The sequence below is a fragment of the Pongo abelii genome, chromosome 16 (genome assembly GCF_028885655.2).
Source record: "Pongo abelii isolate AG06213 chromosome 16, NHGRI_mPonAbe1-v2.0_pri, whole genome shotgun sequence".
Taxonomy (NCBI): Eukaryota; Metazoa; Chordata; class Mammalia; order Primates; family Hominidae; genus Pongo; species Pongo abelii.
This window is the reverse complement of record NC_072001.2, coordinates 89,102,328-90,255,760: the sequence shown is the minus strand read 5'-3', so window position 1 is coordinate 90,255,760 and position 1,153,433 is coordinate 89,102,328. Positions and strand designations below refer to the sequence as shown.

The following is a 1,153,433-nucleotide window of genomic DNA, read 5'->3' as shown; positions in this document are numbered from 1 at the left end:
TTCAACTCAACTCTATTTCACAAACTATTTGAGCACTTAATATGTGCAAAGGGCTGTTTGTTTTCAAGCTTGGTCCTAGTGAAGGGATTATTAGAAGTTGCAGAGACTCTGTCATCTGGAAATGGGAGGCAGTGGAAAGCTACAGGAAACAGGAAGTGGGAAAAAGCCTTACACCTCACAAGAGGAGCAAGACAACCCAAGTTGTGTGCCCACAACCACAGCAAATTCAGCACTCAAGCCTGAGGGTAGTTGTCAGTATTTCAAAGTCAGGCAAAGGTAGGGTGAGCATGGAAGAAGACCAAATCCCTGTGAATTATGAGCTAACAGGCACCTCTGCAAAGAGTTGGTGTTTCAGGCAAAATTCCCTCATAAAAAGTAATGTTTTGTATGGACACATAGACAGTAAGAAGCCCCCAAGGAGAAGAGGAGCTGATAACAGCTTGGGTACAACCAGTAGATATTAAAGAAGAGCTGCTTGTCACAAATGATCAAACCAGTGCCTATCACAACCTGTGAGATCTTTCACTACTTGGTCTAAACACCTCTGAGACTTGAGAAAGGGACTTTTGTTATATTTCCTGACAATTTATTTTCCTACTGTTTTCAGGAAAAGAGCTGAGTAGACTGCAATCACCTGGCTATTCAAGAATTGTTAGGGGCTAGGGCAGGAGGTGGGAGAACTGGAGAGAGGCAGGGTCTCTGCCTTGAAGGAGTCGGCAGACGATTAGAGATGAGATACCATTGTGCAAATAACTACCTACGTATAGACTAGTTGAAGAGAGGACTTGTGCAGAAGTTTGAGAAACCTTCCCCTGAAGGCTGAAGATGAATGTAACAGAGAGAGCTGAAAGAAAGGGCACAAAGATGGGGGAATAACATGAGCAAAGGTATTAGAAAAAAAAAAAAAAGCAGACCCTTCAAAGCTTCAATGTGAGGTTTATGAAATTAGGTAGGAAAGGTGGCAAGTAGGTGGGGGTGTTCCAGCTCCTGCTTCCCTATGATCTCCTCCTCATGCCAACATGACCCTTACTTCTTACCAAAGCCATGTGTGGGTAGAAAGCCCACCAAACTAAAAAGAAGGAAGTGCAATCAAAATGAGCCTCAGAGACTGTGAGCTCACAGGTGGCCCCAAACTGCAAGAGTGGTCTGACCAAAAACACTTTTCCTCCACACTTATCCTTATAGGCAGTCCCTTACTTTTGAGGCTCCAGACTCAGACAAGGTTTCATTTTTTATTAGAATTTCATTACAGGAAGTAAGGAGGGGAGTGCATGCTAACCCAGTACCAGGAACCACCCACAATTTTTTAGCACATTATTATTACAGATTTTCTGTTTGTTTGTTTTAATACATGCACATGACCTACACACCATTTCAAGAAGTGCTTGTGGTCATCAAGAGAGGAGGTGGCTTGTGCCACATCAGGTACGTAGAGAAAAATGACCTGTAACACTCAGATCACAGCAAATAAGGAGACTGAGGAGAAGATAAACCTTCTCATTGGACATTTCAGAGCCTCTCTAAAATGGATGCTTCTGACATATCTTTTATTGAATGTTAAGTGAAACATTTAGAATATAGAAGTGGGTAACAGTGTTAGGAGTCAACTTTTAGAAAGTGAAGTTTTGTTGATGATAGAAGTGTTGCTTTCTTCATTAGTAGTAGTCCTATCACCCCGCTCAGCTAAGTGGAAAACCCTTCCTTCTTTCCCTGACTTCTTATGCCACCAACATGAGGCTGCATCTTTATATCCACTCTTTAGCCCTATGATGGAAACTAAAGGCTAATAGTAGTTTGAGGCTAGACTTTAGAGGACCTCAAATGTTATGGTAAGGGCATTCAGTGTTATTTGGTGAGCCCTTAGAAACCATCACAGAATGAAGAGTTAAATAACCAAAGATGTCCTTAAGGAAGATAGTTGCAACAGTTAAAGAGAATGAACTGGATGGTAAACTGGAAGCCCTTGCAAGTAGAGGCCATGCTAGGGGCTGTGATCTGATCCAGGTGAGACAATAAAAAATTAGCTGTACTGGGGGCATTGCAATGAAAAGAGAGCATAGATGCTGCCATTCTCTAGATTTACAGCAACCTTGACACGCAATACTAGAAATAGATGCCAGGTTCCCTGCACTGCTGCTGACATTATCAATAAAATATAAATAGTAATAAAAATAATAGCTAGTAATTACTGAGTACTATGTGTCTGGCATCATACTGAATTCTTTATATTTCTTAACTTACAGAATGAATAAACTTCTCAACAACTCTCCCAAGCAGGCCTATTATTATCCTGCTTTATGGATTTTGATGCTTCATGATGCTGAGAAACTTGCTCAAGTATTAGCATCAGGTAAGCAGAAGAACTGGGCACTAAACATAGGTCTGTAGGACTTTATAGTTCATGCCCTTCATAAAAGATTGCCCCTCTTCTCTACTGCATAAAGCAGTTGCCTGCCACACCCAAAGAGAATGATAAGAAATGTGCCTCTCTTGCAATGCTGTGATTCATTTCCACTTTGGATAACAGGGAATAGAAAGGAGATTCTAGGAGAAGGCTTTGGCTTAGAATCAGGGGTAGAGAAAAAGTCATTTGTTAAATTAAAATTTTAAAATATAATCTTAATATCTGAATTGAGAAAATGGAAAAGAAAAGGGGCAATGCCAGCTGTGCACAAGAAGGAATATTTTAGGGCAATATACCTGTGTGTGCCAAAGAAAGGTAAATTGAAGGGAGGAACAGAAGAACTCCATAATTAGGTTTCCAATTCACTGAGTTTGCATCACACATCCTTGAGTGTGTCTTTACTGAAGGGATTGTAAAAGACAGACAAGGTGGTTGAGCTTTTGAAGCCTGTAATTTGGGATATCTTTGTTACTGGATAAGAGACTGATGTTAGACAAAAGTGACATGTTAATAATGGGGAAGGGGAGTGGGTGGAAATTGATGCCTCATGGTAAACCCTGATGTTTTGAAACTCTTGGATTAGATTACTGGCTCCATTTACTGATTTTAATAGTGAGTAGAAGGAATTGGTGTGAAATTTACAAGAGAAATTTACAATTGAGGGTTGCTTTGGAAGCACCCAAGTAACAGGTTTTGTTTTGTTTTTGAGACAGGGTCTCATACTGTCACCCAAGCTGGAGTGTGCTGGTGCAAACTACAACACTCACTACAGCATTGACCTCTCAGGTTCAAGCAATCCTCCCACCTCTGCCTCCTTAGTAGCTGGGACCACAAGCTCACCCAACTATGTCTGTCTGGCTATTTATTTTTTATTTTTTTGCAGAGACAGGGCCTTCCATGTTGCCCAGGCTGGTCTCAAACTCCTGGACTCAAGCAATCCTTCCACCCTGGCCTCCCAAAGTGGTGAGATTACAGGTGTGAGACACTATGCCCAACCTGAGTAACACGATCTTATGCAAACAAATCAGTAACCAACTGGGGTCAGTTCAGGTTGATGGCTTTAGCAGATTCTGTTATGTGGACCTTGGAAGTTATTAGAAGATGGAAATGTGGCATCCTCAGAGTGTTTTCCAAGGGACCATCTCATGTTAAATGCACTATTTAAAGCTTCACATTTCCCTGGAAGATATTTAGTGGTGCATTTGACTTCCATTTAGGAATAAATAATTATTTACGAAAGGTTTTCCCCTAATAAGAGCTTTGATTATTTAGAGAAGGTTTGTCCTTTTTATGATAAAAATGCTTATTGCAGTGCTTTAAATTAGATGCAAAGCATCCTCATTAACATAGCCAATCTGGTAAATAACGTGTCTTAGGGAAATTGTCTTATTAAATAATAATTAGAGCCCTTGCTCAACAGAACATTAGAATCCTACTTTCATAAGTGAGACCCCCTATGCCATTCATTCTTTTATTTTTTGTCTGTATACCTATAAAACTAGTAATGTAAGAGAATAACAAAAATAAATCCCACGAGTGAAGTGAATTCTTCTTGGTTCTAAGCTTTGCTCTGGTAGTTATCTTTGCAGTTTGAGTTCCTCTTTGATGTAATGGCAGAACAAAGCAAAAACTTCTTCAGATATTTTTATTTTTATTACTTTTAGAGAAGAGGTCTCTCTCTGGGATCTATGCTGGAATGCAATGGCAGCATCATACCACACTGTAATCTTGACCTCCTGGGCTCAGGCAATACTGCCACCTCAGCCTCCCAAGTAGCTGGGACTACAGGTGTGCACTACCACTCCTAGATAATTAAAAAAATTTTTTTTTTGAAGTGGCAGGGTCTCACTATGTTGCCTAGGCTGTTCTGAAACTCCTGGCCTCAAATGATTCTGCCTTCTTAGCCTCCCAAAATGTTACGATTATAGGCAGGAGCCACCATGCCCAGCCTGGATCTTTATTGGTACTTACTGTATTAGTTTATCTTCATACTGCTATGAAGAACTACCTGAGACTGGGTAATTTTATAAAGAAAAAGAGATTTAATGGACTCGCAATTCCACATGGCTAGGGAGCCCTCACCATCATGGTGGAAGGCGAAGGAGGAGCAAAGTCACGTCTTACATGGCAGCAGGCAAGAGAGTGTGTGCAGGGGAACTGGCCTTTATAAAATCATCAGATCTCATGAGATATATTCATTATCATGAGAATAGCATGGGATAAAACCACCCCCATGATACAATTCCCTCCTAGTGGGTGCCTCCCATGACACATGGGGATTATGGAAGCTACAATTCAAGATGAGATTTCAGTGGAGACAAAACCAAACCACATCGTTCTGCCCCAGCCCCTCCCAAATCTAATGTTCTCACAGTTCAAAACACAACTGTGCCCTTCCAACAGTCCCCCAAAGTCTTAACTCATTCCAGCCTTAACTCAAAAGTCCAAGTCCAAAGTCTCATCTGAGACAAGGCAAGTCTCTTCTACCTAGGAGCCTGTAAAATCAAAAGCAAGTTAGTTATTTCCTAGATACAATGGGGGTACAGGCATTGGGTAAATACACCTTTTCAAAATGGGAGAAACTGGCAAAAACAAAAGGGCCACAGTCTCCATGCAAGTCCAAAGTCCAGTAGGGCAGTCATTCAACCTTAAAGTTCCAAAATGATCTCCTTTGACTCCATGTCTCATATCCAGGGCACGTTAATGCAAGAAGTAGGCTCCCATGGCCTTGGGCAGCTCCACCTCTATGGCTTTGCAGGGTATAGCACCCCTCCCAACTGCTTTCACAGCTAGCATCGAGTGCCTGTAGCTTTTCCAGGTGCACAGTCCAAGCTGTCAGTGGATCTGCCATTCGGGGGTCTGGAGAACAGTGTCCCTTTTCTCACAGTTCCACTAGGCAGTGTCCCAGTGGGGACTGTGTGGGGGCTCCAGCTCCACATTTCCCTTCTGCACTGCCCTAGCAGAGGTTCTCCATGAGGGCCACACTCCTGAAGCAAACTTCTGCCTGGATATCCAGGCATTTCTGTACATCCTCTGAAATCTAGATGGAGGTTCCCAGACCTCAATTCTTGACTTGCGTGCACCTGCAGGCTCAACACCACATGGAAGCTGCCAAGGCTTGGGGCTGGCACCCTCTGAAGCCACTGCCTGAGTTGTACTTTGGCCCATTTCAGCCATGGCTGGAGCAGCTGGGAAGCAGGGCACCAAGTCCCTAGGCTGCACACAGCAGGGGAGCCCTAGACCCTGTACCGTGAAGCCATTTTTTTCCTCCTAGGCCTCCGGGTCTGTGATGGGAGAGGCTATTGTGAAGGTCTCTGACATGCCCTGGAGACATTTTCCCCATTTTCTTGGTGATTAACATTCAGCTCCTTGTTACTTATGTAAATTTTTGCAGCCAGGTTGAATTTCTCCCCAGAAATGTGGTTAACTTTTCTATCACATTGTCAGGCTGCAGATTTTCCAAACTTTTATGCTCTGCTTCCTCTTGGATACTTTGCCACTTAGAAATTCCTTCTGCCAGACACTCTAAATCATCTCTCTCAAGTTCAAAGTTTCACAGATCTGTAGGGCAGGGGCAAAATGCCCCCAGTCTTTACTTTACTCCAGTTCCCAATAAGTTCTTCATCTCTATCTGAGACCATCTCAGCCTGGACTTTATTGTCCATGTCACTATAAGCATTTTGGCCAAAGCCATTCAGCAACTCCCTAGGAAGTTCCAAACTTTCTCACATTTTCCTGTCTTCTGAACCCTCCAAACTGTTCCAATCTCTGCCTGTTACAAAGTTGCTTCCACATTTTTGAGTATCCTTATAGTGGTACCACACTCCCAGTAACAATTTACTGTATTAGTCCATTTTCACACTGCTATGAAGAAATACCCAAGATTGGGTAATTCATAAAGAAAAAAAGGTTCAATGGACTCACAGTTCCATGTGGACTCACAATCATGGCAGAAGGCGAAGGAGGAGAAAAGGCACATCTTACCTGGAGGCAGGCAAGAGAGTGTGTGCAGGGGAACCATGCTTTATAAAACTATCATATCTCATGATACGTATTCACTATCATGATAACAGCCTGGGAAAAACCCAGCCCCCTATTCAATTACCTCCCACTAGGTCCATCCCATGACACATGGGGATTATGGGACCTACAATTCAACAAGAGATTTGGGTGGAGATACATCTAAACCATATTAGGTACTATGCATGGAGAGGTTCTTCAGGTGTAGATGACTTTAGACTTTATTTGGTTCAGCTTTCTATTTATAAATGCTGTGTTGTATAATTTCTCCAATTCACAATTATGCATTTTCTGGTTATTTGCATTCAGTACAACTCCATTACGACTTTGTGCTATTTGTACTATTGTCAGACCGGCCAAATTAGCAAAAAGCTCCTGCTTATTTTGAGCCAAAATGAGACTCCTTAAATTCCACTTGCTAATCCTAAGTGTAAGGATTACTCTTACCTCTGGAGTAAGTCTTATACCACAGTTCCCTTGATGTGTTCCAGAATGGTTCTTCACACATCTGTAGGAAACTCTGCTATAGCCCTTTAGTCCACTGTAAACGTAGCAGCTTCCTTCATTCATTCTTTACATGATTCATTTTCAAACAATTTTTTTTTAGTGCTTCTATGGGGTAGCATGGGAGAGGCAAGAGAACCAAAACCCTGCTCTCATCCTTCAATTTTTAGCGGAAATTAGAAATTCTTCCACTTCTAATACCTAAACAAATAGGTAAATAAGATAATTTCAGAGAGAGAAATGTAAAATGAAGACCAGCCTAAACAATGTGGTGAAACCCCATCTCTACTAAAAATACAAAAAAATCAGCCTGGCATGATGGCATGCACCTGTAATTCCAGCTACTCAGGAGGCTGAGGCAGGAGGATCTCTTGAACCCGGGAGGCAGAGGTTGCAGTAGGCCGAGATTGTGCCATTGCACTCCAGCCTAGGTGACAGAGCGAGACTCTGTCTCGCAAACAAACAAAACAAACAAACAAACAAAAACAAAGAAAAACAAAGCAAAACTGGAAGGAAGTAAAATAGAGTAAGATAATAGGGGTAATAGAGGGTGATGGGGAATGGGAAGTCAGGTGGTTAATTTTGATAATGTTGTTAGAAGAGTGCTCTGAGGAAGTCTCATTTATGATTAAATCTAAATTCCAAAAGGAATCCACCCAAAAGGGTAGATTCCAAAACTACCAAATGTGTAAGGCAGAACCTTAAAATTAAAAGGAATAGAGATAAAAATGCCCTAAGCAGAAATAGCATAAACATAATTGGATGGCTGGGGGCACACCAACCTTCTTCTGGACCAATTCTACTTTTTCCATATTGCTCTTAAATGTTGGGGCTCAGAACTGGAAAAAATGGAGTAGGTGGGCTCTGACCAGTGCACATCACAGATGTCTCCATAGTGTCAACTGTCAAGGCTGCATTTAGTAACCTATGACACTGCAGACTTATTTAAGCTTCTGACAATTTTGATATTGAGAACTCACATGAACTGCCTACGCTTTGGGACCATCTCCTCACACCTGTATTTATAAAATCTATAATATTTTAATGTAAATGTAGAATTCTTATATTTTTCATTTTATTTCATTCTATTTTGGTTTATATAGAGTGCAACAACCTTAAGGCATTTTCAATTCTGTTTTGGTCACCACTGTAATCTAGCCATCCAACAGTAATTTGTTAAACATATTGTATGTGCTTCTATTAAACTCTTACATGAAGATGTTCACCAAAACAGGACTGAAGGTTGAGCCCCCACAGCTGTCCTCCAGAAAAGGTTTTCTCCATGTTCAGAACCACCAATACATCATAGGATGGATATAGAACCAATTTTATTTTCACTTAAATAATATAATATCTTAGTCTTAATTCAGCATGTTTTTGTATGTCATGAGAGATTATGTCCAATCCATTCATGAGGTTGAGATAAAATAGCTTTAGCACTATTTTATTAACTAAGTAACTAAACTGAAAGAAAGGAAAAATAAACAAAAAGAAAAGAAAGAAAGAGAGTGGAGGAAGGAAGGGATGGAAGGAAGAAAGAGAGATGGAGGGAAAAAGAAAGAGAAGGAAAGGAAATGAAAGGAGAGGAAGGAAAGGAAAGCAAAGGAAGAAGGAAAAAAGGAAGAAAGGAAGGAAGGAAGAAAGGAAAACTTGACTAAATTTGACGCAACGATCTACCTAGTCACGTGTGTTGTTTTATGTAATCTTGTTTTCAATGTCCCCAAGCTACCTGCATCATAACAGGCCGTAGAATTGTGACATGGTGGACATTGCCTTACCTGTTTTTGCTGAGGAAGTAGAATGTTCGTGTTCTTCTCCCTGATCATTGCAGGACTGATTCATTTTCATCCTTCGGCTTTCAGCATTGATCTCACCTCCTCGAAGATGGCACATCTGATCCCTCTGTCTAAAGTAAGCCCCATTTACAATATCTTTTCATTCTTTCTCCAAACATCCTACTGGTTTCCTTTATAGGATATACCATAACTAATAATGACATATATTTGTTTATTCGATTTTGGCCGTCTCTTCTACCAAACAGTAAGCTTCAATAGGGTTGGCTGGTGCCTACTTAGGTTGCTGCTGGAACCCCATTTCCTGGCATAGTCGAATGAATGAATGAATGAATAAATGAAGGAGCATGTAAATGTAAGAATAAGATATTAATTAAAACTTGAGTTTTATAAGTAGGCAGACCTGAGTTAAAATTCTAGCATAACCATTTACTAGCTATATTCCTTTTGGAAAATCACTTAGCCTCAGAAATTCCTCCTCCTATAAAAAGGATTGTTCTGAGATCAAGAATGTGGAAATGCCTGCTATGTGGTAAGTTCTTACTGAATGCTAGTTTTCTTCTCTCTCTCTCTCTTTCTCTCTCTCTGGACACAGCCTTGCTCTGTCATCCAGGCTGGTGTGTAGTAGTGCAATCTCAGCTCACTGCAACCTCCACCTCCCAGATTCAAGTGATTCTTCTGCCTCAGCCTCTGTAGTAGCTGGGATTACATGTGCCCACCATCACGCCCGGCTAATTTTTTTTTTTTTTTTTTTTTGTATTTTTAGTAGAGATGAGGTTTCTCCATGTGGGCCAAGCTAGTCTCAAACCCCTGACCTCAGGTGATCCACCCTCCTCAGCCTCCCAAAATGCTGGGATTACAGGCATGAGCCACCAAGCTGGACCCTTGTTACCCATTTCTTTAGTCTTTTAGCATTTCTCACATTCTTCCTGCATTCTCAAAGATTACCTACATTGTCTCTAACTTATCTGAAGGTTTTTATCAGTAGCACTAAATGCAACTTGGGTGTTTTTCATTTTAAGTTTTCAACTTCCTCACATGATTCTTTCACTTACATATCCTTATAGGATGTTTTTTAATTTTCCAGTTGGAGCCCCATTTCTTCTCCAGAAGCAATCTTTACCTCCTCTACTTTATCAAGCATCACAATTTTCTCGGTAAGTAATTTAGATACTCAGGTCATATTTACATAGTAGATATCAAAGATATATTTGTTGATGAGTAAACTGGCTAATCAGGGCCTTACTTTTGGCAACTCTGTCTTCCACAGAGTAGAATTCTTCTATAACATGGAGGATTCTTTGGTTTTGAGGAACTCTTAAACTCAGAATTAAGAAAGGATCTTAGTAGACAAATCAAAAAGAAAAAGGCTAAGAAACCTTAGTGAAAAAAGTCAAGAGTATATCCCATACATCCAGATCTGAGGCCAGTTCTCTCTCCCGTAAGATTAAGAACTAGCATTTGATGAGTGATACTACCATGTGCTGAGTAACTAATTCATTTAATTTTCACAATAACCCTAGGCAGAAAGCAAACAACATTATCATCTCCATATAGAAACAGGCTAATCATGATTGGTTAACTCATCCAGTTTCTCACTGCAGAGAGCTTGTCTGACCCTGTGGTGACTAAACATGAAATTGTGTTGCTTCCTTTAGTTCACCTTAATGGCAGAGAAAAGATGAGGTCAAGAAAATATAGTCTGCATTTAGTCACTTTCCCCTTACTGGGTTCTAAAGAACAGGAATTAGTAATAGATTCCAAGAATACTTGAAGAAAAATTCAGCAGCCAAGAAGAATCTACACTACTCTGTTTCCAGAATACTATAAATGGGGCATAATTGAAAGATTATCATGAAATCCTTGCCTAAGCCAATGTCTAGAAGGGTTTTTCCAATTTTGTCTTTAGAATTTTTATAGGTTCAGATCTGAGGTTTAAGTCTTTAATCCATCTTGAGTTGATTTTTATATAAGGTGAGAGATGAGGATCCAATTACTACATGTGGCTAGCCAATTAACCCAGCACCATTTGTTGAAAAGGGTGTCCTTTCCCCACTTTACATTTTTGTTTGTTTTGTCAAAGATCAGCCAACTGTAAGTATTTAGGTTTATTTCTGGGTTCTTTATTCCATTCCACCAGTCTGGATTTCATGACCAAGAACCCAAAAGAAAATGCAATAAAAACAAAGATAAATAGCTGGGACCAAATTAAACTAAAGAACTTTTGCATGGCAAAAGGAACAGTCAGCAGAGTAAACAGACAACCCACAGAGTGGGAGAAAATCCTCACAATCTATACATCTGACAAGGGACTGATATCCAGACTCTACAACGAACTCAAACAAATCAGTAAGAAAAAAGCAAACAATCCCATGAGAAAGTGAGCTAAGGATTTCATGACGCTCAATCTTTCAATTATGCCCCATTTATAGTATTCTGGAAACAAAGTAGTGTAGAAAACTGAATAAACAATTTTCATAGGAAGATATACAAGCGGCCAATAAATATATGAAAAAATGCTCAGCATCACTAATGATCAGGGAAATGCAAATCAAAACCACAATGCAATACCACCTTACTCCTGCAAGAATGGCCATAATAAAAAAAATCAAAAAACAGTAGATGTTGGTGTGGATGCAGTGAACAGGGAACACTTCTACACTGCTATTGGGAATGTAAACTAGTACAGCCACTATGGAAAACAGCGTGGATAATTAAAAGTAGAACTACCATTTGATCCAGCAATCCCACTGCTGGGTATCTACCCAGAGGAAAAGAAGTCATTATTTGAAAAATATACTTGCACATGCACATTTATAGCAGCACAATTCACAATTGCAGAATTGTGGAACTAACCCAAATGCCCATCAATCAATGAGTGGATGAAGAAACTGTGGTATGCATATATGATGGACTGCTACTCAGCCATAAAAAGGAATGAATTGACAGCATTTGTACTGACCTAGATGAGATTGGAGACTATTATTCTAAGTGAAATAACTCAGGAATGGAAAACCAAACATTGTATGTTCTCACTGATACATGGGAGCTAAGCTATGAGGATGCAAAGGCATGAGAATGATACAATGGAGTCTGGGGACTTGAGAGGAAGAATGGGAGGGGAGTGAGGGATAAAAGACTACAAATATGATACGGTGTATAATACTGGGGTGATGGATGCACCAAAATCTCACAGATCACCACAAAAGAACTTACTCACGTAACCAAATACCACCTGTATCCCAGTAACTTATGGAAAAATAAAATAAAATAAAAAGAAAGATCAAGGGGAATCACAGAGGTAAGAGGTACATGTGAAATTGATTTCCATAGTCATATTTTCCATGGGAGCTTTTGGTAAAGCTGTCTGATGACAATCTGGTATTTATGAGTTTCCTCCCCTAAAAAAAAACCCCAAAACTAAGGTGTTCTTAAGGTTAAGGGGTCTGTTGGTACGCCCCCAGCCCCCATGAAATGATTTTACTATACTGTTGTAAAACTATGATTGGGAAGTTTCACGATTTCCTCTAACATAAAAGTACCACGGAAAGGTTAAGACGAACCATCTGCACAAGTTGATATTTCTTAATTGTAATCAGTTGAGGTCTGTGAGTCAATCATTATGGATATCATTTTTTAAACACATGCTATATACCAGGCATGATGTTAAATATGTCATGTATACTAACTTTATTACATGAAGCATTCTACAAGGGGTTTATTATTCACATTTTACAAATGATGAAATTGGCTCTAAAGGCTGGGCATGGTGGCTCACGCCTGTAACCCCAGCACTTTGGGAGGTTGAGGTGGGAGGACTGCTTGAACCCAGAAGAACTGCTTGGGCCTGGGAGGTCAAGGCTGCAGTGAGCAGTAGGTGAAGTGGTGATTGTGCCGCTGTACTTCAGCCTGGGCAACAGAGCAAGACCCTGTTTCGAAAATGAAAAAAAAAAAAAAAAAAGAAAGAAAAGAAAGTGGCTCAGAAAAACCTATTGGATTTGCCACGACCAGATTGCAAAGCCAAGACCCAGGATGCCTGCCTCCACAGTTTCTTCCACTATACTTCTTATAGCTGGTATCGGTGTCAATATTGTTAGCAAAGTCCTGTTAGCAGAAAAGTAATTAGGTTCCTGAGAGGGAATTGAACAATGGAGAGAGCTGTAATTGGGGGCTCAAGGGAACCATGAGGAAGTAGTGCATAAAATTTTAGAGGAGAGGGCATGAGGAAGTGGAAAGGTAGGAAAATGGAAGACTTCTAAGACCAATTTCTGTCTTCTATTATTGGCTTTCTCTTTCTGTGCAGTGTCTCCTGTGAAGCTTAAGGTAGTAGCACACTGCAACCAGGAATCTCTATGAACATGAAAAAGAATAATATTGCTTCTTCTGAGCACAGTGGCTGAAACAGAATTACTGACTAAAACTCAAAGTGATAAGTGAGCCTATCTTGGCAATGCTTTTGAGATTTCCCTTTCATCTTTCAACACTAGAGCTGGGCGTTATCAACTTCCAGTTGTTTTCCAGCTGTTTTCCTTGAATCTTAGGGGACCACAAAAGACAAAATTGGAGGCCGAAGGGCAATGCTTAGGCCATAATGCCATCTAAGCATCAACCAAAACAGACCTTAATTTATATTTTATTAGGAAATCATTTGGAAAAAAGTAGTTATTCTATTTAGAAAATAAAAAATAAAGAAAAAAAGTTACTTTTGTATTTTATGGGAGAACAGTCTTAGGCTCAAAGAAGCTGTAAATAGTTAAAAAAAATTAGGTTGCCTTGAATATGAGAGTGAAATTTAGGCAATAGATCTTCGTACGCCCACATCAGTGCTAATTCCACATATTAAAAAGGTTTATTTTTCACTATTTAAAATACTTCTTAAAATTTAACATAATATTTTTCAGTATTGCATCAAATATTAAAATCAGCTTTCTACAGCATCCTTAAACAATGACACTTCATGTCATACTGCAAATCTACAGAGACTGTCTTTGACCAGTTGAAGCTGGCTTCTTGGAAAAGACCTGAACTCATACAGTATTTCATCATACAGTATTGATTGAGACCCATCCTGCTGCTGAATGAATTTGTTCAATCCTCTCATTTTCAGAGGAACTGCTACAAAAATCATTTTTTCTCTTGGTCATTGTTTTTCACATTGTGTATGCTTCTTTGATTTATTCTATTTCAGGCAAAGGGACAGACTGATGCTTCTGCCTAGGCTGTTCTGATTGGTTGCTTTGGGATATCATAGAGAAAGCCCTAAGGACAAATTCTGATCATGCATGTTTGAACTAATTTAAAATGCCACTGTTATTACATTTAGTTATTATTTTTATTGAGGTATAATATGCAAACACAAAGTTCACAGATTTTAGCATACAGCTCAATAAATGTTTACATATAAATGTAATTATGTAACCAACAACCCAGATAAAAATAAGATCATCCCCAGCACCCAGGTTTTCAGTGCTGCTTCAGAGTCAATAACTGCCCTCTGCTATGAAGTAACCAATTTTTTATTTCTATCATCACACATTTATTTACCTGTTATTAGATTAATAGAATCATGCAATATGTACTCTGTTGTGTCTGTCTTTTTTCATTCATCACTATCTCTGTGAAATGTATCTATGTTATTGCATGTATCAATAAACTGTCTCTTTCTATTATCGCTGAATAGGTAATATTCCACTGAATGATTACAACATAATTTGTTTTTCCATCTTCCTGTTGACGGGCATGTAAGTTGTTTCTAGTTTTGGGCTATTATAAATAAAGTTGTTATGCATTCTTAAATGTACGTTTTGGCGGGCTTATGCACTCATTGGTTCTTGGGAATATACCTAAAAGTAAAATTAATGAATCATAGTTTAAGCTACCGTTTGACCTGAGTAGATACTGCCTAATAGTTTTCCAAAGTATTTTAACCATTTTACATTTAACCACATCTTTTTCAATATGTATTTTCATTTTGCATTGTAGGTTTTTTATTTTTATTTTTTATTTTTACTTTTCTAGAGACTGGGTCTCATTATATTACCCAGGCTGGAGTGCAGGGGTTATTCACAGGCATGATCATTGTGCTCATAATGCACTGACACGCTGGAACTCCTGGGCTCAAGCAATCCTCCTGCCTCAGCCTCCAGAGTGGCTGGAACTACAGGTACACACCATGGTGCCCAGCTTTCTGCATTATAGTTTTGTTTTTATTTTTATTTTTTTTGAGACAGTGTCTCACTCTGTCACCCAGATGGAGTGCAGTGGTGCAAGCATAGCTCACTGCAGCCTTGACCACCTGGGCCCAAGTGATCCTCCCATCTCAGCCTCCTGAGTAGCCGGGAGTACAAGTATGCATCAATATACCCAGCTAATTTTTTTTTTTTTTTTAAATACAGAGATGAGGTCTCACTTATGTTTCCCAGGCTGGTCTGGTTTTGAACTCCTGGGCTCAAGCAATCCTCCTGCCATAGCCTCTCAAAGTGCTGGGATTAGAGGTGTGAGCCACCAAACCTGTCTTGCAATGTAGTTTTGATTTGCATTTCCTTAAAGCCTGATGGTTTGAACTCCTCTATATATGCTTATTGACCATTTGAATACTTTCTTTTGTTAATTGCCCATTAAATTATTTTGCCCATTTTTTTAAATGGGCATTTTATCTTGTTATTATATTCTTTATTCTAATCTTTTGTGGAATATATGTACTGGAAATATCTTCACCCAGTTTACGGCTTGCCTTTTAAAATTTTTAATGGTGTTTTTGGATAATTTGAAGTTTTTAATATTATTGAAGTGCAATTAATCAAATATTGGCTTAAGGTTAGTGCTTTTTCTGCTGTATTTAAGAAAATTTCTCTACTTAACACACAAAGAATCTCCTATGTTTTCTTCAATATTTAGGCCTATAATTTATCTTGAACAGTTGATTATAAAATTTCTCTATTGTATAATGTAGTGGTCAAGTTTCATTATTTTTTTGTATTAGTATCCAATTGTTCCATATTATTTATTGAAAAGACCACCATTTATTCACAAAATTGCAATGTACATCTACTGCAAAGCAGGTGACTGAATATGTGTGAGTCTGTTTCTAGACTTTCTGTTCCATTGGGAGATTTGTCTTTACTTGCACTAATACATCACTGTGTTAATAGTTACAGTATTTCAGTAGTATTTGACAGTCTCAGTCCACAAGCTTTGTTTTCTTCTTTACAATTGTCCATTTCTCCTACGTCGTTTACATTTTTATATACCTTTAGAATTACCTTGTCAATTTATACACCTCCATGCATATATGGTCTGAGATATTGATTGGAATTATATTAATTTTAGAGATCTATTTGGGAAAAATAGAAATCTTAACAATATTAAGGCTTCCAATCCATAAAAACAATTTATCTCTTTGCCTTTTTAATTTATCACAGCAATATTTTTAAACGTTAATTTAAATATCTTGCCCACATTTTGTTGGATTTACTTCTAGATATTTAAAATTTGATGCCATAGTAAATGGTATTAAAATATATCCTACAGAAAACCAAACACCTCTCATGTTCTCACTCATAAGTGGGAGTTGAACAATGAGAACACATGGACACAGGGAGGGGAACATCACACACCGGGGCCTCTCAGGGGTGGGAGGAAAGGGGAGGGAGAGCATTAGGACAAATACCTAATGCATGCGGGTGCAGGGCTTAAAACCTAGATGATGGGTTGCTAGGTGCAGCAAACCACCATGGCACATGGATACCTATGTAACAAACCTACACGTTCTGCACGTGTATCCCAGAACTTAAAGTAAAACTAAAAATATGCATACATTCTAACTAGTTCATTGCTAACGTACACAAAGGCACTTTCTCTTTGCCTTTGGTGTTCAGCAGTTTGACAATAAAATTATTTGGTATGATGTTCTTTACCTTTATTCTGCTTGATATTTGTTGATTTTTTTTGAGAATAAGTATAACTTTCATAATTAAAAAAGTTATTAGTAATTGTCTTCTTAAATATTATTCTGCTCTCTTTCTTCCCCTTCTGGGACTCTAAAATACACATAGTCAGACCTTTTCAGTGTGTTCCACATATGTCTTCTACTCTGTTCTTTTTTTTAATCATTTTTTTCTGTACCGCACTTTATTTTTCTTTTCATATTATTTTGATATATTATGTTTGCTCCTTATATCAATCTTGAAGGGTGAAGAGGTAGATGTCACTATTCCTTTTTTACAGGTGAGGACACTGAGGAGTGAGAAATGTAACCAGTATGCCGATCACCATACATCAAATTGATTATTGAGCTAGGAACTTTTAACTTAATATGCTGTCCAATAGACCAAAACTCATTAGGATAAATTCTAAACTCCTAAGCAAAAAAATATCAGAAGGTTCTTAATTAAGAAGTGATTCCCTTCAAGATGTAATTATTTGAGCAGTATTTATCCCATGATAAAATCTGAAAATTTCATATCAATAGAAATGCAAAGTAGCTCTTCTATATACCACATCAATGCCAGGAGATTCGGAGACTATAATCACAGTAACTAATTTTATACTACAAATAGAGAAATTAGGTTATGGTTCACTACATAGTAGTGCATACCTCAGGTGATAGCTTTTTTCGTAATTAAGTCTTGGGTTTGAACAAGTCTCTCCCTATCCCTCCCTTCCCCCTACCCTTCCCAGCCTCTACTATCCTCTGTTCTACTTTTTACTTTTATGAAATCAACCATTTTTTAGCTTCCACATATGAATGAGAACATGTGGTGTTCAACTTTCTGTCCCTTGTTTATCTCACTTAATGTCCTGCAGTTCCATTCATGTTGCTGCAAATGACAGGGCTTCTATCCTTATTATGGCTGAATAGTCTTCCACCATATGTATATAAACACAATTTAAAATCCATTCATCTGTTGTACACTTAGGTTGATTCCAAATCATGACGATTATGAATAATGCTGCATTAAACACAGGGGTGCAGTTGTCTCTTTGATATACTGATTTCCTTTCCTCTGGATAAATTCTTAGTAATGGGATTACTGGATCATGCAGTAGTTTTATTAATACTTTATTGAGGAACTTCTATCATGTTCTTCATAGTAGCTGTACTGGTTTTAGTTTACATCCCTACCAATGTAAATAAGAGTTTCCTTTTCCCTGCATCCTTGCCAGCATTTGTTATTTTTTTGTCTTTCTAATAGTAGCCATCCTTACTGGGATGAGATGATACTTCGTTTTGGTTTTAATTTGCATTTCTCTGGTGATTAGTAATGTTAAGAATTTTTTCATATATTTGTTGGCCATTTATATGTCTTCTTTTGGGAAATGTCTGTTCAGATCATTTGCCTATATTTAAATCAGATTCTTTGTTTTCTTGCTGTTTTGATGTTTTAGCTCCTTGTACATTCTGCATATTAATTCTCAGTCAGATGAGTAGTTTGCAAATATTTTCTGTGACTCTGTAGGTTAGCTTTTCACTCTGTTGATAGTCTCCATTACTGTGTAGAAGCTTTGTAGTTTAACATAATCCCTTTTGTTTATTTTTGCTTTTGTTGCCTGTGCTTTTGAGGTTTTAGTTATAAAATATTTTTCCAGACCAGTGTCCTGAAGCATTTCACCTATGTTTTCTTCTATCCCTACTACACTTTTAATATTTTCAATTGATCTGCCTTCATGTTCACTGATGCTGTCTTCTATTGTATCCAGTAGATGTTAAACTGATCTGTGGTAGACTGAATGCAAACATGGTCTCAAGTTTCCACTCTTCCATGCATTTATATCCTTTGCAACTCAAATCTGAAGTTTCTTTTTTCAAGAAATTGAGTCTGTTTTCCTACACTTTCATCTGGATTGGCATCTCACAGTTGTTAAATTAGCAAACATCTTAAGGGGGAGACCATGTGTTTGTGTAACTTACCTAGGCAGCCACAATCTTATGATGTCTTCTTCATCTTAGAAGACATAATATTGTAAGCCTTTTTGATTATGTGGGTGATTTCATTCTGTCTTTTAGAAGACAGATGATATTTCCAGTATCCCTTCACACCAAAATTCAATGACTTACCCATGAGAAAAACTGACCATGTTTTGGGACCCTTCTGGCTTTCAATCCATTAAACCAGTGCCGTATAACCACCATGATTCCCACTAGTTCCTTTCCTCCCAGTAGCATCTGTTTATCCTGATCTGGCTTATACCCAGAATCAGAAAATGACCCTGGGGAGGTAAGCATTTGGTGATCTGCTCACCAAAATAGAACTCTTCCTTTTCTTGAATTTTAGTTGATCTAATTTCTGTTGCTTCAATAGCTCTCCAGTGCATTTTAAAATATGTCTTGCGATTTATCTTTTTTCCCCTTAGTCATTGCAGTAGAAACATTGGTCTGTTGTGACCTATTGCATGTTACCTGAAATGAGCTAAAAATGCAATTTTTAGACAGAAATGTCAAAGCTTTGGCGGGGCAATCTTAGGAAGAACATAAAGAATAATTCTTACAGTATGCTTATGATATGACCATGTATACTTCAGGGAATTGGGAGAATGCATTTTTCAAACAGAGCAAGTAAGGATTAGCTTAGCTCTAACACTACTTTCATTTAATGGTGGGTGCTGCTACACATTTTTGGTGAGCTAGTCTCATCCCCATTAAGCGTTTCAGATTCCATCTCCCTGTCAGTCCTGCCTTTTGCACTATCCACTTTGCCTCCAAAACCATTCCTTTCTGAGCTTTGTGGAGATGCAGCCCTATGAGTCATATATTTAGATTTTCTCAATTCAGAGAGAGTTCCAGTTTAATTTATAGTTGGTTTTCAACTTTGTTCATATGGCTGGTTCATTTCACCTGTTTGACACTCTTTGTCTACATAAATAATAGCTTGAAACATGGCTAATTTCTCAGTTTTAAAAACCACCTGGCGAAGACAATCACTATCCTTTGTGTGGGTATACCTTCTTAGGGCATAGCACAGGCTTGTGTTCTAACAGGTGGTTCTGTGGAGTAGGAAAGTGACTTCTCCTTTCAGGTAGGATATGGAAGGTCATAGTCAACCACTGTTCCCTCTTTTACAGATTAGAAAATTGAGACACAGTGAAAGTCCTCAAATAATATTCCATTGGAATCTAATTTTTTTAAAGAAATATTTCTATGTGGAAATTATAACTTTATTTTTAAGTATAGAAAATTGTCTCAGAGATAGGAAATTTATCTTAGTTAGTAAGCACCAGTACTATTTAAAACCAGAACTATAGGACCCCAATCCTTGCTCTTTCTATTATGCTAGGAGAGGTTTTTAAGCTAACAAGAGACAAAATCAGGTTGCAATAGCACATTTTGTGACTCTAAGGCCAGTATACTTTATTCCATCTTGCACCGGCTCCTAAGAATGCATCTCACTATTCTTAGATGACAAATTTTCCAGGTGTCAACAGAGGTAAAAGACTGAAAAAAAAGTGAAGAAGATGGTTGTTGATAGCATCTATTTCTGATGCCTGTGAATTATCTGTTCTAAGAAAAAAAAAAAAAAAGAAGCAGGATTTGCAACACCAGGGCTTTCTGATTAGCACTCTAGCCAAAAGGCAGTACCATCTGACATTGTGCAAACATACTCCATCTGTCCAATGTTCAGATAGGCATGGAGTGGGAGAGGAAGCAGAGGAAGTTATCTCAGATGTAAGTAATGGCTGAGTTGTCTGGCACAGTCATCCCTGAACTACAGCCACTGCTGCTGGGCCAGCCTGACTGATTGATTTCAAAGTTTGCTCTGCACAAGGCTTTTTCTAAGCCATGCTATTTCATTTTCAAAGCCTATATAAGAAAAGACGATGAGAAAGTGGAGGAAAAAAAGAGATGTCCTAAAGGCCCCAAGAAAATTAGAAATAGTCATACCTTCTGGACAGCACAAAATAAGCATCATAATCAACCTCTAAAGAAGGAAATGCTAGGGCTGAAGATGTCAGCCAGGGACCTCCCTGAAGCCTGAGAAGGCTTGAGCTTCCATAAGGAAATGGACAAAATTGCTCTGCAATGTGCATCCCCGATCAATATTTCATTATCAATCTGTTATTGTTTGTAAGAATTTCCACTTCAAACTCCTAACAGCAGTCAGTAAATCTTGCTGATCAGTGCAGTCTTCTGAATGAGGGCAATTTTTCACCAATCATCTTTCTCAGATTTGGTAAAATGGGCAGCGATTCATGTTCCTTCTCTGGTTCCCAGCCTACAAGTAAGCAAGCTCCTTTTGATTATCACAGGCCACTGCCTTTTGGCTTTCACATAAAGTCCATAAATGTTGATGTCCACACACTGTGACATTTTTAAGTAGAAAAGTCAAATGGTAGTACCTGGTACACTAGGTTGTCAAGAAATCTAAAAGTAGAAAGAGATATTTAAGTCATCTAATGTATATTTTAAATTATTCATTCATTCATTGATTTGTTAAATAATTATTGTTTTCTGCTATTTGTCATGTACTGTGCCAGGGACTGGGAATTTAGCAATAAATGAAAGAGGTGACTTATATGAATAATTTACATTAACAATACAGATTTGGGAAATGATTGGGCTATAAATTGGGTGGATGCCTGATTAAATAGTTACTTTCTGGGAAGACATTACAATTGAGTAGAGACTTGCATGAGCTGCAGGAGCCAACCACATTAATAAAAAAGGGACATATTCCAAATGGAAAGAAATATAAAGGTAAGTCTCAAAGTCAAGAAAGAGCTTGGTTTTGTCAAGAACAGATAGAACAACGTGCCTGGAAATGTTTATTCCATGATGATTCTAGTTTTTATTTATCATTTAAAAATATAAAGAATTTATTTTTACCAAGACACTAAAAACCAGGAGTATCTAAAACAAAAGGCCACTGTGAAAAGAGAATGTATTATTCCAAATATTTATTAGGGCCTTGGTCAAGGAGAGTGAGATATTAAAAAAATCTTTGCTTTTTTGAGGGCAGCTGCTTTCCCTGGTGAGCTCCTTGTGTCAACATGGAAAGTACCACCAATGTGATGGACTGCACAAAGCAGTGGATGGGGCACTTTTAAAAGTCTGTGCTAATCAGGAAAAAGTATGCCTACATCTTATCATTACTCATTCTTTTTTTATTTTTTTATTTTTGTTTTTTTTTGAGACGGAGTCTCACCTGTCGCCAGGCTGGAATGCAGTGGCATGATCTCGGCTCACTGCAACCTCAGCCTCCCAGGTTCAAGCGGTTCTCCTGCCTCAGACTCCCAAGTAGCTGGAACTACAGGTGTGTGCCACCAGGCCCAGCTAATTTTTGTATTTTTGGTACAGGTAGGTTTTCACCATGTTGGCCAGGATGGTCTCGATCTCTTGACCTCATGATCTGCCCACCTTGGCCTCCCAAAGTGTTGGGATTACAGGCGTGAGCCACCGTGCCTGACCCTCATTACTCATTCTTAAAACACTGATTATGTATCTACCATGTGCCAGATCTCATTAAGCCTTGAACATATTATGATGAATAAAAATGGTCAGGGCCATCATGAAGCTCACTCTAGCCACAACTCTCCAAACTGCACCATGGATCATTTTTGAAAGGTAGGAAAACTCCTTTATTTTTGTAAATATTCCTAGAGTTCTTGGGCCATAGCAAAGATCTAACAAGGGAGTAAAATTATTCAAAAGTTGTTACCCACTAAAACAGTAAGTAGGAGAGAACTGTGGCCATACCAGCCCTACCCCTCACAGAAAGAAAAATCTCCGTGGCTGGAGATGCTCCTGCTGCTCAATTTCCAAGGCCAACAATTGACAACCTAATTTCTAACACAGAAAAATGAGGCCAAGTCATTTATATGACCATGCCCAAACTGAGTAAGTCAAAGGGATATGGCACCTTTCACCATCTGTGAGTCATGATGTCCTGATATTCAGAGTCATCATAATAAACAAACCTGTATTAGGTATTTTTATGACATTTACCAAAAAAGAGGACTCAGAAAATTTTAATGGTCTGTCCTGGGAAAAACATAGAAGAAAAAAAAAAAGAAAAAAGCTCATTAAAAAAATTATTTACTGCAGATGGTGAAACATTCCTTATAAAATTAATAAAAAGAAACTGCTAGGTTTTTATCAAAAGCATGAGCTTTGAGTAGAACCATAGCTAAGCATTATCTAGCTTGCCCTATGAACCCACTTTTTAAAATAGCTGCTTACTGCTTAAAAGTCATATAGTCCCTGTCACAAAGTCTTAACTTCCCTTAATTGCTTTTACAGATAACATCTTTACATTAAGAAATCTCAAGTTTTCCATTTGAGAAATCTTCTGGATTCTGCATTCCAGTGGTTCCACTGAAGCCAGTAGGGCTGAATACCCCATGTAGGAACTGACTCAGCACAAGAATGTAGGTTCTACATTCTTATAATTTCATTCCCCATGCCATAACCAATCAGTGATCCCACTCAGCCTGCTATTCTCCAAAATTTCCTTAAATATCCCCATCCAAAACCGCTCAGGGAAGCAGATTTGAGGTTCCCTTCAGTTCCCTTCTTTGGTTGCCCTATGATTATTAAACTATTTCTCTACTGCAACCCTTGCTGTTTCAGCGTATTGGTCTGTTATCATGCTATAAGCCATCAAACCTGGTGGTCCTATAACAGTTGAAGGCCATTTTTGATAAAATACACAAAAATTGGCATTGCAAATATATAGCTAAGGTGCTAATGGTAGTTTGTAATATGCTTGACATTTTTATGTTGTTTGATTTTTATTATGTTTTTCACAAGTGACAGGAGTCAAAGCTGTTTGTCCTTCTGGAAGTTCCTATATTAGAGTTAATTATAAATGGGTCAGTCTTTTCCTTGAATTTGACATTTTGGGGAACAAGAATCATACTGTTTGTAGTCTTGAATCATTAATAACTAGCATAGTGATGACAACGAAAAATAGATGGCTACTGCATGAATGAATGAATGATTGGATGCATGAATACATGTGGTGACCCAAGCCTTGAAGTTTATTGGTTACTGCTATAGATCTAGCCTCAATGGAAGTTCTGTGTCTTGTATCCCTGCTTTAAATTTTTAGTAAGGTCTTCAAAGATTCTTAGCAAAGGTTAAAAAAAATTAGAAAAAGGAGATGAAAGGTTAAAATACATGCTATCCTATTTCTCTCAGGTTACACTATGTTTTCAAGATCCATGCCTCTTTTTCGAAGCACTGAGCATGTTTCAACTTTCCAAGTCGTTAGAAATAGGAAAGAGGCAGGAGAAAATGCAAATTAGCTCTTGGCTTTCTAAAGGAAAGAGGTCTTTGATTTGCACATTGTTTCAATTCTTTGATTATTAAATTCTAAATAATGCCTGAAATAGCAGCTCAGAACTAAGCTTGATTCTCACCAGCAGCCCAGACAAGGTGGTCATTGAACCAGACACCACTGCAACCATGCACGGAACCATTTGGAATGAAGGTAGGTTTAGCCAAGCCTGTAATCACCTAGCTTTACAAAGAGGAAGCTTCATTTGAAACACACATTGCTTCCTGTGTGCCAGCTATTTATTCCTTTTGTTTTCAACCAGCCAGCAAATCAGAAGAATTAAAGGGATTAAAAAGCAGAGGAACTCATGACTTTATGCATCAAAACGGGGGTAGTGTTGAATGAAACCATTTCTGGGCAATGCCACTGCATAAAAATGGACTGTGGAAAGCAGCCCAAGGGGAAGAAATACCTCAAGTTTGTCCCCTCCTTTCACTCTTGCTCAACACACAAGGCAAGACCAGATCCATTTCAGGATGAAAGCCCAGAAGAGATGCTAGTCAAGTCCACTTAGGTTTAGCAATCTGCAGGGTCTCTGCTGCAGAGGGTGTGGAGAGGTGCATTGCTGGCAGTCATGCAACTTGGTACGACATTTTTGGAAAGCATTTTGGCAATATTATCAAGAGCCTTAAAACTCCTTTGATCCATTAAATCCACTTTGGAAAGCAATCCTGAAGAATTAGCTCACAATTCACATAAAATCTTGTGTGCATGAATGTAGATCAAAGCTTATCCATAATACAAAAATATAGGAAATAAATATTTGCCAAGTAGAGAATATTTATAAATTTTGTTGAAATAATATTTAACCCTTAAGATTATGTTTGCATAAAAATGGATAGTGATCCATGCAAAATTGAAAAAATACATGGAATTCAAAGATGAGCTAGTAAAATTTGATTTGTTTATTAGATTATGGGGACACTATAATCTATGTAATAGAAAACATCAAGTACCTTAATGTTAAACACCTTATTATTTGCATGAATTACTGAATGCCTCTTTGTTAATGTTAAAATCAAGGTAGCTAAGCAATCGAGTTATTTGGTGTTTGCACTTTTTCCTAAATTGTGTCCAGAAAATGTGCAAGGGAAAATTTTTGATATTGGGCATAGATTAAGTAGAAAGAGGACATGGAATTTATGTCATCTTCCAGTATATGTGTGTGTGTGTGTGTGTGTGTGTGTGTGTGTATCTGGTGTGGTGTGTGTGTCTGTGTTTTATCTGATTGTGTTAAATGAAATTGTGCACATTTGATTAAAAAAAGAGCTTGGAGAATCCTAAGCTGTGACTGTTTTCTTTTGCTTTTTGCTAATGTGTAAGCATGGGCAGCCTGAAATAGTAAACTGCTGGGGCATGGTACCGATCACTAGAGGACTTGGCTGTTCCACTTTCAGAAGGTGTTGAGGTATGATATTTAATATTTTTTAAGTTTCCTTTTGTCTTTAGAAAAATAAAGGCTGGGCCGGGTGCAGTGGCTCATGGCTGTAATCCCAGTGCTTTGGGAGGCGGAGGCAGATGGATCACCTGAGGTCAGGAGTTTGAGACCAGCCTGACCAACATGGTGAAACCCCGTCTCTACTAAAAATACAAAAAATCAGCTGGGCGTGGTGGTGTGTACCTGTAATCCCAGCTACCCGGGAGGCTGAAGTAGGAGAATCGCTTGATCCCAGGAGGCGGAGGTTACGGTGAGCCGAGATTGCACCACTACACTCCAGCCTGGGTGACAGAGCGAGACTCTGTCAAAAAAAAAAAAAAAAGAAAGAAAGAAAAGAAAAGAAAGGAAGGAAGGAAGGAAGAGAAAAAAGAAAATGAAAGAAAGGAAGGAAGGAAAGAAAAGAAAAGAAAGGAAGAAAGGAAAGGAAAAGGAGAAAAGAAAAGAAAAATAAGGGCTAATAATACCTTCCCTGCATAACCCATTAGTTTTGGGAATCCAAGGAATATGTGGAAGAATTTCACAAACGTAATAATTCTAAGGCTGCATTTCTAAAAGCCATTTCACATTCAAGTGACAGAGATGAAGAAACTTTTAAAAGTTAATCAGAATACCTGTATTCAACTTAAAAATAAATCATTTATGTCAACACTGAAAATATATAGTGTAAAATTATATCAATTGTGCCATCGATTACTTCACTTGGTTTGTAAATCAGTATCTACATGATGTCCACATACTACATTTGACTGCTAAGTCTCTTGAGTGTCTTTTAACCTATAAGATTCCCCCTCTCAGTCTCTGTCTCTCTCTTTTATTCTTTTATTTTCTCTCTCTCACTCCTTTCCCCACTACCCTCGAACATTTATTTGTTGAAAAAACTAAGTCCTTTTTCCTGTCACGTTTCTCACATTCTGAATTTGGCCATATGGTGTCATATAGCACGTTCTATCCTCTGTAAACACTGGGGCTTGATGGAGACTTAATGAGATTCATGTTTGATTTTTTTTCTCAAAAATACTTGCCTACACTTCATTGTTTTAATAGTCACGTATTATCTTGTTGCCTCTCTTTTATGATGTTAATATTTATAAATAGGTTCGGGAGTTGTCAATTCAATTCGTCCATTTTTAAGTTCTCCATTAGCCTTTCATCTACTACTTTTAGTAGCCACTAAGGATTATTGTCTAGATTTATAATTATATTAACGGATGGCAAAATGATGATATCCTTCCATTATTTCTGCTCTTGTCAGCTGTGGAATTTTTCTGTGAAGAAAAGCTTGTATTTCTCTACTATTAAATTACTCTGAAACCTAATTGGAATGGGAAAGGTAGGATAAATGCATGTGTTCCCCTTCCCCCATTTTTTTGCTACCAGTTTTTTAAATACTGAATTTGTGCCTTAAAAATGTCCTCAAATGATCAGTGAGATGTATTTTTGTGTCATTATGAACTCAAAAATGATGAGCTTGAATCTTTTATAATCAAACTTCTTTTTGATGCTCAAATTGTTTATTCTTTTCCAGTGGAGGTCTTTCAGAATGATGCCTATGTCCTTTTACAGCACAACCCCAATATGCATTAAAACTTTCTTATTTTCTGGTAAATATGATCTTTTATGATTCTTTTTGTAAAGATGTCCATGATGTGGACATCATGTAGACATTGATTTACAAATCAAGTAAAGCTCATTTCCTGTCCTGGATCTGGAATAAATCATTTCACCAAAAATTATTGGTTCCTTTTAGTGAAAAATAGTATTCTGAAATTAATTTTCAATTTTGAAATCTTATTATTATTGCTATTGGATATTGTTATCATTGTAGACTATTTCACCGGACAAAGGTAGTAAAAAGTAATTTATTTTTGTAAAGCCAAAATACATTATATGTTCATAAGAAAATTTCCTATTTGAATTTAAGATAGTATTAACTTATTTGATTTTATAGTTTCTCCTCTTTCTTTGCATTAGAAATATTAAGTTGAAATATTTTTAAGTAATTACACAATTCTTTTATCTTAAAATTATGTATCTATATGTATCTAGCTATAGAAACAATAACATTGTTACAAAAAATACTAGAGTTCTATAGTTAGTATTTAATATTACTAAATACTTCTTACTCATAAAGCTTGGATAATCAAATAATATTTTTAGGCCAGCAAATTTATATAAAGTTAGAATCATTTGCTTTATTTTGTTTTTGACTTTTAGGCATCACTTTTATTTTATTTTGATTTAAGTTTATTTTATAATTTTGGAATCATTTACGTATTTCCAAAGAAAAACCTGTCACACAAGGTAGAGTGAGGTAACTCCAGCTTTTATTCCATCCTCTTTACTCTTTTCCATCCCTTCTCTCATATATAATAATTTTTATTAAATTATCTTCATCTGTATCTATCTATATCTTATACACTGCAAGCAGTTGAAGAAAATATTACTGAATTAAAAAAGAAATATGAGGAAGTTATCCAAACATACCATATGGATGGTAGATATAATAAAAGAGCATTTACATCCTTAAATTTTTATTTTAGAAAGCAAGAAAAAATGAGAAATAGTGAGCTAAAACTTCTATTGGGGAAGCTAGAAAATAAAACCAGAGTAAACACAAAGAAAATTATAAAAGGAAAGCTATAATAAAGTTAAAAAACAGGCATTTGCAAAGCAAAACACAGAGAAACCATAGAGATAATTAAGAAACCCAAAATTGTTTACAAAAAAACTACAACAAAGCAACAGAAAAACAATACTTCCTGGAAAACAAGGAAAGGTCTAGAAATGTTTACAGAGCAGAGGGGACCAAGGAGATGAGACGATTAAACCCAATATATCCTGGATAGAATCCTGAAACAGAAAAAGAGCATTGTGGGAAAACTAATTACTGTAAATCCAAATAAAGTGTGAAGTTTTAGTTGAGCAATGTATCAAAGTTTGTTCATTAGTTGTGACTAATGTACCATGATAAGGTAAGATATTATCAATATGGGAAAGTGGGTGAAGTGTCTGTGAGATCTCTCTGTACTATATTTGAATCTTTTACGTAAATCTAAAACTATCCTAAAATTAAAATTATATTTTAGTAAATAATTATTGTGTGTATGTGTGTGTGTATATATATATATATATGTATTCTCTATCTGTAGGATAGGTATGTTGGAGGCCCTCAAGACAACCTCCATGTTCAGAGAGCCTGTAGAAGAACAAAGTGTACTCAACATATAATTGTACTCACAGCTAAGATTTATTGCAGTGATAAAGTAATAATATACCTGGATCATGAAGGAAAAAGACACAAGTGGAGTCTGGAGGAGTCCAGGGGCAGACTTCCTCGTGCTTTCTCTCTTCCACATAAAGCGTTCTTTTGTCCCACAGAGCTTTCTTTTGTGTTGCTGCACAAAAGTGCATCAACATGTGTTTTATGGCTGTGTCTGGAGTAGCTTACTCAGTGCCCAAGGTGTTTTCTGGGGATTGCTTATGCAGTTACCCTCTGCCTAGCATGTACCAACATTTCAGATACCCGTAAGGAAAGCAAGTATTCATCATAAACCATATTGTCTGTACAGTCTATAAACAGTGAACCACTTTTATCAGTTAGGGAAGATTTCATTTCAGTATAAAGAACTATTTACCAGCCAGGTTCTCAGACACCAGCCAAGGGCGAAACTTGGATGGCAGCATTTCTAAAGATTGCATTCTCAGGTTTGCTATATTAATTCTTTTCTGCACAGTAGGGCACAAATTTTTATTTTTGTTTTGTTGTTACAAATATATCTCTACATATACTAAGCTGAGTTTCTTACCTTAGTACTTTATATTTGTGATGGTTAATTTCATATTTCAAATGCCTAGGCTATGGTACCCAACTGTCTGGTCAAACACCAGTTTAGATGTTGCTGTGAAGGTATTTTTTTTAAAGATGTGATTAACATTTAAACAAATAGACTTTGAGTAAAGCTCATTACCTACCATAATGCTGGTTGTTATCATCCAATCAGTTCAGTGCCTTCAGAGAAAAGACTGAGCTCCACACACCCACACTACAAAGAGGAAGGAATTCTGCCTCCAGATTGCCTTCAACTCAAGGCTATAACACATACTTTTGCCTGTGTCTCCAGCCTGCCAGCCTGCCCTGCAGACTTCAAACTTGCCAGACCCCACAATCACATGATCCAATTGCAATTTTTTTAATCTCTTTCTCTCTGTGTGTATGTATATATACATATATATACACACTATATATATAGAACGTATATATATATAGAAAGAGAGAGAGATATATATATGCATACATATATATGCATATTCTTTTTGTTGTTGGTTAGTTGCTTACAATTCCATTTGGTGAAGATATCATAGTTTACTTCACCAGTTTCCATAATCGAAATCTGGGTAGTTTTCAATTCAATCATTTGATATATCACAGTGTTTCAATGAATAGTCCTATCTTATGTTATTTAATATTCTTATCTATCAGTAGGTTTGAAGTAGATTCCTAGACGTGAGATTACTGCATCATATGATTTCCCTTGGCATTTGGCAAGCACATTAAAAATTACTATAATGAATGACCTCACTTACCCTTGGGCATTATTTATTCTTTAGGTCATCCTTTGAAACCAGACCATAAATCATTTTGTATATTTCAAATGCACCATTGTATATTTTAAAGGTTCATATGTGGAAATAAGAAAACATTAAATAAAAGATAAGTTGTATCTCAAAATGTATGGGTTAATTAAGGTATGTAGGGTGTGGAAAGATATTGGCTTGAAATGGAAGGTGTGTGCATGGAGAAGCAATAAAATCAGAATCTAGTTTGACTGGAGGTAGAAGTATGGATCTGTGAAGAGAAACCATACTTCTTGGGAAAATGAGGTCAAAGAAAGTTAAGCTGAGAGACAGTTTAAAACAACCACTCGAAAAATGATAAACAAAATGCATCTTCTGTTTCCAATTAATGTGTGTATACAAAATAATTGTCTCTATCCAGAGTAACTAAAATATAATTGGATTTTAGATATCCTATATTTTTATGTTAATTTATTCAACAAGAAAATAATTGAAGCAGGAACTGCAGAAATGAGTACTTTGTCCCCCAGGTGCCCTGATGACTTCAGGCTGGTGGAACGTATGTGAAGAACATGAGTCTTTGGGAAAGAGAAGGTTTGGAGGGCAGAAGAGAAATTAGGGAATGAAGACCATGCAGACGGATTTTTCTCAGACCCATGTCCTGGGGGTATATTCAGGAAATGTGACCTATTTCAGAGATATTTTATAGATACTATTCAGGAGAGTTACTGGCCTAAGACTACACTGAACAGTGTCTTAAGCAGCAACATTGAAATAGATCCACAGATCCCATGGAAAAAAATAACCTCTTAAGAAATCAAAAGAGTGGGCCAGGCGTGGTGGCTCACACCTGTAATGCTAGCACTTTGGGAGGCTGAGGCATGCAGACTCCCTAAGGTCAGAAGTTCGAGACCAGCCTGGTCAAAAGGGCGAAACCGCATCTCTACTAAAAATACAAAAAAATTAGCTGGGTGTGGTGGCAGATGCCTGTAAGCCCAGCTACTTGGGAGGTTGAGGCAGGAGAATCACTTGAACCCAGGAAGTGGAGTTTGCAGTGAGCCAAGATGGCGCCACTGCTCCAGCATGGGTGACAGAGTGAGACTCTCTCTCAAAAGAAAAAAAAAAGAAAGAAAGAAAGAAAAGAAATAAAAAGAATAGTAAAATGTCACCAAGCTAAGTCATAAAGTTAAGGACCATGTCTGCTTTTGTTCATGGTTATATTCTCAATGCCTAACACAAAACAGATATTCAGGACAACTGGGTGAAAAGAATGAAGAAATTAATTAATTTAAAATATGCCAGAAAATAGAACTATAGTTTTTTATAAGAGGCTGATCCTTAGGCTAACATCTTGCTGAGTAACTCATAGACTTGGTACACATTAGCATCTTCATAAGCATTCTATGAGTGAATATTCACCTCTATCTCCATTTTCTTCCTAGGAGCTGATCATTCTGGTGTAAGTCTATGGGCTCATTTCCTGAGTCTGGTTGACTTTCTGTTTTATAAGGGCCACCTTGCTATATCCTTTCAAAGCATTTTGAGGCACAGCTTTCCCCTTCTCAGCAACCACCTTCTTCAGCTACATTCAAGAACACCCACAGAAAAGCCTTTGGCTGTGGGGAGTCATTTGTTAATCAGCATGGGAATCAGAGGAACAGAGTAACAAACACATGTAGAGGGAAATGGTGTTCATCTTCTCAGTGTTTTCCAGTCTTGGTCCCTGCAGTCTTTGTACTCCCTTTCTCAGATGGGATCTCAATATTCCAGTGGCTTCCAGTCACCCTTGTATCTCAGATGGCTTTTGCCAAACCTCTCTTCTCCTTGAGACCCTGCACTGTCCTCTACAGCTTGGAGTCAAGCTTATATAGTATATCTCTTTTTATCAAGTGTCCTCTTTCTAGCATAGTCCCCAAAGTACAATTAGAATGAAGCAGCAGGTGAGCACTGTCATTCACTTACCTGGCCTGACTTGTATTTTACATTTGTGGAGACCTCCAGGCTGAACGACCCCCATCTCCTGACTCACCACCCAACTTCCCATGTCTTCAGAAGTGAATGTTTTGTGCCATTTTAAGAATCCCTCTGACAAGTTAGAATTAACAATAAAACTATTTTAAAATAACCTGCCTAAAAGCTAGTGCCTGAGTTTCCCTACGTTATAACGTCAGTTTAATGTGCTATGTAGCTGACTTGGAATTCAAGCATTCAAGTCAAAAAACCCCATATTTAAGAGTAAGATAGAACCGAGTATTCCATTCATAAATTAATCCTCCTCCTGTTCCAAAACCCTTTTAGTGATCATGCTAGTTTCCCTTCAACTTTGCTTCTTTTACACTTTAATTCTTGTTCCAGGCTCTCTACCTTTCTCATTCCACACCAGCTCTTTTGAAATTTTATCCACATCATTCTTTTATGGCCAGTTACATGCCAATGACAGTTAGAGGTACCCTCCCAAGCTTGGACTGCTTCTAAAAGTTCCTGGCCTACAAGTACATGTATCTAAATGCCACAAGAGTTCCAGTACTGAACACAAAATATCCACCCGGCAACCATGGCCCTCCTCTAGGATTCCTTATCTTGGTAAATGACAACAACAGTTTTGTAAGTCAGATATCTTGGGCTCATCCTTGTAAATGTATTTTCCCTTCCTCCCCACCCATATCCCATCTACAAGGAAGTCCTGTCAGTTTTGCCATCTAAATGCTTCTTGAACCCATCTGTTTGTCACCATCTCTTTCTTAGCATCCTACACAAAGCTGTGATTGTCTCCCACCTAGACCATGGCAATAAGCTCCTAACTCCTCCATCCATGGCCATTCTACTCTCCCCTTCAGTGTATCCTCTGTGCTATAGTAAAAGGGATCTTTTTTTTTTTAATTAGATTCATGGGGTACATGTGCAGGTTTGTCACAGGGATATATCGTGTGAATGTGTCACCCAAATAGTGGACATAGTACCCAATAGGTAGCTTTTTGACCTTTGTGCACTTTCTTCTCTCCCCTCTTTTGGGGCCCCTGGTGTTCTATTGTTCCTATCTTTATGTCCATGTGTACCCAATGTTTAGTTCCCGCTTACAAGTGAGAGCATGCAGTATTTGGTTTTCTGTTGGTTTTCACTTAGGATAATGGCCTCCAGCTGCATCCATGTTGCTGCAAAGGACATCACTTCAGGGTTTTTTATGGCCGTGTAGTACTCCATGGTGTGTATGTACCACATTTTCTTTATCCAGCCCACTGTTGATGGGCACTTGGGTTGATTCCGTGTTTTTGCTATTATAAATAGTGCTGCAATAAACATGCAAATGCAGGTGTCTCTTTGGTAGGCCAAAGGGATCCTCTTAAACACAAATTTTTAGGCACAAATTGCTTTATGCCTCGTCTCTCAACTCTGCTTTAAAAATAAAACTTCAGAAACTCCAAACCCTCCTTAAAAAAATTTTTTTTTTGCTTTTAAAATAAAGACCAAAGCATATTCTACTCCCTGCCTCTGTCTCCAGTTTCCCTTTATTATTTGCCCTCCCCCCATCCCTTGTACTCTTTACATTATGTTTTGTTTCATTGTTTGATTGTTCGGGTTTCTTTTTCCTGTTGTTGTGTTCTTTTCAGCCACAGGATCTTTGTACATGCTATTCCTTTTTATGTTTAAATTTTTTCTATGTTCTCTTATCTTAGCTAACTGAAGACCGACCTTACTTCCTCGCTTCTTGTAGATGATAAGTGATTTAATATACATCATAATGTTATGTATATTATGAACAATGATGATCATCACAGCACTATTTTACATAGTAAAAAATAGAAAACATAAATATGTACTCATATTGGAATAATTAAAGAAGTTATAGTATAACCTATTTTGGAGTATCATGCATCAATTCAAACATGCTTTTAAAATTTCAATAAACTTGTTTTTCTAAATAAAGTTTATTGTGTATATTTGAGATTTACATCATGATGTCATGGGATATATATAGACAGTAAAATGGTTACTACAATGAAGCAAATTAACATAGCTACCATCTTACATATTTACTTTTCTAGAGACAAGAGCATTTAAAATCTGCTTACTTAACACAAATCCGTAATACAATATTATTTTATTAACAGTAGTAATCATCTTGCACATTAGATCTCTAGACTGGATCCTATATACCTGCCTCTTAGTATTCTCTGACCTACAACCCATCCTGCCCCAGCCTCTGCCCCTACTACCCATTTTTATTCTCTATCTGCATATATTTGACCATTTTTTAAGATTCCAAATATAAGTGAGATCATTATGCATATTTTTCTTTCTGTGTCTGGCTTATTTCACTTAACACAAAATATGCTTATAAAGTAAGAAGGAAAAATAATAGTATATAATTATGTTTTCTATGAAACTTTAATTTTCTTAAAATCAAACAAATATGTATGTTTTTATATGTGTTTGTGCATTTATACACACAGATAAAAAGCCTAGACATATATTCACAAGTATATAAATAGAAATGTCTTGGAGGTGAAATCATAGTGGATATTTCTCTTCTTCACATTTTTGTTCTCTATATTTTGTACATTACATATGGTATTGCTTTAGCTGTTCTAAGCATTAATGTTGAAACTGTAAAATGTAAAACAATGTTTTAAGAGATCAGTGACACACACGTTAGATCTGGAAAGAATGGTGACAGAAAGTCCCTCTGACTTATTCACACTAGGGTAAGAAGGACGGTGGGATCTCATGGCAGGCTGGGCAAGTGCAAATGCTGTGTCAGGAGTGTGGTTGTTGTTCTGATCTCTCCATCCAGCACACATTTTCATAATGACACCAGGAAACCTTCTCTAGGGCCATCCTGAGCATGTAAAAATGACTGGCCATTAAAAACATGACAACTAAAAAGAAAGCTGGAGACTACCACTTGGTTCTTTTCTGCTTTGGGCCAAACTCTGCATTTGCTTCTCTTAGCCCTATGATCCAATAAACCATGACCCTATCAGACGTGAAACCTCGTCTCCTCTGAAACTAGATTTAAAAAAATCAGGATTATGTGTTATGTTTTTCCGGGGTCTTGGACAGGCTTTGTAAAATTAGAGGAAAGGGAGATGGAGGGAGGGAGGGAGAGAGAGACTGAGAAAGAGAGAATCTCCTTTTGTAATCGTTGCTCCAGTTTAAGACCAAAATAAGTCATAGAGGTTTTGGAAGACTGTACAAATATTTTAACAAACAATACTAGTTTTTTAAAGATCCAGAGGTGTAATAAGCACTTGTCAGGAAGTGAGCCAAGGTGGATCCTCAGCGTGGCCCACGGAGCAGCCAGTGTACATCTTATTGACTTACACAGTCAGAGAAACATGAGTTTGAAATCTGACCCCCTTAGATACTTTGTGACTTTGGACAAGTTACTTAAATTCATTTAAGCCTCAGTTTCTACATCATACTTACTCTGAGGGGTTGTTATAAATAATAAAAATGCTGTATGCAACATACCCAACAGACAGAGTACTTAATCATAATTATTTTTATCAAAGGACTTTTAATGCGAACCTGAATGTTTTGTGCTTTGGACTGGATTTTGCTGGAAATAGGAAATAGTGATATTCTGGTAGTCATGAGGTATTATAATCTCAAACCTATGAAACATCAACAATTATCAAAACTTTTGTTGGACTTATGAGAGAGTTTAGGTCTCTTATTTTATGGAAAGTTATCTGAAAGATGTGCAGTTTATGCATCTAGTTTTTGAAAATTCATCCTTTTGTTAAGCTGGACAACAGAGAAGCATTTTGTCTCTTCCTCTCCCTCACCCTTTTGATTCCCCGCCATCCATCTTTACCACATAGAATGCTTTTATTTTTCTTTTTATGAGCCAGCTTAGTCTTATTCTGTCGCCCAGGCTGGAGTGCAGTGGCGTTATCATAGCTTACTACCACCTTGAACTCCTGAGCTCAAGTGACCCTCCCTCCTAAGCCTCACAAAGAGAGTAGTTAGGACTACGGGCATGCACAACCATGCCTGGCTAATTTTTCTCCTTTTTTTTTTTTTTTTTTTTTTGAGACAGGATCTCCCTATCTCGCCCAGCTTGTCTCAAACTCCTGGCTTTAAGAGATCCTTATGCCTTGGACGCCTAAAGCCTTAAGATTACAGGTGTGAGGCACTGTGCCTGGCCAAAATGCCTTTAAATGAAGCACTATTTGGCATTATGACAAATGCTCATGTGGAGGAATATTAAAAGAAGCATTCTTATAAAAGTTGTGTTTTTTGCAAAAGTTTGTTGAAAACCGTGTCTACAACAATCCGTGATGTTCTCTTTATTTGTCTCCGGCCCCAAGACCAGTAGGAGTCATGCTCCTCCTGATCAGTAGGTTTCTTTTTAGCTTGTAGAAATGCTGAGGCATATAATTCCTTATTTTTCCTCTTTCTCTTTCTATTATGAAACACACTGCAACATTCTAGAAAGAGTGTTAGGCATTTGCTAAGCATTTTGTGTATTTACCTCCATCCTGTATTCCTCATATCCTTTATGAATATACTCTATCACTTTATATATCCTATATCCTCATATTCCTCATATCATCTAGGCGTAGACTCCATTGTGTATTTATCCTAGGATCATCTCACTTTTCCTTTTGCCATAACCTCTTTATTTAAATTACACTTTTTTTCTGTGCCTTTATGTAAAACATCTGAAAGCATTTTCAGAAGAAATATTGTGAAGAAAGAAGAAAGAAAGAGAGGGCAGAAATATGGAAGGAATGAAGCAAGACAAGAAAGAAAAGCATGGAATATGTTAATAAACAGACAAAAGCCAATAAATAAATAATAAACAAATAAACCCTTCAAGGTAAGTATCATGTAGAAACTGTGTCTACTAAAGTCATATATGTGGCAGAGCTGTAATAAAAATATTTTGATTATAATCGATCAAGAATTAGGAAATAGATATTCAAGAAAGACATGATTTGTGGAATGTAAGGGTCATTATCATGGAAAATGGATTTTCAGCAAGGCTATGCATCTTTCCTAAGTGAGTGAATAGCAAAGCTTCAGAGCTTAGACCTTTCAATAGTTAGTTAAGACTTTTCAGGCTCAGCAAAAGGAATTCTTAGTATTGTACTCTGCTGTGGTATCAGAGCTTGTGAATGTCCCATCCTTTCCCTCAACCTTGAGTAAGTATGGAGAGCAGGGAGTAAGGGTGCTGTGACTGTCTGCAGGGCCCTTCACCATCCTGAAAGCCTGCCAACCAGTTTGATGCTCTAACAGAGGGTAAAAAAGCCAGCTTGTAAGCAAGCAAATAAAACATACTAGATCAAAAAGATATTTTTAAAGACAGTACATACACCAGCCCCAGGGTATTTCAAATATTTATAATTCTCTACATATTTAATCTTTAAGAGCTCTTGAGATGCTGTGTTCAGAATCTGATGCTAACATACCCAGCTCAGTGCTGATACTATCAAAGTCATTGAAGGAACATAGGAGAGAGATGAAGAAAATATACGAAAAAGACAAAATAATAAAAACTCCTAAGGCAGTCCACAGGACTAGAGTCATAGAATGACAAAATTGAAAGAGACCTCGGAAATCTCATCCCTCCTTTTCACAAAAGGAACACTAAGGCATAGAGAGATTTCCCAGCATGTCCGTATTACTCAGAACTGGATAGCTTTGGGGGAAAGAACGTTGGTGCTTTCAAATGAGATGAGCAAACAGCGATTCACAAGAAATGCAGAATATTATTGCTAATTCCACAGGTCAGAAATGTGACAATTATGACATAAGTTAGGCTGGCCCATACTTTAGCCAATGGGGTAAAATATTAGCTACATAAGTTAACAATTCCAGCTATCAGTCAGTTCATATTTATTAAGGGTTTTTCTCTGAACCACACTAGAAGGAAGAGAAGGAAGTTAGGAGAAGCCCAGGATAAGGACATGGTCTCTGGCTTCAGAGAACTTTCACTTTAATTGGGAAGATGAGGAAATCACAGAAAAATACAATGATTCAGGATTATCCAGCAGTATGTAGACTGTATGGCATTCATATCTATGCTACAGTTTCTCTTGTCCAGCCCTGATTTTTTGAAGGTATTAATCTCTTCTATAAAGCTCTAGAGGTACTCATCCAATATCTGTTAAATTTGTTGGCTGCCAACTCATTTTCCCAATGAAGTTCATTCCATTTAAGAACATTCCAATCATTCCACAAAGTGTGCATAATTCAAAACATCATATTGTACATGATAAATGTATACAAGTTTTTCTGTCAATTATAGAAATGTAAAAACATACTAAATGATAAAAATGTCCCATTTATATTTACCCTGGACTCCTTTCCATTTTCTTTCTTTCTTTCTTTTCTTTTTTTTTTTTTTGAGACAGTGTCTTTGTCTCCCAGGCTAGGGTGCAGCGGCATAATCACAGCTCACTGCAGCCTTGACCTCTCAGGACTCAGGTGATCTTCCCACCTCAGCCTCCCAAGTGGCTGGGAATACAGGTGTGCACCACCACACCCAGCTAATTTTTCTATTTTTTTGGAGAGACAGGGTTTTGCCATGTTGCCCAGGCTGGCCTCGAACTCCTGGGCTCAAGCCATCTACCCACCTCAGCTTCCCAAAGTGCTGAGATTATAGGCTTGAGGATAGGAGAACTCTGATTCTCCTTCTATTCCAAAATTGTTGGATATTTTAAGATACTAATTGTGGCTTTCTTCTACCAGACACTGAGTTTCTTCAATCACTTCTCACATAACATGGATCCAGGCCCCCTGACTACCTTAGTGCTCTCCAGATCCCAACCCAACGTTCCAGGTGTGATTTCACTGGCTCAGAATGAGTGGGATGACTGTCTGTTGTTCTGAAAAGTCTATGCTATTTCTATTCTTTTTGCCTAAGATTACATTAATATTTTGGCATCTACATCACATAGTTGACTCATACTGAGCTTAAAGTCAATTAAAACCCCTGCATCTTTTTCACATGTGTTATTGATAAATTCCCTCCCCCCCAATTATTCACGTCTGCAATTGTCAGTGGTTTTCATTTTTAAATCTACATTTGTGCCTATTAAATTTCATCATGTTACGTTTAGTCCATTGTTGCAGCTTTTGGAACATTTTTTTGGACTCATTTTTAGCTCTTTTTCCCAGCTCTCTGTCACGCACAGGTTGATTTGGCCATATGCACCATCCAAGTTAAGAACAAAAAAGGTTGATTAACCTTAGGCCAAAGCCAGGATTCAGGAGTGAAATTCTTTTAAGGTAGAACCTATTCATTAGTTATAAGTCTTTGGGTCTTGTCAGTAAAAGTGGATTTGAACGTGAGGCATCCTGAGATTGGATAGCAGTGATCATAAATGACAATTCCCTTGGAACCACTGATAACATGAAACAAAGCAAATCTATGTCATGCGTTTAAGATATATTGTTGTTGTTTGTTTGTTTAAGAGAGGGTCCTCTAATGATAATTCGTAATATAGGTCAGGTTTCAGCTTTTTGAGGAATGGTAACTGGCAAGAATAAGGATTCAGTGTAGCAGATTAAAGTGGGAGAGGAACTACAGTTATTGATGGAGATTGGTTAAAATAAATATAAAAATTATAAAGAAAGAGGGATAGATAAAGCCCATATGGGCAATCCTGAAGAGTCTATATAATACTCAGGATTAATCTTTGGCACTGTGGCTCCTGAATCCAGAAGACAGTACAGTGTCAATTACCACCAGATGATGTGGCTGAATATATCTCTTGTCCCTAGGGATAAAGTTGCAGTTGGACCTATAGTTGGGATCCATTAGATCCAGATGTGAACAGCTGGGGCAGCCACCAGAAGGACAGCTCAATCAGAAACAAATACTCTATACTTAATTAACATATAATCCCACATTTTCTATATGTTTTAATAGAAAAAAATTAAAAGGAACCTAGTGAAACCTATATATATAAACATATATAAATGTATATTTACATGTTTATATATAATATATAAACCTATATATATATATAAAAAACTTACTTATCATAGCTCTGATCTACAAACTTAGCAATTTTATTAAGGAGGGGTGGAAGAAGGTGGCATAATATTAGTTTTACTTTATTTATTTTTTTCAATGAACTTTGTGACCCAAAATAAGCCATTGAATTTCTATGAACTTTAGTTTTCTTATCTGCCAAGGGGACCTAAAATGATCTACTTTGCAGTGTTTAGTAAAGATCAAAACTACAAATAATAGTCAGCTGGCACATCATGGTCACTCAACTAATGATAGCTCTTACAAAAGAAAAATTGGGGAGGGGGGAATCATGAAAATGGAAAAATCAAAGATCAGTATGATTTCAAGCCTGAATGACTAAAAGAATGAATTAAAAATTGTGCAAGAGAATTGTTTTCAAAAGCCCTCCTGAAGCCAAATTTTTACCAGCCATTGATGTAACAAGAAGCTTCTAAAAAACGATGTTCAATCCAATCCCCCCTTAGGGTTCCTTTTTGGTAACACTTAACTATAATTATATGTTACTCTATATACTTGAAAGAGATAAGTGTAGATTTCTTTAAGAATATTCTGAATTTGAGCTTTCCACACATCTACACTGACCTTCACTCCTTCATTTCAAATCAGTGGGGCTTCACTGTGTTCAAAGCATCCCACGTCCTCTTTTTTCAGTCGCATGCTAGAGCTAGGGAGAGCTTGAGCACAGCCCCTGCTGGTCCCAGGGCAGAAAGCCGGCAAGGGAAAGGCATCTTCGGGGTCTCCAACAATTCTTCATCGGCTCTTTTAGTATTCTGGGATCTGTGTGGTGAAAGATGGCGCCTGTGAGGGCCGTACCCCTTGCTGCCTTCCTAATGATGAATAACCTGGCTCAGATTAATCATTAAAAGTGCACCAGGGAGTCATTCGTGGGATGAGACGAGGTTTGCTTTGTTCCTACCCCTTTCGAAGAGTTGTGCAGAGCTCAACTGTGCGGGAGAAGAAAAAGAAGACAGAAGGACAGAAAGTGTGCTTTGGTGATTAATGCGGAGCTGGTGTGTCCAGGCGAGGCGCTTTCCTGCCACGGTGATTTCCTCTGCAGTCTTGCTATGTCAGGCGGGCTCAAGGCCACACCCTCTCCACTCTGGCTCCACCCTATTCTTTCTCATCGTCCAGGCTCCCTTGAGTTTAAAATGAAATTACGAATCTCTGCAACGTAGCCCCACTGCTGCATTTTAAGCACTTGGCACTCCTTATACTGTTGCTGAGATGCCCATGCTAATGTGTTACAAAAGCCCATAAATTAGTGACGACTTGCAGGTTCCTCAAAGTCGTGTAGTCCTCCAGAGTCCCCTTGCTGCTCGGCTCTCCAGTCTGGCGAGTCTAAATCCGCTACAGCCTTCCTGACTCAGAATCCTTCTTCCAGCCTAGAATATGATTGGCAGGGCAGGAGTTACTGGCTGATAAACGCAACTGAGAGTCTGGATTGCAGGGCAGCACAGAACTATGGGAAAGACCACACTCACACGAAAATATGTCAGAAAGGAATCGGCTTGGGTGGGGTGGGAGGGAGTCAGCACCGGGTAAGCCGAGTCCTTTTTCGGACTAGAAGGATTAGGCTGTGACTTTTCTGTGGTGTTCGGGAAGGTACAGCTTTGGCAAAAGGGGCACAGCTTGGGAACCGAGATGGGGCCATAACTCCTCCTTCCTCCAGATGGTTTTCTGTGCCATCCCTGCAAGCAACAACCAAGGAAGGGAAACCCTGTTAGCAGGACTCCCTTGGCGTGCCGGGGCAGCTGCAGCTCTATTACAGTATTTCCCATTCACTCCAAGCCAGCGGCTCAGTGAGGCAGCCAAGTGGAGCTGCCCACTTTGCTGCACCCACTCATTTGACTTATTAGCAAGGTGGTAATTATGTTGGGAAAAGATGAAGAGCAACGAAGGGAAGGCAAAGGAAGCAATTTTTTGGTGATGGGATGACAGCCCCCAACCACCTCGACGTAGGTGACTAGGAGAGAGGGGAGGAGGAGAGGGAGGAAGGTGGACGGTAATTAGCAAATCTGCAATTGTGCCTGAACATCTTGTGTTCCTTTTTGGAAACTTGCTTACAGAGAATGACCTCTATAATCAGGCCATCCACCCACTCATCCTTATGAAACAGTTACCCAAGCAAGGCCCAAAGGGGCCCCTTTTAATAAGGAGAGTGTACTTGCTTCTTATGGGTGTTTTTGGGGACAGTTATAGCTGCCTATTGCTTTTAACTAACGTAATGGTGTCTCTTTCAAGAGAGTTAAAGATAAGTGTGTGCTCAATTTAAGAAAGCCTGTGTAGTCTTGTCCACCAGCCAGGGCAAGTTATTCAAAATGAGAAACGTCCTTCACAAGGTCATTCAAAAATATTTGCTGAAGACCTATTATGCCCTGGGCACTGTCCTAGATGCTGGGACACAGCAGTCAAGCAAGCAGATACTCCTGGGTCATTTACATTCTTGTATGAATGTAGAAAATAAATAAGTGAATAAATATTTTAGATAGTAAAAAACAATGTGAGTGATTGAGGGGTGTGGGGGTGTTTTCAATTGTGTGGTAAGTAAACAACTCTGTGAGTAGGTGGTGTTTTTGCCAAGAGCCAGTTGATAAATATGAAATAGCTCAAGAATGAAGCTAAACACCAACACTGGGGGAAAGTGGTATTCCTGGCAGAAGGCAAAGCCATGGAAAGACCCTAAGGTGGAAATGAACTTGGCATTCTGAGGAACAGCAACAAGACAAGAAGGGCTGAGCAAAAGGTGTGGAGGACCGAGGTGAGGCAATAGGAGCAGGCAGGAGGGCAAATCACAGGCCATGTGGACTTGCTTACATTTTATTCCAAGAAAATGGGAAACTATTGAAGGGTCCTAATCAAAAAGGTGGCATGATCAGGCTCATGTTTTCAACACATACCTCTAAATGCTGAATGGATAATACATCAAATAGGGACAAGAGAGAATGTATAGAAAATGGGGGAGTGGGACTGGCTATTGAGCCAGGCAACAGATATGTAAAGTCTGGCACTCAAAACTAAACAGGTGGATTGCAAAGGAGGTGTCTCCACAGCCTAGAGGTGCTAGGACTAAACAGCTACTGTACATGCTTATTTCATATTGGCCATTGTGTACTCTAACAATGCTGCTTTACTTGTTGCCTACTAGGCTCTGTGAGGTTGGGACCCCCATTTTATAGATGGGAACTCAAAGAAATAAAGTGACTTGTTTTTCATCCCATGTAATAATAGGGAGTAGAAACAGGATTTGAACCTAGGAGTCACATCTGAAGTTCATGTTTTTCCCGTTATATCTCACTATCTCTAGCCTGGGGAGCTTAGATGCTCTTGTTATCAGGCACCAGAATGGGTCGTAAGCACAGGACTCTAGTCTCGGCTACTGTTCTATCTCCTAATCCTAGAATAGTTCTTGGCAAATAACAGGCATCTAAAACTGTGTCTGAGTACACAAATGGCTGAATAAACAAATGAAGTTCTCAAGTATTAAATTCAATGGTTTAAACACAACAACAAACATCTTTTTCTGCATGCAGGAAATATTGGTCCCCATAACCAGGCTGAGTCTGAAATGCAAGTCAAGTATTACCAGATCTTTAAGAGGTGAGATGCAGAGATGGGAAAGAGGGCAGAGACTGTATCATTCAAGGATAACTTGCCTAAGATCACATCATAGAGTAAATAAATGACGAGTGGTTACAGAACTCTCACCCCCTCACCGTCAACCCAAGGAAAGGGAGTCAGTCCTGGGAAAAAAATCAAAGGGCCTGAGCTTAAATCCCAGAGATTATTATCAGTTGTCTTCAGTGTCCTCATCAGCAAAAGGGAATGATATCCATTTCTGGGTGATGTAGTACAGATGAAATAATGAATTGTGAAATAGCTAAGAACAAGCACTGGGTAAACACAAATTTTGATGAGTTTGTTAGATATCAGTTTTATTGATGATATTATTTCATCATATAACCTTCAATTTGTTCAAATATTACTAGTCTATTCATGCAGAACAGAAGTATATAATTTACTCAGAATTCTGAATCTTCTAAAAACATATATACCCTTGAGAAATGTAGCTTGGACGTTTCCTTGGAAAATCTATTCATTAATCCATATAAGTTCATTCATACATTTATTAATTCAATAAGTATTTTTAAACATTATACAAATACAACATAATTGATATTTTGACTAACTCATGAGGACACAGGTCAGAGCAATGAGGAGCCAAAGGGACACATATTCACAGGGGTCTTTGATGTCTTGGAGTATAGTGTGAGATAGAAAAAAAATGTATGGGTAGAAAGAGGATTGTCTAAAAGTAGTCCAGAATGATAGAAATTCCTCATCTGTTGATGGTTATTTTTAGCTTGCAGAGATCATTGCCCAAAGTCTAAGGGTCAGTGCTTTCTTTTGTGCTTTCCAGATGGTTCTCAGGGTGTCAGAGAGAAAATGGTCAGATGGCCCTCCTAAGGATGAATGTGCTGACTATTCAGAGTTTCCTCACTACTCTTAGATGTATGAACTTCTTCCCAAGTCCACCATAAAACCTTTAGTAAAAGCACCAGATCTTCATGTGTTTATTACTGATCATGTTTATACAGTTAAATCTTTACTGACACAAACTAAATGTCAACTAGGATGCCTCCTTATGCCTAAAAGTTTAGTGAGATTGGCTTGAAACCCCATTTACACATCCTCTTGAGGTTCAAAGCCCATCCATCTCGTTATTTTATTATTTTAATTCCTGGAAAGCTTAAATTAAATCCTGCTTGTTTGCTTGCTTGTGATCCCTTCAGTAAGCCATATTGTTTCAGACAAGAAACCCATATCTTTACTAATTTTCCCAAAAGAAGATCTACCCTCCCATATAAATACACAAGACTGCAGAAGACTTTTTGAAGGAGCTGAAAAGAGAGTTTAGAGAGGAGTAGGGGGCATGGGGAGAAATACTTGCCCAGGCAAAGCAATCAAAACAGTAGAATTTTAGGTCGTCTTTTTCTCCAAAAGTCCTTTTTGTTTTCTCTGTCATTTGGAGTTCCTCTCTTAGCCCTTTGCCCTCAAGGTCCACTATCCTACCACCGACTGATCACTTACTCTTCTTCCTCTCTATCCTCTACTCTTCTACACCCTTCCAGGGTAACAAACGAACTTACTTTCTGCATCTTACTTAAAGTAGCTTGCCTGCTTCTCTGTGACTCTTGTCACATCCTACATACAGGCTTTTGCAATCTGTTTCTATACCAAGTGTTCATCAAGATATTGTTTCAATCAAGGCCATTATCTTGTCCTCGTAGGAAATCAGGTGTTATCTATCAAAGTACTTGTCGGATTTCCATAGAGGTAGGCTCTTTGGGAGTGGCTCGAACCATCCCCTCTACCTCCGTCTCTTGTGTTTCTGTCCCTTTATGTTCCAGCCATAATGAATTATCTGCAGTCGGTGCTCATTGGCACTTCCACATCATTGCATGTTCTTGTTCCAAAGCCTGGGAACATCAGCATCTACTTTGTATAGCTAAATCCTGCTTAATTTTTAAATCAGCTTAAAAGTGGCCTGCTTTAAAAAGATTTTTCCATCACTGAGAAATGTCATAGCCCCTTTCCCCTCAAAAATTGGGGTATTTCTGTCACATCTGTGTTAACTTCTACGATCGGCCTTATTGTTTATATTTTAACAGTTTGACCATTGTGTTCTCATCTCTACACCCCATATCCACACACTGTATGTGTAATTCATACGATGCCTTAACTAGTTGCTGAATGAATAAAAGAATAAATGAATGAACTGACAAATAAATCAATGATGTCATCAATGACTATCTCTTTCATTGTTTCTATAATAACAATATCTATATTTTTAAAAGAAATAAAAATGAGAACACAACACATATAACATTTTGTTTTTCTTGGTTTTTAAATTTTTTTGAATTGCCACAGCTTTAACAGCAACTGGATCAGTTGATTGCAAACACTATGATGTGTTTTGGCCCTTGAATCCTATACATTATGGCATATGCAAAAAAGTCATAATTTCAAGATGATAATTTGAATGGAAACAGATGGTATTTCAGTAGTGGCACACATAGATTCTTGTATCTTGCAGGTCATGTTCCCCACCCCCCCTTAGGAAAATATTACATTTGCCATATTTCTTTCCCCACCTCCCTGTCTCCACCCCTCTGGCCATATGTTTCATAATGAGGGCACTTAAAATATCATAGAATTGGCCTGTCCTCATGATATTTAAAATGTGAAATGTGACAATATCTTAAACACATTTCAAACACATGGCTGCAAAGAAGGAGGAAAAAGAAGCAATGAAAAAAGTTCACAACAAGTTATTTTGAGGGAAGGTCGGCTAGGAGGGAAGGGGTATCATGTTAGGGATTTCAGATAGAAAAACTGGCTGCTCTGCCATAATGCATGAAAGATGGTATTTGATGAATGTGTGATCGATGCTTCTGAGAAACAGACCATCAGTCAGAAAATATATATTTTAATTTATAGAAGCAAAGGGCCTGGGCCACCCAAAGAGTTTGGCTATCTGTTCTCTAGTCTGGAGAGCAGGCGAGAGAAAGGTCACCCATCTGCTTCCCTGGGTGTAATTCTGCTTTGCTGGGATCATCTGCCTGCAGGCCAACCACGGACGAAACTTGGCTGGGCTTAGCTGTGTTGGCAGCAGGTGAAATATCAGATGGGAAGACCATAAATAATAAATGGGCCCATTTTTCATATTTGGATAGAGAGAAATGTTAATCAAGTTAGGGAAAATTTAGATCCCTTGTTTTAAACAGCTAGGCTTTGATTAGTTCAAGATTGACCATTCAATCTCCAAAAGCCTTGGTATTTCTCTCCGCCAGAACATATATGTGTTCACTGCAGATCACTGTGCATTCCTGAAGGGAAAAGCTGACGATATTGAAGGGTCTGTATTTCTCAGTTCCGTTTAGAGGTTCAGCATGTACAGGTCCAGCTGGTCTTTTAATTTTCATTTGTCCTTAGAGTGAGCATGGTAGATGTGAGATCTGCTGTCTTTCACACTGCCTGCTTCTGAAAAACAAAAACAAAAAAATTATACTACCCATGCTTCCACAGGGGTGTGAGCACTTCAGGAATGCACAGTGATCTGCAGTGAACACATATATTAAAAAGAAGACCAAAATTCACAATAATTCTGGAAATCAAACATAAAACTTTAAAGAAATATCAAGGCTTTCAGTAGGCCTCTTTACACCTCCAGATCCCTGGGAATATTTTTTCAGTCTCTTCTGTCATTATTCCACTTGGGAAATTGTGGCAGACAGATACAGGAGGAGCATCCTTCTATAAAAGCACTGGCTGGTCTATCAGGCTTAGGAAAGCAAATAACTTCTCACTTCATCTCATTGCTTTCCCTTTAAGTATCTGTAGTACAAAAGTCATGTGATGCTTCCTGTCTTCAAGGAATGGCATTCATTCAGAATTGGAATTTTGTCATGGATAGATAAAATCCCAAGTAGAATCAGAGGAATATCTCTTGGACATTCAACAAACTCATGGTTCATGGAACCAGTGCTGGCTACTGTGCTCAGAGGAATGAATTCCTTTGGTGGCAACGGAATATTTAGTGAAGTGTGCTGCAGTTGATCATGAGCACTGATTGCAAATGTCGAGCCTGAAAAAAATCTGCACATGTACCTCTTTCCATGTGTCCTTTACATTGATGCCAGAATGATTCCAATCTGATCATGGCACTTTTATGATCACAAATGGCTTCCTTCAGTGGCTTTTCATTGCCTATCAAATAAAACTTTAACTCTTTTGCTTTGCTTTCACCATCTCAGTAATGCGTTCTTATCTTCGTCACTCTACTCAACACAGCGTTCTCCAAATTCTATCCTCCAAAGTGCTTGCCCTACTTTACCACCTGCCTTTTCCATTTATTCCTCCCAGAGGACCCTCTAATACTGATTTTACTTATTACCATCCTAGAGGCCTCCAAAGACCACTTCAAAGAAGGCTTTTCTGATCTTCCCCTCCTGCAATGCCTTGATCTTCTCAGAAAGTTTTCAGTGCTATAGGAATGACCACCGTATAATGCCTTGAGTTAGAAACATTTGGTCAGTTCTTTGATCTCCCCAGGTATATTGAAAACCCTAGGAAGGCAGAGATCTTTCATTTTGAAATGTCCCAGTGCTTAGTGGAGTGTATGTGTTTCTTTGTTCTTTTGTTTTATTATTTTATTTAGAGTCAGGGTCTCATTCTGTGGCCCAGGCTGAAATGAAATGGCAGAATCACAGATCACTGAAACCTGGAACTTCTGGGCTCAAGCAGTTCTCCAGCCTCAACCTCCCAAGTAGCTAGGGCTACAGGCGCTCACCACCACACCTGGCTAAATTTTATTTTTTATTTTTATACTTTTATTTTTTGTAGAGATGTATTGCCTAGGCTATTGAAGTGTTTTGAATATAGTAGATGCTTAATAAATATTTGTTAAGTGAATTAGTGGATTTTAATTTTGTAAAGAAGATGATATAACAAACTTCTATGATGTTTACTAATATTCTAAGCAACATGCTATCAACTGCAGAATGAATTGTTTGCTTTTAAATGCTTTCTGGAAAAGAGATTAATTGCTCTGGTTAAATTAACTTGCATAGCTGGTAGGTAAGATTCCAGATGCAGGAAAGAAAACTAGTATAAGCTCATAAATTTAACATTCTGAATAACAAATGTTGCTTTTTGGAAGAGATATACCAGATTACAGCCAGGTTCAAGCCCTGTATCACAGATATCTATCAGGAACAATATAGTTTCACCATGACAACTGCAGAAGGCAGTTCTGGCCTCCATTCCTAGGTTGGATTGAGGACTAGTTTCCAAGAGGCATCAAATTGAATTTCATGTGTAGAATTCAACTGGCAGGTTAAAAGGGCTTGTAGATCTAATTTGATGTGTAGAATTCAACTGGCAGGTTAAAAGGGCTTGGTTTTCCTGTGAGGTAACTAGTGTTAGTTAAAGGCACTGAAAACAAAGTACAGACAATCTCTTTTCCAGTATTCAAAGGCAGCAGAAGTGGTGTGGGCTGAGGTTAATTCACAGCTGATGATGCAACTAAATAAAAATAAACAGGTGTGATGAGTGATTGTTGATCGAAAGCAACTTTTAAAAATTAAAGTTCATATATTTATTCAGATTAGCTTTGACCTAATGCCCTATTTCTATCCACCCAGGACACCACAAGACACTTCATCATGTCTTCATAGTCCTCTCTTGCCTGTGACAGTTTCTCAGATGTTTTTGATGACCTTGACAGTTTTGACAATTAATGGTCAGGTATTTGGTAAAGTGTCCCTCATTTGGGATTTGTCTAATGTTTTGTAGGCTGAGGTTATGTGTTTGGGGAAGAAGACCCACAGAGGTAAAGTACCATTTTCCTCCCATTACACCAAGGGTATATACTATCTGCATGGCTTAACATTGTTGATGCTAACCGTAATCACCTGGCTGGGACAGTGTTTGCCAGGTTTCTCCACTGTGAAGTTACTGTGTTGTATCACTTTCCACACAGTACTCTTTGGAAGAAAATTACTATGCACAACCCTCATGTAAAGTGTGAGGAGTTATGATTCACCTCCTTGAAGGTGGAGTATCTACATAAATTATTTGGAATTCTTCTACAGGAGAGATTTGTCTGTTCTCCACTATTTATCTAATCATTTATGTATTTGTTCAATCATTTATTTATGTCAGTATTAACTCATCTATAATTACTTTATACTTTAGATTATCCAATACTACTTTATTTTCTTACTCAAATTGTTCTAGCTTTGGGCATTGGTAGCTCTTTCCATTCTTCTCTATATACCTTTGATATCTCCCTCCATTGCATATGCATATTTAATTACTTTTTTAGCCGTTTCTTACTTTCTGGTACTACAAAATGGTCCAGGTTCATTTTGTATATTTCCAGTCTTGGCCCTAGAACTGAGATGGGATTGTTCCCTTGACCCCATTCAAGGATGGGAACTGGAGTGGCTCATTTCATTCCGCCCATGACTGGCCACTTCTCATAGGAGGGACTGTGTGAGCGAGCTAATGTGGGAACCAGAATGAACAAACGCTGGGACTGACTTGTTGCTCATCTCTGGCAGGAGCAGGCTTTGTGTGGGCCCCACAGCAGCATCACTCAGTGGCAACAAGGATACTTACCATCCAGAGATCTTGGTTTCTATGCCATTCTCCAATCAAAGGAATGGGAGCTCCTTGGAGAAATTGGCTAATTCTGATACAGAAGGGCTGGGCTCCCAGCTAAACCCCACCCTTAAGCCTGGAACCATGGCCCTAAGCGAAAACAGTTGACCCCGTTTTTCTGTCCAAATGTTGCCTTTTTGGCTCGCCCCTATCCTGTGCCCATAAAAGATTTCAGGTGGTGGAGCAACACGAGCAGCTGAGCATCAGGGCTACAAATGGCTCAGTGGTGAGCAGAGAAGCTCTGAGCAGCATCCAAATGTGTTACAACCAATGCTCTTTCACCTCTGCCATCTGGGGACAGCCAAGTGCCAACCAGCTCAGTGGAGGGTCAGAGTGGCAGCCCCTGCCCTCTCGGCACCCGGGTTCTTGTCTAGCGTCCAGGAAGAATCAAGTCACAAGAACCATTTGAAAGGTAAAGAATTTGGAAGATTTTATTGAGCAGTGGGTGGCTCTCAGCAGAAAGGGAGGCTGGAAAGGGGATGGGAAGGTGATCGTTCCCTGAAGCCTGGCAGTCTCCGGCTGGGCCCCTCCCAGAAGCTGTACCATCTGAAGTTAGCAGTGTCTATCCGTAATCTCTGATGCTTCTCTGCTCACCACTCAGCCACCTGTAGCCTTGATGTTCAGCTGCTTGTGTTGCTCTGCCACCTGAAGTCTTTTATGGGCACAGGATAGGAGCGAGCCAAAAAGGCAACATTTGGACAGAAAAACGGGGTCAACTGTTTTCACTTAGGGCCACGGTTCCAGGCTTAAGGGTGGGGTTTAGCTGGGAGCCCAGCCCTTCTGTATCAGAACTAGGCAATTTCTCCAAGTGGCTCCCATTCATTTGATTGGAGAATGGCCTAGAAACCAAGATCTCTGGATGGTAAGTATCCTTGTTGCCACTGAGTGAGGCCCTCTCAGTAGGCAAAACAAGGAAACATAGATGTGTATGCTAACTTGTGTATATATATAAATATCTATAAATGTTTCAATGCATAACCTTCTCTATTATGCTAAGCTAATTATGAACTCATACTGAGGTGTCCAACTCAAATATATTACCATCTGGGTCATTCTAGTCTTATCCCCTTGTTTGTCTGTAACTGCCATTCCGATTGTGAGATACCTGCCTTACATCATCTGCCATCTATTTATGTGATTGTTCAATGGCAGTGTTTTGTATAGTGGTTTCAGAATTATTAACCCATATTGCCATGAGAAACAGCTTTATTAATTAGATTACATTGCTGTATAAAAGTTATTTTGGCTTTAGTTTTACAGACTCTGCACATTTCCAAAATTACTTAGATTAACATCTTTTCCTGAACCTCATTTGGTGAGGTTGTTTCACATATCTGTAATACAATTCGATTATTTTATCAGAGTCTGCCTTACATTCTAGAATCCTCCAAGATCCTAAATGACTTTATATATATGCCTAAATGCCTTTATGTATATATACACAAATATATATATAATTTATTTTGCATACTTTAAGAATCACTCATTGCTATATCTCTTGCAAATATTGATCAATTACCATCTTTATTGATTTGCCTTTTGCATGTCATATAATTGAAATTATATCATATGTAGTTCAGACTGGCTTTTTTTCACTTAGCAACATGCATTTGAAGTTCAGTCTTTTTTTGTGGTTTTGATAGCTCACGTCACTATATTATTGACTAGTATTACAGTCTATAAATGTACCACAATTTAGTTATCCATTCACCTATTGAAGAATGTCTTTTTTCAGTTTTTTTTTTTTTTGTCATTATGAGTACAGCTTTTATACCCATTCATGTGCAGGTATTGTATAAATATATGTTTTCTTATATTTATAGAAACTAGGTAAATATCTAGGTGTACAATTGCTGGATAATATGGTAAGGCTATGTTTAACTTTGAAAGAAACTGCTAAACTGTCTTCCAAAGTAGCAGTACCATTTTGCATTTGGATCAACAATGGTCCCTGCTGCTCTGCATCCTCTCTAGTATTTGGTACCGCATTTTTTAAGCCATTCTGCTAGGTATGCAATGGTATCTTATTGTTCTTTTAATCTGTGTTTCCCAAAGGACAAATTATGTTGAGCAGTTTTTCATCTGTTTATTTGCCATATGTGTATTTTCTGTGGTGAGGCATTAATTCAGATCTTTAGCTTATTTCCTAAAATGAGAATTACTTTTCTTGTTATTAAGTTTTGATAGTTTTTATGTCTTTGTATATTTTGGATACAAGTCATTTATCAGATGTGTGTTATGTAAATATTTCTCCTAGTTTATACCTTGTCTTTTTACTCTTTCAACAGTGTCTTTCCTAGAGCAACAGTTTTCAATTTTACTAAAGTACAACTTACCAATTTTTTCATGAATCATACTATTTGTATCGTATTTGAACACTTGTCACCAAACCCAACATAATTTAGGTTTTCTCTTATGTTTCCTTAAATAAATTTTACAATTTTGTATCTCACATTTAGGTCTATCATCCCTTTAGAATTCACGTTTTGGTAAGGTGTAAGGTTCTTTCTTTTTTCATTTGCTTTTTTCTCTCTTTTTCTTTTTTTTCTTTCTTTTTGCATGGGGATATCCAATTGTCCTACCATCGTTTGTTGTAAATATTATACTTTCTTCATTGAATTTACTTTGTTACATCATCAAAGATCAGTTTACTATATTCACATGGATCTATTTTGGGCCTCTCTGTTCTGTTCAACCAAACTACCTGGCAATTTTTTTTTCCCAATAGTACACTATCTTAATTACTGTAGTTTAATAGTAAGTCTTGAAAAACTGGTTCATACAAGTTTTACACCTTTCTTCTTCAGTATTTGGTTATTCTATGTCTTTTGCTTCCTCCATATAAACTTTAGAACCAGGTTGTTGATACCTACAAAATAACTTGCTGAGATTTTGACTAGGGTTGCATTGAAGATATCAATAAAAAATACGGACTATGTATTTTAATATTGGGTCTTTCAATCCACGCATATGGACTCTCTATTTATTTAGATACTCTCTGATTGTTTTCATCTGTATTTTGTCATTTTTCTGCATATAGATTCTGTACATGTGTTAGATTTATATGTAAGTGTTTATTTTGGGAGGAGGAGTTTATTGTAAATGGTACTTACGAAAAAATTAACATTTTAGGTTAACCTCGAGGCCTGCAGTCTTGTTATTCCCACCTATTGGTTTCAAAAGTATTAATGTAGATTCTTAGAGATTTTCTAGAGTGACAGTGTTGCCATTGGTAAATAAGGCATTTTTATTTCTTCCTTTTCAATTGGTATACCTTTTATAATTATTATTCCTATCATTGCACTAACTAGAATTTCCACAAATATTTTGGACAATATTGGTAAGAGACGACCTCTTTGCTTTGTTCTCAATTTTAGGTCAAAAACTTTTAGTGTCTTACTAAGTATGAGGTTAGCAATTGGTTTTTGATTTGTCCATCAAGTTAGTTTCCCTTTATTTCTAGTTCGCTGAGAATTTTTATGATGAATGAGTATTGAATTTTCTAAAATGCTTTTTCAATGTCAACTGATAGAATCCTATGATGTTTCTTCCTTAGCCTGTTGATATGGTAGATTACATTGCTGTATTTTCTAATGTTGAATCAGTTTTACATATCTGGAAAAAATTTCATCTCACCATGGTGCATAACTCTTTTCAGGCATTGTTGAATTTGATTTGCTAATTTTTTAAAAGGTTTTTGTGTTTATGTTTATGATAGATATTGTAGCTTCTCTTCCTCCTCCTCCTCCTTCTGGTTTCAGTTTAAGGGTGATGCTAGCCTCATAGAATGGGTTAGAAAAATTTTTCTCTGCTTTTATTTTCTGCAAAGGATTGTGGAGAACTAGAATTATTTTTCCCACATGTTGACAGAACTCTCCAGTGAAACAAGATGGATGTAGCGCTTTCATTTTTGTGCAGGTTTTTATAAATCTCATTGTTCAAGGAATTGATTTATTTCATCTGTGTTATCAAAATTTTTGCTAATAGATTTATTTATGGTATTTCTATAGTATCCTTTCAGTGTCAGTGAGCTCAGTTTGTATAACCTCTCTTTACTTTTTGATATTAGTAATTTGTGTCTTCTCTTTCTTCATTGGTTAGCCCAGCCTGATGTTTACCAATTTTATTTATCTTCTCAAAAATTAGCTGTTAGGTTTTTAAAATTTTCACAATTCTTTTACTGTTTTCAATTTAATTGGTTACTGTTCTATTTTTTTTCTCTGCTTGCTTTATGCTTAAATTTTCTTCTCTAAGTGGCAGCTTAGAGGTATTGATTTTAGAGCTCCCATATGTTCTAATACAGGCATTTAATGCTATAAATGTCCTTGTTAGCAATATTTTTCCTGGATCACATAATCTTTGATAATTCCAATTTTAATTTTTTGATTGATACATACTATTTGCACTTACTTATAGCATACATGTGATATTTTGTTACATGCATAGAATGGGTAATAATCACGTCAGGATATTTAGGTTGTCCATCACTTCAGGTATTTACCATTTCTGTGTTGGCAATATCTCAAGTCCTCTCTTCTAGGTATTTTGAAATATATAATACATTGTTAATTATAGTCACAATGCTCTGCTATCAAACATTAGAACTCATTACTTCTATCTAACTGTATATTTGTACCCATTAACAAACTTCTCTTTATAACCACACCAATCCACACATCCCCCCAGCCTCTGACACCTATCATTCTACTTTCTACCTTTATGAGATCAAATATTTTAGCTCCCACAGATGAATAAGAACATGCAGTATTTGTCTTTCAGTGTCTGATTTATTTCACTTAACGTAATGCCGCCAATTTTGTCCATGTTGCTGCAAATGACATAATTTCATTCTTTACTGTGACCAAATAGTATTCCATTGTGTATATATGCCATGTTTTCTTTGTCCATTCGTCCATTGATGAACACTTAGACTGATTTTATATCTTTCCTATTGAGAATAGTGCTACAATAAACATGGCGGTGGAGATGTCACTTTGATATACTGATTTCCTTTTCTTTGAATAAATACCCAGTAGTGGGATTGCTGGATTATGTGGTAGTTTTATTTTTACTTTTTTGAGAAATCTTCAAGCTTTTTTCTATAGTGGCTGTACTAATTTACATTCCCACCAAAAGTATACAAGAGTTGCCTTTTCTCTACATCCTCTCCAGCATCTGTTATTTTTTGTCATTTTAGCAATAGCAATTCTGAGGTAAGATTGTATCTTATCGTGGTTTTGATTTGAATTTTCCTAATAATTAGATATGTTGAGCATTTTTTATATACTTTTTTGCCATTTGTATTTCTTATTTTCTGACATTATCTATTCATGCGTGTTGCCCACCTTTTAATGAGATTGGTTTTTGTTTGTTTGCTTTGTTTTGTTTTTTACTGTTAGGTTGTTTGAGTTCCTTGTTTACTGTGAATATTATTCTCTTGTCAGATGAATAACTTACAAATAGTTTCTGTCGTTCAAAAGGTTGTCTCTTTGTCTCTTCACTCTATTGATTGTTTCCTTTGCTGTGTGGTGTTCCAAGCACCATTTATTTTTATTTTTATTTTTTTATTATGATTATTATTATACTTTAGGTTTTATGGTACATGTGCACAATGTGCAGGTAAGTTACATATGTATACATGTGCCATGCCGGTGCAGTGCACCCACTAACTCGTCATCCAGCATTAGGTATATCTCCCAATGCTATCCCTCCCCGCTACCCCCACCCCACAGCAGTCCCCAAAGTGTGATGTTCCCCTTCCTGTGTCCATGTGTTCTCATTGTTCAATTCCCATCTATGAGTGAGAATATGTGGTGTTTGGTTTTTTGTTCTTGCGATAGTTTACTGAGAATGATGATTTCCAATTTCATCCATGTTCCTACAAAGGACATTAACTCATCATTTTTTATGGCTGCATAGTATTCCATGGTGTATATGTGCCACATTTTCTTAATCCAGTCTATCATTGTTGGACATTTGGGTTGGTTCCAAGTCTTTGCTATTGTGAATAATGCCGCAATAAACATACGTGTGCATGTGTCTTTATAGCAGCATGATTTATAGTCCTTTGGGTATATACCCAGTAATGGGATGGCTGGGTCGAATGGAATTTCTAGTTCTAGATCCCTGAGGAATCGCCACACTGACTTCCACAAGGGTTGAACTAGTTTACAGTCCCACCAACAGTGTAAAAATGTTCCTATTTTTCCACATCCTCTCCAGCACGTGTTGTTTCCTGACTTTTTAATGATTGCCATTCTAACTGGTGTGAGATGGTATCTCATTGTGGTTTTGATTTGCATTTCTCTGATGGCCAGTGATGGTGAGCATTTTTTCATGTGTTTTTTGGCTGCATAAATGTCTCCTTTTGAGAAGTGTCTGTTCATGTCCTTCACCCACTTTTTGATGGGGTTGTTTGTTTTTTTCTTGTAAATTTGTTTGAGTTCATTGTAGATTCTGGATATTAGCCCTTTGTCAGATGAGTAGGTTGCAAAAATTTTCTCCCATTTTGTAGGTTGCCTGTTCACTCTGATGGTAGTTTCTTTTGCTGCCAAGCACCATTTATTAAAGAAGCTGTCGTTTCCCCAATGTATGTTCCTGGGGCTTTTGTTGAAAATCACTTGGCTATAAATATGTGAATTTATTTTTGGGTTTTCTATTTAGTTCCAATGTTTTATGTGACTGTTTTTATACTAATACCAAGCATTTTTTGGTTACTATAGCCTTGTAACATATATTAAGAAGGGTGGGAGGTCTTGCTCTATCACTCTGGCAAGAGTGCAGTGGTGCAATCATACATAGCTCACTGCAGTGTCAAATTCCTGAACTCAAGCAATCCTTCAGCCTCAGCCCCCTGAGTAGCTGGGACTACAGGCATGTACCACCATGGCCAAATATATTTACTTTTGGTAGAAACAGAGTCTTACTATGTTACTCAGGCTGGTCTTGAACTCCTGGGCTCAAGCAACCCCCCACACTGGCCTCTCAAAGTGCTGGGATTACAGGCATGAGCCGCCACACCAAACCCTTGTAATATATTTTGAAGTCAGATACTGTGATGACTCCAGCTTTGCTCTTTTTACTTAGGATTGTTTTGGTTCTTTGGGCTCTTGTTTTATTCCATACACATTTCAGAATTGTTTTTTTGTATTTCTGGGAAAAATGACATTGGTATTTTGATGAGATTGCATTGAAACTCTAGATTGCTTTGGGTACTATGGTTATTTTAGCAATATTAGTTCTTCCAATCCATCAGCATGGGATATCTTTTTGTTTGTGTCCTCTTTCATTTCTTTCATCAGTGTTTTGCATTTCTGTTTGTGGAAATCTTTCACCTCCTTGGTTAAATGTATTTTAAGGTATTTTATATTTGTAGCTATTATAAATGGTATTGTTTTCTTGATTTGTTTTTCTCTGCTAGTTTATTATTGGTGTGTAGAAATGAAAAATTAATTCAGTAAAGTTGCAAAATATAAAACCATATGAAAAATAAAAATTTCTGTTAATAAATTTTTCATATGATTTTATATTTTGCAACTTTACTGAATTTATAAGATCTATGTTTTATTTTTCTGGTGGAGCTTTTTCTAGATATAAGATCATGTTATCTATAAAGAGGGACAATTTGACTTCCTTTTTTCCAATTTAAATGCCTCTTATTTCTTTATCTTGCCTTATTTCTCTAACTAGGACTTCTAGTGCTATTTTGAATAGAAGTGGTGAAAGTTAGCATCCTTGTCTTCTTCCAGTTCTTTCAGCTTTTTCCCATTCAGTATGATGTTAGTTGTGGATTTGTCATATATGGCCTATATTATGTTGAGGTATGTTTCTTCCATGCCTAGTTTAAGAGTTTTTATCATGAAAGAATTCTAAATTTTATCAAATGCTTTTTCTGGATCTTTTGAGATGATTACATTTTTTGTTCTTCATTCTGTTGAGGTAATGTGTCACATTTATTGATTTGTGTACATTAGACCACCCTTCCATCCCATGTATAAAACCCACTTGATTATGGTGTATAATCTTTTGGATGTACTGTTGAGTTCTGTTTGCTAGTGTTTTGTTAAGCTCATTTGCATTTATATTGGCCTATATTTTTCTTTATTTGTTGCATTCTTGTCTGCTTTTTGTATCAGAATGATGATGACCTCATCTCATAGATTTAGTTAGGGAGAATTCCCTTTTTTTTTTTTTTTTTTTTTTTTGGTGGGGGAATAGTTTGAGAAGAATTGATATTAGTTCTTTTCTGTAAATTTAGTAGAATTTAGCAATGAAGCCATCCAGTCATTGGCTTTTCTTTGTTGGGATTTATTTTTTATTAGTGATTCAGTATCATTACTTGTTTTGTGTCTCTTTGGATTTTCTGTTGCCTCCTGATTCAATCTTAGTAGGTTGAATGTGTCCAGGAATATGTTTAGTTCCTCCAGGTTTTCCAGTTAGTTAGCATATAGTTGTTGCTAATAGTCTCTGATCTTTTGTATTTCTATGGTATCAGTTGAAATGTCTCCTTTTTTATTTCTGATTTTATTTGGTTTTCTTCTCGTTTTTCCTTGGTTAGTCTAGCTAGCAGTTTATCACATTATACCAACTTCTCATTTCACTGATCCTTTATATTTTTAGTCTCTATTATGTTTAGGTCTTCTTTGATCTTTATTATTTCTTTTCTTCTACTAATTTGAATTTGGTGTATCATTGCTTTTCTCATTTTTTGAGGTAGATCATGAGATTGTTTACTTGAAATCTTTCCACTTTTTGTTGTAGGCATTTATTGCTCTAAACTTCCCTCTTAATGTTTTTGCTGTATCCCATAGATTTTGGAATGTTGTGTTTTAATTTTTGTTTCAAATTTTTTTTTATTTGCTTCATTGACCCGCTGGTCACTTCGTAGCATGTTGTTTACTTTCCATGAATTTGTACAGTTTTCTATGGTCTTACTGTTATTTATTTCTACTTTTATTCCATTGTAGTCTGAGAAGATACTTGATATAATTTTGATTTATTAAAAAAATTGTTGAGACCTATTTTATAATCTGACATATAGTCTATTGTAGATAATTTTCTATGTGCTGATGAGAAGAATGTGTATTCTGTAGCTGTTTAATAAAATGTTCTTTAAATGTCTGTTAAATCTATTTGATCTAAAGTGCAGTTTACATCCAATGATTCTTTGCTAATTTTCTTTCAAAATGTTCTGTCTAATGCTGAGAGTGCAATGCTAAAGACTCCAATTGTATTGCATTGGAGTCTGTCTCTCCCTTTAGAAATAGTAATATTTGCTTTATATATCTAGGTGCTCCTGTACTAGATGCATATATTAGAATTGTTATACTTTCTTGCTGAATTGGTCCCTTTATCATTATATAATGACATTCTTTGTTTCTTTTCACTTTTTGATTTTAAATATGTTTTATCTATTATAAGTATAGTGGCTTTTGGTCACTTTTGGGTTCCATTTGCATGGAATATCTTTCTCAGTCCTTTTTACCTTCAGTCTTTATTAGTGAGATCAGTTTCTTGTGAACAGCATATAGTGGGGTCACACTTTTTATATTCATTCATCCATTCTATATCTTTTAAGTGAGAAGTTTAATCCATTCATATTTGAGATTATTATTGATATGTTAAGGCTTATTCCTGTCATTTCATTAATTGTTTTATTATTGTTTGGTATATCTTTTGTTCCTTTTTTCTATCTTATTGTCATTGTGGTTTGGTGGCTTTCTGTAGTGGTAATATTTGAATCCTTTCTCTTTTTTATTTGTGTGGTTGCTCAACCAGTCAGTTTTATGCTTGTGTGTGTTTTCATGATACAATGCATGATAGATACTGGTTTTTTTCTTTGTGGTATAGGACCCTCTTAAGCATTTTTTGTAGGTCTGGTATAGTGGTAATGGATTTCCTCAGCTATTGCTTATCTGAGAAATATTTTATTTTCCCTTCTTTTATAAAGGTTAACCTTGCTGGGTATAGTATTTTTGGTTGGCATTGTTTTGTTTGTTTCAGCATTTTGAATGTATCAACCCATTCTTTCCTAGCCTGTGAGGTTTCTGTTGAGAAATTTATTGTTTGTCATTTGGGATTTATCTTACAAGTGACTAGATACCTTTTTTTTCTTGCTGTTTTAGAATTTTGTCTTTGTCTTTGATTTTTGACTGTTTGACCACTCCGTGCAGTGAGGAAGACCTTTCCAGGTTGTATCATTTTGAGGATTTCTGGTCTCCCTGTATCTGTATGCCTAAATCTCTGGGTATGCTTGGGAAATTTTCAGCTATTATTTTCTTAAATAGATTTTCTACCCCTTTGGTCTTTTCTGCACTTTCTAGAACACTAAGAATTGAAATATTTGGGCACTTTGTGGTGTCCTATATGTCATGTTGGTTTTGTTCATTTTTTAAATTATTTTTCTTTATTTTTGTCCGACTGTTATTTCAAAAGACTTATCTTAAAGTTCTGAAATTTTTTCTCCTAATTGATCTAGTTTATTGTCAAAGCTCTTGAATGTATATTTTATTTCATTCATTGAATTCTTTAATTCCAGGATTTCTGTTTGGTTCTTCTTTATGGTATCCTATCTCTTTGGTAAGTTTCTCATTTATATTGTGAATTACTTTTCTGATTTCTCTTTATTGTATATCTATGTTTTTATCTAAATGAGCTTTTAAAATATTATTTTGAATTTTTGTGGGATTTTATAAACTGCTTTTACATTAGAATCTGTTGCTGCAGAATTATTGCATTTTCTTGCAGGTGTCATATTTCCTGGCCTTTTCATGTTCCCTGTATCCTTACATTGACATCTGTGCATCTAATGTAGCAGTCATGTCTAAGTTTTTGGATCTACTTTCATAGGGGAAAACATTTTCCTGAAGATATATCTATGGTGTTGGTTGATTAGGGCACTTTGGCTTTGGTTCTGGGTGCAAGCAGTAACATTGTCTTCATATATTTTCTTCAGCTGTAAACAGTGTCAGTGATATATGTGATTTCCCCAGTAGCTTAGGGTGCAGTTATCAGTGGAGATTGTGGTGAAGTTTTGCTGAGGATTGGGAAGCTAGGTAAGCCAGTACTCAGGCCCCAATGGTGGCAGTGGCAGGCTAAGCATGCTTGTCTTTTGGTCTGAGGGTGGCATATGCTGGTATCAGTGTTAGTGGTTGTAGGTTGGCCAGTTCTTGGACCTCCAGGTACCTTGCTTGAGTGTCAGCTGTGACATCAGTAGGTCAGATTGGTGGACAGATTCTCTCCCTAGGGAATAGGCTTGGTGTGGTTGATGGCAGCAGCAATGGTAGGGCAACCATTTGGCTTCCAAGCTGTCTGCACTTGTGTTGGTGATGGTTTCAACAGGCTGAGTGGGTTAGTATAGTACCTGTGGGCAACCCAGCAACCCCAGTGATATGTATGGGTATTGGTTGTGGTGGGCAGGAATGAGGTGATCTTCAGGTTCCCCCTTGGATGGAGGCAACAGTGGTGGTGGTAGATGGGGGAGCCTCTCCTCAGGGCACATGCAAGTGCACTGTGCATCTGCTACTCTGGAAGGTAAGGTTTCTGTTGGTGGCAGCAGTGTCACCAGGGCTGGTGTCACTGCCAGTAGCTTGCACTTTATCTATAGCAGCAGCATCCAGCAGCAGTGGTGGCTGCAGGCAAAGGATGTCAGTTGGGCTTCAGGAATGTAAAGATGCAGGGGCTGATGGACCCAGGGCAGGATATAGTCTGGTGTGGGCTGGGCTCTCAAAAAGGCCCTGCTATGTAGCTGCTTAGGTCTCACCAGGTGTTTTAAGACTCAATATGAGCTTCCTCTCTGAAGCAATGTTTCCAGGCAACTGCCTGTGTTAGTCGCAGGGCCTGCGAGGGTCAAGGGGCTCTCCTATGGCTAGAATGGCAGGAGTCCATGGTGGGAATTTAGACTAATGGGAGTCTCTCACTTCACTTTCCCCACATTGAGGAGCCTCTCCAGGCTTCCGGCTGATCTTGGCTGAGCAGACTGCCTAGCTTCTCTCTCCTTCCTTGCCTTAGGTGTTTCCTGTCACTTTTCTGTTGAATTTCAGTATTCTCTCTTAAATGATCCATTCAAAGTGTGATTATCTACTCACTGTTTTGATTCTTCTTCATGGAGGATGCAAGTGTCAAATGTCCCTGGTCAGCCATCTTGAAATCCCTTCTGAATTTTTATTTTCATTCTGTTCAAAATATATTTTAATTTTTCTTGAGAAATATATTGTTTGATCTGTGTGTTAAGAAGTATATTGTTTCATTCTTGAATATTTGGTAATTTTTCAGCTTTCTTTTTGTTATTAATTTTTAGTTTTATTCTATTACGGTCTGAGAACATATTTTGCATGATTTCAATTACTTTATATGTTAGTTGTATCTTATGGCCAAGAATGTGGTCTATTTTGGTAAGTGTTTCATATGAGCTTGTGAAAAACGTGTATTCTGGTGTTGTTAGATGGAGTGAATTCTTTAAATGTCAATTGGATCAAGTTGATTGATTGTGCTGTTTAGGTCATCTACGTCTATATCTTTACTGATTTTTCTACATCTAAGTCATCTACATCTACATCTTTACTGATTTTTCTGCCTGGTTGATATATCAGTTACTAATAAACTGTGTTGAAGTGGATTTGCCTACTATTAAGTTTTTTCAGTTTTTGCTTAATGTATTTTGTTTAGGGTATACACTTTCAGCATTGTTATTCTTCTTAAAGAACTGACACATTTATCATTATACAGCATTTCTTCTTTATTCCTGACAATCATCCTGGCTTTGAAGTCTGCTTTGTCTGAAATTGTCAAAGCTCCTTCAGCTTTCTTCTAATTAGTGTTAGCATGGTATATCTTTCTCCATTTCTTTATTTTTAATTTATAGGATTATTTTATTATGTTAGTTTTCTGTAGATTACATAGAGTTTGGTTTTAATTTTCTTCATTCTGATAATTCTTTGTCTTTAAATTTGTAAAATTATACTATTTACATTTAAAGATATTATTAATATTCTTGGTTTTTATTCATTGAATTTTTCTTTGTTTCTTATTTTTCTTCATTTTTCTGCTTTTCTGGTTTTAATGGAGCATTTTATATTTCCTCCCTTAACATATCAGTTATATTTATGTTTTAAAATACTGGGTGCCTAGAGTTTTCTGTATGCAGTTATAATTAATATAATTCCACTTCAAATAATACTATATTGCTTTCATATGTAGTGCCTTAGAACATATTCTTCCCAAATTCTCCCTTCCATACCTTGTGACATTGTTTATATTTACCTCATTTATTCATGTGCTATATTCACCCAATATATTGATTCTATTATTACTTTGTATAATAATCATTTAGATAAACTAAGAATAAAAAATGTTAATTTTCTTTTAATTTCATTTATTCCTCCTTTTATGCTTTTTTCCTTTACAGATATCTAAATTTTTTACTTATAACATTTTTTCTCTGACTGAAAAATGTCTTTTAAGAATTTCACTGCATATAATTCTAGGTTGATTTTTTTCTTTCAACTGTTCAAATATTTTACCAACTCTCTTCTTGCTTACATGGTTTCTGATAAGGAATCTGTCATTACTCTCATTCTATTCTTATTTCTCTATAAGTAAAGTCTCTTACTCTCTCTCTCCCCTTCTCTCTTTCTCAAAATATTCTTATTGTCTCTGGTTCCTAAAATTTAAATATGGTATGTCTGTGTGTGTGTGTGTGTGTGTGTGTGTGTGCATGTTTTCATAATTTACCTGCTTGTTATTCTCCGAGATTTTCTTTAGTCTATCTCATTAATTCTGGAGAGTTGTCAGCCATTATTATTTCAAATATTTCTCTTATTCTTCTCTTATTCTTTTTATCCTTTTATCCTAATTACATACATGTTATATTTTTTAAAATTGGTCCAGAGTTCTCAAAATTCTGTCTCCCCCCACCCGCAACATACATTCATTTTCTTTGTATTTAAGTTTGGGAAATTTTTATTCACCAGTCTTCCAGCCCTGATTCTTTCCTCAGTCATTTATAGTCAATGGATGACCCCCATCAAAGACATTGTTTATATTTGTTATTGCATCTTCTTATTTCCAGCATTTGTTTTTTATTATTTTTTAGTTTTTCCATTTATCTCTCTGTATTACCTATTTGTTATTGCATATTATCTACTTTTATGTCTGGTATAGCCCTTAACAATTCAATTGTAGTCATTTTAAATTCCCTGGCTGCTATTTATCATTCTGTCGTATCCAAATCTGGTTCTGATTATTGCTTTGTTTCTTCAAATGGTGTTCATTCTTGCCTTTACTCATGCCTTGTAATTTCATTAGAGGCTAGACATATTGTATCAGGTAATAGGAACTAAAATAAATAGAACTATAATGTGAGGATATTTGTTTATCTGATTAGGATGTGGCCTCTGTTTGATGTTTGCTATAGCTACAGGTATCAGAGGCTTCAAGTTGCTATAGCATCCTTGTTTTAATTCCCTTGGGTGTCCCTAAGTAGTTCTAGTTAAAGTTTATGTCTTGTATTTGTTTTAGGCATAATCAATTATATTTATAAGGTAGTCTTTTTTCAGTCATGTCTGTGGGATGGGGAGTGTTCTATAATCTTCCTATTAAATCACAGTCTTTTAGTGGGCTTGCATATTGTAGCTGTGTTCTCCAAAGTTGTTTCTCCAGTGGTATAGCTTGTTCTCAATAGTCTCTAATTCTTTCCTTAACTGGAAAGTTCTCCATCCTTTTCCTTGATACTCTGACTTCTATTGGATATCCTGTCCCTTTAGGTGAATTGGGAAGACTGAATGATACTGAATGGAAGAAACTTTCTTTCTGGTAGAAGTTTCTGGCAAAGACTTTCCCTTGGAGAGTAGGATTTGCTTATACAGAAGGTTATAAGTATATTTCACAATGATTATTCTTCCCCTTTCTCCATTAATAAAAAGTAAGGATATTTATCAAATCTTCACCGTAAAAACTGGTCGGAGTTTCTGGGGGAAAAGCCCATGAAAATTTGGAACCCCCCCCAAAAAAACACAATGATCTTCAATAGTTCCTGTCACTTTGTCTATACTTGGTCTCCTGCAATTCATCAAATGTGATACGTATTTCTATGGGAGGTCAAGACCACCCCCAGTTTTAATGATTTAGTAAGAGGACACACAGAACTCAGCCCATAATCATACAGTTATAATTTTCTATAGTAAAATGATACAAAGCAAAAGTATCAAGGGCAAAAGATGTATAGGATGAAGTCTGGTGGAAAACAGGCTCAAGCTCTCAAGAGTCTTCTCCCAGAGGAAGCACACAGCCTGCTGTTAATTCCTACAGCAATGAGTTGTGACAATGCATCTTAAATGTTACCTACCAGGAAAGCTTATTAAAGACTCAGTGCCTAAAATTTTTATTGAGGTCATCCTCTGCATAGCACATACCAAAATTCCAGACTCCCAGAAGAAAAATGGTGTTTAGAATAAACTGCCTGGTTTGTACAAACAGTTTAGGCAAAGTGAGCCCTGTTATTAGGTCTGGGAATGGTAGTAACTCCCCTGAAATCCAAGTTTCCAAACATCAGCCAAGAGCCAACCTTTCAGCAGATCTTTTTTTTATTTTTATTTTTTACTTTAAGTTCTGGGATACATGTGCAGAATGTGCAGGTTTGTTACATAGGTATACATGTACCATGGTGGTTTGCTACACCTATCAACCTGTCATCGAAGCCCACATACATTAGGTATTTGTCCTAATATTCTCCCTCCCCTAGCCCCCGACCCCTGAACAGGCCCCGGTGTGTGATGTTTCCCTCCCTGAGTCCATGTGTTCTCATTGTTCAACTCCCACTTACAAGTGAGAACATGCGATGTTTGATTTTCTGTTCCTATGTTAGTTTGTGGAGAATGATGGCCTTCCAGCTTCATCCATGTCCCTCTGGCAAGTCCTTCTAAGGACAGCACGTACAGACCTGCTGTGTTGAGTCATGCGCATCATGTTTCTCCCAGGTTATGGCTCCAGAGTCTTCTGCTTCAGATTTCAGTAGCTATATCTTTCCAGATGTGCCTGTCTCACCTGATTTCAGAGTAGTAACTTATCCTGCAACCTCAGTTCTTTAAAAGGTCCAAGAGAAGTCATTGCCTTTTCTTTATTCTAGGAATTTCTTTTGAAATAATGATAGTGATGAATTCTATGCTTTTTTTATGTCAGAATTGAAATAAGAAAGCCCAAGGGGCAATTTTAATACCACAAATTCCTTTGGGAAAGTTTTTACCTAAGTCTAGTGTTGCTTTGGTAACAACAAACAAGCCTTTCTCTTCTTCCTGGAGGAAAAAGAAACAAAAAGAAAAATAAAGAAAACAATGTCCAGAGGGTAGGTGTATCTGTGTGTGGGTTACGAAATGGGGAGGATGGCTGGGAGGGTGAGTGGTTGGGTGCAGCCAAATAGCAATACCCATCAACTCTCAGCAAAATTTCGAGGGTTTGGAGCAATAACTCTTAACTGTATACATACTAAAATACTAGGGGTGAATTTTGGTAGGATACCATTGTTTGAGTGCCATCCAAGACCAATTAAATAAAAATCTTTGTGACAAAACTCAGGCAATGGTATTTTTAAAACATGAACTAAAAACACTGCTAAAAGAAATAAAAGATGACACAAACAAATGGAAAAAAATTCCATACTCATGGATTGAAAGAATCAATGTTATTAAAATGTCCATACTACCCAAAACAATCTGCAGATTCAACAGTATTTCTATCAAACTACCAATGTCATTTTCCACAGAATTAGGAAAAAACTGTTCTAAAATTCATATGAAACCAAAAAAGACTGAACAGCGAAAAAAAATTCTAAGCAATAAGAACAAAGCCATAGGCATCACATTACCTGACCATATTAGATCATAGTAATCAAACTAGGATGGTACTGATACAAAAACAGACACATAGACCAATAGAACAGAATAGAGGATACAGAAATAAAGCCAAATGCCTACAGTCATCTGATCTTTGACAAAGTTGACAAAAATAAGCAATGAGGAATATTTAATAAATGGTGGTGGGATAGCTGGCAAGCCATATGCAGACGGATTTAAGATTTAAATATGGCCAGGCGCAGTGGCTCCCACCTGTAATCCCAGCACTTTGGGAGGCCAAGGCAGGTGCATCACAAGGTCAGGTATTTGAGACCAGCCTGGACAACATAGTGAAATCCCATCTCTACTAAAAATACCAAAAATTAGCTGGGTGTGGTGGCAGACACCTGTAAACCCAGCTACTAGGGAGGTTGAGGCAGGAGAATCGCTTGAACCTGGGAGGTGGAGGTTGCAGTGAGCCGAGATCACACCACTGCATTCCAGCCCAGGTCACAGTGTGAGACTCCATCTCAAAAAAAAAAAAAAAAAAAAAAAAGATTTAAATATAAGACCCCAAACCATAAAAATCCTGGAAGAAAACCTAGGAAATAGCATTCTGACACAGGCCTTGAGAAAGAATTTACGGCTAAGTCCTCAAAAGCAATTGCAAGAAAAACAAAAATAGATAAATGGGACTTAATTAAACTAAAGAGCTTCTGCACAGCAAAATAAACTATCAATAGAGTAAACAGACAACCTACAGAATGGGGAAAATATTCACAAACTATGCTTCTGACAAAGGTCTATATCCAGAATCTATACAAAACTTGAACAATTCAACAAGCAAAAAGAAACAAACCCCATTAAAAAGTGGGTAAAAGACATGAACAGACACTTCCAAAAGAAGATATACCAGCAGCCAACAAACATGAAAAAGTGCTCAACATCACTAATCATTAGAGAAATGAAAATCAAAACCACAATGAGATACCATCTTACACCAATCAATATGGCTATTATAAAAGAGTCAAAATATAACTGATGCTGGCAAGGCTGCAGAGAAAAGGAAACACTTATACACTGTACATGGGAATGAAAATCAGTTTAGCCACTGTGAAAAGCAGTTTGAAGATTTCTCAAATAACTTAAAAAAGAACTACCATTTGATCCAGCAATCTCATTACTGCAAATATACCCAAAGGAAAAGAAATCATTCTACCAAAAAGATACATGCACTAGTATGTTCATTGCAGCACTATACACAATAGCAAGGGCATGGAATCAATCTAGGTGCCCATGAGTGGTAGATTAGATAAAGAGAATGTGATACATATATACTATGGAATACTATGCAGCCATAGAAAAGAATGAATTTGTGTCCTTTGCAGCAGCAACAGGGATGCAGCAGGAGGCCATTATCCTAAGTGAATTAATGCAGGAACAGAAAACCACATAACACATTGATCTCACTTATAAATGGGAGCTAAGCATTGGGTACACATGGATATCAGTGCAGGAACAGAAAACCAAATAACACATTGTTCTCACTTGTAAATGGGAGCTAAGCATTGAGTACACGTGGATATCAAGATAAGAACAGCAGGCAGGGCACAGTGGCTCATGCCTGTAATCCTAGCACTTTGAGAGGCCAAGATGGGTGGATCACCTGAGGTCAGGAGTTTGAGGCCAGCCTGGCCAACATGGCAAAACCCCATGTCTAAGAAAAATACAAAATGGTGGTGCATACCTGTAATCCCAGCTACTTGGGAGGCTGAGGTAGGAGAATCCACTGAACCTGGGAGGAGGAGGTTGCAGTGAGCTGAGATTGGCCACTGCACTCCAGCCTGGGTGACAGAGCAAGATTCTGTCTCAAAAAATAAAAAAAGTAAGAACAACAAACAACAGACACTGGGGACTAGTAGAGGTGGGAGGGAAAAAGAGGGGAAAGGGCTGCGAAATTACCTGCTGGGTACTATGCTGACTACCTTGGTGACAGGATCATTCATATCCCAAACCTCAGTCACACAACATACCCATGTAAAAACCTGCACATGTACCCCTTGAACCTAAAATAAAAGTTGAAATTTAAGAAACAAAAGAATCTTGGAAATAAAGGGAGTATCAGCAAGCTTGAGAAGGCTGGATTAAATCCATAGAGTGGAGCTTAAGTACATAGCAGATTTCTATACCTGAGAGCATGTGATCTGGGAAGATTAGTTACATGTATATATGCTAGTGAAAGCATATTGTCCAACCCAGCTTTTAGGAAGTAATCCTAAAGAAACAACATTTAAAAAGAGACATGTGTTAAGTGATATATACAAAAATGTTTACTGTAATTGTGATAGACACACTCTTGTCCCAAATTCTTCATCCCTCTCAGTATCCATGCTTTTTACTATGTCCTCTCGGGGTTTTTCTTTACAAAAGTTGGAGTACACTTTGAGCTTGGTTATGATTTGCTTTGGACAATTTTTTATGGGCTGCTGTAATGTCACCAAGGATTCAGAATGTGCTTGCAAAGTCAAGTTTGTTCCTGCTGTTGCCATAAAATAGCATACCCCAGAGAGCCTAATGTTTCCTGGAAGAAGAAAGCCACATGGAGAAGATCCTGAATTGCCAATCTATACAGGGAACCACAGCTGCAATGGCTGAGCAGTAGATCCACAAATATAAAGATTATTATTTTAAGACACTGAGTTTTGTAGTGGTTTGTTACTGAACATTATTTTAACAATAGCTGACTGATACCATAGTATAATTTACAATATCAAAAATTCAGAAACAACTTAAATATTCCATAATAGGATTGACTAAGTGAAATATGGCATGTGCATGCCATGGATATGTAGTTCCTAAAAACAATGTTATAGAAGAATATTCACTGACCTGGAAAATCACATTAGATACTTGATAAATGAATATATAGCTATCAAATACTATGTATAGTATGCTTTTCTGGTAGAAAATATATATAGATTTCTACATATATCTATACATTTATATATAAATTTAATTTTTGCATAAAAATTAAAAAACTACAGACTAAAATATTAAAAGTGGTTATTTCAGAATGTTGAAATAATAGGTTTTTTTCTACTTTTATACTCTTCTGTTTTCCAAATTTTAGAGATGTAAATTAGGAGAGATTTAACATTACTAAATATTCCAGACAGCTGCAGATTTCCCTTCCATATTACAAATTTCAAGCTGGTCTCTCTGCATGCTAACATGATTGGAAACATCTGACAGAGTGTCTGCACATCTCGGTATTTGTAAAATCTGAATGAATGAGAATCTGAATGAGGATACATAGTTTATTGGTGTCAATAAATGTTTTCATTATCACAGTATATCATTTGTAATTTGCATCAACTCTTCCTTCTTGATTCAGGGTGAAACTTTCTGCAAAACAGTATTGCTGATACAATAGGCATTTAGTGTCTATTTGGTGAGTGTATGAATGGGTGGTTGAAAGCTTGAGTCAATGATGGAATGAATGTCAGATGGCTGAGAGACTGTAAAGCAAAACAACAAAAAACTCTTGTCCACTTCCACTTGTTTGGCAAGGAGACTAGGTGGGAGGCAAGACCAACTGCAACTGGGGTTGAATCTATTTTTTAGTGTATAAGAGATGACTCTATACACTGTATCTATGTGAGTGTCACCATGGTTTTGTTCTTGTTCATAACCCAGTAGTCTTTTTTCTAAATTTGTTAACCTCTGTGCTTCGAAAATACATTTAACATGGGTAAAGGACTTCAATAATACATTGGCAAGATTCTCTAAATCTTTGTGCCACCAAAGAACAAGGGCTTTCAGAATAGTGGCTGTCTTCTTTAAATGGATGCATGAATATGAATAGGTTTGGTATAAAGCTTTGGGATTAGATCAATATTATATGTCATATAAAATAAATCAAATAACCCAGGAACTGACAACAAAATATTTCCATATCCAGAAATTTGCCCACATTGTTACTAGGAGTAATCTGAGTTTGAGTTGCACCATAATCTTCATTCAGGACCTCAAGCAATCATAATCATATATTCTTCCCTTAATAATGAAAATATTAGCTAATGCTGACAAAAGAAACCACCTCATTTCAGAGTGATATGTATGTAGTAAATAGTGCATTTAGATATATTTGTATAAATTTCAGTTTTAATCCACATTTCAGCTCTTCCTTACTGTATGATTCAGGAAGGCTGTCTTAGTGCATTTGCACTATTATGACAAAAAATATCCTGGTCTTGGTAAGTTTTAAGAACAGGCCAGGTGCAGTGCCTCACACCTGTAATCCCAGCACTTTAGGAGGCTCAAGCAGGAGGATCACTTGAGCCCAAAAGTTTGAGACTAGCCTGGACAAAATAGTGAGACTTTGCCTCTGCAAAAATTTAAAAACTAGCCAAGTGTGGTGGTGTGTGCCCATAGCCTCAGCTACTTGGGAGGCTGAGGTGGGAGGATTACTTGAGTCTAGTAGGTTGAGGCTGCAGTGAGCCGGGATTGCACCACTGCACTTCAGCCTGGGCAAAGGAGTGAGCTCCTGTCTCAAAAAATAAAAATAAATAAATGTATTTTTCACAGTATTAGATGTTGGTAAAACTAGAGGCACAGTACTAGAGGCTGGCTTGTCTAAGATCAGGACACCAGTAAGTTTAGTGTCTGGTGAGAGCCTGGTTTCTGCTTTCAAGATGGCACCTTGTTGCTACATCCTCTGGAGGGGACTAATGCTGTGTCCTCACATGGTGGAAGGGATGGACGGGCAAAAAGGGTCTCACAATAGTTCCTTCCAGTTTTTTTATAAGACAGTAATCCCTCATGAATGACAGAGCCCTCAGGAATTCATCACTTCCCCAAAGGCCCCAACTCTTAATATCACCACAATGAGTATTAAATTTCAACAAGGATTTTGGAGGGGACACATTGAAACCATAGTACTCTCTGACATTTCCGAGGTTACCTGTACACAGAACTATGGAAAGCTCTGAATGAGACAGAGATGAAGAAGCCTGGTCATGTTCCACAAGGCAGACAATGCACTCATCAGTTTGGACAACTCAATTTATGTAAATTCTTCTTTACACATTGCACTAACAGTACCTAGTTACTGTGAGAATAAGTAATGTTAGTCATACACAGTGCCTGGCATGGGTGTTTGCTACATATTAAGCACTAAAGAATTATTAGAGTCCTCCCTGCTTTTTTCTCTTTTAATGTTATTTTCCTCTGTCTTCTTTCTGTCTATGTTCTCCTTATTTTTCCATCTCGTGTACTAGGAATTGCTGATTCAGTGCAGATGTTTGTGACAGGATATACCCCACTGCATTAGACCCAGTTTCTCTCTTGCCCCGGCATACATCTACTTCCTTTGAGTGAACGTGTTCTAAATTTGAAAGATAATGGTGGCAGTTCTTGACATCAAATTCTTCCAGATTCAAGTCAGATGGAAATAGAGAGATTTTAAGGTCTCAGCAAAAATTTAATTGTATCTCACATTCTTTGATTGAATCAGAATTTTATCTTGTCAGGGAGAATGTTCTGCAATTGATTGGCTTAAGTCTGGGTCATGCACTCCAATCCTGGAGTCATGTGTCAGGGCTCCACTTAAATCACAACTTGCAAGTGGGTTGAATAGATGCTGAGAGGCTTAAATGAACACATTTAACTTACACAGTATTTTATTTTATGACCAGCCTTAGAATCTTCCCATTCATATTGCAACAGCTCCTCAGGTAATACATAGGAGGCATGGACTGGTTTATATAGAAAGGATTAGGAGAATTTTTAGCCTCAGGATACCAATCCATAGGCTTTTATTTTTTAGAAAAAAAATGTCATGAAGACTTATATAAGGAACTCTATCCAATATTGCAATATCTTCGCCAGTCTTTTCCCAATTTGACTCTTTCCTATTGTTTAAATTACCCAATTATTCTATAATTAAAGAAGGAGACCAGGAAAGAGCTTCTTCTGTTTTACTTTCTGTGTCTAATCTTCTTCTTTGACATTCCATCATCTATAGCATCACCAACCTGAGCCTGAGTCTCCAACTATTGAAGAATATTTGGTGCCAATATTCTTGTGCCATACTTTTTGCGTGTTTGGATGTACTCCCAAATGCCCAATGGTACCCATTAAACTTCAAATTACAAAGATTTTTTGAGGCAAGAGGCATACAATCCTGTAAATAAGTAATGTAGAAGGAGAAATACACACACACACAAACACACACACACACACACAAATTGCCGTGTGTGCCAAGAGACATGAAATCTAGGGATAGGATGATAGTTTGTACATATTCATGATTAGCACCAAAGAGAAAAAGAGAGGAAAAACAGATTATAAAGCTTTCTTTTTAGCACTTTGCTTCAGTTCCATTAGAGTTTTAATATCAACAAAGTATTTCACGAAACACCATTATGAATTAGGCCCACCTATCCCTGCTGTTCAGATATAGGAACTGAGGCTTAGAGAAATTTGGTGTCTTTCTCACTTATTCACTGAGGACTCAGTAGACCTGGCCTCCATTTGCAGTATTTACAAGACACACACTCACACAACTACAAACAACATTACTTGGATGAAATTGTAATTTTTAATGAAACAGTTCCTATATGTAATTGATTCTATTAATTCAGTTTACGAATCAATTCATTTTGTTAAAAAGAAGCCATGAAATTGACCGAACCTCTCACTTTTCCTCTGGTGTGATGACTGCATATACAATATAAGCACAAACACCTCCACGTGTGGTTTCAGAGATAAGAGACTAACAAGAAACAGGAACGAAAATAAGAAAAAAAATTAAAAAGTAAAGGAAGAACAATGCCAAGGAGTGAGTATAAAGGGGAACAGAGAGGAATGCCAGTCTACAAAGGACACAGCCTGTTGAGCAACCAGAATTGAGATGCATTGAGAGAAGCTGTCAGAGTAAGCCGATGGGAAGACTGACACTCTGGGAGCTCTTATTATGATCTAAGAACTGTTATAAAGTTATTACATGACCTTATGAATTTATTTAACTCTCCCCCGACCTGAGGAGGCAGGTACTGTTATTATTATCACATTTGCAAAGATGAGAAAGCTGAGGGACAAACGGGTTAAGTAGCTTGCCCAAAGTCATAAAATGGTAAGTGATGAGAAGAGTTTGTGACTCCAGGCAGCCCATGGTGTGGTCCTGAGCACTGCTTGTCACAGTGACTGGGAATGAACCTAGAGGGGTGCGCAGAAGCCATGGGGCAGTGAGGGGCTGTGAACAGGGACAGTGTTTAGTGCAAGACATGCCCAGTATATGTCGTATGGGCATGGAGGGGATTCAGGTGATTGACAGTGGTAGAGTAAAATGTGCAGGTAGATGAAAAATCGGCCCAGCTTAAAATGCACAAAGGGCAGAAAGAATGGGGAAGTCAGGAGAGAAGAAAGAAAAATAAATGAGTAATTAAGGTAGCCAAAGCCTTGAGCTGGACTGAAATACCAGCCAGTTGCACAGGGGCCAAAGCCAGCCCACCGCAGGCCCATCCTCAGAAGTGGCCACTGTCTTTATAGCCGGGACCACATGGAAATGTGGTTAGGTTCTAGGAGTTGATAACGTCTGCAGAGCTGAGCACCATATACAACAAAGAGTAGACCCTCAATCAATGTTAGCCCTTTATTCCCAGTACTACTCTCAATACCTACTATGTACTAAGTACCTACTACAGGTTAGGTAGTGGTGATACTAAAGAGGGCCTTATAAACTAGGGTTTGGAGTCAGGCAGTTTTGAGTTTGAATCCCGCTTCTGTCACTTAATGTTCATTGGACCTTTGACAAATGTTCTTAGTTGCATTTCTCTTTTCTCTGAATTGTGCCTAATAGTAATTAGCACATGGCATTGTGATGGCTCAGAAGTGGTTAGGTGTTGAAGATATTTTGACATTATTACCAAAGTCTTAATGCGCATCCCATGCAGATGATTGAGCTCACAGTTTAACAGGAATGAGAAACACGTAAACAATGGATGCTCTGGTGAACACAGGCATGATCTTGAGAAAAGAATGCACTCCACCGCCCCCCCCACCGTAGATTTAGAGACTGCCTCTTCATTTTCAGGAAACTGCCCTTGGGGGTATCAACAAGGTCAAGGTGACAATTCAGCTGTCTCAGTAAAGCCTGAATAATAGAAAGATTCCACTGCCGCGTTTAAAATTGACTTGTAAAAGTATGCAGGAAAATGGCAAGGTTGCATTGTATGTTTAAATATAAATTTCATCAGAAGCCTGGGAAATATTTCTGAGGTTTAGAATTCAGGCCACACACCTGAAAGCAAACCTTTGTCAAACCAAGAATTCCCTTACAAAGCAGTTCTTCACATTATTTGGCATTCGTTTGTCACATAGTAATTATCCTATTAATCCAAATTAAACCCTTATCTTAGGCTCTTTACCCAAAGTGTGAATATAACAATTAGTGGTGGGGGGGGGCCTAAAAAGGAGGAGGATTTTAGAATCATGCCTTTTCATGAGAGCAGACATTGTGTTTTTCTGGCAGCAAGAAAGAAATACATTTTTAACATATACAGTGTAAGAACTAAGACGTGTGAACATAGTTAAGAAATACGATAAATTACAGGTTTTTAAAGGTCTTCAAAGTTCATATAGTGATCTTCAGGGAGATTATAAAATCGCAAGCAGTCTCAGTTAGTGGGCACACCAGATCCTTCTGGCACTTTATATTCCGGAGACTTCTGTTTATGTAACCAAAGAGCCCTATAAAAGACTGTCACTTAGTACAGGATCCCATCCCACAGATCCAACGGGCAGCAGCAGTGAAATCCTAGGGTAGGACTTCCCAAATGCCATTGAGGAGCCCTGTGCAGCTGCTTTGTAAGAACACTCTCAAAACCTAGATGACGGGTTGATAGGTGCAGCAAACCACCATGGCACATGTATACCCATGTAAGAAAACTACACATTCTGCACATGTATCCCAGAACTTAAAGTAAAAAAATAAAAAATAAAAAGAACACGCTGGAGAGCCTGCTAAGAGACATATTCTTCTGCCCCACTTTGGAAGATTCTATTCAACAGATCTGGAGTATGGTTTCAGGATCTGTAGGTTTTATCAAGCTCTCCACGTGATTCCGATAGCTAAGAGTGGAAAATTAGTGTCAAATGCAAAGTGCAAATCACACCTGATAGTGAGCATCTTCTAGGCTGTTACATAAAATACAGACCTCCAGGCCACACTCCAGACTCACTGTGTCTGAATCTCTCAGTTCTGAGCCCAAATGATGTTTCAACTGCCCACAGATGAGTCTCAGCCTCTGGCCTAGTATGAGCATATGCATCAGTGCTCAATGTCTGTAAATCCATTTTCTAACAATATCAGTCAGTTCAGAACTGGAGTCAGCTTTGAGTTTTAATTCACCTGTTTTATCTACTAGACCTGTGACTCTGGATCAGTTCCATAACCAAGAAAAGTCTCTGGTGACTCATCTGTGAAATAAGCACAGGTTATTGTGAGGATTAAAAAGTAGTGAGTATAAAATCTCTAGTAAACTGTCTGGCAGGTAGTGGGTATTGAATATTTATTTCTCACCACCATGACTTTATTTATATCTTAACTTCAATATAAATTCACACATTTGAGTAAATCTAAAATAGAACATTTTAGTGGAGGAATTATGATCAGAACAAAAATAAGGTCACATTTTGCTTTTGCTAAAAAAAGAAAAATGGAAAAAAACACACTAATTTCTGATGAGGTTGAAATGAAACTAGTACATTTACACTGCCATAGGCAAAGTGAGTTGACAAGTCTTTTGGAAATTTGATGTGTTTTTAAAATTATAAAAATGCTCAGATATTCTGACTTAATCATTTTCCTCCTGGAAAATTTTCTAATGAAATTGTCCCGAAAGATGGAAAACACTATTTTGATCAAGATATTTGCTTCAGTAGTGAAGAATTTTAAAATGGCTTGAATGTCCAACAAGACATTTAAGACCAGGTACATTTATTTAGATGTAATATTATGAAGCTTCTAAAAGCAATAGTATATATTATACAGCATAAATAAAAGTACTCACACTGTAATGAGAGAAAATCAGAGCATAAAACTGTATCTATTCTACTATTATAACTTTAAAGTATTTATGTATAGAAGACATGAAAAACGAATAAATGACTCCAAGTCTGAGATATGATTTTTTAAATTTAATACTATTATTATTACAATACTGCTGCATGTTTAATGACTACTTGAAAATATTGCTCATCCTTTTTATTATTTAGCAGAAAAAGACAGCATCCACAGAGGGTTCTGACATAAAGCCACCTTGAATATCTCTGACAATTAAAGAAGAATCTCATTTGTATTATAGGCCCCCCTGGTTAATCACCAAGCCCCAAACAGAAGGAAATCAGATTCAGTGATAGGAAAGCAAAAAGGGTAACCCAACAAGGGTATGCCAAGCTGGACACAGGAATATGAGCTAAACCCAGAACAGATGTCCAAATTCAGGACTGGATGGGAGTGTTGGTCCACAGGAGAGCTGCACCTGGAGGGCATCAGAGGTATGGACGCCTCTGCGGGTTTGTTAGGTCCTGAGGCATGGGAAAAGCAGTTGAAGTACATTTTCACATATACTGAGTAGAGTCTGAGACAAGAGCTGAGCTGAGCATTAGCTGGAATGCCCTAGAGAAGGGATTGGTTCTCTTTTCCTATGCTCATTCTCTTCTCCATATCCCTATGTGCTCCAAGGCCATGCCTGATTGTATGGGTGCGGTTTTGACCCTGTTAGGTTGTTGGTGTATTCGTTTGCTAGGGCTACACTTTGCATAAGAAACAGAATTTTGTTTTCACACAATTCTGGTAGCTATACATCCAAGATCAAGATTTCAACAGGGTTGGCTTCCTCTGAGGCCTCTCTCCCTGGCTTGTAGATAATTGTCTTCCCCTCCCTATGTCCTCATATGGTCTTTTCTCTTTACTTGTCTGTGTCCAAATCTCCTTCTCTGTTAAGGATGCCAGGCAGATTGGATCAGGGACCACCCTAATGATCTCATTATAACTTGTGTGCTACCTTTAAAGACTCTCTCCAAATACAGTCACATCCTGAGGTACTGGGGCCTAGGCTTCAACATATGGATTTTGCAGAGAGCACAATTCACCCCACACCAGTTGCTGTGCTTTAGCTCAGAACATGAAAAGGGTCCCTGGAGAACCAGGTAACCAGTTACCTGTGCAATACAAGGTGTGCATGGGCAGAGAGACTCTGGGTGTTGGGAAGAATCTTGGAGATTAAACTTGACCTAATCTTAGAAATTACTTCACCTTCATTTTGTAGAATAGGGGGAGACTTGGGTGGGTTAGGTGGGCTGCCTGGGGCTATAGCAGTCAAATTCACCTCCATCTTTGGAGCATCCTGGTCTTTTTGAGACACCATGCAAGTTATCACTTTTTTTTTTTCCTCTTTCTCATCCCTGGACTTCCCCTTCTTCCCTTGAAGTAATCCCAGCTAATTGTGTCCGAAGCCTGAGTCCACAGAGACACTAGTCTTGACAGAGGGGGATTCTGAGTAAGGGTCAGAGGCTACATGAGTCCCTCTTCCCCATCCTTAGATGTAGTTCTGTTGGATCCAATTGCAGGACAAGAATAAAAAGGCTCCATCCTATTCCAGTTGAGGCCTTTTAACTGCAGGCTTCTGGAACAAGTAGAGTAGGAAAAATGGTTCTCATCAGAGGACTCTACTTCCCCACCAAGGAAGAGGAAAACCCCAGCCAAGATGATTCCTCACGCTGAAAAACAGTTGGGCTTTCAGTCTATTTCTCTGTGCCTCCCCCTCTTTCTGACCTCTTCCCCTTCAACAATGGTCTCCTTCCCATTCCTCAGACATGCCAGCCACCATGTTCTGTCCGTGGACCTTTGCAGTGGCCACTCCCTGTTTGTTCTGATCTTCAGATCTTCAAGTATTCATATGGCAGCTTCCTTCAAGTTCTCTCACTGAAGCCTACCCTGATCATCCTATTTAAAATTGCAAGCCACTACACCCCCCAGTCCTACACCTATTACCACCTATGCCTTTTCTGTTTTTCTATAGTAATTATCACTTTCTAATATATTCTATAATTTTTTTACTTTTTAGGTTTTTGTTTATTGTCTTTCACCCTCCACTAAAACACACACAAGTCAATATTTTTTTAAGAATAACGAATTCCAAGAACTAAGAAGGCACTCAAGAAATAGCTATTGAATGAATGAATGAATGAATGATTTTCTTCTACCCACAGTTTGGGGTGACTAAGCATTCTTTTCTCCAGCCAACTTAAGTCCCCCAGTAAGGAGATTAAGAGATAGGGTGAAGGAGGGAAAATGATGTTGGCTATCCCTCTGTGTACTGCTTCGGAGAAGCATAAAGATGTCAATTCTAATTATATAATAATAATAATAGTGGAAGGATCTTACAGTTGTTGAAAATCTATTTGGCTGAAGTCAATTCAATCGTTGTATCATATAGCAATTCCACTTTACAGATCCAAAAATTCAAGTTCAGAAAAAAAAATAGATTACTGTTTTAAGATCACACAGGAAGTAAAAGAAATCAAATTAACAATAAAATCCAGATCGGCCTGGATCCCACATTCATTGCTTTTGGTACACCATCACTACAGTCCTTTATTTAGTGACACACCAGGACATGTTCATTTCCCTCTATTTTCTTAGAGGGGATATTTGTCATGAGAGAAAATTAGCTCCCTAAAGATTCTGAGTGAGATATCACCTGACCTCAACTTTATGGCTGCCTGAGTATCAAACCAAGGCCCCCTCTTACCTAGTGGATTCCCATTTCAGTGTTTTAATACATGTGGGTGTTGACTAACTTGGGGGTGTGTCCTCTAGCATTTGTTACCTGCATTAAAGTACTATCTTATATGACTGATGGAATTTTATAAAGAAATAACAATTCAATGTTTTCTTTACAATAGCATCACTACAACTTCTTTGTTTTTCTATGTTCTTTCTTAAGTGGAATAAAAATGGATAGAGTCACAATTAGCTTGCCCAGAATTGCCGGATACACCAAGGGAATGAGCCACCCTTGTGCATGTTCATGATGGGTGGGTCTGCTCAGCCAGTGGGCTGCTCACATGAGATCTGTACATATGGGCTGGGACCGATCCTCTTCTTGAGCCACACATGTCTGCAGCAGGTATTAATGTTCACATCACAAATGTAGAGTGATAGAATATCTCTGTTTTTCCTAAAGTATAAATAAAGATATGCTATAAGCCCCCATTTTGAAAAGTACAAACCTTTAACCTCAATAGATTTAGGGAGACTTAGTCAGCTGGCCTATGTCTTAGATATTATGGGGGAGCAGTAATGAGACACCAAGGTTTGCTGGATATGAAGGTGAAATAGATGTTCAATTATCTATCTGTGCGCATCATGGGTCCTCATTCTGAAAGCAGGCATCAAGGCCCCTTCATGTTCAGTGCTGTCCTCATCTGTGATGCTCAATTGTATATGTCAGTTTGACTGGACTAAGGAATGCCCAGATAGCTGGTAAAATGTTACTTCTGGGTGTGTCTGTGGGAATCTCTAGAGAGATTAGCATTGGAATCAATAGACTGAATAAAGACAATGCCCTCCACCATGTGGACCGGCATCATCCATTCTGGGGTCAGAATAGAACAAAAGACCAAGGAAGGACAAATATGCTCTTTCCTTGAACTGGGACATCTAAATTTTCCTACCCTCAGACATCAAAGCTCCTAATTCTTGGGTCTGTAAACTTGGACTGAGAATTCTCTCTCATATATATATGAGAGGGAGAGAAGACAGTTAGATAGATAGATAGATAGATAGATAGATAGATAGATAGATAGATAGATGGATAGATGAGAGAGAGAAGATGGATGGATGGATAGATGAGAGAGAGAAGATGGATGGATGGATGGATAGATAGATGAGAGAAGACGGATGGATAGATAGATAGATAGATAGATATCTATTCTATTGGTTCTATTTCTCTAGAGAACTCTGACTAATACATCATCCATTTTGTCATTTTTCTCTTTTTGGAATTTCAGAGCATCCTACTGCCCTTGTGTACCCGGGGACACCAAGAACTCTCCTTTCCTATTAAGAGCTCATGGAAACCTGAAGCAACCCAGGAGATAAGGGTCAGGGCTTCTCTCACAAATCTATGGAGTGCTAAGCCTCAGTCTAGAATCCAGGATATAGGGTATCTTATCCAGGACTCACAATCATCCAAGTCCTCCCTTTGGTCTCCTGACTCTCTTCTCCATACCACCCATGGACTTTTTACCTAATCTAGAAACAAGGTTGCTTGACTTTTTATCTCTTCGTCCCAACCTACCACTGATAGCCTGAGGTTTGTGCCTCCAATTCTTTGTGGCTCAGAATTTTGAAGATTAAAGTTTATGTTCCTTAACTCCCAAAGCATATTCCATCTTGATACTCAAAAGACTAGAACTGACTTGTTTTCTGGGCTCTGTGGTAAATAATCTAACCTGAGGCAGTAGATCCTTCATTGTCTCTTTTGAATGGAGAAGAACGATGGGTTAAAAAAATTACGAAGATTAAAAACTTACTGTCAAAATAGTATCTTACTAGACGCCCTAACTCATGAGGGAAACATGCGGTCAAACTCATCAAAAACCAGTGTTGCTAACTGAGAATTATGAGCTGATAGGCATCATCTCTATTGCACAGGACAGATAAATAAGAATTCTCAGAATTCTCAGGATCTTCAGCTGCAGTTGCCTCCTGGCAAGTTTTTGTGTGTCAGGGACTGGAAGCTTTTTAAAAATTTTTCATCATTTTCCAACTAATATGTCAGATATTGGGTGCCCTAGTCCGGTGCTTCTCAAACTCTAACATACATGCAAATCACCTAGGATATGGTCAAAATGCAGATTCAGATTCAGCAGGTCTGCAGGGAAGCCTGAGACTATGCATTCCCAAAGAAATCCCAGGGGCTGTTGATGGTGCAGGTTCATGGACCAAACTTTGAGTACAAAGTAGTAGGTTGATTTCATCTGCACCTTACTCATATGAACCCTATACTCCAAGCCTGCCAAATACCCATAATTTTAAAATTATGTTTTGTCTGTGTTGTTTGTCCTCTGTCTAAAAGAGCTACCCAGATTAGCTGTTTGTTTCTGTCTTTGTGGTTGTCAATGCTCAGGCCATGCTCTCCTGATCCCTTACTTCATCCATGTCCTAAACAGGTGGGTTTGATACAGTTGCCATGTCAATGCATCACACTGCTCTCTAGCCCTTTTTTTCTTATGCAACATATTATGAGTTCATTAAATACAGGGATTATATGTGTCCTTTCTCATTACCTAATATACTGTGTGGCTTAAACCAGATATTAGTGATTGCTTGAATGAATGGATGACTAAATGAATGAAGCTTAATGTTTGACAGGTGAGCAATGGCACAAATTATATCAACCACGTATAGCTATATGCAAAGGGGGAAAAAATCCTCCCAACCTCATATTCTGACAAGAACAGATGATCAAGGCTGTGTGTAGATTGCTAGGCCTGTTTCAGAAGAGGGGCCAAAGACATTGAGATTTTATTCTGTCACTAATGAGATGAATTAATCTCTAGGGCTATCTGTGTAAAGCGATTCATTCACCTTATACCTCCAGCACTCTGGGGTGGGAGCGGGCCAACCAGGAAGAGGGGAAGAAAAAGATTTCTCCTGCTCCTCAAGGCTCCAGGAGAAACCTCATTGCACAGCGGAGATCACAAGGGGAGGCCCGTGGTGATTATTACCTTTTGAAGATGGTAGATTCATTTCTGCAAAAGCCAATTCCAGGTTTGTTCCCATTAATCCCCTGCTTGATGAGAACGGCGGGGTGTACTGCTAATGGTTTCCGGTTGCTTTTGGGCTGATGTGAAATGTATGTGATAATTAGCTAACTAAATTAGTTCTGTTCTGTTCTCATTATTTTTTATATAAAATGGTTTTGTAGGGATGGATTTTTATAACAATGTCTGGTCTAATTTCTCATTATCACCATTGGTTAAAAAAACCTGATAACAATTTTCTCCCCATTTTCAAGGATATCTCTTGTACTCACCCCTCTTGGTGATTTTCAAACATGCTCATGTATGTATGGCCTATTACATATGAAAAACACTAAAATCCTGGAATTGTCTTCGTACTCTGTCTTTCCTTTGGGTTCATAGGACTGTCATCACTATTGGATTTCCTCTTGAATATTCACAGGTCAGTGGTGATTTTCCTCATGGCTCTAAATGCAGAGAGAAGCACAGGATTTTCTGCTACTGCAAGCACAAGGACTTTCCACCCCAACATGTTAACATCCCAGATGTATGACATGAGCCACTCTCTGGGACTTGCCCAACTGTTCTAAGTCTCAATCACCTGGTGATTATGCAGAAAGAACAGAATGCATGCGGCTTTTTGTCCTGGCATGGCCATTAGGTTTTAGGGCCTTACAAATCCCTGCATATACAACCTGCTCTGGAGAGCTCCCTGTAGGATTTTTGATAGTGCATTATACTGAGTTGCTTGAAATTAGTTGAATTTGCACCTCCTTCTTAGAGGTAGTTCCTTATTTTTGAACAAATCAACTCTGGACAGTCTTATATGTAGAAAAATTCCCAGACAATATTGTGAATTGAATTACATGACTTTGTCTATTTGGGACTCAGCTACTGCATCAGCAACATAAGATGTGATCCAGGGTTAATTTTCCTAAATGTGATATGGATGTTGTTAAATGATATACCAAGACTTAGTTCTCATACTCATTGGGTTACTATGGTGTAACTTTTTAAAAGATGGCCGTAGATCCTGTGACACTCCTCCCAGGGACTGATGGAGTCTAATTGATCTTCCTGTGCCGGGCTGGCCTGAGTGAACTGCTTTACCAAGAGGAGTGAGTGGCATACTGACACTTTTTTTTTTTTTTGAGACATTGTCTCACTCTGTCACCCAGGCTTGAGTGCAGTGGTGCCATCTCAGTTCACTGCAACTTCTGTCTCCCAGGTTCAAGTGATTCTCCTGCCTCAGCCTCCCGAGTAGTTGGGATTACGGGCCTGAGCCGCCACGCCCAGCTAATTCTTTTGTAGTTTTAGTAGAGACAGGGTTTCACTAGGTTGGTAAGGCTGGTTTCGAACTTCTGACCTCAAGTTATCTGCCTGCCTCAGCCTCCCAAAGTCCTGAGATTACAGGCATGAGCCACCGTGCCTGGCCCACATACTGAGACTTCTGAGGGCAGGACATAAGAAACCTTACAGCTCAGTCTGGAGGATAACAGTCACCATATAAAGAGTCTGACAAGCCTGCCATCACCATGCTGTAAGGAATCTCAGGTTTCATGTGGACGGGCCACATGGAAGGAGAGAGAGAGAGAGAGAGAGAGAGAGAGAGGATTTGGATGATTTGTTTAGCAACAACACAGAATGTACAAACAAATAACTCAATATTCTCATCTATAAAATAGAGATACTAATGCCTATCTCCTGTGAATACTGAAACTTAAGTATAAATAGGTAAATCCCTTAGCACATTACCTGCAGGAAGAGATTCTTAATAATTCTCACTTCTCTTTCCTTTCCAGTTCTAATCATTTATAAATTTGTGATCAATTTTTGAGGGTCTGTATTTGCCTTCCAAATTTTACTTGTCTGAAATATCCTCAGAAAGAGAAAGTACTTACAACCATCCATTTATTTCATCAGTCACTACTTTCAATAATAGCTAAATCTTAGCCATCCAGAAACACCAAAGAAATAATAATCTGGATAGTTAAGTTTTATGGAGAGTTCAGCATACATTTTTCATAATTTTCAAAAATTTATTTTAAAAATCCTAATTTAGATGTAAATCTTGTTAACATCTATTATACTTTTTTATACTATTAAAATACCAATATACTCAACATGATGTTAATGTTCACTGATCGCTTAGTCACTGGGATAAACACTAGTTATTATATTTTATTGCCATCTAATTATTACATAACCGTTTGTGTGTACATCACAGATTCCTGGTTGCTATCATTTTTTTTTTTCTTGTTTAGTGAGTTCTTACCCATGCCTTTCTGCTAACAGGTTAGTGGTCACATCCTGGAACTGACATTATAATTGTTTCCTGGAAACCTCTCAGAGACTACCTGGGCCACTGGCCAGACTATAGATGTGTGCCTTTAGGTCAGGTGTCCACTCGTGGTCTGTCAGCTGTTGCATGTTTGGGTGATGAGACAGAAAACATAATGACCACGGGGGGGGCGGGGAAATGCTACAGAAATACAAGACAATCACCTGAAGGCCTTGGGAGGCACATCCTAATATCTAGGCCACCTGAGGGTTCAGGTGAGGAAGTCTACCTAATATCTAATAAGCTGTAGCAGTAAGGCATTGCTCTTACTGCTCCCGTATTAACCCAGTCTGTAGAATTTAATTTCCTGATTTGCTGTCTGCTTTTCCTGAAGAGATGGTGGCTCTTCTTGTAACTTCAAATCATCTGTTTGCTGCCTTGACAATTTTTCAGGTCCTTACCAATCCCAGTCCCTTCTTTTTGGGGTTTGGACTCCATCCAACTGGCTGCTGTTTGGGGCCTAAATTCACATTAAGAAATAGTGCCTGGATCCAAAATGCCACCATCATAGAGTATTATTCCCTAGAGATTAATAAGAAGAAATAAAATCAAGCCTTGAATAACAGTGCAGTTCAGAATGAGACAAAGGTCATCTCCCACTGGACAGTACTCCACATTTATTAGCATTACCCCAACAACCATAATGATGATTGCTAATATTCTGAGAGCAACTTAGCATGTCCCATGCATCATACTAAACGTAATCTTATGAGCTGGATTCTACTATTATGCATGCTCCATAAAGAGGAAATAAAAGGCCGAGCAGTTGAGAGAATTCCCCAAAACTACAGAGTGAGCAAGAAGGAGAGGCAGAATCCAAACCCAGGCTGGGAGTGTGCTCCCTTACCCATTGCACCCCAGTGCCTCTCACAGTGCTAACCCAAGCCTGGCCTTGGCAGCCTTACTTTTCTTACTTTTGCAGCTCAGTGAAGACTGTCTGGAATGCATCGTGGCACAGGCTGTGTGTGTTTTCACATTGTCTAGTGACCATTTTGGAGCTATCCTCAGATCGTGCATCAGTGTAATTAGAGAAACAGTGATGAATTACTGAAAAAATTAGCAACTCTGGCTGCCCAGTGAGATCCATTACAATTTTCCTGTCCAACGCTGGCTGGTTTACATGATTTTAATTTCTCATATTCCTTAAAGAATTGCATATTGGGAACATATCTCAAAAATTCCATATTCCTTGACTATATTGTTCTTGTTCTACCGTACTTTGAAATTTAATTCCTGATGGGAAAGAGCATAAATTTTTGTCACTGCTACCTAGAAACATAATATTGTTTCTTCATCATAACCATAAATCTTTCTCATCTTTCATTCTCCTTAAATTTAAGTGGAAATTATTTGATAGATCAGAAAAGTCCCTAAATGGCATTCAGACATACTGCTTTTTTATAATTAATTTCTATTTAATTTTTTTAGCCTATGTTTTTAACAACAGCTCTTTGTCAAGGTCTTCATTAAGCTTTAACTGTTTCAATGTCTATTTTTTTCCTTATCAATAGGGAATTTAAAATTTTTCCTAGCCATGTCATTTTTAGCTGTGATCTATCCTTTACTAAAGTAATAAACAGACAAACTAGCCTGTATTTCTAGTTTTCATTTATTGAAGCAGTTAGTAACTCAGCTTCTCAGAGGATCCAAATGTAACCCTAGGGGAATTCAGTTTGCCTTTTGTTGTACATATGACATTCGTAGAAACCCTGGTCTAATAACTTTATTATACAAATAAAAATAAAACGATCAAAATGTTGGTGGCCTTAACAGTGTGACTTTAGAGCCAAGGATCCTCTAATTTTTTCTCCTGTGGTTACTAAAAAATAACAAACAATAAGATTATTGTTGGTTTTGAACTTCAGACACCCTAATTAAGATGGTGGAAAAACTTCCCTTGGAACATTCAATTCTAACCCCAAAGCTACTAAAGAGATCACAGACAAAAGGAGCGTAAAGGCCTTTTTAAAATGTTTATTTCTTTCCTTATACTCCATTACCCAGAGAAAAACAATAAATAGCAACTACAATGAGAAACAGGGAGGTGGGAAGACAGGACAAATGATGTACAGTCATGCACCATGTAACAACGTGTGGGTGAATAACGGAGCACAGATATGATAATGATAAATTGGATCATAATGAAACATATCTAACAACTTGATATATGGCACTCGATATTGGCATTTCAGATCAAATAGGATACATAACTAATATTCAGTATAAATAAAAATGTATACATCATCTGCGTTTCTGTAACTGTACTCTATAATGTTTGGACAACAACAAATTGCCTAATGACACATTTCTTAAAATGTATCTCCATCCTTAAGTGATGTGTGACTGTATATATTTTAAAAGTCTTAACTCTAAAAATAAGAGGCACAGTTGAAAATGTGGCAAATAAAAAGTCACTTTCTAGAACCCTAAGACAGGTAAGGAAATTTCTCATTGAATTTTCAAGTTGAAGGAATCAGCCTAAATTCCCATTAATGAGAGACTGGCTAAAGAAAATGTGGTACATATACACCATGGAATACTATGCAGCTATAAAAGGTAATGAGGTCATGTCCTTTGCAGGGACATGGATGGAGTTGGAAGCCATTATCCTCAGCAACCTGAAGAACAGAATACCAAACAGCACATGTTCTCACTTACAAGTGAATGATGAGAACTTATAAGTGAAAGCTGAATGATGAGAACACATGGACACATAAGGGGGATTAACACACACTGAGCATCTGTTGTGGGAAGGAGAGCATCAGGAAGAATAGCTAATGGATACTGGGCTCAATACCTGGGTTATGGGATGATCTGTGCAGTAAACCACCATGGCACACATTTACCTATGTAACAAACCTGCACATCCTGCACATGTACCCCTGAACTTAAAAGTTGAAGAAAAAAAGAAAAAGTCAGAAAAGCAATCCATTTCGAAGTGGGTGTGTTCAGGATTCTTAACCCCTCATTTGGTATAGTCTGATGGGCCAAAACCTGAACCATTAATCTCAGCTTACCAGATGAGAGCCTTATGCTTGCCCATAGGTCTATGTGTTTTTTCTGTACTTTCGTACCAATGACTGGAGATGGTTTTACTTAGCATTACAGGTAGCCACTTAAGGCCAAACCATACTTGTCTTAACCCACTCCATCCTAACTAACCACTACCTTGGAAGTGGGGTCAATGAGATTCTTCAGCACTGACTGATAATCTTTTCTCTAGTTCCTCTGCTGGAGAGGTATAGCCTAGTTCTTTCCATTTCCTCCATAGCATCCATACACTATTGTACCTTTCAATATTTTGCTAGGCTAATTACATCTGACTATTCCGTAAGTCATGACAACAAAAAGGTAATTCTTCAATCTTTACTGTTTCCTATGTTCTCACTGTTTAGTCTGGATCTGCTGGTCAGCTTGAGTTAAAAGGGTTGGAGGAATTCAGAACAATCTTTTTCCTTGGCCAGCCTTCCCAGCGACATTTAGAATACATTTCCATACGATGTTGTGGGAGTGATAAGTGACAGGGCTGGTGAAGGAATATTGTAGGAAATCATCAAGAGGGCAGAAAATATCTACAGACCAAAGCAGCAGTCCCAGAGAAGCATCAATAGATAGAGATCATCCTGAACTAGGACCATGATGAATCACATATATGTACTTGAAGCACCATAGGATTCCATTCTAAGAGAGGGAAATAGGGCTCATGTGACTATTTGCTGAGAAGATGTGCTAGGCAAAATAGGACTTGCTCCCAACTCATACTATAAGGCCAGTATTAGACTGATGTCAAAACCAGAGAAAGATGTCACAAGAAAACAATAGTAAATATCCCTTATGAATATGGACCCAAAACCCTCAACAAAATACCAGCAAAATGAATTCAGAAACAGATTAAAAGGATTATGCACTGTGACCAAGAAGGATTTATCCTAGGATTACAAGACTGGCTTAATACCCAAAAATCAATACTATGTTTATAGCATGAAGAGCAAAAACTACATCATCATCTCAATAGATGGTGAAAGATTTTTTCACAAATTCAATACCCTTTCATGATAGAAAAAAAGAGTCAACAAACTAGAAATAGAGGAAAACATTATACTTAATGGTGAGAAATTGGATACTTTTCCCTTAAGCTTGAAAATGAGGCAGAGACATCTTCTCTACCTACTCCTATTAAACATGGTACTGGAGGTTCTCACCAGAGTAATTAGACAAGCCAAATAATAATAATAATAATAATAGTAATAGGCATCCCGATTGAAAACAAGGAAGTAAAACTATTCACTATTTGCAGATAAAAAATCTCGTACATAATTTTGTTAAGCTAAAGAAAGACTATTAACAGTAATAAGTGAGTTTAGCAGGGTTATAGCATAAGCTAACAATATTCAGTATTTTTATACCTTAGCCATCAAGAATCTGAAAATAAAACTAAGATGCAATTCCACTTACGTTTAAATTTCCCCTAAATTAAAATGCAAAATAAAATACTTAAGGACAAATTTAACCAAAGACATGTAATAATTAATTGTATACTGAAAACTACAAAGCAATTGTTACAATTTCAAGGAGACAGAAATAAATGAAAAGTTACTCCTTGCCATGGATCAGAAGATTTAATGTTGTTAAAATAGCGATAACACCTAAATTGATCTACAAATTCAATGCAATGCCTATCAAAATCCCAGCAGCCTTATTTTCTTCTAGAATTGACAAGATGATCATACAAGTTATATGGAAATGCAAGGGACTCAAAATACCCAAATCGATATTGAAAACAAAGAACATAATTGAAAGACTCCAATACTTGATTTTAAATATGCCCCCCACACATACACATACAGTGTAATATTTCTATGCCACAAAAAGAATGGAATCATATCTTTTGCAGCAACGTGGGTGGAACTGAGGCCGTTATCTTAAGTGAAATAACTCAGAAACAGAAAGTCAAATTCTGCATGTTCTCATTTATAAGTGGGAGCTAAATAATGTGTATATGTGCATGGACAGAGTGTAGTACTGGACATTGAAGACAGAAAAGTGGGATAGTGGTAAGAGGGTGAGAGATGAGAAATTACTTAATGGATACAATGTCCATTATTTGTGTGATGGTTATACTAAAAGCCCACACTTCAGAGCTAAGTAATATATCCATGTAACCAAACTGCACTTGTACCCCTTAAATTTATAAGATTTTTTTAAAAAATAGGTATTTCTAGTCTTACCAAGGATTTCTGCATTGCTAAATCCAGTGAGCAACATTAAGGAGAGTGTCTTTCCTGCTATTTCAGCAGCACTTAACCCCAGTTGATCCCTCTTCCTTCTTGTGTAAACTCTCCTGCCTCGATTTCTGTGACAGTCCAGAGTTCGCACTGCTCCTTTCCCTTCCCGTTTGCATGCTTAGCCTCCTCTACTGAGGAATTAAGTGTTGATGTCCCTCAAGATTTGACCTTAGGTTTGCTTCTCTTCATGCTCTATCCTTTATAAAAGTTGGTAAAGATGTGGCTTGCCTATTGGTCCAAACACTAAATACATAATCATTTCATACCCACAATAGCCGTGTGAGGTAGAGGGTTCAGGCAAAACCTACATATGTCCAGGGCCATGTGCTATATTTATAATTCAGGCAGTCCAAAGGCTGGTAAAACCACTGTCTTACCTCTGGATGATTTTACCTACTTCCCTTACTTCACTTCATATCTGTAGGCTGACAACCCAATGTCTTATCTTCATCCCTTCTCTTTCACTCAGTTAACTTCTAGTCAGTCACCGGGTCTTATCTCAAATGTTACTTCTTTTCCATAACTCCCAAACTAGGGGATCTCCTATTATGTTTTCTCATTTCCTTAACGATGCTTAGAAGGATTGTTATTTTACAGGTATAGGTTTACATATTTAATTAATAACCCTCCCTCCCCTCCACAAGAGAATAAATTCTGTAAGGGTCGAGTCCAAGCTACTTTTGATGTCTTCTGTTTACAGCAGTATCCAGGACAAAGTAAGCATGGAATAATAATTTAGTAAGTGAAGGAATGCATGTGTGAATAACTAGTTAAACAGAGCTTTGTTGATACCCTACTTCTTCACTGCTGCTGATGGGACTTTAAGTAGACAATTGACTCTCCTACTCCAGTATTCCTTGTCTGTAAAAAGAGGATCACAATACTCCCAGCCATTCGGGTTTTCTGTAAGGATTAAGTAAGATAATAGATTTTAAAAGCTTCCAGCAAAGTTCCTGAAATATCATAAATGTTCAGTGTTCTGACAACCTATACTACAAGAGCTTCATCTTAGAACAACATCTAGAGAAGGACAGGATTTGCCCAACATCCCAGAGCTTGTGGCAGAGGCTGGATTGCATTTTACCACCTTCAAGCCTTTGTTAACTCATTGTTCATCTGTGTAACATACTCAAATTTCCATTTTGGCAAGATTACTCTGGCTGCTCTGTGTGTGTGTATGTGTGTAGTGTGTGTGTGTGTGTGTGTGTGTGTGTGTGTGTGTTGGGCAACAGCCACCTTTCCTGTCTCAGACCATAGCTTTAACAGCACTTTCTTATGATAGTGGAGTCTGACACACTCACAACCCCATAACCCCTAAATCCCCTGGTAGGAAGAATTACAGGATTCAAATGCCTTCATTTGTAAAGTGGGGGATCATTACAATTCTAAACTCACTGTGCTGCTCCTTAAATCCAGTCAGATGATTTCCATTGAATTGCTGCTGTATGAGATGAAACATTATCTTTGTGTTATATTATTATTATTCTACCAAGACATTCAAGCCTCTGAAATGCACTTTGGAAATGCCTTAGGGTGCATGCTGTTTGGTAAAAGGCATTGCTTCTGCACTGACACCTGTGTGCAGTGGTTTAGTCAACTGCTTGTTTTCTCGCCCCTCACAACAAGGGCTTCTGAACTCAGGGATGTTTAACAGGAACCTGAAATAATCAGAAAACAACGACAGAGGTCCACGGGGGAGCAGCTTTGGCAGGGAAGAAAGGAGTCTGTAATTCACAATTGCTAGTTCCTGTGACAAAAGCAGCCACCTGACTGACAGCCTGGGAAGAGAGCCTTTTCCAGCCTTGTTCCCTGGGCTTCATGCCTTGCCTCTCCATTTGCTCCTGTTCTCTAACCACAAAAAGAAGGGAGAAGAATATCTGCTCTGAGTTGCAGAAAGGGGTTTTAGGAAGCTTTTCCACCAGTTTGAAAGCTGCTCACAATTACAATTATCCATCATGAAACCTGCTTAACTGAGCGAAGCCAGATAACCAATTCTCATTTCTTTGCACAAGTAGGATTTTTCAGGCCCAGGTCAGGCTTTTTCTCTCTTATTCTGTCTTTAAAGGGAAAAGAGCATTGTGCTCAATTCATTCAAGGGTGAGCATTTTGGACTGAATGGTTGTACTCCCCTTCGTGCCCTGCAAATTCATGTACAGAAACACTAACCCCCAATGTGACGGTCTTTGGAGATGCGGCCTGTAAGAAGTAAGTAGACACATGATGGGATTAATGCCCTATAAGGAGAGATGTCAGAGAGAGAGAGAGAGAGAGATCTCCATGATCATGAACCCGGGAAAAGCTACTTGAGGAAACAGCCATAAAGCAGATGTCTGCAAACCAAAAGAGAGCCCTCAACAACAACTGAATCAACGGGCATTTTGACCTTGGACCACAGAACCGTACAAAATAAATTGTTGCTTAAATCACCTAGTCTATGGTATTTTCTTTTTTCTTTTTTTTTGGATGGAGTCTCACTCTGTCAGGCTGGAGTGCAGTGACACAGTCTCGGCTCACTGCAACCTCCGCCTCCAGGGTTCAAGCGATTCTCCTGCCTCAGCCTCCCAAGTAGCTGGGATTACAGGCCCTGCCACTATTCTCAGCTAATTTTCATATTTTTAGTAGAGGCAGGGTTTTGCCACGTTGGCCAGGCTGGCCTTGAACTCCTGACCTCAGGTGATCTGCCTGCCTCGGGCTCCCAAAGTGCTGGGATTACAGGCGTGAGCCACCGTGCCCAGTCATCTATGGCATTTTCTTATGGCAACCTGGGATAATGAAAGACAGTCAGGGGCTACCATGTAATGAAACACATATAAAAAGATGTCACTTTTGTGACTTCTAGGAAGCTATGGCTACTTGGTATATCAGGTTCAAATGTCCTTTTTTTTTGTCACCTACAGTGTGTGGCTTGGGCCAGAGGAGCAGTTTTTCTTTAGTTAGCACTTCTCTTGGTGGGATTCTGCTTTGCTTTCCAAGCACTCTTGATTCAAAGCCCCCCTGGCCTTGTTAATAGCATCAGACTGCAACAGGGGCTGGCACAATTCAACATTGATTTTGCCCTTTCTAACCCACTGCAGGGGGTAGCTTTTGTTATTATTAATTCTGGCCTCCATGTCATTCAGGTCACCCTGGGAACAGAAGCTTGGAGCACAAGGACAAATGGACTGAATATTCTCTTAGTTGCTTGTGGTTAACTCCTGAGTCCATCCTTAGACTCAGCTCTCTAAGGCTGTCAGGCCAGTTGGAGCTTAAAATCCCCTCAGTATATACTTAGGGGTTTTATGGGTTTTTTTTGTTTTTCAAAAATGATTAGATAATTCTTTTCTTAAACCTGGGACCTTGAGGAAACCTCAGCAGCTAAAATTTGTCAGCAATGAGAATTAAAGATCCATATCCAAAGTCAGAATAGCCAGATAACTCAGCCCTCATTTACCCACTCCAGAACTCAAGGCTTACTGTCTTTAAAATGAAATGATTAAATAGTCTTATACCTAGTATATGAATGCTTTCTCTGAAATAAGTGTGACTCTACACTTATTTTCCAGGCTCTCTATGCTGTATGACTTGGAAAGGGATTTTTGTATAGATGTTTCTCTACGCCAGGGGCTTCCAAAGCATAGAACCAGCAGCATCAACATCACCTAGGAATCTGTTAGAAATATACAACCTGAGATCTCATTCAGGACCTAAAAGACTGAAAACTCTGAAAGAGGAACCCAGCAATCTGTGTCTTAACAAGCCCTGCTGGATTATGATGCATTCTTTTTTTTTTTTTTTTTTTTTTGAGACAGAGTCTCGCTCTGTCGCCCAGGCTGGAGTGCAGTGGTGCAATCTCAGCTCACTGCAAGCTCCGCCTTCCGGGTTCATGCCATTCTCCTGCCTCAGCCTCCCAAGTAGCTGGGACTACAGGCGCACGCCACCACACCGGGCTAATTTTTTGTATTTTTTTTTAGTAGAGATGGGGTTTCACCATGTTAGCCAGGATGGCCTCGATCTCCTGACCTTGTGATCCGCCAGCCTCGGCCTCCCAAAGTGCTGGGATTACAGGCCTGAGCCACGGCGCCTGGCAATTATGATGCATTCTTAACTCTGAGGACCACTGTTCCATCTTAGCCATACTTTTTTCACTAATCCTATTTTTAAGTACCTTTACCAATACCAAAAGTATGAAGCCAGATAGTGAAACCTCATCCCTCTTACTGAAGTGACTGGCACAGGTTGGTTCAAATTGTCTGAGAGCTTGTGACTTTTGATCTCTAATTGGTGAACAAGATACCTATGTATCCATAAGAAATGTGCCTTTTCCTTTTTTCAATTTCTTCATTTATACCTCAGTAGAGTTTCATCATTTGCTTCCAACAGACACTGAACATTTTTCCAGTTTATTCCTAGACAATTTATCTCCTTTGTTGCTGTTGTAAATGAGATCTTTCCTGCATTTGATTTTCTAACTTTACTGTTTGTGTCTAGGAAGCCATTTAATTTTATATATTAATTTTTTAACTAGCCGATCTATAAAACTCTTACCATTAAAACAGTTCTTTAGCTGATTCTCTTTCCATGTATACAATCTTATCATGTGCAAATAATAATAAATTTGCCTCCATTTGTATATACTTGATACTTCTTTTCTTACTGCATTGATTTGTACTTTCAAAACAATTTCAGTAAAAGTAAGTTTGTTCCTGATTTTTAATGGTAACACTTCTTTTTATTTTACTAATCATGGATCTTTGCCATTCATTTTACGTGTATTTATCAGATTAAAAATTTACAAATATATTTCTAATTCAAATTTTATTGGCAAAATTAAATAGAAAATCCAGAAATGCATATATTTAATATACCAAAATGTATTTGTCAAATTTGTGGAAAATGTTGGATTATTTAATAAATGTTCCTAGTGAAATCTATTATCTAGCAGAAGAAAACCTATCTGGGCTTCCATTTTATACCATTTCCCAAAGGAATTCCCAGGGAACTAAACATTCCAATTAAAAAAAAAATACAATATTGATGATAAAATATGACATTAACAAGGTCAAATGGATGATAAAAATAGATTTTTACTAACTTTTTCTCCAATGCAGATAACACATAAAAGGTTAGTGTCTCTAATGTCCAAAGAAAATTTACAAATTCCCTAGGAAAATATATATATTCAGATAGAAAATACCAGGCAAAAGCCACAAACAAGTCACAAAAGAACGTACTCAGACTGTCATCAAACATGAGAGACTCCAATTAATAACAAGAGAGAAATGTGAATTTAAATTGTAAGATGTCTATTTATAACTATCAGACTGACAAAATTTAAGAGGAATAGCAGCATTGTGTCTTGTGTAGGATGTGGGTAATAGGCTTTGCTATGTTCACTGTAGGGAGGTGGATTGCTACTGTTTTTGAGGAAAGCAATCTGGCAGCATCCATCAAATTTAAAACACATGTATTCTTCATTCTAGCCATTTTAATCCTGGAAATCACTTTCATTAAAATAAAGCACTAGTACTATAGTTGGATGCTGTGGTGTACCACCTAGATCTCCCCTCAGGACTGAGTCACTAATGCCCCAGGTGTCAGGAGTGTTGTATTGTATCTTCAATTAGAGTAGCAGACCTGCTATGGTTGATATAAAATAAAGAATATATGATAGAGACAAGATGTGACACAGTGATGGGAAGTAGTGCAGATGTCTGACCCTACATCTGGTGTTGGGCCTGAAGTCACTGTAGGTCAGCCAGACCATCAGTCAGAAAGGAAAGCTGGGCGTGGACAAAGGAAGAACACACTGAAACTGGGACAGTGATCTGCAGTGCATGAAGACAAACTGGAGTCCAAGTCTCTCACCACCTCCAACCTCAATGCCACGGGAGACTTTCAGGAGCAGCTGGTACCATTCATCACAGATGTGCATACTCACTTGCACAGGGTCAGAGAAGCCAAAAGAGTAGATGTGGTGGGAGTTGGGGAAAGTATAGGTCCATCCATTAATCAATCAGGTGAGCTAATAGATTAGCAAAAAGGTGCACAAGCTGTCTGTGTCTGGCATCCTGTACCGACTTTTATTTTTTATTTTTATTTATCTATTTATTTTTGAGACAAAGTCTCGCTCTGTCACCCAGGCTGGAGCACAATGGCACGATCTCGGCTCACTGCAACCTCCGCTTCCTGGGTTCAATCTCTCAGCCTTTTGTGTAGCTGGGATTACAGGTGTGCACCACCACACCCAGCTATTTTTTTATTTTCTTTTATTTATTTATTTTTTTTTAGTAGAGATGGGGTTTCACCATGTTGGCCAGGCTGGTCTTGAACTCCTGACCTCAAGTGATCCACCCACCTCGGCCTCCCAAAGTGCTGGGATTACAGGCATGAGCCATGCCGCCTGGCCTGTAACAACTTCTAGATATAGCAAAACAGCAGCACCTTTACCTCTGCCTTTGGTTATCTCCCAGCACTTTGTTTTGTCCAAAAGGAACCTAGAGCAATACAGGGAAGGGGATTCTGGGAAATGTAGTTCCAGCCTAGCTAAGATGATAAGGAAGAAAGCTCTGCAATCACTCAGCCAAGTTGCTCTCCAGTAATTGCCTTCAGTCAAAGTAAGCTGCCCCATCCAGGCTGTGCCCCCTTCTCTGGGGACAGCAACCACTATGGAGGTACAGAGGCTTAGCCTCCTTGCATCAACTGGACCAACTGCGAGCACCTGATTTCAGAGCCACCGAAACTCCTCAAGCCCTCTGATACAACTGTATTGCAATTCAGTGGCTCCTTCTGCCCTATGCTGGTCCTCTCACCCCTCACAGATGTTCTTCCTGGGAATGTCTCCCCAAAAGCCTCCTGCAGCAACTCTCAGAAACTCAAAATTCGTTTCCCAACAAACCCAACTTACTACAAGTATATATAGATATTTTATGATGCATTGTTTGTGGTAACAAAATGAGGAGACAATGTGAATTTCAATTATTGGTTGAATATATTAGGTATCTACATCATAGACTATATGCCAGCAAGAATATATAGTAGTTGCTCACTCAGGTCTCCCTTTTGAAGTGCTTACAGGGAAATGCACTTCCTCAGATCTGGGTGACAGCCCGCAGTGCCCACAGGCAGGGGCCTCGCGTCATCTCCCAGTCTCATTGGCATGGCTGTGACTTGGAGCAAAAACTCCCCAGGTCTCATCTGGGGTTGTTTCCTCATTTTCATTTCTAATTTGAGGTATTTGTGATACTTAGGCTTTCTCCTCCCGCCTTTTTTTTTTTTTTTTTTTTTTTTTTTTGAGACAGAGTCTCGCTCTGTTGCCCAAGCTGGAGTGCTGCGGTGCGATCTCAGCTCACTTCAACCTCCAAAGCTCTGTCTCCAGGGTGCAAGCGACTCTCATGTCTTAGCCTCCCAAGTACCTGAGATTACAGGCATGTGCCACCTATGCCCGTCTATTTTTTGTAATTTTAGTGAAACAGGGTTTCTCCTTGTTGCCCAGGCTGGACTTGAACTCCTGACCTCGGCCTTCCAAAGTGCTGGGATTACAGGCGTGAGCCACCGCATCCAGCCTCCCTTTTTTACTTTTTAGTTAAAATGTGGTTTTTAGAGTTTCCACTATTTTTTCTAATTTTTAATTCACTAATTTCTGCTTTTATTTAAATTCTCCCTACTCACCTTCAATTTATTTTGTTTTCCTTGAAACCATAATTTTCATTTTTTCTAGTTTAGTAAACACGAATAATTTTTTTTAGTTTAATTTTAAATACAATCTATTGATTTCCTGGGAGTTATTTCATAATTCCTGATTAATGTCGTAAAATGTTGGTTTTGATTTTTTTTTAACACAATAGAGGGATTTTTAAAGTTTCTAGATTGGAGGCTTTTTAATTTTTCATGTCTATGTTGGGAATTATTTAATAGTTTTTATACAAATTATTTTAAAAATATGATCCATATTACTTTCATTTGAGAATTCTTGGAAGATTTCTATTGCCTAATATATGACCAATGTTTCCAAATGCCCCATAGGTATTTAAAAACAAGTTACCTTCCGGGTATACAGTAGGGAAAAGTTCAAGAACACATTATTGAGTGTACTTTTTAAATTGCATTTAAAAATCTCTATTATAACTTGGATTAGTCATGCAATGCAAGAGAAGTTAAACTCTGCTAGTTACCATGTTTCTATATTTTCTTCTTTTATTACCCACAATTCTTGGTTATGCATTTTAATGTTTTGTTATTTGATGCATGAAGACCACATGAACACTTAGACGTGTATGTGTCTCTAAATTTTATTATTATATAGATCCTTTAGTCATTTAAATTTTTGTCTTGGATTTAACTTAAATATCAACGTTGTGGGCTGTGATTTATTTTTTGTTTGTGTTTGTCTGATGTGATTTTATTCCATCTTCACTTTCAAACTTCCGAGTCAATTTCAGATATGTCTCATATATATATGGCATATAGTTAGGTTTTATTATTTGATATAATCTGAGTCTTTTTCTTTTAATAGGTTAGTTTATCCCACTGACATTTGTTGCTGTAACAGATATTTTTGTTCTGAATTCTGTCATTTGCGTTATTCCATTTGTTTTTAATGTTTCCTATAGCATCTGTCATTAGCTCGATGGTTTGTATTTTCTTTTGCTTTGCATGTATGATTTGGGTTTTAGTTTTGATAGTCTGTAATGTTTATGGACTCTGTTTCTTATATCATTGGCTTTACTGCTACCTTTATTACTAACATTGCCCTTAAAATATATAAGGTCTAATAAATCTATCAATTTCAAATCGTATCAAATAAAAAAAAGGAAAGCAATATTTTTACATGTTCTTTCAATATCTCCTTACATATGCCACCACATTTTTGTAAGTTATGATATAATCTTTAAATTATCAAGATTAAAAACATTTATATTTTGCTGTTAAAATGGTCACACTTGTCCAGTTACACATTTAAACAAAATTAACACTTGCCACCAACTTTCACCTCACAGCTTCTCTGACCCTAAGCTTCTTATTTTGTTTAATGATTTGTTTGATGGAGTGTTAAACTCACTCCTCATTCTGAACCAATTCTCTCCACTCCTGAGCCTTCCATGTTTCCCATTTTCTGCAGGTCAGAAGCCAAAATTCTTAGTATTATATTCAAGTCCCTCCAGGTACTTGTTTCTGTCTGCTTTTCTAGCTTCCTCCCTCATCAATTCCTGCCTCCAAGTTTTCGTTTTATTTGTGGAGCTGCTTATAGTTTATACATATATCAGATAATTTTATGTTCCTGGACCTATAGCCACATTGCCAAACACTTAACTCTTCCTGCCCTATTTTATGCTAATTCTAATTTATTCATAAACACTCAGGTCAGAATTTATATTTCAAGTAAAAATTTGTGACTGTATAACTTGAACATAGAAAGTTAGAAATCCTGAATGTGCGGCTTGGTGAATTTTTACACATAGACACACAAAATCACACCTCCCTATCCAGATGAAGGAACAGGAATTAATCTGCAGGCCAGAAGCGCTGTTTATACACCCATAGTCACTGCCTCCCTCCACAAGGAACCACTCTGCTGATTTGTTGCCATTAGTTATTTTTGCATGTAAGTTTACATGCATGGAAAAATATTGTACGAGTAATTTCGTGTTTGATTTCACAGGCCCTGCAGTTTTTGGTCACTTCCTTGATCCAGTCTTTGGTCACCTCTGTAGCCCCAACCTCTCAAGTCTTACCAGACCCATCTGTCCCTTCAGCCCTGTCTGCCTTTTTTGTTCTGGATGCCCCCAGCCTGGCCAGTCCAGGCCATCTCTGAAGAAGCCTTGATGGCCTCCTCAGTCAGGATCCACTGGACCTGATCACTTAGGGAAGAGAAGAAAAGCCATAGCAATAGAAGACCAAGAAAGGGAAGACCAAAAAAGAATCATTTTTTTTATGAAGCCAAAAAATAAAAAATAAAAGGAAGGGAGAAAAAAGGAAGAACACGTCTAGGGCATTCCTATTTTTAGGTATTGAGATTTTCAAAAAATAGACACACAACTAAATACATATTTGTCAAAGAAAATATGTGTGTTCTAGTAAACTTTTCTATGTTGCTATTTTTAGACAAAGTATACATTATTATTAGTATTATTATTTGAGATGGAGTTTTTTGTTCTCGTCACCCAGGCTGGAGTGCGATGGCGCGAACTTGGCTCACTGCAACCTCTGCCTCCTGGGTTCAAGTGATTCTCCTGCCTCAGCCTCTCTAGTAGCTGGGATGACAAGCACCCGCCACCATGCCTGGCTAATTTTTGTGTTTTTTGTTTGTTTTTGGTAGAGATGGGGTTTCACCATGTCGGCCATGCTGGTCTCAAACTCTTGACCTTAGGTGATCTGCCAGCCTTGGCCTCTCAAAGTTCTGGGATTGCTGGCAAATTATATATTATTTGAAGTCCATGTCTGATGACTTAAATATATGCATCATCTGTAGATAGGTTTATTTTGTTTATTTCTTATCTTGGTCCTTTTTCTTGGAATTCCCGATAATTTTTAAAAGAATGTCACGTGCCGAGTATGCAAAGATGCCATGCCCTCTGCAATATAAAGTCTCTGGATGACATTTGCTTATTTTAGAGAATATTTCCTTCAGGTTATTATTTGTAGTCAGATTAGTAGTAGACCACCAGTCTTGTATTGCGACAACTCAAGGCTGATTTTAGGCTTGGTAAGACATAGGCCATGTCCAGTTGACTCCCCTAGTCTGCCAGGAGTCCCTACATAAAATTATGGGATGTTTATCAGGGTCTCTTCACCTTCGTACTCTGAATTATAATGTTTATCTCTTTCATACCATAAGGTGGCTGATAGCTCAGCTCCACTTAGCCCCTTATTGACCTACTTTCTACTTGGCTTCTCCACCTCTCTGACAGCACAAAATACACATCAGAGAATTTATCCAGAGGAAAAGTTGGTCTCACTTCTCTTCCCTTCTATTTGGGATCTTGGGCACACAAGAAATAAGGTCTATGCACACCAATTTCTTCTTTTTTTTCCCTGTGAGACTGCCAAAAGCTCTGCCTTGTTTTTAACTTTGTTATCAGCTAGAGCAGCTATTTCTAACTAGGTTCTTAGACTCTCCACAAATCTTGTTAACGATTCAGTAAGTTAACGATTCAGTAAGTACAGTGAAAAAGTAGAGTAGAATATCATACTCGCCTCAATACCTTTCCTTGGGGACTTTGGCATTTTATATCCTGCCTGCCCTGGTAGATATTTAAGGTCTTTACACAGATTTTTTTCTGAAATATATGTTATCCAGTTTTGTAGTTGTTCTCATGGGGAGGATTGGTCGGCTATGTGCTAGTATATCATAGGCATAAGCAGAATTCAGGAAGTAGCTTTAAAGCAAGACAACTACTAACTCTCTCCACACCTCTCCCAGATTCATTTTGAAATGACCAAATATGAAAATAAGAGTCATTTGCAATAGTGTTGAACACTATACATGTCTATTGTTCCCATACCTGAGATCTTGACATTGATACAGTAGATACCTGTCTACTGGACGGAAAGAAGGGCTCATCCAGAGTGTCCTTTCATGCAAAGACAGATTTCCTAAATCTGAAATAAGGAGCTGCAGATGATATAATCACAAGTCTCCAATAAAATCCATCAATTTAGGAAAGGGTAAGAGCTTGATTTGAAGGTGTTCTGTGGTGAAAATATGCAACACATTTAAATCCTAACAATGCTCTAGGACAACAAAATCATATTGTTGCATGTCTGACTCCATCACTAGAGGGTAAGCTTCCTGAGGGCAAAAAAAAGACATCATTTTTCTTCTCCAAAGCCAATTTTTCAGGAAATGTTAGTTAAATTCTGTACCATAATGACTTCCTTAATGCTTAATTTAGAATTTGCTTTGTTCACTCATTTATTCATTTATTATTTTTTTTCTAGCAACTCAATGCATATTGGGAATGAGCACCCTTCCTTAGGGACACGGCAAGGAACACAGAAGCTAGGGCCTAGGCTTTGTGGGACTTATTATCTAATCCCATTTCCACTCAAACACTGATTGTTTGGGGATTGTGATCTCTTACTCCTATGATAAAGACCATAAGCCTAAATTATGGAAAAAATAGGAAACTACAGAGAAAGAAAATGGAGATGAAAGTCATTTCTTATTTTTTTTCATCTGAATTGAACCAAGGTAATGCCTCCTGCTATATTCCTTCATGCATTCTCTTATAGTTCCAAACACTTATTCATAGATATTTTTACATATGTAAATAGTTTTATACCATATATACTGGCTTTAAAAAATCCTATCAGAATATCTTGAATAACTTTCTACTTGTTTCCCTTATATTTTGAACTATTATAGACATATATAGTAGTCCATGGAGTGACAACATAAGCCACCTGCCGCAAAGTTTAAGAAAAAAATTAAAATATTTGCCTTTTACTTTGTATATTTCTCTCCACTGTATTCTTGTGCCTACCTTTCCCTTCCTGCACTGTGAGGCATTCCCAAAGGTAACCATTATCCTGATTTTTCTGTTCATCATTATTTGAATTTTCTTTACTTACTAAATACTTAACGCATCTGTCCATGTTGTATAATTAAGTGTATTTGTAAATTTTATAGAAAATCACATTTCTGAGACACTTTTTTTCTTCTCAAAATTATAGTTGTGGGATTTATCTCTAGAGAATTATGTAAATCTAGTTTTTTAAAAACTTTAATATAGTATATCACTATTAGTATTGGTTTTATCCCTGTCTTCTTAAACATTTAGGGTTATTTTCTATAATTTTTCACATTTCACCCAAATGGGTGAAATGAACATTCTAATTCATGCTTTCTCAGGTACCTATGTAAGAGTTATAGCCTGAAAGTAAAATTGCTAGTTAAAGGTTTAATGCAATTTCAGCTAAAATAAATATTGCCAAACTTTTTTCTAGTTACACCAATTAAAATTCTTAATTTCAATTTACAAGTGTATATGTTGCTACATATCTTTGTCAATACGTAGCATTATCAGGCTTTACACTTTTTAGCAATTCTATGGCTATGGAATCTGAAATTTCATCATGGCCTAAATGTGCAAATCTTTCCTGACAAGTGAGGGTGAATATTTTTATATATATTAATTGGTCATTTTGGTTTACTCTTCTAAACTGTTTATTTCTTTGGTCTATATTTGCATTGAATTATTTCTGTTGAACTTATTTTAGGGATAATTTTGTACAATTTGCACACTAATTCTTTGTTATCTAAATGCAATACAACTGTGACATATTTGCAGGTTTTATATAATTTTTTTTACTATTTTCATTATCTGAAGTTTTAATTTCTTCATAATAATACTGATTAAATTTTTCCCTTATGGTTTATGAAAATTTTGATTAAAAGGTGCCTGTCTAGATCTTCTTTTTGAAGTTAAAGTTTGGCTGTTCACTTTGAGGTCAATATTTCATCTGAAAATAGTTTTTTTTATAGCATAGAAGTAGAGTGTTTTCCCTATAGAGATAATTGCCACAACATTGTTAATTACAAGTGTGTGATTTCTTTTGCAATATCTGTCATGTATCAATTTTCTATAGATATTTTACATTTGTATCTAAGATCTTATTCTGCTTGTTCATTCTATTTTTCTATCCTTGCATCAAGACTATGTTGTCTTAGTTACCCTAGCTTCTAATAGTTCTTGGTGTTTGTTATGATATATCTTTATTCTCAATTAACTAGGTCATTTAAGACTTTTGCTCTTTGAGGCATATTTTAGAATACACTTTCTAATTCCATTATAAAATTTGTTTGAGGTTTTGAGCTGAAATGCTTTAAGTTTTTATATTAATTTTTAAAAATTCAATATTTTATATCATTTCTGTATCCATAGAATGACCATATGAATTATCATTAAGTATATATGAGATATGTATAAATGTGAAATGTTTATGTATTGATTAAGAAATATTATTATATTGGTGAAATTATAAAATAAATCTCTTCAAAAACTAGTTTCAAAAATTAAGCTCTTCCAAAGAAAAAAAGTAACATGTAACTGTGTAAAAAAAGACAAAATGAAAAATTATCTCGTGGACTTGATTATTAAAATACAACATAAGCAGAATAATTATTCTTAAGACATTTACATATTTTAACAATTTTTAGCTCTGTCTCTAATAGAGAAGATCTGATATTTTTCTAAATAATTTTTGATATGTCTTTATTATTTTCAATTTTTCATAAATTGGCCTCAAGTGCATTTTATAATAAACTTGAAACTGCTGACACCTTAAACCTACTCTATTCTGTATATTTTCCCTTCCTTTGAAAAGATCTTCATAAACTCATCCAGTAAGTTGCTATATGATTATTTTCAATTTTTTTTACCAATTTTAAAAACCACAAAATCATACATTTTTAATGTTATTTCATTTTAGTGTAGGATAAATGTATCTGCTTAAAAATAGAAATTCCACCAAAATATTTTTCATGCAAGTCAAGATGTTTGAAAACACAATTATAGAAATTTGACATTTAATCTGGTATGTCATTTTAACTCTTTTTATTTAATTTATTTAAGACCTTTTTGGCTTTGCGGTGCATGAAGTTTATTTATGTAAGGCACACATACAGAGGAGTTTAAAAATCACAATTGTGTAGTTACAGTAACTAGCGTCATATTAAAAAGGAAAAAATCGCTCTGCCATAAAAGCTGCCCACCATCGTGCCCTCTTCCAGTGTCTACACTTATCCTCCACAAAAGACACCACTGCCCTCATTGCTGACATCATGAATTAGTTTGGCCTGCTTGTGTACTTTATATTAATGGTATTATATGGAATGTAGTTTTTCATGTCTGGCTTCTTTTATTTGATACTGTTTGTAAAATTCAATCATGTTTTGGAGAATAGTTATAGTTCATTTATTTTCATGGCTAAACATTTTATTTTGTATATATAGATTATATTTTATTCTGCATTATAGTGATTCTCAATTTCAAGCAATTGTAAACAGTGGTGCTATATACCTTCTCTTATGCATCTTTTTTTTTTTTTTTTTTTGAAATGGGGTCTTTCTACTTTGCCCTGGCTGGTCTTGAACTCCTGAGCTCAAGCGATTCTTCTGCCTCAGCCTCCTGAGTAGCTGGGATTAATTACAGGTATATTCCACCGCACCAGGCTACACATCTTTTGATGAACTTATAAAAACATTTCTATTGGATATACAGGTAGGATTGGTACTTCTATTCCACAGAGTGTGCATATGTTCTCTTTTATGAGAATCCCAATTGGTCCACATTTTTACGAACCCTTGCTGTTTTCAGTCATTTTTACCTTTAGCCTTTCCAGTGGTGAGTAGTGGTATTGTGTTGTATTTTTAACTTGAACACCACTCATAACTACTGAAGTCAAGCACCTCTTTATACATTTGTTAACATGTTGGTGATATTCATTCATGAAATATTTGTTCATAATTTTTGTTGTTGGTTTGGTTGTTTGCAAGGTTTTTTTTTTGGCCAATTCTTCTGCTGGTGGTCTGCCTTTTGGTTAGTGATTTGTAGGAATTATTTTGTTGTATTAAATACAAATCTTTGTCAGAATTTTTTTCCCAGATGTGTGACATGCCTTTTTCCTCTGTTACTAGTGACTTTTAATGAACAAAAGTTTTAAGTTTTACTCATAAGTAGAAAAAAACTTAGTATTTTAATTGAGAGAACATTTGCTCTGTAGATACTGGTATTTCTATTGAGCTCAGAAAATAATGTTCTGGAATGAAGATACTAACTTCTATATTTTTCATGTTTATAGATATAAATATTTCAGCCTAACTATATAAACTTGTAAAATAATTTACCTGATTCTGTGGCATATCTTGGATTCTAAGATGATATTATGTGCAAAGTTAGAATTTTCATTGTCCTGTTGTGGCTGCTATTGTCACGCTCACCCATTGCTTTTGTGGGCATGAATTTCCGTATCCCCTTTTGTGTTCAAATTTTGTTTTCAATAACTACATTTAATTAAGAGCATCAGCTACTGAATATTTTGACATTCCATTTGTTAATTACTTTAAATAAAGATTTCCAACTAAATTTGCACAAGATACAACTAAATTGAGAAGAACATTTTATTTTAAAAAATGTTCAATAACATCGTAAGCCATGGTGTTTCATTTCCCAAATAGTTTTTCAAAAGCTCAAGTATTTGTAAACTTTGGTGATAAGTAGCAAAGAAAGAGTATTACTTGCATGGGCCCGGTAACCTCCTTGTTGTGCCAATTTCTTCCCTTTGGAATGGCTGCATTTACCGAATACCTGTACTCCCATTGTAACTAGGAAGTAACTTGCTTTTGATTTTTTCAGGCTCATAGGCAGAAGGGGCTTGCCTTTTCTCAGATGAGACTTTGGAAAGTGGACTTTTGGGCTATTTTTGAAATGAATTTAGACTTTGGGGGACTGTTAGGAAGGCACGATTGGTTTTGAAATGTAAGGACATAAGATTTGGAGGGTCTGGGGAGGAATCATGTGGTTTGGCTCTGTGTCCCCACCCAAATCTTGTCTTGAATTGTACTCCCATAATTCCCACATGTTGTGGGAGGGACCTGGTGGGAGATAATTTGAATCATGGGGGCCATTTCCCCCATACTGTTCTTATGGTAGTAAGTCTCACGAGATCTGATAGCTTTATCAGGGGTTTCACTTTTGTCTCCTTCTCATTTTCTTTTGCCATTGCCATGTAAGAAGCGCCTTTCACCTCCCACCATGATTCTGAGGCCTCCCCAGCAATGTGTAACTGTAAGACCAATTAAACCTCTTTTTCTTCCCAGTCTTGGGTGTGTCTTAATCAGCAGCATGAAAATGGACTAATACATTAACTAAGACAAAAAGAGAGAAGACAATAATTACAAATATCAGCTGGGCACGGTGGCTCATGCCTATAATCCCAGCACTTTGGGAGCGTGAGATGGGTGGATCACGAGGTTAGGAGATGGAGACCATCCTGGTTAACAAGGTGAAACCCCGTCTCTACTAAAAATACAAAAAAATTAGCCAGACGTGGTGGCAGATGCCTGTAGTCCTAGCTACTTGGGAGGCTGAGGCAGGAGAATGGCATCAACCCAGGAGGGAGAGCTTGCAGTGAGCTGAGATCATGCCACTGCACTCCAGCCTGGGCGACAGAGCGAGACTCCATCTCAAAAAATAATAATTAAAAAAAATAATTACAAATATCAGGAATGAAATAAGTAACATTGCTATAAATACTACAGACATTAAATGGATAATAAGGAAAAACTAACTTTATATATGCCCATAAATTGACAACTGATATGAAATGAACCAGTTCCTTCAAGTACATAAACTTTCTAGCTCACTAAGAACAGATAAACAGAACAGATCTATTTCTGCTAAATAAGTTGAACTTGAAAATGAAAAAGTTTAACAAAAAAAGGTTTTTTTCCAGATAGCTTCATTGGCAAACTGTATCAAATATTTAATTAAGAAGTAATAACCGTTGTACACCAATACTTCAAGAAAACGGAAAAGGTTAAAAAAAAGTCCCAACTCACGTTATTATGCCAGTACTACCATAAGGCCAAAACAGTACAAATACAGTCTAAGAAAAGAAAGTAACAAGCAGTATTCTTCATGAACATAGATGTCAAAGTCTTCCACAAAATATTAGTAAATAAAGTCCAAAAATATATGATGAAGTAGGGTTTATCCTGGGAATGTAAGCCTGATTGAACATACAAAAATGAATCAGTTATAGCTTTTTTCTTATTTGTGCATGTAAAGTATGTTTCTTCTGTTATTTTTGAGATCAAGAAAGGGTTATATAAATTGAGAGACTTTCCAGAGTCTTGAGAGGTAAAGAGGAATGTTTTCTCTAAACTTCTCACCCAATTAATATAGTATTATTCTGCAAACTTACTACAAAGGGCAAATGATATTTTTAGAAGACATTTAAAAACAATTATAGTAAGAACTAGAAGTAATACATGCACAGAAAAAAGAGAGCTAGAGTAACATTAATGAAAATATGTACTACTAGCTTTTTAAAAAATATTTTTCAATAATAATATTCAATTTGAAACTGGTACATTAGTAGACTTCTGTAGTTAAGGAAGTCCATCAATTCTTCAAAGCTGTTCCACATCTCAGTTTTTTTTGCAATTGATTCATGGTATTCACAGATAGTTTTTTCTCTCTAGATATATTTTGGTTTTTGTTGTGGTGGTGGTGGTGGTGGTGGTGCTAGTGGTGAATAGATAAAATGTGTTGTCTTTATTGTAGCATTTTGACAGCATCTTCAAACTGCCTTTAAAATAAATCCAATCTCTTACAACAAACACTATTTTTAGGGCCGTTTCATTTCCTCTTTTATGTTGGGCTAATTTTTATGTTTTAAAGCTGCTGTATATTTGAAGTCCGATGATTTATTTTCATTTCACTTATGGTATAAGTGCATTGTGCTTTGATTCTAAGTCTGCTTCTTTTTCTTTCTTTCTTGAATTCCTTTTTCCTTTGATAATGCGTTACCTCAAGATATTTTTCTCAAAAAATAAGTACATGGAAATTTTTTTAAAGTTCTAGTACATTTGAACGTATTTTAAATTTTTATTTACATTTGATTTATATTTTTAATAGATGTAGCACCCTAACTTCAAAATTATTTTCCCTCAAAATCTATTTCCTTCAAAATATTAGTAATATTAATTTATTGTCATTTGACATAGAGTGTTGCTGAAGAGAAGACTAAGTTCTTTGCCATTTTTTCCTTTGTCAGGAATACTATTTTGTTTTGTTTTGCTTCCTGTTTCTTTTTCTTTCCAACTTTTATTTTAGCTTCAAGGGGTACATGTGCAGGTTTGTTACACAGGTAAATTTCATGTCACAGGGGTTTGGTGTACAGATAATTTTGTTACCCAGGTAATCAGCATAATACTAAATAGGTAGTTTTTTTATCCTTACTCTCCCCCAACCCTCTACCGCAAGTAAGCCTTGGTTTATATTGTTTCCTTCTTTATGTCCATGTATATTCAATGTTTAGCTTCTGCTTATAAATGAGAACACACACTACTTGGTTTTCTCTTCCTGCATTAATTCACTTAGGATAATGGCATCCAGCTCCAACCATATTGCTGCAAAGGACCCAATATTTTTTATGGCTGTGTATTGTTCCGTGGTGCACATGTACCATATTTTCTTTATCCAATCAACCATTGATGGGAATCTAGGTAGATTCCCTGTCTTTGTGACTATAAACAGAGCTACAATGAACATACGTGTGCATATGTCTTTATGGTGGAATGAGTTATATTATTTTTAGTATATACTCAGTAATGGGATTGCTGGGTGGAATGCTAGTTCTATTTTGGGTCCTTTGAGAAATCTCCAAACTGCTTTCCACAGTGGCCGGGCTAATTTACATTCCCACTAGCAGTGTATAAGTGTTCCCTTTTCTCTGCAACCTCACCAACATCTATTTTTTTTTCTTAATAATAGACATTCTGACTGGTGTGAGAGGGTAACTCGTGGTTTTGAGTTGCATTTCCTTAATTATTAGTGATATTGAACATGTTTTCATATGCTTGTTGGCCACACGTATGTGTTCTTTTGAGAAATGTCTGTCATGTCTTTTGCCATTTTTAAAATGGGGTTTTTTTTGCTTGTTGGTTTGAGCTCCTTATAGATTCTGGATATTAGATCTTTGTTGAATGCATAGTCCATTCCGTAGGTTGTCTGTTTACCGATAGTTTCCTTCGCTGTGCAGATGCTCTTTACCTTAATTAGGTGCTACTTGTCAATTTTTGTTTAGTCTTTGTCATGAAGTCTTTGCTGGGGCCAATGTCTAGAATGGAATTTCCTAGGTTTTCTTCCAGAGTTGTTATAGTTTTAGGTTTTACATTGAAGTCATTAATCTGTCTTGAGTTGGTTTTTTATATGGTGAAAGGTAGAGGTTTAGTTTCAATCTTCTGCAAATGGCTAGCCAGTTATCCCAGCACCATTTATTGAATAGGGAACCCTTTCTTCATTGCTTGTTATTGTTGGCTTTCATGAAGATTAGATGGCTGTAGGTGTGCCGCTTTACTTATGGGTTCTGTAAACTGTTCAGTTGATCTATGGGTCTGTTTTTGTACCAGTACCATGCTATTTTAGTTACTGTAATCTTACAGTATAGTTTGAAGTCAGGTAGTGTGATGCCTCCAGCCTTATTCTTTTTGCTTAGGATTTCTTTGACTATTCAGGCTCTGTTTCAGTTCCAAATGAATTTTACAATAGTTTTTTTCTTTCAAATTCCATGAAAAATGATGTTAGTAGTTTGATAGGAGTAGCATTGAATCTGTAAATTGCTTTGGGCAGTATAGCTATTTTAACAATACTGATTCTTTCTATTCATGAGCATGGAATATTTTTCCATTTGTTTGTGTCATCTCTGATTTCTTTCAGCAATGTTTTGTAATTCTCATTGCAGAGATCATTTACCTGCTTGGTTGGCTGTATTCCTTGGTATTTTCTTCTTATTGTGGCTATTGTGAGTGGGATTGCATTCTTGATTTGGCTCTCAGCTTGGATGTTGTTGGTGTACAGAAATTCCGTGGAGTTTTGTACATTAATTTTGTATCCTGAAATTTTGCTGACGCTGTTGATCAGATCTAGGAGCCTCTGGCCAAATAATATGGTGTTTTCTAGGTATAGAATTATATAGTCTGCAAAGAGAGATAGTTTGGCTTCCTGTCTTTCTATTTGGATGCCTTTCATTTCTTTCTCTTGCCTGATTGCTCTGGCCAGGACCTCCAGTACTATGTTGAATAGGAGTAGTGAGAGTGGGCATCCTTATCTTGTTCCAGTTCTCAAGGGAAATGCTTCCAGCTTTTGCCTGTTCAGTATGATGTCGCCTGTGGGCTTGTCATAGACAGCTCTTGTTATTTTGATGTATGTTCCTTCAATGCCTAGTTTGTTGAGGGCTTTTAACATGAAGGTTGTTGAATTTTATTACAAGCCTTCTCTTTATCTATAGAGACGATCATGTGGTTTTTGTTTTTAGTTCTGTTTATGTGATGAATCACATTTATTAATTTGCATATGTTGAATCAGTCTTGTATCCCAGGAATAAAGCTTACTTGATCAAGGTCAATTAGCTTTTTGATGTGCTGCTAGATTTGGTTTGACAATATTGTGTTGATAATTTTTACATCTAGGTTTACCTTAGATAATGACATTTTAATTTTTCTCTGATTATTACTTTCCATAACACGATGTTAAATCATTTGGTTTTTTTTGGGGGGGGGATGGAGTCTCACTCTGTCGTCCAGGCTGGAGTGCAGTAGCACGATCTTGGCTCACTGCAAGCTCTGCCTCCTGGGATCACGCCATTCTCCTGCCTCAGCGTCACGAGTAGCTGGGATTACAGGCGCCTGCCACCACGCCCAGCTAATTTTTTGTATTTTTAGTAGAGACAGGGTTTCATCGTATTAGCCAGGATGGTCTCGATCTCCTGACCCCGTGATCTGCCCGCCTCGGCCTCCCAAAGTGCTGGAATTACATAAATCATATTTTTAAATAATTAGCTCTTTGATCTTTCTGATTAAAAATTTTATTTAAAGGTCTTTTCTGTTACCTGAATAATTTATTTACTTGCAGGTTCAGATGTTCTGCTGACTTCTAATGGTCTTGTGTGTGTGTGTGTGTGTGTGTGTGTGTGTGTGTGTGTTTATGCACATGCGTGCTGTTGCTTTTCTTTAAGTGCCAAATGATCTGACTTGTTATTGTTGCTATACAGAAAAACTAGTTACTTTTAAATATTTACTATGTATGTAACCCAATTATAAAATTATCACTATTTATAATAGATTTTCTTTCAGTTTTCTCCTTTTGATTTAGGTAAATTTGCCATTATCTGTGAAGAATTATCTTTTAAAATATTCCCTATTTTAATTAGTATTATTATTTTTATTCTTTTTTATTGTATTGGTTGTAACTACCAGAAAAAATTTAAGTATAGTATTGTAATATGTTTAACAATGCTTATTATATAGATAATACATAAAGTTTCATATTATGTCATAGCATATATAGTTCTTCTAGAATGTAATCATATTGACATCAGCTAATGGTTTTGAAATCATCATGTAAAGTTAGTATACTTCACTTGACAGTTTGCTCAAAGCTTACATTTTATGTTCTTAAATGTAAAAAATTACTATAAATTTTTTTGAAATTATTTTTAGTATCTATTAATATTTTTTCTTCTTTGCTTATTAAAATGACAAATTATGTTAATATATCCTTTTGCTGAAATAGCCTCACATTCCTTTATATACTTTATGCACTTGTATGTTATTATTTTACATGCTGGTTTCATTTATTAAAACATTTTGCATTTCTGTTCTTGAAAAATGAGTCGATTTTCTTAAGCTATCTTTGTGATTCATTATGAAAATTATACTTGATTTATAAATTTAATTGAGAAGAAATATACTGCTTTCCACAATGCAGAAAAATGTAGAGAGCATGAGTGTTACCTGTTTCTTACTGATTTTATAGAATTTTCAGCTCTCTGGACCCACAGTTTTAGTGGAAATCCTTAACAGCATGCTCAATTTATTTCCCCGTTTAATACATTTATTAAATTATCTCTTCTATTTTAAGACAAAGCATAGAAAATAACCCTTTTCATATAGATTTTCCAATGTTATTTGTAGAAATGTATAGGAGTATTCTTTTAAATCTGTCCTATATTTGTGCCCTCTTGTTTATGTATGGATTTTTGTAGTTTTAGTTTTCTGAATTCTGAATTTTGCTTGATTACCTTTAAAAAAACTTTGACTATTTTTAGAGTTTACCCCAAAAATTAGTTCCTGCATAAATTTATCATTTTTTCAATTCTCTAATATATTAATTTCTAGTGTTATCTTTGTGATTTATCATACATACATCAAATCTTTGCAGGAAAGGAGGCAGTTTGTTTTTGAAAAATTTATTTTCTTTTTTATACTTCAATAATTAGCATATTAGAGACCATGAGTTTGCTTCTAAAGACATGTTTTTCTGCCTTAAGTTTTCACGTTTTTATTCCCAATTGGCATTAATATCTAAGACTGTAACTAGACATATTACTTTGATTCTGGAACTATTTAGTATACTGTTTTTATCTTCTTTCTTTTCAATTTAAAAATAAGTCTATATTTTGTAAGTATTTTATTATCACTTGTTTTTTATTATAGAGTTACGTCAGTCCCATCTTCTCTAATATATCTGTCTTCTCGTTTGCCAATATTATGCCATATTCCTTTTACTTAGCTGCTGTTATGTTTATTAGTAAAATCATATCCTGAGTTTTCAGAGTTATTTCTCGTGTGATATAATCTGAGAAGAGAGATATCCAGCTTATGATATTAGTATCTAAATAAAGATACTCAAGAGAAAATTTAGGATTTTTAAACAGCTTCTGAATTTAGAGGCCAAACTCTAAATAAGATCCCATAAGGTTCCATTTGTTTAAAAAGAAATCTTTTGCTCTCCTTACTGCAAAAGTAAACCATAATTCAATTAACTTTTCAAATATCAAGCCATTTGGACTAGAATTAATAATGTGGTATCATAAGGATAAATAAGTTCTGACAAGAGTTCTGTTCTTTAATCCTGCAAAACAAGTAAACAATCAGAAGGGGGAAATGAAGCTTAGCAGAGGCTGATAGGAATTTTTGAACATATCACAAATACAAGGAAAGTCTATAGTGTTTCAAGTTACTCTCTATTGATTTCTCTTTTGTCCTTTCCATCAGAGAAGGCTCATGTTCATCACGATGTGCTCTAGACTTGGAATAGGATGTCCCTGACAGCTGCTAGCAGGGTTCCTGGGATGTGTCAGAAGATATCCAGTTTCCTTTGAAACTGGACATTCTGAAGAGAAGCTGCTGTTGTTTTTGATATTAAAAACACAAATGCAAAAATGGTCCAAATTTCTTAAGGTCTTACTAGTGTGGGAGGATATATCTGTGAGATGAGTCTCAAAACATGAATGGCTTCGGCCATAGAGCATGACTTTAGCCTTCACCAGATTAATATGTGAAAAGCCAGGCCCTCAATTCTTTTCTCTGGATTGCCAAAAATCCTATATTATTTTATATTTGTTTCCAAGTAGTCACAACTGACCTTTCTTCTCACCTTTTAGCATCCAGTTTCCACTCTATTTCCCATTACTATATTTGTACTTGTATTTATATTTAGGCACTTGGTCCATATGTGAACATTCCTTTTATGATTTATGAATGCATCTCCTCATACCTGGATAATGTCAGTTCTTGCTCTAATACTCATTACCATTTTCAGGAGCCTCCATGTCTTTGTTCTGTAGCAGCAGGGAATATGCTTAACTATTCAGAATCACAGTAAAACTCCATTCAAATAGAACCAAGAGACCATGATTTTGTCCATCATCTTCCAGGTACAACGTCAGTGCATGACATTCATAAGTTCACGCACAGTTTGTCTGTAAAAGATATAGGACTGGAATCTAAGTTTCCTGAATTTAGTTCTGTGTCCTTTCATCTACAACAGTCATTTTCTAACTTTTTAAAGGCTCAGAACACTTTACATGATATATGCCCTTAAGTCAAATAATATAAAAGAGGAGCTAATTTAAAATAAATGCTGGGGATCTAGACCCTATCTGTTCCACTGCCCCACCTCTTCCCCTTCAGCAGGTCGTGAAGCAACCCTGCAAACACATAATTTGAGAATGACTGCTATGAAAAAGAAAAAAAAATAGAGAACAGAAAAGACAACCAGGAGTGTCAGAGCCCCAGGGAGGCAACCAATTGTATAGGATAATAATTTATATTTTAAATAAAATGGTCAAGGTAAACCACAAAGAGATGGTGACAGTTGAGCAATGACTTAAAGGAAATAAGGGAGCAATGTATGTGGACATCAGGGTAAAGAACATTCCTGGTAGAAGGAACAGCCATTGCAAACTCCTGGGCATGTCCAAGTCCCAGTGAGAAGGTGCATTTGGAAATACAAGAGAGGAAGGTTTCATCTGTTAGCCAGCTAGGTTAAATCAGAGAGCCCTGAGGAGACTTCTGGTAACACGTGTTTCAGCTAGACCATCTTTTGTATCATTAATATAACAAGCACTCTCAACCTTCTTATAGGACAAAAACTTCTAATTTGAACCTTCTTAAGTGTGGGTTTGTGTGTGTGTGTAAGTCATTCACATATATTTTTATATATACACACACATACACATATATTGGAAGCTTGCCAAGGAGGTTGTTCTAGAAGATATCACTAAGTGTTACTATTTGTAGACACTTATTACACCTATTTGATACAGCATCTATCAAGCTGAGAACATGGAGCTACCTGGGCAAAAGCATTACATGCATATGGGTATAACATAACCACATCTAAGCAAATGCTTCTGTAGAAGATTCCAGCATAGTTAAGTGAGTTGTCTTGTAGTCTGAGAAGGCATGTGGTTTCTTTGACCAGAGATTCAGAGAGACCTTTCCCAATAACTAAGCTTTATCAAGTTATTCAATATGCCATAAAACATTGTGTTCTAGTCAAAGTGCCCAGTGTCCCTCGACCATCTCATTTCCTTTCCCATGAGATCTACTCTGCCCAGAATGCTTTTCCTCTGGCTTTTCTTTCATCATTGCACAGACTACCTGGCAAGTATCTATTCATCCTCCAAGAAGAAGTTCATTTATCATCTATTCTGCAGCAAGCAGAGCACGTGGCTTCTTTCTCTTTGCTCCTTCAGCATTCTGCTCCTGGCCTCCTTTGAAGCACAGTTGCATTCCATCATTGCTGTGTATATTTGCACAGGTCTTTGCCTTGTATCACATTGTGAGCTCCTTAAGGACACATAATGACAATTGATTTATTTCTGCATCTACAGACTGAACCCAGAGTCTAACACACAGTAGACTCTAATAAATGTATATTTAACACATGTGTGAATGAGTTTTACGAGTTCAAACCTATTATGTCGGTACACATGCGAACTAACATTTAGAACACCTATGGAGAAAATTTCCACGTTGAAAATCAAGAAGCTGAACTCCGATATCAGTAACACTTTATATAAAGTTTTTCATTGGGATTAAAAACATATATCATTTTATTGTGCTTCACTTTATTGTTCTTCACAGATATTGCTTTTTTTATTTTTACCAACTGAAGGTTTGTGGCAACCCCACATCAAGCAACTCTGTTGGCACCATTTTTCCAACAGCATGAGCTCACTTCTTGTCTGTGTCATATTTTGATAATTCTTGCAATATTTCAAATTTATTATTATTACTATTATAACTGTTATGGTGGTCGTGATCAGTGATCTCCGCTGTTATTATGGTTTGGGGCACCATCAATCATGCCCATATAAGATGGCAGACTTAATTGATTAATGTTGAATGTGTTCTGACGGCTCCACCAACCAGCCATTTCCCCTTCTCTCTCCCTCCACCAGCAAAAAGATTACAACTTGCTGAAGGCTTAGATAATCTTTAGCACTTTTTAGCAATAGAGTATTTTTAATTAAGAAATGTACATTATTTAGGCATAATGCTATTGCACACTTAATAGGCTACATTTATATGTACTGGGAAACCAAAAAATTCCTGTGACTTGCTTCATTACCATATTCACTTTATTGCATTGGTGTGGAAACAAACCCACAACATCTCAAAAGTATGCCTGTATATATAAAGCAAACCTCCTTGGGTCTCACCCAACATGAACTGGACTTGCCCTGAGCCATTTTTGATTATGCAGGTAACAGGTCCTGGAAACAAAAATAATCATTCCCATTCAGAAGAGAGATTTCTATATCAGTGAAATGAAGTGCCTTAACAAAGATGCACCCATTCCTTTATTTATTCCACACATGTTTACTGAGCTTCAGGCACTGTGTTAGATACTTCAGTGAAATAAAATACCAAACCTCTGTCCTTACAGAGCTTGCATTCCACTAGTAGTTAACAAAATATAATTCATTAATTTAGCAATACAGCAGAAATAGGAGGATCAGTAATACAAGGGGTTCTGGAGCAGGTTTGAGTATGAATAGGGTTGTCTGGGTGGCCCTAATTAAGAGAGGTAAGCTTTGAACAAAGATTTAAAGGGATAGAGACCTCATAAGAGACCTCAACCCAGCAGGATCGCCTCTAAACTGGAATCTCCTATAGCAAGGACCCCAGGAAACCAACCTGAATAGCTGAGCAAACCCAGCAAACATTCCTGGCACCGTTTGTTAAGTTCTCCTACTACCAGTAGCCTGCAGAAATGGCATCCATAAAATATTCTAATAGGATAGCCATCTCCAAGATGAATCTGGTCTATGCATTTTAAAGATAACAAAATGTTTCCATCACCATGGTCGTTGAAATTATTTTTAAAGATCAAGGAAATTGGCCAATTTGGATGTGTTTAAAATGGAGAATGTTTACATCACCTTATATATTACCCATGCTTTAACAATGCATTCTGTGCCTATACCAGGGGTACAATTGTGTCCCCACCACCTTGTGGAATAAACGGGCTGAATAAATGCTGCTGGTAAAAGGCTCAGTGATGATAGATTCATGGCAAGTTCCCTGGAGGTCACCGTGCTTAAGATCGGCTGATGTTTCCTTACTTTGCCAGCGCCTATCAGACTGCCATTTGTAGAAAATTGACTTGGGCAGGGCTATCATTATTATTAATATTATTTTATTCTTGCCAGAAACTACCATTTCAAAGTGTGTTCTTTTCTGGACTGAAAAATAAAATAATGAGCCTGTATTTTTATTTCCTGGGAGGCCACATTCATTTGTATTCATTTACAGTTTAGACTCTCCAGGTCCTGTAATTTGCACAATGCTTCTAGAGCCAGGCATATAATCACAGCAGGGGAGAAGTGAGTCCCCAAAGCTTAGATATTGCAAGATGCCTAGGTTGTGCTTATGCTGGCTCAGGGGTCCTAGTGCTTTCAGCACCATATCCATGTATGTATAGGCTGAGACATTTTATAGAGAGAGATTTGCATCCTAGCTATTGTGCTAAATCTCTGATGGGTCTGAGCCTGTCTGCTGATAAGTCTGTTTGCACAGGCCAAGCACCATAAATGCTCTCTGTTGAAGAATCAATCAGGTCCCTGACCTGTCATTTTTTTTTTCTTTTGTGGTTGTAACACCAACGTGCATGTATACAGCACTATTAGATAAGTGGTCCCCAGGACAAACCTGATTAGCGATAAAGAGTAACTTTGTGACAAGACAGTATTTCTAGTCTTTGACCCCATCTACTCTTAAGCATCCAGATCTCTAGCCCACCTAACTCTAGGAACCTACAAGGAAATCTCACAGATATTTCCAGGCTTCCTGCTGTTGTGTTTTGTGTTATTCCCTTCTCTGCTATTTCTTGTCATGATTTATATCAGCTGCTTAAACCATCAGAGCATCCGCCACAGACAGGGCTGGTTTCTGTTCTGGTTTCCTAATGCTACCTAACAAACACACTAAAACTTAGTGGCTTAAAACAACAACCATTTTATTTGCCCACGATTCTAGTTTGTGAGCTGGGCTCAGCTGGTCTTGCCAGTGATCACTCCTATAACTGCATTCAGCTGGCAGGTCGTTTGGGAGCTGGGATGCCAGTAAGGCTGGGCATCTTCCTCTGCTCCTCTAGTCTCAGAGCTTCTCCTATTCCACATGAAGTGTCCACTTTGTATCTCCATGTGCTTTCAACAGTAGTATGACTGGATTTCTTAGAAGACTCAACATTCCCAAGAGCACAAAATAGTGGCTTCTAGGCATTCATAAGACTTAGACCCAGAACAAGCACAGCGTCACTTCCAATACATTCTATTTGTTAAAACAAATCGCAGGCTGAGAACAGATTCCAGAGAAGGGTCAGGATTAGGGTGAGGCAAATAAGGTGCCTTGGACACATCTCTGAATAAGTGGATCCGTGTACATGGATCTCACTTATATTCTGTGCCATAGGCACCTACCTGGTCTCACTCTAGTCCAGGTCCTGCTGAAGAAAAAGGGACAAAGGCATGAATCTCAGCAGCCAGGATTTATTGGGGACCATCAAGGTGACAATGTAACATAATCTGGTTTATAATGATTCACATTCTTCCCAGATGAAAAATATTCTCACTCCCTACCCCACAAAAGCCAAAAAGTATGACCCCATTTTAACATTATGCTTGGGCTTGAGGTCTAGGATATTGTCTTCTAAATCAGACCCAACGTGGATGAGGTTCATTGTCTGTTTTTCCTCAGGGTCAACCGAATGAGTATACATCTTCTCAACCTAAAGGCCTGTAAAGTGATCTTACACACCCCAGGGTATAACACAGACGTAGACGTAGAAGTAGAATAACTGCAATGGACATGGCCATGCACAAAGTAATTTAAAAAATAAAAAAAGATGCATTTCAGTCACTGGCTTGCAGAAATTCTGTCATCTACCAGGACACATATCATCAATTTTCTTAGTCCAGGGTCAAAAAATATTCCTTGATTAAGGCTCAGTTTTAGTCGTTGGAAAGTGTGTGTGTGTGTGTGTGTGTGTGTGTGTGTGTGTGTGTGTGTGTGTTGGCTCTGCTCTTTGCATCTTCCTTTTAAAATCAAATTGGCATGTGTTTTGTACCTAAGTGGTTTTTTCATCCTACTGCCTGTCTGTAGGTGTCCAGAAGCCTGTTATTATTTTGAACTGTCCTTGGTCCTTTTAGTTCAAACTGCTAGTGCCTCCATCAATATAATTATATTTACAAACTTTGTTTCTATGAGTCATATTGGTGTTTACTTCATCAGACAAAAACCACACCTTCACATATCTTCAAGAGAAATCACACTCTACTTTGGGCTGCTGTGATGTAATGCCCTGCAGATTCTTAGAAGTCTTTTGGCCTGAGTTCATAAGGCACCCCATTAAACTCTTCTGAGGTCCTATCACAGGATTTACAGTTGCATTTCTCATTTGATTTTGACCTGACCCTGAGGCCATCTTTTACTGACAGAACCCTAGATTTGGTCCTTGCCCTGAGGCCAATTCTTATTTTGAGAATCTTTATTTTCTGGAGAAGCTGGGTGTGAAAAGCGTTTAATTTTCCATACTATCAAATTCAAATTTGGGTTTTCTTTTCTCTAGCTTCTATTAATACTTGAAAACTGAACAGCTTATCTCTTAGTTCATCTCTATCTGTATATTATGAAACGGACAAACATAACTGGCGCTCATACCATTCAACCTAGACATCTCCTTAGCTAGAGGTACAAACTCACTGAGTAAATTTTCCTTTTTTTTTTTTTTTGTTTTTTGAGAAACAAGGCTGTTTATTTCACCTGGGTGCAGGTGGGCTGAGTCCGAAAAGAGAGTCAGCGAAGGGGAGATAGGGGTGGGGCCGTTTTATAAGATTAGGGTAGGTAAAGGAAAAAGGGGGGTTGTTCTCTGGCAGGCAGGAGTGGGGGTCACAAGGTGCTCAGTGGGAGAGTTTTTGAGCCAGGATGAGCCAGAAAAAGGAATTTCACAAGGTAATGTCATCAGTTAAGGCAAGTACTGGTCATTTTCACTTCTTTTGTGGTGGAATGTCATCAGTGAAGGCAGGAACAAGCCATTTAAATATCACTTCTTTTGTGATTCTTCAGTTACTTCAGGACATCTGGATGTATAGGTGCAGGTCACAGGGGATATGATGGCTTAGCTTGGGTTCAGAGGCCTGACATTCCTGTCTTTTTATATTAATAAGAAAAATAAAACATAATAGTGTTGAAGTGTTGGGGTGGCGAAAATTTTGGGGATGGTATGGAGAGATAATGGGCGATATTTCTCAGGGCTGCTACGAGCGAGATTAGCGGCAGTGTGGGAACCTAGAGTGGGAGAGATTAAGCTGAAGGAAGATTTTGTGGTAAGGGGTGATATTGTGGGATTGTTAGAAGAAACATTTGTCGCATAGAATTATTGGTGATGGCCTGGATACGGTTTTGTATGAATTGAAAAAAGAACGGAATAAGACAAGGAGAAAAACAGATATAAAGGACTAAGAATTGGGAGGACCTAGGACATCAAATTAGAGAGTGCCTAAGGAGATTCAGCATAGCCCTGCCAGCAAAGATTATTTATTTATTTTAAGAGTGAGTGAAGAGTGGCAGTTTGGGGATAGCACCAGGAGATATCAGTTGTGATGGCTTGGAGAAACAGTGTAAACCGGCAGTGTAAACAAGAGCAGGGCATTTATGAGTAGTTGAGAACGGTGAATAGGAGTATGACTAGACAGAAGATAGTAGGGATGACAAGTCTTTTTTTGGGGGGGGCAGGGGTGCAGTCCAAGTTGGTTTGGCATCTAGAATGAGACTGGGACTTAATAAAAAGGAGCATCCGTACAGGAGCTCAAATGGGCTAGACCTTGTAGCATTTCGATGACAGGCCCGAATTCTGAGAAGGACAAGTGGTAAAAGTATTGTCCAGTCCTTTTTATGTTGGTGGCTGAGCTTGGTGAGGTGTGTTTTTAAAAGACCATTAGTTCACTGAATACTAAGAGCCTGAGTAATTGCTTAGGTGATTTGACTAATAAAGTCCTTGTAGGACTGTATAGAGGTGGGAAGTCCAAACCGAGGAATTACGTGTGACAGAGGGAAGAAATGACCGTGGTGGCCTTCTTAGACCCTGTGGGAAAGGCCTCTACCTATCCAGCGAAAGTGTCTACCCAGACCAAGAGGTATTTTAGTTGAGTAAAGCCAATTTGCCAGTCTTGGGCAGGGGCAAATCGCCGAGCTTGATGTGTAGGAAAGGGAGGAGGCCTGAATAATCTCTGAGAAGTGGCAGAATACCAGATGGAATACTGAGAAGTTATTTCCTTGAGGATAGATTTCCACAATGGAAAGGAAATGAGAGGTTCTAAGAGGCGGGCTAGTGGCTTGTACTTTAGCATAGCCTGCCTTTGCTGGTGTGTGGTGATTAGGCCTGGTGGAACTGCCATCAATAAACCAAGTGTGATCAGGGTGAGGAACAGGAAAGAAGGAAATATGGGGAAATGGGGTGAATGTCAGGTGGATCAGAGAGATACAGTCATGGGGGTCAGGTGTGGTATCTGGAATAATGTGGGAGGCCAGATTGAAGTCTAGGCCAAGAACAATGGTAATTGTGGGAGATTCAACAAAGAGTGAATACAGCTGAAGGAGCCAGAGAGCAGAAAGTATATGCATCAGGTGTGATGAAGAAAATAGATTTTGGAAGTTATGAGAACTGTAGAGAGTGAGTTGAGCATAGTTCGTGATTTTAAGGGCCTCTAAAAGTATCAGGGTGGTGGTGGCCACCGCATGCCAACTTGAGCCTAGGCAAAACGGTAAGGTCAAATTTTTTGGATAAAAAGGCTACAGGGCATGGTCCCCGTTCTTGTGTAAGAGTTCTGACTGCACAGGCCTGCACTTCAGCTGTGGGTAATGAAAAGAGTTGGGATGAGTCAGGGAGAGGCTAGGGTGGGGGCAGTCTCTAAAGCTGTCTTCAAGGAACACAAAGAGGAGTGGGGAAAGGATTTAGGATCTCTGGGGTCAGCTAGGTTTCCTTTTGTGAGTTTATATAATGGTTTTGTTAGGATGGCAAAACCAGGTATCTAAAGTCAAAAGTATCCAACCATGCTTAGGAAGCAAAGGAGTTGTTGTTTTGTAGAAGGTGCTGGGGTTTGAGAGATCAGTTGGACGTGATCGGCAGGGAGAGCACGTGTGTTTTATGAGAATTATGCCGAGATAGGTAACAGATGAGGAAGAAATTTGGGCTTGACTGAAGTAATGGGGGCTGTCCGTGAAGCCTTGCGGCAGTACAGCCCAGGTAATTTGCTGAGCCTGATGGGTGTCAGGGTCAGTCCAAGTGAAAGGAAGAGAGGCTGGGATGAAGGGTGCAAAGGAGTAGTAAAGAAAGCTTGTTTGAGATCCAGAACAGAATAACGGGTTGTGGAGGGAGGTATTGAGGATAGGAGAGTATATGGGCTTGGCACCACCAGGTGGATAGGCAAAACAATTTGGTTGAAAGGTGCAGATCCTGAACTAAGCTGTAAGCCTAGTCTGGTTTTAGGACAGGTAAAATGGGGGAATTGTAAGGGGAGTTTATAGGCTTTAAAAGGCCATGCTGTAGCAGGCGAGTGATAACAGACTTTAATCCTTTTAAACCATGCTGTGGAATGGGATATTGGCGTTGAGCAAGGTAAGGGTGATTAGGTTTTAATGGGATGGTAAGGGGTGCATGATCGATCGCTAAGGAGGGAGTAGAGGTGTCCTATACTTGTGGGTTAAGGTGGGGAGATACAAAGGGAGGATGTGAAGGAGGCTTTGAACTGGGGGAAAAGGTGGCAATGAGGTGTGGCTGTAGCCCAGGAATAGTCAGGGAAGCAGATAATTCAGTTAAAGTGTCTCAGCCTAATAAGGGAACTGGGAAGATGGGGATAACTAAAAAGGAGTGCTTAAAAGAGTATTGTCTAAGCTGGCACCAAAGTTGGGGAGTTTTAAGAGGTTTAGAAGCCTGGCCGTCAATACCCACAACAGTTATGGAGGCAAGGGAAACAAGCCCTTGAAAAGAAGGTAATGTGGAGTGGGTAGGCTCCGTATTCATTAAGACAGGGACGGACTTATCCTCCACTGTGAGAGTTACCCAGAGGGTCTGTGATGGTCCTGCAGGCTTCCGAGGCGATCGGGCAGTGTCAGTCTTCAGCTGCTAAGCCTAGAAGATCTGGGAAAGTGTCAATCAGAGAGCCTTGGGCCAGAGTTCCAGGGGCTCTGGAAGTGGCTGCCAGGCGAGTTGAACAGTCCGATTTTCAGTGGGGTCCTGCACAGGTGGGACACGGCTTAGGAGGAATCCCGGGTAAGTTTTCTGTCTTCTAAGTCCGTGGTCCCCAACCTTTCTGGCACCAGGGACTGATTTCATGAAAGACAATTTTTCCATGGATGGGGTGGTGGTGGGACATAGTTTTTTGGTGAAACTGTTCCACCTCAGATTCTTAGGCATTAGATTCTCATAAGGAGCTTGCAACCTGGATCCATCGCATGTGCAGTTCACAATAGGCTTTGTGCTCCTATGAGAATCTAATGCCCTGGCTGATTTGACAGGAGGCAGAGCTCAAGCAGGAACGCTTGCTTGCCCTCTTCTCACCTCCTGCTGTGTGGCCCAGTTCCTAACAGGCTGCAGACCAGTACCAGTCCACAGCCTGGGGGTCAGGGATCCCTGTTCTAAGTCACCTAAGATGACAGTGTTTGCAAATATTCTGCCATTACATAACACGAACCATCTTTCCTCCAACCTTTATTTACAATTTTGTACTAGTTCATTTTCTGTTGCTCATAACCAAATACCTGACACTGGGTAATATGTAAAGAAAACAAGTATATTTTTTATAGTTACAGAGGCTGAGAATTCTGAGATTGAGGGACTGCATCTAGTGAGAGTCTTCTTGTTGATTGGGACTTTCTGAAGAACCCAAAGGCAGCACAGGATGTCACATGATGGGGGGCTGAGTGTACTATCTCAGGTCTCTCTCTTCTTATGAAGCTACCAGTTTGTCTCCCATGATAACCCATTAATCCATAAGTGGATTAATCTATTCATGAGGTCAGGACCCTCATGATACAATCACCTCTTAAAAGATTCCACCTTTCAATACAGCCACATTGGGGATTAAGCTTCCAACACATGAAAACTGGGAGACACATTCAAACCATAGCAAATTTACTCATGCCTTTCTAGCACTGAGTAGCAGGCTTCTTATTGCCCTTTAAGTACCTATTCTACACTAAATCCCAATGGCAATGTCACATATATTCAATATTTGTTATGGCAGCACCTCATGTATAGGTACCAATTTAAATTTTAGATATCTATTACTGCATAGCAGAGAACTCCAAAACATAGTGACTTAAAACACTAGTTTATTTTCTCATACCCTGTGCATCAGAAATTTGCACAGAGTTCAGTTTGGCAATTCTATTATTTTATAAGGTTTTGGCTTGGGTCATTCACTTGACTACATTCAGCTAGTGTCTAGGCTAGTGTAAAGATACAAGAAGTCATTTGGATAGCTAATTTCTCCAGCACCATGTTTGATTCTATTCTCTACCTAATTGCATTGGCACCTTTGTCACACTCAATAAACTATATTGTTTTATTGATCTGTTTATATTTTACCAATACCATACTGTTAAAGTTGGTTTCTTATAGAGAGCACTATAGCAGTGACTTTTTCATATCCAGTCTGATAATCTCAATATTTTGATTAAAGTATTTAAACTCTTTATATTTAATGTAAATATTAATATGACTAGATTTCAATTGATTATCATGCTATTTCTTTTTTATTCTCTCATCATTTATAATATAGTCCTTTTCTCCTCTTTTACTGAATAATTTTGTGTTACCTGAATATATTTTTCTATTCCAACTTACATCCACTCTTGGCTTACTAGATATATCTGATTTTTAATTTAATTTTACAGTGATTGCTCTATGATTTGAAATATCCATTTTTAACTTATTACTTGCTACCTGTAAAAATATTATACAACATCCTACAGCATGTAAAAAACATACAACAGTATGCTTCTGTATTTCCCACCTGACCTTTGTGCTATTGTTAGCATACCTTTCATTTCTATAGGTTAGGAACCTCACGATACATAGTTATTATTTTTACTTTATATGTTAAAATATTAAATAAATTTTTTAAACATGAAATAGACTTTTATATCGACCCACATATTACCATTTCTAATACTCTATTGTTTTCTATATGTCCAAGTTTTCATGTGGTATAATTTTTCTTTGGTATGAAGAACAGCTCTAAGCATTTCTTGACTACAGGCCTGCTGGCAATGCTTTTGTCAGAAAACGTCATCATTTCATGTTCATTTTTGAAGAATATTTTCATTATCTACAGAATTTTGTCTATGCAATTATTCTTCCTTCCAATACATAAAGGTTGCTGGTCCTTTATCATCTGGCTTGCTTTGTTTCTGACAAGATGCCTACATTCATTTTTATTTTTGTTTTCCTATACAAAATATGGCTTTTCCCCACTCTGGCTGTTTTTATTTTCTTTTTATTACTGACTTAAGAAATTTGGTAATGATTTACTTTGGTGTCACATTTTTTCATTTTTCTTCCTCAGGATATGTCAGGCTTCTTGAATAAAGAAATACAGAATTTTCACAAATTTGAAATTTTTAAATAATTTCTCTAATATTTTCCTGTCCATTCTTCTTCTTTTCTAAGAATCCAATGAAGCATGTTAGACCTCAATAATGTCTGCAGTTCACTGCTGTTGTGGTCAGTTTTTCAGTGTTTCTTCCCTCTGTGCGCTTCAGTTTCCTCTGCTCTGTTTTCAAGTTGACTGGTCTTTTTCTCTGCAGTGTTTATTTTTTGCTAATTCCATCTCTTGCTGAACTTTTAATTTCAGATAACGTATTTTTAAGCTCTGGAGTTTTAACAAAAATGTTCTTCACTTGTTTACTCATAATTTCCTTCTTATTCTTCTCTTAATTTTTGAACATGTAACAGCATTTTGAAAGTGCTTACATGCTATTTCAATCATCAGTTGTGTTTAAATCTGTTTCTGTTGACTGATTTTTCTTCTGGTAACAATAGTTCACTCATGGCTCTTCACTCATCTAATATTTTTTATTGGATGTCTAGTATTATGAATGTTACATTGTTGAGTATTTGGATTTTGTTGTCTACCTTTGAAGAGCACTGCAGTTTGTTTTGACAGCTCAATTTCTTTTGGATCAGCTTGTCATTTCTAAGGCTTGTGTTTAACTTTTATTAATGTGGATTTAGATTAGCCTTTGTTCCAAGGCTAGTTTAGCCTCACTGCTTCAGTAACCTACTTGGATCTCTACTGAATGTGCTCAGAATTCAATGTCTCTCACTGTATTCATCCGTTTTCAAACTGCTATAAAGAAATATCCAAGAATGGGTACTTTATAAAGGAAAGAGGTTTTAATTGACTCACAGTTTTGCATGGCTGGGGAGGTCTCAGGAAACTTACAATCATGGCAGAAGGTAAAAAGGAAGCAGGCACCTTCTTTACAAGGCAGCAGGAAAAGAGAGTGCAAGCAAAGGAGGAACTGCCAAACACTCATACACCCAACAGATCTCGTGAGAACTCACTGGCTATCACAAGAACAGCATGAAGGAATCCACCCCCATGATCCAATCACCCCTCCCTCCCCTATCAGGTCCTTCCTCAACACAGTTTGAGAAGAGAGTTAGGTGGGGACACAGGGCCAATGCATCTAACTCGCTGTGGCTATTAGGAACTTGAATGTCTCCCAGCCCTGTAAGAAATCTGGAAGTTGTTAGCACATAGTTTCCCGGCAATTGTTCTTTTTAGGTTTCATAGAAGATTACTGTTTCCCTGTAGGGAGTAATATTTAGCCCGAGACTCAAAAGGGCCCCTGCAGATTTCTGTGGCTCTCCCTATGAGTAATCCTTTACTCTCTGGTGCTCTTCTTTCACCTATTCTAGTTACCCCCGACTTTCCAAGATTTTTTTTCTGTCTTCTCTTATCAGCAAAACCTTCAGGCTCTGATTAAATTTCTTCTTCCTTTGCTAATGGACTCTAGGCAGAAAATTGGGATAGTGATTTAGACCAGTTCTTTAATCTCCATTTTCTTAGGGATCACAGTCTTATCCTACCTGTTGTCCAATGTCTGAAAAATAGTGTATATGTATGTATGTATGTATGTATGTATGTATATGTATGCAGTGTGCCACTTTAATTTTTTTCTCATTGCCATCTGTGTGTATCTTAAAAGATATTTTCTGAGTGGTTGCACTCAGAAATTAGTCTGAATGATATGAATATAGATTCAAAGTTTCCATAAAAACTATAATTTAATACAGCTCCTCCCTCCCCCCAATTTATGTTATTTTTGTGGCAAGTTGCATCTTTATATAGGATGTATCCATTAACATAGATTTATATTGTTTTATGCATTTAAATCATATAAAAAATAAAGTTAACAAAAACTAAAAATACAATAATATCAGCTTTTATCCTTATGTAATTATCTTTACCAGGATTTATCATTTATGCATATAGCTTGATTTTCTATCTGATATTCTTTAATTTGAGCCAAAGGATTGTACTTAGGATTTCTTGTAGGGCAGTTCTACCAGCAATGAACTCTTTCAGCTCTTGTTTATCTGAGAATGAGATTCTTGAATGTGTAGATATGTCTTTTATCAAATTTTAGAGTTTTTTCAAATATTATTTTCTCTCCTATTTCCCTTTCATCTCCTTCTGGGATTCTCATTATGTGTATGTTTTTATGCTTAATGGGGGTCCCACAAAACCTTTCGGCTCTGTTCCTTTTTCTTCATTTCTATTTTTCTTCTGTTCCTTAGACTGAATATTTTAAATGGTTCTACCTACATTTTCTCTGATTATCTTTTCTGTTTGCTCAAATCTGCTATTGGTATCCTTTAGTGAGTTTTTTACTTCAGTTATTATATATTCAGCTTTAAAATTTCTGTTTTTTATAGTTTCTCTTCATTTATATTTTTTATTTATTCATATGTAATTATTCTGGTTTCCTGTAGCTCTTTAAGGTAGTTGAATTACAGTTACTTGTCTAGTAAATTAATGTCCGCTTTCTCAGGAATCATTCCTATAAAGTTCTTCTGTGAATAGACCACACTTTCTTGTTTTGTTTCATGCTTCATAATTTTGAAAGCAGACATTTTTAATACTAGAGTGTGATAACTCTGGAAATCAGACTTTTCCCTATCCTCTGCAATTGTATTAGTTGCTTGTTATAGGCTGTAGCCATTTGTTTAGTAATTTTGCTGAACTAATTTTGTATTGTATATTCTTCTTCATGTGTGATCTTCAAAGTCTCTGTTCATTTAGTTTGTATTCAGCAAGTATTTTGGCAGACACTTCCTTACATGCCAGGAACATCAACCTCCAAAATAAGAAAATTGACAAAAAAAGAGGAGGAAACATAAATATTAATAATAATAATAATCTATTTATCCTGGCCTTTGCAAGATAGGCTGAGTAACAGCTCAGCCTTCCAACATCAGATTAATTTCACTTTATTCTGCAAAAAGAATGTACTATTCTCCCACCTCTGTCTTCCATGTTTTGAAGCTTATGTTTGAAGCTATTACTTTGTGTTAATGATTCTTAGTTCACAATCTTAAAAAGAAAACAAACCGCAAATCTGTGTCTTTTACAGCCAAGAAAGAAACAAGTGGTGTTATATTACCCCTTCAAAAGGAATAGTCCCTGTGTTATTTGCAGATTGGCTCTGTGCTGGGTCACTCCTTCGATGTTTAGCCTTAGCTTTCACTTCCTGCTTGTTCCAAGCCTAGAGATTAGCCCTAAGTGAAAGCTTAGGGCTTTCCCAGGTCTTTTCTGAGCATGTATCATGTGGGCATATGTGTACATTTCTAAATCTTTCAGTATACACAGGTGTCTTTGAGTAGCCTGCTTTCCCAAAGAATCTCTCTTCTTATGTTTTCACCCATGCTTTGGGTATTCTCCTATATGCTTCAGCCATAATCTTTTGCCCCAGGTGACTTTGGCTTGTTCAGTTGATTTACAAGGTTCTCAAGGATTGCATGCTGTTTTTCCACCCTGTGTGAGTTCCAGATTAGACAAAACAAAGACAAGCAACTGTGTCAGTTCTTCCAGAAGCTCCCAGTCAGATTAGAACAAACATAATTTTTTGCAAATGAGGTGTGTAATACTCCCTCCAGAATCAGGAAATGAAGTTCTAGGAAAGTGGGCTGCTGTCTTCAAAATTACTGCCAAACTGGAGAAAGGGTAGAGCAAGGGCAAGTAAAAATGCTACATAACTTTTCTACCATTTTTAAATGGTCTTTTTCTTGATTCAGCATTTGCTTGGTTATTGTAATTCTTTTATTGATTTTCAGGGTTCTGACAGTTGATTTTGACAACTTTGCTTGATTTTTCTGTTTCTGTTTGAAGAATGAATTGTTAGAGTTGCCTACTCTCCTACTTTTGCTGACATCATCTCTATTTTTACTTATTTGTTTTCTGGACATTACTAGTAGATAACAAAAGAGAAATAGAGATGAAATATGGAACAAAACCCCTGCAACTCTTTCCTGCTCCTGGACTGCACTTTGCAATGGGCAACAACATGAACTTTTACAAATTCACAGGTGAAATCCAGGTGAAGGTGTCCTGAAGGGATTTGTGGGCATGCTGTTGCTAGACTTGAATACTTTCGGTTCCTTTTATGTATCTCCATTCTAATGAGAAGACCCTACGTTTTCATAATTAGTGTGCCAATCTTAGCAGCAGAAAGAAAACTAAAAATAATTTTGTCCCTGCAGTGTAGCAATGTGCCCAACAAATGTATTTGTTTGGATCCTCAGATAATTGATTTTGGCAGTAGGTGTTCATTATTCATCCATTGATTAATTTACTCAATATATAAACTCTCTCTCTATGTATATATATATACGTATATATGTGTATATATATATATATATATACATGTGGCTAGGGGCTATTGCATTGGACAGCACACAGATCCAGCTGGTTTCTTGAGCTGTTATTTGGGCATTTACCAAGTGGTACAGTCAGAAAAATTAATGTTTTATACTTAAAATAAGTTGTTTCTACACTATACCATATATGGTATAATCTATAGTATAAACTGCACAGTTCTTGAACACATATATATGTGTTGTGATTTAAGTATATATCATTTTATTCATTAGTGGTATACATAAATGGAAAAAAAAATCCCTGACCTCATGGAGCTTATATTTTAGTGGTGGAAGAAGTTTTAAAGTATGTAAATAAAGAGACTTAATAAATGCACATTACAAATACATATTATATAATATGCAAATATAGGCTATATGAGATATTAATTTTTAAACCATATAGTAAGGTTAGAAGATTTTGGTTGTGATGCCAATGAGAAAGGGTTATAACTTTAAGAGAATGATGAGGGTAGTCTTTATGGAGAGGTGACATTTAAGAAATATATCAAATATGGTGAAGGAAGTAAGAAAGAGTGGTTCAGATAAAGGTTCAGTCAATGCAAAGGCTTCAAAGTGGGTCTTGACATATATGAACCACAAGAAAGGGACTGTGTGGAGTGAGCAAGGAGAGGCATAGTAAGAAATAGTCAGAGGGATTTTTAGAAGCCAGATGCTGTTGGCCACTATGAGTCATTTTAAGGACTTTAGCTATCTCACACTTTGGCTGAGTGATCTCTCACTCAGGAATCATTAGAATATTTTGAAAAGGAGAGTGACATGATTTGACTTAGATTTTAAAAGAATCATTATGGCTACTGTGTCAATAATCATCTCTAGGGTAAAAAGGACATAAACATGAATTTTCTGTATCTCCTTCCCACTGGATTATCCTGTTTCCTTGTCCTGCTGCACTTTTCCAGAGTTTCCAAAGAGGAATTACATGCCGTAATTCCTCTTTGTATCCAATTCGCCTAAATTCTGATCAAGTTCTACTGGTCTAGGTTTCAAGACAGTGAACATCAATGTCATTTTAGAGCCTATTGTCTTCCCAGTCCAGCATGGGCAAGATTCATTGTCCTTTTCCTTGATACAGTCAGATTCACAGTTACTCTGAACTTCCAGTACCTATTTTCATTATTAGTTATGATTCTTTCACTTGCAAGCAACTTAATAAAAATAAAGAATTGTTTTATTTTTACAGTCATATTTCACCAAAACCAAGGGCAGAAATGAAGCCAAGCTTCAGAGAGCGCTGGAATCAGAATCTGTAAAGCCACTGGAAGTGCACCCAATCCTTTAAGAAAGTGAATATGATTGGCCCAGCTTGGTTCAGGTCTATCTTGATTAATCAGTTGTGTCCAACTGGACAGTCACATTGTACAAGGGTAGCCATAAGGGGCCCCCTTGTGGAAGGAGGTAAGATATTTTCAGAAAACATAAAATGGTTCAAGAACTGTGCAGTTGATACTATAGATTATATCATATATAGTATAGTATAGAAACAACTTATTTTAAGTATAAAATATTAATTTTCTGACTGTACCACTTGGTAAATGCCCAAAATAACAGCTCAAGAAACCAGCTAGATCTGTGCTGTCCAATGCAATAGCCCCTAGCCACATGTAGCTATTGAACACACTTGAGATGAGACTAGTCCAAATCAAGATGTACAATAAGTACAAAATACACATTTGATTATGAAGACCAAGTACAAAAACAGAACATAAAATGTCTCAATATTTTTTATTAACTACATGTCCGGATATACTGCATAAAATAAAATGTATCATTGAAATATATACTTTTTTTACATTTTTAATGTGGCTACTAGAACATTTAAAATTACAAATTCGACTCACATTATATTTCTATTGGACAACACTGAGCTAGATTCATAGTACATTTTAACACTGAATGACAGCATACAAAATATATGTAAATATGTTGACATGTAGACATGGTGTAGAAGTCAATGCTCTTTTAAGTTTCCCTTCGAATCTGTTAATCATATTCATGCATTTGTCTCCAGCTTCTGCGAACTTTGCTTCTAATGACCTGTATCTGCAATGCTCTTCGCATAACTATCTCTTGGCTAGGAGAGCCACCTTTTCCTGCATGCCTTAGAGCTCATACCCCTCCAGGGCAGATTGTAGCCAGTGGCTGACTCATCGATCAAGAATGCCCAGCTCTTGTGCTTTCAGTTTTGACAAACTGTGAGGTGCAAACTATACTCCAGAGTTCCCCACAGAATCAGCTAGAGATTCGACTTTGCCTGAAATCATACCCTTATTAACTTCTTCCCTTCCCCTTACTTTCTCCATTTTTTTTACCATTTTATCCTGGGAGTGCTGCCTTAAACTATTTAGGTTGGTGCAGAAATAATTGCAATTTTTGCCACTAAAAGTGAAGGCAAAACTGCATTTACTTTTGCACCAACCTAATACTTGCACATGAATCTTTATCTCGGGCTTTGCTTCTGGAGAACTAAAAAAGGCACATGGTAATTTTCTTTAAGTGGCAACTTGGACAGATTTTTGTAATAAGGCTATGATTCCTGATGAGCCATATTCTCTCCCATGATGCAAAGAGTGTTTCCTTACAGGCACAGAGTCCACAGAAATCTACAACTGCAGAGTTTTAATCAATATCCCAGTTTGCAAACGAAGGAAAAATAATAAATGGATACGGCACTGAAGGACAGTGTGTAATTGTGAAAGTCTTTTCTTTGGTTACTGATAAAAGTAATTTTATTCCAGAGAAGACCAAATTTATCTGAAAAATCTCCTTTGGCTCAGAGGAGAGTATCTTTGGATTGTTCCTTAAAAGTCATGCGGAGACATGTACAAGGCATGAATGGTGTGCGATGGTACATCTTTGAGCCATTAGCTAAGTACCGTAGAACTTGCCAGGACTGTCTGTCAGATTAAATATGGAACAATGCCCAGCTTCAACTCTGGCAAAAATAAAACAAAGCAAAAAAACAACAGCAAATGAAGTCAAAACAATGTAATAAACGATGCTAAACTAAGTACAATAAAAATGGAAAGTATTGAAAAAGAATAAAGCTTTAGTAAGGAGCCTGAAGGGCAAAAAAAAAAAAAAAAAAAAAAAAACAACAAATAAATATTAAAAGTCCATTTCTTGTCTCATGTTAAAGAAAAAGTCATCTGACATGAAGTTACATTTTTTATTTGCACTTAAGGCTGGTCTGTGTTATCTTAATACAATAAGGGAGCCACATATTTATTCCTATTTGCTGTAAATATATATTTTTCCATGAGAAATAGCTATTTCTATTAATATGTCTCCTTTTTCCAATTTTGTTATTGATTAATCTTCCATTTTGTAATTATGGTTACATCAGGGTATCACAGATGTTGGTTTAAAAAAATTAAGAGGAAAAATGAGACAAAATATCAGTGATTTCAGGATGTTTGAAAAGTTGCCTTCTTCTATACACAAAGCTGACACATAAAAAGATAAGGGAAGGTTGAATTTTTTCTGGCTTACAGAAAGCCCAAGGTATTGTAGTAGGAATTGAAGAAGTAGGCAAATATGTTTGCCTAAAAATGAAAATGCTTTTTTTAAATAACAGCAAATATTTGCCTTCAGTTCAGAGCAAATCGATGTCACTCTTCTCTAAAGTAGTGTTGGTTGTATCGGAAATATCAGGACCTATGATACCACCTCTGTCATTCCTCAGCTCAGCAGCAACATCCTACCGGAGTATAGACTTGTATGGACTGGGTGAGAGGCTGTGGCTTGGTGCGAGTAGAGTAATAGAGTTCAAATACACTGATAATTGGGAAAAATAGACCCAGTGAAGGAACTGGGATAGCTTTCCAATGGAGAAAAAGTGTATTTTATTCATAAGGAAGTAGTAAATTGGTAAATTTGCTCAATATAGTTAGCAAGGCAATATCACAAAGACATTTATTTAGAAAAAGTGGGGAAAAAGTGCGCAAGGAAGCTTAATGTGTGTCCTCAAACCACCAGGAATAATTTTGCTGGGCTTACTTGCAATGACATCATTTTCTCTACTCTTTCCTTAGTTATTTGCCATGATGGCAAAACTCGCTTTGATTATTCTTATATGTTAAACACCAATGATTTTGTTAGTGATGTAATCTATGGCCAAGCACAGAGTTGTAAATAGAATGAGAGACTAGAATAATAAAACCTGCTTTTATTACTACTGTTCAATAAGAAATACCTGTTCAAGCTGCCCCAGTAGAAATAAAAATTATATCGAAGAATTTGGTTCTTAAAACGATTGGGTATTTAAATATTGATATTTAAAGTTGAGTTTCACTCAGTCTTAAGGATAGAATCAGCTGCTATTTATTATTTTTAATCTCTTCTCTTAATTAACCTTGTATACATATGTCCACCATAAGATTTCTGAATCCTTGCATATTGTGCTAAAATGTCATGGGTGTACAGTAGACACATAAAGTAATAGTGGTAATAGTGACTTCAACTACAGCCACGAATGAGCTGTTCAGTATAAGCAGTTTTTCCAGATACCTTAAGTTTAGTTTAAGTATCCAACTTTTTAATTGTAATAATCTTGCTTAGATGTATTTCAAAAATACAGATATTTCTTTCATTTATCCTTAGGCAAAAAGAATCAATGCAATTTCACTTTTACTTCATTATTCAGAATTTTCTTTATATATCTTAATTAATATCCTAGGAGCCATCAAGGGATGAAGCGTTGTTTGCCTCTACAACAAAATACCCAGAACTGCTATGCATTTTTGTTTTGTGGCTTTTGTGTGTGCATGTGTTGGCATGTATACATGTGTGTGTGCATGGGCATCTTATTCTATGTCTCCATCCATTTATTAGCTATTGTGAGTTACAAAATCAGATATTTGAAGGCAAAGATTATATTCTAGAGAAATACAAACATAGAAAAACATTAAAATTCTTGTTTCTCTACAGATTATCTTTTTGACTTTAAAAAATAAATGTTCTCTAAACCTTAGTTTCCTCATTATAAAATGGACATATAACTATAGTCATCTCATAGGGTTTGTAGGAGGACAAAATAAGAAATTATACGTAAGTACCAATGAAGGGGTAGTGGCCATTACTATTCTTGATGTTGCTGTCATTGTTGTTGTTATTATAAATAGAGTGCTGGTCCTTTGAAAGAGGATCTAAGAACAATGCAAAGAATAAAGTATTAGCACATCAAAGCATGCATGAACTAGGGACATTGTGCTTGGTGGTTAGATTCACTTTCTTCTTGATGACTAGTTTTGGTCTATGTTTAAATTGATGGATGCTCCAGAAAATGATCCCTGGATAAATGAGTTGTTTCGGTATTACGTAAAGGATATTGAGCCCCTGATGATACAAAACCACTCATGGCTCTTTGAACCAAAAAAAGAGGCACTATTTCATATATGGAAGCTGCCTTGGTAAGAGACATTTTAATGCTTGGGTAGAAAACTACCTATGTGAAGTACCTTTGCGATTCCTTCTTTCATTTAGTTAATGTATATTTGTTATATTTATTGAGTGTTAGTTCTGTCCTGTTCTAGGTTCAGAGAACTATGAACCAAATAGGTGGAGTCTATTTTTATGAAGATTGCCTGTCCTTATGTTTTCTTATGGAGGGAGATATACTAGATAAGGGAGTGCAGGGATGATGGAGCAACATTTTCCATAAGACATGCACAACATCTTAAAGGTTTCAGATATTTCCTCACAGATCCAGGAGGAGCTGGGCACATGGCATGAACTTCAATACTTGCTCATTTGAAGGGAGCCTCATCAAGTGTCACAAACTCTGAGAAGGAATAAGAAATATATTAATTACTATGCTTGAAGCCGTGTAACTTCTGGTTTGTGCCACAAGTTTGGCAAATTCACCTTTTAGAGATATGAAATTCATTTTCCTCATCTATGGATTATAAACAATTTTACTTACATTTAGATTAGAGATGTAAGAGATAGTCCTACTCTTCAACCAGAATGTGAGAATGTGAGGGCATGAATTCTTATTTACTACTGTATTCCCATTGCACTGAATAGGACCTGATACCTAGAAAATTCTCAATAATTTTTTTTTAATGAATGGATGATTTAAAAATATAAAGTCGTTAGGTAAATTCCAAGTATTAATATTATTGATATTATCATCCCTACACTTAAAGTATTATTGTTTACACATGAAATTAATCTTTAAAAGTTCTATATGAAATTGGCCACTGGAATAAATTTAATTCAACTGACTTCGTAACCACGTTTGAGTTTATACAGATCAGATATCCTATTTTGATACAGACACAAAAGCAAACAGGAACTACAATGCCTCTGCCTGCATGATAGTTGTATTATAATACAGCTTACAAAATATTTCCATTATTTTTCCAATAGAAAGACATTCTCAGAGAAATCTCACAACTTACTGCATTGAATATTATGAGGTTGATCAATAAGCAAAGGGCACTGAGATTTCTCACTTTCCAGTTAATACTGAAACAGAAGGTATTAGAGGAAATGGAGACTTTCCTTTTTTTTTCTTTTGACCATACAGTTATATATTTTTATTTTTTAATTTTTTTCTTCAACTTTTATTTTAAGTTCAGTGTATGTGCGCAGGATGTGCAGGTTTGTTACATAGGTAAACGTATGCCATGGTGGTTTGCTGCACAGATCATCCTATCACCTAGGGATTAAGCCCAGCAGCCATTAGTTATTCCTCCTGGGGCTTGCCCTCCCCTCACCCACACCCCTCGAGAGGCCCCAGTGTGTGTTGTTCCCCCTGATGTGTCCATGCGTTCTCAAAGTTCAGCTCCCACTTGTAAGTGAGAACACGTGGTGTTTGGCTTTCTGTTCCCGCATTAGTTTGCTGAGGATAATGGCTTCCAATTCCATTCGTGTCTCTGCAAATGACATAATCTCCTTCCTTTTTATGGCTGCATAGTATTCCATGGCGTATATGTACCACATTTTCTTTCTCCAGTCTATCATTGATGGGCGTTTAGGTTGATTCCATGTCTTTGCTATTGTGAATAGTGCTGCCATAAACATAAACATGCATGTATCTTTATAATAGAATGATTTATGTAATAAATATACATCTATACAATACGTATCTATATAATGTATTATATAATGCATAATACATCTATATAATAGAATTATTTATATCCCTCTGGGTAATGGGATTGCTCGGTCAAATGGTATTTCTGCCTCCTGTCTTTGAGGAATCACCATGATGTCTTCCACAATGGTTTAACTAATTTACACTCCACCAACAGTGTAAAAGCATTTCTTTTTCTCTGCAATCTTGCCAGCATCTGTTGTTTTTTAACTTTTTAATAATACCCATTCTAACTGGTGTGAGATGATATCTCATTGTGGTTTTGATTTCTATTTCTCTAATGATCAGTGATGTTGAACTATTTTTCATGTGTTAGCCACATGTATATCTTTTTATTTATCTATTTTTATATGTTATTGAGGAACAGGTGGTGTTTGGTGACATGAGTAAGTTCTTTGGTGGTGATTTGTGAGATTTTGGTGCACCCATCACCCAAGCAGTATGCACTGCATGCTATTTGTAGTCTTTTATCTCTCACCCCCTTCCCACCCTTTCCCTGGGTCCCCAAAGTCCATTGTGTCATTCTTATGTTTTTGCATCCTCATAGCTTAGCTCCCACTTATGAATGTGAACATATGATGTTTGGTTTTCCATTCCTGAGTTACTTCACTTCGAATCATAGTCCCCAGTCTCCTCCAGGTTGCTGTGAATGCCATTAATTCATTCCTTTTTATGACTGAGTAGTATTCCACTATGTATATATACCACAGTTTCTTTATCCACTTATCAATTGATGGGCATTTGAGTTGGGTCCATATTTTTGCAATTGCAAATTGTGCTGCTATAAACATGCGTGTGCAAGTATCTTTTTTGTATAATGACTTCTGTTCCTCTGGGTAGGTATCAGTAGTGGGATTGCTAGATCAAATGGCAGCTCTACTTTTAGTTCTTTAAGGAATTTCCACACTGTTGTTCATAGTCATTGTACTAGTTTATGTTCCCACCAGCAGTGTAGAAGTGTTCCCTGTTCACCACAGCCACGCCAACATCTATTTTTTTGATTTTTTGATCATGGCCATTCTTGCAGTAGTAAAGTGGCTGTGTATTGTGGTTTTGATTTGTATTTCCCTGATCATTTGTGATCTTTAGCATTTTTTCATATTTGTTGGCCATTTGTATATCTTCTTTTGAGAATTGTCTATTCACATCTTTAGCCCACTTTTTGATGGGATTGTTTGTTTCTCGTTGATTTGTTTGAGTTCATTGTAGAGTCTGGATATTAGTCCTTTGTTAGATGTATAGATTGTGAGGATTTTTTCCCACTCTGTGGGTTGTCTGTTTACTCTGCTAACTGTTCCTTTTGCTATGCAAAAACTCTTTAGTTTAAGTCCCAAAAATTTATCTTTGTTATTATTGTATTTGTGTTTGGGTTCTTGGTCATGAAATCCTTCCCTAAACCAGTGTCTATAAGGGTTTTTCCAATGTTATCTTCTAGAATTTTAATTTTCAGGTCTTCGATTTAAGTCCTTAATCAATCTTGAGTTGATTTTTGTGTAAGGTGACAGATGAGGATCCAGTTTCATTTTCCTACATGTGGCTAGCCAATTATCCCAGCACCATTTGTTGAAAAGGGTGTCCTTTCCCCACTTTATGTTTTTGTTTGCTTTGTTGAAGATCAGTTAGTTGTAAGTATTTGGGTTCATTCCTGGGTTCTCTACTCTGTTCCATTAGTCTATGTGCCCATTTTTATGCCAGTACTGTGCTGTTTTGGTGACTATGGCCTTATAGTATAGTTTGAAATCTATGCTATACTACCTACTATAGTATAGTAGGTAGTGGGATGCCTCCAGATTTGTTCTTTTTGCTTAGTCTTGCTTTGCTTGCTTTGGCTATTTGGACTCTTTTTTGGTTCCATATGAATTTTAGAATTGTTTTTTCTAATTGTGTGAAGAATGATGGTGGTATTTTGATGGGTATTGCACTGAATTTGTAGATTGCTTTTGGTAGTAAGGTTATTTTCACAATATTGATTTACCCATCCGTGAGCATGGGATGTGTTTCCATTTGTTTGTGTCATCTATGGTTTATTTCAGCAATATTTTGTAGTTTTCCTTGCAGAGGTCTTTCACTTCCTTGGTTAGGCATATTCCTAAGTTTTTTTCATTTTGTTTTTGTTTTTGTTTTGCAGCTATGGTAAAAGGGGTTGAGTTCTTGATTTAATTCTTAGCTTGATAACTGTTGGTGTATAGAAGAGCTACTGATTTGTGTACATTAACTTTGTATCTGGAAACTTTGCTGAATTCTTTTATCAGTTCTAGGAGCTTTCTGGAGGAGTCTTTAGGGTTTTCTAGGTAAACAATCATATCATCAGCAAACAGCAGCAGTTTGACTCCCTCTTTACCAATTTGGATGCCCTTTATTTCTTTCTCTTATCTAATTTCTCTGGCTAGGTTGTCCAGTACTGTGTTGAAAAGGAGTGGTGAGAGTGGCCATCATTGACTTGTTCCAGTTCTCAGAGGGAATTCTTTCAACTTTTCCCCATTCAGCATTGGCTGTGGGTTTGTCATAAATGGCTTTTATTATATTGAGGTATGTCCCTTGTATGTCGATTTTGCTGAGAGTTTTAATCATAAAGGGATGCTGGATTTTGTCAAATGCTTTTTCTGCATCTATTGAGATCATCATGTGCTTTTTGTTTTCATTTCTGTTTATGTGGTGTATCACATTTATTGACTTGCCTATGTTAAACCATCCCTGCATCCTTGGAATGAAACCCACTTGATCATGGTGAATTTTCTTTTTGATATATTGTTGGATTCAGTTAACTAGTATTTTGTTGAGGATTTTAGCATCTATGTTCATCAGGGATATTGGTCTGTAGTTTTCTTTTTTGGTTAGGTCCTGGTTTTGGTATTAGGGTGATACTGGCTTCATAGAATGATTTAGGGAAGGTTATCTCTTTCTCCATCTTGTGAAATAGTGTCAATCGGATTGGTACCAATTCTTCTTTGAATGTCTGGTAGCATTCTGCTGTGAATACGTCTGGGAATCTGTCTGGTCCTGAACTTTTTTTGTTTGTAATTTTTACATTACCATTTCAATCTTGCTGCTTGTTATTGGTCTGTTCAGGGTATCTAATTTTTCCTGAGTTATGCTAGGAGGGTTGTATCTTTCCAAGAATTTATCCATGTCTTCTAGGTTTTCTAATGTATGCATGTAAAGATATTCATAGTAGCCTTGAATGATCTTTTGTATTTCTGTGGTGTTAGTTGTAATATCTCCTGTTTTGTTTCTTATTGAACTTATTTGGATTTTCTCTTGTCTTTTCTTGCTTAATCTTGCTAATGGTCTATCAATTTTATTTATCTTTTCAAAGAACCATATTTTTGTTTCATTTATCTTTTATTTTTTGTTGTTGTTTCAGTTTCATTCAGTTCTGCTCTGATATTGGTTATTTCCTTTCTTCTTCTGGGTTTGGGTTTGGTTTGTTCTTGTTTCAGTAGTTACTTGAGGTGTGAACTTAGATTGTCTGTTTGTGCTCTTTTAGACTTTTTGATGTAGGCATTTAGGGCTATGAACCTTCCTCTTAGCACTGCCTTTGCTGTGTCCCAGAGGTTTTGATAGGTTGTGTCACTACTGTCATTCAGTTCAAAGAATTTTTTAATTTTAATTTTGATTTCATTTTTGACCCAATGATCATTCAGGAGCAGGTTATTTAATATCCATGTATTTGCATGGCTTTGAAAGTTCCTTTTGGAGTTGATTTCCAGTTTTATTCCATTGTGGTCTGAGAGAGTGCTTGATATAACTTCAATTTTCTTAAATTTATTGAAGCTCATTTTGTGGTCTATCATATGGTCTTTCTTGAAGAAAGTTCCATGTGCTGTTTAATAGAAAGTATATTCTGCAGTTGTTGGATGGAATGTTCTGTATATATCTGTTAAGTCCATTTGTTGTAGGGTATAGATTAAATCCATTGTTTCTTTGTTGACTTTCTGTCTTGATGACATGTCTAGTGATGTCAGTGTAGTATTAAAGTCCCCCACTATTATTATGTTGCTGTCTATCTCATTTCTTAGGTCTGTTAGTAATTGTTTTATAAATTTGGGAGCTCCAGTGTTTGGTGCATATACATTTAGGACTGAGATATTTCTCTGTTGGACAAGGCCTTTTATCATTATATAATGTCTTTGTCTTTTTCAACTACTGTTGCATTAAAGTTTGTTTTTTCTTATATAACTATAGCTACTCCTGCTCACTTTTGCTGTCCATTTGCATGTTGTCTCTTTTTTCACCCCTTTAACTTAAGTTTGTGTGAGTCCTTATGTGTTAAATGAGTCTCTTGAGGGCAGCAGATAGTTGATTGGTGAATTCTTATTCATTCTGCAAATCTGTATCTTTAAGTAGAACATTTAGGTAATTTACATTCAATGTTAATATTGAAATGTGAGGTACCATTCCATTCATCATGCTATTTGTTGCCTGTGTACCTTGGTTTTTTGACTTCGTTTTTTAAATTGTATTTTTGTTTTATAGGTCCTGTGAGATTTATGCTTTAAAGTGGTTTTGTTTTGATGTTGTTTCCAGGATTTGTTTCAAAATTTAGAGCACTTTTTGAAAAGCAGTTCTTGTAGTGGTGTCACGGTAGGGGTAAATTCTCTCAGCATTTGTTTGTCTGAAAAAGACTGTATCTTTCCTTCATATATGAAGCCTAGTTTCACTGGATACAAAATTCTTGGCTGATAGTTGTTTTGCTTGAGGAAGCTGAAAATAGGGCCCCAATCCCTTCTAGCTTCTAGGATTTCTGCTGAGAAATCTGCTGTTAATCTGATAGGTTTCTTTATTTTAATAGGTTACCTGGTGCTTTTGTCTCACAGCTCTTAAGATTCTTTCTTCCATCTTAACTTATATAACCCGATGACAATGTGCCTAGGTGATGATCTTTTTGTGATGAATTTCCCAGGTGTTCCTTGCGCTTCTTGTATTTGGATGTCTAGGTCTCTAGCAAGGCCATGGAAGTTTTCTTCAATTATTCCCCCAAATATATTTTCCAAACTTTTAGATATCTCTTCCTCCTCCAGAACACCAATTATTCTTAAGTTTGGTCATTTAATATAATCTCAGACTTCTTGAAGGCTTTGTTCATATTTTCTTATTCCTTTTTCTTTGTCTTCGTTGGATTGGGTTAATTCAAAGATCTCTCTGATCAGCTTAATAACTAATGTCCTGAATTCTTTTTTAGGTAAATCAGGGAGTTCTTCTTGGTTTGGGTCCATTGCTGGTGAGCTAGTGTGATTTTTGGGGGGTGTTAAATAACCTTGTTTTGTCATATTACCAGAGTTGGTTTTCTGGTTCCTTCTCATTTGGGTAGACTCTGTCAGAGGGAAGGTCTAGGGCTGAAGGCTGTTGTTCAGATTCTTTTTGTCCCGTTCAGATTCTTTTGTCCCACAGGGTGTTCCCTTGAGGCAGTACTCTCCCGCTTTTCCTATGGATGTGGCTTCCTGAGAGCCTAGCTGTAGTGATTGTTATCTTTCTTCTGGATCTAGCCACTCAGAAAGTCTACCAGGCTCTGGGCCAGTACTGGGGGTTTTCTGCACAGAGTCCTGTGATGTGAAACATCCATGGGTCTCTCAGCTGTGGATACCAGCACAGTATTTGGCATGTCTCCAGGGTCCTGCAGGAGCAATCCGCTTCCTTCAGGGATCTGTGGGTCCTCTCAGGTTTCCTGATTTATTCCTGCAGTTGTTCTGGAGCAGAAATTCATAATGCAAGCGTCCTCATGCTGCTCTGTCTGTCCGAGTTAGAGCTGCAATCTAGTCCTGCCACCCATCTGCCATGATTCCCTAGGAGTTGAAAACACATGTCTTCTTTTGAGAAGTGTCTGTTCATGTGCTTTGCTCACATTTTAATGGGCTTGTATGTTTTTTTCTGGTAAATTTGCTTAAGTTCCTTATAGATTCTGGATATTAGGCCTTTGTCACATGGATAGATTGCAAAAATTTTCTCCTATTTTGTAGGTTGTCTGTTCACTCTGATGAGAGTTTCTTTTGCTGTGCAGAAGCTCTTTAGTTTAACTAGATTCCATATGTCAATTTTTGCTTCTGTTGCAATTGCTTTTGCGCTTTTGTCATGAAATATTTGCCCATGCCTATGTCCTGAATGGTATTGCCTGGATTTTCTTTTAGGGTTTTTATAATTTTGGGTTTTACATTTAAGTCTTTAAACCATCTTGAGTTAATGTTTGTATATGGTGTAAGGTAGAAATCCAGTCTCAATTTTTTGCATATGGCTAACCAGTTCTTCCACCACCACTTATTAAATAGGGAATCCTTCCCCATTGCTTGGTTTGTCAGGTTTGTCAAAGATCAGATGGTTGTAGGTCTTATTTCTAAGTTCTGTATTCCGTTCCATTGGTCTATGTGTCTGTTCCTTTACCAGTACCACGCTGTTTTGGTTACTGTTTGGTTTGTAGTATAGTTTGAAGCCAGGTAGTGTGATGCCTCCAGCTTTGTTCTTTTTGCTTAGGATTGTCTTGGCTATATGGGCTCTTTTTTGGTTTCATATGAATTTTTAAATAGTTTTTTTTTCTAATTCTGTGAAGAATGTCAATGGTAGTTTAATGGGAATAACATTGAATCTATAATTACTTTGGATAATATGGCCATTTTCACAATATTGAGTCTTCTTATCCATGAGCATGGAATGTTTTTCTGTTTATTTATGTCCTTTCTGATTTCTTCAAGCAGTGGTTTGTAGTTCTCCTTAAAGAAGTCCTGTACATCCCTTGTTAGCTGTATTCCTCAGTATTTTATCCCTTTTGTAGCAATTGTGAATGAGCATTCATGATTTGACTCTCTGCTTGCCTGTTTTTAGTGCATAGGAATGCTAGCAATTTTTGCACATTTATTTTGTATCCTGAGACTTTGCTGAACTTGCTTATTAGCTTAAGAAGCTTTTGGGCGGAGACAATGGAGTTTTCTAGGTATAGGATCACGATATGTGCAAAGATAATTTGACTTCCTCTCTTCTTATTTAAATACCCTTTATTTCTTTCTCTTGCCTGATTGCCCTGGCCAGAACATCCAATACTGTGTTGAATAGGAGTGGTAAGAGAGGACACCCTTTTCTTGTGCTGAGTTTCAAAGGGAATGCTTTCAGCTTTTGCCTATTCAGTGTGATATTGGCTGTGGGTTTGCTATATATGGCTCTTATTATTTTAAGGTATGTTCCTTCAATTCCTAGTTTATTGAGAGTTTTTAACATGATGGGATGTTGAATTTTATTGAAGGCCTTGTCTGCATCTAATGAGATAATCATGTGGTTTTTGTCTTTAGTTCTGTTTATGTGATCAATGACATTCAGTATAAATTGTACTAGCTCTTGTTTGTACCTCTGGTAGAATTCAGCTGTAAATTCTTCTGGTCCTGGGCTTTTTTTGATTGGTAGGCTATCTATTACTGCCTCAATATCAGAACTTATTATTGGTCTCTTCAGGGATTCAATTTTTTCCTGGTTCAGTCTTGGGTGGGTGCATATGTCCAGGAATTTGTTCATTTTATCTAGATTTTCTAGTTTATGTGCATAGAGGAGTTTATAGTATTCTGTGATTGTTGTTTATATTTCTGTGGGGTCAGTGGTGATATCTTCCTTATCATTTCTGATTTGTTTCTTTGATTCTTCTTTCTTCTTTATTAGTCTAACTAGTGGTATATTCTATTTTATTATTTTTTTCAAAAAACAGGCTCCTGGATTTGTTGATTTTTGAATTTTGAGGGGTTTCTATCTCCTTCAGTTCAGTTCTAATCTTGGTTATTTATTGTCTTTTGCAATGTTTTGGATTTGTTTGCTCTTGGTCCTCTTGTTCTTTTAGTTGTGATGTTAGGTTGTTAACTTGAGACCTTTCTAGTTTTTTAATATGGGCATTTAGTGCTATAAATTTCCCTCTTAGCATTGCTTTAGCTGCATCCCAGAGATTCTGGTACATTGGCTCTTTGTTCTCATTAGTTTCAAAGAACTTCTTGATTTCTGTCTTAAGCTGATTGTTTACCCAAGAGTCATTCAGGAGCAGGTTGTTCAGTTTCCATGTAGTTATATAGTTTTAAGTGAATTTCTTAATCTTTCATTCTAATTTGATTGCACTGTGGTCTAACACACTGTTCGTTATAACTTCAGTTCTTTTGCATTTGCTGAGGAGTGTTTTACTTCCAATTATTTATAAATTTTAGAGTAAGTGCTGTGTGGTGATGAGAAGAATATATATTCTGTTGTTTTGAGTGGAGAGTTCTGTAGATATCTGTCAGGTCCACTTGATTCAGAGCCAAGTTCAGGTTCTGAGTATCTTTGTTAATTTTCTTCCTTGATGATCTGTCTAATAATGTCCATGGAGTGTTAAAGTCATCCACTATTTTTGTGTGATAGTCTAAGTCTTTTTGTAGGTCTCTAAAAACTTGCTTTATGAACTTGGGTGCTCATGTATTGGGTGCATATATATTTAGGATAGCTACTTCTTGTTGAATTGAACCCTTTACCATTATGTAATGCCCTTCTTTGTCTTTTTTTTATCTTTGTTGGTTTAAAGTCTCTTTCGTCAGAAACAAGGATTGCAATCCCTGCTTTTCTCTGTTTTCCATTTGGTAAATTTTCCTCCATTCCTTTATTTTGAGCCTATGTGTTTCTTTGCATGTGAGATGAGTCTCTTGAAGACAGCATACCAATGGGTCTTGGCTCATTATCCAACTTGGGATTCTGTGCCTTTTCTATGGGGCATTTTGCCTATTTACATTTAAGCTTTGTATTATTATATGTGAATTTGATCCTGTCATCATGATGCTAGCTAGTTATTTTGCAGACTTGTTTATGTGGTTGCTTCATAGTGTCACTGTTCTGTGTACTTCGGTGTGCTTTTGTAAAAAAATACTTTTGGTAACAGTTTTTCCTTTCCATATTTAGTGCTTCCTTCAGGAGCTCTTGCAAGGCAGGCCCGGTGGTGATGAATTCCTCCAGCATTTGCTTGTCCAAAGAAGATCTTATATCTCCTTTTCTTATGAAGCTTAGTTTGGCCAGACATAAAATTCTGGGTTGCAAATTTTTTTTAAGAATGTTGAATATTGGCCCCCAATATCTTCTAGCTTGTAGGATTTCTTCTGAGATGTCCACTGTTAGTCTGATGGGCTTCCCTTTGTAGGTGACCTGGCCTTCTCTGGCTACCCTTAATAATTTTTCTTTCATTTTGATCTTAGAGAATCTGATGATTATGTGTCTTGGGGTTGATCTTCTTGGGGAGTATCTTACTGGGGTTCTCTGAGGGTCCAGAATTTGAATGTTGGCCTGTCTTACTAGGTTGAAGAAGTTCTGAATGATATCCTGAAGTACGTTTTCCAACTTCGTTCCATTCTCATCTCTTTCAGGTACCCCAATTCATTGTAGGCACAGTGTCTTTACATAATCCCATATTTCTTGGAGGTTTTGTTCATTCCTTTTCATTCTTTTTCTGTATTCTAATCTGCCTGACTTATTTTAGAAAGATATTCTTCAAGCTCTGAGATTCTGCTATCGATACTTGTGATTGCATTGTAAATTTCTTGTGTTATGTTTTTCAGCTCCATTAGGTTGGTTATGTTCATCTCAAAACTGGCTGTCCTGGCTATCAGCTTTTGTATTGTTTTACGATGATTCATAGCTTCTCTGCATTGAAGCTCAGCAAAGTTTATTATTACCCACCTTCTGAAGCCTACTTCTGTCAATTTAGCCATCTCAGCCTCAGCCCTGTTCTGTGCCCTTCCTGGAGAGATGTTGCAGTAATTTGGAGCAGATAAGGCACTCTGGCTTTTTGGGTTTTCATGGTTTTTGTGTTGATTCTTTCTCATCTTTGTGGGGTTAACTACCTTCCATCTTTGAGGCTGCTGACCCTGGAATGGAGTTTTTGTGGAATCTTTTTGCTGATGTTGTTTTTGTTGTTTTCTGTTTGTCTGTTTTTCTTTTAACAGTCAAGCTATTCTTCTGTAGGACTGCTGCAATTTTCTAGGGGCCCACAATGGACCCTAGTTGCCTTATGTACCTCGAAGTATCATCAGTGAAGGCTGCAAAACAGCAAAGATTGCAGCCTGCTTCTTCCTCAAGAGCTCAGTCCCAGGGAAGTACTGACATGTTGCCAGCCCAAATTGTACCTAAAGGACGTAGCTGGAGACCTCTGTTGAGAAGTCTCATCCAATCTGGAGGAATGGTATCAGGGACCTGCTTCAAGAAGCAGTCCGGTTGTTTTTTGGTAGCAGAACTGTGCTGTGTTGAGGGGGACCCTTCCTCATCCGGACTGTCTGGACTCTCCAGAGTTGGCAGGCTGGAACAGCTGAGTCCGCCAGACCACAGAATGGAAGCCACCCCTCTGCCCAGGAACTTGGTCCCTCTCAGGCAGACTCCAGCCTGTTGCCATTGGCTGGCTGGAATTCCAAGCCAGTGGGTCTTAACTTGTGAGGTGTTGTGGAAGTGGGGACTGCAGAATGATGCTGCTCAGCTCCCTGGATTTAGCTCCCCTCTTACGGGTATGTAGGAACGGATCTCTTACATTGCCAGAAATCCTGGGGCCAGAGTATGCAAAACTCCTGGGTCTCCATGTGTGCCCCAGTGGCTGCTCTGCAGGGACTTCACACAGCTCTCTCTATCAGACCCAAGGCCCTGGTGGTATGGGCTTAGAAGGGGATCTCTGATCTGCTGGTTGCAAAGATCTGTGGGAGAAGAGTGATTTCCCAGGTGGGATCACACAATCACTCACCACTTCCCTTGGCTGGGGGTGGTGATTGCTTTGGCTCTATGCCACTCCTAGGTGGGCCATCACCCCATCCTGCTTTTCTTCATTCTCTGTGGGTCGAGATGTTTGCCTAGTCAGTCTCAATGTGAGACCCTGGATATTTCAGTTGAAGGTGCTGAATTCACTTGCCATTTTCATTTCTCTCCATGAGTGTTGCAGACTGTAGCTGCTTTTAATTGGCCATCTTGGCCCAGTCCCAGGCTTTCTTTTATAATGTCCTCAGTTTATAGATGAGAAAATAAAGGCTTGAGGGATAAGTATTTTGTTGAGACTTCCTTTGTTGGGAACACCTTTCCACCTCTTCTCAGCCTAGCAAGCCCCCACTCATTCTTCAAGGCACAGCTCAAATGTCCCTTTGTCTGAGAAGACCATCCCTAACTCCTCCGGGCTGAGTCCATTGCTAAGCCTGCACTTAATTCTTGTCTCTATTATAGCAGTCAGAACAATGATCTGAAATATGGCTGAACATAGAAATCACCTGGGACAATTATTAAAAATCCCGATTCCTGGGCCTTATATCATTCCTAGTGGGTCAGTGGGTCAGATTCTCCTTAAGGGTTACTTGAGAGTTTGTGTTTTAAACAAGAATTGGAGGGGACTCTCATGATCATGTGATATGGAAAGCACTAAATTAAACTAGCATTCAGCTAGGATGGTTCTGGCTGCAAGTAAGTAAAAATTTATTTCAGACTTGGTTAAGCAATAAAGTCATTTGTTAGCTCAGATAACAAATTTAAAAAAGTCATTTGTTAGCTCAGATTTAAGTCTTCAGATTGCTTAAATCAGCTGCTTATGTGTGTCACCTAGGACACAGTATCCTTCCCATGCTATACTATGCAGTTGGAAAATTTAACATCATTCTAAGGTAGTGTACCTTAAGGACATTAGATGACCTCTTCAGCCCAAGAGGGCATTTTTCCCATAAGTGTCTAAAAATTACTCCTAATGTTTTAGTTTTCAAGTTAGCTTAGACTTAAAGCTCTATCCCTGAATTCATCAATAGCAGAGGTGTGGGGTGGGGGGATGAAGGATGAAATTACTATAATTGGCTAAGAATAATCAACTATGGGAAATAAGCCATAAAATGCTTTAGGAGATAAATAGATTTATTTATGCACATCTGTTTCCCTCCACTAAACCATTTTCAACTGAAGTCAAGAATCATGTTGTATATATAACTCCTAGCACAGAAGGCACTCACTGTTTACAGAATGAATATTGTAATGAATCACATAGCTTGGTAGGGCTGAACTGGTTTGACTCCCATATCATTGCCCTTACCTATACACATAGTATATTAGGTCAGGGTTTTCCAGAGAAGGAGACAATAGGATAGATAGAAAAATAGGTAGATAGATAGATAGTCAGAAAGATAAGGGATTTATTAGGGGAATTGGCTCCCATGATTATGGAGGCTGATAAGTATTATCACACACTGTCTGCAAGCTGGAGAACCAGAGAAGCCAGTAGCAGGGCTTAGAATAAGTCCAAAGGCCTGAGAACTAAAGAAGCTGGTGGTGTAATTCTCAGTCCAAGACCAAAGAGTTGAGAGGCCTGGGAGGCTAAGGGTACAGGTTTCAGAGTTCAAAGCTTGAAGAACCTGGATTTCTGATGTCCAAGGGCAGGAGAAGAAGAGTGTCCCTTTCCTGAAGAAAGAGAGAATTGATGATTTTTCCACCTGTTTGTTCCATCAGGGCCCCAAGCTGATTGAATCATGTCCATTCACATTGAGCACAATCTTCTCCACTCAGTTCACCAATTCACATAACAATCTTCTCTTAAAACACCCTCAGAGAGACGCCCAGAAACAATGCTTCACTGGCCATCTAGGCAGCCCTCTATTCAGTGAAGTCGACACCTAACATTAATCATTAAGCATGGCTACAGAGAGCAGTTTCTTTAAGCAAGCTTCTAATAGAGGGCAAGTAGGGAGATAGAAATAGTATTCAGAGCAGGCCTCCTTGTTCAGGTATTCCCTCACTAAGCCTGGCAGTACAAGTGATAAAAGAACTTCTCCATTTAAAATGTTCAGGAATAAAATGCATTGAAATATCAGGGTACCCTTCCATACCTCTTCCTTCTGATTCTGCCTTTGTAAGGGACTTTATAATCACATATCCATTAATCTGAACACTTCTTAAGAGGTAATCATAATAACTCGCCTAGATCTAATGTTGTAGAGAAACATTTTATGGCCCTAGGATACATTTTCATCCAAGTTATTAAAGCCCAATTACATCATGTTTTCTTCCAAGGAATGCCAAGTACTTGAGGGACAATATTGCAGTCACTCTCACTCGTGTCTTGGAAATAATTACACAGATATAGCAGATAAAGTCCTCTGCCCTTCCTCTCAATGAAATGGAAAATTGTACTTACTTGCCTAAGATCACGCAATAGAATTAAGAGGGAAAATTGGGATAAGAATGCAATTTTTCTCTTTTGCATTAGCTAATACACACAGCCGCCTTTGTGAAAACATTAGACATATATATTGTGATTTGATGAAGAAACTATCATGTTGGATGGTCAAGGGAGGGAATAAAACTTAAGACTTTCTAAATAACATTTCTGGGCTATATCATCATTCATATCACAATTGTCAGCCTTAAACCAAGCAATGTGTTGGAATTAATACAAGAAATAATAATAGTGTTTATCATTTATTATTATTGATTATAGTTTGGGTACTTTAAAGGTATTTTTTGATAATTCATATCAACCCTATAAGTTGGACTCTATTTATTTTGCTTTTTAGAGATCGGACACTCAGAGATCACTAAGATGTAGAAGGATGTACAGCTAGGAAAGGGTAGCTCCCGGAATCAAATTAAGTGTGTCTATATTCAAAGCCCATGACCTCCTTCCTACCCCATGCTGCTCTGGAATAGTTGAGCTGGGAATTCAGCATTACTCCATTTTGTTAAATGTAAACAAGTCATTAATGTCTCATTGAGTGAACTTCTTTAAATGAGGACAATATTCTCCCCTCCAAATTCTGCAGTCGGGTAACCTCATGTAACTCTTCTAGAAGAAGGCATGCCTAAAATGAGGGGCAAGCCCTTGTAACCAACTGGACCCAGATCAAGTGTCTAATAATTGCCACAAGATCACCTGCATGGGTTTTGGAACTCTTCCTACTTATTTATTCAACCAAAATAAATCTTTAGGAGTCTTGTAAAAAAAAAACAAACAAACAAAAAACCTCTTCATAAACAAAAGAAAAAATAGTTTATTCTTTTGCTCTAATGAGGTTAGGTATTTTTAACATTGTTAAAAATGTTTGAGCCACCTCTAAACAGCAGCAATTTCAGCTTTAGTTGCTGAAAATAAACCAGGACCCCAGTGAGCACACAACTTTAAAGCTCCTTAAAGCCACAGACTTGGGATGCACTCAATGCCAATGGAAAATTCACTGAAAAATAACAAAGGGACCAGGGCTGGCTTTGTTTCATCCAGCCTTCCTGTCTTGCCAGACCTTTCAGATAACAGAGCAGGCATATTTAAATTTGAAAGTTTTTTATGATTATTTAATAAAATGAGGATGAAGTAAGCAAATAACTGTTGAGAAGTAACATTTAATTTCCAAGAGTTCCCTGAGAGACATATCATGGAGTGAAGCCACTGCATTTACTTGGAAATTCATTGTCAGAAATGTTAAACTAATTCAGGCTACAGGAAAATACTTAACAGTATTATGAAGTGTAGATATCAGTAGCCCTGGTCAGAAAATAAGCATTGTTGCAACCGCATCCAGGACAAGGTTGAAGATTTGAAATTCCAAGTCAAAGAAAGACAAAATATTCAGCCAATTATCTCTCAACTCAGAAACTTATAGCATCAAAGTGCAGAGCTGGAAAGAGGTTTTTGAGATGCCCTCAAGGGCAATCATCTCCCTCTAGGTAAGGATATATCAGCCATACGGAACTGATGGATTTTGATGGGTATTTAATTTCAGGTTTCACTTTTTATTTAGCTTCTAGCTCCCTACCTAGTCTGCTGTACTGCTCCAAATGCCAAAAATAATTTTTTTTGTATTGACTACACTGGACATATTTAGGATGGGATTTAAAAGTGGCTCCTCCTCCATTTAACACCAATACTATAATAGAGGAAAGGGCAGGATACAGCCCAGATCACACTCAGTATTCCTTTCCTTACCACTCAATTCCCCATCATTCTGTTTGCATCAGTGGTACATAAGTTCCTCTCACCAGGTGACTGTGAACAATTTCCTTCTAGTAAAATGATTATGTCTTAACATTGTATCTTCATCCTTTTCCCCACTGAACCATATATTCACTAATTGAGGTTAAATACATTTTCTTAAACATTTACAAGTATAATCCTTTGTATTTAACCTCCATTGTAGGAAAGTACCCCCAAAAAAATATGTAAATGAGAAAAATCAAGGAATTAGCTTTATGTTACTACATTCTTGTTGGATTTTTTTTTAACCTTGCTTGGGCTGAATAATGAGCAGATATGCAAGCGTGTGTGTGTGTGTATAAATTTGTGTATACACACAAAAGTACTATAAGAAACTAACATGAAGGGTCACCTTGATTTAGCAGAGCATACCTGAGCCTATTCTCCTTCTCAGCATTTATATTTCTAAATAGTTATCTCTATTAAAAATTAGAGATAGTAGCCTCTGTTGGGCCTTTTATAAACCTCAACAGAAGAAAATTAAATTGGCTATTTTTTTTTCTTAGGTTTCATGTTGAGATAGCTCTATGGAAAGTAAATGGAATATGTACCAGCTTATTCTCATCTTCAAAACTTTGATGACACTTTTATAGATTTTCTGCAAAGTAATTAAAGTCCAATTAATTGGAAAAATATACACAATGGGCATTCTGAATATAATATCTCCAATGGATGCAACTTTTATTATCTTAAACAAGTGGCTAAGCCAGTGTTGCAAGTTTAAATTTTGAGCTCCTAAGCAAATATCTCAGAAAATACACTCTTGCACTTTGTTGACTACAAAATAAACTCCTCTCCAGTGGAGAGCTATCTCACCTCCTTTGGGAATCCATTACAGTGTAGTCAGTTTGGGTAGCATGCTGGTGGATCCCTTTTTCCTATAATGACTGTACCCACAAACATACTGAAAATGCAATATTTTTAAATGGACAGTAGAAGCTGACCACTGAAAGGAATCCAAGGGGAATATTTTAGTGACATACAGAGTTACCAAGTAATTTATCTCTTATTTAAATCTGGACATTCACTTCCTAAGTATACACAAATTTAGCTGTTGTTACATAATGTTCCCCCTTTTCCCCCATTTATGTTCTACTTGTAAATAATGCTGGCTTCTACTACAATTTCATATTCTCAGTGGATCAACACAATGAAGGTTTCTTTTCTATTCACTCCCTAGTTCAAATTTAGATAGTGTGGGAGTGGGCCTCTTCTCCATGCAACCATTCAGGGACTCAGGCTCCTCCCATGTGGTAGTCTCCTTCAATATACAGTTGGGGGTTGTCCTGACATCATCTAGCTGGCAGATGGGAAGAAGAGAGTGCAAAGACAAGGCAGGTTCTTATGTAACTTCTGTCACTGAACTGTAAGTGACAAATCACTTTCATTCACTATCTATGACAAGAACTGCTGACATGGTCTTGCTCATATATGAGAGAAGTTCACAAAGTTTAGTTTATCTGCACTTACAAGAAGAGAAAAATGGGTTTGGTGAGCATTTAGCCAGACTCTGCTACATTTTCTAGGCTTTGTCTCTGTTTGATCTTTTTATCTTTTGATAGATGTATTAGTCAGGATTTTCCAGAGATGGAATCAATAGGATGGGTGGATAGATAGATGAACAGATAGGTAAGTGGGTAGGTAAGTAGGTAGGCAGACAGATAGATAGATTGATAGATAGGAGATTTATTAGGGGATTGGCTCTTGTCATTATGAAAGTTGAGGAGTCCCATGATCAGCTATTTTCAAGCTAGAGAACGAGGGCAGCTGTAACATAGCTTAGTCCAAGTCTAAATGCCTCAGAGCCAGGGAAGGCAATGGTGTAATTCTCAGTCTGAGACTGGAGGCCTGAGAACCCAGGATGGGGAGCAGGGGAATGGTGCAAGTTGTGAAGTTCAAAGGCCAGAGAACATGTAGTTGTATGGTCCAAGGGCAGGAGAAGAAGAGTGTCCCAGCTCCAGCAGAAAGAGTGAATTCACCTTTCCTTCACCTTTTTTTCTACATCAGCCCTTAGTTGATTGGATGCACTCATCCATGTTGGGTGGTGTATTAGTCCATTTTCACGCTGCTGATAAAGATATACCTGAGGCTGGGCCATTCACAAAGAGAGAGGTTTAATGGATTTACAGTTCCACATGGCTGGGGTGGCCTGATAATCATGGCAGAAGGCAAGGAGGAGCAAGTCAATTTTACATGGAGGGCAGCAGGTGAAGAAAGTTTGTGCAGGGAAACTCCCTATAAAACCATCAGGTCTCATGAGACTTATTCACTATTATGAGACCAGCATGGGAAATACCTGCCCCCATGATTCAGTTGTCTCCCACTGGGTTCCTCCCACAACACATACGAATTCATGATGAGATTTGGGTGGTGAGACAGCCAAACCATATCATTCCACCCCTGGCCCCTCCCAAATCTCATGTCCTCACATTTCAAAACTAATCATGCCTTCCCAACAGTCCCCCAAAATCTTAACTCATTTCAGCATTAACTCAATAGTCCACAGTCCAAAGTCTCATCCAAGACAAGGCAAGTCCCTTCTGCATATGAGCCTGTAAAATCAAAAGCAAGTTAGTTACTTCCTAGATAAAATAGGGGTGTAGGCATTGGGTAAATACAGCCATTTCAAATGAGAGAAATTGGCCAAAATGAAGGGGCTACAGGCCCCATGCAAGTCCAAAATCCAGTGGGGCAGTCAAATCTTAAAGCTCCAAAATGATCTCCTTTGACACCATGTCTCATATCTAGGTCGCTCTGATGCAAGTGGACTCCCATGGCCTTGGGGAGCTCTGCCCCTGTGGCTTCACAGGGTAGAGCCTCCCTCCCAGCTGCTTTTGTGGGCTGGCATTGAGTGTCTGTGGCTTTTCCAGGTGCACGGTGCAAGCTGTCAGTGGATTTATCATTCTGGGGGCTGGAGGCCAGTGGGCCTCTTCTCACAGTTCCACTAGGCAGTGCCCCAGTGGGGACTCTGTGTGGGGGCTCCGATCCAACATTTCTCTTCCACACTGCCCTAGCAGAGGTTCTCCATGAGGCCCTGCCCCTGCAGAAAACTTCTGCCTGGGCATCCAGGCATTTCTGTACATTATTTGAAATCTAGGCAGAGGATCCCAAACCTCAATTCTTGACTTCTGTGTACCCACAGGCTCAACACCATGTGAAAGCTGCCAAGGCTTGGGGCTTCCACCCTCTGAAGAAATAGCCTGAACTGTACACTGGCCCCTTTTAGTCATGGCTGGAGTAGGTGGAATGCAGGGCACCAAGTCCCAAGACTGCACATAGCACAGGGACCCTGTACTGAGCCCATGAAACCATTTTTTCCTCCTAAACTACCTCTGCACCTGTGATGGGAGGGGCTGCTGCAGAGGTCTCTGACATGCCCTAGAGACATTTTCCCCCATTGTCTTGGTGATTAATATTCAGCTCCTTGTTACTTATGCAAATTTCTATAGCCAGCTTGAATTTTTTCTCAGAAAATAGGATTTTATTTTCTATCGCATTGTCAGGCTGCAAATTTTCCAAACTTTTATGCTCTGTTTCCCTTCTAAAACTGAAGGCTTTTAACAGCACCCGAGTACTCTCTTGAATGCTTTGCTGCTTAGAAATTTCTTCTGCCAGATACCCTAAATCATCTCTCTGAAGTTCAATGTTCCACAAATCTCTAGGACAGGGGCAAAGTGCCATCAATCTTTTAGCTAAAACATAACAAGAGTCACTTTTGCTCCAGTTCCCAACAAGTTCCTCCTCTCCATCTGAGATTACTTCAGCCTGGATTTCAGTGTCCATATCATTTTGGCCAAAGCCATTCAACAAGTCTCCAGGAGGTTTCAAACTTTTCCACATTTTCCTGTCCTCTTCTGAGCCCTTCAAACTTTCCAACCCCTGCCTGTTACCAAGTTCCAAATTTGCTTCCAAACGTCGGGTATCTACAGCAGTGCCCCACTCTACTGGTACCAATTTACTGTATTAGTCCCTTTTCATACTGCTGATAAAGTCATACCTGAGACTGGAAAGAAAAAGAGGTTTAATGGACTTACAGTTCCACATGGCTGGGGAGGCCTCACAATCATGGCGGAAGGCAAGGAGGAGCAAGTCATGTCTTACATGGATGGTGACAGTCAAAGAGAGCTTGTGCAGGGAAACTCCTTCTTATAAAACCATCAGGTCTCATAAGACATATTCACTATCATGAGAACAGCGTGGGAAAGACCTGCCCCCATGATTCAATCACCTCCCACTGGGTCCCTCCCACAACACATGGGAATTCTAGATGAGATCTGGGTGGGGACAGAGCCAATCAATATCAGGTGGAAGCAGATCTTCCTCACGCAGTCTACTAATTCAAATGCCAATCTCTTCTGGAAGCACTCTCACAGACATGCTTAGAAATAATGCCTTACCAGCTATCTGCATATTCCTTAATCCAGTCAAGTTGACACCTAAAACTAACCATCACACCTTCCTTCCTTCACTCACCAGAAAAATCTATCTTGAGCAATGAATAATCCAAATTTTCTTCTTTATGACTTCCATTATTTCTCCTTATAAAGGCTGCAGAGATTCAGTTTCAGATTCAACAAATATCATTTGGAGTCCACTATCGTGGCAGGTTATTAGAAGGAATTGCCATATACATTAGGCTATTTAATATAGAAACAAGCATTGTAGTGCCAGCTTTAAGATGAGAAATCTGAGGCCCAGGAATTGACTAAGCATACACAGAGGTAATCTGTAGAGTCAGCATTCCCATTTGCTCCTGTGATGGATTCACTTACATATCTAACTGAGCTGATTCTTCCACCAGCAAACACTTTATGTCTTCTTGTTGTCCAGTTATTTTCTTAATTCCTTTCTTCTTTATATTTTCCCTCCCAACTTGTTATCTCTCAGCTAAAACACCTCATCCTCTGTTCTTATCCATGTCTATTATGAACAAGACTCATGCTAGCAGTATATTTGTATCAAGAAAAAGTATGTTGCTTTGTAAAGAAATCAGAAATACCAATATTGAACTGGTGATATCAATTTTAAAGTTCATACCAAAGTCCAGAGTACCCACAAATTTTCTATTAAAATTGATTTTCTTGAGGGAATAGTTTAGCTAAAAGCAATGTATTTTTCTACCTTAGTGGGGTTTATTTTGCTGCTATATCTAATATGGATCATTTTAAGAGTCCAGTATTCTGTTAGTTTCATTACAAACCTGTAGTATTTCAGCTGCATTATGGTTTTATATATATATATATATAGCTAGCATAAGAACCTGGTCTTGATGCAAAACATTTCTTTCCTGGAAAAAATGTACTATATATTTCAAATGAATAGCAAACAATTTTTCTTCAGTGGCTTTTTTAAAAAGGCATAATTTCTGTGATTCTTTATTGAATGCTTTCTATAACTTCACTTGATTTTTACCCAATACAAGAGAATTTAAACTAATTTTCTACCTTCTCTGGAGTATTATTCAGATAGAGCATGACATAGTTTTTCCCTGCTTTGTTTTACTTTCTGCTACATTTTGGGGATAGCAAAACCCATCCTACTTAAAGCTCAACCCCCTGTCTCACTCCTCACCCATGAAACAGGACCCATGTCAGATCCTTTCCTTTTCTCTCATTCCATGCTTCTCAGGCTGTAGTCCAGGTTTAAAATCTTGGCTCTGAGGGGTTCCAAGATGGCCGAATAGCAACAGCTCCAGTCTACAGCTCCCAGGTGAGTGACGCAGAAGATGGGTGATTTCTGCATTTCCAACTGAGGTACTGGGTTCATCTCACTGGGGCTTATCAGACAGTGGGTGCAGTGCACTGAGCATGAGCTGAAGTAGAGCGAGACATTGCCTCACCCAGGAAGTGCAAGGGGTCAGGGAACTCCCTTTCATAGCCAAGCAAAGCTGTGACAGATGACACCTGGGAAATCGGATGACTCCCACCCTAATACTGCGCTTTTCCAATAATCTTAGCAAACAGCACACCAGGAGATTATATCCCGTGCCTGGCTCAGAGGGTCCCACGCCCACGGAGCCTCACTCTTTTCTAGCACAGCAGTCTGAGATCAAACTGCAAGGCAGCAGTGAGGCTGGGGGAGGGGCACCCACCATTGCTGTGGCTTGAGTAGGTAAACAAAGCAGCAGGGAAGCTTGAACTGGGTGGAGCCCACCAGAGCTCAAGAAGACCTGCCTGCCTCTGTAGACTCCACCTCTAGGGGCAGGGCATAGCCAAACAAAAGGCAGCAGAAACCTCTGCAGACTTAAATGTCCCTGTCCAACAGCTTTGAAGAGAGTAGTGGTTCTCCCAGCATGCAGCTGGAGATCTAAGAACAGACAGACTGCCTCCTCAAGTGGGTCCCTGACCCCTGAGTAGCCTAACTGGGAGGCACCCAACAGTAGGGACAGACTGACACCTCACATGGCTGGATACCCTTCTGAGACAAAACTTCCAGAGGAATGATCAGACAACAACATTTGCTGTTCTGCAGCCTCTGCTGCTAATACCCAGGCCAACAGGGTCTGGAGTGGACCTCCAGCAAACTCCAACAGACCTGCAGTTGAGGGTCCTGACTGTTAAAAGGAAAACTAACAAACAGAAAGGATATCCACACCAAAACTCCATCTGTACATCACTATCATCAAAGACCAAAGTTAGATAAAACCACAAAGATGGGGAAAAAACAGAGCAGAAAAACTGAAAATTCTAAAAATCAGAGCGCCTCTCCTCCTACAAAGGAATGCAGCTCCTCACCAGCAACGGAACAAAGCTGGACAGAGAATGACTTTGACAAGTTGAGAAAAGAAGGCTTCAGACGATCAAACTTCTCTGAGCTAGAGGAGGGAGTTCGAACCCATCGCAAAGAAGTTAAAAACCTTGAAAAAAGATTAGACAAATGGCTAATTAGAATAACTAATGCAGAGAAGTCCTTAAAGGACGTGATGGAGCTGAAAGCCATGACACGAGAACTATGTGACGAATGCACAAGCTTCAGTAGCCAATTCGATCAACTGGAAGAAAGGGTATCAGTGACTGAAGATCAAATGAATGAAATGAAGTGAGAAGTTTAGAGAAAAAAAAGAAATAAAGCCTCCAAGAAATATGGGACTATGTGAAAAGACCAAATCTATATCTGATTGGTGTACCTGAAAGTGATGGGGAGAATGGAACCAAGTTGGAAAATACTCTGCAGGATATTATCCAGGAGAACCTCCCCAACCTAGCAAGGCAGGCCAACATTCAAATTCAGGAAATACAGAGAATGCCACAAAGATACTCCTTGAGAAGAGCAACTCCAAGACACATAATTGACAGATTAACCAAAGTTGAAATGAAGGAAAAAATGTTAAGGGCAACCAGAGAGAAAGGTCGGGTTACCCACAAAGGGAAGCCCATCAGATTAACAGCTGGTCTCTCGGCAGAAACTCTACAAGCCATAAGAGAGTGGGGGCCAATATTCAAGATTCATAAAGAAAATAATTTTCAACCCAGAATTTCATATCCAGCCAAACTAAGCTTCATAAGTGAAGGAGAAATAAAATACTTTACAGACAAGCAAATGCTGAGAGATTTTGTCACCCACCAGTCCTACAAGAGCTCCTGAAGGAAGCACTAAACATGGAAAGGAACAACCAGTACCAGCCACTGCAAAAACATGCCAAACTGTAAAGACTGCATCAACTAACGAGCAAAATAATCAGCTAACATCATAACGACAGGATCAAATTCACACATAACAATATTAACCTTAAATGTAAATGGGCTAAATGCTCCAATTAGAAGTCACAGACTGGCAAATTGGATAAAGAGTCAAGATCCATCAGTGTGCTGTATTCAGGAGACCCATCTCATGGGCAGACACGTACATAGGCTCAAAATAAAGGGATGGAGGAAGATCTACCAAGCAAATGGAAAACAAAAAAAGGCAGGGGTTACAATCTTAGTCTCTGATAAAACAGACTTTAAACCAATAAAGATCAAAAGAGACAAAGAAGGCCATTACATAATGGTAAAGGGATCAATTCAACAAGAAGAGCTAACTATCCTAAATATATATGCACCCACTACAGGAGAACCCAGATTCCTAAAGCAAGTCCTTAGAGACCTACAAAGAGACTTAGACTCCCACAAAATTATACTGGGAGACTTTATCACCCCACTGTCAAAACCACTCAACTACATGGAAACTGAACAACCTGCTCCTGAATGACTACTGGGTATATAACAAAATGAAGGCAGAAATAAAGATGTTCTTTGAAACCAATGAGAACAAAGACACAACATACCAGAATCTCTGGGACATATTTAAAGCAGTGTGTAGAGGGAAATTTATGGCACTAAATGCCCACAAGAGAAAGCAGGAAAGAACTAAAATTGACACCCTAACATCACAATTGAAAGAACTAGAGAATCAAGAGCAAACACATTCAAAAGCTAGCAGAAGGCAAGAAATAACTAAGATCAGAGCAGAACTGAAGGAGATAGAGACACAAAAAAACCTTCAAAAAAAATCAATGAATCCAGGAGCTGGTTTTTTGAAAAGATCAACAAATTGATAGACCACTAGCAAGACTAATAAAGAAGAAAAGAGAGAAGAATCAAATAGATGCAATAAAAAATGATAAAGGGGATATCACCACTGATCCCACAGAAATACAAACTACCATCAGAGAATACTATAAACACCTCTACACAAATAAACTATAAAACCTAGAAGAAATGGATAAATTCCTCGACACGTACACCCTTCCAAGACTAAACCAGGAAGAAGTTGAATCTCTGAATAGACCAATAACAGGTTCTGAAATTGAGGCAATAATTAATAGCTTACCAACCAAAAAATGTCCAGGATCAGATGGATTCACAGCTGAATTCTACTAGAGGTACAGGGAGGAGCTAGTACCATTCCTTCTGAAACTATTCCAACCAATAGAAAAAGAGGGAATCCTCCCTAACTCATTTTGTGAGGCCAGCATCATCCTGATACCAAAGCCTGGCAGAGACACAACAAAAAAAGAGAATTTAGACCAATATCCTGATGAACATTGATGCAAAAAGCCTCAATAAAATACTGGCAAACCGAATCCAGCAGCACATCAAAAAGCTTATCCACCATGATCAAGTAGGCTTCATCCCTGGGATGCAAGGCTGGTTCAACATATGCAAATCAAGAAACATAATCCAGCATATAAACAGAACCAAAGACAAAAACCACATGATTATCTCAATAGATGCAGAAAAGGCCTTTGGCAAAATTCAACAGCCCTTCATGCTAAAATCTCTCAATAAATTAGGTATTGAAGGGACGTATCTCAAAATAATAAGAGCTATTTATGACAAACCCACAGCCAATATCATACTGAATGGGCAAAAACTGGAAGCATTCCCTTTGAAAACTGGTACAAGACAGGGATGCCCTCTCTCATCACTCCAATTCAACGTAGTGTTGGAAGTTCTGGCCAGGACAATCAGGCAGGAGAAAGAAATAAAGGGTATTCAATTAGGAAAAGAGGAAGTCAAATTGTCCCTGTTTGCAGATGACATGATTGTATATCTAGAAAACCCCATCGTCTCAGCCCAAAATCTCCTTAAGCTGATAAGCAACTTCAGCAAAGTCTCAGGATACAAAATCAATGTGCAAAAATCACAAGCATTCTTATACACCAATAACAGACAAGCAGAGGGCCAAATCATGAGCGAACTCCCATTCGTAATTGCTTCAAAGAGAATAAAATACCTAGGAATCCAACTTACAAGGGATGTGAAGGACCTCTTCAAGGAGAATTACAAACCACTGCTCAATGAAATAAAGGAGGACACAAACAAATGGAAGAACATTCCATGCTCATGGATAGGAAGAATCAATATCTTGAAAATGGCCACGCTGCCCAATTTAATTTATAGATTCAGTGCCATCCCCATCAAGCAACCAATGACTTTCTTCACAGAATTGGAAAAAACTACTTTAAAGTTCATATGGAACCAAAAAAGAGCCCACATTGCCAAGTTAATCCTAAGCCAAAAGAACAAAGCTGGAGGCATCATGCTACCTGACTTCAAACTATACTACAAAGCTACAGTAACCAAAACATCATGGTACTGGTACCAAAACAGAGATATAGACCAATGGAACAGAACAGAGGTCTCAGAAATAATACCACACATCTACAACTATCTGATCTTTGACAAACCTGAGATAAACAAGCAATGGGGAAAGGATTCCCTATTTAATAAATGGTGCTTGGAAAACTGGCTAGCCATATGTAGAAAGCTGAAACTGGATCCCTTCCTTACACCTTATACAAAAATTAATTCAAGATGGATTAAAGACTTAAATGTTAGACCTAAAACCATAAAAACTCTAGAAGAAAACCTAGGCAATACCATTCAGGACATAGGCATGGGCAAGGACTTCATGTCTAAAACACCAAAAGCAATGGCAACAAAAGCCAAAATTGACAAATGGGATCTAATTAAACTAAAGAGCTTCAGCACAGCAAAAGAAACTACCACCAGAGTGAACAGGCAACCTACAGAATGGGAGAAAATTTTTGCAATCTACTCATCTGACAAATGGCTAATACATCCACAATCTACAAAGAACTCAAACAAATTTACAAGAAAAAAACCACCCCATCAAAAAGTGGGCGAAGGATATGAACAACACTTCTCAAAAGAAGACATTTATGCCGCCAACAGACACATGAAAAATGCTTATCATCACTGGCCATCAGAGAAATGCAAACCAAAACCACAATGAGATACCATCTCCCACCAGTTAGAATGGTGATCTTTAAAAAGTCAGGAAACAACAGGTGCTGGAGAGGATGTGGAGAAATAGGAACACTTTTACGCTCTTGGTGCCACTGTAAACTAGTTCAACCATTGTGGAAGTCAGTGTGGTGATTCCTCAAAGATCTAGAACTAGAAATACCATTTGTCCCAGCTATCACATTACTGGTTATATACCCAAAGGAATATAAATCATGCTGCTATAAAGACACAAGAACACATATGTTTATTGAGGCAGTACTCACAATAGCAAAGACTTGGATCCAAGCCAAATGTCCAACAATGATAGACTGGATTAAGAAAATGTGGCACATATACACCATGCAATACTATGCAGCCATGAAAAATATGAGTTCATGTCCTTTGTAGGGACATGGATGAAGCTTGAAACCATCATTCTCAGCAAACTATCGAAGGACAAAAAAACCAAACACTGCATGTTCTCACTTATAAGTGGGAATTGAACAATGAGCACACTTGGACACAGGAAGGGGAACATCACACACCAGGGCCTGTTGTGGGGTGGGGGAAGGGATAGCATTAGGATATACACCTAATGTAAATGAGGAGTTAATGGGTGCAGCACACCAACATGGCACATATATACATATGTAACAAACCTGCACGTTGTGCACGCGTAACCTAGAACTTAAAGTATAATAATAAAATATATATATATATATAAAAAAATAAGAAAAAATAAAATCTTGGCTCCATGTCACCTTGGGCAGGTTGAGCTAACTAACTTGTCAGAAGTGTTTTCTCTGCATCCGTGCAATTTAGAGTCATGCCTATATCTCAACCAAAGCCTTACTTTGCAGAATGATTGTTACAACCAAATAAGACTGTATATCAGCTGCCCATTCCCTTGTTGAGTACTGAGCATGCACTCCACAAATGTGGCCTTTATTGCCATATAACAAATTAACAAACTTATTGGAGAAAATAAGATGGGATTATTATTTTCAATTTCTCTAAGTCAGAGTCTAGGCATGACTTATCTGGGGTCTCTATATCAGAATCTTTAAGAGGCTACAATTGAGGTGTTAGCCAGGGCTGCAGTCTCATGTAAGTCTCAGCTGGGAAAGTATCCACTCCCAATTGATGTGTCTGCTGGCAAAATTCAGTTCTTCAAGGGCTGGTTGGATTGAAGGCCTCAGTTTCTAGATAGCTGCTGGCCAGCAGCTGCCCTCAATTTCTTGCTCCTTGAGTCTCTCAAGATGGTAACTTGCCTTACTAAAGCCATGAAAGGAGACAGTCAATTGAGAGAATCTACTTGAAATACAAACGTTACAGTCTTTTGTATCCAATCACTGAAGTGGTATCCTATCACCTTTGCTATATTTTATTACATAACAGCAAGTCACTAGACTAGATCATACTCAAGGGGAGGGAATTACACAAAGCAAATATATCAGGAGGTGGAAATTCTTAGGAGGTCATCTCAGAAGCTGCCTGTCACAATCCCCAATCCTATGTGTTCCTAAGACATCATAGACATTCAATCTACTATATACACATAGCTCAATGTATTACATATCTAGCTCATTTACACAGAATGTATAAAGTATAAGAAAGTAAATATATTAAATACAAAAATAGGCAAGGTCTGTGTGTGTGTGTGTGTGTGTGTGTGTGTATGTGTGGCTTCCACATGTTTGGCCAATATATTGTGTTTTTCGTATATGAGGAGTTATGAAATATGTCTTCCTCTCATGAAAGAATGCACAGTTCAGGTGTTTCTATTAGGTTTTCCATCAAATCTCTTTTAAAAAAAAAAGGAGCAGAGATATTAAGAATATGGGCTATACAAACATGCTTAATGGCTCTCTCTGTGTAATTTAATAATCAGATGTTGGGAACCCATGAGGAAAAAACAAAAAGAAACCTAGCAAGTCAATCAATCATAAAATCATAGACTCTAGGCCTAGAGGATAGTCTATGAAGTGATCTGTCAGTATCTATTGTGCTTTTTTCTGTTTTCAAAGGCTGTCCTAGTTGCCAAAGTCCAAAGTCTGAAGAGGTAAAAAGCCACAATTGAAAAGGAGCTTGATAAACTGAAGCTGAGAATTAATTTAGTCTTCAATTATTTTGACATGTAAACAAATGTTGAAGCAGTCTCCTTAGGGCCAGGGTAAATTTGAAGGAGAGGATACTTCAGGGAGAGCGATGGAAAAAATGAAAACACAAAAGTGAAAGGATGCAGGGAAGAGAGAGCACTGCAGGAGGCTGCCAGGACCTGGCGACTGTAATTAGGGAAGTTGGCCATGCATTTGGTTATCTCTGAGATACAATGTATGGAAATAAGAGACCGGCATGCACAGTTAGACTCTAGAGTGCCATGGGACCAGGAAATATGATTAGACCACATACAAATCATTTAAGTTCAGAAGAAGGTTAGTGCATGAGGGACTAGGTTTATTCAGAGATGTATAATTGGACAAATACAGATCAAAACAACAGGAAAGAAAAAAGGCTATTCATGTCTCTTTTTTTTTCTTTCCTCTTATTTTTTGTTGTCAACTGCAGTTTTATAAAGATGGTTAAGATTCTAGAAAAATAAGTTTTATAATGGATATTTTCTGTGGTGGTCTCTTAAGAAATTTTTAAATCAAAATATACATTGGAGTGTTAAAAGGGGGCAAAACAAAATCCACAAGTTTTGGCATTGTTTTTAACGGTGACGAACTCCAAAGTTTTCTCATTTTGGTTTAAATAAAAATTTTTAAAGTACGAGCAATAGCGTTGCTATTGAATTGTAAATGATTGTTATCAGTCAAAACCATGCTTTAAGCTTTCAGGTAAAAGAGGGCAAACAGATCTAATGTGTTTATATTTTGTTCATTCCAAAGCCTATTGAAATGACAGAAATATGTAATAATAAAATAAATCAAAGCCAGCAATTCTACTCCTAGGTATATGCTAGGTATACGCTTTGAGACAAGGTCTTATTCTGTTGCCCAGGCTGGAGCACAGTGGCACCTTCCTGGCTCACTACAGCTTTGACCTTCCAGGCTCAAGGCGATCTCCCCACCTCATGAGAACAAATAAAGGATGGCTACATGCAAGAACATGGGTGAATCTCCAAACACAGATTAAAGAAGCAGTGCACAAAGTGTATATACTGTAGAATCCTGCTTACATAAAGTGCAAAACAGGCAAATTTAATATTGTGCTAGAGGTCAGGATAGTTGACTTCCTTGGGAGGGGAGCTTAGTATCTGGTAAGGTGCAGGAGGTGGGTTTCTGGAATTCCTGGGAAGAATCTGCTGCTTGATCTGGGAGATAGTTACACAAGCATACTCTTCAAAAATTAATCAAGTTATAGCCTCACAATATGTTCACCTTTCTGTATGTATAGACTTCAGTAAAAAGTTGGATATATTAACAAATGAGTAAATGAATAAAATCTCCATAGCGGGGCTAGGAGGCTGGGAGGAGTGTCATCAGCCCACATGATCGTTACAGGGTTTGTAAAAAATGCAAAGCTGATGGGAACAGGGTAAAAAATTATAAAATACAGTGAAGCTGAGAAAATTGCAAACTCATCCAAGTGAAGAAGAGTATCTCTAAAAAGTGATTTTTTCCATTAGTGTTTCAAATAATTTCAGAATGATAGGCAGTGGTGTCATAAAATTAGAACCCGGAGGCTGGGGAAAATGTACTCCTGCTGCAAAGACTGATCAATGCAGCTTCTTATTTACAAATATGAAAAGATGACTAAAAATTCCCAAACATTTGAGGCGATCCACCCTTGTGAGAAAAAGCATCAAACCAAACACAGAAAATTCAAATCCAGGAGGAAAAATTGTTAAAAACTAAAATCTTAATGTAGCAGAGAATAATTAATGTATCAGAGACATTGGTGGCAAAATGCTGCCCCTCAGGTCAGGTGAATTTTCTACCACTGTATTTTCAAATATTTTCTTTTTTCTCCTCTGTGCCTTCCTTCTGGAAATAATCTTCAGGGCTTTTTGAACTTTTAACACATTTCTATGTCTCCTAAAAGGATTTCACCCCAGAAGTTTCACTGGCATAGAATTGTTATCTGTTTGATTGAGAGCTGTGGGCTCTGTAACTTGGACAGGTTGGTTAACTTCTATGTACCTTAGTGCCCCTATGTTTGTTTGTTTGTTTATTTATTTTTGAGACAGGGTCTCGCTCTGTCTCCCACCCTGGAGTACAGTAGCGCCAACCTGGCTCACTACAGCCTTGACCTCCTGGGCTCAGGTGATCCTTCCACCTCAGCCTCCTGATAGTTGGGATTACAAGCACGCACCATCATGCTCGGCTAATTTTTACATTTTTTGTAGAGATGGAGTCTCTCTAAGTTGTCCAGGCTGGTCTCAAACTCCTGGGCTCAAGCGATCTTCCCACCTTGACGTCCCAAAATTCTGGGATTACAGGTGTGAGCCACTGTGCCCAGCCCAGTACCCTTATTTTAAAAGCACGATTTACTATCTACCACATAGGATTAGAGTATGGATTAAAGGAAATAATGTAACATGGTCTCCATCATAGTGCCTGGCCAAAGAAACATAAAGCCAGCTCAGCACCAACATAGCTCTATGCTTGGTAAATACCAGATTTAAAGAAGTAGTTCATTACAGCCTCATATTTTACTGTATGGGTCAAAGATTTTACTTCACCCCACAGTATCTGTTTCTTTCGACCATTATAAGGCTGAGAAATCAAATGAAATTAAATCTTACACATACTTTATGTTCTAAAGTCAGCTTGTAAGATGACTAATTGGAATGTTTAAATTTGCCCTTGGAAAGCCTTTTAACGGCTTATAAAATATAGAAGGGTATATGTGGTTTTTAAATACAACTTTGAAAGCAACATTTCTTTAAGCATTCTTTTTCCCTCTGATCCTCACTGAATTCTTCAAGCTCTTTTATGATAAAGAAGTAAACTGATCTACTTGCCTAGAAGTAAATGTATCATTTTTTCATTGTCTGGGAAAGTTGTAAAATCATTAACCTATTTTCCATGACCACCAACCATTTCAGAATTGCCTCTTTCCATGGCTTGAGGGAGAGTGGTATGGTAGAGAGTCTTTTAGTTATTTTCTCTTTTCTCTCTTTTTTCTAACTATTCATAATTGAATAGCTACCCATTTGGTGTCTAACACTCTGGACAGTCCGTGCCCGGCTGTGCCCATCCGACCCCATCCTGGGATGTAGAGAGAGCAAAGGCCAGGATATATATATATAGATAGATAGATATTCCCTTGTTGTTTAGGCTTTTCAAAGTTGTTCAAGTGAAATTCAGTGCTCTGATTTCTGAGGGCCGTCTCAATTCCAAGGCTGGGCTATCCCTATCATTCCAATCTACTGCTTTGAATTTGAAAGACAAATTTCCCATCAAAACTCACTTCTTTGTTACTTTCTTTGCTGTGGGGAGCTTCCTCTTTCGATGGTCTCCATGGGACTGAAGTTGAGTTCTTCTTCAGAACCTGTGTCACTGAATGAATGTAACATTGAATGAAGCGTCGTGACGTCAAATGAAAACGTCACGTTGGGGTTTGGCAGGATGGATGGGAAAGGATCTCCTGTAGAACTCAGGTTTGGATCAATATCTCTAATTCCTCTTACCCCTACCCTTCGAGAGGAGTCCTGGTTTCTGCCAAGAGCTCTCAGTAAAGAAGGGTCTAAAGAGCTATCCTTGCAAAGCAGGCCAGTGCTAATAAAATGACAAAAAGCATACTGAGAAGGGGATCTGACATTTGAAGTGGAGATTCATTGAAATCTGGCTTCAGGCAAAGGAAACTGTTGGATTTAGATAGATTTGCTTCTCTCCCTGCCTTTGGAGTGAGTTTTTATTGAAGAACAACACACATAAAGAAAAGTTCACATAGTACAAATCATAAGTGTGAAACTCACTGAACTTCAACAAACGGAGCATACTCATATAACCACCCACGTGAGAAGAACACCAACCCTGCCCCTCAGAAACCTCCCTCAGACTCCCTGCCAGTGACTACCCCATCCATAACTGCTCTCATGTATATTTGCTTTTGAAACTTTGTTCAGCTGCCTATTCATCATACAACTTAGGAAAACTGGGTTAACTTGTTGGCTTCCATATCAGCCATGTGGGAGATATTCTTATATCATTGCCTATCACAGTGTCCAGTATGTAGTTGGTATTCAATAGAAGTTTTGAATAAAGGGCTAAGAGGAAAACAAGAGTTGATGTACAAAATGCCTTGGTAATAAACTGGGATTCCAAGGAGAAAAATAAGGATCCAGCTGCTTAGGACAGTACATGTTAAGTGAACTGTGTCTATCAGTCACAAATTTAATTTGTAGGAGTTTATTATACTTTCCTTTTATATTACAGTTAGAGCACAATGTTGATACCCTGAAATTATGTCAAATATTATATCACTTTTCTTTTTTAGGATAATAAAAAAATGACAAATATTGGTCATCAAATGGGAAGTGTTTATTCCAGTTAGATTGAGGACCTCTGCTTAATTCAAATTTCTCTTCCACACACTCACCACACTGGAGACATGAGCTATGCTCATGTCTCTTTGCATAGCTCAAGTCAATCCTGCCATTTAAAACAGTCACCCATAAGGAAACTATGACTAGATAACAATGGCTTTGAAAAGCCAAGCTAGGAACTGAAGTTATCTTTTAGTATGCACCAGATAGCCATTGTGTAATATTTAGCCGTTTAGGCATTGTTGATATTGAGCAGGCTTAGCCTTAGGCATAGAAGTGAAAATCATTACAAAAAAAAAAAAAAAAATCCAGACTTCCTTGCAATCCTGGTTGGTAAGAAACACTCAGACCCAGGGAAACAGCAGCCCTGAACCCATGGCCATCTGTCCATTTATGGCAGTGCACCCTGATGAGAGACATGACACTTAGGCTAAGTGCAGTGCCAATAACTAGCCAATAAGACTGCGATTAGGAAGGGATTCTGGTTCCAGCAAATAGCTGGTCACTGAGAAATAAATTTAGTGTAATATATCTAGTACTGTATTCAGTGCAATAGATCAAAGTATGTGGCTTACTAGAGATGAAGAGTGCAATTCTAAAGATTTCAAGTTAAATGGGAATGTATTTTTGCATTAACTAAACATTTGCTAAGTATCTTACATAGTTCCGATGTTTCCCTCCAAACCTCATGTTGAAATGTAATCCCCATTTTGGAGCTGAGGCATGGTGGGAAGTGTTTTTGTCATGGGGGCAGATTCCTCATGAATGGCTTGGTGTCCTCCTGGCAGTAATGAGTGAGTTCTCACTCTGAGAGCACATGAGAGCTGGTTGTTTAAAAGAGTGTGGCACGTGCTACATCCCCTTGTTCAGTCTTCCCATGTGACATGCCTTCTCCCACTCCCCCTTCTGCCATGAGTAGAAGCTCCTTGAGGCCTCACCAGAAGCCAAGCAGATGCCAGCACCGTGCCTCCTGTACAGCCTGTAGAACTAGCAGCCAATTAAACCTCTTTTCCTTATAAACTACCCAGCCTCAGGTATTCCTTTACAGCAGCACAAAAACAGACCAACGGTATCTACTATGTACCTGGTATAGGGAAGATACAGAGAAAGACAAAGTTGACAGCCTTAGTCTATCCCCAACTAATACAACTTTTTCAGGAAAAGCTTGATTCCAAGTCCTTGGAAGAAGTAAAGCTGAGACTGAGATTTTTGGGTGTCCTTGGTGATTACTGAGGGAATTTCTATTGACCAGAATGTGTGAGGAAACCATACGCAGTGCTGCAGGCTAAAGGCAGAGAGAATTGACACAAGTGCTCATGGGCAGGCATCCCTGTCCCTCTCTACCTGTATAAGACAGACAGACAGTATTCACATCCAGGCTCAAATCTTAGTTCCTCCTCCGCACCCTCCCTGGTCCCTCAGTCAAGAGTCATTCTCCCTTCCTCTGAAATTATCTTATTGCCTAGATAATCGTTACGGATTTTTGTCCTGCATTGCTTTGGTTTGTAATGACATGTAGGTATCTTATCACTCTATCTTTAATGTGAACTCCTGCAGAGCAGGGGCCATTTGTTATAACACTGTTTACTCCCCCACAGCACAGCACCTGACATTGTTCTGTACCCATGACGGGTGTTTTGTAAGTATTTGTATGTTGATTAATTTGAATCACCAATGCTTGGATTTGTCTGTTTTATGTTCTGACCCAGTCGTTGTCTGTTTTACATGCTGACCTAGTCCTTTCTGAACAGTTAGACTTGATTTTTCAGCCTACCAACCAGGTCTCTCTGGGTACCAAAAATCATAATTATAACCAAGATCCAGGGATCTGGCTCTCCAATATATGCTCTCTATGATGTTGAAAAATTTTTAACTTTTGTATACAGTATATATTGCATCATATATTAGAATACATCAAATCACATCAAATATATGATATTGTATGCAATTATATGCATTAGAAATAGTAATAACAATATAAATATATGCATGTGTACACACATGTGCGTACACATATATGACATGAACATATTTGTATGCATACATATGTGTAAATATGTATGTATGAAGTTTTGTAAATGTACAAACACAATATTTTCTTTTGTACTTTCTGCTTTCACTTGATCTGTCATGCCTTGGTTTCCTAAAGCATTTTGCAAACCAAAAAAAAAAAAACTAAATATAAATCTGAAATGAACAAAAAGTACGTAAGGGGCCTGGAGAACTTCACTTCCGGGGAAATGATGGAAATGGGCAAACATGTGTAAGCAGTTCAGATGCTGAGGGAATTTCAGAGACATATGATTGACAGTTTCATGCAAGAAAAAAATAAGTTGGTGTTCTGTGCCATCACACTAAGAATGCACAGAGCTTCATTTCAACAAACAAATGAACAAAAAATAAGAAAAAGACTTTTGTACTATTTAGCCGGAGAAAATTCAGATCCAGTATTAAGGACTGATCATGGGCGAAGACAGCGAGAATCCTAGACACTCTACTTCTTTCTCTCTTTTGTCTATTATAAAAAACTACATTGCAGCTCTCAGGATCAGAGAGCCTAGGTACTCTTTTAAAATGTAATGCTAACAAACAGCAACAAATAAATAAATTATGTAATCCTACCCCTCCTTCACTATTATCAATAACAGAATCCTCTTGTATCCACAGCCAGGGTGGAGATTTCTATCCTAAGAAACATACCCTAGAATCATAGCCAGATAAAGCATTCATGCCATTCTAAAGTGAGGCCCCAGACAGCCTCTAAACCTCCCCCTCCTGAGTTTCCATATGCCAAGGACTCTCCCTCCCTGTCTTTGCTCCTGGTGGCCTTGAACCACCTTCGGAGGTAGACCTTGTTTGATGTTCCCCAACCTCCAAGCTAACTCCCTGAGACTCTTTAAACATGTGCAGGTATTTTACCTCTCTGTACCTCAGTTTCTCCATATAAAATGGTGGTCATAATAGTATCTACCTATTGAAGCTGTGAAATGGGTACATATTTATAAAACTTTTAGAAGAGTGCCTGGCAGATAGTAAGTGCTATAAAAGTATTTGCTGTCAGTATGGATATTCCCCATGTACCCAGAACCCAAACCTTTCTCTTCTTTTTTCGGAGATGGAGTCTCGCTTCGTTGCCCAGGCTGGAGTGCAGTGGCATGATCTTGGCTCACTGCAACCTCCGCTCCCTGGGTTCAAGCAATTCTCCTGTCTCAGCCTCCCAGGTAGCTGGGACTACAGGCACCTGCCACCACGCGTGGCTAATTTTTGTGTTTTTAGTAGAGACAGGGTTTCACCTTGTTGGTCAGGCTGGTCTCGAACTACTGACCTCAGGTGATCCACCTGCCTCAGCCTCCCAAAGTGCTGGGATTACAGACGTGAACCACGGTGCCTGGCCCCAAACCTTTCTTACTTGACCAAGCCCCTATCCTCTCTCTTCTGGAATTACACAAGAGCCCTCTAACCATTAGTTTGCTTGTAATTTTGCTCTCTTATACTCTATCTTCCACAAATAAGCCAGATGATCCTATTAAAAAATAAGTCATGCTCTCCAGAGTTTTATCTGCTTCAGAATAAAACTCCAAAGTTCTGGCCATGGCCCCCAAGACCCTGAAATGAAGCATCTGATATGTAGAACCCATCTGGTCAGATATGCTGCTGTGTCTTTGACTTTATAGAGCCCCACTCACACTGTTACTTGCCACCCCTTTGCCATCCTGACCAACTTGTTTCTGCCACAGGGCCTTTGCACTTGCCAATTCCATTGCCTGGAAAGTGCTTCCTGCATGTGTCCATATAGCTCATTTTCTCACTTCCTTCTGATCCCTGCCTAAATGTCATTTTGATCAGATAGAAAATTCTTAAACATCTTTAAAATAGTACCTACCAATCTCTATCTTGTTCCGTTTTTATTGGAAACATTGTCATATGTCATATTATTTGCTTACTTTTAACAAAATAATAAAAACTTTATCACCATTCTTCCTTTAATCATTGCTATATACTTCTCAGATGCTAACAGAACACCCAGCACTAAGTGGGCAATTAATAAACAAATTTAATGTTGGCCTAATTTTAGAAAATATTTTAATAATTTCCCATCTTAGCAGATTAAAAGGGGGAATCCTTATGATCTCTTCAAAAGAAGGGGAAAAAAGCAGTTGAAAAAATTTAGCAATTATTTAATAATAATAAAGCCCTTATCATACATAGACTAGAAGGAAACTCTACTAACCTAATAAAGATGATCTACCAAAAATCCATCAGACTTTACAGTAAAAGCTTAGAAGCATTGATTTAAAAATCACAAATGAGGGCTGGGTGTGGTGGCTCATGCCTGTAATCCCAGCATTTTGGGAAGCCAAGGTAAGATGATAACTTGAGGTCCAAAGCCGGAGACCAGCCCAGGCAACATAGTGAGACCCTATCTCTACAAGAAATAAAAAATTAGCCAGACTTGGCAGCAAACACCTGTAGTCCCAGCTACTTGAGAGGCTGAAGCAGGAGGATCAAAGCTGCAGTTAGCTATGATCACACCATTGCACTCCAGCCTGGGCAATAGAGCAAGACTCTGACTCTTAAAAAAGAAAAGCAGGGGGAAAAAATCAGAGATGAATAAGTATACTGGCAATCATCATTTTCACTCAATATTTTATTCAAAGTCCTAGCCATTCAAGTAAGAAAAATAAAATGAATAAATACTTGTCATAAATGGGACAGAAAACCCTGTCAATTCTGGGGTGATATTAATATTCATGTAAAAGAAGTATGGGAATCCATAATCAAATTACTAATATTTATCAAAATGTATAACTTGGTTTCTAAACATAAGACCAAAATTTGAAATAAAGTGAGTTGTTATATGCTAGCAATATACAGTTACAAAGTATAATTCGAACATACTATTTGCATTGCCAAAATATTAAGAACTGAATAACTTTGAGATAAATCTGACAACAGAAATACAAAGAGAAAGTGATAAATCCTTATGTAATAGCATTAAGAAAGGTAAAAGTAAATTGTTTTTTAATAGGTCTCCACGCAATTATAGAAATATACTTCTCAAATTAATCTATAAAGTTTAATATCATTGCAGTGGACCTCAAAATGATATGAATAGATATTTTAAAGAAAAGAAACAAGAATAAACAGCAAGCAAGACATTTACCAATGAAACCTTGGTGTATATTTACCAACAAAACCACAAAGGGATCCACCAAATTGAGATCAACATCTACTGGCAGATAGTAATTACTGAGTTGTATGCATACAGAACAACAAGTAATCGTATTCATTTGTGTGAATGTAAATTGCTGCCACCACTTTGGAAAAGAAGTTGGCATTGTCTTGCAAAGCTGAAGGGGTATGTTGTTTTTTTGTTGCTGGCCCACCCATTTACTTTCTCTTTGTCCAGTCCCAATGTAGTCACATGCAGGGTATTTCATCCGGCAATCCCCGCCCCAAGCAATGTACAATCAGGAAACTAACATACTCACTGGGAGACATGCAGAAGAAGGTTCATCTTGAAAAAGTTTATAATGGCAAAAAAGTGGTAAGCAAACCAAATATGCTTTGACAGGAAATTGGGTGATTTTAATCTGTAATGTTCAGATAAATGAATGGTACAGATCAGTGAAAATAAACCATAGTGTCACATATTATTATAGATGGATTTTAAAAACATATTGTTGAGTGGGAAAAACAAACTTTAATAGGATATATATAGTAGGATACCAGCAACATAAGGCCAGAAACATACAAATATTTATAATATATTTCTTATTAAAATATACATGATGTATGGTAAAATATACGGTGGTGTAAGAATCTGATAAAAAATTAAGAGTGATTATCATTGTCAGGAATGTATGGTACCGTAGTTATGAATAAAGGAAAGGAAACATGATTATATCATTAGATGCAGAGAAATCTTTTGATAAATTCTAATACCTATTAATGATAGAAACTATTAACAAAATAGTAAAAGAAATGGAAGGGAAACTTTCTCAACCTGAAAAAACTATTTAAAAACAGCCAAATTTCACCACTTTTGTTTAATAATGTAAAAGAAGGACTTGGCCTGTGCAGTAAGTCAAGCAAAGAAATAAAAGGTATACAATTTGGAAATAAACTGTCCTATTTGTAGTTGATAAATCATGAATACAGAAAATTCTAAAACATCTACCTAAAAGGTTTTTAGAAGTTTTTAGAACTACTAGATACACTTATATATGCAAAACAATATATAAATATCAATTGTCTTTTTATATACTAGCAATGGCAATTGTAAATGTAATGCAATACCATTGACAATGATGTCAGCTGTCAGGCCTCTGAGCCCAAGCTAAGCCATCATATCCCCTGTGACCTGCACCTATACATCCAGATGGCCTGAAGTAACTGAAGAGTCACAAAAGAAGGGATATTTAAATGGCCTGTTCCTGCCTTAACTGATGACATTCCACAACAAAACAAGTGAAAATGGCCAGTCCTTGCCTTAACTGATGACATTACCTTGTGAAATTTCTTCTCCTGGCTCATCCTGGCTCAAAAAGCTCCCCCACTGAGCACCTTGTGACCCCCCACTCCTGCCCACCAGAGAACAACTCCCCCCTTTGACTGTAATTTTTCCTTTACCCAAATTTTATAAAAGGCCCCACCAGTATCTCCCTTGGCTGACCCTCTTTTTGAACTCAGCCCGCCTGCACCGAGGTGAAATAAACAGCCTTGTTGCTCACACAAAGCCTTTTTGGTGGTCTCTTCACACGGACGCGAGTGAAATTTGGTGCCATTACTCGGATCGGGGGACCTCCCTTGGGAGATCAATCCCCTGTCCTCCTGCTCTTTGCTCCATGAGAAAGATCCACTATGACCTCAGGTCCTCAGACCGACCAGCCCAAGGAACATCTCACCAATTTTAAATCAGGTAAGCAGCCTCTTTTCACTCTTCTCCAACCTCTCTCACTATCCCTCAACCTCTTTCTCCTTTCAATCTTGGTGCCACACTTCAATCTCTCCCTTCTCTTAATTTCAGTTCCTTTCCTTTTCTGGTAGAGACAAAGGAGATGCGTTTTATCCATGAACCCAAAACTCTGGCACCGGTTATGGACTCGGGAAGACAGTCTTCCCTTGGCGTTTAATCACGCGGGGACGCCTGCTTGATTATTCACCCACGTTTCAGAGGTTTCTGACCACGCAGGGATGCCTGCCTTGGTCCTTCACCCTTAGCAGTAAGTGCCGCTTTTCTGAGGGGCAAGAAACCCCTGACCCCTTCTCTCCGTGTCTCTACCCCTTCTCCATTTTCCTGGGGGTCAAGCAACGCCCACCCCTTCTCTCTGTGTGTCTACTCTTTTCTCTGGGCTTGCCTCCTTCACTATGGGCAGCCTTCCACCCTCCAGCCTTCTACTCCTCCTCCTTCTCCCTTAGCCTGTGTTCTCAAGAACTTAAAACCTCTTCAATTCACACCTGACCTAAACCTAAATGCCTTATTTTCTTCTACAACGCCTCTTGACCCCAATACGAACTCGACAGTGGTTCCAAATAGCCAGAAAACGGCACTTTCAATTTTTCCATCCTACAAGATCTAAATAATTCTTGTTGTAAAATGGGCAAACGGTCTGAGGTGCCTGACGTCCAGGCATTCTTTTACACATCAGTCCCTCCGTAGTCTCTGTTCCCAATGCAACTCATCCCAAATCTTTCTTCTTTCCCTCCCGCCTGTCCCCTCAGTCCCAACCCCAAGCGTCGCTGAGTCTTTCTAATCTTCCTCTTCTACAGAGCCATCTGACCTCTCCCCTCCTTGCCAGGCTGAGCTAGGTCCCAATTCTTCCTCAGCCTCCGCTCCTCCACCCTATAGTCCTTTTATCACCTCCCCTCCTCACACCTGGTCCAGCTTACAGTTTCGTTCTGTGACTAGCCCTCCCCAACCTGCCCAGCAATTTCCTCTTAAAAAGGTGGCTGGAGCTAAAGGAATAGTCAAGGTTAATGCTCCTTTTTCTTTATCTGACCTCTCCCAAATCAGTTAGCATTTAGGCTCTTTTTCATCAAATATGAAAAACCCAGTCCAGTTCATGGCTCCTTTGGCAGCAACCCTGAGACGCTTTACAGCCCTAGACCCTAAAAGGTCAAAAGGCCGTCTTATTCTCAATATACATTTTATTACCCAATCTGCTCCCAACTTTAAATAAAGCTCCAAAATTAAATTCTGGTCCTCAAACCCAACAACAGGACTTAATTAACCTCACCTTCAAGGTGTACAATAATAGAAAAAAGTTGTAATTCCTTGCCTCCAGTGTGAGACAAACCCCAGCCACATCTCCAGCACATGAGAACTTCCAAACGCCTGAACTGCAGTGGCCAGGCGTTCCTCCAGAACCTCCTGCCCCAGGAGCTTGCTACACATGCCAGAAATCTGGCCACCAGGCCAAGGAATGCATGCAGCCTGGGATTCCTCCTAAGCTGCGTCCCATCTGTGCGGGACCGCACTGAAAATCTGACTGTTCAACTCACCTGGCAGCCACTCCCAGAGCCCCTGGAACGCTGGCCCAAGGCTCTCTGACTGACTCCTTCCCAGATCTTCTCAGCTTAGCGGCTGAAGACTGACACTGCCTGATCGCCTTGGAAGCCCCCAAACCATCATGGATGCCAAGCTTCGGGTAACTCTCACAGTAGAAGGTAAGTCTGCCCCCTTCTTAATCAATACGGAGGCCACCCACTCCACATTACCTTCTTTTCAAGGGCCTGTTTCCTTTGCCTCTATAACTGTCATAGGCATTGACGGCCAGGCTTCTAAACCTCTTAAAACTCCCCAACTCTGGTGCCAACTTAGACAATACTCTTTCAAGCACTCCTTTTTAGTTATCCCCACCTGCCTAGGTCCCTTATTAGGCCGAGACACTTTAACTAAATTATCTGCTTCCCTGACTATTCCTAGGCTACAGCCATACCTCACTGCCACCTTTTCCCTCAGTTCAAAGCTTCCTTCACATCCTCCCCTTGTATCTCCCCATCTTAACCCACAAATATAAGACAGCTCTACTCCCTCCTTAGCGACCGATCATGCACCCCTTACCATCCCATTAAAACCTAATCACCCTTACCCCACTCAGCGCCAATATCCCATCCCACAGCATGCTTTAAAAGGATTCAAGTCTGTTATCACTCACCTGCTACAGCATGGCCTTTTAAAGCCTATAAACTCCCCTTACAATTCCCCCATTTTACCTGTCCTAAAACCAGACAATGCTTACAGGTTAGTTCAGGATCTGAGCCTTATCGACCAAATTGTTTTGCCTATCCACCCGGTGGTGCCAAACCCATATACTCTCCTATCCTCAATACCTCCCTCCACAACCCATTATTCTGTTCTGGATCTCAAACATGCTTTCTTTACTATTCCTTTGCACCCTTCATCCCAGCCTTTCTTCGCTTTCACTGGGACTGACCCTGACACCCATCAGGCTCAGCAAATTACCTGGGCTGTACTGCCGCAAGGCTTCACGGACAGCCCCCATTACTTCAGTCAAGCCCAAATTTCTTCCTCATCTGTTACCTATCTTGGCATAATTCTCATAAAACACACGTGCTCTCCCTGCTGATCGTGTCCAACTGATCTCTCAAACCCCAGCACCTTCTACAAAACAACAACTCCTTTGCTTCCTAGGCATGGTTGGCTACTTTCGACTTCAGATACCTGGTTTTGCCATCCTAACTAAACCATTATATAAACTCACAAAAGGAAACCTAGCTGATCCCATAGATCCTAAGTCATTTCCCCACTCCTCTTTGTGTTCCTTGAAGACAGCTTTAGAGACTGCCCCCACCCTAGCCTCTCCCTGACTCATCCCAATCCTTTTCATTACCCACAGCCAAAGTGCAGGGCTGTGCAGTTGGAATTCTTACACAAGAACCTGGACTGCGCCCTGTAGCCTGTTTATCCAAACAACTTGACCTTACTGTTTTGCCTAGCCCTCAAGTCTGCGTGTGGCAGCCGCTGCCGCCCTAATACTTTTAAAGGCCCTTAAAATCACAAACTATGCTCAACTCACTCTCTACAGTTCTCATAACTTCCAAAATCTATTTTCTTCCTCACACCTGAAACATATACTCTCTGCTCCCTGGCTCCTTCAGCTGTACTCACTCTTTGTTGAGTCTCCCACAATTACCATTGTTTCTGGCCCGGACTTCAATCCAGCCTCCCACATTATTCCTGATACCACACCTGACGCCTATGACTGTATCTTTCTGATCTACCTGATATTCACCCCATTTCCCCATATTTCCTTCTTTCCTTTCCACACTTGGTTTATTGATGGCAGTTCCACCAGGCCTAATTGCCACACACCAGCAAAGGCAGGCTATGCTATAGTACAAGCCACTAGCCCGCCTCTGAGAACCTCTCATTTTCTTTCCATTGTGGAAATCTATCCTCAAGGAAATAACTTCTCAGTGTTCCATCTGCTATTCTACTACTTCTCAGGGATTGCTCAGGCCCCCTCCCTTTCCTACACATCAAGCTTGGGGATTTGCCCCCACCCAGGACTGGCAAATTGACTTTATTCACTTGCCTTGAGTCAAGAAACTAAAATACCTCTTAGTCTGAGTAGACACTTTCACTGGATAGGTGGAGGCCTTTCCCACAGGGTCTGAGAAGGCCACCACAGTCATTTCTTCCCTTCTGTCAGACATAATTTCTCGGTTTGGCCTTCCCACCTCTATACAGTCTGATAGCGGACTGGCCTTTATTAGTCAAATCACCCAACCAGTTTTTTAGGCTCTTGGTATTCAGTGAAACCTTTATATCCCTTACCGTCCTCAATCTTCAGGAAAAGTAGAACAGAGTAATGGTCTTTTAAAAACACACCTCACCTAGCTCAGCCACCAACTTAAAAAGGACTGGACAATACTTTTACCACTTGCCCTTCTCAGAATTCGGGCCTGTCCTCGGAATGCTACAAGGTACAGCCCATTTAAGCTCCTGTATAGACGCTCCTTTTTATTAGGCCCCAGTCTCATTCCAGACACCAGACCAACTTGGACTGTGCTCCCCGACCAAAAACAAACAAACAAAAAAAATACTTGTCATCCCTGCTATCTTCTGTCTAGTCATACTCCTATTCACCGCTCTCAACTACTCATACATGCCCTGCTCTTGTTTACAGTGCTGGTTTACACTGTTTCTCCAAGCCATTACAGCTGATATCTCCTGGTGCTATCCCCAAACTGCCACTCTTAACTCTTAAAGTAAATAAATAATCTTTGCTGGCAGGACTATGCTGAATCTCCTTAGGCACTCTCTAGTTAGATGTCCTAGGTCCTCCCCATTCTTAGTCCTTTAATACCTGTTTTTCTCCTTCTCTTATTCCGTTTAGTTTTTCAATTCATGCAAAACTGTATGAAGGCCATCACCAATAATTCTATATGACAAATGTTTCTTCTAACAACCCCATAATATCACCCCTTACCACAAAATCTTCCTTCAGCTTAATCTCTCCCACTGTATGTTCCCACGCTGCCCCTAACCCCACTCGAAGGAGCCCTGAGAAACATCGCCCATTATCTCTCCATACTAATCCCCAAAATTTTTGCTGCCCCAACACTTTACCACTATTTCATTTCATTTTTCTTATTAATATAAGAAGACAGGAATGTCAGGCCTCTGAGCCCAAGCTAAGCCATCATATCCCCTGTGACCTGCACCTATACATCCAGATGGCCTGAAGTAACTGAAGAGTCACAAAAGAAGGGATATTTAAATGGCCTGTTCCTGCCTTAACTGATGACATTCCACAACAAAACAAGTGAAAATGGCCAGTCCTTGCCTTAACTGATGACATTACCTTGTGAAATTTCTTCTCCTGGCTCATCCTGGCTCAAAAAGCTCCCCCACTGAGCACCTTGTGACCCCCTACTCCTGCCCACCAGAGAACAACCCCCCGCTTTAACTGTAATTTTCCTTTACCTACCCAAATCCTATAAAACGGCCCCACCGGTATCTCCCTTGGCTGACTCTCTTTTCAGACTCAGCCCGCCTGCACCCAGGTGAAATAAACAGCCTTGCTCACACAAAGCCTGTTTGGTGGTCTCTTCACATGGACGCTAGTGAAATCAACAAAACAGAAAACACTTAAATATAAATTTAACAAAACAGGTACAAGATTTGGACACTGCAAACTACCAGTATTAATAAAATAAATTAAACACAAATAAATGAAGAGACGTACAATGTTCATCTATTGAACATTCAATATTAGTAAGGTTCTCTCAAACTGATCTATAGATTCGACACAAGCCGAGCCTAAAGCACACCAGATATACTGCTCCTCTACATCTTCCTCCTCTTTTTCCTCCTCCTCCTTCTTTTTGCTGTTATTTTTGTAGAAATGGATAAGCTGATTATAAGATGTATATTACATGAAAAGGCTATACAATGACTACAAGTTTGAAAAAGAAATAACTTGAAAGACTATCTGATTTCAAAATGTATTATAAAGTAATTAAGAAAGTACGGTAGTGTGTGTGTATATGTGTGTGTAAATATATATGTATATAGTTGTAACAAGCTAGGAGTCCAGAAATAAATACCCACAAGTCAATTGATTTTTATAAAATTTACCTAGGCAATAGAAGAGATAAACTTTTTAAAATTTAATTCTTTACAGATAGTACTCTAACAATTGATATCCTGGCCAGGCGCGGTGGCTCACGCCTGTAATCCTAGCACTTTGGGAGGCCGAGGCAGGTGGATCACCTGAGGCCAGGAGTTCGAGACCAGCCTGGCCAACGTGGCGAAACCCTGTCTCTACTAAAAATAAAAAATTAGCCGGGCATGGTGGCGGGCATCTATAATCCCAGCTACTTGGGAGTCTGAGACAGGAGAATGGCTTGAAACCGGGGGACAGAGGTTGCAGTGAGCCAGGATCCCGCCACTTCACTCCAGCCTAGGAGAAATAGGGAAACTCTGTCTCAAAAAAAAAAAAAAAAAAAAAAAAAGATTGATATCCATATAAAAAAATAAACTGACAATTCACATTGCATACAAAAGCAAACTCAAAATGGAACATGAGACTAAATGTAAAAACTAAAACTATAAAACTCTTAGAAATAAATATGGAAATACTTATAGTTTAGATACAACAGCAACAATATAAACGGTAAAAGAAAATGTTGATACCTTGGACTTCGTTAAAATTAAAACCATTTTTCCTTTGAATACCACCACTGGGACAATGAGAAGGTGAGCCATAGAGTGGAAGAAAATATTGGCACAACACATATCTGATAAAAAAAAAAAATTGGAAAAAAATTTTTTTACAAATCCTAAATGAGAACACAAACAACCCAATATAAAATGGGTAAAATCTTGAATTGACACATCACCAAAGAAGTTTTAAGGATGGCAAATAAGCATATGAAAAGCTGCTTAGCAGCATTAGTCATCAGGGGAAAGCAAATTAAAACCATAATACGATGTCACTGCATACACATTACTGTGCTAAAATTAAAAAGGCTGATGATGCCAAATGCTGATGAGATATAAAGCAACTGAAATTCTCATACATTGCTGGTAGGGGCGTAAAATGATACAAATATGAGGAAATCATTAGGAAGTTCCTGATTAAGTTAAACATAACCTACCATATGAACCAGACATTTCATTAACAGATACTTACCCAAGAGTAATGAAAATAGATGCCTACACAAAGCATTGTACATGAACGTCCATAGAGGTTTTATTCACAATAAGCAATATAATCCAAATTCCCATCATTAAGAGAATGGAAAAACACAATATAGCATACCTACACAATGTAATACTATTTTGCAATAAATTAGGATACTACTAAAACATGCAACCACATAGATGGATCTCCATGAATGAATCATTATGCTGAGTAAAAGAAGTCAAAAATAAAAACTGAATGTTTCAATTTATGAATTGAAAAACCTAGAAAATGCAAACTAACCTATTTTGACAGAAGGCGGATCATGGTTTGTCTGTGACCAGCCAGGATTGGAGGCAGGGATGGATGTATTTTGTATATATTGTGGTGGTGGTTTAACAAGTGTATGTGTCTGTCAAAACTCATTGCGCTGTGAACTGTAAATGGATTTTTTTTAATGACACCGTTAAAATTAAAAAGCAAGCCACTAACTGGGAAAAATATTGCACCTATATGTATATGAGAGAGGTCTTGTCTCCCAACTATATGAAGGATACTTTAAACTCAATCATAAAAAGAAAACAGGCCAGGTGCGGTGGCTCACGCCTGTAATCCCAGCACTTTGGGAGGCTGAGGCGGGTGGATCACAAGGTCAGGTGTTCAAGACCAGCCTGGCCAAGATGGTGAAACCCTGTCTCTACTAAAAATACAAAAATTATACAAAAATTAGCCGGATACGGTGGGAGGTGCCTGCAATCCCAGCTACTTGGGAGGCTGAGGCAGGAGAATTGCTCAAACCCGGGGGCGTGGAGGTTGCAGTGAGCCGAGATCACGCCACTGCACTCCAGCCTAGGCGACAGAGTGAAACTCTGTCTCCAGGAAAAAAGAAAAAAAGAAAAGAAGAAAGAAAAAAAATGGAAAACAATCTACTTTGAAAAAATTGACAAAATATGTCAATAGACACATTTCCAAGAAGATATATGATGAATGATCAATAAATACATAAAAAGATATTCAACATCATTAGTCCTCAAGAAATGTCCATTTAAATAATAGTAGCTAAAATTAAAACAAAACTTTGAAGTAAACCCCCCTAATGAATATGGATTATCTGAAACATCCCTACATTTCTGGTGGGAATGTAACATGAGTACTAACACGTTGGGAATGTTTTAAAGTTAAACATAGGACTTACCATACAACCCCAAAATTTCTCCCCTGGGTACTTATCCAAAAGAAATAAAATGATATGCCCACATAAAGCATATGCCTATATTTGTATATAAATATTTTAGGATCCAAATTAATAAGAAACAACTCAATTGTCCAGCAACAGAAGAGTGGGTATGCAAACTGTTGCATACAGTAGAATACTACTCAGAACTCAAAAAGAACTACCTATGTACACAACAACATGGATAAATCTCAAAGCACTATATTGCACAAAACAAGCCAGAGACACCAAGTACTTTTGTATAATGGACGATTATATTTATATAAAATTCTAGAACACTGAAGACTAACCTATATTGACAGCTGATACTGGTTGTTTGAGGCTGGGGATTAGGAAAGGGACTACTTGCAAAAGAACGCATGGGAACATTTTGGAGGTAACAAGCCTGTGTTCTCTATCTTGATTATGGGTATATATACTTGTCAAAAGATATCAAACTATATACTTAAAATGTATGCACTTATTGCATGTAATTACATCTGAATAAAGCTGAGTTTTTAAAAATTCAAAAGAGGGGTTAACATAGTCAGGAAAGACAAAAGAACATCCAAAGACCTTCAGGGATACTGGTGATATTTCATCACCGGGTAATAAGGTAGGTGTTTGGCACAAGGATTTTTGTTTTATTATATTTCAAGCCTTATATACTCATCATATATATTCTTTGTGTGAATGAAATATTTCATAATAAAAAATAGATTAGCCATGGTCTGGGAGACGATGGTAGCCATGCATATAAGTGACAAAGATTAATATACTGATTATAATAGAAGATCCTGCAAATCAATAAGAAAAGATAAACACCACAGTAAATATTAGGCAAGATATATTAGTAAGCAATTTGAAGAAGAGGAAATGTGAAGATCAATATACATACAAAAAGAAGGTCAACTCAATAGTAATCATGGAAATACTAATTAAAACCATAATAAGACACCAATTACCACAAAAAAAAAAACAAAAACAAAACAAAAAAAGGTGTGATAATAGTAAATTCTGATGAAAAATGGAAATTTCAATTTGTAGAACCACCCTGAAAAGCAAATTCCAGTCAACTAAAAAATGGCATATTCTGATCTAGACAAACTCACAGGTTCTCAAGAATATACAGCTGATCCTTGAACAGCATGAAGATGAGGGGTGCTGCTTTTCTCATTTGGTTAAAAATCCTTGTATAACTTTTGACTCCTCAGAAACTGAACTACTCATAGCCTACTTTGACCAGAAGCCTTACCAATAGCAAAAACAGTTAACACTTATTTCGTATTATATACTGTATTCTTACAATAAAGTAAGCTAGAGAAAGGAAAATGTTATTAAGAAAATCATCAGAAAGAGAAAATATGTTTGCTGTTTACTAAGTGGAAGTGAATCATCATAAAGGTCTTCATTTTCATTTTCTTCACATTGAGTAGGCTCAGGAGGAAGAAGAGGAGGGGTTGGTCTTGCTCTCTCAGGGATGACAGAGGCAGGCGAGGTGGAGGAGGTAGAAGAAAAGGCAGACACACTCAGTTTCACCTTTATTGAAAAGGATCCATGTATAAGTAAACGACATCAAACTCATATTGTTCACAAGTCAACTGTATACAAATATTCCTATCAGCTATGTTTATAATAGCAAAAAAAAAAAGATAAAAGAAAATAAGAATATACCACAAGCTAAATGTCCATCAACATTATACGATGTAATAGAATAAAAGAGTAAAATAGGTATCAACATGAGTGAGTTTCAAAACATAATTATGGGTGAAAATATATTTTCTCTGCTTAATGAAATTTGAAATGTGCATATTTGACAATTTTAAAACCATTCTGCCTATTGTTTAGGATGATATAACTACATAATTAAATATAAAGAAATTCTTAGGGATAAGAAACTCTTTCTGAGGGCAGTAACTTTTTCTAGTTTGGGAGCACATTAAGAAGAATGTGATCAGCGTGAGGTACCTAGGGCCTTCATCGTTTTGATGATCATTTCTTAAGCAGAATATTCATAACATGAGTGTTCATCATATCCTTACTTGTATTTGGTCAGTTGAAAATATTTTACATTATAATTTTTAAAGTAATTATAGGAAGCAAAACAAAGAAAATTAAGAATGAGAGGAATTTTCTGGTCCCAGAAGGAATCATTCTGCTGGACGAAGATCCACTTACTCTCTGTGCTTCTTATGACATAATCATCTCAGATGGCTTCACAAAGCTGATGGTTTAGAATGATGATGGATCCTGTTTTCCTGTTTTGTCCCAAGGCAACTTTCATTTTTCTGGGCCTAGAAGCTGGCTTAACAGGGAGATACTTTGGTCATAGGCATTCAAAGAAAAAACAATTTAAATCAAGCAAGGACCATCATTTCAAACTCAACAAAAGGTGCAACTGTATTAAAAGTTTCAAAAGTATTCTGCATTTCTGTGACGAAAAACAATCAAAATCTATGTCAAAGGTTTACACTAGAACTATGTAAAGAACACTTACAAGTCAAGGAGAGAAACCAAGGAGATACATGGACAAAGATCATGAACAAAATACTCATACAATAGTGACGAAGAGCTGAGAAACACATAAAGACATTTCTTATAAGTAATTAATGAAATTCAAATTAAACAAAAATTAGCTTTTCTGTCCATTAAACAGGCAAAGTTTGAAAAACAATGACCATGGTGTTGCACAGACTGCAGTAAGATTGAGACTCTACGATGCAACTAATGAGAATGAAAATTGATAAATTCTTTCTGAAAGCACATTATTAAAATATACTAATAAATTAAAAATATTCATACATTCTGGTTAAATAATTAATATTGCGGGATATTCACTAAGGAGATACTAAGAGATGTGAACAGGGGTATACTTATAAGAATGTTTTTGCAAACCCAGTACTTTGGGAGGCCGAGGTGGGTGGATCACCTGAGGTCAGGAATTTGAGACGAGTCTGACCAATATGGTGAAACCCTGTCTCTACTGAAAATACAAAAGTTAGCCAGCGGTGGTGGTGTGCGCCTGTAGTCCCAGCCACTCAGGAGTCTGAGACAGGAGAATTGCTTGAACCTGGGAGGTGAAGACAGTTGTGAGCTGAGATCACACCACTGCACTCCAGGCTGGGTGAAAGAGCAAGACTCTGTCTCAAAAAAAAAAAAAAAAAAGGATGTTTTTGAAGCACTATTTATATTTAGTAGATAGTAGATAAAGCTTCAATGATCATGAAATTAATTATATTCTTATAATCATAAGTGGTTTTAAAATAATATATAATTTGAGTTTTTAAAATAATAGCAAGAGAAATGAATGGGAACTCAATATTTAATGAAAAAACATGATGCAAGACTCTATTTAGTATGATGTCAATATTGTATTGTGTGTGACTGGTGGAATCTACGTTTTTGTCCATTTATGAGACAAATGAAGGAGGCATATTTTCTCAAAAAATCTCTCTAATATCTCTGCTGCAGCCCACAACCTAGGAGAGAAGTTTACGATTTTCTTAGAGGAGGAATGGAAGTTACTTTTTAAGTATCATTGACAGAGGATTAGACTTCCCAGGGAAGATGCTTTCACAGAATTTGCTGAGCCATTTTCCACTGATGAATTTTGCAGCCCCTTTGCAGTATGAATCTGACTCTGACATTCATATACACAGCAGCCAATGCTATTTTTTGGAATGCTCCCCCAGGTGGCAAAATCTCCCATTCAAATAGAACATTAAATATAGTTTAAAATCACAATAACACACAAAAAAGCAATCAGCAGGCAGCTCTAACTTCTGGCCACCGTCTATAAACAGGTGGTGAAATTCTTGTACCAACCAATTATTCAGAGAATATTGGATAAAATCAATGGCTTCAACTACACTTCTGATTTAAAACTAGGATCTGATTACTGAGTTGAGTTGCTCTAGGAGAGTGAAGAATTCAGGATTGAGGTTAAAATCAAATAAGATGACAAAGGTTTTTTCTTTTTAAGAAGCTCCTTCCTAGATTTCAATCCCAACATTTCTCAGGCTATATTTGGAGATAAGGGCATTAGGGGAGAGGAAGGGAAAAGAAAGTGAGAAATTGCTCTCACCTGTTAAAAAGTCTCTTAGTGGATCCCAGTAAAAATCACTTGGTAGATTTCTCTCTGTTGTTATGGGATGGGAAAGGGAAACAGTGAGATGTGTATGAGATGGGGCCAAGAGGGGTCCTTCACTCTAATATTGTTTCAAGTTCTTCAAGAAAGTGCCTCCGGCCGGGCAAGGTGGCTCACGCCTGTAATCCCAGCACTTCGGGAGGCCAAGGCGGGCAGATCACGAGGTCAGGATATCAAGACCATCCTGGCTAACACATTGAAACCCCGTCTCTACTAAAAATACAAAAAACAAACAAACAAAAGATTAGCCGGGCGTGGTGGCGGGCGCCTGTAGTCGCAGCTACTCCGGAGGGTGAGGCAGGAGAATGGCGTGAACCCGGGAGGCGGAGCTTGCAGTGAGCCGAGATCGCGCAACTGCACTCCAGCCTGGGCGACAGAGGGAGACACCGTCCCCCCCCAAAAAAAGAAAGAAAAAAAGAAAGTGCCTCTACATTGCTTTTAATTATTGGCTCACTTACCTGTGTGTTTTCAAATAATCTACTCTTAAATTGTATCATGTATTAGATATAGTAAGATAACTGTGATTTTAGGACATTGGGGGAAACAAATATGCATTATAATTGTGGATAGTTATTGTATTTGAAATAAGGTACACCAGAATTTTTGTTTGCATTTTCAATATTGCACTGCACTTCCCAAATTGTCATAATGGATTTTTCTTAAAGAACGGCTTATTCTTCATGATTTATATTTTAATTGCTCAGATAGACACATTTTTAGCATTTTAATAATTTAAGGACAAGTGACCAAAATGTGTAGAAATAGTTCAGTTTTAATGACAGGTTAGATGAACGCATCACCAAGCATTACAAGTAGGATTTACCTCCTCACACTGTGTCATGCCAATGAATAGGATAAAGGTTTTCTGAAGCCTGGGCCTGCACCAGTTCCAGAATGCTCAATACAGACATGTGAATATCCTTCAGTTTGAGTGTGAATTTGAAAAGCAAGAACTCATTAAATGATTCCTGTCAGCTTTCTGCCTCAACTCTCCACCTCTTATGGGTCCCCCTGACTGGGTCCACTGGACTATGTAAGTTCAGATTTAGTTCCAAGGAGAAAACAGGCTGATGACAAGACATAGTAAGAGGCTCCATATCTTGCCAGTCTGAGAGGTCTTAATATTATTTGTTCTTTTAGATGAACTGCAGTGACCTCGAGCTTATCTCTAAGTTCTTTCCTCCTGCCCAGCTCACAGCCTGACCCCAGTGGTGCTAATGTGATCTGATTCTGAGGTCTTCAGTAACCACATGTTCACTCCTTCACCTAGGATCCTTTGGTGGGGCTAGGTTTCTGAGCTGGTTTATATTTTGGTCCTACATCAGTAACTTTTCTGAATCATTCATTTTCCGTTAAGGAGCACTACTTGTTTTACCTTGCTGTAGGGTTGCGCGAGTGCTTAAACCCCCAGCTTTGTAAGTCAGGCTCTGCAGCTCATAGACATTTCCCAGAAGCTATTTGTCTAAATCTTCGTTGCTAAATTTGATCTGCCTCCTACTTTTAGAACTTGTGAATATTTATGACCATCACTAACATGTGTGCCCTAACTGAAACTTACAATCGCTTTGTGCTATCTGGTCAATTCCATTGACCCTATTCCCCTAACCTAGGAAGAAGATCTACTTTCATTCTCTGAACTTTAGTGGATTCTTTTTTTAGTCTTGTTCCAAGTCTGTATGTGGCATTTCAGATATGAAAATTTCAACCTAAGTGTGTGTTGACTTACTTGTAAGGTAAACAGACAATAGCGGTTAGGTAATAGTCTGTGAATTTGGCTGATGGAATTACTTATAGACAGTTTTAACTGAATTAGAAAAGTTAGCATTAGTTTAAAATAATACTGCTTTTATCTAAAAAATTATTTATAAAAGACTACATGATAGTCTTAGAAACATGATGGCTTAGAAGATAATTTTGATAAAATTTAACATTTCTTATTTTAAATATCCTTAGTAACTCAGGAGTAGAATGATTCTTCTAGGGCTCCAAAATCAACTTAATAAATAAGCTAAAGAGGCATTCCCCTTAAATTTGAAAATTAAGACATATTTGCTTATTCAGTAGTCAATATCAATCTAAAAGTTTTTAAGTAAGCAATAAGAAGAGAAAATAACATCAGAAATAATCATACAAAAGTAGGTGCAAATTCATAATCATTTGCAAGAAAATGAAATCTAGTAGACTTAAGTAATTAATTACATACTAAATTCATAAAACCCAATAATTTTCCTATCATTATAATAACAACTCAGAAAAATGTAACGACAAGAAATAAATCTCATCTATAATTGCAATAGCAGAAATGTAATGCTTAGGAATAAACTTGACAAATATTATATTGCAGATAAGGAAAATAAACAGCTTTTTTTACAATATAAAAAAAGATTTGAATAATGGCATAATTTAATCTCTTTAATGTGCAATGACTATCCAATGATATTTGATGAGTTCTTTTTATCTATAAAAACAAATGTATCACAATAGCAAAAAAAAGTTTTAATAAAGAAAAAGGAACAATAAGGAACTTGCCATACATTACAATGTATTATAAAATTAATAAAGTAGTTTTCTATTAGCTTAGTAGACCATTAAAACTGCATACAAAATCCAATGCCAAAGTCAAATATCTATAAGAATTGCTATGTGTTATGAGTGGCATATGAAAAAAATGAATTTTTATATAAGTGATATTTGATGGAACAACTGAAAATTTATTTGGAGAAAAAAATGGAAAATGTTACCTCATAACTTATAGCAACAGAAATATGAAATCTTTATATAAGATGTAAAACACACACACACAGAGCATAAAATACCTGAAGAGAACAATAAAAGATGTAACTTTCACTATATTAAAATGTGTCACTCTACAGCAAAACAATGAGTCAAAATTAAAAGACATCAACAAATTCAGAAAATATAACATGCGGCAAATGCAGTATAAGTATCTTTGAAATATATATGAAGACATTTATAAATCACTAAGAAGACAAACATCTTGAGTGAGGACAGCAACAGATCCATACACGATATAAACAAAGTTGTTTCTGAAATGGTGAATATGTGTATATACGAATAAATATATGAGCATATCTATCTGTGTTTATGTACAAATTCCACTCTATTTGTAATAAAAAAGATACAAATTTTAAAAAATCTACAAATTTTGTCTATCAACTTTGAAGAGTTTAAAAGGAGTATAGGAATAATATTGTTAAGCTGAGTATTACATCTCAATAGTGTAAGAGAGCTTTAGAATTACTTTCCTTTTAAAGACAATTTGGCAGTATGAATCAAAATATTAGACTCAGTAATGCCACATTTAGAAATATATCCTAAGAAAAAGGCATGCAAAATTTAGCAAAACCGTTGTTTATTCTAGCATGTTTATAATAAAATATTTAAAATCATCCAAATGCCAACAATAAGATTTAGTTAAATAAACTGGGGTACTTGAGAAAGAAACAAACAAATGCAATGCTATTTACCAATTAGAAATGATTTTGGTAAAGAACATCTAATGACTTGAAAAATTTTTTATGATATATTTCTAAGTTGTAATAAAAAATTTATGAACAATATATGCCCTACCATCCAAAATTACACATGGATACATATTCACATATACATACATATATACTACAGATATATAAGCATATATATTACTAGAATAAATTATAATGTCTTAAATAATATAATTTATTAATACATAAGTAAAATCATAAATAAAAATATAATAAATGATTTTTCCTGTGTGATAGATCTAAAATTTTTTATCCTATTCATACTTTTATAATTTTAAAACTTTCTACAATGAATATGTGTAACTAACATAATAATTTTAAAGTACATTTTTTTGGCTTATTTACTCAGTTATTCATTCACATACTCAGCTATCATTACTGAGCAGCTGCAGACAGTTTATTAGGTATGAAGTTAAACTGCCTCTGCTGTCATGGGGCTTGCAGCCTAATGGGATAGCCAGGCCAAACAATCGTGCAGAAATTCCATGATTTCAAACATTTTGGCTATCTAGGAAAAGAACTGACCAGGTGTTCTTGAGAATTTATAACTGCGATCATATTTAGTCTGAAGACCCAGAGGATGCTTTCCTGCAAAATTGACATTTAAGCTGAAAGACAGGTTGAGTGTGGGATGGTTAAGCAAAAATAAGGAAAGAGGTTCTCAGACAGAAGGAGCATCATTTGCAAAAGTCCATTGTGTCAGGAGGGAGCCTGGAAATACTGTGCTTTAGAAACATTGCAAATATTTGCTGATGAGGTTAGAGCATGGAGAGCAATGGGAATTTTTGGAGAGGGAGTCTTTAGTTGTAAAATAAGGGAAATACTTTGTATCTGATATGGCTTGGCTGTGTCCCCACCCAGTTCTCATCTTGAATTGCAGCTGCCATAATTCCCATGTGTCGTGGGAGGGGCACTGTGAGAGGTAATTGAATCATGGGGATGGGTCTTTCTCGTGCTCTTCTGGTGATAGTGAATAAGTCTCATGAGGTCTGATGGTTTTATAACGGGGAGTTCCCCTGCACATGCTCTCTTACCTGCCACCATGTAAGATGTGACTTTGCTCCTCCTTCACCTTCTGCCATGGTTGTGACACCTCCCCAGCCATGTGGAACAGTGAGTCAATTAAACCTCAGTCCTTTATTAATTACCTAGTCTCTGGTATGTCATTATTAGCAGCTTGAGAACAGACTAAAACAGTATCCTTAGAGCAATGGGAAACCACTGTGGGACTTTTTATCTTATTGCTCCTCTCAAAAAAGCTCCAGAAAGTTGAAGGGAGGATTACTTGGTCCTGTCTCCAGAACCTCAGAGCTAATGAGAAATGAATACCAGGAGTCCTCCAAAACCACTTCTTTTAGAGACCTCTTAGACCCTTGCCTAAAGTCCCTAACACCAAGAAAAAAGCTCCAATAATCCCCCTGCAACATTATTCTGCTTTATATCTCCACTCAGGAACTTCAAAATAATCACCCAGAAGTGTGGTTTCTCCGCTGTCAATTTAATACATTGTTACCTCTAGCCAACATACAGTAAATTCCACCATGTCCCCAACTAACTTGCTTGAGATTCTGTTTTTGATCTGGCCCAGAGTGGAAATTCAAAAACTGATAGTCATAATTAGCTAGTATTGCTCATGTCCTCTCTGTTCTGATCACTATTTTTTTACTAGCTATTATTCCTTTTGATATTTCTTCTCATCTTTTTTTGCAGAAAAGTTAAATATATATATATGTACATATTCATGGCACATTGCAAACATTTTTAAAGGATTAAGAACACTGGGGGTAAGCAGATTTTATAATTCTGCTTTTCAATGAAGAAATGTATTCAGAAATGTAAAATGCATTGCTGAAGGACAAACCTGGGGAAGCCTGATCTCTTAACACAAGAGAATGCTCCTTTCACCACAGCATCCCACTTTTTATTAAGCACAAAGATCCTTTCTCTTTCTGCCTGGAGAATAGAAGTTGCTAGATTACTATGGCTATGTCTGTGTAACGTACTTCGCACGTAGTTAGCATAGCATTATGCCCTTTTAGGTGCTGAAGAGATGCTTTTGGATGATTGACAGCCAACTTGTGATTTTTTTCTGATCATGCTAGGCCAACCTGACATGAGAAGTCTTGGGAGGAACTAGTTCCCTGAAGAGGAGGTAGGCTGACACTGAGTGACTTGGAAATGACAGGAAGTCAGTTGAAATTGCTACTATAGTTAAAATGTCCTTTTAAGTAATTCTACATAAAATAGATTTCTCACCATCAAGAAGCTTCAACTGTTGATGGTGCAGTAATTTTAAGTCGCAAAAGTAAGTTTAGGTCTCATGAGCATAAAATCATTAGGAACATGATACTGTTCATGTGTCACCATGCTCTTCATGTGGCAATTTAATGTCAGTGGAGTTTTAAACAAGGAATTATAACAACTAATATATACCAACTGCTAACGAACAAGACTACTGACCATATCTATTCATCATTTCATACCATCTTCACAACAAACTTATAGCATCACAAATACATACCAATACTACTGTTACACAAATGCCAAAACTGAGGCTTAAAGAGGTTTTGAGATTCACCAAAGGTCACACAACCAGAAAGTTGCAAAAATCCAATTTGTCTGATCCAAATTCTTTGTTCTTAACCACCGAGCTATATTGCTTATACCAAGATTATAATGAAAGAAGCAGATGGCTACTCCAGAAATTTGACTCTGGGTGAAGTTTATTGAGACTCTGGATCTACCATTGTCAGAAAAAAAATCAGAAAAATTACTTGTCAGATTGTAAAAAACTAAGTTTTAAGGGAATGAAAATTATCAGACTTGCAATAGATTAGCATACTATGAAAGAGAAAATAAAGCTTTTGTAAAGCAGAATGGCCACATTAGCATGATCAGTGCATTCTCCCCCTGTAAGGAAAGGGGAGCAAACAAATATGCAAATATTTGGTGATCAGGAAATCAGAAATGCAGGTGAGTTTCAGAAGTCAAACATTTAATGGTATCTGGCCAAAAGCTCAGTGCATCTTTGTAACATAAAGATAGCCTTGACAATAATGCCCATATGATAAAAGTGTGATGGATAAGATTCCTATTTTCAAATCAGAAGTTATAAATTTAATAATTTCAGTAAATAAAAAATGCTTTGTTTGAAATACATATCTTTATCTGCAATAGACCATTTATCATCCAAGCCTGGATGAAGTCTATGTCTTGGTCTGGAATGGCACCAAAAGGTGCCACTATTTTCTCAGACCTACTAGAATTTCACCTCTTAGTTATATGTTGGGCAAATAGCAAGGCCTATTTCAGGAATGCCAAATATTGTATCTGTGAAACTTCTTTCTCCTTCTCTCCTCAGATCAATAATCTATGACAGAGTTGGCAACTAGGGCTCACAGAGTGGTAATCATCTATTTGGCATGGCTTTCTGACACACTGTGTTAAGATGGATTCTGAGGTCTTATCCAGGGTAAATGGAAAACTATATTGATCAGTGTATTAGTTCGTTTTTGTACTGCTACAAAGAACTGCCTGAGAGGATAATTTATAAAGGAAAGAGGTTTAATTGACTCACAGTTCAGCATGACTAGGGAAGCCTCAGGAAACTTAGAATCATGGCAGAAGGTAAAGGGGAAGCAGGCCCCTTCTTCACAAGGCAGCAGGAAGGGGAAGTGCCAAGCAAATTGGGAAAAGCCCCTTATAAAACCATTAGATCTCCTGAGAACTCACTATCATGAGAACATCATAGGTGAAACTGCCTCCGTGATTCAATTACATCCACTTGGTCTCTCCGTTGACACAGGGGGATTATGGGGATTATGGGGATTACAATTCAAGATGAGATTTTGGTGGGGACACAAAGCCTAACCATATCAATTAGTTAATTCAACTGGCCAAAGAATGAAAAGAGAGGGAGCTGCAATGTTTCCAGATACCAAATTACCTAAGTTATTTAAGTTACACAAATAAGAGGAGAAATAATGTATTTTACTGACTTAGTAACATATTAGATGCTAGAATAGCAGCCATTCCTATTTTTTCTTTTACCTTTCTCATAGAGCTCAGTGTTTTCTGTTTTTGACTATTTAATTAAAAAGCACATCCTCTCTCCCCATATCCACATACTTGGGTTAGTAGGAACAGTATAAATGAGGCAATATTTAGCATTAATATCAACCGGTGACCTTTATGAACAAGCCATCCCTTACTATAGTGTGCTGTTTAGAGCAAGGTGCTAAGGAAACACGTAGTAGATGGCAATTAATGTCTCACCACATGTCACAAAATACAGCTCTTAATGGAAACATACTCAAAAAAGGGCATAAGAAATATACTTCTCTCTGGTTTGAAGATTCCCAGCATCTCTAGGTTTCATCTACATCCAAGTATGACAGTACAGTTTTCCCAATTCATGCAAACAGGAAGAGCTAATAGGTAAAGTGAGCCATGCTCATCTTGGGCACTTGATCTTCTAATTTTGTTCGAACTGTCCTGAATTCGAGTTGTCCTTCAATATCCCTGCAGGATTTGTTCCAGAACCGCTGCAGATGCCAAAATTCACGAATGCACAAATCTCTTATATAAAATGGTGTACTATTTGCATATTATCATCTACACACATTCTCCTGTATACTTTAAATTATCTATAGATTACTTGAAATAACTAATGCAGTGGAAGTGACATGCAAATAGTGGTTAAATGTATTGATCTTGTTTGTATATTGTTATATTTTATTATGTTTTTTCCGAACATTTTAAAACCTCAGTTGGTTGAATCTGTAGATGGAGGACCCATAGATATGGAGGGCCAATTGTACAGTGTCCTGCAGTTCAGATATCTAGGGGAAAGTTTCAGCTAACTGCCATCCAATATGCATATGGAAACTGAATGTGGTAGGAACATACTGAATTTTGTAAATTGCTTTGTAATGTTTTCCTTTGCTAGGATAAAGAGAAAAATTAGCTATCACATATTGCTTTTGCATTATCAAATCAGACCTAAGTACCATGATTGTAGTTTAGAAAATTAACTCTGAAAATAAAGACAATTTGTAATAGGCCTGCATTCAAATCATGGCTCCACCACTGCGACTTGGAGCACATAGCTTAATGTCATTGAGCCTGAATTTCTGCCTTAGTAAAATTGACTTATTAATATAGACTTCAACCAGTTGTTATGAAAATAAATGTAAATGGAATCATATCTTTAATGCACATAGTAAAGTGCCTGATATACAATTGGCAATCCATAAATGACAACAATAAGCAATAATGACTTCTAAAACTCTTTAAATGGTGCTTGCTCATAGTAAGTACCATATAAGTGTTTGCTACTATTATTAATTTTCCTGTATTGAAATTGGGGTTTATTTCTTTTTCCTGCCTCCCAGTATGTTGGGATCTCATTCAGGGGTTGTTCTGAAGGCTGGAAGGAAGGGATTAACCCAATATTTCCAATGCTGCCTTGGCCTGGGCTCCACTTCCTCCACAATTCAAAGACAGAATAAGCTACTAGAGTTATTGGGTAGACTTTTGGGTTCCCCATGCCTTTACCTTTTACTCTTATTTTGCTTATTATGGATACAACTCTTCCCCATAAAGCAGCTACGACCTACCACCCAACTTCCTTATAGGTATAAGGAAGCCCCATGTAGCTGGAGAAAATTCAACATGAAATCCAGAGTCCAAATAACTCTATTTTTGCTGATGTTTAAAGATAATTTCAACTGTGTTCTTCCCACATTCCTCAGTGAGGTGACTGTAGACCAGCTCCTGATTTGGTTAATAGCATGCTGTTTCCTTAAATTCCCACTGTAGGTTCAATGAGAGAGAATTTCATTCTATTTCCATTTTCTCCTTCTTCCCACTTCCACCCTGATGACATATTCAGAAATCTGTGCAAATTCAACCAACTAACAAATATCTGCAGATATATATGTACATGTATCCTTATATCCATACCCACATATACCAACACATGAATACACAAACTAAAATGCACATATGCCCACATACACATTCCCATGCAGATAGTCACATGCATGCATATGCTTGTGCAGAAACACCCACATGCAGACTGATGAATACACTTGGCTATGCCTATGCGCATACATAAATGTGAATATTCACATACATATGCATGTATCCTCACTGACTCTGGTCTGGGACATGGCAGAGACTTATGGTTTTCCACTTCCTGCACTTTGTTTTCTTGTATCCCATCATTACTAGTTTCTAAAGGAGAGCAGTTAGTATCTTGCAACAACTCAGGTTGGAGGGAAAACATGTCTGTTTTTTGAGTTAAGTTGGTCCAGTCTTGAGGTCTGAATGATTGTGCAATGTGTTGCGGAAAGCACATAACTTGTTTGATTTCACAGGCCCACAGCTGGAGCAGAATTTGCTCTCAGAATGAGTTGTACCTTGAGTCTCACTCACACCTGATTTAGATGAGACTTTGGACTTTAAATTTTGAGTCAATGCTAGAACAAGTGAATACTTTTGATGCTATTGGGATGGAATTAATATAGTTTGCATATGAGAAGGACATAAATTTTGGGAGGCCAGGGGCAGAATACTATGATTTAAATGTTTCTCCTCGAAATTCATTTGTTGAAATCTAACCCTAAAGTGATGGTATTAAAAGGTGGGGCCTTTGTGTGGTGACAAGGTCATAAGGGATCTGCCTCATGAGTAGCATTAGTGCCTTTATAAAGAAGGCCTGTGGGAGCTTGCTTGCCTCTTCTACGATGTGAGAAAGCTACAAGTGGTCTCCATCTGTGAGTAACAAGCCCTCACAAGACACCGAATCTCCTGGCATCCTGATCTTGGACTTTCCAGCCTCTAGAACTGTGAGCAATAAACAGTTTTGTGTATAAATTACCTAGTCTAAGCTATTTTGTTATAGCAGCCTGAAGAGACTAAGGCACAGAGATATTTAACCCATTATCATGGTGTGGGATAAGGGAGGTGGCTGGAGAGTTGATTGAGTCTGCTTTCCCTCATTTTTATGCCAGGGTTAGATGAAAATCAGACTAAATTTAGTTACATAGTGTAGGCATGGGGCCTAAGATCATTTTGCTTTCAAGAGTCTTAATTTGATAGAAAATTTTGAAAGAGCATTGTGCTATTTTCCTATGGGATAATCCCCCTGGCCATTTCTATCCATTGCAAAATGCCATGTAAGCAATTACATGTAAGTTTTGGAGCAATCAAAGCTTAATGTTTGAAGCAATATTTGTGCTTAGAAGTCTTTCTTTTTCCATTGAACATTCCATCTAATCATTACCTTAGCTGTATGAGATAGAGACTATTATTGCAATTACACAAATATGAGGCTCAAATATGAAACCCAGAGACTATTGGCCCCTGGAAGGTCAAAGAGATGGTAATCATTTGAGGAGGTAATCTAGGCCTTCTTTCTGACTCCAAATCCAATGTCACTGTCACTATTCCAGATGATTTTGGGTAACCCTCTTTCTGCATGTCCAGGAAGAGACTCTCCTCACCTTCGAAGTTGGGCAATATTACCAAGCCCCATTCTGCAACATAAAAGGGAATCTGATATTTTGTTTCAAATGGTTCAATCCTGGACCTCTTCAAGGAGAACTACAAACCACTGCTCAATGAAATAAAAGAGGATACAAACAAATGGAAGAACATTCCATGCTCATGGGTGGGAAGAATCAATATCGTGAAAATGGCCATACTGTCCAAGGTAATTTACACATTCAACGCCATCCCCATCAAGCTACCGATGACTTTCTTCACAGAATTGGAAAAAACTACTTTAAAGTTCATATGGAACCAAAAAGGAGCCCACATTGCCAAGTCAATCCTAAGCCAAAAGAACAAAGCTGGAGGCATCACGGTACCTAACTTCAAACTATACTACAAGGCTACAGTAACCAAAACAGCATGGTACTGGTACCAAAACAGAGATATAGAACAATGGAACAGAACAGAGCCCTCAGAAATAACACCACACATCTACAGCCATCTGATCTTTGACAAACCTGACAAAAATAAGAAATGGGGAAAGGATTCCCTATTTAATAAATGGTGCTGGGAAAACTGGCTAGCCATAAGTAGAAAGCTGAAACTGAATCCCTTCCTTACACCTTATACAAAAATTAACCAAGATGGATTAAGGACTTAAATGTTAGACCTAAAACCATAAAAACCCTAGAAGAAAACCTAGGCAATACCATTCAGGACATAGGCATGGGCAAGGACTTCATGTCTAAAACACCAAAAGCAATGGCAACAAAAGCCAAAATTGACAAATGGGATCTAATTAAACTAAAGAGCTTCTGCACAGCAAAAGAAACTACCGTCAGAGTGAACAGGCAACCTACAGAATGGGAGAAAATTTTTTCAATCTACTCATCTGACAAAGGGCTAATATCCAGAATCTACAATGAACTCCAACAAATTTACAAGAAAAAAAGCAAACAACCCCATCAACAAGTGGGTGAAGGATATGAACAGACACTGCTCAAAAGAAGACACTTATGCAGCCAAAAGACACGTGAAAAAATGCTCATCATCACTGGCCATCATAGAAATGCAAATCAAAACCACAATGAGATACCATCTCCCACCAGTTAGAATGGTGATCATTAAAAAGCCAGGAAACAACAGGTACTGGAGAGGATGTGGAGAAATAGGAACACTTTTACACTGTTGGTGGGACTGTAAACTAGTTCAACCATTGTGGAAGACAGTGTGGCGATTCCTCAGGGGTCTAGAACTAGAAATACCATTTGGCCCAGCCATCCCATTACTGGGTATATACCCAAAGGATTATAAAACATGCTGCCATGAAGACACATGCACACGTATGTTTATTGCGGCACTATTCACAATAGCAAAGACTTGGAACCAAGCCAAATGTCCAACAATGATAGACTGGATTAAGAAAATGTGGCACATATACACCATGCAATACTATGCAGCCATGAAAAAAGATGAGTTCATGTCCTTTGTAGGGACATGGATGAAGCTGGAAACCATCATTCTCAGCAAACTATTACAAGGACAAAAAACCAAACCCCGCATGTTCTCACTCATAGGTGGGAATTGAACAATGAAAATACATGGACACAGGAAGGGGAACATCATACACCAGGGCCTGTTGTGGGGTGGCGGGACTGGGGAGGGATAGCATTTAGAGATATACCTAATGCTAAATGATGAGTTACTGGGTGCAGCACACCAGCATGGCACATGTATACATATGTAACTAACCTGCACGTTGTGCACATGTACCCTAAAACTTAAAGTACAATTAAAAAAAAAAAAAAAGATATGGGCTAAAGAATGAGGATTTCTGTTTAACAACAAAAAAAAAGAAATGGTTCAATCCCGCACCTAAATTCAGACTGGACCTTAAGCTCTGTTACAGCTATTTTCACGTTTTTGTTTTGTTTTGTTTTATATTAAAAACTACTGCAGAGTCCCTGATATCTTAGCCTTTATTGCTATTTTGAAATGGCATTTTCAGTAATGTTTGTGAAACATGGTCCAGATGGGCAGAATTAAAGGCCTTCACTTATTGCCAGTGACCTCAAAAACAATTTACCAAAGAAACACTGCCTATTATTTCTTTTATTATTATTATTATTATTATTATACTTTAAGTTCTGGGGTACATGTGCAGAACGTACAGGTTTGTTACATAGGTATACACATGCCATGGTAGTTTGCTGCACCAATCAACCCATCATCTACATTAGGTATTTCTCCTAATGCTATCCCTCCCCTAGGCCCTCACCCCCTGACAGGCCCTGGTGTGTGATGTTCCCTGCCTGTGTCCATGTGTTCTCATTGTTCAACTCCCACTTATGAGTGACAATATGCAGTGTTTGGTTTTCTGTTGTTATGTTAGTTTGCTGAGAATGATGTTTTTCCAGCTTCATCCATGTCCCTGCAAAGGACATGAACTCATCCTTTTTTATGGCTGCATAGTATTCCATGGTGTATATGTGCCGCATTTTCTTTATCCAGTCTATCATTGATGGAAAGAAACCATCATCAGAGTGAACAGGCAATCTACAGAATGGGAGAAAATTTTTGCAATCTATCCATCTGACAAAGGGCTAATATCCAGAATCTATAAAGAACTTAAACAAATTTACAAGAAAAAAACAAACCCATCAAAAAGTGGGCAAAGGATATGAACAGATACTTCTCAAAAGAAGACATTTATGCGGCCAATAAACATATGAAAAAAAAGCTCATCATCACTGGCCATTAGAGAAAGGCAAACCAAAACCACAATGAGATACCGTCTCACACCAGTTAGAATTACAATCATTAAAAAGTCAGGAAACAGCAGATGCTGGAGAGGATGTGGAGAAATAGAAACGCTTTTACACTGTTGGTGGGAGTATAAACTAGTTCAACCATTGTGGAAGAAAGTGTGGCGATTCCTCAAGGATCTAGAACCAGAAATATCATTTGACCCAGCAATCCCATTACTGGGTATATACCCAAAGGATTATAAGTCATTCTACTATAAAAATACATGCACATCTATGTTTATTGCAGCACTGTTCACAATAGCAAAGACTTGGAAACAACCCAAATGCCCAACAGTGATAGACTGGATAAAGAAAATGTGGCACATATACACCATGGAATACTATGCAGCCATAAAAAAGGATGAGTTCATTTCCTTTGCAGGGACATGGATGAAGCTGGAAGCCATCATTCTCAGCAAACTGTCACAGGAACAGAAAACCAAACACTACATGTTGTCACTCATAAGTGGGAGTTGAAAATGAGAACACATGGACACAGGGAGGGCAACATCACACACCGGGGCCTGTCAGGGGTTGGGGGCTAGGGGAGGGATAGCATTAGCAGAAATATCTAATGTAGATGATGGGTTGATGGGTGCAGCAAAACACCATTGCACGTGTATACCTACGTAACAAACCTGCACATTCTGCACATGTATCCCAGAACTTAAAGTATTTAAAAAAAAAAAAAAAGATTTCTATTTCTTTTAGAAGTAGAAGTGACTACAGGCAAGCCCACTAAGCTGTCTGCATTAATAAGGTTGTGTCAGTGGTTCATGTTCAGGAGGTGATTTAGTGTAACATGCTCACCTTAAGGATCCTACGGACCTGCTATTAATAGATCAGTAGTTTCCAATCAGGGATGATTTTCTCCCAGGAGACATTTGGCCATGTCTGGACACATTTTTTGTTATCACAATGGGGGTAGTGGTGGGTAATGTGCTTCTGACATCTAGTGCGTAGCAATCAGGGATGCTTCTAAACATTTTACAATACATAGCATAACACTCCACAACAAAGAATTATCCTACAATACATAGCATGACCCTCTGCAACAAAGAATTATTCTACAATACATAGCATGACCCTCCACAACAAAGAATTATCCTGCACTAAATGCCAATAGTACTGAGGTTAAGAAACCCTGGAAGAGAGTGATTGAAGAGTCCTAGTTTTACAGTCAGGCAGAACCAGGTTTGGTCCCTAATTCCAGCACTGACTAGCTGTGAACTTAACCTCTCTGGGTATAACTTTCCTCAACTGTAAAATTAGTATAATAACACCGAGTCTTCCAAATTGTTTGAAGACACACACACACACACACACACACACACAGAGAGAGAGAGAGAGAGAGAGAGAGAGAGAGAGAGTTTCCTGGCTCAGATCTTCCATTAGTCTGATTGCTTGCAGAGCTGGCTTTCTATTCTTAAATTATGCCAATGTATTACCCTTGAATTGCTCATAATTCTTTCTTCAAGATCTCTTATCTCTGGCTTTACAAGTATGAACTCTGAGCCCAGCTCTGTACTAGGTAGTGCTGGGAAAAATCAGACACTCGTCCACTAGGAAGCTACTGCCTTCAGAGGACCATTGTTCAGAAAAATCATTGAACAGTGGTTCAATGAGAAAGGCAGTAACTCAAAAAGGACTAACACAGAGACTTTGGAAGAGAGGGAGTCTCTTACTCCACCCTCTAACCTACAGACTACACTAACTCCGAGTGATGTGATGTGAGGATACACAGATAAATAATGAGACAGAGCTTTTTCCAGATCCTTAATCATATTCTGGCACCCAATATTTGTCATGTATGTTTCCTGAAACTTCTTGCTATAACTTTGTAATATGTGCGCTTTCAACGTGGTAGATTGTTTATAATCCATCCAATATACTAGATGATGTGCCCTTTGATTGTAAAGTTTATGTCTAACTGATCTGAGGACAGCACTAATCCAAAGAAAGCATTTTTGAAATGATATAATTAACCAGTGATAAATAAATGTTAAATAGATCTTTTCAAACTATTAGAATATTTCTAAACTTGACATTTGGCACTATTAGAAGAGTGTGAGTAAATTGAGGATTCCGTATACTACGTGTCAATGTAGCCGTGGCACATTCATGCCATTAAATGTCTTTCTCTACTCACTAGCAAATTGTTGTGTGTTAATCAAGCTAGAGTTGTGGTTTTATGCCAGGTTGTCTATGGCTTTTGTCATTCTCCTTATTTCCTAATATATTCTTATCCAGTTATTTAGATCCAGATCGGATGCTGATATATATGAATTCAAACTGGTCACCTATTCAAGGCTTACATGATATTTTAATATCATTGTTTATGCTTTGCAATTGGTTAATGCTCACATTTTAATCATCACATTTTAAAAGATAAGTGCAATTAACCTTAATTATATGTTTCTAGTTTGTGTTTTCTAATTTACATGCAGAAATGTGTGAAATTCATAACTTTAGAAGTATGAGTCTTCTACAATAGACTTTCTCAAACTTTTTGTGCACAGGAATCAACTGGGGATGTTGCAGATAATGCAAGATTCTCATTCAATAGCTCTGTGGTGGGACCAGAGTTTCCACATTTCTGACAAGATCCACAGTGATGCTAACCTTCCTTTTCCAAGAACCATATTTTGAATAGCAAGGTCCTAAATAGACCTGCCTCAAAATATGTTTTATAAATGTTTGTGGCTTTTCATGGAAAGAAAATATCTCATGGTGTAAGTCTTATATTCAATGGTATGTCCTGCGTAACCTGAAATTTATTTACTCTGCAACATTGTCTCCCTAGGAGAGCTTTATGAAGCAAAATTTCCAAGAAGTATTATTAATAAGAGTTCTTTAAAAAAGTGTTTTATGGTGAAACGAATATGTGGCATGATAGTAAACAAAGTAAAGAGATTTATTTATTTTTCTTCTAAAGACATATGATTTTAAAAAAGATGTTTCTTTAAGAATTTTTGGAATCTTAGACACGTTAATGCCTTGTGAATGGTAATAAAAAATGTGTCCTTCCTGGAGAATCATTTGGAAATGCTATTCCAGAAAACACACAGATCCAGGAGTCTCTATGTCTCTCCACCAAAAATTCTCTCTCCCACTTCTGGCCCAATCTGTATCTAGAAACTGCCCATTTTCAATTTTGCTGAGGCTTACATTTAACACTTTTGTGTCTACATGTGTATTTATAAAACCGGGTGCAACTTGTCTTTCTTTTCAAACACTGCTAAACTTATTGGTTGGCTGTCTCCAGGATAATTGAATTTGAGAATTGAATTTGCAATTTGTAATAGAAAATAGTAACATCATATGACTGCAAATAAGAACTCGCCAATATATCACAAGAGATTTGTTTAGTGTTTTGTGGGGAGAAATGATTATTTATCCTCACATCCAGGCTTTTCGGACATTACTCTACAAAGTCAGTTTCAGGCTCTTCTATTTAGTAGTCCTGGCTGTTCTGCTGCCTTCACTGCCCTCTTCAGGAATGCTGAACCAAGATTATCTTAGGTGATGGTAAATGCACCTGAAAGGCTATAACTTAGGCATACCCTAAGAATGGCCCTGTATGGCAGATGCACCTGAATGTGTGTTCTGAGCTAGGGAATCCAGGAGTGGCTAAACTAGAGATTCATTCCTGTCTATGAGAAACATCTGAGCCCCCAGCCTGACCCACAGAACATGGGCGATACAGAGGATCGAGGTCCTGAGTTTTGGATTGAATGAATGTTGCCAAATGGAGGTGGTCAGGGAAAGGGTTCTAAGTAAAAATACTGTATAAATTGCATGACTTTCCAAGTGGTGGCAGTTCTCCTGTCCATCCCACCACCACTGGACCTTCTCCCCTGTGTGTAAGCCTCAGTGAAGCCCCAGGTCTCGTTTGCTGGCTCTGGGTCTCTTCTTCAGACCCTTGAATCTGGTGCCCTCTCCATTGAAGTCGATAGAAGTTTAGCATAGCAGTTAGTCTCCACAGTGATAGGGTTGTCATTATACTGACCAATTTTTCAGAAATCATACAGTAGAGCTGCAGAGTGGACCCTCATTGGCTTTTTCTTTTCTTTTCTAAAGACTGGGTAGATTTATAAGTACTCCTAACAGAGGTTGCAGCAATGACTCCCTTTTTTGAGCTTTATTAAATATTAGTGACAAAAATTGTAAATATTTAAATGTACATGATGATTTGATAACATATGTATTGCGAAATGATTACCACATCGAGCTAATTAACATGTCTATTATGTCACATAGTTACCATTTGTCTGTGGGAGTGTGGGGGTAAGGATACTTGAAATCTACTTTTTTAGCAAATTTCAAGTATACAATAGAGTATTATTAACTCCAGTCATCATGCTTTACATTAAGTCTCTAGAATTTAGTCCTCTTATAACTGAAAGTTTGGACCCCTTAACCAACCACTCCCCATCTCCCCCAACCTCCAGTACCTGGCAATAACCATTCTATTCCATGTTCCTATGAGTTTGACTATTTTAGGTTCTACATATAAGTGAGATTATGCGGGTGTTTGTTTTTCTGTCTGGCTTATTTCACTTAGCATAATGTTGTTCAGGTTCATCCATGTTTTCACACATGGTAGATTCCTTTTTTATGGCTGGGTAATGGCTAAGTGTCCACTGATGGATGCTTAGATTGTTTTCATATCTTGGCTATTTTGAATAATGCTGCAGTGTACATGGGGGTGCAGATATCTCTTGAGGATGGTCATTTTCTTTTTTGGGGGGATATATAGCCAGTATTAGGATTTCTGGATGATTTTGTAGTTCTATTTTTAATTTTTTGTTGAATCTCTATACTTTACTAATTTACATCCTTACCAAATATATAAGGGTCCTGTTTTCTTTACATCTTTGACAACACTAATGTTTTGACTTTTTGATTATGACTTTCTCTTGTGTCAAGCTCTACTTGAATCTGGTCCTTACCCTATGAAAATAAAACAAGAGTGGTGGATTTGGCTCATTTCAACCAGATAATTTATATTTCTTAATAATATGGAATTACCTGTAGTTTACAGATATGAGCATAAGTTGTACAAGGAAAGAAAAGCTATAAAATAGAGTGATAAGAGCTTGAATGGGTATAAGATCTAGAAGTATTTCCCTAATAGAATACAAACTAAGAGCCATCAACTATCAACTCCAATCCTGCATCTGCATCTTTTTAATGACTAAGAAAATGTTGAGTCAGACTGTGCGGAAAGCAAGTTAAATAGTACATTTTCTTTTGTTTTCAAGTCAACAAAGAAAGCTTAAAGAAGCAAAAGGCCTTCAACTGAATTATTTTAAAAATATTTTGAAATATTATGCACTGCACATTTCCCCTAAACCGTAAAATAGTTGGTGGGCATCTTTACAGATGACACAATTAAAGAAGAGCTAATCCCATTTCCCCTGAACAAGACAAATGAACAGAGCAATAAAGATCCAATGTGGCTGTGTAAACATCCAATCAATGATCCACTTGTTAACCTAAATCTGACCTGGAAATAGAGAAGTGGAGAGAAATTCAGATAAGAATAATGTGCATCATTATTTTGGCTTTAGAAGAAAAAGATAAGGCTGGTGAAAGGGTATTAAAGCAAATGAGCACAGAGATGAATGTGTTGAGGAGAGAAAAAGAAGGAAATAGTAAGAAAGGAGAGAAAAAGAGAGAGAAGCTCATTAACAACCAGGAAAGAAAAACAGAGTTGATTTACCAGTTATCTGAAATAGGGAGCTTAAATTTTAATTCATCCCTGCTGACAAATAACAAAGCAAAGAAAAAAAGAAGATTTTGAGTGTTTTTGTGTGTTGTAATGATGATCTCATAAGCAAACACTCTTCAAAGTAAGAAACAGAAAATGGAAAGTGCATATTGCAAGTCAATCCATACTAGAAATGTGAAACCACTTCTGGTCAAACTAGAGAACACCCATTTCCAGGCAGGGACATTTTTTAGAAGAAGCATGGAAATGTAAGGCATGCATTTGGGTTCTTAGGTACAGAACTGGATGTTGAACTACTCATTTTATTGTGTTTGTATAAGTAGGTTTAACTTTTTTACTGAATATTAAAATACCTTTAATCAATCGGACAAGCATAATACCTTTTTTATGAACACACTTCCACACATAAAAACAGACAGCAATAAGAAGATTATTATGTTTGATGAACAAAGATTAATAAATACTAAACTATTGCTACATTAGCTTCAGAACTCTTTTTTGTTGTTATTACCGACTTAAGTACATCTGTAATTGAAATCTCACATCATCCTTCTCTGTCCCTCCATTTCCAGAAAGGGAATATTTTCTCTCAGGATTCTGTGTACTTACTACATTTGTAGGCAACTATAAACAGTATATATTATTGTTTTTGAGCGTTTTAACATTTTAAATATATGGTACCTTACCATAAGTATACTTTGCAATATTTGCTTCCTTCCTGTGGTATTATATTTTTGAGGCTTATTCATATTGATATTTTTAAATCTATCATTCATTTTAACAGACACATAGTGTCCCATTAAATTAAACATAAAGTTTATTTATCTTAATAATGGATAGTAAAATTGTTTTCATGCTTTTGCTATTACAATCTGTGCCAAAATGAATATCTTCTGAACTACCCCTTTGAATACATTTGTGAAATTAATAAGATCGATTTATAGAAAGTGCTGATAAAAAATTATATACTGCTTTAGCTTTTCAACTGGGTCTTTACATTTAGCTTTTTAATCAATAGATTTATTTATGTGTATAGCACAGAAATCTATTTCATTAATAGTTTTCTATAAACAGCTAATTGTTGCAGAAACTTATACTAAATTTTTTCCTGTTAAATTTACTACCATTGCATATATGCCAGATTTCTATGAATGTAGGTCTGGTTCATGTTTCTTTTTCTTTATAATTATTTTTCTTGCCTATACTTATGCTAAAATGAAATGGTTTTGATTAATTTAACTCTGTGGTTCTCAATGGAGGACAATTTTACCCTCCAGAGGGCATTTGGCAATGTCTGGAGGGGCATCGATCATCACACCTGTAGGGGCAGAGGCCGGGGACACTGCTGAATATTCCATTAATACAATGCAAAGGAGAGTCCCATTCTACCACCTTTTTTTTTTTTTTTTTTTTAAGAAACAAGATCTTGCTCTGTCACCCAGGCTGGAGTGCAGTGGCACAATCATAGTTTACTGCAGCCTCCAATTCTTTGGCTCCAACAATTCTCCTTTCTCAGCTTCCCAAGTAGCTGGGACTACAGGCGTATGACACACATTCGGCTAATTTTTTATTTTTATTTTTCAGTTGCAAGGGTCTTGCCATGTGGCTCAGGCTGGTCTCGAACTCCTGGCCACAAGTGATCCTTCTGCCTTGGCCTCTAAAGGTGCAGGGATTATAGGTGTTAGCCACCGTGCCCGGCCTCAAACGTGTTTTTATTCAGAATTATATTGACTCTACTAGGTTTTTTATTATTCCATATGAATTTTAGAGTTAAGCTCTTAAATTCCAAGAAAAAAAACCTTTCAACATTTTAATTGAATTAACATTTAACTTATAGATTAATATGGCAAGAATTGACAATTCATTATATTGATTCTTCTCATTTATTAAGGGATAAATCTACATTTGTTTTGAAATTGGAAAAGGTTCTTCAATTAAATTTGATATTTTAACTCTGAAAGATCATTCAAATTTTTGTTAAATATATTACAGGATGATTACCTGATTTCTTTCTTCTGTTTTATATGTAATTGATTAAATTGTTTTTCTCATTGTTTGCTACTGCTATATAGTAACATGATTAATTTTTATATATTGATATTTTCTATTATATCATATATTAATCTAACATTTTTTCCCAAATTCTCACAGTATACCTAAATATTTTTTATGGATTCCCTTAGATTTTACTTTGTTGACATGCCTCTATCTGAGAAAAATGAGAAGATTTTAACTTTTTCCCAGATGTTACATATTGTATTGAAATTTTTTCTTCTGCATTAGTGCCTAGGCCCCTCACTACAATGCGATGATAGAGGAAATGGCTGAACTCAGCATTAAAGAGTAAAATTTTCTGTAGGATTTTAGTAGATATATTTACCACATTCACTGAATGTCCTTTAATTTCAAGGTATTAAAATATTGAATAAAATATATAAAAATAGATTATTTTTTAATGTGTCAAATTCAGATTTTAGACTTGATTTCAGATCCCACACGTGCAGAACTGAGACAATCATACTTCTTAGTTCCTAATTACTAGATTGATTGCCCTTATCATCAGACCATGTATAACACCTCTAATTTTTCATGTCATGTTTTTTCTTTTTGTGCCCAATTGCCTTTGTATCGTTCCTTCTAGACATGTACTTTATTTTCAACAATCTATACCGTTTTAATTAATTCCGTATACACACATATGAGCATATATGTGTTCAGTGTTATATGCTGCATGTGTTTAACTTATATAAATATGATTTGTTATTCCATTCAATTTCTTAATTATTTCACTAACATTTTTGAAATACTGCTACATTGCTCTATGAAAATGTAGCTCTTTACTTCTGATTGCTAAATAGTAATCTTTGGCATATGTGATGGTTAATTTCATGTGTCAACTTGGTTAAACAATGGTGACCAACTGTTTGGTCAAATACTAGACTTGATGTTGCTGCAAAACTGTTTTTTAATGTGTGACTAACATTCACATCACTTGGCTTTAAGTAAAACAGGTTACTCTCCATGACATGGATGGACCGCATCTGATCTGTTGAAGAGCAAAGACAGACGTTTCCCAAAGAAGGAATTCTGTCTCACGTCTACAATAGAAATTTTGCTTGAATCTAGTTTTTACACTCAAGTATGCAAGATCAGCTCTTACTTGAATCTCCAGCTTGCTGCCTTGTCCTGTGGAATTTGGACTTGCCAGCTTCCACAACTGTATGAGCCAGTGTCTTAGAATTTATCTCTTTCATTTTATCTGCCTCACTCTCTTTTCATCTATTATCTATCTATCTATCTATCTATCTATCTATCTATCATCTATCTATATCTATATCTATATCATCTATCTATCATCTATCTATATCTATCTATATTATCATCTCTATCCTCTATCTAATCTATCTATCTATCTATCTATCTATCTATCCTCTATCTACCTATCTATATCTAAATCCTACCGGTTCTGTTTCTCTAGAGAACGCTAATACAGATTTTATAACTTTTTCCTTATATATTTTCCTAGTTAATGGACCCATTAATAGTCTATAATTTCTTGCTACTACCAACAATGTTGCTTGGGATAGTTTTGTAACTTGTTTCTTATAAACTGTATAACTCTATTTACCCAGATTTGATACAGCATTCACAGGTATACTTAATTTCATTCCAAAATGCTAGACTATTTTGTAAAACGATGGCTTCAGGTCTCACTCCCACCAGCAGGAGTTTCTCCATGGCCACAATAACATATATATTATTGAATTTTTCATTTTTACATGTTTGATATAAAGTCGTATCTCCTAAATCCTTTCTTCTATGGGGGGAAAGCCTTGGAATCCTATTTAAGTATACTAAAAATCTAGTCTGATTGATTTTAATTTTTCTTCTTCATAATCCGGTTGTTAATTTATTTTCAGAAATTAATTCATGTCATATGCATTCAATCATGTATATTTCACAGTACCTTTCCAAGACTTTAAAAACTTCTGTTGATTTTATCATTATAGCTACTCTAATCTTTCTTTTCTCTTAATCACACTTGTCAGAAGTTTCTCTATCTTGTCTTTGTAAACCAAGCTGTAGTTTTATTTTTACATTTTTTTATTTCTCTTTCTGTTCTGTTCATTTTTGATTATGTGTTCATCATTTGTGTCTGGTTCTTTTTTTAAAATTTACTCATTTCTATTTCTTCCATCTTGAATTGAATTCTTGGCTCCTTTGTTTCAGAATTGATTTGTTTTCTGATAAGGGTAGCTAGGGCCGTTGATTTCCTTCAAGTACTATTTTGTTAGCAACCCACTCATTTTAACCTGTAGGGTTTTCATTGTGATTCTATGATTCAATTTTAAGTATTTGCTAATTGTGCTTAGGAATTTTTAAAAAATGTCATTACAATGAATATTTAATAACATTTATTTTAACTTTAGATATATATTAAAATTTTTATTTTTAGTAAATTTGTACTGGAGTAAACATACATATAAATTTGCGCAAATCTTAAATCCAAAATGATAATGAAATTGCAGGGTTTCTAAAATATGCAATAGTGAAATGTACGACAGCCACAGAACAAAGTTCTGGAGGGGAGAAATGGAAGTATATTTTTGTAGGATTCTTATACTGTATGTGAAGTTATGCAGTACCACTTGAACTTACACTCTTACAAGTTAAAGATATATAAGTAAAGATACGTGAACTCTAAAGCAACCACTAATGTAATAACACAAGTTATCATGACTAATAAGTCAAAAAAGATATAATATAACCATAAACTAATATTCAATTCAATTAAAATTCAGAAAGAGAGAAGTAGAATAACAGATGGAACATTTTTTAAAATTTCAATGTTTATGTTAGATACAGAGGGTTCATGGGCATGATTGTTACATGGGTGTATTGCATGATGATGAGGTTGTGGAATGGATCTCGTCACCCAGGGGGTGAGCATAGGACCCAACAGGTAGTTTTTCTAACCATGCTCTCCTCTTCTTTCCCCTCTTCTAGTAGTCCACAGTGTCTATGTTCCCATGTTTATGTCCAGGTATGCTCAATATTTAGCTCCCACTTAAAAGTGAGAACAGGTGGTATTTGGTCTTTTGTTCCTGTATTAATTCACTTAGGATTATGGCATCCAGTTGCATCTATGCTGCTGCAAAGGACATGATTTCAATCTTTCTATAGCTGCACAGTGTTCCATGGTGTATATGTATCATATTTTCCTCATCCAGTCAATCACTGATGGACACCTAGGTTGATTCCATGTCATTGCTATTGTGAATAGCGCAGTGATGAACATACAAGTGTGAGTGTCCTTTTGGTAGAATAAGATAATTTATTTTCCTGTGGATATATACACAGTAATGGGATTGCCAAGTCGAACGGTAGCTCCATTTTAAGCTCTTTGAGAAATCTCCCAACTACTTTCTATAGTGGTTGAACTAATTTCCATCCTCACCAACAGTTTATAAGTGTCCCCTTTTCTCTGCAGCCTCACCAGATTCTGTTGTTTTTTGATGTTTTAATAATAGCTATTCTGATTATTATTGTTTTGACTTTTTAATAGAAGCCATTCTGAATTTTATTAATAGCCAGACTGGTGTGAGATGGTAACTCATTGTGGTTTTTGATTGATTGGCATTTTCCTGATAATTAGTGATAAGGAGCATTTTTTCAAATGTTTGTTGGCTGCTTGTCCGTCTTCTTTTTTTAGCCTGAGTTGATCCAGCAAGAAAGAGAAATAAAAGGCATCCAAATAGGAGGAGAAGAAATCAAACTATTTCTTTTTGCTGATTATGTAATTCTATACCCAGAAAACCCTAAAGACTCTTCCAAAAGGCTCCTAGAACTAATAAACGACTTCAGTAAAGTTTCCAGATACAAAATCAATGTACAAAAATCAGTAGCATTTCTAAACACCAATAATGTGTAGGCTGAAAGTCAAATCAAGAACACAACCCCTGTCCAGCCACAGTGGCTCACGCCTGTAATCCCAGTTCTTTGGGAGGCCGAGGTGGGTGGATTGCTTGAGCTCAGGAGTTTGAGACCAGCCTGGCCAACATGGTGAAACCTTGTCTCTACAAAAGATACAAAAATGAGCTGGGCATAGTGGCATGTACCTGTAGTCCCAGCTACTTGGGAGGCTGAGGTGGGAGGATTGCTTCAGTCCAGGAGGCAGAGGTTGCCGTGAGCCAATATCACACCACTGCACTCCAGCCTGGCGTGAGATGCTGTCAAAAAAAAAAAAAAAAAATCCAAATACAGCTTACCAAGAAGGTGAAAGATTTCAACAAGAACTACAAAACACTACTAAAAGAAATCAGAGACTATACAAATAAAAGGAAAAAATATACCTTGCTTGTGGATAGGAAGAATCAATTTAGTTAAAATGGCCCATACTGCCCAAAGCAATTTATAGACTTAACACTATTCCTATCAAACTACCAATGTCATTTTTCATAGAATTGGAAAAATATCTAAAACTTACATGCAACCAAAAAAGAGCCAAAATAGCCAAAGCAATCGTAAACAAAAAGAACAAAGCTGGAGGCATCATACTACCCCACTTCAAATGATAAAACTATAGTAACCAAAACATCATGGTATAGCACAAAAACAGGCACATAGACCAATGGAACACAAAAGAACAATCAGAAATAAAGCTGCACACCTATAACAATCTGATCTTCAAAAAGGCCAGCAAAAACACACAATGGGGAGAGAACTCCTTATTCAATGAATTATGCTTGCATAATTGACTAACTATATGCAGAATGAAACTGGACCCTTACCTTTCACTATATACAAAAATCAACTGAAGACAGATTGAAGATTTAAATGGGAGACCTCCAACTCTAAAAATTCTAAAAGAAAATCTAGGAAATATTCTTTTAACATGGATCTTGGCAAAGAATTTTTGGCTGAGTCCCCAAAAGCAATTGCAACAATACAAAAAATTAACAAGTTGGACCTAATTAAATTAAATAACTCAGCAGATGAAACTATCAATAGGGTAAACAGACAACCTACACGATGGGAGAAAATATTTGCAAAAACTATGCATCTGACAAAGTTCGAATATCCAGAATCTATAAGGAACTTAAACAAATCAACAAGAAAGAAACAACCTCATTAAAAAAATGGGCAAAGGATACACATTTTTTACAAGTAGCAAGATACCAGTTTTAATTACAGTTATATCAATAATCACATTAAGTGTCAATTATCTAAGCACTTAATTAAAAAGTAGAGATTGTTAGATTGGATAAGATATCATGACCCTACTAGATATTGCCAATAAGAAGCATGTTTCAAATATAAATAAGCAGATAGATGAAAAGTAATCAAATAATGAAATAATTTATATGGTACTAACACTGACTAAAAGAAAATAGGAGTGACAAAAAATTTTTTTTTTTTTTTTTTTTTTTTTGAGACAGAGTTTCGCTCTCATCCAGGCTGGAGTGCAGCAGTGTGATCTTGGCTCACTGCAACCTGTCTGCTGCTTTCAAGTGATTCTCTTGCCTCAGCCTCTGGAGTAGCTGGGATTACAGGTACCTGCCACCACACACAACTAATTTTTGTATTTTTAGTAGAGATGGGGTTTCACCATGTTGACCAGGCTGGTCTCGAACTCCTGATCTTGTGATCCACCCGCCTCAGCCTCCCAAAGTGCTGGGATTATAAGTGTGAGCCACCACGCCCAGCCAGGAGTGACTATATTAATAGCAGACAAAGTTGATTTCATGGAAACAATGTTACCATATATACAGTCATTTCATAATGATAAAATGGTTATGAAGAAGACGTAGCAGTCCTAAACATGTGTACACTTAACAACAGAGCTTCAAAATATATAAGAAGCAAAATTTGGTAGACTTATAAAAAGCAATAAATAAAAATTGCTCAAATCATAAGTGTGGAGCTCAATACATTTTTACAATTTTCAGATCAATAAATATGATATTATTGGCATTCCAAAAGTTTCCCTTTGTGTCTCATGTTGGTGATTGTTTTTCTCAAATAACCTCTCTCCTGACTTCTAATCCCACAGACAAATGCCTTTGTTAAAATTAATATAAATCAGTTAATATGATCTTTTGCATCTCCTTTCACTCAACATTATATTTATGAGATTAACCATGATGTCATGTACAGTTGCACTTTGTTACTATATACAATTTTCTGAATTATTTTACTAAAATGTCTTTACATATTTTTTGGATCAACATTTGAATTGTTTTCTTGTGAGTGCTACTAGGAATTGGGCGGTCGTGAGCATTCTTACATTTGACTTTTGATGAACATAAGTATTTATTTGTCTTGAGTATAATAGCAAAGAGTAGAACAGCTGAAAACTTAGGGTATGTGGGTACACATTTAGTAGAATATGCCAACATATTTATCAGGTGGTTGTACCAGTTAATACTTCCACTAGCTTCTTATCCTCACCAACACTTAACATTAGGTCCAGGAGTACAATGAGGCAGGTGAGGCAATGAAGGTAGAAAAATGTAAAAGGTGCACACCCTCATTGACTTTTGAACCTAGCATAACTTGCATGAACCTAAGGGGTGTCTCTCTAAAAATTAGATGCCTCGGACACAAAATTTAAGAAGACACCCAGTTTGAGGTTTTCATAGAACTCTGCATTTGAGCAAACTTGAGAGTAAGTGCCTTCTTAAATTCTATACCATAGACACACTTCATTTATCTCACTCTGCTCTCAGCCTTGCTTGATATAGTGTTTTTATTTCTTTCTTTATCTAAGGGGAGTGTAGTGTTTTTGCATTGTTATTTTTACTTACATTTCATTGATGATTAATGATGTTGAGAACATTTTAATGTATTGATTAACCATTTCGACATCCTCTTTTGTGAGCTGCCTTTTCAAATCTTTTGTCCAATTTTAATTGGATTAGCTGTGGTTCTTATTATTATTTGACATTCTTTTTATATATTCTTCATGAATCCTTTATTGGATTTTTGTATTGCAAATACATTTCACTCTGACTTTCCATTCCATCCTCCAGTGGTTTCTAATAGTAAATAAAATATCTTAATTTTAATAGAGTTTAACTTATAAATAAATATACACACACATATATGTGTGTGTGTATATATATATATACATATATATATTTTTTTCTTTTTGGTTACTGCTTTTCTGTCCTACTTATGAAATCTTCTTATCTTCTTTTTGTATACATAAAATCTATGATTATGTCTCTTTTACTACTCCTGATATGAGTATTTTTTTAACTCTTGGTTGAATTCTATGAATCTAATTAGTCTTTCCCAAATGTGAATTTGATTTTATTTATGTTATTTATTTTACATTTGTTTTTTATTCCATTAGTCTATCTTTATATTATTTTCTTGTTTTAACTTTATTTGGGTTTAACTGATTATTCTTTCCTTAGCCTCTTGAGACAGTTACATAAGTTACTGTGTTTTGAGAATTTATTTTTCAAGTTATATTTCTTTAAAATTATCTTTCCTTTAGGTAATTTCTTCTCTAAACAGGCTTAACAGATATATTTTGATAGGGCATTTTTTTTGTCATTTCGTTCAAAATATTTTCTAATTTCCAGGTTGATTTATTTGACCCCTGTCTTATTTACAAGTATATCTTAGTTTCCAAACAGCTGATAATTTACTTTTTGTTATTGATTTATAGCTTGATTCCACTGTAATCAGAGAATGTACTCTACATACTATCATTCCTTAGAAATTTGTTGAGCTCACTTAAAGGCCTAGTATATAATTATTAATGGTAAGTGTCCTATGTTCAATGAAAAAATATGCTATTTTGCTATCATTGGGTATAGTGAGGTTCTACATGTGTTCATATACAAAGGCTCATAAATTACTGTAATTGCGAGTTTGTCTATTTCTCATTTTAATTTTTTAATTTTTACTTTACATATTTCAAAACCATTTCTACTCTTTTCTTCCAGGTTCTAGAACGGAGAAGGATCAAAGCATTATTGTACATATAAAACATTGGCAGTTTTATATGATCTTTGTGGATTGACCCTTTTGTTATTATGTAACCCCTTTTTCTTTAGCAGTATTTTTTGTCTCAGAGTCTACTTTATTATTAATATATTTAAGTCAACTTTCTTTTGATTATTTGACAGCCTGAAATATCTATGTTATCCTCTCTATTCTAGGAGCTTTGATTTTTTTCGTCTAGTTTATTTATGTCTTAACAGTGGCCTTCTTCCTGAATTGGCTCCAAAAGTTTGAAAATTCCCTGAAGGGTGGAGCAGTTACAGGACATGGGCTACCTCTCTACGGTTTCTTCTTTCTGGGATCTTAGTTACTTCATTCTAGGAAAACTCCTGACTGTTTCTGATGTCTTTGAACAGATTTTAAATTTCATCTTGATTTTGTAAGTTTTTCCTAATAGGAACATTGGTCTGCTGCAATCTGTTCTATCAAAAAGAGAAATAAAAATCTTAATGGGTCATTAATTTTTTATTTTTTTCATTTAAGAAAATTATCTGCCATTATTCTCTACAGTATTTATTTTTTTCTTCTAAATTATCTCCTGTTGGAACTTTTACATGACTTTTTCTGCCGTTTTTATTCTCTCCATTTCTTCATTACGGGAGACATTTTATGTAGGCTGTATGGACCACACAGTTCCTGTCACTACTATTCAGTTCTACTATTGTAGCACAAGAGCAGTTATAGATGTTACATAAATGAATGTCTGTGGCTGTATTCCAGGATACTTTATTTACAAAAAGTGGTATCCAGGGCCTACAGGCCTTAGTTTACCAATTCCTGGGCTAGGTTATGCTAGTGTATTAAACATTCTTGAAAACTCACTGGTCCAAGATATCAAATAGTTATTTTATTTTTCCCTTCCTCATGCTACATGTTTATTTTAGATATATCAATGGCACTCTGCTCATTGCAGTTTTTCAGGGATACTAGCTAAGAGATCTTGTTGGCATTCAAACAGAAAAGAATGTTCTGGCAATTAAATATTTACTTTGGAAGAGATACTCATCACACGCATTCAATCACTCATTGGCTAGAAATATGATGGACCATGCATAAACCTATAAGTGTATAAAATGACCAGGAAGGGTAATCTTATGGCAGTCAAAAAACAGACAAACCAAATGAGTGGCTCTAGTGTCCACTTAGGTGAGTTTTAACCTTTTTTAAACAGTTTCATTTCTTTTTCCTTCGATATTAATATTCTTATATTTATCTTCTAATTTACCAATTCTTGTTCCAGATGTGTCTACGTTTTTATTTTAAATGTCCATTTACATTTTAATTCTAATGACTACTTTTTATTTTAAAAATGCTATATGTTCTTTTTTAAATCTGTCATTTACACATATTGTTTTGTATTTGCTTTGGTGTTTTCTAGGTGCTCATTGGTGTATTTCATTCATCTCTTTATCAGTCTGGAGCTTATTGCCTGGGTGTCTATCTGGTGGTGTTTGGTCTAAATCCACCTCCTCCCCCGAAGTCAGGGAGCCTCAGTGTCATTGCACATGCTAACTCACGGGGCTCTTGGTTCCATTTTTGCTTCTGTCATGCCGTAAAATGTTAAACCAGTATAGCCAGAGAATTGCAGAATTGAAAGGCCCTCTTTCATCTTTTGAGGTAGATAACAACCTTAACAATCATGTTAATGGGGGAAAATTATTTGGATGATGTAGAGAAAAACTTCAGCTAAAGCAGATAATTACATGTTTCTCCTAATGTCCATTATCATCAGTATAGCAGATTCAATACTATATTTTTAATGTAAAATCTAAAGGAAAAAACAATGTCAGATAATCTGTATGAATTATTCTATATACTAATCACAACAACTTCACAAATTTGGTATTTTTAAAATGAGTAATAAAATAAGAAATATAAGGCTAACTTGCCCTCAGTCATTCAGCTGATACACGGTGAAGCTAGGATTTGAACCCTGGATCTCACTCAATGCCTATACCTTTTGACTCTTTTGTGCACATTTTCTTCCTTCAGTGTTGTAAAGCAATCATGTGACTTACAATTTGGTAACAAAATTACAACAAAGTTTGACATTTTCAAAATAAATTAATAAAAAAAATTCACTGGAATTAGCTCAGCAATCCTTTCTGTTTTCACCCTGAAGGCATGACCAGGCAAATATTTCAAAGTTCCATAATTTATCTGCAAATGATTGAGTCATAGAACAACATAAAATATGAAATATCTGACATAAAATCTACCTAAAGCAATTTATGAAATACTTGAAGGAATACTAAATTTTAAAAACCAACAATATAAATTTAGGTCAGGTCAATAAGACAAGCTTGCCAGGTTTCAGGACTAGAAATTATGCTCATGTGAGTAACTGTCCCTCAATTCTGGTATCATTCAAAACAATTACTAAAATATGAAATTAAATGGCTAATCAAATCCAAGCATATACTTAGTCAACAGGAGCTGGGCAGCTTTCATTATTCATTATTCATTAAGACAAGCAAAGAATTCCCACCACCCTTCTCAAATTTAGCATTTAATTTTCAGAGAAGCAGCAGAGATGATCTTCGTGTTTCTAGCTGATTAAGTCGGTAGTCCCTGGATAGGTCTGTGTGCTTGCAGGGAGTATTGCCACATCCTTAAAAGGTTCCCTGAAGAACTTAAAGCCCAAATGAAAAGATGCCACACAGATTTCTGAGTAATGGGCAGGGGACATGCGAAGGGATGAATCAATTCTCGGCTCCCATCTCATCTCCCCGTAGGATTTCTTTTTCTTTCTTTCTTTTCTTTTTTTTTTCAACCTGAGTTTCACTCTTGTTGCCCAGGCTAGAGTACAATGGCACGATCTTGGCTCACTGCAACCTCCCTCTCCCGGGTTCAAGCAATTCTCCTGCCTCAGCCTCCCGAATAGCTGGGATTACAGGCATGTGCCACCACACCTGGCTAATTTTGTATTTTTAGTAGAGACGGGGTTTCTCCATGTTGGTCAGGCTGGTCTCGAACTCCCAACCTCAGGTGATCCACCCGCCTCGGCCTCCCAAAGTGTTGGGATTACAGGCTTGAGCCCCTGTGCCCAACCTCCTCATGGTATTTCTTAGCATCCCCCATTAGACACCTCAACAGAAATAATCATAGTGAGTCTATTAATAAATGAATAAAAGGTTTATGGACTCATGTGTTCATGTATGGAAAGGATAAATTAAGTAGATTATATATACTATATAAACTAGCACTGGAATAAATTCCACTACAAAAAAAGAATCCTAAATGTTATATCCTTAAGCTCAGTGAAGTATTCAAATAGCAGAATGGGAGTTTGAATTTTTATTAATTTCAGTGTGTTGTTTTAATTTTCTGGCCATCAGGCAAGATCCAGTCTGCTCACCACATCACTCATGCACACGACTCTTCAACAACTTTTCCAAAGGCTTCTTCCAACCAAATAGTAGCCCCCTAACACTGCCTGTAATAAAATATTGCATCATAATTAGTGACCCAGGATGAACCTAGGATGCTGTCTTTGAAAGAAATTTGAACTTAGAGTTGGGAGATGTGAGTTATAATTCTCACCCCACCTTAAAATATCTGTTGGACTTTGGGCAATTAAGTTAATCTTTCAGAAATTCTGATTCTGAAACTGTAAAATGAGAATTATAATACCTGTCTTCTGTTGAGTAGATGAAATCAGATAACGCACATGAAGGCACTTTGATGTGAAAGAGCTATACATTTGGGAAGAATTATTATTCTTTGACTCTGAGCTGTCCTTCAGCTGAATCTACTTGTAAAAACTTTGGTGAGGTCTAAAAGTATCTTTTTAAAGTGCTGTATCCCCAGACTGCTAATAACAATGAATCAAAATAGAAAACATACATACACGCACACACATATGCACACACATATCATTCTACTATGCAATGAGTCAACCAATTTTAATAAGTTGTAAAACAGTTTTTTACTTTTCTTTTTTGAGATGGGGTCTCACTCTGTTGTCCACACTGAAGTGCAGTGGCACAATCTCAGCTCACTGCAACCTCTGCCTTCCAGGCTCAAGTGATCTTCCCACCTCAGCTTCCCAAGTAGCTGGGACCACAGGTGCGTGCCACCACAACCGGCTAATTTTTTTTGTATTTTTTGTAGAGATGGGGTTTCACCAGTTTGCCCAGGCTGGTCTCAAACCCCTCTGCTCAAGCCATCTACCTGCCTCGGCCCCGCAAAGTGCTGGGATTTACAGATGTGAGCCACTGTGCCTGGCCAGTTTTTCACTATCTTTTCCACCACCACCCATTGAATGGAAATAAATCTGTAAACTTTTTTTCTCTATCTTTACATATTGTGAACTCTTTTCATAATATCAAATATTTCCTTTATACCTTTTTTTTTTTTTTTTTAAGTGATGGGGTCTTGCTCTGTTGCCCAGACTTGGGTGTAGTGGTAAGATCATAACTCACTGCAACCTCGAACTCCTGGTTCAGGCAATCCTCCTGCCTCAGCCTCCCGAGTAGCTAAGACTACAGTGTGCACCACCACACCCAGGCATAACATTGTTTTATCAGCTGCTTACTAGGTCATCATTTTACATGATAATTATAATTCCTATTACTATAATTTATTAATTTACTATGACATTGTAAACAATGATGTGACAAATTTCATAATACTTATATACACAATGACCATACATTCCCGTTTGCTCAGGAAAGAGCCAGTTTACAGCTGTTGTCCTACTGTAAGTATTTAGAGAAAACCCTTTTCCCTGCAAAAATCTCCTAGTTCGGTCAATAAATAGTATTGTCACTCTATCTTAAAGATTCTTACTTATTGCCCTTAAGAAAATTGAAAATGGAATTGCTGAGTAAAAGATAATAATTAATTCTACTTGTTAAAAGATAATAATTAATTCTACTTGTTTTTTAATGTGAAATACATATTCATTTCTGAAAATGAATTGAAGGCATTAAAAATGTGCAGATTACATGAATGAAGGCATTAAAAATATGCAGATTACTTATATAGGTACTACATATTCTTGGACTATTTTAAACACTGTTATTTTTGTCCCTTCCTCTTTCAGTTCTACTGTGCGTCCCTTATGACTTCAACATTGCTAAAGTTCTGAGCAAAGGGATGTCCAGTCCAATGTTCTGTCTCTCTGTCATCAGGACTAACTTTGAATTGGTCCCCTAACTCAGCTCACTATGTTCCCCGAATGGTGCCATGCTTTCCCTGAACATGCTGGTCGGCCATCTTGAAACATGCCTGCTCTCATTATTATTATTATTATTATTTTTATTTAGACAGAGTTTCACTTATTGCCCAGGCTGGAGTGCAGTGGCACAATCTCAGCTCCCTGTAACCTCCACCTCCCGGGTTCAAGCGATTTTCCTGCCTCAGCCTCCCAAGTAGCTGAAGTAGCTGGGACTACAGGCATGTGCCACCGTGCCCGGCTAATTTTGTATTTTTAATAGAGACAGAGTTTCTCTATGTTGGTCAGGCTGGTCTTGAACTCCCGACCTCAGGTGATCCGCCCGCCTCAGCCTCCCAAAGTGCTGGGATTACAGGCATGAGTCACCACGCCCCACCCTTCATTCTTCACCTGACTCTTACTCTTCCTTCAGGTCTTATCTTAGATTTCATTTTATCTTAGGCATACTTTTTTGACACAGTATATGTTATACTATGGCAGAGAAAGTTCGCGGTCCACAAGTACTCCATGTGCTGGCTACATTCTCCAATCTTCCTTGAAGTTAGGTTTGGGCTATTTGGCTGCTCCTGGCCAATGGGCTGGTGATACAGGAGCTAGAAAGAAATGATTTAGGCAGACAGTGAGGGTAAGAGAGTCCTTGGTAAGGCTTCCCTTTAATAAAAAGCAGCCTGAAAAATCAAGCTGCAAGCATAGATAAGCAAGCTAAAACTTGCATAGGGAAATGACAGCAGCTGTGCCAATAGAAAAGGGATACCTGGAAGCCAGGTATATTCAACATGGAGGTTCCCTCTTCCTTTGTCTTCATCACCACATGTGCAGTAAAAAAGCAGGCAACATGGTGCTGGCCGGGTAGAGACCCCATCTGCATAATAAAAGATTAGGGTGGAGTGGCCAGCTTCTTCACACACTATGTGAATGGCACACCTGGTTCAACCAATCTCTCGTGCCCTATGTAAATCAGACACCACGTCCTCAAAGTCGTCTATAAAACCCTATGTATTTTGTCACAGAACCAGAAGACCTACTCGGGAGCTCCTCTCTCTCTGCAAGAGAGAGATATCATAGATTCCAAAATTAATAGAAATTTTGAATACTGTTTTGTGAATTTATTTTCCACATCTGGATATGTTGTAACCTCTTTCCATCTTTTCTATGTCAGGGTATAAAGTCCACACAAAGTTTCCCAGTAGAATTGCCATTTTTCTTCCTCCTTATCATGCTAATCTTAAAAGTGATGCGTTCCAGATAGGTAGTTTCAAGATAGAATAGGACTCTTCAATTTGTATGTGACTTAGGTTAACTGAGAAATAATCATTAAATTATTTTAAGTACCTGAGATTTTAGAGCTTTTATACTGTAACCACATGTGTTAACTATCCTGACTTACAGGAATCTTGGTTCCAAAAGTAGGGTAATGACATTACAAAAACCTAATTTATGTGGCATTGAGTAAGGAGTTGAGCAGTAAACAGTGAGGCTAAGAAGATGGTGATCCATTTTTTACAGTGAAAAGTGAGAACAGGTACAATGTGCCTGCAATGCTAGAAGGAAATAATACAAAATTTAAAAGGCAGTTGTTACTGAGATATTAGCAACTACTGGTGGATTGAGAAGGTATTACAAGAAAGACAGGAACTCAGTAATTCATTAGCCTCCTTATAAGTAGAAATAAACTGGAATGAAATAGAGTCCAGAAAATTGGGTCCTTGCAGGGTTGGAAAAGCCGACTGTTTCTAAAGCCCAAACTGTAAGAGAAGGGATTAGAAAAGACTTTGAATAACAAATGCTCAGTAAGATAAAGTGCTTCCAGGCAAAGATCAGATTGAGTTTTAAGGTATTTTAATTAAGTTGAGAGAGAGGTGTAAGGGAAAAAATGAAAAGTAATAAAGTGGCTCTAAAATCTATGTCTCTTCAGATGTCTAGGTGTGGTTGCTGGTACCTGGAACTGAGTGAGAGTCCATGAATCAGAATCTGACTAACTTTTTGAGACAATGAATAACCTAAGAAGCCACAAGTTCAGAATGTAAAAATATCTTTTACTGAAACGATTCTAAAACCCTCAGAAGAAACTTCCAGACAGTAGAGTCAGGGAATCTAGAAGAAACGTCAAATGAGCCCTTCCAGGAGTAGAATCATGACTTCCTCGTGAGTCCTCCTCCACCTTAGAGGATGAAAACTTCACAGTCCTTCCAGCACAATTGCTATGGCTGGTGACTGTTGTTGTCTCCATCACGTTCCCTTTTTAAAATGGGAGTGTTTACTACAGTTATCCTATTCTGGTTACACCACTGTGTACTGAATGTTTTGCGTATGTGTGTGTTTGTGTGTGTAGGTTTACAGGGGAGGCAGTTAAGGAGAAAAGGAACATCTTAGTTCCCAACTCTCTGGATCAAGAGTTGACTCTTCTGTCCTAATGGAGAGAATACTGCATATTGCCTGGTTCGAGTTGGATGCCTGTGCTATTCATCCATTGCCTCTCAGTTCCAATATTACCCTTTTTACTGCCTTGTTGAAATAAATCTGCAATCTTAACTCCTTTTCTTCCACCAGCTAGCACTAATTCAGTACAAGGCACTGGAGAGAGATTCCTGCAGGAAAGAATTTTGCCTCCTGCTTCTGGCATGTTCCCTAGGCCTGCTCCTGCAGTGTGCATGGTTTTCCTGCATCAGGCTCTGCATTGCATGGTGGTCAGCAGCTCCCAGTGGCTGGCACCTTGCCTGGCAGCTCTTCTTTGAGCACTTTGTAGTAGAGTGACTCCAGTAAGAAAGATGCCTCCTGGTGAACAGCTTTCCCGGAGGGCAGTTTTCCAGCAAACTCCAAAGGGCCTATTTCCAGCAAGATCTGCCAGGATGGCTTCTCTACATATATTATCTCTATATACAGTGACTTCTCTGCCATCAATGAGCCACAGAGTGCCCTCTCCAGCCAGGTTGGATCTCAACTTTGGGTGGGGAATCGCCACTGCAGGGGGCTCTTCCTTGGGTGTAATGCCTCGGCTCCATAGCTGTGACTGTTCCTCATGTTTGCTATTTCAATGTTCTTTAGAGTTCTCTTGACTTCCAGTGACCTAATCTCTGATTACTTCAATTCCCTATTAGAATAGTTATTTATATTACCATAACTCTGTTAAAGTACTGTGTAGTTTTTCTCCTGACTGAATCGGACATTACAATGTCCTGACAGGGTTGAGCTTTAGCTTTTCCTCCTGGGGAAGTGTGAATACATTTCAAATGTGGAGGAAAAGAGTCTCAGAATATTTAACCAAAAGCCAAAGAGTTTGTGCTCTTCAAATATATCCATTCATCTTGTAAATGTCATAGTCTCCTTTGCAAGCAGATCCCATGTTACTTAGCACCATGTTTTTTACTTCATATCACAGCACGCATAAGACCAAAGAGTATGGTTTATCTACTGATTTCTTTTGCCAAAAGACAAAGTTACAAGAATTACATTTAAAGATCTAAGGTGGCTTTATTTGAGGTCCTAGAATTGGGCAACCCTTCATTTCATAAAATGGAAAAAGTTCCAGTGAGCTGAGCAGCGGACATTGGTTTTATAGGCAGAGCAGGGCTGAAGAAAGCAGAAACAAAGAACAGGAAGTGACTGGTCCTTTCAAATTTATATTTCTTGTAAGGTAGGAAAACGTAAACAAAACAATAGAAAACTGATTGGCTAACATCAAGTTACTTCAGGTTACTTTTTGTTTAAGAGTTAAAGGCAGAGGGAACTTCATTACCAAGCCAATTGAAACTGGCCTGTTTGGGAAATTTGCCTATCTCTCCCTCCAGATTTCTCAAGTTGGATAACTCAGTTTTGGTTTGGTGACGTGCAGCGTCAGCGTAAGTGACTCCATTTTGACTTTTAGTTTGGTCTGTTGGGCCCTTGCGCGTGCACTTAGTTTGTAACAATTTCCTTCTATAATTTTTATTCAACACTCTTATAAGCTCCCTGAAGATAGGGACCATGGCTTAGTAGTCAGCATTATATGCCAGGTATTCAGCATATACCCAGTACTTAATGAGTATTTGTGATAAAATGAGTGAGCGCCTGATCACTCGGAGGGTTTAAGTTCCTTGAACACTTACCATGTGCTGGCGATCTTCTAAATAGTTTGATAAATCTTCTCAGCTGAAACAGCAACTCTATGAGGTCTATATTATTATTATCTCCATTTTACAGATCAACAAATTAAGAGGTTAAGTTTTTCTAAAAGAAAGTGTATTTCAAACAAGACATACCAAATCAAAGGGCTCCATTAGAAACAGTGCACTTGGCCAGGCACAGGCTCATGTCTGTAAGCACTTTGAGAGGCCAAGGCAGGTGGAGCTCTTGAGCACAGAAGTTCAAGCCCAGCCTGGGCAACATAGAGAAACCCCATCTCTACCAAAAAAAAAAAAAAAAAAAAACCTACAAAAATTAGCTGAGAGTGTTGGCACATGCCTGTAGTCCCAGCTACTAGGGAGGCTGAGGTGGGAGGATTGCTTAAGCCCAGGAGGTCAAGGCTGTGGTGAATCAATAATGGTGCCACCCTGGGCCAGAGTAAGACCCTGTCTGGAAACACACACACACACACATACACACACACACACTCATACATATATATATATATATATATTAAAAGAAACTGTGTACTCTATTCTCTCCCATGGTTATCAAGATTCTGCCCAAATTACTGGTGCATTTGCTTTCTTCCTTATTCCAGTCTTCTGCTTGTTTGCCACTCAGGTGATCAGCAAAAGCTCAGGAATAGTGGTACTGATGGAGAGGATAAATGCTTACCCAAAGTCACATAAGTTGGCATATCTGCAGGGAAACATCACGTTAGCCTTTGAGGAGAGAGGTAAGTTCTTAGGCTGAATTAGGATTCTCTAGAGGGACAGAACTAATAGGATAGATGTATATATGAAGGGGAGTTTATTAAGGGGTATTGACCCACACGATCACAAGGTGAAGTCCCACAATAGGCCATTGGCAAGCTGAGAAGCAAGGAAGCCAGTCAGTCCCAAAACCTCAAGAGTAGGGAAGCCGACAGTGCAGCCTTCAGTTTGTGACGGAAGGCCTGAGGGCCCCTGGGAAATCACTGGTGTAGGTCCAAGACTCCAAAAGCTGAAGAACTTGGAGTCTGATGTTCGAGGGCAGGAAGCATGCAGCACAGGAGAAAGATGAGGGTCAGAAGACTCAGCGAGTCTGCTCTTTCTATCTTCTTCTGCCTGCTTTATTCTAGCTGAGCTGGCAGCTGATTAGATGGTGCCCATCCAGATTGAGAGTGGGTCTACCTCTCCCAGTCCATTGACTCAAATGTTAATCTCCTTTGGCAATACCCTCACAGACACACCCAGGAACAATACTTTGCACCTTCAATCCAATCAAGTTGACACTCAATATTAACCATCACACAGGCTATGCAGGGATCCAAACAAGAAAATGTGTAACAATTTCAGAAGTGGCAAAAAGCAACAACAAGATGGAAAAAAATGTGAAGGATGTGACAGTGAACGTGGATTACCCCTAAGGCTCTTTGTAGCAAGACAACGCTGGAGCTCCTCTTTTGCATGAAACTGATTTATGCTGCAAGGTCCTGAAGGAAGACAGATGTTTTTTGTTTTATTTTGTTTTAGCGCAGTTCTCCAGTGAAAACAAAACCCAGGCGGTGAATAAATTCAGTCTTCTCCTTTGGGAGAAGTTCACTTCTACTGGGGCCAGAATCTGCTTTTACATACCCTGAACTAGAGGGTCAGAGTATCCTCAAAAGGCTTTCTTGGTACTTCAACTCTGATATCCACCCGTCCTTAGAACTATGGCTGCTGCTCCAAAACCTCATACCTTGCTTTCTCCAACCCCTGAGAGAGAGATATTGGCTTGGGTTAGTCTCAATTTTGTTATGTATCCTGGACTAGGTGCTTGGAATGGCTGGGTGTCCCTCGAAGCAGATGGAACACCCATTCTTCCATGCCATTCTTCCATATTAGTTAGAAATACATTCAGGGGCCTGAATTAGAAAATCCCATAACAGAGGCATTAGGGAACAACACTTTGTTTTTCTCCAAAACAAGAGCAGGGAGGTAGGCAATTATTATGATTATTTTAGTGGCTCTACCATATTAGGTCCAAAGTCTCTTCCATTTTTGTGGCCTTCCTCTCCTGGTCACAGTGAGGTTGCTGCCACTCAAGCCATCATATCTGTGTCCTGTACAAGATGGGAAGACTATAAAAGGGGAAAGGGCTCTTGGAGGCCATTCTATTTTCTATAATCAGGAAAGCAAATATTTTCATAGCTCATCTCTTCACACCCACTTCCTAGCAGACTTCCATGGGCAACAAGTCTTCCCACAGAAGCAAGGGAAGCTGGAAAATTAGGGACCACATTTATCAGAAGTGTCTCTGCACCATCATGCCTTGGAATGGATATGTTGCTGCACCCCAAAAAAGTAGTGTGTCTCAAAACAAGGAACAATAAGGGACTAAACACTTGATGGGCAACCAACTGTATTGGCCATTTCTTCTATTTAATTTAATACATCAGACCTTACTCTGCTTCCCTTAGCTGTATGGTCTCACCTCTTGCAATTTTACTTTGAGGTCCCTGCATGCTTTATGTTTATATCCAGCTGTAGAAGGTATGAGCCTGCTGAGGCTGTGCAACAGGGTAGTACATAGCATGTGATATTTTACAGGTTGAAAGAAACTTTTTTTTTTAACTTTTATTTTAGTTTTGGAGGTACATGTGAAAGTTTGCCACATAGGTAAACTCATGTCACGGGGGTTTGTTTTACAGATTATTTCATCACGCAGGTATTAAGCCCAGTATCCAATAGTTATCTTTTCTGCTCCTCTCCCTCCTTCCATCCTCCATCCTCAAGTAGAACTCAGTGTCTATTGTTTTCTTCTTTGTGTTCATAAGTTCTTATCATTTAGCTCCCAATTATAAGTGAGAACATGTGATATTTGGTTTTCTGTTCCTATTTTAATTTGCTGAGGATAATGGCCTCTAGCTCTATCCATATTCCTGCAAAGGACATTATTTCATTCTTTTTCATGGCTGCATAGTATTCCACAGGGGTATATGTATTACATTTACCCAGTCCACCACTGATGGGCATTTAGGTCGATTCTATGTCTTTGCTATTGTGACTAGTGCTGCAATGAACATTTGTGTGCTTGAGTCTTTACAGTAAAATGATTTATATTCCTCTGGGTATATGCCCAGTAATGAGATTGCTGGGTTTAATGGTAGTTCTCCTTTTAGCTCTTTGAGGAATCACCATACTGCTTTCCACAATGGTTGAACTAATTTAAACTCCCACTAACAGTGAATAAGTGTTCCCGTTTCTCCACAACCTCACTAGCATCTGTTACTTTTAGACTTTTTCATAATAGCATTCTTACAGGTGTGAGATGATATCTCAATGTGGTTTCCATTTGCGTTTCTCTAATGATCAGTGATATTGAGCTTTTCTTCATATGCTTGTTAGCTGCATGTATGTCTTCTTTTGAAAGGTGGCTGTTCATATCCTTTGTCCACTTTTTAATGGGGTTGTATGTTTCCTTTCATAAATTGATATAAGTTCCTTAAGGATGCTGGATATGAGACCTTTGTCAGATGCATAGTTGGCAAATATTTTCTCCCATTTTGTAGGTTGTCTGTTTACTGTGTTAATACTTTCTTTTTCTGTGCAGAAGCTCTTAAGTTGAATTATATCCCACTTGTCAATTTTTGCTTTTACTGCGATTGCTTTTGGTATCTTTGTTATGAAATCTTTGTCTGTTCCTATGTCTAGCGTGGTATCGCCTAGGTTGTCTTCCAGGATTTTTTACAGTTTTGGGTTTCACAATTAAGTCTTTAATTCATCTTGAGTTGATTTTTGTTTATGGTATAAGGAAGAGGTCCAGCTTCAGTCTTCTGCATATGGCTAGCCAGTTATCCAAGCACCATTTATTGACTAGGGAGGGTTTTCCTCATTACTTGTTTTTGTCAGAAAAGAAACATTTTAATAGTCCTGATAACATTCCCCTATCTTGAATGTCCCGCTAACATTCCCCTGTCTACAAAGCATAGCACCTGGGGTGGTGTTGAGTCTGGATTCCTTGGACGTGTCAATATACACCAGATAATGGCCAGTTTTCCACAAGAATATAGATGACTAGCACTTCCTGTCACAATACCTGGCACAGTGAGTAATTTACTTTTGTTTTTTCTCTTGCTTGTTTATCTGTTGTTCTCTCTCTCTCTCTTTCTCTGTCTGTCACACACACACTCACACACACACACACACTGCTGTTTACGATTTGGCAATGCATTTGTTGTCCATTCAAAAGCACTCATTGACAAAGCTGGGCTCCCTCGAGTGTGGCTGAGATGCTGTGCACTTAGTAGCACTGCAGAACCCCAGGGCCTGGGCACCAGGGCTGCACCTGCCGAGCAGCCCACCTGTGAGACCCATCCTCACCCGCTCTGCTGCTCAGTGGCGGCCTCTGCCTCGCCTGCTGGATCAGAGCTCTTCAGCTGAGGACAGGACAAGTCGCTCCTTTATTCAAGTCTTTCACTGAGCTCCCAGAGCTGCAGTTGCGAATCTTTAGTTTATATTTGTAAACTAAGTGAATTTGACATGAAAGTCACCAAAGGGGAATACATTTGGAACATTGAAATGCCATTTTTACAGGCACATTTCTAATCATAGCTGCCCTTTAAAACCCACATAAAATTGTCGCCTTGAGTTCCCCTGCTTTCCAGCCTCAGTGCGGCTCTCTTTGCAAATCCCACAGCATGAGAACAACAAGATTTCGTTTTTAGTCAGACTTGACACTGGCTAAACACTAACGTGGGCTCTTTATGTTTCCATAAACTCTCTTCTCACAGAGCCACCAGTAGAGCATGGGAAACTGAAAAATAAGTTCCAATTAGAGACTGTGTTGGTCCACTCAGGGTGATATGGCTCCCAGTGTTTTTAGAGAGGGAAAGAGCATAAAAGAAGAAGGCTGTGTGCCCCAGCTTGCCCCTGAAGGAGCTGTGCCCACTATGGTGGCATGGGGAAATGTCACTCATTAGCTGGCTTGCCTCCTAGCCTAGAATTTGTTCTCACCTTCTCTGCCTTCTCCTAAGCCATCCCTTTCACTGAGCAAATCCAATGCCTTATAGCACCGCCAGTGTATTCAAGTGTACAATTAATTTTAATGTCACATGTACAACCATACCTCCGTGTGGTGACTCACAGTGCCCGCATTATCCTCTTTGCCAAGTAAATGGTAAAACACTGAACGACCCTCTAATTGATCTCTGGGGTCACACAAGACCTGACAACGGGACTCACCAGGCACAAGAACATGTTGGAGAAGTCTGAAAAGAGAAAATGGAGAGGAATCGGGGAGAAAACCAGCTGAGTTCATTTTCACTCCCATAATGAAAAGAAATCTGGTTCAGCCTGGAGGATTACAAAATAGGACAAGACCAAGGTGACCCCAGCTGCAGTGTAAATTTATTTTATGCTTTTTACATTTTAACTTAAATGCTACATTTGTCCCATTTATTATGGCACAAGGTTGGAAAATTTGATGTGATATCAAGAGGAGAATGGATCCAGAATATCTGGAGTATATCTTATCGTCCTACCCACAATTTCCCCAAAATCAGTGTTTAAAAAATATTTATCAATATATGTAGAGTTTATTTTGGCAGCCCATGGAAAAAGGGAACTTGCTATTTTCCTCACCATGTATCTGGTACCCAGAAGTAACCACAATAATAAATAACTACACTATTAAAAGACAACATTTATTGTGTGCTTACTCTGAGCCAGATACTGCTTGAAGTACTGTATTAACCAGCTCCAGGGGCTATAATCTTAATCATGACATTCTATTGACCCCCAACTTATAAATATAACATAGTATGCAGTTAATAAATATTTATTTTAGCCATCTCCAAGAACTTTGGGAGATAGTTTTGTTTTGCTATTTACTTTTTTTTTTTTTTTAACCTACATAAGGTTTGAAATGGAGAAATAAGATAATAGCAAGGAGGAAGTCTGTAAGCACAGAACACACTGGCTAGTTTATTCTGCCTCCTTTTGGTTCAGATGCGGGAATATAGTTGAAGATTAACACATTCTGGTCTATTGTTCTAAATGGATGATCCCAAAGACTTATTCTTGGCCAATAGGGAGCTGTTAGACCTTTTTCTTGCTTTAACAGCTTTCTGGACACTTAAAGAGATAAAATAAGGAATAAATCATTTGATGCCCCTACTTTGCCACTGGAAACATTTGGTTAACAGCACTCACAAGCTGTAGAACAAGTCTCCTTGGAGAGGTGAATTCACTTACTCCTCTCCCCAGCTCACAGCAGCTTTTAGCTGTTTATCATAATTCTGACCTCTGAGCATAAATTTGAAGAGATAATGGATGAAAAAACACTCTATTAAAAATATAGTGCAGGAAGCCAGTGCTCTCTGATGATTTTATTATTTTGTTTCTATAACTGAGATTCATCATAGAATCCACAGATGGAGAACATTAGAGATGATCTTGCCCAACTTGTTCAATTTTTAGATGGAAGAATTGAAGATGGAGAAACTTAATAAGGCCACAGAGCTTGTACTGGGCAGTGTTAGAACCTCAACCAAGATCTCCTGACATCCAAACTAGAGTTGTTTTTCCCAAAGTGGCAATTCCTCCGGCAAAGGAGCCTACATTATGTGCATTGCATAAGACACTGGGGAATACAAAGAGATGGGTGTAAGAGAAGACTTAGTGGTTAGAACAGAGCTATTCTTTGAAGGAACCGGATACACAGAAAGTGGGTAGAGTGAAATAAAACACAGGCAGGCAGATAAAGCGTGATCATTGAGGAGGGGATGTAATCACCTAGCAGGTTCTTCCTGCCTGCTGCACAGACAAATCCAATTCCCTGAGACTGTGGTATTGCAGTCAAGAAATGAGTTTAACTGATGCAAGGCCAGACACACAGGATAACTGGAGTTGATCTCAAAAGATCAATCTTAGGTTCTACAATAGAGATGAGATCTATGGGAGCAATTGGGGAAGTCACAAATCTTTTGACCTCTGGCCACATGACTCCTGAGCTGTAATGAGTTATAGAAATTATGCCTACATTTGAGCAGAATTCAGACCCCTCCTATATCCCTTATTCTGTGGCCTTTCAGTTTCATCCCCCAAACAAGGAGGGGATCAGTTGTAGGGAGGGACTATTATCATCTTTGCTTCAAAGTTAAACTAAAAACTAAATTCCTACCATGGTTATCTTGGCCTCTGCCCAGGAATGAACAAGGACAGCCAGCCTGTAAGTCTAGAATAGCAGGATGGAGTCAGCCATGTTAGATTTCTCTCACCTTCATAATCTTTGCAACGGTGGTTTCAGAGAAACTGTTAAGGTCATGTTTAGAGACCAGTTTGAAGACTAGTTACAGACCAGACTAGTGCGTGAAAAGTCTCAAACTCCAGAATTAAAGGCAGTCTATCTTGTTTATAATTCTATTATTGTTTATTCAACTGCATATTCACAAATTATGCCTCAATATTTAGAAGACTGACTTACACTGAGCCTTAAAAAATCACCATGGAGATGACAGCTGACTCACAATTCTGTTTCCACCAGGAAGGCTCTCATAGGCAGTCAAGACCAGAACATTTTTTCAAGCACTTAAAACATTGGCTAGAAGTCTTCTCATCAGAAAGAAAATCAGTCCAGATTCATGTAAGTAGACTTAATGGGACAAAACTTCCATAAAAGGTTAATTTCTGCCTTCAGCAAAACATTCATAATGGGCCATTATATGGTAAGCAGTGAAGCAGGAGAATGGGGAGTGAGCCATAGTTGATGTCATTGCAAAGCGATTTTGGAAAAAAATACAAGACTCAGGACCAACCCCTGTCCTTGCTTCACGGAGATGACTAAATGTGACCTAACTGATTGTCTCTGAAGACTGGTGATTTGATTTATTCTCAGTGATTCTCTTTCCAAACAATTCTCTGGCTTCAACACCCATGCAAATCTATTATACATAGCAAGAAAGGAAGGAGAGTTTCCACGCACCCTTTGAAACAGGTCCTATACACTATCAAATCAGCTGATCCACACAGCAATCCATTTTAGAACCTGAAAGATCTGAACTGTTGGCATTAATCAAATGACTTGAGTAATGCCTGAACACCCCTTCTCCACTTTTAAATGTGTTGACAGAGCCTAAAGTTAATGTTCAGGTCTATCCTTGCAGTAATATCATGTTTAGAAATTACTTCGTTGTTTATGTGCACTTAGGGAATTTTACATTATACATTAACAATAGTTGATATAACAGGGCTCTTCAAGTGGAGGGTTTTGGAAGGAGTCTTGTGTTAGGTCTTGGGAAACCTGGGTTTGAGTCCTGTCTTTCCTACCTGAATGACCTCAGGAACTAATTATTTTTTAGCCTCATTTCCTCCATGAGTAAACTGTACAAGCTAGATAAGATAAATTTAAAATCCCTTCCAGCTTTATAACTCTATGATTCCACAATTACATTCATTTTGTCCTTCAGAATACCAAACAGAACCACAAGTAGGCATTTAATAAACATTGCTAGATAGCATCACGCTTGATTTTTTTTACTGCTTGCATGTCTTCCCCTAAACCATCCAAGAATTTTCAAATATTCAAATAAAGATTCTGCAAATTGTACATTTCGTTTTGCTTATATATTTAGGCAACCATGATGCCTTCAGGGTTATGGTTATAAATGATGGCATTGGCTTGTTTTAAGAAGCAAATAACGCTAGGAAAATGTATCCCAATAGAATTCAGAGTATTTCTACCCAAGGTCCCCCCTCCACCTCACATCACACACATACCTTAAAATTTCAGAAGCGTATCAAATGAAAAAGACTTCTTAGCATGGAATTGATCAATACAACAACCACCACCAGCAGCAGCAGCAGCAGCAAAAGCACCACTATTCATTTTGTTGCTGTAATTTCTCAGTGAAATAATGTAATTTTTTTAATGTAGATTCCTATTGTTACCAAACTGAACTGGGGTCCACTTGCCCAGCATGGTAAGGCCAAACATTCCTACCCAGGTTTTGCAGCACGAGAAAGGTGGGTGTTTATCTGCAAGGTGCCAAGCAAGGAGAATCGGGTACCTCACTCTGAAGACCTGACCTCTCTGATAGCTTACAAACAAGGGTTGTTAAACGTAGGGGTAAATTTCAGGGAAGCAGAAGTTACAGGCAAAATTGTAAATCAATACATGGAGGTTATCCTTTGGTTTGGCCTATAAAGGCGAAATATCTTGAAGCAAAGGGTAACATGTCATAAGTAGATTCAAAGATTTTCTGATTTGCAATTGGTTAAGGAAAGGAAGCATTGTCTAAAGACTTGGGGTCAACAGAAAAGGATGCTAGCTTTGGCTTATGAGGATAACTCCTTCCAGGCCTCCGAGGAAGAAATTTGGAGTAAAAGACAGTAGGCAGTCAGAGTCCAGTCCTCAGCTCCTCCTGATGTCTACATGCCAGCAGATCTGTTTGGTGGGGGTCTGGGTTTCTGAAAAACAACTAAGGGACTTATGTTAAGATGTTATCTTTAGTTTCTATAGGGAATCAGACATCTCGCAACTCTAACTTCCTTGACTATTGTTTTAAGCCACTATTACCTTTTTGCTTATCAAGTTGCTCATTTACTTCTATGTGCCTGGAACTCCCCTTGAAGAAACTCAAGATTTTCCTTTATATCCATGGTTCAGGGGCTGGCAAGCCCCTAAGAGGGATCCCTGATCTATCTCACTATGAAAATAATTGTTGAATGATTCTGAGTATTTTCTTTTTTATCGTTTTTTCATGGACCCTTAAATCCTATAATGAACAGCTAGCACATGGCAGATAAATGTATTTTCTTTCGCTCATATGCTGAAAATAATTGTTTATTTTTAAGGGAGCTATCTACAACCAGAGAAAATATTTATTAAATAGCAGTCAAATTGAAATGATGACCTCTAAGTAAGCATCTCAGAGGTCTCCCTTGCTTATTGTTAATTACAGAATAAACAGTCTCCTGAAGCAGTGCCCCCAACACAATGGACCTCCTCTTATCACTGGCAACTGCTATCCCTCCCCTGTCCCTCCCTGCCTCATGCTGACCCCTTATATTTATATAGTAGCGATAAATATATTGTCATATGCATCACTTCATCCTGTTCATAGTTGCCCTAAGTGGAAAGTAGGACAGGATTTTTATTTTCACTCTGGAGGGTTTTTCAGAGTGGTGACTTGCCTGAAGTCACCCTATCAGCAGTTAACTGGAACAAGGATATAGGTCTCCTAACTCCCATTCCAGTGATATTCGTTATATTTTGTGGCACGGGAAGGAGTGAGCCATTTACGACAATATTCATCATTTATTTGGGCCCTTTTAAGTAGTATCTGGGGGAAGACAAATACCATGATTTATGGCATGTTTCCTTGGGCAAGCAAGCATGGATTGTTGGAATGCATGATAGCCAATTTACACATACCTATCTATCTGCTTACCAAAATATTAGCCAGCCAAAGGGCATTTATAAATGAGAATTGGAATAAAATTGAGGAAAGGCAGGTAGGTGATCTCCATGGAGTGGCATCTTCTAGTTTACCCAGTTTAGAAATCATGCCCTGTTCATCTGTGAATATGATATATAGGACTTCAGTTGGATGTCAGTGCTGAATGTCAATGATCATAAAGAAAGCTATTACTGGAAGTTTTTCAGTTATAGTCAAAGCTGAAACACTCCGGCTCTCTGGAAAGCCCGGATTCCTCTGAAGATCACCAGGCTGATGGATAGTGCCATGCAGTCCTGATATTTTGAGAACTAGATGTTAAATTGTGTACCTGAAAGGAACCTCTGGGCACTGCTCTGTCATAATTTTGTGACTTGTTAGACTGGGAATCTCTTCATTCCAGAGCATTAGTATTACTTGGATGCCATTCCCTAAGATGCATCTACCTGGCCATGTAAGCAAAGGTGGTGAAAATTCACAGGTAGATTCAGGCCTCTGAGTTGATATTGGAGGGGAATGTGATCAGTTGCTGGGATTGTGAGGCTTAGCTATTCCATTTTGTGTATTGTCAAGAGGTTGAGGAAAGAGTATTAAAAAACTGTTTCCTTGATAATCATGTTGATAGTCTTTTTGTTCACAGCCACAAAGGGCAGACCTTGAAAAGGTATCTCAATCTTCAATCTTTCCCCATTTAAAAAAGCTAGACCAGGTGTCACTACTATTGCTATTTACATCAGATTCTTTCTTATTAAGAGAATGTTTCAAGACCTGACCTGAGGAGACTGAATAGTGGTAAATGAAAACCAAATAGGAAAGAACATAAATGAATGGTGGACTGAGGAGGAGGACGTGGCAGACAATGGAAGAAACTGCAAATAAATACTACACTCCAGCCTGTCGACAGAACAAGACTCTGTCTCAGAGAGACAGAGAGTCTGAAAGAAAGAGTTTCAGTATGGAATGATAAAAAAAAGTTCTGGAGATAATAGTTGCAAAACAATGTGTATGACACTAAATTGTACATTTTAAACGGTTCAATGGTAAATTTAATGTTATGCATATTTTACCACAATAAAAATAAAGTTAAATTATTAAAATGTGAAAAAAATTATAAGCTAACACATCTTAAATTAACATTCAGAAACCTCACATGTAAAATAAACAGGTAAAATATGAGAGACAACTTTATTACTTTCATTCATTCAAATGAAATGCTTTATTGCCAGAAACGTTGTGGTTAGAAGAGATTGGGATAGAAGAGGCAGAGGGGCACATTCAAAATGATCAAAAGGCTATAATTCACACACATACAGAAAACATGCACGGTACTTGGAGAAAAAGATAGATACGAGTGATAGAGTATCGTTGTTGTTAAGACTCATACATTCTTCCACATTTATAGAAGCTCTGCAGCACGTGATAGTGCAGTGGAAAAAGCAAACCAGCCCTAGACTCAAATAACTGCTCCAGTCTGTATTAGCTCACCAGTATCAGGAAAGGGGCTTTACATCACTGAGCCTCAAGGAAAAACAGGTTCATTGTCAGGATTGATTTGGACTCAGACGGGACCTGAAAATCTTTCTGCAGATAGGGCCTCCCTTAGGCCAGGTCCTCCCTGGTCCCTTCCGCCGTGAGTTGTGCGTTCTCTGCCTTTGCTTCTCTCTGTGCCTCTGCCCTGGTTGGTCCATTCTGTTCCTCTGCCCTCTCTTTACTCTGCATCATAGATTCTGAAAGCCCAGGGACTCAGCATCCTTACTTGAGTTTGCATATTGTTCTTCATGCCATCAACTGCCTTATGACTTTTCAAAACCTTTCAATGAGCTAATTAAGTCATTATCTTGATATTCTTAGTTTAAATGGCCCATACAGGGATCTGATTGGCCTAGCTTATCCTTCCTTTTTTGTTTTATACATTTATTTCTATTTCCTCGGACATTCTTTATATAAAGTACATTTTAAGTGCAAGACTCAAACATATATACACACGTGCTCACAATATACATACACACACATTTTATATATATATGCATATATAAAACTATGAATTTGCTGTCCTTGAAGTAGCTGCTCACCTTTGGTCTAAATATTTAAAGGGAAGGGTGAGGTCATGTAATACACAATATTGCAACCTAGGTTTGTCCTTCCATCAGTGGTTTTGAGAGGAACAATTGCCCTAGAGGTCTGTGTAGGCAAACAGACACAATGACTGACATTTCTAGTATGCTGGCACATGGTAATTTTTTTTCGATAACTACTACTGGTCATGATTATCAATATTGGATTATATTACTGCTACTTCCTCTATTCATTATAGCCTTCTGCCTAGATCTTAGCCTAAAGTAACTTTTTAAAAAAATTTTATTTATTTATTTCAAAGATGGGGTCTTGCTCTGTCACCCAGGTTGGAGTGCAGTAGTATGATCATAGCTCACTGCAGCCTGGAACTCCTGGGTCCAGCGATCCTCCTGCCTCAGCCTCTCAAGTAGCTAGGACTTATAGGCATGTGCCACCACATCTGGCCAATTTTTTTTTTTTTTTTTGTAAAGATGGGGTCTCCCTTTATTGCCCAGGCTGGTGTCAAACTCCTGGCTTCAAGTGATCCTCCCACCTCAGCCTCCCAAAGTGCTGGGATTCCAGGAACAAGCCACCACACCTGGCCTAAAATAACTTTCCTTATTATTTGTAAGTTGAGCTTCTTTGAGGCATAAGGAACAGAGATACTCAGTTTATCCTAAATAGCATTTTACAATTATACTAAGCAGGATTCCTAGAGTGGAGATTTTATTTTATTATTTATTTATTTATTTATTTATTTTTAAGATGGAGTCTCACACTGTTGCCTGGGGTGGAGTGCAATGGCATGATCTCGGCTCACTGCAACCTCTGCCTTCTGGGTTCAAGCGATTCTCCTGCCTCAGCCTCCTGAGTAGCTAGGATTACAGGCGCCCACCACCACACCTGGCTAATGTTTTGTATTTTTAGTAGAGATGGGTTCACTATGTTGACAAGGCTAGTCTCAAACTCCTGACCATGTGATACACCCGCCTTGGCCTCCCAAAGTGCTGGGATTACAGGCATGAGCCACTGCGCCTGGCCTGAGTGGAGATTTTATTGAGGTCAATGCAATAGTTCTAAAAGTACAACTCCTGCTCTGAAGATGCATAGAAATTCTGGTGATTGCCCTGTGGTATCCAATCCTCCAGACTCTGGCTTGCATGACTTGGCAATTTTTTACCTCTATTTCTATTATTAGCACTGCTTTTGTAAAATTATTCTACATGTGTCTCAAATTCAAACTCTTCAACAAAGAAAAATCTAATTGGCTTGCAAAGTCTCCATCCAGTCTATGGCATTCCTATTAGAGCTTTCACACCAAGTCACTTCATAGATCTAAGGAATCCCTACAAATTGACTTGCTTCTTTTGGGTTGGGGGTCAAATCCATCATGTTCAAGGACATGATATCACTGAACACAAATAAAATAACCTATTTGTATGGAGTCTCTTAAAAGGAGGTTGTTTACATGGCAGGTATACTAAGCTATTCAAAAGTCATTGTGACTGGCTAGCACCTTGCCTGGCCTGAATGGTTCAAAGTCTCAATAAATTTCTAGGACCAGAATGAATGGCATTCATTTTGTTCAGAAAAGATTTATGTAGTGAAGATAATGTCAGACGAAGTAAAGTCATGGAGATGGAAGTTGGCAATGCTCCACAATAACTTCTTTTCATCTGCAGCGGATAGAAAGGAGAGGATAGACAGAGGCTTACAGACCTAAAGAGAAGAAAATGACAGGGGCAAAAGGAATAGGGGAGAAACATGAAAGGAACATGGAGGGAAAAGGTAATGGAAGGAAAGGAGAGGAGATGAAGCAGATATTGACGTTTTCCTTCTCCTATAGGTTAATGTTCTCCTGCTTTCCCTGATGCAGACTCTCCTTTTCGCGCCTATAATCCCAGCACTTTGGGAGGCTAAGGAGGGCGGATCACAAGGTCAGGAGATCGAGACCATCCTAGCTAACACAGTGAAACCCCGTCTCTACTAAGAATACAAAAAATTAGTCTGGCATGGTGGCGGGCGCCTGTAGTCCCAGCTACTTGGGAGGCTAAGACAGGAGAATGGCTTGAACCTGGGAGGTGGAGGTTGCAGTGAGCCCAGATGGCGCTACCGCACTCCAGCATGGGTGACAGAGCGAGACTCTGTCTCAAAAAGAAAAAAAAAGAAAAAAAAAGAAAAGAAAAGAAAAAGAAAAAGAAAAAGGAAAAAAAGAAAAGAAGAAAAACTCCCATCAATGAGAGGAAGCCTGTCAGCACCTATTTGGTGGACAGCTACTTTGCTTACATAAGAACAAGGCTTGAGATAGTAATATGAGCATCTGTGTAATGTGTAGAAGCTCTGTACATTCTCTGAGATACAAAGGAGAGCACTGACATTGGAACAGAAGAAAAATACTTAGGACTGGTGTTATTAATAGAAAAAGCTTCCTGATTATCAGTATCATAATATATTTTCTTGAAGGAACCTAATGCTTCTTCTATGCCCTATAATTGCACACCATGTCTGTTAGGACAGTGGTTCTCAAAGGGTGTTCCTTGGACCAGCAGTATCAGCATGATTTATGAACTTCTAAGAGATGCAAATTATTAGACTCTACCATATACCTCCCCAATCAATCGCCAGGAGTGGGGCTTAGCTCTCTGTTTTAACAAGCCACCCAGGTTGTTATTATTATTATTATTATTATTATTATTATTATTATTATTAGAAACAGAGTCTCGCTCTGTCACCCAGGCTGGAGTGCAGTGGTGTGATCTCGGCTCACTGCAACCTCCGCCTCCCGGGTTCAAGCAATTCTCCTTTCTCAGCCTCCCGATTAGCTGGGACTACAGGTACCCACCACCATGCCCAGCTAAGTTTATTTTTATTTTTTAATTTTTTGATTTAATTTAATTTTTTGTATTTTTAGTAGAGACAGGGTTTCGCCGTGTTAGCCAGGATGGTCTCAATCTCCTGACTTTGTGATCCACCCTCCTCGGCCTCCCAAAGTGCTGGGATTACAGGTGTGAGCCACCGCGCCTGATCACCCAGGTGATTTTTATGTGGCCAAGGTTTGAGAGACACAGAGTAGCAAAATGTAATGATTCTTATCATGCACATGGAAACCATCTACTGCCAAAAAGTGATGTCCAAGTTATCAAGGGAACCTATGAACAATCTTGTTGTGGTACTTCCCCACCACAATTCCCTCTCTGCTTCCCACTTCTGAAAGATTATAGGTTTCAGAGCTGTCATGCCTTTCTCTCCCAAACAAAGAATAAGCTGAGAACCTGGACAAACAATATGCCTGCTGAGCACCCTCCACATTCATTATACTTTCCAGGTCATGATTAACAGAGGAATTGACATAGAGCTTTTCAATAGCTAATATTACAACTAACACGGCTGTACTTCAAAGTAATTTGCTGACTATAAACCAAATCAATGAGGTCTGGGCATCCTTGCAATAAAATTGAGCCTTGAAGCATTCTGCTAAGATTACACACCTTTCTACCCTAAATGGGATTAAAAATTCTCTCTGTCCTTGCCAATGAGACCATTCATTGTGCCATTAGGATAGCAATGTCCTTTCAGGCAGAACTGTGTGTGGCACTTACTAGCCAATCTATCGTGATGCAAACATTTGTGTGTATGAACATGTGTGTATGCATCCCTGTGTGTGTGCACATGTATGTGTGCATGCATACATGTGCATCTGTGAATATGCATGAATAGACATTTTATCTAGGCTTTCCATTTAAAGATTCCTTCATAACTTAAAACTTGTGGGCAAATGAAGTAAAATAATTGACACGTATTTATGGAGATTGCTTTTGTATGAATATATACTATGAATATTTTATTTTGATGTATTATCTAGAGTAATGGCTCTAGGAAGGTGTAATGATATCATGGCCTCATGGGAAAAGTAGAGGATTTTTGTCCAAATCACGTGGCTTTAAATCTTGATTCTGTCACTTATTAGCTGTATGACATAGGGTGGGTTTTTAAACTTGGTTAAGCCTCAATTAGGTAGTTCATATAATGAGGAAAATAATATTTAACATGGGGTTTCATAGGGAGCATTTTGTCAGATAATATCCATAAACAAACTGAAATTGGAAGATGCTAAATGATGAATGATATAAAAAAGACATAACCTTGCTTTCAGGGAATAAATAGTGTACTTACAGAGATAATACAGTCACATGTGAAGTACTGAACCACAACAAAAGAGATATACAGCCAAATAGCCAAGCATGAAAGGATATGGTTAATTGCATAATAAATGCTTTAAGTGTTCATGGATGGAAGCACAGAGACAGTAGGACTTACAAAAGATACTCAGATCAGGGGTAAGCTGAGATTTTAATTGGTCCTTGAAGGGAGGGAGGAACAGCAGGAAAAGGTGAGGAGGTGGTAACAGGCAGGATAAACTTAGGAGATGGGAATAGGCCACTCTGGCTGAAAAGCTGGTCCTGGGCCCTGTGTATTGAAGACAAGCCTGGCAAGGCAGGCAGAGGTGAGCTAAATTGTAGAGGCTTTTGAATGTCAAGCTAATGCATCATATGGACAACTGAAGGAGACTGTCTTTTCAATTCACTTTAATCTGCCCTAAGCCCACATAATTCAACAGACCTGTTTACCCCTTCTGCCTATTTATCATGTGTTCAAAGTTATCTGGTGTAAGAGAGAGAGACAAGGGATGAGATTGCAGATAGACACATCACCACATTAGTGATATCCAGCTTCAGCGATTGCATCCCTGCCACCACCATCCCTCGGGCCGGATACCTGGGCTCCTTCTTGCTGCAGTGCCCTGGGTGGGATCATTGTGCTTTTTTTTGTCTCCTTATTTTTCACATGCTCTCACAGTCAGATTGAACGTCTCCTCCTGGTCATCATGACCTTCTACCACAGCTGTGATAATAAGCTGATTCATATTTCTTCTAGTTTCCTAAACCAGTCCCGTTATCTAAACAGTTGCTTCAGAACTTGAGCTTGCACTTGTAATTCTTCTCACTGGTAACTGATCCCTAGAAATCGCTTCATTGCCTCTTTTCCACCTGGATTGTTTCATTATGAATCTTTTTATTTTGTTATGTATAATGAATGAAAAATAGTATTATGTTTATTTCTTGATCATACTTGATATTCTGTGTCATTTACTGGTATAATTTATAGCATTTAAATTATAGCTATAATTATGAAATGCCAGTTTTCTGCCTTCTGTTTAGTTTTTTAAAATGTTTCTGGGCCGGGCATGGTGGCTCACCCCTGTAATTCCAATGCTTGGGAGGCCAAGGCAGGTGGATCACCTGAGGTCAGGGGTTCAAGACCAGCTTGGCCAACAGGGTGAAACCCTGTCTCTACTAAAAATACACAAAATTAGTTGGGCATGGTGGCACATGCCTGTAATCCCACCTACTTGGGAGGCTGAGACAGGAGAATTGCTTGAACCCAGGAAGCGGAGGTTGCAGTGAGCCAAGATTGTGCCATTGCACTCCAGCCTGGGTGACAGAGCGAGACTTCATCTCAGAAAAATAATAATAATAACATGTTTCTGGATTTTGTTTTTTGTTATGCCTTTTGCTATATGCAACAATGTAATTTTATTGGCGAACTTGCTTTGTTAATACTATTACTAATAATATTAAGGCACTGCAAAATACTATTTTTGAAATCAACTTTGTTTCATATTTATTAGTCTTTTTTCTTCTAATTTATGATTATAAACTAGTTATATCTTTAAGGATATATCTTCGTCCTCCTACATGAGCCAAAATAATGCAACCCAATCAATGAAAGACTGAAAAATTATGACTAAGTCCGTACAGAGTAACCATTGGTTTGTTAGGTCCCTTTTTTATATAGACCTGAGCACCTGCACAGCACAGACTTCAACTCAAGCAGGAAGCAGAGTCCCAGGGACATGGAGGTGGGATATCTGTTTCATGAAGACCTCACTTTATACCTTGAACATCTCAAATATCATTACTAGATCAGCTGCTCCTGATGGATATATGGGAGAGGGGACAGTCTGGGGAAATGTGTGCTCTTTATAACTAAGTAAGACTCTGAGTACAAGATGGTGAAATTAGAAGAGGTGGACACGCCACAGGTGCCTTAACATTACAGCCTTGGCCACAAACAGTCTGATCCATGCATGCTGTGCTGCCTTCTACTGCATCCTATTCCTGTCCCACTAGACAACTCCAAACCTCATCGAGAGGGAGCAGGGACTCCTCTTAGGGGCCTTCTCCTCATTCTCCCTCCCCAAGCATGGAAATAAAAGAAAATATTGAGTTCCTTCAAGGGAAATTGCAGATACCTAGCTAGCCTTGAGAAGTAAATGAGCAACTTGATAAGCAAGGAGGTAATAGTAGCTTAAAACAATAACCAAGGAAGTTAGAGTCATGAGATGTTTGGTTCCCTATAGAAACTAAAAATTACATCTTAACATCTGTCCCTGAGTTGTTTTTTCAAAAACCTGGACCCCCACCAAATGGATACATTGGCACGTAGACCTCAGACAAGAGGAGACTGAGGACTGAACTCTGACTGCCATTTTCTGTTCTAAATTTCTTCTTGAGGAGCCTGGAGGAAGTCCCATCCACAGGCTGGAGCTCACCATTCCTTTCTGTTGACCCCCAAATAATTAGACAGAGCTTTGCCTCCTTAACCAATCACAAATGAGAAAAATCTTTGAATCCACTTACGACCTGCTTCAAAATGTCCCAACTTTTTTAGTCAAACCAATGTATAACCACCATATATTGATTGATGACTTTGCCTATAACCTCTGCCTCCCTTCCTTTAAAGACCTGTACCTACAAGCTGCTGGGGAGGTCAGGTCTAAGTGTGAGCTGCCCAGTTCTCCTTGCTTGGCACTCTGAAAATGAATGCCCTCTTTTCTCCAATTGCAAAACCTCAAAGTGGATGTTTTGCCTTAATGCACAGGTGAGCAGCTCCTTAGTTTGTTTTGGTAACATCATGTTCACATCCCAGCTCAGGCAAAATGAAGGAAAAAAACTATGTCTAAGAGAGTATATTTTTAGATACAGCCAAGAAATCTGGCATAAACCTGGAGCTGTAACTGTCGAGTTCAAATCACAACTCAATCCCAGGCTAGCTGTGTATACTACATCAATACTTTGGCCTCACATGTAAAATCAGAATACTGGGATGAATATACCTATATTATAGGATTGTCATGAAGATTCATGTTATTAATGTATATAAAATGCTTAAACTGTTCCTAGCACTTGGAGAGAACATTACATAACCCTTGATAATATTACTGTTTGTGGTAAGCAAAATTATAAAAATAAGCCCAATGAAATCTGCCCTATGTCTTACCCTTCTCCACTTTTGATCATGGATAGAGGCCCTGACTATGATGAGATTTCACTCCTGTGATTATACTAGGTTTTAAGGCAAAGAATAGATGACCAGGGTGGGTCTAACCTAATCACACGAGCCCATTAAAAGAAGAGGGTTTTTCTGGCTAGTAGAAGTAAAAGAGATTCAAAGCATCAGGGAGGGGTGGTAGTTAAACCCACTTTGTTGGCTTTGAGATGTCACAGGCCAAGGAATGGAGGCAGACTGTAGGAGCTGAGAACAGCCCCTCTGACAGCTGGCTAGGAAATGGCGAGCTCAGTGCCTACTACCTACCACAAGGAACTGAATTCAGACAACAGTTTGAGCTTGGAAGCAGATTCTTTCCCTGAGCTTCCAGATAGGAGTCCAGGCTGACTGACGCTTGGGTTTCAGTTTCGAGGCCTCTTGAACAGAGAACCCAACGAGGTTCCCTGTGCTTCTGACTTACTCACCCTAAGACAGTAAATGGATGTTGTTTGACAGCACTAAATTGGTGGTAATTTGTTTTCCAGCAATGTAAAACTGAGGCACAGGTACTGATATCCCTCCCCCATGAGCCTGCCCTTTACTCCTGAGGCCCATGGAAGAGTGGGCCAGGCAGCCCCTGCCTACTCCTTCTCCCTTGTCCTATTTCAGCCCCACTGGGACTCCAGACACTGTGGGTGCTTTACAGGCTGGACACATCCTGCCACACCATCTTTCTCATATCAACTGGCACAAGGTATTACAACACCAATTATAAAACATCGTGAGAGAGCTTGCCGCAGTCACTTCTATTTATAATCTTCCTCTTACCACAAAACCTGCTCTCTGCAACAGGCACCAAATTAGTGTCCTTGAAAGCTCTGGTTTTTTCTTCATTCATATAAGAGTTTTTCCTTAAGTAGTAGGGTGTGTGTGTGTGTGTGTGTGTGTGTGTGTGTGTGGCAACAGGGAGTGGGCAGCTAAGCAGCTAGTCATTGACAAGCCCTAGAGATTTCAGTGTTAATTCATTCTCCCTTGCTGGGCTCTGTTTTTCCTTACCTTAATTAATGTCATGTGTTTCTGGTCTTTTCATCTTGTAGCCACTTCAGATGAGAAAAAAGCAAAACAAAACAAAACAAAAAACAACAAAAAAACTATTCAGAGAAAGGGAAGCATGGCTCAGGTAAGGCTGTCTTTCGGGAATATCACTGACTTACGTCAAACTACAGGAAAATCTATTTCAACAGAGACAGGAAAATGTAGAGGACCAAGATCTGTTTCTCCTGTTGCTCTTTGCTGAGTGGCCTTGTTGAAGTGGCCACTCACTTATAGCATTAATTTTTAGGTTGAAGTCAAGTGAAGTTGAGGAGCAGTAACAGTTTAGGATTTAGAGAGTATAGATCCTTTCCTAATAAAGTAAACTGAGTATCACTTGAAACTAGCTGATGTTGATGTGGCACATTATAGATCTCTGAGCATAAGTCTGCAAGGTATCCCTAGCATTACCATGCCACAGCCTTCAGAGTAGTACTCTGAAAAAAATAGAGTCACCAGGGGAACATGTGACATTGTTCAGAACACGCATGGACATGACAGACAGAGACCCAGAAGAATCATTTCCTGAACCAGAGCAGACACCTTAAGGGAAATCTTGCTGACCCCAATCCAGACCGGATTTTGTTGGGGACATATTTCTCTATGATGTTTACTTAACCTCTGTTTGAAATTCATGTTGTTCATCTTTAAGAATGTTGCTCTGAGCATTTGCTAGGGGAAGCTTATAGTGTGCTTCACGTATTTCCCGTACACATCATCAACTACCACCATCGGCCCATTGTAAGATTTCTGTGAAAGGTCACACAGCATTTTTGTCTGGAAATGTGGAAAAGGAAGCTGAGCAAAATTTAGATTAATAGGTACGTGGGGGAGAAAACAGGCCTTGACTAAGTCTGAAAATAAGACTCTGAAAATTAAAGATCCATTTCCTTTTTTTTTTTTATTTTTTGAGACTGGGTCTCCATATGTGGCCCAGCCTGGAGTGCAGTGGCGTGATACAGATCCATTTCTAATTGAATTTGAAGAAGAAAGTATGAAGGCAAGTTTGCCTCAAGGGAAAAATGAAGGGAGGAGATGTCCACTGCCACTAGGAGCATTTCCTTTTCAGAGGTGTTACACCATGGGGAGAATGGGAAGAGGATGCAAGCTCAGTTCAAACCCAAATGCAGCCTCTCCACTAACCACTTGCTTTGCACAAGCTGCTAACTATCTCCCAGACTTTGTTTTTTTGTCTGTAAAATGGGTATCATAATAATTATTTACCTCAAAGGGGTTTTGTGAATAGTAAACATTCAGCCCAAGGACTGGTTCATGTTTATGGTAAGTTGTGCCCAAATAAATGGAATCTGTAATTTCCTAGAAATGAATTTTGTAAATTTCCTGCTTCTGCTGAATTCTCTTTGGTGGCTTCTCCCCATGTTTTTATCCAAAATGAACAATTGAACCTTTCATTTACTCAAAATATGAGAACCCAGCTACTTGGGAGTAGTGGACTTTTACTAGAGATTTGAGGGACTAGGGATGGAGTGAAATGAGATCCCACAGAACAGAAAACAACTTAAAATTCAATCCTAGACATCACTTTTTTTATGAGTCAGGACTTCTCAGAGACCCTCTTTGCTCCCCTGCCTTGAGCCATGCTGAGAAGTCCTCATCCTCTCTCTTCTTCTCTCTCCTTCTCTCCCAGTGCACACCCCTGGCCCCACTCCCCGAATCTTTGGTACCATCTAATGCACAGCAGAGCAGCTTTTCATCCCTCACCCCAACATTTGCATATCCCCAAATTCAAGAAACCGCCTCACTAAAGGAAGGTTCCATCTGCTTTGAATCTCTACGCTTCACAATGACAAGGCCTGCAACAAGGTTGTAGAGGTGATCCGTGTGTGTTTACTTGCCCTGTGGCTGCTGCTAGGTCACTGCTCTCTGTCTCCTTGCATGTTGCATGTAACTGTACAGTGGCCGGAACATTCAATGTGCTCAGTAATAATGAGCTCCCTTCCCCTAACCCTCTTGCACACATCCTCCCCTAAATGACCAGATTTGAAAGTCATTTTGATTGAAATCCTGAGTGTGTGCAAAGAGGCCAAGAGGAAGCTGGGCCCCAAATGCTGAGAGACAAGGTCGATGAGGGCAGCTGGCCCAGGCTCAGGCAGAGGCCAGGGACAGGAGAGGGACTGTGAAAGAACTCTCTCTGAACAACCAACAAAGAGTCAGTGAGGAGTGGGTGGACCAACTGCACAGCGGGGAGGAAACGGGCCTGAGAGAACAGCCACACCTCTGCCCCATCTTCTGCAACTTCTCCCAGGGTGGCATCAAAATCCCCCTTCCAAGAGCACTTTAAACACCGGTGCAGCACCTAGCAGGCCAAACCATGTGGATGAAAACAAATTAGATTCTTCCCTGCCCCACCCCAGTCCCAAGTTTGCTGACTCAATTCATTTCCCCTCCTTTAGGTCTTCCTGTTTATGTTGTCACTTTGTTTTATTATTTATTTTTAGCCCTGATTTCGGAAGCTTTTATTCTGCTGGGCATTGGCAGAGTATCAACGGCACTGCTCCTCTCTCTGCTCTGAAAAGATCATTGTGCAGGCCTGGCCTCAGTCCCTGCAGAGACAGAACGCTAGTGTGAGTCACCTCACGCTGCCTCTTCACCCGCCTGGCCAGCCCTGGGCCTGCTGGTGTTCTCTGCAGGCCCCGCCAGCACAGCATTCATGTTCATGAATATTAGAAATAGAAGTGAGGTTAGATTTCGTGTGCTCCAGCCCTTCACCCTCCAATGGAGAAACTGAGACCCAGAGGAAAGGGTCAGCCCAAAGCCATATATTGAAGTAACAGAGCCAGAGCCTAAATCTTGGACTCTCAACTTCCGTTATAATGTTCTATTCCATGTGCTAGGGAATCACTTAAAGAACAAAACCATCATTTCCTAAATTAGACAATAGGTGAAGACCAGAGTGCCTGATCCATTTTTATTATTTACATATTTTTTCTGGACTCTGAATATACTTATATTCACACACACACACACACACACACACACACACACAAAATCCAGGACATCAATAGGAGCTCCTCTCATCGTTCCCACAGGTTCTTCTTTGTTATTTTTTCTTATTTAAAAAATTAAAAAAAAATTGCTGTGAGCCAGTAGCAGCAACCTGGTGTGGCTTGCCTCCTTGGACAGGCTGCAGTAGCAATGAAGCAAGGGACACGCTTCAGTTCCCAGGACAATGGTCTCTTTGACTGGGAATATACCAAACCAGAATTACAAGTGTGCAAGAATAAACAAGGCTGGAGTCAATCTAAAGTTGTTTTACACTCTGTTTTATTAAAGTCAATGCATTTCCGTTCCTATGTGCCCAGCTTAGGCTTGCTTAATTATAGACACCCAGGGTGAATGCTAATGTAGAGAGGACAGTTGCTGATTGGAAAACAAGGCCCTTTTCTGACCTCTACAGGCCAATTGGAGGAAACAAGAAACTGCTTCTGGAAAATTACCGACCAGGAGGCACCGCAAACGGGGCTGAGGGAGGTTTCTCCTGGACGCCTCCTTGAAGCTCTGAGTTGGCTGGACTCACGTGTGTCTTGCTTTCCTGCAGCTCTACTCTCCATGTGTAAGAGGTTACTGAGGCAACGGGTAGGAGGTCATTCTCAGGACACCTTTGTAACGGAAATTAAGATCTCAACCATTCAACACATATTTACGGAAGTCCCACCACATCTTGGGCACGATGCTAGGCCCTCAGGATGTAGCAGTGAACAAAATTGTCTTTGTTCTCCAAAACATTACAGTCTTGGTGCAGTGGGGTGGTCGGGGGGAGGTGAAGAGGGGAGAGCAAAGTCCACAGGCAACGCCATACAACAAAAGCTGTGACTGGGTTTCTCCAAGATGACTGTAGGAACTCAGAATCAGATCATGGGAGACTTCTTGGAGGAGACTACATTTAAGCACATAATGGATAGAATTAGGCACATGGATGGAAGCAGAGGGAACAGAAGAGTAAGGTGCTTTCTGAGAATTGAAAGTAAGTTTTTATGACTTGAACAGGGGCTGGTGTCAAGAGAAGAGACCAGAAAATTACATAGTGGCTGGATCTGAAAGGGCTCAAGCGCTAGGTCCTGTTTGCATTTTAGCCTCAAGACCATGGGAGGTCACTGACAGATTATAAGCAGTGAAAGTAGAAGCCGGTTTTCCTTCTCAATACCCTCAGGCTGCACAGGGATGAAAGGGTTGGAAAGGAGGCACAACCAAAGGTGAGAAGAGTAGTAAGAAAACCTGAAGTCCAGGTGAGAACAGTGTTATCGAGTCTGATTCTTAGCTTTGGACTCCAGCCAAAGCTAAGATTCACACTCGACAGCATTGCAGATTCATCCATTTAGTGAAGATCTGAGTGCCTGCCTTGGCCAGACAGTGGGCTATGCATCTGGCACACAAATAAATCAAACAACGCCGGTTTACTATCGGCATAATCAAGTTTAGGAATCTGGAGGTAGAGATTTTGTTGGGAGGAGATTTTGACTTTGAACCTGTTGAGTTTGAAGAGGAGCAGGAAGTTATGCAGAAATGTCCAGTAGGAGTTATATTTGAGTCAAGGATCTACAAGAACAACACACTTTCCTAGAGATGGAGAGTTGCTCCATAACCTCTCAGAGGGCCCTTAGGGGTCTTTGAAGAAAGATGCTTTTCCTTGGAGAGCAAGTTTAAGACTCCAACTACCTGAGTTAAGGTTGTGATCTGGTACTTACTACCTGTATCATCTTAGGCTAGCCCTTAAATTCTTAATGCCCTCACTTATAAAGTGAGCATAACAACAGAGTTTAGCTCATTGGGCTGAAGTTTTAGGCTTAAACATGATGACACCTGCGACAGTCTTAGACTATTATAGATACTAAGTGTTGCTAATTACCACGTTAGCTGTAACTGTGTTATGGTTCATATTCACCTCCTCTGGGGAAGTGGAGGGAGCATGAATTGGGAAGTCAGATTTCTCCGGGAACAGATTCCAGCTCTATCATTTGCTAAACATGTCTCTTTAAGTATGGGTGCACTTCATTTTTAAAATGGCAATCATAATGTCCATTTATCCCATGGAGCTGGTACTGAGAGTGAAATGAGTCACTATGTGATTGTCTGAGCAGGGCAGAAACATAGGCAGATTTTTCCTCCTCTAATACCTCCCAAAATAACTTCCTCTTCAGAATGAAGTGTAGTTGGGGTCTAGTTGATAGTCTTCTACCCCAGGACATTCACTCATTTAATCCCATACCCTGGACGCTTGGATGGCAGACTTGTCGGCCTCTCTGCTTCCTCTCCCGTCCCACAGCCAGTAGAGACAATGGAACTCAATGCCATGTCTTGCCCCACCCTTCAAGACCAGGGCCACACTCAGACACTTTAACTGAATAGCTCCAAATAATTGTGCTTAAGTGTTACTTATTTTGCCAGGAGCTGGTCATAATACTTGTCTGATACCAAGAAATCATTTTAACCCCATAAGAGCCTAGAGACTATAAAAGATCATTGAAATCACCCTCATGTAGAATCATCTTTGCTTCATCCTTTTTATTTATTTTTAGACAGAGTACAGGGTCTCACTCTGTCACCTAGGCAGGAGTGCAGTGGTGCGATCACGAATCACCGTAGCCTCAACCTTCCAGGCTCAGGTGATCCTCCTGCCTCAGCCTCCCTAGTAGCTGGGACTAGAGGCATGCACCTGGCTATTTTTTTCTTTATTTTTTTTCATCATGCCTGACTATATTTTTTTCTTTATTTTTTGTAGATTCAGGGTCTAACTATGTTGCCTAGGCTGGTCTCAAACTCCTGGGCTCAAAGGATCCTCCCAGCTTGGCCTCCTATAGTTCTGGGATTACAGCTGTTAGCCACCACGCCTTGCCTGCTTCAGCCTTGTAAACAGTCAGTGCTCTCCTCTGTTTAGCTACTTGTCATAAGACCTTAATGTGGCTCATTCAGTAATTCTCTCATAGACTGTGTTCTCTACCAATGATACTGAACCCATTTTACTTTGCGCTGGAACTGGCCCAGAATATATACACACTTCAAGTCCAGTTTATGTCACGTGCTAATGAGATGAGTCCCGTCTTCTACCCAAAAGGCCTTCATCTCGACATGTGTGTGACAGTAGAGCCTAAAATCATCAACTAGCTGCCCCTCACCCGTATGAACACGTGTCATGTGTCTGATGATCAACCTTCCCTCACTCATTGTTATGCTTAAAGCCCTGTGCCGTGTGTGTGCGTGTGTGCGTGTGTGTGTGCGTGTGTGTGTGTGTGTGGTGGGGAACTCAAACTCAGTTTCAGCTCCATTATGTTGAATTGTGTGTGTGTAATAGAATGATTTTAAGTTATATGCAACTGTATCTTTTTATTATTAGGCACTGAAAGGTTATAATATAATCCATTTTTATCTCAAAATTCCCTTTTACCACTCTTTTTTTTTTTTTAAAGAACACTTTTTATCAAGCATTGGTAGCATGAACCAAATTGCAACACAAACAAAAGAGGACATCTGTTGGGAAGACAGCAGCAGGCTCCAGACCTGATGAATTATTTTTGCTCAGAAAAGCCCTCCTGGTGAGCACCAGGCTACTATGCATGTCTTTCCAAGACTAGAGAGTTTGGGGAGCTGGGGTGAGCTGTATCAGCAAGGCAAAACAAATCCATCATTTTAATGCGAATCCAAATGCTGAGATCCACCATGCGAGTCATTCTTCTGAGGCCCTAACAAGGATGACTTACGTCAGGCATTTCCTGGGAGCCCCTTCTCTTGGCATAGGGCAGAGGCTGCCCTTGGAATATGAAATAGACTCTACAGTGCCATTTTCCAGGCTGATAAATGAAATGGTGTAATATGACCTTCCTTGTGTTGGCAACCCTCAAGGTGAGCTTGTAACTCAGGGAGCAGGTTAATTTCAAATGTTCTTGGTGGCTCTGAATCCTCTTTCTGGAAGGAAACTGAAGCCAATGTATGGAATTCTTGGATGCTGATTCTTATTGATGGGATTGCAAGGAGGGCCCAGGCAGCCAAGTTGGCATGATATCCATGGAGCTGCACAGCCAGTTCTCACCAAAGGGAGCATAGGAGGCAGAGCACCTGGGTAAATGTGGCAGCTCCTGGGAACCCTTGGAAATGCCACCCCTCCATTATCACCACTCTAAACATTTGCACAATACAGGTCAGGACAAGGACACCCTTCCCCTTGTTAAGCTCGCCTCACACTGGGAAGTCTTCCATGGCAACCACCAGCTTGAGAGGCCAGGCTGCACTTGTGCTAGACATCCTTTTAGTGAAACCAGTTTCCCTTTCTATAACACAAACTCTTCTTTGAGATGGAAAATGGAGGGATTTAAGGAAAATAAGTGAGATTTTATTGAGACATTGGATGTCTAGGTTTGAAGCTGAGGGGAAGACACATTTTTGAATGCCTGCAATGTGTTAAGAAGTAAGATAGGTACAGGGACAGATGCCAACATAATAGCAGGTTTGTGCACTTTAGAGCTCACTATTCAATGCCGAATGGGGGTGTGGGTATAAAAGCCATATATATCAAGTTAAAAATAAGCATAGTATAAAAGATATGTATAAACAGTGCAACAGGGGCATGGAAGAGAGATTATATACAACTTGGCATTGGGCGATGAGGACAAGTTTTACAGAAGAAAGATGATATTTGAACTGGGTTTTGATATTCCCAAATGAAGGAATGGGAGATTCTTATCAGAGGCAGAGGAAAAATGTGAAAATGTTAGAAAAATCAAAAAGGACATTTAGGGAGCTGTGTGGCTTAAGAAGTGCCTTTCCATGCCCCTATTGCACTGTGCATGTGCATATGTGTGTAGATACACACATGCATAAGTGCGATGAGAAAAAGTGGGTATGTTCTGTGGCAAATCAAAGAGAATAAAGAATGGCAGAACCTAAGGCTGTCAAGGAGATTGGGGCCAGACTATAAAGGGATCTGTTGAGACATTTAGGCTTCCTTCTGAAGGAAATGTGGAGCGACAAAGCCTCTTGCCAGAGGGAAGTGTTATGAATGGTCAGTAGTTTCCACCCTTGGGGGCTCATGGGTGGCAAGTTTTGGGCTTCTATTCTAACAATGGGACTACCCTAAAGGTGAAATCAGAGAGCTCCCAACCTTTGTCCATCAGAGAAGTTTCACCAGGCTGTCCCAGGAAGCTGCAGGCCCCCACAGTCCCTCAGCCCCAGTTCCAGTCCTGCATGCAGAGCACCGGATGACAGCTGGTACAGGACAGCATGCACTTGGCCTGCCCCAACATCGCCTCTCTGGACTCTCCTCTCCTCTGCACATTTTAGACCACATTTGCTTCCCATTATGGCCTACAACTCCTTGGAATTCTTGGGTCATCTTAGTTTGGCTCTGAATTTGGTAGAACATGTGTCTTCCGAACAATTCACTGAAGCGGTCTGGCCAGCAAGAGAAAGTCCTGGCCTGACTGGAAGAACAGCTCTTATAACTATCGAGAATTAACTCTCAAGTAAGTACCCTCTAACTCTGGATGGAAGACTGGTGAGATGTGACACAAAATAGCCTTCAGTCCTAGCAGGAAAGGAGAGAGGTCTGCTCCCAGGTCTCCTCTTCCCTCCAGTCAATTGCCTTCCCAACTCACTGACACCTTAGTTAATGTCCTGGGCTTAGGTGCTCAGGACATTCACCTGTGTCCCCAAAATCACTAGGTGTTAGGTACACCTCCCTTTGTTCTCCTTCTGCTTCCTGATGTACCTCTGATTTCTAGGAAACCTTTCGAACGGGCTATCATGTAGGCCACCAACATTCAACATGTCCCCAAACTGCACTTATTATCTTTGACCTGAATGCAAACGTTCTGCTCTTCAAATATAGTAGTATCATCCCTGGGGCACTCCTTAAACTACTGAACAACCAGCATAGCAGGAGCACCAAACCCTCAACCATAAACAAGGGAACAATGGTGCTGATATAGACATGCTGGTATCAGTCACGGGCATGTCTCTGCTGAAAGCTCTTTAAGCCTCCCCCATTACATTCAGAATTAAGTTCAGCCTCTTCATCAAAGAATGCCAAATGCAGCTTTATCTGACTGCTGTCTAGTTTTTCCATTTCATCTCTTGTCACTCTCCTCCTTTCCTCACATACAAACATGTCTTTTAAACCAGTCACACTGAACATTTTATTTCAAGCTCTAACTCTACCACAGGGCCTTTGCACAAAATATTTCCACTCCTTCGCATGTCTTTTCTCCCTTTGTACCTGAAAACTCCTGCATATTCTTCAAGAATCACCCAAATTATGACCTTCTTTTGGTAGACTTTTACCACAACTGCCACCCCCATTAGATTAGGCGTTTTTGTAATATTCTTTGCATAGTTCCATAATGGCATGGGCCACACTGCATTAACTTAGAATGTTTATTGTTCTTCTTTGTCTGGTTACTGAGGGCACAAAATGGGTCTTTCTTATCTGCATCCACAGAGCTTAGTAAAGTGCATGACCCATAGTTAGGGGTTAAATATACATTTGCTACATAGATGTTTCAACAAATACTTCATGTTCCTGGTTTTTTCTGAACATGCCACATAAAAACTTATCTGTCACAGTCACGTTTTTTTCAGAAACATCCTCATGACCAGAAACTAACCCCAAAACTAATTTGGGCTGAAATAATAATTAATGATAAGCTAGCATCATTCCCACCTCTCTCAGCAATTACATTTCAGTATTATCTTCTTGAATTCTCAAAGCAAAGAAAAATCAGCATCATTATGCTAGCCTTTATTTAAGAGTGGAAAGATTAAATATGGGAGGAGTTAAGAGCTATATAGTGTTTGGGTTTCACTTTCAGTATCTGTGCTAATAGTCTTCAAATTTCTTGCATATGTTACATAAACATACATGTCTTAATATGAAGAATGGACGTACAATTTCTGAACTACAGCATGGAAATTTGGAAAATAGTTAAAAAAATAAGAGACTATTAATAATGCTATCAACTCCCAAAATCACAACACAGATGCCTTTCTTCTATGCCTTGGAGCTAATCCTGTTTTCTTCTGTGGCTTACTGCGGGTCAAGAGGTGTGTGCTATGAGTTTCATCTGAGATTATTCTGATATATCCAAAACTCCCTTGGTGGTGTTTGGAACATCAGGAGAAGTCTTTTGGCAGATATGTAATCCCCCAATATGTATTATTATCTTTTCCCTTAGTATTCAGACTTTTACTTCAAACTTCAAATTTTAGCTGGGCCCACCTCAAATAAAGACTATGTTTTCTAACCTCTCTTGCAGCTTCCTGTGGCTATAGGCCCATTTTTTTTCAGCTGATGGAATTAAGAAGAAATATTATGTATAGCTTTTGGAAAGATAGAAAACAGGCGTTTCTTTTTGTGTTCTTCTTGCTACTGCCTGGGATGCAGATGCAATGACTGATGCTTCAGCAGCCATTCTAGACCAAGAGTAGAAGCAACACACAGTAGAGCCAGAAAACTGCAGAAGCCAGGTCTCTGACACCAGGCAGCCATGATACTAGGACTGGTCTTCCAGTGTGTAAAATTTCACAGGAAAGAGAAATAGACTTATGCCTTATGAAAGCTACTACTATGATAAGTTGTCCATCTCTTGCAGCTAAACCTAATCCTAACGAAATACACATGACATCTAAAAATGCCTAAGTTTGGCCTAGCATATTCTATCTCTCACTCTACCACTGCCTTTGTTGTCCCTTCTCATCCTTTCTTCGCAGGTCTCATACACTTCATTATTCAAATAACTAAGCTGCTTCCTTCCGAATGCTGAAAGGCCTTGCTCCATTTTTCACCTGTTTTAAGTCATTCCAGCCTCCTAGATTCTGCTCCTGTGTAATCTCCTTCCCAGCTCCCTTCCAGTAAGAGGGCCTATTTCCTACCATGTGATTCCAGAGAATTCTGGATTCTGGGTTTTTTGTTGTTGTTGTTTGAGACAGTCTTGCTCTGTTGCTGGGCTGGAATGCAGTGGTGCGATCTCGGCTCACAGCAACCTCCAACTCCCAAGTTCAAGAGATTCTCCTTTCTCAGCCTCCCAAGTAGCTGAGATTACAGGTGTGCGCTACCACACCTGGCTAATTTTTGTAGAGATGGGGTTTAGTAGAGACAGGGTTCATCATGTTGTCCAGGCTGGTGAGAATTTTTTCTTAACTGTCAGAATTCTTATATAGAATTTTCTTTTGCGTTATGAAGAAAAATAAGCCAATGTTGTTGTGTACCAAATGCTAAGCTATATACTTTTATATATCATCTCATTTCATCCTACAATAACTTTATGATACAGATATACTTATCCACATTTTATATATAAGAAAACTGAAGTTTAGGAAAATTTAATTACTTGCCTAAGTTGTCATAACAAGCAACTGCCAGATCTAGCATATGAACCATATCTATCTGATTCTGAAATGAATAAATTTTCCAGTAGGTCTTGCTACTTCTTAGCATTATGTTTGGTGGTCTGAATACACAGGATCTTAAAATCTGTGAAGATCAGTGACCATGTCTTATTTCTTAGAGTCTAGTGCAGCTTCTGGCCTGTACCACATATGTAAAATATATGCTGCTTGAGAAGATCACAGATGAAACCTGCAATTACTTGGAAGCACAGTTTTTCATGTTCAAGCCCCAGCACCTGAAGACCCTGCCAGGATTCCCAGAGTCTCAGTGGTTTGTTCTGGGGAGCTCAAATGCTATGGTGGGGAGATAACAGTGGAAGATAACACTTGTATATGGAACAACTTAAATAACCACTTAGAATTCTGGCTGAGAATCCAAGAAGAAGCCCAACTCCTCTACTTCCAGCTTGCTCCAGTTCAAGCACAGGAATGGAGAACAACTCAGAACAATCTTGAAAGGATCCATGGTAATCTTGAAGCTACCCATTGGGTCCCATTCTAAGTACAATGGCAGCTTGCATAGGCCCCAAGGGCTACCTAACTCTACATATAAAATGTTATAAAGTGGCTAGCTTCTATGCATAGGGAAACTAGAACAAAATCTGGAAATGGGGTTGCTGAGCTCACATAGGCTGGCTTTTTGCACTGATGTATACATTGCACGTGTCTGATGATGAAGCAGCAGCAGCATAGCTGCTAGTCCAATCCAATGGTTGGAGACACAGAACTTGCTGTGAACCTCGGGGCTATGGGATGGCTTCTCCTCCCTGCCCTGGTGCCTCCTCTTCTTCTTCTCCCTCATCCTTATTGAAGGCACACTCCTGGATCCTCCGGTCCAGCTCAGACAAGCTCCCTTCCTGGTCTGAGCTGCTGTCTGTACTGTAATCAATCTCCTCCATGCAGGCAGGTTCATCCTCCAGTTCCGAAGGGACGCTTCCACTGCTGCTGCTGCACCTGCCATTGGGTCCCGGGAAATATGGAGAAGAAAGGAAGAAGAGGAAGGCAGACAGGGAAAATGTACAAAGGGGAAGGGAAGTAGAAGAAGGAAGATGGGGAAGAGGAGAGAGAAATGAAAAGAGAAATTAGCCAAAAAAGGGAACACATTCAATTGGTTGGAACAAGAGAGTGGAAGTTTCCTGCCCTGAGTTTTAATCTCAGGTCACTGCTCCTTTAAATGTGTCATATGCACACTCCCCTGTGTCCTCAACCTTGAGGCTGGGGATGGGGGGAAGTTGTATACAATTTGCAGGCTTCTTTCTTCCTTTGCCAGCAGAGTATACATTTCTTAGCCCTATTTTCAATCAGAAGATCTGCACAGCCTCACATATTTAGAATTTTTCAAAGTAGTTTAGGCTTTAAGTGAACAATCAGAGAAGGTCATCACTGAGTGTCTGAGAATGCCATGTCATTTTCTTCCAGGAAAGAGTGGGATCGGAATGCAGGTAGACAGAACTCAAAGCCCTCGTGTTTCCCACTCCAATAAACAGCACTATGAGTCATATTGCACGGTTCTCCTTCATCATGATGAATGGTTTATAGGAGCTGGAAAATTAATCCAGGTTGAAATTAACAAATGAGAGAGTACGTGGGCAAACAGCATTCTGCTTCTACAGTGTTTGTGTTTTCCCACGTACGCCCTCTCCAGTTTATTAACAAATGGAAGATCAACAGGGGTTGACCAGCAAGAGATAGAAGAGGGCAGTAGGAATGAACATTAACAAAAACTTTACTGCATATTGTGAGCAGGGGGAGTTTCCTCCCAAGGAGCTGTATGTCTCCCTCATTTGCATGAGGCACCTTCATTCCTGAAGACTTTCTAATCACTCCCTACTTAGGACTTAACCAATTAGGATTAGCAGCGTGCTGGGTTTCTGCTCTGTGATTTATAGAAGGCAAGCACTTCATAAATCAGGCAGAGCTGTTCATCCACCTGCCTCGCCATAAACAATGAAAATGGGTAATCAGCGGCATGGTTACATGTTAGCTCGGGAAATGAATCAAAGGCCAGTGTCTTAATTGTCTGCTGACTGATGTGAGCTGCTTCTGTGCTCTCCAGGCTGCAGTACCCTAAACTGACGGTCTGGTGGGATATTGCCTGATTGGAGAGGAAGGGGAAGAAATATGAAACTTGTTTCTACAGCACCACGACATTAAATTGTTATCATATTTTACAGGCTGACTCGTGGGTAATAAAGTAGCTGAGTAAAGGAAGGCAAGAGCTGCCCCAGCTGCAACACAGGCTCAAGTTATCAAGAACCCTGGGAGCCTGTGCCTCACCTGCCATCATGCTAGGTATGGAGGTGTCAGTGTCATGCAATGTCAAGAGCCTGTGTTTAAATATTGGCTGTGGGACTTTGGAAAAACTGCTTAATCTCATAGAATGTCAATAATAATACCTCAATAGTTGCATTGAATACTAATGAGAAAACACATGGATATTGTCTAGCAGAGTATTCTGTGAAATAAAAGCAATCACCACATTTTAATTCCATTGCTCTGCTGTCGATTCTGAAGAACATGGTGAAACATGGTGTGGAAGAAGAGCATACATGTAGATTTGTTGCTTCATATCTGGGTGACTGCAATAACTATTGCAAAAGCAGCCAAATCGGTACTCCTAATAATTTCTCTAAAACATCATTTTTATTATGCCACTTTCAAATTGTGGAACTTGCAATGATGCTCCCTTGCCTATTAGTGCAATGTGAGTATTGACGAACAGGGCTTTCCTACAGGGTCCACTGGGACACAACAAGGTCAATCTTGTTTAAATAATGTCCTGCCTTGCATCCTGCACAGTTGACTCTAGTCACTCACGAACTTGCAGTTTCCGCTCATCAAGTTGTCAAGTCGTACTTGTTGTGATCATTTAGACATACCAGATGTAATGTTTTCCCAAGCCTTCACAATTTCCTAAAACGGTCTGCCAACCCCTCAACATGCAACCAAATGCAGCTTTTTTAAAAAGCTCACTTTAATTTCTATGAAATGACTATTTTGATAACTCCATCTCTTAATGAAATTTCCATTTTCTAAATATGAGTCGTTACAAATTAATTTATTTTTATCATTAACATGGTTATAGTGTTATTGTAAATAAGGCCCATGCCTCTGTCAGATTTATGTTTATTTTATGCTATAGAACACCTAGAATGTAATGAGATCATACTAGACATGCAATAGAGTTGCTGAATTGAACATATAACAGGGGTATATATAGAAAAACCCATATTTGAATCATCTTTTGTGGAATTACTTTTTTATTTTTAAAAGATTTTTGTATACAGATTATACCACAATTATCATGTCTGTGAATTTTAGTGACTTATAACAAATATGGTTTTCTTTGTCATTTTATATAATAAAACACATGTAATATGTTTATATATAATATACATTTATTATATATAATAAATATAATAGATACCACAAATAGAATATATAATACTTATATATGATATGATAATACATTATGTAACATGTTATAAACATATATATAAATTTAGGAGTCTCAAAATCATTTAATTTTATCTCTCACTTATTTGTCCAAATGTAACATAAGCATTCTAATAAGTTAAGGAATTAAGATACATATTCAAGGACTTTCACTTCTGAAAAGATGGAGAAGTATTTCTACCTTTTCCTCTTCCAAATTTCCTTCAATACTATATATTAAAATATTATATATTAAAAAAATAAGAAGACACTGAAACGCGGATGGAGTGGGGAGAGAAAAAGGCAGGGCCTCAGGACTAGCAGGTGGAGTTGGCAATGATCTCTCTGGGTTTCCTTTGGGCCTCACATACTCTAGACTTGGAGCTGGAACAGCTGAGAGCTGGAAATGCCAACAGGTAGCAGATGACTAAAAGCCCCAACAAGAGCTTGTTTCCTCTAGCCACACGATGAGGAAGGGGGCAGCTTATCAAGAAAGAAAAGTTTGTTCTACTCCAGGCAAACACCACAGAAAAACCAGCAGTCCCACCACCATCCCCACCAACAAAAGCACGGAGCCTAGGCTTCTACTCTCACCAGACTGTTACAACGTGCCCCAAACCCCCATCTCCCTCATACTGAGGAGGAGGAGCAGGGAGAGAAGGCAGGGGCGGGAGCCAAGACTTTTATCCCCACTGGGTAATAATGTGGCTTCCTCCCCTTCAATATCAGTGGAGGTTGTGTGGGGAACCTGGACCTCTACAGGCAATTGTTGGTAACAAGACTGTCCCCTACCATTGGACAGCAGTGAGGAGAAACTTCTGCTTCTTCTGGCCAGAGTGGGATCAGCAAAGTCCTGGTTGGGAGCTGGAATTCCCACCATGGCCCAGCAGTAGCAAGGAGCCCCTCCCCACACTGGGTGCCCCTGGAGGCCTAGTGGGGAACCTAGACTTCCACCCAACACCTGACAGTAACAAGCTCCCTTTTTCTGTTGTCTGAATGGTGTCAGAGAAGATCAGCTCAAACAGAAGATTTAAATAAGATCCATAGCCTCATAGAATAATACTCAAAATGCCCAAGTTTCAACAGAAAATCACTCATCATACCAAGAATCAGGATGATCAAGACATGACAACAGCAAGATGATACAGCTGTAAGAATTATCTGACAAGGATTTTAAAGCATGTAAGTGTTCCCATGAGTAATTATGGACACAGATGAAACAAATGAAAAAAATAAAATGTCTCAGGAAATAAATAGAAAATCCCAGAAAAAAAGGTAGGGAAAATATAGAAGAATAAATGGAAACTGGAGAGGTGAGAAATCCAAAAACAGAATTATAGAACTCAGTGCACATGTACCCTAAAACTTAAAGTATAATAATAAAAAAAAAACATAAATTCTCAGCAAAGAGATGGAAGCTATAAAGAAAAATGAAATGAAAATTTTAGAATGAAAAAATATCAAAAGCTAGATAAAGGAAACTCAATAGAGGGACTCAAGAGCAGAAAGGAGAAGGCAGAGGAAAGAATCAGTGAACCTGAAAGTAGAAAAATAGAAAAAACCCACTCTGAACAAAAGCGTGAAAATAGACTTTAAAAAAAAATAAAGAGAACATTAAGACCCTGTAGGACTATAACAAAAGATCTAACCTTCATTTCACCATTGTCCCAAAAGAAGAGAGGCTGTGAAGGTATCCAAAGAAATAATGTCTGAAAGTGTCCTAAACTTTGCAAAAGACATAAACCTACAGATACAAGAAACTTAGAAAACCCCCAAACAGATAAAGCCAAAGAAATCAAGGCAAAGACAGATGATAGCTAATCTTCTTCAATCAAAGGCAAACTTAAAATCTTGAAAGCTTTGGGAGAAACTTTGGGGGAACAATGCTATAGGGAAAAACAATTAGAATGGCAGCAAAGTTCTCATCAAAACCATAGAGGCCAGAAGAAAATGGTGCACCATTTTTCAAGTGTTGAAAGCAGAGAACTGACAACCTAATACTCTAAAACTAGCAAAGATATCCTTCCAGAATGACAGGAAACTTAAAACATTCTCATGGGAAGTAAACTTTTGATAATTTTTTGGCAACAGCTCTACCCTAAAAGAATGGTTAAAGGAAACCCTCTAAACATAAATAAAATAATAAAAAGAAATTTTTAACACAAGCAGGCAGAAAAAAGCAACAAAAGAGTAAAAATATGAGCAAATACATAGATTTTTCTTTTCCTAAGTTATTAAGATGTTGTTTAACAGTTGAATTAAAATTTATAAAATTGTGTGGTGTTTTTTACTACATTATATAAATATTTAAGATGTTCAACAACACTAACTGTGAGGGAAATGCAAATTAAGACTATAATGAGATATCACTGCCCACCTATGAAAAGAAATACAATTTTAAAATAGTCATTATATCAAATGCTGGAGAGGAGACAGATGAGCCAGATCTTTAATACATTCCTGGTATGAGTGTACAGCTGTTCTGGAATATAGTTTGTTAGTTTCTTTAGAAACTCAAAGCATACTTTGCAAAATGATGGCACAATTACACTCTTGGACATTACACCCAGGTATATAAAAACTTATGTCCACACTGAAACCTGTACATGATAGTTCACAGCAGCTTGATTTGTAATAGCCCAAACCTGGAAACATCAAAATGTCCAAAAATAGGTGAATGGTTAATGAACTGTAGGAACTGCATATCAGGAAAAATTACTCAGCCACAAGAATAAATGTATTATTATTAATATTGATATTAATAGTTTTGCTGTTTGAACATTAACCAGTTAAAACTTTAATGTAACAATTAAAAAAAATTCATCCACAACAGAACAAAGATATATAAAATGCTTAGTCATACAAGCAATAAAAACTATGTAGGTTTACATGAAAAAAGTACCAAATTTCAGTGTGGGTCATAAAGTGACACCTAAATGCATACAAAGAAAATTATAAACTATTTTGAAGTAAATATTTTATTCAATTATTAAATTTTTTTAAAATTGTTTGAAATGTAACTAGAAGACCAAATCACCAACAAAAACATGGAATTGGGTTAAAAGAAAAAATTATTTAAAGAAAGGGTAATGAGGGGTTACTTGCTCTATTCGTCTTAGGACTCTTTATAAGTTGGTCTAACAAAATATAGTAAAGCTGTGGAAATAAAAATATAGTGCAATAGAAAAGAAAGTTGGAAATGAAGACACAATTATATATACAAACTATTACACTATAAGAGGGTTTTTTTCAAATACAGCGCCTGCAACAATTTTGGCATGAAATCAAGTTATAACCCTATCTCACACCATGATAAAAATGTAATTCTAAATGGCTTGAAAATATTAAGAAAATACATTATGAAAATATCAAAAGAAAACACAATTAATGTTTTCTAAAACTTACGATGGAATTCTTTCTAAACTTGACACCAAAGGCAATTGAACTCTTTAAAAAACTCTTTTAGAAATGAAACAGAAATCTAAAACCTAGTCAACATATTTGAAAGCCATAGAAAAAACCAGAAAAGTCTTGCAATGTGGAAAACCATCGAATAGTCATTATCTGGAGTATTTAAAGAATTCTTATAACCTGGACTCAAACAAAATCCTCACCAGTGAAAAATGATCAGGGGTATGAACAGAAAACTTATAAATGAAGAATATGGGGATTAAAAAATGAGGAAAAAATTAAAAAGTGAGGTTTACACTAAGTAAAATAAGAATACCTAATGTAATAGGATGTCACTGTTCATGTATAAAATTGACACTAAATATGTGAGAAGATTGTTAAGTGTTGCATTAGAGAGGTTCCAGGTAAACTGATCCCTTTGCAAGTACTGAAGGGTGGCACAGTCTTTCCAGAAAGTAATCTGCAAGAAGTATCAAAAGCTTTAAAAAAGACACAATCTTTCACCCAGATATTCAACATCTTATCAGTAAAAAGGTTGGGCAGAGATATTTATTTTGTATAGCAGGAAGTTCATTCTAGCATTGTTTATAGAAGGAAGAATACACAAGCAAAAAAAAAATTCTGATATAAGATAGTTGATATAAGATACTCGATTGTCTTTTCTGAACTGAAAAAATAAAAGTCCAAAAAAAATCAATTACACTGAAATTAGAAATTGGCCTTAACCTCAAACTATAGACTATGAAAAATATGTGCTAAATATACTTAAGTTTGGAAAATTTAAAGAAAGATCTAAGAATGGATAAATTATTTTCCCATTTGTCAAGCAGGCTGAGGAGTCTTCTGAAAATTACTAAGCATTCTCATAAGATCAAACAAAAATCTCTCTGAGGAATCTCAGATTCCTGGGATGAAACTAGGAAAAGTAAGAAACATACGTGTATTAGTCAGGGTTCTCTAAAGGGACAGAACTAATAGGATAGATGAATATATGAAGGGGAGTTTATTTGGAGAATTGACTCACACGATCACAAGGTGAAGTCCCACAATAGGCCATCCACAAGCTGAGGAGCCAGAAAGCCAGTCTGAGTCCCCAAAACCTCAAAAGTAGGGAAGCCGACAGTGCCGCCTTCAGTCTGTGGCTGAAGGCCCGAGAGCTCCTGGCAAATCACTGCTGTAAGCTCAAGAGTCCAAAAGTTGAAGAACTTAGAGTCCGATGTTCAAGGGCAGGAAGCATCCAGCACGGGAGAAAGATGAAGGCCATAAGACTCAGCCAGTCTAGTCCTTCCATGTTCTTCTGCCTGCTTTATTCTAGCTGTGCAGGCAGCTGATTAGATGGTGCCCACCCAGATTGAGGATGGGTCTGCCTCTCCCAGTCCACTGACTCAAATGTTAATCTCCTTTGGCAACAGCCTCACAGACACATCCAGGAATAATACGTTGCATCCTTCAATCCAATCAATTTAACACTCGGTATTAACCATCACAATATGCATCAGGCTGCAATGTATCACCAAAGCACAGTGTGCATGGCTAGGACTGAAGGGAGGTCAGGCCAGGATCATTTTTCCATGATACACACAACTAATTCAGATGAATTGTCTTCATGTGAGGTAAAATGAAGAACAAATCAAGACTTGACATACCCAATAAATATATACAAGTATTATCAAATATAAATTTTAAAGAATTTAAAGATTTTGAAATAAAGAATTTCAAGCTACTTTTTTAACATTTATTTTAGGTTCAGGGGTACATGTGAAGTCTTGTTATATAGGTAAACTTGTGTCATAGGAGTTCATTGTACAAATTATTTCATCACTCAGCTATTAAGCCAGTACCCAATAGTTCTCTTTTCTGCTCCTCTCCTTCCTCCCCATCTCTACCCTCAAGTAGATTCTAGTGTCTGTTGTTTCATTTTGGGTTTAAAAGTTCTCATCATTTAGCTCCCACTTATAAGTGACAACATGTGGTATTTGGTTTTCTGCTCTTGCTTTAGTTTGCTGAGGATAATGGCCTTCAGCTCCATCCATGTTCCCACAAAAGACATGATCTCATTCTTTTTTATGGCTGCATTGTATTCCATGGTGTATATGTACATTTTCTTTACCCAGTCTATCATCGATGGGCATTTAAATTGATTCCATGTCTTTGCTATTGTGTATCATGCTGCAATAAACATTCGTGTGCATGTGTCTTTGTGGTAGAATGATTTATATTCCTCTGGGTATATACCCAGGAATGGAATTGCTGGGTTGAATGGTAGCTCTGCTTTTAGCTCTTTGAGGAATCACCACTGTATTTTCCTCAATGGTTGAACTAATTTACACTCCCACCAACAGTATATGTGTTCACTTTTCTCCACCACCATGCTAGCATATGTTATTTTTTGACTTTCTAATGATACCCATTCTGACTGGTGCAAGATGGTATCTCATTGTGGTTTTGATTTGCATTTCTTCAATGATCAGTGATGTTGAGCTTTTTTTTCATATTCTTACTTGCCACATATTTGTCTTCTTTTGAAAAGTGTCTGTTCATGTCCTTTGCCCATTTTTTAATGGGGTTGTTTATTTTCCTCTTTAAGTTCCTTATAGATGCTGGATATTAGACTGTTGTCAAATATATAGTTTGCAAATATTTTCTCTCATTCTGTAGGCTTTCTGTTTACTGTGTTGATAGTTTCTTTTGCTCTGCAGAAGCTGTTAAGTTTAATCAGATCCCAGTTGTCAATTTTTGATTTTGTTTCATCTAAGACCTTCATCTAGGATCTTTGACAAAGTGGGCAAAAACAAGCAATGGGAAAAAGACTACCTATTCAATAAATGGTGCTGAGATAACTGGCTAGTCATATGCAGCAGATTGAAGCTGAACCCCTTCTTTACACTATATTCAAAAATTAACTCAAGATAGATTAAAACCTTAAATGTAAAACCCAAAACTGTAAAAACTCTGGAAGACAACCTAGGCAATAATACCATCCTGGACATAGGAATCAGAAAAGATTTCATGACAAAGACAGCAAACACAGTCAAGCTACTTTTTAGACAGCAGAGCAGAGTTGAAGAATAAAATACTAAATCTCCAAAAAATGTGTATCTATTCTGGTGCTTTAATAAAACTCTGGAGAAGTTTTTTCCTGCTATTTAGTGCATCTTCCTTCATTCATTTAATAATTTATTTATCAAATATTTATTCAGGGCCAGGTGCAGTGGCTCATGCCTGTAGTCCCAGCACTTGGTAGGTGTAGGTGGGCAGATCACTTGGGCCTAGGAGTTCAAGACCAGCCTGGGCAATGAGGCAAAACCCCACATCTACAGAAAATGCAAAAATTAGCTAGTCATGGTGGCATGTGCCTGTAATTCAGCTAGCTACTCAGGAGGCTCAGGTGGGAGGATCACCTGAGCCCAGGAGGTTGAAGCTGCAGTGAGCTGAGTTTGTACCACTGCACTCCAGCCTGGGTGACACAGTGATTCCCTGTCTCAAAAAAAAAAAAAAAAAAGATAAAAGATGAAAAGAGTAAATTATCATAGTTCAAGAGAAAAGGGTGATTAAAATTTATGGAAACCATAATCACATTTGAAGCAACAAGAATTAGGGTGGAAACCACTTGGGGGGAAAATCAGTGACAAGAAAATCAGAGTTGCGAAGTTTACATAAAACATACTGGACATATCCAAGGAATAAGAAAAACATAATAATAAATATGAAAGAAACATTGAAAAACCAATGTAGGGGAGAAAGTTACAATTCAAATATATAATATATAAGAAATAAGTTAATAGGAGAGAAGATAATAGATGTGAAAGGAAAACAATAAAGGATCAATGTAATGGGAAAATATATAGTTTAAAGATATAATAGAAAAAAATCTCAAATACAGAAAAACTAACTTGTAGCTCAAAATGGTGCATCATATACTAGAAACAAGAATAGACTGAATGATCCACAGCAACATATAATCTTACTTATTCAATCATCCATTCAATCCTGCAACATTGAATACTGTCTCAATGTCAAAGAGGGTGCTTGGAGCTGAGAAACATGGAAGGCACTATAGCAGTTTCAAATTCAAAGATAAAGGAAAAAAGTATATAAGCATGTAAGTAGAAAAATAAGTCTTCTAAAGTGAGAAACATAGACTGATTTTAATGTTCTCTACTATGGGGTAAGTGTCCCCAGTGACAGAAAAGGCCAAAAGAAAATTAAAGTCTGACCAAATAATTTTCTAAAAAGCCAAATTGTTTTGCAAAAGAAACACACTGTCTAACATGCAAGACCTCAAGAAATATAAAAGCTACTCGCTTTCCTTAGGAATGTGCATGTAGAGGGTAGAGGGAGACACTACTTGAGAAAGTCTAGGAAATCCAGAGATTGATAAAGTGAAGATCTCACAAATGGGGAGTGCATGGTCAGAAAAGTGTTGATGAGCACAGAACTATGTTATAATAAATATATAACTAAGGATAATCTGGAAATGATGTTTACAAAACAGAATATAAATACTATCAATCTTGTCAATGGAAAGGTGATGCTATAACTAATAAAAATAAGAAGGTATGCATGAGAAAGAAAATGCATATTGGAATAATTTCTCTTTTACAGCAGAAGTCAATAGACAATATGTTAATTTTAAAAAAGAAATAAAAAATAGAGATTTAAATATGGGAAACTAATGTTAGCAATGCAACAAAGTTAGAAAACCTAACTACCAGAAGGGGGAAAAAGTTGACAAAATATAGAAATCACAGATTATACAGATCTAGAGTTCACAATTACATTGTGAATCATAAACCGTGTAATTCTTGTTGGTGAAAACTTGAGGCCCCCATCAGAAACAAATACAAAATTACCATGCAGGTATTTTTTTTTTTTTTAAGCCCAGGGTATATGGAACTCTCCTGAGAGGGAGTGAAGTCTATAGCCTGCAATAACAATAACAAATCATAAGTCAAATGAGGAAATAATCCACCTTGAACAAGACTCAGCAGATACAAAAAGCGGCAAAAGCAGACACTCACGAACTTGAAATATTATGACCCATTTGGAAAAGACTATAGAATGGTTATATTTGAAATAATTAATAAATTAGAATAAATTCTTGAAACATAGTGAAAGAACAAGATTTTCTTGGGAAAAAAGGTAGATTTGAATATTAAACAGACTTTTCTCTAAACAAAAAAACATTTTAACAAAAAGCTTAATAGAATGGTTAAATGTCACAGACACAGTTCAGCAAAGATAAGAAACAAGAAGGAATTTTTAAAAGTCATGTTTAGGGTAAATTGGTAAGAGATAATATTTAAAAAGATAATAGTTGAAAGATGATCATCTTCAAGAAATACTCTAGAAACCAGAAAAAAATAGGAAATATATGAAGTTCATAATGAAATACATCATAATAAACATCAATAAAGAAGGGCAAATCTTAGAAAACTTGAGAAATAAAGACAGATTATCTTTAAATAAGTAACATTTAGATCAACAATAAATTTTCCATAAAGACAAATTAAATAATAGAAACTAGGTGAAAGGAACTTTCTGTGGTATCTTTGCAGTGTTTCTAGAAATACAAAATTATTCGAAATTTAAAGCTTAATTTGCAAAAGCAAAAACAAACAAATAAACAAAAATATTAAAGCCAGGCAGAAAAAAGAAATTAATTAATGTCTTGACAATGCTGAGGGAAAATGAACCCCAAACTGCAACTCTATACTCAAAAAATCCCTTTATTTCTTTTGCATGAGTAAATACATCTTCCCATGGAGGAACCACTGCTAAAAAGAACTACTATAGTATTATAGCTCAGTAAGAAGAAAATGGAGCTCAAGAAATACACGCAAATGCAAAGATAATAAAAATAAAAACTAAACATGTCAGATAAAGAAGTGGAAAGTATACTCTTGTAGGCTGACAGTGGTTATACTTAGATAATGAGAATAAGACGACATAAGGTACAGGTTATTTTTTATATATCAACATTTTCTATATTTTTCTCAAGGCTTAAAATGAGTATTTTCATGAGAAAAAAGAATGTTATAATGTTTTACATCTAAAAACATAAAAGTAAGGCTGGGAAAAGAAAAGAGGTGGGAAAAGAGAAAGAAGAAAAGAGTAAAAAGAGAAAGAGAAGAAAGTAGAAGGAAGAAAGGAAAAAAGAAAGGGAAGGAGGGAGAGAAGCGGGGAAGATAAAAGAAAGAAGGAACAAAAGGGGATGGATATGAAAAGATAAAACACTGTTGTTAGGTGTCCCTGGCAAGTGGTCAGAGTCACTGTGTCCTGCCACCACTTAATCCATTATCTTATTCCCTTTGAACAAAGTTGTTCAGATCTAGCAAAATGCAGTAAAACTGCCTTGACACTCCTGCCAACCTTTCCATCTTGAAGGCAAAGCTTGCATTCAGCTCTTTGAAATCTTCCTTGAGAACATCAGCCTCTCCCTTCTTTCACTTGTTTGAGCACTTTGTTGGACCACTCTCTTCAACTGGATACTTGTATTTTGTTTAATATGACTGGCAGTGGTAAGAAGCAATTCTGTGTGTGTTGGCCTCCTACTGGTTTCGCCACTGCTACTTGCACTACCCTTGTGCCCAGGGCAGTGTGGAATACTTAATAGATACCAAATCACCTCCAATCTCATTAACTGTTTGCTCATTCCAGATAATTCCCCATTCTCATAAAGAGCCTCACCCTTAAGTTAGCCTAGCAGACCAGAAGAGCAACACAGCCCATGTCCAGGAGAACCTTCTTCTAAGGGCAGCATTCTACATGGCAGAGAGCAGACAGCAGCTTCTAAAATAAAGCTCCAGCGTCATGGAGATTTGCTCTCTCTGCAGCTCAGATTCAGCTCCCTCAGGATGAAATACATATGTTAAGGCATGGTTACAGTAACTTCAGCAATAGTAGGGTGTTAGCTATTCTCTCTCTCTCCTCCCTCTTGATTTTTCAAAGCTGATGAATTCAATTCATACTCACCATTTGCAAATGAAGTTAAATATAAATGAAAGAAAATAGCATTACAGCATCATGCAGAAATCAAACGGTAGTTCCATTGATAGAGTGGGCCTTAATATTGAGATGTGGGAAATACATGGAGAAAACACATGAAAATTGATTTTATTTCCTCCTTTCACTGGCAAGCTTTGATGTCCTGTAAACATACATTCAAAAGTAAAGTCACTTTAGGCGGTATTGGAGAGTCATGGTGTAGCAGCAAAATATAAATCGAAACAAAACATAAAATTGGAGTCAGATAAGTAATTGTGGGTTTGAATCCTTCTCCAAATACCAAGTGAGAAAAAGTAATTTGCCTTCTCTGAGCTTTGTTGTCTTCATCTGTAAAATGGGAATCTTATTATTTTTCTTCTTGAAATGATATACATAGAAATGGTATATTTATGCCATAGCATAGAACCTTTTCTTCTTGAAATGATGTACTTAGAAACAAATGCCATGGCACAGAATCCCACACATAGTCACTTGACTGAGTTTTTATTCCCCTTTCCTTTCCACAGAGTTTGGAGACAAAGTATGAAAATAATTTTCTCCTGGCAAGTTCACCATCCTCATCCTCAAACATAAACCTATATAAATGCAGCTTTCAGACAATCTCTAAGCAAAGCCATTAAGAAGACTCTATCCCTTGCCATTCTTCCAAGCCAGCCTATACAGCAATTTGCAACTTTGTGATGTGATAAATAGAATTTCTTTGTTTTCATTTTTCATTTGCATATTTATTGAGATATGACGATCTTAATTAGTTCTGCTTTTTTTGTTTTGTTTGTTTTCTTGGTTGGGTAAAGACAGCTTCCTATAGTGAAAAATAATTCTTAAAAAAAAAAAAAAAGAAAGAAAAATAATTCTGCATGCTAACAGGGTGAACAAAACCCAGCCTGTGGCATTCCTTAATGTTGATGCTGATTTAAACGCAGCTTTGCGGATTCTTTTTTTCACTTGTTTTCTCTTTAAATGCTGAGGTAATGCTCAAGACTTGGGTGAGTGCCAGACCTCAAGAGGCAGCCACCTACTGAAAAGCAAGAGGCGAACACTTAAAATTCCAGACACTCAGATTCATCCAGCATACTCTCCCAGCTACCTGTCACCCATCTCCCTCCTGAAAAAGCTGAGCTCCACCGAATGTCTCCTTCTAATGAAACGCAACTCTGGCTGCATCTCAGTTTTTGCAGGCTAGAAAAGAGCAACTCTGAATTCCCTGGGTGAGTGAGTCCTGGAGGCAGTATTTAGCAGCATTGCCCACACCCTGGATCCTCCCTTGACCTTCTATCTATTTTCTCCAGGAGCAGAGCTGTGTGAATGCTGTGCTCCATCTAAGAGGCGTGAGCAGCCTATTGCACAACTCATCCACACTTACAGACACACTGAGTATGCTCACCATGAATGTCTCACCATCACCACCCGGGACAATTAGCATGGTTCCCTAGGGTTTTGTGTTTGTCAGGTACTTCACACCATCACAAAGTCTGTCCCTGAGTTAACACATTTAAAAGGAAGGACATAATTTATTATTCTCCGGTTTTTTTTTTTTTTTTTTTGTTAACTCCAGTAATGGAGCATTTTCTATGTACAGAGAAAAGCACTAGGCACTGTTGAGAAAAGAATAAGAATAAACATTTCCAATCACCTACTGTGTGCCAGGTGCTTGGCCATTGTTCTCTCTTAAAATATAAGCAAATAAACAAATCTATGGGGTAGATCTTATCAATCCTACTTAACAGTTGGAAAAAGAGATTTAGAAGTTTAGATAATTTTCCCAATATCTTAAAGCTGCACAAGGCATAGAAAATGTGTGATAATTAGATAAGACCAAGGGTTCCTGTATCCCTTGATTCAATCAACAAATATTTATAGATAAAGTCTACTCTGCCTGAGGAAGAACTGGAATGAGGTATTCATTCAGCCCAAATCGAAGTCATGAAGTCTGTTATATGATCCAGAGCTCTAGAAAAAAATCCAGTCATTCCCACATAAAAAGTAATGGAAATAAATGTCCTACTTCTTATTGAACAAGTGTACCCTACATAGTGTGGGGAGACGCAGTCCAAACTCTTTATGAAAATGGGAATGTAGAATAAAACAGGAAGGAAGTGGGAGAGAGTGGGTTAATGAGGAAAAGAATGAAAGCAAAAGAGAGGGAAAGGAGAGAAAGGAGAGACGGTGTTTGACGTGTTTAGTCAAACTTGCTGAATCAATTCATCAGCAAGTGCTTTTCTCTTATGTTCTCATAACTTATGAAAAAATGGGTTGACCTAAGTGGTCTAAAGGAAAAGATATATAAGAGGCCGGTTCATTGAGAGTATGGTCAATAGCTAAAAGTTTAGCATTCACATGAGAGGACCTCCGAGTATTGAGTGGCCCATTGATGTTTCAGATATGTAATTCAAACTATTTACTTACTTAGTTGATGAAACTCCACTGAGCCAAACCACATTCATTTGCTCAGTCCTTCTGTTTAGAAACCTATTCAGTGTTAAAATACAGCTGGCCTTTGGCGTGCATGGTTGGCTGTAATGTGTAGCTAAGGGACCAGGAGAAGTTAACGAATCCGCATAGGTATCAAAATCAAGGTCATAATGACCCATGTCACTTGAGTAGAGAAGGTGCTTGTGGGCAAGCCAGTTTTTCACTTTACCAATGAACGATGATGCTCTTGCTCAAGCTACTATTGTTTCAGCATTCAAAAGATACCCACTCCCATGCTTGTTTTCTTTTTCCTCATTATTTCTTGTTGAATGGTGTCAGATACATTCTACTGGATATCTGTGGGTCATCGCTAAAATGAGACAGTGTAATCAGGTATGGCTAAGATATTTTACCATTTGGTATAATACATTCCCTCAAGCAGTGGAACACACGGTGCAATGTCAGATCTAATGGATCAAGGAAAACACTTTACAGGGAGATGGGACCATCTCACTCAACTACACTGCTGTAAAACTCATCAATGTCTTTCTAAAACTTACAAAGGAACATTTTCTCATTGTCTGAAAAGAAATCAAAGCATCCAACCTAAAAGCTTCTTAAGCTGATAAGAAACTTCAGCAAAGTCTCAGGATACAACATCAATGTGCAAAAATTGCTAGCATTCTATACACCAACAATAGGCAAGCAGAGAGCCAAATCATGAATGAACTCCTATTCACAATTACTACAAAAAGAATAAAATACCTAGGAATACAGCTAACAGTGGAAGTCAAGGACTTCTTCAACCACTGCTCAAGGAAATCAGAAAGGACACAAACAAATGAAAAAACACTTCATGTTCACGGATAGGAAGAATTAATATAGTGAAAATGGCCATACTGTCCAAAGTAATTTACAGATTCAATATTATTTCCATTAAACTACTATTGACATTCTTCACAGAATTAGGAAAAACTATTTTAAAATTCATATGAAACTAAAAAAGAGCCCAAATAGCGAGGATAATCCTAAGCAAAAAGAACAAAGGTGGAGGCATTATGCTACCTGACTTCAAACTAAACTACAAGGCTACAGTAACCACAATAGCATGGTACTGGTACCAAAACAAACACATAGACCAATGGAATAGAATAAAGAACTCAGAAAAAAGACCACACACCTACAACCATCTGATCTTCAACAAACTTGACAAAAATAAGCAATAGGGAAAGAATTCCCTATTTAATCAATGGTTCTGGAAAAACTGGCTAGCCATATGCAGAAAATTGAAACTGGACCTCTTCCTTATGCCTTACAGAAAAATTAACTCAAGATGGGCTAAAGACTTAAACGTAGATCCCAAAACTATAAAAACCCTAGAAGAAAATCTAGGCAATACCATTCAGGACGCAGGCACAGGCAAAGATTTTATAAGAAAAACACCAAAAACAACTGCAACAAAAGCAAAAGTTGACAAATGGAGTCTAATTAAACTAATGAGCTTCTGCATGGCAAAAGAAACGATTATCAGAGTGAAGAAACAACCTACAGAATAGGAGACAATTTTTGCAATCTATCCATCTGACAAATGTCTAATACACAGAGTCTACAATGAACTTAAACAATTTTACAAGAAAAAAACGTTAAAAAGTGGGCAAAGGATATGAACAGACACTTCTCAAAAGAAGACACTCATGCAGCCAACAAACATGTGCAAAAAAAGCTCAACATCACTGATCATTAGAGAAATATAAATAAAAACCACAGTGTGATACTATCTCAAGCCAATCAGAATGGTGACTTAAAAAGTCCAGTAACAACAGATGCTGGCAAGACTGCAGAGAAAAAGGAACATTTTTACACTGTTGGTGGGACTATAAATTAGTTCAACCATTGTGGAAGACAGTGTGGGTGATTCCTTAAAGATCTAGAGGCAGAAATACCATTTGACCCAGCAATCCCATTACGGGGTATATACCCAAAGGAATATAAATCATTCTGTTACAAAGATACATGCATGTGTATGTTTATTGCAGCACTATTCGCAATAGCAAAGTCATGCAATCAACCTACATGCCCATCAATGATAGACTGAATAAAGAAAATGTGGTACACTTACGCCGTGTAATACTATGCAGCCATAAAAGGAATGAGATCGTGTCCTTTGCAGGGGCATGGATGGAGCTGGAAGTCATTATCCTCAGCAAACTAATACAGGAACAGAAAACCAAACACCACATGTTCTCACTTATAAGTGGGAGCTGAACAATGAGAACAGGCGGACACATGGAGGGGAATAACACACACTGCGGCCTGCCGGTGGGGGCCAGGTTGGGGAAGGGAGAGCATCAGGAAGAATAGCTAATGGATGTTGGGCTTAATACCTAGGTGGTAGATTGATCTGTGCAGCAGACCACCATAGCACATGTTTACCTGTGTAAGAAACCTGCACATCCTACACATGTACTTGAGAACTTAAAATAACAGTCAATGAAAAATAAAACACAAACACCCCCCACCCACCCCCCAAAAAAGAAGATCAGAGCATCTGGAAAGAAATATAGATTTGCCGAAACCACTTAGATTTCAGTTTAATTTTTGGTCAAACTTTCTATAGTAAGTGGTATCACCACCCTAATTTTCTATTAGAAGGACTTTTCTATCTTATATGCTTCAAAACAACAGAAATAAAGTGGGTTAGTGGATGTAAACTAAGACACATAAGGATAAACTATGGCACGGGAAAGGTCAGGAATGACTTTTCAGTGAAGGGAAACAAATTATAAACTTTGTAAAAGTAAACATAGGATTTAATCCTTTGAAAAGTTAAAAGATAATATGCATTTATTTTCTGACCTAAATTTATAGATGTCTCCTTTACTGCCAGTCTTCACTTGTTACATAACTCTTACTATTATAAGTGCTTATATATTGTTAGTCTTGTCCCAGAAATGAACGCCATCTATTGCTCCAGCCAATGAACATAGCATGCCATTCAGCGCTTTTCTCATTTCCAAAAGTGCTCATTTTTAACTCCTCTGCAGCTTTCTCTTTCTGACATTATTTTATGTTCTGATTAACAGTTTTGACTCACAATGGTTCATGAAAGACATGCAAATCATAATGCTAGAGGTACATAGACATGAACGCTATGTTTTAAAGCAGCTTGAGGCCATAAGCACATTTAAGGAAATGAGGGGTAAGGCAACAGATGGAAAATGTCCAAGATCAACGTATATCCCCAATGAGATCTCTGAGAAATCCCCTCACGCTGAGCTTTAGGGCCACCCCACTCCCTCTCATCCTCAGAAAACTTCATTTTATACCTAGATCTTCTTTGGTTACCAGTTTCTCCTCAAATTATTGACACACATACATCTTAGATATAATTCTGGCTAACAAACCTCGCAAAGAATTGACACTGTGAATTTCAGCATCAATATTACCTTTAAAATACAGGTATATGATTCATCTGTAGCTCTATAGTTTATGTGGATTGGTGCATTCTTTTTTTTTTTTTTTTCCTTTTGAAGAGAGCTCCAGTCTTCTGAATATTTAGTTTCCACTGGACAGCCTAATCTCTTTCTATGAGGTAGCCCTAAGGTGAACGGTGCTGGCCAGGTCACTTCTGATACAATCAGACCCATCACCGGGCTTGTTAGAATGAATGGTGCTGAGGGTGCCTCAGACTAAGGCAACAGGACTGGTCTTGGTCCATGTAGTTCTTGTTTCCCCGCTGGTCCCAGGGACTGAAGTTATTGATCTCTGTGAGCCCAAATGAAAAGAATCCAGCTTCCCAAGCCTTGATGCTCCCGCAAGATGCACCTCCTTTTTCTCATCTTTGGCATGTAGAGGCAGCTGGAGTGGTGAGAGATTGTAACTCTAACCTCTTCTTCATTGTTATATTTTTCTCATTCTTCTCCAGAGGGTTTAGAGTAAATGGAAGGCAAATTAAAGCTTCCTGGGGCTTATACACATCATTATGAATCTATACCTCTGTGTAGTGACCCCCTTATCCAAGGATCCAGAGGGGGTATATGTTTTCTTTTTTTTTCTCTATTTATACTAATTCAATTGGAGAATTGTGGAAGTCCTTTGACATTATAACACTGTCTCCTGTGAGGTGCCTATTCCTAATTGTATGATCTGTGGCTAAAAGAATCTTGGTGAGGTGCATGGAACAATGTCAGGGAATTAAAAGTGAAATGGCAATTGTAAAGTTCAATGTCAGAAACTCATCTCTATAGGGACTATGTTTTAAGGACTTGTGTAGCTTTTATTCAAATGATATTTCTATTTTCACAAACACTTCCTCCTCACTCAACTCAGAATGCCTGTACATGCTAGGAACTAAAAGCTTAAAATGAAAGCATAGCAGAATATGGCTTGAGAGAGATGCTTAAACAATACTAGAGGTGCAGGTATAAACTGTGCAAAAGCCCTGTTGAGTTCAGTGAAGTCTGAGTTCAGGCAGGTGGATGTGAGCAGTTAGGCAGGTGATTGTTAATGAAAGAGATGCTTATCCTAGAATTGAGGTCTATAGTTCGAATAATAGGAAGAGTTTAAAAGTAACAGCCAAGATAGATTGGTTTGATAGATAAATGATAGACAGGTAGGTAGACAGATACATACATAAATAGATATATACATAGATGGAATGATAGAGGATAGATGGCAGAATGATAGACATATATATCTTTACACATATACCTTTACATAGATGCACCTTATTATTTCTATTTGTTTTAATAAATTATGTTTATGAATCAGAATCTTTGCATAAACAGTCTAATTGGAATTTACTGAGTGTTAATATCTTAGACACATATTATGAGCAAAGCCTTCTCACTGTGGGAACTCTGTGAGCGTTCCACTAACCTTGGGCATTCTCTGCCCCTTAAGTTAATAGAGCTTTGATCTGTGTCATCTTCTATTTTGGAGACTTGGTATTACATACTTGGTGAGAGAAAGGAGTTTCCAAAACCTTGTCTTTACTTATTTCTTTGTCTGAGTTTTCAACTATATGGTCCTACCTAATCCCTTCATTAGAATCAGCTTGATCTCTCACCTCTCCTCAAATATGCTTGGGGCCTTGCTCTTCTCTAACTGGGTCCAAGCTGACTCTAGCTGGAATGCCATCCTTCTTGCCACGGCTAATTGAAAACTCTACCATAGCTTAAGATAAGCCCAATGTTACTTCCTCCATAAAAACATCCATGATCATGCAGATTAGAAATAATTACCCATTTGATTTTAATGCATTTATTCACCATATGGTCCCTTAGAGGCCAGAGACATATTTTTATTAATTTATAATCCTTATGGTTCTTATCCTTTGTCTTATATATAGAATATGCCCAAAACAAATGCTAATTAAAGAAGGGCAGAATAATTCTCTTCTTTAAACTTGAGAAATATACACTCCACTTCCAGATTAGGGATAACTAAATATCTCTGCTGCTTTCATTACACCATACACAGAAATGGAAGGGGCAGGAGTGTTTAAGAGAATTCATACCTTAAACTGTTAAACTGCAAAAGTGATAGTGCTAACGTGGGCCATTTCTTCCCAAAATAACTTGCTATAACTTCAAGTTAATTGGCAATTTTATAGACAATTTTAGTATACTTGCCATAGGCAAATATACTAATATAAAATACAAACATTTGTATTCTATTTTACTGTCTGTTCTATCTTTGTGTTTTATTTTGCTTCTTACTTCATATGAAGCATGAGAACAGAATGTTTACAGTTTAGATAAAGAAAGTACAGATGGATAAAAGTCCAAAACTTGCAGGATGGGGTGGATGTTTAAGAGCCTATACGAAAAAAAACAAAAAATCAGCAATGCTATTTAAAGACTCTATTTTGTTATCTTGGAACTGTTTCCCAAATTCTATCTTTCTATCAGGCTCTCAGGTTTCAGATAAAAGGATTTAGTGTTGCTATTGTTACAGACTAAAATAATTCTTTACACAGGCCTTTTTGTTGGAAGAGCAAAATCAAATCTGCTTGCCTTCTGAAACACCCAGGCATTCGAAGGAGTTTACAGAGCAATGAATTTCGATCTCAGTTGTAGGAAGAAAACCAAATGGCTCTTGGGCTCAGAGCATGGAGTAAGTTATGTTACCACCTACCATTGACTCTGAGTAAAACCATAATTTTGCTGATGTCTTATTCTATTTTAGTTAGAAGTAACACATTTACATTTATCTATATCTTATTGCTTTTTTCACATACATTTTTCCTGACAATGAAATTACATTACAGTCAGGTAGCATGGCCATAGATGCTAGTACTATAAACATCATTGGAAGAAATCACTGTGTAAGTGAGATAAGAATAAAGTATTTATGTTTATTAAATATAATACGATATAGAGAGGGTCACTCTTTTTTACTTTTAAGTAGGTAAATAATCAACATATGGCATTTTAATAGTTGTGAAGTGTTTAGAATGGAGTCCCATATTGTTCAACTGCCGAGAAACCTTGTCTTTTCACAAGATGTGTGAGCGAAAGCTGTCAGTACCTTCAGAGGGAGGTTACCCCAATCCGATAAACCAATTTGAATTTATCCACATTCAGTTCTATAGTAATTTCATTACTATATGCCACATACAATATTATAAAAACAATTTAAGATAATGGATAATATGTTACAGCAACTTGGCATAAGAAAGGAGTGAATTAATATACTTAACAAAACCATGATATTGTATTAGAAGAATCATAACAAAGAACAGTATATGTGTGTGTATGTAAAGTTATTTTACACATTTTATATAATTAAACTAGGTATATATTATAATTTATTTCAAAAGCTTTTTAAATGTAAATAAAAATAGCACTGTAAAACAGATGTTTCAGCATCATCTGGTAGCATATGTTCTATTAGGTAGTTCTTTTTTATTTACTAATTACTGAACAACATAGCAACCACAAGAAGCAGCACAATGCACAGTAAAGCACATCTTCCATATCCGAGAGCTCACTAAGAGGCATTTTGTGAGACACTTTAAATAAATTACCTCATTTTACTCAATGGCATTGCTTTATAGTTTGTTTGTTTTTGACACAAGGTCTAGCTCTATCACCCAGGCTGTAGTGCAGTGGGTGCAATCTCAGCTCACTCCAGCCTCTGCTTCCCAGGTTCAAGCAGTTCTCCCACGTCAGCCTCCAGAGTAGCTGGAATTACAGGTGCACACCACCACATTTGTCTGATTTGGTATTTTTGGTAGAGAAAAGGTTTCACCATGTTGTCCAGGCTGGTCTCCAACTCCTGAGCTGAAGTGATCTGCCTGCCTTGGCCTCCCAAAGGGCTGGGATTACAAGCATGAGCCACTGCACCCAGCCTATAGTTTGTTTTTAACTTTTTATTTTAAAATGCAGTAGTCTCCTTTTATCCACAGTTTCACTTTCCAGGGTTTCAGTTACATGAGGTCAACCTCGGTCCAAAAACAATGAATGGAAAATTCCAGGAATAAACAAATCGTAAGTTTTAAATAGTGCACTGGTCTGGGTAGCATGGTGAGATCTTGTGTCGTCTCACTCCATCCTGGCCTGAACATGAATCCTCCCTTGTCCAGCGAACCCACCCTGTGTACAATACCTGCCCATTAGTCACTCAGCCATCCTGGTTACCAGATCCATTGTCATTATGTTGAAGTACTTATGTTCAAGTAACCCTTGTTGGACTTAATCACAGCCCCAAAGTGCAAGAATAGTGATGCTGGTGATTCTGATGTGCCAAGAGCAGTAGTAAGGTTAAAAGGTGAAAGTTCTCAACTTAATGAGGAAAGAAAAAATATGCTGAAGTTTCTAAGATCTATGGTAAGGATGAATATTCTATCCATGGACCTAAAGAGGAAAAACAATTAGTGCATAGTATATATAGAATTCAGTACTATCTGCAGTTTCAGGCATCCACTGGGGGGTCGTAGAACTTATCCCTTGTGGAAAGGAGGGACTACTGTATACATATTCTGGTTCTGATTTGTTACTCAGTGTGCCTAGGCCATATAAAGCCTAAATGCATTAAAATTCTTACAGTCACTAATTCATTTAATTCATCCATTCATTCAACAAACATATATCATTAGTCTACAAATTTTCTTTTATTTGTCTATTCATTAATTTAGAAAAAAAAAATGGAAGAAGGAAAGAAAAGCAACCTTTCTTCCACCTACCTACCATGTGCTAGGGGTATTACCGGGCACAGGAATAGAAAAGAGCCCAGGAGTGGAGTCGGGGTGAGATGGGCTTGGAGATCAATTACAGTATTGTTTGGTGAATGTTCTAGCAGAGGAACAGGCAATGCACCCTAGGAGCTCAGCAGATGGAATCAGTAACTCTGTCAGGGGGAGACAGGAAAGGTGTCTATAAAGGGGAACATGTGAGATTTTCTCCAGGTTCAGAAGTGAAGAATGGACACAACGGGGAGAAGAATCACACATACAAAATGCAGCATTATGGGAGATCATAGTGTGCACAGCGAATGCTGGTGTTGGAAGTGTAAGCTGTGTGTGGATTCTGGTGGGACTTGAAGCTAGGAAGATGGAGGCCTGAAGCTGAGGAGCTGGTTAGCCAAGGAAAGAAAATCAGACTTAATTTTACAGGTCATTTTATGTTGTGTTTCTAAAGAAGATGCTGAAGCACACTCCATTTTATTAGCATTAGATGTAATTATTTAAATATAACTTGTTTGAAATTAGCTGTTTAATTTAAAAAACATAATTAATTGAAGCAATGTTTTAAATAATAATATTTGACATCTATTAATGAGGATATAATTAGATGTGCTATTAAAAACTTAATGCAATACCAATATTTTCTTATAAAGTAAAGTAACTACCAAGCAACTCTGCAACTCCTCTAAATTCATTTCAGAATCCACATCTCTGGCAAGAATCACTCATATTTTAAAAATCTGTTTGAAATTTCTCCACATAAACTTATGTAAGTGTAATAAAATTCTAGTACTATTTTCATTAGAAATATGTTTTTTAAAAAAAAGAGAGAAAAGATTTCCATTAGGTTCCTGTTCAATTTTTTTTTAATAAAGACCTCTCTCTCCTCTCAGACTTGGGAGGATTTAGAGAAAATGCCTCCAGTGAGTTGTCATTTAGTTACAGAGTATCAGAAAGGGTCCAGACAAGATTGATCCTAATAGAGTTGGCCTTGAATTGATCCAGAAAAATAATGCCAACTCAACTCCATAGAGAACTTAGTAGGTGCAAATCACCTTACAGACCATTTTATATGCACTTTTATTTTCAGACAAGCCCAGTTGGTTAACTATTATTAATATATCTAAATTTTATATGAAAAAAGTGAAGCTTAAAAAGGTGAGTGATTTGTCTAAGGTCACTCAACTCAAAATTAGTAGTGTCAGAACCAACTCAGATTTTGCAGACAATTTTTTACTGGGAGAAATGGTGTAGTGACTTCAGAAAGGACAGAATTCAATTGATATTACAAAGAGGTGTACAATGTGTACATAGAGATGTTTTACTGTTTGATTTGAACATCGCATTTCAGAGGTAAATATCTGATCTTCACTGTTGGTTACCCAGCAAATGACATCGATGGAACATGAGATTCTGGAAACCACCCCACTTATTTAATTCTGAGGAAGTGATTAGGAAACAAAGTACAGCAAGTTCTTCTCAAAAAACCATTGTCATGAGAGGCCAACACAGACTCGAGAACTAGGTAGCCGTGTCATGGTGACCTGTGTTAGACCGCAAATTTTTGCAGGTCAAGAGAGGTTGGATACTGGCAGTTTCATAGTTTCCCATTTAATACAACTAGATTCTTCTTATTGAAAGGTAACCGATATGGTTTGGATTTGTGTCCCCACCAAATCTCATGTTCAGTTATAATCCCCAGTGTTGGAGGTGGGGGCTGGTGGGAGGTGATTGGATCATGGGGACAGTTTCTCATGGTTTAGCACCATCCCCTTTTGGTACTGCATAGTGAGTGAGTTCTCACGAGATCTGTTTATTTAAAAGTATGTAAGCCTAGCCCACATGGCAAAACTCCATCTCTACTAAAAATACAAAAATTAGTCGGGCATGGTGGCACACAGCTGTAATCCCAGCTACTTGGGAGGCTGAGGCAGGAGAATTGCTTAAACCCGGGAGGCGGAGGTTGCAGTGAGCTGAGAGCACCCCACTGCACTCCAGCCTGAGTGACACAGTGAGACCCTATCTTAAATAAATAAATAAATAAATAGCACTACCCCCTCTGCCATCTTCCTCCTGCCCTGGCCATGTAAAGGTATTTCTTTATACCAGTACAAGACAGAGTAATACAGTAACCTCGGCAAGGTGTACAGAATGAAATAAGGGAAATGGAAAAAGAAACCAAGCTAGAACTTTTGTGGTGACACAGGTAAGGAGGAATGACAGTTTTCATAAAAGCAGCTTTACAAGGAGAGATTGAGTAGGTTCCTGAATCATTTCCAAACTAAAATGACAGATTACCAAGTGGACATGAGAGGCAAGAACGTGAGAATCACCAGGAGGATGCGGGGGTTTGCAGTAAAAGGCACTGAGAGAATTCCAAGAGGTTCAGTTTCTTCCAATGTCAAGAATTTTGAAAAAGAAAAGTATCTTCAGATTTCTATAGACTTTATTCTATATGCCAGAATTGGGTCCATGCTAATTCAAAAGATTGCATTTCTGTCTTAAAAACAAATGCTCAAAAAACAACCGACAAAAACTAGACTCCCCATGTTGCAAAATGGAACTTAGCATGTCCGGTGAGGAAGGAGGTGAGATAAGAACTGCCTGCCATGCACACTAACTGTCCCCCATCCCATTAGTGTGGGGTACAGTTCCACCGTTCTGCAAACACTGAGCTAGCACTTACCAGGAGGCAGGCTCAGGGATGGGTGTGCAGCTGAAGAACACACTGCCTCTCCCTCCCCCGGCCCTCCTAGGAGAGGAGGCGGTCAGTTCAATGGGAATCTACAGTAAGAACCATGGAGGTTGTAACGGGGAAGTAAAGGCCAAGGCTGCAGGAGAAGAGTAAAGGGCTCTTATTTTGTGTGTTTTGATGTCCCTATACACACACACGCGCGCGCACACACACAGAGGCACATACACACAGGTACACCCACATACATATGCACACACACCCATACCCAGCAACACATATACAAATGCAGGTATGCACACATATACACACTCACATCCACACACATGCATACACACATGCACACAATTCATATCTGCTTGTGCACACATGTATGCACACATAGTCATTGCCACATACACATACCACACCTGTGCATACATAGACACACAGGACCAACCCCAAGCTCACTCCTCACTGGGAACCTTCTCACTACTATTGAGACTCAAAGAACGTTTTTTTTTTCTGTCAGCCTTCCTTGGCCCTCCTGACATAAACAATTGTTCCTAAATTTCTCTCCATCCCCTGCTCCATGCCTGAGATGTTTACAAGTTTGCTCCCTGTTTCCCCTTTTATCCTGATTATTTTATTAACAGTTATGAATAGCATTTCACATGAATGGCAGCTCCTGGTGAAGGGTCTGCAACTCTGAGGCTGTGAGTCCTGTAAATGAGCTAATTTCTTACTTTATCACTGACATAATTTTATAGTGTGCTTTTCAAATGCATTTAGGTCAAGGAAAGCCTTTATTGGTACCTAAAGCTGAGATTCAGCAAGCTCGGAGATTCCATTGTCTGATGATAGTGAAAAGAAAACAAGAAAAGAAAAATGTAAATGTCCGCTCTGGATTTCTTCTCTGACAGGCACTGTTGCTGAAGAACGCTCTAGTGATCCATCACTTAACAGGACTCCACTAGTCTCAGGCCAAGGTTAACACATTGCTTCTCTTTCCTTTTTAAGCATCTCCTGCATCTGCTATTTGCTTTCTGTTACCAGAACTCCCAGATTTTTGCCCAAGGAAACTGAAGTTTCTCTTGGTGGTGGAATGACAAGAAGACATGGTCCCATGGATATTCTGGCAACATCCCCTATAGTGGCAAAAGATGATGTGGCTGCTGCCCAGAGCCCTGGCACGAAGCCTGTGGCCACCTCTGACAAACACCCACAAACACGCAGCGGAGCTAAATAAAGAGCCGTTTCGTGAGCATCCCTGGCAGGGATGAGCAACACTTTCTCTGCCTCCTCAGAAAACAGTTTTCTGGAACATCAAGCCAAAGGAAAGGTGTAATTTATTGTGGGGATTGCATATTACATAATTAGTTTTCGGGAGTTCCTTCGATAATTACAATCTGTAACATTTGTAATTGATTTAGTCAGATTAAAAATGGATGCATTGGTGCATCTGTGAAACTAGCAAGAGGGCAAGGAGGAGTGGGAGGGCGAAATGTCTCACCAAAGGAGACCAAGAGCAACATGGATTCAGGCCAAGCCCCAGATGACACCGTTTCTGGAGCCAAAGGCACAGCAGGCCTTTAAGATGCACACTCAGCAGGTAAGTTCTTTCCCAAAAAAAGACCATGTTGGGAGGCCCAACATCTCCTGAGCTGCTCTTTATAACCATCAGAGGAGCTGCTGCCCCAGGGGCTTGTGAAGTCAGACACTTACCTTAGCCCTGCGTTGACCTGGGTCTGTCAACTAGATTGGCATAAATGAAAATCAGTCATTTTGCAAAACAGGAGGAAGGAGTCCTTCTCTTGGAAGAGATGAGGGCCAAAGAGAGGATGAATGAGGCAAGAGTGCAAAAAGGAAGCTGCCACCCACCAGACATCCTCTTGGGTGGAACACCTCTGACGCGAGCCCTATGAAAAGCCTTCTGCCTTCTGGGACCTTCACCAAAAGGCGTTCGCCCCATCTCGGTCTGACTCATGCTCCTGCCAGGGCTCCTTTGTTCTCCTGTCACAACCAGGTGTGCTGTGAACTGGAACAGCAGTTCTCTCTTCAGGCAGGGACCAGCTGCTGAAGGTTCTTGGACTCAGAGACTCCCATCCCAGTGGCTGTTCCTCCAACACTGAGAGCTCCAAACAGAGAGGAGGAGCTGCTCCTGAAACACAGCTGCTGTGGAGGTTATGGGAGGAAGACCAGGCATTCAGGAAAAGGAGTAAAATATCCCAGTTGAGCAGGCTGATTAGCTAACATTGAACGAGCACCTACTGCCTATAAAGCATTGCAGAAAACTACGAAATCTCAGAAAGAGAGCCTTAAGGAAGTCCAGTAGAGGACAGATCTGGGTGCAGATGATTACATTACAATGTGGTGGGCAAGTGCTTTACAAGAAAAACAGAAAGGGATTGAAGATATAGAAGAGAGAAATAAAAAAGGAGCAGAGAAAGAAAAGCAAAGGAGAAAGGAGGAAAATAGAAGTACCGAGGAGCACCTGCATTGGGCCATGAACAAGAAGCTTGATAGATAGGAGGGATGGCCTCGTGGAGAAAAGAGTGTTTTTCTCCACAACAGGTGTCAGCCAACTACATTCTGCAAGACAAATCTGGCCCACTGCCTGTTTTTGTAAACAAAGGTTTTGTTTTGGAATGCAGCCATGCCCATTGTATTGTCTGTGGCTGCCTTTGTGCTACAAGGACAGAGTTGAATGATAGCAAGACAGAGCCTATGACTTGCAAAGATTAAAATGTTTACTACTCTTTGCAGAAGAACTTTGTCAAGCCCAGCCCAGGAACAAAATCCTAATCACAAAATCATACTGCATGCATACAAGCATGTCTTCATTCTGTCTCCAGAGTCTCATGACACAAAAGCAGACACAGGATCTGCTTTTGTGGGTGGCATCACTGAGCTACTAAACTCCATGTGGAAATCAATCCCTCTTGGAGTTATTTTCTGTTCCAGAACAGAAGAAGTTTACACTTTCCAGTGTTCTTTGTTTTTCCTCAACATCAGCATGAGGTGGAGGTGGAGGCTGGGTTATCCATGATGGGGGTAACTCCATTTTAAAACGCAGACGTGTGTCATTAGAAATGTCACCATTTTTAGCTTTGACCTTGGGGAGAAAGAAGAGTGTGAGAACAGAGAAGCAGGTTGGTAAAGACACTTCATGAGACGGGGAGTTCATGGTATCTTGGAAAAAAATGGAATTTAAGTAATCCAAAGAAGTGTCCGGAGAGAAGCTGCTAAATTATGGAGCAGTAAGTGTCCCTTGGGTTTCTTTGTCTGGGTGTGTTTCTAATCACTGATGGTTACAAGATGTAGATAAATCTCATTGTCTCCCAGGGTCAGAGCGTGAGCCTGCTCACAGTGGATGGTAAAGTTCTAACTGGACTTGGAGATGCCTAGTGTGTTTCTTTCCTATGGGGGAGGCTCATGCTTCATTACTTTCTACTTACCCCTTCCTCAGTGGTAACAGGAAGGAGAGATTCCAAGTATCCTTTGACAAGAAAGTTGGTCCTAAGAGGTCAACTGAGTTCATCCTCCCATCTCCAAGAACACAACCTGATATCCTCCAGAAGAGATGGTTACCTGCCCGATCTCTTCTGCATGGAAGAGCATACCAGCCAAGACTAGTGACACACTGTTTAGCAATCCCTTCAGTTTGGTGCTATCCACTTAGAAAATGGGGCAGGGTTGGGCACCTGTCGTCCTCTTTCCATCCAGGTTGGGGTACTGTGACTCAGGTTTTCTTAGCAAGTCTATTGCTGAGTGGCAGCCAGGATGCCTGCAGAAGAATGAGCTAGACAAGATCTCAGTGAGCACAGGAAGAGTGGGCAGGGGATTGGTTATGGGGCTTTTATGCATTTGAACAGAGAAAGGTTGGAATTTGATAATTGACCCATATACCCTATCTTATACGGATCTGAGAAGACAGCTCATTAAGTGCAGTGAGGGAGATGAGTGGGTAGAATTGATCTCTGAATGCTTGTTCCTAGCCCAGGAATGGGAAAATAATAATAATGACAATACAGATTGTATTGCTATTGTTATTTTTATTATTGTGTGAGGCATAATGCTGCAGGATTAGCATGCATCCATTCACTTAAACCTTTCAACAACCCTAGAGATAGGTATCATCATTCCATTTTAGAAATGAGGAAACCAGGACTTAGGGAGCCCAAAGTACACATGCTCAGCCAACTACATTCTTCAAGACAAATCTGGCCCACTGCCTGTTTTTGTAAATATATATTTTTTTGTTTTGGAATGCAGCCATACCCATTGTTCATGTATTGTCTGTGGCTGCTTTTGTGCTACAAGGGCAGAGTTGAATGATAGCAAGACAGAGCCTATGGCCTACAAAGCTAAAAATACTTACTACTCTTTGCAGAAGAACTTTGCCAAGCCCAGCTCCGGAAGAAAACCATAATCAGGCTGGTCAGCCACAGACTAATCTCCCTCTGACCCAGAACTCATGGCAACCATTCCCAAGAGGAAGTTGTTCCTGCAGGAGAGGGAGTTCCTGAGGAGTCAATTTTCTTTTATCAGCAGCATCTAGTCTGAACATCTCGGGGAGTCAGCAGCAGTATCACCTCCAGTCCCCTGGCTCCCAATTCTGAGTGCCCTCCATCGGTGCAGCTTTCCCTCCACCTGGCCTCTGGTTTCTAAGGCCCTCTCTATTCATCTGTCTGGAGTCCTGCCCTGAAGCACAGACCAGGTTACTGGGTTGTGACCTTCCCATTCAACCCCCGCCTTCCCTTGCGGTTGAGACTCTCATTGTTCTCATCTGCTTAGAAGGGCCTCCTGGGCTGGGGTTTCAGAGTCCTTGGTATCCAGGATGGCAGCTGTGTAGAAACTGAATTTAAATGTTCCACCCTACAATATTTTGAGCATAAATGTTGGCCTGGATCAAACTTGAGGTGGCTACACTCTCTTATTCTTAGTGACAAAAGGACCCCAGCATTTATGACAAATGAAATTCTGCCACCTGCCTGATAAAGCTGTTTGGATGTTTTATGAGTCAAGGGATCACTCTATTTCCTTCTTTAACAAGTACCTGTTAGTCCATATGGATTACCTGATGCTTGAGGATTGAGCAATGCGGAGTAAGTCGGGTCTCACATTGAGGTGAGGTGATATCTCAGCCTTAGTCCCCTAGTCTAGCTTTCATTGATCTCTATCCCATTCTTAATGGTTAACTTTCACTGATCTGTACCCCATTCTCAATGGTAACCCCCTTAGGGGCCCCTTTGTAATCTTACCTTTAATCCAGCCTTTGAACATGGAGGCCAGAAAGTTGGAGGCAAGCCAGGGGTTCAATATCCTATGCAAACATTAATTTCTTTCCTATGGAAAACAATCTATATGTCAGTGCTGTGCTAACATTGCATCTTTAATATTATGGCTATAGCTTTAGGCCGGTAAGCATTAATAAAACAGACCTACTTGAACAGATGCAAGTCAGACACTAAAGAGAAAGTTATGAGGCTCAACGCTGATCCCAACCGCTCACTCATCTGTTCCTCTTCTATGGAATCTTCTATTAAAAAGTTTTTTTAAAAAACTCCAATTACACTGCAGCAAGGAATATGCTGTGTGTCTAAGGGAAACTGGTACATTTGTCAACCACGTTCTGGATAGTGAGATGTGATCTGGCTCTGGGCTTGTCCCAGGTAGCAGACACATCTGTAAGTCCTAGATCTTATTTATGGCGACAGTGGCAGAGCATGATGAAGTGGCTGCCCTGAGCAGGGTGTGGGGGGCCTAAGATGGATTTCACCCTTTTATTGCCATTAAAAGATTCTTAGCATTTACAGGGAAGAGAAATTGTGAGACTTTTTCTCTGGGGGTCATGAACAAAGCATCTAAGAAAAACAAGATATATTTTTTTCTGTTCTGTATTTTTTAGCTCTTCTAAACCCATGGTCCTGGTTATGATCTCTTTGTTTTCTGAACTGCAAAACAATTAATAGTCAGTTTGTCACTTGTCAGGTCCCTAAGGGCACACCTTAGGGAGTGCCCAGAAAAGTTATGAGGTTGGAGGTCATGCCGGGAGACCTTCTACGTGGCATTTTTGAACTGTTGGACTGCTACCAATTAGTGTGTCCCCAAATCCTATTTTTAAAAGTAATAGGATTAAAGGAATAGAAAGTAGCATATGTCTGGATCATATGTGTTGTGCTGTTTATATATACTGGGCCACTGCATAAAAAGTACTCATAATATGGGGTTGCATTTAAAAGTATTTGAGAAATTCTGTTCTAAAGGTTAATCCCAGGTCAGTGAGGGGAACAAAGAATGTCCCCATTTCTTCTTCCTCCTGTGGCTTATTCCACATAGAGGGATTTTCCTAACTCTGGATCATCTGGTACTCAACTAGCAGCTAGTATTTCCCAGGTGCTGTGGCAGGGGCTCAGGTACCCACTCTGGTACTCCTTCAATAAGAACCAGGGCCTTTGCTCAAACTAGGAGGGAGCCAGATTGAGTGAGGCTCTCAACAGTGTAGTGGGGAGAAACTAACATAATTTAGTATTTATTATGCATAGGTTACTGGCCCCAGGGTGTGTGTGTGTGTGTGTGTGTGCCCCACCCACAACAATCTTAAGGCAGGTCCTTTTACTACATTTTGCACATAAAGTAATTGAAGTTGAGAAGCATAGCACCGTAATTTTTCTTAAAAAATCTGACTGTCTAGATAGTTTTTATTTTTTTCTTTTATTTAAGCAACTCTTGGGACAGTTACCATGCCCTGTGGAATGGATTGGAAAATATTGACATAATTGTGGCTCTCCATAGAAGCATTTTTCATGATTTTATAGGAAATAATGCAGGCAGTTATATTAGGTTTTATGATTAACAAAGCACTTCCGTAGCTGAATCAGACTTGACCCTCACCTCATATGTGTCAGGTGGTTATGGGAAGTATTGTCCCCATTATAGAGATTTAAAAACTGAGAAAAGATGGAGTAAATGACTCACAGGCTTAATAGGCAATAGAGCCAAGTTTTGAACCTAGGTCTTGCCTCCAAGTCCACTATTCTTTCTATTATAACTACTACTGTTAAGATCATAAAGACCATCATATCTTGAGTTCCATTCTATAGTTTTTATTATGCTGAAGGCAAAAAATATTACTACCAACAAAAGAGGTAGTAATATTTAGTTTCTTAGTCTGTTCAGATAGCAATAGCAAAATACCATAAATTGGGTTGCTTATTAAACAACAGAGATTTACTTCTCACAATTCTGGAGGCTGAAAAGTCCAAGATAAGATGTGGTGTTTGGTGAGGGCTCATTTTCTGATTCATAAATGGCACCATCTAGCTGTGTCCTAACATGGTGGAATAGGCAAAGGATTGCTCTAGGGCCTCTGTTATATGGGCACTAACCTCATTCATGAAGGCCCCACTCCCCAAAGGTTCTACCTCTCCATACCATCAACTTGGGGCCTGGAATTTCAATATATAAGTCTTGCATGGGGACAGAAACTTTCAGACTATATCAGGGAAGAAAACTGGACATTATCATTGTGGAGTGGAGATTTTTCAAACACCTTTGAAAGCGCTGAACAAAAGTAGATTCTTAAAATTTTTATTCTCATTATTAATATCTTTTGGCACTCAATGGTATCTAACCAGATTACTAACCCCTTTATATAACACTGAGAATTTGCTCAGAAATCAACTCATTTGGCTCAGCAGGGAAATAGGAAAAACCAACATGCCTTTGCTCCCACACTGCCTTCCCCAAGCTCTTCAAGTGAAAAGCAAAAGATAAGAGTTTTCTCTGTCATTTTAAACAGGAAAAATTAATTGCTCCTGCAGAGATGAAAACTTTACCTTTGAAAAGAAACCACCAGTGCAAAATCCTTTTTTTCTTCAGTTCCCACCTGTGGAGACCTAGGGTTTGGCAGCAAATTGGAGCTTAAAGAGTATATTCACAAAGACAAATGCCAGATTCCTCTCTAATTAGAAATGACCTGTCTGGTAGACACTGCGACTGAAGGCTGACAATAGGTAGAGGGAAGCAAGATGACGTGCATAACATTTGCATGTTTGAGAATGAGTGTCTTCACACTGGCTGTGTATATATAACTAAGTCTGCTATTGAACTTCTGAGAAGTAAAGGATAAATAAAAAAAGGCTTTCTAATCATATCATTATGGATTTGTAACTGGCATAGAAAGTACTTTCTTATTTATTTATTTATTTATAGACAGAGTCTCACTCTGTCTCCCAGGCTGGAGTGCAGTGGCTCTATCTTGGCTCACTGTAACCTCTGCCTCCCAGGTTCAAGCGATTCTCCTGCCTCAGCCTCCTGAGTAGCTGGGACTACAGGTGCACACTGCTACACCCAGCTAATTTTTTGTATTTTTAGTAGAGACAGGGTTTCACCACATTGGCCAGGCTGGTCTCGAACTCCTGACCTCGTGATCTGCCTGCCTCAGCCTCCCAAAGTGCTGGGATTACAGGTGTGGGCCACTGCACCCACGGCCTCATGTCTATATTTTTAACTTTTTCTCTGCAATAATAGTAAGCAGGCTTGCAATACCATTAGCAGCAGAATTCAATACATTAATTTATGAAGGAGGAAAACTTGGTCTAAGATTCAGGACTTGGGGCTTCTATTTTCAAATTGTTCCATCAGCTTGTGTCTCAGTTTTCTCCACCTGAAACAATGAAATATTGCCTATTTGACTTCATAAAATCTATTACGGAGGAAAATGCAAGCAGACCTGATGAGAATTCACAGGCACTGCTTGTGATTTATGCAACAAGCTCTTCTGTCCCAGCCATCTGACTACTACAGCTATCCTGACAGAGCTCCCACGTGTGCGTGGGGCTGCACAACTGCATTGGAATCTGCTGTGTTTGAGTTCTAGATATGCTTCTGTTGATCGATAGGAATTTGTGAAATTCATTTCAGCATCACTTGAAGCATTTTCTCATCTGAATGAGAAAGTGGAGATATTAATACCACAGGGTTTTTGTAGTATCAGATGTGAACATATGTACCAAAGTATTTTCTAAATGTAACTGTATTTTAAAGCTAAATGTGTCATGTGACAATCATTCAAATAAATAATTCAACCAATCATTTAATTTTCATTTGAGGAATGATGTAGAAAGACAAAGTAGTGGTGTCCCAAAAACTCTTTTGGCACAAGTAGGTCTCCGGAGTTCTTGGAGCCAGGACGGTAGGTGTGGAAGGAAGTCAGAGCTGTGTTATTTTGAAAAGCCTGAAGGTAGAGGTGACCCAACAGTCCAGGTGTATGCAATACCAGAATAAAAACCTGAAGATGAACCAAAGCATCCAACCATTGGAAGAGGCCAGGGGACCCCAAGTCTGAGGCAATGAGGCAGTTAACCAACTTAAAGCTTAGTGAACAGAGTGAGGAAGGAGAAAAGTGGGTGGAAGGAGAAAAGTGGGTAGAAGGAGAAGACAGCCTGAGGATCCAGACCACAGGAGTGGCAGCCTTTTCCCAAAAAGCATGTGGGAAGGGAGAATGAGGGAAGGGGATTCTGTCTGTTTAGTCTATAGAGATCTAATGATACTACAGAGATCTAATAAAACTATGACTCATGGCAAGTCATTTAGGCTTGTTTTGTGAAGGTATCTGGGCTTCCTATCGAAACAGTTGTCAGGTTGACAGGTTGAGGTCAAGCTTGATCCTTCTGAGGGTCTCTGCAGATAGATACTCCCTTTGAAATAGCAAGCCCCGTATCTGAGAGATGGATGTCTCTAGGGACCATGGATACTGGAGACAATTTCCTTTCTGTTCCCATCTCGTACCCCAAATCATGAGGAAGAAAGGAAGCAAAATGACAATGGCTTTTCTGATTTGGTTTCTTAAGCTGGGTTCCTAGCTAAGTCACTCAGGTAAGTTTATCTAATTTCATGGAATGTTTCCAACAGCAAGGCATCATGTGGGTTGAGGGAGACAGTGAGTGAGAGATAAAAGTTACTATCACTAAGCAGTTAGTTGCTGGGCACCAAAGGCAAGCTAGCCCAATCTCTCTGTCAAGTCGACTAAGGAATCTGTACTTTAGATATTCTCTTGAGCTAAAATTTTGTTTGGAAAATTCCAGTGTTGTTTCTGCAGCCAACTGGCCAAACTGAAAGATCAGATCCAATATCATCTTTGAGGAAATAGTAATCTCAGTACATATGATGTATTCCCTATAGTATAGACAGCACCAGCATGCCCATTTATCCTAAAAGAAATCAGGGCCATGATTACACTGCATCTCTTTTCCTCATGGTTTCTTCCCACTCATTTATTCATCAGATGCTTTTTTTTCTCTGCTCCTTTCTTGCTTTCCATATATCTATTTGAAATACATCTGAAATAAATCTCAAGGCTCCCAGGAATATTTCTGCTCATGTAAGCATGTGTACAATTTTCATCCTCATGTTTTCACACAAGCAATGTTTAAATGCCAAAGGGAAAGGGCTTTTGCTATGTTTGTTTCCTTTTTTTTGTTTGTTTTTTTTTCCAGTATGCTTTACTTTTTTCTTGCCACAGTTGGATGCAGGCTACGGATTCTCTTTTAAATGTTCTTTCTGAGGCAGAAAGAGGAAATGGAAAAGCTTAAATCCTGACTTTGCCGCTTACTCATTATTTGACCTTCAAGATGTGACTTAAATTCTCAAAGCCTCAGATTTCTCCCTTGTAAACTGAGGATGAAAAATAGAGATAAGGTATTTCTCTTAGTCTATATAAAGCATTAAGTATTAGTGGCTATAAATTAGTTCCCTTTTCTTTCCTTTTCCAATTAGATGATCTTAAGACAATTTAACTAGAAAGTTCATGTTGTTCAATTATAAACATGAATCTCTTCTAATCAAGGTTATCTGTGTGTTAGAATAGGGGGTCTCAAAGGCCCTGCAGTCTAAATAGAAGTGGGGTGATGCAGTCGAAGGAAGGAGGGAGATATGACTTAGACGCAATGGTTTCAAAATGGAAACTTGTGGGCAATGGATTAGCCTATTTTGCAGCTCTGCTAGACATAAGCCCAGGTAAGCAACCAGGTACTGTCAAGTAACAAAATGATGCTTGTCTCCTCATAAACTTTCTAGGAAAATGAGAATTCAATTTAATATGACTGTTAAGGTAGAAAGGATCTCAAGAGATGATCAAGCTTACACTTGGGCCACTTGGGATAAGGTATGCGAAGTGCTTAGCCAAGGGCTTGGTACATGGCACTCCTTGTCAGCTTGTGTAATAGTTGGGGTAGTAGGGATGGTTATAATAATTATTATTGTTATTTTATCATTACTATTATTAGGAAGCATTTGTCTAAAATCAAGTCAAGCAAAGTTTGGTAACACTTTCTTCTTTGTCTCTAGGCTTTATCCACATATCGGATCTACAGGGTCTAAATAGACATCCTATGAAATACGCCCCTCATGACTTCTAGACTGTGCCCCAAGTTCTTCTCTAAGAAAGTTGAACACTAGTGTGTCATTTAGCTTTACCATATCTTAGATTAAAACATCTACATGTTTATTGCTAAAGAAGGAAACCAAAGCCCTGAAAATGACCATGATTATTAATCCAAGGATGTTCAGGGGCTCTGAGGCAGGGAGGAGGAGAGACCTGCAGCTGGATTCTCTGTGGCAGGTGGGAGCAGCTGCGCCATTGTGCATTCAGGGGTGGGCAACACGTGGACCACTGGGAAGACATGATGGTGGGTGGCTTTTGCATAATTGTGTCTCTATCTCCCACCTCCATGCTAGTTTTTCCTCTGACACACCTCTCTGTCTTATCCAGTGGGAATTTTGGAGAATTGACCATTAGATAGTTTATCAGTTGTGCAAGCACAGTTTCATAGAGTTTAGTCTGCTTAACTCAAATTCAGAAGCATTTATCACCCTGCCACCAAGGCAGTTGACAGCTAGTATATAAATGCCCTAAAAATTGTTTCAAAATGATGCCTTTGCTTGGTCCTTGAAGCTGTTGATTTAAAGGCCTTGAATTGGGAATGTCCTAGCTGTAAGCCAAGGTGGACGTGCCACTTTCTTTCATTATCTTCTACTAAAAGCACAGGCAGTTTAATTCATACCCATTGTTTCTATTCTATTTTTTCCAATTTTGAGATTCTTTTTATTTTTTCAACATATGTTGCATGTCACAATTCCATTAATTTCTGTCACCCCACCAATATCTACTAATGGTTCACAGGCCTTACTTTTTAGCAGTTTTGTCGGACATAAGCCCAGATATAAACCAGACAATGCGAAGTCACAGAATGAAGCTTTTCTCTCTTTAATGAACTCCCAAGGTGAGTGGAAATCAGTTTAATGTGGTTCTAGATAGTCATATTTCCTTACAACATCCTCTTCATGAATCCTTTACACACCTAAGTTTTTAAAGCATTAGTGCCCACTAGATTCGAAAGTACTTAGAATTATGTGATAGTTGAATGTGTCCCTTGTGCAACACCCTCATGGGGAAGTGGACCTTTCTTCCATGGTTTCTAGCCACTAAACCTGAAAGAATTCCCTTAGCTTGGTGCTAAAAGAAAAGTCATAAAGTATTTTCTAATTGCTATATAAACAAGACTTCTCATCTAGAAAGACCCAAGAGGTTACAGTCTTGTGTGGCTTGGTTAGCTATATGCAAACTTTGTGCTATACAGTTAGTGCCACATATAAATAGTCCTCTGGGGACCTCACAGGGTTTGAAGCTTTTCTTGTGACCCATTAAACCAAATCATCTTCACTCTATGTCTAGGGCTGTTCCTTTGCTTCTTGCCTATTTTTTCATGTTTTTTTTTCATGTATGTTTCATGTGTCTTCAACTCTACCTGATGACCGACGTTCAACTTCATCTGATGTTACATCCTGACCTCTCACAGACCAGATTAGCCACAATGTTAATTCCTTATTTTGAAAAACTGTAAAATATACACAATCTGACAGCTCTTGGATCATGCCCCCAATATATGATCTGGATTCAGGCACTTATGAAACATCAAAATAAGGGCTCACCTCTCTGTGATGATTGCTATTTCCTTTATTCCCTATTATAAAATAATCTGGGTTCATTGGGATCTCTGTATATTGGATGGCCATGGATAAACTTAGAAATTTGCATTTAAGGAGACAAATTAGTACCTCAGATCTTTAAAGTCAATCCTATCCATTTCCTCAGCTTTAAGTTACAGCTGCTAATTGATTTCCCTCTGCTTTCATACCAATATATATCCTACTTCTTTTAAACGTCTATTTATTTTTGCACAGTGCCATGAACAATAAAATTGAGCCTAAAATATCTAGCACTATAAGCCCCACCTAGTCTGGTTGCATTTTGCCATTTTATTGTTCTCCCCACCTCACAGGTTCACTCACATGACATGTTTCTATTTCAAGTATAACACAATGAGCCTTCACCAAAACATCAAAGCCCATTACTGAAAACAAAATTAAACATGTCCAGTGTAATTTAATGCTTAATTTTTTAAAAAACTGTTGTTTTCACTCCTGCCACATACAGAATCCCTCATCCTTGGGGCAAGCAGTAAGTGGAAACACATACCACAAAATGCAGAAAGTTATTCTCTCCTACCTAGTAGGTGAGTTGATTTGTAAAATGTAAAGTTAGCATAATGTCAACTCTTGGCAAAAGGAAAACTGAAGTACCAGCGCATCAAGTGTGGTTTTGAGGGAAGTGTTATGCTGTGACCAATGTGGGTAAAGAACAAAAATGAGGGCTGAGTAAACCTTCAATGAGTTCTACAACTGTACCTACCATTTATGATTGTGAAATACAATTCCCCCACCCCCAAGGAAAGGATAAAGCTTAAGTCCTGACAGCATGGGATGCAAGTGTGTTTATGACATGACCCCTCTCTTCCTCATTACTCACTCCACTCCCAAACTCCACGCCGCAGCCACACTGATATGATAGATGTCTCCCAAGAGTGTCTTACCATCTCAACTCACGCCCTTGCAGACATTAATTAATCAAATGGGAGCTCTGTTCTGCACCTTGCCTAACTGTAATCCATTCTAGCAAATGCTCTACTGATACTCTCTTCTCTGAGAAGCTTTTCTGACTTCTACAGTCTCTGTCAGATGGGCAAATAGTGGACTAAGCATAGTTCTATTTAAAAAATGCTTGCCTGTATAATGGTCTCTTATCTGTTATTTAAAATAACTCTTTTTCTACAATGAGTTCCTTGAGATAAGAAATAGAATTTTTTTTGTTCTTTGTTGTTGTGATTGTTGTTTGAGATGGAGTCTTGCTCTGTCCTCGGCTCACTGCAACCTCTGCCTCCCAGGTTCAAGCAATTCTCCTGCCTCAGCCTCCTGAGTAGCTGGGACTACAGGCATGTACCACCATGCCTAGCTAATTTTTGTGTTTTTAGTAGAGACGGGGTTTTACCATGTTGGCCAGGCTGGTCTTGAACTTCTGACCTCAAGTGATCCGCACTCCTCAGCCTCCCAAAATGCTGGGATTACAGGCTTGAGCCACCACACCCGGCCAGAGGTAGTATTCTATTTATTGTTGATTTGCCAGCATCTAGAAGAATGCCTCCTTTGGGAAAGAGTAGGTGCTCAATAATTGTTTTCTGAAAGACTTATGCAAGAAGTAGATGACTGTTATATTAACCATCATTCCCCCAACCTGGTTTTGTCTGCAGAAACAAGATCACAGTTTGCATACCTCCTTTGAGTGTGTGATCAATGCCATAGTGACATGAAGTAAATACGGCTCAGGCCATCAATGGAACTGAAGTCCAACCAACAATTCAAGAATAGTACATGAGGAAATGGTATATGGGCAATGATAATGATCACTATTAAAAAATCCATTGTTCTTCATTTGCCAAGATGACTTTTCTAATTCCTTCAATGGAATGTTTATTTTGAGTCATAATCCGGTTATGAGAAGAAAAATGATCTTATTTTTATATTCAGAGTTATGATGAAAGGAAATTGTGGTTTCAGAATTTAGAAGGGAGCTAAAAGAATGGCAGAAGAGATGACAGATGTTTCTTACAGTGCAACTCGGGGGGGAGGGAAAGATGGCTGAGGCAAGGTCATCTGGATGTTAGAATGATAATGAAAATGATAATGATAACAGCTAAAAGATACCAAGCACTTGGTTATATGCCAGTCCTAGAACTAAACACTTCATATGCATTAACTCATATAATCTTCTCATAAACCTGTGAAGGACTGAAGCACAGGGAGTTAAAGCTACTCATCCCAAAGCTACAGAGAAAGGAAGAGGTAGAGCTAGTATCTGAACGCAGACAGGCTAAACATAGACTCCATTTACTTCAGATGAGGGACTGGGAAAAAATGAAGGTGCAGGTTGACACAGTGTATAGCACTCTGCTGAGTTATAACATGCTGTGACATCAGGTGTTAGTGGATGAAGCTAAGGTTGTGCTTTGGGAAGAAAATGGAATGATTATCTCTGCAGACATGGGATTTTTCTCTCAGTTATACTGAGTTAAGAAAACTAAACATGGTTTATCTAAACTGATCATCCACTTAAACTATTTATACTGTACATTTTCTTTAGGACTATCATAAAACTGAGAAGGCAGAAGTTCATTCTTTCTGCCTATATTCACTCCTCTGGTCCAATTATGCCAAGGGCCCGTGTTTCTGAAGTGCTCAGTTTCAACAAAGGGTACCTCCAAAATGTTGTCACAGTTTCATTTGCAAACTTGCAGAATACAAAACGCGGGGCTTTGAGTCAAAATGGTTGCAGTTTTCACATGTGTGACTTTGGATAATACAAATAACCTCTTTGATTTTTCTGATTCCTCTTCTGTAAAATGAGGAGTGCAAGTTAGCTCTCCTATGGGGCTGTCGATGAATATCAAATGCAATATTATACCTACAAGCATTTCCTAACCTTCAGGGAAATGATGCAAAGTGTTATACTAGGGTTTATTGTTGTTGTGTTCATTCACTGTTCACTCAACAGCTATTTATGTAACTCCCACAATGGATCAGCACTCTTAGGGGTGCCAAGGATTCTACAGTGAACAAGTAAACAAGACCCCTGCTCCAGGGAGAACAAATATTCCCATTGGGATGGTAAAGGGGAAGAAGGCAATAAGCAAGAAAACAAATGTAATAATTTTTGATTGTGATAAGTGCTCTGAAAAATCAAAATAGGGAGAGAGTTTATGGTTGTTTTTGCTGCATCATATTCCAACCAATAAGACTGACTGCAGAATGCTTTCATAGACATCCATAGCACAGTGGTATGAAATCCAGGGCGACTTGCTGCACCGTTGATTGTGCATTCTAACTCCTGACTCCTAGCTCCTGGTAGGCTCTTTGAACACGTGTTTGTTGAATGCTCCACTAAGTCTATGCCAGTGACTTAATTTCCTGATGCCTTCCTGCTATAAAACATTCATGAAAGAGTCATGACATTTGTAGTTGAAATGGAGCTTAAAGCTTCAGTGATATCAACGTCTTGATTTTGGTGGAGGTAGCTTAGTAGAGTAGTATGAAGGCAAGCTCTGGAGTAAGATGACCCAGGATTTACTCTCAGCTCTAATACCAATTACCATAGCCAAGTTGCTTCAACTCTGCATATCCATTTTCTTATCTATGACATGATGGTATTAAAATTCTCTTAACTTATAAGATTACTAATAGTGTGATATGAACTAATGCAAAAAGTACTTACAATTGTGCCTGAGTAAAGCAAACTTTCAATGCATTTTTTGGTAGATGGGAAAACTCAAGGCTTCAAGGTATTTTCCCATGAGTCAATGCAAGTTAGTGGAAAAATAACTAGAAATCAGAGTGCTGTTTAATATTTATTTCTACAACTCACAGCCATAGGCTCTGGTGTCCCTCTGGGCTTGGATTATGTTTTCAAGCAGGTCAGGCTGACCTAGGGAGCAAGTATGCCTTCTTCCTTACATTTAACTCAAGAGAAAGAGCCCCTGGCAGCTATTTCAGAGGTGTTTTGGCTTCTGTTTTTATGCAAAGCTGTGCTACCTAAGCAGTAAAAAGTGCTGTGCCCTCAAGTATGCCTTCACTGGGGACAAGCAGGTGGGACTTTGCTGTTCTGGTCATTGTTAATAATTGTATCAATTACCTTTTGTTGAAATCCTACCATCCCCCAGGTGCTAGGCTAAGTAGTTTGTGTAGACTATAACATCTACTTCACATAACAAACCTATGAAATGGTTCTTATAATCCCCATTTTAAGACTAAGGAAAATTAGTTATGTAACTTCTTCAGTATCACACAGTTTCTGGTCCATCTGACTTCAGAACCCATGTGTTTTCCTTTAGAAGCTGTTGCATAGATATGATCACATTTCTGCTATTATTACTTTGTTATGCCCATGATCCATACAGAATGTTCCAACATTTAAAATATGAAATGCTTGCTATTTACAGGGAAATTCCCATGTAAAAAACAATAGGAACACTTCCCAATAACTACACAGACCAAATCCTTTGCCTCAAGCAGGAGATGGTGACTTCCCTTACTTATTGCAGCAAGGGAAAATGAGGGCTTTTTTTTTTTTTTTTTTTTCAAAGAAAACTGAGCCCAGTAACAGGCACTGGTGGTGAGCTTTCTCAGGCAGTGATTACTGTGGCTTCCTGGCCATGCTGTAGATGAGACATCCATTAGGACTCAAGGGCTTGAAGCTAGAGCTTGAGTCACAGTTGCAGCTGCTAACACGGTGTGAATGTTGAAAGCTCTAATCAGACATCCAGTCATTGGCTTTACGGTTCCTTTTCTCTTTGATGAGGAAATATGCAATTCCTTAGGGGTGAATGTCAAATGTTCGTAAATAGAGAAGCATCTGAAATATCTATGAGCAATTCTTATTTATAGGAATCATTTATCCGGAGTCTCTATATGCCTTTCCAGCTCCAGTATTTATCTATGGCATTATCTATCACCATGCAGCACCCATATACCCACATGCTCTTTCTATTTATATGCATGGAATCTATCTCTCTAATTGTTTTCGAACCTCTAACTAGTGAGTAGAGTAATTTACCTCCTGCAGCATGGTAGCACGTGCTTCCCTGGACTGCTAATTCTACCCTCAGCAAGCCTATTGGCAAATCATTTGTCCATCCTTTCATAGTTTTTGCCCATATTCATCAGCAAGCACCTGTGTTTCTAGCTACCATGTTTGGTCCAATTAATGTAGGACTGTTTTTCTTACATAGTGCATTTTCCACATCCACCTTCTTACTTTCCTCTTCTGATAATTTCATAGATGTCCTCATGTATGTATATCCTCAGCACAACCAATAACTGTTACCTAAATGCTTGTGGCCAAAATGATAAAAAGAACATTAACTTTGTTTTTGTATTTGTATTTGTTTTTGTTTTTGTTTTTGTTTGGAGATGGAGTCTCACTCTGTCAACCAGGCTGGAGTGCAATGGCGCGATCTCAGCTCACTGCAACCTTTGCCTCCCAGGTTTCAAGCGAGCCTCCTGCCTCAGCCCCCCGAGTAGCTGGGACTACAGGCATATGTCACCACGCCCGGCTAATATTTTGTGTTATTAGTAGAGACGGGTTTTCACCATGTTGGCCAGGCTGGTCTCGAACTCCTGATCTCAGGCGATCTGCCTGCCTAGGCCTCCCCAAGTGCTGGGATTGCAGGCATGAGCCATCATGCCTGGCTGAAAAGAACATTAACTTTGAATTAAGGATATACAAATTCAGATTAAATATCCAATCTTATAGGTGTGCACCCTTGGGCTAATGTCATAAACAATTTGAGCAGCCTTATCTGTAGGACTTATCAGTAATACTAATCTCGTAGTTTTGTTATGTTGTAGTTTTTTAAGTAAGTTATAATTTATGTGTTGTGCCTATAAATGCTGGTTCTCTGTTCGATACACTTTCCCAATGACCTATAAATAACATTCCTCAAGCAGTTACTCTGTGTAGAGACTATGGTTTGTGTTTTTCATGTCACTTAACCCCCAAATGATTCTAAGAAGTAGGTACTGTTGTTATTCCAATTTCATAAAATGAGAAAGCAATGCTATAGAGGTTGGTAGCTTGGACAAGAATGCACAATAGAAGGAACAGGAAGCAAGACTCCAACCCTAGTTTTTCTAAATATGAAGTGCCATGTAGACTCTTAATTGCAGTATCCTCAGCACCTAGGATAATGCTCATCTTTGCAGATTTGACCTGATGTCTATGAGCTATTGCTATCTTCAGAATTATGTTTATTTTTTGTGATACCTGATGACATATAGTTAGTTTGACTTTGTGGATAAACCTGACAATTAACACATGAATACAAATAAATACTTTAGGGTTGGACATTTCAAACACATCAATCTCTTCTCAGGAGTATGGGTGGCATACTGAGGACATTGATGAAGCAATGATTTAAAAAATAGCTAACATTTTTGGTGTCGTCACTATATGCCAGCACATATTAAATACCTAATATATTGTTTTATCCTTACAACAGCTCTGTGAAGTAGATAACATCATTATGCAATTGTAAAAACGGGAAAACTGAGTAACAGAGAACTTTAAGTTACCAAGGTCACACTCATAATAACGTTTAAAACCAGGCTCTGAATGTTGATATTCTAGCTCCTTATAGTTGGAATAGTTACTAAACCTTTTTGAACTTCATTGAGCGTATTAATAGAATAGGGATAATAACATAACCTAACTCAAAAGATTGTGAGAATTAAATGAGAAACTGTTCTTGAGACAGTCCTTAGAACATAGCACATTGAAGAATGAGCTCAATACAGGTTAACATCATCATTTGTAGCTGCTGGATTTCAAGCTCCCTGAGGGCAGGTATCATATCTAGTTCACTTTTGTTTTCCCCACAGCACCCAGACAGTAAGTTATTGATGCCTATGGTTGGTGCATCATAGACACCTTTGAATGAAACTGAAGAGAAAATAGATACCTTCAAGGGGGATCAGAATTCTCTGGAAAAAATTTGGGAGCAGTGACCTTCAGGAGTGCCTGGGAGCTTGGAAAAAGGTGAATTAACTTCATTAGTGCACTTCCATCCACCCAATGAAATCAACAGACCCCTGTGACCTCCTTAAGAAGGCCCATCACTTGGAACTGCATTGATCTAGGGCAGGTGCAAGACTGACACAGCTTCCCACAGCCCTGCTGCCCCCTGCCTGGGCTGGGGAAGCACAAGAGCAGCCAGAAGCCAAGGGGTAGGTAAACAAGGAGCCTCTCCCTCAACTTCTTTCACCTCCTTATTGCTTCCTGCCCACAATAGGTGCAAGCAGAATATAGATTTCCCTGTGGTAGGTGGTGGCTCTGTTAACATTTTCAGAAACATAGAAACGTGCTCATCCAGACACATGTGTATCTTCATAGGCACACACACACACACACACACACACACTTACTCACAGAGGAAAGGAAGGATCACTGATGGCAGGAACTACCAAAAATCAAGCTCCTTGGGCTTGGTTGTTGAATAGCAGCTCTTGCTGCAGGACCAGGCACCAAAGCATAATTTGTAGTCATGTAGTACCAACATGTCTGGATGGCAGCGTAAAACATTTATAAATCAGGCTCTAATGAACAGCCTCTGTGCTTTATGACTGCAGTTAACTCTTTCTCACTTCTCAGCTGGTAGGAAAGAGGAAGAAATTGTATATAAATATAAATACATATATATGAAATTATATATGTAAGATATATATATATATATTCCAGGAGAAAAAGAGAAAAAGCAAATTTCTGACACAAAAGGAACGAAGGGTAGCTGGCTCTCTTGATGTAGTTGTTATAGTCAATAATAATGATAATGGCTATGGCTAGTCTATTCAGAACTCACCATGTGCTGGGCACTGAACTCAGAGCCATGCATGCATCATCTCCTATAATCCTAAAACATGGTACAGGGGAGGCTTCATTGCCCTCCCTTGACAGATACAAAACTGAGGCTCAGAGAGGCTTGGTAACTTGCCCTAAGTTCACAGTTTTTACAGTTGGTGAATGACTAAGTTAGGTTTGTAGGGCTTTGAGATATTCAGCCCCAAAATCAATCATTAAAGTATAGCAAAAAGACATTATTGAATCAGACTAGACCTAGACAAAACTTGGGATCAGATGCCTGAACATGTTCAACTAGTTTCAACTTCAGATTTAATCCTCTGGCTAACAATCCTCAGTGGGAAGTCTCATCATCTCACTTTGGATAGCAAACTCCGACAGTATCTTTAAGTTGTCCAAGGTCACACAGCTGATAAACTCTGGAGATGGAATTAGGAAGCAAGCATGTCTGACTCCAAAGCTGTGTATTGTCCCTAGAACACCAAGGTGTTGAGGTATAAGTATTCTTCTTCCATATGTGCACTCATGCCTCTGAGTGCTCCCCACCACACATGAACACTTCTTATGTACTCTCTCCTTCATGATTTCTAAGGTGACTCGTCCAGACCTGCTGCAGCTGGTCAAGCCTCTCATGACAAGCCATGCATTTTCGGCACCCTTACAGAATGGCATTTGTCCAGACAGCAGAGTGCCTTACCAAAACTAAAAGCTTTGATAGTAGCAACTTTTGAACCCAAAGGACAGCATCCCAAGTAGCATGGATTTATGGGACAGTACTCTTCATGGGAGATAGATTTAAGGGGAAGAGGGTTAAAAGCCACTCTCAACTTCACACTACTTCTGTATGATGACAGCATTCTTTTATTAAAAGAGGAGGTTTAACCTTAGCTCAGTGGCCCTGCCCTGTTCATGTGTGCACCCTAGCGCCTGGCACACTAATGCTCAATTAGTGCCCATGAATATCCTTTGAACAGATGTGAATGTCTAGGTCATCACTGCCTGTGGGAAGCACCTTGTCCAGGGTGAGGCTAGAGCCATTTCTGGCATCCAGGGTGATCAGTTGTGTTGGAAACATCCATCTATGGATTTATCACAGCTAGACTCATATATTAGTTCTTCTGAGAAACATTCTCCAATGCAACAATTAGGGTTAACTCTTTCCTATTCCATATGCCTTAGAGCATGCTTTCACTAATATAACAGCAGCACAGCAAAACAGGCTAGTGCTGAGCTTGGGCAGCAGTTGAGCCTAGTCTTGAGCATTTGTCCTATCATTTGGAAGGTATATGAGCTTAGGAAAGGTAAATAGCCTTTTTTAAGGTTCTAATTCTTCTCTGTTAAGTGGAGGTAATAATATTTAACTTTTAGAGTTGTTTAAAGGATTAAAGGTAATACAACCGAGAAGCAGGCCTGATAAGAAAGACACAGTGGTCTGGAGTCCACATGCAGTAGTCTTTTAGACCTATCTTGACCACCTTAATTCACATACAAGTACACACTCCATCCCCCTCCCCCACCCAAGTTTCCTGATTTTTCATGACACTTAGCATTTTCCAACATTCTGTAGATTTTACTTACGTTTGTTCTTGAGCCTGTCCCTGTCACCCCAACTCCCTCCTGAGCATATACGCCCTTAGAGAGCAAGGGGGTTACTTTCTGTGTTTACTATTATGTCTCAGTGCTTACAACAGTGTCCTGGACACAATAAGTTGTCCGTGAATGAATGGATGAATGATTATTACCATGTTGTAGTCACGAGTCTTCTGCTCCCTGACGCACGCACACACACACACACACACACACACACACACACAGCCACACACACCACCTGCAAGGTGTGAACCGAGAACTGCTTGAAGTCAGAAACTGTCTCCTGTTTTTCTCTGGCCCTAGGATGTAGTCCTGTGCCTAGCATAGTGTTAAAGGAATAACGCTTTGGGATGGTAAACTCCCAGTGATATTCCCCAAGGCCCCATGGCATTGAGTTTTAATCGGCTCTATTAAATCTAATTTTCCAATACTTTTCTTCACTCTAGCGTCTTCTTCTGAGCAATTATTTCTTTATTTTCATTCCAAGCTTTTGCCTTTTTTCCTTATGATACCCTCTTATAGCACTGAACAACATGTCTCCCTCCAGGAGGTTTATGTTGAAATCTGTGCTACAGATATTGTAGCCCCAGCATGGCCTTACATACTATTTGCAAAAGTGGTATCAGGGGAGCTTAGCCTGTGTATAGTGGATATAAGGTGTTATGTGGGCAGAGTGAAGAAGTGGAAGTAGAAAGACTATCCTGGAAAGAAAGAAAAATTCTGGTAAGGGCTCATAAAAGCAAGAGCCCAAAACTATAGTGCCAAGAAAACATTTGTGAAAGAAAAGACTCAGTTGTGGGATGTGGGAAAGAGCTTGTGGAATGTAGAAGACACCAAAGAGAAATAAATGAAAGAATGGATTCCAGGCTGACTGGAGTAGAATAACTCATCATACCAGTGAATATTTATTGAGAACTTCCAGGTTCAGGCTGCCATCCTGGGGGCCAGGGATGTCCTGGTAAACGAGACGGACACCGTCCCTGCCCTCCTGCATCTTAGAGCCTAGTACGGAACTAGGTCTGAATGAAAGAGTCACATGAGTATATAAAAACAGTGGATGACTACTATCTGTGATGATATGAGGTTCTGATCTATTCAGAAGGGTCAGGGAAGGCCTCCATAAAGAGATCACTTTTGAGCTGAGATTCAAAGATAAGGAATAGTTAGCCAGGTAGAGGCAGGTGGGGCGAAGTGAAGAGCATTCTATGCAGAGGGAGTCATACGGGAAAAGCCTCTGTTTTGAGAGAGACCATGTAAAAACAGATGAAAGAAGGCAAAAGAACAAAGCCTAAGCCAAAAGAACAAAGCTGGAGGCATCACACTACCTGACTTCAAACTATACTACAAGGCTACAGTAACCAAAACAGCATGGTACTGGTACCAAAACAGAGATATAGATCAATGGAACAGAACAGAGCCGTCAGAAATAATGCCACATATCTACAAGTATCTGATCTTTGACAAACCTGACAAAAACAAGAAATGGGGAAAGGATTCCCTATTTAATAAATGGTGCTGGGAAAACTGGCTAGCCATATGTAGAAAGCTGAAACTGGATCCCTTCCTTACACCTTATACAAAAATCAATTCAAGATGGATTAAAGACTTAAATGTTAGACCTAAAACCATAAAAACCCTAGAAGAAAACCTAGGCATTACCATTCAGGACATAGGCATGGGCAAGGACTTCAGGTCTAAAACACCAAAAGCAATGGCAACAAAAGCCAAAATTGACAAATGGGATCTAATTAAACTCAAGAGCTTCTGCACAGCAAAAGAAACTACCATCAGAGTGAACAGGCAACCTACAAAATGGGAGAAAATTTTCGCAACCTACTCATCTGACAAAGGGCTAATATCCAGAATCTACAATGAACTCCAACAAATTTACAAGAAAAAAACAAACAACCCCATCAAAAAGTGGGCGAAGGACATGAACAGACACTTCTCAAAAGAAGACATTTATGCAGCCAAAAAACACATGAAAAAATGCTCACCATCACTGGCCATCAGAGAAATGCAAATCAAAACCACAATGAGATACCATCTCACACCAGTTAGAATGGCAATCATTAAAAAGTCCGGAAACAACAGGTGCTGGAGAGGATGTGGAGAAATAGGAACACTTTTACACTGTTGGTGGGACTGTAAACTAGTTCAACCCTTGTGGAAGTCAGTGTGGCGATTCCTCAGGGATCTAGAACTAGAAATTCCATTCGACCCAGCCATCCCATTACTGGGTATATACCCAAAGGACTATAAATCATGCTGCTATAAAGACAGATGCACACGTATGTTTATTGCGGCATTATTCACAATAGCAAAGACTTGGAACCAACCCAAATGTCCAACAATGATAGACTGGATTAAGAAAATGTGGCACATATACACCATGGAATACTATGCAGCCATAAAAAATGATGAGTTCACGTCCTTTGTAGGGACATGGATGAAATTGGAAATCATCATTCTCAGTAAACTATCGCAAGAACAAAAAACCAAACACTGCATATTATCACTCATAGGTGGGAATTGAACAATGAGAACACATGGACACAGGAAGGGGAACATCACACTCTGGGGACTGTTGTGGGGTGGGGGGAGGGGGGAGGGATAGCATTGGGAGATATACCTAATGCTAGATGACGAGTTGGTGGGTGCAGCGCACCAGCATGGCACATGTATACATATGTAACTTACCTGCACATTGCGCACATGTACCATAAAACCTAAAGTATAATAAGAAGAAGAAGAAGAAGAAGAAAAAAAAAAAAAAAAAAAAAAAGAAAGAAGGCTACATGGCTGGAGCAAGGAGGCATGGATGTGGGCTCAAGATATGGGATGGGTGAGAATCCCATATTGGAAAGAGATGCAGGCCATGAGAAAATCACAGCCTCTACTGGAAGGATGGGAAGCTGATGGATGGGTTTAGCCAGTGAGTGACATGACAACATTTGCAGTTTTTAAGTTCACTCTGGTTGACACGTAGGGAATAGATAGTAGAAACAGGGTGCCCAGCTGGACAGTAATAGCTGAATCCAACTGGGAGATAATGGTGGCCAGGACAGCATGCTGGCCGGGGGATGAATAAACTGGAGAGGGATTAAGCACATAATATGTACAGAAATTGGTGATAGAAAAAATGTGGCAGGTGACAGAGGTTTTCAGTCTGGGGTCTCAGTTTCTGGATTGTGCAGCTAGGTGGCTGGTGGTGCCACCAGCTGGGATGTAGGGCCACTGGAGGAAGACCAGGTGGGCACAGAACTTTGGGACAAAACTAGGCTTCACCACTCTCTAGTCATGAAAATGTCTGCCATTAGCTTCACCACTTGGAACTCATTTGCTTCATTTGCAAAGTCAGCATAGTACAGTGATGCCCGGTCTATAGGGTAGTTGCAAGAATAAGAGGAAACAAAATATCTAAGCGTATAATGCAGTTCTGGCTCTAAGCTTATGTTCCACAGACAACAGTGGTCATTGCATTACTCAGGCTAGGTAACTAACTTTTTTGCACATCAGTTTTCTCATCTGTGGATGGAAATAATAACGGTGGCTACACTGTGCTTTGCTGTGAAGGACAATGCACACACAGTGCCTGCCGCAGAGTGGATGCTCAACGCACATTATTTATCAATACCAAAGTTCCAGAAATGTATCCATTTCTGTTTGGCAGAGAAGTGTGGGGAATAACTGTGTGAAGGAACCAACTAACCATAAGCAATATAATTGCTTCACAAAGACATTTGCCTATTTCTGTCAGTCTGTCTTTGCTAGCTTAGTCTTAGATCTAGACCTCCACTTTCCAATCCATAAAATGGAGATAAGGTTTGTTTCCATTTTATCTTCCAGTAACCATGGAGAAGGTCATTGAAGAAAAGACCTCCCAGCAATTGGGGATATTTGTGCTGTTATGGGTACAATAGAGCCCTGCTTCTAAGCACACTCAGAGAAAGAGGACATTCTCCTTCAAAAAATTCACAGATAGCATCTCAGCCTCTGGGGAGGCAGGGACAGAGAAGCCAGGAGATAATGAAAGAGAAAGGGAGGAGGACAAAGACATAGCCTGGAGCTAACTGTGAAAGACAGTCAGCCTGCCTGCTGTCCACCCCTTTGCAGAAATGTCAAGTCAGGGCCCATCCACACTGATGAGAAATCAGATATAGGGACTGTGAGAGGGTACATTCCAAGGAGTAATTTATCTCTGGAGGCTGAACCTATGTAATGTCCTTACTAATCTTGAGCTCCCGGGTTATAAAGGCTGCCATTAGGGATGAGTTATATTTTCAATAAGTCATTCTAGCTAATCAGACCCTCTCATCACGAGCTGCTAGAGTAGACGACATGATGAACCCCTCTGCAGATCTGAGCAGGGGGTCCCAGATGAGGAGAGAATCCTTGGCAAAGGCCTCTACCATAAATGGATTCTGCTTTCTCCCCTCCCCTTGGAATTGAGCAGAGGGAAACACAGACTTTGCGAGCACAGGAAGATGACGGGATCTGTGTTTGATAAGGTTATGATTAAATCAAGGTTTTTGCTCTAATTACACTGCATTTAAATAAATGCAGCCTAGTAACTAATTGTAATTGATGTGCAATTAAACATGTATTTATATCACCATTGCCTTTCCCTGTGCAGCTGTCTATTCCTGCTTCTCATTGAGGCTGGGGATACTGAAATCTGCCTGATAGGAGGAGGAAGCACCACTTCTCCCACGTGGATGCCATGTTCCAGTGGTTCAGCAGGAGATCTAGTGGGACACTGAGCGATAGCTGGATTGCTTAACCCCAAATCTATGAGAAAGAAGACCCACACATATCATTCGAGCCCTGGAACTCAAGAGGCACTCTTAGAAATGCCATTGTGTTCATAAACATATGGTGCTCTGGCTCTCCTTGGCTTTATACTAAGCTACTTGAGTTTTTTGTTGATCAGATTTGTGTATTCCTCAGTGTCTGCCCCCTCCCCCTGTATTTCACACATAATAGCTGCCTGATAACATTGTGGAAACAAACTTTAAATATTAGCGTGGAATCTTCCACTGAATATATTTAATTTACGCTACTGAATTTAAGACTTAGACCTTGACCCTTTATTGGGAAAACTGGTAAAAATGATGCAGTAAGAAAAGCATCACCATAAGATCACAGGTCCTTCTTCCCCATATTTCCCTGTCTCTGTGTGCCCTTAACCTTTGAGTAGAAGACAAGTTTCTCATCTCCTCTGCATGCCAGATGGGCCATTAAACTAGGACCCAGTGCGGGGTGTAGCAAATCACAACCATATAAGATATCACTGAAGTCATCAAAAAGCAGTGATGGAGATCAAGGGCAGTTGAGGGGAACAAATTGCAACTATGTAATGTTTTTCATGAGAATCATCAAAAATCAGTGATGATCTTTGAGATGCTAGGTGGAAAGTCTGAGAATTTCTATACAGGAGACAAGACCCTGATACTGCAAGGTGGAGAAAGACGAACAGGTAAGCAATTGCATGAAGATTCAAGCTCTATTTATATTTCAGTGAACATTTATCAATGGCCTTTGCTAGAATAAATTATAAGGCTGAAGAAGATATACCCTTAGGATGTTTCTAGTCTCCACTACCAAAAGTTAGAAAACTGGCTCAGGCAAAGGATGAAAAAATGGAAATAAAATCATGTTGTGTGCCTGTAACACTGAGCTCCAAATTGACTGTTTATTTGGGACCTAGATGAACATCATAATCCTTTGGCTTAACTCCCCTGCAGCCCTGATGGAACACATCCAGTTGGTCCTCTTGTCACCCATCAGAGTGCTAATTAAGGAGCCAGAGAAATACCACAGTCCACCTCATCTGTTTGTGTTCTTCTGGTGAAAGGACACCATGCATCTCCCTGACAGCTAGTCATTACAGGAGCATATGGGCATATCAGGCTTCTGCCAGGGACAGCTAAGCCCCTAAGAACCCGAGCAGAGCTCTGAGCTATGCTGGCCTGTACATGTCCATTACCACTCCAGTGATACAAAGGGATGTACACCCCCATCAACTAAGATGGCTAGTGCAAGTTTTGACCTCCCAAAGGAGTGTAAGTGAGACACCGTGAATGGGGTGACAGAGTTGGTAGAGGGGGAAAATGCAGAGGAGGGAGAAACAGCTAGATTTGTGTTACTGCAACTCTCTCAGTGCCATTTCAGACCCAAGGTACTTGGAAGGTGCAAAATGACTTTCTGCATATTAAAAAAAAATTGCTGTCCTTTCCACTTTTACAGCTCTTGGGTATCGAGCATTTCCCTATGCAATATTTTCTTTGACCTTTATTCTCTGGCAGAAATTATCATCTCTAAGTGACTAATTAAAAAAACACGGAGACCCAGAAAGGTTAAGGAATTCTTCAAGGTCACAGTACTGTGTAAATGACAGGGTTGGGAGTAAAACCCAGGTTTTCAGACTTTTAGTCCGATGTTCTTTAAAAGCCAGTCAAATAAATGGGCACAAGGGATCTTTTAAGAGTGACAAATGTTTTAAAACTAGATGTAGTGATGGCTGCACAACTCTGCAAATTTTTTTAGAAATCATTACATGCTTTAAAAAGGTGAGTGTTATGGTATGTAAATTGCATTTCAATACAGCTCTGAAAAATAAAGGCAGCCAAGTGTAGTAAGTAGAGCCTGGGCTTTGGTGTCATTATTCTATAGGGCAGATCCTGATTCCAGCTCTTCTACCCTGGGCAACATTGGGTAAGTTCTTTAATTTCTTTAAATATCAATTTCTTAATCTGTAGAACTGGAATAATATTCTCTACTTCCTAAGATTGCTGTGAGGATCTAGCACTAAAGCAATAATAGCTAATTTTATTTCTTTTATTTCTGATGACTAGAAATCGAGATATAAAAAATAAGGTAATCAGCGCTCTACTGCTTGCTTAATTGCTAATGCTTATTTATGGATCTTGTATGAGCATTAGACATGTGAAACTATTTTGATTGTTTTGGTCAAAGGTCTAAATCGGTGCTTTCACTTGGCATTCAACTAGCAAATAACAGTGATTTGGCATACCAAGGAGAAATAAATCTTCGTTTTCTCCTAAACTACCTATTCTAAAACTTGACTGGTCGTCTGGGGAGTTGTCAGAATTCTGATGCCTTGGCCCCACCCCAGATATTCTGATTTAATTGGTATGGGGTGTGGCCTGGGGCTTTGAGATTTTTTGGAACTTTCCCATGGGATTCTAATTGCAGCAGAGTTGAAGAACAAAAACTCATTGGCTTTCAACTCTGACCACAAATGATTCACCTGGGAAGCTTTAAAAACAACGAAGCCTGAGCCTCGTGACCAGAGGTTCTGATTTAAATGGTCCAGGGCGAAGTCTGTGCACTTTAAAAGCTCCCCAGGTGGTTCTAATATGCAACCAGGCCTGAGAGCCACTGCTTCAAACCTTTGCAATAGGCAAGATGCCTTCTAGGTAGGAGATAAGGGATCTATTCCATAGCAGCCTGCCTCATTCCTCTTCCATGCTTCCAAGAAAGAGGTTCAGGATGGCGTGTTGAGCCCTCCAATACATGTTGACCTGGGGTAACCAGCCATAGGCCTGCTCAGTGAAAAAAAGCCCTGGGGCATTTAGAACCCCTCAAGGAATGTAGGAAGGATATTTTTAAATGAAGATAATGTACCTTGCAAAAAGTGGCATTGGGAGAGCAGCTTTAGTGTTAAGTCACATAATCTATATAGTGTCTGGGGGCTTGCAGGTGGATCAGAATAGAGTTTCCAGATAGCGGGGGATGTCTTAAAGTGATTTAGGAGATTCAGGAAATGGACTGATATGGTTTAGCTCTGTGTCCCCATCCAAATATAATCTCCAATTGTAATCCACATGTGTCGAAGGAGGGACATGTACTCTCAGTGTGTGGAGAGAGGGAGGTGTTTGGATCATGGGGGCAGTTTCCCCCATGCTGTTCTCACAATAGTGAGTGAGTTCTCACAAGACCTGATGGTTTTATAAGTGTCTGGCATCTTCTCTGCTTGCACTTCTTTCTCTCCTGCCCCTTGTGAAGAAAGTGCCTGCTTCCCCTTCCACCATGATTGTAAGTTTCCTGAGGCCTCTCCAGCCATGCAGAACTGTGTAAACCTCTTTCCTTTATAAATTACTCAGTCTCGGGTAGTATATTTATAGCAGTGTGAATACGGACGAATACATGGACCATCCATTCATCCATCCAGCAATGTTTATGTAGTAGTTCCCCTGCAGTAGGTGCCATGACAACGGTGAGCAAAACAGATGCAGCCATCTTTTTACAACTAAACAATAAAAAATAAAAATAAAAACCTGCCACTGCTGCACACAAACCAAAATGAGTCTGAACTTCCCACTATCTCCCTCTTTCCATATGAAATTCAAATCTCTGTTGGCCATTCCAGCAACTCATGGAGAATATCTCCTACATCCTTCACGTGTGCACACTTCTCAGGGATCCCACTGCCCACCATCCCCATGCCTTCCCCATCCAGGTTCAAGTTAATGCCCTGCCTTTCTTTCCTGCTACTGCCCATGCCCAGGCCCAGATTCTTTATTTATCAAGCTAGTTACCACTCTAGAGACTCTGAGGATGGAAGAATTTGAGGGTTTCATGAGTCAGATAGAACTAATCTTTGCAGATTTTGTTGGAAAAACTTGCTCTTATAATAAAGATGTTTTCAGGAAATTCTGGGGATACAGAAAGTTGTGCCCACTGAACGGGTTTGATATATATCTTATCACTTCAAACAGACCTACAGTTCTCAATACCCAGGGAAGAGCAATGATGCTGTGTCCTTGATCATGTGATGGACCTTTCTGTCCTCACTGTTCGCCCCCATCAAAATTGTTTAAAGCCCCCTCCTACAGGGTTAGGTGGGCAGAGCGAGCCAGTTCTAGTAGACTTGGTTTTGAGATAGAATCAGCTCCTGCCCCAAATCCTAGAGATTTATAGTCTCAGGAATCAGAGAACCCATAGGTCCAGCTCTTAATTTTCTCCCAGGGCTTTATATGCAGCACTCCTTTCTTCCATTTCTTGCCCTCTTTCCCAAAATAGTAGATGAGGGTGATACTATCAGGAAAGCACTTAGAAGGGATAAGAGTAAGTGATCCTTCCATTGCTGTGATTGGTGACATCACTCACCCTTAATCAGATGGTCTAAAGCAACTTATAAATCCAGTCCCTTCAATAATTGACCAAAAAGCCTCTCCAAATGCATTATAGAAGTGATGGCAGAAAATTATTATTGATTTCCTATACTCCAGTTTATCAATAAAATGGGCATGGCAATAATTAATAAAACATTATGCTTCACACAGTATCTAAGTAATATAAATATTACCTATTACTATCAATGTTGACCAGAAGGAAACTATCTTTTCATTTTTTTTGTTTTTTTTTTAGCTTTTGGAATGATTACATGATATGCAGCATAGTAAGTAAATACTTGCTATATGACAAGTATTTTTTTCAGCATTTCTATTATCTCATTTAAGCCATACAACAATATATCATATAGGTATTCTTATCACTCCCATTTTATAGTTAAAGGAAATGGTCAAGGTTAATTAGGTAACCATATCAATAATGATTCTGTGTGTTAATAAGAATGTTTGGCAGAGCCCAGAGGAAATGAGGGTGGGAGGAAGATGGGTTTTGATGCAGAAAGAATTATCTGAAACAGGAACAAACAGAGCAAAGACAGGCAATGTGGGCGCAGTGGGGCACCCATGGTATGAGGACGATTGGGTACTTGGTTCTTTGGCAAAGATCTGTTTATAAAATGGCATGTGGTCGGTGCTATAGGAAATGTGTGAAAAACAGGAAGGTGGCAGGAGCAGAGATAAGACTGGGAAGTCAAATAAAGCAATGCATATTGGTAATTTCTCCAACATTTAATCCATGCCATGTACAGACACTTTTTAATAAAATAATGGATGAAGAAACGAATAAGTAATGTCCATAGCCTAAGGCAGCAAGAATGGTGACATCTTGCTACTTATCAAGCCCTGAAAATGACTGTCCCTTTTGAACCCAGTTATCAGTACATTTCAGCTCCATTAAATAGGTGTTTTACGCATGGGAAACAGCTGAACAGAGTTCTCTTATCATTTCCATTGAATGCGATTGGGTTGAGGGAGATTGAGCATCACACCATCACATAGGTGACTACCTTTATGCAATGGAAAATACAAAGCAATAGCATTAAAATTCCTAGGCCAAAATGACTGAACAGCATAGCAATGGGAAGATTAACAATTTTTTTTCTTATTTTCAAAATTGTAAAAGACCAAAAAGACCAGCTCCTTCTATGACTTCTCATTAAAATTAAAGCGTGATGTTGACAGAGGCCTTACTCACTGCTTCTAAAGCAAGCACAGTATTGCTGCGGCAGGAGATCCTTGCTGTCCTGAATGCTACCCAGCACACACTGCCTAGGATGAGGATCTGGGCACAGAAGTTAATGGGAATCGCCCCTGCAGAGCACAGATACTAAGCCTGGCATAATCTGTGCCATGCCTGTCACTTCTGGAGCCTGTGAAGGAAATTGGCCAGAGCTCCTACTCTCTCTATTCTAGATATAATTCCACTTTTATCCATAATAAGGTCCATCAGGATTTGGGCAATTTTATTCTCACATGATTTGCAATTCTGATATTTTCCTTGTGATTGGCATAAGATCAGCCAAAAAAAAAAAAAAAAAAAAGAAAGCCGTCACATTTTCATAGCTCTTTGTTCTACTTAGCAAATGCCCTCAGATTCAGTAGCTGCTAGCAATTCTGTTTTGAATTATCTAGCCCCATGCTGATTTGTGTGCAAGTCTTCTAGTAGAAGGAATGGCAACTTACTATGCCGAATGTGATCCCAGTGTGCATAGCAGCCTGGCCGCTTCAGCAGCCAGAGGAACTGCTTCTTAGGGCCTCTTCCCAGGGACTTGCAATTTGCTAAGGCAAAGCAGAGAAAGCTGCATAAACTGAAACCATGCAACATTGAAATGTACTGTAGATTGGAATCATTTAGAAGTTTACAGCACCAATCTTTTCTCAATCTCCTTCAGAACTGGCGATGGATAAGCAAGGCATGCTCAGATTAACTTTCAATGAGAAAGCTCTCCTCACTAGACAGTGAGTAGCCCTGCATATTCAATCAACACTGAGCTTTGGATCCAGAGGATCCCTGCTCAAACTCCAGTCTGGCCACTTAATAGCTCTGTTATTTTAGGCAGGTTGCTTTACTACAGTTGATTTCAGTTTCCTCATTAGCAGGGTTGCAAAGATAAAAGGGGTGGTAATTTGTAAAGCACCTAAAATTGTATCTGGAGCATGGAAAGTACTAGAGAAATATTGGCTATTATTGATATTATCATAATCTCCTTTTCCCCTATGTATATTGCTACCATAAAAAGTTTAAAGATAAATATATTTATGCTATTAATTCCAAATTTCTTCCATGGAAATTTAGTCTAATGCTTTGTCTCACTATTTTTCTACCATGGATCATCAGCCTAAGCCCAAACAAAATCTATTAAAAGGCTCAACTCTTATTGTTGCCTATTGGAGAAAGGATAATAAAGTCTTAGGTAACCCATTCTACAGAGATAAGTTACAACTGCTTGAATGGCTGAGACCATACTTGAAGTATTATGTTTAGTTCTTGGGACCATGTATTATAAAGGGGTATAAGTAACCAAAGATATGGATCAAGATGATGAAGGGACATGATACTATATGATAACAGAAATGTGGATAGAATTTCATGTCTAATTAATGAGGAAAGTATGATAGCTACATTCTCATTAATTCTTTCACTTATTCCTTCTTTCCAAAATAATTTATCGAAACAGGAATTCTAATATGGCACAGTTTTTAGCTCAGCAAATTCTCTCCTTCAAAATCAGCTACAAAACTAGAAAAAAGTCAAAACTAAAATAAAAATAAAAACCATTTTCAGGCTTTGGAAATCAACCAAATGCATACACAAAGTTGAGGAGCAGTTATTTAAAACAATACTGAACTTCTGGTGGGAAAATGGGAAGTCTGGCAGTCTTGCTGTGGGTAGCTCCCACTTTCTGTCCCCCACTCAACTGACATAATAGTTCTAACAGAGTGGGTCCAATCTGTGAAAAACAGAAGCTTCACTGAAAAAGAGGATTGACCTGATTTATAGCAAGCAGGAAAAAAACACCCCACACTAAGCAGCATTGTCAGTGTTTATAGGTATCTCTGTAACGAAGGAATGAATGAACGACCAGTCTCTCGGCAAGCCTGAGGTGAGGACATAGTGTGATCAAGCAATAAAGCAGCAGACCAGCCAGAAACTGAACAGGGAAACCTGGCAGGCAAGACAGCTGGAAGGGGCCTTGGTAAGCTTTCTACTGGTCCTCAGCTGACTGGAAAGCTGTGCACACATTTAAGGTAGACTGAAGATAATCTAAGTTATCAACACATCACTGTCTGACTCCAAGTCTGCATACATGTGCAAGAGGACGTGCAAAAAATAAAATCTGGAGCCAACTTAAAAGATGGATGGGTCTTAGTGTGCTCCCCAACACATACACAGATCTATTGGCAGAGAGTAGAGACTTGTTAGAGTGAGAGGTTGAGTGCAAACTCTCAAACATCATTGTTTAATTACTAAGCTATGCATAACTGTGTGGTCCTTAAAAATCCATGAATAAAATAAAAACAAAAGTTTTCAAAACTTGAGTAGAATCAACAGCAGCCACCTATGAAGGGGAAACAGATGACATAGACTTAGTCAAAGCAAGTTACCAAAAAACAAAACAAAAGCAGCAAAACCAAATATCATTGGGCAGAGAAGGCATATCAGAATTCAGGGTTAGTACAATGCATTATCTACAATTTTCCAGCTTTCAATAAGAATTATGATACAAAGAAAGAAGAAAGTATGACCCTTATTCAAAAGTGAAAGAACAAGCAGTGATTAGAAACTGTCTTTGAGTGGGCCTATAGATTGAACTCAGCAGAAAAAGACTTCAAAGTAGCCATTATAAATATGTTCAAAGGACTAAACAACACTATGCTTAAATAAAGAGAAATATGATGAATTTCAGTGAAGCAATAGAAATTATGAAAAGAACCGCATAAAAATTCTGGAGTGGAAGAACATAATAACTAAAATAAAATGTTATTAAAGGAACTCAATAGTAGAATTAAAATGTTAGAAGATATAATCAGAACATTTAAAGATAGATCAATAGAAATTATTTAGTCTGAAGAACAGAGAATAAAAAGTAATAACAGATAAAAAACGGAAACTTAAAGTGTGTCAATACATACATTTTAGAAGACTCAGATAAAGGAAGAAGAAGAAAGGCCAGAAAAAGAATATGAAAAAGTAATGGATACAAACTACCCAAATTTGGCTGAGTGTGGTGGCTCATGCCTGTAATCCCAGCACTTTGGGAGGCCGAGGTGGGCGGATCACTTGAGGTCAGGAGTTCGAGACCAGCCTGGCCAACACGGTGAAACCTTATCTCTACTAAAAATACAAAAATTTGCCAGGTGTGATGGAGCACACCTGTAGACCCAGCTACTCAGGAGGCTGAATCAGGCGAACTGCTTGAACCCCGGAGGCAGAGGTTGCAGTGAGCCGAGATCGCTCCACTGCACTCCAGCCTGGGTGACAGAGGGAGACTCCGTCTCAAAACAAACAAACAACAACAACAAAAAACTACCCAAATTTGATTAAAAGTAGTAATCTGTAAGACAATGGAACTCAAATTCTAAGTAAGATAGACACATTGTAACCAAAATGTTCACAGCGAAACACAAGTAGAATTTCTCCTTATGTACAGACAAAAAGAATATAAAATTAATGGCAGACTTCTTATCAGAAACAACAGAAGTCAAAACAGTGAAATGACATGCTCAGAGCAATGAAAGCAAAACAATCACACAAAAAACTGTCAACTATCCAGGAACACTATCCTTCAAAATTAAAAACAAGACATTGCCAGACAATCAAAGCTTGAGAGAGTGCTTTTCTAGATGAGATGTCATACAGGAAATACTGAAGAGTCATTTAAGTTGAAGAGAAATAACACCAGATGGTAAAAATCCACATGAAGAGACAAAAAGGAAAAGAAAATCTAAGTATATGTGTAATTGTCATCCAAAAGACTACCAGGCTGGCTAAATAGAAAAGAGAGTTTTATTGGCAATATCAGTTTGCAAACTGAAGGAGACAGTCTCAGGCATGTGTCGAAGGTGATCTTTCTTTTAAGAGGGAACAGGGTAAGCTGGCTTTTATGCTTCACTGGGTCTGTGTCACACAACAGAGTCATAAATATTTAGCACGTTTGGGAGAAAATCTATACATATTTATGAGGGAGGATTGAGAGAATGCACAATGGGTAAACATTTACCAGATTTACCAAACACAATTTACCAAAATGGATTCATGAAGAAACAGAAAATACAAATATATCTATAACAAGTAAAGAAATTAAGTTAGTAAATAGGTATTCTTTTATCAAGAAAACCCTGGGCACAGATGGCTTCACTGGTGCTCTGTCAAAAAAGATGAAATAATACTAATCTTTCACTAAGTCTTTCAGATAATAGAGATGGAGAATACATTTCTCAATATATGAGGCCAGTATCACTGTGCTAACAATGCCCGATCAAAAGAATAAAGTAAAATACAGATCAATATCCTTCATGAGTATAAACACAAGAACCCTTAACATATTATTAGCAAACCAAATTGGGCAAAGCATTAAAAAAAGGACTATACATCATGACTAAGTGAGATTTATCCTAAGAATGCAAGGTTGGTTTAAAATTCACAACCCAATTCATACAGTAAACAATAGAGTATACACTGTATTGTGTACAGTGCATAGTATAAAGGACAAAGAGAGCACAGTCATCTCAATCACTGCCTAAAAAAAGGATTTAACAAAATTAACCATCCTTATTCATGTATTAAAAAATTCAATATTAAGATGACAATTTCCCTCAAATTGATTTATACATTCAAAGTGATCTATATCATAATCCTAACAGACCTTTTGTAGAAGCTGACAAATAGATTTTAAAATGTACATTGAAATGAAAATTACCAAGAATAGCCAAAGTTATTATGAATAAAAAGTAGGAGGACTTTGATTTTAAAACTTACTATAAATCTACAGTAATCAAGACAGTGAGCACTGCATAAAAGTGTAGACCAATCAAAGATTAGAATAAATTCTTACATATATGCTTAGCTGATTTTTGACAAAAGTATAATTCAATGGGAAAAAAGCTAACCAATAAATGATACTGAAGCCATTAGATATCCACATGTAAAATAAATAAACAAAAATTAACTTACACTCTTACCTCATACCATACATATAAATTGACTCATAGATCTAAACATAAGAGCAAAAACTATCAAACTCAGATGGAAATATAGGACAAAATTTTCATTACTTTGGGCAAGCAAAAATTTCTTAACTACAATACCAAAAGCATGACATATAAGATTAAAATTGTCGTTTTGGATGCCATCAAAATTAAACATGTTTGTACTTCAAAAATACCATAAAGAAAATAGAATGCAAGGCACAGACTGGGAGACAATATTTGAAAATTATGCATCTAACAAAAAATGTGTATCCAAATATATAAAGAATTCTCACAACTCATTAATAGGTAGACCAAAAATCCTAATTAAGAAATGGGCCAAATATTTGGAAAAGGATTTCACCAAAGAAATACATGAATGGCTAATAGGCATAAGAAAAGATGCTCAATATCTTTAGTTGTTAAGGAAATGCAAATGAAAACCACAAGGTGATACCACTATACAACTCACTAGAATAGCTATGGTAAAGACAGACAATGACAATTGTTGACAAGGATGTAGGAAAACTGGAACCCTCATTCACTGCTTATGAGATTGTAAAAGGTACAGCCACTTAAAGACGTTTGGCAGTTACTTAAAAGTGAAACGTATCTTACCATACAACCCAGCAATTTCACTCCCAGTGAAACAGAAACATGTCCACACAATGATTAGTACATGAGTGTTCCCAGCAGCATTATTTATAATATCCCCAAGCTGTAAACAATCCCAATTTGTATAAACTGGTGCATGGATAAACAAAATACGGTATACCCATACAACAGGACACTTTTCAGCCATGAAGTAGGAACCAGCTACTGATAAATGCTATAAGATAGATGCATCTCCAAAACCTTATGCCATGTGAAGGAAGCCAGAAGACTACATATTATATGACACTATTTACATACAACTTCCAGAAAAGAAAATCTGTAAGAAAATAAAGATTAGTAGTTGTCTGGGCTGGGACTAAGAGGAGGGTGGAAGGATTAGCTCCTGGTGGACACAAGGAAAATAGGGATGATGATAATACTGTATTCTAAAACTGGATTCTGGTGATGATTTTATTACATATATTTGCTAAAAATCACCGAGCCTTACACTTACCTTGGATGGAAATTTATAGTATGTAAACTGTACCTCAATAAAGCTAAAAAAAATCTTCAGTATTTGATTCTTGAGGTCAAGGTCTAGCCATCAAATTCAGTTACAAGTCTTTAATTCAAGCAGACATGTAATTAAGGTTGAAAGGAGAAATCATTCTATGTTGCCTTATTTCCCTACCTGGGAGACAATGTTTCCAGTACCTCCTTCTGGATAACTTCATAAAAAGGACCAAACATACAAACAAAAAAAACAGGGTCTTGATTTGGTTACTCTACCCATATTAAATGTTCATTAAATAGCCTTACCCCAAAGGTTATGATAAAATCCAACCCCTATCTCTTTTTCTTACACCTACCCTTACCCTTCTTGCCTTAACATCCAGACCTTTCACCATTTGCAAATTATTGTTAAAAAAAAAAAAAAATTCCTGGCTTCAGTGTTGCCTGCATGAAACCTATACTATTCTTGCTGCTGGAACACCCATCACTCTCTCTACAGCAGGGCCCTCAAAGCTGAGTGAAGTCTTGCTGATCCAATGTGCTCATCCTTTGAAGATCCTTGTGAGAAGCATCAGGCTGTGGTGAATGCAGATGCATGACCTTTAAGCAACTTGCTTTTTCTGTTGTTGCCCATTAAGGATGCTATCATTATTTACCCATCTGTAGTTTTGAGTGAGAGCCACTCACTCAAAGCGCTTGGTAGATGGCCCCCAAATCTACCTTGAATGTCCCAAAGTATGATATCTGACCTGTTTGAAGGAGCCCTAAAACCCCATCTTTGGTGCAATTACATAGGCTGGAGGACTTGCAAGCATTTTCCAGATTGAATTGTCTAATGAGATCATTAAGGAAGCAAAGGGGAGGGAGTGTAACCTCTCTAAAGGCAATTAGGAAGGCTACACCTCTGACTAAATTGCAGGCATCACTAATCCAACAGGTCTAATCACCAGGCCCCATAGCAGAGCTGAATCCTCTGTTTCCAGTTGGAGAGAAAGAATGTGTTCTTCCAGAGAGCATTTGGATAATTGAAAGAATTAAGGAAAAATACATTATTCCATTTGGATTCAGTACTAATTGGAATGAGCCAAATAATCAGCCCACCAGCATGAAGCATACTCCTCAGTTTCCTGCTGCAGAGAGGAGCATTTCTTTATATTAGCATGAGCCCATATCCTCTTCATCAATGGTTAGATTGCCTGTTTCTCCAGAGTACCCTGTGGAATGTTCCCATACCATTTTTCCTGCCAGCCAGTTTCTAATTCAAAGAAAGAAAATCTCCTAATTACACTGAAATAGAAATGGAAGACCAGCCCCACGGCTGGGCCGGACTCTGCCTGCCACAGAGCTCAGGCAGAGATGACTGCAATATCACAGAGCAGGTTTCAAAGGTTTGATTTATTAGAGTGAAATTGATCTATCTGAGGAGCTCAGAGTCCAGTATAAAGGTTTTCAGTGATTCCTATACCACCACTTCAATAAAAGCTTTCCAGTTCTTAAAAGCAAAACCACTCAAGGCAGGTGAAGTTGCACTTTTTTTTTTTTTTTTTTTAATATCGATGGCTGAGGACTCATGCCCTTCCTGAAGAATGAACACTTAATTCTTTCACACTGTCAGTGAGAACCAGCAAAGCAAAGCAGTTTCCTCTAGGTAAGAATTTAGATTATATTTTTTTCTTCTGCTAGATCCAGAGTTTCAGAATCTTCTACCACCCACATACTCATCCATCCATCCACCTTAATGTGCCTTGTCTTCATTGTCTAATACGAGCCAGACTCTGTTAATTGGTTTATTCCACTTTACAGATGAAGAAATGTAGTCTGAGAATTCTTAAATTACTTGTTCAGGTCCCATATTTAATAAGTGGTAGAGCTGGTATTTAAATCTGATTTGTCTGACTCTCTTTTTATTTTTATTTTTTGAGACGGAGTTTCACTCTTGTTGCCCAGGCTGGAGTGCAATGGTGCCATCTTGGCTCACCACAACCTCCACCTCTCTGGTTCAAGTGATTCTCCTGCATCAGCCTCCCAAGTACCTGGGATTACAGGCATGCACCACCACATCCAGCTAATTTTTGTGTTTTTAGTAGAGACAGGGTTTTTTCCATGTTGATCAGGCTGGTCTCAAACTCCCAACCTCAGGTGATTCACCCACTTTGGCCTCCAAAAGTGCTGGGATTATAGGCATGAGCCACTGCGCCTGGCCGACTTTTCTGACTCCAGGGCTCAAATCCTGAGATGTGTGTTGGGAATGCCAAATTTTGGAGACAGACTGATTTAAAGTAAATTAAAAAATAAATTAAAAAACATTCACAGGTCTTTCGAGACTAACATCACAGCAAAATATTTTCTGCAATTCTTACCTGTATTTGGCATGTGTCTATACGTTTTTCCAAATAGAATTATCCACCGATTTCATCATTTTCCCTCACTGCCCCTGACCCCTTATACTCCATCTCCTCTCTCTTCTTTGCTAACAAAATCCCTCTGGAAAAGGTCCAGTCAATTCAAAATGAATGATACATGCCTAGGTTGTCTTAGCAATACTTGTATTTTATCTGTTTGGCCAATTGCCATCTTTCTTCTAGTTAAAGGGGAGCTGCCAAAGAAATGCTGAGCTGCCTGTAGGGGCTGAGTGTAGAAAAATACTTTCCTTCATCCTTGCTGCTCTATTCTCTCCAAGTGTAAGCATCACTGGGCTTGTCCTAGAACCTTCTGATGGTAGGGAAGAAATTTCAAAATTATTATTGAAAAAAAGTAATCTTGTAGTCTCATTTTTCATAGATAGCTTTTTTTGGCATAGGGCTTTTGATTGTTGTTTGTGAGTTGCAGTAAAAAGATTGTACACTTTCCATTGGGGAAGCTTTTTGTTTAAGTTCTGGAGAACTAGCATGGTTGGGATATGACCTAGGGGAAAACAAAAACTGGGGCATAGTTGATTCAAACATGTTGGAGGAAAAGAGGAAGCAAGAGATAAAAAGATGAGAATAAGATAATATACCTGTCTAAGAATAGAACATGCATTTGGGACGGGTGTGGTGGCTTACGCCCGTAATCCCAGCACTTTGGGAGGCTGAGGTGGGCGGATCACCTGAGGTCGGGAGTTTGAGCCTGGCTAACATGGTGAAACCCCGAAACCCCGTCTGTACTAAAAATACAAAATTAGCTTGCCATGGTGGTACATGCCTGTAATCCCAGCTACTCGGGAGGCTGAGGCAGGAGAATCGCTTGAACCACGGAGGCAGAGGTTGCACTGAGCCAAGATCATGCCATTGCACTCCAGTCTGGGCAACAGAGTGAGACTCTGTCTCCAAATAAAATAAAATAAAATAAATAAAATAAAATAAAATAAAACAAAATAAAATAAAAAGAATAGAACATGCATTTGGACAGAGCATCCTGGGTTGCATCTTTTGGGAACTTAAGCTTGGTCCAATTGCCACATAGTGCCATCTTGGAACAATAAGAATACGTCATCTCTCAACTTACTGAAATGTTACCTCTACCATCGAAGAGAGATTTATTTGTCTGTGACTTGCCCTCTTGATAAAATGAAAACTGCTTAACTCTAGTTAAAGTGTTAAGAGAGAGAAGAAAACGACAACCAAAATTCTGTACCCTATGATGACAAACGCAAAGATTTGATGAACCCAAGGAATTTAGAATTCACATTAATTAGATTTCAGAATTGAAGCCAGTCATGGGTAGTGACAGATACTGTGCATACCTCAAATTTTGAAATATGTTTCTCTCCCAATAAAAATATGATGCTCCGTGTAACTGAGCAAAATTATTTACTGAGATACTATAAACCTTCTGCCCAATCAGATATAAGAAAGTTGTGACTTTCCTGGAAAGGTAGACATGCATAAAAAATTCATAGAAAGAAGTCTAAGTTAGGATTTGATTTGTATAAACATCTTGGTTATGGTAAGGGGAATCTCAGAGGAATAAAAGTAGAGGAGTTAAATGATATGAAGCTGGAACCCAGCTTGACTGGGTTGAATGTTTTTTGCCCTAGATCCTTGAAAGGAATTAGAAGGAATCCTCTCTTCACCTATCTATCCTATACACCATAATTCCTTGACAGGAGGCAATTTTGGTATTCAGGAGACGTTTGGCAATATTGAGAAGCATATTTAGTTGTCACATCTGCTAAGGGATGGTGGGTGGGGAGGCTGCAACTGACATATAAGGGGAAGAGGCCAGGGATACTGCTAAACATCCTACATAATCCCTAATAACAGAATATTATCCCACCCAAGATATCAGTAGTGCCCAAGTTGAGAAACCCTGATACATATGGATAGCAAATACAGATGGCAAGAGAAACTCCAGAGCTTTGTGAATCAAAGTGATAAATTTAACATGCAATGGATCCAATAAGAAATATGCAGACATCACCTTCAGAGGATGAGGGCCCCTACGGCAGAGAGCATAAAGAGTAGGATTGATGAAATAGTTGCTTGTCTGACGATTACTAAAGCAAGACTTTTTCACTAGAATGTATGTAGAAAATCAGCAGAGTAGAGGCCAATATTGGAAGTCCTCATTCATGGCTTTTCAGAGAACAAGTTGCTCTGTCCCAGTATTTGGTTTTCTTGTCTTTTGATGTTGCAACTCCTAAATGAGAGATGAATGTAGCTGGGTGTTCATTTATTGTCAACAATGTAATCTTCTAACCAGTATTTCTCCTCTCTCTGCTTAAATTCTACACTCACCAAACAACATTTGGATTATATGGATTATAATATGGCTTCTCATATGTGTAGGTTCTCCTGGAAGAAGAGAATGTGCTGACCAAGGAGATTAAATCATTCTAGTCTCCTCTGCTGCTACATTTCTTTTTCTTTTTCTTTTTTTTTTTTATACAGGATCTCATTCTGTTGCCCGGGGTGGAGTGCAGTGGCCATAGCTATAGCTCATTGAACCCTTGAACTCCAGGGTCCAAGCAATGCTCCCACCTCAGCCTCCCAAGTAGCTGGGAGGGACCACAGGCATGCACCACCATGTCCAACTATTTTTAATTTTTTTTTGTAGAGACAAGGTCTCACTATGTTGCCCTGGCTGGTCTCAAAGTCCTGGGCTCAAGCAATCTTTCTGCCTCAGCCTCCCAAAGTGCTGGGATTACAGGCATGAGCTACCATACCTGGCTGTTGTATTTCTCATCATGATATTATGAACTGACATTTTGATTTCTTTATCAGATGAAACTTTGTCAATTTGATGTGAGCCAGTGAGGCACCCCAAAATCTGAGAACCCAGCCTTAGATCATGGTGAACTTGCTAAGATGTCACCACAGACAGACAGTCAAACGTTATTCCTGGGCCATGTATTTTCCATAGACTAGAACTTGCAGCAGCAGAAATAAGAAAGGGTTGAAAAAATGTAATCTAATGTCCAGCCCTTCCACACTTTTAAAAAATTATTCTAAAGGAGGGCTATGAAAAAGAATAAGGGTATATTACACAAATACTCTATAGCCTTTTATATAAGAAGCTTGGTATATAACACACTAACTTATAGGCCAGTGATTTGTCTTTTTATATAAAGAGCACTGTGTTCAAAGTAGGAAGAGAATGTAAAATCTTTCAAAGGAAAAATATAAAAATAAGATTTTTTTTTTTTTTTAGGTTACAGAGCAATTAGGGCTAATTTGGTCAAACAGCCAAAAAATTCCCAAATGGCAAGGTAAAAATCTTCTTGTGGGAATGCCTTGAGGTAAAGCCAATTCAATTAGTTTCCACAGCATAACTGTCAGGACCCAAAAACTAGGTGAAATAATGAACTGATTAAAACCTGTAATTGTAATTCAATGGAGGAAACGATTCATCATGAAGATGGCAGCGTTCCCTACATTCCAGATTGCGCAGAGAACAGATGCAAACAAAGGTAGGAAGAGGGGGCCCAGTGTGAAGTGGAAGGGAACTAAGTGTCTCTTAGCAAGAGAATACAGAACTAGCCTGAAAGAAAGGTTGGTCTTCAGCCAGTAAACTTCTGATTTCTGAGCTAACCACTGAAATGTAGGTTTCTCTCTCACGCTCTAATCCAAAACCATTTTGAGGATACACTTCTAATTTCGTCACTATCAAATTTCCTGGATTTTACCCAAAGAAAACACCAGTCAATGCTCTCATTTTTCCCCCTGACATTTTGCAGCTCTTTTTCTCACAGAGATTCTATTTTTGAGTACATATTGCTGTATATCAAGAATCAGTAAACTTTTTCTGTAAAGGGTCAGACAGCAAATATTTTCAGCTTTGGGGGTTATACCGTCTCTGTCGCAGCTCCTCAGCTCTGCCTTTTTGACACAAGAGCAGCCATAAAAATATGTAAACGAAAGGCTGTGGCTGTGTTCCCATTAAAATGTATTTATAAAAATAGGGGGTGAGCCAAATTTTGGCCTGGAGGCTGTAATTTGGTGACCCTTGCTTCATATACACAACAATAACTCAGAATTTGTAAGGCAAATAAATAAATAAAATAAATGACCAGCATGCAATAGTATTCAATTGGTACTAGAACGTCCTTGGTTTCTTAGATGGCATAGTAGTCATTTTGTACTAAATGGCATTTTTTTTTTGATAGGAAGTCTTTTAGAACAGCCTGTAATAACAGCAGTAATCTTGGAGATGTATATGCAGGGATCCTGAAGTTGTATAGACTGTGAAATGCGCTAAGAATATTTAGTTTCATGCATTCATTCATTCACTCACTCATCAATTTTTATTTGGGGAAAGGAGCGTGTGTGGCTGTCTTCCAAGCCCTTTTCTAGGTGCTAGAGGTGTAACTGTGAGCACTGCAAAATTAGTTCTTGCTCTTTTGAAGATTATATGTAGTATGAGGAAGCAGATAATGAACAGATAAATATATAAGCAAGACAGTTTCAGATAATGAAAATTAGCATAAAGGAAACAAAAGAGTGATGTTACAGGGACAAGACATAGGAAGAATGGCTACTACTATCTGGGAAGTTGCAGAAGGTCCCTCTGAGATAGATTCTTTCAGCTGAGCCCTAATGATTAGAAACCTCCTGTTAAAGTATAATAATAATAAAATTAAAAAAAAAAAGATTAAGGCACTAAACAAGAGAACAAACGCTAGTATGACTGGAAAACGTGGTGAGAGTGAGGGGGAGGGTACCCATATGAGGTGAGAGAGGCAGGCAAGAGCTAGGTCACTGGGACCAGGATAAAAAGTTTGAATTTTATTACTAATGCAAAGGGGTGGTATTGCATGGCTTGAAGGAGAAGATAATATAACTAGACTCTTTAAAGGAGAGCTCGTCTTGGGGTGAGAACAGACTGTTGGAAGACCTGGGAAAAAGTAGAATCTGAAAGGTAAGTTAGGAAACCGTTGCCTGATGTCGGCGTGTCTGGAGTATTTCTTTCATCCGTTCCACTGTGTTAATTAATTTAGAGTTGAGATAGTGTAAATTGGTACGCTAATACCTCTGAAAAAATTACTTCTACTGAAGGGACCAAGATCTGAGAGCTGGTTCTTTGTTACCTTAACTCTTAAGTCACTGACCTTCTCTACTTCCCCGCCTTGATTTCATCAGCTTCTATTTTCAGGGCTACCCATGTGGCCTATTGAATAAATAAGCTATTGGACTTCAGAGCATAATCTCCAATATTTTAAAGTCAGTGAATATTCTTTTCATCCAGTACCAATTTCCAGATTTTTCTTTAAACAGGCAATCTTTGTTTAGCTGTATAAACCTGAACTTCTGCCTCTCATGTTTGCAAGGGTAGGAGAGGTTTTCTTTGTAAGACTGCAGAATATAAATAAATATAGTTTAGTCAAGGGATAAGCTAGAAGCAGCATGTTCTTGTTCAATAGCAGACTTGATGAAAGATAAGAAACTGTTTTTCCTTCACTTTGTGGGTGGGATCTGGCCCATAGACCTGTGTGAATGAAAGAAGATGGACTTTTCTTGATAGGAGCCAATGGATTGTACATACATGGATCATACACATATTTCTGTGCATGATGGCAGGTCCAGCTTCTGATATCTGCTCCACACCTACCTCCTTCCCAGCTAATGCCCTGCACCCTTTGTTCCCTGCCCAGGTCTGCTACTATAGTCATTTATATACCAATCCTTGTAAACTTTCAGCTCAGACCCCAACTATTCACCACGTTTACCCTAGCCATATATTTCACCTACTAACTTGTTAGGGAAATTCCCTCGCCCCGTGACCAGGTCTTAATTTTTTTCCTTCTACTTCCTCCTATCTCTCTCTCCTCCCTTTATTTGAACCTGCTTACCAGAAACACCGTAGATGTCTCTTACAGAATGCTTTTTCTACGGTATTTCCAAATGGCAGAATAGTGTCCCTACACTGGTCTGTGCCACATTAGAAGGCAACAGCCTTTTATTTACTCCCGCTGAGTAATTATCAAATCACCTCTCCTGATCGTTTATAGTTCAGGACTCATTATACACCGCCCCATTCAAACCATTACTGCTTAATCTACAGGATTGATTTTTACCATCCCAACTGTTTTCAGCAACTAGATCATGTCTTCTATTAAATACATTAATTAAGATCTAGATTGTAAGCCAGGCTGATCTGGGTGTGAAAGACCTAGATATATGATCCCAGCAAGTTGCTTCACTTCTTTTTGCCTCAGTTTCTCATCTATAAAATGGGGATAAAATAGTATACACCTGTCTTAGCCTGGACTACCCAGAAAAAAGAGCCTGAGGCCACTAGTTAACCCTTAAGTATAATACTAGGGAAGCAAGAGCCTGGAAAAGGGGAGTGACTCAGACAAGAGAGTCTATATGTAGGTACCTTACTAAACTGTTCACTGCATGGTAGCAAGTGAACACACTTGCTAAATATCGTGGGACTGTCTTTAGAGTAGTCTTAAGAAGTACTGCTCCTCAAGACAGTCCATAGGAAAGGAAAGAAGAAGAATTTATCCTCTGGATCCCACGTTTCATAGGTTTTCCCCAAAGGAAATTAACTTCCCCATAGCTCTGGCTTCTGCATGCCATGTAGGTCTCATGGCATCTCATGCTTTAGTGTCAACAGAGAAGCTCCAGAGTCGAAGGTGACAGTGGCCTGGCATGGGCAAGGTCTATTGGGTTGTATCCATGTGAAGTGGGTCAAAGTCCATGCAGAGTTGGCTCCCTAGTTGTAACTGGGCAAAACAGGCAGCCTAGAGACACATAAGGTCAAAAGGATCAGAGAGGGTACATAAGGAGGTGCCTGATACAGCGTTCCCCTAGCAGCACTCAGATCCACACGTGCCCTTTTATTATTCCAGTCTCTCACAATACAGAGGTACTTCTATTTTTATGAGCAGATCCTAATTTATCCCTAAGAGGGCCTGTAAATTATTCATGGAGCTCTCTTTAGCTGGTGGCAGCTATGATTTCTGAGAAGGATTAAGGCAAGAGTGTTTATGAAACAGGCTAAATTCCCTGGTGCCATAGAGCTGATTCTGAGACCGTGACATTCATGATCTCCCTTCTCTACTTCCCTTTTTTGATTTCTTGCACACTGAGCTGGTCTGGGTTGCTTGCCTGATGGAGTGACCCAGAACTTTATCCCTATAGGGACTGAACTCTTAGTTGCCTTGCATCTATTATTGGGATGCCATGGTTGCTGCAGACACTGGTTTTTACCTTTGTTTTGGGGTACAGAAGCACAAAGAGATGCCCCCACTGAATCCTCTAGTATCCCGACGTAGGGCTTCCTTCTCTCCATTGTGTAGGAGAAACTATAATGCCTCATAGTGATCAAAGTCAAGCACCTACCTCCAGCAGAGTAGCTCTTTTCTTGTTTGCTGTCTCATAAGCTTAATATGGGCTTATGAGAGTTGTAGCTTTCAGTTCTGCAGGAAACTAAATGTGTCCCCTGGCACCAGACTTCTTTTTTGGGAAACTGAGGGTCTTTAATCAGGAAGAGGCTAAGTTTTCAAGGGTGAAAAACAAAATAGAAATTGAGTTGACAGGAGTGAGGCTGAGATGTGTAAATTCCATTTTTGCACACTGATTTCTGGACCCATGTATCTTAAGTACTGGGGACATAGCACTATGTACTCTTGTTGATTCTGGGCATGTTCTCAACCAAAGAAAATAGTGTCCCAGCTGTTCGGGATGTTGTTCTGAGATGCTGCTCTATTTGAGCGTTAGCAGGCTATTCCAGCATTCTTTTGGTCTGAAACGTAGTGATGGAGTACTGTATTAGTTCGTTTTCATGTTACTGATAAAGACATACCTGAAACTGGGAAGAAAAGGAAGTTTAATTGGACCTACAGTTCCACATGGCTGGGAAGGCCTCAGAATCATGACTGGAGGCAAAAGGCAAGTTTTACATGGCAGCAACAAGAGAAAAATGAGGAAGAAGCAAAAGCAGAAACCCCTGATAAACCCATCAGATCTTCTGAGACTTATTCACCATCGCAAGAATAGCACAGGAAAAACCAGCCCCCATGATTCAATTACCTCCCGCTGGGTCCCTCCCACAACACATGGGAATTCTGGGAGGTACAATTCAAGTTGAGATTTGGGTGGGGACACAGCCAAACCACATTAAGTACATTACATGATTTGTGAATCTCATGGGCATGTGCCCAAGGACATACTCTTTTTGCCATTAAATGGGTGATATGGTTTGGCTGTGTCCCACCCAAATCTCATCTTGAATTGTAGCTCCCACAATGCCCACGAGTTATGAGAGGAATCTGATAGAAAGCAACTGAATCATGGGGGTGGGTCTTTTCCGTGCTGTGATTAAGTCTCACGAGATCTGATGATTTTATAAAGGGGAGTTCCCCTGCATATGCTCTCCCTTGCCTGCTGCCTTGTAAGACATGACTTTGTTCCTCCTTTGCCTTCCACGATGATTGTAAGGACTCCCCAACCATGTGGAAATATGAGTCCATTAAACCTCTTTCCTTTATAAATTACCCAGTCTATGATATGTCTTTATTAGCAGCATGAGAACAGACTAATACAGTAAATCGGTACCAGTAGAGTGAGGTGCTGCTATAAAGATACCTGAAAATGTGGAAGTGACTTTGGAACTGGGTAACAGTCAGAGGTTGGAACAGTCTGAAGGGCTCAGAAGAAGGCAGGAAGATGTGGGAAAGTTTTAAACTTCCTAGACCTTTGTTGAATGGCTTTGACCAAAATGCTGACAGTGATATGGGCAACAAAGTCCAGGCTGAGGTGGTCTCAGATGGAGATGAGGAACTTTTTGGAAACTGAAGCAAAAGTGTGACTCTTTCTATGTTTTGGCAAAGAGACTGGTTACATTTTGCCCCTGTCCTAGAGATCTGTCAAATTTTGAACTTGAGAGAGATGATTTAGGGCATCTGGTGGAAGAAATTTCTAAGCTGCAAAGCATTCAAGAGGTGACTTGGGTGCTGTTAATAGTATTCAGTTTTATGTATTCACAAAGCTATGATGGTTGGAATTGGAACTTATGTTAAAAGGGAAGCAAAAAATATAAAAGTTCAGAAAATTTGCAGCCTGATGATGGAGTAGAAAAGAAAAACCCATTTTCCGAGAAGAAATTCAAGCCAGCTGCAGAAATTTGCATAAATAACGAAGAGCCTAATGTTAATCGCCAAAACAAGGGGAAAATGTCTCCAGGGCACCTGAGACGTCTTTACAGCAGCCCCTCCCATCACAGACCTGGAGGCCTCTGAGGAAAATATGGTTTCATGGGCCTGGCTCAGTGCCTTGCTGCTTTGTGCAGTCTCGGACTTAGTGCTCTGCATCCCAGCCATGGTTAAAAGGGGCCAACATAGAGCTCAGGCCGTTGCTTCAGAGGGTGCAAGCCCCAAGCCTTGGCAGCTTACATGTGGTGTTGGGCCTGCAGGGACACAGAAGTCAAGAATTGAGGTTCGACAACCTTTGCCTAGATTTCAGAAGATGTATGGAAACACCTGGATATCCAGGCAGAGGTGTGCTACAGGGGTGGAATCCTCATGGAGAACCTCTGCTAGGGTAGTGCAAAAGGGAGATGTGGGGTACAAGCCCCCACACAGATTTCCCCACTGGGGCACTGCCTAGTGGAGGTAGGAGAAGCAGGCCACCGCCCTCCAGACCCCAGAATGGTAGATCCATTGACAGCTTGCACCATGTGCCTGGAAAATCTGCAGACACTCAATGCCAGTCCATGAAAGCAGCCAGGAGGGAGGCTATATTCTGCAAAGCCACAGGGGCAGAGCTACCCAAGACCATGGGAACCCACCTCTTGCATCAGCATGACCTGGATGTGAGACATGGAGTCAAAGAAGATCATTCTGGAGCTTTAAAATTTGACTGGCCTTCTGGATTTCAGAATTGCATGTAGCCCCTTTGTTTTAGCCAATTTCTCCCATTGGGGTGTATTTACCCAATACCTGTACCCACATTGTATCTAGGAAGTAACTAACTTGCTTTTGATTTTACAGGTTCATAGGCAGAAGGGACTTGTCTTGTCTCAGATGAGACTTTGGACTATGGACTTTTGAGTTAATGCTAAAATGAGTTAAGACTTTGGGGAACTGTTGAGAAGGCATTATTGGTTTTGAAATGTGAGGACATGAAATTTGGGAGGGTCCAGGGGTTTAATGATATGGTTTGGCTGTGTCCCCACCCAAATCTTATCTTGAATTTTAGCTCCCATAATCCTCATGGGTCATGGGAGGAACCCAGGGGGAGGTAATTGAATCATGCGGGCAGGTTTTTCCCATGCTGTTCTCATGGTAGTGAATAAGTCTCACAAGATCTGATGGTTTTATATAGAAGAGTTCCCCTGCACATGCTCTCTCTTGCCTGCAGCCACCTAAGACATGAGTTTGCTCTTCCTTTGCCTTCTGCCATAATTGTGGGGCCTCCCCAGCCATGTGGAACTGTGAGTCCATTAAACTTCTTTCCTTTATGTATTACCCAGTCTTGGGTATGTCTTTATTAGCAGCATGAGAAAAGACTAATACAATGTGTGTCTTAATCTGAAGCATTGTTGTATGAGATGCCACGCAAGCATTTTATAAGTACTCTTGGTGGTATGGATGGAGTCCTTGCTGACAAAAAAAGACAAAATCATAGCCTGGAGTACCTATTAAGTCCAGTAAGGACAAATTAATACCTTTCCAGGATAAAAGAGGTTCAGAATAATTGGCCTGTCTGCTATTAATGGCTGGCCTTTTAAATAAATGGAGCTACATGGAGGGCCCAGTGTATGTTGCTGACAGGATAGACACTAGGCCCTGACAGTAGCTAGATCAGGGAGAACTTATGCTGTTGAGCTTTTGTGTAGCCTTCTTCTTCACCACCATGACCACATGTTCACGGACTGATTGCACCAACACTGGGATAAACTAGTCAGAGACTAGTTCACATGCCTGGATGAGTCATTCTGTCCACCTGGCGACTGAAGCCTCCTTGGTGGTAGATGCTTTCTGGAAGGATTAAAGATAGAGATCTGAATGCTTTACTATGATTCTTTTTTTTAAAAAAATAAGGTTCAAAAACAGGCAAAACTAATACATGGTGTAGAAGTTCGATTAGAAGTTAACCTCTGAGAGGTTGATTGAAAAGGGTCATAAAGATTTCTGAAGTCTTAAAAATATTCAACATCTTAACCTAGATGGTGATTACATGGGTATAATGTGTAAGTAAAAAAATTCATCAAATTGTATTCTTTAAAACTTAATTCTGAGAGTAGAGTATATGTGTTATACCTCAAAAAAAGATTTAAAAATACATTAATAAAATATTTGAGATAATTTAAATACATCTAACTCTAAAAATTGGAAACATATAAAATTATTCTATTTTAAGAATCATATCTGGTGGTAAGTTTTATGGTATTAAATCATTCTCAAGTAGAATGAGAACTAAGTACCCTCCTGGGGGTGTGTGAAAATGTGTAGCAGCATTCTTGGCTATTACAATAAAAGTGGTATACTATGGGCATTTAATCCTTAGCCCAGGGTGCTAAAGATTCTGCAATGAACTGAACAAATGCACGCAACTAGTTTTTCCAACCAAAAGTCAATAAATCTATGTTATAAAATAGTAACAAAATTTAATAAATATTATAATTTTTTAAAAATAAAATATCTGTATGCTTTGGGACCATTCCTACAGGTCTATGACTATATCTCCCCCTCAAATCTGCTTGTCTCTGATCTTCAGGTTTAATTTCTTCTAGAATCCTATGCAACAAGCTCAGCCATTCCTCAAAGCCCAGAAGTCTGTATGTCCTTATCTCAGATTACTTTTCTTTCCATTTGAAATGACCAAATAGTTCTGATTTTTTTTTTTCAAATGGCAAGTGGTTCTCTTCCATAGAAGGCCTGATCTTGCTTCAGAAATCTGGCATGTGAACTGTGACTCTCTAATTAGGGTTTGTCACAGAAACAACACATCATCATTCTTTACGACAGCAACATCTGACACCATCAGATTTACAGGGTCATATGGCATGAGTGGAAGGGCAGCCTGCATTGCATTCTGAGCCTGTTGCAGAGGCTTCTCTTTATCAGAGCCCACTTGACCCTTGCAGTCTTCCAAGTTGGAGCAGTATTCTCATACGTGGTATATGCTTCTTCTAAAATTCTAAGAAGCCCACTAAGGGTTGTGCCTCTTACTTAGTGGTAGAAAGTGCAAATTCTAACAACTTATCCTTAACTTTAGACAGTCCCAGCATATGGTAGAGACTGCATCTCTCTGAACTTCACCAATGCATTACCCCACGAGTCTCTGTTGAGATTATCTTCTACTCTCTGGCAACATGTAATAACTAGGACATCAATAATATTTGCCGTTTCCTACTCACTAGGTCCAATCAACATCTTGTCATCAATTGAAGAACAATAATATATCCAATTATATGTATACTACATACATATATTTATTATACCATACAAATACACAGTATATATGTATATATATTTTTGAACTTTATGACCATATGAATTATATATGACTGTATACATAATTTTAAACTTTATCACAGCCTTGGTTCAGGCAGTGAGTAATTTGCACTGTGTTAATCCTTTTTGCTGATACTAATGGTATATTCCTTTCTTATGGCTATTGCAAATTACCACAAATTTGGTTTCTTAAAACAATACAAATGTATTCTCTCATATTTCTGAAGACAAGATGTCTGTAATTAATTTCACTGGGCTAAAGGCAAGGCGTCAGAAGGGCTGGTCCCTTCTGGGGTTTTAGAGGAAAACTCATTTCTTTGCCTTTTCTAGATCTTCTACTTTCTACTTCTAGAGACCCCTGGTGTTACTTAGCTTGTAGCCCCTTCCTCCATCTTCAAAATACATCTCTACAGTCTCTCCTGTCACCACAGTGCTTTCTTCTGACTCTGACCCTTCTAATTCTATTTATAAGGACATGTATGATTACATCCAGCCCACCAGGATAATTCAGGATAATCTTCCCATCTCGAGTTTCTACACTTAATCACATTTGCAAAGTCCCTTTTTTCCACGTACATTAAAATTTATAGATTTCTGGGATTATGACATGGACATATTTGGGGGTTATTATTCAGCCTGCCAGAATGATCAAGAAATCATTTGCCATAAAAAAGTCGTACAACAGGCTGAGCACAGTGGCTCATGGCTGTAATCTCAGAACTTTGGGAAGCTGAGGCAGGAGGATCTCTTGAGCCCAGGAGTTTGAGACCAGCCTAGGCAACAAAGTGAGACCCCCGTCTCTACAAACAAATTTTTAGAATTAGCTGGGCAAGGTGGCATGTATTTGTAGTCATACTTATTCAGGAGGCTGAGGCAGGAGGAATTCTTGTGCCTAGGAGTTCAAGGTTGCAGTGACAATGATCACACAACTGCACTCCAGCCCGGGTGACAAAACAAGATATAGTCTCAAAAAAAAAAAAAAAAAAAAAAAAAAGCCCTACATCAAGTGCCAGAGACTGTGTTAATTGTCTGTAAAAATAACACACCCAGCAGGAAGGCACAGATAGGGCTACCATCTTTTATCTTATGGTAGCCACCATAATCTACCACAATCCACCTGGCCTTTGCAGGATCTAGACATATTAATGGGAGAAAGGAAGAGGACCACTACTCCTGCATAATTGCACATCTTTGGTGGTGGTAGTGGTCTCAGAGTTTCCTCAAAGAAGACAAATATTGCCTCTGATGTGTATCTTAGCTGAAAGGGAGAGGAGGTGGGGGCTTCAACTTAGCCATTCTCACCATAACAGCCATTGCTCTACACATCAGAAAATCAACATGGCTGGCTATTAAGTAAATCTATGTCCATCATACATTCAGAACCCAGGAAAATAACCACAGGCTATATATATATACCCATTGGGCCCACTATGAAATGTGCTTGAGCCAAATCCTATTTAATAGCTGGCTTTCTTATACCCCAACTCTAGAGAAATGTGAAGGCATTTTAGGTCCCCTGATATTGGTGTCAGCTTAGAACATCTATCTAACAGTCCTCAAATAGTCTAGTTATTTCCTCTCCTCATACATAGTAATCCTAGCACAGATCCCTTTGGGGGGAATCAGAGGGATCTTTACCACATCTACTTGCAATGACATTGTAGGGCCCTTCCTTATGGGGTAGACCTTTGCCTTTAATCAAAAGTCACCTTGATCTCAGACATTGCTACAAACTTCTGCAGGCTGAGACATCCAGATTACTATGACAGTGTTCTTACCCATTATAATAATTATATCAGGTATATTCTCCTTGCCTCTGACAGTTAAGTGCTGCCACCCAGTCTCAACCATTCTGGAATCTCATCATCACCATTTGTCTTAGGGAGATTATTTCCATGTTAAGAATTCCCATGGTCAAATCTAGCTTACAGAGTACACCCACCACTGAACTTCTCAACAATGTTGATGCTCCCTTATTCCCAGTGCATTTCTTACTGTGTTAGTGCACAGTTCTCTCTCAGTATAGACCCCAGAACAGTAACATTAACAGCACCTAGGAGCTTTTTAGAAATGCAAATTTTAAAACCTGAAATTTTAGGGTCTACTAAATGAGACTTTGGGAATGGGACCCAGAAATCTATATCTAACAAGCTCTTCTGGAAATTTTGATCTCCTCCTGGAAACTCTAAAGTTCAAGTGTAAGGACCATTGACTTAGTGAAAGGAGTGTTTTCTGGGAATTCTAAGAAAATATTATCAGACGGTAAATTTTAGATGTTGTGTAATAAATCAGTTCTAATATTTCCATTGCCCTGACTCTTGTGACTTCATTCTCAATATTCTTCAGGTGGCAGACACTGCATCCCTCAGACTTTACCAAGCATCATCTTCCAATCTCTATTGAGATTATCTTCTACTCTCTGGCAACAGTTAGTTCTCCAGAACATCAATAATATTTGCCATTTCCTAAATAGGCAAAGGGATCTCTACCTCCTTAATATAGGGCTTTGATGTGTAGAAGCTTGAAGGAACTACTCTGGAGATTTTTTTTTTTTAACTTTTCTTCTACACGTACATACAACACACACAAATAAGTACAAGCAAAACTGGAGAAATATGATAAAATCAGTGGATTACATCAGTGTGAAATATTCTGATTGTAATATATTTTTTTTGCAAGAAGTTACTGCTGAAGGGAACTCAGTGAAAGGTACATGGAATCTCTCTGTATTATTTCTTACAACTGCATGTGCATCTACAATTTATCTCATCTGTCTATCTATCTATCTATCCATCCATCTATCATCTGTCACATTTCTACCAGGAATGAATGAGTGCTCCAGTTTCTCTACATTCTCATCAATATTTAGTGCTATCACTTAAAAAAAAAAAAAAGTAGCCATTCTGATAGGTATCCCCTTATTGGTTTTTTTGTTTTGCTTTCTTTCCCTCCCTCGCTCCCTCTCTTCCTTCCTCCCTCCCTCCCTCCTTCCCTTCCCTTCCTTTCCTTTCTTTCCTTCCTCCCTTCCTTCCTTCCGTTTTTCATTTTCCTGATGGTTAATAATGCTGAACATATTTTTCATGTGCTATTTGCCATCTGTATACTTCCTTTGCTAAAATGTCTCTTTTTTGGGTATTTTGTCTATTTTCTAAGTGGACAGTTTGAACTTTTACTGTTGAGTTGTAAGAGTTTTTATTTAGTATATTATTGATAAAAGTTCTTTCCCAGATATCTGGCTTGCAAACTTTTTTTTTTTTTTTTTTACAGTTTCTACCTTGTCTTTTCAACTCCTTTTTGAGTCTTTTACAAAAAAGAAAGTGTTTAATATTGATGAAACCCAGTTTATCAATTTCTTCTTTTATGGATCATGCTTTTGGTATCAAGACTAAAGACTCAGCCAATTATTGAATAAGATGTGAGTTGTAGGTCAAGGTGCATTTTCTTTCCTATGGATGTCCAATTGCTTCTACACCATTTGTTAAAATGACTTCCTCCCTTCAACTGCTTTTGCAATTTTGGAATATACTTGCATAGGTTTTGTTCTGAATTCTGTTTTTTTGTTTGTTTTTTGTTTCATTTGTTTGTTTTTGTTTTGAGACAGAGTCTCACTCTGTCACCTAGGCTGGAGCGCAGTGGCTCAATCTCAGCTCATTGCAACATCCACCTCCTGGCTTCATGCGATTCTCCTGCCTCAGCCTCCCAAGTAGCTGGGATTACAGGTGTGCGCCACCACACCCTGCTATTTTTGTATTTTTAGTAGAGATCGTGTTTTTCCATGTTGGCCAGGCTGCTCTTGAACTCCTGACCTCTGGTGATCCACCTGCCTTGGCCTCCCAAAGTGCTGGGATTTTAGGTGTAAGCCACCACACCAGACCTAGTTCTGAATTCTCTTTTCTGTTCTATTGATCTATATGTGTCTATTCCCCTGCCAGTATCATGCTGCCTTGATTACTATAGCTATAAATTAAGCTCAAGTGTCAGGTAGAGTGATTCATCTCACTATATTTTTTGGTCAAAATTGTTTTAGCTACTCGAGGATATGTATCTTTACATATAAATTTTAGAATAAGCTGTGTTCATGAAAAAAAAAAAAACTTCCTGGGATTTTGACAGGAATTTTATTAAACCTGTAGATCAATTTGGGGATAAATATCATCTTTATTATATAGAGTTTTCTAATCCATGAACATAGTATGTCTCTCTGCTTATTTAGATTTTCAATTTATGTCTTCAGCATTTTATGATTTTAATCATACCATTCTCGTACATGTTTTGTTAAGGGTATATGTGGGTGCTGTATTTTCTTTGAAGCAATTATAAATGGTATTATATTTTAAATTTTAGTTTCAGTATGTTCATTTTTAGTATAGAAACATGATTGGTTTTTGTGTATTGATCTTAGATTCTACAATCTTAATAACCTCATTTATTAGTTCTCAAGTTTTTGGGGGGTATTGGGTAGGATAGATTCCATGGAATGTTTTACATAGACAATCTTAAGTGCAAATAGGGAGGATTTGATTTCTTCCTTTCTAGTATGTGCCTTTTATTTCTTTTATTTCTTTTTTTCTTGTTCTTGCTAGAGCTTCCAGGCCTGTGTTGAATAGTAATGGTGAGAGTGGACATGTTTGCCTTGTTCCCAATCATCAGGGGAAAACATTTAGCCTTTGATTACTAAATACAATATTATTCATATGCTTTTTTTGTAGATGCCTTTTATTGTTGAGGTAATTCTCCTCCATTTCTAATTTTCTGAGATGAAAGGGTTTAATGAAAGGGTATTGAATTTTGTTAACTTTTTTCCACAATAATTCTATGAGTATGATTTTTCTTCTTTAGCCTGTTGTTATGATGCATCCAGCAGACTTTCAAAATTTGCTTTAGGGTCTTTGATGAAACATTAAACCCAGATTCTCAGGTGATTTCTCCTATGTTAATAAATTCTCCCCTGTCCAGTCTTATATTTGCTTCTCGCTATCCCCATCTCATCTATTTAGGATACATTCTCATACAGATTCTCCTGTTTCTCACTCAAACACATTAGCAAGACCCTGCAATTTATTTTAGTTTATTATTGCATGTAGTCTGTATTTCCTAGAGCAAGGCTGTATTTTCCTGATTGGTCTGTGCTAAGACCTAACCCTGATTATTGGCCTGGAGGCAATGAAGGATACGAGAAAGACTCTTGAAGTGTATAAGCATTATTTTGCAAGCCTCCTTCTTCAGGTGAGATATTGCAAATTTCAAGGCACTGACAGACTGTTGTTCTGCAGAAATTGAGAGGGGGTTACTTCTACTGGCCTGAGGAATTCAAGAGAATTTGGGGATTAAAGATTCTCAGACATATTCGTCCAATGTCCATATCTCAGGTCGTACGTCCCACCCTTTCTCTCAAGGCCTTAATTTTTAAAGGTGAGTATTTAGGTTCATTAGCAGCTCCGTTGTGATAGAATCTGTGCCTGATTTTCAGTACTGTATGCCTTATAGTTACAGAAGATAAGGGTATTACTAAAAGTTTTTATAAGGTGACTCCAGGTTTCATAGCATGACTTAAGCTAGCAGTTGACCTGAGCCTATCATTTTCTATTGTCAAGGCTACTAGCATTGTTAACAAAAGCTATCTATTGAGACTAAAGCAACTCCATCTTGGCTGCTCATCTGCCGTGTTGAATTCTGTTTAACCCCAATATTAGGAATGCCTCTAAGATTTCTATATCATCTACTCTTCCTTGTGTAAGAGCATGTACTTACCATAAATCCTGCCCTTAGGTCAAAACAACCCTGATGTTATTATACTTACTGTAAATCCTGCTCTTCAGTAGTTATCCTACACACCTCTTTCCCTACAGTTTAGCTAGGTCTGAGGGGTAATGGTGTGGGAATCCACTATCTTGTCTTGCCACCGCCTAAGACACAGACATGGCTTCTGTTGTAAGTCCCTGTTAGATGTTTACCTCTTTTTCTTTCCTGAAAAACTGCATATGTCAGCCTCTTTCTTTGGCTTCTCAGCTTCCTTGGACTTTTAGGGGTAGGTTCGCGTAGACCTGCTAACCACAGAACACCACCCTACTCCACAATTCCTATACTTGTCATTGTGCCCATTTTCTTTCATCACCACAACCACTGCGTATCCCATGGTCCGCATTCCACCTTCACCTCATCGCAATTATGCACAGGTGAAGGTCACAGAGATGGCGATGCCACTGCAGAACAGACATTATAAAACAGCCTAGTTCTGGTGCCATTGTCATAGCCTGGATTCTTAAAAAAGGCAAATGCTGGTGCTATACTAATTTATTTGGAAGAGAAATATCAGACAAGCAGGAATTTGAGAAGGCATTAATGAAACCGAGAAGAACAGGGGATAATAGATGTATGTCATTGTGGTAGCTATCATGTGTGATCAAGAACAACCCATTGCTCTAACTTAGGAGATTCTCTACTGAGAAGTCTTATGAAGCTATTGCATCACAGGAAAATTAGTCCAGGGGCAAAAAAGGAGGCAAATATACTCACTAATTTCCATTTTTCATTGGTCATAAGTTCATCCCAAATGGCAATAAATCCCTGTACTTCAGGGCTGTGCACACATGGACACTGAACAGGTACTGTGGCACTGTATCTCTCAGGGAGTGTTAGGAAACTCTGAGACAGGAGCCGAAAGGTGACCAGCACAGGTATGAGGTAAGGTGGGTTGGGTTGTGCCCATGCGATATTGGTTAAATCCCACGCCTAGTTAGTTACTGCAGAGGCAACTGGGATGGAACAAGTAGCCAGGGGTTCCAGAGATAAGTGAAGCTGAGCAAATCTGAAGCAGCACCTTAGAGGTGTGTGAAACACTACCTCAGAGGATTGATTTAAGAATTATACAAAATAAGAGTCATAATACCATCAGTACTACCACAGGAAAACAGGAAATGCTCAATAAATAACAACTATTACTATTGTCGTTTATGTTGATGACATTATTGACATGTTTACACTATCCATTGACATCTATGGCCATTATATAAAAAGGCAAAAATTCATCAACATAATATACCATTCTGTTACACAAGTGAGTCATCATGAATGCTTTATTTTCAACAATTATATTTTTTATCTATTATCTTTTTTAAAACTTGGTCTTGTATTCCATTCCCTCTCTGTTATCTGGAATTACTTTCAGTTTTTTCACGAAGACCAAAATGTTGTTCTTCATATCGAATAAATGTATTCTTAGCCTTAGATTTCAAATTCAGTGTAATTCTCCCTAAGATATTTAACATGCTTTTTTCTTGTTATTTTTATTTTATTTATTTTTATACTTTAAGTTCTGGAATACATGTGCAGAACATGCAGGTTTGTTACATAGGTATACATGTGCCATGGTGGTTTGCTGCATTCATCAACCCGTCATCTACATTAGGTATTTCTCCTAATGCTATCCCTCCCCTAATCCCCCAATCTCCTGACAGGCCTCAGTGTGTAATGTTCCCCTCCCTGTGTCCATGTGTTCTCTTTGTTCAACTCCCTTATAAGTGAAAACATGTTGTGTTTAGTTTTCTGTTCCCGTTAGTTTGCTGAGAATGAAGATTTCAAGCTTCATCCACGTCCCTGCAAAGGACATGAACTCATTCTTTTTTTGGCTCCATAGTATTCCATGGTGTACATGTGCCACATTTTCTTTATCCAGTCTATCATTAATGGGCATTTTGGTTGGTTCCAAGTCCTTGTTATTGTGAATAGTGCTGCACTAAATATACGTGTGCATGTGTCTTTAAAGCAGAATGATTTATAACCCTCTGGGTATCTACCCAGTAATAGGATTGCTGGGTCAAATGGTATTTCTGATTCTAGATCCTTGAGGAATTCTCACACTGTCTTCCATAATGGTTGAATGAATTTACACTCCCACCACAGTGTAAAAGTGTTCCTATTTCTCCACATCCTCTCCACCTTCTGTTGTTTCCTGACTTTTTAATGATCGCCATTCTAACTGGCATGAGATGGTATTTCATTGTGGTTTTGATTTGCATCTCTCTAATGTCCACGTGGTGATGAGCTTTTTTTCATATGTTTCTTGGCTGCAAAAATGTCTTCCTTTGAGAAGTATTTGTTCATATCCTTCTCCCACTTTTGGATGGGGTTGTTTTTTCCTGTAAATTTGTTTAAGTTCCTTTTTGATGGGATTGTTTCTCATGTAAATTTGTTTAAGTTCCTCGTATATTCTGGGTATTAGCCCGTTGTCAGATGGATAGATTGAAAAAATTTTCTCCCATTCTGTAGGTTGCCTGTTCACTCTGGTGATAGTTTCTTTTGCTGTGCAGAAACTCTTTAGTTTAATTAGTTCCCACTTGTCAATTTTGGCATTTGTTGCCATTGCTTTTGGTGGTTTAGTCATGAAGTCTTTGCCCATGCCTATGTCCTGAATGGTATTACCTAGGTTTTCTTCTAAAAGTTTTATGGTTTTAAGTCTTATGTTTAAGTCTTAAATCCATCTTGAGTTAATTTTTGTATAAGGTGTAAGGAAGGAGTTCAGTTTCAGTTTTCTGCATATGGCTAGCCAGTTTTCCCAACACCATTTATTAAATAAGGAATCCTTTCCCCATTGCTTGTTTTTGTCAGCTTTGTCAAAGATCAGATGGTTGTAGATATGTGGCATTATTTCTGAGGCCTCTGTTCTGTTCCATTGGTGTATATCTCCGTTTTGGTACCAGTACCATGCTGTTTTGGTTACCGTAGCCTTGTGGTATAGTTTGAAGTCAGGTAGCATGATGCCTCCAGCTTTGTTCTTTTTGCTTAGGATTGTCTTGGCTATATGGGCTCTTTTTTGATTCCACATGAAATTTAAAGTAGTTGTTTCTAATTCTGTGAAGAAAATCAATGGTAGCTTGATGGGGATAGCATTGAATCTATAAATTACTTTGGGCAGTATGGCCATTTTCATGATATAGATTCTTCCTCTCTATGAGCATGGAATGTTTTTCCATGTGTTTGTGTCCTCTCTTATTTCCTTGAGCAGTGATTTGTAGTTCTCCTTGAAGAGGTCCTTCACATCCCTTGTAAGTTGTATTCCTAGGTATTTTGTTCTCTTTGTAGCAATTGTGAATGGGAGTTCATTCATGATTTGGCTCTCCATTTTTCTATTATTGGTATATAGGAATGCTTGTGATTTTTGCACATTAATTTTGTATCCTGAGACTTTGCTGAAGTTGCTCATCAGCTTAGGGAGGTTTTGGGCTGAGACAATGGGGTTTTCTTATTAATATATGCAAAGCATGTGAGAAGTATCTGGAACATAGTAATCACTTAATAAAACCACTGTCCCTTTTTCTCCTTACCTTTGTGTACCTCCTTCTATTACTGCTACTACTATTAGTACTACTACCAACCTACTACTAGTACTACTGCCACTACTATTAGTATTACTACCAACCTCAGCATCATGGTGCCCTTTTCATACAAAGAAATACCCTTTAGTGTTAGATTTTTGCCCTCACCACTTTCTTTTTCTGCTCCCTGTGGACAAAAATGCTGGCTATACTTTGGAAGTATTTTGTCTGGAAAGACTTCCAGACAAAAATGCTGTTAGAAAAAGGCATATAATGGTAAAGGCATAAACAACAACTGTAACTATTATAATTACTAGGAACTCACCTCACTTTATTGAGCACTAAAAGGCACTGTGGCAAGCACTTTACATGTTTCATGCCATTTAATCCTCATCATAATACCATGGTGTAGGAATTATTATATCCATTTTGCAAATAAGTAAACAAAGCCTTAGAAATATTAAATAATGTTATCAGTGTCTCCCAGCCTAAAAGAGGCAGAATAACAATTTGAACCCATTGGTGTCTGGTTCCAAAATTACTATGCTGAGCCACGATGTTGTACTAGTGGCCTGCAAATATTTATTCCAGAAATTCATTTCCCCCTTTGTCAACTCCAACTATCACCATCCACTTTGGTCATTCACACCTTCTCTTTTCTGGACAAGTTTTCACCAAATCCATCTGGGTGATATCCTCCCATATTAGTTCTCTAGAGCAGCAGTCCCCAACTTTTGGCATCAGGACCTGTTTTGTGGAAAACAATTTGACAATTTTCCAGGGACCACAGTTGGGGTTCGGGGGAGTGGTTTCTGAATGAAACTGTTCCACCTCAGATCATCAGGCATTAGGCAATTAGATTCTCCTCAGGAGCATGCAACCTGGATTCCTTGCATGTGCAGTTCACAATAGGGTTTGCACTCCTATGAGAATCTAATGCTGCCGCTGATCTGACAGGAGGTGGAGCTCAGGTGGTCATGCTCACTGGCCCACTGCTCACCTCCTGCTGTGTGGCCTGGTTCCTAACAGGCCACAGACCAGTTCTGCTCTAGAGCTTCATAACAAATATCACAAAGTAGGTGGCTTAAAACAACAGAAATGTGTTAAATGTGTTATCTTATAGTTCTGGAGGCCAGAAGTCAACCCATTCCATCTCCCAACACTCTCTCACATGCATGTGTGTGGATGTCACATACACACACACGCACACACATACTTGCCTTATTTAATAGGTTGAGGTGGTAGCAGGGCCATGCTCCTTCTAGAAACTGTAGGATAGAATCCTTCCTTGCCTCTTTGATGTTTACTGGCAATCCTTAGCATTGCTTGGCTTACAGATCCATCACTCTAATCTCTGCCTCCATCGTCACATGACTGTCTTCTTTCTATGTGTTTGTCTCTGTCTCTTCTCTTCAAAGGACATCAGTTATGTTAGATCAAGGGCCTACTTTTATTCCAGTATGACCTCATCTTAACTAAGATCTTAAGTAACATCTTAATTACATCTGCAAAGACCCTGTTTTCAAATAAACACACATTCATAGAGAGCGGGAATCAGGGCTTCAATGTATCTTTTGGAGGACCACAATTCAACCCATACCATCTCCCAGCACTCTCTCTTCTGTCTCTTTCTGTGTGTGTGTCTGTCTGTCTCTTTCTCTGTCTCCTGTGTGTGTGTGTCTGTGTGTATGTGTGTGTGTGTGTATCTGCCTGTCTCTTTTTCTCTCTCTCTCCTCTGTGTGTGTGTGTGTGTGTGTGTGTGTGTGTGTGTCTTTCAGAGACACACACACACTCGCCTTATTTAATAGCTTGAGGCCACAACCCACAGCATCCCTGTCATCTTCTTTGGTCATATTCTAACATAGGTGTAGACAAATGCGATGAGCGTTTAGAAGGCTTGGCCCATGCCTTAAGTTTGGTGGGGTTTTTTTTGTTTTTTCTTTTTAGATGGAGTTATGTTCTTGTAGCCCAGGCTGGAGTGCAATGGCACGATCTTGGGTCACTGCAACCTCCGCCTCCCGAGTTCAAGCAATTCTCCTGCCTCAGCCTCCTGAGTAGCTGGGATTACAGGCACCTGACACCATGCCTGGCTAATTTTTTCGTATTTTATAGTAGAGATGGAGTTTCATCATGTTGGTCATGCTGGTCTCGAACTCCTGACCTCAGGTGATCTACCCACCTCGGCTTCCCAAAGTGCCATGCCTTGTTTTAGGCTAAAGAGATCTGAGATCTTGTCCTAACTCAGCTACTCCCTGTGTACGGGATCTTGAATTATTTCCTAACCTGCTCTGAGACCTCATTTATACAACGTAAATTTAATGTAATAATGCCTTTCTTACACAGTGACTGTGAAGGTTTAATGACTTAAGGAAAAAAAATATTTAGATAAAAAACTGCATTTACAGTCTTGTAAGCTAGGAAGTATTTTCAAAGGTAAGATGACATGATTGTCATTTACACCCACTTACCTCTTCTGGTCACTGACCTCAGAGAGGGGGCCAGTTTCCCAATTTTGCCAAGTCTTCTCTCTGCCTCCTGAGGGATTTTTGTTTTTGTGTTTTTTTACTACATCTTTCTATTTTAGTATCTCCAGATTTTTCCCCTCAACTGAATTGCTTTCAAATAAGGTATTTTTTCTCATCCTGAAATGATTTTTAAATGACCCTACTCACCATTTTTACCTGTCACCTTCTCTTCACAGCCAAACTTCCAGATGAATGTTCTACAACTATGCTTCTATTTCCTTTTAACCTATCCTCCTGATATTTCTTTGGTGTCGATGTCACCCATCAACTGAACTGCCTTTTTGAAAGTCACAATGGCATTAAAGAATCTTGGCACTGAAAGGAAATAGCCGGGTACAAATGTGTCTTTTCTTGGCCTCCAGGCCTCCTCACTATTCTGCGGTGTATCCCAGCTGGCCACCCGCCTTCTTCACTTTCTCTTTATTTTGACTTCTCTGATATGACAGAAGGCTCTCTTGGTCCTTTTACCTTTGTGAATAAGACCTTGCCATTCTATTTGCTACTACACATTTTTTCTCTGTCCTATAGGTGGGTGTTCCCCAGTTCTCAGGTTTTTATAATGTGTCCTCTCTTTGATTCCTCTGGAAGACATCATTCTTTTTATGGTTTTAACTGACACGTCTTATCCATCTTCCTGCCTTGTCTTCTTACTGTGTCCTTATCACATATTTCTGGCTAAAAACACAAACTACTCACCAGGACTTGAAATACATGCTTGTTATACTTACTACCACCTCAAACTCAACAGGTCTAAATCATGAACGACAAACTTACTTTGTGCTTTCCCACCCTTTCCTTCCCCAAAGCATCCTTTATGAAAATCTCCTTTGCTATAAATGTTCTGTTTATTTTGTTTGTTTGTTTGTTTCAAAATTGTGGAATCACCTTCAAACACTTTGAAGGTGATTCATAGTCTCCATATTCTGGGAGGCAGAAGAGGAGAGGAAGGGGATAGAGTGTTACTTAGAGCAGGGGATGGGATTTTGCTTCTCTCTATCAGAAAGATTGGAGACCCCTCATCTCCTCCCAGTCCACAAACTGAATCCACCAAAACCAGAACCATGCCACTTATCTCCTGGGTGCTTGTCTTTCCTCTTTGCTCCAATTAATCTTAAAATTGCAGTGTGCTGCTTCAATAACTCCTGATAGTGTGCAGTTTTCATCAATGTGGTGATCCTGACCAACTTCTTAAGTTTTCATGACTTTCTAAATATGAACATTTTGCCAGAAATGATTGGTCTCTTTAATCTCTCTTACACATGTTTTTACCCCCACTCCTTGCAGTAAGAAGGAATGTCTTAGAATGTTTTGCAGAGAAGAACACCAACACCACACTAGAAATTGGTGGTGGACCCTATAAATTTCTGTGCACTGATGTGACCCAACTCATCTAATTCTGGCAGCCTATTTACATTAAATATCCCCCAATTTTAAAATTAAATGAGTAAAAGTTCAAAACATCTCCTAAATCATCTAATCCATAAAAATTTTTGGAACCTCTGCTGAGCGCAAAGTACTTAAGTCATTACTGTGGGGAGATTAAAGCATAAGCCAGTTCCTCAGTCAATTACCTCACAAATAAATGTCACTTATTTACAGGTACACAAAATATTACATTATGCTGTCCCATAATTCTTTCCTCAGATTTACATTGGTGGTCAACTGCCATATTAAAAAAAAAAAAAAACAAAAACAGTTATCTGACTACTCCACGTAAATTACACAAGGACACAAGAAACTAAAGGAGAGAAGTAAACCAACATTTATTCGTACATTTCTACTAAGAGGGCAGGAACTCTGTTAGAAACTTTAATGCATTTAATCAGGCAATTTCCACAAGAACATAGTAGGTATTCTTAACCTCTACTTTACAGAGGAGGAAAATGAGGCACAGGCAATAAAAGTCCCAAAGAATTAACTTGTTTAAGAAATCAAAAACTGACTGTTTTCTTTGGTGAATGTTGGGCTACCTCGAGGACTAAAATAAACCTAGACCTTGCCCTGGATGTTGGCCTGATATGGCAGCTCCAGAGCATTAACCATGATAATAGAATCATTTGAACCAGATAATCCAGACTTCAGAGCCCCAACTCTTACTCTAAGTAACACTTTATTCTCTTCCATTCCTCTCTACCTCCTGGAATATGGAGACTATCCCTTTTGAGATCCAGAGAATGTGTTTCTGTGACCTGGATGCTTCTGTGGGCAAGCTTTTATGTAAATCTGTAACACATTAATAGTCGAGGTTCATTGTGACCATCCCATGTAGGTTCAGTCTCTGCCTGGTCACCAAATTCCAACCCATCCATCTAAAGAGCAGTCCCCAACATTTTTGGCACCTGGGACTGGTTTCATGGAAGACGATTTTTCCACAGATGGTAGAGTGGAGGGAATGGCTTTGGGATGAAATTGTTCCACCTCAGATCATCAGGCATTAGTTAGATTATCATAAGGAGTGCTCAACCTAGATCCTTCACATGCACAATTCACAACAGGGCTCGTGCTCCTACAAGACTCCAATGCTGCCACTGGTTTGACAAGAGGCAGAGCTCAGGCGGTAATGCTCACTCACTTGCCACTCATCTCCTGCTCTGGGGCCTGCTTCCTAACAGGCCGTGGACCAGACTGGTACCAGTCCACAGCCCAGGGGTTGGGAACCCCGGTCTAAAGCATCAGGCTTCTCAGGCCATGAGCCAAGGCAGAACAGAGCAGTTGGCAGATGAGACAGGGATCTAGACTCAGTTTCACAGTCCTAAGTCTGGTATCTGTTCACTTCTAGTCAGGGTTCAGACTCAATTCTATGTGGAAAAAGAAGTAATGTTTCTCCCTAGCTCTTACAGCAGGTGCAAAGTTCATAGGATTTGCATTGATGATGTTCATATCTCTAGTAAGATTATTAGTTTTCTCCAAAACTGGAGCTCAGTCCTGAATGCTATGTAGTTTGAATAGCCCTGAATCCTCTGCCTGTTTGTTACAAACCTTCTCTCTGGATTGTTATTCCCTGTCCTATAACTGACTCTGAGCTTGTTTCAATGTTCACAAGTCTTAGAACAATAATGCTGCTACCCACAAGAAATGAGAGCCAGGTGAGGATTCCAGAGGATCTGTCTGTTGGCCTGAGAGGGATGAAGGGCCAAAGGGCCTTAGGATAACAGCTTTCAGTGCTATCCTCTTTGGAAGACAGCAAAGAAAGGACAGAGTTTTCTGCTTTGGAAGACAGGAAAAGAATGCTCCAGAAAACATATATGACTCTTCTTACAAAAGGAAGACAGAAGAGAATGTGATAGACGCACTTTTTGTGAAAATGTCCCTTCTGGCTCAGAAATGTTATTAAGAATATGTCTTTACTTGAGATTAGATGTGTATTTTTGAAAAATCATTGGGAAAACGAGAATGGAGAGCCATGCTGTGTACTGGGAATAGCACGGCAGAGCTCCATAGCATTGCACTCAAGGCCCTTTGGACTGGCCCCTGCTGACCTCTCCCTCCACATCCCCTGAGGCCCCCCACCCTCAAAGGTGCGACCCATCACTACTCCCATCACCCTGAAGGTCCCATGTGTTTGAGGCTGTTTCATGACTCCTTGTACGCACTCCCTCCTCTTCCCAGAATATCTTCCTTCCTTCTTTCATCTCCAAACAGCTCTCCATTTCCACTGGTTGACCCACTTTCTTCCTCTTGAACAATTCTCACTCATTCTTTAAATTCTGCCCAGAAATTTCCTCGCCTATAAAGCCTTTTCTTTCCTGCTCCCCTCCAGTGGAAAAAAAAAAAAAATCTCTCCTTTAATATGGACTTTGGCATATGTATATAACTGCAAATATTATACTCACATTAGGTTTACTTCTTTACCTGCCATGCATACCTTTAGAATGCCTTGTAAGCAGCAATTGTGTTCATTCATGTTTTTATCTAGCATAGTGCAATATAACGCGGGTGGTGATTGTGAGTCCGAATGGGTCTGCATGCTGTGCATTTCCAACAGTGCATGGAGGAGTGGCTGTGAGGTGGAAGGCAAGGAGGGGGATCTGTGTGCATTGCAGATCTATTATGCTCCATGAACTTACATGTCAGAGGTTGTGGGGGCCAACTATTCACCTAAGCACGTACCAGGATCACTACTGTCCATTTAGCTAATTTCATGTCTTGGGGTTCAATCATTAAGGGAAACACAGGACATCCTGATTCAAGAGGCTTGTGGTGGAGCTCGAGCATCAAAACTGTTTTTCTGTTTTGTTTTGTTTTAATTTAAGAACTCCATAGGTGATTTTAATACCAAAGCAAAGTTGAGAATTCTATTAGTCATTTTAAGGAAGCAAGTTGTTCAACCCCTTTTGTATTCTTTGTAAATTCTTCTAAAGTAAATTGTAGTCCATAGCTTGACTGAATCATTCTAAACACCATGTTGGGGTGTCAGAACTAGGGAGACAGTATAATGTTTTACACACACCCATACACATGACTTAGTTTGCTACAGGAAAAGAAGGTATTCATGCTTAATTCTTTTTGAAACTAATAAAGTGTATACAGGAAAATATGAAAAATAAAAAGTAAGTGTACAAATTGTCATACTAGGCTAGGATGGGTATCAGGAGACCTTTTGTCTTGGCTCTGTCACTAATCAGTTATTTACTCTTACACATTACAACCCAAACCATTTAATCTGACAGTATTTTAAAGTTTACAAAGTGTGTTCTTATATGTTGATTGATCTGAAAAGTGAGTGAGAGAGGCATTTTTCTATGCTTTTCAGAGTTGAAGAAACTGAGCCTTAGAATGCACTTTGAACATGGCTATAGCCGGTTAAAATGAATTAATGTACATGGTAGATATGAAGTGGGTTCTAAACCCAAAAGTTGACTTGTGTGTTTTTTTATAACTCCTTCCAAATTTAATGACCGGTGTTACTGTGTCAGTTTAAGAAGACTCACGCACAGCACTTGTCACATCTTATATCAAACTGTAACTTTCTTTTTGTATTTACAGTGGTATTTCAAACATCTTGGAACTGTTTGAGTTCCAAACTGTTTGGGACTGAGCCCTCTAAAATCCTAGGAAACTAACTTTATTCCATGATTGCTGATTGATAGAAGTATCACAGTCTTAAATATTCTACTGCAATGAAATAAAACAGAGGGGAGTTGGGAGAGCTCTTTACACAGGGCCAGGAAGAGCAAAGAAAGCCTGTTGGAACATTGGGAATATATTTGTCCATCTTAGAGAATTGTTTTTACTTTTAAATAAAAGAACAAGTTATAAGGCCAGGAAAGAGAGCTGTATCTCCAAAAAGAGCCACGGTCACATCCATAGACCCAGATCTTACTACTCCAGTTATCTCATATCTGAACTTTTCCAGTAGCCTTCTGACTGTTCTCCCATCTTTCATCCTCCTCTGAGTTCCATCCTTTTATTTTACCAGAGTGAGCTTTCAAAAACTCAGCTCTGCTAAAACATTTCTGATGGTTCGCCACTAGCAATAGGAAGAAGACTGAGTTCCTTGGCCTATTGTAAAGGACATTTCTTTATTTAGTTGGTCTTGATGTTCATTCTTTTCCACCACTTCACTTGACTCTCACACTCTAGATACACTGAATACCTTCAGCTCCAATAAATGGGGCAAGAACGATCCACATATTTGTACATCATCTTCTCTCTTTCTCTAATAACCTTCCTTGGTCCATCTGCTTTGCAAACAATAACCAATCCCTTGAGATTTGGCTCATGTGTTGTTTCCTCTGGGACTGTTGGCAAAGCAAAGCACTTCCTCCTCTTTGGGTCCATAAGGCCTCCTAGTGAACAATTTCCCCTCCAGTGCTTAGAGCTGCTTGAGGTGTGGCCTGAATCTTGCTCCGTCTTGTTCTCACCAGTACCACGAACTGTGTCTAGTCAATACCAGAAATGCAATCATCCTTGTTGAGCTTATGGATGTTTTAGAGACAAAAGCTGAACTTTGAGAGTAAGGACAACCCTAAGGTAAAGTAAGCACACCAGAGATGGAAAAAAAATTTTCCTCTGCACTGGCCATGCACAAGCTTCAGTACAGAGAGAACTCTGAAGTCAAGAATTCTGAGAAATGGGGTTAATTAATCAAAGAAACACTGGAGACTGAGACGACTTTAGGTCATTTAGTCCTGCCAGGACTGTAATATTCCCCACAGTATATTTCCTAGTGTATTATCCTGTCATACTTTAAATATTCTCAGTAATGGGGCCTTTCAGAGGCGCTGATTAATAGGGTTTAGAGAAAAATGGCAAGAAGAAAACTGCATGCTAAGGAGCAGAGGAAGAGAGAGTGATGGGCAATTTCATGTCTTTGGACCTAGAAGGTGAAAGGGTCATTCTCCCTATAGACTGTGTGTTGCAGTCAGGCAAGAAAATATTTGGTCATGTTGTAGCTAAATGACAGATCAGAAAACACCTACTCACTCAAAAGGAATAGCTTTGAGCCAAACCCCCAAGAAGGTTATGTTCCAGGGACTGTGTTCTTGTCTTTCCCGCTCTCTCACATTGAAGCAGAACTAAGAATCTACTTAGTTCTGAGGAAAGGAAGACTGATGTGGTTTTTAATGTTGCTGTTTGTTTTTACAAAACCTTCCCACATTTGAACTTATTTGAGGCATACTGACCAAGGCTGCCAAATCTCTCACTTCAAGTTGTAGTGAACCCAGGGCTGAATTAATGTGATGTTTTAATGAGATTTTTTAAAAATCTGGAACCAAATGTTTCCATTCCAAATATTTTGTGTTAGAGGTAATTATTTATCCTATTAAAAAGCTAATGATCCAACCGAGCTTTTATTGGCCAAATGACATATAAAACTCATATCAAGGAAGCCCAAAGCCAGGTCCAGAGCTGCTTATCTCCTCAGAAATTTTTCAACCTTTCCTGGATGGCCTGAATTTCAACATTACATTGAAAACGTGTGATCTACCAAAATAATATAGATGAATGGGTTCTTCAATGTTGTTCATTTAAGTCAAATAGAGCTACATATCTCTAGAAAATGACCCAATATGATTGGAAGTTCCCCAACTTGACACATTCTTGCCTTAATTCTAAGGACTGCCTGCGTTTCTCAACCACTACCTTCCTGAATTAAGGCAATGCCACCAGAATGTTCCAGCCAATGAAGTAGTACTAACACTAATGGCTACTCACAAGTTAGGATACAGGGCTAGTATAGCAAATCGCATGTTTCAAAGGACACGGATATAAAGGAATGGGACAAATACCAGACACAGTTTGATAGGATAAAAAGAATCCTGGTTATGGAATAGCTCAGCATATATATATATATATATATATATATATATATATATATATATATGTGTGTGTGAGGGGAGTGGAAATGGCTTTTTGAGATGTTAACTTTCAAGGACAGGGGCTTTTGAGGGTAGAAGGAATCATCAAAGTAAGACTTTCCTAACCTCATATTTGTCTGGGGAAGACTTTGGTAGTAAAAGCTTTTAAATAACCAGTTATAAAAGTAGAAAAATGAGAAGAGCTACAGAAATTCTTTCACTGCACATTCAAATTAGAATGAATCACTGTGCTTCAGTGAAACCAATCTTGGATTGAATTATGAATCTGTCACTGTCTAGCCAGTGACTTTAGGCAAGTTTATTATATTTTTCTAATCCTTACATTGTTGGAAATGGAATGAAACAATGTACATAGCAAGCCTCTCCTTTTTTAGATATTCATAAAAATTGTTTTGCTAAAGAATAGTATTTTATGAAAGAAACCATAGGGTTATGCCTTTTTCCATTCATCAGTATCTCACACATTATCTATCAGGAGTGCTAATAAATAGCTATTGAGTATGTAATTGAATAAATTATTCAGCAAAAAAGAGAAAATCCATCCATGATTGCCAATGATAAGGAAAGGAGAGAGACAACTAAAATTGAAGTCAAGAAGAATTGCAAGCAGTTAAAGAAGCCATGATCCAGATGAGAATGGAAGGAACTAAAGAAAAAATGGACAGGAGAGAAGGAAGGAAAGAAGGGAGGGATGAAAGAAAGAAAAGGAAAGAAAGAAAAGGGAAGAAGGAAGGAAGGAGGAAGGAAAGAAAAGGAAGGAGGAAAGAAAGGGAAGGAAGGAAAGAAAGGGGAGGAAAGAAAGGGAAGGAAGGAAGGAAAGGGGAGGAAGGAAAGATAAAGAGAAGAGAAAATTTATAAAACTGAGTAAAAATCAGTTTTTCATCTTAGCAGATGTGGAAGAGGTTTAGAGCCATTTTTATATCTCTCATGCAGTTTCTATGGGACATTATGAAAGATGAGGGAAAACTAATGAGATGTGGATACAAGAACTTATTTGCTATGTCAACTCAATGACATGCTAATAAAATCTTGGTCAGCGCCTCAGGTGTTTCTGAAAGCTGTTTTCTGAAGTTTGTGCAAATGCTACATAGAGAACACCATCTTCTCTACAGGAAAGGCATGGGTAGCATGGAGAAGCACCACTTCTAAAATTCTCTCAACTGAGAAGCATGGAGAATATCAGGGGTCAACCACAGTTTAGAAGCTTTATTTCTCAGAATGGTCATTCTGTATAAGATTTATGGATTGAAAATTTATTAGAAGAAAAAACTAAAGGGAGAAACAGGAGGGAAATCACATCTAATAATTGCTCCTATGGAGTAATTTTCTTTTTTAATTTAATCCTCCTCTAACTCATCAAGGTTGGTATTTTGAGTCTTACTTTACAGATGATAAAACAGAAGCTCTGAAATGTTCCACAGCTTGCCCATGTTTATGCAAACTACCAAGTGTGAAGCTTATATTCACACTCTGATGCCTCTAACTGGAGGGTGGAATGGGTGGAACAGAGCAGCTATAACACTTGTTTTACTTCGATTATCTCTCACATACTGTAGGTACAATTTTTTATTTGATAACAAAAGTGCTACAAGTCAGGATTTGTTTTCTCTACTTGACAATAGGAAAATATAATTCAGAGAGGCCAAGTCATATATTCAGAGTGAGGATTCACTTCCAAGTACAAAAAGTCCCATTACGCAGAAACCACCTCATTCCTAGGAAACTGGGCCAGCTGGTCACCCTGCTTTTCATGGCTCCAAGGTCAACACACTTTCCACAACACCCGGGACGACTTCCAAGGTACACAGACCATACCTATAGGCTGCATTGCCTCTTTACTTAAAGTAGTAATATTAAAACAGGTTCCAATCCCACTTTTGCTAAGAAACAGAACAATGACAGCAAAAAAAAAAAAAGTTCTTTTCTGTCTCGTCTTCCTTGCACTGCCACTGTTGTCATCAGCAACCACAAAAGCAAATATTTTTGGTGTACCTACTATGTTCCACATCTGGTGCTCAATGCTTCCAACGTGATGTCTTTTACAGTTCTCTCCAACAGGTTTTTTATTATGAACCCACGAAAATAATATTTGTAGGGCACAGTAAAAGGACAGTTATGGTCAGAGACGACCAGGCAAGAGCCCCAATTAACCCAGACCCTGGCTGTCTATTTGCAAGGCTAAAGGGCTATTTGGCTTACTTGTAACAAATGCATGGCACATTGGCTGAGCAGCTCTGTTCTATCTTATTTAAATCATTACCCACCCCTATGTTCAAGATCAACTAACTTGGACTTAGGGAGGTTTGTCACAGTTCCACAATTAATACATGTTAGAGCTAGTTTTAAGCCAGATTATTTGGAATGTTTCTCAGGAAATCCAGAAAGCAGTTACAAATTTTAAGGAAAAAAAGGTAAATATAAAATATAAATTAGGTTCAGTTCTGCAATGCAGATGTAGTCAGCAATAAAGAATAATATATATGTACCATATGATACGTGATATATCATGTATTGTATATAACACAATATAATAGAATATAATAGATATAAAAGGTAAAATAGTTAATTATATTTATATAGTGTACAAATAAGCATCATTATATATTACATGCATTATGTATATAATATAAAATAATAATGAAAATTTATATATTGCTTTATAAGTAGCAGCACTCTTATGAGTGCTTTTATAGATAAATTAATTCAATTTACCTTCATAACAACCCTCTGAGATAGTATTATTTCTCCCATTTTACAAATTAGGAAGGGAAGGCACAGAGAGATTAAGAAGCTTGCTTAAGTTCACATAACTAGTCAATGTTAGAACCAGAATTTGGACACAGCCAGTTCCTCCGAAGTCCTTGTCTTGAACTACCACACCGTCATGGAATGTGAAACTAGTATGAGGTCCATCTCCTGAGATTTCCAGGCCCAGAACACATATTTCATATGGCATTAACTGTTTGATACTTCTTTTGGGAGTTTTAGTTCTGCTCAGCCACTGTTTAAATAATTTCTCCCTAATTTTTCTCTCCCAGGTCATGTTTCCTCTGCTTATTCAGAGTTTTGCGCCCTCTCAATCTGCTTAAGATTGATATGGCAGAGTCAGTCTGAAGTGGTGGAGATCATTCCAGTTTCCATCTTGACCCCATTGATCTATAGTATGTTTATGTCCTCATCATCTGAATCACAGAATCCCAAATGCATGACAATATATTGTCCCTGGAGGAAGAGCTGGCTCCAAGTTTCTGGAATATGTCTTTGTGTTCTGGAGGCCTCCCACCCTTCCTTCCTTCCAGTCCCCAATCCCCAGAAAGCCTCCAAACAGTGGGGCCAAAGTATGAATATGCTGGGCCTTGAGCACTGATCAATTCTTGGCAGGAAAAAGTCTCTGGGGAAGGAGCCCCTGAAATCAGCATAGATCCCATTAGTATTTTCTGGAGTTTGTGCTGTTACAGAGCTCTAACTGTAGTGTTGTAGATGATTTTGGTTTTCCCAGCTTCTATTAGGTCTGTCACAAACTGATTAGGACTTATTTGTAGTGCGAGTTGACTTTGGGGGATTGCAACTGGGTAGTAAATGGTTGAGTGTGTTGCAGTTGGTGGTAGAAAGCCTATCAATGCCTGTCCTGTGTATTTGGAGCAAAATTAGCATTTTATTTCGGAAAAAAATACATTTTACACATGAAAAATTCTGAAAATAAACATTTCAGAGAGCAGGGAGAAAATCAACGAGCATGTCCCACCAACCCCAAGGGGCTATGTTAAGTCCACATATCTTCAGAACAGCTAAAAATCATTCCAAGCAATTCATAATCTTGTACACTCTGAGATATGTTTCTAACCCTCATCCTATTGTGCACATGTCTACAGCACAGAGTCCTACACATTTTTGTTAACTCCCTTGTTGGAAGGCTCAGCAGAGAGGGCTAGATGCTAAGTGGTTGGCAGTAGTGAAGAACTCTCATCTCACACCAAGTGAGTGTTGGGCAGCGGGCAGAGTGGGCAGAGGAACAAGGCTCTTGCAGAAAGTCTTGTGGCGTGCTGGAAGAATTCACAAAGGAGACTTTTGCACCACTCTTGCTCAGTTAAGTCACTATGTGTGTGTTAATAAAAAACTTCAGCCTCTAGGGTCTATTTGTCTGATGCTCCTTACAGACATAAAATTTATTTTGAGCAATAGGAAAAAAAAAAAAGAAAGAAAAAACCCCTCTTTTCTCCTTCTTGAAAAAATAATGGATTGTTATAATTTGTCATTGGCCCATGGGTGAGACAGCTCTGCTCAGCTAACCAATTATCTCCTGGGGCCAGAAAAGACCACTTGAGTCCTTTGCAATTATTTTATCCCATATGCACTAGAAACTTGGCCCTGGGAGTCCTTCAGTCTTTCCCACGGGGCCCTGCTCACTCCCCGATGGCTCTGTCTAAACAGCATCTCCCTTATTGGCTAATCTAAACTTTTCCTACTTCAGCTTTGAGCTCTTGGTTTATACTCCATGGTTTCTGGCCACCCATGCTTCTTTTCTTTGCGGATAGTGAGTTTGGAAAATAATTCTTCCAAAGAAACTCTGGTATTTAGACATTAAAATCCTCTAGGGCTTTCCTTCTTTGCAGACATAAAAACTCAGGGCCTCACACTCCACCTACTCCTTCACATAGCCTTTCCCATCCCTCGTTATACCTTCCCCAGGAACAGTGATATAGCTATTTCTGTGCAAGAGAAAACAGTATGACCCAGGTTTTTGAGGTGTGTCTTGGGCCAGAGCCAAGAGAACTGGCATTGCTTAGTCTAGGATCACATTAAATTGCAATCAGGACACATGTGTAGCATTCACATTTGGCTTCACTTCCTTCCATTTTGCATTTTTCCTGAGGCCAGATTTGTTGTTGTTATTATTTTTGATTTGAGTTTTTTTGTTGTGTTTCTGCCTCCACCATCGGCTTGAAACAGAGAACCATCTAAGGAGAAAATATGGTGAATTCGACACTTCAGAAAGTTCTGTATTAAATTCTGATTCTGTCATTAACCAGCTGTATGTTTAAGAACCCAAATTTCACAACAGTAACACTACTCACCTGAAGCCTTTTCTAATGACAATTAACATGAGATATGTCAAAAGCTTGTCAGAGAACATGCACTTAACAGATGGAAGTCTCCTTCCCCCTTTCTCACATTCACGAATGTTTAAATTAATTCCAATGAAATTTATGGTGCTTCTTCCCACTCCTTTAATATTTACTTTTAATGTTAAATACCAAAGGGCTGGAATTTCTGTCACTTCCCATGATCCCTTTGTCTTCTAGCCCGTACTTGGCTTTCTTAGGGGTTGGTTTTTTCATGTCTCTTTTCCTGAAATCTACTCACCAAACCATTGTATAACAGACTTGTTATAAGTACTAGTCCATATCGTCTTTCCCTATGCCAAGGTTAGTTAGCTACACCACTACTGATATAATGAGCCAAGTAATTCTTTATTGCGAGGGGCTGACCTGTGAATTGTAGGATCTTCAGCAGCATCTCTGATCTGTACCCACCAGATACCAGAAGCATCCTCCACCCCTGCCCCAAGTTGTGACAACCCAAAATGTTCCCAGACATTGTCAAATGTCTCTTACACACCACAGTCAGTCCTGGTTGAGGACCACTGCACTATGTCTTTCCCAGTCTCTTTCCTTCAAGACTTTTAGGATGAATTTTGTCCTTACCAAGAAGCAACAGCAATATTGCCACACCATTTAGGAGATTCCAAATCACCATAAGATGAGGTAAAACTCAAAGGAGAGATGCAAATAACCTGACATGATTTAAATAGATCGCCCATGAGATGCCAGAGTTGACTCTTACCGTTTCTGAAATGAGGCAGGATAAATACTAATTGATATACATATTAGTGTTTGTATTAGTCTGTTTTCACACTGCTATAAAGAAATAACTAAGACTGGGTAATTTATAAAGGAAAGAGGTTTAATTGACTCACACTTCCACATGGCTGGGGAGGCCTTAGGGAAACCTACAATCATGGCAGAAGGTGAAGGGGAAGCAAGGACTTTCTTCACATGGCAGCAGGAGAGAGAAGAGCATGAGCAAGGGAAATGCCAGATGCTTACAAAACCATCAGATCTCATGAGAACTCACTCCTATCACAAGAACAGCATGGGAGAAACAACCCCCATGATCCAATCACCTCCCTCCCTCGACACATGAGGATTAGAATTCAAGATAAGATTTCAGTGGAGACACAGAGCCAAACCATGTCAGTGCTATACATGATGCTCTTTATGAAACAAATCTAAATTCCTCGCCATAGTATGGCCCCTCATTTGGATGCTGTTTCCAACAAGGTAAATACAAAAGAACCCTCACTTCCTTAGGAAAACTATCTCTGATTTTGGAGTAATGGTTAACAGCAGTCCAAATAATGGGTCACACATAGTGATTTGCTTCTTACCTATCTTACGTCATGAAAAGCTTATGACAGTTCTATACTGAGTGTCTTATTATCTTCTTTTTGTAGATAAAGAAATTGGAGCACAGAAAGGTTAAGGGACAATTGCAATGTAAAGTAATTAGTGGATGACTGAGGCTCAGTTTAAATGCAGGTCTGTCTGACCACAAATGCTTATAGCTCACCTTCACCTCACCTTTATGTTCAGTAGCTCCATGAATTGCATCTATAGCACAATATTGAGATTTCCTGTTTGTTTATGTGTCCCTCGATTACTAGACTGTGAGGTCAGAAACAATGATATGCATATTCCCAGCTTCCCCTTAGATATAGAAACTGAATCTCTTGATCTGTTTTTATGTGTTAACATATTTAGTACATTATATATTAAGTACATGCTAGACTAAAAATAAAGAGGGTAGAATTATATTACCACATTGGGCTCTCCAGCATTGCAACATGGTTCTGCTTTGTGATTTGAGGAACAGGTACATGGTGGAACTTCAACATTTGTCCACTGGAAATGAATCAAGTAAGAAATATTTGAGTCCCTTGCAAGTGCCAGGCTCTGTGCTAGGAACTGGGGTTACAATGGTGAATCAGGTAGATATATTCCCTGCCATCATGAATACTACAATGCAATTACTGAAAACTGAAAAAAAAAAATGAAAACCTCATTAGAAAGCATCTGGCTCATTTGAAAATGGGAATAATAATCTAAAGTCTAAAAAAATATAATTCAAAGTTGAGAGCTGATGAGTCAAACTTGAAAAATAAGATGCTGCCCACTGTTTCTGTATATGGAATCATTCAGAGAGACTCATAAACTTAGTCTCCCTGTATAGCCACAAAAAGAACTCGGCAAATTTAAATCCCTAACTATCATCAAAAATGTTTTCAAGATTTATTCCCACCATCTAGGGAGCTGTTTAGTCTCCAAAGGATATAAAGTCTAATTCTTCCCAAGTATAATAGCATCCATAAGTTGTTGTGAGGGCTTGATCATTTCTCGTCTTTAGCATAAACTGACCAGATTCTGACTCCCATTCCCTTTAAGTCTCTGAGATCTGCAGGTTCCTCTGCAGCTCTGTCCAGGGGGCACATGTAATAACCACAGCAAAGATCTTTTCTATTTACTAGTACTTGCTTTTCTCCCAGAGCATTCCAACTTGTTTAATCATAACTCCATCAAATCTTCATGTAAAATGTATTGGTAGAATCTAAATCTGTACCGCGATGGTGAGATCTCCATGTTAAAGTTAAAAAAAAAATCTAGATATAGTTATCTCTATGTTGAAGGTTAAACAGATCTAGATAGATAGTTATAGAGATAGACACAGATACAGATAGATACATGCCAAGAGAAGTTCTTGGGAATGTAGTATCTTCCTTTATGAGACTTCATTGAAGTAGGTAATATCCCACAAACGGAAATAAAGTGTGATGTAACGTGAATGAGGACCAGGGTCCATGGGCAGATAAAATATTAATAAACTAGAAGTCTCTCATCATGAAGCAACATAGTAAGTAGCAGGCACAGAAGAGAATGGGATGAGTGAGTTTCTGAGGGGCTTTTAAGAAGGCTTTAAGATAGATAGATAGATAGATAGATAGATAGATAGATAGATAGATGTAATCATCAACGGTTATAAGCTAAGAAAAAACATGCATATTCTCTTTTCTGTTTCTCCCCAACATCTATCCAAGAAAGAGTTTTGATCCCTGATAGAATTCAGAAGAAAAACTTAAAAGAACTAAAGGAACCATGATGGTTGCTACTACAGGAAGAGGCAACATTTGAAGCTGTAAGACGGTGAATGTAAGGATCATTTTGAGGATGGACCATAAAAAAGTGTTATACATGTAAGTTAGAGTTTTTTTGTCTGAAGGCAAAGGTGTGCTAAGAGACACCTATTTCAAACTCAATGACCTTTTGTTGGAGAAATTCGCTTTAAAAAAAAGTTTCCTAACACTAATCTTTAGTTGGTATTTCACTCATCTGACCCCTTAAAATGTCACCTGCTCTATAGCCTAACTCAGCAACTGCTGCTTCTGATAACAAGTCATTGTCTTCAATCACATAGCTTAGTTCTCTTTTTTGGGCCAGTTTCCATTTCTTTATTCTCCATTTCTACCTTTGGAAGCAACCTTCTTTTCTTCAGGTAGGAAATATTAAAGCAAATATTTTCAAACAGGATAGACAGCATCCTAAAACTGGTCTGCAATGAACTTGCCAGGTGGTGGTTGCTTGCTAGCATATGGCTCATGCTTGAACTTAGCACCGCTTGCCAAATTCAATTTTTAAATTATGTCTTACTTTTAAAAATCTCCTAAAAACACAAGAGGCCAGTTTTCTAAGCCAAATTTGTAAACCAGTTACGCAAAGTGAGAAAGGTACTTGGAAATACATTAGGGAAAGTGTTGAACACCAAATAGACTTATGGAAAAAGAATTCCTAGGTTCCATATTTCTGGTTTCCTTCTGTCCTAGGATCTCTTTAAAGGAAATTCTGGGCCTTTTTTCTCACTTGCCTTCAAAGATGTACTATTTGCAAGGATATGGAAAGGAGAAAACACACAAATACAAAACTATCGTAATATAAATTAGTCAACTCATAATTCTCTTTACATGGCGTCAGACATTTTGTAGTTTTGTGACATGCTTTTTGCAAACTACAGCTCATAAATATGTCCCAAAATAATATGTATAAATATGACGTGTTGGTTAATTGCCAGGATCTATGACAAAAACAATAATATCCTATCAAATGATCTGGTTCTAATTATTTCACGGTGGTGCAGGTGTTTTTTGCCAAAGGGAAAGTGGCCATTACTTATTAGTAAACAAGCATGATATTGGCTGCTGTAAGATGAAAAATGAAAACAATGAAAAATAATGAAAAACCACTTGATGCTCTCAAAAGGGACTTGCTATTTTGAGAAGCCCGGGTTCCAGAATGTATTAAAGCTGCATTTTATACCTGGGTAATTATATGGATATTTTTCGGTTCTTCACTGGAACCTTAATTTTCCGATCTAAACACTGCCAGTTACATGGTAATTAATCTTTAAACTTTTTGATGACTTCAAGTATTATTAAGCAGTAACTTGCAGAACCATTTCATTACAAGGTAATGATTAGTTTTATATGCAATTCCCTAGAACTTTTCGGCTAACAATTTCAAAATGGCTTGTGGAGTCAAATGAAGACGTAAGGGGGGTTTCTTTTTTTTGTCCAAAGTCAACAAAAAAATAGAAGTGAAATTCAAATTACTTATTCAATTTCTCCAACTTCCTGGAGATGCAGGAATCCTTAGAGCAAGATTTTACATAATTCCATCACAATATCAGATGCCATTTTTAAAATAAGATGAGCTACTCTGAAAATGAGTGAGAAGGAGTGTTAAGAAATAAATGTGGAATAGCCATGCATTAATTATTCCCATGTAAAGAAGAGAATGTTACCTCTTGGCACTTGCTTAGTCTGGATTCATCTCTTAACACCCACCCTATTCGCCCACACCTTGTAAGGGCAATTTCTGTGTGCTCATGCATTTTTCAAGAAATCAAAGATAGATTTATTTAATGTTAAGAAAAAAACTGCCTGAAGATTTCTGCCCACAACAAGTGGCCCTAGAAAATTACAATTGCATTCAGATACAAACAAAAGGAACCAGAGAGAACTGTCATACTAGATAGGACTTTGAATCTGGAGTCTGATTCCTACCTAGACACTGAGTGCTAATAAAATGCCCTGGTATTGAAGAAGGATATTCCCAAAAAGAATACTCACCTCAGGCAAATACATTTATTATTTTAATTTTCCTCAGAATGCCAAATGAAGACTGCCCAAGCAAATCAGCTTCTTCCCCAAATCTTCAAGTCAAAGTCTCCTCATTCAGGAAGCTTCATCACTTCCAACAATAATAATCAAAAACAGACAAACAACAACAACAAAAACTCCACCACCAACAACTGAAGATTTTGTCTCCCGACTGTGGTTTCTTCAGGCTCTCTAAAAATATGGGACTCTGGGCTCCTCAACCTAGCAGATCTAGTTGCCAGTCCTGGATATCCAGACGTACTACACAGCATGTATGTGGTATTAACAGGACAAGTTACTAAGTTTGTCTTCCTTCCAGTTTCCAAGAGGAAAGTGGAAATAAATAATATTTATCAAACATAGTTGTTAAAAAACAACTAAAATTATGCCAGGTAAAGTCTCTAGTTCATTGCTATTATAGAGTAGTGGCTCATTCAATGGGTTACTAACCAATCTTAGTAACAAAGGAAAGCAGAGTCTTCTCAATTCAAATTTCTAAGAATGTCCAGGGATTGAGGGTACCCTTAACATAAAGAGACTGTTTTAATAATCCCATGTAATTTGTTTACATAATCCTTAAGATGCAGACATTATAGATTGATTCACCCAACCCTATCCCAACACCCTTGTAGTGTGTGTCCCAGCTCACTTAATGCTAGAGAGTTAAAGTCTAAATTTCCCAGATTCCTTGGCCGTCAGAATTCCACAGGTAATCTGACTGTTACCAAGCCAACTCTGTCACTCGAGATTTTGAAGGCAAAGATAAATGTGGTGGAATCGGTTGTTTTTGTTGTTTTGTTCTGTTTTCCTGTAGATATTGAAACTGAATTTCTGTTCTATGGTTTGCAGTCTAATGGATACCAAGGGACTGCAGTGACAGCCTCAGGATTTCAATTGGAACATCTGTACCAAGTGGTCGGCCATTTCTCCTGGCTGCATTGCTTACAGCTGGGCAGGACCCAAGCTTTAGCTGCATGAACCTCCAAGACATTCTGTAACTAATTGCCCTTAATAAATTTCTTTCTGCTTAAACTAAAACCCTGACAAATACATTAGCAGAATACCATTTGACAAAAAGGTCATATCCAAAAAAAGAAGTAATTTTACCTCATATCAAACTTCTGATCTTATCCTAAGTCCTCCACCTCCACGGGCTTCCTTCCCTTTGCGGGTTATTCCAAGTCCTTCCCTCTCCACTTTGCTGATGGATCACCTCCCCACCACCCCTGCCCCATGCTTTAAATATGTTACAAAACTCTTAACTTGAAGGTCCTTGCCTCTTGAAATGCATTTGTACCTTTTTTTCCTGTAGTAACTCTGTCATTGTTCCATAGAAATATTTAAGCAGGGCCTCTTTGTCCTGACCTATCTCAACTGTGATCACTCAGTAATCTGAGATGTTTGAGCCAAATGGAGAGATCAATAGGGAGAGAGCTATCTGCAATTAGCAATTGCCTTGTGCATTTTTTATTTCTCAGAGTGAGCAGGTTGAGATGCCTGCAGGATAAGTTCTGGCATGAGGAACACAAACCAGGAAAGGGAAAGAAGAGGGGGTTCTGCTCCTTTTTTGAAATGAGCGTGGTTTTCCATTCTATTCTTAGAGCATGAAGACACGGACTCCTGTGGGTCACTTGTCACTGGGATGTAAAGAGGAATCTGTCATGCTGGAACAGCCCAGGGATAGTGAGCTCCAGTGTGCATGCCCACAAAATGTCAGTTTAACTGAGGTCTTCATGATGTGGGCATGCAGTCCTTTGAGAATTATACATAAAATATCACGGAGTGAATACTACTATGTGCCTGACACTGGGCAAGGTGCTACAAATATCCCATCCAATTTAATCTTCAGAGATCCTGCAAGGTCAGAATTCTAATGGGCACTTCACAGACGAGGAAACTCAGAGTAGTTAAGTGACTTTTCTGAGTGCACAGCCAGATAGTTGTTAAAATTTGAACTCAGGTTTGTCTAATGTTCAGAGTCCATGTTCTGTGCAAGTGCACCACCTCTTGGAGTCAGCACAGCTACCTCAGCCCTGGACAGTTTATTCTGGTTGATTCTGAGAAATAAACTTTGTAGCGAGAAAGACTTAGAAAGCCCTTTCTTCCTAATTCATAAAACAGGGCTTGAAAACATTTTTATATAAAGAGCCAGACAGTATCGCTTTGTGGACTAAACAGTCTCTGATCCAAATAGTCAATTCTGCCTTGTAGAGCAAAAGCAGCTATAGACGATATGTAAATAGATGGGTGTAGCTATGTTCTAATAATGTTTTATTTACAAAAGCAAGTGGAGGACTGGATTTCATCCTGTGCCATAGTTTGCTGACTATTGCTCCAAAACCAAACAAAGCCATTTCAGAGTGCATGAGCTTCTAACTGGTATGAGCCAGAATGACTGTAGAACTCCAAAGCCATAGCTAAATCTTGGGCCATTATTAAAGATTCTTGTCATGTCCTGGGTGTGACTTACATTTGGTCAGAGGTATTTTGGACTGTGGCATCCAAGAAGCAAGCAATACAGTTTTTATCTTTGACCCTTGCACTTGCTTGATGCCAAAGAATAGATTGAGACCAACTACTTCAGGTTTCAGAGAGTTTACTTGTGTCCTTTGAGGCTTAGGGACAATCCTTTATGACAGAAATGAAAGGACAGAGTGTATTATGTTCAAAGCCCAATAACGCTTACTTTTCTGACAGAACAAATGTCTACTCATCCAACTCATCTCTTTACTTTTCCCAGTGTGAGGTGGAACAAATGTGGTCTTTGCATGAGAAAGAATGAGAAGAGAATGCTGGTACCAACAGTTAATTTTTTATGTGACCTTGAGAAAAGCATTCATTCATCTGGGCCCAAGTTTATGCATTTTAACTTGGTGATAATTGTACCAATGGGTGCCTCATAGAGTTGGTGTAAACTTTTAGTTGGTTGACTCATGGAAGAAGACTGCTGTATAGTCTTGAGTACCTCATGTACACGTGTTGGGTTCCTAACACAGTGAAACTGAGGTGCTATGTGTCCAGGAAGGCAATCTGGTGCTTTCTTATTGTGTGCCTTCTGGGCTATAAGATCAAGCAGAAACCGGCCAGGCAGGATGGCTCACGCCTGTAATCCCAGCACTTTGTGGGGCTGGGGTGGGTGGATCACCTGAGGTCGGGAGTTTAAGACCAGCCTGGCCAACATGGTGAAACTCCATCTCTACTAAAAAGAATACAAAAAATTAGCTGGGTGTGGTGGCGGGCACCTGTATTCCCAGCTACTTGGGAGGCTGGGGCAGGAGAATTGCTTGAACCCAGGAGGTGGAGGTTGCAATGAACTGAGATCGCGCCATTGCACTCCAGCCTGGGTGACAAGAGCGACATTCTGTCTCAAAAAAAAAAAAAAAAATCAAGCAGAAAGCAAGGTGTTTACTAGTCAAATGCCTGTGCTGAGGGGCTGGATGAGGAAGGGCAGTGCCGCTTAGATAGGAGAGTTGAACTCCTGAACATCACATTGAATCTAAGTCTCAAACAAGCAATTGCAGAGTTATGCTCCCCATCCCAGGTAATGGGACCCTCAGGGAATGCTCCCAATGACATTATTTCAAGGATGAGCATTTCTGAGTGTTCCACAAAACTCCAGTCCTCCTCTTCATTCCCAGAAGGCTTTATAAAAGATTGGCTGTCAGATATCACAACAGGGCTCCACCAATCAGCCTCTGTCCAGGCAATGATTTGTCTATCCCCATGTCTCCCTTTCACAATGCAGGGATCCAAGCAAGAGCAGATAGTCAATGGAAATTGACGATCTGGCAATTAAAGCTGAGGATTCCAATTGCAGCTGAAGTGCCAGGGCTGGGCCTTGTAGCCCTCAGAGCCATGGAGACTAAGTTTCAAATATTGATAGCCACTTTTTTCAGCTGACCTTTAGCAGATGGCCCTGAGCCTGAAGCTGTTTAATTGATTATCCCCCAGGGTGCTGGGTCTATTATTTTCCCCCTTTGGCAATTTTCTTGCTTTTGACAGGTGCCGGTCCCCCCAGGTGGCCTTCTAATTAGGAACTTTCTGTGATGTGATGACACAGTCCATTGTGTCCACTTTGGGACTTTCTCAACATAACTAGAAAAAATATAAAACTAGCAGTTCCATTGCTTGTATACAACACTGTGCTTAGGACTGAAAGACTAATGTTACTTTCATCCAGCGACCTAAGAAATAAGCAAAATACTTTTGCCATATGGATAGTCATGAGGTATATATCTAAGGGCTGTCCAGTTTCAGAATATCACTGAACATGGGTTGGGGAAAAGTACACTGATGTAGAAGCAGTAAACATGAGACCCTGCATGGTTTTTTTTGTTTCATTAAAGTAAAATTCACATATTATAAAGTTCTCCATTTTAATCATTGTAAAGTACTGTGTACAATTCAGTAGCTTTTATTGCACTCACAATGCTTTGCAATTATCCGCCACTATCTAATTCTAGAACATCATTACTCTAAGGAAAAATCCGGTACCCATTAAGCAATCACTCCCCATTGCCTCTTTCAGCTAGCCCCTGGCAATCACTAATCTGCTTTCTGTCTCTGTGGATTTGCCTATTTTGGCCATTCTATAAAAATAGAATTATCTTATATGTGGCCTTTTGTGATTGGCTTCTTTCACTTAGCATAATGGTTTCGAGGTTCACCCATGTTGTAACCTATATCAGTACTTCATTCCTTTATGTGACTGAATAATATTCTGTTGTATAGACACACCGATTTTTATTTATCCATTCATCAGTTGATAGATATTTCAGATGTTTTCACTGCTTGGCTATTGCAAATAGTACTGTTATGAATATTCCTGTACAAGTTTTGTTTGAACATATGTTTTCTATTCCTTGGGTACATTTCTAGGAGTGGAATTGCTGTGTCATGTGGTAATTTTATGTTTAACTGTTTGAGGAACTGCCAAACTTCTTTCCAAAGTGGATACACCATTTTACATTTGTACCACCAATGTATTAAGTTTCCAGTTTCTCTGTAGCCTCACCAATGCTGGTTACTTTCCATATTTTGTATTATGGTTGTCTTAATGTGCATTCAATGGTATCTCACTGTTGTTTTAATTTGCATTTCTCTAATGACCAGTGAGGGTGAACATCTTTTCATATACTTGTTGACCATTTGTATATCTTCTTTGGAAAAAGTCTACTCAAGATTTTCGTAATTTTTAATTGGGTTGTCTTTTTGTTGTTGAATTGTATAGTCTGGATACTAGACCATTATCAGATGTATGATTTGCAAATATTTTCTTCCATTTGTGGGTTGTCTTTTTACTTTCTTGATAGTTTCCTTTGATAAACAAAAGTTTTTAATTTTGATAAAGTCCAAGTTATCTGTTTTCTTTGTCACTTGTGCTTCCGCTATCATATTTTAAAAACAAATGTGAAATCTAATGTCATGCAGATTTTTGCCTGTTTTCTTCTAAGAGATATATAGTTTTCGCTCTTAGGTCTATGATTCATTTTGTCTTAATTTTTGTAAATGGTGTGAGGTAGGGTCCAAATTCATTCTTTTGCAAGTTGTCTTGAACCATTTGTTGAAGACTATTCTTTCCCTACTAAATGATCTTGGAACTCTTGTCCAAAAGCAATTGACCGTAGATGTATGTGCTTATATCTGGATTATCAATTCTATTTCACTGGTTCATATGTCTAGACTTATGCCAGTCTTACCTAAATATTCTTTTGGTCAAGTTAATCCATTCTTTGAGCATCAGATTTCTCATATCTAAAGTATGTGTATTGGGAGGAAGGAGGCAGATGGACGAATGATAGTCTATGGTGTTTTTCTAACTCCCATAATAAATGTTTTATCATGAAAATTTTTATTACCATTTTTAAAAAGAATGGGAAATTCTATAGGCTCCTTTCTGTACCTTGAGGATGGCGTTAAATTTAAAAATATTAACTATGGTTACCGTCTAATTTTTTTAAGTTATCAAGAGGCACAAAAGTTCAAATACCTATGTAGTTCTAAAATATGTATAGAATGGGACTGACTTGACAATGGAAGAGGCAAATATCTATGTTTTTATTGATAATATTACGGGGAATCATGGAAATATAGCTTTGACTTCTCTAACCTTTTGTCATAATTTCTGGATATTGTTAATTGTTTTCTCTTTTCTCTTTTATTTTAAAAAAATAGAGATGGGGTTTTGCCATGTTGTCCAGGCTGGTCCTGAGCTCCTGGGATCAAGCAATCCTCCCATCTCGGCCTCCCAAAGTGCTGGAATTACAGGAATGAGCCACCACACCCTGCCAATATTGTTGAGTTTTAAAAGAATTATTTTAAAGGTGCAGGCCAGGTAGAGCTAGATCTGGATGGATGGGTAATGATTTCAAAGTCTATTTAACCACTTTATTCTTTCCAACAAATTTCTTCATAATATGAACCCACATTATTCACATAACTCATATGAAACTCCCAATAAAAATCTTACAGGCCACTCTCAATAACTTCCACGCTGAACAGACCATGTTCATTCCTTGCTTGACATCTTCGTTGCCTAGTATTTGGAATGACACTTTCCAAATACTAGACAATGAACAGGTTATATCAGAATTACTGGAGTATTCCTTGCTAATAAACAAATTATTCTAGAATCTACCCAGATTAATCAAATTATAACATGAAAGGAAGAAGGGGACTAGAGAAGAAAGGCACTGAACAAACACCCCATGGAATTCTGATGCAGAGCAAAAGTAAAGTACTCTGTTCTAATGCTTAAGGGACAGCTCTACATAGTATATGGTATTGAAAGTTAGGACAAACCTACTTCAGAATAGGTGTGGGCACTGGAGTTAGATATAGAATCATACAATGTTAAACTTATAAAATCAAATATATGTTGAGGCAAGGAATTGTGTTAGAAACTATATAAAACAGGCTGGTGTAGTGGCTCATGCCTGTAATCCCAGCACATTGGGAGGCCAAAGCAGGCAGATCACTTGAGGCCAGGAGTTCAAGACCAGCCTGGCCAACATGGCAAAACCCTGTCTCTACTACCAATAAAAAATTAGTCAGGTATGGTGGCACACACCTTTAATCCCAGCTACTCGGGAGGCTAAGGCATGAGAATTGCTTGAACCTGGGAAGTGGGGGTTGTGGTGAGCCAAGATTACACCACTGCACTCCAGCCTGGATGACAGAGCAAGACTCTGTCTCAAAATATATATATATAAAACAAGAAAAGATGAGTTCAGAATTCAGCTGATACTATTGCAAAGATCAGAGGAAAAGATTCAATGACTGCTGTTTGGATTAAAGATTTAGGTACCCAAGAAATTGAGGTATCCAAGAGAATTTCAATGACATTAGCTTGTAGAAAAGCAATGTGAAGGTAGGCAACATTTCTGTGTCTGAGTTCCAGCTGACTTTACTTCCCTAAGGAATACTGAGCTTGAAAAAGACTGAGGCCATTGTGGCCAGCTTTCCTGCCTAAGGATACAGGTGGGCATTTACTGAGCACCTGCTATGGGTGAGGTGAATTACTTGTTTTAATTCTGAAATGATCATGCAAACTAAAGTGCATCCATAACAGGCAAAAGTGAAAACTCATGGAGTATGAATACTTATTCAAAGTCACACAAATAATAAATGGAAGTACTGAGATTCATATATAATACTATTCACATTTGGTATATACTACTCAGAAAGTTTAGCCTAAGCCTTATTGGGAAACTTATCTTCAGACCTAAGTAGTTTACTAAAGTGACCAGGTCATTCAATCCAATGGTAACTAACTGGGAGGATTCATCCACTGTGGCAAATCATTTTAGGTTCATGTGTTTTCCAGATTAAGGATGTGATCTCAGTCTAAAGACTGGATTTTCATATCTTTCCAAATATTATCCATCTTCCAACACTACCTCTTACTTGTTGATCATCTGACAGTTCTGAAAATTCTGACAAAGATTGATCTTTCCCCTTCCTGTCATCTGCTACATGGATTATTTTGGTTATTTTGTCTGTATATTTTACAACTTATTATTATTCTTGTTTTAGTGTTTGGGACTGATTACAACTTCTTTCATGCAACTGCTTCTTGGTGGTTACAGAAGCCATACAGTGTGTTCCAGGAGCTGCTACCACATGGAACTGTTATACATTTTCTAAATGCTTGTTGAATTAAATTGAAAGTATAGTGAATCTCTATGACAGGAGGGACTTTTAGGCACACAAGATGAAGAGAGAGCAGTCCTGAGAGTAAGCTGCTAAATTCCTGGATTCCATTACATGTTTCATGCTGCTACCCTATTAGTATTCCAATGGAAATCATTTCCCATAAAATGCATTAAAAAACCATAGGAACCCTAAACTAAGAGACCAAATGGTCATCATCTATATCTCAGTATTCCAGAAAAGAGGTTCAAATAGCAAGTTTGCCACAGGGCACTAGCTTGCAGGTCCTACAGTGATGCCCACACCAAGCTCTGAGGAAGCTCAAACACCTATTAAGATAGAGGTGTGTGAGAGGGGGGAGAGAAAGTTTTTTTAAAAAAAGATACAGGACTGTGGTGGGTGTGTGTGCGTGCGTGCATGCATGTGTGTGTGTGTTTGAAGGACAAAAATATACCCATGGCTTCCTTTCTATTCAGCTGGTGAAATTAATATGCCACACAAGTTCCTTCCCTCAGGTTGATAATGTTACCCAAATGCCTTGATGAAATAACATCTAGAATGTCTTTCTTCTGGAGAAACACAATACTTTCCTCACCTGAAGTTTCTTTCTGTGGGCTTTGTGATTAGAAAATGATTGCCAAGTGCAAAATGCAGCTCTGTGCACTTTCTTCAGAAAGTTTTTCAGATCCTGGGATGAGAAATAAGTAATGAGAATGCATCATCATGTTACAAATAACAACAAAAACACACTTATAATACAGCTGAACTTTAAGAAATCAGATAAGAGAAAGCAAAAGTAGTGGAAATCAAGGATGACAGTGAATATGTTACTGAGGGTGGAGTTTCCTAGTCTCCTGGTGACTATTTCCATCACGAGAAACAATTCAAATAATTGGAGTCACCTAAGTCAAACTGAGAGTGATACATATAAATTTGACAAGACTTACCAGGGCTAGCCCCAGGGAAAGGTGAGGTATCTTATGCTCCCTATCATCAGAAGCACTCACTTGGTCAAGTGAATATTCCCCTACTCTTTCAAAAACATAGGAGGTCTCTAAGTATCAGAAAGACTGCTAAAACTTACATGTGTTTCAAACCACTCTCTGGAGTGAGTGAAGATTGACAGCCACTGAAATGGGCACTGTGGCAATCCAGGTTGGCAGGGGCTGGATTGCAGTTTTACTTAGACCTGGATCATTGGCCAGGAGGTATAATTTAAAGGCTCATTACTCACCTCCCCCTTAGCTTTCCAAGAGGGTGGAATCAAGTGCATTTGTATTCAGCTGTTTGTCCCCCTCAATGGGATCATCTATAAACTCACATGAAATTTCCAGCAAAGAAAAATTTAAACAACCTGGCAGCAACTACCAAAGCCAAAGTACAAGCCACGGTGATGGGAATTTGGCTGAAACTTGTCTCAGATGATCTCTATCCCACCCTCTTAACTCCAGTTGATAATCCAAGTCTGCATTTTGCTACTTCCCTGGGGGAAAACATATTCCATTGTTGCATGATGTGATATTCCTTGCCTAACAATGGAGCCTATGGAAGTGTTGGGACTTCAGATTAGGAGCACAGGTGTACAGGCAATTGGGATGAGCCCAGACATCATGAAACACTGCAGGCAGTGGCTTGTAGGACCTTATTTCTGACTCTGTAATTAGATACAGTAATGGATTTAGATGCAGAAGCTTTGACCTTGCACATGTTATTTCCTCTAGCTAGAAGGTTCTTTAGCTTATTCTCCATCTTTGCAGATTTTGAAGTGTGATCTACTCTGCAAAGCTTGCCTTTAACCTGAAACCCTACTGCCTGCCAGCAGATCCCATTACTTCTTTTTCTATGATTTGTGCTTCTCTGTGAATGCCAGACTTATGCCTGCCTTGGAGCCTTGCACTTTGCACTTGCTTTTTTTTGGTCTGTGATATTCTCCTTCTGAATTTCATATGTCTGATTCTTTCTCATCACATATAGCTCACTCAGATGTTTGTACCTTAGAGAGGACTTTGACCGTGCTGGATGCAGATCCATTCCTCAACACTTTTCATGACATCATCCTTATAAAACTGTTCAGCATAACATTTGTCACTGTCTGAATTATGTTACTTATAAACATATTTAATGATCACTAATAAATGGCAGTGATTTTGTATGTTTATTTACTAATTGCTTATGACCATCTCACATCTTTAAAATATATGCTCCACCCATAGTAGATGTTCTATAAGTATTTTACAAATGAAGAAATCAATGGCTCCAATATTGTCCCATACTTAGTGCTATTAAAACTTTTACCACATATTCTTGCAATGACTTCATTAGAGATGAGTCTTTTAACAATCCTGAAATCTCTTGAAAGTCAAGTTCTGTGTCATCTTCATGTGTATAACATTAGCAACTTGGTACACAGCCTGGCGTATAGTATGTGTTTACTAAGAATTTGCTAAATAAAATAACAACCAGGCTATGTATTCTTTATTTTATTCATATTTTGTTCTGTGGCAATAGGTCTGCTCAAGCTCACAAGCAAGAGGACCAAAGAAAGCATCTAAGTCCTTCCAAGGGCTTGGCCTCAGTGGGCACTGTGCAGAGCCACTGCCTCAGACTCCATCAACTTCTAGATCCTGTTCTTTTCTCTCTGGCCTTAGCAACTGGCCAGCATCTCCCATTTCCTCATCCTTCTACTTTATAAAAAGTTGATGCACATTTCTTTGTTCCCTTGCTTGACTTTCTTATGTTCAAGAAGGTGGCCTTCAAAAAGATGCACCACATTTTAATGGAACTTATTTTCAACGCAATTAAATAGCAATAATTAGTGTTCAAAATATATAGACTCTTTGAAATCAACATATAAAAAATTAAAAATTCAAAGAAGAAAAAAATAGATATAAACATTGATAAAACATTCTTGGAAGAAGAAATCTAAGTGACCACAACCTCAGTAGTAATTGAGAAAAATGCAAATTATCCATATGACCCAGCAATCCCTCTGCTGGACATATCCCCAAAAGACATGTAATAAGAACCTCAAAAGTATATCTGTGCTGTCATGTTCATTGCAGGACTATTCATATTAGGCAAAATACGGAAACAACCAAAGTGTCCACATACATATGTATACAAAGGAATATTATCCAGCATTAAAAAAGAAGATCCTGACATTTATGAATGAATCTGGAAGACAATATGCTAAGGCAAGAAAGCTAGACCCAGATAAAAATATTGCATGATTTCACTCATATGTGGAGTCTAAAGAAAAAGTTGAATACATGGAAACAGAGAGTAGAACAGCAATTACTGGGGTAGGGGAGGGGAGGAAAATGAGGGGATATAGATTTAAGGGTATAAATTTGCAGTTACATAGAATGAATAAGTCTAGAGTATGTAGGATAAGTCTAGAGATCTAATGTACAGCATGAAGACTACAGTTAATAATACTGTATTGCATACTGAAAATTTGTTACTAGATTTTAGGTGCTCTCACCACACATATACACATAAAAATGGGTAACTATGGAAGGTTATGGATATGTTAGTTTGCTTGACTGTAGTAATCATTTCAGTATATATATATAAACATTATGTTGTACACTTAAATATATACAATCAAATTCATTTAAAGACCATCAAAGAATACCCATTAAATATTTGATTAGTACAAAAGAATCAGTAATAACCCTTCAAACAACATCAATTAGGCAAACAACACCAAGTGCTGACAAAATGTGGAGCATTAAGAAATCTCATGCACTGTTGGTAGGAGTGTAAATTGGTACCATCAGTTGCAGACCAATTTGGCAATATCCAGAAGATGAACATACCTTTTGGCTGGACACTCTCCATACTGGCAAAAGAGTAGTACAAGGGTACAAGGAGATATGTGTGAGAATGTTAAATGTAGCACAGTGTTTAATAACACATGCATAAATTCTAGTGTTTCTAATCTAACACAACAAAATTAAAGGTCTAGATCAACATGTAGCAACATGCATATGTCTCAAGAACACACGCTGAAATAAGAAAGAAGGATTCATAAAGCATGACAACAATTACATGAAAGTTGAGATGTATCAACAAATGATAGAGAGATGGTCCTTAAAAGGGTAAAAGCTAAATTTAGAATAATGGTTATTTTAGGTTGCAAAGAGGAAGATGGATTCTGACATGGGTGTGGAGAGGATAACCATTTTATTTGTGATATTTTAGTGTTTAAGCTTGTTAGTTAAGTATATATGGTATATATGTGTCTATTATATTTTTATGTATTTTAATACATAAATATGCCCTAAATATTTCATTAAAATTAATTGTACCCAATATCCTTTGTATGTATTGACGACTGCACAAGCCATATCCTGCCACACTCTTTCTACAACCCAGAGCCCCTGGCAGTCATGAGCTTTCAGAGCCAAGGCTTTGACACAAGTGTTAGTCCCGAAAGAATCAGTAATAATTTAAAAATATATATATCCAGAAAATCTTTCAGAAAAAATCCAGAAAACCAAAAAGTCTCTGAAAAGAAGCCAAATCCCTTCACAACTATTTACCCAGTAGGTGTTTGTACACAAACTACCTGATACACTCCTATATCCTATGTCAACAGCACTAACCTAGAACACTAAAATCACTTCCCATCTCCAGTCATAGTTTCTGCCTCTGATGTAGTCCCAGCTCTCCTGCTTGAGTTTCTGTAACTAGACACTAGCTCTTACCCTCTGTACCCGACTAGAAAGAGCCCTCTGACTACTCAGTTGCCCTATAGCTCAGTTCTCTTGGGGTTCAATTACCTGAATTTATTTCTTATGATTTTCTCCTAACTTCTGCTTCATTGTTGATATCTGTGTTTTCCAAACTGGACTGCTCATCATAATCACTACTGACCCTTTAAAACATGCAGATCTTGAGCCGAGCATGGTGGCTCATGCCTGTAATCCCAGCACTTCGGGAGGCCAAGTCGGGTGGATCGCCTGAGGCCAGGAGTTTGAGACCAGCCTGACCATCATGGTGAAACCCCGTCTCTACTAAAAATACAAAAATTAGTGGTGATGTGCACCTGTAGTCCCAGCTACTTGGGAGGCTGAGGCAGGAGAATCGCTTGAACCTGGGAGGTGGAGGTTGCAGTGAGCAGAGATCACACCACTACACTGCAGCCTGGGTGACAGAGCAACACTCCATCTCAAAAAAAAAAAAAAAAAAAAAAAAGAACCCGCAGATGTCTGTGCCTCTTCCCAGACCTTTGAATCAGAAAACGTCCTAAAGGATTCCGACGGTCAGCCAGATTTTTCCAAACACTGACCTTGACCATGCTTCCCCTTGATTCTCTCCCTGCACCTCCTATCCAGACACCTAAGCCCCTTAACTAAGTGCTACCTGGATGTGCTCCCTACAGCTGTGCCCTGGCTCTCCTTTCTCCTATTCCTCCTTAGCGTCAGGGATGGAAAGGGCAGAGAGTGCACCTTAGGAAGTGAGGTTTCCTCTGCGGTAACACCAATTCATTTGCATTCATTGTAGGAATTTGCCTGAGAAAGTACAGCCTTCCTCTTAATTTATACTGTTAATTATTACTATTATTTGTAATACTGTGCTTGAAAAGGCACTTGAGAAAATACGAACTTACGAGCTAAATTTTTTTAATAATCTTATTTTGAATAACTTGATTTATAGAAAAGTTGCAAAGATAGTAGTACAAAGATTATCTGTTCCAATGATGTCAAACTCCATTTGACCAATGAGCTATAAACTAGAAAGAACCTAATGCCTTGTAGGAACTCGGGCTATAGCTACTGAGCACTATTGTATTTTAGAGTATTCTGTAGGCCAAGGCAGTCTGACTAACCTGTCTCTATGGATAATTTATAATGCAGTAGAAGCCACAGTTACCTCTGAACTGTGGCTCAGATAGTGGTGGGAAACTGTATAAGAAAAGTAAGCCTTATCAAGCAATAGGATTAGCCTGAATATAGTCAATGAAGACACCTGGAGTACTCCCTAGAAAGCAGAATCATGAACCCAAGGGCAAATAAACTAAAATCTCTAAGGATAGAACCTGGGTCTCTGCATTCATAACGAGCTACCCAGGGATTTTTATTCACAGTAAAATCTGAAAACCAGTGGGGCAGAGAATATGCTCTGGCAAGCTGAAATAAATGTTGGCTATTATTTCTGGAATTTGCATAACCACATCTCCTGTTTTCATTCGAAGAGTTCACAAAGCAAATTAACTTTCTGGCTATATTTTTCCTGAATTCCATCAGTAGGTTGCCTCTGTGGGGAACAGGACTTTCTATGCTCCAACATTATTAATATCATTATTAATATTTAACATGGCACTAGGAGCTTATGATGTGCCAGCTCTGTCCTAAATACTATATAAGTTATCTCATTTAAAATTAACAACACTCCTTTATAGCAAGTATTATTATTATTCACATATTACAGACAGGGAAATGAGGTTAAGAGATTGTGCAAAATTGCACAGTAAGTAAACATTAGGGCAGGGATTTAATCTCACGTCACTCTGACCTCAAAATCCGTGTTCTTACTTCTACTCCAACACCATTCCTCCCGTAAACAAGCAGTTTAAAATTTTTCTAAGAAAAATGGGGGCAAGGCATGGTGGCTCACGCCTGTAATCCCAGCACTTTGGGAGGCCAAGGTGGGCAAATCACCTGAGGTCAGGAGTTCGAGACCAGCCTGGCCGACATGGTGAAACCCCATCTCTACTAAAAATACAAACAATTAGCCAGGTGTGGTGGCATGCACCTGTAATCCCAGATACTTGGGAGGCTGAGACAGGAGAATCTCTTGAACCCAGGAGGTGGAGGCTGCAGTGAGCTGAGAGTGTGCCTCTGCACTCCAGCCTGGGTGACGGAGTGAAACTCTGTCTCAAAAAAAATACAAATAAAAATAAATAAAAATGGGTTAGAGTCCCAAAGAACCTCACAGTCTGTTCCTCTAATTATAATTTTCAAACAGTGATGCAAAGAAAGCCAATGGCAGGGAGTCCTGCACCTTGGAGACAGGACCACTCTACCATGATGGGAAGACATTCTTGGACATATAGACCACACATTCTTCCTGTTCTTGTGCTGTGAAGAAAAAGAAGACCATTTCTATTCCCAAAGAAAAAGAAAGGGTAAAAATAAGTGAAAAAGTTTGCTTTAAACAACAGACTTTCTGGAGATCCCCAGAGATTAGGAAATTCCATAGTAGCTGATAACATCAACTACAGAACAGGTGCATGTCTTTAGTAGAAGACGAGAAAGAAAACAGAATAGAGAACCAGAACTTATTAGGACTCATGGTAGAAGAATAAACATGCATCCAAACGGATTAACAGAAGGGAAAGGCAGTACTGAGGACATGGAAAGCAGGGGGTAACAATTAAAATAGCAATTTCATTTGGTGGAATAACTTCTTATAACAACTGGAAAGCATAAGCAACTTGGAAAGAGTAAAACAATTTCATGGATATGGATTCCTCTGGGAGGCAACTGTTTTTCTCAGCCTTTTAACTAATTATACGTGTCACTGGAGACATGGAACATCACTTCAAACAAACAAACAAGGAAAAGTGGCCAAAGAATTTGGTTAGTGCAAGTTAAAGCTAATTTCCCTTCAATCACATGTTGACATAGAAAGTAGTTAGCTGTGGGGCTTGTCAAATTTAACAAAAATAGCCCCACTGTCTTTAATTCTTAAAACATTTCACTGCTGACCTTCACAAGAATAAAATATTTGCTTTATCATTGCAAGGCAAAGTTTCAGCAAATCTCAACATTTATAAAAATGTTTTCTAAGGATATGTAGATTTTTCTTTCTTCCTTATTGCCACCTATCCCTACCTTGATCAATCCTGAATTTGATTGATATGCCCCAACTTTAAGTTGACTGATGTCAACTTGAAGCAAAAATTAATGCAATTGTTAGAGTATTATCCAAGATTAGTTTCACTCATATTTTTGTTTCTAATCACCAGTCTCATCATATCTTTCAAGAACGCACACAAAAGTAGGAAATGATTATTTTTGGATTTTGCTTCCAATTCCCCAAATAAGATTAGAGCAGATTACATAGCATTTTGAACACATTTTAAAAATGAGAAATAGTAAAATCCTACTGCCTCTCCTGTAGAGTTTACACCTGAATTGTCTTGTCTGCTTTTGCAAGGGAATAACATATATCTTGGAATGGGAGATAATAACTACCAGGTAGCATAGAGTCAAATAATGACTCAGACATTATATATGGAAAATAGTACTCTTCATTGTTTTATAAATACTATTGTCAAATAATCCTTAAATTTAAAAAATAATAAAGATTTTGAAATGAGTCAATGCCCTTTGAGAGTTAAGGCTCTAATTATTTAAAAGAGATAAAAACATAATACAGAAATAACAAATATAATTTTTGATCCCTAGATTGCATCAGGGCTGATATTTGAATGAGTAGAGTTTTGAGATTGTGACTTTTGAGTCAGAATTTTTGTAGATTAAAAGACTATGAAGTCCAAGATCTATAATAACTCTGCCTCAGATCCAGAAGATCCATAAATTGTTATTAAGAGGGAAGGACAAAGAGAAACTTCTCGATAGAAAGTAAAAGCCATGATTCTGTTAATAGCTATAACAAGTCCAATTAAAAAAAAATGGGCAAAACCCCTCGTGCTTGTTCTTCCTGGTAGATGATCAGAGTGTCACCATGGTCAACTTTTAACAAGATACATGTAAACGAGGTGGAAAAAGCACGTTTCAGCTTTCAGTCTCATAAGCCTCAAGCTGAGGCTCCACTACTCTTGACTATATTGTCTTTGGTAGCCTAACCATCCCTGGAGATTTTAGTGACTCAATTTTCTTCTTACGATGAAACAACTCAGATATAAAAGTTCTTTAACGATAGGTTTAATGTCACTGTTTAGTCCTAGAAAGGTATGTAGAGAGTGATACAGGGAGATATACAAAGAATGGGGTAAGAAAAGATGATTTTTGTATCTTAAAACTATCTCTAAGAGTCCTAAAAATCCTCATAATGATAATTACTGGTTTTGAGCACCTGTCATGGGTCATGCACTCAGAATACATTGCCTCATGATCGCTACTAAATTCTTACATCAACTCCCACGAAGGAGGTGTTACATTGAAATATTAAGGGAAACCTATGAACAATTAGAAGCGTAATGTGCACTTTTCAAAAGAGTAAAGAGGAACGTGAGAATAAACAAAATTGATTAACCCTACAGAAGGCAGGAAATATAGAGCTAAAACTAAAGGCAAAACATAGTAAGTAGAAAATTCATAAAATGTTGGAGAAAATAAATGAACACATATCAGGAACACACATGGGCTAAACATGTTAGGTAATGACAGAGAGAACGTGAAAAAAAATTCATCTCTATGTTATTTCAAAGAGAAATGAACATAATACAGAATTAACAAATAAATACAAATATTTTAAAGGGTGCTATTTACAATAACATCAGAACATGTTAAATACTTAGGAATAAATTAATAAAAATTGTAAAAACTTCAAAAATCAGCAATTCAAAAAATTAAAAGAAGTTAAATTCCAGATGCAGTGGCTCATGCCTGTAATCCTAGCACTTTGGGAGGCTGAGGCGGGTGGATCACCTGAGGTCAGGAGTTCGAAATCAGCCGGGCAAACACGGTGAAACCACGTCTCTACTAAAAATACAAAAATTAGCCAGGTGTGGTGGCACATGCCTGTAATTCCAGCTACTCGGGATTGAGACTGAGGCAGGAGAATTGCTTGAACCCGGGAGGTGGAAGTTGCAGTGAGCCAAGATATCATGCCACTGAGCTCCAGACTGGGTGACAGAGCAAGACTCTGTCTCACCAAAAAAAAAAAAAAAAGAAGTTAAAGAAGATCCAATTAATTGAAAGATATTCTACAGTCATAGAATGAAAAACTTTTATGTTGTCAAATTCCAAATCTTCCCCCAAATTGATCTACTGACTCAATGTGATTCCAATAAAGGTGATTCCAACAAAGATCCAGAATGTACTTTTGGTGGAAGTTTACCAGTTGATTCTAAATTTTTATATGAAAATGCAAATGGCCAAGAAAAGGCAAAGTAATATCAAAGAACAATAAAAATGAAGGATATACCCAATAAGATATTGAGAGCTGTTATAAATCTATATTAATGAACACAGTGTGATATTGAGATAAAGAGAGAAAAATAAATCAGTACAACAGAAAATAATCCAGAGATAGTTTCTGAAACATACGGTCATCTGATTTATGACAAAACTGACATGGCAGTGAAGGCAAAGGTGGCCTTTTCAATAAATGGTATTGTGGATACCAATGGCAAGTGGATGCCAATGGCAAGAAAACGTGTCTTGTTCCTTACATCATACTATATGCAGAAATAAGTAAAAGTGGATCATAGACCTAAATGTGAAAGGTAAGACAATAGAAGTTTAAAAACATATAGGAGGATGGCTTCATGATCTTAGAGTAGGCAAAGATTTCTTAAATAGGATATGAGCAGCACTAGCCTGAAAAGAAAAATAAGTTATAGTACATTAGATTCAGAATTAAAATATACTGACAAGGGAGTGACAAGTGTAGTGTGTGTGTGAGTGTGTGTGTGTGTTGGGGGCATGTCCAACATATACTTTTCCAACTCAAACAGAAAAACACAATCAACTCAATAGAACGATGAACAAAAGTTTGAACAGGCTCTTCACAAAAGAAGAGACTCAAATGGTTAATAAAATATGAAAATAAAATACTCTATTTTATTAGTCATCTGAAAAAAATGCAAATTAAACCACAACGAAATCCCACTATTTCCCTATTACAATGAATCAGTGAAAAAGAAAAGGGATACGAATGATTGGTAATGTGGATCATCAGAATTCTCCATATAGTGCTAAAAATGTCTTTGGCAGTATCGACTACAAGTTGAATATATATACCATATAAGTCATTAATCCCACACTTAAATTTATACCCAAATAATTAGATGCATATTTTCATCAAAAGACAAGTACAATACTGTTCATAGGAGCCCTATTTATAATGGTCCCTCCCCCACTAGAAACTATCCAAATGCCCACTGAGATTTCAGGGAATAAATGATTCCAATGGATAAATAATATTCACACAATGGAATACTGTCTTAGTGCATGTGGGCCTCTTTAACCAAATGCTATAAACTTCATAGCTTATGAATAATACAAAGTTATTTGTTAGAGCTCTGGGGACTGAGAAGTTCAAGATCAAGGCACTGGCAGATTCTGTGTCTGGTGAGGCCTGTCTCCTGGTTCATAGATGGTGCCTTCTCCCTGTGTCCTCACATGGTGGGAAGGGCAAACATCCCATTCATATCACATTTTTAAGAGGACAAACTAGTCAATGATGTGTGATAATAAGAACAGTGAACGATCCCTAGGAAGGGTGATGAGTCAAAGAGAAAAAGGAGACACCAGGAGACTTCTGGGATGTGCATAATATTCTCTTTCAAGTTTAGCTGTTGCAGGAAGTCAGGAACCCCGAACGGAGGGACCGGCTGAAGCCATGGCAGAAGAGCATAAATTGTGAAGATTCCATAGACATTTATTAGTTCCCCAAATTAATACTTTTATAATTTCTTATGCCTGTCTTTACTGCAATCTCTGAACATAAATTGTGAAGATTTCATGGATACTTATCACTTCCCCAGTCAATACCCTTGTGATTTCCTATGCCTGTCTTTACTTTAATCTCTTAATCCCGTCATCTTCGTAAACTGAGGAGGATATATGTCACCTCAGGACCCTGTGATGATTGCATTAACTTCACAAATTGTAGAGCATGTGTGTTTGAACAATATGAAATCTGGGCACCTTGAAAAAAGACCAGGATAACAGCAATGTTCAGGGAGGAAGAGAGATAAACTTAAACTCTGACGGCCGGTGAGCCGGGTGGAACAGAGCCATATTTCTCTTCTTTCAAAAGCAAATGGGAGAAATATCGCTGAATTCTTTTTCTCAGCAAGGAATATCCCTGAGAAAGAGAATGTGTCCCTGAGGGTAGGCCTCTGAAATGGCTGCTTTGGAGGGTGGCCGTCTTTTACGGTCGAAGCTGTAGGGATGAAATAAGCCCCAGTCTCCCGTAGCATTCCCAGGCTTATTAGGACAAGGAAATTCCCGCCTAATAAATTTTGGTCAGACCGGTTGTCTGCTCTCAAACTCTGTCTCCTGATAAGATGTTATCAATGACAATGTGTGCCCGAAACTTCGTTAGCAATTTTAATTTCGCCCCGGTCCTGTGGTCCTGTGATATTGCCCTGCCTCCATTTGCTTTGTGATATTCTATTACTTTGTGAAGCACGTGGTCTCCGTGACCCACACCCTATTCGTACACTCCTCCCCTTTGAAAATCACTAATAAAAACTTGCTGGTTTTACGGCTCAGGGGGCATCATGGAACCTGCCGACATGTGATGTCTCCCCTGGACACCCAGCTTTAAAATTTCTCTCTTTTGTACTCTGTCCCTTTATTTCTCAGACCGGCTGACACTTAGGGAATATAGAAAAGAACCTACGTGAAATATTGGGAGTGAATTTCACCCCATATCTGGCTGAATTTCCCCTGATATTTAGCTTTTAAAAATTTATGTTTGTCTAGGTGACAGTTTCTTGATTGTGACCCCTTTGTAATCAAGACTTACTATTATGATTTGTTCACTTATCTTTATATATGTTAAATGTGAATAAAAATGAAAAGAAAAAAACAAGAGGTAACATGGCTGTTGTCAAATGTAAATGGACAATTATTTTCAAGATGAAACATATTCAAAATAAAATTTTCCATGTAAAAAACATGTTTGGCCTGAATGTAAAATTTTATTGAAGACTAAAAAGAAATGCTATAAATAAAAACAGATATATCTACATGGATGGTAATTATAATGTCATAAATATCCCAGTTCTCCCTAAATAAATCTGCAAATTGAATGTGGTTATAGTTAAAATTCCAAAAAGATCTTTCATGAACTTTGACATGCAGATTCTAAACTTCCTATGGAAACTGAAAATTAAATAATGACTAAGATGATATTGTAAAGGGAAAAAAATAGATGGAAGAGGCCACTGTAATAAGAAGGAAGGAGGAGGCACAAGAGAAAGAGTATGAATTTATATGAGTAATATTTTTATTTTAATACAAATACATAATATATAAATATATATTTCACCCATAAGTAATTATAAATATTAACTAAATGTCAATATTTTAACCTTGATGGTACAGGTGCAGGAATAGGAAATAAACCAAGGGAACATAACATGGAACAAAGAACCCCCTCATGTATATGAGAGCTTGGCACATAGTGGAAGTAGGTTTTTATAAAACTGGTGATGGTGCTGGGACCATTAATTGGCTGTCCATATGGAAAAAGACAAAATTAGAACCCTTCCTCTGCCTATATGCAAAAATTAATTTCAGCTAGATAAAATACTTAAATGTGAGCAGTAATCCTCTAAGATGTTTAGAAAAATGTATAGAAGAAAAAAACCTTATTGCTTTTGGTTAGGAAACAATTTCTTAGAGCACAAAAGAAACATAATACGTAATGAAGAAAAATCACATATTTTAACACATACTAAGTAAAACTAGCAAAAAATAATACGTACCCCCGTATCTAAAAGTTGATTTTTTTAAAAAAACTGTTTTATTAACAAATTCCCCTTAATTCTCTCTCTCTCATACACACACACACACACACACACATATATATAAAATTCTAAGCCATTGATTCACAAAGAATAAAATATGAATCATATTTTATTTGAATCACATTTTATTTGAATGCTATCCATTCAAATAAAAGCAAAACAAAACAGCAAAAATCTTTTTTCCATAAATGAAAAAAAAAACCCACAAAAATGAAAAGACAAGTCACAAACTGGATGAAAATATTACAATCCCTGGAACAAAGGACTAAGTTCTCAAGATACAGAATGAACTTCTACAAATCAATAAGAAAAAAAATAAAAGAGAAGCAACGAATAGAAAAAATGGACAAAGCCTATTAATAAGTGACTCATAATGGAAGAAACTCAAATAAATAAAATATGAGAGATTGAGCTCAACCTCACTAATCAGAAAAATGAAGGTAAAAGCAACCATGAGATTATATCGCTTCCAGATTGTCAAAGGGCAACTAACTACATGGATATCACCAAGTTATGATGAGGAAGTAGCTCAGCAATTCTGCTTCTCAATTGCTGACATAGAGAACTTTTATACAAGGCAAAGGACAGAAAGGTACTGTCTCTCAGTAAAGAAAATGGATCTGTAAGCTGTGATCACCTATGCAATGAGTATATACAGCCATTAGAATGAATAAACTGAGTCCACTTTTATCAACCTGAAAATCTCAAGTGCAACATGTTGAGTGAACAAGAGGAGTTGGAAAATAATCAATGATCATTGAACAATCATGAGAGACCAGATTGTCAGCTAGAATTTAGGTTGGATTGTTAAAGAAACTATGTGTTGTTTGTGGACCCACTTATGTCTAGCAAAGGTAGAAAAAGAAGTATATAGGATGCTATTTATCAACTTCACAGCGATTCTTTTCTCTAAGATGTTAAGGATGATGAAATGGAAATGGTGATTTAATTGTATTTTAACAGCTTAAGTAAAAATTACTTAATATTGGTGATTGCTGAGTACATAGGTGTCTGTTATAATATTTTCTAAATGTTTTTATGTGTTTGAAATGTTTATAAATAAAATTTAAACAATTTTAATATAAAATATAGTAATAGCTTGGAAAAAATCTTCTGGCATGAGTTAAAAATGTAAGTATTTACCACTGCATGAGCTCTGGCTCAAGAAAAGGTCCAAGTATAAATTTTAAAGACTTTTGAATCTTAACCTGTACTGTCTTTTTCATGTTAGCCGCCCAGAAACTAGCCATGCCAAGTGATATTCTGCAGAGAGTATGAGATATTGACAGCTCTTTTCAAATATCAATGCTGCCTGAATTTCTATGTCATCTCTCACCACCACAGGATTTAACTCTAAGATGCCCCAATAGATTTGCAAAATTTGAGCAGGTTCCTTTTTCTTCACGGAGCGAACTAATCCTGAGCATGCTATTTCATCAAGAGAAGTGTATGGTCACCAGGAGATCCCACTTGCCTTTTGCATTTTTCTTCATATATTCAGTCATAGTGTCCCAGGGTTTCTCACTCTATACCACATCTGGAATTAATCTATTACTCCCAACCCTGCTATCTTCCTTGGATTGAGCCACCATCACTTTCTGTCTGGTTTATCGCCACAGGCCTTTAAGTCACCTCCCTGTCTCTAGCCTCTTTCTCTTCATGTTCCACATTGATAACCAACTGACCCTTCAAATCATTTATTTAACATCTGTCTTACAAGCGCTGCAAGGGCAGGAGTCATGCCTGTTTTGAACACCACTGTGTTCCCAAAGCAATGTCCACCACACAACAGGGGTTTTCTGTGTATTTTTTGGGATATGAATAAACTAATGAACATTTTCCAAAGTACAAACATGAGTTGGCTTCCTTTCCAGTTAAATCTTTTCTATGGTGACTTAAAGGGCAACATCCTCGCTCCTTAGCATGGCATTTTAGACTCTTAATGTCATAGCCGCTACTTACCTCTCTTCCTCTCCACTTCATTTCTTATACTTCCATCCCAGCCCTCTAAGTCCCAAGCCACAGTGAACTATTCATTCAATAAATATGCCCTGCTTGTGTCTCCGGGCCTTGATACATATTGTAGCACTTCTCAGAACACCATACTTTGCCTTCCTCAATAGAAATCTTAATTTTTCTCTTACTTTACCTCCCATTCTTAACTTTCAATTAGCCCTCAATGATAGGGCTACTTCTGTCTTCCAGGAGCTCCCTGTACTTAGGGCTTCCTGCCCTTGAGAGCTACCTGTTGCAGTAATTATCTCATTGCACTGAAATTACTTTATTGATTTATTCCCACAGATTTTAAGTTTTTGAAGTCAGATACTCTGTTTCATTCAATATTGTGCCCCCAATATGTGAAAAATGCTAAATGAACATTTGCTCAATGAATAAATTGAATAAAACAAAAGTATGTATTAAAGACTCCATTGTCCTTTTTCTATGTCCCAACCACTTTGCAATAACTCTTAAACATTGTTTAATATTCTTATTTGAAATCATCCACTATTGTAATCATATGCCAGACGAAAAAGCCATACAGATTTTTAAATTAGTGAGGGGAGAAAGATTTTATTTTAAGGACTGTGTTGGTCTGTCAGAAACTCCTGATTTCAGTGAGGGAAAAACAGGGGCACAATACAGCATCGGGCTCAGGTTCCCGGTCTTCTCCTGCTACCGTGCACATCACCCTGATTTCTCCCACTTGAAGCTCTCTCACAGGACTGAAGTTGCAGATGGTCTTGGTTACTGTTGCTAGGCAAAGCCTTCTGGGATGGAACCACCTGTCCTAATTAATAGACAAATATTTCTGAATGTGGGTCATTGGGGCTCGCCGACACCCACATCCCTGAGAATAGATTTCTATGGCTGTGCTATCCCTCTCAGAGTCAGCCTATTCATTTTCCATGGCTTGTTAAATAGGTTCCCATCTGTCAGAGGCTTCCCTGTGGAGCTGGTATATTTCATTCTGAAACCCCATGGAGATAAGAAGTCTAGGAGAGATTCTTTTCCATACACACCTAGCTGCTCTGCTTTTTTCTTTTTCAGTGGATACAGAGCCAACTAGTGGTGGCTGGGCAGCATCAGGGGTCTAAAACAGGCTTCTACTTCTCTGCACATTTATTCCACTGAGTGCATGAAGGCTAATTGTATTGACATCCACTTTCTTTTTTATTATTATTATACTTTAAGTTTTAGGGTACATGTTCAACAAAAAACCAAACACCGCATGTTCTCACTCATAGGTGGGAATTGAACAATGAGAACACATGGACACAGGAAGGGGAACATCACACACCAGGGCCTGTTGTGGGGCGGGGGGAGGGGGGAGGGATGCAATTAGGAGATATACCTAATATTAAATGACGAGTTAATGGGTGCAGCACACCAACATGGCACATGTATACATATGTATTGACATCCACTTTCTATGGGTTGGCTCCATATATGGCAGCGTTATATTTCCGGAGAGAGCAACTTAAACCCTACATATCCTTCAAGGCTTGGTTCAGCTATCACACCTCTTCTACTCAGGAGCGCCTCCTCTGTACCCCATCACCGCATTACCATGTTGAATTCAAATATTCTTTTTCCAAGTCTTTTTCCCCACCTGAATAATCAGTTTCTCAAAGCCAAGAAACAAATTCTGTTCTTCTCTACAACTCAGGGCCTAACACAATGTATATACTTAATAATGTTGGTCGAACAGAACTGAACCATGGACAAAAAGCCAAGAATCAAGAATCAAGGCCCATAAATGCGCCCTTGATTCTGAAAAATCCAGGTAAATCTAACCCCAAACCACAGTTTGTCATGCAGGTTTCCAGCTGCCAGTGGCTCAGTTTTGCACGTTAAGGGTTCACTGGTTTGGAAGGGTTGTTTATGATAACTCATCTCCATTTCCTCCCTCTTCAGTCACTCCTTAACCCATTCCCTCTGGCTTTTGCTCTGATCACACTGCTGAAACAGCTCCAAAGGTCAGCAATGGCATGCGTGTTGCTCAATTTCAAAGTATTTCTCTGTTCTCAGCTCATTGTATGTATCAGCAGCTATCAGGATTGCTGATTACAACATCTTCAAACATTTTCTTTCTGCCTTAGTTGACAAAATGACCTCCTTGATTTCCTCCTACCTTTATGATTATCCATTCTCTGTCTTCATTTTCAGACCCATTATTTCCTATTTGGCCATTAAATAGTGGCATTATCCCAGGCCCAGCCACAGGCCCTCTTCTCTGCTCACTCTTAACCTTTGACTCTGTGATCTCATGTGTGCTTATGAATTTAATTACCACCAAGGAACAGATGATTTACCAATGTTTCTCTCCTGTCCAGAGCTCTTCTCTGAAACCTAGACTCAACTTTCCAGCTGCCTAATTGAAATTTCTATATGAATGTGACAAAGACACCACAAATAAAATGTAAACTGATGATCTTGACTTCATCTCCAAATTTGTTATTCTTACAGGTTTCCCACACAGAAACATCTTAGAGATTATTCATACTGGTGCTGCTTGGGTAATACGCTCATTTCTATAACAGCTACTGTGGCTGGAATCAGTAGAGGGTAATGAGGACTAAATCAAGTGATGGGCCAAGTCTGGGTCAGGTTCCCAAACTGGGAAGTAGAAGGTGCTCAATCCCAATTTAATTTCGAAGACTAATAATAGAGGAGAGGTGGTTTCCCAAGGAGATGCTGAAGGAGATGCTGGGCAAACTGAAAGCCTGAGACCACTACAGTGACCTCCCAGCCTCATGTCTTACACTTCCACTCTGAAATCCAGCCACACTGTTCTTCCACTTGTTTTTCATAAGTGCCCCATCAAATATGTACATTCTGCCCCTCTCAGGCCCTTACTTCATTTCTATCCACACAAGAACTTCTGGATCTCCCAGGGCTGCTATATGTAAACACCCATTTCCCTTAATGACTCTGCCTGCCTACTGGCAACTTCCCCGTCCAGCAGCCTTAGGGGCCAATAAGCTCTCTAACTAGGAAATAAAACATGGCTTCCAGCAGCTAAGAGAGGCAGAATGGTCCTTTGCTTCATGTACCTTTTCAGTTCATTGGAGAAAAAAATAATTAAGGAGAATGACTACTACATTTGTGAAAGTTTTTTCTTTTTTTTATCCATCCCTGAATGTCTGACAAGCAATGTACCACTTATGCAAGCGCAGTTTCTATTTACCGAACATGTTACCAGTGGACCAAAAATTTTAGGTGATGAGAGTACTGCATTGGTATATTAAACCAGGCATGGAAATACGGGGGTTGGGGGTAATGTTTCCCCCATACCAAACCAGAAGAAATACAGAAGAATGCAAGTCTGTATAGGAAAGCTCTCCCTCCAAAAAGTTATCCAGAGTCATTCAAAACTAGCTCTTTTAGAGAGAAAGCACATACCATTAAGCGCATTGGAAAGAGCAAGCATTTGATCCCTGATTCACTCCACTTAATAGCTTTTGTCACTTAACTACTTTGAGCCCTTTTTCCTTATGTTTAAAATATGTAGAATAACATCTGTATTGCAAGGTTATCAAAAGGATTAGGGATAACGTAGCTAAAGTACCTAGCACTATTTATACTTAAATTAATTATAGTAGCACTTTCTACTCTAAGAGATAAACCCTGAAATCTCAGTAGCTTAACGTCATAACAACTTAGTCTTTGCTCTAGTCAAGTCCGGTGCATAAGCTTTTATGCAGTGATTCAGGGACCAACTTCCTTCCATCGTTGACACCTCCCTCCTCAGGGCCTTAGAGTTCCTCTAGACTGTGGCTGAGGAAAGAGAGCAAGGACCACACATTGGAGGCCTTTATGAGCGAGGCCTGGAAGTGGACACCTCAATCCTGCCAATAGTCCAGGACTGCACTCAGTCACATGGCCACACCTAACTATGAGTGTAGCTGAGGTAGGTAATCAAGCTGTGTGCCCAGGTTTGAGAAGGATTGGCCTCCCTGCCCTTAGCACAGAGCAGATGTCTGAACAAGGTAGGTTGTTATTATTCTGTGTAATCCTGGTTACTTCCTGTGTACTACTCCTCTGTGGTCTTCAGTAGCCTTGGGGAACACAAAGTTCTCTAGCAGGAAATCAATGCTCCATGCCCCAGCCCATGAGGGAGATTGCTCCTATGATACCCTCTACATCTACTTGGAAAACTCCTAATTGTCCTTTAAACTTCAGCTCAAAACTCACCTATTCAGGTACGTCTCCTCTGACCAACTCTGCCATCCTTTGGTGAGACACTCAACCCTCCATCGTGCAATCGTGGTGTCTTTCTTAATTTCTGGTTCAGCTTGGTTACCCTATTGTAGGGTTTCTAAATCTTAGCACTACTGACATTTTGGGCTGAATAATTCTGTTGTAGGAAACTGGCCTGTGAATTCTAGGGTGTTTAGCAGCAGCTGTACCTTCTACACAGTAGATGCTCTTAGTAACCCTACCTTCCCAGTCATGACGATAAAAAAACCGTGTCCAGACATTGCCAAATGTCTCCTGTGGGGGGATGCAAAATCAACCCCATGGAGGGACCACTGCACTGTGATAGTTATTTATATATCTGTTCCACTAGATAGTGAGCTTCATGAGAGCAGGACCCAGTCTTATTCATCTGTATAAACTAACTATAGCACCAGATACATGGAGATTATCCACCAATGTTTTTGTTTGTTTAGTTTTGTTTAGTTTTTCATTTATAAAGGAAATAAGAAATAAAGAAGAACAAGAAAACCAATAGGGACTATTGAAAAGGAACAACCTGGGCAGAATATTTTAATCCTATTGCAGAGGTAAGGAGTCAATATACAGTATTAAAGAATTAAAGTAAGAGCCTTTAAGTTGGGTTGAGGAGCCCAACGGAATCTTCTTAATGCTTGGTATATAACTGGTCCTTTGTTCCGGGATACACACTAGAACGCAGTCATCTTTAAGCCTTTCAATCTGCCTTTCTCGGAAGCTCTCCCCAGATTTGCATTTGTGACTTTAAAAGGGTGGCAATGAGATGAGGGGGAGGGAAATATACTCATCCCAAACATGTCTGTAAATGAGCTTTGCATTTCAAACTTCTGCTACTGGAAGACTACTATTTAACTTGAGCTGTATTACTCAACCTGCTAGTAAAGTCCAAGGAAAGTCACCATTAACACCAAATGCTACCAATGTCGTTGGGGATGGTGAATGAACAAGTGTCCTTGGACTCAGATACCTTGGGTCTAAGCTCTCCTGCAGGTGGCCAGGCCAGGGCACCAGTCAAACTGGACAATAGAAAGGTTTCCAGAGTTCTTGGACAAGACTGCTTGCAGAAGGTAAAAGTAAATACAACTCAGAGTCCTTAGTTAATATCATGGAAACTGTGTGTTGAGAAATCATTTTCTATGAATATCTCATGTTTATACAGGGTCTCGGTCCTCTGAGCAAAGGCATTTATAGCCAAATTAAAAATATTTATATAAGGAGACATTCCAGGATAGTAAAGCATAGAGAAATCTTCCTTCCTGGAGATAGCCTGGGATAATGAAGATACAGACCTCTCCTTCCTTTTCCCAGGAAATGTTTGCCTATACTTCAGAATAAAAATGGAATATCTCTTCCCCCTCCTTTCCTCTCTCTCTCTCCCTCTTTCTCTGCCTCTCTGTCTGTCTCTCTGTCTCTCAAAATGAGAAGCCCACTGACAGCTTCAATCTTGGGTTCCTCTCCTGTAATGTATCCCATTGCATGTACAGGTCACATCAAGCCCTCACTGGATCCAAGGATTGGACACTGGCAACTGATGCAATATGTTCCTTTGGCGGCTACTTTTGTTATGAGTAATAAACTGTCTTTGTCGCTGACCCAGGGGTCTATGTTATCTAGCAAGTAGGTTAAAAACCTCACACCCTTTACGGTGTCTGACAACATTATGTTCTAAATATCTAATGTCTTCAAACATTCACTCATTCTACAGATTATTTTTAAAGGGTACCTATTATATTTCAAAGATTCCTCTAAGCCCTTAAGGCACAACAATTAATATGATATAAGAGGCCCCTGATTTGATGGAACTTACATTGCAAAAAATTAGTAAACAATAAACGACTATACATGTTAAAAAGTTAATTTCACATGTTTTAATTTTTATAACTCCTATAAAGAAAATCTAGAAAATGCAATGTGGTAGATAGTGACTTGATGTGGGCCAAGAGCCATTTGATCACTAGGTTGTCAGGTCAGGCCTCTCTACGTTGCTGAGATTTGAAGTGCCTAAAGGAAATGAGGCATGCAAGGGTCAGGGGAAGGGCATCCCAAGCATAAAAAGCAAGCACAAAGACCCTTACACCGGAGCAAATGCAAAATGTTTGAAGAATTTAAAATAAGAGACCATTGTAGCTGGAGGACAGTGAACAAGGCAGAAGGTGGTATAAGATAAGGTGGGAAGGAGAATCAAAGACTGGGTGGATCACGCTTGGGGGCTATAGCAGTAATGTTATGTTGTGTTGTTACGAGTGTGTTATGCTATGTTATGTTACGTTATGTTATGTCATACTATGTTATATGCATGGGAAGGGTATGGAGATGTTTATGTCCAGAAATTTGGAGTAAAACTAAATTGGAGAAAAATGCCAAAGGTGTAAAGTTAGACTGAATAAAATTTGCGAGCAAATCAGCAGGGTCTAAGACTATTCACGTCAGTTGAAATGCAATGTTCCCACATTGACTGGATTCACTGTGGAGCAGTGATTGAGTATATGGCTGGCTTGAAGCAACATGATCAGGGCAGACACCTTGCAGTGATGAGTTCTTTCTGTATAAATGAAAGCAATCTAAGAAGCCCCTTTTATCATCTCTGTGTAGCTCTGTCTGATTCTACTCAACTCACGGTTTTCATGGTTTAATCAAGGAAAATAAAATCCAGAAAGGTTGAGTTATGCAAATTTTCACATTTGAATAGAACATAAGATTGTTTGACTTCTCGATTGTGATGTCTTGTATTATCAGAGAGATGGTCACGTGCTTTACAGAATGCTACCAGTAAGAACAACAAGAAGAGGAAGTAGTTCTGGTCATCGCATCAGAAAATCTGACTTTTAAAATCTCTATTCTTACTCTGGTGAACTGTGTAATCTTAGAAAAAAGCCTCAGAAGGAAATCTCAGTTTTCTCTACTATAAGACAGGAATATTAATAAATCCATGGGAAGGTGTTGAAAGAAATAAGTCAAATGAGATAACAAATATAAAACTGAAGCTCAATAAATGCCATATTATTTCCTTCAGTTCAAGGAATAGAATTCTTTGACTGTTTGCCTCTGAAATATTTGCTACCTCCTGAAACTAAATCTATGCTTTGGGTAACATGCCTCCTCAGCATTTATTATTTAAGAAATTTAATAATAAAGTTCTTAATGTTGAAGTTCTTAGAGAAAGTGAAATTCAAACAAGCAAAGAGGGAAAAAGTCTATCTTTCCCTAGCTTAGCTTTACTTATTTTAGAATAATTTATAATAACACCAGACAAAGGCCCATTAGTCTCTGTCCCTGGTGCCACGAACACATGATCAGAATGCCTGCATTTGCTGCTAGAGTGATGACCGGAGGTTAAGCTTAGGATATCTAGTTCCATAGATTCCCAGGGTTCACCTCTGAGCAGCATTGCATTCTTTAAAAAATAGATTAAAAAATCCGAACTTCACTTATATAGCTAATCATGCTTTTGAAAAGTTGATACTTATTTAAGCAATAGTTAAGAATTAAGCATTAGACACAACTGGATACCTCATCATTAATACTTAAACATGATTACTATTTAATACGACATAAATTTCCTGCTTAAGTTTTAATCTAATATTTTACTAAATTACCTTAAATCTTTATGTCAGAGCTATAGTTCCTCCCTCTATTCCAGCCAGCCAGATTTTTAGAAATGGGGTTTGTAGGTTGTCTTGTTAATTCTCAGAGCAGAGGGGTGTGTGCAGATTATTTTGTCAAGAAGGGATTCTTTCAAAAAAAATTATTTCTTGTTTCCCTGTTTCTTTCATTGTGGACAGCAGAAATTTGATTAGGCCCAAATGACCAGATTTTTGAGGGTTAGGACTGTGTCTTTTTGACAATATCTCTAGTACATAACCATAATCCAGCATTTAGTTGACACTCAATAAACATATGACAAAAGAATAAATGGGCAAATGGATGAATAAGGGAATCTTGGCACTGAAATAAAAATCACTATGACTTGTTCCCTTATAATAGAAAAAAAATTATATGACCATCTATCTTTTCATATAAATTTTGTATTTCTTGTAATTGATGGGCCTAGGATGAAATAAAAATGTTGAATGAAATAATTTCATTATCAATGAGTTTAATGATAACATCAATTATTAACTTGTCTGGGACTTAGGGTTAGACCTACAAAATCCTCCATTTATACCATAAGTACTTTTATAAAGGGACCAGGTTCTGGTCGAAAGGAAACAAATTCTAAATAACATGTATAAAATTACAAGAAAAAATAGTAGAGGAACATTGTAAATTGCATTAAACATAAAATGGTCTTAATCTAGGAGGCAGTACACCCTGGGAGACAGAGTATGAACTCTGGAGCTGCACCACTTGGGTTTGACTCCTGGCTCCACTCATTTGCTGGCTATGTGACCCTGGACAAATTACTAAACCTCCCTCTACTTTATCTGTAAAATGGGACACCACTGTAACCTATCTCACTGGGCTGTTGTGAGAGTTGAGTGAATGCAGGTGAATTATTAAAACCATGCAGGGCACATAGTAAACACTCAGTAAATATTGGTTATGACTATTATTACTATTATTATTATTAACTATTAGAAATTACAACCAATCTGGGTGATGGAGAGCTAAAGGTACTTTAAGGAAAATAGTTGCTGACTAAACTAGGCTCAGCTCTCCCTCTTTTAGACAACACCTAGAGACATTTTCCAGCTCAGTCTACTGAAACCACCATATGTCATGTCAGGTCCCTATAATCCTGGTTGTGTTTTATCTGTCCTTTGGTTATAAATTATTTCCCAGCCATAGATATCTTTCTTCTTCAGATTCATACTCCAATAAGATAACATCTACACTGCCATAACAGAGATGTTTTTAAAAATTAAAAAAAAAAAAAGCAGAAGTCTAGTCATTCTTCACCTCAAGATACCTCAACAGCACACTGAGACTTTCGCCTGTACTTGGAATTTTTTTGTCACGTCTCTCCCCCTTAAAGCTCCAGGGATTCGTAAATGCTGTCCCTACCATGTGGAATGTGTTCCTCATCTGTTTCACTTAGCAATGGCTGCTCCTCTGCAAATGCTCCTTTCTCCACGATGTGTCTTCTGAAACACCAGCTGCAAAGTGGGTGCCCTTTCCTGCCCTCACTGTAATACACTAAATGTCTCATAGCAGAGCCTGTCAGTTGGGATTGCAGTTGTCTGCTGACTTGCTTCCGTTCCTCACTAGACTGTGAGGGCCTTAACAAACATATCTGGGTCTAGCATAGCTCTGTGTCTCCAGTGACTGCCATGGTTGCACTTATTAGGAGCACGGTGATTATTTGTTTGAAAAAGTATATTTTTTGCAAGGGGAAGAAGGCAAAGAAACTGAACACAGGGAATTTCCACTGTCATAAAAATACAAGTCAGGTTCTTCTCTGCTTCCAGGTCTGTATCATCTTCAAATATGGAAAACCACACATGTAATCCTAATATGGATCTGCAGTGTGAAATGGTGTAGAACCAGTTAAGTTTCATTCAAGTCATAAACTATACCCAGTGGATTTTTCCAAGCTTCTTCTCCCTCTAGTTTCTCCTAGGAACACAAGCCTACTCTTCCCATCTATCCACCTGCAATGGAAACGCCTCTCAGGGAATCAAAGCATCCTAGAGCAACAGATTACAGAGGATCAATATCCTTTATCATTGTGTAGAAATAGGTTCATTAGAGTAGAGATTAATCAAGTGATTTCTGTATAATCTACATTCACCCAGCTCAAAGGTGGCCCAAATTAACATGAAAATTCATTTTAATATTCAACCGCAAGATGTTTAAAAATTTCATAGTCATAAAATAGACACGTTGTTTCCTAATAACTTTAGCATCTGAGGCAAAGTGGGCTTAAGAAATTTACATTAGAAAGGGAAATCTTTGCAGAGTTGATAATCAAATCTATAACACTATTATTAATATTCTTATAGATCATAAACAATGCCTTTATTATACTTTTACCCTACAAATAACTTTAAAATGTAAGAGTATAGAGGATTTATAATAGGCAACCACGTGCCCATCTTATAGATATAACCTGTGTTAATATTTGACATATTTGTCTCAGATCCTTTTAAAATACATAGACACACATCCATCCACCCACACAGGGCATTAGACACACTCAGTTAATTACTTTGGCTAATACCCCTATCATATTCCTATCTTGCCTCCCTGATAACCCCATCTGACAACAGCATGCTTCTACACTGTCATTGTTTTTAAATTTTCACTACATATCATTGTACCCATACACTGCTTACATTGTATCACCCAGTACTTAGCTGTACTGCTACATGTATTATCTTGCTTCTTTCTCCTTTATCTCCCCTGTCCTTCAATCCCTGGTTTGTTTCTGGAAGCATGTATATTGTAAGGCTCAACGGTTCCAAGCAGTGGCAGCTGGACTTTCTAATCCAACCCACTTTCTCCTCAGAGAGATTAGAAAGGTAAAGCAACTTCTGGTTTTTTCTTCTGTCTTTCCCCATTAGAAAAGTTCTTTCACTTGTGCCCAACCTGTCTGTCTTTGCTTTCCCTACCCAATTATCTCAGGAAAATACTTGTCCCTCACTTCATTTCATTTTTCCATCCCACAATCCTATTCTATCTCTGTATCTCCAGATATTCACAATAGAATTTCTGTTCCATCACTTGGTTGCAATCTCTTTACAATAAGCTCAACTATTCCATAAATATTCCACAAGAAGGAACACCAAAGATAGGTGGAAAATCATGCACTGTTTGAATTAGAATCAAAGAATTCCAAAGCTACAGTAAAACTCTGGTTTCACATCTAAAGAAACCAACTGTAACTTGTCTGAAGTCACAGGATTCATCAGCAATAGTGCCAGGGCTAGGACACAGTCCTTCTGATTCCCATTTCCTATGATTGACAAGTGACAATAATCTTGGCCAATAAAGATGATGCTGTGTTATGCATTCAACTCCTTCAACATAAAAGGAACATCCTAGATTTAAAGTCAAATAATGATAAGCAATCAGGAACCACAATCTTTAAAGTCCTATAGACCTCCCAGATATTCATAAAAGAATATCTGCCCCATCATCTATCTCCCCACCATCTTTAAATATATGGTTTTTTTTAACTAAAGTGAGTATAATTTTTGTAATTTTTTCCTAATTTGTTGAGCACAAATTATCAACATTTTCTACTGCAATTCATTGAGGATACAAAATTCTCAGCCACTTTGTGAGTTAAATAGTTCTTTAGTGATACATCCTGAGAACCCACAAATAATCTAAAACATTTTCTCTAATGGAAAATATTTGAGAGATTGCCTACATGAGCCATCTTCTGAGTGTCCATGTGCATAAGTCATAAATCTCACATTCAATACATATCTATAGTATTATTGTTATAGTTTTTGTTGTTGTTGTTGTTGTCATCCTTGTGGTCAACGGAGACTAGGTAAAGGAGTGTGATTTGGAACAAAAACGCACTCACAGTAATCCAACTCCAAATATCACATGATCAGCAACTGCTCTCATCTTCTACTATTCAACCTAGCTTTTCATTTACACAGAATTAGGCAACCTGAATTGTGTGTGATAGACATTGGACTCTATTTTAGTACAGTGCTATGGTGTTTTCCCTTCTCTGTTTCTGTCTCTACCCACCCGAGGCAAAGCAATATTTTCCCTTCTCCCTTCACTTCCACACTTCTCTTGGAGGTGGCCTCTTTACAACACACTCAACTATCCCACAAATATTCCACAAGGAGGAACACCAAAGATAGGTAAAAAATAATGCATTCTTTGAGTTAGAATCAAAGAATCGGAAGCTACAATGAAGCCCTCTGGTTTCACAATAAAGAAACCAAATGTAACTTCTCTAAAGTCACAGGGTTTATCAGCACTAGCGCCAGGGCTAGGACACAGTCCTTCTGATCCCCATTTTCTATCCCTTCTCCATGGATTGTCTCCTTTGTAGAGTGGTCGACGGCCTACCAGTCAGGGCTTCTTCCCTCGGAGCTTTATAGTAAGGAGTAATAAATTCCTGAGCAACTGAGAAAACTCCATGATTAATTTTTCACCTTCTCTTAAGCTTACCAAAACTTCTGCCTCAAAGTCTATCGGGATATTAACATCACTCTTTACTATTTCACATTTGGATTCAACTTGTTAGGGCACTCATCTTTTGCGGGGGGCAGGGGGTATTTTTCATTTTTTTAAGTTCTGGGGTACATGTGCAGGATGTGGAGGTTTGTTACATAGGTAAACATGTGCCATGGTGGTTTGCTGCACCCATCAACCTGTCACCTAGGTATTAAGCCCAGCATACATTAGCTCTTTTCCCTAATGCTCTCCTCCCACCAACCTCCCCCAACAGGCCCCACTGTGTGATGTTCCCCTCCTTGTGTCTATGTGTTCTCATTGTTCAGCTCCCACTTCTAAGTGAGAATATGCAGTGTTTGGTTTTCTGTTCCTGTGTTAGTTTGCTGAGGATAATGGCTTCCAGCTTCATCCATGTCCCTGCAAAGGACATAATCTCGTTCCTTTTTATGGCTGCATAGTATTCCATGGTGTATATGCGCCACATTAACTCAAGATGGATTAAAGACTTAAATGTAAAACCCAAAACTATAAAAACCCTAGAAGAAAATCTAGGCAATACCATTCAGTACATAGGCATGGGCAAAGATTTTATGATGAAATTGCCAAAACCAATTGCAACAAAAGCAAAAATTGACAAATGTGATGTCATTAAACTAAAGAGCTTCTGCACAGCAAAAAAAAAAAACAAAACTATCATCAGAGCAAAAACACAACCTACAGAATGGGAAAGAAATATTGCAATCTAGCCATTTGACAAAGGTCTAATAACCGGAATCTACAAGGAACTTAAGCAAATTTACAATTAAAAACACCAAACAACCCCATTAAACAAGTGGACAAATGATTATGAACAGACACTCCTCTTTTTTATATGCCAAATTTCATTGCAGTTGAGATATCAGGGAGACCAGAGTCAGATTGGCCTCTTCTGCTTCTAGCTGAATGGAAGCAAATTTACCACAGAGCTGATGAAGATTCAGCTACAGTGACCCTCCCTTTCACATGCCCTTTCTGCAGCCCTGCACCTACATTTGTATTCCTGTATTTTTCAAACAGGCTATTCAAATAACTTTCAGGACCTACAGAACTTAGATCTGCCTTGTCTCAGCTGCATGAATTTAGAAACACAATCACTAGCACTAGGTTTTTCACCAGTAAAATTAAATCCTTACTTTGGAGTGCAGTTGTGCAAATTAGCCATTTTTAGTACATGTCAGGTTTCTTGTTACAGTCAGTGTTTGGCATATGGTAAGTTCTCAATGAACTTGTTATTGTATTCCTGACTTTCTAGTCTTGCCTGGAAAACAGTATATGAAAGCTGAGAGTGTCTAAGATCCATGACCAAAATTAATTCGGGAAACAATCAGAGGCAAAAAGCTGGGGTACTTGTCTAAGGAAAAGGCTCCTAAAATCCCTTTGTGTACATGTATTAGCATCAACAAGTATATTCTTGGAGAAGACAAGTCTAGAATACTGTTTCCCTCTATGAATTTCTGAACAGATCTGTCTGTCTATACATCACTGTTGGATTAACCCTTTTAAGGGTGCTTACCAATGTATTTAGACCATGAACCAGTTCAGTTTTACTGAACTGTCCACTTAACTTTTTTGTAGACCTTACAGAAACTTAAGTTGTGGCTTTTCCTCTCTAGGGTGGGACAGAGGGCAGTTTAGGAAGACACAATTAATTTCCCAAAGTTGGTACTCCTCCAAGAACCAGCCAACGTCCTCACTTTCCTTGTCTGTCAGGAAGTTATGATAATGAAGAAAAGAAAGAGCTGTCTTTCACACTGCCAAAGGAAAGAAATCTAGGTGGGAACCAAGTTATTTCTTTTTGCAGAGGGGAGAACAGGAGGCAACAGTTTTTTTACCTCTTGTGGCAGCAGCTGGCTGGCCAAGTTATCGATCATTTAGTTTTTACGTAGGTCCATTTACATTCACAGGAGCAGGAAGCAAGCAGCAAAGACATCTCTCCATTGTGTGTTTCCATAATGCACCTCCATCCCTCACCCCTTCTGTGGTTTTTCTCTGCATTTAGAAAGTCATTGAGAAATGTTAATGGTCTAGGGGAAAACTAGGGATTGGGGAATGACGAATGGGCAAGTAGTGGAATGAGGGTGTGCAGCTAATGATTTCCTACAAGTGATGATTGAACATCATTCCTCCATCTCTCAGCACCTAATTCTCCCCAAGGCTGATTTATGGAAGACGCCCTAATGTACAGTTCCTGCAGTTTTATTAGCCAGGAACAATTTAGTCATGAGGTAGTCTGCCCCTGCTTCTCATTTTCTCCCAGCCCGGGAAGAAAGAAATGATAAAATGTAAAGAACAACCAGGGCCTCATTCTCTTAATACTAAAAAGACAAAATAGCATAACACAAAGACCACTAAAGAGGTAGGTAATCATCAGTGGGATAAAATTTGTGACGGCAAAGTCATTACATCATAGAAGTCATTACCTTGTCCCAGACATAGGGGAAGGTTCCTGCAGTTCCTATAAATGGAAACCTGCTGCTGCTGTTTCAGTAAGTCTAAAAATAACCACACACCTCATTTTTCCAAATGTCAGAATGCCTGCCTTTACTCTGCTCTAGGAAAGGTGATAAGGTTACCATCAGTACCAGAAATAATGTGGGAGTGTTTGCGATTTTTAAAAATGATTACAATAAATGTTTCCATTGTTGCCAAAGAGAATTAGAATCACGTGAAGATCATAGACAAGAATGCAGAGTCATGATCTTGTTTTCTTTCCTTAAAATAACCTACTTGCATGTTTCCTGTGAAAGATTTTAATGTTCTTCCATATTCTGTATCCAGATTGTCAATGAATGTCTAGATGTCATCTCAAATCATGACTTTCTAACAATGGCTACCTCACCAAATGTTACAAAGGGAAACTGGTTGTATGATTTGGGGAGGAAAGCCAAAGCAAGCCAATTAACATTGATTAATTCTTAAATAACTTGATAATGTGTTAATCTCTTAATTATATAAGAACATTTTTGGGGCACTTCCTTGATGCCCAGCACTATTCTATGCACTTTGCTTAGCTTACCTTGTTTAAGCCTTTTCAACTTTATGAGGAAGTTTCCATTATTACTTCTATTATACAAATGAGAAAATAGACTAAGAGGGCAACCAAATAATTTGCACAAGATCACATGCCTACTAAGCAGAATTTTATCTAAAAAAGTCTCATGCTAGAACTCGGACTTATAACCACTATTGTACTCTAATTCCCTAAATGCTTTCTCTGTTAACATTTACTTTCTACTGGCCAACTGACTTTAAAAAGCATAAATTAATCCCATATTATTTTGGACCTCTGAACTAGACATGAATCCTGCAATATTTTGTATTAAATACAGAGTTCGGAACTGATGGGAATACGAAGAGATCCATATTAAGAAGATACAATTTAAACTCCTTTGATTCAAAGAAATCTATATCAAGTATAATCATGCTCTCTACCCTCATGAGGTATAAGTTTGAATTCTTTTCTTTTCTTTCTTTTTTTTTTTTTTTCTTTTTTTGAGACATGTCTCTCTCTGTCATCCAGGCTGGAGTGCCATGGTGCAATCTCCACTTACTGCAACCTCTGCCTCCCAGGCTCAAACAATCCTCCCACCTCAGCCTCCCGAGTAGCTGGGACTCCAGGCATGCACCACCATGCTCAGTTAATTTTTATATTTTTTTGTAGAGACAGGGTTTTTTCATGTTGCTCAGGCTAGTCTCAAACTCCTGTGCTCAGGCAATCAGCTTACCTCGGCCTCCCAAAGTGCTGGGATTTTGGGTATGAGCCACCACACCTGGCCAGGTATCAGTTTAAATTCTAACAGAAGTGAGTCCTCGGCACCTGGATCAGAACAATTCAGATGGCAATTTAGTCAACCATAATATAATCCAGAGCATTCATTCAAACTTTCAACAGATGCTTATCGAGCACCTAAGTCCCAGTTACTTAGACCACAATGGTTTGCAAAAGCAGACTTGGCCTTTGTTATTATGAGATTCATCATCCAGTGAATGAAATAGATATTAATCAATTAATTACAATATAAATAACAATTTGCATGGTAGGATACATGGCACTATGGAATGCATATAATAGCCCAAACTACTCTAGGGGCTAGAAAATACTTCCTTGAGGAAGTCACCATCAATTAAGATAATGAGTAGATTATGAACCAGAGAGCTGTTAAGAAGTTTTCAGGCAGAAACTATGCAAAGACCTTGTAGAAGGAAGGAGCTTGGAGTGTTTAGGAAATGAAAGGAAGGCCATTGGAGATGGAGCACAAGAAACAAATAGTCTTGTGGTATCAGATGTGGCAGGGGAAGGCACAGGGGAATGGACTTGGTGGGCTTTGAATGCTATAGTATAGTTTTCAGATTTTACCATAGGAGAATCGGGAAGCCATGGGGATCATTGACTTGGACTCAGAAAAAATATGTAAAATGAATAGAACTTCAAAGGCCCTGATGATTGTTTGTCTTGAGATCCCCTCCATGCTTTAAATAAAGAGGAGGAATTGCTATTCTTTATGTTAGAGATGGAGCCACAACAAGCTCTACAAAGTGGAATAAAATGTATCTAGAATCACTTGTCTTACATTTTAAAATCAGAATCACTCAGAGAATCTGGGTTTTCTTGTTCTACTATGGTTAAAGAACCAAGAGCCAGCCATGGCAGGAGCACTCATAGTTCAAGGCTAGAAACTACAAATCCGCTTAGAGAGGCATAATGGGCCAGCAAAGAGGACCGGTGTGAGGAAAGAAAGGAAATTCCTAGGAACTAAAAGAACATGGCCAAGACAACTTTCTGGAATGGAGAAAATGACAAAAAAGGGTGGAGAGACAAGACCATTTGTCATTTAAACATATCCATTTTCTTTGCTGTTTTCCAAGAACACTCCAGAGCTATGTGAATCTTGGACAAGTCACTTAACCCCACTGAGCCTTGGTTTTTCCCTCTGTAAAATCAGAGTTAATAAATCCTTCCCAATAGTGCCATTGAGAAGATCAAAAGAAATGGCAACAGAAAGTACTTTTCACTTTTCCAGTTGCTCAGTAAAAATTAGGTCACTCCTCTAGTTCACAGGAGGACATTAAAGTTGATAGCTAAGAAAGTGATCCATTTCCCCAAGTATGACAAGTAGAATACAGTACTACCCACTCATCCTACCTGTAGCAGTGCTATGAGGTTAAAATGAGAGAATGTAGAGAAACCTTTGGTACTCTCTGGCTGCTTAGATTCAGCAGGAATAGCAACATCAAGGTTACACAAGAAATAGCAAGGAGGACCATGCTTTTTCTATGTATCTTCAGAAGTCAGCATCTAATGTTAATCATGAATAAACTTGGCTAGACATCCAGAGATGATATGAATTTATAAATAGTCAGAAAATCTTATACTGTTATTAGTTATAAATTCTCAGCCTAATGAACAATTTTCAAAAGCCAATATATGACAGTCTCTGGGGATCTGGAGATCTCTAGGTAAGTAATTAGTTACAAGCAGAATAAGTAGAGGATGGGGAGAAAAAAAAAAAAAAGACATGCTTATTGGATTCAAATTTGGTCAACACAACCAAACTACAGCCAGAGGGAGCTATTTGAACTGGCAATATTCTTCCTTAAAAGCCTTAAGTGTCTTCCAATTATCCTATTGACAAACTCTAAGCTACTTATCATTATTTATAAGACAGGCTCTGTATATTTTTTCCCTCTCAACAACTTTTGTCTTCAATCTACAATTCAATCAGCCATATGGAATTTCTCTCCCATGATGCTCCAGGTTTTACAAATGCTGCACCCTCTACTTCGCACAGTGGGTCCTGGTTATAGACGCTCCACCCCAGACCCTCCTTCTCTCACCCTCAGAACTCCTCATCTTCATTTAGGAATCAGCTACTATGGGAAAGATTTTCCCCAGTTCCCTTATTCTAGGTTAAATTCTTTCCACACCTGCCCAGACAACTCTGCCCTTCCCTTCTTAAAACACCCATGGCATGGAACGGCAGCATCTCTGTCCTCTTCTGCACCTCTTACTTAGTCAGGAGCCAACAGGCAGGGCCTGTGTCTGTCTTTCTGTCTTATGAACTGATGAGTCCCCACTCCCCAGCACGTGGTAGTTCCTTTAGAAAGTTCATGCATGAATAAATGGACTCTAGAAAAGGGATTTGAAGATTACATAGCAAACTTCACTTGGAATCTGAAATTTTTCTGAGAAAATGGCTGTGTAGTCTTTTTCTTTTTTTGGTGGGGTGGCGGTGGGGGCACTACTGGAATTTTGTGGGGACATATCTTTTTCTGTGAGCTGTTTTTGCATATTTCAAGACATTTGTTTGGCCTGGCTCCTGGCATTAAATGCTAATATTACCCATTCTTCCCTCCGGTCAGTATGACAACCTATAATTGACCCTACTGTATTTCTGCATGCTCCTTGGGGAATTTGCTAACCTCAACTGAGAACCAACAGAAAAGCATCCAAGCCATCTGGGCTCTTGGCTAAACAGCATGGGGAAATTCCAGCCTCTAGCTACCTTCTTTCATTGTCACTTTAATGGATATCTTTTAGGAACCAGCTCTTGGGGAAACAAATCCAGCTGTGCACAATCTGACTGATTGCCCTGGTAGAGTCTCCTCCCCAACACTGCCTCATCCTTCCTTTTTAAGGGTGAAGCAAGATGTCCTGTGCTAGAAAGAAGTCAGGTAACAATAGTGCAAGGCTGCCTTGTCTAATAGGAAAGAATAGCTGGGAAGAACTAAAATGAAAGCACTCAGTATCTACTCTCAACAACCATGCAGTCAGGCAGGAAAGCACATGAAGGAACAGAGGCACAGGACGAGAACTCAACACATTCACAAAAGTAAGGTAGAGGGGCAAGTGAGCATAGAGGTATACAGAGGGTGGTCAATCAGGGAAGAATCCTTGGAAGAGGGGGACTTTGAGGTCATCCTAAAACGAATGGTACTTTATCTCTGAAAAACAGAAGACTCTTAGGAAATGGCAGTGGTGTCCATTGCTCCTTGAAGAAGATGGGCAACTTCTTGTTCCTGGCATTTTAACTTTATCTGTGCTTTTCACCCACCACTCTAAACCTAACACAGAAAGCTTGCCTTCTCAGGACTCTCGGTGTTCCTGGTTTGTCCACTACTCAGCTGTAATAATAACTCAGACTTCAAATGAAATATAGAATAGAATTTCCACACTTTCCATTCTATACTGTAGAGTGTTTTCATTTTAATTTTGAGCAGGGATGGCATGAACCAGCAGCCAAAAACATTAGCTCACCCACCCCTACTTTCATTTGCCTTCCTTTATTTTGCTCCCTCCTTTCCTTTTTCCTTTTGGTCTTTTCCATAGAGCAGACACAAGCAGAAAGTAGTATGAAAGTCTGTCATATTGTGGAAATATTTTCTCCATCTGGTCTATCTTTCTCACACACATATATGGATGATGCAATTTCCCATGCCATCATTTTGCAATGAAAGGTTTCTGATAAATCTCAAGCCCCACGCCATATACCCCCCCATTCTCTCCAGTTAGTAAGGCTCCAAATGTGCTACAGGGAAGAAAATGAAACAAAAAGGCTGGGAAAGGACAGAATGGATATAAGAGAGAAGGGATAAGGGGAGAGGAATGCGGACGAGCTACAATTGCCAGGTAAAGGACAGATTGGGTTTTCTCTTGAGCCTGGCAATGCATGCAAGCTAAAAGGTCAGTGCCTGTGAACAGGGAACACAAAAGGATAAAAGGATGGGAACAAAGAAACCACTTTATGCAGGGATATCAGTGCCATCAGCAACAATAAAGCTGCACAGCCGCAATTGAACATCGGAGTGGAAGATGTCACTGAGGAGAGGCCAGGTTGATGCTTTCAGGACACGAGGAGCACTTACTCACTTGGGGGGGTATACACATCAAAGCCCTGCAGGAATCTCTGTCAGGGATTAATGGGATCAAGAGCCCTTTGGACTCATGGAAAGACACAATAGAGTTGACATGTGTACTCTCTTCTTGCCAAGAACCCCACCCATGCACAACTCTCAATCCTTAAAAAATCCAGAGGAAAATAAACAAAACCCAGACATCAGAACCTACCTGGCGACAGAATCATTAATCAATCAACATTGTTTGACTGTTGCTTAAATTCCTTGGTACCTTTGGGTTCCAAAAATCAAGTGGCTCATGGTACCTGCCCTCAAGAATTTTATAATCTAGCTGGGCAAGCAAGACATATATGCATGAAAAGACAAACAGCAGTACTAATTAAGGCTATGCTTCCACAAACTTGGAGTAAGCACGAATCCCCTTTAAATATGAATATTCCCTTAAATTTATTGATAATTTTAAAATAATAGTGTTTAAATCTGCGCAAACATAAAATGTATTATAGTTAGAGCTCTTCTACTAATAAAATTTGAATTAACCATTCTAATTTAGTATGATGGATGCTGTTGTTTGGTTGAAGCCAAGTCTTTGATTCCAGTTTCCTGATTTAGGTTTCTTTTCTGTGGAACCTTTGTCACAGCATAATATGATGAGTCAGATTCTCAACATGCTTAGGACATAGGAGGTGTGGAAGTACAGTGGCCCTACTCTCAAGTCACTGATGCCTAGCTTTAGAGAGCAAGTGGAACCTGACAAGACACTGGGATAGAGGGAGACTTGCATCTAAGCAAGGGAGACAGACTTGTGCTTCACATGTCCAGTGTTCAGTGTTCTGATGTTCAGAGTTTAACCTGGACAAGTGTTTGCAGTGAGATAAAGGGGCATCTCTCCCCTCTCTCTTGAGACCTAGACATGATTGACAGTTAGAAAGACAGCCTTGAGGCCAGGCGCAGTGGCTCACGCCTGTAATCCCAGCACTTTGGGAGGCCAAGGCGGGTGGATCACCTGAGATCAAAAGTTCAAGATCAGCCTGGCCAACATGGTGAAACCCCATCTCTACTAAAAATACAAAAATTAGCCAGGCGTGGTGGCAGATGTCTGTAACCCTGCCAACTCAGGAGGCTAAGGCAAGAGAATTGCTTGAATCCGGGAGGCAAAAGTTGCAGTGAGTCAAGATCACGCCACTGCAGTCCAGCCTGGGCGACAGAGTGAGACTCTGTCTCCAAAAAAAAAAAAAAAAAAGAAAAAGAAAAAGAAGAAGAAAGAAAGAAAGCCTTGATTCCTACCCCAGGTTACTCTTGTGTGTCCCTAAGCAAGTTTACTGAAAGTGAAGCTCCTTGAAGCAGACATAAAAATGTACCTGGTGCCTCATCATTGGCCAGAGTCCTTGGCTAATACAGCACGAATGGAGATTGAGCCAGAAAAACCATGGATCTGACACCACCCAGGGCCAGACTGAGACCACATAATATAATCATACACGTATTATATATATAACACAGAGACACAGTCTCTACATGCGTTTGTCTCTGTTTTTAACAGATTTAGATAGAAGGGTAACAAATTTACAGAACAAAGTGATTTTAAAACAAAAGAGTTGTCAAGGAGGAGAAAATAGGACAGTGTCTTATAAACAGTGCCTTGTTTTTGAAGGACTGAAGAAAGGGTGGGAGGAAGGAAAGATAAATAGACTGGTTATTCTGTACCAAGGAAATTTTTTATGTGAAAATTGCAATATTCTGGTCCATTAATTTAGCAATTAATGTCCCTCATCTAATCAAGGGTCCTTGATTTTTGGTTCAGAAAATGCATTTACTAAATAAATAGCACAATCGTAACTACTCCTTTTATGAGCAACAGAAAACAAAAAGGTTTGGTCACAGAGAGTTTGGTTTCCTCTCTTAACTTTTTCTCCCGGAATATGGCTTCAAAGGTATCTATTCTTTGGAGGTGGGGTAAGGCTGTCATCCTTAATGTCAGTCTGAAAAATATAGATAACAGTAAAGAGAGTATAGGGAGCCTTCCTGCCCAGCCTCTGGCCCCTGGCAATGGGGTAGAGCCTGGAGCAGAAACAGGGCTGAGTTCCTGTGCTCCTGCATTCTCCCTAAAGCATGGATCTGGGAAGATGATGACAGACATGGAAGAATCTGCCTGCATCTCCTGTTACCACATCACTAGAATCAAACTCATTACCTCGGGAAAAACCTAGAAATCCCTTTTGTACCAGATAAAAGATGAATGGTTTGTCTTTAAAATCTGGATGGATTAAGACACATTTCAGAAACACATCTGTTTTGCTTCAGGACCCAGCACATCACAAACCCACAGGCTACAAATGCTGGTTCCAATGAGACTGGAAAGATGGATACATAGAAAATCAGAAAGATGGGAATAGATCAGATGGGAGGGACAGAGCTGTGAGCTGATGGAGTAACTGCTGCACAGTCTGGGGCTTCATTTAGCCTTTTGGTTTCCATTCCGGCATCACGGCACACAAACAGGTAAGTAGAGTTTCTAGAATGTCCACCTATGGTACATTAACTCCTGCTAAGATGGGCCATTGGGAGGGGTGTGTGATTTACAGAATGGCATAAGGTGAAAGTTAATGTATTCCATATATAGAACAAATTGAACCAAGGTAATAAAGTGCTCCCTACTAAAGATCATTACAGAACAACTTAGATTAATTTGTGAGGGTGGTTTGTAAATAGAATATCAAGCCTTTAATGACGGATGAACATCTCTAAAATTCTGAGACCTGTGATTAAAACATGTTTTTTTCGGTAAAAGGGCTTTACCATTGTCTGTGCAAACCTGTGTGTATTTAGGATGTGCTAATAAATAAATAAACCTTTTCGTTTCTAACTGATCTTAAGGCAGCATCTTAAGAAATACACATATCAATAAGCAGACCAAAAATATGCAATCTCACTTTAAAAAATATTTAAATAAGACACGTAATACAGTTTTCATTTATATGATGGTCATGGAGCAATGCTCAGGAGGCTGCAAGAAACGAATCTACTCCTACACTGATCAATGTGACTTGGAGGGTAATTTAGCAATATCTAACAATATATGAAATGCTCTGTTGATAGTTTCTTTTTCTGTGCAGAAACTCCTTAGTTTAATTAGATCCCATTTGTCAGTTTTTGCTTTAGTTGACATTGCTTTTGGCATCTTAGTCATGAAATCTTTGCCCATGCCTACATCCTGAATAGTATGGCCTAGGTTATCTTCCAGAGTTTTTATTGTTTGGGGTTTTATGTTTAAGTCTTTAATCTGTCTTGAGTTAATTTTGTATATGATGTAAGAAAGGGGTTTAGTTTCAACCTTCTGCATATGACTCAGAGTGGCTATTATTAAAAAGTCAAAAAATAACAGATGCTGGCAAGGTTGTGAAGAAAAAGGAACACTTACACACTGTTGGTAGGACTGTAAATTAGTTCAGCCATTGTGGAAGACAGTGTGGTGATTCCTCAAAGACCTAAAGACATAAATACCATTCGACCCAGCAATCCCATTACTGAACATATGTCATTCTATTATAAAGATACATGCATATTTATGTTCATTGCAGCACTATTCACAATAGTGAAGACATGGAATCAACCTAAATTCCCCTTGACAATAGACTGGATTTAAAAAATGTGGTACACATACACCATGGAATACTATGCAGCCACAAAAAAGAATGAGATCATGTCCTTTACAGGCACATGGATGGAACTAGAAGCCATTATCCTCAGCAAACTAATGCAGGAACAGAAAACCAAATATCACATGTCCTTGCTTATAAGTAGGAGCTAAATGATGAGAACACATGAACACATACGGGAACAACACACACACTGGGGCCTATCAGAGGGTGGAAGGCGGGAAGAGGCAAAGGACCAGAAAAAATAACTAAGAGGTACTAGGCTTAATACCTGGGCAATTAAATAATCTGTACAGCGAATGCCCATGACACAATTACCTATGCAACAAACCTGCACTTGTACCCCTGAAGTTTAAAAAAATTAAAAAATTAAAAATAAAATGCTCACACATCTTTCTTACAAGCAATCGCATAGCTTAATACATAATTTACAGTTACACTAGAAGGAAAATGCCAATGAATGTTCCTGCCAGGATTGTTTTTCAAAGCAAAAACAAACAACTACAATTGCTTGTTAAATAATTGATGATCTAGCCATAAGGCAAAAGATTACACAGCTATTAAAAAGAAAAAGGGAGTTCTGTGTTATTGTTATACAGAAATTAACAGGTTCTATTTTTCACCGAAAAATAAAATGTGAATTACCCTGATTTGATCATTACACATTGTATACAGGTATTGAAATACCAATCTGTACCCCATAAATATGTACAATTACTATGTGTTAATTTTTAAATCTTATACTTAATAATTAAAAACAAAAAAAGTACAAAACAACATTGGTGAATGACTCCTTTTGGTATTAATAATAATTACATATATACACACATGCACAAACACAGTTATTTGACTAGAAAACTTTTCTGCAGGGAATCTTGAGTATTAAGAATTATTGCCTCTGGCAGTACAAGGAGGAGCTGGTACCATTCCTTCTGAAACTATTCCAATCAATAGAAAAAGAGGGAATCCTCCCTAACTCACTTTATGAGGCCAGCACCATCTTTATACCAAAGCCTGGCAGAGACACAACAAAAAAAAAGAGAATTTTAGACCAATATCCCTGATGAACATCGATGCAAAAATCCTCAATAAAATACTGGCAAACCAAATCCAGCAGCACATCAAAAAGCTTATCCACCATGGTCAAGTGGGCTTCATCCCTGGGATGCAAGGCTGGTTCAACATACACAAATCAATAAATGTAATCCAGCATATAAACAGAACCAAAGACAAAACCCACATGATTATCTCAATAGATGCAGAAAAGGCCTTTGACAAAATTCAACGGCCCTTCATGCTAAAAACTCTCAATAAATTAGGTATTGATGGGATGTATCTCAAAATAATAAGAGCTATTTATGACAAACCCACAGCCAATATTATACTGAATGGGCAAAAACTGGAAGCATTCCCTTTGTAAACTGGCACAAGACAGGGATGCCCTCTCTCACCACTCCTATTCAACGTAGTGTTGGAAGTTCTGGCCAGGGCAATCAGGCAGGAGAGAGAAATAAAAGGTATTCAATTAGGAAAAGAGGAAGTCAAATTGTCCGTGTCTGCAGATGACATGATTGTATATCTAGAAAACCCCACTGTCTCAGCCCAAAATCTCCTTAAGCTGATAAGCAACTTCAGCAGTCTCAGGATACAAAATCAGTGTGCAAAACTCACAAGCATTCTTATACACCAATAACAGACAAACAGCCAAATCATGAGTGAACTCCCATTCACAATTGCTTCAAAGAGAATAAAATACCTAGGAATCCAACTTACAAGGGATGTGAAGGACCTCTTCAAGGAGAACTACAAATCACTGCTCAACGAAATAAAAGAGGATACAAACAAATGGAAGAACATTCCATGCTCATGGATAGGAAGAATCAATATCATGAAAATGGCCATACTGCCCAAGGTAATTTATAGATTATATATATATTATATATATATAAATTTATATATAATTTATAATTTATAAATTATAGATGGGGTAGCCATCCCCATCAAGCTACCAATGACTTTCTTCACAGAATTGGAAAAAACTACTTCAAAGTTCATATGGAACCAAAAAAGAGCCAACATTGCCAAGACAATCCTAAGCAAAAAGAACAAAGCTGGAGGCATCATGCTACCTGACTTCAAACTATACTACAAGGGTACAGTAACCAAAACAGCAAGGAACTGGTACCAAAACAGAGATATAGACCAATGGAACAGAAAAGAGCCCTCAGAAATAATACTACACATCTGCAACCATCTGATCTTTGACATACCTGACAAAAACAAGAAATGGGGAAAGGATTCCCTATTTAATAAATGATGCTGGGAAAACTGGCTAGCCATATGTAGAAAGCTGAAACTGGATCCCTTCCTTACACCTTATACAAAAATTATTTCAAGATGGATTAAGGACTTAAATGTTAGACCTCAAACCATAAAAACCGTAGAAGAAAACCTAGGCAATACCATTCAGGACATAGACATGGGCAAGGACTTCATGTCTAAAACATCAAAAGCAATGGCAACAAAAGCCAAATTTGACAAATGGGATCTAATTAAACTAAAGAGCTTCTGCACAGCAAAAGAAACTACCATCAGAGTGAACAGGCAACCTACAAAATGGGAGAAAATTTTTGCAATCTACTCATCTGACAAAGGGCTAATATATCCAGAATCTACGAAGAGCTGAAACAAATTTACAAGAAAAAAACAAACAACCCCATCAAAAAGTGGGCAAAGGATATGAACAGACACTTCTCAAAAGAGGACATTTATGCAGCCAACAGACACAAGAAAAAATGCTCATCATCACTGGCCATCAGAGAAATGCAAATCAAAATCACAATGAGATACCATCTCACACCAGTTAGAATGGCGATCATTAAAAAGTCAGGAAACAGGTGCTGGAGAGGATTGGAGAAATAGGAACAGTTTTACACTGTTGATGTGATTGTAAACTAGTTCAACCATTGTGGAAGACAGTGTAGCAATTCCTCAAGGATCTAGAACTAGAAATACCATTTGACCCAGCCATCCCATTACTGGGTATATACCCAAAGGATTATAAATCATGCTGCTATAAAGGCACATGCACATGTACGTTTATTGCGGCACTATTCACAACAGCAAAGACTTGGAACCAACCCAAATGTCCATCAACGACAGACTGGATTAAGAAAATGTGGCACATATACACCATGGAATACTATGCTGCCATAAAAAATGATGAGTTCATGTCCTTTGTAGGGACATGGATGAAGCTGGAAACCATCATTCTCAGCAAACTGTCGCAAGGACAAAAAACCAAACACCGCATGTTCTCACTCATAGGTGGGAATTGAACAATGAGACCACATGGACACAGGAAGGGGAACATCACACACCGGGGCCTGTCGTGGGGTGGGGGCAGGGGGGAGGGAAAGCATTAGGAGATATACCCAATGTAAATGACGAGTTAATGGGTGCAGCACACCAGCATGGCACATGTATACATATGTAACAAACCTGCACATTGTGCACATGTACCCTAAAACTTAAAGTATAATAATAAAAAAAAAAGAATTATTGCCTCCGGCAAGAAATTTCACTTCGTGTTTTTTAGACTTTCATACTTAGACATTTTGCAATTTTATATGTTTTATTATTTTTATTTATTTCAATTTTTATCTGTCAGTTTAATTTTCTGACTATGTTTGTATATTACTTTAATCTACAAAATGTCATCAGCAACCATCTAGACAATGGAGACATGGGCCATTATTGCTTTCTTTCAAATATTTTTACAAACTCCTTAATAAGCATTATTTGAGGCAGGAAAATGCTCTTACATTCTCCTTGCATGGCCATGGATTCTAAGGAACAGCAGCATGAAATCATGGCCTATATTTGGGGCCCATGTTCTTCTAAAGGCGGAAGGGCAAAAGTGATCCCTCTAGAGTCCTGTGGTGCATGTGCTCGGGGAGGCTGTGAAGCTGAGACATTGCTGGTATCATCCCTATTCACTTCCAGTTTCCATTATGCAAATGAGCATGCCACTTAATTGCTGAATTACTGAATATTTTTTCATGTGATCTTATCAATTCCTTAATAGTTAAACAATATCAGAAGGTCATCTATGATTGAAAAAGTTTAGATCACCATGTAATAGGGTCTCTTGTAATGTTTACATAGAATATTTATCAGAATTTATAGTTATATTGTTTGTGTGTGCCTATGTTGTTGCATAGTTACATGTGTTTCTGCCAACAGACTGAAGTCTTTACGAGGCCAGCATCATACTAATTTCCTCTCCATTTAATGACCAACACTAGATACAGTGGCTGCCATAAAATACACTGAAGAGAAAGGATGTGTTCACAAAACATCCAATAAGTGCTTCATTTAAGAAATATTTGTTTGGTACCTATTTTGTGCTGGACCTTCTCCTAAGCACTGGGGATATAACGTAAATCAGACAAACATGGTTACCAGCTCCTGGGACCTCACAGTCTATGGGTGGAGGCTGATGCGCACGATCAAGGAATTATAATATGGGGTGATAAGTCTAGGCCTGAGCTCTGTGCAAGGTATGTTCTGAACTCAAAATAAAAAAATCAAGGGTAAACTTACTGAGTGAAGTGATGTTTATACTGAGACCTCAGGAATGACCAGGACTTGGGCCAGACATACAAAGAAGATTTAGGGACCGAGAATAGCAAGGTTAAAGGCTCAGAAGCAAGAGACATACGCCATGTTTGAAGAAATAAAACCTTTTCAATATGGATGGGTTTACAGAACAAGAAACAACCATTTCTTACAAGGTCCTGCATAAGTCGTGTGAAGAAGGATGTGCAGAAGGAGTCTACTTCATCTTGTCAGTAAGAGCGAAACATAACCAGGTGTGTTTTGAAAACTCTCTTGGGCTACAGTGTGGTGAACAGACTTCAGGGAAGGGAGAAAAGAGGCAGAGGGGAGGCCCCTACTGGGACGAAGTACTGGGTGAGAGGCATAACAACAGGAAGCCCCAAACAGGGACCAAATGGGTCAGTATCCTGCACTGCCCTGGCTTGTTAACACATCAAAGAATGGGAGCTGTATTCTCTAACTGAAAGAGAAACATCAGAGTATCTTGGACCAGATGTGTTCTGGTGCCTTTGGTTTTGGGCTGTGAGTTTCTGTCCCAAATCTATTGCTGACAGCCTGTGTGAGACCAAGTACCTGGGGTTCTCCAGGTGTCATGGGGAAGATGAGCTAAACAGATCTTACTGCGTTAACAAGATGTTTTAACTGCCACCAAATAATGACTGGCTACCAGTAGGAGAGGCTTATACACCAAAGACCTGGGTTACAATTTTGACTCAGCCTTGGACAATCCATTTTCCTCTTTAGGTCTGTTTCCTCACAGATAAAATCAGGAGGTGGGATTTAAATAAAATTTCTGAAATCTGACATGCACCACATAGTATTTTAAAATACCAGGCCCTCAATGTCATCTCCCCTTGACCAAGATTTTGGTCCAAAAAACTGGTTCCTACATAAGGTCCAGAAAAAGACTGAGTCTCTCTGGGCAGTAGTTCCCAGTTGTCTACACCTCCTTTTTAGACCATTTACCGACAACTTTTCCTGTGGCATAGATGCATGTTTAAAAGAACGGACTTTGGGGTCAGACAGCCCTCAATAGAATATGTTTCACTTAATATTTTCTACACTTGTGTAATCCAGAGCAGGTGATGTAAACTTACAGCCTCTATATTCCCATTTTTTAAATGGGGATAATAATACCCCTTCTTCAAGGTTAATATATTCAGAAAGATTGGGGACAATGCCCATCACATACTAAGACCTCAGTAAATAGCAATTATTGCTCTAAAAATTACCTATATGTTTATTCTTAATATGCCAGACATCATTCCTTGAATTAAACAGTCTCTCCTTTGTTTTCACTGGTGTATTTTGGTGCTACATACATAAGAAATGGATCAGCAAACAGCAGTAGGTCTACGGAAAGACATACTCTATTACCTTGTCTTCCCCCAATGGTCCACCTGGCCCCAAACCCTTCCTGGCCCCACTTTTAGCCCTATCCCTAATAGGTACTTCTCGAGAGAGATCAATGGTTTCAGATGAAGACCAAGAGCAGGATAGAGCTGCTCCACAGATCAACAGAGGTTTGCCGAATGACACCAATCTGGCACCTGGGTCTAGCACTGAATTCACACCAAAAAATTGTAATGAGCTAAAGGCAAAGACAAACAACCCATCTCTCAAAACTATGTATTAACTCAACTGATAGAAAATAACAGCCAGTGAGACATCCTGTGAAAGTGTGATTTTCTCCCATATTAGTCTCAGGACTCAGTGCAAGGAGGGAGGGTGGGAGAAACAGGGGAAGGGAGAGCTGATCTATTTTAACTTCTCCCCACCTCTGGGGGTGAATGTCTCCCTTCTTGCCTTAGTCTAATGTTGATCTATAAAGAAAGGTGCCTCTGCCCTTTGCTTTCGGAATTGATGGTCTTGGACGCCACTGTTATTGCCCTGATTCCCTGAAAGGTCCCTTGATTTATTCCCCTTATATTAGAAAACCATATCTGCTCATTATCTAGGAAGGTCACTGGGAGGAAGATGTTTCTTCCAGCTTCAATAGCAGATCACTTGGCCTTTTTTCATATCCTCTTGGCACGGCAGGAGCTGTGTGAGAATGGGGGAGGCCGGGAGAAACAATAAAGGCCAATTTATTCCTGAGCAGAAAGCACAATGCAAAGACGTGGAAGCATATATAAATATGCAAAGCGGGCTCGTCAGCTAGCATCCTCAGTTTCTATTTCCACTTTTATTTCCAAAGCTAATTATTCCTGTCAATAGGAAGTCCTGCCTTAACTAAGGTGGCAGGAAACCATTAGTCACTGGAAATGTTTGTGTTTTAAACTAGTTGAATCTCCCATTTCATTCATTTCTCAGCAAGAATCTGGTCTCAGCTAACATTTGGAAGGGTGGATGCATATGTATCTGTATCCCTTGAAAGTAAATATATATATATATATTTAAATAAGATGGCACTGTTCTAAAAAATATTTTCCCAGAAAATTATGATTTATTTTACTTCTAAGTTATGTTTTCCTAACTTACCCATATCATCTTGTCCTTTCTTTTTGTCAAAAATAAAGATTGTGTGTAGACGTGTGTGTGTTTCGGGGGATGGGGGGGGGTGTGATCAGATACACTGGAAAGGCCATGTTAGGTAGTTAAAGCTAGAACTGGTTAGACTAGGGCAGTCAACATTTTCAACTCATAACCATTCCAATATTGCTATAAGGTCATTCAGAAGTTCTTAGATATTTTTCAGGGACCATCTGCATCAGAATCCCCTTGGGGGCTTCTTTAGAATACAGATTTCTTGGGCCTACATTAGCCCTCCAGAACCAGCCATTTAGAAAGTGAAACCTGGGAACCTGCACTTTAAAAGCACACTCCTCTAATGGAGGTCCACTGGGTTATTCAGGTAAGAACTCTCCCCCTTGTATATAAGTGAAGATCCCACAAACACTATGGCCACAACCTCCATCTCACAACCCGACACCAGGGGACACTCTCTTGCCAGAAGCTCAGCCTACTAAGATGGAAAAACAGCCCAGGTGGTTCTGAGAAGCTATAAGGATGAAAAGAGGATGAAGTGGATTTGAAAGGTGTTCCCTAGAACCTAGGGGAGTGACAGATTTGATGATAACATTTAACCCCCTTAGGCTCCCCTACAGTTTCAATCAGAGAGATGCTCTTCCTTCCTTCTGTTATAACAAATGTTGGGTCAAGAATAATTGCAAAGTCAATAGCCCACTTAAGTAGATGAATTTAAGATATGTAAATTACACCTTAATAAAACTATTGAAATAAATAATTTTTAAAAAATACTTTTTAAAGAAAAATATAACTTGGGTGTCTTGAGGAGCTGTATGTTCAAGCCTTTAATATTGCTGTGACCACGTTCCTTGGGAGTCTTCAAAATGCATCCATTCATCCAGCTTACAATTATTGAGCCCTGCTTTCATCTAGATGCTACAAAACAAAATACAAATTTTTTGAATAAATTATATATGATACTATTACCCCCACAGTGTCCACAGAATTTATCCATATAACAAGCATTGAAGTATGTTATTTTCAGTTTGGTTTTCTCATTATTTGCTGAACCAAGCTACCTGTAGGCTTCTGATTCTTTCCAATGCAGAATTTAATTTGGTGACTAACAGACCAAAGCAGAGAGAGCAGCAGGGACCATTTCATCTGCATAAGGAGACTTGTATTTACCCAGATTCTATCAGAGGAATGAATAGAGCACTGAAGGAAAGAGGTTCTTTTCTGACACTGCTAATGGCAATATTATCAGAGTCCAAGTCCCTGTCTGTGGCAAAATGGGCAAATCCTTGGGAAAGCCACAGCCCTGAGACTGGCCTACGGGGAGGTAACTTGGAGAGGCAAGAGGCAATAGGCAGAACATAGGGACAAATAGAAGATGAGGGTAGGTGCTTCTTTTTCCTTCCCTGCATCCCATAATCTGATCTTGTGATACTCCAAGCCCATAGGAACAACGAGCTAAAGAAAGCCTCATTGGTAAATAAGGATAAGGTCAGATTAACAGAGAAACAACTTTTGGCTTTTGCCAAAGTGTGGGTAAAGAAGAGTTTAGTCATTTCTGTCATTTATTTCTTGACAAAGGGACTCGACAAAAGAAGAGGGCATTGTTTCATCTGTAACTAATTTTAATCAATCTTCCTCTACAAAATGTCTGGAAAAGCCATGCCATCTGATTCCATTTGTAGGGGCTCATAAAAAGTACGAAAAGGAAATCCTCTAGGAAAGAAGCTGTGACACAATTGGTCCTTTGCAGTCTGGGTCACATTTCTTTATGTATGCCCAATAAAAAAGAACAGCCATGTCATCAGTGAGTATAGATGGCTCAATGCCTCACTGCTGATTCAGAGTCACTGCCGGCCTCTCAACCCTCCTCTCCACACAAAAAAGCTTACCCTTCCCTTTCATCATCTTTAGCCTGGCATGGGTTTTAAGCCACTCATAGTTAAAAAAAAAAAAAAAAAAACTCCAGTGGATAAAGAGAATTAATATGGACCTAGATCTAAAGAGGAGTAGAGAAAAAGTGAAATTAACATTTATAAAACATCTACCATATACCAGACACTATCCTAGGCACACTGTATGAATCCTTAAAGTAACTCTTAAATGTAAGCATTGTCCTTCTGTTTTGCAGATTGAATAACTAAAACAAGGAGAGGTTAAAAAAAAGTCTGCTAGCAAATATTAAAGCTAAATTAGAAACTTGAGCCGAGGATCTTTTTCATCAAGCTGTGCTGTTTCAAAATTCAATAAGGGACTAAATTCTTTTCCTGAAGGTCAATTAGAACAGTGTATAGAGTTCCTTTCTCATTGCTGTTTGATTGCCTCCTGATCTAAATTTCAAGAGACTTAATCAACATGCTGAACTGTGATGTCTTATCATAGTTCAAGACTTGAACACTGTCCCCACCATAATGGTCAAAATCCATTATCCTATTTATTTACATTATTGGTGCTTATTTTCTTTCTAATCATTCATCATTTCCTTGAATTTCAAAGCCATGCTTCATCTGGCTGAATTCTTTTTTTTTTTTTTTTTTGCTTTGCCTTAGACCACTGTTCAATTGGGCTAGGAAATTCTCTTTACAAGCTCAGTGTTTCTGCCCCTCATTTTCTGTAACCTGCTGTGACACTTTGTACCAGCAGTATTGTTTGTCTTCCTTGTTGAGGAACCTTTTCCTGCTAATATAAACAGTCCTGCCTGTAGCCCTTGGAACAAAAACTCCTCTGTACTGTGTGACCCTACCCTTGGGCATAGCTGACAAACCACAATGGTCCCCTAACTTGGGAGGATGCAATCAAAAGGCTGGCTAGTAGCAAATGATGTGTAGTGTTTTACCCACATAGAGGAGTTTTACCATTCGGAGGCTGGAGCTGCCATTTGAGTGTGGTCCCAGGCAAAATAAAGAATAAGCAGTCATTCCTCCGTGTGTCCTCTGAGACAGAGGAGGCTGAGCAGGTATACTTGAGGATCTATAAATAGTCAACTGTGTATCCTCTGAGGGATGGAGGGGATCTCACCTCTGGATCCTGAGGCATTCCAGTTATCAATTTCTATTCACCTAAAATTTGGCTGTATTTTCTTTCCTAACTGGAATTCACAAAATTACCTTATCATTGTATTAAAACTTGATTTTTACCTGGGATACCTTACATCAATTCCTTATCTTTGCCAGTAAAAGGATCCTGAATAGAGCACCTTCTTTTTCTTCATCTGTCCAACACTCATTCATCTGTCTACCCAGCTCCCCATGAAGCCATTTCTGAACGGATGTAATCACACTGTCTACTAATCTTCTACAAGCACTTATAAATTGTGTGCCATAATTATCACTCAACTTCACACTGACTGATTGTTTTCTATTTCAGTCTTATTTCCCCAATTAGACAGCAATCTCCTTAAAATCAGGGACAATTTTGGATCAACTTGAATCTACTCGCATGTTAGCAGAACTCCCAATTTTACTCCTTCCCTCAGATCTTCAGACTAAAAGAAGACGAGAGTGTGGGGCATACCTGGTAACGATTTTATGTCAAGAATCTTAGAACTTTCTGGGTGGGCAAGCTGGAGCAAAAAATATGTTAATCTCTTCAGTTTACATAAACAGAGGTTCAGAGCGGTTAATGGTCACCTAGTTAATGAAATTCAGCATGAGCTCCCATGTCTGAAAGGTCTGGGGCAATCCCAGTATGGAGGAGCTAGGGAGACAATTTTCTTCTTTATACTTTGTAATAAAAGAGACAAAACTGTCCAACTCTTCCCTGATAGAAGACTGAGCTGTAGTGAATGAAATGTACTTGCTGGGCTTCTATTATTTAAATTACTAAGGCTCTAGCCAGGTCACTTTTATTCTTTAAAAAAAAATGTATTGCCTCTTTAAAGTGAGGTTATTTTTATAGCTTTAGAACTCCTGGAACAGTAAACAGGAGGCAAATGTATCAGGCTTTAAAGGTGAAAGGGGTTATTTAAGAGTGTTATCGAACTAGCCAGCTGCAGCATCAGAAAACCATAAACCTTTCTCTTCATAGCAGGGCTCAGTTATTCATTAGGCCACCCTTCTGGAGAGGGAGGGTCTTTATAAACTTAGTGTCACAAAACCCTGGAGGTGTCCAGTCCTCTCTGCCATCCTGCTGTTTAAGGAGTGAAAATTATCTTTCCATCCTCCCTTGTTCCCAGTGCATTAGGGTTTTGAAAGTGACAATGATAAAAGTAGTAATGATAGGTGATGCCATTTCCTGTACTTTCCAAGTGCCAAGGTAAGTCTGTTATTCTAAGGGTGGAAAGATTACTTATGGGAGCTGGTACAGTAAGTTAGTTGGCAGAGGTGGGATTTGAACCCAGGTCTTTTGAAGATTGAAAATCATGGTTTTCACCTGTTACTCTGACATGTCTAATCTCTTGCTCCCCCCGAAAAAAACAATGAATGTTGATAGATCCTGTGAAATTTTTTTTTCTTTTTCTTTTACTTTTTTTTTTTTTTTTTTTTTTTTGAGATGGAGTTTCGCTCTTGTTGCCCAGACTGGAGTGCAATGGCACGATCTTGGCTCACCACAACTTCCACCTCCTGGGTTCAAGCGATTCTCCTGCCTCAGCCTCTTGAGTAGCTGGGATTACAGGCATGTGCCACCAAGCTCGGCTAATTTTGTATTTTTAATAGAGACAGGGTTTTTCCATGTTTGTCAGGCTGGTCTCAAACTCCTGACCCCAGGTGATCTGCCTGCCTCAGCCTCCCAAAGTGCTGGGATTACAGGCATGAGCCACCGCACCTGGCCTATTTGTTCATTTTTGAAACAGGGTCTTGCTCTGTCACCCAGACTGGAATGCAGTGGTGTGATCATGGCTCACTGCAGCATCAACCTCCCAGGCTCAAGTGATTCTCTTGCCTTAGGCTCCTGAGTAGCTGGGACCACAAGCATGCACCACCATGCCCAGCTAATTTTTTTATTTTTATTTTTTTTTAGAGATGAGGTCTCATTTTGTTTCCTAGGCTGGTCTCAAACTTCTGGGCTCAACGATCCTCCTGCCTTGGCCTCCCAAAGTGTTGAGATTACAGGCGTGAGCCACCAACCCTGGCTGAGATATTTTTTTAAGTATGTAGAAGTGGCTTCATGGTCAAATTATCTTCCCCCACACAACTTGTATCTTTTAGAGCCTTATAATGCACTCTAGCACATTGAAGACTCTTCTTAGGCCTGCAATAGAGATATTTATTTTTCTTGTGTAACTTAGATTTCCCAAATTCATTTGACTTCAGAGCCCCATTTCATGTCACATAAGACAGTATTCTATTGCCAGAATATTGGCAATAATGCATAATGGACAATAATGAGTAATGGATGAAGAGAGTCAGAAAAACCCATGTAGTTAAACATGGGATCTTTGTATGTAAATCTGTATTTTGCCAGTTTACTGAATTTGTTTACTATTTCTAAGAGTTTTTGGTGGCATTTTTAGGTTTTTCTATATACGAGATGCTGTATCTGCAAGAGGGACAATTTGACTTCTCTTTTTTCCAATTTCGATGCCTTTTATTTTTTTCTCTTGCTTGATTGCTATGGCTGGCATTTCCAGTACTGCGTTGAACAGGAGTGGTGAGAGTGGGCATCCTTATCTTGTTCTAGTTCTAGAGGAAGTGCTTTCAACTTTTTCCCATTCAGTATGATGTTAGCTGTGTATTTGTCACATATGACCTTTATTAAGTTGAAGTACATTCCTTCTATGCCTAAATTATTAAGAGTATTTATTATGAAGTGGTGTTGAATTTTATCAAACTGATAAATGAATTTAGTAAACTTGCAGGATACAAAATTAACATATAAAGATCCCATATTTTCATCTCAATAGACGCAGAAGGGATTTTTTTTCTGTGCTCTGTTGAGATGAACATATGGTTTTGGTCCTTCATTCTGTTTATGTGATATACCACATTTATTGATCTGTGTATGTTGAACCTTCCTTGCATCCCTGGGATAGATACTAGTTAATTATGTTGTATTAACTTTTTGATATGTTATTTGATTTGATTTGATAGCATTTTCTTGGGGATTTTTGCATCTATGTTTATCAGAAAAAGTTAATTTCATGAAGCCCATTTACATTTTAAAATACTGCACATTTACGCCAAATGCTTTTGACAAATGTTTTCATTAATAATAAAGTGAAATGTGATCTTGAAATTAAAAGGGGTCACATTTTCCCTTATGGAGTATTATAAAAGGAGCAGAGCAGCAGTAGGTGGGATCTTTACCATTGAAACCCCACCTAATAATGCTCAGCTGTGCTCATTCTCCCAGATGTCATTCTCCCTGAAACATACCCTACGTAGGAGGAAATCAAGGCTCAGCTCATACTGCACAGTGTGGTTATAGCAGGAAGAACTTGGCTCCTGAGTCTGGCTCATACTCGCACAAGCTGAGATATCATAGGCACTTTGTTAGGCTTTTGAAACCTCCATTTTCTTGTCTGTGAAATGGTGATTTAAAAGAAAACGAAACAAACTTCACTTTGTAGAGATGTTGTGATAACCAGAAATAATGTGTCTTAAGACAACTGGAATAAATCACCATTATTACAGCTCTCATTGAACAAAGGAATATCACCTTTGCCTGGAAATTGCATCAGCTGTTTCTCTCCTCAGCAAAATCCTTTCACCTGATCAGGCCCAGCTCAGCTATCACCTCCTCCGTGAAATTTTCCAGGCCCTACTACTTCCCCAGCAACCTTCCAGCTCCCTTCCCCCAGTCACTGAAAACATGCCTTGTCTTCCATTCCCGCACCATTCAGCACCTCGCTTCAATAATATTCTGTATGTGTTTGTCTTCTCTATCAGCAATTTGAAGACAAGGTATGTGTCACAAACACAGTGTCTTCTACACATAGCGTTCAGCACAGTACAGGGCATATAAATGCCAGAAAATATTGTGAGGAAGAAGACATAAGGGGGATTGTTACAAGCTAGGATCTTTGCCTCCACAGAACTTGACTTCTAAGAAGCAAATACACATACCAGAAATGACCAATGATCAAACATAATACATGAGGATTCCAAATGCCTGATACTTTCTTGACCTAGGAGTTTAGAGAGAAAAAACTAAGAGGCTGAAGGGAGCTAAAAATGTTCAAAGGGTACCCTCATAAGCATGTCTAAAAGCCAGGTATTAATGTCACAGGCCTGTTTATACTTCCAGCATGCATACTTATGTCCTTATCCCCATGGAGACTATGCCCAATTTTACATGAATATTAAAAGGGATGATGGATGAAGCAGTGTAGTTTACGGCTAGTGGAAGAGCCAAATTGTTTCACAATATGAGCAAGGGTATTTGCTGTGATGTTACATGAGAATAGCCTTGAATGTCAGTGACATCACTTATAGTCTTGGTGGCCTCGGGCAAGCTACAGAAGTTCTCTACGTCTGTTTTCCTATCTGTATAAAATTGATCATGGAGCCCACTCACAAAATTGTCATGTGAATTAAATGGGAGATGCTATATAGAAGTGCACTAGGCAGAGTATCTAGCATAATATAGGTGCTCAATAATTTTTTTTTTTTTTGAGACAGAGTTTTACTCTGTCACCCAGGCTGGAGTGCACTGGCACGATCTCAGCTCACTGCAACCTCCGCCTCCTGGGTTCAAGCCACTCTCTTGCCTCAGCCTCCTGAGTAGCTGGGCTTACAGGCATGCACCACCACAGCCAGCTAATTTTTGTATTTTTAGTGGAGCCGGGTTTCACCATGTTGGCCAGGATGGTCTCGATCTCCTGACCTCATGATCTGCCCACCTCAGCCTCTCAAAGTGCTGGCATTACAGGCGAGAACCACCGTGCCTAGCCCAATAAACTTTATTTATTAATATTTAATATTTATCTCCTTTGCAATGCTGAGCTCTTTGAGGTCATAGACCTTGCTACAGTAAACTCGGTATCCTCATTGTCAAGCACCACACCAAGCACATGCTGGCACCTCCATAAATATTTGCTGTACAATTAAAATGAATAAGCAATGAGAATCAAGAGCAAAATGAGCATGAAAGTCATATCTCATTTCTACTTTATTGAAATTCTAGCAGCCACACCCGTGAGGTACGGCATCCCTGCTACTGTTTACAGAGCGCTTGCTACATACCAGGCCATGAGTCATGCCTATTTACATTTTAAAATATAGCACACTTGTGCCAAGCAATTTTATTCATTTTTAAAAATTTACCTTCATTTGACAAAATAAGATATTTGAAAGAGACCCAGAGAGACAATGTATGCAGACAAATAATACATATATATAGCTCTTTGTAGCAGGAAATACACACACACACACTGTGTATCTCTATATCAAAAGAGACAATAGAAGGTAGTAGTAAAATGTGCAGTAGTTGGAGAAAGAGAGAAGATTTGATAGATAGATAGATAGATAGATAGATAGATAGATAGATAGATAGATAGAAGATAGATAGATAGATAAATGTTCTAATGGTCTTAATGGTCTTCAATATATATGTGCATTTTCCTTTGAAATCTGCCCACTCAGCATTTGTGTGTGTGTGTGTGTGTGTGTGTGTGTGTGTGTTTTCAGTTGTGTGTGTGTAATGGCTTTAATCTAATTACAAGCCAGCTGGGTGCCATGCCTCATGCCTGTAATCCCAGCACTTTGGGAGGCTGAGGCGGATGGATCACCTGAGGTCAGGAGTTCAAAACCAGCCTGACCAACATGGTGAAACCCCATTTCTACTAAATACAAAAAATTAGCTGGGCATGGTGTCGGGTGCCTGTAATCCCAGCTGCTTGGGAAGTTGAGGCAGGAGAATCGCTAGAACCCAGGAGGCGGAGGTTGTGGTGAGCCAAGATTGCGTCATTGCACTCCAGCCTGCGTGATAAGAGTGGAACTCTATCTTAAATAATAATAATAATTATTATTATAATTATATGCCAAGAAACAACATCTTTATTTCACACTGAGTATGATGCCTATAAACAAATCAAGGTATAAGCACAAAAGAAAATAGAAAACTGGTTGGAAACATATCCTGAGTCTGGGGCATATATATGTTTGTGGGAGGGAACTATGGTTTCCCTCCTGTTCCCTTATTTTTCCCTCACAATTCTACAGCATATTCCCCATCAGCTCACTCAGGCAACGGTGGCAGAAATGTAAGGAAAGGCTTGCTCTTTTGTCTTCTTTTTGTTTTGTCTACAGAAAACCAACCTAAGAACCACAGAAAACTAAAGAGGCTGCCAGTGGCAAGGAGTCATCCTGCCTCATCATGGAAAGAGCCAGTGTTGTCTCTTCTTCATTTTTCCTGATGTCACTTCACTGCTTTGTTGCAATAGAGAAGTATAGGAACCACCAGTGAAACTGACTGGACAGCATAGGAGTTGGCCGGCTGTGGCTCTGAGCAGGAAGGAGAACCAGCATGAAGGATGTATGCCCATTTCTACCTAGCTTTCCTTCAGCGCTCATCTCTCACCTCTTGCAGACCTGAGGCATGGCCCACACCTCTCCTTACTCTCTTAAATCTTCTTACTCATCACCTCTCTTCATATAACAGTTTTTAGTCTCTGCTTCTTTTCCAAGTGAAGATCTCCTTGTCACTCCCTGCTATCAAGTTCATGAAACCTTTCATGCCATACTTCTTCCTATAATTGAATTATTATTTCATTACCACTCTAGTCATCTTTCTTATTGGAATACCCCACTCAGGGTTATATTACACAGAAATATATACTTTAGAGTCACACAAGCCTGGTTTTCAATCTTGACTGTACTTCTAGGTCACTATGTGACCTTGAGCCACTTTCATAACATTTAAGAACGTAAGTGTCTTGGGTCAAAATAGATACAGCTGTATGTCCCAGGGTTGCTTATAGCCTGAGCATGTGAAAAGAAAACATATGCAAACTGCCTAGAACAGGGTCCAGTACAAAGAATGGCTTCAATAAAGGTCACTCCCTTTCTCATGAGGGTATCAGAGGGGATCAAATTTAACCTGTATAAGGGGTCACTGGAGATGTCATAGACCTAGGGAAGGGAGGAGGAGTTTAGTTACAGAATGGTGAGAAGGACTGTGTAGTCTCATCAGCAGTAAGTGTATGAAGGCAGAGTGTTCTGGGTATATAAGACCCACGCAAAGGGCCTTTACCCTTCCCAAAGAAGGTCCCATGAAGGATAAAGACACTTTTAACCAGGATAAAATACTACATTTGCCAATTCCTGTTTATGAGATCCTGGGAAAAGATCTTTGAATTTTTTGAGCCTCACTTTTCTTTATAAATTGGCTAATGATAGCTCCTCATAAGATTGTTATGAGCACATATAGAATGATTAGTACGATGACTTCTACATAGTAAACAGTCAATGCATGTTAGTGATATTTAAAAACAACAACAACAACAACAAACCACTGGGAATAATAGTAGTTAATGCTTACATTGTAGTTACTAAGTGCCAGGTCCCATTCCAAGCGGTGACTAAATATTCTCATCTGGGACAGTTAATTTTATGTGTCAACTTGAGTGAGCTAAGGGATACTCAGATAGCTGGTAAAACATTATTTCTAGGTGTCTGTTTCTGGATGAGAATAGCATTTGAATGATTAGACTGAGTAAAAAAGATTGCTCTCATCTTCACAGTGGTTGGCCATCATACAATCTGTTGAGGGCCTGGATAGAACAAAAAGGAAGAGGAACAGAAAACTTTTTATCACACTCTCTGTTTGACATGGGGCATTCATCTTCTGCCTTCGGACATCAGCACTCCTTGTCTTTGGATCTTCAGACTCAGTCCAGGAGCAAGCTCTACCCCCACCCCTTATCCCCAGTTCTCAGGCTTTTGGACACACATTGCACTATACTATTGGCTTTTTGGCTCTCCAACTTGCAGATGGCAGATCTTGAGACTTCCTGGATACCATAATTGTGTGAATCAATTCCCATGATAAATCCCTATATATAGGATATATATATATATATAAAATATGATTTATATAGGATATATATATTTATATATAATATGATTTATATGGGATATATACAGGATATATATGGATATATATAGTATTAATATATAGAGATATTATATATAACATATATGGCCATCTCCTGTATGTGTGTATATGTATATGTGTGTATATATTTCTCTATATATATATATATCTACAAATCTATATATATAGATTTGTAGATTTATCTATAGCTATCTATCTATCTATATATATCTTATTAGTTCTGTTTCTCTGGAGAACCCTAATATATCTTCTAATGCTCAGAGATGAGGATATGAGACAGATGCTGTCATTATTCCTATTTTAAGATAAAGAAACTGACAGATGCATACCTGGCTTACTTAAGTCACACAGCTAATAATATATAATATATACACAGTCTAGAATCAAATCCTCAATTCCAAGCAGTCTAGTCTTAGAGTCTGTATAGTGAATAGTATACTGCCTTCAAAATGAGGAAAAGTGAACTCCTTGTTACATACCCCATATTCAAGAACTTAATTTTGAAAAGACTACTATCTTTCTTAATCTCCACATTTCAAATCAGTCATGGTTCTTAACTACAAGGAACTAAAACCAAATCTGCCTAATTTAGAAATGCATAGAAAGAATATTAGGGGGATCACAAAATAAACAGAAAATCTGGAAAACAAGGATGAGAAAAAAAAGGCATTGACAAGGGCAGCTACATAGTTACAAACAGTTGTAAAATCACATCACGAGAAATTTCAATTTCCAACTATGGTAGAGTAGATTATATGAGACCAACCTATTACTAATAAAACATAACGCTGGAAAACATCACATGAACAAATATACATGCATACACATGCACTATCATTTATTTGAACAAATGAAATTATTATTTTTTCAGACCACTCAGGTATAAAAGAATAAATTAAGTTTATTTATTAGTCTCTAGAGCCCCACTGCCTCCATTCAAAATGTTGCTCTGCTATTTACTGTCTGCAAATTCTTGCACAAGGCAATTAATCTTGCTGTGCCTCAGGAGCTGCCTCTGTAAAATGGGGATAACAATAACATCTGCCTCATAAGACTGTTACGTAAATCTTCCTCTCAATCTTCATGTGATAACCAGACAAAGCAGAGTGACTGCAGATCAGTGCCCTTGAGGAATGCCACGTGAGTAAATGCAGAAAGAAGAAGATGGTCCTTAAAGAACGGAGTTTTTATCTTGTTCAGAATCAACGGTCAAGCCAGTTCCCTGCGGCACATTTCAAAGGCTTACTACCCCTCAAGACACCCCAATTTCTGGCTTCCAAAACTGCTGCCTTACACATAAGCAACCTTTACTTCAAGACATCTGTAAAAATGCAAGCTACTCTGTTATCTTAGGTCAGTGACTTACTCTGCAACTTGAAAGTCAGTCTGGTTGGTGGAAAAAATTCTAGGTGAAAATGATAGCTTCTTTCTCTCTCTATCTTTGTGTCTTGTTGGCTTTCAAGTCTCATCTGCCAGCATTACAGAAGTGGGAAAGAAAACCAACAGGATTTCCTTCCTAGCCTTGCAGGATCAGATAGAACCCCAGAAGAACAAAGCTGGAGACTTTGCTGCTTGGCAAATCATCACCTGAACCGTCAGCTAAAATCCCACTGCAGAATATTTATTGTTGGTGATAATATAAAAAGCAGAAAGATCGCAGCACGATTTGGAGATCCCTGGTGACATTTTCTATTTTCAACAATGGTGGAGAATCTCTAGTCTTAGGATCAGAGAATGCTGGATGTGCATATGAGAGTAAGAGAGTCAGACAGAGTCCCCCATGAAGTTAGTCTCAAGAGACTTTCAGGTACGTGAGACTTCTTTCTAGGTCGGTCAACGTAAAAAAATGAAAAAATCAACCGAGCCTACTATAATTCCAGAAAGGCTATAAACATAATTCAATAGTTTGGACATAATCCATGTCTTTTCTCTTTTTGACCCCTGATTTGTTTACATATAAGGCCGGGTGCACTGGCTCACACCTGTAATCAGAGCACTTTGGGAGGCCAAGGAGGGCAGATCACCTGAGGTCACGAGTTTGAGACCAGCATGGCCAACGTGGCGAAACCATGTCTCTATTAAAAATGTAAAAAAAATTAGCTGGGCATGGTGGCATGTGCCTGTAATCCCAGCTACTCAGGAGACTGAGGCAAAAGAATCACTTGAACCCAGGAGGCCGAGGTTGAAGTGAGCCGAGATCGTGCCACTGCACTCCAGCCTGGGCAACAGAGTGGGACTCCATCTCAAAATAAATAAGTAAATAAAATAAAATAGGTACAAATCTGCAGTTTTTGCTTTTGCATGGAATTTGTAATTCTAAACTCTGAAATTTGTGTTCTCTTTACCACTTGTAAAGTCCATTCCCATGCATTCTTATTTAATTTTTTCCAAGCTGTTTGTAATAACTATTATTATTGCCAGATGACAAATGAAGAATTTTATGTCCAGAAACATGGGGACACATAGTCAAGGTTACCAAGAAAGCAAATGGCAGCCCATGCACTTAACTGTGGAAACACTAATAGTGAGAGACCCTACATTGTATCTGAATAAGCCTGGGATGATGGAAGAAAAAAAAAAAAAGCCATGGACCTAAAATAAAATGTTCTAAAGTTTAAGAGTGATTAACAAGTAAATATTTCATGTCCTTTGCCCATGTTTAATGGAGTTGCTAGTTTTTTGCTTGTTTGATTATTTAAGTTCCTTATAGATTCTGGATATTAGATCTTTGTTGGATGTATGGTTTGCAAATATTTTCTCCCATTCTGTCTGTTGACTCTGTTGATAGTTTCTCTTGCTATGCAGAGGCTCTTTAGTTTAATTAGGTCCCACTTGTCAATTTTTGTTTTTGTTGCAACTGCTTTTGAAGACTTAGTCATAAATTTTTTGCCAAGGCCAATGTCCAGGTTTTCTTATAAGATTTTATAATTCGAGGTCTTACATTTAAATCTTTAATTCATCTTGAGTTAACTTTTGTATATAATGGAAGAGTCCAGTTTCAATCTTAGGCACTTCTCAAAAGAAGACATACATGCAGCCAACAAATATATGAAAAAATGTTCAACATTGCTAATTAGAGAAATGCAAATCAAAACCACAATGAGGTACCATCTCACACTACTCAGAATGACTATTACTCTAAAGTCAAAAAATAACAGATGTTGCTGAGGTTGTGGAGAAAAGAGAATTCTTATACACTGCTGGTGGGAATGTAAACTAGTTCAGGAGTTGTGGAAAGCAGTGTGGAGATTTCTCTAAGAACTTAAAACAGTGCTACCATTTGACCCAGCAATCCCATTACTGAGTATATACCCAAAGGAAAATAAATCATTCTATCAAAAAGACACATGCACTCATATGTTCATTGCAGCACTGTTCACAGTAGCAAAGATATGGAGTCAACCTAGATGCTCAACAGTGGGCTGGACAAAGAAAATGTGGTACATATGCACCAGGGAATACTATGCAGCCATAAAAAAGAACAAAGTCATGTCCACTGCAGCAATATGGATACAGCTGGGGGCCATTATCCTAAGCAAATTAATACAGGAACACAAAACAAAATACTGCATGTTCTCCCTCATAAGCAGGAGCTAAACATTGAGTAAACATGGGCATTAAGATGGCAACAGTAGACACTGGGGACTACTAAAGGGGGGAAAGTGGGGCAGGTTGAAAAACTACCCATTGGGTACTATGCTCACTACCTGAGTGACAGGATCATTCTTACACCAAACCTCAGTGACACACAATTTACAGACACAACAAACCTGCATGTGTGCCTCCTGACCCTAAAATAAAGAGCCAAAGAAACAAAGAAAAAGTGAACACTTCAGAAAATAGTTAATCATTTGAGCTATTTTTCAGTTAAAACCTAACATTAATAGTGGCTTGTTTGAAAATCACTATTGTTCTCTTTATCTGTTTAGAATACTCTAGAGACTGGCAAGACAGAGAGCTCAATTCCCAAAAACTTGCCAGAAATTGGTTATGGGCCTAGGAGACTCTATTGGAGGGAGCTTAGATAAATGTTAACAGGTCATAAACACTAAAAACTGTAGAGTTTTGTTGCATTTATTTATTTATCCAATGAATATCAATTGGGTTTCTACAAACTAAATGTACTGAACTCTGTAGATACATCAGAGAACAAAACACACAAAATCCCCGCCCATGTGAATGGCTTCACAAGTCCATTTCCTAATGCAAACTAAATCTGGATGTGCAGGTTAGATTCATCTGGAAAATGGGTGGAATGGGCCCATTTTATCTATATTTTAACACAGTGAAACCAGAGGCTACAGCAAGTAAAGGGAAGCCTGGAATTCTATCCCCTTGAGAACTCCGGGCACAAAATTTTAAAAGGTGTGAACAAGAAAAAGAAAAGAAAAAGAAAAACCCTCAGTAGTCAAGACAGGTAATGTCTTCATGTAGTATTTTAAAAAACAAAATTTAATGCAAAACAATCCATGATGAACATAATATCAGAATTCTAAATAAAGGCAAGGTTTTTTCCTTTAGCCCCAGGCTTCAGTATGGCTCCACAAGGCTCTGAGTAAAAAGGCAGCTGAAAAGATGCTGGAGGCGAAAAGGTAGGCTCTGCTGATACCTATGGGGCCACCTGTCTGACTGAGGACTTGGAATGCCTCATTCTACCCTAAGCCTGGGCAGTTGTGGACAGGCTCCAAAAAGAAACTTGTTGACTTTTATGAATAGAATTTCTTTAGAAGCTCAGTGCCTCATGCAAATGGAAGGGAACTCATTTTGTCAACTCTTGTTCGCTTCTATTTAAATAGTGTCACATGATGGAATGGAAAGAACCCTGCAGCAGGGAGCCAAAGGCTCCAGGTCCACCTTCACTGTGTATTCCCTGGGTAACTGTGGTGCGGTTACTTAGTTTTGCTGGGCCTCACTTATTACATCTATAAAATAGGTACATCCTTTCCAGTTCAATGACTGTTAGACCCTTTGCCAGGCTGAGGTTTCCAAGAAAGGAGACGGAAATCTACTTGACTTTATATAATGCCTTTGGAACCAAGAATGTAGACCATTTTGCGTAGGTTCATTGTACATGCTAGAAGTAAGGTCTAAACAATGTTTCCCTGTATTTCATTTGCATAAAAGGAGATCAAGGAACTTGCCTATTGCAAAAGCTTTGCTTATGGGTACACAGTAAGTCACTGTAGAAGCTAAATATATCCAGATATCTTCATCCTAACTGCACCTGTTCTTATATTTCCCAGTAAATTCACTGGAAAACCAGTCACTGAACCTTTCTAGACCTCAGTCCTTTCATTTATAAAATGAAGGGATACACAAAATGATTTGTGGGATTTTTGCAACTTAACATTCAGTGATTCTCTGAGTCTATAAATTGATTTCTACTTAGAGTCTTTAAATTGAGAAATCAGAATAACGCTTCTGCCTATGGAAAATATCCCATTACTATTAGACAAACCCTATTTTATTTTTCCAGCTTTAATTGCACACGCCTGCTTCTGATGCTCTTTCTTCACATTTGAGTTTGAAAAGATAATGAAGCTGAAAGCAATTTAGTTTTTTTGTCATTGAAAATAAAACAAGTTCTTGGGGAAGAACTATCCCTATACATTTCTTTTATCCAGCAAGGACTATGTTCATTAATTGATAGTCCAGTGTCAGGGCCATAAAACATAGAATGGGAATCAAACTAAAATTTTTAAAAAATTAATGATTTCTCTTTCCCAAGGCACCTTTTTCAGAGCAAAATAGTCTTTGCCAGCCCATGTGTGATTGCTTCACGTCTCAGCTGATACTTCTGAATTCGCACATTTAGCCAGTCTCAGGGCCAAGAGAGTCTCCCTAAGTCTGAATTCTAGTGTCACCTTTGTGGTGTGGAAGGTCCCTGAGTATGGCAGGATGTCTCACAGCTTCCTGATACACATTTAAATGGTGCAATCACATTCCCTCTTTGGCCATCATGTCACAGGTTTTGCACCTTTGCCTTAGTGTCACTATCACTAGAGTCCCCATCATCCCAAGCACTGCCTGACGCTTTCTTTTCCATGTCCTTGACACAACACAATCTAAAGGGAGTTTAAACGTGTTCTGCACTTTAATATCCTTTTCCTCCCACTGACTTCTTAAGTGCACCAACACAAAAGTTCCCCATGTGTATCTGACCAATGAGAAAAACCACGTTTCTACCATTCCTTGTAGCCTTGTCAGAAACTAACTGCCACTAAAACATGTTGCATCCAACGATAATAATGATACATAGTACTGGCTGGGTGCAGTGGCTCACACCTGTAATCCCAGCACTTTGGGAGGCTGAGGCAGGAGGATCGCTTGAGCCCATGAGTTTGAGACCAGCCTGAGCAACACAGTGAGAATAGAATAAATAAAAACAATTAGCCGGGCATGGTGGTGCCTGCCTGTAGTCCCAGCTACTCAGGAGTCTGAGGTAGGAGGATTGCTTGAGCCCAGGAGGTTGAGGCTGCAGTGAGTAGTGATTGCACCACTGCACTCCACCTTGGGTGACAAGGCAGGACCCTATCTCAAATAATAATAATAATACATAGTACCTACCAATTTTAAGAGCCTACTATTGTGCCAAACACTATGCGTATTTTCTTGCTCAATCCTAAGTTAACCTTCATCTATTGGTTACAATTGCTTTCTTTATATAGATGGAGAAACTGATCCTCACAGAGTGAGTTCACACAACTCAAGTTTCCACAGCTGAGATTTGGATCCAGTTATGCCTGACTCTAAGGTCCACTCTCCTCCCACTATCCCATATCGGCAGCCCATCTCTCTCATGCAGCCCAAATTGGCCCTGACTTTCTTGTTGCTAAAAGCACACTGCCTTTTCCAGATCTTGCATCTGTCACCGAACTATGGACCAGAAAACAAAAGATTTAGTCATAGCTCTGCCAAGTAATTGAGAAGCTTTTTTGCTAGGTAAAGCAGAATTTGAAAAGCATCTCAGGGCTTTGTTTATGGTATCTAATAAGTCAATGTATATTCAAAAGTCTTAAAATTTACAAAGCACAATGTACTTTAAGCTAGCACTATTATATCCTATGACAGTATTGCTAGATGATTTCTCATATTTATCTGTTCTTTGGCTTCATTGGTGAAGGTTGAACAAAATACCATCATTTTTTTGACCATACTGTATGCCAGATGCAGAATTCAGTACTGGGAACACAATAATGAATAAGATATGGCTCTGTCCTTTAAGAACTCACAGTCCAGTAGTTTCTTCCTCCAATCGTAGCTATACTTAGAAGGACTTTAGTGAAATCTGCAATAATCACTGGTATGTGTGTGTGCATGCCTTCGTACTTAGGGTTGATTCATCCAGAATGATAACACACATATGCATATAGTGCATATCTACCAGTGGCATCAGAACACAACTCACAATGTCACCTTGCTCTTTGACTTAGTAGTAGCTCACACCACCCCATGTCCTACCTACCAGTAGAAAGAAACCCTACTTTACAAAGGAATGTTTCTGGGAGAGTTCCATGGGAAAAATTGCCACACCCATGTTCACACATGCTCACAGGCAGAGTCACACATACAAAGGAATTTATCTCAAGCCTTTGTCTGCTGATACTACATCGGTAAAAGAGGCAGCCACAACTTTTCAGCTAAGCCTGGTACCCCTAATATGTTCTCATACCTTTCAGACTTCACCCATGCTCTGCTAAACTGACCTCCCAGGAATTAATTACTTATCTTTAAACCATCCCTTTCCCTAGAAAACTTCCCCTGCCCTATCCCAGAGATCTATACCACCCTGGAAGCATTACTTGATCATTTTCTGTGTTCCCATAACATCTAGACCATGTCTCTGTGCATTAGTTTCATTGTACATGATTTTCTTGGAAATACATGAGAACCAGAGTTCCTGTGAGCTCCTTGAATAAAACAATGTATTTTGTTCTCTTTTAGCTTGTCATATATTGGAAATTTAAAAGAAATGTAATAATAGTTATTATTTATTCATTTATTCAACTCACATTTAATTTTTAGCTCTGCTGGCTACCCTTCAAGAATGCTACCTCCTTTGCATCCCTCACAAATAGTGGCTGCTTTTTTTCTCATGCTTCATATACCATTGTATTAGGCCATTTTTCCATTGCTATAAAGGAATATTTAAGGCTGGGTTATTTATAAAGAAACAAGGTTTAATTGGTTCATGGTTCTTCAGGCTGCACAGGAAGCTTGCTGTCAGTATCTGCTTCTGGTGAGGACCTCAGCAAGCTAACAATCATGGCAGAAGGTGAAAGAGAAACCGACATGTCACACGCCAACAGTGGAAGCAAGAGAGAGAAGAGGGAGGTGCCACACACTTTTAAACAATTGGATCTTACAAGAACTCACTATATCGAAGGGATAGCACCAAGCCATTCATGAGGGATCCACTCCCATGACTCCAACATCTCCCACCAGGCCCCATCTCCAACACTGAAAATGACATTTCAACATGAGATTTGGAGGGAACAAATTCAAATTATAGCAACCTTTTATGCTAAAAATGGAGCAAATATCCTCCCTGTTCCTCACTGTCACCACCAGGTCACTGTTCTTTCTTTCTCCCTTACCTCTACCCTTGCCCCCTGCTGCGGTGATTTCTGGGCCAAAAGATTATACCTTCGCTATCGCTATTCATCCATGATGCAATCACCTACACACCTCAGGTCACTCCTCTTCCTTCCTTAAATATTTTAGCACTGAATCAATCTAATGCTTGTCATAATTCTTGAGGACTTCAAGATCCACAGGGGTGGCCCCTCCAACATTCTGGCCCCTCTATTCCTTGGTTTCCTTATCGCCGATGTTCTTGTCATTGATTTTTAGCCATTCACTGTCATGGTCATACTGACCACCTTTTTTTTGAGATGGAGTCTCAGTCTGTTGTCTGGGCTGGAGTGCAGTGGCGCTATCGCAGCTCACTGCAAGCTCCGCCTCCCGGATTCACTCCATTCTCCTGCCTCAGCCTCCCAAGTAGCTGGGACTACAGGCGCCCGCCACCACGCCCGGCTAATTTTTTTGTATTTTTAGTAGAGAAGGGGTTTCGCCGTGTTAGCTAGGATGGTCTCGATCTCCTGACCTTGTGATCCGCCTGCCTCGGCCTCCCAAAGTGCTGGGATTACAGGCGTGAGCCACCGCGCCCGGCCTACACAACACCTTTTGATTTAATCATCTTACTCCCTCATAATCTCATTTTCAAACTTTTCAAGTATCCAAACTTTGACTCCAACAATTCCCACTCTGCCAGCAGTCCCACTGCATTGGTCCTGCCACCTTTTCACTCCCCCTCATCTCTTTCACATACTCACTTCCTTTCTTCTTCATTTTTTTTCTCTCACAAATTTTCATTTACATTATAATTCTTTTGTATATTTTTGCCATATATAAGTTCTAGTTTTCCATTTAGTCAAATCCATCAATTTGCTTTGTTTTTTTTTTTTATTATACTTTAAGTTTAGGGTACATGTGCACAATGTGCAGGTTAGTTACATATGTATACTTGTGCCATGTTGGTGTGCTGCACCCATTAACTCATCATTTAACATTAGGTATATCTCTTAATGTTATCCCTCCCCACTCTCCCCACTCCACAACAGGCCCTGGTGTGTGATGTTCCCCTTCCTGTGTCCATGTGTTTTCATTGTTCAATTCCCATCTATGAGTGAGAACATGTGGTGTTTGGTTTTCTGTCCTTGCGACAGTTTGCTGAGAATGATGGTTTCCAGCTTCATCCATCTCCCTACAAAGGACATGAACTCATCATTTTTCATGGCTGCATAGTATTCCGTGGTGTATATGTGCCACATTTTCTTAATCCAGTCTACCATTGTTGGACATTTGGGTTGGTTCCAAGTCTTTGCTATTGTGAATAGTGCCGCAATAAACATATGTGTGCATGTGTCTTTATAGCAGCATGATTTATAATCCTTTGGGCATATACCCAGTAATGGGACTGCTGGGTCAAATGGTATTTCTAGTTCTAGATCCTTGAGGAATTGCCACACTGACTTCCACAATGGTTGAACTAGCTTAAGGTCCTACCAACTGTGTAAAAGTGTTCCTTTATCTCCACATCCTCTCTAGCACCTGTTGTTTCCTGACTTTTTAATGATCGCCATTCTAACTGGTGGGAGATGGTATCTCATTGTGGTTTTGATTTGCATTTCTCTGATGGCCAGTGATGATGAGCATTTTTTCATGTGTCTTTTGGCTGCATTAATGTCTTCTTTTGCAAAGTTCCTGTTCATATCCTTCGCCCACTTTTTTTTTTTTTTTCCTTTTTCTTTTTTTTATTTTAGATTTAGGGGATACATGTGCAAGTTTGTGACATGGGTATATTGTGTAATGGTGAGGTTTGGGCTTCTAGTGAACCTGTCACCCAAATGGTGAACATTGTATTGTCAGTAATTTTTCAGTCCTCATTCCTCTCCCAGGCTCTTCCCTTTTGTATTCCTAGGTGTCTATTATTTCTATCTTTGTTTCCATGTGTATCCATTGTTTAGCTCCCACTTAGAAGTGAAAATGTATTCAATTTTCTGCTCCTGAGTTATTTCACTTAGGATAATGGCCTCCAGCTCCATCCATGTTGCTGCAAAGGACATGATTTCATTTTTTATGGCTGCGTAGTATTCCATGATGTTCATATACCACACTTTCTTTGTCCAACCAACACATAGATTGTTGAGCACATAGATTGAGTCCATGACTTTGCTATTGTGAATAGTGCTGCAACAAACACACAAATGTAGGTGTCTTTTTGCTATAGTTAGTTATTTTCCTTTTGGTAGATACCCAGTAATGGGATTGCTATATCAAATAGTAGTTCTCTTTTTTGTTCTTTAAGAAATCTCCACACTGATTTCCATAGGGGTTGAACTAATTTACATTCCCATCAGCAGCGTATAAGTGTTCCCTTTTCTCTGCAACCTCACCAACATCTAATATTTTTTGACTTTTTAATACTAGCTATTCTAATTTGTGTGACACGGTATCTCCTTGTGGTTTTAATTTGCATTTTCCTCATGATTAGTGATACTGAGCATTTTTTCATTTGCTTTTTGGCCACTTGTATGTCTTTTTCTTTTCTTTTCTTTTCTTTTTTTTAGAAGTGTCCGTCAATTTCCTTTGCCCACTTCCTTCGCCCACTTTTTGATGGGGTTGTTTTTTTCTTGTAAATTTGTTTGAGTTCATTGTCGATTATGGATATATTAGCCTTTGTCAGATGAGTAGATTGCAAAAATTTTCTCCCATTCTGTAGGTTGCCTGTTCACTCTGATGGTAGTTTCTTTTGCTGTGCAGAAGCTCTTTAGTTTAATTAGATCTCATTTGTCAATTTTGGCTTTTGTTGCCATTGCTTTTGGTGTTTTAGAAGTGAAGTCCGTGCCCATGCCTGTGTCCTGAATGGTACTGCCTAGGTTTTCTTCTAGGGTTTTTATGGTTTTAGGTCTAAATTAATTTTTGTATAAGGTGTAAGGAAGGGATCCAGTTTCAGCTTTCTACATATGGCTAGTCAGTTTTCCCAGCACCGTTTATTAAATAGGGAATCCTTTCCCCATTGCTTGTTTTTGTCAGGTTTGTCAAAGATCAGATGGTTGTAGATATGTGGCATTGTTTCTGAGGGCTCTGTTCTGTTCCATTGGTCTATATCTCTGTTTTGGTACCAGTTCCATGCTGTTTTGGTTACTGTAGCCTTGTAGTGTAGTTTGAAGTCAGGTAGCGTGATGCCTCCAGCTTTGTTCTTTTGGCTTAGGATTGACTTGGCAATGGGGGCTCTTTTTTGGTTTCATACGAACTTTGAAGTAGTTTTTTCCAATTCTGTGAAGAAAGTCATTGGTAGCTTGATGGGGATGGCATTGAATCTATAAATTACCTTGGGCAGTATGGCCATTTTCACGATATTGATTCTTCCTACCCATGACCATGGAATGTTCTTCCATTTGTTTGTATCCTCTTTGATTTCATTGAGCAGTGGTTTGTAGTTCTCCTTGAAGAGATCCTTCACATGCTTTGGAAGTTGGATTCCTAGGTATTTTATTCTCTTTGAAGCAATTGTGAATGGGAGTTCACTCATGATTTGGCTCTCTGTTTGTCTGTTATTGGTGTATACAAATGCTTGTGAGTTTTGCACACTGATTTTGTATCCTGAGACTTTGCTGAAGTTGCCTATCAGCTTAAGGAGATTTTGGGCTGAGACGATGGGGTTTTCTAGATATACAATAATGTCATCTGCAAACAGGGACAATTTGACTTCCTCTTTTCCTAATTGAATACCCTTTATTTCCTTCTCCTGCCTGATTGCCCTGGCCAGAACTTCCAACACTATGTTGAATAGGAGTGGTGAGAGAGGGCATCCCTGTCTTGTGCCAGTTTTCAAAGGGAATGCTTCCAGTTTTTGCCCATTCAGTATGATATTGCCTGTGGGTTTGTCATAGATATAGATAGCTCTTATTATTTTGAGATACATTCCATCAATACCTAATTTATTGAGAGTTTTTAGCATGAAGGGTTGTTGAATTTTGTCGAAGGCCTTTTCTGCGTCTATTGAGATAATCATATGGTTTTTGACATTGGTTCTGTTTATATGCTGGATTACGTTTATTGATTTGCATATGTTGAACCAGCCTTGCATCCCAGGGATGAAGCCCACTTGATCATGGTGGATAAGCTTTTTGATGTGCTGCTGGATTCGGTTTGCCAGTATTTTATTGAGGATCTTTGCATCGATGTTCATCAGGACTATTGGTCTAAAATTCTCTTTTTTTGTTGTGTCTCTGCCAGGCTTTAGTATCAGGATGATGCTGGCCTCATTAAATGAGTTAGAGAGGATTCCCTCTTTTTCTATTGATTGGAATAGTTTCAGAAGGAATGGTACCAGCTCCTCCTTATACCTCTCGTAGAATTTGGCTGTGAATCTGTGTGGTCCTGGACTTTTTTTGATTGGTAAGCTATTAATTATTGTCTCAATTTCAGAGCCTGTTATTGATCTATTCAGAGATGCAACTTCTTCCTGGTTTAGTCTTGGGAGGGTGTACGTGTTGAGGAATCTATCCATTTCTTCTAGATTTTCTAGTTTATTTGCATAGAGGTGATTATAGTATTCTCTGATGATAGTTTGTATTTCTGTGGCATCGGTGGTGATATCCCCTTTCTCATTTTTTATTGCGTCTATTGATTCTTCTCTCTTTTCTTCTTTATTAGTCTTGCTAGCAATCTATCCACTTCCTTTCTTATCTTCTTTTCTTTCTTATGTCCCATGGCTCGTTGGTATACTCATCCCTGACATTCACTCTCAACAACTTTGCATTCTTTCTATCATACTTGTCTGACAGCAACAATGGCTAAAGGTAACTGTTGCCCACTACAGTCCTGACCAGAGCAATGAAAAGCTGAGGAACTCATCACATTTCCCATCTATAGCCACATATCTCAAGTGGCCCCATGGCAGGGAAGTAAATTCCTTCCATAAGTGGAGGGACCCTACATGTTCTATGGTAAGAAGAAGGAATACTTGAGAACTTTAATACAATCTACAGTGGTAGCATCAAAAACAAAAATAAGTTGGTTATTCGAGATATATTTTGAGACTAGAAATGACAGAAAGTAAACATAAATGAAGAGAAGTAATCAGTGATGACCCCCAGGATTTGAGCCTGGTAACTGGGTAGATAGTAGTGTTATTTATCCAGGTGAAAAAACTAACAAGGAATAATGTGCAAGGTTAAGAGGTGGAGAAAAAAGTCTTTATCATCATCAGTCAGGTTAAGTCTGAGTTATCCAAGTGAAGATGTCACAGAATTGATTGCCCGTGTAAGTATGGGGCTCTGTGGAAAAAAGTGAAGCCTAGAGATATTAATTTGACAGTAATCTGTATATACTTGTCATTTAAACCTAAGTTGATCACTTACAGATAGAAGATAAATAAGCAAAGATCTGGGAAATCAGAGTCAAGCCCTGAAGCAGCCCAACATTTTGTGACTAGATGAGAAAGCTAGGGAAAAATCGGCTAAGGAGCTTGAGAATCCATGGCCAGAGAGGCTGGAAAGAAGTGTCACAGAAACCAAGAGAGCATTAGGATGTGCTGGACATTGAACACACATTATCCTCATCCTCCCACCTTGCTAAACAGGCCCTGGTATTTCCATCTAACAGAAATAAATCGATACCTAGAAAGACTAATTACCTCATCCAAGTTCACACAAGTGATACATTTTAGTGTTGGTAATTAAACTGAAGTTGGCTCACTTAAAAATTCCTGTCTTCCATCACACTTTACCATCTTAATTGAGGATAAAAAGTAAAGAAGGAGCAAAGAAAGGGAGGGAGGGGAAGGCAAGGGGAGGAAAAGGGATGGGAGGGAGGATAGATGACTGAATGAATGACCCCTAGTGATCTGAGAGAAAAGCTTCAGGATGGAGTCCGGTTTTACTGGGAAGCTCACCATGCTCCCTATGCATAGAAATGAATGCAAAGAGGGTTTTACTCCTAATGAAGATTTCAACCTTCTATAAGGATGCTGTGTCTTTTTCTTTTTCTTTTTAGATTAGTGGATGTTTTCTCTATCCCATCTTTAGCTCACATGCCTACTCAGAGCTGGTATTAATTAACTTACTATTGTATGTAAAGTGCTTGGAGGCAGTAGAAAACTGGGGCTATATAGATTTAAAAACAGAGTTGTCTCCTATCTGACTGCTGCTGACTTTCCCAACCCCAGTTCTTGTAGGTCAATTGGGGGAAGAAAAAGCCATCAAGTGAGTGAAGCCCAATTTCTCCCCCACAGACTTGAAGTTTGGCTCCCTCTATTCTCAAATGCTTACATATTTTTTCTCATCATATTTGCTCTATCACTTACTAAATTTTGATGGTATGTTTCCCAGAGAGCCATTCCCATGAACTTTTTTTTTCTCTTTGGAGAGAAAAGGGAGACTATTGAATGGGGGGAAAGGGGTGTTGAGGGATAGATCATTTATTTTATTAGGCAGTTAGACCAGAAGCCAAAACTTTTACCAGTACCAGATGCAGGGATTCCAATCAAATTTATTCAGAAATGTTTAGATTTAAGGGGGGATAGGACTAATACTAATAGTTAACTTGGTGGAATCACCATTGTTCTCTTGTTCCCCAAAAAGACTTACTTCATTTGTTTCTGTTCAGAAAACAGACTTATAAAATACAACTTTTTTTAAAAAAGTCCTTCATTTCCTGGCCTCCTCCTGGCTACATACCCCTTCTGTGATCATTAACTTCACCTCAGATTTTTCAAGCACTGTTTTCCCTTCGTAACTCCAACTAGCCAAACTCTTTCTCATTGGATGCCTCCATCTGCCCTTGGTTTGGTACAATTTGTCTTTCTGACTGCCGCTTTGTTAAGCTGCATTGTTTGCTTCTCCATCAACACAGGATGGTTTTTTTTTCTTTTTATTATTATACTTTAAGTTCTAAGGTACATGTGCACAACGTGCAGGTTTGTTACATATGTCTACGTGTGCCATGTTGGTGTGTTGCACCCATTAACTTGTCATTTACATTAGGTATATCTCCTAATGCTATCCCTAATGCTATCCCACACACGAGGCCCCGGTGTGTGATGTTCCTCACCCTGTGTCCAAGAGTTCTCCTTGTTCAATTTCCACCTATGAGTGAGAACATGCGGTGTTTGGTTTTCTGTCCTTGCGATAGTTTGCTCAGAATGATGGTTTCCAGCTTCATCCATGTCCCTACAAAGGACATGAACTCAACACAGGATGGTTTTCTAGCTGGGCAGTGATCAGCCTTACTTCAATGGTAGGGTCTCTGGCTCTGGCTGTTTTGTTCATACATGGACAATATTAATAATATTTTTTCTCCTGTTTCTATAATAATTTTTTTTTAAGATGGAGTCCTGCTCCATCACCCAGGCTGGAGTCTGGAGTGCAGTGGCACAACGTTGGCTCACTGCAACCTCCACCTCCTGGGTTCAAGTGATTCTCCTGCCTCAGCCTCCTGAGTAGCTGAGATTACAGGTGCACGCCATCACACCCAGCTAATTTTTGTGTTTTTAGTAGAGATGGGATTTCACCATGTTCGTCAGGCTGGTCTCGAACTCCTAACCCTGTGATCTGCCTGCCTCAGCCTCCCAAAATGCTGAGATTACAGGTGTGAGTCACCATGCCCAGCCCGATTTGGGTTTTAAATTCTCCCAAATCTGCCATCTCAAAGATGGCTGTGATACTATAATCCCATTTTTCTGGGAGGTATCAGTGGGGCAAAGAATAAAGATCCCTGAAGTCCAGATTAATCAGAGGCAGTACAAACATGCTTCCAGGGAGCCAAGCCTTTGCTTTTCAACTTGGCTAAGGCTACTTCTGTTCCTTACGGCAACTGGCCAATCAGTGAAATGTGAAGGTTCTGGGAAATGTCTGCAAAACATTGAAAACTTCAAAAGGAGTGGCTATATAAGAATTGTCATGGAAGAACTAAATGTGCTTATCTTTACAATGACCCATAGAATCTAGCTTCTGGTCTTGTTGGAGTCCTTCCTTGTTGGATAATGGGGCACCCTATTGCTTAGCCTAGCAATCAGTTTATAGAGTATTCTCCCCTGGGTTTAGTAGGTCGATCAGAAGAGATTGTCAAGTTCCACATTGACCATATTAGCCCATTGCTTTTGCCCCTGATATATGAATTTTATTTGCAGAAATTGAGTTTATAAAATGGAAACTAATACTTTTCATTATGAAGTGCTACCCCACTCCTACTCTTTGTTCTCAGCTCTTATCATATTTCATCTCAAATTCTCCTTGTCCTGCTCTTTGCTTCCCTTGTGGCTTCTTTCATCTTTGCCTCTTAACCATTTTGTCACCTAGGACGTATTTCCATCTTGCTTTAACTAATAGTTAATATTTGAGCACTTACCATATACCAGGCAATTGCCTGAAGCACTTCATGTGGATTAATTCACAAAATATTTTTTGAGTTAGTTTATATTATCATCTCTGCCTTAAAGGTAAAAACAAAACAAAAACCTCTGAAGCATAGAATGATAAAACAACTTCTCCCAAATCACATACCTAATAAATGGCCGGACAAGGATTCCAATAGACCCTTATAGTCAACCCTGGAGCCTGAGCTTTTAACCTCCCCACCTCATTTGGATTCCCAATCTACCTACGAGGTCCTTTATTTAAAATTTAACAATTTGTAGACTAAAATAAATTTGGTTTATGCATCTATTCCAAATCTTAGCAATGATGGCTTTGGGATAGTTGACATCTATGTTATGAGCTCCTGAATCAAATGTCTTAATTGTCTCAGGTGTAGGTGTCCTTTCTATTCTGACATCTGAAAGCTGAGTATTAGCTGGAGATAGCCATGAGCATTTTTCTTACTGCTTTTTCCATTTTCTTGCTCCCTTCCAAGTCTTGGTCAGTTGTTTGTTTATATTTAATATCTTGCTGGGATCTTCCAAGCTGTAGAAATTATAAGCAGTAATTACCAATGATATATTTAGCTCAGCTACAGATCAAACTGGGAAGAAAGTCACATGAAATGAAGGTGACATGTACCCTACCTGATCCTGGGAGAGATGTTAAAATACACACCATCAACTGAAGCCCTCCATGGGACCCCACTACACTTCCGTGCCTTTCAGATTTCCCCCATGCAGCAATGCTAACTTAAAAAAAAATGGACTGGGTTGAGTATTTAGCAGTCACCTTCACTGTAACACTCTGCAATGTATAGCATCTTCACTGAAATCCTTTTCAGAAAGACCTAGACTGGGAATGGTAGGGAGATTCCAGGAATGGAGGAGAAATCCCTAGCACACTTTAAAATATAGATGTTACTACCAATAGACTAGCAAACTAAGATGCAATAGAGAAAATAACTGAATTTTCTTTCTTTTTTTTTTTTTTGAGATGGAGTCTCGCTCTGTCGCCCAGGCTGGAGTGCAGTGGTACCATCTTGGCTCACTGCAAGCTCCGCCTCCTGGGTTCACACCATTCTCCTGCCTCAGCCTCCCAAGTACCTGGGACTACAGGCACCCACCACCATGCCCGGCTAATTTTTTGTATTTTTAGTAGAGACGGGGTTTCACCGTGTTAGCCAGGATGGTCTCGATCTCCCGACCTTGTGATCTGCCCGCCTCAGCCTCCCAAAGTGCTGAGATTACAGGCGTGAGCCACTGCACCCGGCCTGATTTATATTTCAATAACCACAAACTAATCAATTAAAATTCAATTAATTATACATTTTCCCTGTGCTTTTCCTTCATCTTTCTTTCTCTTTCTTAAAATTCCAACAGCCATCCCTACTTAGTAACACAATCTTGCAGATAAAACAGATCCACCAAGCTATCTTCTTCCTCAAAAAATTTCAGAGAATAAGCTTAATACAGTTTTCATTCCAAATTATCAATTCCACATCAACCAGTAACTATTCTATTTGCTAAAGACCCAAAAAAAGGTAAAATAAGACTAAATCACCATGAAAATGGGATCAGTTATGAGTTAAAAATCTGTGAACTGTCATTTCTTGGTATTAAATACTCAGGTATAAATGCTTCTACGAGAAAACCACAGATTGTAGCTGTGTGAGGGGCATGAGCTGCAACACCAAAGAGCAGTCCATCAGAGCTGTTTCCTTTGTGACTTCTCTGCTGGGTGATAAGGATAATTTGACATTATAGAAATAGTGAACAGCAACAATAACAGGTACATAGGTCTCTGCCACTAATTCACTGTGCAGGATTTAGATTATTTTCCCCCATTCTCTGACTTCAGACCTAGCAGGACAACTCCATTTTCAGCGTTCAGCTTTGCAGGTTTAAATCAGTGAAGTTGCTGGGCCAGGTCAATTTCTTACATCTCCCCTTCCTAAAAGCAGATTACATTCCCAAGTCTGGGCCAGCAAAAGTGCTGGGGGCGGGGGGTACAGAGGCATGGTGAGATGAGGAGGAAGGCCATGTGGAAGATCATTAAACTACTTAACTTTATTTGAGCAACCCTAAATTTCAATAATCCAAAAATTTAAAATGGTGAGCACATCACTTAAAATACTTGGAGTGCAGACTGATTGCATGCCTGCTGGGAGACATCAGACAAGGAAGCTCCAAATAGGAGGGATGCTGAGCAGGGGCCCCTCCCTTGATGCTCCCTGCTTGTTTCCCCTCAGGGGACCCTTTACATCTTGGTAGAATGGGGAGGCAATGAAGCCTAGAAGCATCAGGAAGCCTTCTTCTCTTTTTGGGAGCCATGTTGACTTTCAGAGGGTTATTGACAACAAGGTCACGACTTTACTCCACAGTAGAGGACTTTGTCAGGAAAGCTGAATCATGCCTGCTCTGAAAGGTTATGCTGGCATTCAGGGTCTGCAAACTTTTTTTTTAAACGTTTGAATCTTAGTCGTTTCTGTTTCTTATAGACCTTACCACTCCCTGATGTCTCATACCACTCAGGCCCCTGATTATCTGCACACACTCATGGCTTTGATAAGGCAGCCATTGATCCAAATCCCCTAGAGTTTAAACTGCTTCAATTCCTTGCTTCCAGGCTAATTTCCCACTGATAGTTTACCTGTATGATCTGTTTGAGTCTTGGCGTGCTTCCCATCCTTGTGTTCTGCCCTTCCCTCTCAGTTCGGCCCATTGACATTCAACTACACTTGAGTTCTGATTCACATATCACCTGAGCCTTGAACTCCTTTATCCCTGTCACCAGTAAAAGGTGCCTTTGCCATCCTCTGCAACTTAATGGCACATGGGTTGTATTTCTTGGGCCCCTTATCATTGCCTCATAATTAATTCTGTGTTTATATGCACCCCTTTCCCTAACACTATATATTCTTTGAAGGAGGTGGTGGTAGCAATTATAACTCCTATGCCTCATAGCTGGTGTCCAAATGTGTTGCCTAGACAGAGTAAAAGTTCAGCTATCGACACAGGTTATTCTTCTCTCCTGTTGCCTATGCTTTCAGCCTTTGTGTGTGCGTTCAAGGAAAGACACACGTAGACACTCATCATGCATGGCATAATTTCACTCTCTCTAACAGCCGCATGCTCAACTTGGTCAAATGCTCATTAATTAGTAAACTCTAATCCAAGTCTACGTTACAGCTCTTTCATGATTAATTTAATTTTAGTGGATTTCTTTTAGTAGATTCATGGGAAAAAAAAAAATACACTCTCTAGCCTATTCACTTTAGCTTTTGGGCTGAAGGAGCTCCCAAGCCACGTCCTAGTGAGTTATGTACCCTGGAGGAGCAGCGCTGTAGGCTCCCACCACTAATTTATTACGCTGACCTGAAACACTTTGAAGAGTATTGGGGCACAGTTCTGTCTTCTATTAGATCACTCCCTAGTTAGCATCACCCAGTTCTTTTCCCTCTTGCTCATCCATTTATTCACAACATACTTTAATTTCCACAACCCATCTAGTGCTCTGTTGGCACTGGGGATACCGATGTAATACTTATAATTCTAACAACCATGCAGTCTAGACCAAGAGTGGGATTATGTTTAAAGCAATGCACTTCCATAGCCATAATTAATTAAAAATCAACTTAAATATGTATTTGTATATTTTAGAAAGTAAGGAGGCCCTGTTTGCAATCCACAGCAACGCTTCATAACATACACATTTTTCTAATTCCAATGCTCTCTTCTGCTCCACCCCTAGCATTTTTTTCCCCAGTAAAAACTCTTCTATAAACATGCTGCCCGAATTTTCTATCTTTGTCCTTCCCCAAACTCTTTCATAATTAATGATGTAGCTATACTTAGCCTCCCTTTCTCTTTCAGTGGAAGAAAAGGAGAAAGGGAAAGGGCAAAAATAAGATTCTATGTAGTAGGAAAGGGAGTGTAGGGTCCAGTAATGCCCGTGTAAATAAGACAAAGACCCCAGCCTCAAGGAGCTTGCTTTCTCCTGGGGAAACAGACACACAAGCTAAATTGTCCCTTCTGTAGGATGGGTTGTAGTGCACACTATTATCACATAGGAAGGGGGTGGCAATTGTTAAAATCGGATCATGCAGACCAGGAGAGGAGGGAACCATGGAATGAGGCTGGAGAGGGCAGGAGCCCCATCCCAGAGGGTGCTTAAGGCTTTTGTTCAGCAGGCTAAGCTTCAGCTCCAGCCCTTGCTGCTATCTTCACTAATCAAGTATCTAGTTCCTAGAAACAGACTCCTCATCTTTTTTGTTACTTAATGAGTCCGGAATTGGACCAGATGCCTTGTTGCGTTCCAATCAGCACCTTACAAAAGGCCCGTATCCCAGGACTAATAGAATAGCCCTCTGAACACAAGCTGACAGCATTTTAGCTCTTTCCATCACTGCTGCACAGTGAACCCAAAATGTAAATGTTCATTCTCAGAGTACAGGCGGATTTTTTTTCTCTGCTGTATTAACTAATTAAGCACCATTTAAGTTGTACTTAGCCTGGGCATTATTTCTACCCAAGTGCATCACTTAGCCACATTAAGTTTCATATTCCACTTTGAAGACCAATTGCCTAATCTCTCAGAGTTTATTCTGTGAAATGGTTCTAGCTGGGTTTCTTAACCTTCTATTTTAATGTCAGTGGTAATGTTTTTTTAAAAAGTACACATCATCTCTGTAATCCCTTCTACTAAGTACAAGCAAAGAAAGAAACATAATAGTTACAATTTATGCTCAACAAACTTACAAAAGGAGGCTGGGACATCTTTGTTTATTGTTGCTTTTTTTGTTTGTTTTAATTATTTCTATCCTAAATCCATGATAAACAAGGAAATGAAAACACTGAAAATTTTAACAATATTCTCATGGTCACTTAAAATGTCTATGCTAAAAAGTGTTGGTAGCTTACATTAGTATAAAGATCAAAGGCTATAGAGTCAGAAAGGTTGAGGTAGAGGGAAGGGGTGAATTTGAGCTCAGATAGCACTCAGCTCTATATCTTTGCAGAAGTGACTTCTCTGGGTGTCAGTTTCCTCATTTGCAAGATAGCAGACATAAGACCCACCTTGCAAAGGCTGTTAAGAGAGCAAATGAAAGCACCTAAAATGTCTTGTCCATATAAGACGTTTGTGATAGCCGCTCTGATGATGGTGATAATATCACAATATTGATTTCTATCTTCTGAATCAAGAGTGGACAATCTTTTTTTCTCTAAAGTGCCAGATAGTAAATATTTAGACTTTGTGGATCAGGAAACACATACTCTGCCACTGTAGCAGCAAAGCAGCCACAGGCAATAGTACGTGAATAAACATGACTGTCTTTGTAGGCCATTCAAAACAGGTCATAGGCTGGACTTAACCAGTGGGCCATAGTTTGCCAACTCCTGTTCTTTGCCATGACCTAGTAATTCGTTCAACAAATATTTATCTGGGTGCCTACACTAAGCTAGCAACCGTACTAGATTAACAACTGTAAGGGCTAGCAATTCTTGGAAAATTCATATTCTTGTAAGACCTACCTACATTCCTGTAAGAGCAGGCAGTGACTAAGCAAGGACACAAATGGTATAAACAAGAAAAGCACCCAATAATGCTGGGACGATGCAGAGAATTAGAAGAGATGTCAGTGACAAGGTGGATACATGAGGCTTCTTGCCATATCTTGCCACAGAGAGGTTCAGAGTACTGCAGAAGTTATTTACCAAAAGGCTTTCATTGATCTTGTTGGAACTTTTACCTTAGGATTTTTGTAAAGATTTTCAACTTCCTCAAGTTTCTTGTTTCCAAAGAACTAAGCTGGGTTTTACAGTGCTGATCTCTTGGACAGGTGTTTACAGAGAGGAAAACACTTGAAACATATATAAGGTACCAACGGCTCAAGAGTACAGCAGAGCGTGGACCTCAGTACTACCCACAGTCTTGACAGCATACTGAAGTATTTGCTTCCCCAAACTCCCTAGAGTCCTATGTGATTAGCGGAAGTCACCTTGTGGCATAGGGTCTAGATCTAGTGAGAAAAATCATCCCATGGATACCTGCTATATATTGAGCCCTGAACTTTAAAGCCATTGGATTTGTTCTTCTCAAGAACCCTGGAAAGAAACTATTATGATTCTTATTTTATAGATCCAGAATTTGAGGTTTAAAAGACTGTGACTTGTCACAAAGTCAGTAATTGGCAGTGCTAATATTTGACCTTGAAACTGTCTGCTTATCCCTCCATTCCTGGCATTTTGCGCTTTTCCAGCCATTCCAAAGAATTGCTATGTTTCTTTCTAGATCTTCAACCTTGGCACCCATTGTCTATTGCCACTTGACTATTACTTATAAACCTACCTGAAATCTATCCATATGCTTAACACTGATAAGGAATGTTGCCAGGCGACTTAAAAAAGAATTCAGTTGTATTGCATTTACTTATTTCCTCTTCTAGCTGGTCCAATAGCAATTTAATTTTAAAGAGTAATCAAATGTGTTTGACATGATTTATTTTCACAAATCTATGCTGCCTCACACCAATTAAATTGCACTTTTCCAAATGTAATGCTGAGCAGAGCCTTAACTATCAGCTCAAATTATCTTTCCATTGGAAATAATAGAACTACCTTGGTTCACAGTCATTCATTATTTTAAAAATAATGGGATGTTATTTGCAGTTTTATAATCATTTATATCTCGATTCAAAAGACGACTAATAATGGGTCTAATAGGTCTTACTAAGTAAAACGATGAATTCTCTGATCAGGTGCATCACCCCAAGACGTAATCCATCTATACTTGGTGTTTTGTCTAATTACATCTTTCCCAAAGCATTGTAATGCATCTGAAGGATTGGCTGTCTCATTTTTTTCTCTTTAAGTTCAGCAAATAAGCCTCTTCCTGTAAGGGATGATGAGTACGACAAAAAGTGATTACATACAATCTTTCTATTTAGTACCTTTGTTCTAGCACATCCCCTCCAAATTATCTGCTCCTTGCCCCATTCAAAGCAGACTAGCATTTTGGCCATGTGTTAGAACCAGCTATGCATATTGCTCATCCTTGAAGCAGGGAAAAGTTGGGGCAGCAATAAACATAAAAAGAGTACAGTTAACAGGATAACAAGGCTCTCTATTTAATGATTTTCAATGACCACAAATAGCAATTAGGAGATTCAGTACATTTCATTAAGCATTTACTATGGGCCAGACTCTATTATAGAAACTTTAAATAGGGAAACCATGATTTAGAAAAGTTTAATAATTATCTGAGAGGACAAAAGGACAAAGCAGATGTATGTATGTCTAACGTCCATACAGTTTCCATCACACCACGCTGTCTTCCCATATATCAAATACCTACCCTAGTCACAATTCCTTATTGGTGTTATTGGTGAACAAAGACAGGATTGTGTTGGCTATTCTTTGGTTTCCAAGCACATAGCAGCAATAACATTATGTATTTCATAAATTGTTATTTGTTGGATGTCTTTGGAGCATTGGAATTAGCCATGAAATACAGAAAGAAAAATATATTCTGAGCCAATGCCATTCAGTTTTGCAAAGCCTAGGTCATAGTAAGTGCTCAGTAACTATGTATTGATTAGTAGATTTCTTGGCTGCTTGATTGGTTGGCTAGATAATTGAGCTTGCATTCAAAGAGTTTTTGTTCGCCTACCTTCCCCACCTGCTTTTTGAAAAATTCCTCCTAAACATAAGACAACTAGGAAATAACACACAACCCAATAGCAAAAAAGAAATAAATTGCCCCAAAAATCTAGACAGTTTTAAGCAGGAGGTCACTATAGACTGATGGAAGAAAAGTTTTATACAAGTGCCTGGATTGAGTCTATCTTCAGATGATGAGTAGAAGTTTTGTGTTTGGAGGGGTGAGAAAAGTGTTTTCCAGGAGAGGGAATACCATAGATAGGATTATAAATACAAGAATTAATGTAGTATAATCTTGACATAGTAAAGTGAATTGGAATTTGACATTTGAGCTTGGAGAAAATAGTCATACATTTTAATTAAGTGGGCTCAGATTTTGAACACACCTTAAAAGGCCAGTTAAGGATTTGGAGCTTGTCCTGGGAACCCTCACAGGTACATTAAATGAGCTTCAGCAGTGGAAGTGAAGCAACAAAATGGATGATTTAGGACTTGGCAAGTGTGCAAAATTAACAAGAGTGCTGGGTAGCTATAGGGAGATGCTGTGAACCAAGTAAGTCACTAAACAAAGAGGGCCTGGTCTAGGGTGATAATGTCAGTAGCATGAAGGAAACACACTTGTAAAATAGAGCGAGGCTCAAATTGTAGTTCGTACATCTTTAAATTCTGAGTTCTTATAATTCAATGAATTAACCTCTTAGAACATCAGTGTCTTCATCTATAATAAAACCTCATTCACACAGGGCTTTTGCAAAGATTTTTTGAAATCTGGCATAATATATAAATAGCTCTAATTCTGGAATATTGTAATTAACCTTGTCTTAGACTGCCCAGGCTGCGGTAACAAATACCACGAACTGGAAAGCTTTAACAATAGCAATTTATTTTCTCACTTTCTCACAGTTATGGAGGCCTGAAGTCCAAGATCAAGGTCTAGCAGGGTTGTGCTTCTGGTGAGGGCTATTTTCCTGACTTGCAGATGGCCACCTTCTCACTGTGTCCTCATATGGCCTTTCTCCTTGTGTACACCTGCAGAGAGAATGATCTCTCCTATGTCTTTTCTTACAAGGACACTAACCTTATGAGATCAGAGCCCTACCCTTATGATCTCATTTAACCTCAGTTACTTCCCTTAAGACCCTATCTCCTAATATTGGGTCCAATCCAATATTGGCCAAATATTGGCTTCAACTTTAACCCCTAATGTAACTACATTTGGAGAGAGGAGAGCACGATTAAGTCCAAAAGCAGTATACATGTGTTAATGCCTGTGTCACTGAAAGAAATAGGATGAAAAATATTAAGAATGGGAATTGTCAAGAAGTAGCTACAGACTACAGAAGTAAAATGAAAGAAGGGAACAAGTTAAACGGAATGTCAGTGTTTTGAGACTGAGTAGCTAAAAGAATTGTGGTCTGTATTGGACCTCCCCGCTACCTCTATTAACCCTCCATTTCCAACTATGATTTCCAAAGAGCTGTCATCCATAGTCTAATCAAGTATGGCCCTTTAAAGATTGGTTAACATATATCTATCTCCTCATCTCCATTGAAAAAGGAAGTTCAGCTTCTACTTCTAGGAAAATTATCAGAAGATCTCAGCATAACAATAGTCTTTCAGAAACAGTTTTTGTCATGGAAGAATTCAACAGCCTCCTTATGCAATGTTGCTTCAATATTTCATAAAAAAGTCCAGAAAAAAGGATTTTTATTGAACTTATGAGGCTTTTCTTTTCTTTGGTGAGGTTTCTGTAAACTCTACACATTTGATTTTGTCTTTTTTCCAAATTATGGGAAAGGTATGAGAGGAAAGCATGCAATAGTCAATTACATTTCTACAATGAAGTATCTTTAGAACATGAGGGATGTGGTGTGTGCAAACGTGGCAGAGTATGTTTTATTTAATGCTCTCTCTATACAGAGCTGAGAAAAACAAAAACAGAGCCAAGCTATGCAGTTTCATGAAAACATATTCTTTCCTCTTTGCTTGACTGGAAAGTAATATTTACAGAGTAACCTCCAACTGATAAAATGGGAATCATTCCCATGACACCATCAAGAAAAATAACTGACTATATACCTGGATTTATTTTTATTCCAATTTTTGGATTCATTGGTGGAGTAGACCTTTGTTCCCTATTATGGTATTGTGCACAGATGTAAAGGTGATATAGTGTTATGAGAAGAGGGAGCTGAAAAGGGAAAGGAATCCCTGTATGTCAGGTACTTGCTGAGTGAAGTGCTCTGATAGGATCTAGCACATAGCTAGCAAAACTAGAGAGATGAACAGATAAAGAGACTTACAGCTCAGGGACAGAATGTTGAGTTGTTCACATTATTTGATTCATGTTGCATCATCATCATCAGTATATGCAAAGTCCCTCTCTTATTATATCTATTCATTTTTCTCTTTTGACTACGTTTTCCACTCTTATCCCTTTTTACTCTCCATAGGAAAATGTGTTGTGTCATAGATGAGTAACTGGTTGAGAAAAGTGAAGTAAGCTAGGTTAAGTAGGTGTTTCTAATGTTCCACAACAAATTAGTGCAAGTACCTGGATTTAAATTTGGGGCTAGTTAAAATGCATATTCCATTGAATATGCTTATTTTGCAAAATCCTCAAAGACAGAAGATAAAATATGCCCAAAATTTGGAACAAACAATGGGATGCATTTGTCTTGTAAGGAGAACAGCATGGTGTTAGGCAAGAGTGTTAACTGTCTACGTACACCACTTGTTTAAATTTAATACCTTTTTCTTATAAAACAAATCGTGAGCCTTAGGGAATTGTGATTACTAGCATGTTGCAGCAAGTTTTACAAAGCAAACTTAAATCTTTCCTGAAGAATATGTTCTCTAGGAGATGAGCGCAAGGTTATGGGAGAAGGTTAGCAGTGATTACCATAATTAAGTGCTATAATCAAACTCAAAAGACTGGCATTTCAAATTTTTCCCCAAATTAACAGACCAGGTCCAAGAATCTGAGTTCTGCCTCTATGATTTTTTATTAAATAGAGCTTTTCCAAGCTTTTTTTTTTTACCACACGAACTTATTTCATAATCATATATGATTTTGTAAAAACCCCTTAGGATTTTTCAAAATATTTTGTAAGTTTTTATTGTGACAATAAAAAATGAATTAAGGTTAAAAACAATATTTTATCTTTGATCAGTAAACTATGACATATATAATATATAGTTAATTTAGCATAACCTTCAATAGTATTCATAATCCATATAGACAAATTTTACTTTTTCCTTTTGCGATTGGCACACATTATTTAATAATTGATTTCAGATGGAAATTAAGCCATGAAATTAAACCTTACCTTTTAGATCTGATGTCTGGAATTTATTGCATTTGGTACTTAAAAAACTATTTATTTTTAAAGTTTTTTTCCCAAAAGATGAAATAAGACAGATGGTTTCAGTATTTCATTTGCAAGTACTTCTCCACATATAACACCATGTTGCTTGTGAAGATAGTGTTTATTTCCCCAAAATGAAAATCAAACTGGATGTAATCATCACTGAATTTTCTCTTCTTAACATTGGTTTTCAAAGCACTAGAGACACCTTGATGTGCTCTGTGAGAGTTTTGATCAGATAAATGCACCTTAAAGATCCAGTGAAAATGCATGCACATCAATGCCCCTTATGCTTCCTGTTGCCAACCAATGGTACATTATGAGTATAAATTAAACAATGTATGACTTAGAATAAGACAATTTAAGGCTGCATAATGCTTACATCCCTATAACCACTAGCAGTCTCAATTGAGGAATGAAACGAGTGGCTGGCTCATTTAACTCCAATGCTAAATGATAAACATACTTCCCAGTAATTCAGCCAATACATATGGAGGTCTTGCCATGCAAGAACACTTTACGTGGATTACCTAGGTTGATTTTCACAACAACTCTATGAGTTTGAAATTATTTGTTATGCTTGTCCAAGTGAGGAAACACAAATTCATGGAATATGTTTTAGTCCATTCTTATGTTGTTAATAAAGACATACCCAAGACTGGGTAATTTATTTAAAAAAGAGGGGTTTTGTTTTGCTTAAGTTCTGGGATACGTGAGTAGAACGTGCACGTTTGTTATATAGGTATACATGTGCCATGGTGGTTTGCTGCACCTATCAATCCAACATTTAGGTTTTAAGTCCCGCATGCATTAGGTATTTGTCCTAGTGCTCTCCCTCCCCTTGCCCCCCACCAGCCACTGACAGGGCCCAGTGTGTGATGTTCCCCTCCCTGTGTCCATGTGTTCCCTTTGTTCGACTCCCACTTATAAGTGAGAACATGCAGTGTTTGATTTTTCTGTTCCTGTGTTAGTTTGCTGAGAATGATGGTTTTCAGCTTCATCCATGTCCCTGCAAAGGACATGAACTCATTCCTTTTTATGGCTGCATAGTATTCCATGGTGTAAATGTGCCACATTTTCTTTATCCAGTCTATCACTGTTGGACATTTGAGTTGGTTCCAAGTCTTTGCTATTGTAAATAGTGCTGCAATAAACATACGTGCACATGTGTCTTTATAGTAGAATGATTTATAATCCTTTGGGTATATATCCAGTAATGGGATTGCTGGGTCAAATGGTATTTCTGGTTCTAGAACCTTAAGGAATCGCCACACTGTTTTCCACAATGGTTGAACTAATTTACACTCCCATCAACAGTGTAAAAGCGTTCCTGTTTCTCCACAGCCTCACCAGCATCTGTTGTTTCCTGACTTTTTAATAATCACCATTCTAACTGGCATGAGATGGTATCTTATTGTGGTTTTGATTTGCATTTCTCTAATGACCAGTGATGATGAACTTCTTTTGATATGTTTGTTGGCCACATAAATGTCTTGAGAAGTGTCTATTCATATCCTTTGCCCACTTTTTGGTAGGGTTATTTTTTCTTGTAAATGTGTTTAAGTTCCTTGTAGATTCTGGATATTAGACCTTTGTCAGATGGGTAGATTGCAAAAATTTTCTCCTATTCTGTAGGGTGCCTGTTCACTCTGATGATAATTTATTTTGCTGTGCAGAAGCTTTTTAGTTTAATTAGATGCCATTTGTCAACTTTGCTTTTTGTTGCAATTGCTTTTGGTGTTTTAGTCATGAGTCTTTGCCCAGGCCTATGTCCTGAATGGTATTGCCTAGGTTTTCTTCTAGGGTTTTTATGGTTTGGGGTTTTACATTTAAGTCTTTATGCATCTTGAGTTAATTTTTGTATAAGGTCTAAGGAAGGGGTCCAGTTTCAGTTTTCTGCTTATGGCTAGCCAGTTTTCCTGGCACCATTCATTAAGTAGGAAATCCTTTTCCCATTGCTTGTTTTTGTCAGGTTTGTTGAAGATCAGATGGTTGTAGATATGTGGTGTGATTTCTGAGGTCTCTGTTCTATTCCATTGGTCTATATATCTGTTGTGGTACCAGTACCATGATATTTCGGTTACTGTGGCCCTGTAGTATAGTTTGAAGTCTGGTAGTATGATGCCTCCAGTTTTGTTCTAAAAAAAAAGAGATTTAATTGACTCACACTTCCACATGGGTGGGGAGGCCTCACAATCATGGCGGAAGGTGTAGGGGAAGCAAGACACATCATCTTACCTGGCAGCAGGCAAGAGAGCATGTGCAGGGAAACTCCCCTTTATGAAACCATCAGATCTCATGAGATTTATTCACTATCACAAGAAGAGCATGGGAAAAAACCAACCCCATGATTCAATTACCTCCCACCAGGTCCTCCCACAGGGATTATTACAAGTCAAGGTGAGATTTGGGTAGGCACACAGAGACAAACCGTAACAGAAAAACAGTCACTAAGAATTTACTTTATCACACTATTCTAGGCTTTTCCAGTATATTTTCTCATTTAATCTTTAGATCAACATTATGAAAGAAGTACTATTATTATTCCTATTTGATGGACTCAAAAACTGAAACATAAACAATGTAAACAACTCACCTAAAAGCACATCATCTGCTTACAAAAAGAGCCAGAGTTAAAGTCACGCCACATGGCCCCAGAGTCCAAGCTCTTACCACCATGTTATGCTCATTAAGAGGCAGAGCCAGTATTCAAACTCAGTGTATCCAACCTGTTTTCTTGATATATATATCTATTTGTCTAGGCATTTAAAAAATAACAAGTGAAACAAAAATGCTATTCCACTTGTAATAATGTGAATTTACCAGAATACTACAACCACAGTTGGCAACATTGGCTCATTATCACCACTCTACCCAGTTGACAAAAGCCTTTCAATGTTGCTCCTTAAAATTATTCTCTTGGCTTCTGAGACACTACAATAACTGGATTTTCCTCCACTATATCTGGCCACGTATTCTCAACCTTCTTTGATAATTCATCCTCATCCTCATCCTCCAATCATTTAAAAGTTGAAGTGCCCCAGGGGTCATTCCTCGAATTATATTTATTTTCCATCTACACTTACTTCCTTGAAAGATTTTTTTAAGCACAGAGATTATATAGTCCAAGTCATGGAGGTTGACATAATTACCCCAGGAGACCGGGCAAGGAAAAAAAAAGAAAAGGAAGCTAAGGAACTCCTGGAAACACCAGCAGATGAAGACAACCAAGTGAACTATACTACCAAGTACTTAGACTGTTAAGAGGAGACACATAGGAGATGCGAGAAAAGTGTGAAGGAAATAAAGGGAGAAAAGAGTTTAAAGGTGGAGAGAGAAATGTACTACTTGCTACAAAGGGGACAGTACAACGAGGACTGGAAAGAAGAAAGTGGATTTGGCAGCAGTGTGGTGTCCCTGTTGAAAGTAGTTCCTATGGAGTGATGCTGCAGTGAGTTACGGAGTGGATGGGAAAGGAGGAGTCAAGTATAATTTTGAAAGGGTAAGAAAAGAGAAATAAGTGATGATAAAATAATGTAAACCGTTTGATTCATTTATCCATTCAGTACTTATTGAGCACCTACTATATATCTAGAACTACTGAAGGGACTGACTACATAACACTGAACAAATCAATAAGGCCATCTCTGTCCTCCTAGAGTTCCACTCTAGTGGACTTGATGAAAGTAAAATATTTTTATTAGTCTATGGGGAATGATTACAGGTATAATATTCACATTGCTTGTCAGCTTTTTTATTATACTAATTTAATATTTGTCATGGCTTATTTACTAGATTTAAGTTTTCAAAATTAAAAAGTAAACCTCTCTTTACTCATGTTTATATTTCTTTGTAATACTCTGATATTTACATTTGTTTAATATGAGCTACGGATTGGAGAAAGGAGTGATAGGATTTAGTGATAATTTGTTGTAGTAGATCAGCCACAAGGGAAGGGGAGGGAAGAGAAGAAAAGAGGAGAGAAGGGATGGGGTAGATCAGCCACAAGGGAAGGGGAGAGAAGGGAGAGAAAGTGAGAAGGGGAGTGGAGGGAAGGGATACAGGAGTGGAGGGAAGGGATAGAGGAGTGGGGGGAAGGAAGGGTAGGGGATGGGAGGAAAGTGAAAGAAAGGGAAGGAAAGAAAAAAGAGAAGGGAAGGGGAAGGAAGGGATAAAGGAGAGATGGGGAGCAGAGAGGAGGAGAGGTGGGGAAGAGAAAGGAGGGAAGGAAGGAGTGGGGAGGAGAGAGGAGTGAAAGGAAGGAGAGAGGAGTGGAGGGAAGGGAGTGGAAGGCAGAGGAAGGGAGGAGGAAGAGGAGGGAAAAAATGGAGAAGGGAGGGGAGGGGAGGAGAGGAGAGGAGACATGTTTTACCATTCTATCTGGTTCTTTTCACCTGCTTTCTTTTCCTAATCTCTAGAGACCATTCAAGAGACAAAGCAAGTCTTAACCTTTGAGTATAAGCTTCTTATTGTTTCACAATTTAATCTTGATTTACCCACAATTCTGATGATGTATATCTTTGTGCACACTCAGCACAATTCGGCTGGGACTTTGTAAACATCCATGTGGATTCTATCAACTATTTATGAAGGATTTCCAGAATTACTAACAATTCTAGATTCAGAATTATGAACACATACAACCAGAGTCCCCATATTTTTTCACCCTTCACCTCCCCTCTCCAATGAAACCTCCAACACACACCACTCTCTAAAAGCACCAAATGTGAAAATTATATCCTCTCTTTTCTCCTTCTCAGTGATAATTACTCCATTTCCTTACTTTATAAAGAGCACACAGGCTGAAATTCTCCCAGCAGAATGTCATCATTTACTTTCCAAAGCAGGCACACAATTAAAAAGCACTGTGGGTAATGGATGCAAATGACCCGAGGCTGACACCTTCTTAACAAAGTTAAACTGTTAATGTGCACCTGGAATTCATCCGGGGAATGAGCACAGGACACAGCTCTGGAGCAGCCCTCAGCCCTTTATTCCCTCAGCACAACTGGGGAGGATGCTCAGATTCACAGCATTTCACATGATTCCTGATCCTGCTGACTCTGACTGTCTCTTGGGGTTGTTTGTGGAGACCACATGAACACCACCCCAAACACTAACATTTTCACTTGGATGAATCGATTTAACCTACACCTGAATCTCAACTTTCATGATATCAAGTATCTTGGTAATAAACTAGATCTCATGAAGAAACTTCTCTGAAAACAGGGAAGCACAGAAAAAGAAAAGTTAGGATTACTTGAGGCACAGAATAAAATGCAAGGCAGCAAAAATCCTTGCCTGTATCTTTAGTATATCATTTCTATTTTTTGGTCCTAATTTTCACCAGCTGAAAACTGCAGGTTTTGATTATATCTTGAAAAGTGTTAATGCTCTATGTTTATATCTTTTCTAAAGAAAGGTACTATATTGTTGCCTAAACTACTTCTTGTCAACAGAAAGACCACTTCAAGAGAGATATTGTGTGTGTGTGAGTGCGTGTGTGTGTGTGTATTAGTCTGCTGAAAAAGTAAACATGAACAACTAACACCTACATCTTGGTTTATAATACTAACTTCACAAAAGGACCAAGCATTCTTTAAAAACGGGTGATTCTAGAAATGAATTGGGGAATGTACGAGATGAACCTAGAACATATTGCTGTGCCAGAAAATAAAGACTTGCTCACAGAATGATGGAGACATAACAAAAGGATACAAGAGCCAGCATGAGGAAATTCCCACTATCAACATTTAGGAGAATTTGAGCATCAAAATAAATAATGATAATAATGAAGTATAAGTCATTGAAGAAAAAAGTAATCCTTGAATCCACAGAGATATGCCTAAATAAAATAAATAATGAATTGTAAATCACTGAAGAAAAGAGTAATCCCTGAATCCATAGAGATATACCTAAATAAATACATAATGAGATGGGGAGAAGAGGGAAGGAATAGCTCTTCCTTACCACAGAATGCCAACTAACAAATGTAGAGGAAATAATGGAATTGGAAAATAACAATTTGGCATTTATTTACCGTAATAATAATTCTTTCAGACAAAAAAGAATCATCAGTGGATGCTAAAACTGGTGGGTGCATAATTTTAAAACTAGAACATTTATATAGTCTCAGAGTAGCATCTCACAACATAGCTATTAGTTACAAAGGAAAAATAGAAACTATACAGTGGGGAAGCTTGGCAGACACTACTTTAAACAAGTGGTCAAAGTAAACATCATCTGTAATGGGACAAATCAACCACATGTGCTAAGTGTATGAAGCACTAATAAAGACAAAAACACCGTCCCTGTGGTACTCTTACCGAAAGTGGATAAGCTAAATTTAATCAAAAGAAAATATCAGGAAGACCCAAAATGAGAGACATTCTTCAAAATAACTGACCTAAAATCTTTTAAAAAACATGAAGGTCATGAAAAGCCAAGAAAGATCAAGGAACTGTTCTAGATTAAAGAAAACTCAATAGATTTGACAACAAAATGAATCTTATTATTTTGACTGGATCCTGTAGCCAAGGTATTTGTCCCCTGTTGCTATAAAGGGCACTGCTGGAATTAAACATTTTCAGTAAGATTTGTACATAGTTTTTACTTTATTAATTGCCATTGTTTTAATTATACTGCACTGGTAGGCAGGAATATGTTTTTTAGGAAATGCACACTAAGATATTAAGGAATAAAGTTGAATTATATCTGCAACTTATTCTTAAATGATTTGAAAAAATGACAGTGTGTATATATAGTCTGTGTGTGAGAGAGAGCATAAATGTAATAAAATATTAACATTTGATAAATGTCAATGAAGATATACAAACTTTTTTTTGAAATTTTTGTGAGGTTGAAATTATTGAAAGATAAAAGGTTAACATTAAAACAGTAACAAAAATATGAAAGGCATGTTACCTGAGATTGAGAATACTTTATCTTACTGCTTTTTATGATTTAACACTTTGATCTTCTCATCTTTATTATTTGAAAAGAAAGTTAGAGAGACTCTTAATGAAGTCTTAAAAACTGATATTTTGGTCTCATCTTACTAAGAGGAATCCACAAGAAGTCTAAATTACATATATATCAGATGAAAACATTGAATAAATCTTTATTTTTTCAGTAATGATCTTAACCTTCACAACGTACAACCTTCACAATATACCTTCAAAATCCATTTCATTAATGGCAGCAGGATCTCAGAATGGCATTTCAGGTCTTGCTCCAGAACCACTGTCTCAAATTCCTACTGTCTTTTTTAGGCATCCCAGAAAAACTGCAGCACTAGATAGGCAGGGTGGGATAGTGGGATTGAGCTTCCTTGCCTGAGTGTACTGATCAGTTACCTCCATAAATCCTGTTGGTCTCTTTTTAAAAAAACAATGATCAGCACTATATACAAATGGAATTCCAATAAAAAAGGAGTGGATACAACAATATATTGTTTTACTTCCATGGATTACCTCCCCTAAAGAACATCATTGGAAACACTGTGTATGGGGGTGCAGGGGGGTATGCAGCATGGTATAGGGAAGGGAAAGAACATGGAAATTGAAGTCAGACAAACCCTTATTCATATTGGAGCAAACTGTTTAACCACTCTGAACCTCAGTATCTTTTTCTATAAAAACATGGAAACTAGTTATTTTAGGGGATATTTCAAAGAACCAATAAACTAGCATGTGGAATGTGCTGTTTATTCTTCCTTTTCCCCTCCAGGTCTGTTCATCATTTTTCTACATCCCACTCTACGTCCTAGGAGACCAACCCTAAAGACTACTTTAACCAATCTCCCTTGCCTTGGGCAATTAGTTGGGTTCAGACAAATTGTGGCATAATCAGATTAGAAGTTAGTAAGAGAAAGAAGGGGTAGGAAAAAATGGCAGATAGGAGGCAGGACTAAATTGCAGATCCAACTCATATGGGCAGAGGAGCATGTGGAGACTCACAATGTGAACTTTTGCTCCAAGAACTACTGCAGGAATATACTAGGAAAGCTAAGAAAATTCACAGACTCTTTGAAGGAAGCGGATTGTTGTTTCAGGACCCGGGAGACAGCCCAGATACTGTGCTGGTATCCATGGCTGAGAGACCTGAAGATGGTTCACATCCCAGGAATCTGTGCTAGATCCAGAAGAGAAATAACAATTACTACAGTTAAGCTCTCAGGAACCCACATCTCTAGGAAAAGGGGGAGAGTATTACATCAAAGGAACAACACCCCATGGGCCAAAAGAATATAAACAGCAGTCTTGAGCCCCAGATCTTCCCTCCAACATAGCCTACCCAAATGAAAAGGAACCAGAAAAACAATTCTGGTAATATGACAAAACAAGGTTCTTTAACACTCTCCCAAAAATCATACTAGCTCACCAGCAATGGAGCCAAACCAAGAAGAAATCCCTGAATTGTCAGAAGGTTGATTATCAAGCTAATCAAGGAGGCACAAGAGAAAAGTGAACTCCAACTTAAGAAAATTAAAAAAAAAGATACAAGATGTGAGGGGAGAAATCTTCAGCGAAATAGCATAAATAAAAATGAATCACAACTTCAGGAAATAAATAACACACTTAGAGAAATGCAAAATGTACAGGAAAGTCTCCGCAATAGACTCGAACAGCAAAAGAAAGGAATTCAGAGCTGGAAGACAAGGTTTTTGAAATAACCCAATCCAACAAAGACTTTAAAAAGATTTAAAAAATGAACAAACTATCCAAGAAGTTTGGGATTATGTTAAATGACCAAACCTAGGAATAACTGGCATTCCTGAAGAAGAGAAATTTAAAAGTTTGGAAAACATATTTAGGGGAAATAATTGAGGAAAACTTCCCTGGCCTTGCTAGAGAACTAGACATCCAAATACAAGAAGTTGAAAGAACACCTGGGAAATTTATCACAAAAACTTCAATACCTAGGCACACAGTCATCAGATTATCTAAGGCAAGATGAAGGGAAGAATCTTAAGAGCTGTGAGGCAAAAGCAAAAGGTAACCTATTAAAAAAAAACTATCTTATTAACAGCAAATTTCTCAGCAGAAACCCTACAAGCTAAAGAGGATTGGGGCCCTATCTTCAGCCTCCTTAAACAAAACAATTATCAACCAAGAATTTTGTATCCAGTGAAACTTAGCTTCATAAATGAAAGAAATATACAATCTTTTCTAGACAAACAAATGCTGAGAGAAATTTGCTGCTACCAAGCCAGCACTACAAGAACTGCTAAAAGGAGCTCCAAATCTCTTAACAAATCCTGGAAACACATCAAAACAGAACCTCTTTAAAGCATGAATCTAACAGGTCCTATAAAACAAAAATACAATTAAAAAGAAAAAAAAAAACACCAAGGTATTCAGGCAACAAATAGCCCAATGAACGGAATAGTACCTCACATCTCGATACTAACATTGGATGTAAATGGCCTAAATGTTTCACTTAAAAGATACAGAATTGCAGAATCAGTAAGAATTCACCAACCAAGTATTGCTGCCTTCGAGAGACTCACTTGACACATAAGGACTCACATAGACTTAAGGTAAAAAGGTGGAAAAAGACATTCCATGCAAATGGACACCAAAAGCAAGCAGGAGTAGCTATTCTTATATCAGATGAAACAAACTTTAAAGCAACAACAGTTTAAAAAGACAAAGAGAAACATTATATACTGATAAAAGGCTTTGTCCAACAGGAAAATATCACAATCCTAAATATATATGCATCTAACACTGGAGCTCCCAAATTTATAAAACAGTTACTACTAGACCTAAGAAATGAGATAGACAGCAACACAATAATAGTGGGGAAGTTCAATACTCCACTGACAGCACTAGACAGGTCAAAACAGAAAGTCAACAGAGAAACAACAGATTTAAACTATACCCTAGAACAAATGAACCTAATAGATGTTTACAGAACATTCTAACCAGTAACCACAGAATACACATTCTACTCATCAGCACATGGAAAATTCTCCAAGATAGACCATATGATAGGCCACAAAACAAGTCTCAATAAATTTTAAAAAATCTAAATTATACCAAGTACTCTCTCAGACAACAGTGGAATAAAATTGGAAATCAACTCCAAAAGGAACCTTCATAACCATGCAAATACATGAAAATTAAATAACCTGCTCCTGAATGATCATTGGGTCAATAATGAAATCAAGATGGAAATTAAAAAGTTATTTGAACTGAACAATAATAGTGACACAACCCATTAAAACCTCTGGGATACAGCAAAGATGGTGCTAAGAGGAAAATTCATAATCTTAAATGCCTACATCAAAAAGTCTAAGAAAGCACAAATAGGCAATCTAAGGTCATGCCTCAAGGAACTAGAGAAACAAGAACAAACCAAACCCAAATCCAGCAGAAGAAAAGAAATAACCAAGATCAGAGCAGAACTAAATGAATTGAAACAAAAAAAATACAATACAAAAATAAATGAAACAAAAAGCTGGTTCTTTGAAAAGATACATAAAATTGATAGACCATTAGCAAGATCAACCAAGAAAAGAAGACAGAAAATCCAAATGAACTCAATTAGAAACGAAATGGGAGATATTACAACTGACACCACAGAAATACAAAAGATCATTCAAGGCTACTATGAACACCTTTGTGCACATTAACTAGAAAACCTAGAGGAGATGGATAAATTATTGGAGATATACAACCCTCCCAGTTTAAATCAGGAAGAATTAGAAACCCTGAACAGACCAATAACAGGCAGCAAGATTGAAATGGTAATACAAAAAATTACCAACAAAAAAATTCTAGGACCACATGGATTCACAACTGAATTCTATTGGACATTCAAAGAATAATTGGTACCAATCCTATTGACACTATTCCACAAGATAGAGAAAGAGGAAATCCTCCCTAAATCATCATACGAAGCCAGTATCACCCTAATGCCCAAACCAGGAAAGGACATAACAAAAAAAGAAAACTACAGACAAATATCCCTGATGAACACAGATGCAAAAATCCTTAACAAAATACTAGCTAACCAAATCCAACAGCATATTAAAACGATAATCCACCATGATTGAGTGGGTTTCATATCAAGGATGCAGGAATGGTTTAATATACACAAAGCAATAAATGTGATACACCACATAAACAGAATTCAAAACAAAAATCACATGATCATCTCAATAGATGCAGAAAAAGCATTTAACAAAATCCAGCATCGCTTTATGACTAAAACCTTCAGCGAAATTGGCATACAAGGGACATACCTTAATGTAATAAAAGCCATCTATCATAAACCCACAGCCAACATAATACTGAATGGGGAAAAGTTGAATATGTTCCCTCTGAGAACTGGAAAAAGACAAGAATTACCACTCTCACCATTACCACTCTTACCACTTCTACTCAACACAGAACTGGGAGTCCTACTCAGAGCAATCAGACAAGAGAAAGAAATAAATGGCATCCAAATCAGTAAAGAAAAAGTTAAACTATCACTGTTTGCTGATGATATGATTGTATACCTACAACACCCTAAAGACTCCACCAAAAAGCTCCTAGAACTAATATACGAGTTCAGCAAAGTTTCAGGATACAAAATTAATGTACACAAATTAGCAGCTCTGCTATACACCAATAAGGACCAAGCTGAGAATCAAATCAATAACTCAACACCCTTTACACTAGCTGCAAAAAAAATTAAATACTTAGGAATACATCTAACCAAGGAGGTGAAAGACTGCTACAAGGAAAACTACAAAACACCGCTGAAAGAAAACATAGAAGACACAAACAAATGGAAACACATCCCATGCTCCTGGAGGGGTAAAATCAATATTGTGAAAATGACCATATTGCCAAAAGCAAGCTACAAATTCAATGCAATTCCCACCAAAATATTCCCATCATTCTTCACAGAACTAGAAAAAACAATCCTAAAATCCACATGAAACCAAAAAAGAGCCTGCATAGCCAAAGCAAGACTAAGCAAAAAGAACACATCTGGAAGCATCACATTACCTGACTTCAAACTATAGTATAAGGCCATAGTCACCAAAATCTCATGGTGCTGACATAAAAATAGGTACATAGACCAATGGAATAGAATAGAGAATCCATATATAAGCCCAAATACTTACAGCAAACTGATCTTCAACAAAGCAAATAAAAACATAAAGTGGGGAAAGGACACCCTAGTCAACAAATGGTGCTGGATAATTGGCAAGCCACATGTAGGGGAATGAAACTGGATTGTCATCTCTCACCTTACACAAAAATCAACTCAAGATGGATCAAGGACTTAAATCTAAGACCTGAAACTATAAAAGTTCTAGAAGATAACATTGGAAAAGCCCTTCTAGGCATTGGCTTAGGCAAAGGCTTTATTACCAAGAACTCCCCAAAAAAGCAAATGCGACAGAAACAAAGATAAATAGGTGGGACTTAATTAAAAAGCTTCTGCACAGCAAAAGGAACAGAGTAAACAGAGAACACACAGAATGGGAGAATATCTTCACAGTCTATACATCCAACAAAGGACTAATATCCAGAATCTACAAGGAACTCAAAAAAATTAGCAAGAAAAAAGCGAACAATCCCATCAAAAAGTGGGCTAAGGATATGAATAGACATTTCTCACAAGAAGATATACAAATTGCCAACAAACATATGAAAAAAATGCTTAGCATCACTAATGATCAGGGAAATGCAAATAAAAACCACCATGTGATTCCACTTTACTCCTGCAAGAGTGGCTGTAATAAAAAAATAATAGATGCTGGTGTGGATGCAGTGAAAAGAGAATACTTTTACACTTCTGATGGGAATGTAAACTAGTACAACGACTATGGAAAACAGTGTGGAGATTCCTTAAAGAACTAAAAGTAGAACTTCCATTTGATCCAGCAATCACACTACTGGGTATCTATCCAGAGAAAAGAAGTCATTATACAAAAAAGATACTTGCACACGCCTGTCTATAGCAGCACAATTCTCAGTTGCAAAAATATAGAATTAGCTCAAGTGCCTATTAATCAACAAGAGGATGAAGAAATTGTGATATATCTATATGGAATGGAATACTACTCAGCCATAAAAAGGAACAAATTAATGGCATTCACAGCAACCTAGATGGAACTGGAGATTATTATTCTAAGTGAAGTAACTCAGGAATGGAAAACCAAACATTGCATGTTCTCGCTCATAAGTGGAAGCTCAGCTATGAAGATGCAAAGGCATAAAAATGACACAATGGTCTTTGGGGAATCAGGAGAAATGGTGTGAGGGGGATGAGGGATAGAAGACTACAAATTGAATTCAGTGTATACTGCTCAGGTGATGGGTGAACCAAAGTCTCACGAATCACCACTAAACAACTTACTCATATAACCAATACTACCTGTTCCCTCCAAAATCTATGGAAATAAAAAAATATTTGAAAGAAGAATTTAGTAAGTTAGTAAGAAGTTAGCAAGTGAAAGAGATGTGGTATTTATTCCTCAATCTCCCTCCTTGCAAAGCCATTGTTTGGCAGTGGCTACGTGACCTAAGGCTGCAGTTCCTGGTGGGTAGTCCTTCTACAGTCCCCAGCTTTCACAGGTGAGAGCAATTCTTTGCTAGTTCCACCCTCTTCCTCACTAAGGGTGATACTAACTTCCCACTGCTGCTTTTCCCAAGGTGCTTCACCTTTTCTTTACTTCTTCCCTGATCTTGCTTTGTAAAGAGTTCCTTCATTGAAGTTTCCTCAATTACCCCTTTGCCTTGTGCCATCTGCTTGATGCTAGGATGTGGACTGATTCAAGAACAGTTCTGGCACTCAAAGGAGGTCAGTTTTTTTGGGTTTTTTTTTTGTTGTTTTTTTTTTTTTTTTTTGAGATGGAGTCTTGCTCTGTCACCCAGGCTGGAGTGCGGTGGTGCAATGTCAGCTCACTGCAAGCTCCGCCTCCTGGGTTCACGCCATTCCAAAGGAGGTCAGTTTTAGAACCCTTACCTCATCCAGCAGTGTTGTCGAGCTTAAGAAACCTCATATTAAGAGAGGGACAAGCCCTCAAATTGCTCTTTGAAGTCAGAGGGATAGTATAATTATGATGATTCAACTTCTTAATAACAAAATTCTTTTAAGAACCACCTTAAAGGTTGATCATTGGACATGGGATCAGGCCCCTAAAAAAAGAAATCCAGTCCAGATTTTATCCACATGCAGTCCCGTGGCCCTTGTGTAGAAAAGATAAGTTGGATCATAGTTAATGTACCATTTATTATGGATTAGCAATAATGTTCCTTAATTTTTTTTATAATAGCCTCAGGCAGAAGGGAAAAGGAGCAAATCGGTTTAATATAGTAAAACTTTATCATTATTGACCTTCCAGAAGGATTTCATGCCTATGATCTTATTTGTTTTCTTAGTTTTTATATCAATAGATTTTATGATGTCTGAAACCCACCTCAATTTGCTCCTTGTTCCTGGCATTTTCCCTCTCATGCATCAAACATCTGGGAGCATTTTACAAGGCTTTCCTGTAATCTGCCATACTACACACACATGTGCCTTTCAGGAGTCCAATTTTCCCCTCCCAGTAATTGGCCAATGCAGAGAAACAAAGTATCATTTTATTTTACATAATGGCACTATGTAAAATGATTCACTAATTCAGTACTGAAAAATAATAATCACAAGTTGGAAGATTTAAAAACACATGTGAGAAGATAGCACCCAGGGAAATCGAAGCTCTCAGTGCTTACACAAGCTCGCTCTTGCCCCCTGCAGTTTGCTAAGAGACAAAAGAATATTTTATAATTAGCCTTGTGTTTTGCTTGCAAACTTTAGCCAAAATGTTCATTTGCCTTATAAGGAGCTGTCAGTACCTCCAGGAATACACCACACAACAGTATTATTTAGAAACAATTTTGCTTCCATATCACGTAACAAATATGTCTTTGTTCTTCCTTTGTCTCCACTTCTTGTTAATAGAGAAAAATGTCTCAGAAAAAAAATGCAACCTACTACTTAATATGAATTAATATCTTTTGTTCCTCTTACAATTTAAAAGAAATGTCCACATAAAAGAAAAATACATCAATAGCTAATACATTTCCCTGATTAATACTACAATTATGAACAATAGAATTCATAAATAAATAAATTAGACAAGCTTATCTTGTCACCTGCAGTTTCATTCCACTAATGAGATTGCTGAGAAAACTTCCTTTCAAGAGACTAACAATTCAGCCCCTATGCTATTGGACAGTACCCTCTCAGCAAGCAACCACACAAAACCACCCAACCAAACAGAAATTGAGGAATGAAGCATAATTTTCTGTGGTGACTAAGATCCCCATAATTCAGTGCCTTCAGCATCACCTTCCAACACCCTACCACACATGATTCTTCTGTGCCTTAAACAAATAAAAACCTACTCTCCTTTGTCACCCTAATGATTCGAGATAAATTTTCAAACAAATCCCAGTTCCTTGCCACTTTTCAAACCTACCTGTGCAGTGGATTACTCATATTAATAAGGAATTTAGGGAAGAATTCAGCGTTTTTGCCTGTTTAAAAAGGTGAATGGACTAAATCTCACCCCAAATGAATTAAATGAAAACGAATGGATTTCTTTATTAAGATGACGTGTTTTCATTTGTATTTCAGAGTTGGTACAGACTCCATATGCTGTCAATTCCAAGTATAAATTCATACTTTTAAGTCTGTCCTACAAAGCCTTTCCAAACACTGTATGGTCCTGAAGTCAGTAAGAGTTCATTCTATCTTGGGGCATCTGTGATCATCAGACAGGTCTTTGTAGTATCAGAGATTAATAAATCTTAGTTCCTTGCTATAAGCAAGACTTTAATTTCATTACAGAGCTATTTGAAGACAGCTAACAAAAGAACACTACCTATTTCTTATAGCATTCCTTGTATGTATCACTCTTTACTTACCATTATGCATTCAATCCACTGAACCGATTTCCATTTCTGTAGCTCAGAAATGAACCATAATATTCTAGGTTTTGTGTTGACCACAGCAAAACATAAACCATTCCCTATCTAATTCTAGACATTATGTTTCTACCAAAGTCACTAGTTGCAATAAGAGATTTTGCAGGTTTAGCACACTGAGCCTTAAGCTCACTGCCGATTACAATTCCCATATAGAGAACCGAGTACTCTCCCAAGGTGGCATGCTCTTGGCTGGGAACACTTTGAGCAGAATGTATCCTTATCCACTTTTATCTTTTTAGTATCATCCATCATTTCAATCTGTAAAGATTTTTTAAAGTATCAATTATGTTATCCTAATGTGTTGTAGTATCACATTATACAGGAAGGGACAATCGTTTCTCTAGTTACAGCTAAATTTTTTTTTAATACATAAAAGTTATTTAATAGGACAGGATTTGAGGTAATGCCATGGGTGTAAATCCCCGTCAAGGTTAATAAATATTCATTAATCAGCATATTTTGAATATATTCCATCAATGAACAACTATTGCATGGAATTATACTGTTATTTAGCCCATAAGTCTCCATATCTTCCCATAAATACAGGATGAGAGGCTTAACAAAGATTTGTTCATTTATTATATTTATTGATTACTTCCTATGCATCAGGCATTATTCTAGGTGCTAGGGATTCAGCTTTAAACAAGACAGATAAAATTCCTTCTCCCATGGATTATACATTCTAGCTGGAGGAGACAGATAATACTAAATTAGAGGCCTTACAGTAGGAGTGGCTAGAAATGCTACTTTAGGCAATGTGGTCATGAAAAGTATTGCTGAGATGGTGAAATTTAAGCTGAGATTATGACATTTAAGCTGAGACTTGAATGTCAAAGAGGAGCCAGCTATGCAACCATCTGTAGAAAATGCATGCCAGGCAGAGGAAGAACTAGTGACAAATTTTAAGTTAGAACTGATGCATCTCAGGCTGTTAGAGAAACAGAATATCTGGTCGACATCCAGGTAAACAAATTCTGCTTTCTTTGATCCACTGACCATTAATCACAAAAAAGTAAAATGAAATCGGATTAGAACACGAGTAACTCTCAAAAGTACTATGCTGAGTGTAAAAAGCTAAATGGAAAATGAGTACATACCATATGATTCCACTGACATAAAATTCTAAAAATGCAGGCTAATATTTAGGGACACAAAGCAAGTCAGTTGTTGTCTGGGGATACTGGAGTAGAGTGATGAATGAATTACAAAGGAACTTGATATTTGGTGGGATGATGGGAATGATTGTGATTGTGGTGATAGTTTTATGCATATATATAGATATATAGATATGCCAAAATCATCCAATTAGTATTTCAAATATGTGCAGTTTATTATACATCAATTGTGCCCGCCTCATTAAAGCTATAATAAAATCAGGTTTGTTTGAACATTTCACTTCATAGGGAAATATTTGGTAGTTTGAGTAATGTTTGATTCATTTTCTAAGTACTTAATGAACCTCCCTTGATAATCCATCCCATGTCCTCCTGACATCTGCATCACACTCTCCTGCGTATATTCGGGGGACTATACCACTTTCTCAGTTTGGGACAGTAAAACAATATTTGCTCAACTTCAGTTTGCAAACAAGCCTCCTCAAATACCTTGGGAAAGAGGTAGATAACTTAATTTGCATATGATTTCAGAATTGCATTCTACTTCAGCCAGTTTGAAAACCCTGAATTCATTCAGAGTTCCCTCTCTCACCTTGACCTCCGTTCCTTCTTGGCAAGTTTCTCCTAGTCTCCTCCTTCCCTTCTTTCTCCTCCCTTGTCCTCCCCACCCTTCTCCTCCTCCTCTTTCTCAGTCTAAGTATCATTCTTTATGTTGTGAAGAAAGCAGCATCCAGGGGTCAGAGAGGACCTCCCTCCTCAAGCATCAATCCCCTGCAGCACCAAGCAACGTGCTTTCCCCTTTAGCTGCGTTCATACATGAAACAACGACATGCGCTTGTTGTTTCTCCTGGCATTAGTTTTATAAATTCCAACTTTTTAAGGAAGTTTCATACTCCTGGCCCTGTTCTCATTTCTGCTTATAACAAAAGTTAGGGTCTTGGGGAAGACAAAATCTCTGTGTTGCTGATGGAATTAGTAACAACTATTTTATTGGTTATAGGGGAACTGTGCCTGGGACATGATTTACAAATGCTGAGAAGTGATTGTACTGACCTGGCTGCCAGTGTGTATGGGTCTCTCACACTCTCAATATTTCAGTGTATATCTGAGGACACTCATTGAGGGGCTATAAATAGAAACACCTGAACATAGTGAAGAATTATATAAATTAAAATTATTGTAATCATTATGTACACTTTGGAAACTCAACAAAAACGTGCAGATTTAAGAATTCCCACCAATCTACTCCACAGCAACTTGTGGAACTAACTTAGCCTATGCTTTATTCTTATGGCACTCATACTTCTGCTTTGAAGCTATAGATTTGTCTATTCACAGGCCATGATTTTTGAAATCACTCATGACTATATTAAAATATTACATAGTATTCAGCCATATAATCATCCTATCCTTTCACTCTGGTTCTCCAAGGTTTCAGGTTAGATTCTGTCAATCTATTTGTTGGATTTGGAAGCAGAAGAGAAGAGGCCATTGTTCTTGGGTGGGGGGCATTTGTGGCAGATGGATGGGCAGGCAGCAGACATGAGGGTCTAGTTAGCTTTCAGGCAAGCCTCAGCCAGACACCTTCTTCATGGTTGTTGGCTACAGAAGCAGGTGAGGGCAGTTACTTCAGAAGTTCTCCAGCCGACTTTGCAGACAGAGGTGCCTGACAAGAGTGTCCTAGAAGTTCTTGAGACTCACAGCAGCTTCTAGGTGTGCTCTTGAAAATGGCCAGCTTTTCCACTGAAGGTAAATTGGCCACGGAGTTCTTGCCTTTGTTTCCATATATAGCCTTTTCAATGCCTTAATAAACCTCTAATTCCTTTTTTTTCGCCATTCGTATTTGTAATTCATAGAGCAGCTTGTTTTCCTGACAGAACCCTGACTGGTGCAAGGATAAGTTAGAAACAAGAGATGAATGATTTTACAAAACCACGTCCACTGTTCAAATGGGAGTAGTGGTTAAACATTCTGGTCTTAGAGTCTAACTGCCAGAGTTCAAATCCCAGCTTCATCACTTACTAGCTGTGTGAGCTTAGGCAAGTTATTTAAACTAGCTGTGTGGGCTTAGGCAAGTTATTTAAACTCTCTGTGCCTCAGTTTCATCTCTGTCAAATGGGAATATGTATAATTATATTATGTATCTCATGACTATTTGTTGTGAGAGACGATAAAAATTCATAAAAATTCATATGAATACAAACTTAGAGGCCGGGCATGGTGGCTCATGCCTGTAATCCCAGCACTTTGGGAGGCCGAGGCAGGCAGATCAAGAGGTCAGGAATTCGAGACCAGCCTGGCCAACATGGTGAAACCTTGTGTCTACTAAAGATACAAAAAATTAGCTGGGCGTGGTACCACACACCTGTAATCCCAGCTACTCGGGAGGCTGAGGCAGGAGAATCGCTTGAACCCGGGAGGCAGAGGTTGCAGTGAGCCGAGATCATGCCATTGCACTCCAGTGACAGGGCAAGACTCCATCTCAAAAAAAAAATAAACTTAGAATATTCTAAGCAGTCAATAAATATCAGTTACTATTATCAGTAGTGTCATTAACTCCTATTTTTCTGATGGGGATATCAAATTCCCTGGTGTCTATTTCTTCACACACTAACATATGAGTGGTTAAAAACTAGCTAAGACTGGAATACAAATCACTTTTAGGTCCTCAGCACTTCATTGATAGGAGATGGAGTCAATTCAAACTCTCCAGGCCTTCTTTAGAAAAACTAGATCAATCCTTTAAAAAGCAAACATTCAATAGCCAATATCATGTAGACCTAAAAAATCATTGCATGTCCTTTGCTGAGAGTGGGGAGGAGAAGTTTCTTTCACTTTTTCTAGGTTGTCCGCAAGTAATTAAATACATGAAGATCAAGAACAACAACAAAGGCAGGCTAACTAGTTTTGCTTCATGACCTTCAGCATCTAGTGGGTGAAAAGTTTAGAATGTTGGGACTTATTTTCACGTATGTTTCCCTATAGTGGAGGATGTTACGATCTTTGTACTGAAATTACAGGAAGTCAGCTCTTTGGTAAAGAACAGTGATTTATATAGATCACATTTTATGGCCTAATTTTTCCACTTCATCCTGGAAACTGTTTTATGAATATATTTTCAGAATCATTTGCAATATGTTTCAGAAATAAAAGAGAAAAAACTTTGATTCAGTGACCAGCATTCGAATCACTGATCAGCCATATAATACTGATTTGGCTTTTATCAAACATTTAGCATCATAAGCCTCCTTTTATTTATCTATAAAATAGTAATTAATCATAATAGTAATAACAATAATGACTTTCTAAACTTGCTTTAAGATAATGCCTATCAAATCTTTATCACACTTCCAGGCACATGGTATTCTATATCATTATCGTCTCTTCCTTCTACTTATTTTATTACTCACTGGCAAAGCATAGGGAGCTAGTCAGCTTTTCTGATTCAAAGCCACATAATAAAATGATTAATGCCAAGTCATCATAAACATATTGACTCTAATTTAGTTTCCATTCCTATTGTACTGAAACAATATTGGCTTATGCTAAGTTATCTTCATTTTCCAATAGGCTCATCTCTCACCACAAATAGAATCAGTAAGTCTATGATGAGCTATCACATGACTGAAGATATTTTTCTGGCTTACTAGAACATACTTGAGGTATGAATTGGACAAATCTGTCTAAAGAAACTAAAATGACCAAGCAGAAGTAATCACTTCTTTCTCCTGAGGTGTCCATGTCCAGAAACAGAAAATAGTACCTATTGACATTCCTGGTAAGAACATTTAAGCCCCTTGTAAAGGGTCATCTTGTATTGGATTCTACTTTGGATGCTGGATGTTGGTTTGATATCATTTTCCACACATCTTGATATCCACTTCTAAACATACCTCTTTGTTTCCATCTTTTTCTCATTACTTGTTTACAACTCCTTTCTGTTACCCATGCACTAGTAAGCGTCTGTTTCTTTATCATCTATCCAGTCAACATAAAAATAAAATTTAATTTTTATTCAGTCAAATGCAAGCTGTTTGCCACTTAGCATAATTCAACTGCTTTGCCTTTTGTATCTTGAATTCAGAGTTGCAACCCTACTGCTGATGTTAGAATGTGAGGATGTCAGTGGCTGTACCTTTGAGAGTAAATGTAGGATATTAGATCTGAAAGGAGATTCCCTAATGTTAAAGCCAAAAAATCTGAGAGTAAACAAGTTAAGACAACTCCATAGATTCAAAGAGCTTGTCATCCCAGAAATACTTTGAATCAGAATTGAACTTCCTTGAATTTAAGCCTTATGTCTGTGATCTAAACTATGCTACAGGTCAGGTGTGGTGGCTCACATCTGTAATCCCAGCACTTTGGAAGGCCAAGGCAAGAGGACTGCTTGAGCCCAGGAGTTTGAGACCAGCCTGGGCAACATAGTGAGATCCAGTCTCAAAAACAAAAAGAAATAGAAGAGAAAAAAGAAAAAAAAGAGAGAGAACTATGCTAGGTACTAACTAAAGTGAGGACTTCATGGAAATTTACAGGACAGCAAAAGCCATGATAGACTATTTCATCTTGGGTACAGGAGGATGTAGCTAGGGTTCTTTACTTCCTTCCTTCCTGAGAGGGGGCAACTTGGCAACTGGCAAAGATAAAGAAATCAGGTAAAAATGTGGAAATGTTCACAGAAACTTTAAAAGGCACCATCTTTCTTCTAAATCAGTAATCTAAGTTCAGGATCTTTCAAATCAAAAAAATGTAAACATTCTATGAGGATCTCATAAGGATCTCTTAGTTCAAATGCCTTATTTCTTCTTCTGTTCATTAGCCTCCCTCCCTCTCTTCTTCCCTCCCTTCCTTCTCTCCTTTGCCTTCACTGTTGTATTTACACATTTGTTTTCCTCTAGCACATCTGGTAGATTAGCTCTCACCAGTAAAATGGCTTTTATCTAAAGGACTAGCTCTTTGGTAAGAGCCATAGGTGTCACAAGGTACTTAATAAAAAGAAATAAGAATTAGATAGAAAGAAGAGAAAGGGGTAATGATGTAAAAATTAATGAAAAGTTATTGAGTTAACTTAGACCACCCATGCCAGGCTATTTGAAGACTTCTTAAATGAAAGCAACTGCTCCTGTTTGGGAAAACTTCAAAGGTTTTATTTGCCTTCCATTTTTAGAATTAACAACAAAAGACAAGGGCTGGGAAGGGCTGCAGCTGCTATAGAGAGTAATAAGAGTGAGTTTCTTGATTGAAATCCTTTTCCAGGGGCTGGTAGCCTATTCTATTTTCAGGTATTTATAGTTTCATAGGCAAGAGACCTGCAGTTCATTTGGTTGAGCCTGAGGCAGAGGTGAATGAGATCCCCCACGTTGACTGGCAATGTGTAAATCACTTAACTACACCTAGCAAGTCACTTAGATTCCCTGGGCTCTCATGGAGTCACTTGTAAAATAAGAATTCTTTTAGGTTAACTTTCATGGTTGTTATTAGGTGGTAACATTTTGTAAGCAGCAAATGCAATATGAAGAAAATGCACTTTCACTCCTTGGCGTCTGCAATCTTTTTCTCTTTTGAATTCACCATGGGTTACAACGCATTCAACCTATAATGGTATACATTAATCTTCCCTGAATAGTAGTAAAACAATCAAGGGATATTTATGGTCCAAAATGAACCCAAGTCATTCGCATTTTAAAACTTACCCAGAAACACACACAGATATACATGCACCCAACACATACATTAAGGAACTATAAAGAGAAAGAAATTAATAAAACTAAATTAAATTTAGATTATACATTTAATGCCCCCCACCTGTCAGTTTTTTATGTTGCTGAACTCGTAATCAGCATGTGTACACCATTAATTACTCTGTTTTCCTTTTCATCTATTATTCAAAAGGCTAAATATAATAAAGGATAAGAACTTGAGCCATGGAGTTAGGCAAAAGTAGATTCGAATGCCAGCACAGTCTCTTAAATATATTCATGACATTTGGCAAACTTCTTAGCCTCTATAAAACTTAATTTCCTTGTTGGTAAAAGGGAATATTAATGAAAGCATCTACTACATGGGATTATTTATAGGATTAAGAGAGATAATATTTATAAAATGCTTAGCACAGCATCTAGTTCATGGTAAGGCCCTAATAAATGTTTGCTTTATTATTATCTTATATATAAACTGACATACTTATTATTTTCATGGTAGTATAGCAGTTCAGAAAATTAATCAATAATGTTCTTTTTTTACTGCTAAGAATTTGAGTTGTTTAAAATTATGTGGAGAAATAAGTACTATTTATATAAATATGTGCATATTAAATATTCTTTTCTGTTATGTTTATTGTCTTGAGTAACATTCTGTAAGCTGTAAACAGAGGACCAAATGAGAGATTTTTATGGGCCTTTTTACAAACTGCCAAATTGCTCTCCAGAGAAAAGTAAACCAATTTACCAATAGCTGCATGATATTATTAAACCTCTTTCTTCACAGAAACATGAACACTGGGTTTTCACTATTTTAATTTATCTATTATAGAAGAATCAGCATAAAATCATACCAAAAATATTTGATTTTGCTTTTAACAGCTAGTGAAACAAGGTTTTTGTTTGTTTGTTTGTTGCTATTGTTTCCCCAGTCTAAAATTAGCACTCCTTCTGGCCAATCAGTTCATTTCCCTTGACCAGTTAGGGAGCCATTTAATGTTTTAAAGCAGGACGTGGTACTCATAATCTATAATGATTCCCAGGTGGAGTTCCATTCCAACATTTCCCTACATGTAGCATTTATTTGCCTGCAACTATAGAAAGAAGCTAAGAATATTCTCAGATATTTCATACTATGGGCTAATTTTTAAAAGTCTGAATAGAATTAAGATGACAGCAGACAATTAAAGAGAGCTATTACCAGAATAGTCACATAGCATTAATTTGGAATTGATTGAAATAGAAAGTTAACTTGAAACCGAAGATTCTACTAAGAATCCATCCTTTGCTTTACTCTAATGGGATCTTTATGGGAACCATTGTCTCCAACCCCAAATTTCCCATTTTGGCCCATAGACGTTAGTAGGGCAGCACTTCCCATCTTCACTCACTTCTCCATGCCTGCTCTCCTTAACCTCTCCAACACAATCACTCCAACTTTGTACTCTCAGGTAAAAGTCAAAATACCATGAATTCTTGAAGAGAAAGCACCACCTAAATCAGGTTACTTTCTATTAAAACAAGAGGACCTCTCTACATCCAGCTAGACGATAAAAGGGCTTAAAGAACATATAAACTCTTGATTATTGAGTAATTGTAAGTCATGATAGAGCTCTCATGATTCAAAACGAATAGACCAAAAAAATGAGGAAAAGAAGCTGGAAGAGCAGAAACAGGTAAGAAGCACAACCTAGAGGTGGTGAAACATCCTGCAAAAGTACAAGGAGGCCAATGCCTTTCCAGAAGCTTGGCAGTGGTGCACTTCAGGGGAATGACTAGCCACAGGACACAGGAGCCTGTATAAAGGTATCTGGAAAGTTGTTTTTCAAGAAGGAATCTATGGGACGATAAATGAAAAGATAACTGATCCAAATGGAAAGTGAGCTGGCAATAGTACAAACATGAATAAAAGGAAACTCATGAAAGATGAGGAATAGGTGCAATGAAACCTAAATGTAAAGTCACTAAAATTAAAACATGTTATCAGCAAAGAGCAGAGAGTCCATGCTGCAGAAAATCGAATGTGTGAGGGCAAACTTGAGACACACTTCCAGAATTTGATGAATTGGGGCAAGGAGGTAAAAAGGATTAAAGAAGAAGAGATAACAGATACAGAGGTGAGAAAACAGATAACAAACACTTCAGAGGAAGACAAATGAAGACGTGGGGTGGCATCACTGATCCTTTATAATTGAGACATGTTTCAAGAGAATAGAATGTTCATATTCAAAATCAAGGGAAGTAAACCACACACACAAGAGAAAAGAAAGAAGGGAGGAAAGAAAGAAATATTTTTGATGTAGTAGAAAAATAATTTTTGTTTTAGGGAACAAAGAGAAACTACTACAACTATGAAGGTAGAAAAGACAGGGTGCAGACAGGTGCAGTGGCTCACACCTATAATCCCAGCACTTTGGGAGGCTGAGGTGGGTGGATCACTTGAGGTCAGGAGTTCAAAACCAGCCTGGCCAACATGGTGAAAACCTGTCTCTACCAAAAATATAAAATATTAGCCACGCATTATGGTGGGCACCTGTAATCCCAGCTACTCAAGAGGCTAAGGCAGGAGAATCCCTTGTACCCAGGAGGCAGAGGTTGTAGTGAGCCAAGATTGCCCCACTGTACTCCAGCCTAGGTGACAGAGAGATCCCCATCTCAAAAAAAAAAAAAAGAAAGAAAGAAAGAAAAAAGAAAAGAAAAAGAAAAAACAGGGTGCATACAAAGAAAGAAAAATTAGGCTGGTGACCATAAGATTACATACCAGAGTAAATTTGGCCACATCTACATTGTTTTAATGTGTTACCTGTAAAATCTCTAGGCAGGGAAAGTAGAATTCCTAGGTAAAGGGAAGAGAAGGATATTCACATATGTACTAATATGCAAAAAACTCCATTGATTTACATTTTTAAAAAGAAAAGCTATTTTTAAGGTGTTCTCTGAAAAATGTAAGATGAATCAACATTGAGAAAAAAGAATGAGGACATGATTGCATAGAATGGGTAGAGATGAGCAATGCAAGTCATTAAACACAAAGTTGAATTTTAAAATGATCTGAATATGATTACAAGACAATTGAAATGCCATAGATAATTCTTATCTGGGAAAATTAACATTGGAAAAATAATATTTTTGTTTCAAATAAATAGAATACAGATGATTTTACAGGCAGTATGTACATGTTCAAGGTGCAGATGTATCCTAGGAAATTTAAAGTGTTCCAGGTCATAGAACAATAGAAACTAAGCACAGACTTCACTCACTCACAAATATAGGCACCAAACTCCTCAATTCACAGTATGTAACATCAATCTCTGCATTAAAATAATATTTCAGATCACAGCCAGATACATTTTCCTTAGAAATGTAAAGATAGCTGAATACTAGAAAATCTATAAGATTTTATTAATTCAAGTAAATAGTTATTTTTCTAGATACTAAAGAATCTTTTGATAAAATTAATCATCTAATCTTGACTTTGTTAAATTAATAAGCTAAGAAAAAATAGTAATAATGAAGAAGATATCAAATATTAATATCAAACCAAGAGCCATTTCACTTAATTCTTAAATGCTTAGAGTCATTCTCATTTTGAAGTTAGGTTTATGGTGAGGATGCTCATAAACTCCTCAGCCTTAAAAATTAGTCTCAAAACTCTAGCCAAGATCATACGATAAGAAAAAGAAGCAAGCAAAGCTGATGGTCAAAAATTATAAATGATACTGTTTTCTATCTAGAAAAGTAGAAAAATCCATGGAAATACTTTTAGGTATAACCAGAGAGTTTGTTGAAGTTACAAATAAATATATAAATAATCCAGAAATTTCCTATATAACTAAAAAAAGCACTTAAAAGCAATGTAGTGAAAAATACACTTTTTTTAGATTAACAAAACTTTTTTAAATATTGAGATTAAAAGTTTATGATGATATATTCAGGAACTACATAAAAAGGATATGAAAAGAATCCCTACAATACTTTACTGATGAACATCAAAGCAGATCTGAATCAGTAAATAAAAATATCAGATTTTATAAAAGTAACATAGACAAGCACTCAATAGACTAAAAATATCTATAATTTAATATTGCCTGAGTTAAAATCCCAGTGGGTTAGGTTTTGGCAGCTAACAACTCATTATAGAGTGCATCAGTGAAAATAAAGAAGGGAATGTAGCAAAACACATTTTTAAACAAATACTAATGAGGTGGTGTTTGCAACATCATACATTTAGATTACAAAGCTACAGTATTAAAAACTATGTGCTCTTGGCAGGCAGACTAATGGAACAGAATATAAATCCAAAAAATATACCCAGGTACATGCATGTGTATATACTATATAATAAACTGGCATCACTAATCCGTGATAAAAGGTGGATTATTTAAAAATACAAAATGATTCGATAGTAAAAATGGAAAAGAAATTATAATATGTAAATATACTCACTATAAAACTACCTGCCTACCTGGGTTCAATAACAGATAGATAAATAGTGGGTGTGAATTTAACCGTTATTAAACCAAGGTAGATAGGTTTATCCAAGGTAAGAGAAGCAAAGAAAAGAATTGATAAACATAATTACTTGAAAGCAAAAACATTCAATGTCAATAAACCACATAAAAAATGTGAAAGGTAAATGACAATTTGGGGAAAATATTTGCAGCATACAAGACAAACAGAAGTTGAGTACCTTTAACACAGAAATTAAAATTAAATGTAAATATAACTTTTTTTAAAAAAGGGATGGTTAACAGAATAATGCACAAAGATATGATTAGGAAATTTATAAAAAAGAATACTCATGATATAGAAGGATTTTTATCTGCATCAGAAAACATCAAATTCTAAATTAAAACAGCACCCCATTTTCTCCTAAAAATGGCAAAAGTTTTAATATAGGAACAACAAGTGCTTATAAAGCTGCAAAAAAGAAGAAGTGTAGCACATTGTTGAGAGTACTGTAGGTCTATTTATCCATAAGTAAAAAAAATACAACCTAGGAATAAGTTCAAATAATTTATTGTCAGCATGATGAATATAGTTAATGACAATATATACATTCTTGAGAAATGATAGAAGAGTGGATGTTCAATGTTCCCACCACAAAAATAACTTTGTGGGGTGATACATAGGTTAATTACCAGACTTAGCCATTCCACAATGTATATGTGCTGCAAGGCATCATATGGTACACAATAAACACATTCAATTTTATCTGTCAATTTAAAACAATAAATTAAGTTAAAAAAAAGAAAAATAATTCAGGATATTTCACCATAATGTTGACAGTAGTTATCAGGATGCTGAGACAGGGATAGGGGCGATTTTGTCTGCCTTCCTAATTTCATTTTCTCATCCAAAAGAACAAAAATATACTTTTACAAATGAAAATCAAGCACTTTTTTAATTATTAGACTTTTTTTCTAAGATCTATGTAGAATTTTTATTCTTTTGGTGTTGTCCCATCAAACAAACCTAGTTTATGTAGATACTAAGGTGAGCCCAGGCTAAAGCAACAGGACTATAATTTCGGAGAACACGGGAGGTATTGAGCCATTGCTGAGGCACATCTCTGAAGCTCTGAGCTTTAGCTTTCTCTTATTATTAATGGAGGGACAAATGGAGGTGGGGGGCTCGGCTGAGAAGAGCAAGAGGCAGTGGAGGGATACAAATCGAGATGAACAGTGACTGACTCAGCAAAATTTAAATGACTTTGCAAAAGACCTGTCACAATGGATAAACGGCTCCTCCTGAAGAAGCAGCTTAGCATTCCTGCAGTGCACACACAATTATTTCCAGGGATAAGATTGAGAGGAAGGAGAAAGGAAGAGGAGAGGAAAGATCAAAAGATGTTTTCATGAGTATGCAGACATTTCTGAAATGAGCAACTGGGAAGAAGAGGACTGCAAAAGGAAACCAACAACAAAGCATGCATGTACTTCATTTTAAGCGTCAGCCACCAGGCAAACATCCGCTATCTCTGCTCTTCCTCTGCTCTTGAAAAATGGTGAGTTGCTCTGTGGATATTGACTACACTCTAATTGTTTTATGGTAAATGAAGCATGAAACCTACTGTCAGAAAACATGATGTCCACAGTGTGCAGCCACACTTTTTCTTCCTGGCTGATCACTCCCAAGGAGTTAATGCTGTCTGTGGGCCTAGGAGAGGATGCAGTACCACATCCTTGCATTTTTTTTGTTGTTGTTTGTTTGAGACAGAGTCTCCCTCTGTCACCCAGGCTGGAGTACAGTGGCACGATCTTGGCTCACTGCAACCTCCGCCTCCCGCGTTCAAGACGGGGTTTCACCATGTTGGTCAGGCTGGTCTCGAACTCCTGACCTCGTGATCGACCCACCTCAGCCTCCCAAAGTGCTGAGATTACAGGCATGAGCCACCGCACCCAGCCATTCTTGTATTTCTTTAGGGCAGACCTTTGGAGAAGAGCCCCCTCACCCACCTTGTTATTCACAATTCCTTCCATGCAACAACAATACAAATCTTCTTGTAGGATGCTGGAAACCCTGTTATATCAAAGGAAGAGGCAGAAGGGGAGGAGGGTGGTAGAGGTCTCCTCTTTAAAACATACACAGATTCGTGTTGACAAACATTGGTTACACTCTTTGTATTACAATAAGAATCCTGATACTAACAAAAGTTCTAGGATACACTCTGCTGATTATTACATCTCAGGATTTAACTTTATTCTTCAGAAACTAATCAAATGGTTCTCAAAAAGCCTGTTGATGGTTTCAAACCAGTAGATTTTACAAATTTTCTGTCATCTTTTTGTGACCATAAGCTTATTGGCTGGAACATTTTTGGGGTCAAGAAATGCTCACAGTAATCTCCCTCTCAATCATGCAGTTTTCAGGTCCTTTGGGCAAGAATCACAATCTGTGTGGTCAACTGCATTGTAACAAATAGGAAAATATATTACCATACAAATGTCTGGGTGAAATAGGTAGTTTCCCTCTTGCTGATCTCCACCAAACTCCATGCCTGCCAAACTGAATTCAAATCTATTCAAAGTAGACATATTCATCACATCCTGTGTTCAGGTATCTTGCCCTTAGGGAGCTGCACCAGCCTAGGAAAGGTCAGAGGTCATGGGAGGACCTCTAGCTTCAATCCCCTTGGTCAGGATGCAATTGAAAAATGAATAGTTGTGTGACATGGTGTGGAAGGGTGGGGGCAAATAATATTATCTCCTTATAATAACCTATATAGCAGCCATTGTATTTGAAGCCTGACATCAAATTCTTTAGACTTGAATTAGAAAAGGCATTTCTTTGATAGATTTCTTTTAGTTCCAGTTTGCAGGCAACTAATCCTCACTGAATTGGATCAAACAGACGGGCACAATCAATTTGACGAAAGCAAGCAACGCTAGTTCTGCTCAATCTTCCCTCAATGAGCAGCAGAGGAGAGAGGCGGAAAAAGAGAAAGAAGGAAAGAAAATCCAGGCATGCCTACACCCAAGATAGCTTAGTAAAGGAAAAGATGAAAAGACAAGTTGAAATATATGTGCTGGCAGGTGGAAGTGCTTGCTGTCAGAGGGAGAGTCTGAAAACACCACAATGATACCAAACACACGAAGCCTTCAGACACTGAGGGGTGTTGAAGGGACCAGGGGCAGGCAGAAGCAGTTGTGATGTCAAAATAAATCAGCAGCAGCAGCTCTATGGAAAGAGCCCTGCACTTACTTAAGTTTCTATAGTCTATGATCTATAGCCCAGTGTGGTGAGCAAGTTTATTACTGTATTTAGGTAATCAAGTCTCAGAAAAACCACGGCCTTCCAAAGCAGTGTTAAGGCATACTACTAGATCTTTCTAGGCTTCACGGGCCATTCAGTACGTCACACTGCCACAGCCACCTAACAGGAACAGGAGGAAAATTCAAGAAAATGAGCTACAAATAAGATGGCCCCAGGATGAATGGCTTTCTCTCTGCCTTTGGACGTGAAGCGCACGACCAGATGCCTCCTCATTTACCTCACTTCCCCAGCAACTCAATTTCTCCATCCATTCTGACACTCAAAGTATGGGCAATGACTTAGCTGCTTTTGGCTTCTTGGACTCCCCTCCATCCACTCTCCTCTCATATGCCCATTATTTCTTCCCCTCTTGCCCACTGAATTTGTTTTGGTCAAGTCTAAAATATTTCTCAACAGGAAGAAACATCAAAAGGGCTCATTTGGATAACGGTTCTCCCTCACTTGGCTCATTAATAATCCCCACAATTCTCAGAAATCCAGCCTTTCCCTGCTATGGCTGGGAGTCCGGTTCTCTGAGCCAATGTGTTAATCATCTTCAGGTGGTTCCCTTCATCTTCCAAGAAGGAACAATGGTGTTTGAGAATGGGAAGAGTAAAACATTTCTTGTCTCCAGGTGCCTAGATATTGTCAATGAGATTGCCATTGTTTTTTGCTGAGTAATGGCTCAAAAATGTTATCTATATACATATAAACACAACTGGCAAATATAAGTGTATGTAGATATCGCGTGTGTGTGTCACCAAGCCACATCTTCTTCATCATAAGTAAAATGTGTTACCTAGAAATATGTATAAATACACATAGTTTTATATTTGCATATATGTGTACGAACAGGCAGCATCCTCTTTGTCATCAGTAGGAAACGAGATACTGTACCTACCTTTACTTGGCAGTTCTTCCATATTTTCTCTGTGTAAAGACCCCTAGGTCCGCTCGACTTTCATTACTGAGATATTCAGCAATGGAACCACCAAGGTCCAAATTTCTGAGCCCTTGGGTGCATCTTACCATTGGAGGTGCTGGTCCAGATTCTCCTCCTCAGCACTCAGCAGAGTTGCAGCTCGAGCCAGGAGCTGATGGCTGCAGCTGGCAGATTTGAGCTCCAGGATGAGGAGGCCCAAGCAGAACATGGCTCCCATCTCCTCCAGTTCTCTGGTACCAAACTGTAGACCCTGCCAGTTAAACAAAGCATTAACTGTGGCAACGTATAATGGGAGCTAAGTGGTGACACTTTGAGATTAGAAAGAAGGACTCCTACACACGGGTCTTTTTCAGACAGTGAGAATTAACTGTATTTGTCAGTCACTGTCCATCGCATTCTGTTGTGTGCATTGTGGAGTGGTGGTTCTCAGTCTGTGTGATGTCGACATCCAGGGCTCCCCAGAAGTACCCCTATGACCATAATGAGCTGGTAGGGGTTATAAAGGGAAAGGGGGTATATGGAGATCTAGGAGTCTGTACACTTCCCACACCATGGTCAAAGCAGCAATGCTTTTATCTGTATTTTTAAAAAGGGTTTTTTTTTCACTTCTGAAGCAAAAGTTCGTAAAGAATCTTATACTAAGAGATACCTTTTCCTTCTTCTGAATTTATCAGCCAATGGAGAAAAGTAGGGGAAATATTTCATATATAAATACTGAATGCTGAAACTTTAAAAAAAAACCAGCATTCATTTAGAACCCCCTATTCAGCTGTACTCATATATGCATGAAAGCAAAATCATGACATGTACTCTATAGTATAATTCATGAAGAAACAGATAATAATAACAATTGACAAAACTTAATTGATCACTTACTGCATGCCAGATACCCTTCTGAGCCCTTTGATTTGCATAACTCAGTGGATCCTTACCAAAGCCCTGTGAGGTGGAGATTGTTCTTTTCTCCATTCCACAGATAAGGAGATGCAGACTTATGAATACAAGTAACTTATCCAAGGCCTAGCATCTAGTAAGTACCAGAGGCTAATAAGTAAATTCAGACTTGACTACTCAACATAAAAAGCTGTATAGCGACTAGAAGAGACTCCACTGTGGTGAGCTAGAAAGTGCGTGGTTTTTGAAGTTAGATCAGAATTAAGTGTGAATCTGGTTTTGCTAGTTTCTAACTGTGTGGTCTTGGGCTCAGTGAACTCTTTTTGCCTTGATTTTCTCATCTGTAAAATGGAATCATAATTCTCCCCTTCATACCTAAGCATCTGGTGATAAGTAATATTTCACAGTCATAATATTGATCCAAATTAGCTCAATTTATCTTTCTCTCTTCCTATAAAGATATTTAATACGACAGAATTCAGTGTGGTCCTGAGGCCTTCCTGTTTATAAAGTACATTTGACCTAAATAAAAAATAATAATGAATCATTTTTTACAAATAGATTTTCACATCCAAATAATAATGATTTATTATGGAGGATAGGAATGGGACTATAAGAATGCAGAAGGATAGCTCATAAGCACCTCAAGGAGAAACAAAATTCCAAATTGGGAAATCGTAAGCCTCACAAAAGAATTCCTGGCTAAAAGCATTAGAAAGGTAGAAAATCCTCAAGTTCATTTCAGCTGTTTGAAAATTTGATTTGCTGTATGTTTTGACACCTGTTTTCCTAAAGAAAGGAGACATTACTTCAGAGTTAAGGGAAGTCAGTTCCTCCTTAAGCAACAGCAGTCAGAAGGGAAAGACAGATGTTGAACAAGTTGTTTTTTTCTTAAGTCAATAGAAAAGATCACTTTCTAAAGAAAGAGAAATCTCAGAGTCTCTTTTCTAAAGCTCCAAGGACGGATTCTTTCTCCATCCCCTTTTCCAGGTTACTTTTATAAAATTCTAGAATGGCTGGCTTGGTTGGAAGAAAGTAAAGGTCACACCCTCCTGCTCAGCCACCTCACAGGTGGCAAAGGGGAGGCGAGAAGGGGAATGAGAGTAAGACTCTGGCCCTCGGGGGCAGGAGCACTTGCATACACATTGCAACCCCAGCCTCCAGCAGACACATAACAGGTGCTCTGTAGAGGTTAAAAGGAGGAGTCCTTCAGGAAAATAAACCTCATAGTATATGCCATACTGGTAGGTTAGGAAGAGTTCCTTCATACCAGTCAACTCCTATACAATAACAGCTAAAATGATAGTATTTTACAATGTAAAAGATTTTGATGCCCCAGATGTTGGCCCACATATTTCAGGTCATAGTTGTCATTGTAACAAGTAGTCCAGAAGACCTTGATTAAAGGAACTTGTACCACTTTATTGGCTGTGGAGACAGGCAAGGCCCTTATATTCCATTTTGCCCTTCAATATTAATCTCTCTTTACTACTCTGTTTTTTCTTTTTACTCTCACACAGTATAAAACATATTTGAGTGTTGTTTTTGTTTTTGATTTGTTTTGTTTTCGAGAAAGGGTCTTGCTCTGTCACCCAAGCTGGAGTGCAGTGGCGCTATCACAGGTCACTGCAGCCTTGAACTCCTGGGCTAAATATATTTGTTTATGTAGATGACCTCCTCTCACACCCCATCACTGGTGTGGAAGAGAACTTTTCAAAGCCAAAGACTGAGGAATATGTTTCTTGCTTTACATCTCTGGCATGGAGCACATACCTGTCAAATGTCATATCCTCAGAATGTGATAAATGGATAAATAGCGACTCTAAATGAGTGGACGTGGAGAGGTATGGATGGATTTTTATCTCTCAGATGTATATTTTAACTGTCAAGTAGAACTTGACTTCTCTGGGTTTGGGTATCTGAGTGCCTTTAAATCTTGTTCTCCCATTGTTAAATGTTCTGAGCATTAAAAATAAAATTGATTTTATTTTGGCTCTAGGAGACTTATTCATATCTCTAGATATAAACTGGGAAACAGGTAAATAAAATTTGAAATTTTGACCTGCACTTTGGTCAGTTATCATGGGTTCACAGTAGAAAGTTTATGAATAAAACTGGCTCTGGATTTGTTTAAAAGTGAGTATAAATAAAATGAAGATCCAATTCCCTTCTCACCCAGCTCAGATGTCTTAATTAGAAAGTTTTTCCACAGACAGTAACACAAAGTCTGACTATAGTGACTTAAACAGGTTTTATTTTGCACAAAAATAAATTTGAGGGAAAGGTAGAAGGTTCATGGCATTATTTCAGCAATGTAATAAAATAAAGGCCACACTATCTGCCATTCTCCTGTTTGTTTGTTTGTTTGTTTAAATCTGATTGCAAGGTGCTTGCTATGGCTCCAGCAAGCACATCATCATCTGAGGAAAAAGGAAAAGAAAGAGAAAATGTGGGAAAAAGGCACCAGCACTCTCTTGCTTATATTTTATTGGTCAGGCTTTATAATAAAATCACCTCCAGCTTCACTATGCACTGGTCACTGAATGTTTCAGCCTGTTCACCGTCTTTAAAAGAGACAGATAAAAGAGAAGAGGGTTAGAAATGAGGGTCAGGCAAGCCAACAGTGTCTATCACACTAGTATTCTGATGCCAATGCTGCTAGAAAATATAGGTCCCTATCTATGCACAGTACTAGTAAGCAAAGCTAACCAGTACAACCCTCTCTGTGTTTTTTAACAACTTTTCTTGATAACTCACCACAAAAGAAGAATATCTATGTTAGATATCTGTAAGACAAACATCAGGTCCAAAAAAGATGTTTAAATAGCTTAAGTACTGATAATTGGTGAGCAAAACAGAAAAAAATAAGGAAATGTGTGAAAATGTTCTATTTCATTATTTAAATAAAAATGCCTTCTACACTCTGCAAATTGATAGACTATTACATATATATAATATATATGTACTATTCTTACTATATAAGTTTGCTTTATATATATATAAATATATATATATACACATATCTGTATAAATATATATACACATATATCTGTATAAATATATATACACATATATCTGTATATATATACACATATATCTGTATAAATATATATACACATATATCTGTATATATATATACACATATATGTATAAATATATATATACACACATATCTGTATACACACACACATATATGTGTATATATATATATATATACACACACACAGTGTGTTTGTGTGTGTGTGTGTCAGAGTTTCCCTCTTGTCACCCAGGCTGGAGTGCAGTGGCACGATCTTGGCTCACTGCAACCTCTGCCTCCTGGGTTCAAGCAATGCTCCTGCCTCAGCCTCCCGAGTAGCTGTGATTACAGATACCTGCCACCACACCCAGTTAATTTTTGTATTTTGAATAGAGACAGCATTTCACCATGTTGGCCAGGCTGGTCTCGAACTCCTGACCTCAGGTGATCCGCCCACCTCAGCCTCCCAAAGTGCAGGGATTACAGGCATGAGCCACCACACCCGGCCTATATTTTAAACTTATAATACTTAGTGCTTACCCTCATGCTGAAACTGTCACATATCAGAATACCCGGTGGAAGTGTAAATTAATTGAGACCTTCAGGGCAGTGGCTGCATAACATTTGACATGGTAATGTCACTTCAGGGAACCCTTCCTAATAAACTGAACCAAAATAAAAGGGAAGCTATAGGCATAAAAGTGTATATTATGACAGTATTATATATAATAATCCAAATTTGAGGGAAATAAAACTGTAAGTGTCTAATAGGGGAGGAATGACTAAGGAAATTGTAATGGAATAAATTTGATGGACTATAAGGAAGTTATTAAAATGACAATTATAACAACCATTTAGAATATGAAAAATGCTCATGATTTAAATAAAGTTGAATAAAGTCAAGGTAAAAGCAGGCAGTCATACAATTTATGCCAAAGGTTTGGCAATGAAAGCAGAGGTGATGATCCCCAGACCCCACTCCCCTCCATACACACTTTCAGACTTTATTGCTATAGTTTGCCAGGAAAATGTAAACATTTCCAGGAGACAGGGCTCTATAATCTCATCAAGGAAATATCCACATATTTCAGAAATTTTAAAGAATACTTTAAGAAATTATTGCTACTTGGAAAAAATGTTTTAAAAGTTATATATGCCTACAAATGAATGGTAGAAATCAGGTTAGCAGTTTGTAAGATCTTCTCTTTATCTTGGATTTTCTGAAGTAGATTTAAATTTATTTTCATTTCTTTTATTTAGAATTTATTGACAGGATAATTAGTATGTTTCAATAATTCTAGAAAAATGTCATCCATGATCTTTTTGAATATTGCCTCTCCCTTATCTCTGTCAAGGAAATCAAAGATAAGTTAATATTCAACATATGTATGTTTTCTATTTTCCCTTTGTCCTCCACATCTCTTAACATTACTTATTTTCTATTTCTTTGTTTCACTATAGTAAATTCTGATTTTTTCATATTTTTGTTCCATATTAATAATTCTTTCTTCAACTAGATTGAATCTACTTGTAAACTCATTCATCTCAAAACTATTTCTGAAAAACATATAACCATGGTTATTTTATATTATCATACATGATTATTCCTGCATATGCAGTGTTTCTGGGCATCATTCATTAGTTTGATTTTTCTGTTGAGTGTCAATAGTGTAGGCCTGTTTGCTCAATTATTTTATAATTTTTAAAATTATAAACTTTTTTTTAACATTAAAGTCTGCTTTTGTAGATTGGTGTTAGTGCTCTTTTCTTCAGTTGGAACTTTTGTTTTTCTCCCCTAAGTGCTTGAGGACACTACCAATCAGGAACCACTATAGAGAGCATTTTTGGCTTGAGGCCTTTTGGGCTACAGGTACATTTGAATTGTGATTCCAAAACTGCTTGAAAGAGGGCCGTGTTTAGAAATTATGAATGAAGACTTTGCCCATTTTTACTGCTCTACCCAAAGACAGGGCCAAGAAAGTCAAATACGCCCACATTGTCCCTTTGCAGATTGCGGTCTTACTAATTCATTGACCACAGTTGTCATCTCTGGAGGTCCTGGCTTTGTGTGATGGTCCCAAATCAATCCTCAAACCTTGCATGGGCCTCTGTCTTTGTTACAAAACCAAGTTATAAGTGAATAGGGCTTAGTATCTGCCCCAAAGTCTTACAACAACCTCTGGCAATCACTTTTTATAAAACAGAGCATCACTGAACATCCTCTGTAAACATGCACAGAGGAAAAATGTTAAATCTATGAAGACATATTGCAGATAAAAGGGGGCCACTCTGAAGATACCAAACAAACGTCTTTTTATGAAATAGATTTACTGCCGGAAATAGGAAAAATCTGGGAAATTTCTTGTTTATATTTTCTGAAAGAAATGAGTATATTGCACTGGTGAAAGTACATTAAAAGGCACAAAAAGGAAATAATAAGAAATTAGAAGTGACAGCACTGTTGAGATGAAAATTCAATTTCCAAATTAAAGGCCAAAATCGTGAGTTAGACTGTTCAACGTAGAAAATAAAATCTATTACAGAGAAGACAACTTCAAGAAGTTTTCCAATATCTCAAAGGTGGATGATATGAATTGGATATTCATCCCCTCCAAATCTCATGTTGAAATGTGATCCCCAATGTTGGAGGTGGGGCCGGGTGGGAGGTGTCTGGGTCATGGAGGTGAATCCCTCATGGATGGCTTGGTGCCCTCCCCATGGGAACAAGTGAACTGTTAGTTCAGGCAAGAGCTGGTTGTTTAAAATGTCTGGCACCTGCTCCTCTCTCTCTTGCTCCTGTTCTCACCATGTGACATGCCTGCTCCCCCTTCACCTCTGCCATGAGGAAAAGCTCCCTGAGGCCTCACCAGAAGCCAAGCAGATGCTGTGGCCATGCTTGTACAGCCTGCAGAACTGTAAGCCAAATAAACCCCTTTTCTTTATAAATTACCCACTCTCAGGTATTCCTTTATAGCAATGCAAAACTAACACAACAGATTAGATTAAAATGATGAGCTAAACATACAAATACGAATTTTAGAAGAGATTAGGGAAAAGTGATATGCTCCCATTTGGAATTTCAAACTCAGATAGTATGGTAGTCATAGCAGAAGCCAAGAAGGAGGAAAAGGAAGGAAAGGAGGATGAGGAGAAGGAAGAGAGTACTCACCTATGGTCCAAAAAATATCTGAGTTTACATATCAAACAGGATCTCCAAGTATTTGAAATATAATTAAAGAAAATAAAAAAGGATCAAGATCCCTATAAATAACTAAAATTAAACAGTCTAATATTTATTCATACTACTAATACCTAAGACAGTGGAGCAAGATATATATAATTTTGAAGAGGAAATATTGTACCTCAAAATGTTATGGGTAGGAGCCTCAGGAAGACAAACCAAGAGAAGGGGAAACATTGAATGCAAACCATATCATAAACAAGAAAAAGTTTCATAATTTCTTTTATAATATTAACATAATCCTAATACCAAAAACTGATTATTGTATTACTAATATATAAACAGGGCAGCAAGCCAACCGCATAGATAGATAGATAGATACATACATACATACATACATAATTATCTCAATTTTAAAAAAATTTATGTTCAGAAATATAAATATATGAAAATATAAATGATTTAGAGAGTATTTTTCTAAGAATGGCATGATGATGGTATCATTAGGAAATCTGCTAGTATAGATGTTAACATACCTAACATATCAAGATAAAGGGCAGAGAACAGAAGAAAATAGCAGGAACTTCTAGATGGACGCATCTATGTCTGATACAAGTCATCTCATATGAGCCCACCAGTATTCTCTGAGAAGATAGCCTGGCATGGTGGGTGTAAACACAGGCCCCAAGACCCACATTGCTGGGGTTACAGTCCTAGTGCTTCCACTTCTAACTGCAGGGTCCTGGGGAAGCCCTTTGACTTTTTAGTGCCTCAGTTTTCTCATCTATGTAATGGAAATAATAATTATAATAAGCATAATAATATCTAATTCATGGAGTTGCTGAGATAATTCAGTGAATTAATATATAAATTGAGATCAGTAGTTGGTCTATTGCATATTATATAAGTACTTATTATTATCAATAACAGCAGCAAATTTTCATGTAAAACCAATTGTCAAAATCGTACTTAACACTAACACAGTCCCTGTCAAAACTATCACCAAAACTGTGGCCTGCTTTCACCACTGTTATTTCCTATTATTTGGCAAGACCCAGACAATTCAATCAGATAAGAAAAAAATCAGTCATACATATTAGAAAGGAAGAATCACATTATCTTCATTTAAAGACTGATTATATCCTAAAACAAACCAAAGAAATCAACTGAAAGACAAAATTTATTAGAGATAAGGCAACAATTGAGTAAATAGGTTACAAATTAAATATACAAAAATCAATTTTCTTTGTTTAAACCAGCAAAATAAATTATTAAGTATAATAAAAATTCCATTCACAATAGCAACAGAACTATAAAATATCTGAGAATGAAATTAATAATAAATATCCCAAGGGTTATGTGATAAATCCTAGGACCAAGAGACAGCAAAGAACATCTAAATAAATTCTGGGAAAGCAAGGCCCAGGACCATGCAATATCGATTCTCCTCCTATTAGTCTATCAAAGCATAGGAAATCAGAACGCCAGTGGGGATCTTCAGACTTGGAAAACAAATTCCCCTCTGGAAGGATACATGGCAAGAATATCCCAGAATAAAAAGTAAAAACTATTAACAAGGGTTTTCCCTTACAGATAAGAAAAAGCTCTTGTACGCGATGATGATGAAATGTTTCAGTATTGATATAAAACATGACAGGCAGATCAAAGGAAGAATACAGAAAGCACAAAAATCTTGGGATAAATAAAAGTTTGTAGTTGACAAAGGAGCCCTTCAGGCACCAGGAAAAGGACTACAATAAAGATAAAAACTCAAAAGCAGTTGGTTAATATTTAAGAGAAAAATCTTACCCCAAATATAAAAAAAAAAATTTTTGATTAAAGAGTTAAATGATCAAAGAATTTAATGATAAAAAGGAATAGAATATATTAATGTTTTATCATCTTCAAACCAGGAGAAGGTTTTTCAATGTATATTTTCAAAGGAAGAAATCATAAAGGAAAATATTAATGATTAGATACATAAAATTTGAATATATCTAAATAACCTGAAATACCACAAACTAAACTAAAATGGAAACAACAAAATAAACATAATTCCAATAGAGAAGAAAATGTTAATTTGCTTTGATATAAAATGCAAATTAATGTAACAATAAAATACTATGATTCTCTTCTCATCTTAGGCTTACCCTCAGCCCCAAATCATAATCATCTCCTGGAAATGGACTGGAAACAGTCACTGTTACATTCTGTCACTGGCAAAAGTACATACCACTGCAGTCTTTCCAAGGAAAATTTGGGAGTGTATTTCAAAAGCCTTAATAGTGTTTAATTAAACTCTTGGAGCTAACAATACAAATTTCAGAAATTAATATTAAGGAAATAATCGTAAAATGAGCAACAGAGACAATCCAAAATGTGCACCAGTCTATTACTAGTCAAATAAACTCGAGTGAATTCAAACCGTGGAAATATTGACATCATGTGTTTCAAATTGGCAACGTCATAGGGATATAATCATAATGTAAAGTACAATTGACTATAGTATGCTATATTCTTTATGATCCCAATTTTACTTTAAATTTTTGTAATGCTATATGGGCACAAAAATGTTAACTGGTTAGAAATGCGTGATGAGATTGCATGATTTAAATATTTTCTTTGTGCGTTTTCCTTATTTTTTTAAAATCCGCAAATTACGTAATTGCTTTTGCCACTCATTCTTTCCTTTGGCAATGCATGTAAGCCTGAAAAAAGTATATCTGAATTAAGATGTTATTTTATGTAATATGTGATTTTAAATCTACCAGTAAAATTAAATTTAAAATTAACTTTTATAAATCATTAAATTTAAATTTAATATTTTAATTTAAATATTCGGTAATAAAAGGCAAAGGAATGAGCTGGTTAGGCCTAACTAGTTTCTTAGGTTCCTACTTTTTCCTTCCCATGAACTACCTGGTATCACCTAGATTTCCCTTAACTTTTTTAGGGTCACTAGGCTTGTGTCTACTTGGCAGGGGAGGTAAACACCCAGCGAAAAGGTTTAGTGAAGAAATAGCAACGAGACATCAATTTCCTTAGTATTGTCCCTCCAAACATTCTCAGAACCTTTACAAAGAGCCAGCATGAGTTGAAAGACAGTGACTTTTGGAGTTTTAAACAGGTTTGGAGAGGCTCTGAACTTGAATTAAGTGTGTATATTCCCTGCCTTGACATGCACCCAACAGAGAAGTTAAAACTGAGTCAATCGGGCCATGCAGATCTGTGAACTCTAATAGGTAGCAGAGAAGAAAGCATGAGGGCTGGTGGATGGGCTCTGTGGCTTCTCCACTTATCGACCCCAACAAATGGACTCTAATGCTTTCATGCTGAGGACTGGATCAATCACTAAGCATGTTGGTGTCTCTGCCAGCTTTCATCTGATGGGCTCCTCCATACAAAGCCCCCTCTGTGTGTGTCCTTTCAGCCCAGGTTTCCTAATCCATTACTGACAATTGTTTCCTTAGTAACTGCAAAAAAGGCCATATATTCACTGGCACAGCAGGGCTGAAGGTGTGGGCTAGACTTCAAACGTGTCCTTCATTTCTATGCTGGACCTTCCTTTGGGTCTTTTATTGGTCAAATTGTCCCTACACCATGAATGACCACAGCAGACAGCTAGACCCTCTGTGATTACATTTCCATGTTTTTCTAGAGGATGCATATAGAGGGTAAATGTGAATCAGAGACTACATAATTAGATAGCCTAGAGTCTGATCAAGCCAAACTCTGTTTTTTAGATGCATAAACTGCATTTAAAAAGTTATGTAATTAAGTAGCAGTAGAGCCAGAGTGACAGAAATAGTCCCCTGACTCTATTAAACTGTCCATTTCCACAGAGGCTTTACACTTCATGGATTTGTTTACCAAGAGCTTTTGCAGATCTGCAGGTCAGTCTTTCTTATAAATTATGTTCTACCTTTCCAGATTCCCCCTCTCTTTTCTCATGCCTCCACCAAAAAACTCAACATGGCACCAGAGACATGCACAAGCCCAGTATTGTGCAATGACAGTCTGCCTCCCTCCCCTTCGCTGTTGTGACCAGTGTCCCCTGCACTCATCTTCTCTGGCCCTTTGCTCCCTAAGCTCCACACCCTGGCTTCTGAAGCCTACCTGCAGCTACCTTGTGTGCTGACTAGCAGGAGTAATCTCTCTAAACCTGGATCTCTATGGTTTCTCTCAGACCTAATTTTGAACTTTCCTTCTAAGACCACAGAGTGAGGGAAGAAGGAGAAAGGTACTGCTGTCCCTATGGTTACATACGTCATTTTGAGAAACTCAAACGAAAAGGACAACGACCAATCAGAACAGAAGCTGGCCACAGCAATGGAGCTGAGTTCCGTTTTGTTTGGCTTTAACCCTTTAGTTTCTGAATCTCAATAAGGTCCTGGTGGATCATGTAAGAAGTGCGGGGAAGAATAGGATAGGGAAGTAGTGGGTAGGGGATTCACTTGGTGGGTATGAGCAGGGGCCATTAACCCACAGATGTGGAAGTCTTGTAATGCACTAGCAATTGGTATAGTCACACCAGTGAAAAACCGTGGAATATCAATCCTAACCTTTACTTAGACCTCCAAGCCCCACAGCGGCTCATTCAAGTCCATCCAGTGTTCTTGGAAGATGATGGGGATAAGATACAAATCAAAACTAGTTTCAAAAATGTGAAATAATATTAATATGAAGCTGTAGCTCCCTAATCTTCCATATGGTGCCTGCCAGGAGAGTGGTCCACTAGGCATATCTTCACTGGTCATGCTGAATGGCTAGTAGTTTTTGTTGGGTAAAAAGACCATAATAGTCAAGTCCAGGGCTATACAAAGTGTGGCCTGCAGATTAGCATTTGCCTGTGAAATAGTTATGAACTTTTATTTGTGATAAAATAAGAAGCCTAAGCCAGAACGTAAATCAATCATGTAACTAAGCATCTATTTTCAGTTCAGCTGATTTTGTCAATGAAGGTGGCATTGGGATCGTGAGTACAAGCTCCCTGTATCATTGCAGCAGCCAATGAATCAACAGCTCATAGACCAGATACTTTGAGTAGCACTGCTCCAAAATACACTCCCTAGCAAGCTCTCTCTACTTTAAGTAGCATAAAGGGAGTATTTTGGTAGTCAGCTCTCTGGGATCTAAATCCCAACTTTCTGTCCAAATGACCACTTTTGAGTTACATAAGCTCTTCAAGCTCAATGTCCTCTTCTTAAAAATGGGAAAATATTATCTACTGCTTAAGTGCTTCTATAAAGATTAAATGAGATATAAAGTGCACATGCCTTGCATGGAGGCACAGAGTAAATGCCCCATAAAAAAGTGAATTTTTCCAGACACTTTTTCTCTATGCAGTATGTAATATTACACAGGCATAGCAGAATATGCACAGATCACAAATGTGTGTGTGTGTGCACATTTATATGGATATATAAATGCCACTCATCTTTGCTTAGTTTTGCTTCTCTTTTTTCCAGCTGAAATCTTTATTTTTCTCCAATTTTACCTGGTCATTTGATATGGATAAAACACAGAAAGGCCAAGTATTCAGAAGTGACATTCAAGGGAAGCCAGAGCTTTTATTCCTCTACATAATTGAAGTTGTTGAATGAGGTAAGATAAAAGATTAGTATTCCCATTATACATAATTTATGTGGAAAGTGGAAGTTGAATTGAAGAAAGAAACTTTAGAGCTTAGAGCAGAGAATAGAGAAATTGTCCACAAAATGATTCATTTGACTAGTCAGATAAACTGCACAGAACATGAGATGAAGTAATGTGACATTCTCAGAGCGATGAGAGTGACTTGGTATGGAGCCCTGTACTTGGATGAGACCTTAGCATGGTCACCATGCTTAGCACCGTCTCCCAGCTCCCTACCTCCAGTTTATCTGGGGACTGTTTGCTTGCTCTAGCAAAAAGGCTTTTAACTGGGTTTCACTGACCAATGAGGGTCCATGGCAATTGGTAATTCTCATTTTATTGCATGTAAATTTGTGCGTGGGTGTCTTTTTAAGAGGCATCCTTGGCTTCATGAAGAATTACAGGGTTCTCATAATTATTTGCTGGAGATAATGATGTTAACCCAGTCTAGTTCTGCTAACTGGACTGGGTTAGCATCATTATCTCCAGCAAATAATCACGAAAGCCCATTGTTCATTCATTCATTTAATGGCCACTGAATTCGCTTTTACTATGTACATGACTCTGTTTTAGGAGTTGCGAGAAAAAGCATGGTTTGAATTCTTGAGGGTGACTCATGTGCCTGCCTCCAGTCTAAAAATTGCCTTTATTTCTACATCTCTAGCACAGTGTTTGGTACAGGGTGTCATTTTAGAGTCCAGGTGGACATTTAAAGGATCATTGAAGGGAATAAGAAACGTCAATCCCCAATGATCTTATGCCTAATAAGGAAGGTAAAACATACACTAAAATAGGATTTGCCTTGAATGTCTGAAGAATAGCTTCTCTGCATCAGGACTTTGGGACGTGTATACTTACAGACATCTTTTGGTTGCTTGTCCCTGCACAGTGTTTTAAAGGTGAAAGAGCTAAGCAGGTGTAGCAACACAAGCAGTTCAGTCCATACTGTTTTACACTTTCTCAGTCCCCGAATTTACATTACCTGCTTGGCTCCTGTAGGCATTCAAGTTCTGAGCATTTTTAGTCGCTAAAACTCTCCTTCATTAATACTATTATTATTTTCCTTCAAGTTTTGCTTGACTGAATACTTTGGAGAAGGAGAGACTTAGAACAAACAAATATAAACAGGAAGAGAAGCTAATATACATTAGAGTCTGCAGATTTATGCATGGCTAGAATTTGCTGTTATGATCTAAAAGATAATGTCTGACCAAAAGCCATATAACAATTTTATATTCAGTTCAGTAAATGAGGCCTGACTAAATGCAGAGAAAATCATAATTCAGGTCTTAAAAGCAATGAGATTGCTGTATAAAACTCATACTGAGTCTATAAGTAAATTTAAAAATAATGGTTAATTTTCAAATCTTTGAACTTAAAAAATCATTAAAAAAATGTGTTGACTATATTGGATTAGTAATACAATTAACTTTAAGGGAAAAAAGATTGTTTCTAAAACTTTGCTCTGTTTTTGAGCAAACATCACCTACCAAAGTGTAAGTAGATTCGAAGAGAGGATGATACGCGTATATGTTACCTTTTGAAACATGCACACAATAAGAATGCAAAGCATTCTGATTGCTCTAAAGGGTAAATTTATATATTTGTATGTTTGTTTATAGATGTATTTATGAATAGCTGTAGCAATAATGGAAGTCTAAGACCTGAGCAGTTTGACAATGAATATGTCTCTCTGCCCAGTGTCAGGCAGGAAGCCCCGGTCAATTGGCCCCTGTAGATCTTTTCAGATGAAAATGAAGATACTGCAGTCCCTCCTTTCTGCTCCTTGCCTGGAGTGGAAAACTGACATTTTCTGCAGGAAACAGTCTTTCTTGTGGGAGTAAGTCTAAACATCTATGGTTCTGCTTACTAGATAAAGGGAATATGCTAAATTCATATCAATCCAAGAATTGCCAAGCCGTGGCTACAAATGTGCCTGCGGCTTTGTGATTCCCCAGGGTGTGCATCTGGGTAGAGAGGCCCCCAAAGTCCATCAGCAGGGAAGTAATAACAATAGTAATAAATACAGGAACAGACCTGAGCACTGTCAGACTGTAATTGCCCTGGCAACAGAGCAAACAGTCCTACCATGGGCCCATATAACTTTGATGCCCAAGTGCTCAGGAGGAAACAGCTGGAAACCCCAGCAGGCAGAACACTTGTTAGCAGACTTTGTTCAGTTCAAATGAGGAGAAATGTTTTATGTTTTTAATGAAACCTTTTCCAATTAGTCCTGTCTTCTTCCTGCCTGCCTCCAACCTTGTTTAGCTGTCCCATTCTTACTTACATAAGAAAGATTAGGTTATGATCAGGTTCATAACCTGATCAGGTTAGATGCTGTGGTTGGCAAAAGAACTGGGATGTATTGTCAATGAAAGAGACTTGGAAATTCAAGATGCCATGGCAGGTAGCAGAAGATAGGAGCATACTGCTGAAATTCTGCAAAGGGGAAACAGTTGCTACAGACAGAAGAGAAAACCCCAATATTGGGCACATAGATGAGGTTGTATTAGATCTACCTGCAGGTCTAGATTGTATCACCTTTACCTTCAAAGTCCTCACCTTTGGCAGAGTCTTAGCTTATGGAAGCCAAAAGTCTCCCTGCTTCAAATCATCTCATCCATCAATCTGACAATTACTGATATTCTTTTCATTAATGGCTCTTTAAATAGTGTCCACTAATAAGCAAAGTAACACCAATTCTTGCACTGTTTATTAGTGCATAACTGCTACATAGCCATTCAGTGGAGATTCAAGGCCAGATGGAGTGAAACATGGAACAGGTAGGTAAATTCTGGAAAAAAGATCAAGAATCTAGAAATCTTCAGGCCCTCTATGACCCTTTTTAGGAAAGGGATGTAGAGGGGGGACAAATAGGAAATAAATGAGACAGGAACTTTTCTTAATTAAAAGATCATGACTTACTTCTGTCTTTGTGAATATTTGCCTTTGCTCTCTGTGTAGTACAGCCAGCCAACACACGTTCTGTATAAACGAAGGGAATGTTAGTATAACCTCCACTGAATCTGCATGATGCTTGGTGGTGCATCCCAAACAGCTTCCCTCCAGAATGTTCTAATATTCTATGATTTATCTCTACCTACAAACATGGAGGATTGCTCTCCTTAGTGTTTCTGTGACCACGTTTTTTCCCTAAATCAAACCCCAAACACATAGCCTAACAAGTGCTAAATTATTAATGGGGTGATGGGCCAAATATCAGAAACACCCACCAGCCTAGGAACTCTGGCTATGGCTTTCTGTATCCACATGCCCATATAAGATTTGCAATCCTGAGTATTGCTGATACCTATGCGTCAAAGTAAGAGTCAGTCTACAAATGAGAAACACTGGCCAAAACCAAGGTCCAGGAGGCTGTAAGAGTCACAGCTGTGAAATGGGGTTCATATTTTCATTTTGCTAGATAGTTAAAAATTAAATGGGCACCTAGGATATTATTGACTCTCACTTAAACCAGAATCAAAATAAAGCAGACCAGTAGAGGTGTCAGTGTCCATTAGTCACAGAAAATCCCTAATAGAGTTCATTTCTATTCAGACATAAGAAACATTAACATTTACTATTCATTCATTTTTGCAAAAATATATAGTAAGTTCTTTCCAAGTGTCAGACATTGTTACATTGTTCTCAGGCTAAAGACAAAATCCCTATACACTCATAGAACTTAATCCAGAGGAGTCATTTTAATAATTGTCTTAGTCTAGAGGCATTACATTATGAATTGCTTCATTATAGTTTTGAAAGTGCTGTGACCAAAAACTACAGGATGCTATGAGAATACATTAAGGGAATGCAGCCCAACCTGGATTTTTATGCTGATCATGTTCTTTCACTATACATATATAAATACATGAATACATACACACATACATACATATATATGCATATACAATATAGTATATATGCATATAAATTATATATACTTATGTATGTGTATGTATATATTTTAACTCTTACAACAGTCCTAATGATGAGTTTGAGAGAAGTTGAGCATCTTATCTCTGTACTCTCAATAAGCAGGAGACTTGCAGCCCTAACTTAGCTCCCCTAAACCTAAATCCAGGGTGCTTCCCACCAAGACACCATGGCTGCTGGCCCATCAGAAGCCCTTGCTCCCTATTCCCTGTTCTGGTCTACCCCAGGCCAGTAACCCACTTTGTCAATCTCAGAAGTAGGAGACTTACGAGAGATGTGTCCTTCCTTATGATGTGAGATTAGGCCACCACCTTAAGTTTGGACCAAGCAAGTCCACACATAAATGATACTGTGATTATCCATAGAGGACACAGCATTTCTAGGGAAAACCATTAACTAGGGGTTTGAAAATGTGACCTCCATTAGCAATAACACCAAATCTTTCTCTGGCATTTTTATATCCCACTGTGAGTCACTTTCCAACCCATGGGGCAATGGATTTCCACTCTAAACGTCACCTCCAGTCAATATGTGTACATACAAACACACACAGAGTATTTTCTGCATCTAATAGCTTTACCCACACACAGTGGTTCTGCCCTGAGGCTGGGTATAAATAAATTGACAGTCTGATTTCCCACTAATGCCATCAGAGAAAACTCTTTCTGAATACTAATCAGAAACTCTCATGAAGTGAGGAAAGCTTGTGTCAAGGAGCAGGAGGAAACGAGCTCTTACAGGGGCCAGAAAACTGATTGGCCAGGAGGCACACGGTCAGCCCGCGGCACTTGTACAGTTGGCATTGTCCCAGGTCAGCTCCCGTTTCATGAAATATTTCTGGAAGACCAGAGCAAAGGCTGCTGAAGGCTTAGTGGAAGGGGCATGGTAGACAGTGAGCATATTAGCAAAAGAAATCACACTGAGAAACGAGGAAGGTAAGAGTCTTGGAAGCAGCAACGGTTAACATGAAAGAAACCTAATGATCTTAAAAAGAAATAAGGGCCAGAGAACCAACATGGCTGAGGCAAGATGGAGGGCTGGGGAGCAGGTAAAAGCCAGGGCAAAGAAAAATACAATTTCCTAAGGGAAGGGAGCTGAGAAACCAAATCTGTGACATGAAAACTACTCTCAGTTTATTTGCATTTCAAACCTCCAGTGGAGATGTGGAATTCCTTTTGGTAGAGTTCAGGTAAAAGAACAGACCCTTCTCATGTTAGCTAAGGAGGCAAAAGAGCCACTGAGTACATTTAACCCTCTTCCATGGAAGGTAAACAATGGTAGATAAGGGAGCTCAGGGGGTGGTGAAGGAAGAAGTTCACAAGGGTTCTGGCCAGGAAAAGGGAGAGATCTTCAATAAATAAGGGAAAAAGAAGGGAGAGAAGCCAGATTATTAACATCAGTGGTCAAATTAGACTATGTCATATTTTAAGAGATACTTCATTACTTTTTGATGCATAAAGTACTTAGGAGTGCACTACCAAAGTCTGGCTACACAAAGGCCTGCTAGAGATTCCCTTCAATGAATAAACAAGAGTGATGTGTAATTGGAACCTCAACAAGCAGCGAGTTATTTCCTTTAGAACTCTACAACATTGGGTTAGTAGTGAAGCTGTTTTCCTACATAATGCAGGCAACCCCCCTAAAGCCCCAGGGTGATATCCAAGCACTTTTTAAGCATCACTAATTTTGTCAGCATGCTGTTTCTTTCTACTAAGGCTAGTTCTGCTCAAATTAAGAGAAATTTCAAATAATCCAAGTGAAATTTAATATTGTACATAGTTTCTCACCCTCTGCCACTTGTAAGATGGGTGAAAGTAGTTTATGTGTATTTAATATAGAATAAAGACTTCCTATAAATCACAACTTTCATCAACAAAGGCCAGTAGAAATATGTCCGAATTTATCACACAAAGACCTCCATGATTTTATCTATTACACTGCAGGTGCAGAAAAGGGCCTGGCAGCATGCTTCATGCTCTGTACATTATTTCATTACTTATTTCACTTAATTGATAGCATCTCAATGGAGGTAAGCATTACTACTCCCATTTTACACATGAGGAGATTGATGCTCAGGGAGGCAAACTAATTGGTCCAATATTTAAATTATCTGCCAGTCTTTCTGCTAACTCACACTAACCATCTATAGTAACGTGGTGTAGCAGCAAAACTACTACGAAGCCCATAGCTAGACTTTCCTTATAATGTTTATCCCTACTCCACCTCTCCCAGGTATTTCTCCTCCTAATGTATCCAAATTGTACACTTTCTTGAAGTGTTTTCTGACCACTACAAGTTAGCAATGACTTCCCTTCTCCCAACAAATGACAACAGCAACATTTATCGGACATCTAATAACACACCAGGACAATTTCTAGTTTTTTGAATTGCGTATATTCTTTTTGCCAAAACATATGAATTTGATGGTGAGGAAGTCCTTTCCTAGAGGTATGATGTACCCAGAATTATGCATAATATAAGATGCTTTACAAATATTTGGGGGAAGAAGAAGAGAGAAAAGACAAGAGAAAAGAAAGTAATGGGAAATTATTGATTACCTACTTCCAAAAATTAGTTGGGAGATACTCAGTGTTATTTATATGTTTATATATTTTCCACCAAATACTTACTAGTGAGGACATCATTGCATGTATTGGTAGTTAAATAGAAGCCGGAGTCAATTGGCTAGTCCAGTTTCTATTTTCCTATTGTTATTCAGCTGCGCTTCAATTGTTGGGGAACAATGGGAAGGCGAGTTGTTAATAGATATTCACAATTCAAACAGAAATAAAAGGAAGGTCTGTTTAAATGCCCTGCACACCTGTCCCTCCTTGCTAATAATTTTCCCAGGGAAGAATGCATTTCCGGAGATTGGAATCAGCCCCAGAATTGTCCCACCAGATGCATCTGGAATGATTGTGCCAATGGATAGAGTAAGCTCTTCCCTTACCTCCCTTATAAACAGATGCATCACCTTTTCTGGCAAGCTGTGAGTGTGAGTTCTTGGCTAACAGAAACAGACCTCCAACTGCTTTTCTGCAAGGCTGCTCTGAAAAGTAGGAGCCGTTGAGACGATGTTACATTATAAAAGAGTATAACCCTACTGAGTGAGATTCCAGAGTGGCAATCTCTCGGTGCCTGGGGCTATGTGAAGCTCCCATTTGATTTTGATGCTCACTGGCATCTTTAGTCAGGGAAGGCTGTATGTAATCTTTGTTTCTCCATGGCTGGCTGACTAGGCAGGGCCCATCATCAGAAAAGGCTTACCATGAAGGGGACTGGGAGGTCAATGACCACAGCCCTCTCCAAGGAGAGCATCGGTGACACCTATAGGGGAAGGTTTGATACAAAAGGGGATGCCAACACATTACCTGGACACCTGCCATCCACCTCTTTCCATGAATGTATGTGGATTCTAAACATGAAACTTAAAAAATACAACAATGTACTCTGTAAAGCCTTGATTAGGGTCCTGGTACTAATGGACACTAACTATTAACTTCCTTTTCAGGGACGAGACATTGCATACAAGGCCATGGGTAAAGAGTGGTGCCAGCCTGGTAGCTCACAGTTATTAATAGATCCAGCCCACAGACATATTTTAATTTGTTTGTTTTGGCCCATGCATTTTTTGTCTAAATGCAATTACTTACCCATATGTAAAAATTGGAAGCTCCTACACTCAAAATAAGTCTTTATTATATAGCTTTGAAAAAAATGGGAAGAACTGAAAAAAAATATTCCTGCTTGCTAACAACTTGGCAGAGCTCTAGGGGAGGAGTGGAGATTATAAACAAGGAATATGTATCCAGGTGACCAAAGACTCCTCCTCTTGCTTTTCCCTTTATCTCCCCCTTTTCACTCAGGTACATGATCTGCTTGGCCCGTAGAGACATCTGAGTTTGTGGCTCAGAATAAAATCTTGGCATTTTGATTATCAGTGAAACTCTGCAGTCATTCTACCAAAGACAGAGTTTTTCCTGTGAAGAAAGAACATTCTAACTGTGGTTTCCTCTTACCTCTGCTTTGGGGCAAGCTTTTTATCAAACGACTCACATTCTTCTGCTCTAATCTGCTTTCATTTATTGCATAGACTAATTGCAGCTCCTTCACAAAGTTGAGAGTTGGAAAACACAGTTTAAAAAAAATGAGCTCCAGGATTGAGTGTTGTGCTGTATTTGGTCTCTGGGAGTACGAGACATTGGCTAGTTCCAGCCCAAGGTGATGGTGTTTATTTCTCTGCAGCTATTGAGCACCAAGTGGAAAGCCATCATGATGAAAGGCATATTTGAAATGAGCTCCTTCCTTCCTCATACTCGATATGCTGGCTTGTATGTCTTCCATCTGGGAGTGGAGACAGCCTGTGGTCACTAGGGGGATGGCATAGGTAGGGTGAATCAACCCATTAGGAACAATAAGGGGAAGGCCTTGGTGCTTTTATTAGCTTTGATTTGTGTTGCCTTCAGGGCTCAAGTGCAGGGTTTATAAAAAAGAACCAAGCAGTTATTGATTGTGCACTGCTCATCACTGTGGTTTATATCCGATGTCTGTGAAGGTTTTATTGGATTATTGGTGGTGTGTTTATTTGCCTGAGCGCAAAAAGTCCTGCTAGGCCTTGAGAATAATACAAAGAGCAGGGGCTTTGTGGTATTATAGGATTTAGGGAAAAGTCTTCATCCTGTACTCCGGGTGGCAGGGAGAAGGGAAAGGAGCAGGCACTGAAGGACGCAGTGTATGGACTATAATTTAAGATGATACTATTGACTAGGTGTGGAGGGAGCTTGGCAAGCCAGGGCTAACTATTTCTTATTTGTGTATCAGGATCCCCTGGGATATTTGTGTTGACATAACTCATTTTGGTTTGCAACTGAGGAGGTTATGGAAGGACGGTGCAAGAAGGCTACTCGGCAATATCCCAACTGGTTGATGGGTGAACTAGTCTTTCGTGAAAATAAAATGAATATACATTGTCATGGATAAAATTCATTTGTTAGGGTCTATAACAAGGATTCTCTACATCAGCACTATTGACATGTGGGTCATAAAATTATTTGTTATGGGGACTGTTCTGTGCATTGCAAGAAATTGTGCAACATCCCTGACCTCTCCTCATTTGATGTCCATTGAATCCATACCTAGTTAGGACAACCCAAAATGTCTCTAGATACTGTCAAATGTCTCTGGCAGGGGAAGGGAAAAGGGGGCAAAATTGCTCCCTGCTTAAAACCACTGCTTTACACACACTGAAGTGTGTGTATACATACATTTTTGGGAGATTTAATGTAGTTATTCATGAAATTTCAAAGAGAAAACTTCAAACACAATACTTTTCATTAACTTAATACCCTTGAAATGAGTCTCAGAATAGGGTTCCAGAAACAACCATTGGAAGATTTTTAAAGAAGGAGAATAAATGGATAGTACACTAGTTTTAGGCAGGTCTTACCCAAACAAATGTTTAAATCTACAACCTGAGGTAGGAATCTACATAACTATGAAATATAAAGCAGCTAAACCACATCTTGGTGTGTTAATATTGATCCTTTGACAACATCTTTCTCGAATGGATAAATCAGGAAGTATAAAAACCTCCGGTAGCCAGTTTTTCTATTCTGGCCTCGAACATTAAAGCCTAGCTCTTATCTTTGGATCTTCAACAATAACAACATTAGTAGGCTGAGATCCCTGTGCCTCTGTGGAAGAACCACAGAAATGGAAATTGATTTTATCCCCTTTGTCACTAAGTGGAAGTCATGTCACAGCTGCGAAGCTCCCTATGATGCTTGAGTTGAAAGAGAACATGAGGAGAACTGGTGTACCTCCATATATTGTCTGCCAATCTTTTGACCATAAAATGACATTTAAATTGAGAGTGCACTGGGAGTAGAAGCACAGGTGTCAGAGTTACTCTTTTGACAGAGGTTTCCTTTTTATTGTATTGGGGAAAGAATAGATGAAGATAGTGAAGATCACCCATTTGTTAAACAATCTTATACAATGGAAGGCTTATGAGCATCCAGTAGAGTCCAGCTGGACTGTAGAAAAGCAAACAAAAACTCCCCAGACTTTTGAAGTATCCCCATCTCAATGACGCTTTATGCTGGTGGAAGTCGGGCAACCACATGTGGGACCACAGCTCAAGAGACAGTGTCTCAGATGGGGCAACCAGGACTGACACCAAGCAGTGGACCAAGGAAGACAATACTTTGTTAGACATTCAGGAAGTCAACTGAACTCAGTGTTAAGAGTTAACGTACTCAGTGGCAGGTTTCGTAAGATATCAACACTCAGAGAGATCAGTAGTTGGAACTTATTAGCAATCTATGGGGTGGTCAAGAAGTTTCATGTAACTAAGAAAATGAGAAGAAAGAGGAGTGGGAAAACAGGAACACCGTCATTTACTGACGAACGTCAATGCTCCAGGAGCCAGGCTAGGCATTCCAATCCTGACAACAGCATTGTGGATGAGGATTGTATATGCCAAATAACTCATCTAAATCACTTAGCCAATAAGTAGCAGTGCTGGAATTATAATAAGATCTATACAATTCCAAATTCACACAGCAAGGGAAGCCATACCATTTCTTGTGTGTTTCTACAGTAAGAGAAGTTTTAACCAGAATCTAATCCTCTTTGAATTATCTGTTTGATAGAGAAGTGTTCTTTCCTTTCAGCATGAGCCTTAGAAGTACTAGAAAGTTATAACTAGTTAGATTGTCTGAGTCAAGACCCTTGGAGGCCTCTATGCAATTTCTCAAAACGTGACCCCTGCAGGGCCCACATCAGAGTCATGGAATAACACTGGTTAAAAATGAATAATCCTGGGCCTCACCATGATAGCTACCAAATTAAGAACTCTGAGGCTGTGGTCAGATGAGATGCATTTTTATCAAGATTTTATGCTGATTAAAACTTGAGAACTACTTAATTAAGTTGTATGTTGGGGGAATATAGGAAACATAGGAAAGGGTGTCTTAAAGACACTTCAGTAAGTAATATCAGAATTTCCTTCTCAGATGAAAGCCAATTTGAGGATTTGAACCAAGAAGTGCTAAGGGATTTACTAACTACAGAATTTTCAAGAATCACTGCTCTGCCAATGAACTGTGAAGTCAATGAAATCCCCAAATCAAACCTACTTGGAATTTGTCCTTGGCAGAGAGTAGCGTGGGTAAGACTAGCTGCAGGCTACAAAAAAGTTACACCTATATTCAGAATCCATAGGTCTGGGAGATGAGGGAGCTTGGGAAAGAAGCCTCTAGACAGTGTGCTGATACTGTATGCCTGCCAGTCTGTGATTCAAGGACAGTTGCTGGAAGATCACAAACATGTACTTTACAGACATCTTGCCCTATAGTTTTTAAATTCAGGGTTTTTTTTTCTTTGTCCTTTTTAAAGTAATGCCTTTTTATTTTGCTCTTATTTTCAGAGAGTCTCATGTGGACTGAAGAAAAACAAGCAACAGAATGCTTGGCTTAGGAAAAAACAGGTATGTTGGACTTCCGTGTTATCAGATGGCTGAAATTCATCTGTGAGGCCCAGAAAAAACCACAATAACACTAGCTTATAAAAGAAGTTATTTTTCTTTCATAGTAATTTTGACCAGAAGTATATCCCCCATAGTGTCAGAGACATAGACTCCTTATACCTTATAAATTTATATAGCTTCCATTGTCAAGGTTATGGTCCCAGATGACTGATGACTGATGGCTGAAACACCACTTTCACTTTCATCTGATTGGCCAAAGATGGTCACATGGCCATACTTAGTAATAAGGGAGCTGGCAAACTTAGTCCTCATTTCAGGTGGCCGTGTACCAAGCTAAAAACAGGGGAAGGGATTCTATTACTAATAAAGAATGGGAGAAGAGAGTATTTTAGAAAAACTGCTGGTCTCTTTCACAAAACTAAACACCCCCTGCACCACCAAAAGAACTAGATATATATGCTGTAGCTTATTAAGAAACTAGACTATTTTTAGATGTCCATAAAAGAATGTTGAATGATACTTTTAAAGCTTATCCCAGTTTTTTTTGGTCCTATGACTTAATGCTTGTCAGACATATGGCATGGGCCATTTTCATGGTTAAATTGATTGGTGAGTGAGTTATTGATAAGAACGGGTGTTATAACCATGAACTGACATGTAGTTTTAAAGGACAATACAATTAGGTAGCTTTACAATAGTAAAAAAAAAATTAATGCAATCATTAATTGTATATACAATCATTAATTGTATATAACACCACACACAGGCATTATATTGTAAGCCAAAAAAATCCTTTTCTTAAAAAAAAAAAAAAGAATGTTGAATAAAAGGGCATACTTCAGAATAATTGTTTTATGTAAAAAAAAAAAAAAAACCCAAATTAATCCTGTGCATTAAAAAGAAGGAAATGAAACAAGGTATCAATTATGAAAGTAACCATTTTTTCTTACACAGAATTTGGACTGATATGATCAGCCAATCTAATCACATATTTGCATAGATTCTCAGCTTCTGTTGTCCTACCACCTACATTCTTCCAAGTAACTGAACATAGGTAGGGAAAAACACATCACTCTGCTGATTGGGCTCACTTCAAATTCATGACTGAAAATTTCCAGTGGACTCAGTGCTACCAAGTCATCACAGTATGTTTCTTTTGCCCATTCATTCTCCTAGTTTCTTGTTGAACAATTACTTACCTCTTTCTTCCCCCTAAAACCTCCAACAATTCTTCCCCATCTTCATTCTCAATGATCTTACTTCCAATTTCACTGGCAAAATTGAAGCCATCAAAGGAGATCTTCCAAAGACTCCCACAACCTCTTCTACCCCTTCCAGAATCTATTTCCATATACTCTGCCTTTCTCCTGTTACTGTAAGTAAACTACCCATGACACTCTTTAAGGTCAATTCTTTCAGGTATGCATCAGATCCTATTTCCTCATCCTCACTGATGGACAGCCATCCAGCAATTCTTGACTCTTTTCCACACCATAAGCTTTGCCTCTCTGCTAGATCATTCCCATCAGCATTCAAACACGGTATCATTTCTCCATCTCTTAAAAAGGGTCTCTTCGTATCACTCTTCCTTCCAACATTGGCCCCATTTCTCCATTCCCCTTTGCATTAAACTTCAAATTCTTCTTTTATTATCTCACACCCATCACTCTACTGAAACTTCTCATGCCAAAGTCATCAATGGCCTTCATTTCATTAAATCCGATAGCCAGTTCTTACTCCTCATCTACTTCATTTTAATTGATACAGAGAATCACTTATTCTTCATTACAATATTCTCTTCACTGGGCTTCTAGGACACTATACTACCAGTTCATCTCCTGGTTTTCCTTCTACCTCGTTTCTTATTGTCTTCTGTTAGTCTGTCCACTTCAATTCTTAGTAACAAAGGTCCCAGGAATAAGTCAAATTTATTTCTACAGCCCAGACCTTTCGGGTGAACTCTTGGCTCATTATCTAAGGACTTGACATTACTACTTGGCTATCTAACAGAAATCTTAAACAAAACATTTGCAGAACCAATTGTTTATATTGTCCCCCACCTGCTCCAAACCTATTAAACTCACAGTTTTCCCCATCTCTGTTGATGGGGAACTCCATTCTTCCAATGGCTCAGGCCAAAAACCTGGGAGCACTCCATGATTCTTGATTTTTCTCTCACCCACCACCTCCAATCCATCATAAAGTCCTATTGGTTCTGCCTTCAACATATATTCAGAATCTGATCCTCACCACTCTCAAGTCTAACACCCCACATAAGAAGTCATCACTAGCCCTCACTGAGAACTGCAACAGCCTCCTACCTCATCTTTCTCTTTCCACTCTTGCCCTACCCTTCCTATCCTCCCCCACGACATCCCAAACAGTTTTCGCAAAGTGTAAGAGTGAGACCTTCAAAATGTAAGTCAGATTATGCCACTAACTTCTCATTTCTCTCAGAGAAAATTCCAAACCCCTTATCATGACCTAAAAGGCTACAGGTTCTGGTCCTTGAGCAAGTCTCTGACTATTTATTTCCTAACACTCTACTAATTCCTTATTATGATCAGTCACACTGGCCACATTGCTGTTCCTTAGAAATGCCAGACATGCTTCTACCCTGGTTCTGACTCTTCCTCCCTCTGGAAGGTTCTTCCACCAGATACCTGCATGGCTCACCTCCTCACATATTCAAATTATCACCCAAATTTCATCTTCTCAATAACACCCTTACCCTACTTCTGGAATTTCCAAACTCTTTTCCTTTCATTCTTTTGACAGCATTTATCACCTTCTAGTAATCTGAATGACTCATGCATTTATTGTGCATTGTATGTTGGAAATTTAACATATTTTTTGTATTTTGAGACAGAGTCTTGCTCTGTCACCCAGGCTGGAGTGCAGTAGCGTGATTTCAGCTCACTGCGACCTCCGCCTCCTAGGTTCAAGCAATTCTCCTGTCTCAGCCTTCCGAGTAGCTGAGATTACAGGTATGCACCACCACACCTGGCTAATTTTTGTATTTTTAGTAGAGACGGGGTTCCGCCATGTTGGCCAGGCTGGTTTCAGACTCCTGACCTCAGGTGATCTACCTGCCTTGGCCTCCCAAAGTGCTGGGATTACAGGCGTGAGGCGCTGCACCCAGCCAGATATTTTACATATTTTCTAAGTTGCATGAAAACAAGGATTTCTGTTTTGTTCATTGATATATTCTTGGCTTTTAAAACAATAGCTAGCATATAGTAAATAATCAACATTTATTTAGATAATTAACAAATACAGGACACAGGTGATTTTATTGTCTTCATGTTTTAAACATTTCTACTTTACAAATCATCTTGGATGCATTATTTTACTACCCATGCATTAAAAAAAATGACAGATTAAAATTAAGATTTTTAAACTATTAATTCTAGCTCAAATATGGTTGTTATATAAATCAATTAATGTTCTATAAATCAATTAATTTGCTAAACTTTCATTTGTATATTTTAAAAATGGGTTTTAAAATGTTAGTCTTTTATCTGAGCTAGAGAAGATCACATAAGAGAAGACAACAAAACAATGTGTTCAAATACATTAAGTCATATCAGAATAAGGAAGTGTCATGACACTTTAAGAAACTAAGAAAAAAATTAATTCAACTCTTCCTGGATAATTAGGTGTTGATTTTTAAAATATATCTTTTAGAATGTATTTTCATATATAATTTAAGAATGAACATGTATAACCTAATTACTCACCACCTATCAAACACATGTGAAGGCAGAATCGTTCCATTTTCTCAACATTATTTAGTGATGAAAATAATGTGATCAAGGTCACAGGACTGACTGATGGCAACACTGAGATTGTGACCCCCTGACTTTCAGTCCAGAGCTCTTTCTATAAGAGCATACAGGATTCTGTGAGAAAAAACTTATTTATAGTGGGGCAGAGTATACTATTGTTGAGGTATACTCAATAACTTAAAAAAAAAGAAAGAAGTGTAACCCAAACTCAGGGCACAGAGTCTTGAGTGTGGGAAGGGAACATGAGACACATCCCTTTCCTCTCAGGTTAGGCAGGGAGCCAGAAAAAGCAAACAGAAAGATGAGGATAATAGAAACAAAGAAATTGAAAACAAAACCTTTTCTATGAGAAGAGGATAAATGAGACTGGAAAGTACTCTCAAGTTCGAGAAGGACTATCTAGGGTCTAACATTCCTATTTTCGGGAAACCTGCTAATAGCCACCAAACTGAAATTAGCAAAACCAGACAGGAGGAAGCCTTCCACTTAGAGTTGTTACTGCTGCCATGCAAATCAGCATGGCTCTCTGCAGAACCATTTACACGGAATTACCCATAATGCTTGACACCATGATAATTCCCTTCTGCCCTGATGCATATTCTACTGACAGCATTGAAACTCTGTCAAAGGGAAAAAGTAAATGATTCAGCAAACTGTTGATGTAAGACGGGGAAATAAACACTTAGAAATTCTGCTACATGCCAAGATACACTCCCAACCTGTCTGGGAAAGAAAGCGGGGATATTACACATTCATAGGAGTTATACAAAATGTTCCCGACTCAAGCCGAAAACAATGCCTGATTGACATGTGGTCAGAAGTCAAGCTTAAACCTGAAAAGCAAGCTGAGGAATTTGAGGCTTTTGTTTTGGTTTTTGATTTTGAACTTTGTTGTCCTAATGTTCCATGGCCCAGAATTCTATCTGCTTGGAACGTTCAGCTCGTTGGTGGTGCAGTAAAAATAATATGGATTTAAAAATTAGAAAACCAAGATTGTAACGCAGGCTCTGACATTTCTAACTCATTCTGTGAACTTGGACCGAGTACTTGACCTCCTTGACATTTCTAAGATTAGAGAATCTGATTAGCTGATCACTGTAGTTTCTATCTACTCTAAAATTCTAGGATGTCTTAATAGCTTTTACCTTTCTCAACTGTCAGTCAACAGTGTCCTTGTGGCCTTCATAAAAGGTGCACAGGAGATGGTCAGAAGACCTTGATCACAGAGTCATCAGGGCCACACTCTAGGCAATGTGCCAAACTCCACTGAGCCTCAGTGTCTACATATGCTAAATAAAATCACAACAGAAAATCTACTGCTCAGTTATTAAAAATTAGGATTAAATAGCAATGTGTGCTTATCTTCCCATTTTTTAATTTTAAAATATTTCAGCCCCCAAAGAAAAGCTGAAAGAACAACACAATGGACATCAACCTGTCCTTCCCCAATTTTTCACATTTTGCCACACTTCCCTGCTCTCTTTTTATGCACACAAGTATATATGTATGTATATTACTTTTACCAAACTATTTTAAAATAGCTTACAGATCCTAAAACATTTGACTCCTAAATGTATCATGTCATCTAAGATCAAGAATATTCTTCTATATAACCACAGCATTTCACAATAAAAGTTTTAACATTAACAAGATAATATTAACATGTTGATATTCAATTTTTTTCTAATTAAATCATATGTTTGGTCGTCAAAGCTTCTCCTTTATTTTTTTTCTTTGTTTTTGTTTTTTTTTGTTTGTTTTGGAGACAGTCTCACTCTTGTCACCCAGGCTGGAGTCCAGTGGCTTGATCTCCACTCACTGCAACCTCCGCCTCCTGGGTTCAAGCGATTCTCCTGCCTCAGCCTCCCAAGTACCTGGGACTACAGGTGCATGCCACCACGCCCAGCTAATTGTTTTTTTTTTTTTTTGGATTTTTAGTAGAGATGAGGTTTCACCATGTTGGTCAGGCTGGTCTCAAACTCCTGACCTCAGGTGATCCACCTGCCTTGGCCTCTCAAAGTGCTGGGATTACAGGTGTGAGCCACCACGCCTGGCCGTTTCTCCTTTAACGTAGACAAGCCCTTCAGTTTTTTGTTTGTATGCTTTTCTGGTCTTTCATGATATTGATTTCTTTTTTTTTTTTTTTTTTTTTGAGTTCAGGCCAATTGTTTTATAGAATGTATCACACAAAACACATGACCAAATCTAACATTGAATGAAAGATGCCGGACATGAGGCATTACAAAAACAAACAGAACTTATCTATGATGTTAGAATTAAGGATAGCAATTACCTGTGAGGGTTAGTGACTCAATAGAAGCAGGAAGCTGAGCTATTAAGGTTGTAAGTCCTGACTTAGGTGCTGATTAGGTGAGTGTGTGCTCACATATTACACATGAAATCAATTTTTTTCTTATTTTGTAGAGACAGGCTCTTGCTATGTTTGCCAGGCTAATCTCAACTCCTGGCCTCAAGCAATCCTCTTGCCTCAGCCTCCCCAAGTGTTCCACAATGCCCAATCTGAAACCAATTGTTTAATCAAGCAATTATTTGTCAAAATAAAATGAAATTAAAAATTGAGATAAATATAATTGGAGTTGCTTTAATTCCCTACTTTCACAATATAATGAATAAAGTAGTCAAAATGTATAGAAATAGTGATGATTAGATTAATATAATTAATATAATCAGCATATAAAGTGAATAGACGTACAGTATATTTAATGTTTATACCACTTAAATGTTAAACTACATTTTTTTAAGTCTCCAAAGAATAGTTTAAAATTTTTTGTTTACTGAGACACAAAACTGCAATAAGTCACCCAAATTGGACATTGTATAGACTGCATTATTTATTCAAGATTAAGTAAGAGTAAAAATGCAAAAAACAACTTTACAAGGTCCTAAAAGTTGAAAGCTGCTCTTCTCTAAGGGCCTGTTGTGTTAAAGAGTAAATGCATAATAAAATAGTAAACTATTTAGATATGTCCACATAACAAATGTAAACATGCATAAATAAAATCCTTAAATATTTTGTCATTAAATAATTTTTATTCTTAAAAATTTAGAAATATAAAGTCAACTTCAAGAAAAAAAGGAGAAAATAATAAAATGCAGTAAAACTGATTTAATGTATTTAAAAATGTCAAACTAATTACTGAAAAATATGTAAACCAGCAGATAAAGTAAATCCAAGAATCAGTTCTTTTTAAAAAATAGACAAAACTCCAAAATTAAACAAGTCCTATAAACCTCATTAAGAAAAATGGAGAAGTTAGCAATAAGTTAATATACGTAAAATTTATTTCAAAGTACTTAAGTCAAATTAAATCCTCAATATTATGCATATTCACAAAGAAAATCAAGGCTATGGCAGCAAATACAGGGGCATATAGGAGATTAAAACTAGGAGAATCGCAAGTAGAATGTTGGCAAACATTTTAAAATCAGGATAAAATAAATGTTATCTTTGGAATAGATATAAATTACAAAACAGATTTCATAAAACATATGAAACCTAAATTGATCAAATAAACATGAAAAAGTATGTGACTAGATATATATTCTAGGACTATATATGTTAGAATATATATGTGTGTACTTCTCAAAATAAGATACTTCTATTTTATATGAGCTTATAAGGAGCCAGCCCATCTTTCTCTTTATGAACAATGTACTACAAAATGTGATGCCTGAAATTGCTGCAGCCATTTTGCTTCCATGCAACGAGCCTGCCTAAAAAGTTTGTCACCTCAGAAGTCAGAATTGAGATGTAAAAAGAAACCAAGTCATTGATGTCATATAATCATTGATTTAAAGCAATCTCAAAACCCCAAACTCGCTCTACCTCTTTACCATCCTGGTATATTAGTGCATAAACACATTTATTTAACAATATGAGTTAGTTTTTCTAGTATGTGTAACATTAAAAGAAAATAAAATAGTTCTCCTAAAGCACAGAAAAAGATGGTAGCTACACAGTGCTCTTGGTAAAGGTAGCACAACACTAATTATAAAACTTAAAGAAGAAAATAAAATGAAATTGCTAACATAGATGTGAAATCTTAAATAAAAACTAAGCAAATAGAATCAAAAGGATGTAAGGAACAATTCACAATCACTAAATAGGGTTTATACACAGATTGTAAAAGTGGTTTAATTTCACTAACATTAAATATTAATATATTTCATAAGTAAAAATTTTAGAAAATATTATCCCAATAATTTCAGAAGACAAAAGTTGCATGTTGCTTAAAATTCTTAGTGAATTAGAAATATGAATACTCTTTAACACAATTTTTTTTAAAAGAATTCACTGTAAACTAACAGCCAATATCGTGCTATAGCGAAACACTGGAAGAAAAAAATGATAATGTAATATCTGTTAATTACCATGTCTGGTCAATTCTTAAACAATTGTAAAGCCATAAACTATTAACTCAAAACTATTAACCATAAAAAGAAAAAGACAGGGAATGAGATGCATGACAATAAATTTAGCTATTGAGTAAAAGACATATTTCACTTTAGGAAGGCTAAAACGCATGGCAGATCTCATTATTGTCCCAAATTCTTCAACCCTTCTGATTATAGTTTTATATAGCTTACACGCATATCTGTTTCCATATGATTTTACAGTCACCATTAGAAATCCAAATATATTTCCCTGTTTCACTGAGGTTGAGCTTGTGTGATTTGCTTTGGCCAATAGATTATTTGTGGACACGATGCAAGCAGTGATCAAATGTGCTTATAAGTATGACTAGTCTACTCTTACACTTTTGTCATTACCATGAGAACAAGTTCAAGGTAGCAATCACATAATAAGAAAAGACATATGGAGCAGGCTTGAAGTCCTTTCACAGTCTGAAGTAGACCTGCCCACCCAAGCCTAGCCTAAAGCACAACTGGCCAGCACATCCATGAGCCTGAAAATGAATGCTTGTCGTTTAGGTTACTGAGTTACAGAGTAGTTTGCTACACAGCATTGCTGCAAAAATAGTTGACTGATAAAAAGCTGTGGGGTTTTTTTAGGTCTTTTTTTAAAATACAGAAACGGAGTCTCACGATGTTGCCCAAGCTAGTTTCAAACTCTTGGCTTCAAGCACTCCTCCTGCCTCAGCCTCCCAAAATGCTAGGATTACAGGCATGAAATGATACAAAAATATGCACACTGTGGTTGCATTTATATAAAGTCCAAAGACAAGAACAACTAAAACTAAACAATACATTGATTAAATATTAAATATATACAATTCACAAGTTCAGGAGAAAAATGATTCTCACAAAAGTCAGGAGAGTGGTTAACTTGGGGAAATAAAGGAGCATTGTGTGACTAGGGAGTTCTCATGAGGGCTGCCAGGTAACTACCGGCACTGCTTTTTTTAAAAAAAAATTGAGTGCTAGGAACTAGAGCTTTCATTTTATCTAATATTCTTTAAACAGCGCACATATATTCTATACAAAATATATGTTGTATATTCTATACAAAATACAAATATAAAAATATATTTGTATATTGTTTTGTGTATTTTATACATTCATTTGTACATAAAATATTTTACAATAAGTGATCACAATAATTTTTGGAAAATAGTTCAATATAGTACACTAGCCTGAATAAATATTACTTAAGAAATTAATATATTTAGATGTCAAAAACATCATATACAAAATCTTGAAGGCAAACAACTGCAAAGAAATAATTGTAATACGATAGCCTAAAGGTGAAAATAAGCTATTAAAGATCTTTTATCAATTAAAAAGGAAACCATTAGGACTCATTCAAAGACAAGAGGGCAAAAGAGGTAACTAAGCCATTCACAGAAGAATAAATGTGAATGGCCGAAAGACACCTTAAAAAAATCAACCTCAGTAATTAAAAAATAAAAACAAAACTAAATGTGAATATTTTTGTATCAAATAATCAGAAATTTTAAATTAATATTATTCAATGCCACTGAGGGTTGGATAAGAGAGGCAATCTTCTAGACTCTTGGAAGGATATAAACTAGCTAATTCTTTTCAGAAAAATACCTTGCCAGATTCATAAATATATTTTAAAAGGTCATACCATTGACCTACTAATTAAACTCTTAATTCCTGAGGAAGTAACTAGGGCTGTAGACAATGACTTATTACCAAATTTTAATTGAAATTTTATTCATATTAGGAAAGAGACAGAATCTTAGATCTCCAAAAAGTAGAGAAATGGTTAAACTTGTTATTACATATATTTGAGTGGAATATTATTTTACCAACAAAATAATAGTTTCAAATGTATTTAATGACATAGGAAATTGCTCATGAGAGACTATAAACACAGCAACACATAAAATCTTTATACCCATAACTACATATACACAAATCTACGTATGCATGTATTATATATTAATACACACAAGGATGGAAAGAAATGTGGTAAAATATTAACAGTGGTTTCTTCTATTATCTCATTTCTATTTCTAAATTTTATAAAAGATATCTGATTGCTCTTCCAATCAGAAAAAGTGTAACATTTAGAAACACTCATGCCATAATATGTGATATTCCCACTCTATTATATTTATAATTCTGGATTTTATAAACATAGGAATGATGCATAAATATATCTTTGGAAGGAATTTGTCTATTTTGATGAGCTTAAATCCTGGTGGTCTAGGTGGAGCATTCATCTAGGAAAGCCTATTTTTGCAGATGGTGCATAAAAGATGTGCTAGAGGATGATGATGATGGTGCTGATAGTAACAATAATAACTATGACATGTATATAGAGTGTTACAATTTACATTGCACTTTCAGACATATTATCTCTTTCAATCACACCAGTCCACTGGAAAAAATGTCACAGCCCAGTACACACACCAACCGTTCAGCAAACCTCGGTCCCACATATGCTGTTGGGAAATACAAGAAAGCAGAAGATAAGGACAAGCTTTCAAGGAGTTTGCAGCCTGGTTATACAGATAAAAACCTGCACCCAGAAAACGTAATGTGATGAGGCTGAAAATATTAATATACATGGGTTTCCCAGCTTTCCTCCTTCCTTGCCTGCTAAAGAGAACTTGCTTTTCCTGCTCAGGTCATTGCTCTCCTCCACTCCCCAAAGAGGGATCAGCAGTTGCCAGACCATTTCTGTGCTGCAGCCAGACTTTGTCGGTGGACATTTGTCATCTAGAGATGGAAGAAAGGACAAGAGACCCGGGAAGCTGTATGGGGGAGGTAGGAAGAGAGCAATTTCAGAGCAATCCAGATTTAGTTTATGAGTTAAGTAGATGGGAGGGAAAAACTGGAATTCAGAGATGTGGTACAGAATATGCATGGCCCCCATAGTAGTTTTAAGAAACAGTAGTAAATAATTTGAGTCCACTGAAATTACATTTAGCCACCAGACTCTTTCTTTGACCACCACATTAATCTAATCCTGGATCAGAGTTATACCAGAGTAATGCTTTGGAGTTGCTGCTATGTAGAAGTGAAGGTACTTACCAAAGAAACTCCTGCTCTTCCTTCACTGTACCACAACAGTTTTAATATTTGCAAGTAGATCTAGCGCAAGGTCATTGTGGTAGGCAGACTTCCAAGATGACCCTCAGTGATCTCTCTCTCCTGTATTTGTGCCTTTGTGTAACAGCCTCTTCTTGAGTGTGGGCTGGAACTAGTGACTGGCTTCTAACCAATAGAATACAGTAAAGGTGGCGAGATGTCAATTCTGTGGTTAGGTAACAGAAGACTGACTTCCACCTTGCTCATACTCTATTGCCTTCTCGCTTGCCTAGATGGATGAAGTGAGCTGCAGCATCAATGAAGCAAAAGGCCCACCTAGCAAGGAACAGAGTGGCCTCCAGCCGACAGATAGTAAGAAACTGAATCCTGTCTACCAGCACGGAGAGAACTCGGAAGTGGATTGCTACCAAGTTGAACCTTGAAATAACTACAATGAGCTGACACATGGACGGTAGCCTGTGAAAGGTCCTGAAAGCAGAGGCCCAACTGAGCCACACTCAGACTCAGACCCACAGAAACTATGAGATAATATGTATGGTGTTTTATGCCTCTACGTTTTGCAGTGATTTGTTACTCAGCAATAGCTGACTAATACAGTCCTATGTTTACCTCCTCTTTCATTTTCCTCTTTCTCTCAGAAGTTCCTCATCTCCCCACTAAGTCCTCCTGGCCTCCTCTTAAGGCAAGCTCTCTATCTGGATTACTTAGACACTGAAGCTGCATGTGAAGAACAAAGTGTGGGGCTGACAGGAATCTTGGAGATAAAGGAGAATGCTGCCTCAGCTGTGGCCATCCACCAAGTCCAAAGACCCCACCAGAGCAACTGCTTGGTCCTCGACACTCACTACCCACACCTGCTTCCCCACAAGATACAGTGACAATATGATGGCAGCCCGAATGCAGCACCCACGGTCCTGAAATGGACCAGGTGATACAGACGCAAGTGAAAATGCAGCACATTGCTTCCTTGGAAGATCATTACAAAGAGCCAGATCCCACACCATTGTCATTGAAGTATTCACAGAAAATTTCAAAAGGCATATGAAGACATTTTACAGGCACATCCATCTGGTCACTACACAAAACAGAATGATACCAACTGCCGTATTGCAATATTTCTTTAACTTGATTAGGCTACCAATTGCTACTATCTTGAATAGCCCCTTTAAGGTGGCCACCATTGTAGGATTTTTTTCAAAAGGGCAGGAGCAGTTCTGGGTCTCTAGCCTGTGCCAAGTTGAAAGAGGATGAGTAGTAGTCCCGAAGTATGAAGTATAAAGGACTTTTTTTCCTGTTCTTCCTCTGAGGTCCTATCAGGAAGCAAATACACAGTGATGGAAAAAACAAGAGAGTCCTGAGGGGCAGAAGGATAGAGAAACTAGATTTTCTACCTGGTAAAACAAATTGTAAATTAATATTTTCCAAACACCACCTCCCTCTTTGATGCTATAAAGAGCGCAGATCAGGCAGAAAGCATGTCCACTGCCTCAAAGAACTTACAGTCTCATGACAAAGTTCAGATTACAATATAAAAGCTAATGGTCTGGTGTGTTCCATTTCATTCTCCCTGTTCAATCCATAATCAAGTCTTGTTGATTCTACCTGCAAAATCTGAGAGCTTCTTACCACCACCACCCCTGCCACCCTCATTGCTTTTGCCCTAGTCCAAGCCACCATCTTTCCCTGGGATGACCCCAGTAGCCTTTGCTAGTACTGCTTTCTGCTTCCTGCTTCCAAGCCATACTTTATATTGTACATAATATTTTTGTAGCTCCAAAGAATTCCCATAGCACAGAATCATTAACATGCCTTTAAGTTCCTTGACACTTTAGTTTCTGTTCCTCCTTTCTGAACTATCTTCTGCCATCCTCACTCACTATAACCCAGCCTCATTCACCTTCATCTGTTCTTCAAGCTCATCAAGTTGTCTTCTTGTTTAGTGCCTTTCTCACTTGTGTTTCTCTATGCCTGAAACAATCCACGTTATCCTCCTTCACCCAGGTCATTCCTCCTGAGCACTCAGCTCTCCCTGACCTGCCACCTTCTCACACTTTTCATGACCCTCCGGTCTTCATCAGGACCCTCTTTCATTGCCTCTTACTTTTATTTTTTCATAACACATCACAATTTATAGGTTACATATTTGTGTATGTCCTGTGTTGTGTAATGTGCATCTTCCTCACTAGATTACAAACTCTATGAGGGCAGGTACCAAATATATTTTGTCCATCCTCTGTCATCAAATGATTGGATGGTGCTCCCATACTTCATAATTTTCACGGTTCTTTATGTCTACTTGTCACCCAGCATTTTTATGATAGTTATTTGTATACATACCTGGTTGTGCCTAAAAAAAAATCTGAGCTCCTTGAAGATGAGATCTGTTCTTATAAATCTCTAAATCCACCTTAAGTCCAACAAGAGCCCTATATATAATTGGCACTGATAAATATGTAATGAATGGATGAAACAATTGAATTGTGCCTATGAGTCATCATAGGTGATGTCACAGTGTTTCAGTTAAATGTATTAAAGAAAGTAATCTTCTCTTGCCTTTCTGTATATGTGTGTGTGTGTGTGTGTGTGTGTGTGTGTGTATATATATATATATATATATATATATATATGTGGTTGTTCCATGCAAAGCTGTAAGCCAATATGATAAGATTAAAAATTTCTGACTCACAATGATTCAGTAATCTAATAATACCCTTACAGTGAGGATGTGATGAATTTGTTTTAAAATGTATTTTATAGGGGAAAAAGTTTTACTCTGTGTCTTACTAATAGGAATTTTTTTTAAACGTAGGAGATGTTCCAGAAAAAAAAAACTATCTTGATGAATTAAATAATACTTTTCTCATGTCCCCTCTTCTGTCTTCTCTGTATGTTTTAAATCGGAATGTTTCACAATGTCCTGAAATCATTACTCCTGTAAAATTGTCCAGATGAAATCGTGAAAATGGGCTTGTTTGACTAGACATCTATAAAATGTCTCTGAAACAGAGCATCAGTGGAGATACATTTATTAAGAAACTAAAGAAGGTGAGGTTTCATGGGCCCTTGCTAACAGGCTCCTTCCAGGGCCCTACTGTTATAAAATTTGCAGAAGTGGGTATTTTAGTAGCAATGGATTAACACTGTGCTCCCTCCCCTCTCTGATACTGCCACTTTTCCAGTCCCCTCCATCATATTTCCCCTCATGTGATATGGTAAAGCAGTGTTCCTGGACATTTTGATCATCACACTGAGGAGGAGATGATTTAGGGATCTATTTACCTCATGGTGAGTGGTACCCACTTATGTGGTTCATAGTGAATCCAATGTGTCATTAAATCATGGTTACCATCCCACCATGAGAGCTTCTAATAACTCTCCTATCTCCAACTCTGCTGACTCACCCAATGTTGGGACACAAAAGTTAGGACCAGGAGCTCTATTGACATAACTCCCTTGGCAGTTGGCACTGAGAGGAGAGAGAAATGAGACACAATGCTTGAAATAAATTATGTTTTTTAATCTCATGTTGGAATGTGGCAGCATGTTTACCTATGTGATGTGTGATATCTTTTGTCACTCTAAATATTTACTTTTGTAACTATTTTTATATTTGTAATATGTAATCTTTTTCTTACAGAGGAACTCCCGAATGTTATCAGATGAAGGCCCCACAAAAGCTGTATTTACTCCTAGACCCAGCACACCTACTTTTCCTCGAGTAAGAACACAAGACAACTCTCAAATACATCAGGATCCTTAAATGATCAGCCTGGCAGGAATATCACTTGTTGAGCTGAGTCTGTTATATTAGCCTTCAAACAGAGAGCCAAAACAGTGAGCTGTTCCTCTAAGTTACCTCCACAGCAACCTGAATCACAGTTCAAGGCAACAGTACTTTGCCCTTGATAATTACACAACAACGAGGAAGAAGAGGAATAAGAGGAGAGGCAAGAGGAGGAGGAGGAGGCGGATGGGGGAGGAGGGGGATGGGGGAGGAGGAGGAGAAAGAAGAAATGACTATATCCCCTGCCACCCAAAATAGGGTAAGACAAGAAATTATGGGTAAACTCTAGTTCTTTTAGTCTTAAAAGAAGAAAATATGAAGCACTCCTTCTTTTCTCTTCTCCATAGCCTCTTAAATGAGAATATATCATTACAAATCTGATAAAAATTACTTTTCTCCTAATTCATAAAACAATTTTATCAGTTTTGTTTATGCAGAATGTCCTAATTTTTCAATATACGTTCAGTGGTGTTCCCTTTAGACACCATGTGGGTACACAAAATGAAACATGCCATCTCTTGTAAAGTCAATGGTTATAGAGATAATTTAAAGAAAAAAATGTCTTTTAAAGATTATGCTATTTAAAGAGAGAGAAAACAAATGGGGCAACATAATGCAAATGAAACTGAACATTTTTATTGCCAGGGTCTTTTCAGTTATATTAGCTTCATCAAGTTTGTGTGAATTTATCTAAAGTAGTGATTTCCTGGCACATTTTTCTTTTTTATGATGGTTTGAGAAATAATTTACATATTATAAAATTCACCCTCTTAGGGTACACAAGTTTGTTTAGGATATTCACAGAATTGTACAGCCCTCACCACTATCTAATTTTAGAAAATTTTCATCACCTCAAAAAGAAACTCCACATCCATTAGCAGACACTTCCCATTTTCCATTTCCCTAGCTCCAGGCAACAAGTAATCCACTTTCTCTCTATATAGATTTTCCTGTTCTGAGCATTTCCTATAAATAGAATTGTACTTTATGTGGTATTTCGTGATGGGCTTCTTTCACTTAGCGCAATGTTTTTAAGCTTCATCCATGTCGTGGCATGTACCAGTACTTCATTCCTTTCCATCAAATCCACTCGATGGAAATACCACATTGTGTTTATTCTTTCACCAGTTATCCAGTTTTGGGGTTGTTTCTACTTGTTGGCTGTTATAAATAGCACTGCTATAAATACCTATATACAAATTCTTGTATGGACATATGTTTTCACTTCTCTTGCATATACACCCAGCCATGGAAGAGTTGGGTCATATAGTAACTCTATTTTCAACAATTTAAAGAATTGCCACACTGTTTTCCAAAGTGATTTCACCATGTTACATTCTCACCATCAGAGTATGAGGGCTCCAATTTCCCCAAGTCCTTGCCAATACTAGCTATTTTCTGTCTTTTTATTTCAGCCATCTTAATGGGTGTGAAGTGGTATCTCCTAGTGATATTGATTTGCATTCCAAACACTTTTGATTTTGCATGCCTATTAGCATTTGAGCATTCACCTCACTTTATGTGTGGTGGATTATTTATAAAGTTATATATATACATTATATATATACACATATAAAATATTGTATTTATACATATTACTGTGTATGATATAGTACAAAGATAGCATATAGTATGAAACATCCCCTAAAATATGTTTGAAATGTAAGACAGAAGTTCTAACATTTTTCTCCAAATATTTCAGAGAATGATCTTTTTTACTCCCTTGGGATTAATTCATCCCACTTAGAAAACACCTATATAAAGAACCATCAAAATTTAAAATAAAAATTCTGCTAAGGAGCAAAGATTCTAATATTCTTTCAGCAGTATTTATTTACTGAGAGTTCATTATAAATGCAGCATTCTAAGTACTTCCCAGTAAACAAAGTACATAAAAGACAATCCATGATGTCAAATGTTACAGTATATATATTATTTCATAAACAGGTCCTGTTGATAGAGATTTTTTTAAGTTAGCAGCAGGTGACCATATTACATGAAAAAAATTCATGGTGTAACCAAACACAGCAAAACTAATCTGATATATCTTAATGATGTAGGTAATAATTAATGTGTGTGCAAGAAACCATAAAAGCTAACATTCACTTAAGTTTTATCCATTCATTATCACACAACACAGCATTTGTTTTTAGAGCTGCACCACTTTTTTGCAAGTATTAAATGGTAGTCAGATAATCTGTGTTTTCTCTGTAGTTGCTTTCAAGATACTTTTTATTGTTCTGAATTCTTACTACTTGTCTAAGTGTAGATTTATTTTTATTTATCATATAAAGAATGGCTTACGTCTACCTAATGTTACATTTCACAATGTTCATCCAGTCTAGAAAGTTCTCATCCATTTTGTCTTCAAATATTGCTTTTGTGTTTTTGTAGGCTTTTTGGTTAATAATTGAACTATGCAAGTGAATCAAGTATGGTTAGTTTGAAGCAAAAATTATCCATAATGACAAGAAAGGTAAGAAACAAAAAAGGCAGTAGCATTAGCAAAATCTTTTTTGCAAATTAACTGCAAAAACAAACCAAAACAAAACTATGCTGGCAGAAGAAATCCCTAACACTCCACATGCATCTTAAGAGCAGTGGCAATGAATACACCTGCTCAGAAGCCCTTACTTATAGGCAACATCACCTAAAAATTACATGGGTTAGTTTGAGCTCACAAAGAAGGAAGCCTTTGTGAAAAAGAAAAAAAAACATGATGAGATTTAGTTATTGTCATGGTAGTAAGGTTGGAAGTGAGAGAATCTGAGAATCTTGATGAGACATCCAGAAGCAAGGTCTGAACAACCTGAATAGCAGAGTGGTCTACAAAACTCCCCCACTTTCTCATGAGTGGCAACTACATAATTCAAATGGACACGATTAACATTTTTTTGTTGTTGAGACGGAGTTTCGCTCTTGTTGCCCAGGCTGGAGCGCAATGGCGAAATCTCAGCTCACCGCAACCTCTGCCTCCGGGTTCAAGCGATTTCCCTGCCTCAGCCTCCCACAGTGCTGGATTACAGGCATAATCCACTGCACCCGGACAACTTTTTTTTTTTTAAGAGAAAGACAGGGTCTTGCGCTGTCACCCCGGCTGGGGTGCAGTGCCATGATCATAACTCACTGCAGCCTGGAACTCCTGGGCCCAAGTGATCCTCCTCCCTCAGCCTTCCAAGTAGCTGGGACTACAAATTGAGCCACCACACCTAGTTAACTTAAAAAAAAAAAAAAATTGTAGCGATAGGGTCTCCCTAGGCTTGCACAGGCTGGTCTCAAACTCCTGGCTTCAAGAGATCCTTCTGCCTCAGGCCTCTCAAAGTGCTGGGATTACAGGTGTGAGCCACAGCACCTGGCCAACCTAATTAACTTTTAAAACTAGTAGGAAGCAGGGAACCCAATGAGAACAGAGGGAATAAACCATCAACAAAAGGGGATGGAGGCAGAGGCAGTAGGAAGAGGCTCTCGGCTCCATTCAGATAGGAACAGATTCAGAACCTGGGGTTTGCTATGAGAACCCACTGGGCCCTCTAGCTACCCTAAACAGCCTTTTTCTGCATTTCCCTGGAAACTCCCATGAAGCAGACCTCCCATTAGGGAGTGTGTTCATCTTTCCAGGAGGTTCCATTAGCAGGCTGCCCCATACATCTCATGAGAAATGATGCAAGAGATAAAAGATGCCAGCAGGCCTCAACTCAAATGACAGGTCTCAAAGAATTAGTAAGTCAGAAACATGTTTTTTAGAAATAAAGGAATATGGGCTTTAGGTCTTCCCAGTAAACTTGGCTCTTGGCAAGTCACACAATCTCTCTGAATCTCTCAGCCCCTCTGAGTTCCTTTATCTTTGACGTATGCTATTACTGACCCCTTAAGGCTGTTGCTAAGATTAAAAATTGAAATGTTTGTTAAGCATAGCAGAGTGCTCAATGAATATGACTTCTTTTTCTCCCCAAACCTACGTCTCCCCCTCCTTCCTCCTAAGGAAGCTGTGACAAGAGGAAACTGTAAGATTCTCCCAGGGACTTGAAAGCTTAAGGAGATGAATAACTCCTCCGTTCTCAGGCCCGGTCCCAAGGCCCAAGGCCACTTGTGTCAGCAGCGTGTGTCAGCAAGATAGCAGAAGCAGGAAAAGAGCCGGACGGAAGACACCTACCCTGGCCGGAAGACACCCCTGAAAATGGAGAAAGAGGCCTTCCAGATACAACGTAGCAGTTATGTCAGACTAGGACACTTCCTGTTTACAGGAGGCTATAAAACCTTTGCCCCGTCCTCACCTGGGCTGACGCCATTTTAGGCCTCAGCCCACCTGCACTCAGGCGCTCGTTAAAATAGCACGTTGCTCCACACCTCCTCGTGTTATCTGTTGGTGCGCTCTCGGGGTTTGAACGGATACAAGAGTCTGGTTCATTTGCTTTTACTTACCTCTACATTTTGAAAGGAAAAATTAAGGGGCTTTTAGCAATCCTGCTAATTTACTTATTATTTATTTACTTATTTGTGACTTTGGAAAAAAATAGCTATGTTGTCCTCTGGCGCTATCTGAGCAGAGCTCATGTTGTTCTTGTCACAGAAGACAGAAGGTTAAATTGAAGAAGCCGAAATGTACCCCTGGCTCAGGTGAGAGAAGGGAAGGGAATTAAGACAACTCAAAGAGTGGCTCATGGACCAGCAGCACCTGCATCCGTGAGAGCTTGTGGATCCAGAATGTGCTTTTTAACGCAATGCCCAGGTGATTCTTTGCATAAGATTAATGTTTTGAGAAGCACAGCACTCTTGCATCTTACCACTTATTGCTCTTAATTGCCCTCCTGTAAGTGTGGGAGTCAGCCTGTGGAGTCTGTTTTGCACTCTGGCTCTCCATTCCATTATTAATGACAGAGCCATTCAGGTGTCCCTGTTAGTACAGTGACACAAGTGATCAACGCTGAGTTCCACAGAAACTATCATGGAACAGGCTGGTTCTTTTTGTCAGTGCTGGGGCCACCATCTCACCAACAGCCAAGAGGCGAGCAAGATTAGAATGTGAAGGATCTGGATTCATAATGCCTGAGGAATCGACACAAAGCACAGTCATCAACCTTGTACACAAAGGAAGTTGGACAGACATGGCCACTTTGCCTCACCCTATGACTTGCATCCTGACCACATAGAAGGAAGATTCATATAAGGAGAAATTTTCATCCTTTTCAAAGCACCACATTGCAGAATTAAAGATGCTGAATTTAACAAGCAAATGGCAGCAATGTATCTGCAATTGCAATAAGCATCTGCTTTGGCTGCCGTATCCTCTATTCTTATATTTATTAATGTAAAGCTAATTAGTTCTACTAATGAGAGTTATAACAGAAGGGTAATGACCAGAAGCCCCATACAAATTGTTCCTCTTCATCTGTTTTCTTCTCTCTTTTTTTTTCCTTTTAGCAATGAATTGATTAGGGCCTGAAATAAAGGAAATGCCATATCTGTCAACTCACTATAAATATGAACGGGAAATTCTGAGAGGGTTTATTTTTTCCTGTTTCTTTGGCATTTGTTTCAATGCTGCCTAGATGTATTCAGAAATGAGCCAAGAAGCCAGTACTATAAAAATGACTAAAGGCAAACATAAAAAATTAAACCTTTGTAACTTGGACGAAGCTGATGGTTATCTAGCTGCAACCTCATCTCCATTTTTATTGGAAGCAAATTACACATCTATGTATCATTCAAAGGGTGCATTATTTTATTCTTATTCTGAATGTGTGGGGTTTGAGTGCTATGGTTAACTTTGTATAAGCAAGATGATAAAGCTTGCCTTTAGGCTTCGTATGTCCTGTTCACACAGACAAACTGACTGACCGATATGCAAATAATCATAAAACTCATGCCAGCTGTAAAATTAACTACTATTCCACAGAGATCCATTAATTCAGACTAAATCTTTTGCCCAACAAACATGCATTTGCCATGCATCTTGGCATTTCTTAAATAAGCAAAATAAACACATTTTTTTTCCTTCCTGTTACTTTCTCAAGCTCCAACCAATCTTTTATCTTCTGAAAAATGTTTATTGGAATGTAAAAAAGTCGAACTCTTAGAAACCAAGTAGAATGGTGGTTACCAGGGGCTGGAGGGTGGAGAAAATGGGAAGATGTTAGTCAAAGGGTATATAAACTTACAGCTATAAAATGAGTAAATTCTGGAGACCTAAGGTACAGCATGGTGACCATGGTTAATAAGAAGCTATGGTATACCCGAAATTTGCTGAGACCAGATCTTAAAGTGTTCTCATCAGATACACAAAAAAGTTAACGATGTAAGGTGACTGACATGTTAATTAGCTTGATTGTGATGACTCTTTCCCAATGTATATCAAACACCATGTTGTACACCTTTAATACACTGTATAAATTTTATTTGTCAGTTGTACCTCAGTAAAGCTAAAGAGATTTAAAAATAAATAAAATTTCAAAAAAAATTTTTTTTTTTTGAGATGGAGTCTCACTGTCTCCCAGGCTGGAGTTCAGTGGCGCAATCTCGGCTCACTGCAAGCTCCACCTCCTGGGTTCACGCCATTCTCCTGCCTCAGCCTCCAAAGTAGCTGAGACTACAGGCGCCCACCACCATGCCCGGCTAATTTTTTGTATTTTTAGTAGAGACGGGGTTTCACCATGTTAGCCAGGGTGGTCTCGATCTCCTGACCTCGTGATACGCCTGCCTCAGCCTCCCAAAGTGCTGGGATTACAGGCGTGAGCCACCGTGCCCGGCCAAAAATTTTTTTAAAGAAAAAAAAATTAGTTCAACAAACACGTTTTAGACAAGTACTGAGATTTCATTTAACGTGCCTATCAGTGCTGTGTTCTAGGTAAGACCCTCATCTTGCATATGAGAAAATAGGCAGAGAGAAATACCTCAAGGCAAAGAGCCAATAAGGAGCTGGGATTCAAACTAGGTCTTCTAACTGAATATACAGGGATATTTTCACATGCCTAGGGGTTCTCAAAGCATGATCACTGAACCTGTGGCCGCCACACCATCCAAGAACTTGTTTGAATGGAAATATAGGTGCTTCACTTCAGACCTATTATTACAAATCGAAAACTCTAGGAGTGGGGCCCAGCAATCTACATAACAAGCCTACAGGTGATTTTGATGCATGCTGAAGGTCTGGAAGGACTGCACTAGCCCAGAACTGCCTTCTCCCCAGAACTATTTGGAAAGACAGAGGACACCCGCAAGACTCAGAAGGCACTCCCTCTTTAACACCTTTGTTTCCATGCCTACAGCTCTCCTAAACAGCCCCGTGTCTGTGTTTTCCTTTCTCCATTCAGCAAGTATTCATTGAGTGCCTTTGATGGGCAGGACACTGTGTTGGAGGCTACGAATACACAGGCACAGACAGAATTTCTCTATGTTCAGAGAAAATGGCAAAGATGTGAAAACAGCACTCACCACAGCACTTCCAAAGGCTTTGTCTCAATCCTCCTCAATCCCTGAGGTCCCTGCCACTACTGACCTTGCTGTTTTCTTCAAGGAACTCTCTCTTCCTTCCTAACTGTATACCCTGGTTGTTGGTTTCTCTTTTTCATTAGCTTTACTTTCTTTCACTGCATTACATAAATCCTTCCCAATGTTCCATTTGCATACTTCTTTTCTCTTTATCTACTTCCTCTTGTAAACTTTTTGGAATTTGCCACTCATTATGATATTTCTGCTTATCCTAACAGCACCTTCATTTTCCCACTGAGGCTTAAAAACTCCACCATCTCTTTGCCCTGTCTCCAATACTCCAGAACCTGTGTTTAATCAGAGGCCAAGTCTTCATATTTGTACCTTGGTATCTCTAACACCTCCTCATTCTCACCTCTGCCACCAGATTATTTTAAGGACTCTTTTACTAACCTCTCCTCTGGCATCCCATCTCCTGTCTCCAGCTTCCATGCCCAGACAATAGGCAAAAACTTCTTTATAAAAATTGTATCAGGCAGGGCGCAGTGGCTCACGCCTGTAATCCCAGCACTTTGGGAGGCTGAGGAGGGCAGATCACTTGAGGTCAGGAGTTCAAGACCAGCCTGGACAACATGGTGAAACCCCATCCCTATTAAAAATACAAAATTAGGCCAGACACGGTGGCTCACACCTGTAATCCCAGCACTTCGGGAGCCCGAGGCAGGCGAATCACCTGAGGTCGGGAGTTCAAGACTAGCCTGACCAACACAGAGAAACCCTGTGTCTACTAAAAATACAAAATTAGCCAGGGGTGGTGGCACATGCCTGTAATCCCAGCTACTCGGGAGGCTGAGGCAGGAGAATCGCTTGAACCCAGGAGGCAGAGGTTGTGGTGAGGCGGAGGTTGCGATGAGCCGAGATTGTGCCATTGCACTCCAGCCTGGGCAACAAGAGCAAAACTCCGTCTAAAAAAAAAAACAATTAGCCGGGCATTGTGGCAGGCACCTGTAGTCCCAGCTACCCTGGAGGCTGAGGCAGGAGAATCGCTTGAACCTGGGAGGCAGAGGTTGCAGTGAGCCAACATCACGCTACTGCACTCCAGCCTGGGGGACAGAGTAAGACTTTGTCTCAAAAAAAAAAAAAAAACACAAAAGTATATTACTCTTGTATTGGTTCTCCATTGTCCACCAATCTCAAAATTATCTTTTAGGAAGGCTCTCTACAATATGATTTCAGATGAACTTTTCCAATCCTATGTCCCCTACACATTCATTCCAATAGAATAGTCTTCACTGTTCTCCAAATGTAACCCTTTCTTTTCTTAAAAAAACAAATTTTAAGTTCAGGGGTATGCGTGCAGGTTTGTTACGTAGGTTAACTTGCGTCATGAAGGTTTGTTGTACAGATTCTTTGTCACCCAGGTATTAAGCCTAGTACCCATTAGTTATTTTTCTTGATCCTCTCCCTCCTCCCGCCCTGCAACCTCCAAAAAGCCTCAGTGTGTGCTGTTCCCCTCATGTATTCTCTCTATTTAGCTCCCACTTACTTAAAGTGAGAACATGCTGTGTTTGGTTTTCTGTTACTGCATTAGTTTGCTACAGATAATGACCTCCAGCTCCATACAAGTTCCTGCAAAGGACATGGTCTCATTCTTTTTATAGCTGCATGGTATTCCATGGTGTATATATACCCCATTTTCTTTACCCGGTCTATCATTGATGGGCATTTAGATGGATTCCATGTCTTTGCTCTTGTGAATAGTGCTGCAATGAACATACATATGCATGTGTCTATATAATAGAATGATTTATATTCCTTTGGGTATATACTCAGTAATGAGATTGCTGGGTCGAATGGTATTTCTGTCTTTAGGACTTTGAGGAATTGCTACCCTGTCTTCCACAATCAAATGCAACCCTTTTTTTCCCGACTTCTGTTCATGCATTACTTTCTTCCAGCTAGCTCATCCTTTGTGTTATTACCTGTTGATACTCTACTATTCTTTATGACTCAGTTGAAACTTTCTCCTTGGTGCCTTCCAAGTTCCACCAATGGGATACGGTTTCTTCATTCGATTCTTGATTGAATCCTGCAGTACTTTGCTTGTCTCTTTTCTGGCTTTTTCTTGCTTTTATTTGCATTTGGATATTGGCATGGCTGGATTCTCAGCTGCCTCTAGAGTTGCATGTCTTTTGCTGCCCTAAACAATAACTTTTTCAGGGGAGAAACTTAATAAATATTGGTTGAGAATTATTAAAATATGTTTCTCCTCTGTTTATCCTTTACCTGCCATTCTTGACCCATTTTGCTACTACCATTTGATTCACAAATATCCCTTAGCTTCTATCCCGAAGATCCAGAATTTACTTTTCATGAGCCTTATTCAAATATATTCTCTGTGTCTTTCATCTCATCATGTCTAAAACTCAGTTCCCAGGAGTCACAAAAGGTTTGTGTGTAGTTTGTAAATGAACACCCCAATTACAGTGGGATTAATCTGGACAGATCTGGATTAAAATGTCTCCTCTGTATTCCCTTTTGATTACCTTCTTTTAGTCTCACAGGCCCTCAGTTTCTGTGTTTGTAAAAAAAAAAAAAAAAAAAAGGCTAATTTCTTCTACCTTGGAGGCTGTCAGAGCCAAAAAAAGAGAAAGTAATTGAAATGTCTAACCAAATAAGACATGGCCAGTCCTTCATTAATGTTTAGAAGTTGAAAGGATCCACCTTCATTTTACAGATGGAGAAACTGAGGTCCATCTCCGTGGATTCAGCAGCTGAAGGTCCCCAACTTGAAGGAAGCAGAGCCAACACTAAAATCATTGTCTCTTGACCCCCTGCCTGGTCCTTCTCCAAATAAATGATGCAGACCCTTCCAGGAACAAACCTGGTCCAATGACTGGAGGCCTATGAGGGAGCCAGTGCTGTGTGGGTGTGGGGCTGTCACCAGTCCCTCATCTCACTCACGGGCACCGCCAAAATGTCGATCCCCTCCGTTAGACCGAGAGCCACACAGAGCCTGGTGAGCAGCTCTGAAGGCATTCTGTCAGGCCCTGGCAGCCGTGACATTCTGGATGATTTTTGTGCAGCTGGGCTGACTCAGGGCTGACTCATTTGGCGATGTGGGCAGGAGAGGGAACAACAAGCTGCTGCCGTCTGACCTTTCAGACCTTGTCTCCCTCCTGAGTTTGTAGAGGAGTCCCTGGGGCAGTTGTGACACCCTGTGGCCAGGTCGGCTCATCACAGCAGAGTGTCGCTTAATAAAACAAAGAGTGCACTGGGCATTTGCTGGGGAAGAAGGGGTGCTACCCTGAGTTTGTGGATTATTCCTCCTTTTGGCTGCAGCTCAGGCTCACTACTCCTCCACTGTCTGGCACCACTTCCAGCCTTAATTAAATTTATTTGCAGCCTTTCGGGCCTTAATTGAGAATATCTTCCAAGAAAGTAGATATGAAGAACTTAAAAAGTGAAGGCCACAGGAAATGACTCAGAATCGATATTGAACACTTCCAGAGGACAGGGGATATGTCTTCCATTCCACGGAGCCCTTACTCAAACCACGGCACTGTATACTCTAGGTGCTCAATAAATGTTACTGCATGTTGAATGTGTTCCATGCCCAACAGCTTGACCAAAAGGCTACTAAGTGTCACATGCTGTTGTATTACATTTGATCTATCAATATCAGCTAGACTCGTACTTTTAACATTCAATTCACTTGCTCTTGATTGTGACTTCCCAATAATGAGAACTAGAATATTATCTTTCTATGCCTGCCTAGAGAAGTTTAGAAGAATTTGACAGGCATGCTCTGACAAAGGACAATTCATTATAGGACAATTAGATGATGCTATTCACATATGTGTGTGCTTCTTTGACTTTCCATGCTTTTGTTCAGCTTTTCTTCACTCAGTATCCCTTCCTCCCATTCCTCTCAATCTCTATTCTTTCTCTTATGGAAAGGCCCCTAGTTTTATTTTTTATGCTTGCTTTTATTCTTTGAGAAAATAGTTTTTAATGAAAGTATTTAGCACAGCAGTGTCAGACTAGAATGAGATTGCATCTAATTGTGCCTCTTCTAGGTGAATTGTACAACAAAGCCCACCAGAATTTAGTTTCAGGTGAATAGACAGTAAAATCTACAGAAGTGTATGTACTCACTTAACAGGATTTGGAATTATTATAAAATTATTTAGAAAATCACTGTCATGTTGTTTGTGTTGGAGGAACGGGATTTGGAATTATTGCAAAATTATTTAGAAAAGCACTATCATGTCATTTGTGCTGGAGGAACTGACAGGGTGAAATGCATCTCTTGTCATATACTGGTTCTGAGAAGTATCTCAGAGTATTACTGTCTGCTTCTATCAGAAAACAAAAATAAAGTAAAGAGAGCAAGAACAAGCATCCAGAGCTGGTGACATTCCTATGGTTGGAGGACAGTTTGGATAGTGAACAGAGAATAGCAGTAGAGAGAGCCTAGAGTTGGAAAACAAGGCAAAAGTTCTGCATATCTTAGACAGCTGTACCAGTGTCTGGAGAACCGGCCACAGTGGTCTCGGTTCACACTGCAGACTGCCCTTCTGAATCACAGCTAGCAGTAGTTGTTGCCCTCAAACCCTGTGCTCTGCCAGCCACACTGGATCCCATCCAACACTTTTGATGGCCCCATCCCAATCCTGGCCAACCAGGCTCTACATGATTGGGCTCCTGCCTCCTCCAAACCCGTCCCCATACCCCACTGCCTTACACACCCTGACTGTCCTGCTTTGCACTTGTGATTCCTTCTGTCTAGAACAGGGGTCCCCAGCTGATACCGCTGCATGGCCTGTTAGGCAGGAGTGGAAGGTGAGCGAGTGAAGCTTCATCTGTATTTACAGGCACTTCCCATCGCTTGCATTACTGCTGGAGCTCTACCTCCCATCAGATCAGCAGTGGCATTAGATTCTCATAGGCGTGCAAACCCTATTGTGAACTGGGCACTTGAGGGATCTAGGCTGCACTGCATGCTCCTTTTGAGAATCTAATGCTTGATGATCTGTCACTGTCTCTCATCACCTCCAGATGGGACTGTCTAGTTGCAGGAAAATCAGGGCTCCCACTGATTCTACATTATGGTGAGTCGTTTAATTGTTTCATAATATATTACAATGTAGTGTTAATAAAAATAAAGTGCATGGTAAATAGTGCTCTTGAATCATCCTGAAAGTATGCCCCACCCCTAGTCTGTGGTAAAATTGTCCTCCATGAAACCAGTCCCTGGTGCCAAAATGGTTGAGGATTGCTGGTCTAGAATGTGTGTCCCCCAGTCCCTTGCATGGGATGACGCCTCACTTTATCCAGAACTTGCCTTAAATGTTACCTTTCCAAAGGTCATCATTTCTCCTGCATTCAAAGTGCTCCATCTTTTCATCCTGTTTCATTTGTCTCTATTTTATTTACTATTACTTGAAATTATATTTCATAGTTTCGTGTTATTGTCAATTTTATATCTTTCCATGATGACTGGTCACTGGTCTCTTTTGGTCAGTGTTTAGTACTTAGTAGTTGCTCAGTAAATATTTATAGACTGAAAAAAATAGTTAGGCCTGTCTGGTTTTTGTGTGGATCCCCTTTTTTTTTTTTTTTTTTTTTTGAGATGGAGTCTCAGTCTTGTCACCCAGGTTGGAGTGCAATGGTGCCATCTCAGCTTACTGCATCCTCCGCCTTCCGGGTTCAAGAGATTTTTCTGACTCAGCCTCCTGAGTAGCTGGGATTACAGGTACCCAGCACCACACTCAGCTAATTTTTTTGTATTTTTAGTAGAGACAAGGTTTCACCATGTTGGCCAGGCTGGTCTCGAGCTCCGGACCTCAGGTGATCAGCCCACCTTGGCCTCCCAAAGTGTGAGTATTACAGGCATGAGCCACCGCGCCTGGCTGACCCCTTTCTTATCAAAGTTTTCAACTTTGTCTTGCAGATGAATTATTTAGAGGGAAGCTGGTTTCTAAATTGCATATAGTGATGTAACACTAGATCTTTAAAAATGTCCTAGTCTGTAAAACAAGATTGTATTTGTTTTCTAAAAAGTCCTACCAAAGGAGTAATAGAAATTTTGGAAAAGGGAATTAATATTCATTGATCACTTACTATATGCCCCCCATGATGCTAGAAGCTTTCCAAACATTTTATGATTTATTTCTCTCAACAACCGTTCTGGGCACTGAGTGTGAGATAGAATAAGTAACTTGACTAAGGCTGTATTGCGTTGAATAGTATCCTTCCAAATGCTGTCTCCAAGTCCTAAATCCCACTTCCCGTAAATGTGAGCTGATTTGGAAATAAGGTCTTTTCAGATGTAATTAAGGATCTCAAGATATATTGGATTTTAGTGAGTCCAAGATCCAATGACTATTATCCTTTCAAGAAGAGGAGAGACACAGAGACACACTGAGAAGATGGCCCTGTGAAGATGGAGGCAGAGATTGAAGTGTTGCAGCTACAAGGCGAGGAATGCCACAGATTGCTGGCAACTACCAGAAGCTAGGCAAGAAATGTGGAATGGGACTCCTGCCCTCCAGATCTGCGAGACAATAAATTTCTTTCAAGCCATCCTGTTTATAATAATTTGTCACAGTATCTTTATTTTACTAACACAAAATCTTGGGCTGGTAATGGCAGAGCAAGGATTTGAACCTGGATCTGCTGAATCCAAAGCCTGTACTCATTTCACTATCCCAGTTCGCTTCCCTGAATTCTATAGCAGAGGAGTCATCCTTGATCGACATATTATAACAATTTAGAAAGATGTAAAATCACAGCCCTATAACCAAATGAAATCTGCAAGCACAGTTGTTACCTTTGGTCATAGTATCACTTATATTAATGGCCAAAGTGCAAAGAAGACCTCACACAAAAGAAACTCTCAGCTGACTCCAAATAGAAAGGGTTGCAAATTCCAGGAAAGCGAGAAGAGAGATGCAGAGGAACTTAGCAGCAATAGCTATGAGAGTATAAAATAATAGACAGATTTAACTGGAGGGAAAGAGCAGCCCCTCCCTTTGAAGAGAAATATTCAAAGCACACAGCCGACTTGAATAGGAGCCGTGAAGAGAGACATGCAGGCAGCAAGTCGGATTTAGACCAGTCATGCAATGCTATGGCAAAAAAAAAAAAAAAAGGAGCTAATATCATTTCGAAGTCCACTTTCAGAGGTGGAAAAATCACATAGCTGGCAGGTTGCAAAGTCCCTTTTTATGAGGCTCTAATGAGAAGATAGATTATTTCCGAGTGACTTCAAACCAGAAAGTAGAAATGCAGCAGGGCAAGGTAGGAAACTGATAAAAGGGTTAAACAAAAGTAATGCATGCAGAGGATAGATTGATTTCTGGGGACAGATTAAAAGCACTAAATATGTATCCTTGATGAGGTGATAATTAAGGTCACTGGGGAAGCCAAAGGAGCTGTCTCGGAGATGAGAGGCCAGCATGCAGGCAAGTGTGGAATAGCATACAAAATCTCACACGGGCAAGCAGGTAAGTGGGAGTGATGGGGTGCAATCCACAAAGGATCATTCACAAAGTCTCAGCGCAACCTCCTGACAGGGTGAAGTTTATTGCTTCTCTATGTAACTCAAATTTCAAATGACCTTTCGCTTTTCCACAAGTGAAGTCATTCCCTTTGAGGAAAGGTGCTATATAAATGTAAACATGTAAGTCTGAGCTGGACAGAGTGCTAGAAAATAAATACATCCCGGAATCCTCCTGCCCTGATCCTCCAGAGACAGACTGGATGTGACCTCATGGATCTTTCTTTTCATCTTCTACTTACGGGAATTGTACCTGACACCACCAATTTTGTGGACGCTTTCCATCTGGGAAACTCACAAATAAGTGATATTACTGGAGACCGCAGTGTTTTAATAAAAACACTCTGAGATCCGTCTTCACCCAGCATTTCTGGAAGAATAGTTATGTGGCTAACACTAGTGAGTCTGGAAAGCCCTTCAGCAGGAAAGACTGGGTCCTGATAGCAGCAACGTGACTTAGCTCTGTTATAGGAATATCCAGGAGTAGACTCTTGTAGAAATCAAGTTTGCCCACTCTCTCTGCATGTGCATGTACATCTCAGTTCCTTTGAAGCTTAGTCATATATTATTTAAGGTTCAATTCAAATGTTCCTTCTTCTGAGAGGCCTTCCCTAATTCCCAGGTCTGCAGTGAGACCTCTCTGCCCCGGGTATTGTATCTCTATTTCACTGCTTGTCACAGTCTGAGTTGTCGCTTACTGATCTGGTTCCTTTACTGGCCCCTGTGGCCCAGGCCCTGGGAATCCGATGTCAAAAAGATGAGTGCCATATTCTGCTTCTGTTCACCCCCACAGCACAGCCCACCTCATAGGATTGTGCTGACCAGCAGCGTCTAATTACCTATTAACAGGAAAGACACTAAGGGTGATTTTCTCCCAGCTGTGAATTAACTAAAAAGGTCACCCAAAAATGTGATTTTTCTCCCCAAGGAAAAGTGACATCAAAAGCTAATGAAATCTGAACTTTATCATTTCCCACTGAACTTTTCATTTTGTTTTAGGACATTAAAAGAGAGAAAGAAGCATGGAGAAAGGGAAGAAGTGGAAGTCAGGGGTAGATCTTAAAAGGCTCTTCCACATTAGTAAGTGATCTTTGACCTTAGGCCACACACCAAGTGTAGATGGGTCACTGGTAAATTAAAGGCATTGTAGGAGGTTCAGTGTCATGTCTATTAAAAAAGATATATTGAGTACTTATCATATGCTTGACGTTATAATTGATCATAAGTATCTCTTGGGCCTAGTATGGTGCCTCATTCATAGTAGGCACTTGATAGATAGATAGATAGATAGATAGATAGATAGATAGATAGATAAGCTTTTAAATGAATGAGTGGATAAAGAGGTTTGAACCTCAGCGCTCTGGCCACAGACTCCTGGGGGTCCTCATTACAGAAGGGCCTACAAAATTTTCTGAACTGAAAGTCATTTTTAAAAATCTTTTAGAACCTAAATGATCTCTAATGATAGTTACTGCCTACACTTTTTCTGTGTTCTGAGAAGAGGAGCAACTACAAAGTAGGAGCAGAACCTGTAGCCCAAGAGAAGGAGTTAGTGTCAGAGGGTCCAGCAAAATAGGGACGTGCCTGAGACAGCAGGATCCACGGAGGGTCTGTAATGAGGAGGGCAAAACGGACATCTTAGAAAAACTCCATGTCTTTACCAGAGATTTCAGTAGATCAATCTAAGATCCACTTTCCCATTTTCGGGTGCAGTAAGGATGGCAGTCTAGTATCAAATAAATCTGCATGTCTTACCACACTCTGGTTTAGCAGTTCTCAAATTTGAGATGCCTAAGAATTATTAGCACTATACATGTGACATAAATATTCATTCACATAGCACTAACAAAATTTCGGACATTTGGAAAAGCTAATTAAATGCAGATCCCATAGGCCTCATCCCTAAGGATTCTCATTCAGTAGGTCTGGAGCTGGAGCCCAGAGATCTATATTTTTAATAAAAGCCCCAAATGAGTCTGATGAGGGTGGCCCTGGGACGAAACCTGGAGAAAGATATTTTAGCTCCGTTTGCTTTATCACCTTAATAGACCTGCTGGTGTCATCATGAATATAATGAGCCCCATCTAAAGTGGGGAGAGGTCTTTAAATCATCTTAGCCTCATCCTAATGGCTTACAAATAAGAAGCCATAGCAATAAGAAGTTAGTAATTCTTAACCAAAATTACAGTTGTTTAAAGGCAAGACTAGGCAGACGTGGCTTTTGCCTCCTGTTTCTTTATTTAAATTATCTTCTCTGATATCAAACTTAGTAGCATCCTGCACAGTTTGGGATTAAAGAGTGTTTCTGTTCGTTGGTCATAATTAGCCCCCTCTAATGAATATTCCATCAAGACTTCAGTTTCCAAGATATGCATGAGAAATGTTAAATCTTAGGCAGAAGTATAATATAGTGGGAAGCCCTGCTCAGTTTCTACCTTATAGAAATGTTATGATTAAATAAAATATTTTACCCATACAAAGTCCTCAATTAATATTATTCCACTAATATTGTATAATCATTGATCCAATAGCAATAATATGTTTTGATTTTGAAATGGCAAAGCAACACTTTCCTATCAAACTTCTGTTGTGAAGTACTTGCATTTTAAGAAAAAATCTCTTTCTCTCTCCCTCTGGCTGGCTGGCTGTGTGTGTGTGTGTGTGTGTGTGTGTGTGTGTGTGTGTAAAGTTGAATCATACAGAATTGCCATTATTAACCATTTCTGATCTATGAAACAGAAATCTTATACTGTCTACCTAGTATATTATATACTTATGTCACAGCCCAAGAAATGAAAATGTTTTTTAATTTAAAAATAAAAAATATACCTATGATCACAGTTTTGACAATACCATATTCTTACCAATTGAACTAAAATTTGACAATACCACTTGTAGCTCCAATTGTCAGAACTTATCATAAATTACAGAATATTTACATACATACAACTGATTAGTAGACAGGAGGAATTTCATGCTCAATTCTGTACTAGAGAGTTTTATATTTTTAATGTAAATCATTCTGACTTTATATTTTTAATGTAAATCATTCTGTAGGAGGCATCATTTCTCCTACTGAATGGAAGAAAGCCAGTTTGGGCAGTTCTTTCCAATCTCATATGTCTAGTCCTTAAAGCAGAAGAAAACAGTGACTCTGAAAGGTCACAGGCATATTATTGTTGGCTATTGACTCTGAAATCCAAACGGCTGTCAGATTGCAGAAAACATCAATTCTGTCGAATGACACTAGTCCAAATTCCCGTCAAAGGGTCAATAAATTGTGTAAAAGCAGGACCCCTTATAGAATGCAATTAGAAATCACAGATCAAAGGGGAAGTCAGGCCAAAGGTAGTTTGCTAAGGCTAAGAAGGGACTTGAGGAATAGATTTTTACATGTGAGCAGAGAGTGAAGGTTAAAGGAGGCAAGATAACATTTAAACTGGAAAGGTGATCATAATGTTTGTAATGGTAAAGGATTACAATAATAATTCTGTCCTACCAGCAAGCAATTGCTCCTGGTGACAGAAGAAGCAGAAGAGATACATGAAGTAGCAAATGTCCCTTTTCACAATACTTACTGTGAGCTAAAGACATAGGACTAGTGCTTTCGGTTTCTTTCCTTTTCTTCTTTTTGAGTCAATTTTATTGAAGTATAATTTACAAAAGGAGGAGGAAATTGAGGGGTAGAGATGGACAAGCGATGCATATGTCTGAAATGTGACAAAGTGACAGGTGAATGGTAACAATTCATTAATCAACCAAATATTTTGTCTAGGTATATTTTGCCAAGTATAACAATATTTCCAAATCTATGACTCTATAGAAACATCAAGTGACTCAACATTATGTAGGCATAGGATAAAGCTGTGCCAGGGTCAACAGCAAGTTAAATCAATAACAAAATCAGACAAGAGGTGTCTAGTTCTATATTTACCCATTGATCAGGCATTTTGAAGACAGTGTCCTCTACTTGCTCATTCTCTTCTCCTTTCCCGTTTTATCACTCTGCCCTCTGCAATTTGTACAGTCCAACCTCTATAGTAACATCACACAATGACCACCAAGGTAATCCAACAACAAGTTTTCCATCTTCATATTTATTTATTTTTTTTTTTTTTTGAGGCAGAGGAGTCTCACTCTGTCATCTAGGCTGGAGTGCAGTGGCACTATCTCGGCTCACGGCTACCTCTGCCTCCTGGGTTCAAGTGATTTTCCTGCCTCAGCCTCCTGAGTAGCTGAGATTACAGGTGTCTGCCACGACGCCCAGCTAATTTCTGTATTTTTAGTAGAGATGGAGTTTCAACATGTTGGCCAGGCTGGTCTCAAACTCCTGACTTCAGGTGATCCACTTGCCTCAGCCTCCCAAAGTGCTGGGATTACAGGTGTGAGCCAATGTACCTGGCCCATCTTCATTTTCTTGTATTGTGACAATTGCTATCCTCATCAGCTTCATCTCCCTGCCCCAACCTCCTGAAACTCTTTTCTTCTGTGGTTTACCTTCCATTTCCATGTGAGTATTTTTTTTTTCTTTCCTGTTGACATCTTTTCTTATATTGATGCCCCCTATCAATGTATGTATAGCCCCAACACTGTCATCCCAATTAATTAATTTTTCATTTTACAACAGTCTTTCCCTGAGTTTCCATCTGCTTCCAGTACTTTTATATATGTTGTTGACTTTTAAATCTATTTTTTAACCTCTCTCCACAATATAAAACTCACATTTGTAACTCTGTGGCTTTGAGTAGTTTTGAATGTTCTTAACACATCAGTCAATGTCTTTGCACCCACGCCAGCTGTCCAGCAGTGAACGGGAGCCTCAGTGCTCTGTTACATTCAGATCAGATCGCTTCAAAGCCCATGGAAGGTTTATCGCCTTGTCCACTGTGCCATCTCCACCTGGATGGCATGTGGCCTTCTCAGGTTCAGCACATCACAAGGAGTATTTTTCATTTCCTCTACATCTGTTCCTGCAATTTGTGTTGCCTATTTTAGTTAAAGCCACAGTAACCATCAAATCATCTCATAATCATCTTACCTTCTTCCTCCTTACCCCAGATCCCACTGGACACCACCTGCATCAAATCTACTCCTGAAGAGCTCTCAGATGTGTTCCCATATCTCATTCCTCCACTCTAGTCTTTACCCCAGTCCCTCATCACATCTTTTCCTAGACTGGTTTTTAGTCAATAGCCTGTTTTTAGTCTCCCTGGCCCTCTGCTCTACTTCCAATGCTAGAATTAATCTCCTGCATTGCTGGCAGAGGCATCTGGAAGGCAAATCTGCTAGAATTATTCTCATTTTTAGATTTCTTCAGTGACTCTCCATCACCCTCAACATGCTGCTTAATGTATCACTCAAGACATTTGACATTCTAGTCCTAACCTCTTCTAAAAGCCCATCCTCCTGGTATCCTAATTACTTTATCCAAATTGCCCTGCCATGAACTCTCACCACTCTAGTTTTCTTTGCTCATCTTAGAACAACTTTACTCATTCTCTATAAACTACCTTCACTGCCTGGTCAACTCCACACCCACTTTGGTTGTCAACTTCAGAAAGAAGCCTCCAATAGGCCATAAAGTTACTGTTAATTGTCTCTCCTCTTTGCCTACAAAACACTTTTTTCTTACGATCAGTGATTATACGACAATCTGTTTTTTTCCACTTCATTCCTTCATTAAGTAAATGAAAAAATATCTTTTGAGCACTTACTTGGAGTTGACACTGTTCTAGGTAACAGGGACCAACTGTGTGATGGAAGCTGCTCAGGCCAGCTCACAAGAGTCAATTGTGCACATTTTTCCTAATGTCACATTCAGTGATGCCATAACAGTAGCTTGAAACTGGCCATGACAGGAATATTTACACCAGAGGGATTGGCAAACACTACAAATCAAAGCTTATTTCAAATCTGTTTTATCAGTACTCCATCAGGGTACCACCATACCTAAATCTTCTTACTAATGAAACACATAATTCTAGTGAAAGAAAAGCAGACCACACAAATACTAAAAAAGAAAATAATTTATAAAAGTGCTTGAAGGTGCTAAATACTAAGAAAACGATAGAACAAGGTGGAGTATTCCAGGGTATTGGGTATTCATGTGAACAGCAATATTATCAAGAATTAAGAAAAGAGCAGGGCTGGATGAAAGTGACAATGAGGATGAGCTAAATTCATCCAGAAATTAAGGCAAGAGCCCCAGGGTCAGTAAATGATTTCAACCATTAGGGGCAGAGTATAACAGTTTAATACATAGAGCTCGATGCATATATTATTCATTTTGTTTTATTCCCAGTGCCTGGCAGAGCGTAATAGATGCTTAAAGTTAAAATAGATAGAATCTTCTATTATCCAGAGCCAGCTAACTAGTTCTGGGTTGCACATTCTTCTGTCCTTAAGATTTATTTTTATTACAACCAACAACTCAGAAGGATAAGTTTCTTCCCTTACAGTACAAAGATTGCAGCAGCACATTACCCCACCTCCCTTAGGAGATGGAAAGGAATCCACCTATCCATTAATTATTTGAACTACTTTGAATAACATCCCTAGAATTTGGTCTTTTCACTCACGATTTCTCAAACATTAACATGCATATGAATCACTCAAGAATCTTACTATGCTACATATTCTAATTCAGTAGGTCTGGGAGGGGGTCTGAAATTCTGCATTTCTAACAAGCTCCCTGGTGATGGAGATGATGCTGTTCTGAGGATCCTACTTGGAGTAGCAGAGCTTGGGCTTTAACCAACATTTGTTTTCATCCCTCAATAGAAAATACCCTCTTTCTGGGAAATGTCATGCCTTCTTCAGGTAGCTGGTAAGTACTCGTGACTTAATTTCTGTGATCTGAAATCTGGCTCAGGTAATTTCCTACTTTACAATTCCTAGTTCTAGCTCTTATAAACACACAGAATAATCTTAATCTCTCTTTCACATGGCAGCCTTTAAGTACTTAACAGCAAGCCTTTTTGTCTGAGCTAAATGCCCACAGCTCCTCCTGCCACTCATCTGGCTAAGCAGCTTTGAACATGCCAGACATTGTCTTCTCACCCACTAACTGTCCACGCACCAACCGGTGTCCTACTGCCCCATTAGATCCAGCTAAAGTCACCTACAAGTTCATGGGACCTTGACTGCCTTCACCATGCTGCAGTTCTCTGATGGTTTTGGATCTCACGTTCCAAAGCCAACAACCTCTCACTCCGATTCCTACTTTACTTTGTTTTCTTCTTTAAGGTGCCTGTAAACCAAAAAGTATCTGAGACAGGTCTTAATCAATTTAGAGATTTATTTTGCCAAGGTTAAGAACCATGGCCTGTAACACAGCCTCAGGAGGTCCTGAGAACATGTACCCAAAGTGATTGTGTTACATCTTGGCTTTATACATTTTAGGGAGACAGAAGTTACAAACAAAGACATGAATCATTATATGTAAGGTATACATTGGTTTGGCCCGGAAAGGCAAGACATCTTGAAGCAGGGAAGCTTCCAGATCATAGGTGGATTGAAAGATTTCCTGATTGTCAATTGGTTGAAAGAACTGAAATCAGCTTGAGTTAAGGTAAGTTAAGGGGAGAGAGATATTGCAGAAGCCAAGGTTCCTGTCATGTAGATAAAGCCAGCCGGCTTCAGAGAGAATAGATGGTAAAATTCTCTTATTGAACCTTAAAAGTTGTCAGACTCTCTGGAAAAGACCTAGTAAGGAGGTTCTCTACCTAGTGCAAATTTTCCCCACAAGAGACAGCTTTGCAGGGCCATTTCAAAATACGTCAAAGAAATATATTTGGGTGTAAAATACTTTGATTTCCTTCAGGGCCTGCTGTCCTGTGATGCTGTACCAGAGTCAGGTTGGAATTCGGTATCTTCTTGCTATAATGAGTCTGTTTTCTCAGTCTTAAGATCTGTTTTAATGCCGGTCACTGTTGTCTAAACTCCAAAGGGAGGAGGGTGTGATGAGGCATGTCAGACCCCCATCCTTCCATCATGGCCTGAACTAGTTCTTCAGGTTTCTTTGGAATCCCCTTGGCCAAGGCAGGGCCCATTCAGCCTAAATTTATTCAGGAGCTTAGAATTTTATTTTTTGTTAATATGTCTTTAGCTCAAAATTATCCTTAGGCGAAAGTGGCTAGCATATTTTGGGGTGGCATATTCTGCTATCCTTCAGGGGCTTCTATTTGCATATTCAAAGACTCCTGGAGGTGATGCATCCTGCTGCTGGTCAAAGGCAGATCTCTTAGGGTCTCACCCTTCCTCTTCCCCCCACAATCTCCCGAAAAGTGAAGAGCATTATGGAGGTTTTATCTCCAGATGATGGTGATGGTTCTCTCTTTCCCTCACAATTACTAGGTAGAGAAGCTAGAGTCTGATTTGGGTTGGAAATTTTGGGTGTATGTGTTAAATTCCTTTGAACTGGGCTCAAAACAAAAGGCAATACTTCAGGTGTGTTCTGACCTCTACTGAGCAGAAAACTCACAGCCTGCCCCCATTTTAAATACCAGCCACTTGTGAATGCAGGGTAAGATCAAATTAACTTTCTTGACAGTCTTGTGGTTCTGTTGACTCACCCTGAGTTTACAGTAAACTTCCGCCTCTGAGGTTTTTTCATGTAGCTGCTGCTTTCACAGTATCTTACAAATGGGCTTGTTCTCCTAATAAGAACCACTTCTCTGGCCTCTGTTGCCTGTCGAATATCATGCTTTAAAAAATCCCACAGAAATGTACGTTGTCTTTCTGATTAGATTACCAAGGGGGAAAAATACCTTGACATAAAAGGCTGCAATAAATCAGCAAAGATTTCCACAACCTGTTGTAAATTGCAACAGGACACAATTCACCTTGCAGGATCTGACATTAACTCTTTCTTCCCGGGATTGGTGAATATTCCTCCCTCTAAGTCTCCTGATTTGGGGTTGAGTTCAAATTCTAGGCCCCAGAAAAACTGAATGACTCTGCAGACAAAAACATTAAAGGTATGTTCCACATCATCTATATTGAAAAATTCTCAAAATTGAATTTGATTTCCTCCTGGTTTGGTGTTATGGATCACCAGTAGTTGGGGTATCTGCTAATTTAAGATGGCTGCACATCACAAATATGCAAATATATTGGTGACACTCTTTAGACAATAAGAAGTTGCTGAATTTAAAGTGTCACAGAAGTTCCTCTAAAACATTGATTTTTATTTTGTTGCTCTTTCTTTGTTCATCCGCACACCCTGAGCATACCTATATCATATAGTTTATCATAAACTAATAATTTAATGCAGTGCCCATTATCAAATTGCAAGCTACCAAGAGCAGATAAAAGATACAAGATACAAGTCCCATTCAATTTTGCAGTCTAGGTTAGTCACAATTTCAATCTTGACCACACATCAGGATCACCTGGAGGTCTTGTTAAGCCATAGATTCCCAGATCCCACTCCTGAGTTTCTGATTCAGCAGGTCTGAAGTGGATCTGATAATTTTCACTTTTAACATTTCCCGGGTGACACTGAAGCTGCAAGTTCAGGGAGCAGACTTTGAGAACCGCTGATCCAGAGCACAAGACGGTGTGAATATCACGACCTCTACAAATACTTCATGAAAGACAAAAGGCAAGAACGTGGTGGGAAACACAGACGGAGAAAAAATACGTGATTAGGGAAGCAAAACATGTGATTAGGGAAGCGAAGTTAAGTACCGATTTTGGACCTACCTTGGAGTGTCTCAACAAAGTGTGAAGCAGGGTTTTTGCATTCAAAGTCTAAATCAGAAACATTCCTTTTATTCTTCCCCATAGATTTGCTGGAAATGATTTGGATTTGGTTGTTTCCCATTTTAAACTCTAAACTGTATTATCTGGTTAGTCTAGGGAACTCATTTGTTTATCTGTTTCTCCTTGGGGCAAACAGTGAGCAGCCCCAGGCTGACTTTTTTAGCTATCACCCAAAGTACATTCCACATTCACATCCAAGAAAGTGTCTCTTCACAACTAAGGGCCCCAGGTAAGCATTTCAAATCCATCATCACATGCTAAAAATTCTAATTTTTCTTGAAGTATTTGATGTTGCTTGATCTTAAACTTTTGTTTAATATTATGTGGACCAAAGAACCACTGGGTTGACTAAGTTTTTCTCTTTCTCAGTCTGCTGTGTTGAGGTTTCGCATTAACATAACAGTATGGTAGTAGTGAAATTCAATTAGCCACATATATCACAACCACAGTGCTACTGTGTCAAAAGAGATGAAATGACTATCTTCCATTGAATTTATTATGCTATAGAAAGAGGAGATCACCTTTTTAAACCAGTAATCGAATTAAATCCCTAATAGAAAACAATGTTTTTGCCCCTAAGAGACATTAAAAGTTTGATGTTCCATTGGTGGAGATAGGAGGGGACATGTAGTCTTTTTGGATGCATAGCTCTGCGACTTATTTGATCTGTGAACTTGCACAAGTGGTGTGTTCACAGAAGCATGGCCTCATCCATAAAATGGGTACAATTAAAGTTAAGATAAAAATTTGAGAGAGGGTTTGTTAAACAGAACACAAAACCCCAGCGTATGGTTGGCGTTTAATAAGTAGTCGAGGGAAATCTGGATGAATTGTTATGAGCACCTGGGTTGTTTTGCTTTGCTTTGCTTTGCTTTTCCTACAAGAGTATGTCGTTTACAAATCTTTTTCCCCCTGTCTTTTTGAGAGAGCATGCATTGTTCACCTGGCTATCGTAACAAGTCTCACATGATCTCTGTTTGTTATGCCAAGTTATTTGTTAGAATAAATGGATTTTTTAACAGGAAGCTTTTCCTGAGAATGAGGTGTTTGGGGGAGACAATGCAATGTGTCCTATGATTGAGTTCTATAACCTGGATCGACTAAAATGGTATTAAACCCAAGAATAGGTCAACACAAATTAACTCCTAGAACTACCCATACCCTACCCAACAGGTATCAATACTCCCTACTACAGCTACTGATATAGAAAGCAGTAAATGAAGTGTGCATCAGCCCAGGCACCAGACTTCTCTGCCCTCAGCTGTGATTCTCAGCTTTGGTATCTGAAACATCATTTGATGGCTGGTGACCTTTGTGTCTCAGCAACCTAGCAACTTCTGCTTCCTAGGATTTCTGGTCTGAATTCCTCCTCCTTTCTGATTTTCTTGTGTGTGTTCTCTTTCCATCTCTTCCTACTTTGCAGATCCTGAGATCTAGTCCTCCTCAAGAGGAAGGCTGGTTTCATTAATCTTTATCCATATACAGGCAGTAACACCTTCAAGGACGTATCTCTCTGTCTGGGTTTGTGTGGGTTGGATCAGACAGCAGGTAGAAAGGGAGTGTAGTATGACATTCACAAGAGCCAACCTGCACAGTTTAGCTAAATATGTTTGGAAGCAAAAAAGTCACGTACTTTAAAATTATGCAAAGTGTGCTTCCTGTGTCATATTCCACATAGCCACCTTGTGTTTGCCAAGATGCAGTTTCTCGTCAGCAAGTCACTAGCAATGCAAACCCAACTGGAGCAAAAATCACCAACTTGGAAGCCCTGTGATAGGCCAGATCTCATTTATAGATATGTTTCATGATGCTCACAGGGTTCAAACTCATTGCCAACATTTGAAAATTAGGAGATTTTACATTAAATTCAGATTTCCAGCTTCCCTTGAAAAATCAGAAGATCTGACTTGAGCCCACATTTCGGTATGCAGCAACTGACTGACACTTATTAGCAGCTGTTCTTTTCAATGGGCAGAGCTCTCCAGTATGCTGCCGTCATCCTGCCTGGATACCTGCCAGGTCTCTGCTGGTGAATCCTGCAGTTCAGCATCATGTCGTATATAGTGGTCTCTCAGGAAAGGCAGTTCAAGGCCTCCTTTGCTTTGCCTCTACCACTTTATGCCTCTCAGGACCCAAGCATTTTACTTTTCAGTGAGAAGGTTGCAAGGCTATTCAGTTTGAGCCACATTTCTCTGCATAGTGTCTTATCAACGGGGAAAAAAGAAGGTTGTGTTTAGGCAAATATTCTTGCTTGCTCTTGCATTCCCCTACTTTAAAAATCTAAGATTTGAAAGTGAATTTGGGGAAAAGGACAAAGAGCAGTCCCTCTTCTCTGCTTTGGTTCTAGCTCGAGCCTGTGTCTAACCAAGGCAAAGAAAGTCTTGCCCTAACATAGTAGAGATTATTGTAGTTTGTGACCAAAATCTTGTAGTGATATTTCTGGTGTTTCTCTCCAGAGACACTTGAGCTGCAGGATGAGAAAGGGATAAAGCTGTTCTGGATCTCAAATAATGTATCCACGTACTAGCAGGATTATAAAATACTGGTTTTAAAAATACTGCATTAAAAACAAATGATGTCACTGTTGTGTCATTACTTGGTGTTAAAGCACTTGTAAATACTAATGAAAATGCAGGCACAGAAAGAAGATAAGACTTGGTTTCAAAGTGGCCCTCCAGCTTACCAATACATGTTTCTCTTATGGTTTATAGATATCATCTCAAATAAAATAATAATTCATAAACCTTTGACAATATGTCCATGCACTGCCTAGACTTTCCTTACCCCAGCTTGAGAAACACAAAATTTGCATAACGATTGTTCCTCTATAGCACATTCCCCTTGAGATATCAGAAATCAAAAAAGCAAAGCACATCTTAAAACTCAACAATAAGAAAATAACCCAATTTTTAAAAGGGCAAATGACCGGAACAGGCACCTCACTAAAAAAGATATATACATGTCAAAAAGGCTTACAAAAAGATTTTCAACATAGTAAGTCATTAGGGAATTACAACTCAAACAACAGTGAGATACCACTACACACCCAGTAAAATGGCCAAAATATAAAACACCAAATGCTGGTAAGGATGTGGTGCAGCAGGAACTCTAACTCATTGCTGCTGGGAATGCAAAATGCCACAGCCACTTTGAAAGACAGTTTGGTGGTTTCTTACAAAATTAAACATACTCTTACCATAGGATACAGTAATCCTATTCCTTGCCATTTACCCAAATGAGTTGAAATTGTATGTCCACACAAAAACCTGCTCACAAATGTTTAAAGCATTCGTTCAAGAGGAGGTTCATTCAAGAGAATGAACCAAGTACATCAAAGATTTGGAAAGTAAAAAGGGCTTGAAATAGAAACCCCAATTGGCTTCCAATCCCCAGATGCACCTGATTCATGATAGCTAAAGCTTGGAAGCAATCAAAGTGTCCTTCAGTAAGTGAATGGATACATAAACTGTGGTACCTCCAGATAATGGAATATGTAGTGTGAAAAACAAGTCAGCTATCAAGCCATAAAAAGAAATGGAGGAACCTTAAATATATATTGCTAAGTGAAAGAAGCCAATCTGAAAAGGCTTCATACTGTATCATTCCAACTATATGACATTCTGGAAATGGCAAGACTATAGAGACAGTTTTTAAAAATCAGTAATTTCCACCAAGGGTTTGGGAAAGAGAAAGAAGGAAGGATGAGTAGGGGAAGCACAGGGGACCTTTAAGGCAGTAAAATGACTCTATATGACACTACAACATAGGATACATGTAATTATACGTTTGTCAAAACCATTGTAATGAACAACACAGAGAATGATCCTAACATAAACTATGGACTTCGGTTAGTAATACAGATATTGGCATATCCATTGTTACAAATGTACCACACTTACACAAAATGTTAATAATAGGAGAAGCTGGGAGGAGAGAAAGGGGATATATAAGAACTCTCTACTTTCTGTTCAATTTTTCTATAAATCTAAACCTGCTCCAAAAAAAGCCTGTTAATTATCTTTAATCAAAGCATGCTAATTTCACAGAGTTCAAGAGAGGAGGAGTTGGGGCTGGTTCTGTGTCTTGTCTCTAAACACCATTTTACTCTCACTTTATTCTTAACAAGATTTCAGAACAAAACCAGATTAAATTCTATCTAATGGTGAGTTGTTCAACAATTATCAGGTGTCCAATAATGTCAGATACCAATAAACAGCGTCTTTATATCCCTTCCCTGGAGTGTAACTTAGACGAAGATAATTTTGGCCATCTCTCTGTCTTTACTGAATATTTTACTTAAATTAATTTCACACAGAAAACTCTGTACTGTTGAGTGTCCTTGCCAAATTTACCAGGGAGCTCTGTTTCTAAGGAGATTGTGGAAGGAATGTTTTCACTCCCCCAAATATGCCATTTTGCTTAAACAGAACCACAGTAGCCAAATCTCAGACCTTAGTCTGTAGAATAGAAGCTGATTAATTCAATAACTAGAACACTTTGTCACTCAGACTCCTTTCTTCTTTACTCTTTTTTTTTTTTGAGATGGAGTCTTGCTCTGTCACCCAGGCTGGACTGCTGTGGCACCATCTTGGCTCACTGCAACCTCTGCCTTCTGGGTTTAAGTGATTCTCCTGCCTCAGCCTCCCTAGTAGCTGGGATTACAGGCACCTGCCACCACGCCCGGCTAATTTTTGTATTTTTAGTAGAGACAGGGTTTTACCATGTTGACCAGGCTGGTCTCGAACTCCTGACCTCAGGTGATCCACCTTCCTTGGCCTCCCAAAGTGCTGGGATTACAGATGTGAGCCACCATGCCTGGCCTTCTTTACTCTTTCAACCAATGCTGCTTCCTGTAGCCCAGCCCAAACCACACAACATACACACATGCACACACACATACACACACACAAATTCACATACAGCCTGAGTCCAGATCAGTAAAATAATGAACTTCTTGCGGTATTCTGAAAAATCAAAACCTGGTTTCAACTGGAGATTGGACTAGCAAAATCAATGTCAATGTCTTAACCTCTGAGGGCAATTTCTGTCTTCCATGTGATGTTAAGAATGAACCAGGTACATCAAAGATTTAGAAGGTAAAAAGAGCTTGAAATACACAGCCCAACTGGTTTCCAATCCCTGGTTGCACCATCATCCTCCATACCAATTTCCCTCAATGTAGAAATTAATGCTTACTGCCTGCATTGTATCAAAGGACAGTTTTTAGCGGCTGCACAGATTTGTGCAATAAATCCACAAAGAACTAGATTGAAAAGAAAGAGACATCAGAAATCAAAAAGCAAAGCATGCTGATTTCACAGAAAACTTAAAGATGTAAGATTCTTTTTTTTTTATTTAAAAAGTCACCAACAGGACAGAAAACCTACCAGGTCTTATTTGTAATGAAAAGGATATTCCTTTAAGAACAGGCTTGTTACTAAAAGCTGAGGGAATGTTAGCTGTATTTCTTTCAAACAATGTTGTTTACTATCTTCAACTTCCAAATTTGTTCTTTTTAAAAAAATTATTCTTCATGTCACCAGTTTTGACTACCACATATGAAAGAAAGGTGAGCTGGGCGTGGTGGCTCACGCCTGTAATCCCAGCACTTTGGGAGGCAGGCAGATCACCTGAGGTTGGGAGTTCGAGACCAGCCTGACCAACATGGAGAAACCCTGTCTCTACTAAAAATACAAAATTAGCTGGGCGTGGTAGCACATGCCTGTAATCCCAGCTACTCAGGAGGCTGAGGCAGGAGAATTGTTTGAACCCAGGAGGCAGAGGTTGCAGTGAGCCAAGATCACATAATTGTACTCTAACCTGGGCAACAAGAGCAAAACTCCATCTCAAAAAAAAAAAAAAAAAAAAGAAAAGAAAGAAAAGAAAAAAAAGAAAGAAAAAGAAATGTGAAAATAGCAATCATTGCAATTCATAATAATTTAAATATAATTTTAATTATTGGGCTCATTCACCTGTCTATCCAACTACTAAAGAGTAGAAAAGAAAATTTTGTTACCTGTTAATTGAGGTTGGTATATGTCAACCCAACTGTACAGGTATTATTAAAAGGTAAGGCACATAGAAAATATAGCACAGGAAAAGAAGAGGCAGATAAATGTGTGGTGATCCACAAGCTAGTTCAGCCACTGTGTAATTGAGAGTTAACTGAGGAGTAAATATTGCCTGGCCTTGGGATCAGAAAACATGGATTGAAATTTTAGCTCTGTTCGTGATTAGATGGGTAACTTTGGCCAAGTCCCATAACCTCGATGAAAATTTAGCTTTCTTTGAACCTATTAAATGAAAATATTACCTTCTTTCACACGGTTGTCATAATAAATAATTATAATAAAACAAATAAAAGTGTGTAGATCTGACATATGGTAGGTGATTGATAACTGTTGTTTAATGAGAATGTTAATTATCATCTAATTGCCTACAATTTCATATCACAACTTTGTAATTTTTATTTCTTTGCTTGTTTGTTGAGTTTTTCTTGCTCCCCTAAGAAAAACATCTATTTTAATATCTGCCAAGGTGGCCCCGATGAGTTTGTTAGAGATGGATGTAATTTTAACACAATTTGTATAGGTGGATGATCAATATGATGAGCTAATGGTATAAGAAAATGCTTGCCTGAAATTTCACATTGTGTGAATCTTAAAGCAGAAATATTTGGGGATGGCTCAATAGTTCTCTCTCTAGTGGCAGAATCTGAAACACCCTTTTGAAATTTCTGAGGGACAATCTGTCCTCGTTCTTCTTGGAAAAGAAAGTGGAAATTTGCTACTCAGGGGCTATAGTAGAAAAGCAAAAAAAAAAAAACAAACCAAAACAAAACAACAACAACAACAACAACAACAAAATGGCAAACAGACTGCTGCAAATGTCCACAGGGCCCTCTGGGTTCCTTCCACTAAAGGATAAGCTTTCATCTTTTTTTTTGGCACTTTCAGTAGAAGTAATTAAACTTTGGCAACTTTCGAATTTCATTGTTTCTCTTCTCTTCCATATGGAGGGGGTGGGAAGAGAGGGAAGGGGTCAGGCTCCCCTTCTGAGAGATTCGATTCAATACTTCTCTCTGAAAACAAAGATTTCTTTTCTGGTAGGTAGTGTGCCAGCTTTATCCCATTTCAGGCAGAATGCCCATCTAGAAAGTAAAAGGGATGGATATTAGAAAATAGGGGGCTAAGGGGGACAGGAAGCCTGTGTCATTGCACTAACCTTTAGCCAAGTGCCCAGATGCTTGAGAAGGTGGGGGGCAGGGATGTGGGGAACAACAATATTAAGAGGAATCTTAAATGGATTTTCTATCCTTATTCTTAAGTCAGTTTCCAACTATTTCCTAAACAACCACATAATTAACACATAAAAGTGAGATGTTAAAACATGCATCAGATACTGGGTCCTTTGGAGGGGAAGGTTTGTGCTGTAACCAAGGAAATCTGAATTTGGAAAGATACAATCCAGAAAGTCTACAAAGTAATGTGGAGAAATGGATGATGGTGGGGGATGGCTGAATGTTGAGGCGTAAGAAATCTTGAGTTCTGAGAATAAAAGGAAACCACTTCCTCTGGCTGAGAGATGCTAGAAATTGCCCACATTCAGAATGCATGTGGACCAATACTGCCTTTATCCTATCATTGCTTTCTTCTGAACTGTAATTGAACCATTTGGCATGGGGCTTCACCTACAATTGCAAGTCAGGTCTACATCCAACAACATGTCAGCAGCCAGGGTGAGAGGCCTGATTTAAGAGGTGTCACTATTATGAATGAGACCTCCACTGGTCCACTGCTGGAGGAACAGAGATCCTAGCATTCCACTTAGAAGGAAGGCTTTTGATAACGACTTCAAGAGATCAAAGCCATAGATGAAGTCTCTCTTCCCTCCAGGCCTTATTTTTTTTTTCTGCTAATGCTTTTAACTTCAGAATTCTCATTTTCATATTCCAAAGATGTTTCCCTAGTTAAGTCCTGATCTTTAAATAATTTTCCATCTTGTTTATAAAATAGAAACAACCCATTCCACTAAATCATGATTATGATTTCACAGTCCTATTGTTAACTAGATCATTCATGTATTCCCCACTAGCTGGGTATTTTTCAACCCATTACAAATCTTTTCATATGCAAGGACTATATTAAACTTGACTGGAATTTGCCCAGAAATAGCCCTAACTAACTGATAGCATACCTGGGTTTCATCTCAAATCAAGGCTATATATTTTGTGACTCTATTTCCCTCTCTTTGAAATGAGGATGAATTTCTTTTTATCAATTTCAATTTCATTGTTACTTGGTGAGCATACAACATCACAGCATCAACAGCTACCATTTATTGAGTACTTAATCTCTCAATGTACTAGAAGTTGTGCTGAGCACTTCACATAATAATCAAGTTTAATCCTCAGAATAATTCTATGAAGCAGGAAATTTTTATACCAACCCCACTCCCACCATACAACATGTGATGAATTAAGAATCTAAAACTCAGACTCATCGTTAGTGAGAATTAGATTTTCTCTGGCAAAGGGATTACTAATGCCTGCCAATGTCGTGATATTTTAAAGAAAGAAAAATGGAGAGTAAAGAAGAGAGGGAAGAAGAAAGGAAAGAGGAAAAAGAGAAGAAAGAAAGAGAAGGGAGAGAAGAAGGAAGGGAGGGAGAGAACAATTAAGATACAGTAACTACTGATGGTTTACATTTAATGGAGATAATTCATAAATTTTGCTTGTCCAGGTAATCTAGTGGAAAGAGTATATGGTTAAGCCAAGAGCCCTGGGATCTGGCCTCAAACCATTTATTAAGCAGCTATGTGACTTTAGGCACATATTTATCCTGTCTGTCTCCATTTCTTTATCTATTGGATGGAGTAATGATGATAATTTGCCTAAACCACCTCAAAATAAAATAACATGGTGAATGTAGAAGAGATTGGAGAAATTAAAACTGCTATTAATTGGAAAGTGTCATTACTGAGGATTCTGCCTAAAACACCAGTTAAAAACGTCTCCTTTTCTTTCTCTTTGTCCTCCATAGCTCATCACTTGTGCCTTCTTCTTAAGTCTTAATTGGCTGGGCAGAAGCTTGTCTGTCTTTTCAGAAACAGAAAGAACCTTACTCATATCTTTTTTTAAAAGCATGTTTATTTGTTTATTCATTTATTAATTCATTGAATTAATTAACCCACTTGCACCCAACAGAAGCTTGATTAAAGCTTAGCTTTAAAGCCACATTTTTGTGAAATTCACTACCTATTTTCAAGACCTCAATTCTAATTCGGAATATTTCCAACAAATGCAAAATAATTGTATTATTAGCATAAGCAACACATACTTGGAAAGGTAAATATATTAAAAACAAAATCAAATAATGTATTGCCCAGTCACTTTCAAAATTCCAGGCTGAGGATTTGATAACCCTTAACTCAGTGCTAGCTAAGTCTATAGAAGAATCTGCTCATTATTAATTAAATCTATGTAACTTTCTTTTGACAAAATGACTATCAGAGAGCAGACTTTTTCCCTGTTATTCCCACCATTTCCTTGACAACAAACAACCCTGTCAACTGTTCTGTCCATAAGGGTCTGGCTGGAAGTTAATGCAAATAAGATGAAATGGAATGGTTGCAGTTACCGCCAATCCTAGGGTATTTTAATATCCAGGAGGGTTTTGCAAAAGGAGAAGTCTGGAGAAATTACAAATTGAGTCCAGCAGGCTCTGGACCCTTGGAAAATGTCGGAGTTTACAGGGAATACTGTTACAGACTTCCTCCTCTGCCTTGATTAAATTAGTATCAGCTCTCCCAGGTGTACTACAGGAGTGTTTAGAATGTTTAAGATTTAAAATGCTTTGGGACTGTGCCACTGAAAGAATAAGTCAGCCCAATTTTCTCTCTTTTATATTCTCTGATTTTGATACTGCTTAGCCACAAAAGTAGATTCAGGAATTGTTTTGGAGGTGAGGGTAAGGGTAGGAAAAGCAGGGCTCCCCACCCAGATTTTTTCTGATTTAGCTTCCTTTCCTAGGAACCAGTTTCCAGGCTACAGGGATCTCTCCTAATCAATCTACCTAAGGTGCCTTCTGTAGGAAAACAAAAAGCAGATTGTTTGGGTGACAGAGTAAACCCATCCCATACTGCCAGGGGATGACTATTCCCAGAACACAGTCTAGGAGGTATACACAGAGGTGGCTTGACAGGTAGGTTGTCACATGGCAGTTACCAGAAAACCACATCCCGTATAGTCCTTTTGCAAGACCTTTAAGATATTTTGGGCACTTGATGAAGTGGTATTTTGGTACCATGAACATGTACCACCTGTTTGATAATATTTGTGTTTCTGGAAGACTCCATGTGTGCACGAGGTTTAGTGCACAGTGGAGAAATTCAAGTCTAATATTGGAAAGAAATAACCATGTCAATGTAATCACTTTCCAGACTAAGCATTCATAGCTCCAGCAGTGACAGGCAACATACTTTCAAAAGTCCTCACAAATGTGTTAACTTCCTCTGAACCTATTTCCGTTAGTTGACATCCTTCTCCAAGGATGTTGCCCAGAACTGGGCACATTCTATACATGCTCAGATCAGTAATAACTAGAAAGAAGCAATTACTTTTTACTATTCAAAAATTAATTCAAAGTTAAATCTAAGATGGCAAATCAAGTGTATCATCATTTTGGGACTAAATGTAGTGCCAATTTAAGTAGCCTGTGTATAATTCAGGGGGTATTTAATAAGTTTTGTTTTCAATATGGGGTTTTTTATTATTAGAAGCACATTCTATACATCAAGCACCTACTGAACCCTAATTATGATATGTAAAAAAGGTGTAGGATATTGTCACCCAATTTGTTATTAACCAATTGGATCTCAAGCAAAAAAATAGTTGTTTACCACAACTGTTCAGAATGAGCATAGAATTGGGGCTGATGATTATCCAAATGGGAATCTATTTGGGGAATAAGAATTTGGATAATTGGGTAAGAATGAAAATTACTGGCAAGGATAGGAATTGATAGCTTACTAGGCCATTGTGGAACATGATAATATCACTGCTTATAGGCACTTACCCAAAGAAACACCAATTTGCCACGCCATTATATATGCATTCGCTTATCAATCCATTCATCCACTTCTCATTGCATTTCCCAAAGGATTTGAGGTACTTGAAAGAATGCATAACATAAGTAAATTTGAAACATAAAAATAAAGCCAGAGACAATGTCATTTAAAATAAGAGATTGAGACCAGGAAGAAAAAGCATAAATATAGAGACAATTTGATCCTACATGGTTAAAATGTTCAATGGCAAATTTGTCCCTGGGCTTTATGGCAGCTAAAAAAAAGAAATGGAAACATCTTCAGTTACATGATTCACACCGTCTTTAAAGAGAAAGTACTACAAATTATTAGGGGAAAAACATGTGACTACAGAATATTCTCATGGCAGGTAAAACAACATAATACTAGTAAGTGTCCCTTTGTAACCTTTGTAACTCTGGCTTAAAAACTTAGTAAAATTTTTTAAAAACTAAGTAAAACTAGGTAAAATAAAGTCAGCTCAGTATGAAACTAATCACTATTCTCCCGACAGGATTATCAACATCTCACAAGAATCATTCTGAGACATAGACTCTTAGCATTGAAAGAGACATTGAAGTTAATAATCTATTTCAACCTCACCCTCAAAGCTGGAATATTATACACTCTCCCGTTACACTTGAGAAATGGCTAATCACTCTGGAAAACATTCAATAGCCCACTGCTTTCTCAGGGCAGTCTGCTCCATTTTCAGATTTCTTGTTAATATCAAATTCATCCTTACATTGACAATTCAACAGTTGGCCCTAATTTTACTGCCTACAGAACAACAAAATCTAAGTTGAATTTCTGTATTTAAATATCATTCACATATCTACAGTAAGTCATCTCAATGTAATATCCTTAGTATAGGTGCAGCCATGTTTTAAATTGACCCATTGCTTGTGAAGACAGTCACAGCAGTGTTCCCAACAGTTGGAAGCATACATACAGAAGTAAAAGCTCTAAAAGAGTGATCCCTAACTCTGGCAGAAGTCATTAAGGATACTACCTCTGCCCTAGATGGAATAGAAAATGATGTCACTTGTTGACAAGAATAGTGATGGACAATTGCATTGCTCTACATCCCTTTTGGGCTAGTCATGGTGGCTTCTATGTCATTGCTAATATTGATTTTGCACTTGGATCAAACAGGCAAAGTAGAACTGGCTATATTTTGCATTAAGGAAAAAGCTACTTAGATCACTAAGGTCAATCTCCATAGCCTCTGGAATTTGTTGTCTTGGCAATTGCTGTTCTTGGGTCCAAAGCATCTTATGTGAACTATTAATTGTCATTTAATCATAGTGTCAAGACTATGGTCCACTGCACTCTCCTCAGAGTTTTAAATGCTTCTTCACAGCTGCTCCCTTATTATATGATTACCATGATGATACAACTAAAAAGTCAGTATTTCACAATACAGTTGACTATGGTGACAGTCCTCTAGCAGTGAATATCCGAAACCATGGCCTTCTCTGAATGGGTTAAACACCCCTCATAAGCAAGAAAATGACAAAACCAAGGACCAAAGAGACCAAATTTACAGACAACAGCCAGACAAAATATGATGATAGAACTCTGACCCACATGGGAAGTCCAGAAAGCTATACCACAACCTCCAAAGCAGTCAGCTCAAGATGATCAGGACTGTATCAACAATGGCAAACTTTCTTATCTTTGTTCCCTTTCTTTTATCTGTTTCAGAACAGACTAGAGTAAGCCAAAATCCTCCCCAAACCAATCACATAAGTTGCCCCACTTCTATCTATCCAGTTTCCCCTTGCCAACAATCTCCAATTAGATCACCTGAAGTTTTCCCCTTTTTTTCACTTATAAAGCTTTCCAAATACATAACTGCTTCTGCATCTCTGCCAAACACAAGTGATAATAGCTGACTCCCTTGATAAAGCAAGCTCTGAGTAAGTAGCCTCTCTCTATTCTCATTTGAATATTCTTCATTTATTTCCACATGACATGAATACTGCAAGTCCATCTTAACTATCCTCTTGAGTTCTATTACATACTGTATTTAGGAGCTGTATGCTTAGTTTAACTGCTTTATGGCAAGAGATGTCTTATACTTCCAGTGGTACACTGGTAAACTGGGGTTAGGGGTGATGAAGGGAAAGGGCAGAAAAAGCTCTGATCTGCAGAATTTTCCAATTTCTCTGGTATAAATACCCATACCATGGCCAATTTCAAGCTACCACTATTTTTAAAGTCAGTTCGTAAAATTTCTGAATATTGAACCATCAGTTCCTATAAGCTGGTGTGAGAAGCTCTAGCACATCACTGTATATTTATTTTTTCCAAAGCTTTTAACACTATTCCTGACAGAGTAAATAAAGAGTAAATGCTCAAAAACAGATAGATAGAAAATAGTAGGTAAATAGATGGATAGCTGGCTAGCTAGCTAGATAAGAGAGATGGATGGATGGATGGATGGAAATAGGTAGATTAGATAGACAGATCAATAGATCAATCTATCATGGATACATGGACAAAGAAACAAATGGACTGATGGATGGATGAATGGATAAATCCATCTTGCTGTGGAAAATGAGAAGAACCTGTCTAATTTATTCCATGTGAATTTATTAAATATCTGTCACATGTTGGTCCATATTTTAGGTACACAATACTAGTGAGCCAAACAGATAAATATCCCTGCTCTTGAAGATTAAATTTTAATAGAAGTACAGACAATAATAAATATAATACATACATTTTATGATATTAGAAGTTGATGAGTAATATGGGAAAAAGAAGGAAAGCAAGGTAAATAAATTCAGAAACTCTGAAGGTGAAGATGAGATATTTATGGTTTTTGACAGAACAGTCAAGGTAGGCTACATTAGGAAGATGGATGAAAGTTGAGTGATGACTTGAATATAGTTGTTAGCCAAGTATATCTCTGGAGAAAAAAAAAGAGAGAGAGAAGTCCACCAGGTGTTTTCCAGGAATTGCAGAAAACCACAGTGTCTGGAGCAGTGAATGAGGAGATGTACTGGAAGAAGATCGCATAGGTGTGGGGGCCAAGGGCCCTCTGAAGGACTACTGAAAAATCCATTCTCAGAAAGAAGATTAATAGGAGAAAAGGCACACAAAATTATTTAATCTGTATATACATAGGAGCCTTCTGAATGGAGATCCAACCCCCAGTGAGGAACAGAAATTTATATATCATCTTAAGGTTACAGAAAGAATGGGGACTTGGATCCTAGCAAAAGAGGATATGGGAGGGGGTGGAGAAGAAGACTTTTGTTGAAGGGCAATAAATGATCAGTAGGGAGGGCTCAAGCAATCCTCCTACCTCGGCCTCCTGAGTAGCTGGGACTACAGGCACACGCCAACATGTCCAGCTAATTTTTTCTTTTGTGTGTATGTGTGTAGAGATGGAGTCTCCCTGTGTTGTCAAGTCTGGTCTCAAACTCCTAGGCTCAAGCAATTCTCCTCCATCAGCTTCCCAAAGTGCTGGGTTCACAAGTGTGAGCCACCACATCCAACCCCCTAAGATTGGTCTTTTGAGATGTTTTTCAGACTTTGGCTTTCTGGCGACTAACTAACTCCACAGGGATGCATGATTCATAGCTAACTGGCCCTGTGGCTCCCACCCAGAGACCGACGCTGTGCGCTAGGATCATTTTCCAGACTCAATGAATTCATCTCCAACCAATCAGCAGCACCCATTCCCTTGCCCCCTGCCCATCAAATTATCCATAAAAACCTTAGCCTCTGAGTTCTTGGGGAGACTGATTTGAGTAAAAAACTCGTATCTATCACTTGGCTAGCCCTGCATTAATTAAACTTTTTCTACTGCAATACTACTATCTCAGCAAATTGGTTTTATCTGTGCAGTGGGAAAGAAGAACATGTCAGGTGATTATAGTCCAAGAAAGAGGTGATGGTCCCTCAGACTCAGAAAGGAATAAGAGAGACAGGAGAGGGTGAGAGGAGATAATAGTTGATAATATAATGACATGGTGAAAAGTGGTAAGATTCTTGATTTATTAGAAATGTAAAGACAGGAGAATTTGAATTTTGATCAATATGAGAGCAAGAAATTCATAGTTGAAGCCAAGGATTCTGAACTGAATAACCAGAAAGACAGAACTGACAGCAACTGAACTTTTAAAAGGTTAAGGAGTAGGTTTTGGAGAATTCATAAGCAGGTGAGAGGAGCAAGTTTTGAAGCATTCGGTGTGGAACATGATGAGTTAAAGATGTCTGTTAGACTTTTAGGTCTGGGGTTAGGAAAAAAGATCCGAGCTGGAGATATAAATTTGGAATTAACAAGATAGAGGTGACAGTTTAAGTTATGAGACTGGTTGAGATTACCAAGGGATTGAGGTTATAGAGAGAGGAGAAGATGACCAAGAACAGAGCTTCATGGCATTTCAACATTAAAAGTTCAGGGACAAGAAATGGAACCAGCAAATGACATCAAACAATAGCAGCCAGAGAGGTCAGGGAAAGTCAAGAAAAGGTGGTGTCCTGAAAGCCAAGTGAGGAAAGAAGAAAGTGACCAACTTAGTCAAATGCTGCTGACGGATCAAGTGAAACAAGGACAAAAGACATACCATCTGATTTAGCAAAGTGGAGGCAATTAGTGAGGTTGGCAACAGTAATGTTATTCGAGTAGGCATAAAGGCCTCAATAGAGTGGGTTTAAAGAAAACGAGAGTGAGTATACAAGTAGTGAAATCAGACAAATAAATAGTCATGTGTGTATAAAATGAAATACTCTGTAGTATTCAGGTGTGTTTGCTGATGTAAAACTATGTTCCAATGTATGAGTGAGATTTTAAAAAATAGATTTTACTTTGTACTATTCTGGTAGTGAAGGAATATCATGTAGCATACTAACATGCTCTCAAATTACAAATTTTAACATTGAAATAAATTTGGAAAACAGAACAAAACAAAGATATTTAAAGGCACTGAAGAGTGACCAATAGCCTTATATCATTATAAAAAGCATTCCCACAAAGAAAACTCCAGGTTAGACAGCTTCACTGGTGAATTCTATTAAATATTTCAGAGACAAATAATAGCAATATTCTTCAGGTTACTTAATAAAAAATAGAAGAAAAGAACATTTTTTATTACATTTTCTGAAACTAACATTACTTTGTGAGCACAACCTGACAAAGATGTTACCAAAAAAGAAAATTACAAATAGACCTCAAAATCAAAGATGCACTAATCTTTAACAAAATATTTGCAAAATGACTCTAGCAACATATGAAAAGATAATAAATCATGAACAAATATGTTTTATCCCAGGGATGCAAGCTTGGTTTAAAAATCAATCAGGGCTAGGCGCAGTGGCTCACTCCTGTAATCCTAAAACTTTGGGAGGCCTAGGTGGGAGGATCACTTGAGGCCAGCCTGGGTAACATAGTAAGACTTCATCTCTATTAAAATAAAAAAAATAGCCAGACATGTGTGATGGAGTGCACCTATATCTCATCTACTCAGGAGGCCGAGGCAAGAAAATTACTTAAGCCCAGGAGTTCTAGGCTGCAGTGAGCTATGATTGCACTATTGCACTCCAACCTGAGTGACAGAGCAAAACTCTGTTTCAAAAATTAAAAAAATCAATCAGTGTCACACAAGATAAAGAATCTCAAAAACATCAAGAAGAAGCAGAAACAGGAACACATATTGTATGATTCCATTTATATGAAATTCTAGAAATGAAAAACATAACCTGCAGTAACAAAAGGAGATTAGTGGTTGCCTAGAGCTATAGATGAAGGATTAACTACAAAGTAGTATGAGGGAACTTTTTGGAATATTGGAAATATTTTGTATTTTGATTATGGTTGGTGATTTCAGTGGTATATACTTTGACAAAACTTATCAAACAGTACATTAAAGTGGGTGAATTTTATTGTATATAAATTATATGCCAGTGAAGTTGATATAACAATTAGTCCATGCAATTTGTCTATTAACTGAATCATGCAGAAAAATAATGAATCTCATGCCAGGTTTCTCAATTCCCAGCTGTTGAAAAAGGCATTTAAAAATACGAAAAAGAGAAAACTTAGAACATACTCTTTAGTGTTGAACTGGAGATATCCATATGCTCTCATGGTTAAATAACTGCTGTCTGTATCTCCTATCTCCTAGGTCTGTCTGATGAGACACATCAGTAGCAAGGAGCACACCAAATCCACAGATCTTGGTTTCTAAGTTCTTTTCTCAAAAAAAAAAAAAAAAAAAAACTAAGGTTCCTTGGGACAAGAGCTGATTCCACAAGTTGGACAGAGAAAGTACAAGGTTAGTAAGAAACATTTTGTGGTGCCAAGAACTAAAAAAGTGCTCACAGAATAAGGACATGTCAAAAGGAAAAAGCAGCAGCATGAAGGGCCTCCCTGTGACCACACTGGGGCAACTTGAACAATAAAATAAATAATGACACTGGTAGACTATAACCCATTGATGAATCCATGAATCCATACTGCAGAGAGAGAGAGCAAGAGAGAGGATAGAGATAGAGAGAAAGGGAGAGGTTTTCCCTTTTCATAGAATGATAACTAGTAAATATGAAGTAATGATGAAGTTAGAAAATCCCAAGGGGATGTTAAACCAGTGGTTTTGTTAGAGCAGGTAGCTAGGCAGATATGAGCAGGGCAGGAGATGGACCCCCACCCCAGGAACGTCAAGCAACCATTGGGTGTTGGTCTGGCATTTGTTATACTGTCTCTCTAAAATAATAATTAGTTACAACTGGCACCAGGGAAAGGCAGTCTCCCAAGATAGAAAACACCTGAAGCTGGTGATCAGCAGCATTCTGATAAGATCTCAGAAGCTGGGTGAGTGGGCTCAAGCATGTGTACTAAGAGGCAAAATGGCAGTTTAACTATTATGTGACCTTCCCCTAGGAACACTCAACTGGTAAGGGAAAAACGCTTCTAATGAGCATGGCACAACTTCAGTAAACACACTACACACAGCTCCTCCCAAGTGCTGGCAGGCCACCGTGCATGCGCATAGTGGACCCCAAGGGAAAAATCAAAGGAAGAGAAACGGAAACTCTGGAACCATGCCAATGTATAAAATAAGTTAAGGGCCAAACAGCACACTTGGATCTCTCAAGTCTCCTGCTTGGCCTTCTTCATTTCATTCCTACTCTAAAACTTTTTAAATAAACTTTCACTCCTGCTCTAAAACTTGCCTTGGTCTCTCCCTCTGCCTTATGCCCCTTGGCTGAATTCGTTTTTTTTCTGAGGAGGCAAGAATCAAGTTTGCTGCAGACCCATTGGATTCGCTGCTGCTAACAGTTTGATAAAAAACAGGACATTTACGTGGCCCCAGAGTATTTCCCCAGAGGAAAATGACTCATTACAATGGGAGAAAACAGTAACTTTACAGTGAGAAACCTGGCAGACAACACTTTAACCAAGTGATCAAATTTATCATCACCAATATTGGGATGACCAACACTATGTACCTCCTGATATGATGCATTGAGATGGGTCTATATTACTTCTGTGGTATTGTGATATTGTAAGATATATATTTGGTCCTTGACCTCATTTCCTGGTGTATAACTGCTAAAATCCTTAGAATCTCCACAGTGATGTTTTTGTATGTTAATTATTGACGGGTGGCTGGCAGCCCCTAGGTAGCTTCAGGATGGCAGCTGGTCACCGAGAGACCAAGACACAATTAGGGGGTTGGGATCTTCAACTCCACTCCTACCTTTTAGGGAGAGGAGACGGGCTAAAGGTTAAACTAATCAACAGTGACTAATGGTTTAATCAATTGTGCCAGTGTAATGAAGCCTCCATAAAAACCCAAGAGGATAGGATTTGGGGAGCTTCTAGATAGCTGAACATCTGGAGGTTCCTGGAAGGTGGCCCACCTAGACAGGGGATGGAAGCTCTGTGCCACTTCCTCCATACTTCACCCTATGCATCTCTTCATCTGTATTCTTTGTAATATCTTTTATAATAAACTGGTAAACACAAGTAAGTGTTTCCGTGAGTTCTGTGAGCCAATTTAGCAAATTAACTGAATTTAAATAGGTAATCGTGGGAACCCCAACTTCAAGCCAGTGGGTCAGAAGTTCTGGAAGCCTGAACTTGTGACTGGTGTCTGGAAGTGCCAAGGGCAGTCTTGGGGACTGAGCCCTTGATCTGTGGGATCTGGCACTATCTGTAGGTAGATAGCATCAGAACTGAATTGAATTACAGGACATCCAGCAGGTGTCCAGTGGTTGGTGTGTGTGGAAAAACCCTTACTCATTTAATCACAGAAATATTGCATTGATTGTTGTGTTGGGAAAGAGAATAGGAAAAAGCTCTGAGTTTGTATTTTTTCTCCTCAGAGGTACACTTACCAAAGATGCATAAAATGAATCTAACAATGAGAAAATAATCACACAAATACAAATTGAGGGACACCTTTAAGCGTCAAGGTTAAGAGAGATAAATGATGAGTAACTATTCTAGATTAAGTAAACTAGAGAGTGAACTAAACTTAAAGTGGAATCTCAGACTGGATTCAGGACAAGGAAAACACAGCTACAATGTACATTATTGGGACAATTGAGAAAAGTTGAACATGAACTCTGGATTAGACAATCATACTGTATCAATGTATATTTTCTCATTTGATCATTTTATTGTAGTATGTGAAGAAAATAAAAGTGTTTTACACCAGAGTATATTTCTTTGACATATTTTGAGATGGCTGTCAGAGAGCCAGCAAATAAAAGTAGCTCTGCAAAGCTGTCTTTCCTGGGGGAAATTTACATCATCTGTAGGGAACCTGCATTTATACTGCCAGGCCTTCTCCCTTGTCTGGATCCAAGAAAGATTAACTGAGAGTCTGACACCTTTAAAGGTCTCAAGGAAACATTTACCATCTATTGTCTCTGAGGGTTGCTACCTGTGAGGTTTCATCTACATAACAAGACCCCCTTTGCAAGCTGTATTAGTCTGTTCTCACACTGCTAATAAAGACATACCAGAGACTGGGTAATTTATAAAGAAAAGAAGTTTCATTGACTCATAGTTTAGCATGGCTGAGGAGGCCTCAGGAAACTTACAATCATGGCAGAAGCAGAAGCAAACATGTCCTTCTTCACATGGTGGCAGGACAGAGAAGAACAAGAGTGAAGTGGGGAAAAGCCCCCACATAAAACCATCAGATCTTGTGAGAACTCACTATCATGAAAACAGCATGAGGGTAACCACCCCCATGACTCAATTACCTCCCACAGGGTGTCTTCCATGACACATAGAGTTTATGGGAACTATAATTCAAGATGAGATTGGTTGGGGACACAGATAAACCATATCACAAACCAAGTCTCCTCTTCTCTCCCTCCCATAATGTATTTTACCAATATAACCTATTTTTGGCCATTGTCTGAGCTCCCATTCTGTGTGTAGCCTCAAGATGGTACATAAGCTTTTGCAGCCCACTGGGGAGGGCAATCACTCCGTGGTTCTCCCTGTGCACACAGTAATAAACTGGATTCCTTTAATCTTATTAATCTGCCTTTTGTGAGTTAATTGTTCAACAAACCCTCTGAGGGCAAAAGGGAAGTTTTCCCTTTGCCCCTACATATGTAAGAGAAATATTTTACTGTAGCTATATAAGATAATGTCCTTGTTTTTAGGAAATGCATACAGAAATATACACTAAAAGGGCATGATGTCTCCAAACTACTCTCAAATGATTACAAAAAATATGTGTGGACAGATAGAGAAATGATAGATTAGATAAAGAAGTAGACTAATAGTAGATAGGATGGGAGGGAGGGAGGAAGGGAAGGAGGGAAGGAAGGAGGAAAATTATAAAACAAATGGGGCAAAATGCAAACTATTTGACAAATCCAAGTGAAGAAAGCAAAGATCAACTGGTGATCATCAAGCAAGCCATCCGGAGGCAAAACTTTTTATCTGAGGAATTTGAAGTAACTGGACTTCCCTACTATCTAAAGCAGGCATCTGGTTCCAGGCTTCTCTACCCAAAGTTTATAAGTAATTAGAATTTATATTATTATTATTATTATTATACTTTAGGCTCTATGGTACATGTGCGCAATAATAATAAAAAAAAGAAATAGAACTATAAAAAAAAAAAAAGAATTTATATACATCTGCAGAACGCATGCATACCGAATCTTATTGTGCAACCCTTGCTGACATTAAGGCACAAAATGTCTACAAATTTAACCATTTATCATGAGCTATGTGACTAACATGGTCCAAATTACCCTTAAGGTCCCACTTTAAGTTCCATAAATACCCCTAAGCAAAAATTCATCATGGAGTGGTCAGCCCTCTCTTGTTGAGATGCCCCACTGCACTCTTCTGCAGTATACTTTCTATCTATAATAAGAAAACTTTCCTTTCCAAACCTATACTGTCATCAGTAAATTCTTACCAACCTGTGAGTTGATCACTTTCTGATGCCGGGGCTCTGACATCTCTTCCGGCACTAAGTAATGAGTACTTCATTCTGTTCTAAAATGATACCCAAAAACAGATTTCAAATCAACCATCATAAGCTATTCATATTTAAAAAAAAATTTTGTCCTTCTGTGTCCATGCACACAGTGTATATATACATATATATATATATATGAAGATTCTGAAAAGATACACATAAAAAAAACTGTGAAAGATACATGAATGGGAAATGTTTAATATTCTTTAGATCTTTTATGATCAGCATATTCTCAGTCTTCTCAATAAACATTGATAACACATATCTGCCAACAAAGAAATAATAAAGGCTTAACAGAATTCAAAAGACACTTGCTTCAATTTCCCCTGAGGAAGAGTCACTATCAATAAATATGGGTTTCTGTTCAGTTCTTGCTGCCTCCTCATAGGGTCAGGTTTAATTCTTCCCCAAGAGGGTGACTAAAAACAAAGCTTAGTCATGCTGCAAGCAGAAGATTCCGGAGTGAAACTCTGCTTCAAAGGTGAGCCTGCTGTGCTCCATCACAGAGGCCCTGACACACACTGCAGGGGTTGGATTTGATCAGGTTGTGTTTGCCATGGTGTCTGACTTCAGGCAAATGAGTTCTATGTGCATATGAGCTTCAGCCTTATTAAAAATGTTGAAAAGCCAAATCCCAGAGATCCTAGCACTCCCTGCAGCAACTTCTCCCTTGCAGGACACAGCAGGCAGGGCCAGTCCTCAATGGTTACTGCTGCCAATTTTCTTCTGGTAGAGGCAGGAGTGGGGAGGCATATCTCGTTGTTTAGGACAGTAGAATTACTACTGGCTGAATCCTCTCAGTCAGTGATAACTGGAGGAGATCAACTGTGTAAGAGGGCCTTTGATAAGACCTTTAGGTGATCAAGGGTCCCTAAACATAACTTCTTTATTCACATTCACATTTATTCACGCTCTGTAGAGTAGCCAACCCAGGCTCATTCTGATTTCAAATATCATAACATTGCATTAATGAAGGTATAATGCAGAATTTTAAAATTCTCTTCATGAACTTTATTCTTAAACCCACAGGTAATTTTCTAACTGTGCAATTAAACATAAGCATTACTTATACCTTTACATAAGTTTATATTTGGAATAATGAAGAATAGTGCCAGCATATATGTTAGTTATTAGTAATCCTTTCCATGTAAATGCATACATATACAAAGCAGTTACTTTTTCAGAGACAGGTTGGGGTCTAAAAGACAACTCTGGGTTCAGAGTGAGTCGTTGGAGCCTGGGGAAGAACTAGAAGCTTCCTACTGTGATATGATACTTGCTTTGTGATTTTGATCCTAACAGTCCCCACCCCTGGATGTAACACAGCCCAGCAGCTGTTGTGTGATTACTGCATGGGTTCTCATGGCAGCATCTTCCCTGTCTTGGTCACTTTCTGCAGTTGTCTGTGGGTACTCTGACTTTAATCAAAACTTATTTTTTCTGTCTTCTGAGTTTCTCTAAATTGCTGTACTTTTAAAGAAAATATATACTAAAAGGCACACACCCTCACTGCTCTAAACTGAATGACAACTGAACATTTCCTGCAGCAAACCCAGTGCCACCTGGCTTTTATGCCTTTGCTTATACTGCTCCTTCTTCCATGAACGCCCTCCTCCCACTTGCTGCCTATGGAATTAGACCTACTTTCCCAAACCGTAGCCAACACAAGCCCCTCCATGAAGCCTTTTTAACACCCCCCAAGAAACCAAATATAATCTCATCTTTCTCCAGACACTGAAACCATGCTGCCACAGGTGAGCTCCGATTCCATCTGCCTTGCTGCACAATTGCTTAGTACAGCATATCCTTGTAGCACTCTGAGAGGAGGACAAGGAGCATAGAGGTCAGAGGAAAAAGAGACAGCAACCCAACTTAGTTTGAATACCTGATTCCTCACTTCATTTCTGATTTTAGATAAATTATTCATCCTCTCCGTGCCTCAGTTTCCCCATCTGTATAAGGAAGATAAAAACAATATCTGCTCATAAGCTCAAGGTGGGAGTAAGCTAAGACCATGCCTGCAGTGTACTCAGCGAAGCAGAATAATTTAGCAGTAGGGAGAGAAGCCTCAGTTGCAAATCTGATGGGTGAGGAATGAACTCTGACTTTTTACTTCCTCAGTTTCCTTTCTAAGGGGTCTGGGGAGTCATGCCTCACAAACCCTTAAAGCTCATTAAATAGGTCTTTTTTGACCCAGTATATTGTGGCTTACTTTTCAACCAGACTCTAGCATGGCATCACATGACAAATAACAGACCCCCCCTTAACTTAAGCATTCCTTTCTATTGACCCCAAGTTTTTAAACGAAGCTTAACTCTTTCAACAAAGTGCCAAATAAATAATTCCTAAACCTCCCTATGACTTACAAGCTCCCACTTCGAGATGTCCTGCCTTTTCAGACCAAACTATTGTATACTTCCCATGAATTTATTTATGATTTTACCTGCAATTCTTATCTTCCTGAAATGTATTAAACCAAACTGTAACCCGACTGCTTTAGGTGCACTTTCTCAGGACCTCTTGAGACTGTTTTCCTGGGCTGTTGTCACTTACATTGGCTCAGAATAAAACACTTTATATATTTTCACGGAATTTGGTTTTTCTGCCATCATCACTCTCTGTGTGACCTTGGACATGTTACTCAACTATTCTCTGCCCTAAATTTCTCATCCTAAAAGGTATATGATAAAAATAGCAACTACCTCATAGGTTTACATTGATAGTAAATATAACACACGCAAACATAAGAACACATAGTAAGTTCTAATAAATATTACGATTTATTATAAGAGCCACTCCAAGCAGGTAAACGAATGGCAAATGCTTAAATAACATTACTTGTTATCATTCAGTTATGAACGTTTATCAGGTGTCCTTGGTACCTTGTCTAGATAACTTAGAATTACAGGCTAGCAGAGAAAGAGATAGAGACAGAATGAGAGAGTAAGCAAGAGAGAGGGGGATTTATTATTCCTTCCTCTTCTCCTTTCTGACTCAGTTTTATAAAGCGTTATCTCTCAGATGAGAATGTTCTTGCCTGTGAAGCTGAATCTGAATTCATGGTTCTATTCGGCTTAGAGGCATGCCGACAGGCAGCATGCCTGTGTGTCTAAATAGGCACTGAACATCACAAAAGCCCTTGTCATAGTGAAAGCAGTGGAATGTGGAGCATGGCTAGGTATTCTTAACATTTTCTTCCTGCTTCATCCTCACAGTCTGTCTAGAACTCTGAACTCCTTGTCTCACCATTCTTCTGAATTTGCTAATTATTCCTTTCAATCTACTTTGAATGCAATTCCTGTATTTCACACCTAGTCTCCAGTATGTGCAACTTAAATAACCAAGTGATGACAGAGAGAGCCTTCCAACAGAAAACAGTTCCTGGACTCCTTGAACCTTTTTTTCTCTAACCCTTTGTTTATTTTATGTTTAAAAGGAGTGGTGTCCAAATAGCTCAGTCAGGTAAGATGGCTCATGCCTTTAATCCCAGGGCTTTGGGAGGCTGAGGCGGGGGATTGCTTGAGAACAGGAGTTCAAGACCAGCCTGGGAAACGTAGTGAAACATATCTCTATAAAAAAATAAAAGTAAAAAATAGCTGAGCATCGTGGCACACACCTGTATTTCCAGCTACATGGGAGTTCAAGCTTATAGTAAGCTATTATCACACCACTGCACTCCAGCCTGGGCAGAGACAGTGAGACCCTGTCTCTAAATAAATAGATACATAAAAATAAAACAATAAAAGGAGTTCTGTATGTATTTGCACACTTGAAATCTACTGATTTTACCTTCGCTCCCTTTTTACTCTTATCTTTGGCCAGCATTCTATCTTCTGACTCCATCACACTCCAGCCCGCTTCCAATCTCCAAACTCTGGGGCATTTGCACAAATAAAACTTCCAGTTCTGTGGAAGTATTAGCCAGAGCAATCAGGCAAGAGAAAGAAATAAAAGGCATCCAAAAAGGAAAAGAAGAAGTCAAATTATCTCTCTTCCTAGACAGCATGATTCTATATCTAGAAAACCCTAAATACTCCACCAAAACTTCTGGAATTGATAAGCAACTTCAGTAAAGTTTTAGGATACAAAGTCAATGTATAAAAATTAGTAGCATTTCTATACAACAGTAACATTCAAGCTGAGAGCCAAATCAAGAACACAATCCCATTTACAACAGTCACACAAATAAAATAAAATAACTAGGAATAGATCTAATCAAGGAAGTCAAAGCTCTCTATAAGGAGAACTACAAAACACGGCTGAAAGAAATCACAGATGACACAAAGAAATGGGAAAACATTCCATATTCATGGATTGGAAGAATCAATATTGTTAAAATGACCATAAAAGAAATCAACATATTCTATACTATTTCTATCAAACTACCAATATCATTTTTCACAGAGCTAGAAAAAAACCTATTCTAAAATTCATATGGAACCAAGAAAGAGCTCAAATAGCCAAGCAATCCTAAGCAAGAAGAACAAAGCCAGAGGAATCACATTATCAGACTTCATACTGTACTCTAAAGTTATAGTAACCAAAACAGCATGGTACTGGTACAAATAGATAAACACCAATGGAACAGAACAGAAAACTGAGAATAAAGTCACACACATACATCCATCTGATCTTCAACAAAGTCAACAAAAACAAGCAATGGGGAAAGTACTCCCTTTTCAATAAATGGTGCTGGGCTACCTGGATCGCCACATACAGAAAAATGAAACTAGACCCTACCTTTCCTCATATGCAAAAATTAACTCAAGATGGATCAAAAGATTTAAATGTAACACCTTAAGCTAAAAGAATACTAGAATATAATCTAGGAAACATCATTCTGGACACTGACCTTGGGAAAGACTTTATGACCAAGTCCTCAAAAGCAATTGCAACAAAAACAAAAACTGACAAATGGGACCTAATTAAACTGAAGAGCTTCTGCACAGCAAAAGAAACTATCAAAAGTGTCAACAGACAACCTTGGGAATGGGAAAAAGTATTTGCAAACTATGCATCCAGCAAAGGTCTAATATCCGGAATTTCTAAGGAACTTAATCTAACAAGCAACAAACAAATAACCCCATTAAAAATGGGTAAAAGACATTAACAGACACTTCTCAAAAGAAGACATACAAGTGGCCAAGAAACATGAAAAAATGTTCCACATCACTAATCATCAGAGAAATGCAAATCAAAACCATAATGAAATACCTTCCCACACCAGTCAGAATAACTATAATTTCAAATGTCAAAAACAACAGATGCTGATGAGGCTGTGGAGAAATGGGAATGCTTATACACTGTTGGTGGGAATGTAAATTAGTTCAGCCAGTAGGGAAAGCAGTTTGGAGATTTCTCAAAGAACTTAGAACAGAACTACTGTGTGACCCAGCAATTCCATTACTGGGTACATACTCAAAAGAAAATAAATTATTCTAAAATGATCAGTCTAAAAGACACATGTACTCGCACATTCACTGTAGCACGATTCACAATAGAAAAGATATGGAATCAACTTAAGTGCCCATCAGCAGTGGACTGAAGGAAATGTACATATATACACCATTGAATACCACACAGCCATAAAAGATGAAATCACGTCCTTTGTAGCAACATGGATGCAACTGGAGGCCATAATCTTAAGCAAATTAACACAGGAACAGAAAATCAAATATTGCATGTTCTCACTTATAAGTGGGAACTAAACATTGGGTACATATAGATATAAATATGGCAATAATAGACACTGGAGAGAGGGGTAGGGAGTGGGCAAGGGTTGAAAAACTTAATACAAGGTACTATGCTAAGTAGGTATATACCTGCTAATTTTAGGTACCAGTACCTTGGTGGCAGGAGCAATTGTACCCCAAACTTCAGCATCACTCAATATACTCAAGTAACAACCCTGCACATGTACCCCCTGAATCTAACATAAAAGTTGAAATTATTTTTTTTAAATTCCAATTCTCATCTCTAAAAATACTTTTCCTCTTAGATAAAATAATAGCTAATCATATTTACATTCCCCAACTAATAACACCATGGTGTTTTTTAAAAAAATTTTTCAAAATATTATAACTTTTTATTGTTATTATACTTTGTTTTAGGGTACATGTGCACAACGTACAGGTTTTTTACATATGTATACATGTGCCCTGTTGGTGTGCTGCACCCATTAACTCGTCATTTAGCATTAGGCATATCTCCTAATGCTATCCCTCCCCCCTTCCCCCACCCCACAACAGTCCCCAGAGTGTGATGTTCCCCTTCCTGTGTCCATGTGTTCTCATTGTTCAATTCCCACCTGTGAGTGAGAACATGCAGTGTTTGGTTTTTTGTCCTTGCGACAGTTTGCTGAGAATGATGGTTTCCAGCTTCATCCATGTCCCTACAAAGGACATGAACTCACGCTTTTTTATGGCTGCATAATATTCCATGGTGTATATGTGCCACATTTTCTTAACCCAGTCTATCATTGTTGGACATTTGAGTTGGTTCCAAGTCTTTGCTATTGTGAATAGTGCCTCAATAAACATACGTGAGCATGTGTATTTATAGCAGCATGATTTATAATCCTTTGGGTATATACCCAGTAATGGGATGGCTGGGTCAAATGCTATTTCTAGTTCTAGATCCCTGAGGAATTGCCACACTGACTTCCACAATGGTTGAACTAGTTTACAGTCCCACCAACAGTGTAAATAACTTTTAAACTTCAGGAACTACAAAGGCTAGGGCTTTAAAGATTATATAGACCAGTAAATCTATTTCCCTGACCCTGGCATGTTCAAATACCATTAATGTTGTAGGGTAACTTAGATAACTAAGTCTTTCTTTTGATTTTTCAGCTAAGGAAACCAAGACTCAAAGAGTGAACCTGAGAAACTAAACCTTTGTAACTAAGCAATGGTTCTCAATAATGGGTGATTTTAATCTACAAGGGAACAACTGGCAAGGTCTAGATATATTTTTTGGTTGTCATAACTACAGAGGTGTTACCCGCATCTAGTGGGTAAAGGCCAGGGATGCAGCTAAATATCCTACAATGTCAGCCTCTACTACCAAGAATTATCCAGCCCAAAATGTCAAAAGTGCTGAGGTTGAGAAACTTTCTAAGCCAGAGAGATCACCCTTGCTTCAGTAATACTTTTAGGATCTCATGCCTGTCATATATCCATAATTATTACATAAGATCCTCATAATCAAAAGTAAACTCAGCTCCCATGTCCTTGATGAAGAGAGGGGTTTGGCTGGTTTCATTTCACCACCTTCCTTGGTAATTTATTTTATATTTCCTGACCGAGACTACAAATGGTCTCATTTTTGTACCTATGTTGAGCCAGCGAGGAAGTAGCTATATCAGAGAGATTTGGGGGAGAGGAAGATTTGATTTCTAGGTAACATTTGGGGGTTGCTCATGACAGCTGTACTCAACCCATTCATGGGTGACTGAAGAGTGCCTGGGGAGTGTTATGACACACAAATTGATTTGTTATGGAAACTGGCAGTGGGTGCCACTGGTAAATGAGATTTCAAATGAATGATAAAATGATGATCCAATTTGGAAGTCAACATAATGGTTTTTGCAATGGCCTCTTTTAGGGTATCATTTCGTAAGCACTAAACAAAATAAACAACCCATCCTTTGAATTCCTTTCTATGATAATTTATCTGAATGAGAAAACTTACAAGAAATGTTGCCACCAGATCTTGTCATTAGCCAGTGGGGGAGGAGGGGAAAGTAAGAAGGGACCTATCAAAATCAAGAGATACAAATCTTGAGAAAAACATTTAAGATAAAAGTGGTCATTTTATTCCTATTTTGCCTTCCTTTCTTTTGCCTCTCCATTAAGCTTAAATGTCATATATATTGTTGAACTAAGAAGCCCAAGTAGAAATACAACTTCTCACATTGACCATGAGCAAGGAGTCAAGACTACCCAGGCTTTAATTTGTTGAATAATATTTTATAATAGCAAGTTCCATAATTTTTTTCCAACACTTTGACTTAGTAATTCCCCTTTTGGAACTCTCATCTACTAATTCAAAGTATTAGAGTGAGTGAAGGAAAGTTTACATATGAAGATCTTATTTCTAGGGCTGCACAATACAGCAAAAATTTGGATGCAACCAAAATGTCTAACAGTTGTAAGTAAATTTTACTGTAGTTAACGTAATGTTGGAGCAAAATACAAATATTAGAAGCATGAAGTCTTCAAAGCAATGTGGAAAATTCTTATTATATTAATTAAAAATAAGTCATTCCAAAATTATAGCTAGATAGGAGGACTAAGTTCTAGTGTTCCATAGCACTATAGGGTGAATATAGTTAACAAAAATTTCTTGTATATGTTTAAAAGCAGTAAGAGAGGATTATGAATGTTCTCAACAAAAAAATGATAAATGTTTGGGGTGATGAATGCCCTAATTACCCTAACTTGATCATTATACATTGTATACATGTATCCAAATATCACTCTGTACTCAGTTAAAGATTTACAATTATTATGGCAACTAAAAACAAAAGGAAAAAAATTAATGATCCATAAATGTATGCACAGACTGAGTACTAGTCTATAAAAATGTGCATGTAACAAAGTCTAGAAAAAAATACCAAAATAACAAAAACAATGATAAAAATAAATTCATACATTTATGGTCCATATTGCTTTTCTTGTTTTACCCTGGGCTTTTCTATAACACAGTTAGAAATATATATATATATATGCACACATAGTTAAGTTGACTCAGACTCCCTTTTTTCAGCCAAAAGTATACTTTCAATACTAAAAGTACAAATTTGCATTTATAGCAAGTTAGTAGTAACAAGGAAAACTATAGTCAGAATTTTGGAGTGCACAGAAGAATAAGCATTATAGTTTAAATTAGGCTGCAGCAAGGTCAGCTGTGTTGAAGCAGTAATGAGTGTATGTTAGAAAGTCCCTCCTACGGTTAACTCAGCAATTTCACATTCTCTTCCATTAATGGTCTGATTATATACTCAAGAATTTCACAGAAGAAATTGGCCATGGACTTTATGTATCAAGCCAAACACAGCTTCTTTTCTTCCTTAACATCAAAAGAAATTGGTAGTTCCCCTGCCTATGCTTCACTTTCTGATGCATATAGTCTTCCAAACATCCCACAAGACAGTTTTCCTTCTTACATTCCCAGTATCAAATCCAGTCCAGAAACCTGGGAGTCATTATAGACTTTTCCCACTTCTTCCTCCCTCACCACCTCAACCAGCCAATTATCCAGTCCGGTCAACTGCACCTCCTGAATATCTCTTGATGTGTCTATCTTGTTTTCTGCCCTCCCTCCAACCATGGGCTTTAAAAAAGCCTTCTAACTGGTCTCCCTGCCCCAAGTCCCATTCAACATTCACATGTTTAAAGGCAGCTGTGATCCCATTACTCCTCTCTTTAAATCTTATCAATGGATTCTTACTGTCTCTGAAATAAACTCCATTCCCTTAGGATGGCTCATAAGGCTCTTTTTTTCTGACCATTGCTTACTTCTGCTACAATTCTCCAATAAGTGCCCAAAAATCAAGTTATATTTTTGCATGGAACACATTTTTCTCAGTGCATTGAGACTTATGTGGATAAAGTAGAAATATCAGCTTCCTCATTTTAGTCACTATGATAATTTTAACATAATCTAATATCACATTCACATTTTAACAGCCATAATTCACATTTAATTCATATTACATTAAAAGTAAGTAAAATCTCTAAATATTTGTTATAAATCTTGCAGTTGAGTGATGCCTTTTTGTTTTAACCAAATTCAAGACTTCCCAATTAGTCATTTTAAGTTCCTCTTTTGAGATTTTGCCCAGGATTCCATTTTGCTAAGATCTTTTTAGACACAAAATTTGCAATGTAATGCAATAACTGCTTGTCCCAGCTTTTTGACATCTGAAAATTTCATCAATACAAGACAAAGCAGTATAATTGAAGAACACTACTGACTAGTTGTCAAGCATTCAGAATGCCACTGAAATATTCTTCATCTAGGTTTTCACATCTAGGCTTTTACAAAAGTCTTTTGTTATACCCTAGGCTGGGTATAACAATATGCAAGCAAGATGAAAGAATGATGATGATGGTGAAGATGAGGATTAGCTAGTATTTTGTGTCAGACACTGTTAAATTAAGTTTAGCCTAAAGCTGCCTGTATTAGTCCGTTTTCATGCTGCTGATAAAGACATACCCGAGACTGAGCAATTTCAAAAGAAAGAGGTTTATTGGACTTACAGTTCCACATGGCTGGGCTTCACAATCATGGTGAAAGGCAAGGAGCAGCAAGTCACGTCTTACATGGATGGCAAGAGGCAAAAAGAGAGAGCTTGTTCAGGGAAACTCCCCCTTATAATAATCATCAGATCTCATGAGACTTACTCACTATCACAAGAACAGCACAGGAAAACCTGCTGCCACAATTCAGTTACCTCCCACTGGGTCCCTTCCACAACAAGTGGGAATTCAAGATGAGATATGCGTGGGGATACAGCCAAACAGCCAAACCATATCATTCCACCCTTGGCCCCTCCCAAATCTCATGTCCTCACATTTCAAAACCAATCATGCCTTCCTAACAGTCCCCCAAAGTCTTAACTCATTTCTGCATTAACTCAAAAGTCCACAGTCCAAAGTCTCATCTGAGACAAGGCAAGTCCCTTCTGGCTATGAGCCGGTAAAATCAAAAGCAAGTTAGTTACCTCCTAGATATAATGGGGATACAGGCATTGGGTAAATATAGCCATTCTAAATGGGAGAAATTGGCCAAAATGAAGGGGCTACATCCCCCATGCAAGTCTGAAATCCAGCAGAGCAGTCAAATCTTAAAGTTCTAAAATGATCTCCTTTGACTCCATGTCTCATATCCATATCATCCTGATGCAAGAGGTGGGTTTCCATGGTCTTGGGAACCTCTGCACTTATGGCTTTGCAGGGTACAGCCTCCCTCCTGGCTGCTTTCACAGGCTGGTGTTGAGTGTCTGTGGCTTTTCCGGGCACACGGTGCAAGCTGTCAGTGGATCTACCATACTGGGGTCTGGAGGACAGTGGCCCTCTTCTCACAGCTTTACTAGGCAGTGCCCCAGTAGGGACTCTGTGTGGGGGTTCCAAGCCAACATTTCTCTTGCATACTACCCTAGCAGAAGTTTTCCATGAGAGCCCTGCCCCTGCAGCAAACTTCTACCTGGACATCCAGGCATTTCCATGCATCTTCTGAAATCTAGGCGGAGGTACCCAAACCCCAATTCTTGACTTCTGTGCACTCACAGGCTCAACACCAAGTGGAAGCTGCCAAGGCTTGGGGCTTCCACCCTCTGAAGCCATGGCCCGAGCTCTATGTTGGCCCCTTTCAGCCACAGCTGGAGTGATTGGGACGCAGGGCACCACGTCCATAGCTGCACACATCACGGGGATCCTGGGCCCACCTGGTCCATTAAACCACTTTTTCCCCCAGACCTCCAGGCCTGTGATGGGAGAGGCTACAATGACAACCTCTGACATGCCCTGCAGACATTTTCCCCATTGTCTTGGGGATTAACATTTGGTTCCTTGTTACTTATGCAAATTTCTGCAGCTGTCTTTAATTTCACCTCAGAAAATAAGATTTTCTTTTCTATCACATTGTCAGGCTGAAAATTTTCCAAATTTTTATGCTCTGTTTCCCTTTTAAAACTGAATGCCTTTAACAGCACACAAGTCACCTCTTGAATGCTTTGCTGCTTGGAAATTTCTTCCACCAGATACCCTAAATTACCTCTCTCAAGTTGAAAGTTCCACAAATCACTAGGGCAGGGGAAAAATGCCACCAGTCTCTTCGCTAAAACATAACAAGAGTCACTTTTGCTCCAGTTCACAACAAGGTCCTCATCTCCATCTGAGACCACCTTAACCTGGACTTCATTGTCCATATCACTATAAGCATTTGGGCAAACCTATTCAACAAGTACGTAGGAAGTTCCATAGTTTCCCACATTTTCCTGTCTTCTTCTGAACCCTCCAAAATGTTCCAACCCCTGCCTGTTACCCAGTTACAAAGTCGCTTCCACATTTTTGGGTATCTTTTCAGCAGAATCCTACTCCTGGTACCAATCTACTGTACGATTTCATGCTGCTGATTAAGACATATCCAAGACTGGGCAATTTACAAAAGAAAGAGGTTTATTGGACTTACGGTTTCCACATGGCTGAGGAGGCTTTACAATCATGGTGGAAAGCAAGGAGCAGCAAGTCATGTCATACACGGATGGCAGCAGGCAAAAACAGAGAGGGCTTGTGCAAGGAGACTCCTCCTTATGATAACCATCAGATCTCATAAGACTTACTCACTATCACGAGAACAGCATGGGACAAACCTGTCCCTATGATTCAATTACCTTCTATCGAGTCCCTCCCACAACACATGGGAATTCAAGGTGAGATTTGGGTGAGGACACAGCCAAACTATATCACTGCCTCCTTAGGTATTTCAAGTTCAGCCTAAAGACCTCTTTGTATATAGTGAACTGTAACCTAACTGGATGTGTAAAGAGACTGTAACTTACTCTTGTGTCAGTCACTTTGGCTGGTTTCAGCCAATCAAAGGCAGCCAACTGTTCAAACCATGTTCAAATAAGGCAAACATCAAGCTGTAACCAATCCAGCTGTTTCTGTACCTCATTTCCATTTTCTGTACATCTCCTTTTTCTGTCCATATTTTTTTTTTCAGTGACAGTGCCTGTGCTGGAGTCTCTCTGAATCCATTCTGGTTTGGAGGCTGCCCAATTCCCAAATTGTTTTTCTCTCAATTAAATTTTACTAAATTTAATTTGTCTGATGTTTTTCTTTTAACAACACTATAAGTGCTTTATATACATGTACTCTGCAGGAGGTACAATCATTAGCCCCCTTTTCTTTCTGATGACTACACTAAAAATTTAAACAGCATAAATAATTTACCCAAAGTACAGTCAATAAATGATGGAGTTAGCATGTAGAAATGCTAAAGTCCATGTAAATATTAATTATCTTCTTCCTTCTGAGTCATCCAATGTTCAGACAATTGTTTATTTCACTAATTTTCTACTTATGGGAGTTAAGCTTGTTTGCACATTTTTATCACTAACAAGCAATGACATTCTGGTATATGTATCTTTGTGTAGTTCTGGAATTAAATTTCTGGAAGATTTCAGAGTCAAAGGTCATGAAGGCCCACCATGGTGGCTCAAAATGTAATCCAAGCAATTTGAGAGGCCAAGGTGGAAGGACTGCTTGAGCTGAGGAGTTTGAGATCAGCCTGGGCAACATAGCAAGACCCTGTCTCTATAGAAATTTTTTTTTTCAATAAATAAGCCAGATGTGGTGGTGTGTACCTGTAGGCCCAGTCGCTTAGAAGGCTGAGGCAGGAGGATCACTTGAGCCCAGGAAGTCAAGACTGCAGTGAACCATGATTGCACTACTACACTCCAGCCTGGGTGACAGAGTGAGATCTTGTCTCTAAAAATAAATTTTTTTTTTTTAAGTTCATGAATTTTAAAATTTGAACATGGCTAGTTTGTGCTTTAGCTTTGATTTTCAAATTTTTATTTATTTACTTACTTTTTTGAGACAGGGTCTTTCTCTGTTACCCACACTGGACTGCAGTGGCACAAACATGACTCACTGTAGCCTCAACTTCCCAGGCTCAAGTGATCCTCCTGCCTCAGCCTCCCTTGTACCCAAAACCTCAGGTGGGTCCAACCACACCTAGCTAAGTTTTTGATTTTTTGGTAGAGACAAGGTCTCACTATGCTGCCCAGGCTGGTCCTGAATTCCTGGGCTCAAGCGAACCTCCTGCCTCAGCCTCCCAAAGTGTTGAAATTACAGACGTGCACCACTACACCCAGCCCATGTGCAATAACTTTTTTCTTTTGAGACAGAGTCTTCCTCTGTCACCCAGGCAGGAGTGCAGTGGCACGATCTCGGCTCACTGCCACCTCCGCCTCCCAGGTTCAAGCGATTCTCCTGCCTCAGCCTCCCAAGTAGCTGGGACTACAGGCACCTGCCACCATGCCCAGCTAATTTTTGTATTTTTAGTAGAGACGGGGTTTCACCATATCGGTTAGGCTGGTCTCAAACTCCTGACCCTGTGATTCGCCTGCTTCAGCCTCCCAAAGTGCTGGGATTACAGGTGTGAGCCACCACGCCCAGCCGTGCAATAACTTTTATAATTAAAAACATTAGGGCCAGGTGCAGTGGCTCACATCTATAATCCCAGCACTTTGGGAGGCCAAGGACAGTAGGTCACTTGAGGTCAGGAGTTCGAGACCAGCCTGGCCAACATGGTGAAACCCTGTCTCTACTAAAAATGCAAAAATTAGCTGGGAGTGGTGGTGCTTGCCTGTAGTCCCAGGTACTCAGGAGGCTGAGGCAGGAGAATCGCTTGAACCTGGGAGGAGGAGGTTGCAGTAAGCCAAGATCATACTATTGCACTCGAGATCATACTATTGACAAGAGCAAAACCCCATCTCAAAAAAAAAAAAAAAAAAATTAAAACTTTTAAGAATTGTATGGAACATATGTTATGTGTCTCCTTAGATTCCTTCAGATATGTCAGCTCCTGGATCCCCAGTTATGAACTTTGCCTTAGGATCCACCAGCTCTTGTTGGGCCCTTGTTGCACCCCTTGGGACTGATCAGTCAAATTCCTAAAAGGACCTTCTTCTTTGCTGCTACTAGAGAGCCAAGCCAACCATCCTTCTACCTCAGGTTTCTGGCTTCTCCCACCATTTCTGGACTTGGATGAGTGGCTGCAGAAGGGACCAGATGGTGCAACCTGAACATGCCAGTTTAACCTTCTGGGTACACACTTGGACTAACAGGAAACAGGAAGGTAGGGTAGTGCACAGCATGCAGATAAATGCTCTTGCCTTCCTTTTCAACTATGTACAGTCTATCCAGCAACAGCCCACATAGCTGAGTGGACCTCCTTGACTGCTTTGACCATTGCAGCAATGCAACACTCTGCATTCCTTTCCATTGCCCTGTCTCTCACTTCCATGGTTTTTTGTTGTTGTTGTTGTTGTTTATTTGTTTGGTCTCTGGTAGTTTTCTGGCTTATCTGAGAAAATAAAGTTTATGAAAATATTTTGTAAATTATACATCATTTTGAAAAGGGAAAGTATTTTTATTATTGTGATTTTTGTTCTTTTCAGGAATACTTGGGGGTAGATAGCCAGAATTTCATTTGGAAGAAAATAATTAAGATGGCCCCTATTTAAATTTTACTACTCTTTATCAGTCTGAGGAGTTTGAAACATTTTTTATCTTTCCGATTCTGTCTGCCTTCGGGGAGGTGTAGTTAATTATAAGCTTCATAGAAATACCAGCAGTACATTTCAGCATGCTCCTAAAGAGGGCACGTTGGAATAAGGAGGAGGATCATGTGCTTACATACTCCAGTGGAGTCAGATCCAGCAGGATGCACACCCTAGCATGCAGTTCTATGGTGAGATTAGAATACGAAAGGAGAAGGAAGTAGGATGAAAGACAACTAGGATAAAAGAAAAATCAAGGACTTCCTGACCCTGCCCTACTTTCAAAGAATTACCTTCTATTTTACCAGATGTTACCTTTTCCAGTTTCATACACACACACATACACAACCAACGTTTCCGAAAGCCTCAATCATCATTTCCTTCTTCTGTGTTCTCTTATGGCACCCACTTCTTTCCATACTCTGCTGTCATTGCTTACTTAATTGTCTGCCTTTGTGGCTAGGCTATAAACTGTAGAAGACATGGAAGTTGTCAGTTCTACTCCCTGTCGTATTCTTGGCACTTAACATATTGCGGGATTTAAAAAGAAAAACGTTTCTTGAATGGTTAATGCAAGAAAGAATGAATGAAGAATGTAGATGAAATGACTATTATCTGCCCTTGGTTATGTGCTTTTAGTTGCGTATACATAAACCCAGTCACAAACTTCAGCTTAAAACAAAGTAGATAACTAGTAAATATATGTTGACTAATTGATGAAACAAACATTTATATAAAAACATCTAATTATTGGCTTCTAACAACAGGATTCAAGGTATTCTAAAATGTTCTCATTTACATTTAGGGAACACGGGTATATAAACAGAATTATTGCTTACCGTTAGAAATAGAGATGATTCTTAAGGCTGCTCTATTAGATTGCAGCAATGGCAAAGAATGTTGAAGACTTGAACCATCATCTGCCTCTTACAGTGAGACAGAAATAATACATTGTAGTCACAGGAGAATAGAAAATTCCAGGCAGCAGTGCCACATTGATGGCAGCTGCGGGCCGTCCAGAGCAGCCACTGCCATCATGCTGGCTGAAGCAGGGAAGCGCAGGCGGTGGCAGCTGGAGAAGCTGCGGGAGCAGCAGTGGCGATGGTAGGATTCCTGTGCCCTGTACCCCGAGGCAGCCGACTGCACTGCCCCCAACATTGCGTGACTGGGCAGGACCCACTCCTAGGTCCAGAGCCTCCGCAGCTCCGGCCCCTGGCCCCATGTTGCTGCTCTCACCAACCACCACTGCGGGAAGGGTGCAGGCAGGAGGCGGACAGTCTCCAGAGCCTGCCTCTGGGAGCCTCCTGGAGCCCGCCACCCCAGCAACTGCCACGATGGGGCCGGGCTGAGCTGCCAGCCGTCAGGAGAGCAGCACAGTATGGCACAGAGGAATTCGCAGAGAGAGACCCAGCGAGGACCTGGAGCCCCCACCCCAGACTGCAAGGAGGTGTGGCCTGGGCTGCACACTCCATGGAGCCAGCAGGAACCAAGGACAAGTGGGAGCCTTGCCCCTTCTGAGTTGGCAGAGCAGGAGCTCCACAGGTGCAGCTGCAGCCTCCCTGCCATGGCTCAGGACCCGAGCATCTCTGTGCTCTTGGGGGCCCAGGAAGGGAGCCGGCACTTCCCGCTGCGGGCCCAGAAGTGCCTGCTCCCACTGCCTGGCTTCTCCCTGCTGTCAACGCCCACTCCAATCTCAGAGTAAAGTCAGGGCTGAGCCTGGGCACTGTCACAGCCTGGCCAGATATGCACACACTCGGGGTAGAGCTGACATGCCAGACACCTGCCGGCTTGGCCCCCTCAGGACTTTGTGCACCAACAAGCATGGGAGGGAGGCTAAGGGGGTGCTGAGGACAGCTGGTGCTGGCCTTCAGGCTTCCCTTAGCATGAACAGCCTGGGTGTCGTGAACAGCGGCAGGAGGAGACAGTTTCCTGGGCGAAGGAGGCAGGTCCCTAGTGAAGCCCCACCTTCAAGCCAGGGAGGGCCTGAAGCCTGGGGGCTGGGCCACGAGACCCCCAAACCAGAGGGGGAGCTTGTGGTGCTTTTGCCTGGGCCCACCCATGGCTGCTCATGGATCAATCAGCACCCCCTTCCTCCCCTCTGAGACCAATAAACACCCCCTCCCTTGACTTGAGCAGAGGACAGAGAGGATAGGAAACTGGGAAGATGAAGGGATGACCAGCTGCAGAGAAGAATTACCTTCTCTGCTGAGAGCTGGACACTCATCAGGATGACCAGGTAGTTCCTCTCTGCTGTGAGCTGAAGAAACAATGGGACAACCAGCTGCAGAGAGCAGGTACCCTCTCCACTAAGAGCTGCACACTTGTTGGGACACCCTGGCTATGGAGAGGAGCTGCCCACTGTGGGCCCTCTGAGCTGTTCCATTGCTCAATAACGCTCCTCTTCATCTTGCTCACCCTCCACTTGTCTGTGAACCTCATTCTTCCTGGGTGCAGAACAAGAACTCGGGACCAGCTGAATGGTGAGGCTGAAAGATCTATAACACAAACAGGATTGAAACATGCCCCTTGCTTGCCATGTTGGGGGTGAAGAGCAGAAAAGAAGAGCTGTGGCCCTTCAGGGATCTCAGACCTGGGAGCTCCCTGGGCCAGGGCTGTGACTCCATCTTTGAGGCCCCCTGCAGTTCCTGGCATCTTCAAACTTCAGGGTGCCACCATATTCCCCAGTGCCAGCCAGGGAAGCTGCTTGTGGTGTACCCAGTCCAGCCACAGCTTGGCCAAGAGCCGGTGTCCATGCCAGCACCTGGAGCTGCCCACCCCATAGCATCATCCAGCATGTCTGACTGTGCAACGGCCAGACCACAAGCTGCTCACAGGCTAGACCACATGCTGCTCACACACCCCTCACTGCTCCATCCTTGATTCTCCCTTAGCAGGCATGGGATCCAGGCCAGTAGCATGAGCCAAGTCCAGCCTGCCAGGTCGAGTGTGCGGAACAAGCCCAGAGGGCCCAAGCAAAACTTGGGCAAAGATGCCTCCAGCCACAGAGGTTTCCAGCCAAAAAAGCGACACCCCAAAGATCCCATAAAAACATGAGTAGCAAAAGGAAACTTGAAATAGCTGCACAAACTGGGGCTGAAAAAGATCCTGAAAAATAGTTTGTGGACCAAGCTCGCTAAGACCGACTAGATCCAACATGGTGCTGGATTTGACCTAGGTTTCTCCTAGAATGTCATTATGTGCTTATTAACATATTAACACTCATGGGCACCATGACAGTTCAGGGAACACCCACATTTGGTGTAAAAATGGGTGGCATCATAGTTCTGAGAAACCCCACTTTTTCCAGGAATCTTTATGAATATTCTACCCCTTGATTAAAGAAAAACCCATAAAGGTAGCAGCTGCAAATGCCTTTGCACATGACTCTCTCTTGAGTGCGCCTGTACTCCCCTTTCTTGAGTGTGTGCTTTTCACTTTGCAATAAATCTCTGTACTTTCCCTATTTTCTGACTCATCCTTGAATTCCTTCTCACGATAGTGTCAAGAGCCTGGACAACAGCCGGCTTCAAGGTCCTACCAGTGTTTGGGGACCTCCCCCAGCCCATTGGTATCAATAGTCAAAGGGGATATTATGGTTTGGGGTCCACCCCATTTTATACAGAGAGAATACCCCATGATAACTCTTCATATCCTGGACTCTGCCCTTCTCAGAACATTTGTATGGAAATGCTACTCCAAGCATCCCAGGTTGAGTCAATCCTTTTTCCCTATACTACAAGATGAATAAAACTCTGGATTAAGTCAATGCTTTCTTTGATTTTGTTTGTCTGTTCCTTAAGAGTATCTGGCTTATTGCATTTACAACAGTCACATGGGAGAGTAAGATTTACAGAGATAAACCATCTTTTCTTCTTCTTTGTCATTTGAAGCTGAATTATTTTTAAAAGATCATAGGTCCTTTGAGGCTCATAGGATTATCCCAAGTGCCAGATTTCCTCCTTATTTTTCATAGAAGGAACAATTTTCTACAATGGGCATTTAAATTTCATGGTTCCCAGGGCTTTTCTAATCTCAGGAAACATCCCTGCTGGCAACCTTATTAGCATCTCTGCCTCTTGATTTTTATTTAATTCCTTTTAATATTCTATCATGATGCTGACAGACATTACAGAACTGAGGGCAACAGAATGAGGACAATATTTTACTACATAATTAAGACTGCAGTGAGTTAATAAACTGCTCATAATGTGCTTTGAGATCATATCTGAAGAAGTTTTTCTAAAAACAAAACAAAAAAGACAACAGCAAGGCATCACTTGAATTGCAGTTAATAAGGAAGGACAGAGTGTCAACATAAATGGCCCAAATAGTATTTCTACTAAAATGATAGATTAGCTCCCGGATTTCTCTCTTTTTTTTTTTTTTTCTTCCTAGTTTTCCTTTTCTTTGAGACAGGTCTTGCTCTGTTGCCCGGGAGTACAGTGACATGATCTCAGTTCACCATAACCTCAGCCTCCCAAGTAGCTGGAACCACAAGCACATGCCACCATGGTCGGCTGATTTTAAATTTTTTTGTAGAGATAGGTCTGCCTATATTGCCCAGGCTGGTCTCAAACTTCTGGACTCAAGCTTTTCTCCCACCTCAGCCTCTCAAATTGTTGGGATAATAGGCATGAACCATCGTGCCCAGCAGCATCTGGATTTCATATTTGTATTTTCAAAGAAATAAAATGGCATTCCAATGGCAAAACAGGCATTTGGGAAATTGTCCTCTTTTCCAAGACTTTGAGAAGGGAAAGGTATTCGAGAATATGGGAGTGAAAAAACAAAAACAGTTTATGTAACATTAAAATGTTGGCATAGATCAACAAAGTATCTCATACTAGGAATTATTTATTTTCAACTTTTAAATCATATTTATCATACATACAGCATCTCATTGTCATTAAAAAAATTTCTGGGAACAATGTCCTCGCCTTAACAGAAAAGTTAGAGCTCCCCAACTTCCTATGCTTGACCCTTCACTCTTTCCAATCTACCTCACCTCTTTGACCAAGGGTGTTCAAAATCCATGTTTCTCAAATTTATGGGAAAAATGGATCACCTGGAGATCTGGTTAAAATGCAGATTCAGTAGGTGGGGCCTGGGAATCTGCATTTCTAACAAATCCCAGATGCTGCTGATGCTCTGCTCCAGGGTCTATACCACCACTTGTGAGACAGAGCATCCTAAGAAGATTAGCATCGCATGCAGTCACAGAAGATTTAGACTGCTTAATCCAATACACATTTAATGAGATGCTTCATTGTTCTTGTGCTAATTGATAAGTAGGCAGAAATAGTCAGGGATTTACAGCCTCCATTTGATTTTCACAAAGTCAAGCCAAGCACTTCTAGAGCTGATTTAAGAGCAAAAACTAGGAGACTGTGAAGGGCCCTCTAGAGATCCTGGAATCAATAAGTTAAGGCACGATCTCTTAATCTTTTTGTAGGGCATTGCTCATCCTTTTAAGAATACCTTTAGAAATACAGGTATTCTCCCCAGAAAACTTACACATAGCCAACAAATAATTTTGTATATATCTGTTCTTAAACTCTTGAAAATCCACATAAGAAGACTGTTCAAAGATACTGATTTAAAATACCCTGACCTGGGAGTGTCCCAGGAGCTAGAGAAAACAAAGAAACAAAGACATCTTTAAACTCTCAATGGGATATTAGACAGTTTCTTGTAGTAGAATTAAGTTAATTACCTAAAAGCATGGATGAAGAAAAAAAAGTAAAAGTGGGAGCAGGAGGAGAATTTGAGACTTCATGACAAAAGCCATGGGAAATTTTCTATCCCAAAGAAGATCAGAAGCGAGAGAAGAAAAACAAAAACTTGTCTCAAAACCATCTTACCTTTTACATCTGGTCTGACTATCCTGCCTCAGTCTCTCAGTAACTGGTCTCTGGGCAGCTGGGCTCTGAATGTCCAGGGACACTTGAAAAAATGTAGATTCCTGGACCATGCCCCAGATCAAGATATCTCTGGACACAGAGTTCAGACTTTCTTGCAATTTAAACATTTGCAATTTCTAAACTCCACAAGTGATTCTCATGCACATTAAAGTTTGAGGTGGTCCTCAATCTCTCCTCAGATTACATTAATGAAAGAAAGACACCTCCTCCCCCTATTCAAAGATCAAAAAAAGATCGAAATTATATTCCTCTATAGGTTACCTATAAAAATGATTCTGAGAATAGTGATCTAAAATATTTTTGAGTTGTGCTCATAATTAGAATAGACTTTTAAATTTAGCAATCTTGAGAAATTTAAATCTGTTTCCTGCCCTGCCGCAACTCCTCATGGCTTTTTTTCTCTTCTCCTAGAAGAAGGCTCACAAATTGTCCTCTTCCCCTTCCCTTATCTGGGACTTCACATACAAATTAACTATAACATAGATTATGCAGCACAGGAACTTTGATAGATAGAATAAATGAGTGGATAATAAAGGAAATGTCTAAATGATACATATAGACATGACTTTGATGTAGCTAAGCCTATAAATATAGGTATATGGATATTAGTGTCTATGAAAGCCAAAATCTGTGGTTCTCAACCCTGGCTGCATATTACACTTCATAAAAGCTCAGAGTCTTAATCTTAGACCCCAAAATTTCTAATTAGGAAGGTTGGAATAAGATGATTATGGTTAAGAGTTGGAGCCTAAGTGTCTTTATCTAAAATAGAAAAAGAAAACCACCATTAATGATCCTGTTAATCAATAAAAATACAAACAGTAAACACGTATTGAGTTTTTACTATGAAAATGGTGATAAATGTTTTATAGGCAGTAGCTCATTCAGTCTTTATAGCATCTCCATGAAGTAGGAACTATGAGGAGCACCATGTTTACCACTAAACCTCATGAAAGTCAGGAACCGTCTCAAGGTCACAGCTGTGAAATGTAGAGCTCTCCCTGGAACTCTACATCTGACACAGGAGCCCGTACTAAACAATAAACTCTGCTTTCTTGTATACATCTATTATTAAAAACCATTGATATGGATACATGTTTGTGTATATATGTATGATATATACATATACTTGTGTGTTGGAGAGAAAGAATCTCTGTGTGTGTGTGTGTGTGTGTGTGTGTGTGTGTGTGTATCCTGATACAGAGGCAATTCTGCAGCTCAGGGCACTTTTAGGGAGGAGAAGTGTCCCATCCGGGCTGTGCAAGTCCAAAGAACTATGTGAGAGCCATGGTTCTCTGATGAGACAAGGAGAGAAGTCAAGAGGAAGTGAAATGAGAAAAGGAAGCAACCTGGGATGTTCCCTAATATAAACAAATTGGCTGTTTCACTGAAGATCTACTCTGCTCCTTATTCCCCCTGCTGATGGAGAGCTACCACTTCATGTATTACATTCCTCTCAGCCCTCTTTGTATACTCTGGAAAGGTGAAATAAAGACCAGTCAGAATAAAATGAAAAGGAGAGGGGGAAATAGTGGATAGAACAGCCAAAGTCACTTGAAAACTAGCTAATTGGTGCTAAAAGCAGAGCACTTTCTCCCTAGAAAAACGTGCATACTCAAGAAAAATTGGGGTTCCAAGATGGCCAAATAGGAACAGCTCCAGTCTACAGCTCCCAGTGTGAGTGATGCAGAAGACGGGTGATTTCTGCATTTCCAACTGAGATACCGGGTTCATCTCACTGGGGCTTATCAGACAGTGGGTGCAGGACAGTGAGTGCAGCCCACCGAGCATGAGTCAAAGCAGGGCGAGGCATCGCCTCACCCGGGAAGCACAAGGGCTCAGGGAATTCCCTTTCCCAGGTAAGGGAAGCTGTGACAGATGGCACCTGGAAAATCGTGTCACTCCCACACTAATACTGTGCTTTTCCAACGTCTTAGCAAATGGCACAATAGGAGATTTATATCCCGCACCTGGCTCAGAGGGTCCCACGCCCATGGAGCCTCACTCATTGCTAGCACAGCAGTCTGAGATCAAACTGCAAGGCAGCAGCAAGGCTGGGGGAGGGGCACCCGCCATTGCTGAGGCTTGAGTAGGTAAACAAAGCTGCCAGGAAGCTCGAACTGGGTGGCACTCACCACAGCTCAAGGAGGCCTGCCTTCCTCAGTAGACTCCACCTCTGGGGACAGGGCATAGCCAAACAAAAGGCAGCAGAAACCTCTGCAGACTTAAATGTCCCTGTCTGACAGCTTTGAAGAGAGTAGTGGTTCTCCTAGCATGGAGTTTGAGATCAGAGAATGGACAGACTTCCTCCTCAAGTGGGTCCTTGACCACTGAGTAACCTAACTGGGAGGCACCCCCCAGTAGGGGCAGACTGACACCTCACATGGCCGGGTACCCCTCTGAGACGAAGCTTACAGAGGAACGATCAGACAGCAACATTTGCTGTTCAGCAATATTCACTGCTCTGCAGCCTCCACTGCTGATACCCAGGAAAACAGGGTCTGGAGTGGACGTCCAGCAAACTCCAACAGACCTGCAGCTGAGGGTCCTGACTGTCAGAAGGAAAACTAACAAACAGAAAGGACATCCACACCAAAACCCCATCTGTACCTCACCATCATCAAAGACCAAAGGTAGTTAAAACCACAAAGATGGGGAAAAAACAGAGCAGAAAAGCTGAAAATTCTAAAAATCAGAGTGCCTCTCCCCTTCCAAAGGAACACAGCTCCTTGCCAGCAATGGAACAAAGCTGGAGAGGGAATGACTTTGACAATTTGAAAGAAGAAGGCTTCAGACGATCAAAATTCTCTGAGCTAAAGGAGGAAGTTCGAACCTACCGCAAAGAAGCTAAAAACCTTGAAAAAAGATTAGACAAAAGGCTAAGTAGAATAACCAGTGTAGAGAAGTCCTTAAATGACCTGATGGAGCTGAAAAGCATGGCACAAGATATATATGACAAATGCACATGCTTCAGTAGCCGATTCGATCAACTGGAAGAAAGGGTATCTGTGATTGAAGATCAAATGAATGAAATGAAGCAAGAAGAGAAGTTTAGAGAAAAAAGAGTGAAAACAAACAAAGCCTCCAAGAAATATGGGACTATGTGAAAAGACCAAATCTACATCTGACTGGTGTACCTGAAAGTGACGGGGAGAATGGAACCAAGTTGGAAAACACTCTGCAAGATATTATCCAGGAGAACTTCTCCAACCTAGCAAGGCAGGCCAACATTCAAATTCAGGAAATACAGAGAATGCCACAAAGATATTCCTCGAGAAGAGCAGCTCCAAGACACATAATTGTCAGATTCACCAAAGTTGAAATGAAGGAAAAAATGTTAAGGGCAGCCAGAGAGAAAGGTCGGGTTACCCACAAAGGGAAGCCCATCAGACTAACAGTGGATCTCTCGGCAGAAACTCTACAAGCCAGAAGAGAGTGGGGGCCAATATTCAACATTCTTAAAGAAAAGAATTTTCAACCCAGAATTTCATATCCAGCCAAACTAAGCTTCATAAATGAAGGAGAAATAAAATCCTTTACAGACAAGCAAATGCTGAGAGATTTTGTCACCACCAGGCCTGCCCTACAAGGGCTCCTGAAGGAAGCACTAAACATGGAAAGGAACAACCAGTACCAGCCACTGCAAAAACATGCCGAATTGTAAAGACCATCAATGCTAGGAAGAAACTGCATCATCCAATGAGCAAAATAACCAGTTAACATTATAATGACAGGATCAAATTCACAGCTAACAATATTAACCTTAAATGTAAATGGGCTAAATTCTCCAATTAAAAACACAGACTGGCAAATTGGATAAAGAGTCAAGACCCATCAGTGTGCTGTATTCAGGAGACCCATCTCACATGCAGAAACACATATAGGCTCAAAATAAAAGGACAGAGGAGGATCTACCAAGCAAATGGAAAAAAAAAAAAAAGGCAGGGGTTGCAACCCTAGTCTCTGATAAAACAGACTTTAAACCAACAAAGATCAAAAGAGACAAAGAAGGCCATTACATAATGGTAAAGGGATCAATTCAACAAGAAGAGCTAACTATCCTAAATATATATGTGCCCAATACAGGAGCACCCAGATTCATAAAGCAAGTCCTTAGAGACCTACAAAGAGACTTAGACTCCCACACAATAATTATGGGAGACTTTAACACCCCACTGTCAACTTTAGACAGATCAACGAGACAGAAAGTTAAAAAGGATATCCAAGAATTGAACTCAGCTCTGCACCAAGTGGACCTAATAGACATCCACAGAACTATCCACCCCAAATCAACAGAATATACATTCTTCTCAGCACCACATCATACTTATTCCAAAATTGATCACACAGTTGGAAGTAAAGCACTCCTCAGCAAATGTAAAAGAACAGAAATTATAACAAACTGTCTCTCAGACCACAGTGCAATCAAACTAGAACTCACGATTAAGAAACTCACTCAAAACTGCTCCACTACATGGAAACTGAACAACCTGCTCCTGAATGACTGACTATTGGGTACATAACGAAATGAAGGCAGAAATAAAGATGTTCTTTGAAACCAATGAGAACAAAGACACAACATACCAGAATCTCTGGGACACATTCAAAGCAGTGTGTAGAGGGAAATTTATAGCACTAAATGCCCACAAGAGAAAGCAGGAAAGATCTAAAATTGACACCCTAACATCACAATTGAAAGAACTAGAGAAGCAAGAGCAAACACATTCAAAAGCTAGCAGAAGGCAAGAAATAACTAAGATCAGAGCAGAACTGAGGGAGATAGAGACACAAAAAACCCCTTAAAAAATCAATGAATCCAGGAGCTGGTTTTTTGAAAAGATCAACAAAATTGATAGACTGCTAGCAAGCCTAATAAAGAAGAAAAGAGAGAATAATCAAATAAATGCAATAAAAAATGATAAAGGGGATATCACCACCGATCCCACAGAAATACAAACTGCCATCAGAGAATACTATAAACACCTCTACACAAATAAACTAGAAGATCTAGAAGAAATGGATAAACTCCTGGACACATTCACCCTCCCAAGACTAAACCAGGAAGAAGTTGAATCCCTGAATAGACCAATAACAGGCTCTGAAATTCAGGCAATAATTAATAGCTTACCAACCAAAAAAAGTCCAGGACCAGACGGATTCACAGCCAAATTCTACCAGAGGTACAAGGAGGAGCTGGGACCATTCCTTCTGAAACTATTCCAATCAATAGAAAAAGAGGGGATCCTCCCTAACTCATTTTATGAGGCCAGCATCATCCTACTACCAAAGCCTGGAAGAGACACAACAAAAAAAGAGAATTTTAGACCAATATCCCTGATGAATATTGTTGCAAAAATCCTCAATAAAATACTGGCAAACCAAATCCAGCAGCACATCAAAAAGCTTATCCACCATGATCAAGTGGGCTTCATCCCTGGGATGCAAGGCTGGTTCAACATACACAAATCAATAAATGTAATCCAGCATATAAACAGAAGCAAAGACAAAAACCACAGGATTATCTTAATAGATGCAGAAAAGGCCTTTGGCAAAATTCAACAGCCTTTCATGCTAAAAACTCTCAACAAACTAGGTATTGAAGGGACGTATCTCAAAATAATAAGAGCTATTTATGACAAACCCACAGCCAATATCATACTGAATGGGTGAAACTGGAAGCATTCCCTTTGAAAACTGGCACAAAGCAGGGATGCCTCCTATTCAACATAGTGTTGGAAGGTCTGGCCAGGGCATCAGGTAGGAGAAAGAAATAAAGGGTATTCCATTAGGAAAAAAGGAAGTCAAATTGTCCCTGTTTGCAGATGACATAATTGTATATTTAGAAAACCCCATTGTCTCAGCCCAAAATCTCCTTAAGCTGATAAGCAACTTCAGCAAAGTCTCAGTATACAAAATCAATGTGCAAAAATCACAAGCATTCTTATACACCAATAACAGACAAACAGAGAGCCAAATCATGAGTGAACTCCCATTCACAATTGCTACAAAGAGAATAAAAGACCTAGGAATCCAACTTACAAGGGATGTGAAGGAGAACTACAAACCACTGCTCAATGAAATAAAAGAGGACACAAACAAATGGAAGAACTTTCCATGCTCATGCATAGGAAGAATCAGTGTTGTGAAAATGGCCATATTGGCCAAGGTAACATATAGATTCAATGTCATCCCCATCAAGCTACCAATGACTTTCTTCACAGAATTGGAAAACACTACTTTAAAATTCATATAGAACCAAAAAAGAGCCCGCATTGCCAAGACAATCCTAAGCCAAAAGAACAAAGTTGGAGGCATCACGCTACCTGACTTCAAACACTACTACAAGGCTATAGTAACAAAAACAGCATGGAATTGGTACCAAAAAAGATATATAGACCAATGGAACAGCATAGAGGCTCCGAAATAACACCACTCATCTACAACCATCTGATCTTTGACAAACCCAACAAAAGCAATGGGGAAAGGATTCCCTATTTAATAAATGGTGCTGGGAAAACTGGCTAGCCATATGTAGAAAGCTGAAACTGGATCCCTTCCTTACACCTTATACAAAAATTCATTCAAGATGGATTAAAGACTTAAATTTTAGACCTAAAACCATAAAATCCCTAGAAGCAAACCTAGGCGATACCATTCAGGACCTAGGCAATACCATTCAGGACATAGGCATGGGCAAGGACTTCATGTCTAAAACACCAAAAGCAATGGCAACAAAAGCCAAAATTGACAAATGGGATCTAATTAAACTAAAGAGCTTCTGCACAGCAAAAGAAACTACCATCAGAGTGAGCAGGCAACCTATAGAATGTGAGAAAATTTTTGCAATCTACTCATCTGACAAAGGGCTAATATCCAGAATCTATAAAGATCTCAAACAAATTTACAAGAAAAAAACAACCACATCAAAAAGTGGGCAAAGTATATGAACAGACACTTCTCAAAAGAAGATATTTATGCTGCCAACAGACACATGAAAAAATGCTCATCATCACTGGCCATCAGAGAAACGCAAATCAAAACCACAATGACATACCATCTCACACCAGTTAGAATGGCGATCATTAAAAAGTCAGGAAACAACAGGTGCTGTAGAGGATGTGGAGAAATAGCAACTGTTTTACACTGTTGGTGGGACTGTAAACTGGTTCAACCATTGTGGAAGACAATGTGGCGATTCCTCAAGGATCTAGAACTGGAAATACCATTTGACCTAGCCATCCCATTACTGGGTATATACCCAAAGGATTATAAATCATTGCTGCTATAAAGACACATGCACATGTATGTTTATTGCGGCACTATTCATAATAGCAAAGACTTGGAACCAACCCAAATGTCCAACAATGATAGACTGGATTAAGAAAATGTGGCAGATATACACCATGGAATACTATGCAGCCATAAAAAAGGATGAGTTCATGTCCTTCGTAGGGACATGGATGAAGCTGGAAACCATCATTCTCAGCCAACTATCACAGGGACAAAAAACAAAACACCGCAAGCTCTCACTCGTAGATGGGAATTGAACAATGAGAACACTTGGACACAGGAAGGGGAACATCACACACCTGGGCCTGTTGCGGGGTGGGGGGAGGGGGGAGGGATAGCGTTAGGAGATTCCCTAATATAAATGACGAGTTAATGGGTGCAGCACACCAACATGGCACATGTATACATATGTAACAAACCTGCACGTTGTGCACATGTACCCTAGAACTTAAAGTATATAAAAAAAAGTACAAGAACAAAAAAGAAAATTGCATAAGGTTTTTAAGGGCTTCACATTACACTGGGTCACCCTGGTCTGGGTGATCCATAAGTCCCTTGGATACCCAGCAAAAAACTTGGTCAACATAATGTAGCAGAAACCACAACTATCTTTTAGTTCCAATTCTGTCTTCCTATTACAAATAAGAAAACTGTGACCCAGAGAGGTTAAGTGGCTCACCTGTTGCTGTAGATCTGCTTAATTACAGCCAAGTGCAGAAGGTGGGTCTCCTGCTTCCAAAGCCCAGGTCCCCTTTTACCAACCACATTCTACTAGACAGAAAGCATGAGGTAAAAGCAAAGATCCCAGCAACATATCTGTCTGGCTTCAAATCCTGGCTCGAAAACTTCTAGCTGTGGGATCTTGAGCAAGTTACTTAACTTCTCTGTCTCAGTGGTCTCATTTGTAAAATAGGAATAATGAGAAGAATAATAAAACTGATTTTGTAGTGCTTTGTTGTACAATAGCAGACATGAAGTAGTTTAAGAGATGTAAAGGGCTTAGCACACAATAAGTATGATAGATGTGTTTGTTATCATTATTGCTACCTTAACATTGTGTATTATAACACTGGAGCAGCCTTAATCAGCACTCATACATGCCATGAGTCTCAAATTTGTCTTCCAAAATGTTCCAAGAAAATCTGAAACTTTTCATTTTCCTCATCATGAGGTAGAGAGAAAATAAGAACTGTTATAACATATTTAGGGCTTTACCGCATGGCAATATGGAGGCAGAAATAAAAACCTTCCCTAATTCTTGGAGATAATTTTGTATTTTCTTGTGTGACCCAGTTTATTAGGTTGAATAGTATCTTCCCCAATGCGCAAATTTATCTCCTTATCAGAATGTCAGAATATGAGCTTATTTGGAAATAGGTTCACTACAGATATAATTAATTAAATTAAGATGAGGTCATCCTGGAGTAAGGTGGGCTCTTATTCCAGTATGTCTGGTGTCCTTATAAGAAGAAGAGGGGAGACACAGAGATAGAGGTTCACAAGTAGAGAAGGCCATGTGACAATAAAGAAAGAAATTGTAGTCATGCGTTGACAAACCAAAAAACACCAAGGATTTCTGGCAATAAAGAAGCTCAAAGAAAGGCATGAAACAGTTGCCTTTAGAGAGAATGTAACACTGCCAACACCTTGATTTCAGGCTTTTATCTTCCAGATCTGTGAGAGAACAGATTTATGTTGTTTTAAGCCATCCAGGTTGTGGTATTCTGTTACAGCAGCCACAGAAAATAAACACAGTCAGCCTACAGTCTGGGCTACTGCAAGAAACCCTGCTCTGATCTGCGGTCTCTAGTTTTGTAGTAGAGGGCTTTGTTCCCTAAACAGCTAAGGCAAGTGGAGTGAATGAAGGGCCACTGGGAGCCTTGAACACGGAGTTCCGATGATTGAATTTCCTATATGAAATTCATCCCCACTAAACCATCTCCAACAATTTAAGTGCTTAGTTCCAGCATGCATGTTTTATAATCTAAGCCTTTTTGAAATACTGTTATAAGTTGTTTACAGCAGGAAACAGCCTCTGAGATGCTGAGATTTGCATATAGAAGGACTTTTGGGGAGTGCTTGCTGTAACAATACCTGTGAGTTACTAGGGAAACAAAGTTGGGCAGATGGGGAGGTTGAACCACAAGGGAATTGCAACAGAGGTACCAGCTAATCCTAAAGGGTTATCTAGAGCTGGAATGGCCCTTTGGAGTCATCCCAACTGAAGCAGAGATAAGGCTTTTGTTTCCCCACAGATCAGCTATTGGATGTAGGCTGCAGGTAGAGAGGAGCCATAGCTTTGGGGCAAGGTGGGGTCCTTTAGTTACAAGCAATTCCTGGTTATAGACACAGCCATGAACAACCAGGGGAAATTGAGTGCCTGGGTCCTAAGGAGGGATCTCGAGGGTGGACCGCAGCATCGACTACATATATGGATGGAAGTCTTTCTGCCTAATTATCATCTGTTATTAGAATGTGGCCATAAGAGATTCCATACCTGAACTAGAATTGCCTTACTCGGGGAAATAATCCATTGGGTGCTCTCAAACCATATCTAGTGGCAGGTCTGAGAGGTCTCAGCCTTGTATTCTTATGTCTTTCACCCACACATTTTCCATCTCCACCCATTGCAACGACTCTTAAAATCTCCATTTTAGAATGGCATCTGATCACATTTGGACCACAATAATTTCTTCTCTTTTTCTGCTTACCCAAGGACAGTGAGGATCATCATTTGAGGGCTTGGAAATTGCCATTTATTTACTTGTTCACTTACTTACTCACTTGTCAGCCATCATACATTTTTAATACCTGCTTTATACTATACTAAGCATTGAGTATAAAAAAAAGAAAGAAGAGATTGTAAAAGGCCTTACTCACCACGATGATGAGTTGGATTTTATCGAGACACAATGAAGACACTTAGAAGGATTACGAGCATTACTGTGACTTGAATAGATTTGTGTTATTAAAGGAGCCCTTGTGGGTGGTAGAAAGGATGCACTGCAGGAAGGTCCCACAATACAAGGATGCAGCTTGCAGGCAGAGAATTTAAACACAAGTTGAGTCACTCTTCAAACCTCAGCTGAGTTACCATCTTCTGTCCTTCCCTAAGATCTACTTTGCTGTCCAAGTTAGCAGCGTTGCAAGGAGCAAGTCGACAGCCTGCTTGGGTAGAGGGACTCACATCCTCCTCCTAAGCTACCAGCAACCCCTGGGGCCCAGCCACATGCCTTTGTGTAGGCAAACACACCACGTGTGTGACCTCAGGTCACAAACACTCAGTGTGAAGCCCACAGCTGTCCACATAGACTGGATGCCTCTAAAAAAATGAGCCCCCAAAGGATGCATCATTTCATTTTGGCTTTTTCCTCAACAGCCTCAATAGCTTTGGGCCTGTCCCTAATAGGTAAAGTAAATCTCTCAGTGGGTGGGATTTCCACATTAAATACAAGTTATAGATCTAAGTGTATGACCTAGCAACAGAGACTGTATCCCAAAGAAACAAGAGCAGGATAATTCTTTTTCTAATTAGCCAACTATAGACTGGAAAACAGAAGAGAAAATATCATATTAATAATCATTATTTTAAGGTAATAGCTTATGTTCTTTAATGCAGTTCCAATATAAATGTCACTGTAAAGAATGATATTTCATTTCAATACTTACAAATCAGGTACTTAGTGTGCTGGGGGAGAAATGATTGGAACTACTTTAAAGCTGCATTAACCGAGAAACTGCAAAAATATTTATATTCTTATGAAGGAAGGAAAGAATGCCTCTCACGGGTGTATTTAAGTATCCTCCATCTTTTGGATAAATGGTAACGCTAAATAAAAAATGGAAAGATGACCTTAGAATAATAATCTCAAGACTCAACTGGGACTCATCTTCTCAATGTACAAAAAGCATTTACAATATGTTCAGGATGGAAATTTCTATACTGCTTTATAGCTCATAGACTGCATTATGTACCTTACGCAAAAATCACCAAAATACCCAACTCCAGGCTGGCTTCATTCCCATGGGGTGGGCCCTCCCATATGTAAAATTACTCACCATCCCCTGTGAGTATCACTGCCTGTGATTTTGCTCAGTTACTCAACAATGTTTGTAAGGACAGGAAAACAAAGAGAAGGAGAAAACTAATACAATTGGAGAGGTGTTTCATATAGAGAATGGGATTCTTAAACCAAAACCAGGTCTGGCACTGTTAGGGCTTTACTCTAGCCAGTTCTCCCTCCATTCTTCCTTCTAGTGACCCCATGCAAAAGCCATTTGGAAAATTTCACAAGATAAATGCTGCGCCAATACCTGAAGGCCATCCACTGGGTGAGCCCTTTCATTCTTTGACCTCTCCAACAGCCTCTATGTACACTGCACAGTAGAGAGTTGGTGAGGGCCTGAACCTATGACTCATTTCATTTTCAAGCAGCTCCAGAGAACTTTGAGTTTCCAGCTGATTTACTGTGAATGGTATTGATACTTATGTGACTAGAAGCTGTTCGTTTGAATTGGTGCTTGGAGAAACAAACTCAATGAAAGTCACCAAGCTAATAAATCTCTGAAGAGTTACATGGAGTTGTCTTTTAAACAAATGACAAGCCCCTTCCCATCAAGACACATGTGCAGAGAGAGACACAAACCTATGTCCATAAGGCCTTAAAGTCATAATATTTAAAGCTTTTTTTTTCCAATCTTATATGTTTTGAACGACAAGGGAGTGAACAGATTCCTGATTATATAACCTCCAAGTATATTCACATATATGTTTTCTTTTAGTCCTTACAAAATCTTGTACGGTAGGATAAAAGGAGTCCTTATTAAAATCTGCATTTGATATATGAAAAAAATAGGTTCCTAGAAGTAAGTAGCTTTCAACACTGCTGGTAAGTGAAAGAGTGAGATCTCTTGATGCCCAATCTCATGCTCATCCAATGATTTCAGCTCTTCTTATTCTTCATTTACATTAATGTGGGTGAATAGGATTAATTCAGTCTAAGAATTTATTAATTCAGTAACAAAACAATTATTTGAAGCAAGTCTTTAGACTAAGTGGCTATTTGACAGAATTAATAGTCAAAATGGGTGGTTCGGTAGCCCTGAGTTAAAAAAAATCTTCGACTACGTGAGAAGTTAGATAATGTGCATTGCCTGTCACACCCTGTACTCTCTTTGGTAACTAACAGATTTCTACAAGCTCAGGATTGCATAGATGCCAAGTGCTTCCTAGCTGTTCCAGGAGACTATCAAAGCCAACACAATGAGCTTAATGCTGGTGAGGTCCAGGTATTCTTAGGGTTGAATGGAAGTCACCAAGGAGCAGTCTGTCAGCTTGCCTAAGAAATTTACAAGAGTCGATTACCCTGGCACTGTCAAAATGTCCTTTATTTATGCTTCTCTATGGGGGAGTGGGAAAAGCAGCCAGAACAGCCTGCTGTAGCAGCTATCCAGCTGCTCATGCAGTTAATATAGCTGTAGAAAGAATGTGATTTATACAAGAGCACTTTCTCTCAAGACTAGCATATGAGTCCAAAACCCACTCATTCTGGGAGACCCATGCCATGCACACACTTTTGTGTGCTCTGGAGACAGCAGGATAACAAAGAGAACTACAGATTTAGATTGACGCAGAAGATGGAAACGCACTAGATATACGTACCAACAATATCTACACACTGACCTATGCCCTTTATGATGTACAAAGAACGAGTCCACTTGTTGCAGAAGGCAAGAGTTTTATGCATATAACAGAGCCAGGCAAGCAGATGTTCTGTAAAAGTTGGGGATGCCTGTCAAAGAGAGGCTCCCAGCTGCTTGCTGGTGAGGGCAGCTGTTTGAAGAACCAAATTGGAAAGCATGCACGCATTGCTTCCAGGATCAATAGAGAAGATCCTGCAGGTGAAAGCAATTGTTCAACCAGTTTTTCAAGGCAAGGGAGCAAGACCAAACTACTTGGAGCCTTCTTCCCCTTTTAGGTGAGAAAGCAGGTACAAGCTGTCTATAATTTCTATGTATTGTTGCTGGACAGAAAGTATGAGTGTCCTGCAGCCTCACATACCTGATAAGGGCCCTGGTTGCAGCCACAGTAGCTGCTTTCCATGGTGTAGCTTCTGGACACCCCCATCTCTCTCCACACCGCCACCCGGGCCGTGGAAGCTCGAGATTTCTCCACAAGGAAGCTGCAGCTGCTCATTGTGAATGCTGGTGCTAGCTTATCAAGGATTTTGGGAAGAGTCTACAGTAAAAACAAAAATCAAACTATGATTAGTTGTGGGTGACTAGGGATAGTCATCATAAAAATAGCTTCTCAACATTGTTAAGCATCTATATATAAAATACTCGTTACTTTAAATCATTTATTAACCCTGAGAAATGGCTATCACTTTTTAAAAATCATTTTGCAGATGAGGAAACAGGCTTAGAAAAGTTAGAAATAGGCCGGGAGCAGTGGCTCATGCCTGTAATCTCAGCACTTTGGGAGGCTGAGGCAGGTGGATCACCTGAGGGCAGGAGTTCAAAACCAGCCTGGCCAACATGGTGAAACTCCGTCTTACTAAAAATACAAAAATTAGCTGAATGTGATGGCAGGCACCTGTAATCCCAGCTACTCAGGAGGCTGAGGTAGGAGAATCTCTTGAACCCAGATGATGGAGGTTGCAGTGTGCCAAGATTGCACCACTGCACTCCAGCCTGAGAGACAGAGTGAGACTGCATCTCAAAAAAAAAAAAAAAAAAAAAAAAAAGTTAGAAATAAATAGCTGAAGTCCAGAAAACCATAAAGTTGCTAGAAAGGAATCCAAATGCCAACATGGCCAACTCCATAATCTTTCAATTCCTGCATTGCTATGGACCATGGCTGCACACATACATTTGGCCTCATACATGAAAGAGTTGAGACTATGGAAAGCCTCAGATTTCACAGGCACTTGAAATTTACAGACTGCATCCAGCCTCACTGTTACTTAGCAGGGTCAGACTAGGGACCGTTCACTTATTTCACAAGGCCAAAGGGGCCAGTGATGATTCTAGGGAAGAAGCACATATAGTTCACTTCTTTCCTAAGAGTATATAATTGCCAAAATGAACTTTTTCGTCTCATCTTCTAAGCCAAAAATCTGAGGCTTGATCAATATGAAACTCCTGAAAATCCATCCTCTCTGGGTTCGTATATTCCACCTTTTCTTGGGGTAAAAATATTTTATTTATGACTACTTAATCCCCATTTAGAAGGCATCTCTAGTCACTTGACACCCTGATTGACAGAAAGGGATCTTCCAGCCACTGGACCTCCTCCCCAGAGGACAATGACTCAGAGTTGATAGTATACACAGTTCTGAGTCAGCAGAAATACTGCAATTAGTCCCAGAACTTTAATGACATTAACAAGAAGCATTCTCTCATTTTAGTGTTGGCAGAATATGCATAAACTAACACATAATATAAAATTACATACATTAGACAGTAGTGAAGCCTTAGGCTTTTAGACAAATTACAGGGAGAAAGTAGAGAAGCATAACAAGTTAATGAGAATATAAATGAAAGAATTGTTTTTAAAGAGATGAAGTTTTGTTAATTTCTAGAACATTGATAGAACATTCTAGAACATTCTAGAACAATGATAGACTGGATTAAGAAAATGTGGCACATATACACCATGGAATACTATGCAGCCATAAAAAATGATGAGTTCACGTCCTTTGTAGGGACATGGATGAAATTGGAAATCATCATTCTCAGTAAACTATCGCAAGAACAAAAAACCAAACACCGCATATTCTCACTCATAGGTGGGAATTGAACAATGAGAACACATGGACACAGGAAGGGGAACATCACACTCTGGGGACTGTTGTGGGGTGGGGGGAGGGGGGAGGGATAGCATTGGGAGATATACCTAATGCTAGATGACGAGTTGGTGGGTGCAGCGCACCAGCATGGCACATGTATACATATGTAACTTACCTGCACATTGCGCACATGTACCATAAAACCTAAAGTATAATAATAATAATAATAATAATAATAATAATAAAAGAAAAAAAAAATACAAAAAAAAAAAAGAGATGAAGTTTTGTTAATTTCTAGAACATTGAGCAAATCTCTTACTCTCTCTGGTACTTACTGTCTTCATGTTAAATGTAACTGTTAATTATAATTATTAATTATCTTATAAATTATATATTATATAAATAGATTAGCATAATTATTAATATAATTCACTATGATCTCTAAATTCCTACATAGCCTCCAGACTTACAATCATCTAAAAAAGGGAAATAGAATGCTAATGTTGTCTTCACTTGAGTGTCTACAATTGCCTCCTAATTGATTTCATCTTATCCATTCTTGTCCCTCCCTTCCTATAATCCCTCAATCTATTTGTTCCTTCAAAGTGCTCATTACAATTACAACTGAATTACTGTGTATGTATTAGTTGTTTGTTTTCTATCTCCCCAGAAGCCTAGAAGTTCCATGAGGGCAGGTCTGTGTCTTATTCACAGAAAAATCCCTACACATCGAGCAGTATGTTGCTCATAGAGGGTACTACATAATTATTTGCTAAAATAAATAGAATCTGCTAGTCCAGACCCCTGGAGGGCTGGTCAAATAGACATAAATATATTGTTTCTATATCCTGCAACTAAAGTGATCATTAATACTTGCAAATAGTTTTAATTTAACAATGGCGTACCATGTTGCAAAAGTTTACTGTTACATGGTTTAAGTGACTTCCTTTTTTACTTAAGTGAAACCATTTTTTTCTTCCGTAGGTTGTCTCTCTCTCTTTTTTAAAAAAAATAAAAAGGCTTTATTTAAAGCAGTTTTAGGTCCACAGGGAAATTGAGAAGGAAGATGCAGAGATTTTCCATATGCCTCCCACTCCTGTACATGCATGGACTCCCTCAACATTGACATCCCTCACCAGAGCGGTAGGTTTGTTTTAACTGCTGAACCTACATAGAAACATCATCACTCAAAGTCTATAGCTTACATGAGGACTCTCTTCACTTTTGGTGTTGTACATCTTATGGGTTTGAAAAAATGTATAATGTTGTGTACTCAATATTATAGTATTATCCAAAGTAGTTTTACTGCCCTAAGAATCCCCTGTGTTCCACCTATTTCTCCTTCCTTCCTTCCAAACTCCTGGCAACCCTGACCTTTTTAGTCTCCATAGTTTTGCTTTCTCCAGAATGTCATACAGCTGGAAATACAGTATGTAGCCTTTTCAGGTTGTTTTCTTTAACTTAGTAATATCCATTTAAGGTTCTTCCACGTCTCTTCATGGCTTGATAGCTCATTCCTTTTCAGCACTGAATAATACTTTATTGTCTGTTTATAACAAATATTGGGCTGTAGCTGTCTTTTCTTGTGATGTCCTCATTTTGGCTTTGGTATCAGGATAACACAGACCTCATAAAATGAGTTGGCAAGTGTTTCTCCTCTATTTTCTGAAAGGATGTTTTTATAATTAGCACTATTTTGTTCTTAAGAGTTTGATAGAATGTATCAACAAAGCCATTTGGGCCTAGACTTCCATTTGTGGGAAGAGTTTTAATTACTAATTCTTCTTTCCACTTAAAATAAACCTCATCAGATTGTCCATGTGTCCTTGAGTCAGTTTTGGTACTCTGTGTTCTAAGAATGTATTCACTTGTTGGCATATAGCTGTTAATGATATTCTTTTTTACTTCGTAAGATCTGTAGTGATGTCCCTTCTTTCAATCCCAATTTTGACAACTTGTATCTTCTTTCTTTTCTTTGTCTAGCTAAATGATGATCATTTTGTTGACCGTTTTAAGAAATCAAATTATGAATTATTGGATAAAAAGCATGTTCTTTATGGATTCTCTATTGTTCATATGATTTTTATTTCATTGATCTTACTTTGGCTTTTATTTTGTTCTTTCTTATACTTTGGGATTTATTTGCACTTCTTTTTCTTGTTTCTGAATGTGGATGCTTAGATTATTGATTTCAGATCTTTCTGCACTTCTAAATATTCTAAATTACAAAGTTCCTTCTATGTACTATTTTTGCTGCATACTATAAATTTTCACTTATTGAGTGTTTATTTTTATTCACTTAAAGATATTTTCTAATTACCCATTGGATTTCCTCTTTGATCCATAAGTTAATTTGATACAAATTGCTTAATTTCCAAATAATCAGAGATATCCCAGATTTCTTATGAAAGTTAATTTATAATTTAATTCTGTTGTGTAGGTAAATATTCTGTGCATGGTTTCAGTCCCTTAAGATATATTGATATTTATTTAATAGCCCATTATAGGATCTATGCTGGAGAAATTTTGATGTGCACTCAAAAAGAATATACATTCTTTTGTTTTGAAAAGAACTGTTATATGTAAGTTAGGTCAGGTGTTCTCTATACTAATTTTCTTTTTGGTTATTCTGTCGCTTACTGAGAGACGATTACTAAAATATTCAACTATTATTATTAAATTTTAAATGCCTTCTTTCAACTTTTTCTTCTTGTATTTCAGAGTATATATATTCACATACATTTATAATTGTTACACCTTGCTGATGAACTATTTGTTTCAGTATTATGAATTGCACCCTTAGCCCTAGTAATATTTTTTCTTTTGATGTATATTTTGTCTTATGTCAATATAACCATCTTTATTATGGTTACCATTTGCATGGTGTATCTTTTTCCATCTTTTAACTTTTAACCTGTTTCCATTATTTAATCAGAAGCATGTCATTATAGACAATAGATACTTGAACCTATTTTTTAAATCTGGTCTTACAACCTCTGCCTTTGGAATGAGGGTGTGTTCATTCATATTTAATTCATCATTGATATTTTTGGATTTACATTTGCCATTTTGTTGTTTGATTCTATATGTCTCATATATGTTGTGTTCCTCTTATGCTATCTTCTTCTCTCATTATATCTTCAAATATTTTTTCAGACATTTATTTTCCTCTCTTTCTGGGACTCCCATTACATGTTGGTTGATATGCTTTATGCTATCCTATAGGTCTCTACAGCTCTTTACTTTTCTTTAATCTTGTTTTCTCTGTTCTTTGAATTGAATAATTTGGGGTTAATCATCAAATTACTGATTCATTCTCTACTATCTTGCCATCTCAAATCTGCTGACAATCCCATCTAGTGAATTTTTCATGTTGGTTATAATACTTTTCAACACTATCTCCTTCCTTCCTTCCTTCCTTCCTTCCTTCCTTCCTTCCTTCTTTCTGTGTTTAATTCTCCATCAAGGTTCCATATATATTGAGTAATGGTCATCATATTTTGCCATTAACTTTTGAACATAATTTTCTTTAATTATTTGAATGTATTTTAACAGTTGCTTGGAAAGAATTATGAACCCAACATGTTGGCCCACTCTGTTTCTACTGACTGTTTTGTTTCCTGAGCATGGATTTCACATTCTTGATTCTTCACAAAATTGTAATTTTTGGTTGAAAACTGGACATCATAGATTATACCTTTTTTAGCATCTCTGGATTCTATTTCTTAAATGTTTTTAAATTTTTAACTACTTTCCTGGATTAATCTGCAGAATATTTCTTTCTTTATTCTTCTGCAATGTGTGCCACTGATGTCTCTACACAGTTTCTACATTCTTATTTAAATTATTTAGCTTGACATCTGTGGCTGCTTAGCATAGTGGTTACACAATAATTTGGGCAAATGTAGTGCTCAAATATCTTGAGTGCATAAGACTTCCACTCTCTGTTAATTGATTTGTATGTGATTTGGGAAGACATCAAAATTGTGGTAGTTCTTAAGTCTCTTTGGACTTTATTTCTCACTGGGCCCTCTTGGGTCTCCTCTAGAGACATATATTTTTCCATAATCCATGTGATATAGTTTAGATATATGTCCCCACCAAAATCTCATGATGAAATGTAACTCCCAGTGTTAGAGGTGGGGCCTGGTAGGAGGTGACTGGATTACAGGAGTGGATTTCCCATGAATGGTTTTGCATCATCTTCTTGGTGCTGTCGTTGCAATAATGAGTGAATTCTCATGAGATCTAGTAGTTTAAAAGTGTGTGGCACCTCCCCCTGACTCTTTTCCTGGCTCTGTTCTCACCATGTGAAGTGCCTGCTCCCCCTTCACCTTCTAACATGATTGGAAGCTTCCTGAGGCCTCCCCAGAAGCAGATGCCAACATTATGCTTCCCGAACAGCCTGCAGAACCATAAGCCAATTAAACCTCTTTTCTTTATAATTTATCCAGTCTCAGCAACGCAAGAACGGCTTAATACACCATGTATTTATAGAGAGTCTATCTTAGCTTTTCTATGGCTCTCTCATTTCCAAGATCTCCCTTGTAAATTTCTGGCTCTGTGTGTGTGTGTGTGTGTGTGTGTGTGTGTGTGTGTGTGTGTGTGGCGGGGGGTGGGGGGGGCTATCATTTCTTGATGACCAAATAGAGTGGTGTCAGGAGCAGCCCCAGTCAAGAAGGTTACAGACCCCTGCTGTTCTTACATGAAGTTCTAGCAATTTTCAAGAATAAATGCTTCTCAATTTATCATCTGTATTCGGTCAATTTACAGAGTCCTAAAGGGCTGCTTTTCAAAATTTTCTTCTATTTTACACTGCGTTTTGCAGAGAGGATTCACTGACCTCTTTATACCAACATAACTGGAAGTAGTACCATTAAAGTTGATTAATAAAATTGAATAAATGTTGCAGAGTGGATGTGAAATATAATAGGGTGTATAATTGTCTCTTCAATACTAATGGTAGATGACCAAATAAAGTCTTAGATAAGTTTAACATGTTTAGAATTGTTCCACTTTCAATGGTAATGAAGGAATCAGCCTCTCAGCATCAACAGACTGTTGACTGCTGGTAGATATAATGATGATAACATTAACCTATCTTACCAAGACACTCTCCCCTGAGTCTCAATTTTCCCATCTGTAAAATGAGTGGGTCCTTTCAATTCTGACAAGATCCATTTGTATACACAAAAGTCTTTTTAGGCAGATCACCAGTGTTGAGATAATTATTTACAGATCATTATGTCCTAATTTAGAGTGTCAGTGATAGAGGGAGTTATATACTATGTGGGACCCCAAAAAGCAAAGCTGTTTGGGTTGAAAGCCAGGGATATGACCAAACCATATTCACTTCACTACTTCCACATATGTCCTAGTAGCCCATGAATCACCTTTAAGGAATCCCAGGACACCAACAAACTCGATGAAATAAACTATGTAGAAAATTTAACTTCCTAATTTCACAAGGGAGAAAAGTCAGACAACTGACCCACTCACAGTTAAAGGACCTTATAGGTGAGCATTAATGTCTAGATGGATTAATCTTTTTAACAGCATTGCTATTAAATACCACTGTGCTTATTCTCATAGGCAGAAACTGGCATACCTATCTCTATAATGTTATGCCTTTTACCTTAACTGACACTAACCTGGGCCTCAAAATATGTTTTGAATTTATTAAACAATATGAATCATACACAAAAATTAAAATACAGTTGATAAGAACCCATCCTATCATTCCCTGCAATGTCTGACCTCTGCCCCATTTCATGTCAGCTTCGTACAGGAGACTTTTTAAAAGTTCTGTGTCTTATACCTTTTCCTGTGTATGGGAGATTATCTATTAATATTATTACTTTCCCTTGGAAAAAGAGAAGTAAAAAACACGCTGACTCTATATTTAAGACTGGACCATGGTAGATTTTTTTGATTCAAGATGTATCACATATAAGAGATCATTTTATATGGGTTGGGTCCACAGGAGCTGCCCAGATAAATGCTTTAATTTACTAAACTAGTTTCCTAAATAAGATTAAGTTATTAAGCTTCTTATGGTTTATCACCATTACTCTGGTTGAGCCTTACAGCAAACAGGTTATTGAGGATAAGCTGTTGATTCTGCTATAAAAGCCTTGGGGTGGTTGTATTGATCAGCGGCAGTCTATTTTTGATGGACTGGGTGAAGAAGGCTAGAGAAGAGGGGACATATTTCCAGGTGAAATGGTGATTTGGTGGATTTTTACCTCTTAATACTATCATTAACCCTGGGGATGAAGCTATTTTGCACATAGTAAATTGCATACCCAGAATAATAGACTTAGAAGAGGCAGAAACCATCATAATTTTCTACTTTTTCTACAGAAATTTTAAGCAAAGACCAGTTTTCATTTAGTATTTGGGCAACTTTGCTTCTTCCTGATTCTCACTATGCAATAGCTTGTTGCCCTTATCCTGATGGGAAGAAGTACTCTCTTCTTTACCCCTCCCTAATTTCCTATGTGGTTTCATGGAGGAACAGTTGAGCTCTAACCACTAAAACTAAAGTAAAACAGAATTAGGGTCAGTGGATTACTGATCTACTTTTTATAGAATGCTCATGCAGAGAGATGTAGATGGTTTAATGGCTTGTGTTTGTTCATCCCTTCCTATTTATTTGAAGTCCTTTTGTATTCAGTATCATTCTGTTCCTTCCCTAAGCTATGTAACAGAGGCAGTATTTTTACTATCCTCATTTTACAGATGGCAGAAGGGTGGTTCAGAGAGGTAATGTTAAAAACTTCATAATCACACAGTTAATAATCGAATAATTGTAAAGCCAGGCATTAAGATGAGGTCTTCTGTCTCTAGTTCTCATGCCTTTTATACAATATCAAACCATATAGAAAACAGAAGGAAAGCAACAAGTTAGCAAGTCATTATTCAACAAAAATTAGGAGAGGTTACACATGCCTCCAGCCTGCTTGTATTACAACCCTATGGTTAAAATAATTAAAATGCTTATTTACAAAAAAAAAAACCACAACTAAATAAATGAATGGGGCATGGTCTTAAAGGTAAGAATAAAGAATATGAACACAGCATGTCTGATGTCATTCCCCTCAGCGGCTTACCCTGTAGTTGACATCCTCTAGGATAGTAGATGTGCCCACAGTGCATGCTGCTTGCCACAAGGTTTCCTTGATGCTACAGCCATAAAGGAACACATTCTTCTTTTGGGAGTGGCCATGGAAGTCACAGAAAACCTACAATAGCCCAACAAAGGAGAAAATAAAACCAGGTCAGGTCACTGGTTTCTTAAATTCACTTAAATCATATCTATTCATGTTCCATTGCTCAAAGAAAGTTTAAAATGTCAACTTTCTCGTATGCTGTTGAGTTAGCAGATCAGCCATGTGGGGATCATTGGTGTCTTTGGCAAGAGTGGCATTGATTGTATTTGTGGAGTTATCAGGGGAGAATGTAGACTTTAAGGGTCTTAGGAGTGAATAGAATATGAAAAAACACAAGTCATGTATAGCTCTTTTGATAAATTTACTTGTGACTGGGTAGGAGGCATGGGCAAAGCTGGAAAAGAAAATAGGAACAAGGGCAGTTTAAGATATCTATGAGCATTTTAAACAATTTGATGAGAACACATGGACACATAGAGGAGAAAAACACACACGCTGGGGCATTTCAGAGGGTAGAGAGTGGGAGGAGGGAGAGGATAAGGAAAAATAACTAATGGGTACTAGGCTTAATATCGGGGTGAGGAAATAGTCTGTACAACAAAGCTCCGTGACATAAGTTTACCTGTGCAACAAATCTGTACTTGTACCCCTGAACTTGAAAGTTAAAAAAAAATTAAAATAAAAGTCAATAGGAAAGATCCATCTAAAGGGAATTGGCGAAATATTCAAAAACAGAAGGTAATCAATCACTCTAATTTTTCTCTAGGTTCCGATGTGGAAAAGAATGACCATCAAAACACAATGGCTTATCAAACAAAGGATTACTTTTCATTCATACTAGAGATCAGCCATGACTCTGCTCTGTATGTTTTCTTCATTCTAGGATCCAGGCTAAAGAAGCCCTAATTTGAAACATGCTACTCTTGTGGTAGAGGGGAAAAACGGTCAAAGGTAGAATCAGGTAATGGCCATTAAAGCTTTTACTGAATCGTGGCAAACATCATATCTGCTCATAGTCCACTGGTCAAAGAAAGTCACATAACCAATTTTATCGTGGTGTGGGGAAGTACATTCCTCCTACAGGGAGGTTCTGCAAATCATATGACAAGGGCAGTGATGCAAAATCTTATTATAAGGAGAGATGCTAATAATGGAGAAAAATAATAAAATCTAAAAAAGACCACAACTTTTTTTCTATTCTTGTATGCATGACCCTTTGCAGTAGACCATGTTTCAACATCATCAATAGGTGGAGTACATTTCTTCACTTCTTGAATATGTGCTTAGCCACTGATATGGTTTGGCTGTGTTCCCACCCAAATCTCACCTTGAATTGTAACAATCTCCACATGTCCAGGGCGGGTCCAGGTGGCGGCAATTAAATCATGGGGGTAGGTCTTTCCCATGCTGTTCTCGTGATAGTGAATAAGTGTCATGAGACCTGATGGTTTTATAAAGGGGAATTCCCCTGTATTCGTTCTCTTGCCTGCTGCCATGTAAGATGTGACTTTGCCCCTCGTTTGCCCTCCACCATGATTGTGAGGCTTCCCCAGCCATGTGGAACTGTGAGCCAATTAAACCTCTTTCCTTTATAATTACCTAGTCTCACGTATGTCTTTATTAGCAGCATAAGAACAGACTAATACAGCTATGTGGCATCTTTTGGTCAATAAGAATGAGCAAATATGATGCAAGCTGAGGCATATTAAGGGGTTTGCTGTCTTGCTGCTCCCAGGAACCTTGCAACAACCATCATGTGAGTAAACATAGGCTGGGCTGCTGGATGATGAGACTCTCTGCAAAGTCATCCCGACTGACCTAGCTGATATCAAGCCAACCACCAGGTATGTGAATGAATCTAATTTAGACCATCCAGTCCTAGCCAACCTGGCTCAGAGCAGAGGAATCATAATGCATAGCTTTTGTTTAAGTCACTAAGTTTTGCTGTGGTTTATTATACAACAAAAGCTAAGTGTTAGAATAATCTCTCCTCCTAGTCTAAATATTTGTTTCCCTCCCTTCCACATACAAAATACACTTAACTATTCTCCAAGGAAGATACACCTAAAGAGCCCATTCCATCACAGTATCAGTCTCAGCCCAAAATTCCATTATAGTTTCTATATCCTGTGTATGCCTTCTCCTTATCTATGAACAAAAAGGCAAGCCACCTGTTTTCTGTTCATCTACCTACAATGGTTGAATGAGGAAATAATATCCCCAGTAACACTCATGTTTCAAAGAGGATGAATAAGATGGGTATAGCAGTTGCTGGTTCACAACAATTCTGTAATGCTCTCATCCAGGCATTGAGAGATGCCTGTATCCTTTGGGTAGGGCCAGTTGGTTGATTAGACCCGGTTCTGCTCCCTGTTAGTAGTTGTCCAGTATTATTTTTTCTACAGATATTGACTCTTTCCTTGTGAGGTATTTATTTTTCCTGTATCTTTCTTGGCCATGCATGAAAAGGGCATTGGACAATATGGCCCACTTTAAGGCAAAGCCTCTAACTTCTCCAATTCCTGATGTAGAAGTTTGGGGTCCAAAGATCATTTTGGTCTGAAAAAGTCATAGTCTGTTTGAATCAAAACATTAAAAGAATGGAAATGAAACATACGACAGTAAAAGAAAATATTTTTCTTTTTTTCTTGATTTTAATTTCTCTAAAACACAACTGACAGTCTAAAGAAAAATAGTAGCAATATAGAGCATGTTTATAGCATATGTATAAGTAAATATATCACAATCATATTATAAAATGTGAGAAAATAAATGGTAATATACTGTCATAAGGTCCTTGTAGTAGAGATGAAGCAGTATGTTATCTCAAGGTAGACTCTAATTAATTAAAGATAGATATTGTAAACAATAGGACAAACACTAAATTACTTTTAAGGGGCATGAATAATAATTCAAATGTGGAGATAAATTGGGATCATAAAAATGCTCAATGAATAAAAGAGAAAGCAGAAAAGATAGGAAGCTCTAAGAACACATGAAAAAATAGAAAACAGCAAAACGGTAGATTTCAACCCAAACATATCAATAATCTTACTTATTGTAAATGGTCAAAACTCACTAATTAAAAGGTAAAGAGTATCAGATTGGATAAATAAGAAAGATCAAATATATTCTGCCTACATGAAGTTCATTTTAAATATAAAGACACAGATAGGTTGAAAGTAAAAGGATGTAAAATATACTATGCAAATACAAAACAAAAGAATGCTAGAGTAGCTATATTAATTATCAGATAAAGTAGACACCAGAACAAGAAGAATTATCTGGGATAAAGAGAGATACAATGGTTGATGTATCCCTCCTGTCTTTGGTGGTTAAGTGCTACCACTTGGCCTCTGTACTCTAGGATTGCATAATCTCCATGAAATCAAAGACCCCATCTCGCCAGGCGCAGTGGCTCACTCCTGTAAATCCCAGCACTTTGGGAGGCCGAGCCAGGTAGATCACCTGAGGTCAGGAGTTCGAGACCAGCCTGGCCAACATGGTGAAACCCTGTCTCTACTAAAAATACAAAAAATTGGCCAGGCATGTTGGTATGCGCCTGTAATCCCAGCTACTCAGGAGGCTGAGGCAGGAGAATCGCTTGAACCTGGGAGGTGGAGGTTGCAGTGAGCCGAGATCGTGCCATTGCACTCCAGCCTGGGCAAAAAGAGCAAAACTCTGTCTCAAAAAAAAAAAAAAAAAGAAAACTCAATGGTGGCATCCCCTACAAACCTGGCCTTCAAAGAACAACTACAGAGTTTGTCAAGGATGAAGACACTAATGTATTTCTCATTGCTTCATGGAGGGAGTGTCTTCTGAGCCCTCTCATAAACAGGATAAACTCAGTATACATTTCTATCTCCTAGAGACTTTGCATACTCTCCCCTATATCATGCCAGCAAAGCTCTGGAATCTTGACCTTATTCAATGTAGACTATTGTTGAGCACAACATTCATTCAACCACCCAATTAAGCTGTTAGATCCACTTCCAGCTGCACAAGCTAACACATTAAATTTAGAATCTCTAGATTGTATACTCATGTCAATGAAGTCAGCCAAATCTAGTGAATTTCTGCCCTTATTAGAATACTCCTACACATGTTGCCCAGGTTTCTAATGATATATATTATCAAATCTTGTAATTCTTTTGTGTGCAAGCTATTTCTTTTTGGGTAACAGCATGTACTTATCTTCTAGGATCATGCTGATATTTGATTCTAGCTAGGAGATCAGGAGGCAACATGAGGTAGTTGTGGGTCTTGAAAAAAATGGGCTCCCTCTCTAGAGGCATCTGTTCCAGGTGATGTTATTACAGAATTTTCCAGCAGGGGAAAGCTAGTCTCCTCAATTACTATTGCTACTGATATGTGAGGCTTGCATGATGTCCTATTATAGACTTTAGAGCAGTGGGTCTCTCTCTCTCTCTCTTTTTTTTTTTTTTTTTTTTTTTTTGAGACATAGTCTCACTCTTTCACCCAGGCTGAGAGTGCAGTAGTGCAATCATGGCTCATTGCAACCTTCGAGATCCTGGGCTCAAGTTATCCTCCTGCCTCAGCCTCCCAAGTAGCTAGGACTACAGGCAAGCGACACCATACCTGGCTAATTTTTAAACTATTTTTGTAGAGACAGGATATCCCTCTGTTGTCCAGGATGGGTCTCAAATATTAATAAGCATCAGAATAACCTGGAGGTCTTGTTAAAGCAGACTACTGAGCCACACCCTTGCAATTCTGTGATTCAAGTAGGTCTGGGTGGAGCCCAAGAATTTGCATTTCTAGCAAGTTTCCGGGTGATGCTCATGCCCCAATCCCAGGACCTTACTTTCAAAGCCTTTAGTCTAAAGGAACAAATAAAGTAATTGTTTGAGGTTTAATCCTCTACTATCACTAATTTTCCACCAACTTTTACCTCTTACATCTCAGTTTCTCTCTCTGAATAAACACTCACCATTTTTATGAAAAGTGTGCAAACAAATTAAAACTGTGTCTTAGCAACAGATTTCTCAATAAAGCCAGAAGCTATGCCTCCTTGGTGATAGGCACTCCTTAAATGCTAAATTCAACTGGAGAAAATAGCTTTTCTTCCTTCCCTGATCCTTATAGACTCTGAAGAAGGAAGTAAACGACAAATTATAGAGCTATTCACCTGCAGGAATAAACATGGTTAAGCCTTGTGAGTTCTAGTAGCCACAGAAGATTCAGAGTGAAGGAGAAGCAGACATTGTTCTGCTTGTTGCTCAAATGATATCCCTAAAAATAAATGCCTGTTAATTCTAAGAAACGTGTTTCTCCAAATTGCAGGGCGCAATTACAAGGCAATTATCAAGTTATTTAAGTTGAGGAAAGTTTTTCTTTTCTACTGTAAGATTTAATACTTATACTTCTTTTCAGTAAAATTCTTTAACAGGTAAGCAGAAACTGTTCCCAATACAATATTTACAGGTTAATCAATAGCCCTATTTTTTTTTCAAGACAGAGTCTCACTCAGACTGGAGTGCAATGGCCCCATCTCAGCTCACTGCAACCTCCACATCCCAGGTTCAAGTGATTCTCGTGGCTCAGCCTTCCGAGTAGCCGGGACTACAGGTGCCTGCCACCACACTCAGCTAACTTTTTGTATTTTCAGTAGAGACAGGGTTTTGCCATGTTGCTCAGGCTGGTCTCAAACTCCTGAGCTCAGGCAATCTGCCCGCCTTGTCCTCCCAAAGTGCTAGGATTACATGCGTTAGCCACCGCTCCCTGCCTCAATAGCCCTATCTTGCTGTTAATCAATTGATTCAAAAAATATTTACTGGGTACTTGCTATGTAATAGGAGAAGTTAAAATTTTAATATAACACAGCACTGCTCTCCATAAGAATAATAATAGCAACAATAGTTAATTTATTGAAGACTCTAGATAGCATGCTAAAAATTTAATCTAGATTATCCCATGATGAAGTAGGTGCTATTATTATGCCCATTTTGTGGCCGAGAACACTGAATTCCAGATAAAATAAGTAACTTGCCCAAGTTTGTATTGTTATTATGTGAATAAATATTGGAGCCCCAGTTTGCCCTAACCCAGAGGCAATGTTTTAAAACACTTTTCATTTCTATATTACCCCATCCAGAAGCTGATTTGTTGATATTATACCACAAGCCAATAGGTCATTGTATTACCATGAGAGAAGAGCTGAAGTAGAGATAAGCAGTGTTCTCCGGGAACCCAATAAGAACAGTTGCACACTTCCAGGGGGCAGCATTCACACTGCACTCCAAGGGAGCAGCACCTTGGAAGTGTGCTATGTGATGCTTCTGGGATTCTCAAGGGAGGTTATACATAAGATGAACCTTACTGAGTGAGAGCTATCCAAGCAAATGACGAAAGAGCGAGAAAGATCTGTGGATTTGAGGTATTACAATAATTTGGAATAAGAGGGTAGAGTGAAAGGAGAATAAATTAGGTATCTATAGAAGTGGGCGGTGGTCAGATCGTTAATGCACTTGTACATCATTCTAGGATGTTGAGACATTTTCCTGAAGGTAGTGAAGGAGCCTTTAAACTATTTAAGCAAGAAGGAGCAAGATGATCAGATCATTGGAACAGAAGAACAAAAGTGTTAAGATGGCAGGGACTAAGACTAGGCAAGTGAGATGAGAAGCACCTAGCTTAAGGCACTAGACATAAGTATACAAAGAAAAGAAGTTTTGTGAGAGTAAAGAAGTAAAATCTACAGGAGTTGGAGACAATGGATTTAGAGGCTAAGAAAGGAAGAAGTTAGGAATAACTCCTCGATTTCCAGATTAAGTAAATAGGCAATGATTGTGCCTTTCTGCAAAGGCAAGGAACATAGGAAGAAATGCAGAATTGAAGACTTTGTGTAGTTTCATCTAGTTTCCTTTGAGCTAGAGTGTTTAGTTTTGAATTTTTGGCCTTTGACTAAACCAATTCCCCTCTCTGTGTCTCAGTTTCTTCATGAGGAAAGTATATGGTATGGATTGGATTATGCATCTTCCTAGAACCTTTTCCAATGCATTCTTGTCTGAGCTAAATTGCAAGGTTAATTTAGTTCATACAAACATGAGTTCCATGATTTCTTGCTCAGCAAAGAAGCTGATGAGGACCAGATTGCCATGCTCCTCACATGCCTTCCTCATCTCCTTCCTCTTTGGTCCCCTTCTGGTTCCTCTGCAAGTTAATAGGTCCCCCTTGTTCAAGAAGTTACCCTCTCCCTCTCAAACACCTCTCCCTTAGCCGTTCCCCTTTTCCCCAGGGCTCACCTATTCCTGATTGTGTTTACCGCTCTGCTTTGCCAATGTAAACTGCTGTGTTTTCTATTCTGACATCTGGGTCTCATTCCTGCTTCCCAGTACCAAGACATTTGCATTATTTATACGATTGCCACAGGAAAATGAAGGCAAGGCTGAAGCCTAGAGGAGATATATTCAAGAATATGATGGAAACCCAAAACAGCAATGTGTCCAATTAAACCAACTGAGGCTCACTAAAGCCCTGGAGGTTCCAGCTTGTGCACAATATTGTGCAGATGGCATTCAGCCCAAGTTCCTAAATGGAGTTAACATCTCTATGAGGGAAATGATATTGGTGACATGTTCAGCTACCTTCCAAGAGGCCAATTTGCAAGACTACATTTCCTAGTCTTTTTATTGATAGCCATACTCTCTCCTTAGTAAGTGCTTCATCTGAGTCATTAGCAACATCCAGTCCTAGCTGAGGTTAACCACAGTAGGCACATGCAGAATTTATTCCTAAAACTACCTGAAAGGGGATTTTATGCTCTGTTTCCTTTCCCAAAGTGAGACACTCAGACTTTCACTTAAATTGGGTCATCATGGGCCAAAGTTTCAATATGGCCTTAGAAAAGCAGCCTTTACTTACAGATCAGTCTTGGCCCCCTCCAATGGCCACTTTGGGGAGAAAAATTTCACATTAAACTCAACAGAATGTATCAATAACCAACTGTTCATGAGACTGCCCAAAGTGGGACCCTTTATGCTGGAGGAGGTTTTTGGCCATCTCACCTCAGTAGCATGTATTATAATGTTCTTTCCAAAATATTTCAGTCACAATGAAAGAGCTCCTGTAAATCAACCCAAAAACATACAATCTAATATGTGGCTTTGTTTTTTATCTAATGCCCTTCTAGTAAGTAATGATTGTAACGTCTATTATTTATTTGAATGCCAGATATGTGTCGGTCACCATGCTGATTTTACACTCCTCTATAATCAGTATAAGAAGTCCTAAAGGAGGATGTTATTCAAATATAGAGATGAGGTTCAATTTCTTCTAAAGTTAAAGGAGGTTAAGCAACTTGCCTATGGCTACCCATTAGAAAGTGATGTGTGATATCTCAAACTCTAATCAGCATGGTTCTAAAAGTTTTCCAAACACGACATTTTAAAACATTTGATGGACGAGTGATGAAGAACAATATAACAAAACTCTCAATTAGCGTATTCGAAAGTGAGTGGTCTTGCGTTTTTCCACTCTCCATCTCTGGCCAGCCGTCCCTCCATGAGTGGTAAGCCTAATGCCCTCAGAAGGCACTTATGCAGTGAGTTCCTGGCAGATTCCTCAGGAGTTAAATCTGTTCCCTTTCCCCAGTTTCAGATATTGAAGGGAGAGAAGCAGTAGCCTGGATGTCACCTTTCTACACAATCCCTGCAACCTATCAGCCTGAGAGGTCTTTGCCATCTGTCTCGCTCAGTCGCAGGTACTGAAGTTCTCGAGGTAGAAGCATTAATCTATTTGGTGTACCAAGCCCAATCAGAGCAGATGGTTATTGGGACCTCTGTCTTCACCATAACATGGGATTCAGACTAGTCTTTTTGACCTATAACAGAGCTTCTATATTGTCTGGCTAAACCCCTGGGGTAGGCTGGGGACTGAATACTGACCTATCACCATGCCTACTCAGTCCCTGTAAAGAGGTTTGCCCTTGGCTTTTGCCTCTGTTTCTGAGTTGCTTTCCTAACCGAGAACTGTTCATTGCCTTGGCCCCCTAGGATGGACTGTGCTTTGCTCTGGGCCATCTTCACTGTCTGGGATAAGAACTTTAAGCCCTACGCCCAATGCCCTTGGCCATGATCATTGCTGCCTTGCTGTGTTTACCAGATTAGTTTTCTTCAGACATGCACAAGTCTCTTCCGTGTCTTCATCGGAAGCCTCTGTTTTCACTTCTGGCCTTCACGGAGAGCAGCCTTATGGCAAAATTAGTCCCTCTGGCCCCATCTTCATGTATTTCTTGCTTTCCCCTATTTCCACCAGCTCTTGGCAGAGGGACCTTCACAAAGGCTGAAGAAGAATGCTACCTAAGCGGTTACCCTCCTATTTTCCCCTCCCCTCCATCACCTCATTTCATTCCATTCTACAACAAATAAGACATAAGAAATTTGTTTAGACTTCTTTGAAAATTCTGACTTGTCCTCCCTCTAAGAACATCCCAGATTTTTGACCAGGCACAGTGGCTCACGCCTGTAATCCCAGCACTTTGGGAGGCCGAGGCGGGCAGATCATGAGGTCAAGAGATAGAGACCATCCTAGCCAACATGGTGAAACCCCATTTCTACTAAAAATACAAAAATTAGCCAGGTGTGGTGGCTCATGCCTGCAGTCCCAGCTACTCAGGAAGCTGAGGCAGGAGAATTGCTTGAACCCAGGAGGTAGAAGTTGCAGTGAACTGAGATCGCACCCCTGCACTCCAGCCTGGTGACAGATCGAGACTCCATCTCAAAAAAACAAACAAAAAAGAATATCCCAGATTTTCAGCTCTTGTGTTACACAGAAACTACATTGAAGACACTGTTGAGAGCAAGAGAAAAAATGCCCTTTGCTTTTCACTAAAATTTATCAAGAAACTGAAGCAATTCAATTAAATGTAGTTTTTTTGTGTCAGTAAAAATATACAGAAACTTGGTTTCTGGTATGGTAAAGAAGCCTTGTTTAACCTTCATTCTGATAGCATGGGAACAATTCCAAATAAAAGAATACGGAAGCAAATGGAAATATTTTTAATTCAGGACCTTTATGGGTATTCTGTCCTTCCTGACTATGGAACAGGAGTGTTTGTTCTTTTCCTACCATATCCTCAAATGTTAAAAAAGGGAAATTCTAGATGTGGTACCTTAACATGAGTTATGAAAATAAGCAAAAATAACACTTATTCTTCTGCTACTGCTAAGGAATAAAGTGGAAATAAAACAATTCATGTGCATAAAATACCTTGAGGCCCTTGGCGACAAGGGTTATAGAAAGGAATATGCCATCCTTTTTTTCATCTCCTTTTGTGCTTCTTTTAAAAGAAGCTGATTAACCCAAAACATATGCCAGAGGGACAAAATAAAACCAGAAAAATCATTTAAGTAGCTAAAAATTCTATTCCATTGGGCCCCAGAGAAAGACAAAACTACAATATGCCCACCCTGTGCTCTGGCAGAAGGCAGCTCAGTTTGTGTGAGTTATAAACAGAAATCGATGCGCTCTTCAAAGAGGACTGAAATCCCTTTACCAAAATGCACTCACATAGTGAGAGCCAAGAGGATAGGAATCGATCCCATTCCTATTTCCGAAGCTCCAATTACTTGAACAGCACAGGGGCCAGGCCAGCTGCAATATGGCAGCTCAGAAGAGGCTGTCCACCTGGCTCCCCAGGAGCTTGCTGTAGTAGCCTAAGAGCTTTCTTCTACTCCCAAGGATGTCCCCGACTGTCCTCATCTGCCCCCTTGGCCACGAGCCTCTTGGCTTTTATGGGGAGCTCCACAAAGGGAAACTGGTTCAATGCCTTCTGCTAGCTGATTGTAGAGCTTGTCCGCGTCTTTGGGCTTCTCTGCTTATAGGCCGCCTCTCTGACTGGATCTTTCCGACTTCTAAACGGACCTTCTACTACAACCTTTCTGCTCTTTCCTGGGAAAACTGTTTTCCTTGGCTCACATGCCTGTATACTAGTCAGCTTCATTTAGGGGAGCCCCCTTTGTCTCCTCATTGCATTTTAAATCTCTGTGACTTTGCTTTAATTTTAATTTTCTGTATTTAGGTAAATGTATACCTAGAGTGAAAAACACAGATCCTGAATATATAGTCCAATGAGTTTTTGTGTAACCGACTCTGACCATGATATTGAACATCTCTGCTAACCTATAAAGTTCCCTCCTGACCCTTATTATTCAATGCTCTTCCTCAGAGGCAAACACTGTTCAATTTATGTCCCCATAAATTACTTTTACTAATCTTATACTTTACATAAACAGACACATAGAGAATAGAGTATGTAGTCTTTAGTGTCTAGCTTCTTTCACTCAATGTAATGTTTATGAGACTCACCCATGTTATTGACTATACCATAGTTCATTTTTTTGGTTTGGTTTTGGTTTTGGTTACTGAGTAATATTCCAGTGCATAAATATACCAAACTTTGCTGTGTCTGGGCTTCTGTATCTAACATCTGGACTCTCTAACAAACAAAAGAGACAGAAAACCTGGGTTAAAGAAAAGGGGAATGGAGTCACAAGAAGGTCTGTGTGGTATCAAATGAATCTCTGCGACCCATCAAATGAGAAGCTTCTTTTCCTTTGCCCTGTGTAGTAACCCCAAGCACAGAAAACTCCCAGACTTTCAATTTCACAGGGCAGAAGACCCAAGAGATCATAGGCCTACAGATTCTTTGAGGAAAGAATATTTTTCAGCCTTACTAGAATAAAATCCAAGGGAAACTCTTCTTCATGCAAGTCCAGCTCAAATGGTAATTCTAATCTCTGGCTTTTCCATAACCCTGAGAGAAAATGACTCAACACTTCATCTATGTTCCTGTCAAAGCTCACATGGGCCTTTGTTACAGTCCTTACTATTTTCTACCACTCCGGTTTCCTTGTAGACCTGACTCTACTTTCTACCAAAGTAAAATGTGGGTTCCTCAAAGAAAAGGACAATCTTAAATAAAAAATTTTCTTTGTATCCCTGACACCTAGCACCATAATTCTACATATATGATGCAAGTGAATGAAGAAATGAATGACTGCCTACATTGGCTGGATGGATAAGTGGTTGGATGGATGGATAGATGGATGAATGGATGATGGATGGCTAGGTGAGTAGATGGACAGATATATGGATGAGTGGAGGAATTACACAATATGTGAATATTGCCATATTCACTGTAAACTGAATGACTTGTCTGGTATTTAGCAATGCTCAGCACTCTCAGGGTACTGCTTTTTCTCACAGCACCACATTCTTTTTGGTCCTGGGAGTTCATGTTAATCCACTCACCAATAGGCAAATGACTGAATAGTATCTAGAACAGGTGGAACTTCCTAGTCACCATAAAGTGGCTTCCCAGTGCTTCAGAAAACATTTTCATAAGAGCCAGAAGTTGGGCAGAGTCACAGTTAATCTCGTCGCAGTGGAAATCTTCCCAGTACAGGACAGGGCTGAGTGCTGAGTGAGTGGCAGCGCTTCTGCTGCCAGCAGGAGACTCATTAAATATAGCCTCCTAGGTAACCAAAAGGTGATGTTGAGCCCATTAGAGAGCTTTGTAACACTGTGAACTGCATTTAGTGCTCAGCTGTTTCTCACCCATCTCTCAGATGGTCCCAGCAGGAAACATGTCTGTGGCTGTCATGTTTATAGCTAATTAATGTTTATTTATATTTTTAAACAAGGCTTTCACCTGTCATGCTTTAAAATAAATGTTCTGCTCTTCAATTAGAGGTTGTCAGAGCAGAGAGGAATTCTGTTTTGTTGTGGATTGAATGTGTGCGTGTTTAAATGTGTATTATATAGGGAGTTCTTCCTTTTAAGTCCCACTCTCTGTCTCTCCTCTTAGAAACTAAAGCTTTCTACTCAGAGAAACATACTTTTTTTCAAATTTTGAGCTGCTGTGCAAGCCATGTGCTTCCTTCCAGAGGGTAGACTGCAGAGATTATGGTGCCTTCTAAGATTGGAGGAGGGAGAAGGTCAGAATGAAAAGATTGTACATTTTCAGCAGTGTAGAACCAGTATTCTTGTTTTTAACTTTGTAATTTCAATAGCTTTAGTAGTTTTTGGTTACATGGATGAATTCTATAGTGGTAAAGTCCCCTTTAAGTGTACCTATCACCTGAATAGTGTACATTGTACCCAATAGGTAATTTTTCATTTCACTCCACTCCCACCAACCCCCTTCTGTTTCTGCAGTGTCCATCATACCAGTCTGTATGCCTTTGCATACCCGTAGCTTATCCCACTTAATGAAAACATGTGGTATTTCATTCCTGGGTTACTTCATGTAGGATAATGGCCTCCAGTTCCATTCAAGTTGCTGCAAAAAATATTAATTCATTCTTTTTTATGGTTGAGTAGTATCCCATGGTATATGTATATGTGCGTCTGTGTATAAATGTATATATAAATATATATACTGTGTATTTATATATATACCATATACATATACATACTGTGTGTATACATATATATATACACACAGACACACACATATGTGTGTGCATATTTATATATGCCACATTTTCTTTATCCACTCATCAGTTGATGGGGACTTAGGTTGATTCCATATCTTTGTGCAATCATGAATTATGCTGCAATAAACATACATGTGCAGGTATCTTTTTAATATAATAACTTTTTTATTCCTTTGGGTAGATACCTAGTAGTGGGATTGCTGGATCAAATAGTAGATCTCCTTTTAGTTCTTCGAGAAATCACCATACTGCTTTTCATAGAAGTTGTACTAATTTACATTCCCATTGGTAGTGTGTAAGCCTTCCCTTTTCACTGCATCCATGCCTACATCTGCTGTTTTTTGATCTTTTAAAAACAGCCGGGAGGAGCTAAGATGGCCAAATAGGAACAGCTCCGGTCTACAGCTCCCAGCGTGAGCGACGCAGAAGACGGGTGATTTCTGCATTTCCATCTGAGGTACCGGGTTCATCTCACTAGGGAGTGCCAGACAGTGGGCGCAGGTCAGTGGGTGCATGCACCGTGCACGAGCCGAAGAAGGGCGAGGCCTTGCCTCACTCGGGAAGCACAAGGGGTCAGCGAGTTCTCTTTCCTAGTCAAAGAAAGGGGTGACAGACAGCACCTGGAAAATCGGGTCACTCACACCTGAATACTGTGCTTTTCCGACAGGCTTAAAAAATGGCGCACCAGGAGATTATATCCCGCACCTGGCTCAGAGGGTCCTACGCCCACGGAGTCTCGCTGATTGCTAGCACAAGGGTCTGAGATCAAACTGCAAGGTGGCAGCGAGGCTGGTGGAGGGACGCCCGCCATTGCCCAGGCTTGCTTAGGTAAACAAAGCAGGCGGGAAGCTCAAACTGGGTGGAGCCCACCAGAGCTCAAGGAGGCCTGCCTGCCTCTGTAGGCTCCACCTCTGGGGGCAGGGCACAGACAAACAAAAAGACAGCAGTAACCTCTGCAGACTTAAATGTCCCTGTCTGACAGCTTTGAAGAGAGCAGTGGTTCTCCCAGCATGCAGCTGGAGATGTCAGAACAGGCAGAATGCCTCCTCAGTGGGTCCCTGACCCCTGACCCCCGAGCAGCCTAACTGGGAGGCACCCCCTAGCAGGGGCAGACTGACACCTCACATGGCCGGGTACTCCAACAGACCTGCAGCTGAGGGTCCTGTCTGTTAGAAGGAAAACTAACAAACAGAAAGGACATCCACACCAAAAACCCATCTGTACATCACCATCATCAAAGACCAAAAGTAGATAAAACCACAAAGATGGGGAAAAAACAGAGCAGAAAAACTGGAAACTCTAAAAAGCAGAGTACCTCTCCTCCTCCAAAGGAACGCAGTTCCTCACCAGCAACGGAACAAAGCTGGACGGAGAATGACTTTGACGAGCTGAGAGAAGAAGGCTTCAGATGATCAAATTACTCCGAGCTACGGGAGGATATTCAAACCAAAGGCAAAGAAGTTGAAAACTTTGAAAAAAATTTAGAAGAATGTATAACTAGAATAACCAATAAAGAGAAGTGCTTAAAGGAGCTGATGGAGCTGAAAACCAAGGCTCGAGAACTACGTGAAGAATGCAGAAGCCTCAGGAACCGATGCGATCAACTGGAAGAAAGGGTATCAGCGATGGAAGATGAAATGAATGAAATGAAGCGAGAAGGGAAGTTTAGAGAAAAAAGAATGAAAAGAAACGAGCAAAGCCTCCAAGAAATATGGGACTATGTTAATAGACCAAATCTACGTCTGATTTGTGTACCTGAAAGTGACGGGGAGAATGGAACCAAATTGGAAAACACTCTGCAGGATATTATCCAGGAGAACTTCCCCAACCTAGAAAGGCAGGCCAACATTCAGATTCAGGAAATACAGAGAACGCAACAAAGATACTCCTCGAGAAGAGCAACTCCAAGACACATAATTGTCAGATTCACCAAAGTTGAAATGAAGGAAAAAATGTTAAGGGCAGCCAGAGAGAAAGGTCGGGTTACCCTCAAAGGGAAGCCCATCAGACTAACAGCAGATCTCTTGACAGAAACTCCACAAGCCAGAATAGAGTGGGGGCCAATATTCAACATTCTTAAAGAAAAGAATTTTCAACCCAGAATTTCATATCCAGCCAAACTAAGCTTCATAAGTGAAGGAGAAATAAAATACTTTACAGACAAGCAAATGCTGAGAGATTTTGTCACCACCAGGCCTGCCCTAAAAGAGCTCCTGAAGGAAGCGCTAAACATGGAAAGGAACAACCGGTACCAGCCGCTGCAAAATCATGCCAAAATGTAAAGACCATCAAGACTAGGAAGAGACTGCATCAACTAACGAGCAAAATAACCAGCTAACATCATAATGACAGGATCAAATTCACACACAACAATATTAACTTTAAATGTAAATGGACTAAATGCTCCAGTTAAAAGACACAGACTGGCAAACTGGATAAAGAGTCAAGACCCATCAGTGTGCTGTATTCAGGAAACCCATCTCACATGCAGAGACACACATAGGCTCAAAATAAAAGGATGGAGGAAGATCTACGAAGCAAATGGAAAGCAAAAAAAGGCAGGGGTTGCAATCCTAGTCTCTGATAAAACAGACTTTAAACCAACAAAGATCAAAAGAGACAAAGAAGGCCATTACATAATGGTAAAGGGATCAATTCCACAAGAAGAGCTAACTATCCTAAATATATACGCACCCAATACAGGAGCACCCAGATTCATAAAGCAAGTCCTGAGTGACCTACAAAGAGACTTAGACTCCCACACATTAATAATGGGAGTCTTTAACACCCCACTGTCAACATTAGACAGATCAATGAGACAGAAAGTCAACAAGGATACCCAGGAATTGAACTCAGCTCTGCACCAAGCAGACCTAATAGACATCTACAGAACTCTCCACCCCAAATCAACAAAATATACATTTTTTTTCAGCACCACACCACACCTATTCCAAAACTGACCACCTGCTTGGAAGTAAAGCTCTCCTCAGGAAATGTAAAAGGACAGAAATTATAACAAACTATCTCTCAGGTCACAGTGCAATCAAGCTAGAACTCAGGATTAAGAATCTCACTCAAAACCACTCAACTACAGGGAAACTGAACAACCTGCTCCTGAATGACTACTGGGTACATAACGAAATGAAGGCAGAAATAAAGATGTTCTTTGAAACCAACGAGAACAAAGACACAACATACCAGAATCTCTGGGATGCATTGAAAGCAGTGTGTAGAGGGAAATTTATAGCACTAAATGCCCACAAGAGAAAGCAGGAAACATCCAAAATTGACACCCTAACATCACAATTAAAAGAACTAGAAAAGCAAGAGCAAACACATTCAAAAGCTAGCAGAAGGCAAGAAATAACTAAAATCAGAGCAGAACTGAAGGAAATAGAGACACAAAGAACCCTTCAAAAAATTAATGAATCCAGGAGCTGGTTTTTTGAAAGGATCAACAAAATTGATAGACCGCTAGCAAGACTAATAAAGACAAAAAGGGAGAAGAATCAAATAGATGCAATAAAAAATGATAAAGGGGATATCACCACCAATCCCACAGAAATACAAACTACCATCAGAGAATACTACAAACACCTCTACGCAAATAAACTAGAAAATCTAGAAGAAATGGATAAATTCCTTGACACATGCACTCTCCCAAGACTAAACCAGGAAGACGTTGAATCTCTGAATAGACCAATAACAGGAGCTGAAATTGTGGCAATAATCAATAGCTTACCAACCAAAAAGAGTCCAGGACCAGATGGATTCACAGTTGAATTCTACCAGAGGTACAAGGAGGAACTGGTACCATTCCTTCTGAAACTATTCCAATTAATAGAAAAAGAGGGAATCCTCCCTAACTCATTTTATGAGGCCAGCATCATCCTGATACCAAAGCCAGGCAGAGACACAACCAAAAAAGAGAATTTTAGACCAATATCCTTGATGAACATTGATGCAAAAATCCTCAATAAAATACTGGCAAACAGAATCCAGCAGCACATCAAAAAGCTTACCCACCATGATCAAGTGGGCTTCATCCCTGGGATGCAAGGCTGGTTCAATATATGCAAATCAATAAATGTAATCCAGCATATAAACAGAACCAAAGACAAAATCCACATGATTATCTCAATAGATGCAGAAAAGGCCTTTGACAAAATTCAACAACCTTCATGCTAAAAACTCTCAATAAGTTAGGTATTGATGGGATGTATCTCAAAATAATAAGAGCTATCTATGACAAACCCACAGCCAATATCATACTGAATGGGCAAAAACTGGAAGCATTCCCTTTGAAAACTGGCACAAGACAGGGATGCCCTCTCTCACCACTCCTATTCAACATAGTGTTGGAAGTTCTGGCCAGGGCAATCAGGCAGGAGAAGGAAATAAAGGGTATTCAATTAGGAAAAGAGGAAATCAAATTGTCCCTGTTTGCAGATGACATGATTGTATATCTAGAAAACCCCATTGTCTCAGCCCAAAATCTCCTTAAGCTGATAAGCAACTTCAGCAAAGTCTCAGGATACAAAATCAATGTACAAAAATCACAAGCATTCTTATACAACAACAACAGACAAACAGAGAGCCAAATCATGAGTGAACTCCCATTCACAATTGCTTCAAAGAGAATAATACACCTAGGAATCCAACTTACAAGGGACGTGAAGGACCTCTTCAAGGAGAACTACAAACCACTGCTCAAGGAAATAAAAGAGGATACAAACAAATGGAAGAACATTCCATGCTCATGGGTAGGAAGAATCAATATCGTGAAAATGGCCATACTGCCCAAGGTAATTTATAGATTCAATGCCATCCCCATCAAGCTACCAATGACTTTCTTCACAGAGTTGGAAAAAACTACTTTAAAATTCATATGGAACCAAAATGAGCCCACATTGCCAAGACAATCGTAAGCCAAAAGAACAAAGCTGGAGGCATCACGCTACCTGACTTCAAACTATACTACAAGGCTACAGTAACCAAAACAGCACGGTACTGGTACCAAAACAGAGTTATACACCAATGGAACAGAACAGAGCTCTCAGAAAGAATACCACACATCTACAACCATCTGATCTTTGACAAACCTGACAAAAACAAGAAATGGGGAAAGGATTCCCTGTTTGATAAATGGTGCCGGGAAAACTGGCTAGCCATATGTAGAAAGCTGAAACTGGATCCCTTCCTTACACCTTATACAAAAATTAATTCAAGATGGACTAAAGACTTAAATGTTAGACATAAAACCATAAAAACCCTAGAAGAAAACCTAGGCAATACCATTCAGGACATAGGCATGTGTAAGAACTTCATGTCTAAAACACCAAAAGCAATGGCAACAAAAGCCAAAATTGACAAATGGGATCTAATTAAACTAAAGAGCTTCTGCACAGCAAAAGAAACTACCATCAGAGTGAACAGGCAACCTACAAAATGGGCGAAAATTTTCACAACCTACTCATCTGACAAAGGGCTAATATCCAGAATCTACAATGAACTCAAACAAATTTACAAGAAAAAAACAAACAACCCCATCAAAAAGTGGGCAAAGGACATGAACAGACACTTCTCAAAAGAAGACATTTATGCAGCCAAAAAACACATGAAAAAATGCTCACCATCACTGGCCATCAGAGAAATGCAAATCAAAACCACGGTGAGATACCATCTCATACCAGTTAGAATGGCAATCATTAAAAAGTCAGGAAACAGGTGCTGGAGAGGATGTGGAGAAATAGGAACACTTTTACACTGTTGGTGGGACTGTAAACTAGTTCAACCATTGTGGAAGTCAGTGTGGCAATTCCTCAGGGATCTAGAACTAGAAATACCATTTGACCCAGCTATCCCATTACTGGGTATATACCCAAAGGACTATAAATCATGCTGCTATAAAGACACATGCACACGTATGTTTATTGCGGCATTATTCACAATAGCAAAGACTTGGAACCAACACAAATGTCCAACAATGATAGACTGGATTAAGAAAATGTGGCACATATACACCATGGAATACTATGCAGCCATAAAAAATGATGAGTTCATGTCCTTTGTAGGGACATGGATGAAATTGGAAATCATCATTCTCAGTAAGCTATCGCAAGAACAAAAAACCAAACACCGCATATTCTCACTCATAGGTGGGAATTGAACAATGAGAACACATGGATACAGGAAGGGGAATATCACACTCTGGGGACTGTTGTGGGGTGGGGGAAGGGGGGAGGGATAGCATTGGGAGATATACCTAATGCTAGATGACGAGTTAATGGGTGCAGCATACCAGCATGGCACATGTATACATACGTAACTAACCTGCACATTGTGCACATGTACCCTAAAACCTAAAGAATAATAATAATAATAAAAAAAGATGCTATTCCATTAAAAAAAAAATAAAAAAAATAAAAGATGCTATTCCATTAAAAAAAAAAAACAGCCATTCTTACTGGGGTAAGGTGGTATCTCACTGCAGTTTTAATTTACATATCCCTGATAATTAGCGATGTTGAGCATTTTCTCATGTTTCTTGGTCACTCATATAACTTATTTTGAGAAATATCTGTTCACGTCATTTGACCACATTTTAATAACATTATTTCTTTTTTGTCTTGCTGATTTGTTTGAGTTCCTTGTAGATTTTGGATATTAGTCTTTTATCAGATGTATAGTTTGCAAATATTTTCTCCCATTCTGTAGGTTGTCTGTTTACTCTGTTATTTCTTTTGTCATGCAAAATGTACTTAGTTTAATTAGGTCCCATTTATTTATTTTTGTTTCTGTTGTATTTGCTTTTGGAGTCTTCACCATAAATTATTTGCCTATGCCTATATCCAGAAGAGTTTTTCTTAGGTTTTCTTCGAGAATTTTTACAGACTCAGATCTTAGATTTAAGTTTTTAATTCATCTTGAGTTAATTTTTGTATATGGTGAGAGATAGGGATCCAACTTCATTCTTCCACATGCGGCTATCCAATTTTCCCAGCATCATTTACTGAATATATATTTTTTCTACTTGGTCAAAGATTAGTTAATTGTAGGTGGTTGGCTTTATCTCTGGGTTCTCTATTCTGTTCCACTGGTCTATGTGCCTACTTTTATACCAGTGCCATGCTGATTTGGTAACTGTAGACTGGTAGTATAACTTGAAATCCAGTAATGTGATGCCTTCAGATTATTCTTTTTGCTAAGGTTTCAGCTATTTTTTGGTTCCATATAAATTTTAGGATTGTTTTTTCTAATTGTGTGAAAAATGATGTTAGTATTTTGATAGGAATTGCATTAAATCTGTAGATCACTTTGGGCAATATGGTGATTTTCAAAATATTGATTCTTCCTATCCATGAGCATGGGATATTTTTCCATTTGTCTGTGTCATCTTTGATTTCTTTCATCAGTGTTTTGTGGTTCTTGTTGTAGTGATCTTTTACCTTCTTTGTTAAATATATTCCTGGGTATTTTTTTTTGTAGCTACTGTTAATAAAACTGAGTTCTTGATTTTATTCTCAGCTGGTTGTTACTGGCATACAGCAGTGCTATTGATTTGTGTACACTGATTTTGTAACCCAAGACTTTACTGAATTCAGTTATCAAATGTAAGAGTCTATTGAGGGAGTCTTTAGGGTTTCCTAGGTATGTGATCATATCATTAGCAAACAGAAATAATTTGATTTCCTCTTTTCCAATTTGGATGCCCTTTATTTCTTTCTCTTGCCTGATTGCTCTGGCTAGGACTTCCAGAATGAGGATTCTTAAGAGAAAAGAATCCACTTTGCTCTCTAAGCAAAAAAAGATTGACTTAGCAAGACTAGAGGGTTCAAATCCTGCACACTCTGAAATAAGATCTGTCCCTTGAATGACTCCTAGGAAATGAACTTCACACTCTTAGAATATTCTGCTGAATAACAGATCTTTCTTTACCTTGGGACTTGGGCCATGCCAGATGGTTGATGCTAATAATGTGACTTATGGTGGGGCTCTAGGACCATGACACATCAATTTGACCTCTGGAGAGATGGGAGACTGAGTAACTAAGATCAGCCATGTAGGATATTTGATGGCTACAGAACTGACCCCCCGACAAAAACCCTGGACACCAGAGCCAAGTGAGGTTTCCTGGTAGGCAACCCATATTGTTGCTGGACAGTCAAGCACTGTCCATATATCTCTACTGGGCAAGGATACCTGGAAATTTGTAACTTGTCTCTCCTGTACTCTGCCATGAATGCCTTTTACCTTTTCTGATTTTAATCTGTGTCCTCTGAAGGTAATACACTGTAATTATGAATATAACTGCTATTCTGAGTCCTGTGAGTCCTTCTAGGGAATCACTGAGCCTGCGGATAGTCATAGGGCTCCCCAACACATGCTTTCAACAGTAAGTAATGAAGACAGGCTATGTTGCAGGGTAGAAAAACATATCAGAACTGAATTCCCACTCTGCCATACACCTCTGGGTGATCTCATTGAAATCAGTTTGCTTGTTCATCTCTTTTGAGATTTAAATAAGATTCTACATTATATATTCATCTATTTTAAAAATAAATATTCATTAAATGTGCCACCTTTTTGTCACATAGTAGATGTTCAAAAAGTGGCTAAACATAGAGATGATTAATTGATTTGGCCAGTATGTGAGCTTCTTCACTCTATTTTAAGTTTGTTAGTTTATGTAAGGACTCTAAATTTGGACGTACGTCCCTCTACATGTTTGTAGACAGGTATGTTCACAGTTTGTAGTTAATAAATGAGCATTTTCATATGGTTACTTGGCTGCCATTTTCTCTTTATTATCTTGAGCCAAGTCGTCTGGTTTCAAATAGTGTTTTTTCAATCAATTGTATAGTACTAGAGGCTTGGGAAAAGAGCCTAGATATAAAAATCCCTGGGACAGTGCCAGAATAAAATTTGGAATATAGTAAGTGTTAGTTGAACATAAACACCTAGAGGATTTTGTTCCAAACACTATTTAATAGGTATATACATTTTCTTTCTTATGCAATAACTGAAATACCAGAAAAATGAAGACTCAGGATATGGAGTAAAATATAATTTTTTGCCCAGTTTTTACCAATGACTACTACATTGGGGGTTTGCCTTTGTTGTAGGGTCAATTGTGTCCCCCCAAAAGATGTATTTGAGTTCTAATCCCTGGTACTTGTGAATGTGACCTTATTTGGAAACAGGGTCTTTGCAGGTATAATAAAACTATGATGACGCCATACTTAATTAGAATAAGCCCTAATACAATGACTGATGTCCTTATTAGAAGAGGGCAACTTGGACACAGAGGGAAGATGGCCTTGTGAAGACAGAGGCAAAGATTAGAGTTACGCTGCCACAAGCCCAGGAATGCTAAAGATTGCTAGCAACCACCAGAAGCTGGAACAGACAAAGAAGGATTCTTCCTTAGAGCCATCAGAGTGAGCATGATCCTGCCAACACCCTGATTCCAGACTCACGCCTCCAGAAATGTGAGATAAGTTTCTCTTGCATTACACAAAGCTACTCAGTTGTGGCAGTTTGGTATGGCAGCCCAGGAAGTCAATGCACCATGCATCCTCCATTCTATCTTGTCATACATAGGTTTTTGGTCATTGTCTATTCTTGCCTTGGCAGAATATAATCTGCTTCCTGGAAGGTAGAAGGAAGCAGCCAGGAAGGTGGAGGCAGAAGGAAGTGACTCACCACGGGACTTCGGCCAATGCTGCTCAGGTGGTAGAGGAGGCCTTTGGCATGGTAAATGGTTGGCTGCAGATGAGCACTGGGAGAAAGCCATTGTCTGTTCAAATCTTCCCCGCTCAGCGAGCATCTGTGGCTACAGGAACAAACAATAAGCAAATAAATACACCTTCAGAAGAAAATAACTTGAGAAAATAAAGCTCCACAAGATAAACAATTAAACTAATGAATTCAAAACTTTCCTCTGATTTCTTCCCAATTGGCATCAATTTCAGACGTCCAGAAAGCTGTAGATCTGTCCCCCAAATGAACTAGAAACCATATTTGACTTGCTATCAGATTATCAGAGTTTTAAGACAAAGTTGGAAAATGTAGTTCCCCATTATATACATCCATGGGGAATACATTTAATAAATTTCTCTAGGCTATGCGTTCTTCAGTTCTACAGATAATTAAGTTGCATTCAATCTATCATACTTGGTGTGTTACATATGATATTTCCAGCTGGTTCAATAACTCTGCAAGGTAGACATTAGAACACCCCAATGAAGAGACTGAGGCTTATAAATGATTAAATGGCTGGAGATCTAGGTCATAAGAAGGAGCTACGCTTTCCCCCCAGATTTATTTGCTTCTAACCCTTATTCTCTCTCTTCTATTGCACTGCTTGACATTTACCAAGAGAATCAGAGTGCCTTTTTCAAATATATCATTATGGTATATTAGAGCAATAATGAGCTCAAAATCATACAATCCCTCATTTGGGGAATGATGATGTTCATATTCAAAAGTACCAAGTTACTTTACAAAAGTGACCCAGCTGGTAGTGAAAGGATTGACTGCCACTCACAGTAAGGAAACTGAGATGCTGAGTTGTCAGGCAGAGTGATCCTAAAAACCCACAACCACCAGAGATTACCAAGGGCAGCCCCTGCACAGGACACATTCCCAGTAGTCCTGCTAAGGTATTATTTACTCAGTAGGGTCAATGAGCTAAGTGCCACAGATTGGGAGGATCAGCACAGCATCTCCAACACCTCCAGCACCCCCAACTCCTCCCAAGCCCTCCACCATTGTCCTTCCACACCCAAGCTCAGTGGAATTGCTAACAGTTCCCACTTGACTTATGGCCTCCAGAAGTGTGAGATGAGTTTCTGTTGTTTTAAGCCACGCAGTTTGTGGTAGTGTGCTGCAACAGCCCTAAGAAACCAGTACACAATACATCACCCATTCTTTCTTGTCATACATAGGTATTTGCTGGGGCTCCTCCATCTTCATGCACCCCTACCTCTTCAACGTTTAGGGGATCAATCTGCAGGGGAACTTTCCCTGATTTTCCAGGCCATTGCATCCATCTCCTATTTGCTGCAATAACAACCTGAGGCCCCCTTGATCAGAGTCCTTATAAAACCATTTTGGATGGATTTTTATTTTTATTTCTCTTGACTTCCCAATTAGACTAGGAGCTTCCTGGGGACAGGGACAGTGAGAGTATCTTGGTCACCATCAAAACTCTAATATAGTAACTCTGTCAGAGTTGATATTGGACAAATAATTTGGAAAGAATAAATTTACCAGCATTCATATGCAGAATCAGATATGATTTCTGTTTTGTTTCAAACACACTGTTTTCAATAAACATTGGAGGTAAAAAGAAGGTTCAGTCCTCAGTCTTCTCCTTTTACCACTTATTCATTTCCATGTTCCTGAAATTATCTTTAAATATTAGCTTCCTGCTGCCTGTCAGACCCTCTTACAACTTACTGGAAACTAAAAATCTTTAGATTAATCACTTATCATGATTTCTCCATTAAAATATTTTGACTTGATAAATGGTAGGTCTTGTGCATGTTCTTCTCTGGCTTTGTTTGTTCTTTGCCTGCTTTTTTTCCTCCCTTTCTCTTTTTAATAGCAATGACATCTAGAAATAGGGTTTATCAGTTCTGCCTGGTGACCAAGGATGAAGGTAAAATATGAAGCAGATTTTCAATGCTGATAGCAACAGAAAGGAACAGGCAGCCTAGAATTGCTCCCAAGCACATTTGCTGTGTTTAAATGAATTTCTTTTCTCAAATCAAGGTACTTGCAGGCACAACATCCCAGAGCCCCAGGATTCTCTTTGACTGCTCTATGATTTCTCCTTGCCTTGACCTGGATTCTCATCAACAATGGGGATTTGTTTTTTCCTTTGTAACACTGACTGTGATGAAATTAGTTGAGGCCCTTTAAAAGCATTTCTGCTTGTATAAATGAAAATGCAAACATACATGTGTCCAGCAGCCAGCAATTCTGTACGAACTCTCTCTACATCTTCTTTCCCTATGCTCCATGGAAACCAAGTTCAGGGGCAACATCTACATGGAGAAGGCTCACGTATTACCACTTTGCAGAAATACTATTTTAGATCACAATTTCCAAGAATAAAAAAAAATAAAGTTTTGTGCTGAAGCCAGAAGCCCAAACTTGAATAACAAGACTTAGTTCCAACTCCAAGCTGCTACCAGATATAGGATTTGAAACCTCTTTGAGAGTCAACATTCTCATGTGTGAAATAAATAAGTCAAACCTCCCCCTAGGTTTATTTTGAGGATCGAATGAAATAGCCATTTTAGATATCCCTATAAAGAAATATATACTTCTGTCTCTACCTATGTCTGTGTCCATGACTATATCCACATCTGTATCTACGTCTACATCTTCATCTACATCTAAAATGCTCTAGGATGCACAGCACAACTTTGACTACATTCATTGGTTCCTTACCTCATCCTATTTTTTTTTTCTTATAAAGAATAATCAGATAGCTATATGCAGGGCAAGTGGAAGGGAGAATGTCTTGACTAAGAACTCCAGGCAAGAGTCTGTGGTCAGTTTTAAGTAACAGTTTACTTGGACACACCTAAGGTAGGGGCAGTAGGCTGAACAGAAAAGAATTTATCTAAGAAAAAATGCATAGAAATAATCAGTAGAAACTGCTGATTGAAATTTGGGCTGTTCAACAGTGCACAAAGGAGGACCACATCTAAGAATATCTTAATACAGAGATTTGGAGAGAAATTGGGCCAATGTGAGACATACAGAAGTTAAGAAAGCTCTTATTTTGGGGAAAATTTGGTTTGTTTGTTGTCTGTTTTGGAGAGGTAGAGGCAATGAATCATTCCATTTGTGTAGACAGGTTGTGTGGATTTGGGAAGCCCATGTGATTGTATTTGTCTTCAGGACTCTATGGTGGTTATGATTTGGAGAGTATCTCTGTGTGTGACTAGGGCTTTGGCAGTCCCTGTATCTATGCAAATGCAGGTTATTATAATATGTACAACACCTAACTTGAGTGCTTTTCCTTTTAAAGCGAATCCATTTGCTTCCAATCTCTGAATCCATTTGGCATTTTGTGTTAATAATATCGGAGATTCATGCAGTCAGAAGAACTGTTGCTGCTCTTCCCAGGGATTTAAGCATTTGAAGATGAAATGCACCCCATCTTATTATCTACTGTAGCATTTCTGAAATGACAGCTGCTCCTTCTATGGGGGGAGAATTAGCAGATGGACAGCTATGACTGGCTGGCAATAAATTCAGTGCCTATAATTTCTGAAAAGGGGTCCTCTCTCAAATAGTTTGAAGTTCTGCTTTCTTTATAAGAATCATAAAATGGTGATTATTGCTACAGTTGGCCCTCTGTATCAACGAATATGGAGGGCCAACTGTACTAAGCCATTTTATATAAGAGACTTGAGCATCCACGAATTTTGATATCCATGGTGGTGGGTGTGGGGAAGGTGTCCTGGAACAAATAATCCGCAAATATCAAACGATGATGTTATTTTTCCCTTCACTGAAACCTGCAAAGTTACAGGGCAAAATTATCTGCTTCATTTTGTTTTTCACAAATAAAGACATTTGATCTGACTTGTCTTCCTTATTTTAAAAAGCTTTAGTTTAGATAACTAGTTTAAGACAAAGTGTATAAGCACTAAATATGCCAGATCTAGGATGCTCAGATTTCCAATTTGTCTAGGAATATTGCATTTTTAGCTTTGAAATGCTTGCATCCCAGGAACTCTCTCAACAAATGCACACCAGAGATGTGATAACCTTGCCTAGATCCTTAATTTTAGAAGGTGGTACAGAGCTGGAATACTTCACCAGAACTAGGCTGAATTATTTTGCACTGACTGAATGTTTTTAGGTGGGACTTTCACACTCCACTGAGGGTCAGGCATCCTTATTGCCTATGTTTACCTTGATTGTTTCCCACATGCATTATCTTTCTGCTCTTTTCAGGCATTTGCAGCCAATGTCTGGAAAATCCCTAATCCTTAAAACTGAGGTTTTTGTGGGGCATATCTTTTTCCTTAAGAAAAGAGAAGAAAGCTTCTGATCTCCAGAAAATATGGTCATTTTATGACCAAACAAAAGCATCTCATCTGAAATTACCGAAGAGTCAATCAGCAGCACTAGTCCTAACTAAAGGATCACTGAATAGAAGCCACCAGCTGCATGATATTCTGCATAAAAGGGAACCTTATGCAGTCTAAAGGACAATGATGTCACTAAAAATAATTCTTTTCACATTAATTGTGGATCTCTTTTATCTGCTGAGAACAGGGATCATCCAGAGGTTGGGAAACAAGTAATATAACCACCGGCTTTAACAACTAGATCCTGAACTACCAGGACTCCTAAAGCCAAGAAAGGACCACAAGCAGAGACAGAGGAAAAGTGAGTCACTTTCTAAAAATGAGTCTATAGAGCTGCTGTCCGAATACAGGAGGATTCAAAAATCTCCCACCCGTCCATGACTGAAAAACAGAGAGATAGAGCCCATCAGACTGAATGAATGATGCCAGGCTAGATAATATTAGTGCCTGCAGCACAGCAAGCTCTGGAGCCTAAAGAGAGGCAGCATCTTTGAGATTTAGGCAGCAGCTTCGCCATTCACTGCACATCCTAGGTGCAGAAGGCAGCAAGGGTGCAGGAGGAGAATATCTATGAAGGCAAAGAGATGCATGAAAGCTTCAATGCATGACGAACAGCACGGGGGACTATCGGCCAGACAATGCACCCAGAGCTTTCCAAATAAACATGGTTTGGATAGAGAAAAGGAAAAAAGAGGAAAAAACCAAAAGACAACTTCATTTCAAAGCTACAGTTGTTCTAAAGCTCAAAACAACGAGGGTTGTCAGGGACATATTATGTTCACGATATTTTTTGTCAAGCAAAATGCTCGGAAGAGTCAATAATCCAGAGAGCAAGGGAAGATAAGAGATCTAACACAGGTGTTCCTACACACCTCCAGGAACCTAGGAATGGGTTACCAGAGGCATAATCACCCCAAAGCCCAGAAACGGGAAAGCCAAAATCTTTAAAGATAGGGCAGAAGAACTGACCTGGGTTCAAATGTCATCTTTGTGAAAGAAATTACCCATATTTAACACTTGAACTTTGGTAGGTCTAAATATAAAATAGTTGTTCTTCATGCCCTTGTTCCTCCAAGGGTAGTCACAAAGGAGGAGCAAGAACATTACCTGGTAGCCTGTTAGATATATAGAAACTCTAGTCCCAACCCTGAGTCTGCATTTTAACAAGATCCTAATGGACTATGTATGCACATTAAAGTGAAAGCAGTGCTTTCTACCAGACTTTAAGGAAAGAAGAAAATTAACATTCACAAAGGAATTATTACTTTATAAAGGGATTTATTGCCACCATGCTTCCAGGAACTAGGACACATATTTAGGATTTTTAGCATCTCATCTGGAGCAGAGCAGCTCCAAAAGCTTGGAGACACTCCCACTTACATACTTGCCCAACCCATTTTTCCCACTGTTGTGTTAGTCTCTTACATGTTTTAATTTGAACGCCAATAGAGAATATTAAAATGTGGTTTTTATTTCTAAGTTATTTTCACAAGTCTGATTTCATAATATCATTCAGCTATTCAATGGGGCAATTCAAAAGACCACACGACCAGGACAACTTCAGCTGAAATCAGCTCAGACCAGATTAAGTGATGAGCCAGATTAGCTGCAAATATAGAGAGAGCCCTACCGCATCACTTGCATCAATCAAGAACACGTGATCAGTTAAATCACTTTTTTTTTTGAGATGGAGTTGCACTCTTGTCACCCAGGCTAGAGCACCATCCCAGCTCACTGCAACCTCCGCCTCCTGGGTTCAAGCGATTCTCCTGCCTCAGCCTCCAGAGTAGCTGGGATTACAGGCATGTGCCGCCATGCCCGGCTAATTTTTTGTATTTTTAGTAGAGACGGGGTTTCGCCATGTTGACCAGGCTGGTCTCGAACTCCTGACCTCAGGTGATCTGCCCACCTTGGCCTCCCAAAGTGCTGGGATTACAGGCGTCAGCCACCGCACCCAGCCAGTTAGTTCACATTTCTACACAACACTTGTTCCCACATACAACTGACTCAATAAATTAAATATTACTCCGTGTGAAACAGTCAGCCCTCTATGTTGGAAGTTTCTAAAGCTATGTCATCAGACCGAAAGAAAAATATATCTCAGGACCCCAAGATCACTAAGCCAAAGGGAGAAGTCAAGCTGGGAACTGCACAACCTTCCTCCCATTTTATTACCAAATAAGATAGCTACAAAGATAGAAAAGCTACATACCCGCCTCACAATTTTCCCACAAGGAGATTCCTTGTGGACAAAGAAGACAGAACTCAAAGCCATCCCTCTGTTCACCTGAGACAAATGCATATCTAATAGCTTTCTCTGCCCTGTTGTTTCATAAGCCAGACTCAGGCATAAGTGACTACTCCTCTAGCTTCCTCTCACATGGAACTTGTGTATTCAGTGAAAGGCTAATCAGAGTCTCAAAAGAATGCAACTGTTTGTCTCTTATCTACCTATGACCTGGAAGCTCCCTCCTCCGCTTTGAGTTGTCCCACCTTTCTGAACCCAATCAATGTACATCTTACACATATTAATTGGTATCTCATGTCTCCCAAAATGTATAAAACCAAGCTATGCCCCAACCACCTTGGGCACATGTCATCAGGACTGCTGAGGCTGTGTCACAGGCACATCCTTAACACTGGCAAAACAAACTTTTTAAATTGATTGAGATCTGTCTCAGATACTTTTGTGTTCACAAGACCAACAACTGTTTGTGAAGAATTTGCCAAATACACATGCAAGTGAACAGTGAAACCTTAGGCTGTGCTACTAATTCTGAGGACAGCCAGCCAACAACCACTTGAAGTCATCCATTGCAACCAGCTGACATTTTGAACAACATAAGATTATTTAGTAGATACAACTAAGGGTCATTTATTTAAAATCCAAAATTTTAAATTCTTTTTAATTCTCACAAAAAAATTGTTAGAATAGGAATAAAAGACAATGTTTAAAAATCAAGAACTAATTATTATTTTTATAATAATTAAAGCAAATAGAAACCTTTGAAAAATTCCACACCCACTCCTGATAAAGACAATCAAGAAAATAAGAATTAATAGATACTGTGCGTGTATGTGTGTATATACACACATATAGGCACACAAGGGCACATTCCTAAAGCCAGGAATTCTAAAAGTCTTAAAGGAAGAATTTTATTTAATGGAGAAACTCCAGAGGAATTTCCACTAAGAGCAGGCACGAGGTAATGAGGATCACTCTCTCCACAACTCTTCAATGTATAATTAGAAGTATTACCCAATGAACCTAGACAAGAGGCATCATTCAGAAGCATGCAAATCAGTAAAGAAGATGTGAAACCATGTGTATTTGCAGATAACATTGCAGCATACCTAGAAAACCAACTATTAACTCAAACAGTAAAGGAATTCAGTAAAGTAGAAGGATACAATATTAGCATACAAAAGTAAATTTCCATAAAGGAGAGTAGTTGAATAATTTGGTGCAGTCACAAAATGAAGTATTATGCAACTATGTAAAAAAAGAGGAAAATCCCAATGAGCTGATATGGAGTGGTAATTTTTAGGATGTGGAGTTAAATGATAAAGTTAAATGAAATATAACTTTTAAAAATAAAAATATACAGTTAAGAGATAAAATAGTATAGCTAAGAATGAAGGAGATGAACAATAAACATGTATTTATTCCTTTGTGCAAAAAAATACAAGAAAGATAAATCAGAAACTAACAAGATTGATTGCCTAATGAAGGCTGGTGGACATGGGGTATAACAGAGAATGGGTAACTGGGAATGGGGTAAGAAGACTCAGGGGCCAGTGACATTTCCCTGAGCATACGTTTTTGTCTAATTTCAACTTTTAGAACCAAGTTAACATTTCACATATTCATATCAATAAATAAATAAATATAATCAAACACAAGAGCCATGGAGAAAACCCAAATGGCTTACAAACATTTATAAATAAACTCTGTCACAAGTGACTAACACTAAAGGAAGTAAGAAGAAAAGAACTGAACTGAGTAACTTTAGAAAATAAAATTTTGGCTATAAATGGTAAAGCTAAGGACAAAAAGAACAATACACAAATTTGTTTTTCATAGCAGTAAGCAATTCTGAGCTGGCAATTCTAAAACTACTTTATGTGTATTCTAGGATTGAATAAATGAGTAAATCAATTATGAATAACAACAACCAGGTTTCTCACTGTTACAGAAAGGAATTACAAATAAGGAATCAACTCTGTGATGTTGTATTGAAATCAGAGGTATCGGCATGAACTCATGATTTTAAATTTACAGATAGATAGATAAAGAAATAGGTGTGTGTGTGTGTGTGTGTGTGTGTGTGTGTGTGTATTCATACGTCTATTTCCTAGCTCTGTCTGCTAGAAGAACCAAGAAATATTAACAAGCAAGAAACATATTTAGTTCCCAGATATCAGTTTCTAAATACCATCATTGAATAAAAGAAACCAGGGCTGCTTGAAGAAATGCCTGGTTTCAGAGGTGGGGCAGAAGAAAAGAATATCAGTCTAGAACAGAATATATAATGGTGCCAAAAACTAAGGAAGTATTTTTAAATAAGGGGGACATGTTGAAATGACACAGAGATCAATTCTAAGGGAACCACAATGGCAAAATACAGTAAGATTTGACCACAAACAATAGTACTATGTTATAACCCATAAAATAAATTAAATATTCATAAATTCATAGTGATTTAAATAAATAAGTAGGGAAGAAGGAATAGGTCTTAATTTTAGTAGAATTCCAATTAGTACATAGAGAAGTAGATTTATAAATTTAGAGAAAAACTTAAAAAACTTATCATTTGACAAACATCACAGTAATAATTGATACAAGCAACAATCAGCAATGTAGCTAAAGTTAGTGGGTAAAAGTATAATGAGCAACAGAAGATTCACATCAGAGTATCTCCCCACAAGACACTTACTAATCCCAAAGGGAATAATAGTAACTTTATGATGGAGAAGTCTGGAAGATACCACTTTATTCAAATGATCAAAGTTAACATCACCATTTGTGAGGCATGTGAACATCACATGCCCCTGATATGATACAACTGAGAAGGGTACAACATCACCTGTGTGACAACCTTGCCAGAAATACAAAGCCACTATTTAATAACGAGGAAACATCAGACAAACCCAATTCAAGGGATATTCTATAAATAACTCACCAGTACTCTTCAAAAAAGTCAAGATAAACAGAAAAAAAACCTGAGAAACTATTTTAGATTAGAGGAGATTGAGAAGACACAACTACTAAATGCAATATATGATCCTGGAAAAACAACATTATTGGAATGATTGGTGAAATCTGAATAATGTATGTAGAGTAATTAATACTAGTATATTAATGTTAGTTTCCTGGTTTTGATCATTATCTTACAGATATGTAAAATGTTAGCATTTAGGTAAGCTGGGTGAAAGATATACAGGAATATTTTTATACTATTATTATAACTGACAGATACAAATTATTTCAAAATAAATACTTAAAAGAGTTTTAAAAGTTATAACTTGAAAAAAGGAAAAAAATCTATAATTTATAAAAAAATAAGAATTAGAAAAACTCAAAAATTAGGTGATAATAAATGGTTAAAAAAAGAAAATATCATTTTGTAAATAAAACCTAGTGTAGAAAGAACACAAACATGAATAAATAAGACAAATAATGCCTTTAGAGAAAAATGTAAAATTAAAAACTTTGTTTTAATTCTGTACAAGGGTAGAAAAAGATAACAAGGATTCAAGGCAAAGTGACAAATATTGAAGATAGGCAAAGAACATCTAACATATGAATAATAGTAGTTTCTGAAAAAGAAAAAGCCAAGGATCAAAAGAAATACTAAGACTTCAACCAATACCAAGAGATAATCTAGCGATATTAATGGATTTTAAAGAAAAAGAAACACATTGGAAATCTAGGTAATAACAGGATATGACTTACCAAGCAAAAAATTAGATTACCCCTTTTTGAGGACAATGATTCAAAAGAAAATTGGACAGAGATATTCAAAGAATTAAATAAAAATATTTAAAGAAAGAAAATGCGAGACAATGATTTGATACCCAGAAAAACTGATTTTTCAAATATACAGGTATAGACAAATTATTATTAATAGTCAAGAACCTAGGAAATATCATTCCCCATAAGCCTTGTCCTTAGAAATATATTAGAAAAAACCCAGATAAACAAAATGAGCAGAAAGATATGGACATTTTCAATTTTTGCAAAAGTAATTTGAGGACACCTCTGCCACAGACTTGATTTTACCTTACTATAATGGTTTCTTCCACCAGACATTCAGCACTTTAAAGACAAGATAGTGTTTTGTGTACCTCTGTGTCCCCAGAGCCTGAAAGAGTAGCTGGAACACAGATATTATTTCATAAACGTATCTTCACATGAATTAAAATGGCATTTAATTGTATATTTTAATGTCCTAAACTGTGCTCAAAACCTTTTTGTTAAACCTAAAAAGCAAAATAAATGCTTTCTGACACCACAAAAGCAAGAACACATTATTCTCTACATTTATTTATATCTTGGTTGTCATGTCTGTGATGTAAAATGAAATGGATAATTATATATTTCATTTAATATTGAAAGCTCCTATCACATGGGAAAAATAAATGAGCCCTACTTCATCCTTTTGTTTTAGACCAGGTGAGTATCAAAAACTCTTCTTCAAATCACCATTATCTCAATCATCATCATCATCACCACCATTATAGTTCACATTCATTGAGCACTTATTTTGTACCGTGCTTTTTATTAACTGCTATATGTATTCTCCTCATTGATCTTCACAACAACCCTAGAGGCATTTATAATTATAATTTCCATTTTGCACATGAGAAAGTTGAGATTTACAGATGTTAAGTAACCTGCCTAAGGTCACACAGCTAGAGTAGCCTCTGAATAAAGAGTAAACTATGTAACAGAGAAGACAGTTACTTATAAGATGCACAAATGTCTTAACCATCTAATTAGCATGATTTATCCAGTGTTTGCAATGGATGAAAGGTGATGGGGAAGAAGCCTACAGAAATGAAAGGTGTCTGCTTCCCACACCTATATGAACCAATGTGTCTCAGCTTCTATCTGATTTGCCTGTTGAACTCTGGAGTCCAATTTTGTTTGAAGAAAGGATTTCACTGCTTAATATTTTAAAAATGGATGGGATGTGAGGCCAATGCTGTCACCTGACCATAAGGCTTAGAAATCTTTTGACATTTTTGTGGTTTTCTTCTATGTAAAATTAATATTTCTCTTCCCATTTGACAAGTTTGTATCAGGTACAAAATTATATTCAAAAGACAAAAATGTCATATAAAAAACATTTTATTCACTAATTCACCACACATTTGTTGTTCAACTAGAACACCTACTATGTGTCAGATACTATTCTTATTCTGAGGATTACAGCAGTGAATAAGTCCTTCCAGGAATTTACATTCTGGGGATTATTATCAAGTGCCAGCTCCAAGCTGATATCATGTCTCTCTCGTTCTGACAATTTCTCAGCACCAACATATCACGGTGGTCAGAAGGTAACAGACAATGAATTCACCTTTATCTGAGGAATAAATGAAAGTCAACTCCCCATTCTACTGCTGTCAGAATATTTTTTCTCTGGACAGTCAATCTCTAAACTAAAACTGCAGCTTTCTTTTTTTACTGTGAATTCAACAGATTTAATTATGAAATACTGATTGTTCCTGATCATCTCCATCTCAGCTCGGGCTTCCTCTAGGCTGCTGCAGTCTGCTTTGTATTAAAAGTCACTGTATGTTCCTTGTTGGAGAGAAACCTTTAATAGAAAAATACCATGTAATGTTCAAAATCATTAACATTAAGAAAAATACACATTGTTTTGTATAAAGTTGCAACAGAACTTCTAGTCTCCTATCCCTACTGAAAAAAAGATGACAAAGAAATTTAGAGCTGAGTTTTCTCAAAGAAGCTCAGAAATTAGAGTCCTGTAATGAACCATAAGACCCCATATTTATTTTCCTAGGTGGAAAGAATGCATCGGGTTTTACTTGCTCCTTTTTTCTATGCCTAAGAGCCTTCTTCATATTCAGGTAAGTTTTCTTTACAGACCAGAAAGGAATCCCCCTGAGGAGTTGATCAAGCCAAAATGTGTCTCTAGAGAGTAACAACTCTTCTCTTTCCTGCTAACTAGTAGATGTAGAAAAGAAGGTGATTCTTATGCTTTCTTTAGAGGATGTCAATGTGTTTAACTCTGGATATATAATAAAATCCTGATTAGTCTCTTAGGACAAGGAACACAGGTACAGAAAAATAATTTCTGCTGATTGGGTCTTTAAGTAGCTAGAAAACATTTATCCCATTCCCTGAAAGCAATGCTGACTGCCAATACCATCCTAGGTAAAAGAATGGCAAGAGTCATCTTAGAATTCTGGAGTTCCTTTTCCTTGATTTCCTGGTAGGAGAAAATGCATAGCACTCAGTGCCGAAGAAGAAATCAGAAAAAAAAAAAAAAAAAAAAATGAGCTTTAGCCTTGGTTTTGACACTTGCTACAATGTAATCCTAAGCAAGCTCCGTAGTTTTGGTTGGCTCAGAGATGTTGTTTTATTTGTTTTGTTGTTGTTGTTTTTAAAGCAGAAAATTAGAACACAGGATCTCTATCCAAGGTGACTTTCTCCTTTGAAAATGCTAATTCTAGGTAAAGGCATGCAAAAGAAAAGACAAAGTGTCAGTGACATACATAAGGGAAGAGAAAGAGAGGGGAGGTAGGTTATAAGGTTGTATCTTTTGAAATCCAAATTCATAAGGAGAAAAATTGTCTAAGATTTATTATATCCTATATAAATTGCAGCAATTGCCTCCTCAATGTTTTTCTCATCTCCAATCTATCATAATGTTTCTCCTCCAATTTGACATATGTATATTCCAAATGTATATTCAAATTCTTTCACTGGCTCCTGTTACCTAAAAAAGAATGTGTAAACTACTTTGGCTGACATTCAAGATTTTCTACAAACTGGTCTCATCTCACCAGTCCAACTCAATCCTCTATTACTACCCAATACAAACCTAGTGGTCCAAGCAAACCATATTTCCTTATTGTTCCCAGGCCACTCTGTGCTCTCCCAACTCTCAAATCCTCTCACCTGCTGATGAAGCCATGAGTGCAGACCCAATCTTTTTCTTCTCCATCTCTTTCTTATTCTACCTGTCTTTCAGGAAACTTATCAAGCCTTGCCCCTTTCATGAGACTTCCTTTGACTACAATCTATAGCAATTTCTCCAACCTCTAAAATTCCTTGAGATAACAAAAATGGTGAAAAGTGTATGTGTGTGTCACCGGATTCTGGCTGTGTGCATTCAAGTCTGGATCTCTCACTTGCTGTATAAATTTGACCAAGTTATTTAATTTTGTTAAATTTTAGACTCTTCAATATCAGATGATGAACACGCCTGTCTTTTGATTTCTACCTAAGGTTGATACCAGTATTTAACTCAACAGGATTTTTGATTGTTTGTTTCTTAGGCTTAAGTGTCATAACACACTTAAGGCACTTAGCAAAATGCTTCGTACATAATCAGTGATGAACAAATGTTTGCATTTTTTAAAAGCAGTTCTTTTTAGCATTCACATTTGCATCACCATCAATACTGTCCTGAGATTTCACTTAACTACAGATTTAGACTATAAATCATTTGAGGATAGTGCTGCATCTTGTATGTTTATTGAATCTGCTTCAATACTCATCATCATGTCCTACATTTAATGGATCTCAGTTACTACTTGTAATATATAATCTTAGAGACTAATTGGATCATCAATATAGGGCTTTTCTGAGACTTTCAGTAAATCATAAGAATAAAATAAAAATAAGAGGAGAAAAAGCTATATTTATCATTTAATCCTCAAAAAAATCCTGTTTTATATTTGAAGAAACTGCAATTCACAAGGTTTATGTAACTGTTCATAGTCACATATTTCAAGCACGAATTTGATCCCAGGTCTTTAGCCAATGAAAAATAGATTTCCTGGAAAAAGTCTGGAAATTTCTTTACCTGAAGCACAATCTTTTTCTAATCCCTTCTTTTTTCTCATTATTTTTCCCCTCTCTCTCTTAACACACTTGGTACTATTTTGTTGCAGAAAAGCTTTTGTGTTGGTTTGAATTCTATCCAGATCTTCCACAACCTGTTGGTATTGTTGAGCTGAATCACACACACAAGTGGTTCCGGGAAATTAAAAAGCAAATCACAGGCCGGCCACAGTGGCTCAGGCCTGTAATCCCAGCACTTTGGGAGGCCAAGGCAGGCGGATCACGAGGTCAAGAGATTGAGATTATCCTGGTCAACATGGTGAAACCCCGTCTCTGCTAAAAATACAAAAAAAAATTAGCTGGGCATGGTGGCACGTGCCACTGCACTCCAGCCTAGCAACTGAGTGAGACTCCATCTCAAAAAAAAAAAAAAAAAAAAAAAAGGCAAATCATGTTTAGGCTTCCTAAACAAAGACGGAAGGAGCACCAACTACCCTCTCTTTATTGTCATTAAATGGCTCCCCTAATCACCGGTTGCTCAAGTCAAATACCTTATAGTCATCTTTGAGGCATCCTTATCACATACCCCTAATCCTGTTTAACAGCAAATCTTACAGACCCTGCCTTCAAAATATTTAATATATACAGAAACCAAGTATAACTCACCACTTTCAACACTACCACCCTGCCTAAGCCACTATCTTCTTTTACCTGGACCATGTCAAGTGTTTCTTAACTGCTTTCATTCTACCTGGCAGTCTCTTTCCCCAAATATCCATGGTTTATTCTCTCAAGTTTCTGTTCAAATGTCATCTCATCATAGAGGATCTTCTTCCTACCTTCCACCTGCTCATTACCCTCTATTTTCCAACCTATATTATTTTCTTCACTACACTTAACACTATCCATCATTGTATTACATATCTACCCTAGTTTGGTTCATGTTCTCTCTTCCCCACTAGAGTATAAGCTCAATGATAACATGAGCCTTACCTATTTTGTTCAACTACTGTATCCTCAGCCCCAAAAAACAATTTGTGACACATAGAAATCATCTTATCGATAAAGAATGAATGGATGAATTCTCCTGTCTCTAGTTTCTGGGAAACGTATTTTTATGGTCTGAGTATATTTTCCTTTTAGAATGGTTGCAGTTTTAGTACAGATATGGTATTAATGGATCTTCCATGGAATGATTAGATCTTCATCTTTCTTACTGATAAGTAAGCTTGATTCTTTTCAGTGGTCTAGCACCTTCAAATATATTGCATTAACATTTTAAAGTTATTTTACTTTAATTTATTTCCACTAAGATCCAAGAAGAAAATCAGAGGGCTTTATCATTAGTAGCTTGGCTGCATCTTTTTATTTAGGGAGTCATTTTTACAAAATGAGAAATCAAAACATCTTTATAGTTAGGTCTCATGGATCAGAAAAATGTTATCTTCAGTTCACTGGGTATTTTAAACTAAAATATACACTTCAAGCTAAACATAGTCAATATGACTTTTATATAAATTTATAAAAGAAAATAATTCTCAAAATAATATTCCTTAAGAAAAATTATCCTACATGAGATGATACCTGCTTTCCTTCTTTGTTGCTCTCCCTTAAAGGTGAGAAAATCTCAAATAAATCTTGAGGAAATAAAATGTACACATTTATTTATTCAGTGCCAATCCTTTTAGAACAAGACTCTAGATGCTACCTCTCCCCTCCCTCTAAGGCTCCAGATTGGGTAACCACAATTATCAGGAAGGGGTTGTTTTCTCCTTTCACTCTGTCATCGGTTCTGAATTTATATTTTACTGGGCTCTGTCAGGTATAGTGCAGCAGATGGCAAGTGGAATCCAATTAGTGATGTCTTGCAAATTGTGTCAAGACTCTTCAATTAAGGCTGTTTTGTTGAAAAGCTATTGGATGAGTGTTGGCTCTGTTCACAGGCAAAAGGAATCAGCAGCGCTGGTCCTTATTTGACATGACTCAAATCTTCCTGAATGGAAACAGACTTTTTCCCATGGGCATTTGTTGAAAAAAATTAGAGGCAATTGCTAAACATCATGGGTCTCCAAGACAGTAGAAAACAGTTGGGCAGCCAATGGGCAAACCACCGAACTTAAAACTAAAAGGTGGGGGGAAAATGTCCACAGGGAGATTTTGAAAACTCTAAAATATTTCTAGATACCTGCATGCGTAGGATTATGTGTACACTCGCGGCTATGCGCGTGCTCAGGAAAGACCTAAAAAGGCCCTGAGCTCTCAATCGTGACAAACCTTGGAGCTCTGAACAAGCAGAAAGTGAAGATTAAAGAAGAGATGTAAACTGTCGACTGAGTGTTGAAGGCATGCCCAGACATCAACAGTAGGTTCCCTAGCAAATGCTATGAGACTTATTAGTTACAGAACACTAAGAAATTCTGTCTAATCATTAGAAGACCACTAAGCTAGCCAAGCAAAGACTTCAATGGCTGCACATGATAAGAACATAGACTTTAAAGATTACTTCAAGAAGTCACTAAACAAGCAACAACAAATCCTGGGTTTGGGGAAGAATCTGATTTCCAGAATTGCAACATTATGTATTTAAAATTTCTACTTTTCAGCAAAAAATTTATGGGATATTAAAAAAAACAAGAAAGTATAGGCCATACACAGAAAATATAACAGCTAATAGAAACTATCCTTGTGGAAGCCCAGATACTGAACTTACTGTCTAAGATTTAAATAAGCTATTATGCATATGTTTAAGGAACTAAAAAGAGAGAGAAAAACAGGTCTGAAGAACTAAAAGAAAGTGTGAGAATGATGTCTCAGCAAATAGAAACTATCATTAAAAAACAAAAATTATACAAAATAATCAAATATAATTTCTGGAATTCAAAAGTACAATACCTGAAATTTAAAAATCACTACAGATCCTCAATAGAAGTTTTGCACAGACAGAAAAAGTATTCAGTGACTGGAAGGGGATCAATGGGATTATCCACTTTCAAGAATAGAGAGAAGAAAGGATATAAAAAATTAACAGAGTCTAAGATACCACTGGGACACCATCAAGCATACCAATATATGTCTAATAGGAGTCCCAAAATAAAAGGGGAAGCAATAGAGAGACAAAGAGACAGAATGAACAAATAGGTAAAAAAAAAAAATGGCTGAAAACTTCCTAAACTTAGTGAAAAATATTAATCTAATCTACACATCCAAAAATCTCATCAAACTCCAAGAAAGATAAACTCAGGGTCCACGCCTAGACATGTAATAACCAAAATATCAAAAGACAAAGAGAATTTTGAAAACAACAAGAGAGAATTGACTAATGCTATACAAGAGATCTACAATGAAATTAATAACTAATTTTTTTTTTCAGAAACTGTGGAGACCAGAGTCAGTAAGATGATATACTCAAAGTGCTAACACAAAAACACTGAACATCAAGAATTCTATACTTAGCAAAACTATTTTTTAATGGAGAAATTAATTTGTTTCCTAATGAAGAAAATAATAAGAGAATTTATTGCTATGAAATCTGCCGTACAAGACACACTAAAGGGAAGGCTTCAGGCTTAAATGAAAAGACACTAGACAGTAACAAGAATCCACATTTAAAAAATCACTGATAAAGTTATACATATGTAAATATAAAAGGCATTGTAAGTATATTTTTAATTATAACATTTCTTCCCTGATTTAAAAGACAATGGCATAACCTGTAATTATAAACTGTGCTGATGTGCCTACAATATATGAAGATGTATTTTATATGATAATAACACAAAGAAAAGGGAAGGAAATGAAGCTATATAATAGCATATTTTGTATACTATTGCAATTAAGTTTGTTTTAATCTGACTAGATTGTTATATATCAATATTATAAATCCCCAAGGCAGTTATAAAAGAATTCAAAAAATACTATAAAACTAATGAAAACAAATTTAAATAGTACCTTGAATATTTATTAACTCAAAAGAAATGAGAGGAATGGAAAAACAACAACAAAAAACACATAGAAATACGGAAAACAGCAAAATGACATCATAAAATGTTTTTTAAAATCAGTAATTATATTAAATGTAAATGGATTAAACAATTCAATCTAAAGACTGAGATTAGAATGGATTTTTTTAAAGTGTTCCAACTACAAGCTGGCTATAAGACATATACTGTGAATTCAAAGACACAGTGGGTTAAAAAAAGGAAAAGAAAACACCATGCAAACAGTAACCAAAAGAAAGACAGAGTGGCTACAGGACTATCAGACATAATGTACTTTAACTCACAGTTACAAGAGACAAAGAAGGACATTAAATAATGACAAAGGGTTAATTCATCAAGAAGCTATAGCAATTGTAAATATGTGCACAACTAATAAAGCACCATAATACATGAAGGAATAACTAAAAGAAATGAAGTAAATAGACAATTCACCAAAAATTGTTGGAGACTTCAGTTCCCCACTTTCAGTAATGGATAGAACAACTAGACACAGAATCAAAAAGGAAACATAAGATTTGCATAATAATATGAAACAAGTAGATTAACAGACATCTATAGAACACTTGGTCCAACAAAAACAGAAAGCACATTTTTCTCAAGTGCACACATTCTTTAGAGTAGATCACATGGTCGGCCATAAAACAAGTTTTAATAAATTTAAATGGTTTAAATCATACAAATATATTATTTGACCAAGACCAAATTAAATTAGATATCAATAGCAGAGGGAAGTTTGGGAAATTTATAAACACATGGAAATTAAACAATGCACTCCTAAATAATGAATGATACAAAGAAGAAATTACAATAGAAATTAGAAAATACTTTGAAATTAATAGAAATGAAAACACAGCATACCAAACCTTATAGGATAAAGCAAAAGCAGAAAAAAATACATATTTGTAAATGCCTATATTAAAAAGAGATTAATTATTAAAAAAAATGATCACAAATCAATAATCTAGCCTTTTATATTAAGAAACTAGAAAAGAAGAGGAAAACCTGAAGCAAGCAGAAGAAAAGAAACAATTATTAAGATTAGAAGAGAATACATAAAATACAGAATAGAAAAACAATAGAAAAGTCAATGAACTAAAAGGTGGTTCTTTGAAAACTGATAAACCTTTTTGTCAAACTGACAAGGAAAAAAAGGAAGAAAAGATGTAAATTATTAAAAGGAGAAATGACAGAGGGAACATTACTATTGACCTTACAGAGGCTGTAAAGAAATACTATGAATAATCGCATGCCAACAAACAAGAAAACCTAGAAGAAATGGACAAAAAGTTAGAAAGACACAATTTACCATACCTGACTGAAGAAGAAATAAAAAATCTTAAATTGAAATAGACCTATAATAAATAAAAGATTGAATTATTAATCAACAAACCTCTCACAAATCAAAGCTGAAGACCAAGTATATGACTTCACTGGTGAATTCTGCATGGCCTCACTGGTGAATTCTACCAAACCTTTAAGGAAGAATTAAAACCAATCTTTCACAAAACTTTCCAAAACATACATAAGAAGGAAACAATTTCCAACTCATTCTATGAGTCCAATATTAGCCTGATAGCAAAACCAAAGACATCATGGGAAAAAAAGCTACAGAACAGTGTCCCTGATAAATATAAGCCCAAAATGCTCAAGAAAATACTAGCAAATCAAATCTAACAACTTATAAAAAAGATTATATATGTTGTTCACAAACAAATGGGATTCATCTCAGGATTGGAAGGTTTGTTCAATGTATGTAAATCCATCAATGTAATACACTATGTTAACAGAATAAAAGACAAACACAATCATCTCAAGAGCTACTGAAAAAACATTTTTTAAAATCCAGCATATGTTCATAATAAAAACATGTTAAAAAAAAAAAACTAAGAAGGGAACTTCTTCAACCTGATAAACCCACAGCTGTTATTTTACTTAATGATAAAAGACTGAAAATTTTCCTGCCACGATTTGGAATGAGCCAAGGTTGTCTGCTTTTACCACATCTATTCAACATTGTACTGTGGATCCTAGCCAGAGAAATTACACAAGAAAATGAAATTAAAAGCATCCGGATAGGAAAGGAAAAAGTAATACTATCTTTATTGGCAAATGATACAATCTTGTATATAGAAAATCCTAATTAATCTACAAAAAATTAGAGGTAATAAACTAGTTCAGCAAGATTCCAGAATTAAGATTAATGCACAAATATCAATTTATTTACATACATCAGCAATGAACAATCTAAAAATAAAATTTAAAAGCCAAGTTTACTTACAATAGCATTAAAAAGAATAAAATACTTAGGAATAAATTTAACCAAAGAGGTGTAAGGCTTTTACACCACAAAAGACAAAACATTATTGAAAGATATTAAAGAGCACTTCAACAAATGGAAGATATCCTGTATGCATGAACTTGAAGCCTTGATATTATTAAAATGGCACTACTTCCCAGATTGATCTACAGCTTCAACACAATCTCTATCATAAGTCCATCTGGGTTTTTTTTATTTTCAAAATTTGACAAGCTAAGCTTAAAATTCACATGGAAATGAAAAGAACAAGGAATACACAAAGCAGTATTGAAAGAGAATGAATCTGGAGGACTCACACTTCCAAATTTCAAAATCAAAGTTACAATTATCAGAGCAGTATGATACTGTAATAAAGATAGACATAGATCAATGGAAACAGAAGTGAGAGTTCAGAAATAAACCCATATATTATTGATCAAATCATTTTCTACAAGGATGCCAAGACAATTTAATGAGGAAAAAATAGCCTTTTCAACAAATGGTGCTAGGAGAACAGAATATCCACACATAAACCAGTACATTTGGACCTTCACCTCAAGTAACACATGAAAATTAACCCCAAAACAATTATAGATCTAAATGTAAGAGGTAAAATTATAAAACCCCTAGAAGAAACATGACAATAAATCTTTGTGACCCTGGGTTAGGGTATGGTTTCTTAGATATAACATCAAAAGCAAAATCAATTAAAAACATAGATAAACTGAATTTCCTCAAAAGTAAAAACTATTGGGTATCACAGGACACTATCAAGAAAGTGAAAAAGACACCCCACAGAATGGGAGAAAATATTTTCTTATATTCAGTAATACAAACAACCCAATCAAAGGCTAGGTAAAATATTTGAATAGACGTTTCTCCAAAGAGGATATACAAATCACCAATAAGCCCATTACAAGATGTTCAACATCATTAGTCATTAGGTAAATGAAAATCAAAATTTTAGCCCACTCCGATGGCTAAAATATAGAAAATGACAAGTGTTGGAGGGAATGCGGATCAACTGAAACTCGTATATATTGCTGGTGAAATATATACCAAAGTGGTTCAGCCACTTTGAAGTAGGTTTGTAGTTCCTTAAAGTGTCAAACATAAAGTCCCCATATGACCCAGCACCATATGATCCGAAAATTCTACTCCTGGATATATATCCAAGAGAACTAAAAATATATGTCCACATAAAATCTTGCACATGGATGTTTATAGCAGCATTACTCCTATCAGTCAGAAAGAGGAAACAAGCCAAATGTCCATCAACTGATGATGAATAACAAATGTGGTATCCCCATACAATGAAATATTATTGAGCCATAGAAAGAAACAAAATAGTGATGCATTCAACAACATAGATGAAACCTTGAAAACCTTGTGCTGAGTGAAAGAAGGCAGACATAAAAGGCTATACATTATATCATATCATTTATATGAAACATCCAGAATAGAAAAATCCATAGACATGGGAAGCATATTAGTGATTGCTGGGAACTGAGAGGAGAGGAAAACAGGGAAGGATGGCTAACAGCTTTCTTTTGGGGAGATGAAAATGTACTAGAATGAGATAGTGCTTGTACCACTTTGTAAATATGTTAAAAACCACTTTACCCACTTGAAATAACTGAATAGCATGGTATATGAATTATATCCTGATTTTTAAAATGTAATTGCAAACATTATGAAAAATACATTTCATATTCCAAATAGTCCATTCATTAGCTCCTTAATTACCAAAGTTTTACTCTTTCAGCATATGGCTACCTATTTCTATACTAGAACTTGGGATAACCTATTCTTAACTTTCCAGTTCCTTGTGTGAATCTGCAACTTTCATTTTTAGAAGACAACCGCAATTTATTAGCAAGTTCTCTAAAACCTAATGATTATCAAGAAGCCATGAGACACACATAAAGACTCCCTCCACAAACCTATGCATCATAAAAGGGATTTCCAGGGCTGACTCCAACAGCCAGCCTCATAAAGCTCTCAAGTCCCACCTCTGTGATGGACAGGTATCTGTCTATTCTTTAGAAGAAGGAAACAGCACCATTTTCTTCAGTTCAGTTGTCCATTTTGTCTGGCAAATCAGCATGACCACAAACCCAGGAATTCTTTAGCTTTAACACAACATAAAAATAGCCCAGATTGGCAACTGACAAGCTCTTTCAGTAACCAAGGGAGTCACACCTGTAAAGCTGCTAGGTATTCATAGGTGACTTCCCTGATGTTATGATGTGATGTTAGTTAATTTGATCTCTCTGAAGAAGGAAGAACAACAATTCCCTGCTCCCTCCATTTATATAACAATAGAATGTTTCTGCTGCTCACTTGAAACTGTTGTCTACTGACTGCTAACCAGGTCAGTACTTTCACTTACCTTGTTGGCAGTTTAAGATGGCATAATGATTTATTTACAATTTACAACTTTAGTTTCCTTTAATGCATTTAAAATGCATACCTCCTACTAGCTGAATCCATGCTTAAAACCTCATTCTATGGGACCAGTCCAGAATTGAACTGTAATACCAATTAGTAGAGGATGCATTACCTGTTTGATATTCTGCAATAAATAACTTCAATTCAATGTACAATCCTCCTTTCACACTGAATCAGCACACTTTAAAGCTCCTACCAGGCAATCTCTTTGTGGTAATCCTTTCCACAGATTTGATTCTTGCTTTGGAAACTCTTCCTCAACTTCTAAAATATTTCTTTGTCTAAGCCCAGCTTTCCTGGTTCCTTTACACTTTGTTCAAAATTGCATAGCCACAGACCCCAACCCTTCTCAAACCCATATTATTCTTTTCTCCTGGAATCCCAGCCTAGCCAGAATCCCCAGGCCTCCCACTTCTTGAGGAGAGATTAGACAATTCTCAGAATTAACGATAGCACGTTTTTCTATGCCAGGCAAAAATTATCATTATTCCCTTTGCTGATAACTGTTGGTTGTCAAGTATCTTTGTGGTTATAATTGTGTCTAACTATAATATTTTTACTAAATAGGAACTTTGTTTCTCTGCATAAGGAGAGGTCCCTCTACTCCCTCCATTTAAAATATTAGAGAGGATAAGCTCAGAGCTGTAGTCCATTTCTGGTCAGAATGTGGAATTGGGTAAAGAAGTGTATCTGTGCCACTCTTCATGGGCAGGTGGTCTAGCACACAGGCCATTTCTGTAGATAGATACATGTTGCACCAAGTCCCCTTTTCTATTTCTCTTCAAAAAGCAGGTATGTGCCAACTGCCTCATGGTCATATTCCTTAGGAGAAGAGTAGTACGGAAAGGAAAACTCAGGCCTGTACTTTGGCAATTGGCAAGTGATCCATACTTTTTAAAATCCCTTTAAGAAGCCCTTCTTCTAGTTTCCTACCTTCACTGCTCATAGTTTTACATAAAACGTTAAATATGGGAATTTCCTTTTGTTTTCCTAAATTGATGATGATTATTCTCACCAGTATCTTGTAAATAGGCCTTGCAATTCTCCAAAATTGCAGGGATGTATGAAGATTTTTAAAAATTATGGGTATAGAAATATCTTAAACAATAAAAGTATTACATACATACCAAGTAATATCGTCATTCCATTATTACTGGGTTTCCATCTACTCACAATGTCATTTTCTAAACCCAGTAATCAATCAAATCATGTGACAAATCTGGGAGAAAAATATGGTAACATAGTGAACATCTGGTTCAAATTTCTTGCCAATGGGTGAGAAACACTCTTTTCATAGATGAAAATTTTTGTGTTAATTCTGATCCTAAATCACTCAGTTTTATTGAAGAAGCATGTATGGTGCAACCTCTGTACCAGGCACTCAAATGTGTATTTAGTACCTGTCATGGTACTAAGATATAATCCCAAGAAGTCTACTGTCTAGTTATTGAGGCCTGCCAACCAAAACCATAAATATGTGAAGGAGATAAAACCGAGATATGGAAGCAATTAATTCTGAATTGGGGGTCAATTATAAAGAGGAAAGCAGACAGCCATTTATAATTATAAGTTAATGTGTTATGTCTCCCTGGGATATTTCTAATTATGAAATGAAGGACCCTATCTTCTGTTAATAGAATTTCCAATGTCTATAAAAGCTTAATGGAAAAAAAATTTTGTTTAAACGTACAAGATTGAATATAGGCACTCATTCATTATACCTCCAAGAAACCCCCTCCAAAATTACTGTAAGGAATTTTAGAAATATTTATAAATCTTCAGACACAAAGAAAATAGCAAAGGAGGATGATAACAGAAAAGAAATATCTAAATATTGAGAGATTGAAAGCAGATGGTCTACCGGTATGTGATTTAGCAGTTCAGAGATCCCTCAAACTTATGTGCCAAAAGGAAGCAAGCCAATTTACATGAGAAAAAGGTCAGGAATTGGGTGCACCAGGTAGCTCTGAATGTGAGACTTACAGAAAATTTCCAAACACAGAAGGATTGGTTGAAAGTCTGCATTAGGAACAACCAGATCCTGAGTCCCATACTCCAGGTTATAAGTCTAAGCAATATCCCCTCCCACTCCAGTTCAGAAAATGGGAGATCTATTCCCAAATGATTGGGTCCCAGGTCCCTAACCTAGGGGCATGAAACACAGCTAAGGGAAGGGTGAGGTCCCATAATAAAAACAGGAGGACACATTTCAGTGAAATAAACAGAAATGTTTTGAAAATTATCAAACAGAAAAGCCACATTCCCTTCAAAGCAATGACAATTATATTGTGAGTAGATTTAAGAGTAGTAACAATAAATAATTGAAAGCAACAGAGAAACATTTCAAAGAGCTGAGGGAAGACAATTTTTAAATTAGAATTTTGTAACTTGATAGAGGATCATTCCAATGAAAATGAAATAAAGACATTTTCAGACGTGAGGTTTAGAATTTACTTCTTGTAAATTAGTAGTAAAGAACTACTGAAGGATGTACTTTAGAAAGAAGCAAAAAAGGCACAGAGAAGGGAAGCGAGATGCAAAATTTATATAACTACTGAATATAAAATAGCTGACTTTCTTTGCTTCGAACAAGTCATATTAAAATTAAAAACAATATCACGGAAGATGAGAAAGAGTGTTTGATGGCTAGATAAGTCAGCTTTGCTAATGTCCTCATCTCAATTGGGAAGGTATAGAGATATTGCACAACTTTAGATAACATAAGAAACAAAATTTAAAGATTTATTTTAGATTGTGGTAGTCATTTCACACTGTATATGTATATCACAACATCATGTTGTACACTGTAAGTATATTCAATTTTTATTTGTCATTTATACTTCATTAAAACTGGAAGGGAAAAGATGCATTTTTAAAATGCATTAATGCTCTATACTGCTGAAATACTGGAAATGTTTTATTTCTTGTATGACAGTTACATAAATGTTAATTTTGTGATCATTCATTTCTGTCATGTACAATTTTATGTATGTGCATTGTATTTGTTATTTTTTAATTAAAACAAAATCACCAAAATAATAAAATATAATTAGTAGCTTCCAAACTGGCAAAAGGGAAAAAAATAAATTGTTAAAAAATTTGTAATCCAAGGAAGGTATCAAAAAAGAATTTTAAAAGGAAGTTAAAAAATGATGTTAAATAGCACAAAACGAGATGGAAAAAATTAATCCAAATACAGGAATGCTCACAATAAATATAAAGTTAAAGTAATCTATTAAAAGACACTACTATATATTGGATCTTTTAAAAAAGCTATATGATCTCTGCTGGATGCATACTTAAAGCAGATTATCAGGAAAACATTGTGTATTAATCAATTTTCACACTGCTATAAAGAATACCTGAGACTGGGTGATTTACAAACAAAAGAGGTTTAATTGACTCACAGTTCCACATGGCTGAGGAGGCCTCAGGAAACTTACAGTCATGGCAGAAGGCAAAAGGGAAGCAGGTACCTTCTTCACTAGGTGGCAGGAGAGAGGGAGCAAGTGTGAAGGCGGAACTGTCAAACATTTATAAAATCATCAGATATTGTGAAAACTCATTCACTATCATGAGACCAGCATGGGGGAAACCGTCCCCATGATCCAATCACCTCCCACCAGGTCTGTCCCTCAACATGCTGGGATGATGAGGATTACAATTTGTCATAAGATCCGGATAGGGAACAGAGCCAAACCATATCAGGTTGAAAATAAAAAAAAAAGACTCAGTAGGCATATTTTTACCTGGTGTAGCAATACCAGTATTGGGGGGAAATAGAATTGAGGGCAAAAACATTGAACAGGATAAAATAGTTGCAAGGAGATATAATATTGGGATATTTTTATAAACATCCTTCAGAGATACAGATCAAACAGGAAAAAAAAAGAAAAAGCAGGATAAAAAAATCTACATAATACATCAAAAAACCTTGATCTTAAAGAATTATATCCCAAACAGAGAAGATGCATACTTTTATACCATATATTGAATATTTATTTAAAATGTTCTCATGCTATGTCAAAAAGAAGACTCACTATATGTCAAAAAATTACTGTAGAGGCCAAGTTGTTTAATCATAATGGAATTGAATTAGAAATCAAGCAACACCTTAAAAGTTATAAGAACAGCATTCCAACAATAGTAACCTCTACCATGACCTTCTGGCGTCAAAAAACAGAATCTATCAGTTTATGGGTTAAAGAAATGATGGAAGTTATCAAATGTAGAAATATAAGAAAATAATGCTTATCAAACTTCTTTTGTAAGGTTTTTTTAATCAAATTTTTATAAGGTTTTTTAAATCAAATTTCTTTTATAAGGTTTTTTTTTTTTTAAAAAAAAGACAGAAACTGACAGATCAAGCTGGAAAAAAACATTAGAGTTTCGTTTTGTTTTGAATTTTAGAAATTTTCTTGGAATGGGGTGTGTTTGCTTTTAATTAAAGAAGAATTTAATAAAAATTTTCTATATGAACATTGTAAATTAGCCATATACAAGCATTAAAAGTTGACCAAAGACAGCAAAGAAAAGATACAAAAGCTGAAACAGAGAAAGAGGGAGAAAGAAAGAAAGCGAGAGAGAGAGAGAGAGAGTGAGGGAGACAGACAGAGAGCACGCTGGGGGGCAGGTACAACTGATGCCAGGTTCAGGATGTTGCAATTTTGGTGAAGCAAGGATGAAAATTGGATTGTGAATGGATTCAAAAGGGGCTTAAATCTTTATCTACAATATGTTATTTATTTAAAAATAAAACCCTGAAGCAAATATGTAAAAATGTTAAACTTTTTTAAATATTAGCATTAAGTGTGTGTTCCTTACATATCCTTTGCACATTACTTTATGTGTGAATTATTTAATAAAACAAAACAAATGCATGAGTAATAATGGCTCCTGATACACCTGTAGAAAATAATAACTATCTAGACATTTTTTAAAGATCAATGTTCCAGAGTAAAAGATGACGTTTTCTTTTCAAGCAAGGATAGTTCTAAATAAAAGTACTAACTGAAAAATGCTGAGTCAGAGTTTATGATTAAACAAAAGTAAATAAATTGCTCATGTTTTTAAGTCATGAGACTGATAGGTAGGTGATAATAAGTTAGGTCTGAAGAGACTGTCAAGATGAGCAGAAAGTTGAGTTCCTCAATCCAGACTGGAGACATCAACAATCTAAGCACACCATCGTCCTGCAGAACATACAAAACCAGCATGGGAAGAGCCAGTGAGGGGAAAGAATAATGATACTCAATAGTCAACTTTCTTATGTTGAGGTATGACCATAAGAAAGAACAGAACCACCTACAAAATTCTACTCTTTATAAGAAAAATCTTCTAGGAGGGAGGAGATTAGCTATAACCATAAGGGTAATTTTAATGTGCCACAGACATGTCAAATGAAACTCGTCTAAAATAAAATAGGTCACCTTCTATTACAAACATGACCCCACATCAACCATGCCTCATATTAGCCACATAATAAAGTAGATAGATTAGAATCACTTTATAGCCAGTACCTCAATTATCTTTGGAAGAAAATACTCTTGATAAACACACTTAGAGTAGAAGATGACTCATCTCCCACCTCTTACCCCGTGCTCCAACGTCACAAGGACTGAGATGTCAGTGAGCGTTAAGGGTTCAGAAATGAAGGAAGAACCAGTCTGCCTTCAAAAGGGAGAGGTTTGGGAAAGAGATTTGTGGCTCCAGAAAAGGAGTAAAGAGGATGAGAAAAGAAAGGAGAAAGGAAGGATAGAGTGAAGAGAGGAGCCATGCATTGATATGAAGCTAAACAGTCTAAATCATCGGGGCAGTCAGGGGAGGGGGAAGTGGGCAAGGGGATGTTTGAGTGTAGGACTGTAAAGGAAGTAGTTTTTCAAGCTTTCTTTCGTGGAAGACCATAAGCTCTTCACTGGAGTCGATGATGTTTAGAGATGTGTCTGTGTGTGTTTTGCAGGGATAAGTGAAGGGAAGTTTTACATATGGATAAATATTGTGCAAAAACCCACAGCATTCCAGAAGAAAATGTGTGGACTCAAATCATGAGAACTTAAGCTTCATGAAATCTTGAATATATTGGGAAAGACTCAGACCTCCAAAAGTGAGGAATGTGAGCTCAAGACCCAATTATTCTGGCTCTCAGTGGGCCAAGAGATGCCACCTGACAAAAGGTTGTCCTCCTCTGTCAATGATGCCATTGTCCTTGGGCATGCTTGAGGCATCCACAATTTCTCTCCCCTTCATATTTCACATTTTACCAGTTGACCTTCTCCCATGTGTCTTCTAAATATCTCTCCATTATCTTCCTTCAACCCCTTTTCCTCTGAAATACTCCTCCACTTGTAGCCTCCATCTGATGGAGGTTTCAGTCTACCATCTACCCAGCTCCCAAACAAGAAAGTGAGTGGCATTTATATCCACTTCTTTCTAAAACCCCTGATCACCATGTTGTCTCTCTTCACCTCCTGAATGTTTTTTTGGGTGTGTTTTTTTTTGCTTATTTGTTTGTTTGTTTTTGAGTCAGAGTCTCACTCTGTCACCAGGCTGGAGTGCAGTGGTGTAATCTCAGCTCACTGCAACCTCCACCTCCCAGGTTCAAGTGATTCTCCTGCCTCAGCCTCGTGAGTAGCTGGGACTACAGGTATGCACCACCATGGCCAGCTATTTTTTGTATTTTTAATAGAGGTGAGGTTTCACCATGTTGGCCTTTGGCCAGGATGGTCTCAATCTCTTGACCTAATGATCTGCCCACCTCAGCCTCCCAAAGTGCTGGGATTACAGGCATAAGCCACCATGCCTGGCCTATATCTATCTCTTTCTAAAACCCCTGATCACCATGTTGTCTCTCTTCACCTCCTGAATGTTAGTCCTACCGCATCTCCACTTTTACCATACTAGTTCAAGCTTCTACCTCCTCTGACCTTGAAATTGCCTTTCCCTGATCTTCTTCATCCCCTCTACACTACCCTCAAAATAATCTTTCTTAAGTACATATTTTATCTTAACACACACTTGCTTAAAACTCATCAATGGTTTCCTATTTCTTTTATCATAAGGCCAGTCTTAGCATATCCTACAGTTTCACCTTCTTCTTTTTTCTTTTTTTTTTTTTTTTTTTTTGAGACAGAGTCTCGCTTTTTCACCCAGGCTGGAGTGCAGTGGTGCGATCTCGGCTCACTGCAACCTCCACCTCCCAGGTTCAAGTGATTCTCCTGCCTCAGCCTCCGGTGTAGCTGGGATTACAGGTACACATCACCACACTCAACTAATTTTTGTATTTTTGGTAGGGATGGGGTTTCACCATGTTGGCCACGCTGGTCTTGAACTCCTGACCTCAAGTAATCCGCCCACCTCGGCCTCCCTTTGCTACTCCTATGAGCCATACTGATCCATTTGCAGTTCTCTGCTCATAGTCCTTCAAATTTTGTACATGTGACTCCGTGGGCTGTCCCCTCCTACCTCCTGGATGAGTCACAATCACCTTACAGATGCTACCACCTCTGAGTAGTTTCCCTAAATACAGGTCAGCGCTTTTCTTCTATATGCTTGCATCACTCCATGTTCATCTTCATCATAGTTTCACTCACAATGAGTTATAATTCCATTTATACAAATTTCCCTCACTACCCTAGGAGCACTTTCAGGGTAGGGATTGTGTTATCTTTAAGTCTCCATCTCTCATCCAAAAATGAAGGTAAAATCTACTTCCAAGGGCTATTGTGAAAACCAAGATAAATCATGAATATATAGTATTAGGCCAGTGCCTGGAATAAAATTTTTCCACTATGCTCCATGACCCCATCCCCCAGACACAGCCGGAAGTTAGCCTAGGGCTTAAAACTGAGCATAACATCACTAAATATATTCTGAAGAATCACTAAAAATATCATTAGTTTTTTTCTAGTGCTTTAGAGTTTGTGCAATGCTTTTACTCATAATAGCTCGTTTAATCATCAGTTTAAACATATCCCCTATTCCTCACCCACCCTATCCAATCAACCTCTCTACACCTAATGATTTCTTTACTGATTCTGAAAACCACACCCTTTCTTTCTGTCTCTTCTGTCACAGATCTAGTCTGTCTCTTTCCTGGAAGCTGTAAGAATTATCTCCTAACTTTAAAACTCTCTTCTGTTGGACTACTGCCTTATACAATAGCCAAAGTCATCAAAAGTGCACTGTAATTGCTGTACCACATCCCTGACTGAAAGCCTCACAAAATTCCCAGAGCTCTCTGGATAGAGTCAGGAAGGACCCCTTAGCAAAGCCTACAAGGCCTCTCATGACCTGGTCCTCACATGCACCTCCAGCCACCTAGGCTGCCACTGTATCCTTTTCTCTTTATGATCAAATACTGCCAAACCTTTTGGGACTTTCCACATATACCATGCTGTTTCACACACCCTTTCTTCCTGTCATGCTATGGTCACCATCTGGATAACCCTTCCCTTCTACCCTGGCTTAATGACACTAATTTCCCTGGACCCTCAGACTGAGAAAAATATCCTCTTCTGTATCCCTGCAAAACTCATATAGAATCCCACATGCTCCATACCAAATTATATAGAACTGGTTCTTATATGTATCTGACTTCTCAATTCACCCTAGCCACTTAAGGAGAAATAAATATATTTTTGTATAACCACAGTGCTAGACAAAGAGCCTAGAAAGAGTAAATGCTCAATAAAATTCTGTCAGTAGAAATGGAATAGAAGTGAATTTAGTGAGGCTGGTGATACAATCATCATCTAGATTTCCTAGAGCAAGAGACTGAAGCTCAGAGAAGTTACAGAACAAGTTGGCAAGAGACTTGGAATCTGTTAAGTAGTGGAGATGTGGCTGGAATTCACGTTCTCTTATTTCTAAGTCTATGTTGTTTTAATATAGCAGGTGCCACTGAGAAACAATATTTCAATATTCTCTTTATTTGCATGATTTCACTTTAATCATGAAGTCACTTAACCAGTTTGCAATCAGTTTCCTTATCGCTCAGTGATAAAAACAGCAAGGCTAAATGGCAGCTGCCAAGATAAAGAGACAGATTGCAAATCCTCATGTTGGACTTGCTCTAGAACATTGGTGTTGTCATGCAGATAAATTAAAAGTAACTGCCTGTAAAAAAGAATCATCTCAACTTATCAAACTAAATAAGCATCCAAAAGCAAAAATTTCCCCACAACTAATCAGATATCTCATGACCTCCTGCCCGTGTGAATAACAAAATCTTTAGAGGCTGCAAAAACAAGAGGCACCTTTTGTTGTAACTGAGCAGAGGTTTACAAATGGATTCATCAGAGGAAATTGCTAAAATGCCTACAGGTACGAGAGGTCCCATATGTTCCATCTACTTATGGATCCAGCAGGGAAAAATTAAGCTCTCAGAGTGAAGGCAGCCTGCACACACTCCAGGGATGATGAAAGAGCGAGAGGAGGGACCCATACCTAATTATGTTACTTTCAACAGAGCTGCATCTGGAGTAACTTCTCAAGTGTAAAGATAACAGAAAGTACGAGATAAGGAAGAAGGCTAAGATGGCTCAGCGGGACGTCATAGCTGCCTTGTGGGACAATGGGCCCTCCAAAGCACTTTATGTTGAGCTATTTGAGATGACACAAGGCAACCTGAGTGTGAAACCCTGGGTACTCCAGTATGCCTTTACCCATGCATCCACTGAAGAGGATAAGTTTATGTTTTATATACTACTCCACTTTTCCTGCCTGCTGTTTCTTTTTAAGCACATAACTTAGGTCACTGATCAGAAAATACCACCCAGCTATCAAGAGGAGTTTCAAAGGCAGGCAGACTTTCTCTAGCTTTCTTGGCATCCTTAAAAGTGAGATGTGCCCCCTGCTGAACGAATGCCCCTTAATCATCTAGATCAGAGGTCAGCAAACTTTTTCGGTCAAGGGCAAAATAGCGAATGTCTTGGGCTTTACGGGCCTGACCATCTCTCACAACTAGTTAGCTCCGCTATTGTCGAGATAAAGCAGCATCATGAATAAGTATGGCTGTATTATGACAAAACTTTATTTACCAAAATAGGGGATAGGCCAGATTTGGTTCATGGGCCACAATTTACTGACCCCTGATGCAGATCCAAAGGCCAGAGAGAAGATAATATATCTCATCATCTATGCCATTTCTCCCTCTGGTTTTATTCTCAGAATTAAATTTGTTGTTTATTTGTATGTTTTCTGGCTCATTGACAAAAGTGCAGGAAAAAAAATGACAACTTACCAATAGTCACATAAAGTCAGATGATATATGTGGAAATACTTGGGAAAATTTTACAAATATAGGGCACTATCATTAGCGCAAGCAGATCCAAAACTGATTTGACAGGAGTTCATTCATTCACACTGTTCATTGCCTAGGCATATTTTTATGCCAGGCACTGTGCAAGACCCTGCAAATATAAAAGCAAATGGAAGGCTCCTTATCATAAGGAGATTTTGGTCTAGTCCCAAAGGCAAAGAAGCCAGGGCAGTGCAGTGCCAGGGCTTATCACTGTAGCCAAATGATGGTTTAGACTCTTGCAGATATACTTTCCTTTCTTGGCCTCTTTTATTAATATCTTCTCCCCTTAGCTCCTGGAGCCCTTCTGCTATGAAGACTAGTTAGTCCAAGAAGCTAAAGATCAGTACCTCAGGATAAGGGAACAAAGAAATCGTTGCTCAGCTCTTTAAGTCCACAGTAAAATGATAGTGTTGACAGCCAGATTTCAAGCAGAAGAAAACTAAATTTGATTATTATTTTTTTCCTATCAAGAGCAATGCTTGGTGGATTAATTGTAAAGACAGAAGAATGAATATTTGACTACAGGGAAATTCCTTCTGCAAAGGAAGAGGAAAGCCCTTCAATGCTTGTGAGAAGTTCAAGGAAGATGAACATTTCCCCATCAATGGAAAGGGCCCAGTAGAGAGGGGTGATGAGTTGTAGGACTTGTTTGAAGCAAGGAGGACAGGTGGACAGGTATGCATATATGTAGGGAGGAATGGAAAAGAGGGACGTAGAAGAAGGGAGGAGGGGAGTGAGGGGATGTGTCAGAAGGCTGAGGGGAGGAAACAAGAGGCTCTGCTCCCAATCATGTGGATGGTGGTGCAAGTGGTGCTGGATTGAAGGGCTGCCTTTGTGACCCCATAGATTTTATCTTAGGACCACATCTGAGTCTTATGTCCTGGTATTACCTTACCATCATGTCGCCCTCAAGCTCTAACTGATCTGTGTCCCTGGCTCAATCCATGGCTAGATTTACAAGACTGGAGCTGCGTCAGCTCCTAATGAGAAGCAAACATAGTTTGGGAGCTGGAACTGGACTTCACATTTTGGCAGCAATCTCGGGGGTGAGAAGGAAGGGAAATGCTTTTCAGTTGGGATGGACTGCATAGTTGCTGGGTTACAACACAGAATATATATCTTCGGGTGACTTCCCAGCTGCAGAATCCTGGCTGCAATTAGAGACCTATACGTCTAGCCATTTTATCATTTTTATACATTTAGGAGCTCAAGTGTTTGCTCTAGCAGGCTACAGCTGGGTTGCCATCAACTCCCAGCTGTTGTTTAGCTGAAACACCACGACTAAAACTGTGGGCCAATATGACTGGAAACCAAATTGGGGGCTTAGTAGAAAAGTTCAGGATGAGTTAATGATGTTTAGTGCTCTTATTGTTTGCTTCGACCAGGTAAACCCCACTCATTGAGAAGAAAGCAAAGGAGGGGAACTTAAAACTCATCCAGACACACTGGAGCATCCCCGATATAAAACAGGCATGCCCTGCAGACCAGTATTCTCTCAGCGATGTACCATTATGCAGGCTTCTGGTTTCCCAGGCTTTCCCAAAGTCACCAACTCAGAGACTCAATTCCAAATAAATATGTTCAGCTGCTTAGAGAAAATATGAATTCAATATTCAACATTCAGTGCAGTGTTGTTGGACAACTGAAAGAAAAATAATATTAATCATGCAGTTGATTCCTTAATAGATGGGATTTAGGGGCTAACTAAATGCATTAAGCTTGCTGTCTGGCACTGGTCTCGGCCTCCTTGCCAACTGAGCTTTCATTTTCCTTTAGATTGAAGCTACTTTCCTTTAAAAAAAAAAAAAAGTCAGGGGGCTTTTTCAAATTTTTAGCTCATTTCATTACCAGAGGTATCTGGATTTCTAAGAAGCATCTTTATGAGACCTATATTATGCATTGATCCAGCCTAGTACAAAGGTGTTCCTGATGAGTCAATAATACCCCATCACTTATTAATTACTATTTTCACCATTGTTCTGCACATTGGCAAGGAGTCCACAGTACTTTTAGCACCACAGGATCAGGGCTTCACTTCATCTTCCTTGGGCTGGGATGCAGCTGCCCTTGGAGGATGAAGCTCCTTTTTCAAGCACAGTTACAATAGGAAGAGAGAAGTTTTCATGTGGACTGAGCTTGTTTCTGGATGAATGCTGCACCCTGTGGCCATCTCCTTGTGACCTGACCTTGCCATCCCTTTATTCCTGATTATAAAATGCTCTCCGGTGCCAGTTCTGGAAGGTCAGGAAAGACTGAAACAAAAAAGACGTGGCAAGCCCAAGGGCTAGCAAGATGGTTAGAACCTGAGAATATTGGGCAACTACAGATCCCGGCCAGTTTTATAGCAAGGAGTGTGCAGCACCATTGGACACCTATGGGCTGAAATGAAAAAAGGATAAGCATCCAGCAGGTTACAGAAAGAGGAGAAGCTGGAAAGCTACGCATGCAGGGTTGGCATTCAAGACTCAAGCTGGGAACTCGGCCACTCATCAGGAATCCGTGTACGGAGGTCCAAGTCGAATAAAAGTGCATAGGCAAGAGTAGGGCAAATGCATGTAGATGGGCACAGCTGAGACCCAAGTGTCCATAAGCAGGGAGACATAAAAAGAGAGAGGGAGCATTTGAGCTCCAAAAGACACATGGAGATTCACTGTATTGGTCAATACCTCACTTATAGGAATGAGGTTGAGAAAATAAAAATTATAATAAAAAGTCTGTATTATAAAAAAGGTAGTTTCATCACAATTCTCAAGTTCTTTGCTCATGACAACTACTGCATGTATCTCTTTAATTCATGCAGCTGTTGCTTGCCTGCTCTGGGAAATGGACTGTGCCCAGGTGCCTGGGTTCTAAAGCCGAATCAGACAGATCCCAACGTCCAGGCAGTGAGGCAAATATACACATGACCATGCTAAAATGTGACAGCAAATGTAGTGATGTGATTCACAGAGCAAAAGCATGGAATCATTACTTTTGCCTAAGTAGGGATTGACACAGTGGGATGAGTTAGGAAAGATTTTAGAAGAGGAGGGACTTATATCCTGAACCTAGAAGAATATGGAAGTAGAAGGGACAAATGAGGGAAAGGTAAACTGGGCAAAAGGAGCATAAGCCAAGGAATTGAGAGCTAAATATTGACAGCATGGATCAGGACCCATGAAGCCTTATAGAGGATTTGTCATGTGCCAAACATTGTGCTAAGAACCCTGCATACTTGATCGTTATTTTACAAATAGCATAAAACTGTCAGCCAGCCGTTATATAATTATCTCCAAATTAATGATGAGGAGACTAAGCTGGTTAAGTATCGTGTAGAGGTTAAGTATCGTGACTAAGGTTCACATAGTTAGTAAACAGAAGAACCTAAGTGTCAACCCAGATACAGGTGATGCCAATGCTCAGCTTCTTAGCTGCTCTGCAATTCTGCCTTTCTGAGTGTCTAATGCATTGGGTTTAAAAAGAGGAGGAGAAGAAAAGGAGAGATGTGGTCAAGGTTTGTGAAGAGTTTTGGGTGTGATTTCAAAGTGTAAACTTTTAGACCAGGATTTGTCAAGGGTATTTCTACGGGCCACCTGGATCAGAATAAGAATAAATTTTGAATGAATACATCTGCAACACAGAATAAAAATTAAACATATCTCAATATGTTTTAGGAGTTTGCAAACTATGGTCCACAGGCCACATCTAACCCATCATCTGCTTTTGTATAGCCCATGAGCTGAGAATAATTTTTACATTTTTACATAGGTGAGCAGAAATCAGAAGATTTTGAAGATATTTTGTGTTATATGAAAATTGGGTAAAATTTAAAATTCAGTGTACATAAATACAGTTTTATTGAAACATACCCATACCCATTTATTTAGTTATTGTCTGTGGCTGCTTCTGTACTATAACAGCAGAGTTAAAGTTTCATCAGAGACTGTGTAGCTGTAAAACTTAAAATACTTACCATAAGCCCTTGACAGAAAGGATTTGTTTGATCCTGCACATTTATTAAAAATAAGTATAGTTGTTCAAATATAAGCAGTGAAAAATCATGGGTGGAACTATGCTGGTATTGGCTCTTAATGTCTTTTCTTTATTCAGATGTGGCTTTGAGCAGCACTCTTCAAAATTTGCACAAAGATCACTGAAGATTCTGGTAAAATGCAGATTTGAATTTCACAGGTTTGGCATGAGGCCTGAGATTGTGCATTTCTAACAAACTCCAGGTAATGCCAGTGATACTGGCCCAAAGACCACACTTTAAGTAGTTACGGCTTAGTAGATCTTTTATTCCTGCCTGTTCTGGTGTCATTTAGACTGTTCAGGGATTGAGATGCTGCTTTGCCTGGATGCGCTCTGCTCTTCTCTCTGCAAGGAGTTCTCAAAGATGACTGAGGTTCAAAGACAGTTTTCCAAAATCTTTACAAAGCATTAGCAAGTGGGAACTCGTAAATACAGTGAAGTATTCTAAGTAAAGTGGGGCATGTAGAAAAGGTAAAACAGAGTGGAACAATCCAGGAAACTATTTCAAGCATTTTTCAGTCACCTCCAGTGATTCTGATCTGGCCTGATGTAAATTTTTGAAAAAGTTCTCCTAGCAGTTCTCTAGAATTCATCTCAGTTGAATAACACAGCTGCAGATTTGGAAGGAAACAGACCCCAATAGAGGAAAGAGATGCTTTGGAATTTCTTGATAAGATGTGGAATCAATTGATAATAGGCTGTCTTTTAAATGCATCTCATACTCAGGCAATAGTATTTCAGTGTGCCAAGGGTGAGAGAGTACTGAAGTTCAGGCAAACTAAATGCATCGAAACATGGAAGAGGCCAACCTGTTTCTATTTTAACACATGCTTCCTTAAAGAATACCTTTGGGCTCAAGAGAGTCTCAGTCATAGAATCAAAACCCACTCAGATTCATAAATGATCCCTTGCATTTTCAGTTTGGGAAAATATTAAGGCTTATCTGTTTTTTCTTTACGTTCATCCGATTAAAAAGTGGCCCAGGACATTATGAACACATGTTACAATAACTCCTCTCTGCTGGTGTACAGATAAAAATGATTCGTTGCCCTCCTCTGTGCAGTTCTTTCCACCTCACACTCCCTCCAAAGTGTACAAAACCTGCCTTGCTTCCTTCATCTCCTCTCTCAGCTTCCCCTCACGGTTTCTCCCAAAGTCTGTGCGTTCCTGCAATTACAGGTTCTCAATTACACACACTTGTTACACGCTTGAGGGGAGAGAAAGTATACTTCCTCTTTCAGCAGCTGCTCAAGCCAGATGTTGCACTGGCAGGCTGTGATTGGCTGGCAGATGAAAGAGAATGTCTCTTCATGGATAAATAAGAGGAGAGATGTAAGCAAACCTATTTCAGCACTGAATCAGGAGGTCTTCATTAACCTGACTGGAAATGTCCTTCAAACTTGAACTGGAAAACAGGGAGGATATTGTCACAAGATCATTCAGCTGAATACTGACTGCTCCCTCCCTGGCTAAAATAGCAAGAAGCTTCATTTGGGGAGATCATAACAGTATTCAAGATGAGCTGGGATTCATTTAAGCTGCATCTGCATTGGCAAGCAATAATTGTAAGGATGCAGAAGTTTGTTTATTTTAACAGCTAAATGTTTGTGTCTCAAAAACCAATGAAACTTTTCTGTAATCACTTTGGAAATGTGCTTGAACCATTTCATCCACCCAAATCTTTCCACTGTGTTTCTCAGGCAATGACAATAGACAGTGATTGGAGCAGAGTTAAGTAATCATCAACTTTTCCCCCTGCCTCCTTGGAGCAAGCCTGAAACTGAATGAAAAATAAAAATAAAATTTTAAGCCCCCTAATGGACTGAAGGGACACCCTCTTGGTCAAGAGGAACTGCAGAGAAACCTCAGAAGATGAGTTCCTGGCCATGATGGGATAGGAGGTCGGACAAGCCCCATTATACCTCCTCCCTCGCTAACTGCCATTAGGCATTTTTTCCTAGGGGTTAAATAAACCAGCCCTTTGGAAAGAGTGGCTCCACCATCGATATCAACCAAACCCCTGACACCAACCACCTTAAACTGCCCCTCTCTTTTGCAGTTTCAGCCCAGCTACCAACTAGCATTCCTTGCTGATAAGAGACCATCAACCATTAAGTGGTTCTGGCCAGTCTACAGAGGATGTACAGTGAGGGTTTTCATGTTCTCTGCTTCACATTTTTATGTCAGAGGACTGAAAACTGCACCCTCAGATCACGCCAATGCCGCCATCTTTTGAACATGGGCTCCATGGAGAGGCATGCAGCTCAATTGAGCATGTACATGTTTCTCCTTTTATACATATTCATGACTCCTCTTCTAGCTTATAAATATGTATATTCAGCCACCCCTCTCAGCATAAATTTTTTTTCCCTTTTCTTCTCCCTTGAAGTGTCTGTTTCTGGCTTCTGGCTGGAGGCTATGTTTCCCAGCCTGTCAGAATGGCCACCCTGCAGATTGTAACTCTTTATGAGAAATACAGCTCTCCTTTCCAAATTTATGAACTTTGTCATCCTTCATTTGACATGATGAGACATACTTTGCTTGGCTGATTAAGCTTCTGTTGGAATGATTAAGATCATGTAAAGCAAAATGTTTGAAAAAAAATCTGATCTATGCTGACTGTGTATAGACCCAGTTTGGACATTCTGGGTGGCAAGAACATGACTACAAGACACAAAGTAGACGAAATATGCCAAGGTTACATGTAAAACTACATTTCATTTGTTTCCTCTTCTCATGTTATGCAGGTGAGATGAATTCAAGTAGACGGTCTTCACACTGCTTCTTAATATAAAACATGAAGGGTCCAGCCAGGGTTTCAGTGCAGTTTGTTTTAATTATAGGTATTGAAAGTCACCAGATGAAATAGGAGGAGAAAAAAGCATCTCATTCAGAATAGATTATGGGAAATCATTATTTTTTTAATCCAATGTAGAGTTAATCCTTCTAAAAGATTAGACATTTATGGCACACCGGACTGGCACCTGCAGCTACACTCCTGGGGATAAAGCATGGCAGAGGCCATCCATCTCCATGCTCTGGGCAGGAGTCGATAATAACAATAATTAATAACCATTTGTGCTCTCTAGCTCCCTTCAACTGGGATCTCAGAATATTTTACTAACCCAAATTCATTAAGCCTCAAACTACACCTGGGCATTCAGGAAGTACTTGAAGGCTAGCCTTGTTATTATTTTATATTCATATTGCATCTTTCCTCCAAGGAGCTCAAAAGGATTATAAATATATTACCAAAGTAGGTTAACTCATCACAGTTATGAGTCAGGAACACATTGCTTCTGTCTCCTTTGCACAGGAGTTCCTAAGCTGTGAACGATGAGTAAGGCTGGGAACAACACAGCAGACTACTGGACTTATCTCTGGCAGCATCTATACATTACTTTTTCTGTTCAATGTTTAACCTCTCTAGAAGCAAACATGGCTTTCCCTCTGTCATTCCACTTCTCAGCTATATTAAATGAGTCATTCAAGCAAAACACAACCCCTTCTACTTCAGTCGTCTTGAGTCAGAAAATATCTATCAATGATGCTATATGAGGATTTCAGAAGGGTGAACAACAAACCAGGTGACCACCAAAGTTCTGTCTAGTTCTCAGATGATGATTTGGCAGAATCTGAAGAAAATAAAGTGCTAAACAGGTAACTCTGAGTTACCATTCCATTATAGAAATACTGAATAAATAATCAATGGTATAGGAAAAGATTGGCAACAGTGCAACAGTTCATGGTACTGTTGTTCTTAAGACTGGAAAACTGGAAGCAAGTAAAATTCCAAAAACAAGATAGTCGTGCCATAACATAAGCACCACAATTTGGAAAATTATTAATATGCATTCATTGCATATGCCAACCCAAGCTCAACATGCCTTAGGATTCAGAGATAGAAGCTATAAGAATAATAAAAGAATGCAGAAAATCCTGCTCCCAGAAGCTCACATATTCAATACAGGGCAATAGTAAGAGCATGGGATCTGGAAGCAACTGATTTAAATTTTATTCCCAGCCCTTTGTGTGATCCAGAACAAAGCACATGAACTTACTAGACTTTGACTTCCTTTTTCATAAACTATGGTTTAAAATATCTACCTAAATTGTTCAATGAAAAGTTAGGAAAGCATCTAGCACATAGTAGGTACTCAATATCCTTATTGTCACAAAACCCTCAAGAAATCCTCTAAACATGGCAAGGCACTGAGAGAGACAAATGACCTTTTTTTTTTTTTTCTTTTTTTGCTCTCACTGTCCTTCAACTGTTATGTTCAAGTTTCATTTCATGGGAAAGATTTTACTCCTTCTTCTTCCTCTTTTGTTCTGCCACCTCCCTCTTAACTGATAAATCCTACCCATTGAAAATAGTCACCAGCCTTAAATGGCAGGAGAAAAAAATGTCGAGAATATCTAAGTAGTACTTTTGCTATTGGAATAAGCTTCCAAGTTCTTAGCATGATGATCAAAACCCTTCACATACTTCCTAGGCTTCAACCAGACTAGAATGGTCACCATTGCCTAAATATTCTTAACCTTTCTGACCTTATGTGCTTTCTTCATGCTGTTCCTGTGGCCTTATAATCCCCATCTCTTAAAATCCTGCCTAGCCTCAGAGGGCAATCTCTTTGCCATACCTTCCGAGAAAACGTGATCTTATCTTCCTTTCTACTTGAGTCTGTATGACAGTATATATTACATTCTTCCCTCTCATATGTATGTATATTTATTCATAGGCATTTGTAGGTTTTATTCCTCTGTAACACTGTATACTTTTTAAAAGGATGACATCACATTCATTTTTTCATAGTAGTAGATTCAAACAAACTCCTATCCTCATGACTGATGTTCAATGAATGTTTATAAAATAGAATTTAATTGATTCATTTCTGGTGCAAGTTCCCTTGATAAGATTTTTCACCACTAATTTCCATTAGCATGACAAAAATAGCCACAAACCTGAACTCTAACATAAGCATTTAAGAGAAAAAAATGAACTTTGAGTGCTTTGAAAGTTAGTAAAACATTTTTTTAAATTGTGTATATTTACAATATACAATATGATGTTATGGTATACATATAGATAGTAAAAAAGGTTATCATATTGAGGCAAATTAATATATTGATCACCTCACATAGTTACTCATTTTTTTATTATACTTTAAGTTCTAGGGTACATGTGCACAACGTGCAGGTTTGTTACATATCTATACATGTGCCATGTTGGTGTGCTGCACCCATTAACTCGTCATTTAGCTTTAGGTATATCTTCTAATGCTATCCCTCCCCCCTACCCCCACCCCACCACAGTCCCCGGTGTGTGATGTTCCCCTTCCTGTGTCCAAGTGTTCTCATTGTTCAGTTCCCACCTATGAGTGAGAACATGCAGTGTTTGGTTTTTTGGTCCTTGTGACAGTTTGCTGACAATAATGGTTTCCAGCTTCATCCATGTCCCTACAAAGGACATTAACTCATCCTTTTTTATGGCTGCATAGTATTCCACGGTGCATATGTGCCACATTTTCCTAATCCAGTCTATCATTGATGGACATTTCGGTTGGTTCCAAGTCTTTGCTATTGTGAATAGTGCCACAATAAACATATGTGTGCATGTGTCTTTATAGCAAAATGATTTACAATGCTTTGGGTATATACACAGTAATGGGATGGCTGGGTCAAATAGTATTTCTAGTTCTCTTTGGATCTAGTTCTAGATCCTTGAAGAATCCCCACGCTGTCTTCCACAATGGTTGAACTAGTTTGCAGTGCCACCAGCAGTGTAAAAGTGTTCCTATTTCTCCACATCCTCTCCAGCACCTGTTGTTTCCTGACTTTTTAATGATCACCATTCTAACTGGTGGGAGATGATATCTCATTGTGCTTTTGATTTGCATTTCTCTGATGGCCAGTGATGATGAACATTTTTTCATGTGTCTCATGGCTGCATAAATGTCTTCTTTTGAGAAGTGTCTGTTCATATCCTTTGCCCACTTGTTGATGGGGTTGTTTTTTTCTTGTAAATTTGTTTGAGTTCATTGTAGATTCTGGATATTAGCCTTTTTTCAGATGAGTAGATTACAAAAATTTTCTCCCATTCTGTAGGTTGCCTGTTCACTCTGATGGTAGTTTCTTTTGCTGTGCAGAAGCTCTTTAGTTTAATTAGATCCCATTTGTCAATTTTGGCTTTTGTTGCCATTGCTTTTGGTGTTTTAGACATGAAGTTCTTACACATGCCTATGTCCTGAATGGTATTGCCTAGGTTTTCTTCTAGGGTTTTTATGGTTTTATGTCTAACATTTAAGTCTTTAGTCCATCTTGAATTAATTTTTGTGTAAGGTGTAAGGAAGGGATCCAGTTTCAGCTTTCCACATATGGCTAGCCAGTTTTCCCAGCACCATTTATCAAACAGGGAATCCTTTCCCCATTTCTTGTTTTTGTCAGGTTTGTCAAAGATCAGATGGTTGTAGATGTGTGGTATTCTTTCTGAGAGCTCTGTTCTGTTCCATTGGTGTATATCTCTGTTTTGGTACCAGTACCATGCTGTTTTGGTTACTGTAGCCTTGTAATAGAGTTTGAAGTCAGGTAACGTGATGCCTCCAGCTTTGTTCTTTTGGCTTACGATTGTCTTGGCAATGTGGGCTCATTTTGGTTCCATATGAATTTTAAAGTAGTTTTTTCCAACTCTGTGAAGAAAGTCATTGGTAGCTTGATGGGGATGGCATTGAATCTATAAATTACCTTGGGCAGTATGGCCATTTTCACGATATTGATTCTTCCTACCCATGAGCATGGAATGTTCTTCCATTTGTTTGTATCCTCTTTTATTTCCTTGAGCAGTGGTTTGTAGTTCTCCTTGAAGAGGTCCTTCACATCCCTTGTAAGTTGGATTCCTAGGTATTTTATTCTCTTTGAAGCAATTTTGAATGGGAGTTCACTCATGATTTGGCTCTCTGTTTGTCTGTTATTGGTGTATAAGAATACCTGTGATTTTTGCACATTGATTTTGTATCCTGAGACTTTGCTGAAGTTGCTTATCAGCTTAAGGAGATTTTGGGCTGAGACAATGGGATTTTTTAAATATACAATCATGTCATCTGCAAACAGCGACAGTTTGACTTCCTCTTTTCCTAATTGAATACCTTTTATTTCTTTCTCCTGCCTGATTGCCCTGGCCAGAACTTCCAACACTATGTTGAGTAGGGATGGTGAGAGAGGGCATCCCTGTCTTGTGCCAGTTTTCAACGGGAATGCTTCCAGTTTTTGCCCATTCACTATGATATTGGCTGTGGGTTTGTCATAAATAGCTCTTATTATTTTGAGATACGTCCCTTCAATACCTAATTTTTGAGAATTTTTAGCACAAAGATTGTTGAATTTTGTCAAAGGCATTTTTGCATCTATTGAGATAATCATGTGGTTTTTGTCTTTGGTTCTGTTTATATGCTGGATTATGTTTCTTGATTTGCATATGTTGAACCAGCCTTGCATCCCAGGGATGAAGCCCACTTGATCATGGTGGATAAGCTTTTTGATGTGCTGCTGGATTCGGTTTGCCAGTATTTTATTGAGGATTTTTGCATCGATGTTCATCAGAGATATTAATCTAAAATTCTCTTTTTTTGTTGTGTCTCTGCCAGCCTTTAGTATCAGGATGATGCTGGCCTCAGGAAATGAGTTAGGGAGGATTCCCTCTTTTTCTGTTGATTGGAATAGTTTCAGAAGGAATGGTACCTGCTCCTCCCCGTACCTCTGGTAGAATTCAGCTGTGAATCCATCTGGTCCTGAACTTTTTTTGGTTGGTAGGTTATTAATTTGCCTCAACTTCAGAGCCTGTTATTGTTCTATTCAGAGATTCAACTTCTTCCTGGTTTAGTCTTGGGAGGGTGTATGTGCCCAGGAATTTATCCATTTCTTCTAGATTTTCTAGTTTATTTGTGTAGAGGTGTTTATAGTATTCTCTGATGGTAGTTTGTATTTCTGTGGGATCGGAGGTGATATCCCCTTTATCATTTTTTATTGCGTCTATTTGATTCTTCTCTCTTTTCTTCTTTACTAGTCTTGCTAGCAGTCTATCAATTTTGTTGATCTTTTCAAAAAACCAGCTCCTGGATTCAGTGATTTTTTGAAGGGTTTTTTGTGTCTTTATCTCCTTCAGTTCTACTCTGATCTTAGTTATTTCTTGCCTTCTGCTAGCTTTTGAACGTGTTTGCTCTTGCTTCTCTAGCTCTTTCAATTGTGATGTTAGGGTGTCAATTTTAGATCTTTTCTGCTTTCTCTTGTGGGCATTTAGTGCTATAAATTTCCCTCTACACACTGCTTTAAATGTGTCCCAGAGATTCTGGTATGTTGTGTCTTTGTTCTCATTGGTTTCAAAGAACATCTTTATTTCTGCCTTCATTTCGTTATGTACCCAGTAGTCATTCAGGAGCAGGTTGTTCAGTTTCCATGTAGTTGAGTGGTTTTGAGTGAGTTTCTTAATCCTGAGTTCCAGTTTGATTGCACTGTGGTCTGAGAGACAGTTTGTTATAATTTCTGTTGTTTTACATTTGCTGAGGAGTGCTTTACTTCCAATACGTGGTCAATTTTGGAATAGGTGTGATGTGGTGCTGGAAAGAATGTATATTCTGTTGATTTGGGGTGGAGAGTTCTGTAGATGTCTGTTAGGTCTGCTTGGTGCAGAGCTGAGTTCAGTTCCTGGATATCCTTGTTGACTTTCTGTCTCGTTGATCTGTCTAATGTTGACAGTGGGGTGTTAAAGTCTCCCATTATTATTGTGTGGGAGTCTAAGTCTCTTTGTAGGTCACTAAGAACTTGCTTTCTGAATCTGGGTGCTCCTGTATTGGGTGCATATATATTTAGGATAGTTAGTTCTTCTTGTTGAATTGATCACTTTACCATTATGTAATGGCCTTCTTTGTCTCTTTTGATCTTTGTTGGTTTAAAGTCTGTTTTATCAGAGACTAGGATTGCAACACCTGCCTTTTTTTGTTTCCATTTGCTTGGTAGATCTTCCTCCATCCCTTTATTTTGAGCCTATATGTGTCTCTGCACGTGAGATGGGTCTCCTGAATACAGCACACTGGTGGGTTTTGACTCTTTATCAAATTTGCCAGTCTGTGTCTTTTAATTGGAGCATTTAGCCCATTTACATTTAAGGTTAATATTGTTAGCTGTGAATTTGATCCTGTCATTATGATGTCAGCTGGTTATTTTGCTCATTAGTTGATGCAGTTTCTTCCTAGCATCGATGGTCTTTACAATTTGGCATGTTTTTGCAGTGGCTGGTACTGGTTGTTCCTTTCCATGTTTAGTGCTTCCTTCAGCAGCTCTTGTAAGGCAGGCCTGGTGGTGACAAAATCTCTCAGCATTTGCTTGTCTGTAAAGGATTTTTTTCTCCATCACTTATGAAGCTTAGTTTGGCTGGATATGAAATTCTGGGTTGAAAATTATTTTCTTTAAGAATGTTGAATATTGGCCCCCACTCTCTTCTGGCTTGTAGAGTTTCTGCTGAGAGATCAGCTGTTAGTTTGATGGGCTTCCCTTTGTGGGTAACCCAACGTTTCTCTCTGGTTGCCCTTAACATTTTTTCCTTCATTTCAACTTTGGTGAATCTGACAATTACGTGTCTTGGCGTTGCTCTTCTTGACAAGTATCTTTGTGGCATTCTCTGTATTTCCTGAATTTGAATGTTGGCCTGCCTTGCTAGGTTGAGGAAGTTCTCCTGGATAATATCCTGCAGAGTGTTTTCCAACTTGGTTCCATTCTCCCTGTCACTTTCAGGTAAACCAATCAGACGTAGATTTGGTCTTTTCACATAGTCCCATATTTCTTGGAGGCTTTGTTCATTTCTTTTTCCTCTAAACTTCTCTTCTCGCTTCATTTCATTCATTTGATCTTCAATCACTGATACCCTTTCTTCCAGTTTATCGAATTGGCTACTGAACCTTGTGCATTCGTCACATAGTTCTCATGCCATGGTTTTCAGCTCCATCAGGTCATTTAAGGACTTCTCTACACTGGTTATTCTAGTTAGCCATTCTTCTAATCTTTTTTCAAGGTTTTTAGCTTCTTTGTGGTGGTTTCGAACTTCCTCCTTTAGCTCAGAGAAGTTTGATCATCTGAAGCCTTCTTCTCTCAACTCATCAAAGTCATTCTCTGTCCACCTTTGTTCCGTTGCTGGCAATGAGCCATGTTCCTTTGGAGGGGGAGAGGCACTCTGATTTTTAGAATTTTCAGCTTTTCTGTTCTGTTTTTTCCCCACCTTTGTGGTTTTATCTACCTTTGGTCTTTGATGATGGTGACGTATAGATGGGGTTTTGGTGTACATGTCCTTACTGTTTGTTAGTTTTCCTTCTAACATTCAAGACCCTCAGCTACAGATCTGTTGGAGTTTTCTGGATGTCCACTCCAGACCCTGTTTTCCTGGGTATTAGCAGTGGAGGCTGCAGAACAGCAAATATTGCAGAACAGCAAATATTGCTGCCTGATCGTTCCTCTGAAAGCTTCATCTCAGAGGGGTACCTGGCCGTGTGAGGTGTCAGTCTGCCCCTACTGGGGGATGCCTCCCAGTTAGGCTACTCGGGGATCAGGGACCCACTTGAGGAGGCAGTCTGTCCGTTCTCAGATCTCAACCTCCGTGCTGGGAGAACCACTACTCTCTTCAAAGCTGTCAGACAGGGACATTTAAGTCTGCAGAGGTTTCTGCTGCCTTTTGCTTGGCTATGCCCTGCCCCCAGAGGTGGAGTCTACTGAGGAAGGCAGGCCTCCTTGAGCTGTGGTGCGCTCCACCCAGTTCGAGCTTCCTGGCAGCTTTGTTTACCTACTCAAGCCTCAGCAATGGTGGGTGCCCCTCCCCCAGCCTCGCTGCCGCCTTGCAGTTTGATCTCAGACTTCTGTGCTAGCAATGAGTGAGGCTCCGTGGGCGTGGGATCCTCTGAGCCAGGCATGGGATATAATTTCCTGGTGTGCCATTTGCTAAGACCATTGGAAATGCACAGTATTAGTGTGGGAGTGACCCGATTTTCCAGGTGCCATCTGTCACAACTTCCCTTGGCTAGGAAAGGGAATACTTTGACCCCTTGCGCTTCCCAGATGAGGCGGTGCCTTGCCCTGCTTCGGCTCACGCTCGGTGGGCTGCATCCGCTGTCCTGCACCCACTGTCCGACAAGCCCCAGTGAGATGAACCCGGTACCTCAGTTGGAAATGCAGAAATCACCCATCTTCTGCATTACTCATGCTGGGAGCTGTAGACTCAAGCTATTCCTATTCGGCCATCTTGGAACCACCCAATCTAGTTACTCATTTTTTGTGTGTGGCAAGAGCAGCCAAAATCTACTCATTAAACATAAATACCAAATAGTGCAATTTTATTACTTGAGTCCATCAACACATATTCGTTCTTATGAAATTCAGACCAGTCATCTAGGTGGGGGTTTTCCAGCCAACTACATGTAGAAGTTCAAGTCCGGAAAATTTTCCAAAGGAAAATTTGGCACAATTTATCAAAAGCAAGAAAAATGTCCAGAGGCTCAATCCAGCCACTCCATTATAGGAATTAATACCAAGTTAATAACCAATGATATAGGCAAACTTTGGCAACAGTGCAACACTAGAAGGAACTAAAATTCCAAAAACAGCATAGTCATGCCATAAACCTAAGCACCACAATTTGGAAAAATTATTAAGATCAAATAAATTGTTTTCCATTCCTATGATAAAATGCCTTCTATGTAGTCATTGAAATACTGTCTCAGAATAGTTTTGATATGAAGAAAAAATATACATTAACACAAAGTATGTATTACATGACCTTTTTTAAAAAAAGCAAATAGAAAAAAATATACATACTACATACACATAGAAAATGATGAAACTTTATATACTAAAATATTAACAGTTATTAACTCACAGAAATAAAACTCTAGGCAATTTGATTTTCTTCTTTGTGTTTTTCTTTTTTACTTTAATTTGTATTTATTGGAAATCAAAGCTAACAGATAAAAAAGATCAATAGAGAAAAATTTTTCTAACAAGCGACCAAGAATTTTTCACCTGCATTATCTCTTTGAATACTTAGAATGGCCCTGGGAGGTGGCCTCACTATCCCTATCACATTCAGTCTTTCCCTGGAAAGCCTTCTAGACTGGATCAGGATCCCGTTTCTGGGTTCCTAGAACAAAATCCAGTACCCAAAACTATTTTTGTGCATAGGAGACATTGGGATGAAACCTGAATGCTACAAAATTGGAGAACAGTATTCTCTATAAAGGACTTATAAAGCCATTATAATGATATTTTAAAGTAACATTTCATTTAATCTAATGTTAAAGTAATATATACTATTGTAGTTATAAGAATATTTATAAAATGGATTGAAAGAAATCCATTAAAATATTAACCGTGATTAAACTTTGATTCTGGGCTAATGGGTTATTTTATTGTTTTGTTTTCTGTTTTTTGAGATGGAATCTTGCTCTGTCGTCCAGGCTAGAGTGCAGTGGTGCAATCTCGGCTCACTGCAACCTTTGCCTTTTGGGCTCAAGCAATTCTCCTGCCTCAGCCTCCCAAGTAGCTGGGATTACAGGCCTGTGCCATCAAACCTAGCTAATTTTTGTATTTTTAGTAGAGACGGGGCTTCGCCATGTTGGCCAGGCTGGTCTCGAACTCCTGACCTCAGGTGATCCACCCATCTCAGCCTCCCAAAGTGTTGGGATTACAAGCGTGAGCCATGGTGCCCAACCTATTCTATTATTTTTGTCTATATTTTTTAAATGTTCTCCAATTAATATTTATAATCAGATTAAAGAACATTTAACAAACATACTGTAATACTGGTCTCTTTGCATTACCTGTAAAACTGTACAATGTTAGGAAGTGCATCTACTTACCACAATGCCTACCACTGTGACTAGAGCACAGAAAGATGTAATTATAAGCTTGTTGAGGAAACAATTAATGAATTATCAATTCACTGGCCAATCAGATGTCAGAGAGGATATCTTAGCCTAAGGCCATAGAAGCAAAGGAGTAAAAATGCCTGAACCTTAACCAGGTCTTGTAATCACCGAAGCCCATGAACTTTGTCACTTTGCCTTTGTGATATGACTCCTCTAGTCATCTGGACTAGTTTCCTAGGGCTGCTGGAACAAATTACCACAAACTTGGTGATAACAGAAATGTATTCTCTCACAGTTCTGGAGGCCATAAGTCTGAAATCAAGGTGTTAGCAATACCAGCCTCCTTCCAAACTCTCTTGGGGAGGATCCTACCTTGCTGCTCCCAGCTCCTGGTGACTCCAGGCTTTCCTTGGCTCATGGCTGCATCACACTAGTCAGTGGTTCTGTCTTCACATGACCTTCTTCTTTGTGTGTCCTCTCTTGTGTGTCTTATAAGCACACTTGTCATTGGATTTATGGTTTACTCAGATAAACTAGGGTAATCTCATTTTTTGAGATCTTTAACTTAGTTACATTTGCAAACATTGTCTTTCAAAACAAGATCATATTCGTCGGTTCCTATGGTCAAGACATGCCAATATCTTTTTGGAGGTCACCATTCGACCTACTACGTCACCCTTAAAATGACCCTCAGTTTTAAAAATGGTATTTCCTCTATTTTTCACTCTAGTGCACATTTTACTTTGAATATAGAAGCACTGGAATGCCCTAAAGAGGGAAAATTTACAAAGAGAAGCCAATACCACTGTAATCCTCTGTCCTCACCAAATATTAGAAACATGATTTAAATATCAGTCACATACAAAAAAATTGAAGAGGAGTGAATGCTTCCAAATTCATTTTACAAGGCCAGTGTTGATCTGATACCAAAGCCAGATGAGGACACTATGAAAAAAAAAAAAAAAAAAAAAAACAACTATAGGCCAATATCCTTGATGAACAGATAGAAAAATTCTCACAAAATACAAACAAAGTGAATTTAACAGCACATCGAAAGAGTCAAACACTGAGATCAAGTGGAATTTGTCCCTGAGATAACAAAGATGGTTCATCATATACAAATCAATAAATGTTATACACCATCTTAATAGAATGAAGGATGAAAATCATATGACTGTCTCGATAGATGCAGAAAAAGCATTTGACAAAATTCAACATCCTTTCATGATAGAACCAGTCAACCAATTAGATGTAGAAGACAACTACCTTAATATTAAAAAGGCCATACATAATATTTAAAAGACCATTTATGTCAATCCCACAACTACCATTATATTCAGTGGTAAAAAAGTGAAAGATTTTCCTTTTAGATCAGGAAGAAGGAAAAGATGCCCTCTCTCACTACTCCTATTCAGTATAGTACTGGAAGTCGTAACAAGAGAAATTTGGCAAGAAAAGGAAATAAAAGGCATAACAATTGAAAATTATCTCTGCTTGCAGGTGACATAATTTTAGATATAGAAAACCCTAAAGACTCCACCAAAACACTGTTAGAACTAATAAACAAATTCAGTAATGTTGCAAGACACATAATTAGCATACAAAAATCAGTAAAATTTCTATACACTAACAAAGAACTATCCCCCCAAAATCAAGAAAACAATCCCATTTACAATAGCTTTTAAAAAACACTTAGAAATACATTTAACTGAGGTGAAAGATGTGTACACTGAAACTATAAAACATTGATGAAAGAAATTTAAGACGACACAAATAAATGGGAAGACATCTCATGTTTAAGGATTGAAAAAGTTAATATTGCTAAAATGTCCATGCTACGAGTGATGTACAACTTCAATGCCATCCCTATCAAAATTACAATGGTATTTTTCATAGAAGTAGAAAAAGCAATCATAAAATACATATGGAACCACAAAAGACACTGACTGGTTAAAACAATCTTGAGCATAAAGAACAAAGCATACCACGAAGTTGCAGAAATTAAAACAGCATGGTACCAGCATAAAAATAGACATATAGACCAACGAAACACAATAGAGACCTTAGAAATTAATCCATGCAATTACAATCAACTGATCAACAACAGTGCCAAGGACAGACAATGGCGGAAGGACAGCCTCTTCAGTAACTGATTTTGAAAACACTAGATAGTCACATGCAAAAGAATAAAATTGGACTCATATCTCACATTATATACAAAGTCAATTCAAAATAAATTAAGCACTTAAAATCCAGATCCAAAATTGTAAAACTATTAGAAGGAAACATAGGCAAAGACTTGTTAACATTAGTCTGGACCATGATGCTTGGCTATGATCTCTAAAGCACAGGCAATAAAAGCAAAAATGGACAAATGGAATTGTGTCATACTAAAATGCTTCTGCACAGCAGAGGAAACATCTGACAGAATGAAAGAACAACCTACAGAATGGGGGAATATATTTATGTACCATACATCTGTAAGGGGCTAACATCCAAAATATATAAGGAACTCAAACCAGTAGCAAGAAACAAGTAACCTGATTTTTCAAATGGCAAAAGGACCTAAATAGACATTTCTCAAAAGAGGACATACAAATGGCCAACAGATATATTAAAAAAAGTTCAACTTCACTGATCATCTGGGAAACGCAAGTTAAAAAAACAATGAGATATCACCTCATACCAGTGAGAATAGTTTTGAACAAAAAGACAAAATATAACAAGTATTGGGGAGTGTGTAGAGAAAAATACCCTTTGTACACTGTTGGTGGCAAGTAAATTGGTACCGGCATCTGAAAAACAATATGGAGGTTCAAAAAATACTACAATGAACTACCCTATGATCCAGCAATCCCCGTTCTGGGTACATATCCAACAGAAATGACATCAGTATGTCCAAGAGATCTCTGCCCTCCCATATTCAGTACAGCACTATTCATAATAGCCAGGACACGGAATCAATCTAAGTGTCCATGGGGAGATGAATGGATAAAGAAAATGTGACCCACACATACATACAATGAAATAGTATTCATCCTTAGAAAACAGGGAAATCCTCCAATTCAGGATGAACCTAGAGGATATTATGCTTACTGAAATAAGCTATGCATAGAAATATAAATACTACATGGTCTCACTTTTATGTGGAATCTAAAAAACTTCTAATTCATAGAAGCAGTGAGTCAAAGGTTGATTACCAGAGGCTGAGGGAACAGGAAAAAGAAATGGACAAAAAGCTGTTGGTCAAATGGTACAAAGTTTCAGTTAGACAATATGAGTAAGTTCTGGAGAACTTGTACTTCAAGGTGCCTATAGTTAATAATAATGTATTTTATACTTGAAAATTGCTATCAGAGATCGTGAATATTCTCATCACAAAAAAACAAACTGTGTGAGGTGTTGGATACGTTAACTAGCTTGACTGATAAGCATTTCACAATGAATATATATATCCAAACATCACATTGTGCACCATAAATATATACAATTTGTATTTGTAAATTATACCTTGATAAAGACAAAAAGTCAATCATAGGCCACTCTGCCTACCCCACTTCATTTAGGTTCCAAGAGGGGAGACAAAAATGTCTATTCCCCTTCAGCTTCAAGATGAACAGTTCCTCTCTCCTAATTTCTTTACATCCCCTCTCATGTCTATCCTACAAAACACTCTTTTAATATCATAATTGCTGAATTATTAGCTAAAGAATTTACAAACTCTACTCATTATTCCTTGGTGATGAAGAGAAATGCTATGAACACAAACAACACAATTTTAATAAGCACAGCAGCCTTATTAGTCAGTGTTTAGTCCAATTTAAACCTGAAAAAAATGGAAGCTCCACCAAGGGCTAATAATGACTTCATTTGAGACACATCAAACAATTCTCTCCTCAGAAGAGGAATGGCAATGTCTGTCCATAACAGGTGTTTCCAAGCTCCTCTGTGGGGAAGGTGAACTGCCCCTGGAATTAGCCTGAATCAAAATGAGGGAGCCAAGTGCCCAGAATGCAGATTCCAGCAGTGGGGTCTAGGAAACTACACCCCAGGCTTAACAAGCCTCATTCTCTAGGGAGGCTCAATAATTTAAGCCTCAGCATGCCAAAATTTTGTGCAATGGACAGGGTTTCTAGATTTCCATTCTCAAAGACAGATCTTGCAAAGTTTGCCTAAAGATCCAATTTAGGACCAGTTAGAAAAAGGTAGCTAAGGACTTGAATGCCTTTTCTAATGCTTTCTTCTTGCAGAGAGGAGGAGAAGCAGACATGCAATTTTTGTTCAAGGCCTTAGTGTGAATTATCCAAGTATCTGCAGGTAGGAAGTTCCCTATCTGTCCCCCTACTCTCATTATATACTTGCATGTCTGGGAGTAGGGACACAATGATTTAAGTCATATTCCTGCCCTGAGGAGTTTACAGTCTAATGGGAAGAAACATGCAAGTAAAAGAAAATAAAGGAACATCTGTAAAGGTGAAATAAACAAGCAGAAATGATGCAGCAGGATTCCTGGGCAAGATGACCAAATAGAAACAGCTCCGGTCTGCAGCTCCCAGCCAGACCAACACAGAGGTGAGTGATTTCTGCATTTCCAACTGAGGTACCTGGTTCATCTCACTGGAACTGGTTAGACAGTGGGTGCAACCCATGGAGCAGAAGCAGGGTGAGCAGAAGCAGGGTGGGGCATCGCCTCACCCAGGAAGTGCAAGGGGTTGGGGAACTCCCTACCTAGCCAAGGGAAGCCCTGAAATACTGTGTGATGAGGGGCAGTGCATTCTGGCCAAGATACTATACCTTTCCCATGGTCTTCGCAACCCTTAGACCAGGAGATTCCCTCAGATGCCTATTTCACTAGTGCCCTGGGTTTCAAGAACAAAATGGCAAGGCCATTTGGGCAGACACAGAGCTAGCTGCAGGAGTTTTTTATTCATACCCCAGTGGGGCCTGGAATGCCAGCGAGAGAGAACCTTTCACTGCCCTGGAAAGGGGGCTGAAGTCAGGGAGCTAAATGGTCTTGCTCAGGAGAACTCACCCCAACAGAGCCCAGCAAGCTAAGATCATTAGCTTGAAATTCTTGCTGCCAGCACAGCAGTCTGAAGTCAACCTTGGATGATCAAGCTTGGTGGCGGGGAGGAGTGTCCGCCATTACTGAGGCTTGAGTAGGCAATTTTTCCCTCACAGTGTGAACAAAGCCATCAGGAGTTCGGACTGGGCAGAGACCACCACAGCTCCCCAAAGCCTCTGTAGCCAGACTGCATCTCTAGATTCCTCCTCTCTGGGCAGGGCATCTCTGAAAGAAAGGCAGCAGCCCCAGTCAAGGGCTTAAAGATAAAACTCCCACCTCCCTAAGAGAGACCCCCTGGGGGAAAGGGTGGCTCTGGGAGCAGCTTCAGTGGAATTAAATGTTCCTGCCCGTGGATTCTGAAGAGAGCAGCAGATCTCCCAGCACAGTGCTCCAGCTCTGCTAAGGGACAGACTGCCTCCTCAAGTGGGTCCCTGATCCCCATGCCTCCTGATGGGGAGACACCTCATACAGGAGAGCTCTGGCTGGCATCTGGTGGGTGTCCCTCTGGGATGAAGCTTCCAGAGGAAGAAGCAGGCAGCAATTTTTGCTGTTCTGCAGGCTCCGCTGGTGATACCCAGGCCTACAGGATCTGGAGTGGACCTAAAGCAAACTCCAGCAGACCTGCAGAGGAAGGGCCTGACTGTTAGAATAAAAACTAACAAACAGAAAGCAATAGAATCAACATCAACAAAAAGGACGACCACAGAAAAACTCCATCTGAAGGTCACCAACAGCAAACACCAAAGGTAGATAAATCCATGAAGATGAGGAAAAATCAGCACAAAAAGGCTGAGAATTCCAAAAATCAGAAAGCCTCTTCTCCTCCAATGGATCACAGCTCCTTGACAGCAAGGGAACAAAACTGGATGGAGAATGAGTTTGACAATTGACAGAAGTAGGCTTCAGAAGGTGGGTAATAACAAACTCCTCCAAGCTAAAGGAGCATGTTCTAATTCAATACAAGGAAGCTAAGAACCTTGATAAAAGGTTAGAGGAATTGCTGACTAGAATAACCAGTTTGGAGAAGAACATAATGGCCTGATGGAGCTGAAAAACACAGCAGGAGAACTTCGTGAAGCATATGCAAGTATCAATAGCCAAATCCATGAAGCGGAAGACAGAATATCAGAGATTGAAGATCAACTTAATGAAATAAAGCATGAAAACAAGATTAGAGAAAAAAGAATGAAAAGGAACAAACAAAGCCTCCAAGAAATATGGGACTATGTGAAAAGACCAAATATTGGGGGAACCAGCCCCCAATATTTCAACGTAGGTTCTTTTCTATTTTCCCTAAGTGTCAGCCAATCTGAGAAATAGAGAAAGAGTACAAAAGAAAGAAATTTTACAGCTGGGTCTCCAGGGGTGACATCACATGTCGGCAGGTTCCGTGATGCCCCCTGAGCTGCAAAACCAGCAAGTTTTTATTAGCAATTTTCAAAAGGGGAGGGGTGTATGAACAGGGAGTGGGTCACAGAGATCACATGCTTCAAAGGCAATAAAATATCACAAGGGCAGAGAGGCAGAGTGAGATCACAAGGCCAGGGTGAAAGTAGAATTACTGAAAAGTCTGACTAGAATTTCACCAGACTGGAATTTCCCAATCCTAACAAGCCCGGGGGCACTGCAGGAGACCAGGGCATATTTCATCCCTTATCTACAACTGCATAAGATAGACACTCCCAGAGCAGCCAGTTTAGAGACCTCCCACTGGGAATGCATTCGTTTTCCCAGGTTATTCCTTGCTGAGAAAAGAACTCAGCGATATTTCTCCTATTCGCTTTCTGAAAGAAGAGAAATATGACTCTGTTCTTCCCAGCCCCACAGGCAGTCAGAATTTATGGTTATCTCCCTTGTTCCCTGAAAATCACTGTTATCATGTTCTTTTCAAGGTGCCCAGATTTCATATTGTTCAAACACACATGCTTTACAAACAATTTTTGCAGATAATGCAATCATCACAGGGTCCTGAGGCAACATACATCCTCAGCTTACGAAGATGATGGGATTAAGAGATTAAAGTAAATACAGGCATAGGAAATTATAAGAGTATTGATTGGGGAAGTGATAAATGTCCATGAAATCTTCACAATTTATGTTCAGAGATTGCAGTAAAGACAGGCATAAGAAAGTATTAATTTGGGGAACTAACAAATGTCCATGAAATCTTCACAATTTATGTTCTTCTGGCATGGCTTCAGCTGGTCCCTTCGTTCGAATTCCCTGACTTCCCACAACAACAAAACCTACATTTGATTGTCACCTGAAAGCGACAAGGAGAATGGAACCAAGTTGAAAAACACTCTTCAGGATATTATCCAAGAGAACTTCCCCAACCCAGCAAGACAGGCCAACATTCAAATTCAGGAAATGCAGAGACTACCACCAAGAAAAAGAAAATTTCAGGCCAATATCCCTAATGAACATTGATGCGAAAATCCTCAATTAAATACTGGCAAACTGAATCCAGCAGCATGTTAAAAAGCTAATCTACCACAATCAAATCGGCTTCATCTCTGGGATGCAAGTCTGGTTTAACATAGGCAAATCAATAAACATAATCCATCACATAAACCGAACCAACAACAAAAACAGCGTGATTATCTCAATAGATGCAAAAAAGGCCTTCTATAAAATTCAACACTCCTTCATGCTAAAAACTCTCAATAAACTAGGTATTGATGGAACATATCTCAAAACAATAAGAGCTATTTATGACAAACCCACAGCCAATATCATACTGAATGGGCAAAAGCTGGAAGCAGTACCTTTGAAAACCGGCACAAGAAAAGGATGCCCTCTATCACCACTCCTATTCAACACAGTATTGGAAGTTCTGGCCAGTGCAATCAGGTAAGAGAAAGAAATGAGGGGTATTCAAATAGAAGGAGAGGGAGTCAAATTATTTCTGTTTGCAGATGACATTATTGTATATTTAGAAAACCCCACCGTCTCAGCCCCAAAACTCCTTAAGCTCATAAGAAACTTCAGCAAAGTCTCAGGATACAAAATTAATGTGCAAAAATCACAAGCATTCCTATACACCAATAATAGACAAACAGAGAGCCAAATCATGAGCAAACTCTGATTCCCAATTTCTGCAAAGAGAATAAAATACCTAGGAATACAACTTACAAGGGACATGAAGACCCTCTTCCTGGGAATTACAACCACTGCTCAAGGAAATAAGAGAAGACACAAACAAATGGAAAAACAATCCATGCTCATGGATAGAAAGAACAAATATTGTGAAAATGGCCATACTGCCCAAAGTAATTTACAGATTCAATGCTATTCCCATCAAGCTGCCATTGACCTTCTTCACAGAATTAGAAAAAAAACTACTTTAAATTTCATATGGAACCAAAAAAGAGCCTGTATAGCCAAGACAATCCTAAGCAAAAAGGACAAAGCTGGAAGCATCACACTACCTGACTTCAAACTATACTACAAGGCTACAGTAACCAAAACAGCATGGAACTGGTACGAAAACAGATATATAGACCAATGGAACAGAACAGAGGACTCGGAAATAATGCCACACTTCTACAACCATCTGATCTTTAACAAACCCGACAAAAACAAGCAATGGGGAAAGGATTCCCTATTTAATAAATGGTGTTGGGAAAACTGGCTAGCCATATGCAGAAAACTGAAAATGGACCCCTTCCTTACAACTTATACAAAAATTAACTCAAGATGGATTAAAGATTTAAACAAAAGACCTAAAACCATAAAAACCCTAGAAGAAAACCTAGGCAATACCATTCAGGACATAGGCATGGGCAAGGACTCCATGTCTAAAACACCAAAAGCAATGGCAACAAAAGCCAAAATTGACAAATGAGATCCGACTAAACTAAAGAGCTTCTGTACAGCAAAACAAACTATCATCAGAGTGAACAGGCAACCTACAGAATGGGAGAAAATATTTGCAATCTATCCATCTGACAAACAGCTGATATCCAGAATCTACAAGGAACTTAAACAAATTTACAAGAAAAAAAAAACAAACAACCCCATCAAACGTGGACAAAGGATATGAACAGACACTTCTTAAAATGAGACATTTATACAGCCAACAAACATATGAAAAGATGCTCATCATCACTGGTCATCAGTGAAATGCAAATCAAAACCACAATGAGATACCATCTCACGCCAGTTAGAATGGTGATCATCAAAAAGTCAGGAAACAACAGATGCTGGGGAAGATGTGGAGGAATAGGAGCACTTTTACACTGTTGGAGGGAGTATAAATTAGTTCAACCACTGTGGAAGACAGTATGGCAATTCCTCAAGGATCTAGAACTAGAAATACCATTTGACCCAGCAATCCCATTACTGGGTACCCAAAGGATTATAAATCATTCAACTATAAATACACATGCACATGTATGTTTATTGCAGCACTATTCACAATAGCTAAGAATTGGAACCAACCCAAAAGCCCATCAATGTTAGACTGGATAAAGAAAATGGGGTGCATATACACCATGGAATATTATGCAGCCATAAAAAAGCACGAGTTCATGTCCTTTGCAGGGACATGGATGAAGCTGGAAACCATCATTCTCAGCAAACTATCACAGGAACAGAAAACCAAACACCGCATGTTCTCACTCATAAGTGGGAGTTGAACAGTGAGAACAGATGTGCACAGGGAGGGGAACATCACACTCCAGGGCCTGTTGGGAGGTGGGGGCAAGGGGAGGGATAGCATTAGGAGAAATACCTAATGTAGACAACGGGTTGATGGGTGCAGCAAACCACCATGGCACGTGTATACCTACGTAACAAACCTGCACATTCTGCACGTGTATCCCAGAAGTTAAACTTTTTGTTTTGTTTTTTAAAAAAAGAAAGAAAGAAATGATGCCGCAGAGGAAACAAGTCTTGAAGTCTCCCAGCAGGAGTCAGTGAACAACTTAAATAAAGGAGAGAGCTTGGGCTGAGACAGGAAGGCTTGTCTGTGTAGATGACAGATACTAATAAGGACGTCATCATTTATTGATCATCATGCCCCAGATATGGCCCTCCACACAATACATGGTTATCTCAATTAATCCCCACCGCATCCCAATAACAGAGGCTCAGAAAGGTCATATGCTTTCTGGAAATGGTAGAATTTGAACCTAGATATCTGACTCCTAAGTGTATATTTTCAACTCCTATAGGATCCTGCCTTTTGAAATTGATGCAGGCAGGCACAGTTGCCATTTTTTATTGCCCAACAAATAAAGCTACTCAAAGTTTGTAAGTAATTGTCAAAGGAAAAGGAATACCACAGAGCTAAGAATTTGTATGGGCTGCGTGAGGCAGGGAGGGGTTGTATGGTAAGATTTGAAGCAACGGATGTTGCGAGCAGTTTGCTCACCATGATACGATTGCCACCATGAACATGTGGAAAATAAGCAAACATGGTGGGTGAAATAACCATAAGTGTAGCCATAGGAATTTCAGCAGTAAAGAGACATGAAAATTCTTGCAAACGGAAGGAGAAAGAAAAAATAGGGCACCATAGAGTAAAAGATGGAACTGAAAGGAAATGTTGATCAATGCAAGCACATTTGATGGTTTGTGTTTTATATATGTTATAGATATTTTCCGGGTTTTATATACACCCAAATATAAACGTTTATGGAATGTAAATAATAGTTTGAAAATTACATGGCACTTATATATATTTTTAAAATTGTGTTTTCAGCATTTATGTATTGCTGTGATACTCCTGTGAAATCTTAAAGGAAAAAATCTGTGAGATTAATGAGATCTTAAAACATATCTGCATGGTATGTGTGCTCTAGGGAGATAAGCGCTATATAAATACGATATTATAAGATGTTCTTCTCAGATGGGGTCCAGGGAAGAGTGGTGGCTAGGCATAAAAGGGGCTCGCTGAAGATTTTTCTCTCCTTGAAAAGAGAGTTTGGGTGAGCAATATGCTACTTTGGTTGATTCCTTCAAAGATAGCTCAGATGGATTCTATACCTAAAGCAAACATTTTTTATAAACCCAGTTCTACTCTCCTAAAAACTAGTAGAGTGGTTGCAGGACTTTCTAGACTGTTGGTACCCCCACACCCTACCACCGATGGGGCATGGTAGAGGCAGCTGGGGCCTTTAAAGTCCCTGATCCCAGGCTATAGCCCAGAACAATGACATCAGAATCACCCAGGGCGGTTTGTAAAGCTCCCTGAGAAGCTGAGCCAAGATTGACATCCACTGACCTAGAATGCATTTGCTTAGCTCACATCCAAAACAAAGAAGGAAATAAGATCATATCATTCTTTGAACTTCTGGGCTGGAAATCATCTGTTTGGGTACTGAACTGCCAGTTCTCTCACATAGGTCAAATTCGACAGAAACAAAACACAAGGTTAATAGTAGAAAATGGCAAGTGGTTGTGACCCAAGAGGCAGAGTGGTATACAGACAAGAACTAGAGCAGCTGCTAGGAACCCAGGAAAGGATGTATGAGGTCAAGTGTCAATGGCACAGAACCAGCACTAAAGGAACTAGGAAATCAGAGACAAGCATTTAAGGAAAAGCGGCAAGGAAGGCCAATTAATTCTGCCAGCCTTCACCTTCTTTGCCTTGGCAGAGTATCTCAGACTTCTCTGATGGTGAGGATTTCCTGCGGTGTATGTTAAACTTGCAAATTCCCAAGTTCATCTCAGGCCCTCTGAATCCCTGTCTCCAGGACAGGTACCTGAGAACCTGGGAAGCTGTATGTTTAACAAGAACCATTGTTTTTGTTGTTGTTGTTGTTATTGTTTGTTTTTTGTTTTGTTTTGTTTTTTTAAGACACAGGGGATTGTTCTGTGTGTTGCTCAGACTGGAGTGCAGTGGCTCAATCATTGCTCACTGCAACCTCAAACTCCTGGACTCAAGTAATCCTCCTGCCTCAGCCTCCCAAGTAGCTAAGACTATAGGTACCTATCACCATGCCTGGCTATTTTTTTTTATTTTTTGTAAAGATAGGGTCTTTCTATGTTGCCCAGGTTGATCTGGAACTCCTGGGCTCAAGCAATCCTCCCACCGCAGCCTCCCAAAGTGCTGAGATGATAGTGTGAGATGCCTATCATCCAATAGCCTCCTTTTACTTTTTTAATGGTGCAGTTTGGCCCTTGACATCTAAGTAGCTGCAAGTGACACCTAAGACCAGGAGACCAAATTGAATCGAGTATCAAGTAAACACTCTTCTATTGCTGAATCTGACCAGCCTGGCCCTGACCAAAAAAAAAAAAAAAAGGCCCAATTTACAAGCTATTCTCTCTACTTGTTGCAGAAGCAGGAAGATTTTGCCATCAATTATGCTCAAGCCTTGATCCTAAATTTTTCCTCACTTTTAAATTCTCTGGAGTTTCCATCATATAGCAAATCACTGGTCACTGTAGCTATGTAAGCTGATTTCACTATAAGCGTTGCTTCATAAGAGTAGCCCTACCTGTTGGGCAATAAAAAATGGCAACTGTGCCTGCCTGCATCAATTTCAAAAGGCAGAATCCAGTAGGAGTTGAGAATATACCCTTAGGAGTCAGAGATCTAAGTTCAAATTCTACCATTTCCAGAAAGCATATGACCTTTCTAAGCCTCTGTTGTTGAGATGTGGTAGGAATTAATTGAGATAACCATGTATTGTGTGGAGGGCTGTGTCTGGAGCATGATGAGTGATCAATAAAATCATATAACAGAACCAAGACTTAAACTGGGAAAAAATTTATAAGAGCTTAAGTTTTTTATTCCCAAATCTTTCTTTTCATCCAAACTATTTATAAATAAAAATTATGAAACTTATAACCAATGTTTGATATAAGCATATTGAACAAAGATTTAATCACCACATATTTTTAGGCAAGCTGAAACTAGAGAAAGCAGTACTGTTATTCCAGTCTCAATCTTGGGGACAAATGAACATTTGTCACTCGTTGTGGCTTCGGTTTCCCTCAGGCATGTGAGTGCATGCTCCTGGTCTAAATGAAATGAGGCCAGAGGAAAACTGGTAGTATAAAAGTGCAATTCCTATCGATCTTACCACATTGGCAGCAAGTTCTATAAATGTGATATTACACTGAAAACAATGACACTGCAGCTGTTCTCCTTGAAGTGGGCACTATTCAATGGAGCCTGTTACACTCACATGATTACTACACATACACATCCTCCATGTCAACACATGTGAATATAAGCCAGAGAGAAGCAGAACCTTCTAGTTTCTTGGATCAAACTATAATTTGTAAGCAAGCATACAGAGGAGCAGTAGTTCATTCAAGGATATGTGTGAGATTTTACCAAGCTTTTGAGGCAAAAGGTGAGTACAGTGATACGTTAGTAATTAACAAGACATGTAGCATATAATTAATTCATAAAGGCTTTGAGCAGTGCACAGTGGGACCTTGATATGTCTATTTGCCTCACAAATCAGCTGCAATTTCTGTTCTATTTTCTTAGCTGCATTTTCTTCATAGCACTTAACTACACAGGATAGCCTTGCAATAAACCTAAAAAGTATGTCCTGCAACCTAGGGTAACCCCTCTGCAACAGGTACTTAGTGATGGTGTGCCTTTGGTGAGCTCCATAACCTTCTCTGCCTTAATGTTCTCATCTCTTAAATGGGACAGTAAATGTATTGCTCACATACAACTATTGAGATAAATATGTTAGAAAATTGATGTGGCCAGACTATTTAGAAAGCAGAGTTCAGCTTGCTCAGTGACAAATGGTGTTAGTGTAAGCTTTGTTCTCAATTCACTAAAAAAGATAGCTCTGATAGAAACAATGTAACAGACTGACTACAGTGGAATGAATGGTATACATGTTTCTATATATTAGATCCAATTGTAACAGAATCAGTTTACATTAAATCTGTCACTTGGTAAAGACAGAAAGAAAATTGATGCAAAATGGATAGCTTAATTCTTGGTACACGAATGTAAATTATAATACATCATCATATAGATTATATATGGCATAATATATCCATTACAAGATTATATTTCATATAATAAAATTATTATAGTTATTTTTATTTTGTAGCCTACTTCTTAAAATTTTGATTTTTATTTAAAATAAGCTCTCTTCCAAATATTGGAAAAAACAGGCTTGATTTTTGTACATTTCTTCAGATTGTTACTTAGTCATAGTAGTTGACCTCATTTAAGCCAGCCTTCTGAGCCTTGTTATCAGATTTTTTTAACTCATTTTTTTTAAGTGGCAATATATGGGGACAGTCTATTTGGCTTCCAAAAAGGAAAGTAGGACAATCATTTCTCCCTATTCAACTTGCATTGTCTTCACTTTTATTCCATCAGCCTCCCCTTCATACCAGACTACCCCTATGATTGAAAGCACTGAGAGTTGAAAGAGGCCAAGGGCCCCACATGGAAGAATCGGGGGCACTCATTAATCCCAGGACCAGAGAGGTCTTAGAGGAATTATGAGAAGCAACGGCTGGAGTATGTGTGTCTGGCATTGCCCTTTCTTTTGCTGGTAGATTATTAACCTTTATCTGTAACTTTGTCAAAGTGGATAATTCATATAATCCCTTGAAATCCTTTCAACCAACAAAACTATATCATCCTATATAATGTGACTACTGGGAAGACATATCTCCTGGACTTCTTCTCCAGAGCACTTCTAATCTGGTTTGATTTTAAGATTATTTGGTCTTAAATCTTTCTACAAGATATGAAGCTTAAAGCATAGTGGGGACACTTTTCCCGAGACATAGATGCTCTAATCATACTTTCCTGACTCTAAAATCCTCCTGAATAGATTAAGACAAAACTTTATTACAATCACTCTTAATGTCAAGTATTCTCCAGATGTCCTGCCCTCTTCAGAAAGCAGAGAATATTTCAGGTATTAGAATTGGCTCCCAGTGGGGTCTTGGGTGCAGAGGCTGCGACGAACCTGTTGAGTGAAACTCTTCTTTACTAGAGGGAAAAAACCTTAGTGTGTCAACTATAGCCTGATTGCAAACGAAAAGCCTTTTGTACATGCCACAAAAAAATTGAAGTTTGTTGCACATCTAACAGGCCAAATACTTATGCTGGGTTTTAGTCTTTAAAAAAGGAGTTGCCTTCATAATGGAAAGCATGCAAAAATAAATTTTAAAAACATAGAGATAGATAGAAAGATATTTGCTTCTGTCCCTTTGCACAGCTTTTTTTTAAGAATGCACATTTGAAGTGCATTCTTAAATTTTGAACTTTTTTTCAAATGTGGTAATATTAGCTAGGCTGCATAATGAAAGGGATTTTGTCCATTTAGTTTACTAACAAGGCAAATAATGGTGTGTTCTTTCTCTACATATACAATTTTTGAAATGAATCCATAAGGAATACTTAATAAATGTATCTGTCTTCAGAATGTAGGTAATCCTTTTTGAAGATATTTAAATGTTGGTCATTCAACCTAGTTAACACAATAGCAAAGGTTATAAAATCTGAATAAGAAAGCATTGTAGATATGCTCTATTTTATAAAACCAATCTGGTAAAACTGACATTTCATTAAAAAAATCACAATTCCTTTCTTAAAATGAAGCATCAAAACTGTCATGAAATACATTAAATTGTATTTGCTCTAGAGGCATGTTTAATCACAGTTTCCTCGCTGAAATATCCTAATCAATGTGTGGCTTTTATCAGACCTCTTCTGAACTTATTCTCCTTGGGGACTATTGCCCCAAATGTGAGATCCAGCCTATGGACATGCATGTCAACCTGAAGAGTAAACCTCTCTGGCCCTTTGAAGGCTTCTCCTCTGAATACCACAATGGCTAGAGGTTTTTCTTCTCAACTGTTCTCAAAGGCATCATCATCTACTATGCCCATGCTCCCTGGTCATTGGGAAGAATGCTAATGACTTTCTGGCCATAAGCCCTTTAACTATTGAATTGAAGAGTCAAAATTTGGAAATGCCATGCTAGATTTTTCAAACATATTTTCAAGGGAAGGAAAAGAGAAACAGTATGGATGGAACAGGTAACATAGCTTTCTGGAGTAATAAGCCCTTTGTGTCTTTTTTCAGTTTAAGAGAACATTTTTCAGATAAATGTGATGTGACTTATTAATGTGAAATTTACCCAACTCAGATTGGCAGCAATAAAAGACAAGCTATGCCATTGTTTTGCTTGTTGTTATTGTTTTAATCTAGAGGAACAGTTTCTATTCTGAATTTTAAAATTGGTTGAAATTTCAACTGACATACAGAAAACTATACATAACTTGCAGTCTGTTCATCTATACAGAACATCAAAGTGAATGACAATGAGGCGAGGATATCACTGAATGAACATTATTTGTCAGACGTGTTGCAAGGAAATATGCTAAAAACTAGTGTTGTGGGGATGGAAGGATGGATGGATGGATGGGTAGGTAGGTACATGGATGGATGAGAAAGTATAGGGTAATGGCTATGAGAGATCTGAATAAAAACTATTTGGATTCAAATCCTGGCTCTGCCACTTACTACCTCTATAACACAGGGGAAAAAAATGCATGAACTCACCTATAAAATGGAGATGTTGAAGACAAAGATAAGACAATGATGATGATGATATGTACCTCAGAGAGTTTTAAGTGAGAATTAAGTGATTTTATAGACTACACAGCACTTAAAACAGTGTGTGGTACATTTTAAGCACAAATGTTAGCTTTTATTATGTTAGGAAAAAAGAAAGCCAAATTTTATGCTAAGCCATATTGCTTACATCTTGTTTTTCTACAAAGCTTTGGAGTTTACAAAGATTGTTCATATATTTAAATTATTTGATTGCCAATACAGGCACATGATTTAGATATAATCATAACAATTTTACATTAAAAAAAAAACCCAACCAATTGGGAAGCAGGATATCTTGCATTAAATCAAATTTTAATTTAATGGAAAGCCTGATGCTAGAGACCTGGGCTCAAAAAATAGCTTTGAAAACTCTTAGCTCAGAGATTTTGGAAAAGTCACTTAACTTCTCTGACCCTGGCTTACTTATCTATAAAATGGTGATAAAATGGTGATACATTCATTGTAACATTGTTATAAGTTTTGTTCTGCTATTCAATAAATATTTATGGTGTGCCTCCTATGCATCAGGCACTGTGCTAAGAACCAGACATACTGGCACAGCACTACAAATGCCAGGTATTTCAACAAATCAATAAATATGCACTGTTTTCATTGCTTTTATCATCAGTTGCTATTCTCCCAGGGAGAGGCCAGCAAAATCAGGTCTTGAATGAGAGCTTGCTCTTTGTAATAATTTAATGAAATTTCCTAAAATTCTCCTGATGGGTAAATGGTCAGTAGTGTCTTAGGGAGGCAACAGGCTGCCTGTAGACAGACGGCTTGACCACTGAAGATTTCAGTGGGAATTGACTTCAAACATGCATTAGTTTTGCTTTTTTGTTTTTATTTTAAATTAACATTATTGAGGTTTAATTTACATACAACAAAATGCACCCATCTAAAGGGTAGTTTGATGCATTTTCACAGGCGGGTACATCTCTGTAATCACTCCCACAATCAAGATATAAAACTTTTTTATCACCTCAAAAAGTTTCCTCATGTCCCTTTGCAGTCAATAGCCCCATCCCTGTTTTGAGACAACCATCAGTTTAGATTAGTTTTGTTATTAAAGAATTTCATTAAATAGAATCATTCAGTGTGTAGTCTTTTTATGTTTGGTTTATTTGGCTAATCATGTCAGTGAGGTTCATCCATGTTGTAGCATTTACCAATATTTTGTTCCTTTTTATTGCTGAATAGTATGTCATTGCATGGATTTGCCACAGTTTGCTTATTCATCCATCTGTTGATAAATATTTGGTGAGTTCTCAGTCTGGGGTGATTATGAGTACAACTGCTATGAGTAATCATGTGGACATGTTTTTATTCCTCTTGGGGAGACAGTGGAATTCACTGAATCATATGATCAGTGTATTTGTAAATTTAACTTCAAAAATGTTTTCCAAAGTGGCTGTATATGAGTTCACCCCAACTGGCCATGTAAGAGAGTTCCAATCATTCTATATTTTGGCAACAATTAGCTTCATCTTTAATGATGAAATAGGCAAAAATAGTAGAAGGAACTCCATGTGGACAGGCATAGGACTCTCAGAAGCCGCTACAGTGTGCACCTCTAAGGGGACTTTTCTAAGGTTAGTCGAAAGATTCAGAAATAACAGTCTTCCACACATGGTGAAGAGAGTGAGAAAAAGACACACAGATGGGTGAGGGCAAAGTCTTCCATACGTAGTGAAGAGAGTAAGAAAAAGTCACACAGATGGGTGAGGGCAATTGAGGAAAACAAGAAAGAGTGAAAAATAGCAAACTATCCTAAAAAAGGCAAATTATATCTGTCAATGACCAAGGTGGAAAAGAATGGAAAGAGAAGCTCCATAAAATTTACAGAATTATTTTAATTGTCTATTCACAAATCTATCATATCTATTACAAAATATGATATTTTAAAAATACTACACACAACAAAATCTATTTTTTTTCCAATGGGTAAGGCTGGGGTTTTGTTGGTGCTTTTATTACAAAGCTTTATTCAAACATCCAGGGCTTGGCAGTAGCTGCCAAAGCTTCTTCATTAGCCCACCTCTAAGAATGTAAACACTGAAATCAGTTATTTTAGGGTCAGGCACTGGAAAAGATGCTAATAAAATAAATTGACCAGCTTTCTACGGATGAGAAAACTCTAAAACCTGATGGCTTTTTGCCGGTAACTGCAGCAGTAAATTCAGGCAATCCTGGATAAATGTCAGGCTGCTTTCGGGAAGAAAATGCCTCCATCAAGCTACCAAAATATTATGAAAAGGGGTATGGAATTGCTGTAGGGAGAAGTGTTCGGGCTCTCTCCTCTCTTTTCCCAATCTCCTTCACAAAGCAATGCTAGACATGATGTATTTTATATTATTAATACCATTGTGCCTGTATTGGATTTGAAGTTTCCGGAACATGCATCTATATTTAATTTAGGTATCTGTCTGTTTCTGTAGAGAAGGGAATATGAATGGCTGGTGGGAATAGCTATCTATATTCAGTAGTGTCCAACATAATTACTTTACATGCTTTGTGTTCCCTTACATCCCTTTATTTCTTTAGCACGTATTCATTCACTTAACAAACAGTAATTGAGTGCCTACTGTGTACTAGGCGTATTCTAGAAGCTAAGGATACAGTCGCAGACAAGACAAAGTCCCTACCCTCATGGAACTACCATAGAGAAAAGAGCAAAACACAATAAACACATCACTGAACATATATCATGTAACATAAGGGAGGCTAAGGGCAGTGGAAATGATTAAGAAGGGTAAGGCATATAGGATGTGCTATGTAGAAAGCACTTTATAATATCAGATAATCAGGGACCTAATTAGGTTATTATTGAGCAGAGAAGACCAGGTACATACCAGGGGAAAGAGCAATTCCAGCAGCAGGAACACTCAGGGCAAAGAGAATGAATCTGGAACACACTTGTCACTTTCGGGGACACTGCAGTGTCTCAGAAAGAGCAAGGAGGCCAGTGGGCAGAAATAGCAAGGGTGGGTCAGGGACAGTATGAGGAGATGAGGGCAGAAGGGCAGCAGGATCACATCTTAGAGAATATTTTGTTTCATTCAGTAAGAACATTGGTGTTTACCATGATTGAGGTGGAACCATTGAAGTACTTCTGTGTTGAGAGCTTCGTTGTGCCCCATTTTTCTCTGTGCACTAGGATGTGACAGGGTGTAAATAGGATAGGTAAAGTTTGCACCATCCCTGAGCTTCTACACTAGCTAAGCATGTGCTAAGGACAGGTGATAAAGATTTGGAAGGCTCAATTTTTCCATGAAGGAGTTCCTGGTGTGATTGAGACAGGGAGAGTAAATGGAAATTACATTACAGTGTCATAAGGGAATATTCAGTGCATCATGAGGCAACAAATGAGAAGCACCTCCCACTCACTAGGAGAAATCAGGAACAATTTTTCTGAGACAAGTGTCCAGGTGAGAGTGGTCAGCACTGGAGAGAGATTGTGGAATGACACTCAAGAAAGGGAATACCATGTACTAAGGGACAAACATGTGGCCACTTGGCCTGCCCAGAGACCTGTGAGTTTTTCAACATGCTGGACACACAGAGCATGCCTATAATGGGGAACAGGGAAGAATTCCAGGAATGTTAGGAGATGAGTCTAGAGATTATGCTCAGATTATTCCTAAGATTTCTGATGAGTTTATATAATGTGTCCAGGCAAAGCTACTGTGGCTGGCATAAGGCTCCTCCACCAATCCATTGAGGCTGTCTTTAGGATATAAGAGCCACTTCATTGAACAGATAGTTCAAGTAGAAATTTCTGAATAATAAAATCATCAATGTTGGTAAAAGACAAGAAATTTTTATGGTCTTGAATGCCAGGCAGAGGAGTTTAAATTTTATCCAGTGAGGATTAGAAAGGACTGAAGGTTTTAAAATATGGTAAATGCACTTTTTGGGAAGTTTAATTTTACAGACATGCGCAAATCATATTAGAATCGGGAGAAAACAAGAAGGAGATAGGAAAGCACATTAGAACAGTGGCCAAGGCCTGGAGAAAAAGGGAGACACGGAAAAGACATTAAGAAGGTGGTCTCTGGTAGGTAATGGAAAATGGAAAAGGGAACATGAACTGCTCTTGCCTTCCACTATTCATTTCTCCTTTTGATAGGTAGCAGCAACTGGGTTTTCCTTTGGAGGAATTACCTCTATCCCACGGTATGCCAAATTAATACAGCTTTTAATCAGAATTTCCAAGCCCTATTTGGCCAAAGTTTGGCCACGTGACCACAAGTGAAAAGAAGAAACTAATTAAATATTCAGAAGCCTAAGAAAGGCTGTTTTCTGAGAGATTCTGGTAAAGAAGAATTATAACACAATTTCAATTAAACAAGTATTTCTTTTAAACAACTTTTATGGGTTTATAAGAATGTAAAGAACAAGGTCTCTATCCTCAAACTTCCTACACTTTAGATGTCTCTAAGGTCCTTCTTTCCCTCTGCCTTCATTTACACTCTTTCTCTTCTTAGCTTGCATGACCAGCAATGATAGAACAAAATAGCAAAGGCAATGGGAGGCCCAGAAAGTACTGAGAAAGTCACACATGCTGAAATTTAGTGGGTGGGAAAGAAAGTGTCTAACCAGTTCAGGCATGGCAAAAACATAATCTCAAGGCATACAAAAATGTTCTGTAATGAGCCTGTATATGTAGAAAGTCAATAACTAATTCTTTTGAGTATGTCTGTACATATGTATACATTTCTAAATTAACATTCTCAAAGAAAGAATGGATATCCATTAAAACATATCCTAGAAGATATTATTAGCTGATGACAAACCCCAAGAAAAAAAATCAGCATAATCCTATAAATATCTGGAATATTATAAGGATAGTGCAGTAAGAATATCTATTGATTAATCAGTAACTAATGAAGATAAATATTATTAATAATGGCTCTATTTAAAGCATATTCCATGCCTAGGAACTGAGCTAGAGAATTTTTATGCAGCATCTTCTTTAACCCTAACCACAAACATGTGATATGGGTGTTGTCTGCATTTTATAGATGAGGCTCAAAGAAGTGAATTAGCCTCTTCAAAGTCACAGTCAGTACATAACTAAGCTAGAATTTGAGTCCAAATATCTCTAACCCCAGTTCTAATATTTTGACCCTATTCTTAAATAGTAGTAGTCAAAAAAGTTAGGTTTTGGATAAGTAAGTAGTCATTCTCTGGCCTGAATAAACAGACTGAATACTGTTCAAAATTTCTGTAGGTTGAATCTAGGAGACAGGAAGCATGTGGCCCCAAACACTTCATTCTAAAGCAAACAGTCAACCAACAAATCCAGTTCAACTTTTCAAAGACTTCTCTCCTTAAAGGTATGATTTTACCACTGACTGTGCATCCGACCCAGCTAGGGAGCCTTATAAAAATACGTATGTCCCAACTTCATACCTAAAAATTCTAATGCACCAGGTCCAGGGTAGGGCTTTGACAAGGAAAAAATGTGGAGTAAAAAAATAAGCCTCTCCTGGGAGAATCTAATGGATAGTCAAGGATAAGCATTACTGCCTTAGATAGCTAACAGTCAAATCCATCATTAAATGGACCCCACGCATCACGGGAGGTGGCTGAACCGAATGGCTTTATGCCACAGTCGATTTATCTAGATAAATAGAGACAGGATTTTCATCAGGCCAATGTTCATGGAGTCAGAAGTCACTGGGCATTGATGGCAGGGGTACTTATAAGCTGCTGGAGTAAGCTGACATGCAGGACTATGGGTAGGTGAACAGATGGCACACAGAAGGGAACCTTGAAATGCCACAATTTACTGTTAACTTTTTTTTTAAATGGGCCAGCGAAAGAGAAAGGGGGTTTATTTGCAGCTTATTTCTCTGCATACAGAGCGATGGATGTCACTGACCATTACAGCAAGCCAAAGTATGGCTCTCCTGGCTGGAAGGATTGGGCATGCCATTCCTCAGTCACTCCATTCACAGGCACGCATGCAACAACCCAGAATCTGCCTCACTGAACACCAGGAGGCTGCCCTAGCCAGACACATAACAGAGTTCTGCTGCCTAGTCCCAGCTAAGGCTTCCTACCTTCTCCACATTCTTAATAGACATCTTATGCTGAGCACTGTACCAGACAGTGGTCTGGATGCTTTATGTGCTATTCATTACTTAATCCTTGCCATCAGCCTGTGTGGTAGGTAAAATGCTCCACATTTTTACAGAGGAAGAAACTGGGCCACTTGGCCAAGAATCCACACAGCCAGTTAAGTGCAGACCAGGGTTTCAACCCCAGGTCTTGCCATCTCCATAGCATAGACGTTCAACCACTGTACCACTGTTGAATACGCTTCTCAAGGGCAGAACCCCATGCTACCAATTGAAGATCTCACAACCCACTTCAAAGACAGCCAGTATGAGTTGCCTTGGATTTTTCTGTAATTACATCTGTCCTCTGATCCTTTTTCCTTTGCTTGGGAGAAAAAAAATGCCTTTGATCCTTCTAAGGTATATTCACATAGTGCTTAAGCATAGTGTCTGGCACTTAGGCACAGTTATCACTGTTGTGGCCGTTGTTTTGTTGTTATTACCATTGCCTCCTTGACCGGCCTATCTCTATTTATTTTCTGAGTTCCATTTCTTCCTTTTGCTTTAGAAATTTACTCATATTTTGGCATTGATCCTCATATTTTCTCCATATATACTCTTTATAGGGCTTTGTATCTGTTCTTCCAGCTTTAACTTTGTTACCCCAAAAAACTGCACCTGTAGCCTCGGCTTCCCTTCAGTACACCACATCCTTATTTCTCATGTACTCGCCACAAATATCTCCACACAAATATCTTGCCAGCTGATGAAATTCAAAATATTTGAAACTGAAAGAATTATATTCCTTCTGAAATCAGCTTCTCCTTTTTTTTCTTTTGAGTTAAATTTTAATGGCACACTAAGTCCCATAGTAACTCAGGTTAAACATTTCATAATTACATCTAATTCCCTCCTCTCCCTTTATCCTCCATAACCAATCAATTACTAAATATTCTTGTGTCTACCTGGCCTCAGGCCTCTCCCTGACAATCTGATTGCCCCCACATTCAATCAGAGACTAAAGAGATGTTAGCCTAGATACTTGAGGGACCTTCCTTTCTTCTAATTCACCTTCCTCTAAGACACTCTAGACACAACTGTCATATCAATATTCCCAGATGGGCCAGGTGCATCTCTCCACCGTTAAAAATCCAAAGTGTTGTTCCTTAACTGACAATGGGTGGGGAGTTGGATCTTTAAGTAATTTTTAGATCAGTAATTCATGTAGCCTCCTCTTTGTACTAGTTACCTACACATGGCTCTACCCTCGATGAGATCAGCTTGCTTAACTCATGAGTGGGGATGCCTGTCTGACCTGAGATAATCAATGTCTTATCTTCTCTTTGGTCAAAGGAGTTACCCAAGAGTAGCCCAAAAAAGGAGACAGGAAATTGTGTTCGTAAACAATGATGGCTAACAAATCCAAATACTACCTCCTCTACATCTCTGGCCCATGATGAGCTTTGCTTCTTACTCCTCTAACTTCCTTTCATTTATTGATTGCATTTATTCTGTTTTGATACTTCTTATTTTGTTTTTGAGACAGGGTCTTGCTCTGTCATCCAGGCTGGAGTGCAGTGGCGTGATCTCAGCTCACTGCAACCTCTGCCTCCCAGGCTCAGGTGATCCTCCCACCACACCCTCCTGAACAGCTGGGACCACAGGCCCGTGCCACCACCCTCGGCTAGTTTTTGTATTTTTTTGTAGAGTCAAGGTCTCGTTATGTTGCCCATGTCGATCTTGAATTCCTGAGCTCAAGCGATCCTCCCACCTCAGCTTCTCAAAGTGCTGGGATTATAGGCATGAGCCACTGCACCCGGCCCTGTTTTGATACTTTTCTGTCGCCTTATATTATTAGTTCTTTTAAAGGCATACTGTCTTCTCTTTTTATTCAGAAAATCTCAAAGAACTGGCCTTCTCAACTCCAGATATTCCATGCTGGCCTTAAACAGTGCTTGGCCCTACCAGATACTCAGTAAGTATTATTAGAATCTAGTGTGTGGTTGATGCTCATTTTGGATTCCCTACCTATTTGGGTTGAGACTTAGAGCAAGGTTTCCTCAGCGTGGCTATTTGTATCAGGTGGCACTTTTTTGGTTTTGAGTGATTTAAAACACACCTCATCTTGACTTAAACACTTTGACTGATGTTGCTGAAATACCTAGACATAGATTTCAAGTCAGACAAGCCTGATCAAGAAGCTCAATTGCTACATCAAGGATCCAGTTTCTCTCCATCTCTCCTCTCTGCTTTCCACAGTGTCAGCTTCATTCTCAGTCTACACACAGCAGTGCCCAACAGCTTCAGGCTTTCCCTGGCTATAGCAAACAAAATGTCCACTACAATTCCAGGGCTTACACATCTTTATCCACTGTCTTCAGAGGAAAAGAGTCATTTGCAAGTAGCTCTAGGTTTTAGGATTTACTCTCTACCATTGGCCTGAATGGTACAAATGTGGATTTATCTTTTAAAAATAACCACATGGTGGAGAAGAGGCAGAAATTAAATACACAGAAGGAAATTTGGGTACTGGTGGCAGGAAAAGAGTAAAATTAATTTTTAGGCTGAAACCAATAACTTCACTACATTGATCATCAGAATCACCAAACATAAAAATACAGACTTATGGGCCCTATATCAAAACTTCTGAATCAGAATCTTGTTCTAAGATATATGATCTGCATTTTATAAAACCCACTCAGGTAATCCAGACTGTTGGATCAAAGCATCTTGTTTCTGTCTCTTCCTTTATTTGCTTCTGTAACACAGAACAACAATCCAGATATACATTTAAAGGATATAAAATAATGCTTAGAAAGAAATATGAGTACCAAGGAAACTAACTCTGTAAATATAACAGTGTAATTATTTTCAAAATTGCACTTCTGCCTGTAACCTCATCTAAAATAAAAGCATATGAGCTGCAGGGATGTCTGATTCTGATCTTTCAGACTCACTAACACAGATTTATTCTCTTAGATGGCATGATGCGCAGTTTCATCTTTGAGGGGAGTCGAAATCTACCCTCCTGGGTACCCTGGCCCCATCCTGAAAGAGTCAAGGTATAATATCACAAAGAGAGATTCAATATAAATGGAAGTTTCTTCTGATGAAATAAAATAATCAGAAACTTTGCAGGCATTTGCGTAAGTGTGACAGGAATGTTAGAAGGATGAAGTGCTAAGAAATCCAAGTTCCCTCCTGGCACAAAACCTGCTCTCAAACACTGGCTTCAGAGCATTCACTTGAGCAATTCTAATATAGCTTGCGATGCCAATGAAGTTGCAGAATGCTCCGTTGAGCTTGTCTGGCTCAGGAGAGATCCTATGCAACATCAGAGCAGTGCGTCTGGAGAGGGAAAGGAACAGAACAACTGTGCAGCCAGCTCCCATTCCTCACCTGCTGGCATGAAGGTTTAATATGCTCAACTGATTAAACTTAGACAAACAAACACAAAACATGAAAACATAAAGGGAAGAGAGATGTGAGGGACCGGAGAGTGGCAGGTTGCTGGAGGGACTCACTTTAGCTCATCCTCCTGAATCATGTCGGCCCTCTTATGGTGAGCAGGTCATTTTCCTATCTTCTCCCAGCTGTGTATAGTCTTGCTTCCTTTTCATTTACCCACTTCTCAGCCACTCTTTACCAGTCTCTCTCCCTTCTTCATTCTTCCTCCCTCTCTCTCTCTCCATCTCAAGTGTTCTGAGGAAGCCGACATGATGGATAACAGATGTTCTTTGACATATTGTGTCATTTATCACACAACAGCCCCAATCCTGCTAACAGGGCCTTTCCCATATGTCACTGTCGACTTTTACACAGCCCCAATGCATCAAAAAGAAATGATTTAATACAATGTGCTGTAATTCCTGAGTCACAGCTCAGTGGAGGGGTTTGGGACACCGAGCTCCCTTTCCTTTCCACTTCATTTATTTGTTTCAACTGGCTCTTGTGCCTGATAAATGGATGAACGAACTCATCTGAGGTCAGGTGGAGGGAAAAATCATCCACAGAATTGTGCTTCAGGTTGGAAGAAAAAGGGAAGGTAGGTCTAGAGTGGAAGGCAGGAAATGCAGGCTGCACTCTATTACCACACTCGCTAGCAGGCACTTGCTTATTTTCTATGGAGCAGGGCATCTGCCATACTTAACAACAAGGAGTGCTCCGTGGTAAAATTCTATAAATTCAGACTGACATGGGAATGCCCCGCTGTGTCCCCATAGGGAAGAGAGTTGACCACATCAACTGCAAGGGAAGTTCCCCTGACCAAGCCTTCACTGAGGGCTGCTCCTGCTTTGGCTGAAGCAAAAGGGTTTTGAGGTATTTCCTGTTATAATCCATTCATCCCAGAAGCATCGCTATAGCAACAAGTCACATCTTTGTAAGCACCAAAGGCTATCACACATTCACACACTTTATGGATTTCTTTCTCTCCAGATCCTCATGGCTGACTTGCTACTCCTGTCAGCTTGCCAGTGGGCTGCTCTCCCCCAGGGTGATGGGCTTCAAGTCAAGCTGAGTGCCAGTGTGATTGTTCTTGACCCCTGTCTGAGGCCTTTGATGCAAACCACATCCATTTCCATGTGAAGCAGATAGGAAGATGCACACAGTAATAATACAGATTTTTTTCACACCCCAACTCAGACAGGCAAAGACAACGTGGTTTCCACCTTTTTATATATATTAGCACCCACCCCACCGGATAATGAAAATCTTAAATTTGCAATCTAATGTATCTCAATTTATTTTTTTGTTTAAATTGTCTTTGGAGTTAAAACAACTTTGTGAGAAACCAAATTAAGGGAACTCAGAATTTAACTTTCAGTTAAATTTTCTCCCCTCCTTCCTTTTTCCCAAGATGGGATGTGGTTGTCGTGGGACTGTGAAGGCATGGGGAGCGGGTGGCCCCTTGTCTTGTGCCGGTCTTTTGACTGCAAAGGGCTGGGCTGGCCTTTAGGTGTGAGGTGCTGGCCCTGGTGCTGACTCCCGGCATGCTCTCCCTTTCTGCTGCTGGATGTTTCTGCTGGTTTTCTTGCTGTTATTCATAGCTCTGCTTTTGCTGCATGGACAATGCTCCCAAGAATCCTAAGAACAACCTTGGTTCTTAGTACCTGGAACTCCCACTAAGGCCTTAGGCAGGATGGCCTGCCCCCAGATAGCCTTTGGCCCTAGGCTCACACTACCCCAGTAGTGAACCCTTCGGGCAAGCTCTCCAGCTAGATTTCCAGGAACTCTCCACTTCTGAGAGTCATGTGAAAACTTTCAGGTCCTTTCTCATCATGCAGTAGCTGAGTGAATCCGAGTAGGGCTAACCCCAGCTCTCCTTCTCCCTGAACACTAGAGTAAGAATTCCTATCCAAGTGATTTATTGGGGTGGGATATTCTTTGAAGGAAAGTGGAATGAGGAAACCCAGCAAGAGGGGAGAAAAAAGCCAGTGAGATTGTGTTCTCCAACAGATATATCAAAAAGAAATGCTCAACAATGCTAATCATCAGGGAAATGCAAATCAAAACAGTGAGATATCATCTTACCCCAGTTAGAATGGCTATTATCAAAAAGACAAAAGATATCAAGTGCTGGCAAGGTTGTGGAGAAAGGGGAATGCTGGTACACTGTTGGTGGGAATGTGAATTAGTACCACCTTTATGGAAAACAGTACAGCTATTCCTCCATAAACTAAAAACAAATCTATCATATGATCCAGCAATCCTACTACAAAGTATTTACCCAAACGAAAGAAAATCAGCATATCAAAGTGATACCTGCACCCTTATGTTTATTGCAGCACTAGTCACAATAGCTAAGATATAGAGTCAACCCAAGTGTCTATCAATGTGGCCTATATATATGCAATGGAATACTATTCAGTCATAAAAAGAGTGAAATCTTGTCATTCATGGCAACATAGGTGAGTTTGGAGGACACTATGTTAAGTAAAATAAGCCAGGCACAAAAAAAGAAATACTATGTTTTCTTTCATATATGGAAGCTAAAAATGTTGATCTCATAGAAAGAGAGAGTAGAATAGCAGTTACTAGAGGCTGGGAAGGGTAAGGGTGAAAGGGGAATGGTGAGAGGTTTGTTAATAAACACAAAATACAATTAGGAGGAATAAATTCTGGTGTTCTGTAGCACTGTAGGGTGACTATAATTAACAATAATTTATTGTATGTTTTTAAATAGCTTGAATTTTGAATGTTTCCAACACAAAGAAATGATAAATATTTGAAGTGATAGATATGCTAATACCCTGATTTCATCATTACACATTGTATACATGTATCAAAATATCACATACCCCATAAGTATGTGAAATTATTGTGCATCAATTAAAAATAACAAAAGTGAAAAAAAAAAGAATGTTGTCTCAATAGGAGATTCCCATCCATCTGATCACACAGGGAAACTGAGAGCACAAACTGTACCCCCAGCAGCCATGAGTCCCATCTGGAGATCCCTGGTGCCCTGTGGCAGCTGGTCATTGACCAAGGGCCACAGGGGCTGAGTGGAGAGAGAGCCACTAGGTTTCTCCGGCTCAGTGACTTCTGTCTAGCTGAGGGCAACAACAGAAGAGAACAACAGTTTCTCCTTGTCAGACAATACAGCATCCGGGGAGAGATGCACAGGCTGGTACAGGAGATCCAGACAGAAGAGCAGTAACACCCACCACCCTGCCCCCATCACTTTTACTTCCCTGCAGCCACCTTGCCTTGCAGGCAGGAGCAGGGGGTGGGAGGAGAACCCCTCCTACACAGCAATCGCATCTCTCTGCTTTTTCTTCCAGAGTTCTAGAGACAGTCACATCTGTCTCCTCTGCTTCCTCTTCACCTTTCTCTAACACATTTTCCCCAAAACACTTCAGCCCTGAGAATGGAGGCCAGGATGCCTATGACGAAGCCCTTGCTTTTCTTGCTGTTGTTCTTTTGCTTCCCATAATCCACCAGAGCTATAAGAGGTGGCTTTTTACTTCTCTCTCCAGCACTGATTCTCCCACTATTATATCTAGTTCTTTCCCAAAGTTAATCCATTCCAGCCATTTCCTTGAGCCACAGTGGTGGATTGAATGAAGGAAGAGAAAGTGGCTTACCAACAATGACAGATCTAAAATGATCTTTTATTAGGATTGTTATTGTTATTAATGGCAAGATTAAAAATATACTTTGAGTCAGGCTCTTGGGTTGACATTCCCAATGAAATTTTGAAAACCTTTGTGAAGTAAATATGATCATATTCACTTACAAATGAGGAAGAGGCATCTAGGCCGGAAAAGAAAATGGCGAGCTTGACACAGGTAACAGGGATGAAACCAGAACCTGAAACCAGCACTGTCTGATTCAGAGGCTCAGGCTCAGGCTCATTCCATTATGCTGTAGCCCTGAGAATATTAAGAGATGGGGGAAATATCTCCTTCACTCTCAGCCTGCTCCTCAGATTCAAAGCCAGGGATTTTTGTTTTCTTTTTCTGACCTGACCATACGCCTTTAAACCTAGCTGAATACCACACACCACATAGCCAGTACCCAGCGACAAGGCACAGCCTCTCGGCTCCTTGCAAACAGTTGTCTCGAACCATGCTTTGCTTCTATCTTGACTCTTGGCTCCTTTCTCAGTTCCTGAGGGTATTGGGCTTGTAAAGTTCCAAATTTCATCAGTTGTGTTACCATCTACCCCACCCTTGTGGATTTGGCAGCTTTCCCTTTGATACACAGCAGTCTTTCAAGCATGACCATAACTTTCCTTAAGTTCTTCTGATCCTTCCCTGTTCAAGAACTGATCTCAGCCCAGCACCTGAGAGGTCGACTGGACACCAGGCTGCTGGGCTAGCATCCCTGCTGGACTTGTCTCTTCCCTGTGATCAATGCAGACAGAAGATTCTGGCTTAACTCCCGCTGCCAACTCCATTATTATCACATTCACCTCTGGTAATGGACCCTTTGGTGGGACAACAGCTATGGTTAGATTCTGGAGAAGGGGAGCTACCCAACCTCTTCCAATAACAGGGATACAATGCCCCCTGCCCAAGTGCACACACTGTTATTTAGTCATTTAGTCCTTTTAGGAATAATGGTAAGGCCCTGGCATGGGCCTGCTGTCACAGATACCTGGATATTCTCCTAGAAGCATATCTATGTCATTGGCACCCCTACTCTCACACCATCTTCGATGGTTCTCAAAGTCATTTATTAAACAGAATGAGTCATTAAAAGCAGTCCACTATGTGTGTTCTTCACTGCTTAAAAGGTGGTAAATTTTGTCTGAGCAGGAATTGGAGAGAGCTGCTGAAGAGTTTTTTTTATTTTCCATAGCATGAGATGTTGAAGATTTTGGTTCCAAAGGAAAAACACTAGGTCAATATTTTTTTTAAAAAAGTAAGATTCGGACTTCACTAGTTTAAAGGGTTCTTCAACGACCAGTGATAATTATATCCATGCATCCAAATTTACTGTAAGAACAACCATCACTCAGGGCTATGTAGTACAGTCACATGGCACAATAACCACACCGAGCGCCCTTTATAATACAGCTCTTGCCAGCAAGCCTTCACCTACCAGATTTGAGAAAATCATCTTTCTTGAGACCTTATAGTAGAATGGATGGTTTCTGTCCCTGTTCTTCAACTGTATTTCTAACTCTAAAGGTTAGGTCTTTACTCCATCTGTCCTGACCCTTGCTCTAATGTATGACTCTGACCCCAAAGTCCACTCCTGACACTGTGTTTGATCTTTATGTTTCTTGAACTTGTTTCCTATGCCTGATTCTGATTCTGATGCTTGTGCTACTCAACTCTTGTATCTCATGTCCCAATAAAAGGCACCTTACTTCAACTATGTTCCCTTGGTTCAACTGTCACTTATAAGAATGTTCTGGAGTTTGATGGCAGCTCCCTGGCTTCCATTCCTATTGTGTTTGTGCTGCAGTATTACAGCAGGAGACCATGTCAAAGGCACAGTAGGTACATACTCTATCTTGGGTTAAAGCACCAATGATATCATTCACAAACATGTGTCTTGGGGCTAACTACTGGACTCATTTCCTTGTCTAGTAAGAAAATCAACCTCATAGGATGGTTATGAGGAATAAATGAGATTGTGTCTATGAAATGGTAAGCACAGTGCCTGGAATAAACTGGTTAACTTCCATTAACTGTTATTATTATTATTATTATTATTATTATTATTATTATTATTATTATTCTCCTCCATCCCATGGTGGGGATACGACGATCACACATGTCAATTTAGCCCTTGATAACAGATTCTTGATCATACTCTCAACTTCTCCTTTCTTGATGATCTAAAAAGGCTTTTACAAAGACATCAACTTATGAGTATAGCCAAATAATATATAAACCAACCATAAGTGATTATGTATTCTTAAGCATTTCTCTGGTTGGGCAGATTCCTTTATTATTTTTTAAATTATTCTACCCATCCCTCATGAAAATAGCATTAAGTTTCCTGACCCAAAACATCTTAAATCCCAATGAATGATTTTCAAAGTATCCTTTGCTCTTTTTCTTGCATTATTATTCAGCATACAAACAGTGTTTCCATTTCATAAAAACATGGCAGCACAAGAATCAAACACAAATTATGGTGGAAAATTAGTCAATAAACTTTTCTTTTATTAGTTCTTAATGCTGTTATTAATATTGTGGGACTTAAAATTAATTTCTATCCATGGAAAAAATTATGGCTAAAACTTCAGATATAAGGCTGGCTAGGGCACTGATGAAGGCCACTTCAGGAACCCTCTGGCCGTTCTCACTGGAGCTGTGTGCTCTGACATAAGGATTCTCCCTAAGTAAATTGGGAATGCTTCTGTTTACACAGCCTATCTGCTGTGGGCTATTTGAGCGACTGAGGCCTGAGAGACAGCAGCTGTTGGAGAGAGGAGGAATTTACTCATTTCATAACATCTCACGTAAATGTATTTAATTGAGAATCACAAGAAAATACCACAATGGGATCAAGTTGTTGCTGCCTGGTCATGGTTTGAAAAGTGTTGGATTCTGTGCTTTGCTCAGTATTGCCTTGTCTTACTCCTGTTGTTGACCCTATTAGTGATCTTTGCCGACTCCTGCTAAACTGAAATGTATTTATTCATTTATGCATTCCTTTATTCATTGTTTCAACTGATAACACATTAAATACTAAGCCTTGGAGAACAAAAAAATGGACATTGTTTCTACTGTCTTCAAATTTATAGTCTACTTGGAAAAAATTAAAATGTACCATACAGGGCCATTAATACTGAGCCATAAGAATGCAGCGCCCTATAGAGAGTTCAGCTGAACGAGATGACATCTCTAAGTGTGGGATATCAAGGAAAGTCATGTGGGGGGAAATGTAATTATACTGGCTGGAGTTTTCAAATTTGCAACGCTTGAGTGATTTTTAAATTAGTTTCAACATTTAAATATTGGCAGATAACACACACTTAATTTTTTGAATTTCTCACTACCCTTAAATATTGGGGACACTAGCAACACAAGTTATACATTCACACATAGACAAGCAGGAGATGAGATGCTGCTACCCTGTATACACTGCCCCGTTACGACATCCTCACTAGGACTCTTCCACCCATCAGCATTCCCCACCTGGTTGAGTTTGCCACCCGCAAACAAGATTTTCAATAGCAGATAGGGCTTGGTAGGCAGGAGACAGTGGAGAAGGGAAGAGGTGCCAGATAAAATACAGACTATCAGGCCATGCACAGTGCCTCATGCCTGTAATCCCAGCACTTTGGGAGGCCGAGGTGGGTGGATCACTTGAGGTCAGGAGTTCAAGACCAGCCTGGCCAGCATGGTGAAACCCCGATTCTACTAAAAATACAAAAATTAGCTGGGCATGGTGGCAGGTGCCTGTGATCCCAGCTATCTGGGAGGCTGAGGCAGGAGAATTTCTTGGACCCAGGAGACAGAGGTTGCAGTAAGCTGAGATGGCACCACTGTACTCCAGCCTGGGTGACAGAGACTCCATCTCAAAAAAAAAAAAAAGAGAGAGAGAGACAGACTATCAGTTATATACGAATTTAGATAAGTAGATAAATTTTTAGGATAAGCATATCTCATTAAATATTGCATGGGACATACTTGTACTAAAAACTATTGGTTGTTTATTTGAAATTCAAATTTAACTAGATGTCATGTATTTTTACTCATTAAATCTGGTAACCCTGGATGGTGATAGAGGAATTGGGGGATAATGAGGTCATTTCTGATAAAGTGAATGTTATTTTAAGAAGTAGAGAGAGAGAGATAAAGTATATTCCTGAGAAAGGGAGTATTCCAATCTGTTCAGAGCATGTGATTGTGGAGTATTAGTAGATAATGAGATAATAAAAAGAAGAACTTAGGTATATTGAGCATTTCATGTCAGATCTCTCTTACCTAGATTAGCCTGCCTTTTTCTCAAAATCCACCTATAACATTCACCATTTTATTAAAAAAACTGAGGCTTGGCCAGGTGCAGTGGCTCACACCTGTAGTCCCAGCACTTTGGGAGGCCGAGATGAGTGGATCATGAGGTCAGGAGTTGGAGACCAACCTGGCCAACATGGTGAAATCCCATCTCTACTAAAAAAAATACAAAAATTAGTCGGGCGTGGTGGCACACATCTGTAATCCCAGCTACTCTGGAGGCTGAGGCAGAAGAATCGCTTGAACCTGGGAGGCACAGGTTGCAGTAAGCTGAGATTGCGCCATTGCACTCCAGCCTGGGCAATAGAGTGAGACTCCATCTCAAAAAAAGAGAAAGAAAAAAAGGGAAAACAAAAAGAAACCTGAGGCTTAGCTGGATCATGTACTCTCACCTGTGACATTTGGTTGGCAATAGAGAGAGGCTGGGTTTGACTTCAGATGGCATGAGCTCATCCACTCTACACAGCCACTCATGATACAAACAGAAGGGTGGAAGGAGATGGATGAAGAGACTGGGAGCTCATAAGGGTAGGGTTTGCACTTTTTGAAGCCTAACCTCCATCCTGAAGTGCTCACTCTATGTTAGTTGAAATTGTTGATGCTCTTGTAAGAGGCTTAGCACTTTAGTCACCAAACAGGATTAGGATCAGCTGAGCTTGTGACAAACTAGGTGGCGGGACCCAGCTGAGTTGGGGAACCGCATGCATATTGGGAAAAAAATGAATTGAAGGTTCAAGATAAGGTAGTTCCTTGAGAGCACCAGACTGTGAAGAAGGGACTACATCTTACTCTGATTTTTAAAATTATGGTGCTCAATTAATGTCTCATAATGGTAATATAATGGAGCTCTGAAGCAGGAACAGTGCCTCCTCAATCTTATTTAAAGCCCTTTCTCTTTTCTCTATTGGAGAGAAGAAGTAGCTGATCATTGGGCTAGTGCTTCACAAAAAGCCAAAATTATTTCTACAAATACCAGGACTTGGGGAGGGGAGTTTTGGTCACAACACCAAGATATTTAGAATTCTATTGAATATTTGACAGCAATATTTATTCTCAGTCTTTCTTATTTATCTTCTCTAGTCCATACCTTCATACACGCCCTCAGTGTCCTCAAATTAAGCTAACTTATAAAATTATAAAAACCACTCTCTCTGGTGATAGCAACTAGGGGAGAAGCTGTTTTAAAAATAGTTTCAATGGAAAATCCCCAAGAAATTTGGAGTCATTTGATGCAAAAAAAAAAAAAGTTCTGCTCAAATCCGTCTGCACAATGATGCTTTTTCAAGATTTGGCAAGGCCAGTTTGTTTTATTTTGGTGAGTTACAGAGTCTTGAAATATACTAGAAGGCCCAACTTTGGTGATTACTTACTCTTTATTGCCCCGTAGTTATTTTCCAGAACCATAAGCAGTTCCTTAGGCACTCTCTAAAAAAAGTATTTATACATCCTTAGTCTTTCCTCAGCTAATCCATTAAACTAATTAACTTTTGGTCCCTATTCCTTATTCACAGCTGCTGCTCTGCCTATTTGCAAAATAATAAATTTGAAATCATGGTTGTCAACTAATATTATTACTAATATAAGTCTTCCCATTAACTTAGTGTAACGGTTATGGCAGCAAAGGTCATGTCTCTGGTCTTTGTCGCTCTATACACAATGCTTAGCACAGTGCTTGTCACCTAGTGGGAACACATTAACTATGTATTAAATGGATGGCATGAGCTAGAGTTTCCTGGCCCTGAAACTCTTCTTGCACATTAAGCTAATCCTGGATAAGACCAACATTCTGAATAAGAACCTTGCTCCCACACACCCAACAGACACACTTATCCCATCTTTATGTCTATTTTTATCCTTAGCTTAATTTTATCATTCTCCACACTTACCTCTTTCACTATTTATTTTGAATCTCTTCTTTGGTGTTTCATTTGTTGCAGCCCTGCCCTTTCTCCCCCCTCTGACTCTAGCAAGGCACAGTTCTGGGTAGGAGATGAGACTTTCTCTAAGCTTAGCCCTCACTAGGATGCTACTGGATCTCCCTACACACCTTCTCCACCACCACAGAGAGGGGTAAGACAATAATTTTCTATATGCATGCAAGGCTTAGAATTGAGGATTTCACTAAGAAATGGGCCAAAAAAAGAGAGAGGAAAGGGATTGAAGGGACAGTTTAGAAGCTCCATTGCAATCACCCCGAAGTACCATCTTAGGGAAAGACAACTGAATTTAAATATTCCTTGGACTAATGAACCACTGTGAGAAGAAATTTTAGTTAATATAAGATTAGTTAATGATAGTTGTTAATAATTATTTTTGTGTTGCTATATATTGGTAATATATTGGTAATTAACTATAATTACAATAGCTGCAGATGTATTGAGCATTTATTATATGCTAGGAACAGTGTTAGGCACTGTACCTTATTATCTCATTGAATTAATGGATTCTATTATCTTCACGACTTTACTGGGAAGGAATCTGAGCCTCAGAGAGGTAAATAAATGTACCCGAGGTTTCTGGCTAGCTTGGGAGTTTAAGAATTCTAGCTCCAGAGCCCATTTGCTTCACCTATATACTACACTAGGTTAATGACCAATCTAAAAATTAACTTCAGATGCTCCAAATTCTAAAGTAGCCCATTGAGTTTTAATAAAATGACACAGAACCTTAAATCTCTAATTTGGCTTGAACTTCTGATTCACATGGAGATTATTCTTTTAAAATTAGCCTAAATGGAGCACCTTTCATGGCTTAAAACATAGGATTCTTCAAAAATGTAAATTTACCAAAAGTCTGATTGAAGTGAAACTATTGACTCTCATCTGGCAATATCACCCTTGTTCTCACCTAGTAACAATAATCCTCACAATACTTAGTGGAATATCTTCATAATTCACAGCTTATCTTCTCCCTGCCTGATCTCAGTCACCCCCAACTGCCTTCAGCATAACCTCAACTCAGAGCTAAAACAGTGAAAACATCAAGAACATAAATGGAAAAAGGGACAGAAAATTTAATACGCACATATTTTAATGCGGGACTCATATGTGCTTATGTAGAGATTTACTTGGTAGGTTAATGACAAATATGTATTTCCTTCCCTTTCTAGTCCTTTCCTCCTAGAAATTATGAAAAGAACCATCTGAGTTGTCCAATCAGTATTTCTCACTGTCCTACATATTTTAGTTTGATGGATTTACAATAGCTCAAGGATCTTTTAGCGTATATATTCAATAGAAAAACTTACTATTGGGCACACACCCTAATTTGTAAGCTTTAGTAATTGCTGGGGCTATGTGAGCAAAACAACTTCAGAACAATAGGACATAAAAGCCCTGAATGTTGTGATCACTTCTTCTACATCGATTACAGCTGGACTATAAACCTCTTCTGAGAGGAAGCCATGTCCATTTAATCAAGCTTTGCATACTATCCTGTATGAGTCCAGAGACACACCTGATATTAGTTGCTGCAATGTTACAGATATAGTTCCCTTATCAACTCTGACATCCTCTGGTGTCAGATATTTTGGCAGCAGGTAGAAAAGTAGAGGGGACCGACTAATGGATTCTATTTAAGGACGTTTGATGAAAATGTTGACTGGCCCATGACTGATTTTATTCTTAGTGCTTAAATGTTAGTTAGTCAATTTGAATGTTAATTAGCCATAATGACAAGGAGTGTCTCTTTTATGATCCTCTTAACATGTATCCAGAGGCTAATAAGTAATGGGTGCATCCCACAAATATAATAAGTAAATAAATTAGCATCAGTTAATTTAAATGTAAGCAAACTGCACTATCTGCTCTCCCTGCATTTCAGTTATTTTCCTCTCAGCATCTCTTCTTGCCTCATCAATTTCACGATCTAAACAATATACTCTACAGCTGAAGAGCAAGGTCAGACATTATTGAATTCAGTGTAAAGCAAGTGGACCTTTCTTCACTTTTTAGACACATGTTGTCAGATAACTGGGTGGTTAGAATAAAGGTCAAAGGAAATGAGACTCGTAAAACTCTGTTTGTGTGGACAACCGCTTTCACCACGGTGATTAATCCAGATGGTTAGCACAGTCATCAAAAAGGTTAATTTGGCCAGAGAACTACCTAGACTCAATTTTTTGAAAGCTGAAATGACTAGGTAAGTGAATGATCGAATATTTCAGCCACAATAAAAGGATCAGTTGGGTTTGTAGATGCCTGTAGTTTCCTCCACTGGCTGGATCAACTAGAATTTCTGGATCAATTACAGGTGCTCCACTCAGTATGGTAGAATATAGTCAGGAACATTTTATAAACTGGGTCCCAATAGCTTTTGTTTCTGTAAATCACTGTCTCTTAGAGGAAAAGACCACAGGGACACATTCCAGTTAGAAAGGAAAGGAAGAGAGTTATTTGAGAAAGATGCTGTTATTTCATCCCTGCCCCTGCTTACTCATTCACTCGCCCACTCAGTATTAGTTTCTGGATTGCATTAGTGGATACATTGACAAATTTAGCACATCTCACAGAGAAAGGCTGAAGCTTGGAGATTGAGTGGGAGTAGACACTGGAAGCTTAAATTGAAGGGCACCCTCCCTGGAGGTACCAATTGCCACACAGTGCATGCCAGAGTTCTCATGGGAACATCCCTACTGGGCTTTAAAAGTAGAGACCCTGACAAACTTCTCTCTCCAAGAAATGTGAATGGCGGTCAAGGTTGCTGCTCTATCAGTCAAGGGGCAGAATTTGGGAGCAACTGGTTTTCTTAGATAGATATATTTCATTGAATGTTTCATTCAGTCTTCCTCGCACTAGAAATGCCAACGTAATTTCCAAGGAACAGCCTGAACAGGGGCCTTCACCTTCCTCCTTCTAGAAGAGGCTAAACAAGCTCATTTAGAATGATGCAATCATCCTGGTTCTGTTTAAATTTCCTCTACCCACCCATTAACTATGTGGCCAATGGCAAAAAAAAGAAGGAGGAGGAGGAGGAGGAGAAGAAGAAGAAGAAAAGGAAAGGAGCTTCATCTTCTTCTAGGAATTTATTCAGAATCCTCATCTTTTTAAGGCCAGTAAGTAGCTTCTTCTCAGTCCTCCCAGGCCACTGACCTTTGGCTTTAGCTCCTGCATCCACCCTGCTCCGGCCTATCAGACTTGCCCTGGCTTGAGCACAGCTGAGTCATCCTTGGGCACTTTGTTCTTAGCATCTTGAATGTGCACGCTTGCCCTGATGTGATCACCAGGACTGGACCTCAGCATGGCCCCTAGCAGCCCTGCAGCCAGGCCCTGCCAGAACCCTGAGGGAGACATGGGGACAGGGGCCACTCCAGTCAGTGCAACCTGCCCCTGTGCTGACACACTGGCTTACAGCAACCTGCCAGGGGCTGCTCCTCATTGTTCTCAAAGCAAAAAAAACCTCTTTCAATTTTTCACGCCACTGGACCCAAGAAAAAAATTAAACCCAAAGCAGAATAGCCTCAGGCTTTAGATCTCCCTACCTCCTTCAGGCTTTTATCTAAGCTCCTTTATCTCTGCTATCCTTGGTGGTGACCTGATATTATTTAAGTGAAAAAGGTTGGTCAGCAAGAGTAAAGTATAAAATGAGAGGGAAAAAGAGTAACTCTACAATACAGAAACCCAGCAAACATTACCTCAGCAAGGTCAATATCAATAGTGATAAGTTGTATTGATATAGCTCTCTTAATAGAATACAATAAAAATGGCACTTTACACCTATGGTCTTCTTCCCAAAAATACACACTAACACAGGCTAATCATGAGAAAAACATTAGCTCAATCCTAATTAAGGGTCATGCTACAAAATATCTGACCAAGGCTCCTCAAAACTATCGAAATCATCAAAAACAAAGTCCAAGAAACTGCCATGGCCCAGAGGAACCTAGGGAGATAAGAGGACCAAATATAATGGGATGTCATGGATGGGACTCTGGGAACAAAAAATACCTTAGGTAAAAACTAAAGACATCTGAATAAAGTATGGACTTTACTTAATAGAAATGTATTAACATTGGCTTACATTAATTGCAGTTTGACATGTATGTAGTTGTTTGTCAGGAGGTCAGATCCCAGGGCAAGTTGGACTAAAGCCCTTATGCCAGGTCCTTAGCAAAGAGAATCCTGAGCCACAAAGTTAAAACCTGATTCCGGGAACTGGGTTGCTGAGAATCACAAGGGCCCCACCTTAGCGGAAGGATGGGAGGATAAGAGGTGAGTCCCTGGATTCTAGGGCTGGCTGGTGGGAGAGGGGATTCAGAGCTATCGTGTTGCCAGTACACAGCCCAATAGCCCCGGGGTGTTCAGATCTGCTGGAGGGAGGGGAAGCCTTTGAGATGATTTAAAACTGACTTTCCCATGTCACAGCAACCGGGAGTCTCAACCAAGTGGAGTCAAGGAAGGTAGTAGGGTCAGAGAAGTCAAAGAGGGGATAACATCATTAGCACTATAATAGTGTCCTAATAAAATGACCACAACTCAGTCCAAAAGCTGATACAGTGTATTAAGTAAGCATTAACATTTCGAAATGCGTATGGAATCCTTTGGCTTACCAGACATTGCATAATAACTCAGGATTAGTAACAAAGTAAAACAAAAGCTTAAAACCAAGACTAATTAGTGTGAAAGTCAGTCTAAGTTACAGAAATATTTTACACATAGTTCTTTCACTTTGTCCTACAGAGACAGAAGCAGACACTGTGGATGGCATTAGCGCAAAGGTTGGGATACTCCAAATTACCCTATTGCAAATTACTCGGAAATGTACATGATAACAGACACTTTTGTGGACACCATATTATGTGCCCTGTGCTTAGCCATCCACGTGTATAGGTTAAAGGTAACCCTACTAAATACTTCATAATGAAGGGAACATTATATTCATTTTACTTATAAGAAAGTAGGGCTATTCAATTTTATGTAACTTGTCCCAAGAGTACTGAAACTGACACTGAAAGAAACAGAGAATCCCCAGATGCCAAGTCAGGCACTAATGCTCTCCTGGTCATGGTTTCAGGCCAAGTTCTGGAAAGTGAGGTTCATCGTGGGATCTTACGAAGGGTTAGCAAATTAGTAAGGTCACTGCTAACAAGCAAATAGGTCCACTAAAATACTAGGACTTTGGAGCAAGGTAGACCAGGTTCTAATCCCAGTTCTGCCACTTGGTAGCTGTGAGAACTTCAATAAGTTACTTACCATCTCTGAGTCTCACTTTCCTTATCTATATAAGGCATTTTAGTATTACCCTTTTCATAGGATTGTCACAAGAATTAGAAGAGATTTTGTAGTATAAAATGCTAGAAACTACTGTTACATAGTAAACAACCAGTTTAAGAATTCATTTAAAAAATGTATATGTATCACAAAGTTACACTGTAATACAACCCACATTCTCAAAAGTGAGTGCTGTGAAGTCTTTGTTCTCTCAAAGCCCCACTAAAACCCCAATTATCACCTGTGGACTGTTCAGAGCAAAGTTAATTCTCAGCATGCCTTTTCTTTGCTTCCACAACAAATTACTGATGCATCTATTAAAACATCTATCCTATGTGCAGTGTGATTAGTTCTTCTGGGTCTGTCTTTCAAGCTTGATGTGTGCTTTTGAGGATAAGATTATATCACTGCTTCCCTAAGATCTAGAATAGTGTCTAGCACTTTGCAAAAGTTACACACACACACACTCACACACACAGAATATATATATATATATATATATATATATATTTTTTTTTTTTTTTTTTTTTTTTTTTTTGAGACGGCGCTCTTTCACCCAGGCTGGAGTGCAGTGGCGTGATCTCGGCTCACTGCAAGCTCTGCCTCCTGGGTTCACGCCATTCTACTGCCTCAGCCTCCTGAGTAGCTGGTACTACAGGTGCCTGTCACCGCACCCAGCTAATTTTTTGCATTTTAGTAGAGACGGGGTTTCACCGTGTTAGCCAGGATGGTATCGATTTCCTGACCTCGTGATCCGCCCACCTCAGCCTCCCAAAGTGCTGGGATTACAGGCCTGAGCCACCACACCCAGCTGAGATATATCTTTAATCACTGAATTCTGCTTCAGGGTGCTTAGTATATCCTATTAAGAAAATGTTAAATATCACAACTAAAACATATACACTGAAATTACGATTTGCCTTTTCTAAGTATACTCTCCAACATATAATAACATTGATACGATGCTTTGATTAGCAGTGTCTTCAAAATTCAAAGATTGGCTGCATCAATGTAGACACTCTAAAATGTTGGAATTGAAATAGGCTGTATTCCATTGTGATGTGCCCCAGAAAAGCAGCTCCAACCTTCATCATTGAAGGCTAAAGAGCTGACTGAACTCCAGGCCAGTGTGGGCAAGGGTAAAGAATATCAAAGTCAATGCATTGTTGTTATTTGTTTCAACTACGAATTTCCCTTGCGTTCCTTTTAATGTCTCTGGCTATCTTAGAATTATAAGTGGCAACGCTCAAAGGCAATGATAGGAAAAATGCCTGATTTCACATACAACATGTCCTGCAAGGAATTCATTTGCCTGAAATAAAATGAAAAATGTAGACATGGTTCAAGGTTGTATTCACCCACATGGTGAGAACAGAGCATGAAATTATAGGGGCATGAGTATTCGGGAGAGTGGACCTTTCATGTTGATTCCTCAGAGATGAATTGATGTTATGGTCCCAGGAGGCGTTTGTGCAACACTTTCCTGTTGCCCTACCTGTCAAATTTACATTGTGAGTCTGCTGGGTCCAGCTATAATTTTAACTTCGATAGCATGGCTGACAGTCTATTATGCTCAATGCATTTTTTAAAACTTTTACTTTCAAGGAAAAATCACAGCTTTCTTATTGTTTTCTATTCATCATACGTCCGTGTTGCTAAGGTGGAGTCTTGGAATTTTCTTGGTCTCAACGCGGTAGAATAGGCCCATCCCATGGAGCTTTGCCATAAGACTGGCCCTGGAGAAAGGCAGAGGCCAAGATCCCACATCTGGCATGTTTTAAACCACTTCTGAGAGATACCATTACATATCTGTTTTCTTGCCGTCTGGAGTATGATAGGAATCTGCCAACAGAGAGAGCACTCTACTTTCTATTCTAGACCTAAGGTCCTCATGACCTGGTGATCCAAGGAATGGGTGCCCTGTGGAATGTCTTTGTGAGGAGGCAGAGCGAAGGGAAACAATATTGTCTATGTGTTTCTGGAATCTTCTGTGAAACCAGCAGCCATATTTTCCCACCTGTGTCTATCCTATTTCTCAATATTCACTTGTTAGTAACACTGGTCCCAAAGACACCACCTCGTCAGGGACACACCATGGAATCAGGAACTTCTGGGACATAAACCTTTCCATTATTTTTTCTTTCTTTCTGTAATAGATGAGAACATGAGTCTCCAAAAGGGCAAAGTTATTTACTCACAAAGCAAGAAAGGGTTTCATGTATTCCTTTGCTTTTGGAAAGACTCAGTTTATTCCTAATTTATTCCAGGAAGGTAGAAATCCAAGGTACAATTAATGACCTTCAGATATTCTGCGAACTCTATTATTAATCCATCCTCATGATTAACGGCCCCAGTGGTCAGCATATGAGTCCTTAATTCTAGTCACAGTCTTCCCTGTTACAGAGTTCCTCTTGCTTGGTTTTCTCAGAGGAGAGGTAGAACTCAAATCAACTCATAAAATAACAAAGACTTATGAAAAACACAATGCATATCTTTTACTGGATTTGTCCAATAGACAATAAGGACTCTGAGAAATAGATTATTTCTGATTATGGAAGTTAAAGAAATCCGTGTATTTAGAAAAAAGATGGGGGAAAATAGGACTATCAATAAGATGTGTATCTGCCTTCCCTGGAGTATTCCTCTTTAATATATTTCCCCTACTTTGGGATAGTTAATTGTGCTGTCATAGGAATGGTTCCTAGAACCCAGGTACTACAGGTGGCACCCTAGAGCAACAGGAACTCCCTCTTGTCGTACTCTGTTTAGCAGTCTTTCTACCCAAAGCTGCGCTGCATGAGGATTCCAAATACCCAGGGTTTCATTTGGATTTATGTAAAATTCCACCTTCATGTTTGCTTGGTTTTTCAGATCCCTCCTTTTAGTGAGTTTATTTAGGACCCTTTTAAAATACTAATTACATTGAAAAGCATGCTGGTCTAAGAGACAAGCCATCCATGGACTACACCCATTATACCTTCTTTGAATCTCAGTTACATCATCTACAGAATGGAGGGTCAGAGATACCTGAATAAGTATTTAAGATCTATCCCATTTTGTATGTTACTTCTCTCTACAAGGTCAAGAATAATAAAGGAAAAGGGAGAGGGTATTTGCCCATAAGCTTTGCCAACTTCTATCATGTTCACAGTGTTTGGATCCCAAGGAAAGACTGGGAACATGAGCTTTAATTCCTGGAGAAGACACAGCTGGGAAGAATAGGCCTAAACAAACACAAAAACCACTAATGTTAAAGTCAAATAAGTAGTGACTCTGTTAACTATATTAAGGGATGCCACGTAATATATCATCTACAGTTTTTGGGAATAAACTGGTATACTATTAAATAATTACACTAGAAAACCAAATATAAACTGGGGCTGTCCCATGAAAACTACTATAAATGATCAAAACTTTATGAATGGTCACTTTGCTAAATGCCAATAAGTGTCCTTTTTTTTTTTTTGTAACCATGCACTAAAATTGAAGAATGTATTTTATCATGAACTGTGGGTCTCAATGCTTCAAACAGACTGAAAGAAAATAAAATAGCATAAAAGACACTGAATGGCAATGTAAAGCTGGAAATGTCATTTAGGACTCTGGAGATGTCCTAGTTTCAAACTCATAGAAATATTGCCTAATTAATGACACACAGTATGTACTAAAACATCTTATGAAAGACCCTAATATTCATCCTTATGCAATTTCTGTTTTTTGGCTGTGAATATTACAAAAAGGTCTAGCACATTTGTCATCACCCTTATAAAATGAAACTTTTATAATTTCATTTCATAAACTGTTCCTCTTTTTCCCTCCGGCCTATAAAAAATATTTTTATGCAGTGTCTACCCCAGTAATTCAGTCAAAAACAAAGTCATTTGGTGACAAAGAAAACATGAAGTCAATTTCTTTTTCTTTAGGTGATCTCCATTTGACTCAAATTAAATAAAACAAGGCCAGGTGCAGTGGCTCATGCCTGTAATCTCAGCACTTTGGGAGGCCGAGGCAGGCAGATCACCTGAGGTCAGGAGTTCAAGACTAGCCTGGCCAACATGGCAAAACCCTGACTCTACTAAAAGTACAAAAATTAGCTGGGCGTGGTGGTGTGCACTCATAATCCCAGCTACTTGGGAGGCTGAGGCAGGAGAAACACTTGAACAGGGAGGCGGAGGTTGCAGTGAACCAAGACGATGCCATTGCACTCCAGTCTGGGTGACAGAGTGAGACTCCATCTCTTAATAAATAAATAAAATGCAAAACACATAACATAGTGGACAAAATAAACAGTTAAGCATCCCCACTTGGGCAGCTTTAGGATATGATCCACAAAGGATTTCAGCTAATGTGTGCATTTATATTATAATGTATTCTTACAGCAGAACAGCCTTAAGGCTGCATTTAGGCAGGGCATAACTCATGTCCACTACTCACTTTGGCCACCATGTTTGAGGCTTCAGTTGTTGGCCGGTTCCATCTGGCTCAAGTTGATACTTCCTGAAAGAATCTTTGTAGTTAGGACCAAAGGTATTTAGACAGCATTGTCCCTGTGTGAATGAACCCACACTGTGGAACCATACACAGTTTCTCTCGGTGCTCACTTAAGCAAATAGCTGACAGACATAAAATATATGTAAAATCATTGGACAGACCTGAGAAAAGAGATTTTCTTTGTCCCGGATCTGCCAGAATACCTTTCTTTGGTGACAAAGGTTCTAGATTTTCCTTTAATCCTTTTGTACATCATACAAATTTGTCTTAGACCCAACCATGGCTAAGCTGACATTCCTTTGTATGAGAGCTTTTACATTAACTTCAAAGAATTTGCAGTCTTTCAGAGTACAAATCTTCAATGTTCAAGTTCTAAATATAGTTTTAGCTAGCTTTATTTCTATATTGGTTCCTGTTTTCTACTACATGTGTTCTGCTACATATGTTCTACTATATAGTAGAGAAGTAACAATACCCTACTCTAGCTGATGCTTTGAAAAAAATGTTTGCTACCTCTCCCATGGGGTTGGCATTTTCTTCCTGTTTCTCTTGGTGAATTATCTCTGTGTGTTATTTTTATGTCTCTATCTCCCTCACACACAAACACGTCTTTGTCCATCCATGCCCACAAACTCTCTCCACAATCATCTGACAGTGTGACAGTCAAAAAGATTATACAGGTTAGTAGCATAGAGTTGGCCTACTTTTAGAATTATCTAGTATATTAAAAATACAGACACCTAGACCCCACCTCTCCCTCTTGAATCAGATATCAGAAACTATAGCATGTTGGCCCTGGACACCACTTTTAGAAAGCTCCTTGGGGTATTCTGATGATCAACCACATTTGGAAATCACTGATTATAAATTACCAGAAGTTTAACTGAAAAATAAAACACATTTTATTGAAAATGTCTTCTGCACTATACAGGAATCATTGACTTTAACTTGCTTCCCAATTTCTATTAATAGTCTGGAATTTTGCTGTTTTTTTTTTTTATTATTATACTTTAACTTCTGGGATACATGTGCAGAACACTCAGGTTTGTTACATAGGTATACCTGTGCCATGGTGGTTTGCTGCACTCATCAACTCGTCATCTACATTAGGCATTTGTCCTAATGCTATCTCTCCCCTAGCCCCCCACCCCCAAACAGGCCCTGGTGTGTGATGCTCCCCTGCCTGTGTCCGTGTGTTCTCATTGCTCAACTCCCACTTATGAGTGAGAACATGCGGTGTTTGGTTTTCTGTTTCTGTGTTAGTTTGCTGAGAAAGATGGTTTCCAGCTTCATCCATGTCCTGCAAAGGACATGAACTCATGCTTTTTTATGGCTGCATAGTATTCCATGGTGTATATCTGCCACATTTTCTTTATCCAGCCTATCACTGATGGGCATTTGGGTTGGTTCCAAGTGTTTGCTATTGTGAATAGTGCTGCAATAAACATACGTGTTGCACGTGTCTTTATAATAGAATGACTTATAATCATTTGGGTATATACCCAGAAATGGGACTACTGGGTCAAATGGTATTTCTGGTTCTAGATTCTTGAGGAATTGCCACACTGTCTTCCACAATGGTTGAACTAATTTACACTCCCACCAATGGTGTAAAAGCGTGCCTATTTCTCCACATCCTCTCCAGCACCTGTTGTTTCCTGACTTTTTAAAGATTGCCAGTCTAACTGGCATGAGATGGTATCTCATTGTGGTTTTGATTTGCATTTCTCTAATGACCAGTGATGATAAGCTTTTTTTCATATGTTTGTTGGCTGTATAAATATCTTCCTTTGAAAAGTGTCTGTTCATATCCTTTGCCCACTTTTTGATAGGGTTGTTGGTTTTTTCAACTGTAAATTTGTTGAAGTTCCTTGTAGATTCTGGATACTAGCCCTTTGTCAGATGGATAGATCGAAAACATTTTCTCCCATTCTGTAGGTTGCCTGTTCACTCTGATGGTAGTTTCTTTTGCTGTGCAGAAGCTCTTTAGTTTAATTAGATCCCATTTGTCAATTTTGGCTTTTGTTGCCATTGCTTTTGGTGTTTTAGTCACGAAGTCTTTGCCCATGCCTATGTCCTGAATGGTATTGCCTAGGTTTTCTTCTAGGGTTTTTATGGTTTTAGGTCTTATGTTTAAGTCTTTAATCCATCTTGAGTTAATTTTTGTATAAGTGTAAGGAAGTGGTCCAGTTTCAGTTTTCTGCATATGGCTAGCTAGTTTTCCCAACGCCATTTATTAAATAGGAAATCCTTTCCCCATTGCTTGTTTTTGTCAGGTTTGTCAAAGATCAGATGATTGTAGAAGTATGGCATTATTTCTGAGGCCTCTGTTCTGTTGCATTGGTCTATGTATCTGTTTTGGTACCAGTACCATGCTGTTTTGCTTACTGTAGCCTTGTAGTATAGTTTGAAGTCAGGTAGCATGATGCCTCCAGCTTTGTTCTTTTTGCTTATGATTGTTGGCTATACAGGCTTGTTTTTTGTTCCATATGAAATTTAAAGTCGATTTTCTAATGCTGTGAAGAAAGTCAATGGTAGCTTGATGGGGTTAGCATTCAATCTATAAATTACTTTGGGCAGTATGGCCATTTTCACTATATCGGTTCTTTCTATCCACGAGCATGGATTGTTTTTCTATTTGTTTATGTCCTGTCTTATTTCCTTGAGCAGTGGTTTGTAGCTCTCCTTGAAGAGATCCTTCACATCCCTTGTAAGTTGTATTGCTAGGTATTTTATTCTCTTTGTAGCAATTGGGAATGGGAGTTCACTTATGATTTGGCTCTCTGTTATTGGTGTATAGGAATGTTTGTGATTTTCACACATTGATTTTGTATACTGAGACTTTGCTGAAGTTGCTTATCAGCTTAAGGAGATTTGGGGTTGCAACGACGGGTTTTCTATATATACAATCATGTCATCTGCAAACAGAGATAATTTGACTTCCTCTCTTCCTATCTGAATATCCTTTCTTTCTTTCTCTTGCCTGATTACCTGGGCCAGAACTTCAAATACTATGTTGAATAGGAGTGGTAAGAGAGGACATCCTTGTCTAGTGCTGGTTTTCAAAAGGAATGCCTCCAGCTTTTGCCCATTCAGTATGATAGAGATACGTTCCATCAATACCTAGTTTATTGAGAGTTTTCAGCATGAAAGGTTGTTGAAGTTTATCGAAGGCCTTTTCTGCATCAACTGAGATAATCATGTGGTTTTTGTCATTGGTTCTGTTTCTGTGATGGATTATGTTTATTGATTTGCATATGTTGCATCCCATGGATGAAGCTGACTTTATCATGGTGGATAAGCTTTTTGATGTACTGCTGGATTCAGTTTGCCAGTGTTTTACTGAGGATTTTCATATTGATGTTTGTCAGGGATATTGGCCTGAACTTTTCTTTTTTGTTGTGTCTCTGCCAGGTTTTGGTATCAGGATGATGCTGGCCACATAAAATGAGTTAGGGTGGAGTCCCTCTTTTTCTATTGTTTGAAATAGTTTCAGAAGAAATGATACCAGCTCCTCTTTGTATCTCTGGTAGAATTCGGCTGTGAATCTGTCCAGTCCTGGACTTTTTTTGGTTGGTAAGCTATTAAGTGCTGCCTCAATTTCAGAACTTCTTATTGGTCTATTCGACTTCTTCCTCGTTTAATCTTGGGAGGGTGTATGTGTCCAGGAATGTATCCATTTCTTCTAGATTTTCTAGTTTATTTGCATAGAGGTATTTATGGTATTCTCTGATGGTAGTTTGTATTTCTGTGGGATCAGTGGTGATCTCTCCTTTATCATTTTTTATTATGTCTATTTGATTCTTCTCTCTTTTATTTTGTATTAGTCTGGCTAGTGGTCTATCTATTTTGTTAATCTTTTCAAAAAATCAGCTCCTGGATTCATTGATTTTTTTGAAAGGTTTCTCATGTCTCTGTCTCCTTCCGTTCTGCTCTAAGTATTTTCTCGTTTTCTGCTAGCTTTTGAATTTGTTTGCTCTTGCTTCTCTAGTTCTTTAATTATGATGTCAGCTTGTCGACTTTAGATCTTTCCCGCTTTCTCCTGTGGGCATTTAGTGCTATAAATTTCCCTCTAAAAACTGCTTTAGCTGTGTCTCAGAGATTGTGGTACATCGTGTCTTTGTTCTCACTGGTTTCAGAGAATTTATTTCTGCGTTACTTTTGTTATTTACCCAGTAGTCATTCAGGAGCAGGTTGTTCAGTTTCCATGTAGTCATGCAGTTTTGAGTGAGTTTCTTAATCCTGAGATCTAATTTGATTGCACTTTGGTCTGAGAGACTGTTTGTTATGATTTCCATTCTTTTGCATTTGCTGCAGAGTGTTTTACTTCCAATTATGTGGTCAATTTTAGATTAAGTGCTATGCGGTGCTGAGAAGAATGTATATTCTGTTGATTTGTGGTGGAGAGTTCTGTAGATGTCTATTAGGTCCACTTGGTCTAGAGCTTAGTTCAAGTCCTGAATATCCTTGTTAATTTTCTGTTTCATTGATCTAATATTGACAGTGGGGTGTTAAAGCCTCCCACTATTATTGTGTGGGAGTCTAAGTCTCTTTGTAGGTCTTTAAGAACATGCTTTATGAATCTGGGTATTCCTGTATTGGGTGCATATATATTTAAGACAGTTAGCTCTTCTTGTTGCATTGATCCCTTTCCCATTATGTAATGCCCTTCTTTGTCTTTTTAAATCTTTGTTGGTTTAAAGTCTGTTTTATCAGAGATGAGGATTGCAACCCCTGCTTTTTTTCCTTTCTATTTGCTTGCTAAATCTTCCTCCATCCCTGTATTTTGAGCCTATGTGTGTCTTTGCATGTGAGATGGGTCTCCTGAATACAGCACACCGATTAGTCTTGACACTTTATCCAATTTGCCAGTCTATGTCTTTTAATTGGGGCATTAAGCCCATTTACATTTAAGGTTAATATTGTTATGGGTGAATTTGATCCTGTCATTATGATGCTAGCTAGTTATTTTGCCCATTAGTTGATGCAGTTTCTTCATAGTGTCGATGTTCTTTACCATTTGGTATGTTTTTGCAGTGGCTGGTACTGGTTTTTCCTTTCCATATTTAGTATTTCCTTCAGAAGCTCTTGTACGGTAGGCCTGGTGATGACAAAATATCTCAGCATTTGCTTGTTTGTAAAGGATTTTATTCTCCTTAACTTATGAAGCTTAGTTTGGCTGCATATGAAATTCTGAGTTTTTTTCTTTAAGAATGTTGAATATTGGCCCCACTCTCTTCTGGCTTGTAGAGTTTCCATAGAGAGATCTGCTGTTATTCTGATGGCTTCCCTTTTTGGGTAACCCGACCTTTCTCTCTGGCTGCCCTTAACATTTTTTCCTTCATTTCAGCCTTGGTGAATCTGACAATTATGTGTCTTAGGGTTGCTCTTCTTGATGAAGTTGCTCTTTGTATTGTTCACTGTATTTCCTGAATTGGAATGTTGGCCTGTTTTGCTAGGTTGGAGAAGTTTTCTCGGATAATATCCTGAAGAGTGTTTTCCAACTTGGTTCCAGTCTCCCTATCACTTTCAGGTACACCAATCAAACGTAGATTTGATCTTTTCACATTGTCCCATATTTCTTGGAGGCTTTGTTCACTCCTTTTCATTCTTTTTTCTCTAATCACATCTTCACACTTTATTTCATTAAGTTGATCTTCAATCTCTGATATCCTTTCTTTCCCTTGATCGATTTGGCTATTGATACTTGTGTATGCTTCATGAAGTTCTCCTGCTGTGTTTTTCAGCTCCATCAGGTCATTTACGTCCTTCTCTAAAGTTATTCTAGTTAGCAATTCCTCTTTTTTCAAGGTTCTTAGCTTCCTTGCATTGGGTTAGAATATGCTCCTTTAGCTCAGAGGAGTTTATTATCCACTTTCTGAAGCCTCCTTCTGTCAATTCGTCAAACCCATTCTCCATCCAGTTTTGTTCCCTTGCTGGTGAGGAGTTGTGAGGTTTTGGAGAAGAGGCATTCTAGTTTTTGGAATTTTCAGCATTTTTGCACACATTTTCCTCATCTTTCTGGGTTTATCTACCTTGGTCTTTGATGTTGCTGACCTTCGGATGGGGTTTCTGTGTGGACATCCTTTTTGTTGATTTTGTTGCTATTCCTTTCTGATTGTTAGTGTTCCTTCTAACAGTCAGACCCCTCTGCTGCAGGTCTGCTTGAGTTTGCTGGAGGTACACTCCAGACGCTGTTTGCCTAGGTATCACCAGCAGAGGTTGCAGAACAGCAAAGATTGCTGCCTGTTCCTTCCTCTGGAAGCTTAATCCTAGAAGGGCACTCACCAGATGCCAGTTGAAGCTCTCCTGTGTGAGATGTCTGTCGACGCCTGCTAGGAGATGTCTCCCTGTCAGGGCGCACACAAGTCAGGGACCCACTTGAAGAGGCAGTGTGTTCCTTAGTAGAACTCTAGTGCTGTACTGGGAGATCCACTGCTCTCTTCAGAGCCAGCAGGCAGGAATGTTTTAAGTCTACTGAAGCTGTGCCCACAGCCGCCCCTTCCCCCAGGTGCTCTATCCCAGGGAGATGGGAGTTTTTATTTATAAACCCCTGACTGGAGCTGCTGCCTTTCTTTCAGAGATACCCTGCCCAGAGAGGAGGAATCTAGAGAGGCAGTCTGGCTACAGCAGCTTTGCTGAGCTATAGTGGGCTCTGCCCAGTCCAAACTTCTGGGCGGCTTTGTTTACACTGTGAGGGGAAAACTGCCTACTCAAGTCTCAGTAATGGCGGACACCTTTCCCCCAACAAAGCTAGAGCATCCCAGGTCGACTTCAGACTGCTGTGCTGGCAGCGAGAATTTCAAGCCAGTGAATCTTAGCTTGCTAGGCTCCATGGGAGTGGGATCCACTGAGCTAGACCACTTGGCTCCCTGGCTTCAGCCCCTTTTCCAGGGGAGTGAATGGTTCTGTCTTGCTGGCATTCCCACACCACTTTGGTATGAAAAAAAACTCCTGCAGCTAGCTTAGTGTCTGCCCAAACAGTCACCCAGTTTTGTGCTTGAAACCCAGGGCCTTGGTGGTATAGGCACCCGAGGGATTCTCCTGGTCCGCTGGTTGCGAAGACTGTGGGAAAAGCATAGTATCTGGGCCATAATGCATCGTTCCTCACAGCACAGTCCCTCATGGCTTCCCTTGGCTACGAGGGAGTTTCCTGACCTCTTGAACTTCCCAGGTGAGGCAACGGCCCACCCTGCTTCTGCTCACCCTCCATGGGCTGCACCCACTTTCTAACCAGTCCCAATGAGATGAGGATGAGCCAGGTACCTCGGCTGGAAATGCAGAAATCACTTGCCTTCTGTGTTGATCTCAGTAGGAGCTACAGACCGGAGCTGTTCCCTATTCAGCCATCTTGCCAGCCACCCCCCCCGCCCCCATATTTTGCTGTTTAACTCCTGAAAGCTTACCACATGTGGACAAAAGTGCCTAAGATATGCAGGACATATCTTAGTCACGTATCTTTGATAGCATGTCACACTATCAAAAAATGTTCAGTCTTTGCCATCTATGATCTACTCATATCCAAAAGGGAACTTGGTTAGTACTACAGAGCATTAAGTCAATGGAAGTAAAACAATGTAGTGTCATAAAGCATTTTCTAGATTAAAATACCTGAAGTTACAATGATTTGGGCCCATATGTAACATGTCAGTTCAGTGAACCAAGGTCAAAGGAATTGCAGTTTCACACCCCCAGACTAAATCATCCTGACAAGCATGATGAATGATCTATTCTGGGGACAGGGAAGACTAAGTGCTGCAAGTTCTCAATTACGAGTGGTGCCTGTGGGAAGTCTGAATCATTCTAAGTCAGGAGCTGGGGTCTCCTCTTCACTCTTCAAAGGCAGTGGCTGAGCCCACCCTTAGCTTAAGACAATGTCAGTAATCTATGGGAAATTATCAAGACTAAGGATGAGCAAATATCTCTCCATTTTTGAAAAAAGAGAAAATGGCAGATGAAACCAGTGAGCTTGACACCGATCTTCCGCAAAATTCTGGAGCATATTAACAGGGAAATATGGGGTCTCTTAGAAAAGGAAGGAGAACTCATAAAAACCAGCACCTATAACCAAGAACAATTTTGTGAATTGTTCCAGCTGTGCCAGCCCAACTTTGTTTCACACTTTGACAGGTTATTAGATAAGGAGACAGAGTTCAACAGGCCTTCAGTGAGGAATTTGCAAAAGTCTCTCAAGATATCCTTGCAAGTTATATAAAGAAAGATGGGTTCAATGGCAGCACTAAAATAGATTAGAAAGTGGTTGAATGATCATAACTAAATGGACCTGTGCCTTTGGTGATATGTCTTCTAGTACACTGTCCTTGGTTCTCTCAAGTTCAACAGATGTATCAATGACATGATAAAAAGATAAAAGAAATTCCTGTCAGCTCTGAAGTTTCCATGTAAATTAGTAGAAAGCCAAATGAAATGGATAGCAGATTCAAGATCCAAAGTGGTCTCATAAGAATGGAATCTAATTGGATGAAACTGGGATAAGTGTGATTCAAGACTTGACCCATCTAGATCAACTATAGAGTGATACAGCAAGAAACTTTCAGGTTAATGGCAATTAATATAAAAAATAACTTAGAGGCTTTATTTGACAATAAGCTGAAAACGAGTTAGCAATAGGATTAGGCCATCAAAAGAGCTTAAGTCTTCATGCTTCAGGCTTCATGAATAGCAATTGGGTTTTCAGAATAATAATGGTGGTCATCTGGGAATTCCATCATAATAAAAACTTAGATATTCCTGGGCTCTGAACATGCCGGTCTCTCATGTAGACCAGCATGCTCTGACACCTCCTGCTTCTACTGCACACACACTCTTTGCTGCTGGCTAACCCTTCCTTCAGCTCTCAATGTAGATGCTACAAGAAGTTGTCCCAGACCTCAGGACCAAATTAGGCCCCCTTTCTCTGGGCATCTGTATGGCTAACAGCCATCAGATGATGTCTAACACTGTATGATACTATTTTGAATTGTCTGTTTCCACCTTTCTACTGTAAACAGCTTGCTCTGTTCAATGTTACATCCACAGGTTTACCAATGTTTATTACTTAGGATATGTTCAATGAACATTTATTGCATTAATAAGTGAGGTAATTCAGATAACAATCAGAATGATGGAAGGATCCAAAAATACATCCCAAGACAAGTGATTGAAGAAACTACAGATTCTTCCTCTGGAGAAAGGAAAACATATGGAGGTGATATGAGGGCAGTCTTCAGTTGTGTGAATGTCCAAAGAAGAGTAATTCAACTTACTCTATGTGGCATGAAGGGTAGAAGCTTTGAGAGGAAATATATTAACATGGTTTAAGAAATGACTTTCTACGAGGACTATCAAAAATGAAATAAGTTCACATGAGAGGAAATAAGTTCACACACTATAGACGTGCTAGAGCACAGGCTATTTGGCCACTTGTCATGAATGCTATAAAGGAATTTTAAGTGCAAGTTGAAAAACTGAACTAGATGTTAAGTTCTTTAAGATTCCATGGTTGTATGATCAAGTCACAGAAATATATTCATGTAGAGCTCACACTGTCTTCCTCTGTGGAATAATAGGGATAAGATCTTTGTCCAAGAGAAATTGCATATCACTGGAATGGAAGAGTCCATTGTCTTTTGACTTGCTCTTATCTATGCCAGGAAACTGGGTAAACTTTTTACACAGCATCGAATTGCTAAGCCTATTACTTTTTCCATACAATGAAAAACTAGGTTGAACAAAATGATTGTCAATACTATTATGGATATATAATCTATTTTATGTTATTCAATGCCTTTAAATAACCTAGCCAAGGAGAACAATTGTTTTTCAGATGATATGCATTACATTACATGCATTATGGCTGAGTCTCTCAGTGGCCAAATCCACTGAATTAGAACACTCAATAATGAAGTGTCAAGATGGCTAGATTAATAGCTAGATATTGAATTACATTTTTTTTTTTTTATAAAAAAGTGTTCCCCACATGAGATCAGGTAGACTTCAATGGCCCTGATTACTGTTGAAAGGAGTCTTGCTGGATGAGTTTCCACAGTTACTATCACAAATGACAGGCACTAATGTGCTGCAGTCTCCCCTTCTAGAGAGAAGCCCAGCCTGATCAGGACTCATAAACACTCGAATTTTTTGCCCTGACATTGGAAAGCACAGCCCAAGCTTTGGACGTTTTCATTTAACACTGCATTTATGAAAATAAAAGAAAAATTGATCTCAGCTATGCTAGCATCAAATCTCTTGACATTATATTGGAATAGGCCATCTTTTCCATGAATACAGTTCCCTTTAGGTCATGTCAAAATCACAATCAACTTCTTAGAAACGAGTCAATATTTAGACATTGCTACTCAAATTACATCTTGGCCTGGACTGAATTTTGTTTGTTTGTTTATCAAATACATAAACTGCCTGAGGGGGTACCTTCTGAAAGAGTGGGCCATTCTTATAACAGTGATATCTACATTATTAGGGAAAGAACACAGCAGAAAATGCAATAATAGCCTCTTTGTCCAAGGCTAAGAAAAAGCTATGAAAAAAAGGTCATGTGAAAATACTATGACATATAGGCACTTGTTTTTAATACACTAGGAATGAAGGATATATTCTCTTTGTTTTTTCAGTTTTCATTGTCTTAACTATAAATGAGAATAATCATAATATTTATAAGAGCACAACTTAGTGTACAAAATGGATGACAGATTAAAGATCCAAAGTGGTCTCAGAAGAATGGAATCTAATTTGATGAAATTGGGATAAGCATGGGTTCAAGACTTGATCCATTTAGATCAACTACACAGTGATATACCAGGAAACATTCAGGTTAATGACAATTAATATAAAAAAACTTAGATGCTTTACTTGACAATGAACTAAAAATGAGTTAGCAATAGGATTAAGCCATCGAAAGAGCTTAATAAGGCTTCATGCTAAATACACTATTTAGTGTATATTAGCTAAATACACTATTTAGTTTATTTAATAGTGATTTTATAGGTGATAAAGTATAATAACTGTTCTTATAAGTGTTGTTTACTTTAACATGTATAAGAACACTATTAAGTATCAGGCGCATTATATAGTAACTCACTTAACTCATAATGGCCTTATTAAAAAGGTCATTACTTGCTATTATCCCCGTTTTACAAATGAGGAAACTGAAGCACAGCAGATACTGTGGTGTATCCCTCAGAGTACCGTTAGGACCAAGGAACTCATTCCTCAGCTGCTACTGGCTGCTGAAGCTAACAACTGAGTACTTCCCCTAGGAATTGCCCTCAGCCAAAGGGATCTTCTTTCCCTGGGGTTGTATACCCTCCCTACAGGAAGTTCATATTCAAGAACGGATCATTGGTGGGGAGTACAAAGGAAAGGCTCAGTCCACTTGCCTTAATTCCAGACATTGAAAGGCCATTGGGTAAAGAGGCATCCCAGCGTTAGAGGCACCCACTGATCATCTGAGGCCTTCGTAATAGCAAATGCATCACAATTCAACTGTACTCTATGCCCAATCCAGCTTCCCTTATGCTCTCATAGGTGTTATTCCCAAGAACTCAACACAACTAATTTCCTACAGCAAGTCTCCATCTTGGAGACTGTGTCATAAATAACTCAACCTATGACAAGTTTCTTGTCCAAGGTCACACAGCTAGTAAGTGGCAAACCCAAGCAATACAGCTCCATTCTAAGTGTTCTTAGTCACAATGCTAATGTGCTTCTTTCTAAGTAGGCTTAATTTTATGTCTGCTTCTCAGTTAAAAGCCTGGGGAAACATTGCCCAAGTTGAGTGATCGTTAATGTTCCTCTAGATAGTTTAGGTGTACTTCAACAAATGTGACCCTGTTCAAATAAATTCAAGAAATGGCATATATTTTTTCCCAACTTGGAGAGTCTCCATGCATGTTAATATTTTAAAGGCACTGAACATTTCTACAATTAAAAGAAAATTTGTTTACCCAAAATTTTTTGAACTTTTCAAGCCATAGCACCCTCTTGTGTGAAACACCTATTAGCACCAATCTGCTAGCGTCCTGCAGAAGCCATTAGGAAAATGCTGGTCTGGAGATACTATCACTCTTCTTCCAAAGGTCTTCTGCCTCCCCTTTTAAAGCACCCTCAGACATCCAACTACCTCTGGGAAGCTATATTAGACAGGCTAAAATATTTGTGATGTTTTGACCATCTCTACGCAGAGCTCTTTGCATTCTCTCCTTTTTTATATAAATTTAAGGGGTACAGGTGCAATTTGGTTATATGAATATATTGCATAATGATAAAGTCTGGGTTTCTAGTGTACCCATCACCTGAATAATGTACAGTGTACTCATTAAGTAATTTCTCATCAACCACCTCCTCCTCACCTTCCCTATCCTTTTGAGTCTCCAGTGTCTTTCATTCCATACTCTATGTTCATGTGTATACATTATTTAGCTCCCATTTATAAGTGAGAACATACAGTATTTGTCTTTCCATTTCTGAGTTTTTTTCACTTAAGATAATGGCCTCCAGTTCCATTAATGTTGCAGCAAATAACATGATTTCATTCTTTTATATGGCTGAATAGTATTCCATTGTGTACTTATACCACATTTTATTTATTCAATCATCCATTGATGGACACTTAGGTTGATTCCACATCTTTGCTACTGTAAATTGTAAATGGGAAAATTAAACCAGAAAGCTTCTGCACAGCAAAAGAAATAATCAACAGAGTGGACAGACAACCTGCAGAATGGGAAAAAAATATTTGCAAACTATCCATCCGAAAAGGGACTAATATCCAGAATTTACAAGGAACTCAAACAACTCAACACAAAATAAATAAATAACCCCATTAAAAAGTAGGCAAAGGATATGAATAGATATTTTTCAAAAGAACATATACAAATGTCCCACAGGCACCTAAAAAATACCCAACACCACTAATTATCAGAAAAATGTAAATTAAAATCACAATGAGATAATATCTTATACCATTCAGAATGGCTACTACTAAAAAGATTAAAAAATAACAGATGTTGGTGAGGAGACAGAGAAAAGGGATGACTTATAGACTGTTGATAGGAATGTAAATTATTATCCCTATGGAAAACAGCATGTAGATTTCACAAAGAACTAAAAATAGAACTACCATTCAATCCTGCGTTATCTGTCTTAATGAAATCTTTCCTTTACATTCACAAATGTCATAATATTATGCATAATAGTTTATATGAATGTCTGCCTAGATTGCAAATATGTTATCCTTGCATGTAATGGAGATTCAGTGGGGAAAGTTTTAGGCCTGGACTTCAAATTCAACTCTAACATTGTGGAGATTTAAGAACCTACTGTTACCTTACTGAGCATCTTTTATTTTTCTCTTCTATAAAGAAAGGGTGGGGCTGGTTTGTTGAAATGTAAGATGCCTTTCACCTCTAACATTACAGAATTCTATAACTTCTGATTCCATATATAATGTAGTGGCTAGTGGGCAGGATCTAGAATCAAAATAAAAAAAGAAAGAAATTGAATTGAATATTATTTTTATCCAAATACTATCCATGTTCTGAATGCCCTGGGACACTTATTTTGCTCTTAAAATATTACTTTTTTCATTAGTAAAGCCAAGATATTATTAATATTTACCACAGAGGGTTGTGTGAGAATTAAAAGATAATATATGTAAAGTACTTGGCATTGTCAAGCATGTGTTAAATGCTCATTCAATATTTGCCATTTTCTTGTAATGTCATTGATGGTGGTGGTGATAGTAGAGATGGTGGGGATGGCAGTGGTTTAGGGAAGAAGTGTTGTAGTAACTGTGTCTAAATTTTGTATTTGCCCTATATTTCAAATGTGTAGATGACTAAGACCACTTGTTTAGAGCAACTTAGAAGGGCACATGGTCACATGAATTAATAAATGCACTTGAAGTTTAGGGATGGTGTTCAAGAAAGACGCTAAGATGCATGGGAAAGCCACTATGCTGCACCTCATCCTTCCACACGCAAGAGCAACTTGGAGAAGGTTAAGGAAACCAAACACTGACAATTATAGTTAAAACACTGTGTATCGGGACTAAACACTGAACATACAAGATTTAGGTTCAAAAAGAAAGAGAAGCAACTCAAATACCAAAAGGACTTGGAAAGATGACTATCAGAAATAGGATAATAGTCATGATTAATGAAGAAAAATAAACATTCCTCACTTCCTCTGTGGCCATACAAAAACAAATGGACATAAATTGCTTTTGGAAAAAATTAGATTGGCTATAAAGAAAAATAGTTTAACTCTAAGATTGGTCAGTACCAGTGTATTCTACAAAAGGGTGTACTGTGTCCTTGACTTGGAGATCCACGGATGATGGGGTGAATGCATGTCTGTGCAGACTAGTTAAGAGAACGTTATCTACAGAGGGAAAAATGCCAAGTAATTATTTGCAATTCCCAAGCTTTGATGATGATGCACCTTAACATGCTAAATGTTGCTGTTTTCCAACATTGGGCTGCTGACAAAGAGATTTTTCGAGGGATTCCTTGGGCCAAATTTCTTCTTTAAAGACCTAAGGGATAAGTCAGCTAGGAGTGGGTGCTTTCAAAGACCAATAACAACCAATCCCTAATTAGACACAATCTCCTAAGCGGGGTATGAACAGAGTAGCAGAGACTGGCACTAGTAAATTAAAATTTTAAAATCCTGCTGTAATCACTCCCCTGCTATGTCCCCTTCTTTAAGCTCCACTCTCAGTTATTTTTTTATTTATTGTAATTACTTTAGTAATAAGATTTGTTTCCTTGTTATTATGTATATATTACTCTGCAGAGTAACAACAACAAAAAAATGGCTAAAAAGAGTTATGTTTCTTATTTATCTCCTTGGCCGTTAGTTATTGGACAAGGGGGAAGGGTAGGGGGCAGAAAGAAGCTGTAAATAGAGAAGAAAGCATTTCCTGTGGAGTGAAGATGTATGGGAGCATGTTTGCAAGAAGGAAGCTGGGCAATGAAGGAGTAAGGCTAATAATTCAAAAGGGCTAGGTGGCTCAGAGAGATGAATAGCCAAGGAAAAGACAACCTGGAAATCGGGGCAGGGAGGTGGATCTGCATTATCAAAGTGTATATGCTGCCCTTGACTTTCCTGCTTAGAAACTCCAGACTGCCAGGCAGAGTGATCCAGAACAGAGAGCAGAAGGCTCTCGGGCAATTTTCCAATGCCAGCCTTCGAGGTGCAATTCCTTCTAGTTCCTGATAGGGTGCACTTTTCTAGGAAACTGGGCTTCTGTGATCTTGAGGCTTGGGTACCCACCCCAGGGAGGCAGTCCCCAGGCTGGGGAAGACAGACTCCATGCACCACAGATGCTGCTCATTACAGACACCCTGAAAAGCTCTTGGGGATACCTTGATGGAGGCTGATGATAGGCTGGCTTCTGAAGGCGAGAAGCCAGGGTTTTTGTCCATTCCAAGGTGTGAGTTAAATCTATTTGATGAGTAAGCATGAGGAAAAAAGGCATTAGCTGAACTACTCAGTTCCAAGCTTTCTCTGTTGCTGAATTTTTTGTACAATCTATTCAGTTCTATACTTGCCCCATAATTTTAAAATCAAAAGGATAACCAAAACTTTAACAAGATTTCTCTCTCTACATATAATATATATATTATATATAAAATATATATTATATATATAATATATATTCTATATATTATATATATAATATATATTATATATAATATATATTCTATATATTAAATATATTATATAATATATTTATTATATATTATATATATTATATATATTATATATTATATATTATATATAGAATATATATTATATATATTATATAATATATAGAATATATATAGAATATATAATATATATTTAATATATTCTATATATAATATATTCTATATATAATATATATTATATATTATATATATAATATAATATATAATAATAATATATAATATATATAATATATATACCTTTGACCTTGTCTCTTCCTCTGCAAAATTTAGAATTTCTATCCTATTGCCATGGCTTATCCTGGATCTCTTTGCAAAACTAAAAAATGAAAAGCAGGAAAAAGATTATTAAAACTGCTTGGCCCTACCATTGAGAAGAACATAGACACCCTACCACTGAACTGTAGGCATCAGAACACAATAAAAGGAACCATTACCTTTGTTCAGTACTTAATAGTTTTGAAGTACTATGGTACTTGATTGTGATATTAATCAAGTGAGGTGCAGTGGTTATGGCTTACTACTCCCTTAAAAAGTGGAGCAAACAGGAGTAGAGAAGTTAATTGTCCAAAGCCACACAGCTATAAAGAAGCTAATTTTGACCTAAAGTGGGTCTTCTTCTGACTGTCTTGCTGGAATTTTTTAATACTACATCACCACCACAATCATCACTGATGAAAACAACGCAAAAGCCCAGGAGAATGAAGGAAAAGTAAAAATTGTTTCTCCTTGAGAAAAGCAATGAGATTGCATTACAGCTCTGATAACACGGAGACAGGCTTTTCCTCTTCCTCTGCAAAATCAGAGCATCCCTGAGAGTAAATACCAAAAGAAAAAGCTTCCTCAGTTTTGGTGGGGGTTGTCAGGGCTATGCTTCCTATTTTCCCATTATAGACTTTCATGTATTTTAGGAAGCCATGTATAACATTGATCCCTAAATACATGATAGATGTGATAGAAATTGAGAAATAACATATCTATATTATACCCAAGGGTTTGCTTTATAAAGATTTCTAAGTTTATGTTGAAATAAAGTGTTAGAAGTGGGGATGCTAAGAAGAGAGATGTCTAAACGAGAAATTTAGAATAAAAGAATAGATGCTCATCTACCTCCCTCTATCCCTGCATCCCTGCCCGGATTTCTTCCTCCTATAGGAGTACCAGAGGAGGGGAGGAAGGAAAGGAGAAACGCTGGAATGCAGACAGACATCAGAAGCTGCCCAGCCAGTGAAAGAGCAAAGCATTCAACAAAACAAGTGCATTTCCTGAGGAGCCTCAGCCCCAACTTGATCAATGATTCTGCAACACTGAATCATTTTTAATTTAATGCTTCTGGGAAGTGAGGGGGGAAACCCATCAACTACAGGCACAGTTGGCAAGAGCTGGGTATTAGAATTTGGCAGCATTTATTATCACTGTTTATGATGGCATAAATTAGGTTTATGCTGATATAATTAATAACTCTAAATTTGGGAATAATAAATAGTAATATTTATTCAAAACTGCAATGCCTGAGGAAGGCAAATGGAGTCCTCAAGCTCCTGACGCCTTCTGTGTATGCAGGTGGTGGTGGGAATGGGGTGTAAGTGAGGAAGCCCTTGGGAACACACTCCCAGAATCCAGCCCCAGCACTATGCATCATTTAACACTATGCAAATGACTTAGCAGCAGGACCTTAAGAGTTCCCAGAGCAAATAATTTCCATTTTGATCTCTATGAACAAGTTCATCTGCAAGATTGTGTTGCCCTCTAGAACCAGGGCCCTCAGTGCTCTCTGAGTCCATACTATGTCTGTGGTTTATGCACAGAGGTTTGGACGGTTGCACCAAGTGCCATGTTCTTCATGGGTCTCTCCACCTCCCTCCACTTGTCTGAAGACGCATTGTGGATGCCCTGCAAATTCCCTACAGACCATGATTTGGGAATTACTGACAGGCATTTGCCAGGCAGGAATTTAAAGCAGAAAACAGTTACTTCTGCATATTTTTTAAAATTTAAGTATGTGTCTGTCTTTCATTTTATAAAGTTGTAAACAAAAGCTGTGAGATTAAACTATTCCTATAATGTTCCTTTTTTATTTTTTTGTCTCAGAGAATATCTTCACATTCAAAATGGCTGAGACCTCCACCCCTGCTTTTTTCCCAGTGAGGGCAGGAGAAAGTGAGGGAAAATTATAGTTCCTCAGACCCCTTCTGAATCAGAATAACAATTTTCCCCATTTTTAAATATAAGGAAAGTAATGCAAAGGAAGATTAAAAACCCTTTTGCCCATCTCCCCTTAGAGCATCTTGACACAGAGATGGATAAACAGGGTAGAACCAGAACCCAGATTGACATTTTCATCCAAACACTCAACCTCTGCTTCATGTCTCAAAATTCTTAAATTTTTCTAAAAACCAAATGAAGCAAAAATTTCCATCCACCAATAATTCTGCTCTGTTTCAAACAGTACAAAATAGCAAAGCAATCTAAATTAAAATGTGATGAATGAAACTCAGGAATTAAACATGATTGCAAGTTTAAGCTCCTTTGTCAGCTCCCAGGAAGAGCAGTTGAGTTCCATGTGGAAGGAACAGATGACTGGTAGAGGTTAAGCTTTAACTGCGAACAGATTATGATTTTTGGATAGCAAACATTTCACAGAGAGATGTTACAGCAGGAGCTTCAAATTGCCCTGGCCTGTGCCTGAAAGGAGAAGTTTGGAGCTGAACCTTGGAATGAGAATTCACAAGGGAGTCAGGGGAATATTACTCCCCCATCTTGTCATTAGCATCATTTCTACAGAAAATATCAATAGAATTATTCATTTCCCAGAGGCCACAGAACATAGAGAACTTTCTCCTACAGGTTCTTCAGCTTGTGATCATGTAAGCTTTCAGAGAGGGAATGCAATGCCTTGATGAGTTACAGAGAGAGAGAGATTGAGAAACAGAGATAGAGACAGGGAAAGAAAGAAAGAGACAGAAACGCCTGCTGAGAGCTGACCATGTGACAGCCAGTTGCCCTCTGCCTTTGCTGGTCTGCGCTGCTTCTTCCTGTCGCTCCTTCTCCCTCCTGCAGAGGAGTCCTGGTCCTCTGCCCTAGCTTTGTGGGTGAGCACTACAAAACTCACACCCATCGGCATACAGGGAATGTGCATTTCAGAAGCCAACCATGGACCAGCGAATCATGGGAAAGGGAATCATTCCCCCACATGATCCAACAGTCCCATGATCATAAATCCACCTTGGAAGGATCCACAGACCCCATGCTTATTAAACCTTAGCCTGTTGGAGAATGCCCAGACATAAAACAAGGCTCCCCAGTATGTGTTCAGTAATTCTTTCAAGACAGTAAATGATGACTAAAAGGAGAAAAAGGAAATTAAAAATGCTAAGTGATTGTTATGCCCTCAAGTTCAACAAAAATCATACCTTCAATGAGTAGTACACAAACTTTACCTTCCTATCTGACCTATAGTAAAACATTTTAGAGCCCTTCTGTTCTGGAATGACCTTACCTGGAGGGCCACATTTTAAGAGACTTTAGAAAGATTAGGTATACTCAGAACTAGACTTACAAAACATATATTGGGCACTTACCACTTCCCAAGTTCTACGCTGGAAACATTCAAGAAGAAAGACACCAGGATGATTGTCTAGAAGCTTTGACACAGTGGGGCTGTATAGCCCTAATGAAAAGAACAAGGGCTTTGCAACCAGATGAACCTGAGTTTAATTTCTGACTCTGAAACTTATTAGACACAGGACTGACTTTGAGCATGTCACTCAATCTCCTTTTGCCTCAGTTTTATTTTTTGGTCTGCAAAACGAAATTAAACTATTTACTTTTTCAGGTAGTTGTAATAATTAGAAGTTATAAATATAAAAACTAAAAAAAAATCATACGTTTATCCAATCAGATTGACAAAAAAGGAAAAGGTTGATAATATGTAGTGTTAACAAGGATATGAGGACCAGTCACTTTTATCCATTCATACAAGGAATATAATCTGTGAATTTTCTAAGGAGGGTAATCTGGCAACAATATATATCAAATATAAAATATGTATAACATCTGACTCAACTGACTACTTTAAAAATTTATCTTAAGAAAATAACTGGAAAAAATCTCTAAGAATAAAAAAAAATTCATCTTTCTACAGTTTATAATGAAGAATTGTTTACATTAATTTTGGCCCCATCAATACTGAAAGATGGTTATTTTTACAACTGATCATTTAATTTGTATTTTTGCCATAGGAAGATGTGGTTAGTTTATAAAGTATACTACAAAATATATTATCTTATGAAAGTTAGAACAGAAATATACTTAAAGATATAGCCGATATACCTAAAGCTGTCAATTTATAGACAAATGGCTAAAATATCTCCTTCAACTTGCTAATAATGTTTTTCTCTGGGCAGCTTGATTCAGGAAGAGCCTTTACGTTACAAAATTCCAGAGGCACTATGTAATTATAATAGATTATAATGTAAATGATGCCCTTTGGAATTACACAATGCAATAGTCCTGAATTTAGGTGCCTTTATATTTCTTCCTTAAGCTTTTTCTATACATATTGAATTGTTTATAATAATGATGTGTCATTTTTTCCCACTGGAAACAATAAAATCATTTTGTTTTTTGAAAACAATGAAGTCACATAGACAGGGTGCTAAGACCCATACTATGGCATATTGAGCACTCAGTAAATAGATACTTTGCACTTATTTTCACCTGTTGTTAAAACTCTGCAGACTACAGTGCTCAGATGCCCTTGACAGTTGACAGTAGGTTCTGCCAATGAGAAGCCCTAGAGAAAGATAGGAAGGCAAGATGAGAAAGAAAAATACACTCTTTCTGTTTCCCAGTTCCAGTTAACAAGACCAGAGCAGCTGCCATCAAATGTGTCAATCCCTACTCCTTCAGCTCCCATAGAACCAACATCGCTGCACTCCATCAAAGGCATCAGCAGCAGGAAGAACCAAATGGTTCCTTTGCTATTTGGATACAGGCCACTCTGGACTCCTTCACCCTCTAGGCTGTGCTTGCTGTGCACTGAAGCCCTAGCCAGATCAGTCTCCCTTCACAGAGTTCCAAACACCAGCCTCATGGAGCCCCTCAACCTGCTAGGTTCTGGTAACTCCTCCTCTTGCATTTGCTTCCTCCATTATTACAGGTGGTAGCTGCCTCTGCAGTTCTTAATCTGTTTTTTTTTTTAGCATCTCTTTTTGAACTTAGACTTCTACCACTCGCGTGAACCTTGTATTAGATTTGTACTAATTCCTTATATTAAGTCTTATTTTTGAAACACCTATTATCTTGGCTGTATCATGTATCATTTTTATAATTAGAAAACAAATCTATTTTATTTTCTTAAATGTTCTCATTTTACTAAGTACAACTCTTAAAATGTATTAGCCATTGTACTATTTCCACTGTTCCCTTAGGAACTTCGTTACATACGAGTGCCACTTTTCCCCTTAACCAATCTTAGGCATAGGCACTTTCTTTTTTTTGTTTTTTTTTGTTTTTTTGAGACGGAGTCTCGCTCTGTTGCCCAGGCTGGTGTGATCTCGGCTCACTTGCAAGCTCCACCTCCCAGGTTCACGCCATTCTCCTGTCTCAGCCTCCCAAGTAGCTGGGACTACAGGTGCCCGCCACCACGCCTGGCTAATTTTTTTTTTTGGTATTTTTTTAGTAGAGGTGGGGTTTCACTGTGTTAGCCAGGATGGTCTCAATCTCCTGACCTCTTGATCCGCCTGCCTCGGCCTCCCAAAGTGCTGGGATTACAGGCGTGAGCCACCGTGCCCGGCCAGGCATAGGCACTTTCTTTAAAGCCCAGTAGCATAGCTGAAACAAGACTAGAAGACTGATTAACCCTTAAATAGTCAATTATATAGCAAAAGATAACTACTCAAAAAAATTAAAACTGATTATTAGTATAGCTGTTCTCATTCTCAAGAGGCCACTTGTCTCCTCTGGCCTCCTCCATATGGCAGATGCCATCATTCCTCTATAACCTACAGGGATCCCCTGGTTAGACCTGAGTATTTCCAATTTAAAGCTCAGGAGCATTGCCTCTTTCCCTTAAGGGCCCGTTTTTCAGGTACCTTTTCCTGTTCCAGAATTTTCCCTGTTCCTGGAAAAGGATGATTAACAGTGGGAATAACTAACACATTTATTGACTACACACTTCTTCCTGTCCACAAAGAAGCCTTCATAGGTACCAGCAGCATGGATTATAGTGAACATGCCAAGTATGCTCATTGCCGTGATCTACAGGCCCAGCATCACATCTCCCGGGTTATCTGCATAATCCCATGTAGAAAAGGCAGCAGCCCAAGAAACAAATGAGACTGAAACTTTCCCCAGTCAATTGTTTGGGATCTCAGAGAGTATCTTCCATTCTTATTTGTTCAAATAAAAAATGACGTACTTACTCATCAGTCCTCTGTTTATTTAAATTCAACAGATCTGTGAAATCCAAAAGTCTGAGAGCCACTGCTGCATGTCATTATATCAAAGGACTTTAAATATATTCAAAAGTAAAGCTGAGTTCAAAATGGGAAGGAAAAGGCATGGCCCAGCCCAGAGGTGACAGTCTAAGCTCCTGGTGATCCTGGCGAGTTGAGTGAAAGTGGGCCATAGAACAGAAGCCCCATGACAATAAATATTCACAGTCAGCTGAGGTGTTTGCAGCCTAAAGCTGGCAGTGACAGGGAAGGACACAGCATTCTCTAGTAGAGAAAGCTGGAAAGTCAAGATAGAGTGTCCAGGATCAAGCCAAGCTAGGAAGTGAGGATGAACCAATTCATTCATCCTGGGCAAGAATGGCAGAAATCTGGGCAAGGCTGCGCCATGGCTTCTCCCAGGCACCCTGGATATGAAGGTCTGAGTCAGCAAGATGAATTTCAGAACCAAGCAGCTGATGGGGCTGAGACTATATTTATATCTCTATCCAAGGTTGGGAAGACCTGATAGACCAAAATGAACAAGGTATTTGAAGTTAGCTCTCCCACAAGCTAGTCATATAACCTTGGGCATGGATGTGTGTATGTGTTTTCAATATCTAGACCATTTCTTATGCCAGTTCCATGTTGAACTAGCTATGTAATTGTAGATAACTCATTTACCTCTTTGGTCTCAGTTTCCTTATCATTTGAATGACTAGGACTAAATAATATGCAAGAATCTGCCCTGCAAGAATATGTTAAGGTTCTTACATTCTAATTCCCTTAAATATCTACAGCAAAGTAATGTAGGATAGACTTGAGTTCCTGGCTCTGTAACACCAACTGTTTAAACTGCACTGAAAACTGAACGCCTGTGTGCTCAACTTTTCTTATCTAGAAATTGCATAGAAGACCTACATTTGTTGGGCTATAGTGATGATTAAATAAGACAATATATGTAAAGGAACTAGCTTCTTTCTTGGCCCATAAAAGGCGCTGAATAATTTTTTAGATGGGTTCTGTGAGTGCTCTTATTGTAAAATCTTCACAATCCACAGTGGAGTAAACACTACTGGCACTAACTTTAAATGGTCCCAGATTGTTAAAATGGTCAAGATTTTTTATCTGATTTTTATAGTTTGATTTGTTTCCTCTAGTGCATTCAGCTATTACGTTTTAATACCTTGGTGCATTTACTTATAGTGGAGCCTTTGCTCTTTATTGCTGTTTGCCTCTGTTCCACAATGGCCTTGAAAGAAGATAATCAAGTTTTCAGAGTTGTATATACTCTAAGAATCAATACACCCTGGTTCTCCTGTAAATAAAATGTTAGGCTGTTTGTTGACTTTATAAAAATTATTTTGTCACTACCACCCAATAACCGAGATAAAAAGATGGGAAATCATGCTTGACTTTTCCTCTCCCTCACCCCGTGCTCATTTATACATCATGTCTACCTTTAATGCAGTTCAGGAATCACCTGTCTTCTCTCCACTTCCCACTCTAAGCCAGCTACCAATTATCACTTCTGCCCTAAGAAAATCTTTTGACTGCCCATTCTATTTTTACCCCACCTTGGGAAGATTTTTAAGTGTCAAGGAACTGCTGGATCAGTCCTCCTGATTTACTTAGAACTCAGCCCAATTCAACACAAACTACCAGGCCAGAAAGATGACAAAATGTTTGTTTTTTGGTTTGTTTGCTTGTTTGTTTGTTTTTGAACTTAACATAACCTTCCATCTTTGTATTTTCTTTTCCTGTTCAGACATGTGTTGCTAAGAGATCCTTGGCTTGGCAGGACTCCCTAAATTTTGCTGGGAAATCATGCCTTTATTTTACTGGCCACTCTTATCAAAAGCTATCAGGCACTCTCAGAAGCTCCATCACCATCACCACAAAAGGAAACTGGTCTACTTTTACTCATTACTGCAAGCTCCATAAGGCCCATTTTTATTTGTGAGAGAGAAGTAAAGCCTTGTAGGTTAAGTGCCAAGTTCAGGTTTTGGTTCTCTAATCTTTATGCAAGGATTGCCTCTTTGCTGATCAGACAACGCCCAGGACAGTGCTTTCACCTTTAAGAAACCTACTAAGAATGCCCACATTAATCACTTCTATTCAACATAGTACTGGAAGTCCTAGCCACAGCAATCAGACAAGAAATAAAGGGCATCCAAATCAGTAAACAGGAAGTCAAACTGTTACTGTTTGCCAGTGATATGATTGTATACCTAGAAAACCCTAAAGACTCATCCAAAGAGCTCCTACATCTAATCAATGAATTCAGTAAAGTTTCAGGATATAAAATCAATGTACACACACTGCTATACACCAACAGTAACCAAGCTGAGAATCAAATCAAGAACTCAGTCACTTTTGCAACAGCTGTAAAAATAAATAAATAAATAAATAAATAAATAGCCTAGAAATACACTTAACCAAAGAGGTAAAATATCTCTACTAGGAAAACAAAACACTGCTGAAAAAAAATCATAGGTGACACAAACAAATGGAAACACATCCCATGCTCATGGATAGGTAGAGTCAATATTGTGAAAATAACCATGCTGCCAAAAGCAGTCTACAGAGTCAATGTAATTCCTATTAAAATACCATCATCATTCTTCAAAGAACTGGAAAAAACAATCCTAAAACTCATATAAAACCAAAAAAAGAGCCCGCATAACCAAAGCAGTACTAAGCAAAAAGAACAAATCTGGAGGCATCACATTACCTGACTTCAATTGTACTACAAGGCTATAGTTACCAAAACAGCATGGTGCTAGCATAAAAATAGGCATGTAGACCAATGGAACAAAATAGAAAATCCAGAAATAAAGCCAGTACTTAACAGCCAAGTGATCTTTGACAAAGCATACAAAAGCCCAAAGTGGGAAAAGGACATGCTATTCAATAAATGGTGCTGGGATAATTGGCAAGCCACATGCAGAAGAATGAAACTAGATCCTCATCTTTCACCTTATATAAAAATCAACTCAAGATGGATCAAAGACAAATCTAAGACCCGAAACCATAAAAATTCCAGAAGATAACATTGTAAAAACTCTTCTAGGCATTGGCTTAGGCAAAGAATTCAGGACTAAGAATCCAAAAGCAAATGCAACAACAACAATAAAATAAATGAGACCTAATTAAACTAAAAAGCTCCTGCACAGTAAAACAAATAATCAGCAGAGTAAACAGACAACCCACAGAGTGGGAGAAAAATCTTTGCAAACTATGCATCCAACAAAGGACTAATATCTAAAATCTACAAGGAACTCAAACAAATTAGCAAGAAAAAAAATCCCATCAAAAAGTGGTCAAAGGACATGAATAGACAGTTCTCAAAAGATATACTAGTAGCCAACAAACATATGAAAAAAAAATGCTCAACTTCACTAATTATAAGGGAAATGCAAATTAAAACCACAATGAGATACCACCTTACTCCTGCAACTATCGCCATAATTAAAAAATCAAAATGTAATAGATGTTAGCGTAGATGTGGTGCAAAGAGACCACTTTTACACTGCTGGTGGGAATGTAAACTCGTACAATCACTATGAAGAACAGTACGGAGATTCCCTAAAGAACTAAAAGTAGAACTACCATTCAATCCAGTAATCCCACTACTGGGGTTCTACCCAAAGGAAAAGACATTATATGAAAAAGTCACTTGAACACACGTTTACAACAACACAATTCGTAATTGCAGAGATATGGAACCAACCTAAGTGCCATCAACCAATGAGTGGATAAAGAAAATGCAAGATATATATAAATATATATATCAGCATGGAATAAAATGGAAAGAAATAATGGCCTTTGCAGCAACTTGGATGGAGTTGGAGACTGTTATTCTAAGTGAAGTAACTCAGGAATGGAAAATCAAATATCATATGCTATCATTTGTAAGTGGGAGCTAAGCTATGAGGATGCAAAGACATGAGAATGATATACTGGACTTTGGGGACTTCTGCAGGAAGAGTTGGGGGGTGAGGGATAAAAGACTACATACTGGGTACAATGTACACTGCTCAGGTGATGGGTGCACCAAAATCCCAGAAATTACCACTAAAATAACTTATCCATGTAACCAAAAAAAAACCTGCTCCCCCAAAACTGTTAAAATACATTACAAAGGACAAAAGACCACAGTGTCACAAAAAGGAGCCTATTAATAAGAATATACCCAGAGAAAATCAGTGAAGATGAGAACATCAGAAAAAAATAACATATACACAAGATTCAGGTGAACTGCGTTAAGGTTGGAGAGAACTTCACATGGGAAAGTTCAGGCATGGATGAGGGGGGTCAGATTTTATCCATGAGATATCCTAAGGGAGGAATGATTAAAATGGGTGAAGCTCACAGGACAAAGATCAAAACACAGTAAAACACAAATCCACCTGATTATACACAACAGAGTGGGCATGCCCTGAAATAAAATGTCAATCACAGAACTAGTTCTAGCAGAAATTAGATAAACCATGTGTTAGGTATGTTCTAAGGAAGGCTCAGGCACTGAGACTTTTAAGCTCCTTTATCATGAGGCATTATTCATTCAGGCAGTCTCAAGTTTTTTCATAATGATGTGCTATGACCTGTGAATTTTTCCTTCAGTAGAATAACACTATGATTTCCAAGTCCCTTTCAGCCAAAATTGTTTGGGTAATCCAAGTGATCTACAAAGTGCCTTGAGCTCCATGAAGAAAGATGCTATATAAATGAAAAGGTAATTTTAGTTATAATAAATAATGGTAATGATGATAAATGCCAGTGTCACTAAGGAGAAGCTGGCCTGCCATTTGGCAACCCAAAGCAACCAGCTGTGAGCTGGAAATAATGTGTGTCCAGGCCAGGAGGATACTCGTGACTGAGATCACATTAACCTTTAAACCAGAGATCTGGATAAAGCCCCTGGTTTGGAGGTGTAAGCATTTAAAATTGAAGAAACTACAATACTTAATCCCTGAGCTTGAATATTGCCTTGGGTTTCTGAGACCTTTTCCAGAATGGTCAACAGGGAGCATGTTGTCTTCCTCTTCCAACAGAAGAGAAAACTGACTAGGGCAGGAGAAAAGCCAGAATTCCCAACGAATCTTATGACTCTAGATCCAGGGCTCTTTTCATTCTCTACTGGACCTCAGACAATTCCAGCAAAGGAGAGATTTCAGAAAAGAGCCAATTTGGATGAGAAAATGTCAAAATGGGATCATGTCCCTCAAGATGCCTTGCATAACTGTTTTCCATCCATTTAGGCTGAGAAAGCTTGCTAGTAAAAACCTTGGCTGCTCAAGCAGGGAGGAGCCATTCACTGATGTCCCAAAGCTGTTCTCTGCCGTTAAAGGAACACATAGCAAGAGCCGGCTGAGTTCTGTTTGACCAGGAGCGAACACTTCTTTGGGGCCTTTCCAGCTTGAGAGCTCAGAAGGCTAATTTCTTTCCAAGGTCTGATCGAGTTTCTTAGTGAAGGACTTGGCCTCCCAGTTTTCACATGTGCTTAAAGGCCAATCAGTCACCACAGAGAAAGAGAAGAAACCCTGCTCTCTGCCCAACATTCTCTGCCCTCAAATAATCTCCATAAAAAAGTAAATAAAATGAAGTCTGGCAACTGCTAAGCTGGGAGGAGCTCACCTGTGAGGAACACATGGGTACATGGGTGTCTTTCCTTTCTGTGTGTGTGTGTGTGTGTGTGTACTGAAATTTTATTTTTACAGTCTGTAGCTTTTATTTGCTTTCCTTTAACCTGGTTTAACATATTTCATCATTTGGAATTTATGCTTTTCATCTTTTTGTAATTTATCATCTTCATACTTTTAACCTTTTCAACTTATCTATCTTTGGTGCTTATCTTTTGAAGCTAGTCTATTCTTGGCTGTTTAACACTTAAATTTTTTCTTAAAAAATGAATTATTTCATCTTTCTTACATCATTCTGATTTATTTTAAGTCATTTTCATTTTATCTCTTTGAAGTTTTTGTTCTTTTAGTATTTCTTTATAATTCTCATTTTGTCTCTTTCATTTAACGATTTTAATATTGCTCTATTTTATAGTTTTCTAAACTTCTTTTTTGCTTCTTTGATACTAATTTTTATTAAAAATACATTTTCCATTTGTAGATTTTGAATTTTTTTTCCTTCAATATTTTCAGTTTATCTTGTATTCTCTTTTTCTCATAGGATATAATGTCCATTCCTATTCATCTACTACCATGGCAACGGGTGGATTTCTCCTTTGCCCACAAAGTTTGAAAGACATCTTTGTGGATGTTAATCCTGTCACCCTCATGCACCACCTGTGTGACTTTGGGTGCCTCATCTGATGTCTGGGCCTCAGCTCACAAACTCTGAGAATGTGGTCCATTTCAACGGAGCTCACCAGGCACAGGAGCCATGTTTCCCATCATATATTTCGAAGAGTTCTGTAAGGGCTAGGTAAAGAGAAGAATGACCTCAACCTTCTGTTTTTCAGCTGACATTTTTTTTAGCTAGAGGGACACCATTCTTATAGCTGTATCCTATTATAGCTAATTGAGAATAAAGATTTCCCTGTAGTAAATATTAATAAGTAAATAAAAGCATTGGTCTTACTCTGAAGAAATCACAGTTTGAGCCCTGACTTTGTCATTAACCCACCATGTGATTTGGACAAGCCATTTGATTACCCTTTTTTTCCTCCTTTTTAAAAGAAAAATGTTAAACTAGATTTTTCCTCTGCTATTAATTGCCTATGATTTTATAGCTTCCTATTTTTTAATTATTTTGTAGAGACGGGGTCTCACTGTGTTACCCAGACTGGTCTTGAACTACTGGTCTCAAGCGATCCTCCTGCCTAGGCCTCAATTCTATACCTTTCTATTCAAAGAAACCATGAGACTGACATCAGTGTGTATGGAAAGTATGCTGTTATTTGTACCAGAAAACAGAAAACCAGGAGTTTATTCTTGACAGAGTACCAAGGCCTCTCCAATCACGCCCACTTGGTGAAATGACAGTGTTACTATGGTAGCTTAAATGCAGGTTTGGCTGAGCCAGGTGCCTGACATACTTGCCGTTGATGACACCATCTGGGTTGAGCATGGGTATGATCTTGAAGATGAAGTTTTCCCTCAAGAGCCTAGCCACAGGATCACTGCTGACCAGGAACTCCAAGGTACCCTTCATCACCCAACTGGCATTGCTCTCTCCTGGATGAACTCGAGCGGTGATTACCTGATATGGACGATGTCCTGTAGAAAAGGGACATAAGAAAATTAAACCCAAATTTGCTTTCCATTTCCATCAAGATGTTCTCCAGGGGACCAGATTTTCCCATGATTGTCATGAGGTTTTAAACAGATTGATTGCTTCTAACACATATCTGGTCTACATTTACCCATTTTCCATCTTCCTCTATGGTCTGCAAGACTCAAGAAAGTATGAAGGTACAGCTCAAGGCTGTCATCAAAAATGTAACTACTTGGTGGTATGAAAAGAACCCAAGAAGCAGATTTTATCAAGATCACAAAAGAAATAACTAATTCTCCAGAGTTCAATAGCATGATGCTAGATGTCACAGATCTGAGATGGATTATCTTCATCTGTCACCACCTCTGGGATCTCAGGCAAATGAATTAATTTCTTTGACACTATCTCCTATCTATAAAATGGGGACAATAATACTGACTTTATGTGGTTGTTATAAAAAACAAAAAGAAGTAAATATAAAGCACTCACTATATTGCTTGCCATTCAGTATGTGTTAGCTCTTTCCCTCCTCATTTGTAAAGTCTGTGGGTGGGATGGTCCCTCTCATTCCTTAGCAGAAATAGAAGGCAAGTAACAGAAGCTGTGTCTTTGGAACTCCATGACTGTAAGACCCTGAACCCAATCCTTGAGAGAGATTTGACAGAAGAGTTAAATACCTGGAAGCTCAATCTTGGAGTCACAATGCTTGCTTCACTTTGCAAAGGGAGTCAGGAAAACACTCTCTGCCCAGTTACAGGTAGTGTATTGACATGAACAGTCTTTATGGAGAATGTGCTGATGAGGGAAAGATAGGAATGTCTTCCCTCCTTTGTTTATAGAAGATAGCTGGAGTATCATAGTGCTGAAATGCATTCTAAAGCCATGTCTGGGCTCAGGTGGAAAATGTGTTTTGATTCATTTACTGACATCTGTGTATATATACACACACACACGTATATGATTTTATATATATACACATATATATGAATATATGATTTTATATATATACACACACACATAGATACAATAGAATACTATTCAACCATAAAAAAATGGAATTCTTTCATTTTCAGCAACATGGATGAGTCTGAAGGACATTGTGTTAAGTGAAATAAGACACACACGGAAAGACAAACATGATACGATCTTACTCATACAGAATCTAAAAAACAGTAGCCTTTTTGAAGATACAAACTGTGTCTCAAATTGTGCACAAAGAAAGAAAAAATTGAATATCTTTTGATAACAGAGCTACAGAATAGGCAATGGAAGATATAAAGAAAACACTTTAAAATTACTGAATGATGTTATTATCATCAACTAAGACCAAAAAAAAAAAAAAAAAAAAAAAACCTCAAGACTATCTGTCTCTTCCGTATTTCTGCTGACAGCCATTAATCCACTGAGGTCTAGATTTAAGGGGTGTAGATCAGTGCATTTTTACTGACTATGGTGAAAACAGGTTACTTCAGCTCCTTGTAGGTCACCTATACACTGGAGGTAACACTCAGCTATATTTTCCCTTAAGCAGGTGTCTTGAGCATATTCCAAGAACTGCAGGAGCACTGGGTAGAAAAAGTTGAATAAATTATAGTCCTTGTTCTCTAAGAGGCCACAGCATTTGTCAGTAGTGACAAATATGAAAGAAAATAATTGCAAGTGAGCTAATGGAGGTGTATACAAAACACCAAAATAGATATGACTGAGAGAGGTAAGGCCATTTCCAGAGATGTGATGGTATTCACACTGGATCTTGCAGAATAAGTATTATTTACCAGATGGAGACGGTGAGGAGGGTCTTCTGAACAAAGAAAGGGACATATGTCAAAACCAGTGGCACAAAAGTCGATGAATTAAAAAATGAAGACAAGTTATGTGTGGCTCAAGCAAAGAGCTAGAGATGGTGGAACATAAATTTTTAAAAGTAGGCTAATATTAAACTGGTAAGATCCTTTCTTACATATTTTGTTCAGGGATTTGGACTTCATCCTATAGATCAGACATTCTCAACCATGGAGTCAGTGTCTCACTGATATCCTGTGATAAGTAACAGAGTATATTGCAGAGTCATCAATTACCAGTAAAAGTGCAAGCCCTTGCTTATGATATTACATACACGGCACAAACTGCCGCTCACGTGCCCAGTAGCCTTTCTCCCTTTCTTTCTTATTACCAGAGCCCTGATTTTTGAAGGGGAAGGAATTTGCCCATATTAAAATACTAGCTTCATGGATCCTTTTGTAGGTAGGAGTGGCCATGTGACACAGTTGTGTCCAGTGAGATTTAAATGTTACTAGAGTGTGAGTCCTTCTGGAAAACTAATTAAAGGGGACAGTTTCATCTGGTAAATGCCTACTTGGTTTTTGTGTCTTGTCCTTCGCCCTTCTTCTTCCTCCAGTTTTGCACATAGATGTGATACCTTCAGATGAGAAAGCCAACTTGAGAATCAAAGTCACATGCTAAAGATGGTGACTATAAAAGTAGAGGGAGCCAGGGTTTTTGGCAAATTCCTTAAGCAGCTATGCCACATTTTCACCAGCTTCTTCATTACTTCTGGGTGTTTGAGAACAGTAAACCACTATTTGGTTGGGCCACTGTACTCATGTTTTGCTACACCCTGTTAAACTCAATGTAAGATCAGGTTTAAAGTCATCCCTATAATAATATTACCTTGAATGACATGCATTCATGTGTGCTTTCTAGATTGTGGAGAAAAGAGTGAAATAGTTGTAGGGAGAACGATATTTGATACGTGTGTTTTAGAAAAGAACAATTGAGAACCGCTCTCTTAAGAAAAAGGGAGATGATGAATTTTCATCAGAAGAAATATATGCCAAAGGCTGCGCTTTATAAAACGAATTTGGAAATTATTGTAGATGACACGTTTACCCAGTCAGGGACAGTATAGCATAGTGAATTAGAGAACAACTTTAGGAGCCATATTTCCAGGGTTCAAATTCCAGCCTCAACATTTTTAACATGAGATGAGTTATGTAAGTTTCTGAAAAAAAACAGGCAATGGATTTGTCTTACTTTTTCCAGGCTTCCATAGCAGAATACCATAGACTGGGTGGCTTATAAACAACTGAAATTTCTTTTTTACAGTTCTGGAGGCCAAGAAATCTATGCTTAAGATGCCAGCAAATTCTGTGCCTGGTGAGGCTCCGCCTTCTGTTTCTTAGATGACTCTCTTTTTACTGTGTCTTCACATGTGGAAGGGACAACTGAGTTCCCGCAAGCCTCTTTTCTTAAAGTATTAATCCCATTTATGAGGAAACTACCCTCATGACCTAATCAACTTCCAAAGGTTCCACCTTCTAACACCATCACTTTGGGAATTAGGATTTCAACATATAATTTTGGGAGGACATACATATTCAGTCCATAGCAGATTAGGTGTTCTGCACATAGGACTAATGACTCACTAACTGAAACTTTTCTAAAAAAAAGAATGTTGGAAAGAAGGAGATGTACAGTTAGCTAGCTGGGCACAACTGAAATTAACGGGAGGTCAACTTTCCTACTATATCATTTGCTCACAGTTGGTTTCGCTTTTTCCAAAGCAAGCTGTGTTGGCACACCAATAAAAAGCTTGTTTTGAAATAAAGAGGCTTGATGAATTTGTACCCAATCAGTATCCTATTTTCAGTTCTATAATTCCATATCACTCTCTTTGTGATTTTTGAACTATGTTCATTTGCAGCATATTGGACAACAATAGTAAGTGCTTTCAGCCCAGCAAGAAGAAATAAAAAATGGCTTAAGCTCTTGTAAATTTTTGAGACTAACAAAACACTTCCATTGTCTGGGCCAGTTGGCTTCCATTGCCTGACATACCCAGCACAACGCAGTACATTAATCAATAAGCCAAATGCAAGCTCTAACAGACAGCCATCAACAATGTGTTTCTTTCCATTGGAGAGTCAAGTTGATAATCTGCTGTATTGTAATATACCACAAGACCTTGCAGGCTGTTCTAGTATCCTGAAGAAGCAAATGGGTACAACAATGGAATCTCATGAAGACATAAGCAGTATTTTAACCAGTTCTAGTTGGCTTTCCTCTCTTCCCCTCTGTGATTTAAGACAATTTTGCAGTCATGTTGGTAAGTTAAACTTACAAGACCATTCAGTTGTAGCAGCAAATGGTACTCCAGAGAACTCATAATGGACAACAGCTGTAAATAGTATGCACCACACATACCATGTGGTTTTTTCTTGCAATTGACAATCTCAGTCTTAGTAACTCATGTCTGCTTAGGGTCAGGCAAAAAGTGCCAAATATTTGCATTTATTTTTTTCTGCAATTAATAAAATATGTTTCAGTGACCACCACAGTCTATGGGGGAGTCATGGTTTGGACAGATTTTAATTCTTAAAGCTACATATTGAATTTATAGTGGTAATGACACCTGTAAAGAGAGATTTGGAACAAGTAGGGGACTGAATAATACCTAAGAGATATCAGGCCTTTAGGCCAATGAAAAGTTGAGTAAAAACTGAAGACATGTGTGATGATAAACATGTGTACCCAACTATATAAACATCCATTCATTTATTCCTTCTTTCTTTCAACAATACATATTAAGCTTCTACTGGCACTCTGCAGGGTCCTGTAGATTACAAGACAAATAATGGTTTTTTGCTCTCAGGAAACTAATAACAGTCTGGTAGGAAAGAAAGGCACACAGATAATTGCAATCCAATGTGATCAGGGACATTCATCAGGATATTTTCAAGCACAGTGGAGTAATCATTGTGACATCATTTATACTAATGCAAACAACTGTAAATGACTTAAATGCACATTCATAGGAAACCAGTTGAGGAGGAGGGGGGAGGAGAGGGGAGGAGGGGGGAGGAGGACATCGAATGAGGAGGGAGAGGAGGGAGGGGGAGGGTGGAGGAGGAGGGAGGAGGGGGAGGGTGGAGGAGGGAAGATAAGGGAGGAAGAGGGAAGAAGGGGGAGGAGGAAGGGGGAGGAGGGGGAGGAGGGAGGAGGAGGGGGAGGGGGAGGAGGAGGAGAATAAAACAAACAAGGTAATTTTTAAAAGTCAGATAGGAAAACCAGTTAGGATCCTAACATATGAAAATAAAACAGTTCTTTGCTTCAAATACCCAAAGGATGCACACATCACTTTAAATTATTTGGACTGGATAGTGGTCGCCCATCAGAACCCTTCACTTTATGTGACCATTGAGAGTCTTCATCCATGAAGTGGCAGACAGGACTATGTGCCCGTTCATGTATTCAACATTTATTGGATATCATCTTCTGTGTGTCAAAGACTATACCAAACCCTGAGGATGTCAAGTAGTGTTAGACAAAGTTTCTGTCCTCAAAGAACTCCCACTTTCCCCATGGGAAACCAATAGGTATTTATGGGAAGTAAAATAATTTAAGACTTTCAGAAATTTTCCTCTACTAGAAAAGTGTTTCTCAAACTTCAAAGTGTGTGTGAATCCTCTGGAGATCTTGCTGAAATGCAGATTCTGTTCCAATGAGTCTGAGGTGATGCCTGAGACTCTGCATTTCTACCAAGCCCCCAGACGGTGCCAAAATTAAAGAATCAGACTTTTGAGGAGCAAAGCTCTCCCTGTTCAAAAGAGATATAGTATGAGGCGCACGAGTAATTTTATTTTTTCTAGTAGCCACATTTTTAAAAAGCAATGTAAGGTGAAATTAATTTTAATAATATATTTTAACTCAATAGATAGTAAAAATGACTATTTCAATATGTTATCATATGAAAAAATGATGAATGAGACATAGATATTGAGTGAGACTTTTTGGTGCTAAGTTATCAGACTTTTGGGGGTATACTTTATACTTGAACCACAGAGCAATCTGGACTAATCACTTTTAATTACTCAATAGCCTCAGGAGGCTCGTGGCTGCTGGATTGAAAGATGCAGCCCTAGACCCTCTGCCAGCTTGCTAACTAAAGCCCCTCACCACGCTGAATAGTAAAAGTTTATTATACCCCAATGGAACAGAGATGTGACATTGAGAAAATGAATAACAGAATAAGGTTTTTTCCCCTCAAAACATTCTGTTTTGCTGCCTTCTTTCTCACAAAACTATCCAATTTCAAAATATTACAAACTCGTATTTCTTTGCAAAGGGTAATCTCGCCTTCTTATTTTGTACCCTCTGTCTCTAAACTATAAGAAAGTGAGCTCACATAATGGGAATAAATGAAAAGAAAATCAGCAAATCTATTCCTGGGCAATTTTCAGATAACCAAGAGGAAATGGTGTAATCGAGGCTGAGATAACAATTCTAGACTCTGAATAAAGATGAGCCAATCCATCTGCATTCCCTCATCTGCATCAAACTGTACAGATTTTTCTGGAAATTTTGTTACATTATAATATGCTGGGAATAAAAAATAATACATCTGTGCTATAATGATACATAATATATACAGTATAATAATAAAGTATTTGGGTTGGGTTTGAGAAATTTACTACACACAGAAACGGCAGTCACTTGGGAGAAGTGTGTAATCGCATCAGGAAAATTGCAGACAGATGCTGTGCACCCGCCCCCATCAATCTATCAGCTGATTTCACTTAGGGATGTTTGCAACTGTGCTGCAGACCTGCCGGCTGGCTCACTTGTATCCCACGCTACTAGCTCCTTTGCCCCCAGATCTCCCTGGTAAAATTAACACTGCCAGGAGGAAGCATTAACTGCTTCCCTCAAGCTTCAGGAGTTCTCATGAAAGCTCCTGACACCTCAAGGCCAGATCACTTCTGTTTGGCTGTTCATGGCCAAGTCTCAAGCAATCCCCTTCCAGAGCTCCTGCCCTGAGCGCTACCTCAATGGAGCCCACGCGGTACAGCAATCTAGACACATAATCAAAATGAGATGGGAAGGGGACCGTGACATGCTCCACGAAGACTCATTCAACACATCCCACCCTGTTATACTTTATTACATTTCACCAGGTTTAGACATATTATAAAGCACTGAGAGATAAAAATCTTGAAGAAAGAGAAAGCTATTGATTTAATTCAGAAAACTTTGAAATACATTCTAGTGAATAATTTTGCTCTCAGGTCAGATAAGTTTCTTGCTCTGCTCTTTCCCACATTATTTGCCTGAAAAAAGGTATTAGAACAGGAGAAAGATCCAAAATCCTTGAGGAAGCAGGCTCTGGGCTCCGGGACAGAGTTTCCTCTAGAAGCAAAGTATCTGCCCCCACAGCATTGCAGCAGGCTGAAGTGGGTCAATTTTGTTGCAGGATGCCGTTACACATCAGCGAAGAAGGGCAGGGAAAAGGTGAGAGGAGTGAGAGGAAACAGTGTGAACTCATGTGCAATGAAATGTTTTATTATTTTTATTTTTATTTTTTTTGAGATCGAGTCTCACTCTGTTGCCCAGGCTGGCGTACAGTGGTGCAATCCCAGCTCACTGTAACCTCCACCTCCCGGGTTCAAGAGATTCTCCTGCCTCAGCCTCCCGAGTAGCTAGGATTACAGGCACCGCCACCATGCCCAGCTAATTTTTGCATTTTTGTGGAGGTGGGGTTTCACCATGTTGGTCAGGCTGGTCTTGAACTCCCGACCTTCAGTAACCCACCTGTCTCAGCCTCCCAAAGTGCTGGGATTCCAGGTGTGAGCCACTGCGCCCGGCCCAATGAAATATTTCAGATAAGCAATTAGAATTTTTTTTTTTTTTTTTTTTTCACATACTGAATGCCTACTTTCTTCAGTGCAGCATCTCTCAGGAATCTTGGGCTTCCTCCAAACCCTTTGCAGCTCCAGCTATTTAAGACAGCTGACATTTAGACAGCAGAAAAACCACCACATGAGAACAGCACAATGAAGAAATGACAGTCCTGAGCCATAAGGACCAATAACATAGAAGGTGAAAAATGTAAGAGTCTGAAGCTGAAAAACAGATGTCACCAGCTGACCAGAGCAGAGCTGTTCAAAATGGAAACCGTGTCAGGAAATTTCTATAGCTAGGTTACTTGCTTTGAGAGGTGGATTGTTTTACTCTCACGAAGCTTAGCATAGTTCAGGTCATTTGCGGAGTTCTGGAGGTGTTCAAGGAATGGGGGAAAGTCAGCAACAGGGAAGTGGCCTTGCTGCTTTGTTACTCCACAAACAGAATTAAGAACTGTTATGGGCTTATGTTAATTTAAATAGAGCTATTATATTTTAAAATTAAGGCTGAGCTGCTGGTTTATGGTAAGAAATGGAAGGAGAGAGGAAGGAAAGAAATCGGAGAAAAATAAAAAGAAAGGGAATGATAATTATTATTATTATTATTATTATTATATTATTATTGTTACTGCTGCCACTGTTCACTCAAAATGACTACAGCGGTGGCCTGCCAGTTCTCCACTTACATAACCTGATGAGGGTATTTCAGATTTCCAGTTGCTTGGCAACCTGCCTTTTATGTTTAAGCCGTTTAAATGTATTCACCTTTTGAATTAGGTGTATTCACAGATGACTGGGCAACAAGAGCGAGCCCCTGGCAGGCCAAGAGCTCCTAGGATGCGTAGAATCAACACAGTGTGTGGGGAGCAGGTCTGGTCAGAGAGCCTGACGGAGGCTATTAGGACACATTTAGGCCTGAAAATGGGAAATTGAGATCTGCATACAAAGTCTTTTGCTGCTTGCAAACGGTCTCGAAGACTTATTTCTGGCCCCTTGGTTTCAAAGTTTGCTTCTGCCATCCTAAAACCTTCCTGCGGGTCTGTGTGGCATACCAGCAGTGGCCAGAGACAATGGCTTAAAGATGTGTCCCCCTGCACAGGGGCATGTCCCCCCACTCCCCTGACCCCCATCCCCTGGGACTGATGTGGGGAAGGTACCCTGCATTGCCACCCTTCTAGTCAACTCTTCTGGAAATGTGGCGGGCGAGGGGGTCCCACAAGACATCTACATCACAGAGGTACCTGGCACCCAGAGCGTTACTAAGTCCCATCATTTCCACCTCCTAAATACCTTTCTGGATAATTTCCATCCTCTCCATTCCTATTTCTTCCAAATACTCAGTGGCTCCCCATTGGCCTCAAGATAAAATCAAGACTTCTTATTGAGGCACAAGGCCCTTCATGATCTGCCTTCCCAATGGGAGATGTTCACCCCATGCCACAGACCCCCACCTGCACCCCCACAGTACAATTTGGTTCAATATGCTCTGTTCTGCTCCTGATCCTTGCACAGGCCCCTCCTTCTGCAGGAAAGCCCTCTCACGCCCTCTCTTCTTGACCAGCTCCCTTGGACTTCCGGTTACCTCGCGTTTCACCCATTCCAGGCGGGATTTCCTTCTTTCCTCCTTTAGAGACTGAATTAAGTACTCCAGTGCCTGTGCTCCTATGCTGTCTGGCCCTAATTTCTACCATGGCATGGGTCATTTCAGTCTATCCTGCCTTGTACTTCTAGATTTCTCTATCTGTCTTGAGCCAGAACAAGCCTCAAGGCAGGGAAGACACACAGGGTCCTTTACCCCTAAGTTTCCAGTCTGCCTGGAGCCAACACACTTTGTAAGATTCAGAAAAATATTTGAGACCTGAAAAAGAAAATGTATCAGCTCCAAAACATGAAAAGAAACTATTAAATTGAAATAAACATTTAATTGTCCAAAAAATAGAATATTACGTCAACTTCATTAATTGTTAAATTTAGTATTCATAAGAATGTCATTGACTTTGAAAGCAATTTATAGGTAAGATTTCCACACTTCAAAAGAATTCCCAATTACAGAAAATGATGGCAAAAGAGTCACTCATAAATTAAATATCATCCATAGCCAAATAGTTGTAAAAGCAAACATGAAATTATTTCAAATTCAGTGACAAAAAGGATATTTAATGTGGGTTGTGATTGCATTTTATTATGTTTAATATGCTGTATGATGGGCCCTCCAATTCTTAAAGTACCTCAGGCCTAAAAAGGATTTTTAAAGGGCCCTGAGTATATGTGTTTAATTCAATTTTGTTTCCCCAGTAATTAGAAACCAGCACAGTGACTGGTACACACACACACACCCCCCCACACATCTTATAAATAATGTGGATTAGAACAACAAAGAGTAGTGAGTAGGATATCACCCTGTCTGAGAATAAGGCAGGCATTAAAGGCAAGAATTTAAAAAGTTCTGCTGTGTAGCCATTAAGAGACGTGGCTCCAGAGAGGATTCATATGAGAATGAGTAGCTTTCAAAGGACACAGTTTGAAAGTTGGAGCCAAATAAAACAGATTTTTAAGCCAAGCATGTGCATAAATGGCCCTGTAAATGAACAGGAAGTTAATGGAAATACTTCTTTTTTCTTGCAGGGTTTAGAGACAGAGAGAAAGAAAAAAACACCAAAGAAACAGAGAGAATGACACAGATATATCCCTATGGATAGGCCATAGGGAGGGAGAGAGGGAGGGGAAAGGGAGGGAGGGAGGAGAAAAGGAAGAAAGAAGGAAGGAAGCAAGGAAGGGAGGGAGGGAGGAGAAAAGAAAGGAAAGAAGAAAAGAAGGAAGGGAACAAGGAAGGGAGGGAGGGAGGAAAAAAGGAAGGAAAGGGCCGGGCCCAGGTGGCTCATGCCTGTAATCTCAGCTATTCAGGAGGCTGAGGCAGGAGAATCACTTGAACCTGGGAGGCAGAGGTTGCAATGAGCTGAGATCGCACCACTGCCCTCCAGCCTGGGCAACACAGTGAGACTCTGTCTCAAAAAGAAAAAAAAAGGAAGGAAGGAAGAAAGGGAGGGAGGGAGGCAGGCAGGCAGGGGAGGGAATGAGAGAGGGAGGAAGGGAACTCTGGGCCCAAAGTATCTGTCTGTGTGACCAAAGTTGTCTATCATGTGAGAATTTTTTGGTCATCAGTTTTTCCTGAGCAGTATATAGATTTAAAAGTCCCCAGGAAGTCATTTAATACAAGCCTAATGACATCCCTCTAGTGCCTTGGTTTAAAACAATCCCCTAGACCATGCCAAAGGATTGTGCCAGAGATAGGCCTTACAGATTGCATGTAAATGGATATTTTACAAATCAAGTCATCATTTAAATTTACTTTGAGAGCTCTCAATTTTGAAGCACCCTGCTATGAATCTTTCTGAAAAGTTAAAGAGTTCTCACAGTTGTTTTTTAAGTGAGACACAGCTACATGGTTAAGATTGGACTGCTCTGCTGCAAAGCCCTTGAAACCAGCTCTGAAACTCTGTAGAGAAGGGCAAATAAGCTGTGTTGAGATCACTATGTCCTGTGTCAGTGAGCAGGATGGACTTGGGTTAGAACCTCGACTCTGCCCACTCTCCATGGCTAGTCATTGAAGTACCCTGAGCTTCACAGCTTTACTTACAAAACTGGGGAAAATAATGGTCCCTAACTCATGGGATTGTTGTCAAACTTAAATATGATAATGCATGTAAAGCATTTTGCAAAGTACATGGCACACATCAATTGCCCAATCAATGCAATTAGTTAAGTTGTATAATTACTAGCATTATTATTAAGGAAAATTATATTATTATTATTCAAACTGTACTCAGTCAAATGAATGAGTGAATACATTATTGGTGTGGCCATATCTAGTTTGAATGAGAACCACTCAAATTTGACTTTAAAAAGTTTTCTGTAAAACATAAAAATTTAGAAAGATGGAAATAATGAAGAGTGGAAATTATCGTATTAATTTATGTAATAATATTATCATATTCTCTTCCATGTGGTTAAGGCAGTATCCTTCATGGTTAAGAACAAGGGTTTTCAGGTAATCAGAGGGACTGAGATCTAAACTAAAGTGACCGGCCAGGCACGGTGGCTCATGCTGGTAATCCCAGCACTTTGGGAGGCTGAGGCAGGCGGATCATCAGAGGTGAGGAGTTCAAGACCAGCCTGACCAATATGGTGAAACCCCACCTTTACTAAAAATACAAAAATTAGCTGAGCGTGGTTGTGGGTGCCTGTAGTCCCAGCTACTCGGGAAGCTGAGGCAGGAGAATTGCTTGACCTGAGGAGGTGGAGTTTGCAGTGAGCCAAGATTGCTCCATTGCACTCCAGCCTGGATGACAAGAGTGAAACTCCATCTCAGGAAAAAAAAAAAAAAAAAAAAAAGAAAGAGAAAAAACCGAAAGTGATCAACTATCCTTCTCTGTTAAGAGCTGTCCAAGTTTTAGCACTGAAAGCAAATGTTCAGGTGAACTCCTCCATCCTGGGAAAACTGGGAGAGTTGGTTGCCCTGAACCCTCTCCCTGCCACTGAATTTGTGGCTTGACTTTGCATATGTTACTTACACACAGCCTCAATTTATTCAGCTGTGAAATGGGTATAATAATAATAATAATCCCATCTCACTGCATTGTAAAAATTAAAGGAGACAGAATAAAGAGCTTAGCCTAAGCCAAATACATAGGAAATGCTCTGTATCACCTATTTGTAAGCCCCTGTGAAATCAGCATAGCTCTTGGAATGGTCCAGTTGGAAGCTGAAGCTACTCAGCACTTATGTGAAAAACAGCACTGGATTACCAGGGCTGGCTCAGTGATTGTATTTCCCCTGTTCTGTTGAGGCAAAGGGGTCTCTAGAAGACCGGCCCCTGGAGACAGACCCCCAAAAGAAAGTGGCAAGAAAGGAAGGCTGATGGGAAGGGAAAAAATTTCCACTGACACAGAAATATCTTCTGTGGTAATCAGCATTGACGGGAAAGGGAAATAAAGGGAATTTATGTGACAGTTTAATAGGGTTTTGTGAAATATGATATTATTTTAAAGTTTGCCTGAGTGGGGCAGACAGCACATTAAGGTAACTCCAGCTCTAAAAAGATGACAATACTGCATTTTAAACTCTGAAATTTGCCCCACTCTTTCTTTGCTGTATTATGAAGAGTGTTATATATTTGCGTTATACATACATATGTACACACTGTGGTGTGACTGTTTTGGATGCTAAGTTGGTCCGTAGGCAAAATGAAGCATGAAGCCCAGGTTTGTAATGCCTGGATGTTACACCAGGACTTAAATTCCCATCCAGATATTACAATCTATTTTTTTCCTACCATCGTTATTTGTTTTAATGGTCTCTATTCTACCGTGGGAAAGAGGAGAGGACCACAGCAGGATATGTATCTTATGAGCATGAGTTTTTTTCTTCAGGCAATCATACAAATAATACCTGCTCATGTTATCTCTAGAGGATAAAAACAGAGAAATCAAAGATGACCTCCAAATCACCAGGTCCTTGAACCCCCGGTGCAGGAATGGGCTAGGAATATCTGGCTCCTGGACCTAGTGAGCATGGCAGCCCCCAACTGGACGAGAGCGGCCGTAACCTACTCCACGTGGTAACTTAAAGCTGGCTTAGATTAATGTACTAGGAACCACTTACTCTGAGATGTCACTTATATAAAATAAGCTTGTAAATTATAATATAAAATAATGTAATGAGAGAAGCCTTTGGGACCTGATAAGAAATAATGAAAATGGAGACTTGGAAAAACAGGACTTGTTAGCACTGACCAGCAAAAATTGTGCTCTCATTTTAGGAGTCTGATACTGTTACTTTAGAGCAAAAATGCTGCTAGAGTAGGCAAGGCCAGTCTTCAGGCTGTGAGAACTACCATATCTTCAACAGCCAGCTCCCTCTGCTCTGATTCTGTGCTGAATAAGCTGCCTTCTGCGATGTATTTCAGTGTCCTGAGTGGCTCGCCTCAACAGGACTGAGACACGCCATGTGAGTGACCTCTTCTGGTTCTTAGTAAAGGTATGCACATATGCGAGTATATATTTAATTAAAAATTAATAGATTTGTGATTTTTAAAATCCATCTCTTGGGACATTGGTCCATCTAATCCAATACACCCAGATGAATGGAAGAAATCAAGTATCTGAGACTGCAAAGTGAAGGCTAGGACTGGGTCCGTGGTGGTTCTGCACCATTAGGCCAAGCCAGAAAAACCTCATCAGCATAATCCTGACTTATAAAGACCTGGCCCATCTATCTGGCTTTCCCATATAGACAGGATCATAAATTAATATGGTCTAGCTCAGTAGAGCCCCTATAATCTGTTTTGCCCTGTGCCACCATTTGCAAGGTGATTTTAGAAAAGGGGAATTTAAGAGTTAATAACTATGCACTGAAGCATCAACTTTACCCAAAGATAAATCTGGCCTTTGCCTTTGGCTAATTAGAGGAGACCCCCTGTGCCCCTAGAATGTCCTAACTGATTTGAGTATATTTGCTTGGGTGCATTGGCACCAGGACTGTCTAACAATGTGACTTAAGATGAGAGCTTGAGCCATGCCCTAGCCCTAGCAGTTCCAAGCTCTGGAGGAACTGGAGACTAAAGGTATTAGCCCAGCCTCTGCAAGGAGAGAGACTACAGGTCAGCCACATAGGCAGTATGCAATCAAGCCCCAGTGCAAACTCTAGACAAGGATTGGATGAGCTTCCCTGGTTGGCAATACTTTACACCTGTTATCACACATCATGGCAGTGAGGAAGTAATGCCAACCAGGATTCCACAGGAAGAAAAGGAGCAGAATCTCTGCATTTCAACTCCTCCTGGACTCTGCCCTATGCATCTCTTTCTTTGCCTAGCTCTAATTTGAATTATTTCCCTGTAATAAATTATCACTGCGTGTAATAACTTTCAGTGAGATGTGCAGTGATCCAGCAAATCATGGAAACTGAGGGTGATTCTGGGAAGTTCCCAAACTTGCAGTTGGTACAGAGTGAGGGCAGTTTTGCAGGAACTGTTCAGACTTTAAAGTTTAGGTAAAAATATATCCCTAACACTGACCTTCTTCTCATCTAGCTGACAATTGTCTCTGATTCTGACATCAGTGACATCCTTCTGACATCTTTCTCCTTTGTCCCATTGAGTCTCTAACTTGGAAGGAAGGCTTAAAACACATACCATATTCTCAACTAAAAGCTTGGCACCTCTCTAGCATAATTCTGCTCTCCATATGCTCACATAGCCATAAGCTATATTAGACAAATGCCTACTCAGATCCAACTTGATTTAAGACCCACCAACTTGTCCGTAGCAGTTTGGCTGCCTGGCTCACCAGACTCTGAGAATGTGAATGCGTCAAGTAGGACTCCACCCTTCCTTTCCCAACATGAGCCCTGCCTAGCCATTGGCAGTGGCCCAATAGAATGCATTTCTTTATGGTATTCTTTCACTTCTCCTTCACCCACGGCTCCCACACCTAGGTCTTCTACCCTTTGTCAAAACTCAGTAAACTATAAAGTAACTGAACACAGAAGAAGCAGCAGTGCAAAGTACAAATTTTTAGGGCCAGCTAAGGGCTACACAAGAGACTGTGTTTCTTCCCTGTATGTACTTGCTCATGTGGTCAGCACAGCCGAGTACCTTTTTTGCATCAGGTACCATGAAAGACACTAGGGATGGATTAGTGAAAAGGTCAACATGACACGAGAACAAGAGAATTCAAGGAGTTTAATATGATGCTACAAATCAAGATCATGAGTTCTGTACCTGACATGGTTTGGCTCTGTGTCCCCTCCCAAATCTCATCTTGAACTGTAATCCCCATGATCCCCACGTGTTGAGGGAGAGACCTGGTGGGGGGTGACTGGATCATGGGGGCAGTTTCCCCCATGCTGTTCTCATGATAGTGAGTGAGTTCTCACAAGATCTGGTGTTTTTATAAATGTTTGGAAATTCCTCCTTCATGCTTCTCTTTCCTGCTGACTTGTGAAGAAGGTGCCTGCTTTCCCTTCTGCCATGATTATAAGTGTCCTGAGGCATTGCCAGCCAAGTGGAAATGTGAGTCAATTAAACCTCTTTTATTTATGAATTACCTAGTCTTAGGCAGTGTGAGAACGGACTAATATAGCACCTTTCAAGGCAAACCCATGCCCAAATATCATCTTACCAGGGGTCAGATAGGCTGCCTTGGGTCTAACCAAAAGGCAAGGGAAGAGTTTAACCCAAGTGGCTGAGTAGAGAAGGAGTGTGACAGATTCCACAAAGGGAAACCAAGAATCTGTAGCTTTAGGACCAGACAACAAATTAAGGCACATTTACTATGTGTCTATCATTGACTAAGCACTGTGGTTGTTTTGACCCAAATTATCCTCAAGACAGCTCATGATGAATGTGCTACTGTAAGCACCATTTCACAAATCAGAATACTGAGGCTGGGTATAATTAAGTGACTAGCTCAAGATAATACGGAAAAAAAATGTCCTAAAGGCTGGGTTCCAAAGCAGGCAGTCTGGCTCCTGTGTGCCACATTCTTAACTAAGCCCTGCTACATCTCCAAAGAAATAGTTTCATGAGAGATACCCATGGAGCAAATCAGGAGCTAAAAGCAGAGTCAAGAACTCTGAGGTTCTCCTTTTAGCCAGATAGATGCATGAGGCAAGTGTTTGACTGATGATCCTCAATTAATGGGTTTTAGACAGACAACCTAGCTCACTCCATTCCACAGACTGTGCTCTAACTCCAATCATTGTTGTCATGGCCAGAGGGACTGGGATGGGAAACCAGATAAATCAAAATGATCCATCACCACCAGTGTATACACAAGACAAGTCACATGCCCCGAAGAAGGTGCTGCCTGGTTCTCATCATCTCCTTCATATGGTCTTCCTATTACTTTTATGATATTTAGATAAATGCAAGCATTAAAGTCAAACATGCAGACCTGTAGGGCATTCATTAAGATGCATCCATGAAACATAAAATAACATTTATCTTCATAGGCTTTGTAATAAATCCGCAGACGTTTCCTCGCCAAGATACAAATCTTATTTGGCTCAAAATATCAATGGATATCAGTAAGTATTTACACACTTAATTGGAGAGACCTACGGATTAGAATTTAGAAAAGCTGAGTTATATTTCTGGCTTTGTTTCTAACAATTGCTGGGACCTTCACCAAGTCAAATAAGCACTCTAGACTTCAGTTTCTGTCTAAATAGGCAACCAAGTCAGACTTAGGTAAAAAACCCACAGGAATTCCTCACCTGCTAACCTGTGTATGACAGTCGACTTTCATTCATACAGCTCATGCCACAGGACCTTGTCTAGGGCAGGGGATAGTGAATTATCAGTTAGTAACAGCTACTATACAGCAAGCCCTGTATTTAGCATTTTACACACATAATTTTACTTAATCCTCACCATAACAAAGCAAAGGGGTTTTATAGGTTCCACTTTAAGTAAAATATAAATGGCTACAGATACTAATTATGCTCATGGAGAAACTCCTTGTAAATAGCACAAGAACTTGAACCCAGACCTAATGTGAGACTTAACCCCTGGTCTTTCCAGCATGCTGTGCTTTGCCTACAGCTTTTCCTCTGTTACCTTTGTCTTTGTCCAAGGGCTGTTGACCTTGTTATCCCCACAATCTCCACCTGAATCTTCAATTTTCTTTGCCTGGTTCTCTGATCTGGATTCTCACTCTGGTGCCTGCTCTCCCTGGACTCCTGGCCACTGGCCTGCCTAGTGTACCTTCTCCTCAGATCTGCTAAAAGACTTAGATTTCATCTCTGACATATAGTACTTTCTAAAACCCTCATCCGGTACAGCCAAGCTCCCAGTCCTGGCCTTTAGAGCAAGCCTTCTATGATTCCCATGCCCTCCACCACACTGAGCCATCCCTGTTCTGTCCCTGCTCATGCCCCAGTGTGTCAAGGTGATTTCTTTGCCCATGAGAGCAGAGCTTCTAAGTGTTGAAAGGGTGCCAAGACCTCTTCCGGGGGAAAGTAATTAATCACATTATAAGATGCACACACTCTAGAAGAAAATTGCACATAAAAAGTCAGACTAGAGAATTTCAAGCAAAATATCACCAACCTTTTCCTAAGGATATGTTGATTAAACCACAAGGAGTTAATTAGGTGAGGGTCAATGAGGTATATTTGTAAAGGTAATGACCCATTAGGCTGCATGCTATTTGAAGGGGATGTGGGACTAGTTTCAAAAGTTCCTATTGCTTTGACCATTTAGTTACGTGCCAGAAACTATAAACAAAAAGAAAGAAAAGAAAAGAAGAAAAGGAGGGGTTACAGGGTTAGATCAGTTCTTCCCAGCACTTTAAAATTTACTCTTCTGGAATTCAAATTTCATCCTTAGCACCCAGTAACAGCTGGATTCCCTGGTCTGTAGGGGCAGCAAGGGCGGGAGGGACCTCTTCCTCACTATAGCTACCTTGATACCTTCTGCTCAGAGCCCTATAGGCCCTACCCCTTGTCTTCTTAATTTTTCCAGAGAAGCCTTTGTAGCATCTAGAATCTAGCCAACCAGGCTGGCGTGAGACAGAGAGCAACCTCCCCGATGGAAACAGTTTCTCAGGTGTTGGTCCCAGGTGATATTGTAGAGGTAGCCAGGAAAACTACAACCATAAGAGAAAAAAACCAAAAGTCTGTATTCCAAATCGGAATGAACTATATAAGCATATATTTGCATTTATGCAAACATGTGCATTGGAGAGAAATAGAGAATGAATGAGAGAGAAAAAGTGGCAGGTAAAAGGACAGAAAGGAAGACAGATGAGACACTCAAATAAAAGACACCAAGGGAGGAAATGATGGGTAGAATGAATGGGAAGAGGGAAGGAGGGAAAGAAGGGAAAACAATCTACATTTGACCTTACCTTATGTTACATTTGAGGCCAAGACTAAGCCAACCAAATGGGTGCTACTCTTGGCTGAATTGGGACATTCTCATTCCAAACACTGGGAAAGCACAACATGGAGTCTGCACAGAACTCATATGCACATCATGCCCAGGCATGCTGATGAAGGCAAGGGTCTGTCCTATCCACCATCTCTGCCTGGCCCCAGGCCACATTATACCAGGATGAAAAGCCCAGTAGCTATGGGTCCATTAGCATTGCACTTTTGGGGAAATGATGGGAGGGTGGGGAGGCAGAGGAGCATAAGAAATGTCTGAAGGATGCCAGGTACCCCCACCCCAGATGGAAGTGGCCACTGCTGGGAGTGCAGGCAGATGCTGCTCTGACAGTGGCTCTGCACATCTCACCTCCCTCCTACAAGCAGCTGCTCTCTACTACGTTACCACAGCCAACCAAAGTTGTGCCAAAACACATTAGGAAGGGTGGAAAGAGGCAGCATTGTTGCCTTAGCCTCTCCCCTCACCACACCACCCGCTTTGTACGTCTCCCATCCGCATAAAAATATTTTCCATTAAGGGAAAGATAACACACTTCTGCGCATGGTGTTGGAAACTGGGACACACACATAAATGGTCTTGACCCCAAAACCTCAGATTCTCAGCCAGGTTGAGGTATGGGAGTCCACACACAAATAATAATGATGTATTGTGATGTGTTGTAGTAAAAATTTATGTATATGTGTGTATGTTATTTATATCTTATATATGCAATGTGATAACTATATATGTATAACTGTCTATAATAAAAACATATGATATATATGAAGTACATGCAGAGGACAGGCTGTGAGCCAAGACTTGAGGGGTGGAAGAAAAGACACTCCAGGCAGAGCTCTTCATGCACAAAATTATGCAGGCAACTCACTCCAATCTCATGTCCAACTCCACCATTTCCTTAAAACTGACTTTGCTCCAGGCCCCAATGACTGTCATTGTTTTTATTCTTGTGAACTCCTTTCAAACCTCTTTGTTCTTTGCCTACCAGCTGCACAAAGCACAACTTAATTTTTTTAAAAACACCCTTTTCTCCAGATTTGCAGGTACTTACACCTGTCATTTTCCTGCTACCTCTTCAGCTAGCCCCTTCAAATCTGTACTGGACTGTGCTGCCATTCCTTTCTTCTTGAATCTGGGCTTTCTTTGCTCACACCGGTCAATGCCTAAGTGATCTTATCCATTTCCAGGCTTTATATATCATCTGAATGCTGATGATTCTCAAAGTCAGGTCTACAGCCTTGAGCACTGCTCTGAACCCCAGACCCATAGACCCAAGAGCCTTCACATGCTTCACATGCAGAGGCACAATGTGTAGGTGCCTTCTGTGATCACTTTGGCACTCAAGTCTGTGAACACTTACTGCACACCTACTATGCACAAGTCTCTTACATGGAACAGGGCATATACAGATCCCTTGCCTCAAATAGTTTACTGCTAGTGGAAAGAGGAGAAAGGATTAAACAAGGTCACGGATAATGCTACAGTAAGAAAGATGGAGATGTGCCATGAGAGCAGATAAGTAGAGGCAAAGTAGTATAGATCAGCTCACGTTAGGTATCACAGGCTGTGCTCTGGGCAGGTATTACTTGTCCTGGTGTTGAAGAATAGAAACAGGCCAGGCACGGTGGCTCACGCCTGTAATCCCAGAACTTTGGGGGGCCAAGGTGGGCGGATCCACTGAGGTCAGGAGTTCAAGACCAGCCTGGCCACATGGTGAAACCCCGTCTCTATCAACATTAGCCGGTCATGATGGTGGGTGCCTGTAATCCTGGCTACTTGGGAGGCTGAGGCAGAAGAATCGCTTGAACCCGGGAGGTGGAGGTTGCAGTGAGCCGAGATCATGCCATTGCACTCCAGCCTGGGCGACAGAGTGAGATTCTGTCTAAAGAAAAAAAAAAGGAATAGAGACAGTGGGAACGAGGCTTACTAAGTAGCTGCAGATGTGAATCCTCACTCCAAGACACATGATTCACCCAGAGTGGCTAACACTGGTTTAATGGGCAGAAAATTTTTTCTAATTACTGATTTAGCTGCACCTCATAAGTTTTTATATGTAATGTTTTCATTGTCCTTCAGTTCAAGACATTTTTAAATTCTAGGGTGATTTCTTAATGAAAAATTAAGTTTCTAAATATTTTTTATGATAGAGATTGAAGTAAATTGCTCTCTGTTCATAAAACCGGTGACTGATTTTTTAAATTGCTGATAATTTTTCTTCTGTGACCCAGAATACGGTTAGATTTTGTAAATCCATTTGTTGGGTGTGAAATTCTATATATGCCAATGAGACATATTTGTTTAAATCGTCCATTTTATAGGTTTGTTCCTATCTCCTTGTAATTCTGTTTTTGTTCTGTTGGTAGGGGCTTGATAGACCACATGATTGTGTTTTTTATTATGTAGTAGCCCTTGTTATCCCTATCATTAGATTTTCCATAATTTTTTCTCATTTAATATTAATATTACTGCACAAGCTTGTTTGGTGTTTATATCTGCAAACCTTCTCTGAGGGTCATCTTAAGTATGTCTCTTGTTAGCAGAGATGGAGATCGATTTCATTTTTCTCAAACTGTTAATTTTAGCCAAAATTAATTTACTTTAACCCGGTTATTTTTATTGGTATTACTGGTTATGTACATACACTCATTTTAACCAACTGATTTTGTGTTTATCAGTCTATTTTTGTTCCTTTTTCCCCCTACTTTCCAGTCATGCTTAAGTTGATATATATTTAATATATTCTACTCTTAATATATTAAGTTTAATATATTCTACTCTTTATCTATTAGTGTCAAAATTATAGATTTTATGTTCTGACTTTAGTGGTTTTCTTTAGCCTATAACCATTCTGAACAAAATTTATGTATTTACAATGCACCTGCACCCCCCAAAATATGACAAAAATTTTAACATATTTTAAGTATCCATTAAACTTAGTCTTCCATATTGGCATTGCTGTCTTGAGTTTGCTTTATCAAATTAAACAATAAATTAGTTTTTGTAGCCAGTCCTTTCTGTAATTTCTCATAAAATGTATCAATTTCTATATTCATCATCATTCCTTATATAACATGCCTGTCATGTCTTGTTTATTATTCTTCCTGCTGAAGTGCATCCACTAATTGTTCCCTTATTGAGGGTCTCGTTGGTAGACTTTCTTCATCTTCGATGAAAACTTCCACTCTTAACTTCATTCTTTTAAAAGACATTGTGCCTTGTTGCTCATCCCTTTCTTTCAGTCTAACTGTTGTCTCTTTGAAAGTCATCTGTTTTTTCCCCTTGCGCAGATTCTCAAATTTTCTTTTTATCCTGTTGTTCTGCTGATTCAATATGATGTTTCTAAGTGTGGGTTAATCTTTATTTCTTCTGTTTGATATTCAGAATACACTTTTGAAAGACAAATCTTTCCTCTATTTTACAAAAATTTCAGCTATTACATCTTATAATACTGTTTCTCCACCATTCCCTTCATTCTCTTCTGGAAGTTTTATCAGATAAATGTGCGAGCCTCTCAGTATATCCTCATGTCTACTAATTGTGCTTACAGAAATATTTTATCCCATTCCTCTTGTGCTGCCTCTGAGCAGATTTATTTCACTTCATTAATTCCTTCTTTAACTGTGTCTAGGATTAAATTTATCCCATTTACTTTTTTGAATAAACTATACTTTTTTCATTTACAAGATTTCAAACTAGTTAATTCTCACACTTCTTAGTTGACATTATTTCTTCATTTATCACTTTGAGCATCCTAAATGTAGTAACTTTAAAATCTTCATGTAAAATTTTTATATACTTGATATCACATAGAGTGAATTTGTGGTTTTCTTACTGGCTTTGTTGGCTGTCTTTCTCATCACATATTTTGGAAGTTTTATTTGTTATAAGGTCATGTTGAAAGTGGGTTTTCCTTGGTTGTTTACGTTTATCTCTCTCTCTCTCTCCCTCTGTGAATATCGTACCTATCTAGTGGTGCTGTTTTTGTTTTCCCTCACCTTCAGATCCCCAGTCCAGAAATATTAGGGAGCTCTTTACCCATAGTGATATTAGGACTATGGCATCTTGGAGCTATTCCTGGATGCATCTTTATCCTCCTGACTTTGTAGGTCCATTGATTCTGAAAAAACAAATCCCCAAGTCCTGAATCAGCACTTATTTATTTTTTTCAGTGTACTTTTCTTTGCGGGAGGGGAACCAAACCCAGCTCCAGACTCCGACATCAAATAGTGAGCTTGACTCTAGAACCCTAACCCATGTTTATTAGTTTTAGCAGAAATAGCTTAGGAGTAAAATGCTAGCTACTAAGTCTCCTTCTAGTCTTAGAGTCCAGCAAGCTACTGACTTAAGTCTTCCTCAACACTTCAAATTTCTAGTCTATTTGTGGACCATGATAACTTATTTCTGGACTTATGTTCTTTTCATGTGTTTAAATTATTATATTTCATCTACCAATGTCATATGTTTGGACGACAAGGAAAGTATCCTAAAAGCCTCTTTTTCTGAGATCACAATTGTAAATATGGGATGAGGCGGCTGAGCTTCATATTCTATGGATTACATATCTTAGTTTTTCCTGCCTTCTTCCCTACCATCCATCTCTTTTCTTCTGGTAAAAGAAGCTTTTTTTTTTTTTTAGTTAACAATTGTTTCCCTACTTTCAGCCCACGTGGTTCAGGCAAGTATGATCCCTAGGTTTTGGGCACAGGAAACTTGCATATTATATCATCATTCCTCCCACCACCACCACACCCTGCCCCCAGACTGACTGGTAAAAACTGGCACCAAAATCAGTCTCCTAAGAGGTAGCTCTAGGACTTGTATTTGACCTAACAGGAAAGATGCTTCAAGCAATTCCCTTCATACTAGAATTGCTAATTAGTAACATATAAACTTGTATCTCTAGGAGTAAACTAGGCTATTAGAATTCCCTGACAAAATACTTCCAGACAGAGGGGAGCACGGCAAAAGACTAAATTCTGAGGGCATTGTTTAGTTTTTCGATAAAACTGCTTAAAGATTCCATTCTCCCAAACTTTTGATTTACATGAGCCCATAGATTTTTCTGCTTTGCTGAAACCATTTTAAATTGGGTCTTGTCACTTGGTTCTAAACAGTTCTTAACTAATGGTCAGGCTTCCATGAAATTAAAAGACACATATTCACACGTACAGACACATTATTTCAGATTTGGTGAAAAGTTTTAGCTGACCCAAGTCGGCCTGCCCCCCAGAAGATAGACTGAATATGAGACATATTTCTAAGCATGGTCCACAAGCCCAGGTGTCGCAGAGTATGGGGTCAAGGCTAACACCTTATTGCTGGAACAAAAGCAATCACTTAGCCGAGCCTCATCTTATTTTACACATGGACAAGAAAGACAGACAGTAAAGGAACTTTTTTTCCCCCAAGATCATATAGTTTGTTTAGACAGAGCTGAGACTGCACCTCTGAGGCAGAAGTAATTCTAGGATTTGGGAGTCTGGACATCTGCCGAATGCTTCTGGCATAACTTGTTTGGGGAATGTAAAGAAATATGACGGGCAACAGCCTTCCAAAGAGTAGTTCAGAGACTGAACAAATAAGAATGGGCAAGATGTCTGGGAGAGACGGGTGATGCCAGGGTAGATGCACACCTAACTGAACAATTTAATATGGATGCAGCGGAGTAGGTGATTAAGAGTATTGATCCTGGCTGCATTTGAATCCTGGCTTTACCACTTGCTGGTAACTTGAGTCATTGACAATTAACCTCTATTTGCCTCAGTTTCCTCAACCATAAAATGGGGATTAAAAATAGGATCAGCATCATATAGGATATGATGATCATTAAATGAATTAATTGTAAAGATCTCTGAAATGTTGCCTGACTCGAAGTAAGCCCTTTATGGGTCTTTGTTAAATAAGTACTACTTTGTTCCTCTCTAGCTTTACCCAAATTCTAGTGTGTTAACTTAAAAGGTCAGTTTTCAGCCATTGTCTCAGACTCCTTAAGTCTTCCTTAATTTAAGAAATGGAGCTGAATGAAGAATGTAGGGGAGGATTGTGTCACAGCCTTTTCTAGATAAATTTCTTGGCAACAACCAGAGATTAAACCAGAAAGCAACACATTTAATCAAGAACCTGAGCAACTTTATGAAAATATTTGCTGCCAGGCCTGGGGACACAAAGGGCTAAAGGAATATCAGGTGCCTTTCTTCACTATGTGCACATAAATCCACTCTGCTTTGATTCAAGTTTCTCAGGGGGAAAAGAAGATTTTTTTTCCAACAAATTATGAAAAGGCACTACAATCAGAGTCTTCCATTATCACAGGGATAAAATATCAATTTTTGTCAGGATAAAACGAAGCACAGATTGGCCTTGATAGGGAAAATTAAATTCCTAGCCTCCACTTGATTTGATATTTATCACTCCCTTACCCCAGAAATGTTCTGTCACAAAACATTTTAAAAAATGTATTCATCACACACCAAACAAGCTTAAAGGCTCTTAGAAAGCAGAACTGAAAAATAATGGGTGTGATTGAGAAAAAAATCAAAGGTTTGAGTGAGAAAAAGGGATAAAAAATCAAAAATATGAATAATTTCAGGCAGCTCTGTAAAGAGATAAATGGGTATAGAGAGAGAATGTAAGAATAGTTTTCACAGAAGAGGCAAAAATTCAATTACCCACTCTATGAGACAGGGCTAGCAAATGGTAAATTTCAATTTATTTTTCCAAACAGTTGTTGAGATAGTTGCACCCCTCCATCTTGGGTAACAAAGACATGGAGATCTACAGCAAGCAGTCAAGTGCCCACCACATCCTCATTGTCAGTTTCTCCCAACCAAAATGTTAGGATCAGAAGAATTCAGATAACTCAAAATTAGTTCTTCCAGATGAACTTCTACATAGAAAAATTTCAGACTACTACACATTGATTTGAATAGCTTAGATGCATCTTTTCTGACTAATGTAGGAGATCGAAACTAGGCTATTAATTCTAATTAATCCAATTTTAAAATTTTTTCCTTCTGTCTGGACATTGCTGTGACACTTTTTCAGTTACTACTGCTTGTCTCTTGTGGAAATAGACTTTTCTTTCCCTCAGTTAGCAGGGCAGTTCTTGAGATGTAAATAAATCAATGAGATATATATATATATATATATGTGACATATAAATCAATGCGGCTCCTGCAGGCTGTCTAAACACTAATGCAAGAAGTAATAATCATAAAAGCATGAAAGGTGCATCATAACGAATTAGGACAAGTTCTGATATTTAGTTAATGTGCTACCAGCCAATTTAATTCAAATGAAGACCCTACCATGTTGTAGGTAAGGTGCTTTTCTAAGTAACTTAAAGAATAAAAAAAGGGATTGAAACACAGTTTCTGTCTCTATGGAGATAACAAATATTAAAACTGAGATGCTAAGGGCACACATTGTTATAGGAAATAAATACAGTTGTATATAAATGTACAAAGTAAATAATGTAGGATTTCAAATATGTGGCAGGGGTCAGTAAAGAGTCTGTAGGAAAGAAAATATTTTCTAACACAACATGTGTAGAAAAACATTCCAATCAGTGGGAGGTGGGGCAGCAGTCAATGGTGGATGCATTAAAATTCCAGATTAAAGCTTCATGTGGCACAAGTAGGTGATAAGCCAATAAAACACCAAAATGGTAGCAGGATCTGGAATCACCTCACGTAGGCTCAAATGCTTACTAACTCTCTGACTATAGCACATAATTAATGTAATTATGAAATTATAATAACAGTACCTACTTCACTGGGTTATTAAAATCACTTAGCACAATGCCTGGCCCACAGTGAGTTCTCATTCATGTTTACTATTATTAATGGCTGTTATTCGTGGTGGTTAAAGTATGTAGACAGCTGGGTCCTACATTGTGGAGGATCCTGAATTTCACACTGTATTTAATTTTTTCAGTGAGGGAAGCTAAGTGATGGTGTCTGAAGAAAAGAATGATTATTCCAGAGTATGGAAGTTATGACGGAAAAGAACAGAGACTTTGTGTAAAGAGATTATGGGTGAGAAAGGGTCAGACGAGAGATAATAGGCATCACACTAAAATAGAGATGGGGGAATAGAAAAGCAGGATGCTCACCTGAAAGAAATGATAGGTAGAATATAAAAGCTGGGCACTGATTATGGAGTGAGAGAAAGAATCAACTCTGATTACCAAATTTTGAGCCTGAATAGTGTGGATAATGGTGATGTAAGGAAGAGCAAATCAAGAGCGAGCAGGAAGAGCTGAGTGGGGCAGGGGGAGGGTTATCAATTGGGTTTTCACCATGCTGGCTCTGAGGTATTTGGGGGAACCAAGGCGAGCTCTCGAGCAGGCATTTGGAAACATGAATCAGGGATTTGGGAGATAAGTCAGGCCTAAATTAATGAATTTGGGAGCCATTTGCATACAGGTTTATAGCTAAAACAGAGTAATCATAAACATTTCTGAAATACAGAGAAAGAAGAAAAATAGGTGAAGATTGTTCCCTGGGGAAACTACTGTTAGAAATATGAGGGGGAATAGAAAGGAAATCAGTATGATCCTGCCATGGAGGTCAAGGGAAGAGAGGGCTTCCAGAAGGTGAGGAAATGTATCATCCATACAAAAGGGTCATGAATAATTCAAGTGGGGACAAAGACTGAGAAAATGCTGCCTGATTTGACAAGGAAGAGATCCTAGAGAGGATTATAATCATGAGAATTTTTCTAAACCAGAAAGTTACAAAGAATATGAGAACAAACCTCTAAGTACCCACCACTCAGTAAAATGATGATGAAAGAGTAGTATGTCTAAATGACACCAGTAAGACAGCAGAACAGGAGGTGCCCAGTTTGCATCTGCCCACACAAAAATTGATCTGGCAATCATCCACAGAAAAAAGTGCCTTTGTAGGAGCTTTAGGATCCAGATAGGAGATTAAAAAGCCCTGGCAATGCTCATAACCAAGGAGATCCCCTTGGAGAAAGCAGGCCCCTGCCCCAGTGGCAGTCTTACCAAGCCTGGCCACAGCTGCAGACCAAAGAAGCCCCATTCCCCTGTAGACTCAGCTCTAGCCCCACTTGGCCACCAACCTGCAACCAGCCTGATGTGCCAAGAAACTCCGGAGAAGCCACACCTGTCCATGCCCAAGGTATTAAGCCCTTGGTTAAAACTGCAAATCCTGAGGCAGTCCTGTGACTCATTTCTAGCTCCAAGCTTCATCCTGCCAGTCCAGGAGCAGTCCTGCCCACCCAGGGAACTGGGTGAAGGCAGGAAACACATCCACCTCAACTCTTGGTAGCAATCCAGCTGACTTTGGTCCCTACTGCAGATCCTGAAGTAGCTCGGTGACTCAGCTCTAGCCCTGCCCTACCATAGTCCAGAGTCGGCCCGGCCTGCCTGGGAACCCAGTGACTCACATCCATGCTTGTTGTGGCAGGCCCTCCCACCTCAGTCTCAGCTATGGAGCCTTAAGCAGCACTGAGATTCTGTTTCAGTCCTGCTCTGCCGCAGTCCAGGGCCAGTGCTATCTGTCCAGGCATCCAGGAAACATGCCTATCCCTGTCCCCTATAGCAGGCCCTCTGAACTTAGCCGAATTATGGATCCTCAAGCAAACCTATGACTAGGTTTAAAAAATATATATCCTAAGTGAGTCCTTTGAGTTGAAACAAAAGAACATTAATTAGTAACATGAAAATATATGCAAGTATAAAACTCACTTGTAAAAGGTAAGTATGTAGTCAAATTCAGAATACTCTAAAATTGCAATGGTAGAATGTAAACCAGTTTAACTCTATTATCAAAGTTAAAATACAAAACTATTAAAAATAACTAGATACAATAATTTGTTAATGGATAAAAATATTAAAAGATGTAAACTGGAACTTCAATAACATAAAATGTGTGAGAGAGTAAAAGTATAGTTTTTGTGTGACTGAAGTTATTAGCAGCTAAAAATACTGTTATAACTGTAAGATAATTTACATACATTTCATGGCAGCCCCTAGTTTATATACAAAAGAGAAAAAGAAAGGAATCAAAGCATACTGTCCCAAAAAATCATCAAATACAAAGGAAGACAGAAGCAAAGAAGAAACTACAAAACAGTTGGAAAACAATTAACAAAATGGCAAGACTAAGTCCTTACCTATCAAAAAATGTAAATAGATTAAATTCTCCAATCAAAAGACACAGAATGGCTGAATGGATTTTTTTAAAAAGATGCAACAATATGCTGCCTATAAGAAACTCACTTTAGCTTTAAGGACATACATAGGCTAAAAGTTAAGGGGTAGAAAAAGATATTCCATGTGAAAGTAACCCAAACAGATCAGGGATAGCTATACTTATATCAAACAAAGTAGACTAATACAAAAAATATTGTCACAAAACACAAATAAAGTTATTATATACAAAAAGATCCATTCAATAGAAAGATAAAACAATTAAAATTACATATCAAAGAACCTAAATATATAAAGCCTCCAACATCAAAGAACCTAAATATATAAAGCGAACATTGACAGATCTAAATAAGAAAATAGACATCAACACAATAATAGTAGGAGGCTTCAATACTCCACTCTCTATAAAGGATATATCATCTAAACAGAATATCAGTAAGGAAAAAGCAGAACTGAACAGCTCTACAGACCAAATGAACCTAACAGAAATATACAGAACATTCCGCCCAACAGCAGAATAGAAGACTTTCTTCTCAATTGCACATAGAACATTTTCCAGGATAGATCACAAGTTAAATCACTAAACAATTCTAACAAATTCAAGAAGACTGTAATTATTCCAAGTATCTTTTCTGAACACAATGGAATAAAAATAGAAATCAGTAACAGTAAGAAAATGAGAAAATATATGGAAATTAAACAACATACTCTAACAACCTTTGGGCCAAAAAAATTTTTTAAATGTTAAAAATATTTTGAAATGAACAAAAACAAAAATGCTACATAAGAAAATTTAATGGGATGCAGGAAAAGCAATACCAAGATATAATTTTGTAGCTATAAATGTCTACATTATAAAAGAAGAAAGATCTCAAATAAATTTTATACCTTTAAGAAATTAGTAAAAAAAAAAGATCAAAATGAGCAGAGGAAAGAAAATAAATACTAGAGCAGAAATAAATCAAATAGAAAATAGAAAAACAATTACAAAGTTAACAAAAGTGAAAGTTTGTTTTTTGAAAAAATATGCAAAATCCATAAACCTTTAGATAGGTTAAGAGAAAGGTGACATTACAATAGATGTCTCAGAAATAAAAAGGATTACAAGGGACTATTATGGGCAATTGTATACCAACAAAATTGATAAATTCCTAGAAACATACAACCTACCAAAACTAAATTAATAAGAAACAGAAATCCTGAACATACCAATAACAAATAAGGAGATTGAATCAGTAATCAAAAACCTCACCAAAAAGGAAAGAACTGGAGCAGAAGCCTTCAGAGTTGAATTCTACCAAATATTCAAAGAATTAAAACCAGTCTTTCTTAAACTCTTCCAAAAAAGATAAAAAGAGAGCACACATCCAAACTCATTTTATGAGGCTACCATCACTCTGATACCAAAGAGACAAAAAGGAAAGAAAACTATAAGCAAATATCCCTGATGAACATAGATTTTTAAATCCTCAATACTAGCAAACTAAATTAAAAGGCATATTAAAGGGATCATGCACCATGACCAAGTGGGATTTATCCCTGGGATGCAAGGATGGTTCAACATACACAACTCAATCAATGTGATACACCACATTAACAAAAAAAAAAAAAAAGGAAAAAACTCTACATTATTATATCAGTAGATGCCAAAAAGCATTTGACAAAGTTCAATATCCATTCATGATTGAAACTCTCAACAAAATAGACATACAAGGGCTTACTTCAACACACTAAAGCCATATATTAAATGCCCACAGATCACATGATAATCAATAGGGAAAGCCAAAGGTGTTCCCTCAAAGATCTGGTACAAGGCAAGGATGTCCACTCTTACCACCTCTATTCAGCATAGTACTGGAAGTCCTATCCAGAGCAAATTAGACAAGAAAAATAAATAAATAAATCACATCCAAATCAGAAAGGAAGAAGTAAAATTATGTCTGTTTGCAGATGATATATATGTAGAAAACCCTAAACATTCAGCAAAAAACCTTTTAGTACCAATAGATAAATTCAGTAAAGTTGCATAAAAATATTAGTCACACTTCTCTACACAAACAACAAAGTATCTGAAAAGAAAATTAAGGAAGAACCCCACTCATAATAACAACAAACAGAATAAAATGTTTAGCAATAAATTTAACCAAAGACTTAAAAGACTTGTATACTTATTTTATAATTACATATAATTATGAAATATTGATGAAGGAAATTAAGGAAGACAGAGATTAATAGAAAGACATTCCTTGTTCAAGGATTGTAAGAATTAATACTGCTAAAATGTTCATACTATCCCAGTGATCTGATTCAATGCAATCCTTGTCAAAACCCCAATGACATTTTTTACAAAAATAGAAAAAAAAATAGTCCTAAAACTGATATGGAACACAAAAGACTTTGAATAGACAAATCAATCTTAAACAAACAAACAAATGAAAAGTTGGAGGCACTACACTTCTAGGTTTCAAAATATATTACAAAATTACAGTAACAAAAACCACGATAGTGGAATTCAAAAAAAAAAAAAAACAAAACCCATACTGATAAATAGAATACAACAGAGAGCCCAGAAATAAAACTGGGAAGTACAGTCAACTGAATTTCAAAAAATGTGCTAAGGACACTAAATGAAGAAAGAACAGTCTCGTCAGAAAATGGTATTGGAAAAACTGGATACCCACATGCTGAAGAATAAAATTGGACACTTATCTAAACCACACGTAAAAATCAACTCAAAACGGTTTAAAGACTTAGATATAAGGCATGAATCTAGAAAATACTAGAAGAAACTAAGAGGAAAAGCTTGTTAATATTGGCCTGGGTGATGACTTTTGGATATGACTCTTAAAGCACAGTCAACAAAAGCGAAAATAGACAGGTAGGATTACACCAAACGAAAAATTTTCTAAAATAGCAAAGAAAACAATCAATGGAGTAAGCAACCTACAAAATGGAAAAAAAAAACTTGCAAATCATACATCTGATAAATGGTTAATATTCAGAATATATAAGGAACTCAAACAACTCAAAAGAAAAATTAAAACACAACCTAATTTAAAAATAAGCTAAGGACCTGAATAAACATTTCTCAAGAAAAACCATACAAACAGCCAACAGGTGTAGGAAAAGATGCTCAGCGTCAATAATCATCAGAAAAATGCAAATTAAAACCACAATGAGATATAACATCATACCTATTAGAATGGCTATTATTTAAAAAAAGATAAATATTGGCAAGGATGTGGAGTAAAGGGACCCCTTGCACACTGCTAGTGGATATGTAAATTGGTAAAGCCATTATGGAAAACAGTATAGAGGTTCCTCAAAAAATTAAAAATAAAACTACCACATAATTCAGCAATCCCACTTCTAGATATATACTCACAGGAAAGGAAATCAGGATCTCAAAGAGATATCTGCACCTCCATGTTTATTGCAAGATAATTCACAACCGCCAAGATATTGAAACAACCTGAGTGTTCATCTACAGATAAATGGAAAAAGAAAATGTGTACATATATAAAAGAGAATATTATTCAGCCTTAAAATGAGGGAAATCTGCCATTCATGACAATATGGATGAACTTGAAGGAGATTATGTTAAGTAAAATAAGCCAGAGTCAGAATGACAAATACTGCATGATCTTACTTTTACGTGGACTGTAAAAATGTCTAACTCATAAAAACCAAAAGTAACATGGTGGTTTTCAGGGGGTAGAGTTTGGGGGAAATGGGGAGATATTGATTAAAGGATACAAAGGTTCAATTAAGAGAGATGAATAAATTCTGAATACCTACTGTACACCATGCTGACCATAGTTAATAATACTGAGTTATTAATATATACTTGAAATTTGCTAAAAGAGTTTATCTTAATTATTCTCACCACAAAAAAATTATAACTATGTGAGGTGATAGATATATTAATTAGCTTAATTGTGGAAATCATTTCACAATGTATCTGCACATCAAAACATCATGTTGTATACCTCTTAAATATATAGAATTTTTATTTGTCAAGTATTCCTCAATAAACGTGAGGGGCAAAAAGAGTCATATGTTAAGAGTTTAAGGCCTGTGCATGAATTGGGGAAGCAGAAATGCTAACTTTTTAATTTTAAAATTGTTAACAAATTATTGCTTCATGGAAAGATTCAGATTGGAAATATAAGGAGTGGCAGAGTTAAGGGAACATTGTTTTAGTAAAGAAGCATGCTATGTGAAAGCAAAGAAAGTGCCTTGAAGAAGACATTAGAAAGGTAAAGGAGGGAAGTAAATAACTTTATGAGTAAATCAGACAGGAAATGAAAAGGAGAGGACTGAATCCAGGAAGGTAAGTTAGACTTTGCTAACCACAAGGCCCTTTTTTACCCTACATAGAAACAAAAGCTTAGATGGAGAGTAGAAATCAAAGGCAAATAGGAAAGAATAAAATAAAGAAGTTCAGGTGGAGTCATCTTAATTTTGATAGAAACAGTGAATTTTAATATTTGGGTTATCAAGCACAAGCCCACTCCAATGTTGTGCCAATTCTATAATTCTCTGTACAGTATCCTGGCAAACGATCATTCAGTTTTGACTTAATTACCTCAGAAGACATAGAATTCATTATCACACAAATTACCTAATTCCATTTTAGACTCTTCTAACTGGAAGAAAATTCTTTCTTATCCTAGGTTGAAATCTGTTTTCCTGTTGCTACTACTCTTTAATCCTGCATCAGCCCTCTGGGACCATAGGGATTTAAGTAAATCTCTCTTTTACGTACATGACTCCCTGTTAGGTGAAGATAACAATCATGTTCCAACTGAGTTACTTAGTCCATGTTAAAATATTCTGGGTCCTCAAATGTTCTTTCATTCACAAATAAGCTCTACGCTGGTAGTGCCAATGTTTGCCCAACAAAAACAACAAAACAGGAAACAAGGTTATTCTCAGGCAATATGGGAATAGAATTGTTTTAGAACTTGAGAAAAATGGAGAGTATTTGCATCAATTAGTAGGTATGTTGCTAACTGTGTAATGCTGGACAATTCTGATACCCTTGTGGGACTCAGCTGACTCAAATGTAAAATGAGAATCTGCATCGCCTTGCTTCTCCAGCATCCTCCACAGAAGAGCTACAGAGCAAATGGCCAGGGATATCACCAAAAGGAATACCTCCTCATTTGCCCATGGTAAAGACAGCCTTAACTCTTGCTCTAACTCAGAAAACTTGTCTCAGGAACTGTAGCTCTGCTTCTCACTTCCTTCCAGTACAATTCTCAGGGTAAAAAGACTCAGAAGATTATCAAACACGTGGGATCTGTGCTGAGTCCATCTGATCCACTCTAAGACATCTGCTTAGATTCTAGCCTAAGACCAGCAAGCTAGCCTCTCATTTCCTCTCAGCTTCAGAAAAAAACAAGGCCACCCTTATTATTTCTCAGCATATAAACTCAAGGTCTGGACATTAGTTGATCTTCCAAGAAGGTATTTAACTCCCTTAGCTATTTTTTTTTCATTTTCCCTATTCTCTGACACATGCGCGTGCATGCAGGCGCACACACACACACACACGTCTATCTTCCTAGATATAAATCCAAATAGCTTTTTCTAAGTTATTCTACTAAGCCTTGGGTTAACTCTAAACTATTCTATTTTTAACCTCTTTGATTTTATTCCGATCAGTCTCTATTTCTCACTTCCATTTCCATTACCCCTTCCCAGCCTCAACAAATGGCCTCTCCCTCTGCTATGTGCTTCCTGTCAATCCAATTCTTGCTTACCATAAATTAGCATTTTCCAGTATCCACACTCAGATTTAAAATGCAGAAGATAGCTCTGTTGACTACATAAGGAGTGCACACATACTGCCCAACTGCCTAGGGGGACTGTCCATCCCAGTCTGGTGCTGAAAAGAAGACAGGCAAGCAGAGTGGTGGCTCCCATGAGTGCATCATTAAATTCTTATAATCAGGATGTTTGCAAAGAATGAAGCAGCAGCTGTTTTCTCTGGGTAAACTCATGAGTGAGCTTTCAAAACACGGGGAAGCACAAATAAGAAAAACCTCCAAGAGATGTCACTGTGAGAAAAGGACAGGCCCAGTGTTGATAGAAACCAAAGCCTCATGCCCCCCTTCACCTGCTGTTCCCCAATCCATAGAAAGTGGGCATCTCAGTGTTTCAGCAGGACCAATTCTGTTGTATTCTTAACACATTAGAAAACTGCTTTGAAAACGGCAACTATATATCTGCATGTATATACACTATAGACACATAAACACAGATACATACATATATATTGGCTGGAAGATTTGTCAAGTTTGGCAAAAGCTTGGGTGAAGGCTGAAGATGGGTTTGAATTTCTGACAAAATTTAGGAGCCAGCAGCCCTCAAAAGTGGATAGTATGATAATTTCACACATGGAATCTCTTTTTTAATTTATCATGGAAGAAGTTTAAAATGATCAAAATGCATCATGCTTCCAGACCAATCTTTGATGGTGTGTGCCAGAAGCAATTGACCATAAAGCTATGTATATCTGACCCATGAACCATTTATTTACTCTAATATGTTACATAGTGTATGATACTTTTCCTGAAATATCTGTGTATGTTCCCACACTAAAGAAGAACATATATACCTTTATGTAAACATAAATATGTGAATATGTTAGTTTTCTATTGCTGCCATAACAAATTATGACAAATCTAAAGACTTAAAACAATACCCATGTATCTCACAGGTCTGTAGAATAGAAGCCAAACATAGGTTTTACCAAGCAAAAAGTCACCTGGCCTGGGCTCTTATTTGGAGGCTAGGTGGAGAATCTTCTTTGAGCTTATTCAGATTTCTTTTTGCTGTAGGGCTGAAGTCCCCATTCTCTTGCTGGCTGTCAACTAGGAGTCTCTCTCAGCTTCCTGCCTCCATCTTCAAAGTCCACAACAGCACATCGAGTTTGTTTCATGCTTTCAGCCTTTCTGGCTTCCACATCTCTTCTGCCTCCTTTCTACCACATCTGATTCTAGCCACAAAATGATCTCTGTTTTCAATGACTTATACGATTACATTGGGCTTGCTTTAATAATCCACAATAATCTCCCTATTTTAAGATTTGTAACCTTAATTATACCTACAAAGTTCCTTTGCTATGTAAAGTAACCCATTCACAGAATCAAGGGATTAGGGCAAGGACATCTTTGAGAGACCATGATCTGACCTCCACAATGGATATATCATACAAATTCCTTGATATACTAAACTTCAACTGTCATTTCAAAACTATTGGCTGATTATGCAGATCTATGCACATCATGCTAATATGTCTCTCCTCTGTTTTCATATTTCATATGTTTGTAAATCCGCTTAACCTTATTTTATTGTTGGTTATCATTCCTACTGATGTCTTCTACCTCAGCTCCATTCAATCCCTGGTTCTTTTCTGACAATGGCAAAGATTACAGGTTTGTGTTACAATCTAACCAACATAAGTAGGCCATGCCTATTGGTCTGCCTCTTATCCAAGATGTTAATGACTTGTCTTTGATTTTCATCTACTCTCAACAATCCTACCATGAACCATCGAATGCCTTAGTAGCTGACTGCACTGGCCCTCCACTTATATTTGCCTAAATAATCAAATGAATTTCTGCTTACCTATGCCTACCTGAACCATACCCTGGAGCAATTTTACCTTTACAGCCTATGCAGATGCCCCTCAGGGACCAGCTTCTGGGAGAAAGTATCTGTTTTTCCATGTACAAGGTGTGGGAATACCCCTGCTCAAGTATATGGAAGTCATGACAGCCATGCCATTTAGCAGCTGCATCTATGCAGAAGTGTAAATCACTTGCCTCATTAGTGTCCTTCACAGAGCTACACTCTCTGAAATTAAAGTATTGTTCTGTAATATATCAGCACACTGTGTCTTGAGCCATGCATGAAAGAAAAAAGCACCTGCTTTTTCAAGGATATATCAAGTTTGTTATAACCATACCACTGCTCTAGTTTCTTATCGTCCAACATAAGTAAATGATTGGGTTCTCATACGACTCTCATCTCTTGGGTGTTTTTTAAGATGTCTGCTCCCTTGTTTCTAATTTTACTCCCATTCTTCCCTAAAAGTCTAGACTCCATTTTTGGGCATTCTCTCTATCAAGTCTGTCTGTCCGAAATTGAATTCCAGTAACTCATCCAGATGATAGGTCTTGTGGTTTCCAAGATAAACCTCTTTCATACCTGCATTTCTCTGCTACTTTCATTATTTCTCTTATTCTTCAAGTGATTTTATCATAAAATCACACACACTGCAAAATAATTAGAAAATCTTTCTAAATGTGAAGAAATTGGAATGGCATGTATTTCATTCTCCTGGAAAGACAGGATCTTCCACTTTGGAATCATGATGGGTTTCATTAATGTTCTCCACGGTCCTCTCTTTTCCTTTCATTAGGAAATGAAACTTGACCTAGAGCTGACCTCAGTGGCAGCCCATTAGATACATCCTCGCTATTAAGAACATTGCTTTGTATTGATGGTCCTTGTTTATAGGCATGCAACCAAATTGAAGCTGCAAGACTATCTTGATCCTGGCCAATTTAATTTTGCAAATAGAGTTTTGTGAAACTCTGTCTTACTCTTTTCCTGGCAACAGCCTGAATATTTTCTGATAGCCCAATGCCAATCCAACTGACTTCCCTCACTCAGCTTTTCTGCAAAGCATGGTATAAAAGCTACAATGGATATATGAATTGTTGGACCAAGGAAAACTAATTGGAAATCACATCTAAACTTTTTGGTCAGCCATCTTTGCATCCTCCTGAGTTTCATATATACTGCAACAGATGCTTTACAAAAATAACAACATACTCCGCAAGAAAAGAGATTTTTAATACCATTTTATATCATTGAAACAAAAACTTTTTATTTTTTCTGACACATAGAACACAATCCAAAGCATGATCCTCTTAAGACTATTAAGCTACTTTCCAACTTAAGAGGTTGTCATAACCTGAGGTCTCTAGAAAATAGAGACACAGGCAAGAAATAAAGTGCTAATCCTTTCTCTGAGAGGCCCAAACCATGGGCCTAAAGAGTAAAGAAAAAGTGGCCGGGCAAGGTGGCTCAAGCGTGTAATCCCAGCAGTTTGGGAGGCTGAGGCAGGTGAATCACTTGAGGTCAGGAGTTCGAGACCAGCCTGGCCAACATAGTGAAACCCCATCTCTACTAAAAATACAAAAATTAGTCAGGTGTAGTGGTGCACACTTGTAATCCCAGCCACTCGGGAGGCTGAAGCAGGAGAATTGCTTGAACCCGGGACGCAGAGGTTGCAGTGAGCTGAGATGGCGCCAATGCAATGCACTCCAGCCTGGGCAACAGAGCAAGACTCCATTCCAAAAAAAAAAAAGTAAAGAAAAAGTAACAGGAGACAAGGAAAGATACAAAACCATGACAGTATTACCACGTTGATTCACAACATTCCATGAGTAGATAGAACAGATCACTCGGCACGTGAGTTGTCTACTGACATGTTGCAAAGATCAACCATGCTTCCAAGAGGTCAATAAAAGGAAGAAATGGGGAATAATTTCTAACTGTATCTTTCCTATCTTCTGTTTCTAGTTGGTCAGAGTTCATCTCCCAGGATATTAAGCCCTTCTCTATATCATAGTTGCTTTAATGACTCACGATGCCACAATCCAAACCTTCATTGTGAGGTTCCATTCAAGTCTAGAAATGGCTGTTAAGAACTAGGAACTCCAGTTTTGCTACTGGTCAGCCTGGCTACTCAGAAACAGCACTAGAGTGGGAGTCTGGCCTTTCCAGAACAAGTGATTGGTCAGCCCCCAGTGTCCGCAATGTTGTTCAGGCATTGGGCAGCACTTCTCACAGGAGGGAGGTAGAATATCTGAGGAGTCCTATAAATCATGTGCCTGCTACACTAGATGTCACTTTTAACGTAAGTTAAAGGCTCAAAGAACACCCTTGGTCTACGTTTTGTCAAAACTAGGTAAACTGGAAAGGAAGGATACGTGAAAATATTTCTAATGTCATATTTATACAGAAATAAATGGCCTCAGCTTGTAGAGAAGGCAGAAGGTGAACAGAAGGACAGAGAAGAATCCCGAAGTTACTTGTCTCTCGTAGAAATAGATGTAGAAATATATTTTATATTTGATCTTCTGGATGTAAACTTATAAAAAAAAATCCAGAAATGCGAAACCTATGAAGTGAGTCGTTAGTGGCTGAATTATTATTAATTTGATTAAAGGGTAGTAGGAAGCTAACCTTTCTTCCTCTAATGATCAATATCTTCTCTTGTAGTACCTTGACAAAAGAAAAATACTTTAAAACACTTTCAGTGATGATTACCATAAGTTCATTCCCCATCAGCCTTTTAAAAAGTGTACAAGTGTTACCCTGAATATCTACACATGATCAGATTTACAGATGCCACATTACCTAAGTAATGAAAGCTGGGTCTTCCAAAGGCAAGACTTATAGCATCATGTGTGCAAAGGAATGGCCTTCAACCTTCAATGAAATTTGTTAATTTCAAGAGTTAACAAATTAGTTGACATACCAACACACAATGGTAGAGGAACACCATGCTTTCTCTTCATGTGGGCTTCGGACATAAATTCTTTGGATAGCAGGTACTATCATTTGGATATCTGTCCCCTCCAAACCCATATTTACGTTTAATTGCTATGGTAACAGTATTAAGGGGGGGACATTCAAGAAGTGATAAGGCCATAAGGACTTTGCCCTCATTAATGGATTAATGCTGTTATCATAGGAGTGGGTTTGTTATAAAAGGACAAATTCAGCCCCCTTTTGCCACTCTCTTACCTACTCTTTGTCCTTCCACCATGGGATAATGCAAGAAGAAGACCCTTCTGAGATACTGGTTTCTCTATTTTGGACTTCCCAGCCTCCAGAACTAGGAGCCAATAAATTTCTGTTTATTATAAATTACCTAGCCTAGCAGCACAAAACAGACTAAGACAGCAGGTCTGGCATAACTATGCACAAAGTGCTTACCTCAGACCAGCGAAATTTAAGACAGGCTTTTCCTGATTCTGGTCTCTGATGAGGAGGAAATTTAAGACAGGCTTTCCCTGATTCTGGTCTCTGATACAAAAAGTATTCTCTTGGGTATCACTTAAATGCACTTATTTTTTAATTTACTTTTTCTTTGAATTGTTCATTGAAAACTCTCCAATGGATTAACATATTTTCCATTAGGGCACAGGCCACCAGGGCATAAATAGTTTCACAGAGAAGCTGCCAGAGTATAAATTCCTAACAGGAGCATAACAAGAGGCTTTGGAATATTCCTCTGGATTACCATGTAATATCCTGATATGTTTGCCAGATCTTTAGCCTTGTCATTCTCTAGCTCTGATAGCCAAACTTCTGAAACTAGCTAACTCAACAGAGTGCCTTGTAGGACTCCTGAGACCATAGCCCATCATCTTCTCTCTAGCCCGTGTCCGTAGATACCACTATTAATGCATTACAGGCAAATCCTGGAGACCAAGCACATGTATAACTTACTACTACTACTAGAGAAAAACAGCCTATATATATGGCACAGCAAAGGCGGGTCAGAAACATTGTCTTACACAGAGATGACACCCTACCAGCACATGCTTACTTCATATTATCTTCATATATCTTCTGTTCCAATACAACATGGGCTCATCACCTTTCTTTGATTTGTCAAAGAACCACTCAAGACTTCACATCAGCTTGAAAAGCAGCATGTTCAGTTGATATATTTTGGGCTTTAATATTAAATCAGAGTCTGTCAATACTGACTGCAGCTCTTTGTGAGATTCTTTTTGTGAGTTTCACCTCCCTCATATTTCCAAATTGAGAATAGCAATTGCCACCTCATAAGGTTGTCCTAAAAATTAAAGAGAAAATGTGAAAACATCCCGGGCACACAGGAGGTGCACAATGTTAAGCATTACTCCCTCATCCATGATCTGTATTTCCCAGGCAAAACTCATAGCTCCCTCATACACACATTTATGTCTCCTGGTATGCGACACTTTTATGAACCAGGAGAAGATGCTTGTTCCAGTTTTTGCATGGCCAAAAATTAAAAGTTTTGCTTAGTACTTTTGTCAAGCTCTTTATGTTATAAGCTGCTTGATCTTCACAACAGCTCTATAAACTAGGTTCACTATTTGCATTTCATTGAAAGGAAAACTGAAGTTCAGAGAGAACATGTGAGTTGCCCAAAGATATATAAATTGAACCCTTCTCTTTCCTTCCAGAGCTCTTTCCAATAGGCCATGCTTCTATGTCTTTTTCACATCAGAACTTCCTTGCTGAGTTGACAGGATTTACACAGACATCTCAAACTTAAGGAACATCAATCGCAACTTGGGAAAGTACAACCTCAAGACCTCAGAATATGCTCCACTGACAGAAGTGAAGACAGGTTCACTGCAACTGGCTTGTGTGCTAACAGTCTTTGTTCATTTACTTAGGAAGCATTTATTGAGTTCCTACTATGTACATATCAATTAACATTAAAGGAATCAAAGAGGCAAACACATGCCTTTCAAGAGTTAACAAATTAGTTGACATACCAACACACCAAGGCCCAAAAACTTAAATAACATATAGGAATCAGGTGAGAAATTGCAAACATAGAAACACCTCAAAGCATGTATAATAAAATATTAAGGAGACCCACAGACTTAAGATCTATAGCAGGGTTTTTCAATCTCATCATTCTTAATGTTATGGATCATATAATTCCTTGTTATGGTGGTTGTCTTGTGCATTGTAGACTGTCTAGCAGCATTCCTAGTGTATCAGTTTCCTAGGAATTTGTTTCCACATGCACCAAGTGTCTTAAAACAATGGCTTTATATTCTAAGAGTTGTGGAGGCTGGAAGTCCAAAATCAAGATGTTACCAGGCCATATTTCCTCCAAAGTCTCTAAGGAAGAATACTTTCTCGTTTCTTTTAGTCTTTGGTGGTTCTTGGTAACCTTTGGCATGCTTTGGCTTGTAGCAGCACAATCCCAATCTCTTTATCTGTCTTCACATTGCCATCTTTTCTCTATGTCTGTGTCTCCATGTCCAAAGTTTCCTTGTCTTAAAAGGACAACAGTCTTTGGATTTGGGCCCACCCTGATCCAGTATAACCTCATCTTATCTTGATTACATCTACAGAGACCTCTTCCTCAACATGGTCACATTTATAGTTTTCTGAATGGACATGAATTTGGGTGGGAGGGGCACTATTCAATTCAAGATACCTGGCCTCAACCCACTGCAGCATCCTCCCCTCTGCTCTTTTTTTTTTTTTTTTTCTTTTGAGAAAGTCGCGCTCTGTCACCCAGGCTGAAGTGCAGTGGCTCAATCTCAGCTCTCTGCAACCTCTGCCTCCCAGGTTCAAGTGATTCTCCTGCCTCAGCCTCCTGAGTAGCTGGGATTACAGGCGTGCACCATCATACCCGGCTAATTGTTGCATTTTTAGTAGAGACGGGGTTTCACCATGTTGGTTAGGCTGGTCTCAAACTCCTGACCTCATGATCCGCCCGCCTCAGCCTCCCAAAGTGCTGGAATTACAGGCGTGAGCCATTGCGCCCGGCCCACCTCCCTATTCTTACCACCAGTGGTGATCATCAAAAGTGTCTCCAGACATTGCCAAATGTCTCCTGGAGGAAAAATCACCAGTAATTGCGAAGCAGTGCCCTGCAGAGCTCAGAAGAGGGAGATATTTTTGTGAGCTGCATATTCAGTAAGGTGAAAACACAGTAGGTAGGGGTCAAGGCAGGGCTGGTTTCTTTGACTTTTCACAATCGCTCCTCCCTTTCATTTTTCTTTCCCCTTTCTTGCTATTTATTTCTTCTGTTTTTTATTTCCTCCTTTTATTTTCTTATTCTCGCTGCCTCTTCTTCTCTCTGTTTTTCTTTCTCTCCCACTTCTCGGCAAGTCCCTTCATTTCCCCTTCCTTAAGAAGATGCTGTGGACTAGCGACAGGAGGAAAGCCAGCATGGAAAGCATCAGATTCCAGCTGGGAGGTGAAAGAAAGGTAGGGGTGAACTGGAAAGGCATGGGGACACAACAGGCTCACTCCTTCCCTGTCACCTTGTGAAGAATGACTCTTACCCAGCCTTTTCTCATTCAATAGTTTATTAAATTAAAGCAATGAGAAAAAAAGAAGAAATATAAAAGGAATTATGAAATCTTGAGGAAAATTACATTTTTTAAGGTTAAGTAGCATGACAATGGCAGCTGATAGAGCAAATTAAATTCTAACTGCACCAGTGATTTGATAGATATCATTTTGCTAAGTGTTACTAAGAAAATGCCTTCTTGGGGATATGAAGCTCAAATTCAGAATGAACTCTTGTCAGTTGTGGCATTTGATTCAATTAGGTGAAATTCATTAATATAAAGAGGAAAAGGGTCAGATGGAAAATTGAAATTTGTAAAACATATTCAGAGCATTTTATAGAAAATATACATGCAACATCTTCAGGAAGGCATGTATTTACTTAATTCAGAACCAAAAAGAAAGGAAAATATTTCACCTTTGTATCAGTGAGCAATTATAGCTGTGGCTAGAAAAAGTTCATTTCTTGAGACATTTGAAATGCTTACATAAAATAGGCTTTGTCTCTGTGAACCCAAAACAAAGCTTGCCAATGACTCACCCACTGCAGGAAAACATGCTCAGTCTACTAGGACGTAACCCTGTTGTTACAGGTAGCAAGATAAATCTAGCAATGACTACAATTACTTTGGGCCAATCCTGCACATCATGAATTTTGAACACCAAAGACAACTGCCAAGTGGGACTTTCCAGTAACCATATAGTTATCCTTTAAAAAGTTAGTAAGATGGGTATTGTAAAATGCTCTTCACGAAATATTTATCATCCATTTAGTAGATCACTTCTCCGAAGGCATTCATGCAGGGCTAGCTAAAAGAGTTACAAAATCTTACTTTGCCTAGATGAAAGCAAGTCTGCCTCATTAGTAATCAATTACCAGCCAGGTCATCCCTAAAAAGTCATTAGTATATACCTTTTACTGTCAAATCCAGTAATTGGGTACCACATATTCAATAAACCGTCAGATGCTATTATTAATAAAGCCCTCAAAGCTCCACCAGGATCCATATTGTGTAAACAAAGCATAAGATGGGGTAATTTTTCATTGCCTTCCAAGTTGACCTACAACAGATCAACACAAAACAGCCAGTGCTTGGACCCAAAGGCAGAGTCTTGCTGTATGGCACATTGTGAGCATGGATTCTCAAAGCTTCCAACAGAGGTATACAAGCACAAGCTTCTTCCTGTGGATGTTAAGCTATGACTAATTATAAAAGGTCCATTTTTCAGAAGTTCCTGATTCCTCCTCTTCAATGTGTAAGATTTCCAGGTCAGCAGTGCTGCTATTCACTTGACCATAAAGAATGAGCTTGGCCGGGCATGGTGGCTCACGCCTGTAATCCCAGCACTTTGGGAGGCCAAGGTGGTAGGATCATGAGGTCAGGAGATCGAGACCATCCTGGCTAACACGGTGAAACCCCATCTCTACTAAAAAACACAAAAAAATTAGCCAGGCATGGTGGCGGGCGCCTGTAGTCCCAGTTACTCGGGAGGCTGAGGCAGGAGAACGCCGTGAACCCAGGAGGCACAGCTTGCAGTGAGCTGAGATCATGCCACTGCACCCCAGCCTGGGCAACAGAGCGAGACTCCATCTCAAAAAAAAAAAAAAAAAGAGCTTATATCCTATATCAACTAAGTACTTTTTAAAAGGAGGAGCTATGGGCCGGGCACAGTGGCTTGCGCCTTATAATCCCAGCACTTTGGGAGGCTGAGACGGGCAGATCACAAGGTCAGGAGTTCAAGATCAGCCTGGCCAACGTGATGAAACCCCGTCTCTACTAAAAATATAAAAATTAGCTGGGTATGGTGGCACACGCCTGTAATCCCAGCTATTCGGGAGGCTGAAGCAGGAGAATCATTTGAATCCAGGAGGCAGAGGTTGCAGTGAGCCGAGATCACGCCATTGCACTCCAGCCTGGGCAACAAGAGCGAAACTCCATCTCAAAAAAAAAAAGAGGAGCCATGTATGTCTAGTGAAAAGAAAAGAGAGAATTGATGAAAGAAATTATAGCAGCCAAAAATCGGCAAGAAGAAGGCCAAGGAGTAAGGATAGTAAATAACTCTCTCTCTTCAACCTCTCTCGCCACTTCTATTCAACATAGTGTTGGAAGTTCTGGCCAGGGCAATTAGGCAGGAGAAGGAAATCAAGGGTATTCAATTAGGAAAAGAGGAAGTCAAATTGTCCCTGTTTGCAGATGACATGATAGTATATCTAGAAAACCCTATTGTCTCAGCCCAAAATCTCCTTAAGCTGATAAGCAACTTCAGCAAAGTCTCAGGATACAAAATCAATGTGCAAAAATCACAAGCATTCTTATACATCAATAACAGACAAACAGAGAGCCAAATCATGAGTGAACTCCCATTCACAATTGCTTCAAAGAGAATCAAATACCTAGGAATCCAACTTACAAGGGATGTGAAAGACCTCTTCAAGGAGAACTACAAACCACTGCTCAAGGAAATAAAAGAGGATACAAACAAATGGAAGAACATTCCATGCTCATGGGTAGGAAGAATCAATATCATGAAAATGGCCATCCTTCCCAAGGTAATTTACAGATTCAATGCCATCCCCATCAAGCTACCAATGACTTTCTTCACAGAATTGGAAAAAACTACTTTAAAGTTCATATGGAACCAAAAAAGAGCCCGCATCGCCAAGTCAATCCTAAGCCAAAAGAACAAAGCTGGAGGCATCACGCTACCTGACTTCAAACTATACTACAAGGCTACAGTAACCAAAACAGCATGGTACTGGTACCAAAACAGAGATATAGATCAATGGAACAGAACAGAGCCGTCAGAAATAATGCCACATATCTACAACCATCTGATCTTTGACAAACCTGACAAAAACAAGAAATGGGGAAAGGATTCCCTATTTAATAAATGGTGCTGGGAAAACTGGCTAGCCATATGTAGAAAGCTGAAACTGGATCCCTTCCTTACACCTTATACAAAAATCAATTCAAGATGGATTAAAGACTTAAATGTTAGACCTAAAACCATAAAAACCCTAGAAGAAAACCTAGGCAATACCATTCAGGACATAGGCATGGGCAAAGACTTCATGTCTAAAACACCAAAAGCAATGGCAACAAAAGCCAAAATTGACAAATGGGATCTAATTAAACTAAAGAACTTCTGCACAGCAAAGGAAACTACCATCAGAGTGAACAGGCAACCTACAAAATGGGAGAAAATTTTCGCAACCTACTCATCTGACAAAGGGCTAATATCCAGAATCTACAATGAACTCCAACAAATTTACAAGAAAAAAACAAACAACCCCATCAAAAAGTGGGCAAAGGACATGAACAGACACTTCTCAAAAGAAGACATTTATGCAGCCAAAAAACACATGAAAAAATGCTCACCATCACTGGCCATCAGAGAAATGCAAATCAAAACCACAATGAGATACCATCTCACACCAGTTAGAATGGCAATCATTAAAAAGTCAGGAAACAACAGGTGCTGGAGAGGATGTGGAGAAATAGGAACACTTTTACACTGTTGGTGGGACTGTAAACTAGTTCAACCCTTGTGGAAGTCAGTGTGGCGATTCCTCAGGAATCTAGAACTAGAAATTCCATTCGACCCAGCCATCCCATTACCGGGTATATACCCAAAGGACTATAAATCATGCTGCTATAAAGACACATGCACACGTATGTTTATTGCCGCATTATTCACAATAGCAAAGACTTGGAACCAACCCACATGTCCAACAATGATAGACTGGATTAAGAAAATGTGGCACATATACACCATGGAATACTATGCAGCCATAAAAAATGATGAGTTCATGTCCTTTGTAGGGACATGGATGAAATTGGAAATCATCATTCTCAGTAAACTATCGCAAGAACAAAAAACCAAACACCGCATATTCTCACTCATAGGTGGGAATTGAACAATGAGAACACATGGACACAGGAAGGGGAACATCACACTTCGGGGACTGTTGTGGGTTGGGGGGAGGGGGGAGGGATAGCATTGGGAGATATACCTAATGCTAGATGACGAGTTGGTGGGTGCAGTGCACCAGCATGGCACATGTATACATATGTAACTTACCTGCACATTGGGCACATGTACCATAAAACCTAAAGTATAATAATAAGAAGAATAAGAATAATAATAAAAGAAAAAAAATTAAAAAAAAATAAATAAAAAAATAAAATAAAATAAAAAAAATAAAATGCCAATGACCCTGATCCAGAGAATCTTCAGGATTTTTCCTAATGCAAGATTTTATATATTCATGCATTCACTCATTGAAGTTGGATGATCTATCCATCTATTCATTCTGTCACTTAACAAATATTTATTGACCAATCAATTGTCAAGCCCTAAATGGGGAAAAATCTTACTAGAAAAATGGCCCAACATCTTCATCTTTTAGAAAAAGTTAGAGATTTCAGAAGCTGCTCTCCCTCTACCTACCTTTCCCCAGCAACTCCTGGTCATCCTTCAAGTCTCAGTGTAAATGTCACTTCCACAGAATAAGCCTCCCTTGACTGCTTCCTCACAGTTAGAGGTGCTTCTTTGAACATTTACTATTAGTTAAGTAATTACTTTCAAACTTTCTTTAATGTCTATGTTCATACGAGACTAAATTTCTGTTGTGTTCACGACAGTATTCTTTGTGCCTAGTACAGTGCCTGGAACATAGTAGGTGCATAATTAATGTTGCTCACTGATGGACTATTGGTGCCACAAACTGTGGGAGGTTAAACACCAGGGGGATGGCTTAGCAGCAGCAGAGTCTCCTGAAAAAGAGCACAGAGCCAAGTCCTTTGAATAATAATTATAGCTTTACTTTCCATTAAAAAAAAAGTCGTCTTTTTTTAATTATACTTTAAGTTTTAGGGTACATGTGCACAATGTGCAGGTTAGTTACATATGTATACATGTGCCATGCTGGTGTGCTGCACCCATTAACTCGTCATTTAGCTTTAGATATATCTCCTAATGCTATCCCTCCCTCCTCCCCCACCCCACAACAATCCCCAGAGTGTGATGTTCCCCTTCCTGTGTCCATGTGTTCTCATTGTTCAATTCCCATCTATGAGTGAGAACATGCAGTGTTTGGTTTTTTGTCCTTGTAATAGTTTACTGAGAATGATGATTTCCAATTTCATCCCTGTCCCTACAAAGGACATGAACTCATCATTTTTTATGGCTGCATAGTATTCCATGGTGTATATGTGCCACATTTTCTTAATCCAGTCTATCATTGTTGACCATTTGGGTTGGTTCCAAGTCTTTGCTATTGTGAATAATGCCGCAATAAACATACGTGTGCATGTGTCTTTATAGCAGCATGATTTATAGTCCTTTGGGTATATACCCAGTAATGGGATGGCTGGGTCGAATGGAATTTCTAGTTCTAGATCCCTGAGGAATCACCACACTGACTTCCACAAGGGTTGAACTAGTTTACAGTCCCACCAACAGTGTAAAAGTGTTCCTATTTCTCCACATCCTCTCCAGCACCTGTTGTTTCCTGACTTTTTAATGATTGCCCTTCTAACTGGTGTGAGATGGTATCTCACTGTGGTTTTGATTTGCATTTCTCTGATGGCCAGTGATGATGAGCATTTTTTCATGTGTCTTTTGGCTTCATAAATGTCTTCTTTTGAGAAGTGTCTGTTCATATCCTTTGCCCACTTTTTGATGGGGTTGTTTGTTTTTTTCTTCTAAATTTGTTTGAGTTCATAGTAGATTCTGGATATTAGCCCTTTGTCAGATGAGAAGGTTGCAAAAATTTTCTCCCATTTTGTAGGTTGCCTGTTCACTCTGATGGTAGTTTCTTTTGCTGTGCAGAAGCTCTTTAGTTTAATTAGATCCCATTTGTCAATTTTGGCTTTTGTTGCCATTGCTTTTGGTGTTTTAGACATGAAGTCCTTGCCCATGCCTATGTCCTGAATGGTATTGCCTAGGTTTTCTTCTAGGGTTTTTATGGTTTTAGGTCTAACGTTTAAGTCTTTAATCCATCTTGAATTAATTTTTGTATAAGATGTAAGGAAGGGATCCAGTTTCAGCTTTCTACATATGGCTAGCCAGTTTTCCCAACACCATTTATTAAATAGGGAATCCTTTCCCCATTGCTTGTTTTTCTCAGGTTTGTCAAAGATCAGATAGTTGTAGATATGCAGCGTTATTTCTGCGGGCTCTGTTCTGTTCCATTGATCTATATCTCTATTTTGGTATCAGTACCATGCTGTTTATTCTACCAGAGGCACAAGGAGGAACTGGTACCATTCCTTCTGAAACTATTCCAATCAATAGAAAAAGAGGGAATCCTCCCTAACTCATTTTATGAGGCCAGCATCATCCTGATACCAAAGCCGGGCAGAGACACAACCAAAAAAGAGAATTTTAGACCAATATCCTTGATGAACATTGATGCAAAAATCCTCAATAAAATACCGGCAAACCGAATACAGCAGCACATCAAAAAGCTTATCCACCATGATCAAGTGGGCTTCATCCCTGGGATGCAAGGCTGGTTCAATATATGCAAATCAATAAATGTAATCCAGCATATAAACAGAACCAAAGACAAAATCCACATGATTATCTCAATAGATGCAGAAAAGGCCTTTGACAAAATTCAACAACCTTCATGCTAAAAACTCTCAATAAGTTAGGTATTGATGGGACGTATCTCAAAATAATAAGAGCTATCTATGACAAACCCACAGCCAATATCATACTGAATGGGCAAAAACTGGAAGCATTCCCTTTGAAAACTGGCACAAGACAGGGATGCCCTCTCTCACCACTCCTATTCAACATAGTGTTGGAAGTTCTGGCCAGGGCAATCAGTCAGAAGGAAATAAAGGGTATTCAATTAGGAAAAGAGGAAGTCAAATTGTCCCTGTCTGCAGACGACATGATTGTATATCTAGAAAACCCCATTGTCTCAGCCCAAAATCTCCTTAAGCTGATAAGCAACTTCAGCAAAGTCTCAGGATACAAAATCAATGTGCAAAAATCACAAGCATTCTTATACAACAACAACAGACAAACAGAGAGCCAAATCATGAGTGAACTCCCATTCACAATTGCTTCAAAGAGAATAAAATACTTAGGAATTCAACTTACAAGGGACGTGAAAGACCTCTTCAAGGAGAACTATAAACCACTGCTCAATGAAATATAAGAGGATACAAACAAATGGAAGAACATTCCATGCTCATGGGTAGGAAGAATCAATATCATGAAAATGGCCATACTGCCCAAGGTAATTTATAGATTCAATGCCATCCCCATCAAGCTACCAATGACTTTCTTCACAGAATTGGAAAAAACTACTTTAAAGTTCATATGGAACCAAAAAAGAGCCCGCATTGTCAAGTCAATCCTAAGCCAAAAGAACAAAGCTGGAGGCATCACGCTACCTGACTTCAAAAAAAAGTCTTCTCTAAATGTTCTCTCTCTCCTAAACACATGTTTCCTGCAGGTGAAATAAGATGGTTAATATAAAGCTCAAGCAGACCAGTAGAGGCTGTGTAAAGAACTTCTGACATGATTTGTTTATTGTCTTCTTTGTTCCCTGCTGCTCCCCAGAGTCTAAAACGGTTCCTGAAAAAGAAGAGGTGCTCAATTAATATGCTTTAAACAAATGAATAGATTGATTAAATAATTAATTGCAGGAAAATTATGCTCCTCTGTTCACTGATGACATTATATGACTCTGAAAAGGAAAGGAGTCAAGTACAAACAAAGGGCTCTGAACAGGGCATGGCAAATCAAGTTCCCTTCCATGTTTTTCCATTAATTATTATCATTTCTGACAACACTGGGTTCTGGGGCTCCAGGAAGAGCCTACATTTTAAGTAATAAGAACATTAATAGTTAACATTGTGAAATTGCTTATCATGCTGAGCAAGGTGCCTTATTTGCATTATCTGATTTTATAATCAAAATCACATATGGAGGTGTTATTACTATCACTACTTTTAAAATGGGTACCCAGAGATGCTCAGAAAATTTGAAAGATATACTTTAGGTCATACAGCTAACAAGCACAAGACCTGTGATCTAACCCAGGACCATCAGCCTCAGAGCCCTCACTCTTAACTCCTGGACTATGCTGCCTCCTCCTAAAGCTGTGGTGTTGTGAACTCAAGGCTATCCTACATGGCTGCACAGCCAGTACACTGCACAACTCTAGGGGGCTCCATTCACATAGATGTTGACAGGAATGGTGTCCTCTGGATCTTGCCAATGCATAGCACTGGCTCAGACTTGAGGGGATAAGACCTCATGACACCAAGCTATTGGCTTCATCCTTGGCAGAACTTCAATACTCACCTCCCAAAGGAAGCTTTGGAAAAGAATGCTGCTGCCATTCATTGTCTCATCACACTATTACAGTGATCACTCAGTGTGACAATAACAGTGGTTCTAAGGCCCATGGTACAATTCTGCTTTTTTGTCCAAATCACCCTGGCACAAGAGCCATGCCCCTCCAGCCCATGCTATGCCCATCAACACACATTTACAATAGACTTCATTTAACTCAAATGGCCCTCCAGTTAATTTACACAGTGCCAAACTGACCTTTCCAAATGTGTCCCACAGCACAGGGAGAGTGAGGGAAATTTACTGCCAGGAACCAAAAATATGCTACCTTGTGAAATATAGGTTTTTTCACGGCTTGATTTGAACTTCATATCAGAAACTGTGGAGTGGTTCAATGATTATTCACCATTTGAGGAAGGTGAAAGGTAGTCCAGAGGCCTTCAGGGGCCATATTTCATAGTCCTATCAGACGTTCATACAGGTGTTGCGAGCAGCGGCAACAGCAGGGCCTGCTGGTCACATTCTAGAGAAAGAGATGGATTTCTCTAAAAGGGAAGAAACTTAAGAACCCACAGGCACTGGAAAAGTTGGTACAAATTTCCCCAGTGAATTCATTTAAGAAGAAAAATTTCCCAAGCCTTCCCCTCCTCTCCCAATCTTTTGTTCTTCCATGAAAATCTATCACAGCCCATTTAATCCATGCTTTTCTGAGCACAAACATGATTTCAGTGCTATTTGGATTGAATCCACTCTACCATGAGGCATCTTCCCTGTGAGGAGATGCAGAAGCAAGAATAATTTCCAACCCGACTGGGGCATCATTTCAAGCATTGGCAGGAAACAGCACATGAAACTGGAGAGCAAGGGATAGTACAGGATCCTGGGGCTAGCTGGAACACCCCTAGCCTCAAGACACAAGGGGAGGGAGCCATTATAAGTACTTAGAAATGATGATGGGATGGAGGGGACCCCACCAAAAGCTGGACTCTTAAGAGGAGGGATTCATAGCCAAGGAGGAAGCTGGGAGAATAAAAACCATGCTGTCACTCTCCCTCCCTTCATCTAATCTTTTGTATTATCTTCCATTGGCCAAACCCAATCAAAGCCAGCCCAGCAAAGATGTAGTTCATAAAGATTAGCCTCTCAATTCATAAAGTCACTCTCCAGGGCTAGAGAATAGATATGGGATACTGGGGAGGTGGGTAACACGAAAATGTCCAGCACATCAAGAAAAATGTAAAAACCCACCTTTATCCTTGACCCCCAAGCCTATCTCTACGTTAGTGAAGATCATTCATCTGTATATGCCAATCTGAATGGTGTGCAGCAATACAACTACATTTAAGTTATACAACCCATTGCCAGTTTGATGTGAGCTTTCTCCTTCGAATTTACAAAATGCTGCTCTCATAGGAAAATCTAAAAATGTTCTAATTACTTTGAACATATTCTTCCTTCTCTAATATACTATAAACTCCTTTAAGGCAGAAAAACATATTTTCTTAATAACCAACATAAATCTAGTACTTACTTACATCAGGTATTCTATATGTTTGTTATTTCATTTAATCATCGTAAACATACAGAGGAGGAAATCAAAGCTCTGAGAAGCTTTGTTTCACAGCGACAGTTAGTATTGGGGCAGATCAGAGATCTAAAGTCAGGTCTTTCTGACCCTGAAGTCCAAGGTATTCATCATCCTGTCCCTCTGTTTCTTTTCATTTTTGAAATCTGTGCAATGCTTAGTAAGGTACCTAATAAACAGCAGGCATCCACGTGAGAGTTTGTTGGATGGATGAATGGGTGAATAATATAATCTAAGAAAAAAATACAATACTCAATCTCTATTACTACCCTCTAAGCCAGATTCTCTTTACCTCCTTCATTAATTCATTTCACCATCAGTTATTAGGCCAGCATTTTCTTCATCATCCCAAAAGATAAAGAAGTAGGAAATATAGCCTTGGGTCTCACACAGTGTACAAGATTTCTGAGAAAAGCTAGTCCAACATACACAAGTCAAGGAACATAATTGAGCTCATAACCAAATTATATAGGGAAGACCAGAATTTGGCTATTTCCCAAATGTTCATCCTGTGAAAAGCTTAGACAGTGCTCATGAACACAGTGAGTACTGGGCAGGCAGAGAAGTAGCAGTAAAAAAAGGATGTTAGATAACAAGGAGAGAAACATACAGAGCTGAAAACAAAATTGAGAAAGGGTTCATTTTCAGAAAGTAGCCTTGATTAGCATGAGAAAACCCTGGGGGAGGAGAACACTAGCCCATTGCCGTTCACAAACCAGTATTTCAGAAAGTAATTACTTATTTTAACATCTGGGTTCACGGAATATTCATATAGCCTGAATAATATCTTATTCACTCTGGAAGGACTAGCCTTTTTTGATAAATTTTACAGTAAATTCTAAAATGAAGCCTGTCTTAAAAAAAAAAAAAGTTACTATTAATGTTCCTTCCTCCTTAAAGCAATGATTCAAGTGAATCATTACTCAAAAGTAAGTGAATCATTACTCACAAGTAACGAGGAAGGACAAAGGACATTTCTGACCAAAACCTCATCAAGGTTTGAGGCCCTCCTGAGTTTGGGGAATTCGATTGGTCTCTAGCTCACAGTTACATTTCTAATCTAACAGGATTGCCTAGATCTTTGTAGTGCCCGAGAATGATACGCATGAGGAAAGGGCATAAAATGATAAGTTCTACAATCTGGCAAGAATGAAGACACGAGGAATCTTTAAAAGGCACCTGAGGACTGCCATTTCTGGGAATATATAGTAGATGTACCCTTCCTGATTCCTCCCACTAAGTACAACTAAAATCTCTGGTCATTACATAGAAAACAAATATAAAAAGTATCTGAAAAGTGAAGAGAAGAAGGTGGACCAGCTCAGAGACTCAGGACCCAAGAATGACCTCAGGGTAGGTTGATTGTTGTTCTTGTTTTGCCTCCTACATCCTAAACTTGGAGCTCAACAAGTCAGCAACCCAGAAATGCCAATTGTCACAAACAAAAAGGCCCCCACAAAAGCCTGCTCTGTCTAGTCAGGAAAAGGGCAGCCTAGCAAGTCAGAATACTTTTATATAATAACATTCCAGCCAAACACTACACAAAAAACCCAGGGAGACTAGACTTCCACTCTGGACAGGTCCCAATGAGACACCCTAAGTGGGCCACTTCCCAGCGCAGAGGTGTGTCGGAAAAGGCCAGGTAGGGAACCTACAGTGTCAGGCGGAGACCTAGACTTTGCATGTGAGAAGCCTGGACTCCCACTTCCTACCCCAGCAGTAATGAGGAGCCTAGCCCTGCTCCCCACTGGGGTGGTGTCAGAGGAGCCCTAGTGAAAATAGGGACTTTCACCACCTACCAGTAATAATGAGGTGTCAGAAGACACCACTTGAGGAATAGTGGTGTGCACCTCGCCCTCCCAAGCCAGAGTGGTACCAGTGCAGGCTTAGAGTGGAGCCAGAATCCTCACCCCCAACCAGAAGCAAGGTAGAGGCCACCTCCTTTGGGGATCATCAGAGGATTAGTGGAAAACCTGGATATGCAATTCTGGCAGTAACCATGGCATCCCCACCCTTCCTCTGCCAGAGAGGTATAGAGGAAGCCACTTTGTTTCCTAAGACTACCATAACCAATTACCACCAATTAGTTGGCTTACCTCAACATTAAGTTATTCAGTCACAATTCTGGAGGCCAGAAATCGGAATCAACGTGCTTTCAGGGCCACACTCATTCTGAAGTTTCTAGAGGAAATTTTTCCTCACCTCTTCCAGCTTCTGGAGCCTCCAGATGATCTTTGGCTTGTGACAGCATAGCCCTAATCTTGGGCTCTGCATTCACATGTCCTTCCCTGTGTCTTTTTGTATCCTCTCCTCCATGTTCAAGGACACAAGTCGTGGATTTAAGGCCCACACTAAACCTAGGATGACTTCATCTCAAGACCCTTAATTAATTTCATCTGCAAAGCCCCTATTTTCAAATAAGATCATATTCTGAGGTTCCGAATAGACATGAATGGGGGGGCAGTGGAGGCAATATTCAACTCACTACACTAGCTAAAACAGAAGGTTTAAATAAGATCCAAAGTCTCATGATATCATAGCTCAAAATGTCCAGGTTTCCATCAAAAAATCACTCATCATAAAAAAATAAAAATAAAAAACAGGAAAATTGTCCTGAAAGAGAGCAATCAATAGAAGCTAACACTGAGCAGACAGAGATGTCAGAATTAGCTGACAAAGATTTTAAGCAGTTATCATAAAAATGCTTCAGGAGAAATGAAAATTAAAAAGGTCCTCAGCAAACAAGTAGAATATATAAAGAACGATGAAATAAAAACTTTAGAACTGAAAAATACAATTACTGTAATAAAAAATAATTAACGAATAGGCTAAACAGCAGAATGGAGGGAAAGAAGAATCTGTTAACTTGATGATAGAGCAATAAAAATTACCTAATCTGAACAACAGAAAAAAATTCACTGAAATAAAAGTAGAAATCTCAATGACCTGTGAGACAAAATAGAAGATCGAACATTCATATAATTGGAGTCCCCAAATTAGAGGAGAAAGATGGTGGAGCTAAAAAGGGAACTAAAAGAAATAATTGTTTAAAACTTGCCAAATTTAGCAATAAACAACCTACAGATTCAAGAAGCTGGGCAAACACCAAATAGGATAAGCTCAAAGAAAACTAGAGCAAGACATATTATAATTACATTTTGAAAAATAAAGAAAAAAGTTCTTGAAGACAACAAGAAATGGGTAACCCCTTACCTATCGGGGAAAAAACTGAATGGTAGTGTATCTCTCATCAAAAACTAGAGGCCAAATGAAGTGGCACAATATTCTTCAAGTGCTGAAAGAAAAGGACTTTCAACCCAGAATTCCATATCTAGTGAAAATTTCCTTCAAGGATGAAGGATCATAAAGCAATGTATTATCTACCATATTAACAAACTAAAGAAAAATCACACAATCACATTAATGCATAAAAAGCACTGACAAAATTCAACACTCACTTATGATAAAAATTCTCAGAAAAATAGGAACACTTATAACCCTCTAGTAGAGGGTTACATCCTCAACTTGATAATAATCATCCACAACAAATCTACAGTTAACATGACATATAATGGTGAAAGACTGAGTGCTGTCCTCCTAGCATTGAGAGTGGAGTAAGGAGATCCACTCTCATGACTCTTTTTCAATGGTCCAGGAAGCTCTAGCTTTACCTGGATGACTGAGAACAGTCTCTACACCAGTTTTCCTGGCTCCAGTTTGGGCAGCCCATTCAAACCATTTATCCTGGGAGTCATCCTTGATGACTTTCTTTCTTGCACATCCTTTGTCCAATCCAATAGCAAAATCTGTTGTTCTGCCTTCAAAATGGGTCCAAAATACAGCCACCCCTCTACCTTTGTGGTTCTGTTCAAAGTTACCACTATGCTTTCCTGGATCAGAGCAAAGGATTCTTTGGGGGTCAGCTTTATCCCTTCACAGTGCCCTCATAACAGCCAGAGTAATTCCTTTAATAAATAAAACATACCGTATCACTTTTCTACCTCAAGCCACCAATGGTGCCAAGTCACTCAAAGAAAAAGCCAGCATCCCTACAACTGCTACCAGTGTCTGCAGAAACTGCCCTCGTCACCTCTCAGAACTTACCTCTGCCTCTCCACCTTGTTCTCCCCATTCAGCCACCTGACCTCCCTGATTAGGACCCACCAAGCACATTCCTGTCTTGGGGATTTAAAACATGTTGTTTTCAAATGCACTTTTGCAATTGCTATTTTCTTTGCCAGGAAGAGTTCTCCAAGTCTCTCTCCTCCAACTGTTACCTTTCACAGAGACTTCCTGACCTTTTCTCATAATTCAGAGCCCATGTCCCCTTGGCACACCTTATCCTCCATTTTGCTATTCTTTCTTCCATTTCCTTTAGAACCATTTCAATTAATCAGTTTATGTGTCCCTTCACTAGAATGCAAACTCAAAGGGCAAGACCTTATCCTTTTTGCTTCCTACTCACAGCTGTCTCTCCTGACTAGAAGTGTCTGGCTTATACCAGACACTTGACAAATATTTGGTAAATAAATGAATTAAAATAACACCCTACATGCATCTTTCTTTTTTATTTTTAAATGCATTTTTTGTTTAAGTTCCAGGGTACATGTGCAGGATGTGCAGGTTTGTTACATAGGTAAACATGTGCCATGGTGATTTGCTGCACCTATCAATCCATCACTTATGTATTAAACCCAGCATGCCTCAGCTTTTTTCCCTAATGCTCTCCCCACCCTCCACCCTCCCTTGACAGGCCCCAGTAAGTGTTGTTCCCCTCCCTGTGTCCATGTGTTCTCATTGTCCAGCTCCCACTTATAAGTGGGAACCTGTGGTGTTTGGTTTTCTGTTCCTGTGTTAGTTTGCTGAGGATAATGGCTTCCAGCTTCATCCATGTCCCTGAAAAGGATATGATCTCATTCCTTTTTAATAGCTGTATAGTATTCCATGGTGTATATGTACCACGTTTTCTTTATCCAGTCTATCATTGATGGGCATTTGAGTTGATTCCATGCCTTTGCTATTGTGAATAGTGCTGCAATGGACATACACATTCTGCGTGCATCTTTCTACCTCATTCCTTCCTTCCTTCTTTTCCTTCTTACTTTTTTTTTTTTCTAGAATATAAAAAAGCCTACTGGTAATACAAGACAGTGCACTGAATTCTTGCAAAACATGAGTGACTAGGTTTGTCTGTTTTCTGCATAAATATGTGTATGTAAACAAAATATCACATGAGAATCAAATAGCAACTCAGTTTACAAAAAGTGTATTAGCATAATTCTGTATTATTAGATAAAAATAGGAAAGAAAGAGAGAGGCACTGGGAATACAAATGCTCCCAGGATTTCTAAATTGTTTTGTGTGTCCATCTAATGCTTCACCATAGAGAGTGATGCTAATTCTTGTCCCCATTCCCTGACAACCAGAGTCCTTAAGAGTGCTTCCTAACATTCTAGAAATACAGAGTCTTGTGGCCCCTTCACTCACTCAGACAATCTTCCTGTGCTAGAAGACTATCAATACATGAAGAAGTAGATGGCAAGGTAATTTTTACTTAGGTTGGGTATGCAAAGATCATGTGTCAACATAGGAGCTTGCCTCTAGCACCTTTCATTTGTCTCTTTCTTAAGGCAGCAGCCAGTCTGGAACTAACTGTCAGAGCTATGAAAAGCCCCCATTAAGTCTCCTAAGGGATTTAGTGGGATAGGTTTGTGTCCCTAAGCAAAAGCCCTGAAAATGGGCAGTGTCTTGCTTGCTGTTCCCATCTTGGTATACATTATGGATCAGAGCTGGAAAGTGTCCAGCCAATCCAGCAACTCTACACTGATGAAACACCCCTCACCCCTCCTCATGCTGATGCCAGCCCTCTGGATAATAAAAGGCAATCAAATGCCAACTCGCACGCAACAGTTGTTATTCCAGACAAGTGCCTTATTCCAGTCTGCCCAAGAAGTAGGGAAGACTATTCACTTAGCTCCAAATGCAATTTATTTTCTGAACTTGTTTGATTCTCTCATGCTTTATGCTTCATAATAAGTTTATATTCTGCTCTACTTGAATCAGTGAAACCTCGGGGGCGTCTCTTGCAAGTTACAGAGAGTGATGATTAGCAACTCAAAACTGAAGCATGTTCAAGACTTCCAGAAACAGAACCCATCCCCGTGAGTGAAATGTAAGTCACAGCCTGGAGCAGATGTAGCAAGAATCTGTGGTTTGAGACATCAAATGGGCACCTCTGCTCTGTGCAAACCACTTCCTTGCTGGCCTCAAAGCCTCAGTTAGTCCTAAATGCCTAGGGCACTCTATCACAGATAGAGGCTGAGTTTTGGCTGCTTCTTTGAATTCTGGATTTCTCCACCCTTTCTTTCTGCCAGACAGGAAGCTAACTTCATGCTTTCTCTCATCTTTGTGTCTAACACCTTCACAATACAGCACATTGGGCTCTTTCAGTGGAAAATAAAAATCACTGTGCAAGAGGGGCTGATTGCTGATGATTGAAGCTTATCAAAACAAAACCAGAACACATGCATGTTCTTATTCAGAGAAGGTAGGTAACTTAGCCAAATTCTCACAGGTAGTAAGTGACAAACCAGGAGTAGAGTGTCTTGAATTTAAGTGCTGTGAGCTCCCCTATTTAACACTCTTGAAACTGTTCCCTTCTTTCATTTCTTACAGTTTCCTGTTTTTCAACATTTTCCTCTCATAGTTTTCTCCACCTTTCTTATAACAACACCTTATTTAACTCTTGAGTTTTTAGAAAACAATAATCAAGCACTATGTCGTTTTATGTATTTTATCTTTGGTTTCTTCCAAGAATTTCCCTCAATATTTGGTGTTCTGCAACTTCACTTTGGTGTGTTCAAGTGCAGTTAATCCTATCCTCAACTTAAGGATTCATTTCTTTTGTACTTCTGGAAAATTATTAGCCAATATATTTAAGACAGTGCCCTCTTCTTCCTACTCTCTATGCTCTTTCTGAAGCTTCTTCGAACTTCTCAATCTAGGCCAGGCATGGTGGCTCACGCCTGTAATCCCAGCACTTTAGGAGGCCAAGGTGGGCGGATCACGAGGTCAAGAGATCGAGACCATCCTGGCCAACACGGTGAAACCCCATCTCTACTAAAAATACAAAAAATTAGCTGGGCGTGGTGGCACATGCCTGTAGTCCCAGCTACTCGGGAGGCTGAGGCAGGAGAATCGCTTGAAACTGGAAGGCAGAGGTTGCAGTGAGCCGAGATCGTGCCACTACACTCCAGCCTGGGCAACAAGAGCGAAACTCCATCTCAAAAAAAAAAAGAACTTCTCAATCTACCTTCCATGTCTCTCAGTCGTTCTTCTGTGGTATCCATTTCTTTCTCTAGGTCATAAATTATAGGCTATGGCCCCAAATATGTCCTTCATTTTCTTAAGTTCTTCAACTGTGTCTAAACTGCTGCCTAATTTGTCTACCATGATTTTAATTTCAATGGATATATCTTTCATTTCTAAAAAATGCCTTTATTTTTCTTAAATATGCCTGTTGATTTTCATAGTTTCTTATTCTGTTTTCATAATTTTTATTCCTTCTTTCATCGTCTTGGTCAATGGCATTATTTCTGGGCTTTCTGTTGTGTTCCATTGGTCTATGTGTCTGTTTTTGTAGTGTACCATGCTATTTTGGTTACTGTAGCCTTATAGTATAGTTAGAAGTTGGGTAATGTGATACCTCCAGCTTTGTTCTTTCTGCTTATGATTGCTTTGGCTATTCGGGCTCTTTTTTGGTTCTATATGAATTTTAGAATAGTTTTTTTTCTAGTTATGTGAAAAGTGACATTAGTAGTTTGATAGGAATAGCATAGAAAATATAGATTGCTTTAGGCAGTATGGCCATTTTGAAATTGATTCTTCCAATCCATGACCATGGAATATTCATCCATTTGTTTCTGTCATCTATGATTTCTTTTAGCAGTGCTTTGCATTTCTCTTGTAGGGATCTTTCACCTCCTTGGTTAGATGTATTCCTAGGTAGTTTTTTGTGGCTAATTTAAATTGGACTGTGTTCTTGATTGGGTTCTCAGTTTGAATGTTATTGATGTATAGAAATGCTACTGATTTTTGTACATTGATTTTGTATCCTGAAACTTTACTGAAGTCCTTTATCAGTTCTAGGAGCCTTGTGGTGGAGTCTTTAGGGTTCTCTAGGTATAGAATCAAAAGTGAAGAGAGATAGTTTGACTTCTTTTTTTTCCTATTTAGATGTCTTCTATTTCTTTTTCTTGCCTGAATGCTCTGGCTGGGACTTCCAGTAGTATGTTGAATGGGAATGGTGAGAGCAGGCATCCTGATCTTGTTCCAGTTCTCAGAAAGAATGCTTTAAGTTTTTGCATGTTTATTATGATGTTGGTTGTGAGTTTGTCATAGATGGCTCTTACTATTTTGAGATATGTTCCTTCAATGACTAATTTCTTTAGAGTTTTCATTACGAAAGGATGTTAGATTTTACTGAAAGCTTTTTCTGCATCTGTTTAGATGATCATATGGTTTTTGTTTTAAATTGTTTATGCAGTGAATCACATTTATTGATTTGCATATGTTGAACCAACCTTGTTTCTCAGGAATGAAGCCTACTTGATCATGGAGAACTAACTTTTGGATGTGCTTCTGGATTCAGCTTGCTAGCATTTTGTTGAGAATTTTTGTGTCTATGTTTATCAGAGGTATTGACCTGTAGTTTCCTTTTCTCATTGTGTCTTTGCCAGGTTTTGGTATCAAGGTGATGCTGGTTTCATAGAATAAGTTAGGAAGGAGTCCCTCTTCTTTGATTTTTTTGGAATAGTTTCAATAGAATTGAGACCAGCTCTTGTTTGTATGTCTAGTAGAATTCTGCTGTGAATCCATCTGGCTCAGGGATTTTTTTGGTTGATAAGTTTTTCATTACTGATTAATTTTTGGAACTTGTTATCAGTCTTTTCAGGGTTTCAATTTCTTCCTTATACAATCTTGGGAGATAGTGTGTTTCCAGGAATTTATCCATTTTTTTCTAGATTTTCTACTTTGCACAAAGACGTTTATAATCATCTCAGGATCTTTTGTATTTCTGAGGGATTACTTGTGATGTCACCTTTGTTAGTTCTGATTGTGCTTATTTGGATCTTACCTCTTTTTCTTTCTTAACCTAGCTAGCAGTCTATCAATCTTGTTTATCCTTTCAAAAAACCAACTTTGGGTTTCATCAATTCTTTGTATGGATTTTGGGGTCTCAATTTTGTTCAGTTCTTTTCTGATTTATTTATTTTCTTCAGCTAGCTTTGGGATTAGATTGTTCTTGTTTTTCTAGTTCCTCTAGGTGTGATATTAGATCATTAATAGGGGATATTTCTAACTTTTTGAGGTAGGTATTTAGCACTATAAACTTTCTTCTTAATCCTTCTTTTGCTATATACCAAAGATTTTGGTATGTGGTATCTCTGTTCATTTATTTCAAAGAACATCTTGATTTCTGCCTTAATTTCATTGTTTACTCAAAACTCATTCATGAGCAAGTTGTTCAGTTTCCGTGTAATTGTGTGCTTTTTGAGAGATCAGAGGATTTTTATTCCACTGTGGTCTGACAGTATGATTGGTATAATTTCTATTGTTTTTAATTTATTGAGACTTGCTTTATGGCTGAGCATGTGGTTGATCTTGGAGTATACCCTGTGTGCAGATGAGAATAATGTATATTTTGCAGTTGATGGGTGGAGTATTCTGTAGACATCTATGAGGTCCAATTGGTAATGTGTCAAATTTGAGTCCAGAATTTCTTTTTTTTTTTTTTTGAGACGGAGTCTCACTCTGTTGCCCAGGCTGGAGTGCAGTGGCGCGATCTTGGCTCACTGCAAGCTCCGCCTCCTGGGTTCACGCCATTCTCCGGCCTCAGTCTCCCGAGTAGCTGGGACTACAGGCACCTGTTGCCACGCCCAGCTAATTTTTCGTATTTTTAGTAGAGACAGGGTTTCACCGTGTTAGCCAGGATGGTCTCGATCTCCTGACCTCACGATCCACCCACCTCAGCCTCCCAAAGTGCTGGGATTACAGGCGTGAGCCACTGCGCCTGGCCCAGAATTTCTTTGTTAGTTTTCTGCATCAATGATCTAACACTGTCAGTGGGGTGTCAAAGTTCCCTCACTATTATTGTGTAGACATCTAAGTCTTTTCATAGGTTCAGAAGTACTTATTTTATAAATCTAGATGTTCCAATTTGAGTATTTAAGATAAGTCTTCTTGCTGAATTGAACCCTTTATCATCACATAATGCCCTTTTTTGTCCTTCTTTACTGTTGTTAAAGTGTTTTATTTAATAAAAGAATAGCAATCCCTGCTTTTTTTTTCCCCATTTGCATGACAGATTTTTCTCCAATCCTTTACTTTGAGGCTATGGATGTCATTATGTGTGAGATGAGTCTCTTGAAAACAGCAGATGGCTGGGTCTTGGTTTTTTATCCAACTTGCCACACTATGCCTTTTAAGTGGGGCACTTAGACCATTAATGGTTACTATTCATCCTACTGTGAAGTTGTTAGCCTGTTGCTTTGTAGTTTCTATTGTGTGATTGCTTTATAGGGTCTTTGGGCTATGTGCTTAAGTGTGTTTCTGTATAGCAGATATAGTTATGTTGTTCCATGTTTAGAACTCACTTAAGGAGCTCTTGTAAGTCTGGTCTGGTGATAACAAATTCCCATAGCATTTGCTATTCTGAAAAACATTTTATTTTTCCTTTGCTTATGAAGTTTAGTTTGGCCAGATATAAAATTCTAGGTTGGCATTTCTTTAACAATGTTGTAAATAGGCCCCCAGTCTCTGCTGGCTTGTAAAGTTTCTGCTGTGAAGTCTGCTGTTAGCTTGATAGGGTTCCCTAGGTATGCAATCTGATCTTTTTCCCTAGCTGACTTTAAGGTTTTTTCTTCAGTGTTGACCTTAGACAGTCTAGTGATTATACGCCTTGGTGATTTTCATCAATGCAGCATCTTGCAGGTCTTCTCTGGATTTCTTGTATCTGGAGGCTTACCTCTCTAGTAAGATTAGGGAAATTTTCTTGAATTATTCCCTCAAGAATGTTTTCCAGGTTGTTGCTTTTTTCTTCTTCTCTCTCAGGAATGCCAATAATTCATAGATTTGGTCACTTTACATAATTCCATATTTCTCAGACTTTGTTCTTTTTTTTTTTTTTTGAGATGGAGTCTCACTCTGTCACCCAGGCTGGAGTGCAATGGCACAATCTTGGCTCACTGCAACCTCTGCCTCCTGGGTTCAAGTGATTCTCCTGCCTCAGCCTCCCGAGTAGCTGGGATTATAGGTGCACACCACCATGCCTGGCTAATTTTTGTATTTTCAGTAGAGACAGGGTTTCACCATGTTGGTCAGCCTGGTCTCGAACTCCTGACGTCATGATCCACCTGCCTTGGCCTCCCAAAGTGCCAGGATTACAGGCATGAGCTATCGCATCTTGCCTGTTCATTTTTTAAAATTCTTTTTTCTTTATTTTTGTCTGACTGGGTTAGTTTGAAAGGCTAATCTTCAAGCTCTGAAATTCTTCTGATTGGTCCAGTTATTATAAAGCTTTCAATTGTATTTCGAAATATTTCAAGTTTTTTTTTTCCAATTCCAGAAACTCTGATTGATTTCTTTAAAGATATTTATCTCGTCCTTCATTTCCTGGATTGCTTTAGAAGTTTCTTTGATTTTCATCCTTGCCTTGGATCTCATTGAGCTTCTTTGCAATCCATATTTTGAATTCTTTATCTGTCATTCCTGAGTGTCCATTTTGGTTAGAGACCATTGCTGGAGAGCTAGCGAGATCCTTTGGTGGTGTCACTACATTCAGATTTTTCATGGTGTCGGAATTATTGCACTGGTTCCTTCTCATCTGGGAATGCCGGCACTTCTAATTTGTGTAATTATTTTCATATAAGTAGAATTTTTTCTTTATCTTTCCTTACAGTTTTTTTCTTTCCCTTTCCCCTCTTCCCTACGGAATGTGACTGTAGAAAATGCTAGGCAGAGTTTTTGAGTTTGCCAAAAATAGCCCTATTTATTTGCCAAAAATAGCCCTATTATGCACATCTGTCGGCAGATTTTATATTGGGCCATGCAGTTTCACCTAGAAGCCAGTAGACGTCCCTTATGGGTTAGAGCCAGCTGTGGCCAGTGCAGCTTGGTATATGCTTGATCCTTGTTTACTGGCAAAAGCTCTCTGTTGCCTCAGGAAATGTGCTGACTTGTAGAGTACACAGTGATCTGAACTCCCTGTTCAGCTCCCAGGGAGGCAGCAGCCACAGTGGGCAGGGCCAAGCTGAGCCGGCTCACCTAAAGGTCTCTTGATGGTAGGCACAAGCATCAGTGCTGAGGGAGAATCCAATGAGCAGCCACCAAGCACCCAGATGGGTGCCTAAGTCTGAATCTGGAAAACCTCCTAAGCTCCAAGTCCTCTGCACAGTGATGTAGGGGGAAGCCTAAATTCCTAATCCAGGAGTGTAGATGCTCTGGATGCCTGGAGATCTGCCTGGGCATGGAGCAAAGAAGGCTCCTCTCCACTTGGATCTCTGTACAGGAAAAGTGGGGCAGCTCGGGCTGCTAAACCAGGCAAACAGGTGCTCTGAATGCCTAGAGATCTGCCTGGGCATGAAGCATAGAGGGCCCGCATTTACCCAAATCTCTTCACAGAAAGGGTTTGGCAGCTAAGGCTGCCAATCTGTGTAATAAGGTGCTTTGAGTGCCTGGAGATCTGCCTTGGCTTGGAATGTAGAGGATCCCACTGCACCATGATCTATGTCCAGGAATAGTGTGGCGGCTCAGGCTGCTTGACCAGGGAGCAGGCACTCCAAATACCTGGAGATCTGCCTGGGCATGAAGTGGAGAGGGCCTTCCTACACTAGGATCTCTGCACAGGAAGGGTGAGGTGACTCAGATGAGCGGGTGCTCCAAATACCTGGAGATTTGTCTATATGTGGAACAGAGAGGGCCTGACTGCCCCACAATCTATGCACAGGAAGGGTGAGACAGCTCAGGCTTCTGATCTTGGTGAGGAAGTACTCCAAATACTTGGAGATCTACCTGGACTTGGGGCAGAGAGGGCCCCACTGCACTATGACCTATGTCCATGAGGGTGGGGTGGCTCAGGCTGTGGGTCCAGGCAAGTGGGTGCTCTGAATGCCTGGATTTCTGCCTGGGAATGAAGTGGAGAGGGATCTGCTGGACCATGAATTCAGGGGAGCAGGCTGGGGTAGGCACCCAGCAATGATACACGCAGACTGGTTCCAGTCTGCCAAGACAGCCCTGGCTACAAGTCTCGTCACACAGGAGAAACCACAGCTGTAGCAGCTCTCCTTCCACCCCAGGCTTGCGATGGGGAAGAGCACAATTCTAGCACCTACTGCTAAAGCACTTTCTACAGTTCTGGCTGTGGATGTCCCTAACTCCTCCAGAGCAGGTGCTCTAATCTCTGGCCCAAGACTAAAATGCTTGCACAGCTATGCAAATTGCCAAAGAATGACTGACTTTGTATGAGCCCAAATTAAAAACGGTGTCCTGTACTTAGTCCTGAATCTGGGAAAATGCCTGCAGCGTTTCCCAGTGTCTTTCCCTCATAGTGTCTTCAAGCCTCATTCCAAGTTAGCTCTAGGGCTTGGGAGAAACAAAATGCTCTCTCTTGGCCTCAGTTGCTTAGGTCCCTAGTGGAAAGGTGAGTCACAGAGGGAGGCTATCTGTCTGTCTCATGTACTGGGGCTTCACTCAAATTTTATGAGATAGACACTGTCACAGGGGCTGTTTACCCACATTCTCCTCCTCGGGATTTGGGGTGCTCTTCATGATTCTGGTGGATTCCTGTTTTTCCTCTTGAGTTAAGGCTCACAGAGTTTATCTTTGTGCACTATCATGCTATTTCCAAGTGGCTGAGGCATGCTATAAGCCTCTAATCTGCCATCTTGGAAAAAAAATTAAAAACCGTTTTCTTTATAAATTGTAATTTTTTTAAGTTTTATTTGAAATAAAAAGTTGCAAAAATAGTTAAAGGGATGTCTTTGTAATTTCATCTAAAATCTTTCAAATACTTTTTACAGTACTTTCTGTATCATTCTCTCTCCATTTCTCTCACTTGTTCACTTTGTCTCAATTTATTTATAATTGTTAAGTTAGGTTATTTTGATCCTGTAGTTTTTGCTCTTGTTGTGGGAGAAGAATCACAATAAGCATTAACTTGATCTCCCATATTTAGGAGCTGGAAATTTTATAGTTTGGGGAAGCAGGTAGGAAATGAGAAAAACAAATATCCATAGGACCAGGAACTAAGCTCTCTGCTTTAAGTATTTGTTGACTCATCTTGTTTTCAGAATAACAGAAAATTATGTATTATGAGCTTCATTTTTAAGAAAGAGGAAAACAGAGACTTAAAAACAAAGCTTGCTCATATAGGTATGGGGTCCACATAACTATGAAGCCAGGATCCTAAACCATATTCTTCTTCTTTCCTTTAAAACACACTGCCTGGAGCAACTCAGGAGGACATACCCCAGCACACCCCATCTGGCAATTGCTGAGCCTCCTCATATCATTAGAGTGGGATTTAAATAAATCAGAATAGCTGTGCTTTTTCCATCAGCAAGTAATTAGGCAAGTCACACCTGCCTAAGGTGTAAATACATTTGTAAATACATTCTGATTCCTTTCTGAGTTTTATACCTGTCTCTTTGGGCAATTAACAAACTCAGCTGAATTTCCTATGACTCATCTCAAAATGCCATATGCTCACAATGGTTCGTGTATAGAAAAAGCAGCTGACACCTCCAGGAAAACATAAGCAAACACTGCATATACAAACACTTCTACTGGGCACATACGCCTAAGATTTATTGTCTCTTAGGTAGCTTTCATTGCTTCTTAAAATAAATAAGCTAAACTAAACTAATTTCTGGAGACATTTACATTCAGACCAAAATTTCTACATCCGAAGAATACATTTTACTTTCAGAGAATGAGCCAGAGATGTTGGAACCTTCAGCATCCTAAGTAAAGGACAACATATCTAGCTAACATGTGTCAAGAAAAAAATCATTACCTAGTGTTTGGAATGCCACCAATTTATCAGATAAGAACTTAGCTGGGGCTCTAACTCCATAAAACAAAGAATTTATGACCCTAAGCCTCCTTGATTCCCCAATTTTGCCACTCCCTTCTCACGCACACCCTCCACATTGGGTCAGTCCGCACATTGACTATCTCTGTTCCATCAGACCCATTGATCACTGCTGGGGAAAAGTACCCATCCACATAGGTTGAAGCCACAGAAATCCATAGTGTTCCCACTGATCCTTTACCTCTGTCACTCTTTGCTCTATCACTGGTCAGTTTTTTCTTCCATTCCCTTTAATGACTGTTCCTCCTTTATTATTTCCCTCAAATCCTTCTCCTACTCTATTTCATCAGCAGATGACCTCATAATGCTCTGTGCAAAATTTAAAAAAAAAAAAAAACTCAAGGATATGGGGGATAACATCATTCTGCCTGCTGGTCATGGTTAGAAGTTCATGACTAATCTATTCTGACCCCCTTCTAGCTTCTTTCAGATACTTCATCAGCTGTTACCAGTCTTGGATGCACTTCTGATCTTTTCTATCTCAAGACTGGCTTCTGCTCCAGACAGACATTTAAGAAGCTTGCTCAAATGCTGTTGTCTGTAAACAAAACAAACAAGTAAAAAATCAACAACAACAAGCAACATATACCTCCCTCAATCCTGAATACTCTAATTATTGCCCAAATGGTCTCTTTCCCTTAACAATCAAGTATCCCTAAAAAAAAAAAAAAAAAAGAAAGAAAAGAAAAGCTATACACATTTTCTTGTTTCCCACCAGCCAAACTCCTCTAGCCAAAGGAATGAATCACTTCTTCTTCTGCATCCTCACCTTGGTTGGCCTTGTTATAATATTTGATAATTTTATTTACATTGTAGAATAAACTGAAAATCATTCTCTATACTCTTCTCCTGTGTATACTTATATTTAGAAGTATATAAGTAAAAAAGGAATTTAATGAAACTGTTTTTCCCCCACCCCAGATGGCTAAGAGAGAGACACTCATGGCTAGTGTAGACTGATAAATCTGCATTTCTTGTTTCACAAGGAGGCAGGAAAATATCTTCTAGACTGAAAGGGTATACATTATGTCTATGAGACTGAACTGTGCTGTCCTGTACAAAATGGAAAAAAAAAAGCTCACCGTAATAAAGTGTGCTAGCTTCCTAATAGTGAAAAAATCAACTACTTGTTGATGGAGAGAATGAATGAGAATTGGAGCATCGATCTGCCTTCACACATGGGACCAGAGCTGCACTCTTCTCATTTGAATCTTTAAAAAAGTTATTTAGTGTCTATTAAAGACTTACATGATCATATCTGGAAGATATAGGAGGGGGTAAGGGAACAGAACTTCCTGCTCATGTAGGAAGGGTTGGAATTTTCTGAAGAAGAGAGCAGCTACTGGATATGAGGGCTTGCGTGTAGGAGGTCTGAGAGAAAATTGAAAAAATTAAGAAGTGATCATGTGCCCCCTTCCCACCACCCCCCACGTGCACAGACTGAATCACTCTGAGATCTATGCGACCCTTTGGAAAAATAGCAACCTATATTTCCAGTATAGTCCAATGCCTTGTCTGGTGAAAACAAACCAGGAGTTACTAAGAACCGGAAAAAGGGAGATTAACTGTTCGATGCTCACCTTGCCAGGGGGTTGGAAGATGGCTGTGCCGGCAGATATTGATTGGGCTGTGGAGCTGGCCCACTCGGTGATATAACAATGCCAGACTGGCAGCAGAGGCGAAGACTTCCCGTGTATGAAACCTGATTCCCTATCATGTATGTTAGCAAGTTACAGAAAAGGAGAGGCCCTGCCAAACCTGCATTCATCTCTAATTCAAGTCCTGATTGCTCCATAAGCTCCAAATAGAACTGCATTCCCCAACTCCAGGCTGTTCTCTTCTCTCATGCTCTTAAAACCTCAAAAGTTACCCATTTAAGAAACTTGCCTTCCCACTACAACTAGTTGCTCCTGCTTAATTTAGAGATTTGGAAAATGACACCATCATCTACTCATCACCCATGGATATTATCTGCCATTCTTCCTCTATTCTTGCCCAAATATTTTTCATACATTTCTTCCTAGAATTTCCAATTACACTCATTATTTTTTGTCCACACTATTACAAAAATCACTTCGTGTTTTCCTTGCCTCTCTCTGTAGTCTTCTAGGCCTCCATCCTATCCTGCCTACTGATGGAAGAGACACATTTCTAAAACCCAAAACCCTTTAAACATTCTCCACTGACTATAGGATGAAACAAAACTCCTCCTCAGCCTGGTCTATAATGCACTCCAAGATCTGTCCCCTGTCTACCTCTCCAATGTCACTTACTTTGACTGTCTCCCTTGCCCAGTCACCCTCGCCTCCTTTCCAATCCTGAAACATACCAAACTCATTCCTGCTACATGGTCTCCTCACATGCTAGTGAGCTAGGGAGATATTGGCTCACTTCCTCTAACCCTCTTCCCCAAACTCCACCCCACTTCACCCACCTTCTCAAATGGCAAATTCTTGTGGTTGGGGTATTGGCTTAAATGTCTTTTCAAAGAGGCCATCCTCTTCTAAATGATTTACCACTACGACTCTACCTTATTCTTTATTACTACAACCCACTTTTTTTGTTATGGTTACTACCACATTATGTGAATACTCACTTAATTGTTAACTGGACAGTTTATTGACTGTCTCCCATTAGTGTGAAAGCGTCAAAAAACCAGAAATTCTCTCTATAAATATTTTAGTCCCTGGTACCTAGTAGATGCCAATACAAATTGGTTGAATGAATGCCGTATAAACTAATGAATGAATGCAGGCTATGAGATGTTCACAGCTGCCTTACATCAGTGGATCTTTACTCACTAGGATTCCTAAGCCTAGCGAAGGCCCTTTGTCTACTCTACCATGCTGGGAAACACCTACCCATACAGCTTCCATCCCTTAGTGCTGGCATCATTTGCTCTTTTAAGTCTTATCTGACTTCCTCCCTTCATTCCCAGGTATAGTTTTAAGCTCCTTTCTTTATACTTCATCTCTAACTTGCTTCCATCATAGTGCTTACAACACTTACACATTCTATTTGTTTGTATATTTCCTCCTAAGAAAATCATTAATTCTTTAAGGATGAGGACTATCTTAGATGTCATCACTGTACCCCTAGTATCTAGCCCAGTGCCTGACACTAGATTAAAGTTATTTTTAAATTAGCAAATAAATGGCTGAATGAGACACGCTTATCACTCTATTTTTTCTTACAGCACATGAAGCATTTCACTGTAGAAATTATTGACAATCTTCTCTGTGCACATCACCATCCATTAACTGGGGTTCTGGGATATACAGCAGTGCAACATACAGGTTAATACTTAGTAAATTACATCCTTTCCAAAAAGCAAGACATGACAGACTGCACAGAGAAAAGGAAAGACACCATGAAGAGAGGTCAGTAGTGGTAAGTCCATTAAGTTTGCAAAATACTGTGCAAAACTGAGCACCAATGGTCCATGACCTTAGTAGGGTAAAAGGATAGTTTCAGAAGTCACACTGACAGTGTTGAGTATACAGATGGTCAAGCAAGGTAGAGTCAGAGGAATTATTCTTTTTAGATTGTCTGTACCTGAATATGAGGAGCATCACATTTAAACCCTAAGACCATTTAAACCACATTTAGCACCAAAGGGCAAGCAGGATTTTGCGCTGGCAGTTATTTAACTTTCAATGCCCTTGTCTCTAGTCAAACTGCCCTTAACATAATCTATCAATGAAATGATTATTTCTCCTGATAGTGGATGGACCATTTGTATTTAGTTATTTAACATGACAATGCACAATATTGAGGCTTACACAGCCACCTTAGAATGAAGTTAGCTGATTTTTTTTTCAAAGTATGACTCTCCCTGACATGTTTTGCCTCAATTGGTAATGTTATTTGGTTATTTACATAATTATGGAAAAGCCAAGCACTTTGTCATATATTATTTTCCTGATCCCCAAAGCCACCCTAAGAATAAGATATGAAACATATTCATTAAATAGACTCTTCCACTTCTAGCAACATGGTGGATGAGATGCCCTCATTCAACCTTCCCACAGAACCAACTGAAATGTTCAATAAAATACAAAAAAAAAAAAATCACTATGCTGGCCTAAGAAAGAAAACATGCGATGCTCCAAAGTAAAGTAAAACCAAAAATTTGGGGAGTAAGTGACTATTGAAGTCATCTTTGAACTTGAGAGTTTCCTGCCAACCCCTAGAGAATTTGAGTTTTGGTTTGACAACTCCACAGGTCCCAGGAAATAGGAGAAACAGCCCAAAGCTTGGCCACAGTGGAAAATTTAATAGACCACTGCAGAAAACTGGTACTCAAAAAAGCCGCACACATAATACAAAAGTGAATCAGAAACAAAACACTTTTGCAAAGGGAGTGGCAAGAAAAATTACTGGACTTGACTCCAGTGCTACTCTGGGAAAGTATCCATGTATATGCCCAAGCTGGTTTTCAGTACAAATGCACACTACTAATGTAGTTTGATAGTCATGAAGTAAATAATTTAACTTCAACTGGACTTGTGTTGAGTATGCTGCTGGGTGACTAGCAGAAGAAATTCTCTCAGGAATATAACTTAACCCATTATAAAGTGTTCCCCCAGATGCAGTTCCAAATAAATAGTCACCTTACAATCAATATTCATAAAGCATACTAGTAATGCGATATTACAAATAAAAACTAGCTGAAACAACTGACATTAAAAATAAACCTCCAAAGACATACTCCAGTTGGAAATAGATTTACCAGGTCCCCTCAAATTTCATGTACTGGTCCCCTCAAAATTTAAAGCATAAATATTAATATCAAAGTGCCCTTTAAGGCACTTAAGGTAAAGAAAATCACTACATAATGATCAATGTTACAATTAATTAGAAAAATACAGTATAATAATTCTAAATTTATATGCACCTAACATCATAGTCTCAAAATAGGTAAAGAAAAACTGTTAACAAGGAAAAAATATCAAATCTATTGTTGAAGTGGAAGATTTAACACAATTCTCTCAAACAGACAGATTAAGCAGTCAAAAAAAGAAGTCAATAAAGATATATAAGATTCAAATAGCACAGACTAACATGTTTCACCTAAATCAGCTATACAGAACAATGCACCCAATAGTTGGAAAGTACACATTCCTTTCATGCACACGAGATATTTACAAAAATTAGCTATACACTAAGCCATAAAGATAGCCTTAACAATTATCAAAGGATGGGTAACAGGCAGATAACATTCTCTGTATACAATAAAATTAATTTACAATCAATATTAAATAGATAACCAGAACATACTTGAAAAACTTCACATACTTGAAAATTTTGAAGAAAGTATTGAATAATTCATGGGTTAAAAAAATTAGTACTGACAGAAAATGAAAATATCACATAGAAAAGCCAGTGGTATAGAGGTAAAGTGGCATTTAAAGGGAAATAAATTCTCTGTATTTTTTTTTTTTTTTTGAGACAGAGTCTCGCTTCATTGCCCAGGCTGGAGTGCAGTGGTGCACTTTTAGCTCACTGCAGGCTTCACCTCCTAAGTTCAAGCAATTCTCCTGACTCAGCCTCCCATGTATCTGGGATTACAGGCATCTGCCACCATGCTCAACTAATTTTTTTTTTGTATTTTTAATACAGACGGGTTTTCGCCATGTTGGTCAGCCTGGTCTCGAACCCCTGACCTCTGGTGATCCACCTGCCTCAGCCTCCCAAAGTGCTGGGATTACAGGCATGAGCCACTGCACCTGGCCTCTCTGAAATTTTTATATCAGAAAAGAATAAGGTATGAATAAGCAACATTAAGAAAGAAAATAAAGACATAATTACACAAGTTGAAGAACTTGAACAGCTTACAGTCAAGGTTAAAACTTAGATTAAAAAACAAACAACCCCATCAAAAAGTGGGCGAAGGACATGAACAGACACTTCTCAAAACAAGACATTTATGCAGCCAAAAAACACATGAAAAAATGCTCACCATCACTGGCCATCAGAGAAATGCAAATCAAAACCACAATGAGATACCATCTCACACCAGTTAGAATGGCGATCATTAAAAAGTCAGGAAACAACAGGTGCTGGAGAGGATGTGGAGAAATAGGAACACTTTTACACTGTTGGTGGGACTGTAAACTAGTTCAACCCTTGTGGAAGTCAGTGTGGCGATTCCTCAGGGATCTAGAACTAGAAATTCCATTCGACCCAGCCATCCCATTACTGGGTATATACCCAAAGGACTATAAATCATGCTGCTATAAAGACACATGCACACGTATGTTTATTGCCGCATTATTCACAATAGCAAAGACTTGGAACCAACCCAATTGTCCAACAATGATAGCCTGGATTAAGAAAATGTGGCACATATACACCATGGAATACTATGCAGCCATAAAAAATGATGAGTTCATGTCCTTTGTAGGGACATGGATGAAATTGGAAATCATCATTCTCAGTAAACTATCGCAAGAACAAAAAACCAAACACCGCATATTCTCACTCATAGGTGGGAATTGAACAATGAGAACACATGGACACAGGAAGGGGAACATCACACTTCGGGGACTGTTGTGGGTTGGGGGGAGGGGGGAGGGATAGCATTGGGAGATATACCTAAAGTATAATAATAATAATAATAATAATAATAATAATGATAATAATAATAATAATAAAAGAAAAAAAAAATAAAAAAATAAAAAAAAAAGAAAACGGAAATAAAGTCAAAAAAAAAAAAAACTTAGATTAAATAGAAACATTACAGAAAAAATAAGGACAACTTGTCAAACTTGTTTCAAAAATAAATGAGAAAACCAGAAAATATTATTTAATCAATCATGAATTTGAATTAACAGGTTAAAAAGTTCTCACAAGAAAGCACCAGAACTATAGAGGCAAATTCTCCCAAACATACAAGGAAGAGCTCATTCTAATGTTATTAATATTACACACACTCTTCAGAGAATTTAAAAATAAAAGAGTATTATATCACTTAATTTTAAGGGATAAGCACAACCTTGATACCAAAAGCAAAGACAGCAAAACAAAGAAAATTACAAGCCTCTCAAAACCTTGAATATATATGCAAATCCTAAACAAAGTAAAAGCAAATTTAATCAAGCAATGTATAAAAAAGATAATATATGATGACAAATGGATTTATTCCAGAACTGCATGCACAGTTTAACATTATAAAATCAATTAATGTGATTATCTCAATAGCAGATTAAAGGAGAAAAACTATCTGATAATTATAATAGATGTGGGAAGAAGCATCTAATAAAATTCAACATCCATTCATATTAAAAATCTTATAGGAAATGGGGAATAGAAAGACACATCCTTAACCTCATAAATGAATACACACACACACACACACACAACCTTCAGTAAATGTCATACTTAATAGTAAGATGTTAAGAGCATTTCTTTGAAGATCAGAAACAATACAAAAATACTATCACCACTTCTAATAAGCACTGTTCTGAATCATAAAAAAGAGAAAATAAAGAATATAACAGAAGCAAAGGGGAAAAAAGAACTTGTCAGTTTCAAATGATATATCGGCATAAAAAAATTCTAAAGTTTTGCAAAAATTCTTTAAATTTTAAAAGTATTCCATTTTAAAATACAAAATAAATATAGAAAAATCCATCACATTTTTCTATACCAGTAGGAATCATTTTTGAAAGAAATTATTAAAGAATATATTATTTGTAATAGCCACAAGTATATAAATTATCCAATAAAAATATGACATGAAAGCAAGCTCTTTATACAAAAAAAAATAAAACTTTATGAAACCAATTGTAGAATCTTACCTAAATGGGGAAATATTACATGTTCTCAAAACCTTGGAGAGGAGCATTAGATATCATAGGAAGGTCCTTTTTTCCCTGATAGGAATATCATTTCAATAAAATCTCAATGAAAAATCTCAACAGACATTTTATATTTTTGTTTTAAAAGTAGACAAGCTGATACCAAAATTTATTTAGAAGTGAAAGAGGCCAAGAATAGTTAAAATACTACCAAAAAGGCCTGGTGCAGTGGCTCATGCCTGCAATCCCAGCACTTTGGGAGGCCAAGGCAGGCGGATCACCTGAGGTCAAGAGTTTGAGACTAGCCTGGCCAACGTGGTGAAACCCTGTCTCTACTAAAAACACAAAAATTAGCCTGGCGTGGTGGGGGGTGCCTGTAATCCCAGCTACTTGGGAGGCTGAGGCAGGAGAATCACTTGAACCCAGGAGGCGAAGGTTGCAGTGAACCAAGATCATGCCATTGCATTCAGCCTGGGTGGCAAAGAGTCTGTCTCAAAAAAAAAAAGAAATTACCAAAGAGGCAAAACAAAGTACAAGACTACAAGACTTCCCCACAAGGTATCAGAATTTATTTAAAGTGACAGACATCAAGCTAGTAAGATATGAGTGCTGAGATGGGCAAATAAAACACGAATCAGAACTAAGATAACAGAAACAGACCCACGTCTATAAAAACATGATTTATGTCAGAACTGGTATTACACCTCAGTGGCCAGAAGGATTCCCTATATAATGTGAGAGAAAGACAAACCAATAGCAAAATGTGGGGGGAGGGAGGAGGGGATGAACAGAAACATCACAAAAGAGGAAATCCAAAGGGCTAAAGAAATATTGGAGAAAATGTTCAACCTTATTTATTATCAAAAAAATGCCAATTAAAACTACAATGAGATACCACCACATACTCATTGGACTGGCTAAAATCAGAAAGTTAGCCAGGATGTAGAGCAACTCTCATTCACAACTGGCAGGAGGTTAACTTTGTATAATGACTTCAGAAACCAGTGCAGTATTCCCTAGTAAAGTTAAACATCTGCCTACTTCTAGATACTACGATTCCCTTCTAAGTAATACTCGGTTAGGAGAGACTTTGAACCACATCATAGCAGCATCCCTTGTAACAGCAAATATTCAGGAACAACTCGGACGTTATCAAAAGTAGACTGGATAAGTAAATGTCAGTCTGTTCATATAATGGAATATTATATAGCAATGAAGAAAAACTATAGTGGCAAAGTTAAATTGTTTCTTTGTTGTTTGTTTTAATGTCCTGGCTGGTAGCAAGACTGTAAGGGGAAAACTGATCATTTAATCAACATATATAAAATTCACCCAGACTCACAAGAAAAATAAACTATGATCAACTCAGCTACAATGTACATCACAGACCATATAATAATACCACTTCATTCAGATCCATATATCCTAACAGAAAACCACAAACAGACCTTTACATGGATTCATGCATTCTAAAGATAAACCCATTGACAACTCCAGCAACTCCCGGGCTTACAAATCCTGACCAATCCCTGCCCCCCCAAAAAAAAAAAAAAATCTATGACCAACTCTACCCTTCAAATCTTATAAATACCCTCCCATAACTCCCCTTTGAAAGGCTCAGTGATTCTCCATTCTCTATTGCTGCAGCCAGTTAATAACTCTAACATTGTTTGACTACACATCTGGCTCTAGTGGTCTTTGGGCCACTAGCTACACACATCTGTGTGGATGAATGGGAAAAAAAAAAACACTGAGTAAAAGATATTTGTCAAAGGATAGTACTACATTATGGCTCAAATAATTTAAAACATCAGAGGCAAAATTAAGTTTTTTTTTTATGAAATATTTATATGATTAAATCAAAAAACAGACAAAAAAGGAAACAACAAAATATTCTGAAGAGAAGAGAAGGATAATGAGACCTGGGAGAGACACACTAGTGGCAATGTTCTACTTTATGTTAACATGGATAGCGGGCAAATAGGTATTTATTTTATGTTTATGTTCTACATAAATTGTTTTATATATGTAATATGACTCATGATTTTAAAAAATTACATCCCCACAAGAGAAAGCTGGGGCTGACTTTGGGTAAATGGTTTGCCCAAGCTATACAGCTAATTAGGACATAAAACTTTTGATGACAGACATTCATGCACTGCTGTATTCCCAATGCCCAGAATATTTCATGAAGCAGATTCACAATCAAGTTTGTTGAATAAATGAAGAAGCTTGGACTCAGTACCCATCTATTCTTTTTACTCATGACACTATAATACTTGGTCCAGAAGTCTCAGGAGTGCATCTGGTGTCCATACAACTATCAAGGACCTTTCCATTTAAATATGAAACTTATATTCTATAGTCTTCCACTTCAAGAATTTCATGGGCCACATCTGGCCCATTCCTATTTTATAAATAAATCTTTATTGGAACACAACTATACCCATTTGTTTATTTATTGTCTATGTCTGCTTTTGTGTGACAAAGTCAGAGCTGAGTAGTTGAAAAAGAGATCATCTGGCACATAAAGTCTAAAATATTTGCTATCTGGCCCTTTACAGAAAAAGTTTGTCAATCCCTGCTCTATTTCATCATTAATATCAGCTCAATCCTCCTCCCAAAGCTAGTCTGTGACTTGCTTCACAGCCCTGGCAAATTCTTTCGCCTCTCAAAGTTTTATTTCCTCATTGTGCATGTTGTTCATCACCCCAAGGGAGTGGTGCAGATTCATCATTCATACTGCCTGAAAGGAAACAAACATTGCTCGCAAGTGTTGCTAATTTTCACTCCTAATTTCTCCAGTGCTGTTTGGAAAGGATTCTTCCTTTCTCTCATTGCTTCTTTATTTATCTCTCCCCTGCTCTTTATTACCAAGGAAATCTCTGTACGGATAGGATATTGTTTTCCTTTTCTTTCTTTACAAAAGCCCATCTGCTCTCTTGCCACCTAATTCCCACCTCAAGTCATCCCCCTCTGTTTGTGACATCATGATTGGTTGCTATGGAAACAGATGAGCTAGAAACTAGGTTGATTCAAAGTGTTTTGTGGACACTTCCTTTAAGAACAGTATTGATAGACTGCCTTTATGCAAATCCCTTTGGAAGAAAGGATGGAGAGGAAGAAGCTGGAAACAGATGAGAGGCAGGAAATACCAAATTGCATGTTTATAAATGCTGTGAAGGAATATGGCAAGAGAGGATGATGCTAGACTGGCAGCCATGGAAACTGAAGTCTTCTGTTTGTTCACAGTACAGCTCATAACCCTGAAAGTCCCAGTTCAAGCTTCCACAATCATCCTACACAAGAGCACTGCTTCTCACAGGACTGCCTCAGCCTGGCAGGATTCAGTCTCCTGCTCTGAGGGAAAAAGAGGAAGTCAAGGATCAAGACCGAGTGCTCAACTGAGATCAGAAAGGAGGACACACAGTGACTTTGCCAAATGGAGATTCACACAGTAGAGCTCAGACGAGTGCTATCAGCACAGCTGAGGAAGACAAGAGTTAGGGTATGATGGAAAATGTGGTCTTGTCATCTTCAGACCCTCTGACCCATTTTCCCCTTACCATGAATTTGCTCCTCCACCTCACAGATAAAATCTAGTCAGACAGGAAGAGCATTATTTTGGTGGCCTGCAGAAAGTCAAGGGACCCACTGATTGCTGAATCCTCTGAAGTAGGGTCACCTCCACTATGACTGACCTCTGGGTTTCTCAGAGGAGGAGACAGACGTTCAAATTACTGAATGGCAAAGCAGGCATGACAGCCAGGGCCGTCAGGCTTCCAAACCCACTCCGTCCACTCCTGTGTTTGATGGCTTGTTCCTGCCCACCTACGGCATGAGTGGGTGTGGTTCTTTAGTATAAGCCGTATATGACAGAAAGAGGAGGAATACAACAAAAAATGAATCAAGCACAGCTCAAAGTTCTAAGGAATCATTTGGGGCCTCTGGAAGAGCCTTTCACTCCAAGATGAGTTGGGATTTATTTCAACTAGGAAACAGAGTTTCAGTCGTTAAGACAGGACACTTCTCCCCTGTAACTTCCTCTAAACCTTTTACACTACTGTAATGGGACCCTGTTAGGCATCCTTCATGGGTCTATCTTTAGTAGACAAGCTAGGAATAAAGAAATAGGTAAGGAATAGAAGGAAATTCATTTGCCAAAGCAAAAATTAGATACATTTGGATTCATTTGAATAAAATGAGATAATGCTTTAGTCTTGCTGAAAGCTGTCTTTAACTTGGTGTGCTAAATATAGATAAGGTTTTTTCCTGAGAGCTTTAGGCTGAAGCAGGATGTTTTGTAATGCTTGCTATTTCCTCCCCTCTGGTATTTTCTGAAACTACAAATGGGAAAGGCTATATCCTTCTCTTTGACCAGTGCTACTTTGGAGGTAAATGCTAGCTAGAGTATTCCCATGTGAAATAAAAGGAATGTAGAGTACTAATATTTTATTGAGCATCTACTGTGTGCCTAGCACTGTGTTTTATATATACTTTTTTTTTTTTTTTGAGAAAAAGTCTCACTCTGTCACCCAGGCTGGAGTGCAGTGGTATGATCTCAGCTCACTGCAACCTCTACCTCTCAGGTTCAAGCAATTCTTCTGCCTCAGCCTCCCAAGTAGCTGGGACTACAGGCGTGCACCACCACACTCAGCTAGCTTTTTTTTTGTATTATTAGTAGAGACGGGGTTTCACCATGTTGGTCAAGCTGGTCTCCAACTCCTAACCTCGTGATCCACCTGCCTTGGCCTCCAAAATGCTGGGATTAGCAGCGTGAGCCACCGCGCCCGGCCACACCAATTTTTTAAGCTTTACCATAGCCATATATGAAAATACTACAGGTATTTCATTTTACAGATGATGAAACTGAGGCTTAAAGAGGTTGCCCAACAGTCAATACCTTTAGAAGTCTACCTAGCTACTCTGAGACAAAGCCCAAACGTGAGTGCAGATAAGAGTGACTCCAAAACCTATACCTGAGCTATAACTCTTGACATTACATTTCAGTAGCTTGCCTATCCATTTGAGTTTCACCATTTGAAAGGCTTTTGGGTTATCTTGGGTGTTAAAATGGCATTGTATAAAATGGGCAATTACATTTCAGCTTGCAATAAACAAGGAGGATGGAGTGAAAGATTATGGGTATGAGTATTTAACAAGCACCCTCTCTTACGCTGTGTTAGGAAAATATACCTTACCTCATTAATCCTCACCACAACCTTATGAAGGTGGGAATATTATCCCTATTTACAGATAAGGAAGCTGAAGCTTAGACAGTTTAAGCCACTTTCCAAAATTCAGAAAATCCAGATTTCCAATCCAAGTCTGATGACAAGCCCATGTTTTACAACACTATCAAAATGCCTTATTTCCTGGAAAACATGCCCTTGAAACCATGGCTTTTCATGGAATTCATGAGAAAAGATGGAGCCTGAAGATTAAATCTCACTTCCTACACGGCTGGTTTCTGAGTGAGGTGCTCAGGATTAAAGGGACTTCCTACTGGGGAAGCAATGTCTCAGGAAAGCCAGTCACTGTTACAAGTGGGAGCTCCAATTCATTCCTGAGTGAAGGGTTCCTCTTGAGTGAAGGGTTCCTCCTGAGTGAAGGGTTCCTCTTAAGAACCAGAGGTGGTGATAATGATGCCTCCCAGGGTGTCTTCAATAAAATTAAGCCCAGGTCCTACAGAAATGTCTGTGCAAAGAGACCCACCATAGAGGAAGGGGCCATGGAATTTTTCCAATTGGCTCCTGCTCCTTAAATTTCATCCTTCTTTTGGATATCAAGCAAGAATTCACTGTGCTGCCATAACCAGGCTGGCCGTGGGGATACCATACCCTTTTTTAGTGTGGATTCATTCCCAGCTCCTGTCTTGACTCCCCCGGCATAGACCAGGCTGGAACTCTGAAGCAAGATCTTACGAGCCAGAAAAAATAACTAAACAGAACTAGGCAAATGAAGTAGCATGCAACAGGCTATCCTGGTTTAGGTGTGGTAACTTCTCTTGCTTGGCCAAAGGCCTCTCTCAGAGAGGGGAGGCCATTTCCATGAATAGCTCCTACCCATCCTACCTATATCCAGGAGAGGTCAGATCCTTCTCCTAGAATCCCCAAATACCCTTGGGCATATCCAAACCTCAAAAATAGACTATAAGCACCAGGAGGGAGAGCAGGAATGATACCTATTTAATATATATTCAGATAGCCTCAATAAGCAGAATCCACTGGCAGTAAGGATCTAGGTGTTTATGATTCTGATATCACCCATCTCATTTAGTAGGGCTCATCATCTAAATTGTGTATGGGTGTCTTCCAACCCTGTCTCTAATTCTTTGAGCCTCAGCTCTAAAAATGCTAAATGCCTGCTCCCACTTAATGAACAATACAGGGTTGAAAAAGCCTAGCTCTTCTGACCAGCTCTGAACTAAAGATAATCTTGCTTCATTAAAAACCCCATCAGCTTTATCTCTAAAGTTATTCCAAGAAAGTGCTTGAGCATTTCATAATTAACATGTGGCAGCAGGTGCTATGAACAAAGCAAGACAATTATAATAACTTGAAGTCAATAATTCATAAATGATAATGTATTATTAATCAATTATTGGGGTCTGAACAACAGTTAATGAGATTAAGCTGATTGCCAGGCTGAACTGTTGGATACATATTGATTTAATCAGAGTGCTTAATTAAACCATGTAAGTTGCCCAGCAAATCATTACATCACAGCTTCCTTCAAAGGAAGACAGTTTCTATTTTGCTTTTCTTTTCCTTGTGAATTAGAAATTGTTATTGATTGAAAAGAAATTAAGATAAGGATTCTTGCTTTTCATAACAACTTAAGAAACTGCCATACCATCTGGCTACATTTCTTTTTAATCATAAGGAATAAATGCTGTTTGCGTAAGTGTGCTTAGACTGCAATTTGGTATGTGGGAATTCTTTGTTTTTTTCTAAAGAGTTCAGAATCTGAATAAACAAGACTACATTATATACCTAAACAAAGAAGATAGTCACTTACAACCCTCCATTTTAAAGACCAAGAAAATCGACCTCAAAGAAATAAGTCCTGCAAAATATTGAGATAATCCATGATTCAAATTCAGGTGTACCCCACTTCTTTCCATGACTAAAGTGTTCCCACAACCTCAAATTAAGCTTCCATCTGCTGAAAACCAGAGAAGCATACCCATTTTACTGTATGGGTTTCCAATAGCACCTTCCAGAAGCTGAAAGCTGCTTCCCCAGCAGCTTAAAGTTTTTAGAATCACTCATTATTTACAACAATGCATAAATCCTTTTCTTTTGACATACAGGTCCTCCTTTCACTTGTCATGTTGCTAATGGTGGGAGTTATTTTTGTTGAACATTGAACAAAATGTTTTTTGCTCAGTGTTTCAGCCCAATGATCCTGCCTGAGGGAAGACAGTGACAGCTCTGTTGAAGCATCCTGGGGTACAGAGAGCCCTGCTGGTCTTTCTAATTAGGGCTTTACCCTGTCAGTTTCATGAATAGCCACTTCCTAACGGGATGTGCATCACTACATGTTGAGAATGCCCTTGCCCTATAAAATTCTGGGATGTCAAAATCCACAGCTGCCACCTGGACTCGTTGCTCAATGAGCCACAGAAAATCAGCTGCAGGGAAGATACACATAGGACACTGGGGTAACACCAATTCCCTCTGAGTTGCAGCATGCAAGCTCTTAATGCAATCATCTGTTACCGAGAAAGGCAACAATGCGCACAGTTGCTTAAGGGGAGAACTTGATCACTTGATCATTACCAAGGTGGTTCATGGACATACATTTTAATTATCACATTTGGGGCAGTTAATTTGCCCAATGACTCAGCTCATAACCTGTGTTCCCAAATCTCTCCTGTGAGGGGAATCAGTGAAGTGAGCTCCCAGCTACCGCCTCGAGAGGCTCCTATTGACAATCGCCTGTCTGGCCAAACAACTTCCTTTCTACAACTTTGCTTGGGGGAATGGCAGTAGGAAAACACCACCAACAAATTGGAAATTGCCACATCATTCACATCGGTTTTCCTCTACTAAATCCCATCCCTACTTTCAAGAAGAAAGAAGTGGTAGTACAATACAATCTCAGCATTCTGTAATCTGGCTTGAATGTGACTGTAAGTTTTGTTTTGGGGTGAGGGGATGTCCCGGTGGCCATAATCACTCATCACTTACTCTAACTGAGAAATGAAGACTCCCACTAGGTCATGAACATTCATTGTGGAAAAATAGCTAGGATTCATATCTGGGTTCTACTACCTCACTCTATCCTGATTTTTGAGAGCATGGGAACATCGATCAGCTATGCTGAGAATTATTCACTGTCCCAATTACTGTAATTACACCCGCCTTGTAAGTTACAATTTAGAAGTTCCATCTTGGGACTGACAGAATTTCCACCAGCTGCAAGGGAACAAGCTCCTTCTGCAGCTGAAGGTACCTCAAGCAAGCCTCACAGATCAGAACAGCTGGGTGCGGTGTATTGAATAACTTGTCTTTTCGAGCTTTCTGGTGTTGATGTTGGATACAGGTGACTAAAAACACACATGAGGTGCCTCTGGGTAAATTAGTTATCTTACAAGTGAAAAAATAAAAATCACACTCTTCTGTTAATATTCATGATGTCAAAAAAAAAAAAAAAATAGGAAGCCCCGGAGAAAATCCGGGTTTTGGTTGGAATCTTAATTCAGAAACTCCAAAATATTTCTTCACTAAAATTCTTACTATCTGCTAAGGAAAAAAAATATTCCAAGAACCATAAAAGAAAGTGTATTCTTTTCAGCAGGAATAATGTCAATTCTAAACATAGAATAGCAGATATGCTATTTCAAATTACAAACAGACCTTCAAATTCATATTATCCATTATAGCAAACAAAAAATAGACTTTCATTTTTCTTTCTAATGGAAAAAAGTAGCGTGTAAAGTGGAAAGATCAAGGGGGTAAGAACTTCCATTTTTTGCAGAATAATAGACTAACTATTCTGAACAACCTGCCAAAGGAAACAACAAAAATGTTGAATTTTTTTTCAAAAGTCATTTTTGATGCATTGCTGAATTGGTCTGAAAGAATAAATCTGTAAGTGCCAAGAACAAAGTGAAGCCAAAAAAAAAAAAACTTGGAAAATAAGCAAGCATCGAAGCATGTTTCTCCCCCTGAAGGTTTCCAACTGAGCCTTGGAGACCTTGAGCTTCTGTTTTGAGGGCTGCAAGGGACACAAGGAACCAGGAGTGAAGCATGGGGCCCACTCATGGCAGGGCATCCAATAGGAAATCCCTGCATAAAGCTAAGTGTCCAAAGGTCTTTACTCTTAATTCACAGAAGGGGAGAGCAGGAACAGCTTTTTATGTCAAATTTTCCCTAGGAATTTATAATGATAAGCAAATCCTCACATACGTTTGAATTTATGATCCATATGTGATCCCAAAAATCCATAGTAGAGAATATGGTCATCCCAGTTTGCTAGCACTCTCCATTGACTAACAGAGGCAAATACAAATGCTTTTGCCAGGCCAGCTTCTGTGGCCCCAGGCTCTAGGCTGGGCCCCATGGCTCCATGCCTTAGTGGACCCACGGTCCAACCCTGCCTCAGTAGAGGCGCTCGTTCAGCCCCTGAGAACACAGGCTCCAAGCCAGTCCCCTGAGATCCAGTGAACAGGTCCACCCCAGGGGCCCCCTGCACCAGGCTGACCCTTGGAGACCTAAGATTCAGGGCCACCCCCAGCAGATCCTAGCTTCAGGCTCCCCTCAGTGAATCCAGACACAGACCCACCCACCTGCTGACTCTGGAACTAGCCACCTGCCCAAGGACTCCAACAGGAAGCCTGCCTGTGGATCATGCCAAACGCCCACCAAGAATCTTTGGATCAATGAAATTAAGAGTTGCTTTTTCAAAAAGATAAACAAAATTGACAAACCTTTAGCTAAACTGAGTAAGAGAAAAAGAGAGGAGGTTTAAATAAAATTATAAACAAGAGGCATTACAACTGATACCACATAAATACAAAGGATCATAAGTGCCTACTATGAACAATTCTGTGGCAACATATTAGACAACCCAAAGAAATGAATAAATTCCTAGAAACATAAACCTACCAAGATTGAACAATGAAGAAACAGAAAATATTAACAAAAGACCAATAACAAGTAAGGAGATTGAATCTGTAATCAAAAAACTCCCAACAAAGAAAAGCTCAGGATCTGATGGCTTCGCTGGTAAATTCTACCAAATATTTAAAGAATTAACTCCAGTCCTTCTCTAACTCTCCCAAAAAATTGAAGACAAGGGAACATTTACAAGCTAATTTTTCAAGGCCAGCTTTACTCTAAGACTGAAGCTAGACAGGGATATTATAAGAAAAGAAAATTATAGGCCAATATATTTGATAAACTTAGATACAAAAATTCCCAATGGAATACTAGCAAACAAAATTTGAGAGCACATTAAAACATCATACACCATGATCAAGTGGGATTTATCCCTAGGCTGCAAGGATGTTCAACATATACAAATGTGTTACAAAATATGAACAATAAATGTTATTATTGTGATATACAACATTAACAAAATGAAGGATAAAAATCATATGGTCATTACAACAGATGCATAAAATGCCATAAAATTCAACATCCTTTCATGATAAAAACAACTCTCAATAAATTAGTTATAGAAGAAACTTACTGCAACATGATAAAGGCCAAATATGACAAGCCCACAGCTAAATACATACTCAAAGACAAAAAGCTGAAAGCTTTTCCTCTAAGATCAGGAGCAAGACAAGGATGCCTACTCTCACCACTTCTATTCAATATAGTACTAGTGGTCCTAGCCAGACCAATTAGGCAAGAAAAAGAAATAAAAGGCATCCTAATTGGAAAGGAAGAAGTAAAAATTTTTCTGTTTGTAGATGATGTGATCTTATATATAGAAAACTCTAAAGACTTTCACACACAAACTGTTACAACTAATAAATTTGGTAAAGTTGCAGAATGCAAACTTAACATACAAAAATCAGCAGTGTTTCTATACACTGACAACAAAGTATTTGAAAGGAAATTTTAAAAATCTCATTTGCAATAACATAAAAATAAAACTTAGGAATAAATTTAACCAAGGAGGTGAAAGAGCTCTACACTAAAAACTATAAAACATTGAAAAATAAATTGAAGAAGACACAAATAAATGGAAAGATATCCCATGTTCATGGGTTAAAATAATATTGTTAAAATTGCCATACTATCCAAAGCAATCTACAGACCCAATTCAATCTCTATCAAAATTCCAATGATACTTTTCACAGAAATAGATAAAACAATTCTAAAATTCATATGAAACCACCAAAGATCCCAAATAGCCAAAGCAATCTTGAGAAAAATAAAGAACAAAGCTGGAGACATCACAATACCTGATTTTAAAATATACTACAAAGCTGTAGTAACCAACTCCGCATGGTACTATCATAAAAACGGACTTACAGACCAATGGAACAGAATAAGGAGCCAGAAATAAATCCATGCATATGTGGTCAATTGATCTTTGACACAGGCATCAAGAGTACACAATGGGGAAAGGACAGTCTCTTATATATGTTGTTGAGAAAACTAAATATACAGATGCAGAAGAATGAAATCAATCCCTTATCTTACATCATATACAAAAATCAACTCAAAGTGAATTTAAAACATAAATGTAAGACCTAAAACCATAAAATACCTAGGAGAAATATTATAGACTGGGTGGCTTAAACACCAGAAATTTATTTTATCGGTTTTGGAGGCTGAAAGTCTGATAGCAGAGTGCCAGCATGGTCGGGTTCTAAAGAGGGCTCTCTTCCTGGCTTGTAGATGGCCACACCTTCTCTCAGTGTCCTCACATGGCAGAGAGAAAGGGAGTAATCTCTCTTGTGTCTCTTCTTATAAGAACACGAATATCATCAGGGCCCCACCCATATGATCTTGTTTAACCTTAATTACTTCCTTACTTCAAATACAATCACATTGGGGGTTAGGGTTTCAACTCATGAATTCTAGGGGAGAAACTGACCTAAATTCATACATAAGAATTCATTATACAGCAATGAAAAATGAGTAATTCAGATGCCAACTCAAACATGTTAACATAGTTTAATCTTTAAAATATGTTTAATAAGATAAGCAATTATAAATAGAATTATATAATGTTTCTCTTCATGTAAAGTCCCAAACAGGCAAACTCAATAGTAGATTGTCAGAGATATATAAATATGTGATTTAAAAGTATAAAGAATAGCAAAAGACCATTTAGCACAGAATTCAGGATGGTAGTTACTCTGAGGTAGTAAGAGTGGAAGCCATTGAGCAAATTGTTATGGGGACTAAAATATAGGTAAATGTCATATTTCTTAAATTGGATTGTGTATACATAGATGTCCATTTTATTATTGTTCTTTAATCTAGGTCTACATGTTATATAAATTATTTTATAAGATACTAAAAACAAAACTGTTTGTCTGATGAGAGAAGACCTAATTTTTTTTTTTTAAGACAGGGTCTCACTATACTGTCCAGACTAGACTCAAACTCCTAGGCCCAAGTGATTCTCCCACCTCAGCCTCTCAAATGGTTGAGACTACAGGCACACACCACCCTATGCTGCTGAGAGAAGACCTAAATTCTGTTTTCTCACTCCATATTTAATAGCTATGCAACCAGGCACATCACTTTTATTCCCTAGGTCTTACTTCCATCATCTGTAAAATGGGAAACTTTTTCCTAACACATTATGCTCACAAGTGTAAAAAATAGACTACTATATAAGATTCCATGAAAATTAAGCAAAAAAACCTAACATTTAAAAAGAGGTGACAGGGAGAAAATGTTCCCATACTTAGTAAAATGATCAATGATCAATAAATCTTTGCTAAATGAATGAATCCATGTTTAACAAAGAGGAATATTCCTAATATTCAAAGACTTCCTCATAAATCGTTTATAGAACAAATCATCTAACATAATAGACAAACCAGACAAATGATTTTAAAAATAAACAATTTAAAAGGAAGAAATGAAAATCACAAACATTTTAAAATATGGACCACCTGAGTCATGCCCCCAAAAATACAAATTAGAATAACACTAAAATGGTGGGTTCTTTTTGGAGGGGGGCAAGAGAGTTAAGATTTTTTAAAACTCCCCTCTGACAAAGAATTCATAGCCAGAAGATATAAAGAGCTTAAACAACTCTATAGGAAAAAATCGAATAATCCAATCAAAAAATGGGCAAAAGACTTAAATAGACATTTCTAAAAAGAAAACATACAAATGGCAAACAGATACATGAAAAGGTGTTCAGCATCAGTGATCATCAGAGAAATGCAAATCAAAACCACAATGTGATATCATCTTACCCCAGTTAAAATGGCTTTTATCCAAAAGACAGGCAATAACAAATGCTGGTGAGGATATGGAGAAAAGGGAACCCTTGTACACTGTTGTGGGAATGTAAATTAGTACAACCACTATGGAAAACAGTTTGGAGGCTCCTCAAAAAACTAAAAATTGAGTTACCATATGATCCAGCAAGCCCACTGCTGGATATATACTCAAAAGAAAGGAAATCAGTATATCAAAGAGATATTTGCGCTCCTATGTTCATTGCAGCACTGTTTTTACAATAGCTAAGATCTGGAAGCAATCTAAGTGTCCCTCAACACATGAATGGATAAAGAAAACGTGGTTCCATATAAACAATGGAGTATTATTCAGCCATAAAAAAGAATGAGATTCAGTCATTTGCAACAAAATGGATAGAACTGGAGATCATTATGTTACATGAAATAAGCCAGACACAGAAAGACAAATATTGCATGTTCTCACTTAATTGTGGGATCTAAAAATCAAATCAATTGAACTCATGGAGATAAAGAGTAGAAGGATGGTTACCAGAGGCTTGAAAGGTAGTAGAGGGTCACAGGGGGAGGTGGAGATGGTTAATGGGTACAAAAAAATAGAATGACTAAGACCTACTATTTGATAGCCCAACGGGGTGACTATAGTCAATAATAACTTAATTGTATATTTTAAAATAACTTAAATAATGTAACTAGATTATTTGTAACTTAAAGGATAAATGTTTGAGGGGATGGATGTCCCATTGTCCATGAAGTACTTATTTCACATTGTGTGCCTGTATCAAAACATTTCATGTGCACCGTAAATATATACACCTACTATGTACCCACCAAAAATTTTAAAAATAAAAAAAATTAAATTAAAAAAATTAAAAACTAGTAAGTATAAAAATGCAGAAGACAGATAAAATTGTTGACTGCGCCATGTGACTGCGCCATGGAGGAAAATAATCTCTTATACTTTGTGGGAGTGTAAAGTGGTAGCAGAGAATCTGGTGAGGCTGTTGAGTCTCAGATTAATGGGAAAGAGATTTGGACTTCCAAAGGAAGTCATAGACTTCAATTGTCAAGAAGGCCAATTTAAGTAAATTTTACCTAAATTTCAAGGCTCTGTACATATGTATTCATGCGTCAGTATGTGAGTGTGCATGTGTGTGTGCATGTATCTGTATATTAAAGGATAAATTTAAAACTACTACAGTAATTATCTGAGGAGTAGTAATAGGAGGAATGTGGAGTTATTTTCACATTTCTAACTCTAATTTATGCATTTGTTAGACAAGGATGACATGTTAGCACCTTTTAGTTTAATTTTTTAATTTTAGACATGAAATATAAAAATAGTTGGAGACAGAAAATAATATGACAGACACCCATGTTTAAAGTCGTTAACATTTTTACATATTTTCTTTAGAACTCTTTTTCTTTAAGAAATACAAACTCCCCAATAGATGAGATTTAGGTTTCATTTTGCTTTCCCTTTCTGCTTTACATTTTGCTTTCCCTTTCTCCTTCCTCAGATGGAATCACTATCTTGAATCTGGCGGTAGTTCGTTCAGCATGGTTTTATAATTTTTCTACACATGTAAATATCCATGAACAATAATAAATTGTATTGTTTTGTTTTATGAAAACCACATATTTTATTGGGAATTTCAATAGCAAACTCATGGTCACGCCTGGCTAGCACAGTCTTATATCCTGAGTTTCGGGAACTGACAAGGTTGTTAATTACCCAGCCCTCAGGACATGTGTTAATAAGTATGGAAGACAAATCGGTTGTGTTTTTCTGCCTTAGGTGCAAGGATCCTGAAAGAGAAACATTGGTTGTGGTTTTATGCCTTGGGTATAAGAATCCTGAAAGAGAAAGGCATCTGAACCTTGGAGGCATGGGGTTCATCCCATCCTCATCCAGCCTGTGATGATGGAGCTGTTTTCACCAGAAACGTGAGGAGACTCATACCACTTGAGGTAGTGTGGATGTGTGGCACAGTTTTGGAGAGGGCTATTCCCTTACCTTTACATGGAATCCAGTAAGTCTCTGAAAACATAGCAATGGCAAAAGTGCTTTTCAAGACTGCAAGGACAACAAACAACTACCAAGAGAAGTTCAGGGAAAGAATGAAGTGGTGTGGAGACCGTAGCCAATAGCTGCTTTATGAGCACATTTGTGGCTACCCTTGGGGACCCAAGAAATAATCGGGTAAGAGGTAACTTTTCAAGAGAGGTTAAAGGTCCCACATGGTGGCTAGGAGCAAGAACAGGTTCAGGGATTTCACTTACTTGTTGAATAAACATGTATTGTGCACCTGCTTCGTGCAGAGACTGTGTTAGTTCGAAGACATACAATAGAAAAAAATACAACGTATAGTCTGTGCTTTCATGGAGCTCAGTCATAGAGGCAATGAAGAAAAAAAATAGCAAGGTCATGTGATAAAGAGATTCGGAGTAGGGGAACAACATTAGATATCATGATCCAGGAAGACTTCCTTGACGTGAGCATGAATACTATATGACAAGGAGAAATCAACCACACATAACTATGGAGAAAAAGTGTTGGACACAGAGGAAACGGCAAATATAGAGACCCAGTGGAGGTGGTTAGGTTGCTGTGTTCAATAAAGAGAAAGAAGGTTAGTAGGGTTGAAACATTTTAGATACGAGTGGGAAAGGAATGCAGAGTATTGTAGAGGCAGTAATATTTAGATTTTACTAAAATTATAAGGGTTATTAGTGTTTAAATGACCATTGGAGAAGCCTAGAACATATTACTTGTAGTGTAAACAATTATTCTGACATATGGGTGATTGTATCTTGAAGGTAAAGGATTTTCCCTCATTATTGCACAGCTGAAAGAGGCAGTCAGTACAAGAGTTACGGTTATGGGGTTTAGAATTCAGATTTGGTTTAAATCCAAGCTCTACCTCCTACTTATTATATGTCTTTCTCAGGTCTCAATTTCATCATCCAAACATGGAGATAATACATCCAATTCTTTCTTTTTTCTTACCTCACAGGGCTGTTGTGAGGTATTAGTCATATGTAAATGTTTTGTAAATAGTTAATGACCTTAAAATATGCAAATCATTATATCACATGAACAAATTTGTAGAATAGAATGTTCTAGGACTGATTCTGATGAAATATATTACATGTTTCTGCTGTAATAACTGTATAGAATTAACTCTGATATCCTTGCTAATTGAGAAAATTAGGTAGTATAAAATTTGTTTTATTTCTCTCTAAAATAGAGTATATTTTATAGCATATTGGCTTTATAATTATGTTTAGCCTTAGTTCTTATATAATTTTTAGGCCTCTGAAAATGTATATTTCCAAAACCAAACTTCTTATCCCCTGACAACAGTCTTACTCTTTTTCACATATTCTTTATTGGCATTCAACTATCCACCCACCAACCAAAGTGGAAATATTAATATTTCAACTCCCTACCCTTCATCCCTACTCTCAGCCAGTCACCAAGGACCTCTCACTTCTGAGACACATCTCTTAAATTTAGGCCCCTCTCTCCCATTTCCCTAGACCTATCTTCCTTTGAAACCTCATTACCCACATAGTTGACCAACAACTGCTAGTACTTCTTGAACACTCACCATGTGGGAGACACCCTTCTAAGCCCTTTACAATCTTCAAATTGCTCTATGAAAAAGTATTATTATCCACAACTTATATATGGGGAAACTATGACACAAAGTGTCTAATCATCTTTTCCAAGGTCATAAAGTTAACAAATGGCAGAGCCAATATTTGAACCCCAGTAAGTCTAAGTCTAAGACGTAAATGCTTCTGAGTTCCTCTGTGCTGGACTCCATGACACGACTATCCTCCTTACCCCAAACTTTCCTCTACATTACTGCCACAAAACTTTCCAAAACAAATCTGATCTTGTCATTTCTCTGCTTTTAATAACATCCTATTAGCTCATAATTGCCTTCAATAAAAACTTTTTTGACATGAAAAAGAAGGCCACCTATCATTTAGCCCAACTTACTTTTCCCATTTCATCTGCTGTCCCCATACTCAATCCACAATTCTGTAGTCCTGTACCCTGAGATTTTCTATTTTCTTATTTATTTATTTTTTTTTTTTTTTATTTTTTTTTTGAGACAGGGTCCCACTCTGTCACCCAGGCTGGAGTGCAGTGGTGTAATCTCAGCTCACTGTAACCTCCACCTCCTGGGTTCAAGCAATTCTCCTACCTCAGCCACCTGAGTAGCTGGGAGTACAGGTGCGTGCCACCACACTTGGCTCATTTTTTTGTATTTTTAGTGGAGACGGGGTTTCACCCTGTTGGCTAGGCTGGTCTTAAACTCCTGACCTCAAATGATCTGCCCACCTCGGCCTCCCAAAGTGCTGGGATTACAGGCATGAGCCACCACACCTGGCCACCCTGAGATTTTCAAAGCACCATATCCAGGTCTCCTTGCTTCTTCACATGCTATGTTTCTACTTGAAAAGACACTGCCCCCATTTCTCTGCATATAGAAGTTTGACTTCAAAGTGTAAATCAATGGCATTGGCACTGAATCTAATTTTTATCATCCATAAAATAGGTGTAATAATTATTGTCTTTCTTAATTCATAAGGTAATTATAAGAACCAAATGATATTATGTAAAACTGTATAAGAATAAAATATTTACATGATAGGGTGTTAGCCAAGCTATTCAACTACCTTTAAGGTTTTACAATCTTTCCCACCCACTTCAACCAGTCTTAGAAGGAGGAAGGATTCCTGCCTTCTTATTATTAAAGTGACTAGGCCAAAGTGGAAAGCAGAAAGGAGATATTCAACCATTCTCGATGTCACACAGTTTGAGGGTTTGTATCTGAAGAGGGTAGGATTATGGTGAGTCACTATTGATATGCAGGCAGATCAACAACAGTGAAAAAAATGAGGAAAAACAAATGTAAGATGGTTTTGATGTGTTTTATATATTTTACTTTTCATGTATTCTCAAGAGAGTCAAACTGTTTTTCAAATAGTTTTTGGATTGCCAACTGAGCTTTCTTTGAAAGCAAAGCCGTGCCAATACAAGACCACCAAGCACGTGGGGTTTATACAGGTGACCATGGTGGGTAAAAGTCCCCCTTTGATTTTACCATGAAGATACATCCTCTCTTCTCTGTGCTTCCGCTGAACTTAGTTTCACCCCTGTTAAAACTTTCTGTATTATAATGACCTGTTTAACATCACACTCACACACACACACACACACACACCCTGTTGATTATGAGTACCTCAGTGACAAAGACTAAATAATACTTATCTATGTATTCCTAATATCTTCAGCCCAGGTTGCCTGAAAAGATGGAAATCCCAAGGCAAGAAAAGGGCACACAGTTCAGTTTCTCTGACTCCTTTTATTAAAGAGTTCCATGGAGAGAAGTCATTATGCTCTTATAGTTAATTTTTTTTTTAGCTGTACTATTTGTCAAAAGCATCACTTTCCAGAAAAAAAAAAGATTGCCAAGAGACAAGAGGCTGAGGTCTAGAACTATCTCTGCCACCAACTAGTTAGGTTACCTAGATAGTTCAGCTCATGTCCCGATGTCCCTCAGCCCAATCTCTCACCAGCAATTGAGAAATCAGGACTCAATAGTCTTTATGGATTATTAAGCTCTAAAATTCAGTAATCCCATAGTGATACTTGTCCCCACATGACTCTGGGAGGTATAAAAACAGAAATGTCCAGAGTGAGAGTTCTGCAGTTCGCCTGAGTTCTGTTTTCCTGGGACCAACCACTGTTGTCGCTTCCAGCTCTCCCCAACGGAAAGCTCTGTTCTTCACACCTGATCAGGAGGCTTAGAAAGAGACAAAGGCCAGAGAGAGTGGAAAATGATTTGCAAAGAAGCCAAAAGGGGAATTCTGTAACTGTGTATTTTTCCACTCCTTTCTAATTTAAAACCACTTACAAGTGACAACTCCCAACCCAAGGCAGGTGCCGCAGTAGCTCATTACACCCTGGGGACCCCATGTAAATCTTTTTTCTGAGAACAGCTATTGTCTTCCAAGGAAAAGCTTTTAGCATAATGGCAGGCTGAATAGAACATTGCTTTTGTAAGAATATTTTTAAGAAAAAGAAAAAGAAAGGTATTCTTTAACAACTGCAAATGCAGCCTCTTGCTTTCCCCCACCTCAGGCTCCCTGGAAACAACAGTGTGTGAGCCATAGGAGACTGTGGCAGGGGAGTGAGATTATCTCACCTCCAGAGACATAGAAAGGTTATGCTCTGCTCTTTTCGGTTATAATAAATGCAGGGTGGCGGTGTCTCAGATTGCAAAAATAGCATATCCACCCCCTCCCAGCCACCTTTGTTGTTTCTTGACTTCTCACCAGTGAATCAGTCCATGACTATTCATTTAGAGAATGAGAGTTTCTAATAGGAGAATGACATTTTCCCTCAGAAAATTCCCACAAATTCATTCCTTCTCTCAGATCACTCATGAGGACAGTCAAGACAATGTTGTTACAGGGTCTGAATGTAGAGATGTCCAATTTGGCAATAAAGTTTCTAAGAAAAATGAAGCATCTTCCAGAGATATAGCTCTCCAAACTAAAATGGGACTCAACTTTCTCTAGGCTAAAATGGTCATTTAGAATGTGAGGTTGTGAGAGCAATGTGGAGAAAATGGAGAAGTTAACAAAATGATAGCAGCCTTCACTAAGCAGTGTGTTCTGGTTGTGTGCATTTCTGGGTAATAGTCCGGTAAGACCAAAGCCTAAAGAGGGGTATCTGGGAATATGTTTGATGGATGCCATCTGCAAAATGGAGGTAAGACAAGCATAGGAAGGCCAAGAGCTCATTAGTAAGAGGAATTTCCACACAAAGGCAACTCCATCTGTGTGAGAAGAAACAGAAAACAGGCATGGTTTTTCGGAAATGGCTGAGTCTGGGCAAAGGTAGAACCATTCTTCTTTCCAGGATTAGATAAATAATGACCCCCCAAGACTCTTTATTCTGAATTGCTTTTTAGTTCTGCTTAAATTCAGCATCTTCTCTCAGTTCAAATTTAAGAAAAGAGATACCACACCACCCACCCACACATCCCATTCCGGAACAGTATACAAACTAAAGATAGAAAACTTCTCAAATCTACCTGGAAGTTGCATATTCAAAGGGTATGCTAATCAAAGTACCTATTCACATATAATGTGTTGAAGGATTTAAGTATGCTAAGTGTAATTATGCCAGACCACCATTAACCAATGGAGACTAGGCTCAGAAGGCACTGAAAAGAATTTCTTGGACTGATCGTACCTACCAAGCCTATTCCCAAACAACTTATGGAATATCTTCTGCTCCAACCTATTGGAGCCCCTGTTCCATTTTCTTGGATTCTGTGTGTTCCTCCTCACTCCCGTTCTGCTGTGCAAAACCCAAATGCCCTGCCTAGGTTCCTTTGACATCCCAAATCCTACTAGTTATGAAGGGCCTGGACTTTCTAACCGCCCAATGCCTATTCATCACTAAGAGTCCCTGATGCTAGACTGAGCTGCTGATCCTTTTGTAAAGGTTCCCTGCTATCGTCAATTTCTCCTTAAGCCCCCCTCTTCCATAATGACTTCAGTGACAATCTCCCAGAGAACTTCCCTGTTCACTGTCCCACTGAAAAGGGCAGAGAATGATTTTGCTCTTGAAGACCTGCCAGCAGTTTGGCTTTGAGAGCTCAAATATCAAGGTGTAAAGTAGTAAGTCTTCTTTATTGGGAGCATTTCAAAAAGGGACTGTCCTCAGTTCTCCAAATAGTGATAAAGTACACAGCTGGCAAATCTGGTGACAACTCAACTGAAAATAAGTTATCAAGAAAGTAAGGCTAAATGTTTCCAGGAAAATAACTTTTTAAAACGAAAATGGTTTTGAAAAATAAATCAAACAAAATAGACACTTTTGGAAGACTCTCTGGAGCTCAGACCCTGGGAGGAACTAAAAGTAATCATTAAGTTGTCCTCAATAATCTTCAGGTCCAGGACTTTAGACCAGATCATCAAGGGATCCAGCCTTGAGAGGGGAGTTCCCCCAGCATTCCATAGCCATGGTCTTATTTCCTGGAATTCTAAAGTAAGACTCAAGTAATAATCCCACACAGTGGAGAGAAAACCTTTCTTTCCACTCAAGCCTCCTTATGAGGGGTGAGTGACAGCTACTGAACCAGAAACTAGCTAAATTGCAGCTAAATGCAATCCCACACTGAAGCCACCCTAGTCCCTGAGAGTCAGGAAGCAGGTAAAACAATTTAATCTCACCTGAAGGGAGGCCTGGAGGCAGGAGAATCTTGAGCTGCAAGCTCATTTGCTGTTTTCTCCTTCTAAATCAATACATCACATTTTGTAGTTCAAAGGAAATTAAGTAGTTCCATTTCTGATTTACAGGCATGGTTATTTGCACTTTGAAGGGTAGGTAGTGTTTATGCTGGGCTGGGTTTTTTTTTTCCTTTTAGAAACACAGCAATGACATGTGTTTATACATTCATATATATATAAGAATATATTCATATATATATAGTTACCATATATACATATAGTTACCATATATATAGTTACCTATATATATGTATAGCTACCATATATATATATAGTTACCATATATATATATATATAAAAAAATATACACACACACATACCCTGTACACTTTTTTATTATGTAGCCCTGCTAAAACTGTGCCCCAGCACGTGGCTTAGGTCATGCAATCTCAGCTCTGTGCTGGGATCTGATGGGTCTGAAGAAAGGCCTTCAGGCAGAAAGAATTTTCTTTCTCCCCTCCTGCCACAGTATCTGAAGCATCCACCATGAAAATGCTTCCATTGGGTTAGGAAAGGAAAATAAAATTCGTTGTGAGCAAGAAGAGAGTAATACACTTATTTGTGGGCAATTTAGCATAAATGCTTTAACAACTCAGCTAGTGTCTAATAATTCGAGGACAGAATGAGGAAGAGAGGAAGTTATGGCTCCAAGAATGAAGCCAAAATGTTGATGCTGAACATGTGTTATAACAAAGGAGTCAGCACATTTGTTGTGTGTGTGGACTCTGGAATCAGAATAACAATGTTGAAAATCTGTCACCTCTACTGATCATAGTATTTAACCTTTCTGAGCTCCACTTACCCCATCTGTAAAATAAGGGGTCCTGAAATTAATCCCCATGATGAAAGATACCAATCAGCTACATACTCCATACAAATAGTATTTTCAGAGAGTGGGAAAAATAGGTTAAAACTTAAAGTTCTTCATGCATAATTTGGAAACAGAGAAGAGTAGTATCAGTAAGGCACCGGCCTTTGCCACTTTCTACCTTTATGACCTTAAATCACATCCAGGACCAGCTATGTAATTTGCAGGGCCCAGAGAAAAATGAAAAGGCAGGGCCCCTTGTTTAAAACTTTATAAAGAATTTTATAAAGATAGTGGCAGAAAAGCATTAAGCAGAGTGCATGGCCCTTCTAAGCAGGAGACCTCTGCAAATGTATAGGTGACACACCTATGAAGATGGCCCTAACTAGCCCTTTCATCTAGGTCAAAGCCTGGTTTCCTCAGGATCTAGCTCATTGATTGTCATTTGCAAGTGACAAAAAGAAAATGCATAGCATTTATCTGATACTTCTTGAGATGAACATCGAATATGTTAGCATGTGTTTAAAAGAAAAAAAAACTGTTATGATCATAAGAGTGTACACTTACTATAACCCATCTTACAGAGCAAGCAGAAACCAGCCTCTTTTGATTCACATAAGGGTGTACTAAGAGATATTTTTTCTCTTTCTCTCACTTTTTTTAACAGAACTATTTGTTGGAGTGCCAGATTATTTAAGGGCCTTTGCATGTTTCAAGTCCTCTTCTTAAAGTAAGAATACTCTCCACATTTATAATAGCAACAAAAACACCAATGTCAGCACAAAATGCAAAAACGGAGGCACTTCTATGTCATAATGATACATCAGAGTTCTGCTCAACTCTTTTTTAGAAAAAGAAGCTCAGACTTACACACATCCACTTTCTTAAGTAAATAATTGTTCAATGAAAGTTACCCTGGGAGGATTGCTGTCTCCAGCTCCCAAGCACTGCTCATCTGCTGAGCGGGGGGACTCTGACTGTTACGGAAATTGCTCTTAAATGTATAAAACACAGAAGAGAATTTTTGGAAAATCCCTTATTATTCATTAAAGCATTTTAGGGCCTCATTAATCCAGATGGGTTAATCGGTTGTTGATTTGCCAGGTTGTTAAGCATCCATTGTCAGATGCTGATGGGGTGTGAGAAAATATAATTCCGATCTACCAAAGAGTCACCTGAATGAGGCTAGCACTTCATCAGGGAAGGCTGTATCTTCCTCAGGGAAGGCTGTAGCTTCCTCAGAGAAGGCTGTAGCTTCCTCAGAGAAGGCTGTATCTTCACCAGGAAGGCTGTATCTTCTTCACCAGGGAAGGCTATATCTTCCTCAGAGAAGGCTGTATCTTCACCAGGAAGGCTGTATCTTCACCAGGGAAGGCTGTATCTTCCTCAGGAAAGGCTGTATCTTCACCAGGGAAGACTGTATCTTCATTAGAGAAGGCAGTATCTTCTGGGGATAAATTAAGCTGGATGCCCAGTTTCTTCTTTAATCTCCAAAACTTCTCTGTATCACAAAACATTCCTCATTCTTTGGGTGTTTTTTTTGTTTTGTTTTGTTTTGTTTTGTTTGCCTACCTAAGGTCTGAAACGATGTCAGAAGCCATTTTCAAAAGCTAGTTGGTAACAGGTCAACAGGTCAGTTGCACATATGCACTTAGGCACAGAAACCCAATATTTAAAGATGTGTGTGTGTGTGTGTGTGTGTGTACATGTCTGTATACGTGTATACACGTCTGTGTATACGTTTGTGTCTACACATGTTTACACGTCTAGACGTGTATGTTTGTGTCTACACGTCTATACGTGTATACATTTCTGTGTATATGTTTGTGTCTACATGTGTCTATGTGTTTGTGTATGTGTCCGTACGTGTATATTTGTGTGTGTCTGCGTGTGTGTGCATGAGTTCGGCTTTGACTTTGTTTCAAAGTTCTTAGCTAGAGCCTGTCCACATCTTTAGCCCTTCAGATACAAATGGTATTTGGGTTATCGAGGGGATTCTTTAGCCAGGGCTTAAAAACTCAACTTTCTTTCCAAACCTTGACTGACTGACAGTCACATAACAGCAGTGAGCACAGTGAGAAAAGTCCCTGGATTAGAAGTTGGAAAATATGATTCAGAGTCCTGGTTCTGTTTTAAAAGAGGAAGTGACCATCATTAGCAAACTGTCATTTCATCTCCCTGACAGTTTGAATTCATTTCATTTTCTCTCCCTTTAACAACAGAGCAACATTAATGTTTAATCTTTGTGTCACACCAAGAAAAGCTGGGGGTGTATTTCTACAAAGACAGACAGTCTCCATCCCTTTATGGAGCTTTCGATCTAGAAGAGACAGAATGCTTCCAAGACTATAAAGGACACCCTTAGTCAAATCTTCCACGAAGAAGATCCCATTTTACTCACGGAACTGCTCTAGATGCTCATCACTGTTGGACTCAGGCATGGCCGTGATGGTCACCAAGGGACACGGATTCCCTCCCAGCGTCTGGCAGAGGACATCTTGCCGGAAGTAGACCTCTTTGAGGTTGACACTCTTTTCCAGGATGTCAAGATGAGTCTGGAGCAGAAATAAAGCAGGCATGTATATTATCAACATTTTTTATAACAATAATAGAAAACAATAACAGCTTACATATAGTTTGGAAGTATTGTTGTTATAATCTAATCTGTCCTTTATGTATTGGACCTTGAGTGATTAAAAGGGGGCTATTTCTACTGTCTAGGAGAAACTCAGTGAGACTGAGCAGGAAGCATCATTCCTGCATGTTTTGGCATAACAGAAGATCTGTTTTCAAGTTGCACTGAAAGCAAGAGGGAGGAGGGCGGAGCATAAAGCGCTCTTCCTATCGCTGTGGCATATGAGGAAATGATAGAAAATGGAGACTTGGAAGGGTCAGGGGATGGGGTGGGGGAGGATCATGAGAAATGTGTTAATGGGTACAATGTACGTCATTTGGGTGATGGATACCCTAAAAGTGCTGGCTTGACCTTTACTCAATCTATGCATGTAAGAAAACTTCACGTGTACCCATAAATTTGTACAAATAAAAAACAGCAAACAATTTAAAAAGAAAAGAGACAAATCTAAGCATGCTTTCCTTAAAATTAAAAAAAAAAAATGTGGTTATCATGAAAATAGAACACGCCCAGAACACTGGGGAGAATGAGACAGAAAACTTCAACAGCACATAATATCATAGGGCCAAGTAATAGGGGGAATTGTGAGCACATTGAAAAAATAATAGACATGGTTAATCCAGGGGGACTGCTAAGCTAAAAGAACAACTAATAGCAACAAATTTTTCCTACCATACCTCCCCGTTTCAATACTTATTTAAAAAAAAAAATGGAATAACCATTGAAATTAGGACACCTGGTTAACAATCCTTTTTTCTTTTTGAGACAGAGTCTCACTCTGTCAACCAGGCAGGCTGGAGAGCAGTGGCGCGATCTCAGATCATTGTAACCTCCACCTCCCAGGTTCAAGCGATTCTCCTGCCTCAGCCTCCTGAGTCGCTGGGATTACAGGCACCCACCACCACACCCAGTTAATTTTTTGTATTTTTAGTAGAGAGGGGGGTTTTGCCATATTGGCCAGGCTGATCTCGAACTCCTGACCTCAGGTGATCCGTGCTGCTTGGTCTCCCAAAGTGCTGGGATTACAGCCATGAGCTACCACGTCCAGCCCCTGGTTAACAATCTTTAAGAATTTCGAAGAAATTTTCCCTAATCAAAACAGGGGCACTAGTCACAGAAAGGCTAAGAGATATTCCCCCACCCGCACTGCATCCCCTGACAGTGGAGATTTCAGTAACCATAGAGGGAAACACTGCCCCCTCTGCAGCACAAGAACACCACTGCCCAAAAATTATCCTCCTAGCTTAAAATGTAGAAAGTTTTTTCCACAATCAAGTAGGTATTAAGAGGGCCAAGGAGAAACCACCCACCTTATTTCTTGACAAATAACTAGCCTGCTAGGTAAATGAAATAAAAAATTTATGAATTTTTTAATAAAATGAATATGTAAAAATATTGACAAATACATAAAATATATGGAAAGGGAAGTAGTGCCTTCAAAAGGTAGAGGAAGTATTTACATGTGAAAATAACTTACTACAGATATGGTAAGAAGAATAGTGGCCCCCAAAGATGTTCATGTTCTCACCTTCAGAACCTTTGGTAGGATACCTTACATAGTGAAAGGGACTTTGCAGACATGTTTAAGATTAAGGTCTACTTGAAATGGGGAGGTCGTCCTGCACTGTCCAGTTGGGGCCAATCCAATCACAAAGTGATTAAAAGCAGAGACCCTTTCCTGGCTGCAGAGAACAATTGCTGGCCCCATAAGACCTCAGTCTTCCCTTGCTGGCTTTGAAGATGGAGAAAGGCATCACCAGCCAAGGAATGCAGGTGGCCTCTAGAAGCTGGAAAAGGAAAGGAAACACCCTCTCCCCACACAGCCTCCAGGAGAAACGCAATCCCAAAACCCTGGTCTTTGCCCAGTGAGATTCATGTCAAACTTCTAACCTAAAAAGCTGTACAATTTTTTTTTTTAAAAGTACCTGTTCCTGTTGAAGCCACTACATTTTTTATAATTTGTTACTGCAGCAATAGACAAGTAACATACAAGGGAACAAGAATGTCCTAAAGTGAGTAGAAATCCCGACATCTGAATAGGAATAGACTAAAACCTATTTATACTCTACTGAAATAGGTGAATTGCAAGGAAAAAGAAAAAGTGTCAAGAAAAGAAAAGATTACCAGATAATTCTATGGCCTTACTCTAGCCTCAGGGGCACCTGAAAATTTGACCTTGAGTCATATTCTCCTTAAAACTGAGAACCAAAATCATTTACCCACTCATAGCTTACTGTCTACATTAACATGACTATTATTCCCCAGCCTTCATCAGCATAACTTTACTGCTCTGGGAAGACAGAAATTACAAATAAATATATTGTTCATTTCAGGAATATCCCATCAACTCTTCAATAGAAAGCATCAACCCATCTTTGAGCCAAGATTCTTCGAATCCCTCTTCTCACCTCTTTTCAAAATCCTTGCCTTACAGTGTCCACCAAACTTAAACCATTACTTCATGATCCTTACTCAACCCTAATCAATCCCCCCACATTAAAATATCTGCCTTTAAGCCAGGCTTTAAGGTCTCAATAAATATCCCCACTTTGCCCTCTGCCCTTTGAGACACTAGTAAGATTCCATCCCATTCTTTCTCCTTTGTCAAGTAAATTAGTTTCCTACTACTGCTGGAATCACCACAAATTTTGTAGGTTAAGACAACACAAATTTATTATCTTATAGTTCTGAAGGTCAGTAGTCTAAAATGGGTCCCACTGGGCAAAATTCAAGGTGTCAGCAGGGCTGCATTCCTTTTGGAAGCTCTATACAAGATCTCTTCCCTTGCCTTTTCTAGCTTCTAGAGGTCACCTGCATTCCTTCACTCATGGTACCTCCCTCCACCTTCAAAGCCAAAAATTGCATCACTCTGACTTCTGCTTCCATTAAGTCCCATCTTTTTCTCTGGCTCTGATGCTCTTATCTCATTCTTTTACTTTTAAGGACTCTTGTGATTACCCTGCACCCAATCTGATAATCAAGGATAATCTCCCCATCTCAAAGTCTCTAATCACATCTTCAAAGTCCCCTTACCATGTAAAGTAACATCTTCACTTCACAGCATTGGGATATGGACATTTTGGAGGTCCCTTATTCTGCCTACCATGCCAACATGAGCAATAAACCCAACTGTGTCTTAGAAACAGGTTGTTCTTGTGATGTTCCAGAGAGCCAGGATTTGACACAATACTAAGTAAAGGAATTATAAGAAGCATGTTTATACCAGATTCAAGATAAACGAGAATCCAGCAGAGGCCCATGTATCTAACCAAATCTTTGTACCTAATTGTTATGATTGTCCATCAACTAACGAGTATCAGGTATTGATGAGATGCACCTGCATTGGAGATTGGGAGGGAGCCACATAGCCGAGAATACAAGATGACTAACTACACATACACGAGCACACACACACAACGTAGACAACTAGCTAAGCATGAAATCTGAAGGAAGCCTGAGGCTGATAGTATTCCTAGGCTGAGATGGTTATGTCCCACTCAATCTAATCTCTCATGACCACATAATTCCATAGTGAGGAGTTACTAGGACAAAGTAAGCTGTGCCTGGGAGTCCAAAGACTCTCACTAAGCCCTTTCTATGTGTGCTGTTTTGTTGCCCTCTCTGTATTCTTTCTTATGGACAAGTAAATTTAGTTCTGGATAAAGCCTAACCTGTGTGTTTGATTGACAATCTTAACTCACTGCTCATTGTTGCGTAGAATAACATTGGTACCCTATACTGAAGATTATTTTTAAACATGTATGTGTCCCTGTGTGGTGTGTGTGTGTGTGTGTGTGTGTGTGTGTCTGTGCATAAATAAACCCATTGTACCTATATGTATACCAAAAAAAAATCATTCTTGGCTCATATTTATTCTGCAACACTGCACGCTAGAGGAAATGAGGACTGCTTAGAGCTTGAAAGTAGAAGGGATTATAATCTAATAAACATATCCAAACAAGTTTTTGCTCATGAGCAAATGTAGCATACATGTTCAGACATACAAAAGCTCAGACAACATATTACCTTATCTTTATTGAAAATAAGGACTTGGCCCAGGTGCAGTAGTTCACACCTGTAATCCCAGCACTCTGGGAGGCCGAGGCAGGTGGTTTGCTTAAGCTCAGGAGTTCAAGACCAGCCTGGGCAACATGGCAAGACCCCATCTTTACTAAAAATAAACAAAAATTGCTGGGCATGGTGGTGCACACCTGTGGTCCCAGTTACGTGGGAGGCTGAGGTGGGAGGATCACTTGAGCCTGGGAGGTCAAGGCTGCAGTGAGCCTAGATCAAGTCACTCCACTCCATCCTGGGTGACAGAGCAAGACCCTGTCTTAAAATAAAAAAAAAAAGAAAGAAAGAAAAGGAGGACTTGAAGACACACTTCAGCTGCCCCCAAATCAAACAGAAAAGCAATATTAAAAGACTAAAATAAAATCCAGTTAAACAAGCTTACATCTAAATGACTACCTAAAAATATGGTTACTATATTAATATAAACATTAAAAAATAATTCTTTAGGGAGACAATACACATTATCAAATTTTGATGTCATCACCTAGCTCTAAAATGAACTTAAAAAGAGATGTACAAGGGAGGAAAAAGGTGAAACAAAATGTTAACGTTTTCAACTTACATCGATACAGTAATATTATTTAATTCTTGAAAATTGAAAGGCAGTACTTAGCATTGTGCCAAATGCAAACTCTCTAGAATATCACTAGAACAATGGGTCTCTAAAACAGAGTTGAGTTTATTGCTTATGTTGGTGTGATAGGCAGAATAATGGCCCTCCAAGGATGCCCATATTCTAATCCCTGCAACCTATGAAGATGTTATTTTACATGGTAAAGGAACTTTGAAGATGTGATTAGGAAATTTGAGATGAGGAGACTATCCCGGATCATCAAGTTGGGTGCAGGGTAATGACGAAGGTCCTTATAAGTGAAAGAAGGAAATAAGAAGTCAGAGCCAAAGAAGGAGATGGGATGTAATGGAAAAAGAGGTAAGAGGCGTGCAATTTTTGGCTTTGAATGTGGAGGGAGGTACCGTGACCCAAGGAAAGTAGGAAATCTGGGTTTACATTCTGGTTGCGTGGATTCTGAAAAAACTGATGTAAATTTTTTATTTAAGCTCTTTGTGACTCAGTTTTCTCATCTTTAAAAGGCACATAAAAATATCATTACCTGTCTCATGCAGTGGTTGCTATAATTTAGTTGTATAATGTATGTGAAGAGCATCTGTTATGTATGAAACAATAAATGTTAGCTGTTATTGTTAATGGAGAAGTATGAGTTCAAATATATTATTTTTAAGTAGTAAAAAGAAAGCACTAGTTATAAACCCTGAGGGTGAAAAAATGAAAGAAATGATGGTCCACATTGCATAAGAAAAAAAGAAAAAGAGACAACAGTGGTGAGGTATGGAAAATAGCATGAAACCAAAATGACAAGTAACAGTAAAAATTGTTTAAGTATAAACAGGCTAGTCAGCCTTAATAATGACAAAAATTTGGATTACTTTTTAAAATCCCACAGCATGTTGTATATAAGAGGTACTTTTAAAGAGAGAGAAAGGAAAAAAAAAGTATATGAGAAATGCTCTTAAATTATCTCTTTATTTTGTTTGCCTCTGTTCAAACATTTTAAAGGAGAAATATTGAAACTAAAAGCATAAGCAAACATAAATTAAGGCAGGCACGGCAATAGTAATATACAGCGAAGCCATATTCAAGATCAAGTGCATTAAACGGGATTTTAAAATCTTATTTTGATAAAGGGCACAATTCACAATGAACATATAAAACTCATAAATCTTAAGAATCAAATAATATGGGATTCAAATATATAACACAAAAAACAGCAGAAAGAGAAAAAAATTATTCTCAGAGTGGGAGATTTTAAGATAGCACCTCGGTCTTGAATAAATCAATGGCATAAAAATAATAATATAAAGTATTTGAACAATATTGTTTTTGTAGACATATGTCAAACTTTGTCTTTCCAGAGAATATTTTTTAATTTTTTTCTCAAATATTCATGGAACTGTAGCAATAATTAATCATACATAGAGCTATTAAAAACTCATTAGATTCTTCCCCCAAAAAAGCAGAAATTATACAAATCACATTTTCTGACAATTAAATGAAATTAGACTTAAATAAAAATGGTTTTCGACACAGCAAAAATAAAATAACCACTAGAGAATAGAAAATATCCTCTTAAAAGAAGCTTACTGGAAAAAAATTCATAGGTTACAAAAATCAATATTAAATTATTAACTAAAGCCCTGATATAAGAAGTAGACATCTGGGTATCCCATGAGAGATGGCACAGAAGAAGAATGGAAATGTCTCCATCAGAATATCAATCACGTTTCTAAGTCATCCTGGAAAAGGAAAATTCCAGCTCCTTAGTTAAGAAGGTATGGATAGTGCTGGATTCAGATTATAGTCTCTGTGATCATAAACAAATTATTTTTAAGATTTTTATAAACATTTGAGTGAAAGCTGCTCTCAGTATTCTTTATTATCAAAATCTAGACTAAATGTAGCCTGCCTCACAATTACTATCAAGATTCCGAGGCTCTAAAGCCAGAAAGGGAAACTTGGTTGCAGCATTTCCCAAAATATATCCCGTAGTGTGTAAATGCTGTGGTGTGAACAAGGAGGTGGAGAAGGCAGGAAATTCATAGCCAAAGTGCTTAGAAAATGTTAAGTTAAAGAAAATGAAAATATTTCTGTGGATGCAGGATTTCTCAGATTCTTTAATATTTCAATATGCATTGTGAACTGTTAGAAGAAAAACTAGCACAAGTGCTTCATAAATTTAGATGACCATTAAACTTTTCTTCTCCAAACATCTCAAGAGACTGAAGTACTATAGAATATGTTTTGGGAAACACTGTCTTGCTGTATTATTTCTATGAGCTCGCTCTCTCTCTCTCTTATTAAATCTGTTTGTTTCACATTTTATTATGGCCACATGGGTCCTTGCCAATGGTGAAGCTTTCTCAACTAAAGCCCAAATATAAACTTAGACACCTATAGTCAATTGATTTTTGACAGAGGTGCCAAAAACACGCAATGGGGAAATGACAGTTTCTTCAATAAATGGTGTTGGGAAACTGAATATCCACAAGTGGAAGAATGAGAATTGATCCCTTATATAAGAATCAACTCAAAACGGATTAAAGACCTAAGCATAAAACCTGAAACTGTAAAGCTATGAGATGAAAACATAAGGAAAAACCTTCATGACATTAGTCTGGGAAGTGATTTCTTAAATATGACCCCAAGAGCACAGACAAACAAAGCAAAAGTAGACAATAGGATTCCACCTAACTAAAAGGCATCTGCATAGCAAAGGAAACAATTCACAGAGCAAAGAGACAACCCACAAATTGGGAGAAAATATTTGCAAATCATACATCAGATAAGGGGCTAATACCTAAAATATACAAGGAACACCTTGTATACAAGTAACAGTAACAAGGAAACAAACAACCTTATAAAAATGGGCAAATGGCCTGAATAGGCATTTCTGAACAGAAGACATACAAATGGCCAACAGATACATTAAAAAAATATGTTCAACATCTCTAATCATCAGAGACATGCAAAATAAAACCACAATGAGATACCACTTCACACTTGTTAGATTGGTTATTATCAAAAAGATGAATGATAGCAAGTGCTGGTGAGGATCTGGAACCCTGAACACCATTGGTGGGAATGTAAATTAGTGCAGCTATTTTGGAAAACAGTAGGAAGTTTCCTCAAAAAATTAAAAATAGAATTACCATACAATCCAGCCATCTCACTCCTGGGTATATATCCAAAGGAACTGACATCAGTACATCAAAGAGATATCTGTCTACGCCCCTATGTTCAGTGCAGCATTATTCACAAGAACCAAGATATGGAAACAACCACAGTGCGCACTCATGGAGTTTTATACACACACACACACACACATACATACATATATACATACATACACAATGAATTACTATTCAGCCTTAAAAAGCAGGAAATTCTGTCATTTGCAACAACACTGATGAGCCTGAAGGACATATGCCAAGTGAAATGCTGGGCACAGAGAAACAAATACCACATGATCTCACTTATACATGGAATATAAAAAAGTCAAACTCATAGAAACAGAGAGTAGAATGGTGGTGACCAGGGCCTGGAGGAGCGGGAACAAGGGGGAGGAATGGAGAGATGTTGGAGAAAGGGTACAAAATTTCAATTAGACAAGAGGAATAAGGTCTGGTCATCTATTGCATAGTATAGTAATCATAGCTTATCATAATACACAGAATTATTCCAAAATCCCTAAAAGAGTAATTTTAAGTGTTCTCACCACAAAGAAATGGTAAGTATGTGAGGTGATAGATATGTTTATTAGTCTGGTTTGATCAATCTGGAACATATTCATGTATCAACACATCCCATTGTACCCTATAAACATAAGCAAGTATTATTTGTCAATTAAAAATGAAATGAAACTTTTATAAATAAATTAAAAATAAATAATAAACACAATCTGTAAAAAAAAGAAAAAGAAAAAAGAGAAAAGGGGGAAAAAATAAATGAAAAACAAAAAGCAGTAATCGTCATTCTGTGATATTACAATTAAGCCATAGCTCTTTGGTGCCTGATATCAAACTTTAAAAAAATAATAAAATCTAGATTTTATGAATCAGATATGGGGAAGCAGGTTAGGCATAAGGTTGGCCTATAGAAGCCACCAAGCACTATTAGCTATGAGAGACAAAAAGTCAAAAAGGTATCACAGGGCACATGAGCACTGTCCTTCAAAATAGTGTTGGCTGGACAGGCTCCCAAGCAGCCCATGTCAGAGAAGGCAAAGCCTGAAAGTTTTCTTCTCTCATGAGTTATCTTTTAATTTGTTATTATTATTTTCCACAACAATATTACAAATCAACAAATGCCTAATATTCTCTTAGCTTAAGCTCACTCTATTAGTCCATTCTCATGCTGCTAATAAAGACATACCCGAGACTGGGTCATGTGTAAAGGAAAGAGGTTTAATCGACTCAGTTTCACATGGCTGGAGAAGCCTCACAATCATGGCAGAAGGTGAAAGAAGAGCAAAGGCACATCTTACACGGTGGCAGGCAAGAGAGTGTGTGCAAGGGAACTCCTCTTTATAAAATGATCAGATCTCATGAGACTTATTCACTATCACAAGAACAGCATGGGAAAGACCTGCCCCCATGACTCAATTAATTCCCATGACACATAATTATGGGAGCTACAATTCAAGATGAGATTTGGGTGGGGACACAGCCAAACCATATTACTCATTTTCTGTAAACTGCAATTTTTCATGGATCCATCTCCCTGCACCCCTCAATGAAATCTCCCTCCTGTTGGACCTGCCGTCAGGTCCAGCAAGTATCTAACACTTCTACTTTTAGGGGATTATTTTGACTTCAGTCATATAAAAGATTGCTAGAAGTAAGCCAAGAATAAATTTCTGTTGGATTTCCTTTTGCAATAACGTTTTTGTTCTGTTCTCCTAAAAATGATCTCCCATCTCTGGTCCAGAAAAGTTATGCCTAATTGGATATTGTGGGGATCACTGATGAGAAAAGTAGGACCTCTGAATGCATGTGCCAACTGACTGTAATTACAGCCCTGTGGAAGCCACAGGGGTGGGTTTCTTTATAAAAATGTGAATGAGTTTAAGGCAATTGTAGAAACCCCCAGAGAGACTGACTTCTTAAAAGAAAATCCTGTCTGTGAACAATATCAAGCTGATAACCTTAGCCTGCAGCCTCATCCTGTGTCTCTCCACAGGAGTCCTCAGTCTCCCTTTCCTTTATCAACTACTCCCTTAAAACTTCGATAAAAGACTTCCTTGACCTCAGCAGGGTAACCTGCTGATGGCTACTGATAAAGTGAGAAGCACTATGCACTCAAAAACCATTCATTTTCTATTGTTATCCCCTAAACTGCTGCACTCTCTGTTCCCCTAATTTAGAAGAAAGCCCACTCCTAAGGAGATGGCCTATTTTATTTGTCTACTGCCTAGATCTCAGTTGTCACTTAAATACACTCATCAGAGAATCAAAGACTTCTTATCACAAGAGAAGAACAAATAACACCTTAAGCTAAATAAAAGCTACAAGAATATGCTGCAGGCATGTTCTGATGAGCTTTCTCAAACTGTCTCAGTCTGCCAATATTATGCTCCCCAAGTTAAAGGGACTTAACTTTAAAAATGTGAGAAATGATTAGTCTCTAGATATCTACTCACAGATTTGTCAATTATAAAGAAAGGATGGTTTAATATTCCTTGTCCATTAAAAATTAGCAACGTTATATTATGATGATTTAGAAAAAAGAGTAAGAAAAAAATAATCATAATCAATTACCCCAAGAAAAAAATCAGTAGCCTTTGTAATTTTTGAGGAGGGGTCTTCCATTTGTTTTTTTTATTTTAATTTTAGTATGAATTATGGAATGGGTATCTTCCAATCAGTCCAACAGAGAAAATAATCACACATCATCATAAAAAACAATAAATGCTTTAATGGTTACCATCTAGTATTGCTTACCAGATGTAGACACTTTGCTAAAACTTTCCAATTAGCAATTATTTAATCTTCAAAATAGCCTATGTAGTCATTGCTTTTTTGTTTCCAATTTTACAGATGAGAAAACTGAGGCTAAGAGAAGTTACATAGCTTGCCTGTGGCTACACAGCAAGGAAACACAACACCTAGACTAAAATCTAGACCTGCCTGACCTGGAAGCTTTCTTTCTTTGTGCCCAAGACCCTGGAATTCAGATGTCCTTGTTGTCAAAGACTTTATCACTCATGTACATATTAGCTCCTTCAGAATGGCTTTCCATGTTCACCTCCTCAACATCAAGAACCTTTATTGGGGTCTGTCATTTGTCTGGCCTATACAAGAATGGATCTCTGTCAACTGATTACCTGACAGTGCTGATTTGTGACCTGCTCATTGCATCTTTGATCTGCCACATGTAAGTCCACATTTCCCACTTGACACTTCTTAAACTCTTCATTCATTCTGAGTCTTTCATAAGATATTGTGCATGTGACATTCTAATTCCTTTTCTATTCTTTCTTCTTCTTTCTTCTCTCTCTCTCTTCCCCCTCACCCTCAACCCACCCCGTCTCTGGAGATAACAGTATTCACATCTTTCACAGTGGGTATATGTGTCTGGTAAAAATTCTGCTCTATCCTTTAAGGTCCTTAAGCTCTCCCAATACATGGATTCTACTAATGACCACTTTTTTTGTCTCGTCACTTTATACAGTTATAAGTTCTCAGTGAGATCCCAATTTTTTACCTCCTAAAATATTCATCAGAAACTCTCTTGGGGCCCCATTTTCAACCAGTACTACTGGCTACCTAGGGGCTATTTATAACATAATTCTAATACTTTAACGATTATTGCTAACACTTTAACAACCATTACAATTACTGACAACTTGATATGGCTGATTAAAATACAGCTTTTGTTTGCTTCAGAATTACAATAGTATATTTCTTTCTTTTAGCTGTATTTTAATGCTATAATATGAACAATTATCCAACAGACTTGCTGGCAAGCATCTGAAAGATATCCATTTGAAAGAACCAAATACTAATTTTCTTATTATAAGAGAATAATAAAATTTTGAAAGTTTCAAAATTGTAGTCACGTTGAAAAACATCCAACATACAAGTCCTTTGCTATAAAAATGTTTGTAATTATTAAATGTAATCCATATTATAAGAGACTTGCAAATTATGAATTCCACATGGAAACGTATTTTCTACCCCTCACCATAACCCCCAAGTAACATACAGTTAATTTTCCCCTTGGGGTATCATTCACGTTTAATTTATCACTGATCTGTTGGAAGAAAAACTGTTTCTCCTCAGGACATGTCCAAAAATAAAAATGACTGGTTAGCATTACAGAATGTACTCATTTTGTCCATGATGGGAGGAAGTTTTTTTTTAAGAGAAGTCACAGAGTCAATTATTGTCTTAAACCTAGAGAGGACAAAGACTGTGAGTTATTGGAAATGTAAAACCTAAAATTGAGAATACACATTTGTCACTTTCAAGTAACAAATTGTCTTTCTAACCCTGTTTTGCTTATTTAGGAGAAATAAGTTATCCCTCTTTCTCATTAACTCTCCACAAACTTCCCTGGAGGAAGACATTCACAGTCAGTAGGCTCACAAGTAACAATAAAAAGTCATAAGCAGTTATAGCTTATTGTAATTAATAGTAACAGTAATAGTTATTAATACTGTTAACAGTAACAAGCCAATAAGCATCAATTAACAAGGCCTCTCTTTCCCTCTCAGTGAAACTAAGTGACTGGTGGAGAGAGGGTAGTCCTCTTTTTTGTGTGTTTTGTTTCCCTTTAAGATGAAATCATCTCCTCATTGAACCCCCACCCAGTGGTTCTTAGAGTTATTTATCAATTGCAAATTTTAGACCCTGTATTCTGATCTGAAACTGTGTCCAGAAGGTAAGCAGGCCCAGAGGCACAAGGTAAACAACTAGGTACCATCAAGTCAAGGCCAGGTTGAAAGGGTTACACAATTTGAATCAGCTTGTAGGCACCTAGCAAGAATCCATCGGAGCATCTTGGGGTAAGAATTAGACCATGTTTGGAAAGAGACATTATCTCTCAGCTGAACCACATCCACAGCACTCAGCATTAAAGATATAAACTGTGGGTTGGTGATTTGAATTCAAACATTAGAGATGTCTGTATCATCATACAATGATGACTACATGTACTCATAAAACGACTGCATCTTTTAGCAGCTTACGAATGTAATGGCAAGCAATGACACTGATCTGACCCCGGGGCAGAAATTCTGAATTTCTTCCACACTTTTCTACAGGGGAATAGAAAACCACGGGAATACACCTCAAAGGCTGATGTTCTGTTCCTCCATGGCCGCTAGCTAAATGTGGGACTTCTGGTCTTAGTTCTTGCATCTATAAACGTTAAGGGTGAATTAGACAACTTCACCAACCCCTTTGCGTTCTAATGTTTTATACGAATGGCCACCAGGAACCTTATCAGAGTCCAAGATATTCTAACAAGTGAAAAGAACAGTGTCCTAGATCCATGATCCCTTACCCAATGGGAAAGGCAAACACATAACATATTTTAAAAGGAATCCCCTTCCCTAGCAGATTTTTTTTTCTTTTCTGGTTTTTGCTTTTGGTTTTGTTTTTTCAGATAGGGTCTCACTTGGTTGCCCATGATGGAATGCAGTTGTGTGATCCTGGCTCACTGCAGCCTCAACCTCCTGAGCCCAAGTGTTCCTCCATCTCAGCCTCCCAAGTAGCTGGGTCTATGGGTGCATGCCACCAGGCCTGGCTAATTTTTGCATCTTTTGTAGAGATGGCGGTTTCACCACGCTGCCCAGACTGGTCTCGAACTCTGGGCTCAAGCAATCCTCTCACCTTGGCCTCCCAAAGTGCTGGGATTATAGGAGTGAGCCACTGTGCCCAGCCCACAGTAGACTTTTCATGTGCAGTGTTTCACAGGCAAGACCATAAAAACAGCTGTTGAAGGGAGATCACGAATCTTGCCTGTTCCGTGTCCCTAAAGGCAACAAAACATGTTTTATAACAAATGTGGCTTGTTACAGCCTAGCTTGCAACGCACATTACTTGGATTAACTTCTTGAGCTCTCTGAGTGTGATACACAAATAATACTAGTTGTGTATCTTTTGCAATCTGGAAAACAGTAAAAATATCTCTTTAGGCAAGACAACACATGGAGAAGAGGACAGATGCACTTTCATGAAGCGGTGAGCCACGTGGTTCCAGATATGCCTTCTCTATGTGAAAAATTACCATTTACACCTGCACATTCCTTTTGAAGGAAAAGATGTTCTTGGTTATTATCTTTTCCAACTCCTTATCACAGCCTTAAAATGAAAATGCTCATCCTTCAGGCTAAGTGATATATATACACACATATGATTATAAATACGCTAATAACATTTTAAATTAACACAGAGGATGAAAGTGCTTTATAGAAGATACTGGAGCTCATTTATCCTCAGGATATCCATGAAATGGCAGCAGTAAGGGATAGTTTGCCAGCTTTTTCAAATGACAGAAAACTGCATGGTTTAAGCAGTCCGTTTTCTCACAATTGTCTTGTGAACTTTTTGCAGGGCCTTATGGAACACAGGAATGCTAACTGTGAGTCTGCACTGACTTCTACGCTCCCTCATAAAAAGATTGTGGTTCTCTGTTGCAATGATCTAGTGTTTTATTCTTACACTTTTCTCTTCCACCCTGGATCCTTCTAGCCACCTCCAGCTCACAGTCATTGGAACCACTGGAGATGCTGGCGTGGCTGCGTGCACACAGACTCAGAAGTTTCCCAAGCTCTACCTTCCTGCTTTCTCCATTCCTCTGAATGACTGAATTTTCTTCAGATTTGCATCTCAGCTTACTTGCATGGTCTTGCTCTCCATACAACTCCAACCTACTTCATACTTAACTTGACTTTTTAAAGATAGAGTCTCTTAAGAAATGCCCCCATGTCTGCCCCAACTTGCAGACCACTTGGGCCTTTGGAATGTCACTGATCAAGGCTCAGCCTTGTGCTCTATCCAGGGAAGGAGATGGGACAATTAGAAAGCACCAAGTCAGTGACAACAAAACCTGGCTCCTTTAGAAAGGCTCTAGTTCCCCTACATCCCCCTCTGCCCCCCATCAGGATGTCAGGGTCTCTAAAATGTTCCCAGGAAAACCTCAGAGCACCCCTTCAGTCCTGCTGGAGTGATGCTGTAAAGAGGAAGTTACCATGAGGGCTGTGTAGGTATAGGGATAGTGGTAGGCCAGGTAGCAGACATCCTCATTGTGTGGGAAGGTGACAGCAAAGGTGAGGGTATAGTAGCACTTCCCAGATGCTCCGCCTGCAACAGCTGCACTCTGGCGATAATGATTTCTAAAGAGAGAGGAGAAGAGAAGAGAATAAGGGAGAGGTGGGAGGGGGGTGCAGGGTCATCTAGGGTCCTAGATGCTATAAATCTTGTGCATTATATACTGTCCCGGCACAATGGCCTTCACTTGAAACATTTCTGTGGGTGAAACTGAGAAAAGGGAAATGTACAAGTGAACTTACTGACAGTTCATGAGTCAGTTCAGCAACATGTAGCCTGGCCCATCTGCCTCCCAATTGTGCCATATATGCTACCGACCTTTCCTTGCTGTCTGAAAATGAGGACTATATAGTCACTGAGCTAGAACATCGAGGAAAATGTGAACAGTTCTGTTTTTCTTGGGTTTCCATTGGAGACATAAACTTTATCACCCAAATTTGGGTTCCCCCAATCCCTATCTCTCCCCAGCCCACATAGGATTCAACTCCTTCCTTTCCCCTCCACCTGCCAAGTAGATTTATTAGCAATCACATGATATATTGAGTTCCAATTCAACATTTAACATATGTCATCTTATGTTATTATTGCAGCAACCCATCGTGTGGATGATGAAACAAAAGCTTAGAAAAGTTAATTCGCCAAAGAACCCAAAGCTAAATGGTAGATACAACACTGAGACCCAGACCTCTCTGGCTGCAAAGGCTTTGTTCTTTCCACTGTATATTACTTTCTTCCCAAAGGAATATATTTGTCACCTCAAACGTGGTTCAGCTTCATAAGGCTTGAGAGTGCACATTTTCTTTTGTCAAAGATGAAGAACCAATTTTGATACTTCAGAGAACAGTATCAAAGAAAATTGCACCCAGAAGTCCATTCCGAGCAATATTTTCCCCACACGCTGCCAAATGATGCTGAGACAGCTGCGCAGGATTTCCTGAGAAATGTTATCATCAAGGCTGCATTATAATGCAAAATACACCCGGACACCAAGATGTAATTCCACCTTTGAACATTTACAACATTGGCTTACTAGTCCATTGTGCTTTTGGTTTTATTGGGGGAAAGGGAAGGGGAAGGGAAGAAATAGTAGGTAATTATTCTTGTGTGTTCTTGAAAAATATAACAAACATGGGTTATTCTTTTCTACCTTTTTGCTACCTTCATGCCACTCCCTACCTAAGCAAAAAGTAAGCACGGAAGAAAGAGATAGAAAATCTGTTATTTTATTTCTCATGGTTTTGTGGCTTTTCAATATTTATACACCTAGGAATGGGACTAAGGGAAGCTGGTAGCCCACTGACTATGACCTGATACCTTTAACTTCCCTCAGCTCTGCCAACATGCCAATCTGGAGCCTTGGTCATGCTAGGGAAAGGAGGGTACCCTGTAACAACGTAAGCTCAAGTGGCTGTCACACCCAGGTTTTTGTCATTGTATTAATAGAATCCATTTCCTTTGTGCCTACAGAAATAGAAATTTTAAAACAGTGTCTTCCCACATGGTGTGATATGGATCGCAATGCCTAATTGGGTCTACTTTGCCAGATTGCCCCAAAGTTCTGAAGCTTCTCCAAAAGCTATAACTCTGGTTATTAGAAAGTATGTAAAGAAGCAGATGGTAGCTCAGAAAGCATGCAAGTTACATATGCTCTACCTCTTATTTGCTTTCTGATTTCCCTTGTAAAGGCTCCATGCAAACATACACTCAGTTTACACCTTGCTGAACAATAAATGCTAGTCAATTACTCCTCTTTACAGGAAACAGCAGTTGAAATAAAATGAGCCAGGGATAACCAATCAAAGCGTGGAAGAGTGCTTCACTTGTAAGCATATATGTGTGAGTGCACACACAGATGTGCATGTATTCATGAATGTAAAGGCAGATGGAAACATGCACCTTGTGCCTCACTGTCCCCAGTTCTTTGCCTACAAATGGTGGAGACAGAGCCTGTATCTTGACTAAAAATAATAGGTGTCCCTAAGGGCCAGTAGGGTTGGTCTTACTTGGCATGGGCCTTGCTTCTTTTTAGGTTCCCCACTGCACTATTAGTACACTAAAGTCACATCACAAGCACATTTAGCCTATGCAAACTCAACCTGACCACATTCAACCACAGGAGACAGCAAGAAAGAGAGAGAAAAAATAAAATCCATGTATTTATCTCTATGTTCTTGCCCTCATTCAGACCAAATCTGGACTCCAAGGAAAAAACAGCTGCAGTGAAATGGAAAGAGAAATAAAATGGGCCAATCCTTAGCTCTTGAGCTTCCATGGGCTCAAGATTTAAGGGAAGTGTAAGGAATTCAAATGGTAGTTCTGACTATGTCAAATCTGCATTCTCACACCACCAACATACACACACACACACACACATACACACACACACATGCATACACACACACACTCTCTCTCTCTCTCTCTCTCTCTCACCTAACATGCTACCCGCCCCCCCCCCCCCATGCTTCCCACCTTGCCTGGACATAGCAGCTGTTCAGTTAAAGTTTGTATAATACGTGGACCCAAGACTCCAGGAGTAATAATTAGGTTGTTCAATGTATTATCTCCAATCCTAATGACATCCTTTCAAGGTGAGTATTATTACATACATTCTACACATGGGAATTAAGGCTCACAGAGGTTAAGTGTCTAGAGCAATTCCACACAACAAGTATAGTAAACAAGATTTAACCCCAGTTGTAGGCTTAGCTCAGAAACTAAATTTTTTTTATTATATCACCTGCTTCTTAGGAATGGGTTAAAAAGGACAAGATGTCTTATGCCCAAGGTAGCAAGTAAGAATCTGAAGTTTTGGTCTTCATAAATCAGAGCTGCCTATGAACTTACAGTCTAAAATAATAGAAAAAAATGTAAAATAATCAAGACGAGAGCTAATAAAATGATCCATATACTATGACTTTTATATCATTGGTATTTGATGCCACTAAGATGTTTTTACTAATTATTAAAAATAATTGCTAGCATTCATTGAACACCTATTATGCACTAGACACTGTTCTAACCTTTACATGTGTTTTATCTCATGTCATTTTATCTTCAGAACACTTCTATCAGGTAGATACCGTTATTATCCCATTTTAAGATGAAGAATCTGAAAGAAGTTGGTATAATTTGCCCAAGGCCACACCATTAATGAGTGGTGGAAGTTTGAGTCAAAGAACTTCCTCTCCTCAATCTGTTCGTCTAGATGGAGAAGCAGCCTGGTGAAAATCAGGAGTGATCTTGAAGATTAGCTGGATCCTATTGGTCATCTGGGGTCAAAGATGACCTGGGCTGGGTACATCCAGCAACTTCACAGCTAAAAGGCTTTTTGTTTGCTTTTCCATTCCCTGAATCATTTATCTTTGGAAGGATCTGCACTTTTATAATCATAAAGACTTCAATGAAGCAAGGAGCAAGTACACAAAGGCATAGTTATGAACTCAGGTTATTTCCATTTGTACTTAAAAATATGCTGGAAAGTCATTGTTTCTTTTCGGCAGGGTGCGTAAAATAAGCAAATGCCATGATGGAGAATGGATTAGATAATCTTATAATGACAATGGCTCTGTTTAACAAGGGTGCGTCATTTCACTTAACAGGATCTAATAAGGCAGAGCAGCGAAGTTGCCAGGCTTCCCTGTGTCTGCAGCATTTCTAATATTCTATATAACACTAAATCTCTCTCTTGAGATCCCGCGGAAGGATGCATGATGGCAGAGCTCTTGTATGACATTCATCTTCATGAGTGAGCTGTTCCATCTCCTCTCACGAGCAGAGATAAATGTCAGAAGAGATCAGCCGTTGTGTATTACATGGCCACTCTAAGCGCATAGCTTCCCTCCCTCTGCCCTTCAGCACCAAAATTACTTTAGACCAGAGCTGGAAGAGAATTCAAAAAGGTGTGTGACTGTGCACATCAGAGGAAGAAGCAGACCACAGGGAACTAAATAAAAAAGAAACTAAAAGGGCCCTTGCTTACTTTTACGAGAGGCAGGGTAAAATGAATCTGCCCATTTCTGTTCCTCCCTCTCGAGGGGCATTTTTTATTTTCCAGCCTAGTGGTCATCAAGGTGGAGAAGAGCAGGGGGTGGAATAGAAGGGGTGGGAGGTGCTCCAGGGGAGGGGCAGAGTGATCAACTGACCACAGGCAGAAAATATTAGAATTTCTCCTTAAAATGAGTATTATCTAGATAGTAAGAAAGAAATTAAGTTGTCTACTATTTAATATGGGGATTGGCATGGCTGTCTCGATATCAACCTAATGTGATGGGTAATTATAAAACAAACTAGATGATGGAGCAGCAATCTTATCCACTCATCATTGTTGTATTCCAGGGCTGGAGTATGAAAAACACATGATACTCTGCATCTACGGTTTTTATATGTTAGTTAAGCATCGATTGTTGCATGGGAGAGGTCTCCAAAGGGAGAAGTGGGAACAGCTAGCTCCCTTCCTTTTTCTTTTGCTTTTAGCTTCCAGCAAGGTATTTAAGTTTACAGAAGCTTACTTTGATTTACAGATTGTATTACCTAAATTAAACTAAACCTCACAAACTAGACAATTACTTTTTAAAGGAAAATCTTCTTACAAGCCATCTATTGATGATAAAATTAAATTGCAATCAAAATGACCAGAAAATGGCAGAATGGACATAGCCTACCCCTTACCCTTAATATTAGGTCTTTCTCGGTAATTCTCATTTTTGTTAAAATAATCTAATCAGATCTAGAAAGTTAATCAAAATTTCTCAAAATTACCAAAAAGACTATTTATAACTACATCTAATGGTAAACTCCACAGCAAAATTCTAGTGTGCCCTAAGCTGTAAATAGCATAAAGATGTAACAATTAGGTAGATATAAACTATTATTTATTTCATCTTTTTTTCCTAATTTAAAACTCTTCACTTTTTGCATGCTTTCTTATGTGCATAATATATTAGTATAGTAATGCATATATACTTTTTTAAATGTATAAACTAATCTGGTAAGAACACATACAAATATATCTTATTGATTAGTGGCACATTGTCAAAATAGTTTGGAGACTTTCTATTTGATGATGATTGGCCCTACAGAGTAGTCAGCCCACATCCTTAACTGTTCATCATTGCTGTCAACTTCAACTTCTGAAAGAAAATGCAAATGCAAATCCCATTTCTTCTATGTCTCCTTTTTCCTTTCACCCTTCTATAAACATGCTCAGATACCACGGCTCACAGTTGTCTCCACAGTGAGCACCCTGGCATCCTCTTAAAACATGGCACCAAGTCTGGGACTTTAACAGCATAATAGAAATAGAGCAGAGTTTCTAAAGATATATTGGAGACAAGGAAATAGGGAAGTAAAGTTCTCCCAGATTAATATACCAGAGATAATAAAGGCAGGAGAGAAGCAAAGAACTCTTCTAAAGCAAATCAACTCAAAGATCAGGATGGGTAAATAGGGAGAGAGATATTGTATAATCTAAGGCATCATTTTACAATTGAGAAAGGTGTTCTAATTTGTGGGTGAATAGAGATTACACATATCTATCCTGTTGTTACATCACATTATTGGGAATATGTTAACACAACGTGGTGAATAATTATAAAACAAACTACATTACAATGTAGCAATCTTATCCATTCATCTCTGTTGTATTCATGGCTGGAATATGAAAAATGAATTACATTATACATTCATGATTTTTTTCTCATCCCTCTGTTGCTCTTTAATCACATAGTAATTGTCTTGCTAATAACTCTAAAAGCTATCAGCATTGATTCTCCTAAGGTCAAGGCTGTGCTTTTGAAAGTGTGGCTTCTTCCTTCTTTTGGGAAATACGTGGTCCCCTTAGCCTTCTTATTCCGCAATTCCAAGAGGAGCATCCTCCAACGGGACATTTATACATCCCATTAGGAAATAATGCAAAATGTTAAGTTTGTCCAATCTGTTACTAACTTTCAGGTCCAAGCCAGCTCTAAGCTGAGTCTTTCACATTTACTGAGAATAACTATTTTAAGAGAAAACTAAAAGTCATTCTTGACACACCAAGGTCCAAAAGTAGGTTTTCATATTTTTTTTTGCTGCAGTTACAGACTATCACCTTGAGGTGATTTTTAATCTAAATCTCTCTGAACCATAAGAAAGGCCCTGAGAGTCTTAAGATAGGTGAGCCAGAAAGTAGTTGCCATTTAGGTGAATGGAAAACCAACAAAGTCATAATACTGTGCAATTTTTCTAAAGGATATAAAAAAATCCTCTAAAGGATATAAAAAAATCCTCTTTAGATTCATATCCTAATAGATCAGGGATTGAATACCTCCAACTCTTTTATTACAGACTGCTAGTCAGCCTGGCTCTGTGTCTTGTAGACTGTCATTATCTCCATGGTGATTTTTGCCTTTGTATCTGATACAGCAACAAGATTCTTGACCTTTCCCATCTATCAATACTCCTATCCTCAAAGTCTCAAAAGCCAAGAGGAATAAGGGTATATACTCTGTTTCTTTTCCATAGTGACAACTATCCCAAACTCCAGAATGTCTGATCATACTTTTTTAGAGGCCTCTAGTAATTTCAGAAAGAGATGAAACTTACTTTATTTAAGAAAGTAAGTACTAGTCTCTCAGTTTTTATAAGAAACTAGCACTGAACTAATAATTAATTATATATATTCTACCGCTCATAGCAATCCCTATCCTTATTTTCTTATAAATTTGAATTTTATTTTTCACCTGAAGAAAATGTAAACATAAGCAATCTAGATGTCTGGAACGCATTTCTTTCATCAAAATAAATGGACAATTTAAAGTTCATTATAACTTTGCAGGATAAACTGATGAAACTGGCGACTGATCAATGATTGAAGATGAATTTTGAAACTCCTCCCTCTTTTATTTTTTTTCCACAAAATTACCTTGCTATGGGGAGGAGTTACTTATGTGTAATTGTCACATATTCACCCTCCTGTACTTTGGAAAACTAAACCACAGATGGGGAGAAACAGGATAAAACATCTCAGACATTTCACTCTCTGGGTTTAGTGGAAACAAGTAAAGAACTAAGGCTTGACGCACTAATCACAGGTAGAATCTCTGTGACTTCTAATATCTGACAACAAGATCTAAAAGTTTTAATATGTTTAAATGAAGATAAACTCTTTCAGCAAATCAAAAGGTATTTCTCGAGGTCTACTGTGGGTGCCAGTGAATATGTTTATACCTCTGAAGGGCAGGACACTGGCCATTAGGACAGTGACAAAAAGTTTAGCAGACAAGCACAGATTGCTGATATTTATAAGATCAATATGGAAAAGTGGGAAATTGAGAGAAAATTACAGGACAGAGAAAAGGAAGCTAACAGCGCTCTAACTTACTTGTAATAACATATTTCATAGCCTGTCCGTATCCAAGTGGGTTTGCCAAGAAGAGCCTCCTTCACAGAATACAGGGTGGGCTGCATCCCTACACAAAATCAGAAAGGAATTAATCCATGAGGGAAAGAGAATTGTTCTGGGCCAAATAATGACCCCCAAAGATACATAGGTCTTAATCCCTGGAAACTGTGACTATTAACTGTATATGGCCAAAGAGATTTGCAGATATGATTAAGTTAAGGATCTTGAGATGGGGTGATTATCCTGGTGAGCCCTAAATGCAATCACAAATATCCTTGTGAAAGGGAGGTAGAGGGAGGTTTGACTATAGAAGAGATGCAACGTGGCCAGGCATGGTGGCTCATGCCTGTAATCCCAGCACTTTGGGAGGCTGAGGCCAGCAGATCACAAGGTCAGGAGATCAAGACCATCCTGGCTAACATGGTGAAACCCCGTCTCCACTAAAAACATAAAAAATTAGCAGGGCGTGGTGGCACACACCTGTAGTCCCAGCTACTTGGGAGGCTGAGGGAGGAGAATCGCTTGAACCCGGGAGGCGGAGGTTGCAGTGAGCGGAGATCACACCACTGCACTCCAGCCTAGGTGACAGAGCAAGACTCTGTCTCACCAAAAAAAAAGAGATGCAACGTGACTGAAGCAGAGAGAGATTTGAAGATGCAACACTACTAGCTTTGAGGATGCAAGAAGGGGCCATCAGCCAAGGAATGCAGGCAACGTTACTCTAGAGCTGGGAAAGGAAAGGAAACGGAGTTTCCCCTGGAATCTCCAGAGGAAACGTGGTTCTCCCAACACCTTGACTTCAGCCCAGAGAAACTGATTTTGGACTTCTGAACCCCAGAACTGTAAGAGAACAGATTTGTCTTGTTTTAAACCACCAAGTTTGTGACAATTTGTTACAATACCCATACAAAGTGAATATAAACGTCAAGGTTCATATTTTCTCTTCTCATACCCACAAGAATCTGTTTAGTCACTACAAAATAGAGGCAGTATCCTGCACTTGGACCTAGACACCTGGGAATACTTATTCCTCATTCAAAGCCACCCAGTAAATTAGTATATGATGCAGCAACTGTATGCAGAATTTCCATTCCTCGAAACATTCAAAATAAATACAGGCTGCTCGTCAGCCTTTCTCTCTTGAATATCTCCTCCAAAATGGCCACGGGTATTCAGGAGAATTTATACTTCTTCAGGAGCTTTCTAAGAATGTAAATCAGTGTTGTCCAATTGGATTTTGTTGTTCCTCTATCTTGCAGAGAAAAAAGCAGGTCAAAGCATTTGCTCCTATGGGACTTAGGAGATGGAGAGAAGGAATAAATGAGAACGCTTACCAACCTCAAAAAATTCAAGGTAGAGCAAGGGAATCTGGAAGCAGTAGATGTCATGTGTGGCAGAGTGAGGATGCCCAGCCTCCCCTCTAAAGTAGCAGTGTGCCACTGAGGGCCACTGCCTGCCTTGCCGCACCTGGCAACCCAAAACTCTGCCCAACTTCAAACCCTCTGAACCCAAGCAAGGCTCTTTGAATCCAAACAGTCAAGAAATGTCATTCCTGGCATGTTCCAGAAAGCCCCTGCTCCCCAAGAGTTCATACCATAATTAAACTGGCTGTTGGGCTTCTCACAGTTGATGATGTTGAAGTGGTAAGGGATGGCCGCCTGCATACCACTCACTTTGAAATAGAACCACTGCTGATGCTGGGTGCTGTTCACATCTGCGTTGACCAGCAAGTCATACTCGAACCTGCAGATCAGAAGCGAGACTGGAGGGTTATCTGGAAAGTCTTTCAGGTAAACTTCAGACACTGAGAATCTACATGTTTCAGTTTCTGGGTTATAGATCTAAGACCCAGGATCTCAGCCGGCTGGTAAGTTATACTTATCATCCTGATACCACAATATTGGGTACAGATTTTGGAAATTCGTGGAGGTGAGGGGGCTTCCTAGTATTATGAGTCAATTACACAATAGTGCACATTTAAAAATTTTTTAAATTATTATGGATACATAATAGTTGTATTTATTTATGAGGTACATGTGATATTTTGATACAATAATACAGTGTGTAATGATCAAATCAGGGTAATTGAAATATCTATCACCTAAGCATTTAATACTTTTTTGGGTTAAGAACATTCCAATTCTAGTCTTTTTAATATTTTGAAATATTAGCATACCTTTTTATTAAACTATAAGGAAGTTTTTATCTAGCTAGAAAAAATGCAAGTGTGCTATATTCCAAAGAAAATTCAATCACATCTGGTTTGGATATGCCATTGCTATTTGATGATCAACATTACTTTTGAGCCTCAATTTCTACATATGGAAAATGGAAGTGTCTAAACTTGAGGTGATGTTTATAAAAATCAAATAACCTAGTAAATATAAATCCCCCAGCAAAACAACAAACATGAATTAGGCTAGCAATGCAGGGGTTGTTTCATTTTCATTGTGATATAACTCCCATGCTATAAAATACACACATCTTAAATATACAGCTCAATGAATTTATCTACATCTGAAACCACTTGTGTGACTACTACCCAGATATAGGACATTTCCAGCACCCCAGGAGGCCCTAAGGGATCCTCTCCCCATCACTATCTCTCCAAAGGTTATTATTTTTCTGATCTCTAGCAACAGAACTAGCAATGCAGTTTTGACTTAAACATTATCAGGATATTTTATTTTAAAAAATATTGTTCCATCCTCTTGGTATTCTCTTTGCGTTGCTCTTATGAAAAGGAAAATGTTTTTGCCCCAATCCATTCATACTCTCCCACACTGTACCCCTGGTAAATGGCATTGTGTGAGATTAATGAAAGGCTAGAGCTTGGTATAAGACAGATGAGAGCAGAGTAGAGCTATCTGATGGAATCTAGTCCTCACACTGTCGCTGTGGGCACCACACTCTAACCGCTGGGCTCACCATACAACACATGACACATAACCCATGGAGTGGCACTCACAAGAACAATTCTGGAAAGGCTATGATCCTCAAATTGTCTGCTATTCCCACAGTTCTCTCTCCAAAAAGTAATCATAAAAAGTCCTTACCCATAAGTAGGTTTGTTTACTGTTATTTGACTCTATTACCCTGACCACAACTGATGAATTTAGGATTTTACACTCTGGTCCAAGGGAAATGTATAGAGAAAAAGACCTGAGCCGGGCCAGCAGCTTAGCCACATCCTGATCTGATAACTGTTCCACCAGGAGACTCATAATCAGGTCTCCTCTCCTGGATCCTTTGAACATGATATCTGGAGAGAAGAAATACTAAAAGCAGGAGCCACAGGAAGAAGTGGAAACTAAGGGAACAACACAAAGAAGGCTGAGAAAGAGTCTTGATATGACTGTCTTTCCCGTCTTTAGCCTGATTAAACTTGTCTCTGTTTTATATGTTGGGCTTTCTTGAAATATTTTATGTACAAAAAAAAAAAATCACCCTTCACCTCCCCCAAAGAGGAAAAACTTCAAAAATGAATCATCAGGTGGATATAAAGGAGATCTCAGCTATACTGAATTCTGAGCTCCAACAATGGTGAATATGCATCCCTGAGTAAGAACGGATGTTGACTAAGTGCTGACCATGTGCCAGGTACTACTCTAAGACCGTTAAGCATATTACTTAGCTCTCATGAAATCCCTAAGAAGTAGGTGCGATTATTCTTCTCATTTTCTGAGTGAGGAAATAAAGGCATGGAGTGAGTTAGGAAACTTGCTCAGTCTCCTGGTTGGAAGGTGATGCAGTTACCCTGGCACTCTGATTCTGATGTCTGTCTATGGCCACCACACCATTATCTGTTCTGGACTGTTTTTTCAGAAGTTCACCTATAGAAGATGAATAATGTATCTTGCCTTTTGGTATATGGGAAAAATATCCACACTGCTATAATAGAAAGAATTTTAACATAGTGAGAACTGCAGTCTCTTCTGACACTGAAAAAGAAGTAAAATTCATTTGTGTTTTATTTCCTTTCTTTTAGTTTGTACAGCCCTAGACTTTCCTTGGCTAGGATATCCTTTTCTACTGAGAGCTCATCTGTAGGTTCTGCTAGAGAGGCATGGTACTGCATCTTCCCTTGAATGCAGGCTGGTTCACCTTTCTCTGGGAAGCTCATGATTTTTGCCACCAAGGTACACAGGAATGAGAGCAACAGTCATGGAGAAGTGCAGGAATAGCAAGCCCATGTACCCTTCCAGGTCAACAGAATCAGCCTTGGCATCAAAGTATAAACATCTCAGTCAAAGTTCTCTCACACCCAAATATGGACCCATTATTTGAAACATAAGACACATTAGTAACAGTTCACCTCTACTGAATGGCTCACTTAGCTATGATATCAGTGTAGCTATGATATCAGTACACCTAGTGGTGTACTGGTAAATGTTTAACAAATGACTCTCTGAGAGGAAAAACCTTCACTTGTACTGTTTGCCAATTTTTATGGTATAAATATTCCCACCATGGCTGATTTCAAGCCACCAATGCAAGGTCACTGAACAGAGCATGGGGAAGAGACAGTCACAGCTTGCTCTTATGAACTGCCAGGTGATACCCACTGTGGTTTTCCTTACTTACTCACGCACTTGGATGGCTTTGCGAAGATTTCCTGACTCAAATTTGGAGAAGAACCGTAAACAATTGGAAGCATTGTCTTGCAAAGGCCTACAATGAAATAAGAAACATGTGAACATGTATTATCACTACTCTTTGAAAACAGTGTGATGATTCTTTGTTTTCCATTATTATTATTTTTTTGAGATGGAATCTCACTCTGTTGCTCAGGCTGGATTGCAGTGGCGGGATGTCAGTTCACTGCAACCTCTGCCTCCCAGGTTCAAGCGCTTCTCCTGCCTCAGCCTCCCAAGTAGCGGGACTACAGGCACCTGCCACCATGCCCAGTTAATTTTTTGTATTTTTGGTAGAGACAGGGTTTCACCATGTTAGCCAGAATGGTCTCCATCTCCTGAACTCACGATCCACCTGCCTCGGGCTCCCAAAGTGCTGGGATTACAGGCGTGAGCCACCGCGCCTGGCCGATGATTCTTAAAGATAAGCTTTCTCTTACAGATCTTTAACCTGAATTTTCATCATGCTGTTTTAGGAGGAGGAGTGGATTATTAACAGGAAACATGTCTATTCTCATGACATTAACAGAATTCTCCATGCCCCACCTTCCTCAGATGCATGAGACTACCTACCAAGGCTCATCTAAACTGAAGACAACTTTATTTATAACATCGCTTGGCTGGATGAGCCTCCGAATATCCTCAAATATCCTGATCCTGAAAAAGAAAATAGAAAACATTTTACGGGTCAGCCTTCTCTCCTTAGCTCACTCATCCTGTGATCACCTGGGAAGAACTTTGGGGGTCATCAGAAAAATATGAAAGCACAGAGAAGTTTAATAACACCTCAACCTTGAGCTCAGAGAGTGCAAATAGCCCTGCCCTCCTTCTTTCTCTTTCTCTATCAAAAAATAAAACTGCATATGAAGTAGGAATGTAGGAAGTACTGATGTTAGATTTCAGTTAGAGAATTCTTGGCTTGAAGAATTTTATCAAAAGCACTTGCGTTGGGGGACTTTGGAACTTTTCTGGCTGTGGGAATAAGAGGGTAGTTTGCACTGAGAAAATTTTGAGGAAGACATTAGGACTATTAGCTGCTAGCATCTTCAAGGTTTGGGAGGCTCCAATAAGCCTGTGTACCCTTGTGCAATTTATATTCCTTGGGCTCTGTCTGCTCCAGTAGGCTAAGGTCAATCTTCTAAGAAACACCAAAATCTGGGATATTTAACTAAGAGAGAGAAAGAAAGCTTAGGAGGTCTTTCAGATTACCTTCCTGAATTTCCACTCCAGTTCATAGGGGAGGTGTGAGAGAAGGGTGAAGAAAAAGTGGACATGAGGCCTGGACTCAGAGGGAAGATGTCCTATGCAGGGATAAGATGGTGCTAGAACAGCCCTTGTGATCTGTTTCTCAAAAAATGAGCATGACAGATAAAGTGCAGGGGGTAGGGTTGGATATGTCAGCCAGGACCCCAAGTGGGAACAGTTTGGGGGATTTACCATCAAGAGAATAACTTACCGATGATGTGGATAATAAGAAAACTTTCTGGTCTGCCCACTTTGCTCCATTGACTTGGTATGTGCATACAGTTTTTTTCAAGGAGAATAATGTTTTCTTTGCCTTTAGCAGTTTTCATTGTAATCTCAATATGCTGAGCCATGGGTAAAGCTCCCTTTCCTGCCTTCTGGAAATAATCTATCATCTAGTGTTTCTTCCCCGGAGAATGTCTTTTCCATCCCCCCTCTGCCTCGCCTCTGTGAGGCAGCAAAACTATTCTCCGAACTAAGCCAGGGTCTATAATAGCTGGGACTGTGGAATGGAGGCATACCTCCTCCTTTCTATTAGCAAGAGATCCCCTATCAATTTGTAGGAAGCAAGAAAAGAGATCCCAAATAATCAGCTCTTGATTTTTCTGAAAACCTACTTTTGAGGAAGGAGCCTAGTATTCGGAGAAACTTGAGGATCTTTCTTTGTGATAGTGGTTTGCAATGGATATAGGATAAGGAGTTGTATTAGAATTACTCAAGGAATTTTTCATCAGAAAATGCATGCCTACCACTACCCCACACTTGATTCTGAAAAGTCCTTGCAGGAAGGAAAGTTTGTGTGTTTGGCCAGTTTGCCAACAGGCTTTGACATGTTCCTGATTAATGCTCACTTTCCTATAGATAGTAGAATTATCTGTACAAACCATTTTACTTATAAAATTATCAAAGAACAGAAAACAAAGAGCTCCCAAGTCAGTAGCACCATCACCTTTGGACTCCACATTTGCGTTCCAACATAGGCTGGGTGGTGGGAGGGGGACAGTGTCCCCAGACATCCGGAAATGCCATCATCTTGAAGTCCACCACAGAGCTGGTTCTTCCAGCTTTGGCCATATAAAGATAGGGATCGTGGAAAGGGACACGCTTCAGATGTGTCTGCAGAAGCTTATCTATTACTTTGACAGCTTCTCTAGTCCTAGTGGAATTAGAAAAGGGGGCACTCATCCTTGGGCAGAAAATTGCATCTATGTCCCAGGCATCTGCTTTCAGAGAAGCCTGAACGTCAGGGATTTCACTTTCAGAAGAATCTCTCCTGAGACTATTGGATTGCACATTTTGGTACGGGTTCACTCCAGGATATTTTTTGGAGCCTAGATGCACAGTGGACCTTCCCATCTTCACCATGCACAGAAGGGAAGTCTGGACAGCATCTTCTCTTTCTTGCCCACAGGAGCTTTGGTCCTTGTTGTAGCAATGCTGCTTTGAGGAGGCAGTGGCCGGAATGTGGTGGTGATTGGCATACAGAGTCTTTTCAGAGTTCAAATCATCTCCAAGTTTGGACTGCAGTTCCTTCAGGTTCAAAATGGAATACAATATGTTAGTGTGTCCTTCCAGGTAGGGAATACAATTTGATCCCTGTCCTTACTCTCTGGGCACAGAGCTAAGCATAAATCCTGTGAATTTGGAAGCTTTTTCCAAGGTCAACTAACGACTAACCTTCAAGAGTCAAATAAATGACAGAATCATAGAAACTCACGTTTGGAAGGGGCTTTTGGTGGGTCTAGTCCAACGCTAAACAGTATTTGAATGTCTTCAAGACCCCCCACTAAATTACAATCTGGTTGGAAAACCATATTTATGAGGGCCTCACTGCACCCCAAGGCAGTGCCTTTCACTTGAAAATAATTCTGTTTATTTGGAAAAAAATGTTATACTAAACTGAAATTTCCTTCCCTGAAACTATCCTTCTGCTTTCTGAAGTCAAATAGAATATATTAACTCCCTCTGTACACATGACTTAGCTTATACCCTTAGATGTAGGCAAATTCATGATTACTAAGAGCCATAAGAATATAATGAAGATCAAAAAGCAGGTCTAAAATATTGATGGCAGCAACAGTGGCAGCAGCAACTAGGCACAGAATTAGCATCACCAGGTCTAATGTTCCCAATTTGTTTCTACTAAAAAAGAAAGCCTGAAGTCGGTATGTCCACCTTCAAAAAGCCGTCTAGGACAACGGTCCCACTTTGGGCATGTGAACAATTAAATCATCATGAATTTTTATTTGCTTTTTCAGTGCATGGGGGCAGGGCACCCTGCCCACCAGACAATAGGTAGTGATGTGTACCTTCATGCTACAGTCATGCATTACCTAACAATGGTGAATGTTCTGAGAAATGCATCATCAGGTGATTTCATTGTTGTATGAACATCATAGGGTGTGCTTACACCAACTTAGATGGTTTAGCCTACTGTGTACCTAGGCTATATGGTGTAGCCTATTGCTCCTAGGCTACAAACCTGTACAGCATGTTAATGTGCTGAACACTGTAGGCAATAGTAACACAATGGCATTTTTGTGTCTAAACATAAAAAGGTGACGTGAAAATACAGTATTATAATCTTATGGGACCGTCATGGACTATGCTGCCTGTCATCAATGGAAATGTCATTATGCAGCACATGACTGTGTATCCATCCTAAGTGTAAGGTGTCAGATTGAAGAACCCTTGCATACATCCTAACTTTTTTCCATTTTTGCCACCTTTTCCCATTTTTGTTTAGCATTCTGCTTTTCTATAAGGAAGAGCCCAGAAGCATATGGCTAATGATGAGCAATGCTTTCCATCTGGACACCCTGGTTTGGCCTCCCAGGATCTGCAAAGAACTCATCACGCATCGTCAAAGATCAGAACCACAGCATATGTCCTACCTCAAACCTATAGGAGAGCTCAAGACACATCGCCTCATATTGCATCAGTTCCTCTTCAGGTCGGTCAAGACCAGATTTGGAACTCAGCTTGTTCACATCTGTTTCCAAGTCATCATCCTAAAATGGAATAGTCATAGAAGAGATTACAATCAGGAAATCCACCCTGAGAAGCATCAAGACATGATATGTATGTGCTTCTTCAGAATCTTAGGACATGGTTTTCTTGCCTCCAAATTATAGCACTAGCTCATCCAGTGAAGAATTTGTTATGCTGGATTGTATTTTTTAAATAAAAAGAAAGAAGATAAACAACTTGTCTCAGCATTTATGTCAGCATTTATCAGCCTTCATCAGAAATAAAAATTTGTATAAAATGAGATAAACTACGTAATCGATAAAGCACAGTATAAAAGAAATTCTTTATCTCATCGCCACTATCATCAGCATCATTGTAATTCTTGTCCCTCTTTATCTATCTTTGACATTTAGGTTTGTCAATCTTTTCACAAACATTTAATCAGCACTGACTGTGAGCAGGTACTTTTCTAGGTACTGAAGTTTCGGTCACAATGGAACAGACAAACATCCATGCTTCCATGGTATTTGCCTTTTAGCAAGAGAAGAAAAACAGTAAAGAAGAAAGTAAACAAATGAATAAGTTAATTTCCAACAGTTATAACTCCTCTTGAAATGATAAAAGAGAATGATGTGACTAAGATTGGGGAATGGGAGGCTGTTTGGATTAGGAGATCTCAGGAGGACTCATAAGGAGGTAATGTTTTAACTGAGACCTAAATGGCAAAAAAAAAAAAAAAAGCCAGCTATGCACAGGCCTACCAGTGAATTATTAACAGAAGGAAAAGCTTCAATTTGCTTACAGAAAGAAGGTGGCTGATGCCTACAGAGTAAGAGGAAGGTTGCAGGAGATGAGATTTGAGAAGTAGGCAGGAGAGAAATTATATCAATCCTTACGAGACCTGGGGAGGAGCTGGTATTCTCCTACTACATCTTTGTGCCTTTGTACATTTAAAAATTTACCAAAGCACCACGAGTCTTTTATTTATTGGATTGAATAATCCCAGGCACTTTATTTTTTATTCTTGATAGATCACCATTTCAAAACCTTTTAATGATGATGGTGACTCTCCTCTGAATACTTGTGTGTTTTCCAAGGGTTGTAGGGTCTTACAGAGAAAAGACACCAGGAATGAACCAGCCCAGTCTCTTCACCTTTTCATATCCTAGATTAAGTTTCCTTAATGAAATAGAGAAAAAAAAAACCATATGTTTTACAAGTATATTTCATTAGTTAAGGAAAAACCTGGCAGTCCTGAAAGGTTAAATCCAATAAACATGGAAAATAAATGTTTGTATTCCTGATCCAAGGGGGGAAAAAATGCAATGTTCCATCTATGTTTCACAATTTTTCTCCAAACTTCAAATTAAAAGAAAAGTAATTCCCATGAGTTTCATTTAATGATATTTTCAGGTACAGTATACACACCATGACCAACTCCATGGCCCCCACTCTTGTGCTTTGCAGCTTCATCCATCAATTCCTGCTTGCCTCCACCCCCTCCACTGCAACCTCAGCCACGGCCCAGGGTGGCACTAATGGAAACACAACCTGGAAGGCCACTGGGAAGAATGTCCCCACCAGCGAGTAAGGCTGTGCTCCAACTGATGCATCTGAAGGGAGGAGAGTCATTCAACCCATGAGCTGCAACCTAATTCATTCCACATGTGACTAGGCGACCCACTTAGCCTTAGAGCAGGGGTTAATAAACTATGGCCCACTGGTTGTTTTTGTCAATAAAGTTTTATTGGAACAGAGCCACACCCATTCATTTGATCATGGTTGTTTTCTCAGTGCAACAGCAAAGTTTAATAGTTGTGACAGAGACCATTTCTGCCTTCAAAGTTCTGGAGCTTAGTCTCTGAGAACTGGGCACTCAGCCAGGTTGCCACCTCCTTTTGTATTTCTTATAAATGGCATTTATTCTTATCTGGAGGTGGCCTGCTTCTGTGTCCTCACAGCAGCCCAGGCAGTCCTTTACCAGCTAGGATTCTGGTACCCACCTAATCCAGGTAATGCTTTCTGGCTCTTGTTCCATAAGTTGGAGCTTTTGGACATTGTCTTTTGGCTGCCTCAGACTCGAGTTCACCACTCCATTGAAGGTGGTGATTTGAACACTTAATAAGGACAAACTCCAAGTCCACTAACTGTGAACTCTTTGAAGATAAAAACTATGTCTTATCTGTTTGTGTTTCATATTAACATCCCCAAGAATTTAGCATGTTGCATATGGATCATACCCAATAAAGCACCTGAAAGAAATAAAAAATTAAAAAGAAAGGAAAGGAAGGAAGAAGGAAGGGAGAGCTTGAATTCACTCTGTTTATCACCCTCTTCTTCAGAGTTTGTCAGAATCTAATGCTTGTGTATGTGAAGACAGCCCACATCTAACACATTGACCTTGGCAGTTTTCAATCAAATCATGGCACCCTACTTTCCACTCTCATAACCCTTTACAGATAAAAGGTCCTCTTAATCATTCTTTCTAAAAGGCTGGTCTCAATTATTACCTAAGATTGTCAAATGGGAAGGCCACAGGTTAAAGGCCTGGATCAGTGCTATGGCCAGAAATAAAATATGCCTGACTTCTTGTTCACACCTCTGGCAGCAAATGCTGCTGGTTTCCCCAGGGAAAATCCAGTTTTCTGGAGCAGTTTCCTTGCTCTTGCTGTGCCTCCAAATCGAGCCCTGACTCTCATGCTCCTCTCCTTCTCTAAAACTCATCCTCACACTGACTTCTCATCTTCTTGCCTTGGCTTGAAGCCTTTTGATGAATAGTTTTCAAGCTCTTACCAATGTGTCTCGTGCTTCTTTGCCAGTTGAGTTTATTTATTTGTTTAGGGTTCTCTCTACCCCACCCCTCCATCCTCTGCAGAGCGTGGGCCAAGGGAAGTATCTGAACGCCCTCCCTCCCATGCTGTGGGAAATCAGGCACTATCATGCACCCGGTCCCTCTCCATCAGATACATGAAGCGAGTGACACTCTGCATAAGACATTCAGTTATCAAAGAGCAAGCAAGAGGGGAGGGGAAAGTGGCATTGATGAATGACTGCAGCAGCACGGTATTATTCAAATAATTCAGCACGTACTCTACAGGCCTGCACCATCAAGCCACAGCAAAGATCCAATTTGCTACTGATGACTTCAGAAATGATTCTATTTATCAACAAAACCCAGAGAACACCAGACTGTCAATAGCAGTCTAAACCTACAGATGTAGCTTAAGAGGTAGTCCCTACATGTCTGCTACTACCATCAGCAAGGTGAGTGATTATCATGATAGAGAACTCAAAAGCCTCTTTCTTTCTAGACAGATAGGAAAGAAGGAGAGAAAGGAAAGGAGGGAAGATTTTTGATTTTTTAAATTTGAGTTTCATCCCCAGTAAATGTCACAAAAGGCAGCAGTGACCTTAATTTACTGACTCTTATTTTACAGACAACAAAATTAAGAAACTGTAACTTCAAGAAATTTGTCAAAGTCCATGTCCACCAACAGAAATGGAGATAGAATTATAATTCACAGACAAATTCTTATTCTACAGCAGTGGTCCTCAACTAGGGGTGATTTTGGCAAGTCTTAGAGATATTTTTGGTTCACCCCTGGGGGCTAACGAGGTAGGTACTACTGATATCCAGTGGGTAGAGGTTAGGAATGCTGCTAAACATCCTACAATGCACAAGGCAGCCTCCCACAACCAAGTATCCAGTCTAAATGCCAATAGTGCCAAGGTCTAGAAACCTTGTTGTAGAAAAACAGTCGGTAAACTATGTCCCACTGCTTATTTTTGTAAACAAAGATTGTTTGGAGGCTGGGCGCAGTGGCTCATGCCTGTAATCCCAGCACTTTGGGAGGCTGAGGCGGGCAGATCACAAGGTCAAGAGTTCGAGACCAGCCTGGCCAATATGGTGAAACCCTGTCTCTACTAAAAATACAAAAATGAGCTGGGTGTGGTGGTAGGCATCTGTAGTCCCAGTTACTTGGGAGGCTGAAGTTGGTAAATTGCTTGGATCCGGGAGGCGGAGGTTGCAGTGAGCCAAGATCACGCCACTGCACTCCAGCCTGGCGACAGAGTGAGACTCCGTCTCAAAAAAAAAATTTCTTGGAACACAGCCATGCCTATTTGTTTACAAATTGTCTACAGCTGTTTTGTGCTACAACAGCAAAGTTGAGCAGTTGTGACAAAGACTGTATGCTCTACAAAGCCTAAAATAATTACTATTGGACCTTTTACAGGAAGTTCACCAACCTCTGTTCTATAGGATAGGCCTTTTTGGGAGGGGGACCAAAGAGCAACACTTCTCTGCTGGCCAGGTTGTGCACTGTGCAACTTAAGGGAAAACAATTCACAGAGTCTGATGTCAATGGAATTGTACAATGCAGCACCCCTGTGCAGAAAGGATAAGAAGAGTGACTTATGAAGGCAGGTGAGATCTACTAGAAAGCTTCCTGGAAAATCTTCCTAGGGTCTTAAATGGTCTTATCAAATATACCAACTCCAAGTGTTAAGTGTGTGCCTAAAAGTCATCTGAATAAAGTATTGGTGTCATAATAATGTATAGGATACAATATCATGAGACATTGTACCAGACCTACCAAGATGAAAATGACAATTTGGAAATCAATAACAGTAGCTATCATTTACTGAGCATCACGACCACTGGAGTGGCGGTACTAAAGTCAGTTCTTAAAATTTACACTGGGCTTGGGCAAACATAGGAAGTAATATTTTTCTGTGCATGATGTGACTATGGACATTATTAGAAGCATGGGCTGGTGTACCTACTTCCACTTTCCCATCTTCAGTATCAGAGTCTTTGTCCACTTCATCATCGCCATCATCTTCAAAATCCTCTGGATGGGGAAAAAGAGGTGAAATAAGTGAGGTTTCCCCTTTGCCTTGGATTTAGGATTTAGATGTTCACCATACAGTGGTTCTTTCATCTTCCTCTCTCAAATAAGGGGCCCAATATTAATTGCACAATATCCCACCACACATGAATGCTTATTGGTCGGTATAAATGGTGTGCATGTAGGCATGTCGGGGCACTAAGTCATAAAGTTTAAACAGTTATCCCACATTGAATACAAAATAAGTGCAGAAAAAATGACACATGAATACCACTCTGGATTCTCCCATGAAAGTTAGAGGTATTTATGCAACTAGTGTAGCCAAAGTTTAGAGATCACACACAAACGAAATGTGTTATAACCTAAATATCACCTTGATTGAGCCCCTAATTTTTTGATTGAGGAAGTTATTTAAAACAAAAGTCCATAGAAGGCATCTTGTACCATTGTGGCAAAATTATGCCTGTAGAAAATCTGTTCATACTAGGATCTTTTGATAGGAAGATCTTCCTAGAGATTAAATAATAATACTTTCAAATATTCCAAAATGACTAGCCTGGAATTTTAAATAACTAGAGTTTTATTTCAATTTCATCCTTAGGGCGAATTAATTCCACAATCAGTCAGTATGCTGCAGAGCTTCGATCATGGGATTCTAAATAGACTTTTTTTTAATTAGCTGAGATGACTGTACAGGCATTTGATAGCTACTAAGCAAAGCAGAAACACTTAATAATGAAGAACAAAATAAGTGAGCTTGGTTTTTTCTCACCTTGTTTATGAAAATCAAAACTGCTTTTTCATATATGTCTCTAATTAGCTTAATAGACAATTATGGTTGACCTATAAAACAATGAATTCTATTTTCACCCATGTTCCTGGGAAACATGGTCAAAATGCAAAAACTCATCTTAAAGGTCATAGTTACCCACTTATTTTACCTTCAGATAGATCATGTGGAGGTTCAGTGGTGATGCGCCCAGGGACCGGGAAGGCATAGGCACTGCTGGCTGTAACCAAGGGAAGTGGACTCTTAGGGTAGCACTGCCTCAGGATCTGAAGCACCACAGAGATGACGGGCTCCATGCTCTTGTCATCCAGGCAGTTCTGAGCAAAGGGAAGATTACATCAGATGCCAACATCTGGGCACAGTCCTCTAGCTGTAACACAGCTAATAACACTCTCCTAGCTGTAACACAGCACAGTCTCCTAGCTGTGTTTCAGCTAATGAATTATACACATGGACAGACTGTAAACAGCCTTAATGTAGAATGTCAAATTTGAACATTCCAACATAGAATTTTGTCTAATGTAGAATCTGTACTTTTCTGTCTCTTGCTCATTTCATACATCACTGCAATGAATTCAGTCTGAATACAGACTTAAAATTCTTTCAAAGGATGCTGCGCCTAAGGCAAGGCATTGCTCAGGATAGCTGGGGGAAGAGGAGGCCGGGGTCTTTTCTCAGCCACCCATGTGTCACTGTGAATTATTGCCTACATTAGGCAATGAGCAGCTGAATTGATGGAAGTTTTGCTTTTCTCTTTCAGCTGTCTTCTGTGGAGAAAAATATTTTTTAAAAACGATAAAATATGAAATCAGAAGGAAAGACTAAGTGAATCCCAAGTACCTAAATTAAATTACATGCCTCTTCTCAAAGCCCACAGTGTTGATCCCTCTTGGTACCTTCCCAAATCAGAGAAAAATTGGGTTTGCAGATGTACATTTTGATACTGATGGAACATGACAAGACCCTTCTTTTCAGACACTGTGAAAAATGTAAGAACAAGTTCACTAAATTGAGAGACAGAGAGTTGAGTATAGTTCAGTATCTCTTTGGCAAAAACACAACCATTTTCTTCAGTATCTTTGTAAATGTTTTGTCTACTGGCTTGGTAAAGGAAGATGACTTGTGGGGTCCCCCAGTTTGCTATTCCTAAAGGGTGCAGCAAGCTCTGAGGCCAATAAGTCACAGAAGTGGAGATGGTGGATGCTAGGTACCCACCACAGGGTACTGTGAATGTCTGTGGTGCTGCTGAACTATGGCATCTCCAGACTCAACATTACAGGTACTTCCATGTGAAAGAACATGGAGGAAAAAAATTAATAATAATTTATCCATGAATTTAAGCTACCCAAATGACTCCAAAATGTAAGTAAGCCAACTTTCTTTCTTATTTTTTTTTAGACAGTCTCACTCTGTCACCCAGGCTGGAGTGCAGTGGCACGATCTCAGCTCACAGCAACCTCCACCGCCCAGGTTCAAGCAATTATCCTGCCTCAGCCTCCTGAGAAGCTGGGGTTACAGATGCCTGCTACACCACCAGCTAATGTTTGTATTTTTAACAGAGACGGGGTTTCACCATGTTGGTTAGGCTTGTATCAAACTCCTGACCTCAGGATAAAATACCCACCTCAGTCTCCCAAAGTACTGGGATTACAGGCGTGAGCCACCACGCCCAGCCTTAAGTAAGCCAGCTTTCAAAATGAAATGTCTTAATGAAATCAAGAATGCTCTCTCTCCTTCAGTGTGTGCCAATCATGCCCATCAGGTGTTCTGAATCAACAGCCTCAGGATACACAGCAGGAAATACTCTTGGTGGAAAATGAATTAGTTTTGGCTAATTCATTACGGAGGCTAATGAATAGTTGAAGCTATTTCACCCTTTGGTCCGGTCAAATGGTCTCAAGTGTTTCATGAAAAGTATCAGCAATGGGAAAAAAATAAAACAGAGTCTGAAGGAGGAAGCGAGAAGGTGAAAGAGATGGCTTATCAGATATAATATTCTAAGCTCCAACCTTGGTAGAGATAGAGCCAGCCCAAGCCAGGGAATTCAGTCAAAAAAGCCAACATTTTGGAACCCAGGTATGTTTGTGATGGTCTTTGATGATAAAAGATAATCATGTCTTTTTCGTTGGTGGAATGGGACAAGTGAAAGGATGAAGGGAAGTTCAAATGTTCTGAAAAATTGGGCCATACCATGAACTGAATCTGAAGGCTGGAGGGAGTATTAAAATCTATGAAACCCAAGGCTTTAGGAATCATGCTATATTTGCTGTCTGCTGCACTGTAGGGGAAATATTTATGAATGCAAAGATTATTGGTTTCAAGGTAACAGAAATTCTTGAATTCATTTGTAAACATTTCCCTCATGCTAATGGATAGGTGCTGCGCAGGGCCAAGACTAAGGTTAGGAAAGGGAGGTTCCCAGGAAGCACTTGCTCTCAGGCTCCTAGAAGTGCAGGGTTGGTACTTGTGCTATGCATCAAAAACAGACAAGACTCCAGGAAATAGGATCCTTACGGACCAATGTCTCAGAATTGGAGGCAAAGGTGAGATTTTAGGCTCCCTTTTCCCACCACTCTCAACAACACATCTGCTACTTGGAAGAGATGATGAAATATGAGAATGCATTCAATTAATACATTCAATGCTTCCATCACAGTTAACATCTTTGAATTAGCTTTGGCATAATAAATACCCTACTTGTATAATACATAGGCAAGGTAAAGTAAGAGCAAACTGCTCAGGTCCAGGAGCCAGACTACATGAGTTTAAATCCTGGACTAAAGATTACTAATTTCATAACCCTGGCAAATTAATACACTTCTCTGTGCCACAGTGTCTTCATCTGCAAAGTGGAGATAATAACACAACCTCTCTCCTAATGTTGTGTGTGAATTAAACGCATTAAAGTAGGCAAAGTGCCTAATAGTAAGCATTTAGTATTAGCCAGTGGGAAGAGAGAAGGCATCCTTAGTTTCATAAAGTCTCCTAGGAGTCTGCAAGAGGATACTAGGAGTCACTGCTACTCAAAGCAGAGTCCTAGTAATAATTCCCATGATAACAAAGCAAGGCATTTTAGTGGAAAAGGACCTGGACTAAGAGTATGAAGTCCTGGGTTTAAATTCCAGCTCTGCTTCTATGTAGCCAAAGCCACAAACATCTCCTGCCTAAACTCCTATCAACACTCTAATTCCTCCCCTTACTCTCCTTCCTTCCCCTTGTGCCCTCTCTTAATCTCTTTTCCAAATGGCAGCCAGAATGGTCCTTTAAAAGCATAAATCAGTTTAATGGGTATAGAGTTTCAATTTTTCCAGATGAAAAGGGTTCTGGAGATAGATGGGTAGCAGTGACAGTTAAACAACAATGTACTTAACCCTACCAAACTGTACACTTAAACATAATTAAGATGGTGAATTTGGTTGCATATATTTTACTACAATTAATTTAAAATTTTTCAAAAATAAGAAAATGAAAAGCATAAACTGTATCAGGTCAGTCTCCTGCTTCAAACTTGATAGAAATAAAATTCTAATTTATTTTTATGCCCTAGGAAGTTCTATGTGATCTGGCCCTCCCTATCTCTTTAATTCATGTCTTCTTCTCCTTCATGCCTCCTTACAAGTTGATGGAGGCCAGGCATGGTGCCTCACGCCTGTAATCCCAGCACTTTGGGAGGCCAAGGCAGGTGGATCACGACATCAAGAGTTTGAGACCAGCCTGGCCAACATGGTGAAATCCCGTCTCTACTAAAAATACAAAAATTAGCCAGGCATTGTGGTGCATGGCTGTAATTCCAGCTATTCGGGAGGCTGAGGCAGGAGAATCACTTGAATCCAGGAGGTGGAGGCTGCAGTGAGCCAAGATCACACTACTGCACTCCAGCCTGGGTGACAGAGCGAGACCCCATCTCAAAACAAAACAAACAAAAAAAAGTTGATGGAAATAAAATTCAAAGTCCCCATCATAGTTCAAGGAACTCTAAATGCCCTGGCACTGCCCATGACTCCAACTCAATCTCATGCCTTCACCCTTACTCACAATGCTCTGCCATATCTGTGTTTCTCAAGCTCACCCACCTCCCACTCTACTCCCCCACCTGAGGGTCTTTGCATGTACCTTCTTTTTCTTTCCGTGGAACCCTCATCTCCAGACCCTCATGGCACTGGTTCTTTCTTATCATTCAGGTCTCAGGTGACACAGCAGTTCTTCGATCCCTGCCTGGCATAACCTCTCTCTCCCTTCTCTTTGCAGTGATTCTTTGAACATAGATGAGAAATTCTAAGCCCAAGGGCAGATGTGGCGTAGCTTCAATATAAAAATATCTTAAATGGAAATGGCTTGATATCTTCTGGATTGTCACTGAGATCTTTCCTTCTGCCTGACCCTCCAAAACGTCCTAGTTGTCCCACTCGCTCTCCATGGCTTCTCTGTCTGTGCCTGGTGGCCACCTCCTGCGCTTCTCTGAACAGTTCACAAACCAAGTGTTTCTCTTAGACTTTTCAAAATGCTCTCCTAGCCTCATTCAAATGTGGGTGCCTTCATGGAGGCTTCTCTGGTCAGCAAGACCAAGTAGGGCCTCCTCTGCATGGTTACACGAAGTCTGCTATTACCCCCGCCTGCTGCCTACACTGTAGTATCCATATCCTATTTTCCCATATAGGATACTAAATTTCCTGAAGATGATGAGTCCTCTATCACCTTCATCTTTGAACCCCCTATAGAACCCAGCCCCAACATCTTTCACAAAGAAGGAGCTCAGAAAACATTTACTGAATAAATAGTAAATGATCTCAGACCAATCTGACCTTCAGGGTATGTAGCTCCTGATTCCAACCTGGTAATATTCCCTTTAGGATTCAGTCCCTCCTTCCACAGGTCCACAAGGCTGAGGCCATTGGTCTTGTTAGCCAGAGAGGAGCCTGATGAATCAAGGCTTGGCCTACTGTGCTGAGAAAATGGTGGCAACTGTGACTTTTAAAAGGCCGTATCACTTCTTATTCTAGTGGTTCTCAAAGTGAGGTATCCAGACCAGTAGCATCAGTATAACCTGAGAACTTGCTAGAAATGCAGAATCTTGCATCTCACCTCAGAACAACTGAATTAGAAACTCTGGGGTAGGATCTAGCAATCTGTGTTTTAACAATTCCTCTAGGTAACTTTGATGCATGCTCAAGTTTGAAACCCACCAATTTTAGCAACCTTTCAGGCCCCTTAAGCTGTTGTAGCTCCAAAGAGTGGTTCTTTTCTCTGATTATCTTGTAGGTTTGTTCCTTCTGCAGTTACGTATTTCTCCAAATTGATAATTATCCCCAACTGTTTCAGGCATCCTTGTAGGCATTCTTTTTTTTTAATCTTGCATTCAAATTGTCATCCTTCTTCCTCTTTCCTCATGCAAAGCTCCAATAAGATTCCATTATACTACATTACACGGCACCCTTGTTGCACTATGGATGATCTCAGCCTTTGAACTTTTAGGGGATGTTTACAGAATCTGTGCAGAAATGTGCGACTCAGGAAACAAAGAGGTAGGGTCACCAAGAGAGAAACGATGCAAGCAGTGGCCTCAGCAGAAAGGCAAAGAAGAATATTATGATGGCAAAGGTGTGGGAAGGACTTAAAAAAAAGTTCCTTTACAGTCAGTCTCATTCTCAGTAGGTTTGTAAGCACATCATAAACATCAATAAAATTAATATAGGACATTGGTTTTCCAAGTGTGATCCTAAATCAGTAGTATCAGCGTCATTTAGGAAGTTGTCAGGAAAGCACATTCTCAGGCCCCACCACAGCCCTGCTGAGTCAGAAACTCTGAGATTGGTGTCCAGCAGGCTCTGCTTTAGTGACCCCTCTGGGTGACTCTGATGCATGCTTAACTGGGGGAGCTGCTGGTACAGTGGGCAAAAGCATGGGTTCTCAAGTGAGACTACCAGATTCCAATCCTGGCTCCAACACTTATGAGCTTTGTGAACTTGGGAAAATTACTTAACAGTTATGTGCCTCAGTTTCTTCATTTGTAGAAAGGGAGATAATAGTAGAGCCTCCCTCAAAAGCTTTTGAAATTATCAATATTGGAGAGTCTGCATAAATTGCTAAGACAGCCAAGGGATGTGTTAATAGTAAGAGTTCAAAGTAACTGTCTTCTCCTTCTCCTACTTCTTCTCTTCCTCCTCCTCCTCCTCCCCCCTCTGCTGCTGCTGCTTCATTAACATTGTCATCACTATCACTGGCAGTAGCAATAGCAGCAGCAGCAGCAACAGCAGCATAATTTGCAAATGGCAACTGAAATAACATCACCAAATCCAAGGCCCCTGAGTTGGCCATCCAGTGACTCCCATGCCTTCTCTAGAAGAAAGGAGAGGAGGGGTGATGGGCAGCTCTAACTCCAGCACACCTGCAAGGGCATCTGTGCTCATAGCACTCACCTCAGGTCTGGGAGGCTACACAACACTGGTTATGACTGCTGGGGGAAAGAGTAACAAGCCATTTGGTTTCTAAGCCAGGACAGCCTATCTTTCACCTGCAATGATCATTTTCCAAAAAACAGGAGAATGTCAGACATCTGACTTTGCACATAAACTTGATAACATTTTCTCTGGAAGAGCACACTTTTTTTTTTCTTTTTTTTGAGACAGAATCTTACTCTGTCGCCCAGACTGGAGTGCAATGGTGTGATCCCAACTCACTGCAACCTCCACTTCCTGGGTTCAAGCAATTCTCCTGTCTTGGCCTCCTGAGTAGCTGGGATTACAGGCACGTGCCACCACGCCCGGCTAATTTTTTGTATTTTTAGTAGAGATGGGGTTTTGCCATGTTGGCCAGGCTAGTCTTGAACTCCTGACCTCAGGTGATCCGCCTGCCTCAGCCACCCAAAGTGCTGGGATTACAGGCATGAGCCACCATGCCCAGCCAAGAGCACACTATTTAAAAGACTAAAAGCAAGGGCGAGTGGTGGTGGTGAGGAATTCAACCTCTTGAGGTTGACATCCATACCTTCTATACACTCTTCCAGGCAACAGGTGTGTCATGGCCTATTTACTCAGCACTGTCCCATAGGCCCCTCCTGAACTGCTTTTCCATATCATACTTGGAGAGATTATAACATGAGCTAGAGAAACCTCACTATAAAGTGCACACTCTGTGTGCACTCACATTCTGCTTCCATTCCAACAGTAATTCAAGGCTGGAAGCTTCTTGCTAATGTGCTTAATTGAGCAACTGAAGTCTTCATTGACCTGATAAGGAACTGTTTTGAAGAACCTGCACAGAGGTTCATAGCCCCTCATGCTGGGCTTCATTTGGTGTTTTCTCCACTATCTTTCTATCGTAGACATGTCCCTCTGTGACTACTGTCTTCTTCCTTTATTGCTCTTGTTTTTCTTGTTCGTTTTGTTTATTGTTTGGTTGGTTTTTTAGCACAGAACAGAGAAATAGCCAATAACATGGAGGGCAGAGGAACATAGTAAAGCACTGGACCAGAGTGGGGGTCTGTTAAACATTGGCAATGCAGGAGGGCACTGCACAAGGACTGGGAGGGATTAGAGACTTGAGCGACCACAAGCTTACAAAGCATGGGGGAGCTTGGAAAAATTCAAAGCCCTGCTTCATCTTGAGAAATAGAAGGTAAAATATAGTTATTTCATGACTGAGAAGGTTTGAAAGCTGTAATGATGGAAAGAAACCCAGAGGTGATAGCAGATAGGAAATTAGATATTGGTTTGCAGCACTGTATTTTGTTATTGTTTAGCAGGGGAAAAGACCATTTTTTAATGAGAAATATCTACAGATACCATGGTTGGAAAACAACACTCTCGTTGGTGGCTTCATTACCTCAGATGTACTCAGATAGAGAAAAACTGGAGGGTGTCCAGAGAGAAGCAAGAAGGCTGATAAAAGGAGTCCAGAGGCGGCCTAATCCAGAGATAATAGGAACATAATGTGTGTGCAACATGGCTGTCTTGGCCCCGGGAGAAGGTGGGTGAGCAGATGATGGATACTGGAACACTTATATCACCAATAGAGAGGGCATATGTAGCCTCAAACTATAGTATTTAAATTAGCCCCAATCAGGTGAAATTAAGGAATGTATTTAGGTTGAAATCTGGGAACCCCTAGAATGCATATTCCAGTGGAGTGCTGATAAGTAGAAACCCTTGAAGACACCATCCCCTTTCCCTGGGATGCTCTTCCCCTGCAACTTGGCCTGACCAGCATGACCAGCTCCTCCAACAACTCAGGTCTCAGCTCAGGTGTCTTCTGCTCAGAGATGACTTGACCTCTCTCTCTAAAAGAACACCTGCTCCCTCTACCTATGGCGGCCCCTATAGACCTATGCCCTTACTTCATTGATTTCACAGTGCAATACGAAATTATCTTCCTCATTGGATTCTTTGCTTACTTAGTGTCTGACTCTCCTGCTAGGAGGTTTTCCCTATAGGATCAAGGGCCTCGTTTTTCATATCCACCACTAGATCCCACTGCTAATTTTTCCAATAACGGCTCATCCTCAAAACGCAGTTCAGTCATGGCAAGCACTCTTCTAAGCACGTGTCATTTCTACAGTAACTTATTTAGTCCACACAACAACCTAGGTTTTGTTATTTCTGCTTTTTTTTTTTTTTTTGAAGAACCTCAAGGCCCAGAGAAGTTGAGTGATTTCTTCAAAGTTTCAGCTGTAGGCCCTAGAGCTAGGATTTGATTCCAGTACTCTAGTTTTAGAGTCAACACTTAACACTATGCCATACACTGCACCTCTGGTAGTGTGTATTCAACAAATATATGTTAAGTATATATGAATGATCAATGGAATGAAGATTTTGTTGTTGCTGTTGTCGTTGTTTTGAGACAGGGTCTCACTCTGTCACCTAGGCTGGAGTTCAGTGGTGCGATCTCGGCTCACTGCAACATCTGCCTCCTGAGTTCAGGCAATGCTCCTGCCTCAGCCTCCTGAGTAGCTTGGACTATAGGCGTGCGACACCACACCCAGCTAATTTTTGTATTTTTAGTAAACACAGGGTTTCACCATGTTGGTCAGGTTGATCTCAAACTCCTGACTTCAGGTGATCACCTGCCTCGGCCTCCCAAAGTGCTGAGATTACAGGAGTGACCCACCGGGCCTGGCCTGGAATGAAGACTTAAATCCAGAACATCTGCTCTTAGCAGGCAACAAGAAATAGACCGAGGTGTTCCCAGCTCTGTCTGGGATGATTCCTAAATGACAGCCTTCAGGAATCATCCAGCTGGCCTCCAGCTGCAGAGTGAATCCCCATGCTGCCTGCCTGCGTGGTGCTGAAGAGGATCTCCATGCCCTGTGCTGCCAGGAAGGCCTCCCTGCCGGACCGGAGGGCAGCAATGTGCCTGAGGCACAGCAGCAAGCCTCGTCGGATCTGCACGTAGGTGTTGGCTGTGTCACGGCTGTGCCAGTCCTGGTGCAGCCCGAGCAGGCTGGTGACGTAGCCTCGGTTCACTGCCCTGCGGCTGTTCGACTCTGAAAACAAAGGGAAAGGCAGAGTCAGTCACAGGCTCTCCACGGCCACACCTCTTTGAGAATGTTCCAGTGTATTTCCCACAAGATACTTACTAATCATCAAGGGAATAATAACGTTTTAGTATGAAAACTGGCAGATGTCACCTTAAACCAAGTAATCAAAGTTAACATCCCCAGTAATGGGACAGTCATCACGTGCCCCCCGATATGATACACTGAGAAAGATCAGCATCACTTCTATAGTGTTCTTGCCAAGAATGCATAACCCGAATTGGATCATGAAGAAAATCAGCAAAGCCGAAATGAAGAACATGCTACAAAATACCTGACGTACACTCCTTGAAAATGTCAAGGTCATGAAAGGCAAAACAAAACAGAACAAAACATGAGGCTAAAGGGAACTAAAAAGACTTCACAAGTCAATATAATAAGTAATTATAGTTTAAATCTTAGGGCAGAAAACAATTTTTTCTTTTGCTATAAAAGGCATTATTGGGCAACTGGTCAAATTTGAATAAGATCTGTAGATTAACTAATAGTTTTGTATCAATGTTTATTTTCAGATTTTGATAAACTGGGGTTATGTAAGAGAATACTTTTGTTTTTAGGAAATTCACAATTAGAGTGTATGAAAGTTTGTACCTTATTCTCAAAAAAAAAAAAAAAACATAACAATAATAGTGTGGGAGGAGAGACAGACAGAGAGAGAGATTTCCACCAGATTTTCATTCCTCCTGTCTGAATCTCAGTGGACCCAGGAGGTTGTCATTTGGGTTGAGCTACCTATCGGGTCGGGTGGGGAAGGAAGGATGCTGAATGAGTATCTGAAAGGCTACCATGTCTAAGAGATATGTTGGGTGTCCTTTCTAAAGAGAATGGAAGCTAATTTATAGATAATCAAGACTCATAAATTTGTTTCATATAGTTGTAGCCTCCACATCCATTTTTAGGCACGACTTAAGTTGCTTGAAACCCAGTCGTACCCTGTTGCCTCTGACCTAGAGAAAACTTGCCCTTCCCACGTGGTTGTTCGCCACATGGCCTGCTTGTTCCTCATCCCTCTGACCCAAAACCCAACATTTCCCACACCTGCTGACCACAGTAAAACCCAATGGACAACACCAGAGTCATGTGAATAGGACCCGCTCTTCATGTGTGTTTTCTTTAAACTGCCCAGTCCACAACCCCTGCAGGAAAGCCTGACAGATAACGCCATGAACCTTAAGAAAGGCCCAGTCCCACAACAAGACCTCTCTCTCCCCAGACACTGTCTGAGCTCCCTGCCACCTCCAGGCTCCCCAGCAACCCCCTTATTCTCCTGGCTCTGTAACGACAGAAACGCTTCTGTTATTTCGCGGGTTTTGCTGTGCTGCCTCCTCCACACACCCCAACTAACTTTACCCCCTATCAGTGGCTTACAGCCACTCTTGAAAGAGACCCCAAGACCAAGTTAGAAAGAAATCACAGGCCGGGCGTGGTGGCTCACACCTGTAATGCCAGCACTGTGGGGGCCTGAGGCAGGAGGACGGCTTGAGGCCAGGAGTTTGGAGACAAGCCTGAGTAACATAGTAAAACCCCATCTCTACAAAAAATAAAAATAAGCCAAATGTGGTAGCTTGCACCTGCGGCCCCAGTTACTAGGGAGACTGAGGCAGGAGAATCACTTGAGCCCAAGTTTGAGGCTGCAGTGAGCTATGGTCCTGAGCAACAGAGTGAGATCCTAGCTCAAAAAAAAAAAAAAAAGAAAAGAAAAGAAGAAAAAGAAAGAAAGAAACTAAAACACACTAGGCTGAATTCAGGAAAGGAATTCTTCATCGTTAAGGCTGTTCAACAAGAGGATAGACTACGTGGTAGTGAGCAACAGGGCTCTGAAAATGTTCAGGTAAAGTTCAGAAGCCCACCCAGCAGGGATTTAGTATGGGGCTTTCTCATATCTGATAGAGACCTTTTCAACTCCTTGACTTCTCTGTGTTAGTTCAATATTCCTGTTTGGGACCTCCCATAAAACCCTATTTTACAGACTTACAACAGAGGGAGAAGAACAGTCCAAGATACCTCTCTCAACAGTTAATATATTCTACTTTTCAGGTTAAGTTCCTTGGGCTACAGGGTTGGTGGACAAACATGTACCGGTTCAGATCTACCCAGTAGATGCCTGGTCCCCTCAGCTCCTAGGGACTAGGTGCATTGCAGGGCTCTAACCGGCTGTCAGTCAGAATGCCCAAATTTTGTAGCTCTGTTCTCTCACTACTGCATCTCTCCATCATCTAAACCATTCACATTGGCATATGAGATAGTATGTGCTTCTGGCTGAGTGTGTGTGAGGGAGAGCCCGTGAGGTACAATCAGATAAGCAAAATTTCATCTCAAAGTCAGATTTCTCCCTGAGACCATGTAAGTGCATGAGTGCAAACAATAACATGGAAATGTAATGCTTTATTCCAGAGGGGTTTTTTTTCATAATATTAATAAAACTCTCTTTTTTTCTGATTGCTTGTCAAATTCTAAATTGTCAGGCTTGACTGAGCCCCCACTGAAATTTTTGGTGCATTTGTGCAGTTTTTTTTTTTTTCTTTTCTCTTTACAACATGACCCTAAACTGAGAGTGACAAGCTTTTTTCACCTGGTGATATGTTTGTGGAGGGTTTGAATTGCCTTCATTACCTCCTTTAATGAATCATTCTTTTGTATCAAAAATATTTCACTCCCTGGCAGATCTTGGCCGTAGAGCATGGGAGTTATTTATTGCCTAAAGGAGTTTGCAGCCTATTCAATATGTGATGTTTAAAAGAAAATTGAGAATTAAGTAGGAGGCATTAAAGGACAGTATCACCTGCTAAAAAGATGCCAGAACAACAGTTCACAGGGGCCCCGTGGGCAGCATAAGCTTAAGGACTTTCGTCTTTTTTCTATTTTAAGAGTATTAGATTGATAATGGGTTATCCCAGTGACCTTCATCCATGTCTTTTTTTGTGGGGGGAGAAAGATAATGGAAAAAAAAATCTTTAATTTTCTGGGAGAAAAATCCCTTATCAAATCCCAATGATTTTATTCATGATTTCCTGTTAATCCCCAACAAACTGTCATGTTTACTAACATTTAAAATAGCTAAACCTCCTTCCCCCGTGACCCTACACCCGTCAATCTTTCTCTGAGAATGGCTTGGGAAGTTGTGAAAAAGTCAATACGTATCTAAAATGCGACAAGAGGAGATTCATCAAACTGAGAAAGAGCAAATGTGGAGAAGAGCAAAGAATGAAATGAGGGTCAATGGGATCAGCAACTTAGAGAAGTTCTGGAAGATCTGAGAGGAAGGCGCTGCTTCGCAGGGCCAGGGCAAATAGAGCAGAGATGAGGTGCATTTTTGAATACTGCTCTGGGTGGGCTTAGAGTTGAGAGGTGTGAGAGGGCTTCAAGTCCCCCTCTTTGGAAGAGACCAGCTCTGCTATAGTCTGTTTACATAAACAGCTTTATCCTAAGATTTTTCTTGGGAAAAAAAAATTCCTGTTGCTTAATTTTTTTTAAGTTTCTAAATAGATTAGTGTCTTTTATTTTTTTTTATTTATTTATCTACTTATCTATTTATTTTAAGACAGAGTCTCACTCTGTCGCCCAGGCTGGAGTGCAGTGGCATGATCTAGGCTCACTGTAATCTCTGCCTCCCAAGTTCAAGCGATTCTCCTGCCTCAGCCTCCCGCATAACTGGGATTACAGGTGCACACCACCACACCTGGCTAATTTTGCTAATTTTTGTATTTTTAGTAGAGACGGGGTTTCACCATATTGGCCAGGCTGGGCTCGAACTCCTGACCTCAAGTGATCCACTCACCTCGGCCTTCCAAATTGTTGGAATTACAGGCGTGAGCCACCATGCCTGGCCTACATTAGTGTCTTTTAAACTGGTTAGGGGATGGGGATGGAATGGACAGAGAGTTCTGAGGGTCTTTAATTTTAGCACCTCACCCGCTCCTTTACCCCACCCTAAAAGCATTGACCCTGCTTCCTGGCACCCCCTAGCTCCATCAGGCCCTTGCTGCCAGCCTCATGCTAAGGTATGTTTTTGGCCAGTTTTCCTTTGGCAAATCCATGAACAACAGGAGATTTATCTTTGTCCTCACCTCCCATTCACCCTTCTATATTCTACTATTTCTACTTATCTCTCCAGGTTCTATCCTCCAAGGGCCTGACTTGTAGCTAATTCTCAGTCTGAAACAGGACCTAGTGATATCCTTATTTTAACCCCAAGTATTTCTTAACTGAGGTTCACATGTGCCTCTTTAGCGCAGATCCCATTGATGCAGATTTTTACGCTTAAAAACTGGAAGGGAATATGCCAAGGTAACAAGAATACTTAATGAGTTGGGGATCAACTGATGATTCTATTTGCTTATTTAGACTTTTATTCCTTACGCGTTCTACAACAAACTTTGACAATCAGGAGGAAAAAAAAAATGTAGCCTTTTGGTGTTACAAACTGGTAACCTACAGACTATTAGCCACACAGTGTTGTCAAGGCAAGTGAGAAGGGCAAGCAATCCACAAGTTGACATAGTAAACAAATCATTTTTTTGTCTAACCCCAGCTCCTTCAGAAGTGAATTACCTGCCTAGCTCCTGAAGGCACTGGAGATCCCAACCATCTTTATAAAGATGTTTGTGGTCTAAACAGGAAAGCCTAGAAACCTTCAAGACTCAACAAATTGAATTTCTCCTGGGCAATGTGGGGCCACATGACAGGCTGGTGGGGAGAAGTGGTTGGCGTCCTGGATAATTATACCTGCAAGCAGCCCACTGCTCCTCTTACTTGGCAAAACTAAAGGAAGTTGTTATCACTGCTCTTTATTTCCCATATTTGGGAACTGCATCATCCTTTTTGGGAGCAGTGATGACCTTAAGCAGAGAAAATACGGGAGCCTGCAGCAAAGTAATGTATTGGACACTTTAACAGCCACAGCTCCAGAAATGAGACATACAGATGAGTGTAGACTTCTAAACTCATGTACCCCTCACTGCCTTGCATGTCCTGTTCTGTGGGCAGATCCTTCAACTTTCTGTCACTGTCTTTCTGAAATCCTTGCATATAGCCAGAAGCTCCACCACTTTTTAGCTGTGCGACTTTGAGCATGTTACTTTACAGCTCTATCACTCAGTCTTTATCCGAAATAAAACCAATAGTAATCATCTCTCCTTTGTGAGACTGTTGAGAGAATTAAATGAGATCATACATATTAAGTAGATGGCTCGATGCCTGGTACATAACAGGTACAATATCTGTTGCCTGTGGTAACTATCATCATCATGATCAGCATCATCTATTTTTTTTTTATTCCAATGGCTCTCTATTGTTGCGGACAAATGTATTAGTCTGTTCTCATGCTGCTAATAAAGACATACCTGAGACTGGGTAATTTATAAAAGAAAGAGGTTTAATTGATTCACAGTTCCACTGTGAATTGTGAGGCTGAGGAGGCCTCACAATCATGGCAGAAGAGCAAGGGACATTTTACGTGCTGGCAGGCAAGAGAGAGTTCGTGCAGGGGAATTCCCCTTTATAAAACCATCAGATCTCATGAGACTTATTAACTATCATGAGAACAGCATGGGAAAGACTCACTCTTATGATTCAACTACCTCCCACTGGGTCCCTCCCATGACTCGTGGGAACCATGAGAGCTACAATTCAAGATGAGATTTCGGTGGAGACACGGCCAAACCATATCAACAATAAGAATGGAAGCTTCAGGGGCCCCTAGTTACTCATTTTACTTTTGGCTGTAGTGTTTACTAGCTGTGTAACCTTGGTTAAGTTACTCAATGTTACAATTTGAACATGTCCCCTCCAAAGTTCAGGTGTTGTCAATGTGATAGTATTAAGAGGTGGGGCCTTGAAGACCTGATTAGGCCAGGAAGGCTCTTCCCTTGTAAATGAGATTAAGGACCTTTTAAAAGAGGCTTCACACAGTGTCCTGCTAGCTTGCCCTTTCACCTTCTGCTATGTGAGGATGCAGCAAGAAGGCCCTCACCAGATGCCACACCCTTGATCTTGGACTTCCCAGCCTCCAGAAGTGTGAGAAAAAAAATTTCTGTTCTTTATCAGTTACCTAGTCTCAGGGATTTTGTTATAGAAACACAAAATGGACTAAGAAGGACACGTAGCCATTCTGAACTGAATTTCCATCATCTGTAAATATTAAAGCATATAAAAAAGATAAAAATAATTGAAACCTTCTTACAAGTCCATTATAAGACTTGAAAACATAACTCAGCACCTGACATAAACTATGTGCTCAATAAATGATCATTCCTTTCCCTACAAAGATGGCATCCAAATTTCACATACCCTTCACCGATAAGCATAGCCAAAGGAAAAACTTCAAAATAAGTAAAATGTATAACCATTTTCTTCAATCCCCACTGAATGTAGTTGACTTCTCACCCCAAAATGGCCACCAGTCCTACATTGCTGCCTCTTCTGAAACACTCCCATACATACAATGAAACACTCCTCTTTATGCATGCTGAAGTTCACACCCCATTTCATCCTAGGTGCCATTAAAGGCCATGTCCATGATATAAACCTGAAAATTTCCCTCTCTGGCAAAATTTACACGTATTGAGTCTCATTACTCTAAAGCCTTTTTAGAAGATTTAGTCAATCTTCTAAGAGCCATATAACTGACAGCAGTTACATGTTTAATATGCCACCTTTACATTTGATAAGACATATATGAGTAAGAATAAATACAAGGACTTGAGGCCCTCCATCATTCCTGAGAACAGAAATTACCTCCAGCTATACAGCGTACCGTGACATATTCTACCCCAAACAATTCTGCCCAGAAAGGTTAAATAGCCCTACTGTTTCAGAGCCTTCCTGAAAATCCATTCATCTGAACTACTGACAATTCAACTAGTCTTTTTCAGGATAGAAACCCCCTTCTCAGAACAGAGGACCATGCAACTGGGGGAAATGAACTCTTACTTACTCTCCAAGGTTTCCTTCCAAATCCCTTTCTCCCAACCTTGAGCAATTATATCGCAAAACTTGCCTGATCCCAAACAGGACTCCACATTGAAACCCTTGCTTCAAACCACTGTTCTCAAACCCTGCAATTTTCCACCTGAGAATTCCCATTTCTGAGACATTAGTAAGAATAAAGGTAGTGGTGTCCCTAACTACAGTATACAATACCCTTGACTTTGCAACAGATTATCTTAGGGGTCTTTTCAGGGAGTCTATTTAGAAGATGTTTCTGGATAAAGTAGTCTCTACTAAGTATTCTAAATCATATTACATGAAAATAAGCTGTCTACTTTGCCATCAGAACACATTACAATGTGAATATTTATTTACTAAATATGTCCTATGTGCTCTGCACTAGGCTAATCATCTTATATGGATCATCTCATTTGTCTTATGAAAATGCTTAAAGATAAGTATTACTTTCCCTCTTTTACAAATGAAGACAGAGGCTAAGAGAAGTTAAACAACTTGTTTAAGTCCACAGAGCTTATAAGTGGCATATCTAGGATTCACATGAAATCCCCTCATCTGACTCCAAAGGTTAACATCCCATGGTAGCCTCAAAGCCCCCTTTTAGTTTTATTTTTATTTTTAATTGATAAACAATGATTGTATATACCTATGGAGGTCGATGTGAGGTTTCCGTGCCTATATACCTTGGGGAATGAACAAATCGGGCTAATAAACATACTCATCATCTTATAAGGCTGCCAGCATAGTTCACATTCTTTGCACCTATGTAAAGATGTTTAGTTCTTACCACTAATCCAGCTTCTTGAGGAAGATTTCTGAAAGGCTGATGGAGATATATCCTGCGGTGCTTGAAGAGAGTGACTTTTAGCCAATCCCACTCCTCCAACTTCTCTGCTCCCTCTCAGGGCCCTAAATTGTGGTAAGAGTTGGTTTCTCATAGGAAACTTGAAAAGGTTTAAGGGCCCAAATAAATGGCCTATGGTTCTTTGAATCCCTGGAGAAGATGTTTTGGGGACTTCTTGACATCCAGCCAATGACACAGTGAGGCCGGCCCAGCAGTGTCAGGCCCAGGTGTGAGTGCGGCACCATTGAAGAGAGGTGGAATCAGCTGCCCCTTCCTCCTGCCTGCAGCTGCAGGAGTGGCTGGTGCAAACAAGAACAGCCAGATATGTACAAAAGCATAAGGAAACCTGATGCCATCCATAATGGAAATTATACTTGATTATCATTTGCTCAAATAAGAATGATGGTTTTGAATTAGCTTACAGGTATTTTTTTCTCTTTGTAAAATAGATACATTTCAATAAACTTGCTATAAAGTAAATTTTGGTGTCAAGCAAACCTTGTTTTCTCAATTGACAGCCTTTATAAAATTAAAGATGCTTTTCCTAAGCTCCAGAAACTGGGACAGGTAAGAGACTACACTTCAGACCATTGTTTTAAATCTAGATTAATCTACCTTTTTATAAATCCTCAACTCCTTCTAATAACTTGCCACAGAACTAGTCCCAAACCATAGGAATTTCTCTACTTTCAGTAAAGCCTCAGAATCCACACCTTTCTCTTCCTCACACATCTCTGCTCTTTCCCCACCCTCAGCACATACAACGTCTAATGAAGGACCTTAGGTTGCAATGCGGCACCTATTAAGAGAAAGGGGCACGCCTGTAATCCCAGCACTTTGGGAGGCCAAGGCAGAAGCATTGCTTGAGCCAGGAGTTCAAGACCAGCCTGGACAATAGAGTGAGACCCCCATCTCTACAAAAAAATAAAAATAAAAAATAAATTTAAAAAATAAACATAGAAGGCGCCACAGACTTGAAACTCTTCTGAGTCAACATTCTACATTCCATATGAGGAGTCTATCTCACATACCTTATCAGTCCTCAGGCATATGTTTATCCACATTTTAGCATTTCTGAAATTAAGGTGCTTCTTACCAAGGGTGATGTTTTCATTGTAACTGACAGCATTTTCTCACTCAGTGGCACATAAAAAATGGCATACACCTCACAGTTGATGATAGACTTAGATTTGAGAAAATATGGTTGATTTTTCAATATTGCTAGTTTGAAAATTCTCTAACATGGTAGACTCTTGGGAGGTTTGCTTCTTAGATGCAAATAAACATACAGGCCTTTGTCCGGAAAGCCAGATTCTCCCTATGGCTAGGCAGAGAGTAAATTATAAACTAAAACCATGTTCACACACCCAAAACCCAAGGTACCACCCTTAATCCATTCAGCAAACATTTATTTAGCAACTACGATAGACCATTTGTTCCAGGCACTATTATTGACAACAGAGATGCAGCCAAAAATGAAATAGACAAAGCCTCACCTCTTATGGGGTTTGCAGTCCCATAGGAGTGGCAGGGGGAGGCAGATACGAAATAGGCACACACAGAGAAAACTAAACAAGGCGATTTCACATAGAGACAAGTGATACAGAGAAAAAAAAACAGTGACGCTAGAGTAATGAGGTAGGGTGGCTGCTTTAGGTTGGATGATCAGGGAAGACCCTTGAGGAGGGGGCATTGGAGCTGAGACATAAGCGACAGGAAGGAACCAGGATGCAGAGATCTGGGGATAGGAAATTCTTCAGACCTCAAGGGCACACAGCAAGTGGATAAAAAAAAAAACTTGGTAAGTACAAATAATGAAAAGTCCAGGAGCTAAAGCCAGGTGAAGAAAGCAAAGGGACAGTAGTAGCAGATGATGGGAAAGGTGAGCAGGGATCAGGATGTGTGACCCCCACCATTTTGAGACTCATCCCAACAGGTTGTACAAAAGCGGGGGAATCTGTCAGGGTGAGAATTTCTCACTCACCTTTCTGTTGTTTTTGCATCTCTGCAAGGAGACCCTTCAGAATAATTGTCTTAGAAATAGGCCTAGAAATTTGTATAGGAGTTTTCCTATCCATCCAAAGTTTTATTTTGAGTCTAGACTCTGGGTGGGGAAGAAAGTACTTGCTAAACCCCAAGACAAGCCATTATCCCTTCCAGGTCTAGAAAATCTTCCACCTGGTTTGACTTTGCTATGTCCACTGTCAACTCATCAGAGGATGACTCTTAAAGAAGAAAGCCAGGATTTACACCAAGAAGAAGAAAATCAGAGACCTTCCCTCACCTTCCTTTCTCCCCAACTTGATATTTAAGGTGCCTGTCTGTCCATCAGTGATGCTGCCTGCTTCTGGCCAGAGTACAGACAATGAACATAGACAGCAGGAAAGCAATTCTGCCCTGCGTTGCAAGCATCACTCATGAATCGGTTCGCACTGCATTGTGCCTCTAGGCCCTGAGTGTATGAGGAAGAGGCAAATAGCAAATGCTTCTGCACCCCTGAGCCTACCACCCTTCAGCCTTATGTCAGCCAATAGTGTGTCACTATTGTTATAGGAGTTATTAAGAAATTATTTTAGGCAGATAGAGAGGAAAGGGGGTCCTTGGGAAGTTTTTGTTTCTTTTAAAGCAGCTACAGAACGTTTCTTGTCTAGCAGGAAAGCTCCGGTTTTTAGAGCTGGGCTGGCCAGCTTTGATATGCAAATGCGGGCCATTAAAAACTGAGTCCACCATTAGAAACTGGGTCCACCCACGTCTTCTTGCCCTTGCCCCAACATGTGCCTGGCAACATGGCGCCCCCCCCCCCCACATATCCCCATGTGTGTGGAACATCATGGTACCCTGTATTTGCATACTAAAAGGCTAGGATGGGAGGGTCAGTTTTTTCCCCAGGCTCTGTGAATGACACGCCTGGTCAAACCAATCCCCTGAGCCCTATGCAAATCAGATACTCCCTCCTCCAGCCTCCTCATATAACTGGCTGATTTCTGCTGCACTCTGGTTTCCTCTCTCGGCTTTGGAGCCCCCCTCCCTCTGTCTCTGTATGGGGAGGCTTCTTCCTTCTTTCTTTACTATTAAACTCTCCACTCCTTAAAACTACTCCATGTATGTTCGTGTCGTTTTATCCAATTCAGCCTGACACTAACGATCCTGGTGTTCCTCCAGTCCTCAGAGCCATATCACTATGCAATCACAGAACCTTCAGCCGTGTGCATTCTCCTTTTAACTCAATTTCTATCACTCTCAATACGTCCATCCTCTCCTATCACCTGGGCTGCACCAGCAATCAATAGCCTCATATGTGACCCCAATGCTTCCATTCTCTCTTCCTCTCTGCAATGCATTTTATTGAAGCAGAATTTGGATGCTTCATCCCCTACTGGAAAAAAAAAAAAAAAAAAAAGTAGTAGTTCCAGGGACATCTGGAAGGCTGTGGGTGCCAAGAGATGTCTAGTGCTCTATGTGCCTCATGGTCTGTGGGTAGTGGTTGCCATACTGTGTGCCCCTGGGACTGGTGGAAGGGGCTAAGAAAAAGGCTGAGCAGGGTCTCTAACTTCCATTGTCCCCAGAGCAGCTACACTGTCATCTGTTTATATACAGTTGCTCTGCAAAGGATTTCATTTGAAAATAAAAATAAACATTCATTTCTTTCAAAAAAAAGTTTAAAACCCTGCAGCAGTGAAAGGCAGGAGTAGAGGTTAGTCCCAATATGCCAAGTGCATATCACACAATCTCGGGCAAGTCAGCCAATCTCTTTCAGCGTCAGTGTCCTCTGTATAGAACACTATTTTTCTCAACCTCACACTATTGACATCTTGGGCTGATATTACTCACTGTGTGGGGCCATCCTGTGCATTTGTAGGATGTTCAGCAGCAATCTGGCCTTTACTCAGTTGATGCCAGCAGCACATCCTCTCCCACCACAGATGTGACAACCAAAAATGTCTCCAGACCTTGCTAATTGCTCCCTCTGGGGCAAAGTCACTCATGTTGAGAACTACTGTTATAGAATAATTAAATATTTACCAATCTGACAGGACCATGGTGAAGATTAAATGAGATCGTATATATGAAAAGCTGCTTTGTAAACTGCTGTTATTAGAAGATGCTAGGGAACACCTGAGGTACATCTTGACATAAACAAATAATTGTACAGCCAATCCTGAAAGTGATGAGGAAGCCATGATGTACTTTCTGAGTCATGAAATCTTTATATTTTTGTCTATCTCCTTAAATCTTTGTGATAATTTATCTTTGTCAATCCATAACCAGTCATCAATTATGCCAGGATGATACAAGTTCTAAAATTTAAGACATTTAGAACTCATCAACCTTGGATATTAACCTTTGATTCCCTGGACTAAAACAAAATAAGTGCATGCAGGTTGACTGAGCAGGGTTCAATCTGCACGCATTCACTTATTCATTGATTCCTTTGTTCATTTAGATAACTTACTCCGAGTGTCTGCTGTATAAAACACATTAGAGTCAATAGCTTAAGAAATAAGAAAGAATGAATAAGAAATAAGAATAAGAAGAATAGCTTAAGAAATAAGAATAAAACAGAGTCCCCAGATTCGAGGCTCACATAGTCTAAAGCAGGGGGTCAGCAAATTGCCCACAGCCCGTTTTCATAAAGTTTTTCACTTCTTTATATGTTGTCTGTTGCTGTTTTTGTCCTATAAGGGAAGAGTTAAGTAGTTGTGACAGAACCGTGTGATCCACAAACCCTAAAATATTTACTATCACCTGGCGCTTTTACAGAAAAAGCTTCTTGAAAAACAGACAGACTCTAAAAACAACCAGATATCACTCAACCTTCGGGGAAGATCTAGGGAGACAAATTTACATTTCATCAGGCTTTATGCCCTTATATCATCACTTCCTGAAACCTCCAGGACTTCTGAAATGGTGATGACAATAAAACAAGAGTTCATCTTTATTGAAATATACTAAGATCCAGCACTGTACTCCCACTCTTTTAAACATCACCTTGTTTAAATCTTACCAATTATCTTTGGAGCGTACTGTTTTCCCTGCTTTACAGATGAGGGAAGGGTAGCACAGAGTCATTAAGAAACATGCCACAGCGGCCACAGTTCAACTCTACACAGTCTTTCCAGAGCCTGCACTGTGACCACCGAGCAAGTGCTATTCTCCACTGTGACTTACCCTTTTTTTTTTTTTTTTTTTTTTTTGAGACGGAGTCTCACTCTGTCACCCAGGCTGGAGTGCAGTGGCGTGATCTTGGCTCACTGCAATCTCTGCCTCCATTGTTCAAGCAATTCTTCTGCCTCAGCCTCTCAAGTAGCTGGGACTACAGGTGCATGCCATCACGCCCAGCTAATTTTTGTATTTTTAGTAGAGATGGAATTTTACCATATTGGTCAGGCTGGTCTTGAACTCTTGACCTTGTAATCTGCCCACCTCGGCCTCCCAAAGTGCTGGGATTAGAGGCATGAGCCACCACTCTCAGCCTTGTGACTTACTCTTTCAGAGTAAGAGCTCTGAGCTTACAGCGAACATACACCATTCTGCACACATGTCCCCGAGCCACCTTGAGCACTTTTATACTATGGTCAAAGAAACAACATGGCCAAAACCTACAAGCAGATATACAGGCCAGAGGAAAAGCCCTTGAGATAGAACTAAGTCTTGACAGGATCTCCTGATAAAAGACAGTATCCTGCATGAGTTTAAGAACTAGGATTAGTGGCAATCACAACCCAACAATATCTTATGTGACCAAGAGTTTTGTATCAAACAAGAAAAACTCTACACCACCATCCACAGCTGTGTTGGACCCAGAATGGGTGCCTGGGAACACCCTGGCCACCTTGGGAAGGTGGAATTATACTGCCCATCCTGCCTGCCAGTAAAATCCCAACTGGAAGCTGACCCTCCTCAATGAGTCAGGTTCAGTTCAATTGTTTAATTAGGTCTGTTAGTCCCAAGAGACTCAGAATTTACTTGACTAGGGCTGGACGATGAGAACAATATTTTGGATCTTCCTCCAGGTCAAACTTCACTAGTTCTTCCTTATTGCCACTGCATATAAAATTTAACACATTTTCAAACCTCCCAAGGAAAGTGTCAGCCCATTTTTTAAGTTGCAATCTCAAACAACAGACTGGGCTCTGAAAGAGTCCCTTGAGTATATTTATTTCAGAGGTTTTCAAACTTGATTTCTTCTGGCCCCTCAGGAACTTCTTTGGGTGTTTCTCAATGCCTATCAAGAGCCAAGGAAAGGGAGGGGCAAGGGACAGGCCATGCTGTCATTAACTGGGGTCCCCCCTTACCCCCCATTGTTTGCTTTATGCGTGCAATTTCCCTCATAAGATTTTATGTTCAAAAAAAAAAAAAGGTTTTGCTACTAAAGAATTCCTAATCTCCTCACCTGCGCTAGCCCTCCCATGTTTGAAAAATCAAACTGAAGTCAAGTGTAATGGCAAAGAACTAGTTTAAAGTCACAGAGCCAATCAACGGCTGCACTGAACCCAGAGTCCAGTTTCCTGACTCCATGTGGAAGGCGGGAATAATCTTTGAAATATGAAGCTTTTCTCCTTTGGAAATGGTCACAACAGAGTTCACATTTTAGCTCTTCATTTACCATGTTTGGGATCTTGGGCAAATCACTAACCTCTCCTAATTACACCTTCCTTGCATGTAAAATGGGGATCATAATATTACAGGCTCTAGTGAGAATGAGATGCTGTGTGTAAAGTGCCTAGCAAGTGCTGTGCTCCATAATTATTAACAGTCATTATTCACTGCAGGTACTCTAATAAACAGTCATTCTCTCCCTACTCCCTACCCTCCTTCCCACTTCGCTGAGGCTGGCAGTAAAAGGTTCACAAAATATACTGTGACACGGGATGAGGGCTACATGCAGGGCGGGAAGGCAGAACGGCATTGTCCTTACGTGGTGTTTTCCTGACCAGGCAAGGAAGATAACAGGTTATCAAAGAGCGAGAGGGGAAATGGGGAGACGTAACTACAAGATGTTCTAGGATTCACCAGAGGCAGCTCTGAAAAAGCAGCTCCGGGTGCTCCTGCCCTCCGTAAGTCCCGCTCCATCATGCTAACATCACCGAAAATGCAACAAATTCCATCGGCTGTTCTCATCCTGGGCTCTGCTCACCCTGCCTCCTCCCAACTCCCTTAAATAATGGCTTAGCAAATGCCTCTGAGACCATCCTCAGCTAATTTCCTTCAAGACATGCAAGCTGCTAACGCTGGGAAGCACAGATAGTGTGGAATATGGCCAAAATTAGATTAAAATAACCTCCTGATAAACAAATTACTCACTGAAAATAAATATTGGACTAGCGCGGCCAAGATAACTAAAAGAACAGCACCACCACATGGCCGGAAGAGGAACGACATGCTCTACTGTCTGCGGCTCAGCCCAAGGCCCGCCCAACCTACTGGGTCTGACCGTCCCAAGGGGACAGGGACGGGGGCGACGAGGACACGTAGTGTCCCTTTAGCTTAAACTTTTTAAGCTCTTCTATGGACTTATGCAAAAGACATAACATTTTGGCAGAGAGGACTGAATTTGGAGCCAAGGGAAAAAAGCCATGTGCCAAGTTGAACACAGCATGGCATAAGAGGAGTCTGTAATTCTTCCTGCTTCCTTCCTCTCTCTCTCGCCCCACCATTCATCAGCCGGCCTGAGGCTCAGCCTCAGGGCAGCAGAGACCCTGCCCCTTTACACAGCCATGGTGGTGTGCTGGGTACCTCTTGCTGGGTCCCACTCAGATGCCTACAAGGCATGGACCATGTTCTTTTCTAACCTGAATGACAGATACCCCCTCCCACAATAATCCTTCTAATACTTAGACAGTATTTATTTAGCTTTTTTTCAGCTTCCAGTCATATCTTCTTTAGGCTAAATAAACCTAGCCTCATTAACTTCCTTGGTTCAGCACAGGGCTCAGGTCCCAGGGGTCTGGAGACTGGCAGGTAAGCCCTGCAGCCCACTAACGACGTGAGTTACTTCAGCTTTCCAAACTTCAGTTCCTACACCTATAAAATGGGGATTATAATACCGCCTTGATAGGCTAACTGTGTATAGAGTGCCTGACATACTAAGAACTCTCGATAAATGGTAGATATTTGGGTTGTCATTTCAAACCAACAGTGTGATGGATATAGCTTGTTATGCTGCATTCCTACACACTCAATCACAGCTGTCCATCCCAGTGTGACAAATGCAAAAATCTATCAATATTATTTGAAGCAAATTTTTGGCTCATCACAGAAATATACCGCATGCTTCTCCAGAAGTTACGCTGGAAGAAGAGACATCAGCTCTATAATCACGGCACAATTTGATTCCTTCTGGGGACAGGAATTAGGCTGGACTCTTCACCAAGGCATAGTGAAAGCAAATGTGTAAGGCTGAAATCAGGAACCTGGAATTCTTTCTTAGTCAACATTAATGTATTAGCAGCTCCTCTGGGTGTAGCCCAGTATGAGGTATGGGGGATCCAGTAGAATCCCAGTTCCTTTGGAGCTATACCCAGTAGGAAAAATATGCATGCACACATAATATGCAAAAAAAAATACATGATTCATCAATTACAGTATGGTTAGTTCTCTGAAATATAAACATGAGGTTCTATGAACAGTGTTATTTGTGCCAAGACCTAAAGAAGAGCTGGACATGAAACATTCAAAGTCTCAGAGATCTAGGTGGATCATGCCCTCTCTCTGGTCCTCAGTTTCCTCCTGTGAAAATAAGAGGGATGGGGGAGGTAAGATCAATAGTTTTCTGGGTTCGCAGGAGCCCTATTTTTTGTGAATGTGTCTCAGAGGCTGCCTTGGGGGTAATTGATGGGAGCCGGGCAGACGTGACTCAGAGCTCTCTACTCAAAAACTGCATGTGTCAATTACCTCAATTCAACCATCACAATGTCTACATATTTCAAAGCATCATGTTGTGCACCACAAATATATACATTTTCACTTTTCAATTAAAAATGAATAATAAGAATGAATTTTAAAAAACAAATATTTGAATATCCCTGGATGAGACAGCCTTGAAGGTGTTTTCCAGTTCTCATAGTCTGACTCCATGGCCCTCATCTGGAAACTAAAGGAAGAAATACACTTTGTGGGCAAAACCTTGGAGGCATCATTCTCGTCAAGGCAGAGAAGAGCCCGGAGCCAGGAGGGCAGACCACAGGCAGTGTGGAAACACAGAATATACATGCAAGTTCAGTGACAGCTGCATTGATCCACTGGTACTTGTGCATGGTCATGAGATCAAAGGATTAACAATGCCAACCATCCTAAAACATATTGCCATTCTGAGGACTCCTTGGAACTCTTAGAATTTTTATAAAGACCTGATTTGGGTGCATATCAAAGATGGCCCCTTCTTTGACATTTTGTAGTAGAGCAGCCATTTGGCCATCAATCACATTCTCCCATCTCTGCATTGCTGATTGCCAGGTTACAGCAGACGACTCCTAAAACTGTGAGGCTGTCTATTCCCGACCCGGCTCTCAGCACTTAGAATGCCCTCCCTTTCTAGCCTCCTGGAGCAACAGGCTGATGGGCTGTCCCTGTGAGCCAGCCAGAGAGAGCATTAACTAGGAAGATCTGTGAGAAGTCTCAACTTCCTGCCAAACTTCCCATTAGCTCTTTTACATCTCTCTCTCCCCCTTTTCTTCTCTGTCGCTATTCCTTTGCTAACTTGCTTTTCTGTTTCCATGCCCCAACTTCTGCAAACTTCCAGACTCCTTTAAATGCTAATTCTTAAATTGGAGAGTGTTCTGACAGAGACTTATCATTCCCTTATTAAGTTTTAGGGCCTGAACCAGAAGGTGTTTTCTTGTTGCAAGAATATGACCTTTAAATCTGGACAGCAAGGTTAATACTAACACATTATTTGAAGATTCATTTCTGGAGCCAGTACAAATCAGGCATAATCCCATTACCGCACACTTACTCAAGTGCCGCTTCCAGGGTCACAATTTTTCAGAAATGCATTCATGCCTACTACTCATGGAAGGTAATTGAGGAAGCAAAAAGAAAGAGGGAAAGGTAGACAGGGAAATGAGAAATGGTGAAAAGGATGAGGGAAAAAGAGGAAAAGACAGAGATGAAGGTAGAAGTAGAGGAGATGAGATAAAGGCAGAGTGAAGACAGATGATAAGAAAGGGTGATATGGTTTCGCTGTGTCCCTGCCCAAATCTCATCTTGAATTGAAGGGACCTGGTGGGAGGTAATTGAATCATGGGGGCAGTTACCCTCATGCTGTTCTCATGATAGTGAGTGAGTTCTCATGAGATGTGATGGTTTCATAAGGGGTTTTTTTGCCTTTTTGCTCGGCACTTCTCCTTGCTATTGCCATGTGAAGAAGGACATGTTTGCTTCCCCTTCTGCCATGATTGTAAGTTTCCTGAGGCCTCCTTGGCCCTGCAAAATGAGTCAATTAAACCTCTTTCCTTCGTAAATTACCCAGCCTCAGATATTTCTTCATAGCAGCATGAGAACATACTAATACACAGGGAAAAACAAAGGACATGTTGTTTTGATTTATTATATTAAAAAATTGCCTGCAATAAGTAGCACTATTTCCTGACTAAAGCTTTACTATATTTCAGGAATAAAAAGCTAAATGTGTTTGGATAGGATAAAGCATAAAAAGGCAAAGCTTTCAATACAGGACAATTTAGGGTGGGATTTGTGCATGCGTGAGTGGAGAAGAGGGGAACTGATACAAGGAACGGCATGGGATTTGGATTAGACAATTCCAGCCTACATAGACACAGAAAGGAACATTGAGTGAGCAATGATTTTTAATTTGTAGGATCCCAAATTGCTGAGATAATTGGAGACGAGAACTAGGATTTCCAGGTTTATTTTGCCTGCTATTTCCCAGAAAGAGAAAGAGATGGGAAATGTGTTTGGTTCATTTCTCTTTTCCCAACACCCACATATTCTACACTGGCTTTTCATGCAGTGGCTACTTGATAAAAGAGAAAGCTGAATAATGATATCTTCCAAATGCAACGCAGGTGATCTTTCCCTTGCTTTCTGTGGTTACTGTGGGTAGACTCCAAGTCTCCCTGATCCTTCAGTTCTGCTTTTCCTGGGGATAGCCTTCGCCTGTCACTAGTTGATAGGGCCTCAGTGGCCTCAGATTTCCAACCCACCCTAGTGTTTACTGTCACAGGACCACTGACTGCCCCCTCTCCCCGCAAAGTAGTGGGTCTTTACTCCTGGCTTCACTTAGATCAGAGAATTATTTCCCTTTTGTGATGCAATTACAGAGAACGACCACAATGGCCAACTTTTATACTCACTGACAAGCAAAGATCAAGGTCAGAATAATCACCAGTTAAAAGGAGTATGCCTTTAGGAGCTAAAGGTTTACATAAATGTTCCCAGATATCAGTGCCAGATGGTGAAGTCTTGAATTTTAGACAGAAACTGACTTCCTGAATTTAAGTTCAGCTGAGGCAAACTCACTCTGGGATCCAAGTCGAAAGATATTCCACATCAGGTCTTAACTGTGCATGACATATAGGCAATGTAAAGCAAATAGAAAATTCCACAACACTTGTATGCCCTGCAGCAACCCCTAACTCATCAGAATGGTGGTACCATCTATACCAGACCCTTCATACCATCAATACTTTTGATAGGCTGGTAAAACAAAGATGGCAGCTGCCTGGCATGCTGTTATTACTTCTCCCCAAATCCATGACAGACTTTGCTATTTAAATGTAGTCCTCTTTCTTGCTGAGCTTAAACATGATCTCAGAATTCTCCTACCCACACACTGGACTTTCTACTCATTATGAAATCTATTTGCCCTCCTCATTCTCAGACCCTCAAGATCCTGTAGAATCTGTTTCCCTCCAAAGTACTTTGTAAATGCCCACAATGACATTCTGCCTTCAGTGTTCTTACCTCTTATGAACCCATATGAATGAGGCTGATACTGAGGAATTTCACATCAATTACGCAAGAAGCGCATTTCTTGGAAATATCAATAAAGGTATTTGGGAAGGGGTCTTTTGAAACTTTGAATGAGCTTCAGCTCATGTGTGTACCCAAATACACATCAGTGATTCTCAACAAGAGGGAATTTTACTGCACACCCCCCATGGGGGATATTTGGCAGAGTCTGAAGATAATTTTTTTGTTACAAACTGAGGCATGATACTGGCATCTGGTGGGTAGAGGCCAGGGATGTTGCTATATATCCTGCAATGCACAGAACAGACTCTAACAGCAAAGAATTATCCTGTCCAAAATGCCAATGGTACATTGAGAAACCCTGATACACATTAAGGCTGAGTATTTAGTGTTAGAAAGAATGTTAGAGAACCTCTCATCCAACTCCCTTGTGTTATAAGTAACACAAGAGATGTATAGACAGCTCAGCAGAATTAGCAAATAGGCTATACATCCTTCCAATGGGACACTAAAACCCGTTTTATATGTGGAGAACAGCAAGCTATTGCAATTCTCCACCAGTCTATCAGAACAGGTAAATAGAGATGAGAATGACGAATGTTTAGATCATTGGTTCTATGCATGGATGTTAGATTCTGGTAGTAGGGGGCAGTACTGCCATTTTTACACATGGGAAAAATCACAAATCATGTATTCATTTAAAAATGTGGTATCCCAGTACTTAAAATTATTTAAAAAAGAAAACAAAACAAAAAAAATTTAGTCAACAAATACTTATTTCAGGCTCTTCATTGTGCTGAGGCAAGTAATACAACAACCAATACAGATGACGCTCTCCCTCAAAAGCTTGCAGTCTGCTGGAAGAGAAGACAATAGCAATTTCGTCACAATGTAATCAAGTCTGAGTTGGGAGAGCCTATAAGAGCATTGGGGAGGGACATCCAAGTTGTGGTAGTCAAGGAAAGGATTTTCAGAGGAGGCAATATCTGAGCTAAGCTCTAAAGGGAAAGAAGAAGTTAAAAATTCTAAAAGCTGAGCCCCAGCACTGCACACTCAGCCTACAAGGAATGGCCGGTGTGCTGAAAACCTAGCTACATGGTCTGAGCCTGAATCAAGCCATGTTTGCACTGGCTATTGGTTTTTCCTGGGCTGAGGCATTATGTTCCTGATCAATACAGTTAACAACTGACATAAGACTACTTTCAGAGTTTTACATACCTAGGTAGGTACAATTTATATCAGGATGCTCAACCCTAAGCTCAACAGCTAAGGAAAGTGTGTATGTAGAAAGTAAGCCAGCCTTACTCAGCTCTCTGGGCTCCCTTCCCATGAAAGATCAAGTCCTCCATGCCAAGGCTGGGCTGGGGGGATTTGAGAGATAGCTTCTTTCCTAAGGCATGACATTCACAGGCTGGCCTACCAGGCTGCTCTCAGCATCTTTTCCTCCTGCAATTCAACACCCCCTCACCTTGCTGCATCAAACACCGGGCATTTGGGAGCAACCGAGGGAGCAGAAAAATAATGAGAACCGAGATGCCAAACCTGAAGCAAGTTCAGTCTGAAGAATGAATGGTCCTCTCCCCAGAACCCACAGTAACACTTTTCCATCCCTTCCTATCTCCAGGGCTTCATAACCCCTTCCTCTTCACTCCCCCATCCTGCTCTTACCACCTCCACTCTACCTGCAGGTCTTTAAGCTGTGGATAGACTTGCGTCTCATATCAAATTCAAACAAACTAAATGAATTCAAGCTTCAATTTTTCTAAGCCTATAAAGGGAAACAGCATGTGATTTGGCTCTTTCTCTCTGCTTATAGTTGACAGAGATGTATGGATGGGGGGAGAGAGTGTTTTTATTTTTATTTATTTATTTAAAAGTTTTATTAAAGTTCACCTATTACCCACAGGCCTCAGGCTCCCTATAGAGAAACAAATATCACAATTGAAGCAGCTGGTTTCCAAGGTACCAAATTAAAATAGATGAAGAGGTAAGGAGGAAAAAATGAGTAAAAACATTAAGCTAAGACTTCTTCCCTCCCAAGTGCATTGTGCCTGCTATTATATTGCACACATGAAATTGACTCCCAACGTAATTAGGCCAGGGCTACCAGGCAAAAAAATCCTCAAATTATTCAGAACCCCAGAGCTGTTCTTTTGCAATCACTCAAGTAACTGAGAAAAGAGTCAACTTTTAAATATAAATTTGTTATCAGCATCAACATTGTCCAAGCAATTCCCAACACTCCACCTGCCCAAGAATACAGACTCATGAGCTGAGCTGAGTTGAGAACCAAATACAGGAATACTGCTCTCCAGCCAGCCAAAATCTTTCCTTCCACTGGAACCTGGAGGCAATCTCACTGGAACCTGGAGTTTATTTCAACAATCTTTAGGGACTGCTGGCTCTGTTAGACGGGGGTGGAGGGTCCACCAGCTCCGCAATAGACAATATACCCCCTTTAGGGTCCATTGTCTTGGTGGTATTATGTATGGATAATATTTATTTTCTCTTTGTGGTCATGTACCTGGAACAGCCATAATATTCTCTATCTTACCGCAAAGACCCAGGACATGACTTTATTGCTTTCAAGGTCAGAAATTAGCCATAGGTGCTTGAGAAATAGTAGTTCATGGAAAAAAAAAAAAAAGAAAGAAAGAAAGAAAGAGCCATGGGGACCAGAGAGTATCTTTCATTAAACCCAGAGGGGAAAGAAATAGCCACCCTTCAAAAGAGATGCTTACTGGATTTCAGCAATGCTGCCAAAACTTCAGTGGCTGCCCTGGGAAAAGAGAAAGAAAAGTAACAGTCAACGTTCAATGGTCTTTTTGTCATCACATGGATCCCACAGCCAGCATGCCCATTGCCACCCCATAACAGACCCATGATTAACCAGGTAGCAGGCAATCTATTGATTGCCCCGCTGACCATTAAAGAGGCATAAATGCAGAAATCACTCTGAGCGAAGTGTCCACCTTATAGATGGGTCTCGAAGGTCCCCTCTGCTGCTGAAAATCTCTTTCTCTCCCCTGCTTGCCTTCCACCTTCCACCAACTTCCTTCCACAGAGTGGCTCATTTTTCTATTATTCATACCAGGCAGAGCTCTTGTCAGTCTCTTGATTTGTTTCTGGAAACATGCAGGGACTCTGGAGGATGGTCTGGGAAGGAGTGGGGCTTGGGGGCTTAGTGAATGTAGCAGCACAGTGCAAACTTCTTGAAACACTCATACCCCTGGGGATGCAGTGGAAAATGCGTTCACACATTGGAAAGAGAGGCTGTTTCCTTAGGGTAGAAAATAGTTATGTCGGGATTTTTCTTCCAAATTCATCGCTTTCTTCCATGGAGGAACGTCACAGTCTTTGTAACAAAGGGACGCATATGAGAATGAAAAATACTTTTTGACCCACATCTTAGTGATTTTCCAATCTGTTTCCTGCTTCTGAGAAGGTCACACAAAAATCTACCTACAGGGCAGAGGAAAACTTCACTGGCATTGAGAGCAGTGTGGTATAATTATAGGGAGGAGAGTTGTGTTTGCTTTTTTAAAAAAATAGAAGATTCTCTGTGGCCCTAGTAACTTATCCTTAAGGCCTGCTAAGCAGTGATCTGTTTCCACCACCTCTCTCAGGATTGGAGGAACAGGCCAAAGAGGCTAGATCACACTTCCAAGACTATACAGACATGTCAGCAGAGCTGGGATCCCAATCCCAGGAATCTCGCTGCACAGCTCTGCTTCCTCCCCATCTGTTGTTCTCCAGAATCTCTCACTGGCCCTACCCTGGCCTCTGCCTGGTCAATGAAAGTCCACTTTGCAATATGTTAGCTAATACTGAACAACAGAGCCAGCACTAAAAAGGAAGATAAATGAAAGAATAAATATAAAGTAAAATACAATAGAAAAGCAGTACATGTGAAAACATTGCTCCCCATAACCTACAAGGCAGTTCTGCAAGAGCAAAAGCCTGAAATTCACAAGCCCCTGTACAAACCCGCAACTGGGATGACACCCCAGCTCAGGGAGACCAAAATGACCATAGGGCAGTTATAAAGAGGGCGAGGCTAGCTTTCATGGATGGACTACTTCATTTATCCTTCAAACGGTTTTCCTCTTATCAACTTTCAGCTTCTTCAATCCCATTGTTTTTGAATCCCACAGAGTTTTGGCAACGGTGGATTGAAGACGGAACACATGGAAGGTGTTTCTGAAAATTCAAGTTGTGTGAAAAATCCAGGCGCCATAGTATATGGGGCCTGGCTTGGGCTGGGGCGAAAAGAAAATCAGTGTTTTGGGAAAAGCAGAACAGCCTAATTAATTTCATCAAAATGAATGAGCAGAGAAGAAGGAAACCGTAGAAACAGGAAAAGAATAAGGATGTTCCAAGCAAGGCACCTAACCCAATCCTAGCTCAGAGGCCAGGTCTCTAAGGACCGCATTTCTAATTTCCATTGCACTTTTGTTTTAAGAAGTTCACAAAAGAGGTAATGATCCATTAGATAATAGTTTTATGAGACAGACTAGTGGTAGGGAGGGATAGGTGGCAGACAGACCAGTTAGGAGAATAAGCAATAATAAGATCTCAAACCCAAAAAGTGGCATGGAGGAAGAAGGGATGGGTTAAAGCCACATTTGAATCTTGCTACTCAAAGTGTGGGTCTCTGACCAGCAGCCTCACATTTTCTGAAAGCCAGAAAGAAATGCAGAATCTCAAACCACATCCCTGACCTGCTGAATCAGAATCTTTATTCTAACAGATAATTTATATGCACATGAAAGTTTTAGGATAATTGGTTTAGGGAACAGTATCAATATGGCTTAGTTACTCTTTCGATGTTGACAGAGCAATTCAAGGTGACTCCCAGATCACAACTCTCTAGAAAGTACCTAATAATATGCTAACCTAAATAAATATTAATCCAAACAGTGATATTATATAGCAGGAAATGCATGATAAGTGTCACATTCATCAAAAAAATTGAGGCTTATTCCTGAGAAACTAGAAAACATTTACTTCTTCCTAGGGCATAAGTGGGAGATCAATGTTTAGTGCAGCAAAGGGCACATTTAGGGCAATGATGGAGATAAGATTTGAGGCCAAAATCCAATATTCTAAAGAGTTCACATTCAACTCTGTAGGTAATGAGAAGCCATTTGGTTTTTTAAATCGAGATGACGTGGTGTCAAAATGGAAAAGTGAGAGAGAAGTTGTGAGCAAAAAATTAACAAGAGCTGAGGAAAGGTGAGCTGTGGAGGGTGAAGGAAAGTGAAGCGTCAGTGATGGCCTGGAATAGACTAGGTAGATAGGGGAATAAGAGAGCCATTAATAGACTAAGGAGAGAAGTTGCAGTGTTTAGACAAAATAATGATTTTGATTTTGGTGCTGAGTTCAAGATGAAGGGTACAACAGAAGGCTACATGAAACTGGAATGCTGCTGGAAGCATCATACAGAATTCAGGAATGCAACCACAGTTAGGAATATATATTTATGAATCACTACAGCAGCAATGACCGTCATAAGCCAGGCAAGCAGGTGATATCCGTGACGAAATTCAATCAAGAGCAGAACAGAGGGCTGCCCCAGGAAAACATCAACACTAGAGGGTAGGAAACCCCTAAAGGAGTCAGAAGATGTGCATTTGAGGAAATAGGAGACCTGCGGATCATTAGTTTGGAAACTGAACGTCACCAGACTATCTAGGCACACTGTTTTTCAAACTGCAAATTTTGACCCAATAGTGCATTGTAAAGTCAATTTTATAGGTATCAACTGTAGTTTTTAATGAAATAGAAATCAAAATAAAATTCAATATATCAGAGTCATTTCATGTAGCAAAGGTTAGCAGTGATCTGAGAAATTTTCATTTCAATGCATGAACATACACTTGTGTATCTACTGGGAATGTGATATAAGTGCTTTCCTTAAAAAAAAAAAAAGTTTGTAAAGATGTTGTTTAGGATGTAGCGTCCATATAAGATCTGTATAAGAATAAACATCTGAAATCAACTAACGAGAAAACTGAAAGCACTTGATCTCCCATACGCAGTGCCCAGGATCCAGACATCGAGGCTCTTTATTTTTGTGCATGTCACCAAGAGGCTCTTTATTTTTGGTTTATTCAGTGGTTACATGTCTGCAGCGCTGGTCCACTCTGATCATTGCTGCTCTGCCACTTGTCTGCTCCCACAGCGAAGCATGAAGAAAGAAGTAAAACCTATCAGAGCTGAGGCAACTACTCTGTCAAACAACTGCTAAGCCCACAAAAAGCAAAAGTTTAAGCTGCTAAAACTTAAACAACTAAGAAGGCATTCAGTTACTTCTACTCCAAGGAGCTAAGCCCATTGTATTGAGTGTGTGAACTGGGGGCCCACAGTCAGTGCCTTTGGAGTGCAAGACTGCCTTCTGCCGGATGTGCGCATCTGACACCCATGGTTCTGGTAGCTGCACTGATTTTATAAAATAGGACTTCTTTTTTTTTTTTTTTTTTAATGGAGTTTTGCTCTTGTCCCCCAGGCTGGAGTGTAGTTTTGCAATCTCAGCTCACTGCAATCACTGCAACCTCTGCCTCTTGGGTTCAAGTGATTCTCCTGATTCAGCCTCCCAAGTAGCTGGGATTACAGGCATGCACCACCATGCCTGGCTAATTTTTGTATTTTTAGTAGAGACGGGGTTTCACCATGTTGGCCAGGCTGGTCTCAAACTCCTGACCTCAAGTGAGCTGCCTGTCTCAGCCTCCCAAAGTGCTAGGATTATAGGCATGAGCCATGAGCCACTATGCATGGCCTGAAGAGGACTTCTTGGGAGGGCACTGTTTTCTTAGAGTTTAAACTCATAACATCATCCCCCATTGTTTGAGCTTCCCTATGGGATGCCCAGGGGAGATAGAAAGTAGAAGTGCCAGAATGTCCTCCAAATGGGTGTCCCTGTGTTTACATCAATGAAAGAATCATTTCAGAAATTTTTGCAGAACATCTTGCTCCAAGAGAGTTATAACAGCCAAAGGCAAAGTGGAACGGCCCCCATCCTATCTATTTTCATACTGTAGGATAACTCAGTTAAGATTCTAGAGGTCACAGTTCACTTCCACTCTCCTTTTCAGAAAAAGCTAAGCTTAAACTATTGGCAAATTTGTAAATATCCTCTTGTTAAGATTTTAGCAAAACACCACAGAATTGCAACAGTTCAATTTACGTCTTCAAGTTGAAGTAAATTTTAAGAGCCATTACAGAAGAGTCTCGAATATTTATCATCCCTATTTAGGGAGCCCCTATAAATGCCAAGCAGTAAGCTAAATGTCCCATATACATCATTATACATCACATTTGATCTTCACGGGACTGCTAGAGGGTGAAATTATTAGTCTTGTTTTACAAACAGCAATAATGAAGTTCACAAAGGGCAAATAATCTTCCCAAGGTTCAGCAGCTAGCAAGAGGCAGTATTCACTGGGCTTGATGGCTCATGCCTGTAATCCCAGCACTTTGGGAGGCCGAGGCAGGTGGATCACAAGGTGAAGAGTTCAACACCAGCCTGGCCAAGATGGTGAAACCCCATCTCTACTAAAAACTACAAAAAATTAGCTGGGCATGGTGGCAGGCACCTGTAATCCCAGTTACTTGGGAGGCTGAGGCTGGAGAATTGCTTGAACCCGGGCAGTAGAGGTTGCAGTGAACCGAGATTGTGCCACTGCACTCCAGCCTAGGCAACAGAGTGAAACTCCATCTAAAAAAAAAAAAAAAAAAAGAGGCAGCATTAGCTACAAGTCTACCTCTGGGTGAATTTAAATCTAGTGATCCTAAAGTCTTCTCTCTACTTTTAACATAATTCTAGAAAGAATCTAAAATATCTCTCTGTGCAATATTTTTATCTTTCAAATAAGGATTGTGGAGACCAAGAGGTTAGATGACTGGTGCAAGGTCAGAGGATTCATACATCACAGAGCCAATGAAGCAAACAACTTGTCCAGCTTGAGTCCACTGTTTGACTCAAGATTCTACATAGCACAGTTTGGTACAGCTTAAGTGGGTTTAGATGTTCAATGGTGGTCATGGAGACAAAGACAAAGAACCCAAGGAGAAGCAAGTCACAGGCATCTTTGAGTGGCAGGACTGAGTTGCTAAATTAGGAAGTAGAGGGCTTGGGTTTGAAGCTTGGAGCAGCCACTTTTCTGCTTCTGGGTTCTGGGTTTACTTGATCTCTCTGAATCTCACAGGCTTTCTCATTTATAAAGTGGGTATAAGATCTAGCCAATGGGATGGTGTGAAAAGTGAGATAAAGTAAAATTTAAATTAAATTAAGTTAAAAATCTTGCTATAGCCCCTGAAATGTAATATTATTAGGTTGGTCCAAATGTAGTTTTTGCCATTAAAACTAATGGCAAAAACCACAACTACGTTTGTACCAACCTAATAACCTGAATGTCATTCTTGGATCATGGAAGGTGGAATGGGTACCAAGTGAGGAAGTGGGTTTATCTCTGTATATGTGTTAAAACTCTTATTAAATAATGTATGAAACCCACAGCTGGACCATGGTCACATTGTTGCCCAGCCAGTGATATTCTGGTTTTATTTTCAACCCTGCTTTTTTTGATTGCTTCCACTATTTGCCTTGTTTCCCACCCCCCTCGGGACACCTATCTTGACCAAGGAAGCATTAAGTCACTAAATGACATGATCCATGTTGGAGGAGAAAAAATGAGAGCTGGTAACTGATCTAAGCTCCATGGTGCTGGAGAAAAGCCATGAGTGTTATTTAGCCTCATTCCCACACTGATTCCTGCTACTTCAATCTTGGGCTGCAGCAATATGGACCACAGCGGTGGCCCTCTATACTAATTAGGACTGAGAACTCTGGGTCAGAAAATGTGCCTTTCTGAACGGCAGGTAAGAAGCAGAGTGTCGTGTACCTCAAAACATGTTTGCATGGATACTTCACTTTGGGACAATGTTGGGTTCATGCAGGGTCATCATTCACCAGTCAGGAGTGGTCACTGGAGAAAAAATATACTCCTATTCCTGGGTACATGGAGGAAACATAGGACCAAACTATCTCTTGGAAGTCAAATATTCTGTGGCACACATGGCCTAGATATAGCAGTGCCACCCATATTAGTTATCAATTGCAGTGTAATATTACCAAAATTGTAGCAGCTTGAAACAATATGCATGTATTATCTCACAGTTTATATGGGGTAGGAATCTGCTTAGGTGGATCCTCTGCTTAGGGTCTGACAAGGCTGCAATCAAGGCATCAGCCAGGGCTGAGTCTTCATCTTGAGGCTCAACTGGGGAAGGATGTTTCCCAACTCGAACAGGTTCTTGGCAAAATACCTTTCCTTGCAGTGCCAGGGCTAAGGACACTGCCGGCTTGCTGTATCAACAGAAAGTAAGACCACTCTGCATTTCTAGAGGCTACCTGCAGTTTCTACAAGCCACCAACTGTTCTTTGCAATGGGGGTTTCCCCAGCATTACTGCTTACTTCATCAATGAGGAGAGTTTCTATAGACAGTATGCATGCAATGACCTCTTATAACACAATTATGTAACATAATCACAGGGGTGACCAGGGATGACACATCCTTACCTTGCCATATTCTGTGGGTTAAAAACAAGTTTCAGCTCTTTCCCATTCTCAAAGGCAGGAAATAACATAAAGGTATAAACAATAGGAGGTGAGGATCATGGCAGGGGGCCACCTGAGAGTCTGTCCCCCACCCAAAGCTTCTTGCAATGTTTAACATCCAGATACCAGGAACCTAACATTCGCTTCACCAAGACATGACCCTCCCCAGGCTTCCCCTTTTCAGAGAGTGGAAATACTATCTTCCCAGAAGCTGAACATGCACCCTTAACACTACCTGCCCTTTCCACCTAGATCTCCATCATTTCCTCAAACACCACTTTGTAACTTCTAGAGTGCTCTTAAGTTGTCCATTCCTTTTGATCTCTGCTGTTGTAACCCTAACCTAAGAATGTGAGGGTCTGGTACTTTAATGAGAAATGTAATTTCTAAAGCTATTGGTCCTTGGTTGGAATATATATTTTAACTTCCTAGGTTATTCCTTAGGTATATTAGAAAATATAATTAAGCAAAATGAAATGAAATAAATTAAAATCACCCAAATATCTCTCACCCAACTACTGCTATAGCCCCAAAACTAATCCATCCATATCCACTCTATATCTCCTTCAAGCTGTTCTCCAGTCTGCAACTACAGTGGTCTTCTCAATCAGAGGCTCTGATTTGAGCACCCTCACATTGCTACCCCACATCCACTCTTGCTCTGGATAAAAATCCAAATCTGAAACACGGACCAGGAGGCCCTAGTGAATCTGGCAGATGCCACCCTCTTCAGCTTTGTCCCACATCACTTTCTCTTGCTTTCTATACCTCTGCCCCACTGTCCTTTTTCCAAGACCTAGAGCATGTTCCCATGACTTGTCCTTTGACCTTGCTAATGCTGCAGACTAAAATGCCCTGGGTCTTTCTCCCCTTCTTTACCTGTATCTCATACTTTATTGTTTACATCCTAACTTAGGTGTCATTTCCTGTAGAAAGACTCCCTTGACCCCTAGTCCTCTCTTAGGTACATTCATCCTTTTTTCCTCTTTTCTCATTGCACAATTTAGTTTGCAGTTATTCACTCAGTTGTGTGATTGGTTTATTAATTTCTGTCTCCTCTTCCACTCTACAAGCTCCAGAAAATAGGAAACATGTTTTGTTTTGTACTATTCTACCCCTACCACTTAGTCTTATTTGAACACAGATCACCATCAAATGTTTGCTAAACCTTTTTCAAAAGCTAGGCACTGGTCTAAGAGCCTTAGTTATATTATTCTTTCATTCAACAAATATTTACTGAGCACCTGCTATGTGTCAAGACAAATTGATAAACCAAAGACTCTTACACCCAAAGAGCTTATGTTTGAGGGAATTAAAGTGAAAGAAATAGCCAATAGACAAAAGTATTTTTGAAAAGTACACTAAATTAGTATTCTTAGATGTGATAAATGCCATGGGGAAAAAAAGAAAAAACAATAACAAGGTAAAGAGATCAGCTGTACAGGAATGGGTTACAAGATTTAAAAGGTTGGCTGGAGTAGACTTCTTTGATAAAGCAACATATAAATAAAAGTACGGAGAGGAAGTGGTTGTCATGCAATTATCAGGAGAAGCATCTGCTGAGCTGAGGGGACAGCCAGTGCAGACACTGTAAGGTGACAATAGCCCTGACCTGTTCAAGGAACAGTGAGATGGACAGGGTTGCTAGAGTTGAGGATGACAGGAGTGGATCAGGACTGAGATGAGGTAGGTATTATAAGGGCTTTGGCTTCACTGTAAGTGAAGGATTCTCTACTGGATTTTGAGCAATGATTTAGCATGTTTTAAGAAGACTTCTCTAACGACTCTACTTTTTTTTTAAAGGACTAGGAAGACAAGAGTAGAAGCCAGAGACCAGTAGAAAGCCATGTGGAGCAAACTAAACACAGCAACAAATAAAAAGGATTACACACAGGAGTAAATGGGATTTAGTCCAGGAATGCAGGGTTGGTTTGACATCTGATATTCAGTCAACGTAGTAACCCACCATAATAATGGAATAAAGAATTTGAAAATACCTGATCATCTCAAAACATGCAGGAAAAGTATTTGATAAAATCCATCACATTTTTCTTACAAAATTATTCAATAAGATGGAATCAAAGGAAACTTCCTCAAACTGATAAAGTGGCCTACAGAAAATCCACAGTTAATATGATACTTAATGAAGAAAGATTGAATGCTTTTCCCCTAAGATCAGAAATAAGATAAAGACACATATTCTGCTACCTCTGCTTAACATTATACTGGAGATTGTAGCCAGGGCACTTAGGCATAAATGAATAAATAAATAAATAAATGGCATGTAGTTTGGACAATAAGAAATAAAACTATGTCTATTTGCAGATGGCATGATCTTGGGTACAGAAAAATCTTAAAGTCACTAAAAACTATTAAAACTAATAAACAAGTTTTGCAAGGTGGCCATGATAACAGATTAACATATAAACATCAATTGTATCTCTATACATTAGCAATGAATATTCAGAAATGATTTTGTTTAAATCCCACTAATCTTAGCAGCAAAAAGAGTACAATTCCTGGTAATCAATTTAACAAAAGGCATCCTTTTATACTGAGAACTAGAGAACACTTGAAAAAATATTGTTAAAGATTGAAATAAATAGAAATCACACAAGTATCATTTTTCACCTAACTATTGCAGTAGTCCCCAAAAGACACGTCCATATCCACTCTAGGATCCCTTCAAACTGTTCTTCATGGTACAATTGGAGTGATCTCAAAAAGCACGTGGATATGTTTTAGATTTAGAACTGATGGGATTTCTTGACAGATTGCTGTGAGATTGCTGAGAAAATACTAGCTCAGTTACTTCTCATAACAATCACCATTTTACAGATGAAGAGACTAAGAAAGGTAACTTAACCTGCCTGAAGTAGCCATGTTAGAAAGCAGCAGATCTGGAACTTCACTGGGCATCTGTCTCACTGCAATGTCAGGTACTTAACACCTGCTATCCAACACCACATTGAGCACTGGCACTAGCGAGCTCTTTTGGGGAGATTTCAGAAAGAAGGAAGAAGGTGGCCCTAGAATTTAATCCTAGAGCCTCACTAGAGTTGGCAGTGGGACAAGGGGTTGTTGCAGCGGAAAAAGAAAGTGAAAAACCAAAGGAGTTAGCCAAATAACAGGTGGATAAAGCAGGAGGACCTTTAAAAGGGATTGAACATGTTGTTTAGAATACCATCTGCTACAGCGCCGGCCTCCTGCCTGGATTGAGAGGGACTAGCAGGATGGATAAAATCACACACACACACACCCACACACACACACACAGAGCCAGGTGACCAAGAAAAGTGGTAACACATGGATCTTGCTAATCACCATTTTCAAGAGAGAGAGGAGAAAACAGAAACAGAAACTGAGATGGCTTCTGCATGCTGAAAGGAAAGGAAAAGCGTAAACATATGGTGCAGAAATGGAACCAGATCCTGTGCCCAGGATGGAACACGTCCATTTTTCTTTGGAAACAAAGAACCTCCTCCCCTACAACTCTAACCAGATGCTGTCAAAGACAGATGCAGGAATCCTCATCAATCATGGGAAATTTTTATAAGAGAAAATGAAACCCAGATCTCAGACTGGTTTGGTTACCAACACTCAGCAGGGAGTGTGACAGAGGATGACTACTGCCTGAGATGGAACCAGGAGCAGAGCACCGCAATCAAGGCTGGGAGGGCGCCATTCTGCCTGGCTTGTCATAAGCAGAGACTCTGCAAAGGAGAAATGGTTTTGAAGTACTTCCAAATTCACAAGCAACAGCATCAGGACAAGGGCTCAGACAAAAGCTTTTGGGAATCCCCAGCACCGGGAAGGAAAAAGCTAATGTCTGAGGGGAAAGGAGCAGACTGGGATTGCAATAAGTTCTCACAAACAAGAGAGTCTCTTTCTACATAGAGGTGTGACTCTCAAGTTAGCACTTAAGGCAAACATTACCCTTAAAATAATTTAACTTCCTTAAACAATTCAAAAGTACATTATACATGGATGTACAACTATAATCCTATACTGTAATATGTATATATAGAGGTATAATGAGTAAATAATATAATTAAGCATATATATGCAAAATAGAATTCTACAGAATGTTTGCTATTTGACTATAATAGAATATTTACTATACCACACATTTAGTTGAATTCTTATAAGTCAAATGTACCTATGATATAATCCACTCTTGAAATATCTGGCAGCACAAAAGAAAAGATGTGATATCCTATCTCAATGCACAGCACAGAGCAGGCACCCAGCAGACAGTTTCTGATTCAATAGATGAACAAAAATGTATCTGATTTTGCTCCAGTTAAAGAGCACATTGAAGACAAACTGACTGTTATCTGTCCTGTTTGATTGAGATGTAACACGGCCATATGCGGTACCAAGGCTTAGCACCTTCCAGCATGAATGCAACCAGCATTTCAAAATGTTGTCATTCATACAAAGACAAATATTGTGCAATTCATTCCACTTACATGAGCTACCCACAAGACACTGAGGAATGGAGACAAAAAGTAGATCAGTGGTTACCAGGGAAGGGGATGGGAAGTTATTGCTTAATGATTACAGACAGAATTTGGGGGGTAACAACAAAGTTTTGACAATACATAGTGGAAATAGTTCCACAATATTGTGAGTATAATTAATGACTGAATTGTACACTTTAAAAGGGTTTAAACGGCAAATTTTAGGTTATGTATCTTTTATAATAAAAAAGTAACAAAAAGAGTTGTTCTCGTATTTGATGACTAACTAGTCAGCCCTCTTTTTAAAAAGTTGCTTGGGTCTTTGGGAAAGAGGGGTAGAGTGTGGCAAAGACCTACAAAGTGCTCCCTCACTTGGCAGGACATAGAATAGCAACAGAAAAGTTTACCAGCGATCACTGAGACCAGTGATTTTCAAACTTGAGCATGCATTGTGCCTCAGACTCCTTGGAAGGGCTTGTTAAAACACAGAGTTTTAAGCTCCAGTCCCGAAGTTCCTGACACAGGAGGTCTAGGGTGGGACCTGAGAAACTCCACTTCCAACAACTTCCCAGGTGTTGCTAATGCTACGGTCTAGGAATCTCACTTGTGAAACACTGACTGAGGCAGTGGGTGCTCAGTAGATATGATCAAGGGACTTTCTTAGTAAGAAGTGAAGGGAGTACTGCTAAGCCGTTTTTATCTCAGGTCAAATACTCAAGATCGTCCAGGATGCCTCCTAGTAGTTCCATGATTTGCGGAACTCCAAGAAAAGATTTCATAAACATTCTTCTTTCCTAAATAAAACTAAGGACTATCACCTTAAAAAAGACATCTTTTAGTTTTGAGGAACTCTTTCCTAATTAAGGTCTGCGGTTCCAGACAGGATGGGCAGTTATTCATTTTTGTACATATCACAAAGCCTTGCAATGATTTGGTGATCACTCCTTGACTGACAGGATTTATGATTCCCAGAATCCTTGGAGTGTTTAGAAATTAAGATCATCATTAAAACTCAGATGATATGGGAAGACTTCAATAAAACTGTCGGCCAGGTACAGTGGCCCATGCCTGTAATCCCAGCACTTTGGGAGGCCGAGGCAGGCGGATCACCTGAGGTCAAGAGTTCGAAACCAGCCTGGCCAACATGGTGAAATCCCATCTCTACTAAAAATACAAAAATTAGCCGGGCATGGTTGTGTACACCTATAATCCCAGCTATTTGGGAGGCTGAGGCAGAAGAATCACTTGAACCTGGGAGGCTGAGGTTGCAATGTGCCAAGATCACGCCATTGCACTCTGGCCTGGGCAACAGAGTGAGACTCTGTCCCAAAAAAAATAAAAAATAAAAATAACTGTCAATCCCACTTCTTTAAAGGATAGGATTTAGTACCAATGAAGTTCAACATGGGCTATAATCTCTCAGAGAACTCCAGGCATGCTGAACTACCTGAAATTCTCATCAACACACATGTTCTTGCATTTCTCCCCAAGGTTGAAAGGGAATTTCTCTCATTCTTTAGAAAGCCTTTTCCCCTTTGGCCCTTTCCCAGCTAGCAAACTTTTCCTCCCCTATCTACTCACCTTATACCATCCAGCTCAATTCCAGCTCCCCCGCTTCCTGAGTTCCAGACTCCATAAAGTTCTTCCTTCTCTGAGTTCTCATCACACTTTCTAATTTTCTTTATTATAACATTGTTTACGGTAACATGGAAATTGAATATTTATGTATCTGACTTCACATTAGTCTAGAAGCTCTTTGAGGACAGCAAATATAATCTTTAAAATCTCAGCACTTATCATAGCACCTTCTATACAGTAATTTACAAATACATGTTTGGTGAGTAAATAAACTAATCATTGAATAGACGGCAACAGTTGTCTGGAAACTTAAATATACCTCAATGTTAACTCCACACTACTTCTAGAAACCACAAAGAATGTGTACTGCAAAGACAAACCTTTTTTTAAAGAGAAGATAAAAAAGAGTTTCAGGAGACAACTCTTAAAACTCAACAGGATTCTGTTCCAAGATGGCCGAATAGGAACAGCTCTAGTCTAGTCTTCCCAGCGTGAACGACACGGAAGACGGTAATTTCTGCATTTCCAACTGAGGTGCCTGGTTCATCTCATTGGGACTGGTGGGACAGTGGGTGTAGCCCATGGAGGGTGAACTGAAGCAGGGCGAGGCATCTCCTCATCCAGGAAGTGCAAGGGGTCAGGGGATTTCCCTTTCCTAGCAAAGGGAAGCCATGACACACTGTACCTGGAAAATTCGGACGCTCCCACCAAAATACTGTGTTTTTCCAATGGTCTTAGCAAATGGCACACCAGGAGATTATATCCCATGCCTGGCTCGGATATCCACAGAGCCTTGCTCACTGCTAGCACAGCAGTCTGAGATTGACCTGCAAGGTAGCAGCCTTGCAGGAGGAGAGGCATCTGCCATTGCTGAGGCTTGAGTGGGTAAACAAAGCAGCTGGGGAAGCTTGAACAGGGCATAGCTCACCGCAGCTCTGCAAGGCCTGCTGCCTCTGTAGACCCCAGCTCTGGGGGCAGGGTGTAGCTGAACAAAAGGCAGCAAAAACTTCCGCAGACTTAAACATCCCCGTCTGACAGCTCTGAAGAGAGCAGTGGTTCTTCCAGAACAGTGTTTGAGCTCTGAGAATGGACAGATTGCCTCCTCAAGTTGATCCCTGACCCCTGTGTAGCCTAACTGGGAGACACCTCCCAGCAGGGGCCGACTGACACCTCATATAGGTGGGTGCCCCATGGGACAAAAGTTCCAGAGGAAGGAACAGGTAGCAAAATTTGCTGTAATGCAATATTTGCTGTTCTGCAGCCTCTGCTGCTGATATCCAGACAAACAGGGTCTGGAGTGGACCTCCAGCAAACTCCAACAGACCTGAAGCTTAGGGACCTGACTCTTAGAAGGAAAACTAACAAACAGAAAGGAATAGCATCTACATCAACAAAAGGACATCCACACCAAAACTCCATCTGTAGGTCACCAGCATCAAAGACCAAAGGTAGATAAAACCACAAAGGGGAGAAACCAGAGCAGAAAAGCTAAAAATTCTAAAAACCAGAGCACCTTTTCTCCTTCAAAGGATTGCAGCTCCTCACCAACAATGGAACAAACCTGGACCAAGAATGACTTTGAGGAGCTGACAGAAGTAGGCTTCAGAAGGTCAGTAATAACAAACTTCTCTGAGCTAAAGGAGGATGTTCGAACCCATCACAAAGAAGCTAAAAACCTTGAAAAAAGATTAGACGAATGGCTAACTAAAACAGTGTAGAGAAAACCTCAAATGACCAGATGGAGCTGAAAACCATGGCACGAGAACTACGTGACACAAGCGCAAGCTTCAATAGCTGATTAGATCAAGTGGAAGAAAGGGTATCAGTGATTAAAGATCAAATTAATGAACTAAAGCAAGAGGAGAAGTTTGGAGAAAAAAGAGTAAAAAGAAATGAACAAAGCCTCCAAGAAATATGGGACTATGTGAAAAGACCAAATCTACATCTGATTGGTGTACCTGAAAGTGATGGGGAGAATGAAACCAAGTTGGAAAACACTCTTCAGGATATTATCCAGGAGAATTTCCCCAACCTAGCAAGGCAGGCCAACATTCAAATTCAGGAAATACAGAGAACACCACAAAGATACTCCTCGAAAAGAGCAACTCCAAGACACATAATTGTCAGGTTCACCAAGGTTAAAATGAAGGAAAAATGTTAAGGGCAGCCAGAGAGAAAGGTCAGGTTACCCACAAAGGGAAGCCCTTCAGACTAACAGTGGATCTCTTGGCAGAAACTCTACAAGCCAGAAGAGAGTGGGGGCCAATATTCAACATTCTTAAAGAATTTTCAACCCAGAATTTCATACCCAGCCAAACTAAGCTTCATAAGTGAAGGAGAAATAAATTCCTTTACAGGCAAGCAAATGCTGAGAGATTTTGTCACCACCAGGCCTGCCTTACAAGAACTCCTGAAGGAAGCACTAAACATGGAAAGGAACGACCGGTTCCAGCCACTGCAAAAACATGCCAAATTGTAAAGACCATCAATGCTAGGAAGAAACTGCGTCAACTAACGGGCAAAATAATCAGCTAACATCATAATGACAGGATCAAATTCACACATAACGATATTAAAATTAAATGTAAATGGGCTAAATGCCCCAATTAAAAGACAGAGACTGGCAAATTGGATAAAGAGTCAAGACCTATCAATGTGCTGTATTCTTGAGACCCACCTAACATGCAGAGACACACACAGACTCAAAATAAAGGGATGGAGGAAGATCTACCAAGCAAATGGAAAGCAAAAAAAAAAGCAGGGATTGCAATCTTAGTGTCTGATAAATCAGACTTTAAACCAACAAAGATCAAAAGAGACAAAGAAGGCCATTGCATAATGATAAAGGGATCAATACAAGAAGAGCTAACTATCCTAAATATATATGCACCCAATACAGGAGCACCCAGATTCATAAAGCAAGTCCTCAGACACCTACAAAGAGACTTAGACTCCCACACAATAATTATGGGAGACTTTAACACTCCACTGTCAATATCAGACAGATCAACGAGACAGAAGGTTAACAAGGATATCCAGGACTTGAACTCAGCTCTGCACCAAGCAGACCTAATAGACATCTACAGAACTCTCTACCCCAAGTCAACAAAATATACATTTTTCTCAGCACCACATCACACTTATTTTAAAATTGACCACGTAATTGGAAATAAAGCACTCCTCAGCAAATGTAAAAGAACAAAAATCACAACAAACTGTCTCTCAGACCACAGTGCAATCATATTAAAACTCAAGATTAAGAAACTCACTCAAAACCACACAACTACATGGAAACTGAACAACCTGCTCCTGAATAACTACTGGGTACATAACGAAATGAAGGCAGAAATAAAGATGTTCTTTGAAACAACGAGAACAAAGACACAACATACCAGAATCTCTGGGACACATTTAAAGCAGTCTGTAGAGGGAAATTTATAGCACTAAATGCCCACAAGAGAAAGCAGGAAAGATCTAAAATTGACACCCTAACATCACAATTAAAAGAACTAGAGAAGAGCAAACAAATTCAAAAGCTAGCATAAGGCAAGAAATCACTAAGATCAGAGCAGAACTGAAGAAGATAGAGACACGAAAAAACCCTTCAAAAAATCAATGAATCCAGGAGTTGTTTTTTTGAAAAGATCAACAAAATTGATAGACTGCTAGCAAGACTAATAAAGAAAAAAAGAGAGAAGAATCAAATCGACGCAATAAAAAATGATAAAGGGGATATCACCTCCGATCCCACAGAAATACAAACTACCATCACAGAATACTATAAACACCTCTACACAAATAAACTAGAAAATCTAAAAGAAATGGATAAATTCCTGGACATACACACCCTCCCAAGACTAAACCAGGAAGAAGTTGAATCTCTGAATAGACCAATAACAGGCTCTGAAATTGAGGCAATAATTAATAGCCTACCAATCAAAAAAGTCCAGGACCACACGGATTCACAGCCAAATTCTACCAGAGGTACAAAGAGGAGCTGGTACCATTCCTTCTGAAACTATTCCAATCAATACAAAAAGAGGGAATCCTCTCTAACTCATTTTATGAGGTCAGCATCATCCTGATACCAAAGCCTGGCAGAGACACAACAAAAAAAAAGAGAATTTAAACCAATATCCCGGATGAACATCGATGCAAAAATCCTCAATAAATTACTGGCAAACCGAATCCAGCAGCACATCAAAAAGCTTATCCACCATGATCAAGTAGGCTTCATTCCTGGGATGCAAGGCTGGTTCAACACACACAAATCAATAAATGTCATCCATCACATAAACAGAACCAATGACAAAAACCACATGATTATCTCAATAGTTGCAGAAAAGGCCTTCGACAAAATTCAACAGCCCTTCATGCTAAAAAACTCTCAATAAACTAGGTATCGATGGGACGTATCTCAAAATAATCAGAGCTGTTTATGACAAACCCTCAGCCAATATCATACTGAATGGGCAAAAACTGGAAGCATTCCCTTTGAAAACTGGCACAAGACAGGGATGCCCTCTCTCACCACTCCTATTCAACATAGTGTTGGAAGTTCTTGCCACGGCAATCAGGCAAGAGAAAGAAATAAAGGGTATTCAATTAGGAAAAGAGGAAGTCAAATTGTCCCTGTTTGCAGATGACATGATTGTATACTTAGAAAACCCCATCATCTCAGCCCCAAATCTCTTTAAGCTGATAAGCAACTTCAGCAAAGTCTCAGGAAACAAAATTGATGTACAAAAATCACAAGCATTCCTACACCAGTAACAGACAAACAGAGAGCCAAATCACAATTGCTTCAAAGAGAATAAAATACCTAGGAATCCAACTTAGAAGGAATGTGAAGGACCTCTTCAAGGAGAACTACAAACCACTGCTCAATGAGATAAAAGACAACACAAACAAAAGGAAGAACATTCCAGGCTCATGGATAAGAAGAACCAATATCGTGAAAATGGCCATACTGCCCAAGGTAATTTATAGATTCAATGCCATCCCCATCAAGCTACCAATGACTTTCTTCACAGAATTGGAAAAAACTACTTTAAAGTTCATATGGAACCAAAAAAGAGCCTGCATTGCCAAGACAATCCTAAGCAAAAAGAATAAAGCTGGAGGCATCATGCTACCTGACTTCAAACTATACTACAAGGCTACAGTAACCAAAACAGCATGGTACTGGTACCAAAACAGAGAGATAGACCAATGGAACAGAACAGAGCCCTCAGAAATAACACCACACATCTACAGCAATCTGATCTTTGACAAACCTGACAAAAACAAGAAATGGGGAAAAGACTCCCTATTTAATAAATGGTGCTGGGAAAACTGGCCAGCCATATGTACAAAGCTGAAACTGGATCCCTTCCCTATATCTTATACAAAAATTAATTCATGATGGATTAAAGACTTAAATGTTAGACCTAAAACCATAAAAACCCTAGAAGAAAACCTAGGCAATACCAATCAGGACACAGGCATAGACAAGGACTTCATAACTAAAACACTAAAAGCAATGGCAACAAATGCCAAAATAGACACATGGGATCTAATGAAACTATAGAGCTTCTGCACAGCAAAAGAAACTACCATGTGAGTGAACAGGCAACCTACAGAATGGGAGAAAATTTTTGCAATCTACCCATCTGACAAAGGGCTAATATCCACAATCTACAAAGAACTTAAACAAATTTACAAGAAAAAATCAAACAATCCCATCACAAAGTGGGAGAAGATATGAACAGACATTTCTCAAAAGAAGACATTTATGCCGCCAAAAGAGACATGAAAAAATGCTCATCATCACTGGCCATCAGAGAAATGCAAATCAAAACCACAATGAGATACCATCTCACACCAGTTAGAATGGTGATCATTGAAAAGTCAGGAAACAACAGATGCTGGAAAGGATGTGGAGAAATAGGAACACTTTTACACTGTTGGTGGGAGTGTAAACTAGTTCAACCATTGTGGAAGACAGTATGGCGATTCCTCAAGGATCTAGAACTAGAAGCACCATTTGACCCAGCCATCCCATCACTGGGTATATACCCAAAGGATTATAAATCATGCTACTATAAAGACACATGCACATGTATGTTTACTGCAACATTATTCACAATACCAAAAACTTGGAACCAACCCAAATGTCCAACAATGATAGACTGGATTAAGAAAATGTGGCAAATATACACCATGGAATACTATGCAGCCATAAAAAAGGATGAGTGCATGTCCTTTATAGGGACATGGATGAAGCTGGAAACCATCATTCTGAGCAAACTATCACAAGGACAGAAAACCAAACACTACATGTTCTCACTCATAGGTCGGAATCGAACAATGAGAGCACTTGGACACAGGGCAAGGAACATCACACAGCAGCCTGTCGTGGAGTCGGGGGCAGGGGGAGGAATAGCATTAGGAGAAATACCTAATGTAAATGACAAGTTAATAGGTACAGCAAACCAACATGGCACATGTATACCTATGTAACAAAGCCACACGTTGTGCCCATGTACCCTAGAACTTAAAGTATAATCAAAATAAAATTAAAAACTCAACAGCAAGAAAACAAGTAGGCTTATTTTTAAAATGAGCTAAAAACCCTAACAGACACCTTATCAAGAAGACATACAGATGTCAAAGCATATGGAAAGATGCTTCACACCATATGTCATCAGGGAAATGCAAATCAAAACCACAATGAAATACCAATACATACCTATTACAATGACTACAATCCAGATCACTGACAATACCGACGAATGGTGAGGATGGAGCAACAGGAATTCTCCTTCATTGCTGATGCAAATGCAAAAACGATAACAACCACTTTGGAAGACAGTTTGACAGTTTCTTACAAAGCTAAACAAACTTTTATTATACAATCCAGCAATTGCGCTCCTTCGTATTTACCTAAATGAGTTAAAAACTCATCTCCACATGAAAATCTGCACATGGATGTTTACAGCAGCCTTATTCATAATTGCCAGAACTTGGAAGCAACTAAGATTTCCTTCAGTAGGTAAATGAATAAGTAAACTTTGCTATATCCAGACAATGGAATGTTATTCACAACTAAAAGGAAATGAGCTATCAAGCCATGAAAAGACACAGAGAACCCTTAAATGCATATTGCTAAGTGAATGCAGCCAATCTGAAAAAGCTACGTATGTGTGATTCCAACTAAATGACATTTTGGAAAAGGCAAATCTTTGAAAAAATCAGTGGTTGCCTGGGGTTAAAGGAAGAAAAGGATGACATTACCCCCAACATAATAAAAGGTTCTGCCCTGTTTGACAGTGGATTGTTGAAGCACAGAGGATTTTTAGAGCAGTGAAATTACTCTGTATGATACTATAATGGTAGATTCATATCACTATAAATTTCTCCAAACCCAGAGAATGTACAACACCAAAAGTCAGCTCTGATGTAAACTATGGACTTTGGGTGATAATGAAGTGCCAATGTAGATTCTGAAATTGCAGGCTGGGCACGGTGGCTCACACCTGTAGTCCCAGCACTTTTAGAGGCCAAGGCAGGTGGATCACCTGAGGTCAGGAGTTCAAGACCAGGCTGACCAACATGGTAAAACACCATCTCTACTAAAAATGCAAAAATTAGCTGGGCGTGGTGGTGCACGCCTGTAGTCCCAGCTACTTGGGAGGCTGAGGCAGGAGAATTGCTTGAACCCAGGAAGCAGAGGTTGCAGTGAACCAAGATTGCACCACTGCACTCCAGCCTGGGTGATAGAGTGAGACTCTGTCTCAAAAAAACAAAACTAAATGAACCAATGAACGAACAAATGAAAGAGCAAGCAAGCAAGCAAAGAGAAGAGAAGAGAAAAAAGGACAGAAGGAAGGAAGGAAGGAAAGGGAAGGGAAGGGAGGGAGGGAGGGACCAATGGACCACTCTGATGGGAGACACAGATGATGGATAGGGGGCTCTGCATGTGCAGGGTAAGGGGTATATGGGAAATCTCAGTATCTTCTGCTCAATGTTGCTGCAATCTTAAAATTGCTCTAAAAATAATACTGAGTAAAAATTAAAGAATACCAGGAGTGAGTTGGAATGGTATCAGGAAGGGCAGGGGGCAATGAAGGTACTGAGTTGGCAGAAGAATATGGTGCTAGGTAGTTTTCTTGGCTCCACTGAGTATTGGGACACAGAAAGCATAGAATGAGGATTCCTTTAAGTGGCTCGACAAGCTTAGAGCTCTTCCTAGTGAGGCTTCCAGTGCCACAGGTACAGTCCACCTGCTTTTTTCAGCCTCCCTGTAAAGATCTTGGCTATTGTCCCAGACTCCTCATCCACTATAAGTCTCATCCTTCACTCTTTATCTAGGAGTGTCATGTAAAGTCTAATATCTTGCCAAGAGTGCAACATAAAGAAATTTTTCTTTTATTTTCAGGTTTTGTTGCTTTTTCCTTTTGAATTATTGAATCATTACATCTATTGGATCCTAATCAAGTCTTTGCATAAATAAATAATGAATGAATGAATGAATGAATGAATAACATGAGAGACAGGGACTTCTCATTCAAAGTAAAATAGTAACATAAATTCATTTCCTTTCCTCCCAATACCCCATTAATTTCAGAATGGAAATACGAAGATGAGTAACTCCGTAACAATGGAGGTAATGGCAAGGGGAAGTCATCAGTCAAACAAATACCTCAACAAATTCTTGGAAGAAAAGACACAAAGGAAGTCTATTGACAGATTAAACAGAGTAAAGGTAGCCACAGTCCAAAAATAGCTGTGGTCAGGTAGAAAGATGCTGAAGTCCAAGTAGGAGTCAATCTGTCAGTGAGAAACTCAAAAAGTCTGTGAGTCAAAATTCTATCCAACTATCTACTCCTCATCTGAAACACCAGTTTCTTATACTTGAGAAATACACAGATATTGTGTATTTATAAAGACAAACAATATTTAGGTTGCCAGTTTCAGAAACAATGAACTTAGAAACTAGCCTTATAAAAATATTTTCAGCTATAAGTTATCAATGAAAAGTTTTCTATATATTTTTGGTAGGGTAGCACATTTGTGACTATCTTTAAAACATAAGCATAACATAACATTTTAAAATTGCTATCAAGCTCTCAGGCTCTTGAAAATGTGTTGATCTTAGATTTTCAAAAACGAATCTGTACCATGAAGCATTTCCTGATCCTCTATCCAGATGTGAACTCCCAATTTTTAGATTTTCCTCAGCATCTCAGTGACTTTTATGGTGATTAGCATCATCATCATCATCATCATTATCACTATCATTATTTTTTTTATTTTCAGAGACAGATCTCTTTTTGTCACTCAGGCTGGAGTGCAGTGGTGTGATCACAGCTCACTGCAGCCTTGAACTCCTGGGTTCATGCAATCCTCCAGCCTCAGCCTCTCAAGTAGCTAGAATTACAGGCATGAGCCACTGTGCCTGTCCTTATGGTGATTATTAAATAGTAATTTGTGCAATTGCCTCAGCCTCCTTATGCAATCTTAAACCCCTCCAGAGCAGGGATGTACCCTGATAACTCTAGAAGCACTTAGCACCAGGGCTTTGCCTGTGATAAGCCACTGCAGTTCTTATCTGAATCAAAAATTTCCACAAGTTTCATATGGGTGAGGTGGAGGGCAATTGTTCCAGTATGACAGCCCAGCTCTTTTTTGGATTCTCAGAAATATTCTAGGAAATAAAAACATTGAAACTTTGGTATTTTAAGGATTATAAAACATTACCCCCAACATAATGAAAGCTTCTGCCCGGTTTGACAGAGCATTGTTAGTCAATGGAATCCACTGAGTATTTGCAATGTGGCAGGTGCAATGTCAAGGACCTTATTCACTCATTTCAATTGTTTTTACAACAAATCTGAGGCTGTCTCATTTTACTATAAGGAAAATAAGGCCTAAGAAGATTAACTTTTTCAGTGCAGGTCTTCTGATCTCTACAGCAAAAGGATATTCTTACAAATAATTAAGAAAGAAAAAAATAGACAAAAGGAAGAAGTGAGAAAATAGGGTAATATGACAGAGCCCCTTCATCCTGTGCCTAACACAGAGTTTACCTGTTTTTGTTTTGTTTTTTCAGACAGAGTCTCACTCTGTCACCCAGGCTGAAGTGTACTGGCACAGTCTTGGCTCACTGCAAACTCCCCCTCCCGGGTTCAAGCGATTCTCCTGCCTCAGCCCCCAGAGTAGCTGGGATAACAGGCGCACAGCATCACGCCTTGCTAATTTTTGTATTTTTAGTAGAGATGGGTTTTCACCATGTTGGCCAGGCTCGTGTCGAACTCGTAACCTCAAGTGCTCCACCCACTTGGTCTCCAAAAGTGCTGGGATTACAGGATTACAGGCATGTGCTCCTGCGCCTGGCCACACAGGGTTTACTTGTTGTTAAACTTTCCTAATTGGTTAAATGGATGAACTCAAATTGGCCTTCTTTGTCTGCCAGCACCACCCCCTACATGTGCCCAAACCTATCTGTCCTTGTGTGAGTTGCCTATAGAGGCCCTTTAAAGAGAAGGAACTTCTAACCCATTTAAATCCATGCGGCCTACTGAAGTAGCTGACATGACAGATTCAGAGTTATTGAAGCTCCACATAAATGATTTTTGTCGATGAAAAGGATGCCCTAGATTCCCATGGGGTCCTGAGAATTGGGCACATTAGTCTCTAATGCTGCACCGCTCCATTGCGCTCCCCTCTCCTCCCTCCAGCTACCAGGTTTTGCACCATGGTGAGGTAGAGGTAAATGCTAGCTGCCATCACCTAATCTCTCAACTAAGCTTTCTCAGTGAAAACAACGTCATAGACTGTATGTTGAGAGGGAAAGGATCTGTCAACCCATTGAGTCACAGTGTTTTGTGATAGCATCATCTCTGTGGGCTGAAAGGCATTTTCTATTCATGATAGCTCCTACTCCGCCTTCAAATACCTCAGACATGGCTTCAGGACACTGTGCTTGTCAGTTATGTCTAGATTAAAAGACAAGAATGATAGTCAAATGGTATCTGCAATCAACATCCTACCCAAGGATGCCTTCCTAAATATGAAAATGCAAGAAACTTCTTTTTCTACTTAAGGGTACAGAGATGGAGAAGATTTGAAAAATGTCATAATATCCTACACAGAACTTCCCATTATCTTTCCTGGGTCTTGATTGATCTATAGATAAGTACACAGTCGTTTTAAGACACTGGTAGCCTGGACTATTCCTATTCATTGTTAAAATTATATTAACCAAGTAGAGTATAATGGTAATAATAGACATGACTATTTATCATATATAATTATACATATTTATGCATGTATATCATTGAATATATACTTTAATAAACTTACGATTATTAGTATAATTGTAATTATACTATTACTATATGCTTTGTACTTTTACTATATGAAAACATTTGGATAGGAGTTTGAATAAGAAGACAATTTTATTTTCCAATTTAAAGAATTCATGATTCCTGGCCAGGCACAGTGGCTCACACCTGTAATCCTAACAATTTGGGAGGCCGAGACAAGTGGATCACCTGAGGTCAGGAGTTGGAGACCAGCCTGGCCAATCTGGTGAAACCTCATCTCTACTAAAATACAACAATTAGCCGGGCGTGGTGGCAGGTGCCTATAATCCCAGTTACTCAGGCGACTGAGACAGAAGAATTGCTTGAACCTGGGAGGAAGAGGTTGCAGTGAGCCGAGATCGCGCCATTGCACTCCAGCCTGGGTGACAAGAGTGAGACTCAATCTTAAAAAAAAAAAAAAAAAAAGAAAAATAATTCATGATTGCTTAAAACAACACCATGATGGGAGCCAAAAAAAAGGGGGGGGTGTAGGGGTCTATTACTCTAGAGTAGGATATAATGCAACTAAAAAGTGCTATAAAATAAACACCTTTAAACAATAAAGCATGGGAAACATCTCAGCTCCCAGTATCTGAAATCTGTGATAATTTGTAAGTCACTGTCGTATAGAAAAATCCCATAGATGGCATAAATGAGGTGCTAAAGATTAAGTGGACTTGGGAAAGATCTTCTTTCTTATAATTTGTTGAAATCCGGAAAGGAAGCTCATTAAAAAAATTTTAAGTCTCTGATCCATCAATTTAATGACACTGGTTCTTTTTCTTTTTTTATGTATATGTGCTGTCACCTAAAATAAATCCAAGCCTAAATGACGCTTTAAATATGAAGAAATGAAAAATTAAATTGTCATAATTTTAAAAAATTAAATTGACAAATTTTCCAAAATACAGCATCTGGACCTTCAAACAACTGAGTCAACAAACTGAGACATGTGTATAACAATTAACAGCGTTTGTATGGAAATTGGATTTACAGAATAATCTTTCTGTTGTAAATCAATTCAATCCCCAATGGTAAACACAAGAATATCTTGGCTCTTGCAACAGGACAGTTGTGCAAACTCACAGGCATGTTAGAATCACCCATGTTTATCTTCACAACCCCATTAATAGGATTGGGTGGCTTTAGGGATTAAATGGCTTTACTAAGGTGAGTTTTTGTCACTTTCAGAGTATTTGTTGATAAATAAAATTAGATTCAAGTAATATAAATTATGAGAAATAATTTTCCTTATAAACACCAGGCAAATTTTAAAAACTTTTAGGGAGGCCAGAATCTTTCATGTTGCCAAAATCCTGCCTGTTGATTCATTAGTCAGATTTACTCAATTCAAGCCACGTAACTAGAAGGAGAGTTCATCCAAGATGAAATAAGTCAGCTGCTGAGTAACGTCACAATTTCCATAACAGTTCAGTGTCACAAATGAAAGAACAAAGTACTTGGTCCCCTAAAGAATGGGAAGTTAGCACTTCGGGTGCACGAGGACCAGATGGGGACCATCCAGCACATGGGTATTCATTAGTGCCCTATATTATCATGGCTTTTGAGAACTATTAGCCAATTACATTCTGCCATGGCCAAATGGCCAAATGTCTTGAGAGCCTCAGGAAGTTACATCTTCTTTTAAGGCAACAAACAGACACAGACAACCTGAAGTTCTAGAATAGCAGGTCCAAAATTATATATTTTGGAGATATATATATATATATATAAGAAATATGAGATGTTTCACGTTCAGATAAGTGTGGAAACCACTTCATGCAACATTCTCCCATACTGAAGTAGTTGAAGGAATTATAATACATCTACACAATCTATCTATATAAACTTCATAAAGAATGAGATAGGGCTATGTATTTTGTTAAATGGCAATACACAACTTGTATAACAGTAAGTAAATATCAATGTTAAAAAAAAAAAGTAAACAAAGCATGTATATATAATGATTAATGTACGTATACATACACAAACATATGCGTGCATTTGATAAGTATTAAAGTGACTAGAAAACTATACCACAAATTATTTTTAGCAGCAATCTTCAAGGCTACAATTGTCATAGAGAGAGGAATCTCATTTTTTTCTAGAAACTTCTGTTTTACTTTAATTTTTATCACATTGATATAGGTATTAGTTTTCTACAGCAATAATAAAATATCAAGACTAGGTGCCTTAAGCAATAGCAATTTATTTTGCCACCGGTCTAGAGGCTAGAAGTCCCACATCAAGGCCTGGGAGGGTCAGTTTCTGCTAAGGGCGCCCTTCTTGGCTTGCAGACAGCACTTTCTCACTATATTCTTACATGGCCCTCCCTCAACTCATGCACACACACACAGAAACAGAGAGAGAGAGGGAGGAGCCAAGATGGCCGAATAGGAACAGCTCCGTTCTACAGCTCCCAGCGCGAGCGACGCAGAAGACGGGTGATTTCTGCATTTCCATCTGAGGTACCGTATTCATCTCACTAGGGAGTGCCAGACAGTGGGCGCAGGTCAGTGGGTGAGTGCACCGTGCACCAGCCAAAGCAGGGGCGAGGCATTGCCTCACTCGGGAAGCGCAAGGGGTCAGGGAGTTCCCTTTCCAGGGGTGAAAGACGGCACCTGGAAAATCGGGCCACTCCCACCCGAATACTGTGCTTTTCCGACGGGCTTAGGAAACGGTGCCCCAGGAGAGTATAGCCCGCACCTGGCTCAGAGGGTCCTACGCCCACGGAGTCTCGCTGATTGCTAGCACAGCAGTCTGAGATCAAACAGCAAGTCGGCAGCGAGGCTGGGGGAGGGGCGCCCGCCATTGCCCAGGCTCGCTTAGGTAAACAAAGCAGCCGGGAAGCTTGAACTGGGTGGAGCCCACCACAGCTCAAGGAGGTCTGCCTGCCTCTGTAGGCTCCACCTCTGGGGGCAGGGCACAGACAAACAAAAAGACAGCAGTAACCTCTGCAGACTTAAATGTCCCTGTCTGACAGCTTTGAGGAGAGCAGTGGTTCTCCCAGCATGCAGCTGGAGATCTGAGAACGGGCTGACTGCCTCCTCAAGTGGGTCCCTGACCCCTGACCCCCGAGCAGCCTAACTGGGAGGCACCCCCCAGCAGGGGCAGACTGACACCTCACACGGCTGGCCAGGTACTCCAACAGACCTGCAGCTGAGGGTCCTGTCTGTTAGAAGGAAAACTAACAGAAAGGACATCCACACCAAAAACCCATCTGTACATCACCATCATCAAAGACCAAAAGTAGATAAAACCACAAAGATGGGGAAAAAACAGAGCAGAAAAACTGGAAACTCTATAAAGCAGAGTACCTCTCCTCCTCCAAAGGAACGCAGTTCCTCACCAGCAACGGAACAAAGCTGGACGGAGAATGACTTTGACGAGCTGAGAGAAGAAGGCTTCAGACGATCAAATTACTCCGAGCTACGGGAGGATATTCAAACCAAAGGCAAAGAAGTTGAAAACTTTGAAAAAAATTTAGAAGAATGTATAACTAGAATAACCAATACAGAGAAGTGCTTAAAGGAGCTGATGGAGCTGAAAACCAAGGCTCGAGAACTACGTGAAGAATGCAGAAGCCTCAGGAGCAGATGCGATCAAATGGAAGACAGGGTATCAGCCCTGGAAGATGAAATGAATGAAATGAAGCGAGAAGGGAAGTTTAGAGAAAAAAGAATAAAAAGAAACGAGTAAAGCCTCCAAGAAATGTGGGACTATGTGAAAAGACCAAATCTACGTCTGATTGGTGTACCTGAAAGTGATGGGGAGAATGGAACCAAGTTGGAAAACACTCTGCAGGATATTATCCAGGAGAACTTCCCCAATCTAGCAAGGCAGGCCAACATTCAGATTCAGGAAATACAGAGAACGCCACAAAGATACTCCTCGAGAAGAGCAACTCCAAGACACATAATTGTCAGATTCACCAAAGTTGAAATGAAGGAAAAAATGTTAACGGCAGCCAGAGAGAAAGGTCGGGTTACCCTCAAAGGGAAGCCCATCAGACTAACAGCGGATCTCTCGGCAGAAACCCTACAAGCCAGAAGAGAGTGGGGGCCAATATTCAACATTCTTAAAGAAAAGAATTTTCAACCCAGAATTTCATATCCTGCCAAACTAAGCTTCATAAGTGAAGGAGAAATAAAATACTTTACAGACAAGCAAATGCTGAGAGATTTTGTCACCACCAGGCCTGCCCTAAAAGAGCTCCTGAAGGAAGCGCTAAACATGGAAAGGCACAACCGGTACCAGCCACTGCAAAATCATACCGAAATGTAAAGACCATCGAGACTAGGAAGAGACTGCATCAACTAACGAGCAAAATAACCAGCTAACATCATAATGACAGGATCAAATTCACACATAACAATATTAACTTTAAATGTAAATGGACTAAATGCTCCAATTAAAAGACACAGACTGGCAAATTGGATAAAGACTCAAGACCCATCAGTATGCTGTATTCAGGAAACCCATCTCACGTGCAGAGACACACATAGGCTCAGAATAAAAGGATGGAGGAAGATCTACCAAGCAAATGGAAAACAAAAAAAGGCAGGGGTTGCAATCCTAGTCTCTGATAAAACAGACTTTAAACCAACAAAGATCAAAAGAGATAAAGAAGGCCATTACATAATGGTAAAGGGATTAATTCAACAAGAAGAGCTAACTATCCTAAATATATATGCACCCAATACAGGAGCACCCAGATTCATAAAGCAAGTCCTGAGTGACCTACAAAGAGACTTAGACTCCCACACATTAATAATGGGAGACTTTAACACCCCACTGTCAACATTAGACAGATCAACGAGACAGAAAGTCAACAAGGATACCCAGGAATTGAACTCAGCTCTGCACCAAGCAGACCTAATAGACATCTACAGAACTCTCCACCCCAAATCAACAGAATATACATTTTTTTCAGCACCACACCACACCTATTCCAAAATTGACCATACACTTGGAAGTAAAGCTCTCCTCAATAAATGTAAAAGAACAGAAATTATAACAAACTATCTCTCAGATCACAGTGCAATCAAGCTAGAACTCAGGATTAAGAATCTCACTCAAAACCGCTCAACTACATGGAAACTGAACAACCTGCTCCTGAATGACTACTGGGTACATAACGAAATGAAGGTAGAAATAAAGATGTTCTTTGAAACCAACGAGAACCAAGACACAACATACCAGAATCTCTGGGATGCATTCAAAGCAGTGTGTAGAGGGAAATTTATAACACTAAATGCCCACAAAAGAAAGCAGGAAAGATCCAAAATTGACACCCTAACATCACAATTGAAAGAACTAGAAAAGCAAGAGCAAACACATTCAAAAGCTAGCAGAAGGCAAGAAATAACTAAAATCAGAGCAGAACTGAAGGAAATAGAGACACAAAAAACCCTTCAAAAAATCAATGAATCCAGGAGCTGGTTTTTTGAAAGGATCAACAAAATTGATAGACTGCTAGCAAGATTAATAAAGAAAAAAAGAGAGAAGAATCAAATAGACGCAATAAAAAATGATAAAGGGGATATCACCACTGATCCCACAGAAATACAAACTACCATCAGAGAATATTACAAACACCTCTACGCAAATAAACTAGAAAATCTAGAAGAAATGGATAAATTCCTCGACACATACACCTTCCCAAGACTAAACCAGGAAGAAGTTGAATCTCTGAATTGACCAATAACAGGAGCTGAAATTGTGGCAATAATCAATAGCTTACCAACCAAAAAAAGTCCAGGACCAGATGGGTTCACAGCCGAATTCTACCAGAGGTACAAGGAGGAGCTGGTACCATTCCTTCTGAAACTATTCCAATTAATAGAAAAAGAGGGAATCCTCCCTAACTCATTTTATGAGGCCAGCATCATCCTGATACCAAAGCCTGGCAGAGACACAACAAAAAAAGAGAATTTTAGACCAATATCCTTGATGAACATTGATGCAAAAATCCTCAATAAAATACTGGCAGACAGAATCCAGCAGCACATCACAAAGTTTATCCACCATGATCAAGTGGGCTTCATCCCTGGGATGCAAGGCTGGTTAAATATATGCAAATCAATAAATGTAATCCAGCATATAAACAGAACCAAAGACAAAAACCACATGATTATCTCAATAGATGCAGAAAAGGCCTTTGACAAAATTCAACAACCCTTCATGCTAAAAACTCTCAATAAATTAGGTATTGATGGGACGTATCTCAAAATAATAAGAGCTATTTATGACAAACCCACAGCCAATATCATACTGAATGGGCAAAAAACTGGAAGCATTCCCTTTGAAAACTGGCACAAGACAGGGATGCCCTCTCTCACCACTTCTATTCAACATAGTGTTGGAAGTTCTGGCCAGGGCAATTAGGCAAGAAAAGGAAATCAAGGGTATTCAATTAGGAAAAGAGGAAGTCAAATTGTCCCTGTTTGCAGATGACATGATAGTATATCTAGAAAACCCCATTGTCTCAGCCCAAAATCTCCTTAAGCTGATAAGCAACTTCAGCAAAGTCTCAGGATACAAAATCAATGTACAAAAATCACAAGCATTCTTATACATCAATAACAGACAAACAGAGAGCCAAATCATGAGTGAACTCCCATTCACAATTGCTTCAAACAGAATAAAATACCTAGGAATCCAACTTACAAGGGATGTGAAGGACCTCTTCAAGGAGAACTACAAACCACTGCTCAAGGAAATAAAAGAGGATACAAACAAATGGAAGAACATTCCATGCTCATGGGTAGGAAGAATCAATATCATGAAAATGGCCATCCTTCCCAAGGTAATTTACAGATTCAATGCCATCCCCATCAAGTTACCAATGACTTTCTTCACAGAATTGGAAAAAACTACTTTAAAGTTCATATGGAACCAAAAAAGAGCCCGCATCGCCAAGTCAATCCTAAGCCAAAAGAACAAAGCTGGAGGCATCACGCTACCTGACTTCAAACTATACTACAAGGCTACAGTAACCAAAACAGCATGGTACTGGTACCAAAACAGAGATATAGATCAATGGAACAGAACAGAGCCATCAGAAATAATGCCACATATCTACAACTATCTGATCTTTGACAAACCTGACAAAAACAAGAAATGGGGAAAGGATTCCCTATTTAATAAATGGTGCTGGGAAAACTGCTAGCCATATGTAGAAAGCTTAAACTGGATCCCTTCCTTACACCTTATACAAAAATCAATTCAAGATGGATTAAAGACTTAAATGTTAGACCTAAAACCATAAAAACCCTAGAAGAAAACCTAGGCATTACCATTCAGGACATAGGCATGGGCAAGGACTTCATGTCTAAAACACCAAAAGCAATGGCAACAAAAGCCAAAATTGACAAATGGGATCTAATTAAACTAAAGAGCTTCTGCACAGCAAAGAAAACTACCATCAGAGTGAACAGGCAACCTACAAAATGGGAGAAAATTTTCGCAACCTACTCATCTGACAAAGGGCTAATATCCAGAATCTACAATGAACTCCAACAAATTTACAAGAAAAAATCAAACAACCCCATCAAAAAGTGGGGAAAGACATGAACAGACACTTCTCAAAAGACGACATTTATGCAGCCAAAAAACACATGAAAAAATGCTCACCATCACTGGCCATCAGAGAAATGCAAATCAAAACCACAATGAGATACCATCTCACACCAGTTAGAATGGCAATCATTAAAAAGTCAGGAAACAACAGGTGCTGGAGAGGATGTGGAGAAATAGGAACACTTTTACACTGTTGGTGGGACTGTAAACTAGTTCAACCCTTGTGGAAGTCAGTGTGGCGATTCCTCAGGGATCTAGAACTAGAAATTCCATTTGACCCAGCCATCCCATTACTGGGTATATACCCAAAGGACTATAAATCATGCTGCTATAAAGACACATGCACACGTATGTTTACTGCAGCATTATTCACAATAGCAAAGACTTGGAACCAACCCAAATGTCCAACAATGATAGACTGGATTAAGAAAATGTGGCACATATACACCATGGAATACTATGCAGCCATATAAAATGATGAGTTCATGTCCTTTGTAGGGACATGGATGAAATTGGAAATCATCATTCTCAGTAAACTATCGCAAGAACAAAAAACCAAACACCGCATATTCTCACTCATAGGTGGGAATTGAACAATGAGAACACATGGACACAGGAAGGGGAACATCACACTTCGGGGACTGTTGTGGGGTGGGGGGAGGGGGGAGGGATAGCACTGGGAGATATACCTAATGCTCGATGACGAGTTGGTGGGTGCAGCGCACCAGCATGGCACATGTATACATATGTAACTTACCTGCACGTTGCACACATGTACCATAGAGCCTAAAGTATAATAATAATAATAATAATAATAAAAAGAAAAAAAAGAAACAGAGAGAGAGAGAAAATCTTCCTCTTCTCATGAGGCCATCAGTCCTGTAGGATTAAGATCTCACCCTTATGATCTAATTTAATCCTAATTACCTCCTAAAGACTCTGTCTCCAAATACAATCACATTGGGGATTAGGGCATCAACATAAGAATTTCAGGGGGACTCAGTTAAGTCTGTAGCATTCTGCCTCTGACCCCTCGAAATTAATATCTTTCTCTTGTGCAAAGTACATCCCTCCATCCCAACAGCTTCAAAAGTCTCACCTCATTTTAGCATCAGCACTAAAATCTCAAGTCCAAATTCTCATCTAATTATTGTCTAAGTCAAGTATGGTCAAATACAATTGTATTCAGAATAGAATTTATTCTGAGGCAAATTTCTCTGTAGCTGTGAGCTCATGAGACCAGAAAACTTATGTGCATTGAAAATACAATATTAGGACAGGTATAAGAGAGGCATTCCCATTCCAAAAGTGAAAAATCAGACCAAAGAAAGAGATGACAAGTCCCAAGCATGTCCCAAACCTAGCAAGGCAAATTCTGTTAGATTTTAAGGCTGGAGCATAATCCTTTCTAGTTCAATGCTCTGTCACCCCATGACTCTGTCAGACAGGGATCCTGCCCCAACACTCCAGGAAGAGGTAGCTTGGCCTCTTGAAACCAAGGCAGTGACCTCACCCAACCTTGCACCCTGGGCCTGTATACTCTGGGCTGTGATGTGAGTGGTAGCCCTGATCGTCTCTGAATCACCTTTGGAGTCTTTCCTTTTTTTTTTTTTTTTAAAGAATAGCTCACGTTTTCAGTGAAATAGCTCTGTTGTTCTGTCCTGAAGCATCCAAGAATCTGACAGCCTTTCTTCACTTAGTTCCTTTTGCTCTATTCCCTGCAGTCCAAGCTGTTTTCTGCCCATATAATCTCATTATCTCTTTATCAAGTAATAGTCCAGCCATACTCTTGGTGATCTCTTTAGAACATGCTTCCTCACTTTTTGCAATATGGATAGGCTGAGAATTTACTAAATTTTCAAGCTCTGGTTCCTTTTTGCTTAACAATTCCTTTGTCAATTTCTTTCTTCTCTAGAATTTTCTCTAAGCATTCAGGAAGAACATAGCCACATCTTCAACATTTTGCTTAGAAATCGCCTCAGGTAATTATTCAATTTTAGTGCCTGCCAGTTCTACTTTCCACAAAACACTAGAACACCGAAGTTATTTGCCACTTCATAACAATGATGGCTTTTCCTCCAGTTTCCAATAACTTGTTCCTCATTTCCATCTAATTCCTTGCCAGAATGGCTTTTGATGTCCTTACTTCTACCAACGTTCTGTCCATCGCACTGCACTTATTCTGTAAGCAGGTGGAGGCTTTCTCTGAGGCTCTCCTCTTTTCTTTTTCAGTCTTCACCAGAATTGCCTTTAATGTCCATATTTCAACCAATAGTCCCTTCACAGCAACCTAGGCGTTTTCTGGCATGCACCTCAAAACTCTTCCAGCCTCCACCCATTACCCAGTTCCAAAGCTGCTTCTACATTTTTAGGTTACAGCAGCACCCCACTTCTCAGTACCAAAATCTGTATTTGTCAGCTCAGGCTGCCATAATAAAATGTCAGAGACTGGGTGGGTTAAGCAACAGAAATGTGTTTTTTCACAGTTCTAGAGGCTAGAAGGTCTGGCAGGGTTGGTTTCTGGTGAATTCTCTTTTCCTGGCTTGCGTTTAGCTGCCTTCTCAGCATGTCCTCATATGGCCTTTCATATGTATGTGTGTGCGTGTGTGTGTTTGTGTGTGTATGCGCGCACATGTGCACATTCGCATGTGCAGGGAGAGGAGGAAAGGGAGAAAGGAAAATCTCTTTCTCTTCTTATAAGACCACCAGTCCTATAGGATTAAGGTTTCATCCTTATGACCTCACTTAACTTTACCCCTAATGACCCCATCTTAAAATACAGTAACATTGGGGGTTAGGGCTTCAACATATATACTTGGTGGGACACAATTCAGTCCATAGCAGTGTATTTCTTTAGAAAACGTTGTTAGTGATCTGCTTGACACTTAATCCCACATAACTCCCTCCAATTTTGTGCAGGTATTACCCACCCCCTGTGTATCCAGGTGCTTAAAGGAGAGCTCATCCCTTCTCCTTGCTGTTGACTGATGTAGGAATAAGGCTAATACCCAATTCTGTCCAAAGATACATGAGAAACAGTATGTTTGGGGATTCTGAGACAAGTTTCTTCACACCTAAGGGCTCTAGGAACAAATGGCCACTCCTCTTCTTAAGGATATTGCTATTGTAGATTTGAGGACACTCCTTCTACCACTAGATATGCAATCAACACTGAGTATGGCAGAGGCGAAGATGGAAAAAACTAAGCCTGTGATACCATCACTGAGCCACTGAATCAACCAACCCTGACGTCCATCCTACATCTGAACTCAGTTGCATGAAATAAGATTTCTTTCTGCTTAAATCATCTAAGTCAGAATGCATGCTACATGCAGCCAAAGTCATCACAAATGATATAATTTATTTGAAACATTTAAATTAGATCTCTGAAAAAAACTAAAAAATCACTTTCTTAAAAATGTACAACATATATTAGTATGCTAAAAATCTAAGATATCCTATGTTTTTTAAAAAATGTCATGTGGCATTTGAACTGAAGCTCCCCAAATTTATTTGATCACAAAATCTTTTTATTTTCTCCTCAGTAAGTCTTATGATCCTCAACAAAAGAGAATAGTTGTTGAAAGACACCCCCATGGCAGAGCTTGGATAGACTTAGAAATACGGGCAAATGACAAAGCTTGAGTTAAACAAAAAAATAAATAAAAAAGCAAAAATTCCCCAGGAGAGGAAATGTTTGAGGGACTTTTAAAATCTTGCATAGCCAGTATCTATATTTTTGCTAACCTGTCCTGTGGTTTACTTGCCATTTAAACCACGTTTTGCCAAAAGTCCTCAATAAAAAATGCTATATGGACAGTTATTGGTGAACACTGAGAGTGACAGGATACTGGATTTCCCACCAGATTTGGAGTCAAATTTCACTTTAATCTGAAGACATGGGAATCCCAGCAAGCCAGATGATTTGCAGACTTTTAAGAAGCTGTAATAGATATCCAATCTTTTTTATTTTCTAGGCATTATTTTGATAGAAAAATTATGTTTGGGAGCTTTTTATTCCCTGAATCTGATTAACAAAATAATGTTAACTGTGTGTTAAATGCAATAAAAACTACCAAACCCTATGAAAAATAAACACTACAACATGACCTCACCTTCAGAACAGTTACAGCCAAGGGCACACATATATGCGTGTGTCTAATTTAGTCCAGGATGACTATATGCAAATTCAGCCAGTCAGAAAACACCCAACATGCCCTTCACCAAGGTACTCTTCAACTAGGAGTTATCATCACCACGATTTTACAAGGATTTGTGGGATGTTATGATTAACATCTGTCTTTCCTATTGATCTATAAAACTCAGGACAGAGACCATATCTTTTTCTACTCGTTGGTCCTTCCCCAGCACCCACAAAATACCCAGCCTATAGTAAGCTCTCCATAAATGCATGATGAAAAAGTGAATACATGAGTGAATAAGGCATTTAAAAACCCTCATAGATCAATTGAAGAAGTAAATCACTCATGCTTAGTGACTATAATAAAAGAATGAATGTACACCCATCATAAAATAGTGTCTACAAGTGGAAGAGAACTTGTCAGACAGTATATTTGTATCAGGTTCTACAGTAAGACCTAAATGACAAATTGTAGAAATATATATCTTTCCTTACATATATCTTTTGCCTAAGACCTTGCTAGCTTGTTCATGTCTAGTTTGATGAGGTTGGGACTATGATTAAATCACCATAGTGTAAATTTTCAGACTCTGGCACTCCTGTTGGAACAGAGGGCTACCTGTTCTGTGCCTGAGTACTGGCCCATCTTCCTTCTCGTACTAACTACCCAACACGGAGTCAGGAATTTATCCCATGATATATCTTGTCTGTTGGCTATCACCAAGGTTATCGTAGGAAAATTAGTTACACAACTGTTGAGTGCTTCAGGAAGTTAGGTCTCCCAGTACACAGACACACAAACACAGAGAGCATCAATTTCCAGAATGCTCTACTTCTAAAACCATCATCATGGAAATCCTGAAGTACATTAAAAGGAACAGCATTCCAGATTGGATAATGAAAGTAATGCTATGATCTAGCAAGGATAGTGGAAAGCAAAAGAACAGACATGGGAGAAAAGATCCCAAGACGTCCTCCACATAGACATTGTACTCTAGTAGCAGGCATCACTCTTTCTTTGCAAATGCTTAAGCATAGACCCAGACATTTTGATAAATGAGTAGGATCACACAAAACACTGAGGAAGATGATTAAGGGAGTGGAATAATTGATATACGAGGAGAGAGGTTTTTGAAAAATCTAATTATAGAGCAGCCCAGCCAAAGGATGAGTTCACTGAGAAAGTGCAGATGTACTTCTCGGTTTGCACTCCGAAGAAAACCCCAGAGCAGAACGAGAACAAAATGAGTCGTTCCAACAGGATGTGAGTACAAGTGAAAGGAAGAAATTTTAAAAATGGCAAAGTCAAGAGCAAGTGTCAGGACAGAATTCCTCACAGGAGAATGTATGACTCTACAAAGATTCTGCCTCATGCTGGCAGTCTCATTTTCAGAGAGAGGACTCAGAAACTGACCCCGGTTATACTCTGCTATGCCTCTCCCTTGGCCTGATGGGCTGGCCAGAGAGGCTCTGTCATTTCCAATCAGTGTGATTGTTTAAGCAAACAGCCTTGTGTTTATGACAAGAGGATGGTTAGAATAAACATAGAAAATATTACAAAATTCAAAGGTTTTGAACAGCCTCCAAAATTTGACTAAAGGAGTGACTTTCTCCAGGGGACACCTTGAGAGAGTGCTTCAGACACCATTCTCTACACACTGGTCTTCTCCACTGAATTAAGAAACACGATCCCTTGTTCCAATGTCCAACCACTTCTCAACGCTTTCCAGAGCCCAGAATGGGAGAGTCACAGGTGCAGTCCCCCACTCTGTGCCTGTGTACAAGTCTCAAGCACCCCAAGCTTGACATTAAGCCAAAGCTACAAAGAGTGGAGAGGTGGTTTCATCTCAAGTGGACTGCGGGGTCAAAATCAGAAAAAGACACAAGTGAGCCAGAGTGACATCTTCAGTTTGCCACCTTCTAATTTAGAAAAACGGATAAATGGGCTCTATTGCATCATTTCAGTCTCCAAAGAAGTGAAAAATTCTTCAAAAGACCACATGCTCCCATTTTTATAATGATATTCTTTGGTCTCCATCTTTGTGCCTGTACTCCATCAAGTCCATTAGCAATTCATCTGGTCTTTTCATTTCTTGGAAAAAATAATGCTTAGGGGAAGCTGGGCAAAAATAAGGGAGAAGTTCACCCTCCTCTCAGTGACATCTCCAAACAGAACCAAGGAAAGTGTTCCCATCTGGGGTGAAGAGGGTTCCCAAAGATTCCTTTGACACCCATCACAGTATCTGGTATGATCACATTTACTATAAATTAAGGTGCTATCACTTCTGCATTTATATTTATTTTTCTAAAAAATACTTTTTTAATATTTAAAAATATTTTTGACTGAAAAATGTGAAATAAATTAAGTACAAAATTAAAATCTCTTTTTGGTGCTTATGTGTGCTTTCAAGAGAAATGAATGGAATGGATGCATAATGGACAGATCACTAAGTAAGATTATATATGTGTGTATATTTCCATATAGTCGTGATCATACTATACAAAGTTTTATAACCTGTATCTGCATTTGTCATCTGTATTTTCAGCACTGTGTTATGGATTGCCAATTTTTTCCTGACATCTGATTTTTAATGACTGAATAGTATTTGATTTTTCATATATACCACTACTTACTTCATGAACAGGCACTATAGTTCAATTTTTAAGTTATTTCTAATCTTTTAACATTAGAAACAATGTTGTCACAAATATCCGTGTATATAAATGTTTATTTTTAAATAAGAGTTTTAACAGTGAAATTTCTGGGTCAAAGGAGTTAAAGACTTTTATAGCTTTCAACATGCATAGACAGCTTTAGTGTATGAACAGATCTGTTTAATCACAGCCTCGATACAAGTCAGGTTATCATTTTTTTTAGAATGGCCCACATGATAGACAAAATTTACATGTGCACATACACATATGTATGTACATTGCATTATTGGTTTCATGTTTTAAACTATATAAGTTTATAAGCTTTATATTTTACTATTTATATATTATTGAAAACATTAATATCTGTAATATATTTATATAAATATATAATAAAATGCTCCATTATATGTGAAATTATATATACAGTATTAAAATGATTTACATTTTAATATAAAATTATAAAAGCATTGTATTATAAATTTATAAATTATAAATGTACATATATTTATATATACATGTGTGCATGTGCGTGTGTGTGTGCATGTGTGTGTGCATGTGTGTGTGCATGTGTGTGTGTGCGCGCATGTGCGTGTGTGTGCATGTGTGTGCATGTGCGTGTGTGCATGTGTGTGCATGTGCGTGTGTGTGCATGTGCGTGTGTGTGTGCATGTGCATGTGTGTGTGTGTGCGTGTGTGTGTGTGCGTGTGTGTGTGTGTGTACTGGCGTGTGGGAGTGGGAGAGACAGGATCTCCGTCTGCCACCCAGAACAGAGTGCAGTGGCACAATCATAACTCCCTGGAGCCTGGAACTCTTGGGCTCAAGCAACCCTCCCGCCTCAGCCTACTAAGTAGCTGGTACTACAGGCACATGCCATTACACCTAGCTGATTTTTTTTTTTTTTTTTTAGAGACAGGGTCTATGTTGCCCAGGCTCGGTCTCATACTCCTGGCCTCAAACAATCTTCCTGCCTTGGCCTTCTAAAGCTCTGAGATTACTGCACCCACCCCATGTGTTCATATGTTATTATAAATAAAATAAATTACTTCCTCAATATTAGGTAATAAGGGAGGAAGATTTTCCAACATATATAAATTTTTAAAATAACAGAAAAATTTACAACAGAGGAAAGTGAAGGATACCTGACCCAGGATTTCTAAGGCCACTCTGGTAGAGTTTTCTGTCTTTCACAACTGTTGGCGTTCTCTCTCTTTCTATTCAGAAAGACCAGTTGTTCTTGATAATAGCATCATCCCTGGCTTCTTATAAATTATTGTCATTCTAGTTGCATTAATCTCTTTGACTTTTTCTTCTACATTCAGGGTTATCATTACAAGCCTTTGCTCTGTCACAAATTAACTCTTTTGCTGTATCTATTCTGCTTCTATTCTGTTAATTTCATTTAAAAGCAGAATTTGTGTTCTCAATTTCTTTTTTTTTTTTTTGAGACGAAGTTTTGCTCTTGTTGCCCAGGCTGGAATGCAATGGTGCAATCTTGGCTTACCACAACCTCCCCCTCCCAGGTTCAAGTGATTCTCCTGCCTCAGCCTCCCAAGTAGCTGGGATTACAGGCGCCTGCCACCACACCCAGCTAATTTTTTTTTGTATTTTTAGTAGGGAGGGGGGTTTCACCATGTTGCCAGGCTGGTCTCAAACTCCAACCTCAGGTGATCCCCCCGCCTCAGTCTCCCAAAGTGCTGGGATTACAGACATGTTCCACCACGCCCGACCTGTGTTCTCAATTTCTGTCTTCTTCAGGCATCTTTCTTACCAGCTCATTCTGTTGTTTTGGCATCCTAGCCTTTGGATCTTGAGTCACTGAATTCACGATATCCTGAAATTCTACACTGCAAAGAAGTTGTAGGAAATTTGCATTTGTTTCTTGGGTAATGTTTTCCCCAGTTTAAATTATTCATGTCTTTTGTATGCCTTCTTGCTTGTATCTTTTAGAGGGGTTTTGCCCCTACATTGTTACTTTCTATGTTAACTAGGACAGTCCTTTCTATGTGTTTTATTCATTCTACATAAATGTGGTTAAATTATCTGTTAGTCCATGTCCATGTTCTCTGATACCTTATTAGCTTCCCCTCAGATGTTCGGTTGGAGGTAAGGGTATATTGTAAGTTATGTCTGTCTTTACACAGCCTGAGTAAGTTATATCTGCTTTTATGCAGCCTATAGGAAGAGGAGGAGGGAACCCAGGTGGGCCTGGAGCTGGTTATGATGCATTTACCCAGGTAGAATTGCCAGAATTTTAGAAAGTCAATCCAAGACACAGCTGTACCAAACAAACAAAAATAATTTTTAAAAAATTATAGACATGTTATTACTTTAACATAAAATATGAAGAATAGATGTTTACTTGAAATCATGTATTATTACTTACTATTTACTTTCTGTTATATAAATGCTAATATTTAAACAACAAAATAAGACTAAAAGTGGTAGTTAGTAGTAATTAATAGTAGGTATAAACAAATATATGTCAGAAAAATGTAATGATAATTGTATAAATTTTTTCTATTCTTTAACAGAGCAATTTATTTAAATCTTTTTAAATTCGCTTGGATATTAAAGAGATGCTATATATTCATCATGCTATATTAATATGTATTTTTAAGGTGCATAATACTTTTAAAAAAGAGAACATAAATAGAACTAATTAAAAATGTATATTACCACTATGCAATGAAAAACAAGTTTCTTTTAGTCCTATGAGACATAGGAAAATTATAATCTTTCTATTTACTTCTCTAATGATACTTCTTTCAAATGCCTGCACCCGTTAGGACATCCTTCTTTTAAGTAGGCAAAACTATATAGCAAATGTAACATTACTTTATCTTGCAGCTCTGCTCTCATTGAGCCTATGTTACGTGGGTGCCTGGTGTCAGTCCAGCATGGTAATGTCAAGGTGATATATATGCTCTCTACAAAAGCATTTGCGCTTGGACATCTTAGCCTATTTGTGTGTTGCTATAAAGGAAGACGTGAGACTGGGTAACTTACACAGAAAAGAGGTTGATTTTGCTCATGGTTCTGCAGAAGCATGGCACCAGCATCTGCTTCTGGTGAGGGCTTCCAGAAGCTTCCTCTCATGGCAGAGGTGAAGGGGAGCCAGAATGTGCAGAGATCACCATGCTGAGAGAAGCAGCAAGAGAGAGAGAGGAGGGAAGTGCCAGGCTCTTTTTAACAACCAGCTCTCATGGGAACTAATGGAATGAGAACCAACTAATTACCATGAGCAGAGCACCAAGATGTTCATGAGGGATCCACCCCCATAATCTAAATGCCTCCTACCAGGCCCCACCTCCAACACTGGGGATCCAATTTCAACATGAGATTTCGAGGGGTCAAATATCAAACCATAACAATGGAATACTTAATATTTTATTTACTGGCAACAGCAGGCTTTTAGATATGTAGGATTAGTTTTCATCCCCAAATCTCCACCCACTTTGTGTCTACAGGCTTGTTACCACAGACCAGCTTGCTGCCTGTCCATCAGGTCTTTTGCATCTTTAAATGTGTGCATAAGTTCTCCAGATGTAAAATGGCCATGGTTTTAAAACACGAAGTTAAACCTACCCCAGGGAAAATGGTTTTAAAGCACAGAAGTCATCTAAACTTGTGAAATTAACATTGTACTCTAAATAAATTACAAATTTAGTAAGGAAATTGAGAAAGTTCTGCTTAATTTGGTTGCCCTTTTCACTGACATTTTCTCAATTCTGAAGCTGTCTTATTTCCAAAAATTGAGCCTTTTTTCCATATAATTGTCACAACTTAAAACTATTCATGTACAGTTAATTCATCCTTTTCTAGGATACTTAATGTCTCTTCAAAGATCAAACAGCTTCAGAGAAACAGCATATAAATCTCTGTTTTACAGTACTCTTTTCCCCATTCTCATTCTCAACATATTTCCAAATTACAAGAGATTTCTTCTTGTCCCCCACTTTGAAAATAGTTTACTGCAGGCCAAAGATTAAAAATCTTTTCTATGGCCAGCAACAGTATATCAAGATGTACCATCTTGTAGGCACATGTCTAAGAAGCTATCACTTCCCATTTTTATAAAGTCAAACATGTTGTTAATTGCTTCCTCACGTTCTGAGGAAACTTCAGAGTGACCAGGAACTTTTATTATGAAAGCCTCGATCCACAAGTAAGCAAATCACACCCCTTTTCAGCACTGTTGTGTTCAAGATGTGCAGGACATTTAGCAGGTAATATCTTTTTATTTCCTTTAGTAAAAAGTTTATAGCCTGAATAGAATTTGTTAAAATCTATGTTAGTTATGTCTGCCAAGTCTGCAGTTAGATGAGCAAAGTCTAATATGAATTTGGACAAGATTATCAACAGTCTTTTGTTTTATGTTTTCTATAGCTCCGTTAAAATCTTTGCAGAAATAAAAAAGATGATTTCAAACTCATTTTTTCACATCTAAGAGCTGGGGGAAACTTTTTATTCCTAACACATTACTCAGTACTAAAGAAAGCATGATCATTAATAAGAACTGACAGGATCAGCTCTATAGTGTGAGGAGCCAACAGATCAGTTACCAAAATTTCCCCTTTTTGTCAACCACGGAGTATTTTAATTACTGCCTCTGAATCAGGAAATGTAACTTCCTCAGTTTCACAGAAGATTCACAGAAACAATATGATAACTGTGTACACATTCATGCCATGTGCCCAGGCTAATTCAGTAGCCACTATTTTCAAGCATTGGTATCATTTGAGAAATGAAAAAATTTTAAATTATCTTAGAAGTACTTGTATCTTTTCCTAATCTGGGCCTTTCTGTACTATATCTATTAGAAATGCCTTGAAGAAATGCACGTGGATGATGCTTTACTTAATTTCCAACCCTGAATGCCTGAGGTTACAGGGAAATAAAGCAATGTAAAAGGAAGCAGCGTTTTGAGCAAGCCTTAGGGAAGATGTTGACTTCAAATGTCAATACAGATAGCTATATTTGCCAACCAAAGGACAGGATTTGCTACACCTTGGGATAGTGCATTGGTTGAGCAGTGAAAGCCATAGTCACATGTGACCTGTATATCATCTGGACAGTTTAGAGAAGGCCTCTTGAGGGATGAAGAGTAGTATTCATTATTAAAACTTGTTAAATTCAATCCATTGTTCTGGGCCCTGATATGCATCATACCACTTAAATCTCACCACAGCTCCATAGGACAAGCACTATTATACCTGTTTTTAAGGTGTAAAAATTGAGGCTCAGCAGCATTAAGAAAGTTGCTTAGGGTCAATGAAAGAGAGGGAGCCCACTCTTGAACCCAAATCCATGGCTTCTGACCTAATGTTATTTTCAATAGTTTGAGGGGCTTTCAATACATCTTCTTTCAAGTCCTGGAATCCCAGAGAAGGTGATGAGGCAGAGAAGTTTCAAGTCAGAACTCTAAAGTTTTAACTATAGCTTCCAACAAGGCGGCTCTTATCTGTGTTGTATTTTGGAATTTTATATTAGAATTCATTTGAAAAAGGAAGCAGGGGTCTTCCGCTTTAAAAAACCTTGTAAAGAAATCAGCCTGTGACAATGTAAAGCAATGTCTTTCCTTCTCCCATATCCTTTTTTAATTGCTGATACTATGTACAACCTTGTTAACTGATTTGTGGATGGGGGTGTGTGTTGCTTTTCATTCCAATGTGTGAGTTTGCAGCGTAGTTTGGATGTTTTTGCTTAAACACAAAAACGAAGAAGCAGTTACAAATGCTTTAACTTTGTTTGCTATAACGTTAGTATAAATAATAGACTCATGTCCTCGAATTATTAATGGAAATAAGCATAGCCTGGGGCTGGATGACTTGAAAAACCAGTGTGCATTGTATAATGAAAAGAGTGTGGAATTTAGAGTCACATTCTGCCTTGAACTTCATTTCTGGTATGACCTTGTGCGTGTTACCAAATTTCTCTCAGGCTCTGTTTCCTCATTTGTTAAAACAGCAGCATAAAAGCCAACTTCACAGTGATGTGAAAATTAACTAAGAGAATGTACATTAAAAGATCTGACACATTTGAGGTTGCTGACTGATGCTCCATTTTCATTGGTATCGATGGATCAAATTCTTGAAAGTAATGATACCCTCTGTGCGATTTACCAACAAGAGGCCTTTGTGGCAGCCAGAGGGCTCCGTGTCAGCCTGGCTCTCCAGAATAAAACAGCACTCCCATAGCAAGCATTTTGACAGGCCCGCAGCAGGTTTGCCCTCACATTTAACACTACACTTGAAATGGTGGCTTGAAAGGCCTGGAGCATCCATAGCACAAAAGAACAATCTTTACACTGACATTGATTTCTCCATTGTTCACTTTTACTGATCATCACATGAGGTCCAGAGACTTATGTTGGAATGCATAACATTTTCTTTTTTTTTTTCCTTCAACTTTTATTTTAAGTTCCGGGGTACATGTGCAAGATATGCAGGTTTGTTACACAGGTAAACGTGTGCTGCACAGATCAACCCATCACCTAGGTATTAAGTCCAGCATACATTAGCTATTTATCCTGATACCCTCCCTCCCCATGCCCCACCCCCTGCAAGTCCCAGTGCCTGTTGTTCCCCCCAATGTGTCCATGTGTTCTCATCATTCAGCTCTCGCTTATAAGAACAGAACGCATGATATTTTCAAACCCATTTTGGGGGACAGCAAATACACCTTCTCCCAAAGATTTGAATGAATTCAATTGTTCAAGTTTTGGACACCCATAAACCAGTTCTAGTGATGAAATCCCACCCTATAGGAACTACTTAAAAGGTAATTTTCAAAAACAAAAGTTGATCTTGAGAGAGAAAAATTTATTTTAGAATCCCCTTTTTAAGAAACTGGAAATGGTTTTTTTAAATTATACTTTAAGTTCTAGGGTACATGTGCACAACGTGCAGGTTTGTTACATATGTATACATGTGCCATGTTGGTGTGCTGCACCCATTAACTCGTCATTTACATTAGGTATATCTCCTAATGCTATCCCTCCCCCAGCCCCCAACCCCACGACAGGCCCCAGTGTGTGATGTTCCCCTTCCTGTGTCCAGGTGGTCTCATTGTTCAATTCCCACCTATGAGTGAGAACATGCGGTGTTTGGTTTTTTGTCCTTGCGATAGTTTGCTGAGAATGATGGTTTCCAGCTTCATCCATGTCCTTACAAAGGACATGAACTCATCATTTTTTATGGCTGCATAGTATTTCATGGTGTATATGTGCCACATTTTCTTAATCCAATCTATTATTGATGGACATTTGGGTTGGTTCCAAGTCTTTGCTATTGTGAATAGTGCTGCAATAAACATATGTGTGCATGTGTCTTTATAGCAGCATAATTTATAATCCTTTGAGTATATACTCAGTAATGGGATGGCTGGGTCAAACGGTATTTCTAGTTCTAGATCCTTGAGGAATCACCACACTATCTTCCACAATGGTTGAACTGGTTTACAGTGCCACCAACAGTGTAAAAGTGTTCCTTTATCTCCACATCCTCTCTAGCACCTGTTGTTTCCTGACTTTTTAATGATCACCATTCTAACTGGTGTATCTCACACCATCTCATTGTGGTTTTGATTTGCATTTCTCTGATGGCCAGTGATGATGAGCATTTTTTCATGTGTCTCATGGCTGCATAAATGTCTTCTTTTGAGAAGTGTCTGTTCATATCCTTCACCCACTTTTTGATGGGGTTGTTTTTTTCTTGTAAACTTGTTTGAGGTCTTTGTGATTGTGGACATCAGCCCTTTCAGATGAGTAGATTGCAAAAATTTTCTCCCATTCTGTAGGTTGCCTGTTCACTCTGATGGTAGTTTCTTTTGCTGTGCAGAAGCTCTTTAATTAGATCCCATTTGTCAATTTTGGCTGTAGCCTTGTAGCATAGTTTCAAGTCAGGTAGCTTGATGCCTCCAGTTTTGTTCTTTTGGCTTAGGATTATCTTGGCAATGTGAGCTCTTTTTTGGTTCCATATGAACTTTAAAGTAGTTTTTTTTCCAATTCTGTGAAGAAAGTCATTGGTAGCTTGATGGGGATGGCATTGAATCTATAAATTACCTTGGGCAGTATGGCCATTTTCAAGGTTAGAGAAAAAAGAGTAAAAGAAATGAACAAAGCCTCCAAGAAATATGGGACTATGTGAAATGACCAAATCTACGTTTGATTGCTGTACCTGAAAGTGACGGGGAGAATGGAACCAAGTTGGAAAACACTCTGCAGGATGTTATCCAGGAGAACTTCCCCAACCTAGCAAGGCAGACCAACATTCAAATTCAGGAAATGATTTTAAGACTCCCTTTTTAAGCTGTTTGCCCTCTTGAGACAAAAAAAAAAAAAGAAAGAAAGGAATAATGAATAGATCGTGTATAAAAGTCCATGGAAAATCAAAAGCCTCTTAACAATTGTCCTCCCAAATACACTCTTATACTTCTGCTTTAACAAACAGAATTACTATGGACCTTATGACTAATTACTCAATGAACTCATTTCAGCCTTCACTGCAACCCTGATGAGAAAAAGACTACTACTAGGATGCTACTTGGAATGAACATTTGTCCCCACTACAATCAAAATTTAAGAAGTCAATATTTGGGTTCCCCCAACAATGGAAAGAAAAATCAGCAAATTAAATTTTTTAAAAGCAATTTTCTTTGCATTTCTTGGAAATCACATCTGTATCAATAAGACATTATAACACTTTATCTCTTTCTGTCTTAAGGAATGTGTACACCAGCTTGTGGCTGTGGCAAACTAGAGCTGTAATACCCACGGCTACCAAGAGATGGCGGGGGGCCACACGTGCACTCGGGATTAGTGGGTGGCTGCCATCTGGAACTGACTCATGTTTCTCTGCCTCACTGACTCTTGATCTTGTTTCAGAATGATCATTTTCCATGATCCCTCTTACCCTTTTATATTTTAGTTCTGTAGTTTAATTATTTAATTTCATAATGGCATCATCTGATTGAGGGACTTTGGTATTAGCTCTGAAAAGCATTTTTGGGGGATTCATTTGGCCTGAAACACCACATAAAATGTGATTTTATTATGTGTGATGAGGATTACTATGATTAGGGTGGACCATTTTCAAAAACAAATTAGTTCAACCTCAAGGAAACAGAGGTCTGAGGCTGGCTCTTTCCTCTTTAGAGCCCTTGGGCTCCAGTAAAACCATCCACTGCTCATGTTTTATTTATTTATTCTAGTCATTTAATCATTTCTGTTTTTAAATTTGAGGAAAAAACTCATCATGCTACAGCATGGTGTGGTGAAAATAGATATGCATAGGACATCAGGAGACTTGGAGTCTTCTCTGAGCTTTTCTACCCGCTATTTACTTGTGTAAATTATAGGAAATCATCTATTTCGGACTCATTGTCCCTGTTTATAAAGTGAAGGTATTGGATTGAGTACCTTTTACTTTTTCATTTGCATAAAGCATTTAAAGATTCTATGGAATTAAAAAACTTACTGATACGTGATAGAGTCAAAATTGTTCTATTTACCCTTTAGAAAGTCTCATAGAAATATTCAAACTGCAAAAATTTTAGCAGTTCTGAGAAACAGGAATGGGACATGCCAAAGTAAAATATTTAGAAGACTCTCTGATAGCCAGAGATGGGACAGAGGCACCAGTAAACACTGGAGAAATCCCCTATCCCAGAGAAACAAGAACTCAAGGTCAAAACCACGTAAGAATCTTTTGGATAAGCATGAGTTTGATTACCTTCCTCCTTAGTAAACCTGCATATGAGAACTCCTCAAAGTTTGCTCTTAATCACACACACACATGAGAATTAGCCATAATGGGGAGCATCATATCAGTGATACTGAAATAAAATAACAACATCTCTTGCTATGGGTATAGACCTGTTCCACTACACTCCTTCTCCAAGGAAACTGTAAACTGCAAACACCACATGTAAACTGCTAAAATTGTACTACTAGGATTTCCTTTTGCTTCTTTTATTCTGATCTTAGAGATCCTCCTATAAAATATTTGAGTGGAGACCTATATCAAACTCCAGCATAATCCAATGTGACTTGTTAATTAAAACTAATACTGAGAGAACAGCTCTGCTTCTGCAATGCTGAAATAGCAAAGAAAACTATTCTTTAGTTCAAAAAAAGGAGGTAATCAATTTCCTGAATATTCAACAGGTAACTTCTTGTGAAAGAGAGTAAATGTAATTTTGAAAAAGGAAATTAATTTGGAAGTACTTGATTTGCACTCTCGAGAATATTCTAGGGGCCATTTGGGTCTATAACACTAGACCAAAGCTGTCATGAGACCATAAATCTAAGAATATAAAGAACTGAATATATATATATATAGAAATATATAGTTAGATACTTTGTCAGAGACAGTGAACAGCAGACAGGATATAGCAGAAAATTGAATTACTCAGGTTGTAAACAAACACAAGGAATTTCCTAGCATGCAAAAAACCTAAAATGACAAAGGGAAAGGAAGAGAAGGGAAAGGGAAGAAGAGAGGAAGGGAGGAAGAGGAGCAGAGAGGAAAAAAAGGAAACGAGGGAGAAAGTGGACAAGATATAGAGACAAGACCTTGAATTGGTTTATGCCTTTCTCTCCCATTACCACCCATCTCAAATGTCACCTTATATTAATATCCAACCAATTATTTGTCCCACCGAAACCAGTCCATTTCTTGCTTTATGCATTTGCTAATGCTTTTATTCTCTGCTCAAAAAACGCTTCTCTATTTTATTCCCTTCCTTTCCATCCCCAACACTGATGAGTTAAATCTAGTTCTTCTGTCAAAACTCCCCTCAATTCCTTTTTGAATGAATGAATGAATGCATGATCTAATTATTGATGATGGTGTTGTTAGTTATAATGCATTTGCCTGTAGTCACACAATCAAAAAGAATATATTTTAGACTAGTTAGTACTGAAATTATTTTCATTTAATTTTAATTTTTATAATTATAAAAGTAATTTCTAATGTTATACAAAAAATAAATTATTTACCCCCCACCATTCAAAATAACTAGTTATTGGTATCCTTCTTTAAAGATTTTACATGCATATTCTTTAATATAAAGATAACTTTTTTAGTTTTTTGACTGATGTATTGACTTATTATTGGCATGCAATAAGTTATACACATTTAAAGTATATAACTTGATGAGATTTCATGTATGTAACTTTAAAACATCACCACAATCTAGATAATGAATATCAATATCCTTCTCAAATTTTCTTCATTCTTCTTTATAATCCCTCCCTCCTACTCCATATTTACCTCCAACCTCCATCTCCAGACAGTCATTCATCTTCCTTTTCTCACCATAGTTTATTTTACATTTTCTGGAATTTAATACAATGTTACAATACAGTATATACTTGTTTATCTGGCATCTTTCACTCAGCATAATTATTTTGAGATTTATTCATGTTGCAGCATATATCAATAATTTTCTTTTTGTATTGTTGAACAATATTCTAATGTAAGAAAACATTACAGTTTATTCACCAGTTGATACATGTAAGGATTGTTTCCAGTTTTTGGCTACTAAAAATAAAGAATGAAGCAATGAAAATTTGTAAATGAGTCTTTGTAAGGATATATGCTTTCATTTCTATTGTGTAAATAAATACCTAGAAGAGGAGTGGGTGAATGATATGATAGGTGTGTGTTTAATATTTAAGAAACTGCCAGACTGTTTTCCAAAGTGGTTGCACCATTTCTCCATTCACACCAGCAAAGTGTGAGTGTTCGTGTTCTTCTTTGCCAATTCTTGTGATGGTCAGTCTTTTAATTTCTAACCATTCTAAAAGTATATAGTAGTATCATATTACAGTTTTAGTATGCATTTCCCTAATTAATTCTGATGTTGAGCATATTTTATGTGCATATTTGCTATCTGTATATCTTCTCTAGTGACATATCTGTTCAAATCTTTTGTCTATTTTTAATTGGATTGTTCTTTTTCATTATTTAACTGTTTTTTGTATATATAGAATAAAACTTTTTTACAAGGTATGTGATTGGCAAATATTGTCTCCCAGTGTGTAGCCTGTGTCTTCATTCTCTTACTAGTGCCTTTTGAGCTACAGAAGTTTTTAATATTGATAAAGTTCAGTTTATCAATTGTTTATAAATTGTGTTTTCACTGCTGTTATATAAATAATTTTTGCCTAGCTGAAGATCACAAATGTTTTCCTCTGTGTTTTCTTCCAGAAATGTTATAGCTGTAGGTTGCACATTTAGGTCTGTTATCCATTTTATATTCATCTTTGTTTATGTTGTAAAGTATAAGCTGAAACCTATCATTTGCATATGGATATCCAGATTTTCCAGCACCATTTATTGAACATAATATTATTCCTCCATGAAATTTGCCTGTGCCAAAAATTAATTGTTCATGCATGGGTTTATTTTTGAAGTGTCTATACTGTTCCATTAATCTATCTTGACACTGATATCCCACTATCTTCCATACTGTAGCTTTATGATAACTCTTAAAGTATTCTTTGTCCTCCAATTTTGTTCTTTTTTTTCAAATTTGCTTTGGCTATTCTAGGTCCTTGGTCTTTCCATATGAATTTTATAATCAATGTATCAGTTTCTACAACATAAAGAAAGCCTTCACAATTTTCACTGGGAATGCAATTAATCTATAGATCAATTTAAGGAAAATTGACATTTTGCCAATATTAAGTCTTCTGAACCATTACCTCTAGTTATCTCTCTATTTATGTCTCCTTTCATTTGTTTCAACATTGTTTTGTAGCTTGCAGTGTACAGGTCTTTTACATCTTTTGGCAGATTTATCCCTAAGTTTTTACATTTATATTGCTATTGTAAACTATATTCTTAAAAATTTTCAGTGATGTATTTCCAATAATTTGTTGCACTATGTAGAAATATAATTTTTTTTGTATGTTGATCTTGCATCCTGGAACCTTGGTAAACTCACTTATTAGTTCTTGTAATTTTTTGTGTATAGATTCCGTTGGAATTTCTACAAAGATAATCGTCTGCAAATAGTTTTACATCTTCTTTACCCAGATGGATGTCTTTTAGTTCTTTTCCTTGCCTTATTTCACTGACTAGAATTGCCAGTATAATGTTAAATAGATTTAATGAGAGTAGACATTCTAGTTTTTTTTCTGATCTTACTGGGGAAGCATTCAGTCTTTTAACCATGAAGTATGATGTCACTTAACAGTTTTCATAGATGTGATTTATTGAGAAAGTTCCCTTCTATTTCTAATGTATTTTTTTATTGGGAAATGGTAGATCTTGTCAAATGTTTTTTCTGAGTCCATGGAGATAATCATATATTGTTGGGGTTTTTAAAATTTTTTATATAATAAATTATATATAATGATTTCTACATGTGTTAAACCAGTCTTGCATTCTTGCAACATATATCACTTGATCTTGATCTTGTATATATTGTTGATATCAATTTACTAAAATTGGGTTAAGAATATTTGCATCTCTGTTCTTAAGAGATATTGGTTGGAAGTTTTCCTTCTTTGTAAAGTCTTTGCCTGCTTTTGGTATCAGGGTAATGCTGGCTTCATTGAATAAGTTGGAAAATATTGTCTCCTCTTAAATTTTCTCCAAGAGTTTGTACAGAATTGTGATTAATTTTTAAATGTTTGGTAGAATTTGCCAGGGAACCCATCTAAACTAGACTTTTCTTTGTGGGGATAATTTAACCATACATTCAATTCGATTACCAAATATAGGGCTATATAGGTTATCTTTTCCTTCTTGGGTGAGCTTTGATAGTTATGTCTCTCAAGAAATTTTTCCATTTCATCTAAGTTGTCCAATTTATTGGCACAAAGTTATTACTAGTATTTCCTTATTATCCTTTGCGTATCTACAGAAATTGTAGGAATTTTGCCTCTCATTTCTGATACTGGTGATTTGTGTCTTCTCTCTTTTTCTTATCAGTCTGGATTGGATTTTTTTTTTAGCAGAGTCTCACTCTGTCACCAGGCTGGAGTGCAGTGGTGTGACCTTGGCTCACTGCAACCTCCAACTCCCTTGTTCAAGCGATTCTCCTGTCTCAGCCTCCCAAGTAGCTGGGATGACAGGCAGGTGCCACCACGCCCAACTAATTTTTTTGTATTTTTAGTAGAGACAGGGTTACATCACATTGGCCAGGATGGTCTTGATCTGCTGACCTCGTGATCTGCCCACCTTGGCCTCCCAAAGTGCTGGGATTACAGGTGCGAGCCACCATACCCAGCCTGGAATGGAGTTTTATCAATTTTATTGATCTCAAAGAACCAACTTTTGACTGAATTGTTTATTGTTTTTCTATTTGTAATTTTATTTCTTTCTATTCTGATTTTTCTTATTTCCTTCATTTTACTTACTTTATATTTCAATCTTCTTTTTCTCCTTTCTTATGGTGGAAGCTGAGGTTGTTGATTAGAGATTCCATCTTTCTTCTTTTCTGATATGTGCCTATTGGTCTATAAATTTCCCCCAAGAATGTGGCATCCCAGAGATTTTAATATGCTGTACTCATTTCATTCAGTTCAAGATACTTTCTAGTTTCACTTTTGATTTCTTCTTTGACCTATAGTTCCTTTAGAAGTACATTATTTAATTTTCAAATTTTGGGGACTCTTACAGAAACCTTTCTGTTGTGGATAATTTAATTTCCTTGTGGTCAGAGAACACACTTAATACCATTTGAATTCTTATAAATTCATTGTGACTGGCTTTATGGTTCATAATATTATCTATCTTTGTAAAAATTCCATTGCAGTTGAAAAGAATGTATAGTCTGCTGTAGGTGGGTAAAGTATCCTATGAACATCAGTTAAGCCACATTGATTGATAGTGTTATTTAAATCATCTATATTCTTACTGATTTTCTCTCTATTTATTCTATCAATTATTCAAAAAGGGTTATTAAAATCTCCAACTAAAGTCATGGATCTATCTATTTTTCCTTGCAGTTCTATCAGTTTTTACGTCAATTATTTTGAAGCTCTGTTATTAGGTAAACATTTAGGACTTTTATTTGCTCCTAATAAACTGACCCTTTACTATTATGGAATTACTTTTTTATACCTGGCAATATTCTATGTTCTGAAATCTACTTTATTTGATATTAGAAAAAGCTTCCTAGCTTTCTTTTGATTATCATTAGCTTGGTAAATATTTTTCATCCTTTTACTTTTAACCTACTCGAGTCTTTATATTTAAAGTGTGTTTATACACAGCTCTGAGTGGAGAGACTTCAAGATGGCTACCTGGAGGCACCCAGGGAATCTCTGAGGCATGGAAGCAGAGGGAAGCTAAGCATCTGGCCTGGCCAGGATTAAGAACAGCTCTGTGTGAGAAGAAACTCCCCAGTGCAGGGAAAAGGTGAGCAAAGGATCCCCAGGACTCCACATTCCCACAGACTCCTGCAATCCTAGCCACAGGAGAGCCCCTCAGCCCTCATGGGCCCTGAAACTAGTATATGAAGCTGCCTAGAGTTCATACCATGACATTGTTCCAGAGATGTAGTTCAGGCTGGATCCCACACACTCCCCAGACCCAAGCAGCTGCAGCACACAGCCATTTTAAGAGCCCAGGCCCCACCAGATGACATCCTGCCCTGGGGCCCAACAGCCCCTGAGTTTCCACATCCATGGAGCCCTACTGATATCTCCTCATGTCCACCAAGTAGGCTGGCTGGACCCAGCATTGCAGCCAGGTCCCCAGCACTCTAGCCCACGCGGTGTTCTACACCCTAGTGAATGGCAGTGCAGTGCACCAGGGAAGCTTTCTCCAGGACAAAGGGAGCTGAAGCATTCACTCCCCAGAACCTGAGAGCCACCTGACTGGGGCTGCTGTCACTGACAGCAACCTTGCATCCCCAGACACAGACACTCTGCACATGCATGTGCTTTCAGCAGGCTTGGAGTCTGGTCTGTCTGGGAGCCTTCCTGAGGCCTGAAGACAAGCCTGTCCTCACCACTGCCACCATCATGACCACACCATCTAGGGACCTACACATCAATATTGCTTGCCAGTTTGGGTGCTTATATGCACCATCAGCAGGCTTCAGGACAGGTCTGCCTCACCTGGCATCATTCCCCATGCTAGCACAATCAAGGAACTTGGAGATTAACCTGCTCTACCTACCATTGACCTTACTGGAGAGATAGACTCCAATTCAATAATAGTTGGGGAATTCAACACCCCACTTTCAGCATTGGACAGATAATCTAGACAGAAAATCAGCAAAAAAAAAAAAAACTGGATTTAGACTGCACTTTAGAACACGTAGACCTAACATTTACAGAACATTTCACCAAACAGCCACAGAATACACATTCCTCTCATCAGCACATGGAACATTCCCCAGGACAGACCATATGTTAGGCCACAAAATTAATCTCAGTAAATTTTAAGCATCAAAATCCTATCAAGTATCTTTTCAGATCACAGTGGAATAAAACTAGAACTCAATAATAAAAGGAAATTTGGAAATAGTGAAATTAAACAACATGCTCTTGAATGGCCATTGGGTCAAGGAAGAAATTGAGAAGGAAATTTAAAAATTCTTGAAATAAATGAAAGTAAAATTACAACATACCAAAATCTGTGGAATACTGTAAAAGTGGTGCTGAGGGAAGCTTATAGCAAAAAAATGCCTATGTCAAAAAAGTAGAAAATTTCAAATAAACAATTTAGTGATGCACCTCAAGGAACTAGAAAAGCAAGAACAAACTAAACCCAAAATTAGTAGAAAGAAAGGAATAATAAAGATCAGAGCAGAACTAAATGAAATAGAGACTAAAAAAATACAAAGGATCAATGAAATGAAGTTTTTAAAAAATAAATAAAATCAATAAACTGCTAACTAACAAAAAAGAGAGAAGACCCAAATAAATAAAATCAGAAATGATACAGGAGGTATTACTCCTGATACCACAGAAATAAAAAGAATCATTAGATACTATTATGAACAACTACATGCTAGCAAATTAGAAAACCTAGAGGAAAACGATGAATCCCTGGATACATACAATCTACCAAGATTGAACCAGGAAGAAATAGGAAATCTGAACAGAATAATAATGAGTACGAGATTGAATGAGTAATAAAAAGTCCCCTAACAACAACAACAACAAAAACTCAGGACCAGATGACTTTACTGATGAATTCTACCAAACTTATAAGGAAGTACTAACACCAATTTTTCTCAAATTATTCCAAAAAATTAAAGAGGAGGGAATTCTTCCTAACTCATTCTACAAAACTAGCATTACCCTAATACTGAAACCAAACAAGGATACAACAAAAAAAGAAACCTATAGACCAATATCCGTAATGAACATAGATGCAAAAGTCCTCAACAAAATATAGCAAACAAAATACTAGCAAACCAACAACACATCAAAAAGATAATATACCATGATCAAGGAGGATTTAACCCAGGAGTGCAAGGATGGTTCAACATATACAAATCAATAACTGTGACACATCATATAAACAGAATGGAAGATAAAAACCACACAGTCTTCTCAAAAGATGTAGAAAAGGCATCTCATAAAATTGAACATTCCTTCATGATAAAAAACTCTTAACAAATTAAGCATAGTAGAAACATAATAAAACATAAGAAACATAATAAAAGCCACATGTGACAAACCCAGCTAGTATCATAATGAATGGAGAAAAGCTGAGAGAATTTCCTCTGAGAACTGGAACAAGACAACAATGCCCACTATCACTATTTATACTCAACATAGTACTGAAAGTTCTAGCCGGAACAATCTCTAGCAAGAGAAAGAAATAAAAGGCACTTAAATTGGAAAACAGAAAGTCAAATTGTCTCTCTTTTTATATAACGTGATCTTATATTTAGAAAAACCAAGACTACACCAAAAAAACTCTTAGAACTAATCACTGAATTCAGTAAAGTCGCAGGATACAAAATCAACAAATATCAGTAATATTTCTATCACTAATAAGAAACTAGCTGAAAAATAAATCAAGAAAACAATCCCATTTACAATAGCTACAAAAAATAACAAAATGCCTAGAAATAAATTTAACCAAGAGGTGAAAGACCTCTAGAAGGAAAACTACAAAACACTGATGAGAAATTGAAAAGGACACAAACAAATGGAAAGACACCCATGCTCATGGATTGGAAGAATCGATATTGTTAAAATTAATCTTGAGACTATACTACTCCAAAGCAATCTACAGATTCAATGCAACCCCCATCAAAACACCAATGACATCCTTCACAGAAATAGAGAAAAACCTCCAAAATTCATATGAAACCACAAAACACCCAAAATAGCCAAAGCAATCCTAAGCAAAATGAACAAAGCTGGAGGCATTACACTACCTCCTTTCAAAATATAATACAAAGCTATAGTAACCAAATCAGCATGGTACTATCATAGAAACAGACATATAGACCAGCACAGCAGAACAGAAAACCCAGAAAGATATTCACCTATTTGTAGCCAATTGATTTTTGAAAAAAGCACCAATAACATGCTTTGGGGAAAGGACACCCTCTTCAATAAATGATGATGGGAAAACTGGATATCCATATGCAGAAGAATGAAACTAGACCCCTATCTCTCACCACATCCAAAAATCAACACAGAATGGATTAAAGGCTTAAATATAAAACCCAAAACTATGAAACTACTAGAAGAAAACAATGGAGAAATTCTTCAGAACATTGATCTAGTTAAAGATTTTATGGCTAAGATCTCAAAAGCACAGGCAACAAAAACACAAACAGACAAATGGGACTACATTAAACCAAAAAGCTTCTGCACAGAAAAGGAAACAATCAGCAGAATGAAAAGACAACCTGCTGAATGAAAAAAAAATATTTGGGGACTAATAACCAGAATATACAAGGAACCCAATTCAATAGCAAGAAAACAAATAATTCCATTAAAAAGTAGACAAAGGTTTCTGATGAAGCCTATGTTGGTAGAGACATCTGAGAGCATTGATGAATGCCAACAGCTTAAATGGGGAAAATGATAATAATAAAGTGGGCAAAGGATCTAAATAGACATTTCTCAAAAGAAGACATACAGGTGGCCAACAGATATATGAAAAAATGCTCACTATCACGAATCACCAAGAAAACACAAATCAAAACCACAATGAGATATCATCTTACTTTAGTTAGAATGGCTGTTATCAAAAAGACAAAAAATAACAGATGCTGGCAAGGATGTGGAGACAAGGGAACTTGTATACCCTATTAGTCAGAATGTAAATTTATACAGCCATTATAGAAAACAATATGGAGGTTTCGGAAAAAAACTAAAAATAGAACTATCACACAATCCAGTAATCACACTATTGAATATTTAACCAAAAGAAAGGAAATCAGTATATTAAAGAGATACCTGCTTCCCATGTTTATTGCAGCACTATTTGCAATAGCCAAGATATGGAATCAACCTGAGTGTTAATCAACAGACAAATGGATTTTTAAAATGTGGTCTATATCCACAATGGAATACTAGTCCACCATTAAACAAGAATGAAATCCTGTCATTTGCAGCAACATGGATGGATCTGAAGGTCATTATGTTAAGTGAAATAAGCGAGACACAGAAAGACAACTACCACTCACATTTTTCTCAGTCACATGTCTGAGCTAAAAAGTTGATCTCATGGGGGTGAAAGTCGAACGATAGTTACCAGAGGCTGGGAGTGGGGAAGGGAGAAGAGAAATCGGTTAATGTGGGTACAAGCACAGTTAGATAGAAGGAATAGGTTCCAGTGTTCAATAGCATAGTGAAGTGATGGTAGTTAACAACGATATCTATTTCAAAATAACTGGAAGATTTGAAATATTCCCAACGCAAAGAAATGATAAATGTCCAAGGTGATGGATATCCTAAACACTCTGATTTTATCATTACACATTGTATGAATGTATCAAAATATCACATGTGCTCCATAAACATGTATAATTATTATATATCAATAAGAAATTTTAAGTGTGTTTCTTATATGCAGCACAATTTTATTTTTTTATTTCAATAGGTTTTTGGGGAACAGGTGATGATTGCATGAATAAGTTCTTTAATGGTGATTTCTGAGATTTTGGTGCACCATCACCTGAGCACTGTACACTGTACCCAGTGTGTAGTCTTTTATCCCTTACACTCCTCCCACTCTTTTCCCAAGTCTCCAAAGTCCATTTTAACATTCTTATGACTTTGCATACTCACAGCTTGGCTCCCACTTATGAGTGAGAACATAAGATGTTTGGTTTTTTATTCTTGAGTTACTGCGCTTAGAATAATAGTCACCAATTTCATCTAGGTTGTTGTGAATGCCACTATTTCATTTCTTTTTATGGCTGAGTGGTATCCCACGGTATATTTATACCACAATTTCTTGTTTATTGGTGGGCATTTGAGCTGGTTCTACATTTTTGCAATTGTGAATTGTGGTTCTTATATGCAGCACGATTGAGTAACTGGCTTATCAATATGATTATATATTTGCCCTTACATAGAGTATGCAACATTGACATCTGAGTGGAGAGGAACTCCACTCAGGAGTTTTGTTATGGTTAGGTTTAAGTCTACATTCTTATTAATTTTTTGTCTATTTGTGACACCTATTTCTTAACTACCTTTTTCTCTTTTCCTGGCTTCTTTTGGATGAATTGAATGTTTTTATAACAATTTACCTTCTTGTCAACTCATTAGCCGTAACTCTTAACTGTTTTAGTGATTGCTTTAGTATACATTTTCAAATTATCATAGTCTACCTTTAATTGTTAATATACAATTTAATACATAAGACACTTACAATAGAATACTTTTATTTCTCTCTTCCTGATCTTTGTGCTCTCGTTGTCATATATTTTAACTTTACAAAAAATATAAACTCCAGACTACATTGTGATTACCTTTATTTAAATACTTAGCTATTTTTAAAGAGACTAAAATAATAATCTAAAATCAAATATATTTACTCATGTTACCATTTCTAGTGCTCCTTGGTCTTTTGAATAAATACATCTTTCCACCCGTATCATTTTCCTTCTGCCTGAAGTTTTCTTTTAATATTTCTTGGCGTGAGAGTCTGCTGTTGATGATGTCTTTTAGTTTTTGTATGTCTGAAAAGTCTTTATTTCATCAGCAGTTTTAAAAGCTATTTTCATTGAGTACAGAATTCCATACTTTAAAGATGCTTCACCATTGTTTTTTCACTTGCATTGTTTCCAACAAGAAATCTGTTAGATTCTTATTTTTGTTTCTGTGTACATAATGCATCTTTTTTCCTTTCCTGGGTGCTTTGAAGATTTTTTTTTTTTTTTTTTTTTGTCATTGGTTTTGAGTTTTTTGTTTGTTTTTGTTTTTGTGGAGACAGAGTCTTGCTCAGTCGCCCAGGCTGTGTGATCTCGGCTCACTGCAACATTCACCCACCTGGTTCAAGCAATTCTCCTGCCTCAGCCTCCTGAGTAGCTGCGATTACAGGCATGAGCCACCACGCCCAGTTAATTTTTGTATTTTTAATAGAGAGGGGGGTTTCACCATGTTGCCCAGGGTGGTCTCGAACTCCTGAGCTCAGGCAATCTGCCCAACTCAGCCTCCCAAAGTGCTGGGATTACAGGCATGAGCCACCACACCTGGCTGGTTTTGAGAAGTTTAATTATGATTTTCCTTGGAGTCGTTTTTTTCATGTTTCTTATGCACGTGGTTTCCTGTGTCCCTATCATTTTTATTGTATCTCAGAGATTTAAGCCTTTATTTCCTCAAATATTTTTTTCTGTCCCTACCTATTTCTCCTCTCCCCAGTGGCTCAAATTATATGTATTGGGCTGCTTGAAGTTGTCCCATAGTTCACTAGTGCTCTCTTCTTCTCAAATCTCTTCTCTGTGCGTTTCATTTTGGAAATGTTCTGTTTCTGTATTTTCAAACTTATCTTCTCTTCTGCCACATCTAATTTTCCTTAATTCAATCCAGTGTGTTTATCTCTTACACACTGTAGATTTCATCTCTAGAGGTTCAATTTGGGTTTTTCTTATATCTTCTGTGTCATTACTTAATTTTTGAACATGTGAAATATAGTTAGAATAGCTCTTTAATGTTCTTGCCTAATAATTATAACATCTATCTCAGTTCTGGTTTTGATTGAATAAATTATCTCCTCCTCATGGGTAGTACTTTCCTGTTCCTTTGCATGCCTGATAATTTCTTCTTGGATTCTACACATTGTGATTTTACCTCACTTACTGCTGAATATTTTTGTGTTCCAATAAATATTCTGAGGCTTTGACTTGAGATGCAGCTAATTTACTTGGAAGTAGTTTTATGATTCAAGGTCTTGCTTTTAATATTTGTTTGGCAGGACCAGAGCCCTGGTCTAGAGCTAACGCTCAGTCTAGAGGTAACAACAGTCAGCTCTTTGTATTCATGGGTTCCACACACATGGATTCAACCAACTGTGGATTAAATATATTTTTAAAAATTGCATCTGTGCTGAATATGAACAGATTTTTCCTTGTCATTATTCCCTAAACAATAGAGTCTAACAACTTATTTACATAGCATTTACATTTGTAGGTATTGAAAGTCATTTAAAGATTTAAAAGTATACAGGAGGAAGTGCATAAGTTACATGTGACTATTGCAATATTTTATATGAAGGACTTGGGCCTCCACAGATTTTGGTATCTACAAGAGGTCTTGTAACCTATCCTCTATGAATATCGAGGGATGACTTTATTCCTCCCTACTGAGGAAAAATCCTGTGTACTTTATCCAATGTCCCATGAGTCATGAGGTTTTCCAATCTGTCTTTCAGAACCAAGTAGTACTTCCAGTCCTGTGTGTGTGTCAGATATTGTTCCCTCCATTTCCTTCAGGTGGTCTTTCCTTGGCTTTGGCTAATTTCCCTATAAGCACGCTTGCATATCCAGCTAAATACCTGAGGGTAATCCCTAAAGATCTCCAGAGTTTTCCTTCTGTGCAGCTTTCTTTCTAGTACTCTGTCCTACAAATGCTATGCACCTTGGTTTCTCCAGGCCTTCAGCTCTGTCTCCCAACTGTTTCTTTAACTCAGGGAGTCTGCTGGGCTGCAAGTGGGTTCATTGTCCCTGCACTGCAATCTAGAAGCTCTCTAAGACAATGAGCTGGGGGAATTTAAGGGCTTATCTCTCAGGAATCACTGCCCTTCATTGCCTAATGTCCATCAACATTGGTTTATGTATTTTATCTCTAGTTCTTTTTTTTAAGGTGGGAACACTCTAATATCTTAGTAGACAATAGAAGAATGGGAATATGTAATTCACAAAGAGGAAATAAAAAGAGAAACTCGTAAAAATATTCAACTATCCAATAATCAGAGAAATGCAATTTAGATCAAGACAACAATCTCGCAAATCAAAGTAATAAAAATTTAGAAAAGTGGTAATATTTATTGTTGTTGAGGATTCAATTAAATGGACATTCATATGCTGCTGGGAATGTAGATTATATCACTCTGAACTTTGAGACTTACTTTTTCTAGTCAATATTTTATCATAAGCTGTTTCCCACAACAAACATCACTCCTAACCTATTTTTGTGTGTTGCTTCATAATATGATGTGGAAATATATCACTTTTACCAAGCATTCCCTATTATTGAGCTTTTTCAGGTTATAATATTTCCAATTATAAATAATACTGTGATTGATATTTTTGCACATAAATCTTAGTTCACATTTCAAAGTGATTTTTTAGTGCATAGTTTAAGAAAATAAAAATTGGGTTAAGGAATAGGAATTTTTTTGTCTTGATACATATCACTCATTGTTTTCGTGCTTTTTTGTCTTTGCTCTTGCTTCTGCCTCTGCCTAGAACGTGGTACTCTTATAAAATTAACATCCAGAAATTCCTTCCCTATTTCAAATCAAAAGCTGCCCTCTCAGTGAGCTCCTCCTTGCTAATTCCTGAGCAGACTGAAACCCTCCCTCTTAAATATCCCCCCCATGATCACATTAATCTTATTTATTTACATGCTAATGTGTGCATGTATCTATACAATCCTTGAGGGCAAGGACTGTGTCTTTTCAACTCAATGCCCACAAATCTCTGACAATAATAAAAGCCCCACAATACTACTGAATGAATCAATGGATAGTTAAAAGAGGACAACTCAGGCAAACCAAAACAACAGTGTTCATTCATTCAACTGGCATTTATTGAATACCTATGATGCACCATATGAAAGAAACTCAGACCTGATTTATACTAATTCACTCCTTTTAAATAACCATTTATTGTTCTCTACTCATTTTTCTCATTAGCTTTGTTGAAGAGGACTAATGATCACATAGAGATCTAATATTAAAATAGCACTATAATTGAACTTGGACAGAAAGCTTTCAATCTGTCCTCATCCGACAATCTCTGCCTAAATTCTTAAAAGCAGCTAGCTTTCCATGGCTACACATTTGTGTGATGGCCCTCCTTTTGACTCTTTCCTTCCCAGCCAACTGAGTTGGCTTATCTCTGCTAAACAAGCACATCTCCAGACACTGCACCCACTCACAACCCCACAGGAAAAGCAGAGTGTGTTTTCTTCCCCCATCCGCTTTATAATTTGTGGTGCCTGAGTGTGGAATCCATCCCTGAAGAATTTAGAATTCTATTAGAAATATCAGTTCCCGGGCCAGGCACGGTGGTTCACGCCTATTAATCCCAGCACTTTGGGAGGCTGAGGCAGGCAGACTGCCTGAGGTCAGGAGTTCAAGACCAGCCTGGCCAACATGGTGAAACCCTATCTCTACTAAAAATATAAAAATTAGCCAGGCATGGTGGCGGGCACCTGTAATCCCAGCTACTTGGGAGGCTGAGGCAGGAGAATCGCTTGAATCCAAGAGGCAGAGGTTACAGCGAGCCAGTATCATGCCACTGCACTCCAGCCTGGGCGACACAGTGAGACTTGATCTCAAAAAAAAAAAAAAAGAAAAAGAAAAAAAGAAATATCAGTTCCCTCAAAGTAAAAGGTGAAACCACAAGAGTCCCTCCTGATAAGAGTCTTTCTGTACCTCCCCCAGTTCCTCAAACTCCCTTTCCTCCATATTTGTAGGTGGTTACAGTGTTGTGAGGAAGGTGTGATTTACAGGAAAATACAAATTTCTTTGCATAAGCTCCTCACTGAGTCAGGTTGGGCAAGAAGATTAACTTCTATGGCAAGTGAAAGTTTCTAGAGCCTGCCTCTAGTCTCTAGAGGGAAAACTGAGGGAAATCTATGGAGAGGTACGAGCTGTACAAGCTTCAGTAGATAAAGGTGGAAATGCAATTTCTGTAGAGGACCCTCATCAGGGAAAAGTGTTGCATGTAAGCCCTCCATAGGATATGAAGGACCAAGGGAGGTTTGTCTTGTTTTGTTTTTGGAGGACTGTCTGTGTAAGTTATTTGATCCATCCAATATCAACATATCAAGCACCCTTCTCACTGTCCAGCATTTATCCCTGTCATCCTCAGGAATAAATACAGAACCAGCAATGGGAAAGATCTGCTCACCAGTCCAACACACCTGAATCAGGACAACGCACATGCATGATGAGTTCCTGAGCTCCTCCTCCTGAAGGAATCTGGTTCACCACCCAGGTGACAGGGGATTAGAGAACACCTCAAAGGGGAGAAACAGGGACTAGAGCCCCCCTGGATGGCACTGCCAGACCAAGCCCTTCTCAAGCACCAAAAGAATACCTGAGACATTTCAAGGAAGACTCTCCAAAGTGTAGGTTCGCCTGAGGCCCAGAGCCCAAAGCAGAGGCCCTGTCTGCGTTTCTGAGAAAGGCATTATAAAGGCATTTCCATAGGATAGGGAGCTGGTCATTTCACAAGCCCAAGACTGGATCAGAATGCAAGGCCTTCCTCATACACTACATCATTCTTGTTGGCATATGCTGTCGGCAACTTGAGGTCCCCAAGCAACATTTCTCCAGCACTTAACATTGAGACAGGCACATAGAATGTTGTCAAATAAAAGTCCTAATTCAAGGCATGTTTGTTTTGTAATATGCAGAAAAGTGTCTTGGAGTAATAAATGGTACCTTGAAGTTAGGGTAGAAGGCTTGGTTCAGCCTCTCTGGGTTTCAGTGACCTCATTTTAAGATGAAGGAGATGATAAGAAGGTCCCTTAAGACCTTCGAACTTAGATCCTACAACTTGAATGTCTATGGCTTGCCCTAATCAGGAAGAGCTCAGTGGCTTCTTAAGAAAATGAAAGGGCTTTAACCCTATAACTCTAGTTGCCAAGGCTTAATTCATGTAGGAAACTATTCACTCCCCATCAGCTACAGGCTTGGAGTCAGGTTGCAGATGCAATAATAACTCTGCTAGTAAGTTGAGCTCATGGTGCACGCCCCCAATATCAGCGCTTGTGAGGCCGGGGTGAAGTTTTTTTGCTCCTGTTCCAAGGTATTTGAATTGGAGTGCTCTGGAGACAAGGACCAAGCAGAAAGTGCTGAGACATAGAGTGAAGCCCCACTGTGAGGCCATGCCCTGGAGACCACAGACTCTAATGTTGAATGGGGAGTCATGAAGCCCTTAGTTGGGGCTGAGAGGGACTTAAAACCCAGGGGGAATTCAGTAACTACTTTAAGAAACAGAAAAAAATCCCTGTTTCTTGTAACTTGGATTCCCATTGTCTCAGTGAAGAGTAGCTGAGTCACCCACTCACTCATGATCTCATGGAATCCATTAGCTCAGGCTGAGTCTCACTCATCTATCAGCTACTATGATCAGATAAAGTGGAATGGTGTGATAGTTGGAGAAAGCCCAGAAGACCCGGCTTTGGGCAAAGGCAGTGAGTGATTTGGGGGCAGGGAGAAGAGAAGCAGGACATTTTTTTCTAGCTCATAAATTGAAGATGAAATCACCAGAAAGGGCTGCCAATAAAGCAATGCCCAGTAATCCTGCACTTAGGCAGAATTCTAAGGCCAGGGAGGCCCTGGAAGATTGGTCCTTTGGAGGGAGAATATCACCTAACACTATTCCAAGCACAAGGAGCTACTAGGACAGCCAACAGGAGACTAAGGTGAAGAATTTGCTTATGAAGCTTGCTTGAAGACCAAACATATTCATCTCCTCCCATTGCCAAGGTGTTTAAGCCCAGGTACTCTGACCTCCACAATCTCATGAGACTGACCCTGAGGGTCAAAAGACAAATCATAGCATGACCTTCCTGCTGAAAACCTGAGAGGGCATTAAGAAGGTGGGGATACTAAAGATGTTATCCTCTGTGAGGGTGAGATCAGCATGGTCTTGAGCAAAACACTTCCTGACTTCCTGTGTCCTTGGAGCAGCTCCAGAGAAAATGAAGGTGAGGGGTGAGGGAGCCATCCCAGCCTGTGGGCAGTCCGAGTCCTTTTTCTGGAAGTGTGGAGCAATGGTCAGAGAATACAATGGGCTTTAAGACCCAGTCTCTGCTAGGAAGATCCAACCCATTTCCAACTGGCTATAATATTTATGAAGCAAGGCAAGCCAGAAGAGTTTAGAATCCTAGGAGACACACTGATGATAACATCTGATAACCCAGTTTCAAAGGTTGGGTTCAACATTACACTGTGAGAATCCAAAAGGATCAGAGGGGATGTGGCTGTACTTTGGAAAAGGTCAAGCATGTGGCCAGTGGAAATGGTCCTTATTATTATCAAAATCTTCAGGCCCATCCTGGGAATGAGGGCACAAAGGGACAGCCTCCAGGAGAAAGCGTTGAGACGTGGAGTAATCACAAGCTTTCCTAAGGTCACAAGATGAGTCAGTCGCAGACAAGGAATCTGTCTTTGCCTCAATAAATTTCCCTACTTAGTGAGTTTGGACAGCTCAAAGACAGCTTTAGTGTAGATAAACAAGCTTGTCCACAGTGGAACAAACGAGCAAGAGGTAGCACACTCTGGCCCAGTGTCATTTCCTCCTCCCTACTTCTATAAAAAGCACCCCCAGAAAAGTTTAAGCCCCAGCTGAGTTCATTAACAGACCAAACACTAGAAGCCTATTTCAAATAGATGGCAAAGTTTTAATGTGAATGCTGTCCCCACACGCCCCTCCAATTCAGATCTTTCCCTTCTCCAATCTCTGTCGGTTCCCCCAGACAATTCTAAAAGACTCTGAACTCTTTTCTTCCCTCCAGCGAGAGAAACTTTGCTCCCTTTCAAGCTGGTGGCTGCTGCTTCGGAGTCTCTCAGAGTGAGTTCTCTCCCAGAAGGCACTTCATTCCCTCATGCAATAGAGCTCTTGGGAGGTGTGCCAACTGATGTTTCAGACATGTCTGGATGGGGCAGAACCCTGCATGTGCAGCCAGCCTGGGATCAGGGCGAAACAAGGTAACAAATATGAAGTGCCTAGCATAGCACCTACTCAGTACATTCTGGCTTTCATTCATTACTACATAGGAAATTCACCAATAATTTTTTATTAAAATATTTCTTTTCAATGTATTTATTTAATTTTATTTATTCATTTTTTGAGACAGAATCTCACTCTGTCTCACAGGCTGGAGTGCAGTGGCGTGATCTTGGCTCACTGTAACCTCCACCTCCTGGGTTCAAGTGATTCTCCCGCCTCAGCCTCCCAGGTAGCTGGGATTACAGGCATCCACCACCATGCCCGGCTAATTTTTGTATTTTTAGTAGAGATGGGGTTTCATCACGTTGGCCAAGCTGGTCTCAAACTCCTGATCTTAGGTGATCCACCCACCTCAGCATCCCAAAGTGCTGGGATTACCGGCATGAGCCACCATACCCAGCCCTCATTTATTTATTTTTAAGACAAGATCTCAATTTGCCCCCCAGGCTGGCATGCAGTGGCATAGTCATGACTCACTGTAGTCTCAAACTCCTGGGCCCAAGCAACTCTCCCACCTCAGTCTCCTGAGTAGCTGGGACTACAAGTGTGCACCACCACACCCAACTAATTTCTTGTAGAGACAGGGTCTACCTACGTTGCCCAAGCTGGTCGCAAACTCCTGGCCTCAAGCGGTCCTCCCGCCTTGGCCTCCCAAAGCACTGGGATTACAGACATGAGCCACCATGCTCAGCCTCGTTTGAATTTAATTAAGAGCCTATTATTATCTAGGCACTGGGCTAGGAGGAATGGAAAATAACAAGATACATATAATTTGATTTCTACTTTAGGAAGTACAGAATTTAGGGAGGAGAAAAGACACCCAGACCAATATAGTACAGAGTCCAGTAGAATGCATGTCGAAAGAAGGTCTGAACAAATCTCTGGAGGATGGTTGAGGAGAGTAGATTCCTTTTCTCTGATGAAATGGAGCAGGTGGCATTCAGTGAAGTCTGGAAACTGGGTAAGACTTCTACCACTGCACAAGGCAGCATGGCATTCCAGAGGAAGGGAAAGACCTGGGGAAGAAGAGGGAATGCCACACTCAGGGATACCTGGCTGGAAAGAGAGATGAGAGCAGGAATGAGAAACCAGTCTGGAAAGGGAAGCTGAGGCACATTCCTGATGGCTTTGAAGTGAAGGGAGACCAACTAGAGGGCTATCACTGCAGTTTAAGTCTGACCATAACTGCTCCCACTAGCATGGGACTCATGAGGAGCCGAAGGAAGGAAGTCGGCACAAGCCAACACAAGTGTGTGCAGCATGGTGGGTATTTGGGAAGTGGAGGAGGCCTGAAATAGCTGCCTGCCCTGGGCCGAGGGCTGGTACAAGGCCACAGAGGGTTAGTGACATTGCTCTTCATGTCCCTTCTCTCTAGCAAGTATGTGGTTGGAGCTTCTGTTGTAAATCTTGCCCTGAGTACTATCTGGAGACAGGGCTTCATTGGAGGACAGCTGCACATCTAATTTTAGGTTCCTGCTAGAGAAGTAGGGCAGGTCTAATCTCCACAGGAGGGAGGAGTCATCATGACACAACACTGGGCATCTGCTCCTACAAAGGCATCCCGGAATAACTCTCCCATAGCATGCTAGCATTTGGAGGATGATACTTAGTAGAGCTATCCATGTCCCCTGACATGCTACTTCATCCCTTCCTTGCAAGACCCCCCTTGAGCCCACAGGTTCTGTCATCCAAATGGCTTGAGTAGAATTCATTTGGGTATGTTTTAGTTACTATTGTCAGGATGGAGTTTGTGAAAGATGGAAATTGGCAGGACGTTCTCATCTCCAGACTCTTCCCCAGCCTCTGCCATCTGATCTGCAGCAGACAACCAGACATCCCATAGTATTTGTATTAATAATGATTAACAATGTCATAGCATGTCAAAGCACACAATGTCTTTACACATTATTTTTTATTGCCCACAATAAACCTAGGAGGTAAGACTTGACATTCATGCTTTAAGAAATGTCAAAGTTTGGTTAAGAAAAGTTAAATGACTCGCCAAGGAATCTAGTAGAAGGAGGCTTACAGAGCAGGTCTTCCAATTTCATTACCTTTGTTCTTATCTTGCTGTTGATGAGTAAGTATAAGATAGAAAACAAGGTGGCTTTGGGAAAGAATTCAAAAGCAGAGGGAATAGATATTTAGCCTTTGAGAGGAAATAGCCAATTGATGGAGGAGTAAGACTCCCCTATCATTAAGCAAATTGTTCCATGGGTATAAGCCATTTAGATGGAAAAGAAATTTAAGCAAACTTTAACTGCATATGATTGTCTTACATATGATGGTTGTAGAAATAAAATGCTGGAAATAGACTGTATAAGATACGCCAGCGGTGGCTTAAGAGCTGAGGCTCATGTATCAGACAGGGTTTAAATCCCAGCTCTCTCACTTAAAACCCAGCATGTCACTTAACTTCTTTCAGTTTCAATTTATTTTCCAGTAAAATTGGGGGCAATAATAGCACCTGCCTTGCAGAGCAGATGAGAGGCTCAAAGGAGGTAATGCATGCTAAGAGCTTAGCACAGTGCAGGGCACCTAATAAACACCATGCCAATGACAGCTATATTGTAACGGTTGGTGGAAAAGCCTTTTTCCTACAGAGGTTTGGCTTTAATATGGCATTTGACTGAAGAAGGAGAACCATCTTGCCCAAAATTTATAGAACAAATCAGACATGTAGAAATATGCCTGGGGTCGCTGGAAGGCTCCTTTTGTGATTGGAAGCACCCTACTCCCACTCCATTAATCCCTGGTATTACTTTTCCACTTGCCTCTGACACTTCGATCAGATCTGTGCCTGAATTCAACTCCCTTTGCAGGAGGAAAAGAAAGCATTAAAAGTGGCAACTAGTGTGAGTCTCTGAGGAGGAGGTTTCTATGCTTTGTTGATTTCTCCCTGCTACCCCACAAGTTTGGCCTGAATGAGGAAGACAATGAAAGCTATGAGCACCCCAGAAAGAAGAGACCTAGTGCCTTGATATCCATGGTTATGTGGGAAGAGCTTCCTAGGGGAGCCTTCCAAACAACATGGTACCCAAGTGGCAGAGGAGAAGACTGAGTGAGACCCGTATGTGGATGAGCCCAGCAGATATCACAAAGATTTTCACATAATCTAAAGGAAGAAACCAGATATTCCTGACCTTCTGAACTGCTGAACTATGACAGCATCAGATTAGAAGAAGCCTTGTGAATAGGGCAGAAAGATAAAGTTCATAGATTGGTAACCAAAGAACATGTTGAGACTGCAGATGTCAGCAGCAAAGGCCTGCACACAATGATAAAAATGACACATATCCAAGTCATATATATGTCCAAATGGACATGAGATGATTGAGGACAGTCTGTGTTTTTCCATCAACACCCCGGCACTACCATGGCTTCTTAGAACTCAGATGTACCCCAGAAAGTGGGGGGAGAAGAGTGAAATCCCTGGATGAAAACCAAAGACTCACTAATTTGAGTTAGATTCCTGATAAGACACTGGTTTATATTTCTTGTTATCTGACATAAATGTAAATTTAAGACAGAGTAAAATATAATTATAGAAAATAAATTTTTTTGGTCCCTGAGTTTTTTATTTTGAAGTTTTTTACCTACTAGATGAGGGTTCTTAGTAGAATTTAATTGAATTCCACCTTGCAATAAATTCACACCCTGGAGAAGATGTTTCCAAAATGAGAGACATAGAACACTGACCCCCTCCTTCCCCTAAAAAAGGTGATCTCAAAAAAAAAAAAAAAAAAAAAAACCACAGTTCCCTGACTAAATCAATTTTGGATCAGGGTATACTAAATAACAGATATTCTCAATATGTATTGGCTTTACAAAGGCTCTGAGAAGTCTTACAGTAAAGAAACCAGCATTCAATCCAGTATTTCTCAACTTATTGGATGAGAATTTTTTTTCACTGAGATATAATGTATTTCACTCTACGAAATGCTCGGTGTAGAGAGCTGCAGGTGTGAATGGATGATAATGGCATAACTGTAGTGACCCAAGAGAAAAATAATCAGGTGGAACATGAGCCTAAGATTGATGCTGGGATGCAGAAAATATCATGGTTGGGCATGGAAATGTTACTTGCCAAATGATCCCATCTATCTTGGAAATTGGCTGAATTTCTTCTAATATTCTTTCAAGGTCCTCGCTGAGTCACTCTCATAAATGATAGATCTTAATAGTCCCGAATATCTCTAAAGCCTTCATGTCTAACCATCTCCCTTTTTAACTTGATGATTCACTCCACTCCAGCAAGCAGAGGCAGGGAGAACAGGCTGAGTTTCATTTTCCAATCATAAAAATACATCTCAAGACTAGCACATGACCATGATGGACTATTATAAGGCCCAGAACTCATGCCAGAAGTTTAACTGGCTGTCTCTTTAAAGACCCTGTCATTTCTGAAATGTCTTTTGAGGATTATATTTATTTATGGTAGATTTGCTGTGAGTAAAAAGTATATACCTGAGGGCTTCAGGCAAAAGTAACATGAGGTTTCGAGTCTGAAAGATCTGGAATCAAATCTCAACTCTACTATTTCCTAGCACAGTGACCTTGGATAAGGCTCTCGACATATTTTAACTTGCTCGTCTGAAAAAGAGAATAATAATATACCCATTCAGGGTTATCATGAGAATTAGAGGAAATGACTCATGGGTGTGGAGGGATGTAAACTGCGAAGGGATAAAGACATGGTACCATATTTCCAAAGGAGAAATGATCACTAAACTGAGCTGGAAGCATCATGAAAATACATGTGGGGCAATCTCCATCTCTCCATCTGTTACAAAAGGGGCAGAAGTATTACATGGCACTCTGTACCTGATTGCTTGGGTGCGCTTTTGGGTATAAGGAGTAATAACCTTGAAAAGCAGTTCCATGGCTCCGTTAATTCCCAGCATGGCTCCCATGGAGACTAAGAAAAACAAAAGCACAGTAGTTATGGTCACAAGTGGATGAGTTAAGGCTCAATACAACTTGGATTGACTCCTTTAAATCTTTAAGGGGCAACCTGATAAACAAGATAGCTCCCTTTCTTTTCCACCCTGGTTGCACATTCCTCTATAATGTCATACTCGGGTCTCCCATGACTAAAGTAATGACTTGACTGTGCCCCAACTAGAATGTCAAATGAAGAATCAGTTCTTCCTGCTCAGCAGTAACTAGATGGGAAGTTTTTGCCTTTTTGGCCAATTGGGTGATTATCAAAACATTGTCATAGATCTGAATGATAGAAAGAAACTCCAAAGAGGTATCTAGTTAGGTAAATACAACTTTTGGATGTTACTCTTGTCTCCAAGGATGCCCCAGCATCTCTCCAACATTCCCAGTACCCTATTCCACTTAGATCACTTTAGGTAGAGCTCTGCTCATGTCAGAAAATAAGAGGAGTCCACAGACACTCTTGTCTTTCCTCCACTGGACTTGTGTTTTTAAGACAAAGACCTATGAATGCCTTGTGCTTTAGGCTAGCCTTGATCTGAGAAAAGTGAGTGGGAACAAGAGGTCTTAGAGAAGCAAAGAGAGGGAAACAAGGGTGGATGATACTGAATTGTTCCAACCCTCAGGAAAGGAAGCTAAATGGAACTCTGAAGACTCCTCATCTCACTACAGTCTTTCAGATAGAGACTGAGGCTGATGTCTTTGCTATTGCAGAGTGCATGTTCCTGGAACATCGTCCATGCATATGTCCCTCCTGAGGCTAGTACATGAAGTAATTGCCTGGATCAAAATTCAGAAATTTGGCATCCTAGTCCTGCCCATCAATCTTCCACTCTTGTGGCTACTCACTCAGCTCTTACTTCCGAATTGGGAAAACAGACTAGAGAAAACTCTTGGCAAGTAATTAAAAAAAATTCTGGTATTGAGTAAGGGAGGAGTTAATTTTAAAAGCATAACAATAAGAAATCCTCACTGAGTTCACCTTTGTGGATGCCTGTCCGAGGTTAGAGCTCCAGCAGCTCTGTGAACATCCTCATTGGCCATCTGAGAACTTCTAAAGGGTTCATTGGTTCTCACAGACCCATTAGGGTTCCAGCCAACTCCTTCTGAAGATAGGAGCTGTTTAGAAAGCTTTGCTGGAACACTCAACATTGGCTAACAATTCACGGAAAAGATAGTAATCCACAGGCTTCTTGAACTCTGCTTGCCTCTCATCAGTAAAGTCAATGTATAGAGAGTGACAGTATAATTTTTTTAAATACCTTATGGAACAGTGAGTTGGTACAATCAACATAGGCTTAGAAGATGAATCAGATAGCCACCTCCTCATACCCACAGGAAAATCCCAGGACTTCTCAGAACTCCAGATGAAGGAATTTTTCTAAATCTCCATAACCATTATATTTAAGGAAGGCAAGTTTTTCAGCCTATTTATGCTTTAGGAAACCAGGAAATGCTTCAAATTTTCCTCTGCTGGCACACTGCAAATGTGGGTGGCACACCTTCTGTCTATTCATTAATGAGAGTTGTCCTTTATACTCTGTCTATTCATTAATGAGAGTTGTCCTTTATACAAAGCCACAGTTCCTCTTTTCCTTTATTAGAGATGGGTGTATACAAATCTTCTCAGCTTTTCCCTAAAGCTCTCTGGTTTTCAGGTCAATATACGGGAGATGGGTGAGTAGAGGCTCCATCTGTGAACAAGGATTCAAGCATCTATCCCATTATTCCCCCCAGAAAGACTTTATTTTGATGAATCCTCCATGTTTATTAAGAGAATTTACCAATGAAAATCAGGTTATTGTGGCTGGGCACTGTGGCTCACACCTATAATCCCAGCACTTCGGGAGGCTGAGGTGGGTGGATCACCTGAGGTCAGGAGTTCAAGACCAGCCTGGGCAACATGGTGAAACTCCATCTTTGCTAAAAATACAAAAATTAGCCAGGTGTAGTAGCGCACACCTGTAATCCCAGCTACTCGGGAGGCTAAGGCACAAGAATCATTTGAACCCAAGAGGCAGAGGCTGCAGTGAGCCGAGATCATGCCGCTACATTCCAGCCTGGGTAACAGAATGAGACTATCTAAAAAAAAAAAAAAAAAAAAAAAAAAGAGAAGAGAAAAGAAAGGAAAAAAGAAAAAAGAAAGAAAAGAAAAAAAATCAGGCATTTTAGTAGTTCTTGGGGTAATTAGAATTAAAAAGTCACCTATTAACTCCCCATATCTGTACTCATTCTACTATTTCAAAAGATTAAGGGAAAAGCATAGGGCAGGGAAGAGAAACTAGCAATTATCAAGCAGTTGCCATGTGACAAACATGCCCATGAACATCTCCTATTCACCCCATCTACCAAGTCTATGAGCTCCATTATGGCTAGTTGTGTCCACTCCTAAATTCATACGTTGAAGCCCTAATCTTCAGTACCTCGGAGTAGGACTGTATCTGGAGATAGGGCCTTTAGAGAGGGAATTATGTTAAAATGAGGCCATTAAGGTGGGTCCTAGTCTAGTGTGGACTTATGTTCTTATAAGAAGGGAGAATTTGGACACACAAAGAAACATCAAGGATGCCCAAGCATAGAAGAAAGACCTTGTGAGGACACAGGGAGCAGACGGCCATCTGGAAGCCAAAGAGAGGGGCCAGTAGAAACCAAATCTGCCGACATCCTGAGCTCCAATTTGTAGCCTTCAAAAATGTGAGAAAAAAAGGGTGTGGTGGCTCAGGCCTGTAATCCCAGTAATTTGGGAGGCCAAGGTGGGCAGATCACCTGAGATCAGGAGTTCGACACCAGCCTGACCAACATGGTGGAACCCTGTCCCTACTAAAATATAAAAATTAGCCAGGCATGATGGCAGGTCCCTGTGATCCCAGCTACTCGGGAGGCTGAGACAAGAGAATTGCTTGAACCTGGGAGGCAGAGATTGCGGTGAGCTAAGGTCACACCAGTGCACTCCAGCCTAGGCAACAGAGTGAGACTTCATCTCAAAAAAATAAAAATAAATAAAAAATAAATAAAGTGAGAAAATACTTTTTTTTTGTTTAAGCCACATAGACTGTGATATTTTGTTAAGGCATTACAGCAGCCCTAGCAGAGTAATAGTAATCATTATTACTACTATAATTTTGTAAAGGATGAAACTAAGGTTCAACAGGGTAAGTATTCATGCTTCATGACTCATTTAAAAAATAACCACAGTCAAACTCAGGTCTTTTTGGCTCTAAGCCCATGTTCTTTCCCCTATCGACTATATAACCTCCAAATAATTGTCACTTTCATTTCATAGGAAGGGAACTCAGAAAGGAGAAATGAAAGTCTATGCTTATTACATATGAGATAGGAGGTATAGGATCTAACATATTAATGAAAAGTTTCCATATGGAATAGAATTAAAATGAGTTCTGGAGTTAGAAATTCCACCCTCCTGACTTTTTATCTGTATGAATTCAAGCAATTGCTTCACTTTTTTTTTTTAAGACAGTCTCACTCTGTCGCCCAAGCTGGAGTGCAGGGGCACAATCAATGCTCACTGCAGCCATGACTTCCTGGACTCGAGTGATTCTCCTACCTCAGCCTTCCAAGTAGCTGGGACTATAGGCACATGCCACCACGCCCAGCTAATTTTTTGTATTTTTAGTAGAAACCAAGCTGGTCTCAAACACCTGGGCTCAAGCGATCTGACCACCTCATCATCCCAAAGTGCTGGGATTACAGGCGTGAGCCACCATGCCTGGCCCTGCTTTACTCTTTAAAGTTTCTTTTTCAAAGCTATAAAATTATGGGTCTAAATACAAAATTACTATGATAATTAGAAATAAGTCAAATCAGGAGACAGCAGATAAGTATCAACTGAGCTATGATGTTCCTAATAATTACCTGGAGGACCCTGTTGAGAAGGATCATGGGTTTTTTAAAATGGTAAGGGATGTTGTAATCAATAAGTAATTTCACGAATATGGTAGGGAGAATTGTGCTGTGAGAGTCATTCTGACCAGATATAATACTTGAATGTGACAAGGACTAAATAAAGTCTGCCCTTCTCCTGTCATAGATCTTTTTTTACCTTGTAGTACGAATAGAAAAGCCTAGAATGCTGTAATGTGTAACTGCCAAGGAGAAACAATATTGAAGTCCATCTCTAGGAGAAGACTCAAGAGCTCTACCCAACTAAGGAGAAGATGAAGGAGTAACTTCTCACCTCCACAGCCTCTGGATTGTCAGCCTCTTTTATTTATCTGGCTGGGACCACCATGTGCATCTCTCGCCCATGCTTTTCTTTCAACCAGACCCTCATGCAGTTTCCATGTGTCCCAGCCCAGGTTTGGAAGCCATACCCGAGAGCCACAATAGAGTCACTTACCACTGGAGGCAAACACACGCAGAGCCCAGAGACAGTGGAGGAGGTTCTGGCCATGGGATAGGTTCTTCCTGGCCAGAATCAATGTCACATCAAGTGCTTCCAATTCCAGGGCCTTCCGTCCGATCTTTTTATCTAAGAACACAAATCAATCTATCTTAGTTGCACTTCACATTGATTCTGGATTGTACAATGAGTAGAGTGGAGGAAGGGGAAGATGGTGAAGGAGGAGGATAATCATAGCCAAAGACATTTTTCAGACCTAGTGACAAACGCTGCTAAATATGTCCCCACTAGAACCAAATGAATCAAAAGAGCTAATTCAGGCTACACATATTTACATGGAAGCTTGTGGGTTGAATAACTCTCAAGCCCCTATATTTAGGTTGTCCTCATACATTAACCACAGTTCAATTGGGAATAAAGTTTTTCCTTTAAGACAATTCTAGAATTAAGAATATTGAATATTCTTAATATTAATATAATTCTTGATATAACATTCAAATGCAATATGTCAACTTGGATTGGATCTTGCTTTGAATATGTCTATAAAAGACAGTTGGGAACATTTGGAGAAATTGGAATGAATATAAATTACGCATGTGTTTTTAATTTTATTAGGTTTGTAATAATGGTATTGTGATTATGTAGGGAAATGTCTCTTTTCAAAGAAATGCACTTGAAAGGATTTAGGAAGAAAATGCTAACCTGCAATTTCTCTTAAAATATTTCAGATAAAAATAAATAGGTGAAGAAAAGATGGCAAAATGTTAACAATGGTTAGAACTAAGTTTTAGGTATGTAATAGGCCATCTCTCTACATGAGAGAGAGTTTTCATAACAAAAAGTCAAAACACATTTTTAAGAAAATAAAATTATCCCCTCTAATATTTCTTTCTTTTTAAAAAATAATTTAAGTTCTAGGGTACATGTGCACAATGTGCAGGTTTGTTACATATGTATATATGTGCTGTGTTGGTTTGCTGCACCCATCAACCTGTCATTTACATTAGGTATTTCTCCTAATGCTATTCCTCCCCCAGACCCCCACCCCATGACAGGCCCCAGTGTGTGATGTTCACCGCCCTGTATCCAAGTGATCTCATTTTTCAATTCCCACCTATGAGTGAGAACATGCAGTGTTCGGTTTTCTGTCCTTGTGACAGTTTGCTGAGAATGATGGTTTCCAGCTTCATCCATGTCCCTGCAAAGGAAATGAACTCACCCTTTTTTATGACTGCATAGTATTCCGTGGTGTACATTGTAATACAAATATTTTCTTAATCCAGTCTATCATTGTTGGACATTTGGGTTGGTTCCAAGTCTTTGCTGTTGTGAATAGTGCCGCAATAAACATATGTGTGCATGTATCTTTATAGTAGCATGATTTATAATCCTTTGGGTATATACTCAGTAATGGGATTGCTGGGTCAAATGGTAATTCTAGTTCTAGACCCTTGAGGAGTCACCACACTGTCTTCCACAATGGTTGAACTAATTTACACTCCCACCAACAGTGTAAAAGCATTCCTATTTCTCCACATCCTCTCCAGCATCTGTTGTTTCCTGACTTTTTAATGATTGCCATTCTAACTGGTGTGAGATGGTATCTCATTGTGGTTTTGATTTGCATTTCTCTGATGACCAGTGATGATGAGCAATTTTTTCATGTGTCTGTTGGCTGCATAAATGTCTTCTTTTAAGAAGTGTCTATATTCATATCCTTTGCCCACTTTTTGATGGGGTTGTTTTTTGCTTGTAAATTTGTTTGAGTCCTTTGTAGACTCTGGATTAGCCCTTTGTCAGATGGGTAGATTGCAAAATTTTTCTCCCATTCTGTAGGTTGCCTGTTCACTCTGATGGTAGTTTCTTTTGCTGTGCAGAAGCTCTTTAATTTAATTAGGTCCCATGTGTCTATTTTGGTTTTCGTTGCCACTGCTTTTGGTGTTTTAGTCATGAAGTCCTTGCCCATGCCTATGTCCTGAATGGTAATGCCTAGGTTTTCTTCTAGGGTTTTTATGGTTTTAGGTCTAACATTTAAGTCTTTAATCCATCTTGAATTAATTTTTGTATAAGATATAAGGAAGGGATCCAGTTTCAGCTTTCTACATATGGCTAGTCAGTTTTCCCAGCACCATTTATTAAATAGGGAATCCTTTCCCCATTTCTTGTTTTTCTCAGGTTTGTCAAAGATCAGATCGTTGTAGATGTGTGGTGTAATTTCTGAGTCCTCTGTTCTGTTCCATTGGTCTATCTGTTTTGGTACCAGTACCATGCTGTTTTGGTTACTGTAGCCTTGTAGTATAGTTTGAAGTCAGGTAGCATGATGTCTCCAGCTTTATTCTTTTTGCTTAGGATTGTCTTGGCAATGCAGGCTCTTTGTTGGTTCCATATGTACTTTAAAAAGTAGTTTTTTTCCAATTCTGTGAAGAAAGTCATTGGTAGCTTGATGGGGATGGCATTGAATCTATAAATTACTTCGGGCAGTATGGCCATTTTCACAATATTGATTTGTCGTATCTATGAGCATGGAATGTTCTTCCATTTGTTTGTGTCCTCTTTTATCTCGCTGAGCAGTGATTTGTAGTTCTCCTTGAAGAGGTCCTTCACATCCCTTGTAAGTTGCATTCCTAGGTATTTTATTCTCTTTGTAGCAATTGTGAATGGGAGTTCACTCATGATTTGACTCTCTGTTTGTCTGTTAATGGTATATAGGAACGCTTGTGATTTTTGCACATTGATTTTGTATCCTGAGACTTTGCTGAAGTTGCTTATCAGCTTAAGGAGATTTTGGGCTGAGACGATGGGGTTTTCTAAACATACAATCATGTCATCTGCGAACAGGGACAATTTGACTTCCTCTTTTCCTAACTGAATACTCTTTATTTCTTTCTCTTGCCTGATTGCCCTGGCCAGAACTTCCAATACTATGTTGAATAGGAATGGTGAGAGAGGGCATCCTTGTCTTGTGCCGGTTTTCAAAGAAAATGCTTCCAGTTTTTTGCCCATTCAGTATGATATCGGCTGTGGGTTTGTCATAAATAGCTCTGATTATTTTGAGATATGTTCCATCAATACCTAGTTTATTGAGAGTTTTTAGCATGAAGGGCTGAATTTTGTTGAAGGCCTTTTCTGCATCTATTGAGATAATTGTGTGGTTTTTGTCTTTGCTTCTGTTTATGTGATGGATTACATTTATTGATTTGTGTATGGTGAACCAGCCTTGCATCCCAGGGATGAAGCCGACTTTATCGTGGTGGATAAGCTTTTTGATGTGCTGCTGGATTCGGTTTGCCAGTATTTTATTGAGGATTTTTGCATCGATGTTCATCAGGGATATTGGTCTGACATTCTTTTCGTTGTGTCTCTGCCAGATTTTGGTATCAGGATGATGCTGGCCTCATAAAATGAGTTAGGGAGGATTCCCTCTTTTTGTATTGATTGGAATAGTTTCAGAAGGAATGGTACCAGCTCCTCTTTGTACCTCTGGTAGAATTTGGCTGTGAATCCAACTGGTCCTGGACATTTTTTGGTGGGTAAGCTATTAATTATTGCTTCAATTTCAGAGCCTGTTATTGGTCTGCTCAGAGATTCAACTTCTTCCTGGTTTAGTCTTGGGAGGGTGTATGTGTCGAGGAATTTATCCATTTCTTCTAGATTTTCTAGTTTATTTGTGTAGAGGTGTTTACAGTATTCTCTGATGGTAGTTTCTGTTTCTGTGGGATCAGTGGTGATATCCCCTTTATCATTTTTTATTGCATCTTTTTGATTCTTCTTTTCTTCTTTATTAGCCTTGCTAGTGGTCTATCAATTTTGTTGATCTTTTCAAAAAAACAGCTCCTGGATTCATTGATTTTTTGAAGGGTTTTTTGTGTCTCTCTCTATCTCTTTCAGTTCTGCTCTGATCTCAGTTATTTCTTGCCTTCTGCTAGCTTTTGAATTTGTTTGTTCTTGCTTCTCTAGTTCTTTTAGTTGTGATGTTAGGGTGTTGATTATAGATCTTTCCTGCTTTCTCTTGTGGGCATTTAGTGCTGTAAATTTCCCTCTACACACTGCTTTAAATGTGTCCCAGAGATTCTGGTACGTTGTGTCTTTTTTCTCATTGGTTTCAAAGAACATCTTTATTTCTGCCTTCATTTCGTTATGTACCCAGTAGTCATTCAGGAGCAGGTTGTTCAGTTTCCATGTAGTTGTGCAGTTTTGAATGAGTTTCTTAATCCTGAGTTCTAATTTGATTGCACTGTGGTCTGAGAGACAGTTTGTTGTGATTTCTGTTCTTTTACATTGGCTGAGGAGTGCTTTACTTCCAATTATGTGGTCTATTTTAGAATAAGTGCGATGTGGTGCTGAGAAGAATATATATTCTGTTGATTTGGGGTGGAGAGTTCTGTAGATGTCTATTAGGTCTGCTTGTTGCGGAGCTGAGTTCAGGTCCTGGATATCTTTGTTAACCTTCTGTCTCGTTGATCTGTCTAATATTGACAGTGGGGTGTTAAAGTCTCCCATTATTATTGGGCGTCTAAGTCTCTTTGTAGGTCTCTAAGGACTTGCTTTATTAATCTGGGTCCTCCTCTATTGGGTGCATATATATTTAGGATAGTTAGCTCTTCTTGTTGAATTGATCCCTTTACAATTATGTAATGGCCTTCTTTGTCTCTTTTGATCGTTGTTGATTTACAGTCTGTTTTATCAGAGACTAGGATTGCAACCCCTGCTTTTTTTTGCTTTCCATTTGCTTGGTAGATCTTCTTCCATCCCTTTATTTTGAGCCTATGTGTATCTCTGCATGTGAGATGGGTCTCCTGAATACAGCACTCAGATGGGTCTTGACTCTTTATCCAATTTGCCAGTCTCTGTCTTTTAATTGGAGCATTTAGCCCATTTACATTTAAGGTTAATATTGTTATGTGTAAATTTGATCCTGTCATTATGATGTCAGCTGGTTATTTTGCCCATTAATTGATGCAGTTTCTTCCTAGCATCAACGGCCTTTATAATTTGGCATGTTTTTGCAGTGGCTGGTACTGGTTGTTCCTTTCCATGTTTAGTGCTTCCTTCAGGAGCTCTTGTAAGGCAGGCCTGGTAGAGACAAAATCTCTCAGCATTTGCTTGTCTGTAAAAGATTTTATTTCTCCTTCACTTATGAAGCATAGTTTGGCTGGATATGAAATCCTGGGTTGAAAATTCTTTTAAGAATGTTGAATATTGGCCCCCACTCTCTTCTGGCGTATAGGGTTTCTGCCAAGAGATCCACTGTTAGTCTGATGGGGTTCCCTTTGTGGGTAACTTGACCTTTCTCTCTGGCTGCCCTTAACACTTTTTCCTTCATTTCAACCTTGGTGAATCTGACAATTATGTGTCTTGGGGTTGCTCTTCTCGAGGAGTATCTTTGTGGCGTTCTCTGTATTTCCTGAATTTGAATGTTGGCCTGCCTTGCTAGGTTGGGGAAGTTCTCCTGGATAATATCCTGAAGAGTGTTTTCCAACTTGGTTCCATTCTCCCCATCACTTTCAGGTACACCAATCCAATGTAAATTTGGTCTTTTCACATAGTCCCATATTTCTTGGAGGCTTTGTTCATTTCTTTTTACTCTTTTTTCTCTAACCTTGTCTTCTCACTTTATTTCATTAGTTTGATCTTCAATCACTGATACCCTTTCTTCCATTTGATCGAATTGGCTACTGAAGCTTGTGCATGCATCATGAAGTTCTTGTGCCACGGTTTTCAGCTCCATCAGGTCATTTAAGGTCTTCTCCACACTGTTTATTCTAGTTAGCCATTCACCTAATCTTTTTTCAAGGTTTTTAGCTTCCTTGCAATGGGTTCGAACATCCTTCTTTAGCTCAGAGAAGTTTGTTATTACTGACATTTTGAAGCCCACTTCTGTCAACTCGTCAGTCATTCTCCATCCAATTTTGTTCTGTTGCTGGCAAGGAGCTGCAATCCTTTGGAAGAGAAGAGATGCTCTGATTTTTAGAATTTTCAGCTTTTCTGCTCCGGTTTCTCCCCATCTTTGTGATTTTATCTACCTTTGGTCTTTGATATTGGTGATCTACAGATGGGGTTTTGGTGTAGATGATCTTTGTTGATGTTGATGCTATTCCTTTCTGTTTGTTAGCTTTCCTCCTAACAGTCAGGTCCCTCAACTGCAGGTCTGTTGGAGTTTGCTGGAGTTCTACTCCAGACCCTGTTTGCCTGGGTATCACCAGTGGAGGCTGCAGAACAGCAAATACTGCAGAACAGCAAATACTGCTGCCTGATCCTTCCTCTGGAAGCTTCGTCCCAGAAGGGCAGCTGCCTACATGAGGTGTCAGTCGGCCCCGACTGGGAGGTGTCTCCCAGTTAGGCTACACAGGGGTCAGGGACACACTTGAGGAGGCAGTCTGTCTGTTCTTAGAGCTCAAACGCCATGCTGGGAGAACCACTGCTCTCTTCAGAGTTGTCAGACAGGGATGTTTAAGTCTGCAGAAGTTGTCTGCTGCCTTTTGTTCAGCTATGCCTTGCCCATAGAAGTCGAGTCTAGAGGCAGTAGGCCTTGATGAGCTGTGGTGGGTTCTGACCAGTTCGAGCTTCTTGGCTTTGTTTACCTAGTCAGGCCTCAGCAATGGCGGATGCCCCTCCCTCAGCCAGGCTGCTGCCTCACAGATTGATGTCAGAGTCAGACTGCTGTGCTAGCAGTGAGCAAGGCTCCGTGGGTGTGGGACCCACCAAGCCAGGCACAGGAGAGAATTACATTGTCTGCAGGTTGCTAACCTTGGGAAAAGTGCAGTATTTAAGTGAGAGTGCCCCATTTTTCCAGGTAGTCTGTCAGGGCTTCCCTCGCCTAGGAAAGGGAAATCCCCCAACCCCATGTGCCTCTCAGGTGAGGCGATGCCCTGCCCTGCTTCAGCTCGCCCTCCGTGGGCTGCGCCCACTATCCAACCAGCCCCAATGAGATGAACCAGGTACCTCAGTTGGAAATGCAGTAATCACCCATCTTCTGCATCAGTCACGCTAGGAGCTGCAGACCGGAGCCGTTCCTATTGGGCCATCTTGGAATGCCCCCTATTTCCCCTCTAATATTTCTAAATTACTGCTCCAAATAACCTGACACCTAGTGTTACAAATAGTCCTCATTATTTTAATAATTAGAAAATAAGCATAAAAAAAGAAATACTTATTTTCTGTTCTTTGTCCCCACTATGATACCTGTCAATGGGTGATATCTAAATCATCCTGTTTGTTTTTGCAAGAATACATCACTATCAGATTTATTGCAGGTAGAAATGGGTAAAACAGAAATAAAATCCTAAACCTGGTTTACTGATATGTACCTCTGGACTAAAGGACACCAGCAAAGAGGTTGTAACTAAACCTACGTAACCCATTCCCATCCCAGTCCCTCTGGACTAAAGGACACCAGCAAAGAGGCTGTAACTAAACCTACGTATCCCATTCCTTCATGAGCAGCCAAGCTCATTTCTGTTCTGTTCAGGTCAGCTCATGGCAACTTGAATGTCAGTGTCAAGGACTATAACCCCTTGGTGGCAGAAACTGTGGTGATGTAATCACTACAATAGTAAGATCAAGGTGAATAACTTGGAAATCACTGGCCTGGTGTTATCTCTCATCTCTCTCTTTCTCCTATAAAACCTGTATGACCCTAGTTTGCCAGGGCCCTGAACATATGATAAGCATGTGACATGCAATACTTTGTTTAATCCTCACACACCCTGGAATTAAGTAGAGTCATCCCTCAGTGTCCACGTGGGATTGGTTCCAGGATTCCCACAGATTCCAAAATCCACAGATGCTCAAGTCCCTGATATAAAGTGGTGTAGTATTTGCATATAATCTACACACATCCTCAGACCTTACGTCATCTCTAGATTACTATAATACCTAATCTAATGTAAATGCTATGTAAATCGTTGTTATATGGTATTGTTTAGGGAATAATGACAAGAAAAAAGTTTGTACATGTTTAGTACAGATACAATTTTTAAAAATATTTTCAATCCAAGGTTAACTGAATCCATGGGTGCAGAACCCACAGAAATGGAAGACCAACTGTACAGATAGCTCTATTTTATACATAAGGGCACAAAGCTCAGAAAGTTTAAGTACTTTGCCCAAGGTCACACAGCTAATAAGTGTCAGGGCCAGGCCTGAAACCCAGGTATGACTCTCCAGCTTATACCGTTTATGACCGAGGTATGTATCAAGTCTCTGTGGTCCTTTCCTGGAGTCCACCTGGCTCACTCTTTGCTTTACTGACTTCTCATTCTTCAAGTTTTAGCTCCAATGTCACCTCTCCTGACCATGCAAGTCTAAAGTAGCATCACTCTTGCTTCCTCTTACAGCCCTCATCATAGTCTGCTATCATCAAGTTATTTGTTGATTTGCTGGCCTTCTCCACTTGAGCATAAGTTCCATGACAGCAGGTCCTTAACTGCCTTGGTCATCATGGTGTTCCTAGTGCCTAAAGCACCTGGCCCTAGGGGACATGCAGTAAATATCTGTTGAATATTCACTGAACGAATTGTATTGATTTTTTCTGGGACACGCTCATGCAGGTGTTGGCAAAAGCCTAGTTCTCCATCATTATCAGCAGAATGTTGAATGGACTCAGAGTGGAGATCCAAATATTGAAAGGAAGAGTGCTCCAGAACCCCTGGGCACTTGGCTGCCACCGATAGCACTGGACATCAAAGGTCCACTTTTCAGAGGATCTGAGCTTCTCAGCTGTGACCTATATAAGACTCAGCACACAATTAGAATTTAACACTTGTGACTCGTTTGCAATGTCTGCATGAGTCCTGAGTGCCCATGCTTTTAAACTGTGCTCCAAGAACTTCCAGAGTTTTAGGGAAATGTTTCAGAGTTTTCCTTGGTGAAAGAGAAATGACTATGGAGCCTAAATGGAAAGAACTCTAGGCCCTTCTTCCATCTTCCCTTCAACTAGGAATGTTCCACTTCCGTGTGACTTGTAGTGGATTGAATAGTGGCCCCCAAAAATTCATGTCCACCCAGAAGGTCAGAATGTTATACTTTTGGGAAATAGAATCTTTGCATATTTTATTACAAATTAGAGTGGGCCCTAAATCCTATGACTGATGTCCTTACACAAAGAGGAAATAATACGGAGGAGAATGCCACGTGAAGATGGAGGCAGAGATCAGAGTGATGCATCTACAGACCAAGAAACACCAAGGATTTCTGGCAACCCTCAGAGGACAGGTGCATGGAACCGATTCTCCCTCAGAGACTCCAGAAGGAACCAACCCTGCCAACACCTTGATTTTGGACTTCTGACCTCCTAACAGTCTTCTGTTATGTTAAGCTAATCAGTTTGTGGCAATTCGTTATGGCAGCTCTAGGAAACTAGTACACTTATATAGTAGACTTTCTTTTTTTAACTTTTATTTTAAGTTCAAGGGTAAATGTGCAAGTTTGTTACATAGGTAAACTTGTGTCATGGGGGTTTGTTGTACAGATTATTTCAGCATCCAGGTATTAAGCCTAGTACCCATTCGTTATTTTTTCTAATCCTCTCCCTCCTCTTACCCTCCATCCTCTGACAGACTCAAGTGTGTGTTGTTCCCCTCTGTGTGTCCATGTGTTCTCATCATTTAGCTCCCACTTGTAAGTGACAGCATGAGGTATTTGGTTTTCTGTTTCTGCTTTAGTTTGCTAAGGATAATGGCCTCCAGCTCCACCCATGTCCCTGCAAAGGACATGATCTCATTCTTTTTATGGCTGTATAGTATTCCATGGTGTATATGTACCACATTTTCTTTATCCAGTCTAGATGGGCATTTAGGTTGAGTCCATGTCTTTGTAATTGTGAATAGTGCTACAGTGAACAAATGTGTGCAGGTGTCTTTATAATAGAATTATTTCTATTCCTTTGGGTATATACCCAGTAATGGGATTGCTGGATCGAATGGTATTTCTGTCTTTAGGTCTTTGAGGAATCACCACACTGTTTTCCACAATGGTTGAACTAACTTATACTCCTACCAACAGTGTATAAGTGCTCCTTTTTCTCCACAACTTTGTGAAGCAACTTTTAGACATGTTCCATTTATTTTTAAAATAATTAAAAACTGCACTGGAGTATCTCCCCTCCTTTCCCCCATATGATCCATGCCCCACGTAGCCCATGTTTGTTCTGGGCTCTGTCCTGAGCACCATACCTTGGATGAACTGACATCAAAGTCAACAAAATGGCCTCTTCTATGGGGCTGGTCCTGCAATCACCATCAAGTTGTCCACAACCTCCCTGCCACTTTCTCCCTGTGCTTCTCCACCAAAGCTTCCCAAATTGCACTCATGATAACAACCCTAGAAGTGCCTTTTCAGTCAGCTTTAGGTCTTGGAGTACGAGTACCTCTTAGGCCAACTTTGGCCAGCAGCCGGAAAAGAGGCAGGAGGATGTCATAGTCTGGAGGAGCTGTCCTCGCTGTGTCTACCAGGGTCTGCAGAAGAGCCTCACTGCCACCCTTGCTGATCATGTAGTGAATTCTCCGGTCTGTGCCTGAGGGGAAGCCAGAGGAAAGATGAGCCACAGGTAATAATCCCCATTTTCCTTGGAGCAGAAGACAGACCTCCCAGCTAGAGACAGAGCAAGAATTAGTTCATTTCAACTACATAAAATTATGTAGTTCTTGAAGCAACTGTGTTAAAGTTGTACTATCAGTTAAGGAAAGAGGGTTGTGAAATGGGAAAATAGTGGAATATTTAAGAACCTAGTTGTGTTCAGCTGCAACAGCTGTAATAAATAGAGCTTATCTGAGAGTCTGTTGAATATTCAGTATATGTATGTATACATGTGTGTACATGTATGTAAATATGCATATAGGCTTTTGAATAATCATATACTTAGAAGAGAGAATATCAGTATCCCTCTGCTATACATTTGAATCTTCTGTAACAAGCATTGGGATGATGGCCTAATCTGGAATCATTGTATTGATGGCATAATGATTTTCTGATGCTGGCCTTCAGAAACTGATGGGAGAAAATTACAGAAACCACTGGAGTAGTCCCTTGAGAAAGAAACATCCAATCATCCTACCTAGGGAATTTTGAAGACAGTCTAGAGCTACGACGAACTATTGGTCTTTCTACCTAAGTACAATTTTGAACAGGAATCTCCTCCACCTTGCCCAAGGACAAACTCAAAATCAACGATTTCATTACAACTTGGCCTTGGTTGATTCTCTCTATGCATGGGGCAAAGTTGACTTAACCATGGTGGCCAACAGGGTGGTACATTATCAAAGACGACCATCTGATTTTTTATCCTAATGAAAAGTAGCATTCTCTGCAAGAGGCACAGTAATCACCACCTTATCAGAGGGAGAACTTCAAGGTTTTGTCTTAAGAGTTTCAGACACCTCTGGACAAATGTAAGACAGCACTATCCCAGAAGACGAGTGACTTCACTTACACAGGCCCCACGCAAAAGACTAAATGTAAGTCATCCTGCCAGTGGAACGCAGCACAAACCATGGAAAGACCCCAATATGATGAGCCCCTTCCTCTTGAAACCATAATCCTGAGGATCTATGGGTCTGGAGTGTCATTTATTTCTGATATTGCCTGTTCAGTGTTAATATTTCTTTCTAAAGTAATGAGGCCAGCATACATAAAAATGCAAATTGAGTGAATGTTGGAATGTTCAAAAATCTCAGTTAAGAACTTGAGCGAATAGAAACATGCTCCAGTTAATCCAGTTGATTCCAATGTAGTCAACTCTGCTATCTTATCTCTGAAAACGTGATGCTTACATGCTTTCAAGTTCAGCTTCTGCCTGATATTCCTGCCTCTACTTGAAATAGCCAAAGCAGCTTCTGATACTCAGCTCTCTTAAATAGGTCACAATGGAAGCGAGCAGAGCGAGAAGAGGGGTAGAACCACGGAGGGTTACTACTAAATCTAATTTCCTCCTCGGTGTCTGGTGAGAAGACTGAGGAGTGCAAGTACAAACAGTCCAGGTTACTTGGGTCTTATTAACCTTAGAGAAAAAAGATGGGCTAGTGATGTTGCCTCTCACAGGAAACTGAAGCAAGAGCAAACCCCCAGGTCACAGAGGTGCCTGGGAGAGATCGCAGCCAGCAGGCTCCATGTCTGCCATATGAAAGCATGAGGGCATGGCCTACTCACCAATAGAAAGCAGATCTCCGAGGACCTTGAGGATGGTCAGGATGGACTCCTTGTCAGAGGAGCTCTGCAATGAGAACACAGGAAGCCATACTTAAGAATGCAAGAGAAGTTCGATCGGTAGTGGGAGCGGAGAGCGGACCCCAGAGAGCCCTGAGCAGCCCCACCGCCGCCGCCGGTCTAGTTACCATCACACCCCGGGAGGAGCCGCAGCTGCCGCAGCCGGCCCCAGTCACCATCACCGCAACCATGAGCAGCGAGGCCGAGACCCAGCAGCCGCCCGCCGCCACCCCCGCCCCTCCCCGCGCCGCCCCCGCCCCTCCCCGCGCCGCCCCCGCCCTCAGCGCCGCCGACACCAAGCCCGGCACTACGGGCAGCGGCGCAGGGAGCGGTGGCCCCGGGCGGCCTCACATACGCGGCGCCTGCCGGCCGGGACAAGAAGGTCATCGCAAGGAAGGTTTTGGGAACAGTAAAATGGTTCAGGGTAAGGAACGGATATGGTTTCATCAACAGGAATGACACCAAGGAAGATGTATTTGTTGTACACCAGACTGCCATAAAGAAGAATACCCCAGGAGATACCTTCGCAGTGTAGGAGATGGAGAGACTGTGGAGTTTGATGTTGTTGAAGGAGAAAAGGGTGCGGAGGCAGCAAATGTTACAGGTCCTGGTGGTGTTCCAGTTCAAGGCAGTAAATATGCAGCAGACCGTAACCATTATAGGCGCTATCCACGTCGTAGGGGTCCTCCACGCAATTACCAGCAAAATTACCAGAATAGTGAGAGTGGGGAAAAGAAAGAGGGATCGGAGGGTGCTCCCAAAGGCCAGGCCCAACAAGGCAGGCCCTACCGCAGGCGAAGGTTCCCACCTGACTACATGCGGAGACCCTATGGGCGTGGACCACAGTATTCCAACCCTCCTGTGCAGGGAGAAGTGACGGAGGGTGCTGACAACCAGGGCGCAGGAGAACAAGGTAGACCAGTGAGGCAGACTATATATCGGGGATATAGCCCACGATTCCGCAGGGGCCCTCCTCGCCAAAGACAGCCTAGAGAGGACGGCAATGAAGAAGATAAAGAAAATCAAGATGAGACCCAAGGTCAGCAGCCACCTCAACGTCAGTACCGCCGCAACTTCAATTACCGACGCAGATGCCCAGAAAACCCTAAACCACAAGATGGCAAAGAGACAAAAGCAGCCGATCCACCAGCTGAGAATTCGTCCGCTCCCGAGGCTGAGCAGGGCCGGGCTGAGTAAATGCCGGCTTACCATCTCTACCATCATCCGGTTTAGTCATCCAACAAGAAGAAATATGAAATTCCAGCAGTAAGAAATGAACAAAAGATTGGAGCCGAAAACCTTAAGTACTTGCTTTTTGCCTGTTGACCAGATAAATAGAACTATCTGCATTATCTATGCAGCATGGGGTTTTTATTATTTTTACCTAAAGACGTCTCTTTTTGGTAATAACAAATGTGTTTTTTAAACAAGCCTGGTTTTTCTCAATACGCCTTTAAAGGTTTTTAAATTGTTTCATATCTGGTCAAGTTGAGATTTTTAAGAACTTCATTTTTAATTTGTAATAAAAGTTTACAACTTGATTTTTTCAAAAAAGTCAACAAACTGCAAGCACCTGTTAATAAAGGTCTTAAATAATAATAATAATAAAAAAGAATGCAAGAGGAAGGAGTTGGATGATCAGGGATGCACATGGAATGGCAGAGCTCTACTTCCTGCCATGGAGAAAGATTAACTACAGCAAAAGGACAGGCAAGGGGATTCACTTGGTAAGGGACCCGGGGACTGTGCCTCCCTCCATATTTAGTCTTCAGAACTCGTCTTTGCAGACCTATCTTGTAGTAATATCAGCAAGATGAACAAAAGAATAAGCAATAATGATTTACACAGAAAACAAGGAAGTAAAAGGGGCTTTGAGGGCCAGAGTAGCACAGGTCTGTTATTTCAGTAGGCTTGGCTTATTTTTATTTTTATTTAAGATGAAGTCTTGCTCTATTGCCCAGGCGGGGGTGCAGTGGTGCGATCTCCACTCACTGCAACCTCCACCTCCCGGGTTCAAGCGGTTCTTCTGCCTCAGTCTACCAAGTAACTGGGGCTACAGGCGTGTGCCACCACCCCTGGCTAGTTTTTTGTGTTTTTAGTAGAGACAAGTTTCCACCATGTTAGCCAGGATGGTCTCAATCTCCTGACCTCGTTATCTGCCTGCCTCGGCCTCCCAAAGGGGATTACAGGCATGAGCCACCACACCCAGCCAGCTTATTTTCAAATACAGCACAGAGGCAAGAAACAGAAATCCACTAAAATGTTCTAATGAAAAGACTTCCCTGACTGACAAGAATGAACTCCTCCTTTTCTCAAGAGAATCCCAGGGTGGTGCCAAATCCTATTACGAAAAAACTCTAAAGGATCTCTGCAATGCTTGATACTCTATCCTCTGTTATACAGAAGAGAACCCTGAATTCAGAGACAGTGTGAACTTGCTGAGTCTCCTGAAGTAATACATACAGCAAGGTCAGAAGTAGCACACAGTCCAGTCTCCCAAAATCAGGCCAGTGCTCTTTGCACTGTAAGATATTTGGAGGAGAGGGTATTTTATTTAAGGCAAAGCCTTAATCTTCCCATTTATAAGACTTATGCTCCTCATCTGCTTCAAAGGCCTCAATAATTCCCCATCACATATAGGATAAAGTCATAGCTCATTAGTAGAATTTCCAAAGCTCTTTATGATCTTGTCCTTCTTATGTCTTCAGCTTCATTATTCATTACAACACCCCTGTCTGAAATAGATGCTTCATCAACACGGAACCCCTTGGAGTTTCCTGCCCAAACCATGCCATTTCATGCCTCTGTAACTTTGATCACACTCTTCCCTCTTCCTGCAGCACTTTTCTTTACCTCTCAGCCTGGTCAGTGCCAGCTGATCCTTCTAGTGCACTCCAGCTCCACGAGATCCCATCCAACCCCAAAGCTGGGTCTGGAGTCCCTTCTATCTCCACATCACTCTGGGCTCAGCCCTGACATTGCACTTACCACATGGTGTTGGTATCATGGTATAATCTTGCTTCCCACTCCACTCCCACTAGGTATGAAGATATTTAAAGAAGAAATCAAGTTTTGTGTATATATCTTTCCAGCACCTAGCACAAGGGGTCTTTCATAAAAGGTGGGCAAATATTTGTTGAACGGAACGAAACCCAACCAAAACAAACTCCAAGGATGCCATGAAGTCCAACAACATCCCCAAAGGCACATGATGCCCACATTTTCTTCAGTCCCAGCTTTAAGACTCCCCAGGGTCTTAAAGAGTTAAAATCAGACTTCAAAATCCCAGCCAGGGCCACTTGCTTCAGCACAAAATTTAAGGGGGCATTAAAAAAAAAAACCCACAGTAATCAAGATAAATATTTTTACAAATCAAAATTAATTAATTGAAAAAATCAACGAATTGATTAACACTTGTGGGCGGGTGTTTGAGAAGTACCCCCCTGAGGGTGAAGAACTTGGCATCTGACTGCGCTATGACTCCGGGAGAGGCACCCACAACGTGCACGGGGAATACCAAGACCTGATCACCAGGGGTGCTGTCACCCAGCGCTACCCGGACATGGTCTCTCCACACTCCATTTAGATCATGAAGGTGGAGGAGATTGTCCCCAGCAAGTGCCACCGGCCCACAGTCAAGCAGTTCCACGACTCCAAGAACAAGTTCCCGCTGCCTCACTGGGTCCTGCGCTGTCAATGCAAGCCGTGCTTCACCACCAAGAGATCCAACACCTTCTTCTAGGTGCTGGGCCCTCTCACCCAGGTGGGCCCCAGTTAAACTCAGGAATGCCCTGGTTTTTTTTTAAAAAAAAGTCAATTAATGTATTTTTTCAATTAATTTGGATTTGTAAATTAACTGATGAACAAAATATCAAAATTTAACTAACTCCTATTCTGAGAGGGATGAGACCTCTAGGGATCCCTAGATACTTGATGGGATCCCTAGACACTTACCCAGGAGATTGACTGTGTTTTTAGAAGAGACAAGTTTCCACCATGTTAGCCAGGACGGTCTCGATCTCCTGACCTCGTTATCTGCCCGCCTCAGCCTCCCAAAGTGATTACAGGCATGAGCCACCACACCCAGCCAGCTTATTTTCAAATACAGCACAGAGGCAAGAAACAGAAATCCACTAAAATGTTCTGATGAAAAGACTTCCCTGACTAACAAGAATGAACTGCTCGTTTTTTCAAGAGAATCCCAGGGTGGTACCAAATCCTATTATGAAAAAACTCTAAGGGATCTCTGCAATGCTTGACACTCTATCCTCTGTTATACAGAAGAGAACCCTGAACTCAGAGACAGTGTGGACTTGCTGAGTCTCCTAGGGATCCCTAGACACTTACCCAGGAGAAAGACTTGGGTTTACTCTAACATCGTCTCCACTGGGAGCTTTGGGCTAACAAGGGCAATCAAGGCATATGCTTTGCTAATGCCTGTCATCACAGCTGCACTGAATGTTAATGGACGATATCATTCTCTGAATCTCCAAGTCCACACCATCCTCCAGCAACTGTGATATATACGTGTACCAATGTGGGTGCCTCTCCCTCCGTAGTCTGTGAAAAACTAGAAATAAGAACCAAGGAGCTGTCCAGCAACTGATCTATTATTTGGGGGAATGTTCAGGACTCTAGCCGTTTGAAAGTGGACCCAAAGATGGCTCACAGAAGAAAATGAAGTCTCTGGAATTGGTTTCCTGATCAACACTGACATTTCTGGATAGACCTCTAGCACAGCTCATCTTTCTGTGAAGAGGAGGGGCATAAAAGCCTTTGGAAAGGCTGTGCAAATGTTGGATATCTTTTAAAATGCTGAAGTCATTGGTTGATTATAAATCATGAGCAAGGAAAAGGAAAATAGAGAAAATGAGGAGAAGAGAAAAAGAGGAAAGAGAAAAGGGAAAGAAGAAAACTAATAAGGTAAAAACTGATTAAAGGGGAATAAAAGGTCCAGATATAATTTATTTTCATTCAATGATTCATGCATTCATCTCGCAAACATTCATTGGGAGTCACCTATGTTCCAGCCACCAAGCTAGGCACTGAGGATAAAAATGGATGACAGCACAACCTTCCTTCATGGGGCTCCAGGCCTGGCTGAGATGAACAGCTGGCAGACAGGACCCAAGACAGTAAGGGCTGTGACAAAGGTAAACTGGGAGAAGTAGAGAGAATCCTGGAAAGGAACACTGAACCCAGCCAGATCCATGAATGATAACTCTTGAGAAACCTCTCAGAAGCTAAACAGGGTCAGGCCTGGTTAGTACTTGGATGGGAGACTTGAGAAACCAAGTTGAAAGGGGAGAAAAGAGTGTTCCCACTATGATGTAGCCCTGTGTGTTCCAAGGGCAGCATGGCAGAGCATGGGGAGGCTGGGGGATTAATCTGTCTGCAGTATGACCAGATTGAATAAAGCAGATGGTGAAGGGAATTGTACATTATTTGTGGGCAAGAACTAGGTCTTATTCATCTCTCTATTTCTAACTCACGAGGTGTAATAGATAATCCATATATTTTATTAAATTAATTTCTCAACCTAAGGAATGGCCTGCTTTATTACAATGCCCACTGATACTCCCTGAGAACAAGCATTGTCTTCTATACTTCTGTTGTATCTGCCAACAGGGATATAGAGCTGGGCGTATGGTATATATTAAATCAACATTTAATATACAAATCAATTAAATTGGTTTGACCTGTGGCCAACATCATATGCTGCACATACTTCAGCCATTCCTCTGGAGTTGCCTCCGAGAAAACCCCATTTGCTTCAAATACAGGATGGTTGAGTGTTGATGGAGGATGTGGGTCCCTCTCACTTGCCCAGGGAATGGGCCATGGTTCATCTCCTCTAAGCTTTTTCTCTTTCATGTGGTTGGTGTAGAGGAGGATATGAACCCAGATCAGAAATAGAAAACCTGAGAGGATACCTGCAAGATTTTGGAAAAAAATTTTCTCCAGAATTAAAAAAAAAAATTTAAAACAAAACACAAAAAATATTTCCTGTGTTTGGACATTGTCGTATGAAGACACAATTTTGGGTCCTCGGTGACTGGTAAGCCACCAGATCAACTCTGTGGAGCCTCCCACCTGTGGGCTTTCAGGTAAGTGAAATAATTAATATCCTACTTATAAAAGCCACTTTTAGTAAATTCAGATGTGACAGAGAAAAGAAAATTTTACACCTCCACGTGCTCTCTTCCCAAGTACTGTGGTCTTGAAAAATAGGAAAGAAATTGGTTTCACAAACAAACCAGAGAGCCAGCTCACCAACAGAGTCCTGCCATCCCATAGAAACTAAGAGACAGTGTTGTCCTACAGACATTCAGTTCATAATGCCTTCACTTAGCGCTCAGCCAGAATGGAGCAGCACAAATGGTTTTACTTTAAGTAAAAATCATGGCGATCAGTGGAGAAAAATAATCTCAATTGGCATTAATTTATGTACTGCTACATTTACCAATAAATATTTTACACTATTTAGAAGAATAACACAAAGCCTTATCTCACCCACGGTAATAATAAATGAGCAGTTAAAGAAGGCAGGATGTGATGTGCCTTGATTTTCCTTTAATGATCCTTTGAAATGAAACATTGAGTAATCCCCTGTTGTTGAAGACATTCCTATAAAAAAAAAAGGTATCTACCAAGCTTTCAGGGAGACTCAGGGAGTTGGAATAACAGTGTCTTTCGTAGTCTGTGGGGTTTTGAACTGCACTTTTCTCAAATACTGTTTTGAATGTGTCACTCGCTGCTTTAAAATCTTCTATGTCTCCCTGTTGCCTTCCTCCTCCCAGCTCCTCATCACGGTATGAAAATGATGCCCTTCACATCACTCTGCCTTTGGAGGCTTAGCTGCAGCCACTTCTCCTACCCCAACACTCCATGCCAATGATACAGAACCAGTTATTATGCACCAGGAGCATCATGGGTACCTCTGCTCTCAAGTCTGGGCTCATGCTGATGCAGGCTTAAGCGTCATTTCGCCCCACTCTTTGTAGCATGTTACTTCTCAGCTCCAGTTCCTTTTCTATATGGTTTTCCCAGCTAACCTACCTTCCCAGCCCCCATTACCCACAATTGCCACATATGTCTGCTCATGTTGGGCTCTGCACAACTCCAGGGGTGCTGTTCACAAAGACTACAACATGATTGGTGCCCCACCAAGTGGGGCACTGTGGTGGCCTGGCCTCTCCAAGAACAGAATTATTTGTTCTAATTCATTGTCCAACAACACTTTGTACATACCTTTTATTAAAATTCTTACTTGATGCTGGTTATTTTCTTTTATCTCTGTTCTCATTGTCTATTGTGGGGGTAACAAACTATCCCAAAACTTAATGCCTTAGAACAATGGCCTTTTAAATCTAGCTGTGGATTTTATGGATAGGTAAATTTGGCCAGAACTTGGCTGGGAGATTCTTCTGCTTCCCATGGTATTAACTGAGGTCACTGAGTGCCACTCAACTGGCAGATGCACTAGACTGGAGGGTCTATGTTGGTTTCAATCACCTCTGGCACCTTGACAGGTATAGCTAGAAGACTGGGCACACCTGGACTACTGACCAGAATGCCCACATATGTCTTTTTCAGCATAATAGTCTTAAGGTATCTGGATCTCTTCCATGGCAGCTGGCTTCCCCCAGATCAAGTATTCCACAAGAACTGGGTGAAAGTTGCAAGGCTTCTTTTGTCTTAGCCTCAGAAGGCCAAATATCACTTCTGCCATATTCTATTGATTAATCAAATCAATCTGGACGCTAGTCCAAATTCAAGTGGAGGGGAGTTAGACTCTACCCCTCAACTGAAGGAATAGAAAAGAATTTTCAGCCACTTTTAATCTCCCACACTCACTTTAGACTGTGAGCTCCTCTAGAGCAAGATTTTTGACTCATTCCTCTTGCTCTCCCCTGATCCTAGCATGGGGTCTTTCACACAGCAGGCATTCAGGAAACTATGGAATGATATGAGATGGGATTCAGACTTAATATGCAATCTGACAGAGCCTTGCCATTCTGTTCTCGATGTCAGGATGTAAAGTCCATCCCAGTGAGAACATTGTTATAGAAGTCTACAAGGTGCACAGCTCAATTTTTCTGTCAATCTAGCAACTGAGCAAGCAAATATAGAGTGCCAACTATGTGTCAGTGTTTTAGTCTGTCTTTTGTGTTGTTATTTTTTAAAGCTTGAGATTGGGTAATTTATAAAGAAAATAAGTTTATTTGGCTCACGTTCTGCAGGCTGTACAAGAAGCATGGCCCCGGCATCTGCTTTTGGTGAAAGTGTCAGGCTATTTCTGCTCATGGTACAAGGCAAGAGGAGCCTGCATGTGCAGATCACAGGGTAAGCAGGGAAGTGAGAGAAGGAAGGGAAGTGCCAGGCGTTTTCAACAACCAGCTCACGTGGGAAACAAGAGTGAGAACTCACCCGCTCCTGTGAGAGTGGCACTCGGCCATTCATGGGGGATCTGCCCCTACGATCCAAATACCTCTCATTCCATAGTTTCCTGAATGCCTACTCTGTGCAAGTCCCCAGCGCCCCATCAGGCCCCAATTCCAACATTGGGGTTCAGATCTCAACGTATGACTTGGTAGGGGCAAACAAATCATATTTGAAACATAGCAGTCAAACACAGTGTTAAAAAATAGGCACCACTGGCTGGCACAGTGGCTTACGCCTGTAATCCCAGCACTTTGGGACGCTGAGGCAGGCAGATCACGAGGTCAGGAGATCGAGACCATCCTGGCCAACACGGTGAAACCCCATCTCTACTAAAAATTAAAAAAAATTAGCTGGGCGTAGTGGCACATGCCTGTAATCCTAGCTATCAGGAGACTGAAGCAGAAGAGTCGTTTGAACCTGGGTGGCAGAGGTTGCAGTGAGCTGAGATCATGCCACTGCACTCCAGCCTGGGCGACAGAGTGAGACAGCATCTCAAAAAAAAAAAAAAAAAAAAAAAAAAGGCACCATTGATTCGTCACAGTCTTAAAGTGGAGGGGAAAAAAGGATCCTGTAGTCCCCCTCTCAATTTTCTCCATAAGTCTAGACCCAATTTTACTAGACTGGGAAAAAAACAGTCCATCCCATCACACTTTGAGTAGTGCCCCTGATCTCACAGAAATAGAGTGCTTATGCCCTGCCAGATTGAAAGAACAAGCCTATAACATTCTATTTCTTAGCCTCTAAAGAATAAGAAAGAACCTTTCCAAACTCATGAGCCAAGAGCTCACGACACAGCTCATAGCCCAAGAAAACCATATTGCCAAAAATAAATTTGTTCTTCCAGTCATGCAGTTTGAACACTCACTAGAGATGGTCCAAGTTAAATAAAAGACATTATTAAATTTGAAGTTGTTAATGAATGACTGAAGGGAGCACAAATAACAAACTTCAATTACTAAAAATGGTTATATAACACCAAAAATAGTGACCAGCCGCTCTCTGTCTTCACACAAGAGGAAACAGGCAGAAACTACATGATTAGAGATTTAGTCTAAGTTGAAGGAAAACATTTCCTGGCAAGGTTGAAATGGATTCGTAAGAAAGAAGTGTTTTAGAAGACTATGGGCTGAATAACTATGATATTTGTTTCAATAATGATGGGGGTTGGCATGGAAATAGTGAAGATATATAAGAAAGACGTTTGCTATCACTACAGAAGCTGGATGGTAGGTAATGTGGTTTTGTAACAAAATGTTAAGATATAAAATAAAACAAAATAAAAAAATAAATGGCATATACTATTTTCTGACTGGAGTATCTTAGATGGAACCTTGAAAACAACCTCACCAACATCTTTGCTGATAGTTCTCCAGCCCCAGAATTTGACAAATGTCCCAACCATACATTGAGTCTTATATAATGAATTGTCAAAGATATCAATGATCCTCCTCGGTAAAAAGGGTATTCACAGTCTAGCACAAGGTAAAGATAGAATGTGCTCTGTTTTTCATTTATTTGGTAGATGTTTGTTGAGCATTTACTATGTACCAGGCACTGTGCTAGGTGCTACAAATACATAGATAGCATGTATACAGACAGTCCTTGTTCTCACAAAGCTTTGAAGTTAGTTGGGGAGGGATGTATTGTGCAGAGTCACCCAGATATAAAAGTGCAACTGGGAATAGGTTCCAGGTTTATTGTGACATGTGAGCATAAAATAGAGTTATTTGATGTGAATCAGAAAAGGATCCCTTAAGAAGTAACACTTAAGCTGAGAGCTGAAAGATAAACAAAAGTAAACTAGCAGAAAATGGAAAAGAAAAATGCTCAGGACAAAAGAGGCTAGTATGCAAAGTCCTATGGCAAAGTTGAGGGACATTCAGAAGGCTAGTGAGGCTGAGGCACAGAAAGAGAGAGGTAGAGGGAGACAGGGAGAGAAAGAGAGAAGAGAAGGGATTAAAAATGTAAGTTTAATTCAGATCAACTTTAGGCTAATTTCAAAAACCTCTGTAACACCCAATTTCCTCACCCACATTATTGAACTAATACTTGTACCTAACTCATGGACAGTTGACTTAGAAATACCATAATAAATGTAGAAATGCTTAGCTTACTGCCTGGGTCACACTAAATGCTCAATAAAATGTTGATAAATAAATAGGCGATGGCCATGACAGACAAAAGGTGAATAATCTAAAAATAGGTCTGAAGATCCTTTGAGATACATCTTATGAGATCAATTTTCCACCAGGATCACAATGTTCCCAATTTAGCAGAATACTCTTAAGGAGAGAGAAAAAAAATAAACAAAACATCTAAAGAGGGTGAGATTGCATCCTCTGGGCAGAAACAATTTTGAATCCTGTGCTTTGTCAACAATGCCCGGCACGTTCGTGGTCTCTCTATAAATTGCAAAGTCTCCAGTCATCATAATAATGATAGCAATCAACAACCTCACACGTCTGAAAGGTTCTCTGTTTTCTTTTAAATGATGCTGATTGGAAAGCAGGCTCCATCTCTATTTCTAGGAAGTCTGTGAAGTCTTTCCCAAGCACAGTTGACAAATTATAGCACAAAACTTGCAGGTTAGAGTTAAGGATTTCTGAAAGGAAGTGGCAAACAGTTTTCGGCTTTTCTAAAAGGATTCTAAACATAGCAAGTAAATAACACTTCCAGGTGTCTACCACCCAAGGCTCACACCGTCGTCAAGGAAATGGGTTGCTGCCTTCTTCCTTCAACCAGCAGCTGCCACTTGCTACATTCATCCCCTCTGAATCCACCACCTCCAAAACATACATGGACAATTAAGAGCATTCAGGACAGGGAGGCTCCTCCCTGCCTCTACAAGTCACCTTCATTCCAAAAACTGGGAAGATGCCCTTTTCCATGTCCTCTACCCAGCTCATTCTCAGCAAGCTAGTCTAAAGCAGAATTATGAAGCAGGAATGATTTGACCCTGATGTCTTTGTGCCTCTCGTTTCAGGGACTCCTGTTATCCTGTGGGTACTCCACTACTTGGGTACTCTTTAAAGTAGTGGGTAGTGGTCTTCCCTACCCCAATCTGAAGTGCTGTTTTCAGAGATGTTCTGTACAATTTGAGGGTTAAGAAATAGGCATCAGGATATGAACTGGCATCCCAGGTACACAACAATGTTGTGATTTTTTTTTTGAGACAGGGTCTTGCTCTGTCACCCAGGCTGGCATGATCACAACTCACTGAAGCCTCAACTGGACTGCAGCCCACTTTCCCAGGATCCTCCTACCTCAGCCTCCCAAGTAGCTGGGACTACAGGAGTGCACCACCACACCTGGCTCATTTTTGTATTTTTGGTAGAGACAGGATTTCCACCATGTTGCCCAGGCTGGCCTCGAACTCCTGAGCTCAAGCAATTCACCCACCTCAGCCTCCCAAAGTGCTGGGATTTACAGGCGTGAGCCACCGCACCTGGGCAATATTATGATTATTACCATTCAGTGTCTACTTTGTTTCAGACACCATTTACTGCTTAATTCTTAAAACAAAATTCTCATCCTAAAATTTAGATATCATTATTCTTATCATAACGATAAGGAAATTGAGGCCAAGAAAAGTTGAATAATTTACTTAAAAGCAAACATAAACTTTCTTACTATTTTACAAATTGAATTTTGAAATATAGCAAGTTTTAAAAAAATAAGACATTGTAAAATAACCAAATTACTATTTATGTAGTGGAAACTTTTTGACTGTAAAATCCAAACCGTGATGATTTTAAAACTTGTCCACAAATGCTTTGTCATGTGTACCACCAAGAGATGGTATCTATGTCAACTACTCTTGAATCTTAGCCAATTTTAGTAACTCTCTTATTACCAAATAGAATGCAATGGAAGTAACATTGCTTACCTTTCAAGAGTAGGTCATGAAAAGCAATGCAATCCTGGGGTACGGTCTGAGGATTAAGAAATAGGCATCAGGTCACTGGGATACTTGCCTCTGAAGCCGTAAGAGGACTGACTACCATAAGGAAGCCATGCCATAACAAAGCCCAGGTCATACGGAAAGACCCATATGGTGGTCCAGTAGACAGTCAATTAAGCTCTCAGCTGAACTGGGATCAATTGGCATTAAATGTCAACCAAATAATGGAAGGGAGCAATCTTAGATGTCCAGACCAATTGATGTTTCAGATAATTGCAACCCCAGCCAACTTCTGACTGCAACCATACAAGAGACACCAGGAAAGAACTGCCCTGATGACTTATTTCCAAATGCCTGACCACCAAAATGTGAGAAAAATAAAATGGCTGTTTCAAGCCACTGAGATCAGGATAATTTCTTATGAACAATAGTGACTAGAATGCAAACCAATCTCAACAGGAGATCAATAAAAAGCATTGAAAATCTTGTTTCTAAAAACTGAATTTGGAATGTATGACAGTGAAAAAGAAAAAAATCTATACGAAGCATTTAAACTGCAAAATCTCTCAAAGATTTTAGTGAGTTTCTCTCTTACTCAGGTGTTTCTGCAAAAGATTACATGATAGAGAATAGAGAAACATCAGACTTGGAGGTGGTAAATCCAGTTCTAATCCTCATTTTTCCAGAATGATTTTAGATAAGCCATTTACTTTCCCTGGACCCCACTTGCTTTCCTCATGTTTCAATTAAGAAAATAAGAAGACATGATTTTTCAGGCCCTTCCAGTTCCATAACCTAATGATGTTCTATGATGTCAAACTGGAGTCAATAGAAGATCTTCGTGCTTGAAGTATAATAATAATAAAATTTTTTTAAAAAAGCCAACTTTCCATTTTTGACAGTGTGTCAGACTCTGAAGATGAAGAATGAGAGACAAAATGGTAGTATATGTTCATCTGCTGGAAACATGCCCAGGAGTCTCAGAGGACAGGTGTACCCTCAGAAAACTCAGGTAGGGCATGAAGCTCTTCTAAAGGTGTCCCTCATGCTCCAGGATAGAGTGAGGCATATAAAAGAGGCCAGTGTGGACTTCAGTTCAAGATCTCTGCCCTATCCCCTACGCACACCACTGCTGACCTTTGTTAACTTAAGACAGCACCATGACATTTTAAAAGAACAGCTCTACAGTTGGCATGTTTCCCAAGAAGTAGTAATTTTTTCCCTTTCAATTCACATATGTTAGCCAGGAGCCTCTGGGGTGGAAAGGTATCCCAGCATTCACCCTCCCATTCCACAATTTTAAATTTATGCCTTTCTGTCCACCCCACCCACTCTGTCTCAAAACCTCTACTCTGTTAACTATCTTCTCAAAAGAATCTATCAGCGATTTACTTCACCCTAATGCAGGGTTTCTCAAGCTCAGCACTACAGGTATTTTGGGGCAGATAATTATTTTTTTTTAATTGGAAAGAGGGAGCCGTCCCATATATTGCAAGATGTTTAGCAGTATTCCTGGTCTCTACCCGCTAGAGACAAGTAGCATAACCACCCCACCACTCTCAGCCCCCGTTGTGACAACGAAAAATATCTACAGATGTTGCAAAATGCAAACATGGCCCAGGTTGGGAACCACCACATGAATGCAGTAATTACTCACACCTATGTAACATACTATTCCTCCCAGTAAACCTAATGGGGATAATGAAATAAATCAAAGGAATTAAAGTCTCCTTGTTTCAGGGATCAGTCAAAGCCAAGTCAGGGAGATAATTTAGGTCTTGGAGCTTTATGGAGCCTCCCACAAATCATTCCTCCAAGACAACTGCCTACCTTCCATTTTCACTCAAAGCCAGGACTAGATTTTTCTGAATCAGATACAAGACCAATCAGATTCCTATACACACAAACGCACACACACAGAGGGTTAAGTGACAATCTAGTTAAATTTAGCAAGTTTCATTCTATAGATATATCCAGCATCTGCTCAACTATTTGAAAATAAATCAACAACCAGGAATTAAATTGAGGGTGTGGCTTTGATCTAGAATGAGACATTATATTAATTTTTGAATGATTATTAATTCATATTCCCGCTACAGTATTTGGTTCTGTTATATTGAAAGAAAGCACCCACCACATTCTAGGCAATAAAGACTAAGACTTTCTGTTCGTTTTGTTGTCAGTGTTCTCCCCAATTTATCCATGATTGGCTTCGTTATTGGAAGCACTGTGTTAATATAATTGGGAGATATTTATTGGGTGACCACTTCATGTCAAGAACTGGAGATGCGGTTGTAAATAGGTCAGTAAAGTCTCTGTTCTCACAGATATCTCGGCCTAGGAAGTATCTGCTCAACTAATGTTTCGGGTATGGTAAGATTAATAGCTATAATTGTCATATACCCCAGTTCCCTTCATTCTGCTACATAAGTACAAATTAATTCCCCAGATCTAGTAAATGAGCTCCTTTGGCTAAAGAAAATGAGATAAAGAAAGGGAACATAGATAAGTTAGCATAACTTACATACAAACTTCTTGCCTCCATTAATAAAATAAGGCACAAACACTGTAAGGTTTAACTGGGATGGAAGGAATGAGGTGTCACCATGTGAGATGGGGCACCTGTATCTCAGAGACTGATTCTCTGCACCTGGTGATCCAGCTTCCTCCCAAGCTACTCATACAGTAAGTTAGAATCAAGACATAAACTTTGCAAATATCTCCAAGTTTTACCACGACATGTAATGTTATTTGGCTATGTCCCCACCCAAATCTCACCTTGAATTGTAATAATCCCGACCTGTCAAGGGCAGGGCCAGGTGGAGATCATTGAATCATGGGGGTGGTTTCCCCCATACTGTTCTTGTGGTAGTGAATAACTCTCATGAGATCTGATGCCTTGATAAATGGGAGTTCCCCTGCACAAGTTCTTTTGCCTGCCGCCTTTCCTTCTCCTTTGCCTTCTGCCATGAGTGTGAAGACTCCCCAGCCATGTGCAACTGTGAGTCCATTAATCCTCTTTCCTTTATAAATTACCCAGTCTCAAGTATGTCTTTATTAGCAGCATGAGAACAGACTAATACAACATGAGACTAATTGGTAAATAGACAAGTAAGATTGTAAGGTATACAGGTGAGTTAAGATAATGTTACCCACTTAAACAATCCCCCCAAAAAAATATGAATGGCCCAATCATAAAAAGAGGGTTTTTAAAAATTCATAGAAGGTCCTAAAGAGATATTCTTAATTGATGGGCAGGGCTTCTGTAAGTGGTTATTCAATAACCCAGTTCCTTCTCTCTTGTGGCTTTCCTTTTCTCATGTACCCTCCAAGATCAACATGTTCATCTGCCTTAAGCTAACTGAAAAAAAATACAGAGGACCTCTCATGGGAGGATTTTATGTGACAGGTCTGAAAATGGCACATGTCATTTCCAACCCCATCTCATTGATCAAAACTCAGTCACATGTTCACACATAACGGCAAGGGAGGATGGAACTTGTAGCCCAGCTGTTGTGTTAAAAGAAGAAGAAGAAATGGCTCTGGAAGATAGCTAGCTTGGCTCTGCTGTAATAGAATTTTCTCCTTTTCCACTAAGGGTTTCCCAAGAGGTATGATTTCCCACGTGCCCTCGGCCAGCCTGCTTTTGGTGGATGCCATCTTTCCCTTGCTACCTGGGATCACCTTCCATTGTGTCCATACTCAGCACACTATAGGCCAAAGTAATCAAGATCCACAGACACTGGATTTCCTATCCTGCAACAGAAGGCAATTTTCCAAGTTCTTATTTCTATAGGAGGACCCACATCATTTATAAAAGATTGACTCTGATCTTGATTACATTTTTTGGGATGAGCCAAACCTTTAATCTCAATAATAAACACAATGTTATACACGAAAAGAAAACTCAAACAGTAACAAGAAGGGTCAGTGAATCATACAACCTATGTCCACGGTTGAAAACACAAAGCCCTTATACTTCTGAGTGAATTACTTCATAAACATAATCATCAACAGCTAAGGTCAAACATACCAAGGATCAGAAAGTAAGTATTCCTGTAGTTTTCCCCCTTGTTTGAAGGCCAGATTACTGGGGACTACAGCTTTAAGTTTCTATGAAAAGAGATTACCCATCCTGTCTGTATAGTGTAGCCTCCTCATCTCATGAGGCACATCTCAGAAGTATTTAAGCCTTATCATGAGCTCATTGGACCAGCTGGTCCACACAAGCACCTCTAAAGGTCTTCAACTGTGATTTTCATCCAAGCAAATCTCATCTTCAAAGCAGAATGTTTCCCACCAAATATATCCAGGAATCTCAGTGCTATGTAGCCAGCTGCAATGAAAATTTGTTGCAAGATTTGGTGTATCAATTATAACCACAGCGCAACAACTAAACAGGAAGCAGTTTGGAAGAAAATTAGGCATCCTATTTATCTTTCCCTATGCCCTAGGTCTTCATTTCCAAAGAATCAAATGTATTTTTTATCTGTATCTCTATTATAAATCCCACTAACCCCTTCTTCACTGAATGAATATGTTCAAAATGTTACCATCACTAGGTAATACGTATGGATAAGAGTGTATGGATAATATCATAAAACATTCTCCTAGACAGGTCTCATTTCTCATCAACAGGAACTTGTGCTTGAAGCACTGTTCAATTCATATAGACTCTACCATCTATTTGTGAATATTCTGTATATCTCTTTGGAAATATAAACATTCCATTCTGGAGCAACGAAGACCCACAGATGTCACCCTAGAACTCTGCCAAGGACACTGCACCTGCTTCAGATGGATTCTTGGTTGTCAATAATTTTATACCAGGTTCTTCAGTCTTTACCAGATTATATTTCATGAAGTAGAGGAAGCAGGTAAGAGTAAACTGTTTTTATGTGAAAATAAGGCTGAATAGAAACTGATGATATTTCATCTTTTTTACAGTTCACACCCCCAAAACAGAGGATTCCAGAAAATCAATGTCAGCAGGCTTGGTTATAAAATTAATTAGTTAAGAGGGTAAATAAATGGGAAAGATAATAGAAAAAAAAAGAGCTTCCAAGGATGAAGGTGGTAGTTCCACTATGGATCAAGTCTTCAAGGATCAAAGATTACAACAGGACACCGAGAAGAAAATAGTCTATTAAAAGCCATGAATGTTTGGCAATTAGCCAGTTGAGTCACAATTTTCATAGGCCATAAAAGCATCTGCAGCTGTGTAGGATCACATAACCCATAAAGAGGACATCAGGCATCTCTTCTCTAATTGCCAGGGCTGAATTCCAAAAACTAAGGAGATATTCAATGATCTCTTAGTTCAATGCTCCCACTTAAGGAATACAAATTTGTTTCATGCCTCTTTTCCGGAATTCCACTTTATGTTGAATTATCAAGTAAATGTCATGATGATAGAAGTTGCTTTTGACTTTGATCCTTTCCATGAATCTGGGACACATGGCTGGGACACTAATACTCAGAGATCCCTGCCTAGGTTGAAGAGGGATGAGTTTAAAATTATTGATTGAAAGTCACCAGGACATACAGTCATAGAGAGTTGTGGCTTCCCTCATAAGCAGTCACTTGACAGAATGTCCATTGTCTGTCCTTCTATACATCCATTAATCAATTGTTTATTAAAACTATTAGATGCTCATCAATACATTTAGCCATGGATGAAGGGGACTCAGAGGATGCCAGCACAATGGGAGTTCTCAACGCAGCTGCAAAACAAGCCAAAAAGGACACAGAAATATTGACAAGTTACCATGATCAAGTGCAAACTGAATTCAGTGGATGAGAATGGTTAACGGAAGTTGAGGGAGAGGTATGAGAGAAAGGGAAAGCCTAGTCACGAAAGGCTTCATCATGGAAATAAGATTAATAGTGATGGACAGTGAGGAAGTGGAGGGTCTTTCCAAACAGAGGCAACAGTTATCTTGGTTAACCATGGCTATCACAGGGTGGAAACCTCTTTCAAAAACCTCATTGATTATTTCTGACTCTGTCTCAAGTGTCTTAAGTTTTGGCTCCCATTTTCTTCAAGGAAGTCAACCAATCATGTAAAGTAAGCACACATTCACCATGACTGAAAACCATGATTTCACCATGATTGAAAAGTTCTTTACTCTCACAAAGTGGATGTGGGTTGGCTAGACGAGCACAAGCAGAGAGCCCCTCATGAATCAGAGATGCTGCAAAGGCATTATTGCACTTGGAGAGATATTTGAACAACTTAATTCTAAAACCCCTTTTTATTAATTCCTCCACAAAATAAAGTCTACCATTCTAACATCAGTCAGCTTTATGCCCATTTACTGAGAGTAATTATAATTGTGCCCTACCATTTTATAGACTGTTGCGAGTGACTGTATACATAATTACATAATTAGGTTAAGCATTACAACCTTCTTCTCTTTGTCAGACTCTATGGTGAATTGTCAAGCAGTTGATAATGAATGGCTACTCTAAGCATTTACTCTTAAGAATTACATCCAAAATCTGGTGTTTGAACCAACAATCAAAAATGTAGACTCTCTTTGTGAGGGACATGCTGATTTCCTTAAAACCACCTGATGGGTCAGTATCAGAGGCATGAACCAAGTCCCTTAAGGAAACAGAAGAGAAATCTGCATGGAGAGAAAAAAATCTTTAAAATATTTTTAATAAACTTTTTAATTTAGAATAATTTTAGATTGAAGGAAAAGTTACAAAGATAGCACAAAGAGTTTCTTTATAACCTGTTGTGTTATTGTCAACATCTTATAATAGCATGATACATTTGTCAAAACTAGAAAACTGACATTGGTACATTATTGAATTTTTTTGGTATTTTTTTTGGGGGGGGGAGGTTTTTTGGGTTTTCTTTTTTTTTTTTCTTTTGAGACAGAATCTCACTCTGGTGCCCAGGCTGTAGTGCAGTGGTGCAATCTCAGCTCACTGCAACCTCTGCCTCCTGGGTTCAAGCAATTCTCCTACCTCAGCCTCCCGAGTAGCTGGGACTACAGGCACCTGCCACCATGCCCCGCTACATTTTGTATTTTCAGTAGAGATGGGATTGCACCATGTTGGCCAGGCTGGTCTTGAACTCCTGGCCTCAAGTGATCTACCTGCCTCGGCCTCCCAAAGTTCTAGGATTGTAAGTGTGAGCCCCTGCACCCAGCCTGGTACATTTTCCTTAACTAAACTCTGGACTTTACTAGATTTCACCAGCTTCACTAATGTCCTCATTTCATTCCAACATCCCACCCAGTGTACCATGTTGCATGTGGTTGTCATCTCTCCCCAGTCTCCTCTGGTCTGTGGCAGTTTCTCAGTCTTCCTTTGTCGATAAAAAGAGTCAAACACTGTAAAATATTTGAAGGGATTTACTCTGAACCAAATACAAGTGACCAGTGGCCCATGACATAGCCCCAGGAAATCCTGAGAACATGTGCTCAATGTGGTCAGGCTACAGCTTGGTTTTATACCCTTTAGGGAGACATAAGACATCAATCAATACATGTAAGATGTACACTGGTTTGGTCCAGAAAGGTGAGACAACTAGAAGCAGGGGCTTCCAGGTCATAGGCAGATTCAAACATTTTTTGATTGGCAATTTATTGAAAGAGTTATTATCTAAAGGCCCAGGATCAATAGAAAGGAATGTCTTAGTTAAGACAAAGGGGTTCTGGGGTGGGTGTGGTGGCTCACACCTGTAATCCCAGCATTTTCAGAGGCCAAGGCAAGTGGATCACCTCAGGTCAGGAGTTCGAGACCAGCCTGGCCAACATGGTGAAACCCCATATCTACTAAAAACACAAAAATTAGCTGGGCATGGTGGCAGGCACCTGTAATCCCAGCTACTCAGGAGGCTGAGGCAGGAGAATTGTTTGAACCTGGGAGGCAGAGGCTGCAGTGAGCCGAGATTGTGCCTCTGCACTCCAGCCTGGGCAACAGAGCAAGACTGTCTCAAAACGACAACAACAACAAAAAAGACAAAGGGGTTCTGGAGACCAAAGTTTTCTCATGCAGACAAAACCTCTATGTAGCAGGCTTCAGATCTCTTATCAGACCTAATAAAGTGCCCGACTCTTAGTTAATTCTCTCCTGGAGCAGGGAAAAGATCTAGAAAGGAATAGAGATTCTCTATAGAACGCAGATTTTCCCCACAACAGACAGCTTTGCTGGACTGTTTCAAAATATGTCAAATACATATATTTTGGGGTAAAATACTTTGATTTCTTTCAGGGCCTGCTATCTGTTATGTGATGCTATACTAGAGTCAGGCTGGAATTTGGTGTCTTATTGCTATGAAAAGTCTGCTTTGTCAGTCTTAAGATCTCTGTTTTAATGTTAATGCTGGTCAGCTGTGCCTGAATTCCAATGGGAGGAGGGTATAATGAGACATGTTCATCTCCCACTTCCCATCATGGCCTGAACTAGTCTTTTTTTTAATTATTATTATTATTATTATACTTTAAGTTTTAGGGTACATGTGCACAATGTGCAGGTTAGTTACATATGTATACATGTGCCATGCTGGTGTGCTTTCAGATTAACTTTGGAAGGCTCTTAGCCAAAAGGAAGGAAGGGTCCACTCAGTTGATTAAGGGGCTTAAAATTTTACTTTTGGTTTACACCTTTTTTTCACAACCTTGACAGTATTGAGGAGTAGTGAAAAGGTAACCTGTAGAATGGTCCCCAATTGGGTTAGTCTGATTTTTTTTAATTAGACAAGGATTATGGATCTTCAGAGGGCCTTTCCATTATATATCCAAGGTCAGTGATAAACACATGATGTAGCTGATGATGTCTTCACTTGGTTTATCACTTAAGTGATGCATGCCATGTTTCTGCATTGTGACGTTATTTTTGCTCTCCATACTGTTTCTTGGAAGCCAGTCACTATGTCTAGCCCACACTTGAGAAGAAGGAATAGAATTAAGCACTATCTCTTGGAGGGGTAGTATCTACACATATTCTTTACATCTTTGAAGTTTAAAGGAGAATCACATTTTGTTCCCTTAGCTTTCAAGGGAATATCCACATTCTCCTCCATCCTATTTTTCATGATCACATATGCCCATTACTTCGTTTGGAACAGGACTCTGTACAACACTCAATCTGTCAGAACCTCCTGTGACCATGTCGGGAAATGGACAATATCCTGTTGCTCCAATGACTATTTTCCATCAGCAGTGGATTCTGGCTTCTGAGAGGTGAAGGGGAAGAAACTTGGAGACAGTTCCTTGGAGGGAGAGCGCACATTCAAACGCAAATGTGTGTAGTAATTAGCTATGATGGGCTGTAATTTTCCGACTTCCTTGTGCAAAGCAAATTGCTTTCTGCGTTGAAATGTTCTCTGGCTTTCTTTCCCTTAAGTTTGGCCTTGTATGAAAGTCCTCCTTTTCAAAAAGCCAAATTTGTTTCATTTTATCTTATAACTAATTTAATGCTAATTGCACAATGACTACATTAGGCAACACTGAACTATACCACATTGTGGAACGAAAATTCATCTGTCAACCTGAAAAGCATAAGTAAACCTAAGCGTGTGTTCAAAGATTAACCTCTGAGAGGCTGCCTTTCAGGATTATGCTGGTTGAGACAGGGCTACAGAACGCTAGGCCTTCTGGCTCTCAACACAGCAGACACTTTTAGAAACGTGGGTTCCTCTTAGAATCCATGAGGATTCTCCAAATGGATCAGAAACTCAGACTTTAGTTCTTTAATATGACTATTGTCAAATACATGAATCACCCCTACAACTTGCAAATGAAGAAGTTTCTAATCTTTTTGGTTTTTTAAATACATCCAGGGACAAGGAACTTAGCATCTCCCAAAGCAGCAAACACCACTGTTTGAAACTCTAATCTTAAATAAGGTCCCTCTTAGACCTATTTCTTCGTGATTTGTACATTTACATATTTGCCTAATCTCTATTTAAAGGGGTTGATTAAATTTGTTTTAAAAATAACCCACATTGATGTATATTTTTGGCACAGAAAAATATCTGGGAAAGTAGATATTAATAGTTGTTATTCTTAATAGTAAAATGACAAATTATTTTTGCTTATTCAATTTTCACTTGTTCTAAAATGACCATAGACCCTTTCTATAATAAAAAATGATAAAAGCGGGCCAGGCACAGTGGTTCACACCTATAATCCCAGAACTTTGGGAGATTGAGGCGGGCAGATCATCTGAGGTCAGGAGTTTGAGACCAGCCTGGCCAACATGGCAAAATCCTGTCTCTACTAAAAAATATAAAAATTAGGCAGGCATGGTGGCACATGCCTGTAGTCTGAGCTACTCAGGAGGTTGAGGCAGGAGAATCGCTTGAACCTAGGAGGCAGAGATTGCAGTGAGTTGAGATCATGCCACCGCATTCCAGCCTAGGCAACAGAGCGGGACTCCGTCTTAAAAAAAAAAAAAAAAAAAAAAGAAAGAAAGAAAATTCCATAAAAGCAAACAAGAACATAAAGGGAAAAGGAAAGGGAAGTAGGCAGTAGGAAATACACGAGCCCAAAAGTTTCTTATATCTTTGGGGCAGAAACCAGAAACACATTTATTATGCCAAAGGGATATTTCTAGGGAAATTAACACTCTTGTCTTATATTTTACTCATTTTTGCATTGAACCAAAAGACCTTTATTGAGAACCAAAAATGTACCAACAGTTCTGCTAGTCACTAGGGATCCACAATTAGTGAGAAACAATTTGTGCCAGTGGCCCAATGGTGGAGACAGACCCACAAACAGAGAAGTGCAGGCTGTTCTGCAGTGGAGGTGGTTCACAGCAACTGCATCTACCCATGCACCTTGTGCTCTTCTCCATGGGGCCAGGTCTAAGGGGGTACATCTACCATCACAATCAGTATTGATTTGCATACTTAATACAATTCTTTAGCATTTGACAAAGTGTCTCCAGGAGGCGACACCATCTTTTCACTGACAGACAAGTACACTGTAGGTTAATGGGCATCCTGAAGACAGGCTCACTGAGTATTATGGGAACATTAGGAGTGACTTAGCTTTGCATTAAGAGCAAGGAGAGTGTTGCAAAGACAAGGCTGGGGAGAGAATGCTGGAACTTTGCCTTAAAGCCAATAGGTGTTCATCTATCAAGTAAACAAGGCAAAAGAACATCGCAACATATCTTACAGCCCCAAGTACGTGCAGGAGAAAGCAAAAGATGACCTGGGAAGGCAGGCCTTAATGGGGAGTTTAGATTTTTATCCTATAGGCAATGGCAGCCTCTATATTTGAGGCTTCGTTTCTTGTGTTCAGTATATCGAACGAAAAATGAGTACTTTAATGAATGAGTAGATGAATGAGTGCGAGAATGAATGAATAATGTGTACATGAATGAATGGAAATTGAGTTAGTTTATAAATAGTTAGCAGACATTTAGATTTGATGCTAAGAACAGATTATGGTCAAATTCTTTTGTTCCTTGGCTTTCTTCAGGCATCACTCACTCAAATCCTTCTACTTTTGTCCCTTGTGGGGAGCCATCCACAGGGATATAATTATAAGTGATGTGTGGCAAACTATGCAGCTACTAGGACCCCACAACCAGGAGATACCTGCAGTCTGCACAGTCATACTAGACAATTTTGTCTACTAGTTTCCACATACAGACAAACATGCAAATACACACACACACACACACACACACACACACACACACACACATAAACTACTTTTCTGAGATATGCTCTTCCATTTTTATACCACCTGGCCATTGTGGGGGCAATCATGTTTCTATAGTTTTAACCTCCCCACTGGCCCCAGTTGATGGGTCCACGGGTGGGCAGCTCATTTAAGCTGGGCCAATCAATCCACTTATCACGACTATTGAATCTGGTGTCTCTTCAGGTGACTTGACTGTATCATGCTGAACTCAGCAACTGTTTGCAGTATTTGCAGGATGTGGGGATAGTTGAGAGAGGAGCCAGAAGAAGCCCATCTGTAGCAAGAAGGAAAAGTGAACTGAGGTGTGCAAAAAAAAGCAAAGACAAAAATCTGCATGAGTCCTACCTACACTTAAGCACTGGTTCCAGTTCACTCAGGAGACACAGACTCACTTTAGCGTCTGGTGAGAAACATTTGTATCTCTGTAATAAATTCTCTTTTATATGTAAACTGAAATTGAATTATATTAGCTTTACTAAACCCAGAGTGTGGTTTGAGTTGAGTTGGTTGAAATTCAGAACTAGGCTTTAGCTACTTGCAACCAAATGAGTCCTAATCAAGCCAATAGTCTAGAGAAAGGAGCAAGCACTTTGGACTCTGTGGGTTTAAATCTTGGTATTGACACTTACTAGCTATGCATCCCTTGTGTGCCCTCTCAGAGACTCTCAGAGTATTACATAATACTCACCCACAATTTTGCTGTGGCAGTTTGAAATCATGTCTATAAAGTTCCTGGTACCCTGTCTGGTAAGTAGTGGATGCTACATAAATGGGAGTTGCTATTATTATGCTTATGCCAAGAGACACTTTTTAGCACAATACATGAGAAATTGACAGGCTCATGGTTAATTATTAGTACAAATTTGCCTTCTAGTCCCACCTCCCCACCCCGCCCAAAAAAAGCTTTAGCTAAGCCTCCTTACCCTTGTTTGACTGCATTATAAACAGAATCCAAGAGAAGAACTCCCATTTCCTGCCCCATCAGCTCCCTTAGTGGCTGAGCCTCCAGGAAAGCATTTTTATTTATTATGAATGTAACAAAAAGACACTGGGTTCTAGATTTTTATGAGCATATTTTTACCTCTGCACCTGCTCTCCAATGCTGTACTCAAACAGAAGCTCCTAGAGCGACCAAATAAAGGAAATTTAAGATGCAACTTCTCGTTGCCTTTGTTTTTGAAGTGTAATTATAATGTTGTCATTGGTGCTGATTTGCAGAGGGCCAACAGTGTACGTGGTGCTGTAGAGTTCTTGCAAAGACAGACTTTTGTGAGCATAAACATAGGGGAGACGTGTCTTGAATACAATTACTTTTGTTCTTTGAAATCCTACCTGCCAATTTGGACTTTTAATAATTTTATTTTCGTTCTCCTCTGCCAGTCTTTACTCCAGAGAGAAGCAAAGGGAGAAAGACAAGATGAACTAGGGCTCCCCAGCACCTCAAATGAGAGTTTGCTTTTAAAGCCCTTGGCAGCACCTTTAAAAATGGAACTGAGTCCACCTGGGAAAAGGTGAGGGCCATCTCTTGAAAGAGAGAATTTCTGAGAAGAAACATTATATTGACACCCAGGAGAACGGTAACAATGTCAGTGTAACAAGAAATTCAGAGATAGCAGTTTAATATGACAGCACAAACACTGGAATAAGCAGAGACTTTTCAAGTCAAGAAGATACCAAACTAAGATCAGCAGAGCAAGTCTTGACAGTTATTCTTCTTGTGCCAGAAGCTCACTAATGGAGTTACACATAACCTTTCTAAACTACAGACTCCCACACCCACCCAAATCACCAAATCACAGGTCCTGGGGTTGGATTTCAGGCATGTGAATTTGTTAAAACCATGACGTTCTTCTATCACCTCTAATTACATTAAGCTTAGTTGTTGTTACTTTTTCTGTGAAAACCCAGATAAAGAAAAAAAATGAAGGATGACGTGCCCATTTGATGATCAGGAGGGAAACTTTTGATGAAAACAGGTCAAGAAGACTTTTGAATACCTCTTGTGCACACGTGAAGTGTTAATCATTGCACATTATACATTGTTTGATATGCACTAAAAATACATTCCGAGCCTTGGTTTCCTCATCTGTGAAATAGAGATAATTCTTACTTTGGAGTCTTTAGTGAGAATTAAATGAGATAATTGTGTAAAGTATCTAGGTCATAGAAGTTACAAAACTTGCTCAACAAAATAGTCACACAGGGAAAATTGGAAATTATAGATAGATCAATCAGATGCCAAATAGCCCTCAGTTTAGGCTTTATTCCTTACACACTCAGACTTATTCTGAAAAACAAATTCTCAAATACTGAGAAATAAAAGAAAACAAAGCCAGTCAGGAGAGCAGACTGCCGGTTTCTCCCCATTTTCCTTAGTAACAGACCAATTTTAGTGGGGATTCCCAGCAGCCATCCAAGAGCCTGGAGTATTCTCAAGGCACGTAATCATGCTTCACATCAGGATGGAGAGAAACCAGAGCCATGAGTGTGGAGCCCCAGAACACTTACCTCCAGATTTCTTTATGTAAAAAGGAATAAAACAGTGATTTTAGTTCCCATCATCCATAGCCAAATCTAATTCTAATCAATACCATCACACAGGAAAACTCTTCAACAAGACTTTGATGATGATCATTGATAGATCACTAAGCAACTGGCCTTAAGTAACATGAAAACACGTTTAAAAAAAAAAAAAGTGTTTCTGAAGCCAGATGAAGAAAGTGCTTGGTTACCAACTGTATTAGGATTGTCTTGAGAATCAGAACCAGCAAGAGAGATTTATTATGATAATTGGCTCACGTAATTATGGAGGTTGAGAAGTCCCATGACCTGTCATCTGCAACCTGGAGAACCCAATATAATTCAGTCTAAGTCCAAAGTTCTAAGAACCAGGGAAGCTGACTGTGTAACTCCTAGCTGAGTGTGAAGACCTGAGATATTGGGAGTAGGGGTTGCTCTGCTTGTGTAAGTCCCAGAGTGTGAATGCCAGAGAACCAAGAGCTCCAATGTCCCAACTCAAGAAGAGAGAGTAAGTTCATCATTCCTCTGTCTTTGTGTTGTATTCGGGCCCAAACAGATTGGACTATGCCCACCCACATTGATGAAAGTGGATCTTCTCTACTCAGCCTAATGAACCAATGCTCATCTCTCCCAGAAACACCCTGCCAGAAATAATGCTTTACCAGCTACCTGGGCATCCCTTAGCCCACTCAAGCTGACACATGAATTAGCCATCACATCAACAAAGTAATTGGAAAAAAACAAACAAATAATCCTTCAGCTTTAGCACTAGAGAGAACTAAGATTCAAACCCAGCTCTAATACTTAACTGGCTGTGTAATCCTAAGCAAGTTATTTTAATCTTTCTGAGCCTTACATTTTTGTTCTCGATTGGTTGGTTGGTTGCGTTTTGCTTTAGCTGAAATCACCTAGAGCAATACTCACAAAACAGAGTTGAAATGAAGTTTAAATTAAATGAGAGAACAAATGCAAATAACACAGCACTATGGCACTCAATAAATTCTAGGTTCCCTGCCTATTTTAGTGATACAGTCAATTTTATTATTGTTCCCAATTATTTACTTTCCTTCCTATAAGAGAATATTAGTTGGAAAAGTGACATGATCTGACTTAAATACCAACCTCATGTATACGATGACATGACTGAAATCTTCTGAGAGAGAAATGAGTCCTACTAATAATTATAACAGGAGAATAGGTATAAAGCAGAGCTGTCCCAGAAGGCTGAAATGTTTGGTCATCCTGGAGAGATGAGTCTGGAGTTTCATGGAAAAGTCAGGACCAGAGATATAGCTGGGGCATCATTGCCCTTGACATACACATGGTATGCGACTGAAGAAGACGCCCCAGGAAAGTACACAGAGAAGAGAAGAAAGAGAACCCGAGAGATAGCCTTGACCTTTCCAGTGTTGACAAGTCAGACAGAAAATGAGGCGCCAATGAGAAGACTGAGGAGGAGCAGTAGTCCTCACCCCAGAGCACCAGATGTTGGAAGGTGACTAAGTGGTATCTGGGAGTAAGTATAAATAATTCTGAGCATTTCACTACCTCCGGCCTTTACAAAAATCACAATATTTCCATTCAAAGGTCCTACATTTCAAACAACAGTGATCACAATGATATCTCTGATATGTTCTTCTAAGTTACAGAGAACAGATAATTTATTTTTCTTAAGAAAGAGAAAGAAAGAAACAGCCAATAAAGTAAAGATTTGCCAGGAAATGCACACCGTGCTGTGTTTATACTCTAGCACAACCTAGTGGTACTGTTTTTTAACAGGCAGGTCTAGACTAGAATAAAGTGGATGTTGCTGTTAAAATTTCATCTTCACAGTCACAATCCACCACTGTGACTTTATGGTACTCCCCTGGATCATGGGATTAGAAGCAAGATCGATGTCACAATGCTACCTAGATGGTTCAAACATCCTTCAAGAGGGATATTTTTAGGAAAACGACAGTGGTCCCATTGTGTCATTTTGAGATCCCAGTAGCTATTTTTTAGCAGTCAAGATATTACCTCAGGTCTTCCTCACTTGAGGTGCCAGGCAGTGTTTATCCATAACCCAATGGTGAACAGTTAGCGCCACTAGCAGCCACAATTTTTTCAACCCTTTTCACATGAGAGCATATCATGAAGTCCAATAAAGACATTTTACCAAAAGAGTCAAATTCACTGACAGCTCAGGCTACTCTGACAGTGAATCTCATCGGAACGAGGCTCCAAGTGAATTCACTGAGAGACAGACTTGTAGTGTTGGACCTCAGCACCTCGTGACAGAATACAAATTGGCATGCATGTAAACAGTTCTGAAGTGGGCAAGCATGGTGTGGGTTGTCATTTGCACCAAGCTCAGCTAACATACAATTGTTTTATCGGCCACATTCTACTATGTGGAACCCTTAAGCCAGCAAGGCCTGCAACTTCAACAGGATTCATATGCATGGAATTGTGACATCGGTGAAAAAAAGACCCTTCCTGGAATCTCCCAAACTTCTTTTTGTTTTAGAGGTTAAAATCTTGGAAAGGGACTCCCATCATGGAAGTACAATATCTACACCGTATTGATGTTGAGTCAGCATTTGGGCCATAAGGAGCTAAGTTCCTACTGTTTTTCACAAATGCAGGGCTCTAGGAGTCCCACTAGATCTACAACAGAGAATGTCTTCTGCAGACAGGCACACACAAGCAGACCAGAGTAGAAGACGCAGGCCATCTCCCACAAGTTCAGTTGGAAGTGACACCTCTGAGTTCTTCCTTCTGGACTCCTTGCCAAGGCAGAGTGCAGACTCACCTCCCCCAAGGGTCCAAGGCTGAAGAGACAGAGCCACTATCAAATAGCCAGTTGCAGATTTTAAATATAACATTATCTTAATATTTCAAATGGGAAAATGGCAAACATGTTATATATAAAGAGTCCCTTAATTGGATTGTTCAACAAGACTAGAAACAGCTATTGGATTCCCATTTCAGACAAGTTTATAAATAATTTCTATTTGTTAAGCCTCAGTTATTAACAAATATAGTCCTTGAAATGTCACTGGTAACTCACATATTTTATTTCAAGTGTAGTTAATGACTTATGTGTAGAATGCTCTTAATTGTTTTTTAGCTCCACAGTAATTATCAGTATTTTCAAAGAACCAGTATAACACACAGCATCTTATAAACAAATATTACCAATCTTTCCTTTGGGGCATGGAGAATAAGCACTGTAAAGTTGGGTCGTTTTTCTTAGACTACCTAGCAAGTTTGAGGAAGGGCTAGAAAGCTCAAACTTGCCTAGTAGTAAAATGGTACTATTGGGAAGTGGCATTCCCTATTTGTTCACTTCACATAGTGAGCACCTGTGATGGACAAGTGACTGTGTTAGGTGTGGCATGGCATTATAGGGTAAAGAAGAAACTTTCCTTGCCTTTTAGAAGCTTAAAACCTAGGATGGGGCATGGTAATGCAGGTACTCAAATAGCTCAACTGAAAGGCAGGTGAAAGAGGTGAAAGAGGTGAAAGGTGGGCGGGGTGCAGTGGCTCACACCTGTAATCCCAGCACTTGGAGAGGCCAAGGCAGGTGGACCACCTGAAGTCAGGAGTTCGAGACCAGCCTGGCTAACATGGTGAAACCCCATCTCTACTAAAAATACAAAAGAGCCGGGCGTGGTGGTGGGCGCCTGTAATCCTAGCTACTCAGGAGGCTGAGGCAGGAGAATCGCTTGAACCCAGGAGGCAGAGGTTGCAGTGAGCCAAGATCGTGCCACTGCACTCCAGCCAGGGCAACAGAGTAAGACTCAGTCTCAAAAAAAAGAAAGAAAGAAAGAAAGAAAGAAAGAAAGAAAGAAAGAAAGAAAAGAAAGAAAGAAAGGAAGGAAGGAAGGAAGGAAGGAAGGAAGGAAGGAAGGAAGGAAGGAAGGAAGGAAGGAAGGAAGGAAGGAAGGAAGGAAGGAAGGAAAGAAAGGAAAAAGAAAAAATAAAGAGATGAGAGGTACTGAACAGAAACTAAGAAGGCTGAGAGCCAACTCTGAGGTAAGAGCTAGGAGCTGAAGCAGGAAAGCTAAAATCTGCCCCAGTCCCATTGCTGATAGACTCACCATTTACTAACAGAGACACCATTCCTCCTTTTAGATCATTTCTTCTTTTTTCCAGTGGAAGGCATGTTTTTAAAGAGTGAGAACAAAAGATAATGTTTTTAAAAATCTGACCCTAGTGTTTTAAGGGGAATTTTCCTAAAGTAAAACTTTCCCTTACCCAAAAGAAATAAACACGCAATTTACAAAAGTAGAAATTCAAATAGATAATAGGCTTCTTTTTTAAAAAATTCAATTACATTAGTAATCAAAGAAATGCAAATTAAAATGAATTACCATCTTTCTCCTCTCAAATGGGGAGAGATTTAAAAGCCTGATAAAATCCAGCCCTGGTGAGGGTGAGAAGAAATAGGCATTCTCCTACACTGCTGAAGAGAGTGTAAATTGCTACAACTTTCCTGGATGGGCAATTTAGAAATACTTAATCAAAAGCCTTTAAAATGTGCAAACCCTTTGACCCAACAATTTTACTGCAGTTATTCCCAAGGGATGGAGACAAACATCTTATTTGCGAAGATCCCCATCACTTCATCACTGTTGCTAATCGTGAAAAATTGAAAACACTCTAAATGTCTAACACTAAATAAATTGCCATAATACAATGGAATAATGTTCAATCATTGATAATAACGTTGTTGTAGGACATTTTTATTAATGTGAGAAGATATTCATGTTATAGTGTTAAATACACAAAAATGTATGTGTAGCATGTCGGTTTTTGTTTAAACATGCATATAAATAGATAAATGCAAAGAACAAGATGTGGAATGACAAACGCCCATACATCGTTATCAGCCTTTCTATCAATGCAGAGCTCCCCAGCCTTTTTGACACCAGGGACTAGTTTTGTGGAAGACAATTTTTTCACTGACAGGGTGGGTGTGGGGTGGTAGTTGTGGGTTGATTGAAGTACATTACATTTATTGTGTACTTTATTTTCTGTTATTATATTATAATATATAATGAAATAATTATACAATTCACCATAATATAGAATCAGTGGGAGCCCTGAGCTTGTTTTCCTGCAACTAGACAGTTCCATCTGGGGGTGCTGGGGAACAGTGACAGATTATCAGGCATTAGATTCTCATAAGGAGAGAGCAACGTACAGATCCCTCACAGGCACAGTTCACGACAGGGCTCGTGCTCCTATGAGAATCTAATGCCACTGCTGATCTGACAGGAGGCAGAGCTCAGGCAGTAATGAGAGAGATGGGGAATGGCTGATAAATACAGATGAAGCTTTGCCTACTTGCCTACTGCTCACCTCCTGCTGTGCGGCCTGGTTCCTAACATGGGCTTGTTCCTACCAGTCTGCGGCCCGGGGGTTGGAGACCCCTGTGTCAGTGGACAGTCTCTATTTGCCAGCAGTTCCATGTTAACAAGTAAGAGCATGCCTTTTGATATTACACAAGTGTTTTCCCCAACTTGTTCTCCCAGGAAACTTCTACTGGGTCTTCAAAATGTAATTCAAATGTCATTTCTTTTCCGAATACCTCTATCCCACTCATACCAAAGGTAGCAGGCCAAGGGAAACAGCCATGAGGCTTCAGCTTCAACAACAGTCTTTCCTTGCCTGTGTGTCAGCCTCTGTGCTTGGAAAGGCAAAAACTCTCCCCATCTCCACCTTGACACCCAAATTCCAAAATAGATACAAACATTCAGAAGAAGAAATTTCCCCTCTGGTCACTCTCCTAGCAGCTGAATTTATTCTACGTAACACACACACATACACCAGAATCTTGGCTATTCCCAGGACTTCCTTAAAGCAGCATTCAAAGTACATACTGCCCAAACAGGACTAGTCACTACCCACCTTTCTCCAATTCCCAGTCCATCCATCAAAGGAGAGGAATCAAAGGCCAAGAGGTAAAGAGAGAAGGTCATGGAATCCTCCCAAACTTACAGTCTGACTTCTAGGGACCTCAAAAACAGGAGATGCTCAGGACCAACCGGGGCATTGGCCTGAGCCCAGCTGCCTCCAGGCAGCTGCCCTGATGGCTTTCAAAAGAGAAATGCCTGGGTAAGTCATTCAGACAGCTCAGTTCACTCCTCATGCCTCACTCCTGGGAGAATAAAAAATAGGCCTGTCACATTAGTAATTGTAGCAATACTGGGTGGCACAGAGCTTTCATAGCTTGGCTGTATTGGGAAAACTCGGGATTTGTTTGCTAAACAAACCTCTGCTGGAGGAGAAAAGGAGGGAGGGATGGTATTTAATGCAGGAACAACTATTTCCTCTGGCTCTTCCCCATCTGCCCTGACACTGCTAGGCTTGTTCAGAAACTGTTCACCAAATCACACATTGTTGTGGGTATCAGGAACATTACACATCCCCTAATTTGAATTTCTCACTTCAAAGATGGGAAATCCAGGTCCATAAAAAGTAAAATGATTAACCTTAGGTCACACAGCTAGTTCTTGAGCAAACTGGTGGCCCAATTCTAACAGAGTTGGCTGTTGGACAGCATGGGTATGAACTGTGCAGGTCCACTTATACATGGATTTTCTTCCCCCTCTGCCACCCCTGAGACAGCAAGACCAACCCCGCCTCTTCCTTCTCCCTTCTCCACCTACTCAAAGTAAAGACGAAGATGAAGACCTTTAAGAGGATCCACTCCCACTTAATGAATAGTAAATATATTTTTCTTTCTTGTGATTTTTAATAACACTTTGTTTTCTCTAGCTTACTTTATTATTGTAAGAATACACTATACGATACACATAACATACAAAATATGTGTTAATCCACTGTTTACATTATCAGTAAGGCTTCCAGTCAACAATAGGCTATTAGAATTTAAGTTTGGGGGAGTCAAACTTATACATGGATTTTCTACTGCACGGGGGTCAGTGCACCTAACCCCAACGTTGTTTAAGGGTCAACTGTAATTTTCTCCTCAGTGCTATTTGTCACTATCAGTGGTAGAGTTACCATAAATCTTATGCAGCTAAAGCTTTGGAGTCCCTCGCTTGCATGGGATTCTTTCAATACCTGACGGGGTCCCAGTCATGTGTTTACATAGGCATATGATTTTGTACCACTAGCAGGAGGAAGGTATTTTAACCACAATTCAGATTCCTGTTCGGGTGGCTTTGGAGTTGAGTTGAGGATCTATTCAGCCTGGGTTTAGCGGAATTTATTTGTATGATTTGCAGAAACTTTTATAGATAGCTAAGTTACTGCTGGCCATCTGATTGCAGCAATGGCTTCTGGGAGCATCACGACCTGTGCAGGCTCACCAGCAGGAACTTCTGTGGATAGCTAAGTTACTGCTGGCCATCTGATTGTAGCAATGGCTTCTAGGAGCATCACGACCTGTGCAGACTCACCAGCAGGAACTTCTGTGGATAGCTAAGTTACTGCTGGCCATCTGATTGTAGCAATGGCTTCTGGGAGCATCACGACCTGTGCAGACTCACCAGCAGGAACTTCTGTGGATAACTAAGTTACTGCTGGCCATCTGATTGCAGCAATGGCTTCTGGGAGCATCACGACCTGTGCAGGCTCACCAGCAGGAACTTCTGTGGATAGCTAAGTTACTGCTGGCCATCTGATTGCAGCAATGGCTTCTGGGAGCATCACGACCTGTGCAGACTCACCAGCAGGAACTTCTGTGGATAGCTAAGTTACTGCTGGCCATCTGATTGTAGCAATGGCTTCTGGGAGCATCACGACCTGTGCAGACTCACCAGCAGGAACTTCTGTGGATAGCTAAGTTACTGCTGGCCATCTGATTGCAGCAATGGCTTCTGGGAGCATCACGACCTGTGCAGACTCACCAGCAGGAACTTCTGTGGATAGCTAAGTTACTGCTGGCCATCTGATTGTAGCAATGGCTTCTGGGAGCATCACGACCTGTGCAGACTCACCAGCAGGAACTTCTGTGGATAGCTAAGTTACTGCTGGCCATCTGATTGCAGCAATGGCTTCTGGGAGCATCACGACCTGTGCAGACTCACCAGCAGGAACTTCTGTGGATAGCTAAGTTACTGCTGGCCATCTGATTGCAGCAATGGCTTCTGGGAGCATCACGACCTGTGCAGACTCACCAGCAGGAACTTCTGTGGATAGCTAAGTTACTGATGGCCATCTGATTGCAGCAATGGCTTCTAGGAGCATCACGACCTGTGCAAACTCACCAGCATCATAACAGGAAAGTCCCATGATCATGAGCACATTGCCTTCAGCATCTAGCACTGAATGTGAGTCATGGAGGAGAAACGTGGCATGAAATGGACAGAGCTGGAATCTGCTTCATAAAATGCTCTTTCAAAACTCACAGTTCTTAAGAGAAGCTTGATAGAAGTTTTCTCAAATCTGACAATAATCCCAAATGTTTACTTGACAGTACCCCAAAAAACAAATTGTGGAGCTGAAAGAAATTTTTCTTTAATTGTCAGTAGTAAAAAACAAATTTTGATCAACCATGCTACAGAAGAGGTTGAATTATCCTTATTTTCTCTATAGAAAATGGTATTATATAAAATGTCATATGAATAGAGCAATCATAGAAAATTCAGCCAGAAAAGATATGAGAAAAAAGGATTATAAAGCAATGCCAGGAAGTTAATTTTAAAATACATTATTTTTCTGATTTTGTGAAGCTTGTGGTATTTGTCAGCTTTTTAAAAATCATTGCTTTCTAAAAGTTTCTTATTCCAGATAAGTATCCTTATTCATACTTAATTTTGTATTTGTAGTTTTGTATTATTCTCCTTAAAGGGAGATCCAAAGTTGTATAAGCTTCAGGCCCCCCAGAACCTAGATCTACCCCTGATTATTATTATTGTAGTACTGTATTTTACATTAATAGTAATATTTAATGAGTACCTACCAAGTATACCAAGGAGTTGTAGTAGATATACTAACTCCTTTCATTTTATACTTTCAGGCAACCAATATCCATTTTACAGCTAGAGATGTTTAATCAAAAAAGAGAAGGACCTTAAATATGATAGATATTCTCACTTCAACATGCTCCCCTTCCTTGATTTTGTTTGTTTGATTGTTTGTTTGTTTGAGATGGAGTCTTGCTCTGTTGCCCAGGTTGGAGTGCAGTGGCGCGATCTTGGCTCACTGCAACCTCCACCTCCGGGGTTCAAGTGATTCTCCTGCCTCAGCCTCCCGAGTAGCTGGGACTACAGATGCATGCCACCACGCCTGGCTAATTTTTGTATTTTTAGTAGAGACAGGTTTTCACCATGTTGGCCAGGATGGCTTCGATCTTTTGACCTCGTGATCTGCCCGTCTTGGCCTCCCAAAGTGCTGGGATTATAGGCATGAGCCACTGCGCCTGGCCATGCTCCCCCTCCTTGTTAGCTATAGATCTTGGAGCATTTTCCAGTCATCTCTCTTGAGCTCAATTTATTTGCATTTTACAAGAAGAGAAACTGGAGCACCTAAATGTATCCACTTGAAATTAATAGTGAGCTTCTGAGCCCCTGACATCCTAGGTTAAGGATGCACCAATGTCCTGGGACTACAGGAGGTATTTGTAGGGTGCACTCTAATCTCCTATATTCTGGCATACTACATTATTCCTCAATGATTAGTCTAGTCTATATCTTTATGTCTTTAAGCAGTAAAGATATAGCTATATCTATCTATTTATCTATTTATATAAATAGTTTGAAGAGAAATTCCCCATGCCCTTAAACAGAAGACACTCAAAATTATCTCACCTTTCTCAGTGAGAACGAATGTTTATTGCTGTAAAAATTACTATTATGCTCAACCTGTTCTATGTGAAGTATGTAAACTTAAATCTCTCAAGAGAGGTGCTATTCCTTGCTTTTGTCAAAGAAGCATCTTTAGTATCTTCCTCTTATTTTAATTTGCTGGTTGCAGCGAGATAATTGGCTTGCAAGTTAGATCAAAAGGTTTAATTGTATGTAAAATAGGGTTGTAAGGCAGCCCTGATTATAGTAGCATGAGGCTCTCCTCACATGGTGTACAGATTTTACAGCATGACATCCATCTGGGCTCTCCCTATGCATGAATTGGTTGTTGTCTTGGTTCTTACTCTATTTTAAGAGAGCTGATCTTCCTATAAAAAATGAGGTACTACTATGCAAGACACAAATTGGAACCCATATGGATGCACCAGGCTTTGAGAAGCTCTCTGAGAGGGCAAAATAGCAGCCAGTCTGTTCCTAGAGATCCCTGTTTTCCAATCCATGAACCTCTTGAATCATGTTTGCCATTCTTCCTCCTCCTGTTTCTCTCCTCACTGAGCCCTACCCAACAACAGAAAAACCCAGAACACCATTAAATGTGAGTACAATTGTTTATCCTCCCATCCCCACTGATGAATTCTAGATGGTGAATTGCACTCTGAAGAGCTTCCTAAGCTTATAACAAAGTGATTCTGAAAAGCTCAACATTTTGGTCAAATGGAGAGATTTGACATTGCTTCTGCTCCAAAAGGAACAGAGTTGGATGAGTATTCGTCAAGCACCTACAGCATGCCAAGACTGTGTGAGCATATTCACAAACTCCATCTCCTTTCATCTTCACAACAGGTAGGTATCATTTTCCTCATTTTATAGATGAGGACACTAAGGTTTAAAGAAGCTAGATAACTTGCCTAAGAGCACATAGTTTATATGCAGTAGAACCAGGATTGCAACTCAGCTCTCTCCAAAGCTAAAGCCAATCTCTGGCCACTACATATGAAAATTAAGTTCTAAAATCTTTAGCTATGCTGCAGAAGAAATAAGAACAGAACAGAAACCATGGAGGATCACAGTTGTTTGTGAAATTCTCCTGTTTCACGTTGTCCTGTGGTCGCCCATGAACTTGTAAACCACAGGATGCCATATTCATCTTCCATGGATCTTGGTGTGCATACATCAGCTTGCTGGATGATTTTGTGCCCTGAATGTTTCCCACAGTATGTTCTGTTTTTAATCTACTTTAATTGGTCTCCTTCTCCCCTTTGTGAATTATAATACTCTTCTCCTCCAGGCATGTGTCACTCATATAGTTCAACAATCCCTCCAGCCTCAGGAATACATCAAAGCAAATAACATTGATCACTGCCAGTTGGTTCTCAGGGCTCCACAGCACACTGCCAGCAGGGAGTTAGGAGATGGCTCTGGAGAGAAAATGTTTGTCCTGAGATCCACTAGCCTGATCTTTCTATGAGCAACTCCAAGAACTAGCAAGTATAGCATCTCTGTCTCTATCTCTCTTAGAGAAATTATTATCTAGACAAAATTACACTGTGCTATCTGGTATTGTGCCATTTTAAATTTCAGCCTAGATCAGTAAAATGGATAAATGACTGATTGAATCGAGTGGGGTTCTCAACTTTGGCACTGTTGACATTTTGGACTGGGGATGAAGGAAGTGTTCTGTCCATTTTAAGACAATTAGCAGAGTAGGACGCTAAGTGTTGCAAGATGTTTAGCCAGTAGCATCCCTCGCCATTATGAAAACCAAAATTGTCTCTACACATTGCCAAACATCCCCCAGGGGCAAAATTGCCCTTGGACAGCCACTGGAATTGAGTGAAAAGAACAAGTATTATCTGAAAATCAGATGGAGGTTTCCTCCCATTAGGACTCAAGGTAGGTCTAAAAATCTTCTGCATTATATCAACCCTCCTTCTCCATGCACCCCCAGAATATCATGCATGAAAATTGCTTTGATCATAGGTACAGTGGGTACATCCAAATGCATTTTGTTCTAGGTAATGGGGAATTTAGCTTTCCTGAAAGCAATTCTATGGATCACATCTTACAAAGACAAAGCACATGTAATGTAAGCACATTTACTACCCTGTTATCTGTATATCCAAGCACTTGACAAATACAACAGCATACTAGGTTATATCATACCAGAGAGGTTGCCCACACATCAGATGGAACACACATTTACTTGCACATTATTAGTCATAAAAATTCTGTCCCTGTGCCATTTGCAGAATTAAATAAACACATGGGAGCAAAACATTTAGAAGCAAAGAGAAAAGTGATTTTTCAGATGTGATTGGAAGAAACAAAGGGCTGAGTTGTCAGGTCACTCTAGAAATACTAGTGTAATTCCAGATATTCCATGTAACTTGTAAAGCACACCAAATAAAACTGCACGTGTAAAACTAACTCACTTTCACAGACCTTGTTAAATTGGCCACAAAGTCTGTACACCAAGAAAAGATTCAAAGAGTTACAAAAAGAACTGTGATTGGGTTGGCCTAGAAGAGAATAGAAGACACTTATTTGTGTAATCAAACTGGGGCTTTGTAACTGAGGGATCTATTAACCACATAGAGGTTGTATTCAAAGATGTTTGGCCCTGCCCTGTGACCCGGAAAATGGAAAAAGGGCTGAGTAAAGGCCTCTCTTTCCTGCTGCTTTCCTCTTCTTTCCCCTCAACTTCTTCCTTCTCTGTTATTTAGCTGATGGTTGTCGTCTTATCACTGTTTATTTATTGACATCAATTGGTTTTATGATAGAGGCCAAGAAGCCTCCTGGTCCAAATTCCTCAGGAATATTCATCACTAACTAAATTAGTGATGGTGGCCCCGCTAATATGAGTTTGTGCCTTTACTAGCCCCAGGTAAGGTAATTTGTACATGTCTTTCTAATTTACTTATTAGTACTGATATAAATTGGTACTTACATAGAATTCAGCTATCCTCTGGTTATCTAGCTTAGGTGACTTCAGCAAGAGATGTCCAGAGTCTCAACATTGGGTGATTGAAGAACAGAAAGACTGGGATGAAATATCTGTCAACATAGCTCAACAAGGAATCAGGAACAGAGAGTCTTCAAGATGGCTGACTAGAGGCATCTGGTACTTGCCTCCTCCACAAAGAAGAACAAAAATAGCAAGTATATTATTACACTTCGAATAGATCATCTAAGAAAGAACACTGGAATTCAACCAAGAAGTGGCAATAAATGCCTAAGGCAAGGAAGGAGAGGGAAATCAGGCAGCTTTCTCGGCCAGGATCACCTGGATCCTGGAGAGGCTCCCCATTGCAGGGAAGGGTAGGCAAGGGGTTCCCAGTGGTCCACATTCTCACCATGGACTCCTGCAACCCTAGCCACGGGAAAGCCCCTTGACCATTGTGGGCCCTGAAACTGACATAGGTAGCTACCTAGAGACCGTACAATGGCATTACTCCAGATAGGGAGCTCACACTGGGTCCCACAACCACCCCCACAAGTCCTAAGAAGCTACAGGAAGGTGCTATTTTGAGAGCCCAGCCTTCACCAGACTGCATCCTGCTGTAAGGCCCAACAGCCCCTGTATCTCCACATTCTGGGAGTCCCACGGGCATCCCTAAGCTTTAGCCATCACCACTGCTGGCTGCTGCCTCCAGGGCAAAAGCACAAGCCATTGGCAACAAGCCTGCCACTCCCAGTAGGACCTCTGTGCGTTTTCATGTGCCCTGAGAGAAGACTCCCCGACATACAGCCACTGCCACTACTGGCTGCTGCACCCAGGGCCAAAGCACAAGCCACTGGCAGCAACCCTGCCACCTCAGCAGCAGAGCCACTGTGCACTTACAAGTGACCTGAGGATAGGCTACCCTACCTGCAGCCATCAACTGGGGTGAAAGCATATACTCCCCCGCTGCCTGTCTATGGCCGCTGCCTCTAAAAGCAACCCACCCAACAGCAGGGCCATGACACAGCCACTGCTGTCCTCACCCAAACATTCCACTGGGGCCTTAGGGATCACCCCATCCCTGCCTACCACAGCCATCACCTGTATGCACTACCAGAGAGCCAGAGGACACACCCACCTGGCCCATCTTTATCCTCCCCAATACCAAAATGTGTTATCTGGGAGTCTTGGGTTCACCCTGCCCCATTTACCACCATTGGCACCTGAGCACTCGTCTCATGGGATTGAGGACAGTCGCACTCAATCTGCAGCTACCAGCACAGCAGGCACCCACCTGCATCCACCACCTGTGTACCTCAAGACTGGCCCTCCTCGCCCATCACAGCTGCTGCCAATACCAGCACAGGCCACGTGGGAGCTAGAGGGTTGTCCTGCTATGGCTACTACCATTACTCATGCCATGCCCACTGTCCAGGGTTCTAAGGACCCATCCACCCACCTGGCCCACTGTTGTCATTGCTTGCATCCGAGCAAGCCAGCAAGCCACCTGGCGACCCAGGAACCAAATTGCCTAGAATAGCTAACACCAACGCCAGCATATGCCATCCTGAGGACCAAGGGAAGGCATGCTCAGCCTGCAACTGCCTTCACTGGGGCCTGAGGATCGGACTGTCTGGTGTTTTCATCCCCAGCAAAATGTCACCACAGCCTCCACTAACAACTGCAACCTAAGTCACTGAGAAAATCACAGACACCACTAACACTGTTTACAGGTGAAGAAATTACATGGAGACTATACTACTGCACACACCCAGAAGCAAAGCCAAAGTGTCCTAGCTAACCAACACCATTGGTACGTCTTCAGGAAAAAGCCCTCCCCTACAAAAGCAAATCCAAAAAAAATGGGAGAAGTGACTGTTTTACCAGATGTGCAGATATCAACATAAGGACAAAAGAAACATGAAAAAGCAAGGAAACACAACACTTCCAAAAAAAGTAATAATTCTCTAGCAACAGATTACAATAAAAAGGAAATTTACAAAATCCCAGAAAAAGAATTCAACATATTGATATTAAAGAAGCTCAGTGATTTTTCAAATGTACAATTAAATTATTTTTTACTGTAATCACCCTGTTATGCTACAGAACACAGATGAACAATACAAATATATCACAAAAACAATTCAGGATATAAATGACGAATTTACCAAAAAGATAGATATAATTAAAGAGAACCAAACAGCAATCCTGGAAATGAACAATTTATTAAATGAAATAAAAAATACTTCAACAATAGACAGCTAGAACAGAAGAAACAATTTCAGAGCTTGAAAATAGGTCTTTGGAAAAAAACCCAGTAAGATAAAAATGAAGAAAAAAGAATGAACAAACCCTACATGACATTTGAGACACCTTAAAGTGGCCAAATATTTAAATATTCAGTGTCCCAGAAGGCAATAGAAAAATAGAAAGACAATAGAAAAATGGAAAACCTATTTAACAAAATAGTGGCTGAAAAATCCCTAATTCTAGTTAGAGTTTTAGACATCCAGATACAGAAAGCTTAGAGATCCCCAAATAGATACAATTCAAAAACATCTTCTCCACAGCACATTACAGTCAAACTGTCAAAAGTCAAAAACAAAAAGAGAATTCTAAAAACCTCAAGAGAAAAGTGTCTAGTCACTTATGAGGGAACCTCTATTAGACTAATACAGAATTTCTCAACAGAAACCTTACAGGCCAGGAGAAAACGAGATGATGTATTAAAAGTGCTGGTGGGACGGGAATGTTATGCAAGAATCGTATACACAGCAAAGTTATCCTTCATAAATGAAGGAGAAATAAAGTCTTTCCAAGACAAGCAAAAGCTGAGAAAAGGTATCACCACTAGACTGATTCTGCAAGAAATGCTTAAGGGAGTCCTACAACTGGAAATGAAAGAATAATATCTACCATCATGAAAACATGTGAAAGTATAAAACTCACTGGCAGAGCAAACACACAAATAAAGAAGAGAAAGGAGCCCTGGTATGGTGACTCATGCCTGTAATCCCAGCAATTCGGGAGGCCGAGGTGAGTGGGTCACTTGAGGTCAGGAGTTTGAGATCAGCCTGGCCAATGTGGCAAAACCCCATCGCTACTAAAAATACAAAAATAAGCTGGGCATGCTGGTGCATTTCTGTAGTCCCAGCTACTCAGGAGGCTGAGGTGAGCGGATGGCTTCAACCTGGGAGGCGGAGGTTGCAGTGAGCTGAGATCACACCACTGCACTCCAGCCTGGGCAAGAGAGCAAGACTACATCTCAATTAAAAAAAAAGAGAGAGAGAGAAAGGATTCAAATGTTACTGTGACAGAAAACCACCAAACCACAATGATTAACAATGTGAGAGAAAGAACGGAACAAAGGTTTCTTCATCTATACAAAACAACCAGAAGTAAATTCATAAAATGACAGGAATAAGCCCTCACATATCAATAACAATCTTGAATATAAAGGCATTAAGTTTTCATTTAAAAGATATAGACTGAAATAATGAATTTTTAGAAAACACTGAACTATATGCTGCCTACTAGAAATTCATCTCACCTGTAAAGAAACATATAGGTGAAAGTCAGGGGATAGAAAAATATATTACACATGAACAAAATCAAAAGCAAACAGCAGTAGCTATACTTATAGCAGATGAAACAGATTATAAGTCAAAAACTGTAAAAAAAAAAAAGACAAATGTCATTACACAATGATAAAGGGATTAGTTGAACAAGAGGACATAACAATTCTAAACATATATGCACTCAACACCAGAGCACAAAGATTTATAAAGCAAATAGTATCAAATATAAAAGAACAGGTAGACTCTAATATAATAATAGTTGGGGACTTCAGCACCCAACTCTCAGCATTAGGCAGATCATCAAGACAGAAAATTAACAACAACAAAAAAAACCATTGGATTTAAGCTACGTATTAGACCGAATTAGAACTAACAGACATTTACGGACCATTTCATTCACAAGTTACAGGATATACTTTCTTCTCATCAGCACATGAACCATTCTCCAGGATAGACCAAATGTTAGGACAACAACAAGACTCAAAAATTATAAAATTAAAATTATATCAAGTATCTTCTCAGACTACAATAAAATAAAACTAAAAATCAATAACAAACGAACTTTGGAAACTGTACAAATGTATAAAAATTAAACGTGAACCTGATTGACTACTAAGGAAGAAATTAAGGAGGAAATCAAAAAATTTCTTGAAACAAAGGAAAATTGAAACCCAATATACCAAAATCTATTGCACACAACAAAAGTTGTGCTTAAAGTTTATAGCAATAAATGCCTACATCAAAAAAGTAGAAAAACTTCAAATAAATATTCTAACAATGCACGTGAAACAACTAGAAAAGCAAGAGCAGAACAAACCCAGAGTAAGTAGAAGGAAATGACTAATAAAGATCAGAACAGAGATAAATGAAATACTGACTAAAAAATAATACTAAGGATCAACAAAATGAAAATTTCATTTTTTGAAAGATAAGTACAATCGACAAACTGCTAGATAGACTAACCAAAAAAAAAAGGAAAGACCCAAATGAACAAAATCAGAAACAACCACAACAAAAGAAAAGCTATTACAACTGATACCACAGAAATACAAAGATCATCAGAGACTATTATGAAGAACTATGCAGTAAGAAACCGAAGAAGCTAGAGAAAAGGGATAAATTCCTGGACACATACAACCTATCAAGATTGAACTAGGAAGAAATAGAAGACCTGACTAGACCAATAATGAGTAATGAGATTGAATCAAAAGATGGGAGACTGGGTTTTTCTTTCTCCCATCAAAGAAAAACCCAAGACTGGATGGCTTCACTGCTGAATTCTACCAAACTAACAAAGAACACGAGTTCTTCTCAAACTATTTAAAAAAATTGAAGAGGTGAGAATTCTCCCTAATTCATTCTACAAGGTCAGCATTACCCTGATACCAAAACCTGACAAAGACTCAACAGAAAAAGAACACTGCATGCCAACATTCCAGAAGAACAGAGACACAAAAATAAAATGCTAGCTTACTAAATCTAACACGCATCGAAAATAGAATAAGCCATGATCAAGTGGGATTTATACCAGGGATACAAGAATGGTTCAACATACACAATTCGATAATTGTCATATATCGCATCTTTAGAAAGAAGGATAAAAACCATCTGACAATCCCAATACCTGCTGAAAAAGCATTCGATAAAATTCAACATCCCTTCATGATAAAAAAAAACTCTCAAAAAATTAAACATAGAAGAAACACTTCAACTTAATAAAAGCCATATATCACAAACCCACAGTTAACATCACATCAGAAAAGGAAAAACTGAAATCCCTTCTTCTAAGAACTGAAACAAGACAAGATGCCCATTTTCGCCACCCTTATTCAACATAGTACTGAAAGTACTAGGCAATCTGGCATAAGAAAAAAATAAAAGGCATCTAATTGGAACCAGGCATGATGGCTCACACCTGTAATCCCAGCACGTTGGGAAGCCAAGGCAGGCAGATCACCTGAGGTCAGGAGTTCAAGACCAGCCTGACCAACATGGTGAAACCCTATCTCTACTAAAAATACAAAAATTAGCCTCGTGTGGAATGCTGAGGCAGGAGAATCGCTTGAACCTGGGAGGCAGAGGTTGCAGTGAGCCAAGATCACACCACTGCACTCCAGCCTGGGCAACAGAGTGAGACTCTGTTTCAAAAAAAAAAAAATAGGCATCCACATTGGAAAACAGGAAATCAAATTGTCCTTTGAAAATACTATAATCTTACATGTACAAAAGCCAAAAAACTCCACCAAAAACTTTTAGAGCTGATAAACAATTTCAGTAAAGTGACAGGATACATAAACAAAACACAAAAATCAGTAGCATTTTTATACACCAATAATAAAATAATCAATAAAAAACTACATCAAGAAAGCAATCTCACAATAGCTACCAAACATAAAATACTTGGGAATAAATGTAAGGTATTCTTAGTATTATTTTTTAGTCAGTATTTCATTTATCTCTGTTCTGATTTTTATTAGTTATTTCCTTATACTCAATCTGGGTTTGTTTTGCTCTTGCTTTTCTAGTTCTTTCAGGTGCATTATCAGAATGTTTATTTGAAGTATTTTCTACTTTTTTGAAGTAGGCATTTATTGCTATAAACTTTTCTCCTAGCACAACTTTTGCTGTGTTCCATAGATTTTGGTATGTTGTGTTTCAAGGCTTCAAGGAGGTGAAGGATCTCTATGAGGAAAACTACAAAACATTGATGAAGGAAATCGAGGAGGACACCAAAAAATGGAAAGACATCACATGCTCATGGATCTGAAGAATTAATATTGTTAAAACAACCATACTACCCAAAGCAATCTACAGATTCAATCCAATCCTCATCAAAATACCAATGTTATTTTTCACAGAATTAAAAAGAAAATCTAAAATTTTTATAGAACTAAAAAAAGAGCTTGAAGAGTCAAAGCAATCCTAGGCACAAAGAACAAAGCTAGAGGCATTACACTACCTGACTCCTAAATATATTACAAGGTTACAGCAACCAAAACTGCATGGTATTAGTACAAATACAGACACATAGACCAGTGAAACAGAATAGAGAACCCAGAAATAAATCCACATATTTGCAGCCAACTGATTTTGGACAAAGGTACCAAGAACATACATTGGCGAAAGGACATCCTCTTCAACAAATGGTGGTGGGAAAGCTGAAAATTCATGTGCAGAATGGATGAAAATGGACCCCTATCTCTCAGCATGTATAAAAATCAACTCAAGATGGATTAAAGACTTAAACATAAGACCCAAAACTATAAGACTACTAGAAGAAACCTTAGGGGAGACACTTTAGGACACTGGCCCAAAGTAAAGATTTTATGGCTAAGACCTCAAAAGCACAGGCAACAAAACCAAAAATAGACAAATGGGACTATAGTAAACTAAAAAGCTTCTGTGCAGAAGAGGAAACAATCAACAGAATGAAGAGATAACTTGTTAATCAGGAGAAATATTTGCAAACTATTCATCCAACAAGGGACTAATATGCAGAATATACAAGGAACTCAATGGCAAAAAAAATTAAATAATTTTATTACAAAGTGGGCAAAGGGTTTGAGTAAACATTCCTCAAAACAAGACATACAAATGGTCAACAGGTATATGAAAAATTACTCAGCATCACTAATCATCAGGGAAATGCAAATCAAAACCACACTGAGATGATATCTTACCCCAGGAAGAATGGATATTATTAAAAAGACAAAAACTATCAGATGCTAGGGAGGATGCACAGAAAAATAAACTCATATGCATTTGGTGGGAGTGTAAATTAGTACAGCCACTGTGGAAAACAGTATGGAGAGTTCTAAAAAAACTAAAAATAGAACTACCACATGATCCAGCAATTCTACCACTGAGTATTTATCCAAAGTAAAGAAAATCTATATATCAAAGAGATACCTGCACCCCCGTGTTTATTGCAACAATATTCACAAGAGCCAAGATAGGGAATCAACTTGAATGTCCATCACTGAATGAATGGATAAAGAAAATGTGGCATATATACACAATGGCATACTATTCAGCCATAAAAAAGAATAAAATTATGTTATTTGCAGCAACATGGATTGAACCAGAGATTATGTTATGTGAAACAAGCCAAGCACAGAAAGACAAATATTGCATGTTCTCGCTCATACATGGGAACTTAAAAAAAAAAAAAAAGAGGGGATCTCATGGAACTAGAGATTAGCTTGTTGATTATCAAAGGCTGGGAAGGGTGGGTGGCAGTCAATGTGGAGGAAGAGTAAAGAGAGGTTGGTTAATATATACAAGCATACAGTTAGAAAAATAAGTTCTAGTGTTCAATAGGAGAGTGGGATGACTATAGTTAACAACAATGTATTGTATATTTAAATAGAGCTAGAAGAGAGAACCTGAAATGTTCCCAACATACAGAAACGACAAATACTCAGTGATGGATAGTCCAATTACTCTGACTTGCTCGTTCCACATTCTATATATGTAACAAAATATCACATGTATCCCATAAATATGTAAGAATATGATGTATCAATTCTAAAAATAAACATCAAAAAGAATCAGAAATAGCAATCCCAATAACATTTAGAATACAGCTGAAGTCCTAGAGAAGACTCAAAGCTCTGCTCCTGATGGTGACCTACATATGCAGAGGTAATAGAATTCTAGAAGTGAGTCTGCAGGTTTGAGCATCTCCGTACAGGGTCTGATATCTTCCAGGAAGATCACAAGAAGGACAATGTTCTAGGTCCCTCCTATTAATGCCTAAATGTCCCAAGATAAGTGGGCTAATGCCTGGTCAGCACGAAAAGAGACATCTGATTAAGAAACTGGTGATTTCACAAAGAGGGGATCTTACAGCATTTGACTTCAGATCAGCCACTTCAGAAGAGGGGAAGCTGGGACATAGGGTAGGACTACACTAGGTTACTCAAGGAAGGAGTGTCTATTTTCTATGAAAAGCTCCTTCTTCCAGGGATATTGAAAGAATTGAAGCATTGAATTCTCTTTACTATCCATCATGGCTACATTTCAAATATGGCATGCTCATAATATTAGGAACCTCAGCCAATAAACTTAATTCCTCAAGCTTCTGGATAGTGTTTAATAGATGCATGACCTGAAAAAATTATAATTCATATCTTTTCCCCAATACTCTTCTCACACAAGTAGTGAATCATGGAACAATATAATTTTACCCAAAAGACTGCCTAATCCAGGATTTTTTTGAAAGGTCAAAAACCTCCTACTGAGAATATATGATCTAGATTTAGATGCCACAGGAGGCACAGCATTTAATATCACTGTATCACATAAAGAAAAATGTTTATTCTCAGTAAAGTGTTTATTCTTCTTTTGGGAAATGTCTGTTCAAGTCTCAGTTATTAGTCTATTTCTAATACCTCTCCAATATTTGCTAATCTTTTTAGAAAACAGCAGAGCTGAGGCTCAGAGACTGCACAGGAAACAGTATCTAGCTGGATTTAAATAACATTATGTGTTTATATTACATTTATTTTTGTGGCTACTTCCTGTATGTGCTAAGTGCTACTGCTATACTATGGCTATATGAAAAGTTTCACCTTAAATAATGTTAAGTTAAAATGATTACATTTTTGACATGCAGTTCTAGAAAAAGAAACAAAAAAATTTTAATGTATAAATTTACTGGAAATAATAATGTTAAGTAAACAATAGTTTAGTTGAACCAAAAATATGAAAAAAATTATAAAAGTAGTATGCAAATGATTAAAGTTTAGGAAAAACTGATCTCATCACTACCACTTATTTTACAGACGAGGAAATTGTTTCCTAAAAGGTTACATGGCTTGCCTAAGGTCACATAGCCAATTAATAGCAAAGCCAAGATTTGAGCCCATGTCTCATGATGCTCAGTTTTATCAGTAATCATATGTAGTGGATGCTGGGCATGTTCCTCCAAGTTCTCCCCTTCAGAACTGAGGCAATTATCCCCCAACCACAGAGAGTATTAGTGACTAACAGCTCTCAGCAGTATCTTCTGGGAATTGCTGTAAGATTAAAAAAAAAAAAAAAGTCTCCAAGGTCATGTGACATTGTGATATGGTAAACAATATATATTTGGTCTTTATCCCCAGTTCCTGGCACAGAAAAATCCTTCTAATTTCCTGAATGATAGGAGTATCTTTTGTTATAATATTTGGTCTTAGTCCCTGGTCCCTGACACAGAGCTTCTAAGACCCTTGGAATTTCCAGAGTGCTAACAGTGTCTTTTTGTATGCTAATGAGATGGCTGGTGACTGGAGGATCCTACACAGATTCAGGATGGACTCTGGTTGCCAGAAAGACTAAGACATAGTTGGAGGGTTGGAACTTTCAGCCTCACCTCCCAACCTCCAGGGAAAGGAGAGGCGCTGGAGATCAAAGTAACTGCCAAAGGCCAATGAGTCAATCAATCAGGCCTATGCAAAGGAGCCTACATAAAAACCTTAAATGATGGGGTTCAGAGTGCTTCCAGGTTTTTGAACACATCCACCTGCTAGTAGGGTGGTGCACCCTAACTTCCTGGGACTAATGTTCCTGCACTCAGGACCTTTCCAGACCTCCTCTATGTATCTCTCCATCTGGCTATTCATTTTTATCCTTTATCATAAACTGGCAAATGTAAATAAAGTGCTTTCCTGAGTTCTGGGAGCTGTTCTAGCAAATTATCAAACCTGAAGAGGGAGCTGTGGGAACTCCCTGGCTATGAAGCCAATTGGTCGGAAGTTTCAGGTGATTGGCATCTGACGTAGAAGCAGTCTCATGGGATTAAGCCCTTAACTTGTGAGATCTGATGCTAACTCCAGGTAGTTAGTATCAGAATTGAAGTTAAAGGTAAGATACCCAGGTGGCGTCCAGAAAGTTGAAGAGTTGGTTGTTGGTGTGGGAACCACCTCACATATTTGATATCAGAGGGGCTATATTGATACAAACAGATCATAGTAGCCACGTCCCATATCTGGAAGCAGCCTTCATCCAATGACTAGTCGGTCAATGATGCAGGGGAGAAGGTGTACAGCCTCAACCCCTTTGCTGTAGGATGAGACGATTGCTGAAGGACCATCTAAGTTCCAGAGCTCAGTGTGGAATCATCTGGAGCCTCTGTTGTGACTACATTGCAGTTCAATCTCCCCTCTGCTCAATCCTGCTTCCTCCATGATCCCACATGTGGATCCAGGCACTCCCCCAATAAACTTCCTGCATGAAAATCTTTGTCTCAGAATCTGCTTCCCAGGGAAGCTATAAAACATCATTTTTCTTCTCTATTTCAAATTAAAATAGAAAGTTATCAAAATACCATGTCATTAAAGAGGACAAGGCAAAAGCAAGTAAATATTAATGTTCTCATCACCTGTGACCAGGTTAGAATATTTAACTCAATGCCAAAGGCTGCTATAAAATTTACATTGTAAGAAATCAAATAGGATATTATCATAGATAACATATATGAGTTTAGGGAGAGTTTTGGTCAAAAATTAATCACAAGATTACAAATGAGAGCTTAAACTTTTTAGTGTCAATTATAGATTTAGCTCTAATTCTTGAAGTAACAACTGCAAATATAGAGATTCAAATATTTGAACACATATCCACATTAGACAGTAGTTCACACTGTCTAATATTAAAGAGTATACCATTTTGAAGAACTTTTGATATAATTTCAAAGATATAAAACTAAATTAGAATGTAATCGGAATGTTTCCTCACCTAACGAATTCAACAGACACTTAAAGGCTGTATTTCAGGGAATATAGACTTCAGTAAGATGCTGTTGCTATTATCATAGAATATTATCAGTATATTGAAGGGCTCTCTCTCGTCTCTTGAAACATTATTGCTGCCTCATTCTCTGCTTTCCTTCCAGAACTCCAATTCAATGTATGTCCAACCTTCTCACTCTGTGTATCTTACCTGCTCTTCAGCATGTTCAATTATTTTGACTTTCTCTGCTTCCTTCTGCGTAGTCTCTTATGACCTGATTTTCAATTCTTTCTTTGGCCAAGTCTAATCTGCAGTTAAACCTATCTATTGAGCTGTTTGTTTTGGTTCTTTTATTTTTTTAGTTCAAGAACTTCTACTGATTAATAGTTCCTCTTCAAATCTACTGTATCACTTCTTGTAGATTATAGTTCACTGTCAAAAATTTCAAACTTGGCTTCTATCTCTTTGACTACAGTAACCAAAGTTCTCTTACATTCTATGTGCAGTATTTTCAGTTTCCGGGGTACTGGTGGATCTAATTCTATCATGTATTATTTCTTCTGGTGTTTACCCATATTAGCTTATCTCCCTCTAATGCCTGGTTTTTAAATTACTTGTGGAATTAATACAGGGCCTCATATGACATTTTCTTCCACCAATGATGTTTGCAACTTTGGGTTGCAAACTAGCAGGTACTTAGGATTTTTAGGCATCTGAGACCACTTTTTCAAGTTTTCAAATTTTCTGGGTCACCCAGAAGAGTTGAAGAATGGCTCTATATGAGGACTAGCTTGTGTATCGTTCACTTTAACTTCTAGAGAGCAGTCCTTCAGGTCTCAGCCCTAAAGCAGGGAGTGGATCACTAGGGTCTGCATTCTTGGAAAGCTCTATATTGTTCTTGTTATCCTAGATGTGCAAGGTCACTGAATACACAATTCAACCTTTCCAGCCACACCTTTCAAAACAGTAAATGCTTCCAAAGCTGCTATTATTTGAATGTGTTCCCCAAAAACCATGTGTTAGAAATGTAATCCCCAATGCAATTGTATTAAGGAGTAGAACCTTTAAGAGATAATTAGGCAATGAGATTTCTTCTCTCATGAAGGAATTAATGCCATTACTGGGGGAGTAGGTTTATTATCTCGGGAGTGGGTTTCTTAGAAAAGGAGGAATTTGACCCTCTCTTGCTCTCACTCTCCCTCTCTCTGGCTTTCCATCATGTGATGCCTTCTATCACATCATGATGCAGCATGAAGGTCCTGGTTAGATGCCAGCCCCTTGATCTTGGAATTCCCAGGCTCTAGAACTATGACCCAATAAATTTCTGTTCATTTTAAATTGTCTAGTTTTTGGTAATCTGTTACTGCAGCACAAAATGGACTAAGACCAAGACAAAAATACCAGAGTTTTGCTCTGTTCTCTGAGTTTCTCACCTCTCTTGACTTCAATCCATTCCAAGCTCATTATATCATTAGAACATTGATCTTTAGAATAAAAATTTTATATTTTATCCACATTTTTTAATTATCTAAAGTTCAATGGTTGGTCTGAAATATCTAACCTACAATTTTTCAAGAGCAGAGGTTCATGGAAGGTTAGAGATCAACTGAGATCCCCCCTCTTTAAAAAATACACTAGGAACATTGCTACTGCTTCATTTATAATAATGCTTTATAATTATTTGTTCATATGTTTACTCAAGCGGTCACATGGCATAGGTTCTCAATCTAGTTGTGGACTAATCTTCTGAGATTCAAATGTTTGGTTTAAGTGCATATGTATGCTTATCTAGGGGGAGAGTTTTTAATTTTCTGGAGACTCTCAAATGTACATCTGATTCTTCATCTCTGGGAGGGCAAGAACCATGTTATATTTATTTTGAGGTTCTCAATGCTTAGTAAGGGTTTGTTGAATGGATGAAGGTCAACTATTTTTATAACCAAGAAAATCATAGATGATTCAAGAGAGAGGTACAAATGCTTGAGTGCAACTTTGGAGAAGGGAGATATACCATCTACTTAGATTGTCAGAAAAGGCTTTTTTTGAAAAGTAACATTTTAGTTGATCCATCAAAGGTACTTATGACTTTCACAAGTATAAATCAAGTATGAAAGATGTTCAAGACCAAGTTGGGATATGGACATAGGAAGAATATTGTGTCCAGTACAGATGCATAAGAGATATATAATTGGAAAAAAAAATTGTGAGATTTATTTTACTGGAAGTTGCTATATTATTCTGATCTTTAAGAGCTTCATTCACTAAGACAAAGCCCAAGTAGTGTCTACCTGGAAAAACTTAAACCTGGTCAAGTGGCTTATTGCCCTGAATTGTTCACAAGTTTTTATGTATATCTATCTGGGGAAAGTGTCTTTAGCTTTCAAAGGGAATCTGTGGGATTAAAAAAAAAAACTAAAAGCTTATGACTCACTGCCTTGTAGTGTATGAATTGATAACTGCATAGGCCTAGGCATAACTGCATAGGCAGACAGAAATGCATAGGCATAGCTACATAGCTAAACATGTTACAGCTGCTGAGTGTTCTGATCTTCCCCAAGAGACTTGGAGTAATGATGCTACTGTGTTCTCAGTTGGTCACCACAGAACAGAGGGGTCATAGAGCAAAGGGGGTCAAGAGTTACCACAGCATTCTGGATCTCTTTCTTCCTGACATCAGACATTATCATTTGAAAGAATTTCAGTAGGAAAGTGTCTGCTGATAAAATTCTGAAAAACTTTCCACCCACTACTTGCCACTCCCTGGCACAGGGAGGCATTTAATAAACATATGAACAATAACAAGAAAATAATAATATGCCAAAGAAACAGATTATATTGCTAGGCAAATCTCCTAGCACTGATGTCAAGACAGAGGAGATACTGACCCATAGGATTCAAGACAACCAGAAAGTCGGTGGCAGTACCCAAAATCAACTTTGGTCTTCCTAAAGCCCAGCCAAGAAACCTACATATGTTAATTTAAATAAATATGTATATCAGGTTTCAAACTTTCAAATGTTATCATGCAGAGCTCTACTGGGTGGTACAGAAATGAGGCCTTCCAGTAAAAGAAATTTTAAAGCTATAAATGTGTTAACTCTTGGCCCAAGCAAGTGAATAGTAGCATGGCAGAGAAGCTCTATGAAAGCAACAAGATATAAGAAAAGGGAAATGATATGGTGTGAAACTCAAACATCATTAAGTATAAGAGTTAGATCATGGGGGAAAAGCTTTGCAGCAAAAATAATCCATTAAAGAAATGTTTGGTAAATTTCACTATTAAAAAGTAACATATATAATACCAAAAAATAAAGAACATAAACAAAGTCAAGCCCAAGTGAAATGCTAGAAGAAAACATACTTCTATTTATTTAAATTATGGTACAACCATGAACTAAAAAACGATATAACTATCATACAAGATTAAGCTGGCTATATGTGTTGGCATGAAAAATGTTCAAATACATTGGTATGTAGGAAAAGCAAATTGAATAATAGTGTGTAAAAATGATAAAGATATAGGTATATAATGATAGAAACATCTCATTGCTATATGTATATAAACATCTAAAAGAATACTTAGCAAGTGCTTACGAAGTTGTCTTAGGAAGTAGAATCTAATAGGGGGATTTTTCCTCCCTATAATTTATATCTACATATTAATTACATTTTTTCCAAATAGTGAACTGGTATTACCTTTACAGAAAAATATGTTTAGTGGAGAAAGGACAGGTAAAAACAAAAGGGATGCTGTAGACTGGTGAATGGAATGTAATGGAATCTGGAGTCAGACAGCCAGTGTTTAAATTGCGACTACTACTTAAAGACTGCAAGAACTAAAGCAAATGCCTGGTGTTCTTTATCTATAAAATGGGGAAATTAGCCATATATTCTTCATAGGATTGTTGTGAGGTTACGTAAGAGAAGACCGGAAAAATACTTAGGCTATTTTCTGGTACATAGTAAGTGCTCGACAAACGTGAGGGGTTCTTGACAAAAACACTTCTTGAATTTTAATGCCCATTTTTCTTCAAATATTATCATCTTAACCTCTTCTGCAGTGCAAAAGTTTAGTTGTCATTTGGGGCATTTTTTTTTTCCTTTGGAGCATATTAGTTTGGTGCAATTAAAGTCAAAGAGAAAGTGGGATTTGCTTATAGTGTCCTCTTAATCTAAATATGAAAAGTAAAAGGTATCTACATTATCCTCAGGACTGGTTGGCTTAATTCTGTCTTTAGAGGGCTGGGATATAGACGCTCTGGGTCGAAACTGTAGGGCATTGAGCTAGCACCGATTGGTGGGATCTGGAGATTAGAAATGTTAACATGCATTGCTTTGGGGGAATTGGTCAGGGGAAGGGTGAGGGGAGAATTCATTGCTGACGATTCATTAGAAAAGCTGCTTTTCTCCAAATCCCCTAGGAAAAGCTTCATCAGATGCTGTGACTGTGAAATCTGACCCTGCCTTTAATGCGAAACCTGAAGCTAAAGCTATCCTTATCGCCATATGGCCTCCTGATCAGAATCAGAATGGCTCTCCTGAGCCTCTAGAAAGAACTCTTCCCTAAACCTCCACATCTATTGCTTATATTATTTTATCCCAATCAAGTAAGGACCAGAATTCATGTCAACGCAAGGCCTGCAGACTGGTTGTAGGGTCATTAGCTGGTGGTATTCACCAAGCAGAGGAATGACCCTAGATTTCCCATAGAACTAACTTCAAATCCACTCACATCAGAACAGTTATAACATCCTGAAACCAGTTTCCAAACCAAGAGAAAGTCAACAGTCACAAGCCAGCAGAGATATAACATGGCATTGGTCTAAAACCATTATTTGCCAAATGTGTTCCATGGATCCCTAATGTCCTATGAAATACTAGTGGGTTTTGCCAAAAAAAATTTTATTTTATTTCCAAGATGGTTTAGAAATGCCATATATGATGTCTCAAACTTATTAATGTACTATGCACATTCATTTTATTATTTTTTTTATTATTATTATTATTATTATTATACTTTAGGCTCTATGGTACATGTGTGCAACGTGCAGGTAAGTTACATATGTATACATGTGCCATGCTGGTGTGCTGCACCCACCAACTCGTCATCTAGCATTAGGTATATCTCCCAATGCTATCCCTCCTCCCTCCCCCCACCCCACAACAGTCCCCGAAGTGTGATGTTCCCCTTCCTGTGTCCATGTGTTCTCATTGTTCAATTCCCACCTATGAGTGAGAATATGCGGTGTTTGGTTTTTTGTTCTTGCGATAGTTTACTGAGAATGATGATTTCCAATTTCATCCATGTCCCTACAAAGGACATGAACTCATCCTTTTTTATGGCTGCATAGTATTCCATGGTGTATATGTGCCACATTTTCTTAATCCAGTCTATCATTGTTGGACATTTGGGTTGGTTCCAAGTCTTTGCTATTGTGAATAATGCGGCAATAAACATACGTGTGCATGTGTCTTTATAGCAGCATGATTTATAGTCCTTTGGGTATATACCCAGTAATGAGATGGCTGGGTCGAATGGAATTTCTAGTTCTAGATCCCTGAGGAATCGCCACACTGACTTCCACAAGGGTTGAACTAGTTTACAGTCCCACCAACAGTGTAAAAGTGTTCCTATTTCTCCACATCCTCTCCAGCACCTGTTGTTTCCTGACTTTTTAATGATTGCCATTCTAATTGGTATGAGATGGTATCTCATTGTGGTTTTGATTTGCATTTCTCTGATGGCCAGTGATGGTGAGCATTTTTTCATGTGTTTTTTGGCTGCATAAATGTCTTCTTTTGAGAAGTGTCTGTTCATGTCCTTCGCCCACTTTTTGATGGGGTTGTTTGTTTTTTTCTTGTAAATTTGTTGGTGTTCATTGTAGATTCTGGATATTAGCCCTTTGTCAGATGAGTAGGTTGCGAAAATGTTCTCCCATTTTGTAGGTTGCCTGTTCACTCTGATGGTAGTTTCTTTTGCTGTGCAGAAGCTCTTTAGTTTAATTAGATCCCATTTGTCAATTTTGGCTTTTGTTGCCATTGCTTTTGGTGTTTTAGACATGAAGTCCTTGCCCATGCCTATGTCCTGAATGGTAATGCCTAGGTTTTCTTCTAGGGTTTTTTTTTTTTTCTTTTATTATTATTATTATTATTATACTTTAGGTTTTATGGTACATGTGTGCAATGTGCAGGTAAGTTACATATGTATACATGTGCCATGCTGGTGCGCTGCACCCACCAACTCGTCATCTAGCATTAGGTATATCTCCCATTGCTATCCCTCCCCCCTCCCCCCACCCCACAACAGTCCCCGAAGTGTGATGTTCCCCTTCCTGTGTCCATGTGTTCTCATTGTTCAATTCCCACCTATGAGTGAGAATATGCGGTGTTTGGTTTTTTGTTCTTGCGATAGTTTACTGAGAATGATGATTTCCAATTTCATCCATGTCCCTACAAAGGACATGAACTCATCATTTTTTATGGCTGCATAGTATTCCATGGTGTATATGTGCCACATTTTCTTAATCCAGTCTATCATTGTTGGACATTTGGGTTGGTTCCAAGTCTTTGCTATTGTGAATAATGCGGCAATAAACATACGTGTGCATGTGTCTTTATAGCAGCATGATTTATAGTCCTTTGGGTATATACCCAGTAATGGGATGGCTGGGTCAAATGGAATTTCTAGTTCTAGATCCCTGAGGAATCGCCACACTGACTTCCACAAGGGTTGAACTAGTTTACAGTCCCACCAACAGTGTAAAAGTGTTCCTATTTCTCCACATCCTCTCCAGCACCTGTTGTTTCCTGACTTTTTAATGATTGCCATTCTAACTGGTGTGAGATGGTATCTCATTGTGGTTTTGATTTGCATTTCTCTGATGGCCAGTGATGGTGAGCATTTTTTCATGTGTTTTTTGGCTGCATAAATGTCTTCTTTTGAGAAGTGTCTGTTCATGTCCTTCGCCCACTTTTTGATGGGGTTGTTTGTTTTTTTCTTGTAAATTTGTTGGTGTTCATTGTAGATTCTGGATATTAGCCCTTTGTCAGATGAGTAGGTTGCGAAAATTTTCTCCCATTTTGTAGGTTGCCTGTTCACTCTGATGGTAGTTTCTTTTGCTGTGCAGAAGCTCTTTAGTTTAATTAGATCCCATTTGTCAATTTTGGCTTTTGTTGCCATTGCTTTCGGTGTTTTAGACATGAAGTCCTTGCCCATGCCTATGTCCTGAATGGTAATGCCTAGGTTTTCTTCTAGGGTTTTTATGGTTTTAGGTCTAACATTTAAGTCTTTAATCCATCTTGAATTGATTTTTGTATACGGTGTAAGGAAGGGATCCAGTTTCAGCTTTCTACATATGGCTAGCCAGTTTTCCCAGCACCATTTATTAAATAGGGAATCCTTTCCCCATTTCTTGTTTTTGTCAGGTTTGTCAAAGATCAGATAGTTGTAGATATGTGGCATTATTTCTGACGGCTCTGTTCTGTTCCATTGATCTATATCTCTGTTTTGGTACCAGTACCATGCTGTTTTGGTTACTGTAGCCTTGTAGTATAGTTTGAAGTCAGGTAGTGTGATGCCTCCAGCTTTGTTCTTTTGGCTTAGGATTGACTTGGCAATGCGGGCTCTTTTTTGGTTCCATATGAACTTTAAAGTAGTTTTTTCCAATTCTGTGAAGAAAGTCATTGGTAACTTGATGGGGATGGCATTGAATCTGTAAATTACCTTGGGAAGGATGGCCATTTTCACAATATTGATTCTTCCTACCCATGAGCATGGGATGTTCTTCCATTTGTTTGTATCCTCTTTTATTTCCTTGAGCAGTGGTTTGTAGTTCTCCTTGAAGAGGTCCTTCACATCCCTAGTAAGTTGGATTCCTAGGTATTTTATTCTCTTTGAAGCAATTGTGAATGGGAGTTCACTCATGATTTGGCTCTCTGTTTGTCTGTTATTGATGTATAAGAATGCTTGTGATTTTTGTACATTGATTTTGTATCCTGAGACTTTGCTGAAGTTGCTTATCAGCTTAAGGAGATTTTGGGCTGAGACAATGGGGTTTTCTAGATATACTATCATGTCATCTGCAAACAGGGACAATTTGACTTCCTCTTTTCCTAATTGAATACCCTTGATTTCCTTCTCTTGCCTAATTGCCCTGGCCAGAACTTCCAACACTATGTTGAATAGAAGTGGTGAGAGAGGGCATCCCTGTCTTGTGCCAGTTTTCAAAGGGAATGCTTCCAGTTTTTGCCCATTCAGTATGATATTGGCTGTGGGTTTGTCATAAATAGCTCTTATTATTTTGAGATACGTCCCATCAATACCTAATTTATTGAGAGTTTTTAGCATGAAGGGTTGTTGAATTTTGTCAAAGGCCTTTTCTGCATCTATTGAGATAATCATGTGGTTTTTGTCTTTGGTTCTGTTTATATGCTGGATTACATTTATTGATTTGCGTATATTGAACCAGCCTTGCATCCCAGGGATGAAGCCCACTTGATCATGGTGGATAAGCTTTTTGATGTGCTGCTGGATTCTGTTTGCCAGTATTTTATTGAGGATTTTTGCATCAATGTTCATCAAGGATATTGGTCTAAAATTCTCTTTTTTTGTTGTGTCTCTGCCAGGCTTTGGTATCAGGATGATGCTGGCCTCATAAAATGAGTTAGGAAGGATTCCCTCTTTTTCTATTGATTGGAATAGTTTCAGAAGGAACGGTACCAGCTCCTCCTTGTACCTCTGGTAGAATTCGACTGTGAACCCATCTGGTCCTGGACTTTTTTTGGTTGGTAAGCTATTGATTATTGCCACAATTTCAGCTCCTGTTATTGGTCTATTCAGAGATTCAACTTCTTCCTGGCTTAGTCTTGGGAGGGTGTATGTGTTGAGGAATTTATCCATTTCTTCTAGATTTTCTAGTTTATTTGCGTAGAGGTGTTTGTAATATTCTCTGATGGTAGTTTGTATTTCTGTGGGATCGGTGGTGATATCCCCTTTATCATTTTTTATTGCATCTATTTGATTCTTCTCTCTTTTTTTCTTTGTTAATCTTGCTAGCGGTCTATCAATTTTGTTGATCCTTTCAAAAAACCAGCTCCTGGATTCATTGATTTTTTGAAGGGTTTTTTGTGTCTCTATTTCCTTCAGTTCTGCTCTGATTTTAGTTATTTCTTGCCTTCTGCTAGCTTTTGAGAACATTCATTTTATTAGTCAATCAACAAACATTTATTGAGCACCTACCACGTACCAGACAGTGCTTTAGGTAGTATGGAAAAAGAGCAAGCAAGACAGATAAGATTCCAACCATGATGGAAGAAGAAAAGGAGCACAAAATCAAATATTAGAGAATATGCAGACAGGTAAATGAGAGAGGTGGGGCATACAGTGACCCGGTAGCTAATTGGGCTGTCAGAGAAATCCTCTCTGAGTAAAAGGTATTTAAACTGAGAACTGAAAAATATGAATGTCTTTAAAGATTTTTTTTTAAATGAAGATTCTTTAGTAAAGAAATATAGTAAATTTATCCTGACATTTCAAATCCATCTGTTTCCACAATGCTTTTTGAGTGGAACACCCACTAGCATCCCAGGGAACACTAGTGTTCTTTGGAACCAAGTTTGAGAAGTTCTGGTTTTATCTTGGGATTCTAGTGCTGTTGAATGCAGACCATTATCTGCATAATAGTCCCCCCATCACACATAAATGCAGCTGGAATAACCCAAAAGCCCATCCCCAGTGGGCTAATGGATACAAGCACTTTCACCACTGATAGTCAGAAAAGCTGTGGCAGCTGCCGGAGTCTCAGGACTCTGAACTGCACATTTCAGGTTCTCCAAGACTTGCACCCAAGAGGCATGGTTTGATCTGTTGCTTTTACAGGAAGGGCAGCCTGGGAGTTGAGAATATCCACCACAGAGAGCTAAGTTCCTACTTGGCAGTTTGCCACAGCAATCACCCCCTCGTGCTCCATCACTACCTTTCCACTCCATCTCCCACGCTTACACCAGGCTTGTGATTCAAAGGCCTTCAGGCCAGGGGCAACAAACTATGGCCTGTGGGCCAAATCTAACCCACTGCCTGTTTTCCAAATAAAGTTCCACTGGAACACAGGCATACCCATTCATTTGCATATTGTCTACAGCTGCAGTGGCAGGGTTGAGTAGTTGCAACAGGGATCCCCTGTACGGCCTACAAAGCCTGAAAACTTGCCATGTGGCCCTTTGCAGAAAGAATGCTGATCTCTGTTCTGGGCACCTGTTCTGCACCCTTTCGGCCAGTCCTTCCAGCCTGTGGAGACAGCTACTGTCCTTGCTGACTGTGCTAGGTGAGGGGCTCCATCTTTCCCCAGCAGACACTTACACCTGGGGAAATCTATTGACAATCTTCCAAATGCCCCTCCTTTTCCTTAGAGAGTTAATGCACCTGGTGAGGGCACTTCTGCCGGTATGAGATTCCCTCTGCTCAAATTCCAGCTATGCCACTTGCTCACTCTGTGATCATGGAAAATTCACTAACCTCTGCAATATTCCATTTTGAAGCTTTAAAATGAGGATAATATCAACTGCCTTAGGATTGTTGCAAAGATTAAATGAGGACGGAGTGCAGTGGCTCACGCCTGTAATCCCAGCACTTTGGGAGGCTGAGGAGGGCAGATCACTTGAGGTCAGGAGTTCGAGACCAGCTCTGGCCAACGTGGTAAAACCCTGCCTCTACTAAAAATACAAAAATTAGCTAGGCATGGTTGTGCGTGCCTATAATCCCAGCTACTCAGGAGTCTGAGGCATGAGAATCACTTGAACCTGGGAGGCAGAGATTGCAGTGAGCCGAGATCATGCCACTGCACTCCAGCCTGGGTGAAAGAGCGAGACTCTGTCAAAAAGAAAAAGCCCATTAAATGAGATGATGCATGTGAAAAACTTTGCATAGCTCCTGACTTGCAGAAGCTGTTTCATAAATGTTAGTTATTATTTTAGCTATTATGAAAAGGACCAAGAAGGGGGAACTGAACACACAAGAAATAAATGCTATGAGTAGTCCCTTAATGCAAAGCATCTCAAATCACTTTCAACTAACAAATATGTGTTAAACAAGTTTTGGCGTAATATCCAGTGCTTTCACTAGCTAATGGTATCTATGTGGCTGATAGATATTTGTTTTGGAGCTACCATTTTTGAAAACCATTTGTTGTTATCTATAAAGCTGAACATATGTGCACCCTAGCATGCCACAACTTCACCCCTAGATATATACTCAACAGACATGCATACATTTGTTCACAAAGACATGTACTGGAATGTGCAAAGCAGCACTATTTCATTATAGCCCCAAATTGGAAACTACCCCAAATATCACCAACTCCAGAATGGATAAAGATATTCACACAATGGCATGCTATTGGGCAATCAGAACAAACCATCTACAACAATATACAGCAACATGGAGGAATTGCACAAAGTTAAGCAACTTAAGTTATTTGCACAAATTTAAGCAACTTATTTGCTTAACTTTGTGTGATTCCTCCATGTTACTGTATGTTACTCCATAGATGTATTCAGTTTGTAAAAAGTTACCAAAAAGCAGAAAGGAGAGAAAAAAGAAGGAAAGGAGGGAGGGAGAGAGGAAGGGAGACATATTGAGCACATATTCTTTGCCATTCTGTTTTCTTTCATGCCCTGTTTTATATTCATTCTTTTGTTCCTAGCTCTTGACCTTGACTGCTCCCTTGTCTCATATCACCTTTTTCTCTAATAAGAACCTGATTTGCAGACCTATGGCTTTGAAGGAACTATGCAGTATTTGCTCAGTGAAAAAGCACAGACCCCACAAACCCTCCACTTTCTTTATTTCAGGCCTGGCAAAAGGAGATGGGACTCACACCCACGAGGATGCATTTCCATACACCCATTTCTGAAATATGAAGAGGTGTCCAGTCTGTTTGATTCATAGCTGCCTGTTCCACAACTGCAGATACAGTAATTGATAACCGAGACCAAGTTCTCTTCCCCATCTCCCAGGGCTGGAACTGGGGCTGTGTTTGGTTCTCATAAGATCAGTTCCAGTTTCAGAAACTGAGTAAACTGTAGAGTAAATATTGCCAAGTGATGTCTTTCTGCTGTGGGTGTGGGCCTCTGTTGGCCATTTGCCTCAGCATATCACCAGCAATGCACCTCATTGCATTTCCAATTACACCTCAAAGCCCCACCGGCCCCCTGTCCACCCTCTGCCCTGCAGAGGTGGGTATTCAGGGAGACAGATCCAAAATCTGAGCTCAGAAGACGGAAATGCCAACTGCTCTCAATTTGAGAGTGGGGATGAGACTTTTTGACTCAAATCTGGTTAATTCAGCCATGCTGTCAGAGCTGCTTTGATGCAAGGACATCTGAATGCTGCCCCTAAAATAACAAATTAAAAACAACAACAACAACAAAAATCAAGTGTTGTAGAACAGTTCTCCTGCCCCAATCCCTGAGCCTCAGTTCATCCCAGCCCTTCCTCCTAGGGTTAGAGAGAGGCTCAGGATGAGCTGAGATACTAGGATGAGGTAAGTGACAGGAGGGGCTGAAGGCTGGGACTAAGAATTGGGAACAGGTATAGGAAGAAGTCCAGTGACAAAAGCCTGGTCAGGAATGGGGAATTAGAACAGATCACATTACATCTGCAGTCATGTTGAATGTTCCTAGTCCAAAGAGCTCTGCAATTATCACCTTGGTTGAATGTCTTGTAACTCCACCACTCACATGCAGGGATAGGCAGCCATTACCAAGGGCATGGTTGGACCTGAAGCTTGCCACTCAAGACCCTCCAGCATTTGGCCAAACTTCCGTCTCCATCTCATTTCTTCCCCTTCATGAACTGTCACTTTAAATCAAACTCCATGCCATGACAAATCCCCACCCCCGCCACGACAGGGGGAACATCACTAGGCACCCTCCTCATCCTGGTAAATGTACCTCCCCCTGCTGAAATTAGACCCATTTCCCAAGGCCTTCCCTGAATCTCTAATCAGGAGAAGTTTCTTCCCCCAACTTCCATAAAGTTTTCTTTTGATGTTTACCTTTACCATGGCATTCATCGCATGCAAACTTGCTTTATGAATAATTTTCTTTCTTCCTCCTAGATCCTATACCACATTTTCATGAAGGCAATGACTGTATTTCATTACGATAAGTGCTCCTACTTATTGGGCATGTACCAATATGCTTACCACTTCTCATAAATTTTTTCTAAACTTATAAAAAATCAATAAGTAGGAGTTATAATTCTCATTTTTACACATCTCTTCCAGCACATAGAGAGCTATGGCTAGGTGGATGAATGGATAGATGGATGGGTGGATGAACAAGTGAATGGGATGGATGGATGAATGGATGGATGGATGGATAAATGGATGGATGGATGGATGGATAAATGAATGGGTGGATGAGTGAATACATGGATGGATAGATGGATATTGAAAACATCTAATTGACCCAAATCCAAAATATTACCTTCCTTCATCAGGAGCTCCTTACCCCCACACCGAATTAGGATGTGGAAGGTGATGTCAATTATAAATAAGCCTTCCTCTACTATAGAAAATTCATATTCCCCCAACCTTCAGGTTTAGTCAGATGAAGGTAATATCCTCAAAATAAAGAATAAGTGAATATTCCGTAGGTTGCTTAAGCAACGCAAACCAGTGAAAAAGCTTTAGGGGAACAGAACCTGCCTCACATCTCTTATCTCAGGATTTACTAAGTTTCTGTCCTTAAGCCTTGAGCAGCTTATCCTCTCCTTAACCATCAGTGTCCTCATCTATAAGAAAGGAGAACAACCACATCTTCCTCACAGGTGGCAGAGAGAGGAAAGTTAGGTAGTGGAGGTAAAAGCCTGGCACAAGTGGACCCTTAATAATTGTTCATTTTCTCCAATCTCTAATTCCAAGAAATGTAAGAAGCTGTGAAAGTAACGAGATCTTGAAAAACAAAACACCAAATAAAGGGTTCTCCCCATTTAAAGTTCAGCATACGCCTACACACCATCATCATCCCTTCTCTACCCAGGTCGACTGTCACAAAACCATTCCTTAGGCACTGACAGATGTAATTTCTTGCCAATTTTGTCTCTTGTCCATTTGGCCCTCATCCTCATAGGGTTTCCTCTTTCTTTGCTTCTACCAATGCTTGAAATTAAGAAAGTTTTCAGTTTGTTTCTATGTTTGAGTTGTGGTTGAAGCAGGTATCTCCAACAAACCCAGAAAGCCTCAAACTTCCTAGGGAACCTTGGAAAGTCTACACAGTCTTTGCTATCTAAAGGAAAATTCTTCCCTTGATTGTCCAAATCCTTCTGTTTAAGTCCAGGGGAAAAGCTCAATGTCTGTTCCACCTGGCCCTATGGATACAATAGTTGGATGTTCCCATGTCCTCTACGGAGAGTTCTACAAGGGAAAATTTCAAACACATGTTTTGGAAGCAAAAGTCCCAAGTGCTATGAATGAAACATATCAGTTATCATTTTTCTACCCTTCCTCTATTTGCAGCCCAGAAGCTAAAAATCACCTGTTATCTTGGAAGTAATCCCTGGAGGATCAAGTCCAAGGGGGAAAAGTGGACTGGTCACCCCAGCTGAGGTTATCTAAGTTCCATGGCTTACTCCAGACAGGAAGCCCCACATCCTGCAGCCTCATTCATAATCCATAATAGATGATGTTCTTGGATCCCAAGTTGAGAAAAGAAGTTAACTCTGCACATTTTGGCAAAGATGCAGACCAGGGTTTGATCTAAGCAGCTATCACATAAAATAAAGTACAAATGGAAATGGCAAAAATATGCCCATATCACAGCGCAGAGTATGCCAAAGCTGACCGAAAAATTATACATTTTTCGTGTTTCAATAAAGGTACTTAACTGGCATTTTGTGGGACACTGCTGGGTGACAGCCCACGGCATCAGAGCTGGCAAGGAGCCCACATCCTGCAACGCTGGCAGTTCCCCATCTTCTCCATTAGCTCAAACCACATGGAGAGACGAGAGCAAGACAAATGAGACACTTCTTTTTTTTTCCAAGTATACTGGAGTCCACCCAGGAAAAAAGCGAGGCAGGTTGATGAAAAGTGTAGGCAAGTGTTCCCAGCCTCTCTGCTGCATACTCAACGAGGGAAATCATAAAACCACAGTCATTCAAACAGCCATTTAGAGTTTACAAGCGCTTTTCAAATGTATTCTCTTAATCCTCACAAAAATGCTGAGGAACGTATTTTTATGGCCCTTCTTTTACAGATTACATAAATGGAGGCTCAGAGAGGTCGAGGGACTTTCATAAGGATAAACAGCCTAGTAAGTGCCAGAGAAAGGGCTGGATCCAGTCCTTTCCGCCCCTCGCACCTGTGCTGTGTGCTGCCTGCCTCCTGCTTCACCCATACCCACATCAGTCAGTCTGATTTTCTGCCCCACACCCACGCTGTAAAGGCCAGGAAGCTGGAACATGTCTGGGTAGAAATCTGATTCTCAGACCTTCAGGACAGAGACAAAGAAGCTGTTTTTAAATTGTGGTAGGGAAAACCACTTACCTCTTCCTCATGTGTGCAGGAAAAAGTTAACACACAGAAAACTGATGTTTGTTAGTGGCCCGGTTTATTTTATGCCCCTAAAGAGTCAGAAACGGTGATATGCTTAAGTAGGAGGGCATTCACGAACATAGCACAGGGATATTCTGTTATGCTTGTGTTTGCCTTTTCTGTCCCTCCAATCTCTTTCTTCCTTCCCTTGGCAACCTTTTGGGGCACTCCTAAAAGACATGGGAACTGAGACCTAAGCTCACATTTGGTTCAAACCTATTCACTGGTTTCCCCAAAGGTTTGAGAAGCAATTCAAAGCCTTCTGTCTGTCACCTTGTGCACAAGTAGAGACAGACTGGTTTGAATTGGTAAGATCTTTGGGATCCCCAGTTGAGACAGGTTCAGCTAACCCTTTCTCAGAAACAACATGGGCTCACCTAGTTTAAGTCCATGGGGAGCAGGGATGGGGACAGGACATCAAATCCATCATGAAAGATTATTCCACAGAATACATGTTCTGGGTTCTCTTTTTTAAAAAGCATTTCAGAGTTCTGACTTCTACAATAGAGACAGAAATAGGGCTTAGGGAAGCACTTTGTGCGGGCCAGGCCAGGAACCCAGGTCAATTCCAAATCAAACTCTGATCAACTGAGGTGTATACAGGAAGCATGCTCCTGTTATCATAATGTTCTGCTTAATTGGGAACTAAGTAGAGTCTAGTGAACATAATTAAATCTTTCTTTGATAATTGAGAATCTTGCAGTGCCCCAGGGTGATCATGCTAAACATCAATTATCAATTCTCACTGGTGGGAATACAGGCAATTGAGTTCAACCTGAAGTGACTTTCAGACCAACTACAGGACATTCATTTTTACTGAACCCCTATTACCAACTTATTACTTTCCCTCTTTCCTAGACAGCTAGTGCAAGGAAAATTCTGTCCATGAGACATTTTCAGTTGTTTGAATCACAGTTAATCAAGATCTCCATGTAACTATTCAGAAATTAGAAGGGGTCTCAGAATGTCAGCTTATTGTACCTGGTTATTAAATCAAATAAATCTAGCCAGATACAAGTAAATCCTTGGATTTATTTTGCAAATTTGTTTTGAGGTCCACTCCTGCCTCCAATACCCCTGGTCAGATACATTCTCACCTTGCATGAATCAGACAGAATGAGTCAAAGGACGCCAAGTCAACTGAATATTGAAGTCCCAGTTCTCCTACTATGTAGCCATATGACATCAAGGAGCCTATTTCACTTCTGAGATTCCGTTTCCTTATCTGCACACCTGAAGGTTGGATTTACTGGTCCTTAAACTTTCAGGAATACAAATCTTCTTAAGAATCAGAGAAAAATGGCCAGGTACAGTGGCTCACGCCTGTAATCCCAGCATTTTGGGAGGCCGAGTGGATTACCTGAGGTCAGGAGTTCGAGACCAGTCTGGCCAACACGGTGAAACCCCATCTCTACTAAAAATACAAAAAATTAGCCAGGCATGGTGGCAGGAGCCTATAATCCCAGCTACTTGGGAGGCAGAGGCAGGAGAATTGCTTGAACCCAGGAGGCAAAGGTTGTAGTGAGTCGAGATCATACCATTGCACTCCAGCCTGGGCAACAGAGTGAGATGCTGTCTCAAAAAAACGAAACAAAAAAAAAAAAAGGAAAAAAAATCAGAGGAAAATTAAGAACATTTTTCCCAACAGGGAAAAAGGAAAATATGTACAAAATGTTTATATTCTAAACGGGGGCATGGGGTCATGGACACCCCCAAGCCCATCATCTTGTGACCCCTTCCATGAACTTCCGGCTTAAACTCCTGGGGTAGAAGAGCCCTTGGGCCTTTTTGAACACTGACATCCTCTGAATCCAGCTAATTACAAGCAGAGAGAGTAGTGGTTCTCAGCCTTAAATCTACATGGAGACCCCTGGGGAGTTTTCAAACTCTAACGCTCGGATTGATCCCTAGATCAGTTAAATCCATATCTTTGGGGGTGGGTCCCAAGCATGAGTATTTTTTGACCCTCTCTAGGTGATTCTAATGTGCAGACAAGTTTGCAAACCACTGCTGTAGAACAAGAATTCTCAAAATTAGGAGTGAATAGCATCCCCCAGAGAGAAGGCAGTTTCCCAGGCTACTGCCCTACGTGATTCGAACATCTTCTAGTCAGATCCTGCCTGGGAAAATGCACTGATAGTCGGCATCCTAGGCCATTTCGATGAACTACAATTTGGGAGCCCAGTAAGATAGCCATTTAGCAGGAGATGCCCAGAAGGGTCCTCTCCTCACCCACCCTGTCCTCACAAACAGCTCTGCATGCTGTCAGCAGGTCTCCAGCCTTATTCAGGAAGAGCTTCAACAGGTCTCCTTCATTTGCCAAACAGGCTTTTTCTCCACCTTTCCCATTTCTAGCAAACTTGGATCTTTTACCCAGAGCCTCTGATCCCACCAGGATCAATAATTTAAGCAGAACAATCATCAACATCGTCGTGTTTAATATTTGAACTCCACAGCATCACTTAGGTCAGTTTCAAGGTGAGAGCTGACTCCTGTTCTCTTGCTGTTAGCAAACCGGGCCGGTGACTGCCAGAGGGGACTATGTGCATAGCTCCCAGGCAGGCCGGCCCAGGCAAAGACCCAGCCTGCCAGGTTCTGCACCCACTCTACCCTTTCCTACCTGAAGCGTGTGCAGCAGGACCTGTAGCCCACTAGCTTCTTGTTCGGCCATCCTTTCCTCGGGTCCCAGGGAACCGCTGCCTGTGGCCAGATCCAGGCTGGCGAGGCAGCGGCTGCCAAGCTGACCTCGCTGCCCGCCTCGCAGGAGACGACTGCCCGGAGGCCTCAGCTGCACATGCTGCTGAGTGTGAAGTCAGCGCGGTGCAACCCTAGACCTCGGCACAGGCGTGAATACCCACCGACTCCCACTGTGGGGATTAGGTGAGCCCCGGCTGTGGGGAGGGCTGAGCATTTGGGTGCAGGGGTGGGGAGGGCACCAGCATGAGTCACTCACCCAACTCCAGGCCCATGCAGGAGCAGAGCAAAGGAGAAGCCACCCTGGATGGCTGACAGGCATTCCCAGCTGACCTGGTCAGACTCCCTCTAGAGGCTCGCTCAGCCCGCCCCGCTACCCCACCCCACCTCTTTATTTTGGTCTGTTGCCGGCTCCCGGGTAACAGGAGACCCAAGAGTGCTTGCACAACTGTGGCAGTTCAGGGCACAGAAACCCAGGGCCCCCTGAGGTCCCAGGCTTAGAAACAGGAGCTCTGGCTGAAAAGGAAAATAACTATTCTGGACATTTTTTATGGACCACGTCCCTTATGTAATCTTTTAATTTTTACAGTAACCTTATAGAGGTGGGTACTATTATGACTACCCCACCCCTGTTTTACAAGTAAGAAAACTAAGGCACTGAAATGTTAAGCCACAAGAACACAGAGCTTAGGATTGCATGCCAGGCCTCAAACAGGCAAGCTGGCACCAGAGCACAAGCACTACCCTTTGCACCATCCTGCCTCTTGCTGCTGCAAACAATTCAGTCAAAGTAACGGAGGTCTGAGAGCCATGTCCTCAGCCTCAGGGACAGCAGATGCCCGGGACAAGTTTCCTTCAGACCAATGTAGAATCCATGATCCCTTTCTGTGTTTTCTGCTGGGGATGTGTGAGTGGAGTCTTAGTGACTAGCGTCTCCTGCTCCCCATATCAACACCCTTCAATGCTGACTTCTCAAAGTATGGTGCCAGGGTGTCACCTGGAAGCTTGTTATGCCCCTCCCCAAAACTACTGTGTCCGAAGCTGCATTTAAACCAGATTCCCGGGGGATTTAGAGCTGGTTAACAAAATGACCAGAGGATTAAAGTTTGGAAATCTCCAATTTCAACTATATTGATTACATTGCCTGTGTGTTCAACAATTCCGACAATGTTTGACCCAATAAACGAGTGCCCAGCAAGCTCAAAGCACAACTTTACTGTGTTGAAAGCACGCTTTATTGCGTGAAATTGGAGCGCTGAACTCAGTGGAGATTCTGACTGAGAGCACAGCCAGGTATTATAGAAGAGCCTCAGTCACTCGGGGCATGAGCTCCCAGCCAACACCCCCATTCAGAGTTTAGGGAGATTCTGTGAGCATCAAAAGCATTCATCAGGCAGGTACCAAGTACATCGGGGTGACTGAAGAAAGTGCATTTCCAAATCCTGCTTGGCCTAAGTGTTCTGAAGTCCCGAGTCAGGGGTCAGGCCTGGCCAAACCCTCAATTCAAGCGCAAATTCATGTAGTCCTGCCGTCAAGGAATTTCCACTTAGTGGCTTTAAATATGAAGGCCTCCCATCTTGGGAACTGACTATAAGCGCTCACATTTATGAAGCTTGTGGGGTGGGGTTGACCCCGTCTACCGCTACCCCCATTTCTCTACATCTGCTTCCAGGAGGGTAGAAATAAAGGTTCCCCATGGATTTCTATGGGAGGGTGACACTTTTTAGGGCATGTGCTCTCTGATCCTCTAAGGCCCAGGGTGAAGGGAAGACAGAACTGCCTCATGTGACTGTCTTAAGGGGAGATCATTTCATGGTTGTCAACTGGAGGATAAAGAAAAGAGATGGGGGAAAAAAGAAAATCATTTTCCCAACATAGACCTAAAAAATAGTTCAAAGATAAAAAGTAGTGAGAAGTCATAAAAATGACCTCAGAGGAGAGAACTAAAGGTTTTGCGGTCACACTCCCTGACGTTAGAATTGAAGCAAAATTTTCTCCATTTTGAAGAGTGTCTTGGTTAAGCTCCCTGGAATTGCATAGGGCAGAAGTGAGATTAAAACCCTATATGTAAAGGATTGCTCTCTTCTACTTAATGACGCCTTTTCCCCCCACAGTGCCAGGAACCTGGTTTCCAGCACACCCCTTGTGAGATAAGGAGTGGGCTCCCTCTCTCTCTGGTGACACATCTGCCTGCCATGCCCAGCTTGGCTGCTCTCCCCTTCATCCTCTGGAAAGTTACTGCCCACTTGGCCATGTGGATACACGTGGATGCCAGATAAGGAACAAAGTGCTAGTTTTCACCCTCTAATTTTTCTAACAAAACTAGGATGCAGGCCAGCTTATTGTCAGCCCTCCGCCGCACCTTCAGCACGCTCCTCCCTTACGCCTCAACAGAGCCCTGTGGAGACCCCAGCAACCCTGTTTCCCTGCCTAGCAGAACCCTCTTCACTCTCATAGTTAGGGAAAGCCCCAGAAGTACCCACACCCAAACTCCCCTCTCCTGAATTCTGTCTTAATGACAGCCCGTTCTGTTAGTGAACTGATTACTTCAGGCTGAAGTATAAATGGGTGACAGCAGGGAATTATGCTCTTCCCCAGTTAACATCTGGATTTTAGCAGGGATTCTCCTGAAAGGCAGGTGAGTGTGGAGTCTGCCTGGGCAATACAATATCCTACCCACCGTAGACTGAAGTGAGTACTCATTAAACCACACAGGGCAGGCAAGAGGGGATGGTCAGTGCCTAGGGCAGGCCATGGGGGAAGAGGCTTCTTTGTAAAGCAGAGAGAGGACTTCCTACGCATTTTACATAATATCTTCTGAAGAAAGGGTTTAGGGAAGCCAGAGACGAGGTTCAAACAGAAATTCAGGGAGATCTTAGTCCTCTGGCTTTAAAGAAAGACACATTTAATGTAATCCAGAGATTCCGGTTGCAATTCAGGCATCCCCCAGACCACCTTCTGGTTTAGTGATTTGCTAGGACTCACAGAACTCAGAAAAGCCATTGTACTCACAGTTATAGTTTATTACAGTGAAATGATACAGATCCACATAAGCAAAAAGAGAGAGGCACATAGAGCAGAGTCCAGGAGAGACCATACGTGAGCTTCCAGTTTTCCTTCCCCTGTAGAGTTATGCAGCCAACACTCCCAGCAACAATGTGTGCAACACACACAGGGTATTGCCAACCATGGAAGCTCACTTAAGCCTTGGTGTCCAGCGTTTTATTGGGAGTTCGTCATGTAGACATGAATGGCCTTAGTCTCTATCCCTGCCAGAGGTCAAGTTTATACTGTGTTGCCCAGGGCCCCCAGGTAAATAAAGACACTCATGAGGCAGGACATTCCAAGGATTTAGACATTAGCTCCCAGGAGCTAGAGGAGGAACAAACCTTCCTTTAGGCAAGAGTAATCCTTTGCTGCACACCTGCCCTCTTATCCCATCATCTCAGACTCAAGACTCTTATATCTTATGAATAAGACAGAGAAAGAAGTGCAGGCTTCTATAATTAGAAGGATTCAACAGTGAGCAGAATGCCGGACTCAAAGAGCAGTAATTAATAAATTGACACTGACATAGAGGGTTTTCTAACAGCATTTATTCAGTCTCCCTGCTCTTTCCTATTCAACATTTTTATCAATGACTTGGGTGAAAATAAAGGCTACATGCTCATCAGATTTTCGGATGACACCCAATTAAGAAAGATACGAGTATGTCAGATGACCGAGTTGGAATCCAAAAAGATTTCAACAGCCTTGAGTAATGGACCAGATCCTACAGGATGAAATAGAATAGAGCCAAGAGTAGAAATTCCCTCCCCCAGGTCTTCACTACCACTGACAAAAATAAGGTTGGGAAGCTTGGCTAAACACTACTGAATGTGAAAAAAGCTTGGGGGTTTATCCAGAGGTGAGACCAATATGAGTTTTCAGCATGACCCCATATGCCCAAAGCATCTCTTCAGTCTAATGTCATCACCTTTAAAAGGCGGATAAATGTATCTGTAACCAAAATAGCAGTGAGGCTGAACTGAGATTTTTCCATTGAGAGTAAAGGTCCCTGGAAGATAAATTCTCCATAGATTTTTTTTCTTTTTGAGACGGAGTCTCACTCTGTCACCCAGGCTGGAGTGCAGTGGTGCAATCTCGGCTCACCGCAACCTCCATCTCCTGGGTTCACGTGATTCTCCTGCCTCAGCCTCCTGAGTAGCTGGGATTACAGGAGTGCACCACTATGCCTGGCTAAGTTTTGTATTTTTAGTAGAGCTGGGGTTTCACCATGTTGACCAGGCTGGTCTCAAACTCCTGAGCTCAGGTGATCCACCCAGCTCAGCCTCCCAAAGTGCTGGGATTATAGGTGTGAGCCACTGCACCCGGCCCATAGATTTAAATCCATAAATGGCAAACAGGACTTCTTTCCTGAGAGTAGAAGAGAGAGGGTAGGTAGCAGGAGAGCATGCCCTGCCATGAGGATGGGAGCACAACTTCCAGGAAGCTTAGCTGTGCCTTGAAGGATGCAGTGACTTAGCGCTCAAGAGTGCAGGTACCACAGGCAGAAGAGGCATGAAAGGAGGGAGTTCCTCTACTACTGCACCTGGAACCAGCCCCGCTCCACTCTAAACACAGAACACATGGTTTCAAGCTTTTTCTCCCACGTCTATTAGCTATGGGACTTGGAGCCAAGTTACCTAAGCTCTCTGTGACTGTTTTCTCATCTGTTAAATGGGGGGATGATAATGCTTACCTCATAGGGTTGCTAAGAGGATTAATTTGAGCAGCACTTACAATGTTTTCAGTGCAGTGCTTGTCATCTGAAAAGCACTCAATAAATGCAGTCGTTATTGATATTATTGTCATTATTATTACATTTCAGATTTGATAATACCTACTAAAATAATTGGTGAGAGGGTTAAATGAGCAAATGCATGTGGAAGTGACTAATGGAAGTTGATGACAGGGTGGTAAATTATTGAGCAGTGATACCCTAGACTCCTCCTAAATAAGAGGGTACTGGGTGAGGGAAGTGACTTGACTTGACATCCATATTTCTGCCCAGCAAGAAATAGGTTTGGAGTTCTGATCATTCCCAAGCATCTCTCAGATGAATTCACCACAAGGCCTGTGCAACTGAAGGTGCCACAGAGGGCCTGCTGAGATGCCAGACAAAGCAAAAAAGACGCAGATGAGAGCTCAGGCTCTTTCAAGCTAGAGAGACAGAGAGCAACAGCCTGATCCACCATGGCCAGTGGCCCGTGCAGCAAGCTGAAGGGAAGCCAAACCTGCGGCGAGGATGGGCTGACCAACACCAGGGGATTTTGCCCTTTGAAAAAGAACTTGAGACTTAAAGTGAGAGATCTGAAGCAGCTTAGTCGTCTTCACCACAGTGAGATCTTGTAACAAGGGCAACACAGGACACAACAGAGGGGAAGAGAAAGCATCTCCAGGCAATACCAGCATCGCGACTGCGCTCCCAATAGCACTGGTTAGGAGGAACTACTTTCTCATGGGGTGTCCTATGATCTGACTGTATCACCACACATTCACATATTGAAATCGTAATCCCCAATATGATGGTATTAGGGGGTGTGGCCTTTGGGAGGTAGTCAGGGCATGAGCGTGGAGCCCTCATGAATGGGATTAGTGTCCTTATAAAAGGGCCTTTATATATAAAGAGCTAAATATTAATATTAGTGCCCTTATGAGCCTTGCTCCTTTCACCACCTGAGGATACAGCTAGAAAGAGCCACCTGTGAACCAGGAAACAGGCCCTTAACCAGACATTGAATTTTAGGCTTCCCAGTCTCCAGAACTGTGAAAATAAATTTATTTTGATTATGAGCCATTCAGTCTAAAGTATTTTCTTTTAGCGGACCAAATGGACTAAGACAAGGAGGAACTGAATCTACTGTACTCTCTTTATAGTGTTACATAAGTTATGTTTTTTAAATTGTATGTTGTTCTCAAATGAAACTGAATGTACTCATTTTTTACTAGCCGATAGACTCAAAGAACAATTCAAATATTTTTATATCTGGATGACTTTGTATCTGGCTATTCCATTCTGGGGTCCAGAGTGTACAAAACACGTGAACAATAATTCTTGCTAAATGTTACAATTCAGTCATTTCTGTCATAACTTTGGGGCCCAATAATAATAGGAAGGCTTCCGTTGGCATTGGGAGAACATTCCTGACCACCACTCCCCCAGCTTAATTATCAGAGTCTTAGTCATACTTGTCCAAGATTCAGAAAGCTCATCGCCCTGCCTTTTCTTATCTATAAATCCTGATCTATTAAACAGGTGTCCAGGTGATAACTTATTCTCCTTCACTGTCTTGGAAGGTTTTTCTCCTCCTCCTGGTTGATGTGAAGCAAAGCCCACATCCTTCAGGACCTATGGAAAGTGGTAGAAAACAAAAGTCACACAAAGGGGAATGTCTAGAACAGTGAGGGGAGGTTTCAGTGGCAGTTGATTTACCCTCCTTCTCTCAGTAGTGCTCACCTGCCCCAGCCCGACCACACACCACCACCACCCAAACCTCCTACCACTTTGACCTCTAGTGTGGAGTGATAAGGGTTATATTTAGGATGAGTTCATACAGGGAGAAGATTGTGTGATGCTGTGGTCTCACGAGGAGTTTCTTGTGAACTATGGAAGCCTTGCTTTCAAATGCAAACTTTTTAGATGGGATCAAGGACCACATTGCTTGTTTATATGTAAATTGTATTTTCTGGCAGAAAAATAAAATAAAGCATTTTTTAAAAATCTTCCAACTTTTCACCCAAACTTAAGTTATTCCAGAATCCCAAAAAAGTATTATTACCACAAAAGGGATCACTGGTCCCAGGAGGAAATACATATTAGCATTCCAGGACCAACAGGTTCCTATGCCTGCTGTGAAGTAACAGACCAACACACTTAGAGAGCCACGTGTGCAGCAGAAGAGTTGAATGATCACAGGGCAGATGGGTGAGGAGATGTGAGGAGACCCTCAAATCTGTCTCCCTGAGGAGTTCTGGGTTGAGGTTTCTAAGTGGATCATGGAGGGTGAGGGGCTGGAAAATTAGGGGCATTGATTGATTTGGGTAAGGGGGAAGAAATCATCAGGATGTGGAAACTGCCTTCTTTGATGAGTCTGTTCCTTCTGGGGTCTTTCAGACCAGCTGGCATCAGTAGTTTCACTGATATGCATGACCAGAAAGAATATCTCAAAGGGAAAACTTAATGTTTCACGATAATTAAGTTGTTATCTACAGAGCAGTTAAGGGGAACTATAATCTTGTGTCAGGATTTCCATGATTCTGGGGTGGTAGGCAGCAAACAACTATAAGGAAGCAAGTCCGAGAGAATAAGCTGAGCGCACTGCAAGTTTGGTTTATTTTCATTTCTCCCCCTCCCGTCTTTCCTGATAAATTCTATGATGTTAATAGAAATGGTTTCATTAGTTTAATTGAATTATTTCTGTCAGAGAATACAAGAAGGGTAATTGGCCCTGGACTAGCCTCTATTGTTTATCTATTTCTTTACTTCATTAATATCTGCTCTTTATTATGTCCTTTCTACTTATTCTGGATTTAAGTTGTTTCTATCTTTCTAACTTCTTAAGGCACAAATTTAGATTACCAATCTTAAATTTTTCTTCTCTTCTAATATAAGTGCATAAAGCTATAAACTTCCCTCTATGTACTGCCTTTGCTGAGTCCCACAACTTTTCATGTGTGTTCATTATCGTTTAGCTGAAAACATCTTCCAATGTTTGACACATGGGGTATTTAAACATGTGTTTTATAAATATGCAGATATTGGGACTTTGCCAGATGTCTTGGTCCATTCAGTGTTGCTTTAAAGGAATGCCTGAAGCTGGGAAATGTATAAAGAAAAGAGGTTTATTTGGCTCATAGTTCTAAAGGCTGTACAAGAAGCATTTACTTCTGGTGAGGGCTTCAGGCTGCTTCCACTCATGGTGAAAGTCAAAGGGGAGCCAGTGTATGTAGAGACCATGTGGTAAAAGAAGAAGAGAGAGATAGGGGAGGTGCCAGGCTCTTTTTAACAACCAGCTCTCACAGGAACTAATAGAGTGAGAACTCACTCACTCTCCTGCTTCAGGGAGGGCATTAATCCATTTATGAGGGATCCACCCCCCTGACCCCAACACCTCCCACTAGGCCCCATCTCCAAACACTACCACACTGGGGATTAAATTTGAACATGAGATTTGGAAGGATCAAACTTCCAAACCATGGCACCAGAGTTCCTTTCACTAATCTTCAGTTTAATTCCATTACGGACAAAGAACATATTCTAAATATTGGAAGATTTCTGTCATTTGAAATTTACTGAGACTTCATTTTTGACCCAGCATATAGTTAATCTTAAAGAAAATTAAATGTGTATATAAAAAAGAATGTATGTTCTGCAGCTGCTGGATGTAACATACTATAATTGTCAATCATATCAAAGCAGTTGCAATGGATTAGATGTTTGTATACCTCCAAAATTTGCATTGAAATCTTAATCCCTAATACGATGGCAATAGGAGGTGGGGCCTTTGGGAGGTGATTAGGCCATGAAGGCAGAGCCTTCATGAATGGAATCAGGGCTCTTATAGACGAGAGCCCAGTTATCTCCCTCATCCCTTTTTCATATAAAGACACAGTAAATCTGACAAAAACAAGAAATGGGGAAAGGATTCCCTATTTAATAAATGGTGCTGGGAAAACTGGCTAGCCATATGTAGAAAGCTGAAACTGGATCCCTTCCTTACATCTTATACAAAAATTCATTCAAGATAGATTAAAGACTTAAATGTTAGACCTAAAACCATAAAAACCCTAGAAGAAAACCTAGGCATTACCATTCAGGACATAGGCATGGGCAAGGACTTCATGTCTAAAACACCAAAAGCAATGGCAACAAAAGCCAAAATTGACAAATGGGATCTAATTAAACTAAAGCGTTTCTGCACAGCAAAAGAAACTACCATCAGAGTGAACAGGCAACCTACAGAATGGGAGAAAATTTTTGCAGTCTACTCATCTGACAAAGGGCTAATATCCAGAATCTAAAATGAACTCAAACAAATTCACAAGAAAAAAAACAAATAACCCCATCAAAAAGTGGGCAAAGGACATGAAGAGACACTTCTCAAAAGAAGACATTTATGCAGCCAAAAGACACATGAAAAAATGCTCATCATCACTGGCCATCAGAGAAACACAAATCAAAACCACAAAGAGATACCATCTCCCACCAGTTAGAATGGTGATCATGAAAAAGTCAGGAAACAACAGGTGCTGGAGAGGATGTGGAGAAATAGGAACACTTTTACACTGTTGGTGGGAACCATTGTGGAAGTCAGTGTGGCGATTCCTCAGGGATCTAGAACTAGAAATACCATTTGACCCAACCATCCCATTACTGGGTATATACCCAAAGGATTATAAATCATGCTGCTGTAAACACACATGCACATGTATGTTTATTGTGGCACTATTCACAATAGCAAAGACTTGGAACCAACCCAAATGTCCAACAATGATAGACTGGATTAAGAAAATGTGGCACATATACACCATGGAATACTATGCAGCCATAAAAAATGATGAGTTCATGTCCTTTGTAGGGACATGGATGAAGCTGGAAACCATCATTCTCAGCAAACTGTCGCAAGGACAGGAAACCAAACACCACATGTTCTCACTCATAGGTGGGAATTGAACAATGAGAACACATGGACACAGGAAGGGGAACATCACACACCGGGGCCTGTTGTGGGGTGGTGGGTGGGGAGGGATAGCATTAGGAGATATACCTAATGTTAAATGACGAGTTAATGGGTGCAGCACACCAATATGGCACATGTATACATATGTAACTAACCTGCACGTTGTGCACATGTATAATAAAAGTATAATAAAAAAGTATAATAAAGTATAATAAAAAAGTAATAAAGTATAATAAAGTATAATAAAAAAGAAAGAAAGAAAGAAAAAAAAAAGACACAGTAAAAAGATAGCTGTCTATGAACCAGGAAGAGGGCCACCACAAGGGAATGACTCTCCCAAAACCTTGATCTCGGACCTACCAGCCTTCAGAACTATGAGTAATAAGCATTTGTTACTTAAGCTATACAGTCCATGGGGCATTTTTGTTATAGCAACCTGAATGGACTAAGATAGTGGTTGACAGCCTTGTTGAGATCTTCTGTCTTATGATTATGGGATTTGTCTCTCTCTCCCTTTAGTTGTCAGTTTAGGCTTCATGTATTTTAAAGCTCTGTTATTAGGCAAATACACATTTACAATTTCTATGTCCTCCTAATGAATTAAAACTTTTATCATAATGAAATGTCCCTCTATGTCTTTGGTAATACTTTTGTCTTAAAGTCTATTTTGTCTGATGTTAATATAGTCACTCCAACTTTATTATGCTTATGGTTTACATGCTACATCTTCTTGATCCTTTACTTTCCATTTACCTGTGTCTTACACTTAGTCATTTCTTGTACAAGGAATATAGTGGAGTCTTACTTTTTAATCCAGTCTGACCATCTCTGCCATTTGAGTGTTCAATTATGTTTAATGTAATTACTGATATGATTGGTTTTGAGTCTGTCATTTTGCTGTTGTTTTCCTGTTTGTCTCATTTGCTTTTAGTTTTTTTTCCTCCTCGTTTTTGCCTTGTTTTAGGTTCATCAAATATTTTTAGTATTCAATTTTAATTCTGCTATTGGCTTTTCAGCTCCATCTGTATGCATTATATTTTAATGCTTGCTCAAAGGATTACATTATGCATCTTTGACTTACCACAGTCTAGTTGGAGTTTATATAATACCATTTTATGCAAAAATATAATAACCATGCAACAGAATAGCATTATTTGCCTTCCCCTGTATTTTTGATATTGTTGTTGTATTTATTACATCTATGTTTGTTATAAACCTCACACTATATTAATTTGGAAAAAATTATATAATCTTGTATATCTTGTTACATGGTTACCATTCCCAGTACTTGTCATTCCTTCCTGTTGATTCTATCAAGAATCTATCAAGATGATAGATGATTCTATCAAGAATCATTTTCCTTCTACTTCAAAACTTTTCTTTAGCATTTCTTGAATTTGTGATCTACTGGCAATAAATCCTCTCAATTTTTATTTACTGACAAGTGTGGTCATTTTGCCATCATTTTTGACAGAAACAGAAAAATTCTGAGATTCTGAATTGACAGGATTTTTTCTTCAAGCACCTTAAAGATGTCATTCTGTGCCTTCTTTTTTCCACTATTTTTATTTATTTATTTATTTTTGAGATGCAGTCTCACTCTGTTGCCCAGGCTGGAGTGCAGTGGTGCGATCTTGACTTACTGCAACCTCTGCCTCCTGGGTTCAAATAGTTCTCCTGCGTCAGCCTCCTGAGTAGCTGGGATTACAGGTGCCCACCACCACACCAGCTAATCTTTGTATGTTTAATAGAGACAGGGTTTCACCATGTTGGCCAGGCTGGTCTCGAACTCCTTACCTCAGGTGATCTGCCGACCTCAGCCTCCTAAAGTGCTGGGATTACAGGTGTAAGCCACTGCACCCAGCCAGCTTCTACTATTTTTAAAGAGAAGTTAGTCATGATATGTATTAATGTTCTCGGTACGTGATGTGTCCTTTTGCTCTTGCTGCTTTCAACAATTTTTCTTTCCTTTTGACTTTGTAGTGCCTCTGGTTTTATTTATTTTATTATCTGTTTATCCTGCTTGTGTTTAGTGAGTTCCTTGGCCTGTAAATTTGTGTTTTTCACCAAATGTTGAACATTTTCATCCTTTATTTTTTCAAATTTTTTCTCCCCCAATTTTTTCTCCCCTCCTTCTTGAACTACAATTAAATGTGTCTTAGATAACTTGATATGGTACCCCTGGTTCCTAAGGCTCTATTAATTTTTAAGCCTTTTTTTCCTCTGTTCTTCAGATTGGACAATTTCTATTAATTTTACAAGTATACTTACCTGTCATCTCCCATGTGATATTAAGCCCATCTAGTAATTTTTTAATTTCAAATATTTTCATTTTCAATTATACAATACCCATTGGCTTCTTTATACTTTCCATTTCACTGTTGATGTTACACATCTGTTTATTCATGATGATTATATTTTTCTTTAAATTCTTGGCCATGTTTTAAATAAATGCTTTATAGTATAGTCTATTGATTCCACTATCTTATAGTTTCTATTGCCTGCTTTTTCTTGTGACTATGGAATACGTTTTTCTGTTTCTATACAAGTCTGATCCCTTTTTATTGATTGCAAGACATTGTGAGTGAGATATTGTAGAGATTAAAGATTCTGTTATTAGAAGAGCACTTGGGTAACATGCAGTCCATCTTTCTACATTTATAAATTATAAAAGAGAATCAGTCCATAAGGAGAAGGAAATTTACCAAGTGCTCAGTTAGTATAACTCACTGTAGCAGAACTGAAACTATAATTAAATTTCCAACCCTGAGTTCAATGTTTTCCCAACTTTCCAACTTCCCATCTTACTCTTTTTTCAATACTTTTTCCAAACTTACTCCATGGGAATAATATTTTCTCCTTTTAAGGAGGGAATGCTGATCCCTTCCTGATTTTTGTGCCTGAAGATCACTTATTCACTCTTCTAGATGTAGGGGTGCCACTACTGCTGCTGCTGACAATCATATCTGAGATCATTGAACACCTACTGCTTGCCAAGTACTATGTTTACACTATTATGTTTCAGTGACCATGCAGGAATTGTACTTACTTTATCTCATGCTAAACCATGTCTTCCTCTTTTGGCAGCTTACCATACACCACTTTGTCTACCAGCAGAATTAAATACTCATTTTTTTATGTATCCAAAGCACATACATGTATAGCAAAGTACTCATTATAATATATCACAATTGTTAATACATATGGATATCTCTGACATTAGGCTCTAAGTCTTTCAAGGGCCAGTGGAGCCCTCTAGGTCCGTAACTCCTAGCATAGCACCAGGAACATATGTTGGGTTTCAGTTGCCTCCAATGAAAGAGGAAAGCCCCCTCTCTGGGCTAGTATACATGCCAGTATTGCCAGCCTTGTCAGCAAGTGGCAGCTCAGAGGTCATCCTATCCTTGGCCCTATGAGGCAGAGGGCCAACTCTACTCAGCATCCACTCAGGGCTTTGTTGCCATGGACACCTGACAAAGTTCTTCAGGGAAAGCCAAGACAATCGCTACCCTCCCACCCAGGCTGTTTTATCCATGGCCAGACCTGCAGTGCTGACAGTTGTAGAATGTCCATCAGACCCTTGCAGCTGGGCCAGCCCAGAGGCTCACGGGTTCTGGGCCCTAAAGCTGAAGTATCAGGTCACAAACAAGCTGGAACCAAGGGCTCCCCAGGTCAGGCTGCCCAGAGTAAGGAGGAGGAGGAATAGAGATATCAGCCATCAGGGCCGCCAGTCCAGATGCTTCCTTCTGCTTCAGTGAAGGCTGGAGGGACTGCAAGCCAGAACTACAGGAACTAAATGCCAAGCTGAACAGGGGCAGGGCTTCACTGGGGAGGGGCTATGAGGGCAAGGCCACTCTCTAACACGTGACACTTTCATTCAGTCAGTCGCTCCATAAACATGTATTAATCATAGTTCTATAGTAAGGAGTATGCACAAGACAATAACGTGGGAGCTAAGACAAAGTCTCTACATCAAGAAACCCAGGTTCATATCCAGGCTCTGCTAATTCTAGTTGCATGACTTTTAAAAAGTTACATAAATTCTCTGTGCCTTAGCTTCTCATCACTAAAGCAGGAATAGTAACATGAAGACTTGTAAAGATTAAGTGAGTGATACATTTAAAATGTATAGCCCAGTGTCCATCATACAATAAGTGCTCAATAAATGTTAGTAGTTAGTATCATCAGGCCCTAGGATGGCATCAAAGAGATTATAATAAGAAAATATAGTCCCTTGCCCTCAAAAAGCCCTTAGAGTAGTGAAAGAAATTAACTTTCATGTAACCTTTTCCAGTGTGATTTGATGCTACCAACTGCAATGTGGAAGCCCCAAGGAGAAAGCAACTTCTCCTCCCGAGAGAGGTTGGGGAAATCTTCCCGAAGCATATGGTCATTGTACTAGATCTCTAAGAACTCCAGGCTGAAGAGAGCAGAGAGGCAATCAAGGTAAAAGTAGGAGTGTGTGACAGGTACACCTGCATAAAAGAGTTTGGGTTGTTTGTTATAACAAAGGGTTGGCGTGGTATAAAAGTATTAGAACACTCATGATGAAGCTGTAGAGGGAACTCTGGCCAAATAAAATAGTTTTATTTTCTATAATGTGGCATGGGAGCCCAGCGAAAGTATGTAAGCAAGGAAGGGACATACATACAGGACATTTTCGTGTTAAAATGTTTTCTCTCTCCATGAAAATGTGAGCCTTCCACAACTCCACGTGCAGTGGAGGATATGGCAAATCCATCTCCCTCTCGCCTCATTCACACTGGGCTGTGAATAACTAATAAAGCAAGATGCAGTGCTTCACCAGGAGAACTTACAATTTACTAGGACACAGTTGATGAAATCTGGGGCATCATCCAGTGAAGGAAGGATTTTGAGATTCAAGGGACTTCCCCAAATCCCCTCCCTCTCTCCTCTTTTCAGGTGGATGTCTAGTAAGTTCATGACAACTGGAGGCTCTCTTTAGCAGTTAAACGATTGGTCAACAACTTCCAATCGATCTATCTGGGGATACTCAGTACTTTGTGAACCTATAAGACACTCTGGATTACCCTTCTGGCATGTTATGACCAACTGCTTCCACTGAGCTATCTGCCCTTGCCATAGTTCATGGAGGAAACACCAGTACTCACAGCCTAGCTGTTGGGTAAGTAGAAAGCAAGATCCATGGAAAAGGCAGAGTGTTTTATCCCCCTTCTAAGTTTGTATCTCACACTTCATCCAGTGAGACCTTTTCTTTTCTCTCCCACATCTTGTTTCCCATACAAATACATGATGATCAGATGTTAGCCATGAACAATGGCGACCCATTCAGGTAACTAAATTCAGTCAAGAATAACTTCAGAGAAGCATTTGAAACTTAAGTCTTCTATCTTCTATCAATTTAACAAAAGATATCAGTTTATTTTATAACAGAAGATTATTAAATACCTGAAAGCAGGCAGAGGTATTTGAAAGGTAAGGAGGACCAACTCTCCCTAAGCTTGGTATAACTTAGGATGTATCTCCACGGTGACTTGAAAGTCGACATGATTTAACCCTTTAATGATACTTGGGAATGGAATTCATAAGGAATGGTATGATGGACAGCCCCCTGCCACCTGGATCCCCACCTCCTGGTGTGCATGCTTTTGTGTAATTCCCACTCCTTGAATGTTAGCAGGACCTAGGACTTGCTTCTTCTAACCAATAGCATACGGCACGGGTGTGGATGTCACTCCTGTGATTCCACTGCATTGTACAAGACGCCACCTTGATACACACTCTCTCTACAGACTTTTCTTGCTAGCTTGATGAAGTAAGCAGCCACGCTGGGAAAGCACATGTGGTAAGGAGCTGTGGGCACCTCTGGAGGCCTGCCAGCAAGAAGCAAAATCCCGGCATACACCCCCAAGCCTGCCCCTTCCCCTTCCCCATGTCCCTTGCTACTATGCTACCACTGGAGGATTTTATTTTTTTTATGATATAGTAGCTCTTTCTGTAGCCCAGGCTGTAGTGCGGTGGCTCGATTACAGCTCACTGTAGCCTTAACCTCCTGGACGCAAGTGATCCTCCCGCCTCAGCCTCCCAAGTAGCTGGAACCACACGCACGCACCACCAAACCTAGCTAATTCTTTTTAATTTATTTTTTGTACAGACAAAGTCTCACTGTGTTGCCCAGGCTGGTCTCAAACTCCTGGACTCAAACAATCCACTGGCTTCAGCCTCCTGAAATGCTGGGATTACAGACTTGAGCCACCATGCACAGCCAGAGGAGGATTAGACTGAAGCCTTTCAGAGAAAGCCATCATCATGAACAAAGCTTCCAGCCCAGCTGCTATCCCGTCTGTACCCCTTCTTTCCCTCCCGCCCCCCACCTTCCAGCAACCTACCCATCCGCACAGGAATCCCAGGGAAATCATCCGCATGCCTGCACATCATTCACACTCAAAAATAAGGAAGCAAAGACAAAAACTGCAAAATCTGATCTGGCTGGTTGAAACTGATTCTCATTACAGTGATTTACATGAATAGGAGCTCAAATTTGCATACCATTAAGTGTTTAAGATTAACTTGTGCAAGTTTTATTTGATTTCAGCCTTCAATTCTCCACGGAAGCTGAGCCTCCATGGTTTTCTCCTCCAAGTAACAGAGCTTTAAAACAAAAATTAAAAGCACTGCCACATCTAACAGATTTCTTCTGATTCACTAGTTCACTTTGGGGGAGGGGAGCACAGTTGCGCTTGGGATGCTCCCTCAACACTGAAATGGCAGCTGGTGCAAAGATCAATACTCACATAGAAACTTCTTTGAATAGGAAATAGAATATTAATAGTAAGCTCTGCAGAGCTCAAAGGAAGAGTTTGCAGAATACTCATACCGCCTGCCAGAACCAGAAGAAAAGCGGTTTCAGGGGTCTGTCATTTTCCACAAGCAGAAAGAATTTAATGTTCACTTTAAGAAGGAAAGAACCCTGCCTCTAGGATTAGGCCACACCTGTCCACCAGACTTGCAGTGCCAAAACCTGGATGGGTGTATCTCATCGGCCAGCTCCTATAAAATCTACTAGCAGGACTTTACATAAGGATCAAGAGTGGCACTGAATACGTCCTCACCCTGGAAAATGATCGGGAAAACAAGTTTTATGAGCTGCGCTAGCACGCTGTGTCTGGGTGTGATTAATCCGTCTCAAGAAAATGACTTTAAGAGCCAATTAAAGGCAGCTTAGAGGAGCTATTTTGCATTGTCTCTTTATTCTGTTTCTGGCGACAATTGTACCTGTCAGTAAAGCTGTGAGAAACTATCAATTTCAGCGGCATGAATTTTCAAAGGAAAATAAGAACTGCTGCCCCGGGAGAGACTGGTTGTTTATCTCAGAGCGGAAATCCCAACCACCAAGATGGAGACCGTTGGGTCTGTGTGGTTTCCAGCTCCAGGTGATGCTTTGCAGGTCCTCCCCTCGCCTCCCTGTGGCCTTCTGCTCTGGAACATGGGAACATAAGCACCACCACCTCTACGCTCAGATAAAGCAAATACATTCCATCCTAGAGGAATGTCTCCGATCACAATGAAGTGGGAGCAGGAGAAGGAAAGAGGAGGAGGAAGAAGAGGAGGAAAAGGAGAAAGGTTTTCATATACCACACAAAATTATGTTCCTAGTTTAAAATGGCAACTGCTTAGAGGCAAATGAGCAGAACAGAGCTTTCTTTCAAGGCAATGACTTTACCTCCACTTAATCAACTCTTGTATCCAAGTAGGTAACAAAGCATTTTTAGTAGGGAAAAAACCCAAATCCTATAATCCTTCCACTTAATGCTTCCCCCAGAAAACGGGAACTGCCCCAATGCGAAGTATTGTGAAAAGAGTCGAACTGGAAAAAAAAAAAAAAAAGACGTGCTCCCAGCATCCAAGCCTGAAATGGAGTCAGATTGCCCAAAGTGGGACTGAAGCCCAAGTCAAGAGTAAACACTCCTGGGCTTGGACCAGGGAGATCCTCCTGGTTCCTTAGATTACTGCATCCTAATGCTATACAAAAGGGACAGGGCTGGCTCTGCCTGCACCTCAAGTTCTGTCATTTGGGTAGGGTTGCAAGTGTGTTTTGAGGCCTATCAGCCTCTGGTCAAGACAAACACCTATCAGTTTACCTATCCAAGAGCTCAAGTCTTTGCCAGGTAGCCAGGGTCAGGCAGAGGCAAAACTGGGAAGTCAAGAGGCTAGTTCTGCAGGCCCCTACATTGTCCTTCTGGGAATCACAGGCATTTTTCAAAGCAGATATGGCTCCACTGATATCATGCTCTGCTTCAGGATTCCAGAAACTTGTGTAGCCCCACCCGGCTGAAAAGGTAAGCTATGCAGCTGCAGCCCCATTGCCCGCCCTGGGAAACATGCACAATTTAATTAGGCCTTAAGAAGATAATGTCGTAATCCCAGCTTCCCTTGCTAGGCTCTTCCTGCAAAGCCTCTGGCCTCAGTGAAGCAACTATGGGCTCATTTTCCCAGTCTCTTGCCCAATGCTACATCACAAATGCTTGTGCACAGAAGCACATGCACGCGCGCACGCACACACACTCCATCTTCTGTGCTTCTGCAAGTTTCCATCAGGAATCAGCTAAAACGCCAACTCCTTCACAAAGCATTCCCAGAGGCATCCTCCAAGGATGAATCTGTTTCCTTGCTCGGCATCAAAAGCGTGCCTTCATTATGTAGTTTACCATAATCTCCCACACCAGACTGTACCTAGTTTAGCATCCCAGACCAGATCACGGTCATCTGTGTGTCGTTAGTGCCTAATCCCGGGCCTGGGATACTGGAGATGCTTAGAAAATGTATGTTGAGGAAAGGAAGAAAAGAAGGGAAGAAAGGAGGGAGGGAGGGAAGAAGACATTTAACATGAAGTTTGGCTGGCTTCCTTAGGTTGCTAGAGATAGGCAAAGGAAAAAGTAAAGAGAGAAACTCACATTTCTTAAGTGCGTATATGTATCTGGCATTATTCTAAGCACTTTATTTTATTATAAGCACTCTCATTTCCTTCAATATATTTTATATATTAAAAAACCAAGGTCGGTTAAGTAACTTTTCCAAGGACTCACAACAAATGAGGCTGAGAGCTGGAATTCTAAATCCCAGCTCATCTGACCATGGAATATGCACCTTTTTTTCTCTTACAGCATTGTCTTCTTAGGCTCATAAAATATTAGAATAAAAATGAACCTTAGCAATAATCTAGTCTGAGCTCTTTGAGGCCCAGAGAGGTTAAGTCATTTGCCTCAGGTCATCCAGCTGGTCCACAGTAGAGCCAAGAACTCCTAACACCCATTCCAGTGTTTTTTGTCATCATCCCTGGCTCCTTGGAAGGGCTATAAGTATATGTGATATTACACTATCAAATTCTATTAAGAAATGCAGAACAATATTTGGGGAACAAGGCTAGCAAGTTTTGTCTTCCCAAAGCAGCTGTGGGACCATAATTACACTTAGGAAACACGCAAAGGAGACAATCAGCCCCAAACACTCCCAGATGCTGCTCACATCCCCTGGAAGAGATCTGTACCTCGAGGGGAACAGGAACTCTTGGGAAATTTTCTGTTAATCCTGTCAAAATCTGCCCTCCAGACGGGAGAATTAAATGATACCAGTATCAGGCCAGGCGCGGTGGTTCACACCTGTAATCCCAGCACTTTGGGAGGCCAAGGCCGGTGGATCACAAGGACAGGAGTTCGAGACCAGCCTAACCAACATGGTGAAACCCCGTCTCTACTAAAAATACAAAAATTAGCCAGGCATGGTGGCATATGCCTGTAATCCCAGCTACTCAGGAGGCTGAGGCAGGAGAATCGCTTGAACCCAGGAGGCAGAAGTTGCAGTGAGCCGAGATGGTGCTGCTGCACTCCAGCCTGGGGGACAGAACGAAGACTTCATCTCAAAAAAAAAAAAAAAAAAAAGATACTGGTATCAGGACATCCATTTATTTCCTTGTGAAATTATTCATTCCAATGGCTCTGATGTGCAGGTCTTCACACCTCAGTAGTTTTACTGCCCATGAGCACTTCTCCATCATCCCGTGAGGTGGGCTGCTTTGCTGTCAACATTTTCAAGATGAGCACATGGACAGTGTGAGAAGATAATGTAATTTCTAGTTAACAGCAGTATTTTAACAGCCACGCAGAAGCCACCACCACAGTTTCGAGCCACTGGGTTTGATCAAGAATAGGTTGCTTGGCTCAGCTCTGTCTCCTGGGTGGAGTTTCCTTCTGTCTTCTCATCTTTGACTCTTTCCTCTTATGGTGTCCTCTCTCTGGCAATGTCCCCTTGCAACTCCTTCTAACCAGAAGACCTTCTCAAGATCCCCGCCCTGCTCCTGGGAGAAGGCATCACAGTTGAGTAAAAAGAGCATTTGGCTCAGGCTCAGGAGAACTTGACATCCCACACCTGCTTTGCTGTTTTATCCTCAGCGAGTGGCTTGAGTTCTCTGCACTTCTGTTTTCCCCTTTGGAAACCAGGATGATAGTCAAGGTCTCCTTCAGCTGTGACATTTTGTCATTTATTCCAGGACTTCACAGCCTTCCTGTGCAACTTAGAAATTCACTTACCCAGCTGGGTGCAGAGGCTCATGTGTGTAATCCCAGCACTTTGGAAGGCTGAGGCAGGAGGCTCACCTGAGGTCAGGAGTTCAAGACCAACCTGGCCAACATGGTGAAACCCCATCCCTACTAAAAATACACAAAACTTAGCCAGGCATGGTGGCGTGGGGCTGTAATCCCAGCTACTCAGGAGGCTGAGGCAGGAGAATCACTTGAACCTGGGAGGTGGAGGTTGCAGTGAGCTGAGATCTCACCAGCACACTCCAGCCTGGGCGACAGAGCAAGACTCCATCTCAAAAAAAAAAAAAAAGAAAAAGAAATTCATTTATCCAATAACTGTTTCACATATACAGTCTCATCTCTCTAACAAATGTGCAGCTGCTTAAAGGCAAGGACTAAGGTAGTGTTTCTGGTTTATTCTCTGCAGAAGAACCATTTGGAACTCAGTAGATTCCTGGAGATGAATTAATCTGTTGGGTTCAAGCAGGTCATACCTCAATAGTAACATCACCGCCACCATGTAGGATAGGAGAAGAACAAGCATGTGGAAGAGGAAGAGTCGAGTCAGCTGTTCTGGAATGTGACCAGGAAAGAAGTCAGGCTGAGCCCCTCAAGGGCAATATGTACCTAGGCTGTGCCTAGGTGTGGACACATGGGACCAAGAAGGAGCAAGTCAGTTGCCATCCAGGAAACAATGCCAGAAGGCTGCAGAGGGGAGCTGGGCAGCAGCAAGGGAGGGTCAGGTGCTGCAGGAGAGACGGTAACCCCAAGTCTATGGAGGTTGAAGGCTGGTCCAAGAATCAACTCAAAGCTCAGCCTACCTTCCAAGTCATCCTTAGTTCAGGTGACAAGCTCTACTTGGAGGGATTAGAGTCTGCTTCTGTGTAAATGAGAACCATGCAAGGGTCACAGCTCTTCTCTTCCTTTATCCTAGCCAGGCACTTGTCTGTCTCACCAGTTGCATTGGTTCCAGCTTTCAAGGAAGCCTTTTTGAATGATGTACTTTGCCTCTGTATTCCTTTAGAGGATGGGCTCTGGAGCCAGACTGCCTGAGTTCAATCCTGGCCCCCTTCTTATCAGACTGACTACCTGTGTATCCTTGAGCAGGTTGCTTCATGCCTCTGAGACTTGGTTTCCTCATCTGTAGAGTGGGCATGACAACAATGCCCATGCCCATGCGGTTGTTTTGAGATGTAAGGAATTAGGACTTAACATAAAGTCCTTCAAACAATTTCTAACATGTAAGTGTTACTGCTAATTTTTTTTGCTCCATTTTAGCAAAAAATCCCCTCAAATAATCAAGCACCCATCCTCTGAGGTACTTGCCTTTCAGAACAAATTGGGCTTCCTGCCTACAAAGCAAATTTTTCTAAGATACAACTGAGTGATTTACCTGCAAGCCTTTGGTAGATGTTTTTCTCTTATGTCTCACCTTTAGAATGAATGGGAAATTAATTTAGCTTAAAATCACTTCATTCTATCAATGACTGCTTCTCGGGGTATGACTTAGGCACTGCAGTGGGCTTATATAAAGTACAGTCCCAGCCGGGCGCAGTGGCTCACACCTATAATCCCAACACTTTGGGAGGCCGAGGCAGGTGGATCACGAGGTCAGGAAATCGAGACCATCCTGGCTAACACAGTGAAACCCTGTCTCTATTTAAAAATACAAAAAATTAGCCAGGCGTGGTGGTGAGTGCCTGTAGTCCCAGCTACTCAGGAGGCTGAGGCAGGAGAATGGCGTGAACCTGGGAGGCAGAGCTTGCAGTGAGCCAAGATTGCGCCATTGCACTCCAGCCTGGGTGACAGTGTGAGACTCCATCTCAAAAAAAAACAAAACAAAACAAAAAACAAAACAAAAGAAAAGTACAGTCCTGAACCTCAGTGCACTTAAAACCTTGTGAGGGAGATACATATGTGGCAAAATAGCATAGAAACAGAATACAACGTGTGCTGTAACAGAGCTACAAGATATTATGGATACCACATGGAGGGAGAGGACCTTGTATAAGATAGACATCATCCTGTTGCAAGAAACAAGACTTACTCACTTTAAGCTGAGTGAAAGGGAATCTGTTATGAAGATACTGAAGTATCTTCCAAGCACCAAAGGCAAGAAGAGAGTCCAGTTTACTCATTCATTCAACAAATGTTTATTGAGAGCCTACTGTGTGTCAGGCACTAGGGATTCAGCAGCAAACTATGCAGACAAAATCCCTGCCCTCTTGGAGCTGGCGTTCCAGTGGAAGGAGACAGAAAATAAACAAAATGAGTCAAATATGAACTATGTGAGGAGATGAGGAGACCAAATAGCAGGGGAGCAAACTGGGGAAGAGTCAGAACTTGCAGGGTGATGATTTTAAACAGGATGGTGATGGAAGGCCTTGCCTGGAAGGTTCTATTTCAACTAAGTCTTAAAGGAGATGAGAGGATAAGCCTTATTGACACCTGGGGAAAGAGCATCCCAGACAGAGGATGCAAAAAGCAATGTAAAGGAACAGACCAGGCCTGCTTGGGAACAGTTGGGGACCTGTGTGGTCCAGAACAGTGAGCCAGGGGAGAGTCATAGGATCCAAGGTCAGAGACAAAGGGAGGCCAGACCATAGAGGGCCTCCAAGGTCAAGGTAAGGACACTGGCCTTAGTCTGAGAGAGAAGGAACACCATCAGAAGGTTTTAAGCAGGTTTCCTGTGAATTAGATGGGGAACATGAGAAAGAGAAGAACCAAGGATACTCCAGACTTAATGTTTCCAACTGCCTTTTTGTAAACATCTCCATTTACGTCAAATGGGCAACTCCAACCTACCACAGACAAAGCAAGACTCCTGATTTTCACCCAAAACCCTGATCTTTCCAATTTTCTCCACCTCAAGAAATGAAATTCCATTCTTACAATTGCTCACCTAGACTCTGCCCTTTCTCTCACACCCACATTCAACTCACATCCACATTTTCAAATCCACCAGGAAATCTGTTTTCTCTGTCTCAAAAGACACAAACCCAACTCTTTCTCGCCTGACCCCTCACCCCGCCACTACAACTACCTTGGCCCAAACCACCATCACCTCTTGCCTGGAGGATAATAGTGGCCCCCTAACTAGCCTCCCTGCTTCTGCTCCTGGCCCTCTAGGTTATTCTCTACGTAACAGCTCAAGTGCCTTTTAAACCAACATCACGCCATGCTGTTTTAGTGGCTTCCCCCTCCTACTCAGAGTGAAAGCTGAAGCCCTCGTAATAACTTCCCTTTGCTCTACCCCAAGTAAGCACTCAGTGTATGTGTGTCCCACGAATGAATGAATGGATACAAGGATGATGGAAACTGAGAACTTGAAAACCTTCAGGAACCAAGACAATCAATGTGTCTTTTTCTCTGCATACCTCCTCCAACTGCCCAGCTTTGTCCCTCTGAAAAGAGCAAACTGTTATTGACCACAATGTTCATTTTTTATCCACTTAGCTGTGCCTGGATAGGAACAAAATCATACTTTGGGCAAACTCTCTGGGTAGACAGGAAGGCAGGGAGGAAATGGGAAGGATTGCTGGCATAGGAGCAATACATAAAGGCCTTGGCATAGAATTCAGTAAGAGAGATGAACAAAGAGAATCAACAAACAGATGAACAAAGAGATGAAACAAACGAGGGGCTTCAAGAAAGAAAGTGCAGAGGGAGAGATTAGGAGGAGTAGAAGCATTACATAATTGTAATGCTTAATTCCACTCCACAATCTAGAAGCCACAATTACATAATTGTAGCAATAACCTGGGGCGAGCAAATCCTGTGGGTAGAAGACTAGCAGCAACCTTGCATATGGCTCGCCCAAAGATACTATTAATAAATACTTGACCAAGACTGGAGAGGCTCTTGTCTCATAACCCAGACAAGAGTATGTGGCTTATTCAGACACCGGGACCAGGTGGTCCAATTCACTCTGGATCAGGTAACAACTTCTTAGGTCCAAATTCTAGTTCCCCTACTTGACAACTTAGTCATTTGGGGTAGTCTTTTTATTTCCATCTCAGTTTAATATTTAACTTTTATACACATAACACACTGCATCACCATGTAAGGATATTCATCCAAGTTAGGTTCTACACAAGGATTTTTGACTGAGAGAGGGAGTGGGAGCTGAAATCCTACCTGGGAACCATTCACCAAGCCTTGTACATGAAAGAGTGCTGCACTGCCCAGAGAAAAAAGGACCTGTGGGCTAGCCACCACTAAGGATAATCACTTACTGAACTAAGGGATATTCTCTATTTCCTCTACTAAATACCCAGTCTCTCTGAACCCATAGCTGATATGCCCACCCTGCTATTTTCATCAACTGTTAGCTACATTTGTTTACAAACCTGGTTTGCCAATTAACATAAGTATGTCCTCTTATTAAATATTATCTAAACCAATGAAATATAAATGCAAAAAGATTTTCTTTCTATGGAAACTAAGTCAAATACTGGGGAAAATCACAACAAAGGCAATACATCTTAAAAATTATTGTCCAATTAGGTATGGATGAAACAACTCTAAGTGTTTGGAGGAATTTATAATATCCAGAAGGATTCTTGGAAGTGCTTTAGGTTTTGATTTCACTTTGAAGAAGCTAAATCTAGAAATTACAGATGATGCATTATGTATGAGGTTTGTGTAAGGAAAACAACGTACAATTCCAATCAGTGGGTTCACACTCATAAAAGGCTACATCAAAGTGTTGGTAAAACAATGTGTATTTAAGTTAAAATTAAAGGGCCAAGTTCTGTGTTATTTTATTATCAACTCATTCCATTGATTTCCCGATAGCTGCATCTTTAAAGACAAGTCTTCCTGGCTCTGGTTGCCTCATAAGATTTTTTTTCAAGGTCAGATGAGAATGATGAGTAAGGAAGTATTTTACAAATAAGACTACACAAGTTGGCTTGGAAGCAGTTATCTTGTTTCGTTCTTTGATGCTCAGTACAATGCCCTGGGCATAGTAGGTGACCCATGAATTGTGATAGGAGTGTGTCTCAGCATCACCAGCTTCTCCCAAGTACCCTTTCCTGCCACTACCACCCTTCCAGATGTCGAGAATCCCCCAGTCCTCTGTTGGAGGAGTTATTCATTAAGGGAATGCTTGCAGCTGCTACAGACAAAAGGGGCTTAACACAGAAGCCGCTTATTTCTCACTCCCTGTAATAATCCAATGCAACACTTTTCCTTGATGTGGTGTCCCAGGAACCCAAGTTGTCCCAACCCCTAAGGCGTCAGTGCTCTGCAGCCAGTGTGCAGATGAGAAATGACAGTAGAGGGTTTCCTATAGGGAAGCAGCCACTCTTGCTTCTGCTCCTCATGGTTGGTTCTGATGTAGCTGGACCTGGATGCAAGTGTTCTGGAAAGTGTAGTCCCGGGCCAAGCTGCTGCCTGCCAGCAACAGCTGCTAGCCATCTCGGCCTCCACAGGCTGTAACTCCCTCGGGGCAGTCCACACGGGACTTGGCAAAGTTTTAAGCACAATCTTTTGTCCAGTTGGACAACTCATGAGCAAGACGTAGGTAGGTATCAATGGAAAATCCACACCCTACATCAGTGAGGCAAAAAGCTAAACTCACTCCTCAACCCAGGCAAGGGGCTTTGTTCTCTTGGATGGTGACAGTTTTGCATGCATTGACAGCATCTGCATGTTGGCTTGGTATGCACAAAAATCAGATGGGCAAAGGAAATGCAGTGTCTTTCATGCATAACTGATCTGATCTTTTTCCTTAGCCCCCATGTACTTGGTAACACAGTTTGAGCAAGCACTCTCTTCTAGCATCCATGGTGCTCCCTGGCTGAGTGGGCTTCCCCTCAGCTCTGGGTCCTTCCCTGCATCCCTCTGAGTCTCTGCCACATCCTCCACTTGCCCCTGGCCTTGCCCCCTCCCAGAGCCTCTGCTCACTCATTGCCTTGATAGGATCCAAAAAGGCCTACGGGGGTGCCAACACAGTTATTTTCTGTAATTCCCTCTTTACAGCACATATGGAAATTTCTGGGATCCATCTATGGTGCATGGGAACCTAGAGCAGTTCAAGAAAGCACTGGCTGGGTTAGCAGGTTTACTTTACAGGGTGGGGCAAGGGGAACTTGGGAGGTAATGTCCTTCCAGACTCCCAAACTCAGCAAATTTCTTGCCCTCAGAGCTCCCCTTCCTGTATGAAGACAAAGCCCACTGGGGTAATCTAAGCACAGAGTCAAAGCCCATACTCCTACAGCTTTCTCTTTCTACAATCTACTTGGCTAGGAATATGTATCAGCTGTGTTCCTCCAAATGGCCAGGAACTCTCTTACATATAACTCATCGCAACCAGGATTGCCCTTTGCTTGTTAAAGCTGCCAGGAGTATGACACGGGGATGGTACCTATTTTCTTGATTCTAAAAACAACAACAACAACAGAGATCTAATTTGACAGTTGAAGCTAAACAAGCACTACATCGTTTTAGGGGTTATCTGCCCTCGTCTGAAGCTCTGAAACTTGTTCCTTCTAAGTTGGAAAGCCCTACGGCAGCCAGATTTGCAGGCCATGGGAATTCACATAAAATTATTTCAGGCCGGGCACAGTGGCTCACTCCTGTAAACCCAACACTTTGAGAGACTGGGGAAGGTAGGTAACTTGAGCCCAGGAGTTCAAGACCAGCTTGGGCACCATGATGGATAACCCATCTCTACAAACAATAAAAAAAATAAAGAATTAGCTGGATGTGGTGGCACACACCTATAGACCCAGCTACTCAGGAGGCTGGAGTGGGAGAATCGCTTGAGGGAAGATCAAGGCCACAGTGAGCCAAGATCTAAACACTGCACTCCAGCCTGGGTCACAGAGCCAGACCTTGTCTCAAAATAAACAAACAAAAAATAGATTTGAAATAAGTTATTTCTATGACAGAGGTGAAGTGAAATGATGGGAGTTGAAGTGAATGGAGTAGAGGACTTATTATTGAGGGACTGGTAGAAAGAAGAGTTGGTTAAAAATGGTGGCAACAAATGATGGCAGAGCTAAAAAGCCTGAATAAGGCCATTAGACTTGACTTTACACAAAGCGTAAGACTTGGAGTTGGACAGACCTAGGGCCAGCTCTTGTTTCTTCTACTTACTACCTAGGGAAAAATCACTCAACTTTGTGAGTTTCTGATTGTCTCTGGTGGGCTTAACTTAGGGGAAAATTAGGATTACTTTCCCTACAGAGTTGTTGTAAGGACCAGATTCACACAAAGGTATACTATGTAGCTCCAAAATATATGAGGAAGCTCTTCGTTTACTAATATGAAAACAACACCAAAACATATTGTTTAAATGTGAAGAAGCAAGATATAACCTACTATATATATTAGTTTGCTAAGGCTGCCAAAACAAAGTACCACACAGTGGGTGGCTTAAACAATCAAATTTCTTTTCTCAGTTCTAAAGGCAAGAAGTCCAAAATCAAGGTATTAGCAGGTTTGGTTTCTTATTCGGAGGCCTCCTTTCCTTGTCTTCCAAATGGGTGTCTTCTGTGTCCCCACATGCTCTTCCTTTTGTGTTTGTGTCCTAATCTCCTCTTACAATGACACCAGTCATATTGGATCAGTCCTACCCATATCATCTCATTTTACCTTTAAATTATATCTAGAAATTACAGAGGATGCATTATGCATGAGATTTGTGTAAGGAAAACAATGTACAATTCCAATTAGTGGGTTCACACTCATAAAAGGCTACATCAAAGTGTTGGTAAAACAATATGCATTTCAGTTAAAATTAAAGGGCCGAGTTCTGTCTTATTTTATTATCAACTCATTCCATTGATTTCCCAATAGCTGCATTGTTAAAGATGAGCCTTCCTGGCTCTGGTTGCCTCATAAGATATTTTTTCAAGATCAGATGAGAATGATGAGTAAGGAAGCATGTGTAAATAAGAGAAGGCTACACAAGTTGGCTTGGAAGGAGTTGTTATCTTGTTTCGTTCTTTGATGCTTAGTACAATGCTCTGGGCATGGTAGGTGACCAATGAATTGTGATAGGAGTGTGTCTCATGTCGCCAGTTTCTCCCACGTACCGTTTCCTACCAGTACCACCCTGTCCTACCACCATTCCTACCTATATCATTTCATTTCACCTTTAAATTATATCTTTAAAGACCCTATCTCCACATATAGTTGCATTTTGAGGTACTAGCGTGCTATGTTCTGAATGTTTGTGTCCCCAGAAAATTTCTATGTTGAAATCCTAACTCCCAGGATAGTATTAGGTAGTGAGGCCTTTTGGAGGTGATGAGCTCATGAAGGCTCTGTTCCCTTATGAAAGAGACACCAGAGAGCTTCCCTGCCCTTTCTACCACATGAGGACACAGCAAGAGGTGCTGTCTTTGAACCAGAAAGTGGGCCTGCACCAGACATGGAGTCTACTGATAAGTCCCAGCCTCCAAAACAGAGAGAAATACATTTCTATCGTTTATAAGCCACCCAGTTTATGCTATTTGTTATAACAGCTTGAGCAGACTAAGACATGGGAGCGAGTACTTCAACACAGATAATTTATCCCATAGCCGTGTTTATAGAAAACATCCACACAAAGGCCTGTACTCAAATGGCCATAGCAGCTTGACTCATCATCACCATCACTGGGAACACACAAGTGTCCATCAGTTGGTGAATGGAGGAGTAAATGGCGGTGCCTTCATTTATACACTGCGAAGGGAATGGCCGAAAGCCTATTTTAAACTGAAAACATTTAGACAACCCATAGCTGCAGAGAGAAGTCTTATCTGAACTTCCTATTAATTATTAAAGCAGATTTTCCAAGAATTTAGCTGCCACAAACGCCCCTCTGTGGGATTTTCCTATAAATTAGGAAGCTGACTTCTAGCACTGGGACATAGCACTGAGACATCTAAGAAACTGTGTAAACAAACCTACCGAAAACATTTTATACCTTACTGCTAAAGCCCCACCTCACCACCTTAATAAGCTGATATTTAAGCCTTATCCTTAGGTATTTGCAGAACCACTCCTTATAAAGTGCTCCCAAATGCATTTGTAAGAAAACTTTTCTCCTGTTAATATCTTTGTCAATTAATTCACAGATCCCCAACCACTCAAACCTAAATCAGTAGTGGAAAAGTTTTTCCTCCAAACAAGCAGAATATTACTAAACAATAAAAATGAACAAGCTTCTTATACACATATCTCAAAAGCATTATGGCAAGTGAAAAAAACCTGGCAAAGCAGCCTACATATTATATAATTCCATTTATTTGACATTATTTTTTAAAAGGCAAAACTAGGCCAATGCTTGCCAGGTGCTGGGGTGGAGGGAGAAGTTTAACTTAAAGAGGGGATGAGAAAACACTTTGGAATGATGGGGCTGCTCTACATCACAATTGTGGTGCTGGTTACCTAATATTGTTAAAGGTCATTGAGGCCAGGCACGGCAGCTCACACCTGCAATCCCAGCACTTTGGGAGGCCGAGGCGGGTGGATCACCTGAGGTCAGGAGTTCGAGACCAGCCTGACCAACATGGTGAAACCCCATCTCTACTAAAAATACAAAAAATTAGCTGGGCATGGTGGCGTGCGCCTATAATCCCAGCTACTTGGGAGGCTGAGGCAGGAGAATGGCTTGAACCCAGGAGGTAGAGGTTGCAGTGAGCTGAGATGGTCCCACTGCACTCCAGCCTGGGTGACACAATGAGACTTTGTCTTAAAAAAAAAAAAAAAAAGTTCATTGAGTTGTATGCTATAAAAGAGTGGATTCTATTCTGTGTAAATTATACCTCATATTTTAAAGTGCCTTAAATAAACTCAATAAACCTCATATCTTAAGGTACTGTAAAATTGTCCTTTTCTATTAAAAACTTGGAGGCTGAGAAATGATGTTGTATTTTTCTGCATTTATATACATGAAGTCTGTATGGAAACCGAATAGTGTAACAGCTGCTTGGGAGTAAGGGAGGAAAACGGAATCTGAGCATATGGAAGACAAGGATGACATGACAGAGACTTTATACTGAATACCTACACACGGTTTCTGTTTCTGAACCAGGAGAATGTATTACCCATTTGAAAGGTTAAATTTAGCACAAATTAATCATTTTAATGAGCCAATGAATGTGGAAGAACTTTGTAAACGCTAAGCATGCAAAGGCTGTTTATTACAGGGAGAAAGTCTTTTTTAAACGTATGAAAATAGGAGTGGATTTTCTTAAATAAATGTTTCTTTGCTGCTTAATATTTGCTAGATGAGCATTTCCCAAAGTGGAATCCATTCTTCCACATGCTGCAAGACAAAGTGTTCTAAGGTCAGGAATGTTTGGGGAACAGTTTTCTGTACCAACTTTGGGAGTTTCCCAATCACATTAGCTTTTTCACTGTCCTGGGGGTCCTACAATAAGGAGGCCAGCTTGATTTCATCTCAGCCAAACTTCACTGAATGTATTTGATGGTGCAATGCTTTTTTCCCGGCACATTTCTCTGGGCTACTGTTTCCACAGAACATAGTTTGAGAAAAGCAACTCTGGGCCTGTGTTGGTGACATTTTGAGAAGGAAGCCCAGGTCAGGGTCTACATTCTAGGTCATGGCTGGCAGAAGCCTGGGTTACTTGAGTAGGAGGGGCCAGAAGGAGGAACAGTAGGTATGGCAGGGAGGTCACTTGAGCCTCTGGGAGGGGATGCATACTATCCCACGTAACCTGCTATCCACAGAGCATTTGGCATTCCTTGCTTAGCTTCCTCCCCCTTCTGAGAAATCAAAAACAAAGCCTTTAGGATAAGTTCTCAAAGAGTAGAGCCATCAGAACATTGGAGGGCTGGACATGGTGGGAGGACATGACACATTGGGATGGTGTCACATGCAGTGGTACTCCAGAGGGAAGGGAGAGCTTTCAATAACTAGGAGATGTTGTGGACAGGAAGACATAAATGGAGAGTTCTTCAGCATGGAAGAATGAGAGATTTTGCTCCAGGAATTCCAGCATTGCAAAGAGGAAGCATGGTTGGGATACTTCCATCTGAGCTTCCGTGGGTAATGCACTTAAACCTCCTTCCATGCTTCAGAGGGTCACAAGTGAAGATGAGGCTTATTACTCTTTGGGCTCTGCATCTTGGAATGGGAAATGGCTTTGGCCCCAAGATACCTGGATTCCTATTATAATATTTTGTAAACATTAAAGCTAGAGTAAGTCAAGTGAACATATTTACTGAATGTCTCGCCTAGTAAGATAAATTTGCCTAACAAGAAGGACAGAGGCTGGGAAAGGAACAGGAGAGGACCTTTCCACCCTTCATAGAGTGTTCTGAAATAGAATTTGAATTTGAAAATTTCTGTCCCACAGTGGCACCTATGAAAACTCAAGGTCTCAGGTTTTAGGAGCTCTGTGCCAACATGTATATGCAATATGCATCGTAGTTTCAATTTGCATTTCCCTGACAATTAGTAATACTGAGCATTTTTTTTTTTTTTTTTTTTTTTTTTTTTTGAGATGGAGTCTCACCTTCGCCCAGGCTGGAGTGCAGTGGCGCAATCTCAGCTCACTGCAACCTCTGCCTCCTGGGTTCAAGTGATTCTCATGCCTCAGCCTCCCAAGTAGCTGGGATTACAGGCACACACAATGATGCCCAGCTAGTTTTTTGTATTTTTAGTAGAGATGGGGTTTTGCCATGTTGGCCAGGCTGGTCTCAATCCCCTGACCTCAGGTGATCCACCTGCCTCGGCCTCCCAAAGTGCTGGGATTACAGGCATGACCTACTGCACCTGGCCTCTGTTGGCCATTTCTGTGTCTCCTTTTGAAAAATGTCTATTCAGGTCTGTCGTCCATTTTTAATCCAGTTATATTTTTTGTGGTTGAGTTTCTTATATATTTTAGATATGATCCCCTTATCAGATACATAGTTTGCAAATATTTTCTCCCATTCTGCAGGTTGTCCCTGTGCTCTGTTGGTTGTTTCTTTTACTGTGCATAATAAGTTTCTTAATTTGATGTAATCCCATTTCTCTATATTTGCTTTTGTTACCTGTGCTTCTATTGTTTTCTCCAAAAAAATCCTTGTCTACACCAATATCATGGAGACTTTCCCATATGTTTTCTTCTAGTAGTTTGGTAGTTTTGGGTCTTAAATTTAAGTCTTTAATCCATTTTGAGTTAATTTTTGGGTATGGTGAGAGGTAAGAGTCTAGTTTTATTCTTCTGCATGTGGATATCCAGGTTTTTCAGCAATACGTATTGAAGAAGCTGTCCTTTCCTAATAGTGTGTACTTGATACCTTTGTTGAAAAATGAATTGGCTGTAGATGCATCAGTTCATTTCTGGGCTTTCTATTCTGTTCCACTGGTCTATGGTTTCTTCGTTGTTTTTCCTGTTTGTTTTTAACGCTAGTACCATACTGTTTGGTCACTATAGCTCTGTAGTATATTTTGAAGTCAGGTAATATGACGCCACCAGCTTTGTTATTTTTGCTCAAGTTTGCTTTGGCTATTCAGGGTCTTTTTGGGGTCCATATGAATTTTAGGCCTGTTTTTTTTATTTATGTGAAGAATGTCATTGGTATTTTGACAGGGGTTGCATTGAATCTCTAGATTGCTTTGGATTATATGAATGTTTTAACATTAATTCTTCCAACCCATCAACACTGCATATCTTTCCATTTTTTGTGCCTCTCCAATTTTTTAAATTAATGTTTTGTTTTCAGTGTACAAGTCTTTCACCTCCTTGGTTAAATTTATTCCTAGATATTTTTTGTAGCTATTATAAAAGGAATTTTTTATTTCTTTTTCAGATAATTTTCTATTCCTGTATTAAAATGCTACTTATTTTTGTGTGTTGACTTAGTGCCCTGCAAGTTTACTAAATTCATTTATTAGTTCTAATAGTTTCTTGGAGGAATCTTTGTGGTTTTCTATATATAAGATCATGTCATCTATAAACAGGAACAATTTTACTACCTTCTTTCCAATTTGGGTGCCCTTTGTTTACAAATTTCTCTTGCTTGATTGCTCTAGCTAGGACTTCCAGTACTATATTGAATAAAAAGTGGGGAAAGTGGGCATCCTTGCCTTGTTCCAGATCTTAAAGAGAAAGCTTTCGGCTTTTCTCCACTTATTACAATGTTTGCTGTGGATTTGTTATAAACAGCCTTTATTATGGTGAGGTTTGTTCCTGCTGCTATACCTAATTTTTGAGAGTTTTTATGATAAAGAGATGTTGAATTATGTATTTGTTCATAGTTTTACACGGCACAGGAGACTTCAGATTGAAGGCCCAAAGATACAGGGAAGACTACCCATTTGTATGCTGAAGTTTAATAAAGAATGTACAGTCACGAACTATGATTGGACAAAAAGAGTACAATCTAATGCTAACAGACTGAGTGGGGAAACTCAGCAAGGCCTGTCTGTTCAAATTCTTCTTCAGGCCTCTCTGTGCTGCACTCCTTCTTCCCAAGTATAGGGTAGCACGCTTTTTGGAATGGGGGTCTTCTGACCTACAGTCAAACAAGGTATGCACAGAATTTATTTATGGTCAGTTCTTACACAGAAAGGCAGGGGAAATTTAGAGTAATATTTTTATGTTTTATTGCTGGCTTTAGAGAAAAGGGGTTCTGATTTCTAAGACCCCGCCTTAGGAAGAAGGATACTAGTTTCTATGGCTAGCCTTGGGGGACAATAAGAGGTGATAGACAGGGAGGCAGGAGAAGGTCAGAGAGAAACTACTTCTGAGGCTGGTTCTGAGACCATTACTTTTGGGCTCATTTTCATGAGCCCCAGCACTGTACCCTCTTTGCAACTCTTCTGTACATATAAAATTATTCTAACATAGAAAAATTATTTGTATATCTATATCTGTCCTATCTTCATCCAAAGCCCATGTACCAAAGCAAGTGACACCTTCACTTTCCTAAATGTGGCAAATTCCAGGCATTCAAGAAATACACCTTGACCTTGTACATGGCACCCTACTTCCCATTCTCACTCTTCTTGAATCACCACAGCATCAAATTTTGGATCCTTCTTCACTTTCTCCTACTCCTGATGGGATTGAGCTGAAAGCTCTAAAGTGGAGATCAGCAAACTATGGTCTGTGGGCAAAATCTGGCCCACAGACTGTGTTTGTAAATAAAGTTTTATTGGAACATAGCCATGCTCATTCATTTACATATTGTCTATGGCTGCTTTCACACTATGATGGCAAAGTCAAGTAGCTGCAACAGAGACCAAATGGCCTGCAAAACCTGAAATATTTACTATCTGCTTTCCAGAAAGTTTGCAAACTCCTGCTCTCAACTTAGAATTCTCCGTCTCCAACCAGGCACTACTCTAGAAAGCTGAGTTCTATAGTTCTCTCTGGTGGCAGGCAAGAGAATGGTGCCCAAGGAAGATCTCTCTCTTTCTCTATCATACACACACACATACAGCACTCTATAAAAATAACAAATCAGTTTGATTTGATCTTCCTGAGCACCCACTCAGCATCAAGGGAGGCTTCTGAGCTGCAGGAGAGCTCCCACCAGTGGTTGGTCACACTTTGAAAACACCTTAATGAAACCCGCTTTTAAACATACCCCGTTGAGTAGCTGCTTCCTTGCAGGGGTGCCTGGTCTGACTCTGTCAGATGCTTCCTGTCTTTCATGCAGGTGTCTGTCAGCAACAACATTTTTCTTTGTCTTCCTATGAAGCTGCTTTGGTTTTTGTTTCTTTCAGTGCATTTAAAAAAAAAAAAAAAAAAAAAAAAAAAAGTCTACCCACCAGTCTTAGACTACTGTCTGAACAGAGACAAAACACAGAATCACTTTTGGCCAAAAGCTCCTTTTTAGAAAAGGTCTGGTTTGTTCTTTGAATCCCTTAAGTTTGTGTGATAACTGAAAAAGGGTAGGAGTACAGTAACAGTTTGTTTGTTGAATTAGATTGAATTTTGATGAATTATTGAATCATATTTCATGCCTAATGTAAGCCACGTAATGACCCCTTTTACCAGCTTCAGGGACAGATGTGGCTACTTCTATTTTCCCAATTAACACTTTAATTTCTGACTCCAGTCTCCATAGATTTGAAGGCTGGAGTGAAAATTTACAAGCTGTGTGACTTTAGGCTAGTTGCTTAACCTCTCTGTTACTCCATTTTCTCATCTGTTAAATAGAAATGATGATGGCACCTCTCTAAAATGAATTACAGTAAGGATTACATGTAGAGTAACTCTAATGTCTGGAAAATATTATTAATAAGAAAATCAATCTCTTATCTGATACCTCACTGCCCATGAAACATTTAAATAACTAGGGGCTTGTTCAGTTCAGAGGGATTAGTCAGTCCTCATTCCAAATGCCAGGTGGATGGATGCAGATGGTCGGTGATCAATGCACTAGAAGGTATCGATTTTTTTTTTTTTTTTTTTTTTTTTTTTTTTTTTTTTTTTTTGAGATGGAGTTTCGCTCTTGTTGCCCAGGCTGGAGTACAACGGCACAATCTCAGCTCACCACAACCCCTGCCTCCCAGGTTCAAGAGATTCTCCTGCCTCAGCCCCCTGAATACCTGGGATTACAGGCATGCACCACCACGCCTGGCTAATTTTTGTATTTTTAGTAGAGACGGGGTTTATCCCTCTTGGTCAGGCTGGTCTTGAACTCCCAACCTCAGGTGATCTGCCTACCTCAGCTTCCCAAAGCGCTGGGATTACAGGCGTGAGCCACCGCACCCGGCCAGGTATTGATTTTTAATGACCAGTTTCTTATGGCTTCTGAGTAGTTTCACTGTTGAAATCTGGTCTTTCCAGGAAGATGGGCTCTTGTCCACTGTTGCAATCATGTCCTTGCTGGTCTGGCTGCTTCTGAAGCTCCTTCTTGAGGCCATGCCTTAGCCCAGGAGGAGAAGGAGGACATTCTAGACAGAGGCTGCATTTTGTACAGGAAAACACAAAGTGCCCATGATGCAGAATGACCTGAAAGGAGTGTGAAACGGCTAGTGCCAAGTGCTAGACGACAAGGCAGTTGAGCTGGCGTGTCTAAGAAAGGGCTCTGCATGTCCTGATAAGAAAGGTGGACTTTGTCCTATAGAACACAGGCTGAAAATTGATGACCCATAGATTTATGGTTTTTAGTTTTCACTATATTTCCAAAATATGTTTTTAATTTAGTAGATGTATTCATCAGCTTAGGCTAAATTATCACAGGAAGAAATGGCCTGCAAACTTAGTGGCATTCAACAACATTGAGCTTTCTTTCTTGTGTTTACATCTGTTGTGGGCTGACTTCAGCCCTGAGACAAAGGCCAAGGGAGGGAGCAAGCTCTGTCTGGGATGTGCATTTGAAGGAATCAAGAGCCAGCCAAAGTGGTATGAAGATTATTTTAGACTAAAAAATCTGAATAGACAGCAGTCGCAGAAAGAACCACTATTTAAACTTAAGCAGAACTTTCTAAAAATTCATCTGCCATTAAACTCCTCCCAGGGATTCTCCTGTTTGAAAAACGTAGGCTCTTAGCCCCAGGAAGTATGAATTCAGCTGCCATAAACCTCCACTACCGGGAAACTTCCAGCCAGCAAGAGGACAGACTGCCCATTCCGTTTGCATCCAAAAAACCAATGGACTATTCCATTCTCTCCCATGAAAGCCCTAAAAACCCATTTTGGTTGAAACATATCAACCTTTTCTTGGGATTCTTCCTCAAGTTTTCCATTACTGGGAGTTCCACTTATGCATGTATGAAAATAAACCTTGTCTTTTCTCTTGTTAATCTGTCAGCCCTGTGATCATTTCAGACCTAAATTGGTAGAGGAAAATTTTACCTTTCGCAACAAAGGAAAAGAAGGGTGGGAGAACCATGCATTGGCTCTAGAACTTCTGCTTAGCAAGGGCGCACATCAATAACGCTACTCACATGTCATTGGCCATAGTATATCATGTGGCCAAGCCCACCACAGTAGCCAATATTTACAACTTGACACTCATGGAAAAGCCAGAATTTCCAGATTTTCTTGAAGAAAAGAAATCAGCAACATGAGGCTCTGTTTCTATGCGGCAGCCATTAGCCGGGGCTGGGCTTCAGCCATGCCTTTTAGGCAAAGTGTGCTTCTTCCTCTCCTGCCTCAGTCCCCGCCCTCCTGCTCACTCATCTGGGTTACCTGCCCAGCTCAGATAAAGCAAATGAGTTTGTAACCCTGGACCAAGGAGCAGTCACTGGAGAGAGAAAGGACAGGGTGACTGGACCAGCTCTAGTTCCCAGACAGTTTAATAATTTGAACTTGAGAGAAAGCCCAGGGCACAGCCCTGACACTGGGTAGGAAGTTACTGCAATAATCCCTAAGCCAGCATGAGAATGTACTTTACAAAAATAGAGACAAAACACTCTGTCCACTGTTCTTCACCTGTAGAATAGCCAGCCAGAAGCAGCCTGCAAGAGCCCACAGAAGGATGCTCTGTCAGTTGCCTTGAGGCAATTAAAGCATCCTGGAGTGGGTTGGGGCAGGGCAGAGAAAAGAAAAGAAAAAAAAAAAAAAACGTGACATTAGACAGCTTGGGTTTAAATATTAGGTTGGTGCAAAAGTAATTGTAGTTTTTGCCATTACCTTTATGGCAAAAACTGCCATTACTTTTGCACCAACCCAGTATTCTCTCCCCGCCCCACCCCACCCCCCTAAAACAAAAACCTACATGCTTCCCAGTGTCATCCAAAAGAACACCGGGAGAGCTTTATTGGTGATATCAGCTTGCACACCAGGAAGAGAGAGTCTCCAGACCAGAGGTGCTCTCTTTTTGAGAGGTGAAGGGCAGGTTGGGTTTGACCCCCTCATGGGGTCCGTATTACACAATAGAAGCATACATATTTAGCAGGTTTGGAGGAAAAGCCACACAAATTTATGAGAGGGGGTGGAGTGCAGGCACAATGAGTTAACAGATATGTAACATACATCCGTTGTTCACTTTGAAGCAGGGTTTCAGCATTAAATTGAGGTAGAATTTGACTCTTTCTGTCAAAAGCTGAACTATAGGACACAAAGATAGCTTGTGTGTAGCCTCTATCAGCGGGCTCAAACCTGCTTGAGGTCTGCAGTTGCTTATCAGGAAAGAATGTTTGTAAGGCCAGTCCTCTGTCCAATCAGAGTTGCAATGGTCTAGGTTGTAAATCAGAGTTAGGAGAGGTCTGATAACTCCTATTGCTAAGGAATTTAGCAAGAGTGTGGTTTATCGCATAGCTGTAGGAATTTGGGAAATTGCCATGCCAGCCGTCCTAAACCCTGGACCCATAGGTCTAGCTTTTGTTTTCTTCACCTTGGAGCCCATTTTAGTGGACAAAGGGACATCTATTTTGGTCTCTCAGATCACACCAGGGAACTGAAGCTGGACCCCAAATGGTATCTCTCCAAAGCTAAAGGGGAGGGAGCCATTGTAACCAGTGTGGTTAAAGAGCCAGTTCCCTCTCTGATCCTCTCCCCCAACACCACCCCCACCTGCTGCCCCTTCCTCCTCTAACCCGCTATTGACCTAAATTAAGTTTTCAAAGGCTCTGTGCTGATTTTTGCTGAAGAGCATTGAATTCAATAAAACATAATTATTGATTTAATTAAAATAGTTGCTCTGTGAGGAGCAAAGCTTTTTTAATAGCCAGTAAAGATGGAACAGCCCTCATTCATTTCCAGTGTAGCTTCTGAAACAAATTGGGCTGCTTTTTTTAATAGGCCAATTCCAAGTGCAGCTTTGAAATAGATCCTCTAGCCATTCATATACAGCAATTCAACCAGCGAATTAGGTGTCTTTCTCATTGGCTGCCTTTCAGGATGGGGGAAAGAGGAGGTGCTATGAGCCTAGAGCCCAGACTATGAGATGAATAATTCATAACCCTTCTTCTGGGGCTCCTCTGTGTTCCTTTCTGCTTCCTTGTACTTACATTTGAAAGGAAACTAGAGCTGGGGACTGTTACACTGTGGGGCTCCACATCCTCTCTTGATCTGTGTGCAGAGGAGCTGCCCGAGAGGCCCAGCAGGCTTCCAGGAAGCTAGGACCCTGGATCCTCACCCTCCGATAGAATCAGACACCTCGAGGGCTGAACACTTAGCACTGCAAAGAAACAGGGACACAGAGGCCAAAGGGAGAGTTTCCACTCCTGGGCACATGGAAGCAGGGCCTGTAAGGGTACAACGAAGCAGGCCCCCTCTCCTGCTCCACCCGCCTTCTGCACCTGCCATTACAGGCTAGCCGGCCTCTGCATGGACACACATGCACATCACTTCTATTAACGAAAGAGAATAATGATGCATCCTTGGAGAAGACATTAATGAGGTGATGACACATTTTTAATTAAATGCCTTATGTAGATTATCAATCCATTTCTCCTGGAAAGATAGACAGTGCCACTTTATAAATGTGAGACAAGCCAGCATATATCTGAAGGCACACATGGACGCACACACACGCGCACACACACACACATGCCCACACAGACACCGTTGCCCCAGGTCCTGATGAGGCTCTTCAGCGCCAACTGCAGCCCTGAGACAGAAGCTAAAGCCGTCTTTTCTTACAGCCTGAATGTTCATCTCAAAATCTCTGTTAACTCTGGGCCTTATTAAAGAAAATAATTATTCAATGACACTGGTTAAAATATGATAAGGAAGACTTTATTCGGGACCATCATGATAGGTACCAGGACCTATCAATGGGGTCCTGTAGTAGGGGAGAGAGATTGGACTCAACTCCAAATACAGCACTGGAGAATGGGAATTTATCGCCAAGGAGCAGAGTGGGGTCAGTGAATGGAGAATCCTTAAGAGGAAACATCCCTCACGGGTAAGGGGGATTCTGGCTAAACTGACCTCACAGAACTCTGCTGAAGGTGGGCCAGGGTGATCAGACATTACCCAGGGGATGGTGGAGGATGAGGAACTTGATCAGATATCAAGGATGGGGGGTTCTTACCAAACCAACTTAACAGTGTTCTTTGTTAAAACTGGATTTTACAAGGAAATGCACAGATGAATTTGGAGAAGGTTCAGAAGCCGGACTAAAGTTTGGTGAAGTGAAGAATATTGATCAGTCTCAAGCTGGAAAGGAAGTCTTTATGCAAGACAGACCACCATAATGTGAGTTTTGCAGTAGAGGAGAGAGATCAGGCTCAACACCAAATACAACAAACACAAGTGGAGATTTATAGCCAAGAAGCAAGGTAAGGGTCAGTGGATGGAAAATTACTAAGAGAAAACATCAAGGCTAGGGAGATTCTTGCTAGAGCAACTCAACAGGATTCTTGCTGAAGGCAGGCCAGGGTGATAAGGTATGGAGGGTGGGGATGGGGAATTTGACAAGATATCAAGGGGGGAAGATTTTCACCAAATACAGCAGGATTCTTGCTAAAACTGGAGTAAGTAGGTCAAGGACAGAGTCCACATCAAAAAGAGGACTCAGGCCAGAGGCTCACGCCTGTAATCTCAACATTTTGGGAAGCCAAGACAGAAGATTAATTGAGGCTAGACCTCAAGACCAGCCTTGACAACATAGCAAGGCCCCCTCTCTATAAACAATTATCTGGGTGTGGTGGTGCACACCTATACTCCTAGCTACATGGGAAGCTGAAATGGGAGGATCATTTGAACCCAGGAGTTCAAGGCTGCAGTGAGCCATGATTGCACCACTGCACTCCGTGCTGGGCAACAAAGTAAGACTGTCTCAAAAAGGAAAAAAGAAAAAAAAAGGATTTAGAGGGACTAGGAACTCAGAGGAGCCTGATTTAAGTCTGGTCAAAAAGAGTCTTTGTCACCATCAGATCTGTGAGCATTCCCTAGACCTCAGCATGCCCATATTCCAACATGAAACCTTGTGGTGGGGGTCAGTGTTCAGCTGATGGCTTTAAGAAGTCACTGGTGTGTCTGGGGGTAGAGGCATGTGCCTGTAGTCCCAGCTACTAGGGAGGCTGAGGCAAGGAGTTTGAGGTTGCAGTGAGCTGTGATCAAGCCATTGCAATCCAACCTGGGCAACAAAGGAGACCCTGTCTAAAAAAAAAAAAGTCAGATCCAAAAGCCTACATTATCCACAGGACTAGATATGAAAGGAAAAAAAAGTCACCGGTGTAGAGGCGGCGCATGCATGGCAGACCATTTATAGTCAGGAGGCAGCATTCAACACACACTGTTAATCTTCATAGCAACTGCCCCTCTCCTATCCCAGCACCTGTCCTTCATTTCCCCATTGCCTGCAGTAGCTCCTGTATTTTACTAAAACTAGAGGCACCTCCTCCACTGGGCTTCCAGAGTCTATCTCTTGGTATCAACACTGGATGCCACTAACATTCTCATCTATTTAAAACAAAAACTAAAACAACAATGATATTTATTATAATAAAATGACCATTTATTGAGCACATATATGCCAGGCATTATCCTAAGTATAGAGTATATATTATCTTTATCAATCCTCACCACAAGCCCTGTGAAGTAGATACTATTACTATCACTATTATTGTTATTATACATACACATATGTTGTAGATAAAATAATATGTTCAAGTTCAGAACATTAATAACTGGCAAAAGATAGGATTCTATTCTGGTCTGCTTGGTTTCACCACACTGCTTGCTTGGGACTTTCTAAAACTAAACCTATAATTATTATTCTCACTTTGGAAATGCAGAAATTGAGGCACAGAGAAGTTAAATTGCTCAAGATGCCACAAGAAGAAACTAGAAGACGGAATTTGAACCCAAACCATTGAAATCCAGAGTCCAAGCACATACCCACTGCAACACATTGAGGATAGGCAATCAAGCACTTATATCTCCATCCACACTGCTGGATAGGACATCAGAGGCCATCTGTTCCCAATTATTTTCTCCATAGAAAAAACAATGGATGTCAAATCAGGATCTTGTTGGAGAAACAGGGTGTCATGTTTTTCCTGCAGAGTCATAATGAAACCTAATCAGTATTTGGGGAGAAGGCTTCCATTTCTTTCCATCACCTGAACTTTATTCTGGGATGGCTTCAATGGGCCTCTGCCTTCACCTTTCATTCCAAATCTCCTTAGGAAACAAAACATATTCTGCTTTATTTAAGGAGTTACCAATTACCACGGGGAGCAAAGGTGCCAATAAAACAAAGGTATATGATGCTATTCTGCTTTATAAAAGGCAAACTCTCATCCACCTACTCACACTTCACAGTAAAAGTAACCAACGAGGTGGAAGACGGCTCTTCAAATGTTCTAAAAACATAATTGGAGCCAAAGGAAATATACCAAGGCCAAGAGAATGAGATGTTATGGAGACCTTCACCCTAACATCACTGTAGGCTTATGTCAAACATAGAGGTGCTAAACGTATAATTATTGTATATAGGAAACCATATGCAATGTCATTTCAAGAGCAAGTGTTATTGCTTCCATAAAAAGAACTCATGTCAACAACTTTAAAGGATCCCCAGCCTTTCCTCCATAAGCCAATTTGTCAATATGTGGGAAAGACACCCTCAAAATGATTCTCCATTAGGGTCACAAGATAGTAAAAAAGCATATCCTACAGAGATGGCACTGGAAACATGTACAATTGACAAGTTCATTGAAGCCAGGACAGGTGTTTATAAGGTATTTGGAAATGTACTGCACGAAGAATCACTTCATGTTTCACGCAGTCTGCCAGGCCACAGCCTCTAAGGAAGCTTACAAAATTGGTTGTTACCACATTTAGGTAATATATTTAATAAAAATCAATAAGCCTGCCATTTTCTTTTATAAAAGATTGAGCCATTCCCTGGATTTACTGAATTTTTACCTCTAAAGGAAATTTTTAAGTGAAGTGATGAAGTAATTCCTGTAAAATCAAATTGCATGCATTTTCCTCAGTTGGCCCCTCTCTCTCCTTTTCCTATAGTTTTTTGGATATTTAATAATGTTCATTCTGGGACTTTGGTGGAGGGGGACTTCATAATTGCTTGGAATTCAGAATGTATCTCAGACAAGAAGTAGATAGGTATGGGGCAGTGGGGTTACAAGCAGAGGCACAGAATTGGATCCCTGAGCCAAGTCTCTCCCCCAGGCTCTTCTGCTGAGAGTATGAGTTTGCAGGGACCTGAAAAGGATACCCTTGTTTCTGCTCAAGTTCAGAACAATTGGGTGATAGGCTCAGCCAACAGGCAGAGGAAGATCAAACAACCATTCTTGAGAAATATCACCACCAGGGCTCATATCTTGCAGTTCCTCTTAAAAGCTGTGTAACGCTGGGCAAGTTACTCAATAATTGCACTTCTTCTCAAGGTTATTGTGAGAACAAAACAAGAAAATATCTGTTAACATGGTTTGCACAGCTGAGAGCACACAGTGAGTACTAAACACTTGTTGGCTCCTATTATCTTCTTGTAAACAGAGTCATCAAAAACACAGTGCAGCTGAACCCAAATCACACATTCAGAAAGTAACATGGATTTTAAAGTGTTTGTGCTCAGAACACAATACCCCAAAGTATGGCCCGTTGCATGCTGAGTACTTTGAACCAAAGGGGATGAGGCCTCAGAAGCAAGGTCTCTCTGACCTTCTCCTGCCTTTCTGTTTCTCGTCTCTTTTTTCTCCTCTGAAGTGAGCCATAGAAACAATTCCTCTTTCCCAAGATGGGTTGTAGAAACTAGAACTCTCCCTCAAAGTAAGCCATAAAACCTAGAAAGGTCACTCTCTCCCTTCTCCCTTTTTTCCTGAAGACTCTCATTCCAGAGGGGTCCTTACCGCATATCCAGGAGGAAGGAAGGCTATGCAAAGAGGCCAAGAAGAATCTGAATGGACGGGCCTTGCTGGGTGTCTGCCCTCAGTCTATTAGCACTTCATCACACCCTTCTGTCCAATCACACTACTACACCACTGTCCATCCTTCATCAAGGTTAAGCATAGAAACTGATCTGTAGGCCTTTATTTCTGAAGGCTCCTGTGTCACGTAAAACTTTGAGTAAATAAATTTGTCATCTTTTAATCTTGTTAATGTGTCTTTTATAGGAGTGTCAGCTATGACCCTTATGATGGTTGAGGACCTTTCCATTCCTACAAAACATTGAAATTCTAATTTAGGAGCACAGAGATAACCATACCCCTTGTGAAGTCAAGGAAAAGAAAACAGAAAAAAATAAATCTTGAATCCACAATAGTTTTACGATGCTAATTTCACTTTTATAGACATGCTGGAGTGCTCTTTTTCAGAGTCTGGTATTGATTGTTCCTGTATTGTTAACTCATAACCAGACCACATTTGCACACATAAGCTTTAAGACAGATAATAAAGAAGAGAGACACTCTCACATACGTCTCATATCTCCTGGTTGAGTGGAATACTTAAACACTTAAGAGATTTGTGGAGTTATGTGACCAGACATTAAAAATGGATTGTGGTGATTTAGAGGTGGCTGAGCTTCAGTTAAACTACTCTGCACTGATCAGATCACATCTGGACTATCCTAACAAGTTCTAAGGCCATTTGTAAGAGTGTTATTACCAAACTAGAGTTTCTCCAGGTAAGCGAGCCCAACATAAAATTCAAACCTATAGCCATATTCCATGAGAAATGATACAGGGGTTGGACACCTTCACCTGGGGAAAAAATTCTCAGAGGGTAGGGACTTGGGATAATTAAAAAGTTGCCACATGCAAGGTTTTTGTATTTTTGTTGTATGGCCCAGAAATAGGACATATAGAGGAAGAAAAAACACAGATAGCTTGGTGTACTAGAAAGCACGTGAGCTCCAAAGTTAGAATGTCTGAGGTTGAATCCTGCTTCCACCTTATTTATTTTTTTTTTTTTCTCGAAATGGAGTCTGACTCCATCGCCCAGGCTGGAGTGTGGAGTGCAGTGGCGTGATCTCGGCTCACTGCAACCTCTGCCTCCCAGGTTCAAGCAATTCCCCTGCCTCAGCTTCCCGAGTAGCTGGGATTATAGGTGCCCACCACCATACCTGGCTAATTTTTGTATTTTTAGTAGAGACAGGGTTTTACCATGTTGGCCAGGCTGGTCTGGAACTCCTGACCTCATGATCCGCTTGCCTCAGCCTCCCAAAGTGCTGGGATTACAGGCATGAGCCACTGCGCCTGGCCTGTTTCCACCATTTTTAAGTGAAATGTCCTGAACTCAAATTGTTTCCCAAGGTCAGACAGGTGACAGAAATGTATGGAGTAATTCATTAAAAGGATAAAGAATGATGGTAGCAATGGCATGATGAAGAAAACTAAAGTCATCTGCTATGGTTTGAATGTCTGTCCCTCCAAAACTCATGTTGGAGTTTCATTGCCATTGTAACTGTATTAAGAGGTGGGGACAACTGAGAGGTGTTTAGGTCATGAGGGTTCTGCCTTCATGAGTCGATTGGTGCCATTATAAAAAGGGCTTGCAAGAGTGGATTCACCCCTTCTTCCTTCCACCATGTAAGAATGCAGCAGTAAGGCCTCACCAGATGTCAGCACCTTGATCTTGGACTTCCCAGCCTCCAAAACTATGAGAAATAAATTTACCAGTCTCAGGTATTCTAATATAGCAGCACAAAATGGACTAAGACATCATCCCAATTCAATTTTTGGTTTTTGGGGGGTTTTTTTTGGTGTTTTTTTGTTTTTTTTGAGACGGAGTCTTGCATTGTCACCTGGGCTGGAATACAACGGCGTGATCTCTGCTCACTGCAACCTCCACCCCCCGGGTTAAAATGATTCTCCCACCTCAGCCTTCTGAGTAGCTGGGATTAGAGGTGCCTACAACCACTCCTAGATAATTTTTTGTATTTTCGGTTGAGATGGGGTTTCACTATGTTGGCCAGGCTTGTCTCGAACTCCTGACCTCGTGATCCACTCGCCTCAGCCTCCCAAAGTGCTGGGATTACAGGCATGAGCCACGGTGCCCGGCCTCAATTTTTAAAAAGATGCATTAGACACACACACAAAAAATGATCTGTGGGCCAGTCTGGTTTATAAGCCTCTAATGGCAATTTCTTAAGTAATCTTGGGAAAATTGCTTATAGTCTTTTATGCTCATGGAGTTGCTCTTCTGTAAAATGGGAATATTAATAAGGTTTGCTTTGGCAAGATTTGATGGTACTCAGGAGAAATAAGATATACAGAAATGCTTTGGAAAGAATACATAAAGAGCTACATAAATGTTGGATATTATTTTTAAGAACTTTCTAATTATTAGAAATGTCGGGAAAGGAGTTTGGGAATTATAGAAGGGAGAGAGCATTCTCTGTCTCATGAGGGTTTTGGGGGCTGGCAATTCAGTTGTGAAAATGATTCACATATTGAATGGGATAAATCTGTGGGACAGACTAAGGTTCTGAAATTTTCATGCAAGAAATTTATAGGAGGGTATTCTCAAAAACAGCATCTGTGAGGAGTGAGGAGGCAGGCTGCATCTATGAGGTGTGAGGGAAGAAGCCATGCAAAGCAAGGAGTTGAGTTGCAACAGATGAGGACACTGAAGTTCCAACAGATGCCTCAACCCATGCCACAGAGAGCTCTGGAGCTGGGAGGACCCTGCAGAGTTGTTCCAATGGGACTGCTACCAAACCAAATCAGGTCCATTTTTCCACATATGATGGAAAGTCAAATACTTGCTTGCAGTAAGAAAGGTTTATTGCAAGTCAACTGGCAAAGAGACAGGAGAAAATACTCAAATCTCTTTCCTGAGCTGGGGGCTGGGGCAGGTTGTTTGTTTGTGACCGAGTCTTGCTCTGTCACCCAGGCTGGAGTGCAGTGGCATGATCTCCACCTCCCGGGTTCAAGCAATTCTCCTGCCTCAGCCTACTGAGCAGCTGGGATTACAGGCACATGCCACCATGTCCAGATAATTTTTGTATTTTTAGTAGAGATGGAGTTTCACCATGTTGCCCAGGCTGGTCTTGAACTCCTGACCTCAGGTGATCCTCCCGCCTCAGCCTCCTGAAGTGCTGGGATTACAGGCATGAGCCACCACACACAGCGAGGGGCAGGTTTTATAACCATACATTAATGAGTCTTCATCTGATTGGATCTTGCAATGACGTGATACCAGAAAGCACTGTCTGACTGGTTCCTGCCATGGGGTGATGCCAGGGCTCAATCTGACTGGATCCAGGATCCTGCCATGCAGTGTCCACTTCTTAATACAGTCCCTACTCCTCAGGCTGAGCATCTAGGTTCTGCTTCTGGTTGCACACTTGGTCCATCAAAGCACGCTTAGGTTATGTGACCTTCAACCTAGGGGGTCTATGGCAACGAAAAAACAACTCACAACTTTGTTACGTAAAAGTTGAATCAGATTGGTCTGCTGCAGTTACAAGACAATGAGGCTGGGCTTTTGTATCTCTCTATGGACAGGTCATTGGTGACAGCCTGCCTCAGGGAGGGAGTGTAACCTCGGGCAGAGGGCAGCAGGACTGAGCTATGAGCCACCAGTATCCCATAGCGCTGGCAGCAGGGGAATGTGATCCTCCCTCCTGAAGAGGCTGACAGGGTACCATGATACCACAGCATCACCATAGGTTGGATAACCTTAACAATTCTTGCAAGAGGAATAATGATGACATGAATAATTTAATGAATTAGCACTTACTGACTACCCTCTGTGTACCAAATTCCACGCTAACCCCTCTCATACATTATTTCATTTTCTCACATTCACCCTAAAAGATAGTTATTCCTATCTCTAAATTACCCATAAGAAATTTGAGAGTCAGAAAGGTTAAGACATTTATTCAAACTTCCACAGCTCGTTAATAACAGATGTAGGATTTGATAAAGATCCCTCAGGTTGGGTGCGGTGGCTCACACCTGTAATCCCAGCACTTTGGGAAGCTGAGCTGAGCAGATCACTTGAGTTCAGGAGTTCGAGACCAGCCTGGCCAACATGGTGAAACCCTGTCTCTACTAAAAATACAAAAATTAGCCAGGTGTGGTGGTACACACCTGTAATCCCAGTTACTCAGGAGGCTGAGGCAGGAGAATTGCTTGAGCCCAGGAGGCGGAGGTTGCAGTGAGCTGAGATTGTACCACCACACTCCAACTTGGGTGATAGGGAGACTTCATCTCAAAAAAAAAAAAGAAAAAAGCAAAAGGGTCCATCAGACCCAAAGCCTGGGCTACTAGCCTTCAGGAATGATCATGTGATTTTCCATATATGATTCCTGACATCCCCAGTCTGCTGGGAAGGACTCATGTCCCCTGTTTCCCAGATGAGGAATCACCCAGAAATCTCAGGTCATTACAAAACATGATCTAGATTTGATTCAAACCCAGGTCTGAATGACTCCAAAATCCATGTGCTTCCTCAAAAGCCACACTGCCTCTTCTAAAAGACACTCATCACTCTAAAAGAACCAACTTCCAGACCCCAGAAGACAATGTACAGTGAGGGCCTGGTGTTACCCTAATGGCCCATAGCGGGCCGTGTGTAGAGCAAGAAAAATCATTGCAGGTTACATGAGTTCCTGTGGCTTAGATTGTCAAGAACCTCTGGCTGAGAGGTTTGAAGAAACTCAAGAGAACAACAAGGGGCACTCTATTCTCAAACTTTCTGGGGAGTTAAAGCAAAGCAAGCCCAAGGCTACAAACAACTAGAATTTGTCTTCCATTTATCATCATCACTGCCTCTGAGCAATTGCCTAAGTTGGGCAGGGGGTAGGCGGGTGGTAAGGATTGAAACCTCTCATCCCTTCATCACAACAGAATCCTGCATATTAAGAAATGCACGGTGGCTCATGCCTGTAATCCCAGCACTTTGGGAGGCTGAGGCGGGCAGATCACAAGGTCAGGAGATTGAGACCATCCTGGCTAATACAGTGAAACCCCGTCTCTACTAATAATACAAAATATTAGCCGGGCGTGGCGTCGGGCACCTGTAGTCCTAGCTACTCAGGAGGCTGAGGCAGGAGAATGGTGTGAACCCGGGAGGTGGAGCTTGCAGTGAGCCTAGATCACGCCACTGCACTCCAGCCTGGGCAACAGAGCAGGACTCTGTCTCAAAAAAAAAAAAAAAAGAAAAGAAAAAAAGAAATGTATTGACCTCCTAAGACCTGGATCTCTAAGTTCGAATGTGACAATTCCCAGGCCCATTGCTTGCCTGTGTTATCTGTGTTATCACAGCTCTCCGTGGGAATTCACACAGTTCAAGTTCACCTGCAACTTAGGTTATCCATAAGATAAACCTAAAATATGAATCACCGAGGCTGCCAGGAGAAGGTAGAGCATGCAGAGATGACAGCTCCTTTTACAATAGCCCTGAAAGGGCTTTCAAAATCTTCAGGCCAGTTGACATGCAAAATCTGAGTAGGTGGTACCCCAGTTATCCCTCATTTCCTGCTGCCCCCACCTTGGCCTATTATGATTTTGGTGAAGAAGCACCAATTTTAGAGGGAAGTGACCATAGTCTCAATACTGCCTCAGTTGTATGAACTTGGACATGTTTCTTAACCTCGCTGCTTCTAGTTTTTCACGTCTGTAAATGAGAATAACAATAGCAATGTTTGCAAAGGTGCCTAGTAAAGTGGGCTGGTTTGTAGTATGTATTCAAAACAAAACAAAACAAAAAAATGAGTTCTCTTCTCCTTAACCCTCCTGCCTCTTCATTTTCCTCAAATAAAATCTAGGTACACACACACAAAAGGAGTGATTTCAATACCTATCAAGCTAAAGCATAGAGAAAGTATATTGTCCAAGCCATATTCTTACGTCAAGTAGCCCTTTCCAATCTTAAAGCCCTAGGAACTTTTCATTTTATTCCATAAATATCTACCAGGCATCTATTAGATGATAGGCTCCAGGACGCAAAGATAAAAAAAGGTATCAGCCCAGTCCTCAAGGTGCTCACACAAGAACCAATACTTACGCTCCTGTCACTTTCAGTCATTTGACGGAACTCAGAATGTGTCAAAGCCTTCTATGCATCTCTCTAGGGTGCTGTATATGCTCATCATTTTTACTATTAATTGAAACCAAGCTAATTTGATTTTTAAAATTTTGGTCTTCCTATCCATCCAGTATTTGCATATCCAAAAGAGCCACATTGTCGTGGCTGCCTAAGGAGTGTAGCAAAGGCAGTTGTTAATGACTCCGTCGAAAAAGTCTCTCTGGGGACTGAATTCAGTACTTTAGCAGGCATGTAGAGAACTGGATCTGCACCCCCACTTGTGGGAAAGAACAGAGATCTGTGTTTTGTCCTAGAAGGACCTTCCACGTTTAGTCTGGCTGAAACAGAATTCAATCGTTACCCCAACCACAGATCCTACTGAGAATTTGAGGAAATTATGTTCCCATGGCCCCTAAATGAGGGAAAACCAATTAAAGCACAATTCATTATTGCATTCTAAATATAGGCCAAGTCGGGTCCCCTGAAACCTATTAACCTATTAACTACATGTACTAGAAATTTGCTATGTTCTTCAGGAAAGTTAGTCTATACTGAAAGTTCAGTGGACAAGGGAGACAAACAAGGATCATATTAAGAGTCCTGTAAGTAGAAAAGGGTCTGTGAGTTCTGAAAGACAGAGACAGAGGCAAATAAAAGCAAGTTATTAGATATGCATGCAAGAGCCTATCAGAAAACAAGGTAAAAGATGGAAAAACAGAGATAAAAAGAATAAAATGTAGGAAAAATGGAGGAAGAGAAAGGGAAAGTGGTGAAGAGGTATCTATTGAGCTCCTGCTATGTCAGGCATTGTCCTACTGCTTTACACACATAGGTGATCTCATCTCTATTATTATGCCCATTTTACAGAAAACTGAGCCCATGAAAATTAAGTAATTCCCCAAGGTCACATAAACTAGAAAATAGCTGGGGTCCACAGTTTCGATTTGACCATTTAGGGGCAGAGCTCATTAAAGGTAGTTTTTATAGACCTTGCTGTGCCTTTAGTTTGTTTGTAGGGTGGGGTTGATTCTTAGCATGTCAGCTGCTTTATCCCCACCCCATCTCAACTGTTCTTTAAAACCAGAAGATGAAAGAATCTTCTTTAGGATTCATCAATTCAAAGAAGAATGGGATTGTCAGATTGTCCGCTAAAGGAAACTGAACTGTCTGGCCCCAGAGATTGGACCTCAGGATGCAACCAGGCATGGCCATAGACTTACTACAAGAAGGGCCAGACTAGAAGGCACCTGAAATTTGGCCTCCAATTGGGATTTGTCCATTTAACAAATACGTATAGAGCACCTACTATGTTAGACAGGTTCTAGGTACTGATGTATAGGGCTGTCTGAGAGCACAGTGCCCTCACTGAACATACAACTTGGTGGAAGTAAATGATAATACAACTATGGTGAGTCCTAAGTGCTACAAAGAAAATAAAGCAGCATAAGCGGCTAGACAGTAACTGGTGGGGTCAGGGATCACAGATACCTGGGGGGAAAGATTATGGGAAGAGAGAACAGCAAATGTAAAGAGGAAATTTGCATGGCACAAAGAAAACCCAGAAAGCTGGTGTGCTTGTCCATCATGAATAAGAAGCAGAGTGTTTGGACACGAATTTGAGGCTCTGTCTAGCTCTCCAAACTGACTATGTGAACACTAAACTTACTTCCTCTGGACACACAGCTAAACTATGTTTTCCAGCCTCCCTTGCAGACAAGGGATCTCACTATAGAGTGCATGTGATGATCACTATCATTGGAGAATGAAAAAATACTATGGGAGCTCAAAAGATGTAATCACAGTCTCTGGGAGCACAAGGAAGTCTTCATAAAGGAGGTGACATCTAATTGAGGCCTTGAAGGATACATAGGGGTTTTCTAGGTGGAGAAGGAGACAAAAGGCAATTCAGATAGAGGAAACAGCTCACACAATGCATCAGAGATGTATACCCTTTAAGCATCAGAGAGTCATGAAGAACTGCATCATTTATATAGTTCATATTTAATCTCCATAATGATGCTGTAAACTCCTAGAAAGCAAAGGATACCTTCAATTTATTTTGTATCCCTCAAATTCCGGGCACATGGTAGGAAGGAAGAATAGAAAGAGTGAGGCAGGAAAGGAAAGAGGGACAGATGGAGGGAGGAAGGACATATAGTACACATGGGTACAAGCCATACACTCATCCTTAGTTACCTAGGGCTGGACTCACTGCTGAGAGAGAACATTCAGGGTTCATTTGAGTTTTATTTACCTTGTGTCTATGTTCATTTCACACCATCTGACAGCTGTTTTAGGCCATTTCACTCGCGGTTGGAAGCATGATCAGGCCTGAAATGCAGGTTGTAAATAGTGTACATTACATAGTAAAGCTGGATTTAGTGGGTAGTATGTTTTATTAATGTTACAACATTTATTGTGTATTTTAAGTTGTTATTGATTTTTATTAAAAGGG

General features: G+C 39.1%; 1 protein-coding gene, 2 long non-coding RNA genes, 1 other non-coding gene and 1 pseudogene across 4 annotated transcripts; 3 read left to right on the top strand and 2 right to left on the bottom strand.

Moving 5' to 3' along the window:
- Window positions 1-175,427: 175,427 nt before the first annotated feature.
- Window positions 175,428-229,744, top strand: LOC100937611 (uncharacterized). The gene is made up of 3 exons (XR_151473.4): window positions 175,428-175,518; window positions 228,777-228,891; window positions 229,451-229,744. It is a non-coding gene; the product is annotated as an uncharacterized LOC100937611 (long non-coding RNA).
- A 266,206-nt stretch (window positions 229,745-495,950) lies between these two features.
- Window positions 495,951-1,030,358, bottom strand: AGBL1 (AGBL carboxypeptidase 1). The gene is given in 21 exon segments (XM_009250131.3): window positions 495,951-496,242; window positions 614,364-614,426; window positions 616,111-616,287; window positions 624,952-625,083; window positions 648,177-648,306; window positions 773,629-773,809; window positions 874,541-874,694; window positions 889,620-889,764; window positions 897,060-897,147; window positions 898,675-898,823; window positions 901,665-901,751; window positions 902,288-902,371; window positions 903,909-904,489; window positions 905,854-905,970; window positions 910,715-910,782; window positions 911,721-911,886; window positions 920,839-921,047; window positions 943,563-943,600; window positions 1,015,389-1,015,482; window positions 1,019,866-1,019,997; window positions 1,030,235-1,030,358. Coding segments are annotated over 21 exon segments (3,087 nt in total). The 3' UTR covers window positions 495,951-496,074.
- Window positions 499,219-507,326, bottom strand: LOC129050188 (uncharacterized). The gene is made up of 4 exons (XR_008513742.1): window positions 507,203-507,326; window positions 500,446-500,570; window positions 499,401-499,450; window positions 499,219-499,306 (listed from the first exon to the last, which is right to left on the bottom strand). It is a non-coding gene; the product is annotated as an uncharacterized LOC129050188 (long non-coding RNA).
- On the top strand, window positions 1,001,152-1,001,224 carry LOC112129262 (small nucleolar RNA SNORD74). The gene has a single exon (XR_002911671.1). It is a non-coding gene; the product is annotated as a small nucleolar RNA SNORD74 (small nucleolar RNA).
- A 1,767-nt stretch (window positions 1,030,359-1,032,125) lies between the features above and the next one.
- Window positions 1,032,126-1,033,610, top strand: LOC103892578 (Y-box-binding protein 1-like; annotated as a pseudogene).
- The last annotated feature ends 119,823 nt before the right edge of the window (window positions 1,033,611-1,153,433 follow it).